The sequence below is a fragment of the Cervus elaphus genome, chromosome 20, assembly GCF_910594005.1.
Source record: "Cervus elaphus chromosome 20, mCerEla1.1, whole genome shotgun sequence".
Lineage (NCBI taxonomy): Eukaryota > Metazoa > Chordata > Mammalia > Artiodactyla > Cervidae > Cervus > Cervus elaphus.
In genome coordinates, this window is record NC_057834.1 from 68,471,304 (window position 1) to 69,624,736 (window position 1,153,433).

The 1,153,433-nt window shown below is 37.1% G+C and overlaps 2 protein-coding genes, 1 long non-coding RNA gene, 3 other non-coding genes and 1 pseudogene across 7 annotated transcripts; 3 read left to right on the plus strand and 4 right to left on the minus strand.

Annotated features, from left to right (window-relative positions):
• The first annotated feature begins 20,727 nt into the window (after positions 1-20,727).
• DPYD (dihydropyrimidine dehydrogenase) lies at positions 20,728-901,436 on the plus strand. Of its 2 annotated transcripts, XM_043876118.1 has the most exons (23): positions 20,728-20,886; positions 59,182-59,292; positions 140,312-140,394; positions 232,385-232,472; positions 259,222-259,383; positions 274,861-275,057; positions 281,498-281,579; positions 288,059-288,146; positions 384,576-384,683; positions 386,382-386,551; positions 403,061-403,271; positions 430,298-430,482; positions 463,433-463,648; positions 528,613-528,777; positions 593,336-593,404; positions 607,054-607,137; positions 676,272-676,392; positions 677,209-677,328; positions 741,730-741,872; positions 774,726-774,905; positions 878,669-878,812; positions 896,607-896,747; positions 899,997-901,436. In XM_043876118.1, exons 1-23 carry the CDS (start codon positions 20,848-20,850, stop codon positions 900,165-900,167), a joined length of 3,078 nt encoding a protein of 1,025 aa, XP_043732053.1. In that variant the 5' UTR covers positions 20,728-20,847; the 3' UTR covers positions 900,168-901,436. The 2 variants fall into 2 exon arrangements, with proteins under 2 accessions (XP_043732053.1, XP_043732054.1); XM_043876119.1 differs by lacking the exons at positions 741,730-741,872; positions 774,726-774,905; positions 878,669-878,812; positions 896,607-896,747; positions 899,997-901,436 and adding an exon at positions 679,549-681,565 and having other exon boundaries at positions 20,760-20,886.
• Positions 98,098-99,422, minus strand: LOC122676644 (eukaryotic initiation factor 4A-II-like). The gene is given in 2 exon segments (XM_043876121.1): positions 98,098-98,880; positions 98,883-99,422. Coding segments are annotated over 2 exon segments (1,221 nt in total). The 5' UTR covers positions 99,394-99,422; the 3' UTR covers positions 98,098-98,170.
• Positions 108,542-115,586, minus strand: LOC122678274 (annotated as a pseudogene).
• On the minus strand, positions 216,855-216,961 carry LOC122678477. The gene has a single exon (XR_006336147.1). It is a non-coding gene; the product is annotated as a U6 spliceosomal RNA (small nuclear RNA).
• On the plus strand, positions 423,024-423,095 carry TRNAY-GUA. The gene has a single exon. It is a non-coding gene; the product is annotated as a tRNA-Tyr (tRNA).
• On the plus strand, positions 580,499-580,570 carry TRNAW-CCA. The gene has a single exon. It is a non-coding gene; the product is annotated as a tRNA-Trp (tRNA).
• A 98,727-nt stretch (positions 901,437-1,000,163) lies between the features above and the next one.
• LOC122676628 lies at positions 1,000,164-1,007,733 on the minus strand. The gene is made up of 3 exons (XR_006335622.1): positions 1,007,616-1,007,733; positions 1,002,701-1,002,819; positions 1,000,164-1,000,442 (listed from the first exon to the last, which is right to left on the minus strand). It is a non-coding gene; the product is annotated as an uncharacterized LOC122676628 (long non-coding RNA).
• Between the last annotated feature and the right edge of the window lie 145,700 nt (positions 1,007,734-1,153,433).

Below are 1,153,433 nucleotides of genomic sequence, written 5' to 3' on the forward strand. Positions count from 1 at the left end.
ATGTTGCCCAGTAAGTTGCTAAGGCAAGAATGAGAACAGGAAACATGTTTCAGAGTAAGCTACTAGCTTGGAGTTTCTGTGGCTGCCATACATGATAAATTTCAACTTTTAAATGTTTAACGATGTAATGGGGCAAGTGCTACTGGAAAAATACACAAACATGCTGATTTTCAACCCATTTATTCATTCGATCAACACATATCTGGGTACATCTACTTATTTCTAGACACTATATAAGCTAAGGATTCAATGGTTAACAAGACATAGTATTTGCCCTTGAATAATCCTGATGGGTAAGATAGAAAAATAGATGTACAATACTCAATATTAAATGCTAATACAAAATAGGAAAAGAATGAAAAGAGACCATAATACAATAGTTATATCATCCATTCACACTAAATATTTGTGGAGCATATACACTGTGCTAGGCAGTTAGTCCAGACAATAGGGAAACATCAGTGAACAAAACAACCTTATAGAACTTAATGTAGATGATGAATCGACACGTAATTAAAATAAATAGAATGCCAGTTTGCGATAAAGTAAGAAAAGAGGTATAGAGAATGGGAGAAATGAGAGCTACAATTTAAGTGTGGTAGTCAGAATAGACCTTGCCAAAAAGGTGAATTTTACATAAAAGCTTGAAGCTGATAAGAGGCTAGCTGTTAAAATAGCTGGTAGAAGATCACTACAGGCACAAGGAATAGCAAGTAGAAGAGTTGGAGTGAATAAGAACAGCGGGAAGTAGGGGGGGAGGAATAAATGAGCTAGATCATTGATGCCTTATAGGGCACTATGAACTTTACTAAGTAAACTGGGAAGCCATAAAGGTTTTGGAGCTAAAGTCTGACTAAGTATCACTTTAAAATTCAAATAAATCAATGCATTCAATTAATTATGTTGTAATGGGATATTATTCAAATATTCAAATTATTTTGTCTTGTTAGATGAGACTTAAGTAGTGTTCACTATTTGTCAGTTTCTACAATTTGGACTGCAAAGAGATGAAGCCAGTCAATTCTAAAGGAAATCAACACTGAATATTCATTGGAAGGACAGCTGCTGAAGCTGAAGCTCCAATACTTTGGCCACCTGATGAGAAGAGCTGACTCATTGCAAAAGACCCTGAAGCTGGGAAAGATGGAAAGCAGGCTGACAGAGGACGAGATGCTTGGATGGCATCACTGATTTAATGGACGAGTTTGAGCAAGCTCTGGGAGATGGTGAAAGATGGGGAAGCTTTGTGTGCTGCAGTCTATGGGGCTGCAAAGTCGGACATGACTGAGCAACTGAACTGATACAGTGACACAACTTGAAAGTTGTAGCTAGGACCATGATATTATAAATCTATTTGCCAGTTTCTATAACTAGTACAAAATTTTAATTCAGGACTATGATATGAATAATTATTTTCATAGAATGGACTGTAGAACATTATAGACACTTTTGCATGTGTGCTAAGTTGCTTCAGTCATGACTGACTCTGTGACCTTACGGACTGTAGTCCACCAGGCTCCTCTGTCTATGGGAATCTCCAGGAAAGAATCCTGGAGTGGGTTGCCATGCCCTCCTCCAGGGTATCTTCCCAACCCAGGGATCAAACTCACATCTCTTCTGTCTCCTTCATTGGCAGGCAGGTTCGTTACCATTTTAAACGTAAAATATGAAAATTACAGTGAGCCTAACATGTGCCAAGTACCATGGTAAGAGTAAGGAAGATCTTTCTTTCATGCACACGCACAAATTTATAAAAGGTATATGTGCTTATAATGCAATAGAGTTTTTAAAATCTATTTTACTTTTTCCTATAGTTGACTAGTTGTGCTTGTTACTTATCCAAGTATATTTAGGCCATATAATCTCATATGTTCTTTAATATACTGTCAGTGCCCTTCACTGTTGGTAATATCATGCAACTTCAGTTCTAAAGACTGAATAAAACTTAACTGTATCCATTCAATACAGTTATTGATCAGTCACCTTTTGTAGGACATTTATGATGTTATGTTTTTGCTTTTGCATAAACAACTTTGGAATGAGCCATACTTCATGTAAATTGTGCATAGAAGTATAACTTTTTTAAGACACAAATATATACAAAATGAAGTTGGGACAAAGGTAATGTACATGTTTAAAATTTTGGTGAGGACGTGTTCATTCACTTCAGTCATGACTGGCTCTTTGCAAACCTGTGGACTGTAGCCCGCCAGGTTCCTCTGTCCATGGAGTTCTTCAGGCAAGAATATTGAAGTGGGTCACCATGCCCTCTTCCAGGGGATCTTCCTGACCCAGGGATCAAACCTGTGTCTCCTGCATCACAGCCATATTCCTTACCCTCTGAGCCACCTGGGAAGCCCTAAGATCTGGGTGTGTTTTGCTAAATGGCTCTAACTATATACCATACAAAATTTTAGTAATTATAGAGTCTTATGAATCCATTAATTTTCCAACTTCTTGACCACTCCTTAAATTTTCTTTGCCAGTCTAATGGGTGAAAAGTCATATCTCATTATCATTTAACTGGCATTTCTTTGACTACTAGTTTGGTTGATACAGTTCCACTTTTTTTATCATCCACTTGTATTCTTTTGTGTGTGTGTGTGTGTGTGTGTGTGTGTGTGAATTGCCCATTATTACCCTTTATTTATAGACTTATTACTAGAAATCTTTTCCTCTCAGGCTTTCTGTTTCCTCTGTCATATCTAGAAAGTAATAATTAATACTAATTTGAACATATTTGTATGTACTATTACTAGGTACTCTTTTAGGCATGGAGGATGATAGGATAAGACACACTCAAAACTAACAAGGACTTCACACTGTAGAGGAAATGGTGATCATGAAAACAAACCAAAGAACAAGAATAGCCTGTCATTCATTACTCAGAAGATTAAAAATGGATCTTTACAGTTTCATATTGGAAAGCAGAAAGAGAGCCACTGATGGAGAGGGGTTTAGGCTTTTCTTTCCAGACTTTGATTAAAAGCATAGAGATGTTTGATTTTTTTTCCCTCCACATATAAGCGATAACATACAATATTTGTTTTTTCTATGTCTGACATTTCATGTAGCACAATGTCCTTCAAGTCCATTTATGTTGTTGCAAATGGCAAACTTTCACACTTTTTTATGGCTGAAAGTGACAGTCACGCAGTCATGTTTGACTCTGCAACTCCATGGACTGTAGTCTGCCAGGCTACATACCATATTTGGCTATTGTAAATCAGGCTTGTATGAACATTAGGATACTTAAACTTTTTGAATTTGTCTTTTCATTTTCTTCAGATATATACTCAGGAGTAGAATTTCTGGATGACATGGTAGTCTAGTTCTAAGTTTTTGAGGAACCTCCACACTGTACTCCACATTGGCTGCAATAAGTTACAATCCCACCAACACTGTACAAGCTTTCCTTTTCTCGTTATTTGTGGTCTTTTTGAAGATGACCATTCTGAGAGGTGTGAAGTGATATCTCATTGGGATTTTGATTTGAATTTCTTTGATGATTAGTGGTGTTGAGCATCTTTTTATATGCCTGTTGGCAATCTATATGTGTTCATTTAGCCCTTCTATGCCTTTGGAGCATTCCAGTTTATTTACATTTAAAATAATTACTGATAAGTATATATTTATTACCATTTCGCTAATTCTTTGGGGGTTGTTTATAGCTCTTTATTGTTCCTTTCTTCTTATTTTGTTCTTTTATCTTGTGTCTTGATGACTATCTTTAATGTTGTTTGTGGATTCATTTCTCTTTCTTGAGTGTGTATGATAGATTTGGGTCTGTGGTTAACATGAGTTATTTATCTATCTATCTAGATATATAATATATACATATACAGTTTTTTTCAGTTGCCCATCTAAAAGATTTCAAGTATTTTAACAACCCTGCCTTTTTACTCCCCACCTCCTCACTACTACTGTATTTAACATCATATTTTACAACTTTTTGTTTTGTGTATTGCTTAAGTTCTTATTGCAGACATAGATGATTTTACTACTTTTACCTTTCAATCTTCTTACTAGCTTTATACATGGTGGATTTACTACTTTGACTGTATATTCGCCTTCATGATTTTCATGTTTCTTGTTTTGGTCTTTTCTTTTTCCCTTGGAGAAGTCCCTTTTAACATTTCTTATAAAACTGGTTTGGTGGTACCGAACTCTTTTTCCTTTTTTCTTGTCTGTAAAACTTTTTATTTCTTCATCAAATCTGAAAGAAAGCCTTGCCAGGTAGACTATTCTTGGTTGTAGACTCCCCCTCTTCACCACTGTAAATATATTAGGCCACTTCCTTCTGGCCTGCAGACTTTCTTCTGAGAAGTTGGTTGATAGCCTTCTGGGAGTTTCCCAGAACATACCTTGTTGTTTTTCCCTTGCTGTTTTTAAAAATCTAGCCTCTTTTTAAGTTTTGCTTTTCCATTCTAATTACAATGTGTCTTGGTGGGTCCTCTTTGAGTTGATCCTGTCTGGGACTCTCTGTGCTTCCTGGACCTGGATACCTGTTTACTTTCCCAGGCTAGGAAGTTTTCAGCTATTATACCTTTACATATATTCTTTGCCCTTTTCTTTCTCTCTTCTTATGGGGCCAGTATAATGAGAATGTTACTATGTTTTATGTTGTTCTAGAGATCTCTTAAACTCTTAAACAGTTATTTCTTTTTAGCTTCAGTGATTTCCACTCCTCTGTCTTCCAGCTCACTTTGTTCCTCTATCATTTTATTTACTTTTGATTCTTTCTAGTGTATTTTTCATTTCAATTATTGTATTGTTCATCTCTGGTTGGTTCTTTACATTTTCTAACTTTGCTAAAAACCTCTGACTTTTCACTTCATCCATTCTTCTCCTGAGTTCTTTGTTCATTTTCATGATCATTACTTTGAACTCTTTATCAGGCAGACTGCCTATCTTCACTTCACTTAGTTCTTATGGAGTTTAATCTTGCTCCTCTGTTGCTTCATTTTGCCTAAGTTGTTGTTTTAATCTCTGTGTATCTGGTAAGTTGTTTATGCTTCCTGACCTGGGGAAAGTGGCCTTTTATTGAAGATGTTCTCTGATTCCCAGCAGGGCACTCCCCTCTCTCTGGTCACTAGAACTGTATTTCTAGAGGTATTGCTTCTGCTTCCTGCACGAGTACTTCTGTTGTGGTGGGCTGTGGGTGGCTGCTGTCTGGTTGAATGCTAGGCCCTATTGTGTGTGGAAGGTCCTGGCCATGCTTTGGTGGGGCCAAGTCATGGAGAAGCTGATTGTGGAATCCTGGGACAGGGGGTCCCAGGGCTAGTGCTGGCTCCCTGGCTGGCAGAGCCAGGTTCTAGGGGGAGTGGTCGGAGGATCAGGATTCCCAAAGGTGGTGTTGGCCCGCTGGTGCGTGGGGCAAGTTCCTGACAAGGCTAGCTATGGGTTCTATAGTATTCCAAATCTGGTGCCTGCCTGCTGACGAATAGGGATGGATCCTGGGACAGAATCAATATAACAAACAGAAAAAGACTCACAGATATAGAGAACAAACTAGTAGTTGCCAGTGGGGAGAGGAAAGGGGGAGGGGCAGATAGAGGTAGAAGATTAAGAAGTACAAACTATGTACTATGAATCACTATGGTGTACATCTGTAACTAATATAATAACGTCACTACATGTCCATGGAGAAAAAAATAGAGACCTGCTTTCTAACTGTTAGAAAATAATAAATGACAATGACATTGATACATGGTAGAAAACTCACTGTTTTGGTTTCCATGACAATGGTGACTATCAGTCAGGCTAGCATGTGGAGGAAATGACTGAGCCCGTCCCCAGAAATCACTTGCCTTTGTTGATTTTCACACATTCATCCAAGTGAGTATATGAATATGCAATTACACATATACTGCAATCAAAGTGATACTTCAAAATACATACATTTGATCATGTCATTCCATTGCTTTAAAAAACTTCCATGATTTCTCATTTCTTATAGGATAAAATTCAAAATCCTAAACTAAAACTAAAACTAAAACAGTTCAGGCCATTCTTATTTCTACTGCCTCCCTCTGGGATATTTTCCCCCCAGCTTCTTGATCTCCAGATATCAGAGTCTTCTTTCCCTTCCAATAGGATAACACTGCTCTTGGTCTTTGCAGAGATTACTTTCTCACCTGGAATGCTTTTGATCTCCTCTTTTTTGCCTTCTTAGGGGCTCCCCTGGTGGCTCAGATGGTACAGAATCTGCCTGCAATGCAGGACCCCCAAATCTGATCCCTGGGTCAGGACAATCCCCTAGAGAAGGGCATGGCAACCCACTGCAGCATTCTTGCCTGGAGAATTTCATGGACAGAGGAGCCTGGTGGGCTACAGTTCATGGGTCATAAAGAGTTGGGCATGACTGAGCAACCAGCACTTTCACTTTCAATACTTTTTGCCTTCTTAACTCCTGTTGTCCTTCAGAAATTAGAAGCAAGGTCATTTACTCAAGCTGTCCTTCACTGATTTCCCAGTACTTCAGATATAACAGTTCTCTACATTTTCCCTGATATTGTTATTCATAGTAAATATTATATTTTTGTTTGATTACTTGACAAATATTCATCTCTCTATCTTATCTGTAAGCTGCATGACCAGAGAATTCATTTCTTTTTTGCTCATCATATCTCTATTTTTTTTCACTATGCCTAGTGTATATTAGGCATATAGTTATTTGTAATATGAATAAATATATGAACAAATATAGGAATATCTCAGTATGTGGAAAAATCATGAGACTTTATTATGTGAGTCAATTTTTTATGTCCAGACGTGTGGATAACTAAGTATATTTAAATACAATTTATTTTATCAGTGAAATAATGTACAGAGGTGATAATGCTGCTTAGGTCACCTGGGAAGTGAACCTAACAAAGAAATATATACACAGGCAGTTTATTTATTGGGAAGTGCTATCTGGATAAGGACCTGTTGGAGTGGAGAATGAAGCAGGATGGACAGAGGAAGCTATATTCTTGGCAACTCCAACACATGTCTCAGATGATCCCATCAGGGACCTCTGCAGTTGGGATGGCCAAAGATATCTTGAACTGAGGCAAGTGCCAAACCTTTATGGCCCTACATCAGTTATTGGATGTGCATTACCATTGGAAAAGACCCTGATGCTGCGAAAGATTGAAATCAGGAGGAGAGGGGGATGACAGAGGATGAGATGGTTGGATGGCATCATCGACTCAATGGAGACGAGTTTGGGTAAACTCTGGGAGTTGGTGATGGTCAGGGATGCCTGGCATGCTGCAGTCCATGGGGTCACAAAGAGTTGGACATGACTGAGTGACTGAACTGAACTGAACCAGAGAAAGAGGCAGGATTCTCAGGTGAATTAGTCTCTTTAGCCAGGGGCAATTTCCAAAGAGTGACTCAGCAAAGAGCTGTCAACCACCAGTAAGCCCAGAATGAATACCTTAGTCTTAACTTGCAGGGAAGGGTGGGAACCTGTGAGGCACATGAGACGTCCATTGCAGACAACCAAAATAAACAGCGAATAATTTCAGCAAGGTTCTGTCTCAATCCCAAATATAAACATACTTAAAACTACAAAAGAGTAAACTCTCAGCAAGAAAACCAAGAGACAGCTTTTTAACTGCAGCTGCTGGAATTATGGTAAATTTTGATTGTGAGAGAGAAGCAACAAGCAAGAAGAAAAGGCTTTGCAGTAATGAGAGAGATTCAGGGACTATTCATTCTAGAGGATATTTTTTCCCTACTTTAAGTCAGCTAAGTCTATAAACCTCCTACTCACACTGCATTTTACCCTAAATCATTCATAGTCAATCATACTCCAATGGTGTATTTCCAGAACATGAACATTGGAGAACATATCTTTAAATACTTAATGTGTAACATTGCATGGCATTTTTCAATTTACAAAATACTATCATATACATTGTCATTTAACTCTCATAATAACCCCATTCATTTAAAACACTTACTCAAAATCATGTGACAGTATCAGTTTCTGAACTAGTGGCTTAATTTTTGTGATGACAAGAAAATTGTCTTTATTATACACTGAGGTGTCACTAATGCCGACCTCAGTGTCTGAAACAGTAGCATTCAATAAGTAATCACTGAATAAATTTCTGACACGGATTTATGTTTTCTTTACTATCTGTGATGTTTATGCCATTACCTGATATATATGCATATATGTAGCACCCGCGTGTGTGTATGTGTATGCACAAGCAGGTTTGTACAGAATACATGATACATGTAGTTGAATAAATTATACCATGTTTATTCCATAAAATAGGACTGATATTTACTCCAGTATCCTTGCCTGGAGAATCCCATGGACAGAAGAAGCTGGCAGGCTACAGTCTATGGGGTCACAAGAGTCAGACATGACTGAGCAACTAATAAGCACACACACACATACATACATATTTATATATATAAAATTCCATTTTTTGAGCAGGAATATTAGAAAAATTTGAATCCATTTGATTTTTAGTCATTATTCTCTCGGTCAATTTGGATAGGAGTTAATCTGGCCTTAGAAAATCAGAAGTGGAAGAAAAGTTTTATGATAAATCAAAGTCTCTAACATTTGGGAGAAAATCACCATCCAAAGAATTTTTTTTTTTTTCCATTGGAGGCTAATTACTTTACAATATTGTGGTAGTTTTTGCAATACATTCACATGAATCAGCCATGGGTGTACATGTGTTCCCCATCCCGAATCCCCGTCCCTCCCCATCCCATCTCTCAGGGTCATCCCAGTGCACCAACCCTGAGCACCCTGCCTCATGCTTCGAACCTGGACTGCCGATCTATTTCACATATGATAATATACGTGTTTCAATGCTATTCTCTTAAATCATCCTACTCTTGCCTTCTCCCAGAGTCCAAAAGTCTGTTCTATACATCAGGGTTTCTTTTGCTGTCTTGCATATAGGGTCATCATTATCATTTTTCTAAATTCCATATATATGCATTACTATTCTGTATTGGCGTTTTACTGTCTGACTTACTTCGCTCTGTATAATAGGCTCCAGTTTCATCCACCTCATTAGAACTGATTCAAATGAATTCTTTTTAATGGCTGAGTAATATTCCATTGTGTATATGTACCACAGATTTCTTATCCATTTATCTGACGATGGAAATCTAGGTTGCTTCCATGTTCTGGCTATAGTAAACAGTGCTGCAATGAACACTGGGGTACAAGTGTCTCTGGTTTCCTCCGTGTGTATGCCCAGCAGTGGGATTGCTGGGTCGTATGGCAGTTATATTTCCAGTTTTTTAAGGAATCTCCACACTGTTTTCCATAGTGGCTGTACTAGTTTGCATTCCCACCAACAGTGTAAGAAGGTTCCTTTTTCTCCACACCCTCTCCAGCATTTATTGTTTGTAGACTTTTTGATAGCAGCCATTCTGACCGGCGTGAGATGGTACTTCATTGTGGTTTTGATTTGTATTTCTCTGATAATGAGTGATGTTGAACAGCTTTTCAAGTGTTTGTTAGCCATTTGTATGTCTTCTTTGTAGAAATGTCTGTTTAGCTCTTTGGCCCATTTTTTGATTGGGTCATTTATTTTTCTGGAATTGAGCTGCAGGAGTTGCTTGTATATTTTTGAGATTAATTCTTTGTCAGTGGCTTCATTTGCTATTATTTTCTCCTATTCTGAAAGCGGTCTTTTCACCTTGCTTATAGTTTCCTTCGTTGTGCAAAGCTTTTAAGTTTAATTAGGTCCCATTTGTTTATTTTTGCTTTTATTTCCATTACTCTGGGAGGTGGATCATACAAGATCCTGCTATGATTTATGTCAGAGAGTGTTTTGCCTATGTTTTCCTCTAGGAGTTTTTTAGTTTCTGATCTTACATTTCAATCTTTAATCCAGTTTGAGTTTATTTTTGTGTATGGTGTTAGAAAGTGTTCTAGTTTCATTCTTTTACAAGTGGTTGACCAGTTTCCCCAGCACCACTTGTTAAAGAGATTGTCTTTTCTCCATTGTATATTCTTATCTTCTTCATCAAAGATAAGGTGTAGACAGGTGCATAGATTTATCTCTGGGCTTTCTATTTTGTTCCATTGATTTAAGTTTCTGTCTTTGTGCCAGTACCATACTGTCTTGATGACTGTTGCTTTGTAGTATAGCCTGAAGTCAGGCAGGTTGATTCTTCCAGTTCCCTTTTTCTTTCTCAAGATTGTTTTGGCTATTTGAGGTTTTTTGTCATTCCATACAAATTGTGAAATTATTTGTTCTAATTCTCTGAAAAATACCGTTGGTAGCTTTATAGGGATTGCTTTCAATTTATAGATTGCTTTGGGTACTTCACTCATTTTCACTATATTGATTCTTCAGATCCATGAACATGGTATATTTCTCCATCTATTTGTGTCATCTTTGATTTCTTTCATCAGTGTTTTATAGTTTTCTATATATAGGTCTTTGGTTTATTAGGTAGATTTATTCCTGAGTATTTTATTCTTTTCATTGCAATGGTGAATGGCATTGTTTCCTTAATTTCTCTTTCTGTTTTCTCATTGTTAGTGTATAGGAATGCAATGGATTTCTGTGTGTTAATTTTATATGCTGCAACTTTACTGTATTCATTGATTAGCTCTAGTAATTTTCCAGTGGAGTCTTTAGGGTTTTCTATGGCAATCCACTCCAGTACTATTGCCTGGAAAATCCCATGGACAGAGGAGCCTGGTAGGCTACAGTCCATGGGGTCACAAAGAGTTGGACACAACTGAGTGACTTCACTTCACTATGAAGAGGATCATGTCATCTGCAAACAGTGAAAGTTTTACTTCTTCTTTTCCCATCTGGGTTCGTTTTATTTCTTTTTATGCTCTAATTGCTGTGGCGAAAACTTCCAAAACTATGTTGAATAGTAATGGTGAGAGTGGGCATCCTTGTCTTGTTCCTGACTTTAGGGGAAATGCTTTCAGTTTTTCACCATTGAGGATAATGTTTGCTGTGGGTTTATCATATATGGTTTTTATTATGTTGAGGTATGTTCCTTTTATGCCTGCTTTCTGGAGGGTTTTTAATCATGAATGGATGTTGAATTTTGTCAACAGCTTTCTCTGTATCTATTGAGATAATCATATGGTTTTTATCTTTTAATTTGTTAATGTGGTGTATCACATTGATTGAGAATACTGAAGAATCCTAGCATCCCTGGGATAAAGGTCACTTGGTCATGATGTATGATCTTTTTAATATGTTGTTGGATTCTGTTTGCTAGAATTTTGTTAAGGATTTTTGCATCTATGTTCATCAGTGATATTGGACTGTAGTTTTTTTGTGGCTTTTTTGTCTGGTTTTGGTATTATGGCGATGGTAGCCTCATAGAATGAAAGTGGCAGTTTACCTTCCTCTGCAATTTTCTGGAAGATTTTGAGTAGGATAGGTGTTAGCTCTTCTCTAAATTTTTGGTAGAATTCAGCTGTGAAGACATCTGGTCCTGGGCTTTTGCTTGTTGGAAGATTTCTGATTACGGTTTCAATTTCTGTGCTTGTGATGGGTCTGTTAAGATTTTCTATTTCTTCCTGATTCAGTTTTGGAAAGTTTTACTTTTCTAAGAATTTGTCCATTTCTTCCAACCTGTCCATTTTACTGGCATATAGTTTCTGATAGTAGTCTCTTATGATCCTTATTTCTGTTTTGTCTGTTGTGATTTCTCCATTTTCATTTCTAATTTTGTTGATTTGATTCTTCTCCTTTGTTTCTTGATAAGTCTGGCTAATGATTTGTCTATTTTATTTATCATCTTGAAGAACCAGTTTTTAGCTTTTGTTGATTTTTGCTATGGTCTCTTTTGTTTCTTTTGCATTTATTGCTGTCCTAATTTTTGTGATTTCCTTCCTTCTACTAGCCCTAGGATTCTTCATTGCTTCCTTTTCTAGTTGCTTTAGGTGTAGAGTTAGGTTATTTATTTGATTTCTCTCCTGTTTCTTGAGGTAGGCTTGTATTGCTATGAACCTTCCCCTTAGCACTGCTTTTACTGAATCACGTAGGTTTTGGGTTGTTGTATTTTCATTTTCACTCATTGTTTTGCATATTTTGATTTCTTTTTTGATTTCTGTAGTTTGGTGGTTATTCAGAAGTGTGTTATTTAGCCTCCATATGTTTGTATTTTTAATAGTTTTTTTTTCCCCTGTAGTTGACATCTAATCTTATCGCATTGTGATCAGAAAAGATGCTTGAGATAATTTCAATTTTTTTGAACTTACCAAGTCTAGATTTATGGCCCACGATGTGATATATCCTGGAGAAGGTTCCATGTGCACTTGAGTAAAAGGTGAAATTCATTATTTTGGGGTGAAATGTCCTATAGATATCAATTAGGTCTAATTGGTCCATTGTATCATTTAAGTTTGTGTCTTCTTGCTAATTTTCAGTTTGGTTTATCTATCCAAAGATGTGAGTGGGGTATTGAAGTCTCCCACTATTATTTTGTTACTGTTAATTTCCCCTTTCATATTTGTTAGCATTTGCCTTACATATTGCAGTGCTCCTATGTTGGATGCATATATATTTATAATTTTTATATCTTCTTGGATTGATCCTTTCATCATTATGTAGTGTCCTTCTTTGTCTCTTTTCATGGTCTTTATTTCAAAGTCTATTTTATCTGTTATGAGTACTGCCACTTCTGCTTTCTTTTGGTCTCATTTGCATGAAATATCTTTTTCCAGTCCTCCATTTTCAGTCTGTATATGTCCCTAGGTTTGAGGTGGGTCTCTTGTATACAGCATATACAGGGGTCTTGTTTTTGTATCCATTCAGCCAGTCTTTGTCTTTTGGTTGGGGCATTCAACCCATTTACATTTAAGGTAATTATTGACAAGTATGATCCCGTTGCCATTGACTTTGTTGTTTGGGGCTTGAGTTTATGAACCTTTCTGTGTTTCCTGTCTAGAGAAGATCCTTTAGCATTTGTTGAAGAGCTGGTGAGGTGGTGCTGAATTGTCTCAGCTTTTGCTTGTTTGTAAAGCTTTTGATTTCTCCTTCATATTTGAATGAGATCCTTGCTGGATATAATAATCAGGGTTGTAGGTTTTTATCTTAGTGTTCTGCTATTCCCTTCTGGCCTGAAGAGTTCCTATTGAAAGATCTGATGTTATCCTTATGGGGATCCCCTTGTGTGTTATTTGTTGCTTTTCTCTTGCTGCTTTTAGTATTTGTTCTTTGTGTTTGATCTTCATTAATTTGATTAATACGTGTCTTGGGGTGTTTTGCCTTGGGTTTATTCTGTTTGGTACTCTCTGGGTGTCTTGGACTTGGCTGGCTATTTCCTTCCCCATTTTAGGGAAGTTTTCAACTATTATCTGGTTAAGTATTTTCTCATGGCCTTTCTTTTCGTCTTCTTCTTCTGGGACTCCTATGATTCGAATGTTGGGGCATTTAACATTGTCCCAGAGGTCTCTGAGGTTGTCCTCATTTCTTTTAATTCTTTTTTCTTTTCTCCTCTCTGCTTCATTTATTTCCACCATTCTATCTTCCACCTCACTAATCCTATCTTCTGCCTCAGTTATTCTACTGTTGCTTCCCTCCAGAGAGCCTTTGATCTCACTTATTGCATTATTCATTATCAACTCTTGATTGTACATGATTTATTATTGACTCTTTTTTATTTCTTCTAGGTCCTAGTTAAACTTTACTTGCATCTTCTCAATCCTTGTCTCCAGACTATTTATCTGTAACTCCATTTTGTTTACAAAATTTTGGATCATTTTTACTATGATTATTCTGAATTCTTTTTCATTTAGACTCCCTATCTCCTCCTCATTTGTTTGGTTTGGTGGGCTTTTATCAAGTTCCTTTACCTGCTGAATATTTCTTTGCCTTTTCATCTTGTTTAGGTTGCTGTGTTTGGGGTGGCCTGTCTGTATGCTGGAAGTTTGTGGTTCCTCTTTATTGTGGCTGTTCCTCCCTGTGGATGGGGTTGGACAAGTGGCTTGTCAAGGTTTCCTGGTTAGGAAAGCTTGTGTCGGTCTTCTGCTGGGTGAACCTGGAACTCGATCTCTTCTCTCTGGTGTGCAATGAAGTATCCAGTAGTGAGTTTTGAGGTGTCAGTGGGTTTGATGTGACTTTTGGCTGCCTGTATTTTTGTGCTCAGGGTTATGTTCCTGCATTGTTGGAGAATTAGCTTTCTATGTCTTGCTCTGAAACTTGTTGGCTCTTGGGTGGAGCTTGGTTTCAGTGTAGGTATGGAGGTTTTTGGAGGAGCTTTTGTCAATTAATGGTCCCTGGAGTCAGGAGTTTTCTGGTGTTCTCAAGTTTTGGATTTAGGTCTCCTGCCTCTGACTTTCAGTCTTATTCTTATAGTAGCCTCAAAACTTCTCCATTCATACAGCACAGATGATAAAACTTCTAGGTTAATGATGAAAAGATTCTCCACAGTGAGGGACACCCAAAGAGGTTCACAGAGTTACATGAAGAAGAGGAGAGGGAGGAAGGAGATAGAGGTGACCAGGAGGAAAAGAGGGGAAATCAAAAGAGGAAAGAGAAGTCTAGCCAGTAATCAATTCCCTATTTGCTCTCCACAGTCTGGAACACTCATAGAGGTTCACGGAGTTCCATAGAGAAGAGAAGAGGGAGGAAGGAGATAGAGGTGAACAGGAGGAGAGGAGGGGGAGTCAAAAGGAGAGAGACCAATCTAGCATGTGATCAGTTCCCTAAGTTTTCTCCACAACCCGGAACACCCAAGGAAATTCACAGAGTTAAGTAGAAAAGGTGGAGGGAGGAGATAGAGGTGACCTGGGGGAGAAAAAGGAGAGTCAAAAAGAGAGAGAGCAATCAAGTCAGTAATCACACTCCTAAGTAAAAATGGGTACTGAAGATTGGATTCTTTTTTTTTTTTGTACATGAATGCTCATATAAGCTTTATTTGTAATAGCCTCAAACTGGAAATAACCTGCCTGGAATGTGGGAGACCAGGATTAGATCTCTGGTTTGAGAAAATCCCCTGGAGAAAGGAATGGTTACCCACTCCAGTATTCTTACCTGGAGATTTTCAAGCATAGGGGAGCCTGGCGAGCTACAGTCCATGGGGTCGCAAAGTGTTGCATAAGTTCAGCTGAGTTCAGTTCAGTCGCTCAGTCGTGTCCGACTATTTGCGACCCCATGAATCGCAGCACACCAGGCCTCCCTGTCCATCACAAACTCCCGGAGTTTACTCAAACTCATGCCCATCGAGTCGGTGATGCCATCCAGCCATCTCACCCTCTGTCGTCCCCTTCTCCTCCTGCCCCCAATCCCTCCCAGCATCAGGGTCTTTTCCAATGAGTCAACTCTTTGCATGAGGTGGCCAAAGTATTGGAGTTTCAGCTTCAGCGTCTTTCCAATGAACACCCAGGACTGATTTCCTTGAGGATGGACCGGTTGGATCTCCTTGCAGTCCAAGGGACTCTCAAGAGTCTTCTCCAACACCACAGTTCAAAGCATCAATTTGAATATTGGATTCTTAAAGGTACAGAATTGATAACAAATACCAAAAAGCAAAGATTAAAAATCTAGAGTAGAGGTTAGACTCTCAAAAATACAATATTAAAAAAATGAAACAAAATTGCAAAAGTTACATTAAAAAAATGAAATTTGCTTTAAAAATAAGGTCTTTTTTCCAAGGTAATAGTAGGTTTTAAAAATGAAAATTAAAGGAGTAATAAAGAACTTAAAAAGAAATTTAAAAAATTAAAAAATGATAATAGTCAAGTATATCTAGGAATTTCTCTGGTGCTGTTGAGGGCAGTGTGTGGTCAGTTCAGTTTCAGATTGTTCATTGTTCCACCTTATACTTCTTCTTAAGGTCTATAGGTCCCTTTCAATGTAGCCAGTGCTAACTGCAGGGTTTTAATCTGTTGCACCTGTCACTTCCAAAGCCTTTCCCTCTTTGTTTATTTTGGCTTCCTCTCTTTGCAAGTGGCTTCAGTATCTAACTTCTGCCCTGACACAAGATGGTGAAGGTGGTCACTTATTTAGGCTCACTTGTTCAGTTGTGCTGCGGGGAGGGAGGAACAGTGCAAAGAGTATCACTGGCGTGTGTGGGGAGTGCTTGCAGTGTCTGGGCCACACTGGGTTTGCACCCACTCACAGCATGTGTGCTTTCCATGTCTACACTGTCCAGGCTCCAGGTTGCTCTGCAGGTTGTTGCTGTCTAAGGCCAGCCCTGGGTTGCGTGCACTTCCCAGATCTACGCCGCTCATGTTCAGGTTCTCGGGTACTCCACAAAGGCACAGACTCGGTTGGGCCTGCGTTTCGTGCCCTTCCCAGCTCCGAGTAGCTCAGGCGACCAGGTGGTTGGCAAGCGTACTCTTCCCAGCCGGGTGGTATGTCTTATCACCTCTCTGGTCCCAGTTGCCCGGTTTCCTGGGTGCACAGTGGGAGCGCTGTCTCAGGTGTGCCGTGTGTCTCTTCTGGGGCGCTGATTTCTGGCTGCAACCCTCCTGATGGATGTCAGCCGTCCAGGATCTCAGGAAGACTTGGTTAGCAACTGGGAGCCTCACAGTTCGGTAGGGGATACCATCTCTGCAGCCAAGTTTGTCCCTTTCCTTCCGGCTCTGGCTGTCGCCCGCCTGCCTCCCCACCTCTGGCAGGGGATGGGCCGGTCCACAGCCAGCTGACTCTCCTCTGGTATTGGCTCAGTCCTTTGTTCTGTGAGCAGGCCCGGCAGTGCCTTAGGTTAGAGCTTTTCATGGGAAAGTTCTCTCTCTCTCCTCTTTTTTTTTTTTTTTCCCTTTCTGGCAATCCCAGTTTGGGTAGCTATCTCATGCTAGCTCCCTCAGATTGCCCTCAAGGCATTTAGGCCCGGTCCTTACCCTAAGCAATGCAGCCCACACCTCCCTGTTCAGCCCCCGCTTGCTGGTGGCAGACGCAAGCATCTGGGCTACTTCTCTGCTGGGAGTTGCAGTTAGGCATGAAATCTGTGGGTTTTATTTACTTATTTTTTCCTCCCAGTTATGTTGCCCTCTGAGATTCCGAAATTCCACACAGACCTGCTGGTGAGAGGGTTTCCTGGTGTTTGGAAACTTCTCTTTTAAGACTCCCTCCCTGGGATGTGTCTCTGTCCCTAACTCTCTTGTCTCTCTTTTTATCTCCTATATTCTGTCCTACCTCCTTTTGAAGACAATGGGCTGTCTTTCCGGGTGCCCGGTGTCCTCTGCCAGCCTTCAGAAGTTGTTCTGTGGTATTTGCTCAGTGTTCAAATGATCTTTTGATGAATCTGTGGGGGAGAAAGTGGTTTCCCCATCCTATTCCTCCGCCATCTTAGGACTGCCCCCTTGAAGAATGTTTCAAAAATTGCTTAATTTTTGAGTAAAGCAGGGACATAAAAGCACGTGGAAATCTACATGTTTATTGTGTTTCTAAGTTTGTGGTACTGAATAACTTTCCAGAAATGAAAGATGACTCATAAACCTTCCTTCTGACTATAGTAATAATAGTAATATTCAATTATGTAATGTAAATTATTAGGCTGAGATGCATTTTGGTAAGTTTGCACCTTATTAGATGAGCTGTCTTGCCAAAGCCTACAAAAAAATTAATGTGGAACACCTGATATTTGACTGTGCTTCCAGATGGAGGGACAGCTTGACAAATGCCATCATAATTTACAACTTTAAAAAGTGTACTGTGAATGCATTTGCAGTAAGCTTCAAACAGCTTGGATTACTTACAGGTACAACTGTGTTTAATGTGGAATTTCAATGGATTTAAAATATTATTAGATTCAATCACTGATCATGGAGTATAGGTGTGGCATATGAGCAATGTAGTTATATGCCTTAATTAAATATCTCAGAATAGAATACATCTGTTTGGTGAGGTTGAGGGAATGGTAATATAACATTTAAATTTTATATTTGATTATTGAGTACCACTGAAGAATCTCTCATCTTTGGAAAGGCAGCAGCATATTTGGGGCTTATCCTGCATAGTGGTTTAGGAGAATAATACTCACATAAAATAAAAATGGAAATACAGTTCTAACTCTTAAGGATAACAGGACACTTATACCCATAAAACAACCAAAAAAGAAGTATGGATTGCTAATTGATAAGATCTGTATTAGTGTGCAACCTAAAAGAACACTTAAATCTATATCTCTGTGGTCAGGAAATAAGTAGAACATTGAGAAGAATAAATGGTAAAGTGAAACTACAGTTTCTAAAACAAACTGGTTAGTGTGTAAATCTACTTCAGGACCTACTGAGTTCATTCAGTCACTCAGTATTTCTCTTGTATGTTTCAGTCCTGGCTTAGAAACTGAATATTCAGTAAGCTACCAAGCCAGATATGTACCCTTGCTTTCTGGTGCTTACATTCTAAATAGATGACATATATTAAACAAATCACACTCAAATAAACAGGCAAATAAAATCTGACAGGGCTATGGGGCTTCCTTTGTAGCTCAGTTGGTAAAGAATCTGCCTGCAATGCAGGAGACCTGGATTCCATCCCTGGGTCGGGAAGATCCCCTGGAGAAGGAAATGGCAACCCACTCCAGTATCCTTGCCTGGGAAATCTCATGGACAGAAGAGCCTGGTGGGCTGCAATCCATGGGGTCGTAAAGAGTCAGGCACGACTGGGCGACTAACACTCGCTTACTTATTTATGGAGAAAAAAATAGGGTGCCGTGAAAGGATAACAGAGGACAGGGTGGGTCTAATTTTGTTGGTGGTGCGGATGGGTCAGGGAAGGTTTCTTTGAGATCTAAGGTACCAATGGAATGGAGCATATGTACAAAGGGAGAACAGTGATAGAAGAACGGAAGATTACCTTGTAACCGGAACACAGTGACTCTTGGAAAGAGAAGCCCTAGAGTGAAGCTGCAGAAGAGGGGAAGGGCTGGTTATTCACAGGTCACTATGAAGTTTTATTTTCTTCTGAATGCAGTGGGAATCATCAAAGATTTATTCTGTGTGTGTTTTATGAGCCAATTAATACTTTTTAAAGCTTAATCTGTAGTGAAAAAGAGTAAGAACAGAAGTTGCAATACAATCAGCTTAGCTCTTGGTGGGTTCAGTGAAAGTGGAGAAATAAAGAAATGTTCCAAGATGTATTTAAGAAGTTGAATCCTGAGAGATTGGGGATGCTCATTAAATATGGGAGAAAAGGGAGTCAAGAAAGATTTCGAGGTTTCTGTGTAGCTTTCTACATTCTCTTAATACACTGCTTAAGAAAAATGTATCCATCTCCTAGTAAATTTCAGGTTCTGGAAGGTAATCTGGTGGTTTGTTTAAAGAAATCTTCCCACCCACTTATGATAGTGAGCACTCACACCCCATTCAGTTCAGTTCAGTTGCTCAGTCGTGTCCGACTCTTTGCGACCCCATGAATCGCAGCACACCAGGCCTCTCTGTCCCTCACCAACTCCCAGTTTACGCAAACTCATGTCCATCGAGTCGGTGATGCCATCCAGCCATCTCATTCTCTGTCATCCCCTTCTCCTCCTGCCCCCAATCCCTCCCAGCATCAGGGTTTTTTTCCAATGAGTCAACTCTTCACATTAGGTGGCCAAAGTATTGGAGTTTCAGCTTTAGCATCAGTCCTTCCAATGAACACCCAGGACTGATCTCCTTTAGGATGGACTGGTTGGATCTCCTTGCAGTCCAAGGTACACCCCATTAATTCTGTCCTAATCCTTCTTTTACCTTCCAGGCAGACATCTCTGTCTCCTATTAGTTTGCTCATTTCTGAGTAACTTTAAATCAGAGTGATGTTTCTTCTTGAAGACTATAGCCAGAGCACCTAACACAGTGTTTGGTAATGAAAATGTTCCATAAATATTTATTGAATGAAATGATGAACTAATGAAATAATAATGATAAAGAGGAAATACTAGAACCCAAGGTGCTCACTGTCTAGCCAAGAGAACTAAGAAGTGTGATAAAAACCTTAACAGAATTAAGCAAGAAGCGTTTCAGGAGAAGGGAGGACGATGGAGGGAGAATGAAGAGAGACATCTGGAGTACAGATATACCCAGAGGAGAATATTTTCTGGATTGAGACCACCTCCAAATGAAATAGCTCCCCTCTCCCCAGAGAGCTCTAAATCAAAACGTTAAGGAACAACTCTTGATAAGAGCTTCACATTTTAGATTTTTTTTTTTAAGGCCATTAGAATGGATTGTCCTGCAAATATACAACCTTGATTTTGTACCACCTACAGACAGGACTTACTGCTTGCAGCTTCTGACTGTAGAAATTTTTGCTCACCTCTATTCCTGGCCCCTCTTCTCGTCGCCCCCGCCTCGTCCCCGCTCCCAGGGATCGTCCATTTTCAGAAAACCCTTGCCCTTGCCTGTTCCCGCCTATTTGTTGAATGCACAGAGGAACATTTACTACCTTATCCCTGAGGAATTCTGAAGCTGCAGTTGCCAAAAAACAATGTTGCTGCACCTCGCAGGGTTCCTGCGGAAGGAAATAAAAGGAATAATTTGTTACATAGGGCGCCGATTGTTTCTACCTTTAATCCTGTGGTTCTCTCACATCTAGCCCCCACCTACCTAGCTCTGCCTCGAACAGTTTATAGAGCAAAGGCCAGTCCCGAACGCCGGTGCGCTCTCTCCCTCCCCTCCTGCCGCGAGTAGCAGGAAAACAAGCTGCTAGGTGGAGGGGCGGGAGCCGGGGCCGGGCTCCAGCCGGCCGGCTCTGCCCGCTGCGCGGGGCTAGAGGAGCCGCAGGGCCCCGCGCGCAGCCCCGCCCCGGGGGCGGCACCGCCCGGCGCCCGCCCCGCCTCCGCGCCTCCGGCCCTCCGCTTCCTATTTCTAGGGGCGCTCGGGCAAGCTGTCACTTTCGTCTCTGGTTGAAGCCTGAGGGCGCGGAAGGGTTCGTGGCAAGGACACTCCAGGCCCTGGGCATCGCCATGGCCCCTGTGCTAAGCAAGGACGTGGCGGATATCGAGGTACCGACTGCGCGCGGGCTGGCGAGGGGCGGGCGGGGAGCGCAGCTGGTGGGTGCCCGAAAGGGCGCTGCGGCCACCGCCGGGCGGGGAAAAGAGTGGGCGCCTCGGGAAACTTTGCTTCCGCGGGAAGTCTGCGGAGGAGGAGGAGCAGCGGAGGAGCCGGCGCCCGTGTGGGCTGGCGGGGAGAAGAGTGGGAGTCCGCGGCTGCAGGGCTGTCCTTCGCGTTGGGACCTGGCTGTTTACTTCGGAGTCGGGGTCCGAAGTTTCTGGGTGGCCGTTGAAGAACTAGAAGAGCTCGAGGGAGATGGACTTTTCATAAGGGCGCTCATCTCCCAGTCTATCCCGCACCTCCTGTTTTTTCCCTGTAAGCGTTTTGGGATACCTGTCTGCTACCCCCACCTCCAGTCGCTGAATTCTGCATATTTGCAAAGGTGGAGGATAGAAATAATGGAGATCTGCATGTAAGCTAATGCAGCCCTGCTAGCCTTAGTATTGCTTATGAAAGTAACATAGGGAAGAACGGGATAGGGTATTGAGAACATGAAAAATACAGTGCCTTCAGAAATACAAAATAAACTGTATATTCCTCTTCTCAACAGTTTTTTATTTTCTCTTGCACTCTGTTTCTGTAAAAATGTCCTCTTTCTTCCTGTGAATAAAGCCCACCCTGAAGTAACATGATCGTTTCCTTCAATTTCTCCCTAGGAGGATCTTTATGTATGCGACGAGAGAGATATAATTTCAAGCAGTGATTTTAGACATACTAATCTGGTGTTCACAGTTCTGAGCTAAAATAAACTGCTTTTTAGTTTTTTGTTGTGTTTTGTTTGGGGCTTTTTTAAAATTTAAGTCTTATTTAATCTTGATTTATTTCATGTACTAGATAGAAGGATTAGTTGGAGTCATGTACATGTGTTTTCTTAAGAAATGACATTTTCCTTTCCTCCGTCCTTTCAGTCAGTGGCTTAAGTAAAACTTTAAAACCACCTGTTTGCAAAAGAGCTGCTTTTGCCACTGTGTTGCCTCTAACATTGATTGTAGGAACTTTGTGTTCTGTTTGGGGGATGGTAGTAGTGTTTTCTCCAGACTCCATACTTGGTTTGAAAAATCCATCCTAGTAATTAGAGCCAAAGTATGACTGAGCACACACGCACATGCTATGTGTTCATGTCTACTTAATTTTACTTGTGGTTTCTCTTGTGGATAGTTTACTTTTTCATATTGATCTGTGTGATATATTTAACCCCAAAATTTATTCATGCACAAGGTAAAAGATGATTGATTTATGTTGTCCTTTCTGGTCCTTGTTACTTTGACTTAACCACCCCCCTCCCCCCCCTCCTTTTAAGCTAACTCAAATAGTAACCTTCTGACAACATTCATGTGGTACTGATGTACTGATTTCAGAGTTAAGAATGTCAGAGGGCTGGTGGCTTTTGGATTTTGAATTTCTTTATCGGTGGCTCTTTTGCATTTGTCCATGAAATCAGTTCTTAACCACATTACACTAAGGAAAAGATGCCACTGAAACATTAATGACCAGTTTAATTTCATGACTTGTTTCAACTAAGACTATTTAAGAAGTTCAGACCCTTACATTTACTCACCTCAATCTAACCTTAGTCAGCCTGATATTACTTGTACTATAGAATAGTGGTATTTAAGCTTCTTCAGCTTTTCTGTAATTCACACATGCAACACACTTTAATCAGTAACATCTTTCATCACACATAGTTATTTTCTTTTCCCTCAAAGTAATATCCACGATTCCCGAGCTAGAGTACCATGAAAGAGCATGAAATTCATCATTAAAATATAATGCAGTGCAGAAAAATACATTAAGTCTAGAGGAACACATTCAAGCGTAGATGTCTCAGGTGATCCTATTGACTCACCAAAGTTCATTTTTTTGAATGAATTATAAAGGCTCAGTTTTCTATCAGATTTGAATGCATACATTGGATTTGGTTTTTTTGAATGAATTCATTAAAACCATTGTCTAGAAATTTATCTGCTTGTGACCATTGCCTTAGTCTCAAATATGTGAAGCATGCCATCTTTAAAAAAATTATCAGTATAAAACAGAGTACATGTTCAATTGACAAATGTGAAAAGAACAGAAGGTGATAGTGACAACCCACTATAACAGTGGTTTAATTTTCCCCTTAAGCTACCTATAGAACCTCAAGTTGCAGTGAAGCAGCCAAGAAATATTTTATTTCTGGGGCAAAAAGTTATTGAGGTTTAGAGAGTTATTTTGTGTGCTCACTCCATATTTCTAACCTCAATCCAATATCGCATCAGGGTTTGAAGGGCTGAGAGCATAAAAGACAGTCAGAAGGTCACCAGATTCCAAAACTAAAATATCCCTGGGGAGAAAGATAGGCATAGCAAGGATGCCGTAGTAGATGACAGGTACTCGGCAATAGAACCTAGCTCACATACTCAAAAATTACTGTCAATGTATGAGAAATCAGACATTTTCCCAGATATGTTAATACGGTTCAGGACCACATTGTTCTGGGATCTGGAGCAAATTGCCTGTGGTTGAGGTCTAGTTCTACACCTTTTTAGACAGGTGACTTTGTTTAAATACCTAACTTCTCTGTGTCAAATTTGCATGATTTGTTAAGTAAGGAAAATAATCAGACAAGATAATAAATGTGTCACACCTTGACATCTTCTCAAGAAAATAACAAAATATGATAAAATTTTTGAACAACTAAGGAAAATCACTGCCTATGAAATAACTTATTTTAAAGTTCATTAATGGTAGCTATAGACTTTAAAAAGATATTTTACTTTGTGGGCTTACTTTTAGGATACAACTGAATTTTATCAAGAATGACTTTTGAATACAAATTCTTTGGGGAAGGTTTCAAAAAAGGTGACTGTCAGACATTGATCACTTTCCCTGACCTCAGCAATACCTTCACAATAATTCACTTAGTTTGAATCGACGGCTGGTCTAATGTCAGTATCTGTACTTTTAAAAGCAAGTAAGAATGATTTTGGAAGAGTTCACTTTTGTTCAGTGTCTTGTTCCTCTCCACTGACATGGATAATTGAGAATTTACTATAGAAGTATAGCTGAAGAAAAATGTGTGCAGGTACAGTGAACTTTTAATTAACTCTGGATATTAATAATTCTGGTAAGTATTTATAACTGAACTGAATTGCAATCTCACATTCTACTATATCCACAACCCCAAGTCAAGATTTATTCTTAGAATTATCAGTTAATGACTCTTTGGTAGTTATAAACTCATTTCAAATTTACTGTGAATAAAAAAAAAAGATTTCAGTCCAATATCCACAAAATCATAATACTTTTAAAGTTAAATAGAAATGGTTTTTGAACAACTGATCCTATAACTTCTATTCATTTGAGAAGACAGTCAAAAATTTTGTGTTTATTAATTAAGAAAATAGTATAATAAAGTGATGGCTTTGGGAAATGGGAGTATAATGGTGTAACAACTTGGAGAAATTACATTTTTAGGAGAATTTTGAAAAAAAGGCTAATTAGTTGGTAGAGGTGGTAAAAGATATTGCAAGAATACCCTTTATTATAACTGCTTTTGCCACTGGGGAGGGAGGAGGTAGATCCCAAGAAGAAAATAAGGACTCAGCTTTGCAGAAGGTATGCATTATTTATTTATATAAACCTAAATGTTTTTTTAAGTCCAGTTTTGTTTCCTTGCTTTTATTGATTGGGTGCCACAAGTCTCTGGGAATGCTCTTGACTTGCTAAGGCTTTTAAAGCATTAAAACTAAAATTTCATTTTTAATTTGTTTTGTGAGTTTGCATTGTTAAAAATATACTTGTTCTCCCTACTCTAAGCTGTCCTGTGGACAATACTTAATTTTAAAGTATTTCTCCTTTCTAAGGAATTGAGCTGGGCAGTAGAAACGTGCCTATTGATGTGATTTGGAAAGTTACTCCAAATTTGGAGTTATTTCAGTGGAAGCTTCTTGTAGCTTTAAGGTACTATACACATTCCTATAGTTAAGAATGGTCATATATATATATATACATATATATATATTTCATTATAGTTTTTCTTCTAAATTCTGCCTCCTACACATGAATTCAGATGACTCACTTTCAGTGGTTTAATTAAAAACTGTGAGATTAATGACTAATGATGAATCTATCACTAGGGAGATTTTTAGATTGGATCTGCTTAATCTTAATTATAGCAGATAGTGTTGACTGATTGCTTAATTGTAAAAGTGTGCTAAAACTCAATAGCCTCCTTTCTTACACTGTAGAAGGAATATCCAGTTTTGGAAAGCTCCACATTTGCAGTGAGGAATTAATAAGAATCCTATGCAGACCTCTAATCAAAATGCTGAGATAATTGGATGATCATTAAGCAATCATATCTTTCCTTAACTATTTTAATACAGTATTTTACCATACTCTGTATATGAACTGGCAAAACAAGAGCTTAAAAATAGGATAAACAGGCATGGTCACCTGTGGGAGAATCAAATAGCATAATGTTAAGTCACAATATTAGAAACACTAAAATTAAAGACAGACTGAAAAATATTTCACGTCATGAAATAACGTGACAACGAAGGCATAAGACATTTGATATAGTCTAGGCCTCAGTGTGGCTAAAAAGGTTGAAAATTATAACTGGTCAATTTGCCTTTCTGCTTCTTAGCTAAATGGACACAATGATAAATAGTCCTTAAAACTGTAAAGAAAATTCTGTGTCATTTATATCCTGCCTTAATTAAAAAATACTTAATAAGGCATTCTAAGATTGTAAATTTATCTATAATCAGGATTTTGATTTTCAAATGTGACATGCTTGCCTTCTGGACTTCATTTCCTCTTAATCCTCCATATTAAGACAGAAGGTGTTTTTTGGCCTCAAACATCAATAATGTGGGTGTCCATAGATATCCTGGAGCCAGTTATACTACTGATAACTCTTAATAGGATTATGTCTTTCCTGTGGTTTATAATTACTACTGCTTCCATTGCTTTTAATTAAAATGTTATACTAGTAGATATGAAACATCTGTATTTAATTCAGCATATAACTTTTCTTTCAGACTCTTCACCATAGTTATCTATATATTGATGTTAGGAACTCATTATATTTATATAAAATTTTTGATTTTGTACTTCACAAAATTAAGCTTCATTTCATGGTTAGTTTAAAAAACAAAATAGACACACTGTGTTAAAACAGGCCTGTGTTCACATCCTGGCACCATTATTATATATATTTTTTATTTATATGATTGTGCTCAAGTTGTTTCCTAAACTGTCATTTCTTTCTTTGTCAGTTGGATTTAATCTTAATTTATTTCATGTACTAGATAGAAGGATTAATTGGAGTCATGTACATGTAATGCCTCAGCACCTGTCACTTGAAATATATACCTCTTGAATGGTAGTAGTAATTTTAAATATTACGATTGAATGTATGTTATGCATATGTATTATATAAATGTCATTTGGCTAGAGTATTGTTCAACTCCAAGAATGAACTAGTGGTATCAAAGGCTGTTAAAATATGTGAGGAAAGAGAGAGTTAATGAAGTTAAAAGAATTATGAGAGAGGCTTATTATTGATGAAAAAATGTTGCAAACATGATTATTTTTGTCAGTATTAACAATGAGATGGGGGAGTTTTTGAAATTCAGGTCAAATTAAAAGGACTGTCTTCATTTTGCTTTTTATTTCTATTTAAAAATATTTTTAGTACCCGCTGAATAGCAAGCCCTATAGTGTAAGCTGTAAAAGATTTAGAGGAAGTATGTGGTGAAGGTTTTTTCTATATAGGATTGTCCACATCTAATACACTGTGGCAGAGAGTCAAATGTAGGAGTCCTCCTACTCCTAACCCTTGCTATTTCACTGCATTTGTACATGTGGATTGAATTGTTGGTGTTTTTCTGAATGTTTTTATGACTAGATCAGGTCAAACCATTGGTGAAATTTACTTCTTGGCATTCTCAATGGTATTCAGAAGGGATTATTGTTATCCTTCTGTGAAAAGAAACCCTTATGTGTCATTATTTTAAGAAAAAGTGCCCAGCTCCATATGTCTTGTGTTTAACTGGACTAAACTTACAGTTTCTTTAAGCCATCATATTAGCTTCAAAGAAAGTTTTTTCTGGGCTTCTAAGCATCCTTACACACACTATATTTGTATAGTACTTTATACTATATTATATATTTATATATTATATATTTAATATATATTATATGTTTAATACATATAATATACTGTATATTACAGTATTATATACTATGCTATATATATATATAATATTATATATTTTGTAACTGTTTTAAGTCCAAGGGAGGAGGGAATTGGAGATCAGCCTATTTTGCACCAGGAAAAGGTAAAGTGTGCCCTTTCTAAAGGATGACTCAGATAATAAACTTTTTGCATTAATTATAATAATTTAATTTCTTTGAGGATTTCAGCTTGGTTGTGTAATAGCATTCTCACTATCCTCTACCTCTATCATAATAATTAAAGAGACAATCTGTGTTCCTACCTCCCAGGTGCTTGGAAATTGATATTATGAGTGCTTATGAATGTCCCCTTGAGGCAATCCTGACGAGGCCACTTTGAAGAAAAATCTCTTCATCAATAATGAAGCCCTGAGGGCCACTTCTCAGGGGACCAACACAAAATTACATGTCAACTCCAGGCCTGATTTATACAGATGGTGCTCAAGGATGGAGCCTGACTGCACTTCTCCCTCCCCCAATATTTTATTACTTACCACTCTCTGCTGATCCTCCCCATGCCCCTTCCCACTTTCACTTCTCTCCCCAAACTTCAGCCTCCAGTTTTCACTTTGTTTTTACCTACTCAAGATTGACTCCTCTAGGTAGATCCACTTCTTTAGTCCTTGTGAAATCCTTTGAATGATGTTAAAAATTGACCATAGTAGCATATTAAAGCTTTAAAAATCTTAGTATATTTAATTAAAGCCAGGTGAAGATCTTCAGCAAAACAATAGAAGATAATGTGTATTTACTATATGTTAATGAAAATAAGCATCCTGGGATAGGGGCCAAGCTTGGGCATATTTTTGCTCCACAAGTCAGATCCTTTGCCTCTGACCTTGTGGAAGTCACTCAACCTCTGGGAAGAGTCTGCTGATTCCTCAACAAGTTTGTTATTGATCAGTCTTTCAATGATGGTTTGTAATAAAATATGGGAATGGTGAAATTGTTTGGAAACATGACCTGTTGGGTGATCATATTAAGGAAATGCAAGATGGTGGTGTCAGAGCTAGTGTATTTTACATGCTATACAGGATTAAGTGTACCATTTTTACCAGCTGTGTGGATTTGATGTACGTATTCATCTGATTTTTACTTTTCTCATGCTTGCCTGCTTCCTTTTCTTTTTAAATCAAATAAATAAGTCTAAATCTCCCCTGAGCATGCCGAAGAAGTCTGATTTTTCTATATATGGCTGGAGTTCTGTGAAGGTGATCTGGAATTCGTAAATTCATACTTTTGTATGTCTGTAGGATGATGCTGTCTTTAACTAGGAATTAAGAACAGAGATTCCAAAAAGGAATCAGTTTTTCCAGTGTGCTTTTTGATTGATAACTGTCAGTGGAAACTAGAGTACAAATAGTTGGGTCCCCAGGCCCACAGAAATACAAGTTACTTTTCTCTGACTCTGCACCACAGTGTCCTCAAAATTTGGGGGATCTTCTGCTAAATATTCTCTCACGACAGATTTTGGGGAATGCTGGTGTAAAAGTTTGATATCCTTAGTAATTCAAACAGAAAGTTATTCAGTTCCACTTCGCAGATGCCTGAGATTAAAACATGACAACTTTCACAGCAAAATACTCTTTTTGAGGAGTTAATTTTCATTAAAACATTTTTTCATTTCTCTAATTTAATTTTCAAATTATTTTTAGTGATCATTACAGAAGATTTCAAAGAAACAAAAAAGAAGACCCCAAACATACAGTCACACCATATAAAACAGTCATGCTAATAGTAATTTAGTACTATCCTATACATGAGGTTTTTTTTTCCCCCTAAATAGTTTAATCATATACAATATTTATTTATTTATTGAGGTGTAGTTGATTTACAATGTTAGTTTCAGGTGTACAATATTATGATTCAAAATTTTTATATATTATACTCCATTTCAAGTTATAAAATATTAACTATATTCCCTGTGCTATACAATATAACCTTGTAGCTTATTCATTTATACATAGTACTTTGTATATCTTAATCTGCTACCCATATCTTGCCCTTTTTTCCTTTCTTCTCCCCTCTGGTAACGACTAGTTTGTTCTCTGTATCTGTGATTATGTTTCTTTTAGTTATTTTCATTCATCTGTTTAATTTATTTTTTGATTCCACATATAAGTGTTAACATGTAGTGTTTGTCTTTGTCCGTCTGACTTATTTCACTAAGCATAATACCTTCCAGGTCCATCCATTTTGTTGCAAATGACAAAATTTCATTCTCTGTTTGGTCCATCCATTTTGTTGCAAATGACAAAATTTCATTCTCTGTTTGGTCCATCCATTTTGTTGCAAATGACAAAATTTCATTCTCTGTTTTGGCTGAGTAGTATTCCAGTGTGTACACACACACACACACACACACACACCCCATACACACACACACACACACACACCCCATACACACACACACACACACACACACCCCATCCACCAGCAAGCAGGCTGCCTTAAGATCCTTTGAACACACAGCCTCTGCTGCATACGGCCCTGTCCACCAGTGGACCTGGGACTAGATCCCATGCACCAGGGAGCAGGCATTAGAACTCGTATCCCTAGGGCCCTTCAACCAGAGACTCCAGAACCCAGGTCTTCTATCCCGGTGGGCAGGCAGTAATCCCAGAACCCGGTGAGTTCCAGTCCCACCTGCTAGTGAGTGGACACCAGTTCCAGTTCAGTTACAGCTTGGTGGCCTGCCATGGCAGGGTCCACCTTACTTATCACAGGCCGACACCGCTCTGAGGAACCTTGGGCAGCCGCCCCAGGTTCTGACTCACCAGTGAGTTAACACAAGCCTTTAGACACCCTGGGGCCATGCAGCCGGAGACCCTGGGAACTGGCTCTGCCCAACAGTGAGCTGGCACTAACCCTGGGATCCCATGGACCCTGGCCCCAGTGTCCCATGGAGCCTGCCCATGTCCAGCACCAGCCTCAGACTCCACCAACCCTGGCCCAACCCACCAGCAGGCCAGTATCAGTTCTGAGATATCATGGACTCCTCAGCCAGTTGCCCTGACTTCCAGCTTCATTCACCAGCACCAAGTTTGGGACACCCAGAAACTCACAGCCTGCCATGGCAAGAACAGGCGTTATCCACCAGCAGACAGACACTAGATCCAGGAATCTTAACCCTGCATCCACCTACTCCAGAACCAGCTCTGCCTACCAATTAGCCAGTACAAGTCCTGGGACCTCCTGGGGTTTTCCAGTCAGCTGCCCTGTGACCTGGTGCTGCTAACCAGTAGCTGGCAGCCTCTGCACAAGGCAAGACCTAGAAACCAATGGGACGAAGGAGCAGCCACATCTACCAGACCACCCACTGTAGTCAGCCTGCCGCAACAGATGTACCCATGCAGGCTTCATAGGTGCGTCACTGAAGCTTATAGCTCTAGTGATCAGAGGGGACTATACTGCTAGGATGCATAGGGCATGTCCCACAGAAGGCCACATTTCTCAGGTCAGGAAATGCAACCAAGCAACCAGATACAGAGAAATAAAAACAGCAATTTAGACACAATGAGACGACAGAGGAACATGTTCCAACGGGTTAAGGTAAACCCCCAGAAAGAAAACTAAGTAGAGATAGGTGATCTACCAGATGAAGTGTTTAAAGTAATGATTGTGAAGATGATCAAAGAACGTGGGTGAAGAATGGATGAACAAAGTGAGAAGTTAAAGATTTATAACAAACAAAATATAAAGAGAAACCATTTAGAGATGCAGAATACAGTAGTTGAAATGAAAAATACACTAGAAGGAATCAACAGTAAATGAAATGATACAGAGGAATGGATCAGTGAGCTAGAAGACAGAGTAGTGGAAATCACTAATGCTGAACAGAAAAAAGAATGAAAAAAATGAGGACAGTTTAAGAGATCTCTAGGAAAACATACTAAAAACTATCTCATAAAAACATAGTAACATTTGCATTATAATTGCCCCAGAAGAAGAGAGAAAAGTAAGAGAACAAGTTTGAGGGTATCATAGGTGAAAACTTTGCTAGTCTGGGAAAGTACACAGACATCCAGGTCCAGGAGTCACAGAGAGGCCCAAACAGGATCAACCCAAAAAAGATAATACTAAGGTGTATTGTAATTGAATTGGCAAAAATTAAAGAGAGAGAGAATATTAAAAGCAGCAAGGGAAGAGTGATGAGTTATGTAGAATGGAGCTCCCATAAGGCTGTCAACTAACTTTTCTGTAGAAACTCTGTAGGCATGGTGTACTTAAAGTGATGAAAGGGAAAACCTACAACCAAGAATACTCAATCCAGCAAGGCTTTCATTCAGATTTGATGGAGAAATCAAAAATTTTTATAGACAAGCAAAAGGAAAAAGAGTTCAGCACCACCAAACTAGCTTTACAAGAAACATTAAAGAGGCTTTTCTAAGCAAGTAAGAAAAGGCCAGAACTAGAAACATATATAAGTTACAAAAGGAAAAGCTCATTGGTAAAAGCAGATACACACTAAAGGTAGTAAATCCACCTCATACAAAGTTAGTAAGAAGGTTAAGAGATGGACGTAGTAAAATCATCTATATCTGCAATAGGAAGTTAAGGGCTACACAAAAAGATGTAAAATACGTCAAAAACAGTAGTAGTGAGGGAATGGGGAATAAAATTGCAGGATTGTTAAAATGTGTTTGAAACTAAGCGAGCAACTTAAGAATCACATACATGTATGTATAGACCTCATTCTCAATATTAACTTCAAACCCAAAATCTATAATATATATCACACAAAAAAGAGAAGGAATGCAATCTTATATTGGCCTTTTTATTCTGTCAGAAGCATTTCTCTACATTCTTACTAACTTTTTAAATAGTTTTAAATAGCAGCATGATTCTCTGGGAGTGGAGATAACAAAATTTATTGAAGATAAACTTCATTATCTTTTCATTCATGCTTTTGAACTGTGGTGTTGGAGAAGATTCTTGAGAGTCCCTTGTACTGCAAGGAGATCCAACCAGTCAATCCTAAAGGAAATCAGTCCTGAATATTCATTGGAAGGACTGATGCTGAAGCGGAAGCTGCAATATTTGGCCACCTGATGCGAAGAACTGATTCATTTGAAAAGACCCTGATGCTGGCAAAGATTGGAGGCAGGCGGAGAAGGGGACGACAGAGGGTGGGATGGTTGGGTGGCATCACCGACTCAATGGACATTATTTGAGTAAACTTAGGGAGTTGGTGATAGACAGGGAAGCCTGGCATGCTGCAATCCATGGGGCTGCAAAGAGTAGGACAGGACTGAGTGACTGAACTGAAACTTTATTATCAGACACTTATTTTGTTTTTAGCATAGTTATTAAAAACAATGCTTCAACAAATTTTTTTCCTAAAATATTGTAAATATTCTTGAGAGGGTGGTTTTAATGGTTTGTAGTGCATTTCAGTTCCACCTTTCTAACTTACAATGATTCAACTGAATTAAGCAACTTTAAAAGGTATATTTAAAATGGGAAAGGGGCTCACTATTGAGTGCAAAGACAGAAAGGACAAAATGGAATTGGAACCAATTACTCATTTGCCTCATCCTCACACCACCAATACAAGGCTATGCAATGACATCAGACATCTGGAGTTCATTTCATTTGATGTGAATATGGTTTGATTTGGACTTGGTCCTGACTGATGCTTATTTTTAGTTTGTGGCTTTATTGCCCATTGATGGTTCCTTGTTTTTTCTGCCCTGGGATAACAAGATAAGTAAGGGGGGTGGTGTGTCTCAAACTGTTATTTTGAATGGATAAATCTCAGATTGTCATCTCAAATGATTAAATATAATACCAACTGCAGATGTCCCAGCATGTGACTAAGGATAGAAACTTTTATATGGAAGTCCTACCACCAAAATCACTCCAGCAGTCCAGATTCTCAAAGGATTCTTTCCCCTTAAGTCTTTACATCAAAAGAATGAGTAATATGTTTGTGTGTGCATGTGTGTATATACACAAACACATGCATGTTTGCAATTTTTTCCTTTTTCTCATAGTACTTAAGAAGATGAAAGGGGCAATTAGTGGTAACTACTTTTGCCTGAACACAGTTGTGTCACAATAACAAATTTAATAAAGCAAAACATTTTTCTTTTGTCCTAGGTGTGTTAACCAAAATAACTTTTTAAAAAACATTTTTTTAAAAATTTTTAAATTTTTAATCTTTTGACTATGCCTCCCAGCATGTGGAATCTTATTTTCCCAACCAGAAATCGAACCCACACCCCCTGCATTGGAAGGCTGGAGTCTTAACCACTGTACCACCAGGGAAGTTCCAAAATAACTTTTGATTCATGCTTCGTTTTAAAGCAAAAATTTACTTGCAACCTGAACTCTGAAGATTGGTATTCTTAAACCTCTATGTTTTTTGAAAGAGATAAAACATTCATAGAAGAAAATTCTTAGATTGTTCATGAAAATTACTGCCCATCACCCCTTCATCCCCAAGCTAGATAATAGTAAGCAAGTTTAAGATCACGTTAAGATCATATTATCATGAAAGGATGCTAAGTGCAGGTAAAATTATTTTAAGGATTCGAAATACTTGAAAACTGTAGTACAGGTTTATATGGCTACTATCGGTGTTTAAATGTGTTTGAAATAATATCCTTTTAAGGTTAGTAATGATTTTTAATTTTTATTAAATTTTTAAGTTAAAAAAAATGATGAAAACATCAAATGGTTCGATTCCTGGGTCGGGAAGATGCCCTGCAGGAAGGCATGGCAACCCACTCCAGTATTCTTGCCTGGAGAATCCCATGGACAGAGGAGCCTGGTGGGCCATAGTCCATGGGGTTGTAGAGTCAGACGTGACTAAAGTGACTGAGCACACCTCTCTGAAAAATGGGGGCAGTAATAGTAACATACCGTAAGATTGTTGTATGGTTGAAGGAAACACTACGTATTTAATAGTTTAAAACACATAGTAGCTGTGCCGTTGTCAGCTATCAAAATATTAATGGCTCCCAATTTTTGTTTTTATTCTAAGGGATTTTATATCCCTTTGAAAATATGGAATGGAGGGGAGGGAAAGAAAACTCGATGTTAAAGTTTCACTGAGTTTGGGCAGAGGGCGGTGTGATAATCAAGGGGTTGGTACGCTGACAGGAACGTAGAGTTATAAGGAATAGAATACACAGGAAAGATGAAGATACGTGAGAAAAGATTGCCTTATGACTGCGGAGGCTGAGATGGAGTGAAGCATCTACATGCCAAGTCATGCAGAGGGTTGCCTGCGAACACCAGAGCCTCCACGAGGCACAGGTTTCAGAGGAAATACGGCAGTTGACACTTTAATGTCAGACTCATAGGCCTCAGAACTGTGAGCCCGTTGTTTTACGCCACCCAGTTTGTGGTATATTTTTTTTAATGACAACCCTAGCAAATGAATATTGGAGAAGGAAATGGCAACCCACTCCAGTGTTCTTGCCTGGAGAGTCCCAGGGACGGGGGAGCCTGGGGTGCGTCTATGGGGTCGCACAGAGTCGGACACGACTGAAGCGACTTAGCGGCAGCAGTAGCAGCAGCAAATGAATACAGATCTTAATATGAATTGCAGAAATGCAGAGATATTTGTGGAAGGAAGGAAGAGAAGGAGGGGGGAAAGTTTGGAAAAAGAGATAGCAAGGCTAGGGATAAGCTAAAGTATGTAAGAGGGGAGATCTTTATAAATTCACATTCATAGCTTAAGGAAGTAATTAAGGTCAAATATCATAATATATTTTAAAGAGCCCTAAATATGCTATTAAAGTCCTGGTTCTGCCACTGTATGACTTTGTCAAATTAAGCTAATTTCTGTTCGTAAAATGGAGATCATGATCCTTTTCCTGTCTACCTCACACTATAATTGATTGGAACAAATGAATTAAGAACAAATGCATCTGTAAGCTGGATTATCATGAAGTCATTTGACTTACAGACATGTACAGTACTTGTATGAGGGAAAAGTATGTTATTATCAAATATGATAAAGAACCAAGTAGATAAATTCTAAAATCTACACGGAAAATTAAACATATTTTTTTCAAAGCTAAAGTTATCAACAAAATATACATCTCATTCAGTTTTATAAGTAATTGTTAAGTATCTGCTATATCCTAAGCACTGCATTAAGTATTAATAAGATGTGGGGGCTGGCTAAAAAGATTAATGTGACTTTCCTAAATGAGCTTATGACATCAGAATGCAATTTGAAGCAAGTTCACAAATAAGTATAAATCAAGATAGAAGGTGAAAAGTGCTTGGGTATGATGGTTCAGAATTATGATGTTAGAATTAAAGTATGCATATTATAAATCCACTTTCATGCAGCTTGATGATTTAGTTTCACACTGCTATTTTCATTTTATTGAACGAATGATAATAGATTCATGTAGGCTTTGATATAATCTTTTCCCACATTCGCTACAATCTCTTATAATTCAAGGGCCAAAAAATGAGTTAGGTGTCTGTTTCTAGGGATAGGTAGAGGAGGACTCTCCTGGCTGAGTTAGGTCAAGTGTAAGACAGGTGTTAGTGAAGGAGCTGGTAGAGTTAGTGCTAAGAAGGTTAAGTGTGGGTCTGTGTACTCACAGCACTATTTTCCCCCCACCTTACTTAAAAACATGTTTCCAACCTTTCAAAGATACATTAGTTTCAGAAGTGATGAAGCCAAGGGCATAGAGAGGTTAAATGGTATGATTATAGGTAGTGGTTGAACTGGAAACTAAAATCTATAAATATGAACCAGTTTTACATTGCTCTTTATTTAGACATTAAAAAACATGACATGAAAATGAGGAATCAAAGTAGTATAGGAGGGAGAAGTCCTTCAGATGTTACCTCATTTTTTCCCACTGTATGCATTCACAAAATTTCTCAATAAGATGTTTTATATTCACTTCTTCAAGGAGTCCTTCACATGTGTAAATGAAGCAAAGTATGAATGGCTTCTAATCCACAGACCAGATGGTTGCAGTGGAGGGAGCTGATGAGGCTTCATCAATCACTTCTCAACATGGTGTCAACTGACCAGTTTTGCCCTTTGCCAGGCTTCTTTGACCTCTGACAGGACACAGTCTTTATCTGTTGGGGAAATTAAGAAAAATCAGCAAAATAGACAAGAAAACTGGAATTGGTTTTGGGATTCTAAATATATATGATATATATGTTTTTTCTCTCTTTGGTTTCTATATATTTAGACATGTTATAAAACTGATTCACTGGACCCCTTGACTGAAGGACATTATTCTTTTGCAGTTCTACTTTATAATGGTAATGATGCCACTGTGAAGACAATCACTTCATATTTGAGAATTAGAAAAAAAATGCATTATAAGGGTGTGATCTATGATTAATTTATATTAGCCTACCCATTGCCTCTTTTGTGTCTTTAGTACTAATACAATTTTGATTTAATTATGCTACAATGGCAAATGCTTAGAGGTCCATATTGTGTAATTATAATTTGCTCTACAATGTTCAAAACAAGGCAATTTGTCTAGTTCTCAGTTAATCTGAAAATGAAATAAGTCAGGAATCTATGTAATTATTTCATTTCTCAATTTTAAAATAATACGCCTCCATAAGACCCTTTGGTTTAAAAATATAACCTTTGGGTTTGATAACCTTTATTCTTTGAGTCAACTTTTCTGGGGATATTAAATTACATTGACTAGTTATGCAAATTCTCATGCTATTACTCAAGCTCACCAGTGCCTTTTAATACCCATGGGAACTACTTTTGATTAGAATGGACCTTTGAGTTCTCTCCATTATTATTAAGGTATTGTTGCTGAAATGTTATGATTACCTTGCTGCCCAGTGAATCCTATGGAATAAGCTCTGAATTATTCCATTGTTTTAATAAGGGCATCTTTAAATATAATTTTTTTATTAGTGTAACAAATGCACAATATAAAGATAAAAAATAAAGAAAAGCTTTTAATGAAGTCAGTGGTTCTCTTCACTATTCCTCCCAGTGATGTGTTGGCAAACGATTGACTGGGAGCTGGGAGAGGGGGGTGGGAGCAGGGAAGCCATGATTTGCAGTGTTTGCTGATTATGAGGTCATAGGCACATTCTCTGTGGCAGACTTTAAACCCTAAAAACATGAAGTTGGGAAAAAAATGTTTACTGTAGGCTCTCCAGTACCCACTGGAGCTGAGTCCAGCACAGCACTGACTTCTCTGCTGTCCTCTCCATCTTCTCTCCATTCTTTTTCTAGAGGCAGCACTCTGAGCTGTTTCTGTTTTTAATTTACCCACTAATATGAGTCCAGTTTCTATTCATCTGTCGCATTTTGGGACACTTTTCACTTTTTCTTTGGCTATTTGCCTAGCAGTTTTAGAAAAGTACATTTTTTAAAAAGGCCCCCTAATGGTTAAATTAAGATTTTAAAACATTAAATATTTGAGTCTCTGGGTTCCTCTGGTAGAGTTGAAACTACCAAATAATGGGCTAGAAGGTAGAAAACAATGAATTGTAAGATAGTTTCAAGGGAAGTTTTCTAAGGAATAATTTTTAAAAGCTATTATTGGTCCTAAACATATTACCAGGTTAATAATAGAATTAATTTAATAACCACAGGAAATTTCTACAGCCTTGCTCATGTTAAGTATTGTTTTGTCTATTTCAAGATTCTGGTTATGGCAGAAGCTCTACTATAGGGCTGATTCATGAATTGTGAGAAACACCATACATATATATTTAAAAGTTATCAAATAACTTACTGCTGCTGCTGCTGCTAAGTCACTTCAGTCGTGTCTGACTCTGTGTGACCCCATAGACGGCAGCCCACCAGGCTCCTCTGTCCCCGGGCTTCTCCAGGCAAGAATAGTGGAGTGGGCTGCCATTTCCTTCTCTGAATAATTTACTAGGAGGGTTCAATTTCATTTTAATGAAAACTTTTCTTACTTTCCTGATAAAAATTGTTATGTTCAGTGTAAAAAAGAAAAGTCAAGGAATCTAAGATCTCATCATCTGTGATAATGTTAAATAACTTGTTTCTAGTCTTTCAAGTTTTTATTTCACTTCATAGTAAATACTACAAGAGATGTATTAATCATCTAGCCTTGGTTCCTTAAATCTTAACAAGTGTGTAAATACCTTGACTTGCTCACATTCAATTCTGTCATTTAATTATGTAACAACCTTGTTAATTTCCATCACAGTCTTCCATTAAGTCAAATTCTTCTCTATGCCACTATAATAACCTTAATTACAAGTTAATATCCATCATTTTTGAGGAAAATGTTTATACCTTTGTATGAGTTTAAATTCCAGGAAGGCTTGTAGAATGTATGTGGACCTATGCAGTGATGGGAAGTGCCTTTTGTCAAATACCTGGAAGTTATTACAAGTATTTAGATTGAAATAGAGAACAATAACTGATTGTTTCCTAGTGGTATGCCCCATTTTAGGAAAGTCTTAAAAGTTAAATGGTTCTGTTTAGTATGCTCTTTTTACAAAATATTCTACGAATAAAATAATAAATCTCACTAGAAACTGAATGCTACTAATTCGATAAAATTATTACTCATTACACAGCAATCTTAACTCTGCTTAAAATTTATTTTCAGTATGAATCTGTAACATGACAGCTGAAGTGTAAGAAGCTTTGTATTGAAAGTGACGGTGATAATTTACTCATCTTGAGATGAAGAGTTATTATTTCAGTGGCAGTGGAAAACTTTTAATGCTTAAAGAATTGTTTTAATATAGGGATTGTGTAATCTTTCCTGTGGGAACAAAAGGAATCTAGTTTTATTCAAAAATTATGAAACCCTGAACTTCTGACCTAGTATGCCTCTGTCTGGTCTTATTATTTATACACTTGGTTGATTATTGCTCCATTTCTACCTTTTTATATGGCTTCCAGTCAGACAGAAGTGACTCAGTCAGAGGCAACATAAAATAGTGCATAACTCAAAATATTTGGTAGCTTCTTTGTAATAATATTCTTATATGAATATGGTAATGTAATGGAATCAGGAGACTTGGTCCTAATCTTGACCACCTTTAATTTGGGGTGTCCTTTCACCTTCCTAGGTTCATCTGTAAATGGAGGAGCCTTTCAGCTCTAACATTCTAAGGAGGTGCAGTTCAATTCATTGTAAACCTCCTTTATATTGTATCTACACAAGGTCTTGAAGACACTGAGATGACTCACAGCCAGTCATTATATTCATTATGGGCAGACAGGCACATAAGTAGACATTTTTTACAGTGTGGATTTCAATTGGAACGCATCATCTAATAATACATGTAAAAATTTTTTTTATAAACTGAAAGTGTTAAGCATATAATTTCTATTATAATGGGAGTAGTGTTATTTGGCATTTCTAAGTTGTAAACTATATTTTTGGTACCAGAGCATCTGTGATTTCTTCACAATTAAGGAAGCAGCTTTTCAGATAAGATGTCTGGACTTAATTCAAATTTAACAATTGAAAGGCACTGGTAACATGCTGTATTTCACTGTCAATTTTTTTTTTTAGCCTCTATGTCATTTGTAAGATGACACCAAAACTCAAGTGATGTGCCAAAATGAATTGAACACTTTTTCCTAAGCCAGTTCTGTATCATAACTTTTACTTTCTGTGGTTATCCTTGCCCTTATAATCACAAATTGTTGACAAGGGAGATAGACATATTTTTCCATTCTCGTCACAGTGTTTATTCATTGTCTTCAGCTCCTTCCAGAGCTTCCTTAACAACATTTCTTAGATTTGCCTTTTTGTCATCATTTAACCCCCAAACAGGTAACCAGGTAGTTTGGTAGATGCTGTGGCTAACAGATAGATGATAGGTTTTCTATAAGTCTGACTTATTTCATGTCTTGTTTACATTGTTATATGTCCTACTGCAAAATTCATTTTATTATTTATGATGAATATGCAGCAATCTTTGAGTTGTATACATTAAAAAGAAATATGAAACTAATTTTATTGGTGTCCATGGAGGAAGTACAGACTAGTGATTAACAGTATAGAGTCTGAAGACAAAACACATGTAGAATCCGTCACTTTCTGGGCAAGTTATTCAACCTGTTCACAGGTTTGTTTCCTCACCTTTGAACTGACAATAATATTAGTAAGGGCATCATAGGATTGTTGTGATGATCAACTTTAAAAACCCTTAGAAAAGTGCCTCACAAACTGGAAGCTCCCATTTAGAATCAGCTGTTACAGTCACCCAGTGCAAGAACACTGGGAAAATGAATTTAAGTATTTCTTCAAATAAGAAACATTATTAAATTTTGAAAAAAATGAGTTAAACTGTCTTCTTGTTTGAAATATATATTAGGCTGAGAATAAATCTTGAAGTTAAATCAGAAAATGTTGATAGAGATAGTAGTGTATCTTGGGAGCACTGAAGTGTGTAATCTACTACAGCCTGGTAAGTTGGGTTTAACACATCTTGGTTGGGAGTGTATATTGAAGGCAGAGAGTGTACAAAGGATGATTATGGAAGGTTTCCAGAAAATAGTTTCTAAAGGAACATTGGGTAAATTTTTATTCACAACATCGTGCCATGCTGTAAAAAATTTATGTCAGTTAAAATGGAGAAACCTATTAACAATCAGTCAAGGGAGATTAAAATGAATCTTTTTTTTTTTTTTTTTTTTTCTGTGCTGGTGCAACAAAATTTCCATTGATCACTTCTTGAAGTGAGTAATTTTTGGTTTAGGATTTTTGACACTGTGATGGATGTCAAGAAAAATAATGACTTATGCTGATGTGATTTCCCATTTTTCTTTTAGGTACATAAGCCAAATGCTTTCATTTTCATGTTTATAAATATTCTGACTCTGGATATTTTGCTTGTTGATGGGACTATCAGTGCTTCCCATACCTGGTTGGCCAACAGAATCACTGTGGGCACTGTAAGAACCAGTTTATGAGGCATATTATAGAAAAAAAATGAATAAAGTGGCTTAAACAAGACAGTGTTTTATTTCTTCCTTGTGTGAAGAAGCCCAGAGATACATTGTACAGGGCATACAGTGCCTTTTTCTTGTAAACAGGTTTCTGTCTTTATACTCTGATATCTTCAAGTCCACCTCATTGTTCAGTTTGGAAGTTCAAGTTTCAAAAGGAGGGAGAAAGGGAAAAATAAAGGTGCACCCATCCTTTTATTGAGACTTCTTAAAAGAGTCACATTTCTAAATACATCTTACTGACTGACAATTAGTTGAATATGTAAGTGGAGAAATCACTTTATTGCCATTTTGAGAATTTTTCTTTGTTTTTTTTCTTTTTTTTGGTCAAGATAATTTAGGAAGTTAAGTTGTGTGGAAGAGAAAGTGAAGTGAAAGTGAAAGTCACTCAGTTGTGTCTGACACTTTGTGACCCCATGGTAGTCCATGGAATTCTCCAGACCAAAATACTGGAGTGGGTAGCCTTTCCCTTCTCCAGGGAATCTTCTCAACCCAGGGATTGAACCCAGGTATCCAACCCAGGTCTCCTCTTTACCAGCTGAGCCACAAGGGAAGCCCAGGAATACTGGAGTGGGTAGCCTATCCCTTTTCCAGCAGATCTTCCTGACTCAGGAATTGAACCAGGGTCTCCTGCATTGCAAACGGATTCTTTACCAACTCAGCTATCAGGGAGAGAGTGGTCACTAAAATATAGTGTCTTGTCTGTATTTCCACTTCTGCTCAAGGTGGAGTATTAATAAAAGGGTGTGAGTTTCCCGTTTGTGTCGGGGGTCCCCACGACCACTCTCTGGTTCATTAATTCACTAGTATTCATAGAACTCCAAAGTTATTATATTCACGATTACAGTTTATTATTTGAAAGATATATTAAGATCAACAAAGAGAAAAGGAACACAAGTCAAATTCAGAGGAAGCCAGGCAGAAGCTTTGAGGCGTCCTCTTGGTGGAGCCATGTGAGACATGCTTAATCCCCCCATCACAGAGTGTAGTAACCTGTGTGTAGTGTTGCTCGCCAGGGAGGCTGACCCAAGCCTTAGTGTCCAGAGTTTTTATTGGGCATTAGTCATGGGGGCATGTGGTGCTGCATGGCTGACTTCCCTTATTCACACTCCAGACCACCAGAGAAAAAGCAGATGTTCATTATTAATCACATGGTGAGCTTAAATTACCTAGTCAGTTACTGTAGCATGGCCCAAGGCCTCAGGCATACAGAAATGCTCTGGTCAGAGCATTCTCAGCTTGGATCCCAGGAGTGGGTCAAGGGCCACTTCTGAAAATAGTCCTTTTCTGGGACTGTGCGGGATTTGAGCAACGTAGGCCTACTGAATGAACATATTCCTGCACATATTCCCACCAGACAGTAAAAATAAATGAAGCATATGAAACAATGTTTTTAAAGAAACTAGCTATCAGGCAACAAAAGATGCGATCCCTAAGAAACAGAAAACAAAGGAGGAGAGCCCCCCAAATTTCCCCAGCTTACTCTCTTGGAAGAGTTTATAAGCTTTAGCTTAGGAAACTGGAGCCCACCCAAAGCCTGGTGGACTCTGGGGATCCCAAGGCACTGGACTTTCTAGAACAGAGTAACAGAGGAGAGAGCTTCTCAGAAGGAAAACCAGAGCCCTGTAGGGGCCTCCCCCTGAATCTTCCACAGAGGACTGATCGGCACATGAATGTGAGAAAAATTACCCAAAGCTGGGTGAAGAACAATCAGAACTAGAAGGAGCAGTATCTGACATTTACTCTGGTCTGGGAAGAGTGCCTGTTCCCAACCAGCAGGACTGGGACCCTTCATGTCATAGAGCATTAGGTACTTGCCTCAGTAGTGAGAAATAATTAACCCTGGACTAAATACTGCTCTTATACCACCTCACAAATCTTAGAAGCAAGACTCGAGGATCAAACTGTTTCCACATAACTCAACCATGTCTTAGAACAAAACTCAAGAATATGTATCGGAGAAGGCACTGGCAACCCACTCCAGTACTCTTGCCTGGAAAATCCCATGGACAGAGGAGCCTGGTGGGCTGCAGTCCATGGGGTCGCTAAGAGTCGGACATGACTGAACGACTTCCCTTTCACTTTCCACTTTCATGCACTGGAGAAGCAAATGGCAACCCACTGCAGTGTTCTTGCCTGGAGAATCCCAGGGACGGGGGAGCCTGGTGGGCTGCCGTCTGTGGGGTCACACAGAGCCGGACACGACTGATGCGACTTAGCAGCAGAAGCAGCATGAATATATATATAGGAATACAGGAATATCCCAACAATGTGTGTCTACAATGCTTGGCATCCAATTGAACATGACCAGGCATTCTTAAAAGTAAGTAGGAAAATGCAACTCATCATGAAGGTAAAAATGAATGAATTGAAACAAACTCAGAACTGACACAGATGTTAGAATTAGCAGAGGACATTAAAATGATGATAACATATTGTATGTGTTCAACAAGTTAAGTAGAAGCACAGAAGGTAAGATAGAAATGTAAATTGAACTATAGAAATTGTGCCTACTATATCTAAGATGGAAGATACACTGGATAGGATAAAACACTGATTAGATAGTGCAGAAGAAAAGATAGTGCAATTGAGGACATAGTAATGGTAAATATCCCAAAATGAAGCACAGAGAGAGAAAAAAAAAAGAGCTACAAGTTGTGGGACAGCTTCAAGTGACCTAATATGCATGTACATGGAATCCCCTAAAGAGAGGAGTGGAGGTGGGATGAGAAATCAGAAGAAAAAAAAAATGCGAAAATAAATTCATAGGTCCAAAAAGCCCAGTGAAGCCAAGCAGAAGAAATACAAAGAAAACCACAGTAAGACACATAATAAAACTGATCAAAACCAATTATAAGGAGAAAATCTTCAAAGCAGCCAGAAAAAAAAAAAAAAGCAAATTATGTACAGAAGAACCAAGATAAGGTAAACAGATTTCTTCTTGGAAATGATGCAGATGAAAAGACAAGGACAACATATGTAAAGCACTGGGGGGACAGCACACACTCTCAAGCTAGCATTCTATACCCAGGGAGATCGGCATTCAAAAACTCAGGTGAAACGGACAGGTCAGTATCTGAAGAGAAGCCGTCTGCACCTGCATGTATGCACAATGGGTGAGAGACAGAAACAGCCCAAATGTCCATCAAGAATGAATATGAATGAATACCAAGAATGCAGCGCACACACACAGACACAACGGAATATTCAGCCATTAAAAAAGAAGGAAATTGTCTCATTTTCAATGTCATGGATGAACTTAGAGGACATTATGCAGAGTGAAATAAACTGGGCATAAAAAGACAAGCTAGAGGCTGGAAGGTGAGAGAAATGGAGAGATGATAGTCAAAGGGTACAAAGTATCTGTTATATAGAATGGAACTGTTCTGGAGATCTGATATGTACAGCATGGGGACCATAGTTAATATTATAATTTTGTATTTCTTGACATTTTCTGAGAGGAGACTGAAAATACTCCTCCCCCCACCCCCACCCCCACCATGCACACACAAACGAGGTTACGGTAAGGTGACAGGTATTTTAATTGTGGTGACATTTCATGATGTATATGTGGATCAGAATCACACTGTACACCTTAAATAAAGTCCTATATATATATATAATATTTGTCAGTTATGCTGCTGGAAAAAAGAAAAACTGGAAAAAAAGAACAGACAATCTGTACTCAGAAAGTAGATTAATCATTGCTTGACGCTGGGAATTTGGGGGAAATGTGAAGTGACTGCTAATGGGTATGGATTTTTTGGGGAGGAGGAAATTGATGCAGTATTCTAAAATTGATTATGATGATGATTGTACAACTCTGTGAATATACTAAAAGGCATCAAATTGTATACTTTATTATTATTATTATTTATTTTATTTTATTTTATTTTTTTTTTAAATTTTTTTTAAAATTGTATACTTTAAATGGGTAAATTGTGTGGTAAGTGAATTATATATCAACAAAACTATTATAAAGATTACTTGAAAAATTTTAAAAAGGGACAAAGTATGAAAAACGAAAATGTGTGACAACAGTAGCGCAAAGAGAAGTAATGGGTAAATTCTTCATTATCAGAGACTTGAAAGAGTGTTTCTAATAGTGATAGGAACAGAAACTTATTTGCAATGAAAACCCAGGGGGTGGCTGAATATATCTGTTCAACTGAATATATATATGCATTCCTCTGTGAAGTGTTTTTGCCTGTTTTGCATTTTATCTTTCGGCATTTTCTTTTTTTTTTTTTTTTAATTCATGTGAGCTTTATATATGTAACCCTTTGTCATATTTCTTTGATAAATTTGATATAGTTCAATAAGTGTTTGGAATAGGATTTCTGAATTAGGATGGGAAATATTAATATCTAAAGTTCATTCCAACTCTAATGTACTAAATTCTAGAGACCTTGAGAAGATGCAGAGTTCATTTTATTTATTCCCAAAAGGAAACCAGTTTAGGTCAAGTAGATATCACGTTTTTCGTATGTTTGAGATGTCTGTATTGTGTAATAAAATCTGAAGTTTTGACCCTAGAACATTTTGAGTGGATAACAAGTAATTCATTTGTTTTCTTGTCAGAAATTGTTGCTGGTGTTATATTACCACAGATTGCAAGGTTCAGTTCAAAGTGTTTCACTGCTGCTTCTGCTAGTGAGTTGCATGATTAATCCTTCCAATGAAAGTCTGAAAACACTGACCTCCCATTTCTGAGTAGTTAATGATTATATGGCTTAAAAATCTTTGTGAGTGCTGACAAGTACTGAATGGTGTTCTTTGTCCTTTGCAATAGAATGAACACTAAGAAGAAAACAAAATTCTGTTTGTTTTGCCAGCATTAAAGTCCATTCTCCAGTGGAAGTTTCTTGCTGCTTTTTCTGACTGTTCTGCTAAAGAACTATTTTTTTTTTCTCATTGGAGGATAATTGCTTTACGGAGTTGTGTTAGTTTTTGCTGTATGACAACATAAATCAGCCGTGTGTATCCCCTCCCTCTTGGATCTCTCCATCCCACCCATCTAGATCATCACAGAACACTGACCTCGGTTTCCTGTACTTTATAGCAGGTTCCAACTAACTATTTTACACGTGGTAGTGTATTTATGTCAAACCTAACCTCCCAATTTATCCCACCCTTCCCTTCTCCCTCCTGTCCTCCTCCGTGTCCACACATCTGTTGTCTGTGTCGCTGTCTCTGTTCTTACCCTGAAACTAGGTTTCTCTCTACTACTACACATATATGCATCAATATACAATACTTGCTTTCTCTTTCTGAGTTACTTCACTTTGTATGACAGACTCTTGGTCCACCTACATTTCTATAAACGACCTAATTTCACCCTTTTTTATGGCTCAACATCACTAATTATTAGAGAAATGCAAATCAAAGCTACAATGAGGTATCACCTCACAGCAGTCAGAATGGTCATCATCAAAAAAATCTACAAAAAATAAATGCTGGAGAGGGTGTGGAAAAAAAGGAACCCTCTTGCATTGTAGATGGAAATGTAAACCGATAGAGCCACTGTGGAGAACAGTATAGAGGTTCCTTAAAAACCTGAAAGTAAACTGCCATATGACCCAGCAATCACACTACTGGACGTATACCCTGATAAAACCGTATTTCAAAAAGACATGTGCACCCCAGTGTTCATTGTAGCACTATTTACAATAGCCAGGACATGGTAACAGCCTAAGTGTCCACTGACAGATGAATGGATAAAGATAGTATGGTACATATATACAATGGAAAATTACTCAGCCATAAAAAGAACTTTTCTAATTAGCAATTTTTTGTTTTGCATAATTTTACTTATGAAAAATTATGCTTGGTTTTGAGGATAGGAAAATATATAAACTATATCATTGCTTTTGAGGGTTTTACAGAGCAATTTGATAATAGAATGTATATATATTAACAGTTACTTGATTTCTTATCTGATATGTCCAATGATAGTGTCAATGGGATATCTCAAAGTTCATGGGTATGAGCTAAATAGAGGCAGGGACAATTTTTCTTAATTTTTGGAGAAATAGATCTCAGATTGTAAAGGAAAACTAGCATTAAATTAACATAAAGTGGTTCCATCTTAGAAAAGATATGTGAGTAGAGGTGTAGATGTAGGATTGTACATGGACTCTATAAACAACAAATAAGGTGAGAATGGTAGGTTGTAACACATTGAACAATAAAGTGGTAGTTTTTATTGGCATTAAGTATAAAACAGGGAGACATGTAAACTTTGTGGTCTGTATATGGGTATGTGTACATGCATTTATCTGTGTATAGAGGATGTTTGTTATATAGGAAAGAGAGAAAGTACAGAATTGAGGTAAATAGTTTAATTAGGAGAGTACTATTATATCAGGCTTCCCTGGTGGCTCAGTGGTAAAGAATCCTGCAATTCAGGAGACACAAGTTGGATCCCTGGGTGGAGAAGATTCCCCGGGAGGCAGGCATGGCTACCCACTCCAGTATTCTTGCCAGGAAAGTCTCATAGAGAGAGGAGCCTGGTGGGCTGTGGTCCCTGGGGTAGCAAAGAGTCGGACAGGACTGAAGTGACTAAGCCTACATGCACACACTATGATGTCATGATCCAAGTGTACTGTAATAAGATCTGCAATAGTTTGTAGATGCAAGAAATACAAAAGGACAGGCCAGATGTGAGTAACATTGACTGGCATTGTGTGACTTTAAGGAACAAAAGAAATAGTAGTTGTAGATTGACCACATGTGAAGTTCAATTTACTAGAAAAGTGGTGATATTATTAACAGAAGTCAAATGGATAAAAAGTTGGGGGTGGAAAGAGAATGCATTGTTTTTTGAGGTGAAGAAACTGAGATAATGATGAAACATGCAAGTGGGTTATTTGTCATCTACTGAAGTAGATGACTATAAATCAAGACAGAGATCTCAGGGTTTAGAATGTAGGTAAGACTCAGCGGCAGAAAAGTAATCATTAGTAGAAGGGCATGCAGCAAAGGTCCAAGGACCTTTATGTGTGATCAAGAGGGAAATGGAAGTCACAAAAGTAGAAGTAGCCAATACAAAGGGAAGTCTCAAAGCTCTGATGTCAGGGAAACCAAAGAGGATGTGTTTCTGGATAGAAGAGCCAGTCAACACTGCAGAAAACCCATAGAGAGTTGAGAAGCAAACTAAAACATAGCATAATAATAAAAAATGTTTTCAAAAGTTTCATTTTCTTGATTTTCAATAGTTCAACTTCCCAATTTGCCATATCCTTGCCCCACTCCTATCCTTCTCAATTGTTACCAGACCCTGCTTGGATCGATTGAATTCCAGTTGAGTCCTTTTCATGCCTGCTGTTGCTTCCACCATTTGAAGAAAAGCAAGTTCCTGCCAAGCAGAGCAGGAAATTTTTTTTATTGATTAAAGAGTGAGGAAGGGAAAGCTCAATGCTCTAACCATCCCTTCTTCCTGGGGGAGGCAGGCGAAAAAATTTCAAGGGGTTACAGGTGAGTACGTCATCAATTTGAGAAAGGGGTGGAAATTTCCAGAAATAACTAGAGCATGTGTAGTCCTTTGGGCCCTTTTGCACATATTGTGTCTTGCTAAGTGCGGGTCCACTCTGTGGGTGGAGATCTTAGCGTGATAATGAGGCAAAGGCAACTTTCTCACACTTTGGGTCTCATCTATGCAGGTGCTGCAGCCGTGGTCTGGCTGGAACCAGTTCAGGGCAGTGGACTGTTGCCGTTTTAGCCCTTTCTGGTTCAGGCTGGTTCTACGGTTTAACCTTAGTTTATATTTAGTTAGTCTCTGCACAGGTATTAATAAAATCAGGAAATTAATAGGTCATTTCTGATATAAATCACTTGCTATCCCACATGTTTTCTTTCAGCTGTTAACCATATAAATGAAGGGCAACTAGTCAATCCTTGATTTATTATGCTATTGTGAACCTGAAAATCATGCTACTTGCTCAATTTAGTTAATTAAAAAAAAAATCTAAGCTCAATTAACAAAAGTTCTCCTTTCTTTTCCTTTAAATCTTGTTTTTGAGCTTTTTCATTTGCTCATCAGTATGGCTTTATTTTTAGCATGCTGGTGGACACATTCTTGAGCTAAAATGACCCTTGGTCTTGTAAACACAGCTCTTTTAGGGGACAGTGTGTCTTTTATTCAACAGTGAATAGATTAAAGGTAAATTGTAATAGTTTTCCTAATTCTTTGAAAGAGTCTGAAAAGCTGATTTTACTTTGAGGCCAAAAAATTACTGTAAAGCAAGTTTTGAAATAAGGTTACTAATTTTACTTGACTCTAAAAAAGTATAAATTAATGGTTAATATTAATTTCTTTGTTAATATTGTTTTTATTTTTTAAAATTTAAGCATACCATGTAATATTCCTTTTATTTATTTTAAAGTTTCTTCTTGTCTTGATAAAATAGAAATATAGACTCAATATAGTACCATTTGCAATCTAAAGAGAAAAATATCTTTTAAATTAATGCCCTGGATTTACAGCATTTGCATAGTCCCACAGACAATAGAATCCTTTCCATAGCTGTTATGGACTGAATGTTTGTCCCTCTTAAATTTTGTGTGTTGAAGTGCTGACTCTCAATGTGATAGTAATTGGAGATGAGGCCTTCTCAGAACTGTGAGAAAGAAATGTCTCTGAGATTCTTTAATAGCAGCCTAAGTTGACTAATACAGAGTCTAAGTCAGAGTCAATCACCACCTTTGGCATGCTCTGTTCTGTGTTAAGAATTACGAGAGTAATATCAGATGTATAAGTTAGGGTTCCTGTGTTTGAATTCTTAATCTTTTCTGAAAGACATTAAAAGTCATTTTTCAATTAGGGAGCACTTAAGTACCTAGTATGTGATGTGTGTTCTGTAAGTGAAGGAGGGTACACACTGGACCTTGCAAATACAGACAGCAGCTTCATGTAGATCTTTGCTTGCTGAGTAGGAGAGTGCCATGATGAAAACTGTTTTATTTGTGTTACCTATGGGTTCTGTAGAAATAAATCAAATTTCCTATGCAATGCAACTAGCGTGTGAAGGGGTTTATTCATTTCTAGTTGATGATTTTTTTTTCCATTTTTTATAAATTTGTAACTTTTTACTTGTCTTTCTTAGGAAGGAATTGTGAGTTAACCTAAACATGTTGGGACCAAAGGTCCATAAGTTATATACAGTTATATGTGTTATAAAATGATACCTACATTGCTATATACATGTACTGGATTTTAAAAATCTATATTTGAATTTCATGACTCTTCCACACTGCCATTTTAATTTGTGTAGAGCATATTGCATTTTCAGACAAAGTGCCTTTGAAATTGCAGGCTTAGGGCAAAAATAACTTCAGGAACCAATGATTTGGTTTCATCTGGGAAACATCTCTACTTACTGTCTCTTTACATTTACCTTTTCACCTGTTTTCTTCATCTTTTTCTATATTCCTGTACTTTTGGGCTTTATTCTATATTCCTGTAATTTGGGCTTCCCTGGTGGCTCAGATGGTAAAGAATTTGCATGCAATGTGGGAGACCTGGGTTGGATTCCTGGCTTGGGAAGATCTCCTGGAGAAGGGAAAGGCTACCCACTCCAGTATCTTGCCTGGAGAATTCCGTGGACAGAGGAGCCTGGCAGGCCCATGGGTTTGCAAAAAGTCACACGACTGAGGGACTTTAACTTTTGCTTGTTTTCTTCATCTTTTTCTATATTCCTGTACTTTAAAAAATGGTTCCTATATCTGTATGTTCAAAATGAACAATACAAGAATATGAATACAGATTGGGTCAGTGGAGTCTAAAATCTAGATCCATCACTTACTAATTGATAACATGTGTTAAGCACTTTCTGCATGCACGGTTCTAAGTTTTTTATGTCATTTCAGGTAATCCTCAAAATGATATTATGGAGTGGGTACTATGACTAGTCAACATTTTATAGTTGAAGAAGTAGAGGGATAGAGAGTTTAAATAACTAGCAAAAAGCAATAGAGCTAAAATCTAAGCCCATTTAACCTCTAACACTGTGCATATTGTTTAGTAAATACTTAGCACAATTAAAGTTGTAAAACTTAAGACTGTTAGAGACTCCATCCTTCATCAATTATGTATTAATCATAATGAGTTAGTCATTGTGCATAGAGGAGAAAATGTTCTTTGAATAGAGTTAATCAAATGAAAAATGTGGAAGATAAGTTATTTGGAAAGGTAATACAGTCTAAAGGAAAAGAAATTGAGCCTGTACAAAGAATGAAAGTGCAGTAAATATAGGAAAATCTGAGAGTTCTTGACTAGGACTGATTACCATGACTTTTCAAGGTTTTCAGACTTCAAGGTTATTTATACTGATCTCTTGAATGTGAGTGTAAGGTGCAAAATTGAGGCTGTGTTCTCTCTTCTACTCCCAAACCACCTGGAGTTCTGAGCTTATCCAAGAACCAAAGGCACCTTTGTAAATTCTTAAGTTACTTACTTAAACTCTCCTTACACTATGATCAGTGATAGACATGGGAGAGGGTGGGGTAATTGGCTGAGATTGGGGTTTATATGCAAGAGACTGTTAAGCAAATAAAAAGTTCAGTTCTCAACTGCTGAACATTTGTTAGATTGTTACCTGGATGAAGCAAACAATACTTAACAGAAGGATTAAGCAACAGTTATTTATTTTTCTGTTAACCAGGAGTATTTATTGAAGAAAAAAATGCTGCCACACTACATTTTATTGAAATTAACATAGTCATACCAAATTATGAAAAAAATGAGAGAAACAAGTTTTAAATTTTATTTACTTATTATTTATTTTTAACCTGGAAAAGTAGGAGACATTTATAAAGAACTTAGGATACATCATCAGAGACAAAATTTAAGCGTAATTTAAATAAGACAAAATTTAATGAATTAAGTTCAGCCTGTAAATTGAAATGTTGGTATATGTGTATTATGTTGTATATGTGTATAATGGCTCAGAATTAAAGTAAGTAATGACCAGTACTGAAGAGGAAACATTTGCTTATAATTTAAAATGCAAAGGATGGAAGGAGCTTGCTATGCTGTGCTATGTTTAGTCTCTCAGCCATGTCTGACTCTTTGTGACCCCATGGACTGTGGCCCACCAGGTTCCTCTCTCCATGGAAGATCTCCAGGCAAGAATACTGAAGTGAGTTGCAAGCCCTCCTCCAGGGGATATTCCCAACCCAGGGCTCAAACCCAGGTCTCCCACATTGCAGGCCTATTCTTGACAATCTGAGCCATCAGGGAAGCCTAAGAATACTGGAGTGGGCAGTCTATCTCTTCTCCAGGGGATCTTCCTGATCTAGGAGTCGAACCGAGATATCCTTCATTGCAGGTGGATTCTTTACCAGCTTAGCTACCAGGGAAGCCTGGAGAGAGCTTAATGGTGCATTAGGTTTGAATAATTGATACTGAGATGTAAAGCAAAGCTATGCTTTTAGAAAGAGAATATATTGCCCAGGTGACTTTCTGCAGTTGGAATTCAAGCTCTCAGCGCTCAGTTCCAGTATTTGGGGGCTAAGACTTAGTGCTTTTATTTGTGAGCTGAGGCCCTGTGATTGTAGTCAATAGGAGCTCCTTTTTGTGTTCTCTATGGTGGTAGTACAGAAGGCCACTTCTCAGATGCAGAATTCTAGTTTGTGTGTTGTGGCCTTCTATCTGCTTCCCAGAGAAGAATTGACAGACAGCATAGGGAAAACACATGCCTCTGATTTGATCTCTTGTGTGAACCTGTCTCCTGATCATATTCTATCATTTCTTAACCTAAATAAAATTAGTGCAATGAAATTCTCTCAAATTTTGTTTTTTCCCTCTAGAATCACCAGTACATTTTTATTGGGTTACTGAAAATGACTGGGGAAGCCAAAGGCCAAGTTCTTTGCATGGGAGAAAATCTTCCTTTATAAGTAATATGCCTTATTTCTGAAAGAGTTAATGGGTCTCTTAAAGTGCTCAATTTATCCAGAGAGGGGACCCTGTGACCCTGTTAGGACCTGGCTTTGGTCATTTCTTAGGAAGAATGCAATTTAGAACTCTCCTGTATTATTCTGCCAGCTGCTTAGTTATTGATGATATTGACTTTTAGTTCCAAAAAGTCTTGCTTTGGAAAATTGTTTTTAACAGCTCTCAACCACTCATGTCTTGTATTTTTATTTTATATCACTTTTCATTTGGGATATTATTAAGTCAAATCCTTGGTAACCATTCTTCACAATCCAATTTATTTTTACCCAAGATCCATTGAATTCAACTCATTGCCTTTTTGCAAAAGGTTAACCCAATATTTCATGTTGTGTTATACTTTCTACTTATGCTGTGCAAAAGAAAAGTTATTGTGATAAACAGCCAATAAATTGCATTCAGAATGTTTATTCTTAAAAGTTACATTACTGTGCCAACATAGATAAACATAATCATTTTTCACAATATGAATTGTGGAAGTAAAAACTAAATGAAATACAGCCATCTTTCTTGCATATTATCTACTTGTTTTTTTTTCCCTTTAAATGTTGGTCGCAATAACTACTTTAAAAACATCATCTTCTTATTTATCAGCTTGAATTAATGTATGAGATGACTAATGGTTCAAATAGGATAACTAAACAAAATTACTTCTGTTTCATGATAAAAAAATATTTTCTGTTTTTTTGTATATAAATAGGATTACTTATGTTTTCTAATGTTGGCTCTTTGTATATAAATAGGATTACTTATATTTTCTAATGTTGGCTCTTATTACTAGGTTGCTTTGGCATTGTTTAATCATGAGGAATATATTGTTTAAAACTCATAGATTTATTGTACATTTGTTGTTCAAAACACAGATATCTAAATTGATTGACTGAAGAAATATCATGTCTAACATATATAGCAATTACTAAAAGTAATCTTCATTAATGTTAGGCTAATAAAATAAGCCCCAATAATGTTTACTAGAATGAATGCAGTATACAGTGACATTCACTGAATGTAGAATTTACTGTGTGTTATTAATACTATTATTTAGTAACAGCTTTATTAAGATATAATTCACATACTGTACAGTTCACAGATATAGAGTGTAGAATTCAAAGACTTTTATTGTATTCATAGTTTGCTACTATGACTGCAGTCAATTTTCATCTACCCAAAGAAACCATATACCCTTCAGCATTCATGCTGCATTTGCCCCTAATCCCCCAGCCCCTGGCAACCATATCTACTTTCTGTCTCTATAGACTTCTCTATTTTGGACATTTTATATAAGTGGAATAATACAGGATGTGGTATTTTGTAACTGACTCCTCTCAGCACAATGTTTACAGGTTCATATATGTTGTTTGTAAATTCCCCAAATTTCCTTCTGTTACCAATATCTGTATTCAATCCATTATGGTTGGATAGCTGCTTTGTATGATTTGTATGATTAAACCTTTTTAAATTTATTAAGGTTTGTTTTATGGCCTAGCATCTGGTTTGTCATAGAGGATGTTTTGTGGACACTTGAGACGTGAAATAAAAAGATGCTTGCTCCTTGCAAGAAAAGCTATAACCAACCTAGACAGCATATTAAAAAGCAGAGACGTTACTTTGCCAACAAAGGTCCATCTAGTCAAAGCTATGGTTTTTCCAGTAGTCATGTATGGATGTGAGAGTTGGACTATAAAGAAAGCTGAGTGCTCAAGAATTGATGCTGTGGTGTTGGAGAAGACTCTTGAGAGTCCCTTGGACTCCAACCAGTCCATCCTAAAGGAAATCAGTCCTGAATATTCATTGGAAGGACTGATGCTGAAGCTGAAACTCCAATACTTTGGCTCCTGATGCAAAGAACTGACTCATTGGAAAAGACCCTGATGCTGGGAAAGATTGAAGGCGGGAGGAGAAGGGGATGACAGAGGATGAGATTGTTGGGTGGCATCACCGACTTGATGGACATGAGTTTGAGCAAGCTCTGGGAGTTGATGATGGACAGGGAAGCCTGGCGTGCTGCAGTCCATGTGGTTGCAAAAAGTTGGACATGACTGAGCAACTGAACTGAGAAGAATGTGCATTCTGCAATTTGATGAAATGTAGTTATTATCTATTAGGTTTAGTTGGTTTACAATATTCAAATCTATTTCTTTTTGTTCTTCTCTCTTGAATATAGTATTCTTGCTTGACAATTTTTTTCTTTTAGTACTTTGAAATCTTATCCTACTACTCTTAAACATCTGTTGTTCCTGATGAGAAGTCAACCGTTAAACTATTGGAGTTGTACATTTGAGTATTTTTCTCTTGCTACTTTCAAGATTTTCTCTTTGGTGTTGACTTTTAGCTCTTTTGCCAATGTGTCTATGTGTGGATCTTTTTGCATTTATCCTACTTCAAATTTGTCTGTCTTACTGAATATATATTTAATGTTTTTTCTTTTTTTAAAAAATTAAAATTTCAGCCCCATTATTTTTCATATATTTTTCTCCTCCTTTCTTGCCTTCCTTTCTGAAATCCTGCTACAATATTTTGGGGTACTTATCTGTGTTGGAGAAGACTCTTGAGAGTCCCTTGTACTGCAGGGAGATCAAACCAGTCAATCCTAAAGGAAATCAGTCCTGAATATTCATTGGAAGGACAGATGCTGAAGCTGAAGCTCCAATACTTTGGCCACCTGATGCAAAGAGCCGACTCAATACAAAAGACCCTGATGCTGGGAAAGATTGAAGGCAGGAGGAAAAGGGGACGACAGAGGATGAGATGGTTACATGGCATCACTGACTGGATGGACATGAGTTTGAACAAGCTCCGGGAGATGGTGAAGGAGGACAGGGAAGCCTGGGGTGCTGCAGTCTAGAGTTGCAAAGAGTCAGACATGACTGAGCGACTCAACAGCAACAAATTGTGTACCATATATCTTTAAGGCTGTGTTAATTTTTTGAAAAATATTTTTTGTCTTTTGGACTGCTTAGTATCTCTTGAGTTCTCTTAAATTTTGCTGATTCTTTCTTCTGCAAATTAAAATATACTGTTGAGCCCTTCTTAACTTATATGCAGAGTACATCATGAGAAATGCTGGGCTGGAAGAAGCACAAGCTGGAGTCAAAATTGCTGGGAGAAATATCAATAACTTCAGATATGCAGATGACACCACCCTATGGCAGAAAGTGAAGAGGAACTAAAAAGCCTCTTGATGAAAGTGAAGGAAAGTGAAAAAGTTGGCTTAAAGCTCAACATTCAGAAAACTAAGATCATGGCATCTGGTCCCATCACGTCATGGGAAATAGATGGAGAAACAGTGGAAACAGTGGCAGACTTTATTTTTTTGGGCTCCAAAATCACTGCAGATAGTGATTGCAGCCCTGAAATTAAAGGACACTTACTTCTTGGGAGGAAAGTTATGACCAACCTGGATAGCATATTAAAAAGCAGAGACATTACTTTGCCAACAAAGGTCTGTCTAGTCAAGGCTATGGTTTTTACAGTAGTCATGTATGGATGTGAGAGTTGGACGGTGAAGAAAGCTGAGTGCCGAAGAATTGATGCTTTTGACCTGTGGTGTTGGAGAAGACTTGAGAGTCCCTTGGACTGCAAGAAGATCCAACCAGTTCCTCCTAAAGGAGATCAGTCCTGGGTTATTCATTGGAAGGACTGATGTTGAAGCTGAAACTCCAATACTTTGGCCACCTCGTGCAAAGAGTTGACTCATTGGAAAAGACCCTGATGCTGGGAAGGATTGGGGGCAAGAGCAGAAGGGGACGACAGAGGATGGAGATGGTTGGATGGCATCACCGACTCGATGGACATGGGTTTGGGTAGATGCCAGGAGTTGGTGATGGACAGGGAGGTCTGGAGTGCTGTGATTCATGGGGTTGCAAAGAGTCGGACACGACTGAGCGACTGAACTGGTTGATTGAGCCCTTCTAGTAAATTTTTAATTTCAGTTATTATAGCTTATTATCTCCAGAATTTTAAAAATAATTTATATCTTTTTAGGAGTATTCTCTGTTTGGTGAGATATTGTTACCATACTTTCCTTATAATGGCTCCTTTGAAGTTTTTATTCAATGTTACACCTGAAACCTCTGAAAGGCAATATCTGTTACCTGCTTTTGTTCTTGCCAGGACCATATAATCCTGTTTCTTTGAATGTCTTGTAATTTTCCTGTAATGGAAAATGGAATATTTCAGATGATATAGCAATTCTGAATACTAAGTTCCCTCTACCCCGTCCCAGAGTGGGGGGCTGGTTGTTGTTAGCCTGTTTGTTTAGTGACTTGGTGGACTCCTTTAGGTACCTTTGTTTCCCTGATCTCTGATAGCACTCACACAGGGTGAAGCCCTGGGCTTGTGCACATTAACTCCGGTATGACAGTGCTTTTAGTGGGACTCTTTTTGCCTTCTCTTTGGGTTTCTTTGTTAAATGGTCCACCTCTGTTTGTATCACACCCAGTTCTTAGTCTCTTTGATTGCTAGTTGATTGCCCTGTTGTTTTAGGCAGTGCCTTGGGTTATATTAATAAATGGCTCCCCAGTGTGATTCAGTTAAATTTGAGCCCCTTTGCAAGAGTAGTTTTTAGGTGAGTCTTTGAGATTTTTTGTGGCCATACAGGAGCCATTAGCTATTCTTTCTGGTAAACTGCCTTGTGATTTAGTTTATTGCTCTCATGAAGCTACCTACTTCCTCTTAATTGTCTGGCACTGAAATCTTTACTGTTTTTGAGATTACCCTTAGACTTGAACTTCCCATGTATTAATTTAAATGAAGTCAGTTCTTCTCTTTGTGTGGCCTCTTTCTCTGGGAAAAACCTCTGCCACAGCTCCAGATCTAGGGGTAGTTACAGTGGCCCGCATTTCTCGGAGCCACACTCCTGCTTTATGAGCCGGGCCCTGGTATAGGCAGTAACCTCTGACCTCAGTTTGCTTCTCCTGGTTTGCTAACTCTAAGCCATGAGTGAGCTGAGAGATGGTGATCAGGATCCTGTTGTTACAGGCGTGTTGCTCCTGAGATAGAGCCTTTCTTCTGTGAGTGAGCAAGGAGCTCCTGACTTCTCAGCTGCACTTTTCCGGCCTTTAGTTGCTGCATAGCTGGTAGACTGGGGAGAGGGGATTAGATATGCTAATATCCTGCCTACCTTTGGGAGATACCTCAGTGTCACCTGGTGGGGGGGGGGGGGGGATAGCCCTCTGTTCTTGGCTGTACTCACCTGAGGTAGAATTTCTGCATGCAGAACTGGGAGTCTGGAGGAGGGAGACAGACTGCACTTCAAATGCCACAGACCCTCGCCATTCTTACCAAGTTTTAGTAGGTTTTTTTCAATAACAATTTCTTCATTTGCTCTTTGACTTTAAGAATTTCTGGAGACTTCAAAGACTTCTTATTTTTACTAATTTTTATCAGTTATATTGTTCTACTAGGGAGTTGATCTGCAGAGGTCCTCATACATTCATTCTGCAAGAGTCCTAGTGGTCATGTTTTAAAGCCTTGCTTAAGACAGGCCTTTTAAATTAATTATTTCTTCAGTTATTCAGGTGCTGCTTTACACATGTGTTTAAAAATGTTTTGTATTCTATTTTATACCTCAAAAAGTCACAATAAAATGTAGACTCCATCTTTGGATAAATTCACATGTAAGCCCAACACTCAGAAGAACTGAATTCTGATTCAATCCCTTCCACATATTAATTGTGAGATCTTGAGCAGGTTACTTAATCACCCTGAATTTATTTCCTCATCCAAAATTTTGAGATAACAGTAGCTATTTGTATATTAAATAATACATGTGAAAGCAATTGGTAAAACTCTAAAAACTTAGTGGAGATTATTATTACTAGTTTAAATCATATCTGTAATGAAGTGCCTGCCTCTTTTCACTCTCATTTAAGAATACTATTTATAAAATTTATCTTAAAGTCAATTGTTATGTTTTACATGTTTTTGAACTCCTTTATGTTATCATAAATAAATATTTGTATAAAGTGAACTGGAATATCACCCAGTAAATGGTTTCTTTAGATAAGTTTGTCGTGGAATTACAGTAGTAGAAGGGGAAAACAACATTTTTAATGTACATCTTTGGAGTATGTGTGTGGAATCTTAAAATAAAATTTTATTTTTTAAAATCCCAGAATATTTATGCTTATATTTTGTCTATGCTGTCTTCAGAGTATCCTGGCTTTAAATCCTCGAACACAGTCTCATGCAACTCTGCGTTCCACTTCGGCCAAGAAATTAGACAAGAAACATTGGAAAAGAAATCCTGATAAGAACTGCTTTGTAAGTACCACTGATACATGGTTTCATGCTGAAAATTATCTCATTCTACACTGTAAGACATGATTTTATATATACTTAAAAATATAATTCAATATGTGTAAAATACAGCAGTTTGAATCATCTCAAAAATGTGATTCATTTTGCTCCTTAAAAAATCTTTTGAAATTGTTTAAAATCATATAAATTTAGTTTGTGCCAAATTTTATTTTTTGAAAATGTATAAAAATGTATTAAAGTAATTTTATAATAACACAATGATATAGAAGAGTTTCCAAATTTCAGATGTAATTCAACTGAAGAAGGGTATACTAGTATACACAAACCATTGTTAAATATTCTTTTGGGGAACATATAAAAATTAAGTGTTTAATATGATCATCTTATATTTCCAGATGAGGTGCAGGTGCAAAAATCTGTGATTACTGACTCCTAGAATGTTATTTAATTGGATCCATGAAATCATTATAGGGCTGGGATTATTAGGCTATAAATGGGGATTAAGTAAGTACAACTTTGAAGGCAATATTTGAAATGTCATTTTATGAGGTATAAATATTTGTTAGGAAAACCACTTCCTTTTCACCTGATTTCCCAAAGTTAATTTCTCCAAGGGCTTCTCTGGTGGCTCAGATGGTGAAAGAGTCCACCTGCAATGCAGGAGACCTGGGTTCAATCCCTGGGTTGGGAAGATCCTCTGGAGAAGGAAATGGCAACCCACTCCAGTATTTTTGCCTGGAGAATTCTGTGGACAAATGAGCCTGGTGGGCTACAGTTCATGGAGTTGCAAAGAGTTGGAGAAAAATTAATTTCTCCAAAATTAATTTTCTCCAAGTTATTAGTGAGTCGAGTAATAAGTATAAACTTATTTAACATTAACTGTTTTGATACTTTGTGTATATGTTCTTTTTAGTATAATGATTTTATTTATTTTTTTTTTTTTTTCCCCCAGTGGGTTTTGTCATACATTGATATGAATCAGCCATGGATTTACATGTATTCCCAATCCCGTTCCCCCCTCCCACCTCCCTCTCCACCCGATTCCTCTGGGTCTTCCCAGTGCACCAGGCCCGAGCACTTGTCTCATGCATCCCACCTGGGCTGGTGATCTGTTTCACCATAGATAGTATACATGCTGTTCTTTTGAAATATCCCACCCTCACATTCTCCCACAGAGTTCAAAAGTCTGTTCTGTATTTCTGTGTCTCTTTTTCTGCTTTGCATATAGGGTTATCGTTATCACCTTTCTAAATTCCATATATATGTGTTAGTATGCTGTAATGTTCTTTATCTTTCTGGCTTACTTCACCCTGTATAATGGGCTCCAGCTTCATCCATCTCATTAGGACTGGTTCAAATGAATTCTTTTTAACGGCTGAGTAAAATTCCATGGTGTATATGTACCACAGCTTCCTTATCCATTCATCTGCTGATGGGCATCTAGGTTGCTTCCATGTCCTGGCTATTATAAACAGTGCTGCGATGAACATTGGGGTGCACGTGTCTCTTTCAGATCTGATTTCCTTGGTGTGTATGTCCAGGAGTGGGATTGCTGGGTCATATGGCAGTTCTATTTCCAGTTTTTTAAGAAATCTCCACACTGTTCTCCATAGCGGCTGTACTAGTTTGCATTCCCACCAACAGTGTAAGAGAGTTCCCTTTTCTCCACACCCTCTCCAGCATTTATTGCTTATAGACTTTTGGATAGCAGCCATCCTGACTGGCGTGTAATGGTACCTCATTGTGGTTTTGATTTGCATTTCTCTAATAATGAGTGATGTTGAGCACCTTTTCATGTGTTTGTTAGCCATCTGTATGTCTTCTTTGGAGAAATGTCTGTTTAGTTCTTTGGCCCATTTTTTGATTGGGTCATTTATTTTTCTGGAATTGAGCTTCAGGAGTTGCTTGTATATTTTTGAGATTAGTCCTTTGTCTGTTTCTTCATTTGCTATTATTTTCTCCCAATCTGAGGGCTGTCTTTTCACCTTACTTATAGTTTCCTTTGTAGTGCAAAAGCTTTTAAGTTTCATTAGGTCCCATTTGTTTAGTTTTGCTTTTATTTCCAATATTCTGGGAGGTGGGTCATAGAGGATCTTGCTGTGATTTATGTCGGAGAGTGTTTTGCCTATGTTCTCCTCTAGGAGTTTTATAGTTTCTGGTCTTACATTTAGATCTTTAATCCATTTTGAGTTTATTTTTGTGTATGGTGTTAGAAAGTGTTCTCGTTTCATTCTTTTACAAGTGGTTGACCAGTTTTCCCAGCACCACTTGTTAAAGAGGTTGTCTTTTTTCCATTGTATATCCTTGCCTCCTTTGTCAAAGATAAGGTGTCCATAGGTTCGTGGATTTATCTCTGGGCTTTCTATTCTGTTCCATTGATCTATATTTCTGTCTTTGTGCCAGTACCATACTGTCTTGATGACTGTGGCTTTGTAGTAGAGTCTGAAGTCAGGCAGGTTGAATCCTCCAGTTCCATTCTTCTTTCTCAAGATTACTTTGGCTATTCGAGGTTTTTTGTATTTCCATACAAATTGTGAAATTCTTTGGTCTAGTTCTGTGAAAAATACCGTTGGTAGCTTGATAGGGATTGCATTGAATCTATAGACTGCTTTGGGTAGAATAGCCATTTTGACAATATTGAGTCTTCCAATCCATGAACACAGTATGTTTCTCCATCTGTTTGTGTCCTCTTTGATTTCTTTCATCAGTGTTTTATAGTTTTCTATGTATAGGTCTTTTGTTTCTTTAGGTAGATATACTCCTAAGTATTCAATCAATGTAATACACCACATTAACAAATTGAAAGGTAAAAACCATATGATTATCTCAATAGATGCAGAGAAAGCCTTTGACAAAATTCAACACTCATTTATGATTAAAACTCTCCAAAAATCAGGAATAGAAGGAAAATACCTCAACATAATAAAAGCTATATATGACAAACCCACAGCAAGCATCACCCTCAACGATGAAAAATTGAAGGCATTTCCCCTGAAATCAGGAACAAGACAAGGGTGCCCACTCTCACCACTACTATTCAACATAGTGTTGGAAGTTCTGGCCACAGCAATCAGAGCAGAAAAAGAAGTAAAAGGAATCCAGATAGGAAAAGAAGAAGTAAAACTCTCACTGTTTGCAGATGACATGATCCTCTATATAGAAAACCCTAAAGACTCTACCAGAAAATTACTAGAGCTAATCAATGAATATAGTAAAGTTTCAGGATATAAAATTAACACACAGAAATCCCTTGCATTCCTATATACTAACAATGAAAAAACAGAAAGAGAAATTAAGGAAACAATACCATTCACCATTGCAACAAAAAGAATAAAATACTTAGGAGTATATCTACCTAATGATTTTAGTTTTTTTTTATGTACTTCTTAACTACATGTAAACTCTCTTAGGATAGGAATTGAGGGTATCTGTACATGTGCATTTGTATTTATCTGATTTTTAATTTTTCTGTCACTGGCCAACCAGCAAAGTTTTTTACAGGGAAACAACACGATTTGCGATGATAACACAGCCACTTACTAGCAGATTTGGATTTGTAATTCAGTTTTCCTTGCTCCACTTCTGTGAACTTTGCATTCTACCATGACATTTCTTGTAGAGGTCTCTGGAAGGACACTAGTGTGGTCCAAATTAGATCAAGGAATGAATCAACTATCAGTTGTGATCCTGTATAATGGTGTAAATAATTGAAGAACACTTAAAAAAGAATCATGTAATTTTCAAACTTAGAAATCCTTTAATGATTATCAAGTCTCTTTCATTTTAAATGTGTGAGAACTATGATCCAGATAAATTAAACTCTCTAGGGTTTCCCCTTTATAGATTATTAAACTGTTTATTTAGAAGGGGAGACATTCACCATTATTACTATTGTTATTATTATTATTTTATGAAAAATTAACATTTTCATTCCATAATGTTAGCTTATAAATTGAGTGTCTCATATTTTCTTTTTTTTTTTGGTAATTGACAATGAAAGATTGTCAAGATACATGTCAAAGATACAGTGAAATAGGTTTTCTGCATTAAATATATATTGACATAGATTTCTAGGAACACAGTTTGACAGTATCTTTGTCAGTATCTTTGACAATATTTGTTAATACTTATGTTAGTTTTCTAGGGCTGTCACAGGCTGGGTGGCCTGAAGAACAGTTTATTTTCTCAGTGTTCTAGAAGCTAGGAATCTGAGATCAAGGTGTCAGCATTGTTGATTTCTTGAGGCATTTCTCTTGATGAGAGGTGGCTGCCTTTTCACTCTCTTCTCATGGTTTTCCCCCTGTACATGTCCAAATATCCTCTTATAATGACACCAATATATCAGATAAGAGCCATTCTGATGACCTCATTTTAATTTAATTACCTCTTTTAAGACTGTATCCGAATACAGTTATATTCTGAAATACTGGGGTTTAGGCCTTCGATAAATGAATTTGATGGGATTCAGTTCATAAGAATACCTTTAAATTATCAAACACTTAAACCTAGTAATTCGTCTTCTAGTAAACTTATCATAAGGGGCAAATAAGGAATGTAGGTAAATAATTAAATAGAAAGAAGATTATCCCAATACTGTTTATTTGTAGAGAAAAATGTGGGTGGGAAAATGCAGGTTATAGCTAAGTAACTTAGGGCAGATCTATTCTGTAGTAAATTGTGCAACCATTAAATTACTATTTTTAAATAAAATTACTTTTGAAGTAATTAATAATCTGAAAAATACTTATAATTTATATTATTAATTTATGGACAAGGTACAGAACAACTCTATATTTCAGAATGGTTGTATATAGTTTTACAGAACCACACCTATACACATACTCATACAGAAAAAAATGAAATGTTAATAGTAATTGTATTTGTTTTCTTAGCACTTTTGTATATTTCAGATTTGCTATAATGAGCAAGTGTTAGAGGAAAAATGAAAGTTTTAAAGATATGTTAGTATTATCTCAATTATAAGATCAGATTTATTGCTCTGGATATATACTTGAAAACTCTATGTATTAAATGTATATACTGTATTAATAAAGAACAGTGAAATATGTTTCCAAGAGGGAATATGGAACTAGAGTTGAAAGTTATCCTCAGTGTCGTTAAAGAATGCTATTCTTCTCCTTTTCATTATTATTCTCTTTGTGCTTCCATGAAGAATTGAATAAAAGTATTACCACATGATATAATTTATTTTTTAATTTATTAATTTTCATACTTGAGTTTTATAATTACTCATCCAAATTAAAAAACATACATAAAACACATATGAGAAGATTTTCTAAGGTGTAGAGAAGACAATTAACTAGGAATATGGAACCTGAAACATGACACAGTGATGAATTCCCTGGGTTTTCTGTTTTTCTGCATATATCTTGGAGCCTTGGAGCCGAAGAAGTTGGAAAACCAGAAATGCTAACTGATACACACACACACACACACACATACACACCTCAACAAAAGTCTGCTCTTTCTAGCCAAAATACTAAGAAACGAACAGCTTCTTTTCTGATCACAGCAAGATGGAAGACTTTTAGATAGTAACTGCTATCCTCTAGCCGAATACATCAACAACAACAAAAATGTGACCTCATCCCAGTATATTCATAAACGCTGAGCAGGGAGCCTGGAATTCAATCCTGAGATGAGGTGATGAGACGCTCCAGCCCCTCTGCTTGGTGAAAGATAAGGGAGTCAGGACTTTCATGCTCACTAGCTACCTGGTAACCAAGGCAGCCCACATCCCAGACCACTGAATTTCTACCCTTAACAAGAAGAGAAGAAACAGGGTGAGGCTGAAAAATACCCCAAAGGGATATAACAGCTAAAAACTGACTAAATTTAGCAAGAGACACAAACCTACAGAATCAAAAACGTCTGTGAAATACGAGGGAATCCATATCAAGATGTATCATAATTAAATTTCTGAGAACTAAATACAAAGACAGTATCTTGAAAGAAGCCAGCCTGCTTGCCTTAAGGCGAGGACAGCTCCTATGAGCAGTTGTGCTCCAGATCCTTGCCCTGTGGCTCTTAGACCCGACACTATCACTGGCCCATCCTTGACCAGTGTTTCCTTTTCTACCCTGCTTCATCCCTCCTGTATTGTTATTTCCTGAAGAGCACTCACTCCATAAATCACATGTTTCAAATTCTGCTTTTAGGGAAAGTGAAAGTGAAAGTTGCTCAGCCGTGTCAGACTCTTTGAGACCCCATGGACTATACAGTCCGTGGAATTCTCCAGGCCAGAATACTGGTGTGGGGTAGCCTTTCCCTTCTCCAGGGGATTTTCCCAACCCAGGGTTCGAAACCAGGTCTCCCACATTGCAGGCGGACTCTTTACCAGCTGAGCCACAAGGGAAGCCCAAGAATACTGGAGTAGGTAGCCTATCTCTTCTCCAAGGAATCTTCCCGACCCAGGAATCAAACTGGGGTCTCCTGCATTGCAGGCAGAATCTTTACCAACTGAGCTACAAGGGAAGCCTTTGCTAACTGAGGAACCAAACCTTGCTATTAAGTAGCAGCAGCACTTAACATAGGCAGTCACTTTCTCCTTCCTGCAATTTTTTTTTTTCACTTCCCTTCCAAGACATCACACTCCTTTTTTCTTCTTTCCTCATTGGCATCTTCTTCTTGGCTTCTTTGTTGGTTCTTCCTTATCTCCTCACCCCTAAATATTAGAGCGCCCAGGGTTCAGGTCGTTCTGTTTCTTTTTAAAGACTCAGTAAGTTGTTGATCACATTCTCTCTCCTCAGTTTAAATACCATCAGTTTAAATAGACAGATGGTTCCTGCATTTATATCTCTTGCCTGGACTACTGTCTTTGATTCTAGACTTCTGTAACCAATGAATGCCTAATGCCTAATGAATGCATGTGTGTGCTTAGTCGCTCAGTCATGTCTGACTCTTTGCAACCCCATGGACTGCAGTCTATAGACTCCTCTGTCCATGGGATTTCCCAGGCAAGAATACAGGAATGGGTTGTCATTTCTTTCTCCAGGGGATCTTCCCAACCCCTGAGTCTAGTGATTACCTCCACTTAAATCCCTAACAGGCATTTCAGTGTCAAAAATCCAAATTACGGTCTTACATCCAAGATCTGTTGTTCCTGGAGTCATCTCTATCCACCACTTTCTGAGAGCAAAATATTGAGTCCTCGGTTTTGTTATTTGTCTCACCTCCCATACTAAATTAGAAGATCTGTTTGGATATATCCTTCAGATATATTAGTAGCTAGAATCTGATTATTTCTCTTCACTTCCACCACTTCTGCCTTTCTAAACCATCATCGTTATTTTTCATCTGGGTTATTTTAGTTGCTTTGTAATGGTTGCATGCTTATGCCCTTTCCTGGTAGAGCATCTTTCTAATAGATAAAGATACATCTATGACATCTGAGAAATCCTTTTAATATTCCTATGCGTGGAAACTTTCAGTGATTTTTCCAGCTTACTTGAGAGTTTGCACAATTTCCTTTGTACACCTCAGCAAGGCTTTCTCCGGCCACTCTGTTTAAAACTCTAGCCTGCCACCATACTAGGCTCTCCTGAGACTTTGCTTAATTTTTTTTCATGGCACCCATCACTGATATACTGTTTTCGTATTTACTGATTTGTTTATTGTCAGTTTTTTCCCACTAGCATATGAAATCCAGGTGGGCATGGATTGCTATGTTTTGTTCATTATATATTTTGTTTCAGAAGCTGTGTCCCCAGCATCATGAACCCTTGGTGCTCACTAAAGATGTGTTGAAAGAATTTAACCTTTCTTTTACATAGTCTTCACATGCTAGATGATGTAAGGATCACATATTTTTTTGGTATACAGCTCCCAGACTACTGTTGCATATTGGGTTTGATTTTAATCATGATCTAAATGAATAACCCAAATTTGTTTCTTCATTTTACTGACTATGCTGAAAATATTAAGTTATTTACTTAAACTCATTAAAATTACTTAGTTTTGTAGCCATGTCTAGAATTCTGGTCATCTGAATCTTGTATGCCTTTTCCAGTGTATTCCCTCCTTAGAAAACACAAATAAGATTATTAGAAAATAGATACTTCAAAGTTAAGGAAAATGCAGATTGTAATGGTTGTTGCCATTACATTGAAGGAATCTTATAGCCTTTATGAAGGCAGCTAAACAGGTCATTTTGAGCCAACTCCCTGACTATCGAATGTAAAAGCTTGATATGTTTGTGTTTATTTTATTTTCTAATTATTTTGCATTAACTTTACAATTTTCTATTTTGATTTGACTCAGATAATCACTGCCTTATCATTCTTAGCAAATCTACATCAGGGTCATGGTTTGGGTTTATTTGAGTAGAGTTCTCTCTTTCTCTTTCTTTCCACTTTGGCCCTTGAAACAACCATATGTGAGGCACTATAGTAATGCCACTCAAAGGTAAATAAAATATGCAAAATAATTAGTCTAAAATTGTCTATTAAATTGAATCACATTTAGTTTTAATAAACAAATATTTGTTTGTAGGCTTTATAGAAATTCTGAAATTGTTTACCCAGGAATTTCTTTCCTTGCCAAGTTAATACGATTCTAGTGATAATTAGAAATTCTGAATTCAGTAGGGAATTTAAACTGGCAAATGTGTTTTTACTGGTTAATGAAGCACAAAGCAGTTATTTCCAGTATCTGTTAAGCAGGTGTTCCATAACTGCTGTTTATTTTTGCCATTTTTTAAAGTGTTGAACTGTCCTAATTACATAAATATTTTGTACTCCTTTTCCATTAGCAATTTTTGAAGCCCAGAAAATGTTACAAATCAGAAAATTTATCCTGTATGAAAATAAAAAGGAAAGCAATTAGAAACAATCAATTATTTGACATGATTTTGGAAATTTTAGCTAATCTATTTAAAATTCATGGCATGTAGTAGGTGCTCAAAATGAAATAATAAAAATAAGAATAAACTGTAGTATATATTAAGAAATTACTGAGTAGTTATATTTCAAAGTGCTTTTTGTGAAGTAACCCATTTTAAGCCTCAGAACCACCCATACTGTATTTTATCTTCATTCATAGATAAAGGAAGCTTAAGAAACCTGTCTAAGAGTCCACAACTAAGAGGCTGAAATTATGCAGTATGGTACCAGAGCTCTTTAAGCAGACTTTTAAAGATACTTAGATAAAAATAAATCATTGCCCTTTTTTTTTTTTTCCCTCAAAAGAAACAATTTATTTAGAATAAAACAAAAGCAGCTCAACTGTGAGCGCACGTTTGAGTGACAGCTACTTTTAAGCTGTGTGAGCCATAAAAAGGGTTTTTCTTTTCCAGAAATCTTGTGTACACAGCACAAAGCAAGAGTAACTTAAGTAATATATAAGTTTTGATGACCACTTTTTTCCCCCTTCACAGTCTTAGTCACTGCTTTGCGTTCTCACTTATTGCCTGTTTACAATGGGCCAGGCATGGTACCACTTAGAACTCAGGAATAAAGATCAACACAATACGGGCCCTTCCAAGAAGGTTTCATGTTTCTTTGGAAGAAGACAGCAATATTAATATGTAGTACTCTTTCAAAGGATGAACCATGAAGGAACTTTAATTATCAGTGTGAGGTGGTCAGATTGGCCTTGAGATGTATCAGTCTATAACTTTCAGTGTGGAAGTTGGGTTCAATGCAGAAGGGGTGAAGCAGGGTCTCTGAGACTAATATGGAAGGCTGGAAGACAAATCATGAAGACCAGGGACAGTGGGTATGTAGGAGAGAGGACAAGCTTGAATATAGTTAGGAGGTGTCCTAGTCTGTTTGGGCTACTATTACAGAAATATCACAGACTAGGTGGCTTAAACAGTAAACATTTATTTCTCATACTTCTGGAGGCTGGGAAGTTTAAGGTCAAGGCACTGGAAGATTTAGTATCTGGTGAGGGCCTGCTTCCTCATTCATAGATGGATTTTTGCTGTGTCCTCTCATGGCAGAAGGGATGAGAGAGCTCTCTGAAGCCTCTTTCATAAAGGCACTAATCCCCTCTATGAGGGTTCCACCCTCATGACCTAAACACCTCCCAAGGGCCCCACCTTCTAACACCATCACACTGAGGTTTAGGTTTTCAGTATGCAAATTTTGAGGGAACACAAATATTTAGTCCATAACAGGACATAAATATGATTTGGGAGTTGACTTTATGTGTGCATTTTGTTGGTATAGGATAAATTGAGAAAAATCTTGAATTCAATTTGAGATCTTTTGAGTTTCTTGTACATGTGGGACATCCTGTTTAGTATAAAGCTTATAGCTAAGTAAAGGGGTCAGGAATGCAGATGAAGAGTTTTCAATACAAGAATTCAATACAGAATACAAGTGGGTAATTAAAAGCCTGTGAGTAGAGTTACCCAGGAAGAGTATGTAGAATGGGAGGAGTGTGGAGGTTAGACTTTGGGGACATTTGCGCAGGAATTAGGGAGAGGAGAGTTAGGCATTGGCCTCTGGTGAAAAATGTAAAAGAGGCACCAAAAGACTCAGTATCAAGGTAAAACATATAAATCATACAAAATATATAAATGATGCAAGGATATATAAAACACATATGTGGAGGCACATGCATGCATGCTAACTTGCTTCAGTCATGTGCAACTCTTTGTGACCCTATGGATTATAGCCTGTCAGTCTTCTCTCCCCATGGGACTCTCCAGGTAAGAATACTGGAGTGGTTTGCCATGCCTTCCTCCAGAGGATCTTCCAGACCCAGGGATCAAACCCACGTTTCTTACATCTCCTGCGTTGGCAGGCAGCTTCTTTACTGCTAGTGCCACCTGAGAATCCCATATGGGAGCACATTTCTTTCCTTTTCCCTCAGTCTCCAGAGTGGCTCAGCTTGGCACTGATAAGCAGACGAGGGCAGGCAGATGAGAATTTAGCCAATAAGCCGTATAATGGGTGAGGTGAGGAACACGGAGCATGGTGAGAGAGTTCTTACAGGAAGAAGGGGTCAATGTGCTTTTCCTGTAACACCTGATTAGTCAATGTGGTTATTTTTTTGTCCTTTGGAAATTATCCTTCTAGTTTACCTTATCTGCTGAGTCCATTTTTCCATCTCAATTTTATGTGACTATTAAGAGATGAAATCCAAGTAGTGAATCAAGTTATTTGTTAGCTAATCTCTTTCAGAAAGGGAAGGTGGAAGCTTGAATCCCCAGCTCTGTTAAATGACATGGGGTGCAGGCCCCAATATTATTATTGTTTTATTTACTCACTAAGTCATGCCCTACTCTTTTGTGACCCCATGGACTGTATAGCCTGCCAGGCTCCTCTGTCCATGGGATTCTCCAGGCAAGGATACTGGAACGGGTTGCCATTTCCTCCTGCAGGGGATCTTCCTGACCCAGGGATCGAATTTGCGTCTCTTGTACAGGCAGGTGGATTCTTGACCACTGAGTCACCTGAGAAGCCCTAGATCCCTGTACTGGTACATATCAAATTCACAATATGAATTTTTATTTTTAAGCTCCAAAATTTAATGAGTTCATGATTCATAGTGAGGAAGCAATCTGATTCTGCCCTGGCCTCTTCTTAAACCATAGTTTGAAACAACTTCTCAAGCTTGAGCTTGCTTTTCTGGTTGCTGACAATAGCTTTCTTCCCCAAATAGACTCAGTGCCTGAAGGAGTTTCTGGAATAAAGAAGTAACTGAAACCAAGATTCTTTGCAACTTAATGCCTTCTTCAGTAGGTGAAAAATACATTGTGTGGAGAGTACAAATATCAGACTAGAAACTCAGGCGTGCAAGAAATAAAACCTCCTTTATTTTTCTGTAACTAAACTTAATTTTTGTTTTGAGCTTCTCTCAGAGTGAAAGTTTAGTCACTGTCACTCTTAGAATTCTTTTTCTCTGTGTTCATAGCACCGCCCCCGACCCCTGCCACTTCCCCCATTTCTCTGAGCTAATATCTGAGTTTCTGAGTATTTGGTGGCAAGTGTGGTAGGTGATCTGAGCCCAGCTGATGCTTCATAACATCTTTCTGCTAATAACGATCCTGGGGAATGTGAAATCATCCTTTATTCCCATTTATTCCCATTTATCAAGTCCTTTGCTGTCCCTTAACTCATGTCTACTTTGAAGTCACTCTTGAACACATGACAGTCATTCTTAAGTTCTTCTCAACACTGGGGCTTGGAGAACTTCACGGTTCAGGTGCCTCTTCCCAGGGCGTCATCTAGTGAGAAACAGGTTCTCAACCTCGTGATTTCTATGTGCCTTGATAGAGTTTGTCATTGCCCCTGTCCAGCCTGAGGAACTGATCTTCTTTCTCTGGATCTAACAATATTTCTAGACTCATCTCTTTCCTTTTGATCCTCATTTTGTTTCTCCATTCTTAAAATACTTACATAACTTAGATGCAGAGGTAGGAGTGGAGGATAACGTTTGCTTTATCACACATATCCTCCTAAACCCACACTGTCAATCACCCACATTCTTTCAGTTTCCTTGAGAACTTGACTTCTGAAATTTGAAACCTCATAGTAAATCTCTTCGTGCCAGTGCTTTCTGCCCTTGCATTCTTCCCTTTAAGAAATGAAAATCAGTGGCCTAGTTGCCTAACATTATAAACTTTAGAAGGAAAGAAATAAAGTTACAAGAAAACATCCCCTATCCTACAGAGTCTGATTTTGAATTTAGATTTAACAGAATCGATGATTATTTCCCATCCTTCATCCAGCAGAGTCTCAAATGAGATATGTTGGTGTGGGAAGATAGGGTAGGGTAAGTTCCTACTCTGGGTCAGAAAGACTAAGAAAGAAAGGGTCTTAGCCTGACCCTTATTTTGGGTCAGACTAACTAAGACTAAGAGACTAAGAAAGAGGCCAGGGAAAGCCTTTCAGAACCCTGTGTTGGGAAGCTGAGACGGTACTTGCAAGACTCTGAGAGTGAGTGTCTCCTTAAATTTTGTGACATGGACACCTCACTTACATCACCATAGTACTGGCCCTGAAAAGAGCTGCCAACCAAAAGGCTTCCACAGTCTTAGAGGTACCAGCCAGCCCGGGACACAGGAATGTCCTCATGAGTGTTTAAACTTGGGTAGCAGCTGCCAACCTGCAGCAGGGACTCAGATGGACTTGGATGGCACAAGTGGACCCAGAACTCCTGGCTGGCTCCATGAGGGGCTTCCCTGGCCATTACATTAATTTCCCAGTAATGCTACTGTATGCAGTATGCATTTTTGGGTTTTTTTTTTTTGGAATTATTAATCTGGTATGGTTTTACCATTTTTATTTTAAGAACATTTCTCCTGATGAATTCCAGTGTTGAGAGCATTGTAATGAATTAGAAAAATAGATTTGTTTTTAAATGGTATATTTTAAGTGATCTTTATTGGACAGTCTCTTGCATACTTCTAACAAAGGTTAGAAATTATTACTGTTTAAATTTAGTAATTGATTTTATGTTTGTGTTAGGATAGATATTAACTAGAAAAAACTATGTGATCCTTTAAAGAAAATGCAAGTTTAAAAGTTCAGCAGAGGCAAAAATTTGCAGTTAAAATATACTGTGAAATGTGACTACCAAAAAATTCTGTTGCCAGGATATACAACTTTAAGAACAACAGGGATTCTGGGCCCAAACTCTGCTGCGTGGTCATTTAGACATATTTAGACCTTGTTATTTTGAAATTGGGATGAAGTCTTCTGCTATATGAATTCTGACACATAACCAATATTTACTTTAATATAGAAGCATGCTGCTTATGGGAAAGGCATTTTGGTAGAAGTCTAGTTAAGAATTTCAAAAGGAGAATTTTGGGAAATCTCAATTTCTTTAAGAATACAAAATATACCCTGAATTTGTAATTAAAATAGGAAAGCATTGATTGGTTTCTGTTGTCTACATATGAAGTATGAATTCCAAAGAACATCTCCTGAACATTTTTGGGCATTAATCCAATGACTGGAAATACTTTCTGTGGCAGTGAACTCTCTTAGATAACATATTGCATCATGCTTTCCCATATTTATATAACACTGCTGCTGCTGCTGCTAAGACGCGTCAGTTGTGTCCGACTCTGTGTGACCCCATAGATGGCAGCCCACCAGGCTCCCCCGATCCTGGGGTTCTCCAGGCAAGAATACTGGAGTGGGTTGCCATTTCCTTCTGCAATGCATGAAAGTGAAAGTGAAGTCGTTCAGGCGTGTCTGACTCTGAGCGACCCCATGGACTGCAGCCTACCAGGCTCCTCCGTCCATGGAATTTTCCAGGCGAGAGTGCTGGAGTGGGTTGCCATTGGCTTCTCCTTATATAACACTATTACAGATAAATTATTTTACTAAATATTTATAGTATATGTGCTTGAAATCTGAGTTGTACAGATTAATTAATTATCATATATTAATGGAAGGCCTAGTATGTGTCCACCAATATGAAAAGTGGGGAAAGGGACAGGCGCTTTTCTTGCCCTGACAGCTTACAGTCATTGGAACAAGCATTGAACTCATTCATGACCAAGTGTTATGCATATAGCCAAGCAGGGGCATTATAGCTGAAGTAGGTAACCTAGTTTCAGGATTTAGGGTTGAACTTCCCTGAGGAAACAGAATTTAAGTTGAAAATATAGATGAAGGAAGGAGAGAAGATGAAGAAGGATCCCATCAGAGTACAGGCTATATATTGCAAACACTTAAGATGAGGAAGGATATTGAACTAAAGGTACTTTAGCAACTTTAGTGCTACATGCCTGAAGTGTAGAATATGGGTGGGAGTGCCAAGTGATGAAACAGAAGAGGTCAGAGAGGAGTAGTACAAGTAACAATAACAGTGACAATAGTAAAAATTACATTTATTGAAAAGTTCTATTTTTTTATGCTTTCATTAAGAGACATGCATGCCATCTCCTTAAGAAAGCACACTGAGCTACCTGCCATAATTTAGAATTTTGCCATATATTAGGTTCTGTCTTTAAAAGTATGTATTTTCTTGGTGCTTTATTCCACTCATAGAATAGTATTGTCAGAAATTTATTCTCCAGGCAAAATATGTAATAAAATGTTAATTGACTAAAAAGAAGAAAAGTGTTAACTCTTGATTTCCTGAGGCTGTTACAAGAAAGCTTTGCTTTAATTATTTATTTCAGACTGATCACAACTTTCTCCACGTCCATGTGACATACAAATTAAACTCATTTGTAATTGTCAGCCATCAGCCCTGTTGCTTGTATTTTGTTCTTCTTTAGCCTGAAATTTTATAATGGTTAAGTGGTGGTTCTGCTTCTTTTTTCTTTTTTTAAACCAACTTTACTGTTGATTAGAATGCAGTGTACTTGTCTAGTCAGGGTTTAAATTGAACTGGAAAAAAACTTTCCTCTAAGTCAGGTGGGTTTCAGCTAGCTTTATTAGCAAAAGAAAGAAATCTTTCTATTTAAAGCTAACTTTCTTTTCTTTGAGGTTGGGTTTTTATGAAAGAAGACTGTGAAACCTGAGGGGATGACATATCAACAGAAAGGCTGGTATAAGGAGTTACAGAGATAAATTAATTGGGTTCAGTTATTGGTTCTGCAATTTACTGACTGTGTGACCTTGAGTAAATTCTTTTATCTCTTCCTACCTCCATTTCCTCTTTTGTAAATTAAGGATAATAATAGCATCTACTTGATATGGTTGTTGTTAGGATTAAATGAATTAATTTGCATACTATTCTTAAAACAGTTCCTGGCACAAATGTATATAATCCTCTGTAACTGTCATTGTTTTGCTTTGATGGATTGATGCTCCCAGGTCTGTTTCTGTTACTACATATGTAGGTTCATAATGACAGTGGGTACAGAACAGAGTAACTAAATATGGAAAGAATGTGGAAAGAGACAGGAAGATATTAAGGATGGTAATGGAAAACAGAACAGACATTTCCTGCATTGCCCAGCAATTTCTTAGCAGAAAATTGTATGTGTGTGGTCTGTGTTTGTGTGTGTATGTGTGTGTATGAGAGAGAGAGAGAAACAGAGAGAAACGGGGAAACAGAGATACCAGATTTTTGAGCACTGCCTAATATATGCATGGAGTTGGAATGCATTATCTTCCTGAGAATTTTTTTTTGCCATGCTTTGGCCTCTCCAAAAAGCTTCAGTATGACATCTTGGTCCTGCCCAGTTTCATTGGTCTATAGCTCTTCGTTGTCATGGGGACTTCACCCTGGTGGACACTCCGGTTGTGTGAGCGCCTGCCGGGTACTAAGTGTTAACCTGAAATGTTTCCCTCCCTTAAAAGGGCTCGAGAGAGAGTGAAACATTTCCTCTAAACATTTGACAAGGAAGTTTCTCTTTGGAGAATTTGTTCATATAGATTACATATTAATCCAAGAATATTGTAAAGGGAATCCTAAAAATCTGAAACCAAACTGATCTGATTTGTTTATACAGAAATTCTTTGCATAATCATAAATACTAAACTGGAATTATATGATGCATTGTAGGTCAATAAGTACTATATAATAAAGCAGATGTGTTAAGACTATGTCTATAAAAACAGAATATGTATATTTTAAAAGATATTAATGAAGCCTATTACTGTATTTGCAAATAAGAAATATCTTTGCATATGGGAAAATAGAATGCTCTGAACAAAAGAAATCAGCTGAATTGTCTTTAGAGCCTAATGGTATATTTTACCTTTGCAAAACATTTATTTGGTGCTCATAACAAATAAATATGCGAGTTTTGCTGTTTTCCCGAATGGGCATACAATGGCAGCTGTCTTTCTAATCGCTCCCCTATTCAAACACTAATCGGTGGAACCCACGTAGAATGCTAGCCGCCTGAATAGGTAGACAATGGCAGCAGCGTTTTTAATCACAGTCCTATTCAAGCACTAATCGGAGTGATGATTAAGGGACATTAGAGGGAGCACTCTGACATCTGATCCTTTGAACTGGCGTCTGTGCAGGCTGCACTCCGTAGAGCTCCCTTGGCCAGACTGATTTCCTTAAATAAAGTGCAGTGATTTCCAGTGTAGGAAATATTACATTAGAGCCTATTGAAATGATTAGGAATTGAGGAGCTTTTCTTTCAGTGAGGGTTTGCTGTATGCTGTATACTCACAAAACTAGAACATTAATATTGCATCTACTCTGGGTGTCAAGGACCATGGAGACATAGCTTGAAAAAGGTCCTCCTGTAGTCACACACTTAAAATTGAATCTGAACAGAAATGTGGAACTCTGCTATCATAGTTCTCCATTATGGAAGTTTCTTTGAATTTTTATGTAACTCAGTCAAGATCAGAACATCCTGCATTGCATTTTTTTTTCTTTTCTGTAGACCAGGGTATTTTAATGTTACCTCTCTTGAGTTGCTTTAATAACAACAAAAATAAGTATTGTGTTATATTCTATGCATGGTTATGTCTTTAATAAGACAGAATGGACTGTTTCTATTTTTACTCTTTCAGAATTTCTAATATCTATTTAGATTTTACTAACCTATTCTCTAGAACATTACAAATGATTGATCCTGAAAACATTAATATCTATTCAAAATTTGCAGATTGGATCAGTGATTAACATTTTAACACCAATATTATTTGAAGATATAGCTTTAAATATTTCTATATCTATCTGTATTTATAATTTATGTTAAAAAGAAAAAACTTTTCTATCATCTTATGTTCAGTGTATGAGGTCTATGATTGAAACTGACAAGACACATGAATAAAATAAAAAGCATGCACATTTTATTTGATGTTAATACTTTATTTTTATGTCCATAGAAGCCTTCATAGAAAAGAAGTGAAGACTCAAAGAAGCAGGTAGACTCATGGGCTTATATAGCGTTTTAACAAAGGGTGGTGTATTGTGGAAAAGTGACCAGACAAAAGAAAAGGGATTTGACTTCTAGGTGTGGTTAATTGTGGAAAGGTAAGTATATGGGGGAAACTAATGGATGATAAGATTTATTTTAGCAAGGTTCATTTGTTCATCTTGGTGTCAACTTTCTGTCTTCAGTGATAAGGATTGTTCTCCTGGTACCAGAGAAGGGGGGAGAAACACTTTCACAGAGGGAAATTTATGTCCTGCTTTTAGACAGATAGCAGAGGGCAGAGAGCTCTTTGTGCTTTTGCTTTGTCTTAATTGGCTTCAGCTCAAAATAATCTTTATGCTGCAGTAGCATATTTTGGGGTAGCATACTTTGATTGCCTTCATGTGCAGCCTCTTAGCATTGAACTGGCTGTATTTTTTATGTTCCTTAGTTATAGGATTCTTTTTCTGCAAGAGACAAATTTGTATCATAAGTTCTGGAATAAATATAACTGTGGTGTATACTTTTGAGGATATATGCCCCCCAGTTTACAGACACATAGTGTGGGCCCTTGAATTTGTTCATGTACCATTTGACTCTGAGCTCATTCTAGGGTCAAATTCTGAATCTGATTGAGAAAATTGATCCAACCCAGGAAAAGCAGATTCTCTCTTAGAAATCTGGGACAAGAGATGGTATTTCATTCTAGGCTGTTTGGGCAGAAAAAATGTGAAATCTGGGTGTTATGGGGTGGCCATTTTCCACCTGACAATTATATTAAAAGAAGAAAAATCCAGTCTGAAGAGAGAGAAGATTGAGGCAGATGTAGATAAAAACTTTCCTGGGTTACTCATGGCTTTTCATTTGGAGAGTTTTGCAGTTTTGTGTTTTGTGATATATTCTTGTACCCAAATATAGTCATCTTCTTTTGGCTTAAGCTAAAGTAGGTTTTAGGTATAGACAACCAAAAAATCCTAAGGTGCACAATATGACAATTTCTCATATGTCAAATTCTAATGACTTAGAAAAATATGTTTAATTTTTAGGGAATATATTAAAGTTAAATTAAAGTAGGAGAAGAAAAACAGAGTAAGTAGTAGTGAAACCTTACATGTTGAGTGAAACAGTAGAGTGTAATGTAATCATCTCCTGCTTAGAGACAGACTGCGTGTGTGCTAAGTTGCTTCAGTCATGTCCAACTCTTTGAAATGATATGGACCATAGCCCATCAGGCTCCTCTGTGCATGGGATTCTCCAGATGAGAATACTGGAGTAGGTTGCTTAGGTGAAAATCGTTTCTCTGCATTTACTGACTTGATCTTGGATACAATTCTTCACTTCTATTAGCTAACTCCAATTTCCTTCAATAAAAAAGGAAAATACTAATAATTAGGGCAATCTAATTAAATTATTTTGAGAATTAAGTGAACTAATAAATTTAAAATGGTATAATACAAAATTTGCGTGCATGCACACCAAGTCTCTTCAGTCATGTCTGACTCTTTGTGACCCCATGGACTATAACCCTTCAGGCTCTTCCGTCCATTGGATTCTCTAGGCAAGAATATTAGAGTGGGTTGCCATGTCCTCCTCAGGTGGATCTTCCTAATCCAGGGATCGAACCCACGTCTTTCGTGTCTACTGCATTTCAGTCAGATTCTTTACCACTGAGCCACCGGGGAAGCCCAATATAAAGCTTAGCCATGGTAAATGTTCACTAAACAAAGTTATTTTATTATTTTATTTTTATGTGCATATGGGGAGTGTCTCAGACTCAGATAATAAGACACTTATCTAGGATTTCTTTGAAGAGTTTTATGTCTTCAGTCTTGGTTGTTGTTCAGTCTCTAAGTTGTGTCTGAGTCTTTGTGTCCCCATCTACGACAGCATGCCAGTCTTCTCTGTCCTTCGCTATCTCCTGGACTTTGCTCAGACTCATGTCCCTTGAGTCAGTGATACCATCCAACCATCTCATCCTGCGTTGTCACCTTCTACTCATGCTCTCAATCCTTCTCAGCACTGGGGGCTTCTCCAGTGAGTCGGCACTTTGAATCAGGTGGCCAAAGTATTGGAGCTTCAGCTTCAGCATCAGTCCTTCCAGTGAATATTCAGAGTTGGTTTCCTTCAGGATTGATCTCCTTACAATCCAGGGGACTCTGAAGAGTCTTCTTCAACACCACAGTTCAAAACATCAGTTCTTCAGTCATAATTATAGATATTAAATATTGAGAAAAGTGATAGTACATTTATTTATCTTGTGTGACTTTTTTTTTCAAATGTCACATGCTTTTTTAAAAAAATGAGGTAAAATTGGTATGTAACATTATATAAGTTTCAGGTATAAAACATTATAATTCAACATATACACAATGTGATTACCACCAAAGGTCTAGTTACTGTTCATCACTATACAATTGACCCCCTTCATACATTTGGGTATTTGGTTAACAAATCCAGGTTAATATAACCATATGTTTTTTTATGATTAAATAGAGCTTTTGTCATAAACTCAGTGTTCTTTATTCTATAAAAGACAAAACATACCCAGATGTAGTATTTTTAATTTGTTTCCATGTTACATGAAGTAATTGTAGTTGGTTATTTTGTACTACTTGCATTTTTTTCTCCCAATAAGAATACAGGTAGTATTTATGGTATGACTTTGCTCTTATTATCTATTGGTTCATCCTATCCATATGCTTTTAAATTGCCACTCATGTGTTTTGAGAATTGGAATCTGTATCTATACCTCTATATTAATGTATCTCTCTTTATCTCTATCTGTATGCCTTCTTTTTAAAGTTATACTTTCTGGCTTTAAAGCTAGTAGCTTTGTAAACTACAAATCAACAATAATCTACCCAAATCATTTCCCCACAGCACTGCCTAAAGTGGTTTGACAGTGTGGTTGTTTTTCTTGCACATATTTGGAATGGTTTTTCTATTATCCCTGGGCTCTTGCTGTCTTTTGGTTTAGTAGGACAAGATTTAAAAGAGTGAATAAAAGGAAGAGGGCCAGGAGGTCCAGCAAGGAGAACAGAGGTTTGAAAGTGGAATATGCATACTATATTTGGGAGACAAAAATCCAGTAGATAATTCAAATTTGAGAAGGGATTCATGTCTGAGAGTAATAGAAGAAGGCAAAGTGAAGATGGAAATGTCTAGAAAGGAAAACTGTATTGAGCTTGTGAAAACAATTAAGTATACTTTAGGGATTTGGATGTTTCCCTTAGGGTAATAAGCTCACGAATTTGACTACAATATGACCATCATAAAAGTAATGTTTTAAAATTAATGAGTAATCTTTAGAATATTAATTTGGAACATTTTAGTTAAGAGCATCAATAAAGGTGGGAGTTATGTGAATAGAGAGAATGGGATTAAAGATTCTTCAGATATTGTGAAGATTATTTAGAAAGAATGAGCAGCTCTCTACATTGGAAAGGGATGAAGAAGTTAAATAAGATGTCATTTATCATTCAATAAATATATACTGAGTACTATGGTGGTGGTTTAGTTGCTAAGTCATGTCCGACTCTTGCAACCCAATAGACTGTACCCTGTCAGGCTCCTCTGTCCATGGGATTCTCTAGGCAAGTATACTGGAATGGGTTGCCATTTCCTTTTCCAGGGGGTCTTCCCGACCCAGGAATTGAACCTGGGACTCCTGCATTTCAGGCAGATTCTTCATAGTAGGGTTATAAGAAGGCACCCATATTTTTATTAGGGAGGAACAGACAGGAGTGGAATGTAGCACTGATGTATGGTGAGAATTACCAGCTGCCTTGGCTCATTGACTGGCAAGTGCCTGGCGTATAGAGAGCACACTCAATGACTGCTAGCTGTTATCTTTGTTCTTGATAGATTTTGATATCATTGATGCTGATATTTTCTTCTTCTTGTTGTTATTACAGACATTCAGTGGTAAAATCACTTCTTTCTAATTACTGGTGATATTATACCATCTGTGGTTCTGGCTGTCCCACAATTGCCTCTAGGCAGAGATGAAAAAAAAGAACAAGTGGAAGAGAAGATAACTTCCCTCCAATCCAAAGAAAGGCTGATAGAACTTATCAAGCCTCAAACTTTTGGGTATATATTGGACAGGTTATCTGCAAGGCAAAGTTTAAGCTTTATCAGATGTTCTAAGCTTTATTACATTGAACATCATATACTTGTAATTTTTTTCACTGAAAGTGTTCTTTTGAAGAGTCTTACTTATCTTCCCTATAAAAAGCATTATTCCTATTTACTTCATCTTATACCTTCTTGGAAATGTTCATAGTACATTTTGTCTAGCATTGAAACATTACTTTCTTTGTGATGAATGTCATCATAGTAATCTGGTTTTAATCTTTTGAGTGGGAAATTTTATGAATTGATTGAATAAATGTTTAATCCCTCAAAGACAGAAATAAATGGAAATGGTGGCATTTCAGTCTTCTTTTCATTCATTCAACAGACTGAGTTTGGACTGATGGTAAAAAGATAAATATGATTTAGTCACTGAGTTGTGTCTGACTCTTTGCAACCCCATGAACTGTATGTAGCCTGCCAGGCTCCTCTGTCCATGGGACTTCCCCAGGAGGAATACTGGAGTGGGTTGCCATTTCCTTCTTCAGTGGATCTTCCAGACCCAGGGACTGAATCTACATCTCCTACATGGCAGGTAGTTTCTCAATTGAATAAATATTTAATCCCTCAAAGACAGAGATAAATGGAAATGGTGGCATTTCAGTCTTCTTTTCATTGATTAAACAAACTGGGTTTGGACTGATGGTAAAAAAGAAATGAACAGAGAAAGTCAAGATAGAAACAATTATATTTTTAAGATAAATCTTGACTAGATACATTCTAAAACATAAAAAGATTCTAGAACATTGGATAATGTTGGGCATTCTATAAATATTTGTGAAATAAATAACTGGATAATTACAGAACATTTACCTTTGCTAGGAGGGAGTACAATGAATAATTGGAGAACATGATGGATCATTTGAATCTTGAAGATGTAGCAGGCCTTTAAGCAAGCAGGAAAGAGAAGAGGGAAAGGAAGCAATACAACCAAACAAATATCATGTGTAGCCTCACAGATTTATGGAATAGTGACATATTTTCAATAAACTGCAGATAACTATAGTATTACTAGAATAGACTGGATAATAAGGACAGCTTATGAAGGCTTTAATTGTATGTTACTGTCCACCCTTTTTAGAAGAAGAAATTAAATAGCACTCACTTAGTTTTCACTATAATTCAGTGATGTTAAGTACTAGAGTTATCCCTATTTAAAGACAAGGAACAGAGAATTAGAGATGTTAAATTCCTTGTCCAAGTCACGTAGCTAGTAAGTAAAATATTTAGCACCTAGGGGTGAAATTGACACCTTTAAACCCTAGCACACTTCAGAATATATAAAAATATATATTTTTACAGGAAAAAATTAAATGTTTGGAATATTTTTGTACTAAACTGAAAAAAGACATGAATAGTTGTTACATTTATCCACCTTTTAAAGTTGTTTTTGTTACCAGTTTTTCAGTATGCAAGTTTTACTGGGTTTGCCCAAAATTCAAATCAAATTTAACTAAAAATCTCATTTCAAAAGAGTGATCCAAGTCTACTCAGCAGTTTGATATACCTGACAGAAAATTGTCTCAAAGCAATAATGTTATTGTACTGTCATAAGGGCAGTAACAGAAAGAGAAATAAAAATACTTTATTATGAATTAGAAAATAGAAACAGATATTTAAATAATGGGAATAAACATCTAGAAAGCTACATGTGAAAGATCAGTAAAATTCAGTAATGTTGAAAACAGTGCTGAAGTGCTGAAAATAGTGATGTTGATGAAAGGAAAAAAGTGTTTTGAGGTTTGCGTTGTATTTGAGTCTTACATTGGCACTGTTAACACAATGTTGGCATCAGGAAAGAATCTAGACAGAACATATACTTTTAAGAAATCATTTAAAATCCATCATGAATGTAATATCAAGATAGCAATTCCAGTTTGCATTTTTAGAATGTTTTCCTCCAAGGAAGTCAAAACACTTGACATTTATCTTATTACCATGGTGAAGTATTTCTGTGGTAGGTATTATTGTTCTGTCATTCCTCTCTAGAGAAAATACATAGAAAGTGTCAGGAGTTTTTTAACAGTTACCTAAACTTTTATCTGTTTAAATGCCAAGTAAGTCTCAGTGAATGATAACTTTATCCACTTAATTCCTCTGGCCAAAAATGTTGAAATCTTTGTTTCTCATTTTCTCCAAACATTGTTTCTTGTCTGTTAAGAAATTAGCTCTACCTTCAAAATACATACATAAAAGGCAACTTCTCACCTTCTTGACCTCATGAGAGCTTCATTTATATTGTGATCCGTGTGAATGGTTTCTCCTAGAATTTTGTGTACAGCTGCACAATCATATCTGGTCTTCTAGTTATCACACTAGCCTGGACATTTGTTTGGTTCAGGCAAGAATACAAATAGAGGCCCACATCTCTTCTGTCTGAATATTTATAGGCTATAATGCAAGACCAAAAAGTGTTAAAAAATTATGTTCTAGCATCCAACTTTAACAAATACATATTCATAGTGACAGTGTTGAAAAATATGCCTTTTATACATGTCTGTTCTGTTGGTGGGCTGGTGAGGCTTAGATGAGTAATAAACATATGTATAGTTTATAAATTATTGTATTTATATTACAAAATTTATTTTTTCTTGCCTTTGTTTCAGTAGAAACAAACTTGTGATAATTGAGGATGTCATATAATTTGTATTCTAGTGACAATGTTTTAAAGAATTAAACGATAAATGGAATTTAGTCAAAATGCACAAATTTAAATATAATTCAATAAAAGGTAAATGGAAGTTTTTCAACTATTTAAACATTTGGAGACTATTTGCATATGTTTAAAACTTATTTTTCAAAAATATTCAAATTATGAGAATGACATAATATAAACAAAATCGTGCAATGAAGTAATATACTTTATAATTTTTAATATCTCAAATTTAAATGCAGATTTTTAAATGAAGTTGGAATTTATATTTAACTTTTTTGTAAATATTATCAAATATTAGTACTTTGATAAAAATTAATTAATTTGAATATAGACTTTAGTTTTCATGTAAATGGTACTATAAAGAATTATGTTTCACATATTCTGTCTAGATCTATATAGGCATACAAATTTAAGAGTAATATGGATTGTTTAATATTGCAAGTTATTCTCTGGCTGCCACAAGCAGATTTTTGTAAGGATTATATAGTCGGGGGTCAGCGGGGTGTGGAGAAAAACATTCCTCTCCAGACCGTGCTGAGTTCCCTCTACCATACAGCACTCTTGGTCCTACTAGCAAATGATACATGAAGTATTGCATTTATGCTATCTATCCAGTTGAGTTCAGTTGTTCAGTCGTGTCCGACTCTTTAAGACCCCATGAATTGCAGCACGCCAGGCCTCCCTGTCCATCACCAACTCCTGGAGTTTATTCAAACTCATGTCCATCAAGTCAGTGATGCCATCCAGCCATCTCATCCTCTGTCGTCCCCTTCTCCTCCTGCCCCCAATCCCTCCCAGCATCAGGGTCTTTTCCAATGAGTCAACTCTTCACATGAGGTGGCCAAGGTATTGGAGTTTCAGCTTCAGCATCAGTCTTTCGAATGAACACACAGGACTGATCTCCTTTAGGATGGACTGGTTGGATCTCCTTGCAGTCCAAGGGACTCGCAAGAGTCTTCTCCAACACCACAGGTCAAAAGCATCAATTCTTCAGCACTCAGCTTTCTTCACAGTCCAACTCTCACATCCATACATGACCACTGGAAAAACCATAGCCTTAACTAGACGGACTTTTGTTGGCAAAGTAATGTCTCTGCTTTTTAATATGCTATCTAGGTTGGTCATCACTTTCCTTCCAAGGAGTAAGCGTCTTTTAATTTCAGGGCTGCAATCACCATCTGCAGTGATTTTGGAGCCCAAAAAGATAAAGTCTGACACTGTTTCCACTGTTTCCCCGTCTATTTCCCATGAAGTGATGGGGCCAGATGCCATGATCTTAATTTTCTGAATGTTGAGCTTTAAGCCAATTTTTTCACTCTCCTCTTTCACTTTCATCAAGAGGCTTTTTAGTTCCTCTTCACTTTCTGCCATAAGGGTGGTGTCATCTGCATATGTGAGATTACTGATATGTGAGATTTCGGCTGAGTGCCAAAAAATTGATGCTTTTGACCTGTGGTGTTGGAGAAGACTCTTGAGAGTCCCTTGGACTGCAAGGAGATCCAACCAGTCTATCCTAAAGCAGATCAGTTTTGGGTGTTCATTGGAAGGACTGATGCTGAAGCTGAAACTCCAATACCTTGGCCACCTCATGTGAAGAGTTGACTCATTGGAAAAGACCCTGATGCTGGGAGGGATTGGAGGCAGGAGGAGAAGGGGACGGCAGAGGATGAGATGGTTGGATGGCATCACCGACTTGATGGACATGAGTTTGAGTAAACTCTGGGAGTTGGTGATGGACAGGGAGGCCTGGTGTGCTGCAATTTATTGGGTCGCAAATTGCCGGACATGACTGAGAGACTGAACTGAACTGAACTGAACAGAAGCAGAAGATATTAAGAAGAGGTGGCAAGAATACACAGAAGAACTGTACATAAAAGATCTTCATGACCCGGATAATCACGATGGTGTGATCACTCATCTAGAGCCAGACATCCTGGAATGTGAAGTCAAGTGGGCCTTAGAAAGCATCACTATGAACAAAGCTAGTGGAGGTGATGGAATTCTAGGTGCGCTATTTCATATCCTGAAAGATGCTGTGTAAGTGCTGCATTCTATATGCCAGCAAATTTGGAAAACTCAGCAGTGGCCACAGGACTGGAAAAGGCCAGTTTTCATTCCAATCCCAAAGAAAGGCAATACCAAAGAATGCTCAAACTATCGCACAATTGCACTCATCTCACATGCTAGTAAAGTAATGCTATCTACAGGGAAGGACTTTAAGTTTATGTTTATTAATTAAAGGCTTCTGTGACTCCTTCCTTTCATTCCAAAGCAGTTTTGTCTCATATGTCAGTAACGGCATAACTCAAACTTGTTCATATTGTCCTTTCTTTTTAAAGGAGATAGATGTAAGATGTAGAGAAATGTTCTCTGGAGTCTGAATGGTTGATTGTAACAGTGGATGTGTAGAATTATGAGAGAGCTTAGACCTGCTTCTGCTCCTAATATCAGTTTCAGAATGACAGAAGCAGCCATTTTTTCTTTTGTAAATTTATTATGGGTGTTTATGCTTGAAATATAGAGGTTCACCAAAGTGACCATCTCTTGCCCTGATCTAAAGCAAGATTGAACTTAATGTATTCTCCCTGATGATCTTCTTGTTTCCCCTTGTCCTCAGCCATTAAAAAATACCCAAACCCCATATTATTTTTAATTTGAAACATAAAATGCAGCATGTCTTCTCATTGTCTTCCCATCACACTCAAGATAAAAGACAGCACTGTAAAACTTGCAACACTGTCCTTCTTATTCCAACTTTCATTGTTCTCCCCATGACTTAACTCTGTGGGATTGCTGGGTCATATGGTAGTTCTGGGGCTTACCTGGTGGCTCAGTGGTGAATTATCTGCCTGCTAGTCCAGGAAAAGTGGGTTCGATCCCTGGGTTGGGAAGATCCCCTGGAGAAGGAAATATCTACCCACTCCAGTATTTTTAGCTAGGAAATCCCGTGGACAGAGGAGCCTGGCAGACTACAGTCCATGGGCTTGCAAAAGAGTTGGACAGAACTTAGCGACTAAACAACAACCACCTGATAGTTCTAGTTTTAATATCTTGAGGAGCCTCCATATTTTCTCGATATGGCACTATCAGTTTACATTTCTACCTACCATGTATGAAGAGTTCCCTTCTCTCCATATCTTCTCCAGCATTTGTTACATTTTCTTTTTGATAATAAATATCCTAACGTGTGAGGTGATGTTTCATTGTGGTTTTGGTTTGCATTTCCCTGATAATTAGTGATGTTGTTCACCTTTTCATGTACATGTTGGCCATTTGTATGCCTTTGGAAAAATGTGTAAGTTCTTTGACTGTTTTTCAATTGGGTTATTTTTACTATTAAGTTGTATGTCTTCCTTGTATATTTCAGATATTAACACCTTGTCAGATATGTGATTTGTGAATCTTTTCTCCTATTTCATAGGCTGCCTGTTTATTTTGTTGATGGTTTTCTTTGCTTTGCAGAAGATTTTCAGTTTGATGTCATCCCGCTTCTTTATTTTTGCTTTTGCTTTTGGTGTCAAGTCCAAAAATTTTTTCTAAGACCAATGTCAAGGAGCTTTCCTCCTTTGTTTTCTTCTAGGAGTTTTGTATTTTAAGGCCTTTTGTTTAAGTTTTTAATCAATTTGAAGTTGATGTTTTTTTTTTGAAGTTGATTTTTATGTATGGTGTAACATAGGGGTCAAGTTTCATTCTTTTGCATGTGGCTTGTTTTCCTGTGATAAATTTCGTTGCTTTGAAGTCTGCTGTCTCTCAAGTTAATATTATCTACTCTGGGTGGTGAATCTGACAGTATTTTGGAGGCTTCCCTATTATAGGGTTCCCTGGAGTTTTTCACTGTCAGACTTGTTCACTTTGAGCCCCCAACCGTTTATCAATGACAGTTTATCGTTTCTTACTCTGGTACTGCTTCCCGTGGCAATTTCCTCTCCTTAGTCTTCATGCTGGTATACTCTGACTCGCTGTGTACACCTGCCTCTCCCATCTTGGGAAAATGCATTGCTCTGGGTCCTCCCCTCTTTTCCAAGTCCAAGAAAAGATGTTGATTTTTCAGCTTGTTCAGCTTTTTACTTTTTGTTAAGTTGCAGTGGTGACTTCCAATCTCTTTACTTGCAGAACCAGACATTGGAAGTCTGTCGCCTGAAATTTTCGTGAAACATCATATAGCTTCCGGCTTCGTGGCATTTATACTGTCTCTCTCTTTTTTTTTAATCTGACATACTCCTTCCCATATATCTGCATAGCATACTCTATAACTTCCTTCATATATCTGCTCAGATGTGATCTAACTGGCGAAATCTTTCTTGAGACTGAAAGTCATAATAGCAATGTCTCCCATTCCAGCATTTCTTTTTTCCTTTGTTGTTCTATCTATCTTTCTATCATTTCTTATTATCCCTATTTATACTTAATATTTCTCTATAGCATTTATTATCACCTGTATATTTGCTGATATTTGTTTATTGACTTTCTCCTCTAAAATTCAAGTTTCTTGAAGGCAGTGGCTTAGTCAGTTTTGTTCACAACTATATCCTCAGGGATGACACAAATACTTGGCAAAAGTACATGCACAAATTAATGAAACAAAAATTCTAGAAACTAGACCATGTTACTATATCAGATCTAATTAAAACTTAAAGAAATAGTCTCACATGTAGCAAAATTGAAGTTCAAATTTAAAATTTGGTTTTCCAAACTCATTTGCCATTGGACACCAATATTTTCATGTTGTATACATTTTGAGGGATCGGAATTAGAAGTATTTAGCCCCCAGTGTACTCAATAAAAAGGTCTGTAGTGGAATGCCCAATTATCTCTAACCATCTCTAACAGTATTTTTAGTGAGCAAAATGATTCTCAAGTTCTATAAGTAAATATAATACTGCTATCATCCTGGCTTTTAACTGAAAAAACTATTTTAGGTCATAAGAGGAGAAATATCAGATAGCTTATATCTTTGGATTGTTATGATGAGAAGTTTTTATTTTTGTCTGGAATTATTCTCTATAAAGGACTAGAGGAGGAGCATTTTATGCTTTTTCTGTGGTGCCCAAATGAAATCAGTAATAATGTTTCTTACTCTGATGCACTTAAGATCTGGACACCTTATGAAATTGTGAGATCCTTTGAGGCATACTTTGTAATATTGTTTATAGGTTAAAATTTCACAAACAGAATAATCTAGCTGAAGAGAGCACCACTACTGTAAAGATAGGGCACTTTTTTCCATCATCACAAATTGAGTAATCATTTCGTACAGCACTTTCCAGCCTTTTTCTTTATTTTTCTTCTGTTTTAGAACACCATGGCACACATAGAAATATATACATGCCACACTGAAGTATCAGGCAGTATTTGGAGATGTATAAATGGGGCTTGCTAAATGAGTTAATTGCATTTCTGTATATATGTTAATTTATGTAAATAAACATTTTATATATAGGTAAATACAACATATGACATAAGTATGTCATTATATATAAAACATGAATATGTATGTAAATAAGAGAATGTAGTAAAAATCAAGTACAGAAAGAAGATATTAAGTATTTATAATTTATTAAAAACCTTTCAAATAGGGTATTTTTGAAATTATTAAAATCAGAAAGGTAACAGATGGACTTGCATAGTGTTCAAATATGTTTTGAGACGTGGTAAATTCTGAGTGCGTACAGATGACTTAGTTTTTATCATGTAAAAATGCTATCACTTTACATCCATCAATATGTCTTGCCACACTTCTAAGCCACTCTCAGGAGGCCGGTTAGGAATCTCCCTATGGAAGTCATACTGAGTGCCTGTTGCCTGTGTGATTACTCTGCATTTGCCTTCCTGTGGCATCTTTTGATTGAATCAATCAGAGGTGGCAAGGTGACTTGGAAAGTAAATGGAAAATAAAGGTTATTTTATGTATCCTTTTGGAAATACTTCTTGAAGTTTCATCCTAGTTTTAAGGAAGGAAGTTTTCTCTCTGTGGCCATGGTACTGTGTGGATTCCCATGACTTCTATTATAACACTGGAGATGACGAGAGCCTCTGGGTGACAGGTTTTGTGTCTTAGCCGTCTTTGCTGCTTCTATGTGTGTATAACCGCTTATAGTGCGATAATGAAGAATTTTAAAATGCAGTAATCACATTCCCAAATATTGTCACTTATATAAAAAAAGCCAATTGCCAATTGTTACGTTATAATATGGTCAAGTATTTTATAATTTTGTAACTGATTTTAAAAGTAAAAGCAATGTACTTATATTGGTGTGATATAGGTGAATTTCTGGGCTACTTTTGCCATAAAATTAAGTAAGACAAAATAAATGCAATGTTATTGACTCACGCTTTTTTGAACTCTATCTCTTAATGCTATAATATGCTACAAAAAATTTATTATTAACTTTCAGCAAATATTTCCTGACAATTAACTGTGGAGAGAATGGAACAAGGTAAATAATTAAAGAGCGAGGGAGAATGGCAAGAAAGAAACAGAAAAAAATAGAATGAGAGAATGGTGATGATGAAAATTCTATGGTAATTTTTCATAATATAAATGAATGACTTTCCAGTAATCAATAAGTAATGAATTTTAGGTCTCAGTTATTTTATATTCTTTACAATAAATCATTTTTAGATATCTGCAGAAGTATTTTGATATTTTCACAAATACTATCCTAGAACACCAAAAGCACAGAGATATATAAGCTTGAGTATGCTTCTGGGGAGAAAAACTAAATGCATTTCATGTAGTTCAGTCAACACACTTACTCTGCTCATTAAAGTTGTTTATTTTTCTTTTCACATTCAAATAATATGCAAATCTTTCTCCCAACCAACCATTGTCAATAAATAATCTTACACTGTCGAATTCTCAGAGTTCCTGGTCAGCATGTCCAAAAGCCTATGGAAGAAGCTAATTTTTAGTACAGTGCATGTTTTTCTTCCTCTACCTCTCTAGCAATATTTCCTCTTCCACATACAAACACAAAGCCTAAGCTTGTCACTTTAAAAAGGTTTGTTGAAGTATATGTTATAACTAGAGATATTCACGGATGTAATCAGATAAAGCTCCTTTTCTCATCCAGACCTCAAAATCACTACCCATTCTCTGGAAAAGCCAAACATTCATTTCTCTTTTACTCCTAAACCCTCCACAGTCTGGTTTCCACTTCTTCCCCGTAATGAAATCGCTCTCATAATGGTCACAAGTGGCCTTTGTGTTGCTAAGTCCAGTGAACATATTTACAGTCATTTTTTCTTATTAGAGCTCTCTGTGTAATTTGATATATGTATAAAATTCTATCTATCTGACATCTTAACCTGGGATACTCCACAGGAACATTAGTTGCAAAATAAAACAATATTTTCACAGAAATCAGTTCCATTTATTTCTAAGAAGTCTTCTATGTCTTTGGTCCTTGACCAAAGACAATATCACGCCATTCAGATATATTCATTAAATTCAGTCTTGTTTTCAGGTCTCTCTGAGGTTTTTATATCTTCTCAGAAACTTTCTCTGATTACTTCCTGGCCCAGTACCCTGAATCTACGTCCAGTGTAGCCCAACCTCCCTCCTTTGTATTTTGCCTTACTTTCTCTCCCTTTCTTTATTCAATCAACTAATCTGTTGAGAATTTATTAATTCCCTGTCACTGCTATAAACATTTGGAATACAACTAGACAAAAATCTTTTCTTTCATGGCACTCTCATTCTAGTCATGGGAGATAGACAATAAAAGCTTACAAATAAGTAAATTATATTATACTGTTTAGAAATTATTTACATTGTATTTGCATTGCTTGTTTACTTGTCACTCTTTCCAATGATACTATAAGTTCTTAAACCTACTAAGTGTCCAGCATCTTATTAGATACTTGCCATTTTTTATTGACTCTAAATCTGCCTTTCCCACTAATTGGTGAGTTTGTTTCCCAACTCAATTAGCCTAGCCTTCTTTACTGTATTCCAGGGTCTTAAATATCAATATAAATTAACTTTAGATTAGTGTTACTTTCATGCTTTGCTAGGACCCTAAAGAGATGACGTTCTCTTTGAACAGATCTATACTACTCTGTTACATGCGGTATTATTTTTCTTTTATTCCAGTTTGGGGGTTTAGGTGTTTATTGATTGCTTTCTAGAAACTCAATATTATATGTTTTTTAATGTAACATTGTAACTTAAACTGTCATATTGGATTGATCATCAGGTTATAGACTTTTAGAAGAGTTAGTTGCTACATATAAAAACAGAGTTTCCTGATTCCTGGGTAGTACATATTGATCTATTTCATTAATTTTAATGGCTACATAAGCAGTTCAGTTCAGTTGCTTAGTTGTGTCCGACTCTTTGCGACCCCATGGACTGCAGCATGCCAGGCCTCCCTGTCCATCACCAACTTCCGGAGTTTACTCAAACTCATGTCTATTGAGTTGGGGATGCCATCCAACCATCTCATCCTCTGTCATCGCCTTCTCCTCCTGCCTTCAGTCTTTCCCAGAATCAGGGTATTTTCAAATGAGTCAATTCTTTGCATCAGGTGGCCAATGTATTGGCTACATAATATTCTATTACATACATATGTAATTGCATATTTAATCATCTTTTTTTTAAAGACTTTTATTACTTCCCAGTTGTATACGATTATAAGCCATGCTGTAGTGAAACTCCTCTGTCTACCTTCTTTTATGTATATGTACATGTCTCTATAGTGTAGAGTCCTAGAAGTGAAATTGCTGGTTCAAACAATGAATGATGAAAAATTTTCCTTTATAAAGGGTTTACCAGTTTATTCTCCCCCTAAGAGAGTCCCTTGGACTGCAAGGAGATTCAACCAGTCAATCCTAAAGGAGATCAGTCCTGGGTGTTCATTGGAAGGACTGATGCTGAAGCTGAAACTCCAATACTTTGGCCACCTCATGCAAAGGGTTGACTCATTTGAGAAGACTCTGATGCTGGGAAGGATTGAGGGCAGGACGAAAAGGGGATGACAGAGGATGAGATGGTTGGATGGCATCACCGACTCAATGGACATGGGTTTGGATGGACTCCGGGAGTTGGTGATGGACAGGGAGGCCTGGCGTGCTGCGGTTCATGGGGTCACAAAGAGTGGGACACGACTGAGCGACTGAACTGACTCTCCCTAAAGTGTAGATGCTGTTTCCCTTTCTTCTTCTTTTTTCCCTTTCTTCTTTACAGATCTTTCATCTCTGTGTATGTGTATGTGGTGTGTATATGTGTGTTAAATTTCTGCATCTTCTGGTGATCATATAGCATTTCCTTGTGAAGGGAAGGGGGGTTTGCCCTTGCATCTGTGGTGTAGATCTTGTGTCTCTGCCGGATGCCCTTATAGCATGCTACATCACATTTTATCCTAATTATAATACCATTACCATTATATTTTACATTTTAACTGTTATTCTTGTTTCTTAACTTCTTAAGTTAAATATATCATTAAGGTTAAAAAATAATAATTATAGCTTGGGTAGATCTTTAGTATGGAGTTTTTTAGTTTTACATATTTAGAATAAGTTTTTTTTTATTTTTTCTTTTTACCTAATATATGTTGAGAGAATGAATGGTTCATGCTTTTTCCAAATGATCATAGTTTTCTTGTTATGTTATCATTTTCTCTTTATGCTTCGTTGTAGTGAAAAAGCCTATATAATAATTGGTTTTTAGAATTGACTGTAAAATACATTTTTAAATTTGTATAATATTAGGATACTTTTAATGTCCTAAGAATAATTGAAAATAAATTATGTCCCCTTATTATGGGCTATCATGTGAAATTTGATATATGTTTATTAATTTAAACTTGTTATGTTGTTTAAACAACACTATCAGGTTACTGTTTAAATGGGACTGGTCATATGGTGTGTACAATCTAGTTAGGAAAGACCAACAGTAATTAAACAGATTAAAATTTTGGCTATTATAAATATATTGTGGTGAATATAAATAGAAAAATGAGAGGAAATTGAGAGAGTCAATTCCTAGGCAGGTTGATAAAAAGTTTGGAGTGCCAGAGGAGGAGAAAGGGGTCTGGGGCTCTCAAGTAGGAGGTCATGACTGAGTGACTTCAGTTTCACTTTTCACTTTCATGCATTGGAGAAGGAAATGGCAACCCACTCCAGTGTTCTTGCCTGGAGAATCCCAGGGACGGGGGAGCAGGGTGGGCTGCCATCTATGGGATCGCACAGAGTTGGACACGACTGAGGGGACTTAGCAGCAGCAGTAGCATCTGTATATATGAGGTTATTGATGTTTCTCCCAGCAATCTTGATTCCAGCTTGTACTTCTTTCAGCCCAGCGTTTCTCATGATGTACTCTGCATATAAGTTAAATAAGCATGGTGACAATATACAGCCTTGACTTACTCCTTTTCCTATTTAGAACCAGTCTGTTTTTCCATGTCCAGTTCTAACTGTTGGCTTCCTGACCTGCATACGGATTTCTCAGGAGGCAGGTCAAGTGATCTGGTATTCCCATCTCTTTCAGAGTTTTCCACAGTTAATTGTGATCCACACAGTCAAAGGCTTTGGCATAGTCAATAAAGCAGAAATAGATGTTTTTCTGGAACTCTCTTGCTTTTTTGATGATCCAGCGGATGTTGGCAATTTGATCTCTGGTTCCTCTGCCTTTTCTAAAACCAGCTTGAACATCTCGAGGTTCACTGTTCATGTATTGCTGAAATCTGGCTTGGAGAATTTTGAGCATTACTTTACTAGCGTGTGAGATGAGTGCAATTTTGTGGTAGTTTGAGCATTCTTTGTCATTGCCTTTCTTTGGGATTGGAATGAAAACTAACCTTTTCTAAGGAGGAGATAGGGATTTGGAATTCTCAAGGTGGAGGAAAGGACAACATATTTTTTTTCCTCTACATTCCTTAGTCTTAGTCACATAAAATTGTTTTTCACTTTAAGCCTGGAACTGATGATTACACAACAAACAACTCAGTTAAACTCTGTACGAGGGATTATATAACAACAATGTATCCCGCTTGAGAACAGTTGCTTCTTCCTGAAAACCTCCTGACTAATCCTGATATTTTAGAATGTATATTATGGGAATGGGTCTGGCAAGATCTTTCTGTTGTTAAATTCTAATCCTGTTACCTTAAAATGTAAATTGTGGGTGTGGGTCTGGTAAGATTTTTATAACTTTGAGACATTCTTTTGACTTATTGTAATAACTAATTTAAAAAGTATGTAACTCCTTTGGTTAGACCACCAAGGGGGCACTCTCTGTCCCCTCTGATGTCTATGTCAGAAGCATTCTCTGTCCCTTTCATATTTTAATAAAACTCTGCTACACAAAAGCTCTTAAGTGATCAGGCCTGGTCCCTGGTCCTGAAGCTGAATCATCTTCAGAGATCAGGAATCCGACACTTCACTGTAAACTATCAAAATGACTAAAATGACATTGGAAATGAGAGGAAATGACTAAAATGACAGGGAATTTAGGTTGGGTGACCTCTGAAGGGGTAGCATTTAAATTAGGCAGCCATATATTTTATCATGTGTTGAAACTCAGTTTAAAAGTTTTGCTTTGTGTTTTACTCTGTTACTATAATTGTTAGTATATTATTGTAGCTGTTTTATTTTTGTTTGCTTACTTAATATATTTTTGTCCATAGTTGTACCTTTAAAAAGTTTTCTTTCTTTTTTTTTTTTTTTAATTTTTTTCTGGCTTGTTTGGTTTTGGTTTCTCCTAAATAGTATGTTTGGATTTAATTATAATTCAGTGTCAAAAAACTGTCTATTATTGGTGAATACAAATGATTATAGATGATAAATTTGTTAAATGCTTCTATGATTTGCTTTGAGAATCTTTTATCTGTTTTCTGCATTTTAGTACATTTGCTAAGCTATATTTACCTCTGTCTTCTGCAATAATTTGGTAGGAAAAAACCATTTATTGGAAAAAAGGTACTTTAATAACTATATTTATACTGACACTGTTCTAATTTTAAAAGTCAATAATTGACTAGTAGTAAAAATGCTAGAGTGGTTCCCCGGTGGCCCAGTGGTAAAGAATCTGCCTGCAGTGCAGGAGATGCGGATTCAGTTCCTGGGTGGGGAAGATTTCCTGGAGGAGGGCATGGCAGCCCACTCTAGTATTCTTGCCTGGAGAAGCCCACGGACAGAGGAACCTGGCAGGCTACAGTCTACTGGGTTGCCAAGAGTCAGACATGACTGAAGCGACTTAGCACACAAGGATGCTAGAACCTGTAATTGTTTTCTAGCTATAAATATTTTAAAATTTAGAATTTCTATTGTTTTTCATAACTATGAGAATCTAAGGTATCTTATTTAATCTACCAGAGAAAGATTGAAAAAAAAAAGATTGTTATGAATTTTTGTTTTAATAGTGGAAGAAATCTTTGTCATTTCTATCTTTCTGTTTACCAGTGAGTCAATATACAGTGAAAGAAAGGTTTTGCATAGATTAGTAAGGAGATAGAAAGGGAAGGAATCCTTGTTACTGCTCTGTGTTTAAAAGGGCAGTGGATAATGTTGCTAGACCATACAGAATTCCAATAGAGAGCATTTTCTTTTAACCTTTAATTTTTTCATTTAGAAAGAGTAATGCTTAGGGTCATCTGGGTAATAGGCAAGCAGATTTCAAGCTGAAGAATAAAATACAGATAACAAAAAATAAATTGTTTGATATTTTCAAAATCAAAGAAGTAAATCATCCAAAAGGGGGATTATGATTAAAAATTACACCATGCTAATATAAACATAAGTGAAAAAAGTCCAGTAAAAATTAAAAAAACAGAAATAATTTCAAACTAACTATAGATCATTATACATTTGCAGAACATACAGCATGTATTTTGATTCAAAATTAAGAACTACTGTCACATAATATTTGTCACGTACATTCTGCATTTGGCATTAAAGATTTCATGTATATATTCATTAAGCATATATTATGACTAGTATTAAAGTTGTTTTGACAGTACTGTAGATTTGATAATTCTTAGTTGAAGTGCTAGATAGTAATGCCTGTTTTTCTTTGCTAAAGCCTAGATTTTTAGGTAGTTTGGGTTTTTTAAACCAGGTTTATTTTAATAACCTTGCTAGTTTCACCAGTACATTAAATTTGATAACTGGTTACAGATTTAAGTTTGAGTTTCAAATGTTTCTATCGCAGGATATTCCTGGTAAACCTCTTACTACAGTTAAGTTAGGGAAGACTTGTAAAACAGCAAAGCAGAAGTACTGCCTTTATACCATCTAGAAACAGAAGAAAACAAGCAATGTATCCATGAAAGTCACTTTTCAATAAACTTTGTATATAAAACCTTATCCTCAGAATTATAATTCTATCAGGTTTCCATAATCACTTAAGTAATAGCCACAAAAAAGGGACAAATCACATTTATTATTGAACAAAGACAAAACTACTTGCTGTGTTTCTGGATTATTGCCCAGGTGGGATGCATGAGACAAGTGCTCGGGCCTGGTGCACTGGGAAGACCCAGAGGAATCGGGTGGAGAGGGAGGTGGGAGGGGGGATCGGGATGAAGAATACGTGTAAATCTATGGCTGATTCATATCAATGTATGACAAAACCCACTGAAAAAATAAATAAATAAATAAATAAATAAATAAATAAAAACAAAAATACTGTAATTACAGTACCTACAAATTGAATAAAAGGAAGTCAGTTTACTTATTCACATTTATTATTATTTTTTTAAAGTGAATATACAATTTATTTACCATTCAAACTTCATTAAGTCACGTGCAATATGGCCATTTTACTGGGGGTTTTACCCTACCTAGGATGATTGTTTGCTGGGGCTTAGCAACAGGGTCCAGTTCACACTTAGCACTAATTAAATACTTTATTGAATAAATATAATACCAAACAAAATGCATTCAAATGCTAAAAAAAAAAAATCAATTTTAAAGGCCTTTCTATTCAGGCTAATGACAAACACAATAAAGGCAGATATGCTAGTTTAACATAATTGGCCGATTTTATACAGCACTTATATCTTTTAGTCCACAAGTATATTATTAAATGATAGATAACATCTAATACAACCATTTCTACAGAACTAGGAAATAAATTTCTAAGAAAGAAAGATTTTACAGACCCCATCTTTTATACCCACCTCAATAGTCTAAAGAGGATAAAGCCAATGACTTTCCTCACAAGAGCTCATGACTAATGTTGCTTTGCTATCAAAATCTGTATTTCTGATCCATTATGAGCATTGAGACAAGATTCAAATATTCCCAAAGAAAGAAGCACAATGCACGTTGTGATCGCCTCTTCAGCAACAGCGAGCACTGCATTCAGAACTGTCTCATCCCAGGAATTAAATAAGGTCGGCCACATTCACTGGCATTTCCTCCACTGTAGTATTGTAGAAAGCCTCAATGTCAGGAAGAATCCTCTTGTCTTCTTCAGTAACAAAGTTTATAGCCACACCTTTCCTCCCAAATCGACCCCCTCTGCCAATTCTATGAATATAGTTTTCACGATTGGTAGGTAGATCATAGTTTATAACCAGTGACAGTTGTTGCACATCAATTCCACGAGCCAACAAGTCAGTAGTGATCAGAACACGGCTTGACCCTGATCGAAATTCCCTCATGATAACATCTCTTTCTTTCTGGTCCATGTCACCATGCAGGGCAGAAACCGTGAAGTCCCTGGCATGCATTTTCTCTGTGAGCCAGTCCACCTTGCACCTTGTATTGAGAAAAATAACAGCCTATGTGATTGTCAGTGTCCCGTACAAGTCACAAAGTGTATCCAACTTCCATTCCTCTCTTTCAACATTAATATAAAACTGTTTGATTCCTTCAAGGGTCAATTCTTCCCTTTTCACCAAAATTTGAATTGGATCTCTCATGAATTTTTTGGTCACTTCCAACACATCTGTTGGCATTGTGGCAGAAAGCAACACCGCCTGAATACTAGTATTTAATTTTTGGAAAATCGCATAGATTTGATCCTTAAACCCTTGGCTCAGCATTTCATCTGCTTCATCCAAAACGAACATTTTGATCCATTTTGGAGAGTATATCTTCTGTTTAACATATCAAACACTCTCCCTGGTGTTCCAACAACAGTATGTGGTGCTTCAGCCTGCAGTTTTTGCATTTCATTTCGAACGTTTGTTCCACCAATGCAGGCATGACAAGTTGCTCCCATATAATTTCCAAGTGCCAGAATTACCTTTTGGATCTGTTGAGCCAGTTCTCTGGTGGGGGCCAACACTAGTGCTTGGGTCTCTTTGAACTCAATCTCCAACTGTTGCGGGATGGAAATAGCAAATGTGGCTGTCTTGCCAGTACCTGACTGAGCTTGAGCAATCACATCATACCCTTTAATACATGGAATAATAGCTCTCTGCTGAATAGCTGATGGCTTCTCAAAACCATAAGCATAGATGCCCCGAAGAAGAGACTCCTTTAAGTTCATATCATCAAAGTTATCAACAATCTCATTCCAGTTGCTCTCGATGACACCATCGGGGTCCATTCCCTCTGGGTTGCCATGTTCTCTGTTATAATCCGCGGAGCCACCAGACATGATCTGAAGAACTACTGAGTGCCGGACTGAAAAGCTACTTATTTACATTTAAATTATACATAGTTATAGAACATTTTCCTGTGGATTATAATCCTGTGATGGAGAAGGCAATGGCACCCAACTCCAGTACTCTTGCCTGGAAAATCCCATGGACGGAGGAGCCTGGTAGGCTGCAGTCCATGGGGTCACTTAGAGTCAGACATGACTGAGCAACTTCACTTTCACTTTTCGCTTTTGTGCACTGAAGAAGGAAATGGCAACCCACTCCTTGCCTGGAGAATCCCGGGGACAGGGGAGCCTCTTGGGCTGCCGTCTATGAGGTCCCACAGAGTCAGACACGACTGCAGTGACTTAGCAGCAGCAGCAGCATAATCCTATGAAACTTTCATTTGAGTCATATAATCTTTTAATTGTAAAAAATTGAAAGAAAAAATCAGAATTCCTTCAGTAAAGGGAGAAGAAAAGCATCTTGCTATCTTCTGGATCCTCAGAAAGAGCTCATGGGAACATCAGATGAATTAGGAAATTGATTCACATCTATTTTTCAAGCTATGTGATTAGAAGACAAAATTCAGTGCTTGGCATAGAGACCCTTTTTGTTGTCAGGGGAGGATGTACTGAGTGAGGGAATTTCTTCAGGGGACTGGCTGCTTCAGGAAGTTCATTTTCACCTTACAGAACTGGAGGAGGTCAAGAGTTCCTCTTCTCAATCCTGTCCCTGAGCACCCCTGACCTTTGACAAATAGGCCACCTGAGTCTAGACTAGCAACTCCAAGTCAAATGGGAGAGTTGAGCCCAAAGAGGGTCCAGAACACCTACCAGTGCAAGGTCAGTTTCACTTAGGCAGGACCTGCTCTGTCAGAAGGGAGTTGGCTTGATGGAAGGACTGCTCATGTGGCTGTAATACTGGGCTGGGGCAGGTGGCATCTGGTCTGTTCTGGAGTTTAAACTGCATCTGCACAGCATCACAACTTGATCTCCTCCTTCCTCAGAGATCTGTTTATCTAGAGCATTTCCAGGTAGTCCTCTTTGGTCTCTGTTAAGAGCCTAGCTTGGAGTATTGAGGATGTTAGTATAGTCAAAGCTATGGTTTTTCCAGTAAGCGTGTATGGATATGAGAGTTGGACCATAAAGAAGGCTGAGTGCCAAAGAATTGGTGCTTTGAAATTGTGGTTCTGGAGAAGACTCTTGAGTATCCCTTGGTCTATAAGGAGATCAAACCAGGCAATCCTCAAGGAAATCAACTCTGCATATTCATTGGAAGGACTGATGCTGAAGCCGAAGCTCCATTACTTTGACCACCTCCCACGAAGAGTTTATTCATTGGAAGAGACCCTGATGCTGGGAAAGATTGAGGACAGCAGGAGAATAGACTGGCAGTGGATGCAATGGTTGGATGGCATAGCCAACCCAATGGACATGAGTTTGCGCAAACTCTGGGAGATAGTGAAAGACCAGAAAGCCTGGCATGGTACAGTTCTTGTGGTTGCAAAGAGTTGGACACGACTGAGCAACTGAACAACAGTATACTTTTCAGAATATTTGATTTCTTAATAATTTGTCCAATGTGTAGGGGTTTTGTTTTCTTATGATATCAGGGTTTTTCCTCAGCTAGTAGATCTTTTGTCTGAGTTTTTGTGATGGAGAATAAGCTGCCTTTTATAGTAGCCAATGATTTTTTTGAAATTTTTTCTAAAAGACTTTGGCAATAATTTTATATATGTCTGTCTCTTTAAATGTATAGCTGATCTTTTCATCTCTGTTGGGAAGATTGTCCTCTATCTTTATGGAATAAATTCACTCTAAACTGGATACTTTGTGAAAATGCACTTTTAAAAATTCAGTTCAGGAAAACTTGAAGCTTCCATCTCCCTTTCAGTGTGTGTATGTGTGTGTTTCTGACTGAAATGAAACTTTGCCGATTTGGAAAGTTTTGATATAACATTTAAGTACATAAGTTTTCTTATCTCCTTCAGTTAGCTTGCTGTTGCTGCTGCTGCTAAGTCGCTTCAGTCGTGTCCAACTCTGTGCGATCCCATAGACGGCAGCCCACCAGGCTCCTCCGTCCCTGGGATTCTCCAGCAAGAACACTGGAGTGGGTTGCCATTTCCTTCTCCAATGCATGCATGCGTGCTAAGTCGCTTCAGTCGTGTCTGACTCTGTGTGACCTCATGGACAGCAGCTCAGCAGGCTCCTCTGGCCACGGGATTCTCCAGGCAAGAACACTGGAGTAGGATGCCATTTCCTTCTCCATCAGTTAGCTTGGTTAGCATTTATTTATTTTTATTGAGTTGTTAGAGAAGTAACATAGCTGCATCAATTAATTTCTTCAAAATGACTTTTAATTCATCTTCTAAGAGGGCTCAATTTTCTAATGCATTAATTTTAATTGAAGTATAGACGAGTTAAATTTTTGTGTTATTTTCAAATGTACAACATAGTAATTTGATATTTTTATAGGTTATACTCAATTCAAAGTTATTGAAAATATTGACTATATCCCCTCTGCTGTACACCTTAATCCCTATCCCCTCAGAAACCACTAGTGTTTTCTCTGTGTCCATGAATCTGTTTCTGTTTTATTTGTTCATTTGTTTTATTTTTTAGACTCCACATATAAATGAAAACATAATTTGTCCTCTGCTGTCTGACTTACTTCACTAGGCATAATATTCTTCAGGGCCATTCATGTTGTCAAAATTGGCAAAATTTCCTTCTTTTTATGGTTGAGTAATTGTCCTCTGTGTGTGTGTGTGTCTGTGTGTTTGTGTGTGTATCACATCTTATTTATTCATTCACCTGTTCATGGACCCTTGGGATCTAATGCATTCTTTATATTCAGTTCCTATCTATGTTATCTTCTCCAAGAACAGAAGCCCAGGCCCTTATTTTTAGCTAGATCAACCCAAGACTTGATCTTTCTTTATCTTTTAAAAATCATTCCATACACACTCTAGAGTTTTCTAATGTTTTATTTTGTTTAATAAGTTTGTTCCCTTTCCTTTTCCATTCTCTGGCTTCTTGTGAAAGCAGTTTTCTGCTTCCCTGAAGATTGAAATTTTTATCTAATGCACTGTTTACTGTTATCTGAAGTTCTTAATTCTTCTGATGTATTTTGAAGGCTGTTTCATTGCAGCTATATGAAACTGACTATGTTTTGATGTGTCTTCTAAAGACTGAAACTATCTTGGAACTTCAGCTCCCAGCTTAACATATTTTACACATTTAGATTTTTCTTCTGTATTTTCTAAAAGGAACTTTACAGCTGTTTATTAAAGATTTTTAAGTGTACATATTTTTAATGATTTGTTCTTGTATCTGATTTCTCTTAAAGTTGATTCTAGTCCTCCAAATTTCTTCTTGAATCAGATTAATTTTCTCATCAATTTATTCTTTCCTCTAGAATGTTTTCCCAGAACCAAACATTGTGATTAAGAATGTTTTCCCAACTTTATTATTTCCTGCTATTCTTTTATGCTTATACATTTTTTGTGTGTGTGAGGATAAGACATTTGCTTCCATGTGGCCTGGTTTGTTCTTATAACTTGTATTTTGAAGACAGTTTCATAAAGCAAATCTTTGTTGGAAAATGGAGATAGACTATTCATGCTAATTACTCAATTTTAGATGAGTCATGTGACTCACGTGTTTTCTGATGCTTTCTTAGTATCTGATGACATCCTTTATGTCCACCTTCTAATATAAGTGTATTCTGAAGATAATTGAAGACTGTGTAGATTATATTTTGAAAGAAAAATTAAATGTTAAATAAGTGATGGCTGTTAATTTATTTATCCAGTTTAGTACATTTATTAAGCATTTTTACTCAGTATTCTAGTTTAGATTCTAGGCTAGTTGTGGTGTAGTATGTCTTATACTTAGATAGGAAAAAAATGAGCCTTGAAATTGTACTCAGAAATTTTATAAAGGTTACTGCTCATCAGATGTGCCGGCATTTGGCAGGAGAATCTTAATTATTCTTTTCACAGTGATTCACCTAGTTCAGAAACTTAAGTATGACAATACCCAAGGATTTTATTGAGTCTAAAGTTGTAAAGACTTCACAGGACTCAACTAATAGCATAGAAGTTCCTGAAGAGTTGAATTAAATAAAAATCAATCATTAATTAATCCAGTAAGTGGATATTGAGCACCTACTATTGACCAAACACTGGGTTATACATGAACTTTTAAACACAGAGGAATACTTAGTCAAGTGAGAGAGAGAAACCCATTAATAAAGAACTGTAATATAAGAGAAATAACATGATAGACAGATGCTCAAGTGCTAGAATGTGCTTCTATGGAATCATTAATCCAGAATGGGATTAATGGGTTTAGGGAGACATATGCCTGTAGGTGATGTCAAGATAGAAAGAATGTACTGTGGGATGTGGGTATTGATGGACAGTTGGTTCTCACTAATAAGCCTAAGCTATTTCTGAGGGAAATATATGGGACTGGTTCTTGCTAACTTTCTGTGTACCAGTTTATTAATTTATAATAAGGAAAGTAACTCTTCCATGTATTAGAACACTGATTATTATTATTTTCTGCTTGTGTTTGACTACATGGGGTATTAAATCATCATCAAAATTATGCTCTTGATTTAATCTGAGATGTCATCACTACTGAGAAAGGAACTCCACTGAAAGTCAAACAATAATCAGAAGGTTGCTGTGTGAGCATCAGATCCATTGAATTTCAGTAAGATGAATAGAAAGTTGCCGTTCTACATAGCAATTTCAAAATGAAGATTACCTTTTAGAAAATGCAGATGCTCAGTGCTCATTGGCTATAACTGTACTTTTACAATTTGGATAATATTAATAAAGAATAAGAATTATTATAATGCATTGCATTTAGTATATTGTGTTCTACTTTAAAGATGGGGAAACTGAGTTTAGAAAATTACTAGCTCTGTAAAAAAAAAAAAAAGAAAATTGCCAGCTCCCTGATATTAGGAAGGTTATTGCTACTGTTTGGTGCTCAGTTTCTTCATCTATAAAATGAGGATGATGTTAATTTATACTAATATTGATAATACTAATCACATGTAATAATAATATTGTTAGCAAATGTGACACCCTATTGCACATAGCAAGCACCATTTAAGTCATAATACTACTTAGTGAAAACAGAAAGAAAACAGAAAGAAAATGAAAATAGAGCATTAATTTTTAATGTGAGAATTATTAATTTTAAGAAGCTAGGAGATAGTTTAGTTCTTAATTTTGATCCTTCAGTTCAGTTCAGTTGCTTAGTCGTGTCCGACTCTTTGCGGCCCCATGAACCGCAGCACGCCAGGCCTCCCTATCCATCGCCAACTGCCAGAGTTCAACCAAACCCATGTCCATTGAATCGGTGATGCCATCCAACCATCTCATCCTCTGTCGTCCGCTTCTCCACCTGCCCTCAATCTTTCCCAGCATCAGAGTCTTTTCCAATGAGTCAGTTCTTCATATCAGGTGGCCAAAGTATTGGAGTTTCAGCTTCAACATCAGTCGTTCCCATGAATATTCAGGACTGATTTCCTTTAGGATGGACTGGTTGGATCTCATTGCAGTCCAAGGGACTCTCAAGAGTCTTCTCCAACACCACAGTTCAAAAGTACCAATTCTTCAGCGCTTAGCTTTCTTTATAGCCCAACTCTCACATCCATACATGACCACTGGAAAAACCATAGCCTTGATTAGACGGAACTTCGTTGACAAAAAATTGTCTCTGCTTTTCAATATGCTGTCTAGGTTGGCCATAACTTACTTGCCTTTCAAGGAGTAATCATCTTGTAATTTCATGGCTGCAGTCACCATCTGCAGTGATTTTGAAGCCCAGAAAAATAGTTGGCCACTGTTTCTACTGTTTCTCCATCTATTTGCCGTGAAGTGATGGGACCGGATGCCATGATCTTAGTTTTCTGAATGCTGAGCTTCAAGCCAACTTTTTCACTCTCCTCTTTCACTTTCATCAAGAAGCTCATTAGTTCTTCTTCACTTTTTGCCATAAGAGTGGTGTCATCTGCATATCTGAGGTTATTCATATTTGCCCGGCAATCTTGATTCCAGCTCTGCTTCCTCCAGCCCAGAGTTTCTCATGATGTAGTCTACATATAAGTTAAATAAGCAGGATGACAATATACACCCTTGATGTACTTCCTTTCCTATTTGGAACAAGTCTGTTGTTCATGTCCAGTTCTAACTGTTGCTTCCTGACCTGCATATAGGTTTCTTAAGAGGCAGGTCAGGTGGTCTGGTATTCCCATCTCTTTCAGAATTTTCCACAGTTTAATGTGATCCACACAGTCAAAGGCTTTGGCATAGTCAATAAAGCAGAAATAGACGTTTTTCTGGAACTCTCTTGCTTTTTCGATGATCCAGCAGATGTTGGCATTTTGATCGCTCGTTCCTCTGCTCTTTCTAAAACCAGCTTAAACATCTGGAAGTTCATGGTTCACGTATTGCTGAAGCCCAGCTTGAAGAAGAAGAAGCACTGTAGAAGTGAATAATGTCATAACAGAGAGTTTTAAACTTCATTTTCATAACTAAAATTTTAGTTAACCTTAATTTACTTCATTAATTAATACCTACTTTGGAATTTAAATAACACAGAAAACTGGAAATTTACCATGCATTTAACCATTTGTAAGAGAGGAAAATATTCTATATCAGTTGTAATCGTGTGTGATTTTAATCCGATATTTGGAGTCCTATTTCATTTGTCTGCAGTGTTAGCTTTTCAAACTCAGAATATTCTGTAAGATTCCCTTATAACTTGAAAATTAGATGACTCATTTCCCTTAGACAGCTCAGCTTGTGCAATTTTAGCTGTGGAGAATGAGCTGTCCATTACACTTTATCACCATTCTCTGCTGAATGCATTTGCTCTTTCTTCCTTTCCATTGCTTGTGTTTGTTTATCTAATTTGGATTATTAGCATGCCATAATGGTCTGTAATTTTTCCCCTCAGTCATTTACTTCTCAGGCAGGAAATTTCTTAGTGCTCCTGAGGACAACAAGAACACGTGATTTGTTGTTGTTAAAGGAAAGTCACAAAATTAAAAGTTTGGAGGAGACTCCTGTCTTTAAGAAAAGCTTTTTCAAACATTTCTACAGAATATTTGTCCATATTTTTTTTCCTGTAAATATGCATGGAGATAGAACTGAGCTTGATGATAAATGCAAACATGGCAGTCTTTATATTCATCAAGTTTGTTCCTTTTAAGCTTTAATATAACTATTATAATGCTTTGAGAATTATAGAAGATAATTCTATTCCTATTTGTGGAATGTTGAGTGTGTAGTTCAGGTCCTGATACCATACTTGTAAAGTTCAGAAATGAGTGCTATCAGTTACTACCTAAGAAACTTTAGGCAAGTTATTTAACCCCTTTACAACACTTCCCCAATCTGAGAAAACAAATTTAGTAATGGCTCTTTTAGAGGGAGATGATAGGGTTTTAAAAAATTAAGACATAAAAGAACTTAAAACAATGTCTGGTACAGAACAAAAACTCAGTAAGAGTTAGCTATTAAAGAATTTTTGATAATGTAGAGAATTTTAGGAAATACATAGAACACAGAAAAATGGGATCACTTGAAATCTTAACCCTCAGAAATAAGTTCACAAATATTTTGGTGTGTTGTTTCAGTCTCAGTTATACTTGTAGATTTTTACGAAATATGGGAGTATTTGTTGTTCATTTGCTCAGTCATGTCCAACCCTTTGCAACCCCGTGGACCTCATGAACTGCAGCACACCAGGCTTTAATTCCTTTACCGTCCCCTGGAGCTTGCTCAAAATCATACATATTTAGTCAGTGATGCTATGCAACCATCTCGTCCTCTGTCATCTCCTTCTCCTGCCTTCAGTCTTTTCCAGCATCAGGGTCTTCTCTAATGAGTCAGCTCTTTGCATCAGGTGGCCAAAGTACTGGAGTTTCAGCTTCAGCATCAGTCATTCCAATGAATACTCAGGACTGATTTCCTTTAGGACTGACTGGTTTGATCTCCTTGCAGTCCAAGGGACTCTCAAGAGTTTTCTCCAACACTGCAGTTCAAAAGCATCAATTCTTTGGCGCTCAGCTTTCTTTATAGTCCAACTCTCACATCCATACATGACCACTGGAAAAACTACAGCTTTGACTAGGCGGACCTTTGTCATCAAGGTAATTTCTCTGCTTTTTAATATGTTGTCTAGGTTGTTCATAGGTTTTATTCCAAGGAGCAAGTATCTTTTAACTTCATGCCTGCAGTCACCATCTGCAGTGATTATGGAACCCAAGAAAATAAAGTCTCTCACTGTTTCCATTGTTTCTCCATCTATTTGCCATGAAGTGATGGGACTGGATGCCATGATTTTCGTTTTTTGATTGTTGAGTTTGAAGCCGACTTTTTCATTCTTCTCTTTCACTTTCATCAAGAGGCTCTTTGGTTCCTCTTCACTTTCTGCCATAAGGGTGCTGTCATATTCATATCTGAGGTTATTGATATTTCTCCCAGCAATCTTGATTCCAGCTTGTGCTTCATCCAGCCTGGCATTTCATATTATGTACTCTGCATATAAGTTAAATAAGCAGGGTGACAGTATACAACTTTGACGTACTCCTTTCCCAATTTGGAACCAGTCTGTTGTTCCATGTCCAGTTCTAACTGTTGCTTCTTGACCTGCATACAGATTTCTCAGGAGATGGGTCAAGTGGTCTGGTATTCCCATCTCTTTCAGAATTTTCCACAGTTTGTTTTGATCCACACAGTCAAAAGATTTGGTGTAGTCAATAAAGTAGAAGTAGATGTTTTTCTGGAATTCTCTTGCTTTTTCAATGGACCAACGGATGTTAGCAATTTGATCTCTCGTTCTTCTGCCTTTTCTAAATCCAGCTTGAACATCTGGAAGTTCTTGGTTCACGTGCTGTTGAAGCCTGGCTTGGAGAATTTTGAGCATTACTTTGCTAGCATGTGAGATGAGTGCAGTTGTGCGGTAGCTTGAGCATTCTTTGGCATTGCCTTTTTTGGGATTGGAATGAAAACTGACCTTTTCCAGTCCTGTGGCCACTGCTGAATTTTCCAGATTTGCTATTGAGTGCATATGTAATTATGCACTTATGTAATTTTTTTAAACAAATGATTATCAATTTATTAAAAAGGTTGATTTAGGCATCGGCAGTGGTGACTCCGACCTTGACTCCTGGCTCAGTACTGATGGGAGTGATCTTCTTGACAATTTCAGAAGGGCTGTGCAGGTCAATGAGTCACTTGTGGATCCTCATTTGGAACTGAGCCCAAGTCTTAGAACCTTCACCACAACGAGTTTTCCTTGTAGTTATTCTCAGAGTCTTGGTAGGCATCCGAACTTGTCCTTTCACTTTGAGATTTTTTCCTTCGTGCCTCTGATCAGGTCAGCACACACCTTCTCCAGAGTCTTTGCGCTGTGGCTGGTGAGGGTGATCCTAATCCAGTGAATGGCCACCTCTGGCTCCACGGGAGTCTTACTGGTGTCTTTAAAGGCCGTGGCTGCAACGCAGCTTCCTGACCAACGTGTTTGTGCACGAGAGCAAACAGCGGTGAGTTAGGAGCAGGAGCGGGCCTCAGGGAGCTTCGGTGCAGTGGCGACCATGTCTTCCTCAAAGAGCAATTTTTTTTTTTCACTGTTTCAGTATACTTTTATTAGCAGTTATTCCATCAAAATTCACATTTACAGGATACAAAAGACTGTCTTAAAAATTCTAAAGTATATGTAATTAGATATATGCAATTACACTCATAGCAAATCTGTTGAGTTTATGTAATTAGGTATATTGAGTAGCAGGACTTTCACAGCCTCATCTTTTTGGATTTGAAATAGCTCAACTGGAATTCCATCACCTCCTTTAGCTTTGCTCGTAATGATACTGCCTAAGGTCCACTTGACTTCAGACTCCAGGACATCTGGCTCTAGGTGAATGATCACAGCATCATAGTTACCTGGGTCATTAAGGTCTTTAAGTTCTTCTGTGTATCCTTGTGACCTCTTCTTAATATCTTCTGCCTCTGTTAGGTCCATACCATTTCTGTCCTATATTGTGCCCATCTTTGCATGAAATGTTTCCTTGGTATCTCTAGTTTTCTTGAAGAGATCTCTAGTCTTTCCCATTCTACTGTTTTGGGGCCAAGAATCTTACAATATTGAGAGAAATTCTTTGGTATTATTGTTCTCCAGTTTGTGGGTCGCCCCCTGGTGGGTATGGGATTTTATTTTAACTTGATTGTGCTCCTTGTGTCATCTTATTGTGGCTTCTTCTTTGTTTTTGTATGTGAAGTATCTTTTTTTTTGTGGGTTCCAAGGTCCTCCTGTTGGTGTTTCTTCAGCAAATAGTTGTGATTTTGGTGTTCTCACAGGAGAATATGAATGCACTTCCTTGTACTCCACCCTTTTGATTGTATGACTTAGCCCAGTTCTGAATTTCAATTAATAAGTTGGAAATATAACACTGATTCTTAGTGATATATCAGTGGTGCAAGTTAGATCTGAGAGTGGCTAACTAAAAGTGATGACTAGGATATTCATTCATCCCTCCCTATTTAGTCATCTTATTTAATTCTACAAGCTAAAAGGTGATTTATCTCTTGTGCAGTATTTTAGAAATCTGTATTTCCTGATGAATATGTGTATTCCAGAAGCACATGATGAATTAGTATTTTAAGAAGTTAAAAAATTACTAAACAAAAATAATTAAAGAGGACAAAGTATTATATGATGATTTTCTTACGCTTTTTAAACAGTGATGCTGAATTAAGTGTTTTCCTGTGTTCATGTTGTAATTCCAGTAAATTACAAACTTCTTACCGTAGTTTAGCAAGTTTCTTTATGATCTGAGCCCTGTCCGCCTCTCCTGTTCTAACCTCTACCGTTAAGCATGATATCAAATGTAAAAGAACACTTTCTTTTATTTGGAATTAGTCAAGTTCATAGCCATCTCAGAATTTTTGCAATTCCTTTTTCCTGTATCATGACCTTAGAAACTAGGCTGTCCCTGGCTATTCTGTTTTTCCTAGGTCCATTTCCCTCACTATCACATTACCATCCTGTCTTTCCCTAAAGTGTTTTAACAGTATATGAGGCTAACAGTATTAAATGGTGACATTTGAAGTGTGTAATTTATCATATTTTAAATAGATATTTTGAGTATATATTTATGTCATTTCTCTCTCTATTAAAATGTAATTTTTACAAAGCCAGAGAGCTAGAACATACAGGATATACTCTAAAAGAATTATCAATTTATTTCTAATAAATCTATACCAATAAAATATTGGTATATTTTAATATACCAATGTAAATATACCAAATATATGTAAAATACATATAAATGATTTATATATGGAAATGTTATGAAGTGTCTGTTTCAGAGTATTGCTCACTCAGTAGTGAACATTTGACTTTTTAAGGAGAGAAGTGTGGATATAATTTAATCTAATTAATAACTAACCAAGGTAAGCCTGATTATATGCTATGATAAGTGTTTTAAAAAATCAAGTTTCCAGTTCCAACTTAGCTGAGGAAATAAAAGTTCTCATGCAGCAGATGTATTGTTCACTGGGGATTGTCAGAAACTTCCATGAATAATGAATTTGGGAAAGAGGATGGAATTATTCAAATCCACCATGTAATGGCACATGGGTGTCACTTTTTACTTTGTTTTGTTGTCTTAAAATTGTATTCAGTTTACATGTAATCAGCTTGTGCTGAGGAAAATTATTATCCAACTCTACAGAATTACTAAAGGAAAACATATTACTTACTATGAGGGAAAAGAGCTTCTGCCACTAAGTCTGTAAGTTCTAGTGCGTCAAAGTATCACTTTAGTTCCTAAAAGCATCTTAATCAGGCTGTTTGAGAGGGAGTTATTGCTATAGTAAGAAGCTCTAAAGCAATATTTTGTTGATTATGTTCAAAATTGGTTAAATGCATAGAACAGGTTGTCCAGTTTTGAGCCCCACTGCTAAGAAGGAAAGTTGAGAACTAAAGTGGATTCCTGAGATAAGCACGTGTGTAAATTGAGAGTTGAAAACAAATCAGAATGATGAAGCAAGGCTAAAGAATTGGATTGTTCAAACTTGAGACTATAAGAGTATGGAGTTAATAACAGTCTTTGAGTGAAGGGTTCTTACAAAAGAAAGATGACTAACTGTTTTCCATCTTTAGTGAGTGCAGAACAAGAGGATAGCGTTTAACAAATATTTATTGAACATTTCCACTGAGTACAGAACAAGAGGATGGGAACTATAAGGGCTTCAGATTAGAACTAAAGAATATCCTAAGAGTGAAGATTTTAATTCCTTGAGAGGTTGTGAGTTTTTTTTTTTTGGAAATTGTTTAAACAATATAGATTTTTACTTTGTAACTACCAATAGTCAGTAGTTTCAATTCAGCAGACATTTATTGCATTTTCAAGGATCTCTCCAGTTCAGTGGTTTCAGCACCAGTCTGTCAATGAATGTTAATAGAATATTGGGCAGATCTTTGTAGAACTAGTAACATATAAGCTACTTAAGACAGTACTAATGACCAGCATGATAATTATGATAATTATAATTCCATGAAATCAGCAAAAGGTATTAATGACATCATTTAGTGGAGAATTACACCAAGTAATTTCTTATATGAATTGTAGGACATGTATAAGTGTATGTATGTAATATATATGTATGTAATATGTGTATAATGTTTAACTGAAGTATTAAGATAATTTGACAATTTAAATATATAGATGTCTTCTAATAGAAATAAATAATAGTGAGAGAGGAAATCATTTGAATTGCAGCATTAGATTTTCCTTAAAAATGTCTATTTGAAAGTTAAGTTCTAAAGTAATTTTTTCATATTTTGCAATTTTAATATAGTCACTGAGAATTTTATTATACTTGTTATTCTATTGATTCAGTTCAGTTCAGTTCAGTCCCTCAGTTGTATCTGACTCTGCGACCCCATGAACTGCAGCACGCCAAGCCTCCCTGTCCATCACCAACTCCTGGAGTTCACCCAAACCCATGTCCAATGAGTCGGTGATGCCATTCAACCATCTCATCCTCTGTCATCCCCTTCTCCTCCTGTCCTCAATCTTTCCCAGCATCAGGGTCTTTTCAAATGGACTAGTTGAATCTCGTTGCAGTCCAAGGGACTCTCAAGAGTCTTCTCCAACACCACAGTTCAAAAGCATCAATTCTTCGGTGCTCAGCTTTCTTTATAGTCCAACTCTTACATCCATACATGAGCACTGGAAAAACCATAAGCTCGACTAGACAGACCTTTGTTGACAAAGTAATGTCTCTGCTTTTTAATATGCTATCTAGGTTGGCCATAACTTTCCTTCCAAGGAGTAAGCGTCTTTTAATTTCATGGCTGCAGTCACCATCTGCAGTGATTTTGGAGCCCAGAAAAATATAGTCAGCCACTGTTTCCACTGTTTCCCCATCTGTTTGCCATGAAGTGATGGGACCGGATGCCATGATCTTAGTTTTCTGAATGTTGAGCTTTAAGCCAACTTTCTCACTCTCCTCTTTTACTTTCATCAGGAGACTCTTTTGTTCTTCTTCGCTTTCTGCCACAAGGGTGGTGTCATTTGCATATCTGAGGTTATTATTTCTCCCGGCAATCTTGATTCCAGCTTGTGCTTCATCCAGCCCAGCATTTCTCATGATGTACTCTGCATATAAGTTAAATAATCAGGGTGACAATATACAGCCTTGATGTACTCCTTTTCCTATTTGGAACCAGTCTGTTGTTCCATGTCCAGTTCTAACTGTTGCTTCCTGACCTGCATACATGTTTCTCAAGAGGCATGTCATGTGGTCTGATATTGTCATCTCTTTCAGAATTTTACACAGTTTATAGTGATCCACACAGTCAAAGGCTTTGGTATAGTCAATAAAGCAGAAATAGATGTTTTTCTGGAACTCTCTTGCTTTTTCGATGATCCAGCGAATGTTGGCAATTTGATCTCTGTTTCCTCTGCCTTTTCTAAAGCCAGCTTGAACATCTGGAAGTTCACGGTTCACATATTGCTGAAGCCTGGCTTGGAGAATTTTGAGCATTGCTTTACTAGCATGTGAGATGAGTGTAATTGTGCGGTAGTTTGAGCATTCTTTGTCATTGCCTTTCTTTGGGATTGGAATGAAAACTGATCTTTTCCAGTCCTGTGGCCACTGCTAGCTTTCCCAAATTTGCTGGCATATGGAGTGCAGCACTTTCACAGCATCATCTTTTAGGATTTGAAAGAGCTTAACTGTAATTCCATCACCTCTAGTAGCTTTGTTCATAGTGACGCTTCCTAAGGCCCACTTGACTTCATATTCTAGGATGTCTGGCTCTAGGTGAGTGATCACACCATCATGATTATCTGGGTAATGAAGATCTTTTTTGCATAGTTCTTCTGTGTATTCTTGCCACCTCTTCTTAATATCTTCTGCTTCTGTTAGGTCCCTACCATTTCTGTCCTTTATTGAGCCCATCTTTGCATGAAATGTTCCCTTGGTATCTCTAATTTTCTTGAAGGGATCTCTAGTCTTTCTCATTCTATTGTTTTCCTCTATTTCTTTGCATTGACCGCTGAGGAAATCTTTCTTATCTCTCCTTGCTATTCTTTGGAACTCTACATTCAAATGGAAATATCTTTCCTTTTCTCCTTTGCTTTTCGCTTCTCTTCTTTTCCAAGCTATTTGTAAGGCCTCATTTTGATTTTTTTGCATTTCTTTTTCTTGGGGATGGTCTTGATCACTGTCTCCTGTGCAATGTCGTGAACCTCTGTCCATAGTTCATCAGGCATTCTGTCTATCAGATCTAGTCCCTTAAATCTGTTTCTCACTCCAATGTATAGTCATAAGGGATTTGATTTAGTTCATACCTATATGGTCTAGTGGTTTTCCTACTTCAATTTAAGTCTGAATTTGGCAATAAGGAGTTCATGGTCTGAACCACAGTCAGCTCCTGTTTTTGTTTTTGCTGACTGTATAGAACTTCTCCATCTTTGGCTGCAAAGTATATAATCAATCTGATTTCAGTGTTGGCCATCTAGTGATATCCATGTGTAGAGTCTTTTCTTGTGTTGTTGGAAGAGGGTGTTTTCTATGACCAGTGCATTCTCCTGGCAAAACTCTATTAGCCTTTGCCCTGCTTCATTCTGTACTCCAAGGCCAAATTTGCCTGTTACTCTAGGTGTTTCTTGCCTTCCTACTTTTGCATTCCAGTACCCTAAAATAAAAAGGACGTCTTTTTTGGGTGCTAGTTCTAGAAGGTCTTGTAGGTCTTCACAGAACCGTTCAACTTCAGCTTCTTCAGCATTAACTGGTTGTGGCATAGACTTGGATTACCGTGATATCAATGGTTTGCCTGGAAACCAACATAGATCATTCTGTCATTTTTAAGATTGCATCCAAGTACTGCATTTCAGACTCTCTTGTTGACTATGATAGCTACTCCCTTTCTTCTAAGGGATTCCTGCCCAATGTGGTAGATATAATGGCCATCTGAGTTAAATTCACCTATTCCAATCCAGTTTAGTTTGCTGATTTTTAGAATGTTGACATTCACTCTTGCCATCTCCTGTTTGACCACTTCCAATTTGCCTTGATTCATGCACCTAACATTCCAGGTTCCTATGCAATATTGCTCTTTGTAGCATTGGACCTTACTTCTATCACCAGTCACATCCACAACTGGGTGTTGTTTTTGCTTTGGCTCCATCCCTTCATTCTTTCTGGAGTTATTTCTCCACTGATCTCCAGTAGCATATTGGCCACCTACCCACTTGGGGAATTCATCTTTCAGTGTCCTATCTTTTTGCCTTTTCATACTGTTCATGGGGTTCTCAAGGCAAGAATATTGAAGTGGTTTGCCATTCCCTTCTCCAGGGGACCACATTCTGTCAGACCTCTCCACCATGACCCGTCCATGTTGGGTGGCCCCACATAACATGGCTTAATTTCATTGAGTTAGATAAGGCTGTGGTCCATGTGATCAGATTGGCTGGTTTTCTGTGATTGTGATTTCAGTCTGTCTGCCCTCTGATGCCCTCTCTCAGTGCCTGCTGTCTTGCTGGGGTTTCTCTTACCTTGGACGTGGGGTATTTCTTCACGGCCGCTCCAGCAAAGCGCAGCTGCTGCTCCTGACCTTAGAAGTGGGGCATCTCCTCTCTCCTCTCTGCCGCTCCTGCGCCTCATGGCTGCCTAATAGCAGCCAATACTTAATTATTCTAACAAGGATGGCATGATAGCTACTACTCAGTTTATCAATTTTAAATATTAAATATGCTTAATAGAAATATTAGTCCCTCAGACTAATACTTAGTTACTGAGTTGTTTCTGACTCTTTGCGACCCCATGAACTGTAGCCCACTAGGCTCCTCTGTCCTTGGGGATTTTCCAGGCAAGAATACTGGAGTGGATTTCCACGCCCTTCTCCAGGGTATCTTCCCAACCCAGGGATCAAACCCAGGTCTCCCTCATTGCAGGCAGATTCTTTACTATCTGAGCCACCAGGGAAGCCTGCACTAAGAGAAATATTACTTTATAATATTTAAATAATACACTAAAGTATGTATTACTAATAGTCATTTCAAATGAAATTGAGATATGCTTATCATCTTCCCCAGTTTTTAAGAACTGTATCAATAAAGTAGTACTCATCAAAGGAGCTACTGCATACTAGAGAAGGTCTGGCCCTTTAGCCCAGGAAAAAAATCTATGAAGTCTTTCTTTTGTTTAATTTGAATACTTATGCAAATCTAAAACTCTACATATAATGTGATTTTTATTCATTCATTGAGTGCCTGTTATGGTCAGGTACTGTTTAATGCCCTAAGAACACAGCAGAGAACAAAATATAGGAAAATTCCTTCTCTTGTGGAAATTACATTCTAGTTTTAATAAAAGTAACAACAAACAAATAAAAAGTAAAATATATAGTGTGTCACGTTGCTTTAAGATTTGTTCATTTTGACATTAAAATATTTGAATTGCTTATTCCAAGGAACAAATTTTTTTTTTCCCCAGCTATTCCTTTTGGCTAACCAGTAGAATGCTGTTTCAGTGATCTTATCAGTGTTGGGAAGTTAGTGTAATTAAGAGGTACTTATATCACACATTCATTTCAGCATTGTGATGATTATTATTCTTTTTCAACATTCTCAGCATTGGCAATTTCAGACAGTTCTGTGGGGAGAGATGCCATCACTTTCTTTTCTTCATTGCTTGCTAGGTACATCCAGATAATCACTAATAAGAGAGATCCAGAATCAAGTCAAAGAGGCCTTGCAGTGCAATATTTCCAGACTGTGCTGATGGAAATTTTGATAAGTGTATTTTCTGATGACAAGTTAAGCCACTTGTGGCTTGTGATGAGATGAAAAGGATAAAAGGGTCACTAATCTTTTGGTCCATCTTCTCTTGTCTCTGTGATAATCTCATAAAAGGACTGATTCAGAGAAATGTGATGATTGATAATGCCATTAATTTGAAAACTGATACTGTAATTTTCATCACATGTAAATTATCTGAGCCTTGCAATCTACATAATCAACACTCTTCATTCAGTTTTCAAATTTCATTTTCATTGCAGTACTTTGGTTATGTACCATAAATATATATTGTTTTCCTTATAATTTTTTTAAATGAATCATGTCCACACTTGTAAGAGTGTTTAAATAAGCCAAATTTGCAAATGTTCACATCAGAGTGAATAGTGTATTCAAGTCGATTTACCTTATTTCAGTTTTTAACCTCTGATAGAGCAGCATTTTTCCTTCATGAAGAAAAATTCTTGAAGCAACACTTGTCTCCAGTGAAGAGCACCAGAGAAAGCTGGCTATACACATTCTTATCTATTTCATTAAAAATTATCAAAAAATATGCTATTGCTCCTTCAAGCTTTTAAATGACTAAAACTATTAATAGCTATTTTACTGCTTAAGCCAGTCAAGAAAAAGAAGCAAAGTTTTGGAGGCAAAGTATAAACTGAGAATGAGGCTATAACTCCTCGAACATTCAGAGTGGCATAGCCCAGATGCATATGAATCTTCTTACCTTTCATGGATTTGGCATCACTGTACACACAACCCCATTTATTTTTTCTAATTAATACAATATTTTAAAATAATAATAGAAAAATAAAAGGAGAAAATTCAAATAGTCTTCTGAAATTTTCTTAACTGATTATTTTATCTTTAATGTTTGGAAAATGAACACATCATCATAAATAAAAGGGTGAAGTGGTAAACATGGAAAAATAAGGAAATTAGTGATGTTCATGCTTTCATTCAAGAAAAATACAGTATTTGGCTAATCTCTACTCCCAACTAGTTACTTAGATGTTTTTTGAATATATAATTGTTATGGTTTAAACATAAATAACAAGCCTATTTTCTTCTTCAATGCTTCCTTCTGACCCAAAGCAGATCCAGCCAAAATATTGCAGTGTTGGGCTTCAAAAATTTATTCCCATTTCATCAGACAGTGGGGAGGGATTCTCTTTTCTCTTCTCTGTTATGAATTATTTTAAATACTTTATAATTATCAATGATTATGATTGTTTCCCATGTTATTTCTTTAATGCTATAAAATTTTTTCTAAAAATCCATTTTAGCTTCATCTTATAGATATCTTCATTTTTTTTGTCATTATTTTTAATATTACTTGAAAAACAAGCAACAAATAACAGAGAATGATTGTGTGGAAAAATGTATCCTAACAATCAAAGATAAGCAATTATCTGGGAATATGTTTATAACATAAGTGGTGAAGAAAAACGTCAAAGGATACGGATAGGTAATATCTACAAAAGAAAATATAAACAACAAGTAAACACATGAAAAGATGCTCATGTGTCAGGTAAATGTGAAATGATTTCCAGTCTCAAGTTGGGAAACATATAGGAAATTAATAATATCCAGGATTAACAAAGTTTCAGGTAACGACACACTTTCATATACTGCCAGTGAGTTGTGAATTGGTACAAATTTTGGTGAAAAATCTAGTTATGTATATTAAAATGAAAATAAGTCCTAACATTTCCATTATGAAGACATTTATCCCACAATAAGAAAAATTGCCATCATCACTCTTTTACAGTGGTATATATTTGTAGCAATAAGATACCAGGATAAAAGTTACATTTCTCTTATTAATAAAATTATTAAAATTATGAAATATGATGTAGTTTTTGGAATTTTAGAAACATGTTTATTGATCTGGTAGGAGATCTACATATTCATGTTATGTGAAAAAAAAAATTACTGACTTTTTAAAAAGGTGGACTCCATTGAAGAGTACTCTCCACACACAGAAAAAAAACTACAACATCAAGTATAGGTTTCTGTGAGCATGAAAAACTCTATAGAAAGATAGTAATTGTGCTTAAAACGGCTAGTACAGAGAATTACAATAGATGTTAGTATAGGGTTGGAAATTATTAATTTTTATATAACTATTTTAAAAAATTTTACAAGAAGCATATATTACTTTTTCAATTGAACATCTAATTATTAATAACATTTGAAAGTAAAGTAATATTAAACTTAAAGATACAAATTCATTTATGTACAGCATGTTTTTTTTATTGAGGAGAATACTGAGAAAGAACTGAGGCATGATAATTGTTAATTCGCTCAGTCATGTCCAACTCTTTCTGAGTCCCTGGACTACCCCACACTAGGCTTCCCTGTCCCTCATTATTCCCTGGAGTTTGCTCAAACTCATGTCCATTGAGTTGATGATGCCATCCAATCATCGTCTGTCGCCCTCCTCCTTTCCTCTATCTTAATAATGTGTATTACTAAACATTTTTAAGGAAGATGTTGATGTATTTTGTGGGAAAGAGTTTTGTCTGTTGGTTGGCTTAATTGATGAAGAAAAAAGCCTGGTATCTAAAGTTATAAATTTATTTTTTAGGAAATTGAATCATGAAATCACTGGTTCTAGCTCCTACATTCTTTGGGCTAGCAATGGTCCTGTTAATCTGATGTGGCTGCAGGGTTTATAAATTTAAATTCAGTAATAATACTCAATTCCCAATGTTTACCAATTAACATTTTTTCCACTTTGAGATTTCATGGAAAGGACATAATATTGAATAACATGGAAAATGTGGCACTATTGGTTCTAGTTTGACTGGCAGAATTTCCAAACATTTTTCCAAGATATCATTCATATAGTTTATGTTCCAGGAAAAGATATCCCCTTTTCATTAGTCTTTCAATACTCACAACTTTCAGCTGCATGACTTTAACTACTATTACATCAAGTCATTTTGGGAAGTTATAGCATTGATGTATTCAGAGAATTTTAACTTTTATGTTTCTAATTCTGAAATGCTTGATATGGTGAGAGATGTACTAAAACAACTCTCTGGTATTAGCCATTAATTAAATGTAATGATTACTATCTAAGACTTTGGTTTAGTTCTTAAAACTTCATCTTTTGGTCTCATTTGTTTAATTAAAAAAATTAAAACACACATGTAATTTGTAGTTATTGGAAGAAAATGAGGGATTTATTTTTCATTTTATACCTTGTGAAATGAAGGTTATATTTTTTACAAAAAAATAGAAAAATCATACACAGACAGATGATAGAAACTTGATACATATTTCAGATACAAAATTACTGTCTTTCATATGTCTCTGGTGTTGAAATAAAAAAGGATATATGACTTAGAATTTCAATTCAACTCTATACCTCTATGTGCCTGTTATCTGCTGTGTTAGAATTTTACCTAATTGGTATTTAAAAAAAAAAAACTGTTATCACATTCAAGTGCTTAGTTCCTGAGGATGGAATTTATGCTGAATTTATACTTTCCATATTGATCTACTTACTACTGATACTTAAAATTTTAGGACTGGTAATCACTTATTTTCTGGGGAATATAAATTATTTAATCAGTTCCAAACTTTTGAAATAATTGTCTGATGTTTTAGAAACCAGAAACAAAGATTATAATAGGAATTTAGACTATAATATATTGCTGCAAGGATAATTATTAAGGGAAAACACAGCTGACATTTTCTGATTTATGCACACAATCAGAGATGGAGTCCAAGGACTGTGACATAATTATCTTCATGCTAACAATTTTTGTAAATCTCTTGACAGAATTTTAGCTAATTTTAAAATGCCTTCTGAAGATTAGCACTTAAAATTGTTGGGGAAAATAGCACAATTTATTAGCAAGGGTATAATTGTAAACCTTCTAAATACTCATTGTGAATATCATTTAGACAGTAACTCCTGCTTTAGCAGCTGGTATATAAGACACCAGTTTATGGAGTCTTGAAACAACAGAGAGTGGAATCTAATTAAAGAGGATTACATGCCAACGAAAAATTATTAAAAACAGACTAATAGACAATTGTTATGAATTTAGAAGTCTCTGCCAACTTCTCTTTTTGATACAAATTTATGTAAGTAACTGTCAAGTAAAAGCCTTTATTTCTTCAAAACCAAAAGGATGTTAGAAGGTTTTATCTTTGTGACTTAAAAATGATTGCTTTTCTGAATTTTAACTTAATGCAAGAACTTAAATGATTCTATTAATCTTTTCTTACATATTTAAAATGCACATGTGCTTTTAAGGATAAATGATTAGAAATACTGTCTTAGGGTCTTTTGTTTGTTTGTTTGATATCTATCTAGCACCAGGCATTTCGTGTCCATAGAGGAATCTTAGCTATATATAAGCAAAACTCAGTTTATCAATTTAGGTGCTGTTTATGGAGACTTATGTAGAATTGGATTGAATATTTTTCTTTGTAATGTTCATTTAAAATTTTTGATGCACTGAAGATTGTTCATTTCCAGCACTTCCATCTACTGAATTTCTCCTTCCTGTTTAATGACTTACTTTGCTCTGATCTCAAGAGGTTTTATTCCAAACAAGAGAATTGAGATAGTTTAAAATGATACATAGGCAGCTTTTAATTATTTGCTAATAGAATTTTAAAGTAACTGGTCCTTGTCAGCACTGGAGAAAAGAGTGTTTACATCTCTTGAGTTTACCTGATGTCCAACTTTACATTTTGTGTTCTCCATATGGTACTGTTATAATACATCATGCTTTACTTTACACAGCCATATGGTCTGTAGATTTTTGTAAACGTCTATAGATTTTGACCAAATTAAACATATTAGAGATTAAATGCTAAACACTGAGAATCATGTGTTTTCTATGTAATTAATTAGTGCATGAATAAGCATATTAGATTCAGTAAATGAGAGCATTATTTACAATTCTTTAAAGTAGATGTTATTTCTAAAAATAATCCTCCATGTGAAAAGCTTAACTATCTAAAATTGTCTTTGAGATGTAGAAAATCACCATTGATTCCAGAATAGTAACAATGGAGTTAATCCACCCCCCCAATACCATCAACCCTGACCTCAGAGTTTTCCTCATCTACCCAGATACACCTATTGTGTTCATAGACAGAAGATCACTCACTGCTTCAGAGATAAACTTCACAAGGACAAGGGATTATTTAATTCTAAAGCCTCCAGATTACATAACATGTTTAATTTTGAATAAGCTTATTATTATATACCCCTAAAGGAAATGACAGCCCACTCCAGTATTCTTGCCTGGAGAATCCCATGGACAGAGGAGCCTGGCAGGCTACAGGCCATGGGGTTGCAGCTGTCGGACACAGCTTAGTGACTAAACCATAAACCATTATTGTACATGGGCTTCCCTTTGGCTCAGTGGTAAAGAATCTGCCTGCTAATGCAGGAGACACAAGAGAAGAGAGTTTGATTCCTGGATTGGGAAGATCCCCTGGAGTAGGAAATGGCAACCCACTCTAGAATTCTTGCCTTGAAAATTCCATGGACAGAGGAACCTGGTAGGCTACAGTCCATGGGATCATGAAGAGTTAGACACAGCTGAGCATGTATGCACACACAGTATCCTGTATAGAACAGCTGTGTGTCTGTGCCTTTCTAGTGGTGGTACTTACTTTAGTGGAGGCATACCAATGTTAGTAAAACTATTAAATAGTTTATTTTCAAGCTTCAACATGACAAAGGTAAATAGTTGTTCGATCATGTGGTTGATCATTTTAATGCAGAGACCTTAAGCTATCCTCTTTGATAACAAATCAGTCAGTATATGTAGCGCTTGGTACTCTGAACTTACTAGTATATGAAATGCTGGGTACTATGAATTTATTAGTATTAAGAAAATGAATTTAATTTTGTCATTTGGTAGAAATACTTTTTATGAAAATTAACTCATAAATATGTAACACTTATAGAACTTTGGGACAGTTCTGATCTTCTTGGAATTAGGTTTTTCCTGTTGGCTTCATGTAGCATATCAGGGATCAAAATATCCTCCAGAAGGGTATTTGAAGGTATACAAAGTTCTGTCATTCATTTGAAGATCACAACAAGAAACTGCCAAAAAGGAACTAATTCATGGTGAGCCGTGGTCTGCAGGCACTCCAGTGCTAAAGAGGTGTTTAAATATGAATGCACACACTCAAGCTTAGGAGACAAATATGGTGATCATAGCTTCCATTCCTCTGTAGCATTCTGTCTTCCACTGTATCACTGAAGACAGGAAGGTCAGTTTGGCCAAGGAGTTTTGCCACTCATCAAAAAAAAAAAATTATATAGCCATGCTATTTAGTAAGTATCATAAGTCTGAACTGGTTGAGAGTGCTGGAAATGAACTAGGATTGAGGCAGTGTTTTGAGAAAATGATACAAATGTAGATTATAATTTATAATTCAAATTTTCCCCGCATTTATCTTCTTCTTAGCAGACAGATTCTATAACCACCATCAGTTTCTGGTACATTAAGTTTTTTTCTCGCCTTTTTTTTTTTTTTTGCTTTCTTATTTCACCCCCCACCCCTATTTTAGCAAGTTATTATGCACCTAATTAGAAGTCCTTGTTTTCTTACTATAGTGACTTTCAAATAGTTTTCTTTTTTATTTATGTTTTGGCACCACACAGAACATTTTATTGTGACTTAGGAGCCTATATATTAAAAGTTATCTTACAGAATTCCAAAATCCATCTGGCAGATGACGACTTGTTTAGGTTAACTCTACTTAAATGTCCATTAGTACAATCATAGGATAAGATAAGTTGCAAACTCAACAAGGGCAGTGTCTATTCATGTCTAGTAACATCACTGGTATGATCTCTTTGTGGAATACAAGAATGCTCTATGCCATCTGTTTTGAAATGAATAATACTTTTGAAAGTCTGATTTCTTTTCATTAGAATCTGTGCTCACTAGCGAACATTGATTTTTATATGCCATTCCATATTGAATTTCCTGAGAGTTAAATTTCACTCCTCATGTTATCATAATAGTCTCATTCATGTAACAGTTTCATGTAATAAATGAGTGCATTTGCACTCTAATTTTGTATCTCTGTTTCTATTAACTTGGCTAATGTGAGATAGAATAAGAAAGGCAAACTCAAAAAAAAAAAAAAAAAGAAAGGCAAACTCATTGTCATGACTGACAAAATTAACAGTTAGTTTGCCAAGACTGAATAACCAAATTTGGACTTGTCAAGATAAGGCTACAGTGGAAAGTCTCTTGGAGGAAAGATAGCTAGCTGCCTTCACTGACATCATTTAGCACTTTTAATTGAAGCTAGTGTCTGATTCATGTATATGAAAGTTCCTAGACCATCCACTCAACAAGCCTTTAATGGTTAACTACTATGTGGAAATACAGTAGTAAATAAATTAATAAAAAATGCCTCTTGCTTTCATAACTACAGAAAATATTTATAAATAAAAAATAGCCGTTTGCCTTTATGAATACAGTCAGTCTTTTAAAAAATACAGTAACATGTAATATAGTATTAGGTATAATAAATGCTATGAAGAAGAATAGAAAATAGGGAAAAGGGCAGAGAAAGTGGAGAGAGATTCAGTTTTAGGGACAATGGTTAGGAAAGATGTTTCTAAAGAAGTGCCATTTAAACAGAGACCTGAATGAGATGAGAGTGTAAACTCTGTGAACATTTGGCAGGACATTTCAGACAAAGGGAACGGCATGTGCAAAGGCCCTGAGGAAGAAGTGTGCTTTTGTCTAGAAGGAGCAGCAGGGAGGCACTGTGACTGCAGCAAACTCAGTGGCAAATGATATAGCCTGGTAGCAAATGAGATGGGTCCTCATACAGAACGTGAAGGTGAGCAAACATGCCTTGTTGAAATGATAGATGGCAGAATTTCAACTGCTATTTGAAAGCCTTCCTCTGATCAAGATTAAGTGAATAAGTAAATAACAGTGGCTTCCAGAAAGCAAATATTAAGGTCTGTATAGCAATTTGAGTTTGGCAATGCCTGGCACATAGTACTCCACAATATTTATTGAAATAACGATACTCTTTTTCATTTGGTTATCCTGTAAACCATGTGAGATTCTTTCAAAATGTAACCATATGTTATGTAAAGAACTGCGTGGTAATTTGAATAAGAAATTAAGATTAAAGAGTATAGACTCAGTCTTGAATTTTGTTGACTTCCTTTAGATATAGGAATTAATGCTTAGCAGGTAGGATTTGCAGAACTGTTTTTATTTTAACTTTTGCTTCCTTTGGGAAAGTACTAAAATATTACTTAATTCTTACCATGGATAAGAATTAAAATCTTAAATACTTTAAGGTAGATGTAGCGAAAATACATTGTGATTTAGTGTATGAGCCTGGAAATGAGATTTATTCTGTCCATTTAAAAATGTATAGCATTATTTGAACAGTACTTTCTTGTTTATCTTTTCACATACATGATCTCATTTAATTTATCCTCACAACACTTTATTATTTATCATTACTTTTATCACTTTCATTAATATCTTTGTTTCATGAGGGAATATTTGCAGATTGAGATGTTAAACATTTTCCTAAGAACATATAAACAGTGTAGTTGCAAACCTGAAAGTTAAAAACAGATTTCCTGTTTCCACAGTTCCTTGGTCTCTTGCTATATTATATTCCATTTCACTGTTACTCATATGAAATTCTCCTCGACAGGCCTCGATTGTAAGCTGGCCACCGTTAGTGAAATGACATTAGCTAAATATGATTATGTCTTAATGTTCACTGGAAGGATTAGACTAGTTAAGACATACCAAAGGGAAAAGCAATTATCTATTGAAATATGAATCTCTTGATTAGAACTGGAAATCATATATTGGTATTAGAATATTCATCTGGAATTTAAAACATCTGAATATAGTTATTACTTTTCTACTTCTCCTGTAAAGAGCTTCAGTGAGGTTAGTTTTGAGGCTTTTTGATGAGTGCCAAGATTTAAAACAACATTTTACTGGAAGAGTAAGCTCATCTAATTGACTCATTTTTTTGTAGAAACTTAGACCGTAGGAATTTCTAACTACATGAGAAACATAGGCACTGGTGTTATCTTTTCCCTATTTACCTTACTGCCTAAATAAAATAATTAAATTAATCAATGTTAAATTGCCTTAGAGTTGTAGTGGTATAACTTAGAGTATGCTGTTTTACTTAACTTGTTCAGATTTTGAAGTATAAATTTATAATTAACTGCATAAAACATGTGGCCTTATTGATAATAATCCCCTGTGAGTCCTTCAAAATATGGTGTCCTGCTGGCTTCCAGTCATCTGAGATTTGTAATGATTGCAGTAATATGTGATTAATGTATGGCAAGGATTCTTCCACTGGATGTGGGACATACTTGCCTGATAACAGTTTCCTTATTGGACTGATACTGTGTTTTTTTAGATGAAGAGGTTTTTGTTTTTTTAAAAAGCCTTTGTATCTTTTCATGTGTTTGTTAGCCATCTGTATGTCTTCTTTGGAGAAATGTCTGTTTAGTTCTTTGGCCCATTTTTTGATTGGGTCATTTACTTTTCTGGAATTGAGCTGTAGGAGTTGCTTGTATATTTTTGAGATTAATTCTTTGTCTGTTGCTTCATTTGCTATTATTTTCTCCCAATCTGAGGGCTGTCTTTTCACCTGGCTTATAGTTTCCTTTGTTGTGCAAAAGCTTTTAAGTTTCATTAGGTCCCATTTGTTTATTTTTGCTTTTATTTCCAACATTCTGGGAGGTGGGTCATAGAGGATCCTGCTGTGATTCATGTCGGAGAGTGTTTTGCCTATGTTCTCCTCTAGGAGTTTTATAGTTTCTGGTCTTATATTTAGATCTTTAATCCATTTTGAGTTTATTTTTGTGTATGGTATTAGAAAGTGTTCTAGTTTCATTCTTTTACAAGTGGTTGACCAGTTTTCCCAGCACCACTTGTTAAAGAGGTTGTCTTTTTTCCATTGTATATCCTTGCCTCCTTTGTCAAAGATAAGGTGTTCATAGGTACGTGGATTTATCTCTGGGCTTTCTATTTTGTTCCATTGATCTATATTCTGTCTTTGTGCCAGTACCATACTGTCTTGATGACTGTGGCTTTGTAGTAGAGTCTGAAGTCAGGCAGGTTGATTCCTCCAGTTCCATTCTTCTTTCTCAAGATTACTTTGGCTATTCGAGGTTTTTTGTAATTCCATACAAATTCACTCATCATCAGAGAAATGCAAATTAAAACCACAACGAGGTACCATTACACGCCAGTCAGGATGGCTGCTATCCAAAAGTCTACAAGCAATAAATGCTGGAGAGGGTGTGGAGAAAAGGGAACCCTCTTACACTGTTGGTGGGAATGCAAACTAGTACAGCCGCTATGGAGAACAGTGTGGAGATTTCTTAAAAAACTGGAAATAGAACTGCCATATGACCCAGCAATCCCACTTCTGGGCATACATACCGAGGAAACCAGATCTGAAAGAGACACGCGCACCCCAATGTTCATCGCAGCACTGTTTATAATAGCCAGGACATGGAAGCAACCTAGATGCCCATCAGCAGATGAATGGATAAGGAAGCAGTGGTACATATACACCATGGAATATTACTCAGCTATTAAAAAGAATGCATTTGAATCAGTTCCAGTGAGATGGATGAAACTGGAGCCCATTATACAGAGTGAAGTAAGCCAGAAAGATAAAGACCATTACAGCATACTAACACATACATATGGAATTTAGGAAGATGGTAATGATAACCCTATATGCAAAACAGAAAAAGAGACACAGATGTATAGAACAGACATTTGGACTCTATGGGAGAAGGTGAGGGTGGGATGTTTTGAGAGAACAGCATCGAAACATGTATATTATCTAAGGTGAAACAGATCACCAGCCCAGGTTGGGTGCATGAGACAAGTGCTTGGGCCTGGTGCACTGGGAAGACCCAGAGGAATTGGGTGGAGAGGGAGGTGGGAGGGAGGATCGGGATGGGGAATACATGTAAATCCATGGCTGATTCATGTCAATGTATGACAAAACTCACTACAATATTGTAAAGTAATTAGCCTCCAACTAATAAAAATAAATGAAAAAAAAGTAATTAAAAAAAAAAAAGCCTTTGTATCCTCAGTGACCAGTGACTATTACATATCTGGCGTGTATTAGAATCTAAATAAACTTTGAATGAGTGAATGACTTGCTTTCATTGTTAGCTTGGGAACAAGATTGACTTTTGCATTATATTTTTTATTAATATTTTGAATGCTTGAACTGAAGCATTATTATCAAACAATAGAAACTTGTCAGCTATTGGACCCCTTGCTTCTCAGTTTACTTGGACAACATAGTAGCTTTCATTTTTATGTCATCTAAGTCCATTGCTTAGATGCTTGAGAGTCCCTTGGACTGCAAGGAGATCCAACCAGTCCATTCTAAGGAGATCAGACCTGGATGTTCATTGAGGACTGATGTTGAAGCTGAAACGCCAATACTTTGGCCACCTGATATGAAGAGCTGACTCATTTGAAAAGATGCTGATGCTGGGAAAGATTGAGGGCAGGAGGCGAAGGGGACGACAGAGAATGAGATGATTGGACGGCATCACCGACTCACTGGACATGGGTTTGGGTGGACACCAGGAGTTGGTGATGGACAGGGAGGCCTGGCGTGCTGTGGTTCATAGGGTCGCAAAGAGTTGGACACGACTGAGGGACTGAACTGAACTGAACTGAAGTCCGTTGCAAAATCATCTTTCCTGATGTTAAAATTCGGTGCATGTAGACATGGGACCAAAGATGGGCTTCAGGAGATCCATTGGTCATTGAAATTGTATATATAGCATATTGTCGTACTGGACTCTTTGCAATCCTACGGCCAGTAGCCTGCCAGGCTCCTCTGTCCATGTTCTCCAGGCAAGAATACTGGAGTGAGTTGCCATATCTCCCTACAGGGGAACTTCATGACCCGGGGATTGAACCCATTTCTCTTACATCTTCTGCATTGACTGCTTTTTTAATATTTAAGTTTTTAAGGGACTTTCCTGGTGGCTCAGTGGTAAAGAACCCGCCTGCCAATGCAGGACACTTGGCTTCAATCCCTGGGTCAGGAAAGAGCCCCTGGAGAAGGAAATGGCAACCCACTCCAGTATTCTTGCCTGGGAAATCACATGGACAGAGGAACCTGGCAGGCTGTAGTCACATGGGATCACAAAAGAGTCAGACACGACTTAGTGACTAAACAGCAACAATTTTTTAAGAGAAATGGATCTTGATTTTTCATTATATTCTCATAGCGATCTTATGATCAAAAAGTTAAAAGTCTTGTTTTTTTTTTCCCATAAAGACTGTATTTATTTTGCTTTATTACTCGTTAGCATCACTTGAACAACTTGAAAAGTACACTCTTTTCTACCTCATTTCATAACATCTGATCTGTTAGTATTATAGTGGGGTTCATAGATACTCTGCCTCCTCTTTATTTTTTTCCTTCGCTTCCTCTAATTATTGAAAACCTTCTATTTGTTCAGTGTACTAAGTGCTTTGCATACATTACCTCATCTAATTAGACTGACAGCTCTAGAAGGTTAAGTATATTTTGCTCAGGATAAACTAAGTGCCCTGCCTAAGGATTATAACCAGTAGACAGTAATGCCAAGGCCTGGGGCTAGAGCCAACCCTTCTACCTTTCCCTCTCGCCCCTCCTTAGCCCTCTTAATCTGGAAAATTTGGAATCGCTTGGAAGACATGTTTAGAAGTCGTGAACCTAGACATCTCTGCTCTAGGAGAATTAATTCCTCTCCCCTCAGTATATTATCAGTGGATTGTGATCAATATGAGGGTCTTTTCTTACTCAACTTTATATCCTTGATGCTTAGTATGATGCCTAAAAAAACAGATTTTCAAATTTCTTTTTTGTTAATTGAAATTTAATTGATTAATTTCAGCTTTGGTTATTTAGTAAGTATGACACTAAAGTTCTAGTAGCTGTGCCATTAACTCTCTGTGACCTTAACAATATAGTACTGTTTCCTCATTTATTAAAATTAATTTACTAATTAAAAAAAATTTATGTTAATATATACATTTTAGATCCAATTTATTTAGTTCTGGTTATTGTGATTATTTCATAAAGGAAATGTAGTCCTAATAGAAACTAAATTATATGGTAATACCATCAATTATTTTATTTAATAATGTAATTTGCTAACTTTTTTGCTTCTTTTCTGTCCTGTCCAGCATGTGAATTAGTAGATATTTGGTTGAATTTATTATTGCTTGGTTTAGTTTAAGTAAAGATAATTCAGTGATTTTGTTTAAATTTGTCAGCATGGAGAGGTATTCTTGTGTATTACTTTGCCCCAAGGTTGCTGTTGATATTCTGCTCATTTGTTTTGTTATGTTTTATACAATCCTTAAAACAGATGAGATATAAAACACTGTAAAATTTATCACAGTTGAAACTTTAGACCTTCTCTCAACCCATGGGGATTCATTTGGCAGGAGGCCATCAGAACCAGTTCTTTTTGATCCTTAGTTTCTAGTTTCCACTTTAATTGCTGCCAAAATCTGAGCACTTGGGAATTTAATTGCTCATTATATTTGTCACAGTGGTGTCACAGACCCAAATACAGACTGTTGCATGCACAATATTTATGGATATTAATTTGGCCTAAACGAGTATATTGGATTCCTTTTTTTTCTACATTGTAAAGTATAGCACATCTAGAAAGAAGTCAGTCAGTACTGTGTATGGACTTATGCCCCACTTTACTAGTAAACTATTATCTATCCAGTGCAGCATCTAAATTTAACAATGGACAACTAGAGGAAGACCTATTCAGAACTTTATTATATTCACTTTATTCAGTTTACTCTTTTGAAGCAGTCTGAGCGATTTGAGTCTAGCTTTGAGGACAGACTCCCTGGGTTCAAATCCCTATTTTATCACTTACTAGCTATATGACCTTAGGCAAGTTATCTTAATCTCCCTATACCTGTTTCCTCATTTGTAAAGTATACAGCTCAATGATTTTTGTGCAGATTAAAAGGGTAAAGTTCCTAGAAAAGTGTATAATACAGAGTAAGCCCTTCATGTTAGCTACTTTATGGCAACCCACTCCAGTACTCTTGCCTGGAAAGTCGCATGGATGGAGGAGCCTGGTAGGCTATAGTCCATGTGGTCGCTAAGAGTCAGACAAGACTGAGCGACTTCACTTTCACTTTCACTTTCATATGCCAAAAAAACTGTGACATTTACCCTGGTTGATGCTATGGATTTCCAGTTTCCTACTAATTAAGTAGAGATAACCTTTGCCTACTGTAGCAAATGGGATGTCTGGTCAGCACTAAATTCAATACTTGCATGTCCTTCCATTTTTCCTGTGTGTTCCCACTTACTTGCTCAATGGTGTTTAGGCTAATAGGCCTGGTTTTTGTCCCAGTGTTTTATTACTAATCACTGATTTTTCTCGTTCTTGTGCTTTCTGATCTGAAGAATAGTTTGTTCGTTTTCTCTGTGTGTCCCCTTTTCCTTTTAATATGCTTTTGCCTTTCCCTTCCTTATTTCCTACAAAACTGATGGCCCATCCTGCCTCTGCTGTGATGGTTGCAGCTTTCTCATGCATTTGTCTTGGTCAAAGGAAATGATAAAAAAGGCCCTTGAAAAATCGGAAATATCAGTCATCAACCATGGGCAAGGTAATTTTCAGAACTGTTTGAAAGGTTTTACATCCTGGAAAGTCCCTTATGCCTTACTTATGCCTGAAATTGTGTTCTGGGGTAAGCCTACACTTATATATAAAATTCCATTGAAACGGGAGGGAAGGGGGCAGGGTACAATGTTTGAAAGAATGACATAGCCATCAGTTCAGTTCAGTTCAGTCACTCAGTCGTGTCTGACTCTTTGCGACCCCATGAATCGCAGCATGCCAGGCCTCCCTGTCCATCACCAACTCCTGGAGTTTACTCCAACTCATGTCCATCGAGTTGGTGATGCCATCCAGCCATCTCATCCTCTGTCATCCCCTTCTCCTCCTGCCCCCAATCCCTCCCAGCATCAGGGTCTTTTCCAATGAGTAGTCATAGGACATGACAGAAACTGGTTAAAGCCAACTATATCCACCGTGGTGGTTATTTGGCTTCCAGTGTAGCTTGAGCCTCATTATATGCTCATTGTAATACATTAGCACGCTAAATGGCACATCCGTCAATGCCCTGGCAGTTCTGAGACCAGCCGGAAAAGGTCAGAGAGTGGGCAGTGGCTCAGTTCCGGCAAATCCCTGCCCTTTCTTCAAAGTAGTTGGAATAATCCTCCCACTCATTAGCTAATGAAATTATTAAGCCTATAAGAACTAACCATGCTATATTTGGGGGCCCTCTTGCCTTCTGAGATGGCCCACACTGTCTGTGGAGTGTATTTCTCTCTAAATAAATCTGCTTCTTACCTATCACATTGTCTTTCACTGAATTCTTTCTGCAATGAGATATTAAGAACCTGAGTTTTATTAAAGCTTAAGACCAAGTGTGTGATCTCATTTAAAAGACTATGGGGTTCAAGTCCTGATCTGAGTTACAAGATTTTATCCTTGAGTAAACAACATATTAAGTTATTTGTTACTTAAAAATAGGTTTGTGATTTTTCTCAGGTACATACTTGTGTGCACTGGGCTGAGAATAGATTTTGATAGGAGGATGTTGGCTCCATTTTACTTACAGTTGTCCCTACTTTTATGAAAATGTAACTGATAGTGGACATGACAGTGAATCTCTTTGCCCCTCATTTAATGGCACTGATACTTAATTTACTTATGAAGAGAATGAATATATAAAGATGTTAGTTTCTTGAGATGTTAACTTGATTCTGGAAAAAGACTGACATATGTCTAAATTAGATTTAACCCTTGTATCTCTTCTTTTGTACTTTCATATATTGTTCGAAAAAAAAAAAAAAATCTTGGATTTGATTTCCTCAGGACTCAGAGGTACTTTTGGTGAAGGTAACAATTAGACTGTTTAAATGTTTATAGCATTCACTTATTTCCTCTTTTTTTGGGGGGGGGTGCACAATAATCTTTGTACAGACTCAGGGATTGTGAAACAGTTCCTTCTTTGCATTTCTGGTATTTGTCACTCACTTTGGGTTCTCATTGTACTTCATGGCAAAATATGGCATTTTAACCACTTCCAGATAAAATCATTAAATTTGAGGCTTCTCTTCATTAAAATGAAGAAATACCTTCAGATGCTATGGAACACTTTCTCTCTCAGTCAACTCTGAGTTCTTTGGCTGTCCTCAATTCCTGGAGCCACAATGAGCTCAGAGGTGATACTTTAGGCTTTTGTGTCCAATTCTCTCTCTCTGTCTTCAACAGAGTGTTTTCTCCTATCTTTGTGGCTGGAAAAACTAAACAGTCAAGTAGGCTTTCCACTGTATTGTTTATGGTAGGAAGAGGCCTTTAAGATCTCAAAATCTAGTAATTTTATTAGTTTCTTTTAAAATGTCCTTCATAAACTTGTTTCTCTGCAGCAGTGGTGGCCAAAATAAAGTTTAAAATTACAGTGAAGGTTGCAAAGAGGAGGAAGGTGATGAGGGATGTCAGGTCTAAAAGAAAAACAGACAAAACAGTATTTTTTCTTAATGCTCTTAACATACCACATAGAAAGGCAGCAAAGACTTTTTTTTGTACTAACATCTAGACTCATTGGAGATTCTGAAGCCATCTACATAATTTTTAAAAATATAAGTCTGAAAAAGTAAAATTTCCACAAGAATTCTGTTTTTGAATGGTTGTCTATACATAGATCTTACTGTGAATTGACCTTTTCCAAAAATTGATCAGATTAACGTTTACTCTTTTGGAATGATTTATAAATTCTGAGAAATGATAAAATCCTATTTTTTTTTATTTTTTACATTTTATTATACAGTTTTTCCCAAGGGACTGAGAAATGGATATTGAGGTGACAAGAGATTTTTGTGAACTATGTCTGTGTTTGCTTTTGATTCTAAGCTGCCGTGTCACATGCTTGTAGCAGGCTGCCTTAAAACATTTGTTATCTATGACTTGTTTGCCATGGATGTTATTGCTCTGGTCTAGGGAGTTACTTTCAATGGCTATATTGAGATCTTAAAATTCTCTCTTAATTACAGTAGTGCGACTTTCTAGCTTTTCCATTAGATTTAATGAGTAAATCTCAGATGTCCTATAGATAGCATGTCTTAAAGACAGTAACCTAACTGAAGAAAATTATTTTTAAATAAAGGGATTCAGATATAATTTTATTTGATTTCATTAATCCCTGTTGGTGAAATCAAAGTTTCTAAGATAGTCTTGAAAATCAACCATGCAAAACAAAAATACCTTGTCAAAGTACAAGATTTATTTCTGTTAAATGACTCTGTTTAGCAAACATATTTGTATATATGTGTGTGTGTTTATGTATATAAATATCCAAAGTAGGTGGTTTATTAAAAATACGACCATAACAATGAAATAGAAGTGTCTATTTCCACATCTGATTTATAAGCCACCTGTGGGGAAGTAACAGATGCAGTTTTCCATACTGAGTTGGTAAAGTTTTATTGAAAGATGTTGTGAAACCTTTTTCAATTTAAGATTTAAATGTGAGACTCTTAGCAGTGATTCATTTAAATTGATGGTGTTTGGTTTCTGGAAAACCTGGAAAAAAATAAGTATAATCATATGACCACCAAGAAAACGTGCATTGTTTCCCATCAGTGGTTGAACTGGGAAACAACAAGAATGAGATTTAGAATCAGTTATCCTGAATTTGAGTATTAACTTTACCATAGTCATGCATTTTGAATATATTTAACATGAAAACAGTTTGAGTTAGATGGGAAATTATTTGGAATGAATAATCCAAGTTAATGAATATTAATATTTTTCTTAATACTTTTAAGCTTGTATTTCATTTTCATCCATCTATTCCTGTTTTATGTTTGTAATAGCATTAGCAAAGAAACAAATCAAACCAAAAAGGAATTAGCTAAATAAGTAATAGCACATGGATGCAATGGAATATTATGCAACTCTAAAAACTGTATCTTGAAGTCTGTTTAGAATCATGAGTAGATACTAGTCATCTGTTATTAAGTTTGAATATATGAAAGTTAAAAAAGTACACTGTAAATATTATATCCCTAGTAATTATGTTTGGGTCTTTTTATGTATTCACTTAAGTAGCATTCAAGTGGCATTATTTGAGTAGAAGTTGAACACAGTGGGTTAAATATAGGAAATATATGTAACTGATTTCATTACATGACTTTATTTTCTTTTACTGCTTTGTGTACATCCTTATACCTCTTTTGGGAGTGCAAGATTTTAAAAATAAAACTGATTGGAAACTTTGGACAATTTGAAATAGTAGAACTTTCATGAACTCATTGGCAAATAGAGGCAGAAATTTTATTTTGTCAAGGTCATATTTAATATAAAAAACAAATACTAGAAAAGTAAAGTTCTGTCTTAAATTTCTTTTGTTGCTATCTATTATTTTGTTGTATTCTATTTTACGAAGCATATTCAATATAGAATATACAAATACTTCCAAAACTTTAAAAAAAATCTCTTGATTTTTTTATCTTGAAGTAAAAAAAATGTAAACATATAACAAAAACCTTGGGAAATATTGAAAACTATAAGTAAAAAAGATGTCCTTGTTTATTTAACATTTTGAGATAATCTGAGTTACTGTTTCATTGCTAGTCTTTTTTGGCTTTGCTTGTTTGTTTTCCATAATTGTGACTGTATCATACAACATATTCAGTTCAATAGTGTCTTTTTAAAAAAGGTACTCAATATCATACATTGACTATATCCACCTAAACAGCATTTGTAATTAATGCATAATATCCTTTAAATTTGAAGTCCTTTATTTAACCATTCTTTCATTATTAAATTTTAGAATCCTCCTCAGTATTTCACTGTCATAAAAATGCTGCGTTGAACACCTATAAATGTAGAACTTCTTAAAAATATTATTGTTCCCATAGAATATATGAAATGGCACTATAATCTGTACAGTTTAAAATTTACATCCCCTCCGCTTTTCTCCCTTGACTTTCAGTATTAGGCAAAAGATAGGAAAAGTTTGATTTCTAATTTAAAGGCCCAGACTATAAATTTTAGCTCATAAGTTCTGGGAGTGTTCTTCAAAGCCAAGCTAATTCAATAGTTAGGTTATTTATCTTTGCAATTATAGTCATATATGTGTTATTCTTTAAGACTATCACTGTATAGAGAAAAAGTCTGTAATTTAGTTAAGAAGGTATCAAAAGTTTATCAGGGTAAGTTATAGGAATTTGATCTTTATTATAGAATTTTAGTAAATAATAAAATGTTATTTCATTATTATTAGCTGATAGCTGACATTTACTATGTCAGATACTTTGAACTTCTTATCTACCTTTTTTTAAAACAGTAGTGATATACTGTTGCATTATGATTCCTTCACCAGAATTCAAACTATCTTCTAAAAGTGTCTTATTGCAGTATCACATATGGAAAAGTAAACAGATCCTAAGTATTCAGGTCCATGAATTTTCACAAAATGAATTGAACAGTGCCCTAGAAGACTCTTCTGCCTCTTGTAGTCACTATACACTGCTTTCCAACTGATTAGTTTTGCCCGTTTTTAAAATAACAGCTTTATTGATATATGCACACACCATAAGTTTCACTCTTAAAGTGTATATAAATCGGCGGTTTTTAGTATATTCAAAGTGTTGCACACTGATTGTCACTAATATCAAAACTTTCACGTCCCCGGAAAGAAACCTCATTACAATTAGCAGCAATTCCTTCCCTCTCAGCAGCCACTGGCAACCACTAATCTCCTTACTGTCTCTATGGATATTCCTATGCTGACATTTTATATAAATGAATTGATGCAATGTGGCCTTTTATGTCTGGCCTTTTCACTTAGCATAATGTTATTAAAGGTCATCATGTACCAGAACTTTACGTCTGAATAGAATATCATTATATTGGCATACCATATTTTTTATCCATTTATCCTTCTATTGACTTGAATTTTTTTTACTTTTTGTCTTCTGTTGTGAGTAATGCTGGCATGAACATGTGTGTGTGTGTGTGTGTGTATGGATGTATGTCTTGATTATTGTAGATTTATAGTGATTTTTGAAATTAGAAAGTATTAGTCCTTCAACTTTGCTCTTCTGATTTTAGGAAGATTTTGTCTATTCTTTGTTCTTAATATTCTGATAGGAATTTTAGGATCAGCTTATCAAAGTCTGCCAAAAAAAAAAAAGTCAGCAAGGATTTTGATAGGAATTGCATTAAATCTTTAGAGTAATTTAGGGAGTAGTACACCTTAACAATAGTAAGTCTTCTAATCCATGAACATAGGATGCCTTTCCATTGATTGTGGCCTTTAATTTTTTCATGATGTTTGCACTCCTCAGTACCCAAGTCTTAGGCTTTTTTTTTTTTTGTTAAACATTCAGAAATATTTTATTCTTTTTATGTTCTTATAAATGGAATTATTTTCTTATTTTTGGAATATTCACTATAGGTTTGTTTATTTTTGAACTTTATGTAAGTGGAATAATTTTCCTGTGTGCTCTTTTGTATGTCATTTAATTTAATGCTTGTGAAATACATGCATGTTACTCCACATAGTCAGTTTGTTCATTCTCATTGCTGTGTATTTTCCATTGTGTTAATATAGCACAATTGATTTGTATGTCCCCTATTTATGTGCGTTTGACTTTTTTTTTTTTTTCGCAGTTTTGGGAAATTTGGTAGTGCTACAATTAATATTCTTGTATATGACTTTAGGTGAACATATTATAATATATATTTGTTCTGGGTGTATTCCCAGACATGAATGTTCAGCTTTTGAAAGTGCAACCAAAGAGCTTTACAAAGTGGTTGTAACAATTTGCAGTTTAGTTTTTAAACTACAAAAGCACTTTTGTATCATCTATCTTTTTCATTTTAGACACTTCCAAAATGTGTGTGATATATCATTTTTAAAATTTGCATCTTTCTCATAATTAATGCTGTTGAGCATTTTAAAAAAAGATTAATTATTTGTATAGTCTCTGTTATATAGTGTCTATGTAAGTCTTTTGCCCATTTTACATTGAATTATCTGTTTTTTTCATATGTAAAGGAAGGCATTCTTTATTTATTATAGACATAAGTAATTAAAGCAGTGTGATATTGGCACAAGAATTGGAAATTAGACAGTTGACCATTATGGACTCCAGAAACAGATCCCATGTATACTGTATCTTACTTTATGGGAAAGATGAATTAAAGTGGGGGAAATGATGGTCTTTTCAGTCAATAGTACTGATCTAATTGCTGACCTATATGGTGTGATTTTGTTACATACTGTATACAAGTATCAATTCCAGATGAATTATTCATCTGAATGTGAAATGAAAATAATAGAACTTTGTGGAAAAAATATAAGAAAATATCTTTATAACCTTGAGGAAAATGAAAGATTTCTTAAATAGGACAAAAATAGCACTAATCATAAACCTAAGTGATAATAAATTAGGCTTTTTAAGAATTATGAATGTATGATAACACATTTACAGGAGGCTTAGAAAATACAGAACAAAATTATATATAGTTCCACTATATATTACAACTAATTTTTAGGTAGCTAAAGTAAGATTTTTAATTGGAGTTTCAATATCAAACTCTCAAAAATTAATAGAATCAATATACAGAAAAGTAAAAGGATATGTGCTGGTTTAGTTGCTTAGTCGTGTCCGACTCTTGCAACCCCATGGCCTATAGCCTGCCAGGCTTCTCTGTCCATGGGATTCTCTAGGCAAGAATACTGGAGTGGGTTGCCATTTCCTTCTCCATAAAAGGATACAGTAGACTTAAAAAGCACCATGAACCAATTTGAGATCATTAAGATTTATATAATTTTAACACAACAGTAGGATACAAATTCTATTCAAGTTCCCATAGATTAAATATAGATGCTGGAACATATTCAGGGACATAAAAGAAGGACAAGGTGCAAAAATTTCATGGTGTAAAGGTATTGAAATCACACATAGTCTGTTCTTTTATCACCAGGGAATTATGTTAGAAATCAATACAAAAGATATTTGGAAATAACCCACATACTTTCAAGTACAATGTGACATTTACCAAGAGAGATCTTTGGCTTAGCCGTTGAAACCCTCAATAAAGTTTGAAGACTGAAAAAACACAGAGCATGATTGCAGAAAAGAAAGCATTTAAATGAGAAATTCATATCAAAGATACTTTAAAAACCCATGTATTTGAAAATTAAATGTCTACTTTTAAGTGACATATGTATCTAAGAAGAAATTGGGCCTCTTTAAAAATAAGAAATTCTCTTTATGAAAAGATACTATTAAAAAGTGAAAAGAAGACACAGGGCAGGAGATATTTGCAACTTACATATCCATAGAAGGACTTCTATTCACAATTCAAGTGATTTTAGGTACAATTTTGTGAATTTTCAAGATTTTCATTAAAAACATGCCTCTGTGTTAAAAAGAATGTTTGCCATAATTTGGCCAATCTAAAAAAATCAAAGCATGGTCATATTGATATATATATATGAATAAATAAATGGGTTTTAAATCAACGAATACTTACACACTGAATATTGTTAATCTAAATTCTGTGTTTTTGTAAAATCCAGCATATTTATTTACAATTTAAACAGAGCACACTGATGTTTAAAATTATATTAGTTTTTCTTTCTTAAATTAACTAAAATGTTAAGTCCACTTATTTTATTACCTAAGTACTACTAAATTATATATGAAATATAATGTGCCAAAAGATTCATATGGATGCACATTTTAGGCTAAAATTTAATCTTGTACATTATGTTCTCATAACTTATTAGGATTGTGTGAGATTAAGTTAGTTTTACATATAAAAATATTATTAAAATTTTTAAAAGTCTGTTAAAAAATTCAGTCCAGTATTACTAAGAGCCTGATACAGTGTCACTTGATTTTAATGACTGGACTTATTTATTTTTAAATATTTATACATATGTATATTTGTAAACAGTTTATATATGTGTTATTTAAAGATCCAATTAAAAAATTTTTGATTTCAAGATGTTTGAACTTTATTATTATATTATGCTTGGGCTTTATCTTTCTGTTTTCAGTAAATACTAATTTTTTTAGAACTGAGTATTTATCATATCCAGTTTAATATCATTTCAAACTTTATTGGCTTTCTTTTGAATTCCAGTTGGTTTTGATATACTTAGATTATTTTAGAGAACTAATTTTTTAACTTCAAAACTCTAGAAGTTGTACTACTTTTATGTAATATTCATTTCTCCTATTTATCCAATTTTCGAAAATTGATAAGATGAATTCTGTGACAGCTGTATCATAAGACGTTTTTATTTTGTTACTGTTGAATTCACACTGTCAATTTTAATGAATCCTATCCAATTAAAGTGGTGTACGTATTTTTTGAGTCTGTAATCAATATAATCAATTATGTTTTTACATAATTGCATAGATATAATTTTATCTCGGGATGTTGGAGGATTAATGCGTTTTTCTAATATGTTACAGAATTGCGAGAAGCTGGAGAATAATTTTGATGACATCAAGCACACGACTCTTGGTGAGCGAGGAGCTCTCCGAGAAGCAATGAGGTAAGTCTGAGTCACCATGGCAACAGTCACAGATGTGGTAAAGAAAAAGTCATCCTTCATTATTGGGGGAACAAATGAGTTCATTGCCACCATTCAGCTCTGTTCTCTAAGGTATTAATTTGTCAGTGGAGAGACTTCCCTTGAGGCTCTACTTTGGTTTTGAAGCTGCATAAATGTTAAGCCTCAGTGCACAGTAAAAAATGTAAATGTTTAATTTGTTACTTAAAATGCTTAAGGGGTGTCTTGTTTTATATTTATACTAAACTGTGTGATTGAATTGAAATATTGTTCATCTGCATTCTGCTTGTATAAAAAAATAAATAGTACAATGGTGTTTTAACTGAGTAGAATTTTCTCCTAATTAATATTTAATTAAAAAAGAGGTACTTAAAATTTCATATTCTATTAGATTTTATAGGATTATACCATAGTATTTTTAAACCGATGTATAATTTTATACTGTTATAAAGCATACAGATTAACTTTTTTCAAATACAACAGTCTGTAATGAACCTGATATTTTTTTCTTTTTAACATTCCTATTTCTGAATGTTTTCCTGAAATCTCCCCAAACTTAATACCTTTTTAATAACTTTTAGGAAGCAGTCTTTAAATCCATCTGATCAGAATCAATGAAGGCTTTTACTAGACATTGAAAATGTGTGAAGAATAAAACTTAGCATCCTTACAACTGGAGAAACGACAGCAAATGATGTTAATCTTAAAAGTTCTGAGCTTGAATCTTGGAGTGGAATAATTTCCACTGCAAGATTTCTATATATTTGTATAGAAATAATATATTTACTTTGATTTAGCCTATGAAACTAAAATTGATTTTTAAAATATATCTCCTCCTATCAATGCTCATTATATTAGGGGCTTAACTCAAGGCAAAAGAAAATATTTTAAATAGCAGAAAGGATAAAACCTGTGAAACTCCCTAGAATGGTAGTTCGGGTACAGTTTTGTTATTGCTGGCACACAGCTACCATATACTTTAGTCTAGAAGCTGCTCTCATTTACTGACCTCCCTTTTACCACGCAAGCAGCAGGGGAAAGTAATTAAATTTAATAGAAGCTGCCCTCATTTTGAAGCCACTTCTATTTAAAACCACAGGGGGAGGTAATTAAATTTAATGGAAACAGTAGCTTCTACACAAAGATACATGGTACTTCTATATAGATGATTATGATGTCACAAAAAGAGGAATAATATATTACTAGTACTGAGAAATTACCAGCTGGAGCAAGTGAGCCTATTTTATTGTTAATGTCTTTACTAATAAAAAAGGGGGAAAAATAAAACTGAGTTCACAATAGAGAATTTGTATGTATATAGAATGTAGTTGGATATTCTAAGAAAGTTAAAGTTATTGAAAATAATAGTAATTTAAAAATGAAGAGTAAATACATGTGGAAAAGGCCGAGGCAGGAGTTGTGACCGAACTGCTGGTTTTCAATATATTCTTTATCCTCTATCTAAAAGTACCTCAGGTATACATTGAAAATATCATTTTTATAAATATTTATTATAATAACTTTGAATATAATAAACATAGCATCAGTATTTATTTAGAACATTACAGTTATTCTGTGTTTTTATTTCTGTTCAGTTTGAAGTAAGCACACAGACCCACAGGAAGACAAAGAGAATGCCAATTCTGAAGCTTTGAATAAAAGGCCAAAAACAGAAAAAATTGAAAAGGGGCAATGTGAATGAAAAATGGATGTGAGTGAGGGAAATACAATGAACAAGGAAAGGACATGTAATTAGTGCAGAAAATTTGTCATCAAGGAAAGAAAAACAGAAGGAATTATGGGAGAACTGCATTTGAAGAGATGATTAAATTCTGCCAAATTTTGTAATACTTGTCATTTTAGGAAATACCAGGATATTCTGCTTTTTGAAAAGTAGAGATGAACTAATGAGAAAAGCAAGTATTACCTGATTGGAGTAACCTCTCAACCACCCAGGCTATGAGATAAAGCAATAGTCTAGATGAGTCAGTATTTAATTATATGGCTGTGTAACGTATTTTATTTACATAGGCACCATATTTTACACACACACACACACACATACACTCACGCTTATAATGTTTAGATTCGCTAAGCAAAATTAAATAATCTAGTTACCAAAAACATTCAATAATATAGCATACTGTGGACTTAGCACTTTACAAAAAATTTTTGGGTTTTGCCTTTAAAAAATCCAGCAGGAGCTCATTCTTTATATGGGAAGGTTATGGAAGCATATAAGCAAAAAGTTATAATGTTATGCGACAAATAGAATATGAGGAGAATGCATCGAGGGGCAAAAATTAATTGTTCTCTCATCTGTGATCACTTTTGTCTTACATGAAGGGTGTCAAACCAAACAAAATCATGGAAAAGGTAAGAAACTTGATCTAGGCCTTGAAGATGACCAAGTTTGTAGCTAGAGGGAAAAGTGTTGAGCAGAGGCACTGAGCTGCAGGTGCAAGATGTATTTTAAGAACAGTAAAGTGGTCTGATGTAAAGCAAATTTTTTTTGAGCTTTTTTGAATATGTTTTCCTGCAAAACTCACATAGGCAGCAGTATTTGGTCAGTAATGTCTCTCCTTACGTGTCAGGAATCCTTGGGTATAAATAAAGCAGGTACAAGTTTGGCAGGATTGATGGGAACGATTTAGAATTTCAGAGTGTGAGTCGGGGGGGCCACTGGGAAACAAGTATGAATAATTTGGCAAAAATTTCAGTTACCTCAGGGGCTGGCCTCAGGAGGCTGGTTGGAAATGTGTTTGTTGCCATATCCTGGAAGTCAGGCTTCCCTGATGGCTCAGGCGGTAAAGCGTCTGTCTGCAGTGCTAGAGACCCAGGTTCAATCCCTGGGTTGGGAAGATCCCCTGGAGAAGGAAATGGCAACCCACTGCAGTACTCTTGGCTGGAAAATCCCATGGACAGAGGAGACTGGTAGGCCACAGTCCATGGGGCAGCAAAGAGTCAGACATGGCTGTGACTTCACTTTCACTTTCACTTTAGAGATCAGTTACATAGAGTCTAGCTTGCCAGGATAGATGCTTTAAATTACTTCAGGGCAAAATTGTGGTTTTGGGCTTCCTAGGAGAAGGCAATGGCAACCCACTCCAGTACTCTTGCCTGGAAAATCCCATGGACGGAGGAGCCTGGTAGGCTGTGGTCCATGGGGTCGCGAAGAGTCGGGCATGACTGAGCGACTTCACTTTCCCTTTTCACTTTCATGCATTGGAGAAGGAAATGGCAACCCACTCCAGTGTTCTTGCCTGGAGGGCTGCCACCTATGGGGTCGCACAGAGTCAGACACGACGGAAGTGACTTAGCAGCAGCAGCAGCAGCAGCAGGTAGCTCAGTGGTAAAGTATCTGCCTGCCAGTGCAGGAGACTCAGGAGACATGGGTCCGATCCCTGGGTTGGGAATATCCCTTAGAGGAGGAAATGGTAACCCACCTCAGTGTTCTTGCATGGGACATCCTGTGGACAGAGGAGCCCGATGGGCTACAGTTCATGTGGTCGCCAAGAGTCACACACAGCAGCAGCAGATTGTGGCTTTTAACAAAGGAGGTGACAAGATTAAAAAGTATGAAGATTATTTTACAGCCTTTCAGAATTTGAATGGGATAAGAAAATACAATGTGGGGATAGAGTCAATCATTCATTATTTAATTAACATTTATTGGGCTTCAGTAATATATCAGATAATGGGGTTACGGATATAAATTAGAGAGTCTCTGCCCCCAAGGAACTAACGGCCTAGCTGGGAAGACAGATACAAAAGTCAAATGCTTGATGTGAAGACCCAGAACCCCAGTACTTGAGTTGTTTCCCTGTAGCCAAAATTCCGTGGCAGTTTTCCTCTTGGCCCAGTGGTATGGCATAGCTTGGCTGTGGAGCATTCTTTTTTTTTTTCACTAACTTTACGTCTGCAGCAGCCCTTGGCAGGCTCTGAGCACCTACAATGGTACCCTCCTTCCGAGTGTGTCTATCCTGGAGATGTTGGAGCAAAACTGGACTGTATGTGAAGCTTGACATCTTGTAGCTGCTGTGCTCAGGTATTATTGAATAGCCCCTTGTTTAAGGTTCTGCTACTTGTGAGCTCAGAACAAAAAAGAGAGGTCTCTGCCCTCAGTCAATACTCTGTCACCTTATCCAATCCTCTCAGTGGCCAGTCTTTGCCATGCAGTCTTGGACCAGTTCTTTCATCAGTGTCCCAGCTAAGCAATTTTTGAGGACCACTCCTGGACTTCTTTCTGGTTCCAGATGTGAGGATCGAATCCTGGGTGCGAGGACCTATGGCCGACTATTTAAAAAGCATAAGGGGCTACAGTCTAGGTTTTAGATTAGATTTTAACTCATACTCAGAATGGGAAAAAATAATTTAAAAGCTTGTTTTGGCAGCAAAGTAGAGGGACAGTGAAGAGGGTGAGAGAGAGCAATCAATGACATGACTAATATAAAGGTAGAAGGGGGTAGCAGTTCACAGACAGGGAGTGTCCGAGAAACTTAGAAATATTTAGAAGGTAGATCTGATGAAACTTTGTGATTTAACAGCCACAAAACCCAGAAACTTGGTTTAATCAGTGTTGTTCTGTTTACAACCTTTTAAAGTTTTCTTATGCTTTTAGAATAAAGTCTTGTTTACTTGAGTATCCTACTAGATAGTAGAGCCCATGAGGGTAGGAGAATTGCTGTTTTGCCCTCCTTTTTATTCTTAGCCTTACCATAGTATTAGTATATAGTAGGTACTTAAAAATTGTTAGTTGAATTTTTTATAAAGATTAAAAGTAAGAATAAGGATATTTATCAAGGGCAAGTTCAAAAAAGTTTTTTGATTTTGTATTCACTTTTTTTTTTTCCCCTTCCAGTTTTATTGAGTTATACTTTACATGTAGAACTGTATATGTTTAAACTCAAATGTTTTTGAGTATTTGGATATACATTAATTGAGACAGGGAGAGAGAAAAGAAGGATAAAGTAAGATGATTTTGTTTTTCAGATGAATTTGAGATAGCTGTGAAAAACCCACGTGTACATGTGCAGTAGGCAAGAGAAGAGACAGCTCTGCAACTCAGGAAAAAGGCTAGAGGTTGAGGACTGGGATTTGTTAATATTTTTATATTTGCAGCCATCGGAAAGCGTCTGATTTCCAACAGTAGTGCATGGAATCAGAAATGAGGCAAATCTAACCAGATGCCTAATGAAATACTTGGTTTAGGAAAATGTTTCAGAGAGAAATGTATTTTCAGATTTAAAAATTTTAAATAACCTTCTCCTATAATGTGATGTGCCTGAGACACAAAGGATGGTGGCATTCTTGCCCCATGTTCTGTGGCTCATGGATACATCTAGAGCAGTGCCACTCAGTAGAACTTTCTGCTAATTGGAGTAAAAGACTGCCTCAGTTAAAAAATACCGACTGTTCATTTTGACCGCCACTGACCCTGTGTGGTTACTGAGCACTTGAACCATGGCTAGTGTAACTGAAGAACTGAAAATGCAGTTTAATTTAATTTCTGTTAATTTAAATGTAAATTGTTGCATGTGGTTAGTGGCTCTGGTTTGGACAGCATTGCCCTGGAAGAATGTTTTTTGTGTTGCTAACATGACATTCCTCTTCCTCTCACTGATGAAATTCTCACCAAAGGAGAGTCTAGGGAAAGGCTAGACCATGTTCACACATATCACACATATACATCACACACACTCTCTCTCAAAAAATGAAGAGTAAAAGTAGATCCAGAAAACAGTAATGGATATAAAACCCAAATTAACAAATAAGATGAGGAGACAAGGTGACTCATTCTCTGAAGGCATGATTTGTATGTTATGTAGACATCTCTATAGAATTAACAACAAAACACTCTAGAAATTCATAAAAGATTTAGTAAGGTGGTCAGTTTTAAGATAAAGATGGAAATTTGTGACATTTTTCTGTGTATTACCTATTCTATGAAGATCGTATGAGGTAGTTATGTTAGACCACCCCAATCATCCAGGACAAGTTGAATCACTCAGCAGATGGTATAAGAGGCAGTTATTTGGCTGTTTAGAAAAATAAATCACCTTATATTTTCACCTCATGGCTAACTGCTAAAGGAATTTTCATGTATATTAAAGAGCTAAAGGAAATAAATGAGATAGCCAAAATCCAATGAACTATGTGAGAGACTATCTCAGAGGTTTGGATGGGAAAAGAAATAATAATCTAAAAAGTTGGGAAATAACTGAGCTTTGATTACATTAAAAGAACTTCTATAGCTGGAAAAATACAAAAATTTAAAGACATCAGTGTTCTGTATTGCCAAGTGTGTAAGAGATTCAAAAAGATTTAGGAGATCAGTGCTTAATTGGCAGAGTATGATTAATAAACCCTTAAAATAATCAACTCTAATGACAAGCAAAATATAAATTGCATTTAAAAGTACTAATTTCTTGGTTATTGACATTACTGCAGTTCAGTGCAGATGAGATTTTGAGTGCTTGAGATGGATAAGAGTCATTGTCCCATTCTCAGAGCTCAGAAAGAGTTGAAATTACCTGTGCATTTAAGGAAAGGAGTGCACCGATAAGTAATAAGAACCTTGAAACAAGCATCCCCCTTTTCATATAAATTTAACTTTGTGAAATATGCTATGCACAAGACATAGAAATTATGGGCAATCCGAAACTATTCCTCAAACTATAACTGTAAACAAATTGAGCTGAACCTAATTGTCTTCTATTGAGGAAATAAATAAGAAAATGCAGAAAATGAAGTTCCTAGAATATATTCATATATATGATATATCATAAATTATATACATAGTGGTAAATTGTGGCATATTTAGTTATATCTGGAAATTAAAATGATCTTTAGCAGAGTGATTTTTAGTGACCCAAGAATCCTCATGTTAATGTTTAATGAAAAATGCCAGGAAACAAAATTGGATGTAGCACATGACCTTCATTGAATATTAAAAAAATGAAGAGAAAAAATTGGAGTCAACATAGTAAAATAGCTACTGTGTCTGGGTGGTGGGCTTACATTTTTTTCGGGTATATAGCTTTCTGTTCTGAGTTTTGTATAATCAGAGCATATTATGAATGTTTTAGAAAAATAATGAAGAAATGAAAAATTAAAAGAATAAAATAAGATGCAAATACTGGAATAAGTGGCAAAAATCAGATTTTAGACTCTAAAACTTGATTTTAGATAAAGGCATGTTTTAAGTCTTACTTTTTTGTAAGGTAAGATTAAAATAGAACTGATATGAAGAAAATAATAATGCAGAAGAGAATGCTTTGTAATTTATGAATCATTTAGAAAATGAAGATACAAAGTACTGTAATGTTTGTATACATCATTTCCATTTAATGGTGGATAGTGCTTATTTCAAAGAAAGTATATGTTGTACATAATGGAATTGACTGGAAAACTTCAGTGTGGTTTTATAATGTAGAATACTGTGCTAAGTAAGTTGCTTCCCTGTGCAGCGTATGGTCCCTATGAACCATAGCCTGCCAGGCTCGTCTGTCCATGGGGTTCTCCAAGAAAGAATACTGGAGCGAGTTGCCATGCTCTCCTGCAGGGGGTCTTCTCAACTCAGGGACTGAACCCTGGTCTCTTCCGTCTCCTGCATTAAGAGGCGAGTCAGTGCAGGAGACAGCACCACCTGGGAAACCCATAGAATGGAGACCACCACCAGAGGGAATATTTTTTGTCTAACTTAGCGAGTCCATTGTAGTTTCATGGCTGTGTGGAAATATTGTACAGGATTTTTAAAAATGATGACATAAAAATTTTTTAAATATAGAAAAAATGTATGATCTCTAAGTGAAATCTCTATAGTATGATAATAGTTGATTTAGAGGTGAAATTCTCAATTTTTTCATCATTTTTTCCCTTATCTTGTTCAATCAATTCTCTTATCATGCCAAAATGATTTGATTTCTATATTATAATATTTTACACCAGTCTTAGCTCCTGTAATAAATTCTAAATATGAAGGGGAAAAGTGGGAATTTTTAAAAAACAATATGTCTCTTTGTCCTCTTTTTATTTCCTGAGGCAGCAGTGGGCATGATTAGTACAAATAAGAAATTGGAAAGCATTTGAAGTTGAGGAACTTGAGAAAATGGAGTGTCAAAATCTGAAAGAAAAGGTACATATAGAATATAGCTCATTAGAAAAAATGTTAAAAAGTGTATGAAGCTTTCTGACAATGACTTAATACACAAAAATATAGATTGGTGAGATCTATGGCTATACCTCTATGGAGAATATAAATTAAATTTTAGAGTACAGACATTGCCAATTAGGGGTTAGTATTTTATTTGCTGAGACAAACATATTCAGTGAGAGCTATTACATTTTGATCATTATGATAGAGATGAACTACCAGGGCATTGTATCTCTGAAATCTATTCCTTTTTGCTTAGCTTTGTCACGTGTTAGGAATTCTGTCACTAGATGGTGATGTTGAGTTGCACGGTTTATGTTCTTGCCTTTTTTTCTGGTGTCTGTAATAGTAATTGTAGGTATACTTATGTATCCAGAGTTAAAACTGAAAGTATAACTATATAAATTAGGAGAATAATTTTAAGAGATACATTCTAAACATCATTTAAGTCAAAAGGTAAAAATCCTTTAGAGCTATTGCTTTACTTGAGACTCATAGACTTTGAGAGGTAGAAAGAATATAGATAGCAATCTAAACTTTTCATTGACAGAGTGAGGTCTGAAGAGAGATTCAAAGACATTAAAAAGATGTATTTTTCAGTTTTTCCCTTCTATATGTATTAGTTTATAAATAACAACTTTAATTTAATTCCCTGGCTAATATTTAGTGGTACTGAGGCTGTTTGCCATCTGATCTAAGGGTTGTGTTACTCCTGGTACCTCGATATTGTTTTAGTTTCTTATTGTTTTATTTACATTAATTTTACACTCCTTGCTAAGCATAATGATCAAGCTACACTATTTCTTTAACTGGTATTTCTAAATGAATTGGAGTAAAAGACCATCTGATTACTGGAGTAATTTTGTCCATCTGAATAAGATTTGAAGATAATGTTAAAAGGAGACCAAGCAGTCAATCCTAGAGGAAATAAACCATGAATATTCATTGGAAGGACTGATGTTGAAGCTGAATCTCCAATATTTTGGCTACCTGATGCGAAGAGCTGACTCATTGGAAAAGCCCCTGATACTGGGAAAGATTGAGGGAAAGAGGAGAAGGGGGCGGTGGAGGATGAGATGGTTAGATGGCATCACAAACTAAGGACATTATTTTGAGCAAACTCTGGGAAATAGAACAGTAAGGACTGTGCCTGCAGTGCGGAAGACCTGGGTTCAATCCGTGTGTTGGGAAGATCCTCTGGAGGAGGGCATGGCACCCCCCTCCTGTCTTTTTGACTGGAAAATTCCCATGGACAAGAGGAGCCTGGCGGGTTACAGTCCACGGGGTCACAAAGAGTCAGACACGACTGAATGACTAAGCAGCGCTGGGAGGTAGTGAAGGACAGGGAAGCCTGGAGTGATGCAGTGCATGGGATCACAAAAAGTTGGACACAATTTAGTGACTGAATAACAGCAATAACTTAACCTTACACTTGCAGATAAGTAGGCATGCGTGTATGTGTACATATATTGCATATGTGTACATATATTGTATATGTGTAAACGTGTGTATATATATATATATATATATGTTCATGTATATGTACTCTATCTCCGTTACTTTCAGTTTTAATTTCTCTTTCCAAATCTTCCTATCTCAGTCAAGAAAACCTTGCAGTGTGATTGCATTTGAAATTTGGAGATCCCTTTGCTTTTAAGATACATCTATTAGAATTACAGTTGTATGCACAGCAAGCCTTCAATGAAATTCTTCTATGATGGTAAAAAGAAAACAGGAGCGGGGGAAGAGCAGGCAGCCTAAATGTTTATTAATAGTGAATTGAATGAGCAGTTTAGAAAACAAAAGTAAGGCATGAGAAAATTTGAAGTGGCATTGAAGAAAAATATAAAATAAAATGAGAAATAATTAAATTATTAAAATACTTCTCATGCAATCAACAGATTGTTTAATGGTATGAAAAGTAAACACAAATTGTTTAAAATCCTGAATACATTATATCATGGTATCAGTGGCTACATATGATTTAGTATCAGTAACGTATTTTTGTTTTCAAAGTTTTCAAAAATAGACATAATCATAAAGGCCCTTGTATGTATGTATGTTTTAACTACATGCAAAGTTTGACCTGTGAAACTGGATGCAGAGGCAGTGTGTAAACTTTCTATTTTAATCCTATTTCTCGATCCTGTCGTAATTATAGTTGTCTAAGTTTTTTTCCACTAAGTGGTAAATCTTGTCTAATTATCATTTCTGTTAGAGAGAGGCACGCACTCTAATATGCACATAGTAGATTTTGTAAAATATGAAGACAAAAGCACACCATCATTTTTTCTAGATAATGGTGATGCAACTACTTTGATAAGCATTATTGAAATGAGGCTTAAATAATGTAAGTTAGGCATTAGAAATATGATTAATTGCATAAAAATATATGTAATTAATTGAATTTTATTATACAATGTAATTAAGTTAATGTAATTTGTGTAATATGAATGTAATGTATACACACACTTTACACATATGTGTGCAAATGTGCACATGTGCATGCACACTCACACATACATTTGATATTATCTGTTTACTGTACAACTTAAGAATGTTACTTTCATTCTCTCCAGGAATGAGTAAAAGCAAGATTTGTCATTTACTTTTAGATGAGGCAAATATAATTTAATTTTTTCACCATTCATGGGAACTAGAAGGAATGTTCTATATTAATTTTCACTAATGTTTAATAAATCAAATATATGCTAAATATTAATACTGCGGATTATTTATGGATTTGGTAGCAATTGGGATATATGAATTAGGAACTATGTTGATTTACAATATTTTTCTCTACCTTGAACTTAGAACTTGAATGTGAGAAATACTGATTATGTACTTATCAATTATGAATTTTGTGAAACAGCAGCACAAATAAATCAGGCATGGATTAATACAATTATATATTTATAAAATGCATTATAAAAAAAAATAATAAAATGCATTATAATGTTAGTCTGAGCAGTGGTTCTTTCAACCTAGTGCCTACTATGTACTAGGCAATAGTTACGTAAAAAGAATATTTATAGAAAAAAATCAAATTAGTATTTTAACTGCTATTTTATGACAACTTGGTACATTTAGAATAATAAGACCCAAACAAATATATATTATTAGTATATTCAGTATTACTATTTATAACAACTTTAGCAACAACATAAATAAATATTACTTAACTAAGGTAAAAAAATTGCATTTTTCCCTTAGTAGTAAAAGATTATGTGCTAAAAATTGGAAAGAAAGGATATAGCTTTTGTTTTGCTGCCAAAGAAAAGTACAGAGCCAAGTCTTACTCTAGAATGTGTACCATTTTAGATCCAGACTTTGAATTAGCAGTTAATAGCTAAAATTATTTAGGAGATAAAAATTGGTACTGTGAGGATTAGCTTTAATTTTAAGTATCCATAATTGAAGTGCTACATTATGATTTTAATGTTATGATAATCTTGTTAACAAGCTGTTGTGTATATACTATCATATTTTAATGTAGTTGCAAAGCTTAAGTAAACCATAAAGTAAATTGCTTTTTGAATCAGGCTTTTACAAGGGGAAAATTAGTGGTTTACATGCTTTGAATACATATTTTGTAATTATAGTTGGCATTTTCTACAACTTAAGAAGAATAATAGAATGGGTTTATAGATAATTCATTATTGTTTATAAATACATTGGTTTATTTTGTTATTGCTATTTCTAATTAATTTGGGCTCATCACACAGTAGCTGATTCTATATTTTTTCTGTATCAGTCTTCTCTTCTAGAGGACATACGTTGCATTTAGTTTTTCTGCTTACTATTTCTCAATTTATCAGCACATTACATTTAAAAGAAAATTTCTGCCTTTCTTATCTATTATTTCTCCAGATTATTATGTGTGTGTGTTAGTTGCTATTGTGTCTGACTCTGTGATCCCATGGACTGTAGCCTGCCAGGCTCCTATGTCCAAATTCTCCAGACAGTTGTCTGGAGTGGGTTGCCATTCCCTTCTCCAGGGGAACTTCCAAACCCAGGGATTGAACCTGGGTCTCCTGCATTGCAGGCATATTCTTTTACCATCTGAGCCACCAGGGAAGCCCTAGATTATTATCATATATACTAAATTCCATCCATTAGGGGTGTTTATGTTGATTTTATTTTTTAAGGGGGCTAGGAAGTATCCCATTTTGACAGTGAAGATAGCTAGTAAGTTAGATTTACTTTTCTGAGTTTGTTGCTTCGGTTAACAGAACATGATATTTGATAGTCTAAAGCAGAAGTAAGCAAACAGTTCATGTAGAAGTCCAGATAGTAAATACCTTCAGCATTTCTAGGTCAAATGGTCTCTGTCAGAACCACTCAGTTATGCTGATACACTGCATTTGCAGCCACATAGACAATATGTCAGCTGACGGGTGTGGCTACATTGGTGTGGCTGTGTTCTAATGAAATTTTATTTACAGAAATTGGCAGCCAGCTGGACCTGTCCCATGGTTCATAGTTTACCAAACCCTGGTTAAGAGCAAACTTGACATAGATCAATTAAATTAATATCAAAGAATTGTTTGGTATATATGTGATGAATTTGTGATTTTCTCTGGTAGACTATTACTAAAAACACTATGAAGCTCTTCCAGTTTTATTAATAAGCACTACTTAGAACATTTACTGAGGTGTCATATTTCCCAATTTCTGAACTGTTCCTTGAAATTGAATAAATTACATTTCCTGATTACTCTTGCAAGTAAACAAGCATGATTAAGAATTAAATTGCCAATCGCAATTATAAAATCACCAATATGCAGTCAACAGGAGGTGTTGGTATCAATGCCACTGAATCAGTTAGCATCAATTTGTTACGTTTGTTGTTGAAGAACCATGTACATTATAAAACGGTATGATGTTACTGTCCAGTTTGATACTAGTTAACCACAGCATGGTACCAATGAAAATACAACATGGTGATAGTTTAGTTAGCAGCTATTCTTATAAATGGGTGAAGAATCGTGGCATCTACTAAAGTACATACGTGATATTTGATATTTATTGGAAAATATTCATTTTGATGTGTTTTTGGTCTATTTAACTCCTTTATAAAGTTTTCTACCCATGGAACTATCTGAGGAACTGCCTCTATTTCAAAATTTAATATCAACATTTATTTAATAAATCAGTGAATAATGAATAAATAATGAATACATATTTTTCTTCTCATGCACAAAGATTCAGTGAGATGTCATATGGGATTTCTGAATTGTTTTTTTAAAAAATGCTCCTGATGCTTAAAGTTCAATCTTTCTAATATCTTTTAAGAAACCTCCTAGGAAATTTAGTTAATTTAGTACATGTCCTAACTTTTAGCCCTATAGTTCTCTCCCATTTTAAGGGCCATTACTTTGACTAGCAAATAGAAAAAATAGTAGTAATCATTTTATTTAGAAGCCTTCTCTAACATCAACTTCCATCAAGTTTTAGTGGAAATGGGTATTAGTCATTGGACCACAGAGGTGATAAAAGTCAATATCAGTGCTGTGTTTACAAACCAATTATTTTGCCAGTATCTCCCTCTATCTTTGAGGAGAGTTTAGAATAATCTTTTTTTTTTTTTAGATGGGTAAGAAAAATGATTTACAATAAGGTTAAATTACTTACTGGTATTATATTTGTCATTGTCACATTTTTCCTCTATATTTCATTTCTTCCTTCATTCCCTTAGATGTTGTTTATAATTTCATATTCTGTGAGGAAATATTGCTTCAGACATTTCTCACCCAGGGCTAAGAATTGTGTTGAAATTTAAACAGTTTGGATGAAAAAGCTTTTTGAGGAATTGGATTTCTTCTTTTTGAGATTGAAACAAGGATAAGAAAATTTTTCATTGTAAAGAAATAAATTACTAGTTTTGACATATGATTATAATGAAATGATTTCATATGAACAGAGTATATTAAATAATTTAAAAAGCATTGGCTAGCAAGTTTGAACCAGTTAGAACCATTAATTGAAACCTGAAATCATTCCTTAGAGTGGGTCATTCTACTAAAATGAAAGTCTATTTTTATTTGGTAGTAATTCAAAACTTGTTCTGCAATTTATATTTCTTTAGAGTTATTCTGCTTATTTGAAATTTTAGAGTATTGATTGTTCTTTTAGTACTCCACCAAAATATTTGTTTGCTTTTAAGGGTTATGATAAATATTTTTGTCACATATATTTCTATAGATGATACAGTTATTCCAAAAGATATTTTGACTATATAAATACAAATACATACTATTTCTAATTTATAGCTAAATGAGCAAACTAAGATTATCTAAACATGCTAAATTATTAAATGCCTCTGATTAGTTTTTTGTCTGCTGATATATAACAACAAATACATTTTAATTATGCATAGAAATAGTATATTTACACAAATTTCTAAACAGTCTATTTAGGCCATGAATAAATTCCTTAAGCTAAGTTTTATATTTTATATTTTCATAAGTATGTAACATGGTAGATTATTTGGATTTGACTCAATCCACGATGATCTGTTAATGTTAGAGTACTCATGTTTTAAAATGGACTTTGGAAAGAAACCCTCAAATTTTGAAAACATATAGACGTTAAACACACACACTATATATGTATATGTACACAACACACACACACACGCAGAGCCACACTCACCTGTTCCTTGTAGCATAATTCAAACTGAATATCTTTGAAAGTCTTATCACATTATAGGTTTATGTTGTGCTCAGAAGTGCTAGTAGTTATTATGTATGTTTTAAAACAAAAGTAGACAACCTTTTTCTGTTCTTTGCTATTCAAATTAATTTAATTATGGGGCCTGTCAAATACCCAGTGTGGGCTGGGTGCCAGAGTTGAGGGGAGAACAACACTCAATCTCTGCTTTCAGAGGATAGTATCTGGAGGTAGCTCTCCTGGTAAAAGAGCTGGCTTTTCTAAAGTGTTTACATAGACTCCAGTGATATACATAAAAATTTGGTAAACGATTAGCATGTACTTATTAATTTTAAAATCATGAGAGAAGATTAAATGATGAGGAGCAAGCTGCTGCTGCTGCTAAGTTGCTTCAGTCATGTCCGACTCTGTGCGACCCCACAGACAGCCCACCAGGCTCCTCTGTCCACAGGATTCTCTAGGCAAGAATACTGGAGTGGGTTGCCATTTCCTTCTGCCGATGAGGAGCAAGAGGTGGAGCTAAAAACCTAGAAATAGTCACAGTACGAGGTTACTGATAAGAAAACAAGTTACCATCAGCAAGGGATGATTTCCTTGGTTTATGAACTTTCAGTTTATATACTCAATGATTTTCTGATTTTGATGGCTATTATTGAAATATAGTGTATTGTGTTTTTATTTGTTATTTAAATTAATGTATTTAAGTTAGTAACCACAAGCTCTTTATATTTGATTAGAAATTAAATGGTATTAGGATTTATGAGTACTATCTATACTTAGAATTATAGTGAGCCTTAACATAAACTTAACAAAACTTGGTCCACTGGAGAAGGGAAGGGCAAACCACTTCAGTATTTTTACCTTGAGAACCCTCCATGAACAGTATGAAAAGACAAAAAGATAGGACTGAAAGATAAATTCCCCAGGTCGGTAGAAGCCCAATATGCTACTGGAGATCAGTGAAGAAATAACTGCAGAGAGAATGAAGAGATGGAACCAAAGCAAAAACAACACCTAGTTGTGGATATCACCAGTGATGGAAGTCAAGTGTGATGTTATAAAGAGCACTATTGCATAGGAACCTGGAATGTTAGGTCCATGAATCAAGGCAAATTGGAAGTGGTCAAACAGGAGATGGCAAGAGTGAACATCAACATTTTAGGAATCAGCGAAGTAAAATGGACTGGAATGGATCAATTTAACTCAGAAGACCATTATATCTACTACTGTGGGCAAGAATCCCTTAGGAGAAATGGAGTAGCCATCATAGTCAACAAAAGATTCTGAAATGCAGTACTTGGATGCCATCTCAAAAATGACAGAATGATCTCTGTTCGTTTCCAAAGCAAACCATTCAATATCACAGTAATCCAAGTTAATGTGCCAACCAGTAATGCTGAAGAAGCTGAAGTTGAATGGTTCTATGAAGACCTACAAGACCTTCTAGAACAAATACCCAAAAAAGATGTCCTTTTCATTATAGGGGACTGGAGTGCAAAAGTAGGAAGTCAAGAAACACCTGGAGTAACAGGCAAATTTGGCCTTGGAGTACAGAATGAAGCAGGGCAAAGGCTAATAGAGTTTTGCCAAGAGAACGCACTGGTCATAGCAAACACCCTCTTCCAACAACACAAGAGAAGACTCTACACATGGACATCGCCAGATGGTCAATACTGAAATCAGATTGATTATATTCTTTGCAGCCAAAAATGGAAAAGCTCTATACAGTCAGCAAAAACAAGACTGGGAGCTGACTGTGGCTCAGATCATGAACTCCTTATTGCCAAATTCAGACTTAAATTGAAGAAAGTAGGGAAATCTACTGGACCATTCAGGTGTGACCTAAATCAAATCCCTTACGATTATATAGTAGAAGTGACAAATAGATTCAAGGGATGAGATCTGATAGAAGGAGTGCCTGAAGAACTATGGACAGAGGTTCTTGACCTTGTACAGAGACAGGGATCAAGACCATCCCCAAGAAAAAGAAATGCAAAAATGCAAAATGGTTGTCTGAGGAGACCTTAAAAATAGCTGCGAATAGAAGAGAAGCGAAAGGCAAAGGAGAACAGGAAAGATATACCCATTTGAATACTGACTTCCAAAGAATAGCAAGGAGAGATAAGAAAGCCTTCCTCAGTGATCAGTGCAAAGAAAGAGAAGAAAATAAAGACTAGACATCTCTTCAAGAAAATTAGAGATACCAAGGGAACATTTCATGCGATGATGGGCTCAATAAAGGACAGAAATGGTATAGACCTAACAGAGGCAGAAGATATTAAGAAGAGTTGGCAAGAATGCACAAAAGAACTATAAAAAAAATATCCTTATGACCTAGATAATCATGATGATGTGATCACTCACCTAGAGCCAGACATCCTGGAATATCAAGTCAAGTGGGTCTTAAGGAGCATCACTACAAACAGAGCTAGTGTAGGTGATGGAATTCCAGTTGAGCTATTTCAAATCTGAAAAAAGATCATGCTGGGAAAGTGGTGCACTCAGTATGCCAGCAAATTTGGAAACTCCAGCAGTGGCCACAGGACTGGAAAGGTCAGTTTTCATTCCAATCCCAAAGAAAGGCAATATGAAAGAATGTTCAAACTACCTCAAAATTGCACTCATTCACATGTTAGCGAAGTAACGCTCAAAAGTCTCCAAGCCAGGCTTCAACAGTACATAAACCTTGAACTTCCAGATGTTCAAGCTGGTTTTAGAAAAGGCAGAGGAACCAGAGCTCAAATTGCCAACATCCATTGGATCATTGAAAAAACAAGAGAGTTCCAGAAAATATCTATTTCTGCTTTATTGGCTATGCCAAAGCCTTTGACTGTGTGGATCACAACAAACTGTGGAAAATTCTTCTAGAGATGGGAATACCAGACCACCTGACCTGCCTCCTGTATGCAGGTCAAGAAGCAACATTAGAACTGGACGTGGAACAAGAGACTGGTTCCAAATAGGAAAAGGAGTACGTCAAGGTTGTATTTTGTTACCGTGCTTATTTAACTTATATGCATAGTACATCATCAGAAATGCTGAGCTGGAAGAAACACAAGCTGGAATCAAGATTGTCAGGAGAAATGTCAATAACCTCAGATGTGCAGATTACAGAACCCTTATAGCAGAAAGCCAAGAACTACCGAGTCTCTTGGTGACAGTGAAAAAGGAGAGTGAAAAAATTGGCTTAAAACTCAACATTCAGAATACTGAGATCATGGCATCCAGTCCCATTACTTCATGGCAAATAGATGGGAAACAGTGGACATAGTGAGAGACTTTATATTTTTGGACTCCAAATCAGTGCAGATGGTTACTGCAGCCATGAAATTAAAAGACACTTGCTCCTTGGAAGGAAAGTTATGACCAACCTAGACAGCATACTAAAAAGCCAGAGACATTACTTTGCCAACAAAGTTCCATCTAGTTAAAGCTTTGGCTTTTCCAGTAGTCATGTTTGGATGTGAGAGTTGGACTATGAAGAAAGCTGAGTACTGAAGAACTGATGCTTTTGAACTGTGATATTGGAGAAGACTCCTCAGGGTCCCCAGAACAGAAAGGAGATCCAACCAGTCCATCCTATAGGGAATCAATCCTGAATATTCATTGGAAGGACTGATGCTGAAGCTGAAACTCCAGTACTTTGGCCACCTGATGTGAGGAACTGACTCATTTGAAAAGACCCTAATGCTGGGAAAGATTGAAGGCAGGAGAAGAGGACAACAGAAGATGAGATGGTTGAATGGCATCACCAATTCAGTGGACATGAGTTTAAGTAACCTCCAGGAGTTGGTGATGGAAAGGGAAGCTTGGCATGCTCCAGTCCATGGATTCTCAAAGAGTCAGATACTTCTGAGTGACTGAAGTGAAGTGAACTAAAACCTTGAATTTCTATTTATAATTTGAGATTATAATTTAGGATATGTTTATGTCCATGGGGTTCTTCTTAGTAGAATACTGAATTGCCATGCCTTCATCCAAGGGATCTCTCAGATCCAGGGATTTAGCTTGCATCTCACATGTGTCCTGCATTGGCAGACAGGTTCTTTACCACAAGCACCATCTGGGAAGCCCCTGTGTGTAAATTGGGGTGTCATTAAATATAGTGATTGATAGTATAATTTGTTGAATTTTAAGCATGAATTTAGGATAAAAATGATGTGGCACATATACATAATGGAATATTGCTCAGCCAAAAACAACAACACAATAATGTCATTTGCAGTGACTTAGATTGACCTTGTTATTGTCATAGTGAGTGAAGAAAGTCAGACAGAGGAAGATATTATGCTATGGTTCATATGTGAAATCTTAAAAATGATACAAATGAACCTGTTTATAAAAAAGAAATAGAGTCACAGTTGTGGAAAACAAAATTATGATTTTCAAGAAGGCAAGTGGAGAGGGATCCCTTGGGAGATGGGCATTGACATACATATACTTGTTGTCATTCAGGTGCTAAGTCGTGTGTGACTCTTTGTGACCCCATGGACTGCAGTATGCCAGGGTCCTCTGTCCTCCACCTACTACAGACAACATGGTACTGTCCTTAATTCTCCGTAATCAGCTATATGGGAACAGAATCTAAAGGAGGGTCGATATATGTGTGTATACACACACACACACACACACACACACACACACACACACATACATGTAACTGATTCAGTTTGCTGTACAGTAGAAAGTAACAGAACTTTGTAAAACAGCTATAGTCCAGTAAAAGTTAATTAAAAAAAAAAGAAGGGTTTTTTTTTTTTTATAAACTTCACTCAATAGATTTCTTTTGGCATTTTAAAAATCATAATTCAAAACTTATTTAAAAATATGAAGTTATATTTTACATACAAAATACTCAAATCTCATCTATGATGTTTTAGAAGATTTGAATAAGGAAGAGGGCTTTGTTATTACACTAATTTTTTTTATTGTTTTGAGCAATGTCTGTATTTGTGGACTCTAATAGCACTTATCTAAAAGGGTGTCTCTAAGTGTAACAGAGGCCACTGAAAACACAATGAAAGTTTGGGGAGATAGCTTCTCTTAGGTATGATTTAAATATTTATTAAATTATTACACGTGCAAAGGGCAAGGAGGAACAAGAGTTACAATCTTAAGCAAATTTTCATGAGCTTTACAACTATAGTTTAGTGAGAGAGGAGGTAGGCATTTATCAAATAACCACATAAACGTGAGTGAGTGAGTGACTGAAGTCGCTCAGTTGTGTCCGACTCTTTGCGACCCCGTGGACTGTAGCCCGCCAGGCTCCTCTGTCCATGGGATTCTCCAGGCAAGAATACTGGAGTGGGTTGTCATTTCCTTCTCCAGGGGATCTTTCCAACCAGGGATCGAACCTGGGTCTCCTGCGTTGCAAGCAGACGCTTTATCCTCTGAGCCCATATATTAATTTATAACTAAGATAATTCTGCAAAGGAGAGTTTTATTGATAAGAGTATAAATTATAGGATACTTTGACAGGGAAGATCCCCCAAGGGAGTTAGTTTACTTGAGATCTGAAGGAGGGCTGGGAGGCTATAGGCTAAGAAAAGTGTGTGTTAGTTGCTCAGTAGTGTCCAACTCTTTGTGATACCACAGTTTGTAGCTCACCACAATCATCTATCCATGGAATTCTCCAGGCAAGAATGCTAGAGTGCATAGCCATTCCTTGCTCCAGGGGAATATTCCCAATCCAGGGCTTGAACCCATGTCTCCTGCATTGCAGGCAGAGTCTTTACCATCTGAGCTAAGAGAAGAGGTGAAGACATAAATGGAAGACTTTTGTGGGACATAGTTCTTTGGGAATATGGTGCATAAATGAACTGCAGCCAACCTATACCTCTCCATTACCACTAATTCACTTTGTAGTTTAACAGAAGTCAACCTAGTACAACAGTTGAGTCATTCTTGAACTTTTTATTCTTTTTTTTGCATAACCTACATTCCATTAAAATTCATCAGAAAATATTGACTTTAAAAATTTATCCAGAATATTCAAACACAATAGTTCTGAACCTTGGATGCAGATTGGAATCACTATGGGGACATGGAAAGTTTAAAATTTTCCAGTTCTTAAGCCAAACTCCAGGCCAATTAAATGAGAAAAGTGTGTGTGTGTGTGTGTGTGTGTGTGTGGCAGGGGAGCTTTTAGTAAGCTTCAGTATTTTTAAAGCACCTCAGGTAATTCCTGAATGCAGCCAAGGTTAAAGAATATACTTCCATTTGGTCTCTATGAAGTATGTTTTCTATGCAGCAGTTAGAATGACCTTATTAATTTGTCAGATCATATTTCTTCTCTTCTCAAAACCCCCATTGGATTCTTACCTCACTTAAATTAAAAGGGAAAATTCCTACAATAACCCTTGTATTTAACATTCTCTTAATTGCCTCTCTAACCTGATATTGGGTCCTCCAAAAAAGTTGTTTGGGTTTTTCCCATAAGATGGACTACCTTCTTGACTATCCTGATATTTTGTGACTCAGTTTCACTCTTACTTATTTCCAGCCAGGGTGGACTATTAAGAAATTAAACAGCAAATTTAAAAATAACCATGTTTCAGAGGAGTAATCAGGTGAAATTAAAAAAAAATTGAACTGAATAATAATGGAAATAAAACATCAAAATATGTCAGATGCAATTAAAGCATAATTTAGAGGAAAGCTTACAGCCACTCTGAAGGAAAGCTTCACAGTTTATTATAAAACTAAACTACCCTTATCATTTTTGCTATGTTGAAAAAAAGATTGACCATAGATTAGTGGTTTATTTCTGGGCTTTCTATCCTGTTTCATTGATCATATTTATATGGTTTTGTGCCAGTATCATGCTGTTTTGATGACTGTAATTTTGTAGTATAGTCTGAAGTTTTGGAGCCTGGTTCCTCTAGCTCCATTGTTTTTTCTTCTCAAGATTGCTTTGTGTATTTGAGGTTCTTTTGTGTTTCCATACAAATGCAAAAACAAAAAAAATTGTTCTAGTTCTGTGAAAAATGCCACTTGCAATTTAATAGGGATTGCATTGAATTTGTAGATTTCCTTGGATAGTGTTACCATTTTGACAATAACGATTCTTCCATTGTATATCTTTCTATTTTTGTCTTCTTTGATTTCTTTCATCAGTTTTTAGGAGTGCAAGTATTTTGCCTCCTCAGGGAGTTTTATTTCTAGGTATTTTATTCTTTTTGATATGATGCTAAATGGGATTGTTTCCTTAATTTATCTTTCTGAAAATATATTTGTGGTTTGTTTGGCTTTTTCTAGTTTTTGACAATTCAGGCATTAAATAGGCACCAACTGTGACCTACTACATTCTGTTTAGAAGATCTTTTTTTTAGAAGATCTGTTTACTACATCTGTTTAAAAGATGAAGTCCCCCTCTGCTTACCTTAATGCACTGTATTGGTTATTAAGTTTATGTACTGGTGGGATATAAGCAATTACATGTAATTATAACTTTAGAGAAGAGCAAATTTTTTTCTTGTTTTATTCATTCAAGCAGGATATTTAATCCACTCCCCCACCCCTTCTAAAAATAGGACTATAAGAAGCTTTCCTCTTTGGTCATCTTCTTACTATACATTCATGCCTTTAGTGATCTCACCTACTTATTTTGCCTGTATTCATAGTATGTATATTTGTTACTGTTTCCTAAATCTGCATTGTCTAGTTTTTCATAGCATTCTTGCCAAAAAGCAAATGTTTGCTGATTTCATTGCTGCAGTCACCATTCTCAGTGATTTTAGAGCCCAAGAAGAGGAAATCTGTCAGTGCTTCCACGTGTTTCTCCTCTTTTTGTCATGAAGTAATGGTGCCACATACCATGATCTTCAGTTCAGTTCAGTTCAGTTGCTCAGTCATGTCTGACTCTTTGCATGCAAGAGAGTGGACTGCAGCATGCCAGGCTTCCCTGTCTATTGCCAGCTCCTGGAGCTCACTCGAGCTCATGTCCATTGAATCAGTGATGCCATCTAACCATCTCATCCTCTGTTGCCCTCTTCTCCTCCTGCCCTCAATCTTTTCCAGGATCAGGGTCTTTTCAAATGAGTCAGTTCTTCGAATCAAGTGGACAAAGTATTGGAGCTTCAGTTTCAACATCAGTCCTTCCAGTGAATATTCAGGACTGATCTTTAGGATGAACTGGTTGGATCTCCTTGCAGTCAAGGGACTGTCAAGAGTTTTCTCCAACACCACAATTCAAAAGCATCAATTTTTCGGCACTCAGCTTTCTTTATGGTCCAACTCTCACGTCCATACATGACTACTGGAAAAACTATAGCTTTGACTAGCTGGACCTTTGTTGGCAAAGTAATGTCTCTGCTTTTTAGTATACTGTCTAGGTTGGTCATAGCTTTTCTTCCAAGGAGCAAACATCTTTAATTTTATGGCTGCAGTCACCATCTGCAGTGATTTTGGAGCTCAAGTAAATAGTCTGTCACTGTTTCGTTTCCTCATCTATTTGCCATGAAGCTATGTGACTGGATGCCATGATCTTATTTTTTTTTAATGTTTATTTTTAAGCTGACTCTTTCATTCTCCTCCTTCACCCTCATCAAGAGGCTGTTTAGTCCCTCTTTGCTTTCTGCCATTAGAGTGGTACCATTTGCATATGTGAGGTTGTTTGTGTTTCTCCCACCTATGTTGATTCCAGTTTGTCACTCATTCAGCCCATTATTTCTTGTGAGGTGCTCAGCATATAGATTAAATAAACATGGTGACAGCAGACAGACCTGTTGTACTCCTTTCTCAATCTTAAACCAACAATTGTTCCATACAGGGTTCTAACTGTTGCTTCTTGACCTGCATACAGATTTCTCAGGAGACAGGTAAGGTGGTCTGGTATTCCCATCTCTTCAAAACTTTTCCAACAGTTTATTATGACCTACACAGTCAAAGGCTTTAGTGCAGTCAATGAAACCTAAGATAGATGTTTTATTTTTATAATTCCTGAGCTTTCTCTATGACCCAGCGAATGTTGACAATTTGATCTCTGGTTCCTCTTCCTTTTCTAAACCCAACTTGGACATTTGAAAGTTCTTGGTTAACATAATTCTGAAGCCTAGCATGCAAGATTTTAAGCATGACCTTACTAGCATGGGAGATGAGTGTAGTTGTCCGATGATTAGCACATTCTTTACCCTTCTTGGAAAGTGGGATGGGGATTGACTTTTTCTGGTCCTCTGGCCACTGCTGGGTCTTTCAGATTTGCTGGCATATTGAGTGCAACACGTCGATGGCATCATCTTTTAGGGTTTTGAATAGTTCTACTGGAATTCCGTCACATCCACTAACTTTTATTAACACAGTGCATCCTAGGGCCCACTTGACCTCACTGTCCAGAATGTCTGGCTCTGGGTGCCTGACCACACGATCATAGTCATCCAGTTCATCTGGATCTTTTCTTATACATTTTTTTATACAGTTCTTTTGTGTATATTTCTATCTTTTCTGGATCTCTTCACTGTCTACCAGGTCTCTGTCGTTTGTTCTTTATCATGCCCATCTTTGGGCAAAATGTCTCCTTGATAGCTCCAGTTTTCCTGAAGAGATCTCTTGTCTTTCCCCTTCTGTTTTTTCTTCTAGTTTTATACATTGTTCATTGAAGAAAGCTTTTTTGCCTCTCTGTGCTGTTTTTTTGAAAATCTGCATTGAATTGGATATACCTTTCCCTTTCTCCCTTGTTTTTCACTTCTTTTATCTATTTGTAAGGCCTCCTTAGGTAACCACTTTGCCTTCTTGCTTTTCTTTTTCTTTGGGATGGTTTTGTTCACTGTTTCCTCTACAGCATTACAGACCTTTGTCTATAGCTCTTCAGGCATACTGTTTACAAGTTCTAATCCCTTGAATCTATTTGTTACCTCCACTGCATATTCATAGGGGATATGATTTAAGTTGTACTTGGCTGGCCTGGTGGTTTCCCCCACTTTCTTTAGTTTAAACCTGATTTTTGCTATGAGAAGCTAATGATTTGAGCCACAGTCAGCTCCAGGTATTATTTTTGCTGACTGTATACAGCTTCTCTGTCTTTGGCTACAAAGAATGTAATCAATTTGATTTCAGTATTGCCATTTGATGATGTCCATGTGTAAAGTCATCTCTTGTGTTGTTGAAAAAAGGTATTTGCTATGACCAATGCATTCTCTTGGCAGAATTCAGTTAGCCTTTGCCCTGCTTCATTTTGTTCTCTAAGGCCAAACTTGCCTGTTACTCCAAGTACCTCTTGACTTCCTACTTTTGCATTCCAGTCCCCAGTGATGAATAGAACATCTTTTCTTTTCTTTTTTTTTTTTTTGGTGTTGCTTCTAGGAGGTCTTTTAGGTCTTCATAGAACTGATCAACTTCTATGGCCTCGTTAGTAGGGGCATAGACTTGGGTTACTGTGATGTTGAATGGCTTGCCTTGGAAATGAACCAAGATCATTTTGTCATTTTTGAGGTTGCACTCAAGTACTTCACTTCAGACTTTGTTGTTGATTATGAGGGCTACACCGTTTCTATGGGTTTCTTGCCCGCAGTAGTATATATAATGGTCATCTGAATTAAATTTGCCCATTCCCATCCATTTTAAATGTTCACTGATTCCTACGATGTCAGTGTGTATTCTTACCATCTCCTGCTTGACCATGCCCAATTTACCTTGATTCCTGGACCTAACATTCCAGGTTTCTAAATAATACTGTTCTTTGCCCCACCAGATTTTACTTTCATCACCAGACTCATCCACAACTGAGTGTTGTTTCCACTTTAGCCCAGCCGTTTTATTCTCTTTGGGGCTATTAGTAGTTCTCTTCCACTCTTCTCCAGTAGCATATTGGACACCTTCAGGCCTCGGGGAATCATCTTTTGGTGTCGTATCTTTTTGTCTTTTTATGCAGTTCATGAGATTCTCATGGAAAGTATACTGGGGTGGTTTGCCATTCCCTCCTCCAGTGGATCACGTTTTGTCAGAACTCTCCGCTTTGTCCCATCTGTCTTGGGTGTCCTTACACAGTGTGGCTCATAGCTTCATTGAGTTATGCAAGCCCCTTTGCCACCACACGGCCGTGATCAATGAAGGGGATGACAAACCTAGACAGTGTGCTGAAAAGCAGAGACATTACTGTGCTGGCAAAGGTCCATATAGTCAAGCCTATGGCCTTCCCAGTGATCACATATGGTCCTGAGAGCTGAACCTGTAAAGAAGGCAGAGCACCGAAAAATTGATGCCTTTGAACTGTGGTGCTGGAGAAGACTCCTGAGAGTCCCTTGGACAGCAAGGAGATCAAACCAGTCAATCTTAAGGGAAATCAACCCTGAATACTGGTTGGAGGGACTAATGCTGAAGTTGAAACTCCAGTATTTCGGTCATCTGATGCGAACACCTGACTCATTGGAAAAGTCTCTGATGCTGGGAAAGATTGAGGTCAGAAGGAGACAAGGGCATCAGAGGATGAAATGGCTGGATGGCATCACCAATGCGATGGATGTGAACTTGGGCAAACTTCAGGAGATGGTGAGGGACAGAGAGGCCTGGTGTGCTACAAACTGAACAATAACGAAATGTGTATTATCTGGCGCATCACCCTCTTGAACCCCAGACCCAAAGCTCTAAATATTTGACATTTGCATGTTTGTCATGCAAACTCAACTGCTTAAAACCCAGTTTAATTTGCTTTACCTGTCAAGGTCTCCTAACTTCTAGTTTTGACTCTGTCCCTAGGACTGACTGTAATTTTTGGTAAGCTCTTTAACCTCTATAAGCCTTATTTTTCAAAACATTTTCATTTATATTTCATTTACATGAAGCCAGATCATTGCTTCTTTAACAAAATATTTTAGTAAGTGTCAAGTTAGTGTTTGTTTTTTCAAAATCAAAGTAATGTATGTTCCGGATACCCCACATGTAAATGAAGTTACTCACTGCTTTGATAAGAATAAATTATTAACTGATCCTGTCATCAGTTCAGTGCTAAATAGTGTACATTTACAAATCCTAAGAGAAAAAGGTTAATTAGTTTTAATTGGGCTTTTTATATGATCACTTAAGCACTTACTTTTCCTAAAGTGACTGTTTTTACAACTATAATATGCAACCTGTTATCATCTAATTTCTTTAATTCCCTCTTTACTCAGGAGGGAGTTCTGTATCATTGGGTATGCTGCACGTGGGTGAACACAATCAAATGTTTTAGACTTTGGTATAGGAAGATAAATATCAGTGAGATTCTGTAGGGATAGATGTCAAAGACACATTGTAGGAGGATGTGTCTAATTAAAGTTTTATGAAATAAATGCATTTGTTTATTTTTCTTAATGAATTTGTATAACATGTTAAAATCCTCAGAAATGGTTTTAGGACAGGGTTTTAGAACATCATACCATATGATGTCAAAATCAGTGCTGTATCCTTGTGGGTTGCTCTTCTATGGAGATCAGCAGTTACTGTGACCGAGTCGGCCCATTCTGTTTAGAAATATATTTTAAACGTTTAATAACTGAAAAAAAAAAAGTCATTTTCAAAATTATGTTTAATTCCTTTTTTATTATTTAAATTATATTCACAAGTATCTGTTCCTGAAGGAATTCTGTGTGTGCTTTTATGTGAAGCAAAGTTTTTTGGTATCCTTTTATTCTGATCCTCAGTAAATGCTGACTTAAGGAACAGGTGGTATTTATATAAAGCTCCAAATTAGATGTTATATCCCGTTATATGAACTCCTTTATTTCTTCTCAATGATTTCTGCATTAAATGAGAATTAGGATTAAAAAAACATTTAATATACTGCCAAGTTTTTTCTTCTAAATGGAATGTGATAAGACTTTTTATTATTCATTAGAAATAACATTTTACTGCTGTTAGCACAATTCATAAAGCTACTCCAGCTTAAACACCTTTCCAAAGAATTTTTTATTTTAGTGACAAAATTCACCTTAAAGGTGGTCTTAATATGAGGAATCCATGGAGAGATAAAGTGGAGTTATCAAGCATTTTCTAAGCATTGTTTTTAATTTTTCTATAAAGATATTAACACTTTCATAAAAGTTATTTTATTTCATGCTTTATTTCATAAGCATGAAAAAACTGTATAATATGTAATAAGATTCATTGAATATAACCCTAAACCATAATCTCCAGATGTAAATTTTAAGACTACTTTTTATACAAGGAGACTTTGCTTTTTAGCCATGTTTTATTTGAAAATTAAAAGGAAAAAACAAATTTGTAATCTTTGAATAGTAAGATATATGCTGTTTATAATTTAAAACATTTGAAGAAGACATATTTTTTTTCCCAGAATGCTTATCTCTCAATCCTCTGTGTAGTCTCATTTTAGAGATATTTGGATGGAAACATATGTGTGCCTGTATTTTCACTGTCAAAAAATACATCCAGTCATGTCATTAGGAGAATTTGCCATTACAAGTAGTGCTAACACAACTTTTGATTAATATCTTTAAATTTTTGTGTCATATTTTTTTATCCCTAAATATAAAATAATAATTCAGAAATCCTTATGTTGTATATAAAGGAAGAGCATGACACAAGATTATTATACTAACTCAGTGATATATTATAAAGAAGAGTATTTCCTGTGGGGTAGTCCAATTACAAAATAGGAAAACAGGAACACAACACAATGAAGTGTTTTTTTTCTATTTGTTTCAGTAAGTTTAGCACAGCAGGAATTGTGGCATTCCTCCTGGCTGGTGCATCAAATCTGCAGTTTGAAATGTAACTGCAAATGGGAATTATTTGAAAGACATATATAAGCTAATAACCTGAGTCATATAAATGAGATAATTACACAGCATTTAATTTATTTAATTTGCTTTATTGTAATAATTTCATACCTTCAGTTTGAGAAAATAATGTGTTTATTTGAAAAGAATAATAAACTAGTATGTTGAAGACATGTAAGAACAAAACTTTAAATCATTTAAATGTTGCTTTTGCATGTATTGAGTTTTTTGCAGGTGTCTTTCTACCTGACTGTATCTTGATGAGTCAGTTCAGTTTAGTCTGAGGAAAAAAATGTTACTGGTGGTATAAATTAAACAACCATATGAAAGAAAAAACAAACAAACAAACTGGTATAGGATCCATTAGAACTAATGAAGACAAAGCCTGATACCATTTCAGGGCCAGACTTTATATTATAACCTGAAAGGGAAAAAATATGTACATTTTGAAGAACTGTAGACATTTAAAACAATTTTTAAATGGTAAAAGTTCTAGATTTCAGAACGATCGGCCAAAGCATTAGAGGATAAGTAAGTGAGCTCTGACATCCTGCACTAAAGAGAATAATATCCCCAAAGACAGGATCTCAGATAGTAAGTCTTTCAAAGATAAAGCTGGGTGGGAGTCTTTGTAACAGATATATCTGAGGAATATATCTGGGACACCTAAAGGGCAACAAATGATCCTTTGATAGGGGAAATTGCTTATGACTAGTGGTTTCTTCTATATTTCCTCAAGTCCAAAATTCTTACTGGAGCTTGGATAGCCTTGAACCTGTGTGAGAATTTGCTTGGCGGTTCCTGGTAGCACGACATGTATTTAAATCTGGAGACTATAAAATGAGTTTAGACAGAAACTTTTAGTCTTGCCCTCTGACATTTTAGCAGTTTCTTATTCAGGCAGAAGAAAGAGTTATCTTAATTAAGGCTTATGTTCATATGTTCATAATTAAATATTTTTAAAAACCTGAAAGAATTCACTAAGCGCCACCTGTCAGAACTGTGCTGTGTCCAACGACAAATTTATCTGAAGCTGTTTCACTGCCAACCGTTTGGAATATGTAATCTGAACAGTGTGACTCCATGTCTTTACCTCTCAGTCATACCTCTATCCACGACAATCTGGCTTCATTGCATCCCTTTTCTATTAGGCATAATGTTCTTTCTTTACAAAGTAAAAGCTCAGTTGACGTACTGATTATTTTAATTTGATTTATTCTATTTAATTTTTATATCCTGCTTACTTCTGAAATAAATTAGAAGAAAATATGTTTGCATGAAGACACAACTAGTCAAAAAATAAATACTATTTATCACTTACTGGAAAGGAAAGTAAACAGGAAAGGCATAAGAACTTTTAAAAAATCCTTGGATAGTGATTATACCTGGCTGAAAATTCAATTAGAAAGAGATGAGGCAAAGCATAAAAAGTTTCATAGAACACAGGGAAAAAGGAAGATAAGAGAGAAGAATCATCCTTTGCATATTCCATTCTCTCTTCCCCCTGCTTCCTCTCAGTCTTTAGTTCTCTTCTCTGAAGAACTGAGTTGTCTGTTGTGATCTCTCCATTTTTATTTCTAATTTTGTTGATTTGATTCTTCTCCCTTTGTTTCTTGATGAGTCTGGCTAATGGTTTGCCAATTTTATTTATCTTCTCAAAGAACCAGCTTTTGGCTTTGTTGATTTTTGCTATGGTCTCTTTTGTTTCTTTTGCATTTATTTCTGCCCTAATTTTTAAGATTTCTTTCCTTCTACTAACCCTGGGGTTCTTCATTTCTTCCTTTTCTAGCTGCTTTAGGTGTAGAGTTAGGTTATTTATTTGACTTTTTTCTTGTTTCTTGATGTAAGCCTGTAATGCTATGAACCTTCCCCTTAGCACTGCTTTTACAGTGTCCCATAGGTCTTGGGTTGTTGTATTTTCATTTTCATTCATTGTTATGCATAGTTTGATTTCTTTTTTGATTTCTTCCGTGATTTGTTGGTTATTCAGCAGCGTGTTGTTCAGCCTCCATATGTTGGAACTTTTAATAGTTTTTCTCCTGTAGTTGACATATAATCTTACTGCATTGTGAAATGTTATCTTCTTAGAGACGTCTTCCTTGACTGCTATATAAACATTACCCAAGTTATATCATCAACAGCTCTTATCTATCTTCCCTAATTTATTTTTCTCCTGAGAACTCCCAGCTGTCTAACTTACTGTCTATATTACTTGTTTATATTTAATGTATCTCCCTTGGTAGAATGAAGTTCTGTGAAAGCAAGAAGTTTTCTGTGTTTGTTCACTGTATATCCCTACTATTTAGAACTGTTCCTGGGGCAAATCAAATGCTTAGCACATATTTGTTGAATTTCAATGAATGGCTAGATTCAGTAATTATATTTGACATACATGCCCAAAGGTAAGGACAGAGGTGGGCTGTAGGGTGGCCATCTGAGAATGAAAGACATATAAATGATAAGTGTGGAGATATAATTGAGGCCATGGAAATGAATGTGGAATGAGACAAAAGACCACAGTAGAATCTTGAAGAACTTCAATATTAACAATTTTTTAGGAAAAGATGGAAAAACACAACTGAAAACAAAGGAGACTGTAGAATGATTTAAAAAAAAAGGGGGGAAGCATAGAGTTTTTAAAATTGAAAGAGAGTGCTTTAAGATGGAGAGAGCAGCCAACTTTATTTAATCCTTCCAAAAGATCAAATAAAAGGAGATCTGAAAAAGTATTCTGTGGAATGAGTGGCATAGACATACTGAGTAACATGAATATATCCATGGAGAAGTAAGAGCAGAAGCTAGACTGGAATAGACTATGGAATGAATGAATAAACATTAATAAGTGGGCAGGAAGAAAGTGGGGATGGTCAATATAGACAAATTTCTATGACTTTTTGGCTACACATAGGGAGGAATGAGATGTAGAATTCAGGGAAGAATGTTATCACATTAGAGTGACTAAAAATAATTAGATGTGAACATGAAAGTTCCAGGAGATGAAAGAAGAAGAGGTGAAACTTGAAGGCATGTGACTTTAGAGACAGTAGAAGGAGATGAAATCCAATTACATTTGTAAGAATTCGTGTTTGATTGGAAGAGGGCCAGAAACACCATTGTGATAAGGGGCAGAAAAAAAAATAAAGCAGGTTTAGAGAATTGTTGGCATCTCTGTTGCAGAGCACCAAATTAAGACTTTTGTCATAAAAATACAAAGGGAGATTATCATGCTGAAGATAAAGGAATCAAACAAAAATGGCTTGGAAATCAGGAGGAAAGACAAAAGTTTTAAGTAGTTGGAGAATGGAAGAATGAGAGGTTGACTTCCACTTTCTTCCATTTTCTGTGGAGTCAAGAGAGCTGAGTTTATTGGTGACATTAGCTGTATTATGATGCTGATTTTCTGCATGTATGTATGATTTTCTCTGTGGACATGAAAGTTTTCATTCAGAATATGAATTTTCTAAGAATGGCATAATGGAAGAACTGAATAACAAGGGGATAGCCTTCTTTATAGAAGGGTTTTAAAAATCATTAAAATTGAGTTCAAATTTAAAAACAGGATAAAAAAAATAGAGAAAGTTGAAGGACTCAATGATAATGGATGTAATATTTTGCTTACATATATGCCAAGAACTCTGTATACTTATTTGTGATTACTCACTTAATTCTTGCTACAATCCTATGAGTTGGATATTATCAATACTTAAATTCAAAGTATTCTTACATTAATTTTACAGTTAAGAAAACCATGCCTAAGGCTGCACAGATAATAAAGAGGAAATCAGGGACTTGAACCATTGGATAGTCTAGTTCTGGGTGTCTTCGTTTTAACCATTTTGCAACACAGAGTATAGCAGAAACCTTGAAGAACATAAAGACCTGTACTAATTGAGAAATTCAGTAAAAATGGGAGGCTAAGAGATCCATGTTGGAATTGTGGGATGTTTGAATTAGTCAGTTCAGCAGGAATACATTAAGTGACAACAAGGTTCTAGTTTTGGTGTGCATACTTATATTTTTTCCTGCTTTCCTCCAATGGAACAATTCAACACTACAGGGGTAAAATACTTTAGTCACACTGTTGAAGATTATGTTTTTTATGTATCATTTTTGAAACATGGGAGTGTTGGCAAGTCATTGAGACCCTAGTAATTTTTTATGGATTTTTAAGAAACTGGATTAAAGTATTCTCAGTGAAAACTCCATGGGAGAGCATCTTGAGGTAATAATCTGAAGAAATGGGTCAGACAGAGATAAAGACTAAAATCACAGAGTAGCAATATATGTTTATTTCACGTTATGATGAATCACATAGTTTGTACTTCACCTTTGTTATTTCAGATAACTAGTATGGACTTTCAGAAGGTATTTTTTCTTTTTCCAGGATGAGAGCATATTAATGCACATATAAATTTGCCTCTAGAAGGCACTGTCATATAGTCAGTGATTTCCATGAAAATCTACTTAATTAATCACACACGTCAGGGTCACATTTTCTTGTAAAGCTAGGATGATAATTGGTGATTCCTAAGAAATACTGAAGTTACTCAAATGTATAAACTTCCTAGAAACTTTATTTCAGTTGACATAGTGTGCCTGACTAATCATTGTATAAATCCTCCATGCTTCCATGTTGCTTTCTGCGGGTGAGTGGAGGTGTGGTACAGGGGGTTCCAGCCCACTTTGATGTCAAGCTTGGTATGCTTGAGGACTCTGAAGATAAAAGTGTGCTTGGAATTTGGAAGCGAAACATGAGTTCTAGGGCAGTATATGACACATTGGCTGTGGGAAGGAATATGAGTTTTATTTTAATAATAGAAAAAAAAATAAGCAAGTGGACACTTACAATCTCTACCCTTTTTAATAGATAATTCAGATTCAAAAAATTTGCAGATGGGAACTCTCTTAGGTGACAAAACTACAACTTATAGTCTTGTCTGCTTGATACCAAAGTTTGTTTTCAGTGCCACCTTTCGTTCCTGGTACACAGAAGATTACTCAGCAAAGTTTTGGGAATATTTCAGCTATGTGACATGGTAGATAAAAATTTAATCACTGAAGTGAATATATCTTAAGTATTTTAGATGTGTTTAATAAATTGCAGCTATAACATAGATGTTTATTATAATCTTTCTGTTTTTCAATACTATGCTAAATACTTTACGTGGATTATCTTGTTCCTTTCTAAAAATAATTCCATGAGGTAGGTACTATTATTATGCCCATTTTAAGTATGAAGATACTGAGATTCAAGTAGGTCAAGAAACTTGCCTATGGTCATACACAGAATGGTGGTAAATTTATAATAGTAAAAACCATTTCTCTATTTATTGGGGTGGTTTATTACTTTAGTTTTTAGCCAGCCTTTGTTGTTAGTTCTTATAAAGATAAAGTAAAATAACATGCCATAATTCCCACTCTCACTGATCTTTTCTAAGATATTGTGGAGAGAATATTCAGAGACCTAAAAATTAGAAGACTAACTCTAGAGAAGTAGGTGTCAGAGGAGATGACTCTAAATGTTGGTTAGGACAAAGTCATTATTGGGAATATGGCCAAATAAAGGTTTTGAGAATGTTTATTCAATTATTCAGCAAAAATTGTAAACCTATTATATGCCAGGTACTTAGGGAAAAAGAAGTTTGGTGGGTAGGAGTCAACTAAGATTAGAACATTTATGTCTGTGATTTAGCTTTTCTTCAGAACTACATTCTACATTGTCAGAATGTAGTAGTCTCTGAAGTTAGGCTGACAGGAATCTATGATATGCCAAACAAAAGACTTTCTAGTAACTATTGACCTTGCGTTGCATATACAGGGAAAATATTACTCAGCAAAAGCTTATCATAAATCTTAAGATGTAATTATATCTCTAGGTACAGTTTGATCATTTCAAAAGCAAAAATAGATTTTAAAATAGACTTGCTGAACTCTGAAGAATTCGTATCTGAATTTTCTATCTGAAAAATGACAAAATAGTGCCAATCTCATGATACTTAGTTTAGCACAGGCACATAGATGTTAGCTAATCTCAGCAGTGCACTCAGCCAATTTGTTACCATTCCAGAATGGTGTTCAGCCTGTTTAGTATTATGAAAGAAGGGTGAGCTAGAGAATGTGGCCTCTACCTCTGGGCTGCTAAGCCATCCAAAGCTTGGGATGTATAGATTTTAAAATGCACAGCTCTAATTCAGAATTTCTTATGGTATCATACAGTTATGCTTTTCCACTTGAGTGTATACTCTGTTCAATATTTCATGTTGAAAAATAAAAAGAAAGAGAAATGTAAGCTACTATTCTTTTGGCCGAATGTTCAAAATTTCCTTCTATGACTTTGAAGATAGTAGATGGCAGATGTAATGGATCTTCCTTTTTCAATGAATATCTTTAAGCTAAATTGTTTTTAAAAAATGCCTGGTATTCTGTTTGTAGCTAAGGGTTGCCTACCTATCTGCAGTATGCATGCTTTTCTTAAGTGTGTATATGTGTGTATGTATCCGTTTGGTATAGCTTCTAATAGCATGTAATAATTTCAGGGGAGGAAAGAGAAAAATAGAGCAAGATAAATGTGTTACATCTTTAACTTTCTTCTTGCGGTTTTTTAAAGACAAGACTCTGTTACTTAGTATAAACTGGTAATTTGATTATTACCTGCTATTCATTTGAACTAAATACAGTCAACAAATACTGAACAGTGAATGGGAGGGAACCCTTTTGGAAAACCAGGTAATTTTTCCAAGGGTGATTGCTATGCTATGTGTATTTAGATAGACACATTCCCCTGTATAATCAGCTTGCTGCTGCCCATTTTACTTCTGCCCATTCCTTCTCTATCATAGCATAATACTGTTACCAAGGGAACAGCTTATAGACAACCCTTACAGTAGTGCCACAAATTAATTTCACAGTTATCAGGATGTAGGATGATAACAGTAACATGAGCTACTGTGAAATTACCATTGTTCCCATGGAGTTACAGTGTAATTATTACTTTTGTGGTAACTAGGCAAATAATTCATATCGCTACTGCTGGATATTTGTTCTTTCTTCTGTTTCTCTGTCTCTCCTGCGTTATCTCTCTTTCCTCTTCCCATCCTATACTTTCCTCCTTGGTGTTGATTCAGAATTTCCCTGACACCTTTTGCACAAATAACAATATAGAGTAATTTTTATACTGGCATTAAGAAAGAGCTACAGTAAATTGGAGTGAAAGTTTATTTATGTATGTCTTGTGCCTAATTACAATGTTTACTTACATCAAAAATATATAAGGACTAAAATATAGATTTTACTGGTAAATTAATGTTGCTAAAAATGCATGTTCAAGTATCTGATGCACAGTGAGGCTAAACAATATTAAAACATTGGAGCTTGAAACAGAGAAAGGTATATTACAGGGACATGCAAGGAGCTGGATGGCTCATGCCTTAAGAACTCCAAGTTACTAAAAGCTTTCAGCAAAGCCCTTTTAAAGCAAGAAGATGAGGAGGGACATGGTTAGTTGTTGCGAACTACTTGGTGTCAAATCCTTGGTTCTTGAGGTCAGGTCATGGTCCGGTAACAATGTTCCTGTAAATCCATACCAAATGAATGTTTATTCTCTGTCCTGACAAGAAAAGCAAGGTCCCAAGGCACAGCTTTCACCTCGAAGGTCCCCATCCCAGCTAAGAGGAGGCAGGTCTCCGTTGGCAGCTCCCTCAGCACTAGGTCCCCACACCCTGCCCAGCTGTCATCACTGGAGGAGCCAGGTGCCCAACCCAGCTGGCCCTCAGGCTCCTCAGGCCCCTCAGAGGGGAGACCAGGTCCCACAGAAAGTAACCCAGGCAGCTGCCACTGCTGTTAGGTCACAGAGGCAAGGACGGGGGAAGAGGTTCACTGTTGCCTCAAGGCCTGGGCCAGGGCTTAGGGTGACCTTGGTGAGGGCTCAGAGCTCTGCAGGACACAGCCCCAGGCCTGTTCTCTGGGGCCCTACTCACCTGCTGGCCCAAGCTAGGTGAGCTGGAGGGCCTCAGGGAGAAGGCTGGGATCCACCTCTCACCTCACTCTCCACCTCACAGCCACCACTCCACTGCTGTCCACAATCCCTGCACTCACTGGCCTTTCTTGACCGTGGGCGGGGCTAACTGAGGCACCAGCCAATGGCTGAGCAGGACCACTAATGGTAGCTCAATGACAGTCCGTTGCTTTTGGGTGGGGCCCACTGAGGCACTGCCCAATGTCTGAGTAGGACCTGTTGTCTGGTAAACAGGGTGTGGAGTAATGATGTATTCACTGGGCTCTGTTACGCTGAAAGGATATTTTAAACTGGTATTTGTATGGAATGAGAAAGTGCAATCTTGTTTTCGTAAAAAAATTAAATCCCTATGTTGAATAGAGGAATCCACTTAATGTGATTAAAATCACTGAAGAAACATGAATGTTACCTAACTTCCTTAATTAGGTGTGTAATTTGACACAAGAAAATAACTTCCTTAAGCCTCAATACTTCTGTCTATAAAAGGAGGGATTAGCAATAATATCTCCCTAACAGAATTGATATGTAGATTAAAAGAGAAAGTGAATTTTAAACTGTATAGTACACTGAAAGTTTTAAGATATCACCTTCATTACTATGTTGTTAATGAGGGCATCTCTTGACAAAATACTGTTTTTGTTAGAAGATTTATAGGGTGACTTTAAAATAATAATAGTAACACAGGGAAAGATAATTTTTATTACATTTTATAAGAATAAGAAGTAGTATTTCAGTATATCTGGATACAGCAAAATGAGACATGTAATCATCACTGTAACTGTAAATTCCTCAGAGAATGAAATTTTTATTTTCTACTATTTTTATTGAACATGTACATATATTAAAGTTAAATACATCTATGCATAAGGAGTGTGTATGCTATGTTTATTGTTAAAAAGCAACAATGATGAATGTGAAATTTTATTATATCAAACAAATATATCAAAATGTGGAATTGTTAAAAGTAAAAGTATGTAAATCATAGTCAAATTTATGTAGAAATCCTTGTTCTTATTATTTGTTATAATGTACACTATTCTTCATTCTACTTTAGTTTACTTTTTAAATGTATTTTGTATATTCTATTAGTAGAGCCAGCATGACTTATAATTAATATTTTTTGGTAAATATTCAATAGTTGATTGCATAGTTATTTATTATTCCAAAATTTAAATTTGCATATCCCTAGAATTTAGAAAATTGATACATGATGGAATAAAATAATTTGATCATATTTGTTATAGGTAGATACGTTTATTGAATGAATGAATGAATGGTGGTGAGTATATGGTAAGCTGCCTCCACTTGCTCAATCTTTTTTAAGAGAGGGTAAAAAATTACAAATAGAAACTTTTTTCTCTCCTGTATTCTTCTGCTAGCCCTTCTGAAGTTGTTCCAGGCTGATTAACTTGCATAAAGGAACATGACTTACTGAAGTTTCTGGTTATATTATTAGTTTTCTTATATTATTTTAATGACACTTAAGGGTGGGGTGACATAATTTAGGCTTAGTGTCATCACTGATTAAATGGAAATACTGATAAAATGGTGTGGGATTTAGTTAAAAATATATATAGTATTTAGCACAAGGAAGGTCTGTTGTAGACTAAATAGTCAGTAGCAGTAGCTTTTTTTTTCTCTGGGAGATGGGCAAAGTCCTAAATTGGTATCAGGGAAGTATTCCTGATTAAGGTCTTCTGACAGTATAATCCTTCTTTGTATCTAAGGGTCCTTCTTTGTATCATATTATATGAGCAATTATTAATTGAAGTATCATTACCCTGTATTGCATTATGACTGCATAAAAGGGTTAACAGAGGAAGCTTCTCTTCGAATGCTATTAAGAAACTTCAATCTATTTTCTCATTTTAAAAATACTTATAATTGTTTGAAATCAGTTTCTTAATTCAAAATATTGTGAACACTGTGCTTCCTAGAGCAATTAAGAATCGAAAAGATTTTTTTCTTTCTCATTACAAACTCCTTCTCTATATTTCTATTATATTTCTTCACAATTTAACAAAACATTAATAAATATTTAATTTAAGCATCTAATAAAACATTGATGTTCAGTATTTAACTGAACAAATTTCAGTGATCACAGTAGTTTTAGATGTCAATAAAATATTTGTTTTCTTCTTGTCCACAAATGTGCAAAACTTTTTGGAATGAATTAGTTTAGTTTATTGTGTAAGTGTTCTTTTTCTCCAAGAAAGGGAATTTTAAAGAAGTAAAAAGACTGTACCTGGGGCCAGCTGATTCATGATCAGACCGTGATATAGTTACTAGGCTTAAACATGGTTTCCCTATAAGCTTTCTGCATTATTGCAAGTGCAAATTTCTCACTCTTTCAGAAATGTTTAGCACAGCTATACTATAAATACACACTAGACCATAAAACTTGTTATAGTACTGCTAATGCTACAGTTGCAAAAACAGATTATTATGGTTTCCAAGTTAAGTAGAGGTTTCATTGGTTTCAATTTTGTAAAAAAACTTTTATTCCCTTCTGAATTCTAAAGTGAATCTATTTATTATTCTTAACTGGAAGAGTGGATACCCCTCAGGAGGCATTTGAAAATGTGGGGAGGCATTTTTGGTTGTTGTCACAATGATGAGTGGGTGCTTTGGCATGTAATAGGAGGACATCACAGATCTCAGACATCCCCTGTATAAAAAAAAATAATAAAAAAGAGTTGTTCCTTACAAAATGTGAATGATGCCTCTTGAGAGACTGTGGGTATAACTGATCTATCATATTGGGTATTTATTTATAATATATGTCTAATTCTTAGTTAGGCACTTTGGATGAACCAACTGCCTATTTCCTGACTGAATGTATATTAATAAGGACGTTACAAGCTCAGTGTAGAGTAACTTATCTATTTATAAAATATTTTATGGTAGTAGATAATTGGAAACCTTCTGACTTCAGTTTATACTAAGGCAAAGAAGGCTATTTACCATGTGATAATTGGAGATAATCTTTAATCATGCCTATAAATATAATTAAATGACATATCAACTTTTTTTTTTATTAAATAGTTTCAATTCAGCAGAATGTCCTCTGTAGTAACCCTTAGGGTTAGGGTTAGGGTTAGGGTTAGGGTTAGGGTTAGGGTTATATTTTCCCAATATAAATGATTATACATAAACCTAAATTTTCAAAAATTCTAAAGAAAGGTAAAGAAGAGATAAAAAGAGAGTAACAAATAGTATTCAAATAATAGAAGAACAGAGAAAATCACTTTTTACTTTTCCAGTGTATGTTATTATCCACATTTTGCAAAAAAAATATATTCAGGCAACTACTCTGAAACAAATGTCAAAAAAGTAAGTGAATTATATACATTCCATTGTTGCAGAATATTCTGTGCCCTCTGTGGAAACATGGTACTTTTGTTTGAAATGCATAGATGCTGTAGAAATTCTGTTCTCTCCTGGGACCTGATGCGGAATCCCTCCAGGCGTGTACTATCCTTTTTAATATGTGTAAGAAAGAACTTTCAGCGACTAAAATGCTAATATCTTTGCTTCCCTCTTATGCAAGAAGAGTGGCCTCTTCCAGAATCACCTTCTCTGCTTAAAAAGAGCAGAGTCTTGAAGTCAGTTGGGTCTATGAGTAGTGTCTCTTTTGAGCCCAGACTCACTTTGAGACAGAATTGATCACTTTTTTCCATCATCAAATAGAGTTCTTAGAAATTGTTATAGTAAGCAGAGGAGAAGTTGCTGCAGATTTTCTGAAGGAGGTGGTTTACAGCACACATCTGTCCTGAATTCCTGTTAGTGTGGATCCTCAGTGTCCTGTGGCTTCCCCAGAGGGGCACCTTCCCTCTCTCAGGCATCCTCACGTGCTGCCAATGTGCTCCTCTGCGCTTTGACTTGGTTTTCTCCCTTGTCCTATAGAAGACCTCCCTTCTTGATTTTTCAAAAGCATCCATCTCTAAGTCTGTCAGAAAGTTAAAGTGGTATTTTTGTTAGGAATGTGTTAAAGCTTTTTGCCAATAACTAGCTGATACCAGCTGTACTCAGAGGCTGAATGTGTTGACTTGGGGAAGAGTTGAGTGATTTGAGGACATGGAGTCCTTTGGGAAATGTATCTAAAAAGGCATATTTATGTTATACTTAATTTTATTGTTTAAACATTGCTTTTTTGAGCAATGGAGAAAATTGTGGAATAGCAAAAGCAAGTCAGGCCAGCATGAGATCCCATGGGCTGAGAAAAAAGTATGGGAGGTGAGAGAAAAGCAGAAGAAAAAAAGAAATGGGGCTCTTTAAGTTTTTGCTTAATATCTATAATAAAAAATGCGATTTATTTTCTGGGAAGAAAAGCCTAAAATTCATCCCACAAACTATTTTCTCAGAAATTAAACTACTTGAATTTACCACACAGATTTCTGTATCCTAGTGATCAATAGTAAGTATGTGAGTAATAGGTTATTCAGTTTTACAAAAGAAATGATGCTGCTGTTCAATGATTTATGCTCCCAGTACAGTCAGAAACCATCATTAAACCATACCTCAGATAAAGAATGTTTGAGGGAGGTTCAGCTTATATGGTCCTATTATATTGGTTTCTGAAATGTGGCTTTATCACTTTCAAAATTTTAATACTGAATAGCAAATTAATGGTAATATTTTTAATTGGAGCTGGTACATGAACCTTTATCAGATTCTGAATCACAATGAGTTTATTATTGAATGAGTGTATTAATGTGTCTCACTGATGTAGGTCATCTCTTGGCCTGGTTAATGTGATTCACATTTGGTCACAAGATTTTGTGTTCCACTTGAGACTAGAGCTTGTATTTTTGCCTTTGCACTATACTTTCATTCTGGGTGGGAATTCAGGGGAATTGGCTTTTTTCCCTTTACTAGCTGATTATTCTTAGGGAAAATTGGATTAGATTTTATAGATTATAAGGAAAATTCCTTATTTAACGACATTTATCTATTGTTGCATAATACCATCCCAAAACTTAGTGGCCTAAAACAACAGCAGTTTGCTGTTTCTTACAGTTCCTTTGGCTGGGCTCAGCTGGGTAGTTGTACTGGTCTTGCCTGGACTCACTTGTGTGGTTGCAGTCCTGTAGGCACTCAGCAGGTGCTGGAATGCCAGGATGCTTTCACTTGCAGGAGGAACCGCATGGTCACTCATCTTCAAGTGGGCTAAATTAGCATCATTTAGCATTAAAGTTGCATTCTAAGAGAGCAAAAGTGAAAACTCTAGGCCTCTTGAAGCCTTGGTTCAGAACTGGTACAATGGCCCTTTTGCCACCATTTTATTGATCCCTGGAAGTCCTCATAGAATGTGGTCTAGTTTCAAGGAGGAATAGTTTCCATCTCTTAAAGGGAGAAGGGGCATGCTCATACATAGGTGGAAGGGATTGTTGGTACCCTCTCAAGAAAATCTATCACATGAGACCACTAAAGTAGTTGTTACACTGTATCACATTGATTATTTCAACCTAGCCATACCTATTTCCCCACCGTGGTATAATTTTTTAGGTGAAGATGTATTATTAAACTTTGTCTCTCAAATGTGTACACTAGGTGAGCGGTAACAGTCAATGGCAAAGTAAACTCTGTGCAGATGGATTGATAATGATATCAATGTTAATGCGTACTAACATCTTAGCACTTAACATATAAATATCTTCTCTTTTCAGAAAAGAACATTCTGAGAGTCAGTAGCTCTAATTTAAAAAGTACTATTATTACTATAATTTTACTCAGTTGAACTGCTGTTTGTTCGGAATTTCCCAAAAGACTTTAGCTTTTTTTTTTTTTTAATTTTTAAAGTAAAGGACATCATAAAAATTGCAGGAGAATCATTATTTTGAATTTTGTTATTAGACTTCTAACCTTTGCCAAGAACCATTCTTTAAAGTGTTTGCTGCTTCTCTGCCTAAGGGTAAGTTGAATCATGTAAATAGACCTCTTTCTTTTTCTTCATGTATTGCAAAGTAGCAGGAGAACCTTGCCATGGAAGACTGCCACTGTTCTAAATGGATACTAGAAATGCAGGTTGACAATTTAAGCAAGCAGTTATGATATAGCTTCTAGAAACTTCTTTCTTTCCAAAGTGTCGTTATGATCTATTTCACTGTTTAGAATGACTCACTTTTTTCTATTTTACTTTAGATATAGATGCAATTATGGCTTATTAAGTTATGCTTTCAAATATTTTTACTGCCTATATGAAGTATCCTACTGGGAAATCTGTGAAATGAGAAAAGGAGTTTTATTTTCATGAATTTACATATGACTTGTATGCATATATAACTTGAAATTTTTAGTACTCTTTTCTGTAATTGAACAAAATGTTCAATTTTCTCATTACTATTGTACAAAGAATAGAAGGTGGCATGAATATTTTAAGAACTGCTCTTAGTTCACAGTGACCTGTGTATTTTTTCCCCAAAGCCAGGGAAATAAAGCATAAAATATGAAGCTGTGATTAAGTAGTCTAGAAGTTAGGGACTTCCATGCAAAAAGAGAATGATTTAGCCAATTTTCCCCCTCAGCAGTTATGCCAACATTAGCTTTTTCTTCCACCCAGATTCTTGCAGGTAAACGCTGTATTTTAACAAACTTTACCTTTGTAAATTTTTGCTATTTTTAAACCAAACAAAATAAGTGATAACTGCTTGTTGCCAAGATAGCGTAAATTAACTCATTGGCCTCAGAATGTGTAAATTAATAGCAGCCCTCATGAATCACACTCGTTAGCCTAAAAAGAATGCTATTCTTTAGGTGTAAACTTCTCAGTTGTCTATTCTAAGTTTCATTCAGAGAGGAGAGAATAAAACGACTAATACTCACACCTCCTCAGGTAGGGCCCTAAACTTGTATGAGCATTTTTCCACGATGAGGAGGAGGAATATTTAAGGGATGTTCCCTTGGTATAAAATAAGATAATCTCTGACAGATGATGGTTTTAAATGAGAACATTATAATAATTTAGAGTGGATTGGGCACATTTGATCTTTCTGCTTTATAAAAAAAATATTTGCAGTGTCAATGTCTTTTGTGTAGAAATGAAGGCTAATTACAAGTCACACATGTAAATATTTTTAAGTATCACCCTATTTTTTCATTTTTATGTTAAGAGAGGGCATGGATTTCCTAGAAATAAGATCAAAGTTTTTGAGGCAGCAACCATCATATTTGATAGGCTTGGTAAAGTAATGGTTACTAAAAAACATGTTATGAACAGAGAAGGGAATGCGTTTTAGAAAAATTGTCTTTGTTCTTTTCAATATAATAAGTTTTAAATGCCATTCATCTGTAAGATTGTCTTGAGAATTTTTGGAGAAATGCTGAGCCTTTATTTTGTTTGTTTTTTAATTCGGATGAGGCATATCATTGACCTAAGATTTAAAGGCCAAATTGGTCACACGTTATTTCAGTCAGGAGATAATGATCTATAAGGAAAGGTCATCTTTCTCTTTCAACTCATATAAAGATCTATTAATAAACAAGGAGGTGTCTGATGTGTTTGATACCCACTGAATATTTAGGTTCCCTTTGTGTTTAGAGAACTGCTATGAAAACATATGGCATGAAAGACTATTGATGGGTGGGTGTCATTGTCTAAATGAAAGTTTTGAATCACAGGTGTGTGTGTGTAGGTATCTTCCATTTGTAAAATGCTACTCTAAATATATATTCAAATTGAATAATATACATAGTGTAAAATGATGGCCCAAACTGGTTTATGTGATACTAGCAGAGAAAATGGGGGGGGGGGGTCCTATTTCTGGTACATACTCCGAAAGATACATTTTTGATGTGTCATATATTCAGTTAAAGCATATTTCTGCCGCTGCTATTAAGTTGCTAAATAGTATCCAACTCTTTGCCACCCAATCGACTGTAGCCCGCCAGACTCCTCTGTCCATGGGATTTTCCAGGCAAGAATACTGGAGTGGGTTGCCATTTCTTCTCCAGGGGATCTTCCCCACCCAGGGATCATACGTGCATCTCCTGCAATGGCAGGAGGATTCTTTACCACTGAACCACCTGGGAAGCCCCCAAAGCGTATTAAAATGTGGTAAATGTTATCACAATTACATATAAGCATGTTAATGAGATTGAATGTTTAATTGACTTCATGGTGTTTGAAGCTTGTTGGAAAGGCCAGTATATTTTTATATGCTGCTCTGTTTTGTCCCTTCTACAAAGTCCGAGTTAGCTATATTCTCATTTAATGGTTTTAGTAAATAGCAAAATGTAAATCTAATTCCCATTATACAACAAAAATGTTGTTGTGTTTAATAAGTCAGAAGACCATGTAAATTATAGTCATACATTACTTCCTAACACCGAAGTTACAAACACAGGAATTACTTTTCCGTCTTTTATTGATGTTAAAATTCCTCTGGACATACATTTTTATGCATTAGATGACTTTGTCCTCATGTACTTAGCACTGTAAAAAATGGAGACATTAAGAAGTTGATATATATAACCATCAAAATCACAGACTCTTAACACTGGCTCTTTGGATAACATGTGTTAGCCTAGTTACTCAGGTAATATGAACTCTCTCATGTTTTTCATAGAAGTAGTTAGAAAAGACATTCTGATCTGGGACTGGAGAGGGACCATATATTCGAACATAGACCATCTGTGAGAGGCAGTGCTTCCCTAGTGCTCTTATGGGTAAGAGGAAATTTAATCTGGTTGATTCATAGCCTATTGCAGTAAATGAGAACTGCCCCGCCCCCCCCCCCCGGCCCCCAGAAGACTTAGTGCTCCATTTCTTGAGGACAGTGGTTTAGTCTTGTAAGATTGTGTATATTTACATTGGATAGAGGATCCTGGCGGGCTACAGTCCATGGAGTCACAGAATCAGACACGACTGATCCACGAACACTTTCACGTTTTCTGTAATACACGTAGAGACTAAAGTGTATTCTCTCGTTCTGTACGTGCGTTTCCTCTAACGAGCTCCTTCATGTATTCCCAGGAGCTTTTTACCAGGGAGACTTGCTTACTAAATAGATATCTGTACTTTCAAATGTTGATATGAATAGCTGAAAAAATGTTTTTATTTTCACTGTAAAAGTAATTTTTTTGTTTTTAAAAAGAAAAAGCATAGCTCATACTTAAGGAGCCATTATTGCTTGGAGAGATAATGATCACTAGGAATTGAGATGTCCTTCATTTTGTTTTTGTTTATGATTCCTTTTATTTTGAACATTTTTAATATCTTTGGAATAGAAATTCAAATGAGATCAAATATTGCAAATCAGATTGGATATATTATAATGTGACTCACATTTGTGTAAATGATTTCTAATATTACTAACAAAACATAAGAAGATAATGTCAGTTATAGTATCAGTCCTGTTTCTTAAACCACAATTATTTTTTGTATTTTTACTCTATCTTTGCCTCTCCTAAGATGCCATCTGCTGCTATGAGAAGCATGATTTTATTAGAAGTATGAGGGATTGTGTAGGAAAGCTGATGCTTTCTATTACTGACATGAGGACAAGTTTGGGATTTAGGACAAAGTACTGATCTTAAGTGAAGTATGGCCTTTCATTGAAGAAGTTGTTATCTGGTTCTCTCTTTCACTAGCTTTATGATTTCCAAGAAACAATGCCATCTTATTCTTGTCTAAAAGTAAAATAGTGTAGATTCTTCCCTTGTTCATCAACATCATGCCTGAGGTAACAACCCCTTCAACCTAAACCTAAGTATGAAAGCACATCTCAATTCCTATGGTCTGCATCCACTTACATAAAAACATTTTTTTGCATTTTTTTTTTTTTAACAGGATGATCAATATATGTCTCTGTAAAATTGGGCCATGGAGTTCTTTGTATTGTAGAAGAGGCGAACCTTTTCTAGTCATAATTATTCAAAAATTATTTTGTCAAGATGGAAGTTTTTTGTTCTTTTTTTTTTGTTGTTGTTGTTCAATTGTCTTGATTCTGTAAGAACTAGGAATGGAATGTTTGAGAGGTGGGTAACACAGGAACTTTAAATGGTAACATTATGTGCTTCTCCCAACCCAACCCTCTTCTACTCTTCAAGAATTCATGAGTGCCTGTCGCAGCATTGCACATTTCTCTATGGTTGTGTCTTCATTGGAGAAGGCAATGGCACCCCACTCCAGTACTCTTGCCTGGAAGATCACATGGATGGAGGAGCCTGGTAGGCTGCAGTCCATGGGGTCTCTAAGAGTCAGGCACGACTGAGCGACTTCACTTTTCACTTTTCACTCTCATGCATTGGAGAAGGAAATGGCAACCCACTCCAGTGTTCTTGCCTGGAGAATCCCAGGGACGGCGGACCCTGGTGGGCTGCCGTCTATGGGGTCGCACAGAGTCGGACACGACTGAAGCGACGCAGCAGCAGCAGCAGCAGTGTCTTCATTATGTTGATTCACATTTTGTATTTTTGAGTCACAAAGAACTATAGCAACACCCTGATGATACTACCAGCTGACATTCAGAGAATATATTCTAAGGCTTGATTCATATGGACAAATGCAGAAAAGAAATTTAGTTTTCTATTCTGTTTTCCAGATGTAGTCAAGGAAAATAGTTTACTTTTTATGAATGACTTGAGGCAGTTGACGAAACCTGTTAATGCTGGAGTGAAGTGAAAGTCAGTTAGTCGTGTCCGACTCTTTGTGACCTCATGGACTATACAGTCCATGGAATTCTCCAAGCCAGAATACTGGAGTGGGCAGCCTTTCCCTTCTCCAGGGGATCTTCCCAACCCAGGTCTCCCACATTGCAGGCGGATTTTTTTTTTTACCAGCTGAGCCACAAGGGAAGCTTGAAAGGGAAGGGAGTGCTAGAGTGGGTATATACAATAGTAGTATGATTTTTGTGATCTTTTTTTTTTTTTCTAGTATTTATTTTTTTTCACCTGCAAACTGTTGCAAAACATGATCAGCTTTATTATGCAGACAGGTATCCCTCTACATTTTTTAAAGAATTTAGGCATGTATAAACAGAAGAGCTCTTCAGAAAGGAAAAATTCAAGAATGACTAAAACCTTCCAATTTTGACTTTGTAACTTTCCAGTAGCAATGGTTAAAGTGATTTTAGGTCATTCATTCCCAGATATAAGACAGCACCTTAAAAGTGGCTGATCTTTTTCTGAGAGGGCCTTCCCTACCTGCCCTTTGCCTTTGTAACACTTGGGTGTTCCATGTTTTTGTTGCTGGTTTTAAATGTAAATAGGCAACTGAATGAAATCGGACTGCAGCTCAGTAGGATGTAAGAGGGCCACGCTGGTGGCTCAGCCGTAAAGAATCTGCTACAATACAGGAGATGTGGGTTCAATCCCTGTTCCGGGAGCAGGAAATAGTAACCTACTCCAGTATTCTTGCCTGGGAAATCCCAAATAGAGGAGCCTGGTGGGCCACAGTCCCTGGGGTCACAAAAGAGTTGGACAGGACTTAGAGACTAAACCATCACAGGGTGGGAAATAGAGTGAGTGTGCATGGCAGTGTCTGGAGCAGTGCAGATTTCTACCTGAGGATAATCAAGAGGTCTCTGTGGTAGGCTTCTCCTCTTCAGGGAAGAGGTAGTTGCCAGGAGAGGATCTTCCATAGAGCACGTGCCAAGCTAGGCTGCAGTGACTGCCATCCACTGTGTTGTAGCCACAACCGCTATCTGGTGCCACAAAAGGAAACGGGATGATCATCTGAAAGGAAACGTGAAGTGAAATGACTTGTAAAGAAGTGAGGACTGCAGAAGTAGTAGGGTTATGAGTATATCTCGTCCAGTGAGTTATGTAACTCCCAGAAACCAGGAATTATGAACTACACCTCCTACATAGAGATTCTGTGTTTGCATTGGTTTAATTTTGCATCTATTAGTGCAAGAGGATAAAGAAAAGAGGAAGCAGAAAGTAGTGGCTGGGTTTCCTGCCTCAACAATTTGGGTGCCATCTTTCTGTCCTTTAAAGATACTTTACAAAATATACTAAAAAACACAGTCTAATGTTTATACCTGAAAACTTTGTCAGGGAGTAAGGGACTGGAAGGACACACGGGCTGTGTCACAAACATGGGCTGGACACAAACATGAATCAATTACTCAGAACCCCAGTTCTCTCACTTTCTGCATGATCTTAGGCAGCTCTCTGAACCTTTGTGCATCTCAGCTTTCTCATCTGTAGTGTTGGGTGTAAAGATGCCTGGCTCTCATGGATGACGTGGTGGTTGTATGCAAATAATGTAAAATTATAAGCATTTGAAAAGTGGATAATATTGTTAATAAAATATAATTTAGTGTTGATTACCCACATTAAGGCGTGTTATTACTGGTATAAAAAAATGAGAGTTGACTTGCTAAAATCATTTATGTAATTCTTAGGCTTTATGTGGAAAAGAAGCAAATAATTTGTTTCATTAGGAGGCTGTTAGCAAATTGCTTATACTATAGAGTTTAGTGAGAAATGTTATAAGTATTTATAGGGATTCAGTGATTGCTATCATACTATCATTAAGACATCATACCCAATGGAGACTATGATGTGATTCATATTCTTGATACATTCTTTTTCAGATTATGTAGAATATTTTTCCCACCCTAAACTAGATTCCAGCTATGAAAGAAATGTTTAGTGATATTGAAAGAATGGCTCCATGTAAATAAAAGTGCATGGTGTATGTTATATAGTAAGTACTCAAGTAATGTTTTTATACAGGCATATGAGAATGATGGACAAATTAACTCATTCACAGTAGCACTTCAGAAATAGGGAAGCTTGAACTCTAACTATTGTCCAGTTTTATGAAAAGCATCTCATGATCTTAAAATTATAAGTAATTTTTGGTGGCTAATATGTCACAAAATTATCAGTTTCTGATCTTTGCATACATTAACAATTAAATTTGACCACATTATATTTAAAATTATCATGATAATTTTGTATAATGGATGGAAATGAAAGTCTGTACTGGAGATGCAAGTGGAGGTTTAGCCATTCTAACACAACTAGGATTGCTATACTATAAATAATATAGCTTGTTTTCTGGTTTTCTGTGGCTGTGTGCTCCAAGAAGACTGCACCATTAACTGTTGTGAAAGATGGCTAGTCATGCAGCAGTCATACTCATTCTGGACATTATTAAACATCTAGAATGATGTCTTTTATTTCTTCATTCTGTTATTATGTTAAAGATACAATCATATTTCCATTGTCTTTATATTTATCATATTTTCTTAGAGATGTGGTGTGGTCTTTATCTGGAAAAACATCCAACATCTTTGTTTTTATTTTAAAATGTCAGTGAAATTATTCTGAAATTGAGTGACAAAGTATTTAAAGCTGAACATAGAGAGTGACACGCATTACGATTTATACAAATTCTTTATTTGCAATTTGACAAGTTGCATATTTCCATCTGGCTTCTTTTCAGTTAAAAGAAGGGACAGAATGAGGTTTCATGGAATACCACGTGCCTGGTAGAACTTAGAATATACCTCCTTCTGAGTTGACAGCTGTTGCCATGTGTTCAAGAAGTACCCGTGATTTCTTCCCTGTGGCGTCACCAGGTGCGGCCGTGCCTAGAGGAGTTAAACGCGGCACTAACTTTTACAGATGTCTCCACTGTTATCCGCATGTAAGAACTCTCTTGATTAAAACTTTGGGGCAAACAGCAAATCAGTAATTAAACTAAGCAATGTGTTCCTGTGCACAATTTCTTTTTTAAAGTTTTGATCCTTTGCTTACAATTTTAAGCAGAAATGGAAAAGTTTAGTGAATTGTCAACTTTTTCCCCTTAAAACTATAATGCCAGAGTCTTTAGTACATCCATTTATTAATTCTTCATTCAAGATTTAACTTCAGCTGAGCAGTTGATTGAAATGTTTTTGTTAATAATTCTGCTTAGTTCAAAAAGAATATGAGGGTGATTATAAAAATAAAGAGCAATAACTGCTTTTCCTAAATTCTAGGACATTGCTGGTTTAAAAATGTCTTTTTTGAGAGAACACTACTGTATTAATTACAATTATAAAATATAATGGTTTCAGAAGCTTTATTGAAATAAAAATGTAGACATTGTTATATTAGTAAGCATTCCATATTAAGCACCCAACAAATTTTAGGTATCTCTTATTATTGTCTCTAATGATTATGATAATTGTGCAAAGAAGGTATTTTAACCTTAAGTTATAAATGACAAATCTATAGTTTGTCCTAGAGATGGAGTAATTCATCAGGATTCTACAGCTAGTAAAAGTTAGAAATGGTTCTAGGTTTTCAGCTTCGAAAATCCATATTCCTTTCACAGTACCAAGTATATACATAAAAATGAAAGCAGATGATACCATCAGGCAAAAGTAAAAATAAGGCAGAAAAATGAGGTTAATCAGGAGTAATAGTAGAGAACAAAATGCATGCAATGACTTCTTATATATTTGATAACTATGAATCATATATTTGTCTATAAGTACCTTAAGAGTTAATGCTAAAAAGGAAACAAAACCCAATACAAACATGAGTCATGGATCCATAGAGAAAAATAAGCTAGCTGCTAGGAAAAAGCTCCACATTTTCCTGTACAATAGGATAACAGGATTCTATGTAAATAGGTGCTTTAATTTGTAGTAGTAATAATACTTATTTTGCCTTATTGTCAATTTCACACAATAAGGACTTTATTCAGCTTTACAATCTTGTTTAATTTTAGTGTTTCTTTCCCCTATATTCCAATCAGAACCATTGCAATTTTTATATCTTTTGAGTGTGTGTTTGCAATATGATAGATACAGTAAGGGACTAATGCTTTGTATATAACTTCTGAAGCTATAATTGGAAGGTAGACTCAAAATTTAAGTCCATTGCCAGCATGTAATCAGTTATATCTTGGTCTCTTGAATTTAAAAATGTTTACATCATGTCATCAAAATCACTGTTATTCAAAATCTAAAAATAGTCTTTTAAGTATAACATTTTTCTCTTGGTCTATTTTCAGTTGAGCTAGGGATTTTATTTTATTTATTTATTTTAAATTTTAGATTATTTCTGTACTTCATGGTCATACTCCTGGCAAGAATTTATTTTTAAATCAAAGTGTTCTGAAAATTAAGATATAAAAAGAGTTGTCATAAGGTGGCAGTATGTTTCAATGATAACCATCAGTATAGAAAGAGAGCTTCTTGTACCAAGTGGTTCCTTAGCCAGTGTTGTGCTGTACATTAAAATTCACTGTAACTATTTTTTTTTCCCCTTTGAGGAAAATTGAGCATCTATTTCTTAGGGAATATGTGGAAAATTATCAAAGATAGCTACTCTTTTGAGTTTTACTGTTGCTAATTCCAAAGATTGTTAGATTTAAGTATTCACTGCTACATAAAGTGAAGCCTTTCTCTTTGCCCTGTCTTTGCCTATATACAATGATGTAGCAGTGAAAAGGAATGTATTCTATTATATCATTGTTACATTTTAGTTAGAAGTGGTAACTAAGTTTACATGTTTTAAGAAATATATTTTAGTAATTTTGAATGTTGAGTGCAGTAATTATAATTTTCATTTTGGTGGTATTGAATATAGGAGTTTTTGGACATGGTTTAATAAACAGCATTTGTCTGTGGAGAAGTGATAGAATGAATTTAAGCTTTTTAATGAAATGGACTAAGTTTAATTTCCTGCCTTTCCACTCCTTAGCTTTGAGACACTGAGCCAGTTACTTTGCCTCTGAGATTTTTCTTCTTCTTAGTACTTTGGAGATAATAGTAATGCCTACTAAATAAAGCCATTGAAAGATTAAATGAGATGATATTATTGATATACTTACTAGACTTTGAGATTTTTTAAAAATTACTATAGTCAAAGAAAATATTTTTTATTTCTAAGTACTTTCTGATGTGACCTTACTTGGGAAAAAGTTTGAGGTCTGTCACAATTTAGTTGTCATATTATGATATGGTACATAATTGCTACTTAACCACGCGGTCCAGCTGAAACAACAGAACAAAGGCATGTCTTGCTTATCATCCACCATTTATGAGCACTTCAGCATTTTTCACTCATACCCGTAGTATGAGTATGAAGGAGGTTACTGGGACATAGAGGACATGATCTCTGTCCTTAAATACCTTCCCATCTGGCTAGAAAATTAAAACTGGAAAAGAAATTGTAAGACCTGTGTTCTAGCCTCAGTTCTGCCATTAGCTAGCTTTGCAATCTTGAATATGTCTCTGTGGTTCTGTTCTCTCATTTGTAAATTGAACTTGATAATCTGTAAGGTCCCTTCTGGCACTTCTATCTCAAGAACATTTCATACTATGAATCTGCAAATAATTAAGCACTAAATTGCATGTTAGTGAGTGAATGTGCAATAGATATTCAAAGAGAGGAGAAATTAATGTGAGCTTGGGTGTTTGGAGTATCTCTGACACTATTTCCTAGGAGCAGATTTATAGTTACTCATAAGCAAAGGGAAAGTCATTTTCATTACTAAATCATTTTCTATATTGCAAGTGAAGAATCAGAGATACATAATATGAGAAAGCCTGGCATATATAAATTTTAAGATGTTAATATTTTAAATAATTTGATTTAAAAATTAATCATTATGGATTTTCACTATCAGCTTTTAGGTGGCAAATAATGAGTACCCAGGGAAGAAAGACATATAAATAAATAATTATTAATTGTAGTTAGTAGTTTAATCATGGCAAATAGTATCCACACTTCATGTCATATTTTAGATAATTTTGGTAGAAGTATATAATGTCTGTCAACAAACTGGAGTGCTGCTTTAATTAAAATTTACATAATGTAGCCTTTTCCAGCTTTTATGAACTCTTAAAGAGATATACTAAAACTTCACAAAACACTGACAACTAATTCTTATGGACAATCTAATAATCTTAAAGAATTACATACTACATATACATCAAAGGAATTCCCCTAAGAGAACTTGGCCAGTTTTTATATTTTTATTGTGTTTAAAATGTGTATCATAAAGATGCCTGAGACTGAGGGAGGAGGAGGCATCATTGCTGTAACTTCTGACCTGGAGAATTGACACATGTGATAATGAGGAAGACAGATGTCTGTTCCTTTGTATCATTTTGGAACTTCTGTGGAACAAAAGAAACTCTCACTCCTGTCCCAAACATGCCTCCTTCCTCTTCCTACACATAGGAGGATCATGAAAGGACTAGAGAAACTGGATAGGAAGTCTGTAAAATCTAATCAAGTATAGGGTCTTCCATGAGAGGTAGTCCCAAGATAGTCACAGGACTTCATCGAATGAAGTCGATGAACCCAGTAGCAATGCCTGTAACTGTTACCCATTATCTTTTGTCTAAAGACAAGTACATAGGAATGCACATATCTTGGCAGAATTGTAGGACCTCAACACAGTCAAGAAGGCATGACTTCTGTGAAAAAAGAATAGAATACAGGAAGAAATAAGGGAAAGAGGTAAGGCAGAACTGCTAAGAATCTAAATCAAGTAAATCCCACTTTGGAGACTGTAATGAGTAGAACTAGGATGAAATAAAAATAAAATAAATCTGTGATTAAAAGAAGACATTTGAGCAGCTTTTAATAATGCAGATGAAAGTGATAATGTTTAAAATAATGTGAGACAAAATCAGTTATATTTAAGCTAAAATGATGACCCAATATATGTGATTTCAGAGATTGACTCAAAACATATTTTATATTCTGGCTGTTCTAGCTATACTAGATCTCGTTCAGTTCTCTAGGGGTGAAGCAATGAACAAAGTAAATACTGTACCTGCTGTCTCAGAGCTGACATCCTACGGAGGGATGACAGATTATAGACATGGGAATATGGAGATATATAATACATTAGGAATGATAAGCGCTTTGAATAAAAAGAACAGAGTACAGATGCAATAGAGGGGGGCAGAAATAAATGTGTTCCAAAGAAAAAGTACAAAATGTGGAAATGAGACAGTAATCATAGGCACAATAGGAGAATATTTTATTTACCTAAATATGTAGCTTGCAGTAATTTCTTTATCTTTTTGTTATTTTCAAATTATTAGACTTCAGTAATTAAGAAAAATTCTATCAATATCTAGGCCAAAGAAAGAAATAAATTACATAGAAGGGGAAATGTCAGTTGGCTTCACCCGTCTTATTTTCGATTCCACATGTCAGAAGACAATGGAGAAATTCTGTCTACAGAATTTTAAGGAAAAAATAGATCGGTGGTGTGATAGTTTTATAAACAGTCAGGATGTTATTCTAAGGTAGTATTAGAAAAATATTCAGAATATGCATCATTTAACCTATTAGGGGCTTCCCGGATAGCTCAACTGTAATCTGCCTGCAATGCAGGAGACCCTGGTTTGATTCCTGGGTTGGGAAGTCCACTGGGCGAAGACATAGGATACCCAATTCAATATTCTTAGTCTTCCCTGGTGATTCAGATGGTAAAGGAACTGCATGCAATGTGGGAGACCTGGGTTCAGGCCTTGGCTTGGGAAGATCCCCTTGAGGAAGCCATGGCAACCCACTCCAGTATTCTTGCCTGGAGAATCCCCATGGACAGAGGAACCTGGCGGGCTACAGTCCATGGGGTCGCAAAGAGTGGGACACGACTGAGTGACCAAGCACAGTAAAGAACAACCTATTAGGAAAAACTACTGGAAAATTTATCCTACTGAATGAAAAAAATTGAGAAATCAAGAATAGAATTTAAAAAATCTTGTGTACAAGTGAATGTAAAAGACAAATATTCTCGAAAGAATAGATTATAATGTAAACATGTCAATATAGTTATGATAATCAGCATGTAAAATCCCAGATGGTAATAATGAAGACTGTTTAATTATGGAGTAGGGAAATGAAAGAAATGAAAATATACAGATTACTTTTAACTGACCAGGAGAGAAATAGGTTCGTTTATGCTATTAAATAAAATACAAAAACTAAAGAAAATCAAAGCACATTATGTGCCTTGTAAAACATTGGGGAGACAAAAAAGATAAAGAAAAATATTGCATTATTTATAATGAGAAAGCTATTAGAATTAGGATGCTCGATAGAAGCCCAGTAGTAGTGGCAATACAGGATAGCAGTAGGGAAGTCAGTAAAAATTAATGAAGGTATCAGATAAAAAATGAAAAAACCTATAATGCAATCTGAGCTGGTTTTTCAAAAATACAAATCAGTTATTTAGATAAAACAAACCAAATGGGTAAAAATCAATAATATGAAACATAAATTAAGAATATTAGGAATGAGGAAGGAGGTCAGAAAAATTACTAGTTATTGCTTTATAAACTCTACTCAAAATTTAAAACCTCACTTAAACAGGCTTTCAGGAACGTATTAATGAATTAAAAAATGTACATGTATTACATGATGTTAGTAAGTTAGAAGGTGTTACTAGACATGTAACAATGGAAGAGTAATGAAGAGGGGAAAAAGAGAAATTTACAAAAAGAAAGGGAAAAGATCTAAAAGCAAGCAGAGTTGCTACACAAATACAGGTGAGCTTTAACAATCCTAAATAATAATAATGATTATATACATATATAGATGACTAGTTATATAGTTATAAACATATATCTAGATAAACATAGGATATATACATAAACATACACAGGTAACTATATATACTATATATATATATATAATTTATTGCTGACTATTTGCCAGATCCTATTGTAAGTCTTCAGCATATATTAACTCATTTAATATTCTCAACAATCCTATGAGGTAGATACCATTATTATCTCCCATTTTGCTAGTCCATAAATCAGATACACAGAGATTAAACAACTTGTAGAAATTCATAATTATACAATTTAATTTTAGTCAAATATTTGAAAAATAAAGCTACCAAGTGTGGGTTAGATTAGCCTTAAAAATAGTAAAATGTTTTAGAAATTAAAAAGAAAAATTAACAGTAGAGCTCTAAAAGGAGAGTTCAATGAAACAGACTCAAAGATATGGGGTTTATTAAATATTTTTTTTAGTTTCTAAGTCCTGTTTGGTTTCTTTTGCATCCCCATGGACTGTAGCCTGTCAGGCTTCACTGTCCATGGGACTTCCCAGACAAGAGTACTGGAGGGAGCTGCAATTTCCTTCTCCAGGGGATCTTCAGACACAGGAATCAAATCTGTGTCTCCTGTATTGGCAGGGGGATTCTTTATCACTGAGCCACCAGGGAAACCATATTATGTATTATAAAGTCAAAAAAAAGAAACCTGGAATGGCATAATATGAACATAAGAAGTTATGCATATGAAGTGGTTTCTTAGCTATTTGTCCTAATAATGAAATAAAAAAGATAAATATTTCATTTGTCCAACAATAGGGAAGTGTTTAAATAAATTTTAATAAAGCCATACAATGTAATAACAAATGATTAAAAATTATGGCATCTATTTTTGTTAATCTATAGCCTATTTGCACTATTTTTTGACCTAACCCTTTTTGTACTCTGTGTATATTGTTTATTTCCTAATGTGCCTTATAAAAATAAGCTCAGAGGAAATACCTATTAATGATTAAGGTCATGAATTCTGGATTCAAGTTCCACCATTTGCTGGCTTGTTTCCCCATATGTTACTTGAGTTAATAATGATGTTAGCCTTCCAGGATTGGTTTAAGACACAAAAGCTGCTATAGTAAAGAGCATAGCAGGGTATATGGCACATGATAAAAACTCAGTGCATTTTCTAGAGCTACTGTTAGAGATAGAAAACCTTTTAGTATCTTCTTTAGGAATTTAAAGAGTTAATTTAAACCATTTTTAACTTCTTAGCTAGTTAATTAGGTGATTGATTTTCTGTTTTCTCAGGAGAAGAACGTTCATTGCCCAAGTGAGTCTCCTTTCAGTTCAGTTCAGTTCAGTCGCTCAGCTGTGTCCAAATGCAAACCACAGCATGCCAGGCCTCCTTGTCCATCACCGACTCCTGGAGTCCACCCAAAGCCATGTCCATTGAGTTGGTGATGCCATCCAACCATCTCATCCTCTGTCGTCCCCTTCTCCTCCTGCCCTCAATATTTCCCAGCATCAGGGTCTTTTCCAGTGAGTCAGCTGTTCATATCAAGTGGCCAAAGTATTGGAGTTTTTTTTTTTTTTTTTTTTTTTTTTTAGTATTGGAGTTTGAGCTTCAACATCAGTCCTTCCAATGAACACCCAGACTGATCTCCTTACAATGGACTGGTTGGATCTCCCTGCAGTCCAAGGGATTCTCAAGAGTCTTCTCCAATACCACCGTTCAAAAGCATCAGTTCTTTGGTGCTCAGCTTTCTTTATAGTCCAACTCTCACATCCATACATGACCACTGGAAAAACCATAGCCTTGACTAGACAGACCTTTGTTGGCAAAGTAATGTCTCTGCTTTTTAATATGCTGTCTAGGTTGGCCATAACTTTCCTGCCAAGGAGTAAGCATCTTTTAATTTCATGTCTGCAGTCACCATCTGCAGTGATTTTGGAGCCCAGAAAAATAAAGTCAGCTGCTGTTTCCATATCTGTTTGCCATGAAGTGATGGGACCGGAAGCCATGATCTTAGTTTTCTGAATGTTGAGCTTTAAGCCAACTTTTTCACTCTCCTCTTTCACTTTCATCAAGCGATTCTTAAGTTCCTTTTCACTTTCTACCATAGGGGTGGTGTCATCTGCTTATCTGAGGTTATTGATATTTCTCCTGGCAATCTTGATTCCAGCTTGTGCTTCCTCCAGCTCAGCATTTCTTACAATGTACTCTGCATATAAGTTAAATAAGCAGGGTGACAATATACAGCCTTGACATACTCTTTTCCTATTTGGAGCCTTCATGAAAAATCACTTCTCAAGAGTTTATGCAGGGACCACCTACCATCTTCAAAAATCTGTCCTCTCACTTTCCTGTATCTGTAGTGGAAGAAATACTTCTACTATTTCTAAGTTTACTTTTAAACTATTTTGTCACATTCTTACATCTGCCAGAAACTTGATCCCTCAAACATTTGCTTTTGTTGTTACTCTCGTCAATTCTCCTTTGTCCTCTGCTTACTAGTTCGCCTCCATTCCCAAGCACATGTGATACACTCTATACTGAAAATTCTTTAGCTTGACCTTAAAGTCTTCCCTAGTTACTGTCCTATTTATCTTCTTTCCTTCATAAGCCAACAATTTTGAACAAAAGTGCTTATAAAATGCTGCATCTACTTTCTCATGAAATACTTCTTAGCACTGAAATTCTTTCAGAATGCTCTATTAAAATTATACTTTTGAAGATGACCATAGAGTTCTATGTGTTTAAGAGGCATCTCTATAGTTCTCTATACAAGATGGGATAAGAGGTAAAGTACTATTGGCATTAACTGTGAGCAACCTGGATGTTTATTTCCTAATGTGTCTTATAAAAATAAGCTCAGAGGAAATACCTATTAATGATTAAGGTCATGAATTCTGGATTTGAGTTCCACCACTTGCTGGCTTGTTGCCCCATCTGTTACATGAATTAATAATGGTGTTAGCCTTTATCACAAAGAAAGGCAATGCCAAAGAATGCTCAAACTACCGCACAGTTCCACTCATCTCACACGCTAGTAAAGTAATGCTCAAAATTCTCCAATCCAGGCTTCAACAATACGTGAACTGTGAACAGCCAGATGTTCAAGCTGGCTTTAGAAAAGGCAGAGGAACCAGAAATCAAATTACCAACCTCTGAAGGATCATCGAAAAAAAATATAAAAAACTTCATTGGATAGAGAGACTGAGAAAACATTAATAAATAAATATTTATCATTTATTTTTGATATAGTAGTATGAATAATACAAGTAAGATACCAAAAATAATTAACATTATTAATTTACTATTTATTTGATTTTATTGACTTTCTCGTTATTAAAAAATTAGAAATTAATTGAGGGTAAGGAAGGACCATGTAGCTGATACTATTTTATCATATTACAAAGTATCTTTTTAAGTAAAACTAAGTGAAAGTCGCTCAGTCGTGTCTGACTCTTTGCGCCCCCTTGGACTATATAGTCCATGGAATCCTCCAGGCCCAGAATAGTGGAGTGGGTAGCCTTTCCCTTTTCCAGGGGATCTTCCCAACCCAGGATCTAACCCACATCTCCCAAATTGCAGGAGGACTTTTTTTTTTACCATCTGAGCCAAAGGGAAGCCTAAAGAATGGTGCTAAAAATCTTTAGACTATGTCATCAAGCACATAACTTATCCAGTTTAAAATAGCAGTCACTTATCTTTCCTTATCCACTAAGTATGGACATTATTGTTACTATTTAGAAAATCTTTTATAGGTGATGTACTGCCTACTTATTTTGATAAGGGAAATTGGAAGTATTCTTCGTGTCCAAATACAGCACACATGCATGGTGCGTGTGTGCTCAGTTTACTCAGCCTTATCCGACTCTTTGTGACACCGTGGACTCTGGCCCATCCTCTGCAGAAAGAATTTTTCAGGCAAGAATACTGGAGAGGGTTGCTATTTCCTCCTCCAGAGATGGCACACATAGCTAGTTTTAAAGGAGGCTATTGCATGTATCTAACTACTTTAATCACATATAAGGGGAAAATATTTATTTTCAAAATCATAACAATAATTTTAGATTTTACTTTAGAACTTGTAGTTTTACTTGTAGCAAAATTAGTGCTTTTAGACAAACAGTGTTTCTTATATTAATTCTTTCTCCTTAACTCATTTGAAATAAATTTATATGCACATGGCTCTGTACATATATGAGTGTCTCTACAGGCTATATTCCTAGAGTTGAACCTCTAAGTAAAAATGTCAGGAGGGTTTTTTTTATTTAAATGTCAAATATTTCTTTAAACTTGATAGCCACTAATATATTATTAATACATCGATGTCCCATTTACTTTCCAACATTGGATACATTTTAATATTTGCCAATTAGATTTTATTGAACTATAAATTTTTGGTTAAAAATAAGTTTAAGGATTTTAAAATATGCCTAATGGATGACCATTTGTATTTTTCACAATTACCAATTTATAGTATTTACAGTGCTATTGTCTATTTTATCTACTACACAAATACATCCTATTTGTATAGATGTATATGTGTGTGCACATACATGTTTGTATTTTAGATTATAATTTTAAATATATAATAAATGAAAAATAAAATATCTGAATGAGAATTGTGCAGTAAATAGTTACTTTGAGATTTTGGATGTCATAACTAATGTATTTCATGTCATTGTCTAACATGATCTAACGTTTATCAAGATATGTTTGGAAGATTATTATGATGTTTCCCAGTTTAATAAAATAGAAATGGTTATTACCTAGTCAAACTAAAAAGAGCCTGTATCAAAGAGCTCTAATGCAAATTTAGTGTGTTTTCTAGGTACTCAAAATAGTATGTTACCATGCAAGGTGTTAGTCACTTACAGTTATCTTTTTTCAAATCGAATTGTATTTGCCATATACTATCATGTTAGTTTCAGTGTGAAATATAGTGATTTTACATTAAATATATTATGAAATGGTCATTTCTGTAAGTCTAGTAACCATCTATCACCATACAAAAGTATTGCCTGTATTCCTTATGATGTATTTTATATCCTCGTGTATTATTTATTTTATAACTGGAAGTTTGTACCTTGTAATCCCCTTATCTATTTCAGCAACCCTCCCCACTCACCTATCTCCCCTCTGGTGACCCCCAGGTTATTCTGTGTCTCTGAGGCTGTTTCTGTTTTGTTTTGTTTGTTAATTTGTGTTTCAGATCTCACAAGTGAGATCACACAATGTTTGTCTTTCCCTGTCTGACTTCTTTCACTTAATATAATACAGTCTAGATGCTTCTGTGTTGTCGCAAATGGCAAGATTCCATTCTTTCTTGTGTCTGGGTAATTTTTCAGCAGTAAGGAATCTGCCTGCCGGTGTAGAAGATGCGGGTTTGATCCCTGGGTCAGGAGAATCCCCTATTGGAGGAAACGTCAACCCACTCCAATATTCTTGCCTGGGAAATCCCATGGACAGAGGAGCCTAGTGGCCTACAGTCCATAGGGTCACACAGAGTCAGACACCACTTAGTAACTAGACAACAACATAACAACTATATACCACATCTTTATCCTTTCTTCTCAGTTCAGTTCAATCAGTTCAGTCAGTCAGATTCTTTGCGACTCCATGGACTGCAGCACGCCAGGCTTCCCTGTCCATCACCAACTCCCGGAGCTTACTCAAACTCATGTCCATTGAGTCAGTGATGCCATCCAACCCTCTTGTCTTCTGTCATCCCCTTCTCCTCTTACATTCAATCTTTCCCAGCATCAGGGTCTTTTCAAATGAGTCAGTTCTTCACATCCGGTGGCCAAAGAATTGGAGTTTCAGCTTCAGCATCAGTCCTTCCAATGAGTATTCAGGACTGATTTCCTTTCATCTATCAATGGACATTTTTGTTGAATCCACATTTTGTCAGTTGTAAATAATGCTATAATGAACATAGAGATGCTTTTTGTTCAAGTGGGTATTTTCTCATTCACATGGACAATATTAATTATACATACATATATATATATATATGTGTATGTATATATATGTATCCTAATTTGGAAATTTTGGGTACTCATGGGAAAAATACATGCAAAAGTTTTAACAAAAGTTTTGAAAAATTTTTATTCTTGAGCTAGTTTATTAAATGTATAGAGTAGTTCCTTATTTATATAACATAAATCATTTATGTTATATGTTATAAAACATTTTATCTTTTCCTTATAGCTAAAATAAATATACATACTCAGATATGCCCCTACAAAAATTGTATTTTCATTAACTAATAGATTTTTAATAATCAGCTGTTGGGAATATAGAGTTATGGGGATAATAACGTTCATGTAAAGCAACTTGGGTAATGTAATCTCTGAATTTGGGCAACTGCAGTTTATGTTTAGTTAGTTTAGTTATGTACTGAAGTACAGTATGAATATGTTAATGAGCAGTGATCCTTTCTTTTTATAGAGCCTTCTGTGAAAATACTGTTCCTCCTGGGTCTTCTGATAGCTGGCATTTTTTTTTTTAATTAAAATTTTTTCACAGTGTTGTGTTGGTTTCTGCTCTACAACAATGCAAATCAGCCACAATTATCCACACATCCCCTCCCTCCTTAGCCTCCCTGCCCTGCCCCACCCCACCCCTCCTATCATCACCGCGCAGACTGGGCTCCCTGTGCCCCACCACCCTTCTCAGCGGCTGTCCATCTTACACTTGATAGTGCATGCATGTTGATGCTCCTTTCCATTTGTTTCACTCTCTCCCTCCCCTGCTGTGTCTACAAATCCATTCTCCTCATGTTTTCTTACTTTCCCTGCAATAGGTTCATCAGTATCATTTTACTAGATTCCATATATATGCATTTGTTATTTTTGTTTTTCTCTTTCTGACTTACTTCTCTATGTATAACAGTCTCTAACTTCATCTACCTCACTAAGACTGACTCAAATTCGTCCTTTTTAATGGCTGAATGATATTCCATTGTAGATATGTACCACATCTTCCTTTTCCATTCATCAGTTGATGGACATTTAGGTTATAGCTGGCTTTTTAATATAATTTGGGCTTTGTTCAAGTATTATGTCTTAAGGGAAGCCTCAAGTATCTAATCTAAATGACCTCCACTCCTGTTAATCAATTTCTATTTTTTTGGTGTGTGTTTTGTTTCACACATTTATCAGGAACTGAAATCATATTGATGATTAATTTGTTTACTGATTTATTCCTTTATTTTCCCCAATCTCCAGTCCCACTCAAAATTGAGGGTTTAAAGTTAAGGGATGAAAACTTCTTCCTAATGTCTATTATTTTCTGTTTCATTTAGTCAGACATACTATTCTTTTTAATATGAAGAAAAAAGAATGTTTGAATATTTCAGGTTGTTGTCCCATGTGGAAAAAGCAGCTAATATGTATTAGAAGTTTGAAAATATGTGCATTTATATTTTAACAGCTAAGAAATATTTCTAAATTCACATTTGACTTTCATATATTTTCACAGGATATATTGAGAGTAGTCTTGTGGTCTTGTCCTACACTTTGACAGTGGTATCTTTTTTAATATAAAAATGTAACAATTTAACAGTCAGTCTCATAATTGTTTAAAATGAACACATTATTCCTCAGTGACAAATGTTTTTCAACATGATATGTTAAATGTTCTTTTTTAACTCAAAAAAAAGAAGAAGAACATGATAGAGATTATCCTTATTCTTGAAGAATGTTGATGAAAGTTGAGTTGTTTTTTTTTTAAGGTTGAAAAAAAACTCTATAATGATGTGTTTGAAACTTGATGTTCTATTGCTTTATTAAAATTTTTATAATTGTATCCAGCTCTTGTATTCTTTGAGCTTGAAAATTATATGGAGAGTGCTTCCTTTTTCTGAAAAATCCTTTTCCTTCCTGCAGAATAGTGCTAATAAATGGAAATCAAGGCAAGACCAGTAATTTCTACTTAATTTGTAAGAATCTGAGACATTCTGTCTATAGAAAGATGAATGGCTACAGAAATTCTTGTTAGTTACAACCTAGTAAATGCTGCTTTTTTGTAATTTTATATGAAAAACTGAATAGAGTTTTCATGTTTCAGATCTAATGCTCTTTATTTTTTATTTAGTGAAATTATGTGATATATCATGGTTAATATAAGCATTTTATTTATCTTTTAATTACTCTATATGATTGATAAATATATCTTGCTAAAATAGATTGTATTTTGTGAAATTTCTTTGAAGAAATTTGGAAAGAGCCCTTATTTAATTTTTGATAAGTTGTAGACTGATATGGACTTTTCCTTTTTAGAAAAAGATGAATTTTAAAACAAATATTTGTGATTTGGGGAGTCCTACAGGCATAAAAGTTAGTTATACTTATAGCCAAAAATGTTGAACATTTATCCATCTTATAGTAGGAGTTTAGTTTCTGTAATTGAAATATTCTCATTTTCACATGACTGTGAAATAACTAGTCAACTATCTAAACTGCAAAGAAATGACTAAATTTAGAATGTGACAAGATAGTTGAAATTTTTATATTATCATCACAGATCTTAATGTGTCTTCTAAAATGACAATAAAAATGTCAATAAAAAGATGAGTGAGTTTCTTTTACTTTCAGTCTATGATTTGTGGAGAAGTTCTTGCCTATAGAATTATGTTTGGCAATGCTTGCATGAAGTGTTAGTTGCTCAGGTGTATCTGACTCTTTGCAACCACATGGACTGTAGCCCACCAAGCTCCTCTGCCCATGGAGTTTTCCTGGCAAGGGTTTGCCATTCCCTTCTGTAGGGGATCTTTCCCACCTCGGGACTGAACCAGGACTCCTGCCTTGCACGCAGATTCTTTCCTGATTGAACCACCAAAGTACATAGGAAAAGCATTTAGAATCAGCTAACATTTAAATAAATGCTTATAAGAGCACAGTCAGGGTAAAAGTATGTTTTATGCTTCCCAATCCTGTAGCTACATTATAGTGAATTTTTAAATTAATGATGTTTAACACACAAATAGACACAAAGCACTTAAAAAAAAAACAACAACATCTGTACTTCATATGTCTCATGACATTACAGAATTTAGAACTTTTAAACATAGAAGTGACACTTTTCATGTTCATTTTGGCACCAAAGAAGTTTTCTTAGACTTATTCCTGCTCATAGAAAGTTGGAGCCCCAGAGGTATTTTGCAGTTTGAACAATTTAAATCTCCTTTATTACTTGCTGGTGGCTCTTTGACCTATGAAAGTTACTATAAACTTTTGTGGGCTTTCTCTGGGTCTGGTATAGTTTTCTGTCCACTGCAAAACCCAAACCATAGTTGTTTTCCAGAAATGCTTCTCTTTATACACTTTATTTTCCGTTTTTTTTTTTTTTTTTTCTGATTTGGCATCTGTGAGACCACAACTTAAAGATTTCTAGAACCCCATGTCCTCATTGCTTCTCTCCCCACTAGACTCCACATAATTCTTTTAGAGTTCTTAACAAAGGACCTTGAAATCATAGCCTTGACTTGTTTGTAGTCCTTGGGCATCATTTCACTTTGAAAATCTTTTGCCCGTTGGAAAGACTAGAGATGAGAAACAATTTTATTTTCCAATGTAGTTATCCTAGGCTTCTCTATATTCGCTCTAATATTGACTTGCAAATGGACAAGTACTTTCTTGAGTCTCATTATTAACGTGCCTTATCATAAAGATCAGTGGACATTGTGAATATATCATCTGAAAAGTCATCTTGCCAAGGTCCATAAATTCATTAGGTATTTATTATCTCACTTTAAATTTACCATAGGCCAAAGTTTTATATTTATTGTTACAAAACACATCACCATTTTTTTCCAGCATCCATGATAATTTCAGCACTTTTTCAATTTTTAGTAATAATTCTCTTGCATTTTTCTGTCTTTTGTAAGAACTTTCAGCCTCTGACTACCACCTCATTGTAGATCAAGTACCATATATTTTAGGTTTCTGTTATATATATATATATATATATATATATATTTATAATTATATATTAATATATATGTATTACTAATACTGAACTTCTAGGCACAGTTTTCCTATCAATTAGTTATTGTCACATAAAAAGCCACCCCCAGCTCATTGGTTTAGAACATGTGCATATGTTATTGCTTACTAGACTATGGGTCGGGTGGAGGGTCCTATAGATTTGTAGTAGGTTTGATTGATCTGCCATCTTTTTCACCAGTTGTTACTATCTCCTTAAGAGTAAGGCTACCAGCTACTCCCCTGTTTGTGTTCTAAGCCTGCCTGAGAGGTGTGAGCTGTTGACTGGAGATGGAACTTGGAATTTCTTGAGTGGATGTATGGTATTACCTGTCACAGGTGCTTGTCTTCCACAGCTAATTCTGTGTCCTCTGAGCTTGCACCTGAATTTCTCAGATGTCCTTCCTAATCGTGTAATGACTATTGCGTATAGTGATCTTGAGATGGTCTAACAGCCTGTCTGTAGCCATAGCCCATAAAATGTATTAAACAAAAAATTCTGCAGACATTTTGTTGACACATGTTAAATATTCAAACAATTTGAAACATAAACTGCAAAACCATCTCCTTCCCTCATACTCTATAAAGATCTCCCTCAAAAAGTTTATGATAGTGTCACATACTTGAAACAAAAAGCTAAGAATTTCATGAGAGTGAAAGTTAACATTTAAATCTATCATTGAATGGTAGAAAGCTCAAGGCATTTAAACTTTCAAGCCTCAGAAAGGATGAGACTTTTTAATGTTTTGAGGCAGGAGAATATCATCATTAAATAAATATTTAAAGATTAAGGGATTCCCTGATGGTCCAGTGGTTAGGACTCCATGCTTCCATTGCAGGGGGCACAGGTTTGATTGCTGGTCAGGGAAATAATATCCTGCATGCTACATGGCATAAAAAAATCAATAATATTAAAATATAAAAAAAGATTAGCTTGGTATAATAGGTAGTTTAGAATGAAGGAAGTGGATAGATATATTGTGTCAAACATGAAAAGATTAGTTCACACAGGAATTAAAGTATACATAAGCCATACATTTCATTGGTAATTAATTAATTAATTCAACAAACACTTGTTGAATATATATAAATTGTTGGGCATTGTGCAAAGCATGAGAGCTACAAGATGAATTAGAATTAATATCACTTTCAAGAAGGAGAGAATTATAGAATAAATCTTATACACAAAATATGAGAAGGTATTCAGAAGTCAGCATTGTAGGTGACAATAAAGTACTATAAATATTTATTCTTAGGGAAACCAGTCTTATTCCTAGAGTTTTAGAATTATTATAATGTGTAGGTTAATTATGAATAGAAAGTGGTTTATTTCTTTTATCCTAATACATGAAAATACAAATTGATAGATAATTTTGTGTAAAGACATAAAATTAAGTTTATTATTTGGCTTGAAGCTACATGACAAGTGGTGGAAAGTATGCACTGTTATTAATGTGAACATGTAATGTGTGTATAATGTCACCTTTATGCTAAACCAAAACAGATGACTGTGATCTAAATCCAGATCTCATATTTAAGTGTTTTGGAATTTCACAACAATTTCTGGGCTGGAAATGTGCTAAATAGTTAAAAGATATTTTGAGACAGCTGAGTCATTTTATCTTATACTCTAGTCTAATTTCATAATGCTAGAATTTTATACATATGAATAGAATAAATATCATATGCATCTAAGAATTTTTCCCTTTCTATGCTCTTTGTTCTGCTTTCTTGTTTTTTGCGTTTTCATTTCTGTACTGCTCCTCCTTATTTCATTGTTACCTTTTTCACCCCCCTCAATTTTTCCCTTTTTATTCTGTTCTTTTTTCCCCTTTTTTCTCAATACTGTCACCTTTTTCTTTCAGTTTCCTATTCTCCTTTTCTCCCTTCTTTCTCATGCTTTCCTTCTTGCCTCAACAGTTTGTCAGCAATGTTCTCTTATTTTTTAAATATAATGATAGATTATGTCAATTCTAAATTAATAAAATATGTAGTAGCTATTAGTACAAGCAATTATGAACTGATTGGAAAAAAAATACTTGAGGATGTTTTCACACACAGTAAGTGCATGCTACTTAGGTTGTATGAAGCTTGACTTTCAGAGAAAAGATTCATAATAAATGTTTGAATGAATATTGAGAATCTTAATATCCTATATGCATTTTAAAATCCTCATTTCAAGTTCTCTGGCATAAATCAAAATAATCAAGTTAATAAATCATAATAATTTAAAAAATGCATTATGATGCATTTTATGATGCATTCTACTGCTGGGAAATGGCTTCCTAGGTGGTGCTAGTGGTAAAGAACATGGCTGTCAATGCAGGAGACATAAGAGATGCAGGTACGATTTCTTGGTTGGGAAGATCCCCTGGAGGAGGGCATGGCAACCCACTCCAGTATTCTTGCCTGGAGAATTCCATGGACAGAGGAGCCTGGTGGTCTGCAGTCCATCGGGTTGCAAAGAGTTGGACATGATTGAAGCAACTTACCATGGCAGGGCACTGCTGTGAAAATACGTTTAATTTATTGGCAAGATTACTTAAGTCAGATTAACAAGTTTGAGCTCCTACCATGTGTGAGAAGTAGCCTAGGGAACAGGATATGTTATTGGATATTATCTTTAAGAAGTTCATACTGTGAAGTTTTAAAAAGGTTTGGTTGCATGTGAGTGCACATTAGGGCATGAATGGGAGATAAATGAGATGGTAACTACATTAATTTACTTATCTAATGTTTAATATTAAGCCTCTGCTACTTGCTGGGCACTGTGCTAGGTATTAGAGGGATGCAGAGAGGAATAAAGGTGGGCACTGATCGGAAAGTTTTACAGACTCACAGGGGGAGACAGCTGTGTCAATAAGTTTAACCAAATACAAAAACAGAGACAGATAGTCACCATGAGGGCACTGGTCTTTTCTTTATTGATTAATAGAGAATGTTAGAGAATGCTGTTGTTGTTAGGTATTAAAGGAGATGGAGAAGTAACATTTATTAAGCAGTTGCTGCTGCTGCTGCTGGTGGTAAGTCGCTTCAGTCGTGTCCGACTCTGTGCGACCCCATAGACGGCAGCCCACCAGGCTCCCCCGTCCCTGGGATTCTCCAGGCAAGAACACTGGAGCGGGGTGCCATTTCCTTCTCCAATGCATGAAAGTGAAGTCGCTCAGTTGTGTCCGACTCCTGGCGACCCCGTGGACTGCAGCCTGCCAGGCTCCTCCATCCGTGGGATTTTCCAGGCAAGAGTACTGGAGTGGGTTGCCATTGCCTTCTCCGATTAAGCAGTTACTACTTTACAAATACTTAGGTAGACTCTGTAGATATTTAATCTCTTCTGATCCTCCTAATAATGTTATAAATCCACTTGTATAGATTCAGGAGGTGAGGCTCACAATAATTGTGGCTTGTCACATTAGTAAATGGAAGAGACAGAATTCGAACCCAAATCCTTTTGACTTTTAAGATAGTATCATTTCTATTATTGTTTTCAAGAGTCTGCACTTCATTTGACCCTTGTTGGAAAATAGTATGGCTGTAATATAATAGTATGATTTGAGATATCCAGTCATATTGAAAATAAATTATACTCTGGACAGTAAGTAATAGTAAGGTTCTATGCTGGGTGGAATTAAATAGCTTTCTTAATGACTTTTTAGTTAAAAATTAAGTCAGATTGCCAAGAAATAGAGCGTGAAGGAATTGGAGACATTCTGTATCCTCATCACTTAATGTAGCTGGACATCTTGGACCAGATGAAGGTTGTCAAATATTTTACCATTTTTATTACTGTGAGTTGGATTTCTTACAAGTTCTTCACATTAAAATAAGGATTTCCATGCTACTAATGAAATTTTAGAGGAGGTCTCACTATTGGGTTCAGACTCTGTTTCATTTATTGAAAGATTCACTTTTCTCATTAAAAAGAAAGTCTTTATAGTTTAAAATTTTGGTGATTCTTTATCAACTCCTAAAACTGAAGGTGGTATTTATAATTTTTCTAAGAATTTTCCTTTGATAATCTCATATTTGAGAAACATGTGAGAAGGACACGGGACCATGGCCCTTTTATGTTAGAAAGCACTCTAGAGACCACTTGATCATATAACCTTGCCTTTAACATAAGAAAACAGAGACCTAATCCAGTTAAATGACGGGATCGAGATTGTATAATTTGTTCCTAATGTGATAGGAACTGGAAAGGCCTCTTTGTCCAGTGCTCTTTCAGTGCAGAGGAACATTGAAATTCCTTCTTGATTCTTGAATTTGTCTTCCCTGAGCGTTTATTTTTAGGTATCTTTGCCTCATGACTGAATCATTTTGTGATGGGAAATGTCTATAATGAATTCATCAATCAGATGGAGGTGTTCCTTTTTCTTGGGCAGTATATATTATGGGAATCCAGTAGTGCAGACAAAAGAAATGGTTAGTGCCAAGCTGTCTTTTGGGGCATTCATTTGGTAAGGCTATGTGGAAAATGAGGATCATTTTTCTCCTAAAGAGATTGTACAATTTACATCGTCTTGGAATCCACAGAGAAACTTGGTAAATACTATAAATATTTCCTCTGGAAGCAGATGTATGTTAAGATGTGTGTTTTTCAAGTTAGCTGCATCATAAATACTTTATATACTGTATTTAAATCCAAATTATAGTTCTCTAAATTACTTTTAAATATACGAAAAGGGGAAGGTCTTAAGGCAAAAATATTCCTGTTCATAGTAATGTGAAGTAAATTACCTTGTAAATTTTTTAAATTTTCCCAAGATACAAATAACATAAACCCTGAAAAACCAAGCAAGTGCATAGTCTTTATTATTATTATTCATTTATTTATTCAGCAAACCTTTTTGAGCACCTGGAATGGCTAGCTGCTGGAAGTCCCAGGCTAAATCTGTAGTCTCTCAGCCCTTGTCAGCCACCCTCCCCATCAATTCCTGCTCTGGGCACCAGCATCCTTCAAAGCCTTCAACCCCTAAGCCTCCTGCCATCTCCTAGCATTTGTACATCTGTTTCCTTTGCCTACTCCCTTCTTCTCCTTGCTTGGGGGTAACTCCTACTCATCCCTGTGATGGCAGAAAGAATTCCCTGATCCCCCGATCCCATTGCTCTATGCTATTATAATTCATCTTCATCTTTAGAGTGAAATGTTTGTTTAACCCTAAGATGCAGGTATCTATATTTAACCCTAAGGAAGTATCTATGTGTGTTTTTTTAGCCATCAGTTTCTCATGACTTACAGATGCTCAGTGTCTTTTGAATGAATAAAATTTGTCTTCTGAGACCTATCGGCTATTTGGGTTTACAGTTTAAAAAAATCTAGTAAAAGATGAAAATGTGGATATATGAAGTAAATGAATTACCTTTATGAGGGGAAAATGAGGTAGTTGAGGGAGGCTTCTCAAGAGGAGAGATACCTAAGCTCCATCCTGAAGAATGCCCAAGAATTTGCCAGAAGAGGAACATGAATGAGGAGTCCTGCGTTTTATATTGAGGGAAATGTAAGAGCAAAGACTGAAAAATAGGAAGAATATGGCATGTTTATCTAAAGATACTGCTTTTGTATCAGTGTTACCAAAATCAATACTGTACTGTTGTCTTACATATAGAACTTTAACAGCACCTCTTCAATAAAAAAGGATTTATACACTCAGTATTCTGAAAGAACAGATTCATATCTTCCTAGCTTGTGAAGCAATTTCCTCTCCATGAGATTGTTCTGAAAAATTCACCTTAAAAAATATCAAGGAAGGAGCAGGTGGGGCATTTCACAGCTTGAATAAAAAGGTAGTACATAAGAAAAATTATTCTCTAAAAATATTTAAAAATGAGTTTCTCTGTTTACTTAAAGTAGAAAATTCAGATATCCCATCATATGAAATGCATTCATTGTATTGAAAAGGTATCCATTTTAGATGTAGGAAATAATAGAAGCAAAAAGTTATACCTCTATCAGAGGTTCTTCCTTTGACAAAGCAAGATTCATTTACCTTCCTTCCCACTCTCACCACCCTAGGTTCCAAAGCCTTTTTTTATTCTTTGTGTACATATGAATTTGTCTACACTGACTACACAAATAGAGAATTGGTTACTAACTGCCTCACTGAAGCTATTTATAATGAACTAAAGAAGAGATCATTGGGACAAATGAGGTACAGACTGCCAAATCATCGCTGAGTTTGTCCCATCATGCTAATAGCATATCTGTAGAGATCAGTTTATGTTTGGCTTTGTTATGTGACTGCTGTTTTCATTATCAAACTTATGGATGTACATAACAATTACATCTTACATATTTTATTTCATATAATCTCATGGTTACATGTTCTGTCTCTATTCAGAATGATATCAGTTCACTTCTGTATTCCACAGACTTCTTGAATTGGTTTGGAAGATATTCATATTTTTTAAAATGTTCTCAAATTATCATTTATTGGGCAACTTTTATGAGCATGACATTGTTGCTGGTTCTCTTCTTAATTGTCTTATTTTATTTTCACAGTAACCTGTGTATTAGACATTATTTTACAGTTATATCGTACAGTTACATCATAACACTGTGCTTTTCAGTAGCTGTGGAAAAGAAGTACTCATTTATTCCATTGCATTCTCTATTGTTCCTAGACAATAATGATTTATAACAGTGATTTGTATCATTGAGCCTTTATTGTGTGGCAGGCCCTAAATGTTTTACATATATTAATTTAAGCAATCCTCCCTATAATGGTATAGTGTCTAGCCTATAATTAGCAAGTTAGATGAGGAAGCTGAGGGCACAGACTATTTAAATAATTCTTCTAAGATCACAAAGCTAGTGAGCGATAGAGTCCAGATTTAAGTCCAGAATCCATCAAAGTATATTGTCTTTTATGGTATTGGATTGTCTTGTGATGACTACCTACTGGCTGGTGTGTGGGTAAAAGAAGAGAGATCAGATGAAAGAGACAATCTGTTTGTGATTGAGATGAACCTAAAAGTAATTGGGCAGAGAGCTCTATGCTACTTTCATTTGTCGTTTTTATTTAGTTGCCCAGTTGTGTCTGACTCTTTTGTTACCCCAGGGATTTGAGAACTTCCAGGCGAGATACAGGAGTGGGTTGCTATTTCCCTTCTCCAGGCGATCTTCCTGACACAGGGATCAAACCCTCATTGCCTGCCTCCAGCTCCTGAACAGGTTCTTTACCTGTGAGCACTGGGGAAGCCCAGATACTAGGTAGCAAATACTTTCAGTTCCTTTATTTTATATAAGCCCTGTATTACTTGGCATATTTGTTATTTAGTCGCTAAGTTGTATCCAAATATTTGTGACACCATGGATCACAGCACACCAGGCTTTCCTGTCCTTCAGTTTCTCCTGGAGTTTGCTTGAACTCATGTCCATTGAGTTGACAATGCCATCCAACCATCTTATCCTCTGTCACCCCCTTCTCCTCCTGCCGTCAATGTTTCTCAGCACCAGGATCTTTTCCAATGCTCTTCTCATTAGGTGGCCAAAGTATAGGAGTTTCAGCTTCAGCATCGGTCCTTCAAATGAATATTCAGTATTGATTTCCTTTAGGATTGACTGGTTTGATCTCCTTGCTGTCCAAGGGACTCTCAAGAGTCTTCTCCAGCACCACAGATTGACAGCATCAACTCTTTGGCACTCAGCCTTCTCTATGGTCCAACTTGCACATCCATACGTGACTATTGGAAAAATCATAGCTTTGACTATTCAGTACACACAGACACACACAGACACACACACACACACACACAGACACACACACACACACACATATCCTAGAGGAACAAATCTGTTTATTGTGTCCTTAGCATTCTACTGGGAACTGAAGCTAGAGGAGGGAACAGTGAGACAACTATATACATCCTTCACCTCTCCATTATAAGACCTCATCATATGAGAATGTGTGCTTATTTGCCTGAATTCTCCACTATAACCTTTTTGAGGGCAGAACCCAAGTCTTACTCATTATGCTTACTCCAGAACCCAGCAAACTGCAAATCCTTGCCAAAGAACAAGTACTCTATTGATATTTGTTGACTGAGAAAAAAGGGAAGGAAGGAAATGAATGAAAAAACAAAGGCAATAATGTGTTAAGATTCCATAGACCACACACATTAAGTTCTATTACTTTCATTCAAATTCTTTATTTAAATTTCTTAATTTTAATGGTGCTTGTGACAAAGTGTGACAGCATTGTCAGTGTTATAGCAGTCTTCATTAGAATTGTTAGCTCAGTCGCTCAGTCATTTCCGACTCTTTGCAACCCCATGGACTGCAGCACAGCAGGCCTCCCCGTCCATCACCAACTCACAGAACTTCCTCAAACTCATGTCCATCCCCTTGGTTGGAGTGGGTGATGCCGTCCAACCATCTCATTCTCTGTTGTCCCCTTCTCCTCATGCCTTCAATCTTTCCCAGCATCATGGTCTTTTCCAGTGAGTCAGTTCTTCATATCAGGTGGTCAAAGTATTGGAGTATCAGCTTCAGCATCAGTCCTTCAATGAATATTCAGGACTGATTTCCTTTAGGATGGACTGGCTGGATCTCCTTGCAGTCCAAGGAACTCTCAAGAGTCTTCTCCAACACCATGCTTCAAAAGCATCAATTCTTTGGCGCTCAGCTTTCTTTAAGGTCCAACTCTCACATCCATACATGACTAGCTGGACCTTTGTTGGCAAAGTAATGTCTCTGGTTTTTAATCTGCTGTCTAGGTTTGTCACAGCTTTTCTTCCAAGAAGCAACCATCTTTTAATTTCATGGCTGCAGTCACCATCTGCAGTCATTTTGGAGCCCAAGAAAATAAAGTCTCTCCCTGTTTCCATTGTTTCCCCTTCTATTTGCTATGAAGTGATGGGATTGGATGCCATGATTTAGTTTTTGAATGCTTAGGTTTTTTTTTAAATTAATTAATTTATTTTAATTTGAGGCTAATTACTTTACAATATTGTAGTGGTTTGTGCCATACATTGACATGAAGCAGCCATGGGTATACATGTGTTCCCCATCCCAAACCCCCCTCCCTCCCCATCCCATCCCTCTGAGTCATCCCAGTGCACCAGCCCTGAGCACCCTGTCTCATGCATCAAACCTGGACTGGTGATCTATTTCACATATGATAATATATATGTTTCAATGCTATTCTCTCAAATCATCCCACCTTGCCTTCTCCCACTGAGTTCAAAAGTCTGTTCTTTACATCTGTGTCTCTTTTGCTGTCTCACATATAGGGTTATTGTTACCATCTTTCTAAATTCCATATGTATGTGTTAATATACTGTATTGGGGTTTTCTTTCTGACTTACTTCATTCTGTATGATAGGCTCCAGGTTCATCCACCTCATTAGAACTGATTCAAATGCATTCTTTTTAATAGGTGAGTAATATTCCATTGTGTATATGTACCACAGCTTTCTTATCCATTCATCTGACGATGGACATCTAGGTTGCTTCCATGTTCTGGCTATTTTAAACAGTGTGGCGATGAACATTGGGGTACATGTGTCTCTTTCAATTCTGATTTCCTCCATGTGTATGCCCAGCAGTGGGATTGATGGGTTATATGGCAGTTCTATTTCCAGTTTTTTAGGGAATTCCCACACTGTTCTCCATAGTGGCTATAATAGTTTGCATTCCCACCAACAGTGTAAGAGGGTTCCCTTTTCTCCACACCCCTTCTAGCATTTATTGTTTGCAGACTTTGGATAGCAGCCATTCTGACCTGTGTGAGATGGTACCTCATTGTGGTTTTGATTTGCATTTCTCTGATAATGAGTGGTGTTGAGCATCTTTTCATGTGTTTGTTAGCCATCTATATGTCTTCTTTGGATAACTGTCTGTTTAGTTCTTTGCCCCATTTTTGATTGGGTCATTTATTTTTCTGGAATTGAGCTGCATGAGCTGCCTGTATATTTTTGAGACTAATTCTTTGTCAGTTGCTTCATTTGCTATTATTTTCTCCCCTTCTGAAGGCTGTCTTTTCACCTTGCTTCATTGTGCAAAAGCTTTTAAGTTTAATCAGGTCCCATTTGTTTATTTCTGCTTTTATTTCCAATACTCTGGGAGGTGGGTCATAGAGGATCTTGCTGTGATTTATGTCAGAGAGTGTTTTGCCTATGTTTTCCTCTAGGAGTTTTATAGTTTCCAGTCTTACATTTAGATCTTTATTCTATTTTGAGTTTATTTTTGTGTATGGTGTTAGAAAGTGTTCTAGTTTCATTCTTTTACAAGTAGTTGACCAGTTTTCCCAGCACCACTTGTTAAAGAGATTGTCTTTTCTCCATTGTATATCCTTGCCTCCTTTGTCAAAGATAAGGTGTCCAAAATTACAAGTAGTTGACCAGTTTTCCCAGCACCACTTGTTAAAGAGATTGTCTTTTCTCCATTGTATATCCTTGCCTCCTTTGTCAAAGATAAGGTGTCCAAAAAATGTGGAACGCTTCACGAATTTGCATGTCATCCTTGTTCAGGGGCCTTGCCAATCTTCTCTGTATCGTCCCAATTTTAGTGTATGTGCTGCCAAAGCAAGCACTGAATGTTCAGTTTTAAGCCAGCTTTTTGACTGTCCTCTTTCAGTTTCAAGGGGCTCTTTAGTTCCTTTTTACTTTCTTCCATAGGGTGGTGTCATCTGCATATCTGAGGTTATTGATATTTCTCCTGGCAAACTTGATTCCAGCTTGTGCTTCATCCATCCTGGCATTTCACTTGATGTACTCTGCGTGGAAGTTAAATAAGCAGGGTGACAATATATAGCCTCGATGTACTCCTTTCCTAATTTGGAACCAGTCTGTTCCATGTCTGTTTCTAACTGTTGCTTCTTGACCTTCCTGCAGATTTCTCAGGAGGCAGGTCAAGTGGTCTGGTATTCCCATCTCTTTCAGAATTTTCCACAGTTTATTGCGATCCACACAGTCAAAGGGTTTAGCATAATCAATAAAGCAATAGTGGATGTTCTTCTACAACTCTCTTGCTTTTTTGATGATCCAACAGATGTTGGCAATTTGATCTCTGGTTCCTCTGCCTTTTCTAAACCTAACTTGGACAGCTGGAAATTCTAGGTTCATGTATTGTTAAAGCCTGGCTTGGAGAATTTTGAGCATTACTTTGCTAGCGTGTGAGATGAGTGCAATTGTGTGGTAGTTTGAGCATTCTTTGGGATTGCCTTTCTTTGGGATTGGAATGAAAACTGACCTTTTCCAGTCCTGTGGCCACTGCTGAGTTTTCCAAATTTGCTGGCATATTGAGTGCAGCACTTTCACAGCATCATCTTTCAGGATTTGAAATAGCTCAACTGGAATTTCATCGCCTCCAGTAGCTTTGTTCATAGGGATGCTTCCTAAGACCCACTTGACTTCAGACTAGAGGATGTCTGGCTCTAGGTGAGTGATCACACCATCATGGTTATCTGAGTCATGAAGATTTTTTTTTTTTGCTATAGTTCTGTGTAATTTTGCCACCTCTTCTTAGTATCTTCAGCTTCTGTTAGGTCCCTACCATTTCTGTCCTTTATTGTGCCCATCTTTGCATGAAATGTTCCCTGGTATCTCTAATTTTCTTGAAGAGATCTCTAGTCTTTCTCATTCTATTGTTTTCCTCTGTTTCTTTGCACTGATCACTAAAGAAGGCTTCCTTATTTCTCCTTGCTAGTCTTTGGACTCTGAATTCAGATGGGTATATCTTTCCTTTTCTCCTTTGCCTTTAACGTCTCTTCTTTTCTCACCTATTTGTAATTCCTCCTCAGACAACCATTTTGACTTGTTGCATTTCTTTTTTCTTGGTGATGGTCCTCTTGTACACTGTCACAAACCTCTGTCCGTAGTTCTTCAGGCACTCTATCAGAGCTAATCCCTTGAATCTATTTGTTACTTTCACTGTATCGTAAGGAATTTGATTAGAAGTGTAGTCAATGGAATTTTCTGTGTTTACAAAAATTTATATGATTTGTCTTTAGTTTTTTATTTTCCTGCTTTTAGAGTTTAAATAATATGCTGTAGGCAGCTAATTTTGGTGACTGTGTTCAAGATATTATATCTGAACATTGTATCCTTTGGCTTCTAGGCTAATTTTTTTCAAAATATTCTAATAATGATCAGACTATCATCACATTAGTTCATTTCCAGGCAGTGCTATTGCCTGAAACCCTGGTCCACCTTAAGATATGAATTAAATTAAGAAGATTAAACATTTATATTCTTATCTGTTTTTCTCTCATATTCATTAATTTCCTGAAATTTCTCCATATTCTTCATGTGAGATGTCATCATTGACTCTTAGACATTAAACTCCCAAGGACTGAAATAGTGTCTAAGTCACTCTATACAAAACCTAGTGGGAAGTAATAGTGGACTGGACAACATCTTTTTGTTTGTTTGTTTGGACAACATCTTTAATGGAGCAATTTTGATCTTACCTGGAGTCTCTTTATCTAATATACAATGTTGCAAATGCTATTTAGTGACAGAAAGATTTTAGACTGGTAATGATTGTAGATGTTGAATACATGTTATCTATTTTGACTCATGTTAGTGATATCTTTAGGTTATTTCTAATTGTTTTCCTTTATCTATCTGGTATTTTTATTGATAAGATTAATCTTAGTGATCTCTGTAGGTAGTTTAGTATAAAAAATGCTTTGTAAAGGATTACATGATCTGTAAGTATTATTGCTGGGTATGTTATAAAGCAGATAAGGAGTTTTGTTAAATTGCATTTGAAACCAGCCATGTGTGGCATATATTGTATAAGAAGGTCTACAACATATATGGTTTTTTTATTGTATCAGAAACTTTCTCAAATTCTCACTGTGACTATCACTATGGAAACTACTGCAGAAATGAAATTATGATACCCACAGTCTTGACTTTGGAGAACATCAGACCTGGATAAGAGTCCTCAATCTGGCTTTCCAGTCCACAACCTGGAGGCAAGCCCTGACTTTACCATACACTATTATGATTTTAGAAGAGAAAATTGGGAATCACAGGCCTTTGAGAAATGTCTCTTAACTTTGTTTAAAATTGGGGTATAGTTGCCTTACAATATTATGTTAGTTTCTGCTGTACAATGAAGTGAATCAGCTACATGTATACATACATCCTCTCTCTCTTGGGCCTCCCCCTCCCCCATCTCACCCTTCTAGGTCACCACGAAGCATGGAGCTGAGCTCCCCGTGCTGTATATCAGGTTCCCACTGGCTGTCTGTCTTACACATGGAAGGGTATATATGTCAGTCCCAATCTCCCAATTCATCACAGTTCCCCTTCCCCACCCCATGTCCATATGTCCATTCTCTAAGTCTGTGTGTCTATTCCTACTCTGCACATTGGTTCCTCTGTGCCATTTTTCTAGATTCCATATGTATGCATGAATATGTGATATTTGTTTTTCTCTTTATGAGTTACTTCACTCTGTAGAGAGACTTTTGGTTCATCCACATCTCTACAAATGACCCAGTTTCATTCCTTTTATGTCTGTTAGCTTAATGATCACCAGGATCACAGAAATAGACAATAAAATATTTCACACCTAAATCAGAGAAGAAAATTTTGTGCCTTGCTATCTTTAAAATGAGAATAAAAAGTTTCTACCGCATCAGATTCTCATAAAGCCATAGTGAATTAATATTTATGTCTACCTCACTGAGTGGTTATGAAAATTAAATGGGTTAGTATTTATAAAACACATAGGCTACAACTGACATATGGCAACTCCTACGTATTTACTAGATAAACTGAAACAAATATAAATATCTTTTACTGTAAACATATATTATTTACATAAGTTTGAAAGGAAGTTATTAAAATTATTTTCCCATCATTAAAAAAAATGACTGGTACATTTCCAAAATTCTGGTTGGCTTTTTCAGCCAATTTAAAATTAATTTATTTCCAAGCAGACCTACAACAAAGACAAGGAACGCTACCATTTTCTCAGTAGAGAAGGATTCAGAGAGGCCAGAAAATCAACTGTTAGTGTCCAGTGTGATCATTACTTTCATAAAGGAATCCACAGGGTGCTCTGGCAGATGAAAATGGTAAGAACCAGGGGGCTCCATGAGAGACATTGGAGATGAATTCTGCCGCTCTTTAGGCAAGGGAAGATAGTGTTGGAATACACAGAGGTTGAAAAGTGATGACCTGGTCACAGAAATACAGAGATCTAGAGTCAGTCAGTTGTTGCAGCTGGAGCTGGAGGAATGCAGTCGGCCGGGGCCAAGTTCAAAGGCCACTGTACTCGATGCCAGTTCTCCTTTTAAGCAAGAGCATGTCATAATCAGTTATGGGTTTTAAAAAGATCAGCAGGATTGTGTGTAATACTTAAATTTTTTTTGTGCTGAATGCAGTTTTCTTTTACTTAAAATTTTTTTGTGCTGAATGCGGTTTTCTTTTACTTAGGGTAATCAACATAGATTTAACTATGTAAAAGGAATGAGTATTTAAATTTTAAGTATGTTTTAAAGCTTTTACTTTTAAATAAGGAGAAGTGACATTATTTTTATAAAGTGAAGCTTTTAGACAAATTTTTATGGGCTCTACAATGAAACTGAATGCTAGCACCAATAGGAGGAAAATTCAAGGATGGTGCTTGCTTTCCATATTTGTCTTTTTATCACCTCAAGTATTGCAATAACTGTTTCACTTACAAAGACAAAAATGCTGGACAAAATTATCTTTTACATGAAGTAAGTCCGGTATATTTTTAAATCAATATCTTCCATACATATTTACACAAATGTTCCTTTTTTGTGATCAATATATCCCACATATCTGGGAATTGTATTTTATTTATAGATTATTCTGTTTGACTTTGTTTCTCTTTTACATGTTTATTAGAAATCAGATAAAAATCTGACAACATTACTGTTATTCTTATATTTTTCCTGAAATTACCTGCAAATTCATAAATTATAAAGCTTTTTTAGTTTTGAAATTTGCTGAAAATTTTGCTTTAAAAACATCTATGACTAATATAAATTACTTTTTTTGGTTGGCCTTCCTAAGGGGGCTTCATGGACATTAAGATAAACATATAACAGGTGTTTCAAAGTTTGAAAATATAATGTGCACATCATATGGATATGTTACGAAAAAGAATGTCTTCTTTCTAAGAAGCCTGGAAGGATTCTCAATATAAATCAAAGAGTTTATAACACTACTGGGGAAATAGTCCAGGTGAAGTAAGATTATTGAGTAGTAGGAAAGCTATAATAAAAACTGTCAGTACTGTCACCCTGTTCTCTTTAAGGTCTGTAAAGGATCAAAAGTGTATTGAGCATCATGTAACAGCTGTCTAGAATGTGAGGGGAACCACAGCTGTGCTTAGCAACAATATGCTGGTTTGAAAAATAATTACATATGGCTTGTTGTAGTTAAATTAATAATAGCAGGTTAAACTGTAGATGTGTTGCAAATCTTGGATTTTTCAAAATGACTACATGCTTAACTAAAGGTGTTGTTGTTGTTGTTAGTTGCTCAATCATGTTCGACTCCTTGTGACCCATGGACCACAGCCTGTCAGACTCCTCCATCCATGGTATTTTCCAGGCAAGAATACTGGAGCGGGTTGCCATTTCCTTCTCCAGACTAAGCATGTGATTGATCTTTATTATGAGTGTATGTGATCGCATGTATATTCAATCAGTTCAGTTCAGTTCAGTTGCTCAGTCATGTCTCTTTGCGACCCCATGGACTGCAGCACACCAGGCTTCCCTGTCCATCACCTTATTCAAATTTAAATGGTATATAAATCATATATATTTTCTTAATTGTTAACAGATATCTAAGGAAATATTTTATTTGTTCGTAGGTAGCATATTTTGTTAGGGCAAATTGCTACTCTACCCTGGAGGGTAAGAAATACTCTGTCACCATCTCTTCAGGTGATAGCAATGGAAAAGGGAAAGGGAGAAATATGCCTTACACAGGCATTGATAAATACAGAAGTACTGACAGGTAATATGTGGTTCAGCAAGAAAGGAAAGCCTCTTTCACAAAGATTCTCATATTTACTCATTGCTTTCATTACTTGCTCAAGTATACATTCATACAAAGATAGACTTTTAGTTAGGATATATCCATTTTTCAAAAGCTCAAACCTCACAGTATATTGAATTGCCCAACCTATCATCTTTAATTTAACTTATTTTGGGGAGGAGAGTATGTTTGCCTCATACTATTAGCATAAAGAAACAACAAGAAGCCTCAAGAGGAAAGGATTCTGTATAAATAACACTGGATCGCTGATGAGATTGACATGCATTTTAGCAGTTTGATCCCTGAAGAAATGCAGTAACAGGAATTTTCCATAAGCATCTGTGAGCAACTGTACATGTGCCAGCTTCAAGCATAGATACGGAGAACCAATGATGGGTTATTCTCTCTGCCCTGGTTGAACCCATAGTCTGTTTTTTTTTTTTAATGAATGATATTAGGCAGTAGATGTTCTTTTCCCCTCATTCCATCCCCTCATTCCTCTCATTTATTCCTGCCATATTACTGGGCAGGTTAAATGCACCTTGTATAGTAGCTGCTATGTGGAATATGGAGAACCACATATGCATCTGAAACTTGATCTCAGTATTAAGCTCTGGTAGACTCATTGGTCCATGGTAAAATCCTACTTATTCTGCAGTCTCCATCATAAGTATCTGTTTGAGAAGGCTCTCTGATTTTCCTGAAATGTAAATACTGTTTGCTTCTTCTGAAATCTCATAAGGAGAATATGAAGATTTAAAGCATATGTTCATGTTGGTCAGAAATCCACTTTAATATATTTAAATATATGTTTAAATATATATGTTTAATATATGTAAATAACTATAAAACATACTATGATTCTTCACTGACCCCTTTCACATTAAAGGAGAGAAAGCAATACATAACTTTTCAGAGAATTTTGAGAATTATTGAGAATGACTGTTAAATAGCTAAAGGAGTACATACTATTTGGTGTAAGTGTGTAATATTTTAACATTCTCACAACAAACCTCTGAGGTATAAATTATTATCTCCATTTGCATATGAGAAAACGGATCCTCAGAGAGGTTAGGTCATTTACCTAACGTCTTAACACCAGTAAAGCTAAGTCAAGAATTAAATGTGGACATCAAAACCCAAAACTTGTTCTTTAATCTCTATGCTGTGCTTTCTGGGTTAATAACTTAAAGGCTTTGTACAAACAAGCAGATCTGATCACTTAGTAATTAATATTTGTGTACATGTAAGTCTAGGTGTATGCACACACACTATGTGTCATACATGTATGCTTTGTATTATCTGACTTGTTTGTGCTGGCTATATCTCATATAAATAAAGTAACCCAGACCACCTGACCTGCCACTTGAGAAACCTGTATGCAGGTAAGGAAGCAACAGTTAGAACTGGACATGGAACAACAGACTGGTTCCAAATAGGAAAAGGAGTACATCAAGGCTGTATATTGTCACCCTGCTTATTTAACTTATATGCAGAGTACATCATGAGAAACGCTGGGCTGGAGGAAGCACAAGCTGGAATCAAGATTGCCGGGAGAAATAATAACCTCAAATATGCAGATGACACCACCCTTATGGCAGAAAGTGAAGTAGAACTAAAGAGCCTCTTAATGAAAGTGAAAGAGGAGAGTGAAGAAGTTGGCTTAAAGCTCAACATTCAGAAAACTAAGATCATGTCATCTGGTCCCATCACTTCATGGCAAATAGATGGGGAAACAGTGGAAACAGTGGCTGACTTTATTTTTCTGGGCTCCAAAATCACTGCAGATAGTGATTGCATCCAAGAAATTAAAAGACGCTTACTCCTTGGAAGGAAAGTTATAAATATTAAAGCATATTGAAAAGCATATTGAAAACCAGAGACATTACCTTGTCAACAAAGGTCCATCTAGTCAAGGCTATGGTTTTTCCAGTAGTCATGTATGGATGTAAGAGTTGAACTATAAGGAAAACTGAGCACTGAAGAATTGATGCTTTTGAAACTGTGGTGTTGGAGAAGACTCTTGAGAATCCCTTGAATTGCAAAGAGATCCAACCAGTCCATTCTCAAGGAGATTAGTCCTGGGTATTCATTGGAAGGACTGATGTTGAAGCTGAAACTCCGATACTTTGGCCACCTGATGCGAAGAACTGACTCATTTGAAAAGACCCTGATGCTGGGAAAGATTGAGGGCAGGAGGAGAAGGGGACAACAGAGGATGAGATGGTTGGATGGCATCACCGACTCAATGGACATGAGTTTGGGTAAACTCTGAGAGTTGATGCTGGACAGGGAGGCCTGGCATGCTGCAGTCCATGGGTTTGCAAAGAGTTGGACACGACTGAGCAACTGAACTGAACTGAACCGTATCCAGGTACATGACTTATCATTATCTCATTACTGCAAGGTGGAGGAAGCTCTCTATCTTCTTCTTGAATCTCGCCATCTTCTTCAATCACTTTGAATACTCTCAATCCCTACCATCTTTAAGTTGAATAAAGAATGGTTTCCAAGAGGGTTTTGCCAAGGACACCAGCCCTCCAGGACGTCAAGAAGCACTTTTATCTGTAGTATTCTCTGGTTTTTCGATCAAAGTATACATCTATTATAGCTGCAAGTGGCAAGGATCAAATTATATCATAGATTTTAGGGCCTAGATATCCCCTGGGCAGAGAAACATTTAATAAATACTCTGTTTTGTTCTCTATTCGTTGACTTAAGTGCTTTTGTGTTACTGACCTATTTTTAAAAACTTGTGAATGTGTAATATCACTTCTGATAGTTGTCATATAATAGCCTCCTTTATTCCATTTCAGCAATTCAGTTTGTGAGTTATGACATTGTACTCTGAATAACTTTGTAGCAGAGGGAGATTAGAAAGAGGGTCACTGTTCCTTCACTACTGTAACCTGCATTTGGCAAATAAACATAATTTCTTTAGATTTTGGGGTGTGTATGGTAAGTCAGTTCGGTTATGTCCAACTGTTTGTGACCCTATGGACTGTAACCCTCCAGGCTCATCTGTCCATGTGATTCTCCAGGTGAGAGTATTGGAGTGGGTTGCCATGCCCTCCTGCAGGGCATCTTCCCAACCAGGGAGCAAACCTGCATCTCTTTTACCTCCTTCATTGGCAGGCAGGTTCTTTACCACTCCTGCCATACCTTTAGATTTTGGTATTGGTATTTAAATCTTGGCTTGTTATTTAGTACTTCAATCTCTAGTGCCTTTAAACCCCAGTAGATTCTGAAAACTTTAAGGACTGACTCCACTTCCTTTAATGATGCTTAGTTCTCTTTTCCTACCTAATTAGTGCTGTCTTATGTGTATATGCATGATGTGTGTTTATTTTCTTATAGTGACTTTTCCTGTAGCTTATAATGTACATCGATTCCACCACATTCTTCTTATTCCACTTCTGTACAGCAAAAACAGAAACTTAAAGTCTGTTTTGCTCATGTAAGAAAGAGAAAAATCTAAGTTTAAGAACAATATTCGAAGATACTCATGATGATGGTCTCTTTGTGTAGTAAATTACAACAATATGTTTAAAATTTTCCAGGTGGTACTATGTACTAAGTTCTTACGGAAGTGTCTTATTTGCTTGCAGGATAAGATGCGTGCAAATTAATGGCTTCTTATGCTGTTGAGGTTTTTGTAGCATACGAAGATTTTTAGAAAACTACCTTTCCAGTAGATATGTCTGTATCAAAGCTGTTTAATGTTGTAATAGAATTAGCCTTCAAAATTGTATAATATCATAAAACTCTAATGTTTTCATCTTGACTTGAGAACTCTCTTGAGGAGATGGTTAAGACTACCTTCTGCTTTTTTTTTTTTTCCTTAAACTAAAATTGGACTCCAGGAAAAAGGATACTATAGCTTTCTCTAGCTGAGACTTCTTAACTGCTTTTTTTCTCAGTCTTCAAATTACTGTGGCAAAAAGGCACTGATAATGCCAAAGGATAAGGTCAATAAAACATCACCTTTTAAAATTTTAACCTGCCTTCATACATGAATGGACTAATCCTGAGTAAAAGATGGTAAATATGTTCTAGTATTTCCTTCAACTGCCTTAGCCACTTGTATCATTATGCCTCTGGGAGATTTCTGGAACCTCAGTATTTTCATCTATGAAGCAGAAATAAAAGTAGTCTTATTAATATTTAAGAATCAGTTACATATGAAGATTAAAAATGAATATTATTTTTTTAATTTTAAGTTCCTTCATGTAATTCAAATTATGCAGAAAATGTAAAACATACTGTTTTTAAGCCATTAGTATTAGAAAACCAATAGTCTTCTGTGTCAGACTATAGAAAGATTATAGAAAACTTTGTGTCTATATTATATTTCTATATTCATGATCATCCAACAAAATGTTTTGAGCATCAATTGTGTGAATTGTGTACTATTCTAAATTTTGCTTCTTTTGAACTGTCTTGAAACATCCACATGTGAATGGAAATTTCTAGTGGATAAATAGCTTTACTTAAAGATATTTTTGTTGTTAACCTATACAATATTAAAAGCCTTAAATCATGAACACCAATGATGTGGTTAAAAAGGCAGAATGGTGCACAGGATGAAAATTTCAGTTACTGTAAATATTTTTGCCATAGCTTTCCAAACCAGTGGAGTGTAGAAACTGGGCCAAGATGCATATTGCTAATTGCTAAGTTGCTTCACTTTTGTCTAACTCTTTGTGACCCAATGGACTATAGCCCTCCAGCTTCATCTGTCCATGGGATTTCCCAGGCAAGAATCCTGGGGTGGGTTGCCATATCCTTCTCCATCTTCCTGACTCAGGAATTGAGCCTATCTCTTACATCTCCTGCATTGGCAGGTGGCTTCTTTACCACTAGCGCCACCTGGGAAGCATATTAGGGGTATTAAAAGTTAGTTTCAAATATGCATGTGTTAATAAGAACTTGTTGTGTAATCAGAGAAACAGAGAAGTATAAGAATGGCTGTTAATGAAATATTGAGAAAGCAGAAAGAATTACTTTGAGCTGAGAATGGCCCTTGAGTGTTCGATGTATCATAACATTGGATTGATGTCATGTTTTAAGGATGCCAACTGTCCTTTTTGGGGTCCTTTTATTATGACCATATCTGGGTACCAGATGTATCACTGGGTACCAGTGATACAAGCTGTGAAACTCAGACATAGGTATGACACTTTTAACCTTCATTTCTTGATTCATACTCCTTCCATTCAGTCTGATACTCCATTCTGCCTGGTTTCAGTAGAAATTATTGTGAAGCTAGGGAAGGATATTAGACTGTAGATTTACCTACACTGGTATTACAGGGTAGAGAAATTACATTGTGTACCCATTGCTGCATTTGAATTAGTTAGACCTTCCAGATAAAGCTGCTGAACATCAAAGATCTTAGGAAAACCAACATCAATATTAAAATAATTTTTAATGTGAATACTAACTTCCTTGTTAGATTATATATCCATTAATATGAATTATACATAATCTGATGAAGCAATGCTGGCTTGATTGAGCCAATGTATAGCAAATAAAACCCAAAGACAGTGCAATGTGAGCTTTAAAATCTGTCAAATATATTTGTGTGATTTTTTTTTTTTACTGGCAAAGAAATTATTTAGACTCAAAGATTAGAAAATTCTTTAATAAGCCTAGGTTACTATTCCAACTGTTATGGATGCTTAACAATAAAAGAAGCAGGTGTCTGTTCTTAAATGTGTGAAGGATGAAATGCTGCTGCTTCTGTTACTCACTATAATTTTTTGGTTTTTGGTATCATAATATAGAATAAAACTCTCCAGCCTCATTGATATTTGGGGAAAGAAATCACAGCTCTCTTTCCCTAGAGAAAGATACTGGATAAATATATCTTTAATAGTTTTTGTCCCTTAAATAGTGGTACTAAATTTTTCATACATTTTTTATGGTGATGTTGAATCATGAAGGATTAACATTATTAGAGATTCTATATTTTGCTTTTTAATGAAATCTATTGTCATGTTCTCTATTAAATATGAAAATGAAAGAAGTTCATCACTAGGAAAAAATCTAAGATGTTTTATTGTTTTAAAATAACTTAATATACTCCTTGTAAATGTAATTATTTGGGGATTAAAAATATTACATGAATGTTTATCTGAATTAAATTTTGCCTCTTACAATGCATTTCAAAATAAACTGCACTATAAATGGATAACTTTGAAACATAAAAGGGGAATTAAATGACTGAAGATAAAAACAAGCGTAATTTAAATGTTAACTTCTAACGAAAAATTTATGTAGAACTGTGGTTTACAATAATTGTTGACATATTCCCCTAAGTACTGTGTCTGTGGTTTTTCATGGTATCAATCATTTAAAGCAATTTAGGTAATACCATTCTGACATGCATTTCTACTATTTTATTTACACCATTTGCCTACATCAGTGCGATGCAGTACCTTTCTGATTTGGTACAGTAAATGCACTCTGTAATATCTATTATGGTTTGGTCAAAGGATAATTTATTGTCAAATAGAAAAATAGGTCAACACTAATGTCACTTGATGATCAACCCCCCCCAAGTGTAATAAAGCATCTCACCAGTATGCATTCCCCTGCAGTGGCTGATGTTTTATTAGGACTACCTGGCTATAGCAGTGGTGTAATTACTGAGCTGTCAGAGTGATAAGTGGGATTAATGGCAGCCTGGTGCACTTTCGTCTGCAGAGCGCTTAGAGAATTGCAAGATGGTATTATTATCAGAGTCTGCCCATTCTGGCATATTCATGGCACCAAAGAAAAAAAGAATGCTACAATTCAGGTTTGCGTTGCCCTGCCTCATTAACATCTGACATTTCCAACAGCTGTTATTTGTGAACTAGCTCAATAATAAAAGGAGAGTTATTTGGTAAAGAGGCTTAATAACCACAACTAAAAATCCTTACGTTGTCAGTGCTGTTAAGTGAATCTGTTTATGTTGAATTTAAGATTTCTCTGGAAGAGCTGAAAAATACACCTTGCATTAATTTGGCTCATTCATACCTGCTGACATTATAACTTTATTTCTTAATTGCCTTATATTCAAGTTGGGTGTCATAAAAAAGAAAAGCCCAAAACTTGTGCCTTAATAGGGATAGCCAGAACCCTCTATCTGTCTGTCTGTCTATCTGTCTGTCTGTATCTTTATCTATCATAAGTATTTCTGTTGCTTTGTTCTTGTGGAACTGCAGATGTTTAAAAAACTGTCAAAATGACTTTTACAAGTCAGAAGATATTTTTTATTGCATATTATTTTATAGCTTTTTATTTTAGCTACTTTATTTTACCTCATAATAGGAAATCCTTTCAAACACTATTAATGTACAACATGTTTATCCATGTGAAGTTAACACATATAGGTATCACCTATATGTTATATTTCATATATTTCATATTATATTTTTGGATTGTTGTGCTACCAACATTACCTATATATTTCATATTATATTTTTGGATTGTTGTGCTACTGATCAAATTCTTTTTAAACTCAGTGACAATGTCTTAGGGGAAAAAAATCTTAAGTATTAGACGATAGGAATTCAACTCAATGATAGCTGTCAATCTAACAATGGCATTCAGAGAAATGATAGGGGAGAGGTTTAATGACTGCATTTCAGAGAGGACAATTGATTATGAAAAGCCTTCGGTCTTCATTGTGTAAAATTTAATTTAGAGAGAAGGCTAAGGGCACAAACCAGAGAAAAGAGATCAGATTTAAAAACAAGATATTAATTAGGTACTGAGAAATTGGTCCAGACAATGAAGAGGACTCTCTGATTGACAAAGAAAGACAAGGAGACTGGTATTGTTTTCTCAAAGGAAATGAACCAATGTCTTTACACATGGAAGTGGATAGAAAATGAGCTTGCTCGTCACCTTTGTCACTGAGCAATGTGGGACTCATTCTGAGTGAAATTCTCAGAGAATCCTCGTCTTCTGACAAATGTGACAATGATATATCTTAAATTTTAGGTCGCCAGCCTAATTCCTCTCTAGTCTCACTCTCACTTTATGCCAGACCAGATTCCATTATTCTACCTACCGCGTCATGTTCTTTTCTCTCTAGTCCTTGGCACATACTGTTTTTAATGTTTTGGTCATTTTCTCGAGTGATCTTCTGCTCTAAATCCCACCCTCCTTCACTTGCCTAATGCCCTCTCATTCTTCAAGCATCCCTTTTATACATTATTTCTCTCAATAAGCTTTGCCTGACTCTCCCTCCTGGACTGCTGTTCCTCTTATATGCTCTACTAGCTTGCTGTTTCTACCCAGATTCACACTGACCACAATGACACTACAAGTGTCTTTTATATGTGTGAACTTCCTCCAAACTGCAAGGTCCGTGAGAGCAGGGCCATGGTTGTCCTTTTCATCATTTTTACAACCTCATATCCCAGACTCTAACATGTAACAAGGGTTCATTAAATATTTATCAAATGAATACACAATAAGTATAAGAATGTAGAAATTAAAGACCATTCTAGCCAATGGTTTCAGTCCTAAAGTAGTAATTATAGAACTGTGATTCTCTCTGTGTGGCTCCAATCATGTTTACCAGAATCACCATAAAGGGCAGTCACTGGGAGTGGGGGAGTGGCAGCAAAACGCAGATTCCCAGGACATTAACTAGAATTCGCCTGCCAATGTAGGAGACGTGGGTTCAGTCTCTGAACTAGGAAGATCCCCTGGAGAAAGAAATGGCAACCCACTCCAGTATTCTTTTCTAGAGAACCCTGTGGACTCAGGAGCCTTGGCAGGCTACAGTCTATGGGGTTGCAAAGACTTAGAAACAACTGAGCGACTAAACAACAAGGGCCAATAACTCAAACTCAAGAGGGGCTTCTTTGTGGAAGTTATGACCTTTATCAGGCTTCCCAAGTGGTTCTTAGGCACATTAAAGTCTGAACCTGTGTCTGGTCATTTCTCCAGGAAGCAAACTCTGATATGAAATTAGTATATGGAAAGTTTATTAGAAGATATGCATCTATTGAAGAGTGATGGAATCAAGATTGGACAGACATAGCCCCGGTAAAGGCTGCAGTGCATCCCTGAAGACTAGTTACCCAAGTAGGGCAAGGAGAATGGGTCTTTACTTCCTGTCAGCGGCCTGTGATTGGAAACTCGCTGCCCCTGGGAAGGGGGCATGACCTTGGTTCAGCCTATTTTCTTCACCCGAGGGCACAGCAGCTGGGGGAATAAATGTTTCAGTCTGGAAGGCAGGGGATCCCATCTGTGCATTGCAGTATCTACTACAAAGCCCAATTGCTGTGTATATAGTGTGTATGTTAAAGAAAAAAAATTGGAGAAAGGGAGGGATGATCAGAGAGGAAGAAGAGTCAGGGAAGAGAGGTGGGAGGATAAGTGGAAGGGATAAATGGAGGAAGAAAAGAATTTACAAGTGGTGAAAGGAGATCTTTTTCTTTGCATTTGTGTAATAACTACTGTCTAAAAGACATACAAAACTATTATCATAAAAGATTCTATTCTCAGGACTTCCCTGGTGGTCCAGTAGTCAAGACAATGCACTCCCACAGTAGGGAACACAGGTTAGACCCCAGATCAGGGAACTAAGATCCTGCAGTATGTAAATAAATTAAACAAACAAACAGCAACAAAAAAAGGACTCTATTCTCTAAGCATTATCAGTGCAATGAGAGAGCCAAAAAATACTGATTTAGGAAATGGATGAATCATGTATCTTAAGTATGATATTCTTAAACTCTAGGAGGAACACCATGAGAAAGGGTAGCTATTTACCTGAATGGTGCTATATTATACACCTTAGGAAGTATGCAAAAAGTGAAACACAAGTACTCTTTGTTTATTGCTTAAATAATTTTTGTTCCTAAAAATAAGATAGTTTTATTTGCTCTTACTGGACACTAACTCTGAATGTGTTTAGGGTAGAGAATATATAGAATGTTACTCGACATTTTCTTTAATTCAGTTATTTTATTCCCTAGGTGCCTGAAATGTGCAGATGCCCCCTGTCAGAAGAGCTGTCCAACAAATCTAGATATCAAATCTTTCATCACAAGTATCTCAAACAAGGTAAATTTGGATTTAGCTCTGCAAATGAAAATTAATAGCAGCCTTTGATCTTGTTCTCTATTATTACCATGATTAAAGCATAAAGCTTGTCTTAGTAAATTAGGTTAAAGTATTAAAAGTATGATTTCTGTAGGCATGTGAGAATGTGACACACTTTATTAATTAGTCTCTTCCTAGTTGTGATAATGATTATTGTGAAATCCATTTTCATTGTTTGTTATCTTAAAAATTAGTTTGTGGTGAATTGAATCATTTTTTAATACAAAGCATTCACTGGATAGATTGAGTCTAGCTTAAGCATGCTAAATGCTTACAGATAGGGACTGTCATTGATTATCAAAACACATTTCAAGTTTGATATCTTTGTTTTAAAATGTACTTTAATATTAACTCTAGGGCACTGAAACAAATCAAAGGAAGTTGTCTAAGACTTAGAATAATTCATAGAGACTGATAGTGTTTTAACAAAACCCCCACAACAACTAAAAAATAGAAAACAGACTTTTATGGACATTAGTAGAAAAAAAGGAATTTTGATCTTTATGTTTTTTAAAATCAATGTAAGGCTAAGCCCAGATTTTAGTAAACAAGAGAATGGTTGATTGATTAAATGATCAATAGTATCTTTTGTTTGCAAAAGAAGCATTATGAGCTCTTAGTCAAGGATCCTATCCTTTAACTACTGAGCAACAACTGAAGGCATCTTCCCGTAAGGATGCAGCGATTGCTTCTTTTCACAGGATTTAGTGCTTATATGCTAAAATGCTGCTAAAATCCAGTAAGTGCTCCTTCAACTACCTGGTACCTTTTTACATATGAAGATTGTTTCTCAGTATGTCAGTGATTTTAAAATGTTGTAGGAGAAAAGTTATAAATTTATATAGCTTTAAGATTTAAAAAGAATTAGAGGTTATTACTTAGATATAGGACGTGGTATTAATCTACATGGTCAGATTTGAAGTCCAGTTTGAATTTTTGCATTGAACCCCTGTGAACCTAAGAAAAATGACTTATCTCTTCACTTTCCTTTATGAAAGAAGGATAGCATCTGTCTTACAGGATGGTGGTGTGAACTGAATAATATTTTCATGTGACAGTCTCTGATATGGCAATTATTCAACAAATATTTTGTTGATATGGAGTTATTATTTTTTCTATTAATTCAATATGGTAAATACTATACAAGTGATTTCTATTTTTGTTTCTGGTATTACTTATTGAGCATCTATTATCTACCAAACTCAGTGACAGATACTGGGTGAAAAAGGATCCCTGCTATGACCTTGCCTTCTGGAAATTATAACTCTGAGCAAAACCAGATACATTAAAAAAATAATACAACACAAAAACCCACCGATAATTTACTGTGATTAGTGCTGAAACCATTCAGTTTATGAAGATTATTCAGCATATGAAAAAGCAAGAATGTGGGTTATACATGGCATGTGAAGGGAAATATAGTAAATTCAGTGTGGCTAGAATGGAGCCTTGACTATATAAAGAAGAGTGATGGGAAAGAGACAAGGCAGTTAGATTGATATTAAGTTGTGAAAATGTTTGAATTATATGCTCCATATTTGAGACTTAATTCTATACATAGTAGAAAATCACTAATGCTCTGTATTTGTTTTGTAATTAAGAAGATACAATCTGAAAAGAGATCTCATTTATTAACTGAAATATCTTCAACATTTATCATCACAGAATCTCTGACTTATATATGAAAATAAATAATTTATGTGAAGCATGTATATGAAATCTCATGAGAAAAAGAATAAAATAAAATGTCCAAAATTTGAAGTAGAAAGAGTTTTGGCTAAAATTATACCTAAGGTTGCACTCCTGGCTTTAAGCATGAGGCAATAGAATTGTGATCCATGCTAGCTAAATTTTCCCTAGAGAATCTGTAATTTAGTAGTGATTTTGTGATTCTAATTAGTGTATAGCACAATCATTCAAGCTCTACAAAATTTTATAAAAAAAAGACAAAATGGGAATAATGATATTCTTTGAAAAACTTATAAAATGTCTAAGTAAGATCAGAATCATCTCTATTTTAGGATAACGTTGTTTCATTAGTTTGTTCATATTTCTTACTACCTGAGGAAGCATTGCACTTTGGTATTTATTTAAATAAATTTCTATATGAAGAGAAGATATTTGGAGATATTTAATTGAAAATGTAATCTTATGCCAGACATTTAAGGAACTCTATTGTAAGTAATATTTTGTTGAAGAATCATTGTAGCAATCATAAAAGGTAAGAGATTCTTGTACTTTAAAGCCTGCAGTTTTTAAGATATTTACCAGCTGTGTACGATTTAGGCTGTCCCACATTGCTCTACCAGTGGACCTCAACTCAGGAGGGGGGTTCTTTCCAGGTTGAAAGGGTAATTGAATCGCCAGACTCAATGAGCCTTGAGCCTTTTTGAGAAAAGCATGTCACTTGTATTGTATTGTGTTAGGTTTCTGTGATTCAGTGGAGTTTAGACCAATACTTCCATTCTTTATTTTTTTACAAACTGGATTACAGCTCTAGTTTCTAAAGGTACACTCAATTCTATTGTACCTCATTGGTCAGTTTTTCTCTGTTTCATTCAGGTTGTTCTTTGCAATTGTATCTCTCAATCGAAAGTACACGTTTCAGATCATCAAACTGAAAATAAGGGTTATATTTTTTGATAGTTTTCTTCTGAAAAAGAAAAAAAAACCCACTAATTTATGTAAGAATTCATAAGGTCAATCTATAAATGTAATGAAAAACTGACTTTAAAAAAATGTTCCTTAGTTACACAATGCTTTATTTTCTAATAAAAAATATTTATTTTCTCTTTCAAAATTTTACATTAAGTTGTAAAGCAATGGCTTCGCCACAGACTTGTATATTTTACAGAATCTGTATACATTTTGTATACAATCTGTATAGATTTTACAGAATCTATACAGATTTAGTGGCTTTTATAGCTCAATAAATACATTTAATATACATTAGAAAAAAACTGATTCAGTGTCACATAAAAAGCTCTTATCATAGATTCCTATTGAAAGTAACTAGAAATCAGAGGAGCAGCACAATTTAACCAGCATTATTTATTGATTAATATTATTGATGGCAATAGTTTTATTTAGAAATGTTTTCTTGATATATGTGTGTATGTATATATGCACATGCATGCACAAATATTACAAAGCAGAAGTGCAATCAGTAGATTTAGTCCATTCTACTTTAGGGTTTGCTTTTCAGTTTCAATGGCCAAGTGGTTTATACCATTATCAAATAAAATATTGATAATTTTCAGAATAATTTTCTAAAATCGTAGCTTTAATCACATTGTACCCTTGTTCAAAAAACTTCCATGGCTCCCCATTGCCAATAAAGTAAAGCCAATTAGGTACCCCGATTTTTATGACAGAGAAGTAAGTAAATGAAAAAAGTATTAGGAAGCCCATAATTTACTAATCAGTAATTTTAAAAATGAATATTTTAGACATATAAAACAAAATGTGATGATTGAGATTTCAGGTTTCCTTTTATACACAAGGCTAGTTCCCACACTTATTGCCAGATGGAGCGCCTCTGTCCATTCCAAGAAGACTGACAGAAACTTACCTACCTGCCATAAGATGGTGTTCAAGGGAACACAGCTTTTCAAAACTTTTTGTGATGCTCCTAGAGAACTAACAACTCATTATCCTTCAGAGTTCAATCTGCCATTTGGTTTACATAAATAGTTCTGAACTTGTGTGTCAGTTCCCCTTACAGTCATGATGTGAATTTTTAAATAACATAAAATATGTATTTTTTTTCTAAATTTTACAACAGCTAAATATTATGGGTCTGTGTCATTCCAGGACCCAATCTGAGTAGGTCTTGTGGCATAGACTAAGGTACTACAATTCTAATTAGCTCTTCATTGTCTAATTAACAGTAATACTATCTTTTTAAAACTTGATGAATAAAATTGTATGCTTTATTATTGTACGCTAATTATTGTATACTTATTAATCAGTTTTGGATTAGTTTTACTCAAATTGTTGGCAGTTTTCTTCAGTTTTTTTTTTTCCCCCTTGTTGAGTTTTCCATGAGAAAGCAGTTTACTTTTGCTTAGAATAAATATCAGTTCTTTAAATCTTTTTTGGTAAGGCTATGCTGTTGACCAATTCTTTTTGTTTCTGAAACTGTCCATACATTTCTTAACTCTCATAAAATACTTTGTGCACAGGGTAAAGGATTTGCAGTTATTTTTTACGCCTCTCAGGCAGTATCACTTTTGTGTCTTATGTCATGCATGCTATTTGAATGTCACCAGCAGCCTAGTTATTGCTCACTTGAGAATAATGTCTTTGGAGGGTGGCTGATTTAAAGACCTTTTAACCTTTAGTGTTCAACCGTGTTACAGTTATTTATATCAATCTGGATTTCTTTTATTTATTTTGCTTTGTTTTCATTATGACTCTTAAATCTGTGGGTTGATATCTTTCATCATTTGGGGACTATTTCATTGTCTTTACTTCATTTTATGGAGTTCTCATTAGATATATGTTAAATATTCTTATTTTATTGTCTATGACTCAACTTATTTTTCGAACTTTCATTTCTTTGTTTTTTGAGGGTTATATTTTAAATCATTTCCTTAAATTCTACTTTCAATTTTACTAAAACCTTCTTCACCAGTTTCAAATTGTTGTTAAAATTGTCTGCTGAGTTTTGAGTTACAATTTTATCTTTCATTTCTAGGAGTTATATTTTACATTTAAAAAGTCTGTTAGCTTTTAATTTTTTTTCAAGTCTACCTATACTTTCTTTTATTTTTTGAATGATGACATTTTATTTATTCTTTATTTTTTTTAAATTTTAATTATTTATTTATTTTACTTTACAACATTGTATTGGTTTTGCCATACATTGACTTGAATCCACCATGGGTGTACATGTATTAAAACAGATGAAATTTCTTATTTTTGTAGTCTTGAGAATCCCACTATCTGAAATATTTGTGAGTATGATTATATTGCCTATGATGTCTAGTGGGTCCAGACATAGTGTTTTGTTTACTTTCATGTTTAATTTTAAAAATTATTATTAGTATTTTTTTTCATTTTGGAGGCTAATTACTTTACAGTATTGTGATGGTTTTTGCCATAGATCGACATGAATCAGCCATGGGTATACATGTGTCCCCCCATTCTGAATCCCCCTCTGTCCTCCCTCCCCACCCCATCCCTCTGGGTTGTCCCAGAGTACCAGCTTTGAATGCCCTGCTTCATGCATGTAACTTGCACTGGTCATCTGTTTTACATATGGTAATATACATATTTCAATGCTTGTCTTTATTGCAGTCCTTATAAAATTTTCACAGATAAAGCCTCAAAGAAAATGAGCAAGCTTAGTTAAAAAAATAAATACTGTAATAAAGATGTTTATTTAGAAAAGGAATCTATATTTGCTATGTTCTCAAAGGCCCTGAAAATTAAAGGCTTTTTTAAAACCTGGTTTAGCAAATGGCTTAAAGGTTGTTCCACTTATTTCTTTGCTTACATCTTGTCATTTTCTGTCCCTGAACATGAAAGTTCATGGATGCATTCACAATAACTTAAAAAAAAATATTTTACCTATAATTTAACCTTTATAAATTAGAAGAGTCATAGTAGGTAACTGCTTCTTAATACATGTGAAAAAGTGCCTATAAATATTTAAGACCTAATGGGTAGTCTAGAATGATTGAAACCTACATTTTTATTGGTAAATTCTGGGATGGTAATCAAGAAGGCATATCGAAGAAATAGACTGTTGAAAAATGAGACAAAAAGATTTGCCATATCAGATATTGAAACTCACTGTACAGCTACTGTAGTCAGTATAGAATTGGTACAGGAATACACATTTCTGAAAGAGATGAAAATCTGTAAGTGGAACCAAGTAACTAAGAGAACACAATATATAATGAAGAGGATATTTTAATTCAGTGGAAAATGATGACTTCTTTGAAAAGTGGTCTTGGTATAATTTCGTCTTTACCTTTAGAACACTTGTTCAGGCCATCTAAGATAAATTTTAGATGTACTAAATTTTTAAATATGAAAAGGAAAATGTTTAAGGATAATTTTCAATCTGTAAACTATGTGAGAAAAAATTTTACTACACACATTTAAAAATGTATTTTAAAATAAAATCAAACCAAACTTGAAACCAAGTGAACATTTGTTTTTTGTTCTGTATGTTTAGACTAAGTGGTAACTTCTATTAAATCAGAGTTCGTAAAAATTTAAATGAGAAAAATAACCCACCTTGCATGGGCAGTGTTCTCATAAGCATTAAAAAAAGAGGTCATGCAATTGATTAATGGCCATACTAGAGATGTCCTACTTCCATATTAGCCAGAAATAAGTAAATAAAAGGGTGGGATACCAGTTTTCTCTCATCATATTTTTAAAGTTAAGAAGTTAAATAGCCTCCTTTGCTATTTATCAGAAAGGAAGCAAGAAATCTCATACAGTAATAATATATTTGAAAATTTCAAGTATTTATACAGTTGTGCTGGCAATGCTTTGCTATCTGTTCTTCCTAGAGAAATAAAAGTACGACCATGTAATGGTATATGTACAGTAGCATTTATTACAGCAATCATAGCATTGTTTGAAGTAGCAAAAACTTGAGACAACAATAGTGCCCAACATTAAGAAAAGTGTTTAACCTGTTAACCTGTTTTTATATGAAGAAATGTTATGTGGCTCTCATTATATTTGTTGATCTAAAAGGATATTCCTATTAAATGAAGAAAGTGAGTTGCATACTACTATGAATAGCATAACACTATCTTTAAAAATTCTGATTTATATATAAGTGAAACATGGCATAGAAGGACTTGAACTTTAGATTCCTCAGTTGATTGAGGTTGAGGAGGGGTAAAGAGGTTATTAACATTTTTCCTAAAAATGGCCATATTATTTTACTTCCTCAATAAGCATGTATATTTGTAATAAAAATAATAGATTAAAATTCTATACTAAAATAAAGTAAAGCTAATGGGTTACAAAGTAACATTATAGACCTTATTCTTAGTTTTTATTTTGGTACAAAAAAATGAGAAAAATATTCAGCTTTATTTTTTCCTAAATGACTAATAATTCCAAATCTATTTATTGAAAAATATATTTCCCTCTATTCTGAAATGCTGCATCTATCATATACTTAATTCTATATTTATTTAGGTCTATTTCAAAACCCTTTATTTGTCCTGTTAATCTATATATCTTTGACAGGACCAAGATATTTTATACTATGCTGTGTAATATTTCTTACAATTGATAAAGGCTATTCCCTTGATAATATATTTATTTTCAGAATATCCTAACTTTTCTCAACATGTAAAACTAGTTTCATGAAATGAAAAGAAGCTCTACAGAGTAATTATTGAATGCTGTGTCTGGACTATGCATGCATGCTAAGTGGCTTCTGTTGTGTCCAACTCTTTGTGACCCCATGGACTGTACCCTGCTAGCCTCCTCTGTCCATGGAATTCTCCAGGTAGGAATACTGGAGTGGGTTGCTATGCCCCCCTCCAGGGGATCTTCCCCACACAGGGATCGAATCCACGTTTCTTGCATCAGCAGGCGATTTCCTGCATCAGCAGGCGGGTTCTTTATGACTAGCTCCACCTAGGAAACCCTGAACTAGACTGTGGTAATGTATTAATTTAAATTTAGTAATGCAAATGTATGCTTATCTTAACTCATTCACTTATCAGCTGGAAACATTAACTCAATTTTCTAGAATTCAGCCTTGAATTTTAATATGTAACTTCTCAGTTTTGAGACTAGCAAACGGTAAATTTGCTAAGTGCTAAATTACCAAGGGCTATAATATTTTCAAAATGTCCCCTCTTTTCTAATGTGCTGGTGGAAAAGAGAGTTGGATATTACATTGTTACTGCTGTGCTTAGTCGCTCAGTTGTGTCCGACTCTGCGACCACATGGACTGTAGGCCACCAGGTTCCTCTGTCCATGGGGATTCTCCAGGCAAGAATACTGGACTGGGTTGCCCATTCCCTTCTCCAGGGGATCTTCCCCACCCAGGGATTGAACCAAGGTCTCCAGCATTGCAGGTACATTCTTTACCTATACAAATGGAATTTTAATCTGACTAACCATCTCATTATGTGGAAAATAAATATGAAATCCAAAGAGGTAGAATGGTTTATCCCAGATCACATAACCACTTGAAAGTGTAACAGTGTTTTCCTGAATTTTGTCCAGTGCGTTTTCCTTTGCATCACACTGCAACATTTATATGAAAAAACATATGTATAAGTCATTATTAAAATATGAAGTGCTAAATAAGTAACATATTTTCTATCATGACAGTTTTCTAAGTACTCCGTTCAGTTCAGTTCAGTTGCTCAGTTGTGTCTGACTCTTTGCAACCCCATGAACCGCAGCATACCAGGCCTCCTTGTCCATCACCAACTCCCGGAGTTCACCCAAACTCATGTCCACTGAGTCGGTGATGCCATCCAACCATCTCAACCTCTGTTGTCCCCTTCTCCTCCTGCCCCCAATCCCAGCATCAGTGTCTTTTCAAATGCGTCAGCTCTTCACATCAGGTGTAAAAAGTATTAGAGTTTCAGCTTCAACATCAGCCCTTCCAACGAATACCCAGGACTGATCTCCGTTAGGATGGACTGGTTGGATCTCCCTGCAGTCCAAGGAACTCTCAAGAGTCATCTCCAGCATCACAGTTCAAAAGCATCAATTCTTTGGCACTCAGCTTTCTTTATAGTCCAACTCTCACATCCATACATGACCATGGAAAACCATAGCCTTGACTAAATGGACCATTGTTGATAAAGTAATGCCTTTGCTTTTTAATATGCTATCTACGTTGGTCATAACTTTCCTTCCAAGGAGTAAGCGTCTTTTAATTTCTTGGCTGCAATCACCATCTGCAGTGATTTTGGAGCCCCCCAAAATAAAGTCAGCCATTGTTTCCACTGTTTCCCTATCTATTTGCCATGAAGTGATGGGACCGGATGCCATGATCTTAGTTTTCTGAATGTTGAGCTTTAAGCCAACTTTTTCACTCTCCCCTTTCACTTTCATCAAGAAGCTCATTAGTTCTTCTTCACTTTCTGCCATAAGGGTGGTGTCATCTGCATATCTGAGATTATTGATATTTCTCCTGGCAATCTTAATTCTAGCTTGTGCTTCTTGCAGCCCAGCGTTTCTCATGATGTACTCTGCATATAAGTTATATAAGCAGGGTGACAATATACAGCCTTGACATACTCCTTTTCCTGGGTGGAACCAGTCTGTTGTTCCAGGTCCAGTTCTAAATGTTGCTTCCTGACCTGCATACAGATTTCTCAAGAGGCAGGTCAGGAAGTCTGGTATTCTAATCTCTTTCAGAATTTTCCACAGTTTATTGTGATCCACACAGTCGAAGGCTTTGGCATAATCAATATAGCAGAAATAGATGTTTTTCTGGAACTCTTTTGCTTTTTAAATGATCCAGTGGATGTTGGCAATTTGATCTCTGGTTCCTCTGATTTTTCTAAAACCAGCTTGATCATCTGGAAGTTCATGGTTCATGTATTGCTGAAACCTGGCTTGGAGAATTTTGAGCATTACTTTACTAGCGTGTGAGATGAGTGCAATTGTGTGATAGTTTGAGCATTCTTTGTCATTGCCTTTCTTTGGGATTGGAATGAAAACGGACCTTTTCCAGTTCTGTGGCCACTGCTGAGATTTCCAAATTTGCTGACATATTGAGTGCAGCACTTTCATAGCATCATCTTTTAGGATTTGAAAGAGCTCAACTCGAATTCCATCACCTCCACGAGCTTTGTTCGTGGTGATGCTTCCTAAGGCCCACTTGACTTCACATTCCAGGATGTCTGGCTCTAGGTGAGTGATCAACCATTGTTTTTATCTGGGTCATGAAGATCTTCTTTGTACAGTTTTTCTGTGTATTCTTGCCAGCTCTTCTTAATATCTTCTGCTTCTGTTAGGTCCATACAATTTCTGTCCTTTATTGAACCCATCTTTGTATAAAATATTCCCTTGGTATATCTAATTTTCTTGAAGAGATCTCTAGTCTTTCCCAGTCTATCATTTCACATTCTAAGTACTATTAAATCTTAAATAGTGGCAGAATATATAATACAATAAACTGCGTCTTAAGGAAGTTTGAGTTTTGTCTGTAGACAGCTATTTGATAAATTGAAGAATTTTAAGTAAATAATTGGAAAGAAGTGAAAGTTGCTCAGTCATGTCCAACTCTTTGCGACCCCATGGGCTGGTCTGTGGAATTCTCCAGACCAGAATAATGGAGTGGGTAGCCTTGCCCTTCTCCAGGGGATCTTTCCAACCCAGAAATTGAACCCAGGTCTCCTGCATTGCAGGATTCTTTACCAGCTGAGTCACAAGGGAAGGCCAGGAATACTGGAATGGTTAGCCTATCCCTTCTTCAGCGGATCTTCCTGACCCAGGAATTGAACCAGTGTCTCTTGCATTGCAGGCGGATTCTTTACCAACTGAGCTATCAGTGAAGCCCTGATTGTAAACAAAACTAATTATAATTTTGAAATTCGTATGGGCTTAAATTAATGCACTTTGAATGGAGACTTTCTGAAAACTGTGTTTGTATCTTCTGTGCAGATTGTAGCTGACTGGTGGTTTTATGAGTAATATATAATAACACACTATGTTAGACAGCAAAACACCCAGTTGATTAAGAAATCTCATTTCTGTCTGTGAAGAGCAAACCTTCATAAAATAGTCTTACTTTATTTTGTTTGAATAGAAGAAAATAGGAGTGCTAAATTGTAGTCTAGCTCTACTATCATAAGTAATAATTCTGTCTTAAGTTATTTTATATATATATTATATATATGATGATGTTCCGCAATTATTTCTGAGTTTGTGTTTTTAAATCTTGTTTAAGGGAAGATTATTTGGAGTGAGATAATTTGATCTCTTTCTTACCTTTCAGTTTTTTTCTTAATTTGGTCTTACTTATACTTGTTATTGAAAATATAAACTTATTTTTAAAAGTTGGCCAATCATTTGATTGACTTGTATTTTTTTGCCCTTCTTAGTAACAAAAGATTTTTAAAGAACAAAGAAACAACAGAATTTCCAGTTTTCTCTTTGTAGCCAAATATTAATTACCAGTATATTTAAATTATATCAAAGATGAAATAATTCTCAGTAGTTTACTGAGTAGGCAGTAGTACATGTGATATAGCTTTGTTTTTAGTATAACATCTTTCAGAAGAGGGAGATATATGAAGTGCATTAATACATCCAGATACTAATTTTCTATTTCTGACGTTGGGCAACAAATGCCCTTTTAGTATAGAATTTGTGTTATATTTTTGTTCCAGGAAAAAGAATCAAATTTAATCTATATTTCTGGTTACCTTTAAAAGGATGTACAGTTTAGTTGGCTTGTAAGGAAAAACAATCTCGGTGAAAGATGAAATGTGTAATAGCAAATTAGAGAAAAATCTTTTAACATTTTATATAGTATATGAATAGGTGATTCTATCAATATTAATTTTACTTCACCTTCAATAATTTCTCAAATTAAGACTTTTTTTTTGCTTGCAAGTTATGCAGTATTTATAAATGTTAATTCTAGATTTCTACTTTTGTGTATTTTTCTTAGCTTTAATGATCATTCTAACATTATGATCTTGACTCTACCATATATGTTTCTATATTGGCATAGAAGTTTCTATGTAGAAAGGCATTCTATCTCCTTGAAGACATTATATCATGAACTATGGTAACTTATATGGGGGGGATGCCTAGGTGGCACTACTGGTAAAGAATCTGCCTACCAGTGTAGGAGATTCAAGAGAAGTGGGTTCGAACCCTGGATCGTGAAGATACCCTGGAGTAGGAAGTGGCAACCACTCCAATATTCTGGCCTAGAAAATTTTTCATGGATTGTGCAGCCTGGTGGGCTACAGTCCATGGGATTGCAAAGAGTTGGACACGACTGAGCGACTTTCAATTCACTTGTCAGCTGTGTGATCTTAGGAAAATCACCTATCTTCTCTGAGCATCACTTTTCATTTCATTTTCATTATATGTGAATTCTAGCACTCTAAATGAAATAACCTTGTATTCTGTTGTTTATTTCTGTGTTTCATCATAAGAATAAAAAATTATACTTCTGTAAATTTCTTAGAAAATCTATGGCAAATTTTATTTTCTGTGGATAAAATGGGCATTTTAGTATTCACAACAGATATTCACATTACTTACTTTAAATTGGTCATACAAAACTATGAAGTTGTTGTTATTGTTCATTCACTAAGTCGTGTTGGACTCTTTGCGACCCCGTGGACTGCAGCACTCCAGGCTCCTCTGCCTTCCACTGTCTCCTGAAGTTCACTCAGATTCATGCCCTTTGAGTCAGTGATGCTAACAATTTGAATTTTATATAAATCTTTATTTTTGATATTAAAAGATAAATGCTAACAAGTTTCCAGTAGTATATTCTACTGCTTGTTTAAAGAATATAGATTAGATATGGTCTCTGAACTTCAGGAATTTTTAAAAGCTAATTGAAGACACATCCGGAGAAGTCAATGGCAACCCACTCCAGTACTCTTGCCTGGAAAATCCCATGGACGGAGGAGCCTGGTAGGCTGCAGTCCTTGGGGTCGCTAGGAGTTGAACATGACTGAGTGACTTCACTTTCACTTTTCACTTTCATGCATTGGAGAAGGAAATGGCAACCCACTCCAGTATTCTTGCCTGGAGAATCCCAGGGACGGGGGGAGCCTGGTGGGCTACCGTCTGTGGGGTCGCACAGAGTCGGACACAACTGAAGCAACTTAGCAGCAGCAGAAGACACATCAGAAAAATATGCAGTTATTATAAATTTATATTAACAAATGCAATGACCAAAAAAGTGTAGTACAAAGGGAGGATATTGTGGCATTATGTTTCTAGTTGGAAAATGGTGAAAAACGTAAAGTTTTTAAAGGAAATGTTATTTGAGCAATGATACACGGTATGAACAGGATGGATATTGGTATGGATGAAAATTGTATTCTGTTTAACCAGAACAATCTAGAGGCAAAAGCACTGCTTCTTCATGCATATCTAGTGCTTACCAAAGGGCCTCTCACAGAGTAGCTGCTCATAAATACTTGATGATTGGTGAATTGAGTACATGCACACATGCACACTAAGTTATATTAATTAACTCAGGGAAAATTATACATTCTCAAGTCAATTAAACAGAGATAGGTGGGTACGGTGCAGAAAATTGGAGAACTAGAAATGAGATTTTTGCATTTCTACAACATACATAAATTATTATGCCTTTACTTGCATGTTTCTCTGCCATTTCTTTTTCATGACTTAGTAGATTATGGTAGTTTTTCTTTCTATACTTTTGCTCTTATTTGCAGTCTTTATTAATCTACTTCCTAACATGAGTTTTCTTTAATAAACATTAAAATCTTAAACTGTTAGAATTAACATTTTAAGAAACTTTTTAGGGAGAAAAAGCCTAGGGGAAGGGGTGGAAACTTAAATTTATTAAATCTAGCCTGTGCTTCATAATGTACTAGGCATCTTATCTGTGTCAAGCATTTTAAAAATATTTAACATAAATATGACTAATTAAGAAGGAATTTTGATGTGTATTTCTTAAGTGATGAAACCTGTGCTAAGAGATAATACATTTTCCTTCAGTTGTATGGTTTAAACATGATTCAAATTCAGGAGCGTGTTGCTCTGAAGCGTGTGTGTGTGTGTTTGTATGTGTGTGTGTGTGTACTTGAGTATGTGTTTTCTAGTTTACCATCTCAAGGTCAGATAAAAACGTTATTTTCTACAAGAATTTTTTTTTTTTAAATTCCTTAAGTGAGGCCAAAATAAATTCATAGCTCTGGCCTACTCTTGTAAAAATCTTATAAAATTTAGTGTATGTGTTACAACAAAGGGTTTTCAGAAAAAAGCAGCCAAATCTATTCTTCCATCCTCATTTGTCTTCACAAGAATGTGAGTAATATGAGGGCAGGAGGTTTCATGTATTCCGTTCATAATTTATTCCCACCTCTCCTTTACCAAATACATGAAGATTCATAGATTGTTTATTGAGGGATGGTGACTGGCAGAGATGTCATTTTACCTATTCTTTTTGTATGTACTACTAGATACATTTTCTATTCAACTAATGTGCATCATTACATTCACCATTATATAGCTCCATCCAGAAATACAAGCAATGTTAATTCACCCTTCTCACACATGCAAACTTACTGAAGTTTAGCCCAAGTATTTTTTAAATGCAACAGATTGGAGTTTATCTTGGAAGGGTGCTTCCATCTGTGAAAACACTCATTGGAAGAAGGAAGAACACTTTAAAATAAATCCACCAGCTGTATTGATAATGCTGTAGTGACATGAAGGCCTGAATATGATAGAACTATTTGTTAAAATAGTTATACCATATGAGAGAATAGCTAGCTTGTGGGTTTCTTGTGTTTCTTGATACTGACTTTAAAAATCATTAAATTGTACAGGAATGACACTAATGAGGTTTCAAGCTCTAATTTTAAAATAAAAAAGAATAAAACTTAAGGTTTTCTTAAAATTAACTCACATAAATGGCTTTAAAAATCCCAATGAGTAATAGAAAATTCAGCACCAGCAAGATCCTGGGTAAGCTTATGGACTGGACAGCATTCAATTGCTATTCTTTTGTGTTGATATAAAAGCAGCAAATATATAAAGCATCATTTTGTCTCTAGATTTTTGTTACAGAAGGGTTAAACCTGTCGTCCAATATGTATAAAATAAATCTGTGCACAAAAGATCAGATATTTATTTTTTATCCCCCCTAATATAGCCTTCCTTGTACATTTTTTTTTTCTTTCACACAATAGAAGACTAATATACTTGTGATTGATTGAATAACATGAAGAAACTAGTAAAGTGGTTGTGTATTTTCAAGAAGGAGACTGCTGGGGTGTCTTTAAAGTACCCTTCTAAATTTAAATTTTATAGCCTTTACTATTAGAAAGGTTTAAGAGCTCACAGAATAGGAGTCAGAACTCTTATTTAGAAGGAGGGCTCAAGAAATCTTCCCACTTACTATGAGAGAAATAATCGATATTGATTGTGAAGTTCTTGATGGGAAGAGTTGAGGAAGTGTTCTCTTTCTAATACATTCCTGAATGTCTTTGACTCTAAATAGCCAGATCTCTACACACAGAGTTATCTGCCATTTCTTCAAAGTTATTTGTAAGAGGTGAATTGCAAAGATGACTTCTGAATCATTGCTTAATGTTGTTTCAGCCCATTTTTAAAATCATGTTTCTATGTTCTGTGATATATGCCAATACTTTCTTTTTTTAGGTTTAACTGTGTCTTCTTCACATTCCCAGTATTTCCGCTCCGTTTTTGAGAATTTCCACATAATCTATACATAAGTCTTCCCAGCTAGTCCCTTAGTACTGGCACCCTTCTATGAATATTAAAAAACTTCAATTAAATACCAAATTCTTATTCTGGTAGTGAAGGTTTTCCATAATATAGTTCAAGCATATTTTCCAAATATATCTCCTAATCATCATTTCCTAAGTGAGTGAATGAACTCTTAGCCAAACCGTCAAGTCATTATCCCAAATTTTGATTATTTACTCATATGAGTCCACAACAACTTGTATGTCATTCCCTCTCATCTCAGTTCTATAAACTAGAGTCATTTGAATGCCACCAGTTTTAAAACTTAAGTCTAAACCTTAGCCTGAAATGACCTCTTATACTGATAGCAAAGCATTTTGATTTCAGAGAGTGAATATTTGCCTTTTAAAAAAATTGTCTTGGTGATTTTTGATTTAAGAAATGTTCAGTAATACTTATTACTTTTTAAGAATTTTATAGCCTCCTACAGGAATACTACCAAGCTCATTCTGTGAGGCTACTATCACCCTGATACCAAAACCAAAGATATCACACAAAAAAAGATAATTATAGATCAATATCACTGATGAACATAGATACAAAATATCAACAGAATGCTAACAAAAAGAATTCAGCAGCACATTTAAAGGATCATACACCATAATCAAGTAGGATTTATCCCAGAGATGCAAGAAATTTTCATTCTACGCAAATCAATGTGATACATCGTATTAACAAACTGAAGAATAAAAACCATATGATTGCCTAAATCAATGCAGAAAAAGCTTTTGACAAAAGTCAACATCCATTTATAATTTAAACTTTCCAGAAATTGCACATAGAGGGAACTTACCGCAACAAAATTGAAGCCATCTATGGTAACACCATAGCAAACAGCATTCTCAATGGTGAACAACTGAAAGCATTTCCTGTAAGATCAGGAACAAGGGAAGGATTTCCACTCTCACCTCTTTTATTCAACATAGTTTTGGAAGTCCTAGCCATGGCACTCATAGAATAGAAAGAATTAAAAGAATCCAAAGTAAAAATAGGTAAAACTGTCACTGTTTGTAAATAACAGAATGATACTATATGTAGAAAACTCTAAACCCTAAAGATGCTGCCAGAAAACTACTAGAGCTCATCAGTGAATTTAGTAATGTTGCAGTACACAAAATTAATACACAGAAATCTCTTGCTTTTCTATACACTAACCACAAAAGATCAGAAAGAAATTAAGGAAATAATAAAATTTGCCACTGCAACAAAAAGAATATCTAGTAATAAGCCTACTTAAGGAGTCAAAAGACACAAACTCAGAAACTGTAAGATATTGATGAAAGAAATCAAGGACAACACAAACAGGTGGAGAGATATACCATGTTCTTGGATTGGAAGAATCAATATTGTGAAAATGACTCTACTACCCAAAGCAATCTACAGATTCAGTGCAGTCCCTATCAAATTACAAAGGGTATTTCTCACAGAATTACAGCAAAAAAAAAAAAAAAAAGACCTCAAGTAGCCAAAATAGTCTTAAGAAAGAAAAACAAAGCTGGAAGAATCAAGCTTCCTGACTTCAGAGTATAAACTACTGTATCAGTTGCTCAGTTGTGTCTGACTCTCTGCAACTCCATGGACTGTAGCCTGCCAGGCTCCTCTGCTCTTGGGATTTTCCAGGCAAGAATACTGGAATGGGTTGCCATTTCCTCCAGAAGATCTTGTCGACTCAGGGATCGAAACTGTGCCTCGTATGTTTCTTGCGATGTCAGTCAGATTCTTTACTGCTGTACCACCTGGGAAGTTCATAGACTGAACTACAAAACTACAGTAATCAAGACAGTATAGTACTGGCACAAACATAGAAATATAGATCGATGGGTCAAGACAAAAAGCCCAAAGAGAAATCCATGTGCCTATGGTCACCTAGGAGGAGACAAGAATATATAATGGAGAAAAGACATTTTCTTTAATAAGTGGTCCTGAGAAAACTGAACAGCTGCATGTGAAAGACTGAAACTAAAACCCTCTGTAATACCATACACAAAAATAAACTTAAAATGGATTAAAAACTTAAATGTAACATTGGGCACTGTAACACTCTTAGAGGAAACCATAGGCAGAATGTTCTTTGACATGAATCATGGCAAGATCTTTTATAACCTACCTGCTAGAATAATGAAAATAAAAACAAAAATAAACAAATGAGACCTAATATAACTTAAAAGCTTTTGTGAAGCAAAGGAAACCATAAATTAAATGAAAAGACAGCCCTCAGAAAGGGAGCAGATATTTGCAAATGAAGCAACTGACATGGGATTAATCCCCAAAATATACAAACAGCTTATGCAGCTCAATATAAAAACAAAAACAAATAACCCCCAAAATGGATGGAATACCTAAATAGACATTCTCCAAAAAGACAGACAGATGGACAACAAACACATGAAAAAATGTTCAACATTGCTAATTATTAGAGAAATGCAAACCAGAACTACAATGATGTATCACCTAACACAGGTCAGAATGACCATCATCAAAAAATATACCAATAACAAATGCTGGAGAGCATGTGGATAAAAGGGAACTGTCTTGCACTATTGGTGGGAATGTAAATTGATAGGGCCACTATGGAGAACAGTATGGAGGTTTCTTTAAAAAGCTAAAAATATAATTACCGTATGCCCCAGCAATCCCCCTCCTGGGCAGTTCCTAGAAAAAACCATAATTACAAAAGATACGTGTACCCCAATGTTTATCACAGCACCATTTGCAATAGCGAGGACATGGAAGCAACCTAGATGTCCACTGACAGATGAATGGATTAAGAAGATGTGGTACCTGTATACAGTGGAATATTACTCAGCCATAAAAAGGAACACAGTTGTGCAATTTGCAGAGGTGTGGATGGACATAGAGACTGGTACAGATTGAAGTAAATCATAATGAAAAAACAAAGGTCATATAATATCACACATGTGGAATCTAGAAAAATGATACAGATGAACTTATTAGCAAAGCAGACATAGAAACATAAAAATAGAGAACTGACATATGGATACCATGAAAGGAAAGAGAGGTGGGATAAATTGGCAGATTGAGTTGATCTATGTATATATTATGTATAAAATAGATAACTAATGAGAACATATTATATGACACAAAGAACTTTACTCAGTGCTCTATGGTGACCTAAACGGGAAGGAAATCCCACAAGAGAGGATGTGTGTATATGTATAACTGATTTACTTTGCTATACAGCAGAAACTAACACAATATTGTAAGGCAACTATATTCCAATAAAATTAATTATAGCATCCTATAATTTTATTTTGATATAAGGGTTACACTTGAAGCTGTGAGATTGTTGACGAGTTACTAGACAGTTTTATTGTCAATGATAGGCTGTGATAGATCAGGTTCTAGTAGTTTGACATCTGTGGCAAATGGTGAGCCATAAGTGTAATTTAAAATGTTTTGTTTCATTATATTTTATTTGTTGTGATATATGATATATGTATATACATATACATATGAAATATACACATATATATATTTCTCTCCTGTCATTATCTTTTGTGCTTAAAATGAATTTGGGGGTCATAAAACAATCAACATCCTTGTGGAAAAATCCTTCAGTGTTTAATTAGATTAAGTTCTTTCTACATTTTTGTCCTCAAATATCCTGACAAGTTATCAACAATTGACATTTTTCACCATGACACTATTTTTATATTATAAAGCTTCTAATTATGCAATAGGATATTTTACTCAGTGAGTCAGTCAATATATATTTGTTAATCAATCATGTCAAATGTTCCAGAGGTGACAAGTAAGATGAGGAAAGAATACTTAAAATGACTTTGAGATTTTTCTCTAGCAGTGATTTAGCTGTTAGTTTAATTGTAGGTGCTGAGTTAGAAGATCAGTGGGTTTAAGTTGGAACTAAGGAAGTTTGCTTAGGAATAGATTAATTTTAAGTTAATAACTGTTTGGTATGAACAGTTTTATGTTTACCATTATTAGGTAAAATTATCCAAAACTATAACTAAGTACAATGAAATAAGTCTATCTGTTTGCTGCTATACTAAAGCACTTTGTAAGTAAATACAAGGTGATCCATAAGTATTATTTAATTTTTAGGAAAAATAAATATGAACTTACTAATTAAAATTTTAAACTGTAAATTTACATCTTTTCTTTTAGGTTTGTGTACAGTAGAGATGCAATTTATTTATTTTTAGTAGAAAAAAATTCCAAAAATTTTATTTTATTCCCTTCCAGGATACTGATAGCTCAATTAATAAATAATCTGCTTGCAATGCAGGAGACGTCCTGCAATGTAGGAGGCCTGGATTCGATCCCTGGGTCAGGGAAATCCCCTGGAGAAGGAAAAGACAACTCACTCCAGTATTCTTGCCTTGGAAATCTCGTGGAGAGGAGCCTGGCAGGCTACAGTCCATGGAACTGCTAGAGTAGGAAATGACTTAGAGACTAAACCACAGGATATTGTCCAGTTTTGCATCTAATTTAGCAATCTTATTCAAATATCCCTTTGCTAAAAGTTTTTTATTTCCTACAAGAGTTATTTTTATTGCCTTCCACAGTGCCTATATAATTTCCAGTCCTGTATGTGTACTTTTAAAAAATGTAACAGCTTTTTTTGAGATATAACTCATTTTCCATACAATTTGCCAATATACAGTGCATAGTTCAGTGATGGCAAATATATTTGCAGAGTTACACTTATTATCGCAATCAAATTGAGCATATTTTTATCATCCCCAAATGAAATCGTATACCTATTAGCAGCTGTTTTCCATTTCTTCTCAGAGCCCCAGTCATAGACAATTATCAATATGTCTTCTGTCTCTTTATTTTTGCCTATTCTAGATATTTTCTATAAACAGAAACACAGAATATGTAGTCTTTTGTGAGTAACTTCTTTCACTTAGCATAGTATTTTTAAGGTTCAGCCATGTTGTAGGATTTGTCATTACTTCGTTGCTTTTTATTGCCAGATAACATAATAACATAGATTATATGTTTTTTAGCCTTACATCAGTTGATGGATAATTGAGTTGTTTTTTTTTGTTGTTGTTTTAGCCTTAGAAATAATACTGCTATGAGCATTAGTGTACAAAGTTTTGCATAGATAAATTTTGTAAATGTTCTTGAGTGCACACCAAAGAGTAAAATCCCTGAATCTCATGGTAACTTCACTCTTAAAACTTTTGAAGAGCTGCCAAACTAATTTTCAAATCAGCTACATCATTTTCCAATACCATCAGTAGTATATGAGGGTTCCAATTTCTTCATATCCTTTCCCACAGCTTTTACTGTATGTCTTCTTGATTATAGACATCCAAGTATGTTAGAAGTGATATGTCTTTGTCATTTTGACTCACATTTCTCTGATAATATTGAGCATCATTTCTTATGCTTGTTGATCATTTGTATATTTTTGAAAGACTATTTATACTAATTCTTTGCTCACTTTAATTGGGTATTTATTTTTTATTAGTTTTTTAATTTGTTTTTTATTAGTGAGTTGTAGATATTCTTTATGTATTCAAGTTGGAGATTACTTAACTGGTTTCCTCCTGGGTTGGTTTCCTCCTAGGTTGTCTTTTAACTTTTCTGATGGTATTCTTTTAATTTTGATGAAATCCAGCTTATCTTTTTTTGCTGTTGCTTGTGCTTTGTTGTCTTATATAAAAACCATTGCATAACCTAGTCATGAAGATTTACTCCTCTTTGTCTTCTAAGAGTTTTATAGGTTTAGCTCTAAAATTTAGATCTATGATCTATTTTTCAGTTCAGTTCAGTTGCTCAGTCATGTCTGACTCTTTGTGACCCCATTGACTGCAGCACACCAGGCTTCCCTATCCGTCACCAATACCTGGAGCCTGCTCAAACTCATGTCCATTGAGTCAGTGATGCCATCCAACCATCTCATCCTCTGTCATCCCCTTCTCCACCTGCATTCAATCTTTCTCAGCATCAAGGTGTTTTCCAATGAGTCAGTTCGCATCAGGTGGCCAAAGTATTGGAGTTTCAGCTTTAGCATTAGCCTTACAAAGAGTATTCAGGACTAATTTCCTTTAGGATTGACTGGTTTGATATATTTGATCTATTTTTAATTAACTTCTCTGTATGGTATGAGGTGGAGATTCAGCTTCATTCCTTTGCCCGTGAAATTTGGCTATTACTGCATCACTTGTTGAAGAGAATGTTCTTTACCTCCTGAATTCTTGGAACCCTTTTAAAAATCAATTGAACATAAATACAAAAGTCTTACTGGATTCTCAATTCATTCCATTGAGGTATATTTTTATCATTTTGCCATTACCACTTTATCTTGATTACCATAGCTGTGTGGTAAGTTGTGAAATCAAAAAAATGTAATTCTTCTAAATCTGTTATTTTGCAAGATTGTTTTGGCTATTCTGATTCCCTTGGATATTCATATGAATTTTAGGGTCAGCATGACCATTTTAGCAAAGTACAAGTCAGCTAGGATATTTAGAGGGATTGCATTGAGTGTATTGCTATCCTGACAAGAAACTTTCCAACTTATTATCATGGATTTAGTTTCCATTTTTAAGTCTGTCTTAATTTTTTTCATCAGAAAAAAATTCTGTTTTCTACAGAATATATGTTTTACACTTTTTTAGTTAATATAATTTTAAGTATTTTTGATGCTCTTGTGAATATAAACATTTTCTTGATTTTATTTTTGGTTTGTTCATTGCTAATAGATAGAAATACCAATTAATTTTTATGCATTTATGTTATATCTTTATGGTTGCTGTGTTTCTTTTGTGTGTGTTGAAAGTGTTAGTCATTGAGTTGTGTCCAACTCTCTTCAACCCCATGGACTGTAACCCGTCGAACTCCTCTGTTCATGGAATTCTCCAGGCAAGAATACTGGAGTGGGTTGCCATTCCTTTCTCCAGAGGATCTTCCTGACCCAGGGATCAAGCCCAGGTCTCCCGCATTCTAGGCAGCCTTTTACCATCTGGGGCACCAAGGCAGCTTGTTAGTATTCTCCAGAGAAGCCGAATATATCATATATAGATAGATAGATATATAGATATACATATGAAATCATTGTATATATCATCAATGTCCCAGCTCAACCACAAGAGACAAGTTTATCCTTTCTCCACCATTTTTATGCTCTTCAGGTCCTCAATGGATTGTATGTTACTTACCCACATTGGGGAGAGCAATCTACTTTACTGAATCCACCAATTCAAACTAATTTCATATAGAAACACCTTCATATCCATGCCTCAAAGTAATGCTCAACCTAAGCATCCCAAGGCACAGTCAAATTGATTCATAAAATTAAAGATAACAGTGCTAATAATTTTTAATGGAATTTATTAGGATTTTCTATGTGAAAGATTATTTTATCATTTGTTGTTGATTTGCTCAGTCATGTCTGACTCTTTGTGACCTTATGGACTATAGCATGCCAGGCTTTGCTGTCCTTCACCATCTCCCAGAGCTTGCTCAAACTCATGTCCATTGAGTCAGTGATGCCACCCAACCATCTTGTCCTCTCCCGTCCTCTTGTCCTCCTGCCTTCAATCTTTCCCAGCATCAGGGTTTTTTCTAATGAGCCGGTTCTTCACTTTGCATTAGGTGGTGAAAATATTGGAGCTTCAGCTTCAGCATCAATCCTTCTAATGAATATTTAGGATTGATTTCTGTTAGGATTGACTGGTTTGATCTCCTTGCAGTCCAAGGGACTCTCAAGAGTCTTCTCCAGCACCACAGTTCAAAAACATCAATTCTTTGGCACTCAGTCTTCTTTATAGTCCAACTCTCACATCCATACATGACTACTGGAAAAACTATAGCTTTGGCTAGACGGATCTTTGTTGGCAAAGTAATGTCTCTGCTTTTTAATATACTGCCTAGGTTGGTCATAACTTTTCTTCCAAGGAGCAAGCGTGTTTTAATTTCATGTCTGCAGTCACCATCTGCAGTGATTTTGGATCCCCCCAAAATAAAGTCTTTCGCTGTTTCCATTGTTTCCCCATCTAATTGCCATGAAGTGATGGGAACAGGTGCCATAATCTTTGTTTTTGAATGTTGAGTTTTAAGCCAGCTTTTTCTCTCTCCTCTTTCACTTTCATCAAGAGGCTCTAATTCCTCTTCACCTTCTGCTGTAAGGGTGATGTCATCTGTATATCTGAGGTTATTGATATCTCTTCCAGCAATCTTGATCCCCACTTATGCTTCATCCAGCCTGGCGTTTTGGATTTTGCATTCATCGTAAGTGGAAATAATTTTACTTCTTCCTTTGCAATCTGAATAGCACTTACTTCTCTTGCTTGTCAAATTACCTGATAAGATTTTCTGTACTGTGGTAATTAGAAACTCATCCTTTGTTCCTGATCTTTGGGAGGAAGCATTCAGTTTTCAGCATAAAATAAGATGTTAGCTGTTGAATTTACGTAGAGGTCCTTTATCAGAGAATAAGTTGATTTGTGTTTGTGGTTTGTTGTGAGTTTCTACCATGAGTTGTGTTGGAGTTTGTCAAATGCTTTTCTGTATCTTTTGAGATGATTGTGTGAATTTTATTCTTTATTCTATTGATACAGTGCATTTGGCATAATAAATTAATCTTGCATTTCTGGGTTAAATTAGATATGTATACTTTGGAAGTATTTGTTAAGAATTGATATACATATTTAAATATTTTATAGAATTTATCATTTAAACCAAATCATCTTCAAATGCTCTTTTAGTCAATTTTGCTATTTAATGAGTTTTTATTTATTAATGGATGATGTAATATCTTTGGTTTATTTTCTGTACATGCTCTTTCTATATGTTTAAGAGAGTCCAATGTTAATTTTTGAAAATTAAATATTGTCAGTTAAATGCTTTATTATTGGTCCTTATTAGTGATACTAACATACTGTCACAAAGATATTGGTAAATGTGACCAAATTTAGAGAAAGAAGCAGATCTTAATCTTTTGAATTAAGAGTACAAGACATACCTCGTAATTTTAAAATGGACTGATGGAAAATCAAAACTAAAGAAACTATATAAACAAAAATCATCAGATGGAGTATAAAGAAAAATCTAATGGGCTTGCTGTCTACTTTCCTAATTATAATGAAAAGAGCTTTGTGTTTCTTTTACATTGTGGTATGTGCTATAATTGAAAAATAATATCATAACAAAATTTTATAATCTATTGAGTAATGAGCAGTTGGATTTCATATGAAAGTATACCTTAGTAGTTAAGAGTATATAGCCACAATATGGCTTTGGATTCTGACTCTGCCACTTATATACTGTATGATCCCTTGGAAAATTATTTACCCTTTATACTTCACTTTCCTTATTTATAACTTGAATCTCATAACACATTTCTATTAGGTATTCAGAAAATGTGTATTGAAGAGGCATTTACATGTTAGATGTGACTGTTGGTTGCTAAGTAGACACTGAATAAGAGAAATATTGTTAATCCACCTTGGATGCTGTTAAAACCATGCATTTAGATCTATTTTTAAATGTTTCATTCAGTTATGGAATGTCAGTTTGATTATTTTTTAACTAATTACAATATTATGATTGTATTTTTATTGTTTCATGTCTTTTTGCCTGAATTTTTATTTAAAATTTAATTAAAGGTTTTATATGCTAACATTACATTCTGTATCACCTTTGGGTCTGCTTCATTAATTTATTTTTTATCTGGTTATCAAAGATTTAATTCTATTTTTTTCTCATGCCTAGAATTTTTTTCTTAAGTGCTAGATATATTAAATAAGATGATTGATGTTAAAAACTTAAATAAAGATCTGGTAAAGTGTCAGAAATGTAGCACAGAGTTAATAAATAGTAAAGATTATTGCTGTTCTTTATTATCCTCAATATTTTACCTAGGAATTTGTATTTCTTATTGAAGTTAGTCGTGGAAGTAATGTATGTTTTCAAAGACTTTCAAATGTACTTTAAGTAAAAGCTGAAAAAAATAAATGCATCTATTTCATATTGTTAAGTACATTCTTCCTTATCTTCTTTTAAAATGTATTTTAGAGTATTTTTATATGTGAAATGGACAAAGAATTTTATTCCATTTCACCTATTATTAACATATAACATTGTATAGCATATTTGTTACAACTAATGAAACATTATTAATGTGTTATTGGTGGTGGTTTAGTCACTAAGTCATGTCCGACTCTTGCGATCCCATGGTCCGTAGCCTGCCAAGCTCCTCTGTCCATGGGATTTTCCAGGCAAGAATATTGGAGTGGTTTGACATTTCCTTCTCCAGGGAATCTTCCCAACCCAGGAATCGAACCTGGGTCTCCTGCATTGCAGGCAGATTCTTGACCGACTGAGCTATGAGGGAAGCCCAATATGTTGTTATTATTAACTAAAGTTTATATTTTCTTCAGATTTCCTTCATTTTTACTTCATGTCCTTTTTCTGATCCAGGATCCTCTCTAAAATAACAGATTACATTTAGATGTCACATCTCCTTGGGGATCTTTTGACTGTTACAGATCCTCAAAATTATCCTTATTTTTGACAAAATACTTAACAGCTTTGAGGCATACTAGTCAAATTCAATTTTAAATTTTCATGAAAGGAACACATATCTCTGAAATGTTCAACGTATTGTTCATCATTCAGTAAAAATGATGTATTTGTATAATTTATGAACAAGTAGGATTCCAAAAATTCTTAATGAAACGCAAAATATTCTAGTCTATAATAGTCAAATGTGTGGAAGGGAGTGATGAGTGATGAGTGATGAACTTAACAGTCTAGTCTTGTATAATGAGTTTCATCTACATATTTGGTTAATAGATTGTTGAGGATGATACTCAACACAAAAGTGTCACAATACATAGTATCCATGGCCAAACCAGATAAATTGAATGGAAAGAGAGCCCTGGCCACCCTTCATGTAGTTACATGGAGTACATCCTGAATTACCAGAGCATAATTTTTTTTTCTTTAGTTTTAAGGTTTAGGTTTTAAGCCTGTTCAAGCAATCTACTTAACTAACTTTTGTTAAAACTGAAAAGAAATATTTGTAGCAGGATAGAATTAGATGGTCTACTTTAAATTCCAATTTACCAAATTTCATTATTCATTATTAATATATATATATGGGATACGTGTATATTTTACTATGCTAACTTGATAGCTTCTGATGTTAAAGACTAGTATAACCTCTGCATCTTATACACTGATTTAATAGAAAAAAGCCATCATAATTTGAATGTTAAGAGGTACATTGTTACATAAAAACATTTTATTTTTGCAGAACTATTATGGAGCTGCTAGGATGATTTTTTCTGACAACCCACTTGGTCTGACCTGTGGAATGGTATGCCCCACCTCTGATCTTTGTGTAGGTGGATGTAATTTGTATGCCACTGAAGAGGGACCAATTAATATTGGTGGATTGCAGCAATATGCTACTGAGGTATGTAAGATGTACAATTGTTTTTTCTATCCCTGAAGCACGAAAATCTTAAAATAACTTTAATCCTTGAAGCTTTGTTGATATCCAACATTTTTAGTGTGATATACAGCTACAGTTTAAGTATTTTGTGCCATAAATGATGTTTTTATTCAATGACTTGGCTTCAAAAATGAAATTTCTAAAACCATATGTCAAATTAATTGTAATCCCAGAAGGTTATTAAAATACTTTCACTGAAAGTTATATAAATTGGAGTATCTGAAAATAGAATTTATTCATTAACTTTACATTGGAGTGTGGCTAGGGGGTCCCATTATGGGAAAAAAATAAAAACTATCTTACTTAACTGGTTCTTTTTCCTGAAACCATCTTTAATCTTCACAGCTTGAAAGAATACATCAGCATTCTTCTACAATATATTTTGAGTAATAGAGGTTATAGAATTATCAAAAACCCTCAAACTGAATAATATTTTTTAACATTAGATTTTGTGAACTTATGGATTGAAAGCAGTTGTGTTTTTTGGATGCAAATTTATAATGAAATAATATGAAAACATTTTGTCCCTATTTTTCTTGTAAGTTTGGGCCATGTCTTTCTTTTTTAATGAATCCTTTTTAAATGACTTTGAAGCTCTGGGACATCTTATTCCTTCTGGGGCCTCCTTTTCAGAGTCAACTACCAGATCAATTCCTATGTATCATTTAAATGATCAGCTTATATGGAGGTTACAGTAGAATTTTGTAATCCTTGGGGTCTGTTTGGCTCGAAGACCAAATTAAACAACCTGTCAACACTAGAATTTTAATTAATGACTTCTCTGTCTGATGTTGTCAACTCAAACACAACATATTCTTTCTTTTTAGGACCCTTCTCATAATATCCCTCAAGCTTAAGTCTTACTTTGCTTTTAGTAATAAATCAGGTTTTTATTCCCTTCCTGCTTTCTGACAGGTTAATTCTAAGGAAGGGCTCCTGGGAGTGAGAAAATAGAAACAATTTGAGGTTGTGAGTTGTTGCAATAAATTCTTGGATTTAATTTCTTTTCCTACCAAATTCAAAATTGCATTAGTTTACCTGACTAGCGCAAGGTATGATCTTTACAACCTGAGACAATCCCTAGTTGATGGAGAAGATTCACTTGAATTCTTCCACATTTTTCTTTGGGGACTCGTTGTCTCTTCATTAAAATGGGGCAGGCTTGCAAGGATGTAGTAAGTAAAAGGTCACACAGTATCTATATAAACTAACACTGCATTTCAAAGCAAAATCAGTAAAATAATGTTATTTGTCTGTGGTTTGGACTAGAGAGGGAGGGAGGAAGGAGAGGGGAGAAGGGGAAAAGAGAGAGAGGAAACAGTGAAGGGGGGTGGGGAGAGCGGAGAGAAAGGGAAACACCATTCCTCGGAGAACTCTGTTTGTTTTAACGGGGTTGTACCTCTGCTTTCCAAAGCAAAGTCTATTTATTTCAGACATAGCATGGATTAGGATGGCATTAGATGCATTTTAAGAGTCTCATGGAATTTAGATAGGAATGTATCTTCTTATTCCATTCCATTTATGCTTCTTATTACTGTGGCTTCAAATATATCTATCAAATTATAAATAAAAATCTCCCAGTGGAACTACAGGGGAAGGCTTTTCATTGTTTTTGTTTTTTAAGTTGACCACTTAGGGCAATTTATTTTTTAGAGAGTTCTGTCAAAGGGTTGTTTACTTAAATTTACCCAACTGTCAAAGTTGTTGTGAAGGTAAGCAGTAATGGATTCACAGATATAGGAACAAACTTGTGGTTACCAAAAGGGAGAGGGAATGGGGGTAACAAATTGGGGATATGGGATTAGCAGACACAAACTGCTATATATAAAATAGAGCAGCAACAAGGATATATTTATAGCACAGGAAATTATTATTTTATAATAACCTAAAGTGAAGTATAATCTGCAAAAATACTGAATCACTGTGCTGTATCCTGAAACTAGGGCTTCCTAGATGACTCAGTGGTAAAGAATCTGCCTGCCAATGCAGGAGACGGAAGAGATGCTAGTTTGATCCCTGGGTTAGGAAGATCCCCTGGAGTAGGAAATGGCAACCCATTCCAGAATTCTTGTCTGGGAAATCCCATGGACAGAGGAGCCTGGAGGGCTACAGTCAGTGAGTTCTAAAAGAGTTGGACATGACTGAGCATGTACACACACACATAACCTGAAACTAACACTAAATCAACTCAATGAAAATAATAAGCATAATGCAATGAATTAATTGACTGCCACTGTAAATAGTATAACTTTAAAAAATAATTCTAAAATAAAAATATTAAATAATGTTATAAATAATAGTATGCAAATACCATTACTCTTTCAAACTACTAAACTATTGATAGGAGTACTTAAGTAAAAACTGAACATGATGCAAATAATTTGATGTTTGTTTGATAAAATAATGATTGATTTTTGACTTTTAAAGAATTATAAATCTATTTTTCAACCATATTAAGCAAAGGTTAGGAGAGCAGACTAAAGTAGTATGGTATTTTTCAAAAATGTTTTTCCTATAATTTATATGTGTATATATTCCTATAATATCTATGTGATATTTGAAATATCAACTCCATAGTCTACCTTTAAAATTTAAATCCATACCTTAGATTATACCTTTCCATTTAAACATGGGTGTATGATTTAGAACATGTAATAGAAATGTAGGTAGTATTTAGTAGAAAAGGAATAAATCACATAAAGGATAGCATGGGGAGGATCAGGAGACCAGCTACTTTAACTACTTTTGTTTTGTCCTATATTGTCAATCCTATGCTGTCCCCACATCTGCAGTGACTTTGCTTCATACACTTTTGCATACATGTGACACAGACAGGCTACAGAGTAATTCCAATTCTCTCTAGGGGGCAGTTTTTTCTTAGTTCAATTAAGTGTAACAATAGTGCTTCAAATAAATAATTTGGAAATAATAGCTTGCTGTGGATTGTCTTATCAATTTCATCAGGGTCTTAAAACTTCTCTACATAGGTATAATACTTGAAATTTTTATTATAAAATGTCTTTGATCATTTAGTTGACTTCTTAAGAAATCATGTATTTATCACATTTAATTAACCAACTAGACTCTCATTGTCTCTCAAATTTAACTAATGAATTGCTGCAAAAGGATAAAGAAGAATGCATCTTTCTACTCATTTCCCAAAGTTTGAAAAATAACTATAAATAGAGAATTAACTGCATGTCGAATCACTTCCTTTCCATTGATGTTAAAGAGTTTTGGAAACAATTTAGAAAAATTAAAATTCCAAGGTTCTAAAGTTTGACTTTAAATCTTAAAATGAATGAGGCTCAGAGGATTAGTACTTAAGATTGCTGCCTCAATTATGAATTTTTAGGAATACATTAGATTATGAAATTGGTATCAGAAAACAGTACTTGTTTTTCACAGTAAATATTCTGTGGGATTTTATTAATACCCATTAAACATACTGTTTTACATGGCATATACTCCTTGCACTGTACTTTGAATTTACTTTTTATACTTTTGGTTAAGAACAGAGCTGAGTTATTCTTTAGATTTTTCTTTAACTATATTTTTCAGGTCTTTTGTATCAGCTCTCATTTGAAATACCCTATTTTTGTCCCATCATCATATGCTATTTATACACTATCATTTGCTATTTGAATTTATTTCTATATTTTATTGAATAGGCATAGTTCAAATCAAATTGACCAATGCTTATAACATAATAAAAAAATACACTGATATAGTTCAAATCATCAGGTATTATGAGGCTACATTAAGAGGCTACATTAAGTAAATTAGTAAAATTATTTGATTGACATCAGCATGTTTTGTTAAATGCTGCAGTCAATAGTTTAAAGAATTGTGAGTGAAGAAGGAACATGATTACATGAGTTAGTGATTATTTTAGTAGGACAAATATCCCTACGGTATCTTCAACTTGAACACGGAGCCACTAAAAGCTTTAAACTTTTGATTTCTACAGTTATATTGGCAGAGGATATAGAGACACATGTATTCTAATAAATAATAGAATATTATGTCTGTTTTCAAATAATGTATTTTTGTGATGCATCTTCCCATCTATCAAATAGATAAGTATAGAAGAAATTAGGGGTAGTCCTCATATTAACACCAACTATTGCAAAAAAGTGCATAAACTGAAATGTAAGATTAGGTATACTCTATGTCTTATGTCAGTTGCTTTATAAGCTAATCATGCAAAAGACTGGAAGAATGAATAACACTGTTAACAATTAATGCAGTGCAGCAGAAGCAAACTGGCACCATCCGAAGAAAACTGGCTTCTATGAACACCAAGTGTATTATTACACTCCCAGTTGGTAAGGATTTAATTAATCTAACAAACACTGATTGAGCATTGATTAGAATTAAGCATTGTTGTAGGCTGCTTCTACATACTACATGTCCTGAAATTCCGTAGTGACTTGATAAGACTTATGCATTGACATCAGCATCTTTAGACTAATAATCCAATCTCCATTAATATTCTTTGGTTCCGGAGGTGAGTAGACCTTAGTACAAAAAAACGGGATCAGATGGGGGAAAATGTAGTCATAATACTGTCTACTTGCATAGTGCCTCAATGCTTTTTTGTAATATCTCATTTAAAAATATTGATAACCATTAAGACATGTAAACTTGCTAATGTTTTCCCCATTTGGAGCTTAAGGAAATGAAGGATCAAATGCTTCTAAACTTATAGTTAATTAGACAAACTCCATTTGCCCTGGACAATGTTAGGTACTGTACTTAGAACTTGACTGATAACTCAGAATAACCCTCTAGATGAATGTTATCATCCTCATTTTATGTATGAGTAACAAGAGGCTCCGGAGAAGGCAATGGCAACCCACTCCAGTACTCTTGCCTGGAGAATCCCAGGGAGAGCAGAGCCTGGTGGGCTGCCGTCTATGGGGCCGCACAGAGTCGGACACGACTGAAGCGACTTAGCAGCAGCAGCAGCAGCAGCAAGAGGCTCACACAAGTTCGCATGTAATAAAGGGCAGATATAGAGTACAAAGCCTCAAATTCCTTGAATTTCACAAACCCTCACTTGCCCCACCTAATATTAGGTCATTATTACAAAGTCAATGTAAACTTGAATTTTCTGGCTGCAAGCTCCCAGTGTTACACCTTGTTGTCTCAACCACAAATACCTCAGTTACTGTACCTCGTTGCTGTTGTTAGTCGCTAAGTCATGTCTGACTCTTCTGTGACACCACTGACTGTAGCCCTCCAGGATCCTCTGTCCATGGGATTTCCCAAGCAAGAATACTAGTGGGTTGACATTTCTTCTCCAAGGGATCTTCCCAACCCAGCAGTTGAACCCAGGCTCTTCTATGTGCAGAGGATTCTTTACTGCTGAGCCACCACAGAAGCCAAAATGAGGTCGCTACATCATTTTCTGTTATACAAGAATCAACTATATTAAACTAGGTTGTGTAAGACAAATACATATGGCTTAGTCATTTTCTTTATTTGTGTATGTTACCAGAAAGCTTTTGGTTTTTCTTTTTCCCTTGTCATTGAAGGATTATTATACAGCCAGTATTCTGGTTTTGTGGGGCCTGAGATGATAACCTTTGAGTCCCTTCTTTGAAGAATTACACAAAATAGTACTATATACATCAATGCAGGACCTTGGAAGAGGCCTATGCAATTGAGAGTCCTGAAGTTTAAGCTTTTAAGTTCATTAGGACTTAAGTTTTATGTTCGTTAGGAAAACCTAAGCTTGATTTTGTGATAACTGGTCTATAAGTAAATTTAAGAATGTGTCTATCACCTTTATGTCCCAGTTTGGCAAAGTGGTCAGTAAGATCTGCCAGTTCCTGTGCCTGTTAAGATACATTATCATGATAATGGAAAATAACAATTTTTGTGGATAATGATACTTATGGCTAATATTTTTGCAGTTCATCTATAAATGGAATATGGATTAGTAATAGTCATTAGATTGATAGCTCAAACTTTATTGTCCCAAACATATCATCTTTGATAAAATTTCTTAATACTACTCTTATCTTAAAAGTGTTATCAATAGCTTATGAGTACTGTTCACATAAAAGAAAATAAAAATTTCTGAAAGAAATAAAATGTACATGAATATGCATTAAACATTAATAAAATCAATAGTTCATATCAATAAAATCAAGAGCTTGGCTCTTGGGGATGCAAACGCAAGTAAAATTTGTTCGGGCCTCATTTGTGTCTCCCCTTTCAGTCTTAATGAAGTGATTAATAGGGAGGAAAAATGTCTTGATAGCTTTAAATATTTGATATTGTTTTCCAAAAATCTTTGGAAATCTATTAAATATCCTCAGTGCTGGCACAGTGATGGATAATAAAACTGCATGACTGGACAGATTGCTAGATGATTTTTATCACAAAATTTTAGTTTGACTTAAAACTATACATTAGTATCTAGAATTTTAACACATAAAAAAATAAGTTTCAGTGGTTTGGGGCAATAATATTGAAATTTACCAAAACTGCATGGTTCTTAAGGTTATTTGCTGTGAAAGTTTTTGAATTTGTTCTTTATAAGTTCAAAAATATATATACTCCTGGGGGCACCTTACTGTGTAGATGGCTGGACTGTCACTGATTTGAATCTAGAACTTAAAATATGTAGTTTTTCATAAATATATTTGATGGATAGTATTATAAAGGAGTTTACAGCAGTAGTAATGTATCAGCATGAATACTTGTAAGAACCATGATGCTGTGAGTTAGAATTTAAATACCCGTTTGCTCCAAATGGTAATGATAAATGACACAGAATAAGCACACAAGGAAAATGAATAGCTGAAGTATAAAAATGAAGATAAATACCTTTTTGGGCCAGAAATGGTATAGAAATGTTGTTATTGTTGGTTAGTCACTAAGTCGTGTCCAACTCTTTTGCGACCCCGTGGACTGTAGGCCTCCGGGCTCCTTCATCCATGGGATTATCTCAGGCAAAAATTGTGGAGTGGGTTGCCATTTCCTTTTCCAGGAGATCTTCCTGACTCAGGGATAGACCTTGCATCTCCTACTTTAGCAGGTAGTTTCTCTACCACTTAGCCACTAGGAAAGCCCCGGTATAGAAACATTCAACAGTAGATAGAGGACTTGGGCCACTGTCCTCTAGTCTCTACATAAGCAAACCATCAGGGGCTGCTGGGGAGTTTGACTGCTATGGGGTAGTAGGTACCAAAAGCTTTATGGTAGAGAACTGGATTCACCTACCCCTGGTAGAAAGTTTGAAAAAAAAAAAGAATAGGACTTGCGCTGGCATGAAGCTGCAGAGAGCTATGTCCCAGTGTTTTGGGCATGTGCCTAGTGGCCCAGTAACTTGCTTCTATATTGTCTGTATTACCTGGAGACTGGGGCTCTGGGCCTCCAGTAAGAGACTTGGTTCTGCAGTGGTGGAGAGGGAGAGGAGTGATACTGGGTGGAAGCTATTGTGTACTTGATGTAAGAAGCAGGAGGGTTAGTGCAAAAACAGAAAATTTTCTCTCAGTGCTAAGTCTAAAACCTAAAGTTCAAAACAACGTTAGAAAAACTAGTTCAACCAGTTAAAAAAACTAGTTAACTAGGGATAGTCAAAAGACTCAAACTACAGATGATTTTAACCTAATGAAACCAAATAATACCATATTCAGGCCTTTTAAAATAAATAGAAAATAATATCCACATAAATAAGGTAAAATTATTAATAAAACAATGAATTTTATATGAAATAGTTGATTAGAAATATTCACTGAAATAAAAATACTAGTAAAACTTTAAATTTAGAACTGGATTAGAAATTGGTGTAGAGCAGTCTTAAAGCAGTCTTAAGGCAGTCGTGGTAGAGGATTTTCCAAAAGAAAGGGAAGATATAAGTTCCTCATTTAGAACATGATTGTAATATTGTGAAATGCCAAGGTTCTTGAAAGAATCAACTTCTAGGGGAGGAAAAAAAAGATTATTCTAAAATAAACAATCTGCCCTCAGACTTCTCATTAGTATCCATAGATGTTAGAAGCCAAGAATACAGTGTTTTAAAGGACTAGGATAAAGAGCTGTATTTCTCCCTTAACTATAAACATGAATAAAGATATTGTAAACATTTAAAATCTAAGGTGGTTTGTCACTCACCTTATTATAAGAATTCTTAAAAAAGTTATTCTTCAGCATGATTGATACAAACTTGGAATGAAAGAGGGATGTAAGAAATGATGATGGCAAGGAAACCAGAAAAATATGCTTATAAATAAAATTAACTATTGACCATAGATAAGAATGACAATTCATTTTGGGGTGTGAAAAATAAAGACAGAGATAAAAATTTTACATAAAATTGACAAGGGAGGTGTTTGAGGTGGGGGGTCAGGGGTCAGGTAGTCAGGGGTGCTAAGGGCCTTTTGTGTTGAGAGAAGAGAAATACTTGATAACTTGGAAATATGTTTTTTAAAACATTGAAATATCTGTGTTAAAAATTAAAAGGTAAGCCAGAAAGATAAAGACCATTACAGTATACTAACACATATATATGGAATTTAGAAAGATGGTAACGATAACCCTATATGCAAAACAGAAAAAGAGACACAGATGTACAGAACAGAATTTTGCACTCTGTGGGAGAAGGCGAGGGTGGGATGTTTCGAGAGAACAGCATCGAAACATGTATATTATCTAGGGTGAAACAGATCACCAGCCCAGGTTGGATGCATAAGACAAGTGCTAGGGCCTGGTGCACTGGGAAGACCCAGAGGGATCGGGTGGAGAGGGAGGTGGGAGGGGGGAGCGGGATGGGGAATACATGTAAATCCATGGCTGATTCATGTCAATGTATGACAAAAACCATTACAATATTATAAAGTAATTAGCCTCCAACTAATAAAAATAAATGGAAAAAGAAAAAGAAAAAAAAAACCAAAACAAACAAGAAGTTAAATTTATAAAATAATTGCAAAGAATAGGAATTTTCCAAAAGAATGTGTTAGAAAAAATAAAAAAGTGAAAGAATAAAAAAAAATTAAAAGGTAATCACATAAAATATAGAAATACAATTTGTCATTTGTAAACAGTCATAGAAACAAAGATGGCTGAGATGGTAGAAAACTTAATCCAGTGAGAGACAGAAAAGGGAAAATAAAATAAAAATCAATAGCGTGAGGAGCAAATACAAAGCATAGGAAACAGGAAACACAAGGCAGATAGAAGAAATTAATGCAAATATATTATTAACCACAAAACTTACTTTTATCAAGTTTGCCTATTAAAACATAAGAGGCTCTATTATGGATTAAAAATAAATACTTTAAACAACTATAAGATGTTTAGAAGAAAAAGACATTATTGTAGCAAACTTGAAAATAATGTGGTTGAAAAAAAAAAAAAAGAAAATAATGTGGTTGAAAAAAGAAATACTATGCAAATACTAACCATGAAAAGTTAATGTAGTGGTATTTATATGTAACAAAAGTGGAGTTTTAGGGACATATATTAATAAAAATAAAGAGAAAAATAAGTAATGAAAAGAATAAACATTCTTAAAATTACATATACATTACAACATGGCCTTAAAATTTTTAAGAATAATTTGAATTAAATTTATTAGATTGATTTAATGAATGTATAAAAGTTTCTGTATCCAACTAATACAGAGTGAGTGTAACCTTTTCAGGCACCTGTGGAAAAAACATTTATCCAAATTGATCATGTACTTTCAGAAATATATATATATATATGTGTGTGTGTGTGTGTGTATATATAGTTTTCAGTTAAATATGTACAGACTATATTTTTTTCTACAACACAACTAAATTAGATATAAAATATCAAAGACAGAAGGAGAAGGGGATGACAAGAAGAGGAGATGGTTGGATGGCATCACCAACTCTGGACATGAGTTTGAACAAGCTCCGGGGATTGGTGATGGACAGGGAAGCCTGGCATGCTGCAGTTCATGGGTCTCAAAGAGTCTGACATGACTGAGTGACTGAACTGAACTGAACTGAACTGAAGATATAAAAATATTATCAAAATGAAGGCAGTAACAACAGATTTAAAGCGCATTTGTAAATAATGCATGGTTTGAAGAGGTTGTCACAAAAGAAATTATAAAATATTTAGACTGAATAACACAATTTCCATGGACAACCTATAAAATGTAACCAAAGTTATTTTTAAATGAAAATTTGTGATTTTACATGTCTATAACAAAAAAGATAAAGATTATATATAAATAAGCAGGTTTCATTTCAAGATGTTAGAGAGAGAGGAAACAGGTGGGGGAGGGATGTTTTAGTTGCAGTGGATTGGTAAATTATGAAAAAAATGTAAGAAAGATAATGTAAATAATACAAATGAAAACAAAAATGATGATGGCCTACAAAGAAAACCTGACTTTGAAAATAGATTAGTAAATGATTATCTGGCATATCATATAGTAACCTGTACATTTCAGTTACAGCTGCCTTCTAATTACTGTTCTTTTATAATTTTATTGAACTTCTTATAAGTAGTTAATCATACTTAAGTAGTTAATCATTTTTCTAGAAAAATCATGTTAGCAAGCAATTGGAGCTGATAGAATGGGGGAAGATCTCTCTAGTCTACCATGTCTCCATCACTCTCTATTGCCTTCTTGCTCTCCTTTCATCCCCAGCAAGCTGTGAGACGGATTGCCTGGCCCCCGACAGCTTTATTTTCCAACCCCAGCATTGAAAATATATTTGAGTGACTAACTAGATGCTTGCAGTGTCTGGGTGCTAAGGACACGGTGATGAACAAGATAGGAATGACACTAACCCTCAGGTAGCTTATTGCTTCCTGAGAAAGACAGACTATTCAGCAAATTATAATGAAGTGCCGAGGGGAGCAGTCAGACAGTACTGTGGGAGCCAGTAGCTAGGAAAGCTAACAGATTTCCTAACCTATCAGGGAGGGTAAGCTGAGTTGAGGAAGTGAAATTGAAACTGAGTCGTGTACATCAGGTCCAGTAAAGTGAGGAATAGGCGAGAATTCAAGGCACAGAGAACAGCATGAGCAAATTCCTGAAGGCACATAAGTGTTTGTACTGATTAGTTTGAACCTGCATATGATTTTAGATCAGTGAAGTTGCTCACAACCAAAGTATACATACCTATGCTTTCAAATTGTTTTTTGTCAACTATTTATTTCAGTTGTAGCCTTAAAGCACAAATAGAACACATAGCCTAATCACAATAAAAATATGAACCATAATGTAATAGCAGTAATTTAAGAATCAGTTCTGCTGTGCATAAAATGAACAATTGTACCTCACTTTGAAGTGTTTGGGAGGCTGAAGATATAAAGGGTTAAGCACTCAGGAGAGTGCCTTATAGAGAGAAAGGGTTAACCCCTGGAGGTTATCATTGATTTACTCAATCTTCACAATAAATTGTTGAAATAATTATTACTCTCTGAATTTTAGAGCTGACATTTAGAGAAGTGAAATCTTCTCCACAATAATATGTGTCATTTTTTTAAAGATTTAGTTAAGGTATTATTTTTCCTCCCGTCTGGGATAAGTTTTCTTTCTCACTGGTTCCAAGAGTACCATGTATAAAAATGAACTCTACACATTGGCAGATTGCATTGTAATAATTTTTCTGTGTTTAAGACATATGATTCTTCTGTTACCCAGGGAGCTACTCACTGGAAGGTCTATGTTTGCCTTACTCATACTTGTGTCTAGTACATAGAGGGCACATAAAGATATTTACTCAATTAAGGTGGAAATTGAATAGAATAGAACATTCTGATTTCACATCATATAGTATTTTTACCATGCCAGATATGCATTACAACAATGACTCTTTTAATAATAAGATAATAATGAAGCAACATTTTAAAAAAATCACTAAATGCATTGATAATTAAAAATGTGCCATTGTATGAAGTTTTCCTTATTTTTGATATGTTTGAAATACACTTTCCGCTTTTAGTGTCCCTTGTTTAATTGTTGTGGAGAAACTGTCAGGTAGCCCGAGAATATTTCTTTCCAAGGGATGAGTGCAGAGGATAGTATGTACTCAGTGTTTCTTTTGACTTGTTTCACAAAAGGAAGCACGTTATCAGGAAAATTACATAGAAGCGTCTCCTAGAAGCCATGTAATTTGAGGTAACGTACTTTTGGATGCACAAATAACAATCTCTCTCCATTCAGGCGTTCAAAAGGTAACCAGACTGGCATATTGCTAATTAAATAACTCAAAGAAATTGAAACCAGTGAAGTGAAAACCAGTGTATTATTTGTGTTAAGATTTCTCTTAGACCTACACTGATGAAATAATATACCTTTTGAAATGACCAGAAATTATGTTTTATTCTATAATAAAATCAAGTTAAAATACTTGCAAAAATACAACACTCTTATGGGATGTGTAGGATACAGCTAACCTTTTACCATATATCCTTCCAACTGGTGGAGATATTCTGAAATTTCCAAAAATATTTTATTTGTCATGATTTCCCTAAGGTTTACATTTGCTATTTCTTAGTTAATAAGAACAAGTAGAGCAATTGGGGAAGAATTATAGCTACCAAATATTTCTGTCTGTTTTCATTGTGTATCATTTTAGAAAGTAAGAAAGATTAAAATGAGAAAAACTTACCCTCAAATTAGAGTTGGTATGTATCTTTGCATGTACCGTGTTATGTCCTTTTCCACTGAGAGAGGACTATATAACTATTAGAAATTTATAGTCTTTCTGTCTCCTTAATGTGAAGAGGCGTGGGGGAAAAATCACCCCCAAGTGAAATACTGGCATCTCTCTGTCTCAGTCTTTAAAATCAGGATAATTTCTCCCTTGCCTCAAAATGTGAAAATTATAGGGGAAATAATAATAGAGTCAATATGGAGTGATGAAAGGAATGCCCTTTCCAGATGGGTGAAAATTTAGAAATCACAGGACGATTGTGCAAGATCTATTTTAAATACTCCTCAAGATTAGAAAGTGAAAGTGAAGTCGCTCAGTCGTGTCCGATCTTTGCAACCCCATGGACTGACTATAGCCTACCAGGCTCCTCCATCCATGGGAATTTTCAGGCAAGAATACTGGAGTGGGTTGCCATTTCCTTCTCCAGGAGATCTTCCTGACCCAGGGTTTGAACCCGGGTCTCCCGCATTATGTAGGCAGACGCTTTACCGTCTTGAGCCACTAGGGAAGTTGCTCAAGAAGATTATTCCCTTACAAATAACAGAGAGGTAACCATCCCTTTGTGTCACTGAGAAAGAACCATGTGTGGTGCTCATTTATTGAAGCCTATCACTGGAGTTCAGAGCACAGGAATTTTGAAATTAATCAGAATCTAGTTGGATGCCTACTATGTGTTATAACTCCACCATGCCCTGACATGCACTACAGATGGGAGGAGAAACACTCAGATTAGCTTTGTACGTATTAACTCATTCAATCCTCATAGCAGCCTTAAGAGATGGATATTTCTGATACCAGTTTACAGTTTGAGGAGATTCATGCATGGAGATATTAAAGTCTTTATTCAAGGACTTTACCGTGAGAATGATAGAGGTCAAGACTCAATCCCAAGAGTGTAATTTGAAAGCCAGACCTCTAAATATATTGCCCTCTGAGATGAAGTTTACAAAGCTCTATTTAAATACTCACTTCATCAGAAAAAACTACTGCTATCAAACAAAGGGAAGGGGAGGAGTCAGATGCAATAATAAGTGGAAAAATAACAAAATACTGACCCATCTTCCATTTATGAGTCCAGTTTTGCTCACCTGTTCAAATTACTGTTAAGGACATTTATTTTGGTTTTGATTTTAATTTTGAATTTCTTCTTTTTAAAAATTTCTTTTTTTTAACAAATTTAAGTTTCCTGGTGAAGTTACATTTTTATAAATTTTTTGAACATGTTCATTGTAGTTTTTCAGTATAAAGTCCATTTGTGATAACAACATGTACTGAATTCATATCTATCTATTTTCTGAGTTATTGGCAGTTCTTAGTTAATGACAGACCTGGGATTTTTGATCAGAATCCAGGCCTTGTATATGAAAATTTGTAGACATTGTGGTTAACTTATTTACCACAGAAGGTTCACCATTTCTTTTGGTAGGTAGACAGGAGTGAGACCATATCACCTTTATCTAAATCAGGAGCTGGGTTGATATCTACCTCTGGTCTGCTCCACTTGCAGAGTATAACCCTCCAAATGTTTCAGCAGTCTGCTAAGAGGTTGATTAGGACTTTCTCTAGCTACACCTGTACTCTGGTTGTTTCATTTGGTCCATCAGATTGCAGAAGGCTTCCTTCTGCTTTGCATGCATGCCAAGTTGCTTTAGTCGTGTCTGACTCTGTTACCCTGTGGACTGTAGCCCTGCAGGTTCCTCTGTCCATGGGATTCTCCATGCAAAGATACTGGAGTGGATTGCCTTGCCCTCCTTGGGATCTTCCCGACCCAGGGCTCGAACCCATGTCTCCAGGGCCTTCTGCCTTGGCAGGCAGATTCTTTATCACTGAGCCACCTGGGAAGTCCCCCTTCTGCTTTATAGAGACTTTAAAAAAAAATTGTTGTTTATATTCTTAGTCTTTGTCTTAGGAAGTGTAAGAATTAAACTTTTCTCTACTTTCTTCTGCTTCTGGTGTCTAGCCTCTTAGATTCCCCAAACCCTGTGTCACTCTAGTCCTAGAAGATTACCTAAGATCTCTCTTGCTCTTCTTCTGAGCCTTGGTCTTCTATCTACAAGATTCCTCATTTTGCTAAGAAGTCACTGATTCCCTCAGGATAAAAGTAACTCCTATACTATCATCTCACTTCTCTGATGTTATCTCTTTTCCTGAGATCATGGCTCCTCTAGTCAGGGTTACTTCAGAGTCTATCCAGTGCTTCCAACATATTTTTGAAAAGTTATCCTTCAAAAACTAGTCTGTCATAACCAGAAACAGATGCCATAAATTGCTTACTGAATGTCTACATGCCAGGATAGTGCTCACTGCTAGTTATACATGGTAACATGTGTCTAAAATATTTAAAACAGTTAATAAGTTATATGTGTGCATTTTTATATCTGACCTATTCTCTAACTCAAGAACTAATGTTCTGCTGACTAACATGGAAACGTGACACATATGGTAAATGATTTTCTTAGTAGCGTACAAAATGTGATTCAGGAGCTCAGAGGAGGAATGCTTAAGTTGGCCTAGATAGTGGAGTAGGAAAAGTGAGTCAGGAATGCTTCCCAGAAGAAGTGTAACCTTAGGCAGGAATTTCAAAGATTGAGAAAGAGTTAATCAGGCATAAATTGTTATCAACTGGATCCAATATGACTTCTAAATAGCCTATGTTAGTACTTAAAATATATTTATTTCTATTAAAGGGATAAGTGAATTTGAAACATTAAAAATACATTTGAGGATATAAATGCTATCTTAAAAATTTTAACCATGCCAATTGATTTCTCCATAGGTGTTCAAAGCAATGAATATCCCACAAATCAGGAATCCTTCTCTGCCTCCCCCAGAAAAAATGCCTGAAGCCTATTCTGCAAAGATTGCTCTTTTGGGTGCTGGGCCTGCAAGTATAAGTTGTGCTTCCTTCTTGGCTCGATTAGGCTACAGTGACATCACTATATTTGAAAAACAAGAATATGTTGGTGGTTTAAGGTAATTCCTACATTTATTTCATGTTCATAGTGTTCAAAATAATGGGTAAAACAATTATGAATATTGGTTTGTAATCATATAGGAACTTCAAGTTCACAGATGGTATTTTAAGTGTTCTTTTTCCAAATGCTCAAATTTTGCTTTCATTATTCACTTTAAATTTGCACTTGGCTTTAAGTAATATTTACTTTAAAATTTCTCTGTCTAGTTCTGTGAATTTAAGAAAAATCACAGCAAAATATTTTATGAATAGAGGAACCAATGATATGAAAGCTTATTTCATCCCTGTGAATCTTTCCTTTAATGGAGATATATGTGAGTTATGCAAATTAGAGATGGGGAAACCTACCTCTACAGAATATTGGATGATTCATTTCAGTGTGTATGTAGATGCATCGTCTTGGTCGTGTATTTTCATTTTCCAATCTCTTAAGTTTTGCATTTGATTGCAATTAAGTTAGAAACTACTAAAAATGTTCCATTTTACTGTACATTTATGCAGTGTTTTATCTCATAAGTACCATATTACTATTTGCTATTAAGCAATATCATTGTTGTAAACCAGGATTCATCACATAAACATTTATTCCCTTGAAGATCCACACACTAATATGGAAAATATTCACTGTGTATAAGTGATTTTCAGATATTCATGTCAGGCTTGGACAATGGATGGAGTTTACTTTATTTAAGATAAATGGACTCTGTAGAATATATAGTGGAAAAAAGGCAGTTTTTTCAATGAGTGATGTTGGGCCAGTTGGACAAATATATGTAAGTCATTAAACTTAGAACACTTCCTCATGCCATATATATAAAAATAAACTCAAAATGGCTTTAAAGACCTATATAAAAGACATGACACTGTAAAACTCCTACAAGAAAACATAAGCAAAGCATTCTGTATCTGATATAAATCTTAGGAATATTTTCTTAGATGATCTCCCAAGGTAAAATAAATAACAACAAAAATAAGTAAATAGAACCTAATCAAGCTTGAAAGCTTTTGCATAGCAAAGGAAATCATCCACAAAACAAAAATACAATCTGTGGAATGGGAGAAAATATTTGCAAACAATATGACCAACAGAGTTTAATTTCCAAAACAGCTTGTACAACTCAATGTCAAAATAAAATAAAATAAATAACCCAATCAAAAAAATGGGCAGAAGACCTAAGTAAACATTTCTCTAAGAAAGACATACAGAAAGCCAACAGGTGCATGTAAAGATGCTCAACATTGATAATCATTAGAGAAATGCAAATCAAAACAACAATGAGGTATCACCTCACACAGGTCAGAATAGTCATCCTTCAAAAGTCTACAAATAACAAATGCTGGAGAAGTAGTGAAGAAAAGAGATCTGGTCTGCACTCTTGGTTGGAATGTAATTTGGTGGAGCCACTATGGAAAATAGTACAGAGGTTTCTTAGAAAACTAAAAATAGAGCTACCATGCGATCTTTCAGTTCCATCTCTGGACGGATATCTAAAAAATATGAAAACTCTAATATGACAAAAATGCATGCATGTCAGTGTTCATAGCAGCACTCTTTACAGTAGCCAAGATATGGGAGCAACCTAAGTGTTCATTGACAGATGAATGGATAAAGGAGGTGTGGTAAATATACATACAATGGAATATTATTCAGCCATAAAAAGAATGAAATATTGGCATTTACAGTAACTTGGTTGGACCTAAAGATTATCCCACTAAGTGAAGTCAGTCAGACAGAAAAGACAAATATTACATGATATCACTTATATGTGAAACCTAAAAATAATTTAAATAAACTTATTTACAAACCAAGACTCACATAGAAAACAAATTTATGGTTACCAGAGGCGGAAAAGGAGGGTAACAGAGATAAATTAGGAGCTTGGGGTTAACAGATACAAACTACTCTACCTAAAATAGATAAGCAACAATGATTTACTGTGTAGCCCAGGGAACTTAATTCAATATCATGTAATATCCTATAATGGAAACTAATCCTAAAATTTATAAAATAAATGGAACTTTATAGTGGACATATATTTTATTTAGGATCATAAAAAATAAACTTTATTTTAAGCAGGGACTGGATATTCCTTAAAACATTTGATGTAAAGATGAGCAAGAATTTGCATGATAATTTGATAATATTACTCAGTTTATTGTTTTTTTTCATGAGTGTGTCATTTTGCATCAGAAACTCATTGATTATAAAAATATATCCAGTTGGCATATCTGTTGCTTTACTTAGCATTTAAATTTTGATGGCTACAGAACTATTTTTTTAAGCAACAGATTTGTCATATTTAATAATCAGAATAAATTAAATCAAGTTGTGATTAAAATTTATGTTGTTTTTACATTTTATGGCACCTGTAAATATATATTAATAGATATATAAATATCGATATTGGTAAAATGACAATATGCTAAACTCCAAGTAAGCTATTATTAATATAAAACTATTAGACTAAATCATCAAGTAAAAGTATCACATAGTATGAAGACCCTTTAGAGATGATATGAAGCTTAAACTGAAGAATAAATATCCTGATAGCCCAGAAGTAATTATTTTTCTGTATTGATGTTTCACTAATTTGAGTTTTAAGGTATCACACATACTTAGTAAATTTTTCTCTGGAAAGTAAAATACCTAACATATTATTTTGCTGGAGTTATTTAAGCTTTCATTTTTAATGGCATTTTATCACAGCTTCATTAATTAGGAAAAACATAATCTATTAGCAACATATGTATAAACACTGTACTTTTTTTCGGATACACACATCAACGAATATATGAACTAGTTTAAAAAATATGAACTTAATTGTTGGGTAGCTGTATAGACTAGAAATAATCTTTTTACACTTTAATTGCATTTGCACAAGAAGCTTGAAAAGGAACAACCCCTGTTTGGAAATTATTGTGTTGATAATTTTGGTAGAAGGTTTTTGTGGTTGTTAGCATCTCTATTTTTTAACTCAAATGCAGGATATGCACTTCTAAATCATATAAATTGACATGAAATTTGTGTTTCTATGTATTTCCTAAACATATTCATGGGACAGATTCCCCTGGGTTAGTGACCTAGCATGTTTAAAAGAAAATCTTTTATGATTTACTTTGTTTCCTTTGCCTTTGAATCTTCCCAGTCTCCAGTGACAATCAGGTCAGTTCAGTTCAGTCGTGTTCAACTCTTTGCAACCCCATGGACTGCGGCACACCAGTCTTCCCTGTCCATCACCATCTCCTGGAGCTTGCTCAAACTCATGTCCATCAAGTCGGGGATGCCATGACCATCTCATCCTCTGTTGTCCCCTTCTCCTCCTGCCTTCCATCTTTCTGAGCATCACAGTCTTTTCCAGTGAGTCAGTTCTGCGTATCAGGTGGCCAAAATATTGGAGTTTCAGCTTCAGCATCAGTCCTTCCAATGAATATTCCGAACTGATTTCCTTTATGGTTGATGGGTTTGATCTCCTTGCAGTCCAGGGACAATATGAAGTGTTTAATCAGTCTCCTTTGGATCGTCCCATGGTAGCAGCATGTGTAACTGCTGCAGGATTATAAAAACTGACACTGGAATTTAACCACAATCACACTGCAGTACTTTTCTACTAATTTATTTTCTCACTCACAGATGCCTCTCATTCTCTTGTATCTTCAAAGTGGCTAAAAAAGATTACATTAGCTTTGTATTTGAAATCAATTGCTTAAAGAGGTGATGTCAAGTTTTATCTTTCCTTTTCCTTGGCATCCAAACAGAATCTTTTAAACCTGGTGAACAACTATCACAGCCAGTTTTTAAAACATCACTAAGCTGGGTAAAAATTATCCAGGACTTAATCCCTATTGTATGGTGTCATGATGGTGTCAACAAATTTGTGAAATAATCAGTAGTTTTGCTTTTCTTGAATTGTGGCTTCTCCCCCACCAATATGTGAGTTTTAAAAGTTAAAAAAAAAAGTTTAAAGGACTTGATATTATAATAACAAAGTTATATGAATATGGTATTACATACAAATGTAATGTGATGTGTATATGTATATATATGCATACTTTCTGATTTTTTTCTATTATAAAATTAATATATATTCATATATATGAATATGACTTTTTGTTAGATAGTATAATTGGAATAATAATGTCCTTTGCCTTAGCTATTTTAGATGTTATGTTTTCACTATGTCTATTGCATTTCATGTTGACTGACAAAGAAATAGGGTTTAGGTGAAATAGTTTTATTTGTAGAAAGTATTTTGAGAACATGTGTGATGTAACACAAATTTAAAGTGTGGTACCTGTATCATAATAAACTAAAGCAAAGTTTTCTCAAAGTATGAGAATTGTACTTTAAAAATAAGGGAAGGAGGTTGTTTTTGATTAATTCCATTTAGATGAAAGAAACATGAATATACAAGAATGATTTTTTTTCAGGAAATCTGAGCACTCCACTGACTGACTGTACTAAAAGATTTGTGGCCACAAGGAACGTTTCTTTTGAAACTTTCTTGTTAAAACAGAACATATAGAATGAAAGCTTGTCTTTATAAACACAACAAACTTGAGATGTAACTATTCTAATAAAATTCCATCTTTTATCTTCATATCACCTTTCTCAATGTGCCGTCTTGAGGGTAAGCTCCCTTTCTCCCAATTTTTCTTCCTTTCTTCTTTCATTCCTTCCTTAATTTTTTATTTATCTCCTACTATGTGCTGGTCATTACCTTAGGCCATAGAGTTACAAAGATGAATAAAATAAAGTGCTTGTTCTCATGGTGGCATATGTTCTGGTAGTGGGTTGTTTAAGTCACTCAGTCATGTCCGGATCTTTGTGACCCCATGGACTTCAGCATGCTAGGCTTCCATGTCCTTCACTATCTCCTGGAGTTTGCTCAAACTCATGTCCACAGAGCCAATAATTCCATCCAACCATCTCATCCTCTGTCGCCCCGTCTCCTCCTGTTCTCCATCTTTCCCAGAATCAGTATCTTTTCCAGTGAGTCAAATCTTCTCATCAGGCAGCCACAGTGTTGGTGCTTCAGCTTCAGCATCAGTCCTTCTGATGAATATTTAGGTTTGATTTCCTTTAGGATCGACTGGTTGGATCTCCTTGCAGTCCAAAGGACTCTCAAGAGTCTTCTCTAACACCACAGTTCAAAAGCATCAATTTTTTGGTGCTCAGCCTTCTTTATAGTCCAACTCTCAGCTCCATATATGACTACTGGAAAAGCCAGCATTGACTATACAGGCCTTTGTCATTAAAGTGATGTCTCTGCTTTTTAATACGCTGTCTAGGTTTGTCATAGCTTGTCTTCCAAGGAGCCAGTGTCTTTTAATTTCATGGATGCAGTCACTGTCTGCAATGATTTTGGAGCCCAAGAAAATAAAGTCTGTCACTGTTTCCATTGTTTCCCCATCTATTTGCCATGAATGATGGGACCAGATGCCATGATCTTAGTTTTTTGAAAGTTATTTTAAGCCAGCTTTTCCACTTTCCTTTTTCACCTTCATCAAGAGGCTCTTTAATGAAGAGAAATCTTCATCAAGTTCTTCTTTGCTTTCTGCCATAAGGGTGGTGTCATCTGCATATCTGAGGTTATTGATATTTCTTCTGGCAATCTTGATCCCAGCTTGAGCTCCATCCAGCCTAGAATTTTACATGATGTACTCTGCATATATGTTAAATAAGCAGGGTGGCAATATATATATAGCTTTGACACACCCCTTTCTCAATTTTGAACCAGTTCATTGTTCCATATCTGTTTCTAAGTGTTACTTCTTGACCTACATGCAGGTCTCTCAGGAGGAAGGTCAGGTGGTCTGGTATTCCCATCTCTTTAAGAATTTTCCACAGTTTGTTGTGAGACCCACACAGTCAAAGACTTTAGCTTAATCGATGAAGCAGAAGTATATGATTTTCTGGAACTCTTTTGCTTTGCAATATAGTTTTTCCTTTATAAAAGTATACATTTTTTAGTATGCATATCACACATGCATGTTCTATAATTAAATAGAAAATATATATACTTTTCTATATAGTTATTGAATACATATGTATCTATGTATGATGTACATATCAAAAACTGTATACTTTCAAGTAATTTTTTATTTTTTAAGGTTTTCTTCTCAAGACATTTATGGATTTGCTAGTAAATAGATCAACTAAATATTGTGTAAAACTTAAATGTATAGGAATTGCTTTTGATGAATTCTCTACTTAGTATTTGTTTTTCATTGTTTTTATTTTTACATCAATTTCTACTGTTTCTGTAATAACCTATTCATATTTTGTCATGCATATAAAAATATGTATTTCCTCACACGCATCTTACACATTATGAAAACCCTTAGAAGAAATACTTATTCCTTTAATACTGATCAGTAACACATGTTGCATTTTTTAAACTGCTGATTTTTCCACAAATGTTTCTCTCTCTTTTTTTAGTACTTCTGAAATCCCTCAGTTCCGGTTACCATATGATGTAGTAAATTTTGAGATTGAGCTTATGAAGGACCTTGGTGTAAAGGTAAGTGAAAAATATAACATTTGTGTATGCTTTAAAAGAAAGGAGTAAGCTCTATACTGAAGATTAACAGCAAAATGTCACACACTTTAGGAAAGAACAATTAAAAGCTACACCAGGCAGAAGCAGAAAGATGCTTCTCCTTGCTTAGGGCATTTGTCTGTCTACTGTCTGAATGCCACTAGCCTGGAAAAGGGCAATCAATAGTTCTCATCTGGCACGCCTGCATGTGATTAATTGTCTGTAAGAAACAAATTCCTAAATTGCTTTAGGGGTTCAGTGCAGCTAATAGAAGGATTTGCTTTCTTTAATCACATTTTTTTTGTATGTGTGTGGAAGTTATGTGAACTCTGAAGCATTTGTATTACACAATTTGGGACAAAACTTCTTACAGAGGTTTATTTTATTTACTATGTGCATAATGTCAATAGTGTTAATGTGATAATCCTTTTTCAATATAAACAGCAATTAGGCAAGGTAGAAAGCAACAGTTCTGTATTTTTAATTGTTTTGTGAAATAAATATTGTGTTGTTCTTTTAAAGATGATCAAAAACCAATACATTTTACTTTTAGATATAGCTTTAGATATTTCCATTCTTTTTTTTTTTTGATATTTCTGTTCTTTTGTATTATATTTAAGAATATATTCTGGCACTTCACCTAAATTTATTGCTATTTTTGTTTCAAAACTTTTAATTTTCCATGACAGATATAAAATAATGGATTAACAGAGTATTATAAATTACACAATACATTCTTGTAAGTACATATAAAAACTGTTTTGAAAAGTGGTTAGCAAACTATTCATGATTCTTGCATTTAGAAATACAAATTAAAATAACCAATAAAAAGAAAAACACTCATCATAACAGTATTTTGTGTTTTTATACTTGTAATTAATTTTATTTGGCAGTGATCAGATGATGAAATGTGTATATAATCATGAAATAAAAAATATTCTAGCAAATATGAAATACATATGTGCACACCTTTATGAAAACTGTTCAAAATAATGTTCAAAACAGATTTAAGGGTGATTGCTTGCTTCATATAAATATATCCTGAAAAGTTCTTTAAATGTCTTTTGTTTTGAATGCAAGTTCTTACCTAAATCTCATTAAGTAAGGAAATGATTATTGAGACCTCTAAGTAATATATTAGGTGATACTTGAAATTGTAGATAAATCAAAAACTAATTTAAGACACCTCTAAATTCATCTTATAAATAATTATAAAATTGCATTCAATTTCTACCATACTGGATATGTTGCAGAAAGTAGGGCACACCCACTACTCTTACCAGGAACCTCATCAAGGCATAGTGACACAATAGTGGTCAGTGCGCTGAGTGCCAGGAAATGTACGTTTCAGCTACAGTTCTGCCCTTCCTAATTTTATAGTCAGATAGCCTTGATGAAGTCAGTTAATGTCCTTCACCTTGGTCAATATTTGTTCAAAGGGAAAAGTATGCTATTACCACTTTTATAAACATATCTGCTTACATATGCCTGAAAATATATGTGCTCTGGACATGTGTAATAGTCCAGTAGAATAGATTACCTTTGGGAAGGTGTAGGAAGTCGTTTATCATCATTTTGTACATTTGAATTTTAAACCCTATGAATTTATTATATTATCAAGAAATAATTAGAACCTGAATTGAGGAGGTTAGTACTGTCTTGTCCATGACTCAGGTTGTTTTAAAATGGGAAGGACATGAATCAGCCATGGAGAAGGAGATAAAATAAATAAATAAATAAAATGTGAAGGAAATAAAGTATTCAAACTTGCTTCGTAAACAATAAATTCTATGTACAATTCTGAAGAGAGACAGTAACAAGATTCTTTTTAAGCTTTGAGGACTGGCATCCACTAATGAAGTACTTTCATCTTATATGACTTATCAAACTTAACCATAAAAGGATATATCTTTCAAAAATTGATCTACTCTGTTACCACTTTTTCCTCATCACCACATTCTTCTTATAACCTGTCTTATGTTTTTACCGCTCAGCTAACACTGTATATTTTAAAGTCAACAATAATTTACTGGCTATGAAGTGGATTCCTGTCTGGATTTAGTCTCTTTGGCTCCTGGGCAGCATGTGATACATTGTTATATGTATGCATGTAACTGTGCATGTATGTTCCCATATCTGTATATGTATGTATTTTTAGCTTTCATGATCGAGCATTATCTTGGATATTGCCTGTTTTTTTTCTCTATTAGATTTGTTTCAATTTGATAAAATTATTAAGAATTTACTTTGGCCAAGTTATGTACTACGGATTCTTCTAGTACCATCTTTCTTTAGAACTCCAGTTCTGTATTCTTAGTAGTTTATTGAGCATATTTATCATCCAAATAACATACATTCATCATATCTAAACTTAGCATAATTATCTTCCCTCCCAACTATGTTCTTCTAAATTTCTTATTGAGTAATTTCAACTTATTTCATACTAATAGCTGATAGATTAGTTCTTATTTATTTTAAACTGAATTTTTCCAATCAAAGATAGTGTCAAAATAAAACTCTATTTGTACATTGTATATATGTATGTATGTATATTATATATATATATGCTCAGAGATCAATGCAAAGAAATAGAGGAAAATAACAGAATGGGAAAGACTAGAGATCTCTTCAAGAAAATTAGAGATACCAAGGGAACATTTCATGGAAATATGGGCTCAATAAAGGACAGAAACAGTATGGACATAACAGAAGCAGAAGATATTAAGAAGAGGTGGCAAGAATACACAGAAGAACTGAACAGAAAAGATCTTCACGACCCAGATAATTACAATGGTGTGATCACTCACCTAGAGCCAGACATCCTGGAATGTGAAGTCAAGTGGGCCTTAGAAAGCATCACTACGAACAAAGCAGGTGGATGTGATGGAATTCCAGTTGAGCTATTTCAAATCCTATAAGATGATGCTGTGAAAGTGCTGCAGTCAATATGCCAGCAAATTTGGAAAACTTAGCAGTGGCCACAGGACTGGAAAAGGTCAGTTTTCATTCTAATCCCAAAGAAAGGCAATCCCAAAGAATGCTCAAATGACCGCACAATTGCACTCATCTCACACGCTAGTAAAGTAATGCTCAAAATTCTCCAAGCCAGGCTTCAGCAATACGTGAACCGAGAACTTCCAGATGTTCAAGCTGGTTTTAGAAAAGGCAGAGGAACCAGAGATCAAATTGCCAACATCCGCTGGATCATTGAAAAAGCAAGAGAGTTCCAGAGAAACATCTATTTCTGCTTTATTGACTACGCCAAAGCCTTTGACTGTGTGGATCACAATAAACTGTGGAAAATTCTGAAGGAGATGGGAATACCAGAGCACCTGACCTGCCTCTTGAGAAACCTGTATGCAGGTCAGGAAGCAACAGTTAGAGCTGAACATGGAACAACAGACTGGTTCCAAACAGGAAAAGGAGTACATCAAGGCTGTACATTGTCACCCTGCTTGTTTAACTTATATGCAGAGTACATCATGAGAAACGCTGGGCTGGATGAAGCACAAGCTGGAATCAAGATTGCCAGGAGAAATATCAATAACCTCAGAAATGCACATGACACCACCCTTATGGCAGAGAGTGAAGAGGAACTAAAAGGCCTCTTGATGAAAGTGAAAGAGGAGAGTGAAAAAGTTGGCTTAAAGCTCAACATTCAGAAAACTAAGATCATGGCATCCGGTCCCATCACCTCATGGGAAATAGATGGGGAGACAGTGGAAACAGTGTCAGACTTTATTTTTTTGGCTCCAAAATCACTGCAAATGGTGACTGCAGCCATGAAATTAAAAGATGCTTACTCCTTGGAAGGAAAGTTATGACCAATCTAGATAGCATATGAAAAAGCAGAGACATTACTTTGCCAACAAAGGTCAGTCTGGTCAAGGCTATGGTTTTTCCAGTGGTCATGTATGGATGTGAGAGTTGGACTGTGAGGAAAGCTGAGTGTGAAAACATTGATGCTTTTGAACTGTGGTGTTGGAGAAGACTCTTGCGAGTCCCTTGGACTGCAAGGAGATCCAACCAGTCCATCCTAAAGGAGATCAGTCCTGGGTGTTCATTGGAAGGACTGATGCTGAAGCTGAAACTCCAATACTTTGGCCACCTCATGCGAAGAGTTGACTTGTTGGAAAAGATCGTGATGCTGGGAGGGGTTGGGGGCAGGAGGAGAAGGGGACAACAGAGGATGAGATGGCTGGATAGCATCACCCACTAGATCGATGGGCATGAGTTTGAGTAAACTCCGGCAGTTTGTGGTGGACAGGGAGGCCTGGCATGCTGTGATTCGTGGGGTCGCAAAGAGTTGGACAGGACTGAGCGACTGAACTGAGGCAAACTGGTAACTGAGTATCTTATGTTTCTCCCATGAATGTGAACTGTTTCCGATCCCTTCTCCACAGCAACAGGATGAAAAGTACACATTCACCAAATCAATGCAGTGTACCTGTGGGCTTAACTAATCTTCAGGAATACCACATTTGCCATAGACACTGCAGTCAGGACTATTGGTCAAACCTGCAGCAGTTTACAGTTATTCTCCAGAAATCATCTAGTCTCATCAGGGCAGACTGGGGAATGAAACAGAAGTAGAACATAGACCACCACCATCTCTCTCTATTCCACCAACTCCAGACTACGATATTGTGTTTGATTAAATCTCTTGACCAGGGTTTCAGAAGTTTTCTGGCCTTCCCAGCTATTGTAGCTACAATAGCTCTTAGTTTGCAGACCAGAGACCCACTGTGGCCTTACTTCTACTGACGCATTTAACATATTGGTTATACACCTCGAGGCTTGGGGATAACCACTACCTGGGTTGCAAGTGAATTTGAGGTTTTTTCTTCATCGCGAAAGAATTCAGAGATGAAGCGGAGGGGTTGAGAAAGTGAAGCGAAAGTTTTTAAGCAAGGATACGCTATCAGAGGGAGAGTGAGCAGGCACCCCAGGAGCTGCCACCCGGGTTTCTTTGGCAAGCCACTTATGAGTGGCCTACAAATGAAGGGGTGGAATATTCACTGCAGAAGGAGGGATTTTTGTTGCCATTTAGCTTGAGTTAGAAGTGTCATGGCCTCATGGCATCCTTATACAATGATTACTTCTTATCTGTTAGATAATCTTATGGTAATGAGGGCACGAGGAGCAAAAGGTTGCATTTGGATTCAGGAGATTCACCCTTTTCCTTACCTTTCTTTGCCATCTACTCGGACTCTTTATCACCCCAAATGTATGGTTTCCTATCAGTCTGAAGGCTCCTACTTTCCTTTGTCTATGTATGGACTCCTGCTGCTTATAGGATGGGTGGTTTAGGCCCTTGACCCCATTTCTCTGCTCATACCTGGCTACTTACCTGCTGTAACACCTGGAGCCGTGCTCCACTTAGGTCCACTGTGAACTTCATCTAGGCTTATTTTTTCACCCTGTCTCTGTAGGTCCCCACTCCTCAGGTATCAAGTCAATGAAGAGCCTTTTCCAGTGTCCTTGAAAATGTGTGATCATCCCCCCTTCCCCAGTGTACATAACTGGGTTAATGGCCGAGATTCCCTTTGAAGAAGTAGAGGAGTCATTATAGTATTTACTTGTCAGGATGTTGCAGGGTGTTTCTTTCTACGCGACATGACCACCTCTTCAGTCAGCAAGTTCAAGATCTGAAAATTGGCTCATGTCTGGGAATTGAGTAAAGTATTGTGACTTTTAATAGGAGTGTCCACCCTCTGACTCCTGACTTTATTCATCTTCCCTGGGCAGTGTCCGCTATCAAAATCCTATCAATTTTTAAAAGGGATTTATTGCCTGGGAACTATATTCTGTATCTTATAATAAAATATAATGCAAAATAATTTTTAAAAGAATGTAGATATACACACATACATGTTTAACCAAAGCACTTTGCCGTACACCTGAAACAAACAAAATATTGTAAATCAAATATACTTCAGTTAAAATAAAAAGGCTTTATTGAAATCCCACTACCTCTCTTTTTTTTGTATATATGACCTCAGCCAAAATGAATCTCTCTATCTCCTGAATTCTTGTAGACATAATGCTGGTCACACTCTGTTGTTTGTTATACTTATTTCTGTACATCTTCTGCACAGATCTTGACTGTACATTAGGCTGAAACTCTCATTTATCATTTTATTCTTTAAAATACCCCACATAGTGCCTTGAACATACTAAGAAAGCAGTGAAAATTTACTGACTTGATTGTAAATTGCAAACTTTTCTTCTGCCACTTAATTAAAAGGCAAAAATGCATTTAGCCATTAAGTAGAATATGATAGTGTTCTATTTATATACTATTTTGTATATGTAAGCCTATATACTGAAATATAAAATATTTTCATATATATACATGGAATTATACATGTGTATACTGAGCTGGGTTATTTTTTATTTTAAAGATTAAGATTTTAATTATTCAAATGCCAAAATCTAATTACCCAAATCTTTCTTTACAGATAATTTGTGGTAAAAGCCTTTCAGTGAATGACATTACTCTTAGTACTTTGAAAGAAGGCGGGTACAAAGCTGCTTTCATTGGGATAGGTGAGTAGCTTATTTTCAAATATTTTTCTTTATAATTTTTTTTTTTACTTCCTAACAGTATTCAGAAGAGTAACTACCTTCAGACATTTTTATGGTAGAATTTGTATCTGTTCAGAAAAGAGCAGATAGAAATGAATGGCCAAAGAAAATTTCTGTTTTATAATGAGTTGCACTGCCTCACCTCATTATAGGTTGACCTGGACGAGGTATCTTTATCTTCCCATTCTCTTACCATATTCTCATCACCAGTAAACATCTAAGATGCAAAGTGTTTTCAGGTCATGCTACAGAAGCTCAGAATTCAGGCTTAGAAATATCTAGATGCTATAGGTTTCTCTTTATGATAAAACAAATTAGTTTAATTGATATTAAGAGATAGAATTGGCTCATTTTCTTTTTCTTTTTCTTTTTTTTTTTTTGGTATTTTTAAAGACTTTTCATATTTGGCTGAACTATAAAGATGTTTGATCACAGTTCTGAAAGTCACATAGTGTATAACTGCTAAGGCAATCAATGTGCCCTATGGTTCCATATTTTGCCTAACTATCCCAGGGAGATTGAGTTTTCTAACATGTTCCCCTTTGCCTTACTCTATAGCGAGACCAAAGAGAACACACTGCTGATGTAATTTATTCTTTGTCTTGTGAACTTTGTATTTATTCTCTTATATGATCATAATATGAACAATGAATGGGATATCAACTGAGTAAGTGCATCCTCAGGTCTTTTAGTTTGTCTATCTCCTCTCTAGTTCACTTTCTTTAAATATGAATGTCTAGTAAACCTACACAGAGGTAAAAACTGTTCCATCTCTTTAAGTAATCACATGCTAGATAACATTTGTTTTGAGGCTGTCATTTTTCATATGTTTCTAGAATAAAATCATCAGGAATGCTTTTTTGCCTACTAAATTGTTATCAGGATGGTATGTATTCTCTTAATGGTTAGTTGATAGCAAGTCTTAAAACCATCTTGTCACTCCCTTTACTTAGGTAAAAAATTAGGAAGAGGCAAACAAATTTTCACTGCCTTCTAGCTCCTAAATGTCTTTATTCAACCTCCTTTCTTTCATAAACTTGATTGCCATTGTCATCAGTATTTCTCTGGGTTATTTAAGTACAATAATCCTGTGAGATAAAAACAGGAAAGAGAAAATACATAGGAATATATTGCCTAGGTTCCATTTTTGCAGCATTACCCTTGACTTTGGCTTTATTTTTCACCACTACATTTGTACTGAGAATTTTGCGTAAAGAAATAGGGAAAGTGTTTTTTTACATATATTCTACCAATACCAGCAAAACTGAATCATTAAGTTGCTTTTATTCTCACCAAATGCATATTAAAATATGTTTTGTTGTTGTTTAGTTGCTAAGTCGTGTGCAACTCTTTGTGACATGGTGGGCTGTAGCCCCACTAGGCTCCTCTGTGGGATTTCCCAGGCAAGGATGCTGGAGTGGGTTGGCATTTCCTTTTCCAGGGAAAATGTGTTTAGTTAATAATAAATGAAAAATTTAGTCAGGCAATAGGTTTGAAACATTGGCAATGTTTTCAAATAGCTATTTGAAATTCACCATTGTAGTTTCCTATAGCAGTTGTATGTAAAACATGTGGAATTGTATATGCTAATGCAATTTCATGTATCTCTATGAACTTTGTCCACAAAGAATCTCTGTACTGAAGAGACAGGGGCCAAATAAACAGCCAATATGTTGAAACATCTCCAAATTAACTGCTCAAGAAGCAAATTATAACAAAATTGGGAAGAATTGAATGTTTTATCAGTCTGAGTGGTTTCAGTTATAAAGTGATATCTTCCATCTGCAAGAATCAGGAAGGTTTCAGTTTTCTTTTATTCCATTAAGTCCCCTTACATATGTTATTTTATAGTGCTATATCCCATTCACAAAACTCCATTTGACTCTGCATTGAGGTGTGAATAAAGCACTTAAAATGTGAAGTCCTTTCATATTTATGTTTCTGTGCATTTTCATGCTGAGAAGTGAATCTTTTGACATTTTGGTGTAGTGATGTGTAGAATGCAGTTATGTTCTCTTTCAGTATTCTGTATGAAATATATACAGGAAAGTTTCATCTTGTCAAAAAAAGAAAAAAGGAGGGTGGTGTTCTGTGTATAGAAAACAAGTAGCCTTGCTCTCCGGGAAGTACTTACTTGACACTCTTGATTGCCAAGTTGGGAATTTATGACCTTTCTATTACCATCTGACAGCCTATTACTTAGATGGCCTCACATCTTTACATGCTTTTGTTCAATCACCATGCTTCTATATTGTAATTAGACTTCACTCACTTTGTTTACCTAGCTTTTCCTACTCAGGATAGAGAAGTAAATTTTGGAATAGGGATTCTATATTACGTAGGATATACGTTTGGCCACTTTAAGAAAGGAAAATAATAAAGACTTAAACAAGATATATGTTCAGTCCTCTCTCAGTGTGAACCATCCTCAACACGTTTCTTCCGTATTTGGTTCTTAGGTGGCCAGTCTTTCCATATTCCTGCTAACAAAAATTGGAAATAAGGAAGGGAGTTCCTTTCCTCTTAAATTTATGACCCAGAAACTGCACGTGTTACTTCTATTTTTATCTTATTGTGTACATCCTAGTAATATAAACATGCCTGGCAGCACAGGTTGCAGGGAAATACAGCCTTTAGCTGAGTGGACATAGTGCTTGCTCCATTAAACTTCTATTCCTATAGAGAAGGAGGATGATAGATATATAGAGAGGGAAAAAATAGAAGTCTTGCTACTGATGTGCATCATTATTTGTATTTGACACATAGAATCTTTATTGAGAGAAATCGGTAAGCAGGTAATAGCCAAGAAAGACACTCTTAGAACTTAGCACTTAACCTGTTGGTTATAATGATAATGGAGTATTTTCTCTTTCTGTAGTTGGGAATACCATATTTTAGACCTATGTTTGTAACTATGTCTCATTCTCTGTTAGTCTAAAAGAAAAATAAAAACTTATGTTTTAATTAAGTATGACTTATGAAGGATAGCTTTATAAGTCTGTGCATAAGTCCATAGCATGTAAGTCCATCTCAGATTCTGAAGTTTCCTGATTTTTAATATTGTTTGTGCTATTGCTGGTGAAACGCTCACTTTTCGCTTTTTTCCAAATTCTAACAGAATCCATTAAGGAAATTATCTCATTGTACATACATCATTGTGAGACTGAAAGAATATGTCTCTTTACCCATGAGAGGTTTACTTTTTTCTAAGTGAAATAAAAATAAGTGAGATAAAGCTCTGTGCCTTATTCAAACTGGATTGAGTTATCTTTGAGATAATTGGTATTTTTTCAAAGACTCTAAATTTTTGGTATTTTTATTGAAATAAAAGCACTGGCACAGTGTGTTACTGTCACTGTGTAGAAATAACGTTAGAACATCTTCTGTACAAGGTTTTTTTCAAAGTATTGGATGGCTTTCTTTGGTTGGTATTAAAATCAATATAATGGATGACAACCATCATTTTTTGTTATTAAAAATGAGCACAAAATAATAGAAAATATCAGTGTGTTGCACATTGTTAGGGTGAGTATTATTTTGAGAAAAATGTTTTTCCATCATATGTGCATTTGCTTTTGGTGTATGTGCTTGCACATGCATATTGCATTATATGGAAAATGTGTTTTTAAAATGTGGTTTGATAGTCGATGCTCAAAACCCACTGTTGTACATTGTAAAGGCCCTAAAGTACTAATTGCCTTTTCCCCATAGCACGACAACCCTCTCAATAAGCAGCTGCTGAGTGAATTTAACAGGTTTTGCATGGTTTCAGTATTCTAAGCATTTGTTCCTTTTTGTTTTAGTTCTTTGGGTGATTATATTCTAGAGCCAATCTGAGTATCACTGTTCTAGGTGACTGAAGAATCAAACCCTTAATGTTTGATTCAAATAGCCTATTTCCCTTCCCTTTTTTTCCTTTTTTGGCTACACTAGGTCTTTTGGGGGCATGAGCACTCTCTATTGTGTTGCACAAGCTTACTTGCCCCGTGGCTTGTAGGATCTTAGTTCCCCGACCAGGGATCGCACTTGCATCCTCTGCATTGGAAGGTGAATTCTTAACCACTGGACTGCCAGGGAAGTCCCTCTCTTCCCATTTCTGATCGTCCATTTTATGGTAATTTACTTCTTATATTCTCATAAAGCATGACAGTTGATGAAAAACTAAGCAAATATGTAAGGGAAGGAACATCCACTAAGACACTCTCAGAAAAGGTATAATGCTTTATATATTCTTTTGATGAAGTAGTTTTTTTTCCTGAATTTTTGTTTTTAATACTTGGGGGAGAGAAAGAATTATGAGGTAAATAGAGGTAAAATGCATAATTATAGTCACAGTGGATACAAAGGGAGCAGAGACAGCCGAAGGAAATTAAAAAGCTGAATATCACCACCCTGTGCTTTAGTTGTGTCGACTCCAAAGTCTCTGCTCTCCTCCTTTCATGTTACTAGGCTACTCCTTAGCCTCCTAACCAGTCTCCTTGGCCACTATTAGCCAAACAACAGAAATAGTGATCTTTCTAAAATTAGGTCTCATCACACCATTCTCTCATTTAGATTCCCCCACCCCCCCCCCCCATTCAATAACTCCCTATTTTCTTCAAGATACAGGAAGAATCCCTTAAAATAGACTGCTGAGGTTTTTCATAATTTATGAACAACTTATGTCTTTAGTGACTTATTACATTAGGTGTTGCAGACATTTGAAATGTTTTCAGTTTTACCTCATGTCAATCTTTTAAAATCAATTTTTGGACCTAGTGTTGCCTGAACCCAGAACTGTCACTGTTTTCATATTTGTGTTCTAACATGTCCTTTTTTCTACTTCATGTAATTCTCTTTGCTTGTAAGGATCCATCCGCTACCTTCACTCTTTACTGTGGGCAAATAAAGGCACTTCACCATCACCAGTCATCATACCGTTACGTTTCTGTTCCCTCTCTGGATGTCCAGATCAGATTTTAGCACTTATTTCCGTGTATCATAGTAGATTGGTATGTATTTGTTTCCACCACCAGATGTTAAAACTCTTGTAGTCTGAAGAGTCTGTGTGCCTTACTCATTGATAAATCTTCAATGTCTAGCATAGTTCCTGGCATGTAGTAGGAACTCTGTAAGTATTTTTAAATTATTGATTTTTAATGCAGCTCTTTTGAATATTTGCCAAAATAAGTTGGTAGGATGTTAAAATATGTTGGAGTTTTAGGGTATTACAATATTAATCAAACACAAGTGGAAATAGCTACTACATTATTTTTAAGGTAGTGTTACAATATAAATGAAGTAAAAAGTAGGGACAGTGATATTAGTGGTAGTGATAATGATAGTACTAGCAGTATTAGCTAAGATATTCTATTCTCAATCTTTATTTTATGCCATTAAATTTTATGATGACCTTTGAAGTAGATATTATAAACTCTATTTTATGGATAAAAAATTAAGGTTAAGCAATGTTAAAGAAAACTAGTAAATGGCAATCAAAACATGGAAAGAGAATTTTATATAGAATGTGGAAAAAATGTAATAAGTGAAAACATCTATGTGTGTGAAGTTGCTTCAGTCATGTTCAACTCTTTGAGACCCCATTGGCGACTTAGCATAGATGTTTGCATTTATTTCCCAACCCTGGAATCAAACCCAGGTGTCTTACATCTCCAGCATTGGCAAGCAGGTTCTTTGCCACCAGGGCCACCTGGGGAAGCTGGCAAACGTCTATACTTTGGCATAAAAAGCTGTTGCAGGGCTTTCCTAGTGGCTCAGTGGTATGTTAATGCAGGAGATGCCAGTTTGATCCCTGGTCCAGGAGATCCCACGTGCCACTGAAAAACTGGCCCAAGCCAGACTCTCTAGAGTCTGAGAACTGCTACTGCTGAAGCCTGAGCTCCCTAGATCCCATGCTTTGCAACAACAGAAGCCATCACAACGAGAAGCGCCACAACTTGAGAGTACCCCCTGCTCGCTGCAACTAGAGAAAAGCCTTCACAGCAACAAAGGCCCAGCATAGCCAAAAAAACAAGAAAAGAAGAAAAATAAAAATCAAAAAAAGAAAAAAAAAACAGTTGCAGACACAATAACTGAAAATCAACATGTTAGTTGATGACAGCTGTTTATATTGAGGAGTTCTACTTAATGATCTTGAACATGGAACTTCATAATCTGTAAGAATTAGGCTTTATACTTAGCCTTACTTTTCTTATTGTTAGCACCATCAACTTTCTTCCGTTGCTATCAGAAAAGAATATTTTTTAAATGTGATAATGCCCAAATATTGTAACAGCTGAAGAAGAGATAATTACAATTAAGGAAATCCATTGAGAGACCTCGGTATTAAATTTGCTACAGTGTGGCCTTTAGTTAAATCTCTTGTGCCTTCTTAGAGCCAGAATTCTTCTCTGTAAAAGTTATTCTTAATTAGCTTCTTAATCAGGAGTTTCTAAATTGTACACAATCACATATACTTCCATTTATTTAGAAGAAAATGAAATGGGGTTTTAGACCACCCATTTCTGAAAAACTGAAGTTGTTTAAGAATTATGCACAATTCTGAATAGATTATTTTAAAATAATAAACCTGGCTTAATTGAAAGTGAAAGAAAGGGCATGGATATTTTGCCAATCCACCTTTTTTAATTTACAGTAATGTCTACTCTAGTGTCATTTGTAAGTACTCCGATATAATTGTGAGATGGTTCCCAAGAATTCAGAAATGAGGGAAATAGAATTCCAGCTGAGAGTTCATTAAATCATCACTTAATGGGTTCAAGCAAAGCCCCCAGAAGGAGATAAAATAGATGTAGGGCAATTAGTCTTTGATCATATTAACATATCTATAGAAAGTGCATCTTAATCTGCAGAAGCAGTTAATAGGGGCTGGTCAACTTTCCAATCATAGAAAAGGCGGCGAGGGTCGGGGGGAAGCGTCTGAGGAAATTGGCGGTGTCTTTTTAAAGGCACCTAAGTCAATGAACCTGGACTTATTTGATACCCTATCATGAAGATATATATTAAGTCCATTCTGCTCTAAATTTCCTTGTTCTAAGTTTACCAAGCTGACACCGATTCCTAAACAGTTCGGTTATGTTAGGAGACCATGCTAATCATGTCAGCAAGAGTAAATCTGGTCCCTAGGATGCATATCACTGCTTCTCTGAGTAATCTTTGTTGTTGTTCAGTCACTAAGTCATGTCCAACTCTTTACAACCCTATGGACTGCAGCATGTCAGGCTTCCCTTGTCCTTCTGTCCACTCCAGAGTTTGTTCAGATTCATGTCCCTTGAGTTGGTGATGCTATCCAACCATCTCATCCTTTGCTGTTATATGATACTCTGATATGAAGAACTTTCCATCTATGGTAACACTACATAAAAATAAGCTATATATGTCTCGATACTTTTTTTGACTGTCAGTACATTCAGAATAAGTCGTATTTTCTTAGTATGACTTCAACTGACTACCATAGCTTTCCAGAATATACCCCTTTTTAGCCCTCCCACTACCACATTTCTAGCCTATAGTCTCCCACCATTGTACCTTGGCTTATACTCTGAGAAAAACTTTGTCTGTCTCCATGTGGTAAAATGAATACTTACAATATTAATTTCAAATGATATTTCCTGCATGAGACGCTCATACTCATCCTGCTGAGATAAATGTTTGCTCTATGTTCACACATAGCAAAATGTTTTATTTGTTACTTATAGGGCTGAATTTATTTTTCTTCTTATTTTTGGTTGTGTGCACATATTCACTCCTACACCCCATGCACAAATACACAATATTAAAAACCTGTGAGAGCTGAGATTAGTTTTTTAAATGTATTCTCCTGTTTTAGCATGTTTCTTGAGACATTCAGTATGTCAATATGACTTTTTTGAAATTTAATGATCAAAATCACTGTGGACGATGACTGTAACCATGTAACTAAAAAATGCTTACTCCTTGAAAGAAGAGCTATGACAAACATAGACAGCATATTAAAAAGGAGAGACATCACTTTGCCAATAAAGGTCCATATTGTCAAAGCTATGGTTTTTCAGTAGTCATGTATGGCTGTGAGAGTTGGACCATAAAGAAGGCTGAGTGCCAAAGAATTGATGCTTTAGAACCGTGGTGCTAGAGAAGACTCTTGAGAGTCCCTTGGACAGCAAGGAGATCAATCCAGTCAATCCTAAAGGAAATGAACCCTAAATGTTTTTTGGAAGGACTGATGCTGAAGTTGAAGCTCCAATACTTTGTCCACCTGATGCTAAGAGCCAAGTCACTGGAAAAGACTCTGATGCTGGAAAAGATTGAGGGCAAGAGGAGAAGCAGGTGACAGAGGATGAGATGGTTGGATGGAATCATTGACTCAGTGGACTTGAGTATGAGCAAACTATGGGAAATAGTGAAGGACAGGGAAGTCCGGTGTGCTGCAGTATGTGTGGTCACAGAGAGTTGGACATAACTGAATGACTGAACAACAATAAATAGAAAAAGTGAAAAGGGAAACAAAGGAAAAAGTTGGAAAATGGGATAATGACTTCTTAAGAAGTTTGAAACTATACTTGATCAATTAACCTTTTTAAAATTTATATAGTTTTCAGTATCTTATTTTTGACAAAATGCAAAGATATGTTCATGATTTTGATTACCTGCTCAAAGGCATGCATGCATGCTAAGTTGCTTCAGTTGTGTCCAGCTCTTTGTGATCTTGTGAACTGTAGCCCTTCTCTGTTTATGGGGTTCTCCAGGCCAGAACACTGGAGTGGGCTCCTATGCCCTCCTCCAGGTTATCTTCCCAACCCAGGGATTGAACCCCAATTCTTATGTCTTGCATTGGCAGATAGATTCTTTACCACTAGTGCCACCTGTGAAGACCTACTCAGGGCAATAAGTTCTAATTCTAAATGGTTTAGTTAATAACATTTTTACATTTATGCTAAATCATTACACCAAATATTATAATGTCATATTGAATATTAGATGTTTTTGAACATTTTTAGTAAAGGCAAAGCTATTTGCTTGAGGGCGTTTAATAAGTATTTTATGGTGAAGGTGTTGATACAAGAAAATCTTTTCTAAAAAATAGATTTTTCTGCTGGTAGAATTCCTGGAATATTATAGGTGCTCAATAAATATCTATTGAACTAACCATTGATTTTAAGCATATTTACTACTTCCATATAGTAGTCAAAAAGGAAGTAATTTATTTAGCAAGAGGATTATTTAAAAATATTCTGTAGCTCATGTTCTTTTTATTTAAAATTTTAAAAAGTAATGTAGTTATAGTTTAAAATATTGAATGCATCTTTAGATTTCTTCAGGCAAAGACATGGAGGCATTTCTATTATATTTCTCTCTATATATTTTTATAGAGTGAAAATATATTTCGCTTACAGTAGTTGGTGAAGTAACAGGAGCCCATTGTTAAAGCACTGTATTTTATTTTGTTTATTTATTTTTTCTTTTAGCACTTCTCAATGAGTTATGGGCTTCCCTGGTGGCTCAGTGGTAAAGAATACACCTGCAATGCATGAAATGCAGGTGTCATGGGTTCCATCCCTGGCTCGGGAAGATGCCCTGGAGAAGGGCATGGAAGTCCCTTCCAGTATTCTTGCTGGGAAAACCCCAAGGACAGGGCAGCATGATGGGATGCAGTTCAAAGGGTCCCAAAGAGTCAGACCTGACAAAGCCACTGAGCACACATGCATACAATGGCTTATGACTGATGGTTACATTTTTTTGGTGGGTGAAAATCATCGTCTGAACTTGGAATGGGATATTATTGAACTTTCACTATGGAAGTTAAGATGGATTTTCTTAAATATAGTAATCATCCTGTAGGTATGGATTATCCTCTACAGGTAGAATTTTGATGTTGAAGGATAAACTTTGAAATAATTAGCAAAATTAGAAATCACTTAGATAGTGGATATTATCATAGTAGTTTTAAGAAATGCCACAGTACACAACCTCCATCTACAAACCCCCAGTTCAATGAATTTATATCTAAAATTCATGACTGTATCAAACACACATGTATAAAACATCAGTGATTTCCATTTAGAGTTGAGGCATACTATTGGGGTAAAGATAGCTTTATTCACATTACAAATTACACAACTCTGTATATCTTACCTTTTTGTAAATCACTGTATTTAAAATTTGATAAAGTCACCCATTAAACACAATGAAAGATTTAAGAGAGGCATGAGAAATGATATGGAAATGGCAGAGTTGATGTAAATTAGAGGAAACTAGGTATATTTCTACATATGCTTTAGCATTCTTTCTATCAGTAGAAGTAAGTTTTCCCAAAGAATAGAAATAGGAAAATTTGCAACCTAATTTGTGTCTTATTTATCACTTATTTACTATTTATACGGGTTAGATTACACAATCTTTGGCTAGGAGCACTAGATCAGATGAACAAATATTCTTTTCCATGGGCTTTTGAACACCTTCTTTGACAGCGCAGTGTGTTCTAAAGAAGGACGTGTGCTGTGAAGAGACTTCATTAAGACACTGTATTTTAAGTAATACATCTATTTTAGAAACAATTCAGTTGAAAGTGGTATCAAATTGTTTTTTCTCCAGATCCTATCTTTGAATGGTTTAGGGGGCCTCCGGCAAAATCATGCTCTGAATTCTTCAAGGCTCTTTTGTATGACATAAATTTATTTAAATGAATAAACAGAAGTCAGTGGGGGAGAACTTAGATTGGTTACGTTACTCTTTCTTAATTTTTTAAACTCATATTCATAATATTATTTAAGTTATATAAGGAGTTAATATATGCAGAAAACAGTACTACAATCATGATTAATTTATTTTATTAACTCAAAACAACATAAATCTTTAGGGTACACTTTAAAGCATATTTGCCATAGACATTTAAGAAACAAGTTTTAAAACAAAATTTTGATTTATTTACTTTTTTTGTCTGAAAATTTGTGAGAAACTTGATGTGTGTTATCTTCTGATTAGCCATGCAGTGCCACCTGGTGTGCAGATGGGAAGAACATTACACATCAGAGGCTCTGTTCACACCCCCCCCTCCCCAAACACAAACTTCCATGACAGGAAATTAACAGATGTTCACTTTGCTTGTGTTACAGAGATAAATTGTGCATCCAACTCTTAATTCGTAAGTTAAATTTGGAGAAGATGTTGATATTGAGTTAATTAGTCAAAGATTATGTCAGTACATCCAGTTTAGTGGAAACAAGTAATGTTAAATGGAAAATTGCTACCTTGGCTGTTTAAGTTCCTATTTTGTACTTCTTTCTTATGTACATGATGGTTTTGCTTATTAAACCTTAATATTTATATTTTATTGATAAATTTATCAGTGCTGGAATAATTTACTTTAAAATTTACTGCAGTTAATATCTCTATGACTGTTTTCCTTTTACTGAAAGAAAACAGTCTTTCTTTTGTGTTTTATAAAGACCATATCATATTCAGGTGCATTGCCACTGTTCTTATTCTTTTAATCTTATCATCAGCTAATCATATTTCCAAGTATGTTATTAAACTTCTACCATAGCTGCTAAGGATTATAGATTGCAAAATAAATTTAGGGGTTTTGATTGATTTAGAAAATAATGTCTACTTTAATGCTATTCATAAATAAGAATTGTGTACATGTGGATATATTGAAGGACTTCCAATATCATTGGAAGGACTGATGCTGAAGCTGAAGCTCCAGTATTTTGGTCACTTGATGCAAACAGCCAGCTCCTTGGAAAAGTCCCTGATGCTGGGAAAGATTGAGGGTATAAGGAGAAGAGGGTGTCAGAGGATGAGATGGCTAGATGGCAGCACTGATGCAATGGACATGAACTTGGGCAAACTTTGGGCATTGGTGAGGGACAGGGAGGCCTGGCGTGCTGCAGTCGTCCATGGGGTCACAAAGAGTTGGATACGACTGGGTGACTGAGCAACACATATAAATATAACACATATAGCAGCTAAATTTCTTGGAGTACTGACTTTTTTTATATGAATTATTTTAATTATCTTGAAGTAATTTTAGATATTTTTGATTCTTTCATTTCATGCATACATAAATTTTGTCTGAAAGAAATTAAGTAATTTTTTCTTTACTAGATTTGAATGCAGGTCCAACTGAAACCAAAGTTTTACTGTTAACCAATACAGGGAGATGGTATTGCTCATATATAATGATTTAAATTTTAAAATTCATTTACAAATTGTGGTGAAGTACTCGTAACATGGAATTTATTATTTTGACTATTTTTTACGTGTACTGTTCAGTGGCATTATGTGCATTAACCTTGTTGCACTACGATCAGTCACTACCATTCATCTACAGAACTCTTTTCAACATGCAAAACTGAGGCTGTATACCCATTTAACAACTCCTTATTCTCCCCTCCCCCTGTTCTCTAGTAACTACTCTTCTTCTTTCCATATCTATAAATTCAACTATTCTAGATACTTCATATAGGTGGAATCATACAGTATTTGTTCTTTTGTGCTGACTTATTTCACTTAGTATAATATCTTCAAGGTTTGGGCTTCCCAGGTATCACTGTAGTAAAGAAACTGCCTGCCAATGTAGGAGACACAAGAGACACAGGTTTGATTCTGGGTGGGGAATATCCGCTGGAGGAGGAAATCTCAACCAACCCCAGTAATCTTGCCTGGAAAATCCCATGGACAGGGGAACCTGGCTGTAGTCCATGGAGTCATAAAGAGTCAGTCACAACTGAATGACTGGCCACACACACATACACACACTTTAAGGTTCATCTGTGCTTTAGCATGTGTCAGAAATTCCTTTTATTTTTAAGGCTGAAGAACTTTCTGTCTTATGTATTACCACATTTGTTTATCTTTTCATCTGTCAGTGGACCTTTGGATTATTTCCATCTTTTGGCTGTTGTGAATAATACTGCTATGAGCATAGGTAAACAAATAATCTCTTCACGTCTCTGCCTTCACCTATTTTTTGTGTATACCCAGATGTGGAATTGCTGGATCATGCAGTGATCCTATGTTTAATTTTTCCAGGAAATTCCTTAATGTTTTCTATAATGACTGCATCATTTTATATTTCCACCAGCAATGCACAAAGATTACAATTTCTCCACTTTCTTGCCAACACTTACTATTTTCTGATTTTTTGTTAGCAGCCAAAGTAATGGGTGTGAGGTGGTATATAAGGACTTTTAATACTTTTATTTGCATCCTAACTGTCACCAACAGAAACTTTCAGTGATAATATTAGATGTAATAAATGTTGAAGATATATAGGTTAATGCAGAATTAATCAAGAGAATGAATTAGAAGAACGTCTCTGAGTAAAATAATTATATTTCAAATTCAAAATAATTAATTAAAAAAAATATTTTTTTTGAATTCATGAGGACCTCAATTGGATTATAAGCTGACAGGATGGGAAGAGAGTGCCAAATTCAGCAAGAAGTTCAGTTTAAAAGGGGCAGGGAATATTAAAAGACAGAACTTAAATATTAATATCTATTTGAGATTCTAACTCGTAAAAAAAATATAGTTAAATGAGAAGTCAGTGAAATTTTTCTCTAAAAAACAGAAATCAGTATTTACTTTTAGGTTTTGTAGGCCATATAGTGTCTGTCCCAGCTACCAAACTCTCTGCGTTTATAGTGAAAAAGCAGGCATAGAATAGATTATATGTAAACACAGGAACGCAGCTGGCTGTGTGTCAGTAAAACTGTATTGTAGATAGAAGACCAGATTTGGTCAGTAAACTGTAGAATAAGGAATTACTTAAGAATATTAGTTGCTTATATTTTCTCATAGTTTTCAGACAAGAGAAACTTTTACATGGAAGTCTACATATAATAAAAATCAAGTTAACTTTTTAGTGTAATACCATCTAACTTGTTTTGAGAATGTGTGCCTGTTTGTAGAATACTTCTAAGAACAGCAATATAGAACCTGTCTTTGAAGCAGAAGATGTATCTGTCTATCACTGTTTATTTTGTTTGCTGTGGTTGTTGGTCAGCCGCTCAGTTGTGTCTGACTCTTTGCAACCCCATAGCCTGTAGCCTGCCAGATTCCTCTTTCATGGGGTTCTCTAGGCAAGAATACTGGAGTGGGTTGCTGTTTCCTTCTCCAGAGGATCTTCCTGGATCAGGATCAGGGACTGAACCTGCATCCTCCTACACTGGCAGGTGGATTCTTTACCACTGAGCCACCAGGAAAGCCTGTTTATTTTTTGAATGCTCTTTGAAATAGGCTACTGTAGGTGGGTCCCCACACTTTCATGTTCATTAAAGCACCTGACTTCCTCCCTTCTTAGTTACTATTTTAGCAAATAGATTATCTGAAAAGTGTATCCAGAAATATTTTCTTCCTGTTGCCATGCTTGTATTAGTTTTTTAAAAGCATTATTAACATAGGCAAACTTGCTGTTTTTCTCAGGTTTATATTTTCATCCTTTAAAAGTAATCTTTGGTAAATAAATATATGCTTGGTTTCAAATCAAAGAAAAAAACCACAGCCAAGATTTAAAATCACAGCAGGGAGGAGGGATGATCTGAGAGAATAGCATTGAAACATGTATATTATCAAGGGTGAAACAGATCGCCAGTCCAGGTTGGATGCAGGAGACAAGTGCTCAGGGCTGGTGCACTGGGAGGACCCAGAGGGATGGGATGGGGAGGAAGGTGGGAGGGGGGTTCAGGATGGGGAACACATGTAAATCCATGGCTGATTCATGTCAATGTATGGCAAAAACCACTACAATATTGTAGAGTAATTAGCCTCCAACTAATAAAAATAAATGAAAAAAATAAAAATAGTAAAATCATGGCAGGATTGAGAATTGAAATTACTCAAATTTTTATGATGTAACTGATGGTTCTTAAGGTGTAATCTTATAAATTGTGATTCATGGTTAGTTTTATGTTTTCTCATTGATTTACATTGAACATTCTCAATGTTTTACATTGATAGGTAAAAAGGAGCATATGCAATAAAAATCTTTGCTTTAGGTTAGGATATGATTTATAAAATCTATGTAACTTCTTTCTATTTTATTTTGTTTTCTCTCTCAACTCTCCGTGATAATTTCTAACAGTTAGCCCCTACTGATTCAACCTGGAAGAAGCAAAGAGCCATTCATACCATAATTCCTTTTATTTTTGGTACTCAGGGAAGTAAGCTGGGCATTATTTGGAACATATCCTTACATTTTTATGCAACTGCATCCATCATCTTAATACAAAAGACAGATAAGGTGTTTGTTATATAGCAAAGCTTATTAAAGATTGTAGGAAAAGTATAACTGGTAAATGAAAAGGATAAAATTAAACTAAATACTGAATATGAAAAATGTGGCTATTGAATTTGTGATTTGTCTTAGCTTTAAAGGTAATAAGATCAAATAGAAATGCATTCTCCTGTGCTACTCAGTGGAATAAAACACATTTTATTTTAGTTCAGTATCTGACCAACTGTAAAAATATATTGAATTCAAGACTAATTTATTCAGTTTTTGTTTTTTTCTTAAACGACTTAAACTGGATTTAGGTTTGCCTTTATGCTACTTAGAAAAATACCCTCCCCCAAGAAAAGTAAAAACTAAAACCCAAATGTTAATCATAATTAATAATTAAAAATCCTATTGTCATTTTTGAAAGGTATAAATCAGCTGTTATTATAAAATTAATTTTTTATATAAATTTACTTTCTAAAGACGAGCACTCTGACACAGTCAATAAATGAATTATTAAAGTTGTGTGACCATATATATGTTTTCCTCTGCTATTGACTGCAGAAATGCTTTATTAATGGGGGACTCTAGAGACAGTTGAATCGTTGTTATGTATATCTTTAGTTCATCCTTATAATAAATTTTTGGTAGTGATTGACTAGAATTTCTAGTGGGAAAATTCTGGGCTAGTATAGCATGGATCATTTGAGGACTAAAGAAGACTAAGTCTGTAATGATTGGTTCTACAGTGAAGTTTCCTGTTAGAAAGATATAGATTTGATCCCAAAGCTGTCAGATTTCCTTGTGACTATTTTTCATTATATTTAAATGTGTTCTTTTTCCTTCTACATATATGTGTTTGTGTGTACAGGTATATACATGTTATAGACACACACACACACACACTCATTATGAAAACACCTCGGTTTGGGCATGTGTTTTGGAGTGGAGTTAAGTTTGTTTCATTTTAATTCTCAACTACCGTATTTTTACAATTTAAAGTCAACTTTCTGAGAAATAGAAGCTTGACAAGGATAAAGTAAGGAAAGAGTAATTTTGTAAAGGCAATGTAATCAAAGTTATTTCTATTCTGTCATCCCCTTTTTTCTAAGAATGAAATTCAGAAAGCAGCCTAGGTGAACTAGGAGAAGCAAACCTCACTTGTAGAGTTTAGAAGTTTTCTATGTATCAGGACCTCTAAGAACAAAATAAGGTAAAGTTTAAAAAATGCTTTGACACAGTATCATATTAAAAATTAGTTTTGAATAGTTTAATATATGTAGCTATATTTTTTACCTAACTATGTCCATATAGTCTGAAAATGTTATTTGAAAAATCTAGTATTTCTGTGTTATTTTTCGAGTCCAACTCTAGCATCACTGAAAAATATCAACAGACATACTTAAAGTAGTACCAATAATAAATGACTTTCAGTCTCAAATCTAGACATTGTAATAAAAAGCAGAGACATGACTTTGCTGACAAAGGTTCACATAATCAGAGCTGTGGTTTTTCCAGTAGTTATGTATGGATATGAGAGTTGGACCATAAAGAAGGCTGAGCATTGAAGAATTGATTATTTCGAATTGTGGTTCTGGAGAAGACTCTTGAGAGTCCCTTGGACAGCAAGCAGATCAAACCAGTCAATCCTAAAAATATGAACCCTGAATATTCATTGGAAGGACTGATGCTGAAGCTGAAGCTCCAGTACTTTGGTCAGCTCTGATGGGAAGAGCTGATTAACTGGAAAAGACCCTGATGTTGGGAAAGAATGAGCGCAGAAGGAGAAGGGGGTGGCGGAGGATGAGATGATTGGATAGCCAACTCAATGGACATGAGTTTGAGCAAACTCAGGGTGACAGCAAAGCGCCAGGAAGCCTGGTATGCTATAGTGCATGGAATTGCAAAGAGTTGGACATGACTTAGCAACTAAACAACAATCATTCTATAATTTTTATAATGCTAGATCTTTAACTCCTGCTATTGCTTATATCACCTCATTTAATTGTTTTATTCAGTAAATACTGAGTTCTTAATAGGTGATTAATATGGCCTTGCTATCAAGAAGCTTGCAGTTTTGAGGGAATACAGACATACAAACATTTCCTGATTATTCCCCAGGTATCTGTTTCTTTTTTTCCTATAATATGTAACATGGTAGCACAGCATTTGAAAATTGTATCTTCTCACTTTCATGTGCTTCTATTTAATACATCCTAGGCTATTAGCCTCTATAGGAAAAAGACAAGTCAGGGATTATGTAAGGGGCAAAAGATGAGAAGGACACCCAGATACAGGGAATATCATATGTAACAGCTCCATATTGTTGCTGTAGCTTTTACTGCTAGGAGTATGTGCTAGAAGACAGGTTCCAACAGATGGAGTCAGATTCTGCAGATGTTACATGGTTTGCACAGGAGTTTAGTTTAGTTGGTTAGTGTATTTCTTTTGTACTGTGAAAGATGAAAGAATGTAATGTGAGAGGTAAGAGATATGAAAGATAATTTTTGGCACTGTGGAGATGGATGGGGGAAGGTCAAGATCGGACACTGGGAGATTTTTACATTGTTCCTATTAAATAATTCAGGTAAAATAAAATCGAGGGTCTGAAGTAGGGCTGTGAGAGCTGAAAGCAGGGAACAAGCATGAAGAAGTGCAATGAGTAGGTCTTAGCACCTGATTAGATATGATCAGTGAAGAACAGGAGCAAGGATCAGCCAGGCGGGTGTGGGACTGAAGGAACAGCTGTAGTCAAGGACGGCTTCAACAATTCTCTTGACCAGTTGAATGGTGTCGGTTTACCAGTGGAATAAGAAAGGGGAAGATTATGAGTTCTGATCTGACCTCTTCCATTTGGGATTCCTGGTGGAGAGATGCTATAAACCCTCATCTGTAGCTGATTATATCTGTAAATCAAGTGTGAAGTATGGGCAGGAGAGGTGGATTTGGTATTACTTGCTCTGTGCCTTAGCAAAAATAAATGAATAAATAGATAAGCCTTAAAGCTGGTTATATTCAGTCAGGATCCCATGATTCATAATTATTGGGAGTAATAGAACTAATGCAAGTTGTTTTTTCAGTGAAACTGGCATATGGTAAGGAATTAAAAAATGGCAGTCATTACTCTCATCAGCTTATATGTATTATATGAGGCCTTGGCATCAGTGGGATTACGTATTTGTTTTTTATAGCTGCCCTATGTGGCTGAGAAACTAAGGCCCAGTGAAACTGTATAACGGCCCACACTCAAGAGTGTGATATTCAGACACACTGCAATGACTTTATTCTAATTCTCTTTCTATGAATATTATTTCAACATAACTTATTCATACTTGTTTTTACTTTTGTTGTTGTCGCATTATTTTGTCCTTAGCTTAGATTAGGTAAATCTATGCTTAGAGGAAACTGTTGTGGTTTTTAAGAAAAAGTAATGTTAGCTCACATAAAGAAGCTGAATTTCTTCAGTAGGATGTTGGTATTAGCTGCTGATGTACAGAACCAGTATCCCCAAACCGGATATTATTTGCTAAGGAGTTAGAAATGCTAGATATTTGTCAATAGTAAGCTTGGGATACTAAATAATATTGAACATATACCTTTTAAAACAAAATTGTGTATAATACATGTGTATTTAGAAAAGAAATTGGGAAAGCAATTTTTTGCTTAAAAAATAATCTTGGAGTCCTTACAAAGGCAATGGTTAACAAGGGTTAACATGAGATATACTTACAAAAGTTATTGATTTTTTTCATAGAGACATGTTTGTCACATAATGTAAGATGTGAGTTTTCCACACATTTTCAATAACCAATAAAATTATTTTGCAAAAAAATACTCAGTTTTCCATAATTTATTTTTAACTTTGCTTCTTCCCTAAAGCTTTGTTACTGGTTTTCTGTATTTTGTAGTTTATCAAAATATAGCACTAGTATATGCTTAATACATTTAGAAATTCTCTTAATTACACAGCTATTAAATAGATACATCTCTAAAATTATCTTTTGCCATCATTAGGGTTCAGTATTGTATTCTCCTAATGTCTGGAAAATATGCATTATGTATTATGGAAATGTAAAATCAGTCTTCACAGATTCTATATGTTTTCACAATGCAGAATAACTGAACATATGCTCTTCACAAACCACTGCAGGTTGATTAGTATAGAAAATAAAAGGAAGGAGGAATATCTTAGGCAAGTCTTTTATCTCAGATCTTATGTTTACCCTCTTAACAAAATGAATTTGTAGTAATGAGTTGTACTAAACTCTACCCAATACTTATTACTATAGATAATTTTTGTTAAATTTACTGAACAGATCTTTTAAACATTGGTAATTGTGTTAAATTCTTTTCTCCTCAACATTATAACTTTTTAGAATACTGATAATAATATGTAAAATTATTCATTATTTTTATTCATTTTTTAAAACTATTCTGGTTTTATTTCTATTCAAAAAGAACTAATTTTCCAAAAATGCTTACATTTGGTATTAAAATCACTTACCATTCAGTTGAAAAGTGTTGTATATTTTTCTTATCAAATTGGTTGCAATGGACAGTTCTCTTTTATTTATAATAAGATGCTGAAAGGATTCTGGGATCCTATGGGAATTCTTAACATGTTCCTGATCATCCCAACCAATATAGATGAGTGACAGGATGCTGAACAGTTAAACACAAGCTTGTTGATCACAGATGTCAGCTCTCCTCAAATAGTTACAATGAAAATGAACTAAAATCCTTAGCCAAGTCATTTAGAAGGTTTTAAATGTCTATTAATCAGTCTAAAGAATGTTTCGTGATTACTTTGTGAGGACTGTTTTGAAATGCAGCTTTCTCTGGTGGGTCCTGAATCTGAGTTGTGGGAATTGTCTCTGTTGAGTATTTTGAAAAAAAACTTTAAAAGTTCTATCAGTAACTTGATAAACTTGAGAAAAACCATTCTAGAAAGGCCATTTGGTGTTTTTGAGAGTTTTTCTTATCTAATGCAAATAAATCTCATCTGTAGTATCATAAATGTCAAATTTGGCATGAATCATCAATGCCTAAGAGCTTTGCTAACATCTTCTTGAATGCTTACTATGCATTAGAGGCTTTGTACACATGATCGCATTGGATCTCATGTAAACTGCACTATAATTCCAGGGAGTAGGTGTTTGTTACATCAGTTTTAATGCTGAAAAAACACATCTAGGGTAGAAAAGTTACTTGCCTAAGATCACCACGATTCTCAAGAACTGAAGCATATATCCAAGCTTTATGGTTTTCTTACCATTCCACAATATCCCATAGAGTAATCATGGGGAAGTAAGTAAAAAGTGGTATATAATGGCTTACTGCAAAAGGAGAGGTGAAAAAGTTATAGTTACTGTTTTAAGAGAGAAATCTGAATACATTTTATGGCAAGGCAAAGAAGAAAATGGAAAACAAAAGTCTGAAATGGTGATATTTAAGGAGGAGAAGGTGGGGAAGAGTAAGAAGAGACTAGTAAAGAACAGCATAGGCAGATGTGTTAGTTTTTGAAAGTCATAAGAATGTTTTTCCTCAGTGACAGTTTGGTGAAGATGGGAAAAATTCTACAGTAGAACATGATAGCCAACTGAGGGGGTGGAGGTAGTGGGGAAAGGGGAGAGAACCTTATCTCCAGAAACACACAGAACAGAAAATTTGAAGAGGGTAAAAGAAACTGCACAGCAGAATAGAGATACATAGACATAGAACATTAAAGTGTTACTTAAGTACTTCTACATTTATGGGGGTCTTAACCAGTTTATTTTTATGGGATGAAAGGAAGAAAAGAAAATAAAGCCCTTTATTGTAAAAAGGAAACACATGGTGTAGATACCTTTATTGAATATTAGTTTTATTTTTTATTTGTATTTAGAACAAAAGTAATATTCTTGAATTTATTACAGTGAAATAAGTTATTATTTTTTCAATGGGATTATAGGAGACCTACAAAATTATTGTCCCTTCAAGCAGATATATATATAAAACCAAAAGCACGAAAAGCTGATTTGAGCCAGTTTGTCTGTCTAGAAGTTATACTCAGCTATAAGTAATTTATTGCTTTGAAAAGGAGTTAATTCTATCAGGTCACTGAATAACCCCAACAGTAAATTATTATGACAAATATATTACCCTCAAAAATACAGCATTATTAGTGTTTAGCAACAATTTGTGTTTAGCTTGGCTATGGTGATGAAATATACCATGCCATTAGAGAATATTTCTATTAGGAAAATGTAGGACATTTTGTAAGTTAAAAATTAAAGAGAAGTTCATCCTTAAGCATATCATGCTGTGTTACTGGAGCTTTGTAGACTGGGCTTATGTGAAAATCAGATGACTATATGAATGTACAATATTCATGTATAAGGTGGAAAAGGAAGAAGTTAAATATGAGGAGAGACAAGAGAGCAAAATAAACGTCTGTAAAATTCAATGAAGAATGATCTAATTGAGGATTAATTTAAAAACTTGGGTTCTTATGCTCTGTGTATGTATTTCACTTTTAAATAATCTAGGTCAACTATAGACTGTGAGTGAAAAAAATAACAAGTTAAAAAAGCCTTATTTGCTGACTTGAAAAATGAGGTAATTCATTTTGAGCTAAGCCTTTAGGCCAAACCTGTAGTCAAAAGAAAAGAGTGGGTTATACCAAAGGCTTAATTAGCCATATGTTAAAGGACAATAGTTCAACATATGTAGTATGGAAAATATGTCTCATTATGGATTGATCTTTTTAGACTATACCTATTCGGAACACTACAGATAACCAAAGAATTTCCATTATTGAATATGTGGATAAGATACTACCCTTGTGCTTGTGCACAAGCTGTATTCTGTGATATAAAAATGATCATTGAAATATTTCTCCTGAATCTCCACAGTGCAAATTTATAAGTGGCCTATTTGGATTTATCTAATTATATCAAAATTATATATTCATCCTATAGCTATTTCCCATGATCTCCTATAGCAATAAAAAACCTTCCAGACTTTTAAAATGCATAGTCAAATTATCACCTGGGCTTAAAATTATAGAGGCAGTAAAGCAGTAAAGGATAGGAGCAGGGAATTCAAGGTTAAACAAACATGTATATAATCCCAATTCTGTTAAATATTCCTGGTTCGATTCCTGGGTCAGGAAGGTCTGCTGGAGAAGACATAAGCTACCTATCCCAGTATTCTTGGGCTTCCATTGTGGCTTAATCGGTAAAGAATCCTCCTGCAGTGCAGAAGACCTGTGTTCAATACCTGGGTTGGGAAGATCCTTTGGATAAGGGAAAGACTACCCACTCCAGTATTCTGGCCTGGAGAATTCCATGGATTATAAAGTCCATGGGGTCACAGTCATACATGACTGAGTGACTTTCACTTCACTGTTAAATATTAGCTATGTGAAGTGAAAGTTGCTCAACCATGTTAGACTCTTTGTGACCCCGTGGACTGTATAGAATTCTCCAGGCCAGAACATTGGAGTTCCATTCTCCAGGGGATATTCCCAACACAGGTCTCTCACGTTCCAGGCAGATTCTTTACCAGTTGAGCCACCAAGGAAGCCCAAAATTTATTTGGTTGTGCTGAGTCTTAGTTGCCACACATGGGATCTAGTTCCCTGACTAGGGATTGAACCTGGGCCCCCTGCATTGGGAACCTCAGAGTCTTAACCATTGGACTACCAGAGAAGTCCCCCCTTGAGTAAATTCTCTAACTTCTCATTGTTTAGGTTTCCTCATCTTTTAAGTGGAGACAGTAATTTGCCTCATGCATTTTACTCTGATGATTACATTGATTTAACACTGTTCTTAGTACCAAGGACTCAATGGTTTTAGTATAATTTTCATTGAAGTTATGGATTTCCCTTAAAATCTTTGTGATAATAAGATAGGTAAACAAAAACACTTGTGAAAAAGAAATTTAAAAAATGAAACATTAAAATTTGACAAATAAATTGTACTTCATCAGAATTAAAAACTGCCCTTTAAATGAAACAGCAAATCACAGATTGAGAGAAAATATTTCATACGTACATACATATATATATATATTTCATGAAATATATATGTATGTGTGCTCAATTGCATCCAACTCCTTGCAACCCCATGGAATGTAGCCTGCCAGTCTTCTCTGTCCATGGGGTTTTCCAGACAGAATACTGGAACCGGTTGCCATTTCCTACTCCTAGGGAGCTGACTGACCCAGGGATTGAACCCGAGTCTCTTGCATCTCCTGCTAGTGGTAAACAACCCACCTGCCAATGCAGGTGATACAAGAGGTGTGGATTTGATCCCTGGGTTGGGAAGATTCCCCTGGAGGAGAGCATGCAACCCACTCCAGTATTCTTGCCTGGAGAATCTCATGGACAGAGGAACCTAGCAGGCTACAGTGTTGCAAAGACTTGGACACGAAAAAGTGTCCAATATATATATATATATATTTAAACCTAGACAGTATATTAAAAAGCAAACACATCACTTTGCTGACAAAGGTCCATATAGTCAAAGCTATGGTGTTTATACAGTAGGCATGTATGTATATGAGAGTTGGACCATAAAGAAGGCTGAGCGCCGAAGAATTGATGCGTTCAAATTGTGGGTCCTGGATAAGACCCTTGGAGAACAAGGAGATGAAAACAGTCAATCCTAAAGGAAATCAATCCTGAATATTCATTGGAAGGACTCATGCTGAAGCTGAAGCTCCAATATTTTGTCTACCTGCTGTGAAGACCCAACTCACTGGAAAAGACCTTGACGCTGGGAAAGATTGAGGGCAGGAGGAGAAGGGGGAGACAGAGGATGAGATGGTTGGATGACATCAGCGACACAATTGACAGGAGTTTGAACAAACTCCAGGAGATAGGGAAGGACAGGGAAGCTTGGTGTGCTGCAGTTCATGGGGTCACAAAGAGTTGGACATGACTTAGTGATTGAAACAGCAACATCGTGTTTGTATATTTCCAGAATATGCTAGGAATTCTTTATGATATATAAGAAAAACAATCCAGTTTAAAAAGAAGCAAAAGCTTTGAAGAGACAAATAAATACATAGGGCTAGCCAATGTGTATATGAAAAAGATGCTAAACATCATTAGTCATTAGATAAATGGAAATTAAAACTACACAGGGAAACCACCTCACACTCACTGGCATGACTAAGGTAAAAAGACTAATAATACCAAAAATTGCCAAGAGTATAAAGCAACTGGAACTTTCACACATTACTGGTTGGAGTGTAAAATGTACTTTGGAAAGCAGTTTAGTAAATTTTTATATGGTTAGACTTATACCCACCCTGTGATGCCAGTGCCAGATATTTCACCAAGAGAAATAAGGATATGAACACAACAAAGACTGCTAAATGAATACTCATATTAGCCAAAAATGGGGATAAATTCTTCGCAAATATCTATTAGCAGATGAATGGATTAAACAAATTTTGACATATTCACCAATGAAATAATCCTCAGCAAGAAAAAAGAATGAATTAGTGATACATGAAATAGCATGGCTGAATCTTGATGTTGTATTGAACAAAAGAAATTGTAGGTACTACTTCTTAAGCATTCAGTAACAGAGGAAACATTGTACTTGACTTCAGGAAGACTGAAGAATCATTGTGTGTAAAGTAACAGTTTCAAAACATCTTGATATTGTATGTAATGACTGAAAGGTGCCCAGTTTTGTGGGGGCACAATGGGGATGCCTGACATTATCCATGACCCTGATGAATATAAGTGTAAGAGTGTTTTTTTAGGGTAGGGGAAGGATGTCATGGATACTTCCTAGAGAGAATGGCAGCTTTACTGAGTTGAAAGAATTATTAAGAGGTAGCAGGAAAAGAGAAGATGGAGGGAGAGGTTATTTCTGCCAGAAGGCTTAAGAGAGCAAGTTTTCAGTGAACTAGCATAGAAAATCCTGAGTACTTTTAGTGTTGTTGAAGTGTGTGAATCTCTCATTGTTGAATGTTTGGCTTGAAGAGTTAGGCAAGAAGCAGATATTGGAAGACCTGCTTAGGAAGCTAAGGAAGTTGCACTGTTATTCTATTGAATACAAAAGATGATTGAAAGGTTTTAAGCAGCGTAGTCTGTACAAATAGGATATGCATCTGAGAGTTACAAGACTCGGCATATGGAGACAAGTGGTCAGTTGTTATACAATATAGATAAGAAATGATTAGAAATTGAACTTGGGCCAAAGATGAGTTAAGTAATTAATATTTAGCTCTAAAGGTTTAGGTCTTTTTTTTATTTAAAATTAGGAATCTTAACGAGAAGTTTGGAAAACAAATGGCCACTTAGTTAGCAGCTATTAGACTTATATCTGCAGTCTTGCTCTTAAGTTCCCGTAGCTTCGGTTTTTCAATGTGTATTAATCTCTATTTACATAGCATAAAATCTAACATTATCATAAAAGTGAAAATCATTATTTTCACCAAATGGAGCTATATTACCCTGGCATTGACATTATTGAAATGATGTCTTTTGATCAGCATTTTCAGATTATGTAGCATTATTCTTATAATTGGTTTCAAAACACTTTTTCATATTTATCTCTCAGAATATTAAAGCTCATTAGGAAATGTATATTTAGATATTTAAGAAAATTAATTTATAAAACTAAATGTAAACATAGCAACTAATTGAAATGCTTAATAGAGCATCAACAAAAATTAAATTCTAGTATAACTGAACAAAGTATTTTCTTGATGTTCTTATGGTTTATTTGATGAAAACTGCAGGTACAATCTGTAGAATAAGAGCTAATAGAGATTTTGAACGGAAATAAGCAACTGAATATCTGTTAATTTCTCTAAGTGTGGTCCTGTAGGTATATTTGAACCATTAATTGACATTAAAATTTTAAATTCTCATATGAAATTCAAGAGCATAAGCTGTATCTGGTTTTAAAATTCTTCAGGAATAATTCTAATTAGAAACTTTTATAGTTATATCATCTCAAGAATGATCTCTGAGAAGAACTGAATAAACAATCATCTTCAATATCCCCCATTAGTTATATACTAAATATATTTTTTTTTGGAATATATTATCAGTGTTTATTAATTTTCTGATGCCATTGTTAGAAGAAAAATGCAGTGTAAACTTAATTTTCTGCACAACTCATATTCTTTTGTTAGGGAATGATCTTTTATCAGATGTACCTATAACTATAAGAAAATGGATAGTTTTTCATTTATATACACTGTATTAAAAATAAAACCAGCTGCTTAATCTGTAATGGCAATAGGATGTGATATCATTGATTGAAAAAAGCCCCAGCACTGTCAAAAAAAAATTGATTTTATATTTTATTAACTCATATAAAATATTGACAGTTTTCTTTAAAAGTCAGAAGCATGAGGCAACTCATGGGCAAGATTGTATTTTGAATTTAGAAATTTAAATATATAAGTATTAATACTTTCTGGAATTTTTAGTAAATAAATACCTATAGAAAGCGATAGCTGATTTTGTTTTTTTTTGCCTTATGTCTTTCATACTTATGTGATAATTGTACAGTGAAGGTGCTAAAGAATACAGTTAATGCAATGATTTTAGAAGTTACAGTTGAACTTGAAAGTTCAAGTTAAGTCTGAGAATATAGACCAAAGAGAGAAAAGCCACACCTACGAATAAATTTTCTAGTTCTATTCAAGTTATTTAAAAGAAAATAGAAAAGTTTCCAAGTATTAACACAAAGTAAGATATGGTAGAGAAGTTCTTATTTTTATAATTAGTTCGGTGAGACTTCCATTCGAAAACGTCAGGCTGAATACAAGCATATCCTTCTATCCTACACTGAATTGCCACTAAAATAAAAGCTACAGGATTTTTCAAATGCCATAAGTTCTGCCTACCCCACCAAAAAAAAAAAAAAAACAGTTGGAGAGGAAGCAATGATAAAATTTTAGAAGCTGAAAATCAGATGGCTCTATGAGATCAGAATAAGCAGGCCCTAGAAAACTGAGTCCTGAAATGGACAAACAAGGAGTATATCACGGTGTGCATCACTGAATCCACTTTAAGTTTCAATATTAATACCATACCGCAGTAGGTGTAGGAATGAAGGAACTTTGCCAAAGTCTGTTAAAAAGTAGCTAAATCTCTTGATTCCCTCATCCACCTTGACTAGCTCAAGAACTCCATCTGTTTCGTTCATTAAACTCCATGCCTAGACTGGAGGACACAAGATACAAATGTACTCTAGTGAAAAAAGCATATATACACTATTGAGATTGTGGATAAAGTAGATAACTCACGAGGACATACTGTATAGCGCAGGGAACTCTACTCAAAGCTCTGTGGTGACCGAAACGGAAAGGAAATCCAAAAATGAGGAAAAATATATATACCTGTAACTGATTCACTTTGGTGTACAGCAGAACTGATACAACATTGTAAAGTAACTATACTGCAATAAAAATTAATTTAAGAAAAGAAGTATATGCTAGTGAGAAAAAAGGAGAACTAAGTGAATTTCTACATTTTGAGTGAGTTAGTTTTTCTATAAGTTATGATTCTTATTATCCCTTCTCTCACTGGGCTTTCAGAGCAACTGCTTTGTAGGTAGAATATGACAGCCCAGCATGGTTGTTTGTTAGGCAAGTTGTGTTGTTATGACTTGTAAAGAGATTGATAGCTAATGGAAAATGGTACATTAAATTTATAAGAGAAATGGAATAGGATAAAGTCAGAGCTTCAAGAGATGTTGCTATTTTGAAAAGTCCTTTCAATCTTCTAAGCCCTCATTCTTGTAAAAAAATAATGATATTCTTAATCAATTATTTTTCATTAAGTTAAAGAGGAAAATAGTCTTTATTTTGAGTTTCCTAGGCGTGTCATCCCACTTTCAGCCTTATTTCGTCTAAAACAATGAAAGCTAGATGACTCAAAAAAACACTTAAAAGTCAATATCTTTATTAATTGCTTTACAACACAAGTACATTTGCATTTATCCCAAATGTGTGCAGTTTTTAAGTTTTTGTTTCCTTGAGTGGCAGTAGATGGCCGTGCTTTATGTACTTGTGTGTGTGTTATAGTCATTTGATTGCTTCTTCTATAAAAAGACTATTTTAAAATATTGTAACTTTCATTATTGAGTTCTGAAGGTTTTATTTTCCTTGCCCTAGCTGAGTTTTAAGAATCAACTTGTTTAAATGAAAATAAACCATGACACTCCATGAGAGATTACTGCTTTCACTTTGGAGCTGGGATGGCTAGATGTGTTTCAGCAGGCAACAGGGGGAGAAACTCACAAAAAGCATCTTCTGAGAGCTGAAACAGCAGTTACAAATGTGTCTTGCTCTGACCATGGTTTAGCCTCTATAGAAAAATAGATCCATACTCATTTGTAAGAAAGTAATTAGTAATTTGAAAAATCAAATCCATGACACTTGATTGTGGGATCATGTAGGATTTTATTTTTGAAATGTCTCATTGCAAAATTAATTGTAAAGATATGTTTCTTAGGAAATGCAAGTGTTTAATCATATTTTATATATTCAAGTAGGACACAACAGATAGAAATATATCCCTTTTATGGTAGCCCATTTTTTGATTCATTAGTTTTCAAGGTTTTTATTATTATTTGCTATTTAATATTTTGCTAATTTTTATAAAAGATATTTCTGATAAATAGGATAATATAGTCAATAAATTCCTTTTTTTAAGATATGTATTTGCTGCTCAAATCAGATAATATATATTAGTGATTCTATATAGAAATGTTACAAGGATATGATATTATATTCTTATAAAGGTTACAATAAGATATCTCACAAATCTAGAAAATTATATGGAGCTGTATATGTAGGCATTTTATTATACAATTCCCTCGACTTCTCTGAAATTAAAAAGCCAAATACATTCTATTCCTTTTGTAAAGTTACTATTGAATACAGGTATATCGGTCAGTAAATTTTATCTATTGACTGGTATAACAAAATTTCTTGATAAAAATAGTCTCTCTTGATGCACTGGTAAATTTTCTTGCTTTAGATATTGATATCTATGTAGTTTATACTCATTTCATTTTTACTCCATTGCTGCGAAGCTCACAGTTAATGGAGTCTTCAATCAGTGTAATTATCTCAAATATTATATTATGTCAAATACATTATGAAACCAGGAGAAAATATAGCTACATGTTTGTAACCCATTTGGCCATATGCAAATTTTTGAATGACATCTCTATTTATCACCACTAATTTTTTATATTATTGGGTTAGTTGAGATAAGATAGGGGTTATAAACTATAGATGACTCCTTGATAAGTTATTGTACATACATATGGAGAGCACATGCACAATGATGATCACTGCTAGACATTAAGTTCAGCTTTAAAAGAGATCTGATTCTGATTTCTTTCCTCAAACCCTTCTAAACCGAAACATACAACTTCACAACTAAAGGCTTATGATTTAGCATAAGGACAACATTGTGTGCTATCCTTGTTAAATACATATCTGTCTTGGAAGAATAAAATTTTAGCATTGTCATTTATTTTAAACCTAAAATATTTCAGATCCTTTTCATGTGGGAAATTAAAAAAAGAATATAGAATGGATAGAGAAAGAAAAGGAGGTGAGAGATTAGTCTTATAAAAATGTAAAGACAAAAAAATTATCAAGGCATAAGTAAGAAATTCAACTTCTGACTGCTAAAGACTACTTTTACTCATTATTTTATTCAATTATTTGTCATTTTTAACAAGTGTTATTATTCCAGATACTCTACTTGCCATTCGCAATTCCGTGATTATTTAGACATACTCTTTTCATAGCTAACCTCATAAATCTTTAAGGGGGAAAAATACTGTACTAAAGTATCCATACAAGGGAGAACAGAGAAGATATTTAATGACTGTCTAGAATGAGACTTTAACTTGGTAGGGTGGGAGTTTTTTAGACAGAGAAGGTGAGGTAACTCCACTACTGGCAGAGAAGATAGTATCTCCCACAAGACAAGACTTGAAGGAACCGAGTGAAAATCATGACACGTATTGGGTGATGTATTCCAGGATTCATGCTGAAGGGTAGAGTGGATAGGGCATGAGAGTAGGGCATGAATAAATTGTTATGGGTCATGTATGAAGTTAAGAAGTCTGTGGAGTTTTGATTTATCCCTGGGGCAGTGGGAAGCATCTGGATTTCCGGAATGATATTATTGGAGCCTCCATGGGGAAACAATGGAAACAGAGACTTTATATTTTGGGGCTCCAAAATCACTGCAGATGGTGACTGTAGCCATGAAATTAAAAGACACTTGCTCCTTGGAAGAAAAGTTATGATGAACCTAGACAGCATATTAAAAAGTAGAGACATTACTTTGCCAACAAATGTCCATCTAGTCAAAGATATGTTTTTTCCAGTAGTCATGTATAGATTTGAGAGTTGGACTATAAAGAAAGCTGAGCACCGAAGAATTGATGCTTTTGAACTGTGGTGTTGGAGAAGACTCTTGAGAGTCCCTTGGACTGCAAGGAGATCCAAGCAGTCCATCCTAAAGGAAATCAGTCCTGAATATTCATTGAAAGGACTGATGCTGAAGCTAAGATGAAACTCCAATACTTTGGCGACCTGATGTGAAGAACTGACTCATTTGAAAAGACTCTGATGCTGGGAAAGATTGAAGGTGGGATTAGAAGGGGATGACAGAGAATGGGATGGTTGGATGGTATCACTAACTCGATGGACATGAGTTTGAGCAAGCTCTGGGAATTGGTGATGGACAGGGAAGCCTGGTGTGCAGCAGTCCATGGGCAAAGAGTTGGGCAAGACTGAGCGACTGGACTGAACTGAACCGACGCTTAGGAGCATTGCCCTGCACACACACACATGTACAAACGCCATAGTAGCGTTACTCTCTCCTCTTCCCTCAAGTTAACATTCTATAAGGTCAGCTGAGACTTCACTGAAATCGTGGTAACATACTTTTCATGTCACTTTTCTTACTGATTTTGAATCCCTCAAATCTGATCTGAAAAAGGATCTTGCAAAATTTCACATTATTTTTATTATAAATTTACTGGAAAAAGGACCATATAAGAATGTATGACTTTTTGCACCATACCTTAATGAGAGAGAGTTTATGAATAATTAGTAATGATATCGATTCATAATGATGAAATGAAATATTTATAAAAGATTTCCTTTATGTCTAATTGCATGGCAGTCTCCAGTTCATTAATTCATTGTAAGTCAATTTTGATCTTTGAGTTGGTTTTTGAGTTCCTATTGTTCAAGACTTACTAATCAAAGAGAATAAATAACTTGAGACCATGTTTTTGAAAAGAAAATGAAAGTGATTGCTGAAATTCTTTGCACTATCTGTATTGCTGAGCTATTTTTAAGGCAGTAAAGAAATGCAGTTTGCATCAGTTGTCTGTTCTTTATGTCATAAGGATGTTATGGAGTGTCTCTAGTGACTCATGATCCATAAGATCATCTGTAATATCTTGTATTACAAGTCGATCCATTTTCCATAATGTGTTTCCTTAGAGAGGAATAAATTGAGAAAAATTTTACAGTTGTCTCTAACTTTGCTCCAGTTTCTTTTGTAGGCTTAAAAATCACTGTGGGTAGACAAATTGCCTTATCATTGTTTTTTGAAATGATTTAAATAGCTAAGCAAAATTTTTTAAGAAAGTACATTCCTACATCTGTGTTCTAGAAATGTGATGTGTTAGATATATTCATAGAACCAGAGCTTACGTTATAAATTTATTATTTTTGTGTACCTAATTCTGGATGGACAGTATGACTGCATTTATTTGCCATTTTAGGTATGTAGTATGATTTCACTCAGGATAAAGCAATATAGAATCCAAATATATAATACCACATAGGATTTTAGCTGGAAAATCTATTACACCGTAGGAGGTTTCACATTTCTAAAATGCAAGCAGTGAGTTCTGTGGGGTCAGGGACTAACCAGTGAATGAAAGTCAGAACTCAAAATGAAGTGCCTTTTGTGTTTAACACTGGGCAGTGATAGAAACTGATAATGTTTGATTAATGAACGGCAGCCTTACAGCGGGTGAAAACATCTGTGAGAAGTGATTTATTATTTCAGAGGTATTGGAAGCTTGCAGTATCTTGCAGATTTAAGTATGTGTGCCTGAGTAAAATAAATGAGATGCAACATGTGAAAAATGAAAACACATTACTTGTAAAGGATGTGTCACAAGCAGGGTATTTTTGTTCAAGTACACTTTGTCATGGGGACTTTTAATGCTGTTCTGAATACAAATCATTTAACTGGTTCATAAAATCGCCTCAGTTGGAATTCTTGCATCTATCATCCAAGACATAAATGAGGGTTAAACTTAATGTGGTGTAACATCCCTTAAATGTTCAAATTTTGCATCATATACCACTGTTAAAATTGCACATATGTTTTATGTATAAAGATGAATAAATTGTAGATACTTAAAACAACAGTCCCCAAACAGAAACAAGATGTGAAGTCTTGAGGTCTTAATTGAACACTCATCAGATACTCAGAGTTAAGGATTTCACTGCAACTATTATAGCTAGACATTTGAATAATCTATCATTTTATGACTGAACAGTTTTTAGTTAGGTGACATGTTATATGATAAATAATAGAGTGCAATGAATGGAATGGTACTATTTTAAGCACTGCTATTGGAACTCTAATGTGTGTGTATGTGTGTGTATTGTGTATGTGAGTGTGCGTGTGTTTGTGTACACACCTTGAATTATTCCCTGTTACTTAGGTAAAAATTATACCTTTTCTATAAATGTCATTACCTTATATTTCATATGTACTAGATCGTTATTTCAGAAAATAAAATTTAGAATTCTTTCTGTTACTAGTAACCTGATCATAGTTATAGTGGGTTAAATCCACTGAGAAATAATGTGAAAATAAACTTGGAACAATCGGAGAATTGCACCTTCAGGACTATTAATCCTTTTTATTCTGTAATATGTGAAATGTGTCTGCTTGTTTAACTCACCACTTAAAGATACTTTTGCAAAGTTGGGTGTTATCACTGTAAGAAGCATACTTTTCAGATCAACAAGATTTTAAAATATATAATCACCATCATAAGCAAACTAAATTCTGTGAAATAAAGATGTTTAGATTTATAGAACTTACTACATGCATTATTCTTAATGAATTAGAAACTGAAATGGAGCAAGGTTTATGCATCCGTTTTGCCCATGGTAGCTTTTGGACTGAGCATAAACTAAATCCTCATTAAATATTTTATTGAATGATTGAATACATGAAGGGATTCAGTTCAATTCAGTTCAGTCACTCAGTCGTGTCCGACTCTGCGACCCTCTGGACCACAGCACACCAGGCCTCCCTGTCCATCACCAACTCCAGGAGTCCACCCAAACTCATGTCCATTGTGTCGGTGATGCCATCCAACCATCTCATCCTCTGATGTCCCCTTCTCCTCCTGCCCTCAATCTTTCTCAGCATCAGGGTCTTTAGTAAAGAAAATATTATTCATTGCAAATTTATGTATTAATTTAGTAGTGTACTGGAGAAACTGCTTCATGCCAGGCATTGAGCTGGTTCTGGAAACATCAAGATAAAGAGAACACACATAATCCCTGCTCTTAAAGAGCTCTTAGACTGGTGGGAGACAGATATTAAAGGGAACACATATCACACTGTGAAATAAGTTGAAAGGTGATATAATGAAGTAAAGAACTTCGTGAGCTTCCAAGGTGGCTCAAGTGGTAAAGATTCCACCTGCCAGTGCAGGAGACACAAGAGACATGGGTTCGATCCATGAGTCAGGAAGATCCTCTAGAGTAGGAAATGGCAACCCACTCCAGTATTCTTACCTGGGAAACTCCATGGACAGAGGCTCCTGGTGGGCTACAGTCCATGGGGTTTCAAAGAGTTGGACACAAGTGAACACACATACACACCCAGACTGTGTGACTGCATTCCAAGGGCACCTATACTGAGTGGGAGATAAGAAAAGATCATGCTAGCTGAGCGTGGAGGGAGCAAAGAAAGGGGACTAGTGGCCTGAGAGGTGAGGTAGCTGAGTTGGCAAGTGAAAGGATCCGATTTCCATTTTAAAGGAATTACTTTGGCAGCTATGGAGAGGGAGGAGTGTAAGTGGGAGAATCATTTAAGAGGCTTTAGTTATAGGAACACAAGATGATGACATTGATTCTACTCTTTTCAGGAATAGAGATCTTTACCTATTAAGGTCTCTCAACCTCTCTCCTCTCTCATTTTCTCTGTTCTCTGGGAGTGCTCATGGCCTGAAAATAAGGGATTTTTCACCATTACTTTTTGGTACCTCCCAACTCCCACTTCTTATAACTTAGACTTATAATGAAATCTTAATTACCATTTAAATTAAACACAGGGGCACTTGTCTGGCAATAAGACAGTCCCAGAAGAATTTTCTTGTATTTTTTGCTTAATTTTCAAAATATTGACTCCACTGAAATGTCAAAAAAATTTAATATCATCTATTAATTACAAAATAATAATACATGATTAAGTGCATTGTGATCATTTAAATACATTGCTATACACAGCTACAGAATCATTTAAAACTGCAAAAGAAACATATTTTAAGTAACTTATTCATGTGCAGACAAAATTATAGCTAGAATAATAAATATGAAGATTTAATAACATTCACAGAAAGGATTTCTATAACCTTTATGTTTTCTAAAATTTGCTAACCTTCACTGTCAGGAATATTGTCATCTTTTTTTCTTATGAATCAGTTTTTAAGTGAAAATAGGCACGATCATCTTGAGAACTCCTTATGTAGCTAAAAATCTTCATTAAATTGACTTCTCCAGGCTGAATAATTACAGTTCCAATTAATTAAAGACTAAAAATTGCTTCCTCAATTAAACTGAAATATGTAGGCAAACATGTGAAAATATAAACCTTCTAGATTTAAGAGTTTTCTTAGAACTCCTTGCTAAGATGTCAAATATTAATATTGCCTAACATCCTTAACATCAAAGAACATATAGAGATATGTTCTTCTTCCTAATTATGTAGATATAACATATGTAAAACAAAATTAAGATCCAGGGCATACTTAGTATGAATCTAATAAGAATTCAGAATAAATACAGGTTTCTGGTTCTTTGTATCTTTAAGCTGCAACCTTGGACAAGTCACACCCTTCCCCAGTCCCAAATGCAGGGTTGATATGATGATGAAGAGAAATGACACATGTGAAAACTTGATAATTATGCATCGGTCTATAATCCTTATAAATTTTAATTGTTGGTGCTGACATTGATTCCCACTTTTCATCTCCTATAAAACTAGCACAGGTACAGGCTCATGTGAATAGCATAAGCAGACTCTATGTCCTTACATGGGTCTTTCATAAGAAAATTTGAACACCAACCAATCCTACATTAAGATTATTTTTTGCAAGATTTTGTACCTTCAACTTAAGACTGTGGGACATTTTTTTAAGGCTGACTCTGAGGGCAGAAGGTAGCACTTGGTGCTTTAAACAACTAAAAGCTAATTGTCAATATTGAGAGATTTTTTTCACGATGGATGAAAATTTGAGAGTTTATACTTTCAGTAGGATTTCTCTTCTAGGAAAGAATCCAAGGTAATAACATAATCTATGTTATTTGGCAATAAAAGTATGAAAGAAATATATATATATTCAAAAGGATACCTATGTGCTTTGGGGAGATAGTTCAGAAAGTGATTGTGGCAGTGGATTTTAAATAACTGTATTAAATAGCTATTTAAATAGCTCATTCCTTCCTACATATACACACATATAAAGTTATCACATCACAATAATTTGAACTAAATGATTTTGGGGTTTGAAGCGAGATGAAGCTGAAGTAACACACAGTGTTGCTCTTACTCTATTACTTTGGTCAAAGCAGACCAAAGACTGTCTTTGTCACAAGATAATCCAAATGTAAGAGCAGGTTCATAGACTCCCCTAAGATTTCAAGGGGAGTAAAGGCAAAGTAACCTGCAATAGGGCATGTGTGCCAGGGTGGGAGAAGTTATTATGGCCTTCAGTGCAAACAGTCTACCATCCAGATAGCATGTTATGTCAAGAAAAATAGTAGAATTTTTTCTAGGTGGTTTCTCTTTTAGCATAGTCTTCCTACATTAAAATGTTCTATGGAGGATCTCATGTGACTGAAATAAGATAGCAGGAGTCATACATTTATGCATAGTTTCAAAGAATCATGTATTCCAAATGATTATGATAAAAGGTTTCAGAACTGTAGTGCTTGGACCTAAAATTCTTTTTTTTTTTTTTAACAAGTTACTCAATGGCTCCTTGTTTTAGTATTTTTAAATCTGAAAAATAATATAATTGACACATAGGATAATAGGATTAAATGATTTGGTAAAGATAAAATGTTTAGAATAGTGTCGAATAAAATAAATGCTATATGTGTTAACTATTGATATATCTTAATGTCAGCTGTCTACAGGGAATAAAACTATATGTGCTTGTGATATAAACAAATGTAATCTCTAGTTTTAATTATGTTTCTAGCTGTTTTCTCTTACTTTTTATTTGTATAGCTACTTTCAGTAATTATGTTCTAAACTTTATTCTCAAAATACTAATTTTAACCATAATCATATAACAGAAATAAAGTTTATTCCCTATGTATCTGCTTTCCTAACAAGCATGAGACATAATACCTAGTGAGATGATACACAGACATTAAACTGCTTTTAAAGCTCTGCTCCCTAATCCCATTTCCTATTATGTTAGCACAGTCCACAGCACCTGACCCACTTTTACCTTGATTTTAGATTAGTTTGCCTATAATGCCTTAGACATTCTCTCTAAACACCAGATTGATCTCCACAGTTCTATGAAAGGTGGGGTTCTGGATCACAGCTGCTACTTGATTGAATCCAGGATGCATCTCATCACCTAGATGATTCCTTACAACTATTTCTGTTAGACAAAAACTGTATTGATATTCTCAAACCATCACCTAGTAACACCTGTGATTAAATCCAGACCTGACATTCGGTAGCTTAGTTATGATTGCAAAGTTCCTTTTAACAATAACTTTTCATGTTTCTATGAGGCTATCATCAAAGTGAAAGATAATGATAATTTGATTTGGTAGTAGCAGCAGAAATGAAGATAATAAGAGGAATGAAACAGAAAGGGCACAGTTGACTCATCAATAATTGGCAAAATATTAAATATATGAATTGGAAAACAATTAGAGGAGATTCTGAGGAGACTTTTGTTTCAGTAGGCCTACTGGACATGGTTTTGATTATGATATAGTACTTAGCAGTGTAATAATTTTAATATTTTATTAGGAAAAGAAATATATAGTAAATTTACATATCTTTATTTTCAGAAGTTATATAATTATACAAAGGTACTTTAAGATAACCTTTCTTTGGCTTATTCAGAGAAAGTATAAAGATGTAGCACTGTTGAATAAGTTATGCTCAATGGTTTATTACACATTATAATGAGCAAACTTCTCCCTTTTAAACATGTCTGGTCTTGGATTTAATTTTTCTGCTTTTAGTAAGAAACACATACTATATAGGTATATATTATATTAGCAGAAAACCTATATATTATATTCTTTTGTTATCTTTTTTTTCCATAGTTCTGTACATTGTATATCTTACCTCTAGGGATTTCTCTTTCATATCTAATCATGTAAATAATTGGGCTCTGGACTTCTCATTGCATGGGCTATCAATGTAAGATTTCCTTAGAATAAAATATATAAACATGTTAAAAGTTAATAATATGTATTACTTTAATTTTTCTTTATTTGTGAAAAGGAGACTAAAATATTTAAACTTATACTTTCTAGTGAATTCACATTTCTTCGGAAAGTCAACATCAATAATATCAAAAACATCCAAACACATTTTTTTCGGTAAAATCAAAATGCAAATATAATGTATACTCGAAAGTATTTTACAGCTAATAATCTTGGAAGGTTCGCTTCTTTCACTGCCTCACTGTCTCTGCAGGATCATCCTCTAAATAATCGGTCTAAATGAATATAAAACATTAGGTGATTAATAAGGTATTATCGTGGCATTAAAACAAAATACTGTAAGAAATTGTGGGAAAAAAGCAAATATATTTACCAATATATGAATCACACTCTGCAGAAACATATAAGAAAAATGTGCATACTAAGTAGCTTCAGTCCTGTCCAACTCTTTGAGACCTTGTGGAGAGTAAGTAGCCTTCCAGGCTCCTCTGTCCATGGGAATTCTCCAGGCAAGAATACTGTAGTGGGTTGCCATTTCCTTCTCCAGGGGATCTTCCCAACTCAGGGATTGAACCCACATCTCCTGTGGCTCATGCATTGCAGGCAGATTCTTTACTGCTGAGCCACTGGGGAAGCCCTATAATAAAAATAATGACTTTGTTTTTGCTCTTTAACTGGTAAATCGTGTCTGACGTTTTGTGACCCCGTGGACTGTAGCCTGCCAGACCCGTCTGTCCATGGCATTTCCTACATGAGAACACTGGTGTGAGCTGCCATTTTCTTCTCCAGGAGATCTTCCCACCCAGAGATCGAACCTGTGTCTCCTGTATTGGCAGGTGGATTCTAAACCACTGAGCCATCTGGGAAGCCCCCCAAATAATGACTCATATTTTGCTGTTTATTTAAAAGAAGAAAACTTAGTGTAGCATTAGTTCTATGAGTAAAAGCTATAAAACCTAAGTGCCAGAACCAATGCAGAAGAATAGGAGGAGCTAGAAGATGAGTTGACAGAATATAAGAAAGATGACTAAAAAAAAATAAAAAACATAATTACTGAAATAAAGCAGTAACAAACCTGACAAATTCTCCAATTCGCCCAAAAAGAAAAAAGAAAAACCAAAAAACCTATATACCAGTCTTACCAGTCTCAGTTATAAATTTTATTGTAAAGTACTAAATAAAATTTTGCAAGCAGACTCCACCAACAAATTTAAAAAATAGCACACCAGGAAAAAGGGAAGTGCATTAGAGAATATGAGTTTGTCTGACATTAGGAAAAGTAGCGATATAACATGTTAACATGTCTAAGGAAAATATGATAATTTCTATCAAAATCAGGAGGTCATTTAACGGAGTTCTATAGTCATTATTGATTTTCAAAGAAAATGGATGCTATGGATATATTCTTAATACAAACATATATAGAAACATATATCTATCCTAATGCAAATCTAACAGAGCATTTCTCTGATGCAGAAAGAGTATCCTCATTCTCAGTAAAGTCAGGACCTAAGTGATGGTGTCCATTATCATTATTATTCCACATTTAATGGAATAACTGTCAGAACACTGAGGGAAAAGAAAGGAGATAGAGATACAAGAATTGTATTGGTTGAGAAAAACTTTAATTCTAGGTGAGTATCAATGAAAAATCAACTGATAAACTTCTACAAACAAATTTCAGTAAAACTGGAGTTCAAAATTATTATACTAGAAAGAATGTTATTATAAGAGAAGTTAAATATATTGTGATAAATTTAAAACACCACTGTTGTATCATTTAAAATAATATGGTATAAGTGCATGAAAAGACAGATCAATAGAATAGATTAGGAAAATCCAGAGACAGACACAGATGCACACAGGAATTTAGGGTATGTAGAAGGTAGTATTTCAAATTAGTGTGGAAAAACAAATTATTCATTATATGGTTTTGGTATAACTGGGGTATCCTCTACAATAAAGTTGGATCTGTGTTTCACATCCTACACTAAGAATAGCATATTTCACAGAAAAAGAAATAAAAAATGACCCTTACACAGTTTGAAAAAATACTGAACATCACTCATAATAAAAGAAATGCAAATTAACACTCCACTGAGTTACCATTTTATCTCTTAGAGTGGCAGATTGTTGATGAGGCTGTGAGAAAACAGACACTCTTATACAATGCTTATGTAAAACCATCAATTCCACTTCTGAGAAATTATTTTATGCATAAGAAATGTTGTGTCTACTAGTTTATTAATTGCAATATTTTTTAGAGTAGTGAAGAAATGGAATCAACCTAAGTGTCCATCGGGAGAAGCTAGCTAATAATCTACAAAAAATTATGGTGTATTTATACAATATTAGGAAGCATTAAAAATATGAAGAAAATCTTTATATAGCAATTGGGAAATATCTCTGAGATGGATCAGTAATGTGAAAAAAAGTTCATGTAAAACAGCATATTCTGTCATTTGTGCAAAAAAAAAGTAGAGCAATAAGAATATTTACTTGTGTATTGATGAAAATTCCATATATTAAATGCTATCCAAAAATAAACTTTAAAAAGACAACATGGAAGGGTAACTTTTCAAAATGTACCATTTTGTATCTTATCTTTTAACTAAGTGAATGTCTTACATATATCAAAATGTAACTTTAAAATATTTTCTTTTAAAAACGTGTGATAAGTTTCAGTCTCTAGTGCATTATCATCTGATATATGTACACAGATATTTGCAACATGTAGAGCCTTGATAGAACTTCCCTGGTGGCTCAGACAATAAAGAATCTGCCTGCAGTGCAGGAGACCCGAATTCAATCCCTGGGTCGGGAAGATCCCCTAGAGAGGGGAATAGCTATCCTCTCCAGTATTCTTGCTTGGGGAATCCCATGGACAGAAGAGGAGCAAGACGGACTACAGTCCGTGGGGTAGCAGAGTCAAACATGACTGAGCAACTAAACTCGCATGCAGATAGCCCTGATAACCAGGATAGAAAGCAGTGGGATGATATTTTAACATTACTCTTTGGTAGTTATACAAAGTTACAGTTTTGTTTCTTATATCTTAGAGATGGAGGAGCTTGAGAGTTGTAGTTCAAATTTTACAGACATTGCAATCTATAATAACAAATGTTTGTTTGTTTGTTTTTGTTATTCTCACTGGTAGTCTTCTTTGCAGAAAGAAAGATTGAAAGAAAGACCGCTGCAGCTAGCTCAAGTAAAGAGTGATTCATAGTAAATATAGGACGTGAAATATTGCCAGGCTTTATGGGAAGTGGAAAGCATCAGGGATAGAAATAAAGCTCTTCATTTCTTGGTGGCCAAATACTCTTGTGTCTGATCTCTCTTTTTGGTTCTGATATCTTCATCCTTTACTTTTCTATACAACTCTTGCCTGTGCTTATTGTACTTGTCTCCAAAAGAAGACCTTAACCTTCTATTAGTACATTACAAACACCAATCAAATTCCCCACTACAGACTACATACAGTATTTGGGTGGACTGGTCAGAGGTTAGCACCTGGATTAAGCATGCATCCCCCATCTAACCAGTTGTGTCCAAAGGAGGGTCATTTGGTTTATTCCCAGTGCAAGACTTGGGACAGGCTAAGCAGTGCCATAGGTCTTTTATATTTGATGCATGTGTCAGCTAGACAGTCTTAATCTTCATCTAAGAAAGACAGGGAGGCTAAAACTCACTTTTCAAACTGAAGAGGAAAAGTGAAGCACTGACTTCATAAATAAGCATTTTATGCTAGAAGACCAGCTGCTGGGATCGATCTCTTTAAGGGGTTTGACCTCCTAAAGTCATAGCAGGCAAGAATAAACAAGATATTTAAACTCACTTTCAGACCTCAGAGCTAGAGCACCAGAGTGAAGTATGAGTCACCCTTTTCGGCTGTTACTCTATTGGCCTCTGTGCCTTTTCTGTAAAAATGACCGTTTTATTCACCAAGGGAAAATTTCCACGATACATGGCTGCAGTGAAAGGTCAGGAGCCTCAAAGCAGTGACCATTGTTGCAGATGTAGAGTCTGTCCTAACTTCTCTGCAAATACCAGGGAACCACTTGCCCTGGTTAGGCCTTGATGTTGTTATGCAGCCAGAACCATTACAGACACACAGAATCTTTTAACAAAATAAACATTTAAATAAACATACCTCTGCCAGAGGCTGAACACAATACTAAAAACAACCTTAAATGTGCCAACGGAATTGAAAATGCCTTTTTTTCCTCCTTAGGAATTTCTTTTTAAAAACAAATCAGTGAATTTGTACTCTTTAAATTCTGCAAGTCACTGTGTAACCTGACTTCATTCATATATATTTAAATATTTTGATGAGTTGTCAGTTATACATGCAGTCTAGATAAAGAGATTCTCTGATGACTGATTGCCCTTGGATTCTTCTGTTTTGATAGGTAACTCCTTATTTATGATACGATAAAAATATAGTTCTGTCCCCATAGTTCAATTAAGTTGAGTAGAATCAGAACCAGCTTTTACATGACTCTTGACCTTATCAGTGTCACTCAGAAATCACAGCAGCTTGCATAGGAATGTGAAGCATCGCCTCGTGATGCGTACATGTGTTTGAGGATCTAATTTGGTTATATTTTGTTAATGGAACTTAAGCCTCCAGGGGGCTCCTTAAATTAACAATGAGATAATTGGAATCAATGTCATAGCTGAAAATCTTATTTCTTTGTTTACCTACCAATTATATGAAATTAAATACACAGACATACACCACTGAAACTCAAGGACTCAGCTTCATAGACTATTTGTAAGACCGCTGTCTTGTTTTTAATGAGACCATTGATTATTTGATATTGCATATCACTTTAATGATCATTAAGAAAGGAAATTTTTTAAACCTTCAGAGAAGTCAGCTGTTTCTTAGTTAACACTTTTTAAAATGCATGGTGCTTGCAAGTTCTTATTTCCACAATGTATATAATAGGAAAGGAAAAGATAGGATGGAAAGAAACAGCCAAATATATATACACAAAATAACAGCTAATGTTAACTACAGTAGTTTTGTTTGGTGTCTGAGCCATGAGACAGCAGATGACAGAAGATAATAGAACATTATTCTTAAATTCAGTACACATACATTTATATTATGGTAATAGTATTATCAATAAAGGGTAAGGAATGAACATTTATTGAATGCTTACATATATCAATCATACATAATGACTTTTTAAATCATTGTGGCAATTCTAGAATAGACAGTCTCATTCTCATCTTATAAATGGGGAGGCTGCCTGGTCACTGCAGCCCTTGGTTTGCAGACATGTCACTCTAAGGGTGGTATAATAACCGGAAAAGAGGCTGCAGACCCTGCAAGCAATCCCAGGTTTTTGGTGAACAAAATTCCAGCCTGATGGGTGGGCACTTAGCTTCAGCTCCACAGAGCACCTCATCTCTTGGAATACAGCCAAAAATGACTAGAGCAGTGCCTTCTGAAATCCAGAGTCAGGGGCCCAGAGGGCCTGGGCCTGAAGGCAGTGCTATTCCAGAATCTCTTCAGAAACATATCGCTCTCAACAGATCTCTCACTGTGGTTTGCGCCTCTTCACTTTAACACTCCGTCTAAGTAAACAGAGCGTAGACTGAACACATTCATTCTTTCTGGTTATTTGCATTTTAAGCCTTTTATCTCTAGCTATAGATTGAAAGGCTTTGTCTCCAGTTAAAGGAATTTCAGGCAATTGCAACTAGATGGAGGAGATTAGATTTGGTCCTGAGGGGCTTTTCTTTGTCCCTAAAAATCCTACTCTTGTCAGTGCACTGCACTAGACGTGATTGGTTTTGTTCTGACACTGTTCTATAAGCCCTGTGGAAACATATGTGCCTGCTTTGCCCACCAGTGTTAAATACTGTGAAATACTCACTATTTTTTTGAATCATACTTCTCTGTTTTTCTATTTTATTCTTGGAACTTCAAAGATATCTGTTGATATCTTTCATACCTTCTACCTGCTTATTCGTTATTTTCTCTTCTGCCTTGTGGATGAATTTTTCAATATCACTACTAGTTATCTTTTTGACATCTTCAGAGCAAGAGTTATTTTTTTCATTTATTGTTATGTTATTAATTGTATTTTATTTCCAGTATTTCATATGAATTTTTTTTTTCAAATCTGTTGTTTCATATTGAATGTTCCTCTTTTTGTATTGGAAAGTTAATACTTGGTTAAGGAAAAGCAATATGTAATATTCTATTCTGAGCATCCTGGACATAATTACTGTAATGTTTTTGTCAGATTGTTCCATAAAATTAGTTTATTTTTTGTAATTCCTGTTTTGCATGTTGACTTAGATCATTTTCTGTTTTAGTATTAGAATTCTTTATAACATTTAAGGTTGTTTTTGCAGATTTATTTTTAATAGAATTGAAAGTTTTTGTGTTGGTTTAGTTTTTTCTGTCTCTTCATCTGTACCCTTTCTTCCCTATCCAGTGGTTTTGCAGTTTCCTTACCTGTTCCTCCAGAATTTTAGTCTTGAATCAGATCTTTTAAGAGAATCAGAATATGCCACTGCCAAATATGCCATTTAGGCATAAGGATTATTTTCAGTTGAAAGCAATTAAGAATCACAGATACAAGAAAAGTACTCTTCTCTTCCCTTATCTCCCTAAAGACAGGGCATAAATTTCTCTTCATGAAGTGCACTCTAGTCATCCCCCCAACCCCGGCAGGAAAGGAAGAGAAGAGGAACTCCATGCCAAAGATTGGATTCAACACTTACCATGAGTTTGCATAAACAAACTTTACTACAATAACCCTTATCTTTATTTCCCCCATGTATTTCTCAATTGTTTCCACATAATTTATCTTCCTTTGTAGTTCAAACCTCTTTTCCATTGTTAAAAGAGTATATAAGCCCCCAAGTCTAATTGCCTCTTTGAGTTTTGCTTATTTTCTATGAATGTTAATATTAATGTAACTATTAATGCATGTACATATTAGTAAAAATCATACACCTTTTCTCTGTTAATCTTTTATTGACTGAATTCATAAGATCCAGATGCTGAATCTAAGAGGATAGAACAAAATATTTTCCTTCTTAACATCTTAATAAGTTCTTGCCCCAGTGATCTAATGTCTGAAGTGGTTGGCATCTTGGTTTGATCAATGTGAAGAGGCTCTGTCTATGCCCAACTGTCCCCTCTAGGCCCACATTTTAAAATGGCATGCTTCTGGTTAGCGGGTTGGCAATGGTTTTGGCCACTTTTCCTGGCAGGTTAACCCAACCTCAGGCCTAGCCTTTCAGGGGAAAGCTGGATCCAGATCTTCATCTCATTTCAGTACCCTTTACTGAAAGGTAAAGCCTTAATTTTGCTTGCTGTTTTATATTTCTATTCATTTTCTGGTCTTAGATGACCTTCATCTTATATTTGACACTAAGTGTTTTCTTTTTTAAAATTTACTTGTCGGCATCTTGATTCAAAATTTTCATTAATATATTTGATCTCACATTTTAGATTTAGCTTTCAGACCTCTTAAATCATTTTTTTTTTTAAACTCTTAATCAAAAGCACATGATTAGCAATAGAACCAAAGAAGGTAGTGTGGCTTCAGCAAATTTGTTAGTGTTAAAAAAGCATGCCTTATAGTTTTGTGTTAGAATTACTTACATTTTTGAACCTTGGAAAGAAGCCAGGAGCATTTTTTCTTAGTAATGTGCATGTTGCCTATATCCTTAGGCTTTAAAGACCAAACTAAGAATAAGCAGAAACTGCAAAAATGTTGACTTCTGTGAAACCATTTTGAACATTTCACCTAAAAAAAAAAAAAAAAAAAGCGCATCCTCAAACCTAGTAATATAGTTTACACAAGTGAAAGTAATGATAACTGTATTCATATTAAAAAATTCTGGGACTATCATTATAAGACTAATGATAACGAGCAACCATTTGAATAAAACACATATCACCCAATCTGCATGAGTTGAAATTGTGAAAGTCACCAGCAAGATTGGGGCCATTATTTGGCTTAAAAGGTTTCTGGTGAGAGTCAAACGTGATGAAGAGCAATGGACAAATATGACTTATATTCCAAGAGAGTTTTTTAAAAATATATGTGTATTAAAATATTTTGTTAATCTCATTTATGTCCAGCTTTTGAGTGAGTTTGGCAATATATCTATGTATCTGTAGTCATCTGACTCATTATCTCTATATGCATTTATCATTAAATAAACCTCACAGGAGATAGCAAGATTGTTTACTTAAGCAATATAATACTGGAGATGGTAGATAGCTCTAGAACACAAGATTACATTGCCAGGATGGCACTATTTATTAAGCTATGATAACGCTAATGTTCCTCTTTGATGTATAGCATGTGCGACTTCAGCTGAACTTGTAGAGAGCCTTAAGGATGTTTCATTGAACATTTAGTATGGCAGCCAGCCAGAATACATTTAGCCTAAGCCCAGATGACGGGCTGGTAATGAGGTAGTGATTGATGACCACAGCTTCCTTATGAAAACCTGCTTGATATGCTGGGGGGGAAATGCACTGCCAGCTCTTTTCACTTCACTCCCTGTTATATTATTTATTTTTACTGTGAAGGAAGTTACATGGTCTTGTGCTTATGTACCCTTGGCATTAGTTTTAGGTTACAATTGAGTGGTGGTATGGAATTTTAGATGTCCAATCCCATGGCTATATTTATGTATAATTCAAATCTCAATTTCAAAGGGGTCTTTATAAGTCATTTTTAAAAACTATGGCTGTGTTATCCATAAAATGATCTAATATTCTTATTTTGTATCTTTTAATGGTTATGGTTTCTCTGACTCTTTTGTTCCTGTACAGTATTATAAAGATCTCCACGAATTTTTTCCTACTCCCTTAACTTTAAAGAGCAAACATTTATCCAAAATAGCAAATTATGTTCAATAATATTGCATTTTCATTTATTTTTTTGCTTTACTAGTTTGCATATGTGTCCTTTTTCTGAATAAAACATAGAAAAGTTATTAATTCATATCTACTTTTATATATGAAATTCCTTCAATTTAGTTCTGAATAATGCATTTCTTAGAAGCACATTTTTTGTCCATCTCTTTATTGTGTTATGCATTTGATCTCTTACTCTTTGTCAACATAAATCATTTCTCAGATTGGTTTCACCTAAGTGCTTATGATTGCAAAATGCCACTTGGTAGAGTGACCACTTTCATTGCCTACTGACCTGGGACAAGGTGGAGCAAGGCCCAAGATTGACATTTCACCCTTAATAAATCTTGCTTGTTGAAATGCCAGCAACAAACAGGGTTTGCTAGATTGACAAGAGAAAATAAACTAAGCTCTGAGCTGGCTTGAGAGTGGCTGGCTGGGCTTTCAATTTTGCCGATCAGAAGAAGCTTGTATCTTTTTTTGACCTGTGGTCCTTTGAGCGTGGAGTGACTAGCAGAATGCCCAGTACTCTTGATCCCAGTCCCATCATTGGGGTAGCTCAGACAATGACAGTTTGAAGGAATGGGAAGTCCTTCTGGGATCCCTCTAAGCTAATCCCTGGGATACCTGTAAGTCACACTAGGTGTGATATCAGCAAAATGAGAATTGGTGAGCTGCTCTCAGAAGCCTGTTATGTACTTACCTTTTTGTTGTTGTTTCAACTACTTTCATTTCTTCAATTATTTAAGTTATTATGGAACCTAGAATGAAACATATTGAGACAATAGGAGCATTATAGTTCCATTGAGGTTTGGCTTAGCTCTTGAAGCTTTTGATGATACTGCCTATTGAGCAGGCTTTCTAAGGAGCAGGAAGCTGTATTACCACTGTGATTCTTTGCTTTGCTCCCCATCAAAAAAATCATAGCAAGTAGGGCTGTACCAAAGTGGAAGGCTTATCCCTTCCTATTATGGAACTTATCTTTCATTAATAAGTTGCCTACTACTATTACCACCAAACCATACTGTCTTACTAGAGATAAAGAAACTTGTTATTTACTGGGAAAAGTTTCTAGTAGCAAAAACTTGACCTGAAATGAATTATTTACGGGTTTAGAAGAAAGACTTGCTAAGTCAATGCTACAGCTGAGAAATAAGCCAACACTTTCTCCAAAACAGCTTGAAGCTGACAAAACACTAAGCTCTAAGGTCCTAGAGAGGCAGCAGTTCAGGGTCTTGTTAGCTTCAAGCGGCAGGAGAGACGATCTGGCAGAATGCTCAGAGGAAGGAACGAGCCCCCCAGGAGGAGGATGTGAAGGGAGCTAGAAATAGAGTGACTGAGAAGGCATGGAGAAATAGAGCAGCGTCAGATTAGACACAGGAAGAGATGCTGCGGCATACAGAGTATTCTAAGGGATTTAAGAAACAAACAAAACAAAATAGACTAAAGTAAGTGGTTAAGTAAGGCAAATGGAAATGAAATAAAATGAACTGTACAGAAAATTAGAATAAAATATTAAGAAATGTTAAGTATAAGAATAATGTTTTTGTAGTACATTTATATAGTGCTTTATAGAATATTTATATTATTTCATTCAATTCTCACACCCTAGGAATAGATTTCATTATTCCCTTTTTATTGGTGACATATTAAGATTTAAAACTTATAATAAGATTTAAGATTTATATAAATCATAATATCATCTAGATCCTAGTTTTTAAAACCCATTCATAAAATCTGCTGTATATATTGATCTTGGACAAAAGATTGCTAATGTTTGAAATAAATTTTTGACTTTTAAGGGGAGTGGGATGCTATTTTAAAATAGAATTATCAGAAATGGCATCCCTAAGGAGAGTCATTTGAGTAATTGAATTATGTGAGGATGTCAATCATACTGATCTTACTGCATTTGATAAAATATAGCTGTATCAATCTAAAATAAGGAGCTAGGATGAGATGACAGTGGAGAGGCTCAGGATGCACTGAAAGAACTAATGCCTCTACAAGCAGCCTTCAAACTATGACGGATGCACCCCAAATGCTCCAGTTACCAGACCCCTGGGATAGAATAGCTCTGAGACAAGTATCCAACATTGGCTATCAGAATCACTAGCAGGTCTGAGCGCATTACTCACGGGCTAACTTTTTGGAAAACAACTCCTGTTTTTTTTCTTCCCTTTCCCAACTCCTGTCCTCATCCCCCAAGGATATAATCATCTCCCAAGTAAAGTACTTGCAATTGATTTCTTGTCTCAGGCTTTGTTTCTGGGAAAACCTAAAGCAAGTGGTAGCAACCTAAGTGGTAAAAAGATGTCAGATCTAGCATGTGACTTAGAGATGGACTGATAGCTTCTACTACTAAAAAAGTTATGGAGTGGTAGGAAAATGGAAAATCAAATAAGTCAGTGATTTGCATTTTTTTTTTTTTACAAAAAAGATAGCTATTAACTTTAAAAAAGCAATAATAATATCTAGTATATATGAGAGTTTACTAATTGCTAGGCACTCTTCTAATTCTGTTGTATGTGTTAATTCAAATGAATTATGCTTATCTCCTCATGATTGCGATTCCTAGTTGAAAATCCATCCCAGGTTATTTCCTTAGTATGTAGAGGCTAGGATTTGAACACAGGTGTCTAGTTTTAAAGCCTAACTACATAACCACTATGCTCTTTTGCATGTAATATATGGGCCATTAAACAGCACAGCCACACATTAGTATTTACTAGTTCTGTTTGCATACAATGAGGGTCCAGAGTTTTTCTTCTTCTAACCATATTTTTGCGTATATAAATCACTTTGAAAGTCTAAGTAGTGTTTGGTTACCACCTCACAAATCATGGCTGTTCTCATCTCCTAAAAATTGTAAAGAGGTATTATTTATTATCATTATTGTTATTATTGGCAAGCTTCCTAAGTGGTACTAGATTTCCTATAATTAGCTGTTATTTGATACAATTGTTTGAGAATATTGCTATGTGCTTGATTGCAAGACCTAGAGCAGCAGGCAAAACATAGGATGCCAAACACGTTTATTCCTATTACTAGCTGATTTTCAAATGACAATTTAACCACTAATGTCTGAGTTTTGGTTTGGTTTTGTTTTTTACTCTTTGGCCTACACAATAAAAGAATCACTGTGCATACTGGGTGATAGCTAGGGATGGAATATGCATCAAGATTCATAGAAGAGTAATGAGTATACATTGGGAGTGACCTTTAGCAGGCTGTGGAAGTAGATTCCTGGACTCAGATGATAAAGAATCTGCCTTTAATGTAGGAGACCGGAGTTCGATCGCTGGGTTGGGAAGACGCCCCTGGAGAAGGAAATGACAACCCATTCCAGTATTCTTGTCTGGGAAATCTCATGGACAGAGAGGCCTAGATGACTACAGTCCATGGGGTCACAAAAGAGTTGAACACGACTTAGTGACTAACACACACTTTAGTTCCTCTTTGCTTTCTGCCATAAAGGTGGTGTCACCTGCCTATCTGAGGTTATTGACATTTCTCCCGGCAAACTTGATTCCAGCTTTCCCAATTTGGATCCAGTCCATTGTTCCATGTCCAGTTCTAACTGTTGCTTCCTAACCTGCATACAGGTTTCTCAGGAGGCAGGTAAGGTAGTCTGGTATTCCCATCTCTTTAAGAATTTTCCACAGTTTGTTGAGATCCACACAGTCAAAGGCTTTAGCATAGTCAATGAATCAGAAGTAGATGCTTTTCTGGAATTCTCTTGCTTTTTCTGTGATGCAACAGATGTTGACAATTTGATCTCTGGCTTTTCTAAATCCAGCTTATACATCTGAAAGTCCTCAGTTCGTGTTCTGGTGAAGCCTAGCTTGAAGGATTTCGAGCATTGCTTTGCTAGCATGTGAAATGAGTGTGATTGTGCGGTAGTTTGAACATGAGTGATCGAGCTCTGGGAGATGGTGAGGGACAGGGACACTGGTGTGCTGCAGTCCATGAAGTCACAAAGAGTCGGACACGTCTGAGCACCTGAACAACACTGGTACCAAGAAACCTGAGAAATCAAAAAGCAGGAGGGTGATCTGGAAGGATATCTGAAACAGTGTGAGTTGCCACCGGCTGGCTCCTCATGCTGTCAGTTTATAAGACAACAAGGAGTGATTAGGTGGGTAACAGCAGCTTATTAACATGGAAGAGACAATTGAAATGATTATAGTTAATAAATTATTGTTGTTAATATGTAGATAAAGAGTTTCATTAATCCTGAAAGGCAGTGTGTTGTAAATTAAAGGACGTAGGCTTTGGATCCAAATCCTGGATCTGCTGCTTAGTGAATATTTTAATTTGGGAAGTTACTTCAGTCACTTAAGCTCCGATTTTTCCTTAAATAAACTAGAAACAATAATACATTAATATTTCATTAAATGCTATGGCTTCTAAAGTGGCTTCCCTGGTAGCTCAGCTGCAAGAGAATCTGCCTGCAATGCAGGAGATCCTGGTTCAATTCCTAGGTCAGGAAATATCCTGGAGAAGGGATAGGCTATCCCTCCTAAAATCCCTGCCTAGGAAATCCCATGGACAGAAGAGCCTTGCAGGCTACAGTCTGTAAGGTTGCAGAGTTGGGACACAGCTGAGCAACTGAGCAACAGAAAATACCTGGCACGTAATATGTATCTCAAGAATTATATTTAGTTCTCCTCCAATCTTTCCCCTGCCTGTGTCTTTTCATTTTGACAGTTGTCAAGCTAATACAGAAAGGAAGCATGATAAAATTTGATCCCGCTCACCTCTGCAAGCCAGGCAAATATTAACAATTGATACCAATTTAACATTGTTTTAGGAGACTTTTGATTATGTTGGAAATATAGACATCATATTTAGAAACTGTAGACTATTTTCAGTTCAGTTCAGTTCATTTCAGTCGCTCAGTCATGTCCAACTCTTTGCAGTTAGGCAGGGATTTTAGGAGGGGCTTAGAAGCCATTCCTTGTTTTGTTTTTTTTTTTTTCTTTCTTGTCATTTGTAGTAACCAGTGGTAGGCATTGAAAGTATTCACTCCCAAATTAAATTGAGATTAAAATCATCTTAAACTAAAGTGCCTGAAGTAGCTGAATATTTGCATGATATTTTTCCCATTACTTTAATAATTGTTTTCTCATTTAAGATATGTTGGTGTCATTGACATTTAAAAATAATTACAACTTTGACTAGAGCTTAAAACATTTTTTCCTATTGATTTGTTTCAACAAACATTAATGAAACACTGACAAATGCAGGAGACTCTGGGCTTGGCACTGTGGGAAATATAAACTTATTCACTCAACAAATATTAATATAGTTCTTGATATATTTCAGGATCACAGAGAGTGAAAAAAAAGAAGGAAGTGGTCTCAGATTTCACTTTGCCCTCAGGCTAGTAGGTGCACAGTCTGGATAAGTTTTTGGTTTTTTTATCACTGATTTCTTCAGTTCAGTCGCTCAGTCGTGTCCGACACTCTGCGACTCCATGAATCGCAGCACACCAGGCCTCACTGTCCATCACCAACTCCCAGAGTTTACTCAAACTCATGTCCATCGAGTCGGTGATGCCATCAAGCCATCTCATCCTCTGTCGTCCCCTTCTCCTCCTGCCCCCAATCCTTCCCAGCATCAGGGTCTTTTCCAATGAATCAACTCTTCTCATGAGGTGGCCAAAGTATTGGAGTTTCAGCTTCAGCGTCAGTCCTTCCAATGAACACCCAGGACTGATCTCCTTTAGGATGGACTGGTTGGATCTCCTTGCAGTCCAAGGGACTCTCAATAGTCTTCTCAACACCACAGTTCAAAAGCATCAATTTTTCGGCGCTCAGCTTTCTTCACAGTCCAAGTCTCACATCCATATATGACCACTGGAAAAACCATAGCCTTGACTAGACGGACCTTTGTTGGCAAAGTAATGTCTCTGCTTTTTAATGTGCTATCTAGGTTGGTCATAACTTTCCTTCCAAGGAGTAGGCGTCTTTTAATTTCATGGCTACAATTACCATCTGCAGTGATTTTGGAGCCCCCCCTAAAAAAGACTGACACTGTTTCCACTGTTTCCCCATCTATTTCCCATGAAGTGATGGGACCAGATGCCATGATCTTAGTTTTCTGAATGTTGAGCTTTGAACTAACTTTTTCACTCTCCTCTTTCACTTTCATCAAGAGGCTCTTTAGTTCCTCTTCACTCTCTGCCATAAGGGTGGTGTCATCTGCATATCTGAGGTTATTGATATTTCTCCTGGCAATCTTGATTCCAGCTTGTGCTTCTTCCAGCCCAGTGTTTCTCATTTTTCCTATTTTTTACTCCTTTTCCTATTTGGAACCAGTCTGTTCTTCCATGTCCAGTTCTAACTATTGCTTAAACGACCTCAAAAGGGCAATGATTTATCTGTTGAGGGATTTATCATCTGCCACAGCCCGCATGAACTCTCTCCTCCATTTTCCCAGTTACTTTTGATATGTCAGGGTTATTGTACAAGTTTGCAAAACTCCAGAATTGAAAATTATTGTTTAAATTATTGGTTTATCATTATATTAACTTTCCAAAGTTAGCACAACAGAGTACCACAAACTGAGTGGCCTAAACAGCAAAGTGTGTTTTCCCACAATTTTGAGAGCTAGATGTCTAAGATCTAGATGTCAGTATGGTTGGTTTCCTCTGAGACCTGGCTCCATAGCTTGTGGATGGGCATCCTCTCTCTGTTTCAGTCTTTTCATGCTCTTTCCTCTGTGCATTTTTATTGTCTTTATTTCCTTTTCTAATAAGGATACCAGACATAATGGATTAAGACCTATCTCATGACCTTAACTTTATTTTAGTGTAGCTACCTCTTTGAAGATCCTGTCTCCAAATACAGTGGCATTTTGGCTATTGAAGTTTGGGACTTCAACACATGACTTTTGCAGCACAAAATTCAGGTCATTATAATTACTGTCCTGGGTATCATCTACAATTAAACTATCATAATTCTATATCCTTTTTTTCTTCTGTTATATCTGCTATTACTCTAATCCAGCTGTTTGTACATGTTAATATTTTCTGTTAACGACAGCCTCTCTGTATCAGAATTTCTTCTTTTATTTTGTCCATTCAACTAAAATTATCTTCCTTAATAGTTCTTTTAATTATACTGTGTCCCTTATCAAAACCCCCTAATTAAAATGCTTCTATTGCCCAGGGCTGACTTTCTGGGGTCTTGGTAACAATTGAACACTCTATGGTAACAATTTTATTTCTAATTATTCTGTACTGAATCGTCTCTACTCTAGATTGGTCATTCTTTTCACTTTCTATGATATTTCACCTTCAAACTTGTTCTGGTCTGTTTGGCTAAAGTAGTGTATGATAGGTTTCCTCACTATTAAGTTACCTTTTTTCTCTTTTCATACTCTTTGGAAGGAAGTCACTATAATCAGGCCATTCTTAAAAGCTGAGGAGTTACCCTTCCCTTTTTGAGAATAGAATATCTGCATAAATTATTTGGAATTATTCTGTGTGAAGATTTGTCTATTCTGCCTGTTTATTTATTTACATAATCGCTTATTTGTATAAGGGTGGCCTCATGGATACTTCAGAGAAGGCAATGGCATCCCACTCCAGTACTCTTGCCCAGAAAATCCCATGGAGGGAGGAGCCTTGTAGGCTGCAGTCCATGGGGTCACTAGGAGTCAGACACAACTGAGCTACTTCACTTTCACTTTTCACTTTCATGCATTGGAGAAGGAAATGGCAACCCACTCCAATATTCTTGCCTGGAGAATCCCTGAGATGGGGGAGCCTGGTGGGCTGCCGTCTGTGGGGTCGCACAGAGTCGGACACAACTGTAGTGACTTAGTAGCAGCAGCAGCAGCATGAATACTTATTTTGTGCTCTGGGATATAATCTAATATTAAGTATATTGTATATAATATATTTATTTTGTAATTTTTCCATCTGTGGCCATTAGAAGTTCTTTAAGTTGGTTCCAGTGTTTCTTTGATATATCCCTATTATCTGGGGAGTGTGTATATTTGTGTTTTTAACATTTAACTTCTGGCACTACAAGATACTATAGGCATATCTTGCGTGATTCTTACCCTAGTCCTAGAATTAGCCATTTTGCCAAGGTCCTTTTATTAAAAACCAAGATCTCAGAGCTAAGCATGCAAATTGCTGTTGCAGTACTATTGCTTCTGGGACCTCTTAACTGACAGAACAAAATAAGATACACGTGTATACTCACCTGTGTGCATGCGTATATCTATAAATATATAATTATCTATACCTGTAAGGACTTCCCTCGTGGCCCAGATGGTAAAGAATCTGCCTGCAATGTGGGAGAGCTGGGTTCGATCCCTGGGTCGGGAAGATGCCCTGGAGAAGGAAATGGCTGCCCACTCCATTATTCTTGCCAGGAGAATTCCATTTGCAGAGGAACCTGGTTGGCTACCCCCATGGGGTCACAAAGAGTCGAACATGACTGAGTGACTAATACTTTCACATTTATACTAAGTTGAACATGAATATATATTCTTGTCTCCCTCTCTAATTCATTGCCACTCAGTCATTTTAGCATCTTCCCTTTATTTGCCTGTATCTTCCTACACCTCCTATGTGAGAAAGCTGACTCCCATCATATGTCATTGATTTACCTAATTGTTCAGTTCCAGTGTACATGTATTTATGCTAACTCGCTTCAGTCATGTCCTACTCTTTGTGACTATGGATAGTAGCTCACCAGGCTCCTCTGTCCATGGGATTCTCCAGGCAAGAATACTAGAGTGGATTGACATGCCGACCTCCAGGGGATCATTCCAGACCCAAGGATCAAACCCCTGTTTCTTATATCTCCTTCACTGGCAGGAGTACCATGTACATGTGACTTCACAGGTGGCTCAGTGGTAAAGAATCTACCTGCTAACGTAGGAGCCACAGAAGACACAGGTTATATCCCTGAGTTGTGAAAATCGCCTGGAGTAGGAAATGGCAACCCACCCCAGTATTCTTAGCTGGCAAATCCCATGGACAGAGGAACCTGGTGGGTTACAATCTGTAGGGTTGCAAAGAGTCAGACATGACTGAGCACACACATGCACATGCATGCACCAGGTACCTACCGTATTTCTGTATTACTCAAAATACATAGAAAAGTGATAAATTTATAGTAAGTTCTCAATGTTTATGCTGAAAATAGTTAATATTTTTAATACTTAAATTCTTTGATATCCAAAGACATTCAGCTTCTTGCAATGCTGGCATGACCATCATTATGAATTTAGATACTCTTACACTGTAGATGAACAAATTTGCCAATTATTAGATAATTGAGTTTGAAGTAAATATGGTAGGTCTCTTAATGGGATGAAAACTTCTAATTATCCAATTTCACAGGAAACTATAATACTTTTGCAAGTGGGAGACTGATTTTTTATTAAAAAATTATAGTAAAAATTGAACCATAAAGGTGTAATTAAAATGATTAGATAAAGGCAGAAGTATGTAGGAAGCCTAAAGCTTAAATCTCCATGTGTTTGGAGACTAAAGAATGAAAGTGTATGCTAATAAAAGTCATACAATAGTGAATAATATAAAAAGAAATGTGGATTTCTGGTCTGATGTGTGATATTGTAAGCTATTTGAAGTTTAAGTGAAATGTTTTGGCCAATTTTATTCGCCTCTTTTTAAGAAGATGATATAGAAATGTTCTTATAAACCATGAGATGTTACTAGTGAGAAATCTAAATGTATTCAAATGGATCTGAAAACACCAGTACATAACAACTTTAAGATTAATGTCCTATAGATACCCTGAGATAGCAATGTTGTCAAATAGCCCTAGAACCTGAGTTTGATTCATAGTAATAATTCCAGAGTTCCTATATATTTTTTTACTTATGCTGGGAAATTTTGCCTAACTATAAAATTCATTAAAAAACAATGACTAAATCAGTTCTCATAGTGTTCAGCTATTTTGTATTTAGAATCAATCATGGCAATCACAGGTATTTGATTTTGATTTAACTTACCCAGATCTATTTTTCAACATGAGAAAAAGCTGTCATACAGTATAAACTTAAAAATGCTTTAAGTTTAGAAATTAATGTTGACATATTTAAAATATCCATTTTTAATGAATAAAAATTGCTTCCAAATTTCCTGGAAACTAAGTGAAATTAGACTTTGAACATATGTAAGTGCTTGTCAGGTGGTGCTAGCGGTTAAGAATCTGTCTGCCAGTACAGGAGACGCAAGAGACTCAGATTCGATCCCTTGGTCTGGAAGATCCCCTGGAGAAGGAAATGGAAACCCACTCTAGTATTCTTGTCTGAAAAATTCCATGGGCAGAGGATCCTGGTGGACTACAGCGCATGGAGTCACAAAGAGTCGGACACAACTGAGCACACATGCATACATGCACACACGTATATGTTTAAAAAATTGAAAAAAATACCAAGATTAAGGAGGGAAACAAAAACTTTTTAAAGGAATAAGAAACACAGCTGCTGAATTGCTGATGCTGATCAGTATTGTAAAAATAGGAACAATGGTTCTAACACTATCATTAGTTTCTCTTGCATTGATTAAAACATGGATATGGATTAAATATATGTAGTATGTTTGAAAGAGAAGTAAATTATTTTTTCAGAGTTCTCATGTGACATTCTGAAAAATTAAGTACAAAAGTACACTTAATTTCAATATAATGGAAAGTAGTTAATTTGTTATCTTTACATATTTCTAAATGTATAGGCAAGCGAATCAATACAGAATACTGTATTTTATCATGACAACCAGCATATCCATTTTGATTATAAACTGATAGTTGTCAACTTGATAAGATTCTTGAATATAATTTGTTATAAATTGTCTAGGAATAATTTTATTAAGCATCTCTAGCAATTCTAAGAGAAATGAAAATATGTTTTGACTACCTAATTTTGATTGGGAACCAAACAATTAATTGGTTATGTTTCTATATAAGATTAGATTTTGTAAATTAACAATATGTATAAAACAAAATACTAACACTTTGTCAAAGAATCCATATAACAACCCAGTGATGTGATATATTAGTCTGTTATAGACTGGAGTATATATGAAGATGAATAAAAACATCTTCATTGAATTACATACTAGTTGTAAAGCTGAGACATAAAACTACATCCTCTGATGTTTCTGGGCTTCCCTCATAGCTCAGTCAGGAAATCATCTGCCTGCAATGCAGGAGACCCGGGTTCAATTCCTGGATCAGAAAGATCCCCTGGAGAAGGAAATGGCAACCCACTCCAATATGGCAACCCACTCCAATGGCAACCCACTCCAGAATCCCATGGACATAGGAGCCTGGCAGGCTGCAGTCCATGGGCTTGCAAGAGTCGGACACGACTTAGCAACTGAAACCACCTGATGTTTCTGGTCCATTATGATATCTTCTGTGTTGCACAGCCTATGACTTGATTTGGTTCCCTGACAAAAACTATAAGCAAGGAACCCTGTGCTCCAGGCTAAGCTGTGCCTTTCAGAGGTCAGTGATTATAGTACCATGGTTGAAATGGTGCTTCTGAAGCCTGATGATCTGAATTGAAGTCTATTTATTTCTGCAGTGTATGACCACGTGGGTTCAAGTTCTGTGTGGTCTGTAGCAGTGCCACTGACAGTGTAACCGTTGACTGCTGCCAGACTCTGAAGTAGTTGGTACCGACCAATAATAAACTGGTGTTTATTTTCATGTCTGATGAACCAAATAATAAAATATCAGGGCATATATTTGTATGCTTGCTGTTTTTTCAATTCATATTTCTAATAACTTATTTTTCTATTGTTTTACCAAAGTTATTTTTTGAAGTGGGTTTGAATTAAAGAAGACTGCCCCCTCACCACAGAGAGTTTGAGAAACACTGATCTAGAATGGCACTAGTGATGCTTTAATTTTCTCATCAGTGAAATGAGACAAAAGCAAACCAGGGGAATGATTTTCATACAATTTAGGTGACAGCATTCTAAAGGGTCTACTGTAGCACCCCCAAATTCTTTCTCTATATACTTCTCTATTTGGTTTCTTATGCAGTTATTAGAACTACAACAGGTCTGGCCATGGTATGACCTATGTTTTGGTGGGAACAAGGGGCAAACCAAGAGTCTTTCAAGAGAAGGTAGGTTGAGACTTCTTTTTTTCATAAAAATTTATTCTTACTTCAGGGTGAAAACTAATGGTTTAATGCTGTGCTTAGTCGCTCAGTTGTGTCCAAGTCTTTGTGACCCCATTCGGGATTCTCCAAAGAATACTGGAGTGGGTTGCCATGCCCTCCTCCAGGGAATCTTCCCAACCCAGGGATTGAACCCAGGTCTCCCATGTTGCAGGCAGATTCTTTACCAACTGAGCCACCAAGGAAGATTAATGTAAATACGAGTTACTTCATATCTGCTTCCAGCTGACTGAGTGGGTCTAGGGTGGAGGTTGGAATTTTTCTCAAGTTCTTATGTGATGCAGATACTTCAGATTTGCAGACCTTGCTTAGAGGAGCAAGGGTTTAACAAAGGTTGTTTCTCTGGTACACCTTTCCTCCTAAGTGTTTGGTAGAAGACACACCCTACTCAGAGAAAGAACCTCCTGCAGATTTTCTGTAACCATCCCTAGGTCATAAGACAAGTTTCATCCTCAGTCAGCCTGGTTGTCCTCAGTAATGCTGTTTTTCACTGGACATGTAAACTACCAAAAGTCAAAGAGCCAGCAAAGCTAAGGGTCTAGAAATTCTAGTGTAAATGTGACTTTATTAAAGTTTAATTTATTTTTTTTTAATGCTAACTTACAGATATGGATAGGACAGGTCTGTTTTAGTCACCATATCTTACTGATCTAGAAGCCTGGTAAAAGGTTTATAATTGTGCCTGAAATCAATAGCCCATTGTCAGTGAACTTCATTTATTGTGGACTGGTTGAGTGTTCTTGTATAGGTGTTTTCAAAACTGACTTCTTTGGAGTCATGGTCTTGTGGTTTTAGTGAATAAAAGTGAGAGCTGTAAACATGTACACTGTGTATGTGTGTGTTTGTTCATAGTTTAGCCTCGTCTTCGTATGTGGGAATTGGGTCTTTGGATCATTTATGAATTATAAAAGGCAGGAAGGAATGGTGGGAGGGAGGAAGGAAAGGAGAAAAGGTGGAAGGGGGAAGGGAGAGAGAGAAAGGGGAAAAAAGATAGAAAAAAATTTTTCATAACTTTATTTTAGAACAAATCTCTGGTCTCGTTAACTTAGAAATTTTAATGCAACAGCAGGACATTCATTCTTTGAGCTTCCCTTTTGTCAATAGCATTAAAATTTAAATGAAAAATTTAAATGTTTAAAATTGTACCAATCATTCCCCTAGGAGATATATATATATATATATATATATATATATATATATATATGTGTGTGTGTGTGTATAAAATACAAATATATAGTTTGTATGAATCAGTTTTCTGCTTATTGTGTCATCACAAAGTAATTTGCACTGATATGTGAGTAGTGACAGTTATTAGTATTTCTTATTCTTAGATTTATAATATTGTCATGCCTGGAAATTTTGGTTCTAGCACAACATCCAGATTATTTTTATAAATAATTAAGTGAAAAATAGGTAACTCTCCAGAGTCTCTGTATTGTCCCTCTGGTTTCTGAATAGTAATACCATTTTGTCTCAGAAAGATAATATTTTGAAGAAGTATTCTTTTCTTATAATAATTTGAATCTCATTATCCTAAAATTACTTTCGGATACTTGAATATTAAAATAAAAAAGGATAAATCATTCACATATGTAGGGAGCTTTTCTTTTATGATGCTGAGAAAAAGTGTGAAAGTAAATGAAAAATGAAGAAATAACTGAATTTACCATTCCTTCATTAGACTAAAATTTATTGAGTACCTACTGTGTACTAAGCAGAAAGTATACAGAGAATAACAAAGCAGGGACTTCTCCATATTCAAAGACAAAAATAAAAAAATAATTAGAGTGTAAAAATTGGTAAAATAGACTGAAACACTAGCTATAATAATAATAATGAAGAGGGGGGATACGGAAGGGGAATTTCCTATCTCACTTTGAGGTAGGTGGTGACACCCATCTATAAATCATCTCAAAAATATTGGTTTATCATTTGCTTCTTAAAGAAAAGATAAGAAATAACTAGACAAAGAGGGAGGGCAGGGCCTTCAATCAGAGAGAATCAAAATAATATGTGGAGAAATGAGAAGGAATATTGTGTTCAGGATACTACACAATGAAAGTCAAATTAGTCTATAGGAAGTGAAGTCTAGTTGCGAAAAGATTGGGAGATGTGAGACTAAACTTCGAACAACTGGAATAAGGGCTTTCTATTCCATGCTAAGGAGTTAAATGCTGGGAGTCCCTGTTCAGTGATATTGCTAACTTTCAATTTCTCTCTGCCAGTATGGTGAGGAATGATTCCACTAAGATGGACTAGAAGCAGGAAGATCAGTTTGGGAGATTATTTTTGTCAGCCAGGAAATAGGGCCTGTACTATAGTAGTGAGATTGAGAAGGTTAACTTGAGAAATTAAGTCAAAACAAGTAGGATTTTGTGATTTAATATATAAAATGAGGTTTAATGAAGAAGGAGATGTTTAGGTGAATGATTCCTACTTTTTGCATAGCTGATGGGCTGGGTGGTTGGTGTGTACTTTGCAGTTATTTTGTGTGTGTGTCTTTTATTTTTTACATGAAGGCATGTATCAGATCAATATTAGTCAGCATGAGTTCTCAGCACACTGGCTCATAGTAGGTGCTGTATAAATATATTTTGAGTGAATGATAACCTTACTGTTCATAAAAGGAAAGGTAGGATTAATATTATATTTGAGGAGGAAAATGATGGGTCAAATTGTGCACATGATGAATTTGATGTGGTATTAGGCCAAGCAGTGGAAAATGTTCAGTAAGTAGTTGTGTATATGGATATATGAATTTTTTAAACAAGAATCATGTCTTAATCACGTTTTTTCATTCCCCAGAGCACCGTTTATATAGCTCTTTAAATGTGTGTTAACTTGAATCATACTTGCCAACAATATTCAAGCAGTATTTCGGGGTTTAGCAGCCTAAGCTATTAATGGTTCTTTTTGAGCTCAGTCACTCAGTCATGTTCAACCATTTGTGACATCATGGGCTGTAGCCTGCCAGTCTCATCTGTCCATGGGATTTTCCCAGCAAGAATTCTGGAGGGGGTTGCCATTTCCTCCTCCAAATGGTTCTTTTAAGTATATATGGAATATTTGAAATGGTTCTAGATATTTAGAAGCCTGAAGTCTTTCAGTTCAGTTGCTCAATCTTTTCTGACTCTGCAACCCCATGACAGCAGCATACCAGGCTTCCCTGTCCATCACCAGCTCCCAGGGTTTACACAAACTCATGTCCATCGAGTTGGTGATGCCATCCATCCATCTCATACTTTGTCATCCCCTTCTCCTCTGGCCTTCAATCTTTCCCAGCATCAAGGTCTTTTCCAATGAGTCAGTTCATGGCATCAGGTGGTGAAAGATTTGGAGTCTCAGCTTCAGCATTAGTCCTTCAAATGAACATTCAAGACTGGTTTCTTTTAGGATGGACTGGTTGGATCTCCTTGCGACCCAAGGGACTCTCAAGAATCTTTTCCAACACCACAGTTCAAAAGCTTCAATTCTTCTGCTCTCAGCTTTCTTTATAGTCCAACTCTCACGTCCATACATGACTACTGGAAAAACCATAGCTTTGACTAGCCAGACCTTTGTCAGAAAAGTAATGTCTCTGCTTTTTAATATACTGTCTATATTTATCACAGCTTTTCTTCCAAAGGGCAAGCATCTTTTAATTTCATGGCTACAGTCACCATCTTCAGTGATTTTGGACCCCAAGAAAATTAAGTCTCTCAGTGTTTCCATTGTTTCCCCATCTCTTTGCCATGAAGTGATGGGACCAGATACCATGATCTTAGTTTTCTGAATGTTCAGTTTAAGCCAACTTTTTCACTCTCCTCTTTCACTTTCATCAAGAGGCTCTTTATTTCTTCTTCACTTTCTGCCATAACAGGGTGTCATCTGCATATCTGAGGTTATTGATATTTCTTTCAGTAATCTGGTTCCAGCTTGTGTTTCACCCAGCCCAGCATTTCGCACGATGTACTCTGAATATAAGTTAAATAAGCAGGGTGACAATAGACAGCCTTGACATACTCCTTTCATGATTTGGAACCAGTCTGTTGTTCCATGTTCAGTTTTAACTGTTGCTTCTTGACCTGCATACAGGTTTCTCAGGAGCAGGTCAGGTGGTCTGGTATTCCCATCTCTTGAAGAATTTTCCACAGTTTGTTGTGATCCACACAGTCAAAGGTTTTGGCATAGTCAGTAAAGCAGAAGTAGATGTTTTTCTGAAACTCTCTTGCTTTTTTGATGATACAACGGATGTTGGCAATTTGATCTCTGGTTCCTCTGCCTTTTCTAAATCCGCTTCAACATCTGGAAGTTCCCGGTTCACGTACTGTTAAAGCCTGGCATGGAGAATTTTGAGCATTACTTTGCTAACGTGTGAGATAAGTGTAATTGTGTGGTAGTTTGACTATTCTTTGGCTCTGCCCTTCTCTGGGATTGGAATGAAAACTGACCTTTTCCAGTCCTGTGGCTACTGCTGAGTTTTCCAAATTTGCTAGATAATTGAATGCAGCACTTAACAGCATCATCTTTTAGGATTTCAAAGACCCCACCTGGAATTCCATCACCTCCATTAGCTTTGTTTATAGTGATGCTTCCTAAGGCCCATTTCACTTCGCATTCCAGGATGTCTGGCTGTAGGTGAGTGATCACACCATCGTGGATATCTGGGTCATGAAGATATTTTTTGTGTAGTTCTTCCATGTATTCTTGCCACCTCTTCTGATATCTTCTGCTTCTGTTAGGTCCATACCATTTCTGTCCTCTTTGTGCCCATCTTTGTGTGAAATAATCCCTTGGTATGTCTAATTTTCTTGAAGAGATCTTTAGTCTTTCTGATTCTATTATTTTCCTCTATTTCTTTGCATTCATCACTGAGGAAGGCTTTCTTATCTCTCCTTGCTATTCTTTGGAACTCTGCATTCAAATAGCTATATCTTTCCTTTTCTCCTTTGTCTTTAGCTTCTATTCTTTTCATAGCTATTTGTAAGGCCTCCTCAGACAACCAGTTTGCCATTTTGCAATTTTTTCATGGGGATGGTCTTGATAAATGTGTCCTGTACAATGTCACGAACCTCCATCCATAGTTCTTCAGGCAGTCTGTCAGATCTAATCCCTTGAATCTATTTGTCATTTCCAATATATAACTGTAAAGGATTTGATTTAGGTCACATCTGAATGGTCTAATGGTTTCCCTACTTTCTTTAAGTCTGAATTTGGCAATAAGAAGTTTATGATCTGAGCCATAGTCAGCTCCTGGTCTTTTTTTTTTTTGATGACTGTATAGAGCTTCTCCATCTCTGGCTGCAAAGAATATAATCAGTATGATTTTGGTATTGACCATCTGATGATGTTCATGTGTAGAGTCTTCTCTTGTACTGTTGGAAGAGTGTGTTTGCTATGACCAGTGCGTTATCTTAGCAAAACTCTGTTAGCCTTTGACATGATTTGTTTTGAACTTCAAGGCCAAATTTGCCTGTTACTCCAGGTATCTCTTGACTTCCTACTTTTGCATTTCAGTCCCCTATAATGAAAAGGACATCTTTTTGGGGGGTTCTAGATGGTTTCTACAGTTCTATGAAGGTTCTATGTAAACTTGTTCAACTTTAGGTTCTTCAGCATTACTGGTCGGGGCATAGACTTGGATTACTGTGATATTGAATGGTTTGCCTTGGAAATGAACAGCAATCTTTCTGTCGTTTTTGAGATTGCATCCAAGTACTGCATTTTGGACTCTTTTTGACTATGATGGAAACTCCATTTCTTCCAAGAGATTCTTGCCAACAGTAGTAGATATAATGGTCATCTGAGTTAAATTCACCCATTTCAGTCCATTTTAGTTCACTGATTCCTAAAATTTCGATGTTCACTCTTGCCATCTCCTGTTTGACCACTTCCAATTTGCCTTGATTCATGGACTTAACGTTCCAGGATCCTATGCAATAGTGCTCTTTACTGCATTGGAATTTAACTTCCATCACCAGTCACATCCACAACTGGGTGTTGTTTTCGCTTTGGCTGCATTTCTTCATTCTTTCTGGAGTTATTTTCCACTGATCTACAGTATCATGTTGGGCATCTACCAACCCAGGGAGTTCATCTTTCAGTATCCTATCATTTTTGCCTTTTCATACTGTTCATGGGGTTCTCAAGGCAAAATACTGAAGTGGTTTGCCTTTCCCTCTCCAGTGGACCACATTTTGTCAGAACTCTTAACTGTGACCCATTCGTCTTGGATTGGCCCTGTATATTATGGTTCATAGTTTCATTGAGTTAGACAAGGCTGTGATTATGTGATCAGATTGGTCAGTTTTCTATGATTTTGGTTTTCAGTCTGTCTGCCCTCTGATGGATAAGGATAAGAGGTTTATGGGAGAGACTGAGGGGAAACTGGGTCTTGTTCTGATGGGCGGGGCCATGCTCAGTTCAGTTCAGTTCAGTCGCTCCGTCATGTCCGACTCTTTGTGACCCCATGAATCACAACACACCAGGCCTCCCTGTCCATCACCAACTCCCGGAGTCTACCCAAACCCATGTCCATCGAGTCGGTGATGCCATTCAGCCATCTCATCCTCTGTCGTCCCCTTCTCCTCCTGCCCCCAAACCCTCCCAGGATCACGGTCTTTCCAGTGAGTCAACTCTTCTCATGAGGTGGGCAAAGTATTGGAGTTTCAGCTTCATCATCAGTCCTTCCAATGAACACCCAGGACTGATCTCCTTTAGGATGGACTGGTTGGATCTCCTAGCAGCCCAAGGGACTCTCAAGAGTCTTCTCCAACACCACAGTTCAAAAGCATCAATTCTTCAATGTTCAGCTTTCTTCCCAGTCCAACTCTCACATCCATACATGACCACTGGAAAAACCATAAGCCTTGACTAGAGGACCTTTTTTGATAAATCTTTAATCCAGCTTTCTTTTGATGCCTGGGGCTGTGTTCCCTCCCTGCTGTTTGACCTGAGGCCAAACTATAGTGGGGGTAATGAAGATAATGGCAACCTCCTTCAAAAAGTCCAGTGCCTTTCAACCCTGCAGCAGGCCAGTGCTGACCTACGCCTTTGCCAGAGACTCATGGACACTCACGGTCAAGTCTGGGTCAGTGTCTTGTGGGGTCCCTGCTCCTTTCTCCTGGGTCCTGGTGCACACAAGGTTTTGTTTGTATCCTCGAAATGTCTGTTTCCCTAGTCCCATGTAAGTTCTGGCAGCTCTAAGGTGGGGTTAATGGTGACCTCCTCTGAGAGGGTGTATGCCATAGTTAGGTCTGTACCGAGAGCCACTGCTGACCCATACATCCACAGGAGACACTCAAACACAGTTCTAGCTCAGTCTTTGTGGGGGTCTTTATTCACTTCGATATATGTGTATATGTGTGTGTGTAGGTATATATATATACATAAACTATTACAAATATACGTACGATGAAATAGCATTCACCAGTAAAAAAGAAAAAAAAAAAAGGAAAGAAAGAAATTCTTCCATGTGTGAGAACAATGATAATCTGAAGGACATCATACTAAGTGAAGTTAAGTCAGTCAAGAAAGACAAACACTGAATGATTCTTGTGTATGAAACCCTAAATAAGTCAGACTTGGAGCACCTGAGAGTCGAATGGTGAATGCCACAGACTGAGGGGTAGGGAATATGGGGAAATATTGGTCAAAGGGTACATGCTTTCAGTATAGATTAAATAAGTTCTGGGATTTCTAATGTAGAGCACAGTGACTGTAGTCATCAATTCTGTATTGTATACTTGAAATTTGCTGAGAGAGTGCATCTCAAGTACTCCCCCACCACACACAAACTATGTGAGATGAGAGATGAGTTAATTTGGTAATGATAATCATTTCATTCCATATGTGCATTAAATTATCACATTGAAAGTAGTGAAAGTGTTAGTTGCTCAGTTGTGTCCGACTCTTTGCAACTCCATGATCTGTAGCTTGCCAATCTCCTCTCTCCATGGAATTTTCCAGGCAAGAATACTGGAGAGGGTAGCTATTCCCTTCTCCAAGGGATCTTCCCAACCCAGGGATTAAACTCGGGTCTCTTGCATTGCAGGCAAATACTTTACCCTCGGAGCCACTTATACAGCTTAAATATTTGAACACAGCTTGTTGTATAGGTGTTAAGTCATGTCTGATTCTTTGTGACCCCATGGATTGTAGCCCACCAGCTCCTCTGTCCTTGGGATTTTCCCAGGCAAGAATACTGGATCGGGTTGCCATTTCCTTCTTCAGGGGATCTTCCTGACCCAGGGATTGAGTCCATGTCCCCTGCATGGGCAGGTGTGCTACAGTCCATGGGGCTGCAAAGAGGAGGACGTGACTTAGTGTCTGAACAACAATAATAATACCTTGGTTGTTGTTAGTCAGCTGCTCAGTCGTGTCAGACTCTTAGCGACCCCATGGACAGCAGCATGTTAGGCTTCCCTCTCCTTCACCATCTCCCTGAGCTTGCTCAAATTCAGGTCCATTGAGTCTGTGATGCCATTCCAAACATCTCGTCCTCTGTCTTCCCCTTCTCTTCCTTCCTTCAATCTTACCCAACATCAGGGTCTTTTCTAATGAGTCGGCCATTTGCATCACATGGTCAAAATATTAGAACTTCAGCATCAGTCCTTCCAATGAATATTCAGGATTGATTTCCTTTAGGATTGACTGCTTTGATCTCCTTGCAGTCCAAGAGGCTCTCAAGACTGTTCACCAACACCAAAGATCGAAAGCGTCAATTCTTCGGTGCTCAGCCTTCTTTATGGTCCAACCTACTCCATATATGACTACTGGAAAACCATAGCTTTGACTTTATGGACCTTGTTGGCAAAGTAATGTCTCTGCTTTTTAATTCACTAAGTTTGTCATAGCTTTTCTTCCCAGGAGCAAGCCTCTTTTAATTCATGACTGCAGTCACCATCTGCAGTGATTTTGGAGCTCAAGAAAATTGTCACTTTTTCAGTGGTTTCCCCGTCTGTTTGCCATGAAATGATGGAACCAGCTGCCATGATCTTCATTTTTTAGTTGTTGAGTTTTAAGCCAGCTTTTCACTCTCCTCTTTCACCTTTATCAAGAGGCTTTTTAGTTCCTCTTTGCTTTCTCCCATAGGGTGGTGTCATCTGCATATCTGAGGTTATTGATATTTCTCCTGATAATCTTGATTCTAGCTTGTGCTTCATTTTTCCTGACATTGCACATGATGTACTCTGCATATAAGTTAAATAAGCAGGGTAACGATATATAGTCTTGATGTACTCCTTTCCCAACTTTGCACCACCTTAAGTGTATGCAATTTTTATTTGTCAACTATACCTCAGGAAAGTTGGGGGGAAAATAGATCATATCCTGTTCTAAATGAAAGTCTACCATTATACAATAAATAAGGCAGAAATAAGGGGCAATTCTGATTGTGGAAAGAGCATGGATGTTTGAATTAGAAGATCTCAAAGTCTTAATTTTGTCCTTAACTAGCTTTTGGTACCAAATAATTTAAAAGTTTGTAGGCTTCATTTCTTTACTACTACTAATAAAATGCAGCCGTGATGCACACAGGTGCGGTAAAGAAAGCTGAGCACTGAAGAATTGATGCTTTTGAACTGTGGTGTTGGAGAAGACTCTTGAGAGTCCCTTGGGCTGCAAGGAGATCCAACCAGTCCATCCTAAAGGAGATCAGTCCTGGGTATTCATTGGAAGGACTGATGTTGAAGCTGAAACTCCAATACTTTGGCCACCTGATGCGAAGAGCTGACTCATTTGAAAAGACCTTGATGCTGGGAAAGAATGAGGGCAGGAGGAGAAGGAGATGACGGAGGATGAGATGGTTGGATGGCATCACCGACTCAATGGACATGGGTTTGGGTGGACTCTGAGAGTTGGTGATGGACAGGGAGGCCTGGCATGCAGTTCATGGGGTCACAAAGTGTCGGACACGACTGAGCGACTGAACTGAACTGAACTGTTTAATAAAATGAGACAGTGAGACCTGAGGATATGGGGTCTCTTCAGCCTGTAAAATTAAGTAATCATGTATTTTCACACTTCAACATGATTTTAGAAACTACATTGAAAAGTGTGTGTTTTGGTGAGTGGGGAAGATGTACGTGTGATTTCGTTTTGTGTGTAACCATGATGCTTTCATTGTTAATGAACATTAAGTGACTTGAGAATTAAGTAATTGGTTTCAGGCCCCAGCTTAGTTACTTACTTGACTGTGCAATTTTGAGCAATTCAAGCCCCTTCTGAGAGAAAATCATCCTTGAAGTACCTTTCTCTCAGTTTTATCTGATCTTATAAAAAGTTTCTATGTTTGATTGTACTCTGTCAAACTTCCAGAGGATATCACCTCACTGTGTTGTAAATAACATATGCTATATCTGCTGGCACTAGTGATAAAGAACCTGCCTTCCTGAGTCAGGAAGATCCTCTGGTGTAGGAAATGGCTACCCACTCCGGTATTCTTGCCTGGAAAATCCCATGCACAGAGGAACCTTAACGTGTACAGTGCATTGGGCCACAAAGAGTTGGACAGGACCAAGCACGCACATGCACGCATGCACACACACACACACACACACACACACACGTTTTGTCATTTGGCCTAAACATTTATAAATTAGAGTTTATTTGTTGCATATGTTTATATTGATAGCCTACGTCTTTAAATTGTAATTTTAATTTGTGAATGCATATTAAATAAATGAAGAGATTTTGATGCATATTGGCAAATCAGTGTTGGTAGCAGGAGTTTTGGAAGTTTCACCAATACCTATCAGCGTGCTCTTTCCTCTGCCCTCTCCTTTTGCCCTGCTTCCTTGAGGATCACGTCATCTCTCCTCCTTCAGTTGACTCATTCTTCACCTTGATGTGCTTCACAGTGAAAAACATACTTGCTTTAAGTTATTCAATGAGAAACCAAAACTTCTAGATACAGTATCAAAATGCTAACATTTTGTGATTGAAACTACCTAACCATTTATGTGAAACAGGTGATGAGCATTGTGTTAGAGGATGAACAATGATAAAGAATTTATTAAAGATTTTAATGACATGCTTATTCTTTCTCAATTATTTTCAGAGAAGTATGATTGATTTCTGTGAGCACAATGAACAGCGAGTTTGTCCCCTTGGATTATCAAGACATAAAATAGTTTCCTTTGAAAAAGAGTTTGCAAACTTAAACTTTATCAACTATTGACAGCTGCAATTATGCTTTGACTGTGCAAGTAGACTTTATATTAAATTTAAAGCAAATTTATATAACTTCTCAGCAGAGAACATTGCCTCTCGTATCAAGGCCACTTAATAAATATTTACTGAAGGGACGAGGGAATATAGGGAAGTGGAGGAAGAAAGTAGGGGGAAAAGGAGACAAGGAAGAAAAATACCTGCCTAATTTGACTTTAACCTTTATCACATTTTAAGGCAGCAATGATAATTTGATTCATAACATTCACTGGGTTATTTAATAGTCTATGTTAATCAGTAAGAAAATGTCAAAATTAGATACAATTAGACTCTTAATGGAAAAACATTCATATATTGTTGTCTTGACCTTGATTTTCTCAGTATTTCAGAGAAGTGCCTGCTCATAAAAAGGAAGCTTGAGGTAAATTACAACCTTGTTTAGCCCTTGGGGTGGGCAGAAGGTGGGGGGTAGAAGAAACAAACTCTGTTGCCATGACATAATTTGTCCTGGGGCTGTGGAAGGCATTTTCCATATAATCATTAAAACTTAAATTAAAGATATATTAAAGCGAAAATTAAAGATATAATTTGTTGCTTAATAAATGATATATGTTTTATAACTTCATTAAGGATGCTACCTTCCTCAATTTTTGCAGACCATGAGATTTTAAGTGAGGTGCATATTAACTGCAGAGATAATAATGTTTCTATATGTTAATAATTTTAAATGAAAAACACTTGAGCTATTTTCCAGCCACATGGGAGGAATCATTTACATCTTTAAAGGCTTATTTTTACCATTAACCCCTTCATTTGAGTGGAGTGGATAGCCATATGTAAAGTATTAATTCTTTTTACATTAGTGCTAATAGCAAGTATTTTAGACCCACTGGTGTGAGAGGATTAAAAGCCACAACATTAGGCATGCACCAACATTTCTGAGATTAATCCTTGTTAGAGCAACCTAGCGGGAATATGTAACTTGATTTTCTGTTTATTGATCAGATGCTTCTTGTTTCTTTTATCATGTGAAATGGAACTCTGCAGAGACAATATCATATTGCATTAATATGCTGAATTTAAAAATGCAACACACGATTAAGTTAGTCTCTTAACCCTTTCTACTTTTAATGTCATTTACTATATTATTGTTGCAGGTTTTAAGGAGAAATCTGTGGAAATAGGATATACTCTAAATATTTGACATTATGCTTTTTCTAGTTGTAAATTAATGCCTGAAAGTCATGTTAACAATACATCTCTGGGAATATTTACTTTTGTTTGAGAGAAGGAGGGATTAAGAAGTCAGTGAAAAATAGATATACTCTAAGATTTTGTTTATATTTTGAAAAGAGGAAAAGGGCAATATTTCTGTGCCTCCTCATTTCTTTGTTGTCAGACCCTACCCCATCTCATTCCACTTTGTTGTCGTGTTAGCATAGAAAATATTTCCTGGCCTCTCATCCTCATGATCACTTTAATTTGGCTAGATTCCAGGAGTGACATTTATTTATATTAATTAACTAGCAGAGCTTGGGCACAACCAATCAGGAGGTGCATATGCTATGAAAGACTTCGTGATGGGTGGCTTGGTTGTTTGGCTAAAACGTAACCTGGTCTGGTGGACATCTTATCCCTGAGTGGTCTGAGTGTCTTAAACCACCTTGGATAGTGTGAATCAATGGATTCTTGGTGATGTCTACCCTATAGAAAGGTTAAGAGATAAAAGTAGGGAAGGAGAGAGGCTATTCTACCGAAAGCATCTATAACTGCTTAATCTTGTGAATGATTTTCAAAACCATTAGAGGGGACCAGGTAAGTTAATTAATTGTGTTACTTTTTGATAGAGCTATGCTATGTTTGTTATTAACTAATACTTCTAAAACATACATATACAGCTAGATAAATAGAGATGGAATTACCTGTGTACTTGTAGTTGTGAAAGTTTGCATGCATATATGTTACTAATATGTATTATATACACATATAGACACATATGCAAAGTCTATCTTCAGTTAATGCGAATTGGCCTCAAAGTTCTGTACATAAGTTGGCATTTACAGCAATCAATTTATAGCAAATTTTGTCAAATAGTATATTACTCTTAGTTAAGTTCATTTCAGTTTAGTTCAATCACTCAGTCGTGTCCGACTCATTGCGACCCCATGAACCACAGCACGCTAGGTCTCCCCATTCATCACCAAATCCCAGAGTCCACCCAAACCCATGTCCAAGAATCAGTGATGCCATTCAACCATCTCATCCTCTGTCGTCCCCTTCTCCTTCTGCCTTCAATCTTTCCCAACATCAGGATCTTTTCAAATGAGTCAACTCTTTGCATAAGGTAGCCAAAGTATTGGAGTTTCAGCTTCAACATCAGTCCCTCCAATGAACACCTAGGACTGATTTCCTTTAGGATGGACTGGTTGGATCTCCTTGCTCTCCAAGGGACTCTCAAGAGTCTTCTCCAACACCACAGTTCAAAAGCATCAATTCTTCCATGCTCAGCTTTCTTTATAGTTCAAATCTCACATCTATACATGACCAGTGGAAAAACCATAGCCTTGACTAGACAGACCTTTATTGTCAAAGTAATGTCTCTGCTTTTTAATATGCTGTCTATGTTGGTTATAACTTTCCTTCCAAGGAGTAAGCGTCTTTTAATTTCATGGCTGCAATCACCATCTGCAGTGATGTTGGAGCCCCTAAAAATAAAGTCAGCCACTGTTTCCACTGTTTCCCATCTATTTGCTATGAAGTGATGGGACCGGAAGCCATGATCTTAGTTTTCAGAATGTTGAGCTTTAAGCCAACTTTTTCACTCTCCTCTTTCACTTTCATCAAGAGGCTCTTTAGTTCTTCCTCACTTTCTACCATAAGTCATCTGCGTATCTACGGTTATTGATATTTCTCCTGGCAATCTTGATTCCAGCTTGTGCTTCTTCCAGATCAGTTTTTCTCATGATGTACTCTGCATATAAGTTAAATAAGCAGGGTAACAATATACAGCCTTGACATACTCCTTTTCCTGTATGGAACCAGTCTGTTGTTCCATGTCCAGTTCTAACTGTAGCTTCCTGACCTGCATACAGGTTTCTCAAGAGGCATGTCAGGTGGTCTAGTATTCCCATCTCTTGAAGAATTTTCCACAGTTTGTTGTGATCCACACAGTCAAAGGCTTTGGCATAGTCAAAAAAGCATAAGTAGATGTTTTTCTAGAGCTGTCTTGCTTTTTTGATGATCCAGAGGATGTTGGCAATTTGATCTCTGTTTCCTCTGCCTTTTCTAAAACCAGCTTGAACATCTGGAAATTCATGGTTCATGTATTGCTGAAGCCTGGCTTGGAGAATTTTGAGCATTACTTTACTAGCGTGTGAGATGAGTGCAATTGTGCAGTAGTTTGAGCATTCTTTGGCATTGCCTTTCTTAGGGATTGGAAGGAAAACTGACTTTTTCCAGTTCTTTGACCGCTACTGAGTTTTCTAAATTTGCTGACATATTGAGTGCAGCACTTTCACAGCATTATCTCTTAGGATTTGAAATAGCTCAACTGGAATTTCATTACCTTCACTAGCTTTGTTTGTAGTGATGCTTCCTAAGGTCCACTTGACTTTGCATTCCAGGATGTCTGGCTCTAGGTGAGTGATCACACCATCATGATTATCTGGGTTTTGAAGATCTTTTTTTTATAATTCTTCTTGTGTATTCTTGCCATCTCATCTTAATATCTTCTGCTTCTTTTAGGTCCATACCATTTCTGTCCTTTATTGAACCCATCTTTGTGTGAAATGTTCCCTTGGTATCTCTAATTTTCTTGAAGAGATCTCTAGTCTTTCCCATTCTATTGTTTTCCTCTATTTCTTTGCACTGATCACTGAGGAAGGCTTTCTTATCTCTCCTTGCTATTCCTTGGATGTCTGCATTCAAATAGGTAGATCTTTCCTTTCCTCCTTTGCTTTTGGCTTCTCTTCTTTTCACAAGTATTTGTAAGGCCTCCTCAGACAGCCATTTTGCTTTTTTGCATTTCTTTTTCTTGGGGATGGTCTTGATCCCTGTCTCCTGTACAATGTCATGAACCTCTGTCCATAGTTCATCAGGCACTCTGTCTATCAGATCTAGTCCCTTAAATCTATTTCTCACTTCCACTGTATAGTCGTAAGGGATTTGATTTAGGTCATACCTGAATGGTCTAGTGGTTTTCCCTACTTTCTTCAATTGAAGTCTGAATTTGGCAGTAAGGAGTTCATGATCTGAGCCACAGTCAGCTCATGGTCTTGTTTTTGCTGACTATATAGAGCTTCTCCATCTTTGGCTGCAAAGAATATAATCAGTCTGATTTCGGTATTGACCATCTGGTGATATCCATGTGTAGAGTCTTCTCTTGTGTTGTTGGAAGAGGGTGTTTGCTATGACCAGTGTGTTCTCTTGGCAAAACTCTATTAGCCTTTGCACTGCTTCATTCTGTACTCCAAGGCCAAATTTTCCTGTTACTCCAGGTGTTTCTTGACTTCCTACTTTTGCATTCCAGTCCCCTATAATGAAAGGCACATCTTTTTTGGGTATTCATTCTAGAAAGTCTTGTAGGTCTTCATAAACCATTCAAGTTCAGCTTCTTCAGTGTTACTGGTCGGGGCATAGACTTGGATCAGTGTGATTATGAATGGTTTGCCTTGGAAATGAACAGAGATCCTTCTGTCGTTTTTGAGATTGCATCCAAGTACTGCATTTCGGACTCTTGTTGACTCTGAGGGCTACTCCATTTCTTCTAAGGGATTCCTGCCCACAGGAGTAGATATAATGGTCATCTGAGTTAAATTCACCCATTCCATTACTCTTAAGATACCTAAAATAAATTTTTTCAGTTCCACAAAGCTTTCCTAAACCAGTTTTCAAGAAGTGGTACTTTATTTTTCACTGAATACCAGTTCTCACCCTCTTTTCTGCCCTTTGCCAATCAGTCCCAGATCTGGACTCTGGGTCTCATGCCCCTCCACCTGAATCTGGGTGTCTTTTATTTGAACTAACTGCAGTTACGCTTGTCATTCTATTTACCACTTGACTGGGTCTGTTAACCTCATATTTCATTACCATGTAAGGTGCTGGTACATCCCTGGATTCTTTCTCTTTATACTTTTAATATAGCATGGAGAATATTACTTTCAGAGAACAGCTCATTAAAACTGATCAGATTGGAGCATTCATGGAACAGATCTGGACTGATAGACAGTGATAATCTCACTTACAGGTTAAAATGTTACTATCCTTTTCAGATCAATATATGTTTTAACTAAGATTAATATTCATTTTAAGTGGAAGTATAAATATAATTTTCTGTTACCAAATTTCACATAGAAAATTCACTTCTGTTGGCCGAGGTGGAGTCATTGTTCTTAAAATAGAAATGTCCAAATGATTCCTATTTCTGTTTTCTTGTTTCCTTTTCAGAGTTTTCTAGCTGTTCAAAATGTCATGGATTTCATTAAATATTTTAAAATCAAATAATAAAATAAAGTACTCCTTCCTGTTAACCAGCACCATGCCCTGCTTTATTGGTTTTAGAGTATCAGTTGACTCTGTGCGTGTGTGTTAAGCTGCTTCAGTTGTGTCCGACTCTTCGTGACACTGTGGACCAGGACTCCAGGCTCCTCTTTCCATGGGATTCTCCAGGCAGGAATACTGGAGGCGGTTGCCACGCCTTCTTCCAGAAGAGCTTCCAAACACATGTCTTTTAGTCTCCTGGGTTGGCAGGTGTGTCCTTTACCAGCAGCAACACTGCCAAATTTGGGCCTTTTGAACTGTGAACTGAAACATAATAAATAGAGAAAAGGTAGCTCCTGTGAAAGGAATCTGTATCTATCATTTACATTTTTACTGAATGCTGATTTGTCTATGGGAGGAAGCAGAACAAATGTGCTTATTGCCAGGACTTCATGTAAAAACCTTGTTAGAAATATTTTAAGTTCACTTATAAATATGTGCTCTGAGCTGATGCCTGACTGATTCACTCTTATTTCTTCTCTGCCTAAAGCATAACATATGTCTGTCCATCCATCCCTTTGTCCAGTTCTTTATTTCTTCATTCAATAAGTATTTATTGACCGTCCCCTCTATGTAGCTGGAGTTATGATTGACACTTTGCATAATTAATTTCATTTGATCCATACAGCAGTCTTGCAAGACAAATGTTAATATCTTAATTTTGTAAATAAAGAGGCTGATGTCCAAAAATTAAGCAACTTGCAAACATCAGATTGTCGAGTCTTCTGCTCATCTTGTTTCCTAACACAGTCCTTGTTACATAACAAGCTCGTACTGGAAGTTTTTTTTTTTTATGCAAATCCAATATTCTAATCAGTTTTATTTTATTTTTTTCCATTTATTTTTATTAGTTGGAGGCTAATTACTTTACAATATTCTAGTGGTTTTTGTCATATATTGACATGAATCAGCCATCAAGTGTAGGTCTGGAAGTTTATTAATGAAAGAATGAGTGAACTAGAATGTATTTTTATTATATCTAGCAACTATTTTATGCCCATAACATACCACACATGCTTCCGTATTTTCCTACATTCTCTCATTTTCTCGTTATAAAAACCTTACTAAATTCATTGCTATTAATGACCACATACTTGTTTTACAGATGAGGGATCTGTGGCAAAGATGGTAAATTTATATGCTCAATATCAAACAACTGGAAGGTAGCAGAGTTGGAAATTAAAATTTTGGCTCTGCCTCTTTAACACCTTTCTGGGTTTTTTTTTTGTTTTTTTTGTCTAGCACAATACATGATGCATCATGAATGCTCACAAACTGCTGCAACGATGGTGGTGATGACATGGACTAGGAATTTTTATCTGATGTAGTGAAAATTCTATTCTATAGTAACTAGGGATTTTTCAAATATAGTTATCTTGACTGTTCCTGAAAACTTCTGGAATACTTTATATTTGCTCTATGTTTAACAATAAAATGTGTTATTTATTATCTTTATAGAGAAATAAGAATGTTTCTGCATTTTGTGTAAATGCATTACCATACATATTTATATTACTATATATAGAGAGACATGGATATAAAGATATAAAACTGATAAACTGGTAGTACCTTACTTATTCATATCAGTTTGCAATTTAAAGTTACCAAAAATGTAACAGTGTACCTGAACGTATGCATCTGGAAACAATTAATAGTTACTTTTTCAAATGCTGATTTTAGTAAATGATGCAGTCTTTAATTGCTTAAACATAAAGATTTTCACTCAAAGAAGTATGGTGCAAAAGTATGATGAAATTCAAGATATAAAAAGTGATTGCACTTTAAATGTAGTAGTGAAACAAATCACTATAAAGTCTGTTTTTGTAGTCAGTTGATCACATGTCCACAAAGAGCTTTGCTTTTTTAACCCATTGCATATACATTTTTCAGTATTTAGCTTGTCAATAGAGGACCCTGGAAGCAGTGAGGGTAATGAGGAGGAATGATAGTTTAGATGTATTCTTTCCTGGAATGCCAGTTGAATTAAATCTTTCATTCCCACTGCAGAAGTACAAATCTATAACCTCCTTTCAAGATGAATCCAGAATCAGGAGTCTGCATTCTTTTATTCTTGGTCCGAAGATTAAAATTGATCACGGACCACACAAGGGAGTTGGCTGTAGTATCAGAGCTCAATGTGGTTAACGAGGACAGTGCTTGCCTTCTGTTCTCCTTAACGGTGCACTTACAAGTTACAAATATTATTGATTCCAGGGGTCATCTGCGGCTGTTGGGAGGTTGTATGACTTGACAATATTTTGCTGTTTTTAAAGGATAAGAGCTATGAGCCCTGATAGCAACTGGGACAGGGAGAGTTTAAATTTGACAAATGAAGATTTATACTTTTTTGAGCTGGCAAAATCCTTCATGTAGAAATAATGAATGAAAATTTGAGAGTTGACTTAACAGGTCAAATGACTTGCAGTGAAAAAAAGAAAATAATGCTTTCATTATTACCCTTTCATCAAAGTGAATTGATGATGGGTTTGTCATTGTAGATCTGAGCTTTAAACAAATGAATAATGCTTAGAAAATCCTTTTACAAGACATCATTTAAAATTAAGTAGGCATAGTTTTACTAAAATCTTTAAAATTGTAGTGTAGGTGGGATGATACGTGAATAATTACCTACTAATCTTTAAAGCCTGTTTTTATCTTTCTTATGAATAAAACTACTGTATTAACAGTCAGAAAATTTAAGGTGCCACAGATTACTGAATGCTAAATTTTTAAAGACTAAATTATGCTTCCTTTTTTTCCCCTAATGATAAAGACTATATGCTACCCTAAATATATATTTTATATAATGGTGGAAGAGACACTATATTTAAGAGCTTTTGCTGGATTAAATCTGGCTTTGGCACTTATTAGCTATGAGATTTTAGAAAGCTTATTTCACTGCCTTGAACCTCAGTTTGCTCATTTTTTAAATAGTCATAAAGATGTCTAGCTGATAAAGTTGTTGTGGAGCTCAAATATACAAGAAATATTTTTTTGGTAGTAAAACACTCTACAAATGTAAACTCTTAAAATATTTATTACTGCGAAGCTTATATGAAGTTGAGTCTGTATTTAAGACAGTTGTGGGGAAGAGAGCTTCTGAACTACATCCTATCTCCTCTTCTTTGTAATATACAGAATACAGGCAGCAAGTTAGAGTTAATTGTGGCTGAAATGTAAAACTATTGAATTAGATTAAATCGCTAATATTGGTTTTACATGAACCACGCTCTAAGCAGCACAACTCAAACAGCTTAGCATTAGAATGTGACTTTTTAAAACTATCTGAAAATATTTACAATTATAAGAAATGGCCCTAAAATCATATTTCAGAGTAGAAATGACCTGTTCAGAAACTGGATAAAAAAAGAAAAGATGAAAACATTGATTGCTCAGTTCACAAAACCACAGGCATTTGGGATAGAATTTATTAGTTTATATGACTTTAAAAAGTGTAATTTTTTATTGACAATGTCAAGGTATATGCTCTATGTACTATGATTAGAGTGGTTCAGGTGCTTTTTGCATGTAATTTAATTTTTAATTGTATGTGTGTTAATAGTTCATAGGTAATTTAAATAATTTCTAAAGAGCAACCCAGAATTTCAACTTGATCTCCCTGATTAATCCAGCATCTAGTTACGGTAGTTTGTTCATCTCATAGTAGTGAAAGAAGATGAGACTCTTTGTCTGTGTAATAGAGTCCATTATAATGAAAGTATTTTCAGTGATTATTAATTACATTTATTTGTATAATGCTTCATGATTCAAGTTCTTGGAAAATCTCAGGGAAGGGGTGCTAAAAGCTTCAGTTACAGAAGAAAAAGCTATGGTACAGAGAAATAGGCTAGTGTGCTGCATATCACATGCAAGTAGGTGGAGGAGCTGGGAGCAAACTGTCACTACCTTGGTTGGCCGTGTATTTCACCTGTCTGGGAGTTGTCATTTGGTTTTGCTTTCAGAGGTCAGAAAGTTTGTTGCAGGATGAACCACACATCAATAGCTACTTTTGTTGGATTTCCAAACCTACTGGAGGTGGAACACAGCTCCCTAATTCAAAGCTTCAGTTTTGACAAAGTTATTTAAGAGAAATTCGTTATGAACCGTCCTAAAGACTGTTTTTAATCGACAAATATTTTACAAGCTGTTATATCCCTCGTTCAGAATTTCATTAATGTAGATTTGCCATTGTTAACTAATTCTTTCTTCTTAAGAAAGCACTTTAGTGTGAATATATTCTCAATTGATACTGATTCCTAGGAAGGCATATGATATATTCCCATCATACTTTGGTGGGCATTACCAGTAGAATACCTTGTAATGTGGGTGTCAGTGTAAGGTTTATTTTGTTTCTTCTTCCTCTTCTGATACGCCTCATTTTTCTTGATTTTCATAGTTACAGTAAATCTATTTCAGTTTTGTTGTTTCTGTCCTGTTTTATCTCTTTTTTGAAAATACACTTTCATTACATTATTTCTAAAAATAATTAATTAATGCTGTTTGTTCCCATTTTATAGTATAATGACCTGGTACTGTACTTAAAATTCAGGTAGGATGAGTTCTAAAATCAAAAGTACTCTTTAAACACCTGTCTCCTGGTACATTTTTATACACTGGAGACACACACATACACATATATGAATTTTTGTTATTGTTGTATATTTTCTTCTGCAGACAAGAAGGTATGGACTCACATCTCTCTTCTCTTGGCTTTCAGCATGCTGCTTTCTCTTGCCCCTCCTGACTGATCCCTCTTCAATTTCCGTTTGGGCTCCTCTTCCTCTTTCTTCCTTTAAATGTGCTATTGATTTGTTATGTAGGGCTCTACCATGGGATTTCTTTAGCTCAGGATTAGTTCATTAGCATTCATGGCTTCCAGTTCAGTCTGTTGGCTGATACTTTTCAGATCTCTTGGTCCAGACCAGATTTCTTTCATGAGCTTCAGACTTAAATTTTTACTTGTCTGTTATCTGTAGGATAACTTTTCTGGTTGCCCTACACGCTATTAAATATGTTCCAAATGGGATAATATTGTTGCCTAGGATCTGCTCCTCCTTTGCTGTCCTGGCCTATAGTCAGGCACTCTATTGTTGAGAAAGCCACCGGAAGAGGAAGTTGAGGCTCAGCTTTGGCCCCACTAGTCCTTCTACACCTCTCATCCACTAGGTGCCAAATCCATTGAAATTAACCCCCAAAGACTTTTAGGATATGTTTTTATTCTCCTGTATCCCCACTGTCAGTGTCTTAATGTGAATCCTTTTTTTTTTTTCTATTAAAGATACTGTAATAGGAGAAGAAAGGGAAAGCATACCTCTAGGGAATCCTGAGGCACAGTTTCAAATCCCACATACAGAATTTCTTTGAAGTACTAAAATTTTCTTCATAATTTGCATTTCACTCATCTGCATCTCCATTTTTGTCTTAATATAAACACCATAATTTACATTACCTATCTTTGATTGAAATTGTTGCCCCAGGAAGGTAGACTGTATTTGTACTGAGGCTGTGGACACTCCCTGCCATGCCTTGTTAGTGGAGATTACTAATAATCCAGGTTGAGAAGTACAAGGTTAGTGTTCCTTTCTTATCTGGATTTATGCAGCATCCCCTTACATTATTTAGTTTCTTCATTTTCACCACCTGCGAATCAGTTCTACACCCTGCTACCAATTTGTCCTTGGTAATATACAAAGCTGACTATATTATTTTCCTGCAGTGTTTCCTCCAGGTGAAATACAAGCTCCTTAGTGTGGCTTGCATAGCCTTTTATAGTCTGGACCCTATCTGTCACATTTCAGATTTTGTTATGACTCTCCCCTGTTGCTAAAGCTGAAGCTCCAATACTTTGACCACCTGATACAAAGAGCCGACTCACTGGAAAAGACTCTGATGCTGGAAAGTTTGAAAGCAAAAGCAGAAGAGGATGCAGAGGGTTAGAGACGATAACATTACTGACTCAGTAGAAATGAATCTGAGCAAACTCCTCGAAATAGTGAAGGACAGAGGAGCTTGGAATGCTGCAGTCCTGGGGGGTTGCAAAGTGTTGGACAAGACTTGGTGACTGAACAACATCAGCAGCTCCCCCCTTATCTGGTCCCCTACAACACCCTCATTTCAGTCAGATTTAATGCTTGCCCCATTCACATCTTTGTATATGCTGCTTGTTCTTCCTCTTTCTTTTTCTACCACGGGAAACATTCATCTTTGAATTGTTGTTCAGTTGATCAGTTGTGTCCAACTCTTGGCAACCCCTTGGACTGCAGCACACCAGGCTTTCCTATCTTTCACCATCTCTCGGAACTTGTTCAAACTCATGTCCATTGAGTCAGTGATCCATCTAAACATCTCATCCTCTGTCGTCCCCTTCTCTTGCCTTCAATCTTTCTCAGCATCAGGTCGGTTTTCTAATGAGTCGACTCATTGCATCTGATGGCCAAAGTATTGGAGCGTCAGCTTCAGCATCAGTCTTTGCAATGAATAGTCAGGGTTTATTTCCTTTAGGATTGAATTGTTTGATCTCCTTGCATTCCAGGGGACCTTCAAGAGTCTTCTCCAAAACCACAGTTTGAAAGCATTAATTATTTGGCACTCAGCCTTCTTTATGATCCAACTCTCACATCCACACGTGACTACCAGAATACTTTGAATAACTAACATAATTACCAGTGTCACCAGATCAGGTGAAGTGTGTTTTGTAAGGGCTCCTCTGTGTCTGTTTGTCATAGCACTTACTTGTTTTATGACGTTTTTGATTATATGTCCTTTTCCCACTAGATTGGAAGCTATTTATCTTTGTATCTCTAGTACCTTATGTGTCAGCTGGCACATGGTAGGCACTCAATATATATTAATGAATAAGTGTTTAGATAAATGAAATACCTAAGGTTTCTATTTCCATCTGATCTTAAAACACAATTAAAAATCATGTCTAGTATCCAAATTTGAATGTTGATCATGATAGACTGTAGTTTTGCTTGACTTTCTTATGTAAGAAAAATTTTAGAACTAGGTATATAGTGAATATATATTTAATCTGCTGAGTTTTATATGGTTAATTACTGTGCCTAAGGAAATGTTGATTGACACTTAAGTTAAAAATTGTCTATAGTTTTGGTAGTTATGGTGTTTTAGGTTAAAATTATGTTAAATATTAAAAAAAATATCAAGGAAGGTCCAAGTTGAAAGTAATAGGGTTTTTAAATTTGGAATATAATTGCTTTATAATGTTGTGTTAGTTTCTGCCATACAGTTAAGTGAGTGAGCTATATGTATATATATATATATCCGCTTCCTCTTGGATCTCCCTCCCACCGTCCTACTCCATCCCACCCCTCTAGGTCATCACAGAGCACTAAGCTAACTAAAGTTCCTGTGTTTTATAACAGGTCCCCATTAGCTCTCTGTTTTATGCATGGTAGTATACATGTATCAATCTTAATCTCCCAGTGTGGCCCACCCTCCCCTTCCCCCCGTGTCCACATGTCTGTCCTTCATGTCTGTGCCTCTATTCCTGCCTTAGAAATAGGTTCACCTGTGCCATGCTCTAGATTCCGTATTTATGCATTGATGTATCATATTTCCTTTTCTCTTTCTGACTTACTTCACACTCTGTATGACGGTCTCTAGGTCCATCCATGTCTCTACAAATGACCCTATTTTGTTCCTTTTAGTGGCTGATTTATATGATACAATGGAATATTATTCAGCCATTGCAAGTAATAGGATTTTGAAAGGTAAAATATATAAAAGCCAATTCTTTGATTAGCATTTACCACATGTCAGTCACTATTGTAAGCATTTATCATATTATCAAGATATATGATCTCAGTTAATCTACCTGATTTCATAGATAAGGAAACATAATTGAAATTTAAGTTGCTGTCATTATGTGAGTTACATAGTCAATATATAGTGGAGTAGTAATATGAACAAAGTTATGTCTGATGTCAAAACTATTACTTAATTTTATCAGGCCTTAATATATTTACAAATTCTTAGATAAATTGGTATTCATTCCTGGTGTGTAGCAGTTGTTAGGTGTGGATAATTACATTACATTTTGGCATTTGAGACCACACTCCATGTACTTGGAATGGCAGTTGGATAAATGATATGGTACATGTTTTAGTCATTCAGTTGTGTCTGACTTTTTGTGACCCCATGGACTGTAGCCTGCCAGGCTCCTCTGTCCATGGGATTTTCCAGGCAAGAATATTGAGGGGGTTACCATTCCCTTCTCCAGGGGATCTTCCCAACCCAGAGATTAAACCCGGGTCTCCTGCATTGCAGGCAGATTCTTTACCATCTGAGCCACCAGGGAAGCACCAAATGGTATGATATAGTTGAATTAATCTTAGTAAATATGATTCTTTAAGCATTTTTGAGTTGCAGGCTTCTTTGAGTATGTAATGAAAGATATGAACCCTGTGCACACATACACGATAAAATGCACATATGTACAAAGATACTTTTCATAGTCTTGGATTCTTTGAGAAACACAAGCAAGTTTCAAAACTTGGTTTCTAGATAATCTGCCTATTTTGTGGATGAACAAATTGAGGTTCAGAGTCAACCATGTGTTTCTGAAATGGTTAACCATGTCTATCCATAAAGAATGTCCTTGGAAAGTTACTGCTTTGTGGAAATTTCTGAATTCCTAGAAAGGTATTCTAATTTCAAGGCTCGTAGCTCAGCAATATATCAGTAGTACTAAAAAACATTCCAAGTGTATTTAATCTTGGAAATAATTTAATGTTTTCTCATATCATACACATTTCTTGAAAAAAAAGTCATCTGAGGTAAGTGTTTCCTTGTAAGATTTATAAAACCACAGTAGTGATTTAGAGGAAGATAAATAAATTTGCACAGAAATGTATCATTTGAGTGAAGAACAAAATGCATACTTAAAAGATTAATTATATGATATAAAAACCAATATTTATGATTATGAATTGCTTTTCTACATGTAAAATTAAGTTGATTCAGCAGTACAGAGCTGCATTATGCTTACTTGTCCATGTAACAGTTCTGTAAGGAAATGCACTTTTGTGATTCTTCTAATTTCAAAGATGAGAAAACTGAGGTTTAAAATTTAATGAGTTGGGCACAGGCTTATAGCCAATAGCTAAAAAGTAAAGGCCAGAAGTCCATTAGAAGTCTTTTGAGTCTGAATCAGGCAGCTCTCTATTGTTTCACAGACATACCTGTGGAGAACTGTATAGATGAAGAAACAACTTTGAGCAGCTGAGAGCGTCACCAAGCACATTTGGTGCATGGTCTTTATTTTAGAGTCCGCCACTTGCTTGCTTAAACCTGCATTGCTTCACTTTGCAGAGCTTTGAAGGCCAGGGCATACTTGAGTAATTCAGAATGATTTTTGGCTTTCATTTCAGTTTTAATCCATAATCCATGACCTCAACTCTTGCATTGTGTTTCACTTTTTATTTCAGTACTATAGCAAAGATGATTTTTGCTTTAAAGGACACAGTTTAACTGCGTTATCTAAATGCATGTTATGTTAAAATGTTTTGTGTAAAGTTTTGATAATACAGAATACTTTGGTCTCACAATATAGTTGTAAAATTCACTAGAAAGATTACAAATAAAGAGGTTACCAGTACCTATACTTAAGGATTTATTTGAATAAAAAGTGTAGAAATGAAATTAAAAATACCTTTGAGAAGGTAACTAATACAATACAATGAATGTGAGATACATTTACTGGTGATTAACACATTAGTAATACTTTTGAGATTATATTTTTAAAGGGGTCTTCTCCGTTCTACAGAATATGTGTTTATGGTGGCAGCTTTAATGCTATTTCCTGCTGTGCAGTTCAATAGAGTATGTTTTTAGGTGGCTGGTTGAGGGTTTTTTTCGTTATGTATGTCGATGGAGATAAGTGTTTTAATTACTTTTTTAATGTCTGTGCTTTTGTATTTTTCTCCTCTCTTCTCTTTTATTTCCTGCTGTTGAGATTACTGCCTCATCTCCACAGCAGGTGGCTGTTGCAAATTTGTTTTCTTTGTAAGCCTGGTAGATTTATTTTGTAATATAACTGTTCCTTTTAGTATTTTATTATTAATGATTTCTTTACTTTGGAGCATAGTATACTACATAGTCCTAAATAGTAATTTTCTAACACCATCTAAGAATTCTAGTCATTAAGGAAAAAACCTTTGCCTGAGGCATGTTCTTTGAATTTTTTTGCTTACCCTTACTTCATGATGTGAGGATTAAAATTTAAGGAAATTGTTTTAGGGCAAAAGCCAAATGAAAATGAGAAGCAGAGAAGAGAGAAGAGAGGAAAATAAATAGAAAAGGCCCAAGAGATAAAACACACTTTAATAAATAATACCAAGAATCAAAGGGATAGGTATAATTTTGTGACAGAAATAGAAAATTACATTAATAAATCTTTTCTGGAAGAGAGCTTTTAATGAGATCTTATGTTTATATTAAAATTAAATTTTAATTAGTAAAATAAATTTTGCTAATTTTAAGAAAGTTAGATTACAAAAATATAAAGAAAAATATTTCATCATTTTTTTTTTGGTCCAATATTTTATCTTTTTGGTTCCTTCATGTGTCCTTTTGTATAGAGAGCAATAGATAAGGTAGATCCTGTCAGGAGAGTGTGTAATTTCCTCGGTCTGTCTCGCTGCAGCAAAAATTTGAAACGATGGATGGACCCAGTGTTACAGTTCAGTTTTATTTGGGAAGCAAAGGAAAACACATCCTCAAGCCGTGAGGGCGGGCCGACCCAAAAAATGCAAAGAGAAGAGAGTCAGAGGCTCAATTTTGGCTCCTCTTTTTATGTTTTTTTCTCCTCCCCCTGAGCCTGCCCTATGTAAATTGGGCTAACCAGGAGGTCCTCACTCTGGTCCTGGGACCTTCCTTTGTTCTATTTTTGTGGGCTTTTCCCTTCTTTGTCTTTTAGCCACTGCCATTCTGGACTCCTTTTTCCTATTCTAACTACCTAACAACCCTAAGTTAGAGAAGGCAATGACACCCCACTCCAGTACTCTTGCCTGGAAAATCACATGAACGGAGGAGCCTGATGGGCTGCAGTCCATGGGGTCACTAAGAGCTGGACACGACTGAGCAACTTCACTTTCACTTTTCACTTTCATGCACTCGAGAAGGAAATGGCAACCCACTCCAGTGTTCTTGCCTGGAGAATCCCAGGGATGGTGGAGCCTGGTGGGCTGCCATCTATGGGGTCACACAGAGTCGGACACGAAAGATGTGACTTAGCAGCAGTAGCAGCAGCAACAATCCTAAGTATAAGCATTATTTATCAGGAAAGTAAAATATACTCAAGGATATTTTATCCATCTTTGAATTCTTAGACATTATTGCATTAATGGAAATAAAGTCTCCCTCTCTCTGTTTTTTCCAAATGTATGAAAGAAGTAAAAATTATGAGAGTATAAATGAAATGCATAGTAAGCAGTATTCTCAATTTGTTGTATGAAATTGCTAGATATTTTATAACAGGTTAAAAAAATCTTCTAGAAGAATTTTAACTCCTTGGATTCAAGTAGTTTACTTCATATGTGTTGATCTTGTGAATACAATGCTTTATTTTATGTATTGTCACCCATACAAACTCTACATTGGAGCCTGATATTAAGTTTTAATATGAAGTTTTATGTACTGTTATCATTGATATAATAGAACTTGTAGATATTTTCTACATGAAATCATAAAATCAAAGTGAAATACATTTGTAATGTTGTAGGAATTATTATGTTTGTTTACTTTATTCTCTTCTCCAATGCTTTTTTTTTCCCAATGCTTTTTAAATTTTACTATTTTTATAATGAAATACAAAAAAAGTAAAAATGGTCTTAGTTCAGCCTCTATCCAAAATTATATGAAGAGCCTCTCTTAGTTCTGGATGTCATTATTGTTATATGTCTTTGTACAGAAAAAGAACTTGTGAAATGGGAAAAAATATGAGATGATTTCATTCATAACATTTTTTGAAAGTCTTCATCTTGCTATGCTCTAACGAATTATATGATCCATACAATTAATGCTTGTGGTTGGTCACATAGAGAAGGACTAGACTGTGGTTATACAGAAGAGATGTTTAATGGGGATTTAAAAATCAGTGAAATGAATACTATTGTGATGCATGGTGATCTGATTTCATATGTATTATTTAGAATCACTCCATTCTTTCTGAATTCAGTCTGAACACTCAGAGCTAAACATATTTACAGTGGGGTGTCAGAAAAAAGAAGGGGAGTTTTATTGAGAAAAGAATCACAATAGGGCATCATTGATCTGTTCTCTTTCCAGTCAATATATAGATCCTGGAATGATAACCCTTATGGCACTGTTTTCCCTTGGAAATAAGATATAAATCCTTTAAGCCATTTAAATGATTTTTAAGTGACAGTTGAAGAACTTTATAATCCATAGTGGAATTTTGAAATGCTTAGGCCCTTGAAAAGAGTATTTTACTTCCATATTGTAATCTCAACTGTTCAGACTTGATATGGAAATAGTTTACTTTTTCTAAGTATATAAACATATATATCCACAAATATATGAATTTATGACTCATTCCTACATTTACATATCTACATACAGCCATTTAAATATCTTCTTATAATTAACTACAGTATTTTTTGTTTGTGAAAGTGTGTACTATTAATCTTTTATAATGTGAGTCTTTATTATCCATGGTTTTTGTATTTTGAAAGTGAAAGTGAAAGTCGCTCAGTCATGTCCCACTCTTTGCTACCCCATGGACTATATACAGCCTATGGAATTCTCCAGGCCAGAATACTGGAGTGGGTAGCCTTACCCTTCTCCAGGGGATCTTCCCAACCCAGGGATCGGACCCATGTCTCTTGCATTGTAGGCAGATTGTTTACCAGCTGAGCCACCAGGGAAGCCCAAGAATACTGGAGTGGGTAGCCTATCCCTTCTCCAGAGGATTGACCCAGGAAATGAACTGGGATCTCCTACATTGCAGACAGATTTTTTGCCAACTGAGCTATCAGGGAAGCCCTTTTGACTTTTACCAGACAGTAATAATAATTTACATTTGAATGTTATTTTAGATTTAGTCAGAGTGCTGTTTTTTTTAAACTTCCAGAGTGTTTTTATGCATAATTTTCTACCTCATTTTCAGAACAATCCCATATGTAAGTCAGGAATATCTTCATTCTAAAAGCAAGGCAGTTAAATGACTTATTGTGGTAATCATTTGATAATATATACAAATATTGAATCATGTTGTACACCTAAAACTAATATATTTCAATTATGGCTTAATAAAACATAGATACAGTAAAGAAATTAATTTGAGAGCCATCAAGGCTGTATATTTTCACTGTGCTCATTTAACTTATATGCAGACTGTATTATGTGAAATGCCAGGCTGGATGAAACACAAGCTGGAATCAAGATTGCCAGGAAAAATATCAATTACCTCAGATATGCAGATGACACCAATGTTATGATAGGAAGCGAAGAGAACTAAAGAGCCCTGTGATGAAAGTGAAAGAGCAGAGTGAAAACCTGGCTTAAAATTCAACATACAAAAAACTTAAGATCATGGCATCTGGTCCCATCACTTCATGGCAAGTAGATGGGGAAATAATGGAAACATTGACAGACTTTATTTTCTTGGGCTCCAAAATCACTTCAGATGGTGACTGCAGCCATGAAATTAAAAGATTCTTGCTCCTTGGAAGAAAAGCTATGACCAACCTAGACAGCATATTAAAAAGCAGAGACTTTACTTTGCCAACAAAGGTCTACATAGTCAAAGCTATGGTTTTTCCAGTAGTCATGTATGTATGGAGTGTTGGACCATAAAAAAAGCTGAGTGCCAAAGAATTGATGATTTTGAACTGTGGTGTTGGAGAAGACTCTTCAGAGTCCCTTGGACTGCAGGGAGGTCAAATCAGTTGATCCTAAAGGAAATCAGTCTTGAATATTCATTGGAAGGACTGATGCTGAAGTTGAAGTGCCAATGCTTTGGTCACCTGATGTGAAGAACTGACTCATTGGAAAAGACCTGATGTTAGGAAGCATTGAAGGCAGGAGAAGGGGATGACATAGGATGAGATGGTTGAATGGCATCACCCACTCAACGGATGTGAGTTTGAGCAAGCTCCACGAGTTGGTGTTGGACAGGGAAGCCTGGCGTGTTGCAGCCTATGGGGTCTCAAAGAGTCAGACAGGACTGAGTGACTGAACTGAAAACTAAACTGAGTGATCTTCTAGCTGCCTGAGGTTACTTGAGGAAGCCCCTGTGGTTAGTTCGTAACCACTGTGTGCTTATAGCATGTTCAGTAATTGGAAAACTCTTTGTGGTTATTTTGTAGCATATATCTGAGCTGTCCTAGGCCTGTCTGGGTTGGGATTAAGAGATCAATTTGCACCTTTTTGGGCTAGGCCACCACTCCTTGCTCATGCCTATTTTCTTACCTAAAATTCTAACCAATCTCTCTGGTACTGACAGTTTACATGTGCAGGAGTGTTAATTGTGTATATCATGGATGAGATGAGCATTTAATTCATATCTAGCCAAATGTATCATTTGATTATATTAAACAAAGGCTTTCAGGGAAAGAATATGAATAGAAGGAAACATGAATTTCACATCTATGCAAAGAGCTTTACGTATATTGTTTTCATTTTATTCTCCTAACAAACCTAAGATGAGGCTGCAGCTGCCCAGAAAGAATAATTTGCTTGCCCAAGGTCATAATTGCCAGTAAGTGCTAAAACTAGAATTTTAATGCAGAAATGACTTAGAGGTTTCACTCTTATTCAGTATGCTGTGTTTACAAATGATAAAAATAAGTAAGTTGACGTTAAAATACTTTAAAAAGATTTAATAAACCAAAACCAATGGTTACACAGGGACATTTCTTACAGAGGCACAGGTGCATAGCTGTGGTAGATAACTTAGTGTCCCTCAGAGTTTGTTTAATGAATCCATGTTTAATCTTCACATGTTATTGTTCTTCCTAATGCAGCACCATTCCCCGAACCAGGCTTAGCAGTGAGGACTGAGATCACACAACATGCTTTCTTCTATGAGAAGAAAACAAGGTCTCAGATACAGAAGTACTTGGTAAAGTGAAACGCTTAGGACATTTACCATCAGCTACATTTTGCTGTGTGCAGCCAGTGAACTTGAGAGTAGGACATAGTTAGTGGGATTTTGTGTGTCTATTAAAATCTTCTTGTTAAAAAAGCACTTGTGTGAAATAACAAGGCTTGATGAACCTGCCGAGACAGTTCAGTATACTAGAGTACTGCCTTTTCTCATAAACCACTCTTTTGCCAGGTACCTGAAGCCATCTCATAGTGTTCTGGGCTGTCTTCTCCACTTCTGTGGGATGTGTGAGGCTGTCTCCAGTGACAGGTCTATCTGGCCACCATCTTTCCCATATAGCTTAGCTGTCATTCGAATGAGAGGCATCACACTATTGCTTGCTCAAATCAGTTAACACTGAATAAGGGACCCAGTGAAGTAACACATGCAGCTATTACATATAAAATCTGAGAAATTCATAAACATGCCCATCCTACAATAGCTATGAGGAATCATCCTTTAAAACTTATTCCTCCTCTATTACTTACTAGACGGTGACATGAAACAGAATATTTAATATCATGTTAATGTTCATTGAAGTTGTATAGAACTTAATATGAGCAAAAATAATTTACTGTACACCCTGCTGTTGTTTATCCTGTAGTTGTTCCAGAGGGAGGTGCTTCGGAAACAAAGCAGAGATATAGATTTCAAAGAATAGCAAATCATTGAAAAATAACCAGTATACAGTCAAGAGGAATACACTAAAGGAGGAAAACATTTTGGAAAGGAACTATGCTAGAGAAAGTAATCACAAAACAAAGACACAGTCTAGAGAAGCAGCCAGTCTTTTCTCTCCCACTAGAGAGGAACATTCTGTGTTGTATATGTGTCCATAGCTTTACAGTGAATCTTAACACATAAGTTGGATGATTAATTTAGGTATCACTTGTTATGTAGCAACACATTATAACAGGGCCTAATTATAACTTTGTATGTGGCAAAGGCAGCATTTTCAAGTTAAAGTATACACACTCTGTAGTCAGATCATCCAGTTTAGAAATTGGCATTGCTACTTCCTTCTTCTATGACCTTCCACGGAGTTGCTTAATCTTTATGTTCATCAAAATCCTCATATCTGCAATGCAGATAATAGAGTTGTCTTACAGAGTTGTTTGGAGAATTAAATGAGTTGGTATATAAAAATCATCTGCCTATAAGTCAGACACTTAAAACAGTGCCTGTAAATAATCAATACATGTTAAGTCAGATTTTCTGTAATGTAAGCCAACTTTTCTGTCTTTTCTTTTTTTGGAGAATTGAAATTGATAATCTTTCAGTGCTTGTTAAGAAGGTATTCCTTTGTATAAATACATGCTGAAAAACCAAAAACTTCAGTAACTATTCTAGGGGAACAAAGAAACTATCTGGCCTTATTGAAAGACAAAGAACACTATACATATATTATACTGAGCTGTTTTGTTTGTCAAATCTTTGTCAATTTCTCTTTATTCACAAAGCTCCTTCTTCCCACTGAAAGATGAATTAAAAAGTCATTTCAGTGCCATTTTGAAATCATCCTAGTATAGACACGTACCTTATTTATTAATATGCCACCTACTCTCAGGGAAATCTTCCTTTGATAGATGGGTATTTGCAAGTTTCATTATCTTTCATATTTCACTTAAGGTTGCTTCATTTTTCTTCTTTTGTAGCACTTTGTTTAAATTTGCTGAAGTTTAATACTTTACTTTGATTTAAGCTTTATTTTTTCCTTGCCACAAGATGTGGAATTTGAAAAAAAAAATAGAAAGTACCAAATAATAATCCTATCTTAATAGCTAACATTTATTGAGCATTCACTATGCACTAGGTCCCAATGCTTTATAGATAGATAGATATTCATTTAAATCTCACATCTATGAGAGAATATAATTATTATTCCTGTTTTAGAAATGCAGAGGTAGAAGATCAGAGAGAGTAATGAATTATTTCAGGGCTCTCTCAAATGATAAAAACTTTAGGAAATATAAGATAGAGTGGGATAATTTATTTAAAAAAATCAGCTTATGCAATTGTGGGAGCTGACAAATCTGAAAGGTATAGGTCAGGCCAGCAGACAGACAGAACTTATTCTTCCTTAAGGAAACAAAAATTTTGTTCTTAGGACCTTTGAACTTATTGGATGAGGCCTACCCAGGTTATTGAAGTAATATCCTTTTCTTAAAATCAAGTGATTATAGATATTAACTGCATCTATTAAATGCCTTCACAGTTATACCTAGATTAGTGTTTGGTTGATAATTTGACAGGCATATTTGCTAGGTACACATAAAATTAGCATAGAAACTTACAGAAAATCACAATCAGAAATATGGGAGAGGACGAACTCACGTCAAAGTCTGATGACAAAATCCTGTTCCTAATCACCCAACAGCCGTCATGGTTAGCAGAGGATTAGGGTACTTCTGCCAGGTGGGCTGGACTCCCTAAGAGTCTGTGCGAAGAGGTTCAGATACAGGGCCCTATTGGATGACCTGCCACCCAGGTGGGAGAGAAGGGCTCCATGGACCTTGGAAATCTGAAAGTGTGCATGAACTGGGATGTGGCTAAACAGGCTGCAGAGCTGTCTAGTTACTGGCTCATTTTTCCTCTCCTCAAGCCAATATCTATAGGTCAGGATATGTAACTGGTGCCCTCCTGAACATTTACAGGGAGATTCTGAGCTAGTAAATGTTAAATTCATTACAGTGATAAATGCAGAGTGGGATGAAAACACAGGAAACACAGTCATGTTTGTCCGTGTCTGATTCCAGGGAAAAAGGGAAATATAAATTTTACCAAAGCTTTTTTCTCATGAAATAATTCTCGAGGAGAGGAAAAAGTCATCATCTCTGTGGGTCAGCTAGTGCACTTAATAAGAATGCCTTGCACTTCTTTATATAACAGTTATTTTAGCAGTGGGTCTATAGAAATTAAGCACAGATGTAAATCTCCATTTTGCCTTAGTCCTAGCAAATAGTGAAAAAGATCAGATTAGGAATTAGTAAAGGAATGATCTTAGACTTCGTTACCAGAAACTGTGGAATTCTTATCCACCACTTACATTCTCTGTGCTTTGTTTTTGATCTGCCTTAAACATTTTTCCTTATCATATCACCTTGAAATTGCAAAACACTTCACATTATTTTCCTTGTTGTTTATTGTTTTTTAACAGGAAAATGAGAAAATGGGTATCATAGAACATACACAATCTCTATGGTATAGTAATATAAGAGTGATGACAGGTCATTATTTAAATATATATATATGTATATTTGTATATATGTATATAAAATGATCTATATTCCTTTGACTAATCAAATGTAGCTCAAACTACAATCATCATAATAACTTTAGAGAAAAATTATTTTGTCATTAGGATCTTCAAGTACTTAGTCACCACTTATTTATGTAACTGTATCCACCCCCATTTCAGTCTTTCTAAAATAATTACATTAGTAACCACACATTTATGTAATAGTTGCCATGTTACAAATAGACTAAAGTATATTCATCAATGTCAGCAAATGAAGAAATAAACTTATCCTCCTTTCATTTTTTTTTTCATTTATTTTTATTAGTTGGAGGCTAATTACTTTACAATATTGTAGTAGTTTTTGCCATACATTGACATGAATCAGCCATGGATTTACATGTGTTCCCCATCCTGAACCCCCCTTTCATTTATAGAGAAGTAAGACAAAGGCAAGTCAAATGATTTGCCTAACTTTCTTAAATAATTAAAATAACTTAAAATAATGCTTTTAGAATAATCTAAATACAAAAGGCAAATGTTTTTGGGGAGTAAATGGAGGAGGTGATGGACAGGGAAGAAAAATGTTTGATTTAATTTGAAGGGACAGGAGTGGTTTATTGCTGGCTACAAACTCAATCCACAAGGCCCTTTCAGTTTTCAGGTCAAACACAGTATCTACCTTATCTCACACAACAAAACTCATCCCTTGCGCCATGCTTTTTGCTCTTTGTGTCCACCAGCAGCTACCATTGCCCTTCATTTAACTATGAAGTAAACTCCTGCTTCTCTGGACCGGCCTACCGGTCGACGGAATTTTAGATAGTAAATAACATTAAACTTAAATTTCCTCCTTACGGAATTGAGATGAAAAGCTTTCCTGTAGTGGAGTGAAAGCTCTCAGATTTGTTTCAGCTGTAGTTTGAAAACATTTTAGCTGCCTATTCACATTCTTTTCAAACTGTTGGCAATTATTTCCTAGTTAGTTGATACATGAATATTACAGACCATTTGGCAAGTATGGAAAAAAAACAACAAAAACCAATGGAATATCCTTAATCTCACTACCAGAAATGATCACTATTCAGATTGTATTGTTTATATATATATATATATATGTATATTTTTTTTTACAAAACTTGAATATACAATGCTTTGTGTCCTGCTGGTTTATTTAAAATTGTATTTTTACTGCAATCTGTTACCACATTTTTCAAATGTTTGTTTTAATGACTGCATTTTGTTCTATTATCTTTTTCTTTTCTTAAACTAAAACTGTATTATTCATTCTGTGGCATTTTTGTATTCCTCTATCCTTTATTTGTCTCTCTCTTTCATTTTTTTCTTTTTTTTTTTTGCAATGACCGTTTTTGTACATTAAACCTTTATTTGCATGTCTTAGTGTTTTCTTATGATAGATTCAAAACATTTTTTAGAAATTGAGCACCAGTTTCTACTAAATTTCTACCAAAGGAGCATAACGAATCCCATTTTTAACCTTGCCATATGGTGTAGTTTTCTTAAGTCCTTTACTTTTTAATAGAAGAGAAATCATATCTTATTGCTTTAACAGGCAGTTCTTATATTACCTAAAGGGTTTAAGATTTTTGGTGCTTATAAGCTGTATTTTTGTTATCCCATTTTTATTATCCTTTGTTTATTCTTCTATTGAGAATTTATGTTTCTTACTAGAATTGAGAAATGTCTTTATATAGAAAAGACCTTTTATTTGTCAAAATAGCCTTCTAGTTAATCATTCACTATTTAATTTGTGTATATTTTGAAATGTAGAAGTAGCTGAATATTTGTGATAAAACTCTTTTTTCCTCTGAAGTCTTTTAGTCTTTTTTTTCCCCTTATAATTAGCTTCCATGTTCAGGAACTAGATAAATACAAATCCATATTTTCATTTAGTTTTTGTGATGAATTTTTTATATTTAGCACTTTAATACCCAGAAATAATATTTTTATTTATGATATGAGGAAAGAATATAACCTGATTTCCCTCTTAACACTATATGTGTGTATCTGTTTTTGTATATGTGTACATAAATGTGTGATTTATGATGTATGCTTTACATATACATCAAAAGTACAAGTTATTTATCAAGTATAAAAATTATATATCAAAAGTACACTCTGAGGTCTGTTACAATGTGTTCTGTACACTTTTATATTAATTTGCTTATAAATTTTTTCTTTTAGAACCACATCATTCTAATGACTGTAGCTTTCCACTTTCTTTCTAATAGTTGGTAAGAAAAATCACTCCTCCTGCTAATGATATTTTATAAATTTGTATTACTTAGGTTTGCCAGAACCCAAAAAGGATCACGTCTTCCAAGGCCTGACACAGGAGCAGGGGTTTTACACTTCCAAAGACTTTCTGCCTCTTGTAGCCAAAAGCAGTAAAGCAGGTATCCCCAATTGTCTTCTGTTCCTAATGTTGCCTATGTTGTTGTATGTATTATACAATTATCTTAAATCCAGGCTCAGTAGGAAAATTTCCAGATCTCCTGTTCATCTTTTCATAATAGCAAGGTAAAATTAAAAAAAAAAATCTGATATAGTTCTTAGCCATAATCACATATTTGTCCATCCTCCTAATTGAACATCATCATAAGGATTATATACAGGTCTAAACTGCATTGTGAAAAGTTGCTTCAAAATAAGAGTGTCTTAAACATCAGAAGGTGTTCTTAAAAGAAACTTAACTTCACTTTGGGAACTGTTTTTTTGTTTGTTTGTTTTAAAATGGGGCAGGTGATCGTGTCTTCTTTGTATCCATACAAGCAGAAAGATTCAGTCCCTTCTTGAACCAGTTTTATAAAATTAAAGTAAAACATTTTGATGAATACCCTAATACCTAGTCTCTGTTTGATATCACTTCACATACCACAAGAAGACCAACCAGAAGCTATGCTTGTCTTCTGCTGTGACTGGGCTAGAGTCATCATCTTAGTGAGAAAGAAACTACAGGGTATTCCCTAAAAGCCAATAGCCAAACTCCTTAAATATATACTTTTAAAGAATTTTGAACTTAAGCTGTTCTAACATATAATTACCTACTGAAAAAATAAGAACTTATATTTATTCTCCTAAAATTGAAAAATATAAGAAACTGCCTCTCTTAGATCAATCTGCAGAATTTTACAGCTAAATTTGTGTACTATCTTCATCTTTTTTCCCCAAGAGAACATGATGCTTGCTTGGGAAGCAAGAATATCGTAGTACACATAGTACGTATTTGAGAGTTACAGAGGGCTAATTATGTAACCCCAAACAAAAACTTTCAAGCAAAATGATAACACTAAGTTATATGTGGTACCATTTCAAAAATTATAGTAATTTATCTTGTCAGCAATTTTATTTAATCCAATAATACAATGCTACCTATTATATAGCAAACACCTGCTTTTACTTTTTTAAAGAATCTTCATGTGGACATCAAATCTTTATATAAATGCTGTTGAAAAATGCTCACTTGGAAATTAATATTTTTTAATTGTTCAATTTTACAAACAAAACCAGGGAAAAGCAAAAAAATTAAAAAAACAAAAGGGATAAAGTTTTGTTTTAACTATTTGAAGGAAATAATTCTTAGAAATTCTTCAGTTACATAAAGGGAACATACTAAGCATGTTAATTTTCAAAATTTACCAAATATACAGCAGGGTACACATAAGAAATTAAATGTTGTAATGAAATACTGCAGATTATTAACCCAGATCACAAGGATCACTCTTTTCCTTCTAACAAACAACTTAATGACAGTAAGTTAAAAATACACATCACAACTTTGACAAAGAGAGTTTTAATAGGTTGATTCCAGCTTCTTAAGACCCAAACTCTTCAAAATGTGTTACAGATATCCTTCTAGAAAGAAGAGAAAAAAAACAAGTTAAAGGTATTGACTATGAAATTACATATATGAGCATATTTTTAAAGTGGGAATAAAACTGTCTTTCAATGAAGCAGAATAATTTGATAGTGACACTCCATCCTGGAGAACTGCAAGATGCAATTTTACACTGCTTTGAGTACAAGTATCTTTTGAGCTGTCATGCAGAAATGGTTTCTCTACTTGAAAATGGGGTTTTCCTTTCATCATTCAGGAATGTGCGCCTGTCACTCTCCACTGCTGTCGATACGGGGAGCCGTGATTGTGCTCGGAGCTGGAGACACAGCTTTCGACTGCGCGACATCCGCTTTACGTTGTGGAGCCCGCCGAGTGTTCATCGTCTTCAGAAAAGGCTTTGTTAATATAAGAGCTGTCCCTGAGGAGGTAAAAAAAAAAAAAAACCGTCAGAAAATATGGAGTTGTAATGCAACAGATTTTAGAAGATATAACTGTTAATGTGCAGGCTCTTAGTTTAAATCACTAGATTGTTCTTCAGATTGTGAAATGCAAAGTTTAAAATTTCTGGGTTACCCATAGTTGCTATTTTTTAGTACAGACATTCAAAGGAAAAAAAAATTATTTTATAACACTGATTTGGAGAAAATGAATTTATCTTTGTCATTTCACAAGTGTTTCTTATTCTGTGTTAGTATCATTGAAAGATGTTGTATTTTAGTAGCAGTGGAATGTGCTAAGTCTTCCATATCCTAACAATAGATACTCTTCCCAAAATGCATGGATATTAGGAGAATGTGGTAATTAGGGACATTCGAAATTTTCTGTAAATCAAATTTACAAGCTACATTCAAAGAGAGATATATATATATACATATATGTATATATATATGCATATGTATATATATATATAAAATGGCAAGGGGATTGCCATTTATTTTTTAAAAGAGCTCTAATGTAAGGATTATTTAGAATTAATAATTAGTTAACTACTAAAAATGACAGATTTAAAATCATATCATTCTTACAGGTGACTGGTGACTAATCTTGATTGAGACAGCAGCTGGGTACATGTACCATAGAGTTCTCAAATTTTAATGTTAAGAAAGATAATACCTTATAAAGGATATTAGTTCTGAGAACAGGAACCAAATGTATTTATAGAGAGATAAATTACTCATTTTATACAAATCAGTATTATGAATTTGATTTGCTTTAGAATTCTTGAACATATTTGGAGTCTTTATACTAGGCAAGAATTATGACTGTAGTCAATAGGTAATTTGTCACATGTAGGCTAACTACATTACAGATTAATCTCACTGAAATATCAGAGTCACCATTGGTTCATGACTGAGTTTAAAATGTCAACTTTATTCTCCAGGGCTTTTCTCCATCCACTCTTTTTCAGACTTTCCCTTCCAAATCCAAGGTGGAGATAGTCTTGTAATCCTAGGAGTTTTTTCTGGAGCACTATTTTAGGCATGAATTAGTGCAATGAGAGAGACCTGGGTTCAAAGAACCCTATTGGGAAGACCCGAAGAAGGGAAAGCCTACCCACTCTAGTATTCTGGCCTGGAGAATTCCAAAGGGGTCAAAAAGAGTTGGACACGACTGAGCAAAAAAGAAAAAAAAAAAAGTGCAATCTTACATTGGTACAAATACAGGGAAAATAGTCATACTGGAGTAAAGTGACTTGCTTAAGAGAAGACAGGAGCTAATGTTATTCATCTTTATATCATCATGTATAGCATAGGACCTCAGCCAATAATAAGGACTTGAACAATTTTGAACTAAGTATTTTACATCTTATTTTTCTAAATCTAAAGCACCTTGAAATTTGGAAGGGAAGACACCGCTGAATGGCAGTGTCAGTTTACTTCATACTCTATATTGTAGTCATCATCCATTGGCAAGGGTCACTAGAAATGAGTGGTGGCTATTTCTTCTTCATAAATAGAAAACACACACACATACACAAACACAATGAGACCAGATAATTAATTACTTGTTAGGGTAGAAGTTTTGTTTGCTTGTTTTATAATAGTACAATAAACAACTTAAAGTTTATTGAGCATCCTTTGTGTATCAAGCACTGTTTTAGGCAATTGGAATATAGCAGTGAACATATCAGATAGAAAATCTTGTCCTCATGGAGCTCATACCTAGTAAGGAAAGATACTCAAGCAAGCAAGTAGATTGTCATATAAGTGTATGTTGAACAGTGGTTAATGCAATGCAGAACAACAATTTAAATAGGACTATAAGAAGTGTGAATTTGGGGAGAGGTTATGGTGAAAGAGAAGGTGAGATTTCCATTTTAAACAGGGTGACCAAGGAAGGCCTTTCTATTACTATGACTTTGGGGCATAGAGATGAAGACATTGAGGAAATGTAGACATCTGGGAGAAAAATGTTCCAGATCAAGGCAAATGCATTCACCCTTTGTTGAGGAAATTTCTTGGACTTCTAGAAATAGAAGAAAAAAAAAGTCAGTGTGACTGGAACCGAGTATAAGAGGATAATATGTGCCTATATGTGATGAGGTCTTATAAGTGTTCCAAAGGCCAGTATTTACTGAGGAAGAGGAAATCCTTGAACTGTTTTGAGCAGACAAACACCAGGATCTGTGTTAAATTTTAAAAGGATGGCTCTATTGATAATTGACTAAAGGGGGGATTGGGTTAGATGCAGGGAGGCTATTCAGGGGCTAATTGTAAGAGTAGGCTATTAGATGCTTCCCAGGTGGCTCAGTGGAAAAGAATCTGCCTGCAATGCAGGATATGCAGGTATGATCCCAGGGTCAGGAAGATTCCCTGAAGAAGGAAATGGCAACCCACTCCATATTCTTGCCTAGGAAATGCCATGGACAGAGGAGGCTGGTGGGAACAGTCCATGAAGTCACAAAAGAGTCAGGCACGATTTAGCGACTAAACAACAACAAGGCTATTAGTTGATGTGACTGGTTTATAGGAAGGAAAGGATCAAACTCCAGGCATTGCTCAGTCAGAAGGTCAAGCTTTGGTGGGATGAACTATGGTCATCAAAGTATTGGGAGGAAGCAATGGGTTGGTGGGATAACTTGTTTTATTGCCTGCAGCAGAACTTAGTAGACTCAACCAGGTCTGGGGCTTAATTAAAACTAGAAGAACAAATGTTTGGATGTTTATTATTAGTTTATAAGAAATGAAAACATTTACATTGTCTTAAAACCCCTGGGCTGTGAGCTCTATGAGCATGATGCTATGTCTTCATTTTTTTTCTTCCCCTGCCTAGCCCAATGAATGTCACATGAAAAATGTTCAATAAATAATTGTAGAATGAATGTTTTCTGGAGAAAATAAGCATCCAGGGATTCTAGCATTAAAAAGGCTAACACCAAGTTAGCTTAGTTGTAACAGCAGAAGGCATTTGAAGTTTCTTTTGCAAATTCTAGGCAAACGTTTTCAGCATTAGAGAAGGAATAATACAGCAACAGGAGGTACATGGATTTTAGGGTTGGATCACTGGCCCATGATTATACATTTTTCAGACTGAGGACTTTCAGTATTTGTAGAGATGGCAAGATATTTGATTTTGCATACGTCAAAGAGGCCCAGGACATGGTAGTGCTAATGCTTATGAAACTGCTAAGTCAATATCGTGTATCTACTTTAAGATAACAGATTTTGAGAGAATATCCTGAGAAAAAATTTTAACCTATATGAAGAATTTAATACCAAATCTAATTTCTTTGTATTTCTTCTATTTCTCATATGCTTTGTACCACCAAAATACATAAACTGCAGTCACACTTGGTTTCTATGAAGTCAATGAAGATTGACATTTAGAGCTTTTCTCAAATATGTATATTGTTTATTGGGCTTTGACTCTTGGCTGGAATTTGAGAATAACATAATTTGTCTGTTGGTAAAAGGCCTTACTGTCAGGCATGTCAGCATGTATATATCCAAAGCTGTGGTCTAATCCTCAAGTGATTTTTGAAAGAGGAGGGAACTAGAGAACAATATAAAGTTTTCTGACCATTTAGTGGCAAATATAAATTACTACATAGGCCAGTAAGATTTAACAAGGAATTTTTACATGGTTAATAACAAAGAACCATATAATTAGATCCAGAAATGTTTTAATCTACTAAGAAGCACTACCCAATAGACGCTGCAGGACAAGCACATCCCACTTAACCAATCAGAGGTTTTCATACTTTAGTGTGCATCAAAATAACCTGGAGGGGCTTATTCAACACCGCTTACTAGGGCCCCGTCCCAGTTTCTGATTTGGTAGGTGTGGGGTGGGCCTGAGAATTTGCATTTTTAACAAGTTCCCTGGTGACTCTGAGGCTGCTGATCCACTGCTCTAATGGATCATCAATCTAGTTTCCCGCTGTCTAATTAGAGCCATAAGCAGTGTGCTGTTTTGGGGCATTTTCCATCTTAGTTAAGGAAGCATTAATGCTACAGAATATAAGGTGTGATGAAACGAAGATGTGGAGGCATCATCAGCATATTGATGTAATTCTGATTCCAAATGTCTTTCAGTCTCCCCCGTGGCCTCACACACATGCTAAATAGGATGCTACTGACAAACTGGCACTTCGCAGCCAAGGGTCCTTAGGGAAACCAGCCAATCATTCAGCACTATCCTCTAAGAAGATGAGGGAAAATCTGCTAATAATTCCCTCCAGAACTTTCTGCAAGCTTAAATAGGTGAGATTAAATTTCACAGGATAACAGAATCCCCCAAAATGCTGGTATTAAAAGCTGTTGACAGATCAGATAGAACTGCAGAAATGCTTTAGGCAGTTGGGAATCCCTAAAAGGAGGCATGAAGGTCAGGACTCAACAGACCCACTTGAGTTGATAAATTTAATGGATAAGGTTGGGGAAGGACTTTGTAGTTCATATTAATTATTACTGAGAAGAATGCAGTACAAAATTATTTTAATAGCATAGTCCCACACACAGAGAACATACCAAGAAACATACTCAGTTTCCCAATAGCAGCAAAACACAATAGATCTTTGATTCCGTTGTTTTAATTTTTGGCGGCACTGAGGTTTTGTTGCTGTATGTGGGCTTTCTCTAGTCCTGGCAAGCTGGGCAACCTCTCTTGTTGCAGTGCAGGGGCTTCCCATTGTGGTGGCTTCTCTTGTGAAGCATGGACTCTCGGGAGTGTGGGTTCAGTAGCTGTCGTGCATGGGTTTAGTATCCTTGGCATGTGGGATCTTTCTGGACCAGGGATTGAGCTTGTGTCCCTTGCATTGGCATGCAGATTCTTTACCAGTGGTCCGCCAGTGAAGTCCTCTGTGATTATTTTTTATATTTCATATTATTTTTAATTGCAGTATAATTGCAGTATTGTGATGGTTTCTGCTGCATATCAATATGAATCGAATCATCCATAGGCATACCCATGCCCACTTGCTCTTAAACCTCCCTCCCACCTGCCTCCCCCTGCCACCCCTTTAGGTTGTCACAGAGCACCAGCTTTGGGCTCCCTGCATCATGCAGCAAATTCCCAATATACATTACCTCTGTTATGTTTTATTTAGGCTCACTATTTTATTCCACCTGTTCATTTGCCAGAATAATAACTGATTTACTTTGACAATGCCTGTTTTCATGTATTTTAGCTATACAGAAGGTCAGCTATTTTGATAATGCTGCTTTATTATTTTTAATAATAAAATAACAGAAGCAGATAGACTGGTCTGTTAGTCAAAAATGTCTTCATCTGTTATTACAACTCTGAAAAAATGCATTTTATGTGAAAAATATGTATCTTTTAATTGAATCCTCCTGGTACCACACAGCATTCCCCATTTTAGATCATTAATGTGGCATGATCTGCAGGTCTCCTCTGAAGTATTTTTAAGGTCAAATGATCATGTTAAAGCGATATCCATAGTTTCTTTCATCATCTAAATATTGCTAGCTAAATATGCATTTTCTCACCAGTAGCTAATGCTTTCTAGTTTTTATTGAGTTTTAAGAAATATGACTCTGGGACTATTTTTAGAAAATAACCTTTATAAGCTGGCAAAATTAATTTTACTTAGTTAAGAGTGATGCTTATAGCAGCTCTTCAATAGTTGGCACCTGCATATCATATGAGCTGGTGGTCTCCATGGAAAGTAATCAGAGACCCATTAGCTAGGTAGTGATATGAAGATACCTGCAGACAAACAGGCACAATTGTCCCTGGGAACACAAAGTTAATTAATGGTAGTTAGGGACTTTCCTGGTACTAAGATATTAAATATGTCTTTAATAATTTATGATGATGTGGGATTGACATTCCAAGGATCTGTATGTGTTTACCTTTGTGAAAAGACTGAAATTTCAGAGAATGGAATAGTCACAAAAGGAATTAACCCAAAGTTGAAGTACTTGGGTCTAGGTTATATATTTTAGTCTGATATGCCCATCTATAAAATCAGTGTTATAACTATATGCTTCTAAAAGTTCTTCTATTCCCCAAGTTGTGTATTTTGAACATTTAAGAAAGATATGCGAATGATACATATTTGCATATGTAGGACAGGAAGGCTTTATCTCTTCATGAAATGACAGGAAGTCTGTGTTGAAAATTTTGGCAATATCTATAAATACTACACTTGAAACAAGTTGCAATTAATGTGTCCCCAGTCAGTTGGTGAGGTAAAATCTGCTGCAGTCAAGACATGGATATCAAAGAAGCTGACAGGTGAGATTGTCAGAATTCTACACTACATTTGATAATTCAGGTGGTAAGTGAAAAGGACTGTAAATAGGCCAGGAGCCAAAAAATGCTTGTGCCCATTCAAGATTATATATTCTAAATACTTACTTATTTTCAAAAATCCCAAGGGATGGCTACATCATGTTTATTTAGGAATAGGTGTAGAGCTAAAAACAATGCACCTTTTAAAAAGGTTTACCAACTTTCCTGTGAAGGTATTGATCCCATGGTTGTTCAGTCGGTAAGTCATGTCCAACTGTTTGTGACCCCATGGACTGCAGCATGCCAAGCTTTCCTGTCCATCACTGTCTCCTAGAGTTTTATATATAATATATATTATATACACATACATACACACAGATTCATCAACAGTGCACATTTTAATCTGGTATCAGTTCACTATCAAACTGTATTAAACAATGGCATTTTGTTATTACTCTATTAAACTTTATGTTGTTATTACTCTATTTACTTTTATGTGAAATTTAGAAGCTCCTCTTCCATTAATAATATTCATCTCAGCTTCCCAATATCTTTCCTTTTTTATAAATTGAAAATATTAAAAACTAATTTGTATAATTTTAAAAAACATTGGTCATGCATGCAGTTTAAAAGATAAAAATAAATGAAAAGCACGTATGAGTTAATACAAAAACAAAAAAAATTGTCATTCTTTTTAAAAGTGATTTTTTTTTCTCTTAAAAAAGATAAACTCATCCTTCAATGTCTGTTCTAAATGTCATTTTCTCTTTGAAGGTTTCCTTAGCTCCATCCTAATTAGCCTCTCCCTCCTGTGAGACCTTACAGTTCTTTATGCTTCCTATATTATAACACTTATAGAGTAGTTATTACTTTATACTCATCACACAAATTAAAGTGCAATCTCCTTCAAATGGTTTGGCTCATTCAACATGAGTTTGAGTGAAAGTATAGAATAGTGCTTGATCCAAGTAAACAGATCAGTAAAGTATGTTGAATAAAGTACTTTAGGGGCATTGAAAACCTCATAGGAAGACTTTAAATGAATATAAAATATTTAAAATATGTAATTTATATCTTATACATACTTCAAAATTACTTCTAATAGCTTTTGAATAAATAGTTTATTCAATTGTTTATCAATATATATTAATCTAAATTTTTAAAGTTTCTTTTATTACAATATCAACCTAGCAAGTAGATTGAAAATGTCAATTTTCCCTGGCCTTCAAACTCTTAAAAGATAACCGAATTTAGAAAAAAAGAAAGAAAAAAAAATTCAACCAAGCAATATATGAAATTAAAATTAAAAATCAGTAAAAAAATGTTGAATCAGAGAGGATTAGTAAGTTGTACAAGACATAGGATCCTAATTTGTATAGAATTTATATGAAGAGGCATTTCAAGATTGAAGAAGGTATTACAAAGGCACCAACATAATGCAGAAGGTAATCTAGTGAGACATTCCAACAATAGTTTGACTGTATTCCAACAAATATTCTAACAAATATCTTGTGAGATATTCCAACAATAGCTTGATTGTAGCAAAATCTAAGATGAGGATTAATAAAAGCTCGTCAGATTTCAGAACATTTTGTCAGTCATAAATGAATAATGTTTAAAAATACTCTCTTCTTTTAAAAATGATGTATTTTATAATACCCGTGCAAAGGCATTTTAAGCCTCTAGATTATGCCACACATTGGATCTCTGGTTTTTGTAGCTTAATCATGACACAGCATAGTTAAGGGGCAACTATATCCAATGTGTAGTACAATGCTCATGTGGAGAAATGTTTCTTTCTGTTCAAGATTCTTCAATTTTAAAATCTTACAGTTAAAAGAAGCCAAACACAATAGGAAGTACTAAAAAGGTAACCTCAACTTGTGGTTTCAGCAAACTTTTGCCTAGAAAAGAATAATTGCAGAATTAGCTTATATATTCCAGAGACTGGTAAACACATCCAAAGCTCTGCATTCCACCACAGACTGTGAGTCTGTATAAGTCAAAAAGTACAAAATATATTAAGATATTTTTAATAAATTAAATAGATGTGATCAGGAGTAGATTTTCAGTTTACTGTCTCTTTCTCTATCCTCCTTTGTCTCCTTGGTAACCAAAACAACCAGAAGATTGGATTGTGAATTCAAACTCACATGAATTAGAGTTATAACTTGTATCCAGCTTTATTAATAATTTCAAGGATACAAGTAAACATGAAGTGTGCGGTAAACAATCAAAGGTACAAGACTGCCATCTTGTTGCATCAGGGTATGCTTTTATCAAGAATAACGTAGTCTCTAAGTAACATTAGTAGCTCTATCACTTACACAAAACTAAGTTGTTTTAACTATAAAACATCTCCATTTATATGCAGATAGTCACACAGTTTACATGACTGTTTAGAGAGAGCTATGCTGCCTAAATCCCAGGTTTTGTTTACCTTAGCAGTCCTAGACTAGCAGGTATACCTTGGCAAAAGCATTACAAGGATAACTGCTCTCCCACTTGGAAATGCTGATTGATAACTTGCTTCCATTAGCATATTTACAAGGGGATTTGACCAGGTCACTTTCTTTCTTGAGATAAACTCTTTTGCCATCCTACATCTTCTCTCACTGAAGGAAGATAATCTGTTTCATACCAGAATTTCTAACTAATTCCTACTCTTCTTTCAAGATTAGTTTATATTTTACATTTTTCAGGCAGCCCTTTTGTGACCTGCACAACTGCTGTTTAAAATAGCCCTTTTATGTGCCATTAAAACAGAATGTGTTTATACGTTATCACAAAATATAATTGCATATTTGTTTCTTTCTCAGAGATTTTTGAAAGTAGGAATTATTTTATTAACTACAACGCCTAGCACCACTTTTGTACATAAAAGGACTTAATAAATGTTGGCAAGTTAATACATTGATAGTGTTCTTATTATGTAGTATGAAAAATTTAATAGTGATGAAATAAAAGATAATATTTTCCCAGATTATCACTAGCCAATACAGAGTATCAAACAATTTTGATTTGAAATGCTATCTCTGAGGTCCTCATGTTCATATATTGATAGAATTGATCACTTGTTGAATGTCTAGCTGTTAGAGGATAATCTTTACAAAGAATATTGTTTCTTCACATAATTTCTCAAACTTTGGCAATTAGAATTTAATGTATGCTGGTTTTGAGTTCTGCTCATTATCGTTTATAACCTATGCTTACTTTGTCTATATGCAATCTAAAAATGAGTTGACATCATGCTTTTAATTATAGTAAATTATGTTGTTTCATAATTTCCACAGTATGATGCCTGTAATATTAATCAGACCAAATCATCACATTACATAAAGTTAATCATTAAAATGATGATCTTTATTGCATGCTATAGCACTCTATTTTTATTTCACTCTGCATCAACCACATATTTTCCCCGAATATGGAGGTAAAAAATCAAAGCTAAGAAGTGTTTTTTTTTTTCCCTCAGACAGTATGAAAAGAAAGTAACGATTTATTGGACTTCAAAAATGGAAACTTATGGATGCATTTGTCTCTATGAATTCAATTCCCTTGAATATTTATTGGTGGGGAAAAGGACAAGAGACATGTGTATGTTTGCTTGGTGTACCAGTTGTTCCTCATGAGAATAGGCTTATCAAACAAGTAAATAAATAAATATGTGTGTCATGAACAGAAGTGTCCATATTACTCAACTCACTGAATTGTTGATTATTAATGATCATTGGGGCTTCCATGATGGCTCAGTGATAAAGAATCCACCTGCAATGCAGGAGACGCAGGAGATACAGATTCAACCCCTGGGTCAGAAAGCCCCCAGAGAAGGAAAGGGCAACCCACTCCAGTAGGCTTGCCTGAAAAATTCCATGGACGAGGAGCCTGGTGGGCTACAGTCCACGGGGTTGTGAAGAGTCGGACATGACTGAGCCATGGAGCGCACACACAATGATCATACTCAAACATTAGGTATTAAAAGGCGCTGACACTGACATCTGTGAATCAGTGATTAGCACAGGAACCTGATTAATTTGAACAACAAAATGTTAAAACCTACTTCATGAAGTTAGACCACTGGTCACTCTGGTCCATCATAAAACATATGGCACTGAAACTGACAAATGAGAAGGAGTACCATTTGCTTTTTTGTTTCAAACTCACGGTATAGGATGCCCTGGTCAGGTAGCATGTCTTCTAAATGCTAAGTGTCCCTTTCTTTAGGATGAATGTTTAGTAATTGTTGACTCCATTTACTACTAGTCAGTTGTCATTTTGTTAGCTTGAATATCTTTGGGGTTTTCATATTAGTCATTCATCATGGTAAACAAAATGTTACTCAATGTCAACTGTCTGCCAGTCATTTTATTAGATACTGATAGGGCTGAAATCCACCTGATAACCTTTCATGTGGCATATTGGCTAGACTATATCCTGATTTGCCAGGCATCTGTCCAAATGTTCATTTTCTTGTACTCATCATTTCTTAAATATTTGAATGTCACGGCTGGATATTGGGGATAGAAAGTTAAGTAAGATATTCTCTTTGTGTCAGTTTACTGTCTAACAAATAAATACATTTAAATTCTGTTTTAATTTGCTATCTTTCTATCTTTAGATAATGTGTTCTATATCTCTACTATTTGCTTTATGAAGTAGTACTTCTTTGTTCTAAACTTGCCCTTCCTTTGTGTTCAAGGAGTCTCCATTAACTAATCTACAATATTGAGTTCATAAGTCCATCACCTGGTTCCTGTATTTTGTGATTATACCTCTAAACTTACTTAGACCAGGAAGGTTGGATTTCCTCTTTCCACTGAGGACAGCCTTCATCCAGCCAAACCCTTACCTTTAATTTGCCTTTGGCTAGATCCTTTCCTGTTCCAATTAGCCTTGTTTTGAAATTCAAAAACTGTAGCTATACAGAGTCTCATTCTTTCAAATATACTAAAATTTCTGTCTTTGAATAAAATTAAATACCACAGGGTTTTGATTTAGCCATATCATAATTTTTAGATAAGCTTCGTCATTTCTTAATATTCCTTTGGTTTCTCTGAGCATCAGTTTCTCTTCTGTAGGAAGGAATACATCTTCCCACAGTGGTTTGTTTGTGAGGCCAGCAAGCAGGAGAATCACTGAGGTTGTGAGATCAATCTGTAAATCATGATGGTACCCACTGTGTTTTTCGCTTTTCGAGCTGCAACAGAGAGAAAATTTTGAAGCTAGATAATTAAAATAAACAACTAATATACAGATGTCATATCTCCTTTGTGAAAATTAAAATGAATTATGTGTTAAGCACTTAAAAAATGATTATGTGTTGAGAACTTAAATATAAGTACTTTTTATCATTACTTATTATAATAAGTATAATTAATAATTATTATTTAATATTATTATTTATTATTATTATATTAATAATATAAGTATTATTATTGTCTGTATTTTCAACAGATTTCATAGTAATGGAAGTAAATTCCTTTGTTGTCCGCAAATAACTCAAAGGATATTTCACTTAACATATGGCTTCACTTACTTTGAATTTCTCATTTTCCTAATATTTCCCTATTGACTACAGTAAATCTTATTATCTCAGTTCTTTTTTCAGTGTAATATCAATACTTTCCAAATAATTGTATATGTTCAAGTCATGTTATGTAAAATGGAAAATCTAGGTACTAAATAGCAAAATAGCAGGACAGAGTGTGATTCATGTCTGCTGCTCAAATCTTAAATATTTGAGAGAGTGAATAACATTGTAATTTTCAAAAGCAGAATTATGGAATGGTCTGTTTGGGGGCCAGTGTGTATACCTTCTGACGTCTCTGCACAGTCAGATAGCTGGCACAAATACTGAATATTCGAATACAAGTTATAAACCCTGCTGCATATGAAAAGTTATTATGTTGGTTGAGGGCATATTAAAATACAGTTTCTTCCTGCTCATAATTCTACATAGTTTTTAGGCAATAAATTTTACTCAAAAGCCATGCAAGAGTACCACTAAATCTTATTCAGCCTTAATCTTACTGTAAATTCTTAAAAGTTCTGATTTATTTGCAGTGTTCAATAACTCATTCTAAGTTAAATGCCAAACTTGGTAAAAAGTATATAAGATTATCTACATATAATAATATATACTACCTAAGTATTCATAGAGAAGAGTAGAAAGGACTGAAACACACCCTAAACGCGTCTGAAATGTGCTCCCAATATGTGCAGCCTTAGTTCGGGATTTTATTTTTGCCTTCCACAGAAAAGAGTACTATTATAAATACACACCATGTGTTGATTTCCTCAAACCTAAAGATTCGGCATTGTTCTCCAGTCAAGTTTGCCATTATCATTAGAATTTAGCATCACTTGACATTTCTGAAACACAGTAAGCTGGTTTATATTGATGAGCTATGAGACGCTCCCTTCTGCAAAGATGACAGAAGTGACACAGAAAGCGTGTCATAGTTTGGGACTGTATTTATTTTGTAATTTGAAGTATTTCAGGAATATTTTGCTTTCCAGACATCACACATTTTTATTTTGTAAAAAGTTAAAGAGGAGCAGTTTTCATTCCAATCCTAAAGAAAAGCAAGGCCAAAGAATGCTCAAACTATCACACAATTGCACTCATCTCACACGCTAGTAAAGTAATGCTCAAAATTCTCCAAGTCAGGCTTCAGCAAATACGTGAACCGTGAACTTCCAGATGTTCAAGCTGGTTTTAGAAAAGGCAGAGGAAACAGAGATCAAATTGCCAATATCTGCTGGATCATTGAAAAAGCAGGAGAGTTCCACAAAAACATCTATTTCTGCTTTATTGACTTCGCCAAAACCTTCGACTGTGTGGATCACAATAAACTGTGGAAAATTATTCAAGGGATGGGAATACCAGACCACCTCACCTGCCTCTTGAAAAACCTATATGCAGGTCAGGAAGCAACAGTTAGAATTGAACATGGAACAACAGACTGGTTCCAAATAGGAAAAGGAGTCCGTCAAGGCTGTATATTGTCACCCTGCTTATTTAAATTATATGCAGAGTACATCATGAGAAACGCTGGGCTGGATGAAGCACAAGCTGGAATCAAGATTGCCAGGAGAAATATCAATCACCTCAGATATGCAGATGACACCACCCTTATGGCAGAGAGTGAAGAGGAACTAAAGAGTCTCTTGATGAAAGTGAAGGAGGAGAATGAGAAGTTGGCTCAAAGCTCAACATTCAGAAAACTAAGATCATGGCATCTTGCCCCATCACTTCATGGGAAATAGATGAGGAAACAGTGGAAACAGTGTCAGACTTTATTTTTTTGGGCTCCAAAATCACTGCAGATGGTGATTGCAGCCATGAAATTAAAAAACACTCCTTGGAAGGAAAGTTATGACCAACCTAGACAGAATATTAAAAAGCAGAGACATTACTTTGACAACAAAGATCCGTCAAGTCAAGGCTATGGTTTTTCCAGTGGTCATGTATGGATGTGAGAGTTGGACTATCAAGAAAGCTGAGCGCAGAAAAATTGATGCTTTTGAACTGTGGTGTTGGAGAAGACTCTTGAGAGTCCCTTGGACTGCAAGGAGATCCAACCAGTCCATCCTAAAGGAGATCAGTCCTGGGTGTTCATTGGAAGGACTGATGCTGAAGCTGAAACTCCAGTACTTTGGCCACCTCATGCGAAGAGTTGACTCATTGGAAAAAGCCCTGATGGTGGGAAAGATTGAGGCCAGGAAGAGAAGGGGATGACAGAGGATGAGATGGCTGGATGGCATCACCGACTCGATTGGACATGAGTTTGAGTAACCCTCGGGCGTTGGTAACGGATAGGGAGGCATGGTGTACTGCGATTCATGGGGTTGCAAAGAGTCAGACAAGACTGAGCGACTGAACTGAACTGAACTGAACTGAAAGTGGAGTATAAGATTTTTTGGCTTTTCCTTTTTTTTTTTTTCCCCTTACCTTTGCTGTTGAGTTACCTTTATGTTGGAGTCATGATCTTAGAGCTAAGTGTTACTGAGTAGGTTGAAAAATGATTTGGGGGAAAAGTGAATTCAGAAAAGGACAACTTCAAATAAATTGCATTTATTTCACCTTCTACAAGTTAAGTTTGCTTCAGGTGTTTTACATTTTTGAATTGCCTTAAGCAACACCACAAACCAATTAATGTAGCTAGGTATTGTTATCCCCTTTTTATATATAAGGTCAAAGCGATTCAGCAACTATCCCAAATAAGCAGTGGAAGTAGGTTTCAAACTATTCAATTTCACTTACTTCTCTTTCCCTTCTAAACCACGAGCATTTTGAAAGCCACTGTCTTGTGTATTTACCACCCGCAATATCCATTTATTTATTGGTTTTGCTATTGCTAATCTCTTAATTTTATAATTAAAAGGAAAAGATTGTGTGATAGTAGTTTGTGGAGCTCAGTTTTCAAGTCTTCAAAACCAGTTTTCAAAAAATATCTTAATTAAGACAGACTGAAATAGCTTCATTTCAATATATAGTAATGTGTTTTTCAAATTAAAAAATCATCCCTTGAAGGAGTTGCTTTAGAGTTTTTAGATTTTTATGACATTGTAATTTTCATACCATAAATATTCTGTATATTTGTTTATATGCTGTGACTCTATGCTATTATGTTATGTAAGAATTTTTCTTCTCTGAGGAAAAAAAAGTTTCACTCCCTTATGGGTGATACTAATCTCACTGACAGTTCATGGTATAGATCAATGGGTGATCTAATCTCACTGAAAATTCATGGTATAGATCAACTGAAGTTCAGAGATAGGCAGCTATAGTCTAAAATGACGTGGTTCACAAAGGGTCACTTCTGGGACAGCAGCAAAGCATCACCTAGCAATTTGTTAGAAATGCAAATTCTCAGGCCTCATTCAGTCCTATAGAACTGGGGGTAAGCCCGTGCAGTGTTGTATCAGGTCTTCTAAGGTGATTCTGATGTACTGCAAAGATTGGAACCACCGCTCATGGTTGGAGTGCTGAGAGATGGGTCCATGGCTTCATCGTAACATTGAGCAAGTTACATTTTATCTCAGTTTTTTCATTTTGTTGTAGCCCAAATAATTCCTGGTTAGAAGCCTTACACATTCAACTTTCTCAACCTCACTTGTCAACTGAGAATCTACCTTTCTTCCATTGGGTAGGGAAAGAGTGAGACTAGACACACTCACAACCTCTCCTATGGGTTGTTTTTACATCTCCTGCAAAAGACTAGTCAACATACTGGTTAGGGTCACATTAACAAAGGCCTGGCCCCCAAAACAGTAAGTGGAAAAAGAAGTGAATAAATAAATCTTAACATTCTATCTTAATAGACATCCCATTAGGGGCACGAAAACAAAAACTGGGGTGTCCAATTTTATGGCAGAATAAATTAATGTGAGATACATGGAATAACTGGGAATTTGTCAAGAGGAACATGTTTGTTTCTCTTTCTTGAAATTTTCTTTTTTTTTTTCAAAAGTAAAAATAAATATTACTTGTTTCATGGTTCTACGGATTTTCTCTAATCTTTTCTCTTTCCTATCATTCTAATCAGTTACTTCCAGAGACTTGCTCACCCACTTTATGGACTTTTTGCTAGTTTAGATATATGCAGCCTGGTAATAATCAGAATTTATTTTCATAAAAGGGATGATTAAAAAGAGAACTTAACCTACAGAAATAAAAGCATAAGGAGACCGTGCTATTCTAGTGAGAAACCTCACACACCGCCAGCCATAGGGCATGCACTACCTAAAACCTCAGAAACAGCTTGTGATGTCATGATCTGGACTTCCCGGATGGTGCTAGTGGTAAAGAACCCACCTGCCAGTTCAGGAGACAAGAGACACAGGTTCAATCTCCTGGTCTGGAAGATCTCCTGGTGGAGGGCATGGCAACCCACTCCAGTATTCTTGCCTAGAGAATCCCGTGGACAGAGGAACCTGGAGAGCAAAAGTCCGTAGGGTAGCACAGAGTCGAACATGACTGAAGCGACTTAGCATGCATGCACACTCTCCATGATCTATAATATTTCACATGACAACTTCAATCCAAGACTTCCTGTGTCAGTGATTTACAGAATGTTAACAGCTGATAACTGAATCTCAGCTTTGGTGAAAGAAAAAAACTTCATGTTGATTTAAACATTATAAGCTTTAGCATGAATAATTGACTTAAAAATCAAAGATTAAATCAAGAAGAAACATTTTCAGGTTTTTCTCTGTTCTGTTTCATTTTAGATGGAGCTTGCTAGAGAAGAAAAATGTGAATTTTTGCCTTTCTTGTCTCCACGGAAGGTTATAGTAAAAGGTGGGAGAATTGTTGCTGTGCAATTTATTCGGACAGAGCAAGATGAAACTGGAAAATGGAATGAAGATGAAGATCAGATAGTCTGTCTGAAAGCCGATGTGGTCATCAGTGCCTTTGGCTCAGTTCTGAGTGATCCTAAAGGTAGAGTGCTTGGGAGCTGAAATGTGTTATGCAATTGTCTGTTATTTTACTGCCGTAATGGTTTCCAGCTTTCAGGGAATTGTTTTTCACTTGAAGATTCATTTCCTTCTTCTAGTATGGAATGCCAGAAATCTTGATTTGCAAGACTTAGAAATGGTATTTAATACTTATACAGAATTATTTTTAAAGTACTGGGAATCGAAGACAACATTAATCTCTCTTTAAGCTTATAGTCAAAATACATATCCTACTTTGTAACAATGTTTGCCTTGTTTCCTCTGTAAAAATCAGCTTTTTCTTCAACTAGACCTAGGGTAAGAAAATGTGACAGAGAACTTGTAATAGCCAATCTTCAGTGATTCAAGCAAATTAAGATCTAATGAATAGTCAAAAATAGAATTCATGTTTACTATTATTTGCATACCAAATTATCACTAGAAATATCAAAATTGTCAAATTAGGAAATTTGAACTTCTGTCATTTCATCTAAATGGCCTAAATGGACATGCTAAGAACAAAATGCTTTGAACAAGATATGAGGAAAAGAAATATATAACATTCCAACTGAATAATAAGTCAATCAACTAAGACTATTTTGTGTTGTTTGCCTTGCACACAGTGTTTTTGTGGGCCACTTTACATAAAGGCTTAGGTTCCTCCGTACCCTTCACTTTGCAAATCTTTTACCTTTTACTGCACACCGTCAAAATGACATCTATTTCATTAACTAAAAGGAAAATAAAGAAAGATGTTTCTCTAATTTCAAGATTTATTAGGAAAAACAGTAAGTAAAATTTCTGAACCTGATGATTCCTATAGCTTCCTACTATATCCGTGCTAAAATTACATTTTGGGTCTGAAACAGAAAAAGATAATGCTTGCAAATGTGCATTTTTATCCAATAGATAAGTAAAACGTTTAACCACTCATCAGGATATTTTATCTGCAGGACATCAAACATCTTGGTATTTGGAAACATCCAGATGTTTAATGTCATCAAGATAAATGTTTTCAAATAGTTGGATGATGGCCTGAATTTGTCACTTTTCATCTAGACATTTATGTGATATGCAGACATAGTCACAGTGCGCTTTGTTATTCATTGATGAGTTCAGGAAGGAAAAAGAGAGCAACGTATAAACTGTATTCTGTTATCTAAAAAAAGATCATAATATTCTTACTGCTCTGTATATGACTGAAGACTGAGTAAAAATTTGAATCACTTAACTTGCAATTCTGTTGATTTTTTGTCTATCAAAAAACAATTTATCTTACCATTTAAATTTATGTTCCACAACTGACAACTCTAATATTAAGAAAAATATATCTTTTCCCTAGCAAACTCAAGTAGATGTGACTCAGAAAATCATAGAATACAGCTTTCCAAAGCTTATGTTGGTATGTGTGTGAAGAGTGAAAGATTTAACTTAATATTTAAAATATTGAGTAGAAGAAAAGAAAATCAGATTTACTTGTGTTTATTGGACTAAATCATTTAAAAATTTGTGAATTTTGTTCCAAAATTTACTTATGTATGTTTCATCCAGTACTCTATATGTTTCACCCCATATACATTAGAGAAATCAAGGAAAAATGATTAAACCTTCCCTTTCCCTTTTTTCCCCCCTCCTCCTGACTTGAAAAACAAACTGCTTGAGAAAATTTTCCTCAAATAAAACTACTTGCTTTACGAGGACCTTCAACGTTGACATTAATGAAAGCTACTTTCTAGTTAGAGGGGAGCTGGAAGAGCTGCAATGTTAAATAGCATTCACATCTCTACTGCTTTCTAAATATATTCAATACTGTTTTTTGAATGGAATACATTAAAAAAATGGTAGGGAGAAATATAATTTGTGAAAAGTTGATCAGGAAGATCCTACCCAAGTGGTATTTAAAATCTTGAAACAACAATTTCAAAGAAAACTTTCATGTGCACGTGTTATCAGATATCGTGAAAATCAGATTGTAGGAAGCAAGTTGTCAGTTTGGGTAAGAAGAGAAGCTGTTCATGTCTCTTCTGCCCTGAATCTTTTCCCATCTCAATACTCCTGTGATATGATTTATGTGTGATACTTTTGTGATTATTGCATATGTGGTATTATATATTTCAATATGTTTACTTATAACCTCTTTCTTAAATCATCAATTTGCTTTCCTACCCTTCTTCTTCACTCCTTCCCAGGCTCACTTTGTACAGACTCCAGTGAACTGCACACAAAACTCGACGTAATCTTTTCACTCCTTATTCTATTTTCTGCATTTAACAGTGTTAAATATTTCTTTCTGTTTGAAAAACTCTCTTCTGCGTCACTTAACCTTTCTGAGCCTCAGCTTCTTCCTCTGTAACAAAACATGGATAATAATACATACTCTTTCTACCTCTCAGGACAGTTGTCAGAATTAAAATGAAGTAATGTGAAAGTGCTTTGGAATTGAAACTGTAACACTTTATTATTGTTTATGACACTCCATTATCTTGCTTTTTCTTTTAACTGTTCCTTTTCCATTGTCACTGACTGTTTCCTTCCTCTAAAAAGTTCAGACTTTGCCCATTTTCTTTTTTCTTAATATATTTATTTCTTCACTGAACTCATTTATTCATTTATCCATCCATACATTAATTCCTGTTAAGAATATTTAACAGACAACTTCTATGTGGCAAGTGGTAGCCAGACTTACAATAAGCACTATTGCACTTCTGTATAAAATGACTCTGAAATCTCTTTCTCTACTCTTCATTTCTCAGCAGATATTTCATCCTCTGTTTATGCTCATGCATGTAACAAGCATTTAGTGAGTTTCTAGTGAATGCCAGGTACCAAAATGTATTCTGGAGAGTACAAAGATGAATGAGATATTTCTTGAACTTAAAAACTTCACAGACTGGGGCTGGAGGCAGACCTTCAAACAAAAAGTTTGTTTTATCAAGTTTAGAATACATTTAGAGAGATAAGCACAAAATAAGGATCTCATCATCAGGTTGCCCTAAGACTGATTTCCTCTCAAGTTTGCTATTATTGGAAATGGTACAATAGTTCTCTTCTCACTAAAGTTCAAAAAGGATATCCCAGATTCAGATATCTAATTCCAATTTTGCTTTTTATTAAAGTCACCAGTGTTACCCTGTACAAGAAGATGAAACTCCTACTGACTGGCTGAGAACTTCAGCAAATGATTTTCTGTACTACGTGCCTAGCTTTACTTTCCAGTATTCCCCATTGAACTGGTCCTCCTAGTTTCTAGTATAGGGTGGATTCCATAGTGGTTAATTTGGAAAATACTTGGTGAATGTATTATGTAAATATATGCTGAAGAATTAAAGGAATGAAATAAATGACAGTACAGTGATAATTTATACTCTCCACATTATCTGATTACAATAATATTTTAAGTGAAAATAGTGAAATGAAATTGTAGTGTCTCAATTATATCAATAATAGTTGTTTGTAAAGGTAAACTAAATTGGGAAATTCGAAGAAAATTATTTATCTAATTTTTTCTTATGTACTACATTATTTTGTAAGTCCCTTAATTTATGTGTTACACAATGGAGAATATAAAATAGCTTTAGTATTAAGCACCAAGTGTATCTCTAATACTTATTTCATGTCATAAAAATAGTAACTGCCTCAATAGCCTATAGAAAAGAAAAATGTGTCAAATTTATAAAACAAATTTGTATAATATCCTTAGATTACAGTTGCTAATTATTTCATTCTTCCCAAGGCTTATCACAATTATAAGTAATCATCATTATTTTACTTAATTCTGTTTTATTTCTCTCTCTCTCTTTTTTTTTTTTTTTTGGATTGTAGCAGTGAGTAGAAACTAAGAACAAAAGACTACATATTCCACATCCTTATGCGTGGAATTTATGTGTGCTTATTATAAGCACAATTTAATTGAATCCTTCATTAACTACTGTTACAAATTCTAAAGGTAGTATATTGTCCAATTTCTAATTTGATTGGGATGATAAATTCTTAGCCTTATTTAATATCTTTCCTATGAAAAACTCAAGGTGGTTCCACCTTTTCAAAATTCTCATCCATTCCCTCTAAGAATGTAAGATCCCAAATCACATTTAGTTTGGATTTTAGTATTCAAGTCTGATTTTAAAAGCTCTCAGTAAATTAAGCACGGGCTGCCTCTAACTGGCATTTCTACTCCACAAATATTGCCCTTCACTGGAAATTTTAAAACATGTATTTATTTATTGTAAGAGCATATGTTTCATGATATAAGAAGTCTTTTCTTCTGTTAAACACCAACATCAGTGTTTATGGAGTTGAATTTTCCCTCTTTTTGTTAGGACAATGTCAAGTTTAAGATACTTTTATCCTTATTTTATTCCCTTTTCTTTCTGCTTGGAACCAAACTACCAGTTACGAAAAAAAATGTTATGAAAAATCTCTATTGTTAGTTTGGAATTGATAAGGAGAATCTGTTACCATTTTTTCTGACCGCACAGTTTCATTTTTTCAGGGGAGGTGGTAACATACGTCCTTGTTTGCACATTCCTGGGAGGTGTAGATGATACAGTTTCGTCTGCTTTCCCACAGCTGAAGGAGGGCGCTTTCAGCTCCGCCATGGCCTCGGTGTCTCTTTCACATGCTGCGCCAAGTCGTCCTCTCATTCCTTTGCAATGTCTACTTTGAAAAGACCCATGTGCTTTGATGTTTCAGAACCTGTAATAATTTATCTTCTAGTTAGATTGTAAACCCCCAAGGGACAGAGGATGTATCTTTACAGTACGTTGTAGTCCCAATAATAGCCATGATAGATACTTAGTTTATATTTGTGCATTTGATTTGACTTGATTCTTATTAAGATTTTAATTTCTTTATTTGTTGTTGTTGCTCAGTCTCTTGTGACTCTTTGTTATGTCCAACTCTTTGCGATCCCATGGGCTGCCACACGCCAAGCTCCTCTGTCCTTCACTGTCTCTGAGAGTTTGCTCCATTTCATGTCCATTGAGTCGGTGATGCTATCTAACCACTTCATTCTCTGCCAGGCTCTTCTTTTGCCTTCAATGTTTCCCAGGCTCAGAGTCTTTTCCAGTTTTATTATACCTAGTTGTTATATTTTTCCTGCTATGGGGCTTATTTGATTTATTTTTCTTAGAAAACATAAATGTTAGAAAAGTAATTCTGTTTTTTCTTTGCTATTGATTTTTCCCTTGTCTTGGCATAAATTGTTGAACTCTTTATAATCCAATAAATATGACACTAATTAGAGTCCGTCTGGTGTAGCAGCTTAGAGCAGGGGCTCTGGAGCCAGGCTGCCCAGCTGGAAATCTGGCTCCCTTAGCCTCTTTGTACTTCATGATCTTGATCTTTTAAGAAGGAAAATTATAGTATCTACCTTCTAGCGTTATTTTAAGAATAAATAAATTAATAATATATGTAAGGCACTTAGATATATGTCTAGCACGTAGTGAACATCTCTTACGTTGTAGATGTTACTATCCTTGTGTAACAAAATCGCACTTTAATAATTAAATTGATTTATAGTTGAGTTATGACGGTATGAATCTTATCTAGGAATAAAAGCCTTGAGAATTAGGACTTCATCTGGGGCCTTGCAGGCTCTGTCCACATGTCTCTGTAAATGAGTAAAACAGAAGCTCTTACAAATTATGAATTTTTAAATGAGAAAATGTTTTCTTTATTTCATTATTTTTACTTTACAGAAAAAAAGTACACAGTTTTGTAACTGTATCATATGTTTTCAAAATGTTTTATGATCAATTCTGATGATTTTTATACCATTGAGAGGAATTTTTTTCAACTACTTTTAGTACTTAGAAATCTGTATTTTGGGTTTTCCATAAAGCAAATAAATGTTTAAAGAGCAGAGGATATGTTTAATATCTTTGTTTTCTCCTCTTGAACAAGGTAAAGTCTGGGCCAAATTTTTGTTTTGTATGATTGCTCATTTTTATGTGAAAAAGGAAAGAGAGAAGCACTGTTGATGTTGCTAAATTGGAGCCTTTAAGTACTCAAAAATTATGGGATTAGATAACTAAGGTGAAAAACCTTTGTTTTCGGAAGAAGGATGAATGGCGGCAGTGATACCCACTCAGGAAAACGCCGCCCAGCCTGCTCAGGCTAGCAAGTGCCGAGGTGACTGAGCTCTGCAGGCGTATCTCCGGGCGTAGCATGAGTGTGTGGTGCTTCTAGGGAAGGAGTTTGTGCACTTCACCCAGAGGCTACGTTTTCTTCCGGCTCATCTCACTAGAGACAACGAGGAAACACAACGCCCAGCGCTTTCTGAACCTTTACTACCCCCCTCAGAAAACAGCTGCCTTCATAGCATTAATAGCAATTAGTTCCATAAGGAAGTGTTATTTTTGGGGGGGTAGGGTGGGGGGAGGGGCTGGCAGGATGGTGGGGAGGCTATAAAATGACTTACCAGCTCCTCTTATTAGAAGGCCCTCAGTGTTTTCCAAAACCTCGTGGAGTAAATAAAAGATTCTGCCAGTACTAGCTTCAAGTGTAGTTTGAATCAGTTGCTGTCACCCTGAAAAAAGGAGCAGCCCATAGGTTAATTTGCCTTATTCTGGCCTAAGCCAGAGCTTGAAAAGGCTAGGTATGTAAGGAATTAGTGTGCATGAATCCATGACGATGCAGATATTCAGGAATTTTTCAAAAGGGCCCGTTTTTCCTCCGTTATTTTAGGTATTGGGAAAAACTAGAAAAATATTTTAAATTGAGCAGTACATGGGTCAAGTGCCCAATAGTCATAGTTATCTGTGCTTGAGAAGACATGGCATCAGTATGTTTAATTTGCTTTTTTTCTTATTAAAATGTTATTTATATGCTACTTCGCTAATGGAAGTGGGAACACTAGGGCATTTTAATAACCTGCCCTTTTTAACAAGCATGTTTCATCTTTCAAACAATAAAACAGCTCCTTCAGAAGCCATGGATGGCATTTAGAAATTCAGCAAACTTTTCTTTGAATAATTGTCTACTTTTTGTGGCTTTTAACTTTCAGAATTCCTTTTCTGCCTTACCAAAAATAAAAAGGAGAGGGATGGAATGGAATATCAAGTTGAGAATGTGCCATAATTGATCAGATTTTCCCTATTGTATACATTTTTATAAACAGAAATGTTTACAATATAGTTTCAAAGTACAGATTAAGGAATACTGTACTTTAATGCTAGCTAGGAGAACTTTTTGATTGATGGCAGAAATGTTAGAGGAAGGGCCTCACTGATGATTAATATGACTAGGAATGGATAGATAAAATTGAAAAGTAGAGTAGCAGGCATAGTAGCACTGATGTTTTCCTTACTCACATTTCCAAATATTGTAGGAGGGACTTAACTGATTTTGTTTAGTGTCTAAGTCTTGTCTGACTCTTTTGCAACCCCACGGAGCTCCTCTGTCCATTGGATTTTCCAGGCAAGAATATTGGAGTGAGTTGCCCTTTCCTTTTTTAGGGGGGTCTTCTCAACCCAGAGATGGAACATATATCTGCATTGCAGGCAGATTCTTTACCACTGAACCACCAGGAAGACTGCTGGAAGGGACTTAAGAGATAATATACTGCAGACTCCTAATTTCACAAGTTTATTTGTTTAGCTAATAGTTTCTGATGGCCTGCTGTTCCAGACCCTGAGTGTGTTCTCAGGATAAAGTGGAGAACAGGTAGATGCAAACTTGGCATCCAGGAATGCAGTAAGACTCACATTCATAATAAATTGTGCTGGGAGAAGTTTAGAGTCCCCGGGGAAGCAGAGAGAGAACAATCTGAAGGTTCAGAGAAGCTTCCTAGAGGAAGTGGGTTGTAAATTGAAGGCTGAGTGATGTGTAGGAGTTTCCAGGTGGAATGGGGGTGGAAGGGAGAGAGCCAGGGGGAGATTATGCAACTTGCTCAACACCACATTGTTAGATTAAGTAGTCATTTTACAGTCATTTTTAAAAGCTATATTAAAAAAATAGCATGTCTTTAGAAAGTTATCATCCTACTTATTTCATGCATGTTCTTTCTCATCATTATAAATGAAGGTCTGAATTTTTCATTTTTATGTCCAAAATTTAACTTTTTATTTTATGATTTCTATTATTTATTCTCTCATTATTTTTCATTCAATGAATAACTTTTTAATACCCAAATATGTTATAGGGCCTATCCAGGCACTAAGAATACAAATATGAGTAAAAGGGAGTCTTTGCCTTTCAGGGACTCATATAGGCTAATGAGAGAAACAGGCATGTTAAATAATACATGTGCTGTAGCATAATGTAGCATAATGCTAATATGCAGTGATGTTTGGTCTGGGTTTTAGGGCTTGAGGAGGAGTTTCTCCTGCTCAAGCCTGAAAAGATGATGCCAAGATGATGCTGTGAATGTGCTGCACTCAATATGTCAGCAAACTTGGAAAACTCAGCAGTGGCCTCAGGACTGGAAAAGGTCAGTTTTCATTCCAATCGCAAAGAAAGACAACACCAAAGACTGTTCAAACTACCGCACAATTCCACCCATCTCACATGATAGCAAAGTAGTGCTCAAAATTCTCCAAGATAGGCTTCAGCATGAACCAAGAACTTGCAGCTGGATTTAGAAAAGACAGAAGAACCAGAGATCAAATTGCCAACATCTGTTAGATTATAGAAAAATCAAAAGAATTCCCGAAAAATTTCTACTTCTGCTTCATTGACTATTGACTTCTACTTCATTGAATGCTTCATTGACTATACTAAAGCCTTTGACTCTGTGAATCAAAACAAATGGTGAAAAATTCTTCAAGAGGTGGGAATACAGACCACATTGTCTGCCTCCTGAGAAACCTGTATGTGGTCAAGAAGCACAAATTAGAATCGGACATGGAACAACAGACTGGTTCCAAATAGAACAAGGAGTGTGTCAAGGCTGTATATTGTCATTCTGCTTATTTAACTTATATGTAGAGTACATGATGAGAAATGCTCGGCTGGATGAAGCACAAACTGGAGTCAAGATTGCTGGGAGAAATATCAATAACCTCAGATATGCAGATGACACCACCACTATGGCAGAAAGTGAGAGAGGAGAGTGAAAAAGTTGGCTTAAAGCTCAACATTAAAAAAACTAAGATCATGGCATTTGGTCCCATCACTTCATGGCAAATAGATGGGGAGACAATGAAAACAGTGACAGACTTTATTTTCTTGGGCTCCAAAATCACTGCACATAACTGCAGCCATGAAATTAAAAGATGCTTGCTCCTTGGAAGAAAAGCCATGACAAACCTAGACAGTGTATTAAAAAGTAGAGACATTACTTTGCCAACAAAGGTCCATATAATCAAAGCTATGATATTTCCAGTAGTCATGTATGAATGTGAGCTTTGGACCATAAAGAAGGCTGATCGTCCAAGAATTGATGCTTTTTGAACTGTGGTGCTAGAGAAGACTCTTGAGAGTCCCTTGGACAGCAAGGAGATCAAACCAGTCAATCTTAAAGGAAATAAACCCTGAATATTCATTGGAAGGATTGATGCTGAAGCTGATGCTCTAATACTTTGGCCACCTGATGCAAAGAGCTCACCTGATGCTGGGAAAGATTGAAGGCAGGAGGAGAAGGGGACAACAGAGGATGGCATCACCAACTCAGTGGACATGAGTTTGAGCAAACTCCAGGAAATGGTGAAGGACAGGATAGCCTGGTGTGCTTCAGTCCATGGGGGTGTGAAGAGTTGGACTCGACTTAGTGACTGAACAACAACAAGGATTTTCTCTGTTAGAGGGAATATCATATACAAGGTGCAAGCTGGTAAACAGCCTCAGGTGACCAGACAGTAGTGAGAAATTCTGTCTAGCTGGAGCACATGCTGCATGTTAAGATATGGTGGCAAGTGGATAGGGGTAAGATTGGAGGAAGTTTGTCTACAAATTTAGGTGAAATTAGCAGACTTACATGCTAAGCCAGGGATTGTGAATTTTGCCCTATACACACCCAACTGATAAATGAGGAGGCTTAAATATTGGAGAGATCTTTGTGCTAATGTGACAGTTCTGGTAGGTGCTGCATCTTCCTTCTCTCTGCTTGGGTTTGAACCATTTGTAATATTCTTCAAACAGTTGGGAAACCATGAAATCACCCTTAAGGTGCTTCATATCAGAAGGCAAACGTGCTTCCTGCTATTAGATGCCGGAAGTAGGTAAATTACTCAGCAGTCACAGGTGTGATCCAACAATGCAGGTTCCCTGTTGGGAAGCTGAAGCAGGAAGGTTCTTAGTATTAAGGCACCCTCAACTGGGCAGCTGTCAAGCTGTACTCTTGGCAAGGGTGTGCTGTTGTTCAGTCGCCCAGTCGCTCTTTGCGGCCCCATGGATTGGAGTGCCCCAGACCTCCCTGTTCCTCGCCATCTCCTGGAGTTTGCCCAAGTTCATGTTCGTTGCATTGGTGATGCCACACATGCCTAATTTCTTCTTTCATATCTGCTAATTATAATTACGAATTGCAGCTTTTTAAAGAGAAGTAAGATACAGAGTGACACCACGAGTATTATACCAATATTTGTTTCCCCGCATGAAAGGAAGCATCAGGAGTATGAAATAAACATGCTTCTCCAAGGTGGCAGTGATAGTGATAAAGATGGCCTGGGATTAAGACAGAATAGTATTGATGAAACCATTTAAAAGACTGTCAGTTTGCATGGTTACTGCTTAAGGCTTAAGTTAAGTTAAAGGACATAGCACTATTGAAGAACATTCAGAATCCAGATGTACTTTTTACACAGACATTAATGATTTGGTCATCTGTATGATAAAGAAGTGGAATATGGAGACTCTAGCATGGGATCTGATTAGATGTAATCAGATATGTCCATATAATGCCTGAAGAGCTCATGAATGCAGCAGGTAGAACAAATAGATCTAAGGGAAATGGTGATGTGTTTCATTTGGATTTGCTAATCCATTCAAAAGCCGGAAATAGGACTAGAACTAAGAAGTTTCAGGTTGAAAAGAGACATAATTATTATATATCATTTGTCTTTTCACTGTCATAAACTAGTGTCTAGAATAGTGGTTATTCTTTGGTTGAATTAATGAATAAAGACTATTATAACTTATAGTTTAGATGACAGTTTCTTAAAAGTATGAATAAAGAGGACATGTGGCATTTCTTCTGGAAATCAAGAAGAATCTATCATATTATGAACAGGGAAAAAATCAGCCTTTCTTATGCTGATCTTTAGGTGGTAAATATTTTAGGAGGACATGGGCATCAAGACAGTTTTAGTCTGTGATGCTGCACCACCCCCAGTTTTACTAATGCATGTAGTTCCTGATGCTACCTTTCCATTATATAATGCCTGAGAAATAAAACATTGACATATCCTTTGTATTGTTGGCCAAGTGATGAGAATGAATCCTTTTTTAGTCTTCCTGTCCGTTGTCTTGCTTTTAACCCTATTTTAGATAGGTAGCATTCTCAGAAAACCAATAGTAAAACTGTACATGTTTTCTTAAAAATTGCCCTAATAATCAGATTTTTTTTTCTGACTGAAAAAATTATTGTCTTTTTATTATAGACTATACTGTGCAGAGTGAGGATAAAGTGGTAGAATTTAAAGCGAGTACTGGCATTTCTGCAGAATTACCATCCAAAATAATGGAATCTTTGCACAGTTTTTCTTTGGAATTATTTTAAAAGGGTGGAGGTGATGAGGAAGGAGGTCAAACTGATAACAGTGTTGAAAGTGATTTGGAATCAACATCACATCACTTACAACTGCCTTAGACATCCATTTGAAGCATAACATGATATTTCTGTAATTATTTTACTTCTCTCTAATAACTGCATAGGAATAGGTTTGTTTCCCCAGTGAATAGCTCTGTTCAAAGCCTTCCCTTATCTTTATTTTCCAGGTTTCACTAGTGGTTGATATCATATGCATTCTTACAGGGAGACAGTGGATAAATCAGTGCTTTTCCATCAAATCAAAGATTACATACAAGAAGTCGAGCAGTGGCATGTAACAAGTTTTGCTGGGAAAAGGAGGTAGAAAATGGAAAAATAACATAATTGTTTCAGAGAACAGAAATCTTCAAATGTAGGAAAATGGTATTCAGCATATAGTGACTGTAATACATGTCGAGAGCTTTATTGACATAGCCTATTATATTTGTCTTTTAAATACTAGTTAGCTTATGGTACACTAAAAGTTTATTCTGAAGCCTGATATTCTTCTGAAGTATTAAATTATAGTAAGCTGTTATAATGTAAAATCAAGATACAAAATTTAGTCAAATTACAAATTTAGTAATGATGTAGATTTTATACTAATGCTCTTAGTAATATATATTTAATATTACAGATTAGTGTTAATTACTTTGCATTTGTATTATTGGCTGAAAGCACAAAGTAAAAATAATGATATACCTCTTTTAGACAGATACATTAGATAATGACCTACATGCTTGTAAGTTGTAATTTTATGAGTTAGAAAATTACATTGAATCATATTTAATATGTGCTAAGTTGCTTCAATCATGTCCGACTCTTTGCAGCCCAGTGGACTGCAGCCAGCCTGGCTCCTCTGTCCATGGGTTTCTCCAGGGAAGAATACAGGAGTTGGAGTGGGCAGGAATACTGGAGTGGGTTCCAGGTGATCTTCCTGACCCAGGGATTGAACTCGTGTCTCCTGTGTCTCCTAAAATGCAGACAGATTCTTTACCAAAGAGCTTCAGGGGAAGCATATTTAATATACAGCTCCCAAATAGGGAAGCTACCTAATGCAAATGTAATATGCCCATATGATTTATTCAGTTCAGTTCAGTCACTCAGTCGTGTCTGACTCTTTGCAACCCCATGAATCGAGCATGCCAGGCCTCCCTGTCAATCACAAGTTCCTGGAGTTTACTCAAATACATGTCCATTGGTCGGTGATGCCATCCAGCCATCTCATCCTCTGTTGTCCCCTTCTCCTCCTGCCTGCAATCCCTCCCAGCATCATGGTCTTTTCCAATGAGTCAACTCTTCACATGAGGTGGCCAAAGTACTGGAGTTTCGGTTTCAGCATCAGTCCTTCCAATGAACACCCAGGACTGATCTCCTTTAGGATGGACTGGTTGGATCTCCTTGCAGTCCAAGGGACTCTCAAGAGTCTTCTCCAACACCACAGTTCAGAAGCATCAATTTTTCGGTGCTCAGCTTTCTTGACAGTCCAACTCTCACATCCATACATGACCACTGGAAAAACCATAATCTTGACTAGACAGACCTTTGTTGTCAAAGTAATGTCTCTGCTTTTTAATATGCTATCTAGGTTGGTCATAATTTTCCTTCCAAGGAGTAAGCGTCTTTTAATTTCATGGCTGCAGTCACCATCTGCAGTGATTTTGGAGCCAAAAAAAATAAAGTCTAACACTGTTTCCACTGTTTCCTCATCTATTTCCCATGAGGTGATGGGACCAGATGCCATGATCGTAGTTTTCTGAATGTTGAGCTTTAAGCCAACGTTTTCACTCTCCTCTTTCATTTTCATCAAGAGGCTTTTTAGTTCCTCTTCACTTTCTGCCATAAGGGTGGTGTCATCTGCATATCTGAGATTATTGATATTTCTCCCAGCAATCTTGATTCCAGCTTGTGCTTCATCCAGCCCAGCATTTCTCATGATGTACTCTGCATATAATTTAAATAAGCAGGGTGACAATATATAGCCTTGACGTACTCCTTTTCCTATTTGGAACCAGTCTGTTGTTCCATGTCCAGTTCTAACTGTTGCTTCCTGACCTGCATACAGGTTTCTCAAGAGGCAGGTCAGGTGGTCTGGTATTCCCATCTCTTTCAGAATTTTCCACAGTTTATTGTGATCCACACAGTCAAAGGCTTTGGCATAGTCAATAAAGCAGAAATAGATGTTTTTCTGGAGCTGTCTTGCTTTTTTGATGATCCAGCGGATGTTGGCAATTTGATCTCTGTTTCCTCTGCCTTTTCTAAAACCAGCTTGAACATCTGGAAGTTCATGGTTCACATATTGCTGAAGCCTGACTTGGAGAATTTTGAGCATTACTTTACTAGCGTGTGAGATGAGTGCAATTGTGCTGTAGTTTGAGCATTCTTTGGGATTGGAATGAAAACTGACCTTTTCCGGTCCTGTTGCCACTGCTGAGTTCTCCAAATTTGCTGGCATATTGAGTGCAGCACTTTCACAGCATCACCTTTTAGGATTTGAAAGAGCTCAACTGGAATTCCATCACCTCCACTAGCTTTGTTTGTGGTGATGCTTCCTAAGGCCCGCTTGACTTCACATTCCAGGATGTCTGGCTCTAGATGAGTGATCACACCATCGTGATTATCTGGGTCATGAAGATCTTTTTTGTACATTTCTTCTGTGTATTCTTGCCATCTCTTCTTAATATCTTCTCCTTCTGTTAGGTCCATACCATTTCTGTCTTTTATTGAACCCATCTTTGCATAAAATGTTCCCTTGGTATCTCTAATTTTCTTGAAGAGATCTCTAGTCTTTGCCATTCTTTTGTTTTCCTCTATTTCTTTGCATTGATTGCTGAGGAAGGCTTTCTTATCTCTCCTTGCTATTCTTTGGTACTCTGCATTCAAATGGGAATCTCTTTCCTTTTCTCCTTTGCTTTTGGTTTCTCTTCTTTTCACAGCTATTTGTAAGGCTTCCTCAGACAACTGTTTTGCCTTTTTGCATTTCTTTTCCATGGGGATGGTCTTGATCCCTGTCTCCTGTACAATGTCAAGAACATCCATCCAGAGTTCATCAGACACTCTGTCTATCAGATCTAGTCCCTTAAATCTATCTCACTTCCACTGTATAGTCATAAGGGATTTGATTTAGGTCATACCTGAGTGGTCTAATGGTTTTCCCTACTTTCTTCAATTTAAGTCTGAATTTGGCAATAAGGAGTTCATGATCTGAGCCACAGTCAGCTCACAGTCTTGTTTTTGCTGACTGTATAGAGCTTCTCCATCTTTGGCTGCAAACAATATAATCAATCTGATTTCGGTGTTGACCATTTGGTGATGTCCATGTGTAGAGTCTTCTCTTGTGTTGTTGGAAGAGGTTGTTTGCTATGACCAGTGTGTTCTCTTGGCAAAACTCTATTAGCCTTTGCCCTGCTTCATTTTGTACTCCAAGGCCAAATTTGCCTGTTATTCCAGGTGTTTCTTGACTTCCTACTTTTGCATTCCAGTCCCCTATAATGAAAAGGACATCTTTTTTGGGTGCTAGTTCTAGAAGGTCTTGTAGGTCTTCATAGAAATGTTCAACTTCAGCTTCTTCAGCATCACTGGTTGGGGCATATGCTTAGATTACCGTAGTATTGAATGGTTTGCCTTGGAAATGAACAGAGATCATTCTGTCATTTCTGAGATTGCATCCAAGTTTCCATTCTAACCATTCTTATAATATTTTGCAATTATGAAGCTCTTTAAAATGTTTTCAAGGGACTTTCAATTACACAACCACTTTTTCCATACAAGTGCATGAAAGAGTACCAAGCATATTATATTCAGCGAACATCCAGTGATTTTCCACGACCTCTGTAAAGCATAGTGACTAGTCACTTGGTTTAATTTGGTCCAGTGTTTTCCCTGTATTTGAACACTGTTACCAAATGAGCTACTAGATCATCAGTATCATTGCATTACTCTCATGCTTTAGAATCTAAAGTTATTCTCCCCTGATGGTGGGATTGAAACCAAATGCTTCTATTTAATGCTGACACCCTTCTAATCTGCCCTCCTACATACTTCTGGGACTCTATTTCCTATACTTTCATTCTAGGTTTATTAGATTCTGTGTTAAGTTCTCCCGAATTTACAAAAAATGAATACATTGACCCTGTCTACAGGAGCTTGCAGTCTAAAAGAACATAAAAATACCATTAGGTAGACTCAAGGAGAAATAGATACACTGTTAGCATAACACACAGGATGGAGAGAAGACTTCCAGCTGTAATCATCAAAGAAAGTTTTACAGAGGCAGGGGTATTTGTAATAGAGATGGGAACTGGGTTGGGATCAAGAGACTAGCGCCAGGGGAAAGCACATTTTGTCAGTGTGAACAGGGTGCGTAATAGAAGGGGTAATTCCTTTGATGAGATCATAAGGCACCCAACAAGAAATAGTAAAGGTGGAGAAGTATATTATTGCTAATTCACAAAATGTTTTAGTGTAAGACTAAAGTACTTGAATTTTATTCTAAAGTTAGTGGGTACCTGAAATCTAAAGGGCCGTGTCGATGAAATATGTTCCCCTCACCACAGAGTAAAACATATAATTAATCTGCTCCTGGTCTTCTCCTGTTTTAATCTATATACGCTTTATATATTCTAATTATGTTGACAGTAGGACTGCAGGATAATTTATTCATATTTTAATCCAAAGCACCCAGCAGTCTCAAGGGATCATTGAATGAATGGATAAATGGATGAATGAAGAGATGGATAAACATTGGGGTGAATAGAATGAAATGATTGCTTTATTCTAACTGCCCCTACAGAAAATTCAAAGTAAAGACAAGAACGTTTGAAAGTAATGTTTATGTAAAGTGTCACATGAAGACAAGCAGTCCTTCTTCTGTTGAGGCAGTGGTTAGATGCTGGACACTGTCACTTGCATAGAAACTAGTAACCTTCTCATTGGTCAACCTGCATTTACTCTTTCTTCCTTATAATCCTATCAGAATCAGCTTTATAAACAGAAATTACATCATTTCATCCCCTTGTTCCAAACCCTCCAGTGGTTTCCTACTTTATTTAGAATGAAATACATAAAACAAATCAATTCTATTTTGTTCTACTTTATTTAGAATAAAATCCTTCCCAGCTTCTGAAGCCCTCCTTGATCTGCCTCTCGGCCTCCTTTCTTCTTGCTTGCTTCCTTCTACCCACATGAAGTCTCCCTTCAGCTCTCCAAATGCATGAACTTCAGCTCATTCTAACTCCTCTGTCATGGTTCCCTCTGCCTGGAATGATCTGCCTCAAGGACCTCACATGCTATCCCTGTCTCATCCTTTATGTATTAGCTCAGATGTCATCTCATCAAAGAATAGTCTGTGCCCCTCCATCCCCACTGTGATCTGCAGCACCTCTTATACTTCTCAGCCGCCTCACCACATAACACTCTCGTTCACGTCATTCTCTTTATAGCCATTTTCACTATCATTTGGTTCACTTACTTATTTACTTTGATTTTATCTTCTGCCAACTGAAATGTGCGTCATACAAGGACAGGTCCCTTATCTGTGCTTTACTACAGGGCCTACAGTTGGATTTACTACACAGTAGACAATAAATAAATATTTGCTAATAGAATGAATGAATGAATGCAAGCTACTGCCTTAATTTTTTTCCCTATGCAATCATTATTAAACTCCCAAAAGAATATCCTGTATGCACTGCCTTGCTGTCTTTGCCAGATCTTTTCTCCTTAACCCCTTTTATTCTGCCTTTTGCCTTCATCATTTATCTATAAATGTCCCTTTTTACTGCTCATTGACCTCCAGATCCCCAAATCGAGTTATCTACCTTACATTTCTCTTGTATTTGACATTTCTTAAAATTACCACTTCTTATCTCGTGTGGCAAAGAAATACCTTGATCTTCATGAAACTCTGATGATTCCTCTTCTGGCTTTAGCCCAGGTAGTGATTGCTGCCACTTTAAAAATAAATGATTCATTCTATTTTTACCCAGACTTGTGCTCTTTCTCTAAGAACTTCTTCCATCCTATGACTATATCTAATCTTAAGTTGTACGGCCCTCTCCTAAGGTTTAGGTGTTTATCTCCAAATGCCCATAAAGAACTCCAGGTATTCCCACTTAGAACAGCGATAGTGGCTTGTAGTTAGGTTCAAATTGTGAGATAGTAATCTGTGTAACTTAGCTAAGTCTTGGTTTCCTCAACTATAAAATTAAAGTAATACCTCTTCTGTGAAAATACAAAGAGATAACATGAGTTGACTTGTCCAGAACCAGCTACATGTTCATGGGGGCACTCAATAATTGTCATTATTATCATCATAAATTCTATTTAATATATAGCCTTTGTCTTTACCAAAGATATTTATTGACTACATAGTAATATAATCAGTACTCTGTATAAAACCTATATTTTTGACTTTTGCATTTACCTACGTGCTAAAATTGTTTAAAATAAATTCTATTGTATGTTTTAAATTTGCACTGAAATCTGCCTGCAGCCGATTGACAAGGAAAAAAAGTCATAAGATGGATATCAAAAAATAACATTAATGAGCTGCTAAAGCTAAAATTACAGGAACTTATGAAATTGGTTAAACATAAAAACCATTAAACTGTTTACTGAAGCTTCACAGATATACTGCAGCTAATGAGCATTTCTGCTATTTAAATAAGCCCAAATTGAACACACATTACATGGATACATAATTAGTCATGGCAGTCAAACACACATAGACTTACTTTTAAAGCTCTATTTAGGGAATCTTTTCCATTTGATTTATTTTGTTAATTAAAATATTTTTCAGTATTCACTTATATTTTAATAATATTGTTTTCACAAGTAGTATAATTTACTTCTGGCTTTCTGTTTGTTTTTATTTATGCTTTAAATGCAGCAAATGAGGATTTTATATTAAACATTTTTTAACCCCTTTCTGTAATTATTTTTAACACTTGATGGTATCATTCAACATTTTAAAAAGTTCTTTCACTGAGAAGTTATATAAAATATTTCAGTAGCCTTTCCACTTTTTTTCACTGTCTCCTAATTATCAAGAGGTATTAAGCACCCAAATGTGCATAGAATTATGATGATTATAGTCCAAATCAGATTAAAGGATGGTCTATTCCTTCAAGGAGTTTGTAGTCTTAAGTAGATGGTATCATTGAATATAAATAAGCAAATCAAAGGGCAGCGTTTGGGAATCCAACAGAGAATTTGAAAACAATCCCCATATATTTTCTTCAAGGACACTGAGCTCCTTGAGAGATCTCTTCCAGAGAAAATGAAATCAAATCTTCAAGGAGTTTAGTGTTTTAAATAGACGGAATTATTGCAGAGAAATAAGCAAATCAAGGTGAAGTGCTTAGGCAATTTTAATTCTGAATTGATTAGTTGGTCAGTTTAGGAAATGAGAAGGAGACTCCCTGGAGAATACAAGTAAAACAAAAGGAGTTGCTACAGGCTATTATTGACATCTATCTTTTGTATTTAACTTGGGGAGCCTAAGCTTGTCCTGGGCAAGGAGGGAAAGAAAATTAAATCTGTACTTTTACATTGTCTGAGTTCTACAAGCATATCGAAATGAACTTTTTTTTTTAACACAGCTGCGGATAATTCAAATAGTTAAATCAATCAAAAGGTATTAGCCAAGTGCCTATTCTACTCGTCAGCGTAATGTCACATAGAGACTTTCTTTGTTGCTGTTTATTTGCTAAGTCATGTCCAACTCTTTGAGACCCCCCCAAACTGTAACCTGCCAGGCTCCTCTGTACATGGGATTTTCCAGGCAAGAATACTGTAGTGGGTTGCCATTTCCTTCTGCAGAGGATCTTCCGACCCAGAGATCGAACACATATCTCCTGCTTAGCAGGCAGATTCTTTACCACTGGGCCACTTGAGAAGCCCAGAGACTTTCTTTAGAAGCTTTATTTTTAAAGGGAAATATTTGGGCTTCTTCTCTACAATGAACTGACTCTCAAATTGTGGAAATGAGACCTACAAGAAAAATAACCGCTGTCTCCTCAACTCCAGTCTGCTTCATTTTCGTTATTCCCGTTGTTCCCAGCGTGGGCTTCCCTGGTGGCTCAGACGGTAAAGCGTCTGTCTGTAATGCTGGAGACCCAGGTTCGATCCCTGGGTTGGGAAGATCCCCTGGAGAAGGAAATGGCAGCCCACTCCAGTACTCTTGCCTGGAAAATCCCATGGACAGAAGAGCCTGGTAGGCTACAGTCCGTGGGGTCGCAAAGAGTCGGACACAACTGAGCGACTTGACTTTACTATTGTTCCCAGTAGAGAGACTGTTTTTGGCCTATCCCTGGCTTTTTCTTGCCCTCACACTAAGGGTCAGTGGCAAGGAGAGCTTGGAAGTGAGAAATAACTGGTTTCATAGGAGCTTGTGTTGGACAGGGAAGCCTGGCATGCTGCAGTCCATGGGGTCACAAAGAGTCGGACACGATTGAGCGACTAAACTGATCTACTGACTTTGCCATCTCGTAGCTGTATTTAGGATGCTATCAATAATACCTAACTTAAAGAATTGTGTTGTGGTCTAAATGAGATTACTGTATGGAAATATCCAGAATCATGTCTACCGTACACAAGGGATCAATAAATGCTAATTGCTTTTCTTAACGTTCTTCATTAGGTGAAGATGATGTGAATGAGATATAGGAACTAAGAGAGAGTTTCCTTCGGTTGAGTTGTTAGAATATGGTAATTGGCCACATGATGAGATGATGGTACAGAAAAGGTTGAAAAAATACACCAAAATTAAGATCCATTTCCAGGTTTTTGTTTTTTAGGAAAGGAGAATAGAAAACAGCAACGGTAAGGGTTAAAGTGTGATCTTGGAGGCACAGGGAAAAGCAGAAAGTGTGGTGTCATTGAAGCCTAGATAAGGGACTTTTATGAGGAGGAAGTGGTTATCTGTTGAGAGCTCCTGAGAAGTCTAGGAAGGCAGTGCCATGCTTAGGTTGAGAAAGTTGAGGCACTGAACTGCCTTTCCATGATCTTGTGCCTAAGGCCCTTCTTAAATCTTACTATTTGGGTGCCTCGCCCCACCTCACCCTAGTCCTGGTCCTGAACCGGGGCGATCATTGGAAGAGTCGCTGGATGTGGCCCTCTCAATCTTCATAGGGAAGAGAGTTTCAGTGAAGCTTTGGTCGTCACAATGAGTAGGAGACATGAAAAACCAAGCTTACTAATAATTACTTGTAACATGTGAAAGGTCCAGAGGAAGCTGTTGAACTGGGTTTTAGATGTGATGATTTAGGAGGGACAGTAGAACATCCATGTTGGAATCTCTAACAGGCAGATGGGAGTGTCAGAATAAAAAAGTGGAAGGTAGCATTTGAGGTCACTTCCAGAGAGATGAAGTTTAAAGGCACAAGATGACTATAATTTCTGACCCACTGACGATGCAGCAGACGATGTTTGAGAGCTGGAAAGAGGAGGAGGATGAGATGAGGCAGAGCTAGATGGAGCCCATGGACAGTTTTAAAAGAGTGAGAGCCCAGATAGAGTGGCATTCTGCAAATCAGAGGAGATCAAAATTAACTTGATTCAGCTAATGGGTGCTATAGAAAGGCAAAAGCAAGGAGGACTGAGGTCGTGGAACTTGGTGACAATAGACACCATATTTTCATAAGAGGGATAAACTGAAAGGAATAATTGGGTGGTGAAAAAGGTAGGAAGTCAGTGTAAATTAAGAAATTAGATAGAAGATGTGAGAATTACAGTGAGAAGAGAACCAGGTTAAAACCAGTTATTCAACCTACAGCTTCCCTGATAGCTCAGTTGGTAAAGAATCCACCTGCAATGCAGGAGACCCTGGTTCTATTCCTAGGTCGGAAAGATCCACTGGAGAAGGGATAGGCTACCCATTCCAGTATTCTTGGGCTTCCCTTGTGGCTCAGCTGGTAAAGAATCCGCTTGCAATGCGGAAACCTGGGTTCGATCCCTGGGTTGGAAAGATCCCCTGGAGAAGGGAAAAGCTACTCATGCCAGTATCCTGGCCTGGAGAAATTCGTGGACTGTGTGGTTCATGGGGTCGCAAAGAGTCGGACACTGCTGAGCAGCTTTCACTTTCATTCAACACAGGAGGTGAAAGAGGAGAATAAGAGAAAGATGATATTATAGAAAGAACCAGAGTTACTTGAGGTCCAGGAGGGGCAGGAAAGTACAGTATCAAGGTTGACTTTTGAAGGGTTTACAGAAAGAAGTTGATGAATCTTCATTGTTCTCTCCGTTGTATTTGGAAATGGACTGCATATTGATTCGAATACTTAGAGGAAGAGGGAGATGTGAGGACAGAGCTCATGCCTTCAGGACTTGATATTCTTAGGCATTCTGTGGTTCTGTCCCCTCCTCACCCCAGGTTATTCTATTTAAACAGCTCTGATATCCTGGCCGTGTAATTAGAATTTATTTGCTCTTGCTGATATTTTGTTTTCAGCTCTAATTTACTGAGATTATTGCCTCAGCTTGTCTTTTTGTTTCATTGTGCTTTGGTCCTATTGGCTAATAGGTTATGTAAAATTGAGCAACAAGCACATAGATGAATTCATCTGTTTTCAAGATATCATTTTCTTATAAATGTTGGAATTTTTTTTATTCCCCCCATTGTTTTATAGTCAAATTCTCTGAAGAATACTAATAATCCTTCTTCATTATAATTTCTGTTGTATTGTTTTATTGTTTATGGAGAATTAATTTATATTTATGTACTAAAATATAACATCCTTGACATCTTTTTATACATACTGAGAAATATACTTGTCATATGCTCGTGGGTTTCTCTTCTACATATATGACAGCACAGCTACATCAGTTTAATTGACCTTGGCAATCTGCATCTGCTAGCGATGTGTCCCTCAGGGAGGGTTTCTGCAATTTTAAGCTGTGGCTTATTGAAGAACTTGTGTGTCACAATACAATTAAGTCTATATAAAAAAATCATTTCATGCATAACATTAAGTTGACTAAAAGTTCCTATTTCAAAACCATTTCTTGTTTTAAAGCTACCTCCGAGTGTCTTTGTTTTTTAAATCAGCTCATTGGAACATAGTAGTAATTAAAGCCGAAAATTAACATAAATCTTGAATGTTTGGTATGAATAAAGGATGTTTTTGTTCCTTTTAAAGACTGCATAAAATTCCAGGCACCATATCATTTAACACATTTCTCTCCCATTTGCAGAATAATATAGGCTGTGAATAAGCACATTTTGGGATTCTTTTTCAAGTTCTTTTTCTGTTCATCTACGGAGCTACCAGGGCATATGCTGCAGTCTCCAGCAAGATGCAATCTCATGAAAATCTGTGGGGAAACTGTGTATGATCATAACAGAAAATCCCACTCTCCCCACCCCCATTATTTTATAAACAAGAAAGAAAATAATACAATCCTTCTATTAATATTCATTTAACACTTCACAGGAAATGACAAGCAGTTATTTGGTTTGCAAATGTAAATATACATTTTTCATCCACTTATGCTTTCACTCTTTCCAAGCCAGATAAAGGCAGAACAGAAGATATCCTTCTGAGACTTATTTTTATTGTATCCCAAGTTAGACGTATCAGCAGAGATGTAAGAGAGCTGTGAGGAGTTCATAGAAGGATGGTTACAATGACGAGGATGAAAGTCTCCTTCGTAAGAAGCAGCTAAATAAATGAACTCCTTTCTGACAAATTATGAATAAAAGCACATGTATTTTTTTTCACTGAATCTTTAATTTGCATTCTTACTTAAATACTTTGGAGCTTTAAAAGTATGATTAAATGATGGAAATAACTGCTGTCTTTCAAGAGTCATTGAAATTGTGAAAAGTGTTACTTGGATCCACAGTCAGAATCAACAAAATTTCAGAAAATTAATGATCCCCCCTCTTTCTCTCTGTCTCTGTCTTTCTCTCTCTCTACCTCTCATGCTTCAATATTGAGTCTACTGTGCTTACACGGAAATGATCCTCATCATCTGCTGTTCTAGGTGTAATGAACAGTCATTCTTGTGTTAACTGCTCAGTGCCACTGACAGAAAACATTTCTGACTCACTAAAGGGTCACTTATATTCTTACAAGCTGTCCATGTTCTACTTTTTCAATGATAAAATAATAATAAAGGACGCATTGAACTATTAGATATTAAAATGTAAAGAAATGATCTTTATTTTGATTGATGTAAGCTTTGCTATACTATTTCATAACAGCATAACCTATTGCTTGATCTCTCATTGCTTTCTATTTATTTGTTAAATGAAGCTATGAACATTTTAAACTAGAAGGCCTCTAAAATAGGGGGGAATTAAATAGATGATTTTATAAAAGAGAGCGGAGATAATTTTTAATATGAGACAAATTCTCTTTTGGAATAGAGTATCAGGAAGTTATTTGATTATTTATAAGGTTAGTTGGATGTTACAAATGATCAAATATAATTAAAACAGTTTATAGTCAGATCTAAGACTTCAAGTTATAATTGAGTCAAATATTGAGGAAAGAGAACATAATTTAAAAAGTAAACATAAGTATATATGAATGTCTAGAGACATAAAATAATGCAATGTGTATCTAATGGAAAGACCTGTGAATAGAATTAGTGCTTTTGAATTCACAAATGCATATTCCTAGGTTGGTTTATAGTGTTGGTGCTAAATATTTTAAGAAATGCAATAATTACTTATTAAAGTTCTAGTAATATCTCCTGACTATTTATTGATTGAATTAGTGATGGCACTCTAATATTAAAGTGAATCATACCATGTGCATTAAATCATAAAAAATTATAAAACACATTACTCATGAATTTCACTTTAATTCAAACATTTATTCAGCACCTACTATTTACGATTCACTGAGCTTGAGTAGATTCAAATTTTTTGAGACCTGAAGCCTATATAATTTGAGGGCTTTTCTATAAAAAAAGAAAAAAAATTGCAAATTAAAATTTAGGTCTTGGAAGAGGCCCATGCAAGTGAGGGACCCTGGAGCTTAATCTTCAATAACTTCACAGTATATATGTCTTTGACTAATACCTGCTATGGGAAATCAAAGATAACTAAGGCATAATCCCTGCCTTGCTCAAGCTTAAAGTGAAATCTGTGCTAACCTTCAAGAGTATTCCTATAAAAAATGAGAAAAACGTATAAAAAGGCTTTGATCTCCTAGTGAAATAGTTTTGAATTCCTTCTCATTTAAAAATCATCTTTATTTCAGATCTCTATAAAGGACAAGGTGGTATCAAAGTCTTTGGACAAATAAGGTTATTTCTTATACAGGAGAATTATTTTTTATCTCTTGCATATGTTTATGCTTATCTATAGGGCTTCCCTGATAGTTCAGTTGGTAAAGAATCTGCCTGCAATGCAGGAGACCCTGGTTCGATTCCTAGGTTGGAAGGATCCACTAGAGAAGAGATCGGCTACCCACTCCAGTATTCTTGGGCTTCCCTTGCGGCTATACCATTCAATGATGGTGTGTTAACAGTTACTATTATTATAATAAGTTGAACAGATGAGTCATGCCCACTATCAAAGTTTTGCAACCCGAGTAACTGTCAACAGATGGTAGTGATGATCTGTTATACAATAGGGAACAAATATTAAGGTTTCTTTCCATGTGACCTTTAAAAACATTAGAAAAATCTTCTCATAAGGTCATTCTGCATTGAAAATAATTATATGAACATTAAATTTTGCTCTCAATGAAAGGTGAAATTGCATCAGAGATACAAACAATAGAAGATTTAAAAATAAAAACCTGAGCATGATGGCATTGACCCATCTACTAATTTATCCATCCATCCATCCATTCAGTTGAGTGTCTTCCATGTTTTTAGGATATACTAAGCTTGGTGACACAGTGGTAAGCACCACAGCATGGACATATTCTTGTTCTCATGGAACCTACAGTCTTGTGGAGAAAACACAATCAACAGTAGTCCCTTAATGGTTTTCTAGAATTCTAATCTGTTTCAAGCAGAAAGCTACAAACATGTACCAGAGTTTATTTTTATATTTTTCTATTATTGTTCAGAAAAAAAAAGTTAGAATAGCATGTTTTTTTTTTTTCTTCCACATTTGGCTATTTAATTTTCAACTTAAATTGTCAGTCTATTCAACAACTAACTTTTGTGCTCCAAGAACTTCTAATATCTTCTCCCTTAGTTTACATAGTTATATTTTCTTTTCAATTACAGTAAAGAATAGTTCCCTTTAGTATATCATGAGAAGCTGTAGGGCTTCCCAAGTGGCACTAGTGGTAAGGAACCCACCTGTCAATGCAAGAAACATAAGAGATGTGAGTTCAATCCCTGGGTTAGGCAGATCACCTAGAGAAGGGCATGGAAACCCACTCCAGTATTCTTGCTTGAAGAATCCCATGGACAGAAGAGCCTGGTGGGCTATACTCCATAGGGTGGCAAAGAGTTGGACATGACTAAGGTGACTTAGCACACACACAGATACATGAGAAACTCTGCTTAAAATGCATCGCATGAATATCTGAAAAGAACATTTTATCTTAAACATTGGCTCAATTTGCTTCATCATATATGGTACTATCTACCTTTCTTCATTTCTTCTCTAGATGAACTTCTTATCTAACATTTTCTTTCATCTCTTCCAAATATCCAGATCATGTGTCTAGTCAACTTCTTTAGAAAATTTTTCTTAAAGGGATTCAGTTTCTCCCTTTTTCTGACATGTTTAAATTCATTGGGACACAGCATATTTAGCAGAAAATTTAAATCTCTTTTACAGAGAAATTTCCCCAAAGAACTAATGTTAATGTTTGCATTTGTTGATTTTTTTCTGGCTAATTTTAACAGTATTCTGGATTCTTTAAATCACTTAACATTAAGTGTAAATAGCTTGATGAAAATGTACAAGCTTTTTTCTTGTTTATAAAACTTTCTGTGAAAGGAAGATATTGGCAATTGACTCAAATTCATAATATAACTTACACCTGTATTACACAGGAATACATTTGGGGTCATATGAGTAATAAATTTGTGAAAATAATGGTTATGGACAAAGTTTTAGAAAATACTTTTTATAACATTTAGAATATTTAAAGGACTTTAGTCTCCCATACTTCTTAGACAAAAATACCAGATCTGAAATATTGCTTGTAGCTGTACATGTGAGTTTTATTTTGAATTGATTAAGTCAGTATACTTTGAATATATTGTTAACTTAGATATTTCATTAGCCTTCCATTTTTATGGTTCATTAAAAACAGTTTTTTGAATCCCTAGAATAATAATTAAATCATAATTTTTCTTAATTTTCAAATTATTGTTATGTGGTTACAAATTAGTCATTGCTTGCTTTCTTTCACTTTTTGCAGTAAAAGAAGCCTTGAGCCCTATAAAATTTAACAGATGGGATCTCCCAGAAGTAGATCCAGAAACTATGCAAACCAGTGAACCATGGGTGTTTGCAGGTGGTGATGTTGTTGGTATAGCCAACACTACAGTGGAATCCGTGAATGATGGAAAGCAAGCCTCTTGGTACATTCACAGATATATACAGGTAGGCGTTTACCATCAAATTCAGTTAATTTTTTTCCAGTGGATTAGTACTTCATTTATCTTTGCTACTTATTCATATGAAAATTTCTGTAAGGTGTATAGTAACTATATATATATATATGTGTGTGTGTGTATATATATATATATATGAAATATGTCACATATATATTTTCTTGGATAAAAGTTTTTAAATGTGGACTGGATAGCAGGCCTGTTTAGGTGATTGAAAATTCATTGTGCATTTCTACCAATGAAATACTATGAAGTTATTTATCCTCTGTGTTTAAAAGATTTATCAATGTTTTAAGACATAGATAATATATTTATCAAATCTGGATGATATACAGTATGATATAGAATCTATATTCCTAAAGATTTATCAATCCAGAAAATTATGTTGTCTGTCCATTTGAACAGGTGAACTCCTATTCACTTCCTGAATTATATGCACCTAATTGAAAAGAAAACAAGTATTTTATCAATATGCATTCTAGTGTCTTTCACTATTAAGTTTTGTGATACATAAGCAGAATGTAAAAATGATAAAATGTAAAATAAACTACTCTGCTACAGTAACTTTGTGGTCTAGGGGATAAAAAGCCATAGCTATTAGGTTTCAGTTGTCTTACTTTTTGATGAAATGCTCTCTTCTCTTGCTCTATGTTTTAACTAAGTGCAGACACAGTGACCTAATTTACAGAAAATGTTTCTGGAAAAGTTTGTTTTTGTAAGTAAAATTCTTATTTTTCTTTCCTATTCAGGAATGACTCTAAATTCAAAATATAATTCCTGCCTGCCTCCTCTTGGTGTCTTTGGTTTCTTACATGCTAACAGGATTTACTTTGTCTTTAATGTTTCCTTGAATATTTTTCTTCCTCTTTGTCCTGACTATTTAGTCTGTTCTGATTGTTCTCCTACTCTTTCTGTAATTCATCCATGACTACTTACTTTCTAGGTAGGGCTTGGACTTGGTACTGATTACACCATATTTTTATGTTCAGTTAACCTACTTACTCTCATCTCCCTTGTGGCCCAGCTGGTAAAAGAATCTGCCTGCCATGCAGGAGACCTAGGTTCGATTCCTGGGTTGGGAAGATCCCCTGGAGAAGGGAATGGCTACCCACTCCAGTATTCTGGCCTGGAGAACTCCATGGACTGTATAGTCCATGGGGTCGCAAAGAGTTGGATACGACTGAGTGACTCACTTTCATTTTCACTCTCACCTCACTTTGGCATCTCTGAGTAATGGAGCTTGAGATCCCAGGATGTGGCCTACAGTGTGTTGTCCCAGAAATATAAAGGTCTAGTTATTGTTGTAAACCCTACTGGCTGTGCACTCAAACAAAAGAGTGATTTAGGAAGCAGTGTTTTTGCATACATGCATGCTAAGTCACTTCAGTCGTGTCTGACTCTTTGAGATCTTATGGACTGTAGCCTGCGAAGCTCCTCTGTCCATGAGATTCTCTAGGCAAGAATGCTGGAGTGAATTGTCATGCCCTCCTCCAGGCGATCTTCCCAACCCAGGGATAGAACCTGCGTCTCTTATGTCTCCTGCATTGCTGGCAGATTCTCTACCACTGAGCCACTGGGGAAGCTGTGCAGTGTTTTGGGGAGATGATAAATCTAAATTAAGAATTCTTCCAAATCTGTCATAAATCATGAGTTTAGGCTAGGAAGAAAGGGGAAAAGGAATGGAGTTTTAACATACGGAAATATGGGAACACAAAGGTGATGCATCAGTGGTGGTTTCAACTGCAGGCTCTGCAGCATCTGTATTTTGGAGTGTCTCCATGACCTTGGAAACACATAGAAGGAACAGTTCATGACAACCACTGAGGATGGACTCCTGCTTTGGCTCTTTTTTTGCTTTTTCTGTCCCCAAAACTATCACCCTTTTTGTATTTCCTCATTCTTCTCTTCTTATATTCATAGTATTCTCCCAGGGCACCCACGTGCTTAACTTCCTACTGTGTATCTACAGTAGGAAATTCTGTCCCTGGTCTCACTGGCTGCTGAATATCTTCACTTGTCTAAAACACATTTCAAATTCACTACTCCACTTGTGTATATATATTTACCTACACTTCAAACTTGCTGCTTTTAAACCAAACACAATCTCCTAAACTTGTTTTACTTTCCTTATTTAAAATTTCTGATTCCTAGAGTCAAATCCTCTACATCAGTGGTCCTCAGACTCTGGATTCAGTTCAGTTCAGTCACTCAGTAATATCTCTTTGCAACCCAATGGACTACAGCATGCCTACTTTCCCTGTCCATCACCAAGTCCCAGAACGTGCTCAACGTCCATTGAGTCAGTGATGCCATCCAACCATCTCATCCTCTGTCATCCCCTTCTCTCCTGCCTTCAATCTTTCCCAGCATCAGGGTCTTTTCCAGTGAATCAGTTCTTCTCATCAGGTGGACAAAGTATTGGAGTTCCAGCTTCAACATCAGTCCATAATCAGGACTGATTTCCTTTAGGCTTGACTGGTTGGATCTCCTAGCTGCCCATGGGACACTCAAGAGTCTTCTCCAACACCACAGTTCAAAAGCATCAATTCTTAGATGCTCAGCTTTCTTAATGGTTCAACTCTCACATCAATATATGATTACTGGAAAAAACATAGCTTTGACTATACAGACCTTTGTCAGTAAAATAGTGTCTCTGCTTTTTAATATGCTATCTAGGTTTGCCATAGCTTTTCTTCCAAGGAGCATGCATCTTTTAATTTCATGGCTGCAGTCACCATCTATAGTGATTTTGGAGCCCAAGAAAATAAAGTCTGTCACTGTTTCCCCATAAAACATGGGGAAAACATTTGCCATGAAATGGCAGATGAAGTGATGGGACTGGATGCCATGATCTTAGTTTTTTGAATGTTGAGTTTTAAACCAGCTTTTTCACTCTCCTCTTTCACTTTCATCTAGAGGCTCTTTAGTTCCTCTGTGCTTTCTGCCATTTTCTTTTGCTTTTTGGCAGAAAGCAAAGAAACTCTGGATTCCTGAAGCTAATAAAACTTTCAAAGTCAATTTGGAAACCAATATACAGTCAATGACTTCTTATTTTGCTGAGTAACAGCATTAAAATAGACATTTAAACACATGAAATTATAATATTTACTTTCATTTATAACAGGCTGCTTCATGAGAAAAGTAGGAACCAGCATAATCTCAGAATAGATTTATTTCTTAAGAAAACACAGTTGAAAGAGTTACACTAGTGTGCTTATACATATATTTTTCTCATAAAACAGCACAATTATTTATGAGCTACTTATTTAAATTTTCTTTTCTTCCCTCTCTTATATATACCTGGTCAATTCGATCCCTATAAAGACTTTCATGCACTTATTTTAATTTCCTTATTTTTTGTGTGAAATACAATTTTTGGTTGACCAGACGTGTCACTGACCAGTCTGTTAGCTCCTTGAATAAATGAAAGTGGACTCAGGAGAAAAAGCTTTTGTGCCAGGCCAGTAAAAAACCTAGTGAAGATGTGAATTCAGTTTGCAGAAGTGAAAATGATGGGAAGGCAGCAATGCTAAAGAGATTTGAAAAGGTAAAATTGAACACAGGCAAGTGGAGAATGGTTTGTGTTATTGTTTTCTATATATTTAAATCCATTTATAGCTTTTAAGATAAAGACATAGAAAATATTTACTATACTTTATGGAGCTGGTGGTTTTGTGGTGCTTCACAATTATCATTCAGAGGGATTCTTAAGAGTATTTTTTAATTCATTGTTATCTTTCTACTTTCCTAAATCTGATAAATGTGAACTGATAGAAATGAACAGTCATTTTACTTAGTTTCCACTTACTCATGAAAGATATAGACTCTTAAGTACGATGAAAAAAAGTGCGTGTGATTTAAATATATATACATATATATATAATTTCTATGATTGATAGTTTTTAATATATAAAAGTTAAAAATTAGTGACCAGTAAGCGTTTTGGATTTGGCTGCAGGATTCAGATCAGTCAAACAAAGTATTGAATGGCACTTTAATTCAGAGTTAAATGCAAGGTAGGTAAAATCTCTGTCAGGTTAACACTTCCACCTTTCTGCGAGGGTGCGGGATACAAAGTACTAAGCAATTATGAGACTAAAAAGGAATATACAGACGAAGTAGAATTTTTCTTTCTATACTGTCGGTATCTTAGTTCTGGCCTCTGTCACCTCTTAAAATTGTCTCCAATTTCCTCCTGTCAAATTCAAGGCCCCCTATACTGAAGCCAGAGTTTCCTTTCTAGAATACAGGTTCTTCAGTTAAAACTCTTCAGAGGCTCCTTTTTATACTCAAGTGGAGTATACTCCTCTTTGTGTGTTCAATCACTCAGTAGTGTCAGATTCTTTGTGGACCCCATGGACTGTAGCCCGCCAGGTTCCTCTGTCCATGGGATTCTCCAGGCAAGAATACTGGAGTTTGTTGCCATCCCCTCCTCCAGGGGATCTTCCCAATCCAGGGGTCAAACTCATGTCTTCTGAGTCTCTTGAATTGGCCAGTGGGTTCTTTACCGCTAAGCCACCTGGGAAGCCCATATTCCTCTTTATACTCCTTAGCTCATGAAACCAATTTGAATTTCATGAATTGGTTGTTTCTTCATGAAACATCAAGATTTCTCCTACATCCAGTCCTTTCCCAACTCCAGACGTTTCACGAGTCTGCATCCCTCTTGCCCTTCAGATTTTGCTTCCTCCTCTTCTTCCAGGAACAGATTCCTCCTGGTGTGTTCTTTAGCATCTTGTATTTCCCTGATTAGAGTCTTCTTACTGGTCTGATGCTGCGCTAGCCAGTGATGTGCTGTTTATTAATATATCCTCAAAATAAAAAATATATTCATTCATTAAATAGAAAAAATATGTAGTGATAATTGATTTTAAAGGAACTTAAACAAGAGTTAAGAGAACTAAAAATTTGTTATATAATTAGCACTGTAAATAGTGTTTTCTTATGAATGTAAGAATTGTAGTATTCATTTAGAAAGCTTTCTATAATGCCTGAAGTATATTTATGAATGAAAGCTTATAACACCTTTTCTTATATTATGCTTTGTTTAGGGAAAACTGTAACACTGGATAATGGATTTTTAAAAAAAAAATTTGTATGTATATTATAGTCTTATTTTATGCATGCAGTCATTGCAATTGGATAGAATTTCTTTGTAATATACTTTTTTAGATAAATATGGTTATTAAAGACACCCATGTTGAGATTTTAGTATTCTCATAGTTATCTGAAATGATCTTTACTTATATTTTATTAGTTAATTTAATCAATTACCACCTATTGAGTATCAGCCCTTGGTCTAACACTTGACTTTGGGAAGGTATCAAAGTGAATAAATGAGGGGAAGTATAAAGAGTTGTTAGATTTTTGGGTTCTGGATTGAACAGACCAGATTTCAAATCCCATTCTAGCAGTTTCAAACTGTATGACTTTGGTAAAATCATGTCATTGTTCCAAGACGTGGGGTTCTTAGGAGAAAACAAATGAATTATTAATGAATTAATATTGATAATTATTAATATCAATATCAATAAATTATTAATAGTAATTAATAAAGGAGAAATGGTAAAGTGCTACCCTACTGGATTTCAGGGAAGAATACAGGAGAGAATTTATGGAAAACTCTTAGTAAAATAATACATACTTATTTGTAAGTTATTAGAGATTGTTCCCTGTGAACAATTAAAATGGTATCAAGAAAAGTTATAAAATTGGAGATTTGAATAGAATGTGAAAGTATAGTATTTTAATAGATGAAGATTGAAAGAGACTATTTCAGATAATGATAAGAGATTTTTATCTAGTAATTGACTTATTTATCCATTTGCATCCATCTGTCTCTCAATGTAGTCATTCTTGCATGGATTCATTCATTCATCCAATATAGAATATTTTTTTAATGGTGCTTTAAGAATAGTTATGTAAACATACATATAATACAAAATAGCAAATGCAATAATATTAAGTGTAAAGGCGCAAGGATGTATGAAGAGATGATGATTGATTCTGTCTGGCTGTAGGTATCAGGATATGGAGTCAGCAGACTTCATAAAAATCAAGATATAAGTAAACAGGGAAGATAAGAAAAACTGGAAGAATATTGAGTGATTTGAATTGCTGGAACTTAAAGAACACTGCTGGATAAGATTGCATAGCTTCCTCACTGTGCAAGGGGTACCCAAACAAGGGTACCAGTTGGCTGAAATCCAGACCGAGCTGCACTCACTGAACAATGGTACCTTTTATTGTGCTGCTTCTATTCAAGAGCAAGAGTGTCTTCCTCGAATTCTCACAAAGGTGTTTTCTGCCTGCTCCATAAGCCTTGCCCCTGTGCAGCAGCTTTATTTTATTTCACCAAAAGGCTGTCTGGGCTAGTGGAGACCCTGAACATGGAGAATATATAAGAAAAATAGGAGAAAGGATCTGTTATAATACTGGGGTTAGAAAATGATGAGAATGCCCAGCTTGGGAATTTAATTTGATGTATGCAGTGGGGCAGAAATGTGGTAGAAATTGTTTAAATAAAAAAGTGCTAGTGTCAGATATAGAATTAACAAGGAGAGGAATATTTTTCATTTTGTCAACATCCCCCCCCCCCTTGTAAGTCATTATTTTAGAATATTAAACTTACTCTTCGTTGACTAATGTGATCCAATATGACTTCACCTTACTTGTTTGAAATACTATGTTAGTGGAGTCCAGGCATATTTAAGATTTCTTCTTACACTTAAGTAAGAATACTGACTAAGATAATTTTGACAGTGTAGTCAAAGAAAGAGTATGTAACTGAAAGAATGACTGCAGGTAAACAAAGTCTATGAAATTTAAAATTTATACTTCTATGTATATCTTTCTAATGGCTTTATTTATTTAACTAATGTGTATATGTGTATGTTTGTGTCTGTATGCATGTGTGCATGTATGTTCACAGATGGATAGATAAAAAGTTCTGTGCTAGAGAAAAAGAAAATTAACCACATTAACCCATCAGCCTTTCTTCTCTAAAGGAACTTATGATGTTATTTGAATTCAGTTATTTTATCCATGCAAAATAATTAGAGAAAAATATGTATGACATAATAGAAAGCTAAATTTACTGCAGCTAGTAAATGCTAATGTAGTCAAGTCAATGTTGGCTAGACTTTGGTGAGAAGACTCCCCATAGAAGTAGTCCCTGATTTTTATCCTCTTTGAAACATACCTTTTTATTCATTTGTCAAATGTTGAAATAACAACAGTTAATTCTTTAGTATCTGGGCTTCCCAGGTGGTGCTAGTGGTAAAGAACCTGACTGTCAGTGCAGGAGACATAAGATATGGGGATTTGATCCCTGGGCCAGGAAGATCCCCTGTAGGATGACATGGCAACCCCTTCCAGAATTCTTTCCTGGAGAGTCTTATGGACAGAGGAGTCTGGCAGGCTATAGAGTCTATAGGGTTGCAAAGAGTTGAACACAACTGAAGCAAGCTAGCACACAGTTGTTTGATGCAACCTAGCATCTATCATAAATTGTGCATTTTTGGATTAAATGACCCTGTTAAACAGGAGTCATTATCTGTGGTTCATAGTTGGTAAAAATAAAGTCTTAAATGATAAATCTTCAAGGTCAGTATCCTGTTAGAAATGAAGCCAGAATTTGAACACACAAGTGTCTGTTCCCTTATACCAAACTACTTCACTGGTACTTTTCAACTCTGAAATGTTAGTTTTCTTGCCAATTAACAGCAGTCCTTGATATTAATATCTTCCCCCACTGTATGTGTTAAAATTAAAAATAAAATAATGCAATAGAACTTCTCCTGAGAGTTCCTCTGTAGTTTGAAACTGAAATTAGAAGACTGTGATTGGAGGCTGTAGTCTTTGTATAACTTAATTCTTATTAAAAACATACTTTAACCAGAATGATTAAGTCGATGGAAAATTCTAGTAATTTGAACTTTCCAGAGAAAGAAAATAAGGGACAATTAATTAGTATGATTAAAGACCATTTAATTATTAATTGGGGTAAAAATTAGACAATTATATAGGTAAATTTAGAAAATTTATTAATGGTAAATTGGTTAAATCCAGAAAATTTACTTAAAAACACAACAGTACAAAAATGTTGTCTTGTCCTATGACACAATAATCACCAATTTGTCAGTTAATCCAAAAAAGTTAAAATGGGAATATATAAGAAAAATATACACATACTTTAGGCATATCATTTTGTTTTAAAGCATTTAGATATTTTCTCATTTTCATTTCTATTAAAATTGGTAAATCCAGAACATTTACTTAAAAACCCACAACAGTACAAAAATTGGTACTGTTAAATTGGTTAAATCCAGAACATTTACTTAAAAACACAACAATACAAAAATGTTGTCTTGTCCTATGACACAATAATCACCAATTTGTCAGTTAATCCAAAAAAGTTAAAATGGGAATATATAAGAAAAATATACACATACTTTAGGCATATCATTTTGTTTTAAAGCATTTAGATATTTTCTCATTTTCATTTCTATTAAAAAATAAGCAGGGCCAGGATTTTTTCAATCTAGTCTCTGGAGTTCTAACATATTTCTTCTCTAAACCTATCTATAATATATTGTCTACAACTTCCTTTTTTTTTTTTTAAATGGAGCAACATTTTCAAGGAACATACAGAGCAATTTTCTGAATCTCTATAATTGCCTTGAAGTCATTTCAGTTCTTTCTCTCACACCTAATTTGACAGCTACTGTTTTTTAGTATCTCACCTTTTTATCATACCTTTGAAACAGAATCAACCCACTTTCTTTTCACATTCATACAGCTCATCAATTTATGTAATTTTTATTTATACTGAGAGCCAACACAAATAGGATAAGAAACATACAACTCAATAAGCACACAACTCAATAGATAGAGTAGAAGGTTCATAGGCGTATAGGGGTACCCCTCCCATTACAAAATTAGGACTCCGTGGCCTTCCTTTGTATGTCTCAGAGAGGAAAAGGAGAGAAGAAACTAGTTCAATGAATCTGTTTGGCAAAACCAGCTTCATAAAGAGAGTGTAAAATGTGCTTAAGATCCTACTTTACCAAAGAGAAGAGTTAATACCAAACATTATTTACAAAAAGGCAGTCATTTAGAAGATTCAGCACTTGCTTTCTTCTAGTATTAACATACAAACAAAAATATAGTCACAAAAAGTAGAGGAGGGAAAAGGCTATATGATATCTCATTATGAGCTATGTTCTTCTCTGAGAAATTGGACATAGAACACAAGCTAAATTCTTCTAAATCTAATCCTGGATCAGAAGATAATTTCCCTAAAGTATTCATGGTAGTTCTCAGAAAACAATCTTATAAACATGAGCTGCGTGTGTGCGTGCTTAGTCGTGTCTGACTCTGTGACCCCTTGGTCTGTAGCCTGCCAGACTCCTCTGTCCACGAGATTTTTCAGCAAGAATACTGGAGTTGGTAGTCATTTCCTCCTCCAGGTGATCTTCCAGTCACAGGGACTGAAGCCATGCCTCCTGGTCTGCAGGTGGATTCTTTACCTCTGAGCCATAAGAGAAGCCCTATAGACACGAGACATTATACTAAATAAAACAGTCTAAACATATGGAAGCTATAATCTCAAAACTCACAGTTTTATTACATCATTAGAGTGATCCCCTAGTCATGTCATTCTGTGATTCAGAATTCTATTTTAAATTCACTGTCTCGTATGTGTGTCTGTCTGTGTGTGCTTAATTGCTTAGTCGTGTCCAAATTTTTGCGACCCCATGGACTATAGCCCTCCAGGCTCCTCTGTTCATTGGATTTCCCATGCAAGAATACTGGAGTGGGTTGCCATTTCCTTCTCCTTACTCTCTTATATGTAATATTAAAAAAACCACAATATTTATTCCTTGCACTGGAAGGATTTCACTAAATTTATATGTTGCTGCTATGAAAGCAGTTGTAGTGGTACAAAGATAAATATTGAACAACAGAAGACAAGAGTTATTAGTAGAAAGATAAATATAGAATGTATAGAAATTCAAATAAGGGAGAGAATTTGTGTAGAGCTTCTTCAACTATATAGGCAAGGAATGGAAAAGATAATGCCTGGTTTCTTCCAGGTAGAATTCCTGAGAAACTACAAAGAATAAGGAAGGAGGCACTGGGTCATTAAAGATTAAATTAAAAAAAAAAAAAAAGTTTTTGTTACTGAGTTTACAAGTGATTTAGGGGTCACTAAATACTAAATTATAGAATAGTTGAAGTTGAATAGTTACAGGATATTGTTTATTGGCAATAAGCATTTGAGGTCAATTCTCAACAACAAAAAATTAATGTTATTATTAGTTTAGTTTTGATGTTCCTTCTATATACATGAGTTTGTCTACATGCATGTTTGCAAATAATATGTTTTATTCTCTCTCTTTCTCAAATTTTACCCTTAATTAGATCTGCTGTATTCCTATAATAAGTATTAGTGTTAAAATGCCTGATACTGTTATGTTATTTTATTTATGATTATTTCTTATATCATTCTTTCTAACTTGTCAATCCCTTCCAAAACGAATTCTTTTGGCAAAATTTTCTTAGAACATATGTACAAAACACACATGAATATTCTGGCATCATATTAGATGTAAAATGCCTTTTCTAATCTTGTAAGGTCACACAACACAGATATCTTTTAAGTTTTAGCTTTCCACAGTGTTTTTCAGCTCAACTTTCTACAGTGTTGTGCACCTTCAATGACACTTACATGATATTTGAATGAAGGTTTAATGAAGTTCTCCCACAGTTAATGTGATTCTACTCAGTTGTATATAGTATATGGGTTGATAACATCCTTCAAAACTATCATAAACCCCTTTCATTGATGACCTGCTTCTCTATTACTTGAGGTTTTTGTGTATTTTGTTTTGGTTTGATTGAGGCACAAAGGAATCACTCGTTGTTGAAGGAACTAGGTATCTTATGGGCTTGGTAATGAGCTGGAGTCTTTAACCTCTTGGGCACTAGTTCAGGTCAAGAGTGACAGAAAGTCGTTACCATCTCATGGCAGTTCAGTAGTCTATGTGAAGCAAATTCGTGATTTCAGTACCTAGAGGAGAGAGAGTCATGTCATAGTCCCACCGTAGAGTGAGTGAATACAACATGGTAGTTGTGATTTTAGTTTGAAGAGAAAGACATCTTCCCAGTCATAGCTAAGTATTTGATTTTCTCTGTGAGCTGAGACCCTTCTTGGTGGATTTGTTGATGGAATGTTTTGAGAAAGCTAGGTTTGTGTTTGTGTTGGTTTGTGATTTGGGGCCGTGAGATGTCCATCCTGAGGAATCCCCATCTGTCAGTGGGGATTGTTGCTAATTGGGTAAAATTCAGCATCATTAAATTAACTTAAATCAGCCTCAGATGATGATTAGTTCAAGATTCAAATATCTTTCATGTCTCCTGTTTCTTCAGTGTCTTTCTGCATATATTTTTAAATGTTTCATTTTCTTCTTTCATCATATTATTAATTTTATCTGCATTTGAACATATGACTGAACATTTAGAGAGGCCTATTCAGTCTTGTCAATCTTTCACATGGGAAATACTGAGTTAACAAGCAAGAGTAGAAAATTGTAAGGGCATTTTGTAGACGGGGAATTCAAAATTGAGCACAATGTGGAAGGATCATTGTCATAAAGCTAATTGAATTATATACATTCATATCAATAAATGAAATCTTTCACCTTCACCATTTTTAGGATTTGAGATTATGTGAGGGATTTTGTCTTTCTAATATCTTTAGTGAACAGTCAGGTTATTAAAACTTTTGATTTGGGGATCTCTTTAAATGTTCCCTTTCTAAAGAGAAAAAAAAATCCTGTCTTTACACTTGAAAGATTCATAAGATCACAGCATTTTCTTAATACTGCAGTATTTACAGTTTCATTTTATATTTAGATCAGTGGTTTTTGAAACAAACCTGTATTGTTAGATGTTAGAATTTTAAAGCTATTGCTAATAGCTATTCTATGATGTGAAAATAAAACCTAAAGAATGGTAACAACAGGGGCCTTATGTTTAAGATTTCTACTCTGGACCAAAATAAAAGGTTGCCAAAAATATGACAGTCTGGGATTTTAGAAAACAAACTTGGAAGAACTTATCTGTGTCCAAGTCTCTGTTGCTTAGAAGACCTTCAGTGCCAACTTTAAATAAAAGGGACTTACCATCATCATTGCTTAAAATATCACTTTAATTCCACATCTTCAAAGAAATTATTTTTCCCTGAAATATACCAGTCGTTTCTACAATATCTGAGAACTATGATTTGAGAATTAGAAATTTAAATTGCACAGGCTTAATATTAGAGTATTTCCGTTACCCTTTGCAGGTTTTGAGGCAGCTTATTCGACCTTACAGTCTCACCAGGAAGCTAATGGGAAAGCCTTGCAGCAATCTTCACAGGAAAGTTTCCAAATGTCAAGTGTCATCTTTCCAGCTGTTAGATGAATGGGTAGCCAAGAGGCATTTATTTGGGTGTGCAGCCCCTGTGAAATCTGGGTGAGGCAGGAAAAAGGGCTATAATTTGGTGGTTAGTTTACCAGCATTGGTATAGTTGCAAATCTCCTAGCCAGGCAAAGGACTTCGTTTGTGGTTTAATGATTGACAGCCAACTGCAGTGTTCTTTCTACTTAGAGAATAAAAATGTCTTATAAAAAAGCATCATCAATATGTCATACTAATTTTTTTAATCTTCCACTGCTTCAGATAAAAACGATCTTATCAAGGGAGCTGGCTTCTTGAAACCCTCTCCAATTGAGAGGAAGTAAGGCTTTACAAGTGACAGTGTATTAAAATCTTGAGCCCTATTGGAAAAGCATTCTTTAGTTTAAGATATTTTTCAAACTCTTTAATTTCTGTGTTAAGAGAAAATTGATATAAATCATTGGCCACTGTCAGGTTGGAAAACAATGAATATCAATAAAAAGACAGTTTTAAATCATAATGGATTTAGTTTGAGATAGTGATAGCCTCCGAAAAATAATATTGAAGTGTGTCATGGCTAAATGCTGTTTCCATGCCAAGTTTTTCCACTTGGTCAGGATCACAGTATTGTGATGACTTCAGCTCAGTTTTTCATTGGGAGACTGGGCCTTTAGACTGAACAAGAATCAGAAGTGCTTGTGATCTCATTTTTATCCCTTTCAGTGGGAAGTAGAAATGTTAAATTGGCTTGCTGTCATTGAAAAATGACACCTTTTGGTGGTATATTCATGTTAATTTTTGGTGTATTCCCTAGCTAATATTTAAAGTAATTATTAATTATCAGAGATAATACTTTTTTATTACAAATTCAATTGTAATAATGTATAGATTTTGTGTATGAAGAGGGATTTATTTTTTATATCATCTATATGTTGTAAAAGTATATCAAAGAAAAAAATGAGGAATGAATCTATATCTAATGGAGCTATCAAAACAAAACTATGCAGTTGGTGATAGAAGAAAATGCCATGACTAATAAGTAATTTTAATGCCTTTTATTGACTTTGTATAAGGTTCCAAGCCTTATTAAATGGCAGCACTTGACCTGAAAAGTAATTTAAAATGAAATTGTCTCCATAAAGGCACAATATTTCCTTACCAATCTAGCAGTAGATTGCTACTTCAGGCAGCTTAACTCTAGAAGGGGTAGAAAAATAACTCTGAAAAATCTGATCCATGCCACATAGAACCTGATCTCAGTGTATGCTTCTGTTGTATAAAAGAACTTAGCCTCTTCAGTGTCACTTGGTCAAATGCACTATATAGGTGTTAAGAATTCTGGACCAAATCTCTAACACCTGGATGCCTGGTGCTGTATGGTGCTAAGGACAGAATCACAGTAGAACAGAGCCCTAAAAAATCTTTAGCTTCCTGGGAAAAATTCACCTGCAAAAAACTCAATTGAAATTTTTAACCTAGAATTTTGTTCTCTGCACTCAATGATTTATTAAAGTCGAATCTTATACAAGTTGTAAAGGATCAGAGTTTGGGATTGACATGTGCACACTACTATATTTAAAACAAAATAGAAAACCAACAGAGACCTACGGTATAGCACAGGGAACTCTTTTCAATATTCTGTAACAACCTAAAGGGAAAAGAATTTGAAAAAGAATAGATACATGGATATGTAAAACTGAATCAGCTTGCTACACACCTGAAACTAACACAATATTGTTAATCAACTGTACTCCTATATAAAATGAAAATTAAGAAAAAATCTGGATAAAGCGATGTAGTTCAGTTGATGTAATAGAAGGCTAAAAGTCAGGATACCTGGGTTCAAGCTCTGACTTAATTACTCATGAATTCTGCCTTCAGACCTTTGGGAATGTCATGTTGCCTTTTGATTATCTCATTAATGGCTTTGAGGCAGCCCAGTGTGTTAATATTTATGGACGTGAAATTCCTGATTTAATAAAGTCTCCAATGTGTTATCTTGGCCTTACTATTTTCATCCATAAAAAGGACAAAATTAGATTCTTTATGGTTTGGAAACCCAAATAATACATGTTCCAAATAATCTAACTTACTGAATACCTTTTTAAGGGCTTAGCATTAATGTTATAGTCAAAAATTACCTCTGGAGTAAACAGTTTCCCCCATTTTACAAATTAGAAAACCTGTGCTCTCATCTCACATACTAGTAAAGTAACGCTCAAAATTCTCCAAGCCAGGCTTCAACAGTACATGAACTGTGAAATTCCAGATGTTCAAGCTGGATTTAGAAAAGGCAGAGGAACCAGAGATCAAATTGCCAACATCTGTTGGATCATGGAAAAAGCAAGAGAGTTCCAGAAAAACAACTACTTCTGCTTTATTGACTATGCCAAAGCCTTTGACTGTGTGGATCACAACAAACTGTGGAAAATTCTTCAAGAAATGGAATACCAGACCACCTGACCTGCCTCCTGAGAAATCTGTATGTAGGTCAGGAAGCAACAGTTAGAACTGGACATGGAACAACAGACTGGTTCCAAATAGGAAAAGGAGTCCTTCAAGGCTGTATATTGTCACCCTGCTTATTTAACTTACATGCAGAGTACATCATGAGAAACGCTGGGCTGGAGGAAGAACAAGCTTGAATCAAGATTGCCAGGAGAAATATCAATCACCTCAGATATGCAGATGACACTATCCTTATGGCAGAAAGCAAAGAAGAAGTAAAGAACCACCTGATGAAAGTGAAAGAGGAGAGTGAAAAAGTTGGCTTAAAGCTCAACATTCAGAAAACTAAGATCATGGCATCAGGTGCCATCACTTCATGACAAATAGATGGGGAAACACTGGAAACAGTGCTGACTTTATTTTTGGGGGCTCTAAAATCACTACAGATGGTGACTGCAGCCATGAAATTAAAAGATGCTTGCTTCTTGGAAGAAAAGTTATGACCAAACTAGACAGCATATTAAAAAGCAGAGACATTACTTTACCAACAAAGGTCCATCTAATCAAAACAATGGTGTTTCCAGTAGTCATGTATGGATGTGAGAGTTGAACTATAAAGAAAACTGAGCACTGAAGAATTGATGCTTTTGAACTGTGGTGTTGGAGAAGACCCTTGAGAGTCCTCTGGACTGCAAGGAGATCCAAACAATCATTCCTAAAGGAAATCAGTCCTGAACATTCACTGGAAACACTGATGATGAAACTGAAACTCCAATATTTTTGCTACCTAATGTGAAGAACTAACTCATTTAAAATTACCCTGATGCTGGGAAAGATTGAAGGCAGGAGGAGAAGGGGATGACAGAAGATGAGATGGCTGGATGGTATCACCGACTCAATGGACATGAGTTTGAGTGGACTCCGGGAGTTGATGATGGACAGGGAAGCCTGGCATGCTGCAGTCCACGGGGTCACAAGGAGTTGGACACGACTGAGCGAATGAACTGAACTGAATGCTGAAGTTGGTTGAGAGGGATATAGGTGTCATTTGATTCAGCCCCTTAACACGCAGGACAGGAAGTGAGGAACAGACTTTGAAAGAGTAAATTCAAGTAATAGGACAATTGAGTCATAGAGCTATCTTCTGAAAGCGTTTTACAATAAATACTTTAAAAATCAAAGAGATAAAAATAGCAATAAGATCTGCAAAAACAAACGAACAAATAGCCCATGGGAATGTAGTCTTCAGTGTGTTTTTGTCAGTTTGTTCTCTATGATTCCTTAATGCCTAGAAAACCTCTTATCTCATAGTAGGTGGTTGGCAAACAACTGCCGACCATGTGGTAGGCACTTGATAACTGTGGTTGAAAAATTGAATATGCTGAGGATTACAGGGTACATAAAGTTTAGGAAATAGATTTTTACAAATTCACTCAGATCACTGGTGATAAATATTACTTTCAGCTGTTAAAACAGGTGGTGGGGTACAGTTAATGTGGAAACCGAAGGGTACTATAATTTTTCTCTTTTGATTCCCACAACCATGCTTCACAATTACTGGTTTAAAGACGAGACAGATGAGTTTCACAGCGGCCTAACTGACCTGCTAAAGATGGCAAAGTGACCTCTGAGAAACCATACTGGTTTTCTCCCTGCATCCTACCCCCACCTTAACTTATATCATAGTCTTCTCTCAGAAATAGAAGAGTTAATAGGTTAACACAAAAGCCTGGTAGGTTGTTGACTTACAATATTGAGCTTTTTATTCCAAGTCTTAATATTTAACATTGCTGCTGCTACCTTTCTTAAATGTCAACTTCTTTTATTTGCCTTCATCCCTCTCGCCTTGATCATACTGACTCCTTTGTGCTACATGGATTTGCTGTCAGGCACCACCCTGCGCTGGTCACCAGGCTTTTCTTATACTAGTCATTGACATCTTGTCAGCAGTGTTGACACCTTTGCCCCGGGCCTGTGAATATGGCGATTGTTACCTTCTTGACTGACATTTTTGAAAATTTGTCAACATGTTAGTTATTATTTGTGGAGGGCGGGGGGGCAGGGGATCCTTCAGTACCTTAGAAGCCCTTTCTTAAAGTACTATTTTATTATTTTAACCAACTCTATGGTTGTATGAAGTAGAGGTTCTACATACCGCATCCTTTTTTAAAAACTAATTAATTTTAAAATTAATTTTATTGAGGTATAGTTGATTTATAGTATTAGTTTCTGTTGTATAACAAAGTGATTTAGTTTTTATATGTGTGTGTGTGTGTGTATATATATATATTCTTTTCAAAAATTCTTTTCCATGGTAATTTTTTACAAGATACTGAATATAGTTCAAATACATACTGAATATGTGTAGTGGTATACATATGGCATTGTTGTTTATCAGTTTTGTAGTGGGAGCCACATACCTTCCACTGAGAGAACCATAAACTAGCAAGGTGAAAAGTGAAAGTGAAGTTGCTCAGTCATGTCTGACTCTTAGCGTCCCCATGGACTGCAGCCTACCAAGCCCCTCCCTCCATGGGATTTTCCAGGCAAGAGTACTGGAGTGGGGTGCCATTGCCTTCTCCGTGTTTCTCCATTGCTGCCCTGTAAATAGATTCTTCAGTACCATTATTCTAGATTCTGTATATATGTTTTAGAATGCAATATTTATCTCTCTCTTTCTGACTCACTATACTCTGTATAATAGATTCTAGGTTCATTCATCTCATCAGAACTGACTCAAATCCATTCCTTTTTGTGGCTGAGTAATATTCCATTGTGTATATATACCACAACTTCTTCATCCATTCATGTGTCAGTGGATCTCTAGGTTGCTTCCATGTTCTAGCTATTGTAAATAGTGCTGCAATGAACAATGGGATACATGTGTCTTTTCAATTTTTATATATTCAGGGTATATGCCTAGAAGTAGATTGATGGGGCATATGGGGGTTTTATTCCTAGTTTTGAAAGGAATCTCCACTCCATACTATCTTCCATAGTAGCTGTATCAATTTACATTCCCACCAACGGTGCAAGAGGGTTTCCTTTCTCCACACCTTCTCCAGCATTTATTGTTTGTAGACTTTTTGATGATGGCCATTCACAGTTATGATGTGATACCTCATTATAGTTTTGATTTGCATTTCTGTAATAATGAGTGATTTTGAGCATCTTTTCATGTATTTGTTAGCTATCTGTATGTCTTCTTTGGAGAAATGTCTGTTTAGGTCTTTTCCCCACTTTTGATTGAGTTGTTTCTTTTTCTGGCATTGAGTTGTATGAGCTGCTTGTATATTTTGGAAATTAATCCTTTGTCAGTTGTTTCATTTACTACTATTTTCTCCCATTCTGAGGGTTGTCTTTTCACCTTGCTTATAGTTTTCTTTGCTGTGCAAAAGCTTTTAAGTTTAATCAGGTCCCGCCTGTTTACTTGTTTTTATTTCCTTTACTCTAGGAGGAGGGTCATAGAGGATCTTGCTTTGATTTATGTCATTGAGTGTTCTGCCTATGTTTTCCTCTAAGAGTTTTATAGTTTCTGGTCTTACATTTAGGTCTTTAATCCATTTTGAGTTTCTCTTTATGTATGGTCTTAGGAACTGTTCTAATTTCATTCTTTTACAAGTAGCTGTCTAGTTTTCCCAGAACCATTTATCGAAAAGGCTGTCTTTGCCCCACTGTATATTCTTGCCTCCTTTGTCAAAAATAAGGTACCCATAGGTGCATGGGTTTATTTCTGGGCTTTCTATCTTGTTCCATTGGTCTATATTTCTGTTTTTATGTCAGTACTATACTGTCTTGATGACTGTGGCTTTGTAGTATAATCTGAAGTCAGGAAGGTTGATTCCTCTGGCTCCATTCTTCCTTCTCAAGACTGCTTTGGCTATTCGGGGTCTCTTGTGTTTCCATATGAATTGTGAAATTTTTTGTGCTAGTTCTATGAAAAATGCCATTGGTAATTTGATAGGGATTGCATTGAATCTGTAGATTGTGTTTGGTAGTATAGTCATTTTCACAATATTGATTCTTCCTACCTAGGAACATGGAATATCTCTCCATCTGTTTATGTTGTCTTTGATTTATTTCATCAGTGTCTTATAATTTTCTGTGTATAGTTCTTTAATCTCTTTAAGTAAGTTTATTCCTAGATATTTAATTCTTTTTGTTGCAATGGTGAATAAGATTGACCCTTAATTTCTCTTTCTGATTTTTGATTGTTAGTATATATAAATGCAAGTGATTTCTGTGTATTGATTTTGTATCCTGCAACTTTTCTAAATTCACTGATTAGTAATTTTTTGATACTATCTTTAGGGTTTTCTATGTACAGTATCATGTCATCTGCAAACAGCGAGAGCTTTACTGTTTGTTGATATGCAAAGTTAAACAGAGATAGATAAAGGTAGATAAAGAAGATTTATATGCATAAAGATTATCTGCAAGGGGCAAAGAACAGTAGGAAAAGCAAAAAAAAAAAAAGAATAAATGTAGAAAAAATAATAATAGGTTTAAAAAATTAAAATAAAAAAAAGAGAAAGAAAAAAAACAGGGAAATTTCATGGAACTGCAAAAGCCCAATGTAGAGGCAGAGGTTTATAACAACAATAAAAAAATGTGACTGAGCAAAAGAAAAAAAGTTCACAAGCTTAATTAGATTTCATAGTGCCAATAAAATCAACAACTAAAACAGCATAAAGAAAAGAAAAGAAAACAAAAAAATCCAAGAGAATCTACAGAGCAAATCACATAAGAATAATAAATGTTTTTTTTGAGTCACTGCTGTCAGAGTCCTTTGCCTCGCTGGGAGTCACAGTCCACCTCACCTCCCTAGGATGCCCTCCAACACTGTGCTGATCTCTGGACCTCCTGTGGGGGCTGCTCAGATTCTAATGTGGTCCTACTCCTGTGTGTTCTTGCCTCCAGTGTCCACAGCTATCAGAACTACTGCATCTTCTTTTGTAGGAGCTCTCCATGATGTTTTATATATTCCATAGACACAGAGTCTGGCTAGTTGATCATGTGGATTTAATCTGAAGCTTGTATAGCTGGTGGAAAGGTTTGGGTCTTCTTCCTTAGCCACATTGCCCCTGGGTTTCAATTGTGGTTTTATTTCCACCTCTGCATGTAGGTTGTCCACTGGGGTTTGCTCCTGGGGCTGCCCTGGAGGACTTGGGTTTGCCCCTAAGAGGACCAGGTGGTGCAACTGCTTGGGTTACAGGGGTTCTGGCAGCACCAGGTACTCAAGGGGGGTTGGAGGCTAGGACAGCAGGAAATATAGTGCTCTTGAAAGGTATGGCAACCAGTATTGGCCAATACACTCCAGTATTCTTGCCTGGAGGACTCCCTCCCTGACAGAGAAGCCTGGCAGGCCACAGTCTACAGGGTCACAAAGAGTTTATCAGGACCAAAGTGTCCCTGTATGCATAAACACAATATATATATTTTTTAACCTGTGGCAGCTCTACCCCAGTGAGAGTTGAATATGAAGGTGGTGCAGTTGCTTGGCTTGCAGGGACAAGTGTTCAGGGACACAAACTGCCTCTGTGGCAGGAGTTATGGCCCTATCAGAGTCTTTTATTGAGCCTCTTGTAGCTGGCGATCAGAAGGCCTCTTTGGCCAGTCTTTCTCTATAGCTCCTCCTGTTTAGGCACCTAGAGGGCTCCCTTGCCTGGGGTCCTCTGTTGTTCGGTGCATCCGGCACATAAAGGGGCCCCCCTGGCTGGGGTCCTACTCTGTAGATCCATGTGTTGGGCACTTAAAGTAGCACCCTGGGTGGGGTGCTACTCTGTAGATCTGTGTATCAGGCACTTAAAGCGGCTACCTGGCTGGGGTCCTACTCTGTGGTTCAGTGCATCAGGAGTTTGATGGCCAGCCTGTCTATTGTTCAGCTGCCAATGCTGGTGTGTGGGGGCTGAGAGAGGCTATCCTCCCTACGTATGACTCAGCAGTATCCCCTTGCTTCCATGGCTGCCCGGCTTTCCTCCACAGGCATTTCCCACCAGAATCTCCTCCCTCACATCCCCTTGATCCGTCTCTCCTTAGTCAGCATCAGCCTTCACCATGGGATTGCTCCACAGTCCCTAAACTCCAGCTGTCAGCCGCTGCATCTTCCAGGAGACCTGCTTCCCTCTCCAGGGTATGTATGGCTGCGGCAAGGACGGTCTGATTCTCATTCCATTTAGGCTGCCGCAGATCAGCTGTTTCACTCTCCCCCTTAAATGTTTCTCCTCTGACTCAGACAATCACCCTGATGTGAGGATCAGACCCGTGCTTCAGCTCCCACACCTGCTGAGGCCATGTCCAGCCCTACTAACACTCCTGTTTTTCTCACTAGTTCCTTCATCATATGGGGTTTAGCATCATTCTATGTATTCTTTTCCTCTGGTCAGGTACCCTGTCCGCTCTTGGTGTTGGTGTTCTTGCATGCACTTCTGTGTGAAGGTGTATTCCTGATGTATCCATGGAGAGAGATATACTCCATGTCCACCTACTCCTCTGCCATCTTGTCCTCCCCTCAAAACTTTTTCATAGTCTCATATCTGTCTAAAATTTTCATTACAAATAAAAATTTCTCAAAATGGAGAAATGAACTCTGATTTTATGTTATAATTATAATCCTGTACCTAGGCCTTTCCATCATGGAAGCAGCTAATCCAGATAATTTCTGCTTTGCAAGTTTTTTTTCTCCCCTCAGATATTTCTTCAAAGAGCAAAGTAACTGAGCTAGAGTTAATTAATGCATTAATCCAACCTATGAACTAATCTAGCTATAAGTAGCTACACAGTGTTATTTTTATTTGCCTTAAAATAATCTCAGAATGGATACTTCAAGAGCAGTTGTACCACAGGATAGGGAGCAATGTAGATATAATGAAATATAAGTGAAATGAGTGAGTGAAAGCTGTTTGATGATTTTAAATTGCAAGAAACATAGTAATAGTTATTATCTCTTCTTTAGTCCAACCTAACACTAGCAATAGTCTTGCTTTTAACAGTATTTTTTGAAAAATCATTCTATTAAGGAAAATTAGGGGAAAATGCAATTGGGGTACATAATTATTATGTAATTTAATTTCCTCCCAAAGACATAACTTTGCATATTTCTTTGCATATTTGTATGCATATTTTCTGTCTATGAATGCATGACCCAGCCATGTTAATAGAATACTAGTGATAAAGAGTAATAATATAATAATAAAATCATTGGTCATTGTATTACAGGATTGTACTTGTTTTTATTTCTATTCTCAAATGAAAAGCATTGTGATTGATTATCTCATTAATATCTGAATGATATGTACTTTTCACATTTGATAATAGTTTTTAATGCATGTGTACATATGCTATATGTGTGTGTTTAATCAAGCCATCATGAATAATTTTTAGGTCAGTTTCCTAATAAGTATTATTTGCTTATTCATTCAAGTATCTTGTTCATTTTGATTATAAAGTAAGTGACCTATTTTTACAGTGGGCCTGAATATTTTGAAAATGTATTGATGGTTGTCAGAACTGATGCCTTTTAAGCAGATAAATCTCCCCATATGAACACTTTTTAAGAGTATGTGCCCAGTTTATTTGAATAATGCAGGTATTTTAGATGATGGTGGCTAAATTTGAGTGTTTCACTTGAGAATAAGAATTAGGAGACGCATTAATATGGCTAAAGAAATGATTTTCCGGTTTGGGTTCACAGTGCAATCTCTTGGAGAGATTTTTAAAAATTACAGTATTTGAGTCCTACTCAGAGTGATTCTGATGTAATTGGGATGGAGTCTCTCTTGCCAAGACGTAGGAATTTTTTTAAAAAAGCAAAAACCTCTCCAAAATTTTAACATGTAGATTTTAAAATGTCTGGGCTAGACCTATAAAATATCAACCATTCTGGATGAGGAAGCAAAGGAAGTCAATTTGCAGACAGAATTATTCTAGATAAACAGAGAAGAGGAGAAAGGAAGAGATAAATCATATGGCTTTCCAAGTGGAGTCCCAGCCTTTCATGGACACCATGCTTCATTCCCTCTGAGTTACATGAGATACTTCTATTCCATCATAATAACCTTCTGAACCTAGTTATTACTTGGAACCAAAGGAGTCCATTTGAATCTGAAAGTTCAAAACCATGGCGGGCAGAAATGTAACCCGCTATGGACTGTAGCCTGCCAGGCTCCTCTGTCCATGGAATTCTCCAGAGCAAAATCCTGGGGTGGGAAGCTGTTCGCCTCTCCAGGGGATCTTCCCAACCCGGGGATCAAACCCAGGTCTCCCTCACTGCACGTAGACTCTTTACTGTGTGAGCCACCAGGGAATCCCAAGGATACTGGAGTCAGAAGCCTGGCCCTCTCCAGGGGAATTTCCCAACGCAGGAATCAAACCAGCATCTCCTGCATTGCAGGTGGATTTTTAACCAGTTGGGCTACCAGCAAAGCCTTATTTTAAACTGGATCCTGGCAAAATTGTGAGGTCAATTTTTATGTCAGTTATTGTGACTGAATTAAAGAATACCTGTATTTACATTGCCCAGAAAGTTATTTATCATTTCTACTAGATAGCTCTTTTGAATGCCTTTGTTAAATTCTATAGTCTTCCAGAAGTAAGAGTTGAATGTTGCTCTTGTAATTCAGTTGCTAAGCCATATCCAACTCTTTGTGACCTCATGAACTGCAGCACACCAGGCTTCCCTGAGTTTCAGTGTCTGCTGGAGTTTGTTCAAACTCACGTCCATCACTCTCAGTGATGCCATCCATCTGTCTCCCCCTTCGATCGATGGATGACATCACCAAGTGATGGACATGAGTTTGAACAAACTCATGAGTTTGAGTCGGTGATGCCATCCAACCGTCTTGTCTTCTGTTATCCCCTTCTCCTCCTGCCTTCAATCTTTCCCAGCATCAGGGTCTTTTCTAATGAGTCAGTTCTTTCCATGAGGTGGCCAAAGTATTGAGGCTTCAGCTTCAGCATCAGTCCTTCCAGTGAATATTCAGGGTTGATTTCCTTTAGTATTGACTGATTTAATCTCCTTGCAGTCCAAGGGACTGTCAAGAGCCTTCTCCATCACCGCAATTTGAAACATCAGTTCTTGGGTGCATCAATTCTATGGTCCAACTCTCACATCCATACATATACTCTACATTAGAATAATAGAATATTGGACATTTTTTAAATATCTGAAATATAGCTAATGATTATTTCATGTAAACTGATCATTATCATCTTATGGAAACTAATGTAAAAAGGAAGGTAAGTACTAGTATGAAGGTCACTAGTATGATGCATTCAACAAATATTTTAAGCATTTTTTGCTAAGTCTTATGCTAGGTGCTGAAAGTAAGTTAGATGGGACACAATACATGTAAGCAACCAAGAAACAGAGTATGATTCAGGAACGACTGTGCTTGTGGATAGCTGCAGAAATGTCCTGGTGGAGATAAGACTGACTCTTAGATTAGTTGGAATTTTCAGAGCATGAAAACTAGGCAGGAAAGAACATTGTAGGAAAAATAAAAAATCATAATGCATAGATGCATTAGTGATATTGGTTTTTATGAGATTATATGTGGTTCAATAAACTGAAGTATCAGATGTGAGGGAATGGTAGTAGGTGAGATTAGAAACCCTGAAACATGTGATTAGAACAAGTAGAGAAGGGGGAAAACCCAGATCACAACTGAGGTTATATAATAATAAAGAGATTATGCTGTATTCTGTATTCTGCAAGCACTGAAGCTCCTTGGAGCATTTTGTAGATGGAAATGAAATGAGAAAATTTAAGTATAACCTTTATAAATTTGGGATATCTCATGATCTATGCTTGTCATGGAGTTATTTTTTTTCTTTATTAGTTTATTTTAGTTGGAGGCTAATTACATTACAATATTGTGGTGGTTTTTGCCATACATTGACATGAATCAGCCATGGATGTACATGTGTCCCTCCATCCCCAACCCCCCTCCCACCTTCCTCCACATCCCATCGATCTGGTTTATCCCAGTGCTCCAGCTTTGAGTGCCTTGTTTCATGCATCGAACTTGGACTGGCCATCTATTTCACATATGGTAATACGCATGTTTCAATGCTATTCTACCAAATCATCCTACCCTAGCCTTCTCCCACAGAGTCCAAAAGTCTGTTCTTTATATCTGTGTCTCTTTTGCTGTCCCACACATAGGGTTGGTGTTAACATTTTTCTAAATTCCATACATATGTGTTAATATACTGTATTGGTGTTTTTCTTTCTGATTTACTTCACTCTGTATAATAGGCTTCAGTTTCATCCACCTCATTAGAACTGATTCAAATGTGTTCTTTTTAATAGCTGAGTAATATTCCACTGTGTATATGTACCACAGCTTTCTTATCCATTTGACTGCTATTGGACATCTATGTTGCTTCCACATCCTAGCTGTTGTAAACAGTGCTGTGATGAACATTGGGGTAAATGTGTCTCAATTCTGGTTTCCTTGGTGTGTATGCCCAGCAGTGGGATTGCTGGGTTGTATGGCAGTTCTATTCCCAGTTTAATAAGGAATCTTCACACTGTTCTCCCTAGTGGCTGTTACTAGTTTGCATTCCCACCAACAGTGTAAGAGGGTTCCCTTTTCTCCACACCCTCTCCAGCATTTGTTGTTTGTAGACTTTTTGATGGCAGCCATTCTGACCAGTGCGAGATGGTACCTCATTGTGGTTTGATTTGCATTTCTCTGATAATGAGTCATGTTGAGCATCTTTTCATGTGTTTGTTACCCATCTATATGTCTTCTTTGGAGAAATATCTGTTTAGTCCTTTGGCCCATTTTTTGATTGGGTCGTTTATTTTTCTGGTATTGAGCTGCATGAGCTGCCTGTATGTTTTGGAGATTTAATTCTTTGTCAGTTGTTTCATTTGCTATTATTTTATCCCATTCAGAAGGCTGTCTTTTCACCTTGCTTATAATTTCCTTTGTTGTGCAAAAGCTTTTAAGTTTAATTATGTCCCATTTGTTTATTTTTGCTTTTATTTCTATTACTCTGTGAGGTGGGTTATAGAGGATCTTGCTATGATTTATGTCAGTGAGTGTTCTTCCTATTTTCTCTGGGAGTTTTATAGTTTCTGGTCATATAGTTGGATCTTTAACCCATTTTGATGTCATTTTTGTGTATGGTGTTAGCAAGTGTTCTAGTTTCATTTTTTTACAGGTGATTGACCTGTTTTCCCAGGACCACTTGTTAAAGAGATTGTCTTTCCTCCATTGTATATTTTTTCCTCCTTTGTCAAAGATAAAGTGTCCATAGGTGTGTGGATTCATTTCTGGGCTTTCTATTTTGTTCCACTGATCTGTATTTCTGTCTTTGTGCCAGTGCCGTACTTGATGACTGTAGCTCTGTAGTGTATATAGCCTGAAGTCAGGCAGGTTGATTCATCCAGTTCCATTCTTCTTTCTCAAGATTGTGTTGGCTATTCAAGGTTTTTTGTATTTCCATACAAATTGTGAAATTATTTTTTCTAGTTCTGTGAAAAATACTGTTGGTAGCTTGATAGGGATTGCATTGAATCTATAGATTGCTTTGGGTATTATACTCATTTTCAATATATTGATTCTTCCAATCCATGAGTATGGCATATTTCTCCATCTATTTGTATCATCTTTGATTTCTTTCATCAGTGTTTTATAGTTTTCTATATATAGGTCTTTTGTTTCTTTAAGTAGATTTATTCCTAAGTATTTTATTCTGTTCATCACAATGGTGAATGGGATTGTTTCCTTAATTTCTCTTTCTGTTTTCTCATTGTTACTGTATAGGAATGCAAAGGATTTCTGTGTATTAATTTTATATCCTGCAACTTTGCTATATTCATCAACTAGTAATTTTCTGGTGGTGTCTTTAGGGTTTTCTATGTAGAGGATCATGTCATTTGGAAACAGTGAGAGTTTTACTTCTTTTCCTATCTGGATTCCTTTTATTTCTTTTTCTTCTCTGATTGCTATGGCTAATGCTTCCAAAACTGTGTTGAATAGTAGTGGTGAGACCGGGCACACTTGTCTTGTTCCTGACTTTAGAGGAAATGCTTTCAATTTTTCGCCATTGAGGATAATGTTTGCTGTGGGTTTATTCTAAATGGCTTTTATTATGTTGAGGTATGTTCCTTCTATTCCTGCTTTCTGGAGAGTTATTTTTTTTTAGATTGAATTGTAAATAACTAAAATCTTTTCTCCTAAAATCTTTTCTCCTAAAAAATTCTGAAGTGGAAAAAGCAAACTTAAAAAAGTCATCTTTAGACAGCTCTCTCATTCTCAGTGTCTCATGTCTGACAGTGGGTTTTATAAAAGAAATGTTACTTTTATCTTTACTGTCAAAAAATCTGCCAAACATTTAGTCTCTCCTTTGTCTATGGGTTTACTCTTGCCCTCCATCCTGATCTCAGTTCTTTATTACTTCACCGTTTTTTGATTCTGTAGTTTTCCTTTAGTTTCTAGGTGTCTGACTCCCATCAACCCTCCAAACTTCTCTATAGAAAACAGACTCTATGACAGTGGGCACCTCATTGGACTTACTCTGTGCTAAATCCCCAGTGCCTATACTAGTACCTGGCATATAATAAGCATTGCACAAATGCTTAACCGAACTCATGAATGAATGAGTTCATCCATTATGACAGTGGTCCTTAATCTTTTTTAAGTGCATTTTGAACAACTAGAGAGATTGTAGTGATGTCCAGATTATTAGATGATTCCTTCCTTAGAAAAGGGAAAGGAGGAGGGAAATTTAAAATTCAAGTTTCTGTATTTAACCCTTTTAAGTATGTTAGCTGGTTCCTCTGTTTCAGAGCACAAAAGGTAAATGAGCTATCTAACAAAGGACAGTGAGAATGTTGAAAAACATTATATATTAAAAATAATAATGAGAAAGTAAATAATGAGGTTACCTTGAGGAAAAGTGATTTTATTTATCTTTTTCTCTACAAAGGGCAGAGTTGCCTTTAAGAATAAGTATTTTATATAAAATATGATGTAATAGAAACATATATTTTGCAAATATTTTTGATTCTAATGGAGATATTAATTTGAATATGCTACAGTCACTGCCTTCAAGGAACATATGTTCTGTTTGAAGAGAAAAATCAACAGGCACAGCCCAGTACAATGACTACTGAAGTGAAGCCATATTTTAAATGATAAAATATCTAAGAAAAGAGTCAGCTACATTAGACAAGTGTATGGAATCTATTAAGGGAATGCCCCAGGAAGCATATGACTGCATGAGTTGAGTCTTGAAGAATCACTTAAGAGCTTGATGGGTGAAGAATGTGTTAGATTATATTTCAAGCTAATGGGAATACATCAGATAATGTATGAGGCAAAGGATAGTGTGGTGAATGATCTGTGATTTTAATTTTGTGTTCACTTGATTTGTTGGTAGCTTTCTTAATGTTTTTCTATATGTAATCTTCAGAGACTTTGTCTGTTTTATTCACCACAGTTTTTCACTTATTATAGGATAGACTCTGTTCTATGTCAATATTTTATTTTTTTTTGTGTTGTTCCTGGTGCCAGTATAACATCCTTTGTACAGTAGTGTCACTGGGGAACTGGCCTCATCATTCAACATCTAGGTTGTTTCTTACATTTATTATTTAGTCATACTACTGGATGACTGGAAAAATAGTACTATATGAAATTATATTATATTGAATATTGGAATCATATTCTTTAGAAGGGAATATGATGAGGTACAGGTTGAAGGAGTTGAGTTTGAATTAACGACAAAGCATCCACTTCCAAATGTCTTGAAGTCTCTTGGAAATCTGAATTTGGAAGTTGCAATTTGGATTTGGGAGGAATTAACCTTGTGGTTCCAAATAGGAAAAGGAGTACGTCAAGGCTGTATATTGTCACTCTGCTTATTTAACTTATATGCAGAGTACATCATGAGAAACGCTGGGCTGGAAGAAGCACAAGCTGGAATCAAGATTACAAGGAGAAATATCAATAACCTCAGATATGCAGATGACCACCCTTTTGGCAGAAAGTGAAGAAGAACTAAAAAGCCTCTTGATGAAAATGAAAGAGGAGAGTGAAAACGTTGGCTTAAAGCTCAACATTCAGAAAACTAAGATCATGGCATCTGGTCCCATCACTTCATGGCAAATAGATGGGGAGACAGTGGAAATAGTGTCAGACTTTATTTTTTTGGCTCCAAAATCACTACAGATGGTGATTGCAGCTGTGAAATTAAAAGACACTTACTCCTTGGAAGGAAAGTTATGACCAACCCAGATAGCGTATTAAAAAGCAGAGACATTACTTTGCCAACAAAGGTCCGTCTGGTCAAGGCTGTGCTTTTTCCAGCGGTCACGTATGGATGTGAGAGTTGGACTGTGAGGAAAGCTGAGTGCTGAAGAATTGATGCTTTTGAACTATGGTGTTGGAGAAGACTCTTGAGAGTCCCTTGGACTGCAAGGAGTTCCAACCAGTCCATCCTAAAGGAGATCAGTCCTGGGTGTTCATTGGAAGGACTGATGTTGAAGCTAAAACTCTAGTACTTTGACCACCTCATGTGAAGAGTTGATTCATTGGAAAAGACCCTGATGCTGGGAGGGATTGGAGACAGGAGGAGAAGGGGACAACAGAGGATGAGATGGTTGGATGGCATCACTGACTCAATGGACATGGGTTTGAGTATACTCCGGGAGTTGGTGATGGACAGGGAGGCCTGGCGTGCTGCGATTCATGGGGTCACAAAGTGTCGGACACGACTGAGCGACTGAACTGAACTGAACTGAAATGAACTGAACCTTGTGCTGAGGGCTGAAATTTAAGATGCTTGAATTCCCTGAGCAATAGTGCAAAGGGGAACAAGCTACCAAATTTCGGAAAATGAAAGCTTGAATATATTATGAGGTCAAACAAATATATTAATGTGGTGCTGTTACACCCCGCTGTGGTAAAAAGTCACAAAACAAAACAAAAACATTGTCCTGTATGTACACATGAAAAAGGACTGCCTATTACATGGCATCCGGTCCTATCATTTCATGGCAAATAGGTGGGGATAATGAGGAAACAGTGCCAGATTTTTCTGGCCTCCAAAATCAGTGTGGACAGTGACTTCAGCCACAAAATGAAAAGATACTTGCTCCTTGGAAGAATAGCTAATGACAAACCTGGAAAGTGTAATAAAAAGCAGAGACATCACTTTTCCGACAAAGGTCTGTGTGGTCAAAGCTCTGGTTTTTCCAGTAGTCATGTATGGATGTGAGAGATGGATCATAAGGAAGGCTGAGAATTGAAGAATTGATGCTTTTGAACTGTGGTGTTGGAGAGGAGTCTTGAGAGTCCCTTGGACAGTAAGGATATCAAACCAGTCAGTCCTAAAGAAATCAAACGTGAATATTCATTGGATGGACTGATACTGAAGCTGAAGCTCCAATATTTTGGCCACCTGATGTGAAAAGCTGACACTTGGAAAAGACCCTGATGCTGCAAAAAATTGAAGGCAGGAGGAGAAGGGAATGACAGAGGATGAGATGGTTGGATGGCATCACTGACTCAATGGACATGAGTTTGAGCTAACTCAGGGAGATTGTGATGGACAGAGAAGCCTGGTGTGCTGCAGTTCATGGAGTTGCGAAGAATTGGACACAACTTAGTGACCAAACTAACAATAACAACTTAAAACTAAAGGTTGTATCTTATCTGCATATACATCAGTAGTGTTTTTGTCGATAAAATAAAATATACATTTTATGAAATGTTATACCTCTCATTTGAAAAAGTTTTGTGTATATTGATTTTTTTTTGTTACGTGTTTTGTTTGCTTTTCATTTTTGTTTTGAAACTTAAGAAAAATCTTGCAAAGTTTGCCCACATTATGTCCTTTCTAAATATTGAGGTAGTGACATTTTTAAGAATTTAAATGCAATGCTTTGTGTATTTAAAAGTACATCAATTAAGAAATGCAAGTTGAACTACACATATATGTCTACTTCCTTGGTCTATTGCCCAAAACTGTATAACTCTAATTGTTGACAAACTAAAATTCACCTGTGAGATTTAAGAGGTTAGTTACTTCAGTATAAAGCCACAAAAAGATGAGAGACTGTATCACTTCAGCGAACATGGAACTGTAAGTATTTCTATCATTGTCATCAGATGAAAGGTTTCCCAAAGTTTCTAGGTTCCTCAGACATGGAAGGAAATTTTTTTTTTGTAAATTTCTCTGGTGTTAACCAAACTGTGGTGTCAGGAAATTCTTCCTTCATCTGATCCGAACTTCCTTGATTCAGTTTGAATTATTATTTAGAGCTAAGAAAGGGTTTCCCAGGTGGCTCAGTGGGTAAAGAATCTGCCTGCAATGCACGAGACGCAGGAGATGTGAGTTCAGTTCCCGGGTTGGAAAGAGTCCCTGGAGAAGGAAATGGCAAAGCACTCCAGTGTTCTTGCCTGGAGAATCCCATGGACAGAGGAGCTTGGTGGGCTACAGTCCACAGAGTCGCAAAGAGTTGGATACAACTGAAGCGACTGAACACGCAGGCACAGAGCTGAGAAAATCTCATGGAAGGTGTTTATTTCCTCACCTACTCCTGCACACACTCACACAGACACACATGCCTCAAATTAACACGTCTCAGATTATCCTGTATTTTTTTATTTTATACATTATAACTTTTGCTTTTGTTAATAATCCTTTTAATAATATTGCAACCCCTGTGAGAACTGGAAGAATTATCCGCACAATATAGAAGTGCACAATATTCAGAAATGTGCCTTGAAACCCCGAACATTCTTGGCAGAAGATGCGTGCCACAGCCGAAGCGTAGATGCCATCAGGCACCACTTTGCAAGCACCAGAGACACATTAGTCTTTCAGTTGACAAGTTTGATGCCTTTTTACATATTAAGTGAACTTTACTTTGCATTATAAATGGTGGAGGTCCAGAAATAATTTTTATGCAAGTCATGGCAATCTTTATCTACACAAGACACACTCCTGTAAAATTAAAGTTCTGCTCAAACAACTTTTGAGTGATTATTCACAAGAGAAAAGAGTTCTTACTTTAGAATTAACTAGACTGGTCCATTCAGTAACTGCTTTGGCTAAGAAAATTCATCTTCTTTATATTTGCCAGTATTATTTGTCTTTCAAAGATAAACAGAGAGAAAGAGAGGAAGGGAGGGAGAGAAGGAGAGAAACAGACACATTTTATAAAGAACTCGATGAAAGCTTTAATAATCTCTGCAATCAGAGAGACAGCATTTGGCAAGCACCTACTATGTTGCAGTGGGCCATGCACTTTGTAAAGGATTTTTTGATTGATTTTTTCCAATAATTCAAGGTAGCCTTATACTGTATCCATTTAAGAAATAGAATGTTACAGTTTGAGAGCCAATAGGCGATTTTGACATTAACTGTTTGGTACCTGTTTTTGCTGAAGAAAGTCTCCCCGTACACATGAGTACATTATCTACTTTCCAAATTAGATGTCTCCCTATGGCTTATGATTTCCTGCATTTTCCAATATCCCTAGGAGGTAGGAAATTAGGCAGCCAGAATTTGTGCTGCTGTACTGAAAATGGTAAGGGAGAAAAAGCAAGGATGTGTTAGGTGGCTTTCCTAAATTCTCATAAATAGAATGAAGTTACTGAAAATTGAACTTAGGTCTCCTAACTTGCTGTTTTTCTTTTTTTTTTTAAATGTATCGCTGAGCACTAAAGATACTTCTACAAATTAAGTACAAAAAGGCTAGGTTAATAGGTTCAGGGAGATAAATTTTGAAATTATTCTTTTTTGTGTTTGAATCTCAGTATGTTTTAAGTATAGTTTTTTGTTTATTTAATTGATATTATTTCTGTTAGTATTCTCTGTACTGCTTTTGAAATACGAAAAATATGATATATGAATTTTACTCTGCTAACTGACTTTATTGGCCAGTCTTAATCATTCCAAACAGACCAATGTAATCTATATTAATATTAATGCTGTGCTGAAGTGATTTTTGTAAAAGACTATATATGGAGAAATCAGATGTGATTCAAGAATAATTATTGGCTATTTGTCTTTTTTTACAGTCACAATATGGAGCTTCAGTTTCTGCTAAGCCCGAACTCCCCCTCTTTTATACTCCCATTGATCTGGTGGACATTAGTGTGGAAATGGCTGGATTGAGGTTTACAAATCCTTTTGGTCTTGCCAGTGCAACTCCAACTACCAGTTCATCAATGATTCGAAGAGCTTTTGAAGCTGGATGGGCCTTTGCTCTGACCAAAACTTTCTCTCTTGATAAGGTAAGAAATTATTTTTGAAGTTGTGTTTAAATATCTATCATTTATTTTAATTAGGGCATAAATATTATAATGCAAAGGTTCACCAAGCTATAACAGTTATTAAACTATTGGATAAGACTGATTATTACAAATGAACTAATTTCATTACATTTCTTCTATCCCAAGATGGGGAATGGGATCGATTTCTATTTCTCATTTGTCTGTGTGTGTGTTAGTCACTCAGTCATGCCTGATTCTTTGGGACGCATGGACTGTAGCCTGCCAGGCTCCTTTGTCCTATGGAATTCTCCAGGCAAGATGCTGGAGTGGGTAGCCATTCCCTTCTCTAAGGGATCTTCCTGACCCAGGGATCAAACCCCAGTCTCCTGCATTGCAGGCAGACTCTTTATCCTGAATCACCAGGGAATCACTGTGTTTTGTCTAAGTATCAAAAATGTAAATACTACAAAATGTCTATTTCATTTAATAATTGCAAGCTCACTAACTCTTATTTTGGCATTATTAATTGTTTTGTGATTTCTGGATGTGTGTGAATGAGAACATGTGCCTCGACTCAAAGTTAGACAATGAATTTGATTTGCGCATAATCCTGGACACCAGTTCATGTGAAAATGAACACTCAGTGTAACTTAACTGGTGCCTGGAATAAGATTTTTCTTGAATTTTTAAATACAGAAATGTTTCCCCAAATGCATTGACCTGAGTTTAATTTGACATTATGACTGTGTACTCACGTAGCAAGTGGGCATACTTAGTAGAAAATTAACTACATATTAAAGTTAAGATTGAGTCTTTAAAATACAGAAAGTATATAAGTGAACATTTTAAAAGTAGAATAATTTATGCAATAGAGGGTTGCATCCTCATATGGCTTTGAATTAGAAAAGATCAGCAAAATTTAACATTTTTAGATCTTTTATTGATAAAATTTTAGATGATACACCTATTGGTATATTTAATACTCATTGGTAGTTAGTAATAATTAATGTATAAGAATGTGTGAATCTAGTGACTGAGAAAAGACTATTATTATTTAAATCAGCCTTATCCTTAGGCAAAGAAACAAATAGAGAACAAAAATGCCCCATTAAGCACATTCTCTTCTTTCTCCTCTTACTAGGATCAATAGCTGGCATTATTATGGCTAAAACATCTTGGCTGTCTCATTCTGACAGCTTCACAAGATGCTATGTATAAATGTGATCACAATTATCTAGAAATCCTCAAAAGTTAGAAACCTAGTGCATGAAAAAAATTTACCTAAATATTTTTATATTTAAATAGCTAAAGGAATTTTTTTTAATAAATTGGCTGAATTCTCAGAAATTCTTTGGTTAAATAAAGTGTAAAAATAAATGACATACTGAATTTAGCTTCAGAATATCCTTAATCAGTTGTTTACAGCTTTGTAGACTATTGACATTATATTTGTTTGTATTTCAATTCTTCCTTTAAGAATTACTCAGAAGCTCTAATCTGATGTTTAATCCATTGAGAAGAACTTAATCTCTGATACCATTTAATGAGTAGTTATGCTATTGAAAAAATTTTATATGTAAACAAAAATGGGTGGCTAATCAGGAATAAGTGACGAATTGTAGGAAAAAGAATATTTGCTTCGAATTTGCTTACAAAAATTGAATTCTGATTAATCAGAGACATTTGTCTTTACTCCGTTGGTGTTATGTATTTGATTTGTGAAGCTGTCTCTTTCAATAATCTAAGAGCAGTTGCCTTCATTAGGATCACCAGCAGAAATGAATGTGGGAGCTAACTTCCTTCTAGACTTCCAATTTGAATTTAATTTATCAATTCAGAAGTCTGTGATGATGTTTCAAAAGGAGAGTTATGGACAAATGCAAATTAAATTTGCACATAAAACATAATGATAGGGAGTTTTAGGAAGCTTTATTTTACTTACTTTGATGATGGGTACAACAAAATATTTGTGCAAAAACTATTTTAAATTCACTCATGCAGATTGTAGTGACATAAATAAGGATGCCACCTTGGGCTTATGTAAGCCTGTTTTTAAAAATGACTACTTCCCATACATGATTTTGCAACATAGTTTGTATCATGAAGATCTACTTTTTGTTTTGTTTTCTTATATTGTCTCTGTTTAATGATTAAATATGTTTTGAATATAGTACTGTCCTATGATTTTTGTGCTTTCTTATTGGTGAAATGTTGTAGTATACAACTCGTGTTTTTCATAGCCTCTTACTAAAGACATCTATTCATGTATTGTATGTACTACACATTTGTGTGACATTATAGCGTACCAATTTAGATTATCCTCATTATAATTTAGTATGCAATTTCAAGAGTCTACTTAAAATGTATTAAAATTCAGAGTCCTGACATTTGAAATTTGGATGCTCTTAATATGACAAAGGTTATTCTATGGAGTTTTGTTATCATATGAAATATTAATATTTCACAATGCAGTTTTGATGAAGTACAATTTGCCAAGCTTGCATATGATAAAGAAATTAAATGCTTACCAAGGGAGTTCAGTAAAAATTAGAGCCCTGTCTGAACATCTGCTGGAAATTTTATTATCCTGTCCTACTGACAGTGTGGGTCCCTCTTTGTTTTTCTAGATTGACAGCTGAATATTACACTGATTTCTCTAGCAAGCATGTTTAGGTGAACTTTGTTTCCCATTTTTTTTTTTTAATTTTTGGAGCGTTTGGAGCATGCTTTGATTTTCATCCTATAAATATATATATATGTACTCTTGACATTTGTAGGTGCCAGATTGAGGTCTAATATGCTATAGCAACGATAGACCATTGACTTACAGTGAAATGCCAGTTGATATCTCAGTAAACAGAAAGATTATTATTCTTTACTGTGCAGGTGTATAGAAGCTTTATGTGCTTTCTTTAGCGAGGCAAATGATCAATCTTTTAAAGTTAAATATATATAACAAAGACCTGTGTTTCCTTTTGTATTAAATAACATAAAAGTTGGCTTTTATTAACTATATTCTTCCTTCCCAAATCAGACTTGCTTAGAGTGTCCCAAAATACCTAGATTGCTTTTCTTGAAGTCCTGTTTATAAAGACAATATTTGAAATAGCACTATAAAATGATATTTAAAATATAATTATAAAATTTTAATATAAATATATACTGAGTTCAAGTTTAAAAAGATAGGAAAGAAATCAATCAGTCAAGCTTAATTAAAGCTAAACTCTCACAACAAACTGATGTAATGCTCTGTTTAACTGGGAATATTAGATATTGTTAATATTCATATAAAATAACCTCCTTACCTGTGTTTGCATTATACTGATAGAAAATAGATACATGCTTTGGTTTTGTTAATTTTATTTTATTCATTTCTTTTAGAGCAACATATTAGATACTCAAATATATAATATCTAACTGCAGGGTGTATATATCTTCATAACTACGCAGATAAACTCAGAAGGGTTTACCACTATCCTAAATCAAATTCAAACCTAAGCAGAAGTTCTGTTCATTTAAAAACTATGTATATATATACACACACACATATACTTATATATATATATATACACACATATATATATTACAGTACACTTGTGATTGATTTTTTAATATCTTGAATGCATATTTTATTTTTTTAAGTATCAAATAATCAGGTAAATAGATATACAAATAATGAGTTTCTCTCAACATAAAATACTGAAAACTAAAATCTGAGAAATATTTAAGGTTCTTCATTATTTCTTTGGCATCAAAGTATTGATTGTAACTGTTGCCATAAAATAGTCTTATACGACAGGGCACAATGCTTAGTGTATAGCAAGAGTTTGATAAATGTTTCATAAATATTCTTTGGATAAATGAATTAGTAAATGAATACATAGATTTCTTGGCAACAGCATATTGAGCTTATTTTTTTTTTCTAGCCATATGAACAGATAGTTAACACAAAAAAATTGATTGTTCTGAGTATTGATCTCAATCAAAGGAGAAAAGGCCAATTTAAAATTTTCATATCCTAGGTTGTTTTTATAGTATATGTTTATATGTCTAAAAATGAAAATGTCAGTGGAATTTCTAAATGCATTGATTGCATATTAAGTTTCAGGTTGTTGACTAAGCCTTTTAAAATGCAGAAAATTTTTGAGAAAACAGTGTAAGTATCGCACAGTATCAGCAAGGGAAATAAAAATTACCTGGCTGAATTATCTAAGCTCATGTGTCAAGACCTCTGACAGAAAAAAATGTAGACTGTTCTTGAATACTTTTAGTGACAGAACATGCTAGATCATTAAAGCAATGCACCAGCTATAGCTATAGAAAGAGCTAGTTTAGAAATATATTCCATTTATTGTCCCCAAACCAGCCTTCTCACAAGTTGCATCCATGTTTTATAGTTCTGCCCTCGGAGACATCATGACATAAATTAATCTAACTTATTAACATAAATGAATTGTTGATTTTAAAATGTTTTTTTTTCCTCTTCCAAGTAAATAAATACCCTAGAGAAAGGCTAACAAGTATGGAAATGTAGTGCCATCTAGGGAAAAGAAATTTGACCTGGGCAACTCCAGTCTCTATTCAAGGTTGCTTCTGTGTCACTATCTTGAACTTACGGTTTGAAATTGGAGGTCGTTGTTATGATTATTATTTTTATACACATTGCTAACTACCATCTATTGAGTACTTAGAATGTATGGACGTGGACATTGCCAAATACTGTTCATAAGTTATTCATTGAATCTTCATAATATCCCTATAAGATAGATAGTAAATTTTTTTAGATGAAATACAGTTGGACCCTTGAACACCATGGGTGATAGGAGCACGGACCCCCTACAAAGTTGAAAATCTGCTTATAACTTTATAGTTCAACCCTCTGTTATTTGTGGTTTCACATCTGCAGATTGGACCAACCATGGGCCCATATAGTACTATAGTACTTAATTACTGAAAAAAAAATTCTGCAAAGAAGTAGACTGTGTAGTTCAAATTTGCATTGTTCAAGAAACAACTATATTAGTCTGAGAAAGTTAAATAAGGTGCCCAGGCCTTGGAACAATTGCTTTTTCACTCAGTTATGCATACTGGTAGTTTGGTTGAAGGAGCTTCCCAGGTGGCCCAGTGGTAAAGAATCTGCCCACCAGTGCAGGGGATGCAGGAGACATAGATTTGATCAGTGGGTTGGGAATGTTCCCTGGAGTAGGAAATGGCAACCCAATTCCTGTATTCTTGCCTTGGGAAATTCCATGGACAGAGGAGCCTGGTGAGCTAGAGTCCATGGGGTTGCAAAGCGTCAGACATGACTGAACACATACACATACACACACAGTTTGGCTGAGCTCATATGGGAAGTTCTTGTGCATCACATGATGTCTGCTGGGCTCATTCAAGCCTTTGCAGTCAATTGGAGGGATGCCTGGGGACTGGCATGATGCCTCCACTCATGTGTCTAGTTGAAGTTGCTATAATTGCTGAGATGGCTGGCCCCCGCTCCATCTCTTCATAATATCTCTTTCCTCTTGGTGTTCTAAGAAGGCAAGAGTGGAAGCTTCAGGGTCCATTGAGACAGAGACCTAAAAGTCACACACTGTCACTTCCACTGTACACTCTGGGACAAAACAAGTTACAAGATGCAACATACATGCTGTAGGTAGTGTGTTTATAAAGACAGTTGCAATAATCCTTCCATGCTGCATGTATGCCCCTTTGTGATTTGACTTTGCTGTTCTTCTCACCATTGAGCAGATGGTATTTACCTGTTTCTTGAATGCATGCATGCTAAGTTGCTTCAGTCATGTCTGACTCTTTGCAACACTATGGACTGTAGCCAGCCAGGATCTCATGTCCATGGGATTCTCCAGGAAAGAATTCTGGAATGGGTTGCCATTCCCTTCTCCAGGGGATCTTCCTGACCCAGGGATCGAATCTAGGTCTCCTGCATTGCAGGCAGATTCTTTACCACTAGCACCACCTGGGAAGCCCATTCTACTCCCAAGTAGTGATTCCCTAATCCATTGTTCCTATCCATTATTGGCCCTACCTTCTGGGCTGTTGATTCTGTCTTCTGAGTTTTGTTTTGTTTTCTTTTGTTTAGAAAGGACCAGTCATGGCCCATGTTGGCAGTTGAGTAGCCTTTTCTGAATATTTCTGCCCATAGAAATTAGGAATTCTTATTCTTTCCTTTATTTTGAATTATTCATTTTAATCCTAGATCATAGTGATGTCACCAAAAACTCTCTTAAAAACCTTTCAAATCATGCCCCGGAGCCACATCCATAATTCTTTGAGACAGACTTCTCTCCATTTTGAATATGTCTTGCTGCTATGACAGCATCCTAGAGATTCTTAGAATCGATATTGTCTACTTGAAAGAATCCACTAGGACTCCTGCAAAATCTTTGTAAGGTTCTAACAAAGTATCATATAGCAAAGCTCTTGATGCGATCTTTACCCTGCAGTCATTTCTTAGTTTGAAAATCTTCTTCCAGGAGAGATAAAGTGTAAATAATAGCTTTATTTTCCTACCCAGCAAGTGCTAGTCTCATTTGCTTTACTCTAAGTTTGCCAGCAATCAAATATATCCTTTTTGGCTCTTTTTCTCTATACAGTACCTTATTATACTTGGGAAGAAATAACCAACACTTAAAGCGTTCTGTCTAGATATATCTTTAGTCAGATCCACAAATGCATTATGTACATTTTCTGTCTTTTGAATTATCACCAGTGACATTCTTGCCAATTGTTCTGTCACTGCATAATACAGTCCACTCTTTTCCCAGTCGCCAATAACAGTTTTCACACTGCATTTCCAGCTTCCACTAGCATTCTTCCAGACTTTACTAGCAGACTATTCCTGAGTTTTCAAGAGCGGCTTCTGCCTGCCTCTCAATCTGAAATCCATTGCCCCATGTTTTAGACTAGCAAGCATTTCTGTCTCACTTATTTATTGCTATATATTAAACTGCCCCATATTTTAGTGGCTTATAACAACAAATAATCTGCTCTTGATCCTATAGTTTGGTAATCTGGTCAAGGCTCAGTTGGGTAAGCTTCTTTTTGCCCCATGTGATATGTCACTTGTTCTCACCAGTGCATCTGTTGTTTGACAGCCTTCTTGGTGGCTGACTGGTCCCTGATGGCTTCATTCATGTTCTTGGGTCCTCAAACAGGACCCAAGAGCATAGGTGTGGCTTCTCTCATTCAGCGGTTTAAATCTGCCATGCCTTGTTTTGAACCACCGTCTATTTGATACAGATCCAGACTCTTTTCTCTATATATGCTCTCTAGATAAATTCTGTCCAAAAATGAAGACAGTTTGTCTCCATCAGCATTTGCAGTTAATTTGAACATGTGCACCGAGGGTCTCCCACCCCTTGCTTCAAGCAAAGTAGCACTTAGGAGTTTATGTCCATTTTGGTTCTTGAGAGGCGGGGCTGGCGGGGGAGAGATGGATTGATTAATAACCTCTGGGAATCCGTTTTCATGAAAAGCCAGTCTTCCTATGCCATCCTTCTCCAACCATTCTGTCCTTCCTTCCTGCCCTCTAACATGGTCAGCTCCTCCATTTCTGAGAGCTGTTTTACTCGTGTTTGCTCTGCCTTCACATCTTTATACAACTGCTTTTGCTTCTCTTTCCATTTTCACATGAAAAATTTCCTCAGGGAATTCTTTGCTGACCACTCAGATCTCTGTCTGTCCCACGTTTCCTTGCTTGTTCTTCCTTCACTATGCTTGTCACCATATGAAGTTACCGTGTTCTTAATCATTTATTCGCGTGTCTACTTTCTGTTTTAGCCATTTGAAGTAAGCTTCATAGGAAGAGAGATGTTATCTTTCTTGCTCGCTACTGTATGCCCGGTGCCAAGAACCATGTCTGGCAGATAAGAAGGACGCACTACATACTTGTTATATGAATGAATAATTATAGGATTCTAATTTAAACCACAATTCCACATGACAGCTCTTCAGTTACTTGGAGACAGCTCTCATGTCCTATCCACAAGTCTTTTCTTTTTTCTTTCTAAATAGTCCTGTTTTCCTTCCCATAATAAGGTTTGCACACTTTTTACCATGTCAGTTGTCTGTTCTCCCATGTGGATTTCCAGAAACTTGTTTCAATCCACGTTATCTTAATTGAGAGGAAGTTGCCTGCATTTGCACAAATTGTTACCACCTATCAACCAGACAAAAATTAAGACTAACACTGTCAGGACTATAAATACTGAAAATAATCTTTAACATTGTTATGGGGAATTTCACAAATAAGTTACACAATAATATTTTAGTGCCTAGCTAATTCTCTTTGGATTACAATACAGAAAATCACAATTTACTCTTATAACTCCTTTCGGAAAGTTTAATGAGCAATGAATACCTGTGTTTGTAAAAGATTATATCAAAACCAATTTTATTATTGCATTTCTAAATTACTTTATCATGAAAATCTGTGAAACAATAAATGAACAGCAGTTCACTGCATTATTTTCACTGCTGTAGTTCTGGCTTTAAATTTAGTACATAAGTAATTTGTTTTTACTATATGGTATTGCTTTCCTAATATATATCTATACATTAAGTAAGGACTTAAAATTATTTAAATGCATTCAATATAAACTTTTCATCTGGGAAACTTATAGTATGCTAAAACCATCAATGATTTCTGTGTAGTAACAGTTTGATTTTCACATGGTTAGTCAACCCAGGGATCGAACCCAGGTCTCCCTCATTGCAGGCAGATTTTTTACCAGCTGAACCACAAGGGAAGCCCAAGAACACTGAAGTGGGTAGCCTATCCCTTCTCCAGGGGATCTTCCTGACCCAGGAATTGAACCAGGGTCTCCTGCACTGCAGGCGGTTTCTTTACCAGCTGAGCTATAAGGGAATTGAAGTGAAGTCACTCAGTCTTGTCTGACTCTTTGAGACCACATTGGAGAATGAAATGGCAACCCACTCCAGTATTCTTGCCTGGAAAATCCCATGGACGGAGCTATGAGGGAAGCTCTTTGTTACTTAGATGAATTATATTCATAAATTTGACAGAATTTACAATTTGTAAAATTGATGCATCCTCAGATTATAAAGAATGCATTTTCTTAAAGGCTGCAGTCCACATGTATTAGTCCTATGAGAGATTTTCATCCAGGTGTTCACTTCACGACCATTTAGCAAGCTCTCCTCTGATATAACCTTGATTTCTCCAACAACAAAAGAATATTGCATGCCCATTATTGTTTATACTTGCAGTGATGAAGCTAAATCTTGCAAGTTAGACCAAAGTTGTAAATGAATAATTTTCAGGCATGTCAGGTATGCCAGGCTTAGTTTATTCAAGAGAATATATAGATTGTGATGTTTCTAAACAGATTAACACACATACTTCTAATATTAAGCATAAATCTTTCAATCATAACCTAAGTAGTATTTTTAACCTGGTGCATTATTAAAGTTATTTCAGGTGTTCTCAGCTTTTTGTTTTTACTTTCTATTTCACCATTTGGGCTAGCTGACTATGAAGGAGACCAATCAATTTTCCAATATAATTATGTCTTTTTTCCACCTTTTTTCCATTTCAGACTGTGATTTTACACTTGTTAATTAGTTAATCATTTTGGGAGAATGGGTAAAGTGAGACTCAAATAGGTTTTTTAATAATATAAATTGACGTGTACAATTTTGATCTTAGTTAGCTGGTAGCAGAACCTAACGTAGTGGAAAATACCTCTTGTTCAGTTCCTTTTTTTTTTTTTAAAGCAAATGGCATCAAGGTTAATGGAAAATTCTCATAATTATGGCTAACGGAAATTTTCTCAAAGTATAATCCTGCTATTGGGAAACTGATTTCATGTTCATCCTGTCTCAATCTCAATTGCAGATTTTAAATTTAACTAGCTGAAAAATATCCATATTCTAGGTGTATTTGAATGATACAGTCTTGGTTAAAGTTAAGATGACTTGAATTCCATAATACCCTCCTTGGATTTGTATTTTCTTTCTTGATTTTTAACAAGAGGCTTGTCATACCACATAAGGATACTCTTTATCCTTCATTTAAGTATGTTAGTTGTTCAGTCATGTCCAGCTCTTTGCAAACCCATGGACAGTAGCCAGCGAGGCTCCTCCATCCATGTAATTTTCCAGTCAAGAATCCTTCATTTAAAACAAAACTTTAAATATAAAAGCCAAGTGATTACCTCACTTTCAAATTTTTATTAAAAACATGTCTGCATTGGCTATTTTGTTATTTTATAAGAATTTGTTCAGTTTTAAATTATAGTTGTATTTATGCATCTTTTTCTTAGATGACTTGTAATGGTCTTTATATTCAGTATCCACTGCTTCATATTCACCACTATTTCTGAAATAAGGTGTCACTACATGCTTAAGGAGGTAGCTGCTTTTTTAGAGAAACATTCAGCAACACTTTATATATCAGTTACCTTTACTTACCCGACTTCCCCATCTGCTTCTTTCATTTCAGCTAAGTCCACTGGCCTTTTTGTCCTGCTCTGCTTATTCATTTGCACATTTTCACACAATATCCCATATGTTTGGAACAATTTATCATTAGTTTCTGCCAAATTCACCCTCTATTAAAGTTAAAATTTATCTAAAAGTGTCATAAGTGTCACTTTTGGGTATATGGACTAGACTAGATGTATTCTGAGAGCTGCTGTTAATTGTCTTTATTTACACTTTTTTTAATCTTATTCACTCAGCATACATTTCTTAGGCACTGGCCATTCATATAGTGTGCCTGTCTGAGTATATGTGTGTGTGTAAATGGTTTTGCTCTAGAAAATTTAAACTTGTTCAGAATATGCACCAAAGATGCAGGACTAAATGTTGACACAAGACAGCAGAGATTCTTAGACTAAAAATGTGACTTCAAAATAAGTATTTTGCTTTTTTAAAAAGAAAAATGACTTCACATTTGAGCTGTATCTTTATTCTAGGCAGAAGGAATAGCACATGGACATCCATGGTCTTGAGTGTGCCAAGCATATTTAAGTTTCAGCGGCTGAATCTTAAGTGAGATTCAGCATGTTTTGCAAGGTGGTATAAGTAGCTGTGGTGACTATGAGAAAAGCCTGTTGTGCTGTAAATTTAAATGTGACTGTATAGACAACAGGGACCTGAAGGGGTTTAAGCAGAGGAATTGTGTAATTCAGTTTGGAAGTCACTATTAATCATGATGTAACTTCCATTCACCATTTCAGTAATCACTTCCACTTCCCCTCCCAAACAGACAAAGTCTCTCTTTTCTGATTAATCCATTCTAGTCATGGGGTTTATGTTTCCATTATCTACCCTTTAATTTTACTGTTCCTCCTTACAAAGACTTCTTCTCCTATTCTAATATTTAAAGGCCAGTGATGATGCAGGTCATCTGTCACTGTGTTGACCAATGGTTATCTTATCTACATTCTTTAAACATTTATAAAATTTTACTTAATTGATAAAATTGATTTATTAAATAAGATGGAATTCTTTTTTGTTCCTTTTTTCCTTTCTTAAACGTAAGCCTCTGGAAGGCAGCTCCAAATGAAGGAGTTGGAAAATACCTACTTATTGACTATTTCCCTAGTCTAATATGTTTTAGAATTTAGCATAGCATTAAGCATCATTGTGAAGAATAAATTTTTAAATGTCACTACTTCACGATGGGCTTCCCTTGTGGCTCAGCTGGTAAAGAATCCGCCTGCAATGTGGGAGACCTGGGTTTGATCCCAGAGTTGGGAAGGTACCCTGGAGAAGGGAAAGGCTACCCACTCCAGTTTTCTGGCTTGGAGAATTCCATGGACTGTATAGTCCATGGAGTCATAAAGAGTTGGACACGGCTGGGCGACTTTCACTTTTCACTTTCACTTCATAATGAATAATTTTATTTTCTTGGATAAATAGAATTTTTACATCTATATTATTCTTCTTTAGGACTCATACCTTTTTAGGCTCACTTGAGTTCTACAAAAATTCCTCCAGTCATTAGGGAATACTCTCCCCCGTGGTTCTTTTGGGGCTTCCCTGGTGGCTCAGATGGTAAAGAATTTGCTGCAACATGTGAGACCTGGGTTCGATCCCTGGGTTAGGAAGATCCCCTGGAGGAGGGCGTGGCAACCCACCCCAGTATTCTTGCCTGGAGAATCCCATGGACAGAGGAGCCTGGCGGCTCCCAGTCCATGGGATCACAGAGAGCCAGACATGACTGAGTGACTAAGCACAGCACAGCAACGGTTCTTTGAGTCTTTGGTTATTGCTTACTCCCTGCACAACTCCTGGGAGCCCATTCATTAACTCTTCTCTGCTGAGAACTCTTTGCCTTTCTAGGTGTCCTCATTGAATAGAGCTTAAGTGGCCTCACACTGCCTTATTTTATAGGGTTCCTAAACTGCTGCATATTGCCTTTGCCCTGACAAATCCTAGGATTACAGACTGGTCAAGGTAGAGTTGCATCTCCCATAGCTCATCTTTCTAATGCAGGCAACTCAGGCTTTACCCTTCAGACATACCAAACGGAGTCGGACACCATGCATTATGCTTTCACCCTTCGAAAGAGAAATAAAGTTGAGGGAACACATATCAAGTGTTATGAAGGTCTCTTTTTAACTACTCTCTTGGAGTTTGGTATGGCAATGAGACTCAAAATACACCATTAACGTCCTCCAAAGAATAATTATAATTTCCAGCATGCTTTTGTATTCTGTTGAAGGTGAAGGGTATAAGGATTCCTTAAGCAGATTTTTGTCACCTACTTGGAAATTTACTCAACGGGAATTTATTTTTGTAATTTATTTCAATTCCCCTTAAGATCTCAACCAAAATTTGTACTTCAACACAGTCGCATTACTAAAGTCTGTGCCAAATTTAAATTGTGTGAAAGCTTTGTGACATTTTATGATATTAATTATGTGAAAATAAATTACAAAAATCTCTTAAATTTTACAAAATTTCTTTCATATTGAGAAATTTTTCTAGATGCTGTGGTTGTCACTTAATTGATTATTTCTGTTTCACATGGCATCAGAATTGTTTTAGTCCAGATCTTCCACAAAAGAGTTGCTGAAATGGGATTAAACGTGTTAGAAAGTTATTAGGTGAAATACCTGTGAGAGAAAATATGAATGAAGGTAGAGAAGGCTGGGAGAGCTGTAAGACAGCAATGTAAGTGTGGGCTCAAGCGAAGGAGAGGAAGGAAAGGTGAGTGGAAGCATTCTAGAGAACCTTGCAGTTAGTCAGTTTTCAGCAAAGCCTTTGTTTTCCCTTTTTTATGGTTTTCTAGTGAAGCTCAGTTTGAATTAAAAAAAAATAGTAGATATAAAAAATGATTTGTAACATGTGAAACACCATGTCAGTAAGAGTTGCAATTATTATTACCATCTGCAAGCCAAACTAAAAAATTAATAGTTATGTAATCATTTATTAAAGCATAGAAAATCACTATAATTTTGCCCATCTCCTTGAAGGGGTTATCTCCAATAGTGGTACCCACATCTGAGCCGCCATCATTTCTCACAGAAATACTGCTCGTTTCCTACAAGAGCCTGTCTGCTTCTCCTCCTGCCTTTCCTGCATGCCAGCCTGCATACCATAGGCTAAACGGTCTCCTCCATACTGTAGGCTAACTGGTTTCTTACAACCTAAGTCACACCATGCCACTCCTTTGCTTAAAACATTCTAATGGCTTTCATAGCTCTTAACTAAGATCCAAAATTCTTGTACAGATCACGTCATCATATAGGTTCTGCCTGTCTCTCAGACCTCATCTCATTCTACTTTTACCAGTTAAGCTATAGCCACAACATCCTTTTCTAGATTTCTCCAGTGAGACAACTTCATTCTTACCTATGGCTTTTCACTAATTGTTCTTCTTGCCTAGAACTTTTGGGCCCTTCCATTAAAAAAAAAAAAAAAAGAAAGAAAGAGAAAAGCTTTGCTAATGGGAAAATGTAAATAATATAGAAAAAAATTTGTCATAATAAGTACATTAGGTTTATTATAGTTTATCAGATAACAGAAAAAGTAGATGACAACTAACCAACTAAATTATGAAGGAATGGTCACATATTATTCCTTTCTGCTCCTTTCCAATGGCAAAAGATTTTGTGACTTTTAAATCATCCCCAAAACTTCATCTTTAATATTTCTGAAAAGAAAAAAAGGTAAAGAATTGTTGTTTCTTATGGCTGTTGGAATCTCACTAGTTTCTAATCATAAAATCCCCAGAAAAGGCAAAGTTTTTTAGAAGGGTCAGAAATTGCCCTGCAAAGAGCAGTGGATGTTATGTGACATACACATGGGCTCAGAGAAAAACATTTTTTAAAATGCTTTTTCATGTAAAAATTAATGTGTTCATATAAATGTTAAAACACCAAGATGTGATTCCCTCCTGATTCCTGAACCTGTTCATAATTCACTGAGAACTAGAAAATGCTTCCCAACTCTAGAATGCATTCTGTTAGTATGTGTGGGGTTCGTGTCTGTAACTGCTAATAACATAAATGGAATTTAATCGAGTAGTTTTCTCTTACACACAGAGCAGAAAATTCACTCAAATTATTACAGGCATAGTCAATCATGGAGCATAATTCATAGTACATGTAATTTACAGTGTTTTACATTAAAACATGAAATAAGATGTAAGAAGTTGGCTCTAAAACCATTTTTGGAGTGGCTACTTAAATATCTTTAACATTGAACTTCCAGTATTAAAAGAAGACACGTTTATGAACAGTTCAATAATTGGACAGACTCCGTATTGATTTTTTCCCTTGTTATATAATATCACCCACCTCTCCATCCAGAACCGTGTCTTCGTGGGTTGAAGAGTGCTGGAACATGGTCGCTGCTGTGTGTTGGAATGTGGAGAGACAGAAAGGCTGTCACAGCAGTCAATAAGATCTGAGAGGTGTTGACTAATTGCCTGCTAATTACACAGTAAATTGTCTAATTAAGCTGATGGTTAATTAGGGTACGCTTGCACAGCAGTCTTATGGAATTTGTGTCTGATGTCTGGGAAGCAGCTTGTGTAATTGGCAAACTGGTAAGGACTGGCAGAGAACATGACTGGAAAACTCACTGCCAGTGGATGACAGAAAAAGGGTTTCTGTGGAAACAAAAGGGCTTTCATTTTTATACGAAAGTTTTCTTGCAGTTCTGCAGCTATTCTGCAGTGAGCAATTGAGAAATATATTTGAAACCTAAATTATGTGAGTCAAGGAAAGCTTAAAATGTGCTTCAACATGTAAATATGCTGCTTGCTTGGAAGTTATCAGCTCTATAATCACATTATATTAATGTACACATTGTGTTTTTACAGTTCCTCCTTTTAACATATGTTATTTGATATCATGTGCCAAAAAAATCCCACATATATAAGGAAAAAAATGCCTCTTTATGATAACATAAAAAATAGGAAATATGACTGATGGAAGATTTGGAATCGAATCTTGGGTGAATTATTTAATATTTTGTTTATGCATCACCAAGAACCATAAAATAGTAGACATACTACAGATACAAGTTTGAATAATGCTTTAAATAAATAAAAATATTATTTGTAGTGGTAGAATTTCAGTTTTATTATTTATGCAATTTTACCATGCAAATGGATTTTGCTTAAATTTAGTAAAATGTAAGAACAGAGTAATCTAATATCAAATTATATGTATTTCATTTCTAAATGCATGTGAGCAGTGCTGGAGGAGTTACGAAAAATTTTAGTACTTTAAAAGTAAAAGTAAAAGATCTAGAAATGTGTTTTGTTGCTATTGTCCTTTATAGCTGAGGAAATATAACTTTTCATTTCAGAAAGTTATCTGTGGTTGAAATATAAACATGAAAATTCTCCTTGTAAGTAAATTAAACTAATGCTTTGAAAAATATAGGCCCTTTATAAATGAAGTGAGGTATACACATACATCTCCCCTTTAAAAGAGACCTGAATGCAAATGATTGCTTCTGCCATTTGCCTCTAGATTCCAACATCTTTGAGGATTTTGAAATAAGATTTTGAATAAAACATTAGGTTGCATTTGAAGCAAAAGGTTACAGATGCACAATAAATCTTGTATTTATACTTTAATGTTAATAAAGAAAGATAAAATTTTAAGTGTTTCAAAACCAGATTTTTGAAAGATAAGAAGCCCTTGATTAAATTATAGTGTCAACGTTTATTTTCCTGATTTCTTAGCAAATAAACCACACATATGCATCTGATTCTTGTGGTTCAGACGGTAAAGCATTTGCCTATAATGCAGGAGACCCGGGTTTGGTCCCTGGGTCAGGAAGATCCTCTAGAGAAGGAAATGGCGACCCACTCCAGTACTCTTGCCTGGAAAATCCAGTGGATGGAGGAGCATGGTAGGCTACGGTCCATGGGGTCGCAAAGAGTCAGACGTGACTGAGTGACTTCACTTTCACTTTCATGCATCTGATTAAATGAATGTGGATGTTTTTATTCTCACTGTTTTCCATGGAGGATTTGAAGTTGTGTTTATGCTATATGTTTTTAAATAAAAAGAAAAAATATACCTTATATACTCTGAAAAATATCTTTGAATTAAAATTAACTTTGGAGTTACATGCATCACAGATGCATTAGGAAGTATCACTATAAACAAAGCTAGTGGAGGTGATGGTATTCAAGCTGAGCTATTTCAAATCCTAAAACATGATGCTGTGAAAGTGCTGCACTCAGTATGCCAGCAAATTTGGAAAACTTGGTAGTGGCCACATGACTGGAAAAGGTCAGTTTTCATTCCAATCCCAAAGAAAGGCAATCCCAAAGAATGCTCAAATGACCGCACAATTGCACTCATCTCACACGCTAGTAAAGTAATGCTCAAAATTCTCCAAGCCAGGCTTCAGCATTACGTGAACCATGAACTTCCAGATGTTCAAACTGGATTTAGAAAGGCAGAGGAACCAGAGATCAAATTGCCAACATCTGCTGGATCATCAAAAAAGCAAGAGAGTTCCAGAAAAACATCTGTTTCTGCTTTATTGACTAAGCCAAAGTCTTTGACTGTGTGGATCACAACAAACTGTGGAAAATTCTGAAACAGATGGGCATACCAGACCACCTTACCTGCCTCCTGAGAAATCTGTATGCAGGTCAAGAAGCAACAGTTAGAATTGGACATGGAACAACAGACTAGTTCCAAATCTGGAAAGGAGTACGTCAAAGGATATCTGTATGCAGGTCAAGAAGCAACAGTTAGAATTGGACATGGAACAACAGACTGGTTCCAAATCAGGAAAGGAGTTTGTATATTGTCACCCTGCTTATTTAACTTATACGCAGAGTACATCATGTGAAATGCCAGGCTGGATGAAGCACAAGCTGGAATCAAGATTGCCGGGAGAAATATCAATAACCTCAAATATGCAGATGGCACCCCATTATGGCAGAAAGAGAAGAAGAACTAAAGAGCCTCTTTATGAAAGTGAAAAAAAGAGTTAAAAAGTTGGCTCAAAACTCAGCATTCAGAAAACTAAGAGCATGGCATCCAGTCCAGTCACTTCATGGCAAGTAGATGGGAAACAATGGAAACAGTGAGAGACTTTATTTTTGGGGGTTCCAAAATCACTGCAGATGGTGACTGCAGCCATAAAATTAAAAGACACTTGCTCTTTGGAAGAAAAGCTGTGACCAACCTAGACAGCATATTAAAAAGCAGAGACATTACTTTGTGGACAAACATCCATCTAGTCAAAACAATGGCTTTTCCAGTAGTCATGTGTGAATGTGAGAGTTGGACTATAAAGAAAGCTGAGCACTGAAGAATTGATGCTTTTGAACTGTGGTGTTGGAGAAGACTCTTGAGAGTCCTTTGGACTGCAAGGAGATCCAACCAGTCCATTGTAAAGGAAATCAGTCCTCAGTATTCACTGGAATGTCTGATGCTGCAGCTGAAACGCCAATACTTTGGCCACCTGATGCAAAGAATGGACTCATTGGAAGAGACCCTGATGCTGGGAAATATTGAAAGCAGGAGGAGAAGGGGACAACAGAGGATGAAGTGGTTGGATGCCATCAACGACTTGATGGACATGAGTTTGAGTAAGCTCCGGGTGTTGGTGATGGACAGGGAAGCCTGGGGTGCTGCAGTCCATGGTTTTGCAAAGAGTCAGACATAACTGAGCGACTGAACTGAACTGCATGACAACTGAAAAATTTTGCTACTTTAACAAAAAGATGTTTTTCAAGCTGTTTTAAACTGATACCTTAAAATATTAAGTCACAAATATAAAAAAGATATAATAATATTCTTTATTTCAAGGGTAAAGAAAAATCATATTCATTTCATATGGAGTCTTAGGTTATGAAGTCTTTATAAAGAAATTATACAAGATAGAAGAAAAGTGAATTTACCAAAGGAATACAAGGCTAAACATTGAAATTGCTTATTTAAAACTAAATCTCCTTAGGGAGAAAAATCATATAGAGGTCAGTGTTTCAAACACCAACCATTCTACTTTTTGATTTACTCAGTTTTTCATTTTATTCTTTAGACAGTAGTATAAAAATTTATTTATTGTTAGTGAGATAAGTTTGCATAAAAAGAAATCAAGTATATCTGTCTGTCATTCTAGATAAAGTTTTAAAGAGCACTCTTTACAAAGAGCAAGCTTCAAAATAAGTTCCTCCTTTATGTTTATATATAAATTTCAATGTTTTTTCTGTTATTTCAAAAGCTAGGTAGTCTCCATTTATATATAGCTAACACAGGAATAAATTATACATATCCTGATATCATGTAGTTATCTGCTGAGAACTTATAATACTTTGCTTTGGCATGTATATAGTATATAAAATATGTGTGTATATTTTATATGCCTAGATATTTGTGTGTGTTATGTAATCACCATTTCTTTTTTAATTATTTGGAAAGTTTTATCTCTGCAATTAAAATATCAGTGTAAAGAAATACTGTATTTAGGAATCTTAGCTATCAACTTCATTATAGATTTTCTCTTTTGCAATTTATACATCATAAAGTTTACTCTTTAAAAATATGTATTTTCTTATTTTTGATGTACTCACATAATTTCATAACCATCACCACTGTCTAATTAATTTCAGAGCATTTCCATCACTCCAGAAAAGAAACTTTATACCTGTTAGCAATTGCTTCTTATCCCTCCCACCCCTCAGTCCCTGGAGACCAGTAATATGCATTCTCTCTCCATTGATTTGTCTATTTTTAACATTTTGTATAAATGGAATCAAACAATATGTTACCTTTTGTGTCTAGTTGCTTTTATCTAGCATAATATTTTCAAGATATCATTCATGTTGTAGCATATATCCAAACTACATTCTTTTCTGTGAATATATTAATATCTTGTTTATCCATTCATTGGTTCATGAATATTTAGAATCTTTTTTTCTGCTTTTTTGCCTACTACAAGTACTGTTTTCTTGAACACTCATGTATAAGTTTTTAAGTGGATGTATGTATTCAATTTTCTTGTGAATATACCTAGGAGTAGAATTGCTGAGTAATATGGTGACTCTATGTTTAAGTTTCATTGAATCACCAAACTTTTCTCCAAAATAGCTTCACCAATTTGCAGTCCCACCAGCAGTGTGTGAAGGCTCTAATATCTTCACACACTAATCAACATTGTTGATTGTCTTTTTTTATTACAGCCATCAGAATGAGTTTGAAGTTTTTTCTCATTGTGATATTGACTTCTAATATAATTGGTAACTAAAATAGTAAAAGTATGAAGGCCTTATAATTGCATTAATATTCTTAATAACATGTCACCATGACAGCTAATTATTATAACTAGCTGTTAACATAGCTGCCATTTTTCATTCTTCTCTCTTGATCTTCAAAGTGTGGTCATTAAGAAAGGTTGATGCACTTTCACTGGAGGCATAAAGTGAGAGCAGGTCTGAAAATAAGAGTTTAGGGTGGAGGTTGGAAGGCAACCTGTAAAGAGTAGCCAGTTCATATGGACCCCTGGCCTGTGGGAGATACTGTTACAGGAAGCCATATACTCAAAGAGTAGTCTCATTATTTGGTCATTTATGTAGTTCAAGGAAATGAATAAATATTCCAAGCTAAATTATGAGCCTAACTTACAAAATTAGACACCTAAGGAGAAACATTTAATGTACTCTTGATAGCAAGATTAAAGAATATTACTCTAGGAGTCTGGATCAAATGTTTTTCCCTGCTTTTGCTGCCCTACTTGGTAATTTTCTCAGTCTAGTTACAGCAGCACAGATCATGAGAGTTAAAACAACAACAACAAAAAACTTACCTTAGCTATAACTCCAGTCTAAGAGCTCCGGTTTACAGATGAGGAGAATTAGTCTCAAATTAATTAGTTACCAGCTTTGTTCTAGTTCATGTAGATAGTATAGGGCAGTCTCAAACCGTGTATTTGGCACTCTTAGCACTGTATCTTTAAATTTTTTAATTGACATTAGTTGCTTTACAATGTTGTTTTGATTTCTGTTGTACAGCAAAGTGAATCAGTTATATGTATAAATGTATCCCCTCTTTTTTATATTTCCTTCCCATTGAGGTCACCACAACGCATTGAGTAGATTTCCCTATTTAGCACTGTATTTTTAATAGAATTAAATTATCTCTGTAGTTCTTTGTTCATTTTTTAAGGATTGCAAATTGTTGAACTATTACACTACCCTTGCTCTCAGAGAATTTAACATCTGGTGGTGAGATACACTGGTATCCAGTGCACACACTTTGTAAAGCATGATTAGAGAGGTAGAAACAGGGAACTAGAAAAATGCCAGATCAAGATTGGAAGAAAGGGATGTCATTAGAAAAAAAGATGATATTTAAGAGGAGTTCTGAATAGTAACTGTCAGAAGAAAAGGGAACATGTTGTGCATGAGTAGCGTCTACAAAGTCAAGTAGAGAGAGAAAGCCCAGTAGAAGTAGAAGGAAGGGTTGAGCTTCCTCACAGGGATGATATAGTGAGAATAGGCAGGTTAAATTAGAATCAGGTAATAAAGGGCCTTGTTTGTTCATTGGGGAAGAGTTTATAATTTTTTTTTCTTAAAGGATAACGGATGGACTTCATGTGAAAATGACAAGATCAGATGTGGTTTATTTTTTTGGAAAGATTTCTCTAGTACTAGGCAGACAGTTTTTAGAAAATAGCCATGCAAGTGTGGGAGGATCAATATATTCAGTCCACAAATACTTATAACAAGTACTCTATTTCCAAGCACTGTACTTGGGCACTGAAGGTAGAATAGGGAGGAACATGACAAGGAGCTTCCAGATTTCATGTAATTTATAGGAGCATTCTATTAGGGAAGAAATGGTATTGGTCCATGGATGTAGACTAGTAATGCCAACTTATTTAGTATATATAAAGGAAACTACAGTAGCAGCCTTGGTGATTGATAGCATGAAGCCAGCGATGGGGAGGGACAAGGTAAGAACAACTCCTGGATCTCTGACTTTGCAGCTGTTTATGGTTGTGCCATTCACAAAGGAAGCGAAGAGAAAAACCTGGTTTCTCTGTTCTGTGCCAGTCACTGAAGTAGGATTTTTCAACAGCAAAAGAAAATTGTCAGTGGGTACTTTCATTCTCCAGCTTAATTACTTCAAATATTTGGAAAGAAAAGGTCACCCTACTAGAAGAACTGCAGTTATTAAAATTGAACTGAAAATGTTAATGATTTTTCAGATGAGATATAGGTATTAATGTAGAGTTTGAAAGTTTGAACTCAATATAATTACTCCAAAATTAGATCTAAAGCTAACAAGTACAGGGGAAAAGTTAAGTAACAGAACAGGATTTTAAATCGATATGATTAATTAACTTGATATAAATAACTTGAGTATTGCTGTGTTTATCTGTAAATCATTTATCATGGTACCAGCTGTAAAAATAAATCTTAATAATAATGATAATGATATGTGTCATCCTGCCACCCAGCAGAGGTGTTGTGACAAATTGTTAACAAACTGTCTTACAGCACTTCACATATTCAAATACTAAGGTAATAATAGTATAATCAATGATAATAAAATCAACAATGGAACAAATAACTCGTATGCAGCTTAGGAAGGGAAACTTATTAAAACTTTGGGTACACAAGTGAATAAAGTACCAGCAACAGAACTCTTCATCCATTTAAGTCCATATTTACATTTTGACTCTTAACTTTCTTTGAGGGAGAGAGAGAACACAGAGAAAGGCAAGGAAAACATTTTCACAGGTTATTGAGATGTGGGAACTGATCAGTCTCTCTCTGTCTCTCTTTCTCTCCCTCTCTTTCCTTCTTTCTCTCCTTCTTTCTCAAAGGAAGTATTGACTATTCCCATAGAATCATTTTCCAAATCCAGAACACTCTATACACATGTATCTTACATCTCTGCACTAGCTTTCCTTGTTCAAGGCTCATTTGTCTTCACTTTGATCATTTCATGAACCCCTTAAAAGGTCTAATTTCCATGGTGTTTCCCAACAGAAATTAATGTACTTATTTTCAACCAAATTTACCCACCTAAAGTAGATTTTGGCATGTCACTACTCTGTCTACCTGTAGGAGAAAGTTCATACTCCTTAGCATGTTGTGCAAAGTCCTCTATCATCTTAACCCGGCTTTTTGTTTGCCTTAAGATGTCCACTCCACCGTTTCACAAAAGGAGGTTTAGTAACAGATTTTTTAAAATAGCAGTGTTCCCTTTGTAGCATTGTACAATTTCTGAAACCCTGTGTGTTCTTTTTATTATCCAGTCTCCAGACTGTGCTTGTACACAAGATTTATAGACTGTTCACTGCTATAGCCACACCTGCCTGAGGGCACCCTCGTGTTCCCCCAGCACTTGTTCATGCAGCCAGTTCCCATCTGAAGAGCCCTCCCCATTATATCCCTTACTAGAAACTTAATTTAGCCTTAAAATTCCCTTAAAACTTAACTCCCTTAAAATTGTGTTCCCATAAACCACTGGAACTCTAGAACTACCTGCTTTAATAGGAAAAAGACAAAAATTGCAATGAAATTTCAACACACTGTGTAGCCTTGTAAAATGAAGTGAGTGAGCTATTATCCAGCTCTTTTCTCCTCTACCATGCTAAATGTTTGATTAGAACATTTAAAATATTTTTAGAGTTACCTGAGTACCAGATTTATGTCTCTCTGAGAAATTAATATTGTGTATTATTAGTTTCAAGTGTATAGCAAAGTAATTCAGTTATATATGTATATATATTCTCTTTAAGATTATTTTCCATTATATGTTATTACATGATACTGAATATAGATCCCTGTGCTATTCAGTAGGTTCTTGTTGTTTATCTCATTTATATATAGTGGTGTGTATATATTAGCTTAACAGTTTCCGAGTTCCCTTGTTGTGTCTCCTGCAGTCATATTTCACTGCCACAGACACAGTTACCACTCAGCAAAGGCCAGAGTCCTCTCCTCTGTTCTCTTCTTCTTCAAGTTAGGACTTTTTTTTATCCTTTCAGGTGGCAACATGATGTAATTTATCATTTGACACAAACTGGTCAATAATATATTTGTCCTGATTTAGCTATATGGTTGAATTTAAATTGCTACAAGTTTTTAGAAAAGAAGTGAGAAATTTATTAAAGGATTTACTATTGGCTTCTTTTAAGCTATCTTATTTATGGGACACGATTACTCCCTCTTAAATTCCATTGTTCTCAGGATCACGTTTGACTATTCACGGGTCATCCTCTTTTTGTTGGTTTTATCTCTCTGGCTCTTGTTCCAGTAAGTTGTTTTATATACTGTGAATTCCCAGTTCTTGGACAAACATTACTCAGCTCCAACATTCACCCATTTTACCAGTGAAGTTTTGTGTTAAGTGGAGCTCATTTAAATCCAGTGCCCCCACAGGGAAGGCGATGACCCTGGAATCACTGCTTTATTTCTTAACGTTTTTAAATACTGCAAATAATTTCAGAGGCAATGAAAAAGTTTCTTTCGAATTGAACTCCCCCGAGCCCTGGATTTCCATGGCTTTCTTCACTGCTGATGTTTTAGTACAGTGTATGAATATGAAAACCGTTAGTACTAGGGGATTAACTTCTCCGTGGTGCTCCGTGCAATATTTTAAGGGTGTCCTGACATTATAGATTATGCTGAAATAATAGAACCTACTTGGTACTACATTCTGTATTCATATTTACTGTAAAATGTATTGCTATAGCACATTCCTTAACTTCCTATAGACAAGAATATAATGTACAACAGAAAAGTACATTTTTTTAGAAACACCAAAATGAAAGTTGTTGATTTTAAAAGACATTTTGTCACAGATGAGTGAGAGAGAAAGAGATCAAACCAGCAAGTCTAGCCAATCCAAGGTTTCATTCATGCATCTCTTCTGCTTAGTGCTTTCCCCTTCGGTATCATTAGCATTTTCATTTCGAAAAATGACAGTCTGCAGTAGAAGCAGTAAAAATGTTCAACCTGTGGTTTAAATTATTGATTTTTTAGAATATTGAAGCAGTATTTCAAATGGATTTTGTTAGAGATACTTCTGGGTGGGGGGTTTCAAAGGTAATTTGATATCCAAAAGCCTGTATATTTCAAAGACTTTTCATTCTTTGAATTTCTTTAGACTCTGGTTGATTGGATAAAACTGTTTATTGTCTTCAGGATTATAAGTAGCAGATCATTGCTGCTTGAACTGGAAACATATCTTTGCAGACTGTGTTCTTTTTGATTTATGCTGTATGTTCAGACTATGATCAACTGGGAAAATAAATCTTCATTTGGAAACAAAACCTGATTTAAAATAAAGGAAAACACATTGTAACTGGCATGCATAGAAGGTCAACAGTCCAGTGATAGCCAGTTTATTGTAATAAAGCATCCAATGTATGGTTCTATAAGGATGGATTTTCCTGAAGCTCCTCAAATTTGTGTTATGCTCATAGGGAGGAGAGTGTGGCTACAGAGATTTTCCTTAAAATCTTTTTAAGTCTCTCACCACAGTCAACACTCCCATATGAACAGAAAATGTTTCGACAAGGAGTGAGATTACTGACTGCTGTGTGTATGCTGTCCAGGTAGTTTGCTATTCTCAGCATGTTTCTACTTATGGAAAAAAGCTACTTAAAAATTACATTATATCAAAACGCCTTGATCTGTAATCATTCTACAAGTCGAAGCTCTATTGAAGTCAATGAGGGCTTGGAGTGCAAATTTATGACTGTATTGAGCTTAATATGTGAAGAGTTGCATCATATTTTGTGATGTCAAGTATCACACAGCAATGGGATGACACAAATTTGAAATAAAACCTGATATTCCCTCCTTGATGAGTGGAAATGAATTAAAAACACCGTATCAGAAGAGCTCCTTTTGAGGCATTGGGACATAAAAGGGAAAGCTGCTACTGAATACTGAATGCAGGAGCTGTATCCATAATCATGTATATCCATAATAAGTCCTGTTGTTTCAACCAGTTTGAAAATGCATTCTCAATGGCAGTGCTACTATGATACTTGGGCGGATAATCTGCTGATGTTGCAGCTATGAAAGAAAAACATTTAATCTGAGGGTGCAAAATTCTAGGATCAAATCTCCTACCTTCCTCTAAAAACTTTATACAGAGGAAAATATGACTGAAATAATTTATGACATTGATCATCTGATTTAATCATCATGATAAATCTTAGAAATGAGAATGCAATATCTTCCCACATTATTTCATAATCCTATGATGAAGGAATCAGAATCCCAGAGAAGTAAGTAAACTATTCAGGGTCACATAGCTATTAAATCATGAAGCCAGAATTCTTACTCAGATTTATCTAACTCCAAAATCAATTGTTTTTTTACTATAAAATATCTTCCCTTATTCTTTAATCATGTTACTCTAAAAATGGCATCAAAAGAAACTTTAAAAAATAACAATGACACAAAAGAGCAGTGAGCCCTCACAATTGTGCAGTATGTGTAATGTTTAATTCTTTTTGGTTTCAGGGGTAAAGTCATGCATATTTACTCCATTCTCCAATTCATTAAATGTTTACCCAATTGAAAGCAATTCTTATTGGTTTATATTCCAGAAACTGTGGGTTAACTGCCTCACTAAGTCTCCACAGCAAGCCTATGAAGTATGTATTAACATTAGTCCCACACAGCAGACGAGGATGAGACCCAGAATGCTTGCTTTCAGGGAAGCTATTAGTAAGGGGTAGAGCAGATGAGAGTATAAACCATAAGGAATTGTTGTGAATAGGCAGAGAGTCAATGATAGTGATAATGATGATAATGTACTAGTAAAGATACTGCAATTGTGAATACTTTATAGAAAGGGAATCAATACTTTATAGAAAGGACTCAGAAAGGTTAGTGACCTGCCCAACCAGTATCATACAGTGGTTGATTTGGCATAGTGATGAAAGTATTTGATACATTTCTTGGCATCTAGTAATTGCCCCCAAAATATTAAGGTTAACATCACTAGGTATATAGAGCACGAATCAAAATTTTGTTCCATTGTGAATTAATGAATAAAGCATTGTTCCTCTCTTTTCTGATTCACCAAACAACTTTTCATCTAGCACTGCCATTGGGAATGAATTTTTAAGTTGATTTAAACATCAACAGGACTTATTATGGTTATACCTCAGGTATTCAGTAGCAAGTTTCCCTTTCATGTCCCGATTTGCTAGGGGGCTTAGTCCAAGTTATTTCAGCTCTAAGTTTCAGTTTCCTATTTCTAAACATGTTGTAATGAAGTAGTAATAACTACAAGTTACTGAGTTCACCCATGTGTCAAGTATACTGGCAAATAGAAGTAAAACCTTATAAAGTGTTTATGACATAGCAAGTGCTCAACAAATGGTAACTATCATTATTGATACATTTTGTCATCTTTGTGATAGCAGGAAAGTATTAACCAGGAAAGTAACCTCAGGTCAAGTCTGTGATAATATCATTGAGTAGTTCTAGCACATGTAGTTGTGGTGGGAATAGACTCATCAGGGACAATCTGAGAATTCCTGAGTCTTGATTTGTTGCCTTTTACTGTACTAAATTCGCCCAGTTTTTAGAACTGGGCTTTTGCCTTGATGAGAAGGTCAGAACATGGGTTCAAACCTTTTTTTTTTTTCCTGTTTCATTATATTCATTTGTTGCTTTTTGGATTTGACTTATTAGTAATATCAGACATTTTGATATTGTCTTGCTCTGTCTGATTTATTTCACTAAACATAATACCTCCCAGGTCCATTCATGTTGTTGCTAGTGGCAAAATTTCACTATTTATTCATAGATGGATAGTATTTCGCTGTTAGTATACACTCACACACATACATATATACATATATATATACCACATCTTCTTTATCCCTTCATCTCTTAATGGACATTTAGGTTGCTTACATATCTTGGCTACTGTAAATAATGCTGCTATGAACACTGGGGTGCATGTATCTTTTCAAATTAGTGCTTTCTTTTACTTCAGATAAAACCAGAAGTGGAATTGCTGGATCATATGGTAGTTGTATACTTAGTTTTATAGGGACCTCCATACTATTTTCCACAGTGGCAACACTAATTTAAATTACCACCAACAGTGTACAAGGGCTCCCTTTTCCCCATATCCTTATAAACATTTGTTTTGTGGTATTTTTGGATGACAGCCATTCTGATAAGTGTGACATGCTATCTCATATGGTTTGGATTTGCTTTTGTCTAATAATTAGCAATATTCAGCATTTTTTCCTATGCCTGTTAACTTTTTTTTTTTTGAAAAATGTCTATTCAGGTGTTCTCCCCATTTTTTCACTGGGTTGTTTGGGTTTTGATACTGAATTATATGAGCTGTTAATATATTTTTGATATTAACCCTTTAGGGTGACACATGCCCCAAACTCATTAGTTCCTTAAAAATACATTTTTCATCATCATAATTTCTCCTAAAAATAAGGTTCCTGATATCAGCAGGTATAAATAGTTTCATGAAGTTGTGGTTTGTCTTTTCAGCCAAGTTTTATGTGCTCACATAGTGTATTATCCTGTCATTGTCACCATTTTTTGGACATTTCACCTGTAAGTCATGTCAGTTTGTGGTTAGCTTATGATATAGAGATTAAATTTACAATAGACATAAATATTTTTTTGATATATATATGTAAATTATAAAAATGGGACATAAATTGAAATATTAGATACAGATTTTTATGTAACCTGTTTTGAATGTCTGAAAGGGATAATGGAACTTAGTATTCATGTCATATTAAAAACTTTTACTTACAGAAAATTTCAAAATGTAGAGAACATGCCCACCCCCAAGCTGCAATACTTACAACTTTATAGCCAACTCTCATCCATTTTTACCTCACCACTTTTCCTATTTTGGGTTGAAGTAAATATCAGTTGTTTTATGATTTAATTGGTAAATATTTCAATATATGTCCAAAAACACTTTTAAAATGAAAATGATACTAGAATAACAACTAAAAATAATTTTAAAATTCCTTAGTATTATAAAATATCTAGTTTCTTGTTTGTTTTTAATTTTGTTTGTTTATTTGAATTAGTATATCCAAATAAGATCCCTAAATAGCAGTTGTTCGATGTTTCTCTTAAATCTCTTATAAATTTTCCACCTCTTTAAAATTTTTTATTGAAGTTTTTGTTAGAAAAGCCAACTAATCTGTCCTTTAGAGTTTTTAAAAAAATTTGTTTATTGTCTCCTTGATCTTTCTTTTAAATTATCTCTAGATTCTTAGATAAAATGTAATGTATGTAATATACATTGAAAGTGAAGTTGCTCAGTCGTGTTTGAGCAACCCCATGGACTCTAGCCCACCAGGCTCCTCAGTCCATGGAATTTTCCAGGAAAGAGTACTGGAGTGGGGTGCCATTTCCTTCTCCAGGGGATCTTCCCAACCCAGGGATTGAACCTGGGTGTCCCGCACTGCAGGCAGACGCTTTACCGTCTGAGCCACCAGGGAAGCCCCAAGAAAGTGAAAGTGCAGTTGTTCAATCGTGTCCGACTCTTTGCGACCCCATGGACTTTAGCCTACCAGGCTCCTCTGCCCATGGAATTTTCAAGGCAAGAGTAGTGGAGTCCCGTTGCCATTTCCTACACTCCAGGGGATCTTCCCGACCCAGGGATCAGAACCCAGGTCTCCCACAATGTAGGCAGACGCCTTTACCCTCTGAGCCACAATATATGGTTAGATCTAGAGAATTGATAGTTTGTGGTGTTGTTTTGGCAAGAATGTCTAATAGCTATCTATACCTATCTCTCAGGGTATAAAAATAGCCACTTTTCTGTATCGATGATGCTTGTAAGTAGCTATTGGTCGTCTCAAGAGGTTATAAACCCCAAGGAGCCCCAGGTTACATGTTTTCTCTAGTGTCTTAGTAGTACCCTGACCTAGAAAACAAATTTTGTTATTCATATTACTCTATTGGTTATGGGTCTATTAATTTGGCATTGCATAAACATGATACTGTATTTCTATCTTACCTTCTTCAGATATTAACTAGAATTTTATAAAGAGTAATTTCCTACTGTGAATTATTTGATGACCCTGGAGCTAGAGTTCATATAGGATAAGCAAGATAAATGCTTTCATTTTTCCACTTATTTATGTTTTCACATGACTCTGGTAATGCTTTTGTATTTTTTGACAGCTTCCTTGCTTTTTGATAGAATAAAACATTTTAGGCTCACTTTGCTTGCTTTCTGCCTTGAAATAGAATTAGTCATTTCTCTAAGCAATTTTAATTAAAAAGTAGTATTTAGAGACCATAATCTGGATCTTAGGGCCACCCACTGATGCTAGGTTGGTCATTGCTTCTAGGCTTTAAAAAGGCAGCCATCTGAATATTAACTGTTTTAGAATAAAATAAATAATAATACAAATTATTTCCAATGCACTTTCAAACTGCATGATTTTTAGTCAACATTGTCAATGTTACATTTATACTTTCTTTCTCCTGTACTATACACAGCAAAACCATTATCCCAACAAATTTAATACTGAAAAAATGTTGACATATATTTTATTTTGTTTTGCTTTACATTATGTTTATCCCACTGGAGATACACAAATCACAGTGTTTTAAAGTAGCTGTATTGTATAGCACCTCTCTGTGTGGTTATTCCTCTAGCTGGTATTCAATTATACAAAATATGGTCCAGAGACAAATGTATGCAAGATATAGTCAAAGAAGTCAAGCTTGTATTTGTGTTCTTTCCCCCATCCTCTCTTTTGCCCAATCTTTACCTGACTACAAACATAAAAATATAGATTGGAGATTTAACTGAAAATGTGTTATGTTGGGAGGTTGGAGGAGGATGGATTTACATGAGAGGTAATATAAAAAGAACTAAAATCTTAGCTTCCATAATGGGAAATTACAGATGAAAGCAGAGGCAGGTGGAGGACTTCTTTTGCACAAAGATGACTGGCCTATTCTCAGTACCTATAAATGCAGACTTAGTAACTACTCCTAGTAAGAGAACTAAATTTGCTATCTTTGATTCCCAATAAAATATTAAATATTCTTTCTTATTATCACTAATGAAACTGGCCTGCCCATATCCTTCATTTATCCAAACCAGTTTTACTCATGTATGCCTGAATTTGGTTCAGCCTTCACCTGAGTGGGAAAAAAAAAAAAAAACAGTGGAATTTAAGTATATATTTTCTATTAGAGTACTCACGTGGAAACTATCTTTGCCTCAAGTTCTTCACCATAAATAACCTAATGATGTCAGTCAATACTTATAGAATTGTAGCAATCTTAAACTCTAATGGGGAAGGAAAAATATAGGTGTCTATGATGTGTGCATTGATTTTTAACAGTTCATCCTTAGTGGAAAGTGTAATTGAATATGTTTTCAGGTGGATAATACCACTTTAAAGGAGGAATAAGACAGTTCAGTGCAATGGGAAGAACTGGATACATCCACATATTAAGTAACTATATAGTTCACTGAATGACAGTAAGTCTTTATATTTAGATTATATACATGTATCCCTAGACCATTATCTCAGCAACAGTGCTATCTTCTTCAATTGTTGTCAAGTTGACATCTAGTATCACTGTCATAACTTTCAATGTGATACACTTTTCCTTCTCCCCTCACCCCTGTCACCACCCCCCCAAGAGGAGAAGGTAATGCACTGGCTTTAATAGAAGCAATATGGAAAAAAATACTTTTATGCAGTAGTGATTTATAATCCACTATCAGTACTTTCTTTCTCTAGGAATGTGTATGTGTGTGTGTTTTTAGATGAATCTATGTGTGTAAATGATCATGCATATACAAAGAGAGAGGGAGAAAGTGGAGTTCACAGAATTTTCTAAGAGGAACTAGTAATTTAAAATATTTGTTGAATAAAAATATGTGCCAATGTAGGTATCAATTAGTTAAATGAAATAGTCAAAGGAACCATGGCTTTTTTACTTAAAAAATAGCTTTAACTTTATCAAGATTTTAAGGTTCTAACAAGATAGTTATATTAATGCATGTGGTTTTATTTATCTTTTTGCTGTCTGCCTTAGTACAATGAGGTACTAAGTACCTCATTGGTATTATTCACTCATTTTTAAAAAATGGCATCCTAATTCTCATTGTATGGATTGGACGTAGCATGATTTATTCAACTATATTTTTCTTGGTGGACATTTGGATTTTATAAATTTTTGTCATTATGTAATGTTCACATTTCGTGTCCTGGACTATTATTTCTCTAAACTGGATTCCTAAAGGGGAATGTTGATTCAAAAGCATCTGTATTATTTAATTTTGAGAAACACTGAAGGTTAAATTTTCAAAAATGTCCTAGCAGTTCACACAGCCAGTAATGTAAGAGTATCTATATTCACCATGAAGTCTACCACTGAATGTTATATCAATGTTTCCATTTTTTTTTTTTACTTTCAGTCTTTAAAACATAAAGGAAAGCAGCTTAGCCCAAAAAGCATGTTTATTTGAGAATAGCAGAGGAATTGCAATTTAGGACATGCCAAGTATGACTGAACCACAGGTATATCTGAAGAACAAAGTAGAGGAACATTCTTTTGGAAAGTATGGGGTTGGGAAGGGCTGTTTGAAAATTCCTTGGAGGAAAACAAGAGTTCAGCATAGTGGCAGATTCTTATTGATTGAGCTTCACTATTGTTTCGGTTGGGCTATTGGTGGGCAAGGAAAAAATCTTGAGAGTGGTGGTGCAAGAGAGATCCCACTTCAGGGCTTGTCCACTTCATTTAAAAAGAGGTTTTCTTTATTCATTTTCACACACTGTGTTGTAAAAATCCTATGGTTGAAAAATGACGTCTCCTGGTTCCCGTGCTTTTTCCTGAGGACTGGCAGAGTTGAACATCTTTTTATACTGTTATCTTTATTTGCTCTCCTTCCTCTGTGAAATGACTGTGCACATCCTTTAACTATGCTTTTTTGTTTTTTCCTTCCTCCTGCAAAACTTTAATAAAGAATAAGGACAAATATTGACTTCTTTTCTGTTGAGTCATTTGTCTCTAACAATTGAGGGGTAGTCTTTAATGTAGTACGTTGTATACCACATTTAAGCCTACTTTCTATAACTATTTTAAAACAAAAGTTTGTATGTACCCAGAGTTAAACCTCAAATAAAACTAAAAATATTTCTACGAAATTCTACTGTACCCTGCCCCACTTTTTAGCACTTTCTTTTCCTGCTATCGCAAAGCAATTCTTTCAATTCTTACCTTTTTTTTGGAGATTTTTAAAACACTGTGATTCTAAATAATGTACTTACATTGCATTTTTCAGTTAGACATTTCCTATTGGCTTGCTATTACAGTTTCTAAGAATTTTATTCTCAATTATTAATGTTTACCTTACTTTGTCTGTGTAAATATTGTTCATTGTTGACTCAAGTTGTGTGCAATGATTGTTCCCTTTGACTTACAAATGTTTGTTTTACATAGATTTAATAATTGCACCTTTTAAACAAGTTTTTTTAATATATATAACTTTCCTTCTTTTTCGTGTGTATTTTACCTGATTTCTTAGATATGCATAAGCAATTTTTCCACAAAAAGTTCCAAAGATTCAGTCAGCTTGTTCTGACTTATGGAGACCACCCACTTCTGTTCTAATCTAGACTCTTATTTCTGAATCTTCAAATTACTTTATGCTGCTCTGCATGTTTCCTGAATCCCATTTCTTCCTTTCTTAGTTAGATCTCTTATTTTCCTAAAACCAGTCCTCCAGAAAGCTCCTCAGAAAGGATGTATAGCAGGAACATTTTTAGAATTCTCCCTGATTTAAGATTTCTAGCTTAAAAGTTATGCCTCTTCAAAAATTTGAGGCATTTCTTCTTGCTTTCTAGAATTTAAATGATGCTCTTGAGAAATATGTTTTTTAGACAGAAATAAAGGAAAAGCAGGGAAGTGCAATGTCTATATCAGGAAGCAAAGCTTTTTCAGAAATTCTCAGATTACTTTTCACTGGCCAGATCTATATCAAATGGCTTCCCCTAGGTGTAAGAGAATATCGGGAGGCAAGTCTTAAACTGGGCACATTGTTCCCTAAATGATATCTGGAATCTGTGAGTAAGAACAAAAGTAGAAGTGAACATTAGATAGGTAGTGAACAATGCCTGATGAATTTGGTTTCACTAAATTTTAAGGTTAATAATTTACTATTTGACATTTAAAGCTGTGTTTAGTTTGTTTGCTGTTACAAATAATGCTATACATACTATATGTATACATATAAATTTATATTTTGTATGACTTACATTTGAAATAAAATCTCAGCAGTGAGCCTGTTGTTCAAAAAGTACATTTTATTGCACTTCTGTTGCTAAATTCCTTCAAGTTTTCCAGTGTAAACTCTAGTAATAGCCCATGAAGTTTCCTATTCCCTCAAGTTTCACCAATATTCACCAAGTTTTATCATAAAATAAATTCTGTTTTGATGGGCATATAATGGGGTATCTTTTAAACTTCTTTGATTACTAATGAGGTAAACTTCTTTAGTGTTGCTCTTTTCATTTTTCATATGAATTTTTATTTTACCAGCTGCTTGTTCACATTTATTGGCCATTTTTCTCTTAGAAGTCTCATCTTTTTCTTACTGATTTAAAACTTTTTATAATTGCACTTATGGTTATTCTTATCAGCAGCCGTTGTCTTTGGATTTGGATTAGTAGTCTAGCTCAGAAACTCAGAATCAGGTTTACTGAGCTTTGAAGAAGACCTGGGGCAGGTCTGTTCAGCATCCAGAGTGGCGGCAGAGTGGAAGTGACACGAATCTCTGGCACAGTTTCCAACGTCCACATATCATTCTGTGCTGTGGATTCGCATGGTTACTAGAGGAGAGGCTACCTGGGTGAGGACTCTCAGTTCAGAGCAACCGTCACCTCTTTGGGATCCAGTTAGTCTTTTTTACCTTGCTAGGTAAAGCGTCTGCCTACAATGTGGGAGATCCCGGTTCCATCCCTGAGTCAGGAAGATCCCCTGGAGAAGGAAATGGCAACCCGCTCCAGTACTCTTGCCTGGAAAATCCCATGGACGGAGGAGCCTGGTAGACTGCAGTCCATGGGGTCGCTAAGAGTCGGACACGACTGAGCAACTTCACTTTCACTTTTCACTTTCATGCATTGGAGAAGGAGATGGCAACCCATTCCAATTATTCTTGCCTGGTGAATCCCAGGGACAGCGGAGCCTGGTGGGCTGCCTTCTTTGGGGTTGCACAGAATTGGATACAACTGAAGCAACTTAGCAGCAGCAGCAGCAGAAGCTAGAGCAAAGGTCAGCAAAGTCAGGCCCCTGGGCCAAATCTGGCCCCCTGCTTAGTTTTGTAAGTAAAGTCTTATTGGAGCACAGACACACCCATTAGTTTATTTTATCTGTGGTATCTTTCATGGTACAATTGCAGAATAGTTAGGACAAGACTGATTGAATCACAAAGACTGAGATATTAACTAAATAGCTCTTTACAGAAAAATTTTGCTGATACTGGAGCTAGAAGAGAAGACACAACTCAGCTATTAATCCTTCCCTTCCAGTTGAGCAAGAGTTTTAATCCAAGTTAGCCATGCTGCAAATATTATCCCAGGTTTTCATTTATATTTTTATAATTATATGGTATGGAAGTATATTTTAAATTTTTATTATCTAGATTGTCCTATTTGTTTGCTTTCATTGTTGTTGTACTTAGAAAATTTACCAACGTGTAAGATTGAGACTCATATTAACATATATTTCTTCTATTTCCTCTAGTTCATTTACTTATTTTACTTTATAAAATTTAATATCTTTTCTGGTGTATAGGCAGTCATCGTTATTTTTAGCTTATGCATAGGTGCACGCATGCTCTGTTGTGTCTGACTCTTTGCGACTGTGTAGACCGTAGTCCACCAGCATGCTCTGTCCAGGGAATTTTCCTGGCAAGAATACTGGAGTCGGTTGCCATTTCCTCTTCTATGGGATCTTCCCAACCCAGGGATAGAACTTGCATCTCCTTTGTCTCCTGCATTGACAGGTGATCTCTTTACCACCGAGTCACCTAGCAAGCCCATTTTTATTTTATTTTTTTCTCTAAATGATGTATCAATTGTTCTAGTACAATTGATGACTATTTCATAAATATTTCCCTTAAATTGAACATTATAGTCTAACTATCCACCATATTCACAAACATGCCGACATACACTGGCTTTCTATTTTGCTCCATTGTTCGATTTCCTCTTGTGACAAAACCATGCTGATAAAATTACTGATTTTTATTCTTATGTTAATTTTATGAATATATATTATTGCACTTTTCTTATTTTTTACACTTCTTTAGCTATTATCACTGCTTTATTTTTATAGGTAGAATTTGGAATTATTTTTTTTATAATTTCAGAAGTCAAAGGAATTTATATTTAAATTCATTTTATTCACAACTTACTGAGTTCTGTAGGAAAAAAAGTGATGTCCAATATTTGTTATAATCATATGTTTCATACAGGCTAAATAAAAATTTAGGAAAGATGTTCAAAATGACAAAATTACATATCTGTATGCATTTTCATTCAGAAAACTAAGATCATGGCACCTGGTCCCATCACTTCATGGGAAATGGATGGGGAAACAGTGGAAGCAGTGGCAGGGCAGACTTTATTTTTTTGGGCTCCAAAATCACTGCAGACGGTGATTGCAGCCATGAAATTAAAAGACGCTGACCCCTTGGAAGGAAAGTTATGACCAACCTAAATAGCATATTAAAAAGCAGAGACATTACTTTGCCAACAAAGGTTCGTCTAGTCAAGGCTATGGTTTTTCCAGTGATCATGTATGGATGTGAGATTGAACTGTGAAGAAAGCTGAGTGCCGAAGAGTTGATGCTTTTGAACTGTGGTGTTGGAGAAAACTCTTGAGAGTCCCTTGGACTGCAAGGAGATCCAACCAGTCCATCCTAAAGGAGATCAGTCCTGGGTGTTCATTGGAAGGACTGATGCTGCAGCTGAAACTACCATACTTTGGCCATCTCACGTGAAGATTAGACTCATTAGAAAAGACCCTGATGGTAGGAGGGATTGAGGGCAGGAGGAGAAGGGGACGACAGAGGATGAGATGGCTGGATGGCATCACCGACTTGATGGACATGAGTTTGAGTAAACTCTGGGAGTTGGTGTTGGACAGGGAGGCCTGGCGTGCTATGATTCATGGGGTTGCAAAGAGTCAGACACGACTAAGTGACTGAACTGAACCAAACTGATGCATTTTCTACATTATATACCACCATGAAACATTATATTCTGTATTCCTGAAAAGGAGATTAGAATACACAGAAGACCTACACAAAAAAAGTTCTTAATGACCCAGATAACCACGATGATGTGATCACTCACCTAGAGCCAGACATCCTGGAGTACAAAGTGAAGTGGGCCTTAGGAAACATCACTACAAACAAAGCTAGTGGAGGTGATGAAATTCCAGCTCAGCTGTTTAAAATACTAAAAGATGATGCTGTGAAAGTGCTGTAGTCAACATGCCAGCAAATTTGGAAAACTCAGCATTGTCCACCTGAATGGAAAAGATCAGTTTTCATTCCAGTCCCAACGAAAGGCATTGCCAAAGAATGTCCAAACTACTGCACAATTACACTCATCTCACATGCTAGCAAAGTAATGATCAAAATTCTCCAAGCTAGGCTTCAACAGTATGTGAACCCTGAACTTAAGATGTTCAAGCTGGATTTAGAAATGGCAGGGGAACCAGAGATCAAATTGCCAACATCCGCTGGATCATTGAAAAAGCAAGAGAATTCCAACAAACATCTACTTCTGCTTCATTGACTACACTAAAGCCTTTGTGTGTATCACAATAAACTATGGAAAATTCTACAAGAGATGGGAATACCAGACCACCTTACCTGCCAAGAAACTTAGCATATTCATCATCTGTAGAAATATCCTTGTGTTTTTCGTGGATTTTTATTTTTTGATAGGAACACTTAATATGAGGTTTATCCTCAACATATTCTAAAGTGCATAATACCATATTGTTATAACTATAGGTACATTTTTGTAAGGCAGATCTCTAAAACTCATTTGCATAAGATAAATTCTATACCCATAACTAATAATCAGGGAGATTTGGACCTAAACTCACAAGTAGATATTACCTCAATCTTGTTAGGTTGCCTTAAAAAAACAAGCAAAAAGACAAAAACCATGAAACAACTGTTGGTGAAGATGTGGAAAAATAGGAACACTTCTAAGAGGAACGCTCTACAGAGAAAGTATTGCTTCTTTAAATAGCTTTGGATATTAAAAGTATAGTTGAAATCATTTTTAATAGTTCCTAGTTATTGAGCAAGTTATTCCTTCTTAAGATGATTTGAAAAATAGTTTAAACTTCCTGTGTATGACTGTCTCTCATATAAATGATCACAGCTTTTATATATCATTTACCTCATATAAGATACTTCTTTTAACTATTCCTCATATGATATCATTTTAAGTCTCTTAACCATGTTTATTGATTTTTAATGAATGTGTTCTGTTATCCCAAATTAGTAGCAGTACTCTTAACAGCTATAAAAAGAGGGGGACAATCACATCCCTTTTCTAATACAAATTTACTATTAATATATTCACTGTTTTCTGTGTATATCCTCCTTTTTTTTACAGCCGTACTGAAATAAAAGCACCATGATATTTTATTATTTTCAGTTGATCAACTGTTCCCATTCTATCTTGCACTTGTACATTTGGAGTGTTAGATCCAAAATACAATTACTCATCACATGCCATTTTAATAAATTAAATCTATCATTCTGGCCCATCAGCATCTCTTTGGGATTTGACTCTGTGTCCAACATACTGGTCTCCCTTTCCGACTCTAGTGTTTTTTCTTTTCTTTTTGTTCTGTCTTGGGACCATCCACGTTAGTCTTTGTGATCTCCCTTAAAACATATTGAAAGTAGAGACAGTGTTATTTGTAACTATTGGGGAAACTTTATTGATCTCACTATACAGATTTGCATCAATGAAGTGGGTACCTCAAGCTTTGTACAAAGTTTTCCTAAAAGGATATGTACGGCCTAGATCTTTTCTCCATTGTAGCACTCACTGTCTCTAGCTTAAATTCTTTCCCTTTACTAGAATAAGCAGTGTGGCATGTTATCAGGAAACTTGTTCAGAAATCTTAAAATCCTTTTGTAGGTCCAGTTGTGTCAGCTAACACATGCAGCTTCAGTAAATTAGCAGAAGCCCTCCTAAAGATCAGAGTTCTTCATGCACAACATCCCTAATACACAGTATCAATTCACCAAAAGAAGATAGACATCAATATTAAATCAGATATATTGAAACTATAGAAAGGGTAAAGCATGTTAATGCACAAAAGACCATTGAACTATAATAAATATTTATGCTCTATCACATACTATTCTAAGCTCTACATGTACCTTGTTTTACCTTATCCAAAATAAGGTTTTTTTTTTACCAAGATACCTTTTTAAATTTTTATTTCTGTCTTCATGTTACCAGTGAGGAAAGTGAAGTGGAAGGAGGTTGTAGCTTGTCTAGGTGCCACAGTTAGTATGATGAGAGAATTGGGGTGTGAACTCAGGTAATTTGACTTTATTTTTTTAACCAATACAGCATACTGCTTCCTGATATTAAAAAAAAAAAGTCTTTGAAAATGGGTACAGTAGGATTAATATAATCAGTATGGACCTGTGTCTCTTAATCTGATCTCTTACACCTCACCTTTGAAGCACTTTCTTCTAATCCCCTCAATCCAATCAGCACATTTAATAAACACAATCTCTGTATTTCTATCAGGTCTTTATATGTCTATCAGTTATTTATAAAAATGACAAACATGACTTGGAGCCCTTTTGTTTAATATTAGAAATCCTTTTTTCATGTGAATAAGCAATTATTTAAGTTTTTTTTTCCCTAGTTCATTTCCTCCATTTTATCTAAGGGAACATTCAGATACCTTACTTGCTGTGATTTAGGTACTTGGGATCTTCCACATTTCTCTCTATATTAGATTTGTAACCATTTCAAAAAGAAATAAGATTATTTTGAAATTACCCTATTACAAAATTGATCCAAGACATTGCAATCCAATTATAGGATCATTATATGGTGCTGTGGTTAGTATCTACAATCTAAGTTGTGAACCGTTAGTATAGCTTAGCTTTGTTATAGAAACAGAAACTTATCAATATGCTAATGAATGAATTTCAACATGCTCTTATTTGTAAAGTATTAAGCAGTGCTGCCTGTAAGTACTGTTTTATTTTTGCTACCAGAAAATTAGCAATAAAAATACTATTTTTAAAAAACCAACCACAACCAAAAAAGTTTGTGAGGAAATAATGGCATTTTATTTGTGTCCTTTGTCTTTGCAATCGGAGCTTCCCCTTAGGGCTATTTTATCACACAAATTGTACATCTGTAGGCCTGCAGTGTATAAATTACTCATTCTTTAGCCTTTGGTAATCAGAACCATGGGTTTTTATTACATTTACATTATCAGATAAAAGGCTTCTGGAGATCTATGATGTTTATGTAACCCTCACCTAAACGTGAAAATAATTATATGTAGTGCTATGAAACATTACAGATGTTAGCACAGCATTTTGTTCCTAATGAGGTTGATATATTAAAAGGCAATTCCTTTACATCATTTTTGCAAGGACAATTCCAGCTAATAAACATCAGTGCTGACTGTCCACAGAGAGCCGTACGGACCGTGGATCCAGCTCTGACTGATCTTGGACTTTCCTGAAAACTTGTCAAAACTGTCATCATTTAAAAAACTATTTTGGACAGTATTTCTCTATACATTTATGTTTTGGAATCGATTGTTTTATATTGACCAGCTGTACTTTGTATTGTTGCTTACTGTCAAACAGCTTATATGTCTTAAGCCTTTCTGAACCTTAAGAAACAGGATCATCTTTAACTAATTATTTGCATTTTGCTCTTTAAAGTTTTGCAGGAAAATCAGAATGGTGCTTTCCCGCATCCTCTGTAGTCATCCTTTGTTTGTTCTTTAATCTGCCCCTTTACACTTTCAACAAAGGGTCTGGGTACAGTGGCTGACTGGCTAAATCTGATCAGTCTGTTTTTATACAGCCTGTAAACTGAGAATGATTTTTACATTTTTAAATGTTTGAGGGGAAAACAAAGGAAAAATAACATGTGTAACTTGTGAAAATTACATGAAATTTATGTAAGTAGCAGTAAGAAATAAATAGTTGGCCTGTACTTAGCACGAAATTCAAATTTTAGTGTCCGTAAATACATTTTCATTGGAACACAGATTGCTCTGTCATTATATTTTGTCTATGACTGCTTTCATGTGACAATGGCAGAACTGAGTAGTTGTGACAGGGATAGTATTGCCTGCAAAGCCTAAACTATGTATTACCTGACTTTTTACAATAGAAGTTTATTGACCTCTGCTCTAGACAATCTTCCTGTCCTTTGTAAGATTTTAAGCTTTCTCTCTGGACGGATTTCTCTTCTTTTTGTACTCCAGAGAGATCTTTTTTCAGTGCCCTCCTGTCCATTGTGAGTTCAAAGGTCTCTAGAGCCTTGAGATATAGTAAGAAAGCATGAGAATATTTTGTTTTTGTAAATGATTTATTTGGAGATGAATGGTCAAATGTGTGCTCATAATGATGGGTATGAGATAAAAAATTTTAAAGACCACTGCCCTATTTGTATGCCATATCCTATTTTCTATAAAATATTAAAGGCATACAGGATATTATTTGGCAATATATGAGAAAAAGTTTCAGAGTCTGATGGGTTTGTGAGATAATGAATTCTAGAAAGGTTGACAGATAGGTTTAGTACTGGGTATCTTAAGACCTTTCTATGGTCAGAGTGTATTGTGAATCACCGAGAAGAGGTGTCACTTGATGTTATCCCAAGATAGTCTAGCCACAGAACTTCCCATCATACCCAAATATTCTAGCAAGCAGCTTTGGAAAAATGTTTCAGAGGATGTTTAAGTACATTAAATTTTATTGTATATGTGAAAGTACAGATGATATTGTAGACCACCATTTAAATATGAGCTATCATTTGGAGGGGCTTTTACCAATCTTGGCTTCTGGACAAGCATTTAAGTGACTAAATTCATTGCTACTTAAAATATATTCATTATCATTATGATTGTCATTTAATTAATTTTGAATATACTTAAAGTCAGATTGTGATTACTGTCCAAAGAAAAACTGATCATTGGATTGTTCCTTCTAACCATCCAATGATCTCTAACACTACCTCAGCAAGCTAGTGGTAGAGTCTCAAATTAGTATTTTAATCAAAGTGATTAGAAGATTTTGATTATAACATCTCTACCAGAAATTAGTTGATTTTTAGGTCAGCATGTAAGAATGTTTATTTTATGGTTACATCTAGCATTCTCATCTGCCCACCACTGTTTTATTATGATTTTGATTATACCATTTTCAGAATTAGTAACTATTATAACTAAAGTAATTCATTAAATAATTTAAGTGGTGAAATTCTCCATTTCATGCTTTCTTCTGAAGGATAAGTAAACAAGAAAGTATATTATCACAGAATAATTGAACTAACTGACAAATCCATTTGTAGGGGAAGAAAAAGTTTTCCTGGAACCTCATAGGGCTCCAGGCTGGGTTCTGAAAATTAAACTGACGAGACAGATTAAAGAGGAGAAAAGCATCCACATTTGGTTGCGTTTTTACGTATACATGGAATCCTTCAAAAGAGAATGAAGACTCAAAGAAGTGACCAGAGCAGGAAGCATTAATACCTTTCAGACAAAGAAACACTGTATTTTTGAAGAATGGACAAAACAAAGAGGTGAAGGAGTATCTAGGAAGATAAGGATGAGTTGAACAAGGTTTGCATGTACAGCTTTCTTGGCCCTCCCATTCCCCATCTCTGGTGATAAGAATGTACTCCAGGCAGAGGAAAGTACTTTTTACAGGAGAGTTGTATAACGTGTTTCAGGGGAGGAGGGTGAGGGGAAAGAGGGCCATATGACCTTTCTGCTTCTGCCATTTTAAATGCTTTCTTCAGCTTAAGTCATTTAACATGCCAAGGTGCCATATTTTGGGTTAGCATGTCCTGAACCCGATAAAAGCAAAGATTTTGCCATTCAATTTTTCTTTTTACAATAATGCCTAAAAAGTGATCACATTCTGAAGTTCAGAATTCTGTTTCTTTGCTTGGTTTTTCTTCTTTTATTTTGATTCTGATTTGTAAAGTCTTCCCCTATAAAGCTGTATTGATCATCTTCTAAGAGTATAAACGCAACAAGATTCTCTCTTATGAAACTGAAAAAAAAAAAAAAACTTGAAAAACTAGAAGACACAGACAGGAAGTTTTTCAAATGTCCTTCAGTTTTCTTGTTTGCATTTCCTCAAATGAGACTGCTGCAAAGCAGTTCAGAGTTTAGAATAGCTTTGAAAGCTTTTATTGTTCCATGGCTAATTTTAACCTGTGATAAAGATTGCTTTTTGTATTCAGTTGAATGTGATATCCAGTAATTGTTTGTCAAGGCTAAGTGCTGTAGGACATAATACATTTTTTAAATGGCATTTTGTAATTATAATACAACCATCTTTATGGCCTAATATATGAAAAAATGTTATTGAGGAGGGGTGTTACAATTATGAGAAAATAGACTTTAAACTTTATTATTTCAATTATTAAATCTCATGGCTGCTTAACTTACATTTAGGGAAGTCTGATTTTGTGTATTTGCTCAGGTGAAATGATTTTTGATTAGCTGATTGGTTTCACAAATTCTTGGCAGTAATAAACTTCTTTTTTCTCTCCCATACTGTGTCTTCTTATTTTAGTCAGTAGAATATTGGTGGGGAGGATTCCCTAAGATAGCCAAAGCATGTGTGTATGTAACCTAGAGTGTTTTTTCCTAATAATTCACTTTATTTATTTACGGCTGTGCTGGGTCTTCACCGCTGTGCAGTCTTTTCTCTGGTTGCAGAGAGCGGAGTCTGCTTTCTCGCTGCGCTGCTCAGGCTTTTCTTTGCGGTGGCTTCTTTCATTGTGGAGCACGGACTCTAGGGTATGCAGGTTTCCCTAGTTGCAGCAGTTGGTCTCAGTCATTGCGATTCCTGGGCTCTAGAGCACAGGCTTAATAGTTGTGACACATGGGCTTACTTGCTCCACACTGTGTTGGATCTTCTTGGACCAGGTATTGAAGCAGTGTCTCCCACACCGGCAGGTGGATTCTTTACCACTGAGCTACCAGGGAAGTCCTAAAGTGATTTTAATATGAGTTTGACATCACCCCCAAATCATAAATTTGCATCATGAGTTGAAAATGTTCAGATAGAAATATTTGCATGTTGAATGTGTTTTAGTTTTATAGATAAATGACTTTTTGTTGTCCTAATCAGTGATGACTGAAAATGATGGGAAGAATCATGTCATACAATGTCACCATTTTGTTAGAGAACAGTAGAATCAGTGTTCTCTAAAACATCATTCAGGGCCATATCAACAGAGGTGGTTAAGGTTGAGGGAGAGGACACTAATCTCAGAGTCTTAGATGGCTTACACTAGAATGTAAATCTGTGCTCTATAATAAAAGAAGCCAACACAACTTCCACCATCAGGTCTGCATGCTATCCTTTGTTTCCTGCTTGATACATGATGCTTTCTTTTGTTTACTCTTTTTAAAACCATAAAATATACCAAAAGGTATGCCTAATTTAGATATATAGTTTAAGAAATAATAAAATGAAAATCTTTCATTTCACAAGTTAAGATGCAGAGCAGGACATGGCTGCACCTTTGAGTCTGTGTACCCCTCCTCAGTTGTGTCCTTCCCTCTGAAAAGTGAAAGTGAAAGTATTAGTCACTCAGGCGTGTCCAGTCTCTGTGACCCCGCAGACTGTAGCTCCTCAGTCCATGGAGTTCTACAAGCAAGAATACTGGAGTGGGTTGCCATTCCCTTCTCCAGAGGATCTTCCCAATTTTGGGACTGGGTCTCCTGCATTGCAGGCAGATTCTTTACCATCTAAGCCACCAGGGAAGTCCCATCCTTCCCTCTAGAGGTAATGAATTGAATTCTGTGATAATCATTTTCTTGCTTTTGTTTATGTTTTGCCACGTATGCCTCCCTAAATAGTGTGTTGTTTAGTTTTGCCTGTATTCATATTTTATGTAAAGATAATCAGACAGTTTATATTTTAGGCAACTTGGTTTTCACTTCTTAGTGTTCAATCTTTAGTTTTTCACATTTATTGCAGTTGAAGTCACATTAGTTCATTCATTTGCTAATCATTTTTTTAATTTGAAAACATCTTTATTTTACTCTCATTCTTGAGTTACAATTTTGAAGGTATGCAGTTATTCTCAGTCAACATTTCTTCTTTAAAGAAAATAGTTTACTCTCTTCTGACTTCCACTGGCACTGCTAAGAAGTTCACTATCAATCTGCTTTTTCTTGTAGGTAGTCTTTTTAATCTTTGGTTTCTTTTTAAATCTCTTTATTTTTGCTACAAGGACCTACATTTACTTATTTATTTTTGAATAAAATTGACATACAATATTATATTAGTTTCAGGTGTACCACATAGTGCTTCAATACTTTTATACATTATGGAATGTTCATCTTGATAAATCTTGTTACCGTCTGTCACCATACAGAGTTGCTATAGTATTATTGACTATATCCCTTATGCTGTATGTTACATATCTGTGTCTTATTTATATTATAACTAAATTTTTTACCACCTGATCCCCCTCCATTATTTCACCCATCTCCCCATACCCCACATCTCTGGCGCCACAAGTTTATTCTCTGTATCTATGAGGCTGTTTCTTTTTTGTTAGATTTATTGCTTTTTATATTTAATGAAAAAGTGAAACCATATTGTGCTTCTCTTTCTCTGTGTGATTTATTTCATTTAGCATAGTACCTTCTAGGTGCAACCATCTTGACAGAAACAGCAGAATTCATTCTTTTTGATGTCTGGGTAATATTCCATTCCCCTTCATGGATCATGTGGCAAAGGGGCTTATGTAACTCAATGAAGTTATGAGCAATGCCTTGCAGTGCCCCCCAAGACAGACGGGTCACAGTGAAGAGTTCTGACCAATCGTGGTCCACTGGAGGAGGGAATGGCAAACCACTCCAGTGTTCCTGCTGAGAGAACCCCATGGACAGTGTGAAAAGACAGAAAGATATGACACCAGAAGATGAGCCCCTAGGTCAGAAGGTGTCCACTATGCTACTAAAAAGAGCAAGGGCAATTACTAGTAGCTCTGGAGAGAAGGAAGTGACTGGGCCAAAGCAGAAATTACAGTCAGTTGTGGATGTGTATCGTGCTGAAAATAAGGTCCAACATTATAAATAATAATATTGCATAGGAACCTGGAATGTTAGGTCCATGAATCAACGTAAATTGGACACAGTCAAGCAGGAGGTGGCAAGATTGAACATCAACATCTTAGGAATTAGTGAATTAAAATGGACTGGATGGAGGAATTTAATTCAGATGACCATTATACCTACTACTGTGGGCAAGAATCCCTTAGAAGAAATCGAGTCACCCTCATAGTCAACAAAAGAGTCTAAAATGCAGTACTTGGGTGCAATCTTAAAAATGACAGAATGATCTTGGTTTGTTTCCAAGCCAAACTGTTCAACATCACAGTAAGCCTCTTGATGAGGGTGAAAGAAGAGAGTGAAAAAGCTGGCTTGAAATTCAGCGTTCAAAACACTAAGATCATGGCATCCAGTCCTATCACTGCATCACCAATAGATGGGGAAAAATTGGAAACAGTGACAGATTTTATTATATTGGGTTTCAAAATCACTACAGACAATGACTGCAGCCACAAAATTAACAGACAGCTGCTCTTTGAAATAAAAGGTATGACAAGACTTTACAGTGTATTAAAAAGCAGAGACATCACTTTGCTGACAAAAGTCCATAAAGTCAAAGGTATATGTTTTTCCATTAGTCATGTATGGATGTGAGAGTTGGACCATAAACATGGCCGAGTGCCGAAGAATTGATGCTTTCGAATTGTGGTCCTGGAGAAAACTCTTGAGAGTCCTTGTACAGCAGGGAGATCAAACCAGTCAATCCTAAAGGAAAGCAACCCTGAATATTCATTGGAAGGACTGATGCTGAAGCTGAAGCTCCAATCCTTTGTCCACCTGATGTGAAGAGTCAACTCATTGGAAAAGATACTGGTTCTGGGGAAGACTGAAGGCAACAGGAGTAGGGAATGGCAGAGGATAAGATGGTTAGATCGCATCACTGACTCGATGGACATGAATTTGAGCAAACTCTGGGAGATAGTGAAGAAGAGAGGAGCCTGGCATGCTGCAGTTCATGCGGTTGCAGAGAGTCAGACATGACTTTACTGAACAACAACATATTCCATTGTATATACATGCTATATTTTCTTTATCCATTCCTTCATCAGTGACTACATAGGCTGCTTCCATATCTTTGCTAATGTAAATAAAGCTGCAGTGGACATTGGGTGGGTGCATATAGCTTTCTGAATTGATGTTTTCTTTTTCTTTAGTTAACACGCAAAAGTTAAATTTCTGGGTCACATGATAGTTCTGTTTTTAATTTTATGAGGAACTTACATATTTTTTGTAAGTTCCCATTTTGGTTGTGCCATTCTACATTCCCACGAATAGTGCATGAGGGTTCCTTTTTCTCCACGTCTTCACTAACATTTGTCATTATTGTCTTTTTGATAACAGCCAATCTGACAGGTATGGGATGATATCTCATAGTGATTTTGATTTTCATTTCCCTGATGTTTAGTGATCTTGAACATCTTTACATGTGTGTCTGTTGGCCATCCGTACATCTTGTATGGAAACATGTCTATTCATGTCCTCAGCCTATTTCTTAATAAAGTTTTTTAAAATATAATTTTATTTATTTATTTATTTTTGGCCGTGCTGAGTCTTAGTTGCTGTGGTGGCTTTTCTCTAGTTGTGGCGATTGGGAGCTACTCTCTAGTTGCAGTGTCCGGACTACTTATTGTGGTGACTTCTCTTGTTGCGGAGCATGGGCTCTAGGACATGGGCTTCAGAGGTTACAGCACCTGCGCTCGGTAGTTGTGGCTCCTAGGCTCTGGAGCACAGGCTCAATAGTTGTGGTACATGGAATTTGAGCTTTAAGTCAGCTTTTTCACTCTCCTCTTTCACGTTCATCAAGAGGCTCTTTAGTTCTTCTTAACTTTCTGCCATAAGGGTGGTGTCATCTGCATATCTGAGGTTATGGATATTTTTCCTGGCAATCTTGATTCCAGTTTGTGCTTCCTCTAGCCCAGCATTTTTCATGATGTACTCTGCATATAAATTAAATATGCAGGGTGACAATATACAGCCTTAATGTACTCCTTTTCCAATTTGGAACCAGTCTGTTGTTCCATGTCCAGTTCTAACTGTTGCTTCCTGACCTGCATACAGGTTTCTCAAGAGGCAGGTCAGGTGGTCCTGTATGCCCATCTCTTTCAGAATTTTCCACAGTTTATTGTGATCCACACAGTCAAAGGCTTTGAACTAGTCAACTAGGCAGAAATAGATGTTTTTCTGGAACTCTCTTGCTTTTTCTATGATCCAGCGGATGTTGGCAATTTGATCTCTGGTTCCTCTGCCTTTTCTAAAACCAACTTGAACATCTGGAAGTTCATGGTAGTCCTATTTATTTTTTGCTTTAGTTGCCCTTCACTGAGGAGACACAGGCACAAAAATATTGCTAATACCAGTGTAAAAGAGCTTACTGCCTATATTTTCTTCTAGAAGTTTAATGGTTTCAGGTCTTATATTTAAGCCTTTAATCCAGTTTGAGTTTATTTTTGTATATGGTGTAAAATAGTAAGTCTAGTTTCAGTCTTTTGCATGTAGTTGTCCAGTTTTTGCAACATCATTTATTGAAGGGACTACCTTTTCCCCATTGTATATGCTTGCCTTCTTTGTTGTAGATAAATTGACCAGATAAGTATAGGTTTATTTCTGGGCTCTCTATTCTTTTCCATTGATCCAATGGACTTTCCTTGAGTTTGTTGGTGTCCCTAGATCTGAAGATTGACATCTTTCTCTGATTGTATTAAGTCTATGACAATATTTATTGAAATACTTCCTCTCCTGATTCTTCCAATTATCTTCTTGTGAACTTCAGTCACATTTCTCATTTAATTCCCCATGTTTCATTTCTCTTTCCTTTCATCTCCTATGTCTGTGCTACCTTTCAGGTAATTTTCCCAGATATATCGTCAAGTTGACTACTTCTCTTCAACCATGTCTAGTCTCTTATTTACCCTAAACTATTAAGATTCTTTTTTTTTTCCCAATTATTGCTTTTTATTTCTAAAAATTGTATTTCTGATATTTAAAATTTTATAGTGAGCTTTGAATTTCTTATTCTTTGATTATACATTCAAGCTTCTCTTTTATTTTTCAAACATGTAAAATTTTAGATTCCATATCCGAAAATCTCAATATCTGTGTATTTGCTCTTTTTTTTTTTTTTTTTGGTAGATCTAACATTTTAGCATTTTATTCCTACTGACTTTCACTTATGAGGCTTTTTGCCCTCCCTCATTTGATTAGTAGAATTCTATTGTGAACTCACATTCCTGAGGTAAAAATTTCTCCAGAGTGATGTTGACACTAATTACCTGAAGGCACTATGAGCAAGAACCACTTTTAAACCACATTTTCCACCTGTGGTTTGGGGCCCACCCAAATTTGATTCTTAGGAGAGACATTTTCTTTCTTACACAAAATTAGGACTCAAATGGACACATCCCATCATTGTCCTATAGTTATTCTTTAACTCACAGAATGAGATGAGAGCATCACTTTTTGTTGGTCCTGCCTATATGTGGAGGTTTCTTGTCACCCAACTACCATACTTGGGCCCTGACTTTGCCAGCTGTCTCAAATGTTTCTAAAGTATTAGAATTTGGGCTCTAGGCCAACCTGGGACTGGCAGACACCTTGAGGGCAAACATCACCCTACAACTGGTTTGCCTTATGGATCTCTGCTTGGTAGTCACTTCTGATCTTTGAGAAACTTCCTTGCTTTGACACAGGGATGGTTGTGCATCTTTTGCTTTTGTTTTTTCATAGCATGTCCAGTCTTTTTAAATGCCCCATGTTGTGAGGGTTTTCTCTCAATATCTTGTCAATTATAATGCAAAAATGGAGAACTCCTGTCTGATTCTTTTGGATGCCCCCTTCCTTAAGTAATAGCCATTTCATTTACAGTGGCTTCTAGAGTAAGACCACGATATTTATACAAGTTCTATAAAAAGTAAAGCCTTTTTAATGTTTATCATTTTCAGTGAGAATTCTGCTCTAATACTTGAAGATGTTTAACAATTATTAGAACTGACTCATGCTTACACCTTCAGAGCTGCTGTTTTGGGCTCTAAAATATTTCTTCAAAGCATATCACATGATCATCTTATGAGCAGGCCAGCAGAAATTTCTAAGTTAATTACAGTTTGGCAGAGTGTATCCAAAACCTCTTATCTGAACAGTGAACCCAATAATTTAATCAGTCTGTGTGTTGATTAATCAGGTTCTAATCCATCTGATATCAGCATTGAAAAAGCTCTTCATCTGTTTCTTGTAAAACTTACCTCTGTGAATGCACAGCTGCTGTGAGCTATTGGTATTACTAACTTGAATAGGAGACAAAACACAAAAGATTCTCAAAGCCTGCATGAAGAAGTTTAGACTCTTTAAAACAGTCATCCACGACTCTTTAAGCTGACCCAACTCTATGCAGTCTTCCTATATCCTCATTTCCTGTTTCATCCCCAGCTTCAGCCTGTGCACTAGTTAAGGTGAATTGCCTGAACTTTCACAATTTCTAGTTAGTCTCCAAAGTTGGTAAATTGATGAGTGAATAAATATTTATCAGATACCGCATTTCAGGCATGTGCTCTATCATTCCATATAATATCTTACTACATATTTGTGATATAGTGAAGCTATTTTGATAGATGAAAAATTCAAAGAGCAAACTAAATTATTTTTCAATGGCCTGTTTGCAAAGTTATAAACTCCTTGGAAAGGGGCAAGAACAAAGACAAAAGGCTACACAAGTCTGGGACCTAGAACTTTACCTATCAAACATGGCTAAATTCAAAAAATGAATCATCATGCTTGTGTAGTGGGAGAAACCAAATCCTCTAGATGTCTGACGGTATTCAGGAGGTGAAAGACATTTGGCCCAGGTGTGCCCCATACAGGATATGAGTAAAATTCCTTCCTAGACATATACATTCAGAATATTTAGTTTCCATTCATCATTTCCCTTTTTAAGCTTGCTCACCTTCTCAGTCGCTCAGTTTTGTCTGACTCTTTGTGACCCCATGGACTATAGCCTGCCAGGCTCCACTGTCTATGGAATTTTCCAAGCAAGAACACTTGAGCAGGTTGCCATTTCCTACTCTGGGGGATCTTCCTTATCCAGGAATTGAAACCTCATCTCCTGTGTCTCCTACATTGGCAGGTGGATTCTTATACCAGGTGGATTCTTTTACCACTGTGCCATCCTTTTTAAAGCCTGATAAGGTTCTAAATTGTCTCCCTAATTATTCTATTGCACAGTGCACTATTGTTGTTTGTTTTTCTTCTTTCTCCTTTCACTCTCTTACACTCCTCACATAGAGTAGCCATTCAGTCAGTTCTGTCCAACCCAACATTGAGATTAAATGCACCCTAGGCCATTTTGTGTTGGCAGTCTTCAGCACATAGGTATATTGGAAATACAGAATTACCAGTGTGATCTAAAACATGAGAGGGTTTCTTAGAACTTTGATCTTACAACATTTGGGACCACAGGAATAAGAAACAGATAATCATGATTGATTAAAGACATTGGAAAGTTTAACTTCACTAAATGATAATAAATTTGTCTTTCTCCTATTTAATGAGGCTTTATCAATGCCTATATCGTAACTTCTTTCTAAGATGAACCAGTCCTAGTATAAAAGACGTTTTTAAGATTACTTGTTCAGCTCTCAGTTACTCCATGTTTGGTTACATGAGCATCTATGTGTAAGTAAGTAAGTAAGATAGACAGAGTAGAGGGCCTGGTGAACTATGAATGGAGGTTCATGACATTGTACAGGAGACAGGGAGCAACACCATCCCCAAGAACAGGAAATGCAAAAAAGCAAAATGGCTGTCTGAGGAGGCCTTACAAAGAGCTGTGAAAAGAAGAGAAGTGAAAAAAGCAAAGGAGAAAAGGATAGATAAGCCCATTTGAATGCAGAGTTCCAAAGAATAGGAAGGAGAGTAAAAAAGCCTTCCTCAGTGATCAGTGCAAAGAAATAGAGGAAAACAATAGAACGGGAAAGACTAGAGACCTCTTCAAGAAAATCAGAGATACCAAGGGAACATTTCATGCAAAGATGGGCTCAATAAAGGACAGAAATGGTATAGACCTAATAGAAGCAGAAGATAGTAAGAAGAGGTGTCAAGAATACACAGAAGAACTGTACAAAAAAGATCTTCATGATCCAGATAATCATGATGGTGTGATCACTCACCTAGAGCCAGACATCCTGGAATGTGAAGTCAAATGGGCCTTAGGAAGCATCACTACGAACAAAAGCTAGTGGGAGTGATGGAATTCCAGTTGAGCTATTTCAAATCCTACAAGATGATGCTGTGAAAGTGCTGCACTCAATATGCCAGCAAATTTGGAAAACTCAGCAGTGGCCACAGGACTGGAAAAGGTCAGTTTTCATTCCAGTCCCTAAGAACGGCAATGCCAAAGAATGCTCAGACAACCGCACAATTGCACTCATCTCACACGCTAGCAAATTAATGCTCAAAATTCTCCAAGCCAGGCTTCAACAGTATGTGAACCGTGAACTTCCAGATGTTCAAGCTGAATTTAGAAAAGGCAGAGGAACCAGAGATCAAATTGCCAACATCCACTGGATCATCGAAAAAGCAAGAGAGTTCCAGAAAAACATCTATTTCTGCTTTATTGACTATGTCAAAGCCTTTGACTGTATGGATCACAATAAATTGTGGAAAATTCTGAAAGAGATGGGCATACCAGACCACCTGACCTGCCTCTTGAGAAATCTGTGTGCAGGTCAGGAAGCAACAGTTAGAACTGGACACAGAACAACAGACTGGTTCAAAATAGGAAAAGGATTACTTCAAGACTGTATATTGTCACCCTGCTTATTTAATTTATTTGGAGAGTACATCATGAGAAATACTGGGCTGGATGAAGCACAAGCTGGAATCAATATTGCCAGGTGAAATATCAACAACCTCAGATATGCAGATGATACCACCCTTATGGCAGAAAGTGAAGAACTAAAGAGCCTCTTAATGAAAGTGAAAGAAGAGAGTGAAAAAGTTGGCTTAAAACTCAACATTCAGAAAACAAAGATCATAGCTTCCAGACCCATCACTTCATGGCAAATAGATGGAGAAACAGTGGCAGACTTTATTTTGGGGGGCTCCAAAATCACTGCAGATGGTGATTGCAGCCATGAAATTAAAAGATGCTTACTCCTTGGAAGAAAAGTAATGACCAACCTAGGTAGCATATTAAAAAGCAGAGACATTACTTTACCAACAAAGGTTCATCTTGTGAAGGCTATGGTTTTTCCAGTAGTCATGTATGGATGTGAGAATGGACTCTAAAGAAAGCTGAGCAGAGAAGAATTGATGCTTTTGAACTGTGGTGTTGGAGAAGACTCTTGAGAGTCCCTTGGACTGCAAGGAGATCCAGCCAGTCCATCCTAAAGGAAATCAGTCCTGATTGTTCATTGGAAGGACTGATGCTGCAGCTGAAACTCCAATACTTTGGCCACCTGATGCAAAGAGCTGAGTCATGTGAAAGGACCCTGATGCTGGGAAAGATTGAAGGTGGGAGGAGAAGGGGATGACAGAGGATGAGATGGTTGGATGGCATCACTGACTCAATGGACATGAGTTTGAGTAAACTCCGGGAGTTTGGTGATGGACAGGGAGGCCTGGCGTGCTGCAGTCCATGGGGTCGCAAAAAGTCAGATACGACTGAGCAAGTGAACTGAATTGAACTGAATAAGTAAGTGTTAGTCGCTTAGTCATGCCTGACTCTTTCTGACCCCATGGACTCTAGCCCACCAGGCTCCTCTGTCCATTAGATTTTCCAGGCAGGGTTACTGGAGTGGGTCACCATTTCCTTCTCCAGGGGATCCTCCCAACCCAGGAATTGAATCCGGGTCTCCCGCACTGCAGGCAGATTCTTTACCTACTGAGCTACAAGGGAAGCCCTGAGTATCTATGTGAATCTTAATTAATTCCACTGTGCTATGTGTGTAAGTCACTACAGTTACGTCTGACTCTTCGTGCCTGTGTTTACTGTGGCCTGCCAGGCTCCTCTGTCCGTGGGATCCTCCAGGCAAGAATACTGGAGTGGGTTGCCATGCCCTCATCCAGGGAATCTTCCCGACCCAGGGATCAAACCTGAGTCTCTTATGTCTCCTGGATTGGTAGGTGGGTTCTTTACTCTGACCACCTGGGGAGCCCTCCACCTTACTGGATAAAGTTAACTATACAAACAGGGGCTCTCAGACCCAAGTTAAACACATCAGAGTCTCTGCCACCAGGGTTGGTGGACCTGAGAGATACCAGTTTGTGGGAGAGGCTACACGTACAACTTATAACTTGAGACCTGTCACAGACTTGTGTTCTGTCATTAGAACTGAGACAGAGGAAGACCTCTGCAGGAAAAAAAAAGAATAAATAGATACACAAATTGAAGCAGATAAGAGACAGAGAGTCAATCTCTAACTGAATATCCTTTCTGGCATTATGTGATTTATTCCTTTTCTTTAAAGCACACATGCCACATCCCACTTTTAAAATGTACGTTGTTTAAGTCAATTTATATTTCTTGCAACTAAAGTCAGTCCTAATTATTATCATATACATAAACATAAAATCACTAATAATTTTATTACTCATATAACATAAATACAGCTAGATTCTAGTCTCATTTCTAATGCTCACTAGAACTGTGCAACAGTGGGCAAGTCACTTTAATTTCTCTAAGCCCTGACTGTAGCATTAACTGCATGGTGATAGAGTTGCAAAGATCAAATGAATGATCTGTGTGAAATATCTGTGCTATAAAAATCTAAATTATTATTGTTTCTGCATTTTCAGCACCACTATTTCTCTGATAAATTGTTTTGTGTATTTAGGATAACGTTGTTGATCTTGTTTACTGTGTTTAACCATGTGGATAGACAGATTTAAAGTTCCTGATGACAAATGGGTAAATGTCACTATTTCAGATTTTTGAGTGCTATCTTTGTATAAGATACTAGGATGGAAAATTGATGTATTAAGAACACATTCTCATCCTATCCATGTCATTCACCCAAAAAAACAAAATGGAAATTATTCTGACCATTATAAAGTTTATTTCAGGGACTAATCAAATATTAATAAACTAAGTTCATGTAGAAAATAAAATGTTAGAGAGTTCTTTCATAATAGTGGAGTTGCACTGGAAACTGGGCCACTGTTGAATTTTATTTTACTTTTTGCTATTCCCAGGGTAGCAGTATGCTAGATTTATAATGATAGAATCATATTATGTAATAGGATATTTGTCATTCAATTTATCTATAAAGTGAGTATATATATGCTTTATGGAATAATGTATAGTTAAATCCCACTTATATAGAAGGTGATATACTTTAAAGGACATTTTTTTCCTGTCGTGCATGACATTTTTGATATTCTAACTATTACAACCAAATAAAAGATTTTTTTGGATAAAAACCAATTCACAGCAGAATCTTGGAAATTAAAAAGGAATAAATATACCTAAGATTTATGTTACAGGTTTCTAGGTAAACCAATAAAATTTTATCAATAGCTTATAACAATATTCACTATGCTAGCACAAAATATATTAACCAGATTTCTTATTCTACCATGTGTTTCTGCAGTTCAGGAATAAATCTTTAATTGACATATTATGAATACTTGTAGAAAACCTCTGTTGCTTCTCCACCCCCTAATTTCTTTCCGAGCTTACTCCAAAAAGTAACAGTGGTAATTGTTTTAAGTTATTCTCTGACTTATTTTTTATATTTCATCACAGAAGCATGTTTTAGGTATCATAGTCTTTATTTTTTTTTAAATATCTTACTCTTTTCATTTAACATATTTTTAAAATTCATTTCTTATAGCATGGTAGCTGTGGTTCACCCTGCAAATTTAATTTTTCATTTTCATCTACCATTTTTGGACACCAATTCTTTTTCTAGTTTTTACCAAATCATCTCTGAAAAGTTTCCTTTTCATTGAGTCCATTGTGACTATCTTACTCCAGCAGTAACCATGGAAACAGCATAGTTTTTTTTTTTTAAGCATAAGAGAGGTCAAGAAAATCATCTTAAACAAACAAATATAATCACCCTGTTTACCATTTAAATCTCTTTACTAGTACTGAAAAATCACTATTATCACTCTGAATAAGCACTCCATTTTATAATGGTAATTACAGTACCACATGAAGCAGAGATATCACCTAATGCTTTCTTATCAATAAATATCAATTTTTTAAAATCGTGTCTGACTCTTTGCGACCCCATGAACTGTAGCCTACCAGGCTCCTCCATCCATGAGATTCTCCAGGCAAGAGTACTGGATTGGGTTGCCATTTGCTTCTCCAGGGGATCTTCCTAACCCTGCAGTTGAACCTGGGTCTCCCACATTGTAGGCAGACATTTTACCGACTGAGCCAACAGGCAAGTCATAAGTGCTTTGCTAGACTGGCCGTGTGGAGATACCCCACGTCCAAGGTCAGAGAAACCCCAGTAAGATGGTAGGTGCTGGAGCAGCTGTGAGGAGATACCCCATGTCCAAGGGCAAAGGAGAAGCTCCAGAACAAGACCCAGTATACCCCTCAATCAGTCTATCCCATCAGGAAGTTTTCATAAGCCTCTTATCCTTCTTTATCAGAGGGCAGACACTGAAAGTCACAATCACAGAAAACTAACCAATCTAATCACCTGGACCACAACCTTTCAGTCTAACTTACTGAAACTATGAGCCATGAATGTAGGGCTATGAAGAAAGATGGGTCATGGTGGAGAGTTCTGACAAAATGTGGTCCACTAGAGAAGGGAATGGCAAACCACTTCAGTATTCTTGCCTTGAGGACCCCATGAACAGTATGAAAAGGCAAAAACATAGGATACTGAAAGATGAACTTCCCAGGTCATTAGGTGCCCAATATGCTACTGGAGAACAGTGAAGAAATAACTCCAGAAAGAATGAAGAGACAGAGCCAAAGCAAAAGCAACACCCTGCTGTGGATATGACTGGTGATGGAAGTAAAGTCCGATGCTGTAAAGAGCAATCTTGCATAGGAGCCAGGAATGTTAGGTCCATGAATCAAGGCAAATTGGAAGTGGTCAAAAAAGAGATGAAAAGAGTAAACATAGACATTTTAGGAATCAGCGAACTAAAATGGACTGGAATGGGTGAATTTAACTCAGATGACCATTATATCTACTACTGTGGGCAGGAATCCCTTAGAAGAAATGGAGTAGCCATCATAGTCAACAGAAGAGTCTGAAATGCAGTACTTGGATGCAATCTCAAAAACGACAGAATGATCTCTGTTCATTTCCAAGGCAAACCATTCAATATCATGGTAATCCAAGTCTATGCCCCAACCAGTAATGCTGAAGAAGCTGAAGTTGAACAGTTCTATGAAGACCTACAAGACGTTCTAGAACTAACACCCACAAAAGATGTCCTTTTTATTGTAGGGGACTGGAATGCAAAAGTAGGAAGTCAAGAGCTACCTGGACTAACAGGCAAATTTGGCCTTGGAGTACAGAATGAAGCAGGGAAAAAGCTAATAGAGTTCTGCCGAGAGAACACACTGGTCATAGCAAACACCCTCTTGTTGGCAACACAAGAGAAGACTACACATGGACATCATCAGATGGTCAACACTGAAATCAGATTGATTATATTAGCCAAAGATGGAGAAGCTCTATACAGTCAGCAAAACAAGACCGGGAAGTGACTGTGGCTCAGATCATGAACTCCTTATTGCCAAATTCAGACTTACATTGACGAAAGTCAGGAAAACCAATAGACCATTCAGGTATGACCTAAAACAAATCCCTAACGATTATACAGTGGAAGTAAAAAACACATTTAAGGGACTAGATCTGATAGACAGAATGCCTGAGGAACTATGGACGGAGGTTCATGACATTGTACAGGAGACAGGGAGCAACACCATCCCCAAGAACAGGAAATGCAAAAAAGCAAAATGGCTGTCTGAGGAGGCCTTACAAAGAGCTGTGAAAAGAAGAGAAGTGAAAAAAGCAAAGGAGAAAAGGATAGATAAGCCCATTTGAATGCAGAGTTCCAAAGAATAGGAAGGAGAGTAAAAAAGCCTTCCTCAGTGATCAGTGCAAAGAAATAGAGGAAAACAATAGAACGGGAAAGACTAGAGATCTTTTCAAGAAAATCAGAGATACCAAGGGAACATTTCATGCAAAGATGGGCTCAATAAAGGACAGAAATGGTATAGACCTAATAGAAGCAGAAGATATTAAGAAGAGATGGCAATAATACACAGAAGAACTGTACAAAAAAGATCTTCATGATCCAGATAATCATGATGGTGTGATCACTCACCTAGAGCCAGACATCCTAGAATGTGAAGTCAAATGGGCCTTAGGAAGCATCACTACGAACAAAAGCTAGTGGGAGTGATGGAATTCCAGTTGAGCTATTTCAAATCCTACAAGATGATGCTGTGAAAGTGCTGCACTCAATATGCCAGCAAATTTGGAAAACTCAGCAGTGGCCACAGGACTGGAAAAGGTCAGTTTTCATTCCAGTCCCTAAGAACGGCAATGCCAAAGAATGCTCAAACGACCGCACAATTGCACTCATCTCACACGCTAGCAAATTAATGCTCAAAATTCTCCAAGCCAGGCTTCAATAGTATGGAAAACGTGAACTTCCAGATGTTCAAGCTGAATTTAGAAAAGGCAGAGGAACCAGAGATCAAATTGCCAACATCCACTGGATCATCGAAAAAGCAAGAGAGTTCCAGAAAAACATCTATTTCTGCTTTATTGACTATGTCAAAGCCTTTGACTGTATGGATCACAATAAATTGTGGAAAATTCTGAAAGAGATGGGCATACCAGACCACCTGACCTGCCTCTTGAGAAATCTGTGTGCAGGTCAGGAAGCAACAGTTAGAACTGGACATGGAACAACAGACTGGTTACAAATAGGTAAAGGAGTACGTCAAGGCTGTATATGTCACCCTGCTTATTTAATTTATATAGAGAGTACATCATGAGAAACACTGGGCTGGATGAAGCACAAGCTGGAATCAAGATTCCGGGAGAAATATCACCTCAGATATGCAGATGGTTTCACCTTTATGGCAGAAATTGAAGAAGAACTAAAGTGCTTCTTGATGAAAGTGAAAGAGGAAAGTGAAAAAGTTGGCTTAAAACTCAACATTCCGAAAACTAAGATCATGGCATCCGGACCCATCACTGCATGGCAAATAGATGGAGAAACAGTGGAAACAGTGGCAGACCTTATTTTTTGGGCTCCAAAAACACTGCAGATGGTGATTGCAGCCATGAAGTTAAAAGACACTTGCTCCTTAGAAGGAAAGTTACGACCAACCTAGATAGCATATTAAAAAGCAGAGACATTACTTTGCCAACAAAAGTCTGCCTGGTCAAGGCTATGATTTTTCCAGTGGTCATATATGGATGTGAGAGTTGGACTATAAAGAATGTTGAGCGCCGAAGAATTGATGCTTTTGAACTGTGGTGTTGGAGAAATTTCTTGAGAGTTCCTTGGACTTCAAGGAGATATAACCAGTCCATCCTAAAGGAAATCAGTCCTGAATGTTCATTGGAAGGACTGATGCTGCAGCTGAAACTCCAATACTTTGGCCACCTGATGCGAGGACGTGACTCATTTGAACAAATCCTGATGCTGGGAAAGATTGAAGGCGAGAGGAGAAGGGGATAACAGAGGATGAGATGGTTGGCTGGAACGACCAACTCAATGGACATGAGTTTGAGTAATCTCTGGGAGTTGGTGATGGGCATGGAGGCCTGGCGTGCTGCAGTCCGTGGAGTTGCAAAGAGTCAGATACGACTGAGTGACTGAATTTAACTGAACCTATTTTTGAATATGTTTATTTTGTTTTGTTAACTCCCTTGCATTGCTAATATGATTTAGCTATTAAATATTAAAGCAAAATGTTATCTTATTAAATAATACATTCTAGTATTCCCAGGTCAAATGCTTTAGTAAGTTATTACCCAAGTATTGAAGCTCTAACTCTAATCAGATAACTAAGCATAATTGATTGTATCCAATTTTCATTCATCTTTCCTTTAATTCAAAAAGTCTGAATCTCCAGTCAGGGGAGAATGTTTTTGACATAGCAGTGGCAAATATGACTGAATTTGGGAAACAAAATCTAAAGTTTATGTTACTGATTAATCACTGGGTGACCATATTGGAATTTTGGCACTTTAGTTGAATTTGAAATATTCATATGCTGAATTTTTAAATTGCTGTGATGGTAACAATTGCCTCATGGATAGTTGAGTTCTACACAATAGGTGCCTGTAATTGGGGAAGTTATTTAGTATCTTTTGTGCTTGAGTCCCACTCCAGTACTCTAACCTGGAAAATCCCCTGGACGGAGGAGCCTGGTAGGCTGCAGTCCATGGGGTCACTAAGAGTCGGACACGACTGAGCGACTTCACTTTCACTTTTCACTTTCATGCATTGGAGAAGGAAATGGCAACCCACTCCAGTGTTCTTGCCTGGAGAATCCTAGGGATGGCAGAGCCTGGTGGGCTGCCGTCTGTGGGGTCGCACAGAGTTGGACACGACTGAAGCGACTTAGCAGCAGCAGCAGCAGCAGTAGTGCTTGAGTTAAGGAAAGAGAAAACAGATCCGTTTCGAGGAGCTCTATTATTGTTCAGTCACTAAGTCATACTTGTGCGTGTGCTGACTCACTCTAGTCATGTCTGACTCTTTTCAACCCTATGGACTGTAGCCAGCCGGGCTCCTCTGTCCATAGCATTCTCCAGGCAAGAATATTGGAGTGGGTTGTCATGCCCTCCTCCAGGGAAATTTTCCCAACCCAGGCATTGAATCCATGTCTTTTACATCTCCTGCATTGGCAGATGAGTTCTTTGCTACTAGCACCGCCTGGGAAAGCTGCTAAGTCATAAATCAACATAAAGGAATAAACAGTGCATGTCATAAAGTAGACAAAATTTCCCTTTGATTTGCCTTGTACTTCCTGTTGATTCTTGGTTAAGGAAATCATTGATAATCCTCAAATGGTATATTACAGTTTAACATTGGTTTATAGGAGAGGAAAATGAAACCATTCCAACATTAACAATAAATTCAACCCATAGTACACAAAATCTCTAATGGAAGAATTTGAGGTTTTAAGGTGTCACTGAGGCAGGACATTTTAAGAAAGAAGCATTTGCTTAACTGTACTTTGATTAAATATCACAGCTTATTGACCCTTTTGGCTGTTTTGAGTTCCTGGCCAAATTGTCATTAGGAGGAATCCTGTAAAATAGCATATGGGTTAAAATTTCTGGACTGTTGAGTTTTTCCTTTCTCAGTACAGCTGTTATTATTATATTCACGTCTTTTTATTTTATTATATAGAAAATCTCTGTGCAGTCTGTTAAGATGTGAGCACAGCCTAGGCACAAATAAATACAAGAGGCAACTGTAGTTGGTTTAGGTCTTGATAGGAAGAAATCATCTTCTTATCAGGATCTTTACCCAAAGAAATATCTTAGAAATTCTTATCACTTGAACTGAAAAAGTGTAAGAGTTAGTTTATATATATGAATGAAGTTATTCTATTTGGATCTTAGAGAGCTGATAAATCTAGCAATTTAGGGTCAATGGTCAAGAAGGTCTTAGAAGTTACAGAGTGATCAAGTTCAGTTATGCTCTGTGTCATCGAAGCTCTGCGGTAGGCTAGGATGGGGAGAAAGAAGTGGAGTACTGGGCAAACTACATGACTGCCTGCAGGTATCAGGATGTAGCCATAGTGTCGGGGAGGGGACTGTTTTCAGAGGAAGTGTCTCTGAGGGATCAGGGTAAGCAAGTAAATGGACTAGTGCGTGTCTGTGCATGCTAAGTCGCTTCAGTAGTGTCTGACTCTGCGACACTCTGGACTGTAGCCCGCCAGGCTCTTCTGTCTATGGGATTCTCCAGGCAAGAATACTAGAGTGGATTGCCGTTCTCTCCTTCAGGGAATCTTCCTATTTAAGCCACAAATGAATGACTTCCTGAATGTTAAGTCCAAGCCCATTTGTTCACCAACAGAATAAGGCCAACAGTGAATACCTTATAGTTACCATGCCTCAGGACAAGACCTATTCTAGTGCCTAGGGTTTTTGTCTAGGTTCCTTCTTAAAACATTATTTGAAACAACAAGGATCTACTGCATTAGCAACTATCTTATAATAACCTATAATGAAAAACATCTGAAAAAAATACACACACTGTGCATGCATGTTCAGTTGTGTGTCCAACTCTTTGCAACCCCATGGACCATGCCAGGCTCTGTTGTCCACCGAATTTTCCAAGCAATAATACTGGAGTAGATTGCCTTTTCCTACTTGAGGGGATCTTGACGGCCCAGGGATAAAACTAATGTTTCCTATGACTTCTGGATTGGAAGGAGGATTCTTTACCATTGCACCACCTGGGAAGGGCATGCATGCACACACACACACGCGAAAGAATCATTTTGCTCTACACATGAAGCTAACACAACATTATAAATCAGCTGTACTTTTAGTGAAAAAAATATTTGAACACATTAAAAGCTAGGCTAGAAGCTGATTATGCAATAGTAAACAGGATATAGTTCCTTCCTTTCAAAATTTACACTTTACTGGAATGTACTGACAAGAATATAGACAATAAAAATATAGATAGAATATTAAGAGTACCAATTGGGAAAGTTATGTACTGTGACGATGGTGTGAATAAGATCAGATTAAGACCTGATGGTGCTGGAGAGATCAGAAAGGATTCCTAAATAGACTGAAGTCTAAGCTAAGTCCTAAAGAACGGGCAGGAGCAGTGAGTCTAACACATGAGTCAGTTTTGTTGAATAAGCAGAAGGTGCCACTTCCAGATGCAGGGGTTCAGAATTAACCTCCCCAAAGTGTGTTACTTTTGCATGAAGGTTTTTTTGAGCTAAAAGAAGTCAAGATCCTGCAGCTTCAAGAGAAACCATTGCTCTCTCTTAACTATAAAGAATAATTTAAATTGGGAATCTTTCCCAGAGTTACTTACCTAAAGTGACCCCATCTATACAACAAGGCAAGGATCTACTTATTGACCTATGATGACCATTCAGGTTCTTGGAAGCCCCGTATCCCCACTCCTTTCCTTAACTCTGAATGGCATGTATATTTCATTTAACTTTTCTGTCTCTGAACGTCTCATGCATGTGGCAGCTCTGACGCTCTCACATATGTGAAATTCCTGTACATATGAAGTGAATTTCATTTTCTCCTGTTAGTCTATCTCATGTCAGTTTAATTCTTAGACTAGTCTGAAAAATCTGGAAGCATGGAGGAAAGTTTTTTCCTCCTTAACACGGACCAATAAATGATAAGACAGTCATTTAAAACTTGCGGCCTTTCGTTTGTGGAACTACCCAGTGCTAGGGCATGTGACTTGATGAACTGAACTCTTGTCCTGAATATATTTGCTCCTTGGTCAAATTCTCTTGTGCTGAGCACAGCCTGTGACCTAGATTGGCCTTATAAAGTGACGAAAAATGCAGAGGAAAGGAGGAGCTCAAAGCTTAAAATTATGGCTCTTGAAAATTGAAATATGAGAGAAAATCAACCTGATTTGAATGAAACATTTCTAGAATTGTCCTCTCAGACCATGACAGCCTGAGAGTCCCTACCTGGATGAGCTGCACAGAAGCTACCTGCAGAGATACATTCCACACATTTAAGCATTTGCCAAGAAAGAAATTGGGCTCACTAGGCATGAGCTTCCTGGAGTGACTCTACATGTCATTTTACCCGTTAAGATTGTGTAACATGGTTTCACAATAGCAAATCAAAGTAAGGCTGGTGACGTTCCTACAATTACAATAGAAGTGAAATAGCTTAATTAGTAAAACATTAACTGGCAGGATTCCTATAAGTAAAAACGTACATATTTAAGGCGGCTTATTGTAACATTTATACCGTTTATTTTATAATATACTAATTCGAATGTAAAAGTGAATGTAAATTGCCAGAAATTAACATGCAATGTGTAGAAAAGTCCTTTTATCCTCTGCAACTGTAGCATTTGGCAGATTCAGGAATAAATAATCTTTTGTGGCAAGGGTATGCCTTATCAAACATATGCAGATCAGCACTAATTAATGCTAATTAAGGTTTCCTGTCTATCTAGTTGGAAAAACGTCCAAATGTTATGAAATCCAGTTAGTATGCCTATTACGCTAATTGTTTTATATGGGGTGGTTCTTAATTAAAATATGTAAATTGACCTTAATTGCTATATACTAATGGGGGTTCATGTTATCTCACTAAAAGTGACAAGATGGTGAGGAGGGGTACTTAAATGACTAATTCTGATAAATCCTTAACTAAATGACCTTTACTCAAAATTAATTTTAATTGGAAGTTGGCTAAAGAAACATTTTTCTTCTTTGTTTCATTTTAGTTTTTAGTAATGTAAGGATGTTCCTCTTCTTTGTTAATACAGCTTTAGAAGCAGTTATGGATTGTTAATTACACTTAACAAGCAAGTTAATTTGACTGTTTACTGTTTATAGTTATCAGGAAGTTATTGATAGCCTCATTCCAGTTTCGGGAAAAATTAGTACTTATTGAGAATGTAAATTTATAGTTAGAATAATATAGGTAAGTCAACCTAGTTTGTTAGAATGTGTTTTAAAGTTTGATGAGTCAGTGGTGCTAATATATACTCTAGCTGATTTATATTGAAATTACTTCTTAGAAAAAAAATTTTTCTTTGCAAACATTAACTCTTATTTGAGTTAAAATCTCACTGATGATACTTAGATTAAATAGACTGAAATAATATTTTGACATTTTACTTGATGTGTTTTTATTTATTATTTAATTGCAAATAAATTAAAATGTATAAGCCACAAACCAGTGGAAATGAATTTATGTCTTTTTTCCACTGGCCTAACCTTACAATTATAGGAAGTAATTTAAATAAAGCTAACAAATATTATATTTTTACTTTTTCATTAAGTAGTTTATGTTCAGCTGTAATTTAAAATATATTAAAAATGTGAGACAGAACTTGGTAGAATGCTGTCATATGGAAATGAGCATAGAATGAAGATAACAGTTTTTCTTTGTAGAAAGGAAACTCAATATCTTTACTCTTTCAACAGGATATAGTGACAAATGTTTCACCCAGAATCATCCGGGGGACCACCTCTGGCCCCATGTATGGCCCTGGACAGAGCTCTTTCCTGAATATTGAGCTCATCAGTGAAAAAACGGCTGCATATTGGTGTCAAAGTGTCACTGAACTAAAAGCCGACTTTCCAGACAATGTAAGTGTGATTTAACGCCTAAAACAAAAGAATTGGCATAAGTTGGCGAATGTTTATTTAAACATCCAATTCATAGGCTTATAAATATTAATGTGTATAATATATTTTATTAAAGAATCTGCCAGTTGCTTTGCTGATGCATAGAAAGATAAAAAAGAAAGAAATGCTAAAGAACTCATAAAAATCCACACAATGTAAGTCTTTGTTATAAATGGGTGCCATGTAGATGGAAGAAGTATCTATATAAGCAGGAGGAAGAGAAATGAAATACTCATTTTATTGAGTTGGTTTTCACTGTATGTGGCTAGTATTTATGAAGGTGATGACCTTAGGAAGAAATTGCAGACTGTAAATCATTTTAAATATAAAGCTGAAGCAGATGCAGAATTTCTTATGTAGTTTATATTTTTCAGTGGGAAATAACTTACCAAATGTTTTAACACCTTTATTCTGAATGAGCAAACTAGCTTTTATAAAACCTTTTTTCCTTCTAAAGTATTATGTACAAATATTACAGTAAAATCAGGCTTACAGATAGTATTTCGTTTCTTTGTGGATTTTTATAGATTGCCTGTGTTTTTTTTTTTAGTCCACAGTATTTTTCTCTTCAATATTGGTTAGGATTGTCCTTAATGTAATTCATTCATTCTCCTCCTTGTCCCCTAGCCCCTTTCACTGTGAACACACATGCACCCACACACACACATTTCTTTCTCTTTCTCTTCTCTCTCAATGAGCTGGTGGTGAATTGATGTTGAGGTTTGGGGCAATGTTTACATTGTAGAAAAGATTTTTCTGTGATGATCTTTTAGAGATAAATGAGAACACTTCAAATATTCTAATAATAATAATAAGTAATGTAAAATCCAATGAAATATGTGGATGTTTGCCCACAAACTGATAAATCAGAAAATTTTACAAAGGGACTTCAGCTATCACACAATTGCCTAGCTCATCAGGTTTATTTTTCTGTTTTAGAAAGCTCTAATTGTTTCCAAATTCTCTCTTGTCTTAAAATATAATCACATAGGATACAATTTATCTTCCTCAGTTCAACCCTTCAGATGTGAAAGAAACTATATAAAGGCCATCTGAAATCAATAGCTTCTGCTTATTAAGAATTTTTCACTTTTGGAGCTTGATGTTGCAATTATCAGTTTGAGCATTATACATCAACTCTAGTAACAATTTTGTTGGACTATTTGTATTTTAAAGAATCCACATGTTTTGGGAAACTTTTCTCATAATGCCAAGGACAAAAGTGGTCAACCATAAAAATAATTATTAATATATTTTTAAACATAGTCTACAGTTTTATGAAATAAAATAATAATGGTAATAAGTAAGTGTGTGTGCATGCTTAGTTGGTTCAGTCGTGTTTGACTCTTTGTAACCCTGTGACCCTATGTAAGAATGAGCACTTATATAATATTCACTCTGTACTAGATATGGTTATAAATGCTTTATATATTTTAATACTCATTTAATTTTCTTAATAGCTTTATAAGATAGGTAGTAGTATTTCCCCCATTTCACAGATGAGGAAACAGATGAGGCACGTGGCAGTAGGTAGCATACTTAAGGCTCACAGCTGTTATATGGTGATGCCAAAATTTGAACTTAAAATTTGATTTTAGCATCCATGCCCTTTCTAGTAATAGTGTTCAGTAGTATGCCTGCTTATATTTCAATATCATTCCAGGTCCTCTTAAAAGCTCAGTATTACTTATTTAATGCAAAATAAGAATAGTAGGAAATATTCCTTCAATAGTATTTAGATGAGCCAATGTATTTGAAAAAAAAAAAAAAAAAAAACCCTTTTTCTGGAAAATAACTCCTATTAATAACTTGTCTTAAAGCTCCCCTGATACTTTCTACCCTCTCTTGAGCAAGAATAAGATGTTATAATAATGACCTCTAAGAAATGACAGTAAGTAGACAAGAAAAGTTAAGACAAAACCCTTGCTTTGTGATTCTACAGTAAAATAGAAAGACTTGAACACATTTAAATGTTCGTTTCAATTTCCCTGGAAACAATTTTCTTCTCCTATAATGCTTCTTCTTCTGAGAAAACAATACATGCTTTTCTTGTTTCTAATTCTTTCACCATTTAGATTTCACTCATTATTATTTTTCTGTATTCTTAGAACTAATTTCTAACATTTTTACTCCCCATATCAAAGTTAACATTTTAAATACAATTAAAATGGCATTCCCATTTGAACCCATAGAAATAATGTGTGTGCACCTAGATATTGCCATGCTGAGAGTAGAATATCCCCCACTGTTTTAGAATTACTCTGATGCCAAACCCAATGAGCTGAATGAAAGAAGGTGATCCTTCATTTTCCAAGTTTAATTATCACTCTCACTGGAGTTTTCCCACATCATTCTCAAGTGTGTGGCTGCCACCTTTAATGACAGGGATTGGATAATTCAACCCATTGTGGCAGCTTCTAATCAAGGGCTAACTTTTTTGAAAAAGAAATTGTGTTGGGTGGCTTACAGGTCAGCTAACACCCATAACCAGTATCTCTATTTCCAGAGACAGTAGGCACCAGTTGACCATGGACTAGAGACAGCTGGAAGAACATCCTGAATATAAAGATGAAATATCTTGTAAGGGGGCTTGTTTCTTAACTGTCACAGAATTACACCAAAGCCTACACTTATATGGGCTTCCTTGATGGCATAGTGGTAAAGAATCCACCTGTCAATGCAGGAAACACAAGAGACATGGGTTTGATCCCTGGGTCAGAAAGATCCCCTGTAGTAGGAAATGGCAACCCACTCCAGTATTCTCTCCTGGAAAATTCTATGGACAGGGGAGCCTGATGGGCTATAGTCCATGAGATCACAAAGAGTCAGACACGACTGAGCAAATGAACACCCACACCCACATACACTGCCCCCCCCCCCCCACCCAGCGCATACACACACACTTATACTAGATTTCTTCTTGGCTTTCAAGGTTTCCTTTTATTTATCTGTGAGTTAAATTTGGCACACTGATAATTGTATCAATCAATCTATTACTAAGAGGTTTTTTTTTTTCCCCTAAGCTGAGATTCTTGAAATGCTTATTATGAAATGTATAATTAAGGCTTACAGAAATCAATTTTAAGTGAATCCTTTCATTCTCACTACAACAACCTTAGAAATCATATATTTTAGGGCTGCAAAAAATTTTACCAACAAATACCTGGTGCATTTTGTCTGAAGGCACTGAATTAGGAAGCAAAGACTGATATTTTCTATCATTTGTGGCAGTTAGAGAGAGAGTTAGGCAAAAGGTAAGGATTTATCAGTGAATCAGCTGGTGAAGGTAGAAAAGGGAATGATGGCTTTGTTAGAGAAATTAATAAAGGAAGAACAGTGGTATGCAATATACTTCTATTATAAGATATGTCATTTCTACTGAAGCCCTTTCTCAGTTTATTACTGAAAGAGCAGCCGTGCACACATGTTCACAATGACTCTAAAGAAGTTGCTCTTCATCAGCATTCTGAAGATGCATTCCTGATTAGGAGCCTTTAAATACAGAGTTCTTAACTTTGTGTGGGTGCCATGACCTCTGTAGGCACCCTGGTGAAACCTGAAAGCCTGTTTCAGAATAGTTTTTGAGTGCATAAAACAAAATTCGCAAGGTAATAGAATATTACCATTAAATTAAAATGAAATTCTTGAATTATTTTTAAAAATATTAGTAATATATATTACTCTTTAGTAAGAAACTAAAAATACAATCTAATGGCGAATCTAATACTTACTGCAATCTTGATGTAAGGTGACTTCAAGTGACACTTTGTGCTCTCTGTAGCAACTCTACAACTTGACATGATTTTATATGGTTTCCTTTGGTGCAAAGTCACAGGTATTGATAGTGTTACACTGGTTTATTGCTTCATGATAGAGGAAATGATACATTTGAATGCATGTCTAGGGAAAATAAAGATCTAAATTTTTTTCCATAGAAGTTCATGAATTTACTATTTTCTATCAAGAGTTCTAAGGACTTCAGATTAAGAATTTATGTCTTGCATTTCCTAATTCTAGTTGCCTATTAGGATCTCCAGGAGACAGTGTTCATTGCAGCACTGTTTACAACAACTAGGACATGGAAGCAACCTTAGTGTCCATCTACAGATGAATGGATAAAGACAATATAGTGCATATATACAGTGGAATATTACTCAGCCCTAAAGAAGAATGAATTTGAGTCAGTTGTAGTGAGGTGGATGAATCTAGAGCCTGTTATGCAGGGTGAAGTCAGTCAGAAAGAGAAAAACAAATATTGCATATTAATGCATACTTATGGAAACTAGAAAATTAGCAGTGATGAACTTATTTGCAGGGAAGAAATGGAAATGGAAATGCAGAGAATGGACTTGTGGACATAGTGGGGAAAGGAGAGGGAAGGATAAACTTAGAAAGTAGCACTCAAATATATACACTGTGCTGTGCTGTGCTTAGTCGCTCAGTCACGTCCAGCCAACTCTTTGTGGCCCCTTGGACTCTAGCCAGCTAGGCTCCTCTGTCCACGGGGATTCTCCAGGCAAGAATTCTGGAGTGAGTTGCCATGCCTTTCTCCAGGAGATCTTCCCAACCCAGGAATCAAACCCAGGTCTCCCACATTCCAGGCAGATTCTTTACCATCTGAGCCACTAAGGAAGCCCATATATATGTACTATCAAGTGTAAAATAGATAGCTGGTGGAAAGCTGCTCTGTCATATTGGGTTGGGGGCATAGGCGGGAGTAGGAGTGTATACACACACACACACACACACACACACACACACATACACATATAATTATGGCTGATTTGTGGTGGTGTACAGCAGAAATCAACACAATATTGTAAAGCAGAAATCAACACAATATTGTAAAGCAATTATCCTCCAATTAAAAAAAAAGTTAAAAGGCACAGTATGTTCTAGGAAATTTATAACCAGAACGTGAATCTGAGATATGTCTTAGTTAAGCTGATATACTTGTAAGGAAAGATAGAAGAATTCTTTAGGCATCCAGGCAATAAGATACTATCAAAGGGGAAAGACAGTGATAAAAATTCTCAATATTAAAAATACTCCAGATATTAAATTAAAAAAAAGAAATAAAAGTTCAGCACCAAGTCTTAGCTTGACTGAAATGATGTGACCAAGATCAGGCATCCTACTCAGTTACCACTTTCACTGTTGGTGAACTTGACTTCACCCAGAAATTAAGTCCAGCCTCATAGGAAAAAGAAAGTCACTGAATAAATATTTAGCATTACAGACTTAACAGTAAAGCCCCACCACACTGCCTTGTTTCAGACCACTTGTTAGCAAGTTGTTAGAAGGGACGCTTGCTGCCCCCCTAGACAATGTTCAGCCTCAACTCAGAAAGATTCTATAGGTTTCAAACAGAAGACCCTCTGGCCTGGTGTTTGCAGAGAGAGTTTTGGAGAGTCTCCCACCACTGAGCCATAGAAATCAGCCTGTCCCTACATCCAGAGCCCCTTCCAAGTGTCTGGGAAGAATGAAGGGTTTAAGCTCTACCCCCTCTGTTGATAGATCATGTCAGGTGTTTATTGGGTGTGCAGTTCCCCTTGCCTCCCTCACTTTCAAGCTCTCTGCCTCCCCTTCTCAGACCCCAGGTCAAGCGAACCCTCCCTATTTCCTCTGGGATTTGGCCAGGTCCTCTGGTGTGGTCAAAAGTTTTTCAATCCTCATGACACTGTTCACGGTGGTCTGTCGACATTTGTGCTGTTTATCAATGTCTGCCTCCCAACAAAGGAGGACTACTAACTCAGGTGTTTTTCTGGCTCCTAGCACATACCTGATCTGTTGGACTTCTAGGAAATTATATCTATATATTAATAAAATGGTCACATCATTTTATCATCTTAAGTCATAAGTTCAGTCTTTAAGACTAGCCTTAGCATTAATATACAATATTGTTTCTCTCTCTCAGACTTACTTTACTCTTTATGACCCTCTCTAGGACCAAAGACTCAAGGTTTCAACACCATGTCAAAGTTTGTGTCTTTTTCGGATGGATTTTGTATAACATTAACTTGTTAATTTTAAAAATATTTCTGTGCTTTGCAGATGATTCATGTTGAAAAGTACCTAAGTCTGTATGAAGGAGGTGATATAAAAATGATTCAGCATTTGTTTTTTTTAAAAAAGAATCTCTGAGAGAGTTAGGCCCTATACTAGTTGAATCATTTCAGTAATTCTGGCATGGATAAGGTGAATATATATCTATGTGTATGTATATGTAAGCATGTGTATAGATACGTATTTATGTGTGTTTATATCTTTATAAAGTTCATCAATTGATTTTACTACATATATAATCAATATCACTCATGAACTTTGTATATATCATTAAATATTTATAAACTCCTAAATCAGAACTATTTACTGGGAGCTGTTTATTTGTTCCAGGAACTGTACTAAGGGTTTTATGTATCTGTGAAACAAAGATTTTCCCCATTTTACAGATGAGGAAACTGACATTAGAGATATTGCTTTAACTGTCCAGATCACAGAGTTAGTAAGTTAATGCATTGAAACTGGAAATCATCCCATTATACCATGAAGCAGGTTCCATTTGACTATAAGGAACCTGAGGAATTAAGAAACATACGTGTTACAATCCTCCCTTGCTGATATGGTCCAAATAGATTGCGCTTTCTCAACTGCAGACTCTCAAAAAAATTTAAAACCCCAGATCTTTTCACTTGACAAAGAAAGTTCTGTCATTAGTTCCAGTGAAGAACATTTTATGGCTTAGCTCTTTTGGCTTTGCAGAGATGGAGGTGTATCTATAGAAAACAATACCAGCAACTTGGTGTGGACTGGTTTGTTACCCAGCCTCCTTTTAAATCCTGTATTTGGAAATAGGAAGTTGAGAGTCAGATCTATTTATCTTCCAAACAGGAGGACGCTCTCTGTTTATTCAGCAGACATTTCATCACCCCATCATTCCTGTACAGTCTTCTTACGGGTGTCCCGGAGGCTGACTCAGCAGAAGTGGGCTTTCTTTTCTTTGGCATATGTGTAACTAAGTCTAACTAATTAGAAATAGGGGGGTGTGTTACTCATGCAATCTGGTCAGAGAAATAAAATTTAGTAACAAATAAAACTACAGTAAATGTATTATCAGCCAGCAGTGATCAGTACACGATCATTACTTTTGCTTTCCTACCTCAGAGCTTATAAAGTACAAACAGCACCCTAGCTCTTCTCTCCTCGTATCCCAAGAAAAGGGTTTCACGAACAGAGATGTAAGAATCTCATATTTTTAGTGATTCTTCTGAATTTGAATTACTTATACTTTATGTACAATGTAAGATCTTCTGATTTCTTCCTCAATGTTTTATTCATTGTACTTCTTTCCCTTAATATCATTCATTTGCTCTAACCAGAATTATTTGAGCTTATTAAGTTCACATTTCTGTAAACTTCTACATGTTCCCATGCTGGTTTATTTTAGATAAAACTGGTTTTTTTTGTTTTTTTTTTTTAAGAAAAGTGCTGGATCAGGCATTGAAGGGAAGCCTAGTAAATCCTCTAGGAAGCCCTTCCTTTTTCACACCATCACTTAAGTAGTGATTTTGTAACATTGTGAATTCCAGAAGACATATATTTTCTAACCTCCTTTTTTTGCTAAAATCTCAAACAATTATCTAGTGACATTATTATTTTTTAAAAGATCTATTTAGTTTATATAAATAAGAATAAATCATATTTAAATATATCATAGTCTAAAAAATGAATCATAAAATGGAAATTTAAAATATTAAAGTGGATGGGGCAAAACAGTCCATGTCCAGTTATTTTAACAAGTATGTGTTTTCACTTTTCTAGAGTATATGGAGTCCAGGGATGAAAGGCATAGAGTTTAGAATCAGAATGGATTTAAATCCCAGCAGCTCCTCTGACTTGTTGTTTTATTGATACTTAGCCTCATTCTCATCAGTATGATGATAATACCATCTCTCAGAGTTTGTTGTAAAAATTAAATGAGATATTATTCATGTCAATGTATGACAAAACCCACTGCAATGTTGTGAAGTAATTAGCCTCCAACTAATAAAAATAAATGAAAAAAAAAATAGGTAATGGGCTTGACATATTGCAAGTATTTGTGACTTTATACTGCAGAGAAGGTGTCCTTAGTCACTCAGTTGTGTCTTTTTGAGACACCATGGACTATAGCTGGCCAGGCTCTTTTGTCCCTGGGATTCTCCCAGCAAGTATATTGGAGTGGGTTGCCATTTCCTTCTCCAAGGGATCTTCCCAACCCAGGGATCAAACCCATATCTCTCACATCTCCTGCATTGGCATACAGATTCTTTACCACTGAGCCACCTGGGAAACACTTCATAGAATAACTTTATGCATTTAGCTTTTATTTCTACTAAAAATAATAATTTGTTTTCATGAAATATTCTGAGGGGTAGATTTAGCAAATAGAAGGAAACATCATTTTTATAGCTTTTGAATCGTATTGCCCAATTGATTTTCAAAACATTTATAAACAGTTCATATAAAAGATGCTATTTCAGAAATAATTATCAATTAAAAATTAAATACTAAATTAATAAATATACTTTTAGTGATTATTCTGAAGTTGAGTTAATTATATGTTATGTAGAATGTAAGGTCTTCTGATTCTTTCCTCAATGTTTCATTCATTGTATTTCTTTGCCTTAATATCATTCATTCATTTGACTTAGCTTCTGATTAAAATAAAACTAGAATAATGACAGTTATTTTCTTGGTTTCAGCATAGAAGTGAAGAAAAATTAAACTATAATTCCACAAAACAAGAGCAGCCAAAATTAATAAGAAAACATAATATAGCTCATAGTTACATGATTTGTTTCTGGCTCCATGTAGCCAAGCATTTTCTTAAGACATTCCTAGTTCCTTAAAAGAAAACATTAGCAGCATCCTACATGGAGTAATGGGACTGGATTTACTTTCTCAATTGAAATAGCAGCATCCAAAAACTTATATATGAAACAAAAATTTTTAAGAGGTAGAACATCAGTCAGTAAGGACAGTGGTCATTGAGAGATGGAAAGCAACGGAAATGAACTCTGCCATTGCCCAAGAAAACTTCCAGGCTACAGGGAAGGCAGCAAAAACCAGTCAGAAATCAGAAAAGTAGAACTGAGAATCCAGAGAGAACAAGGATGACTAGCATTCACGAGATAAAGCATCAGAAAGTAGAGAGTTGCATACAGAAAGGCCTTTGGAGATTTGCAAAAGATCCCTTGAGTATTTAACAGATCAGCTTATGCCTGTTAGTAAATTAGACTACAGAAAGAACTTTCAGAATGGATTTGAGGGACTATTATTCAATTTTCACATATATCTGGAAATTTTATGACTCTTCCTGACAGCCACAGTGAAAAACCTTATGAATCACAATTAGCCATAGGCCAAACACTTGTTTGGGTATGCCCAACAAACCTTAAAAGCCAGACCTGAAAGGATAAAAATATGTCTAAGTAATGTAACTGCTAAGAACGTGAAGTAGAAGGACATGTGCTCATTTTCTCCTGTGAGAACTCCAAAATTGCGATTCGCTGCTGAACAACTATCAATGGGAGAATGTTGGATCCCACCAAAAGAAGATACCCTGTGTCCAAGGGCAAAGGAGAAGCCCCAACATGACAGTAGGAGGGGCGAAAAAATCTCATTTAGAATCAAACTCCGTACCCGCCAGATACACTCAGAGGGCTCAAACAAAGCCTTGTGTGCACCAGGACCCAGAGACCCCACAGAGACTGAGCCAGACCTGCCTTTGAGTGTTTGAGCATCTCCTGTGGATGCAGTGGCCTGCCGTGGGGACAGGGGCTCTAGCTGCAGCAGATCTGGGAGACAAGGTGTGTGGCATAAGCCTTCTTGGAGGAGGTCGCCTTAAGACCTACCATGGGGCCACCAGACAACCCACAAACTGGAGAATAATTATACCAAAGAAGTTCTCACACTGTTACGCAAGTTCTAGGACTCACAACAGATTTCCCAAACCTGGGGATCTGACAAAGAGACTGCGAACCCCCAGGGAATTTGATCTGGAGGCCAGTGGGATTTGATTACAGAACTTTCACAGGACTGGGAAACAGACTGTTGGAGAGCACAAACAAAGCCTTGTGCACACCAAGACCCAGAACAAAGGAGCAGTGACCCCACAAGAAGACTGAGCCAGGCTTGCCAGTGAGTGTCCAGGAGTCTCTGGAAGAAGCGTGAGTCAACAGTGGCCTGCCATGGGGTCAGCGGTACTGAATGCAACAGTGCTGACATAAGTCCTTTTGAAGAGAGAGAACAAAGGGAGGGAACACAGCCCATCAAAAAAATTGGATTAAATATTTGCTGAACATGGAGCCACCCATCAGAACAAGACCTAGATTCCTCCACAGCCAGTCCTTCCCATCAGGAAGTTTCCACAAACCTCTTATCCTTATCCATCAGAGGACAGACAATTTGAAAACCATAATCACATAAAACCAACCAAACTGATTACATGGATCATAACCTTGTCTAACTCAATGAAACCATGAGCTATGCCATGTAGGGCCACCCAGGACGGATGGGTCATGGTGGAGAGTTCTGACAAAACTTGGTCTGCTGGAGAAGGGACTGGCATACCACTTCAGTATTCTTGCCTTGAGAACCCCATGAACAGTATGAAAAGGCAAAAAGATATGACACTAAAGATGAACTCCCCAGGTCAATAGGTGCCCAATATGCTACTGGAGAACAGTGGAGAAATAATTCCATAAAGAATGAAGAGATGGAGATGAAGCAAAAACAACGCCCAGTTGTGGATGTGACTGGGTCATGGAAGTCCAGTGCTGTAAGAACAATATTACATAGGAACCTGGAATGTTAGGCCCATGAATCAAACTAATTTTGAAGTGTTTAAACAGGAGATGGAAAGAGTGAACATTAACATTTTAGGAATCTGTGAACCAAAATGGACTGGAATGGGAGAATTTAATTCAGATGACTATTATATCTACTACTACTACTTCTAAGCATCCCTTAGAAGAAATGGAGTAGCCTTCATAGTCAACAAGAGTCCTAAATGCAGTACTTGTGTACAGTCTCAAAAATGACAGAATGAACTCAGATCGTTTCCAAGGCAAACCGTTCAATATCACAGTGATCCAAGTCTATGCCCTAAACACCAGTGCTGAAGAGGCTGAATTTGAGTGGTTCTATGAACCCCTACAAGACCTTCAGGAACCAACACACAAAAAAGATATCCTTTTCATCATAGGGGACAGGAATGCAAATGTAGGAAGTCAAGAGATACCTGGAGTAACAGGCAAGTTTAGCCTTGGAGTACAAAATGAAGCAGGGCAAAGAGTAACAGAGTTTTGCCAAGAGAACGCACTGGTCATAGCAAACACCTTGTTCAAGAAACACAAGAGAGAATTCTCTTGGACATTACCAGATGTTGACATTATCAGATGGTCAATACCAAAATCAGACTGATTATATTCTTTGCAGCCAAAGATGGAGAAGCTCTTTACAGCAGGCAAAAACAAGACCAGGAACTGACTGTGGCTCGGATCATGAACTCCTTAATGCAAAATAAGATTAAACTGAAGAAAGTAGTGAAACCACTAGACCCTCAGGTATGACCTAAATCAAATCCCTTATGATTATACAGTGGAAGTAACAAATAGATTCAAAAGATTAGGTCTGATAGAGTGCCTAAAGAACTATGGAGAGAGGTTCATGACATTATACAGGAGGTGGTGATCAAAACAATCCCCAAGAAAAAGAAATGAAAAAAAGGCAAAATGGTTGTCTGAGGAGGCCTTACAAATAGCTGTGAAAAGAAGAGAAGCGAAACAAAAAGGAAAGATATACCCATCTGAATACAGAGTTCCAAAGAATAGCAAGGAAAGATGAGAATGCCTTCCTAAGTGATTAGTACAAAGAAATAGAGGAAAACAATAGAATGAAAATGACTAGAGACATCTTCAACAAAATGAGAGATCCCAAGGGAATATTTCATGCAAGGATGGGCATAACAAAGGACGGAAATGGTATGGACCTAACAGAAGCAGAAGATATTAAGAAGAGGTGACAAGAATGCACGGAAGAACTATACAAAAAAAGATCTTAATTACCCAGATGTCCACAATGGTGTGATCACTCACCTAGAGCCAGACATTCTGGAATGCGAAGTCAAGTAGGCCTTAGTAAGCATCACTACGAACAAAGCTAGTGGAGGTGATGGTATTCCAGCTGAGCTATTTCAAGCCCTAAAAGATGATGCTGTGAAAATGCTGCACTCAATATGCCAGCAAATTTGGAAAACTCAGTAGTGGCCATAGACTGGAAAAGGTCAGTTTTCATTCCAATCCCAAACAAAGGCCATGTAAAAGATTGTTAAAACTATGGCACAATTGTACTCATCTCACACACTAGCAGGTAATGCTCAAAATTCATCAAGCTAGGCTTCAACAGTATGTGAACTGAGAACTTCCAGATGTACAAGCTGGATTTAGAAAAGGCAGAAGAACCAGAGATCAAATTGCCAACATCCATTGAATCATAGAAAAACCAAGAGAATTCCAGAAAAATATCTACTTCTGCTTTATTGACTACACCTTTTGAATGTGCCTACTGACTATTGCCTTTGACTGTGTGGATCACAACAAACTGTGGAAAATTCTTCGAGAGATGGGAATACCAGTATGATTATGACATCTGGTCCCATTGCTTCATGGCAAATAGGTGGGGAAACAATGGAGATAGCGGCAGACTTTATTATCTTGGGCTCCAAAATCACTGCAGATGGTAACTGCAGCCATGGAATGAAAAGATTCTTGCTCCTTGGAAGAAAAGTTCTGACAAACCTAGACAGCATATTAAACATCAGAGACATTTCTTTGCCAATGAAGATCCATCTAGTCAAAGCTGTGGTTTTTCCAGTAGTCATGTATGGATGTGAGAGTCAGTCCACAAAGAAAGGTGAACGCTAAAGATTGGTGCTTTTGAAATGTGGTGTTGGAGAAGACTCTTGAGAGTCCCTTGGACTGCAAGGAGATCCAACCAGTCCATCCTAAAGGAAATCAGTCCTCAATATTTCTTGGTAGGACTGATGCTGAAGCTGAAGCTTCAGTACTTTGGCCACCTAATGCAAAGAGCTGACTCATTAGCAAAGACCCTGAGGCTTGGAAAGTTTGAAGGTAGGAGGAGAAGGGGACGACAGAGGATGATATGGTTGGATGGCATAATCGACTTGATGGACAGAGTTTGATCAAGTTCCGGGAGTTGGTGATGGACATGGAAGCCTGGGGTGCTGCAGTCCAGGGGTTGCAAAGAGTTGGACATGAATGAGCAACTGTACTGAACTGAGTATAACTGCAACTGAGAAAGATAGCTCAAGAATATTTATAGGAATACAAACTATCTAATATCAAACAATATAAAATTCAATTTTTGACATCTAATTAAAAAATTACCTAACCTGTAAAGAAACCAGAACATAAACACAAAATTTAAAAAAATCAGTTAAAACTGTGTTATGTTAATATTAGCAGACAAATACATTAAAGCTGTTTTTACAACTATATTCCCTACTTTCAAAAATCCAAGTTAAACTATGGAAGATAGATAAAAGACCTATATCAAAATTACAGGTCTGCAAACTACATTTCAAAGGGTAAAGAACACAATAAACTTTATTAGCAGCATGTTAGGTACTGCAGAAGAAACAGTTAGTAACTTGAAGATGCAGCAATGAAAACTATCTTAAATGAAGCACACAGAGAGAGAGAAGAAATTAAACATACACCTTGTGAGCTGGGGACAACTTATATATACAAATTTCAGGAATTCCTGATATTTGAAGAAATAATGGACCAAATTTTCTCAATTTTTCTTAAAACAAAAAGACTTCCCCACACCACAGCCAATACAAAAACAAACAGAAATAATAAACAAGAAGCTTGATGAACTCCAAGTGTAAGAAACATGAAGAAAATTACAGCAAGGTAGTACATCATAATCAGATTAATTAAACCAGTGATAAAGAAAAAAAAAAACTTCAAAGCAGCTAGGGACAGAAAGCATGTTCCATACAGAGAACCATAACATAAGAAAAACATAATATTCTGCTGTAATTTATCACCAGAAGCAATGCAAACTAACATCATCTTTAAAGTGCTGAAAGTTTAAAAAAACAAGCAAACAAAAGCTGTTAACATAGATTTCAAAATTCAGTAACATGTCTTTCAAAGTGCAGGTGAAGTAAGTTCTTTTCAAACATAAAAAGAGTGAAAGAATTCATCACCAGGAAATCTGCACTCCAGGAAATGTTAAAAAATGTTTTTTGTTAAGGAAAATGATGCCAGGTTGAAGTCTTGATCTACACAAAAGAGTAAAGAGCACTAGGATTTGTAACTACATGGATAATATTTTTTTAATCATTTAACTTACTTTAGAAGAGAATTTGTTGTTTAAACAAAAACATAATATAGCATGGGAGTATATAACGTAAATGAAAGTAAAATGCATGACAACAATAATGCAAAAGTTGTGAGGAAGAAATGGAGGTATACTACTATCATATGTAAAGTTTTATATCCCTTGAAGACAGACAATGATAACTTAAAGATATATACACTAAGCTCTAAAAATAATTGAAACTGTGTGACTGAGTTACAGGTAAATCATAAACAATAAAGCATGAAATAGAGTCAAATTACTCAAACCAAAAGAAAGTAGAGTTAAACCTAACCGTATCCATCTAGTCCGAACTATGGTTTTTCCATTAGTCATGTATGGAAGTGAGAGTTGGACCATAAAGAAAGCTGAGCCAAAGAACTGATACTTTTGAACCATGGTGATGGAGAAGACTCTTGAGATTCCCTTGGACTGCAGGGAGATCAAACCAGTCCATCCTAAAGGAAATCAGTCCTGAATATTCATTGGTAGGACTGAAACTGAAGCTGAAGCTCCAATACTTTGGCCACCTGATGCAAAGAGCTGACTCATTAGAAAAGACCATGATGCTGGGAAAGATTGAAGGTAGGAGGAGAAGGGGACGACAGAGAATGAGATGGTTGGATGGCATCACTGACTCAATGGACATGAGTTTGAGCACCTTCCAGGAGTTGGTGATGGAGAGAGAAGCCTGGCGCGCTGCAGTCCATCGAGTCGCCAAGAGTCAGACACGACTGAGCAACTGAGCTGAACTGAACTGAACTGACATCAATAATTACATTAAATGTAAATGGTCTAAACATCTGAATTAAAAGGGAGAGATGTCCATATTTGATAAAAAGTGGGATTCAACTGTATGCTGCCAACAAGGAAAAAAAATGATTTTAAATATGAGGATACAAAGAGAATACTTAAGTAATGGAAGGAGATTTATCATACTAATTCTATTCAAATAAAATCTTGTAATATTAATAGAAGATAAAGTAGTTACAAAAGCAAAGAATATTACCAGGGACAAAAACAATCATTTTATAATGATTAAAAAATCAACTCATCTAGAGTTGATAGCAATCCTAATGGTTTCACTCACTTAATAGCAGAGCTTCAGGATACCTGAATACAAAAAAATGAGACAACTGCAAAGAGCAGTGGAAAGAAATTATAAATGGAGATTTTCATACCTGCTTGTCAGTAATTAATTAAACAATAGAATGAGGCTATTGAGGATTTGAAAAATGACTTATCTAGTTGACATTTGTAGGACTAGCCATCCAAAGAAGGCAGAATACACAGTCATTTCAAATACATGCATAACATTTACTAAAATAGGCCATATTCTGGGTCATAAAAGATGTCTCAGTAATTTAAAAAAACTTAAGTCAACCAAGATATATACTCTGCTCAAAGTAGAATTAAATTTGTATCCAAAAGTGGGAAAGTATTTGAAAAATCGTCAAATATTTAGAAAGTAAATAATATACCTCAAAAACACTTAGATGAAAGAGGAAATCATAAGGAAAATTAAAAAGTATTTTTAACTGAATGAAATTTAAAACATAAAATATCAAAATTTGTGGTATATCATAAAAACATTACTTGAGGTAAAGTCTATAGCATCAAATTCATGTATCGGAAATTAAGAAAGGCCTCAAATAAATGACCACAACTTCCACTTTCAAAAACTGTGGCAAGAGAACATTAAGCCCAAAATAAATAACATAATGGACATAATCACAATCAGAGAAAGAAACTGATGAAATAAAAAACAAAAATATAATAGAAAATATCAAGAAAGATAAAGCTGATTTGTTAAGAAGACATAAAATTGATAAACTTTAACCAGACTGACCTGGGGAAAAAAGAGAGAATAAACATAAAACAATATAAGGAATGAGAGAGGTACCACACTGCAGGCTTTACAGATATTAAAAGGAAAATTCCAGGATATTATGAACAATTTTATAGAAATAGACCTGTCAACATAGGTGAACTGGACAAAATCCTTTAAAGACGCAAGCTTTCAAAATGAAGTCAGGAAGCAATGGATAGATAACATTAAGGAAGTTGAATTTCTGTCAAAATATTTGCATGATTAAAACTACTGGCCCAGATGGCTTCATGATTGAATTCTACCAACCATTTAAGAAAGAATAATGCTAATTCTACACATACTTTTTCAGAAAAGAAAGGCAGAAGAAGTACTTCCTAACTAAGTTTCTAATGCCAACACTTTGATATCATAACTAGACAAAGGCAGAACAAGAAAACTATGGACCAGTGTCCCTCATCAGCACAGATGCAAAAATTCTAAACAAATTTACAAATATTAGCCAATAATATATGAAGAATATAATAGATTGTGAGCAAATGAGGTTTATTCCAGGAATTCTAGTAAGTTTAACATTTGAAAATAATGCTGTTCACAAAAATTGCAAACTAAATAATAACACCCAAAACACAAACAGAACAAAAACATTTCAAGAAATCCAAAAATCTGTTCCTAATTTTTAAGAAGCTTCAGCACATAAAGAATAGAAAAATAATTTCCCAAATTAAATACATTTAATTAATGCATTATAAAAATTATAAATTGTATTTTTAAAAAATTGCTATACCTAACATCTAAGTTAATGGTAGAAAACTGAATATTTTCTTCCTAAGAAAAATAAAACAACAATATTTGCTTTTGCCATTTCTAGGACACACTGTCCTAGAGCTCCTACACTGTTTAATAAGGGAAGATAAAGAAATAAGATATCCAGATTGCAAAGGAAGAAGTAAAACTGCCTTTATTCACAGATGACATAATTGCTTATATAGAAAATCTGACTAAATATACCAATAAAGCCATTTTATTTACAAAAGTAGGTAGCTAGCTTACAAGCTCTTGTTTTCAGATTTGACTTTTTAAAAAATGACATTGAAATACTGTTTATTTTCATTACTGACTTTTCTTGCACTCTCTTAAATTCTGCACTCCAGGCAAATGCCTAACTTGCCTCAATCTGGCCTTGGCCTGCCAAAATGCAACTTTAAATAATAAATGAGTTTAGCAAGACTGCAAGATACAAGATCAACTTTTAAACATCATTCTTACTTTTTATATACTAGGGATTAACAATTGGAAGCTGAAATAGGTATATCACATCTATATAGCAAAAAAATTTAGCAGGGATAAATTTGACATAAAATATGAAATATAAACACTGAAAACTACAATATGTTACTGGTAGAAATTAAAGAAGAACTAAATACATGGGAGGACTTTCCTTATGGCGCAGTGGTAAAAAAATCTTCCTGCATTTCAGGAGATGCGGGTTTGATGTCTGGGTTGGGAAGATCTCCTGGAGAAGGAAATGGCAACGCACTTCAGTATTCTTGCTTGGCAAATCCCATGGACAGAGGATCCTGGTGTGCGTGGGGTTGCAAAAGAGTCAGATGACTTAAAAACTGAGCACATATCGTGTTCACTGATCAGAAGAGTCACTACTGTTAAGGTGTCAAGTAGCTTCATATTGATTTAAAGGTAAAATGAAATTGCAATCAAAATATTAGCATGATATTTTGCATAATTTGACAAATTGAGTCTGAAATTCATTTAAAGTACAAAGGGCTTACCATAGTCAGAATAATTCAAAAAGAACCAAGTTGGAAATTTAAAACTTTCTGACTTCAGGACTAGCAGTAATTAGAGTAGTATAGTATTGGTGTAAAGTTAGATTATTGGAGCAGAATAACAAGTCTAGAAAGCAACATACAAATTAGTTTTATGAACAAATAATTTTTGACAGATACTTAAAGGAAATCCAGTGGACAACATATAGTCTTTTCAACATACAATGCTGGTAAAATTCTTGCCTGGAGAATCCTGGGGACAGAGGAGCATGGTTGGCTATAGTCCATGGGGTCACAAAGAGTCAGACAAGGCTGAAGCAACTGAGCATACACGCATGCAAAAAAAACTAAATGACTCATATCTGACACTATACGTAAAAATTAACTCAAAATAGTCAATTGACCTATGTGACAAACCTAAAATTATAAAACTTCTTTAAAAAAATAAAGAAGGGAGAATGTCTCTGTGACCTTTAGGTTAGGCAAATATTTCTTGGATGCATACCAAAAGTACAGTCCTTGAAAGAAAAAGATGATAAATGTGATTTCTTCCAAGTTAAAACTTTTGCTCTTCAAACCTGTTGCTAAGAAAATGAAAATACAAACTACACACTGGAAAAAATATTTGCAAGTCATATCTGGTAAAGGACTTGTATCCAAAAATGTTTAAAGGACCTTCAAAACCCAGTAATAAGAAAGCAAACAACTCTTCCCACTTTGAGCAAAATAGGTAAAGAGACACTGCAACCAAAGAAGACCATAAAAGACAAATAGGCACATGAAAAGATGCTCACTATCATTAGTCATTATAGAAGTCCAGATTAAAGCCATGGTGAGATATGCATCTACTAGAGTGTCTAAACTTTAAAATGTTAGCAAGGATATGGAATTATAAGAACTCTCATACATTGCTAGTGGTAAAACCACTTTTGACAAAAGCTTAATAGTTTCTTAAAAAGTTAAACACACAGCTACCAAATGACCCAGATAATCCAATTTTTAAAAAAATATTTTAATTGAGGGATAATTGCTTTACAATATTGTGTTGGTTTCTGCCATAAAATGATGTGAATCAGCTGTAAGTACACATATGTCCCCTCCCTCTTGAGTCTTCCTCCCACCACCCCTCCATCTCACCCCTCTAGGTCATCACAGAGCACCAAGCTGTGATGTAAAGCACCCTCTGTTGTATGGCAACTCCCATCTAGGTATTTTATACATGGTAGAGTATGTAATTCAATTTACTCCCTCAATTCATCCCATCTTTTACTTCCCCCCGCTGTGTCCACAAGTCCATTCTTTACATGTGTGTCTCCATTCTCTCAGTCACGAAGTCGTGGTCGACTCTTTGTGACCCCATGGACTGTAGCCCAACAGGCTCCTCTGTCCATGGAATTCTCCAGGCAAGAATACTGGAGTGTGTTGTCGTTTCCTTCCCCAATGTCTCTATTCTTGCCCTGCAAATAGGTTTATCAGTACCATTTTTCTAGATTCCATATATATGCGTCAATATACAATTTTTGTTTCTCTCTTTCTGGCTTACTTCACTCCATGTAACAGGCTCTAGGTTCATCCATCTCAGGCTAGCTGACTCAAATCTGTTCTTTTTTATGGCTAAGTAATATTCCATTCTGCATATGTACTACAAATTTTTGTATCAAAATATATGTCCATACAAAGACTTGTACAGGACTGTTCACAGCTGCTATAAATGCAATAGCAAAACACTCTGAATGATTCAAATGTCCAGCTGGGTAGATCAACAAATTTGGTGTATGTATACAATAAAATACTACTCAGCAGTAAGAAAAATGAGCTATTGATACATACCACTTGAATTAATCTCAAAAATTATGCTGAGGGAAAAAAGCCAGCCTCCCTTCCTTCAAAAAAGTATACATTTTATAATAAAATTGTAGGAACAGTTAGCTAATCTATAAGGACACAAAATAAGTTAATGGTTATCTGATAGACAGGTGAGGAGTTGGAGGGAGGAATTATAAAGAGTCAGAAGGAAATTCAGGGGCATGATCGACATATTCATTACCTTGATTCTGATAATAGTTTCAAAGTATATACACATGTCAAAACTCATAGAAGTATAAGTTCTAAATATGTGCAATTATTATATGTTATACTTCATGTAACATATACAATTATATTTCAGTAAATCTATTTTAACAGACTCAGTAGGTTAAATTTAAAATTACCAAAGTGCTTTTCATGGGATGTGTACTGGCAATTAATCCCATGTTGGATTAAATGGCTAAACCTCTGTCACCCAACTGTTCAATACCTACCCACTGCCCAAGCCAGCAGTCAATTATTACTTTCATGAAATTTTCTAGTGTTTTGATTGTATTCACTTTGATATGCGGACATGGGAATTAACATAATGTTAAAGATGACCTTATGCAGTGTTAAGAAAGGAAAGAAATGTGTGGATTTTTAAGTGGCTGCTTTGTAGGAGATTAAAATGCTAGTGCTTTGTCTCATTCAGTTAAGGGAAAATCTCAAGAAAATCCATCAAAGCTTTTCAATCACTTTGTGTATACAAGCATTAACTGCCTACAACATACTTTTTCTCATATTCTCCTCTACTTTGTAATTTGTCAGGCTGCCTTTTGGGTAACAATATCTGTCCATGGGGTGGCAAAGAGTTGGACACTACTGAGCATGCACCCACACGCACATTGTCTCCTTGGTTTGGAAGTATAGCGTCCAACACAGTTAGCTCTGTGAAAGAGACCCTGGGGATGGCAATGTTGCATTGAATTTAGACTCTATTGGTATAAGCTTTAGCTCATGAGAGGGGCAATGGAGACTGTTTCTAAATTATATATGTTTACTACATAATGAGACCATGTCATAAAATACAAACAAAGTCCATACTCAAATAACTGCAGAGGTTTGTTCAGTGGACTCAATTTAATTAATATCATTTTGGTAATATTTCACATCAGTCAGTGTTCTCTTTTTGTGGAGAAGTCAACTCTAATGCATTCTTCTCTTAAAAATATTAGGGAAACTAGGAGAAAGAATAAAGTAAAACCTCTTACTGCCCCTGAACCTATAAGTCCCCAAAATGCATTTTCTTTCTTTTTTTTTTCCAATCTCGAATGGCCCATTTAATCCGTTAATTCTTTAAAAAGAACCAAGATTTTATGAGAGGCTAGAAGTAAGAAGTTGTCAAATAAAGGTTGTTATTTACCATAAGGTATGGACGGAGACTTCCCTCGTGGTTCAGACGGTAAAGAATTTGTCTGTAATGCAGGAGACCAGGTTCGATTCCTGGGTTGGGAAGATCCCCTGGAGAAGGAAATGGCAACCCACTCCAGTATTATTGCCTGGAGAATTCCATGGACAGAGGAGCCTGGTGGGCTACAGTCCATGGGCTCATGAAGAGTTGGACATGACTGAAGAGACTTAGCGCGCTTACACTGTAGTTATATGTGTTGCATTAACTTTGTTACAAACTACTTATTCTATTTTACTTTCCTTTTTTTGCCACTAGTTATTTTATTCTTTTATACTGTACCTTACAGAGAACATTCCTACAGGGAATATTCCAGAGATTTATTTTTCACAAGGAACAAATTTCATTATTTTTCCCCTTAGGTCTTCTGAGGTATTTACTTAAAAGTATTCTTTTTATTCTTTAAGACAGTTTTCTAAAAAATAAATACTTAGTACTATTTTAAAGATTAATATACTGTACTTTAATAACTGTCTTTTATTTCAACCATTATTTATGGTTGAGTAATTGATTCAATTTTATTAGAATTTAAAACTATATCTGTGATGAGCAAATATGATCTAATTAATCGTAAACAATCTAAGGGAAATGGTCACAGAGGTACTGGACTAATTTAATCACACAGTAAAATTTGGTACTTCATCCTTGTGTGTGTGCGTAAGTAGTCATGTCTGACTCTTTGTGACCCCACCAGGCTCCTCTGTCCATGGAATTTTCCAGGCAAGAATACTGAAGTGGGTTGCCATTTCCTTCTCCAGGGGATCTTCCTGACCCAGGGAGTGAACCTGCATCTCTTCCACCTTGTGTCTCCTTCATTGGCAGGGGAATTCTTTATCACAAATGAGGCAAACTTAATAGAATAAACATACGGATATTGAACCCTCTAATTTACGTAAAATTTGTGTCTTCATTTTAACAATCAAAGTCATGAAAATATACTTTAAAATGAGGTCTATTTTGGTAAGACTGTATATTAATACCGGCAACTTGAGCCTATCCGTTCTAATAGAGGATAGGAGAAGAATTGGTGAATGAAATACATTAGTAAAGATATGGTATGTTTACCAGTCACTTCTGCTTTTCTACCAAGAGTACAATTCATAACCATGTTAAGAGAAAAGAAATCTTAAAAAAACAAGGCAGGAAGAAAAAAAACACATTTTTTGTCAAGGAGCCTTTTCCCAAGGCAAACCTTGAATCTTAATAGAAGAAAAGGAAGCAAGTATTGACAAAGAGGTTTTATGAATTCAAAACCTAACAACTTATTAATTTTGTATAGCCATTTACAATAAACAAATTTGTATTTCTCCGAGTTGATATCACAATAACCTTGTAGGGAATGCATGAAAATATCATCCCCAATCCATGTTAGAGTCTGATACCCAGATGAAGATAATTTCCCAAGGATACTTCTCAGACTGTGAGAGGTATAATTTCAAATTGATAACAGAAGTCTGATATACATACACTCACAATAGGAAAAATATGTCTGCATATATTTTTTAAAATCAAGCTTCACAATACCTAAAATTGTCCCGGGTCTGAGTTACTTTTTTTGTTTTCACCTGGATTTTCTTCCCCTTCTTGTGGAGGTGCTAATGAGCAGAGAAATGGGAAAGGTAATCAGCCAGAGGGAAGAGAAGAATCAAAGACCTAGATAATTTGCAAACTGGAAAATGAGCTCCTAACTAATCAAGACGGGATTGTAAATAGGATAGAAAGAATTTATGCATCCCTGGTATTGGCCTGAATAGCATTTTCACCCAATCCAGGGAAAGTATTTGCAGATTTCACAGTTGGGTATTTTTCTCCCTCTGAGATTTTTCCTAAACTAATTATCCATTATATACTTGAAGTAAAGAAATAACTTATCATTAAAGTCATTTTTGAGAGATACTTCACTTCTCATGTTGTTATAATGCCTAGAGTATTAATAAGGAATGAGTTAACTATTAATACAGCTTCTTCTGGGAGTTTCTGATCTATGTACTGATCACTCAAAAGGAAATTTTGTATAATATTTTATTCATGAAAAATTTAGAGAAGTAACTAGATTGACTAATCTTTCCATAATAAATAATTTAATTTAACTTTGTGCTGATTTTCACATTTTAATTTTTTCATAGTATGTCCTTTAAAATCTCCAACATTAAAATGATCAGTAACTGTTTTGTGGTTGATTTAGTTAAAATTGTATATTTAGTTATGGCTCTTGGATTGTAAGATTGGGGGGAAGTGTCTTAATATAAGAAATGAACACATTTATATATTGGAAAAACTATGTGTGCAATAAGTGTTTAGATGAATTATTAAACAGCTTAGAAATCAACATAAAAATGGTATAGAACAATATTGTCATTGTTACTATAATCATACCTCAAATACTTTAAATTTAATACACTTTTGTACTTACTGTTCAACTGCAGGGTTTTGTATCATGTTTTATGACTCAGAGTTGTAGCCTTATCTCTGCTTAACACCTTCCAAGACCTTCCCAATTCAAACTCAGCCAGGATAAATACAATATGGTTAGACTGTGACTTTGAATTTCAGGCAGGGCTTCTGCTTCTAGTTAGGAGAGGGAAAGCCAGAAGAGATTACACTCCTACCCTAAAACCAGAACAAATCATATAATCAGCAAAATAGGATTTTTTTTTTTTTTTAAACCCATTCAGATTAACCCTAATGAACTAAATTCCAGAAAGTAATAAGCTCTTTTGGGGAGAGAAGAGACTCTTGACTGCTTTTCTTCTTAGAGGAATGGTGGGAGGGGAAGGAAATCACAATAGAGGAACCAATAAAGATTTAAAGAATATTTAGTGGATGTGTCTGGAGTGGTATGATGTTTGAGAACCTCAAAGAGCCCAGGCAGAAAACTGTCAGCTGTTAGCAACCAAATCTTCACCATGTCGTTTTGATACTATTCACCTCAGATTGGAACTTGAACCCACGTGCCAAACTCAAACCTGCCCCAAACTCATGGTCTAAGATAACACACCTGGTTTTAGGACTTAATGAAGCTCAGGTTCTTTGTGTCTCAACACAGAAGGAATTAAGTGACAGGCAAAGTGACAAGGCTGTATATTGTCACCTTGATTATTTAACATGTATGAAGAGTACATCATGCGAAATGCTGGGCTAGATGAATCACAATCTGGATTCAAGATTGTTAAGAGAAATATCAATAACCTCAGATATGCAGGTGATACCACTCTAATGGCAGAAAGTGAAGAGGAACTAAAGAGTCTCTTGATGAAAGTGAAAGAGGAGAGTAAAAAAGCTGGCTTAAAACTCAACATTCAAAAACTAAGATCATGGCATCCAGTCCTGTCACTTCATGGCAAATTGAAGGGAGAAAAGTGGAAGCAATGACCTACTTGATATTCTTGGATTCTAAAATAACCATGGGTGGTGACTGCAACCTGAAATTAAAAGATCCTGTGGCTTGGAAGGTAAGCTATGACAAACCTAGACAGTGTATTAAAAAGCAGAGACATCACTTTGCTGACAAAGGTCCATATTGTCAGAGCTATGGCTTTCCTAGTAGTCATGTACTGATGTGAGAAGAGGACTATAAAGAAAACTGAGCACTGAAGAACTGATGCTTTCAAATTGTGGTGCTGGAGAAGACTCTTGAGAGTCCCTTGGACTGCAAGGAGATCAAACCAGTCAATCCTAAAGGAAATCAACCCTGAATTGGAAGGACTGATGCTGAAGCTGAAGCTCCAGTACTTTGGCCACTTGATGGGAAGAGCCGACTCTTTGGAAAAGATCCTGATGCTCTGAAGGACTGAAGGCAAAGGAGAAGGGGGTGGCAGAGGATGAGACAGTTAGATAGCATCACCGACTCAATGAATGTGAATCTGAGCAAACTCTAGGAGATAGAGAAGGACAGGGGAGCCTAGCGTGCTTCAGTCCATGCAGTCACAAAGAGTTGGACATGACTTAGTGACTGAACAACAGGCTTACATCATTAGCTCTTCCTTTCTTATTGGGCAGGAGGGTGTTTGACCCTATGATGCTGAACTAGGATTATCATAGCACTTATTCAAAACAGTAGAAGGGTGGTGATATTTTTCTTTCACCTAATGGCCTGGGGCATATCTCGTGCTTTTATTTATGGTTTTATAGAATGAAGCAAGCCTGCTTCATTCCACAACATTCCAGTAACTTTCTTGAATGATCATTAACTTAAAGTGGTCTCCCAGAATTTCCTAGGTTTCTTTCTCTATTCATAGTCCTCTACTGGGACTTCTACTTGTATAACTATCTGATTCTATCTCTATCAACTTCACTGAGCTGCTTACCAGATGTAGAGCCAAGGTAGGAGATCCCAGAGACATCATCCCAAAGGGAAGCAGGACCTTTCCCAGTTACAAAGCAGAGGCCTGCTGAATTCTGGGGTAGGGAGAGTCCTGTGAGGAATTCCCCAAGGCATTCTAGGCCTTCACTGACTATACTACAGTAGCTCTTTGAAGGTTTGAGGAAGGCAAGTTCAGCAGAAAGATACTCTGAAGCACAGAAAGCCATTGTAGAACTAGAGAGCAAAGAGAACTCCCCAGCAACACAAAAAGCTCCCCAGCTGGCCTGCAAGCAGCAAGAGCTATCCCATGGTTTGGAATGTTGGAGGCTAGACTAATCATAATAAGGAGACACTGGAGTCTTTCTGTGGCCCAGTTCCCAGGTTGTACTGAACAGAAAGCTTTGATCCAACCCTCACAACATTTGAAGCTAGTGAACTAGATCTGGTAAAACCAACACAAAAAATGAAAGTGAAAATGTTGTCACTGTCATGTCCGACTCTTTGTAACCTGGTGGACTCTAGCCCACCACTTCCTCTGTCCATTGAATTCTCCAGGCAAATATATTGGAGTTCATAGCTCAACTACAGATTTGATCAAGTCAGTCTCCTATGTTGTCATTGTTCAGTTACTCAGTCGTGTCTGACTCTTTGAGAACCCATGGACTTCAGCATGCCAGACTTCCCTGTCCTTCACCATCTCCTGGAATTTCCTCAGACTCATGCTTCTACATTAGCAGCCTGGTAATAGAAAGGGATGCACCCTTTTCTGAGATCATTTTTATTTGTCTCTACTGTTCTTTTATACAAACTCTCTGGCACACAATTTAAAAGTATAAGTTTAAAAAATGTGACCCAGGTCAAGAGAGTTTTCTTATAAGTTGCAGAAGCTAATCCAGAAAGAAGATTGTAAAGATCAGATAGAGACTCTAGAATTATCATGATAAATGTGAAAGGCGGCGGGGGGAACAGGCTAGGGGAAATACAGTCATGGAAAGATAACTAGAATTTTATCATATGGTTATAAAATATGAAGAAGATCCAAATGGAAATATATGAAGAATACTATTTCAGAAATCAATAATTCATGATATAGACTTGAGGGAGACTGGGTATAGCAGAGAAAAGAATCAGTGAAGTTGAAGACAGGGTAATAGAAATCACTCAAACTAAAAAACAAAAATATGTCACAGTGTCTGAGATCTGTAGGACAATATCACATCCCTTAACATTCATATAATTGCATCTTATCAATAAATGAGAAATTTAAGCACAAGTTATTAATTTGAATCATACCATTTTACAATAGTTTTCCTTAACCATCCTGTAGAGAGCATTCCCTGTCACAAACTCCAGCAGCACTCATTGCTGTCAAAATTGTTTCTTTTTTTTTAAATTCTACTGGTATTTTTTTTAATTGGAGTATAATTGCTTTACAATGTCGTGCTTCTGCTGTACAATGAAGTAAGTCAGCATGTGTATACATATGTCCCCTTCTTCTTGAGCCTCCCTTCCACCCCTAACCCATCCCACCTCTCTAAGTCATCACAGAGCACTGAACTGGGCTCCCCGTACTGCACAACAGAATCTTTACAGAAAAGCAAAAGCTAAGGGAATTCAGCACCACCAAACCAGCTTTACAACAAATGCTAAAGAGACTTCTCTAGATGAGAAACACAAGAGAAGAAAAAGACCCACAGAAGCAAAATTTTACCAATGCTATTGAATATATACTGCGTGACAGAAACTATTTTAGAACATAGTATTCAACTAGTTCCTTTTCTCACAAAACGTATTTCTTCTCTAGAGTGTAAATTTCATAAGGTTAAGGACCTTTTTTATTTTTTCTCATTTGCTCCTGAATCTCAGTCTTCTAGAACAGTAGCTTGTGTATAGGAGGAGCTCATTTAACATGTCTCAAGAAAAATGAATAAATGAATTTTTCTAAGGGTCATTTCTAAGGCCCTGTTTTACACTGTCTGGCCAGAGATTGACAAAAATGCTTAAGCTTGTTCTGCTATGTTTTGTTTCTCTTCTTTGTTCTTTCTAACCCCCAGGCTCTACTTCTACATTCTCAAAAGGATTGATTCACACATCGCCACTTTTTACAGATATGAAAAGTATATCAATGTAAACTAGAATTTTTACAAAAGAAACTAGTTATGCGAGAAGGATAATCATACTTCTGTCTGTGCATATATCACTCTTCCTTGTAATTATTTGCATATATGTCTCTGTTCCCTCTAGATAATGGTCCCTCGATACTTCTAGGGCCACACCACATATTGAGCCCAGTTTAATTGTTTTTCTGTCATATACATCATAATATGTTATTTTCATGCAGAAGTGAATATTTCTTAATATTTTCAATAATTTATAAAAATCAGCCACATAATTAAATGACACATGCCATGAAAGTTTTTTTGTTTTGTTTTGTTTGTGTTGTTTTAAAGAAAAAACAATTATCAAATACTTAGTTTAAATTATTACTTATTTAAGAATCCATGTCCCTAAGCCATGTTGACTGAGTCTAACAAAACAGATGATTAAATCTGTCAAAGTCTATCAGTAATTGATTACATGAGTGTGTACTAAGTTGCTTCAGTCATGTCTGAGTCTTTGAGACCCCATGGACTGTAGCTCACCAGGATCCTCTATCCATGGGATTCTCCAGGCGAGCATACTGGAGTGGGTTGCCATGCCCTCCTCCAGGGGATCTTCCTGACCCAGGGATCGAACCTGCATCTCTTACATCTCCTGCATTGGCAGGTGGGTTCTTTACCACAACTGTCACCTGGGAAGCCCGATTGATACATAGCATATATTGAACCATATACTTGACTTTTCCAAGAGTAATATTCCTTTTTCTTAGATATAACTAAGGAACTTCTGTCCATCTCCTGTGATTTTCTGATTTATGTTAATATTTGCTTCCAATCATCACTGAAGCAGCCTTCTAATCTTAGAGGGAAAGCTGATGATGATAGAAAAAGTTGGGGTTGCCATTCTTTAGCATTCTCAATAAATGTAATTGAATTGTTAAGCCATAGAGTCCTTGAATGCCAGAGAATCTTTGAATCATTAATTGTCAAGCATCATCTGGCTCAGTCTGTTTACTAAGGAGAAAAATGCAGGTTGAAGATACTGATCCCAATGTGATACAAACTAGTGTTCAGTTTGTCCACATTTATTAAGCACCTCATGCCTCTTTTCCTAAATACATGTTTTTGGTTATTATTAATGTTCCCTTCCCACCCCTTACTTCTCCCGCAAGAATAAGACACACCCAAGAGAATACTATTAAAGCTCAGGGGCATGTCCTTTAGACTTACTTTTTGCCAGTATCTATTAGTAAGAGTATCATAATTAGTGATAAATAAATTTATTAGTATTAATATTAACTACCTATTATTGTGCCAGTTGCTATGCTGAGAAATAGACCTACTTGATCACTAGTGCCCATCATAGTTTTAAAGATAAAGTATTATTTTCCTCTCTTTGCAAATGTGGAAACTAATCCTAAGAAATGAGAAGCAAATTATTAATACCTAAGAAAAAAGTGATAGAATGTTGCAAAGCCAGGAATTGAACTTCAAAATTTTCAGTCTCTCCAATATACAGCAGTTACCTGTAACAATATCTACTTAGTCATTCTTCACCCAAAAACAAGACAAAACAATACAAAAAGAAGAAAAAGGAAAGGAAAAAAATATAAAGGAAGAAATTGCAGACCAGAATGATAGATATTTCTGCATATTTAGGTTTAAGGCAAACAAATTATGGGGTCGCAAAGAGTTGGACACAAATGAGTGACTAACACTTTCACACTTAGACAAAATATGCTGAATTTATTTCTTATATAAAATATTTTCACCAGTGTTATTATTGATTTACTGAAATATAAGAAGCATACAAGTTAATTAAGTATCATATAAAATCAAATTATGTGAAATAAAGTAAGCCATAAAGCATACCAACCTTTACAATCATACACATAGTACAAAATGTACAGTCCTCATTAACTCAAATTTACAAAGATGTATATCATTTTATACTATTAATAGTTTGAGCTAACCATTTAACACATTTCTCTATATAGTTACAAAGGATGCATAATAGTTTGTATTAATTCTACCAAAATCCAAATTATGTCTAATGTCCACTTTTAAAGACGCATGCTGTATTACTACTTAAGCTCTTAAATTTCCCTGAACTGATGTTGTGATGTCATTTGCATCCTTGTAAAATTTTCTAAATGCTTTACAATGTTGATACTCTAGTTACCCAATATTCTCTTTAACAAAATAAGCCATTTTATCAATTAAAATTAATCATGCAGTTTGTACTGCAAATCAATACTGCATGGTTACTGCACATAACCATGTGCACATTTTGAAAAGAAACCTTTCTTACTGGTACTCACATGAACAAATTTAAAAGCACCTAAATATACTCAAAAAAACTTAAGGGCTTGTTGGATTCTGAACATGTTAATTTTCTTTTTTTTTTTTTTAATTTTTTATTTTATTTTTTTTTTTTAATTAGTTGGAGGCTAATTACTTCACAACATTTCAGTGGGTTTTGTCATACATTGACATGAATCAGCCATAGATTTACACGTATTCCCCATCCCGATCCCCCCTCCCACCTCCCTCTCCACCAAATTATATGAATCACTTATTAGTATAAGTGATGTTGTCAAGTATTTTTTTCAGGACCATGGGTATTTGATTTGCTTTTAGTTCTAGTTCCTTGGTTGGTTGATAGGATATCTGTCTTAGCTGCCTCCTAGCACATGATCCACTTGTTATTTTAACTAATAAGCTCAAACTGTAAAACTTCCTCGTGTGAACAAAGCCTACTGCCTTTCTCCCTCTACGATTCCACCTCATTAATTTTGTTCTACAGTATCTGGCACATGGTAACACTCAAATATTTATTAGCTGTTAACTTTTTGAATTTGTGTCCTTTTCAGGTTTCACATTTGAAGAAGTACTTGTCTTTCTAAAATAATTTCAAGCAACTGACTGAAACTGAGATCAGGGAGTCTGCAACTTTGTGAGGGGGATGAGGAGGGGAGGAGGGTGAGTTTGGGGGACAGTAATGGAGTTTAGGACATAAATGAATAAACGCTGGGAACTACAGTCTTTTGCAGCTCTGTTGGCAACCATATGAACTTGGGCAAGTCACAGTCTCATCCATAAACAAAGAGCTTGAGCCATGTTATCACTACCCTAATAATACTGCACTTCTGACGTTGATTTGATTAAAAAGATCTCTCATTGAGGCTGAGAAGTCTTATTGTATCATGTAGCTTAGATTGCAGTAGTATTTGTTGTAGTGGGTATTGAATAGTAGAAGAAACCACTTTTACATTTTAACTGAACCGTAAACACTTAGTCATTTTGTAGGCATCTTTGAATTGCACATAAGAGAAGCCAATGGGATCTCATGCTCAGAAAATATATGAGATCATTCCAGAGGTGAATACATACTATTTTCTATTCCCTACTCCATTTTAGTCATGTGTAATGAAATAGTTTTATGGGAGCAACATAGAAAATTACTGAGAATTTTTGTATTCAGAGGTTTTTTGACTATTGGCTGAGTGGGCAAAGGGGCAGGATTAATATCTATTTCTGGAAAAAATTTGAGATGGAGGTACATTTTCAAAAAGAGATTTTTTTTCTTCTTGCTTCATTGGGCAAGAAAGCTTTATCTTGTCTGTGAGGTTAACTATGGGAACAGACCACTGCTGGGAGCTGGGGAACACACTGCAGAAAGACGAAAGGAGAAAATGCTCTGTTAGTTTCCTGGCTAGACAGGTCACATTGCACTTGGGGCATGAAGATGAGGGTAAGAGTTTTAAATCAGCTGTGAAATTATTTTGGTACCTAGTGTAGAGTGAAGGATTGGGGTTATGTTTTCTTAATAATTTCCTAGAATAGACAAACAGGAGTTTTGTATTACAGCTTGTATGTGATGAAGGTATAGGTCTTTGGGAACTCAAAAATGTCAGTCATTTGACCAAGCCCAAATAAAAATAGGTTTATGTTGGCTCTTGAGATAATAACCAGTAAAAAAATAAATAAATAAAAATAAAGGAGGTCATTTTTGTCTAATTATCAAGATTTCCAATATTAGAAAGCTTATATTTTGAATGGATTTATGAACAAATAGATAATTACTTCAAAAAATAAAGGACAAAGCCTTGGCTCTATGCCTTTCCTTTTGCCTCAGAGTATTCCAAGTCAGTGGGTATTGATAGAAATTTTGTCAAAGAATGTATCTGAGGATTAAATGTGAAATAGTGCAGAATTAAAACAACTTAATTCATATATTAAATGCTGCGTAAATGATGAAGTTCTTCTGCCAACTCTGAATCCTAACTCTCTCATGCCATAGAAATTGCAGGAACATGAACATTGTATTAAACAAAATCCTAAGTAGTAAAAATGGCTTGAATAGTGACATCTATTAGTGTCACTAGTAGTGATTGAACTCCTCCTCCTATTTTATCCTGAGTACTGTATTATTGCTGAAGGTGAAATCTCTCTGATTAGTTATTACTCTATAGGACTTAACTTTATTCTTTCTTTGAGTACCTTCCTTCTAATTTACTCTGCCCTGTGAAACCCATGTTCTACTATCTTCTGATAATGTTAATATTTTCCTAAAGTCTTGCATCTACCACTTTGCCTAAACAAAAATATCTCTTTCCCCTCAGAAAGTGGAGCATTCTTTAAGTCTCTCTCAAATAGAGGTCACTTTTCCCCATTCTTCCTGCCTCCTGTTTGCCCTACCCCCTACACATTCATGTCTCTACTCAGGCCTGTAGTTGCATTCAGCACTCTTCTAGCTTCCCAATACCCTTTCTAGTTTTCTAGTCAACTGTGCCTTATCAATGAACCATATTCCATGAAATCAAGCCATACTTTTCCTATCCTATAGCCTTGTGGACCCTTGCTCTGTATTCCCTTTTCTGCTCCCTCATCTTCAAATATTCATGAGACCTTTAGTGTATCACTTTTAAGTTTCATCTGCTATCATCCTAGGCAACTTTATCAGCATTGTTACTTTGTCTTAACTTTTTATCCTCTGGATAATTTTGCCATCATGTCTTACTAGCTTTTTTTCCATGGACAGCACCTGGTTTTGTTTCCCAAAGAACTATGCAGCCTCTACCATCTTGAAGGCTGAGATCCTATTTCTGAACAAAAGCCCTTTCCTTCTATAACCCCCTCCACATGTGAAAGGATATCTCCATGACTTCTTGCCTCTTAATTCCACTCTATTCTCTTCAACTCTCAGCCCACTCTGGGTTCTATAGCTGTCCTTTTCTATAGTGTATTCAATAAGCACATTTCAATTCATGCTTATATCTTAGTATTTTTTAAAAATGAAAAATAATGAAAATTATATAAAATAATGTAACAAACATCTTTGTATGCACTACTCATGACTAACAATGTTAAGATTTTTTCATACTTGTTTTACTAGAGATTTTTTTAAAGCTGTAAAGAAGACAGGTTTATTTTTCAGTAAGCTGAAGCCAATAGATATAATATGCATGAAAGTATACAGTTAAAATGCATGCATGGAATGGAAGTTGTGAAAAGAGGAATCATTAAAAGAACACTGTCAAAGTTTCAATAAGAATGTTTTTAGGATCAAATGTAGGAGGATTTGACCAGAGTTGGGGGATAGGGGTGAAGCCATAGCATGTTTGGATGAAGCCTGCTTTTATAAAATGTCAAATATACTTTTATTTCCATTGAAGTTTGTGTGTAATCTAGGAGCATAATCATGTATGAAACCTTACTTATCATAGACATCTGTTTCTATAAAATGTCCCGTTTAAACTTTCCTCAGGAATAATGAAGAATTGAATCATTATAGGAGATTAGGGTTTTCAGAAAGTTGTAGTTATAAAAGAAGAATAGATTTTTCTGATTTTCTGTTTTCTTCTGATATCTTTATAGTTTTAATTTTAGTAACAGAATATTCCCGACTAGTATTTAACTGATAAGACAATATGATAATTCCACCATTTACTTTGATAACTTGTTGCCATACTGAAATATCTTGATCTGCTTAATTGTGTTCTATCAAAATGTACTAAATAGGCAAATCATCAGTTTATTAAAATATCAGCTTAATGATCTATTGTATTGTTATAAAGAGGAAAGAGATAGTTTATATTTGTTTTTCTTGTACTGAAATATTTTGGTAACATCTAGTTATCCTGCTGATTTTAATATACACTTAATAAAAGAATTAATTATGTATGCCAAATGTACATGTATTAATCATATAGGGATTTCAAATTAATTTTACCATTTTTTTATAATGCATTACTCTAAGCATGGTCATGATATACCCTAAAATTTTTAAGGCAGACTCATTCTGCAATCTATATTCAATAAATGTGATTCTATTTTTATAACTTTATACATTTTTAATACAAGAAAAATTTTAAATCTGAAAAATTGAGTCAGTTAATCTATGCATTTGGAACATATTAGAATAAAGATAATATGGCAAACTAGGAATGGCCAACTAAGGACTCTTACTTGCTTGGTTTGTATATTTTAGAAAACTCTAAGAAAAGTTTAACCTTCATTAAAACAGCATGTGGAAAAGGGTTTTATTCACTGTGGCATGAGATAACATAATACTCAAGGGCACACTAGGTCATATACTAATATCATTGTCTGGAGAAGAGGAAGATTATTTTCAAATTGATCTTATGAAAGTGACAGAAGGATCTTGGAAGAATTACTGAGCCTGAACTCTATAATGCTTGTTATGAAGAATTTCACTATAAGTATTTGCATAACAAATGATAATTGATGCATAGTTAGTTTCATAATCAATGTTCATTTCCCCCTTACTGTAGTTCTGGTGATACAGTTTAACCAGTAGGGCCAAAGGATCTTTCTTTCACAATCTAGCTGGTCTTATTTCCACATGACAGTTTTCTTTCTTCTCTGAGCCACATGTCTGTGTTTTCTTTGCCAATAGTATTCTGACTAACACTCTCAGTTGTTTTTTCTACCCATGTGATGAAAGACATATTTCCATCCTGCCTCCATCCAGCAATGCAATGGCTGCTTCTGAATAACCACCCTAACAAAAGTTCTGAAGTGTTCCCATGTAACCACTGAATACCCTTTATTATAGGGGCTACTTTTCCACAGGTATTTTGATTGAAAAAATATTAAATGTTTCCCAGATGTGATTCTCATTAGTTTTATGAACCACTCTGAAAGTATTTTTTTAATTCTCTTTGACTATATATATTTTTTGGAATAATCTTTTATCATCAGTAGATAAAATTAAATGTAATAGTTATTGTATACTAAGAAAGTTTCACATGAAAACACTAAACAGAGATGATATAATGTTCATTAATTAAAAAGGCACGAATCTTAGAATCAAGATGACTAGCTGTATTTCTGGTTGTGTATCTGGTTTTATTACAGACTTATAGGCAAGATTTTGTATTCATAGGCTAATAGTAGGATAAGCAACACTATGCATATCTTGTTTTAAAATCAGTGTCAAAGAAGATTTTTAGTGCAAAATGCCTGAAAAGAGAAAAGGACTGGAAAGTAAAGGGCACATTAAGCTGGAACCTGAAGTGACAGGGCTGTGTCACTTTGCAGAAATCCTCCAGTGTGTCAAAGGGCTGGTGATTTAATTGTCTGAATGCTTGATTTGGTGAGTCGGTTTAGACTAGAGCAAACTGGACCTGTCACTGAAATCACAATGGGCCAAAATGGACCTATTCAATCTGCCTCTCAATACCCCAAATTCTTCCCGGTTGTAAATTAGAGCTTCTGGACAATACATTAACTCACTCGGGTCACCAGGGTACTATGTCAGCTCAGTGCTCACAATTGCCCATGACCAATTCTGCACTCTCCCCAGCAGGAGGGCTGCAATGTCATTTTGTACTCTCTTCTTCAGGATAATATCAGGTCTGAAAGGAAAGGAACAAAAGAAGTTGCTTCTTTCCTTTCACCCACCCCACTTAGCCATAATCATACCCCTCCTCCCACTAGGCCAGATGATGAACTAGACAAGAAAAAGAGCTTACAGTATGAGTGTGTGGTTACCTACAGAGTTGAATGAAATCAAGAATTCAGTGATGTTCAACTCCACCGTCAAGTTGAAGAAAATAGGCATATGGGCAGCATGGGAGAGCTCGAGAGTTTTCTAGCTCATTCCTAGTAAAATCATCACGATGTGGTTTCATTTGCTGAAACCAGCATTTTACTATGGTTCCTATTTGCTTGCATGATAGCATCTAATACCATTTCATCCTGTGGGTACCATCCAGCAACACTAGTCTTCTTACTGCATCTGGGTCTTGATATATGATAGTCCGCTTAGTTGAATTCGGCCATTTTTCACCCCCCAAATTCTGCTCATCTGACAGATCTTTCACTTGCAAGTCACTTCTATGTGTAGACATTACCCGAAAGGATAATCTGTATTAAGTTCACATTATTTCTTGTTGTATATGTTTGTTTGGATACTGTAACAACCTACTTGCATTCATCACAGTTTGTAGGAATGTGAGTGTTTCTTTTCCTTACTGGACAGTAATCTTGAGTGTGTATGCTGGTATCACATATTTTCATGACTATTCTATACCTAGAACCTAGCACAACTCCTGGCAGATAGTAGGTATTCAGTGAATGACGCTCCAGAGCCCATCACCCTGTCTTGTGCTCAGAGTCTAGTCTGACCTGTAAGATTTGAGACAACGCCACTGACCTGACAACACCAAGGAAGTAGGAAGTGAGATGTTGTAGACCCTAATGAGAAAAGTAGTTTATTGTGTTTTACCCCTCCTTGGTTTGCTGACTTCATGGTCTTCTCCCAGGTCAGCCCGCCTACCACAGTCCCTGCTCAGCAGTGGACATGTTATCAGAGGAAGTCTGCAAATGTGACCTCAGCCTATTCACTTACTGCCATTTGCCCTCTGAAGCTCTATCTTCTCATTTTCATGGTACATTGATAAGGACTAAACAACTTGTGATAGTCTTCTTTAATTGTAAAACCCTCCCTAATGAATGTATTATTTTTTAAAAGATGTGCATTTTCTAAACTGTAAACAATTCTTTATCCAAACAGTGGTATTTTTCTTAATATTGTTAATATTATAATTTGAAACTCAGATTTGGGGTTTTTTTTTTTTAGTTTTTTCAGAATACCACTTAGACTTACTGGTGAGGATAATTCTTCTATATATCTGCCTTTTCACAAAGATAAAACAAGGAGTAGGAATGAATCAGGATTCAGGAACATTTAACTCAGTAGCAGCTCTCAGTGTGAATAGAGAACTTCAATCGCTATTGTTCCTATGTTATGTATTCCTTGCCTCTGTCCTCAGAGGCAAGTACATTACCTTTCAGAACCTCTTCTTTTACAGAACTTCTTCCTGCTTCTGCTCTTGGAAGCACTCATCCTATTGGTTCTGCTATCAGGTCTTCAAAGCTAAGGAGGACTTCCCACCAGAGGTAACAGTTTTTAAGACCCTACATTGTTGCCATGCTTTTTGAATAGTGTTTCCACCCTCCTGAGGAGTTGCAGTAATTTCCCAGTCACTCAGACAAAGGGCATGAATGTCACTTTATGTGATACGCAATTTGTGTCCCAATTAAAGCATATACATTCTTCCACCAAATATTATTATCCCCTGTTATATGCTAGACAGACATGTATGCTATGGATTACACAATGAGCAGTAACTGACCAAAACAGTCTACCCTAATATTTCTCCAGGTACCCAGGGATTTAGGCAGCCACCTGTTTCTTTTGTCTGTCCATAACTTGATGCCTTCAGGAGTTTTAATGTCAGGCCCCAAACCTTTTCACATTACTCCAGGGAAATCTAGTGGTTTTTCATGTAAATAGCACTCTAAAACTCTTGGAAATGGAATCCTTGGTCGTTTGATATGATACATAAACTCCGGAGCAAGCAAGATTGTGTGTGTGCTAAGTCACTTCAGTCGTGTCCAACTCTATGGACTGTAGCCCACCAGGCTCCTCTGTCCATGGGTTTTTCCAGCCAAAAATATTGGAGGAGTTGCTGTTTCCTCCTCCAGGGAGGGAGGAGGGATTCCATTCCTGGGAATTGAATCTTATGTCTTATGTATCTTGTCATACTGTCTCTTATGTCTCCTGCATTGGCAGGTGGGTTCTTTACCCCTAGTGCCACCTGGTAAGTCCATAGACAAGATTAATGACCAACAATTTATTGAGTGCTTCTATACCAGATATAGTGGTAAAGGTTTGGCACAGTTAGAACTCTTAACTCTCACAAGAATGGTAAGAGCAAGGCACTATATTACACCCATTTTGCAGCTAAGGAACTTGGAGAAAAGAAGGAACTTTAGCATGTGCACACAGCAAATTAGCGAAGGCTTCAGGATTCATGCTCATGAGACATCAGAATCTCTGCTGCATACCAAAGAGGGAGATGAGTAAAGTGAGCAAGCAAGAAGCCCTTCTCTCAAGTTGTTCACAGCATAAAGGGGAAGATAAACAAGTAAACAGGTTCAGAAAGCTATGAGCAGAAATGTACAGTGTCACAAAGAGGTTGAGAGTACTGAGTGTCTATCTTTGCCAAAAGAGAGTTGGTTGGGATAAGCCTTCCAGGGGCAGAGCCTCTGGAGTGGCATCTTGAAAAATGAATAGGAGTTGGCCATCTGTGCAAAGGAGAAACTGGTTTTGCTGACCAAATAATGCAGTCACATACAAGTGTGAGAAAATGGTTCACAACTGAGAGCTGCAAATGGCTCAACCCTGCTTGAGTGTGTATATGCTCAGTCGCTCAGTTGTGTTCAGTGTTTTGCAACCCCATGGACTGTAGCCTGCCAGTTTCCTCTCCCCATGGGATTTCTCAGGCAAGAATAATGGAGTGGGTTGCCATTTCCTACTCCAAGGGATTTTCCTGACCCAGGGATCAAACCCACATCTCTTGCAAAAACTGCATTGGCAGGCAGATTCTTTACCACTGTGCCACCTGGCAAGCCCATTTACTGCTTGAGAACTGAGTACAAATGGGTGTTTTTTGGCGGCAGGCATAATGGCTAGAGAGGTGGCTCCAGACCACAGGGGTCCAGTTATGAAGGCCATTTATTCTTGCCTAGGAATTGCAACTTTATCCAGGAAAATGAGAACTACTGAGAGATTTTATGCAGAGAAGTTGCACAACCCCACTTGCATTTTGGAACGATCCCTAAGTAGCTCTGCAGAAACTTAATGGAAAAAGAGCAAGAGCAGAGACACCAAAACCAGTTAGCAAAGGAGTATTTAGTAGTTCAGAATGCAACATGGCAGAACCGAAATACTCTGATGCCTCAGCATTGTGCACAAACTCCTTTTAATTTTCAGCTCTGGGAAATGACAAGATATGGTCGACATCTTCAGTGTGCTGCTCAGACCTGCTCTCCCCCTTCACACAGTACCTATATTTGGAAGGCTGACCTGTGTCAGTGGGCCCCTTGTCCTCTGGCCTCCAGCTGGGCTCAGTCAGTGGGACCAGAGAGATTGTGGAAAGGTTGGGGAGATCCTTCCCGACAGGGTCACTGTGAATGCCACTAAATCTCAGCTCCTCTGATGGCCCTCTTCACCAGCTTTCAGGTCTTGGCATGCCAATGGCTCCCTACTCCTCTAGTATCCTCCGCGGTCCCCTGTGGTTTTTCTACACCTGTGTATACCTTTGTCAACAGCCCTTTTATGAATCTTTACTCAAATTACCCAAATTGAGTATACCATCTGTTTCTTCCAGGACTCTGATTAATATAACATTATAGGAAAATGGACATTTTCATACACTGATAGTGTATGAATAGCATATGTATTTTTTATACACTATTTCTACAGAGCAGTTTGACCCTAGCTGTAAATTTTGAATGCATGTGCCCTTTGACCCAGAAATCTCTTCATTAAGGTTTTACTCAATGAATATAGTCTCCAACATATGTGTACAAAATATTTTTGTGGTATTATTTAATGTTTTTGTAAAAAACTAAGAAAAAATATATAGACAGGCTGATTTAATAAATATCAAAGATAAATTTTGGGATTGAAGTTCAAGTTGCAGAACCATCTTCATGATGTGATCTCTTTGATGTAACAATATATGTTTTTAATACTAATAGTATTCATATTTGTGGGAGAAGGTTCTAGAGGCAGAGAATAGAGTTAGAGGTAAGTTTTTATTCTTCATATTGCATTTTCCTAAACTTTTAATTATCTAAACCTTAATACACATGGATTTTAATTTAACAAAAAAACCTTTAAAATGGGGATATTTGTACCTATGTCATAACACTGTTGTGAGATTAACGCCATAGTATATCTTAAGTAGCTGTTAGGCACCAGATTTATAGAAGGACCTCATGTAGGTAATAAATGGGAATACCGGACAACAGTAATGGACATAGAAGAGGTGATACGTTTTAGAAAGTGTAAGAATTAGAATTGCTAGAGATAGTGACTATTCAAGTACTACTAACTAGTGTAGTTTATTGCATAAAGGAAATACAGTATAATAGAATGATTCTTAGTTCTCTTAACTCTATTTGACGGTTCTATTCACTGAAGATAGAATATAATAATATGAGATACAGATTTGGGGAGAGAGATGGCGAGTTTGGCTTTGGGTACAGTGTTTCTGGTGCCTGTAGGATATGTAGTTGGGTTACCTACAAAGGCATTTGAACAAGAGCAGGTGAAATGATAGCATGGCAAGTTGACCCTCTCTTCATCCTGGTATATCATCATCTGGGGTGGTGACAGTGGGAGTGAGGGTTCAAAACCAATTGGAAATTTCAAGAAACTTTTCTAGAATCCCTACTTCCACCTTGAACTTTTTTACCCCTTAAAGTGTGTGCTCTTCTTTTTGCAGTCCTTAGGCATTGATAACATCATTACTTGTAGGTTTCAGCCAAAACCTGTCTGTGTCTGTTAATGCAATTTAACCTGCATCAGCATTCTAAGATACGAAAACATCTTCATAAATTTACAGTACAACTGCACTGATTTCTTGCTTTCTACTTCTTCTGGCAATGTATTTTTACACCAAGAAGATTTTCAGTCTTTTCTAGTACTGTATATTTGATTGATATATTTATGCTTATGATTTTTACTTTTCTTGTCATATATTCTCATGGAAAAATGTATGACACATTATTTCATCTTATATTCCTCTGAATTAGAACTAGAGGCAATTTTAAGGCAAAATAACAAAGGTAAACTGTATTTTGCAGAAAGTTTGCTAAAGCAAATAGCTGAATCAATAACCCTACATCTGCTTTTTACATCTCTTATGTAATTGTAGTACTTCAATCATCTAAAGCTTCAGAAACATATTTTACATACAGATTATGCTAAAGGAAACAAAGGAAGGAGGAGAAAATTTGGTAAATTATTTACTAACCCTTCCAAGAAATATTTTTTCAAATAAAAGGATTATAGATCAGTAATGTCAAGATATTCTGCATAGCTTGTCTTTATCAAAATAAGGAATCTTTTTATTAAGGCATCCCAGAAAGAGTAGAATTATGGATTGAAGGGAGTATGTTTAATATGTCCGTATCCATCTAGATTGACAGTTCTCACAGACATGAATTTCCCCAGAGAGGCAGTGTTACTGGTGTCAGTGGATGGCGTCATTTATTTCAATGTTCTATTATTAAATTGATAACAAGATAATTCCTTTGCTTCTCAGAGACATGACAGGGTTTACAATGGTTAACACTCTTATTGCATGGGATTTGATATTCTAGGTAGTTTTTAATAAGAAGCATATTTGTATTTCAATATTGAAAAAATTGAAGTCAAAACAACACAGTAAAATAAAATAAAAATCAAATATATCAGGCAATAGAATATGTCTGTTTAAAGAATATTCTTCTTACTATATATAGCTTTGTTTGAAAGAAATTCAATTTTTATATTGCTATCAATCATTCTGCTAATGCCATTCTTCTGCTTAAAGGCATGTGTTATAATGGGTTATTTGTTGACATTGAAATTTACATATTTGATTTAATATTTATATATAAGAAATATATGCTAATTTTACATAATTACAGAGGCAAAAGAGCTAGCTAATACTTTTGGGGTGTTTTATGTTTATCATTTAGAAATACAAGTATAGAAGCAGAAATGGTGATAGGATTAGAGATAACAAGTGGATATAGAAATAACCAAATAAATATAAATGCTTTTTAAAAAACAACTCAAGAATTCACCAAGGCAGTTATTATTAATCCCATGTTACAGATAAGGAAACTGAGGCTCACAAAGATTCGTATCCAAGGAACTATGAAATTTACCTAAACACAACTAATAAAGGTGGAAGCCCAAGCTCTTTTCACTCATGTGACCTCCTTTGTTGACTTTAGGGAAGTATGTTTCTTGGCAGTGTTCAAACAGCAAGCAAGGGAGCCAGTAGTCAAAGAGCTCTCACACCTTAGGAAATACTAAATTAATTAACCTTTTGTGACAATAGTAGAGGGTAAATGTTGAGAACGAATAGTAGGAAGATATGAGTCAATAAGAAATCCTTTGAGATGGAGATGAAACCAGGACCTAATTAAAAGGGAATTCGGGGAGCACCTCTCAGTTGAAGATATCCCAGAGGGTTTGGATTAATTCTGTCATCCCAGTGATGAATGGAGCAGCACTTTCACATTTGTTCACATTTGTTTAAAATTGTGTTGAGTTTGCAAAGTTTTATAGGGCATGGACCTCTAATGATTTCCAGATAGAGCGTTTTTCTATCTCGCCAAGAATAATGCTATATTTTGGCAACTGCTAATTACCACAAAAAGTACTGTGAGAGAAATGTTATGCCAGTTGCTTCAAAGTATTCTAGAATCCATTTCTTATGGGAAAAAAATGTGGCTATATACCTAAAATCTAAAACAAAATAGCATCTTCAAAGTTAAAAATGAAGTAGGTCCCAATTTGGATGCTTATGGATAAGGCAAATCAGAGAGTAAAGCGTTTACTCAATGATTCTGGAAGAACCTAGCACCATACACAGTGACTGGATGCATTTCCTTCGCCTGTTCCAAACTATAGCTCTACATGAGCCACTGACAAGACAATCAGTTCCTGCACCACATTGCATGAGAGGCTAATTCATGTGAATTTAGTCCTTGCAGGTGGGTGGGATGACACACTATGAAATCTTTCCAAAACTATAAGAAATTTGATTGTCCCCTTCTAGTTTTAAATACAAAATACGTGTCATATACTTTTACATCTATAATGTGGTTTAAGTGCAAATAAGGCGCTTTCTTTAGTCCTTCCAAAAAGGGCATTTTTAATATTTTTGACACAAATGAAATTTCATCCTGCCAACAATTCTAATTACAGTGTATGTATATCTAAACCTGGAGAGTAGCAATAAAGAAGCCTATATCCTGCCATGGTTTTCAAGTTCTCAACAAGTAATTTAATAGCAAATTCTGACAAAGTGAGAACTGAAAACATTAACAGTCCTTAACTGGATTTCTCTTGCTATACTAATCATTTCCTTCATCTTTTTGTAGTAAGCCAGGTGACATTGAATAGTTTTTATATCTACTAATCAGGGGAATAGTTTATATAAGACACTATACATGGGAAAATACATATATAAGAATCCCTGCCATCAAAAAGGTATATACTTGGGAAGACAGGTCAAACACATCCAAAATAATTTATTTTAAAGAGACTATTTTGTAAAATTCATATCTTTACAAGCTATAAGCACTACAAGAGTACACACACACACACACACACACACACACACACACATATGCTGCTAGTGTAACTCTATCACAGAAAAGGGTTGATGCCATAGGGGTGTCAGGAAAAACTTTATCAGTAATAAGGCATGGAAGATGCCATATTGCTGATTAGTATCTCATTGAAATATGGACAACTCAGGAAGCATAATGGTTTTTATTATTGTAGATGAAGTTTTGTTTCATCAAAGATGGAGATTATGGAAAAAATTATTTGATTAGTTTATTAGGATTGATGACTGCTATAACAGTAGCTTAAAAAGGAAGTCCTTGAAAAATATGTAGATTGATAGTAATTTCCCCATATTTTCATTCTAAAAGTCTCCTAGAGTTTTTTATTTTCTTTTCCTTAAATGTTTTTCTTTCTTCTTCCTCATAGCTTCAGGGAGGGTAGCTTCATATGAAGTAAAAACAGCCATGCTACTGGCAATGAAGTTTTAGTCTGATAAAAGAAAATTGAATGAAAAGTAAGGAATGTTGATGAGTTTATTTAACAAGAATGACATACCTAAGTTAATAAAGATTCTTTAGAGTGGCCTAAAAAAGTTTCATCAACAAAGTTATTTAAGATAAAATGAACAGAGGAAGAAGCTGACACTTTAAACCAGACCAGAGGCCAAGTCAGGCAAGAGAAATGCTTCAATATAGCTTGCTGTTAGCATACACAAAGAGATATAGGTTGTGAACTAAAATACTTTGCACCTACAGAGACTTGACTCTTTGCAATTTTATAGCTACAGCATATTCAATGGAGAGTGATAGCTCTACTGCAAATAAATAAGAAGGCAGTAAGAAATGGAGTGGAGCAGAGTAATTCTACATGAGAAGAAAACCACCATTAAGGCATATGTATTTTGAGAAGATGAGCATCTTGCTGTGACAGTTAAAAAGCCCAAGTTAATTTTCCACTTTGGGTCCCTTCTGATGCACATTGAAAAATGACACCAGGAAACTGACACCAGAGCAAAACTACACATGTCCTTTAATACATGAAATGTAGCCACTAATTTGCTTTGAGTGAATTTATTCTGGCAGTTCTAAGACCATGTGTGTAAGATAGAGATGATACCCCATATAATGAGCCTCACAGCACCTAGCTCATTGGTTATGGTATTTTGATACAATGAGTCCTTTACCAGAAATTGCTTGTGCATTCAACCAAGAGTGGTAACCTTAAATTGATAAAAAGATGACTTATAATAAATTACAATTCAAAAAGAAGGACTTTGCCTAGATAGGACAAAATCTTAAGGTTAAATTTGTATACAAGGATTTTTCCTTTTAATTCTGAGAATGGTGTGTGTGTGCGTGTGTATGTTTGAGTAATAAAGGCTCATAAGTGGCTGATTCACTGTAGTGGTAATTGGGGTAGTTGACTGAGGGAAAGTATATGTCTATATGTATGCATATAATCTCTATATGATTTCTGTACATCATGTGTGTGCGCTAAGTTTTGTGTCCAACTCTACACAACCCCATGGACCATAGCCTGCCAGGCTCCTCTGTCCATGGGATTCTCCAGGCATAAATACTGGAGTGAGTTGCCATGCCCTCCTCCAGGGGATCTTCCCGACCTAGGGATTGAACCCCAGTCTCTTACGTCTCCTACATTGGCAGGTGAGTTCTTTGCCTCTAGCACCACCTGGGAAGCCCTCTATGCATCACAATATGTATTACTTACATAAATAATTCAGGGGACTATATTTTAAATTTAGCCAATGCAGTAAATATCTCTAGCTTGGCTGACTAATATCTACTGAGAAATAATATGCCAAGTCATTAAAATATATTAAAAGAGGAAAGGGATTGCTTAACCTGATTCAAGAGGTGGTGTACCCAAGAGTATCTTGAAAAGGGAAAGGAAAAAAAAAAAAAAAACAAACCCACAAACTCTTGACAGTAACTTCCTATTGTGATTTGTTCCTAAAGAAATAATGAAAATTCATGTTACTGAAAGTATGCTGAAGGAAGCAGTTAATACTATACTGTAGCAAATAGTTCTTTACTAAGGAGAAGATGGATTGGGTGACACACGAGAGGTCTACATTTATTTCTCCTTTCCTCCCTATCTGTCCCTCATTGAACACTTTTGTCTCAAGAAAAGAACAGCATGGTGCCCAAAGAGGCTTCTACTCAGTCTTTACAATTCTTCATTCCTTCCTTTATTTAGTAAAACTGTAAGAGGTTTTTGTTTTGCTTTTATGCTTTTTTGTTCCATATAGGAGTCCAGGAACCATTCACCTTTTGTTCTTGGTAGCTGAAAAATGGAGCATATGGTAAACCTTTTCACTGAATAGGTATTCATGATCATGCATGTGAAAAAGCATTAGAAGAATTTATGAGACATATGGGGACATGGGCTGCATCTGAGACTAAAATCCTGATCACAGGCTTTTCTGTTATCTACTATGATGACTTGTTCTATGGGGGAGGTAAGGACACCCCTCCATTCCTTCCTCAAAGGATAGAACAATTGGAGTTGTACATAATTTAAAAAACCTTTACAGAAATTTGCTTTTTAAATCAAATCATTCTAGAGGCTGTTCTTTGCCATATTCAAGTAATTAAAATAATCAGTGCTATAGTTTTATAATGTTTTTGAAATATAGTGGTAATTATCAAAACAGAAAATGCTCAATGACCAAAATTTTAGTCTTATGCCTTTTCCCAACTCTTAATTGTGTATACTTTTATACAATAATTCCCATGACATGTTATGCTTATAAATTCATTTTTAAAACTAACTTTCAAGTTGGCAAATCTTACATAGTAGGGAAGATGTATAATCTGCCCTTAATTTAGAGGACTGCAAACTCCAGCCTTACAATCAGTTTATTTTGAAAGGCTACTGTTCTCTTATTTGTTTGGAAAGTTTCAGAGATCACATAATTATATGTGGAATATAGGAGAGTAAAGATTATAAAACAAACACCTTGTTGTTACTTAAAAACAGCATTGTTATCACATCTGTGCAATCATGAGGAAGCTGGAAAGGGTGAACAATCAGGAAAAAGAATATTTGAAAGAAAATGTCCAATTTTTAAACTTTATTGTTAAAAACATCAAATTTTAAACTCTGAAAAGGTCCTTCAGATTTCGCTTTGCATTGGAAGTCCTAGTACACTGATTATTGACAAATGTGACTTTAGCTCAGCAGTTGAAATAGGTACTATTGCTATTAGAAATATCTTATGAAATGAGTAAAGCAAAGAAATTTGAGGATTTTCTAATTTGCTTAATGAGAGGTAAACCCATTTCATTCATTGTAACTATTAGTGCATATGTGTTTTCTTAGAAGTATGGCTTGAATACCATTTCATGATTCTAATTAGGCTACACTGCCTTTTGGTGTCTTCATTTAACAGGTAATGTGAATTTAACAGGGACTTTGCTGTGCTCTCTGTTGTATTTTTATAGTATGCAAATAAGTTCAAAATGCCAACACATTCATTATGCTGTATAAAGTTTATACCAGAAAGGTTCCAATCACTTTGAAAAAGATCCTGTCATTATTTCTGTTGTAAATCCCTATGCCAAGCTTCTGAGAAGGATCATTTCAAACTGAAATTTGGAATGTAGATGAAACCCTAAGATGTTTACAAAATGTGGAAATATCTTTGATTTGATTCCCAAGTATCAATAGCATATGAAGGCATGGGAATCATTTATTCAATGATACAATGAATGCTTATTAGTTGAATATCATTCATCATTGTCCTGAAAAGTGAAGCGCATTAGAGGGTTTGGTTCTACTGTTGTTAACCAAAGTGCCCATTGTTGGCAGATGCAGCAGCTCCAAGTGGAGGACGAGGAAGCGTAAGGGTCCAAACATGGGAAAAGCTTCTTGTAAAGAAAGGTCAGATGAGGTGAGGGAAAGTGTGGTGGAGTTGGGGTCTGATGAAGAGGAGGAAGGAAAGCAGAACGAAAGCAAAAATGGAATCATTTGTGTGAAAGGAGGGTGCACAGGCTCCGTTTATTCAGTCATGTGGTTTTCACCCAGCTCCTTTTCCGTGCCTGTTTCAAAGCAGGAGCTGAAGCAGGTGGTCTCATGGGGAGAAAGGTAATGAAGGAGTGCTTACAGAAGTGCATAGGGGAAAGACAGGAGCAATGGAGATGCATGTTTCTCCCGCAGAGCATGGGTGAGAAGAAATGCTTCCAGCTTTGTGGTCTAGAGTGCATGTTCCTTAGACCTCTCAGGGAAAGGGCATGGTTCCTAAGTCCTCTCCCACTCTCCAGACTTTCTTCAGCCAACATCACAACCCATTGCAGCATGCTACTCTATCTTTAACATGGAATTTGTTTACAATATTGGTCCTCTTTAGATATTCCAAGTAAGAAAACATACATGTCGGAGGCTCAAAGTCCTTAGAATTGTTTCTGAGTGAGTAGGAAAAAGATTGTAATCTCAATTCTGATAAAGCAATTTAAGCCAAAAAATATAAAATTTAATAAATGGTATCCTAGCTATTAGTCAATTTCCTAGTATTTTAGTGAAATCTAAACAATTTTTAAATATCTACAAGATGTGAATTGATCTATACAATTTGATTCTATGGATCTGCCTCCTTTTTTTAAACTACATTAATTTACAAATATGCCCACAATATGATACTACCGAAAGATCAGAGGAGCACATGAAGATGATGCTTTCTACCCTTTCCAATGGCATGTTTTTAAGTCTTATCTGTGGATGTTTAAAACCAAAGTGTAGTGCTATTTCAAAATGTCATTGTTTGCACTCTAAATTGTAGAAAATGGCAAATCTGAATATGATATTATTCTCTTAGTCATAAAAAATAATTGAATTTCATTGAAAAGTATTTCATGTCAAGTATATAACATTATGTTATTCTTGGAATAATCCCTATGAAATAAGTGTGGTAAATCAAATTATTCCCATTTTATAGATTGGGTAGCTGATGCAAAAACATATCTAAATGATATGTTAGTATTTGATTATTCCTTTAACAAGTAGGTAGAATCACCTCACTGTTCTGTATCCAAACTCTTCCTCCAGTGGAGAATACATTCCCACTGAGGTGAGAAAGACATTAACTATTTTAAATAAAATGACATAATAGTGCCATGGGAAAGAAAATAGAGCTGGGAGGGGATGGTTTGCAATCTTAAAGTGTCACTGAGGCAATGACATTTGAACAGAGACAGGAGGGAAGTATGGGAGAGTGCCTGTGGGTGTCTGGAGAAGAATATGGAAGGTTGAGGCAGAGTCAGAGTCCCCCAAGGGTGGGCAGCTTATCCCACAGTAAGTTGGATTTAAGCATTCCTATAGCTGAGCTCCGAAGAATTGATGCTTTTGAACTGTGGTGTTGAAGAAGACTCTTGAGAATCCCTTGGATAGCTAGGAGATCCAACCATCAATCCTAAAGGAAATCAGTCCTGAATATTCTTTGCAAGGACTGATGCTGACGCTGAAACTCCAATACTTTGGCCACCTGATGTGAAGAACTGACTCATTTGAAAAGACCCTGATGCTGGGAAAGATTGAGGGCAGTAAGAGAAGGGACAGAGAATGAGATGGTTGGGTGGCATCACCAACTCGATGGACATGAGTTTGAGTAAGCTCCGGGAGTTGGTGATGGACAGGGAAGCCTGTCGTACTGCAGTCCATGGGGTGGCAAAGAGTCAGACACGACTGAGCGACTGAACTGAACTGAACTGGTAGCATTTCTCTGAGGTAATAGCACATAGTTGGGAACGAGTAACTTGTGTGTTTTTAAAAGTCCCTGACTTCCTAAAAGCCTTCCTTTTAACGAACACTTACTGCATTTCAACTGTTTTATTTATTTCTGTATTCAACGAATACTTTGTGTTCCTAATATGTGTCAAGTACATTAGTAAACAGAACAAGCAGTCCCAGCCCACAAGGGACATATGCTGAGATGGAAGACACAGCCTACATCCTCCAGAAGCTTACCATCCAGTGCTTAAGACACAATACCACTATCGTACACAACAGGATTATCTAATTGAACATGCATTAAACATGCAGTCATAGTTAATGAGAGCAAAAGAGCTACATCTCATAAAACAATTACAATAATGTTTAGTATTTACATAAAATTTTCATTTCGGATTTAAAGTCTTTACAGAAAATAATCTTTGTAATACCCAAGTGCTACATGTTTGGTATTGGAAGAAGTGCCCAGACTATCTCATGTAGTTCACCATTCCACATAATTTTCTTGAGAGTTTCTTTATTATTATTTTATTTTTAACTTCTTTTTTCCTTCAAATTCCTATGTCACATTTTAACATGGTATTAGTTAACCTTATTAATTTATGAAGGTATTTAATTAAGTGAATATTTATGTCCTCTAAATAGAAAAAGTTTTAAACTGAAATATAGAAACTTTATATTTCAAATCAACTCCTTTATGTGCCTTTGAAAGGCTAAGTCCTTGAGTGAACTACATCAATACAGCAACATATCATGACCTTTTAAATAGAAGAAAAATCAAATCTCATACACAGGTTTTATGTAGGTAACATTTTTGTGTACGTGGAATTCAAATTTTATGACTTCAGTTGACTTACTGCAACCTCAATGAAGGGTCAACAGTGATCAGCCAGTTCAGTTCAGTTGCTCAGTCATGTCCAACTCTTTGCGACCCCATGAATCGCAGCACACCAGGCTTCCCTGTCCATCACCAACTCCCGGAGTTTACTCAAACTCATGTCCATCGAGTCGGTGATGCCATCCAGCCATCTCATCCTCTGTCATCCCCTTCTCCTGACCCCAATCCCTCCCAGCATCAGGGTCTTTCCCAATGAGTCAACTCTTGGCATGAGGTGGCCAAAGTATTGGAGTTTCAGCTTCAGCATCAGTCCTTCCAATGAACACCCAGGACTGATCTCCTTTAGGATGGACTGGTTGGATCTCCTTGCAGTCCAAGGGACTCTGAAAAGTCTTTTCCAACACCACAGTTCAAAAGCATCAATTTTTCGGCTCTCAGCTTTCTACAGTCCGACTCTCACATCCATACATGACCATCAGAAAAACCATAGCCTTGACTAGACGAACTTTTGTTGGCAAAGTAATGTCTCTGCTTTTTAATATGCTGTCTAGGTTGGTCATAACTTTCCTTTAACAACCTAAATCCAGTTAGACATCGTAGATTAAAGCCAGTGTCAAAATCATGCTATGAAGGCAGTAAATGGCTTATAGGTATAAAAATATATAATAGTCTTGGTAGTTTTATATATGCACTTTTTCTCCATTATTGCAGCAAGTACTATAATCTTTATAGAGATGAACTAGAATTTTTTTTTAACAAATAATAAGTAACAAGAGGACATCCTTCCTTCCATAGACATTTGTTAAATGCATTAGATGCTATGCAATGCTGAACCAAAAGATAAGAAAATAAAGGTGAATAAAAAGTAACATGTTTTTCCATTGAGTGGAGTAAGGGAAGACAGTGATATAAATAAGCACACATTTGTGATATAGTGTGACAGGAACTGGAGTAGAGAAGCAAATTCATCACCCTCAGATATCAGTAAAGACAGTAGTTCTGTCTTTGAGATCATTGAGTGCAGTAGAATAGAAGTTAGCTCTGTGTTAGAAACTTAAAGAGTGAATAGAAGATATACGGTCAGAGGAATGGAGAGGACTATAAAAAGAAGAATCTGCACACAGAAGAGAATGGAAACCTAAAAACAATCTGGTGGCCAGTAGATATAGGGAATTCAGTTTGGTGGGTCAAGATAAGGGACAGCAAGGTGATTTGGAGCCAGATTATAAGGGGCCAGTACTACCCTATTTTCATTCCTTAATGTTTTTAGGTGGTTAGGAAACAGCGGATCATCTCATTGGGTCTTTCTCACTTGATCTTCCTTTGACTTCATGATTTCCTAGGGAGTTCCACCTGCCTATCCTAGCTTAGATGGTATTTATAGAGTCACACTGAAATAATACATTGAGCAAGAACACAGCAATAATGTTAGTCTCTGAGAATAAAAGTAATAAAAATTGACACACATTGAATAAAATCTACTGAGTATAAAAATAAACCCACAAGGTTTTCTATAAATGTGTATTTAAGGAACGCAAAAAATGATTCAGAGGAAAAAATACTATAGGTAGAGAGTTCAAGATGTATAGTTACTCTTGTTAGCTATACAATCATGAGTATTACTTAACTTCTTTAAATACATTTTTTCTTTCATATATGCAAATCCAGACTGATAAGTTTCTCTTCATCATGATTAGAGGTAATGCATGTACTTGGGGCTTCCCTGGTGGCTCAGAGGTTAAAGCGTCTGCCTCCAATGCGGGAGATCCGGGTTCGATCCCCGGATGGGGAAGATCCCCTGGAGAAGGAAATGGTAACCCACTCCAGTATTCTTGCCTGGAGAATCCCGTGGACGGAGGAGCCTGGTAGGCTACAGTCCACGGGGTCGCAAAGAGTCGGACTCGACTGAGCGACTTCACTCACACTATGTGCTTGGCACGTGCAAGTACACAGCAAGTGCTATTTCTTACTGTTGTTATTGTTAAACTTAATAAAAGTGGTATCAGTTAACTTTGGCTATATAACAAAACACCCCAGACTTAGTTGCTTGAAACAACTCTTAATTTAATTCACAATTCTGCATGCATGTGAGTGATTTGGGTTGAGCTAAACCGTGGTTCTTCTGGTCTCAGCTTGTCTTGCTCCATCTATAGTCAGCTTCCGGGTGGGCGATGGGCTGACTGGTCCCAAGTAGCCTCAGCTGGCTGGCTCTTCCCTGTTCCGTGTGATCTCTGATCCTTCAGCAGGCCATGCTTACTTGATCACACGACTAGGCAGGATTTTAAGAGAGTAAACAGAAAAGGAGGACAGGCCTCTTTCAAGCTGTGGCTTGATACTGGCACAGCATCACTTCTGCCATATTCTGTTGGTTGAAACAAGTTACAAAGCCCAGATTCAAGAGGCAGGTAAGTAAATCCCCCACTTAAAGAGTCGCTGCACATTTACATTGCAGTGGCTTCCCTGGAGGCTCAGCTGGTAAAGAATCTGCCTGCAATGTGGGAGAACTGGGTTCCATCCCTGGGTTGGGAAGATCCCCTGGAGAAGGGAAAGGCAACCCACTCTAGTATGCTTGCCTGGAGAATTCCATGGATAGAGGAGCCTGGCTGGCTACAGTCCATGGGGTCCCAAAGAGTCAGACACGACTGAGCAACTAACACACTACATTGCAGAGGGGTATGAGTGCAGAGAAGGCACACCTTTGTTCAAATGATTTACCACAAGAGGACTGAGAACACAAAATCAACTAGAATCTCTAATGTAAATTGAAAGGATGGGAAATCAATATGGTATTGTCTTGATGTAGTCAAGAGTAACTTCGAGTCAAAAGACCAGAGCTTAATCCCTGCCTCTGCTATTGATTTATTTGCCCCTGGTAAAATAAATTATCTGTGCTCATTATTCTCAATATAAGGTTTTCTACATTCAAAATTATTATGCTAAATAAATTAAATAATAGATGTGAAAGTGTGTATTAAGTGTAAATATATAAATAAATGATTTTTATTCTTTGATATAAAGTACATTTTATTAAGTATGAGAGATTCTTGAATACTCTTACCTTGAACCATCTGTCTGTTCTTATTGTCTCTGTAGACTATAAAAATTTACTTACATTTAGATATTGTAAATGTAATGCAATGTATTATTTAACTACTTGGATTACTTGCAAAGTGTGTTACTTTCAATCTCTTATCTCAGTTACCTATTTCAGTATTCCTTTGAGGCAAATATTTTTTGAATCCTAATTAAATGTAAGGTAAAATACTAGATGCTAGTTTTTTCATTGGAAAAGACCCTGATGCTGGGAAAGGTTGAAGGCAAAAGGAGAAGGGGGTGGCAGAGGATGAGATTATTAGACAGCATCACCAACTCGATGGAGATAAGTTTGAGCAAGCTCTGGGAGATAGTGAAGGACAGAGGAATCTGGTGTACTGCAGTCCATGGGTTCGCAAAGAGTTGGACATCACTTAGTGACTGAAAAATAGCAACAGCTAGATGCTAGCAATACAGTGATGAAAAATATGGGCTCTAACCAACTAAACTTTGGTCATCTTTTGAAAAACGTAGAAACACCAATTTAATACAGTATAACAAATGTTATGATAAAGAAATGCAAAGGATGCTGTGGGATGTCAGAAGAGGGGTGCCTGACAAAGAGAGGGAAGGGTGAACAAGTAAGCCTTCCTAGGAGAGGTAATGTCCAAAAGAAGAGCAGGGATTTGCTAGGCCGAATAATCTAAAATTCAAAGCCAAATGATCACCTGATTAGAAACCATTGTTTTAGCCCCTTGCTTGAATAAACCTGGCTTCTACCTATGTTTGCAACTCCATTGCCCATGAAGTGAAGCCATTCATTTCCCCCAAAGCTAACTGAACTTCTTGAGAGTCCTTAAACAGAGCATATTCCTTAAAGGCAACACACCTTGCCTTTGTTTCTGCTGCTTAGTACAAGTGGAGTAGTCTTGGCTGTTTTATTCTAATCGGTTTCCAATAAATACTCATGTATGATTTCAGAATCAGTTAAGAGTTACTGTTCTATGAGACCTTCCCTGATTCACACAGGTACAAATAACCACTCTTTCCTTTCTGCTCTCACTGTATGCTGTTTCATACACTATAATTATTTTTGTATCAATTTACATATGTCTGCTTTATTATACCATATGCTCCTAGAGCACAGGGACCATTCCTTATTCATTCAAACAAAAAGAATAGACATATGGTCAAGAGAATACAGAATACATATTACGTTCAGGAAACAAAGTATTTAATTCTTTGTGGTTGAAACAAATGTTGCATTGTGGTCTTGTATAGCATATTAAAGAGTTGGATTTTTATCTTGAAGTCAGATTTGAAGCAGAAGTGTGATATGATCAGGTTTGTCTCTTTAGATAGATCTGGCAGATGGCTTAGGCTGATATCAGAGATGGGAAACTAATAGGAATCTATTTCAGTAATCCAGGGGAGCAAGCGTGAACATCTTAACTAAAGCAGTTATGATGAAAGAGTCAGAGACACCTAGAAGAGATATTTGAGGAGTAAATTAGAGCAATACTTCTCAAGCTTTCCTGCAGGTTAGAATTACCTGGAGGTCCTTGAGAAAACTCTGATGTCTGGGCCTAAATACATACAAATGTAGGAGTTATGTTTTTAACTCTCCAGATGATTTCAGTGCTCAGGCAACTTTGAAAACCTGTGGACTAGAGAGTATTTGGAAATAGTTGGATGTAGGCACTGAGAGAAATGTAGAAAGAAAATCTAATTTTCTAACTTGGAACAAAAGCATAGAGTATAAGCATATTTAATGGAGAGAGAATGCAAATTCTGGGTGGAGAAGTTTAAGTTTGATTTTGGGCAAGTTGAATGTAGGTTCTTTAAGGTAGTTGAATATGCTGTTCTTATACTCAGGAGAAAGACATAGGTTGGAGGCATTTCTGAAGTTTCTACATATAGGTATTACCTGAAATCATTATGAATATGATGTCTAAGGGATGTGCATGAAACAATGCTAAAAGAGGACCATGAGTACAACCTGGGGACGTTAACATGTAAAAGACGGTCAGGGGCAGACGAGGCTGAGAAGGAATAGCAAAAATAGGAACAATAAGGATGAAAGGATGTATCTCAAGAGCCCACATGAGGAGGGTTTCAATCAGGAAGCTGGAGGTGGTTAACCACCTCAGTGCTGGAAAGAGTTCTGGTAAAGGTTTGGGCTGAAAAGTATCTAATTTTTGTAACTGGTGACCAATGGTAGATCAGTTTCTAGATACAAAGGGGATGAAAATTAGATAAAAAACTAGTAAAGTAAAAGTGAAAGGCAGTCAAACGTGTCCGACTATTTGCAACCCCTTGTACTGTACAGTCCATGGAATTCTCCAGGCCAGAATACTGGAGTGGGTAGCCTTTCCCTTCTCCAGGGGATTTTCCCAACCCAGGGATCAAACCCAGGTCTCCTGCATTGCAGGTGGATACTTTACCAGTTGAGCTGCAAGGGAAGCCCAAAAACTAGTAAGAAGTGATCAAAAGAAGAGGAAAAAACAGCAGTTACTGTAGTTTCTGAGTAGTCTCCAGTTGTTCATTTCTTGTTCCAGTGGAAAACATCTCTGATTTTCTTTTTTCTTTTTTAATTTTTTGCTCATATTGCTTTATTTTATTTTAATTGGAGGCTAATTACTTTACAATATTGTAGTGGTCTTTGCCATACATTGACATGAATCAGCCATGGATTTACATGTGTTCCCATCCTGAACACCCCTCCCGCTTCCCTCTCCATCCCGTCCCTCTGGGTCATCCTAGTGCACCAGCCCTGAGCAGCCTGTCTCATGCATCGAACCTGGACTGGCTATCTGTTTCACATATGATAATACACATGTTTCCATGCTATTCTCTGATCATCCCACCCTCACCTTCTCCCACAGAGTCCAAAAGACTGTTCTATACATCTGTGTCTCTTTTGCTGTCTCGCATATAGGGTTACCGTTACCATCTTTCTAAATTCCATATATATGCGTTAGTATACTGTATTGGTGTTTTTCTTTCTGGCTTACTTCACTCTGTATAATAGGCTCCAGTTTCATCCACCTCATTAGAATTGATTCAAATGTATTCTTTTTAATGCCTGAATAATATTCCATTGTGTACATGTACCACAGCTTCCTTATCCATTCGTCTGCTGATGGACATCTAGGTTGCTTCCATGTCCTGGCTATTATAAACAGTGCTGCGATGAACATTGGGGTACACGTTTCTCTATGAAAACTTTGTGCACATTCTGTAACTTTGAACATGACTTTTACATATTAGAAATAGTTGTATAAGCAAGATATGTGTATGTCCCAAAATAAGCAAAGAAAGAAAACACTAAATTTTAAAATAATATAAAGAAGAACTCCAAGAGTACTATTCTCATTTGCAACCATTAAGTTAGCAATAACCATATAAAATTTGAAGAGCTTGTGAGTTTTACTCTTAATGTTCTTCTCTCAATGTGTACATTTCAGGAAAATTGTACCAATCTCATTTTCACTATATTCATATAATGGCATAAAGAACATTTACAATTTGAATGTTTTACAGTTAATTAATATTTAATGAACTTTTTTTTTTGTTTAAATGTCTTTGAAAATCACATGTCCCATGTTATTTTTCCTCCTCAATGTAGTATAATCCCTGTAGTGTTAGGAAAGATTTTGTTAAATTGTTTGAGAAAACCTAACTTGACTACTTGTTACACTGTTCCCCTTTGTCACTTTGCACTTTGCCAGTTTTTCCCTACTAAAAACTTTAGGTTGTCTTGAAGCTGAACTGTTGACTAAATTTCCATTGTACATCACAGAATGATTACAGAATACCAAAATAGTATTTCCGAACCTGTGTTGTAATCATAGACTGCACATGCTTAGAAATTTGACGAGACGGCCAAAGATAAAACTTGGAAGTTTTATATTGTTCTTCACCTTAATTTTTGACATGCAGACTTCATTGTCATTCAGCTTGAAAAAAATGCTTAATAAAATCATTTTACTTATTCCATAAGGAAATGAATTATATAAAAAATAATTTGACCAGGAAATGTGATTCTTTAATTTAAAGCTTTGAAGGATGACAGTTGAAGCCATTTAGCACTATTTTTTCTTGCTGTGGAGTAAGTGTCCTGTTTTTTTTTAACCTATGAAGTCTTTTTCAGGGAGAAACAACACAAAATCTGATTCATAAACTATTATAGTTGGCATTTTATATGCTTTAGAACATTAATGTTTAATAGAAATTGAATGTTTACACATTGTAATTTTAGGCTATATGCATTAGTCAAAGTGAATGTCAAAACTATGTAAAACTGCAATTTAAAAGTATTCTCTCAACAACAGAATTAGATATAAGAATGCCCTCTTATGGAATGAATCAAATTTTAGTGACTGAAGCAACAAAAAACATCTTGATAAGATGAGTTTCAACTTTAAAGTAATTTATAAAACCTGTTTTATGGTCAGCCGTGTAAAGAGAGCTCTCTTCTTTGTTCTAATTTTCTAAACTATACTGTCCTTTTACTAATTTCATTTTACAAAAACATATACTGATTAAATATTTTTGCCTTTCTAGCCTAGTAATCTTACCATAACCCCTTGGTAAATTTTTGTTCCCATTTTCTTAGATGTCTAGGTGAATACTTTCATCTCCCTCTCATCCTTCTAAACCTCTGTCTCTACTTCTCTTAACTATCAGTAGGAGACCTCATCTGTTACACGGTAAAGAAAATCTAAACATCATGGAAGATAATTTCATCTTTTCCACACCAAATCTGTAAACTCAACTACATCCATTCCTGTTTTCTGTCTATTCTGACTTTTAACATTGTTAGGCTGGAAACAATGCCTCTGCTCCTTGCACAGTTTACATTCTCTACTTATGTGGTAGATTCATCATCACCTCTTGGCTTTTCAACAGTTGCCTCCTCTTTTCCATGTCACTTCCACCGGTATAAAAACATATGTAATATATAGCCCATTAAAAAAAAGAACAAACTCTCACTTTCCCTCCCACAGCCCTTCATTTACTGTCTCATTTCTCTTTCAGCAAGCCCACCAAAACTATTAGAAGGCTTTGTGTATCGCTTCCCTAATTCCTTCATGTTCTCTTTATTCAGTCTACTATAGTCTGACTATCTGTCCTCCCTGCTTCACTGACAGTTCTCTTGTAAAGGTTACCAGTGGCATCTGTATTGCCAAATCCTCTGGACACTTCTCTGTTTTCTTACATCAGCTCTCAGAAGCACCCATCCTCATAAATTTCTCCTTTCTTTATGGAACATTTTCCCCTCTTGGCGTTTGTGACACCACATTCTAATGTGACTCTAGGTCAATCCTCATCTCTTTCATTTTGTCTTGTTTTTTTCTATTCTGTTTGTAAAGTCACTAAGCCAGGTGGCTTTTAAATACCATTAATGATGAAGTCTTAAAATATTCACTTTCAACCCTAACTTCTTTAGTGAATTCTATAGTCATGTATCCAGTGTCACAAGTGATGTCATCACTAATAGTTTGTTAAATATTTTATATGTAATATATTAAAGTCAAACATCTTAACAGTTCCTGACTTATAATTGCACTAGGCTTTGTCCCATCTCAGTGAAGCATCTATGTTACATTCAGTGGTTCAAGCCAATAATCTAGGGATCATCCTTAATTTCTTCTTTTTTCTCATCTCCTGAGTATAACCATTGACCCTTCTAGCTCAGATTTCCATGTCTGGCCATTTCCATGAATATTACACAAGTCATGTTATTTCAACTTAACTGGACTGTCCGCTTTTACCCTACAGCCCCCTCATTCCGTTCCCCTATAAAGTAGCCAGCATCTTTTAAAAATGTAAATCAGATCATTTTATTACTCTTTCTTAAACCTTTCAGTGGTCTCCTGGTACCTCCCATATGCATGCATACGTGTGTGCTGAGTCATTTCAGTTGTGTCCTACTCTTTGCGACCCCATGGACTGTAACCCACCAGGCTACATAGGATTTTCCAGGCAAGAATACTGGAGTAGGTAGCCATGCCCTTCTCCAAGGGATTTTCCCCACCCAGGGATGGAACTGGCATCTCCTGTGTCTCCTGCATGGCGGGTGAATTCTTTACCACTAAGCTGCCAGGGAAGCCCCATTACCCCTGTAAAAAATACCCTCACTCCCACAGGTTTCAGCTCCCAGAGAAATGACTGCTTCCTTCTTCTTCCATTTCCTTTTGCACTCTTCTTGCCCTGTCATGAAGCACCAGTGACAAAGGCCTTCTATTTTTAAGTGTATCATGATCACTCCTACTCCAGAGTTCCTGTACCTGGAATGCAACTCATCTAATGTGGCTTTATGCATCCCTATGATTCTCCATCTTGCTCACCTGTAATGTTTTTAAATCTTGAACCGAAAATAGTCCAAATAATGTATTCTTTAATGACTTTTTTCCCCTCCTAAAAATGTAGGGACTTTCCCTGTTTCCTTCATCACTTTAGAGTTACAGATACTGGCACATAGGTCTCAAAGAAATACTGATTGTTGAATAATCAAAGACTCTGAATCAGTGTCTTAAACTCCTCTATATGTCATTTAGTGCCTACTACAGTAGGTACTCAGTTTTCATACTAAGTGATTAACTAATATTGTTTGAGTCTCTCACTTGACTCTTAAAATGTTCATAAAATGTAGGATTAGTTAAAACTATAGCATTTGGTTTTTATGTGTTTTAAAATATAAGCCATAAAAAGGGGCATTAGAAATGGCATAAATTAAATGAAATATAGGGCAATGTTGCTGTGTTTTAAAAATGTTTCATTGGGTATTCATTTCTAGTAACTTTTCATAATGTTTCACAATATAAAATATACATTAACTCTTTTTTTCCATAAGAAAAAAGTAACCTGTCTTCCTTTGCTTGATTAAAAACCAAGCACTGCAAAACACGGAAGGGCTTTCTAATCCTCAAAGAAAGATTAAATTCTGTTCAGTGTTTTTTTACTGTTGATGTGTTTTAGCCTGGCTTTTTGAAAAATCCTTGGAATAAAATGATTTGGGGTCATCTTTATTCCTCTGAAATAGAATGTCAACATATATTTTCACGAACCATCCTTTGATTTTAGATAAAGATATTTAGACTTCTTAGATAATTTAGCCTTTAAAAATAAGGTATAAAGTTATTTTTCCTTTAAATTTACTTGACAGAAAAAAAATGCTTAGGAAGTTATTTTAAAAGTGACAGTTTTAGTTTTGCATGTAGTAATTGTCAAGACTGTCAGTGATAGAAACCAGAATATAACTTGAGTTTTCTCAAGTCAAATGTGATATTTATTGGTTCACTTGAACAGGCATGTTAGTGGTACACCAGACTTAAAAGTGACAGAACCGTGTCTCCATCTTGCATCTCTACTTTGCTTTGCCTCTGCTTTTTATCATCCTAGTGCAGCTAGCTTTGAGTGGGAGTGGGAGGGTTGGCTTGGGTAAGTAAGGAATCCGTCACTGATTACTAGCTGCTATGAACACACTTTATTCCAGTTTAGGGACCAAAGAGGAAAAAAGTCTTTATCTCCCCAGCTCAACTGAAGGACTTCAATGAGAGTAGAGTAGCTGATTACTGTGATTAACCCTGTTGGAGATATTTTCCCAGCTTTTTGGGTAAGAAGGTAGAGTCTGTTTTTTGAAGATGAGGAACAGGGTGGTGCTTAGCTATTCAGAGCACACAAAACTTCTGTCTGCTCAGCATAATCTATCTCTCCCACCTGTGGCCACCCCTCCCCAAGGACAGCATGCCCCAAATCATACCCAGTCACTGCGTTCCTAGGCATTTGATGGCACCAATGTTCTCAATGTCCAGGACAGTTCTCTGAGTGTTATTTACTTCTCTCTATCAAGCCCAAATGTACTCCTCATAATCTTGGGGACTTAAAAGGTGAATGATGATTCTAACCAATCCAGGCACAATCAATATATATTTGAAGAAAAAACAGCTTTGTCAAAATAAAAATCACCATTTAGTAAAGAGGAACTATGTTAGTCCCTACTTGAGAACATCTATCATATCCAGTTGTCAGGGCCAGTGAACCTTGCTTTCCCGGAAGTGGCTTCCTTGGTCAGCCCATCTGCCCACCTGGACCCTGCCCACTAGAAGGATCGTCCCTGTTGTCCTCTGTGGCGCCTGAATGGAACACTGGGGAGGAGGATGCCATCCTCATTTAGCAGTCACTTCATATTTATATGGGAGTATAAACTTGAGCGTTACTTTGTCATAACTGGAGGCAAGTTTGGTTTTTGTTTTTTGTCTGTGTTTCTTGGTTTTGAATAGAACTCCCTAAAAACCTAGTTCTACTGTTTGTCTCTTTCACCACAGAATCAGTATCTAATGCTAAAGTCATTTTTTTCAGTCTGAATCTTTGAATCTAACCTTGCTCTTGACATTTTACCAGCAAGCTCGGGGAGTCTGCTCCTTCCCTAAATCCTTAGATTGACCTTTCTTTATAGAACAGTCTTTGGACTCTGTGGGAGAAGGCGAGGATGGGCTGATCTGAGAAAATAGCATTGAAACATGTATATTATCATATGTGAAACAGATCGCCAGTCCAGGTTTGATGCATGAGACAGGGTGCTCAGGGCTGGTGCACTGGGATGACCCAAAGGGATGCGATGGGGAGGGAAGTGGGAGGGGGGTTCAGAATGGGAAACACATGTAAACCCATGGCTGATTGATGTCAATGTATGGCAAAAACCACTACAATATTGTAAAGTAATTAGCCTCCAATTAAAATAAATAAATTTAAAAAATAAAAAAAGATGTATTTGTTGACTTGACCTCGAGGCCACTGAGGACAGTAGGATCTGTCCACCTGCCCCCAGCCCTCATCCCAATTGGTTTTCATTTCAAATGAAGTCCCCCTCTTTTACATGCAAGGAATATTCAAGAGGAGGTAATAGTGTAGTCCCTGAAGGTCTGGTACCTCTCTGGAGAATTTCTCCCTGGTCTGTTTTCTAACTGGAGGGTGGGGAGAATAACGTCAGATTTTATAGCATGTAAAAATGGCAGAAAGAGTGTATTGAAGATGCATAATTATGCTGGAGACCCTTTCTTGCTTGCAGATGGGCAAGTTTGGAAGTTGACTTTTCACTTTCTTTCAGCACCTGTAGAAAAGGCCAAGGGTCATTCTTACATTTTTTTTTCCTCCCCAGTTCTTAAAAGCTACACAAAAGTTGAATCCTAAACTCAATAAGAAAACAATCATGCATTCTTAATTTTCTTCCTCTATTCATCATCTACTTTTACTTTTCTCTGTTCCTCTCTCTACATAGGAATCTGTTTGAATACACTGTTTCTCCTGGCTTCCTTTTTGCTCAGCATCATCTTACTTTTTTTTTTTTTTTTTCAGCATCATCTTACTTTTGTCTGACTAAAGTTGTAAGATTTTCTCAGTCACTCACAGTCAGCCTCTCAGATCTCCTGATTCTTCTTTTTCCATCTTAATACACACAGTTTCTGTGTATTTTGACATCTGACCCTTTCTCTGTCACCAAGACCAGCATTCACAACAGTTCTGCTCACTCTTCTCTCTGAATCATACAATAATCATTTGCCAAAGTTTTCACCAATTGTTTATTTTTTCCCTTCTCTAACTCATGGTGTTCATATCTGCTTAATCTTAAAAGGATAAACTGAAAATGCAACTCTCTGTTCCTAAACCTTTAGTGACCTCGTACATTTATTCAATCAATTCTACTATGTGCCAAACATCATGCTGGTTATTGTAGATAAAATGATGAATGGTGCAGAGCAATCCAGGCACCCATGGAGGATCATAGTCTATCAGGAAAAAATTGACCCAGCGTTAAGGACAGGCTTATTCAGTATTTAGAGCTCTAGTATTCAGAACTCTCTCCTGTATGATTATAGCTTATTTTCTTTCTCTTACTGATAAAAGCATTCATCTGACTTGTTCATCACATCTTTGTTTTTTTGTAAGGCAAAAAAAAAAAAAAAAAAAAAAGCTGCTTGTGGTGAGAGTCCAGGGCCTTTTAGTGGACTCTTCCACTAGACTCTGTGGCTTTAGATTTGGCACAGACTTTGTGTCATGATCTCATAGTCTTTAAATGGTAATTATAGAAAGTAATTACTGACATATACTGAATATTTGCATTAGGCCAGCAAAAACTAATGGCTAAAAGCACAGATTCTCAGTTAAATTTCTGGGTCTGAGTCCTGGCTCTGCTGTTTATTAGCTCTGAAACCTTTGTGTCTCAGTACCTCAGCATCTTCATCTGTAAAATGGGAAGAATAATTTGAGAATGATTAAGTAAGTTAATAGGATAAAATACATTAAAACATTACCTGGTACATTATTAAAGCCATAAACTCTTAGCAATTTGATTATTACTTTTCTAAGTAGATAGTGGGTTTCCCTGGTGGCTCAGTCGTAAAGGCCCTGCCAATGCAGGAGACATGGGTTCTATCCCTAGGTCAGGAAGATCTGCTGGAGAAAGAAATGGCAACCACTAGAGTATTCTTGCCTGGAAAATGCCACGAACAGAGGAGCCTGGTGGGCTATAGTTCATGGGGTTGCAAAAGAGTCAGACACAACAGCAGCAAGTAGATAGTAGTGTTATCCATATTTAACCAATGAGGAAATTAAATGTCTTGTCCAGGACCACACAGTTAGTGATAGAGTCTGAACTCTAATCTAGACATTCTGGCTTCAGAGCAGATACTAGTAACTACTACTCCATGAAGCCTCCATTATAACATACTGTAATACTGTAGTTAAATAATCAATATTTAACAAACTTTAGAACTATAATTCACTCTGAATATGTAAGGTGTAATTATCCATATTATAGTAAGGTATGATTGAAGAAGACATTAATTTATTTCCTTTCCATACCTTGAAACCTTTTAGCTATACCAGTAATTACATTAATAAATATTTCTACATCATTATGGACTTCCTAGGTGGCTCAGTGGTAAAGAATCTGTCTACCACTTCAGGAGATGCCGAAGACCAGGGTTCATTCCCTGGGTCAAGAAGATCTCCTGGAGTAGGAAATGGCAACCTGCTCCAGTATTCCTGCCTGAAAGAACCCATGGACAAAGGAGCCTGCTGGGCTGCAGTCCATGGGGCTACAAAGAGTTGGACATGACTGAGTACACACACACTCCATCATTATATAACTTAAACAACTCTTTTTGCATACGCAAGTTCATGTAATTCTCACTATCACTTTTTGAGGTTGGCAAAGTCAGTATTATTATCTCCATTTTAAAAATGACAATGCTGAGGATCAGAAAGTTAAGTCACTTGCTCAAGCATTCAAAGACAGTAAATGAGAAAGTCTCTAACCTAAGTCTGAAGCCGCAGATCTTATCCTTTGCTTCACTATAATTCCATGCTGTAATTTACTGATTTCTTTCAGCAGATGGAAAACTAATTTTTATGATATAATTTACCATTATAAACATATATATATAAATAAAATAGACCCCTGTGTACAAAGACAAAACTATTTGAACTAATTTTTCTTTCCTTTCTCTTTTTAAAGATTGTGATTGCTAGCATCATGTGCAGTTACAACAGAAATGACTGGATGGAACTCTCCAGAAAGGCTGAGGTAATGATTTCTTTATATTTATTTTATTTCTTCTCTTCTATTTTTATTAGTTTTAAATAAAGAGCTGTCATGAAAAATAACCCAGTAGAAGAAAAATTGAGTGAAAAATGGTAACTTAAAACATTTCTATTACAATTTGTTTACCCTGTGTTTTCATTAAAATGATGGAAATGTAAATTTAAAAGGAATCTATTCTATAAAAGTAGTCCCTTAGATTTCACACACTGCCTAAAAATCCTTTATTCTTTGACTCCATATACTCTTTATTTGCATATTAAGCAAACTGTATATTATGATGGATGCCATGATAAAATTTAATTCTACCTTTGAGAGTCTAACTTGATCTTACCTTGCCTTTAGGCAAGCTAGTTTGACAGCAAGAAAAGAAATTTTGAATATAAAGCTCTTGAATATTTAAAATATAAAAGGTTCATTTAATACTATTCTAGTTTGAATACAGACATGCATAAAATGGTAGGACAGAATGCTCCTGAATGGAACACTAGTCAGCGAGTTTTCTATAATATAAATTGAATCTTGCACAAATGCAAACAACTAACCATGTGCCTCAAATTTCTATTTCAAATAGAAAAATACATACTTAAAATTATGTACTTATGTCCATTGTCCTATCGTGAAAAACACTGTAGCTGGGGTTTCTTGAAAACTTGTAAGATGTGAAGACTAAACCTAACAATAATTGTGAACTAACAGCTCTGCCTTATAAAATGTTATAAAGCTTTTTATAGCATTTAAATATTGTGATTGTACAGTTTATTTAGATATCTTAGATCTGTGAGGGCAAAAATTGTTTCTGGGACTTAGAGGGATGAAATTAAATATGATCAGTAATTGGCTTCATGATCTTTGTTGCTGGGTCCGTTTTACACATGTATTTACCTAATTGACCATGAAATTTTCCACAGAGCCCAGGTTTGGCATGAGTTTTGCCAATTTAAATCTGACTATGATGAATGGCTTTATCACACTACTTGCTCCTCTGCCTTCTGTAGAATAAGATACTGAAAGTATTTTTGTCAATAATGTGTTAATTTTTTTTTCTTTATGATTTTTTTTCCATTTATTTTTATTAGTTGGAGGCTAATTACTTTACAATATTGTAGTGGTTTTTGCCATACATTGACATGAATCAGCCATGGATTTACATGTGTTCCCCAGTACAGTATACTAACGCATATATATGGAATTTAAAAAGATGGTAACGATAATTTTTAAATAAGCCAATTTTACTTTTAAAAAGTCAAAAACTTTTATATATGCATAAAGATACAGCTTAAAGATAATTTCCATATTTCTCACATATATCTAATATATATCTATCTCACATATATCTCAGATATCTCGTATATCTCATATGTGAGATATATAGTATTCACATATATCTAATTCTTTAATTGTAGTTTTATTCAATATTATTTTCTAGTTTCTCATTAGCAATCAATCAGAGTAAAAGGGGAAGGAGGAAGAAAAGGAAAATGTGTTTGAAAGAAAGAAAAGGAAAAAGATATGCCTTCCATTCAGTCAAAATAGTCAGTTAGATTTCTCAACAGAAGAGCAATTTACATATCAAGGAGTTCGACCTATAGTGTCAATTAAAAAAAAAAAAAGTTCCCTCTCATCTTTGAAATATGGACCAGCTCAGGGCATAACACATGAAGGAACTATCCCCAGGTCTTCATATTCCCCTGGAGGGAAGCAATAGGCAGCATGATTCCATCATAGCTCATATGGTAAGCACCCAGTAAAGCTTTGTAGAGTCAGTATTTGGTTTTGTTTCCGTGAACACATGCTTCACAGCAGATTAAAACAGATTTTCTTACAATGGAAGAGCCCACATTAAAACAAATCAACAAAAACAAAAGTGTTCAAGCCAAAGTTACTCTACTACTTACAGTGTACATTTGTTTGGGGGTGGTGATAATGAAGGGTAAGAATCGAGAGAACACACCAGCCGTTCTACAAGCCATTGCTTTTAAGTTCAGCAAGTCACTTAATATGATGACGGATATGCTTTAAATTCATGAAGTTCCTCTCTATAGAGTAGATTAATTCTTGAATTGCACAACAGGGAATTCAGAAAATCTTGCTATCAGCTCTTCACTGTTATATCTGAAAACAGAAATGCATGTGTGTAATAGCAGAGCAGATCCAGTTGTACAAGAACATGAAAAAATAGAGATTGAGAGAGAAACTCTATATCAGAATGAAAATTTGGACAAGAAGGGACCCTTATTATTTATTTCGTTGGAGACTACCACTTTATTGTATTATTTTGAATAAACATTTAAGACCATGTGTGGGGGTTAAAAGAAAAAAAAAAAACAAAACAGAAACCTAGTACATTCTTAAAATATGGTAAAATCTACCAGATGCTGTTTTTAAAAGTCAGTGTGCATGCAGTATACCCTTTTTTTCACATGCATATTCTTGGAAATAGAACCATGTTGAACCAACTTTCCTTTTCACTCTAACTCTCCAGAATATACATGCTTTTAATGTCTTATTCCTCAACCTGGTTTTAATTTGTCTTGTTTTTTGAGCACCATAAAACAGAAGCAGCCTCCGGAAAAGGTTTTACAGCTTGGTGTCAAATCAGTAGCATTGTTAGACTTGGTTCAATTTCTTTGGTTCAGGTATCTGATCACATGCTATCCTAATTTTCTGGGACATAGATAAACTATTCCAATTCCATGGAAGGAAGATCTCTGAAGCACTTACTATTTTCAGAGTCCCTGGCCATCCAAAACAAAGGTGAATAAGGTATAGCCTCAGCTATGTAGACATGTTCACAGTTTAAATGTGTATACCAAATTGAACCATACCCCATAGTAGATCTTAAATAGATCTTGAACTCATTTGAATAGATTTGGAATCCATTTCTTTCTTAATGTGTGTTAGCTTAGAAAACAGAGCCTGAGTCAAAATTAATGTGAAGATGCTTCACTGAAGGATTCAATTCCAAAGCAATAAGAATGGGGGGCGGGGAGGGGAGTGAAGGCAATGGGAAGAAAGGAAAGCAGATGGAGCGTGGTGCGTTCCAGAGCTGGCTGCCACTTCACAAGGAGATGGAGCCAATTGCTCAGCCATGTGGGATGGGAGGGCTGTGTGGGATCATCCTGCTTCACAACAGTTTAGAGAAGAAGATGAGTGAAGGACATATCTACTGGTTCCTTCTGTTTCCTCTCTCTCATTCATCACATTTTATACCCCAAAGGTTTACTTTCTTCTGCACATTTGGGCTGCGGGTCCTTCCCTCCTTAAGCAGCTGCTTCAGAAGCCAAATCCCACAGCATGTTGAGAGCACTGGCCCTCTTGGAGCTCCCACTCTGACACGTTCAGTAGAGAGTCCTGCTCTCATTCTGAGGGAGCTATGAGAGCTGGCAGTGACAGGAAGGCAGAGGATAGCAATAGGAACCAAGGTTCTTTTTTAAGCTAGTGGCAAAAGCTTGGGTGGCAAGTAAGGCCACCAAATTTGAGGAGACATATTAATTAGGTGTGGCTCAATATGCATTGCGCTTGTGTGTGCTAAGTCATTTCAGCCATGTCCAACTCTGTGTGACCCTATGAACTGCAGCCTGCCAGGCTCCTCTGTCCATGGGATTCTCCAGACAAGAATACTGGAGTGGGTGGCCTTGTCCTCCTCCAGGGGATCTTCCCAACCCAGGGATCAAACCTGCTCTTCTATCTAACCTGCATGGGCAGGCACATTCTTTACCACTAGCACCACCTGGGAAGCCCTCAATATGAGTTGCTGCCATCCTAATCTGAAAGCCCCATTAATCTCTTTGCTTTCAATCAACTCACAGTCTTCCCACTAGCTTTCTTACCATGTAAAACTCTTAACTTGACCTGTATGGTCTGGTACCTGGCCATTCCCCTGGTGTCTCCTTGGGTTTGTTCTTTACATTCCAGACCCCAATGGCCTTCTTTTACTCCTCCAACACACTTGTACCTCAGAGCCTTTGCCATTACCCTGGGCTGAAATGTTCTCTCTTCCTCCTCTCGGAGCTCCCTGACTAGTAGTTTAACCCCCTGTCCTACTCCTTCTGAAATCCTATCCTCAGGAGCTAGGATGTCATATCATTATCATAAAGTTAATGAAGGTTAAGCTTCAGAGCCCTTACTTGTACAAGCTACTTCCAAGGCCCTGTACCTGATTTTCTCTTTTTAATTTTTAAATCATTTTTATTTTCAAAGAAGTATCTGCAAATTGTATGAACTTCAGGCTCCTCCCCCAAATCTGGGTCTACCTCTGCTCATGCCTTTTCTCCACAGAATTTAATAAAACTGGTGATTAACAGTGATGTCATCAGCTCTTTCACCTGTCTTCTTATGACAAAGCAAACTGTCTGGGTGGACATCTCATCTGGTTCACTGTTTAACCCCCAATTCCAAACACAGGGCTTTGCTGGTCAGTGGACAGTCCTCAGATATTTGTTGAATGAAGCAAAATAAAGGCAAAGAGCTGATATACAGGCATGTGACAAACAAAAGGAAGCAATTACAGAGTCAATGGGAAGAATGGATTTGATTTGTCACCATGAACTTGAGGTGATTAAAATCCAAAGCTGAAGGTCAGGGATTTGATGGGTGATTGCCAAGGGTCTGACTATAACTGGTATGCCAAGACAAGGAAGGTCCAGCTGAGAGGCATAGGTGTCAAAACCAGGTGACCATACTATTCCTAGCAGAGAGTCCAAATAAACCACTTTGAAGCCAGGTTCCTTTCATTTTTTTTTAAATTAGGATCTGGACTAGCAGTATTTCATAAAATTAAATAGATGTTGAAGTTAGGAAATCTCAAATAGGCTGAGACACAAAGCAGACAGAGGTACATGATAGGACTACGTAGGACCAGTTGGATATAAGTCCCTGAACACTAACAGTCAGCAGGACGGAACAGAATCAGGAAAGATAGATGTCTACTTGGAGATGAGAGATAGTCACAGACTTAGTGCCCAGTGGGGCCCAGGCCAATCCAGTGTTTACTTGTCCCAGGTCCATTTCAAAGTGGTCTAAGATCCCAGAGAACTTGGGTCCCCAGTTTTGGATAGTTGAGACTGACTGACAGTGTTGCTATGTAGAAAGTTGGCAGTGGGCCTCATGTATTCTTTTAACAGAAGAAAATTAGAGAGAATCCAAGAAGTGTCCCTGGAGTAGGCAGTGGCAACCCACTCCAGTATTCTTGCCTGAAAAATTCCATGGACAGAGGAGCCTGGCAAGCTACGGCCCATGGGGTCACAAAGAGTTGGACATGATTGAGTGACTGACTGAGCAGACCCCAAGAAATGTAGCTTCATGTCTTTCTACCCTGCTTGGTCTCTTATGTCCTTTATTTGTTCCCCTTGACCCATGGAAGGCTTCTCTTCGCACTAGGGCTCTGATGTACAGCCCCAAGCCACCCTCTGTCGTTCTCACTGTGCTCAGGCTCTGATGCCCCCACTGGGCCCTCATGGATCTTCCTCCAAACTTCCTCCCTTGCTCATCCCCAGCCAGTGACTTTAGAACTACATAGACCGATAAGGAAGGGAGAGGTGAGGAAAGGAGAAGGAAAAGAACCGTGTAGCCCATTTTGTTGGACATATTGTACAAGGGTTTGTGGTTTTGCTTCCCTAATTTCTCTGAGAGGTTTTACAAAGTGATTCAGAGAATTTTAGAAATCACGTTACTACCATGACTCTGAGAATTTCTTAGAATAGTTTTCTGCCACCATTTCCCCCAGCCCCAAGTATGGATTTTTGTTGTTTCGTTGTTCAGTCACTCAGTCATGGAATTCTCCATGGACAGAGGATACTAGCAAGAATACTAGAGTGGTTTGTCATTTTCTACTCAAGAGGATCTTCCCAACCTAGTGATTGAACCCTCGTCTCCTGCATCTCCTGCACTGGCAGGCAAATTCTTTACCACTGAGCCACCTGCGAAGCCCCCAAAGTGTGTATATAGCTACTTTATATTCTTTCTCAGATCAAAGCTGAGGAAAGGCAAGTTGGAGATTGTAACTGAATGGATAGATGGATGGATGGATAGATGGATAGACAGTGAGACAGGTAGTTAGACTAGATTAACTGCTTATACTTACATAATATTTACTGCAGTCCAGGCACTGTTCTGTCATTTGCTTTTATTAAATTTATTTGTACCTTAGAAAAGCAACCTTATGAGGTACTTTTCTGTTTTCCATGTTTCGGAAATGAGGAGACTGAGGCCAAAAGTTGTTAAATAATATGCCCAAGTTCACACAGCTAGTATGTGGTAAAAGTGGGATTCAAACCCATGAAATCTGGCTCCATAGTCCATGCTATTAACATATCATTCTACTTCATGCCGATAAACAGATGATAAATAGATAATGTATGAAATTAGAAGCAGCAAATTTTCTATGTCACTGCCTTCACTAGATTATTTTATTGTATAATCATTTAGGTGAGGCAGAATAAACTCTGGGCTAAGTGACTAAACTAAAAAGCTTGTGACTAACAGGAGTCAGAATGCATGCCCAGTTTCAGTTAATTTAACATTTCATGGTAATTCAGCAATTAAGGCTTTCTGAATGCATGTGGTTGCTTGGAAATAGAATTAACTGCCTTTTAAGGTGGTGTACATCGTATGACAAGAATATTGAAGCAGAGGCCAAATGAATATTCCCCAGCTTTTGGTGTTATTTTGAGCAGGATTATCTGTTTTTGAGGCCTAGATCCTCATTTCAAAGGTCTTTATGGGTATGTTTAGTGGGTTAGCATTTGTATATATATATAATGCTGGGAAAATTTTTGACAGTCACTGAAAAGACTAAATTTAATAAGTGGTCTTACAAGATTTTAATAACTATTTAATATTTAGAAACTTGAAAGATGTTGAGTTGTAATGTTTTGTTATCACGTTAAACCAATTCTAGCCATGGAATACCTGATTTCTAATAAGTAATGATAGTGACCAAGAATACAGGTTCTATGCTTAAAATACTTGATTTAAAGATCCTATTCTCATTTACAAGCTTTAGAATAATAAATTAGTCACTTGAATTCTTTGTACCTTGATTTTATCAGTTACAAAATGGGAATAATGATATATCCATTATAAAAAGCCTAGTAAAGTGTCTGGCATATTGTAAGTGTTCGATAAATGTTAGTTATTATTGCCGACTATGAATCTAATTGTAAGCTTGCACTTAAATTTTAGAAAATATGTATAATGTAAATATCTATACAAATGACACCTAAGGCTTATTCCAAAATGTTGTTGAATTGATTTGCTCTTAATTGCTGCATTTCAACTAGCAGTCTAAAGCAAATAAGTCTAAAAGAAATATTTGAAATAACTAAGACATAATAAGAAAAATATATATACTTGCAGTGTACAGCCTTTTAATTAAGCTGCAGATTCCCACATGACCTGGTTTTGAGATAGGTCCTATTGTCTCCAGTTTACACTTGAATGTGTCTATGCTTAGTTGCTTAAATGTGTCCAACTCTCTGAGGCCCCATGGACTGTAGCCCATCAGGCTCCTCTGTCCATGGGATTTTCCAGGCAAGAATACTGGAGTGGACTGCCATTTCCTCCTCCAGAGGCTCTTCTTGATCCAGGGGTGGAACCCATGTCTCCTGAGTCTCCTGCATTTCAGGCAGATGGGTTCTTTACTGCTGAGCCATCTGGGAAGCCCTTACACTTGAGTAGATGGGAACAAAGAAGGTTAACTGACTTGCCCAAGTTCCTTAGCAGATCTAGGATTAGAACTCAGAGTTAGCAGGTTGTGCTTTGTCAAAGCTTACCACCGAACTCTGATTCAAATAATTTTCAAATAACATGAAGCATTTACAAAAACCATGATAAAACCATGTTAGAAAACAGGCTGAATGACTTATTGAACTTTCACAAATGTGAAGAAGGAAAAGCAGGCTCACTCATGAGTAAAGGCGAGTAAGAAAGTCAACCAAGAAAGATGTAGCTATCGATAGAATACTTGTTTGTTGAGGTCTTATTTAAAATTAATAAATAGGAAAAAATCGTGAATGATTAGGAAGAAAAGAGACATTTGAAAAAAAGCTGTTGGTCTAAAGAAAGGTCTGATATTCTTAGAAAATAATGAACTTTTAAAAAAGTCTTTCTATGATGTGATAAACATGTTATAATATTGTGGAAACTGAGCCACGTTTACCTTACTCAAAAAGAAATGGTGGCATTGAAGATTCTAGATGTTAGGTAAAAGAATCATTTCGTTTATCTTCCATTTCTCAAATTTAAAAAAGTGTTTTAATTGTTCTTAGAGTTTTTACAGAAGACTTCTAAAGAATTCTATGGTTCTCCAGTTATTTTAAGAATGCTTAGTGTGAAATAGTTTGTTCATTTCTATAGGTCCCATTTGTATGAATTAATAATTTAAATAAGAAAGAGTCCTACTTAATTATTAAGTAAGACAAAATTATCTGTACTTCATGTTTCTTAAGATGGACTTTTAAAAAATACAATAAAATTGATTCAGTTTAAAAATATGAGAGAAATGGGTGAAGAAAATTAAGAGGTACAAACTTTCAATTACAAAAGAAATGACTCATGGGTATGAAATGCATGATATAGTCAATAGTAATGTAATATCTTTGTGTGACGACAGATGGTGACTAGGCTTATCATGATGATTATGTGTAATGTATAAGAATGTTGTGCACCAGGAATTAACATAGTATTATAGATAAATTATAATTCAAAAATAAACAAACTTATAGAAAAATAGATCAGATTTGTGGTTACCAGAGTTATTGGGTGAAGGCGGTCAAAAGGCCTAAACTTCTGGTTATAACAAAAGAAGTATTAGGGATGTAATGTACAACTTGATTAATATAATTAATACTGCAATATGTAACAGAGAAAATCCTAAGAGTTCTCATCATAGGACTTTTTTCTTTTATCTTGTGTCTATATGTGATGATGGATGTGCTCTAAACTTATTGTGGTAATCATTCATGGTGCATTAAAATTAAATCATTATGCTATACACCAAAAACTTATATAGTGCTGTATGTCAGTTGTATCTCAATAAAACTAGAAGAAAAAATGAAAATATAAAGAGCAAAACCAAGAAGAAAAAATAAGCCTGATACATGTGTTATATGTGTGCTTTACTTTTTTTAACATATAGAAAAAGTAGAAAATTACACATTAAATTGTTAACATAGATTACTTTAGAGGTACAAAATTGAAAGAGAGAGGAGAAAAACTATTTATATTTTTATATATTTTGATTTAATTTGACCTATTACCACAATCTTATTTTCCACTTGAATTTTTTTAAAGCAACATAGAATACAATGAATGGTGTTCCCAGTTTGGGCAATTAACATGCTTGAGTGCTCTGAAGCATTTGAAAGCAGTATTAATAAATAATAAAAGTTAACTGATAAAAGAACATTTAAAATTTTATTCATATTTATTCCATCTAGCCTGCTACATTTTTCTTTGCCCTGCTACCTTCAGTACCAATTATCCAGAACTAATGAGGTTTGTTTCTATAAAAACAGAAGCTGTATAGGGCAGAATCAACATGATATCAAACAGACCTGAGTTAAAAATCTCTGTTGTGTCACTTGATAACCAGACTGGTCATTTAATTCCCTTGTGCATCAGTTTCCTCATCTGTAAAATTGGTACCTGATTATTCCAAGGAGGATGAGAGTTAGAGATAAGAAATACAACTCACAGAGAGCAGTGAGTGTCATAAACACTCAACACGTATTTGCTTTTGTTATTAGAACTGTGTCTGAATGTCTCCTATAGAGGTATAGGTCGTCAGTGGCCTTCCACAGGGGCTCTGGGGGCAGCAGACCTGGGTATGGCATAAGCCCTTTTGGAGGGCACAAACAAAATCTTGTGCTCACAAGGACCCAGGAGAAAGGAGCAGTGACCCCACAAGAAACTGACCAGACATGCCCATGAGTGTCCAGGAGTCTCTGGTGGAGACATGGGTTGGCAGTTGCCTGCTTCAGGGCTGGGGGCATTGGGTGCAGCGGTGCTTGCATGGGACCTTTTGAAGGAGGTCGCCATTATCTTCATCACCTCCACCATAGTTTGCCCTCAGGTCAAGCAACAGGGAGGGAACATAGCCCTGCCCATCAATGGAAAATTGGATTAAAGATTTACTGAACATGGCCCAGCCCATCCAGACAGGACCCAGTTTTGCCCTCAGTCTCTTCCATCAGTAAACTTCCATAAGGATCTTTTCCCTATCCATCAGAAGGCAGAAAGAATGAAAACCACAATCACAGAAAACTAACCGAACTGATCACGTGGAGCACAGCCTTGTCTAGCTCAATGAAACTATGAGTCATGCCATGTACGGCCTCCCAAGATGGACGGGTAATTGTGGAGAGTTCGGACAAAACGTGGCCCACTGGAGAATGGGATGGCAAACTACTTAAGTATTCTCACCTTAAGAACCCTGTGAACACTGTGAAAAGGCAAAAAGGTATGACAATGAGAGATGAACTCCCCAGGTCGGAAGGTGCCCAATATGCTACTGGAAAAGAATGGTGAAACAACTCCAGAAAGAATGAAGAGACAAATCCAAAGCAAAAACAGTACCCAGTTGGGATATGACAGATGATGGAAGTAAAGTCTGATACTGTAAAGAGCAATATTGCATAGGAACCTAGAATGTTAGGTCCGTGAATCAAGGCAAATTGGAAGTAGTCAAACAGGAGATGGCAAGAGTGAACATCAACATTTCAGGGATCAGTGAACTAAAGTGGACTGGAATGGGTGAATTTAACTCAGATGACCATTATATCTATTACTGTGGGCAAGAATCCTTTAGAAGAAATGGAGTAGCCATCATAGTCAATAAAAGAGTCCAAAATGCAGTACTTGGATGCCATCTCAAAATGACAGAATGATCTCTGTTTGTTAAGGCAAACCATTCAATATCACGGTGATCCAAGTCTGTGCCCCAACCAGTAATGCTGAAGTAGCTGAAGTTGAACAGTCCTATGAAGACCTACAAGACCTTCTAAAACTAACACCCAAAAAAGATGTCCTCTTCCTTATAGGGGACTGGAATGCAAAAGTGGGAAGTCAAGAGCTACCTGGAGTAACAGGCAAATTTGGCCTTGGAGTACAGAATGAAGCAGGGCAAAGGCTAACAGTTTTGCCAAGAGAACACACTGGTCATAGCAAACACCCTCTTCCAACAGCACAAGAGAAGACTCTACATGTGGACATCACTAGATGGTCAATACTGAAATCAGATTGATTATTTTCTTTGCAGTCAAAGGTGGAGAAGCTCTATACAGTCAGCAAAAACAAGACCGGGAGCTGATTGTGGCTCAGATCATGAACTCCTTATTGCCAAATTCAGACTTAAATTGAAGAAAGTTGGGAAAACCACTAGAACATTCAGGTATGACCTAAATCAAATCCCTTATGATTATACAGTGGAAGTGACAAATAGATTCAAGGGATTAGATCTGATAGACAGAGTGCCTGGAGAACTATGGATGGAGGTTCGTGACATTGTACAGGAGGTGGTGATCAAGACCATCCCCCCAAAAAAGAAATAGAAAAAAGCAAAATGGCTGTCTGAGGAGGCCTTACAAATAGCTGAGAAAAGAAGAGAAACTAAAGGCAAAGGAGAAAAAAGATATACCTATATGAATGCAGAGTTCCCAAGAATAGAAAGGAGAGATAAGAAAGCCTTCCTCAGTGATCAGTGCAAAGAAATAGAGGAAAACAATAGAATGGGAAAGACTAGAGATCTCTTCAAGAGAATTAGAGATACCAAGGGAACATTTCATGCAAAGATGAGATCAATAAAGTACAGAAACGATATGAACCTGACAGAAGCAGAAGATATTAAGAAGAGGTGGCAAGAATACACAGAAGAACTATACAAAAAAGATCTTTATGACCCAGATAAACACTATGGTCTGGTCACTCACCTAGAGCCAGATATCCTAGAATGCTAAGTCAAATGGGCCTTAGGAAGCATCGCTACGAACAAAGCTAGTGGAGGTGATGGAATTCCAGTTGAGCTATTTCAAATCCTAAAAGATGATGCTGTGAAAGTGCTGCACTCAATATGCCAGCAAATTTGGAAAACTCAGCTATGGCCACAGGACTGGAAAAGGTCAGTTTTCCTTCCAGTTCCAAAGAAAGGCAATGCCAAAGAATGTTCAAACTACAGCACAATTGCACTCATCTCACACACTAGTAAAGTAATGCTCAAAATTCTCCAAGCCAGGCTTCAGCAATACGTGAACCATGAACTTCCAGATGTTCAAGCTGGATTTAGAAAAGGCAGAAGAACCAGAGATCAAGTTGCCAACATCCACTGGATCATGGACAAAGCAAGAGAGTTCCAGAAAAATATCTACTTCTGCTTTATTGACTATGCCAAAGCCTTTGACTGTGTGGATCACAACAAACTGTGGAAAATTCTGAAAGAGATGGGAATACCAGACCACCTGACCTGCCTCCTGAGAAATCTGTATGCTGGTCAAGAAGCAACAATTAGAACTGGACATGGAACAACAGACTGGTTCCAAATCAGTAAAGGAGTACATTAAGTCTGTATATTGTCACCCTGCTTATTTAGCTTATATGCAGAGTACATCATGAGAAATGCCGGGCTGGATGAAGTACAAGCTGGAATCAAGATTGCCAGGAGAAATATCCATAACCTCAGATATGCAGATGACACCACTGTTACGGCAGAAAGTGAAGAACTAAAGAGCCTCTTGATGAAAGTCTAAGAGGAGAGTGAAAAAGCTGGCTTAAAACTCAACATTCAGAAAACTAACATCATGGCATCCGGTCCCATCACTTCATGGCAAAGAGATGGGGAAACAATGGAAACAGTAGCAGCCTTTATTTTTGGGGACCCCAAAATCACTGCAGGTGGTGACTGCAGCCATGAAATTAAGACACTTGCTCCTTGGAAGAAAAGCTATGACCAACCTAGACAGCACATTAAAAAGCAGAGACATTACTTTACCAACAAAGGTCTGTCTAGTCAAAGCTATGTTTTTTTCAGTAGTTATGTATGGGTATGAGAGTTGGACTATAAAAAAAGCTGAGTGCTGAAGAATTGATGCTTTTGAACTGTGGTGTTGGAGAAGACTCTTGAGAGTCGCTTGGACTGCAGGGAGATCCAACCTGTCAATCCTAAAGGAAATCAGTCCTGAATATTCACTGGAAAGACTGATGCTAAAGCTGAAACGCCAATACTTTGGCCACTTGATGCGCAAAACCAACTCACTGGATAAGACCCTGATGCTGGGAAAGATTGAAGGCCAGAGGAGAAGGGGGCGACAGAGGATGAGATGGTTGGATGGCATCACCGATATGATGGACATGAGTTTGAGTAGGCTCTGGGAGTTGGTGATGGACAGGGAAGCCTGGCAAGCTTCAGTCCATGGGGTCGCAGAGAGTCGGACACAACTGAGCGACTGAGCTGAATTATCCTTGTATAGATACCCTCATTTGACAGAGTCAGAATATACCTCATAAAATAGCCGTGGTGCAGGACAAAGAGTAGTTAAAATTAGGCAAATGTGACCTATGTTGTATTATCGGTGGTGAAAGCCTATTAGTACACAATTAAAGCTTTGCGTTTTCTTTCATTTTCCTTCCTCATCTTAAAGGCTTCTGGAGCAGATGCCCTGGAATTAAATTTATCGTGTCCGCATGGCATGGGAGAAAGAGGAATGGGCCTGGCTTGTGGGCAGGTAAGGACCTCAACAGCTGCCGTTATGTATGTCTGTTACAGAACAGGCCCCTGTATGGATAGTTACTCTACCTTAGGCAGGAAGATGGGAGGATCAGATGACTGGCTTGAGACTTCCAGGTCTGCATTGTTTAAATATTTAGTGCTTAAAAAGTAGAAAATTAGAGAAGCTGAAATTACAGCAACTGTTTAGTTTTTATTGAGGAAAATATCACATTATGTGCTTGACAGGAGGTAATATCATAACAAATCGTTTTTAAAAGCGCTGAGGCAGAATTAGCTGATTTCAAATGCAGTGTTCTTTATTCATTCCTGATGCTGATCCACTTTCCCTGGAGCAATATACTGTACAAAATGCATTGTTCGTAGTGATTTTGTAGTAAATGGGGCACAGCACAAATTGCATTTTACATTTTTTAGCATATGATCATTATTCTCTAACTGTGTTTTGGGAGTTGCAAAAAGACTTTGATGATATTTTTATTTTTTGATACAATAAATGGAAACTTCATGCTAAAACTCTTTCAGAAACTTAATGAATAAAATGTGGAAATCTGTGTTAATATGTAGAAAATACTGCATCTTTATGTAACTAGATACAGTGTTATATGTTAAGGAACAGTGTAAAAGCTTAATTCTAAAAAGGTGAGTATTTTGCATCTAATTTAACTTTTAAGCCCAGAGGGAAATGATGTGAATTAAATATTATAAATTGTTGTAATTTATGACAAATTTCCTAGTCCTAAAAAGTTTAATTTCCACATCTGACATGGAGCCTTATACATAGTAGGTAGTCAGTTCTCCGCCCCCCCCCCCAAGTCATAGAATTATCTGAATTAAACTCAGAGGCCAGAGATGCTTAATTTCGACAGGCAGAAATTTCTGCTTATTCAAATGAACATAGGTTACTATTTTCAGATTAGCATTCAGGGAGGATTTTAAAGTACCTTGTAAATATTTAATTAACATTCAGGATAGATTTGTGACTTGGGAAGAAACCATTCTTTTGTAGCAGCAGGAGAAGGTGGCCTAGTCAGATGTTGTTCAAGTATACTCTCTACTCCACTCACAGAAGATTATCCAGAAGATCATTCAGTGTGGTAACAGAACAAGCCTCAGAATTACCTGTAGAGGGAAAACATCATTACGTTACATCATAATTTTTATAAGTCATGTGATTAGGCAGCAGTCCGTGTGTCAAGATAAGTAACTTGGTTAAAACAAGAAACATTCTTAAAAGGACATCTGGAGCAGGGCCCAAGGGAATCGAGTTTCTCTCTTTATACCTTTCCCAAATATCTTTTAGTTACATGGATTAAAACAGCTATGGAAAATTGAATCTATTGACTAAGTTTTAAAAGAAAGATGTATTTTCATAAGTATTTCTTGCCATAAATATGAAAATTACTTTGAAAATGTTACCCAGCTTTAAGTTTATTTTTTAGAGCGGACTTTTGCTCTGTGAACACCTCAAAACTTACCCAGCTGTTAAATGTCTTAGGTGGATCCTCTCCAGAGAGTTATTTAGCTGCATAAAACAGCCTTTGGCTGAATGAGGATGCAAGTGCTAAAATTTTTCAGTCAGTTATCATTGAGATTTCTAAAACTCATGGAAAACATATGTTCCAAAAACCATTATGTCTTAGACTGAAGGAAACTTAGAAGCATTTCTGTTTCTCTTGTTATAATATCTAAAACTATAACCAATTCTACTAGCCAACTTTGGAATTTTTCTTTCAGATTATATTCTTTTGTACCTTGTATAATTGAAACATAAAGCTAATTTAGTTATTTTGCTCCAACATAATTTAAATGGTTACTCTGCCTCTGGACACATGCTTGTTCAATATTTTATATATCAGGAAGGAAGACTATTAGCACATTGGAAAAAACTTTACTGTACCTCTGAATTTTTAGAGTGGGCACGAAGACATCTGGGGCTTATTCATTTTCTCCTCTACTTCCTATTTCCTTTTCTCTGCCTCCTGTTGCCATTGCTTCTTCCTCCCTCCCTAAGGTTTATAGTCTTAAACACTCACAAGTTGGTGGGATGGGGAATCTATACCCAGTATTGGGAGACTGAGGAGCCATTCCAATTTGTCTTCGTCATCATAGTATGATCTGCATCCCGTCTGCTACAAGCTCCCTTTGTGCCAAGTAAAGAGCTATGTGTATCACCAGAGCCTGAGAAACATTTGCTTCGTCAATGAATCAGACTGACATTAGTCCCATGGCTAGAGTATTTTTCCATTAGAAACACTCTCTTGTACTGTTACCATTTCTGGTGTTTCTAGAAATCATGATTTTAGCTCCTGAAGATGACTATAAGCAGAGTATAGTAATACAGTACATTTTCTTTCTCTAAACATTTTTTTTTCTTCTTTATTTCAAATATTTTCTTGCAAATATCAACTGAGTGAAATACACTGCTTTTATACCTGAGTTTAATTAGTTTAATTAGTTTAATTATACATGTAAATTTAAACTCTTTATATATGTTCCCATAGTGACTAAAAGTTGTGAAATATAGGAACAGAAAAAGCTATAACCTTTATGACATAGAGACATCATATATATTTATGGAACTTATAGAAATAAGTAAAATCTCAAGCTGACCTGTGAGTTTGAATTGTGTATTCCCTGCATGGTGAAACTTCATATAAAATCTTAAACACTTAGCAGGACACTCGCTAAGTGTTTAAAGGCAATCTCATTCTTTATTCTTTCCATCAACCATCTTTGTCACCTTGATCAAGCCACTTACTCTCCTGAAGCATCAGTTTCCATCTTTATAATATGGAATTTGAATTAGATGGTCTCTAAATCCCCTTCCAGCTGTAATATTCTTTAAATGCTAACATTATAGGCAGCAAGCTAATATGTCATTTTTAAACTACTCATAAAGACCATTGGTAAAATAAGAACAAATAAAGAAATAAAAATTGCATATTGTTATTCTTTTTAAAAACAGTAACATTTTCCTGGCTTGCATGAAAGTCAATGTTTTATTTATTTAATATCTATTCTTTACACAAATCAATTCTCACTTTTTGGTATATTTTATTTATTTGATGAATATCTAACTAGAAGTTGTTTAAAAAGCTTTGGTTTAATAGACGTTTTGTACTTTACATTGTTAAAATAAAACCCTTGAACTTTTAGTATGTCAGCCTGCTCTTCTATCACATTTTTTTCCATTTTAGTTAGTGGTTTCACCTAATAAACTTGATGCTCAAGCAAACATAAAAACATGTTCTAGTTTGGGTGGCATATATAGTCCAAAGAGTCAGAGTTATATTACAATATGAAATTTTTTTTCTGTCTTTTCTTCAGTTCATAACAATCCTCTGAAGTAGGATGAGTTTCCATTCCATTTAACAAATTAAAAAAGAAGAAACAAAAAACCTGACCTTCCATGTTCCCCAGGTCACAAATCTGTCAGTGGCTACCAGGCCTGAGCTTTAGTTAGCATGTAAGCCTGAATATAGGGAAGGCACAGAGAACAGTCCCTAATATATCAGTATTTGAATATTAGTATAAATATTATCATTATTAACTTAAAATTAAGAGCAGGATTAAGCTCTAAACTCCCAAACAAACCCGAACATCCTATGTAAGTGTTCTGTCTCTCAGGAATAAGGGAGCTCTGATGTCTTCACAATCAAATTTAAAGTTGTCTACGTGCAATCTATGTAAACTAATTTCTGTGACAGCATATTACTTTATAAAGGTACTTGAACTATGATAAATTCTATAAAGTGCAGATGAAATGGCATCTCTTTGAGGTCTTCTTTTCTAAAATGCTAAGTGTCCATAGGGCATTAAGTGAATATTCCTCTCTGTCCTTTCAGAATTATGCTGAATATTTTTACTTCCACTTCATAGACCCTCCTAACCTAGATTCACACAGTACCTGAAAAGGCCTTGAATAGTTTTCTATTGTTATTGTGTTTATTTTGTTTTTTAAATTATTACCAACATTTTAAAAACAGGTGGCTGGACAAAAAGAAATAAACCTACTTCTTTCATCTCTTGAAATAAAGAAGGTATGGCCACACTTGACCTATACTGACATGTGGCAATGAGGAACTAGAGCTTCATTAGGCTCCTTTCACTCTCTATGTGGTACACGTAAACAGCAGCAAACATTTGACCAAGGATAGGTGCTCACTCAATATGGATTTTATCAGTATGTACCTCTCTGATTCAACCTTAAAATATTGAAACCAAGCCTTCCCAGGATTTTTGCTGATTTTATGGGTTCTTGACATTGAAGAGTCTCTAGATTGCCTTCTTCAACCAGCAATACTTTTAATTCTTAGACCCTCCATCAGCTACCAAAAGAAAAATAGTAGGGAGTAGGGTATGGGGTATGGGATAAGTTGCCTTCCTATTTTATCTTCCACATAGCAAAAAAGAAGAGCAGGAGGCAACATGTTCCACAGGACTTTATAATACTAGTTACGTAATCTCCTTAAGATGATTTTTTGTCCTTGCCATTAGAAAGTATACATTTTTAAAGCTTTTTCTTATTTTTCATAGCAGCTGTTTTCTTTTTTGCCTTGAGTCAATGATGTGGCACAGACTCTCAGAATTGAAAGGAACCTTGAAGATTTACCAGTTCAACCTCCTTATTTAGAGGACAGGAATTTGGGACTGGGAAGTTATCTAAATAGCCTTAGTCTGAGCTAACCAACTAGCAGAGCCTAGAGCGTGTAATGCCCTTGTCATTGACCCCCGTCTAGTGTTCTGGCCAGTATTTTCTAATATGTCATCTGGGTGTAATCAAATCTCCAGTCAACTGAATAAGTCAGTCAGTTGCCGGGGAAACTTCCTACTTTGTACCCTTTTGAATACTATTATTCTCTCCACCTGGAATTCATATCTTTTCAACTGAAATTATTGAAATAAAATTCACCTAATTCTATGTTGGATGACCTCTAATTCATTAATTGGGCATATATTATCAATTAAATTGTCCATGATAAAGAAAAAATAACATGTTATATATGAACAGGTTAAAGATAGAACTAGATACACACTCTCATTTCAATCTGTGGTGACCTAGAGACTGAATCACTGTCAATGAATTTGGATTTCTTTACCTGAAAATTCTAAGAAGTTACGGAGATGTTGTTTATCTGGCCCTTGGAGGATTCTCATTGTTCAGTGTTTGCAAGCCATGATTTGGCCTTCATCGTAGGTGTGATTGCTAAATAGTGCACAACTAGTTCAGTAACAAGTCCTTTGAATGGAAAATTCCAAAATGATAGTATATAATTGGAGGGAAGACTGCTCTAACTTTACAGACAGAGCAGAATCCTGAATAAAGATGGTGCACCACTCTCATCACCTGCTATGTCTTGCTTTCTCACAACCTCATCCATTTGTTTACATACATTCTCTACATAGAATTTCTGAACACTGGAATATTCAACTCAGTCTTAACAGTTGCCATCAGGAAATACATATACAGTCCTGCTTTTATGATGATTTAGCTAGACAAAACAATCAAACAGATTTAAAAGTGGTAAATCTTATATGTTCCGTGATCTTAAATAAGTATTGATTTATATTAAGATCACCTAAAGCAAGATTTTGATATTTCCCTCATGATCTGTTCTGTGTGCAAATTTAATTTTCATAAACTCTGTATTTTTCTTTTTAAAAAAGAAAAAAAAAAGATTTGTTTCTGTTACAACATGCCAACATTTTTCATAAAACACAGATTATTGCTCTTTCCCTTGCCAGAGAGCAGATGTCTGTCACCAGGAAGAGAATCCAAAACTAAGTTTGAGGACCACATTGCCCCAGATGTGCTATCCCTTCCCTTGGGAAATAAAACCTTTTTCTAGCAGCTGGGCTAACAGACCTTCTATCTCATATGCAGTACAAGGTCTAGGGAACAATGACCATAGCTCTGCCTCCATCTGGTTCCCATGGCATGTCTGTGGAGAGGACAGTATAAAGATACCACTTTTAAAGCCAAAACAGCTGACTAGTCATGGTATTCCCTATATACCCCAGAGGGTGAGAGGAAGGCACTTGGGAGTATGAGAAATCTTAACAGAAACAAACGTAGCAGCCCCAGCAGTGGTAAAAATACAATACACTGACGCCACAGTGCTCTCTCTGGTATGTCTTGGGGGGTCTAAGGTGAGGATCACTGCTGAGTTAAATTTCCTTTTTGATACTGGTTAGATGTGTGCCCCTGAGACCGCTTCTATTTCAGGGTCTTGATTCCTCTCACCCTTTCTGACCGTAGCCTCCTCTAAGAAATATGGGTGGAAAAGTGCTGCTTTGTTCCTGAACATGATGTGTAATTTTGCTCTAATCAGCATGGATGAATGTAAGTTCAGGCTGGAAAGTTGTACTTGAGGTCTGCGAGCTGATTGGCTAAACATGGGCCAGGCTAGGTGTGCCTCTGTGGATTGATCCCTGAGACATCATAGGTTTGGAAATTACTGCACTGTAAAATAACCTCATTCCTGGAAGAGAGACAAGAAATGGCCGCATGATATAAGCTCCTGCCAAAAGTGACTAAAATCCGATATTACCCAAACACGTTTTACTTAGCCTGCCTTCTTTTATTTTCTTTTTGGTGATACAAGTTTGGAAGTGCTTTAAAATAGATTATCAACTTGTTTATGAGGAAAAGTATCTCTGATTAAAAAGAAGTATTTGCTTTACACTATGTTATGTTGCCTAACTTTTTATTTGATTTTAATTCTCAGCCATTTGCATAGACATGGGTACTTGGATAAGTAGATAACTATAGGAGATCTGTAAGAGGCATTTCTACAGCTGCCAATATTTTGCCTTAAGCTGGTTCTCTATGAGTTTTTCAGTTTTAGTTATTATGCTGGCTAATGATATAAAAATGATTGCTTTCTTTTAAAAATTATAAATGTTTAGGAGAAAGCAACATCCTTTAAATCTAATCTAACTAACTGAGATGTTAGTTCTAGATCAGGAAATATCTAGGAAAAAATCAGGAAATTGTTGCTATCTATAATAACAATCATGTATCTGTCATTTTTTAAAAAAATTATGTTGTACAAATAGGTGGACCACCTGATGAGTAGTTGCAGGAAAAACATTGAAATATGTGTTTTTAAACTTAATATGGTTTTTATTATAATCATCATGTTATATTCCTGAAATAAAGCAACAATAGAATTTTTAAATTTTTTTATGAATCACTTTCAGATGATCATACCACAGTAAATTTGAGAGTTTTCTATATGTCTGTTGACTAGAGCACAAAGATAAACTAAAAATATCTTTGACCTATAGAGAGGGATGTGAGAGTAAGGTGAGGAAGAGGCTATGAACTTAGTCTGTTATATCATACAATTTGTAAAGCATAATGTTGCTGAAGAGTAAATAGGTATCAGCAGTGCGAAATGGAAACAAAAAAAAAAAGGAAACCATAATTATTAAGATAGAAATATTGGCAAAGAAATGGAGAGTCCAGTTATAGGATCCAACTAGCCTAGAATATTTGGAAGAACTAGCAAACAGGGCTTGAATCTGATGTTAAAATGGACAAAAGACCCAGGAATAAAGGACACTGAATTTAGGGTTAAAAAGCAAGATTGGACAGAAAACTGATAAGAACTCAGGAGCTAAGAGACTCAGAGGCAGCAGAGTTCAAGATAAGGCAAGACAGAGAATAATAAATAAGGGGAATCAAGGCAAGGCATAAGAGGCACCACTTCTAAGAAGACTGTAAAATTAAGGCAACTTCTACTTCAGAGACAGTTTTTACACATTTCTCATTGGGGTAGAAGTAATCTTTAAAGTACAATCAGTTTAAGTCTTCCAGCTGGGAATAGGGGAGCAACGTTAGGAAGGCAGTACATGGATTTGTCTGACTAGAGGTGAAAATATTACCCTCTCCCCCAAAACATAAGTCAAAGAAAATAGATTTAACAAACTCATAGCATTTTATAGCCTATAGTACTGATTCAGAATTGAAACTTCTATGGCTTTTGTTACCATAATTTGGCAGCTACATTCCCAGAGAACTGTTATGCCCCCACCCCACCCCTAAACACATGAGGTGGTCCTTACTGGGAATCACGGATGTTACACAAACATGAAGTCTGTCTTGTTGTCAGTTACATTGCAGAAATCTTAATGACAATCATGTTTGGAGCTAATGATGCTTTTATTCTTTCATCGAAAAAATCAATGTGATTAATTAATATATACTCTGAAAAATAAGTTTTGTTTAAAAGGATATCAACTTTAAGATGGCTGTCAATTTTAACCACTTTTAGATGTCTTGAATATCTTTAGTTCTTTTCTCATAATATTTGCTATTTTACTTACTCTAGAGTTAATGGTTTGAGTGTTTACTCTTCTCTATCTGTTGTTCCTGGGTGTATTCAGCTTTAAAAGTCTTGATAGGTCAAGTTGCAAATTTGGTTACATTTCCTGTATGTTAATCACTCATCAAAAAAGAACATACAGATGTTTTTGTCTTTTTTGTAAAACTTCTGGTCCTCTATCAAATGTGATTTCTGTTACCTGTTTTCAATTGCCAAGATGTTTCTCTTCTTGAATACACCAGAAATTGTGTGGCAACACCATAGTATGCATTCCATTCCTGTTTTTCCTATAGTTGTGCTTTAGTGTATGAAGGAGCAGTTTGTTCTCTTCACTTCTAGTATTTGTTCTCTATTCCTCTTTCCTTGTTCACTGTTGGTTCTTCTTCTATATCCTACACCTGTCTCAGACTTTTAGAGAATAGCCTTTTTATTTAGGAGAAATAGATTCTAGAGAGCCTATTTTACACTCCCCAAATCACCAAATATTTCTCTACTTTCATTCATTCAGTAAATTTTTAGAGTATCTACCATGTCCAAGGGCTTCCTAGGTGGTGCAGTGATAAAGAATTTGTCTGCCAATTCAGGAGGCACAAAAGATGTGGGTTCCATCCCTGGGTTGGGAATATCTCCTGAAGTAGGGAATGGCAACCTGCTCCAGTATTCTTGCCAGAAAATTCCATGGACAGAGGGTCCTGGCAGGGTACAGTCCATGAGGTTGGGGAAAGGCAGACAATGACTGAGTATACACGTAGCACAATGTACCAAGAACTGTGTGAAATGCTAAGAATACAGTGAAAAAAATAGACATGTTCTGTCCTCATGTAGCTTTCCGTTTAGTAAAGTAGAGATATATTGGATAAATAACCCCACAAATAATAAGTGGTGAGTTGAATGGTGATAGTGGTGGATATGATAAGAATATATTTTCATTTTGAGAGAACAGAATAGAGGAGCATGAGAATAGACTTGAGAAGATAGGCTAAAATCTACAATAAATAGTTCAAGTAAGGAATATCAGTGGTTTGTATCTTAGATTAAGAAAATGATGGTAGAGATAGAGAAATGCATATGCCAAAGATAAGGATCACATTGAACAGCATCTGAAGATAAATTGTATGGAGGTTCCAACGAAGAAACAAGTGGAAAGATAGTTCTTAGATTTCTAGCTTTTGCCAAAATTCTGGTTTTGTAAATTAAGACAGATATATTCCCTATGTAATTGATGATACAAGGTTAAAGTTGACTTCGTGATTGTCTGGATCCAGGAAAACAGATGATATTTTCAGCATTCTCACTCGCTCTGCCTCTCTCTCCTTTGCTCCATGATGTAGTGAATGATGCATTCTTACACAGAACAGATAAGCATTCTTTATTCATCTGATGACCTCGCCTCAGACAAATAAACGGTTTATAATCCCACTCCAGTTGTCTTGCCTGGAGAATCCCAGGGACGGGAGAGCCTGGTGGGCTGCTGTCTATGGGGTCGCACAGAGTCAGACACGACTGAAGTGACTTAGCAGCAGTATTCTTGCCTGGAGAGTCCCAAGGACAGAGGAGCCTGGTGGGCTGCAGTCCATGGGGTCACCAAGAGTTTGACATGACTGAGCGGCTTAACAGTGCACACAAGCACACGCAATTCCAGCTCTTAGGGGATCTTTACCTTTCCAATCCTGGTCCATCCACTGATATATATGATTCTGGTATTTTCTCCATTTCTTATTATTAAACTCTTATTAAAAGCTTTCCTCTAAAGGGAGCCATCCTTATTTTAAACAATTAAAAACTTAAACATGTATAAAATGTATTAGATATTTACTCTCTCAGTAGAAATGGTAGACTTATGGTAAAGTGAAGTGTACAGTTTTCCTAATAGTAAATAAGGAATTATATTTTTGAGGTGGCTATAAAGTTACCATGATATATCTAGATATATAGATATGTGTGTGTGTGTGCATGCTCAGTCATATCTGACTCTTTGCAACTCTATGGAATATAGCCTGCCAGGTTACTCTGTCCATAGAATTTTCCAGGCAAGAATACTGGAGTAGGTTACTATTTCCTATTCCAGGGGATCTTCCTGACCCAGGGATCAAGCCCACCTCTCCTGCATTGATAGGCAGATTCTTTACCACTAATATGTATGTATGTATGTATGTGTGTATACCAAGATAATAAATTCATAAAGAGTTTTTTAATGAACAGTAGAAATTGAGTTTATTTTACATAGTGCCCATATTATTCTAGGCAATGTGCTAAGTCTTTCTATGCATGGAATCACATCCACTTCTCAATCAACTTTGAGGGGGAAAATAAACATCTACATTACAGACAAAGGAACTATGGCTAGAGTGACTTACTCTACATTGAACTCCCAGAATTAATGTCATTTTGACACATTATAGGTTCAGTAAATATTTTGGACAGGTTAATAAAGATATGAATGAATGAGTGAATGAATGAGCAATTGGATGAATTAAGCCTTCATGCAAAATGGATTTTTATGCTATTCAGATTAAGAAGGTCTGGAGCAGAGTGATTTATGAATATGACTCAGTAAAGCAGTTCTTGATTTTTTGTAACTTTAGAACTTACATTTTAGGTCATTTTACTTCCCTGTAAAACCAATAACAATTCCTTGTTGTGATTTTTTGTTCTCTTTGCACCACAAATGTTTTAGGTCTCATGTGCCTGATTTCTTCAGTTCAGTTCAGTATAGTTCAGTCGCTCAGTCATGTCCGACTCTTTGCAACCCCATGAACCGCGGCACACCAGGCCTCCTTGTCCATCACCAACTGCCAGAGTTTATCCAAACTCATGTCCATTGAGTTGGTGATGCCATCCAGCCATCTCATCCTCTGTCGTCCTCTTCTCCTCCTGCCCTCAATCTTTCCCAGCATCAGGGTCTTTTCAAAGGAGTCAGGTCTTCACATCAGATGGCTGAAGTATTGGAGTTTCAGCTTCAGCATCAGTCTTTCCAATGAACACCCAGGACTGATCTCCTTTAGGATGAACTAGTTGGATCTCCTTGCAGTCCAAGGGACTCTCAAAAGTCTTCTCCAACACCAGAGCTCAAAAGCATTAATTCTTCAGTGCTCAGCTTTCTTTATAGTCCAACTCTCACATCCATACATGACTACTGGAAAAACCATAGCCCTGATTAGACGGACCCTTGTTGACAGAGTAATGTCTCTGCTTTTTAATATGCTCTAGGGTGGTCATAACTTTCCTTCTGAGGGGTAAGCGTCTTTTAATTTCATGGCTGCAGTCACCATCTGCAGTGATTTTGGAGCCCCCAAAAATAAAGTCAGCCACTGTTTCCACTATTTCCCCATCTATTTGCCATAAAGTGATGGGCCCGGATGCCATGATTTCTTCAATATGTCTCAAATCCATTCTAAACATGTTTGTCTAGAAGTACATACTACTCACATATACATATTATTCCTAATTCCCTGGGCAGGGATCTACCTCCTTTTCAAATATTCCATTTTTGGAACTCACTAATCATTTTTTAAGAATCAGCATTTTCCACATGTTACTGTAGGTATTTGGAAGATGAAAAATGTCAAAATGTCTGACTGTGACTTCCTTTTGCACATTTGCTATCCTGTGTAAGCAAACCATGTACCCAGGAATGAGGGAAGGGGAAAAAGAGTAGACTACCTCAGCTTGGCCTCCAGTGGGATTAAGGACGTTATTATCTCCTGTCTCCATGCCCACCACCTAATGATAGAAAGTTCTGGGTTACAAACGCTTCCTGAATGCCCCCCATATTATTTGAGAATAGGTACAAATCACTGAGTGGGCTTCCCTGGAGGCTCAGACAGTAAAGAATCTGCCTGCAGTGCAGGGGATCTGGGTTCGATCCCTGGGTCAGGAAGATCCCCTGGAGAAGGGAATGGCAACCCACTTCAGTATTCTTGCCTGGGGAATCCCATGGACTGAGCAGTCTGGTGGGCTATAGTCTGTGGGATAAAAAAGAGTCAGACACAACTGAGCAACTGTATTTTCACTTTCACACAATCAATGAAACCTGCCTTGCTCTTTGCCAGGTTCTGATTCAAGGTCTAACTCATGCAATCCTCCCTGCAACTCTATGGTGTATGGACTATTATTAATTCCTGTTTTACAAAGGGGAGAACCCAGTGTAAGTAATGTGGCAGGGCCACATAGCACATAAAGGGCAGCATCAGGATCGAAATCCTGGGCATCTGATTCATGAACCTGTGCTCACAACCTCCGGCACTAATGCCTTTCAAAAAAGAATTTGAAAGAAGTAATCCCTGGCTTTACTGACCATAGAAATGAATACCTATCTTACTGATGTATATGTCTTTGAAGACAGTGCTATTTGTGAAAGTAATGAAAGCTCTTCTACTGAAAAGGCCATGTTCCTTCCTGAAAATGAATGGTAAAAATGATTTTAATGATGTTTATTTTTATGTCCTGTTTATTTTTCCTGTATCCAAATTCATTATAAAGAGGAACCCTAACAGTTCTTTGTTAAGTCTCCAGATGTGATTAAAAAAATACAGTATTACAGTCATGAATGCTAATTTTCAAGGACTGTTCTTATTCTAAAAATCTATTTTTTCATTGCTCCAATTTTTACATCATCCCTCCCCTAAAGGAAACAGTGTGTGATACCAGGCATTCAGAAACTGTCCCTGATAGATGGCGATTATCCAGGAGACGCTGGAGAGGGGTGAAACACCCCCCGCCACAGAGGTGCCCTCAGAGTTAATTCACCCTTCTTTCACGTGGTGGAGAGCACTAAATATGCATAGCACCATCCTGCCTGTAAGTGGTTCTGTCCTCGCCTGCCATTCCACAGCCCTACCCTCTACAAAGGGTAGATCATTAAGCCATCCAACGGTGGGGAGTATTTTCATATAGCTGTTGCCCTTTATAACAGCCTGGCAGCGAGTGACCATAATAAATTATGCACTGTTCTGTGAGGCTGTGACACAATGTGCTGGCAGAACAGCGGGGGTGTTAGAAAATCCATTATTTGAAATTTTTGTTTCTTTTTCTTACTAGATTCCATGCTGCTCTATTCCTGTCATCTTGTTCCTTTTTTTCGCATCTATTGTTTTGAGGGTTTTGTGTCTGACAGTTCTTTTCTACTGCTGGTTTTGTCCTTTTTGTTACCTTGTTTCTGCCTTAGCGGGCTCCCCCACCCCCTTCTCTTGGTCTTGTGTGTTGTGAGCCTCGCTCTTTTCTGTCACGCAGTCGTTCGCTTTACTTTTCTTTCTCTTTCTGCCTTATTGTCTCATAAAACGCAAAAACAAATTCTCTTTTTTGTTGGCATTCTTTTGCATGATGTTATGTGCTTGTCATTTTCCCTTCAGGATAGGTGTACTTTACTGTATGTAATATTCATTTTGGTTCCAAGAATCCCACACATATGGCCAGAGGAGTGCCAAGGTTGGTGACAATAAAAACAATCAAAGCAACCAGTAGAATAGTTCTTTGAGAACAGTGCAGACCTATTTCTTCCCTGTAGATCAATTCACAAAGAATCTGTATGTTTTTGTTCCTAATTTCAGATTATTCAGTGTTTTCATCTTTTTCCAAGAATAGGTCTATTATTCCAAAGTGGCAGTCATTTTGACACTATTCCTGGCAAATCTACCGATTTGCTTTTCCTTCATCCTTTTTCCATTGATGAACACAGCCTGGAATGACTGTTTGGTAGTTGAAACACCCACTGGTTTAATGAATTCATTAGTTATTAACTGAGCAACTATTACATGGCAGCAATTCTGAAGGTGTTGAAGATACTGGACACTTCTGCATTTTTGCATTCTTTAATTTAGTCATGTCCCTTATTCGCAATTTCTTTCCTCTTTCTGTGGTCACATATTGCTGTTTGTCATTCCACCTTCTCCATTTTCTCTTCCTTGATCCTTTTGGATCTAGCACTCCTGCTTTTTATTTAGACTTATTTACAAAGAACTTATGATTTTCTTCCTAAATTGGATTAGGAAGCTCAAATTTCCTTGGTAGTGAGCACTCAAGAATATACCAGATTCTCCAATCTCATTTTTGAGTTGCATTTAAAGACAAATATAAACAATACCCTCACCTCTGCTGTGATCATGATTTTCTTAACATTTGCTGTAGCTGAATTAATGTATTAATATGTATATTTATTAAATATTAATGAATTAAATCAAAATCTACAGTTAAACTTTTCCTTTTGCAGTATTTACTTCTTGTTTCTTTTAAATGTTTTCCCTCTGTTTTTATTTATTTATTTTTTTGTAAATGATCTTCTAATTCTGTTTCTCCTGAATCACCTTTGATTTTATGTTTCTATCCCTATTATGTTTTTATATTTCCATTATCTATTTATTTCACTGTATTCCAGAGTCATTGTTATTTTGAATTATACTTGTTATTTAAAATAAGAATTGTAACAGTAGCTCAAAAGTAAGTATATTGCTTTTTGCCACTTAAATGATTTTTTTCTATCTCTATATTCATTTCCCTTATATTTTTAATCTCTCTACTCTTCCTCATGTCTCCAAATTTATATTTCCTTTATTCTATTTTATTTTTCTTTTCATGCCACTCTGAATTCTGTCCCTTAACTTTTTTCCTGTATAATTTGTTTCAAGAAACACTAGTCCTATTAATATCATTTTACAAATGCCATTGGAACAACTTCTCTTATTTTTACTAATCGGGCTTTCAGTGTAAACTCTCAAACTTGTAATATAGTGTAGCACATAGTCCACAGGGTCTGAAAAAGTAGGACACAACTTAGCGACTGAACAACAACGTACCCAGAAGAATAAGTCAGTTGTCTTGTCAGCTTCCAGATGCATTAAAATGTTCATGTTATTTTCTCACGTATTTCACCCTTACATTTTTAATATTGTCCTTCTAAGTTGGGAGAAGAGGAGGGAGGAACATATATAAAAAGCTATGAAGATGTTATAAAAGTGAAAATGAGATAATAGACTGAAAGTAAATAAGGAAATGTGGTAACTAGGACACTTGCATCCTTAACAGATGCCACAGGAAAATATTTTTGGTGACAAAATAGAAGAGAAGTTCAGGAAACCTCCCACAGACTTGTTCCTAAAAAGCGGGGCTTTTATAGCTGATTCATCAAACAAAATTGACTTTTTTTATTAGCTGAACCCATTTTACCCTCTAGAGTTTTAGTCATCTCATTGCTAAATGGTTCTGCCTTGGCTGGGCATTGCTTCTGTTTTGTGTGCCTGTAGCACGATGCCCTAATTTTTAAAAATTGACAGTATCAATCTGTTTTGAATCTCCTATTACATTTTTATCAACCAGATCCCAATCATGATATAAACAGTTGACTAAATGCTAACATTTTTTAAATCAGTATATAAAACAAAAAAAATTGTCATATATTTTCTCCTTATTTTGTGACTTATAAGCTCACTAATAATTGAAGCTTAGTTCTTCCTGTGCCTTTCTTGACTGGTGCCAGTCTTAGTACAAAGCTTGTAGTCAAAAAAAGTCATCAAAAATAAGCTAGTATTTTATCAGTTAGTTTATTTTGCTGACTCCTGAACCCAAGCTTTCAGATCACCTTTGAATTTGTCAGGTGGAATAGTTGCCTACAAAAATTATCTACTTATATGTAGATGAGTAAATATAAAATTGACATGGGCAACCCACATTCTGGTATAAGTTGTGAACATAAAAATAGAGAAAGTTGGTAAATATAGAAGGCTATAGTGTTGTTTTTTAAATAATTTTATAAATATTATACAGTGGTACATTTCATATTAGTAAGCTGCTTAAGTAACATATTTTGGGCTAAATCTTATATTTGAATATTTAATTTCTTCCTTCTCACCACCAATGCCCCAGTCAGCATTATAACAAAGTTTAATTTCCTTCGTTAAAAAGGAAGTTTCAATTTCCTTATGACTTCCTTACTTTTTCAGTCACCCTTTCCTGTCATTCTGACCTCCCTCTCCAGCTCTCAAGAGGGGCAGTCCCAGGTCTGAGACTACTTTTATGTCACAAGAATTAAAAAAAAAAAAAGTCTCACCATTTGTTGTTGTTGTTGAGTTGCTAAATTGCGTTTGACTCTTCCTGACCACGTAAACTGCAGAATGCTAGGCCTCCTTGTTCCTTACCATCTCCAGAGTTTGCCCAAGTTCATTTACTTTCTTTTTATTTCTTTAATTATATTTTTCTTCTTTTTTTGATTACTTAACATTTTTCTTGTTTGAATGTGTCTCATGGTTTCTTATTCTCATAGAATCATCATTTTTCTTTTTTTTTGGCTGCACCACGTGGCATGTAAAATCTTAGTTCCCCGACCAGGGACTGAACCTCTGCCCCCTGTATTGGAAGTGCAGTCTTAACCACCTCACTGTGAGGGAAATCCAAATCATCACTAATTTTTTGATAAGAATTTATAGTTTGCGATGCATTGGCAATAACAAATAGATCTTGTTTTTTATGAGACTTCATTATATACCAAGACATGTATTAACATTTTACATAGATTATGTTATTTAATTTTCAAACAACCCTCTGAGCTAGCATTGCCATGTTCCTGATTTTTGCAGATAAAGAAACAGAAGCATAGAAAGGTTAAACAATTTGTCCAAAATCCAGCAGCTAAGAACTAGCCAAGCTAGGCCTCAGAGTGTCTGTCTGCAGGCCTGCCCATTTTACCACTACTCTAAGTGATGATGCCCAGTTATGTTAATTTATTTTTAATCCTGATGTAAATATAAGTAATTTCCTCACTGTATCCTTCTTCATCATTAAATCTGATGAGAGCAGCGTGTGTGTGTGCTAAGTCACTTCAGTAGTGTCCGACTCTATGGACTGTTGCCCACCAGGCTCCTCTATCCATGGGATTCTCCAGAAAAGAATACTGGAGTGGGTTGCCATGCCCTCCTCCAGGGGATCTTCCCAACCCAGGGATCAAACCTACATCTCCTATAGCTCCTGCACTGAAGGTGGATTCTTTACTGCTTAGCCATGGGGGAAGACCCTGATGAGAGCAGAATTGTATCTATATGGGAGGTATGACTCCTGTGCCGCTGACATCTTGATCCATACGCTCCTTGGCATATTCTTCTGGCTGCCTTCTGCCCATGAACCAGATGAGGTTAGTTTGTGCATGAAAGTGACTCTTGTCGTGCCTCCATTACTAAAGGAAATATTACTTTACTTTAGTAAAGAGTAGATCTATATCACATTCCTTTTTATATCCTCCACCTTGTCTTGTACCTTAATAGTTTCCAGATAAAGGGTCAAAATTATAGACCCTACTGTCCAGTGCTCATCGTATAACTGATCCATCTTTTCACAATACAGGGGAAAAGAAGGCAAGGCATCATCCTTCCTTCAGTGTAGGCCACATAGAAACATTTCAGAGTCTTTCCCAAGTGGTCTATTTGCTAGAACATCATTCAGTTTTACACATTTTTATTTTCTTCATTTACTGGAATTGGGCACAAAAGAGGAAACGGGATAACTCGGCTAAGCAGTTAACTTTATAGAATCCAAGAACCTCGTACACTTGAAAAGGCATTGTAGAATTTTTAATAAATACTCCCAAAGAGCTTATGTTTTTATTTCGAGTTACAATTTGACAACATTTAATCCCTTGTTATTGCTTTGTCAGACTTTTAATTGAATTATTCAAAACATGAAACAAAAGGAAAGAATTGCAGATAGCACAGTAATATTAGCAGAATTACCAGAGTGCTGAGAATTATTAAAGAGGACATTATGTTTGTTAATCGGGCATTTAATTTTACTTCTGTTTGTTGATGGGAAACAACCTCTTGGAAAGGATTTTTTCAGAAACCTTAATTGTGACAATGCCATCCTAACATCCATGAATATACTGTGCAACCAAAAGCTGCTTGAAACCTAATTAGTCAAAAAGACTCCTAATTTCCATTTTAACTATAGAATTGCTAACCAGTATTACATTCAGATTGGTCTTCAGTGTATAGGAAAAAAGCAGACCTTCCAAAAGTGGCTTTTAAAAAATGGGAAGTGTTTGGAGAAAAGATTTTAAAATATAATAGACCATAGCAAAAAAGGAACACCCTCTCAACTCATTTTATGGGACAGGCATAACCTCGATATTCAAAGGCCAGTGTGAGAAATTACAGGCTAATCTTATTCATGAGCACTGATACAAAGTGCCAAACAAAATATTAACGTGTTGAATCCCACTAGGCCTAAGAAAGGTGAACATGCAATGACACTTGGGGCTTATCTCAATGAAGCAAGTTTGATTTAACCAGAAATATATAAATTAATGTAAATTATCATATAAACAGTTGAAAGGGAATAAATTCACATGATCATCTCAATAACTACAGAAAAAACATTTGATAAAATTCAAATCTATTTATAATTTTAAAACCATCCTAGAAAACTATGAATAGGAATCAATTCCTTAAAAATAATCAAACATATTTGCAAAATAACTGCAATGTATATCAAACTTAATGGTAAGCATTTCTTTCAGGTCATTGTGAAACAAAGATGGCTGCTGGTTAGCAAATCAGTTCTACATTGTACTAGATATAAAATGTCAATGCAGTGAGAAAGTTAATTTTAAGTAAACTAAAATATCAGTTCAATTCAGTCGGTCAGTCATGGCTGACTCTTTGGGACCCCATGGACCACAGCACACAAGGACTCCCTGTCCATTACTAACTCCCGGGTTTTACCCAAACTCATGACCACTGAGTTGGTGATGCCATCCAACCATTTCTTCCTCATCCACTTCTCCTCCTGACCTCAATCTTTCCCAGCATCAGGGTCTCTTTAAATAAATCAGTTCTTTGCATCAGGTGGCCGAAGTATTGGAGTTTCAGCTTCAACATCAGTCCTTCCAATGAACATCCAGGACTGATCTCCTTTAGGATGGACTGGTTGGATCTCCTTGCAGTCCAAGGGACTCTCAAGAGTCTTCTCCAACACCAGAGCTCAAAAGCATCAATTCTTTGGCCCTCAGCCTTTTTTATAGTCCAACTCTTACATCCATACATAACTACTGGAAAAACCATAGCCTTGACCAGATGGACTTTGTTGGCAAAGTAAGGTCTCTGCTTTTTAACATGCTATCTAGGTTGGTCATAACTTTCCTTCCGAGGAGTAAGCCTCTTTCAGTTTCATGGCTGCAGTCACAATCTGCAGTGATTTTGGAGCCCTCAAAAATAAAGTCTGCCACTATTTCCACTGTTTCCACATCTATTTGCATGAAGTAATGGGGCCAGATGCCATGATCATCATTTTCTGAATGTTGAGTTTGAAGCCACCTTTTTCACTCTCCTCTTTCACTTTCATCAAGAGGCTCTTTAGTTCTTCTTAACTTTCTGCCATAAGGGTGGTGCCATCTGCATATCTGAAGTTATTGATATTTCTCCTGGCAATCTTGATTCCAGCTTGTGCTTCATCCAGCCCGGCATTTCTCATTATGTACTCTGCATATCAGTTAAATAAACAGGGTGAAATATACAGCCTTGATGTACTCCTTTCCTGATTTGGAACCAGTCTGTTGTTCCATGTCCAGTTCTAATTGTTGCTTCCTGACCTGCATACAGGTTTCTCAAGAGGCAGGTGAGGCGGTCTGGTATTCCCATCTATTTCAGAATTCTCCACAGTTTATTGTGATCCACACAGTCAAAGACTGGCTTAGTCAATAAAGCAGAAATAGATGTTTTTCTGGAACTCTCTTGCTTTTTCCACGATCCAGCGGATGTTGGCAATTTGATCTCTGGTTCCTCTGCCTTTTCTAAATCCAGCTTGAACACCTGGAAGTTCATGGTTCATGTATTTCTGAAGCCTGGCTTGGAGAATTTTAAGCATTACGTTACTAGCATGTGAGATGAGTGCAATTGTGCGGTAGTTTGAGCATTCTTTGGCATTGCCTTTCTTAAGGATTGGAATGAAAACTGACCTTTTCCAGTCCTGTGGCCACTGCTGAGTTTTCCAAATTTGCTGGCATATTGAGTGCAGCACTTTCACAACATCATTTTTTAGGATTTGAAATAGCTCAACTGGAATTCCATCACCTCCACTTTGTTTGTAGTGATACTGCCTAAGGCCCACTTGATTTCAGACCCCGAGATGTCTGTCTCTAGATGAGTGATCACACCATCATGATTATCTGTGTCATGAAGATCTTTTTTGTACAGTTCTTCTGTGTATTCTTGCCACCTCTTCTTAATATCTTCTGCTTCCGTCAGGTCCATACCATTTCTGTCCTTTACTGAGCCCATCTTTGCATGAAATGTTCCCTTAGTATCTCTAATTTTCTTGAAGAGATCTCTAGTCTTTCCCATTCTATTATTTTCCTCTATTTCTTTGCACTGATCACTGAATAAAACTTTCTTTCTCTCCTTCTTATTCTTTGGAACCCTGCATTCAAATAGGTATATCTTTCATTTTCTCCTTTGCTTTTCACTTATCTTTTTTTCACAGCTATTTGTAAGGCCTCCCAGACAGCCATTTTGCTTTTTTGCATTTCTTTTTCTTGGGGATGGTCTTGTTCCCTGTCTCCTACACAATGTCACGAACTTCTGTCCATAGCTCATCAGGCACTCTGTCTGTCAGATCTAGTCCCTTAAATCTGTCACTTCCACTGTATAATCATAAGGGATTTGATTTAGGTCATACCTGAATGGTCTAGTGGTTTTCCTGACTTTCTTCAATTTAAGCCTGAATTTGGCAATGAGGAGTTCATGATCTGAGCCACAGTCACCTCCCGGTCTTGTTTTTGCTGACTGTATAGAGCTTCTCCATCTTTGGCTACAAAGAATATAATCAATCTGATTTCAGTGTTGACCATCTGGTGATGTCCATGTGTAGAGTCTTCTGTTGTGTTGTTGAAAGAGGGTGTTTGCTATGATCAGTGTGTTCTCTTGGCAAAAATCTATTAACCTTTGCCCTTCTTCATTCTGTACTCCAGGGTCAAATTTGCCTGTTACTCCAAGTAGCTCTTGACTTCTTTTGCATTGCAGTCCCCTATAATGAAAAGGACATCTTTTTTGGGTGTTAGTTCTAGAAAGTCTTGTAGGTCTTCATAGAACTGTCCAACTTCAGCTTCTTCAGTGCTACTGGTCGGGGCATAAACTTGGCTTACCATGATATTGAATGGTTTGACTTGGAAACGAACAGAGATCATTCTGTCATTTTTGAGATTTCACCCAACTACTACATTTCGGACTCTTTTGTTGACCATGATGGCTACTCCATTTCTTCTAAGAGATTCCTGCCCACAATAACACATATAATGGTCATCTGAGTTAAACTCACCCATTCCAGTCTTTTTTAGTTCGCTGATTCCTAGAATGTTGATGTTCACTCTTGCCATATTCTGTTTGACCGCTTCCAATTTGCCTTGATTCATGGACCTTACATTCCAGGTTCCTATGCAATGTTGCTCTTTACAGCATCGGACCTTGCATCTATCAACAGTCACATCCACAACTGGGTGTAGTTTTTGCATTGGCTCCATCCCTTCATTCTTTCTGGAGTTATTTCTCCACTGATCTTGAGTAGCATATTGGGCACCTACCCACCTGGGGAGTTCATCTTTCAGTGTCCTATCTTTTTGCCTTTTCATATGTTCATGGGGTTCTCAAGGCAAGAATACTGAAGTGGTTTGTCATTCCCTTCTCCAATGGATCACATTTTGTCAGAACTCTCCACCACGACCTGTCCATATTGGGTGGCCCTACGGTGCATGGCTTAGTTTCACTGAGTTAGACAAGGCTGTGGTCCATGTGATCAGATTGGCTAGATTTCTGTGATTGTGGTTTAGTCTGTCTGCCCTCTTATTCCCTTTCTCAGCACCTACTCTCTTAGTGGGGTTTCCCTTACCTTGGATGTGGAATATCTCTTCACCACTGCTCCAGAAACGCACAGCCGCTGCTCCTGACCTTGGACGTAGGGTATCTCCTCTAGGCTGCCGCTGCTGACCTTGGACATGGGGTATCGCCTCTCGGCCTTCCAGCACCGCGCAGTCGCTGCTCGCCCACTCCATTGCAGTGCAGCTGGATTGGTTAGTTTTCTGTGATTGTGGTTTTCAGTCTGTCTGCCCTCTGATGGAGAAGGATAAGAGTCTTATGGAAGCTTCCTGACCCATGGAAACTTTGTGATCTATGGACTGCAGCATGCCAGGCTTCCCTGTCCATCACCAAATCCCGGAGCTTGCTCAAACTCACTTCCATCGAGTCAATGATGCCATCAAACCATCTCATCCTCTTTTATCCCCTCTCCTCGTGCCATAGTCTTTCCCAGAATCAGGGTCTTTTCCAATGAGTCAGCTTGTCGCGTCAGGTGGCCAAAGTTGTTTAGCTTTAGCTTCAGCATCAGTCTGCCCAATAAATATTCAGGACTGATTTCCTTTAGGATGGACTGGTTAGATCTCCTTGCAGTCCAAGGGACTCTCAAGAGTCTTCTCCAGCACCACAGTTTAAAAGCATCAATTCTTGTTCAGGGATCAGCTTTCTTTATAGTCCGACTTTTACACCCTTACATGACTACTGGAAAAAACCACAGCTTTTTGACTAGATGGACCTTTAAAGTAATGTCCCTGCTTTTTAATATGTTGTCTATGTTTGTTATAGCTTTTCTTACAAGGAGCAAGCGTCTTTTATTTCATGGCTGCTACCACCATCTGCAGTGATTTTGGAGCCCAAGAAAATAAAGTCTGTCACTGTTTCCATTTTCTTCCAATCTGTTTGCCATGAAGTGTTGGGACCAGATATCATGATCTTTGGTTTTTGAATGTTGAGTTTTAAGCCAACCTTTTCACTCTCCTCTTTCACTTTCATCAAGAGGCTCTTTAGCTCCTCTTCATTTTCTCCCATAAGGGTGGTGTCATCTGCATATCTGAGGTTATTGACATTTTGCCAGCAACTTCATTCCAGCTTGTTCTTCATCCAGCCTGGAATTTGGCATGATGTACTCTGCATATAAGTTAAATAAGCAGGGTGACAATATACAGCCTTGACGTACTCCTTTCCCATTTTGGAACCAGTCCATTGTTCCATGTCTGATTCCAACTGTTAGATTTCTCAGGAGGCAGGTCAGGTGGTCTGGTATTCACATTAGATTTCTTAGGAGGCAGGTAAGGTAGTCTGGTATTCCCATCTCTTTAAGAATTTTAAGAAACTAAAATGTAAAAATGTTTAAATATAAGGATTAAAAAAAACATATATATTCTGATCAATGAAACTCTAATCCACTATAAATTATTAGAAATAAAAGGATTTTAGAAAGTTTCAAGGGAAAAAAATTCTGCATGCAAATATCAATTTATCTTTATACACAAGCTACACAATGTTAGGAATGTATATTTTTAAACTATACACTATTAGAGTGTTAAAATTATAAATAAATAGATTTAATCTAACAAAATATGTATACAATCATTTTGTAGAAAATTTAAAACTTCTGATTGAAGACATTTTAAAAAGATGTTAAAAAATGAAAATTATCATCGTCTTCCCTGTGGCTTAGATGTTAAAAAACCGCTTGCAGTTCAGAAGACCCAAGTTTGGTCCTTAAGTGAGGAAGATCCTCTAGAGAAGGAAATGGCTGCCCACTCCACTATTCTCACCTGGAGAATTCCATGGACAAAGGAGCCGGGTGGCTCCAGTCCATGGTGTTGCAAAGAGTTGAACATGACTGAGCAACTAACACTATGACTTTCACATAAATATTTTCACTTTTTTTCCAGATTGGTTTCAATGTTTATTGAGCATCCAGTCAAAATCCCAGCAAAATTATTTTATTGATATTGACCAACTGAGTCTAAAATTTATATGGATAACAAAAAAATAAATTATAAATATAAATAATAAATAAGTAAAAAAATAAATAAACCCACAAAAATGGCCAAGACTTTCAATAATAATAGTAAAGATTCATATAACATTTATTCACTTTTAAACATTGTTCTAAGCAATTAGTATATATTGAGTGGGCCTTAACCACTATCAACAATTGTTATAAAGCTGTAGCTCTTAAGATAGTGATTTTGGTAGTGGCTTAGATAGTTGAACAAAGTTACAGAATAGAAAATTCATGAAAAAAAAACCCCAAATCATGTGGAAACTTGATTTAAGTAATCTATAATTGTAAACCAATGTGAAAATATTGAATGAATAACTAAATGGTACGGAGACAATTGTTAGTTGTTTTTGTTGTTGTTCAGTTGCTCAGTCGTGTCCAACTCTTTTCACCTCCGTCAACTGCAGCAGGCCAGGCTTCCCTGTTCCTCACCATCTCTTGGAGCTTGCTTAAACTCATGTCCATTGAGTCAGTGATGCCATTCAACCATCTCATCCTAAATATTCTTTTGTATTTAATCTATTTAAATAATGAAAAAAGTCTCTGTTTAAAATCCCTGCAATGTGTTAGGGGGAAATGGTCTTGGGAAAAATAATTCAAAAAACACCAACCCAAGTGCAAATAATTTCATTGGTGCTTTTGTACTTCCATTAGGCAGACTGAACAGATACTAAGATCCTAGGACTAGATTGCTGCATTCATTTCCTCTTCTATGAAATGGATTAATAATAGTACCCATTCTATGGAATTTCAGTGAAGATTATAATACATGTAAATATTTAGAAGAATAGAGCCTGTTTGCATATGTAATTGCAGTTGAGGTTCTTGTCAATTTTCTCCCTGCAGTTTTCCACTTAACGACAAAAAGGCACGTTCTTGCATCCCCACAGTCATCATGATCCAGTATAAGATATGAAATCTATGAGAAGAAGCTGATTGAGCAGCTTTGCTTTGATTCAACATTTATTTTGAGTTGTGGATGAATAGTAAAAGTATAGAAAAATGCCAAGGCTATGTTGCTGAGTGAATTGGAGAGGTGATAAAACAGAATGAATGCAATTATTTTATCTCATCATTGATGCTACTAACAAGACGTATGCCAAAAAAATTTTTATCTCTGTGTGGGTAGAAATATGGACAGTTTTAATCTTGTTTTGCCTATATGAAAGTGAACATGCATTATCCATATAAGCTGGAGAAAAAAAAAGACATAGAAGAAAAGATTTCTAGCGAATTAATAAGAAAAAGACAACGACCCTATAAAGAATGGGTAGTGAATTCAAAGAAGCAGAATTGCAAATGGCCAGTAAACATGAAAAGATATTCAATTCATTGGTCAGCATGGAAATGCAAATTAAGCCAACACAGATATCAAATTTTTCATCAGTTAAATTGGCAACGAGCCTAGCCTTCTGTGCTATTGAGAGTGTGGGGGAAGCAGGCACTTTCCTATTTCGTTAGTGAGGAAGTAAATCGTACCACTCTTTGAGAAAGTACCTTGCTGAATCTAACTAAATTTCAGGGCATGAACTTTTAGGCCCAGTAATCCAATTCTAGGAAGCTATCCTATGAAAATCTTAGAACGTACGTAATCACATTTAATATAGTTCAGCGCAGCACTATTTGTAAAAAGACAAAAACTAGAAGCAATTTAAAAATTCATCTTTAAGGGAATTGCATATCCATACAACAGGATACTCTGCCCTTATCAAAAACAATGAGGTAGGTCTGTGTCTTAATCAGAGGGAAGAAGTGAATATTTCATGTATATCAATGTACATGGTGTGTGTTTGTATATATGTATGTATGTGATATGCATCTATATATATGTACATATATGTATACATATGTATATGTATATATATGGTTTCCCAGGTAGTGCTAGTGGTAAAGAACCTGCCTGCCAATGCAAGAGACATAAGAGATGCAGGTTCTTCTATCCCTGGGTCAGGAAGATTCCCTGGAGGAGGGCATGGCAACCCACTCCAATATTCTTGTCTGGAGAATTGCATGGACGGAGGAGCCTGGCGGGCTGCAGTCCATAGGGTCACAAAGAGTTGGACACAACTGAGCACACACATGAAAGAAAGAAAGAAAGAAGAAAGTGAAGTTGCTCAGTCGTGCCCGACTCTTTGCGACCCCATGGACAGTAGCCTGCATCAAGCTCCACCGTCCATGGGATTTTCTAGGCAAGAGTACTGGAGTGGGTTGCCATTTCCTTCTCCAGGGTATCTTCCCAACCCAGGGATCAAACCCAGGTCTCCCACATGGTGGACAGACGCTTTACCCTCTGAGCCACCAGGGAAGTCCAGCACACACATCCTACACGGTATATACATAGATGCGTGCGTGCTAAATCGCTTCCTGTCCTGACTCTTTGCGACCCTCGGGACTGTAGCCGCCAGGCTCCTCTGTCCATGGGGATTTTCTAGGCAAGAATACTGGAGTGAATTCTATTCCCTTCTCCAGGGGATCTTCTCCACCCTGGCACGGAACCTGGATCTCTTACGTCTCCTGCATTGGCAGGCAGGTTCTTTACCACTTGCACCACCTGTGCATGCAGTACATGCTAAGTCGCTGCAGCCGTGTCTGACTCTGCAACCCCATGGACTGTAGCCCACCAGGCTCCTCTGTCCTTGGGATTCTCCAGGCAAGAATACTGAAGCAGGTAGCCATTCCCTTCTCCAGGGGATCTTCCCGACCCAAGGATAGAACCTGGGTCTCCTGCATTGCAGGCAGATTCTTTACCTTCTGAGCCACCGGGGAAGCACATACCTGCCTATATAAATGTAGGATAAAAAGTGAAAAAAAAACACACTAATGCTCATAGTGGTTAGAAACTGTGGGATTAAGAAGAAGGACACTTTTTTAATACAATTATATAGGAACAATTGTTAATTCTTGTGTGTTTCAAGATATGTCAGATTTTAAAAGGATGTTATTATGTTTGAGTGCACAAGATGTGACCCTGTAGTTAAAGTAATTCCACTACCACTATTGTTATTAAGCTATGAAATATTTTGCATGGCATTAAATCGAGCCCAATTTTGGTCCGCCTGTTCAAAGAATGCACCAGGTTTATTTGGAAATATATTGCTTCACTTTCAAAATTCCTTAGACTTTGGGACTGATAATCACAGGTTAACTTTTGGGAAGAGTTTCATTATTTTCTTATTGGAAATAATGATCTACAATAAATTATGCTAAACTCATTTACTTGATCTAGAATTCTTGCCCATGAAATAGTCCAAAAATGACTAGTTTCCATCTAATGAGAATTATAATTTGGTAGTGCTCTATAACTATTTAATGATAACGTATCAGTCAACAATAATTAAAATTATTGGGGTAATTTTAAAAACCAAGATACTGTTTAAAAAAAATTTCACAGTGGAAACAGCACATAAAGCTTTATTTATCATTTACAAATAGGCAAAACAGGTAGTAAGTTATGATACAAATATAAACAAGTTGAAATTGTAAAGACTTATAGACATTTTAAATTTGCCATTGCTTTTGTGAAGATTTATAATATCTTCTTATCAGCTATTTTTTTTTTTGCCTATTTATTATAGAAAAGGGACTTTATGCTTTCATACCTGCCCATAAGAGAAAGCCATTTGTAGCTTTAGCACTCATATATTAAAGAAGTTGTATGCTTTCCTTTAAAATTTCTCATGGAAGAAATAAACCAATCAAACCTTTCTCCCCTCTAGCTGGTAACCTCTGCATGAACTAAAGGGTTGAAATATTGTTTAATCATGCTACATACCACTTTTTACAGTTATGAGAAACATTATTTTGCTGCAATAGAAACTCCAAAACAAGATGTTTTTACTCTGTGCGAAGAGAAATATATTTGTAAATTATTTATTATTTTAAATGGCTTGATTTCTTATGAAACTACATTTTCTTTCTCTGGATTTCAAATATTACTTTGGGGAGAAAGATGCATTTTAACATCGTGTTAATATATATGTAATCTGTGGAACACAGACCCTAATACTAACCTGTGACTCAGAGAGGAACAACGTGCTAATTTCAGTTGGCAATCTTTACTTGATTCCTTCAGTCCAAACTCAACTATTATTAACCTTTGTTTGTGACAATTGAAGAGAATAATGGTTGAATTTGGAGCCTTTAATGTCACATTGAAATCAATAGCTGTAAATGGTAGTTGCCACAGTTCTAACTGATCTGTCACGTTCAAACAAAAGAAGGTCTTTCTCGGTTCATAGAAGATAGCTGAGACAATTAAACACACACACACACACATCGCAGAAGACCTTTATAACGTTAAAGAAACGCACTGATTTTCAGTATTTTTATAAGTGTTTTTTTTTTAATGTTATTTTGTGTTATCTTTGTTTTTTTTTAGTGTGTGTGTGTTGGGGGGGCGGGGTGGAGTTCCATTTCTTTGTTTTAACAGTGTTTTAAAAATACCTGAAACTGTAAGTCAGATACAGGAAGTGGCTGACTTAATCCAGACCTCAAACTGGTCTCTGTCATAAAAATAAATTGAATTGTCCTTCTTCAAGTGGTGATGATGGTGAGTGGTAGGGGCGCTGATGATAAGCCCCTTCATGAGCTGGCAAGGACAGAAATTGCAAAGGCTGCTAAATAAAAACTCAAACCCCTTAGAGCCAGGGCTCTGCCTCCTCCTGACAACTCCCTTATCATGACTTCAACTCCCAACACAAATCCATCTTTTAGACTTCTGCACATTCATCAGTGTTAAACTTTTTAGTGCTCAATTTTGACCTTGTATTTACTTTTCCTACTTTTCTGGACATTTTGTAGATGAAAATTAAGGGATTTCAGTTCATGTTCCCATACATGACTGTGATTAGCATTTTTGCCAAGTCTGAGCCTAATACTGGCTATAATCTGCTGGACCTTGATTAATTCTATTAAGAACATAAGTCCACTTCTGCTTAGCATTGTTAACTTGTATGAAGTAATAAGAATGTTTCAGTGCTTTATCAGAAAGAAAAAGCTTTGGTAATTTTTTCTCTCCATTGAGTAATAACAGGTCTCCAAGTTTTATTAAGGCATAATATGAAAAATTCTTTTTCGCTGAAATGCCATTCTAACTGTCCTTTGAAAAATTAAATTAGTTGTTCTTGGAAGTAGAAACTAAAAAGATTCACTACTATAAGAATATAAGAGATTAAAAAGAGAAGTAGAAAAGATCATGTTTTAACTTGCCTTAGGCAAAAGTACAATTCTTTTCTAGCTTGTAATTTTATAAGATGATTTTTCAGACTTAACATTTCCTAAAATTATTAGTTTAAGGACTCCATGACTTTTTAAAAAAAGTTATACTTCTCAAAAATAAATTCATTTACTGAAGTGGAAGCTAATCAGTCTTTAATAGGCCTTTCCCACTCTATTTCTTCCTACTAGAGCATGAGATTCCAAACTTTGTCTAACCAACTACCTGGAAAAAAATCAGTAGTTGCTCTTGACTAGCTCTATGGAAAATAAATCCCTGATCTGGAGTATTTGTGGTTTCTGTCGTATAAGTGCTCTCACTATGGCCAATTTCAAGCAACAGCTGATGTCACTGAATATAGAGTTGGCTCCAGCCCATGGAGTAGTTGGGCTTCATCTATGAAAGACTTGGTTCTGCAGCTGCTATTAGCACTACTGGAGCACCGACAACAGGAAAAGATGTGCCAATGGTTATCAAGGTGAGAAACATGGAGTGATAAAACGGCTGACCAAGAAACCAGCTGTTCTTATCAGATCATCAAGCTTATCTGCTTTGAGGTAAAGGAAATGAGGACCCTTAACTTTGTAGGTAAAATGAAAAAGTCTTTAAGGTAAATTTCACCTTTTAAAATGCTAAGCCAGATAACTCAAAATGCTCATTGAAATAATTTAGAAACTTGAAAATTCCATGGGTTCCCAAATATATTCTGTACTCAACAAAAATTTTTATCTTTCTTAAATTATGCTATTCTGGGGAAGAAAAGAAAGGTTCATAAGAGAAATCTAAGTTGTTAGCCTTATGCATACGGATATAAATCTAAGGATCATGGTGGTTTAGTTGCAAAGTCGTGTCTGACTTTTGTGACCCCATGGACTGTAGCCTGCCAGTGTCCTTTGTTCATGGGGTTCTCCAGGCAAGAATACTGGAGTATTCTATGAGTGGGTTGCTGTTTCCTTCTCCGGGATCTTCCCAACACAGAAATCGAACCTGGGTCTCCTGCATTGCGGGCAGATTCTTTACCAACTGAGTTACAAGAGAAGCCCCTAAATCTGAGGCTATCTGCATTAATTTAGGGTTTTTGCAATTCTACTGATGTAAATGAAAGTGTTTATATAAATTTGGTATACATGTTTGCATTTTATGTGTGGAGAGAAAAAGAGAGAGAACCTTGAGTTAGTTGGCCCTTTTTTGGATGAAAATATAAAAGCTTAAGCCAAATGAGGGGAATGTTGGCTACAGCCAAGCCACAGGAGTGACAATACAGCTGACTTGGGAAAAGTGGAATCAAGAATTGATGCCTCAGTGCCCTCTCTATCTGTTGAATCAGTTTCTCTGTAACTCAGCTCTGCTGTCACTCTCCTACAATAACATAAGTGGATTCAGGACTGCGGTAGGTCATCGACTGGTGGTTAATGCCTAAAATTCTTTGGTTTCTAGTCAAAGAACTCAATAAATCAGATCACTATTTGGGGGGAAACTGCTGAGGTATTCCGCTTGTGGCCAATTGTATGTCCAGGGTATTCACATTGCTAACTGAGAAAAATACCTGTGCTTCATGCGTTAAATAATTCCACAATTATCAATTATATCAAGCTTGTTAATTGTATCATTCAAATTATCTACATCCTTACTTAGTTTTCAGTCAACATCTAAAAGATTTATTAAAATCTCCGATCATCATTGTTTTTTCAGTATTTTCCTATTTGTTTCCTAGAATTGTAGTGAAAGTCACCCAGTCGTGTCCAACTTTTTGCGACCCCATGGACTGTAACCTGCCAGGCTTCTCTGTCCATAGAATTCTCCAGGCCAGAATACTTGAATGGGTAGCTGTTCCCTTCTCCAGGGTATCTTCCCAACCCAGGGATCAAACCCAGGTCTCCTGCATTGCAGCAGATTCTTTACCATCTGAGCCACCAAGGATGCCCAAGAAAAAAGGCTTCCCTGACCTGACTGGGAATTGAACCCGGGCTGCGGTGGTGAAAGTGCAGAATCATAACCTCTAGACCACTAGGGCGCATCTAAGTGAGGGTTAGTCACACAGTCGTGTCCGACTCTTTGGGATCCTGTGGACTGTAGCTTGCCCGGCTCTTCTGTCCATGGCATTCTCCAGGCAAGAGTATTGAAAATGGGCTGCATTTCCTCCTCAAGGAATCTTCCCGACCCAGACCTGGGGATTGAACCTGGGTCTCTTGCATTGCAGGCTGGTTCTTTACCAACTGAGCTGTATGCTAAATAAACCTTATGCCTTAAAGTTATTTAAATGTATTATCTTGCTTGGTGTATAGTTTATGAATATAGTTTTGGGAATATGTTAGTTATCCCTCTATAATATCACTCCTTATCCTCACTAAAGTTTTTGGTCTAGATTTTCACTCTTAAAATTAAATTACTATTTCTACTTTCTCTCTCTCTTCTTTTTTTTTTCTATTTTAGCTGTTTGATTTGATTTTTTAAGCCCAACTGGATCTTTTAAAAATTTTGATAATGAATTCAACCTACTCACATATATAGTGGTAACTGATCAACTTGATATAATATTTCACATTATTTTGTGTTTACTGTTTACTTTCTTTGTTGAAGTTCTCCCCCCTTGTTTTCCTTTTTATTAATTTTTACTCCAATATGAACTTCTATTCACAATGATATGTAAAGCACTATTTCTCAATTAGTGTATCAACTTCAGTAATTATGATGACTCTACTAGAACAACCTACTTGCTTATTTTACCTCTGAAGCTCTCATCCTGTGTTTTTTAGAAACTGTCAGACTTCTGCCTGCCTTCCTGCACTTTCTTCCCTCCACAATTTCTGGGTTTCCTAAATGGCTGGTGGCAGGGGGGAAGATATATATATATATATATATTTAAGAATCCTGTATTATAACTTCTATTCTAAATATTAGTTATGTAGTTATCATCATATAATTAAAGCAAGTTGCTTAACATTGTTTCATTGTTGTATTCTTCTTTCCTTAGAATGAAATGATTTGCTTCTGGTTGAATTTTTTATGAGGTTGGGAGTACTTCCTCAAGTATTTTCTACAGATAAGATATCAATACATGGGTGGCATATTTTCTGAATCCTCGAATGTTGAAAACCCATTGTGCTTTTTCCTTAACATTTGAGTATTATATTGGCTGGTTGAAAGATTCTTGGATCACAGTCCTTTTCTTTTAATAACATAGTCAGATAATCTTTCCTTTGTAAGATAACTATTTTTTGTTCTGGGTAGAAGAAAGCATTTTTTTTTTTTCATTAGCATCAGAGGTCAGACATTTCCCCTGATTATATCTAGGTGTGTGGCTTTTTGTAAAATTAATCCTGTCTGAGTCTTACTGAGCCCATTCATTCAAAAGGCACAAGTCTTTCTTCAACCCAAGGAATTTTTATTCTATTATTTCTTTGATTATCACTTCTATTCTATGCTCAATTTTTCCCCATCTGGAACTCTACTTCTTTGCATATTCTATCACCTAGATCTTCCTCTAAATCTCTTATTTTATTGCTAATTTTCTGCTCCCCCTCCCTTTCATTTGATCATCCAGGCAACTAATTCAGTTCTCAGCAGTGGCTACTGTCTCTTTCAATTACTCTGTTAGTTTTTAGAATTCTGAAAATCACTGTTGTTAGTTCAAGTGATTTTTATTTTCTAATTGCAGCTCCTTGAGAGTACTCATTACATGTAAATTAACATTCTTCTCTATTTAATTCATTAGCTCTTCCTTAATAATAGCTACCTGTTCAGCTTGACCTCCTTCCCACAACTTACAGAGTCTATGGAATAGGTAGTAATTCTTCTTTGACTTCCCTATGTCATAGGTTTTGTCACTCAAGAACAGGCCAGGACTTGAGGTTCTCTGGAGCAAGTGGAAGGTTGTGGATGATGCATAGGTTGTGTTTCAGGAGCTAGTGATCACACAAAACCCTGAACCCCTTCTCTGAGAAGGGTATAAGATCAGGTCCTAAAACTTTACAGGTAAAAGTGGAAGAAAGTCAGTTCTTCCTAAAAGATGAATGCTTGGAGAAATTTATTTCATCTACTCCCCAGCCTCCAGCCCTTCCAGGTCTGTCTGCCCTAGCAGATCAGGTACCGTCCCGGAGGACATATGTGCAAGATAGGAGCATCAGTGGCATATGTTGGCTGAGCCCTCTCTAGTGGCAACAAAAATCTGCTGTATTAATTTCAGATCTACTGGGACTTCTGCTTCTTTCCCCTTCCCAAGGTTAATGAAGCCTCACATTTGCTGTCTTCTCTGGGGAACTCAGAGCTTCTTTAGGTGTTGAGTTATTCTGGCAACTTTCTATATCCCAGAATCTGTTTTCACAGTTTTAAATATTGCCATCAAGTGTGAAGGTTTAATGTATACGATTTTTCACTTTCACCTTTATTTTGTTTGTTTGTTTGTTTTTTTCCTACTAAGCCTAATTTCAGTCAAAATACTTTTGAGATTAAATGGCAGGGTAAAATAACAGGATCATGATATCTTGCTACTTCATCTACAAACTTCTGTAACAGAGTAATTGCCACATTTAATAAACTGACATAGAGGAGCCACTCATTTAGAAAAGGAAAAGAAGGGAGTCAAGAAATAGTTGTTAATGGAGCTAAGCAGGGATCACCTTCTGCTTGCTGGTTTAGTGGTAACTCACTTCCTATGAAGTAAACCAAGTTCTTCACTTAGCCAGTCTGGCTGCCATGGATTCAGGTTCTGTTGCTGGGAGATAGCTCTTGCCCAGTATTAACTCAGCCACGCCTGTTAATATAGTTAAATGGTGTTCAGCCATTAAGCTATCTCTTGCCATTCTGCCAGACTTAGAGATTCCTGGTGATATAATCCTTCAAAATCCTACTCAGCCCCATACTGATTTCATTTGAGGCACTTTCTTAGCTGGACACCAATTTCCAAAAAAAGTTTTGAGTCAAAATTCTGCAATTTAGACCTCCCTTAGTAGTTTCTGAGCAAAAAACAAATAGTTGAGCCCATCAGCTAATACGCCTTTTGAAGGTCTTTTGCCTCAGAGCAGTGGGAGATGGTAGGTATCTGTTCTGGGAGACCTAACTAAGTACATTATGCCAGAGAGTTGAGCCATTGTGTGGTGGTCTGAACAAGGTGCAATGAGTACTTTTCCTGAGACAGAGACCACAGTGGAAGGTATTTCATAGAGTCCTGAGGAATTCTGCCTCCTCATTGCTCTGACTCTCCTGGAAATATTTCTTTCTAGTTGGCATTCTCCTGTAACCTGAATATCAGATGAGTCCCTCCTCCTTTACAAGACAAATCTTTCTTCTCAAGTGCTTAATCCTAACTTTGTGTACTTCTTTAATGTCTCACTTTCTTCCCTATACTTATAGTTTTCATTTCTCCCTTGCCCTGGTCCTTCCCCATCTCCAACATGCGTGATCAAAATCCTGAGATAAACCTGGTCCAATCCTACCACCCTCTCAATACACCTGTCCTTTTTTTTTTTCATCTCTTCATTTCCAGTCATCTAGAAAACTGCCTTCACTTCTTCACTGCTTACACTCTCCCAAACTTCTTTTGCCTGATTTTCCTCTCACTCTAGTCAAAATACTATTAGAAATAACACCAATGGCATTTTCACAATCATCTATTTCCTTATCTCCTGCACAGAATTTGACCTTATTTAGAATTCCTTCTTGAGATTTCCTTTCTTTTAAAAACTGCATTTTTATGGCTCATTTCCATGGCTTTAAGCACTTGTTTTCCTCTTTTTCAAGTCCATGTTCATCTTGTTCCTAAGCTAGAACTCAGGTTTCCTGGCTTCTGGTTCCGTTCTCTTTCCTTGGCATTTAAATATATTGGCACAGTCCTTCATTCTAAACTGTTATTGAGCACCTACTAGTCACGCATTGAATAGTTTACAGAGTGTAATTGAGGAGGCTCTTTGTAAAGTCTTCTCAGTCAAATGAATCTTTTCTACTATCGTGCCATGGTGTTTAAACTGTCCACTATTACTGAGTCATTCTATGAGGTGGAGACATTATTTTATTGTTGTTTTCTGGAGTTACCTCTTAAAATGTGACCATTCTTTATAAGGTAAAATCATTAAGCTATTGGTAACTTCATGACTTAAATTTATGGAACCAGTTACCTTGAAGAAAGAGAATGAGATGTTAGGACATAAGGAAATGAATCCAGAAAGTAGCCCTTGGGAGTAAAGTGAGAAGGAGGTCTGAGTGGCCTCATATCACAAGGAAGAAGGTAGAGGAGTAGAACACTAAAGGAAATTAGAAAGACTGCACTGCATTGTGTCTTTGCCTCAAAAACGTATGTGGATTGCTTTTAGGAGAGGAGCAACTGCACTGTTGTACTTTCCAACATGCTGGTTTAAAATGTAAGAAATTTAGAGTTAACTTTGTTTCTATCTGTTGAATTGGCCAAATGGGAGGTAATACAGGAGACTGTGGGGACCCAGTGGGTCAGAGAGAGAGCTCTGGTAAATGAAGTTAGCTTTCAGGTATTGATATCTCTGCAGCTAATTTCACAAAGTGAAATGTTCCATTATTTTAAGGAGAAAATATACAGTTATCCCAAGGAGAAACAAGGATGCTGTTGTATCTGAACAGGTGACTATCTTTGACCTGCATTTTAAAGAATTGCTAAGAAAAAAGATATGACCTAAAAGTTCCTTCCCAATCATTTCTGAAGATTAGAACCACCAGTGAAACTCTTTCCAAAAGGTGCAAGTACTCAGGGCTGGTGCACTGGGAAGACCCAGAGGGATGGGATGGAGAGGGAGGTGGGAGGGGGGATCGGGATAGGGAACACATGTAAATCCATGGCTGATTCATGTCAATGTATGGCAAAAACCACTACAATATTGCAATTAGCCTCCAACTAATAAAAATAAATGGAAAAAAAAAAAAAAGGTGCATGGGCCTCTCTTCCCTAGATTCTCCCAAAAGGCTGAGTCCAAGGCCTCTGTGTGTGTGTGTGTGTGTATGTGTGTCTGTCTGTCTGTGTTTAAGTGCGCAAGTGATTCTGATGCACAGTGTTGAAAACAACTAAGCTGGAAATTTGATGAGCTGAGTTTGATTAGATAAACTGCAATAAAGGAAAGAAGAGGGGAGGCTCTGCTTCCGCATTAGGAAGCATCTTCTAATTAAATTTAGGAAGCAGCCTCTACAAAAAGCTGACAGCAGAGCTTCCTGTGCATGTTGCAAAGGAAAGCATGATGAAAAACAAAGGAAGTTCCCTCTCTGAAAGCTTATCAGAGAGACAAGCAACCTGTCTTTCTGTTGGAATCTACAGTTTTGATCTGATTTCCCCTCACCCATCTGCAGAACCTCCATGGTAGAGCATTTACTCTGCTTTTCCCGCTATGAACCTGGCTTTCCTGTTCCCTACAACACCTTCATTTGTGTTTAGGTCACAGCACAGATTTCCTTCCAACATCTGCCCAGTCAAGCTTGTTTGTTCTGCAAGGATAGAGTCGAAATATCTACCAATCACTGTCCCAAAATGACTTTTCCCTTCTCTAAACTCAACAGAATTTCTGTTGCTTATCATGTCTGTTGAGCTTCTAGTGTGTGCTTGGAACATGTCATGTAGCTGCTAAGTGACAGAGCCAGGAAAACAAAGGCTTAATTCATTCCAATCCCACAATTTGTTTTTTATTCATTCTGTCATCATACTGCTTCCAGCACCCCACACCAACCTATACTCTGATGATATGCTTTGCTTCCCTCTTAGAATATAAATTATTTGTGGCCACAGACCATGTATATACTTGTTAGAAATCCCATAAAGCCTGCCATAGTTTTCAAAAGTGACTCAAAAAATGACCAAGCAGGAGCAGTCAACAGCAGTTGGGCGTATAACTTTACCCATGGCTTATGCTAGCACCTGGACATTTGGAGAAATTGAATTTTCTTAAGGTATCTTAAGTCCTAAATGTCTATACATTGTAGTGTCAAATTTAAAAATAACTTTCAAGAAAACTCTGCACCTTCAAAAAGAGTTTCATAGTAAGCTGAATAAGCCATATTTTAGCAATTACTGAGGAATTAAAAAGAAATTATAGAAGAAAAGTAAATCTACAAGTGCTGAGACTTCAATATTAATGAGGGACAGATCCCAAGATGGTCTCAAATCCCTAAGTATCACTGTGACATATAATTTTCCTCATAAAAAGCAGTAAGCAGTTAAGTGTAACTGAAATATTTCAGTGATCCCTGTAGACCCTAATGATTCTATAGAAACAGAACTGAAGTCATTTATAATGCTATTAACATAAATTCTGAATTGAGCACCAGCTGAAACATTTCCAAGCATCACTTTTTCTTGTTTCTCATATAGAGCGTATGGTGTACTCATTTTTGCCTGAATCAACACCAAATTTACCCAGAATTTCTATTTCCTGAGATGCATCAGCTTTATAAAACTGTTGCACTTTTTTCTTATTTCCATCATAATAATTAGCTAGTGGGCTTCTTTTGGGGTCACTCTACACAAGAGTTTTTTGATCTATTCAAAAATTTATCTGTACTTCTAAGTAAAAAAAATGTTAAGCTGCACTGCAATGTAGGTGCTAACGATAAAAGCTCTTAAAAATTAGGCTTATTCCTAGCCAAGTGCCTCATTCACACCAACCTCATGACATGATCCAAGTTTCTTTAAAAATTATATATGAATATATGTTCTATGGGATCATTCACAAACACTTGAGACTTCAAGTATTTAGTTGAAGAATATCAGAGACTTACCATATGAAGTAGTTTTAATTCTTGCTTCTTTTGTGTTTTTCACTGTCTACCAGTAATAATATGGAATTTATTCATTTATTGACTACTCACTTATAATTTATTTCCACAGAGTTTGTGATTTATATTATTGCTTATGGTATGCCAGGATCCAATAAATGGTAAATATTTAGTCTCTGTCATATGATGCAGCAGCACTATTATTTGTTGATGACTGTCCTGGATTGTAGTCACGCTAAAGCCTGAAGACAGAGTACTCAGCTTGGAGCAGATGAAGATGCCTTTAAGACAGAGTACCAAACAAAATGATCAGGTCTTCAGAGAGAGATTTCTTACTTCAAAGAAACTGCCAAAAATTTGCCTATAGTTGTGCTAGTCCTAATCCTACTTTCATATTACTGCCACCATTAATATATTTACTAAATATATACATACATTTGTGCTAAGTCTCTTCAGTTGTGATCAACTGTTTGTGATGCCATGGACTATAGCCCACCAGGCTCCTCTGTCGATGGGATTCTCCAGGAAAGACTACTGGAATGGGTTACTATGTCCTCCTCCAGGAGATCTTCCCAACCCAGGGATGAAACCTGCATCTCTCTCTTGCCTCCTGTATTAGCAGGTGGATTCTTTACCACTAGCAACCCCTGGGAAGCCCTGTGTGTGTGTGTGTGTGTGTGTGTGTGTGTGTTATAAAAAACAGAAACAGGAAAACTGGCTGAAAGACTCCATATGCAGATAGGATGTGTCATCATTTTAAACAAACAACTCAGACCTCAGAGTGCCAAATGGGCTTCCCTGGTGACTCAGGTGGTAAAGAATTTGCCTGCAATGTGGGAGACCTAGATTTGATCCCTGGGTTGGGAAGATACCTGGAGGAGAACATGGCAGCCCACTCCAGTATTCTTGCAGGGAGAATCTCCATGGGCAGAGGATCCTGGTGGACTACGGTCTGTGGGGTCGCAAAGAGTCAGCGACTAAGCACAGAACAGCGCAGAGAGAAAAATAGCCCAGCAAGGTAGGTGTATCAAGGCCCAGAAACACTAAGAGTGTTCTCAGTGTTCACAATCAGAAAATAATTAACAGTGATTATCTCAGTAACATTTCAGATGGAATAAAAAGGACCTGGAAATATAAAACCTGAGAGAGAAATAAGGCATTCTTTCTTCTAATGTAAGATTCCTAGGTAATAAATAAATAGTATGAAGAAAATTCTCTTAGTACTGTGAAGTTCTATTTCTCCGAACGCCTGCTTCAGCATAAGTATTATATAGCTTTAAGTGGAATTTGGGCTTTCCTGGTGGCTCAGATGGTAAAGCGTCTGCCTGCAGTGCGGGAGACCCAGGTTCGATCCCTGGGTTGGGAATATCCCCTGGAGAAGTAAATGGCAACCCACTCCAGTACTCTTGCCTGGAAAATTCCATGGACAGAGGAGCCTGGGCTACAGTCCATGGGGTCACAAAGAGTCGGACACGACTGAGCGACTTCACTTCACTTCAAGTAGAATTTAATCAAAGTTATTTTCTTTTTTAAATTAATTTATTTTTTATTGAAGGATAATTGCTTTACACAATTTTGCTGCTTTCTGTCAAACCTCAACATGAATCAGCCATAGGTGTAAATATATCCCCTCCCTTTTGAACCTGCCTCCAATCTCCCTCCCCACCCCACCCCTCTAAGTTGATACAGAGACCCTGTTTGAGTGTCCTAAGCCATACAGCAATTTCCCATTGGCTATCTATTTTACCTATGGTAATGTGAGTTTCCATGTTACTCTTGCCATATATCTCACCCTCCCCTCCCCTCTCTTCATGTCCATAAGTCTCTATGTCTGTTTCTCCATTGTTGCCCTGTAAATACATTCTTCAGTACCATTTCTCTAGATTCCATATATATGTGTTAGAATACAGTATTTATCTTTCTCTTTCTGACTCACTACACTCTGTATAATAGGTTCTAAGTCCATCCACTTCATTAGAACTTACTAAAATGTGTTCCTTTTAATGGCTGAGTAATATTCCATTGTGTAAATGTGCCACAACTTCTTTATCCATTCATCTGTTGATGGACATCTAGGTTGCTTCCATGTTCTAGCTAGTGTAAACAGTGCAGCAATGAACAATGGGACACATGTGTCTCTTTCAATTTTGGTTTCCTCACAGTATATGCCTAGGAGTGGGATTGCTCGGTCATATGGTGGTTTTATTCCTAGTGTTTCAAGGAATCTCCAAACTGTCTTCCATAGTGGCTGTATCAATTTACATTCCCACCAACAGTGCAAGAGTGTTCCTTTTCTCCACACCCTTTCCAGTATTTATTGTTTGTAGATGTTTTGATGAGGGCCATTCTGACCTGTGTGAGGTGATATATCTTTGTGGTTTTGATTTGCGTTTCTCTAATAATAAGCGATGTTGAGCATCTTTTCATTGTTTGTTAGCCATCTGTATGTCTTTGAAGAAATGTCTGTTTAGGTCTTTTCCCCACTTTTTGATTGGGTTGTTCATTTTTCTGGTGTTGAGTTATATGAGCTGTTTGTATGTTTTGGAAGTTAATCCTTTGTCAGTTGTTTCATTTGCTATTATATTCTCCCATTCTGAGGGTTGTCTTTTCACCTTGCTTATAGTTTCCTTTGCTCTGCAAAAGCTTTTAAGTTTAATCAGGTCCCACTTGTTTACTTTTGTTTTTATTTCTGTTACTCTAGGAGGTGGGTCATAGAGGATCTTGCTTTGATCATTGAGTGTTCTGCCTATGTTTTCCTCTAAATGTTTTATAGTTTCTGGTCTTACGTTTAGGTCTTTAATCTGTTTTGAGTTTCTGTTTGTGTATGGTGTTAGGAAGTGTTCTAATTTCATTCTTTTACATGTAGCTGTCCAGTTTTCCCAGCACCATTTATTGAATAGGCTGTCTTTGCCCCATTGTATATTCTTGTATCCTTTGTCAAAAATAAGATATCCATAGGTGCATGGGTTTATTTCTGGGCTTTCTGTCTTGTTCCATTGGCCTATATTTCTGTTTTTGTGCCAGCAGCATACTGTCTTGATGACTGTAGCCTTGTAGTATAAGCTGAAGTCAGGAGGGTTGTTTCCTCCAGCTCCATTCTTCTTTCTCAAGACTGCTTTGGCTATTCAGGGTCTTTTGTGTTTCCATGTGAATTGTGAAATTTGTTGTTCCAGTTCTGTGAAAAATGCCATTGGTAATTTGATAGGGATCACATTGAATCTGTAAATTGCATTTGGTAGTATAGTCATTTTCACAATTTTGATTCTTCCTACCCAGGAACATGGAATATCTCTCCATCTGTTTATGTCATCTTTGATTTCTTTCATTAGTGTCATATAATTTCCTGTGTACAGGTCTTTTGTCTCCTTAGGGAAGTTTGTTCCTAGATATTTAATTCTTTTTGTTGCAATGGTGAATGGGATTGATTCCTTAATTTCTCCTTCTGATTTTTCACTGTTGGTATATAGAAATGCAAGTGATTTCTGTGTATTGCTTTTGTATCCTGTAACTTTGCTAAATTCACTGACTAGCTCTAGTAATTTTCTGATACTATCTTTAGGGTTTTCTATGTACTGTATCATGTCATCTGCAAACAGTGAGAGCTTTAATTCTTCTTCTCTGATCTGTGTTCCTTTTATTTCTTTTTCTTCTCTGATCACTGTAGCTAGGACTTCCAGAACTATGTTGAATAACAGTGGTGAAAGTGGACACCCTTGTGTTGTTCCTGATCTTAGGGGGAATGCTTTCAGTTTTTCACCATTTCACCATTGAGAATAATGTTTGCTATAGGCCTTTCATAATTATGCCCATGTTTTGAAGAGTTTTAACCATAAATAGGTACTGAATTTTGTCAAAGGCTTTTTCTGCATCTATTGAGATGATCATATGGTGTTTATCTTTTGTTTGTTAATACAGTGTATCATATTGATTGACTTCCATATATTGAAGAATCCTTGTGTCCCTGGAATAAACCCAACTTGATCATGGTGTATGAGCTTTTTGATGTGTTGCTGAATTCTGTTTGCTAAAATTTTGTTGAGGACTTTTGCATCTATGTTCACAGTGTTATTGGTCTGTAATTTTCTTTTTTTGTGTTGTTTGTGTTTCTAGTTTGTTCCTTCATTTGTTCAGTATTTGTCTGCCTTTTCAGTTTTTATTTTAAGTTATTGTGTTTGAGGTATCTTTATCCCAGGCTTCAAAGAAAGTTGAATTCTTTCCTTAAAGAAGGTTGAATTCTTTCTTCCTTTTGGTGTCTGCCCTTCTAAGGTTGGCCCAGTGGTTTGTGTGAGCTTTGTATAGGGTGAGATTTGTGCTGTGTTTTTGTTTGTTTGTTAGTTTGTTTTTCCTCTGATGTGCAAGGGTGAGTGAGGTGGGACGCCTGTCTGCTGATGATTGGGTTTGTATTTTTGTTTTGTTTCTTGTTTAGATGGGCGTCCTGCACAGGGTGCTACTGGTGGTTGGGTGATGCTGGGTCTTATATTCAAGTGGTTTCCTTTTTATGAGTTCTCACCATTTGATACCCCCTAGGGTTAGTTCTCTCCTAGTCTAGGGTCTTAGAGTCAGTGCTCCCACTCCAAAGGCTCAGGGCTTGATCTCTGGTCAGGAATGAAGATTCCACAAGTAGTTTGTTATGGCATTAAGGGAGAGTAAAACAAATATCCAAAATGAGAAACCAAAGATGAACCCCAGACAAATGGCAGTTACAAAATCAGGCAAATAATAATTAAAATAATGGAATATACACATGTACATATACACCCATGAGCAAAGTGAAAACAGTCCAACATAAATAAAGTACAGTAGATAGATCTAGCAAACAAAGGAAATAAAAAATTATATTTACCAATTAAGAACAAAACTAACTTAAGCACAAACTGGAAAACAAAACTAAAGCAAGGTGCCAACTGTGGAATAAAGCAGTGAAAACAAAACAAACATATATGTTGAGAGGAAAGGAAAGAAAGAAAATAAAGAAAGAATAGATATTTAAAGTTAAATAGAGATAGATGAAGAAGATTTATATATGTTAAAGATTAGTTACAAGGTGAAAGAACAGTAGGAAAGGCAAACGAAGGAATAAATGTAGAAAAAATATAATAGGTTTAAAAAATTAAAATTATAAAAAAGAGAAAAGAGAAAAAATTTGAAGAAGAAAGCAAAAAGGGGAAAAAAAGGAAAACTCCACAGAACTGCAAAAGCTCAATGTAGAGGCAGAGGTTTATAACAACAATAGAAAGTGTGACTGAATATACATATATACATATACACCCATAAGCAAAATCAAAACAGTCCAACAAAAATAATTACAATAGATTGACCCAGTGAACAAAAGAAACCAAAAATTATACCTACCAGAACAAAAATAATTAAAGCACAAACTGGAAAACAAAACTATAGCAAGGTGCCAAGTGGGGAATAAAGCAATGAAAACAAAACTAACAAATATGTTGAGAGGAAAGGAGAGAAAGAAAAGAAAGATAGAATAGATATTCAGAGTTAAATAGAGGTAGATAAAGAAGGTTTATATGTGTTAAAGATTAACTGCAACGGGGAAAGAACAGTAGGAAAAGCAAACAAGGGAATAAATGTAAAAAAAATAATAATAGGTTTAAAAAATTAAAACTAAAAAAAGAGAAAAGAAAAAAAAAAAAGGAGAAAAACTCCACAGAACTGCAAAAGCCCAACATAGAGGCAGAGGTTTCTGACAACAGTAAAAAATGTGACTGAGGAAAAAGGAAAAAAAAGCTCAAAAGCTTAATTGGATTTCTTAGTGCCAATAAAATCGACAACTACAACAAAGGGGGAAAAGGGGGAAAAAGGATTTTAAAAATCCAAAAGAATCTACAGAACCAGTCAAAAAATAAGAATAATAAATGTTTTTCTTGAGTCACTGCTGTCAGAGCCCTTTGCTGCGCTGGGAATCACAGTCCACCGTATCTCGCTAGGATGCCCTCCAACACTGTACTGCTCTCTGGACCTGCTGTGGGGGCTGCTGCTGCTGCTGCTAAGTCGCTTCAGTCGTGACCCCATATGGCAGCCGACCAGGCTCCCCCGTCCATGGGATGTCCCAGGCAAGAGTACTGGAGTGGGTTGCCATTGCCTTCTCCAGCTGTGGGGGCTGCTCAGATGCTAATCTGGTCCCAGTCCTGTGTGTTCTTGCGCCGATGTCCACAGCTATCAGAGCTGATGTGCTTTCTTTTATGGGAGCTCTCAGTGGCCTTTTATATATCCCATAGATAGAGTCTGCTTAGTTGATCATGTGAATTCAATCTGCAGCGTGTACAGCTGGTGGGAGGGTTGGGGGTCTTCTTCCTTAGCTACACTGCCCCTAGGTTTCAATTGTGGTTGTATGTCCACCTCTACATGTGGGTCATCCATTGGGGTTTAGCTCCTGAGGCTGCCCTGGAGGGCTTGGGTCTGCCCCTGTGAGGGCCAGGTGAGGAGGTGGTACAACTGCTTGGGTCACAGGGGTTCTGGCAGCACCAGGTACCCAAGGGGGGTTGGCGGCTAGGGCAGCAGGAAATATAGTTCTCTAGAAAGGGATGGCAACCAGTATTGGCCAATACGCTCCAGTGTTCTTGCCTGGAGGACTCCCTCCCTGACAGAGAAGCCTGGCAGGCCACAGTCTACAGGATCACAAAGAGTCTGTCAGGGCTTAAGTGACCCTGTACGCATAAACACAATACTTTTCTTTTTTTTTTTTTTTTTAACCTGTGGCAGCTCTACCCCAGTGAGAGTTGAGTATGAAGGTGGTGCAGTTGCTTGGCTTGCGGGGACCCTGGAGGTGCCAAGTGTGCAGGGACACAAACTGCCTCTGCGGCAGGAGTTATGGCCCTATCAGAGTCTTTCATTGAGCCTCTTGTTGCTGGCGATCAGAAGGCCTCTTTGGCCAGTCTCTCTCAGTAGCTCTGCCTGTTCGGGCATGTAGAGGGCTCCCTTGCCTGGGGTCCTTCTCTGTAGATCAGCGCATGAGGCACTTACAGGGGCACCCTGGATGGGGTCCTACTCTGTAGTTCAGTGGGTCAGGCATTTGATGGGCCGGCCTCTCTATTGTTCAGCTGCGATGCTGGCCTGTGGAGAGAGGCTATGATGGCTCCCCACCCCCCACATGTGACTCAGCGGTATTGCCTTGCTTCCATGGCTGTCTGGCTTTCCTCCACAGGCATTTCTCACCACGATCTCCTCCCTCACATCACCTTGATCTGTCTCTCTGCAGTCAGTTGCAGCCCTTGCCCTGAGTTTGCTCCACAGTCCCTAAACTCCAGCTCCCAGCTGCTGCCGCTTCTAGGAAACCCATGTTCCTGCCTGGCATATGTACGCCTGTGGCAAAGACTGTCTGATTCTCATTCCATTAAGGCTGCCACAGATGAGCTGTTTCTCTCAGCCTTAAATGTTTCTCCTCGGACTCAGACAGTTGCCCCGCTGTGAAGATCTGACCCCTGCTTCAGTTCCCCCACCCACCAAGGGTAGGTCCAGTCCTACCAATACTCCTGTTTTTCCCCCTAGTTCCTTTGGCTTACCAAATTTTGTGTGGTTCTAGATATACTTTTCCACTGGTCAGGTCCTCCTGTCCGCTCTCAGCTGTTGTTCTGCATGCACTTCTATGTCTGAAGGTGTATTCCTGATGTATCCATAGGGAGAGATGTACTCCACATCCACCAACTCCTCCCCCATCTTGTTCTCCCCAAAGTCATTTTCTTAATAAAGGCAGATATTCAATTAATGCTATATCATTCTGTATCTATGTCTGAAAAATTAAAATTACCATTTATTCTTACACAGATGGCACTATCACTTAATTTATAACAAAAATAAAATGTCATGATGCTGTGGAGGAGTTAATTCAGTTTCTTGGGTCTCGTCGTCTTTAGCCTACCTGCCTACCTACCTTCCTCCTTTGCTTCCTTCTTCCTTCCCTCCTTAAATCTCACTGTGTGCTTAGTCACTCAGTCACGTCTGACTCTTTGCTACCCCACAGACTATAGTCCACCAGGCTCCTCTGTCCATGGGGATTCTCCAGGCAAGAATACCTAGCCATAATCCACTTGAACATGAATGTGAACATTTGCAGTTTTAGCTACTGATGACTGATCTCATATAAAATAGAGCAGTATATAGTTTTCTAAGAAAATTGAGTCATACAAAAAGGTTAGTGTAAGTGAATCACTTGGCTAAGAATTAGTCTAACTTTTAGAAGCTTTTTACTAGCTAAGATCTGCATCTCAGTTTCCTGTTATCCTGTTATACATCAGTTTGGTTCAGTTGCTCAGTTGTGTCCAACTCTTTGAGACCCCATGGACTGCAGCACGCCAGGCTTCCCTGTTCTTTCCCAACTCCTGGAGCTTTCTCAGACTCATGTCCATCAAGTTGGTGATGCCATCCAACCTTCTCATCCTCTGTCGTCCGCTTTTCCTCCTGCCTTTAGTCTTTCCCAGCATCAGGGACTTTTACAATGCGTCAGCTCTTCGCATCAGGTGGTCAAAGTATTGGACCTTCAGCTTCAGCATCAGTCCTTCCAAAGAATATTCAGGACTGATTTTCTTTGTATTGATTGGCTGGATCTCCTTGCAGTTCAAGGGATTCTCGGGGATCTTCTCCAACACCACAGTTCAAAAGCATCAATTCTTTGGCGCTCAGCTTTCTTTATAGTCCAACTCTCATATCAGTACATGACTACTGGAAAAGCCATAGCTTGACTAGACATACCTTATTCAGCAAAGTAATGTATCTGCTTTTTAATATGCTGTCTAGGTTGGTCATAGCTTTTCTTCCAAGGAGCAAGTGTCTTAATTTCATGGCCACAGTCACTATCTGCAGTGATGTTCGAGCCCAAGAAAACAAAAGTCTCTCACTGTTTCCATTGTTTTCCCATCTAATTGCAATGAAGTGATGAGACTGGATGCCATCTTAGTTTTTTGAATGTTGAATTTTAAGCCAGCTTTTTCACTCTCCTCTTTCACTTTTGTCAAGAGGCTCTTTAGTTCCTCCTTGCTTTCTGCCATAAGGGTGGGGTTATCTGCATATCTGAGGTTATTGATATTTCTCCTGGCAATCTTGATTCCAGCTTCTGTTTCATCCAGCCCAGCATTTCACATGATGTACTCTGCATGTAAGTTAAATAAGCAGGTGACAGTATACAGCCTTGATGTACTCCTTTCCCAATTTGGAACCAGTCCATTTTTCCATGTCCAGTTCTAACTGTTGCTTCTTGACCTGCATAGAGATTTCTCAGGAGGCATGTTAGGTGGTTAGATGCTATTCCTATCTCTTTAAGAATTTTCCACAGTTTATTGTGATCCACATGGTCACAGGCTTTGGCATAGTCAATAAAGCAAAAGTAGATGTTTTTCTGGAACCCTCTTGCTTTTTTGATGCTCCAATGACTGTTGGCGATTTGATCACTGGTTCCTCTGTCTTTTCTAAATCCAGCTGAAACATCTGGCACTTCTCAGTTTACATACTATTGAAGCCTGGCTTGGAGAATTTTGAGCATTACTTTGCTAGCATGTGAGATGAGTGCAATTGTGCGGTAATTTGAACATTCTTTGGCATTGCCTTTCTTTGGGACTTGAATGAAAACTGACCCTTACCAGTCCTGTGGCCACTGCTGAGTTTTTCAGATTTGCTGGCATACTGAATGCAGAACTTTCATAGCATCATACTTTAGGATTTGAAATAGTTCAACTGGAATTCGATCACCTTCACTAGTTTTGTTTGTAGTGGTACTGCCTAAGGCCCACTTGACTTCAGTCCCCAGAATGTCTGGCTCTAGGTGACTGATCACATCATTGTGGTTATCTGGGTCATGAAGATGTTTTTTGTATAGTTCTTCTGTGTATTCTTGCTACCTCTTCTTAATATGTTCTGCTTCTGTTAGGTCCATACAATTTCTGTCCTTTATTATGCCCATCTTTGCATGAAATGTTCCCTTGGAATCTCTAATTTTCTTGAAGAGATCTCTAGTCTTTTCCAGTCTATTGTTTTCCCCTACTTCTTTGCATTGATCACTGAGGAAGACTGTCTTATCTCTCCTTGCTATACTTTGGAACTCTGCATTCAAATGGGTATATCTTTCCTTTTCTCCTTTGACTTTTGCTTCTCTTCTTTTTTCAGCTATTTGTAAGGCCTCCTTAGACAACCAATTTGCCTTTTTGCATTTCTTTTTCTTGGGGATGGCTTGATCACTGCCTGTTGTGCCATATCGAGAACCTTTGTCCATAGTTCTTCAGGCATTCTGTCTATCAGATCTAATCCCTTGAATCTATTTGTCATACATAATACTAGGTATACATAATACTAGGTAATAAAGCTTATAGTTATCAAACTCACAAATATGATATCAGATAATTTGAAAGTGTATTTATGTTTCAAAAATAGAGTAAGATATTTAGTGTCCATTCATGTATACTGACTCAGAGGTATCTCTTACCCTTACCTGTTAGTAACCAGCAGAATGCTTCAAAAGTGTCACGTTAATTCAGGATGAAATACTGGAAATAATAAATACTGGACATGGAACAACAGACTGGTTGCAAATAGGATAAGGAGTATGTGAAGGCTGTATATTGTCACCCTGCTTATTTAACTTATATGCAGAAATCATCATGAGAAATGCTGGGCTGGACAAAGCACAAGCTGGAATCAAGATTGCCGGAGAAATATCAATAACCTCAGATATGCAGATGACACCACCCTTATGGCAGAAAGAGAAGAACTAAAGAGCCTCTTGATGAAAGTGAAAGAGGAGAGTGAAAAAGTTGGCTTAAAGCTCAACATTCAGAAAACTAACATCATGGCATCCGGTCCCATCATTTCATGGCAAATAGATGGAGAAACAGTGGAAACAGTGGCTGACTTTATTTTTTTGGGCTCCAAAATCACTGCGATGGTGATTGTAGCCATGAAATTAAAAGACGCTTACTCCTTGGAAGGAAAATTATGACCAACCTAGATAGCATATTAAAAAACAGAGACATTAACTTTGTCAACAAAGGTCCGTCTCGTCAAGGCTATGGTTTTTCCACTGGTCATGTATGGATGTGAGAGTTGGACTGTGAGGAAAGCTGAGCGCTGAAAAATTGATGCTTTTGAACTGTGGTGTTAGAGAAGACTCTTGAGAGTCCTTTGGACTGCAAGGAGATCCAGCCAGTCCATCCTAGAGGAGATCAGTCCTGGGTGTTCATTGGAAGGACTGATGCTGAAGCTGAAACTCCAGTACTTCGGCCACCTGATGTGAAGAGCTGACTCATTGGAAAAGACCCTGATGCTGGGAAAGATTGAGGGCAGGAGGAAAAGGGGATGACAGAGGATGAGATGGTTGGATGGCATCACCAAATCGGTGCACATGAGTTTGGGTGGACCCCGGGAGTTGGTGATGGACAGGGAGACCTGGCCTGCTGCAGTTCATGGGGTTGCAAAGAGTCAGACACGACTGAGCAACTGAACTGAACTGGAAATAAAGTTAAAAATATACGTTTTCCTTGATTACAAGGCAAAGAGAAATTTACTGGATTTCAAATGTGCTTATAATATAAATAGCTCTTATAACTCCAATATGGATAATCAGAGTTAGTGGCTTAACCATAAAACTGAATGTATGCAGTATCCAATTTGGTAGCAATTCCGTATCCTAAAACATATTTTTGTTAATGCTCATTCCTATTTATGCAATTTTAGCAAAATTCAGATTTATAACTATTCTTTTCCCTTATTCTCTAATAGCTGTTTTAGGCTATTAATTTCATCCTGCCAGAGTGCCCCCAAAGTCTCGGAAGTAACATTTAAAAGTTGTCTATTACTCAACTTGGGAAACATTTTCTTTAATTTATCACACTTAAATAAATTGTTAGCTTTAATTAAATGTTAAATAAAACAAAGACATAAATTAAAAAGCATCTTGGGTATGAAGAACTGATATAATAAAATTAAATAAGCATTTATAAATTATACCTCTTTTCTATAAAGATTGATTCCACCATAATCAGAACAAAATTTTGGCAAATTTTAAGGAAATTTAATTGTCGGAGAGTAAATATATGATTCTCAGATAATTAGCGAAAGATTACATAAAGATGCTTTATGAAAGCATGCTGTATTTAATGTAGTTTGACTTTTTTGTGACTATTTTTTAAATTGAAGTTTAATTGCTTTACAGAATTTTCTTGCTCAACAATAATCAGCCACAGGTACACCCATATACCCACCCTTCCGAGCCTCCCTCCCATCTTCCTCCCCATCCCACCCTTGTAGATTGTCACAGAGCCCCTGTTTGAGTTCCCGGGGGCATACAGCAAATTCCCATTGGCTCTCTATTTTACATATGGTATTGTTAATTTCCATCTTACTCTCTCCATACATCTCACCCTCTCCCTTCTCCCCTCAGACACAGAGATCTGACCTTTTTGTAACGTAGCAGTATGTAGTCTTTCTCTTTTCTAACTAATATCTCTTTGGAAATGTACAACCCTATTGATATTTTCAATTATTTTTATTGTATTATCTAGTTACATAATACTAATTCATTCATCTATGTAATATATCTATACTGAGCCATCCAAATACAAGTATATAGAAAATCTTAAGGAAAAATAAATGAGGAAATTAATTCAATGGTTGACACTAATGTGTGTGATATGAATGGGGAAGTATATTGTGGATGGAGGAAGCATATTAATAAATTCTGATCTGGTAGTTTAACATAAGTGGACTAATATGACTGTCCTAAAATTATATAGTGACTGATTTTGACTACATATTATGGTTTATATGTGTAGTATAGGTTATTGTCTGTTTTCTGATTATTTAGAAATTACTGTGGCTGCCATGTCATTTTTCTCTTAATAGCACTCTCTGTGGTATGTTAGGTTCAGGAAAATCCCATTATGAATAACACTGGCTTAAACTAAGCATTCTAGAGGAACCAAATTGTACATCTGCTAACTGAGGGGAGATCCATCTGTGAGTGAGACATGGAAGCCCTGTGTTTTGGAGGGGAGTGGGGGTGCTAAAGGCTGATTGCTTGATTATGGTTGGCCTCTCATCTATTTTGCATCAACTGAAAAATCCAATTTTATTGTTGGTTTTCTTGGACTATGTGTATCTATAAATATAACTACTTAACCCATTGTAATCTGCCTCCATCTCTATAATGTCTAGCTATATGTGCCATAAATTTCCAATGACTCTACGGGATATAATCTATTGCCTACATTTCAGTCCTCATCCTACCTGATTTCTCTGGTGTATTTTACATCAAGATCTACATCTACATTTTCTTTATTGGAGTTTCTCTTCCTCCCTGGATTTTTCCTCATTGTTCTCTTCTCTCTCTGAAATAGCAAAGGGTTCACAAGACTTCAACCACCAACTACATACTAACAGCTCCTAAATGTATGCTCCAGTGATCCTGTGATCCAGATTCCTGTTAACTCTCAACTGGATTCTTTCAGCTAGCTGTCCTGTAGGGACCTTAGACTCAATGTTATCTAAAGCTCATTCATCATTTTACACCCAAACCTGTTTCTTTGGTTTTTTCTCACTTGGTTGATGAAATAGCTACAACAGAATTGTTGATTTTCATTCAACAGTTTGTTCTCATCTTGAAAGTTTTTAATATTCATCCCTAATATGATATTACAGCCCACTTTGATATTCTTGATTTTCACTAGCACTCTTATACCATAGGCCTTTCTTCTCTTTCAGATTGACCTCCCTGCTTGCACTGTGTTTTATCCTACCCAACCGCAGACATATATGGAATTATATTTCTAAAACATGGATTTAACCATATGGCTTTTTGTATTTTCTGATTGCTTAAAGGGTAAGGCACAGACTCTTTAGGAAGCTGACTCTAAACTCTCATTGAACAGTTTAGTCATATCTCCTGTCTGTTCCCTTCAAAAGCAATAATTTGGATTATTTTTTTCTATTTCCCGTCACACCATGCATTCCTATGCTTTAGAGTCTTTCTAGGTATTCGTTATCCATGTGTTTCTCTAGAGGCCCTACTCTAGTTGTTGCCACTTTGTGAATCCTTCAAGACTCCAGTCTTTCCCCTCAATCCCAAAGGCACACATTTTAGAAGTAAATAAAAGTAATCACTCTGACATTAATGTCCCACCTTTTTTGTGCACACTTCAAAAGGAAAGAAAATTGTTTGGAGTTCTTTTTATGTCTGTTTCTTATTCCAAAATGAGACCACTCATAAAGTCTTCATGGTTAGCTGCAGGGTTATTGCAAATATTCAGAAAGGTTTAGATTCTATAGTTTTTGAATTCCCACAGACACTTTATTGAGCAGGGAAAGGACAATGTAAGAATAAGACTATTGCATTTGTGATTCCAACTGTCCCACATTAAAATCGAGGAATATTAGCAACTGGAAATGCATGAGTAAAGTCTTTTTGTAATGCTGGATTCTGTCTTTGCCCAATATTCTAGAAAGCTAATTATTTGCTACAACATGTAAATGTTAATTATATGATCCAGTAAGGTTTACCACACTTATTTTTAAGTGAAAAAAATGCAAAGTATAAACTATCTAAATTTAGCAGTCCTTTGGGTACTTTACATTTGTTAAATATTACAAAAGTAATACTCATCTGTTTTTAATACTAATATGATTTTGTGCATCAAGCAGCTTGAAGATTTTTCCCTCATGCAAGCTTCATCAGCTATTTTATCGACAGTGTAGGCTGCAAGCACCTTAGTAAAGTTGAGTTGGGATAAATGAAAGATCCTTGTCAAATTGGTAATCATGCAGGTGTTCAGAGTGAAAGGGAGATCCTATTTTAATTTAATTTCAGTGCTTCAAGATATTTTTTCTTATGGGCTGTATTACCAGTTTCTGTTTACATATCCATCTTTTAAGAAATCATAGCTACTCTTAATACATTTCAAATCAAGCTTCCCTATACTAGGTGATATGTATTACTTCTTTCTGCAAGGGCCTCTTTAATAATATGATATCTTGCTTATTATGGCATATTACAAATAATGACATAAAGTAATCCCAAAGGACATTTATATATTCTCTTGACTTTGACCAGTTTTTAGTGCCCTAAGTGATTCTGACTGTACTTGAGGACAAATTAATACCTTAGTTTTAAAAATAATTTCACATTTCACAGAAAGTTTCAGGTTAATTATTGGGGATTAAATAAAAATATTATTTATTTATTTGTACTATATAATCCATGCAGCTAAGGACCTGCCACACCCTAAGCTCCTTTCTAAAGGAAAATTCTCAAAGACAATATCTTGCTGTCAGAAAAGTATGTGTGCTAGATATCTAGACCACAATTCATTGGAATAGATTTTGTATCCTGAGCAAAAAGTGACCACCTGTAGACTGAAGAAAGAGATCAGCAGGCTATCCGGGAGTCTGGTGTCATAACTCAGACAATAAGGTACTCTATACTTGGTGCTGGCTAACTATCATTTAGCACTCTTAATTGCAAGAAACAGAAACTGATTCTGGTCTCAGAAGTAAGAAGGAAATTTATTGGAAGGATACAAGATGTCTAAGAGAACCAGAGAAGGCAGGAACAATAGGCTTAGAAGAGGGGTAGAAGCCAAATGGATGCAGAAAATGGGCAGCAGGAATTTTTCCCATAGTGCAGCCTCTCCCAGCGCCGATACCTGCCGCCAGGGCCTTTGTTGGGTACTGTCAGGAGATGCTGCACCACCCACTACACAAAGAAACTTCAGCCACTTTTCTGATTATGAGATTGGAAATTCTGGTTGGAACAGAATAGCAGTTGGCCATGCCTAAAACCATATTATTGTTTCTTGGTTGACAGAGAATAGGGACAGAAAAAATTCTCTGTTCAGTGGGTTCCATTCTGGTGATACTTTCTGTGTCCCACCAAAACTTCATGCAATGAGGATTTAACAAAATAAATGGGAAGGGTGCGAAGTAGGAGAGATGGCCAAAAAAAAAAAAAAAAAAAAAGAATTATTCTGCTTGTATCTGAGAATCTTCTGTGTGGGTTTGGTTTTGAGATATATAGATTCTGTGGCAGATCATAGAAAAATTGAATTGGAGAACCGAAAAGGCAATATAGAAAAAAATAGAAAGGGAGTAGAAGTAGAAATGGAAAAATAGATACTGAAAAGTTAAGAGAAAATTCATTAATATCACAGAATTTCTAATCCTAAAAACCATAGACACCAACTCTTAAAGGAAAACGAGAGTAAGAGCTACTTTTTGTCACTGATTTCACCGGAGAGTCACCAGAGCTGCTGTGTGTCCTACAGACATGAAAGTCATCCCAGACCCCAGAGGACTGGCTCTTCCTTTGTCAAAAATATTTCACTTACCTTCTTACTTCCCCATATATACTTGTAAGAAGCCTCCATAATGGGGTGGGAGGGGGTAGGCTCACTATGGTTCCTTTCCTTGACACTTGAAAGACTTTAAAATAGAGAATCTTCTTTTTACACACATAAGTTCATATACACACACAAACACACAGCCTTTGTGATGTATACTCTTATAAACCATGAATATAAATAGATAAATTTATAAAAATTAAATTACATTCAGATTGCTCAAAATTTGGGAGAAAATCTAAAATCCATGAATTTCCTATCAAGAGTTTGTGAAAAATCACACTTCCTAAAGGTCATGTTTTCCATCTTCCCCATCCCATATTTTCACACAAAAACTTTTCAATAAAGTCACCCTTCTTTTAGTTATCTCAAAATCTTTTTCAGTTCGTTGAGTGAAATCAGTCTACTGAACTGGCAAGACAAAGACCTAGCTAGATACCTCTTTCTAACTCTCATAGCAGCAGTAGGAAGAAATCCCTTAAGGAACTGTACCAACTTCTTATGGATGCATTCCCTTAGCTGAAACCATTCATTGCCAAGGGATTGCAGTTTTCTCTGCTATGTTATTTAAAATTCCCTCAGCAATAATTCCTTCTTGCTTGGATTTCATAAAGTTTCCAGGACAGAAGCATGACTTCCCTAGACTCCCTTCAACCTAAATGTATCAGCATTATAGGTGCTCCAGGGCAGAAGGCGGTTTTACACTAGCCTCCTCCCTGTGTCGGTTAATCATTCACACCAATATGGGATTATAAAGATAACTGAGGTTTTTTGCTTCTGGTTGTTTTTAACTCTAGCATTCAGAAACATGGACTAAGTGAATAGACCAACAGACGTATAAAATATCAATTGTTACACTGTTTACACTAATGTTTTGCATTAAGAAAACAAATGTCAAGCTGCCTGAAGTCTGCAAAGAATAAAAAATCCTTGTTATACACTTAAGTACTCAGTTGCCCTTATCTAAAATGAATCCATACACAGTAGTGCAAGTGACTGCTGGCATTTCATTACCCACTGAAGCCTTTTGAGTGTGTTCTGAACAGTGATTGGGAAGCCTGCTGAGTTTCAGTTTGGCTCAGCTGGCCCACAGTTTTGAACCTCTACCGGTGGTATCAGCAAAACATGTGCATAGCCTATCTTTTCATAGAGTAAGATTTTTCAGCTTACTCTGAGTAACCTCATTAACAAACTATGGACAACACTCTTTTTGCGTGATGGACAATGCTAACCTTTGAATTCACAAATAAATAACACCCCGCATATAAGAAAAGATCAAGGTCTTTGCAGGGCCTCAGCATAAGTAATGCTGAAAAGAGTAAGCCATTTTCAAAAATGTTTTAATGTAGAGGATTTTGAAGCATCTTTATTGCTATGAACTATGGCCAGAATATGGTTCTCAAAGTGCATTTGTTTGCCTACGAAGATAGACATGGAGCCTGTGTCATTCTTGATTTGGGTGGGGAGAGGGATGATAAAAGCTAAAACAAAGGAAGTAGTGATGAAAATACCCAGCATAGGCAAAGGAAAATCACTGTGAAGCAGAAGGGAGTGACTGGCTGTAACTGACCAGCAGGTCATGGATCAAATTTAGGTGCAAACAGGGCAACTGCAGGTCAATTCAGGCAAGACTCAAGGAGATCTTATCCAGAAAGAAGTGGACAAAGGATAAAATCCAGAAATTCAAGAGTTCAGGCAAGCAGAATGGGTATGAAAGCAAAAGCAGACTTTAGGATAGAATATTAGAGACCCAGTGCAGCTGTAGGAAGTTTACAAAGGTCTCTTCATGATATTATTAATTGCCATTACTTTCCGATTCCCCTGGCTGCACTCCCCTGATGGGTAGACTTGGCCTTTCAGACACAAAAGTACCATCTACTTTATCCATAGACTTCTGCACAGTCATTTCCAGTGTCCCATATCACAGCAATGACTCTTCCAGCAGGTTCTGAATCAAAGATGAAGTAGCTATCTACACTCTCCAATGACGACTCTGAACTGTCTCTGCATGGAGGACACCCAATCATTGTCTGCTACTATTCCCTTAAAACAGTCTTTTTCAGGAGAAAATTAGTACTGGTTCTGGGTATTGGGCCTTTTCTTACTCAAGAGTATATATATTGTCCATTGTTGAATAAAGTGGCTTGATTTTTTTTCCAGGAGCTTCCAGGAAAGCTGAGGTTAAGAGATTTGTTGGGATTCCATTTAGTTTTCTTGAGTTTCTCTCAGTTAGATACACTGGGGTCATTTGGGTGAGTTTCTTTTTCGTCTTTAACTTTCTTAGAATTTACCCTAATCCTATCACAGAGAGAATTCAAATCCAAGTAAGGAATTGAAGCCTCTGGGAATCAGACAGATAGATGGAGTTAGAAGTGCAAAAGATTTCTTGAGGAGTAACACCTATGGAAGAAATAGGGAGGACTCAGGATTGAAGAAGGGGAGCAGTCAGACCCTGAAACAGGTATGAGGAGAGTCTTCACCAGCCCAACAGAGAACTCTAGGGCAGAGGTGGCCTACTAGAGGACTCTTGCATTGGATAGAACGGCTGGGTTCTTATACCACAGTTTTGCTGTCTATTGCCTGAGACCTCCCCAAGAGGACCCTGACCTCAGCTTATAAGCTGAAAGTAACATGAAAAGGTGAGCAGTTATAAGCTGTCAGCTCACCACACTGTTGCAACCGAACACAAGTCTTTTCCTGGAGGAGGATCTGGGTGGTGCCTGACTCAGTCTATCAAAGTTGCCAGCTTCTGCGTGTCTTCACAGGAACATTTCAGATCCCAGTTAAGTCATCTTGTGTATCTACTCATCTGTTCTTATGAAAGAGTACACAATTTTTCAGCAGTTCAAAAAGTTGATCCACTTACAGAATCTGAGTTCAGCTTGTATTTTTCTGTTTGTTTTGGTATAGTTTGGGGTTCCTAGAGTAGAGGCTCAAGGCATTTGTATAGTAAGACAGCAATAGTGCTATAAGGAAGAGTTTCCACAAGACATTCATTGGCTAGAATAGCACGTGGAACTGTGAGCAGGAGATGTCCATTGGCCTGATTACTGATCAGATACTCCTTCTCAAGTGTTATTGCCATGGTCAGTAGAAGCAATGGATTTATATTTGGGATTAAGATAGTATCAAGGTAAATCAAAGAAGTCTGAATCTGCTTCCATACGAGCAAATTATGGAGGAGAAAATTTGAACAGTTTTCAGAGCTGACCTCCACCATTAACAATTGCCATTTGGAACAATGAAGTGAGCTGGTAGACCAGAGGGTCCTCAGATGGGATAAAAATAATGACTCAAAGAACACTTACTTCTTAAGAATCACGTATAAATAGTCCATGGCAATTTTCATCCATCTGTTAAAAGTTTAAGCTTCTGAAACTAAGTGTGTGGGAATGGGGGAAAATGACACTAGGAACATCAGAGGAATCATATGCTAGAGAAATGTTGTATGAATGGAAGAAAAAATAGCATTAAGCCCTAGTCACAGGGAATGGTATTTGAAGTAGTACAGGTTCCCTTTAACTGGCAAAACTGTGGGTAGACTTCCCCACCAAACCCCAGGGACCAATAACTGGGTCTTGAGGCAAGGTTAGGTGTACAAACTCTGGAAAACCTTCAATATCCTAAAGATTCAGACAGAAAGGGCCATGGGCAGCCTGGGACCTCAGAGAGTTTTTAATGTATTGCTGGGCCCAGGAGAGCACAGCTGTCTTGAAAGCAGTTCACTATCTGGTAAAGGACAGCAAAAGACTGCTTCCAAATTCCTCTGGCTTGTGGAACAAGAGCTACGAATATCTCCAGCTTTATTTTGTCTCCTTTGAAGGGAAGGGGCAATTGTTTTCTTTCTCACTGTGGAAAGCTGGTCCACATTTAGAAATTCTTCATTCTTTTGTTCAATACAGTATTTATTATCTTTAGTATCTCGGGCTTTATATAAGGTGATCAGGATAAAGGAGTACAATATAGCCCCTAACAGACTGAAAGTATAGTAGAGATGGAAAGAAAAAAAAAAAAGATTATAAAACACTGTGATAAATGAAGTAATAAAGACACATTTTGAGAGTATTTAAAAGGGAGTCATTATTTAGTAATCCATCCTGTGTTGAGGTAGGAGGGAAAGGGGTGTTATCCAAGGGACAAGAGATAAAGGACATTCCAGGCAGAAGGAGAGAAAGGCCCAAAGCTAGAGTCAGAACATGTGTGCCTGGGGAGGGGAGAATACACAAGCAGTTATTTCTGTGTCTTCTTCAACTGAAGGCACAGGGGACATGGAGGAAGAAAGAAAGAGAAGGAAGAAAGTGAAGTCCCCCAGTTGTGTCTGACTCTTTGCCACCCCATGGACAGTAGCCTGCACCAGGCTTCTCTGTCCATGGGATTTTTTAGGCAAGAGTACTGGAGTGGGTTGCCATTTCCTTCTCCAGGGAATCTTCCCGACCCAGGGATCGAACCCAGGTCTCCCTGGCATATTGAGTGCAGCACTTTCACAGCATCATCTTCCAGGATTTGAAATAGCTCAACTGGAATTACATCACATCCACTAGCTTTGTTTGTAGTGATGCTTCCTAAGGCCCACTTGACTTCACATTCCAGATGTCTGGCTCTAGGTGAGTGATCACACCATCATGATTATCTGTGTCATGAAGATCTTTTTTGTACAGTTCTTCTGTGTATTCTTGCCACCTCTTCCTAATATCCTCTGCTTCTGTTAGGTCCCTACCATTTCTGTCCTTTATTGTGCCCATCTTTGCATGAAATGTTCCTTTGGTATCTCTAATTATCTTGAAGAGATCTCTAGTCTTTCCCATTCTATTGTTTTTCTCTATTTCTTTGCATTGATCACTGAGGAAGGCTTTCTTATCTCTCCTTGCTATTCTTTGGAACTCTGCATTCAAATGGGTATATCTTTCCTTTTCTCCTTTGCTTTTTTGATTCCCTTCTTTTCACAGCTATTTGTAAGGCCTCCTCAGACAGCCATTTTGCTTTTATGCATTTCTTTTTGCTTGGGGATGGTCTTGATTCCTGTCTCCTGTACAATGTCATGAACCTCCATCCATAGTTCCTCAGGCACTCTGTCTGTCAGATCTAGTCCCTTAATCTATTTCTCACTTTCACTGTATAGTCATAAGGTATTTGATTTAGGTCATACCTGAATGATCTAGTGGTTTTCTCCACTTTCTTATATTTCAGTCTGAATTTGGCAATAAGGAGTTCATGATCTGAGCCACAGTCAGCTCCTGGTCTTGTTTTTGCTGACTGTATAGAGCTTCTCCATCTTTGGCTGCAAAGAATATAATCAATCTGATTTCAGTGTTGACCATCTGGTGATGACCATGTGTAGAGTCTTCTCTTGTGTTTTTGGAAGAGGGTTTGCTATGACCAGTGTGTTCTCTTGGCAGAGCTCTATTAGCCTTTGTCCTGCTTCATTCTGTACTCCAAGGCCAAATTTTCCTGTTACTCCAGGTAGCTCTTGACTTCCTACTTTTGCATTGCAGTCCCCTATAATGAAAAGGACATCTTTTTTGGGTGTTAGTTCTAGAAGGTCTTGTAGGTCTTCATAGAACTGTTCAACTTCAGCTTCTTCAGCATTACTGGTCGGGGCATAGACTTGGATTACTATATCGAATGGTTTGCCTTGGAAACGAACAGAGATCATCCTGTCATTTTTGAGACTGCTTCCAAGTACTGCATTTCAAACTCTTTTGTTGACCGTGATGGCTACTGCATTTCTTCTAAGGGATTCCTGCCCGCAGTAGTAGACTTAATGGTCATCTGAGTTAAATTCACCCATTCCAGCCCATCTTAGTTAGATGATTCCTAGAATGTCGATGTTCACTCTTGCCATCTCCTGTTTGACCACTTCCAATTTGCCTTGATTCATGGACCTAACATTCCAGGTTCCTGTGCAATCTTGCTCTTTACAGCATTGAACCCTGCTTCTGTCACCAGTCCCATCCACAACTGGGTATTGTTTTTGCTTTGGCTGCATCCCTTCAGTCTTTCTGGAGTTATTTCTCCACTGACCACCAGTAGCATATTGGGCACCTACAGACCTGAGGAGTTCACCTTTCAGTGTCCTATCTTTTTGCCTTTTCATGCTGTTCATGGGGTTCTCAAGACAAGAATAATGAAGTGGTTTGCCATTCCCTTCTCCAGTGGGCCCCATTCTGTCAGACCTCTCCACCATGACCCAACTGTCTTGGGTGGCCCCACACGGTATGGCTTAGTTTCATTGAGTTAGACAAGGCTATGGTCCATGTGATCAGAGTGACTAGTTGTCTGTGATGTCGTTCAGTCTGTCTGCCCTCTGATGCCGTCTCTCAGAGCCTACCGTCTTCCTTGTGCCAAGCACTGTGCTATGTGCTCTGAAGTATTCTGAAATGAGAGCATATCAGGATCTCCTTTTTCATACTTAACATCCATCGCATGTATGCTCAGTCATGTCTGACTGTTTGGAACTCCATGGACTCAAGCCTGCCAGACTCCTCTGTCCATGGAATTTTCCAGGCAAGAATACTGGAGTGGGTTGCCATTTCCTCCTCCAGGGGGTCTTCTCGACCCAAGGATTGAACTCCTGTCTCCTGTGTCTCCTGTGCTGCAGGTGGATTCTTTACCACTTGAGCCATACATTTTTTTGTTATGCCTGGGCTGTACTTCTTAGGAGACTCTGCTTTCTTCGTCTGACTCATCTTTGTCTCCAGCAGAGGCCAATTGCAGTGCCTTATGGTCAGTAAATATTTATTAAAATGATAGAACCCATATTGCCTAGAATGACCCTGGCTTTAATTTTTCTATTTATGATTAGAAAGTGAAAGTCAAGTTGTGAAGTCGTGTCCAACTCTTTGCAACCCCATGGGCTGTAGCCTACTAGGCACCTCCGTCCATGGGATTTTCCAGGCAAGGGTACTGGAGTAGGTTGCCATTTTCTTTTCCAGGGGATCTTCCCAACCCAGGGATCAAACCTGGGTTTTCCGCACTGCAAACAGATGCTTTACCATCTGAGCCACCAGGGAAACCCTATTTATGTTTAAATACCCTTGAAATTATTTTGGGCTTCCCTGGTGGCTCAGTTGGTAAAGAATCTGCCTGCAATGTGGGAGACCTGAGTTCGACCCCTGGATTGGGACGATCCCCTGAAGAAGAAAATGGCTACCCATTCCAATATTCTGGCCTAGAGAATTCCATGGATTGTATAGTCCATTAAATTTTTAAATGAAGTTTGTAATGGTATAATTTACTTATAACAAAAAAACACATTCAAATCAACACATCGATACATGTTGACAAATGTGTATACTCATGTGAGTACCATCACAATCAAGATACAGAGCACTTTTTAATTTACAAAATTTCCTTATACCTTTTCCCATTTAATCTGTCTCCCATCCCCAAACCTCAGTCACAGCAACCAATTCTGTGCTTTCTATCTGCATGGTTTTCCTTTGTGGAATTTCATATAAATCTAATCATATAGCAAATACTCCTGGTAGCTCAGACAGGAAGGAATCTGCCTGCAATGCAGGAGATGGGTTTTGATCCCTGGCTCAGGAAGATCCCCTGGAGAAGAGAATGACAACCCACTCCAGTATTTTGGCCTGGAGAATTCCTTGGACAGAGGAGCCTGGCAGGCTCCATGGGGTTGCAAAGAATTGAACACAACTAAGCGACTATCACTTTCACTTTTTACTGAGAATAATGTTTTCTTAATTCTGTCCAAGCTGTTGCATGATTTCTTAGTGTTTTTTTTTTTTTTAATTTCTGTCTAGTATTCTATTGTGTAGACATGCCAATTCATTCTACTAATGGATATTTGAGTTGTTTCCAATTTGGAGCTATGTTGGAAAAGTTGCTATGAACTTTTGTGTGCAAGAGTTTGTGTAGATATATGTTTTCATGTCTCTTGGATATATAACTCAGAATAGAATTGCTTCATAGATTGGTAAGTGTATATTTACCTTTATAGGAAAGTGCCAAGTGATTTTCCAAGGTGATTGTGCCATCATTAGAACTCTTATGTCAGCAAAAATGGTGCAAGAAGGACATATGCTAAAATACAAGTTAATTTAAAACATCTGCATTCCTATGCCTAGCTGGAGTAGTTAACTCTACCTGTCTTGCTTTATTAACATAGAAGGATAAATATATCACTTCTGCCTGTTATTCTGAACCTACGTCTAGTCTTACAGATATAAATGAAAGTAGAGGCCTTTTATAGTTCTCGTTTACAATTGATGGCTGCATTTTACGTTAGGGGGCAATTTTGCTAAAGAAGATGATGGTTTAGGACATGATAATGGGAAAGAAAATTAAAAAGGTGAAATAGGTACTGAGATTGATCTTCTGGGCCCCAGTTCTCTCTGTCAGAAAAGTGGACATAATAAAAATGCTAGCTACTTCCTGGCATGTCATGTGAATTAAGACTTGGGAGTTCCTTAGTGGAAAACATTTCATAACTGGTAAAATTTTTCAGTGGATTCATTGAAATGCCACCTTCTAAGAAAGCCATTTTGAAAAGAATTGTACAGAGTGAAAATTACCAGGGAAATTGGAGAAAAATGTTTCTTAAAGTCAAAAATTTCACTTGTAATTTAGCTTATCAAGAAATTCTCACAGTCTCATTCTCTAGTGCTTATTCCTTTGTACCAGGGCACGAAATCAATGAGATTTGATGTCCTAGGTAATTGGTGGAAATACCTGTCCTACAATGGAGAAGTCATCTAAGGGTCCTCAAAAGCAACAGGGTGCATCATTTGTAGAGCCCCCTTGATGTGTAACTAGAGACATACTAGTTACTGGAATTAAAAATTATTATCTTGTGGCTCAGATAGAAAATTAAGCTTTTAAAAGCAGCCAGTTTGGGACAATGGAAATTTCTGCAGAAATTTCTCAGAACTATATTTTTTGCTTTTTGCTATTATCATTGTTGTTTCATATTTCATAGGAAGCTATTCCAGAGTGTATTAATTGCAGACAGACATAGGACTGCTCCTCATTAAAATTGTCACAGAGGTCACATTTATCTCTAGTTTGCTTTTATCCCCTTCTTAGCATCTCACAAGCTTAATCTGGAGCTTCTATGTCACATAGTACCCTCAAGACCACCAGGTGCTTTCCCGGTCTGTCATTCAATCTTTAAGGGTTTCACTGCTTTCCTGCTTGTGATATCACACACCCCCATCACAGGACAACCCATTCTGCTGCCTCACGATTTTCTTTAGTGATCGTATAAATGACAAAGGGGTTAATAAGATATTAAAGTAGCACACACACATATATATAAGTGGTTGCTGTGGGAACGATTACAAATCACGATCAGGGATGGGCATTGTGAATATCTGTAGGAAAAGCCAGTAAAAACTTGGTGATACAGGTAAACTTTCTGTGGACTAGACACTTTAAAATATTTTTTCAGTTTAGCCGCTCAGTCATGTCCGACTCTTTGCGACCCCATGGACTGCAGGTATCAGGCTTCCCTGTCCACCCCCAACTTCAGGAGCTTGCTCAAACTCACTTCCATTGAGTTGGTGATGCCATCCAACCATCTCATCCTCTGTCGTCCCCTTCTCCTCCTGTTCAATCTTGCCCAGCATCAGGGTCTTTTCCAATGAGTCAGTTCTTCATATCAGCTGGCCAAAGTATTGGAGTTTCAGCTTCAGCATCAGTCCTTTCAATGAATATTCAGGACTGATTTCCTTTAGGATGGACTGCTTGGATCTCCTTGCAGTCCAAGGGACACAAGAGTCTTCTCCAACACCACAGTTCAAAAGCATCAATTCTTCGGTGCTCAGCTTTCTTTATAGTCCAACTCTCATATCTATACATGACTACTGGAAAAACCATAGCTTTGACTAAACAGACCTTTGTTGGCAAAGTAATGTCTCTGCTTTTTAATATGCTCTCTAGGTTTGTCATAGCTTTTCTTCCAAGGAGCAGGGGTCTTTTAATTTCATGACTGCATTCACCATGTGCAGTGATTTCAGAGCCCAAGAAAATAAAGTTTGCTACTGTTTCCATTGCTTGCCCATCTGTTTGCCATGAAGTGATGGGACTGGATGCCATGATCTTCGTTTTTTGAATGTTGAGATTTAAGCCAGCTTTTTCATTTGTTAGGCTGTTCTTTTTACATGATTATCTACCATTTTTTCTTCAGAATCTTTCCTGCTTTGTAAAAAAGTCTTCATGAATTTCATCCTATTCGACAGTGTCTATCATAAAATGTATTAGTTTTTCTTAAACCCAGACATAATCTATTAATTGATGTTTATATAAAGAAATCAATTGAAAATCTATGAAATTATCATTTATTCTTCTTCCATCAACACAACAGAAATTTTTGAGTGCCTACAGTGTTATATGCCTAGAATTGAAAAAGCAGTCCAAAACTGTCTTCTTTTATTGACTTTTTGTTGGTGTAGATAATGTTAAAGTCTTGATTTGTCCAAGAGACTGCAGTACCTTTGTATATTTCTTATCCTGAAGACTTTTCATAGGGGAGAATTAGAAATTGTCTAAAGTTTATTCATCTCAATGAGATTCTGAAAACTGACCTGTGAGGAAGGGCATCACCACCTGATGCTATCTCTAGCAAATGAGAAGATGCAGAAGTACTATTCATTGCTTTTAGATCTTGATCATTCATAGCAGAAGTGTGAGAATTTTAGGAGTATGTGAATAGTTTCCCCAAAGTTTACAGATTCATTATTTTGTATTTATTAGCCTCACGACATTTCTAGTAGTATTAGAATATTCCCCATTATGCCTGTCAAACAAAACCTTGCAATTTACAGAGCAGTCATTAAGTTTTACAATAATGTTGGCTAGAAGTTGTTTTTAAAATTCTGACAAGCAAATTATGTTTCAGCTGGGTATGAGGATTAGTAAGCAGCTAGTTCAACTGTGTATGGAGACAGGTAACATATATCTTACTCACCATAAACCTTAACTTAAGGTTAACAGCATAAACCTTACCAATAGAAATATGGTGGTTTACTTGCCGAGTCATGTCCAACCCTTGCTACCCCATGGACTGTAGCCTGCCAAGGCTCCTCTGTCCATGGAGTTCTCCAGGCAAGAGTACTGGAGTGGGATGCAATTTCCTTCTCCAGGGGATCTTCCCAACCCAGGAATTTTTTCCAGGATTCTTCCAGATCCAGGATTCAGGATTCTTCCAGACCCAGGAGTTGAACCTGGGTCTCCTTCACTGAAGGCAAATTCTTTACCAACTGAGCTATGAGGGAAGCCCTATTAGAAGTATCAGTTCAGATCAGTTTAGTTCAGTTGCTCAGTCATGTCTGACTCTTTGCGACCCCATGAATCGCAGCACGCCAGGCCTCCCTGTCCATCACCAACTCCCAGAGTCTACTCAAACTCATGTCCATCGAGTTGGTGATGCCATCCAACCATCTCATCTTCTGTTGTCCCCTTCTCCTCCTACCCCCAACACCTCCCAGCATCAGGGTCTTTTCCAATGAGTCAACTCTTCGCATGAGGTGGCCAAAGTATTGGAGTTCCAGCTTCAGCATCAGTCCTTCCAATGAACACCCAGGACTGATCTCCTTTAGGATGGACTGGTTGGATCTCCTTGCAGTCCAAGGGACTCTCAAGAGTCTTCTCCAACACCACAGTTCAAAAGCATCAATTCTTTGACACTCAGCTTTCTTCACAGTCCAATTCTCACATCCATACATGACCACTGGAAAAAAAAATAGACTTGACTAGATGGACCTTTGCTGACAAAGTAATGTCTCTGCTTTTTAATATGCTATCTAGGTTGGTCATATCTTTCCTTCCAAGGAGTAAGTGTCTTTTAATTTCATGCCTGCAGTCACCATCTGCAGTGATTTTGGAGCCCCCCCCAAAATATAAAGTCTGAAACTGTTTCCACTATTTCCCATGAAGTGATGGGACCAGATGCCTTGATCATAGTTTCCTGAATGTTGAGATTTAAGCCAACTTTTTCACTCTCCTCTTTCACTTTCATCAAGAGGCTCTTAGTTCCTCTTTGCTTTCTGCCATAAAGGTGGTGTCATCTGCATCTCTGAGGTTATTGATATTTCTCCCAGCAATCTTGATTCCAGCTTGTGCTTCTTCTAGCCCAGCATTTCTCATGATATACTCTGCATATAAGTTAAATAAGTAGGGTGACAATATACAGCCTTGACGTACTCCTTTTCCTATTTGGAACCAGTCTGTTGTTCCACGTCCAGTTCTAACTGTTGCTTCCTGACCTGCATACAGGTTTCTCAAGAGGCATGTCAGGTGGTCTGGTATTCCCATCTCTTGAAGAATTTTCCACAATTTATTGTGATCCATACAGTCAAAGGCTTTGACATACTCAATAAAGCAGAAATAGATGTTTTTCTGGAACTCTCTTGCTTTGTCCATGATCCAGTGGATGTTGGCAATTTGATCTCTGGTTCCTCTGTCTTTTCTAAAACCAGCTTGAACATCTGGAAGTTCATGGTTCACGTATTGCTGAAGCCTGGCTTGGAGAATTTTGAGCATTACTTTACTAGCGTGTGAGATGAGTGCAATTGTGCGGTAGTTTGAGCATTCTTTGGGATTGGAATGAAAACTGACCTTCTCCAGTCCTGTGGCCACTGCTGAGTTTTCCAAATTTGCTGGCATATTGAGTGCAGCACGTTCATAGCATCATCTTAGGAGGATTAAATTATGCTATCTCAAAATAGTGGCAGATAATTCAAGTAAACAAAGGTAGCCAATGGATCATAATTTAAAAAGAATAAGTTGAAAATTCTTGAGCAAATTTCAAATTGAAATGAATAAAAGGCACTCATTCAAAGTATTCAACTAGTGAGAATTAACAACGAGGAAAGTGTGACAAATGTTCAAAGTAAACTATACGGGCATGGTGGTCAATAGTATTGAAAGCTACTTAGAAACATATATCAGATTATTAGTGTCTACTGTATTTGAACCAGATAATATTTTAAATTTGTTTCACTAATTCTTGTCAGGCTACCTGCCATGTATTATGCAATTTAAAGATTCAGTGATCTTTAAATTATTGGTAAATTCTGCCTTAAAGAGAGCTTTTATGAAGGCCATGTAATTCGTATCATCTAGAGTTACTGTCATTTCTAGGTTAAGTCCCATGGAAATTCATAACTTAAAAATGAAAGTCACAAAGATGCAACTGCCTTCATAATGCCAATGCAGTGGTTATAAATATTTCATGAACATTGCATGGGCAGGGGCAGATCTCCATTTTCATGAGTTAGAATTTGTATGGTTAAGTCTCTAGATTTTACTATTCATAATGCACAGTATGCCCTGTAGAGCATTCTATATAGTGCTTTTTTAATATTTATGTTTAATGAAGAAATTACTGTTCTGAAAAGAGAACAAGCCAAGTCAAAGATTTCTTGTTAAAATTATTAGTTTGCTGAATAGAGACAATAACAATCAACAGAAATTACCTCATTGCAGTGTCTTAGCACATACATAACTTTTAGAGTAATACAAGATGACTGATCAAGATACATTAAACCTAAGTGAAAAGGTTCTTTCTAAAGGTTAAAACATTAGAAATCTCGTCTTAAAAGAATTTGAAAGGTTAAAATGCAAAGAGCAACTTTCTTACATATAAAAATATTAATTACAAATGAAATACTAGCCTCGTGTTCCATGGTTTAAATATATGTCTGTATTTTTCTGGGTGGATCTTTAATTTAAAAAAAAATAAAGCATTTTAACTTCCTAGGATAATATTACCAAGTTCAATAATGAATTGCTGTTGCATATTTTAATGTAATTTATCAAAGCACATTATCATTACCTGTCAGAATAAATTTTGCACTAAAAGTAATGAAAAGAAGGACTATTGTATGTGTTGAAATCAAGGAACATTACTACTGCTAAGTTATTTTCAGTGGAAAAGAAGGTGATTGCCCTCTAAATGATACTTGTCCCATGAGAAACTAGAAGCCTGAAAAATCACAAGAAAAAGGCTCAGGAAAACGTCTATGCCTTGCTTTTAAAAATGAGTGTTTGATATTTTGTTTCATTTTTGTCATTTTGATCAATTCTTTCAAGTAGATGAATGTTGAAAAGTACTGCACAGATCTTAGTTAACATTTACCAAAGTAAGCTAAAGTTACTGATCAGCTCGTGTATAACCTAAGGCTGAATTATCCCATATTAGCATATACTATATATCATAATTAGATTGACTAGGAAGTCACATATTTTCTTTTGAATATACTTCAACAAGACTAAGTCTTTTAATAATGAAAACAATAAGCTTCAGATTTCATATCATTCACCTGGGTATCAGCTATTCAAATATTTTTATAGGCTTAAACCAATGAGGTCGTTAGAAATTCTGTGATGTTTCTCAAACTTACCTCCCCAGAAGTCTATGCTTTATTTCTGATATTATTTAGCTGCAAGTGGGAAACACTTTCCATTTGGTTCTTTGTAATTTTATTTTCCAAAGGCTCCCTTGAGGAATTTAACCTTTATGTGATGAATTTGCAGTTCACTGGAAGTGTGTTAACCTTCGTTCCCTAATGAGCCTAGGTGTAATACTGAGGAAGAATTTGAGAAATTTATCATGTAGCTCATTGTCAGGTTGGATTTGTCTCGCACGTCTCCAGCTTTGCTGTTGTTCCAGCACACATTTTGATCACAATTCTTTAATTATTTTCTATATTTAACTGACCTATTTGAACAGGATCCAGAGCTGGTGCGGAACATCTGTCGCTGGGTTAGGCAAGCTGTTCGGATTCCTTTTTTTGCCAAGTTGACCCCAAATGTCACTGATATTGTAAGCATAGCTAGAGCTGCAAAGGAAGGTAAGAATCCAACTCACGTCAGTTGCCTCGTTATGTATTCTGAGCCTAAATTTCAAAGCTGTGATAAAATGTATCTCATCTACCACTTTATATGTACATCTCTGTTTAAACTTTAAGGAAGTTGTTAAATTGAGCACTTGATCTCACAAATGTAGTAGATCCATACCTATACTCAACCTAGTGAATGGACTTCAAACTTTGGCCCAGGAATACAAGTATATCTATCATTTTTCCTAATAAGCACCTGCTTTACACACAAAGAATTAGGAGACAAAGCCACAGTCACAGCAGACCACTGCAAAATAAATGACCTCATAATGTAACAGTCCAGCAACAGCACTTGAACTTTTAATGAAATTTTTTAAAAAGATAGCTGCTTCCACAGGTGAAATTTCTTACAAGTTCCCTTTGTATTTGATCGAAGCTAGAACACTGCCTTAAACATATGCTCGATAAATATCTTGAATACATCAATCGTACAATCAGTGCACGGTTTCACAAATCATATGTGCTTGCATGCTATCCAATGGAAATTGCATCCTGATTTGTAAAGATATTGTAAATTACCTGGAAAATAACACTGAGTACAAAACACAAATCTGTATAATAATTGGAAAAATAAAGTGGTGATAATTAAAAATTCTTATGTCTAGGATTTTAAGCATAATTATGGGCATGAGATTAGTGAATACATTTGAGGAGAGGAAATGCTATCAGGAGAAAGTAGTGTGTGCATTTTCCTGGATTGTGTGGGTTTGAATGGGTTTTAACCATTGTCCCTTTAAGAGCTGCGGATGAATGCTATGTTTTTCATAGGTGGGGCAGATGGTGTTACAGCCACCAACACTGTCTCGGGTCTCATGGGATTAAAAGCTGATGGCACACCCTGGCCAGCAGTGGGCACTGGGAAGCGGACTACATACGGAGGAGTGTCCGGTAGGTGTTACCCTCTCCCTCCATTTCTGCTTCCATGAGGATTGGTGAAAACTCAAGAGATCGTGTTACCAGCAAGAATACGGTGTCTTTTTTGATCCCCAATTTTTATGACTCACTACTTGTCAAAGTTCCTAATAGTTATGACAAATGGAACAGATCCATCAAGTGACTGGTGGCACAAGAAGAGAGAATACCAAGATAGGGCTTCACACACATTCTATTCTCTTGTGGTCTGTGCATTACTCAGGATTTCTCATTACTAATTAGTAAAAAGCTAATACCAAGGCCTTATAAGAACATAAGCACGGTCATTTTAATACCTTTTTCCATAGTCTGGGTTAGTTTCCACTCTTCCTAGAAGTTTGAAATCTTCATTCTTCAGAAATCTTACTTTCACAACTGTGAAATAAATCATTAAAACATTCCATTTATAGCTTCAGCTGACAAGATATTTGCAGACCTTATACCTTCACGCACATTTTCTCATCATAAAACACTTGCATTTGAAACAGAAAGAGAAGTTTTAATCCCAAAGTCCCGTTCAGTGTCTTTGCTCTGTGCAGTCTGTTGCTCTGACAACATGAACTTGGTCATGCAAAGACGATGCTGTGAGGTTCTTGACTGTACCGGTATGGGGATTAATCTCCTTGGTGATGGAGACAGTGGTAAATATACATAACATAGCAGTGTCCCACTGTTCAAGGAAAGCACTGCTGAATCAGACCAAAATGTGCTTTTGGAAGAGGCTGCATAGACACAAATAAAGCTCTCTGCATGCTGAGGTATTATGTTTTGAGAGCGTGAAGTGTGGCTATAAGCCATGATTTTTTTTTTTAAGAGTATATTCTGCTTTTAATTGAATGCCATTCCCACAATGTCAGAAAGCGGAAGGCTGACGAGGAGCACCTGTTCAGGGTCCAGACAGAACTCCCTTTTATCAGGAGCTATCAAACAGGGCCTTAAATATTATTGTAATGCAGAATAACGGGGAGCGAGTTAGCCAGTGTCTCAGAAAGAGAGTTGTGAGATCCCAGAGTTGGGCTGTGACGTGCACTGTTTTCTGTCAGCCCATTTCAGTTTCTCCAGCCTGCCATGTTGACGGCGAGAGAATAAAGGAGGTTACAGAGGGTACTGAACATTAAAAATTAATAAAAGAACTATTGCAGTAGTATTTTATATAAGTAAAACCATTCACGTTTTCTCATTTGAGGTGCAGTTTCTGAATATTCTCCCATAGTATAACTCAGTCTAATAAAATGATGGAATTACAGCATTAGAAAAAGTCTTTTGTGTTGCAGTCTTTTAAGCATACATACACTAGGAATTATAGTGGTACCTGCAAACAAGTTCAGCTATACCTCAGGGCCTGTTAACATTTCCATAAAACTCTCTTTCTGAGATTTATAAATTCATGTATAAATATTCACTTGGACTATAAACTCAGCCAAGCCTGTGTGGAACTTTAATTTTAAACAACAAAATGTCCCTAACATTTTTAAGGTTTTGTACCTCATTTCTAATAGGGTCTATATTCAGTCCTTTCACATTAAACAATTTGTTTTGAAAATAGACTCTCTCCATATTGACAGAGTTAATAGTTTTTTCTCCTTTAAGGCAATGTTTGCTTTAATCTAAAGGTAATATAATCTGAAAAACAGTTTAAACCGGCAATGATAATATATTTTAGGATAGAAGTCAGTTCTATAACAAAGTACCTTCAGAATGAGTTATAGTGAAACCTAGCCTAGCAAAATGTGGTAAATAATAATGGCTTCAAAGTTTAGGAATGATGAAAGTATCAAAATAGCTAAATACCATTCCTAGTTTTATCAATTACTCTGTTTCAGTATAGAAAACCACGTAAAATATGCCAGGTATTTTTACAAAATTAAAAAAAAAAATTCCCACAGCTCATTTCCAGTGCTAATACTTACTCTCAAGTCTTGTCTCAGAACATTGGGATATCTACTTTTAGAAAAACTGCTGGAATCATAGGGGTTTTTTTGTTTTTTTTTTTTTAATTTTTTTAAGTGAAAGCTGAAAAGTGTTCAGTTTTGGAAAGCCACCTGAAATACAAAACATGCTTTTTATTGCTGGAAAAGGGTATTTTTCTCTTTCAATACTTTTGAGCTTTCTATTGGTTTTTGGCTTTTGTTTTTGTCTTTCCTCGGAATAAGATTCCTGTTATTTGAAATGGAGGTTTTGGTTTTGTTTCCACAGGGAAATGCTGAGGAACTGGGAGTAGTGCACGTGCTCTAGAACAATGTTCACATTTCAGTAATGTCCTTCGTTTAAAACGTGTTAGCTAATAAGGGGCTAGCTTCAGAAACAGAACCTCAGCTAAGGATTGTCAGTTTCATTATTTTAAATATGATTAGTCTGGATTCTAGAGTATTCTAAAGCAATGTTTCTCAAACTTTGGTTCCCAACTTATGAGTGTATTGTGGAATCAAGCTTAATGAACTGTAATCATTTTTTTTTTAATGAAATTGGATAGGGAAAATGTCCGAATGCTTTGCTCATGGGTGATTTAAGCAGTGGTTAAACATCTTTTTTAGTTATCCATGTAATGCACACATAGGTATATTTCAGTACCAGGTCATGATGTAAACTGAATTTTTTTTACTGTGGTTAATTCAAAAATTTTGGAAAGCTGCTGTTTTAGAGGGAGGTTTCTTTGTTAAATAGGAATGTCATTTTGCCCATAGAAGTCATTACGTGAGGTAACTTCTACCTGTTGAAGTTTAAAATTTATATCGAGAGAGAGTAAGGACTTCATCCCAAGCTGTCGTCCCCAGCTTTGTTATTTTAGAACTGCATTTGCCAAGTCATCTGTAGGTAATTGGAGTAGGGAAGATGGTCAAACATATGAACCAGTTCATAGTAAAAATGATTTATAAACCTAAATTTTACTTGTAAGAGAAATACCTGGCAAGATTCATGATAACAGTATGAGTCTCTTAATGGTGATTTCATAATGAGAACAGTATCAAAAGAAATCTTGTTCAGTATTCATAAGGAATATTTTCATGAGAGTAGGATGACTAATTAAGCTTTGCACCATATAAGTACTTCTGTCCAAATCATTGCCTCTAAAGGATCAATATTCTCTACCTTTCTTTGAACAGTAGAGACCTTATACTATAAGCTGTTACCACACAATTTTCTCTATTCTAGAATCCATGTGAAACACTTTAAAAAAATCAAACAGCAATTACTTTATGTATCACTACAGGAGTAAATTACTGGATTTTCCTTTTTTCGAAGGGAGGGGAGAAGAATCTTTGCTTCTGTTGGTCAGAAGAAACACTAATCTCTTCATGATTATTATTTATTAGCTCTGTCCTCAAGTGAATTATTCATTATTTTTCCTAGTTTTAGTTTGGTTATTTTTTTTTCTTGATTTAGTTTCAAACTTTGACCTTTTTCTTGATCTTGTCCCCAAATAATGATACCTTAAGCCCACTCCTAACTCAGTGATTACTATCACCTAAGTAAATAGTGTTACACATCTGTGGTATGACGTTTTCACATGAAATCATGTCTGTGGATAAGCTTCTTTTAGAGATGGTTAAAAATAAGTCCTGTGTGACATAATTAAAGTTATGTCTTTCTTGCAACTGACTTCACAAGGATAACCTTTATCCATTTATAACTGCATCAGGAGAAATAGTAATCAAGGAATGGGGTAAACTCATTTGAAGGAGTTTTATTATTGTTCCTCATTGTGTTTCAAAAGGTTCTTTTTATCAGTGGGGAATGGGCGTATTCCTTAGGTTTATTGTTATTCCATTGCCCAATTACATGTTTCCTTTCTTTCACATGTAAACACATACACATACATACCCACAGATAGGGGAAGTTCTGAAAGTCATCTGCAGAAGGCTCAATATAATTTACTTTCGACAGACTGAAAAATTGACCTGTACTTTTATTTGTTTGCTAACTTTGTTTTATTTGTCAAAAAAGGGACATTCTTGTTCTCAATTTCAAATTTTAGACGTTTGAAATTATTGAATCTCTATCAAGTTATTCAGTTAAAACAATAGAACACTTATTATTCACTACTAATACTTGTAATCTTTATACTGATTTCTGAATAATTCATCAAAGGTAGCTTTCAGGATTTGATTTCTTTCCAGGAACCTAGATTTTACTAGTCACATGAAGGATTATTACAGAAGTTAAATAATTTTGTATTGCTTAGCAAATGATAATGGTGTACTCCATGAATACTCTCACATTCTACAAATAAATGATGTGTGATTTGAAATCTTGCAGTGTGGGCTGTTGGACACTGAACTCTTATATTTACAAGCCTAAAAGTGTGTGTGTGTGTGTGTGTTTTGTAAAATCAACATGGCATGGGAATTGCCAATAAAAGAAGGTGCAAGTTAGAGATGTGGCATCAGCTCATAACTCAGTGCCAATGTAGTGCTAGAAATGAGTACAAAGTGTATAGTTCAGAAAACTTGCCGGCATCAGTGTAGTAGCTTAAAAAAGAATCTTAAGCATTGGCTCCACACTGCATATTTTATGTTTGTCTTTAAAATAGTTACTGAAAAATTGTTGGGACTGTGCAATGACCTAGAAGTATGCACTGCTACTGGGAATTACATGAATACAGTCCAGTGTAACCTGCTCTGATCATGCACTTATTTTGTTGCATTTATTAGTGACTATTGTGTAAAATGGGGAAGACAACAAAACTTACACTAGATTGGAAACTCCAAAGTTTCAGTTTCATTTTCCTTTGAAAAACTATTTTTATATGTGCAAGCAACTGAAAATTTTGGTAAGATTGCTTGAAGTTCTTACACTATACATTACAATTATATCATAAAATACAGTACTGGTATTTTTTTATAAGTAGTTTTTAATGGGCTGGATTTTTTTGTGTCAATCGCATGATTACTGATGCATAAAATCCTTTCAGAAAAACACGCCTACTATGTCATAAAATCTCAGCTCTTTATTGTAACCATCTTTATCAATAAGAACTTAGCTTTTAATACTGAAATGTATAAAATAGCCTGATAAAAATAATATTTAAATGAATAAAAAAGTAGTGATAAATCATGCCAAAAAGAATAATTAAAGAAGAACCTTTCACTTTATACTCATTTCTTTCTTTTCTTTTTTTAATATGTACCAGCATAATGCAAAATAGTCTAGTCTGTTATTCATATATTTAAAAACATTCTTAGACTATCACAAGTTTGATCAAATTCTTAAAGCATTTGTTATAAAGATATATGTACTATATTTGCAGTATAGTCAAAAGTAGGCATATCAAATAAAGATGCTGAATTACAATTTTCATTATAAATTATCAGTTTAACCAAGAGAAGCTCACCATTAGAACTCTTCTCATTTAAATCATACTTATTTGAATATATTCATGTACAGGTTGACAAAGAATCCCCTTTTGCATTATATTGCTTTTTCTGAAGCCAGAGTTTCTCACTGTTTGGCCGTCATTGGTCTATGCAGGAGATCAGAGCCCTAATAATAGATTTTTGACAGTGAGCTCGCCTGCTACCTGCCCTACACAAATCCTCACTGTTCATGTTTGCTTCATGGCAACAAAGCAGACAGAAGGAAAATGCCAAGTGCTGAGTTTGAGGTACAGCCTTGCCTTGGCTTGACATTTCAGCAGAATAGCAGTTTATGAGATGCATAATTTTTCATCTGGGACTCAGCTGCCATATTCATAGATGCTTACAGCTCATGGACGGACTGGAGCGAGGGCAGAGGTTTAAAGCATAGATCAAGGTCTACGTTATTTCCTTAGGTATTTTAAAATAACTGCAGAGAAATGATAAAAACGAATGCTGATTAAGAGCCAACAAATTCTTGGGTATCTGGATATTATATGTGTTTTCTTTGTTCAAAATTGGGAAAATAATGTCTGTTACCAGCTCCTAAGAAAATATTTGATAGACTTTGTAAACTAAAGGACCCTGACAAGCATATTAAGAAAACTTACCTTTGCAGTGGTGGTAATGAATTATTAAATTTCTTTCCTCTGTGTGTGTTTTCATAATGATTTCAAGCTTGAAATTAATCAAAAATGTTCTATTATGAAAGTAAAACTAGAGAGTATTGTGTCACTGTTTGAGCTTGAATTTAAATATTCACAGATTCATGCATATCTACTGTACTAAAAAATCGGTGTAGGTACACGTCAGTGACTATTTAATTTAGAGCTACACATCTCTGTAAGCTTCAGAAACAGTTCACCATGTCACAGTCTCATACAGAACAATGGTACAGTACATTGGATTAATTAAAGAAGCCTTGCAGAGAACTGAGTTCTCAGTATGTCAAGATTTCAGTTTTATGTTAAATATTTTCTAAAGGCCAGACCCTTAAATCTCAGGGGCTGTACCAAGCAGTGAGCTGTGAATTTAACCATAGGCTAACTGCTAATGATAAGGAAGAGAGTCCTAGTTGAGGCAGCTGTAATACAGTCATTGGATTAGGCTATCAATCACCCAGCTCCCCAAGGAAAAGTGGAAGACCAAACAGTGAAAAGGGAAATTAGGAAAGGAGGGCATGACTGGAATGAGATTCTTCGCCATCTTTATCCATGCGTTGGCTGAAATCCGTAAGCACTGGTCCGAACCCTCCAGTAAACTCTGACTATACAGCTGATGCATTTATTCCTTTCATCTAGAGAACTATCAACATGGTTCTCAGTAAAAGATCTTGAAAGCCTCTAGAAGCAAATACCTGGTCACATAATAAAAAATACATAGATTCATACTTAATTGTTGGACTTAAGATTTGTATGTATGATTCTTTTATGTACTAGGATTCATGTATGGCGATAAAGGAAATATTTCTATTTAGCTTCTAAACTGAAGCCCGTTTTTACTTATGGAGTCCTGTTGGTGAGGTCAGACTCCAGGAGATCAGTGCTTCTCAAACTTCGATGTGTAGCAGCACCTAGAGGACATATTAGAACACAGGTTACTGGAGGCTTGCTCTTGAATTTCTGACACGTGAATCCCAGGCTAGAGAATATGAACAGTAGATGACATGCAGTTAGTGTCACTGAGCATTTGGTTTGAATAACTTATTTCTAAAATAACCTAAAAGTCTTTAATCTATGATAAAATTAGAGACTCATGGTATCCTATAAATAAATGCAGAATCTCTACCCACAGTTAAGTATCTGAAACAAATTGTAGTTAATAGGGTCAGAAATAATTCCTAGAAAACTTGTAGAACACAGTATTTGAGGTTTCACTATAGAAAAAATATCACCCCATTCCAGATTAAATGTTGAATGCAAACCACTGTTTATGCAAAGAGAATCCATTCTGAGTGTCACTAAAGATCATTTATGGATTATTAGTAATCCTTTCAAGAGGAAACAGGTGTCAGAGGCAGACAAGGGTAAAATTAAGCTCACGATTGTGAAATACTATGTTTTCCTTTTAGACTTTGTATAGATACTAACATACTGAATAATAACAGTTTTCTCCCAGGACAGGCTCTTAAATATCAATGAACCTAGTTATTTTCTCAGACTCTTAAAATATAGAAGACAACAGTATTGGTAGCCTCCTGTCTCTCTTCACTCAGTTCTTTCCTGTCATCCCCATACAATGGTACCTCTTAGTAGTGGAGATAATCTGTTCCCGTGCGCAGGATCTCTGCTGTTCTCAGGATTACACTGTGCCCTGAGAGTCTCCCAGTCATGTTTATATCCTGTTTGCCATAATGCTCATCAACCTTGGAAGCTACCTGCAGCCTTCTTGGGTGAAGGAGTGTCCTGGTGTGCAACCCAGACAATTGTGTATCATGTGAATACCTGATAAGTTCCAAGAGGTCCTTAAATATAGGGCATGGTGAACCCTTTGAGGAGGCCTAGGCAGTTTCTAATGCATTAAAGGTGCAGACTGCCAAGATGATACAGGTGTGATGGGACAGGAAGAGTTAAGGCTGAAACAGAGGAGGCAAAGGAATCTGGTCTGGCTGGCTTAATTTCCTTTGCTATGCTTTTACCAAAAGTCCAGCACTTTGATCGAGCATTTTGATCCTATACTCCTCAGCCCTGGCAATTCAAAAAATTAGTAACAGCTGTGTGGAATATCAAGGCTTTTTATTAATATGATCTTTATGCTCCCAACACTGTATTAAACACTTCTAAGTGCATTCTTATTTAAATAACCCTACGAGGTGGTTATTACTAGGCCCATTTTACAGTCTTAGAAGCTCAAACTCCAGATAGTTAAGTGACTTGCCAAAGTTTACATAGCCAGGACGTGTCAGATTCAAACTAAGATCTGTCTCCAAAGATGAACTGCTAGGCGTTTTTATCAATGTTTTCATCCAAAATCTGCCACAATAAATCTGAATGGTAGAAATATGGTATACTTATTAAATTCTAATAAGGTACAAATGTCACTTAGTAATCTAAAATTTATTCTATCTGGATTTGAAAGCCTGTGAACTTTGTCAAACCCGTGTCCCTTATTATCTGTATCACTTCATCTCCATACTGGAAAATTGAGTCAAATAGGTGAATTAGGAAAAAGTCTTGAATTGAACGACACCACCAAAAGAGACAGGAAGCATTCAGGCATTTTCTTAAAGTGTAATCACGCAGCATTTGCTTGAAATGAAACTGTCATCAATATAGCTACAAATAACCTTATTTGTTACTGACTTAGATAAACTGTATGAGGACTTCATCCAGCTATGATGCTGAGAACAAACTTTGGGTGTCCTTCCTGTATTCCCTCTTTGTAATCTTCAGTCAGTTACAAATGACCATGTATTCCTACAACTGTCTCACCTTCATTTTGGACAGATCCATCTTTTTCTACAGGAGCAGTACCATCTCCTCCATAATTTCAACTGAGCTTGCAAGAAGCACTATTAAGTAATTCAGAGATGTTTGTTTTTCATTAAATGGGGAGAGAGAAAAGGACATTTTGAAAATGATGAGGTGGGGAAGAAATTGAGCCAAAAAAATCAATGCTAAGCCCTTTCTGAAAGGGAAAAAGTAAACTACATTATTTCTCACTTTCCCTGGTTTAAAACAAAAGAAGATAAACATATAATTAATATAAAAAGGTGAGACATTCTTAGTATACATTGGGCATGATATCATATGAGAAATTTTAATCAGTGTTCATTATTTTTAAAGAAGTATATAGACATAAATCAAGAGTCCCAAGGAATGTGTCTTGAACATTAGCACAGCTCTTTAATGATTAACCTAATTGGATTATAAACTTCTTAAAAGCAGGGGCATTTGCTGTTTCTTTGTCATCTCTATCCAAACATAGGAATGTTAGAGGCAGCTTTTAGACTTGCAATAGAATCTGCCTGCAATGTAGGAGATGTGAATCTGATCTCTGGGTCAGGAAGATCCCCTGGAGAAGGAAATGGCAATCCACTCCAGTATTTTTGCCTGGGAAATTCCGTGGGCAGAGGAGCCTGGCAGGCTACAGTCCATGGGGTCACAAAGAGTATGACATGACTGAGTGACTAACGCATTTCGCTTTAGACCTGCAAGAAACACTTTTTTTTTTTGAGAAACACCTTTTGATTCCTAATTTTCAGCTGTGTATAATGCAGAAAGTTTTGGAATCAGACTGCCTGTTAATCTCTGCCATCCATCTAGACTTGCTGGTGAGCTTTTGGCACCTAAGAAATTCTATAGACTATAGGCCATCTTACTATGCACCAGATACTGAAAGCTTTTCATATGTGATATCATTTAATCACTATAGCCTGCTCAAGTGGTCACAGGTAGTGACCTGTTTTACTGAAAAGGAAACTGCGGCGCAGAAAGGCCAAGTAAATTCTGTAATGTCACACAGCTGATACCTAGGTAATTGGGATTTATGTTGTCCTACTCTTGATATTATGAATTCAACCATAAATTGTGCTGTGTTATAGCAGATTTCCTATTCCAGTTCATCTTGTATTAATTTACATTATTATGCTTTTGTAATGTTCTTAACATATTGTAGGCTGAAAATACACAGAGAACCACTTTTGTATTTCTTTGACAATAAAAATTAGGCTGAAACTAACCTATAAATATACCACTAAGATTAATCACTGTTTTAAAAAAATCCACAGTAATGACAGGTCACAATTATACTGTAAGTGGTCTAGTAAACCTCTCAGTATTCCTATTAACCTCTGTGCTTCATGCATTTCTTATATTAATATACTGAGAAATAACACAAAGAAACATATGTACTTTTCAAGGCAGATGCCAAAGGTTTAATGGATCAAATTTTTTCTGTGCTGAGTTTTTATTCACTAGTTCCAAACATTTGTTCTTTTACTTTAGTGTTTAGTCCACTGTTAAAATGGAATTATAAATTTCTGTCTTAAATAGTATAAAATAAAACATAATAGAAATGAATTGGGCTAACAATAGTAGTTTGTGTAGTTGAATTATCTTTTTGCCTTAGCTTTTCTAGCTTCCTAAATCTGTTTTAACAGCAAGTTTATACTTGATGAGGGTATGATAACTTTTTTGTAGAAATAGTGTGTGTGTTTGTGTGTGTACTTGCATGCTTATTCCTTGTCCATTACTCTAAATCATTTCCAAAAGATTTTTGTTTAGTTTTACCATTTTTATATAGGTTTATAACAGGGATCACCAAAGGGTTTAGTGTGATGGTTGTCACCTAAGGGGTTTGTTAACTGCCATTTCCTGAGTGCAGAGAGCATCTCATTCAGTAGATCTGAGGTGAGGTCAGGAATACTTACTTTTCTCAATAAGAATCTCAGGAGATTCAGCACCTGTGATCTTCAGTCCTCATTTGGCAAGATTGGGAGGGGATTTTAATGTGGGGACTGTCACCATTACAAGTTATCATAATTCGTATAAAAATTTGAGATGTTTGTTTTAAGAAAAATGAAGTGAACCAATATATCTTTGATGGTTCAGTTTAGTCATTGACATGTCTAATAATAATTTAGATTTTAAATGAGTAGACCCACAGATAGATTCTCCACAATTCTCACTGAAACAGGTATGAAAAAATAAAGACTGACAAAAGTTCAAAGGAGCAACATAACATTGAGTTAACTTTTTTAGCCAGATGTCACACATGTCAAACAATTTTTGCTAATTTTCTTTTTGTTGAGCTTTACATATAAGTATTAAATCTGGGGAATGGGATACACCTTTAGTGGCTCTTCTTTGTCACTTCCATAGGGCTCCTGACCAGGTATTTCTGAGAATATGCATATGATTGGATGTATCAAAAGAGCTGTTTTTATGAGAATATTTTTGATAATTTTTTTGAGGTTTTTCTAAACCAGGAGTAGATAAAGACAGAGCCAATAAGTACTTAGCACTTTTATACCTACTTTAAGGCAAGCAGAATTGCTGTTGTGTCTGTGCCATAAGATGGATTCTAGAATGAATGAAAACTTCATCTCTCTCTCTCTGTGAGGGGTGGCAAGGAGTAGCTGGAGGCAATGCCTAATGCTTAAGAGCTCTAATCCTCATAAGCTAAGATCTTCAAGTAGAATTAGAAACTTCAAGACTCCTAGTATCTGTTCACTGGGAATTATGTAGTTTTACATATATTCCATCTGTAAAGAGTGTCAGAGATCAAGGCAAGGAAGAAAAGATAAAACTTTCCTACTTTAGTCTCACAGACTCCCATGGTCTGCTAGAGCCTACCAATTTACTTTGAAATATGAACATCAATGATGCACGTACCTTTAGTCCTGAAGAGGGGATTTGCCCAACCAAGCAGACAGAAAATGCAGGGGCATTTGTATTGGACTGAGATGAGAAGATGCAGAATGGATAGGAAAATAGTTTAGAAACGGAAAAATAGTAAAAAAGCAAAAATATAATAGCACAAACAAAATACACACTGCTTTTATGACAGAGAAAAATAGAAACCATGGAAATTCAAATCAGTGTTATGAAGGGTAACCTTAGAAATCTCTCCCAAATGTAGACAAACTAGACAAAGAAGTCAAAATCATGAAAGAGAAGGTGATGAACATACAGACAACTGAAAACAGAATTCTTGCTGAAGGTAGCAAGATGGGTGTGGAGCAGTAGGCAATTAGAGAAAAGACACCAATCACTATTCTAAGCTAACTTTCTATATTTTAGTCTCTTTAATAGGCACTTTCCATTTGTTATTTCATAATGAAAGCCATATATTTTTAAACTTTTAAAAGCCTTTCCTAAATTGAAAAATAATTTAACTATAAAGAATTCACTGATTACCAGAAAAATCTGTAAAGAGACTTACCTAGCACATTCTACAAAATATTTTGAATTATAAAAGTAGATGGATGGAATTAGGCTAACCCCAGATATAGTCTCAGCAACATGAAATAGCAGAAGGAAATGGAGTGGCACATATTAGAAGAAAGGGTAATTAAATATTCAAGTTGATATTAATGTGCAAAGATTCTCATATATTCAAGGGCTCAGAAAATATATCATTCTTTAAAAATATTATTGAAGATATATGTACTAAATAACTGAGTGATCAATTACAAGAGTGGTTTTCAAATTATGGTTTCTGGACCAGCAGCAAGCATCACCTGGGAACTTATTAGAAGCACAGACTTTTCAGGGTGAACCCCAAGACTTACTAAATCAGAAATTCTGAAGCGTAGCACCCAGCAGTCTGTTTTAACAAGCCCTCCAGGTGATTCTGATGCACACTAAAGTATGAGAGCCATTAAATTAAATTATGAATCTAAGAGTTAGAAGGGTGTTGCATAAATGTTAAGCTCTTAAAATATTAACCATATATGTAGGCCTAAATAGTTATTGGAAATTGAGTTTTAAAATTAAATGCCTATGTCAAAACTTAATCCTGAAAATGAAGCCACAAATATTAGCAAAATTTTAAAGGGAAATAACTTAGATCTAAATTCCAGATTATTTTAACAAAGAATAATTTATGATAAATAACAAGCTGTTGGTGAAAATTCCAGTATTCAAACTTCTTATCCTAAATTAGAGATTTGTTTTTTGGTTTTTTTTTTTTTCTTTTTGGCTTCACTTGGATAATTTTAAAAGGTTAAACAACTCTTTGAAAAACTTTAAGGTAATTATTATTTGAAATAGTTAAATTTAAAAAGGACATGTACTATAAAATGCCTAGGAATAAATCTAAGGAGGTAAAAGATCTGTACTCAGAAAACTGTAAGACACAAATGAAACTGAAGACAACACAAAAATGGAAGGATATACCATGCTCATGGATTGAAAGAATTAATATTGTTAAGATGGCCATACTACCCAAGGTAATCTGCAGAGTCAGTGCTGCTGCTGCTAAGTCACTTCAGTCGTGTCCGACTCTGTGCGACCCCGTAGACGGCAGCCCACCAGGCTCCCCGTCCCTGAGATTCCCCAGGAAAGAACACCGGAGTGGGTTGCCATTTCCTTCTCCAATGCATGAAAGTGAAAAGTGCAGCCACTATCAAAATACCAAGGGCATTTAGACACATCCCACAAAAGTTTTACTTGCTTATTCTGTTTATGATCTGCTACTACTCAGTGAGTGCTTTTCGGGTGGCCCGATATTAAAGAATACAACTACCAATGAAAGAGATGCAAGAGACACAGTTTCAATCCCTGTCTTGGGAAGATCCCCTGAATTAGGAAATGGCAACCCACCCTAGTATTCCTGTCAGGAAAATTCCATAGACGGAGGTGCCTAGCAGTCCACTGGGTCACAAAGAGTCAGACATGACTGAGCATGCATGCACACACTAGTCAGTAAAATGTTAACGTCCCAAGAGCAGAGATATTTTACTGTGTTACTTAATGATATATCTTCTGTTGCTAGAATGGTGCTGGCACATAGTAGGTGCTCAGTAAACACTGCTGAATGAGTGTATCTTCAAAATTACGATCTGATGTAAAGAATGGTGGTGTGGTAATATAATTAGAAAATAATATTTTTGAAAGTCATGTTAAGCAGGGTAGTGCTCAAAAGCACAGCTTTTTGAGTTTAATACATTTTGAGACCTTGGGGAATATTTATCTCCTGAATTTTCTCATCTGCATAGTAGGAATAAGAATAATGCTTATTTCAGAAGCAGTTTTGTGATGGCTAAGCAAAATTATATGTATAAAATAAATGGTTGCATTTATAATGCTTCCTCTTTGCCAAAACTACAAAAATAGTCCTAGAATATTTCTGTAATGGAAAAGTCATTATGAAACAGCATACTAAAAAGTTGATTTTTTAAAAAGCACCAAATAAATATTTTAGATTACTTTCAATTATGAATCTAAGTGTACATTAATTACTAAGAAGTTGAATTCAACATTATATTAGGATAATCCATCTTAACCAAAGAATGGTGTTCCAGGAATGCAAGGGTGGCTTGATTTCATGAATATTAGCTCCATATTATCATCAGATTGTTACTTAATATTTTTCTGGAAATTATGCATAACATGAAAAAAGGGATATAAATTTTTAGAAAATATTTTTGCTTATGTGTAGGTGCTTTGCTTCTATACTTAGGAAATGCAAAATGAAATATTAAATCTTAATTTAGGACATTGTAATGACAATGGTGGCACTAAGATATTATAGCAGCTACCTCTTATTAAAGGGCGAGTGAGTACCAGGAACTGAGCTTAGCAGGCTTTGCAAAGAATCATTTCATAAATGAGGAAAATTGTGCCATAGACTCAGGTCATTGTTATTTGAGGCCATGTCTGACTGATTCACAAGCCTATGCTTTTAGGGTAGCAGTGCCTACACCATACAGCAGGTATACAAGCATGAATTGCTTTCCTATTCACGAGCATTCACACTAGTAAGGGGAAAAAAACATAAAATTTTCAATCTTAACAGATAGCACATAGAATTGAAAGGAAGAAACAATATAACCGCAGAGCATGGAAAAACAGATTTGAAGGGCCTCCCTGGCGGTTCCTTGGTAAAGAACCCAGCTGCCAATTCAGGAGACATGCATTCAATCCCTGGGTTGGGACGATCCCCCTGGAGAAGGAAATGACAATCCACTCAGTATTCTTGCCTGGGAAATACCATGGACAGAGGAGTCTGGTGGGCTGCAGTCCATAGGGTTGCACAAGAGTCAGTTATGACTTAGCAACTTAAACAACAGCAAAATATAGTATATTCTTGTAGTAAAAAACTCATTATTGTAAATATGATATTTCAAATAATGTATGTTTAATGCAATTATAGAAATACAATACGTTTTTTACTAAAACATGCATTATTTTAAAGTTCAGAACCAAGACCAAATAGGAAAAAAGAAGTTACTAAGCAGTCTTTTTAACCAGAAAGAAAGGTGAAGAAGGACATACACAATTGATTATATAAGCCAATTGCAAAATTATGATGATTGTTAAATGTTTACTACCGTAACAATCAATGACAAACCAAGGAACATAACAGAAAATTCTGAAACTCTGTATTCCAAACAACATAACATATTATAAAAGAAGACTCTCAAGTCAATTGGAAAAAGATGTTTTATTAAACATATAATGAATGGATAAATTAGCTCTTTGGGGAAAAAAATCTAAGTATATATATCAAAATAAGTTTTATATTAAATACTTGAAGAAATACTGTACTAGATTAAATTACTGAAAAAAGAAAGCAAAGATGGATATTTACCCTATTTGAAAATGGGAAAGAATAGCTTTCTAAAGATGAAAGAAATGAAAAATTATCACAGTGAAGATACTGAATTTACTTGCATGGAATTGTATATTCATTTTTTAAAAACATGCACAAAATTAAAATGTGAATGTAAGCAGTGTTTGTAAGATGATACTGCAGTTGTTTCAGAACTAAGGTGCATACCTTCTCACTAAGTGAATACCACAGGATTTAGTAACTCTATCATCGACAAAAGGCTTAAGAGCCAACATGCTGTCTCCAATGAGTTGGCTTTCTAGTGACATCTGTCAGTTTTTAGCATGATATCCAGGTGTAATTCAATAGAAGCAGTTCTTTGCTGGTCTAGCTTAAACTAGAGGTATAGTTTTAAAGTTGTTTGAGCAAAAGTGTGAAATAAATAATAAAAAAAAGCTCTTTTGTCTCAGTTTACAGAAACATGCAAAGTAAAGCAGCAGTGAGCTATTTATAATAATCAAATTGATAAAATATTTTAAAGAGAATATTTAATTCAAAAGATGGTAGTGAAGTAGAGAATTTGACACCCTATTGGAAGAATTAAAGAGAATTTGATGTATATTAAAAAACAAAAGAAAACTATGCCCTATGTGTCCATCTGGTATCATTTAGGAATGTCCCTTAACTTAGTACTTGTGTTGGATTCTCTATTTCTGGATCCTCCTGTTGCTTATGCTTAGTTAGTATATTTATTTATATTTTTTTTCTGAAACTTAGCTTGAGAACTTCCTGAGAGTCTAAGCATTCTCATAAATTTTAAGTTCATGCATATTTGAAAATATTTATTCTATCTTCATATTTAATAATTTGAGCATAAATTCCCTCATTAAAGTAATTTTTAACTTAACATTTAAGACATTATTCCAGTTTATCCTGCCAGTTATTGAGAAATCTGATTGCAATTAATGCCTGCTCTTTTAAAACTCGTGTGTGTGTGTGTGTGTGTGTGTGTGTGCATGCACACATGCACAGTCTGACTCTTTGTGACCCCATGGACTGTAGCCTACCAGTCTCCTCTGTCCATGGAATTTTCCAGGCAAGAATACTGAAGTGTGTTGCCATTTCCTTCTCCAGGGAATCTTATTGACCCAGAGATTGAATTCATGTCTCTAGTATCTCCTGCATTGGCAGGTGGATTTTTTATAACTGTGCCACCTGGGAAGTCCCCTTTTAAGATATATATATTCCTCCTTTCAGATCTCTTTACCCCTTGTGATCTGATTTTCTCAATGAAGATTTTCCTTTTAATTTTTTGTTGAACTTTCAGGGCTTTGGTATCTGAAAATTTATACCTTTTCGTTGTAAGAAATTTTCTGGTGTTATTTTGTTATAATTTGTCTTCATTTTTTCCTGTCTTTCTTTTAGTAATTCTCCTGTCTAATTTTAAAAATGTTTTTTCTTCCATTTGAATCTTACTTTTCTCTCTTTTGGGAGATTAATTATTCTGTCTTTTGGGAAATATTTTTATATAATTTTCAATCTCCTAACCTATTATTTTATTGATAGTTATAGCTTAATTTTCTTAAAATTCTTTGTTTTCTGATAGTTTCTTTTTTTATTGCATCCTGCTCTTTTGAATGCAGTGTTTTTATCTTGCTCTTTCTAAGGATTAATGGTTTCTGTTTTTTTCTTTCCATTTTCCTTCAGTTCTTATATTCTTACTATTTCCTCATTATTCGTGTATTCATTATTTTGATGATTTGTTTTTTTTTTTTTTTTTTGATGATTTGTTTTTATTTTTCTAGTTCATGTAAGAGACTTTCTGAAATGTCTGAGGATCCAGGGCTCTTTTTCTTGATTCAGTTTTGAGCATGAGACATTAAAAGCTGATTGGAAGCTCTGAGTTTGTGTGTGAACTTGATCAGCTATAGAATTTAAATGTTAAATGATGGAAAAATAAGCTCTCCTTTTTGCTGGGGCTCACAAATGTAAGTCTCTTGAGGTCTTTTCTCTATAAATAAGTAGTTTCTTAGGAGAAGAATCCTCAAGTGTCTTACAGTGAAAGCACATGTCTTCCTGATATAAAAGGAAAGAAGGGTGAATGATTGTCTCGGTGTTCAACATGCAGATTTTCATTTCATTTCCCTACTTTTCATAGTCATCTCAATCACAGCCTTCTACTAGTTTGATACCTGGTGTATCTCTAGTACATTTTCTCCGTAAAAATAAATCTCCGGTCTCTAGTGGACCAACCTGACTGCAAAGAGTGGGAGAGGGGACCTAGGGTCCTAGAGATTGATTTTACGTATCAGTCTTCCCACGATAGTCCCATTTTCAATCCCCTGTAAGCCCTATATCCCACTCTCCTGAGCCTTTCTGGGATTTCCACACTATGAATGTTCATAGGTTTCTGCTAAGTCAGTTACTACTTTTCAGTTCACTTTCCAAGTTCCAGAATTTTTCATCTGCAGAAGACACCTTCCTTACTCTCCCTGTCTTCATACATCTGTGCTTATTTTCTTTTAACACTTTCTGTCACCCAGGTGGTATTTTCAGGAAGGACTGAGTAGATGTGGTGAATCTGCAATGTTTCATCTAAATGTGTGTTACATTTCAGAATAATAAAGAAAAAATTATTTGAAAAATCTCAAAGTAAGAACCTTGATACTTAGAGATCCAACACATCACATTATATTAAAAGTAAATTCTTGCCATTCCTAAGCTCAAGTTCAGTGTCTACCAAGAGCTATGGAAAAATTTTCTGTGAAATACCTTTGTCTTATTTAGTGTAATGTATATGTATGTGTGTGATTGTGTTGTATGTGTGTGTACACATGCACACATAATTAAAATTGATGTGGGAACTAGTAAATTTCCTTGTGCAAGGAAAATATTCTCAGCACAGAACTCAGGATTTTAGATTTCTCTAGCTTTTTTTAGCATAGCCAAATGACAGGACACTTTTTTTTTTTTAAATGATGTCGTCTTTCCAATTATGTACATCAAATTAGCCTGATTTGGTTGTTCTCATTTTCCTCTGTTTGAACCATGTTCAAAAATACACTTTTGAAACTTTTAGAGGAGAGCAATGGTAGGAAGTCTGCTTGGGGGTTGGTAATATCACCAGGTAATTCAGCATAAGTGGAGCACTGGTCTGTGACTTTCTATATCCAGGCATTGAGTTAAGAACATTGAGGAACATTTAACTAACTCAGCTTAGTCATGTGCTCATATATTATCAACAACAATTGTATATCTCTTTCTCTATCCACTCACTTCTTGGAGGTTTTGGTTGTCCTGCCCTGAATTATGATGTGGTAAAGGGGCAGTCAAGTAGTAAATGTAACTTTTGAAAATTGGAACCTCAAAGCATATTGCTCTGTTATGGACTGTTGCACTAACTTTTGGCTTTGAAGTCCCTGAGTAGGCAGACTTTCACTGACATTAGAAATTGTTCAAGTTAGAGGAGAATACATCTCTGAAGATGAGAAAATATTAAGCCACAATCAAAGAGAAATTAATATTTTTTGATCTTTGCATTTCCTGGAACAGGCTGAGTCATGAGATGAATGACAGTAAACAGTTACATGGCATATTAGTCAGAGTTAGTTACATAAAGTGAACTGAAAAATTGCAAACTAAATACATAGATCAGTACCACCAAAGAAAACATTTTGAAGAAAGTGCCTTATAGGGGAAACAGAAAAGGTAAGCTATCACTCATGAATGTTTAGTTAAGCTGTAAAGAAAAGATTGGTTGTGTCAGGAGACAATTGAACATGATCTTGATCAGAATGCATCCAAATGCTAAACTGGTCTGTTACTTGAAATCAGTTATTCAAACCTATTTATGATATCTGTTTTATTAAACATGTATTAATTGAATATTTATTCAATAAATATTGTCTTGCTATTTTCAATTGCTCAAGAATATAAAACTGATTAAGACAGATAAGCTCTTTTGCTATCACAAAGGTTAACATCCTAATAGGGGAGACATGGAATAAATAAATAGGTAAATAGATTCCTAATGCAATGTGGTTACAAGTTCTGTAAAGAAATGACAGGAGAAGGGGCAAAAGAAATATGTGATCACAATTTTATAAAGGATAATGGTCAAAAAAGACTTGAAGTAAATGTGGGGACAAGCCATATTTCCACCTGCAGAGGGAAGTACAGCACACAGGCCCTGAAACGGTGGAATGCTCAGGAGCATCAGTGAGGATGTGTGATGTGAGGTCAAGTGAATGAGGAGGAAAGTGGTTGAAGATGCAATTAGAGGTATAAGCAGAGATCAGGGAGGCCTTCTGTGTGTATTTTGGATTTTATCCTAATTTTTAGGATGAGTGTATGATCTGATTTCCATTTTTAAGTCCAGTGTCACAATAGCTATTTTGTGGTAGACATAATGGAGATGGGGAGATCATTTTGATGGCTAGTGCAGGAATCCAGGCAAAAGATGATGGTCATTTAGACCAGTGAGGTAACAATGGAGAGTGGGAATATTGCATTCAGGGTAGACTTTATAAGTAAATTAGGGTGATGGATTAGGTTTTGGAAGTGAGAGGATGGGACGTTACAGATGACTCCAAGTAGTTTGGGTCAAGGATCTGAATGAACAGTGGCACCACTTAAAGTGATGGAGGACCCCGAAGAAGACCAATTTTATGGCATGGGAGTGGGGAGGAAGATCAGTAGTTTATTTCAGATGTGTTGGATTTACAATGTCTATTAGAAATGCAAGTGAAGATTAGAGTCACTGATTGGATATTTGATTATGAAGCTCAGGGGAAAAGAAGAGCTTGATACATACATAGAGCATTCCAACTGCGAAGGATGTGCAGTATTTACAAATCATGGGATCTGATGAGTTAGACTAGATATGCATACTGATAAAGAGAAGAAGAGATCCAAAAAGTGTCTAAACATTCTGTGTTCAAAAAGAGGAAGAGGATCCAGCAAAGGAACATGAGAGGAGAAAGATTAGAAGGCAGAATACAGCAAGCACCATGTAATAACTGTGCACCTATCTATAAATCGAGGAGAGGGGAAGTAACCCTTCAGGGAGAGGGACAAAGCAAAAGTTTCCTGGAAGAAGTAATGATTGAGATAGATCTTCAAGGTTTTAGGCTTATAAATAATTGACAAGCTTCTGTCCACCTCTCCTACAGTCTAAATCTAGTCCCCTTTAAAAGAGTGTGCATTCATATAGGAAATAACAGGATATGTACTCAAATAATTCAAGTAACATTTCTAGAGTACCTTCATGTACTCACAATAATCCTGTGTGGTAAATGTATGTATTGTTACCCAGAAGTAATAAGGTTAACTGACTTGTCCAAACGTAGATAGGCTAGAGCTTTGTGATACAGTTGAGGGTAGATCCCTTGCCTTCTGAATCCTACATCCCTGTTCTTTTCACTCCATCACCTATTGCAACAGAAAATGCAGGGAATGCCAGAAGATCAACTCAAAAAGCGTTCTGGAGGAGCTCCATGGAAAGCCTACTTCTCTCTGGAAAGATCAGAGATTTCTGGGAGAGGTACCATTTTTGACTAGAATTTATAAAATGGACAGAATTCAGGATAAAAGTTGCTTTACCATGGCATTCCAAGTTCATGCATGATTCCGTCCCGCCAAGCCATCCTCATCTGTTTTCATTACTTACAGCTGCAGGAGGCCACGACTGACCATGCTGAGCCGCCCACACTTGTACATCATGTCAACCTCTCTCTTGCTGATCTACCTACAGTCACACTGCTCCCTTATATATAGAGGCATTCCTACTGTAAGAGTCACTCTTTCATGTATTCTTCAAGACAAAGTCCAGTGTTTTCCTTACACTTCCCCCGAACAATTTAGAAGCCCCTCCTCCTAAGTCCATGCCTACTGCGCGTCTCTCAATCAAGGTTCTATGGTATTCTTCTTCTAATTTCTTATCTGTCTTCCTTAAACTGTAAACTTCAGGAGAGAAGGACTTGTCAAGCATGTAACTGATGCTAGTCCCACGTACCAAGGTACAGTGGTCACTCACACCGATCACTTCTTATCCCCATGGAGCTTCAAGTATAGCAATACTTAAAAAATACTCATTGGACATTTTATTATTATGATGATCATTGTTAATGAGTATATGTACTTTGTTCATTGTGTTCCAAATCCACATTGTATAAGTACATCTTGTGCTTAGATGTATTATCTGAACTAAGGTTTATTTTACCTATTTTAAAGTAAAGTTTATTTTATTTCACTTTATTCTTTGAAGTGCATCCTTCTGAAGTAAAGATTGCTATAACTTTATGTTGTATAAAGTCTCCTCTGAGCAAAATGGGCATCAAATAATAATTCACAGACTATGATGATAATTTAGAGTCTATGCTTCCTTCAAAAGAGAGATTTTCTCCAACTTTACCCCTAAAGTTCAATGGGAAAGTTAAAAAAAAGGCTTGTTTCTGTATGTATGTTTCTTTAGACATTATCTTATCCTTTGAATCATATTACTAAATAATTTTGTTCCTGAATTGTACAGACTGCAAGAAATTTGGGGGCTTCAGGGTTTCAAATAATGCAAATGACATATATCAGACAAGCAAGACACCTGCATTTTAATATGTGTGAATTCATGCAAGAAAGAGGACAAGATTAAGAGAGTGGGATAAATGTTTTGCTGAAAAAAGCAATAAGTACAGAAATCCTCCAGGAAAAGTGGTGCAATAATTTAATCACATATTGACAATATATATTCCTAGGCAAATACAAAACACCTTCCAATTTATAAATAGCTTATCACCTTCCTTAGTCCTCTCCAACACTTTAAAACTCTGGCTAGTAAGCACATAGAAGCACAGATTTACACTGTAGAACCTTGACTGCCCTTTTGCAGTTACTGTGGAGGTAATTAGACTATATTAAAAAATTATATCTTGTAAAAGGAAATAGTTTATAGATGAATATCTATGTCATCCTATTAGCATATTAGCATAGTTTATAAACTTCTGTGTTGATTTTCTGCATTCATTTTTTTGTAAAGATTTCGGGGGTCAGAAAATACTGAGTTTTTACCCTTAACCCTATTGGGCTGATGGCGAACCATGTTTTGAAAGGCTTGATTATGTTAGAAAATTACATTTCTTAAGTTCACCTCTTTGCTGGAGACTGTTAGCTGATTTGGGGCTTCCCTGGTGGCCCAAAGGCAAAGAATCCACCTGCCAATGAAGAAGACACAGGTTTGATCCCTGATCCAGGAAGATTCCCTGGAGAAGGAAATGACAACCCACTCAGGTATTCTTGCCTGGGAAATCCTATGGACATAGGAGCCTGGTGAGCTATAGCCCATGGGGTTGAAAGAATCAGACATGAATCAGAGATTGAAAACATGCACACACACACACACATGTTAATTTGCCTTGAAACTGAATTTAAGTTTGAAACTGTACATTATGAATTTAAAATTTAGTCACCTATGAGTTATTTTTGAAATAACTATTTTGTATTTAATGAAAGGAAATCTCAAGTATTCTTATGTTTTTAATTTTGTGGTACCATATGTAAAACACCCTTGTTTGCATTTCTGCCAAGTAACTTTAGTGTTAAAATTTTGCAGTTTGATTTTGGCTCAAATATAATTTTAAAACTAATTGTCACTCCTTTAAAAAAACCAGTGAGAAAATGTGCACTTTTTTAATTTTAATACAATTGAAAATAAAGATCTAAGATCAACTATATGCAATTTATCTGATCTCAGAGATACCTTATAATCAAAAAGTTCAAGATGTTTGTTGGTAAATATTCTAGAGAAATTATTCCCATAAGTCTGGTTGGTCAGAGAGATAGCTTGTAATAAAGTATCTTCTCCTCAGTCCAAAAAAAAAAAAAGCTTGAAATAAGTAATCACTACGTCATTAATCTATTTAAAGATTAACCTTTTAAACAGCCAAGATTTGTAACGTACTTGTTCTTATTCAAAGTTCAATTGTGCTCAGCACCATGGAAAGTTTTATGATTGAGTATATGTAATTATAGTATATGAAGATTTAAAAATAACTCAAGGCATTGGACAAAGTTTTCCAGTAGTTAATCATTAATGAAGATCTTAAATCTGTGCTTTAAATACAGACAAAACTAGTTATAATGATCTCATTAATGCCTTATTAAGGTTATCTATTTTAGAATTTGTCAGGAGAATTCAGATGGAAATGAACTCCTTAACATATTTAGAAAGGGTTGTTGATCATTTACTCAGATAAAAGACATATATAGTTGATTAATTATTGTGTAAATAAAGATTCCAATAGAAGCATCAGAATGTGCTTCTAGCTAAATGTAGCATGCTCAAATAAAATAAGCTTATATACCAGTGCTCTCTGCCGTCTGTCTTTTTATTTGCTTTTACTAATTTAGGAAGTAATTTTAAAATGTAGTGGAAGTTGGAGAAAAAGTAGAGATGAAATAAACATGAATGTGAGTTGGGTTTTCCTAGGACTTCGCAGAGTATCAAATGGAATCGAGACCTTTCACAGGTGTGTTCAAAACTTGAGTTTTTAAAAGGTGAAAATGTGCTTGTTTGCCTTTGACAAAATCTGTTGTCCCAAGTTCAAACTGCTGAAAACAAGACATCTTTCAAAAAGCTCACAATTATCTCTTGCTCTTAAAATGGAACACTGTGATATAAAGCCAAAGGAAACTGCAATTACTGATAAGAGAGAAGAATATAATTAATGGTCCAGGTAAAGAATTTGCCTGCAATGCAGGAGACACAGGAACCACTGGTTCAGTCCCTGGGTCGGGAAGATCCCCTGGAGAAGGAAATGACAACCCACTGCAGCAGTCTTGCCTGGAAAATCCCATGGACAGAGGACCCTGGCAGTCCAGGGGTTTCAAAGAGTGGGACATGACTGAGCAGCTAACACTTTCACTTTCAAGGGAGCATGCTGGAGATCAATTATTATTATTCCAAGTGTGCAAGTGATTCCATTTGAATGCTGTGATTCAGTGGTTCACTAAGTGGGAAATAGGAATCCAGACAATTATTTTGGGATGTGGTGAAGTAGAAAACAGTGGTGAGTGGGCAATAAATTGAAGAAAGGAACTGTATATTTGTGTGTGTGTATTATTCACTAAGTCGTGTCTGACTCTTTGTGACCCCATGAACTGTAGCCCACCAGGCTCCTCTGTCCATGGGATTTCCAAGGCAAGAATACTAGAGTGGGTAGCCATTCCCTTCTCCAGGGGATCTTTCTGACCCAGGGATTGAACCCAGGTTTCTTGCTTTGCAGGCAGATTCTTTACCAACTGAGCTACCAGGGAAGCCCAATCTGTGTTATTGTTGTTCAGTTCCTCATTTGTGTCTGACTCTTGTGACCCCATGGACCGTAGCACACCAGGCTTCCCTGTCCTTCTCTGTCTCCTGGGGATTGCTCAAACTCATGCCTATTGAATCTATGATGCCATCCAACCCATCTCATCCTCTGTTGCCCCCTTCTCCTCCTGCCCTCAGTCTTTCCCAGCATCAGGGTATTTTCCAGTGAGTCGGCTCTTCACATCAAGTGGCCAAACTATTGGAGCTTCTGTTTCAGTATCAGTCTTTCCAGTGAATCTTCAGGGTTGATCTCCTTTAGGATTGACTGTTTTGATCTCCTTGCCACCAAGGGACTCTCAAGAGTCTTCTCCAACACCACAGTTCAAAAGCATCAGTTCTTCAGTGCTCAGCCTTCTTTATGGTCCAACTCTCACAACTGTACCTAACTACTGGAAAAACCATAGCTTTGACTATATAGACTTTTCTCAGCAGTGATGTCTCTGCTTTTTAATACACTGTCTAGGTTTGTCATTGTTTTGTTTTTTTTTTTCCCAAGGAGCAAGCATCTTTTGATTTCATGGCTTTAGTCATCTGCAGTGATTTCAGAGCCCGAGAAAATGAAGTCTGTCACTGTTTCCATTGTTTCCCCATCTATTTGCCATGAAGTAACAGGTCAGGATGCCATATTTTTAGTTTTTTGAATGTTGAGTTTTAAGCCAACTTTTTCACTCTACTCTTTCACCTTCATCAAGAGGCTCTTTACTTCCTCTTCACTTTCTGCCATCAGGGTGCTGTCATCTGCTTGAAATATGAAGTGAATACCTGAGGTTATTGATATTTCTCCCTGAAATCTTGGTTCCATCTTGAGGAATTCCAGCAGGTGAAATCTTTACTGCTAGTGCCACCTGGGAAGCCCACTCTAAAATTACCCCTTCTAAAATGATAAGAGCCTATGATAAGTATTACCATATCTGATTGGTCTCTAAAGCCTAAAAAGCCTACTTAATTGATGTTTTTCTGAGCTTGTCTTTTTCTTCTAATCTCCAAGATTATCTCTGATTGGGAATATTAAAGTAAACTCCTAAGTGATTTTACTACCATGATTCCTCTCCCATCTTCTGTCTATTCTTTTACACCATACCTTACTTTCTTAATGTGCACAAACTTATCCTTAGCCATCATTCTAGCCGTAGTTTTTTTTTGTTGTTGTTTTCCTCCCTGTCTACCTCCCTAGACTCAGCTGTCACCCTCTGGTCTTATAATGTTCCCTGGTTCCCATGGTTCTTGCTTTTCTCTTGTTTAACCCCTGTCTGTGGAAATCCCAATTTTTCTTCGGTGTGCAAACAAATCTTTCCTGCAAACTTTCTTGCTAAATTAAATGTTCCCTTCAGTAATTTCTATGTACTCTCGATGTGCTTCTATCAAAGAAATCAATCATTTTGTATGGTTATTATTTGTTTCTATCTCTCTCTTAGTAGTCTAAAAGATCTTTTAGCACAGAAATGCTATGTTGGTCATTTAAAGGAAACTCTTCTGTTAGTAAAGTTGCTTATATGTAGTAGTAGTAGATACTCAATAACTGCTTGGGGAATCAATAGAAGATGAGATATGGATAGATGAGGTATTGATATCCATCAATAGAGATGGATATTAATAACAGAAGTCATCCTTACTAAAATTACTCAAAATACATAAAAGCATTTGTGAGAGAAAGTATATAACTAGTTCTAGGGCTGGCTCTTGGAGAACCTAACTAGACAAAGTTTTTGTCTCTCTTACTTTTACTTCCCCTTTTGACTGACAACTTCCCAGCACCCATATTGCCTTTCCTTGTCTGAGCCCAGGTTTTTGTTTCCCAAGCCCCACCTTGGGGATTGTTTATATTCCAAATATTTTCTGGCCCCCTACACACTCACAGCAGAATTTACCTCTCCTGTGTTTTATCCCCTCACAGATGTCGTAGCTGTCCATGTGAATGAGAAATGACTTAAGTGGCTTAGCTAATTAACTTTCCCACATAATGTATGTCTGTTTTAATTAGATTCTTCTGGATATCTGTGATGTAATCCAAAGGAGTAGCTCATATATGGGGAGTGATAGTACTTGGTTCAGAAGGGCAAGGAGGCAGTTTGGGGAAGGAGAAGGATGGAGATTTAGAGTCTGTAGAGATCCTTCAGCAGTACCAAACTAGCTTTCAACGTCATAATAGCATAGATCCTTGGAAAAGCAAAACTCATTTTCCCAGTTTAATAATTCAGGCTCCTAATGGGATATTATTAGGTGTTTAGTGATTCCATTGCCTTCCTGCCTCCTTCTCTACCCTCTTTCCTTCCTTTAATAAATATATATTCCAGGCAGTCTGCTGGAATGAAGTGAGGGAAACATGTATGGCCTCAGGACTTCAAGGTGCTTATAGTCACTCTAGTAAGGGAATAACTCCTGAATATTTAGAAGATAATTGCCATTGTGCTAACTGGCGTGAAGAAAACTACCAACTAGATGAGCATCTATCTTCAGGGTTTCAGTGTAATATCCACAGTGTGTGTGTGTATTCAGTCACTGCGTCGTGGCTGACTCATTTGGACTGTAACAACCTGCCAGGCTCCTCTGTCCATGGAATTCTCCAGGCAAGAATGCTGGAGTGGGTTGACATTTCCTCCTCCAGGGGGTCTTACCAACCCAGGGATTGAACCCAGGTCTCCTACACTGAAGGCAAATTCTTTACCATCTGAGCCACCCAGTATCCATAGAGTTAGTGTTAAAAACTATTTTGTATATAGTTAACACACTATAATTTTTGTGGATTAAGTGTTGGATAAAGGCAGTTTCTGTCCAAATACATGGTGCAATCCTCCATTTTCCAGTGAGATGATTGAGAAAAAAGCTTTCAGCCAATTTATATAAATAAATTGTATGAATGTGAAGAAAATTTTCAAATGCTTAATAATATTATTTAGTATCTTACTTTCATTACTCATATGTACATAAAAGTACATTGTATGTAAATAATGTTAATTTGGAAGTACTCTTTCTCATGGTCATTTCATAAACAATCTTATTCAGACTTAAACACATCATCAATAACAGTGATTTATCATCAAGAAGCTGCTTTTTAGTTACCAGTTCAGTTTTCTCAAAGACATTTTTACTTATATCTAATACATTTTCAGTAAAATATTTTTTAAATCATATATATTTTGTCAGTGAAAATTTTATGTCAGACTGCAAATGCCAATTCACCTACATTTTGGTCTTTTTCCCCCTTTATCATATAAGGATGCATTCATGATCTTGACAACTTTTCATTTTATTTTGAATTTTATTCTAATATCCAGCCTTTTCAGTTATGAGGTTATTCTCCATTATGCAAGAATGATAATTAAATAATGATAAAAATATTTGCCTGCTTATTTAAAATAGGGCTTCCCTTGTGGCTCAACTGGTAAAGAATCTTCCTGCAATGCAGGAGACCTGGGTTCGATCCCTGGATTGGGAAGATCTGCTGGAGAAGGGAAAGGCTACCCACTCCAGTATTCTGGCCTGGAGAACCCCATTGACTGGACAGTCCATGGGGTTGCAAAGAGTCAGACATGACTGAGGGACTCTCACTATTTAAAATAATCCTAGCAGATAAATACTGAAATTTCCAAAATATCATATTAAGTTGTTTCTTAGAATGAGTTTGTTGGGAAAGTACAACATGATTGAAAGACTTTAAGGGCTTGAACATAGATGACTTTATTTTTAGTGGGATTAATTTGAGGCATTACAGTTTATCTTCTATTTGAATGTTTATGAAAATATGAGTACTTTTGCTCAGTTTAAGTGAATTATTTAGCAATGGACTGAATTATGTCCCCTCAAAATTCATATTCATTAGGAAGCCCTGGTTCCTGATGGATTTGAAGATAGGACATGTGAAAAGGTAATAAAGCTAAATAAAGTCACAAGGGTGATGGTGCCCTTATAAGAAGAGGGAAAGACCCCAGAGCTCTCTTTCTCCTCCATAAGGACACAGCTAGCAGACTGCTGACTGAAAGCCAAGAAGAGAGCCCTCCCCTCCTAAGGAACTCAGTGAGTTGGCACCTTGATTTTGAACTTCCCAGACTCCAGAACTGAGAGACATAAATTTCTACTGTTTAAGTTACTCAGTCCATGGTGTTTTGGTATGGCAGCCCAATCAAGCTGGTTAAGTACACAGTTAGAGCAGGCAAGCATTAACAATACAAGGCAAGCTTTCATGGAACAGCTCTGGGAGAAAAGACATAAAACATTCTCCCTCTTTATGCCTAAGTATAGTATTCTTGGATGGCCAAAATTGCATCCCTGCATTGGTCCGAGTTGACGCTTGCAAAGGGAAGAGACTTGAACAGTGAGTGACACGGCTACCAGTAATGTACCAAATACTCTTACACCAAATGATTTCAAATTGTAGCAATCTTAAATCCAATTAATTTGACACCTTCAAATGACTATCAAAACAAAGACATTATTATTAAAAAGTTTTATCTAGATAAAAGAAATATATATTAAAAAGATAAAATTCAGTAATTCTATGCTGTCTTCACTACTAATACATGTGTGTGCATGAATACATTGTTTTGTATACATGTATGTCTGTACACACACAAGAAATTCATATTTTATCATCATTGAAAACCACTGTATATTCAATTTTATTTTCATTCTTTTTCACTTAAAATTATATCATCATGTTTTGTCATGCAATTAGAAATTATCATGATTATCATTTTTAATAGTTGCATAATATTCTTAGCTTGCCTAGGATATAAAAAAAAAAAAAGCAAACACATTGAAAAGTTATTAGTTCAAAGATCTAGTCTTTGGAGCAAGTGGTGTTCCAGCCAAAGCTGTAGACAAGTGTATTCTTCTTGAGGGACTAATGGTGACAATTCCCAAAGTAAAGCTGGATGCTCAGTCAGATTTCTGCTTGGTGTGATTCTTGTGCAGAGCACAAACTTTGAGCTCCTCCAGCAGCTAGTGGGGAACCTTGCTCAGCTAACAAAGTTGACAGAAGAGCCAAATAATGTGCTTCTGTGTGATGCTCAGAGATCCAATGCTTTTCTCTCACTTTAGCCTCTGAAGAATCTTAGTGAACACTTCAAGAGTACCAAAATTTTGAAAGGGGAATTTGGTTGTCCATGAATGCTAAATGATGAGATCAGAATTAAAGGATTTTGTTATTATGTACTATATTCTTTCATTGACAATAAAACTTCTCCTCAGTGGAGAAGCACACGACTGAAAAAAACGAACCAAACACCTGTGAAGTTGTGTTCTAACTCCACACTTCCTCAAAACCAACAGACATGGAATCAGGTCTTAATCCTTATCCTCACCAAAGCTGAAGAATGATCTGGAATATAATCCTTTGCAGCCTACAACTTCAGGCTGCCTTGAAGGCTTATCCCAGCTAAGAGAGGAAAAAAAGATATGTTCCCAGCTCCATCTCTCTTTTTAAATCACCATTTGAGTTAAGATGCTGAACTCTTCAGGAACTTTCTTCTGAGGGTCAGATAAGTTACTCTGACTTAAATAAAAGTTTTCTTTCTAACTAGTCTTCTAAAGGAGGGGCAGAGCATGATGATATAGCTTTTATTTGAAATATTCACCTAAAAGATGAAGAAAATTGCAAATCCAGCAGAGGTTACTTGACAAGGTATAATGAAGTATTGAACTGAATTGCATGGGAAGGCCAAAGCTCCCAGACCCTGAATTGTAGGCCACAGCAATGTTATTTAATCAGGTATTGGTTTACCTTCCTAGAGTCTGTCTCGATGCTTCCTGTTCATTCTGTCCATGGTGTAGAGCTTTTCTCCTGACAGTTGAGTATTCTGGGCTCAACTGCACTATTTTTTATTCCCTGGCTGGTATTCTCCCTTGACATCTTAAGCTGTCTAGGGACATTTATGAATACCCTTCCAAACTCAGAGGGACGAATCATACAAATTTTATAGTGCAGTATTTCTCTGAAATTTGTATTCTATTAAAATTGTTATGAGCTAATTCTTGGGAAACTTAGATTAAGTTCTTTATTTCGGATAGCTCCATCTTTTTATCTAAAAAAATCTGGTAATTGGTAATAACTTTATTCAATACTCCTATTTGTCTAAATTCATACGACTTAAAAGTAATTTTCACTTTTACTCAAAGCACAAAATGTTACTTTTCTCCATAAAAATGTTGTAGAATATATCTGATGAAGAATGTATAATTTATAAAATTCTGAGTGGAAGAATCAAACTTATAGTACAATAAAGGAATGGGATTTTCTTAGAAAATTGGTCATCTAAGTGGAGAATACTAAAATATTCTGATTTATGAATAGATAGGTGACATGTTTGAAATTGAGCTAGTTAGTAGGAGACCTGAAATTATTAAAGAAATACTGTGTTTAAAAGCATAATGGAAAGATTAAAATATCAGATTCATCTTATAGTCAGTATTTATATTTAAAAAATAAATTACATAACAGAAAATAGACAATGAGGTTGTTTATACATCATAGTGACACAACTTCCCAGGGATGGGGCTGATAACAACAAATGTTATTTCTTAAAAATATTTTTGTGGGATATATTGTATCTGGATATTAAAGAGACTAATTCAATTCTTTATCCTTTAACATATTTGTAAGAGAGCTTACCACATGCTAGGTACTGTTCTAGACTCTGAGGAAACAACGGTGAGTACTTCTCTCCAGGAGGAGAGGGTGAGGAGAGGAGAAATAAACAATTAGGAAGGATAATCTCAAGGTGGCTCAGTGGTAAAGAATCGACCTGTGGATGCAGGAGACGCAGGAGTGCAGGTTCGATCCCTGGGTTGGGAAGATCCCCTGGAGTAGGACATGGCAACCCACTGCAATATTCTTGCCTTGGAAATCCCATGGACAGAGGAGGCTGGTGGGCTACACTCAATGGGATTGCAAAGAGTTGGAGACAACTCAGCGACCGATATGCACAAGAGGATAATCTGAGATACTTCTAACTGTTATGAATATAGAAAAACTAGGTGGTAAAATTTTGTTAGAGAAAGAAAAGAGTGGAGCTTTAGAGTGGGGTTCAGAGTAGGTATCTCTGAGAAATAAGATTTGAGTTGAGACTTGTGTGAGTAAAAGGTGCCAATCATGCAATCATACGGATTCTTAGAGCAGAGGGAGGAGGACAAGCAAAGGACATACTACATGAGTTTAGGAATTTAAGAAAAAGTAAGTACTAGTGAGGCAGAAATGTGGTGAGCCAGAGCAAAGTAATATGGTGTAATTTGTATCTAGGATTCCCAGCATCTAATAAGGCAGTGTCCAAGGATAAAAGGAATAGTGAAGAAAAACTGATTTGCCACTGTTATCTATCAGGGGGAAATTGAAGTGGTTTTCTAAGACTACACACAGTATAACTGAAACAGTTAGGTTTTATGTTTCCCTAACTAAATCTTCAACACATGCTGGAGAGTCATGTTTCTCTTTATTTTTATATATATATATACATATATATGTATATATATATATATACACACACACATATATTTATTTATATATTTATATAAATTTATAATTTGTATAAATTATACAATTTGTATAAATTATAAATTTACATATTTATTTATTTACTTATATTTATATATATATTTAGATCCAGAAGCTTCATCATTGTTTGTGTTCAAGCTTTCCTTGGATAGAGAAGCCTCTGATAAGTTGATAAAGACAGAGCCCCAAGGCTGTAATAAACAGACCCAGGTTCAAATCACCGTTTAAGTACTTGTAACTTTCTGGTGCTACCTTGTGCTCGCTTGAGCCATTCGAGCCTGGTTTTTCATCTATAAAATATGACAATAGTTATGAGGGTCAACTGACATTTAGGAAGCTAGTTAGGGACAATGATGGGAAGATATATCATTACATAAAAAGAATGTGTCTCAGATATTTGTCTTACCTTAGGAAAACAAATATGATAAATCAAAACTGTATCGTTTCAATGAATCATTAGAGTTTTCGATTCAGACATTTGTACTCTGAGAAGAAAAATTTGCCATTTATGTATTAAAGATAAGAATTGTGCATCACAGCTGTCTGTAGCTAACCAAAAATAGCTGGATCGTGGTCTGGTGCCTCTGGTGGTTTCAGCCTGATTCTTACCAGTGCAGCATTGATCTGATTTCATCTTTAGTCATTATTTTGGGTAAAACACTAAGATAAGTGATATCAAGGCCATTTTCAGTTCTATTATATAAGGAACTTGTCATATGAAACTGTTTATCACAAAATGAAAGGAGTAATTTTTCAATTATGTGAAATATGTTTATCATTTTGTTTTTATTTTTGCTATAGTCTTCATCATACTCAATTTCATAAATGCTTTGTCAGGCTCAATAAAAGGAAGTGTAGGTTGCTAACCTATATCTATTAAGCCAGAAAAGTCAGATGGGAAACAGAAGTGTATTAGTCTAGGACAAAATACTAATTTTTTTATCATGATTTATTCTTAATCACCATAGAGGGTGTAGGTTTTCTTCATTATAAGATTGATCCTCACTATATTTTCTTAAATGTAAATAATAGTGGCTACAGAAGCTTAGAAATTTCATAGTTTCATTGGAGAAGAAGGTTGTAAGTATAGAGTTATTAAAATTGCAAACTATTTGTTTTTAAGTTTGTAGGAATCACTACCTATAATCTCATCTGTTTTACATTTATTTCTCAGTGTGGATTAACATTTTTTCCAAACTTTTTTCTGTATTGTGATCATGGTGGGGTAATGCTATTTCAAACCTCAGAAAAAAAGCCTTATAGTGATTCTATGTGACAGAATTTTATCTGAGTTTCAAGAAATCCTAATAATAGCATTTACAATTCTTCTTTGCAATTTTTCCTCTTCTTGTTACTATAGAAATATGGAAAACACGTTCCTGGTTTAAAAAGCTAAAAGAAAAAAATCAGCAGTTTAATCTGAGTCTTAGGAAAAGGATCACAAATCCTGGTATAGTATTTTGTATTTAAGCTAGTTTCTGTAAAGGCCCCTGACATGCCCCCTGGGAGCTAAATATTGACAAGCATGCTTTGGCAATCAAGATCAAGCTTGTTGAATTAACACAGCTCAAGTCTTGCATTGACACTATAACCCAAGACTGAGAACTCTTATCTCACCCCATTTATTTTGGCTTTATAGGTGATACTGTACACTTGAATTAGGGATTTTCACTGTATCTCAAATGCTACAATGTGGATTAATTTGATTTGAGAATATACTGGTCCTTATCATGTTCACAGTGGAAATTATAAATGAAGTGGAACATTCATTGTTTTCTCTCCCAGCATGGATCCAGAATAAAACTAACTATATGCCTAAGTCTGGTATCTTTTCTACTAGAAAATGTCTTATAATTTCCACCTCCTCAAAAAGAGAAAGAGAAAAAAAGGATAATATTGTCCTTTATGTATCTTCCAGGTAAAGGTTAATCTATCGCAAATTGCTGATTCTTTCAAGGCTTTGATCAAAAGTTAAACTATAAATTATAAAAGAAATAAAAGTTGATTTTTCATCATGACTCTTCAAACTCAAATGGCAATCTCCCAATATGATTATTTTTGTAAAACTTAAAACTGTCTTCAAGTTTTAGAAGAAAACATAACCCTTTACAATCTTTCAGGAGTTAAGGAATGAATTTTATTAATAGCTAGGAGTAATGATGTAGTGGTAGTGGTGGGAAGAACTAACACTCATTAACAGCTTACCATGTGACAGATCCAATATGGAGCACTTTACATGTACTTTCCCATTTAACTCTATGGAGTGGTTATTTTCACTGGCCCTGTTTAACCCTTGAAGAAACAGACTGAAGAGAGCGTCAGAAACGTATCTGGTCATGCTCACTGTTTCCTAAAGCCTACTCTTTTTTTAAAAAATTAATTAATTTATTTTAATTGGAGGCTAATTACAATATTCTGGCACTCTTATTTTCTTTTCCATGAATATGCTCACAGTCAGGGTAGTAACTAGATTTTTCTCCTTCACTTACAGAATGCATACCACAAAGGAAGAGGCATGTGTGCCTGTACCTGTCATTCAAGGTGATGACTGCTAGTGCTATAGGGAGCAAAAGGACATGAGGACTGAGGATGATCCAAGAGGGCCCCCAAAAGGGCATCACATTCTGTAGGGACCTTAAAGGAAGAATAAGCAAAGAAGGTAAAGAACATTTCAGATAGTGGAAGTAACAAGGGAATTGACACAGAGGTAGGAATAAACACAATCTCTTCAAGAAATTGCTGGTAGTTCAGTGTGTCAGGAGTTACTGGGTGGAGGCTACATAAAGGATACAAAGAATTTAATGAGTTTAAACATCAAAGGCATACTTACCAGCTGATGACCTCTGTATCTTCACTGTGAATTGAAGATAATAACCCAAATCAGACCTCCCAGAGCTATTATGAGGGATGAATGAGATAATGCATGCTGAATGCCTGGCTTAGTTTTACTTCTCAATTCTAAGATCACTGTTTCATTTTCTCAAGTTAAAATCACACTCGTCTCAACCTTCAGAAATAATTCTTGAACTAACTTCTGAAATTAATTTTTTAAAATAAAACAGCCATTTGGCACAATTTTCCTCCCCCCTATAAGAAAGTGAAAGTGAAAGTTGCTCAGCTGTGTCCGACTCTTTGCAACCCCATGCACTATACAGTCCATGGAATTCTCCAGGCCAGAATACAGGGAGAAAATCCCTTCTCCAGGGGATTTTCCCAACCCAGGGATTGAACCCAGGTCTCCTGCATTGCAGGCAGATTCTTTACTAGCTAAGCCACCAGGGAAGCCCAGAAATACTGGAGTCAGTAGCCTATCCCTTCTCCAGTGGATCTTTCTGATCCAGGAATTGAACTGGGGTCTCCTACATTGCAGGCAGATTCTTTACCAGCTGAGCTACTGGGGAAGCTACCTCTATAGGAAAGAGATGCAAATTGGATCTTTCTTGATATATTGTTTTTGTTGTTCAGTCATTCAGTCGTGTCTGACTTTTTTAGACCCCGTGGATTGCAGCATGCCAGGCTTCCCTGTCCTTCACCAGCTCCTGGGTCTTGCTTAAACTCATGTCCATCAAGTTTGTGATGTCATCCAACCATCTCATCCTCTGTCGCCCCCTTCTCCTTCTGCCCTCAGTCTTTCCCAGCATCAGGGTCTTTTCTAATGAGTCAGCTCTTTGCATCAGGTGGCCAAAGTATTAGACCTTCAGCTTCAGCATCAGTATGTCCAGTGAATATTCAGGATTGATTTCCTTTAGGATTGACTTGTTTGAACTCCTTGCATTCCTAGGGACTCTCAAGAGTCTTCTCTAACATCACAGTTCAAAAGCATCAATTGTTCAGTGCTCAGCTTTCTTTATGTTCCAACTCTCACATACATACATGACCACTGGAAAAACTACAGCTTTGACTAGACAGACCTTTGTTGGCAAAGTAATGTCTCTGCTTTTTAATATGCTGTCTAGCTTTGTCGTAGCCATTCTTCCAAGGAGCAAGCGTCTTTTAATTTTGTGGCTGCAGTCACCATCTGCAGTGATTTTGTAGCCCAAGAAAATAAAGTCTCTCACTGTTTCCATTTTCTCCCCATCTATTTACCATGAAGTGATGGGACCGGACACCATGATCTTCGTTTTTTGAATGTTGAGTTTTAAGCCAACTTTTTCACTCTCTTCTGTCACCTTTTTCAAAAGGCTTTTTGGTTCCTCTTCACTTTCTGCCATAAAGGTGGTGTCATCTACATATCTGAGGTTATTGATATTTCTTGACTTACAGGTTCTTCTTTTATCTCTTTCTCAAAGATGGTTGTCATAATTTCATCCCTACAAGCAAGTGTCATTTAGTACTAAACTTTCCCATATTTGTATGCTTGGTTTTCTAAAATAATTTTGAATTTATATGATTTCAAATACCTGTATTAATGATAAAGTAAATTATGAAGATGTCATACTTAAAGTTGTCTGTCACAGTGCCCAGCACATAGAGGCACTCAGTCAGTTCACCTTTCCTTTCTCTCCCTGAACCTTTATTTTAAAATCTCCTCCAAAATCTGACCAGTGCTACTCAGAAGTAACTCTGTGTATTATGCTATTATGCCAGTGTTTCATTTGTCAAACTTCTTAGCCATCCTAGACTAAATCTCTGCGGTCTAGCAAGCATCTGCTTCCCAATTTGCATCTCTGAGCATTTTACAGAATGTCTACTTAAGTTGAACACTTATCATCTTGCTCTATGAAATCATCGTGTACATTCTCACTTTCGTGCCTTCTTTCAGAACAATTTCTGAAGTTTGGAATGCCTGAGATCTATTTATCTACTTTTGTACTTTGCTGATCGCTTTCTCCCAGCACATCTTGGAATTCACCTGCTCTCTGATCTCCTTTGGAGCTGTCCACAGTATTTCTTTGGCATTTAGATATGGTACATTATATAATTATGTTCACTCTGCAAACCCTCTATCCAGCAAATTATAACTCACATTAGGTTAGGGACCTTCTTTCTCTGTATTTGACACAAAAAGAAATTTTGCTTTTGAAAAAATCATCATTTTTTTAAATCAAAGAGCACATTCAATAAAGTATATGTATCTATTTCATAAATTACCTAAACATTTTAACTTCAGATAATTGCAAGATATAAATGAGGTAAGAATTTACCTTGTCCATACTTTTGCAGTAAATTAAAATACTCTCAAATCATGTTTTAGTAATTATTAAAATGGAAAATTCTTCAGATTAAATGGTCTAATGCCATTGCATCTTTCCAGCATACTTTCAAGCAGTTCTAAAATATATTTCTATATCTTATTTCTTATGTCAGTATGGAACAGTGCCGTATAAATTTCGTTACAAAAAAGATACAGAAATCTTAAAAACTAAATATTTAGAAACTGATGTAGCTAGTTATAAAACCATAATTATATAAGAGAGTGTTCTTTTATAACAAGAAGGCTTCACATCTGTCATCCAGTGTTTTAAAGCCTAGAGTACTTATTAGCTGACTATTTCTATTATTACCATTCTACAAGCAACTGCCATTCTTGAAACTGATTGATGTTCAGGAATAAAGCACATTTATTACATGTTGCCAACTTCAGAGGAGCAGTCTTATAACCTACAGCACTTTTTGAGAAGTGATGATACCTTATATTTCTGGAACTAATCACTGCTAAAGAAAGTAAAGGGTGAAAACACAATATTTTTTTTCCTGTGAAGACCTTTCATTGCATTATATGCCATTCAACTATAAAATGATTATAGTGTTTTATCTGCCAAGAATGACAGTGGTGAAAGGCAACTTTATATATATGTAGAGGTATGTGTACATTCCTATCTATCCATACATGCACTGTCTGTATCTTTTTCCTATTTTAGTCTGGCTAGGTTGCCTTAAACAGATATGGGGGAGGGATGAGACTAGAAAGCAAGAATTAAAGCTTGTTGAGTTTTAATGTGAACAAAAATTAATGATGTTCATATAATTATTTTATTATTTTACTACTTCCAAATTGCTGCTGCAATTGTCTTCAATTGTCATCCTTTGAAATTCTCGCCTTTTTTATACCACTTGAATTTTTTCACTGGCCTTGCCTCAGTTATGTCACTTGCTCTCACCTACTGTCCTTAAGTCACTATCCCACCTTGATTGAACACTTTGGTCCTTGGTTCACTGGCCTTTTTATCACTCCAACATCTGCCATCATCATTAAGGGATAATCATTATGAGATACTTGAAGATCTAGCTAGCATATAGTAAGGGTAATAAATTTTAGCTTTTATTGTCCTCACCAGAAATAGAATTCATGTTGCCAAGTATCCATCAATTTTCAAAGCTACTTTCTAAATGATACAGTAACTGATATTTGTGTAACACTTTTACTGTTTCCAAAGCATTTTCAGAATTTCATTTGATTCTCACAACAACCTTATAAGGTAGGTGTTGTTAGCTTTATATTTAGAGTGATTAAAAGCCAGTTCACGGTTGCTATCAAGAGAGGAAAGCAGAATTTATACTGAGTTTATGACCCTAAAATCCAAAAATGATTTTTTAATTGGACAACATTCTGGGAAATGCTTCCCAGAAGTCAATACTGTCACACCTTCTTTTAGGCCTAGGCTACTATTTATATAGAAGACATTTACAGAAGCCTGATTATACAGTGCACACTATGCATGACAATCCAAAATATAAATAATGGACTATATTCCATGTTCCTAAGTAGTTCAGATGTTTTCCACCTAGGTAACCTCAGGTGCTCACTGAAATTCAAATTATCTTCTACAAACCAAAAATTATCCTAGTTAGTAAAGGTAACCTCTTGAGTCTTCTGAATGCCTCTTGGCCTCTTACTCTGTGTATCTAAAGAATGACAGGTTCCCATGTGATCCATATCTGAATGTGACAGAATTTCACTTATCTCATTTTCTGTCTTTATAAACTTGATTTAGTCCAAGCCCATAAACTTACACATGATGAACTTCTTATCTTTAATCATGTCTGTTTTAGATACTATCCAATCAGATATCAGTGTACATAAGTAACTTAATTCCACTCTAGTTACTATTTTAGTTGTTACTGTTTTTTAGGAGCTTCCTGTGTATTTTTTCAGAGCTTAAGTAAAATAGGTGGAGAATGATCAATTCTACATTTTTTTTCACCAGCAAACAGCCAAGTAGAAATCTACAAAAACATACTTATTGCTTAATCTCACTAGTTTGGGGTTCATTTGTTTGGATTATCTCAGATTCACAAAGATGGGTCTTCAGCCACAAAACACTATCAAGATTGGTCCATGCATGCTACTCTTTTATTAACTTATTAATTATTTATTTCATTAATATTATAGGCCCCTGATCTCACTAACCCAATTTAAGAACTAAAAGTTGCCCACAACCAAGCCTATCTGTTCCTCCCTATCCTATTCTCCTATCTCACACTCAGAGATAACCACCATTCTAAACTTTATCATTATGTTTACCAAGTTCTTGTTTTTTCTTTAATTTTATTTTGTGTATATGTGTGTGTGTGTGTGTGTGTGTGTGTGTAATACACCTAAGCAATATGATATCTGATTTTGCTTGGATTTGCAGTTTATACAAAGGGCATGGTACTGTATAGTGTATGCTTGGGGACTTACATCTTTTACTCCAACAGATTATTATTAAAAGGTCATCTAATGACCTTTTAATAATCTCTTCACTTTCACTTTCATCTCTTCTAATCCTTACTTAACACCACTACCATTTATAAAGTCTGCAATACCATTGGATCTGGTGACCACTCTGCTCAAAATTCTCAGAGGCTTTCCATGCTCCTGTGAGGAAAAAAAATCCAAAATGCTGAGTGCAGGACCCTTCACAAACAGGCCCCATTGTAACTCTCAGTGCCTCAGCTTGAGTTCTGAAAGCCAAACCTGTGACAAAAACTCAGATGCAGCTAGTTTATTTGGGAAGAGGGAACATGAGGCAAAGAAGAAAAAGCCAATGAAGAGCATTATTCTGAGACCGTAACTGTAAACTCCCAAGAAATATAGAGATGGCAGAGGGTCTTGCTGAATCTTCCACCTGAAGGATGAAAGCTGAAGCATTTATCTAGTGGCACCCATCACCCCCTACTTGGAAGTTGTCTCAGGGAGTTTTAAATGCTTGGAACTTCTGTGGGTGCAGTTGGGCAGATGTTGGGCTTTGACTGTGCCAGCCTCAACCCTGGTGCACAAACTTGAAAGAAGCCTTAGCAGAATGTGAAGTGGGCCTTTGCATTCTTGGGTTAGTAATAGCTGGCCTGGAACTGTTCAGCTAAAGTATCAGAGGTGGTTGAGGAGATGAGATGTGGGTCCCAGAGATACCTGCCACACTCTCCTTGCAGACTTTTCCCTTTCCTGTCCCTTCTAACTGACCTAATTCACCCTTACTCTAGGCCTTGTGACACACCTGTTCCAATTACATCCAGATCTTTGACCTGTTGCTTATGCAGTTCTATCTGTAATTTCTTTACCTGCCTTCTCTGCCTTCTAAAATGACACTTTTCCTTATTAATAGCTCATATTATCTTAAAGATGACCCAACCAGACAGAGTACATGGTACCTTCCTCTGAGCTGTCGTGGCCATTTGCTCAGGTGTTTCTGGAGCCAGTAGTATGTATTACAATAAGTTATTTCACCACCTCCAAACACAGTAGCTACTTTATAGTTAGCATTCAAGAAATGTCTAGTGATTTAGTAGCTGAAAACACTTGAGTACTTTATGTATACTTTTTTGTTGTTTAAAGTCATGTCCAATTCTTTGCGACCCGTGGACAGGCTCCTCTGTCCATGGGATTTCCCAGGTAACAAGAGAGGAGGAGTGAGTTGCCATTTCCTTCTCCAGGGGATCTTCCCCACCCAGGAATCAAACCCGTCTCTCCTGTGTTGACAGGCATTTTCTTTACCACTGAGCCACCAGGGAAGTCCTATATATAGTTTAAGCGTGTGTAAAAGGTCTTTTTCAGTTCAAACTGTTTTCCAGTTGAAGGTCTGAAGTGTCTCTTAAATTGAGGGAAAGTTACTAAGATATTCACACTCAGGTACCATATGTATGTGTGCTTAGTCGCTCAGTCATGTCTGACTCTTTGTGACCCCATGGACTGTAGCCTGCCAGGCTCCTCTGTCCATGGGGATTCTCCAGGCAAGAATACTGGAATGGGTTGCCGTGCTGTCCTCCAGGGGATCTTTCCAATCCAGGTATTGAACCCAGGTCTCCCGCATTACAGGTGTATTGTTTACCAGCTGGGCCACCAGGGAAGCCTTGCATATATGTATATATAATCTTTATTTTAGTCTCAGTAGTAAAAAACAAAAATCTGTTCTCAATAATAATGCTTAAATATCAGGTTTTCATTTATGAAAAGATGGATCTCATTCATCTAGTATATGTACTATATTATGATAAATTGTTATCAAAATTATACTATTGAAATAGCTTATATTCTAATAATAGCATATCAAATATAGAGCTCATATACATATTAGTGTATATTTTAATATTATCCAACTTATTATTGAGAAAAAATTCTTTTTTGTGAAATGCGTTTTGTAATTTTGCTTTTTAGTTTTCTCTTTTGAAATGACCCTTATCATGATCTAAGAAATTTTTCCCCCCATTGTGACATGTTAAAAGTTTTTCTTCATATGTAACAATGCCTTCTGTCTCCTGACTTCTTTTTACCAATTTTTGGCCTTGAGATTGTCAAAGGGATTGGTTGGTGTTATGGACGGAACGTTTGTGTACTCCCCAAATCCATATGCTAAAATCCCAACCCCCAGTGTGTTTAGGAGGTAGGGCCTTTGGGAGCTGATTAAGTCATGAGGGTGGAACCCTGGTGAATAGAGTTAGTCACATTATAAAAGAGACCCCAGAGACAGCTTCAGAATATGAAATCTACTACTGTTGGCTTTGCTTGAAAATGAAATTGCCATCGTTTTTGTCTAAAGGCCATAGAAATATCATAGAGGGAAATAATTCAGTCACTATCAGACATTCTCATTTTACCATAGATGTTCAACCTTTTGTAGGAAAATGAAATTTTAGTATAGGCAAAACAGAAAGAATACATAACTGTCATCAGTCATAAGTCAATATTAGTATCTTATATTAATAGAAATATCATTAATGATTTTACTGTGATTAGCTTATTTACAGAGGAGATAATTTTCGCCGATTTAGGCTGGCCCTGCCTAAAGAGGAAGTCATAAACTTGACAACTTCTTAAACTTACATAACTTCTAGACCATGACACAAAATAATCTGTTCTTCTATTTCCAAAAGGCAGAAGCCCAGACCAGGGATGAAGTGCAAGGACTCTGGTGCTCCCTGCTTTGGGTGAAATTCTGGGGCCACCACTTAGTAGTTTCTCTTAGGTCACTCAACCACTTAGAATTTTCTCAGGTGGGGAAGAAAATGACTAAAATAAGATAACCCATTTTGCCAAACTTTTGGGAGGATTGCATTGGTTGATATCTGTACAGCACTTAGAATGGAGATTAGCAGATAAGAAGGGCCATATAAGCTTTATTATGAAACTCTGCCTTTATTCTTGGAAGCTCTGTTTTCTGGAGCGTTTGGGATACATTAGTGGATTCATGAAATAGAACGTATGTTTTCTTTGTAGAAATACCACCAAACAGTACATTTCATTTGCAATGTGATGCTCAGGCATGCCTTGAAGTCTCAAAATTGGTTTAGATAAATGTGATGTCTAAATGAAGCCGCTGTAGGTGATGCTGTGTACCACATTCTCAAAGCTTTTACCAGGTGTGAGGCATCAAAACCCCCATCACATCTTCTGATCTAGCCTTTCCAAACCAAGGACTCTACACTGAAACTCTGATATTAGCCTCTGTGCTTTGGCCTCTTGACATATCTTAGCAAAGGAAATCTTTCCTTTTTGTCTGGGTGAATCTTCTGAAGTAGAAAGTGTTGAAATAAATGGCTTATGACACGTATAGTGTTGAAATAAACGTTTATTTTAACACTTCATAAGTCATGAGCCATTTATTTTAACACTTTTCACTTGAAGTACTTAAATAATAGGTTTTATACAGGGATGTGTCATCCACTCTGTTTAATGTAAAAATGAATATGTAAATATATCCATCTACCTAATCTGGATTTTCCACCCTTTGACTGCCAAACAGCCTGGTTACCATAGTTTCTGGAGTAATCTGAAATTAAATTTTCTACTTTTTCTTTTTCATTTGGTAGGTAATTTGGCGATACATAAGGTGATTGGACATCAGTCTGTTAATGAACAAAGGCTAAATACATCCTTTTTTAAAGTAACCTGAAGAAGTGTCAGCAAAGAATAGATAGTTAAATGTTTTCGTAACTAGAACAGCTTTTACTAGAAAATGTCAGGGTGTTTCCCTTTGTTTTTAGGACAAATAGCAGCTTGTTTTTAGGGTTATTTTTGAGCACTCTTTCAAATGTGTAACCTAGAATGGTGCCTGGAATCATATTAGTATGAACATAAGTACAGAAAAATGCTAACTTTCTGAAGTGAGGCAATGTGGAAAGTGGCACTAATTTGGGAGTCAACAGATTTGGTTGGCATCTAAGATCTTTCACTTATTATCACAAGGGAGGGATATTTAACCTCTTTGAACATCTAAAGTAAAAACTCCTAAGGGTTTGTTGAGAATTAAATGAAACTGCTTAAGTAAAAACCTTAATAGAGTGATTTATATATACTAGACGGCTTAATAAAAGTTATTATTATTACTATTATTTCTTAATATGAAATGGCAGTTAATAAAAACAACTATAAATGCTATGTTTTTTTAATTTTTAAAAACTTTTTATTTTATATTGGAGTATAGCCATCAACAATGTTATGATAGTTTCAGATGGACAGCAAAGGGACTCAGCCACGCATAAACAGTAGCCATTCTCCCCCAAACTCCCCTCCTATCCAGACTGCCACATGACATTGAGCAGAGTTCCTTGTGTTATAAATGTTATGTTTTTAAAAAACTATTTCCAGTATTCACAAATTTGTGTCTTCATTTCTGCCAAATAGTATAGACAAACTGATATTTTTTTGTAAGAGCAGGAAGAATCCAAGTGCTGTATAAGGGATTTCTTTTAAACTCTTTTTTTTTTTTTTTCTGAAATGATTTTGGATTAACAGAAAAGTTGACAAGATAGTACATAGTTTCCATATGCCCATCACACAATTTATTTTTAATTATAAAAGTATTTTAATTTACAAATTTACCAAAATAATAGCTTGTGGTAGAAAGTATTTATGCCAAAGCCTTTATTCTGACATGCTAACAAAGTGGAACTGGAGGCTGAGAAGGTCATAAGGGAAAGAAGCCAAAAGGAACAAAGACTAAAGGAGAAAAATTGGGGTTAACTTGCGTTCTCGTGAAGACTTGACACTTCGCTGTGTATAAAACAGCTCCCTGACAAATCTGAATCTGTTGGAAGAGTTAACTGAGACATGAAAGGGCAAATGTTTGCTTTTGCTTTTAGATACTAGGAAATCTTTTAAGAAATGATTAAAATCTAAGCAGTGAGAATGCTCCAGAAAGAATACAAACACTGACATTCATTTTCCATTTGACATTTTCCAATGTCTATAAATGCTATTGATTTCAAATTCTAAATTATTTCACTTCTGAACATGCCTTGTAGAATTATTACAATGCTGTTTGTGTGGGCTTGTAATTATTGATTGTGGCATTATACTCTCCATAAATGTGCCATTGTGAATAATTAAACTTGTTAGCATTTTGTTTGCCTACAGTCTTTAGAGTGCTAGCCCCTTTTTGGCAATCACAAATATGTTTCTCTAGTTCAGTGTGTGCTAGATAGGGGACACATATCATTTTTTCTTGAAACTTTTTAATATTTTGCCATTTTAAAATTTCAAATCTTAAGAGCTGTTCTGTAACAATTTAGCTTTTAGGAAATAATAACTCTGGGAATCTTATGATTTGTATTTTGGAGTTTATAAATAAATGATCTTCTAGAATGTAAACAGGAGGCCTTTTCCAAGCCACTTACTGCCTGTGAGCATGCTATTTCTCACACTTTATTCTTATTGCCTATGGGCTTTCCTGGTGGCTTCCCAGTGGTCAAGAATCTTCCTGCAATGCAGGAGATGCAGGTTCAATCCCTGGGTCAGGAATATCCCCTAGAGAAGGAAATGGAAACCCACTCCAGTGTCCTTGCCTAGGAAATCCAATGGACAGGGGAGCCTGCTGGGCTAGAGTCCATGGGGTCACAAAAGAGTCAGACATAACTTAGCAACTAAACAGCAATGACAATTACAATTCTTTTTGCCTAGAGTAAAACAAATATTAGTGCTAGAAAAGAGAAATACAGTGTGACTGCTGGCCCTAGTTATACCCATTGCAGATATCCTTGAAAATATTAGAAAGATTGATATAGTCCTAGATGACTTCTGTCAGCTACTACACAATTGCAAAGAGTCTCTGAGCTCTGTTGAGAAAAATAACATATAGCAATTTTGGCAAAATCTCTTTAGAAAAGTCTCTCCCCTTGAGGCATAGAAACTGTGTTCTAGCCATGCCTCTGGAACCGAATTTAGCACATCTGTGATGCCCATGCCCGATTCTGAGTGGTCCAATGCTATTTGAAATCATTATGCACAATTTAAGCATTTGGACGATGAAACATGGCAACAATATAAACTGAATGAGCATCTATGAATGAGGAAAAACATATGCATCACATTTCTGCTTAGATATGTGTATTAGATACTGACTATATATCCTTTTTCTACCAAGTTGGTCCTGGTAATAGGCTGTCTCCTTTTCATGCATACAGAAGTTAGCTAAATGCCATTTGGCAATGAGTTGAATCATCCAGGGTGGTACACTTGCCAATTCAGCCTAAATAGCCATGCCAACTGACAAAGTAATGACCTCAATTTGACAAGAGCCTGAAATTTCATCAGAAAACATAAAAGATTGGAAAAGCAGCAAATAGGGAGAGGGTTTTTTCGTTTCAAACCCCTCATAGACTTGACATAAGCTCTAAGCCAAATATTCTTTAAAGATTCAGCTGGGAAGATCAGTTTATGATTACAAGGTTTTAATAGGAATAACACCCTCGACCACTCGTTCTCTTATTTTGAAGAGGTAAAGATATGCTCAAATAGCAATTTGGACATAAAGTGTAGAAACAGAAAGTCTCATTATATGTTCACAATATTTATGATCAGTTGATGACATTTTTGAAATTTGGCTCTGGAGTCTTACTCAGTACCACAGTCAGCAAAAGGCCGAACAGCCTTTGCAGCTTACTGGAGTTGTGTCTTTCTACATGAAGCAGTGCTTAGCATGTCTGGCTAATTTAGGGGCTGTGCTTTAAATCTACAGCCTGGCCATAATACCCGTCTTTATATTTACATCCCTTTTGTACTCCATTAATCTTTATTCTTAACAATCAGTAACATCACTGATGGTGTGTATTTGTTCATGTACATGCTTACATAGGTTGTATATGGCATCTTTAAAAGCATTGCTTTCAAGAATGTTTTATGGAGATTACAAGCATTGAAGAGGCCAAGAACTTCATAAAAAGTACTTCTGATGGGTCATCTTGTTCTCCATATTTCTCTTTCATGATGTACTGCAGATATGATCTTTAGTCCTGTTTACTTTTAAAATGTAAGATTCATTTTCTCTCAGATGTAGTTCCTGCCCACTAATGGGAGGCATGCTCTCATGTTTTGTAAAATGAAGACTTTGAGTGATCTAACCATCTAAAACTTCTTAGACATGAATCCAGCTGGGAGATGCTTACTTTTAAAATGGACATTTTTGCTACCTCTTATATATATTTACATATTTTTTATTTTTTGTATGAAGTGTATTTTATATAGGATACCGTGCACAAATGTTAAGTGTTCAGCTAAATTACCATTGACTACTGTCTACATTTGTAGTAACTACAGGGGCTCAGGTGGTTCAGTGGTAAAGAATCCACCCGCCAGTGCAGGAGAAACATATTCAGTCCCTGGGTCAGGAAGTTCCCCTGGAGGAGGAAATTGCAACCCACTTCAGTATTCTTCCTTAGAAAATCCCATGGATAGAGAAGTCTGGTGGGGTACAGTCTTTGGGATCACAAAGCATCAGACCCTACTGAGCAACCGAGCATGCATGGATTAACTACAGTTTGAAATAGAATAGAGTATATTTCTTTCATACCTGAAAATTCTCTTGGTACTGCTTGACAGTTCCTCCACCATATATTATATGAAGTTTAAGAATAGTTAAATATATATTAAATATAAGTAATAAATATAAATCAAATATAAATAAATAATAATATAAATATAAATGAATAATAAAAATAAATTAAATATGAATATTAAATATATACTTAACTATTCTTAAACTTCATATAAATGAAATAATTTATTCATTCTTTCTGTCTCCCTCTTCCTCACACCCCTACCACTGTGTGTGTGTGTGTGTGTGTGTGTGTGTAATCTTTGGGTTCATTTACTCAACTATCATATTTTTCATATCCATCTATGTTGTTATAGGTACCAGTAGGCAAGTCCTTTTTATTACTGATAATTTTCACTAAATTAATTGACCACAATTTGCTTATCCATTCTCTTGTTGATGGACATTTGGGTGGTTTCCAGTTTGGGGCTATTATGAACATTCTTGTACGTACACTTTTGTAGTCTTATTTTCATTTCTCCTGGGCAAAAGTTTAGGAGTGAAATTGCTGAGTCATAGGATAGATATATGTTTAATTTTTAAACAGATTTTCAAACAATTATCCAAAGCGATTTTCTCATTTTGTACTCTAGTTAGCAATATATGAGAGTTCTACTTGTTCCACACTCTTGTCAATGTTTGGTGTTATCAGTCTTCTTGATCTTTACCTATTTTCTAATAACTGTGGAGTGGAGGCTCATGTAGGTTTTGATTTGTATTTCTCTAACATGGACTCGATGGACATGAGTTTGAGTAAACTCTGGGAGTTGGTGATGGACAGGGAGGCCTGGCGTGCTGTGATTCATGGGGTTGCAAAGAGTCGGACACGAACTCTGAGCGACTGAACTGAACTGAACTGAACTGAACATGGAGTGACTTTACATGTACTCATTGTCCATTTATATGTCTTTTTTAAAAAACATCTGATCAAGTTTTGCTTATTTTAGTTATTACTCATCTTGTAATTATTGTTTTATAGGAACTCTTTATACACTTTAGATATGTTCTTTTTTAAATTTATGTATGTAAATATAATAATTTTTATAGACTTTGGCTTCTTTACTGATTTTTTATAAAATCTAGTTTATCAATATTTTATAATTTAGTAACTTGTTTTAATATTCTTTCCAAAAATATCTTGCTAAACTCTAGATTATAGAGATACTTTCCTATATTTTTTGTCTGCTTGTTTGTTTTCCTAAAAACTTTATAGCTTCAGGTTTTACATTTAGGCCTTTAATTCATTCTGAATCTTTAAAAATTTTTTGTATGCAGTAAGAGAGCAACTAAGATTTTTTTAATCCCCTTTTCTTACAAATATCCAGTTGTTCTGCACTATTTGTTAAAATGATTTTTCTTTCCCCCACTGAACTAACTTAGTGACTTGGTCAAGAATCAATTGACTGTATAGTGGTGACTATTTCTAGATTCCATCCTGGTCTATATTTTTATTCTGTTATCTTGATACTGGATATTTATGCAAGTCCTGAAGTGAAATAGCATCCTTGAATTGTGTTTTATTTTTCATAATTGTTTTTGTTATTCTAGATAGTTTGTATTTTTATATAAATTTTAGAATTAACTTATCAGCTTCTTCAAAGACAGTTTGCTGGAATTTTATTAAAGACATTTGAGTCTATATTAATGAACAATATTGGCCTACAATTTAATTTTCTTTTAGTATATTTGTTGGATTTTGGTATCAGAATTATGCTGGCCTCATAAAATGAGTTGGGAACTGTTCCTTCTTGCTCTGTCTTCTGCAAATGTTTCCATAAGGTTGATATTCTTTTTTTCCTTAAGAAAGTGAAGTCGCTCAGTCGTGTCCAACTCTTTGGGACCCCGTGGACTGTAGCCCACCAGCCTCCTCCATCCATGGGATTCCAGGCAAGAATACTGGAGTGGGTTGCCATTTCCTTCTCCAGGGGATCTTTCCGACCCAGGGATCAAACCCAGGTCTCCTGTATTGCAGGCAGACGCTTTAACCTCTGAGCCACCAGGGAAGCCCTTAAGTTTGATAGAATTTACCATTGAAGCCATCTGGGCCTGCAGTTTACTTGGTACAATTGTTTTATTATTATTATTATTATTATTATTGTTATTATTACTAATTCAATTTCTGTGATAGTTATGAGGTTGTTTTTTATTTTTATTTTCTGGTTTTTGTTGTTATTTTTGCTTAGATGTGGTTTGCTTGGAATTTGTCCATTTCATTGCAGTTGTTTCATTTTTTGCATAAAGTTGTTCACAGTGTCCTTACTTTATTTATATAGTTTTTAAAATCTGTTTTGATGGTCCTGCTTACTAAGCACTTCATATGTGCTTGTCACAGAGCTATCTGCTTTACCTAGATTATCTTATTTGATTTTTACATGGTTCTATTTATGTCCATTAGATGTTCCTTCCCAGTATATGGTTTGTCCAAATAGCTGCTGGTTTCTAACTGTTCACTTGCCCGAGGAGCATCCTTGCTTATAATTCAAAGCACTAAAATATCAGGCAACACATGGATAAGCACATGTTAAGGCTAGATGACCAGTTTAAGCCCCCAGGTGCCCTCTGGTATAGAAGAAGTTTCCAGAATATACCCATGATCTAACATAGTGTAAGAGCTCCTCTAGGTAATAGTTTAGAAGATCTTGTAAAGAAATGTAATGTTAAATTATTTTCCCTTTCCTAAGTGCTCGATCGTGTGCTCTGTTTTAATGTTTGCTACAGATTCTTGCAATATTTATGATGTTTTTTAAGACTATAACTGCATTTATGAAAATGAAAATGTATGATACTAGTAACAGTTGTTGAATGGAATGGAACTTGTACACTCTTTCATTACACGAGCTTCCTAAGTTGTTAAAAGAGGCAACATTATTTTAATTTTAATTGCAACTTTTGTCCCTTCTGATGGGTAAAAATCCTATTACTTTTAAAATCGGACTACAAAGATCCTTGTGATCTATATAAAGGCTACAACCAGGGACATGTGTGTGTGTTTGTCACTCAGTCATTTCGGACTCTTTGTGACCCCATGGATTGTAGCCCACGGGCTCCTCTGTCCATGAAATTCTCCAGGCAAGAATACTGGAGTGGGTTTCCATTTCCTTCTCCAGGGGTCTTCACAAACCAGGGATCAAACCTGGGTCTCCTGCATTGCAGGCAGATGCTTTTACCATCTGAGCTACTACATAGACTATATATTCTGTTTAGTTTCCTTAGAGAAATATTTTTTATTAACATTGAGATAAATCTGGGCTTCTTTCATTTTATTATATCTTTTTTCAGACACTGTTGAAATTCATAGAAATTCAAAAATTCTCATGCCAACTCAGTATTTTAAAAATCAGTTTTTAAAATAAAGTTATCATATATAAATTCATAACAATAGCTGGGGGAGTGGGGGTGTTGCCTTCTGCTCACCAGGCAACACCCCCATGCAACCCAAACTCATTGTATATGGTTCCCCAACCTGAGAGGCTACTTTAGTTTTGTTATTAATGCAAGAGTCTCAGAAACATGAATTGTTCCTTACTGTAACTGCAATTTTGCTCACCTTGTCCCTGACCCTTGCCAGAATTTGAAATATCCTACTTCTGAACCCCAAACCTACCTACTCGTCTCTCAAGAGCCCAGCTGGTATCCTGAATCTCTCACAAAGCCTTTCTGAACCACTTCAGTCTTCCTGGATCATCCTATTCTCTGAGTTTCAGCAATTCTTCAGTCTGCTTCACGTAATCAGGATGTGAACATGCTTTGTCCATATCTTCATTACAGCTACTTTGTCTCATAAGTTCAATGAGAGGAAAGACTTTTATTGCTGCCTTTTAGCAACTGACATCATATTAGGTACAAGAAATAATTTTGACTAACAATGATTTCTCATTTTTAACCCTATTGAAATGTAGGAAGAAATTTTTCCTGTCAGTTAGTTGAGAGGGCAATTACGGATCAGTAGAGCAAATATTGGTGAATAGAGTTCCTACTTTCCAAAGTGCCTAGTCAGTTTACAGGAGCACTGGTTCTCAGAGGGTTCCAATAGGGTCCAGCTGGAGATGACCTTGTCCACATTATTATCTTTAAACACATGTCAGAACACCTTTCATCAAAAAGTCTATGGATAGCAAATGTTAGAGAGGATGTAAGAAAAGGGAACCCTTGTACCTGTTGGTGGGAATGTAAATTGGTGCAGCTACTATGGAAAACAGTATGGAGTTTCTTCAAAAAAACTAAAAACAAGACTACCATATGATCCAGCTTGCACTCCTGGGTACCTATCTGAAACAAATGAAAACACTAATTCAAAAACATGCATGCATCCGGTGTTTATAGCAGCACTATTTATAATAGCCAAAATATGGAAGCAGCCCAAATGACCATCAGTAGACTAATGGATGAGAAGGTGGGATATACACAGTGGACTACTATTCAGCCATAAAAAATGAAATCCTGCCATTTGCAGCAATGTGGATAGAGATAGAGAACATTTTATTTATTGAAATAAGTCAGAGAAAAACAAATACTGTATATCACTTATATATGGAATCTAAAATATATTACAAATGAATATATGCAAAACAGAAACAGACTCACAATATAAAAACAAGCTAGTGGTTTCTGATGAAGAGAGGGGAAGGGCAAGGGGCAAAATAGGGGAATGAGATTAAGAGATACAAACTACTGTGTATAAAATAGATAAGCAACAAGGATGTATTGTATAGCACAGGAAACTAAGCTATGCTCTTGTGATAAAATTTAATGGAGTATAGTCTGTGAAAATACTGAATTACTGTGCATACACCTGAAATTAATATATTATTGTAAATTAACTATACTTCAATAAAAAAAATGTTAAGCCCACTATTATCTTTGAGAGGTGTCCACCCCCGAGAAGAGAACAAAACCTCAGTGCTTGCTGCACAACCTGGGTTTCATCAGGCTGTGAGAAGTGCAGCCTTACCATAGGGCACGGAAACTTACACTGGTAATTCATTGTCAAATAAAAAGAATGAGAATAAAAGGAAAATTCCGATGGTAGAGCAGCTGCGACCATGGACACCCTGCCCATGGAAACACCCACAGTATAAACTGAGTACAGAGTTTCAGAGAGGAAAGAAATATATGGCATTCCAAAGAAAGAGAGAATATGATCCTAACGAATGTGAGAACTCTTTTTGTCATTGTTTATGTCTTCAGAAAAAGGCTCATTATTAATTGTCCTGGGTCTCCAAGAGCAAAGCCTACTTCTAGTTATCAACATTACCATTTTAAACTTCCTCTTTCTCTTCTTCAAATAACCATTTTTGAACACACAGACTGTGAGATTTTTATGTGGTTTCATAACATTTGTCCTGAACATCCTTAAGCAAATTCATATGAAAAATATTTATACACCAAATTTGCTAACTCATAGTTCTGAATCTCTTCACCTAGGAAATATGTGTATTATTAAATAGTCATATATCTATATTTATAGGTAAATTTGTTGCTTTTATAGGTTTATAGCATTGCCAGAAGTACTTCAACAAAAGAGACAGAAGGATATGGTAATCTAGAAATAAAGAAAAACCCTCAAATTCAAACCCATCAATGTATTTTATGGTCACATTGTGAACTAATTGTTTTATTGCTATAATGTGTTACTTCACTACATGATGCTGTCTTTCTTATGTACATATGCTATTTAACTTTTCTGAGCCTGAATTTCTTCATCTGTACAGGGGGAATAATGCATATACGACTTGTTGTGAAGATAGATATAATGTGTAAGTAACTTAGTAGTGAAAGTGAAAATGTTAGTTGCTCAGTTAGGTACAGCTCTTTGCGGCCCCATGGACCATAGCCTGCCAGGCTCCTTTGTCCATGGAAATCTCCAGTCACGAGTACTAGAGTGGGTTGCCATTCCCTTCTCGAAGAGATCTTCCCAATCCAGGGATCAAACCCAGGTCTCCTGCATTGCAGGCAGATTCTTTACGATCTGAGCTAACTTAGTAGTTCAGTGTAGTTCAATCGCTCAGTCATGTCCAACTCTTTGCGACCCCATGGACTACATAACACCAGGCTTACCTGTCCATCACCAACTCCTGGAGCTTGTTCAAACTCGTGTCCATCGAGTCCATGATGCCATCCAACCGTCTCATCCTCTGTCGTCCTCTTCTCCTCCTACCTTCAGTCTTTCCCATCATCAGGGTCTTTTCCAGTGATTCAGTTCTTTGCATTAGGTGACCAATGTATTGGACCTTCAGTTTCAGCATCAGTCTGTCCAATGAATATTCAGGACTGATTTTGTTTAGGATGGACTGGTTGGATCTCCTTACAGTCCAAGTAACTCTCAAGAGTCTTCTCCAACACCACAATTCAAAAGCATCGATTCTTCATCGCTCAGCCTTCTTTATGGTCTAACTCTCATATCCATACATGCCTACTGGAAAAACCGTAGCTTAACTAGACAGACCTTTGTTGGCAAAGTGATTTCTCTGCTTTCTAATATGCTGTCTAGGTTGGTCATAGCTTTTCTTCCAAGGAACAAGCATCTTCTAATTTCATGGTTGTAGTTACCATCTGCAGTGATTTTGGAGCCCAAGAAAATAAAGTGTCACTGTTTCCATTGTTTCTTCTATTTACCATGAAGTGGTGGGACTGGATGCCATGATCTTAGTTTTTTGAATGTTGAGTTTTAAGCCAACTTTCTCACTCTCCTCTTTCACTTTCATCAAGAGGCTCTTCAGTTCTTCTTCACTTTCTGCCATAAGGGTGGTGTCATCTGCATATCTGAGGTTATTGATATTTCTCCCAGCAGTCTTGATTCCAGCTTGTGCTTCATCCAGCCTGGCATTTCATATGTTGTACTCTGCATATAAGTTAAATAAGCAGGGTGACAATATACAGCCTTGATGTACTCCTTTTCCTATTTGGAACCAGTCTGTTGTTCCATGTCCAGTTCTAACTGTTGCTTCCTGACCTGCATACAGACTTCTCAATAGGAAGGTTAGGTGGTTGGTATTCCCATCTCTTTCAGAATTTTCCACAATTTGTTCTGATCCACACAGTCAAAGGCTTTGCCATAGTCAATAAAGCAGAAGTAGATGTTTTTTCTGGAACTCGCTTGCTTTTTCTACGATCCAACAGATGTTGAGAGTTTGATCTCTAGTTCCTCTGGCTTTTCTAAATCCAGCTTGAACATCTGGAAGTTCTCAGTTCACATACTATTGAAGCCTCACTTCAACAAAAGAGAATTTTGAGCATTACTTTGCTAGAGTGTGGGATGAGTGCAATTGTGTGGTAGTTTGAGCATTTTTTGGCATTGCCTTTCTTTGGGACTGGAATGAAAACTGGCCTTTTCCAGTCCTGTGGCCACTGCTGAGTTTTCCAAATTTCCTGGCATATTGAGTGCAGCACTTTAACAGCATCATCTTTTAGGATCTGAAATAGCTCAGCTGGAATGCCATCACCTCTACTAGCTTTGTTCATAATGGTTTCCTAAAGCCTACTTGACTTTGGACTCCAGGATATCTGGTCTAGGTGAGTGATCACACCATCATGGTTATCTGGGTCATGAAGATCTTTTTTGTATAGTTCTTCTGTGTAGTCTTGTCATCTCTTCTTAATCTCTTCTGCTTCTGTTAGGTCCATACTACTCTGTCCTTTATTGAGCCCATCTTTGCATGAAATGTTCCCTTGGTATCTCTAGTTTTCTTGAAGAGATCTCTAGAGCACCTGGTATTCAGTAGATTCTCAGCAGTATTTTCTTTTAGCTATAAAATGATACAGCCATTGGTTTTGAATTTTAGTCCTGTTTTATCATATGAAGGCCTACAGCTTAAAAACTGTGACAGTCTCAGAGAGTTTTATCTCTGATGACTCAGAAACACACCATGAGCCCTTATCAGTAGGTCTTAGAATAGGGAGCTGAATAACAAGGAAGAAGCTGAGATCCAAACCCTGGTCCATTTTAAATGCTAAATACCAGCTGAGATGTAAAAGCAATTTATAGTTCTTCTTGATAACTCTGCTTTGAAAATTTGCATCATTTTGTAAGTAAGAACATACTTAAATATTTTAAAAATGAGAGTAAGAAAAATTCTCTACTTATTTCTCTTGTGTGGAGGTTACTGAACAAATAATATGATGAGTATATTTTACATATTCATAGATTCACATGATTTTAATTAACCAGCCAATTGCATGAACCAATTTGCAAAACTTTCCATTCTTGTTTCCAAAGAGAATACATATGTTGTAGCATCTACTATGAACACTAAACCAAGTTGGAAATAGCAGCAATGTACTTATTTCAGTAATCTTTTTTCTTTTGTCTGTGTGTCTTTACTCAGTGTTAACATGTCTGCATACTGGATTTCTTTCTAAATCTGAATGTCCTTGCTGACCATATTGAAGAATGTGCTTACTGTACTGTTTCATTAAACTGCTGTGTTATTGGGTAATTGTTTAAGCATAATGCCATAGCACTATCAAAAGGAAAGGTGAACTAATGGCATTTGCAAATGTCAGGGATTATCTTAACACTTTTATTATAGTTTATAAAAAAGTAGGTTCAGGGCATTTCATGGCAATTATTTCTACAGAAATTGGTTATTTAAATAAATTGCTAATTATCTGAAGAGGACAGTATTGAAAATGCTACTAATGAGTTGTTTAATAAGTGTAGCTTGTGGTGGCCACCTACAGGTTGAAAATAGAAAGAACATATAGAATAATTATGCCCAGATATCACATATAAATACCCTATATTTTTCCTTCTAGTAATAAATTCAAGGAAATGTGTCTCTTCATGCCATCCTTTGAGTCTTGGACAGTGTAGTTAGTTCCTAAGTTTTTCATAGATTATTATTTTGTTCTAAATCAAATTTCATTTGCTTCCATAATTATCTTTGTTTTATAATCCCTAAATACAATTTCATTATAATTTATAATCCAAACTAGGTGCTTTTAGTGTGAAAGAGGATGGTATTTATAATTACATCATGTAATTACAAATAAATATAGGTGTGATAAACTGGGAATCTCCTAGGCAAGCTAGGTCATAAATCACTATTGTTTCTATCTAATTCCTAGCCAACAATTAAGATAATACTCGTATTCTTGCTTTTATCATACATGGACAACAATTCTTTATTAGTTACAAAATTAGTTGCAAAATTTAGTCTTATTTTTTTTTTTTAAATTTATTGAAGTATATTTGACTTATCCTTTTCCAGAGGATCTTCCCAATCCAGGGATTGAACCCAGGTCTCCCACTTTGCAGGCAGACGCTAATTTACCACCTGAGCCACCAGGGAAGCCCATATTGAATGCATTGAATGTTAAAATTTGACTTTCACTTATAATTAATCCTTTTATATGTTAGCTTCATCACTGGTATCTATTGGGAAACCACAGAGCATATAAAATAACTCCTTAAAATACCATGACAAAGTATCCTGGAATTTTTAATTGGCAGAGATCCTATAATCCAATATTTTCTATAGTACAGAGGTCTTTTCTACTGGCCACTACCTGCCAAATACCCACTTAGTTTCAACTGATAGGGGCATACCAATGTAGCTACTTCTGTCGCTGAATTTACAATTGGAAAATTTTAATGATATTAATTAATGATAAAAAATAGAAAAATAAAACCAAAAGTGTGTGCTTAACCATTGATTCTAGTTATCTTTTGAGAAAAAACATGGATGGAATCTTTCTTCATGATTACCTCTTAAATACTTGAAGACAACCATTAGATTATTAATACTTTCAGCCATTTTATACACCACACATATACATATTATTGTTTAAAATTTTTATTTAAAAATCAATTTTATTGTAGCCAAAACAGTGGAATTAACTTTACATAATAAACTATTTACATATAATATATGTATATACATACACATTTTAAGTTATGGGGATTGAGTTTATTTTGGCAGATATTGTTAAACAAAATTAAAGTTGCATACTTTAGTAATATAACTCAATATCCTTAATTGGTAGAAGTGTGATACATATTCTTGCTCTCTTGTGTTCTACTAAATTACTGTAGCCTAAACTACTTCATAAAACTGACAGTTAGCTTTACTGAAATTTAACTTTACTGATTTTGCTTGCCCTTTGATTCCAAACAAAACTGCTTATATGCTTTTTCTATCTCTGGTTCCATCTCATTATGTGTGTGTCTGTGAAAGTGAGAGAGACAGGGACAGAGATCACAGTCATTCTGTTCACCCTGTTTTGGATATATTCTGTTAATATTTTACTTAAAATATTAGATATAGAACCAAAAGTGCTCTTCTGATTGTACAGAGAGTAGAAGGACTGCCCATCTTTTACGTAAAAGTTTCACAGCACAGAATCTTGAAAATGCCTATTCCTGTATTGTTTCAGATGCACTATAAAAAAAAAGTCATTTTTTCATTGCAGAAGTGAATCATAATCACTCTCTTACCTAAAAGAATCAAATAATATAGAAGTATAGATATCAAACTTGAAAATTCTTCTTCAGCCTGTTTCCCCAGAGATAATTATTAGCAGTTTAAAACACAGTATTCTATGCATTTACATGTCCACATACTAAGTGTAATCATATTTTTTCTTTACCTAAAATGGGACCACACCCTATGTATTGTTCTGCTACTTGTGATTTAACACATAACTATGTATCCTAGAGATATTTCCATGTCAATTTTAAAGGTTTCCTGCAGCATCATACATGAATGAACTATAATTTATTTTCTATCATAACCACTAGTGATTATTTAGGTTGTTTTTCACTGTTTTGTTATATAAAACAGTATTTCAAGGAACATCTTTATATGTGTAACTTTGTATCTATGCATAATGGATTATATTTCTCAAAATGAGGTTTCAGGATAAGACATAGACCTTTAGAGATTGCAATTGTATTATAAATCTAATAAAAGTTCATCACACAAATAAATGCATTTGCAATCATAGACTTAAACTATATGTTTTGGAAATGAAATGACTTAGGATCTCCAAACTTACTCTCTAGAATATTAACTAACACCCCTTAAGTATTAAGTGTTTAACCCCACATGTTTATAGTGAATGCTTATTTCTCTGATCCATTTTCTGGCTTCAATAGTAATATCAGTCTCTATATACTACAACCAGGCACTGGACTGAATGCTTTACACAAACTGTATCATGTAATAGTCCCCAGGTTGCTATGACATTATTGTTATTAATGTTCCTGTTTCACAGATACCAAAAACTGATGTTCTAGGAAGTTGAGGAGCTTGCTCAAAGTCACAATTGTGTAAAGTAATAGAGTCAAGACTTACACCTGCTTGGGTGGACTTTAGAAACCATCTGAGCTTTAGACTATAGGCAGTACTGCCACTGGCTTTCTGACGGTGATGCTCCTCATAATTGCTGCACTGTCCGTTCACAGTCCAAAAGTATGGACTCCACACAGAGACTTGATCTTTAAACTTTTAAACTGTGACATCAAACAAGTTTTATTCAGGTTGAACTGTACTTTCTTCACATACATGATAGCATCTACCTGCACAGCACTGCAAGGGTTAAAACACATGCTGTATATGAAGCCCCAGCCTCGGTGTCAAGTATCAGGGAATTTGGGAATTACTTCATGAGCAAGCACCCAGAGAGGTAAATGTCCCCTTCTTTGGAAAATAGTATTAATTCTGTTGCTTTAAAATAAAATGTCTAGCACATTGTAGGTACCAAATTATTGAATATGAATCGACTGTGAACATATTGAATATGTTATGAAGCAGATAAATAGTTATAAAGATATAAAGACTGGGAGAAATTTTCTTGAAATACTTAACAAAAATTAAAACATTTCATAAGAAAAATTTTGGTTTTTCAATAAACCTGAAATAACAATATAAAACAACTGGTTTTCTCTCTCCCATTTCTCCTGTTTAGATTTCACATCTCTTGATATAACCCTGATCCTTCTGGTACTTCAGTTTCTGGTTGAATTATGCTAATTTTCTTAGGGGACTTTAATCCGTGTGTAGAGATGTATTTTTAATTAGTTGTGCTTTACATATTTATCAGTATATTAGGTTCATTAACATTTTAAAGTTGTTTTAAAGTATAAATTTTTGGTGCTTGATTTATGTGTTTTATAAAAATCAATCTCTCAACTCCTACATCCTTGAAAGTGTTGATTTGCTACTACTTTCTTTCTTCTGGGTGATGTTAAAACTGTTAACAATTAGGCAGTCAAAGTTCAATTTCTAATGAATTTTTTATCCACTTAATTCATTATATTTTAATTAATGTAAGCAAATTAAAACTACATTTTCTTTTTGTATACACAGTGAGCACGAGTGAGTATTATAACCCAATTTCTCTTTTATTGCCAGCTAGAGCTATTATCAGGGAGTTTATTGTGGACTTAGCTCTAACAATTAATTCTGTAACAGTAGCTGTCCTGGAAGTCAAATGATTAAGGCAAAAACAAACAGAATTAAACTCAATTATTCAAAATTTCAGTTATCCAAAAATTAGCATATGTTCCACACTGTCTTGCCCATTAAAAAAGTCTTCTCTTCAAGGATTTAGTCATGCTAAATAAAGTTCTGCTTACTTCTCACAAATAAACTCAAGTTCTGATGTCATTAAAAATTTTGCATATTGATTTAGTGTATGGACCTTTTGATTCTCAAAAAAAAAAAATGTAATATATGGATGTCTGTGTTTGAGATTTTTAGCTTTGGAGTCAGTTAATCCTACCAGCATTATGATATCACTCAATAAAAGCTGCTAGAGATGGGGAAAAGAAGCAGGAGATGGTTTTCCTAAGGGAGCAGAGGTTATAAAGTTTCATCATCCTAAGCATCATGCTTTTGTCTACAATAAAAAAAATTGCATTACTAAGCACGCAGCAACAACATGGAAGTCATGAAGTAAACTAAATAAATGCTCCCTCTGAAATCAATTGTCGTTTTAGGGTAGTACAAGTTATAGTAGCAAACATCTGTATAATATTTGGCACTTCCCTGGTGACTCAATCAGTCTGCAATACCAGAGACCCAGGTTTGATCCCTGGGTCAGGAAGATCCCCTGGAGGAGGAAATGGCAACCCACTTCGGTATTCTAGCCTGGAGAATCCTATGGACAGAGGAACCTGGCAGGCTACAGTCTATGAGGTGGCAAAGAGTCAGACACAACTGAAGCGACTTAGCACACGCATATAATCTTTATCATGAGCTAGCCCTATACATATATATATATATATATATATATATATATACACACACACACATACATATATAAAATTAATCCTCAGAACAGCTCTGTGAAGTTATTAAAATTTTATTATTTTATAGATTAAAAGATTAAGAAATTTTCACAAGATTACACAGCTTGTAAATAGTGGAGCTAGAATTTTAACCTAAGCAGTTGACCATGTTGTTTCTTTGATATTGTAACTAGTTCATCTTCAAATTCCCTTCTTTCGAGGATTTATTTTAATAGTAATTATAAAATATATGATGTTTAAATGAATGCAAAGTTTTCCTAATGGTACATGTCTTGGCATCAGTGTTGGAACTCACAGGTCTGGTTCACATTTGTTTGTTTCTTTGTTTCCTCAAAATGTGAGGATTCAGGATGGCTAACTTTCCTTGGCGCATCCCACACATTTGAAACGGAAACACTTGATGTAACTGAATTCTCCATCAGGCCCATCTGGTTATACCATGTAGATGAAGACTTAATTTAAATTGCATATTGCCTATTAGTTAATTTAAGCTAATAGGATTTTAATTTTTTTAAGTTTAAACCTTGTTGTTTCCTTTAGGATGTAGTCTACTTTTAATTCCTTGAGCTTCTCGAACTGGCCTCTTCCTCCCTGGTTTTTTATCTAAAATCACTATCTACCATAGCAGTGCCAAAAAAAAAAAATTATCTCAATAATCATGATTCTGAAAATCTTTATGCATTTTAATTAACATATGTATAATCTTGTGTGGTATTGATATATGTGACCAGAAGTTTTATTTTTATATTGAATCTATTATTTCCTCATTTCTGTCATTTTAAAACTAAAAAAATTTCTGTATAACAATTTGAAAGATCTTTTTATGTACCTTCAGTTTCCTTCCAAAAACCTTTCATGCCAGATAAAAGTCATTTTTAAAACCTATTCCCCATAAAAAATGCTAAGAACAGGTAGATTATATTTCATTTAAATCAAGTTATAAAGAAAACCAATCAAATAGAATTTATAATGGAAATTAAAACTGAATTTACTATTACCAGCAACAGAAGGATCCGTTTCTTCATTTTTGGATCACATTTCCTCAGAGAACATAATTACTCTTAATTTTTAAAAAGATACCTTTATTAGTTTGAAAGGTTTTCATGTTCATTAGGTAAATTAGAAAAGCTTTAGAAAAAGAAGGGAAACATCCAAGTAGAAAACATCTTATTGACCTAACTGAACATTTTAAAATGCCACTGAGGGTTTGCTGATGTTCTTTAACACCTGTGTAATAATGTTGCCCTTTAAATGGAACTGGTTAAATTTTCAAAGCTGTGTTCTGGGATTTTGCCATTTGATGTCCATTAATATCAATTGGAATATGTGGCCAAATCCCTGTGTACCACTTTGAAACTTTACCCCTTAGTGTTAATGATAGTCTTCTAACAGTGCAGTTAGAAATAAATTATTTATCTGCTTAGCACAAATTTCCTTTACTCTCTAGGGTCAACTGAATAAGAAAAAAAAAAAGAATCCCAATGTTTCTTTATTGCTTCAAAGTAACATGTGTGTAAGGGAGCCATCAACTTAGTATATATTGAACATGTCAGTTATATTATGCCAGGATAGCTATATGTCTGTCTAAAAGATTCAAGTTACAAATTCCCTAAAAATGCTTTCCTCTAACGTTTACTCTTGAATTCCTCTTTAGTATAGCTAAAGATATGTTTTTATAAGTATGTGTGTGTGCAGTTTTTCCATGCATCCTGCTGTCCACTGTGTTCGCCTTTTTCAATGATTAAAACATTCAGACTTAGAAGAAGTCACTGCTAAATATTTTAAAATAGAAATAGGGTCTTGATGTTCAGTTTCTAAATGGCCCTAACTTACTGCCTTGTATTTAAATATCAGTTATGGAATTCCGAAGTTTCAGCATTGAATATTCTTGCCTAAGAATGCTACTATCCAGAGGAAGATATTTTTAGGTTTGCAAGCACCAAGTAGTCATTTCAACAAACATTTTGGTGTTGAATATGCAAAACCATTAGTTACACATAAATTCAGTTTCATCTGAAATGAACAGGATGAAAAGAAAACCACTGATTTTATTTTTTAAATTGTTTTTATGTTTTTTAAAAAATATTTTTTCTGTTTACTTACTTACTCTTGGCTATGCTGGGTCTGCACTGATGTGAGGGCTTGTGTCTAGATGCAGTGAGTAGGGCTGCTCTGTTAGTTGCGGCGCGCAGACTTCTCATTGCAGTGGTTTCTCATTGCAGCGCATGGGTTCAGCGGTTGTGGTTCAGTGGTTCTAGGCACTAGAACACAGGCTCAATAGTTATGGCACACGAGCTTAGTTGCTCCTCGGCATGTGGGATCTTCCTGGATCGAGGATAGAACTCATGTCTCCTGCACTGGCAGGCAGGTCCTTTACCACTGAGCGACCAAGGAAGCCCAACCACTGATTTTAATGGAAGCTCTTTGTGCTGCCTTAATGGGAACACCAATAAATACATACTGAGGATACTGGTAAAGATGCTGGTGATGGTGGACGGGATGCCAAAGTACTCACCACAAAAGACTTGTTTTACCTTTCACTTGTTTGCTTGTTTGTGGAGGTCTGGTTGAGGCAATGCCACATTCTTGCACAAAAGAAACTACTTTTACTTCAGAAAATGCCTTTAAGGGACCATTGACTTATGAGTATACATCAGAAATATCAAATTACATAACTATATTGTGAGAACATTAATTTACTCCAGATTGTGTTAACCCTTGAGAGTCTAAGCAGTGTAATCATGTGAAATATGACCTAAAAAATGCTGTCTTCTGTCCATCCCTGCAGCTTTTATTACACTTAGCAAATAATGTATTGGTAATGTGTGGTTAAATAGTGTATAAAAAATCAAATGTACACTCTCTAATTACTGAATTCTAGTAAATTCTCTATAACTTGGTTAAAAATTTCTAACATATGAAAAATTAGATTAGGCTTACCATGTTTCATCAGATTTGGGAAAATACATGTAAAATGCAATATGGAATCTGTAAGTTCTTCAGCACCTTACTTGTTTTTGCAATATCTCGATTCACACCAGCTGCTTTATACTTCATGGAAACATAACATAACTGTATGTCTATTTATGCACTGTATGTGATTGTTTTTCTTTTACAAAATCTGCCATTCCTTGTTCTTTCTCAAACAGATGCTTGAGTGTTCCATACAATCTTTTACACGGTACTATATATCAAATTGTAGTATGTATGTATTGTATGCAGGAGTTTGCATTGCTATGCCCACTTGCATAACATTCCTGCATGCAATAATAGCATCAAAGTCCTTAAAATAAGAATACATCCATTTATAAATTAACATACTTTGAAACATAACAATGTTTCTGTTTTGCATACTTATGTATCTTAAGTAGAGATGAAATTGAATTTTGTCTAGTACAACACTGCCATCACACAGTAGTGTTATAAGGCAATATGCTCAAGTGGTCAATATTCTAACCATTGATCACCCTTATTTTCCATAGGCACAGCCATCAGACCTATTGCTTTGAGAGCTGTGACCACCATTGCTCGTGCTTTGCCTGGATTTCCCATTTTGGCCACTGGTGGAATTGACTCAGCTGAAAGTGGCCTTCAGTTTCTCCACAGTGGTGCTTCGGTGCTCCAGGTAGTACTTGTGTCTGTCCGTCCCTTCATAAAGCTCCATCTAACAAATAAACTGTAAATTATGTGACAACAAATATGTTCTTGTAGGGTCTCTTAAGAAAGAATCTTTGTGGGATCAAATTGGGTGGCGCTCATTAAGTTTCTATTATGAGTTGAGAACAACCCTGAGGTTCATTTCCTGTTATTTCCTGCTCTTTTAAGAGCTTATAAACCCTCTATTTTTTAAAAAAACGTATTTGTGCACCTGTATGTTTCTAAAGTAAATGCGATCAGGTACCAAAATGCATACTATGCTACTGGATAAAAACCAAATACATGAGGAGACCTGGGTAAAAGCAAAATCTTGACTGGAAAATAAAAGAAGCCCAGGGTAAGGCCAATACAAAATCTCTGCTGGATGATACTGTAAAGATTAACAAAAGTAACTCTGGACTTCCTCATAGCCAAAGCGAGGAAATCACAGTTTCTTAAAATATAGAAATAAGTCAGTTGTTTACCTTTTTGTGATATAAAGCTGAGGGAGATTCTTTCATTGTTTTCATAAAAAGATACTTTGAGATGTAGTACATCATACTCTTATTAACCCTCTACAAATAACTTAGAAATCACTTTATTTTTTATTCATTATAACCTTGCTTTTTACATTATAATCTTGTTCAGTGTAGATGCAGCACAGTGCCTCCGTAGTTTATAGTATAATTACTCTCAGGGGCCAAATATGCAGGTTTCAGTGATGTGATGGGAACCAGAGGTAAAATTTTTCACATGGCAAGTAGGCTGTGACTTCTGAGGTAATATTCCTTTAATATGGCTTCTTACTACCTAGCATTGATGGTAACTGGGGAGCAGAATGTTTAGCATCACTTACATTCTCTGGCAAGAATGTAAAGTGTAAAATAACATGTTGCCAATTTGACAATTGGAGTTAACATCCCATTATGAAATATAAAGTGAAAACAACATATATCGAAATGCTAATGGAGGCAGACTTCTGCTTCCAAGAAGATGGAATAGATGTAATTTTTCCTACGCTTCTGAATTTTATATATACAACTAACATAAAGAGACTCTGAAATGTGAGGAGAAGGCAGTCTGGCTAGGAATCTCAGGACCCAAGGCACAAAAGAGTGGAGAGTTTCCTGGGTTTTCTTTTTGCCTCAAATATCCAGACTTGGATCCAAAGAAGCCAGCAACAGGGAAACAACAGGGGTAGACAAAAAAAAAAAAATATATATATATATATACACACACACACACACACACACCCTTTGTAACTAGAGAACCAAGAAAGGGCAACCCAGCAGACAGAAAACTTTTAGACAATGACTGCTCTACTCCAGCCAAATACTGCAGCTAAAACCTGCAGCGCCAAACCTCTCTACACAAAGTACAAGCATGAGTCTTATACTTCCAGTCTCAGGAGGCCGTAACAAGGCACCTAGCATTGCCCCTGGGCCATAATGATCCCCCACATGTTGGAGGCATGGACTTCCACCCCCTGACAGCGATGAAGTATCCCTTCTCCTCCCTTTTGGGACACTGTCAGAGGAGGTCTAATGGGGAGTCAGGACTTTTATCACCACCCAGTGGTAACAAGGCCACTCTGTCCCTCCCACCACAGTCCCCTGGTGTCAGAGGAGGCCTAGTGGGGAGCCAGATCTCCTATCCTATCCTGGCAGTAACATGGAGAATGTCCTTCAGAGTCAATGGAGGTCAAGTAGGGTACCTGGGCAGTAAGGAGGCAGCAACCTCACCCTCCCCTGCCAGAATGGTATCCAGAAAAGCCAGCTAAAACTGGTTTAAATAAGATGAAGACTCTCTTAACATAGTACCCCAAATGTCAGTGTTTCAACTGAAAATCACTCATCATACCAAGACCCAGGAAGATCTCAAAGTGAATGGTAAAAGACAATTAATAGATGGTAATATCAAGCTAACAGAGATTTAGAGTGATCTGATAAAGATTTTGAAATCAGTCATCATAAAATTTCTCTAACATGGCAATTACAAACATGCCTGAAACAAATGGAAAATATGGAAGATCTCAAAAAAGAAATAGAGGATATAAAGTACTTCAGTACTGAAAATTACAATAGCAAATACAAGAGTCAGTTGACAGACTCAACAGAAGAATAGGGAGGACAGAGAAATAATCAGTGAAATGGAAGACAGAGAAGTAGAAATTAACCAATCTGAAAAAAAGAGAGAAAAAAGACTGAAAGGGAAAAAATGAGCAGAGTCTCAAGGAACTGTAGGAGTACAGAAAAAGATCTAATATTCATGTTATCAGAATGCCAGAGGAGAGATCAAGGAAAGAGGGGATGGAAAGGAAATAACGTCTGAAATTTCTCAATTTTTTCAAGAGACATAAACTTACAAGATTCAAGAAGTTGAATGAATCCCAAATTTGAGAGACATAAAGAAATCTACACCAAAACATATCATCATCATACTTCTGAAAACTAAAGACAAACAACCCCTTGAAAACAAGAAAACCATGACATTTTTACTTATAAGGAACAAAAAATTCTAATGACAATCAATTTCTCATCAGAAACCATGAAGTCCAGAAAGTGGGACACAAGTTTTCAGTTGTTGAAAGAAAAGATCAACCCAGAATCCTATTTCCTTCAGGAAAGAAAGATAAAAAACATTCTTAACTCAAGAAATACCAAGAATTTATTTCCAGGAAGCATAACTGAAAGAATGACAGAAGAAGTTCCTTAAGAAAAAGAAAAATTATGAAAGAAGGTACTTTGGGGCATCAGAAAGGAAAGAAGAATACAGAGCAGATATACAGATGTGTAAATACAATACAGATACATGAATGTAGAAAGTGCTATGTGTCCCCATAAAAACATGTGGTGAAAGAATCACTCAAATTGAAGTTTATGCTTAGGCTCATCTGGGATTGAAAAGCAAAGAATCATTCAAACTTCCTGAAGAAAATGAAGCCTATTGTATAGTATATATGAATGCAGATAGGAACTACAAGAACCAATGGGGCACTTCTCTACTCAGAAAGGGCAGACACCTTTTCCACTTCTCTTTCGTGAGCCGTGTGATTTTTCCCAAAAGGAATCTATAGTTCTGTCTGTTCCTCTTTAAGACTTACTCCTCATTTCTGCCTCCTCTGTACTGCCTAGCTCATGCTTATCATGGGCCATTCTCCATGGTGGTCTGTCAGTTCCACTTTTTACATGAAATACCTTACCAGCTGAGTATCTGTCTCTTGGCTTAGATTTTCAAAAGAAGAAATCTGCTTGGCTTAATGTATCTTTTCATGCCAAGCATCATCATAAAACACTAATCACCTAATGTATTGGCCAGTGTATAGCAGAAATACATTAAACATTTGTTGAATGAATTTTTTAAGTGAGTATGCTTGAGTTGTGATTTCTTTTTTAACAGATTGTGAAGAGGGGGTGAGACGGTCAACATGGTATTAAAAAGTGGCCGCCAAAGCTCTGCTCCTTCAGCTTAGGCTTGGAGACTTTCCAGCTACATAAAATATTGACTCCCAGTTGATATTCTTAGAAATGTAAATTTCCATACATAGTCTTTTACTGGTGTAAAATTGCAGGTTACATATCAATTATGTGTCATTATGTGTCATCATGGACATCAGCATTGGTCAACACCGAAATCAGATTGATTATATTCTTTGCAGCCAAAGATGGAGAAGCTCCATATAGTCAGCAAAAACAAGACCAGAAGCTGACTGTGGCTCAGATCATGAACTCCTTATTGCCAAATTCAGATTTAAATTGAAGAAAGTAGGGAAACCACTAGACCATTCATGTATGACCTAAATCAAATCCCTTATGATTAACAGTGGAAGTGAGAAATAGATTTAAGGGACTAGATCTGATAGACAGAGAGCCTGATGAACTATGGATGGAGGTTTGTGACATTATACAGGAGACAGGGAACAAGACCATCCCCAAGAAAAAGAAATGCAAAAAAGCAAAATGGCTGTCTGAGGAGGCCTTACACATAGCTGTGAAAAGAAAAGAAGCCAAAAGCAAAGGAGAAAAGGAAACTTATACCCATTTGAATGCAAAGTTCCAAAGAATAGCAAGGAGAGATAAGAAAGCCTTCCTCAGCAATCAAGGCAAAGAAATAGAGGAAAACAATAGAATGGGAAAGACTAGAGATCTCTTCAAGAAAATTAGCAATACCAAGGGAACATTTCATGCAAATAAAGGACAGAAATGGGATGGACCTAACAGAAGCAGAAGATATTAAGAAGAGGTGGCAAGAATACATAGAAGAACTGTACAAAAAAGATCTTCATTATCCAGATAATCATAATGGTGTGGTAGAGCCAGACATCCTGGAATGCAAAGTCAAGTGGGCCTTAAGAAACTTCATTATGAACAAAGCTAGTGGAGGTGATGGAATTCCAGTTGAGCTCTTTCAAATCCTAAAAGATGATGCTGTGAAAGTGCTGCACTCAATATGCCAGCAAATTTGGAAAACTCAGCAGTGGCCACAGGACTGGAAAAGGTCAGTATTTATTCCAATCCCTAAGAAAGGCAATGCCAAACAATGCTCAAACTACTGCACAATTGCACTCATCTCACACGCTAGCAAAGTAATGCTCAAAATTCTCCAAGCCTGGCTTCAACAATACATGAACCGTGAACTTCCAGATCTTCAAGCTGGTTTTAGAAAAGGCAGAGGAGTCAGAGATCAAATTGCCAATATCTGCTGGATCATCGAAAAAGCAAGAGAGTTCCAGAAAAACATTTATTTCTGCCTTATTAACTATGCCAAAGCCTTTGACTGTGTGGATCACAACAAACTGTGGAAAATCCTTCAAGAGATGGAATACCAGACCACCTGACCTTCCTCTTGAGAAGTCTGTATGCAGATCAGGAAGCAATAGTTAGAACTGGACGTGTAACAACAAACTGGTTCCAAATAGGAAAAGGAGTACGTCAAGGCTGTATATTGTCACCCTGCTTATTTAACTTATATGCAGAGTACATCATGAGAAACACTGGGCTGAATGCAGCACAATCTGGAATGAAGATTCCTGAGAGAAATATTAATAACCTCAGGTATGCCAATGACACCACCCTTATGGCAGAAAGTGAAGAAGAACTAAAGAGCTTCTTGATGAAAGTGAAAGAGGAGAGTGAAAAAGTTGGCTTAAAGCTCAACATTCAGAAGACTAAGATCATGGCATCTGGTCCCATCACTTCATGGCAAATAGATAAAGAAACAGTGGAAACAGTGGCAGACTTTATTTTTTAGGGTTCCAAAATCACTGCAGATGGTGACTGCAGCCATGAAATAAAAAGACGTTTACTTCTTGGAAGAAAAGTTATGATCAGGCTAGACAGCATATTAAAAAGCAGAGACATTACTTTGCCAACAAAGTCCATCTAGTCAAGGCTATAGTGTTTCCAGTAGTCATATATGGATGTGAGAATTGGACTATAAAGAAAGCTGAGCACCGAAGAATTGATGCTTTTGAACTGTGGTGTTGGAGAAGACTCTTGAGAGTCTCTTGGACTGCAAGGAGATCCAAGCAGTCCATCCTAAAGGAAATCAGTCCTGAATATTCATTGAAAGGACTGATGCTGAAGCTGAAACTCCAATACTTTGGCCACCTGATGAAAAGACCTGACTCATTTGAAAAGACCCTGTTATTGAGAAAGATTGAAGGCGAGAGGAGAAGGGGACGACAGAGGATGAGATGGCTGGATGGCATCACCGACTCAGTGGATACGAGTTTGAGTAAGCTCCAGGAGTTGGTGATGGACAGGGAGACTTGGCATGCTGCAGTCCATGGGGTTACAAAGAATCAGACACAACTGAGCGACTGAACTGATGTGTCATTAGTTTTAGTCACGTTTTTATTCAGCCAGAAAATATTTTTAAACCAATTTTACCTAAAGTGAGAACTAAAATCATTATTAAGATATATTTAGGACAGTTATGAGTGGGAAAATCCTTGAATTTACAATTTTGACTTGCCATTTGAATGGGGTGGAAAATGTATAATATTTCTATATCTTTTCCACTGTAGCTAAATTTTACCCTGTTCTATTTCTTAGACCTGGGTTAATCTAACCTTTCATTTGCTATACTTCTGGGCTGCTGAATATTATTAGAGAAATTCAGGTAACTCTGCCAATTTAATTTTCTCCAAATTCACAATGCTTAATGTCAGCTGGGCCATGGTGACTGTAAGCATCAGTTTTTACTCATTTTAAAAAAGAAATTCCCATTAAAGTCCCTCTGGCAATTTTTGTATACCTTAAGGCCCTACATCCCTCCATCATCACCCTCCCATTTTCTTGCCATTTCTTCCCTGGCTCTTACTGCCTACTTCATTCTCTTCTCTGGACCTTGCAGTTTATAAATGGAAATTGTCTTTTCGGGTTTCTGATTTCATTTTAGCAGGCAATTTTTTGCTTTCCAAAGTCTTTTTACCATTTTTAGGAATGTATCATTGGTAAAATGTCTGCCTGCAATGCAGAAGACCTGGGTCAGGAAGATGCCCTGGAGAAGTGAATGGCAACCTACTCCAGTATTCCTGCCTGGAGAATTCCATGGACAGAGGAGCCTTGCGTGCTACAGTCCATGGAGTTGCAAAAAGCTGGACACGACTGAGCGACTTTCACTTTCACCATTTCTCATTGGTGCTGTTTATTTCTGTTATCTTGTTCTACAACTTGCTTTGACAAATATTTTAACATTTTAGTGGTAAAATATCCACTTTATTGTTGTTCAGTTGCTAAGTCGTGTCTGACTGTTTGTGACCCTATGGACAACCCTACTTTAAAAATGCTTCAGTTAATATGGAATAGAAAAACTAAGCAGTTAGCTAGAGAGTAATTTCAATATTCCAGAGCATTTCCCTGAAACAATTTTGGAGTAAAAATGACTATCACAACAGAACAAGATGCAACACATTGGCCAAGAAATAAGGTTCAAAACTGGTTAAGGGTCTGTATTCTTGGGTAGCTGCTCTGATTAGTCAGTCAAGTCAACTAACTTAATTCATTTGTGAACCCCACTGTCTTGAAATCTTATTTTTCATGTTTTTTGATAGGCTATCATTAGTTAGAATATGCAAGTTAGGTCTATAAAAATTCTAAATGAAAATTATTAGTAAATTTCAGATACTGAGTGCTGAAATTTATAAATATCCCTTTGCTAAATTACATTCTCAAACTCTTCATAGACTCTTGCGGTCTTAAATCTTTTGAAGGGCTACTCTGAAAAAAAGGTTTGCTTCTGGATGTCCATGAGTTATTTAGAAAAGCGATCGTAAATAAACAATTTGAATAATTTCCCTTTAAAACAGTTTGAAGTGATTATGTTAATAAATTAACCCTGGCTTTTTTTTTTTTAGCTTTTAGTTTAAATCATTTGTCCCAGACCTAGCCTTCAGAATTCTGTATCCCTTTCATCTGACTTAAGTGTTAGTCTAAAATTTCTGTTAATAAAAAGCTACTTAGGGATTTCTATTACAACCAAAACCCAGGCTGAGTCAGTTGTTTTTAGTGATAAGTTTCATCACAAAATGTTCACTCTCCTCTATTGTATATATATAGAGGATATAAGTACTATACTACCTTTTTTCCCCACTGAATTACTTTGTTTTTCTATAATTTAATTTAATGATACTGCCATTGTAATTCAATCTTCTAAGGACTTTGATTCAGGACATCAGAAATTATAGGAAGCCATCAGTTCATTCACGTACAATTATGACCTGTGCCTTCATTGAGATTGTACAGTGGGTTTGTCACTGAAATTAATAGAAAATCCTGAAATACAACAGAAACAGGGAGTGTAGTGGGCACTTGCTGTGAGTCATGGTCACATGACAGACACTCACTAGAGTTATATAACCAAATCAATTTTTAATAATAATCAGCTACTCTGATGGAGCCAGTTCCAGCTGAATGGAATTTTTAAATGTGATCAAGAGATGCATATTTTATTGAAACTAGAGAAAAAGAAGTAATTGAAGCAGCATGATGACACTATTTCCACGTGAATGTAGATGCGTAGCGGACATTCTCTCTTGGTCATAATGCACAGGAAGACTTCAGTGCCTCAACTATTTAAGTTGGGGTTTTTGGATGGTAAAAAATTTGCCTAATGTATTGTAAATTCCTGTTGGGTAAGTGGAAAATATGTTTTTTCAATTATTTCATATTTTTAATTTCATCATCATTCACGTTGAAGTCAGGCTATGATACCAAAGGTATAATAGTTGATACCATTCAAAGTTATTTTAAATGGCATCAGAACTATTTCACATAGCTAGTTAAAATAGTTTTCTTTCCACTATGCAATTTCTTGTTTCCTAGCTTTAATGAGTGTTTCATTTACAATGTTAAGAACAATATGCAAGTAGTTATTTAAAAATAAAAGAAACCCTGTATTCTTAGGATAATATATAAGTAAAATATGCTCTTAGTATCCATTCAGTGAAATTCAAATTACTGTCAATTATTACATTATTTTTAAATTACTTTAATAGATGGTTTCTTTAATGGAAGAGTTTTTAGTTTTTGAAAAGCATCTTGATTCTAGGGCAGCAATGTTGTTTATAAGCAAATAGAGGAAATTAAATGGAAGCCTGTTAGGCTTTTGAATTATTATACACTCACCACTTGATAGATTAATATCTACACTCAAAAGAAATTAATTGAAATTAAATCTAATCTTTTTGAATGATAGTTTTACTATAAGAAAAAGTAACTATATCACAAATGACTATTTTATGTGAGAAAATAACCATGAATTAGCTGTTTGCAGATATAGCCATATGAAATTTCTTATCTTGTGTGAAGTTCTTTGACTAAATTTTTTCCTGACTCTGGCTAGATCCTTTATATTGTTTGTTCCTTTCAGCTTTGTATGCAGAGCTATGGCTAACTACTAGTTTCACTTCTTCATTAAAGAATCTTCATATGTCTGACAAAAAATTTTAAACGACTTATTTACCTTTTTATTCTTCAGTTTAAAAAAAAAAATCCCAGTTGTTTAGATATTCTTTTTCACATATTATTTTTCAAACATTATGTTTTCTATGTTGGTTTTCTCTGAATCTTTCCAATTTATCAATTTATTATTTGAAATGAATTGTGATTGAATGTAACTAATTTTTAAGTAATCATTTCATAACTTATCCACTCAAATAACTATTAAAACTAGTCACTTGGGAGCTAAGGTATTTTCAATTCCATCAGTAACTATTCTTCATACTTTGAGAATGGGTCTTATTTCCTATAAACAAAGCTAAGGAGAGCCAAGTTGAGAGAACAAAGTTGGTTGTTGAGCTGAGTTACATATACAAAATCATGAGTCTCTTTTTCTCTCAGTCCATAAACTGACTTCAATAAACAATTCCAAAAAGGTGTAAGAAAATTATTCTGAGTGCCAACATCCACCAAAGTGATTATTTTGAAGAACCCAACCTAATTTAGATGTGCATAATTGTGTATTTGTTTAAAAATCCACCTTAATATTTTAGAAACTCATTTTGGTACTAAGTTAGGGTTCAGAATTCAGACTGAATAGAGTTAGAAAGCATTGCTGCTGCTGGTTAGTAATCACAATTATGTCTCCCACTTAGAAATTTTAAAAAATCAATGATAAGTTTAAGGTATTTGGAGAAGTTGTAAAGGAAATTTCGGAATCTCTCTCCAGTTCAAACAACTCCTAATTCACAATTCAGAAACCAGGCTTAGGCCAGATGACCTATGTCTAAACTAGGAGCATGATCAAATTCAGCATTGAGATACAAGATTATAATCAGTTCCACTAAGTAGAAGAATTTTTATCAAATGATACAAACTTGAGAAAATCTGGATTTTGTGAGAAGTATTCTGTGCAGATATCTATAAATATTTACTGGATTTTGGCATCTTCCTCTTGCACTTACACTCCTTAAAAAAATGTATCTGATAGAAACTGTTTACTTATATGTTAAAAGTTTGCTCAAGGAATGGAAATCACATCATCAATACTCCCATGTAAAATGCTTTTAGGGGAAACTTTTGAATATTTTATTGTAGACTGTTCAACAAATTGTAATTTCAGATAGAGGACCAAATGGACTTTGGTTTTATCTAAATTAAAAAAAAATCATTCAAAAGCTTGCCTCTCTAAAAATATGTATCTTTGCATCATGTATGTGTTTTATGGCATAAAAGTTATAGTTCAATAGATTTCTAAACAGCCTTTGAGACAGAGATATGAATTTTTACAGATTCTAATTACAAGTTAGAAGTCATCTCACTGTGGGAAATTAAAAATGGAGACAATTAGAGAAAATTCCAGTTGAAAGAAGAATGCATTATGGAAAATGCAATAAAAGCACAAAAAATAGGAAAGTAAAATCACTTCTCAGTAGTTCTTCTATGATTCAACTATAGATCAATAGTGTGTAGTTAATGCATTACCAGGAGAGCATTAATTTGCAATTACGGCAGGTGATCTGATCTTCTGTGTTCTGTCCATTGACACAGATGACCTTTTGTTGAAAGAGATTCTATGGTCGTTATTTTAAATAGAGCAAAACGCAAGTATTTTGTAGGTGAAATTAGGTCACTTTCAGTGGTAAGTATCTCACACAACACAAAGTGGGAATCTTTGTAGTACAGCCCCAGTAGTCACATAAGGGAGAAGAATAAGCCTGGGCATATCTGTTTGTATGCAGAATGGATATAATATGCACTGTATTATGGTGAGCAAAAATGATTCAAGGAGAAACTACAAAGTAAGCATAAAATAAAATAAACCTATAATAAACCTCTGCATAGGAAGATACGAGAAACTTTGATGCAACTATGTGTTCAGTGATGCTTCGTTTTGAACATGTGAGCTAAATAGCCCAGGAGGTAGAGTCTGATGCCCCAACAACCACATTCTTCAAGAAAGTGGATCTCAGCTGTTTAGAGACCTTATTCTAACCATAAACATGTGTCAGGGACCCAAGGGTCTTGTCCAGAGTCTGCTACACAGGCAATGATATCAGCCTCAGAATTGCCAGCTAGGCATGGGAGACCTTAGAAACTGCACCTTAGTGATAAATGTTTCAACACTAATCAAAATGCATACATTGTGCAGAGTGAAATCCTAGCTCTGCTGTTCACTAGCTGTGTGACCTTGCCTTTATTAGGTATATGAACTTTTTATACCTCAGTTTTGTTACCTCTGAAGTGGTAATAATAGCAATACCTACTTGGTAAGATGGATATGAAGAGTAAACACTGTCACATGTAAAGCATTTGTAATAGTACCTGCAATAAAGTACCTCATAAATCTTAGGCTGGAATGATCCTCATCATCACACCCCCACTAGCATGTGTTTGCACTGACAAAGAATTTTAAAACAAAGTTGACAGCCCTGTATTCTAGCAGGTAGACTTTCCCACTGGCTCAGCATTTAAAAACAAAAACAAAAAACTCTGCCTACGGTGCAGGTGATGCAAGTTTGAATCCCTGGGTTGAGAAGATTTTCTGGAGAAGGAAATGGCAACGCACTCCAGTATTCTTGCCTGGGAAATCCCATGGACAGAGGAGCCTGGTGGGCTACAGTCCATGTGGTCACAAAAGAGTTGGACACAACTTAGCAACTAAACAATAGCAACAACAATTCTAGCATGTAGCTAGTCTTAGTTCAGGTTGATTGAAACAAAGTCTAAGGGAGAGATCAAGGGCTGATGTTTTGTTGGAAGGCAAAATCTAGGATAGCAAGAGTCAAAGAAAATAGAAGTGAGAAAGAAGATGCCATTTGAATACAAGGTGATGCATTACTGAGTTGGCCACTGCTTCACAAGATGCAAAGACAAGCAGAGAGCAGTTGGCAACGTGGATTGCCTTCAGACACTCTAGATAAAAACCAGTGCCTTGAAGGAATTCCCTGGTGTTCCAGTGGTTAGGACTCAGCTGTTTCACTGATGTGGCCCAGATTCAGTCCCTCAGCATTGAACTAAGATCCTGCAAGCTGGTGGCACAGAAGGAAAAAAAAAAAAAAATGAAAGAAACAAATTAAAAAATCCCATGCCTTGGGACTTGGGACAATCTATTTCAGTGAAAATGAAGAAATTTATCTACCATTCCCTTCAGCCCTCTGTTGCCCACTGGTTAAAGTTCATCCTTCCAGAGTTAACTTTCCCATCCTTCTGGGTTTTATCACCCTACAAAAGCAGATTCCTATGAGCTGTAGTGTGTGGCCCATTGTGGCACTTCATCCAGGGTTCTAATCTCTTCTGCACATCTGGTTATCAAGCCTCTGTATTCACAGTGACAGATAATTTATTACATTACAAGTTATCCAGTTAAAACTATAAGCAAGTTCTACCTCATATTTCCGTGCCTTATACCTGCTTCCACGTATCTTGCAGCCACTGGCCTCACTTCTTTTCAGACAGAATATATTCATGTTATTTTTCTAAAAGCATAGGATTTCAGAAAAAAAGAAAAACCCTGTGAGTACAGTAATAGTGAAATATCATATTCATACTGTTCATATCTTTGCTATAAATGTAAGTGGTATTGTCAGTATGTGAATTTTTAGCATAAGATCACTTATAAGTGATCACTTCACTAGATCGCTTCACAGAATGAGACACAGAAAGCTAAGAAATTCGGTGATCTCAAGTACAACTGGCTTGCTGTGAGAGAATTAAATGGGTACCCCAAGACTCCTGTAACTTGGGGAAATTAGTACAGCAGTGACCTAAGCATGCAGAAGTGATCTCACTTCTATTAATAGCTGGAAACCCAGAGGGAGTGCTCTGATATGCTCTCAGTAGTATAAAACTGAGTAACATGCATTAAAAACATATTCTAAAGGACTTCCCTATTGATCCAGTGGTTAGACTCTGCTTCCGATGCACAGAATGCAGGTTGGATCCCTGGTCAGAGAACTAAGATCACACATGCCACACAGTGCGGCCAAAGGGGAAAATAATTTTTGAAAAAAAGAAATATATCTGAAGAGCACGTGGGACTTGTGTCTTTCTGGAAAAGTGTCTAAAACAGGCATCGTAGTGGTTCAAGAAGGGGGACTCTCATCTGCTTCTTTCTCCATTCATTTCTTGGGTGAAGCAGCAGTGATTCGTTAATCATCCAGTCAAAGGAAAAGGGGGACAAAGAAACAAATATGCAGATAAAGAAAAGGGAGGAGTAAGGTCCTTATGGTCAGTTGATTAGGAACTGAATCCAACTTTATATAGGAAAACAACTTGTCTGTAGTAGCTTTCCATTTTTTTCATGGATAGATACATTTTATGAATAAATGATAAGTTAGTGAATAAATGCTTAAATAAATGCTTAAGTCCCAATTTTGACCAACTTGTCTGGTAGGTCTTTCTGGCCATTTGGGGTCTTACCCATTCTAATTCTATGTAAGCTATTTTTTTTTTTTTTTTTATTCTTTGAATCAGCCATGGATTTACATTAGTTCCATTTGTGTAACAGTTGACATTCTAGTGACTACATATTGTGATAACTATCTTAGACCAACATCATACAAGGAACTGATAATGAAGAGAACGTAAATAGTTTACTAAAGCCCTACTATAATCCACAATAAAGCTGTATATACATTTTAACTCTGCAAATCTAATAACAAAACTATTATAATGGCTACTGCTTACATTGAATTTACTATGTGTCAGATGCTTTGTAGGCTAATAGTTATACTAATTCATTTACTCCTCCAATAATCTTGTGAGATAGTTGTTGGTATTGTTCCCATTATATAAATGGAAATATCAAATTATAAGATGATAAGTGGCAAAACTGTCATCTAAACTCACATGATTTGACTTAGCATATCTGATTTTAACCACTATACTTTATTGACATTTTGCCCACTAGAATAACCATATTTTCAAAAGGCAGACAATAATAAATGCTAGTGAAGATGTGGAAAAACTGGAGCTCTCATGTATTGCGGGAATGTCAAATGATGCAACTACTTTCAGAAACATTTTGGAAGCTCTTAGAAATTTAAACATAAATTTACCACACAATCCAGAAATTTCACTTCTACATGTCTATCCAAAATAAATAAAGACATACATCCACAAGAAGACTTATACATATATGGTCATGGCAGCATTGTTCCTTATACCCTCAAATTGGATAAAGTTCAAATTCCTATCAACTGATGAATGGATAAACAAAATGTGGCATGTCCAATGGCAAAGTATACAGTAATAAAATAGACTGATACCATAACAACATAGATTGTTTAACATGTGTAAAACTTTATGCTAAGTGAAGACCAGCAGACAGAAAATACAGTTCTATTTGTATTATATAATTCTACTTATATGAAAATGATCAAAAGGAGTAAACCTACAAAGGTAGAAGACTCATCAGTAGCTGCTGGCAGCTTGGGGAGGAAGTGGGAGAAAGACCGTAAGAGGGCACATGGGAACATTTGAGTGGTAGAAATACTTTTAAATTGGGCTGGCTGATGGCTGTACAGCTCTGTAAGCTTATTAGAATTCACTGACTTGCACACTTGTATAGATAATTTTTATTGTATTCAGTTCAGTTCAGTCGCTCAGTCATGTCCGACTCTTTGCAACCCCATGAACCACAGCACGGAGGCCTCCCTGCCCATCACCAACTCCCGGAGTCCACCCAAACTCATGTCCATTGAGTCGGTGATGCCATCCAACCATCTCATCCTCTGTCATTCCCTTCTCTTTCTGCCCTCAATCTTTCCCAGCATCAGGGTCTTTTCCAATGAGTCAGGTCTTTGCATCAGGTGGCCAAAGCATTGGAGTTTCAGCTTCAACATCAGTCCTTCCAATGAATATTCAGGACTGATTTACTTTAGGATGGACTGGTTGGATCTCCTTGCAGTCCAAGGGACTCTCAAGAGTCTTTTCCAACACCACAGTTCAAAAGCATCAGTTCTTTGGTGCTCAGCTTTCTTTATAGTCCAACTCTCACATCATTATCCAAATGATACTATTTTTTTTTGAATGCACATATCTAGAGGTATATTATTGGGCTTTTCAGGTAGCTCAGTGGTAAAGATTCCATCCACCAATGCAGGAGAGGCAGGTTCAATCCCTGGTTTGGGTAAATATCCTGGAGTAGGAAATGGCATCCCATTCCAGTATTCTTACTTGGGGAAATCCCATGGACAGAGGAGCCAAGTGGGCAACAGTCTATGGGGTCTCAAAGAATCGGACATGACTTAGTGACTAAACAACAACACAGCAACAAAGAGATAGATTAAGATTGTTAAATACTGTATGTAACAGAGTTATTAAATATAAAGGTTTGAAATTTGAATTAATAGTGATTCACAGTGAAAAACCTGGAAAGTAAGCAATAGGGATATTGGGAACACTTCAAAGTTCTGTTTCTTTAATTTTACTGGGAAATAAGACATAGTACCTTTTAAAGGAATCCATTAATATTTATAGTATTATTATTATCTCAAATGTAATCAAGTTAAATAAATGTTTATGAACCTTGCCTAATTTAAAAGTAAGCACATTCACAAAGAATTACTTCACAAATAATTCTATGCATTAAAGTATTAAAATTAGACTATTTTCTTACCAATAAACATGATCATACTTGGTATAAATGCTTATGTCTGATGCAAGTATTTTAATTTTTAAAGCTATATGTTATGTAGGAAAAGTTAAATAGATCAGGGAGAGATTAGCTTTGATGGTATCAAAAAGTAACATCTATTGAGAACTTTAGTCATGAAAGTCATGTGACCAAGCAGTGTCATGTAGTGGTTATAAAGAATGCCCATTCATTCTCTGAATAGTTATTTAGTATCTGATTGTACCAGAGATAGTAATAAGAAGCAAACATATAAGAAAAAAATGCCACAAATAGTGATAAGTGCTCCGCAGTACTCTTAAACTAGAAAATGTGATAGTGACTGGGTGGCTGGTTTGACTGGTTGGAGATCTAAAGAGGTGACATTTAGGAGGAGAACTGAATGAGAAGACCACCCAGCTATGTGAAAATACAGAGAAGAGAATTATAGGCAGATAGGGCAAAAATAAAGGCATGAGTGACAAAATTAAAGGCATGTATAGCAGGTACGAGAAAGAGAGGTAAGCAGGAACCAAGTCATACAGAGTTTTGTCAGGTATTATATCCGATGTTCCCATTTTTGCAAAGTGAGATAAGACATTTCTGGTTTTAATCAGTATTGAAATATGATCTAATTTATATTGTAAGATAATTATTCTAGTTGTTTAGATAATTGATTTGAGAATGGTCAACAGTGAAAAGTGAATATTCTAATAATCCAGATGAGAGATTATGATGAATTTGAATAACAAAAATCAATAGATATGGAGAGAAATGAAGTGTGAATCACAGTGTATATTTAAAGGAGAGCAATAAGACTTTCTGAGAGATTAGAATTTTATGGGCAGGAATCAAAAGGAATGAGAAATGATTCCTCAGTTTGGACTATTGGAGAAGTAGGTTGTGAGGAGCTGGAAAATTAAAAATGCTTTTCTGGCCATAGTTCAGAGTCCTAGACACCTTAGTGGAGATGTCAGCTAGTTGTGTGTCTCCCTTTCTCTATCCTGCTTTCCAGAAATGTACCAAGCCTTCAAATGCATGTATAACCCATAAATGTTTGTCTTCTCTCTCAACTGGGATGTATATTTTTCCATTTCTTACGAATGCTTGGCAGTATTAGGCACAAAGTAGATACACAGATAAGTGCTTGTGGATAGATGCTGCGAACTGACTGGGTAGATGTCTATATCAGTATATGTTTAGAAATAGACAATAAGCATCTGGTATTGAATAGTTCAGAGGGAAGTTTCAGTTACTCCTTATCATTCATATATATATATCCCAAAGCTGAGATCTAGAAGATTGTGTTAGAGGAAACAATTTAAAGAATAAAATTTGCATCAAATGTATATTTAAAAAAAAAAAAAAAGTAAATAAAATGTCTAAAGGGGAAAGTGTCCAAAGGGGGAAAAAAGCCTAAATTTATCAGTGTTTAAAAACATTCTCATTCATTTTCTTAACTCATTTTCTTCAAACATTCAAGAAATATTGCTTCTCTGTTATGTTTAAGTGGTCAAATTTCCCACACATTTAATGTTTTTACGACTCATGGATCTTTTGAAAACTTTCAGACCAGATTCTCCTGGTCTGAAATATACACATTCCTAGTTAAACACCTCTCATACCCTGATTCCACCCCATGAAATCAGAGGAAAGAAAAATAATGATGTTGTTTGCATCTTTTGTTTAAGCTGATAGACTTGAACCAAGAGGACCTGAAAACTTCTTGGAGTTAGAAGTTTGGGTCTGCAAATGTAAACCCTCATTATTTCTGAATCAATTATGCTGTGTTTGTAAGACAAAGACGATAATATGTTTAAGGATCAAAATATCAAACCTGTTTCAGATAGCTGGCTTAATCCTACAGTGATAGACATGTCAGATATTATAATATTTAGCATATTTCCTCATGTGGAAAATGATAGGATTTCAGTTGTCATGCTCTAAGGGCATGAACCATAATCTCATTGTCATCTTCCTAAATCAGTCACTACATCCTGGATGTTAACTCCATCCTAATGATACCAGATGCAGTAATATATATGAGGTGAGAGAAAAGTTCCATGACTCATCATTGGGCCTGAAAACAATGATGCAAGCTAAAAATCAATTTAATCACTGGTGAATTCAGCATGGGCAAATACACCACACATTGCACATGCCTGGTTTTACTAAATAAAGAATAATGTTGCATATTTATAGGACCTGATGTCTCTGAAACACACAAAGTAAATGTGAATAAGATAAAGAGAGTTAAAAAAAATAAGTCAGCTCTATAGCATTTTAGAGCATTATATAATTATGGAATGTTCCTTATAACAACTTCAGGATGTAAGCAATAGATGAACTTATAGTGTAACATTTCATAGGAAAGACTGAAATGTAAAACACATAAAATTCACTTATCTGCACTTAACTTATTTATCTTTTCTTTAATTCATATACATAGTCTAGTTCATATTCAATCATTGATTTAAAACTTACAATGTATTGATATATGGAGAGGGAATAACAGTCAGATTTTAGTTTATGTTGCCAAAGCATAACAGTTGAAATTCATTTGTTTCTTGGTCCTCATATATTATCTTATATATTCATCTGTGTGTGATAAGTCAATCACTTACAACATAGACGTGATCATTTTAGTCCTGGGGCTCAACGTAGTAACTTGTCTTAGAAATTAATCATCATGGGAACAAAACTCAAAAGGCATTAGTTTCACATCAAGATACACAATTAAGAACTTGAATAGTTATTCCTACCTCTAATGAGACCCACTGTGTCATACATATAACAAGAAAGCCTTACTGTAAATAGTACTTCATAATTCTCATCTCGTTTGGTCCTGACAGCATCTTTTTGAGGAAGGTTCACTGTGATAGATATAAAACAAACAGCATACTCTCAGGAGACTGCAGTCAGAAGTTTTGTTTGATAATAGAATTTGAAAAGAAACCAGATGACTGGTTCATAAATTAGTATCATTGAATGAAACAATAAATGAGTAAGTGGGTAATTTTTGAGTAATAGGGAAAAACTTTTTTTGAAGAAAGGATGTCATAAAATTGCTCTATTATGACCAAAATTCAGAATGATCTATTAAACACGCCTGACTACATCCCAAGTGAATAGAAAAGGTCTTTACTGGGAAGATGCAGCAATTTTGCAGGATACATATTAAAGGAGGGCAAAATGTATTAAATGCCAATATTTCCACAAATCTGTTCAATAGTAAATTTGATTATTTACCTTGAACTATTTAGAGGGAGTTGATAAGTTTCCTAACTTTAAATTTAAAGTATAAATTTGAAATAATCAGAGAGAAAGAATTCTTTAAAATGGAAATATTGGTCCTGATCCAAAGAGACACTGGCCGGACCTGGATGTGTGTGATGCAGGAATGAAAAAATTAAATAAGAAAACCCAGGCACATAGAAACACAGAAACCTTTCCCTTAGCTTCTCTTGGCTCTATTTTATCTATTCTTCACCAATGGCTAAAATCTAGACTGCTCTATATGAATGTTTCAACATATATACATATACATGTGAAAGTTAGTATTTTAGAACATTGCATAAATTGGACATGATAAATAAATTACATGTTTATCCAGTTGTTGTTATAAGAGACTACTAGAAGAGAAAAATCAAATGACAGCTGCTGTCAAGTTTCAGGTATCTAGAGTGGGACTCCCAGATAAGCAATAATCCATATACAGGCCAGGTTTGGCTGTGATTAACAGTATGTTGATTATCAGGAAGAATGTTAAAGAAGCAGAGCTGCTTCTTTGCATCCTAGAAAGGCATTGATACCCCCAAAAAAGAGTTAAGTGATAATGCAAAGAATTTAATATTTAATGGGGCAGTGAATAGCACAGACTCTAATATAATAGAAATTGAAATAATATCTTATGGTGGGTTGGTGTGAATTCTGAATTATGATGTATTTGTGTAAGTAGAGGAAGAGAAAATGTGTTATTGACAGAAAATGAAAGAGAACTATGCTTGTCACTGATTGCTATTACTCTCATATCCTCACTTTATTTCATTCATTTATTCAATGAAGAAATCACATGCCAACCGCAAATCTTTACATGAATGTGCAGTGATGAACAAAACAGATATAGCACCTATCTTTTTACTGTGTCTTTGGAAGCTGAAGAGTGAGATCCGGGCAATGATACCGGCTATACATGTACTTTAGGTACTGAACTAGATACATATCATTTTATTCAATATAGTCCTCACAAGAGTTCTATTTTAGAAAGATAGATAGATAAATAGATTCATAATATATGTATATGTGTGTGTTAGTCAGTCAGTCATGCCCAACTCTTTGAGACCCCATGGGCTGTAGCCCCGCCAGGGTCCTCTGTCCACGGGATTCTCCAGGCAAGAATACTGGAGTAGGTTGCCATTCCCTTCTCCAGGGGATCTTCCTGACCCAGGGATTGAACCCGGGTCTCCCGTGCTGCAGGCAGATTCCTTACTGTCTGAGCACACACACATATTTATTTATTCCTGTTTCTGCATGAGTTATTGTAGTGGTTACAACAGAAAAGCAAGAGTACACATGATTTATGAGAAAGGAATCTAGAAGCAGATAGACTCAGGATTTGAACTTTTGCCCTGCTGTTTATTAGCTGTATGATCTTAGTCAAGGTCCTTAGTTCTCTGGCTCTCTGTTGTTGCTCAGTCACTAAGTCATGGTCCAATGCTTTGTGACCCCCATGGACTGCAGCACCCTAGGCTCCTCCGTGCTCCACTATCTCCAGGAGTTTGTTCAAATTCATGTCTTCTGAGTCAGTGATGCTATACAACTATCTCATTCTCTGTCATCCCCTTCCTCTCCTGCCCTCAGTCTTATCCATCATCGGGGTCTTTTCCAATGAGTCAGCTCTTCCAGTTTGTGATCCATCCAGCCTGGCATTTCTCATGATTTACTCTACATATCTGTTAAATAAGCACGATGACAATATACAGCCTTGTCATGCTCCTTTCCCAATTTTGAACCAATCAGACTCTGTTTCCCCTCTGTCTATTGAAGAAAATAATAAAATTATTTCATGGTGTTATTATGATGTTTAAATGAACTTTATTTAAAGTACAGTGCTTGAAATGTAATAACTATTAAATGAATTTCAAAGTGCAGTAAGCCTAAAAGAATTTGAGTAAGGTGTAAGGAAATGATAGTAAAAAAGAACAGACTATTAAATATGTAAAGTACATCAGATTTTTCCACCCTTAAGGATGGTTTTGTTTGGCCTACAAGATTCAGATTTAGGACAGTCCTTACTGTTTCTATGCTTCTTGAGTTCTTTTTATGCCAAAAGACCCTTGGCAGCCAAGAGTGCCCCTTTATACCTTGGGTTCCTTCGATCAGATCAGGTACCCAAGATTCCAAAATCCTACCTAAGCATTAAAGGCCCCATGACTTCAATCCAGTGTTTTGTTCTGAGGTCTGCATAAGTACCTGAAGGACCAGAATACTTAACCAAGCCAAAAGTAACAAAACATTTTAGAATGTGTTCTAAGAGGATAAGTGAAAATCTCCCTCCAATCTAAACACAGAGAAGAAATCTGCCTAATAAGTAAGAAAATCATAGACCTGGATTTCTCCAGGACAGTTTTAATTTATGCTGATTGTCCTGGAGTTTTCATTACCAATTTCCCCATTTACTCTCAAGTATCACAATTTTGGTGGTAAATCATCTGATCACCTTGGAGTATCCTAAAACCCTCAGCCTAGAATTTTTCATGGTGTTGGTAATTTTCCCTCAGGTTAATTCTCATACTCCACACATCATAAAATACATGCCCTTTTAGTGAGAAATGCAGAAATAAAACTGCTTGTTTGATCATGTCAGCCATTCATCTGTAACCATATTCCAGTGATCCATTTTTGGAAGCTGAAAACCAGGCATTTTGTCTTTAGGTTCTTGATCTTCATTAAATTAATAATAATAATAAAAAACCCAAGCATACAGTTTATTTCCCTGATTTTTCCACAAAATCACAAACTTCGTATGCCTCGTGTTTTCCAGCTGTATTGTAAAGGAATTAAGAATGTCTAATGCTCTTTGTCTTTAGGTCTTTAATGTGTAAAAGAACACATCTTTTAAAAAATATAAACCTTTTTGCTTTGCTTTTCCAACCTTCCATCAGTACATACACGTGCTTTCACTATATTAAAATAGAATTTTAGAATTTTTTTCTATAGCACTTTGTAAGTACTTAGGTCTTCCCTGATAGCTCAGTTAGTAAAGAATCTGCCTGCAATGCAGAAGACCCCACGTGGGTCGGGAAGATCCACTGGAGAAGGGATAGGCTCTGGTATTCTTGGGCTTCGTTTGTGGCTCAGCTGGTAAAGAATCCACCTGCAATGCAGGAGACCTGTCTTTGATCCCTGGGTTGGGAAGATACCCTGGAGAAGGGAAAGGCTACCCACTCTAGTATTCTGGCCTGGAAAATTCCATGGACTACATTCCATGGGGTCGCAAGAGTTGGACATGACTGAGAAACTTTCATAAGTACTTACTTTTAATCAGCTGAACTTTGTCTAACTTTTGTGTCCCAGACTACATTGGCAACTCAGGCAAGATTCTTGACTCACTGATAACAGTTACCGATCACTCTCACAAATTTGTGTTTTTACCAATAATAGATTAAGCATAAAATCAACTACTGAATTATGAATGCTTTGAGTTCAGAAGGGGACAGTATTATTTGAGATGCTAATTTTCACATTAACATTTTTTTTCATTGCAGGCAAATAGTCCTTTTTTCTTAGAATGATAAATGTCTGCTTATATTGTTGAGTATCCACATACCTTTGTTCTTCTTCAAGGTCCAGAAGAAATTTGCATGGCATAATTTGCCCAATAGACGTTTCCTTTCTTGGCTTTATGACTTATTCTCTTTCTGTCATCCAAACCCCATGTGGTATTTTAGTAAATGATATCGTAAATCAAGTTTTCACAGCTGTGTTGACTCTGTTGAAAAAGAGAGATTGCCTAAAATTAAGGATTTTCGTCATCTGACAGCTATTGTTTAGATATTTAGTTTCCTTTTCTTGCCCCACTTTGATCATGGGAGGTGCTGAGCTTGCACAATGCTACATGAAACCCTTGCACCACCACCTGTGCTGCCGCAGAGTAATTGAAAATTACTGTGGTAACTGATGCTGCACGACAGCAATAGCCCAGGATGGTGAAATTTTTTTTTAGTAGAAAAATCTACTGCTTCTGAAGCAAAAGTGACCAAGCCTCCTCAAACTGCAGCCATAGCCCCTAACCAAAGAATGGGCTGCATAAGACCCTGATGTACAGAAGACTCCAGGTCTTACCCAGTCTTTTTAGTCTTGTATTTATGTCTGTGAGGAAGCTGGGTCGTCAACAGTAGTGTCTTTGAAGAGGCAGGACAGAAGTCACCATTCTTTGGCCCTGCGTGTTGGGCCTGGTTCACTCATTTTCTCTCTGCTGCTGCTAAGTCACTTCAGTCGTGTCCGACTCTGTGCGACCCCATAGATGGCAGCCCACCAGGCTCCCCCGTCCCTGGGATTCTCCAGGCAAGCACACTGGAGTGGGTTGCCATTTCCTTCTCCAACGCATGAAAGTGAAAAGTGAAAGTGAAGTCGCTCAGTCGTGTCCAACTCTTAGCGACCCCATGGACTGCAGCATGCCAGGTTCCTCCGAACATGGGTTCTTCCAGGCAAGAGTACTGGAGTGGGGTGCCATTACCTTCTCCACATCTTCTCTCTAGCCCCTCATAAAAGGCAGATAGAGGTGCTGTGTCTCTGTATGGTTCTTTTTATTATTATTTCTCGGTTCAGGTCATAATGAGATCTGAGTTCACCTGGAACTGACTTTGTAATGGACGAGACAAGGAGGGGGACATAGGCAATCTCACCTGCAGGGCATATCCCTTTGACTAATCAGCTGAGGCTGGTGACTTCCCTGGTGCTCCAGTAAAGACTCTGCACTTTCACTGCAAGGGGCACAGGTTCAATCCCTGGTCAAGGAACTAAGATCCCGCATGCCATGTGACATGCCATTTAAAAAAAAAAAGTGGCCTTTACATGAGGAATTAATCAGCCCAGGCCATCTTCAGTCAAGTTGTGTCATCAACAAAGTGTGAGTAAGATCAGTTCCATGTGCTATTCTGAATAACAGTCGAGTGGGTGACCCATCACCTGTGCTGCCTTTGAGAAAATACTTGGAGAATAGATGAATATATTCTGGTTGGCAAATGTGGTCTGGATCCCAGAACCTTGGGTCCTTGGAAACACTTCATACTCTTAGTCTGTATTCAGCTGAATGTGGGTTAGGAAATTCATCAGAAAGAGAATGACCACAGATGGACATTGAAAAATAACCTTTCAAGCTCCATAAAATTCATTCTTGATTGGGAAAAATGAGGTATTCAGACACTTAGAATTTTTCAGAAAATATATAATTTTAAGGATTAGATATGAGGATAAATAATGTAACCTACAATGAAATAGATAAATATGCAAAACAAAGTGACTCCTATGCCTTTAGGATTTATCAATGAGTAGCAGTTAATTGAAAAAATTAATAAGCTTAGCCTCTTATCCATTAGGCTTTTCCTGAGTTGAAACTTTGAAAAAAACAACTTCTGTGGGGCTATTTGTTTGTTGTCCTTTTTGCCCCCTCTCTGATTTGCTATGGTCAGAACGTAGAAAACTGAACTCAAAGCCAGATTTCTTAATAGGATGGCATTTGGACAGCTATTTTACTTAGTGATCCTGTGCAGGTTAATAACAAAGCTGAAATAAGCCCTCTCCTTTTGGGGGAAACAAAATGGTATTCTGTTGAATGCTAGAATTTTATCACTTTGAAAAAAAAAAAAAAAAGCTGCTTGAGAGACCTAAGAGTATAAAAGCATTTGAAATCTCAGAAGGAGTTTAAATCAATGCATTGCTACAGTTACAGAGCAGATGAAAGAGCCTGCTGTCTCAATTGCCAGGAAACTACTCAGAAACTCTCACTTTGATTTCTTCACATAGTCTGTTACATTACTGCTAAATGCAATATATAGGGACATCAGAACTTTGATGTTGTACAGCTCCAACAAATGGAAACTAATATGATAGAACAACTAAGATTTGTGGTTTTATGTGGATATACAAATACATCCCTGTCTAGCTCCCTATGTACTGTGTGTCTCCAGGGGTTGTCTTTTCACCTATAGCTTTATAAAATTATAATTTTTGGTGTTTTATTCATGAATTCCAGTAAGCAGTGCCATGTTTATGTACTATCAAAATCTCATAGGGGGATATTGTTATTCTGAATTATTACTTCAATAGTATGTATTGTGCACCAGTTTCAAAAGTACACTGTAATTTTATACATGTTTGTCAGTACTGGTCAGAACCCAATTCAGTGAGGAATTACTTGATTCCATGCCTTTGGAAAATCTGGTGTTTTTAATCAGTGGATGTGGACAGATGGAGTTGGAAACTGCATTTTCAGCCAACAACAATAGAGATCTGTTTTCCAGTTTCAATAGTAAACCTTGCAGTAGTCATCTAACTATTAAGATCCTTATACAGATCTGTGGATTTCTGACATTATTCATTAAATAATAAATTTGAAATTATTTTTCAATAATGTGCTTCTTATGAAAATCACAAATATGAGCATATTTAACTATGGAAGACATTACAATTAAGATTTTGGAATTTATAGAAATAAGATAAAAGCAGAGGTCTGAAGATCTGAATCTGACCATTGACTCTACCACCTACTAATCTTTTGAGTTGGAACATAGCATTCAATGTTTAGTTTCCATTTCTTCACTCAACTAAACATTTAATAGCACCTTCTCTGTCTTGTACTTAGAATTGGTATGTGGACTAAGCGCTGGTATTAAAAGGCAGTGCCTTAGCTAGAAAACTTCAGAATGGGTGGGAAGCCAGCAGTGCCTCCAATTGTGTGGTACCGTGGACAGTTTAACCTTTCTGGACTCCTAACCTGTGACACAAAAAATCCCTTTTGTCTTTGAAAACAATAAAGCACTATGAAAATACTGCAGGTGTTTTACATTGCTTAAACAGATTAACCCTTTATCAAAATGGATTGGTAAACAGAGATCATAGGATCACTTTTTTCCTTCTTTTTCTGGGAAATCTTTTAAGAATTGAGTAGATAATCCTTCTTATTCACTGTTTCACTTATGGTTTGTTTAATGGGAATATTCTTGAACTTCCTCCAACCACAAAAGACTCTCTTATTAGTATATTTTGGTATGTGTTAAGCATTGCAGCATAATTTCCATTTTTACTTAAAATGTGTTTACTCTCTGATACTCCTCTTACTAATGAATTTACAGAAACTTTGAGACTACTTTGGACTTAAATTGTAACCATATATTTTGCAGTCTGGTGGCACACATTTCTGAGACCTGGAATGTAGTTTGTCCATCTATGTGGTAAGAATGAAAAGGAATCATTATGATCATGGGTTTATCTGAATTGTGTCTAATACTTTAAGATCCCTATTTTAAAAATCTTGTCACATTTCAAAATATCATTTGAAAGTTGTGCTACTCTGCTACACTAAAACCCATGCCAACCTCACATGTTCTACTTCTCTAGAACTCTTCTTTGCCAAATTAGTTGCCTAAGATTAGTATTTTTAATCCAGTTTGAATTCTGTTTGCTAGTTTTCTAGTATGTTGTCTTTTACAAATCAAGGACTTTGGCTTTTTCTTTACAGGCCAAAGTTTCCATTTTGACCTCCACCAAGCCCTTTAACTTCTAGATTACTTGATGAAAACTGTGGAGTTTAATACCAGTCTGTCTAAATAATACTACAATTTCCACAGTAGTTCCATCTTCATGAGGGAATTTCATCCTCACAGTGATGAATAAGATATCATCATCTACTGTTTTCAAATTGGAAGGTGGGAGAGAAGGACTCAAAAAGCTCAAAGACTAGTTTCAGTCACACAGCTACTGAAGGGCTTAACTGGGTCTCAGACATGTCTTCCAACAACAAGACCTAAGCTTTTTCTGAGATTATTGCTTAATGCAAATAAAAATAATATCCATGACCTTTTATTGCTTTAGACCACAAAAGTACAGATTTAAAAAATTATATTCTGCCTAATTCATGCTGTAATCATTTATACATGTTATGAAATTTAGTTTTGGTGCCAATCTAGCTTACAAAGTTCTGGCTACTGACTCAGAGGTTAAAGTGTCTGCCTGCAATGCGGGAGACCCGGGTTCGATCCCTGGGATGGGAAGATCTCCTGGAGAAGGAAATGGCAACCCACTCCAGTATTCTTGCCTGGAGAATCCCATGGACGGAGGAGCCTGGTAGAGTACCGTCCGAGGGGTTGCAAAGAGTCAGACAGGACTGAGCGACCACTTTCCCTTTCACTAGTTTATGCACTTAAATATGTTACCTTTTACCTCTCCTATGTGCATAGTATTTAATCTCCATTTTTAAGTGAAGAAAGTTGCACATACTTAGGCAGCTAAGATGTAGTTTAAACCCAATTCTGCGAAACTTCTACACGCATGTGCTTAACCTCTAGGCTATACTACTTGATGTGGCATAAAAACCACTTGATTAGATTTTAAGAAATAGTTCTTCAAGTTCAAGCTCTTTCCATTGTTGAAGCATAAATATTGATACTGTCCTCTCACCTGCCTAATTTGTAGCTTTACGTTGAGTATTGAGAATTTCTCTCAGTGTATGTGAAGATTTTAAAAATATAGACCACCGTAAATAGGTAATTTACTATTAATATAGTTAATCTCATTTAATGAAAAATAATGAGAAAGAAGTAGCACCCAGCAACCTTCTGTCACCTCCCAGGTATTTTTACAGTTGCTTTGCATAGACAGGCTCCAATTAAATGTGCCTGCACCTAAAGTGAAAATTCAGGGCACTGTGTCAGACCTCTGGAGGGGACCATTTGGTGGCCATGGGAGCTTTATGGCGCACCTCAAATCATGCTGCACAGGGGGTCACCACATACTCAGCCTCTGCATACAGCTGGCCCTGCTGAGAATCAAGGGCCCCTATTTAGAACAGCTCACTGTAGGGAGATTCACGCTTATGGAAATAATTAATGGTGGCAATGATCCTTATAATGGCACCTGATGCCCTGCTGCGAAGAAAGATAAACCAGCCTTCACCATAAAGAACTTACAAATTATACTGAGCAAACATGTTAACAGCTATTAAGAGTCCTAATCAGAGCTGTTAAACAAACAATTAAGAGATGTCATATAAAATACACCCATTTAGGAATAGCAGCTACATGTTTGGAGTTTTAAAAGGAACCATTTACCTTTGAGATAGAGATAAAGCCCTCAGTGCAAGTTAGGCAAGAACAAGGCACCTTTCTGAGCAAATCCATTTTCTGAGCATCAAATCCCGTGGACAAAGCCCTGTTCCCTATAGTTGTGCTTGCATCCTAAGATTTATTTCCAGTCTCATTACTACTTCATCAGAAAACTACTCTTGTGTTTCCACATATAACATTATTGTAAGTAGAGCTTTAAATGGCCAAAATATTGCAGTCTAATAACAAAAAGCAGGAAATTATTTGTCTGGAAGAAATTTACTTTGCAGAAGGCATTTCTAAGATAAGAAGAGATTCATCCCCACCAGTGCTTAAATCTTTGTTATTCTAAGTGTAGTCGGCAACCTCAGCACCACCTGGAAGCTTGTCACAAAGGCAGAAAGTTGGAACTTGGAACTCACTCCAAACCTACAGAAACAGAATCTACAATTTAATAGACCCTCTGATAATATGTGTGTGTGTGTGTGTGTGTATCACATTTTTCAAAGAGATAGCAATGTAAAAGCTTCTATTATCAGAAATTCTTTCAGAAAATTAATGTTTAATCTTATGGGAAAAAAAGTTAAATTATTTTAGGAAAGTATATGAATAGTGTGACAGTTGCTTTATGATGAAACATGTCTGAAGTGGTCCCCTCTGACACCCATGCCTGATGGTGGCGTCCAGGGTTTCCAGCATAGCACACCATCCCAGCCATGTTCCATCACCACCTGGGAGTCTCTCCTCCCTCTTCAAGTTCTGTGTCCTCTTCACAGGCTCAGTGTAGCTCCCAATTATGTGAGCACTACAGATTAAAGAGCATACAAGAGTGTGGGGAAAAGAGGAAGTCTTTTTAGTCTTCAGCTAAAGACTATGATCTTCCATAGTTAACATATGATCTTCCATAGTTAAAATACACAAGTCACTCTGATCATTCTGGCACCACTTGCTTGAGTCTGCTCTTTACAAATTGTTTGTGGATTAAGGGAAGTAGTGGCTTCTGTATCTTCTCACCAGGAAAGTTAGGGAGGACTAAGACTAAACTTGACTATCCATGCATTGCAAAGTAGCCAGAGTCCTTTTTAGAGTCCTTTCAGCGGCACGTTTTCACAGCAATCGTGAACATCCTATAAATTACATGACATGATGTGATTTTCAAAATCTGATCTCTTATGTTCATATGGGGAAATGTTTTAAGACTATAGTAAAAGTGTAACCATTAGCATATACTAGAAAAAAAAATAGAATCTCACAGTGAACAAAGAAGATTAAGTAAAGCATCAGTTGACTTTTACAGTTAAAAAAAATCCTGTGGAGGAGATTATAATGATGTTCTTTATCATTGTTCTGAAAAGAAAATCAACTCTAAGGAAGTTATAACAGGCCTAATTAATGCTTAAATTGTTCTTCCTGAGAAACAGGTTTTTTTATGTGATATAAATGGACTTCCTAGAAAATATTCTTGTCTGTATTTAGTTATTCAATGTTCTTTCCTACATTGTGGTAACATACAGCCCTTCACAATAGGAAATGAAAGGATGAAAGGTTTTTATTCCTGCTTTTGGTTTTGGCTTGTTTTTACTCATACTATATAAGTAAGAAGTAAATAAAACATGAAGACATTGGCAATTTTTGTCTACCAGTATCAGTTTTTCAAAACAATAGTTATATTTGGGTTGAAGATAATTGCCCATTTAAAATATATATGCATGGTTTTGGTTCATGGAAAAAATAATTTTTGTTATACGAAAAGAGTTTTTCTGCTGTGAATGTCTATACCTAAGTCACCTTAGCCTGCATGGTCATGAATTATGTAGCATAATCCACTTTCTAACCATGTGGCCTGCCTGGGACAAGTCAGTTAATGTCTCTGCATCTCATTTGCCTCATCTGTAAAATAGAGCTAAAAATTAAACCTAACTCAGTGTTATTTTGAGGACTGCATGATATAATACATTAAAAAGTGTTGAACAGAGTGTGTGGCCCATAGTAAGAGCCTACCTCATGTTATATATTGCATTGTTTTATTCTTCCCACATCATCATTCAACCAAGTTTGACAGAAATTTAGTATACAGAAGCCATTCTGTTTTATTCTGAAATATAAAATGGCCACATTCCCTTAAAACACAGCCATTTTCATCCTTATAAAAATAGTACAGAAAATTCTCCTACTTATACCACGAGCTCTGCTCTTTTTCTTACACGAGCCAAACTTCTCATCAGATCATTCCATCTTCATATCTTCAGTTCCTCAATCCTCATCCACTCCTCAATTCATCGTAACAGGGCTTCTGCCCTATTGCAGAAATTCTCCACCATAAATGCTACTCTCTGTTGACTGATACATTAAATGACACCTTTTCACTTTTGATATTATTGACCTTCATGCAGCATTTGACATCTTGGGTGATGCTATCTTGTGTCTCTTCTGAGTGCCCTTCATTGTCTTCCTTAAGCCTTCATTTTAAATGCTTCTATTCCCAGAATCCCACATTTGGCCTTTTTTATATATATACATTGTGAAATTACTACCACTCTTTGCTGAGAACTGCTAGGTGTTCGTTCTTCTTGCCCTTTCTCTGTTTCTATCTATTTCACATTCCCTGTTCTAGAGCCTCTGAATGTGTTTTCAGTAAATTTTCTCAACCAGTCTAGCAATAGCTAAGTATCTGGTAGTGTGCTAGGCATGAGGATTGTAATGAAATATAGTAATTAAACACCCAGAAGGCTTTAAGAGAACTTGAAATAGAATATGGTTTATCCTTCTATTTTCAGGTATTTCCTCATCTACATTCATGTATGACATGAGTTTTCATTGTTGTTGTTATTCAGTCGCTAAATAGTGTATGATTCTTTGCAACCCCATGAACTGCAGCACACCAGGCTTCTCTGTCCATCACTATCTCCTTGAATGTGCTCAAACTCATGCCCATTGAGTCCGTGATACCATCCACCCATCTCATCCTCTGTCACCCCCTATCCTCTTGGCCTAAATTTTTCATCATCGAGGTCTGTTCCAATGAATCAGCTCTTTGCATCAGGTGGCCAAAGTATTGGAGCTCCTTTATTGGCTGCTATCACCAGGCATGATGATATATGCTAAGAATCTAACATCTGGGAAGATAGGCTAGAAATGAGTTTTGCTTTGCTTACTTTTGTTTGGATGGTTGTTTCTTTGGATTGATTTGAAATATGGATGTAGAGAGTCATTGAATTCTAGGTGATAAATTTACTGTTTAAGTGATGGTGGGCCATATGGATGAAGAGGTCCTACCAGCAGTTGTAAATGAGTTTCTGGAGTCTATGTGTAGTATAAAAATTGGAGAATTATCTTTGTAAGTAATCAATCTGGAAGTGTTTCTCTAAATCCACTAAATTCAAGCTCTAACTCAAAGCCTAACAGACTCTCAAATATATTGTTTTTAGAATGATCCTAAATTTCTCAGATTCAGCCTTCCTTAACTCTAGAATTAAATCTCTGTTTTCTAACAAATGGTCATGCAAATAAAAAAAATCTCTCCTGCATATGCATTCATTAAACATATCTCTATTAAGAGCAGAATAAGTGACAAACTCTATGCTAGTCACTGGGGATAATATGTTGTCCAAAATAAATATAGGTTCTTCCCTCCTAGAGCTTCAGTCTATTGGGGAAGGAAGCTGTCAATCAAATAATCTTGCAAAAGTTAGAAGTCAAAACTGTGAGTTAAGGAGACCTTAACCTATATGGAACTCCTAGAGGCCTCCTTGAAGAAGTAATATTTCCCATGAGATTGAAACTGGGGGGTTAGTCAGCCACGTGTAAGAAGCAAAGGCCTTCCAGACAGCAAGGTCTGACGAGGTCTCAAGGCAAAGAAAGAATGTGGCAAATCTGAGAAGAGGAAAGACCTGGGTGATTGGAGCATAATGAATACAAAGAAGAACAACAATAGATGAAGCTACAGAGGTAGGCATTGGTACCTGAGGACTGAGTTAACTGATGCGAGCACTCCAGCCCAGCATGACCACCTTCAAACAAGGTACATGACCAGCCCAGACATGTACCTTCAGGCAGTACATCTCAACAGAGAGAAAATGAGAGATTAAAATGTCCATTCTTATGTTGTGCTGAATTTAACTCCTTAGAAATTCTACCTATTGGACCTAATTTTTTACAGCCATATTGACTATACATGACATATAGTACACTACACATATTTAAGGGTTTCCCTGGTGGCTTATATGGTAAAGAATCTGCCTGCAATGCAGGAGACCTGGGTTCAATCTCTGGATTGGGAAGATCTCCTGGATAAGGGAATGGAAACCAATCCAGTATTCTTGCCTGGAGAATTCCGTGGAAAGAGGAGCCTGGAGGGCTATAGTCCATGGAGTTGCAAAGTCAGACACAACTGAGTAACTAACACTTTACACATATTTAAAGTATACAGACTGTTGTTTTGAAATATGTATGTACCCGTGAGACTGTCCCCACATCAAGTTGATGAAAGTATCCATAGTCCCTAAAGGTTTCCCTGTGCCCCTTGACAGTTTTTCCTTCCCTAACATTCCTATCACCTGCAGGCAATGACTGACACATCATGCTTAGACCAGTGCCTAGCATATAAAATAAATTGTGTTGACTGTCTGAAAAGTGAGTCTGTTTAGAGAATTAGTTCTTGGTTTGACTGAAGCTGGTACTCCAATACTTTGGCCACCTGATGTGAAGAACTGACTCATTTGAAAAGACCCTGATGCTGGGAAAGGTTGAAGGCAGGAGGAGAAGGGGACGACAGAGGATGAGATGGTTGGATGGCATCATCAGCTCAATGGACATGAGTTTGAGTAAACTCCGGGAGTTGGTGATGGACAGGGAGGCCTGGCTTGCTGCAGTCCATGGGGTCGCAAAGAGTCTGACACGACTGAGCAACTGAACTGAACTAAGCTGAACTGACATTCTGTTGGTTGCTCTACCTTTTCTAGGTATGCAGTGCTGTTCAAAATCAGGACTTCACTATCATTCAAGACTACTGCACTGGCCTCAAAGCCTTGCTTTATCTGAAAAGCATTGAAGAACTACAGGACTGGGATGGGCAGAGTCCAGCCACGAGGAGTCACCAGAAAGGGAAACCAGTTCCTTGTATTGCTGAACTTGTGGGAAAGGTATGTGGTCGCCTCTCTTGGGCTGTCCTTGAGGACTCTGCCTTTTTCATTTTCCATTTCAGGTCTTGTTTGCTCTCCCACCATCCTACTAACAGATGCCCCATTGGATATGATTGCACAGTAGAATCGTTCTGAAGGAGCCTTGATTACAACTGTATGACAGGTCTCTGAGCTACATTTTTATGAAACCTGTATAACACAAGGTCACATAAAGGAAAAAGATTGAAGTTTATAGCATAAAATGCCTCCAAATTCTTGCTTACTGTGGTGATGACTGGCATTCTTTCCAGTGGGAGGCTGGAGATTTCTTTATTCTTTAACCAGCTCTGGAAATTATAACATTACCTTTCTATTTTCAGACAATCAAATCACTGGAGCCCTGAATAATATGATGAAGTTTTTAAAATTAAAATCTAATCAGTATCTTTTGTAACTGCTTCGGCTATGTGTGTGGTTAAATCTGGGCTCAAAAGGTTATGTCCCAACTTTCTCTCTAACTGCTATTTTCAGAGAAATATACACTACATTTACATTTTGTATAATACAGTGATTTTAGCAAATCTTTTCTGAAACAACATTCAGTATTTTGCCTTTGTATTTCCTTTGTATTATTCTAAATAGACAACCATTGTCAGAAGACGTTTCTTGAGTCCTGAATGAGGGGAGGAAAAAATTGTAATTCTTAGTCTTTTCAGCTTGTCACTACATCAATAATTAACTTTAAAAAAAAGAGAGGCAAGTATAAAAAGATTCTTTAAGGAAGCATTTAATAATTCAAATGAATCTTAACTTGAAAGAGGTCACATGAAAAAGAATAGAAAACAAAAACCCTGGGTTCTGTGCTTTCGATGTCAGGGTTAGGGACTCAGAAAGAATAAGAGAAACATCATATAATGATTTACATTTGACTAGTTTTAATTGGAAATATCACTATTCTTCTCTGAACAGATAGCCAAAAATAAGAGCTTCTTATAGATTAATGTGTATGAATGACTCCAAGTCCAGTGTTCAAAAATAAAAGGGGGGAAAAATAAAATCTTGCTGGTTTCCAGGAAAATATCGTGATGAATGACTCCCTGAATAGCAATCAAACAGAAAGGCTGGGTAACATTAATATTTATAATATTATAATTAGCAAGACTGTGCCTAAGCAGTATTATTAGTGTAACTAATCATATTATCATAAACTGAGTCTGAAAGTATTTAGACAGTGAGTGTTCATGCCTTTATCAATGATCATCAATATCCCAAGTTTGTTCATAACTAAAAAAAAATTTACAAATAACTTTATGCTCATGCAATGTAAATATATCAAGTTAATTGTTTCTGACATGATAGTTTTGATAGTTTATGACCATCTATAAAAGCATTGTCTCAAGTGTATGCAGTCATCATGACAGCTGAAATGGAAGAGGCTGCATTGACCTGTGTCATTTTGTCTCTTAAGGACTTCCACACTCATTTCAAATCTTACATATTCAAATAAAAGATGGGTAGTGATGGAGACACTTGTGTCAATAACATAAGTGGAAACTGATTTTCAGATAGTTTGAATCTAGGTTTAGACTTTATTTTGGTAAGCTCAGCCTTCATCAAAATTGTAAGTATAATTTTCAGTATTATCATTTGTTAAAAAAAAGAAGATCTTGCCTGTGTGATTGTATTACTGATTGATTTCTCAGCACTAAGTTGAGGAACAAGCAGATGGTCTGGTAAATAGATCTATGCTCCAGAGTCTCCGGTGAGGGCTGACATGACTCAAACAATAGGTGACTATCTCCTTTAGGTTAATATTCCAAATAGTGAATCAAAGCACTCTGGGTCCACAGTAGAGGTGGCTTCCTAGCTGTTCTTTCCTGGTATGTGTGCGTGTGTGTGTGTGTGTGTGTGTATCCTTGACAGTAATTCGTATTATATTCTCATTAGCTAAAGAGTAGGATGCTGCTTCTTACCATGTTTTCATGCTATAGGGAAACAAGAGAAGATGCAGAGGCTTTTAAAAAGCCCCACTAGAAGTAGCTGGCTTCTTTAGACAGGAAAAAATTTGTTTGGAAAGTATAATTGTTACTCTACTTAATCTTTCACTCAGAGGTCAGGCTAGAATAAATTAGAGTAGAAATTTAGAAGAAACCAATTACAGTACAGTGTTTGAAGATGGAGGAAAATGAGACTTGAGCCATGGAAACAAGGATTTGGCCAAATTAGTCATGTTATCTTTCAAGTAATTAATATATTTAATATATTCTCCCTAATGCATGCCTCACGTATTAATTGATTAAACTTCCCAAGCAATGTTTCTTCATGTGACTTTGGAAGAGCAAGAAGTCAAGCATTTATAGTTTGCTCTGGTCTTATGGTGCAAGTTGTACAAATTTGTGCCTGCAGGCATGAGAGTAGATCCCATAGGAAGGGCAGTCATAGCTCTGCTCCACCACAGAGCTATCGATCGCCAACTCATGGTGCTTGAATACTGTGTGGCATGCATCTGACAGTGGAGAATCCCCCGCTCCACTCCTAGAGATCCCGATTTAACTGGTCAAAGGTGGGTCCAGGAATCTGCATTTTAACACCTTGATTCTGATGGAAGAACACAAAGATCCATGTTGCCAAGAGGAACGAAGAGAATAGCACTGAATAGAGTCAGAGACTGAGAAGATAGTGATGGACACAACACAGCTTCTTTTGTGGGAGAAAGCTGGTAAAAATGATTTTGAGCTGGAAGAGAAATGACATAGAGAATCAGGAGAGGAAATCCAGAGAAGCAGAACCCTGGGTTCTGTATAGCCAGTGGCTGAACATGCCCATCGAGGAACCAGGGAGTTAGTTCAGCTGTTGGATCAAAGACACGTAAGCAAGAAGAACTGTAAGGACAGAGACAGTTCTCAAAGGAATGACATCTAGAGTCCATGCAGACAGTCAGCAATGAGGATGTCTGTGAGGATTAGGAAGCTGAGACTATCCACAGTATCATCAAAAAAGGAGAGGCATCTATAGCCAAAGCCTTTTATACTCAGTTACCTTAATTCCCTCTTTACCTGGCAAAAACCTGGCAGCTCAATAAAAGTGAAATGTTTGCTTGCTGCATGTGGGACAGTGGTTACTGGCAGAGTTCAGAGTAAGCCTGTTGGGTTTCTATGAGGCTTCGTCACTTACTAGCTAAGCAACTCCGGCAAGTTAATTAATCTCTCTAAATCTGTGTCTTAAACTATAAAATGAGGATAACCACAAGTCCACATTCTCTCATTAACAATTCTGAAACCCAAAAAACTCTGAAACCAAATGCTTCACATAACTCATTTGGCAGCAAACCTGGCCTGAACTGATGTGAGGCTATTTATAATCTTTATTTATTCCTCTTAGAGTGAACATTTGCATGTTTACTGCAGAGAGACTAATGTGTTTGAGTCCAGGTTGCCACTCCGCATCTTGCTGGAGGTACTAGGTATAATGTAGTAAATGTACCATTTTTCTTTCCTAAAGTCCAAAAAAGTTTCTGAATTTTGAAATGCGATTCGCCTCAAGTATTTTAGATAAACTGTTGTGAAGAATACTTAAATGAAAATGTAACTGCGATTATATCTTTATCCACAAATTCTTCTTTAGAGTTGGAGGCGAAGTATATGTTTTAGTGACATTAGAAAATAAAATGCTAATATTTGACATTTTAAGGTGTGAAAATAAGAATTATGTTGAGATTATTTGCTTGAGAAACATGGAAGAAATTGCATGCTAAAAGAAAAAAAAAATTTACAATCAGAAAGCATGGAAGGAAATGACTGCAGTTTTCTGTGCTTAGGATGAAAGCAGAATTCCTAGGCAAGAGCCCTTGAGAGGGAACAACACAGGACAACACAGCTGATTGCTTGGGGTCTGTGTACATTTTCACCTGCTATCTTTACATCTGGAATGTCTTTCCAGTTCACTAGAGAGTAATTAAAGCATCCTCTTCTCTTTGAGTTATTCTCTGACCTCTCTGAGCAGGGTCAATTTCTCCTTTTCTTCTTCCATCTGAGTCGCAACCAGTATCACACAGCATTTGAATTTTTGCATCTCTGATTCTTCTGCCAGACAGTCTTCACCTTTGTATCGCAATTCCTGGGTACCCACTGATACTCAGTAAGGGCTTAATAAATGATGCTTGAATAAGTAAATGAATGAGTAAATAAATGTTGTAAGAAAACAGTTAAGTGGTAGAACTAACAGTCAATATTCACCATGCCATCGTTTTTCCCATTACATCAAAAATGAAAAAAGAAAAATAGTAACTTTGAACTTAAAAGTCTTTTTTGGTGTATGAGTCTAGTAAAATGAGATGGAAAGAAGCCAGAGTGAAAAGAATGAGGTATGCAAGTGAGCGACCTTGATTCCTTCTAGAATTGGCAACATGTACCTAGAGTGTAAGCTTCTTGAGGGTCTAGACCACACTGTGTACCAGTGGCTGACCTGATGCTCATCATTTAGGAGTAGCAGCGTGGTAGCTAAATTGCTGAATGATATATTAATCACTCTTTTTTTTAAAATCTTAAATGTGTTATCTATCTTAAATGACATTTCCTTTGTGAAGTCATCTATGACTGTCTTCCTCATCCTCTAGGAAAACTGAGTCACTTCTTTGATAGTTCAGTTGATAAAGAATCTGCCTGCAATGGAAGAGACCCCAGTTCGATTCCTGGGTTGGGAAGATTCCCTGGAGAAGGGATAGGGTACCCACTCAAGTTTTCTTGGGTTTCCCTTGTGGCTCAGCTGGTAAAGAATCCGCCTGCAATGCGGGATGCCTGGATTCGATCCCTGGGTTGGAGAAGGGGAAGGCTACCCACTCCATTATTCTGGCCTGGAGAACTCCATGGACTGTATAGTCCATGGGGTCACAAAGAGACACAATTGAGCGACTTTCACTTTCACTTTTCTCCTACAGCCCTTTGTTCATATAACCAGTATTGCAGTTATTAGATGATCTTCTAGTTATATTACTTCTTGTCCATCACTGAGCTCATTATGAGCTTGCTGAAGACAGAGATCATGTCTCATTTATATTTGAATTTTCAAGCACCTCACACAATGCTCCATGTTTATAGAATTAAGTTGCACAGACTATCTGTGGTGTCCTTCTTTAGAAGAAAAAAAGAAAGCCAGTTTATAATTAAAATTCCAGCCAGGCCCTTTCAAGAATAGCAAGCATTTTAGAAGAAAACAGTAAACGTGCCAAATTACTTTCAGTAGGTATTAAAATATGATGAAATACCTATCAGTGGTATTAATAAGTGAACATAATGTGTACTCATTAAAAAGCTTTCATTAGGATAAAATCAGAAACACTGTCTGGTGCTTGTATAGTGATTCATAATACAAGGTTTTATTTTGATGATAAAAACCAAAATTGGTGCATCTATATGACCAGATGCATCATTCTCATGTTTTTAAAATCAAAAGGAATATGATTTTATAAAACTACTGCTATCTAGTTGTGGTGCTTTATATGTAGATGTCTATCTGTTTACTTGTCTCTGGTATGTTTTTCAACACAGGGAACAAAGAAGCATCCACAAGGAATATATAATGTCATAAGCATGACTATCACAAAAGTCCTCATAATAACAGTGATACCTCTTGTTTACTCAAAACTTTAAAAGTCTTATGTCTTCATGCTATTTATTCTTTTATGCTTTTCATTTTTCCAAATTGAAGTTTAATTTACATAAAAATGGACAGATCTTAAATAAACCATTTGATGAATTTTGGCCAACAATACACAAGACCCTTATCTATCAAGACACACAACATTGCCAACACCTCTTGGATTCCCTTCTACATTTGCCCGGTCATTATCTCTCTGTCTTTCCTACCACCAGAAGCAAACACTAATTTCCATCAACATAGGTTAGTTTGCTCATATTCTTTAGCATGATACAACTAGAATTCCATAAAGTATGCTTTTTTCTGTGTCATTATTCTCACTCAATACAATGTTTCAGATTCATCCATGTTTTGGGGGCTGTAAAGCAATTCATTTTTATCGGTAAATGATACTTTATTGTATAAATATGCCACAATTTGAGTATTCATTCAAATCAACATTTGGGCTATGTTCACCTTCCCAATATTGTAAATATATCTGAAATAGGCATTCAGGCATAAATGGTTTTGTGAATACAAATTTTTACTTCTCTTTAGTAAAATCCAGGAGTGTAATATCTGCATCATAAGGTAATGTGTATGCTTTATAAGAAACCTACAAACAGATTTCCAAAGTGATTGCAGCATTTTACACTCCTACAACTGCAGATGGGTGTTTTGGTTTTTCCACATTCCAGCCAACATTTAGTATTCTCTTTCTTTTCCATTTTAGACATTTTAGTCTAAATGTACATGAGTACCATACTATAATATTAATTTTCATTGCTCTGAAAATTCATAATGTTCAACCACTTCTTTGTGTTCTTTTTACCCATCCATATATCTTCTTCTCGGAAGAGTCTATTCAGTTCTTTTCCCTACTTAAAAATTCGGTTGAATTTTTAATTACATTTTAGGAATTCTTTATATGCTCTAGATGCAAGTCCTTAGAGGCAGAAAAAGCAGTTGACAAAATCCAGCAACTACTCATCATGAAAACCTAAGCAATCTAGTGGAAGGAAACCCTCAATCTGATAAAGCATGTATAAAAGTTCTACAGCTCATACCGTATGTAATGGTGAAAAAAATCAACTTCCCCTAAGATCAAGAACTAGGCATAAATGTCTACACTCAGTACTTATATCCGACATTATACTGGAGGTCCTAACTACTGCAATAAGGACACAAAAAGAAATAAGTGGTATCCAAATTGGAAACAAAGACTATGAAGACTGTCTTAATTTTCAGGTAGTAACACTGTGTACATAAAACTTGTAAAGCACCTGTAAAAACACTGTTGTTCTTGTTCAGTCAATAAGTTGTGTCCAACTCTTTGAGATCCTATGGGCTGCAGCACACCAGGCTTTCCTGTCCTGCACTACCTCCCAAAGTTTGCTCAAATTCATGTTTTGAATCAGTGATGCTATCTAACCATCTTACCCTGTACCGCTCCCTTCTCCTTTGGACATCAGTTTTTCCCAGCATCACAATCTTTTCCAAAGAGTCAGCTCTTTGCAATAGGCGGCCAAAGTATTGAAACTTCAGCATCAGTCCTTTCAATGAATATTCAGGGTAGATTTCCTTTAGATTGACTTATTGGAACTCCTTGCTGTCTAAGAGACTCTCTCAAGAGTCTTCTTTCTCATGAACCACAGTTCAAAAGAATTTTTCCTCACCTAGCCTTCTTTATGGTTCAACTCTCACATTCATATAAGATTACTGGAAAAAATATATCTTTGACTATATGAACCTTTGTTGGCAAAATGATGTTTTCTGCTGTTTAATATGCTGTCTACGTTTGTCATTGCTTTTCTTTCCAAGGAGCAAGAGTCTTTTAATTTCATGGCTGCAGTCACTGTCCACAATGATTTTGGAGCCCAAAAAAATAAGATGTAACTGGTTCCACTTTTTCCCCTTCTGTTTGCCGTAAAGTGATGAGACCAGATACCAAGATCTTAGTTTTTTGAATGTTGAGTTTTAAGCCAGCTTTTTCACTCTCCTCTTTCACCTTGATCAAGAGGTTCTTTAGTTCCTCTTCACTTTCTGCCATTAGAATGATGTCATCTGCATATCTGAGATTGTTGATATTTCTCCCAGCAATCTTGATTTCAGTTTGTGATTCATCCAGGCTATCATTTTGCATGATGTACTCTGCATAGAAATTAAATAAGCAGGGTGACAGTATATAGCCTTGACATACTCCTTTCCCAATTTTGAACCAGTTTTTGTTCCATGTCTAGTTCCAACTGTTGCTTCTTGAAACCACATACACAGGTTTCTCAGGAGGCAGGTAAGGCAGTATTCCCATATCTTTAAGAATTTTCTACAGTTTGTTTTGATCCACATAGTCAAAGGCTTTAGCATAGTCAATGAAGAAGAAGTAGATGTTTTTCTGGAACTCTCTTGCTTTCTCTATGATCCAAGGAATGTTGGCAGTTTGGTCTCTGGTTCCTCTGCCTTTTCCAGACCCAGCCTGTACATCTGGAAGTTTCAGTTCACATACTGCTGAAGTCTAGCTTGAAGGATTTTAAGCATAAACTTGCTAGCATGTGAAATGCACACAGTTGTATGGTAGTTTGAACATTTTTTGGCACTGCCCTTCTTTGGGATTAGAATGAAAAACTGACCTTTTCCAGTCCCATGGCCACTGCTGAGTTTTCCAAATTTGCTGACATATTGAATGCAGTACTTTAACAGCATCATCGTTTAGGATTTTAAATAACTTTCAGCTAGATTTCCATCACCTCCACTAGCTTTGTTCATAGTAATGCTTCCTAACACCCACTTGACTTCACATTCCAGAATGTCTGGATCTAGGTAAGTGATCACACCATCATTGTTTTCCATGTCATTGAGACCTTTTTTTGTATAGTTCTTCTGTGTGTTTGTGCCACCTCTTCTTAATCCCTTCTGCTTCAGTTAAGTCCTTACTATTTTTGTCATTTATCATGCCCATCCTTGCATGAAATATACCCTGATATCTCGTTTTTTTGAAGAGATCTCTAGTCTTTCCCATTCTATTGTTTTCTTCTATTTCTTTGCCTTGTTCATTTAAGAAGGACCTCTTATTTCTCCTTTCTATTCTCTGGAGCTAAAAATCAATAAATGAACTTAGCAGAGTTTCACAAGATAAACACAATATACAAAAGTTAGTTGTATTTTTATATATACAACCAAAAATTAAATTTTAAAATGCCATTTACAATAGCATTCAAAATCTACAAAATACTTAGGAACAAATTAAAATTTGTGCAGTAACCACCCACTGAAAACTACAAATTACAAAACTATAAAGAATTGCTGAGAAAAATTAATGAAGAAATATCAATAGAGAGATATGCTAAGATGTAATTCTCTTCAAATTGATCTGTAGATATATGAAAATCCCAATCAAAATCCCAGAACGTGTTTTTGTAGAAGTTATCAAACTGATTCTAAAATTTACATTGGATTTCCAAGGTCCAACAATAGCCAAAAGAATCTTGAAAAAGAACATACTTACAAATTTTAATCTATCTGCCTTCAAGATTTTCTATAAATCTGGAGTAGTCAAGCAAGTGTGTTTTAGTCTCAGGACAGACAAATAGATCAATGGAACAGATAGAAAGTCTAGAAGTAAACCCACACATATACACTCAATTGATTTTTGACAAAGACACCAAAGCAATACAATGGAGAAAGGAAAGACTTCTCGATAAATGGAGCTAGAATTACTGGATAAACATATATAGATATAGATATGTAATGAACCTCCATATTATCGTCACACAGGACACAAAAGTAAATATATCACAGATATAAAAGTAAAAACAATACTATATAATTTTTAAAGAAAATGTAAGTAAATATCCTTTGGGTTAAGAAAGGTTTTTTTTTATTTAAGATAGAAAAAAAAGTAAACATACAAGAAAAAAATTGATAGTTGCACTTCATCAAAATTAACTTCTGCTCATTAAAAGGCAAGATAAGGAAATGAAAATTAAAATCACAGAATTGGAGAAACTATCCATAATACTTGTATCACACAAAGAACTTGTGACCAGAATATATATGTAATACTTTACTAAAGTAAGCTGGAATTATTTGAAACAACTTAATCTTATCAACAAGTATATGGAAACTTAAAATGAAAATCCATGGTGAAAGACCTGACTGTGGGCTCTTGTATCAGTCAGTTCAGTTCAGTTCAGTTGCTCAGTAGTGTCCAGCTCTTTGTGATCCCATGGACTGCAGCACGGCAGGCCACCCTGTCCATCACCAACTCCCACAGGTTACTCAAACTCACGTCCATTAAATCAGTGTTTCCATCCAACAATCTCATCCTCTGTCGTCCCCTTCTCCTTCTGCCTTTAATATTTCCCAGCATCAGGGTCTTTTCAAATGAGTCAGCTCTTCGTATCAGGTGGAGTTTCAGCTTCAACATCAGTCCTTCCAATGAATATTCAGGACTGATTTCCTTTAGGGTGGACTGGTTGGATCTTCTTGCAGTTCAAGGGACTCTCAAGAGTCTTCTCCAACACCACAATTCAAAAGCATCAATTCTTCGGTGCTCAGCTTTCTTTATAGTCCAACGCTCACATCCGTACATGACTACGGGAAAAACCATAGCCTTGACTAGATAGACCTTTGTTGGCAAAGTAATGTCTCTGCTTTTTAATATGCTATCTAGGTTGGTCATAACTTTGCTTCCAAGGAGTAAGTGTCTTTCAGTTTCATGGCTGCGGTTACCATATGCAGTGATTTTGGAGTTCAAAAAAATAAAGTCTGCCACTGTTTCCCCATCTATTTGCCATGAAGTGATGGGACCAGATGCCATGATCTTAGTCTTCTGAATGTTGAGCTTTAAGCCAACATTTTTGCTCTCCTCTTTCACTTTCATAAAGAGGCTCTTCAGTTCTTTTTCACTTTCTGCCATAAGGGTGGTGTCATCTGCATATCTGAGGTTATTGCTATTTCTCCCAGCAGTCTTGATTCCAGCTTGGGCTTCATCCATTCCAGCATTTCTCATGAGGTACTCTGCATATAAGTTAAATAAGCAGGGTGACAATATACAGCTTTGGTGTACTCCTTTTCCTATTTGGAACCAGTCTGTTGTTTCATGTCCAGTTCTAACTGTTGCCTCCTGACCTGCATTCAGATTTTTCAAGAGGAAGGTCAGGTGGTCTAGTATTCCCATCTCTTGAAGAGTTTTCCACAATTTATTGTGATCCACACAGTCAAAGGCTTTGGCATAGTCAATAAAGAAAAAATAGATGTTTTCTGGACCTCTATTGCTTTTTCAATGATCCAGCGGATGTTGACAATTTCATCTCTGGTTCCTCTGCCTTTTCTAAACCCAGCTTGAACATCTGGAAGTTCACGGTTCACGTATTGTTGAAGTCTACCTTGGAGAATTTTGAGCATTACTTTACTAGTATGTGAGAGGAATGCAATTGTGTGGTAGTTTGAACATTCTTTGGCATTGCATTTCTTTGGAACTGGAATGAAAACTGACCTTTTCCAGTCCTGTGGCCACTGCTGAGTTTTCCATATTTGCTGGCATATTGAGTGCAGCACTTTCACAGCATCATCTTTTAGGATTTAAAATAGCTCAACTGGAATTCCATCACCTCTACTAGCTTTGTTTGTAATGTTGTTTCTTAAGGCCCACTTGACTTCCCATTCCAGGATGTCTGGCTCTAGGTGAGTGATCACACCATGGTGATTATCTAGGTAGTGAAGATCTTTTTTGTACAGTTCTTCTGTGCATTCTTGCCACCTCTTCTTAATATCTTCTGCTTCTGTTAGGTCCATACCATTTCTGTCTTTTATTGAGCCCATCTTTGCATGAAATATTCCCTTGGTATCTCTAATTTTCTTGAAGAGATCTCTAGTCTTTCCCATTCTATTGTTTTCCTCTATTTCTTTGCACTGATCACTGAGGAAGGCTTTTTTATCTCTCCTTGCTATTCTTTGGAACTCTGCATTCTAATAGGTATATCTTTTCTTTTCTCCTTTGCTTTTTGCTTCTCTTCTTTTTACAGCTATTTGTAAGCCCTCCTCAGACAGCCATTTTGCCTTTTTGCATTTCTTTTTCTTGGGGATGGTCTTGATCCCTCTCTCATGTACAATTTCACGAACTTCTGTCCATAGTTCATCAGGCACTCTGTCTGTCAGAGCTAATCCCTTATATCTGTTTCTCACTTCCACTATATAATTGTAAGGGATTTGCTTTAGGTCATATCTGTTAGTCTAGTGGTTTTCCCTACTTTCTTCAATTTAATTCTGAATTTGGCCATAGGGAGTTCATGATCTGAGCCACAGTCAACTCCCGTTCTTGTTTTTACTGACTGTATAGAGCTTCTCCACCTTTGCCTGCAAAGAATATAATTAATCTGATTTCGGTACTGACCATCCGGTGATGTCCATGTATAGTCTCTCTTGTGTTGTTGGAAGAGTGTGTTTGCTATGACCAGTGCGTTCTCTTTGCAAAACTGTTAGCCTTTGCCCTGCTTCATTCTGTACTCCAAGGCCTAATTTGCCTGTTACTCCAGGTATTTCTTGACTTCCTACTTTTGCATTCCAGTCCCCTATAATGAAAAGGATATCTTTTTTGAGTGTTAGTTCTAGAAGGTCTTGTAGGTCTTCATAGCACCATTGAGTTCAGCTTCTTCAGCATTACTGGTCAGGGCATAGACTTGGATTACTGTGATATTGAATGGTTTGCCTTGGAAATGAACCGAAATCATTCTGTCATTTTTGAGATTGCATCCAGGTACTGCATTTCAGACTCTTTTGTTGACTATGATGGCTACTCCATTTCTTCTAAGGGGTTCTTGCCCACAGTAGTAAATATAATGGTCATCTGAGTTAAATTTACCCATTCCAGTCCATTTTAGTTCGCTGATTCCTAGAATGTCGACATTCACTCTTGCCATCTCCCATTTGATCACTTCCAATTTGCCTTGATTCATGGACCTAACATTCCAGGTTCCTATGCAATATTGCTCATTACATCATCAGACCTTGCTTCCATCACCAGTCACATCCACAACTGGGTGTTCTTTTTGCTTTGGCTCCATCCCTCCATTCTTTCTGGAGTTATTTCTCCACTAATCTCCAGTAGCATATTGGGCACCTACTGACCTGGGGAGTTCCTCTTTCAGTATCCTATCATTTTGCCTTGAACAGTATGAACTGTTCATGGGGTTCTCAAGGCATATTGGGCACCTACCGACCTAGGGAGTTCCTTTTTCAGTATCCTATCATTTTGCCATGAACAGTGTGAACTGTTCAAGGGGTTCTCAAGGCAAGGATACTGAAGTAGTTTCCCATTCTCTTCTCTAGTGGACCATGTTTTGTCAGAACTGTCCACCATGACCCATCTGTCTTTGATGGCCCTACATGGCATGGCTCATAGTTTCATTGAGTTAGACAAGGATATGGTCCTTGTGTTTAAGATTGGTTACTTTTCTGTGATTGTGGTTTTCTGTCTGCCCTCTGATGGAGAAGAATAAGAGGCTTATGGAAGCGTCCTGATGGGAGAGACTGACTGAGGGGGAAACTGGGTCTTTTCTGATGGGTGGGGCTGTGCTCGTTGATAACATTTTTTTGCTAGTTTTTTTAATGATCACTTGCAGAGCTAACCAAGAAAAGAGAGTGCAAAGGAGATAAAGGTCATTTTCTTTCAAGTTCATCTTATGGCCTTGTATTTCTTGTCCATGTTTTCTTCTCTCATCTCAGCTTTGTCCCTGCAGTTATTTGTGTGCGTGTGGGGAAGGGGGGGAGTTACATTATATTGTTGGAGAAGTTCCAAATAGCATGTTACATTACTTTCAGTTACTTGGGTAACGATGGAATTAGAAAGCAGTATTATTGAGGTCACTTTCTATGACTGATTGTATGAGGCTAAATATTTTTTATTGTTTTGGTTCATTTCACAGGACATGGCAAAAAAAAAATTGGTTCCTAGAAATTCAAACTTTGCAAAATTAGTCAATCAGTGTACCTCATGGTTATTGTGGCAACGTGTTTACATCTAAATATCATCAGATGGTTTGACTAGTATCTTAGGTAGAACGCTGAAGTGCCAAGTACCCTTTAAGAATAGGGCAACCCCCTGTTATAAATGGTGATTATCCCTACTTAGAAGCAAAAAATGTTGGGTGAGTTTTGGTAGTCCTTGGTAGTCTTGTAGTCCTGAGTGTCTCATCATCTCATGAATGTGTAAGGACCCCACAGTGAAGTCAGCGCACTACTGTAATAAAAAGAGCATGGTGTTTGGAGCCCAGCAGGTCTGAGTTTGAATCCTGGTTCAGTGTCTTACTACCGAACGAACTGGGGCCAGCCGCACGAATCCTGCAGTTCTTTCCTGAAATGCCATATTTAGATAATGATACTGATTTTGTGTGTGCTTTGTTTCGTGAGCACTAGAAATCGTATGTGTGATGTGTATAGCATATAGCAGACATTCATTGTGCAGCAATGGCAATTATTGTTATAATTAATTCTAACATAGCTAGCTAGCTAGCTAGCTAAGGGGTGATTTGGATATATGATATATTTGTATCTAAAATATATATATAACCTTAGGGTAAATATGAACATTTGAGCAATGCTTTATAAATTGATTTCTCCTAGATTTTGCTTAGATTTTCCAGCTGATATTCATAGATTATTTTTATACATTCTCTTGGTCTTCTATTGATAACATGTTCTTATTAGGTTCATTTCATTTGAACTGGTTAAAAGCTGGCAACTTTGTCCTTTGAAGCACTCCCTTTCATAGCCATATAAAAAAGTTCCTGAACAAATCAGTGTTTGCTTTCCAGGTAAAATGGAAAGGAAAGTTGAAGTGAATGAAAGTATTAGTTGCTCAGTCATGTCTGATTCTTCGCGACCCCATGAACTGTAGCCTACCAGGCTCCCCCATCAATGGGATTCTCCAGGCAAAAATACTGGAGTGGGTTTTCATTTCTTTCTCCAGGGAATATTCCCAACCCAGGGATTAAACTCGGGTCTCCTGCTTTGCAGGAAGACTATTTACCATCTAAGCCACCAAGGAAGCCCAAACTGGAGATAAATTTATTAATTGGGGCTTTGGGCAGTAAATCGGTGTGAATGGTTCATCATTGGTCCTAAAATAGGTAGAAAGGAGGGGCCCCTTTTGCTCTCCATTTTGACAGAGTAACTCTGTCAAAATGTGAAGTGAACCATTAGGAGAGGGACTGGTAGAAGTTTCTCATTTTATGGGAAAAGATAGTGTTGCAGAGCTTATAACCAGAATAGCTCTTCCCTTATAAACTTTCCCAGCTTGTTTTCGCCCATCTCTGGGTGGGTTCATTTCACAAGGAAACTCTGATCACTTCGTAGAAATTACTGGGAGCACTTTGAAGAGGAGGGCTGAGCCCAACTCAATGCTGAGCCCAGCTGAGGTATGTGATTGAATGGACATGCCTACGTGGGCACGGACAGAGGACACGATGTTTCAGGACATGGCTTTTCACTTCCCAGAAGGTGGAGCTTGGTTTATGCATTTGGGCAACCGTGAACTCTTGTGTTCATAACCATTACACCCACCTTGTTGTGGTCCACCATTGTAGGCCTGAAATAAAATATAAACCATATAGCATTTTCACTGCTGCCAGAACTCCATCATGCTTTTAAAAAGTATGATTCCCTATTTTTTCCCACTCATTAAATTGATGTCTAATTGCCAAGTACAAATGAAATTATTCTCTTTGTCACTTTCATGAAAGTAAGTGGTTAAGTATAATTCCTCATACTTCATCAAATATACTACTTTAATCAGAATGCATCTCATTAATATTAATTATATACTTAGAACTTGTGCAAAAGTGCTTTTCATCTTCAACACAAGTTACCCACATTAATTTTGATGGTACTTTTAAGCCAGGAAAAAATATTAGGATTTCTCTTGTTCTGGGTGGGGACTGAGGATTTGTAACGAAACCATTAGTATAAGCATGTAAGATAAAATTTGAATTCAAGTACTATCCTTGAACTCATTCCCTCTCCCCACTCCTAAGAACTCTACAAAATCAGTGAACATTTATTGCAAACCAGTTAGCTTTGTTCCTAATTTTATGGAATATCCTGATTTTATGGAATAAAGCAAAATATCTCTCTGTATCTCTGAGCTGTGCCCCTGAGAGTCTCCCTGAGAAAAAAACAGGTATTTGTTATATGTCTGTTTGAGCTCTTCTGTCCACTTGAATAAAGGGAGTATTAGATAAAAAATATATTTTTCTGATATTAAGGGAGTCAAAGGAGTCAGTTTGATAATGCAAAGAGCAAACAGAAATTCTAGTTATATTCAGCTTTATACCTAGTTGTCTTAATCTAAGATTTGAGAAAACAAATATCTGCTCTTTGAAATTCAAAAGAGGGATCTGATTTACCTCCTCCCCAGAAAATCAAACAAGACACACCATGGTACTTTGCTTTTGTTTTTGTATTTTATTTTTCATTTTGGTTTTGTATTTTTTACCTGCGAAATTTTATGCATTGTGACTGCCATTGAATAGCGTTACTAAAACCCTGGAAGTTCAGGAAGGATAGGCAAAGATATCTTCAATAGTACTGAATAATTGGCAATCAGTCTCTCAATTAACTAAATCCATTTAGATATCCAGATGAAGTATCTATCCCTTTTCCTCTTCTCTTCAGAAACCTGACAAGTTTGTTTGGTTGCCCATGTTGATCTAATTAACCACTTCATTTCTAAATCTCCCGTCCATTTCATGCTGTATAGACATTGGAAAGCAATCTTATTAGTGTCTAAAATCCTGTATTAGTCTGTGCTTCATGGTCAACAGTGACCCCTAGAAATGTGTTTGAGAAGATGTGACTGCAACCTGCTCAGATAACATGACTCATGCTACGTAGAGAATCCTTTGATTCTTGGAGCCTTTGATTTACAGCTTCAGGCTCTGTCTGTGAAGTAGTTTCATAGACCTGGAAGCACCCTGAAGCCTCACTCCCAGCTCCTCACACCATACTCGCCCATCTGTTGTGGATTATTCCTGGATAATCATGTCAAGACTGTGCCTCTTGAACTTCTGTTACCTTTTCTCTTTAAATCACTTTTCTTGTCTTTCCTGCTATCAGTTTTATCCTATTTCATCTCAAACTGGAGAACCTTCTCTAGATCCTCTGCTTGCAGTTATTCTCTGCATGTGCCCATTCCAACTGAGCTGTACAATGGCACCCATCATCTCAGGTCTATCAAGGTGGTGACCTTTTGGAGCCTAAATCTTACCCAGTGTTGCTAAATATCTCTTTAGATTTAATGTAGGTCTCAAGTGAAGGTAATGAAAGTAAACATGTGGCACTTGTGGTAATCCAGGCCTCCTAAAAATTCTTCTAAGATTACTGTATACAGTCTTCACTGAGATGTATAACAAGCATGCAAGCTGATTTCTCCTCTGTTCATGCCTACAGACTTTGTAGTCAGCACTGGTGGTGCTCACTAGCATTTCAGGGTTCTGTAGAAGTAAACCTCCTTGCCTCTTAGATGCTCTGTATGACCAGGTGACATGCTTTCATCACTGCAATGTGAGTGAGATGTGGCATGTGATTTGGAGGGGAAGCGTTTCACAGAGGGTGCTCAGGTCTCTAAATTACCTGTCCTTTGCCATAGCAAACTCCGAAGACTCAAGTTGAGAAAGTGTAGCATAAAATGGATGGCCTAGATTGCTGAGTTGCTACATTGAAGATATCCAGAGACACAACAGACTTTTTTTTAATGAGTGAGAAATCGGCTTTTATTGTATTAAGTCGCTGACATTTCGGGTTTATTATTACCAGCCAGTGAGGATTGATACAGAATTGCAAATAACCTGTAGCTGTTGCCAGAGGATTGATAGCTCTGTAGCCCTTTGAAAAATTATAAAACGGAAGAGGTTTTCTTTAGTGACCTTCCTTTTTCTTTCTGCACCTCTTCCCACATGCTGGCAACTGGTACCATATTGCAGTTCCCCATTACATCACCCCACCCTGGGTCTGATCTCTTAGTAAAATGCCTGAAGATACTAGATAGACTTTTATTCCAAACCACACAGAAATGATAATTATTCCTGCCCTGTACCTGGTTATAAATAAATTATTATGAAGAGACCCAACCATTGGCCTAATCCAGCTGAGGAAATTGAGCAGAATGTGTGCCTTTCACAGAGCTTCTTTCTTGTCAGTAGTAAGGCCTTGGGCAACTTACATACTTGGTCTTAGCCACCATTTCGTCATCGCAAAACTTGGGGTAACAGTAGGCATTCCATTGGATTATTGAGAAAAATAAATAATATTTTCTGATTTTTTTTCTTCCTTTCAGAGTTGAGGTTCCAGAAAATGTTGCCTCTACTCACTCTCTCATTCTTTACTTGCTTTTCTGTCTCTGATCCATTAAAATTAGATTTCTATTCATCCCCACCCCCCAAAATCACTAAAACTGCTCTTGTTAGGGTTGCATGATATAGTGATCACCACAACCAGTCATTTCCCAGTCTTGTCTTCACCACATCTTGTCACATGCCATAGTCGACCACTTCTTCCTATTTGAAATGTCTTCTTTGATTTTTAAACACACTTTTCTACTTGGTTCTCCCTTCCCTTTTATCAAGCAAACAACTGTTAGCACCTAGTATGTGCCAAGCATTATAATGTTATTTTCCTTAAAAGGTTCACAGACTAGTACTGAAATTAGGCAATTAGAGAGTTATTTATATAATATGGTATGATGATGACAGTGATATAGAGATACACACAGGATAGCAGAGGTATCGAGGAGTTTGAGGGTGTTTCCCAAAGTAATCTGAAATGAAGGTCTAGTAAATATCGGAAGAATACCCCAGGCTAAGGCAGAAAGTCTGGCAGAGGCTTGGAGACAAATAACATTTCTATGTGTGAAGAGAACCTTCCTGGACTTAATCTTTCAGGACACCTCTCCTTTTGCTGGCTCTTAAATACTAACATTTGCCTATCCATGGCTCTCCTTGCTGTCATCATCCAAATTTGTAGTCTCACCAGAGACCCCCTCTCTGGACCCCACACACCCATCTAACCAGCTTAATGGTGGACTTTGCCACCCAGTGGTCCAGTTCAGTGCTCTTCCTGCAACCTAGGAATGAAATAACAGTAGTGATTATTTTTGACAATTATATAAGCACTTTATGATTTACAAAGCACTTTGGCATACATTATCTCACCAGCTGCTTCCTTAATGTAATAGCAGCAGTGGGCAAAAAACCGTGTCACTGCCAACAGCGCTTTTCTGACCTTGGTCTCCCAACCCCACCTACTGAAAACATGAGAGCAGCTGGATGGGAGCTGATTAGAGGCTGGAAGCTGACCTTGTTTGGGGACCAGGGGAGCGTGATAGCAGTAGTTGCCACCTCCACCTTCTCCATCTCCGGAGGGGCTATAGAGCAAGCCAGAGGTTTTGGAGCAAAATCTAGGAGGCTGCACAGAGAGCAAGGCTTCTCATGGGTTGGATCAGTGCAGACTGAGGGTGGCAGGCATCAGCTTGTGGGAGGTTAAGCACTTATCCACTCTCCCCCTACATTTCAGATTTCTCATTTCTTACATGCATTAACTATCATTTTGAAAGTTTCAGTGGGTTAATTAAATTCTTCCACTGTTGATGCTAAGAAAGCTGAAACATTTTCAACTGAGATTGACACTACTCAAGACATAGGCTTCACTGGTGTTTGTTCAGTAACACTCCAATATGTCACAGGATTGCTGAGAGAACATCTGAGAGCTATAATGAGCTAAAAGTCAAGTACAGGGGAAAATATGTTCCAGACTGCTGCAGATGTTCTCAAATCAAATCATATTTCTGTGAAATGCCATATAGAATATTCAGCAGTTGAAGGATGCAACATGAAAGGACAGTTCAATTGATTTGCACTGTATTCAAAAATTTTATTTAGCCTAAATTGTATGAAATGTGGTGAGTTTTTTTTTCTACTTTTAGTCAATTAATAAGAGATACACTTGATTCTAATGAGCTTCAAGGATAATTTCCCTGGGCTAAAGAGGAATGCATTAGCTGGTTAAGTAGAAGTCAAGGCCTAAGAAAGAAGCAATCGAATAAAACAAACAAGGTAGAGAACTCAATAACAGATATTCTATAGCCCCACACCCTTGCCTTTATTTTTTCATTAGTCTTTTGGCCTCAAAATTGAGCAGACCTCTCTTTAATTTAATTAGGGGAGTCCATTGTAGCTCAGATGATAGAGAATTTGCCTGCAATGCAGGAGACCTGGGTTCGATTCCTGGGTTGGGAAGATCCCCTGGAGAAGGAAATGGCACACCAGTATTCTTGTCTGGAGAATCCCTTGGACAGAGGAGCCTGGCATGCTACAGTCCACGGGGTTGCAAAAGTTGGTCATGACTTAGCGACTAAACCACCTGTTTAATTAGTTCACGAAAATTCTGATAAGCCTATCTGTGATGCTATGTTGATGGTGGTTCATTCTGCCCCTCCTGGGAAACTCAAAAGAAGCTTAGCAGGAATGAGTTAAGGAAATGTTTGGGTAGATGCATCTTTTGTCATCACCAACTTCTGTTTCATCAGACAAGTGGTCTTTCACATCACTATAATGTAAGTAGACTGACTGGTGATTAGGGATATTCTTCTAAGTTAAGGACGGCAGTAGGTAAAAACAGATAAACCTGGGTAAGAATAAGAAAAATGTTTAGGTGACTGTGGAATTTGCAGCAAAATACTATAATGAGATACCACTTCACACCCTCTTCACACCCACTATAATGGCTAAAATTAAAAAGACTGATAACATCAAATGTTGGCAAGAATATGGAACAACTAGACCAGTGGATACATAAAATTCTATAACCATTTTGTAAAGCTCTTTGGCACTTTCTTATGTTGTTGTTGTTTAGTCAGTAAGCCATGTCTGATTCTTTGTGACCTCATGGATTGCAGCACACCAGGCTTCCCTGTCCTTCACTATCTCCTGGAGTTTGCTCAAACTCATGTGCATTGAGTCAGTGAAAATGAAAGTTGCTCGGTTGTGTCCAACTCCTTGTGACCCCATGGGCTATATAGTCCATGGAATTCTCCAGGCCAGAATACTGGAGTGGATAGCCTGTCCCTTCTCCAGGGGATCTTCCTGACCCAGGAGTCGAACCAGGGTATGCTGTATTGCAGATGGATTCTTTAGCAAATGAGCTATCAAGGACGTCAATATGTCAGTGATGCTATCCAGTTATCTCATCCTCTGCCACATCCTTCTCCTCCCGCCCTCAATCTTTCCCAGTATCAGGGGCTTTTCCAATGAGTTGGCTCTTCGCATCAGGCGGTTTCCAAGGCAAACCATTGAGCATCACAGTAATCCAAGTCTATGCCCCAACCACTAATGCTGAAAAAGCTAAAGTTTACTGGTTCTATGAAGACTTACAAGACCTTCTAGAACTAACACCAAAAAAAGATGTCTTTTTCATCATAGGAGATTGGAATGCAAAAGTAGGATGTCAAGAGATACTGAGAGTAACAGCAAGTTTGGCCTTGGAGTACAAAATGAAGCAGGGCAAAGGCTAACAGAGTTTTTGTCAAGAGAACACACTGATCATAGCAAATACCCTCTTCCAGCAACACAAGAGACAACTCTATATGTGGAAGTCACCAAATGTCCGATACTGACATCAAATTGAATATATTCTTGGAAGCTGAAGATGGAGAAGCTCTATACAGCCAGCAAAAACAAGACCTGAAGCTGACTGTGGCTCAGATCATGAGTTCCTTATTGCAAAATTCAGGCTTAAAGTGAAGAATATAGAAAAACTCTAGGCCTTTCAGGTACAGCCTAAATACAGTGGAGGTGACAAATAGATTCGAGGGATTAGATCTGGTAGACAGACTGTCTGAAGAACTATGGATGGAGGTTTGTAACATTGTACAGAAGGAGGTGTCCAAAACCATCCCAAAGGAAAAAGAATGCAAGAGGGTGAAGTGGTTGTCTGTGCAGGCTTTACAAAAATCTGGGAAGAGAATAAAATCAGGTAAGGGAGAAAGGGAAAGATACACCACCCAACTGAATGCAGAGTTCCAGAGAATAGCAAGGAGAGATAAGAAAGTCTTCTTAAGTGAACAATGCAAAGAAATTGAGGAAAATGATAGAATGGGAAAGACTAGAGCTCTCTTCAGAAAATTGGAGATATCAAGGGAACATTTCATGCAAGGATGAACACTTTCTTATAAGACCAAACTATTCTCCTGGGTATTTACCCAAGAGAAATAAAAGCATATGTCCTTACAGTTTGAGATAGATAAATTTCAAAAACATTATGTTAAGAGAAAGAAGCCAGACACAAAAGCATACTTAGAAAATAACTCCATTTATGTGAAATTTAAGTATGAGAAAAATAAGTCTATGTTATCAGAAATTGATGCCAAAACCTCGGCCACTGTGTGCCAATGCTGAATCAAATCTCAGAGACAGAGTTTGGGTGAAGCAGCAAAGAATAGCTTTATTGCTTTGTGAGGCAAAGTTGGGGCACAGTAGGCTGGTGCTCCAAAACTGTGTGTCTCCACTGGAGGGGATATGGTGAGGAATTTGATAACAGTGGTTCAGGAGTGAGGTTGCTGATAAGGATCAGGGATGTTCAGGGCCTACACTCCTTTAATCTGGCCTCAGGCAATCTCCTGATGTGCTTCTTGAGGTTACCAAACTGTGACCAACCTTCTCTTTAGAATGAAGAATGCTTCACCAAGTAGTTAACATCTTCAATTTGTTGGGGGTTTTATTTATGCAGAAGAGCTAAAAAATACTGTTAGGTGTATCCCTTGAAGCAGAACCAAGATCCTGTCCCAAGGCTGCACTATTGTTTCTTGACTGCTCCTCCATTGTCTCTGCATCCCCTCCCTGCCCTGTAGCAACAGTTTGAACCTGCTCTTTGGAACTCAGAGAAGGTCTTGGAGGCTGAGCCCATTCCCTACAAACAAGAAATGGGGACAAAGAAAGGCTTCCATTCCCAGGAACCCCACGGGGTCCCGCTCAGTCTCAAAATCACAATAGTGATAAGTAGAAATTTACTGGAGTAAAGCCTAAGGGAATTTTCTGGAGTGATAAAAAATTTCCTATACCTTGATTAGGGTTATAGTTTCATGGATATATTTATTTATTCAAATTCCTCCAACTGTATACTGTTCCTGTGTATTTTTCTGTGTGTTAATATATGTACATACATTAAATTACTTTTAAAAAAGTAAACAACTGGCCCTGAAAGAAACTAGAGAAGAAACCTTCAGTAATATTTCTAGGGACAAAGCAAGATATATCTATCATACAAGAAATACTAAAGACATTTTTTTGTGTCCAAATTCCTTTTAATCAGATAGCCTTTGGGAACTAAAAACCTTATGAATTTAACCATTGGAAAATAATAACTGGTACCTAGATAACAATCTTGGCTGGAAACTAGCTTAAAGAAAATGGATGGCTGGGGGCATAAACAAATGTATTTCCCTTTGCCAACTCCCCTGCAGCAGCTGGGTGTGGAATTGGAATACTTCAGGCCTTGCGTATCAGGGAGGCTGGCTAGGGCTTAGAAATCAAGAAGGGGAACATCTGGCTCCTTGAGGGGTGACACAGGTAAGGGATGTGGCATCACAATGCAAATGAGAAGCTGTTTCGTAAAGATGGAAAATTTGATTAGGTCCTTTGGTAGACCTTCAGCTTGCTTTGCTTTGTAGGATCAGCCAGTGCCTGTAGCCTCTGTTAGTAAAAGCTGGCCTTGCCCGAGGCCACAGCTCCCAGAACAGAACCTTAAATCGATTGTAGATAGACTGTTACATGCAGGGCTGGGCTCTTTTGCCCTAATGTCCTACCCACCTTTATACAAACAAACCCAGTGGGGCATCTGTCTGAAAATTTAAGCCAAATGCCTTTCTAATGCTTTAATATATGCATTGACATTTTGTCTTGTAATAGCACTGTTAATAATGGACAATAAAATTATATATAACATTTACTGAGATAAAGACAAAACTCTTGAGTTTGAATTTCCATTCATACAGGTACATTTTCTGCATTTTGTGGGCATTACTATGGCGAAGTATAAATGGTTCAAAGCTATATTGTGATTCAGGTATTTTTTTTTCCTTCAAGTTCTGCTTTTGTGCTTCTTGTCATCTAAGTCTCATCTCCTAAAAACATATGGCTGGAAACAAATATCACATATCTTTTATGAACTCATAACTTTTGTTGTCAGGTTTCATTTTGAGTATTAACTAGAATTTATTTTATGTCTCTCTGCCTAGCTCAGAAGCTTTGAGTCTGGCTTTTAATCATTTAAATATATATCTGTTCATTCAACAAATATTGAATATCTGTTACATACCAGGCATTGTGGTAGATAATTGAGACTGAGTGATGAACAAGACAAACCCTTTATCATCAAGGGATGGTCAATTGCAAAAAATATGACAATAGTAATAAACTCATTAAATGCTTTACATAACTATATACACATATGCATATATATGCATTTACTTATACACACACACACATATTTATATCCTTATTTTATAAAGGTGAAAGCTAAAGCTTAAAGTCTCAAAGAGTTGGACATGGCTGAGCAACAGAACTGCACTAAATTGAAGGCTTAAAGATGTTTAGTTGTTACTAGTGGAAGCATGATACAAACCCATGTTTTGTTTATTGCAAAACTGTGCCTTTAACCACTTAATTATACCTACTTTCAGCATGACTGCTTTTATGATATTGGAGTTGTAGAAGCAGAAAGGAATGTGTCCATCTCAACCTGGGAAATCAGGAGCAATTGAGAAGGGACAGATGAACTGTCTTGAGGGATGAAAACAGTAGTACAAGCTTTATGTAAATGTCCTCATTAATTCCAGTCTATACTAGGCAATGGCTGTGGCCAAGTGATCACGTGAAAATTGCTGCGTCTTTATTTATAGCAGAGAAAGAGTTACAGATCTGTTAGATAATTAATTCCATACCCTGATAGGGCACAGGCTTCATTCTTAGCTTGTGCTTTTGGGTGCCATTGTCTTTTAGCATAAATCCCATCAAATCTTTGTGAGTTTTGCTTTTACATTTCCTTCATCTGTGACGAGAAGATTCTATTAGCAACCCTGGCACCTTCCATTAAAGTCTACAACTTCCAACTGCCAGAAAGGGATAATGAAGTGATAAATTTAATTTGCTACCAAAATATGTAAGGCAGAGATATCTACATGAATTTATAGCGTTAGCTATGTCTTTCCTCTTAGCATTAACAAAAGTTTTATGGCAGGTTATCAAAATCAGTGCGACAAAAACAAATTTATATGAATTTTCACAGACAGAAATCAGATCTATAACTCTGTATCAGATCATGCCTATCTCTCTCCTTCTTAGCATTTCTAGACTCATCAGAGCTTAATCCAATAAGTTTTAAGTACTTTATTTACTACTTGAAGATTGTCCAAAAAAAGTGTTAACCAGAGTAAGGCAGTTTTGACTCACTAATATACAAACTCTGGAGTTTATAAAATATGAATCCCCTTCTCCTACCCACTGTTAGAGTCTCTAAAGGCTATGAAGAAAGATAATAATAGCATCATTCACCTATGATTGTGACAATGGTGTGCTTCGGATTCTGTGGGACACAAAATCTACTTTCACCTCGTTTCTTAACTCCTGTGTCATGGTCATAAACCCAGTGATTCCTTAGCTTGAAAATTTTCTTGAATCTTCTCCAGATATTAACATTCCCATTTTAAGAGTTCATTTGTTCCAATGCACTTCCCCTTCCTTAGTCTCACCATTCCCTCTCTTGTCAGTAGGATCTGTCTTGTTATTCCTGGGGTCCAGTGATTCCCCTCAGCTGTACCCACTGAATACACAGCTGGCGAAGTCCTGTTTCTGCCATTCATTGATTATGTGTTCATCTTATAACACGGACTAAGCTGTTAGTGCATGACTTCACATTTGGTTGTTTGCCCAGTAATTACGATATGATAAAAACACTTTCAATTGGGTGTCATGTAGTGTTGTTTTGAGGGTCCGTATGTTAGCTACTTTAATCCTTATAATAATTCATGTAAAGTTTCAACTATTATTCTCTTTTCCTACTGAGAAAAGTAAGAGTGAGGGGGGTTAAGAAAGTCATACAAGTTCTCATGCTAGTATAAAAACAAAGACAACATTTAGGCCTGGGTGTATTTGCTCACAAAACCTGTACACTTACCTTCTGTGCTTCACCGCCTCTATTTTTCATCCTGTGCTAAGGCAATCATTGGCCCGAACGCTTTAGATTTGATCCTGGTTTGACAGATAGCAGACTAGGATTCTATTAATCTGTGGGCAAAGTGGTGAACTTTCCACCTCCCTCCCAGTGACCTATGGTAGTGGATTGTACTGAGAATAACTTGACACCTGCTTGCTCACCTGTATTCAGAGGACTCAGGATAAATCATTACTTTTGCAGCCACATCACATCCTTCCCTAGGCCCTTAACCACTAGCACTAAGATCATTAGCCACATTGTCGTCTTGCTTACTGGGCTGATCTTCCGTGTACTCTGTTTACTGGCAGAGGTTGTGAACTCATCTCTCCCTTCAGTTCTGTCTCTTTATTTTGGATTTCTTGACTTTTAGCTCCTCTACCACAAATCCAGTTTGGGTTATGAATTTATGCATTTATAGGCATATATTTTCTCCACCAACTGCCTTCAGGAATCTTGTCTGCTCATTTTCGTCTTCAGTCATGTTGAAGATAAAGGGAGCCAGAGTTGTAATGGAGAAGAGAGAGCCTTCAGACAGCGGGGAGGAGCCGGGCCCCGGGGTCTGCACAGGCTCCGGCAGACTGCTTTGTTCTCCCTGCATCAGGCCTCTTCTCCGGCAGCTGCCGTGCCCGTCTCGATCTGTGTGCACGTCTGGCTGGATGCCCAGCCAAACTGTGAACATTGCCGTCTTTCCCTCTTAAGTCATCTCAATTCCATATAAAATCAGCCATGTAGGCAGTAACTGTATATTTGAATGGACTTTAGACTCTCCTACAGTACACAGTCTCCTATGGGCTTCTAATGCCTGCCACTGCCCAGGGACCCAGGCAGTGACTGGTTTATACTTAATAGTATGCAAACCCCTCCATACCCTTGCCAAGAATATTGAAACATTTTCGTTATATTCCAGACGAAGCTTCCACTCTTGTAGTCCTTATTCAAGCATTGTGGGCTGCAGCAAACCAAAATTAAGCCTACAAGTGGTACTTGAAAATTCCCTAGATCTGTATGTAGGTACTATGCCCTAGTTTTGCAATGCTTGTATACTTCCTGTATTTACTTCTATAAGGTTCTTTCTGGAAGTCCTAGAGAAACCTGGCCTTATACTTTTTAACCTTAGAAAAATTCCAGGAAAACAATTAAAATTTTGCATTCATTTTTTACTTTTATTTGGTGTCACAAGGTACAACATGCCAGAGCTGGGTGGGATGAGATGAAGCAGCAGCAGGATTTAGGGGTGGAGTGGCAAGCGCTAAGTGTCTTTGAGAAGATATCAGTGTAGTGAGTATATAAAGTCAATTAATAATCCCAGGCAGGGTGTAGCTGTGCATACAAGAGTTATACTGCTGGGCAGCATCAAAGAGTATTTTTTAACTTTTTTAATTTATTTATTATTCTAAATGTGTACAGAATGCAGGTTAGAACAATGTAGCTTGATTCAGTAGTGATAAACTGCTACAAGCTGAGACTCTTTGTGACCTCGTGGACTGTAGCCCACCAGGCTCCTCCTTCCATGGGATTCTCCAGGCAAGAATACTGGAGTGGGTTGCCATTTCCTTCTCCGGGGGATCTTCCCGACCCAGGGGTTGAACCCAGATCTCTTGCATTGCAGGCAGACACTTTAACCTCTGAGCCACCACAGAAGCCCACAAACTGAGAATAGGGTTCATCTAAAGAGCGAAGCATGACAGTGTTTCAAAACTTAACCCAATTCATCCAAAAAAAAAAGAAGAACATCTGGTCATCACCACAAGTATTTGTAAACACATATTCATACTAAGAGTATTTCCTCCAAATATTTTTCCTTAGAAAGAAACAGATGTTTCATCTAATACAAATTGTAAGAAGGATGATGATATGGAGCTATTTTAATTTGGAAAGAAAAGAATAATGCGGATGGTATCCATCTCATCAGTTATATATGTGTGTGTGTGTGTGTGTGTGTGTGTGTGTGTATTTAAGAGCTACCAGATGAAAAAGCTAGTGATAAGATCATTTCTTAGGAAAGTAAATGTAAGATTAGGTGTTCACTGGTGACACAAAATTGACAGAACTACTCAACTCCTATTTAGTTTCCATCTTCTCCACCAAGAAGGATCATCTCAATCTGGAAAGAGCAGAACAAAAATCACTAAATCCAAATTGAAGCCCAGTTTCAATATGAACAAGTGTAGTCAGGTAGTACTGAACTACTTTAAGTGAAAGTTTCCAGCCCCAGACAAATTGCATCCAAGGAACTGAGTGAGCTTGAAAATCTGATCAAACACAGTACTGGTCATCTCTGAGAAATCATCACACACAGAGGAAGAAATCACACACAAAAAACTTTGAAGATACATCAGTTTTACCAAAGGGGCAAAAATGTGAATTTTTAAAATTTCTGAATATTAAAGTTGAATTTGGCTTTCTGGAAAATACTTGAACTCATTGGTGTTATGAAAGACTATTCTTTTGGAAGCAGAATTTGTCTAAAACAATGCTCATGGGTAGAGGTAGTTTTTGTTATATTAGTTGCTCAGTTGTGTTGGGATCTTTGTGACCCTAAGGACTGTAGCCTGCCAGGGTCCTCTGTCCATCGATTTCTCCAGGCAAAATTACTGAGTGGGTTGCCATTTTCTTCTCTAGGGGATCTTCCCAACCCAGGGATCAAACTCAGGTCTCTTCCATTGCAGGCAGGTTTTTTCCTTTCTGAGCCACCAGGGAAGCCCTAGAGGTAGGGAGAAATGAAAACTCGTTAAGAACAATTCATGCCAAAAGAACCCAACTTCTTTTTGATATATCTCTAGTAGACAGATAACTATTGTTAACATTCTCCTGGCTCCTGCGAAGTACCATGTGCTAGACTGAGTGCTTCATTTAAGCCTCAGAACAGCCTATGAAATAAATAGGTCTTGCTGGTATCCCTGCCTCACAGATGGGAAGACACTCAAGGCTAGTAAATAGCTGAGCTGGGATTTGAACCCAGTCAACAGGAAATCAGAACACAACCCCAAACCATTCCACATCCCTCTCAAAAAAGAATGGCTGCTGGCAAAATGTACTTTGATTCCCAGAATGGATTTGCCACTTGACTGTGATAGCCTGTTGAAACCTATAGGGGATGACTATCACAGAACAAGATAGATATTAGTTAAGCCTCATAATATTCTTATTTCCCTGTGAAAAGCTTACTTGCTATCTGGAGAATACCACACTTATAAAAAGTTTTCATATTCTTAGAGTTCTTCAGATTTATGATTAGAATCTGTGACTTTTGAAAGAAAAAGTTTAGGCTTCTCATGCATTATAGAAATCTGTCATCCAAATTTGAAAACAAAACTTAGGATATGATCATATTTAATTAGAGTTATGTATTTATGAATAGTAAATAAGAGTAGTGGACCTCTGAAAGAAAAGCCTCATATTTTTTCAGAGACTAGTAATGGAAAACTACAAACATGTAAAGTTTCAGTTCAGTTCAGTTCAGTCACTCAGTCGTGTCCAACTGTTTGCAACCCCGTGGACTGCAGCATGCCAGGCTACCCTGTCCATCACCAACTCCCGGAGTTTACTCAAACTCATGTCCATTCAGTCAGTGATGCCATCCAACCATCTCATCCTGTTGTCCCCTTCTCATCTCGCCTTCAGTCTTTCCCAGCATCAGGGTCTTTTCAAATAAGTCAGCTCTTTGCACCAGATGGCCAAAGTATTGGAGTTTCAGCTTCAGCATCAGTCCTTCCAAAGAATATTCAGGGCTGATTTCCTTTAGGATGGACTGGTTAGATATCCTTTCTGTCCAAGGGATTTCAAGAGTCTTCTCCAACGCCACAGTTGTAAAGTTTAGATATAACTAAAATGCAGGATGTTTAGTCATTAGTAGCTGTAATATATCTTTATGCTATTTGATATAAAAAAGACTGCCATGCTAAATAAATTATCAGTATAAACACATTTCCAGAAACTGTTTAACCTACTTAAGATAATTAACAGCTTTCAAGTATGCTATCAAAATTCTTAGGAAAACCAACAATGAATGTGCTGTTTTAAATGAGCATTTGTTAGCATTTTTTTCCAGTGGACATGTATTTCTTTCTCAATAATCTATAATTCAGACTTTTCACCAATTCAAAAGAACTCTTTACACAATTCATCCAAATTAGTGAGCTTTTCCTGTAGACTTTTATGGAATATAGAGAGCACCATATTCCCTGTGGATATAATTTGATCTCAGTTATGTAGTCATTGTCTCATTCTATCTCCTTCTACCAGGAATCTTTCATTAGTTGCTTACTGATCTTACTCTAGAGACTCAAAGTAATTATGTCCAAGAATTGTATGGTGTCAAGAAGTGGCAACTTACAGGAAATGCAGTGATATGGGTTTTAATTTTTAAATCTAAGACTAAATAAATCCAGGGAGTATATAAATATGAGGTAGATACTCCACAGAAGTATTTACCATGTTTTTCCTATGGCAAGAATAATTTTAACTTTTGATCAGCACTAAAACTTTTGATAAATGTAAAATTTTCATGAATATCCTCTGAAAAGAAAAAAAATCACTATAAAAATTTAATATATAAATCCCTTCTTCCACTTTTTAATAAATATAAACTTTTGCTATCAGAAGCACTCCTATTTTCTAATTTACTGTTAGTATGCTCTCTAAAGTTGTTGAAAACACTAGTGGTAATAAAAGGTACTGAAAATAAAATATAAGGAAAATTTCCAAAATGCTCAGATAGTAGGGTACATAGGTAATTTTCCTGTTTCTGCGTTAAATTGTTTTTTAACTTTAAAGCACATGATCTGACCCATTTGGCAAATTTCTGGACTCTTGATTATGTTTGGAGAACTCTCAGCACAAAGTATACCTCCTGGCAGGTAATTCCTAGTATCTGGGAATTGGGAGAATGGAGAAGTTTGGAAGGAGTAGATAGCTGAGCTGATCAGCTGCCAAAGGCTGAGGGTAAAGCACCAAGTACAGGTAAAGCACCAAGCATTTGAAGAAAACCCCAAGAGGAAAGTCATTTTTTTTCCCCATCTGAATAAAGACTGTTTTACTATACAGCTTTTTTTTTACCTTCTACATTTTTTTTTTTTCCAAGAATCAAACTCTAGGGACCAGAAGCCAGTGAAGGTCACAGCCTTGCCCTCTCAACCATGTTTCCAAAGGAGGGTCATCCATTCTTCTACTACTGTTCACACCGTGTGGTCTTGGGAGGTTGGTTGTTTTTTTTTCCTCTTGGAAAATCACTTCAACTACACGTGGTTTGGGCTTCCCTGGTGACTCAGTGGTGAAGAATCCACCTGCCAAGGAGGAGATGCAGGTTTGATCCCTGGGTCAGGAAGATCCCCCGAAAAGAAAATGGTAACCCACTCCAGTATTCTTGCCTGGGAAGTTGCATGGACAGAGGAGCTTGGCAGGCTATAGTCCCCGGGTAGAACAAGACTTATCGGCTAAACAACAACAGCAATGCATGGTTTAGGTTTCATGCTGAATTTGAAATTAAGAAGGAGGATATCTCTATAGATACCAAATACATAACTCTTTCTTGATTGGCTTAGAAATACTCTCAGATCCCTCATGATTGCAGATGCCTTCAGAAAGTGAGAGTTCTTTACAGAGTCTCAATTTATTGGAACATTGATACTGTTGTTTCTTATACTTGTATTAATGTTGAATAATGATGGATTGCCCCCACAGAGTTTCCGGGCTCTTTCTGTGATAAAGCTTGTAACATTAAAAATGAAAGTATTCAAAGATAGTGCTGTATTATATATTGGGCTGTTTGAGACACTCCCTACAGCTGTGTAGAAAAGATGCTTTATTTAAGGAAAAATCCTTGGAGAAATTAATTGATACAAGCCAGAAGTTGTTCAGCCAATTTAATCACTAATCTGCTGTTGTTTCTAAATTGCATGAGATACAGGAAGTCTGCCTGCCTCCAAATCAGCCAATTCAAGATGGGAACACAGGATGAAATTTAGACCACTATATGCTAAAATGCCTGCTTGAAATGAAACAGACTTTGCTTGGGGTGGGGATGAGGGAGGGATTGGCCTGGTTGTTAAACATGCTAATTTACTTTTGAGGGCGTTTTGCCAAGTTAACTAAAGCTATCCTGAAGCTATTTGAAGAATTAACTGGAGAACAAACAATGACCAGGTCCAAATTTATGTTTTCAGAATTTGTTAAGAACTGGGCTTTGAAAAAAAAAAAAGAAGTAATTAAAGCAAGGCTTTTATTCAGATACCACATTCTTAAATTCCAGTAATGGTAGTGTTTTATCATAGACAAAGTAAATAATTTGGATGGTACACTTCAAACTCTGACCGATTCTATGTGTAAAGCTGTTGTGTTCCCCCTGAAATTCAGATGTTCAGACTTTATGACAATAAGGGAAAGAGATATCTGGAGTAACAGGAAAGTTTGGCCTTGAGGTACACAATTAAGCAGAGCAAAGCCTAACAGAATTTTTCCAAAAGAACACACTGGTCATAGCAAACACCCTCTTCCAACAACAAAAGAGAAGACTCTACACATGGACATCACCAGAAATACTGAAATCAGATTGATTATATTCTTTACAGCCAAAGATGGAGAAGCTCTATACAGTCAGCAAAAACAAGAATGGGAGCTACTGTGGCTCAGATCATGAACTCCTTGTTGTCAAGCTCAGACTTAAATCGAAGAAAGTATGGAAAACCACTAGATCATTCAGGTATGACCTGTATTAAATCCCTTACAATTATATAGTAGAAGTGAGAAATAGATTTAAAGGATTAGATCTGATAGACAGAGTGCCTGAAGAACTATGAACAGAGGTTCATGACATTGTACAAGAGGCACTGATCAAGACCATACCCAAGAGAAAGAAATGGAAAAAAGGCAAAATAGTTGTCAGAGGAGGCCTCACAGATAGCTATGAAAAGAAGAGAAGTGAAAGGCAAAGAAGAAAAGGAAAGACACACCCATTTGAATGCAGAGTTCTGAAGAATAGCAAGGAGAGATAAGAAAGACTTTCTAAGTGAACAATGCAAAAAAAAAAAAAAATAGAGGAAAACAATAGAATGGGAAAGACTAGAGATCTCTTCAAGAAAATTAGAGATACAAGGGAACATTTCATGCAAAGATAGATGCAATAAAGGATAGAAATGGTATGGACCTAAAAGAAGCAGAAGATATCAAGAAGAGGTGGCAAGAATACACAGAACTATAAAAAGAAGATCTTCATGACCCAGATAACCACAATGGTGTGATCACTCACCTAGGGCCAGACATCCTGGAGTTTGAAGTCGAGTGGACCTTAGGAAGCATCAGTACGATCAAATCTAGTGGAAGTGATGGAATTCTAGTTGAGCCATTTCAAATCCTAAAAGATGATGCTGTGAAAGTGCTGTACTCAATATGCCAGCAAATTTAGAAAACTCAGCAGTGGCCACAGGACTGGAAAAGGTCAGTTTTCATTCCAGTTCCAAAGAAAGGCAATGCCAAAGAATGCTCAAACTACCACGCAATTGCACTCATCTCACACGCTAGCAAAGTAATGCTCAAAATTCTTCAAGCCACATATCAACAGTGCGTGAACTGTGAACTTCCAGATGTTCAAGCTGGATTTAGAAAAAGCAGAGGAACCAGAGATCAAATTGCCAACATACATTGGATCATCGAAAAAGCAAGAGAGTTCCAGAAACACATCTACTTTTGCTTTATTGACTGCACCAAAGCCTTTGACTGTGTGGATAACAACAAACTATGGAAAATTCTGAAAGGGATGGGAATACTAGACCACCTGACTTGCCTCCTGAGAAATCTGTATGCAGGTCAAGAAGCAGAAGTTAGAACCAGACGTGAAACAACGGACTGGTTCCAAATTGGGAAAGGAGTGCATCAAGGCTGTGTATTGTCACCCTGCTTATTTAGCTTATATGCAGAGTACATCATGAGAAATGCTGGACTGGATGAAGCACAAGCTGGAATCAAGATTGCTGGGAGAAACAGCAATAACCTCAGATATGCAAATGACAACACCCTTATGGCAGAAAGTGAAGAACTAAAGAGCCTTTTGATGAAAGTGAAAGAGGAGAGTGAAAAGCTGGCTTAAAACTCAACACTGAAAAAACTAATATTGTGGCATTCTTTCCCATCACTCCATGGCAAATAGATAAACAATGGAAAGAGTGAGAGACTTAATTTTCTTGGGCTCCAAAATCACTGCAGATCATGACTGTAGTCATAAAATTAAAAGACGCTTGCTCCTTGGAATAAAAGCTGTGTCCAACCTAGACAGTGTATTGAAAAGCAGAGACATTACTTTGCTGACAAAAGTCTGTCTAGCCAAATCTATAGTTTTCCAGTAGTCATGTATGGATGTGAGAATTGGAACATAAAGAAAACTGAGCACTGAAGAATTGATGCTTTTGAACTGTGTTTTGGAGAAGACTCTTGAGAGTCCCTTGGACTGCAAGATCAAGCCAGTTAGTCCTGAGGGCAATCAGTCCTGAACATTCATTGGAAGGACTGATGCTGAAACTGAAGCTCCAATATTTTGGCCACCTGATGCAAAGAACTGACTCATATGAAAAGACCCAATTGCTGGGAAAGATTGAAGGCAGGAGGAGAAGGGGATGACGGAGGATGAGACAGTTGGATGGCATCACTGATGCAATGGACATGAGTTTGAGCAAGCTCTGGGAGTTCATGACGGACAGGGAAGCCTGGAGTGCTGCAGTACACGCAGTCACAAAGAATCGGACAGGACTGTGACTGAACTGAACTGACAGGCATGTGCATGTGTGCTCAGTCACGTCTGACTCATTTGTGACCCTATCAACTGTAGCCTGCCAGGCTCCTCTGTCCATGAGATTCGCCAAACAAGAATACAGGAGTGGGTTGCTGTTTCCCACTCCAGGGAGTCTTCCTGACCCAGGGATCGAACCTGAGTATCTTGCATTTCCTGCTTTGGCAGGCTGATTCTTACCACTGTACCACCTGAAAAGCCTGTAAACGTATGCATCTTACTAAATTTGAACGATATTAGTTATTATTTCTTCAAGTAATTTTTGTGTCCCATTTTGTGTTTCCTTTTTCCTAGGACTCCAATTAAATGTTTATTAGACATTGATATTATTCCACAGATCCTTATAGTTCTTTTATTTATTTTTTCAGTTGTTTATTTTTTCTTGTTTTCAGATGGATAAATTCTAATGATCTCCCTTCATGTTTACTGAATATGTTTTCTTATACCATCTCCATTATGCTGTAGAGCCAACATAGTGAAAATTTTTTATCTTAGACACTGTATTTTCCAATTTTAAACTTTCATCTTGGCTCATTTTTATAGCTTTTCTTTCCTATAAGGTTTCTAATCACTCATTATCATTATTTTTTTAAATATCATGAGCATTGTTATGATCAGTTCAGTCAGCTCAGCTCAGTTGTTTATGACTTTTTTGAAACCCCATGGAATGCAGCATGCCAGGCCTCCCTGTCCATCACCAACTCTCAGAGCTTACTCAAAATGATGTCCATTGAGTTGGTGATGCCATCCAACCATCTCATCCTCTGTCATCCCCTTCTCCTCCCGCCTTCAGTCTTTCCCAGCATCGGGATCTTTTCCAATGAGTCGGTTCTTCATATCAGGTGGCCAGAGTTTTGGAGTTTCAGCTTCAGCATCAGTCCTTCCAATGAATATTCAGGACTAGTTTCCTTTAGGATGAACTGGTTTTATCTCCTTGCTGTCCAAGGGACTCTCTAGAGTCTTCTACAACACCACAGTTCAAAAGCGTTGATTCTTTGGCCCTCAGCTTTCTTTATAGTCCAACTCTTAAATCCACACATGACCTCTGGAAAAACCATAGCCTTGACTAGATGGATCTTTGTTGGAAAAGTAATGTCTCTGCTTTTTAATATGCTGTTTAGGTTGGTCCTAACTTTTCTTCAAAAGAGCAAGTGTCTTTCAATATCATGGCTGCGGTCATCATCTATAGTGATTCTGGACCCCAAGTAAATAAAGTCTCTCACTGTTTCCATTGTTTCCGCATCTATTTGCCATGAAGTGATGGGACCAGATGCCATGATCTTAATTTTCTGAATGTTGAACTTTAAGCCAACTTTTTTGCTCTCCTCTTTCACTTTCATCAAGAGGCTCTTTAGTTCTTCACTTTCTGCCATAAGGGTGGTGTCATCTGCAAATCTGAGGTTATTGATATTTCTCCTGGCAGTCTTGATTCCAGCTTGTGCTTCATCCAGTCCAGCATTTCTCATGATGTACTCTGCATATAAGTTAAATAAGCAGGGTAACAATATGCATCCTTTATGTACTCCTTTCCTGATCTGGAACCAAAGAATATAATCAATCTGATTTTGGTGTTGACCATCTGGTGATGTCCATGTGTAGAGTCTTCCCCTGTGTTGTTGGAAGAGGGTGTTTGCTATGACCAGTGCATTCTCTTGGCAAAACTCTGTTAGCCTTTGCCCTGCTTCATTCTGTACTCCAAGGCCAAATTTGCCTGTTACTCCAGGTATTTCTTGACTTCCTACTTTTGCATTCCAGTCCTCTATACTGAAAAGGACATCTTTTTTGAATGTTAGTACTAGAGGTTCTTGTAGTTCCTCATAGAGTCATTCAACTTAAGCTTCTTCAGCATTACTGGTCAGGGCATAGACTTGGATTACTGTGATATTGAATGGTTTGCCTTGGGATCGAACAGAGATCATTCTGTCGTTTTTGAGATTGCATCCAGGTACTGCATTTTAGACTCTTTTGTAGACTATGATGGTTACACCATTTCTTCTAAGGGATTCTTGGCCACAGTAGTAGATATAATGGTCATCTGAGTTAAATTCTCCCATTCCAGTCCATTGTAGTTCACTGATTCCTAAAATGTTGATCTTCACTCTTGCCATCTCCTGTTTGACCACTTCCAATTTGCCTTGATTCATGGACCTACCATTCTAAGTTCCTATGCAATAGTACTCTTTATAGCATCAAACTTTACTTATATTTACATCAAACTTTACTTATCACCAGTCACATCCACAACTGGGTGTTGTTTTTGCTTTGGCTCTCTCTCTTCATTCTTTCTGGAGTTATTTATCCATTGATCTCCAGTAGCATATTGGGCACCTACTGACCTGGAGTGTTCATCTTTCAGTGTCCTATCTTTTTGCCTTTTCATACTATTCATGGGGTTCTCAAGGCAGGACTACTAAAGTGGTTTGCCATTCTCTTCTCCAGTGGACCACGTTTTATCAGAACTCTCCACCATGACCCATCTGTCTTGGGTAGCTCTGCATGGCATGGCCCATGGTTTCATTGGGTTAGAGAAGACTGTGGTCCGTGTGTTTAAGATTGGTTAGTTTTCTGTGTTAGTTTCTATACATACAGTTATAATAGTTGCCTTTACCTTGACCTGTAATTCTAATACCTGGATAGTCTCAAGATTGATCTGTATTGACTGCCCTTTCTATTGAGAATTGACACAATTTCATGCCTTGTCATGTGTCTGCAATTTTTTTTATTGTTTCTGCATTGTATGAATGATGTATTGTATAGACTCTGGACTCTGTTGTTTGCTACCTAAGAGTGCTGAGTTTTATTCGTTTTAGCAGACAGTTAACTTATGTATATGCAAATCTGGACTCTGTCTTATCTCCACTTTTTTGTCATTTGGTCACTAAGTCATGTCAGACTCTTTGCGACCCCATGGACTGCAGCACACCAGGCTTCCCTGTTCTTCTGTCCACTTAGTGGAAATCAGAATATGTTTCTCAGTTATTTTAGCTTTAGTTGAGCTGCTTGAAGTCTGCAAAGTGTGTGCATGTCTCAGAAGTCAGTCAGAGATTTGGGTCAAGTATGTATGCAGAACCCTCTGCTCTGTAGCTTTCCCCTTTCCTAGAAATTCACCCAGTTTCTAGGGGCTTTGAGGGCACTCAATTCTGCTTCTCACCCAATTAGTACTGTGGGTTTCTCTCTGAATTTTAACCCCCCTGATTAATACCACCTGAATCCATCCTCAAGCTGAAAGAATGATGTCATCCCCTTCTTCCAAATGCCTACTTCCCTTCATTTGCCATTTTGTTTTAATCATTCTTCACTGCCTTTGGATGACTTTGTGTGTGTGTGCGCGCTTGTGGTTACCTGCTGAAGAACTCCAACACAAGGTACTTTGCCATTTGTAGAAGTAGACTCTCCAAAAATCATCCCTAGTAATTGAGGAACATGAAGAATCCTCATAAAAGAACATTTACCTATATATAAAACTCTCTGAGATTGTGAATTTGTACAGTTTGAAAATGTTTTCTGCTATTGTTGTTTTTAAATTCTCATCCAATGCATGGCTATCTCTGAATCAGAGCAATGAATTCAGTGGTTGTGAGCAACTTGACATGATTTGTAGAAGCACAAAAGGCACTGGGGAATTGGACTTGGTATTGCTCACTTTTAAGCTAATAATGAGAAAACCCTACAATCAAATGCAGTGAAGGGTATAATTGGTGCAATACTGCTTGCTATCAGTGTACTTTTCAGGGTCATTTTTGTTAACTGCAGAATGAAGTAAAACATTTGTAAGCACCCAGCACTTCAATAAGAATATATATGGTTACCCGGAGCAGTCAAGTCCAAATACATGATGCCTGATTATTATGGAAGCACCTATTCAACACTGCTTATTGTAAAGAATCTTATTCTCTGGCTACAGATATACATCACCTGAAATCAAGCCATGTCTAGAAAATATATCACTTTTAGCTCCATGTACCATTAAGGGTGAATAAAAATGTCAAAAATAAAGGAGAGCTTATACACATATTACAGGTGTGGGAATGCTAGTACAACTTGAAAATATATCCATCAAGATGTGTGGGCAGTTTTCACAGAAAGTAAAATATTTCAGAAGTGATACTCCATTCTGTGCCATGGAATACATATTTCCTGAGTCTTGAGAAAGTTCAAGGCTCCTTTTTCTGTCTCATATGCTCTGGCTGGCTCATTGTAATCATTGCTTTTTCATTCAGTCAGCGTGGAAATGAGAGGAACTTTGATGTCCTCTATAGAGTACTGACTTAATAATAGGGATAGCTAGGCGTTTGTGTTCTTCAGGGGTCAGTAATGAAACCTATCTTATTTGAGGGATAAAATCTCACATAAGCAGATAATTCTCCCCAATAAGCAGAAGACAAGAGGGTAGTAATACATTGAAAAGGGATCTCTAAAATTGAATGAATGGGCAGAAAGGTGACATGTGTTTGAACATGAGTAAACATTAGGTAATGTAGCTTACCATCAAGAAGAGCTTGAAAGAACCAAGTAGGCATTTTCTTACCCCAAAATAGAACCCTAGATTCTGAAGAAGGGAAAACCAAATTCTCATCACCCTTGTAGGTCATTTTGAAGTGAGAACTTTTCTCTAATCCAATCAAAGAATTTCATCTCAAATAACCACCATTTCAAATTAAAATCAAAGTGTAAAAAACATGAGCATTTTCATTAAACTTTTATTTGAAATTAGTTAGGTTATTTATGTAATTTGCATGAATTAAAATGGTCTACATGAATGCTACTCAAAGCCTGGCATCTGAACCAGCAGCATCACATCACCTGCAGGTTGTCTGAAATGCAGAATCTCAGGTCCAACCTCATATCTACTGAATCACAACCTGTAGTTTAACAAGAATCCCAGGCGTTTGACTGTACATTAAAATTTAAGGAGTGCTGGTATAGATAATACAATAAAGTAAAATCTCAAAGTAAGAAGCACTTTCTAGGTCTTATTTAGAGATCTCATTAGAAAATGAGACCAAAAAACAGTAAGGAAACTTGTAGATGGTTATAAAACTTGTAGTTTTCTGAAAACTTCTCAATTTTCAGAAAAATCTAACTTGCACAAAAGAATCTGAAGACATTACAAATAAGGAAGAAGAAATGAAATGAAACCTGGTTAAATGTAAGATATGAATCTGTGAAATAATAATGCCAAATAAGACATTTAATAGACACAGTAAGACATTTAATAGACACAATTTAGAAAACAGTAGTATCAGGAGACCTAGAGCTGGGATGAAAGTGAAGAACAAATTATAGTAAAATCAACTTTCAGTGTATTAGGATAATAAAAACAACTAATGCAATTTGGGGCCTCCTACCCAGAGACAAATTATGGAAGAGGCAGATAATGGTTGTTTTTTAATGACTCCGGTGAAAATTCAAAGAGAATATTTAGCCACAAAAGCAGAAAGGTTCATGCTTCATACAGGATCCAGAGAACAACAGGTTATAAAGTTTGATAGATGAAAAGAACTATGAATAGTTTAAATGATGATCCCAAGGTCAGACATCTGACAGAGTATGGAAATATGAAATGTGAAAAGTCTTTGATTCTAGGAAGCATGAAATTTGAAGTATAGTAATGAAATCAAACAGAGAACTATGTCCCAAATGTTATATCCCATGTACTTAGTAGTACCCAGCCCAAGTCTATGTGCTCACCTATTCAGGCAGGTAAGCATTCTCCCAAACAGAAGATAAGTAGTTGAGACCAACTTCCCACTTGAGAAAAGTTTGGTCTAATACAGCTCTAGTCTGTTCCACTCTCATGATGACACAGGTAAAAACGCATTTAACTTACCTAGGACAATGGTACCTACTGTGCAAGTTGCCTAGACACATGCTCTTAACACTGTCTTCACTATGTTCTGCAGCCTGCAGCCAGGCTTCAATTCACCTACCACACCATGTCAACAAATAGCCCACAAACATGATAGTGGTAGGCAGGGAGTGTAGAGGTAGGGTAGCTGTTGTCCTGTTTTCCCCCAGCTGAACCTAAATCCTGTTCCTCTGGATTGTAATTCTGCTCATTAGGCTCTAAATTAGTTATGTTACAAAGTAATGCAAAAAAAAATTTTTAAACAGGCTCTTATCAGCTATCATCAGATTAAGCTGCAGAGCATATTACAGGTTTACCCTGCAAAATAGTACCTCTGTTATATAAACGTCAGTAGTTAAAACACAAATAAATAAATTGCTGATTACAAAAGATTTTTCTCACATTTCAGAAGGCTTCTCTGTAGGGTTTCTTTAAAAAAATCGATCTCCTCTTGTGTTTTTAAGTGTTTTACAGATCATTAAGTACATGGCAGAGGGGCAATGAGAAGGGATTTCTAAATTTAATGAACTAGGAAGCACTCAAATTGAGGACAGATAAAAATAAAACAAGTTATATTTAAAATTCTACTTTATCAGTGGGAAAATACAACAAAAATTATCAAACATAAGCTTAAAAAAGTATCCATTTCTTAGTCATGCTATATCTGAGAGAGGAACAACTTGATAAAACAACTTGATAATGTTAATATCATACAGATAATTACATATATTAATATGTACAAATATTGTATGTTAATATCCATTTTCTATTGTATATGTCAATATCTATTATATGTATGCCTATCTACATATATAATAGCATGTATTATATATAACATAAATATTAAATGAGTATATATACATATGTATATGTGATATCCCACCATCATTTAATAGATACAAATATGGGCATCTGCATATGTATGTGCCCATATATACGTATACATATCTGTGAGTTAGCTGTCACCTGACGGCTTCCCAGGTGGCCCTAGTGGTAAAACTCCCGGCAGCCACTGCAGAAGGCTTAGAGAGACGCTGATTCGATCCCTGAGTCAGCAAGATCCCCCTGGAGGAGGAAATGGCAACCCACTCCAGTGTTCTTGCCTGGAGAATCCCGTGGACAGGGAGGCCTGGCAGGCTACAGTCCGTGGGGTTACAAAGAGTCAGACACGACTGATGCGACTTAGCATGCACAGACATCACATAACAAAGTGAAAACATCAAACTGCCTACCTTTGCATTTTACACCGAAATGTAATACTGACATTGACCTTGCAAATCTCATTCATCCGAATTTAATGTAATCCAGCCATATATTCACTCCCAGTTTTCAAATTCTTAAATCTCATTTAGAGATGGTTTAGTCCAAGAAATAAATCCTTCATATCCCTGGAAACTTCGGCCAAAATTGCATAGTGTATTTTTCTATTGAAAGTATTGAAAATGTTTCCTATGACGTAAGTGCTTTACAAAGTTACCACAAGAGATTTCCTGGAAATACCAGTTTAAGTGCATTTTGATGGGAAACCAAGAAATCAGGATAATGAATACTTTATTCATAATATGAAATCAGGCTAGAAAAAGTTACTTCTTAAATAACTGTAATGTTAATTTAATACACTTCTTTTTTGATGGGGAAAGGTTGATGAGGGCTTAGTAAATAATACTAGATAAATTCAGATCATGTACTGTTGTAAATCTTCATGAATTATTGTAAGACTTCATGAATTAACTTTTTGCTATTAAGTTCTTCCATGGAATAATAGAATATGTTCATCAGAACATTTTAAATTTAAAATATATTTTATGTTTGCTGTGTTTGTTAAACATAGAATGGTAAAATAGAAAGAATAGGACTCTGAAGATCTGAATTCTGACTTTACTATTGGCTGGCTGCATGGTCATAGACGGTATTTCTGAGCCTCAATTTTCTCATCTAGAGAATGGAAATAGTTAAATCTTCCCCTGCTGATTTCATAGAACTATGATAGAGAATCAAAAGAAATTTTACACACACATATATATGTTTATGTATTTAGTATATTTTATATATACTCATAATATATATAAATATATATAATAAAAAGTTCCTAATAGGTGCCATATATATATATGTAAAGTATTTTATGTTTCCTTAGCATTCACATTATAAATGGAATAAATTTCATAGAAGAATATTTTAAGAATGCAATGATTTTTTATTTTGAGCATAAGATAGCTGGATTTGATATCAATATTAATTTTCCATGTGTGTACTGATTTTGCTGCTTATCTTATAACAAGATGCCTTAATCCTAGCATAGTTTTATTCTATTGACTTTATTACTTTGTCAAAGCTAGTAATTATACTTCTAGTATTTACAGGCCAACAACAAAAACAGTTGAACATAATGCCGTGAATATTGCTATGAAAAACATTTGTCATAATAGTGTACTAGAGTTCCAGGAAGAGGCAGTATACTCTATTTGTGTGTAGTTTCTTAAAAATGGTCCTAATTCTATTTGAAGCCAAAGAAAAACAAGATGGCTTATGAAAAATAACAGCCCATTGTTCTGAAATAGAATAGAAAGTGAGAAAGAGAAAGCCCTAGAAAGAGACATTATATCTCAGACCATCCAGGAGTCATGAAAGCAGATGACGTGGGAACATACTTAGTTTTGGGTCTTATTTTGTATAACAGAAATAAATATTGATAAAGACTCATTGTCCTGAGAAAATAGCTTCTTCCTGGGTACAGAAGAGCCTAGTAAGTACCCTCCTCCCTCCAAATGCCAAAGTGAACTTGCTATATTTCTGGGTGCCCAAGCGAATTACATCTTAACTTTGTGAAAAGAATGATAGTAATGAGAAAAGTGTCATTGAGTATTTGAATGAAACTTGCATTCATTCATTTACTCATTTATTCATTCAGTAAATGCTTATTAAGTTCCTGTTGTAAGCTAGGCTTTGTGCCAAATGTTGTTATACTGTGGTGAATAAGATCAACTAGGTTCTGACCCTCTTGGAGGTTATAGTCAGATAATGGAGAGAAACAATTTTAACTTTTTTTAAAGTTAAAGTTTGTGATACTATAATGAAGGAGAGAAAGATGTGTTTAGGAAAATGTGTGGAATGCGTTGCTACTTTGGCTTGGGGATCAGGAAATGGTTCTCTGAGGGAGTGATATTTGAAAGGAGATCTGAAGGATGAGAAAGACTCAGAGAACAGCATTCCCTGGGAGAGAAAAGCATTTGTGATTTAGTTTAATAGACTGAAAGAAGACTTGTATGGCCAAAGTCAGAGAAAAAGGGTAAAGGTCACACTGCATAGGATTAGAGAGGCTGGCAGTGGCCACATTGTATAGAACTTTTTGGTGATGATAAAGACTTTGGATTATATTAAATGTGCAAAAGGAAACTGTCAAATGGTTTAGCCCAGAAATGATGATATTATCTAAATTTCATTTTAAATAAATCATTGTTCCGTTATGGGAAAACAGAAAATATGCAAAATTAAATCAGAGAAATCATTAGGAGACTATCATCAGGCCCAGCTTCATGGATATGTGACCTATGCAGTCTCACAGCTCTCCCTTCTTCAAAGGAGTTCCGCTCTTCCTCTACTACCCTGCTAACTCCATCTTTAAGTTTGTAATACTTAATATATACTTAATACTTGAAGTTTGTAACACTGAACTTGCCTTTTTATTTTGCAAGAGGCAGGTGGGACTGGCTGTTACAGAAATTTAGTTGCAAAACAATTGTTGCCATAGACTAGGATGACGGCACTGGGGATGGAGCAAGGTAATCTGTCTTTTGCAGGTGAAATACAGTTAGAATCCAATATCATTGCCACCAATATGAGCTTTCAGTTTGGTCCACGTGAAGCATTTTATTTGTTCAATGTTATCTTAAGATAACACATACCCTATCCATTTAATAAATGCTAGTTTTTAAAGTGAAAGTCACTCAGTCGTGTCCACCTCTTTGGGACCCATGGATTATACGGTCCATGGAATGCTTCAGGCCAGAGTAGTGGAATGGGTAGCCTTTCGCTTCTACAGGAGATCTTCCCAAACCTGCAATGTGAGAGATCTGGGTCGGGAAGATACCCTGGAGAAGGGAAAGGTTTCAAAAGACTGCTATTTATTGTCATCCTGTGTTAGCACATCAACATATTATGTTTCTATGATAGAAATGAACCCTGAGGAGGATGAAACATTTAGATTTACCCTTCTATTCCACTAATAACTATTGAGCCCAAAGCACATGAATAGCTCTGTGCTGTGAACTTAGAATGAAACAGATGTTATCTATTGAGAACTTATAATTTAGTTGAAAGGTAAGACTTAAATAGCTATAATGCAAGGAAGAATATACCAGAAGAATATAAAGGAAATACAAGCAATGCACTGTAGGGGATTCCATTTATGTAGAACAATCATTAGAAGTTTTATCAAGTGATTTTTGTTATGACATCAGAATATGGAATGATATTATTGTGACATTTCATTTTAATTAAAACCAGCTATTTCCAGGAATCTCTAGTAGACATGTCCCAGTGTGTAGCAAGCTGCAAGATAGCCCTGGTGTATTTGAAGATTCCATTTAAGAGATAAATATTATTGAGGTCTTTAAAGAAAAAAATTCAGAATGCTTCTTATTCCCTACAGAATGAAATAGGGCTGTGAGTAAAATAATTCTGAGTATTCACCATCAGAGTTGAAAAAAGAAAACTGGAAAATTGACCATTAGATGAAAAATCTAATGAAATTAACAGATAAATGAAAGCATTCCAGTTGCCATGCAATGTTATCTGTCATCAGTTTAGCAAGTTACACAAACTGCCGGCTGATGTAGATGTTTTTTCTATAGGATGGTGCTCTCCCCAGGGAACAGCCGGTTTGATGACCAGACTTCAAAGCAAATGTCCCGAAGGAAAATACACACACACACACACACACACATACACACACACACCCCTACACATCTGGGCAATGGAGGGATGTATTAGTGCCCCAGAGACAGAGACCTCTGGCCCTGAAGAGCTTAACTTGTCATGCATCACAGCTTTAAGACTCTAGACATTACATCCCAGGACATTTGTTACACTTTCAGGCTTCCATGATTCAGCTGTGGGCAGAGCTTCTGACTTCCACCTGAAACAAACTCAGAGCTCTGGTTTGCCTTGCATTTATCTTCCTTTTCAAAGCTGCACCTATAAAATAAAGTAGGTATGTCCCCAGAGTGCTCACACTTTTAAATATTAAGGCAAAAGAAAATGCCAACTAGCTTCGGCTTTACCAAATCAAGTAAATAGACTCACCCTCTTGGTCTTGAGCATTCTCAAAGTAGAGCTCAAGACCTACTCTCCAGTAAGAGATTGGACATGGAAGCAAGAGAGGCTGGTAGGCTGAGGACAGAGAAGACACTGAGAAGTTACAATGCAACTTAGGAAATGTTATAAGCCTCACAGTAGGAATATTTCAAAAAAGAATAGAAGCACTTGGATCAGCCCCATTTATCCAGCTCAAATATCAATATTCTAGTGTAGGTTTTTAGGACCACTCTCCTGTTCTGCAACTGAGAGGTTTTCTCCTCTCAGCTTCTCCCACTCCAGTCCTCTTACATATCACTGCCAACTTACTCTTTCCAAAACTCATTTTCCTGTTCAGAGTCTCAATGATACTACATGATCAGTAGACGTAAGGGATTCTTTCATTTGGCATTCAAGGCTTTTTGTGATCTTGGTGCAGCTTATTATACCAGCCTTACTTTTGTTAGTCCTCTGTACATCATCTTTGAGTCAAGAGTTCCCGAAACATTTCCTGCCCCTTCTTATCACAATCACAACATCTCGGCTTATGACGTGCAATTAATTCCCCAGACTCGATTGTCCTTGCCTAATGAAATTCTACTCAGCTTGATGTCATTACCTACTTTAGGAAGCTTTGTTCACTTTTCCTCACCAGCTAGGATAGTTCTCTCCTCTGAACTAAGGGACTATCTGGTTTATACCTATATTAACATTTACTATGTGTGTACCTATTTGTTTGAGTCATCGTGCTACCTGCCTTTAACCATCTTTCCACCCTCAGGCCTGTTTATAAACATCACATGGACCATACGTTTTATAAATTGTTGTCTCTCATAGTGTGTGCTGATCATTAAACAAAGGTTCAAAAAGATTTGTTTCAATGAGTGATTAGAAAGTAGTGTAACAATGGATTTTTTGTTCTAGTCTGCCACTGTCTTCCAATCTTTGTACTTCTAGCCAGATCTTACGGAGTATCCATTGGTTGAAGGCACAAATAAAACCCCTACATGTTTAATACAGACTGTCTAAAATAAGAGAATGTTTTATACTGCCTTTGATCATGGTTGAGTTTCTTTCACATTTACCAATCTAAGAACTTATGCTTAGGATGATCATGTAAGCCAGTTTGCACGTGACAAACCTGGCTTTTATGCCTTCAATTGTTAATACCCCTCTCTCTTTCATTCTCAGAAGAGTTCTGGTTTAGATGAGAAATTATATGGTCACTCTCCTTGAGGACCATTTTTATTGACAAGTGAAAATATTTACCTTATACCTTGTGTTTGTTTTCTTAAACTGGCTAATATGGACGCTTCAGGTTAGTCTAAAAACCAAACCAACCAACAGACAGACAAAAAAGCAAGAAAGCAAGACACAGGGAAAAGAGCTACCAGGGAAGCCCTGTAAAAAGGAAGACACCAACAGACAAAAAAAAAACAAAACAAAACTAGGAAAACAGCAAACAAAAAAAGTCCCAAAGGTTAAGTCATTTGAAGTAGGGAAGGATAAAACATAAAGCTTCATATCATTGGGAGAGATTTTCTTAGCCTTCATTTTTTTCTTTTGTCTCCAAGGAATTCTTCATTAGACTCAATTTAAGCCTTGAATTTGAGGTTTTGCATTCTCCGTTGGTAAGCACACCTATTAAAAAGCAATGTATTCACATATACTCCCTGGCATCAGGAGGCTCTGTGTATTCATCGCTAGCAGCGGACACCATGCCAGGAGAACCTGACTCCGGGTGGAAAAGGATTAAAAAAAAAAAATTTGAGCAATGCCAAGAAAAAACAACAACAAAAAAACCACTACCACATAATTCTTTTCTGTACTCGGTGGTTTGTTTTACTTAGGAAAGCGGCCTGGTTTTACCCTGCAGCGCGCATTCATTACTGTGATCTTTGACTGGCAGATGCAGAGTAATAGGATGCATATTTTAGTGCTTATTATAATACCCTGTCCAAAAACAACTTGACAAATTTGTGATTTCGACAATATCTCATTTTGCTGGCTGCAGTGCTCTGTGATTGTCTGGCCCACGTGGCTTCCAGATTATGCATACCACCAATACTTCTCATTAAAATGGCCACAGTTCACCAGTTTCGGTAGCTTGGAACGAACTTGGAATGAATTATTATACAACAAAGAGGCTGCTGTCATGCAGAACAAAAGACAAGCAAAAGAGAGCTTTGGCTTAATGAGGCTAAGTGAGTGTCTCCCCTGCATCACAGCTACTTGACGGCCTTTGAGCATGGATTTTTTTCTCCACAGGCCAAAACCTTTGGTCTATTATTTTGTGTTTATGCACCTTGAGGCTAATATACATTTTAATATGCTTCACATGGAGAAAAAAAAATCAGCCATTAGATTAGAACATGTGCACTCCCTGTTAAATTAATGACAGCCGAACATAGAGATAAATTTAGGTTTTCATATTTAATTATAGCACACTGCAGTACGTTTAGCAAGGATAAATTGCACTATTATTATGCTTCATTTTTTTTTGACATCTTCTCCTATTAACGGTGCACACTTGCCCCCCCCCCAACACCCTGTACCGTGCTCACATCTCTCTATACATCACCCTTCCCTCAACATGACTGAATCTTAGCCACTGCATTGAAAGGTATATTATTTTATTTGTTAAATTTGCTGAGAGAACGAATGCTATTTTGGCATATCTGTAAAATGAATAAGAATGTAATTTGTAAGAGAAAAGTGATAACTTGTCTAAGGCTACTTCAGTTGTCACTCCTCTCTGCTGCATCAAATTGCAGTGATGGAGCTGAGCGCTCTCTCTTTCTGATCTACCAAAGGCATGCACCACAGCACGTGACTCCAAACAGGTGATATTTCACCATGACTCAAAGAACTTCCATATAAAGAGGTAAGCCTTAACAATCTCAAGAAAACCCAATAATTTTGTCACCCTTTGGAACTTTCTCTGTTGATTTTAATCCATTTGTTACAGAAATGAGAACACTTTAAGTAGTGAGAAGTTTTAGGTTACTACCAATCCAGCGGTCTTCAAAAAATTTAACAAAACAGATAGTAGAGATTATGAATATTGCTGTTTATTCTTCCAAGGCCACCAAGGTAGGAACAGATTGTTAATACAACAGAAATGTCAAAATGGACTTTTCATGTAGAATGACCTGATAACTCTTAGTTCTTTTCATCTGGGGGGCTGTGACTTTACCTTCCATTAATTGAAGGCACTTGTTCCCTGTTACATCTGGAACATATAGTTTACTTCACCTACTAGTTCATTAAGTTCTGGTTGGTTGCCCAGAATCAAAAATTCTTCTACTATGTTTGTGTAAAGCAGAAAGTCAAGCACTTGTGTATGTACCTACTTTAAGGATGTAGACATAGCATGTGTGCTCAGTTTATGTAGACATAGCATGTGCGCTCAGTTGTGTTCAACTCTCTGTGACCCCATGGACTCTAGCCCTCCAGGCTCCTCTATCCTTGGGATGTCCCACGCAAGAATACTGGAGTGGGTTGCCATTTCCTCCTCCAGGGATCTTCCCCACCCAGGGATCAAACCCGAGTCTCTTGTGTCTCCTGCATTGGCGGGCAGAAGACAAGCACTTCTTGTCCTTCTGCCTTAAAAAATTACTTGAATTATTAATATCAAAGGCCTTAAAGTCAGAGAATATTGTTCCACAATCAGAGAGTCAGAAGTTCAGCTCTGGGGTTATCCTGAAATGACCATTTATCAGATATTTGATTCATGGTTATACTTATTAGGGTTTGATGACCAGAAAAGCAAACCAGGAATAAAGATTACCATGTAGGAAAGGTCTGCAACTGGGAATACTGTGTACACTAAAGGAGTCAGTCACTGTTGGCTGGGGGATACCTCTTCTTGATGACACAGAAAGACAGCCTATGCACACTTACTAAGAATAACTTGAACTTCCCTGGTGGCTCAGTGGTAAAGAATCTACCTGCCAATGCAGAAGACACGGGCTTGATCCTGTGTAAGAAAACCGTACACGTTGTGGGTCACCTAAGCCCTTGTAACACAACTATTGAGGTTATGCTCTGGAGCCTGGGAGCTGCAACTCCTGATCTCATGCGCCACAACTACTGAAGCACATGAGCCTAGAGCCTGTGCCCTGCAAGAAGAGAAGCCACTGAAATGAGAAGCCTGCCCGTGGCAGCTAGAGAGGGGCCCCCACTCATAGGAACTAGAGAAAAGCCCATGTAGCCGTGAAAACCCAGCACACAAATAATTTAATAAAAGAAAAAAGAGTAACAGTCTTTTTGCCCAAATTCTGGTAGAACAAAAATTTGTTAGATAACATATACAAAAAGGCTCTACAAAGTTGGGTGGTAAATTTTATTTTCAGAATGCTTTTTGGTTTATAATTTTGCTCATGTCAGAAAATAAATCTATGAGGCAATGAATAACTGTTTCCTGGTAATATGCTATGGTGAAAAAAAAAAGTTCTTATGATTAAAAAGAACTAATTTTTAATCTGTGAATGCTTGACAGATATAATTCTAAGAAAGTCCTTGTAGAATATAAATGAAAATATATTTGCTCTTTTATAGTTGTTGACACTGAGTCACTACATACAAGGGTCTACCTAATTGCTACAGTCATTGGATGATGCTAAAATGTCTTACTCAAGAGTCTAGGTCCATGCATCCTTGAGATTTCTTTGGGTAAGAGATTCAGATATCTCAATCAGTGATGGACATGTCACTTCTGAGTTTATTTCCTTTGCAGTTCAGTTTACTCTAACTGGTTAAGTATTCTCAGTTACAAATACTCTGGCCATTAGTTATTTTGGTATGTTTAAAGCAAATGCTGAGATACTCCTCTTCTTATATAACTGTTCTACCAAGCAGGATTTCAAAAATATATCTTGTTATAAACAAGTTTAGCAGAGTGAAAGTGACTCCTTTTTAAAATAAATACAATATTTAAAAAGAATGTATACTGTACCTAGGAAATGTTCATATTAGGTTAAAAACCAGGAAACTAAATTATATCTAAATGTAATTCCAGTTTTGTTCAAAAAACATGTATGTGTGGACAGAAGGAAACAGCTATGATGATACCCATATATTAACTGGCATTTCTTAGAGCAGACATTCTGGGAGATTTTGGTTTCCTGCTTTTTCTTTTCTGTATTCCCTCAATTTTCCATGGTGAACATATATATTTTATAGTGACAAAGTCTAAAAATGAAAGTAGTAGCTTTAGAATGTTTTGTAGGAGTCTCTAAAAAATATTGATCAAATATTTCATCAAAATAGTCCTGGAAGAACCAAATTTCAAAGAATCAAGACTATTCAAGTGGCAGAAAGCACAATCAGGAAGGGTGTAAAGAACTGGCAGTATTTAGCTTGTAGAATAAATTGAACTTAGTTTAGCCACAAAAGAAAGGCTGAAGAAAAAAATGCTACTTTAAAAAAAAATATTATTATGTAAAGTTTTTTTTTTTTAAAGACTATAGTTTTCTGTCTACCACTGAGGAAGGGAAATTAAATCAATACAAAGAAGCTAAATCTGATAGGAGTTATGTGAATAGGCTATTTGAAGAGGACTGAAAAAACAATCCCTAGAAACTTCTTTTTTCTTTTTATCTTTTTTTTTTTCTTTGATCTTTGAGAAAAAGAGAGAGTCTCACATATCTATAATTCTAAATTTGTAGAACTATGTATACATATATGAAAGATCCTAGTTTCTTTTCCTTCCCTAATGTTACATGAAGTTTTCTTTAAAATGCATTCACCAGAATTCTCAAGTTAGCTGTTCATGGTAACACCAGAAATATTTGGTGAAATCCTACTGAAAATAGATTTATTTTTCCTTAATGTAAAGTGTTATTATTTTTAGTGCACTTGGTGTTCTCTGAATACAAGTTGATTTGAAGAACTTTGTAGTCTAAATCCTGTTCTCTTGGCAAGATATAGGGATAGATATCAAATCTTGAGTACCTCCAAATCACTTCCAAACAACCAAGGAGGGTCCAAAGCAGTTCTTCCACCTGCCATTTGACTTGAGAGCTTCTGAGTAATTCTCCCCCCACCCCCAGCTTTATTGAAATGTAATTTGACAGATAAAACTGCAAGATATTTAAAATGTACAATGTGATTATTTGATATTTGTATACATTGTTAAAGGATCTCTCCCTCACTGCAGAGTTAATTAATACATTTATCACCTCACGTATTTACCTTTCTTTTACTATTGTAATGATATTTAAGTCTTATTTTCTTAGTAAATTTCAGTTATATAATACATTGTCATCAACTGTAGTCATCACTTACACATTACTTCCTCAGACTTTATCAGTTTATCACTAGGTTTGCACCCTTTCACCACCTTCTCTCAATTTCTTCCACCAACCTCCTCCCAGCCCCTGGCAATCACTTTTCTACTCTGTTTCTCTCAGTTTGATTTTTCTTCTTCCTTTTTATCTAGAGTTAGCATATAATTGATATGTGTAGTATTTGCCTTTGTCTGTCTTGCTAATTTTACCTAGTCTAATGTCCTCAAGGTTCATCCATTTTGTTGCAAGTAGCAGAATTTCCTTCTTTCTCATGGCTGAATAATATTCCAGTGTGTGTGTCTGTGTGTGTTTGAAAACTTCTGTGGGGAACATTAGAATGCAGGTATCTCTTCAAGAGCCCCTGAGTAGTATCTGAATGGGATTTTCAAATACTCAAGATACTGGCTTTTGGTAGGAGGTCATGGATACACATTGCAGTTACTTGTCCTAGAGGTCAGTAATTGCTTAGTTGCCCACAGGATATATTCTGTTGTATTTCAAAGGGAATTCAGTTAACATGGCACTGAAACCTCAGGCCACCTATAATCATTCTTCATCAGCTAAAGATAGCTATTGAATCCCTACTATTTGCCAGACATTGTCCTAAACAATGTTCAGTTCAGTTCAGTCGCTGGGTCATGTCCGACTCTTTGCAACCCCTTGGACTATAGCACATCAGGCCTCCCTGTCCAACACCAACTCATGTCCATTCAGTTGGTGATGCCATTCAACCATCTCATTCTCTGTCATCCACTTCTCCTCCTGCCTTCAATCTTTTCCAGCATCAGGATCTTTTCCAGTGAGCCAGTTCTTCACATCAGGTGGCCAAAGTACTGAAGTTTCAGCTTCAGCATCAGTCCTTCCAGTGAATATTCCAGACTGATTTCCTTTAGGATTAGGATGGACTGATTGGATCTCCTTGCAGTCCAAGGGACTCTCAAGACTCTTTAACACCACAGTTCAAAAGCATCAATTCTTTGGTGCTCAGCTTTCTTTATAGTCCAACTCTCACACCCATACATGACTACTGGAAAAACCATAGCTTTAACTAGATGGACCTTTGTTGGTAAAGTAATGTCTCTGCTTTTTAATATGCTGTCTAGGTTGGTCATAGCTTTTCTTCCAAGGAGCAAGCGTCTTTTAATTTCATGTCTGCTGTCACCATGTGCAGTGATTTTGGAGCCCAGAAAAATAAACTCTCTCACTGTTTCCATTGTTTCTATGTCTATTTGCCATGAAGTGATGGGACCAGATGCCATGATCTTAGTTTTCGGAATGTTGAGCTTTAAACCAACTTTTTCACTCTCCTCTTTCACTTTCATCAAGAGGCTTTTTAGTTTTCTTCACTTTCTGCCATAAGGGTGGTGTCATCTGCATATCTGAAGTTATTGATATTTCTCCTGGCAATCTTGATTCCAGCTTCTGCTTCCTCCAGCCCAGCGTTTCTCATGATGTACTCTGCATATAAGTTAAATAAGCAGGGTGACAATATACAGCCTTGACATACTCCTTTCCCAATTTGGAACCAGTCTGTTGTTCCATGTCCGGTTCTAGCTGTTGCTTCTTGAACTGCATACAGGTTTCTCAGGAGGTATGTCAGGTGGTCTGGTATTCTCATCTCTCAAAGAGTTTTCCACAGTTTGTTGTGGTCCACACGGTCAAAGGCTTTGGCATAGTCAATAAAGCAGAAGTAGATGTGTTTCTGGAACTCTCTTGCTTTTTCAGTGATCCAACAGATGTTGGCAATTTGATATCTGGTTCCTCTGTCTTTTCTAAATCCAACCTGAACATCTGGAAGTTCACGGTTCACGTACCATTGAAATCTGGCTTGAAGAATTTTGAGCATTACTTTGCTAGCGTGTGAGATGAGTGCAGTTGTGTGGTTGTTTGAGCATTATTTGGCATTGCCTTTCTTTGTGATTGGAATGAAAACTGACCTTTTCCAGTCCTGTGGCCACTTCTGAGTTTTCCAAATTTGCTGACATATTGAGTGCAGCACTTTCACAGTATCGCCTTAGACAATTAGGACACATCAATAAAAATAAGTCCTACCCTTGTAGAACTTATATTCAAGAAAGGGGACATAAAAATGAACATTAAGGATAACAAGTGAAAGTATGTTACAAGACAGGGTTATGTAAACAGAATAGAGTAGGGCAAGGTAGTCAAAAGTATGGGGATGAGGAGACCGGTTGCAGTTCATTGAGAAGGTGATGTTTGAGCACAGTTGTGAAGGATGTGAAGAATAAGCCGTGTGGATACCTGTGAAGAGATTTCCAAGTCAAAGGAGCAGGCAGTGCGAAAGCCTGAAGAAACAGAAAGGAGCAGTGTGCTGGAGTAGAATGAATGGGAAAAGTAACAGATAAAGTCAGGGAAGTAAGGCAGAGTAGAGCAAGGGTGCGCATCTTTATGCCCTAACTTAGTTCCCCTCATGAACCTACTGGTCACTCTCTGTGTCCATCTGACCTGCTGTCTCTCAAGCTTCCAAGCTCAGTTTGACATACATTTATCCAGCTTCTATTATCTGTCAGGAACTGTGCCAGAAAATGCAAGCACCTCTTCCATGAAGCCAGGTCACCATAGTAGCACCTCCCTCTTTAAGATTATAATAATAAGGTTTGCATATGTCATGTGTGCTCAGAAGAGAGCTTTCCTTACCTTCCATGTGTTTGCAAACCTACATGACTTAAGGCCCACTCTCAGCTCACACCGATGTTTAGATTTGTGGCACATGCATAGTTGCTCAGTCACGTCTGACTTTTAGGATCACATCAACTGTAGCCCGCCTACATTCCTCTGTCCATGGAATTTCCCAGGCAATACTGGAGCAGGGGAGAAGGCAATGGCAACCCACTCCAGTACTCTTGCCTGGAACATCCCATGGACGGAGGAGCCTGGTGGGCTACAGTCCATGGGGTCGCTAAGAGTCCAACACAACTGAGCGACTTCACTCTCACTTTTCACTCTCATGCATTGGAGAAGGAAATGGCAACCCACTCCAGTGTTCTTGCCTAGAGAATCCCAGGGACAGAGGACCCTGGTGGGCTGCTGTCTATAAGGTCGCACAGGGTCAGACACGACTGAAGCGACTTCGCAGCAGCAACTGGAGCAGGCTGCCATTTCTTCTAAGGGATCTTCACGACCCAGAGACTGAATCCATGGCTCCTGCATCTCCTGCACTGGCAGGCGGATTCTCTGCCCCTAGCCACCTGGGAAGCCCCATGTTCAGATTCGTAGTATAACACAAAACTAAATTACTTGAGTGTTAGAAAAACTGATACTACAGTTAACTGAATGAGCTGCACTTTCATAACAAGCCAGGAGCATCTCTATTCTCTCTCAAACTCAGTGAATTCTCTTTTTGCTTTTGGATAAAACCCTGGGCAGATCCCAGAGTTCTTCTGGTCACTCATTCTCAGATGTTAGGGTTAAACCCAAATTCTAGGGAGATAAGTTTTAAATACTGGAAGTCCAAGATTTTTCAAATCCACAAATAAAACTCAGTCTTTGGATTTGGTGCTATTTTATTGTTCTATTGCACATATGGAAGTTGTATTATTGAGTTTTTCACTATGTTTTGACTTTTCTTTGATTCATCTTATGAAACCACTTTAATAATAATTATTTTTATTTTAATAACTTGTTCCCAGTAGAATGAAAAGTACTTTGCAGCCTTCTAAAAAATCCATTTACTTAATCAATTGATTGCTGTAACATCAGAAATGAGGAAGAAGTATCTGAGGCACGAGGACTTGCGCAGCACTAATGAACTGAAGCTGGCATGGATCAAAACAATGGACCAATGGAATTTCAGGATTCCTAATTAGGAACCATCTCAGGCCAGACAAGATTCATGAATCCACAGAGCTTCAGAAGAAGTATGCAGTTGTGGCAGATTCCTTTCTTTTTTTTTTCAAAAAGATCAAGCTAAATGACAGAATTTCCAAATTTCTTAAAAAAAGTTGAAGTGAAATCACCTTGGTATTTTATTCTATGACTAATGTCACTGTATTACTGTCCATGAGTTTTATGGTGAAAGTAAAACGTGTCTAACTAAGTCAGCCATGTGAGTAGGATCAGTGAAAGCTGGTCACTGCTCCTGCATAATAACCCACAAGTGGTCATAAAGTCAGAAGGGCTTTCGGTTTTCTAAATCCCTGAAAAATGCATCGCCTTAATTAGCAGACACCAACTTGCGTGACTCCCCTAGAGACTCCCAATTAACTAAGCTTCTAGACTAACATTATTAATACTTCCCTCTTATTAGTTCATATATAGATATATATATACCCATATTATATATATACTTATCTTATATATATATATAAAATCAACAAATATTCTCAACACTTTGTAACCCTAAAACCCAACCCATATGTAAATTTTCTGGTAGTAAATGAGAAAGAATGAAAGTAATGCAGTTTATTAAGCAATTAATCTTAGAAGCAACACACCACACAATAGCTCACAAGCACATGAGGTTATATTTGCTGCTGTTTTCAATCACTTCTGTGAATGCTTCTGACTGGATAAACTCATCATGCCCCCTACTGCTTAGGAGCAATAGTACCACAGTGTAACACGGCAGAACACATCCTGGTCTACTCCAGGGATTTATTCCAGGCCATATGCTATCTTTCAGAATGCTTGTTGAACAACGTTGTCTGTCTCCCCTTGGTCACCAATGCCAGGATAAATCTGTGGAGTCATGCTGGCAGAAGAAATGGCCTCCAATCGGCAACAACAACAAGTTCCTTATTACTGACCCCACCATCTGTCCCGCTTTCCACATGCCACACTTCACATAGGAACAGGTTTCAGCCAGGCCACGTTCAGCGTGCAGCCAACGTCCACCAGTAGGGTCAGCTTGAATGGCCAGGTTGCACCTGTGCTTCGCCCCACACCCAGCTAACATCCTTCGTCCAGACTGGAACGTAGTTGGTGGATACTGAAAAAAATCCTTTGGGAGCTCCACCGCTGATCTGAGAGTGTTCACTAACATCTTGGATCAGGCATGTGTAGTCAGGGAAGCCATCAGTCTCTCTGTGGGAAAGGCAAAAGTAGGTGTTACGTTATGTTAAGGTGTGTGCCCACCAAGACCACTCTGCTTGTAGGCAGTGGGAATGAAAGCAGTGCCTCCTGGCACATTAACTATTAACCCTTTAAAAAATGGTGTAGAATAGCCAGACATATTCCCAAGATGAAGTAATTTCCTAAAGGCTCATTTTATAGAGAGGTAGGTGATCCTACGTGTTCTCTATTGTAGCCTCGATATTAATCAGTCTCAATATTTATCCCCACTTGCAGTGTATCTTGAGTGCTGAAAACATCACATTTGGTGACAAGGATTAAAAAGAAAGCAGTGCTCTCAAACCAGCCATACCAAAGTAAGTGTGCCAAGAGCACATTATGGAAAAACTGATAGAGATCCAGAGCTGGCAGAATGTCCTCAGAGGAGCACATGAGGGCAATTGTCTTTTCCTGTTAAAACCATTATGAGAAAGCTTACTGAAAAGTTATATTAGGTATTTGTGTATTAAAAAGGAAAAAAAAAAACTCTTCCTCTGGAATTTAATGCTACACAAAGTACTGAATAATCAAGCTTTAAGAGAGATGATAAACTTGGAAGAATTACATTACTACCCAAAGTATTGGTCATTGTACAGCAATTTAAAATTTAACAACCACATTAAACACCAAGCTAAATCAATAGTAATATGTTCTGTCTCTCCAAGGCAGATGTTTAAATCTGCTGAAAACATTGTGGGGTTGTGTGGCATGGTATTAGGTGGGACATGTGTCACTGAGGCTGGCATCCAGCATGGTCAGCTCTGGGAAGACACTATACTCAGCGTTTTTAAATGTCCCACTATTCCACAGCTACAAAAGACCTCCAAACACCACACAGTACTGTAGTACCAACAACTGAACAATAAACATGCTTCAAAGTGAACTGTTTCATTGGCATTTGCCATATGATTCTTTAGGCTTCATGAGAAAAAATTAACAGGCAAATCACCTTGGGCAAATATCATAATTATGGAATGGAGAGATTCGTTAACTGAGACTTTCTTTGATTTGCATCACTTTTAAATATTATGGTGTTTATTGTCCATTTTATTCTTTCTAGTCTGAGACAACCTAGCACACTACTCTTTTCTGGTATTGAGGATGGCGTAAACAAAGGATCCAGTTTTTTTTCAGCTTAGATTCCTTCCTTCTCTTTACAAATTGATTCCTACATTCTTCCAAGTTCCCCCTTAATCGCAGCACATTCTTTTCACATCTTTTGGGTGGAATTCAGACTATTCCTGCTTGACTTGTCCAAATACTTGGTGTTTTCTTGGATTCCAGCATGGTTTGTGACTTCAGTCATCAAGTGTTGAGTATAAATTTCTGTTTTGATGGTGGGAAGTTTCCGGGGAAAAGGCCTAAGAGGGTAGGAAGTAAGAATTCTATTAGAGGAATATTAAGGTAGCTCAATCTGACCTGGTAAAGTCTCTGTGTATCTAAAAAAGAAAGCAGTGGATTTACTGTAATGGATTTGTGAGGCAGTACTCGGAGTAAATGAGAGTTCAGCTAAATCTTGGTCCTAAGCATAGGGGCTGCTGCTCATTTTCTCATCTGTAAAATGGGAATAATGGCAATGCTTATGTCAGAGGTTATTGTGAAGATTATAAGAAATAATGAAACATGTTTAACACAGGGTATGGCACAATGAGCACTCTGGATTTTGTTATTTATGTCATGATTCCTAGCACTTTTAAAGCTTAGAGGTTATGAATAGAGATTGTAATTAGGGTCATGCTTGATTTCAAACCTTAATGCAATTCGTTTTTACTGTGTAGACACAGAAAGTAAATAAATGGATTGGCCTCAGCTGACTCGATTGGAAAATGAGACGCCTCAATTCCAGTTTTGACTTTCTAAATGACTTAGCATGCTACCTTTGCAAATGATGTAAACTCTTTGAGCCTTGGTTTCCTAATCTCTGAAATGAAGGAATTGGACTCTATCGAAATCCTTTCCAGCTTAAAGAATGGTGATCCTGGATATACTCTCTCTTACATATAGAAAATAACCACAGTCCATTTTGGAGGAATTTGAAAATAACAGAAAGCCTCTCTCAGTTTAATATTTCTCCTATTAACCTGTCATTTTTTTACAAAAATTCATTGTTAAAAATCCTCTCTAGACATCCTCTTTTAAAAGACAGCTGTCAATCAGTCAAGTTATTTATTGACTACCTAAAAGTGAATGGTATAGAAGGTATAAAACAAAAAATCCTGCTATAGGACCCTGAAATTTACTTGGAAAGAAAAAAATTACCACTGTCTTTTAAAAATTTCTTTTTCCATTTAGTAAAGCCGAAATGCGCTTACCTGGTGGCTCAGTGGTAAAGAATCTGCCTACCAAGAAGGAGACTTGGGTTCAGTCCCTGGGTCAGGAAGATCCCCTGGAGAAGGAAATGGCAACCCCCTACAGCATTCTTGCCTGGAAAATCCCATGGACAGAGGAGCCTGGCGGGCTGTAGTCCACGGGGTCACAAAAGAGTCGGACACGACTGAGCAACTAAACAACAACAGCAACAACGTGGTTTTTAAAGCAGTTTACAGATTTACATTATTTGAGACAATACAATTTTTTTAAATTCAAGAATGATCAGGAATCATTTAGGAAGTAAAAAGAATTTGTATCAGAAATCAAAGATAAGCTATAGGGCTAAAACAGAGCACCAAGTTTAGCTCTAAAGTTAATAGTAGCAGTTGGCTTTGCAGTGCTTGTTGTGTAATAAAGGAGGATGACTAGGTTTGTCTTAAGAGACAACATTTTGTTCTTGGCAGGCGCTTAATACTGGGAAATTTTGTTACATGGATCCATATTTAAGAAACATTCTTTAGTATAATGTACAATGCCTACAGCTGCTGTTTTGTGAAAGACACAAAAATGTCTTTCAATTAACTATATCACTTCAATTCTTAGTAGAAGCTAAAGTGAAAGTATTAGTCGCTCAGTCATGTCCGACTCTTTGAGACCCCATGGAATGTATCCACCAGGCTCCTCTGTTCATGGGATTCTCCAGGCAAGAATGCTGAAATGGATTGCCATTCCTTTCTCTATGGGATCTTCCTGACCCAGGGATTGAACCTGTATCTCCTGCATCTCCTGAATTGCAGGCAGATTCTTTACCACTGAGCCTAGCCAAGTCAGCTCAGTAAAAGTATCTATATGCAGAGCTGCCTGATAAACTCTAGGATTAGTGCTTCATGGTGGCCAAACTTAATGCTTAGAGAAACCTAGAAAAAGGGTGGATTAAGCTGCCCTTTAGGCAGATTTTTTTTTTAATATCAACTATTTCTGAGACACTTTTTAAATAAAAAATGTACATGAGATCCTGCCTATAAGAAGTAACCCACTAGCTACTATTCACCTTTGTGTAAATTATTCTATAGATTTTTACCGTTTATACTCTCAACATTGGGTTACTCTTCAATACTAGTTCTACTGAGAGGAGATACATGTCAAAGGCAGTACTGACATACTTCATCATTAGGCCTAGGACTTCTTTGAAAAAGAAACATTCAGCTTGTCCCAGCAGAACTGAGCAGAACTTTCTAAAAGTATGTAGTAAAAATTCACTGCTAAATCAGCAACCACCAACTTCTAAAACTTAATGTCAAAATGAAAAATTTAAGTAGTGAACATCTACTTATATTTTAAGATTTAGCCAAATGATAACCTTTTCTAGGAAACCTTTTTTAACACAATTTCCCCTTTTCCTCCAAAGCTAGGTAAAGTTTTATATATATATATATAGTTTTATATATATATATATATATTAATTCTATAACAACCCCAGAATTGTTAATTGTTGTCATTTTATATTTGAGGAAAGTAGTACACAAAGAGGTTAAATAATTTGCCCTAAACTATCCAGCCTGTCAGTAGCAACATAAAGAATTGTACTCAGCCAGTCTGGCTTCAGAATCCATGCTAACAATACTATGTTGTGATACAAAATGCAGTCTTATTTTAAACAGGTCATTTACCAAAGGAAAACAAACATTTATACTCAAATTTAATGAAAATGGTTATTTTCATTTTGGAGATTGAATCATAACTTAGTTTAAAAATTGGAGGAAATAATCTTCTCATTTCTTGAAAACTTATGATCAGTCCAGCACCAATTCTCTAAAGTTCTGGCTTGGTCAAAAGTCATTATCTATTAATAGAAGATAAGTAAATTATTACCAGTATAATATTGCTTCCCATAATTATATTATCAATGTAATTAACCCTTAAAAACCAGTCTCCACCTATGTAGAATATAATTTTAAATTAAAAATGGAACCTAGAATGTATAATAAGTTCTGTGAATTCTGTGTATCACAGAAAGCTTCATACAACAATTGGAAAGTATTTTTAATTAAGATATATTATACGATAATGTATAGCAGTTACATGGAAAGAAATCTAAAATGTCTTGTCCCATACACCAAAGCAAATTCCAAAAGGACTAAATAATTAGATATAAAAACAAACTGATGAATAGGTAGAAATTAAAACTGAATATTTATCAAACTTCAGCAGTAGATTTAGGGAGAGTATGTAGTAGATTTAGGCAGAGTTAATGTTTCGAAGGTTTTTAAGATTAAATTAAAATTTTAAGAAATATCCCTTGATAACTCTATAATCAAATTCATGAACCAAAGTACAACTAATAAAGAACATATAAAAAATTTTTAAACCAACTAGTTTTTGAAAAAAATTGAAGGAAAATAGGTATCATTTTTATGTCACATAATAAATAGGCAGCAGAAAAATTACATTTATGTATATTAAGACACTATCAAGTATATCAGTATGTAACTGGTGATATCATAAATATTGATCACTTTAGAAATATTAATTGTTTCAACTCTTTGGAAAAGAAATCCCATAATCTGTGTGTGTGTGTGTGCATGCTCAGTCGTGTGTGACTTTCTGTGGCCCCATGAACTGTAGCCTCTGACAGGCTCCTCAAGTCTTTGGAATTTTCCAGGCAAGAACACTGGAATGGATTGCCATTTCCTACTCCAGGAGATCTTCCCAATCCAGGGATTGAACCTACATCTCTTGCATCTCCTGCGTTGGCAGGCAGATTCTTTACTACTGTGCCACCTGAGAAACCCTTTTAATTAATTCTAAGGAAATAGTCCCAAATACACTGTTTTAAAAATGTGCACACAAGTTCACGTCACCATTATTTAATAATCAAATATAACTATAAAAACTTGGAAGCAATATGGAAAATTGATTAAACCATGGTACATCATTGAATAAAATGTTTCAGTTTCTAAGCTAGGCAGTGTTCTGGCACACTCCACATGATAAAATGAAAAATAAGTAAATATATTCCCAGTCATTTTACATCATGATGACCTGCACATGAAAAAGATGAAAGGAAGACCCGTAAGAATGATAAGAATTTTTAGAGCATTAATTTTGTGTGTGTGTGTTTTACTTTTCTCCATGTCAGTTTTTCCTATAGTATTATTTTACCTTTATAATTGCAAAATATAGAAACAAGATGTTTTATGCATATTTCTTATGCTGTAAAGATTTCCTGCATCTTATTCAGTTTCTATCCTAGTAAACTATTCTATGGTCAAGTTAATGGATGTTGAATATATTAGTGAAATGATTTAGTAGTTTATCTGTAGGGCCGTTTTCTATATCACTAAAGGGAAAAGTTCTTAGCATTATAATTTTTTATTATTAGTAACAGCTCTTGCACTGAAGTGTTAACCTCATTCATGATGTTCCTTCTGATGAAAGCATTAGCAGAGATTTAACTGATTGACCTAAAGAATGCTGAGATGTAAGAAAGTCTGATGAAGATAATGAAGGAATTACATTATTTGTGTGTATCTTTAAAAATATCTTTAAAAACAGTTTTTTTGTTTATTATTTTTCCCCCTGGGCTCCTCTCTCCACATTCCTCCCAATTTTAGTTGTGTTCACTCTTAATAGTGTGGTAATTGTGAAGGTCACAGAAATCTTTTCAAATGTATTTTAAATTATAGACACCGTAGCAACCAAGCCAAGGTAAATAAATGAATGAAAAGTTTTGTAATATAAGAAAAAATACATTAAGGTAACCCTAGAAACTATAATAATTTAGTTTTTATTGATCTTTCTTCATTGCTAGTCCAACTGAGCATAATATGAAAGGTGGATTTCCTTCCCGTTATGACTGCATCTCTTGACTTGTTGCAGCCTCATTCTTTAGGAGACTATACTTTGAACTTCTCAGTAGGGGCATCTTGATTTCACCTCTGTGTTGAGTCATACACAGTCAAGTCATGACGACTGGCATTTGAAGTCGTTTCTTCAGATCCTGTGAACATTCACACACACACAAACACAAATAGTTGTGTCTTCAGCTTCCACTGCTCTTGACCTTCTCAGTGTCTTTCAGGTACCTTGCTCTGACACAGATCGGGGACCAACAATCTATGCTCCTTGCCCTTCTTTTGTGCACATCCCGTAACACTAACCTTTCTCAGGTGCAGGTAAGAGAGATATTGATGACTGTTTTTTATGACTGCTGTTTAACAGAGTTAGTGAATATGGTGGTGCCTGAGTATTATTTCGTATGTGAAGAGTGACATTCTCTTTCAGATCCTCTTTGTGAGGATTATAGTAGGGTGAAAATACTGCATATGTTGCCTCACCCTTTTATGTAAAAATTATGAAGTATGACTCACTATAATCACATGAATACCATATTATTGTGTTTGGCTTCCTCCTAGTGACCGAGTACGTCTTACTTGTAATCTTTTTCTGTGGAATTTTTTAATGCTTCAAAATTCTTTGGGTTCAATCACAAAACTGTTGAGTACCTTCTATATATAAAGCAGCATCTTATGTTCTTTGTATGAAGTTAAACTCACTAGCATATTTTCTTCAACTCTATTTATATTTTAAAACTAATTACAGTGATTTTCAATAAATAAGTAATAACTGGATAAGTAGTTGATAAACAATTGGTAGATGTTAAGGAAAACTCAGAGGATAGATATTAAAGTAAGAAAAATAAAATGGAAAAAGAATGGAGTTATTAGGCAAGGGTCTATGAGTGGCCTTATGTTTGCTAATAAAAGAATATAGAGACTAAGACTCTAAGCTGCCTAGCAACTAATTGTAAGACTGTTTCTAATTGGAGAAATCCAATAATATTACAAGAATCTTTTGAACCACAGTTTGACAGAGGAGCCATATTTCAGAGGGTAAAGAAATTCAAGGGGATTTAAGGTTGAGTAGAATGTGCAGATGGAGAAGGCAATGGCAACCCACTCCAGTACTCTTGCCTGGAAAATCCCATGGACAGAGGAGCCTGGTGGGCTGCAGTCCATGGGGTCGCTAGGAGTCGGACACGACTGAGCGACCTCACTTTCACTTTTCACTTTCATGCATTGGAGAAGGAAATGGCAACCCACTCCAGTGTTCTTGCCTGGAGAATCCCAGGGACGGGGGAGCCTGGTGGGCTGCCGTCTGTGGGGTTGCACAGAGTCGGACACGACTGCAGTGACTTAGCAGCAGCAGCAGCAGACTGTGCAGAAGAACCTGAGTGCATCCGGTGCTGCTGTTATAAGGATTTCTTAAAGGAATAGTCATCCTGTGGGTGGCATGTTGGAGGGTTATTTGAGTGGGAAAGGCTAGAGTCCCATTGATTAAGATATGATTGAAGTAGGCCATGGGAGATAAGGCTTCCCGGGTTGTGTTAGTGATAAAGAATCTGCTTGCCAATGCAGGAGACACAAGAGATGAAGGTTCGATCCCTGGGACGGGAAGATCCCCTGGAGCTGGAAATGGCAACCCGCTCCAGTATTCCTGCCTGGAGAATTCCAGTGGACAGAGGAGCCAGGCAGGCTACAGTCCATGGGATTGGGAATACATGTAAATCTATGGCTGATTCATATCAATGTATGACAAAACCCACTGAAATGTTGTGAAGTAATTAGCCTCCAACTAATAAAAAAATAAAAAAAATAAAAATAAAAAAAAAAAATAAAAACTTTAAAAAAAAAAAAAAAAGAGTTGGACACGACTGAGCAACTGAGTGTGCGCGTGTGCACACGCACGCGCAAACACACACACTATAAGGTCAAGGCCTGAAACTAGGGAAGTGCAAAGAAGATAGAGGGGAGAAGTGGATAGGAGAGAATTAAGAGGAGAAATGAGCTGTACTTGTTGATCAACTAGAAAGCAAAATGAGAAGTGAGACTGTGCTAAGATTTCTAGACTCTGTGCCTCCATGATTAGATCCATGATCGTGAAGAGGAAGACAAGAACTCTATATAGGCTTCCCAGGTGGCGCTAGTGGTAAAGAACCCTCCTGTCAGTGCAGGAGGGAGATGTAAGAGAGGTGGGTTAGATCCCTGGGTGGCGAAGATGCCCTAGAGCAGGGCATGGCAGCCCACTCCAGTATACTTGCCTGGAGAATCCCACGAAGAGAGGAGCCTGGCGGGCGACAGTCCATAGGGTCGCACAGGGTCGGACATGACTGAACCGATTTATCATATAGGAAGCAGCTAAAAATCTGAATCTAGAGCTCAACAAGTGAAGCGTTTTAAGAACACAGAAGGCTCTTTCAGAACCTCCTGTAGGCTTACAAGAATGTTTACAGAATGACAGATTCTCCAAGGAACTTCCTGTGGCCTGCCAAAATCTGGATGGGCTCCAGTGGAAGAGGACAGTGAAATTGTATTTGGTTTCGCACCTCTATCCACACGCTAAATGTCTCCTCTTCCTCATAGATATTATTCTGTAGCTTATGAAATTAAAATATCATTCCAGGAACTATTGACTTCAATCTCCAGCAGGAAGAACAACAACAACAATAAAACCAAAACAAGGAAATTGTAAAGGCATCGAAGTTAGCATAGTACATTCCCAGACTTCTGTTCATTGCAGAAACAGAAGAGCTCTGATTCAGGTTGCGAGAGTCTGATATACTGCAATGTTCCTGCCACGCAAGCAGGCAGCATTCCCTCCCCAAGTCCCGTAAGAGCACTTTACATTTTCTTCCCATCTTTCAGCTCATAAACATGTTTCTCTTCAGAACACACACCATATGCCATTGGAAAAGGGTTGTAAAGTTTTATAGATATATTTGAGAGTATTATAGGAGTATAATAAAGCAAAAGTAATGCAAAGGAATGGGAATTATTGAACAATGGAATTAAAATATTAGGCACAGATAACTCTAACCACATCCAGCTTCTGTTTGTTTGTGCAATCCATAAAACCCAAAACTCTTGTTTAGTTCAAAGATATGAAGCCTTTGACTTGGGCTTTTAAAAAAAATCAGTAATGGCTATATTTTTTTTAAAGAGTATGTTTCTGTATTATCTTAAATACCATATATGAAGCTCTGTGTATTTGGAGGTGAGAAAATTTATTCTCTTTTGCACCTCCTTGGGATTCTTCCTTTTTCTGAAAGGATTAATTACATTCATTTAATTAGCTTTTATTGAGTTGTCTGTACCAGTGAGAGTGTAGGAGGGTGTAGAGTAGAAAAACTAATTCTTATTCCTAAGAAGCATGTATTCCAACATGAATCAACAGTCATTCCATTCATTCATTCACTAAGCACTTACTAAATCCCTACTACTATATGCATTGTTCATCCAAAATCAGCTATACAGACAAGGTTATTATTACAATATATAGCATCATGTGGGTGAGCCTAATAGCTTCCATCTAATATGCCTTTTCCATAATCCAGTGTTCAAGGGAGCTTGGCCACAAGTTAGTGTTTCAAAAGACAGACGACACAGAGGTATACAAGACAAGGAAATGACTCCAGAAATGGAAAAGTTGGAGTCAGAGTTCTCATAAGGACCAGGAAAATGTGTAGCAGGTAAATTGGAATTGGACGGATGCCAGTAAGAAACTGCAAAAGATGCTAATTATTGAGATTTTTTAACCTGATGTGAGTCATAAAGCTTAATGGGGGTGGGGGAAAATGACAATGACCTTTCCGGCAGCCTTCAAGTGGGGCATTTAGAGGAATCAGTGACTATGTCATAAAATAATAAGGAAAGGAACAAAATGAGAAGTATTTCTGTGGCTTTGTAGGAAAAAAGTAAGATACAGAAATATTATATAGAATGATGAAGCCAGACGATGAGAGATTTATAGCTCTGCTCATAAGCTTCAGTTGTCCCCTTTGTCAACCAAAAATCTAACTCTGTAGCTTAGCATTGAAGGATCTCCACTATCTAGACCCAGGTTCCCTCTCGCATACTACAACATTGTTCTCATTCATAAACCTGGGCCCCAGATAGGTTTTTGTCTGTGTTTTGTTAGTCACTCAGTCATGTCCAACTCTATGCAACCCCATGTACTGTAGCCTGCCAGGCTCCTCTGTCCATGGAATTCTCCAGGCAAGAATACTCAAGTGGATTGCTATGCCCTCCTCCAGGGGATCTTCCTGACTCAGGGATTGAACCCAGGTCTCCTGCATTATAGGTGGATATTTTACCATCTGAACCACCAGGGAAGCTTTGTTGTCTGTGTTTACATGCTCTCTATTTTCCTCTTTCTTCTTTGCACACATTATCTCATCGTTTGCAATGTCTTTTCTCTGTATGCCATAATGTCCAGACCCTGAACATGCCTTAGGACCTTGTTCATGTTTAGGAAGACCTGCCTTATCTCTCCAACTAAAGACATCATTTCTCTTGCATGACACTCTATTTTGATGATAGTGTTCTTTATGCCGGTCTTTCCTTTTCTATTAGACTGTAAACTTTTTAAGGGCAACACTCAAGTATGATTTCCCTTGGAGTTTTTTTCCACAACCTTGACAAATGGCTTGTACACAAATAAAACTCAAAAATATTTGTTGAATGAATAAATAACTGTTCACGCAGAGTAAGGTAGAAAAGTCCCAAAGAAAATAAAGGATTTCAGTAAATTTCAAGCTTCTATTTTCAGGGCATTAAAAAGAACTGAGATGGGGAAGTCATGTGCAGAAAGCACATTAAAGAAAAGATGATATTTTTACTTTCTCGTCCTCCCTATATTTACTCAACACACATGTTTGAGCAGAGCTGTGTGACGGGCATGGTTGTAATAATACTATTACAGTCAGGTCTTGCTCTTCAAGAAACTAGCCTAGGGAGAATGTAAAGAACTCAGGGGAGTGGAGTGAATGTTATGAATGGGTTAACCTCAAGTATTATATAAATAAGTGTTGACAAGAGTGCTTCCTAGAGGAAGCAGAACGTGGTGCTAGTGGTGATGCAGGTTCCATCCCTGAGCTGGGAAGATCCCCTGGCAACCCACTCCAGTATTCTTGCCTGGAGAATCCCTTGGACAGAGAAGCCCACCAGGGTACAGTCAATGGGGTCACAAAGAGTCAGACATAACTGAAGCAGCTTAGAAAGAAAGAGCTAGGATTCACTAGATTAAGACAAGAAGAAAGATGTATAGGGCCCAGAGAACAGCATGTGTGTACATGGAGAGGTGTGAGATATAATGGAGTCTTTTGGGATTGAAAGGAATTGAGTTTGGTTTCACTTTAAGTATGGATGAGTGGAAGAAGGGTCCAGGCAGGTACATCAAAGCAAGTGCTTGTTTTGTTAAGATCCAGAGCTTTCAACAAGACATTTATATACAAATGCTTCATAATCTACAGATAATAAAAATTACGAGGATAGAATCAAGTTTGTCTGATATTCACATTTAGAAGTTCTACTCAAGCAAATTTATCAGATTTATGTTTAGATATTAGAATCTAAAGAAAAGATATCCCAACTTAAATCATTTGGGAACCTTGTACCAAAAGTGGGTAAATAATAGCTACTGCCTCTCAGTTCCTGCAGCTATTCATCACTTAATACCACATCTGTTAAAATGAGAGCCAAAGAACAGTTTTGGAAAAAGTCTCACACATATAGTAAATTTCATTCATTTTTATCCCCCAAATTGAGAATCTGTGACAAATCAGGCAAGAGCAAGGTTAAAATTAATCCTTGTTTTATTCATCTCAAATGGATTTATAAGCCATTAATAGTATCAGAAGAAAGGAATGATATAAATTGCATTTCCACTAAGCAGTAAAGAACCCACCTGCAATGTAGGAAACGGACTCAGTCTGTGGGTTGGGAAGATCCCCAGGAGGAGGAAATGGCAACCCAGTCCAGCATTCTTGCCTGGAGAATCCCATGGACAGAGGAGCCTGGCAGGCTACAGTCCATGGGGTCACGAAGAGTTGAGCATAACTTAACTAACCGACGACAACAAACAGAATGAACTATTCCCAAGCATTTATATAAAATAATTTACTGCTTATCATGGTTTGTTCTGGCATATTCAGTAAATTCAAGCTTTCATTTTCTTTTAAATTTTATTTATTTTTTTTGCCTACGCTGGGTTTTTGGTGCTACAGGAGCACTTCCTCTAGTTAGAGCAGGTGGGGTCTACCCTCTAGTTGTGGTGCATGGGCTTCTCACTGCAGTGGCTTCTCTTGTCGCAGAGCACAGGCTCTGAGGCCAGTGGGCTTCAGTAGTTGTGATGCATGGGCTCAGTTGCCCTGAAGCATGTGGGATCTTACCAAACCAGGGACTGAACCCCTGCATTGACAGGTGGATTCTTAACCACTGTATCCCCTGCATTGACAGGTGGATTCTTAACCACTGCACACCGGACCACGAGGGAAGTAATTTTTTTTTTTTTTTTTGGTCTCTTTTGGGCCATGCCACAAGGCATGCAGAATTTCCCTGAACAGGTATCAAACCCGTGGCCCCTACATCGTAAGCGTGGAGTCTTAACCACTGGATCACCAGAGTTGTCCAAGGCTTTTAAATCTCAGGCCTATTTCAGGTATTTACCATGAAACTAGAGTTTTTCTTTCACACCAAGTAGAAAAAGTCAGGGTGCACAGACAGAAAGAGAATGCCTTTCCTAAATTCACAAGACAAAGATTGCCCAGCATTTCACTAAGAAAAGATCATGAAAACCACTCTATTTTCTGTGTGGATGCACAGACATTTGGAACAGGAGGCAAGTAAGAGATGGATCATACAGGATGTCCAAAAATGCAGGCAAATTTTAGTAACATCTAATTTTTCCCAGTGGGCCTCTATCCTTGGAAACCAAATATTTTACTTCTAGTATCTATCTGTCCAAATATGGAGGAATAAATTCCAACTGGACCATGGAAAATATATTTTCCATTCTTGGGAGACACTGAAACAAGTTGAAGAAAATAATATAAAATGCAAAACACAAATTTGCATATGGACATTGACCTATTGAATCTGTGCTTGGAATAAATCTAGTTCTTTGCTTTCTCTTGGCTGTCTGCTGGGAAACTGTGCCTCTCTGTGATTTTAAAATTACTGAGAAAAGTTACTAAAAGTTATAATATTAAAGCATTGTGACCCAGTTAGCATGACTATTTGCCTTTTCTCATGGCAAAGCATTAAGAGAAATAAATAAGCTCAGGTTTAGGAGAATTATTATAAGGATTAAAATCTATCAGGTTCAACTAGTGACATGTTAAAATGCCAGAAATATGTGCTGTTTGGAGCAGGGCAGGGGGAGCCATTTGCTTCAGTAAAATAAGAAAGGAGTTTATTCTGAAATTTTTTTCTGGTTCCTACAGATCAGTCATTGTGTCATTTTAAACTGTAAACTCACTGATTGATCAGTGACTTTCATGCAGAGGTTTAAAGTGTAAACTACTTCTCTCAAAGTTGTTTAATGAAACAAAATCCAAGGAAAAGTGAAACACAAGAAACTCCAGCATGATTTAAAATACAGGGATGGAACTTCGCCATGGCAGGCCATATTTGGCAGGGACCCAGATTCATTACTGCATATTGACTTCTGTGTGCTGAGGGCTCGGAGCCTGCGTCGTCCTGACAACTCAATAAAGGTATCCACCAAGCCCAGCAGTGGCTAAATAGGAAACAGGACGCTTAGGATGGTGTAATGTAGCTTTTTTTTTTTAAGTTGTTAAACAGTTGATGGGAAATAAAAGAAAAATTGAGGAACAATGAAAGAATAAAAACCAAAAGTGAATATTGATATACATTCATGTATATTTTCTTGGTGAATAAATGCTGTCATCCATTTTAAAAGCATCTAGCTTTCTTATTTTCTTACATTCAAAGGACCAATAAAGAAAAATTTCATAAATAAGCTAGTATATAAATGCAATGTCAAGGAGCACATGTATTTTTCTTCATATATTTACTTTGTTTATCAGATTTAGAAAGTAGCAGAGTCCTCTGGGCTATTGAAGGTGCTATATTTCAAGGTTTTCTTAAATTCATTTTATAGTACCAATTTCAGAGGGTAATAAAGGACCAAGTCTCAATGAACTGGTCAAACGCCAACCTTATTATTAGAGGCAGAATTTATTAAAAAAATAAATTTTATCTACAGGAACTGTGGTAAACTCTTGGTGTGTCTATCTGTCCTGTCTGGTATGCAAGGCAAATGTGCTTCTGATTCCCAGTTTTCAGAAGTCAAATGAGAACCTAAAATGTTATAGTTGGCATTAAAAATTGTAGTCTACATTTAATCGCCTTAAAACTGAGAGCTCTATCTTTCAAACTTAAATTAATATGTCAAAACCACATTTCCCTCTTACTTGGTCATGTGATAGTTAACCTTTACTCTGAGGGTAACGAAGGATGATCTCACCTAAGTAGGTCTAAGTATAGAAAAAAGAAAAGTATGAGGTTATAGGCAATCTTATATTTAATTAGACTAATCAGAGCAATGCAATTGAGGACTAAAAAGTCAGTCAGTGACATTAAACAGCCACCATATGATCATCTACTAGTCTCTTCAATAGGCATACTCTTCAAGATACAGTTTTATTGTTAATCTTCAGAAGGAAATATAAATACAGCAAAGAGACCTAAGACTTTTGCCTTTTTTTTTTTTTTTTTGGCTAAAAGGATAAAATGAGTGACATTAGGAAAAATTCTAGCAACAAGGTTTTAAAGAACAGTAGATTATTTCAGCAAAATGTTCTTCCTTACTCTCTTCAGGCATTTATGAGGCTAACTTTTATATGGCATATGGTAATTCTCTGTATACATGTAGGATGGAATCAGATAAAATTGGCTATAATGAATGTTAACAGGTTTGGTTTGAAAATAAGAAAGAATTTCTTAATGGTTCAGAGTACTAGAAAGATTAGTGAGAAAAGTTGCAAAGTCTCTACCTAGGAAGCCTCTGAAAAACAAATGTGACTCTATTCTAGAATATTCTTTTATCACTTAAAGATTAGAAGTTGGATGAATTTCATAGTTTTTAAGTTTTATGATTCAGCATTCATAAATATTTATTTGATTAACTGATTATTTTTACCACCACCCCAATACCCCCCACAAAATCAGAATAAAATAAAATATCCTACCTAAAGCACAGATTTCTGAAGGAGTCTTTCCTCTCCTTAAAAGATACTGCTGGTTCCCCAATAAAATAATACAACATATAAAACCAAATCTCTGATATAATTAGCCACCTATCTTTCTAGATTTATCTCCCTTTTCAACAACCCTCCAGTAAACATGTCTACAAGTTAAGTGGACTATGTGAGGCTAATTGCTATTCCTCAGATGCATTCTGCTTCTTGGAACACCATTCCCATTGCTTTTAATGCCATTCATCTCATCTCTGCTGCTGAGAGCTTTGCCATTCTTCAAGATTCAAGGTAGTAAAACTCCATGTCCTGTTCCTGTCTTGAAATATATAAGCTAACTACTGTAGATCATAATCTACTTGTAAACACAGGCCAGATGTGTCTCTTTCACAGTGCCAGACATGGTAATGTAATATAATGTGCTCATTCTCTCAGTCATTCTGACTCTTTGTGGCCCCATGGACTGCAGCCCACTAGGCTCCTTCACCCTTGGAATTCTCCAGGCAAGAATACTGGAGTGGGGTGCCATTTCCTTCTCCAGGGGAACCCTCCCAACCCAGGGTACCTACATCATAAAGACCCTCACTAAATGGCCCAATAGCTAAAGCCTTGTGTCAAACTGAAACCAGCTAGTTTTGTCTACAGTACCCAAGTCCCAAGATCTGATTGTTCACAAGCCCACACTTAGACTAGTTCATTGGTCTGGTTTGGAGTTGGGCTTCCTCTCCTCTCCTAGTCTCAGTTCTGATGGAAGTTCTAGGGATTCTCAGAGTGAGAGGTGACTTTCTTCACAGACACAGACATAATGCGAGTCAGCCTCCAGTGGCCCTCTAGAGCAGGCCTTGGTCTAGGATGACTGTAGAGGTGCAGTGCTGCCATTCCTGCCTACAGAGAACAAATTGGCAGGTACGGCCTTGTAACATGTCTTTGGGAAATGATTGCGAGGTACCTACAATGTGCCAAATGATTGCGAGGTACCTACAGTGCAGATATGGCCTTGTAACATGTCCTTGGGAAATGATTGCAAGGTACCTACAATGTGCCATGCTCTGAGGATAATTTAGTGAACAAGCAATCAAGGCACTTAACGTTTTCCCTGAAATGGAGATAGACAATAAAAATAAATTATAAAAGAGGTTGAAAGTCATAAGTGCTGAGGAGAAAAAGAAGCCACGTAAGTTATATACATAGGTGGAGCTGCGGAATGACACAAAGCAGGAAGACTTTTCAGTTGAAAAGGATGCTCAGGGAAGGTCAGGTCTGAACAGAGACTTGAAGAAGCGATTCATTTGACATGAGATTCCTGTCGAAAGGGCTTCCCTAGTGGCTCAGCTGGTAAAGAATCTACCTGCAGTGTAGGAGACCTGGGTTCAGTCCTCGGGTCGGGAAGATCCCCTGGAGAAGGAAATGGCAACCCACTCCAGTGTGCTTGCCTGGAGAATTCCATGGACAGGGCAACAGTCCTGGGGTTGCAAAGAGCCGGACACGACTGAGATTGAGTGACTAACGTTTTCACTTTCATTCCCATTGGCCAGCTCCCTTGTGGGGTTTGCCCTCACTCCTGCTCATCCACCGTGGCACTGGCTGGTCTATGACTTTGAGGTGGCCTCCTTCCCCTGTGAGAGTGCCATGTCCAGAGAAGTGTGAGTCTCTGTCTGCCGGTCATTCTCCTGTGATGAAATACAGAGAGAAGGAGTGAAACTGATGAGTCATTTTATGGTGGACAGAAAACACGGTGTTGTTCACTTAGAACTCTCCCCAAGGATTAAATATGATTAAACAGCCCCAGTTTACTAAAAATGACCGGGCTTCACTACCTCGTGCACATTTTAGACACTTGGCATCCCATTTTTACAGCATTTCCCAAGCATCCTTAGCAAAGCTAACGAACAGTGTAGGCCAAGATTTTTTCCTCCCTAGAGCCCTTCTACATTTCTCCAAGTTGCTGTGCTCACATTGATTTCAATAGGAGCTTTGCATTCACAAGAAAATCACAGAGGGCTTAGTATGTGACCCATGGTTTACACAGCCATACTATTTTTAAAAAGGGAAGAAGCTCAAAGCTTTTTCACATTTTTACATTGATGGGAATTGGCTCTTTTGACAAGGGGAAGTCATGGCATAGGATTTTTTAGCTAAATTAACAGAATGAAAGTGCTAAATTAAAATTGCCACATTGATTTCCTTTTTAGCTCAGCTGTGCATTATATAAAAGGGTCAGAGGAAGGATTTATTATGGGCGATGAGTCTCTGTCGCCCACTAAGAGAGACCAGTGTAGAAAATAAAGTTGTCCATTTCAGACACCCTTTGTCTTCAAGGAATGCTGTCTAGGGGCCCACGGGTGGCACAAATGCTGAAAGGAAATGGAAATTGATAATCGGCCCTGTTAGGCTGCTTCTCTGCATGTTCAATTCATATCCTTTTGAAAAGAAGAGATTAGGATGAAATTCCTCATTGAGGAATACACATTTTGAAGAAAATAGAAACAAAGGTTCTGTGAGGCTATTTCAGTTGGTGTCAAATGTGAGAACAAGGCGACACAAACTTATATGAAGAAAGGGCTTTAACCAAATCCCCAGACAAAGGAGGAGCTAATAGCAAATATATGCAGCCGTCTTTGTGGATGCTCACAGGAGAAGTGGTACAACTTGAGTTACAAAGGACCTGGATAATTATTTGTTACTTGGAGCCAACCCCGCCTCTCCCTCTGCAGAGGGCAGGCACTGACCATCTGCGTGTCTTAGTTTTGCTTTTGTGTGGAGGAGAATTAGCCACATTTTTGTGTCTGGTAAGCTTTGCATGAAGAGATGTTTGAAGCACTGGCTTTGTTTTGTTTTAAATCTTTAAACTGTTCCCTCCGCTTCGGTCAGAGGATTATTGCACATCTAACCACAAATAAATTGAAATATCAGCTGAAGAGAGCGTGTGTTGCTCGCTGACGGAATAATGGACGGCAGGTGGTAGAGGGTTTTGTTTTCAGAAAAGCACAGGAGGCTAGAAGTGACAAGAGTGATTTTGTGAGAGGGCTGCAACTGTCAGGATGAAGTCATGGGGGTCAGTAGTTCCTGAGCTGACCTTTTTAAACAAACCCTGAGAAGACCTTTCACTGGATCCTCACAGCAGTAGAGCATTCATGCCAGAAAGGTTGCCCCTCCCTCTCCATTCTGAGAATTTGAACAAGAAGCATATTTTCTATGATAGGGCCCGTGTTCTCGGCTTCACTCCCCAGGTAGCCTGACACTCCCTCTGCTGTCAGCTGTGACACATGATCCTAACTGCTCACCTATCCTTAACACCTTTGCGCAGCCTTTGATACCATCTTCCTGTCAAATCATGGAAATCAAGGGACTGGGCTGCAACGCGGGCCACGCAGTGTGCTAATTTCCACGTCACTGCCTTTCAGCAGCCTTCTCGTGCAGGCTGTTACACGGGACTCTTACCTGACTTCTGGGAACACGCTGAAGGGATGAGATGTGTTGTCAATGGGCATAAAATTGACTTCCTAATGTTTGTGAACCAGTTACAGAATGCATGGTATTGGGCATTCTTTTCAAATACTGTTCTGGTCTCTAATGCATCACTAGAAATCATAATAAATAACACATCCAGTGTGCTTTTATACTGAAGGCTTTTTGTTCAAAATTGCCAGCACCTGAAGGCAAGAACCTTTTGTCTACAAAGCCTGTGAAAAACAATGAGCTTTTTTCCCTTTATTACTAAATAATAGTACATTATTTTTCATCTCGTTACATTTTTTTAAATGATGTAGAGAATTTGTCCTACACACAGAAGAGGCATCCTTGTGGGAGCTGTGCTCCTTGCCCAGAACAATGTGCAAATTGGTTCTTTCCAGAGTCAGAGATCTCCAAAGCCATGCACCTAAATTTAGAAATTACTTTTCCATTTGCAGCTAGCACAGGAACTTTCTCACTCAACTTCAATCCTCAGATGACCTGGTCTAGACCACTGAAATGTAAAATAAATCATTAAAAATAAGTAAATAAGCTTTTATAAGGTTTTGAAGCAGATTCAACCCACTCCAGTTTTCTCACCTGGAAAATTCCATGGACAGAGGAGCCTGGCGGGCTACAGCCCCTGGGGTCGCAAAGAGTCTAAGATCCCTTAGAGAAGCCTTAATTTTTGAATCTGGCAGAAAAAATAATTTAAGCAAAGACCTAAAGTCTTAATTTTCCCAACTGATTCTAGACTCAATACTCTTTTCAGTACTGTTTCAGATGCTGCAGTTTCCTGGTACTTAAACAAACAGAAAACTTGCTAATGTCACTCATTACTCCTGGACCTAATTTTGTATTCCCTTCCCATTCCTACTTCTTTGCAGAAGCCAAGGAACATGGAATCTATTTTCCAACCATCTATTGCTTTCTACACATGTATATGCAAATACTCTGCATCCTTGAAACCCAGTTTCTGGCTTGAAATGTTGAGGGAAAGAGAAATCTAATCTTAAAAAGAAAGATCATCTACATAGAAAGTTAAGGACAGGGATAAAGTAGAAGGGAAAAGAAAGAAGGTGTACTTACAATAGAGACTGAAGATCAAGAGAGCTCACAATGCTCAAAGAAGGGAAGGTGAATCTGTTACAGGGAGATACACTGGATCTAAGACTATCCACTTCTCCTGGGTATCAGCAAGGTATGTTTGAGAAATGACAACAAAAACAGAAAAGAAAAAAAATCTAAAACAAAAAATGACATTTGAAAAGAAAAGCCAATAAATACATAAAATTATTAAAAATTTAAAAGTAGGAAATTAATTATATTCTGTAAGACTGAAGACAGAAGTAACCTCAGATATCAGAGAACTAGTAGGAATAATAATGTGTTATGTATAACTCTTTGGCAATAAAATCTAGAGAGAATAGCCAATTTCTAATCAAATATAAATGACCAAAGTTTTGAAAACATGTAACAAGTTATCATCGATAGAACTGGAATGCAAACTTTAAATTTTACCATGAGAAGGATATCAGGCATGAGTAGTTTTGCAGTTGAATAGCTGATAGTTTTATGGGTTTCTGTGTTATTTAAACAATTACTGCTTATAAAAAGATATAGACTCCCCCCAAAACTTATAAAACCTGATGAACTTTACTACTAAGACCTAATAGTACTACAATAAAAAATATAGACAATTTTAAACTTATGAATACAGATGCAAAATTCTAAATCAAATAATATTTAAACTTCATCTTTGGCATTTTAATGATACTGAATGTTTTATGCAGCATCTCTCTCCAATGGATTAACTCTCTTCTAATCTCTGTATGACTTTCTAGACTGTGAATAAACCCCAGTATATAGATTGAATCAGTATATGAGAAAGATGGTAACGGTGCTTGACCTAACTTCCTCTGCAATTATATGGTAATAATAAAGCTTCAGGCTACAATTCTGAAGTGATCTTTTAGTGAAGATTGTTCAGGAAAAAAAAATCTGTGTTATTCAATTCACATATACTTGAAAGATCAGATAAATGATTGACTCTTGATAACGATAAGGCATTTGATCAATAAAGGTTTTATTTGGGAAACCTGTAGTATTAGCACATTCAACCTGTCATTATGCTTTTTGTCCCATGGAGATGTGAGTTTTTTCTTTAAGCATCTGCTGGAATATATTTTAGAGGACAATAACCAAAATTGGAAATTCATCATCACTACAAAATGTTGCAAGAAAGAGATTGTGTACAGAAATGAATTCTGTGAGAAGAACTCCCCTGGATCCATAGCAGATCCAGGACTGTCATTTCATACCAGTTGTATGTCTCTAGGCCTTCCAAGCTGGTGTCTCAGTGCAACACAACTTAGCCACCTTTAGAAGGTGTCCATGGCTTCCCAGGTGACACAATGGTAAAGAACTCATCTGCCAATGAAGGAGATGCAAGAAACTCAGGGTCCATCCCTGATGTAGTAGGAAATGGCAACCCACTCCAGTATTCATGTCTGGAAAATCCCTTGGACAAAGGAGCCTGGTGGGCTACAATCCATAAGGTCTCAAAGAGACGGATGCAATTGAGAAGGTATGCATATGCACACAATGGTGCAGTTAGCCTGGGTCTCCTTGCAGAACCATGAATCAGTGAGAAAAGGCAATGCCTAAAATATTGTAGATTTTCAGTAAACATTGGTGTGCACATGTGCCTACTAAGTGGTATCTGATTTTTTGTGACCCTGTGGACTATAGCCCGCCATGGAATTTTCCAGACAAGAATACTGAAGTGGGTTGTCATTTCCCACTCCAGGAGATCTTCCCGACCAAGGGATCGAACCTACATTTCTTGTGTCTCCTGCATTGGCAGGCAGATTCTTTACCACTCTGCCACCTGGGAAGCCAAAACATTTGTTGGTGTTGTTCAGTTGCTCAGTCATGTCCAACTCTTTGTGACCCCATGGACTGCAGCAGCCCAGGCTTCCCTGTCCACCCCCAACTCCCATAACTTGCTCAAACTCATGTCCATTGAGTCAGTGATGCCATCCAACCATCTTGTCCTCTGACATCCCCTTTTCTTCCTGCCTTCAATCTTTCCCAGCATCGTGGTCTTTTCTAATGAGTCAGCTCTTTGCATCAGGTGGCCAAAGTACTGGAGTTTCAACTTTAGCATCAGTCCTTCCAATGAATATTCAGGACTGATTTCCTTTAGGATTGACTGGTTTGATCTCCTTGCAGTCCAAGGAATTCTCAGGAGTCTTCTCCAACACCACAGTTCAAAAGCATCAATTCTTAAGTGTTCAGCCTTCTTTATGGTCCAGCTCTCACATTCATACATGACTGCTGGAAAAACCATAGCTTTGACTAGATGGACTTTTGTAGGCAAAGTAATGTCTCTGCTTTTCAATACGCTATCTAGGTTTCTCATAGTTTTTCTTCCAAGGAGCCTGGGGTCTTTTAATTTCATGGCTGAAGTCACCATCCACAGTGATTTTGGAGCCCAAGAAAATAAAGTCTCTCACCGTTTCCCCATCTGTTTGCCATGAAGTGGTGGGATCGTATGCCAAGATCTTACTTTTTGAGTGTTGAGTTTTAAGCGAGCTTTGTCACTCTCCTCTTTCACCTTCATCAAGAGGCTCTTTAGTTCTTCTCTTTCTGCCATAAGGGTGGTGTCATCTGCATATCTCAGGTGACTGATATTTCTCCCAGCAATCTTGATTCCAGCTTGTGCTTCATCCAGCCTGGCATTTCGCATGATGTACTCTGCATACATATTGATGTAACTTAATTGAATTATCAGACAGAAGATTATCCAGCTTTCAAGTCACATCAGATGACTCAGCATGTGCAGAGTTCAATAGCTACTTTTTCTGAACTTCAATATCATATATAATGGGAAAATTAATGTTTTATTGATTCAATAATTTCATTCATTTACCTTTTTAGATCATGTTCACATGCCCAATTTCCCCTTTGTGCATTTGTCCTTTGCTTCCAGAGGAAGGTGGAGTTTAAATTACAGTTGGCTTCTCTCCATGTGTGTATGTATATGTAGTGTATAGTGTGTATAGTCTATATTTTGTTTATATATGCTGTATATGTGTGTATAGCAGGCCTGAGTGAAATACAAATACCCATTTTTAAATGTTTGTGAAGTAAATATTATCTTAATGGGTCTTCGATGTTTGTAAAGTACCAGTCTTCACTGTGTCTCACCAACTTATAATCCTCTCTCTACTGATACCTTATTTTTCCAGCATCAGTGTATTTGCTGCTATGGCCTCTAATCTATGTATATAGTCTTTGTTTCATTTTTTTAAAAACTAGTTTTATTATTCATGGTGTTCCCTGGTGGCTCAGACAGTAAAGAGTCTGCTTGCAGTGCAGGAGACCTGGGTTCAATCCCTGGGTCGGGAAGATCCCCTAGAGAAGGAAACAGCAACCCACCCCAGTGTTCTTGCCTGAAAAATCCCATGGATGGAGGAGCCTGGCAGGCTACAGTCCACAGTGTTGCAAAGAGTCAGACACAACTGAGCAACTTCACTTTTTCATTATTCTAGTGAAACTTCTCTCATACTCACTGACTTCTACATAAAAAGACTTTCCTACAAAAGACATCACTAGCCAGTAAAAAGTGTTCTTTTTCATCCACAAACAGTCCTATTGAAAATAAGTGTGAGGGTAATACTTAGCTTGATAGCTCCTCTCAACTCTATTCAGTGCAGATGATACTTGCCACCAAAGATCCTTCCAGAGATGCAGTATTTTTAGGCTCAGGGACATTCAGGAAACTACAGTTGTTTAGCTGTTTAACTCAACTTTGGAGGGACAAAGTTTTATTCTGAATATGATTATGTATGAATGTGAAAGTGAAAATCGCTCAGTCCTGTCCGACTCTTTGGGACCCCACAGACTATACTGTCCATGGAATTCTCCAGGCCAGAATACTGGAGTGGGTAGCCTTTCCCTTCTCCAGGGGATTTTCCCAGCCCAGGGATTGAACCTAGGTCTCCTGTACTGCAGGCAGATTCTTTACCACCTGAGCTATCAGAGAAGCCAGTATGCATATAAGTGCTATATATGTGCATCTGTCTAAATGTATGTCTCCTTTCAGAAATATAAAATGAATAAATATCTCACCCTAATAAAAGCAAGTATTAGAGTTAGCTTTTTAATTCTTAAAGTTTACATTACAGTTTAATTCTTGGAAGCATATTAATTTGCCACCACCCCGTACAGGACAGACATTTAGTTATATATTCAGAAATAAACATTCAGTTTCAGTTCAGTCGCTCAGTCATGTCTGACTCTTTGCGAGCCCATGGACTGCAGCATGACAGGCCTCCCTGTCCATCACCAACTCCCGGAGTTTACCCAAACTCATGTCCGTTGAGTCAGTGATGCCATCCAACCATCTCATCCTCTGTCGTCCCCTTCTTCTCCTGCCTTCAATCTTTCCCACCATCACGATCTTTTCAAATGAGTCAGCTCTTGCATCAGGTGGCCAAAAGTATTGGAGTTTCAGCTTCAGCTTCAAAATCAGTCCTTCCAATGAACACCCAGGACTGATCTCCTTTAGGATGGACTGGTTGGGTCTCCTTTCAGTCCAAGGGACTCTCAAAAGTCTTCTCCAACACCACAGTTCAAAAGCATCAATTCTGCAGCAATCAGCTTTCTTTATAGTCCAACTCTCACATCCGTCCATGACTACTGGAAAAACCATAGCTTTGAGAAGACGGACCTTTGTTGGCAATGTCTCTGCTTTTTAATATGCCGTCTAGGCTGCTCATAACTTTCCTTCCAAGGAGTAAGTGTCTCTTATTTTCATGGCTGCTGTCACCATCTGAAGTGATTTTGGAGCCCAGAAAAATAAAGTCAGCCACTGTTTCCCCATATATTTGCCACGAAGTGATGGGACCGGATACCATGATCTTAGTTTTCTGAATGCTGACTTTTAAGCCAACTTTTTCACTCTCCTCTTTCACTTTCATTAAGAGGCTTTTTAGTTCTTCTTCACTTTCTGCCATAAGGGTGGTATCATCTGCATAGCTGAGGTTATTGATATTTCTCCTGGCAATCTTCATTCCAGCTTGTGCTTCATCCAGCCCAGGGTTTCTCATGATATACTCTGCATATAAGTCAAATAAGCAGGCTTGACAATATGCAGCGTTGACGTACTCCTTTTCCTATTTTGAACAAGTTTGTTGTTCCATGTTCAGTTCTAACTGTCGCTTCCTGACCTGCATACAGGTTTCTCAAGGGGCAGGTCAGGTAGTCTGTTATTCCCATCTCTTTCAGAATTTTCCACATTTTATTGTGATCCACAGTCAAAGGCTTTGGCAGAGTCAATAAAGGAGAGATAGATGTTTTTCTGAAACTCTCTTGCTTTTTCGATGACCCAGCAGATGTTGGCAATTTGATATCTGGTTCCTCTGCTTTTTCTAAATCCAGCTTCAACATTGGAAGTTCACGGTTCATGTACTGTTGAAGCCTGGCTTGAAGAATTTTGAGCATTACTTTGCTAGCGTGTGAGATGAGTGCAATTGTGCAGTAGTTTGAGCATTCTTTGGCATTGCCTTTCTTAGGGATTGAAATGAAAATGGACCTTTTCCAGTCCTGTGTCTGCTGCTGAGTTTTCCAAATTTGCTGGCATATTGAGTGCAGCACTTTCACAGCATCATCTTTTAGGATTTGAAATAGCTCAACTGGAATTCCATCACCTCCACTAGCTTTGTTTGTAGTAATGCTTCCTAAGGCCCACTTCACTTCACTTTCCAGGCTGTCTGATTCTAGATGAGTGATCACACCATCATGATTATCTGGGTAATGAAGATCTTTTTTGTACAGTTCTTCTGTGTATTCTTGCCACCTCTTCTTAATATCTTCTGCTTCTGTTAGGTCCATATCATTTCTGTCCTTTATTGAGCAGAGATTTTCCCTGCTCATTTTCCCTTGGTATCTCTAATTTTCTTGAAGAGATCCTGGTCTTTCCCATTCTGTCATTTTCCTCTATTTCTTTGCACTGATCACTGAGGAAAGCTTTCTTATCTCTCCTTGCTATTCTTTGGAACTCTGCATTCAAATGGGTATATCCTTCCTTTTCTCCTTTGCCTTTCACTTCTCTTCTTTTCACAGCTATAAAATAAACATATGTAATCTCAAATTGTATTCAATGCCTTGCTAGAATGGATGAACATTTCTGATTTAATGTGTATTTAACCCATTTTCTTAGAACCTGGCCTGGGATCTGCTTATCATATTTATGTCTAGTTATGCTTTTGAACTGTGGTGTTGGAGAAGACTCTTCAGAGTGCCTTGGACAGCAAGGAGATCCAACCAGTCCATCCTAAAGGAGATCAGTCCTGGGTGTTCATTGGAAGGACTGATTTTGAAGCTGAAACTCCAATACTTTGGCCACCTGTTGCGAAGAGCTAACTCATGTGAAAAGACCCTGATGCTGGGAAAGATTGAGGGTAGGGGAGAAGGGGACGACAGAGGATGAGATGGTTGGATGGCATCACCGACTCAATGGACATGGGTTTGAGTAGACTCCGGCAGTTAGTGATGGACAGGGAGGCCTGGCATGCTGCAGTTCATGGTGTCGCAGAGAGTTGGACACAACTGAGCGACTGAACTGAACTGATTGCATACAGTTTCTCCCACTTATTTGCTTAGTAGCTACCATCCCAAATTAATATTTGAAGCTCATAGGTTTAAAACAGAATAGCAATTTTTTCCCACAATGATAATTGTAATTTAATCCCACAAAGGTTTTTATAATATTTTCCACTAGTATATCTTTTAAGATAGTATTTGTTTTAATAACATTTTTCTGATAATGAAAGTAATACGTGCTCACTGCAGAAAATTATCAAAATACATTGAGTATAAAAAATATCATTGCTAGCCTTACTACTCAGATATCCTAACTGCATGCAGGTGTGTGTATACACATATAGACAATAATTTCTCAAACTAAATTGGTGTCATACTGCATATACTGATCTAATTCCTCTTTTTATTTCTCTTAAAAATATATTGTGTAAGCATTCCCTATACTTCTTATAATCCTCCTGTACGTGATTTTCTTTTTAATGGCTGTCAAGAATTTTGAGGAATGAATGCAAGTTTAGCCAACCTACTATATTGGAACTTTTAAAAAATCAAAATCCATTTTGATGACAAACCAAAGAACTTACTGCAGCCAGTCCTGGCCCTCTGGAAATTTTCTCTCAAACATGAAATGTGAGATCATAAGAAAAATTAGGAGCAGGAGGAGACCCCCAAAGTCAGTACCCAGCCTTGATTCTGTGTGCTGACAGGAAACATTGCTGAGGGCGAGCGAGCCGTGAAGCTCCCCAGATTGTCGTTTGTGTAATAGAACCTGGACCATTGTATAACCAGTGATGGCTTCTTTGGCCATAAGTTGAAGACATCCTATTTACACTAGGGTCCTTTTTTCAGTGGTGAATAGATTGCTTTAAAATATAAACTTGGAAAGGAGAAGTAAAAGGGTTACTGAGTATGAGAGATGAATGAAGAAAAGCCGTAAATCCTGTGTGATCAGAGGGATAAGTCTCACAGTTCATCTGACATAAGAGATGGATTACAATGGCTCTGAAGTGAGGGACGGTTTACTTAGGAATTTAGCAGTAATTTGCATTTAAGGAATCCATTAGTGCCATCACATACACAGTTCCATCATGGGATGACTAACAGGAGTGTATAGTATTTGCTTATGACTTTATTGATTCTTATAAATTAAGACATTACGTTTTGATTCATTCTTATTCGGGGTAAACCTACTTTCCCAGTCCTATTGGCTGATGTAACCCACACCAGCCATTATAAATGACATAATGATGCTGTATCCTTTGACATTGTCTTGTGTAGCTTTCTCCTGTGGCTCATTCTGTCCTAGAAAAAGTATCTCCGAGGGACAGTGGTAGAATTTTTCCCTGCCCTCTGATCAACAGACATTTCTTCTAGAAATAACTAAGTCCATCAACTGTTCAGGTATTTAGCTCATGCAGAGACATTCATAAGAAATACAGGAGGTGAATTTTGCTCTTAAAAAAATGATCACATATGATTTTCCTTGAAGAAGCACTATTGCTTATGACAATTTCTCCTTGAACTCACATTAATCTTTTGTTAAATGGCATTACCTATGTCTAGATTAGATATGGGGGGAAATAGAATTCAGGAAACAAAGATACCTGTCTCAGAGGCATGCAGACCTGGACTCTACCCAAAACAGAGGCATCCAGTGAGTTCTCCTCTCTGCCTTCTCTTCCTTTTAGATACACTGTTTGGGGGGATAAAGCTGGAAATAAAACAGTGTTTATTCCCTGAATTTTTCTGATGATAATTTTTTTGTCGTTGTTTTATACTTCTAAAATTTGGACTTTTATTTATGAATGGAATTTTAGGAATGATGATGTAATTTTCACATAGCATTGCACTAGGAATAATGAAATACCATTGTTATAGCCACGAACAATGATAAGAAAGAAACTTAGAACTGAGCCAGTAAATATTTGGGGAACATAGTACATCCCATCAATTATAAGGCATGCAGTTTTTTCACATTTTAATACCTCTGAATCTGGATGTCTTGCAATTAATTGATGGCATCTTTAAAATAGCAGACTCTGAAGGTAAAAAAGTTTTATTAACATTTTAAACAATTTATTTTGCTTATTTTTCCTCGTAATAATATGATAACATCTTAAATGTGATTAAATATAATGCTGTGCTTTTAATTTGTCATAAATAAAAACAAAATTATCCAGTACTTTTAACTGGCATTCTAATACAGCAACATAGTCTCTCTCCCAGACTTCACTAGACAGAGAAAAATATGTTTTCTTGGAAGGATCTTCCACAAAAGGAAATTCAGAATCTCATCATCACCTGTTTAAAAAGTCACTTTCTGAAATCTAACTATTAGAACATTGGACCAGGGTAGATTAATTGATTCTATAGATAATCCCCCAAAACTCAATTTGTTCATTAATTTATTATTCCCAAGTATATTCCTAAAGCTTGATGGGTAACCAGATTAATTATTCTGTTACATATCCTTACCCTTCTCTTCTGATAGTCAATGAAATACAAGGACCCAGATCATTTCTAACTGGATAACCACCCCTGGACAACAGGGAGCCTACTATGCTTTATGTCTTTCTGTTGAATTCAAAATGTTGGATTAGAGCATAGATGTCTTACTAATATGTATATGTGTATGTGTGTGTGTGTGTGTAAGCACATACCTATTTAATTATATTTTGTTCTTATTGTTCAGTCTCTAAGTCATGTCTGACTCTTTGTGACCCTATGGGTTGTTGCACACCAGGCTCCTCTGTCCTCCACTATCTGCAGAAGTTTGCTCAAATTTATGTCCATTGTGTCGATGATGCTATCTAACCATCTCATCCTCTGCTGACCCTGCTCCTTTTGCCTTCAGTCTTTCCCAGAACCAGGGTCTTTTCTTCACATCAGGTGGCCAAAGTATTAGAGCTTCAGCTTCAGCATCAGTCCTTCCAATGAATATTCAGGGTTGATTTTCTAAAATGACTTTGACTGGTACGTTCTAAAACCACTACTAAGAAAACAAACATAAACTGTACATGCTGAAATTTCTTCCTGGTTTAATGGAAATAAGGGGGAAAGTTATTGGGGGCTTGCAAATTTACTTATAACATTGTCTTTAAAAATATCCACTGACCTACATTTATGGAAAGAAAAAACAGTCAACTCCAAATGTAATTGTTATCTTGCCTGGTATTTATTAATAGGCAGACGGCTGTTATCTTTGTTAAAATGCTCTGAGTTGACAGAATTTCATTTACATAAATGGGTAGAAAGTCCTTTTCTTACTTGTCCAACAAACTGGAGACAAAGTGCCTGCCAGTGTTTTAATTTCTTTTTCATGTTCTGGTTAGAGAGTGAGGAGAATGCCTTCACTCCACAGTGTCATGAATATGATAATCTATGGAAATCACGGAAAGCAGGTACTTAAGTTAAGCATATACTGTACTCTGAGAATCCCTGATGAATTCAAGTCTCTTCTGTTTGGAGAAGATGTTGTCGCCTGTGAAGTGACAGACTGCCAGATGTTCCTGGAGTAGCGCGGTAATGGGCTCAGATCTGAGGCTCTTCCCCACCCCCACAGATGACAGCATTTACTTTAGGCTACAGAATGGGCTTGTCTTCATTCTTTAAGCACTAGTGTTTACATTTACCTCTCAACTATCAAATCTTCATTTCCTTAATTTTACTTACTTAAACATGCAGAGCTTAAAGTTGTATAACTATGGGAGCGATTCTTCCTCTATAGAATGCATGCAGTCTAAATGTGAAATAATTTTCCATGATCTAAAACATGCTTAATCCATTGACTTCCCTTGTAAACGCTGGGGGAAAAAGTTTATTGGAGGGAGAGAAACGTTAATTCTAGGGTAATATTAAGCACAGAGCAAAATACGCTAAAGCACGTGTAAGATAGATTTCTATCAAAATAATGATGTTGAAGACAAGATCTAGTATTTATTAAGTGCCTAATGTGTACAAAGCTCTGACTTTGTTTTATATACCAAGTATAAATTATATAATCTTTACTACAGCCCAGTCTTTCCTGGCGTCTCAGATGGTAAAGCGTCTGCCTATAATGCAGGAGACCCAGGTTCGATCCCTGGGTCGGGAAGATCCTCTGGAGAAGAAAATGGCACCCCACTCCAGTACTCTTGCCTGGAAAATCCCATGGATAGAGGAGCCTGGTAGGCTACAGTCCTTGGGGTCTCAAAGAGTCGGACACGACTGAGTGACTTCACTTTCACTACTACAGCCCTATGAAAAATTACTCCCATATTATGAATTAGGCAACTGAGACATGAAGGTTAAACAAAATTTGCCTAGGTCAAAAACCTGGTAAATAATAGAACCAGGATTAGAAGCCAAGTTCACTTCAAGGACTGCACTGTTTATCCTAAATATACTATATACTTCTACCCAATACCTTCATTCACTAAGAATATTCAGTGAGTCAGCCAGAGTTCAAGGTTCTTGGGAAACATCAATGAACAAAATTGATAAACAATTTAACCTGGTAGTTTATACCTTCTAGAGAAGATGGAGAAAAAACATTAGTTAATTAATTATAGGATTATTATTAAAAGTGAGATATGCAGAGTATGATTTGGAGGACCTACTTTAAGTATAAGGCTATAGGAATTTATAAGACTTGAGAAAAGCAGGAAGACCAGTATGGCAGCAATATAGCAAATTAAGAAAACAAAACAAAAAAAAAAAACAGAACTGAAGAAGTAGTCAGGGACCAGATAAATCTGCAGTTATTATGAAGCTTCTATATTTTATTTTAAGGACACTGGGAAATCATTGCAGAATTTTAAGCAGAGGGGTGACCTGTTCTCATTTCTGTTTGAGACAATTGCTCTGGTTGCTATGTGGAGAATACATTATAGCAAGTCATAAAACAAAGGAGGCAGATCAATTAGGAGGCTACTGCTCTGTTCCCTGTGAGAGACAGTGAAACCCCGACTAGTGCCTTACAGGAAAGACAGTGAGGAGTGGGGAGTTTGGGGATGTCTGTTGGGGGTGGAGCCTAGGTGTTTTGCTGAAGGAATAATCTAAGCAGGATGGTAAGGGAAAGAAAGAGCCTAGAATAACCCTAGGTTTTCCACTTGAGCAAATGGGTGAGCAGCCACTCCATTATCTGAGATGGAGAAGATTAGAAAGAAATCTATTTGGAGTGAAATAATAAGGAATCTACTTAAGATACGTTAATTTTGAGATTGCTTCCCAACATTTAATTAAATATGTTAATTGAGGTGCTGGACTTAAGAGTCTGAAGCCCAGTGTGAAGAACAGTATTGGAGCTATAAATTTGAAAGCCACAGCTGAAATGATATTTAAGGCCATGAGACTAGATTAAATCACTTAGAAAGAGTATGTTGATAGAAGGGGGAAAAAAGAGTGTCTAGGACTGAGTCTTGGATATGCTAAGTTATAGGTTTCATAAAGAAAAGTTTAACCAGCAAAAGGGATACAGAAATGATGTAGGAGGAAAAGAAGGGTAGTATTTTTAAGAAAGAAGAAGGGATTTTTCCTAGGTTGCATATTACTGAAAGATAAAGTAAAATGAAGGGCTTCCCAACGGCTCAGCAGGTAAAGAATTGGCCCACCTGCAGTGCAGTAGACAAAGGAGACATGGGTTCAATCCCTGGGTTGGGAAGATCCCCCAGGAGAGGAAATGGCAAACCACTCCAGTAGTCTTAGTCACAAAGAGTCAGACACTACTGAGTGACTAAGCACACAAAGTAAAATGAGCACAAAAGCACAACCATGTCATTTGCAATATAAGGGTGCTTTTTGACCTCATTACCAAAGCATTTCCTTAGTTTGGAAAAGAGGACAGATTCCTGAAAGGAGTATCAGTTCAGTTCAGTCACTCAACCATGTCTGTGTCCGACTCTTTGCCACCCCATGAACTGCAGCACATCAAGCCTCCCTGTCCATCACCAACTTCCGGAGCTTACTCAAACTTATCTCCATTGAGTCGGTGATGCCATCCAACCATCTCATCCTCTGCCTCCCCTTCTCCTCCCACTTTCAATCTTTCCCAGCAACAGGGTCTTTTCAAATGAATCAGCATCAGGCCAAAGTATTGGAGTTTCAGCTTCAACATCAGTCCTTCCAATGAATATTCAGGACTGATTTCCTTTAGGATGGACTGGTTGGATCTCCTTTCAGTCCAAGGAATTTTCTCAAGAGTCTTCTCCAAGACCACAGTTCAAAAGCATCAGTTCTTCAGCACTCAGCTTTCTTTATAGTCCTACCCTCACATCCATACATGACTGCTGGAAAAACCATAGCTTTGACTAGACGGACCTTTGTTGGTAAAGTAATGTTTCTGCTTTCTAATATGCTGTCTAGGTTGGTCATAGCTTTTCTTCCAAAGAGCAAGGGTCTTTTAATTTCATGGCTGCAGTCACCATCTGCAATGTTTTTGGAGCCCCCAAAAATAAAGTCTCTCACTGTTTCCATTGTTTCCCCATCTATTTGCATGAAGTGATGGGACTGGATGCCATGATCTTAATTTTCTGAATGTTGAGCTTTAAGCCAACTTTTTCACTCTCCTTTTTCACTTTTATCAGGAGGCTTTTCAGTTCCTCTTCACTTTCTGCCATAATGGTGATGTCATCTGCTTATCTGAGGTTATTAATATTTCTCCCAGCAATCTTGATCCCAGCTTGGGCTTCATCCAGTCCAGCATTTCTCATGATGAACTCTGCATATAAGCTAAATAAGCAGGGTGACAATATACAGTCTTGATGTACTCCTTTCCCGATTTGGAACCAGTCTGTTGTTCCATGTCCGGTTCTAATTGTTGCTTCTTGACCTGTGTAAAGGTTTCTCAAGAGGCAGGTCAGGTGGTCTGGTATTCCCAGCTCTTGAAGAATTTTCCACAGTTTGTTGTAATCTACACAGTCAAAAGTTTTGGTGCAATCAATAAAGCATATAGTGTGTGAATAGAAATAATATTTTTAAAAATGAGATTGAATCACAGGATGAGCATAGATGAAAATTACAGAAGCAAATTCCTTCAGATCATCAGGTGTATATGAGCAATAGAGCCCTCAATGAATTGTTGGAAAGAACCAGGACGCTTCCCATTTTAATAGAAGAAAAGATGAAGGATGATAGTACAAATGAGGTAGATTTATAAGATTCAGGATAGAAAAATTGCTTCAAATATTTTAACCAATAATGTAATGATCTTTAACTAAGACTATCAACTAACAATGAGAAGGAGTGGCAGTTTAGATTTGGAAAGAAAGAAGGAGGTATAAAAATGTCATTTTGTGATGAGAAAGCCCCAGGTTGACAGTGGTAACATACCAAGGCTTTTTGGACAGGACTGAGTGCCCAGCTGGGGACAAGGAGCAGTTACATTCTCTACCCATATATAGTTTTCAAGTGTAAACATAAAATAACTGGGTATTTGAGTTAAATACAGGCAAAGATTTTGCTTGGTGAGTGCAACAAAGGGTTAGAATTTGTTGTCTGATAAGATTAGACAAATGATTAGATAAATATATATCAATGAAAATTGTGATAAATGTTGTATGTATTTATAGTATTATTTATTTATGTTTAATCCTGTTACATGAAAAACTACTACAAACTACTAAAAATGCCAAAAACCTTGCAGTAGTTTTAGGTGAAATGGCAGCCAAAAAGCTTGGGAAGAACATGGTCAGTCAATGAAGAAGGCGACGGGGTTAAGCTTTGAGTTGGGAGACCAAGGTCTGAGTTTGCTCTGCTACCTACTGTTATGTGGCCTTGGGTGTTAAGTGTTTGCCTCATCAGTGGGTTTCAAGCTTCATCAGTATTATAATAATTATGTTATGATAGAAATTGAGATAATGCACAAAAACATGTATTTTTTTCTATAACTTTAAAATCTATAACCATGTTATTTGGTTTTAGAATTTGGTACTAATTCTTCTTGGGACATGTGATATTCAACAACTGACTGATGTCTGGTGAAGCTCAGATAATTATTAACTAATAGCTGATTTCTTTGCTGTCTTCATTTTGTGGTTATTAGTCAATGCCAAGCATTAGGCTCATCTTTAGGCCCAAGGGCTAGGGTAGGGGATAAAAAGAACCACAGCATGGACTCCACAACCATTTTGCCTTTATAAAGGCCACAGAATCAGTTGGATTGTACCTTCAGGGATATTTGACCTAATGTGATAATTGCCTAGGTTCACAATTGTTTTAAGTAAATTTTCAATAAAATAATGATTTTTTTATAACTATGATTTATAAAATATTTTGTGGTTTGATATTTTTATGAACAAGAGAATGAAAAAGTTGGTCATTACTCTTTTCTTATTAAAAACTTAAAGCAAAGAACCTGGAAAATACACAGAAATTATTTGTATTGTGCTCTAAGCCTACAATATCTTATTACTTATTCAGCTATAGGATGTTTTCACGATTCAAAGTAAATGTTATTACCAGGGATTGGTTTATGCAATACTATGGACCAGGCCAAATATCATGCATGTATCTGGTCATTAAGTGTTAGATCAATCCCACTCTTGCCAAACATTGTATGTAGCGGGAATCTTTTTGAATGTTTTGTACAAAAGTGTTCAGGCTAGATCACGTGTTGTCATCATTAAGCTGTGACCACTTAAGGTTAGCTGAAATTACTTGTCAGTATAGTTTTCTGTCAATTTTAATTCTTCATTCATTCATCAGATATTTAATTAATGCCAGCTAGATGCAAAGAACTAAGGGAAATGATGAAAAATCAGCACGTTCCCAAAATGTTGATGATCTATACAGAAAAAAAGAAAATGCACAAATAATGGTATTATAGTTTAGAAAGTGATGTGTGTGGAAGAGACAGGGGAAGATCCAAATCCGTGGGATTGGATGACTGCCTTCAGCAGTGACCCAGGTCTGGGTGCAAGTCTGATGTCACAGACGGACGTTAGCTAGTGTATTCTAACCTGCATGGAGAAGCTATTGTTTATAGAGCCTTTTGCCACACATGTAAAAGATTCTTTCCCGCTGTTAAATACTTCCTACCAGCATGGTAATTAATTATGTTAGAAAATTCTTTTCCTTTCAACTAAAAACTTGCACTTACTTTCATTTTCTCTCCAATATAAATCTCCTGCTTAGCATAGAAACCCTAAAAATTGACTTTCAAAATGATGATCATTTTTTTCCATATGTCCTGAAATGTAACCACAAATAGGGTTTTTGATTGGATCAACATGTAATACTTTATATCTTGTGCCACACTTTGAGGTAAGAAGGTTTTTAAAGCCGTCATCCAGGTGTTTCCATGTAGGAAAATATTAGGTATTGTAGTATATAAATCTGAAAAAGATTGATTAATCTTCTACTGTGGCTCCAAATATAGCCTGTATCCTGAGTGCCTTTTTTCATATTTATAGCAGTCCCATTTTCTTCATCACTCCACTTTTCTGTTTCCCTTTGCTTCTATCCCATTGTATGAAATAATTTTTGTCCCATTTTCCCTCATTGGTTTTTGCCCTTGACATGCTATGCAATATTTTGCCATGAAAGCAGTGGCATTTTGAAGGTGGATTTCAAAGCATATTATTGCATCCAAGTCCTCCTAAAGCACTGGAAGAACTATAGCTCAGGAAGTCTTTCTTCATGTGTATAGTTTTTTTGTGACATTTTTATAATTCAGCATACTCACTTCATCTTTATATTGTTTGCTATATTGAGCATAAATCATATTTATACTCAATATATTAAAATAACACTTGAGTTCTAGGATGCTTTATAGTTTATAAAACAGTAAAAGCTCTATTTTAATAATCTGTTAGTGCCTTCCTATTTCAAACAATTGTGAAGAGTGAGGAGACAAGAGTGATCATTATTATTTCATTTTTATATAGATAACAACAACATTTTTATATAGATATATAGAGGCTCACAGAGGGCAAGTGACTTGTCTTAGAGACTAAGTGTCTTAGTCTCTGCATCCAAGATGAGTGACCATTCTGTATATTGCACTGTTTTAGTGTTATAGAAGGTTCTATTTTCTTTGGGGCTTCCCATGTGGTGTAGCAGTAAAGAATCTGCCTGCCAATGCAGGAGAAGAAAGAGACACAGGTTCAATCCCTCGGTCAGGAAGACCTCCTGGAGTAGGAAATTGCAACCTGCAGTGTTCTTCCCTGGAAAGTTCCACGGATAGAGGAGCCTGGCAGGCTTATAGTCCATGGGGTTACAAAGAGTCTGACATGACTGAGCACACACACACACACACACACTATTATTTTCTTTTAACAGCCTAAAACTTCCAATATACACAAATGCAATCAGAAGTGTATCTCTGTTTTATTCTTACTTACTTGGCAAGTTCATGCCCTGGATCACTTATATCTACTTCTAAATGTGCATGTTTGATTTTGTAGACAGTGTGTCTCAAGTGACTTTGTAAGTAAACATCAAACTTTGTACAGATAATTACAGTGTAGTGTTAGTTGCGATCTGTAGGAACTTCCCAGTTTATACAGATTATATTATAGCTTTCTTTGTAAAAAATGTCTTCTTTCTGTTAATTATCCATACAGATTTTATTACTTAATGAGATAAAATAGCAACGCTATATGTGGTTGTACCGATGAAGCCTAAAGCAGTGTAAGAACTCATCCAACCTCAGGAGTTTGGTAAATATTAGCTACACTATCCATATTTTTACTACTTAAATAGATTCAGAATGTTCTATCATTAAGTAAGAGGGAAAGAGTTATGTAAGTTATGACTCAATCCAACGTTTCCTCCACAGACTATGTGTTGCTACCTGGGCATAAACCTTGAGGATTTCTAACTGAATTTGAAAACAAAACAAAATGTGACACTGGAAGGAATATTATATATCATCTGGTCCAACCTTCTCATTTTATAGATGAGAAAACCAAGAAAGTCACTGCACTGTCAGAGGTCACAAAAAGAGCCAGTAGCAAGGTTACAATTGGGGCCACATCTCCTAACTCTCAAGCAAGTACTACTTGCAATATATCATGTTGTCTCCCCCCAAAAGATGCCTCCCATGGGGTGCTGCTCTTGAGAATGAAGTATATTAAATTCATATTTGGTTGCTAATCATTTTCTCAGCAGCTCTATGGTATTTCATTAACCACTGCGTGTAACACTCTGGCCTTTCACCTGTATTAACTTGGGCTCATTAAACTTGAGGCCAGTAATAAACAGGACTAAACTAATACAGATATTTTGCATGGCATGTGTTCGGCATTCTTTTGAAGCATTTTTCTCTTCACAGTTTGTGGAATGAGAAAAATGAGAAGCATAGATTTCAAGGAACGGAATATGTGTGTGGTATTCGTCTTTACATCAATCAAAATGGAGTAGATACTCATTTAATAAGCTTTGTAAGGACTGCAAAGAGGTGTAAGTGACAACACAGCACAGAGTCTAGCATCGGGCAGACTGGGAATTGAATCCTGGATCTGTGGTTGATTAATAAGTACGAACTGGAGCAAGTTATTCAGCTTTTCCAAACCTCCGTTTTCTCGACTGTGAGTGGGGACAAGAACAATACCCACCTCATGGGTTTGCAGTGAAGAAGAGTTGATGGACTCCTGCACTTTGCAAAGGGCTTGGTGTGAGGGATGCTAGATAAATATGTTGATTTTGAGGAAGATAACAATGATGGTACAGTTGTTTCCTGTATAGAACTTAGTCATCTCTCACTAGAGCTATTGTTGAGGAAGGTGATTTTTCCATGTCTTCGCCCTCTACCTGATCACCAGTACAAAGCACCAGCAGTTCTCCAGTGTGCAAGGAAAGCAAATGGAATCCTATTTTGTCCCCCCCCCCCCAGATTCCCTACCCACCTTGTTCTATGCTCATTTTCATGAAGATGTAACTCTTCTGTAGCTTACAACCTGTGCAGTCATCCATTAACACAGTTCCCACATGATTTAGAAAATGCTTGAGACTCTGATTGAGCGGGGGGTGGTGAGAGAGGGGAGGTCATTTGCAGGGAGATGAGCAGTAAAGAGGTAAAAGCAGAAGTTTGTCAGAGAGGAGTTCTGTGTCAGAAAGAATGAAAGTGAGGTGGTTTCAGGCAGCAGTCATTGTCAGAGCAGGGCGCACAGGTTGGTGAGTTGTGAAGGAGTGAAGACCCATGTGTATTCTTGGGGTTGGTATGTGTAGTCGCTGTTGGCCCTCTATTTTTCAGAGTATACAATATTTAAAAGATATTTTCCTATGTATAAAAATTCATTCTTATTTGATTGAGTTTGCTCTTCATTTCCTTTTTTTTGTCTTTGCCTCTTTCCTTTACTCCCTCACTCCATTCCACTCTTCTTTCTTTCGTATTTTTTTTTCTTTTTCTTTCTATTTAAATTTTTTTCCAGTGCTCTGAAATCCAATATACTTCTTGAACTCACCATCTCCAACATTCTGGATCATTCTCCTCTTTCTGCCACAAGCATTCTCCCAACAATTCATCCTTCTGTCTCCCACCATGGAGACCTGATTATATAAAAGTATATCAAGGTACATGTTTCCCTACACCCTGAAGAATAAAAAGTCAGACCACTTTGCCCTAAATTCAGAGCCCCCCATAGATTTCCCGGCTTCACTTGCTACTGTTCTTCAGGTATTTACTATGTTTAGGTTGTGTAAGGATGAGTTCATCCTGTAGCTTCTTAACTTTCCATCCCTTTCTCAACCATTCCTTTCTCTTTTTTCCCCTTTTCTAGCACTACATGCTATTTCTCCTTTTTATAATCTTTCTTCACAGTTTGAAATCCTCCTTCACTAGAAAGTCTTTAATTTGCATGCCTGCTATGTGCACGCTCAGTTTCTCAGTGATGTCTGGCTCTTCTATGACCCCATAGACTTAGCGCTCCTCTGTCCATGGGATTCTCCAGGCAAGAATGCTGGAGTGGGTTGCCATTTCCTAGCTCCAGGGGATCTTCCTGACTCACGGATCAAACCCAGGTCTCCTGTGTCTCCTGCATTAGCAGGCAGATTCTTTACCACTGTACCACCCGGGAAGCTCTTAGTTGAAATAAATTGCTCATTAGCCCAGGGTTATGTCAAACGGTGCAGATCTTCCTCTATTTATCTCTTTCCTCCTTACAATTATCTACATAACCCAGACGTCAGCTGAGATCACCCAATCCCACCCTCTGGATATTGCTACAAAATTCCTAGAGGTTGTGTTCTCTACATCACTTTTGGCAATAAATTCTTACTGCCACTGATTTCTGAATCTCCCTCAAATCTCACCTCTCATTAGTCTCTATTCTGAGGCCAACCTCAAGAATTCTCTAATCCAACCATGAAACTCAATCCTATTTTCCTGACTTTCTTCCAGATTTCTCTCCAGGGTAGGAAGTTGGGTAGGAGATGTTATTAAAGTTTTAGGGATCATAGAGGAGGATTTGGGCTGCAGCAATACAAACATCTTAAAGTTGAATATTAGCTCTTCCTCTTTATGAAAGTCCTCCAGCCATCACACCATCAGTTTCTGCTCCCTCTCTCTCTGTCTCTATTTTCCTTCTCTTAATGATCTTTTCTCTTCCCTCTCTTCTCTCCTTTCTTACCCCTCTGCTTCAGATTCTTCTGCATTTCTCATGCACAGTGGTTTGGACATCTCTTTGGTTTTATTTCTTTTCAATCACTACGTCAGGACTTAATCTCCTGAACTCCAAGCTAAAGATATTGCTTTGAAAGTTATCACTTTAAGCAATAAGTTTGTGTCTTTAGAGGAATCTGCTATACATCATTTAAATAATATGTCAATGTAAAACAGTCATGATCTCACCTCAGTTCTGTCAAATATGAGTCAGTCTTCCTCACAGGCCATAAGCTGCTTTTGGAAAGAACCACCTCCTCGCTGTCTTTGTGGCTCCAGCACCTGCACAATCTTTGTCAAAAAGCGAGTCTTTCCTCCTTCACCCTTTTCTGGCCTTCCATTCATGTTAGATTTTCTTCTCTTGATTGACATTCTTCTTAACATACATGCCAGCGTCATCACTTCACAACAAAACATGCTCTGCTTCCCCTTCACTGAAGAAGCCCCGCACTCTCTTATATCTTATTAAACACGGAGCAGAGCGTCAGCAGTCTCCTGGACCCCAGCGCCTCTTCCAAAGTGTTACCCTTCTCCCCCTGTTATTTCGTATACTGGGAAGATTTTCTTTTCCTTTCCTAACCCTCACTTCTCTGTCTTCACTACTCGCCAATCAACTTTCACTTTTTCCCTCAGAACTTAGCTCTAATGTCATTTCCTCTAGAAAAGTTTCACGCTCTCAGCCTGGGTTAGGTGCACATTGTCATTGCTTATCTGACATCTGAGGTCACCTCTGCCACAGCTTTTGTCTTGGCGTACTGCTGTTGTTATTAACTACAGGTTCTTTAAAATGACAGATTGTTTTTTATATATAAAGTAAGTGTCTTGCACTGTTATTTTTTTTTAATTTGTGAATCACACATGTTGTGTAAGTATGATATAATTTTTAATTTTAAAAGAACCTACTTCTGTAAGTTAATTTCTTTCTGAAAGTCATTGTTTGGGATTGTCTGACATTTCAAACAACCAGCAGAATTTTTAACATACATTCAAGATATTCATGTGTGCATTCATTCAGTAATTTTTCAAGTTTTGAAAAACTTATTGAGAAAAAAAAAAAAAACTAAGCAACAAGCCAAAAACAAGGGGGAAGAAAATACATTGAGTGGTTAGATCAAAAACTAACCCCGCCCTCAAATGGGGAAAATGAAGTCAGAGGCTAGTAGTGATACCACAGTGGCATAAATGCAAGGATAGAAGTGTGCAGAATGCTTTGCAACACTCTGAGGGGCTCTTAATACTGGGGAGACTGGGGAGTCAGTAGAGGACATTATTAAGATCCCGTGAATACTGAACTGAGACGAAATACCAAATGGACATGTCCCAGGTTAAAAACACAGGGTGGGTTCCTTCCTAACATGAGCAAACAGGGTCATACAGAGCATGGTACACAATGCAATGTAAGCTGCTAAGGCTTGTGGGAATAAATTGGCAGGCATGAACTTTACAAATGTTATTCCATTGAATGCTTATACCAACATCGTGAGTTAGATATTATCATTCTCATTTCATTGATAAGGAAAATTAGTAGCAGAATGGTTAAGTAATTGGCACATAGTCACACAGCTAGTGGGTGTAAAACTGTGATGTGATTTTAATGCAAATTTGACTTCTAAATCAGTATCCTAACCACTATGCAAATGCTGCCTTTCTGCTTTCACTATGAAGCATGAGTTATCATTGCTTTTGACTACCATCGACATCAAATTTTTGATCATACGTTGTCTGCTTATATTTACCAGGTTAAACTAATAGTTACATTTCATTGATATCATATATTTTGCATGTCCAGCCCCAGTGTCCCAATTTGTACCACTGGGCACCACATAGTACTATCTAACATAATGTACAGATGGTCCTCTCTCTTTCTTCTTATTGTTTTCCACTGTCCAAATCTGATAATATCATGAAAAATTGCTTACTATTATATCAGTGATAAAGTATTACAAGCCAGTTATTCATGGGGAAAATCCAAGTTTCTAAATGTAAGCCACATTAAAGCAGATTGTGGAATAAAATTCAGGATCAAATGTAAACAATTAATTGCTGCCATAATTGAAGGAAGGGAAGAAGAAAAATTAGTAGATTCAGATAGAACAGAACAGACCTCCCATCTCTGTTTCCCGTACTTTCTTGCATCACACGGAACACAGAGCGATTTCATTAGGGTGTGTTAGGAACACACTAAGAGAACCCAGGCTCCTGACCATTGTGCTCCTACATTTTTATTTTAGATATCCAAAAGTACACCATTGCATTTCTGAATTTTGTTAAAGATTAAATCTTGGAAGGTTTATTGTCTTCACTTTTTGCTTTGTTGATCATTTGATTGAGATTAAATAATTTTCCAAGGATCTTTGTATACAGTGCCCTTCAGTTCAGTTCAGTCACTCAGTCATGTCCGACTCTTTGTGACCCCATGAATCGCAGCACGCCAGGCCTCCCTGTCCATCACAGACTCCCAGAGTTTACTCAAACACATGTCCAATGCCCTTAGATAACAGCAAAACTAGATATGCTTGATATATAATTCAGTATAACACTAGCCCTCATGAATGACAAGTGATACTTATAAAATTACTAGCAATGATAATTACATTACATATAGAAATTATTCAACCTAATGTAGCAAGGGACAATTCCTTGTGCAGTGTAGGCATTTGATATTGTATATGTTGAATAAATGACAAAAGATAGTGTAACTAAGTTGTATGTGAACATGCTTTTGTAAAAAAATAAATTCTTAGTTGTGAAGCATACTATATCATTTACACTTAATTTATTCTTCAATCTATCAGTGTGTATACACACACACAGAAAATATATACACACACACACACACATATATATATATGTATTTCAGGTTTATACTGAGTGCAAAATATATATGCAATTTGTAACACACACATATATTGTACTCATATATGTGTGTGTATGTTTTAATAGTATATGAAATATACATATTTATATCGCACTCAGTATAAACTTGAAATCATTTTATCTTTTAACTTATTACCATTTGGTTATCAAAGACCTTTCTTGCCCTCATTGTTTCAAATCAGGTAAGAGGGTACGATTAAAAAATAGAGTTGATCTCTTACAGCACTGTAGACTGGTGCTATTAGCCAACTTGCAGCCATTCTCATAAAAATTATGCAGTTTAAACTGGGAGATGCTAGTGCTTGCTTCTATTAGAAACAAGAACCCTCTTCTACTTCATAATATGCTCAATTACCTTTAGATTGATCCATGAATAAATTATAGTCCAAATAGACTTCTTTACCTTAAAGCTTTGCTGGCTTAAGGTATCCTTGTTGATTCATTATGTTGTCACTTTTCTATCGGCAATATAATGCTTTTAATATCTGGATAGAGACAGTTTTAGTGTGAGATACTGTTATCTTTAAATGAGTAGGATTTAGCTTTTCTGGTGAGGACAAATTCATCAATGATGAATCCCTGGAGAAACTATTGAAACAAAAATCACACCATTTCTGAGCTTTGTTCAGCTCATCAGTTACAAAGCAGCTTTTGAGAGTCCTAAAGAACTTTTTCTTTTGTTTAAGAAATATAGCATGACGCTCAAACCTCTCGCTTGGAGTTACCGCAGGCTACAACTTTTTCTGCAAGAAAATAATGAATGAAGAGGAAAAGCTCCTGCTGCTGGCTCTGTCAGGGCCTGCTGCTTCTCCTCCTGAAACAGGAAATCAATTAACTGTATGTTCGGGCAGAGATTTGAGCTAAATGCTTTATTAATCATCGCTGATTGCACACGTATACAGTGGCCCACTATGCCTTCACCTTCACTCTTTCTTATTTTTATTTTGCTCTGGTTTGTCCCTTTGGCAAGATCTAAACACAGACATATGCCTAAGTGTAATATATGGTCCTCAGATGCAAGGCGCAATTGATCTTTTTTATTTTCAGAAAACTTAACTTTTCAAATGTTCAGTTCTCAGCTATCTTGGAGGCATTTAAATATGAGCAACATAATAATAATTGTTTAAAAGCACTGAAATTTCTTATACTAATGCAGAAAGCAAAATGACTATGGCAACCTTGAAGTTTTGGAAGCTGCTCCTACACTTCAGTCTCCACATGGCAGTGAGAGGCTGCATGCAGATAGACCCTCATTGGTTTGGAGACAAATGGCAGAACGTCGAAGGGGCGGCCAGTGATCTGGGTGGATGTGCTGGCAATTTAAAGAAAACTTTGACAAGCGTTTTATTTTCCACTGTTTTCTTCAACCAACACACAGAGAAAATCCTGTAAGAATTGTTATGTTAAATTGAGAACCTCTCCTTAGGATAAATTATAAAAGATTAACACATTATAATTATAGCACCATTAGTCATGAAAAGGCTGCATTAGTTAAATATGGCAAATCTGGTCAGCCACTGCAAAAAAAAAAAAAAAAAATTGCACCAAATAACAAGTGGTTGGTGTCTCTGCAAGCTGTATTCTATTCTGCATCAAACGATTTTTCTATTATTATTATTGTTACCATTATTGGAACAATTTAAACGATCACAGTTTAAATTTAACTACTTTATTTCTCTTTGGATAAACAATAATTTAAATGGAAAAGAAATATCTCCTCTGGTCTATGTTTAAAAGTAGACTAACAAGTTCCAAGGATGATTTCTTTTGAATAACGTTATAGAACTTTTAGGTGGAATGAGACAGTGTTGAATAAGGTAAGACCTTGTCAAGGAAGAGGATAATGGTTCAGATTTTCATAAAACTTGCCTTCCTATGAGGGATCTGCTAGCCTCAGAGGTCATGTGTTTCACACTAACAAATCTTGATAATCTTCAAGGATGTAAATTAGGGTGAGAGTGTCCTTGATGTAGAAGTGTGGTGAGAGTGATATTCTGACAAGATTTGTATCAAGTGGACATGCATTCACCGCCTTCTGAGGGGTTATCAGGACCCTGAGGGGCATAGGCACCAAGTGTAATCCCTAACGCCTCATGTGCCAGGGGAAAGAGTCATTTCAGTAGAGGATACTCTAAGCAAGCTTATCTTTTCTATATTAAAGGGCCCTAAATATGTGATAATATTAAGGATTTGTTTTATACTCTATGTGTTTTAATAGGACAGCATCACTTACTTTATGATAAAATAGATAACAATATATTCATATATTCTCTCCTTCCATCATCTCATTTCATATTACTCTAATCATTAAATATAGTAATTTAGGAAAGCATTAAGGTGCGGAGATGAAGTGTATAGTTCTGGTTTAATTGTATGTAAATTAAATTGGCATTCATAACATTGTTTCTATTTCCTCAACTTGACATAATTACAGTAAATTGATAATGGAAGTAACAATCTTAGATAGTTACACATGAATCTTTTCTGCCAATATAAATTTCCAGGTGCAGTTTGGCTGAATTGTAACATAGTTTAAGTTTAGTTTACCTATGCTACTGACATCTCTAAAGGACAAGAGAACTCACTTTCCTAGGGCATTATGCAGCCTGGCAGGTAGAGGCCAGTGTTTTGAAACAACTATGATTTTGTACCAAAGTACTTGCTAGGTCAGAGATCAGTATGACCTTGGAGTGCTGTAGTTTTCCAAGCCTTCATCGGCTAGATAAGTGTGCTTTATTTTGCAGGAGAGGTGGGAGGGGGTTATTTTTGCAGTCTTAGAAAAGAGACCTAGCAGTTCCAGGTTACAAGCAAACACAAAACATTTGGAATTCAATGGTGTCTATCATCAGCAGTATATGTCAGTAAAAGTGAAGATCAAAGGTTCTAGAAGAGAAGGACAAAGTGAAGAGGAAATAATTGTAAGATAATGAATAATAGGAGGGCATATTCATGTTAACTTGAAACCACTTAGCATTTTTCCATGACATCCAGGTATCTTTCTAAATGAACTTTGTAAAGTACAATTGAATAACCTTGAGATTTAAAGCTACATAATGTGATTTTGAATACTGATGGAGTTTGTTTAAGCAATGTGATATTTCTTCTGCTTTTCGTTTCTATTTTTGCCACCTTCATGCAAATAAAGTTTATTTTCTGTATTTTTCAGCTATTCCAGTAGACTGCAGTCAACATTAGTTTCAATCTTTAAAGAGATGTAGTAAGAATTTGAACACAATAAAATAGAGATACAGATTAGAACTTTGGCCAAGTATCTTTGCTATTGACAAAAGCATTTGTCAGAGACTGGGCTGTGTCTATACTGTGCTAAAAACCTGATGAAGAGGAAAAAAACCATCAATAGGTTTCACTTTCTGTCTATATGAACTGAACAAATGGTCTAACTAATAGCTATTGTTTTAAGTGAATGGTTTGATTTTACCATTGTGAATTTTATTCCGTTTTTAGAGATGTATTTTAAATTAACATTTGTATGTATAACACATATATATTTAGTAACAGTATTGTGATATTGTGTTCTTTTTAATAATTAATGAAATCTAATACCTAGAAGACTAAAGGTCCAAGAATGAAGACCTTGTTGCAGTTTACCTGAACCAGTCTCCAAACACACATTTTGTTTGTTCATAATATTTATGTGTTTATATTCTCACATTTTTCTATTCTGTGAACTAACATGCTTTCTTGTTTGTGTGTTTTCCTATTAGAAACTGCCAAGTTTCGGACCTTATCTTGAGAAGCGCAAGAAAATCATAGCAGAGGAAAAGTTTAGACTGAAAGAAGAAAGTGCGACCTTTCCACCACTTGAGAGAAACCATTTTATCCCCAAAAAAACTATTCCTTCTGTTAAGGTAAAGATTAAGCTGTGTTTATGTGTGTATTTATATATATATATGTAAATACACACACATATATATATATATATATGTCTATTTTACTGTTTAGTTTGTGTTTATTTCCTGCTTAAATACATCACTGGTTTTGTTTTTAAAATATATTGAAAGTTAAAAAATTTTTGTCTGTGATGACAAGACAGCCTCTTTTGTATGCATGCATGCTCAGTTGCTAAGTTGTGTCTGACTCTTTTGCAATCCCATGGACTGTAGCCCACCAGGCTCCCCTGTCCATGAAATTTCCCAGGCAAGTATACTGGACTGGGTTGCCATTTCCTCCTCCAGGGGATCTCCCCATCCCCAGTGATCGAATCTGTGTCTCCTGCATTGCAAGCAAATTCTTCACCGCTGAGCCACTGGGGAAGCCCCGCATGATCAATATGCACCATCAATATCAACATGATACCTTACATTGTAGAAAAACTTTCTCCACTTCAGCCTGGGAAAGTCTGTTCAAATTTGGGTTTTAGAATTATTTTCTGGATAATATCAAAAATTATTATTAAGATGGAATTATGTGTGCATTATATTTCTTGTTTTTCTTCAGCTTTTTCATTTGAAAGAGATGTAGATTCACATACAGGTGTAAGAAATAATACAGAGAGGTCTTGTGTACCCTTTACATAGTGTCTGCAATGTAGCATGTTGTAAAACTGTAGTACAGTATCACAACCAGGAAAATGACAGAGATACAATCTACTGATCGTATTCAGATTTCTCCAGTTGTGCTTCTCATTTGCATGTGTTTGCATACATGTGTGTTTAGTTCATGCAATTTCACCCCATGTGTAGGGTCCTGTGTGCACCACAGGCAGATACAAGATTCCCATCAGCATGAAGATCCCTCAGCTTGCCCCCTTACAGCCACATCTACTTCACTCCTGCCCACCTCCCTCAAGATGGAATTATTTTAAAGCAATAATAATGGGAAAAAAAGGAAGTGGGGGAGGATTACAGGCCCACTTTCTCTCTGAAATCACTGTCACTGAATGTGCTTTACATTCACTGAAACTTATTTTTCTCGTTTTGGTGACTATCTACTCCTACATCCCCATTTTCTGGTTGAAGCATCAGTTGAAAAGCTTGCTCTTAGGAGTTTTCTGGAATTCCTCTTTAGTAGTCAAATAGAAATTGGAACCCTTAAAAATGTCTTCTACCTATAAGAGAGAAAAAATGTGCCCTATAAAAAAACAGTGGAATTTTTTCTTGATGTTGGGAGGGTTAAATGATTCAGAGTTCTGAAACGAAATATGGAAGTGGCTGAACACCAACTCTACCAGCACTTCAATGCCATAATTCCAAATAAAGTGAACACTTGGGACTTTCAACAATAAAATAGCCCCAAAGAGTCTCTTGAGCTGTTTACTTTAAATTATTTGTGTGCTACTAAAAGGATGACGTGGACACAGATGATAAAGAAGAAGCTGGATCCTTCAGCTCTTCACAACTCCCTCCCATGTTTGACTATAACTACTGTATGATTTGGGGTCAAGTGGGAATTCTGGGTCTGTTTCTCTAGTTAATTAGTCTGAAGTAAACATAAGATCTCCATCTTTGCTGTATGTATAAAAGAATCAAAGTAAAATATTATTTATATTTGAAATAAAAGAAATGCAATGTAAAACATTGCAACTTTTTCCAGTCTTCTATTCCTTCATAGCATCCAGTCCTATCACTTCATGGCAAATAAATGGGGAAAAGTGGAAACAATGACAGATTTTATTTTCTTTGGCTCCAAAATCACCATGGATAGTGACTACAGCCATGAAATTGAAGACACCTGCTTCTTGGAAGAAAAGCTATGACAAACCTAGACAGCATATTATAAAGCAGAGACATCACTTTGCCGACAAAGGTCTGTATACTCAAAGCTATGGTTTTTCCAGTAGTTATGTATGGATGTGAGAGTTGGACCATAAAGAAGGCTGAGCACTGAAGAACTGATGCTTTCAAATTGCAGTGCTGGAGAAGACTCTTGAGAGTCTCTTGGACAGTGAGGAGATGAAACAAGTCAATCCTAAAGGAAATCAATCCTGAATATTCATTGGAAGGACTGAAGCTGAAGCTCTGATACTTTGGCCACCTGATGTGAAGAGCCCACTCATTGGGAAAGACCCTGATGCTGGGAAAGATTGAGGGCAGGAGGAGAAGGGGGTGACAGAGGATGAGATGGTTGGATGGCATCCCTGACTCAATGGGCATGAATTTGAGCAAACTCCGGGAGATGGTGAAGAACAGGGAAGCCTAGGGTGCTGCACTTCATGGGGTTGCAAAGAGTTGATCACAACTTAGCAACTGAACAGCAACAAATTCCTTCAGGAAATGTAGAAGCAACAGAAAAAGAGAACAAACAAAGGACCTGCTGTAGTTGAATTAAAGCTAGCTAATCACTAATCCAAATAAAATATCAAACTGAGCAGAATTAAAAAAAAACAAAGAAATGGGAAGTCAAGAAAATAAGTAAACATTTTTTTTAATTCTGAAGGAGAGATGAGGTGTCTTATTAAAAGTAATACAAGCTGACATTTCTATTCTAAATTGTCATACTTCAGAGATGATCCAAACTGAATTATCCCAAGTATTACTGTACATTAAGCCTCAAGACACTGTGGAAACCAGCTTCCTATCATCTAAGACCCTAACAATGTTGACTGACAAATTAAAGGGTTGCTATGGTAGATTTTTTCTCACTGTCAAGTGGATTTGCTACTACCTCTTCTCCCCAGGACGCCCATACCCGTTCTACCGTTATCACTTTTAGGAAAACATTGTGTCCTAGAAAGCATAATAGGAACTGATATTGGGTGGTGGGGGTCTGGAAGGTGAAGGAACATTTTCATCAGTTATAGTGCAACTCTCTCTTTGGGAAATGGGGAATTACTTGTTATGACAATGATTTCTCATTTCATCTTGCTTTCTATAGGGTTTTATATTTCTATAAAATGGAACAGAGTTTATGTTTTAGAGGAAGAAGGAAGTAGAGGTCTGTTCTTATCCCAAAGGTATCCATGGTGGCTTTAGATGACTGTTCATCTCTAAAGCTATGATATTGTTACCAAAAGTGAACTCTGTGTGTGCATGTGATAGTGTTTTTAATTTAAGTATATTTCATTCAAGACTCTCCATTTCCTTGTATCTAATAAATTCAGTTTTACTCATATTCCAATATGATTTTCCAGACTAGGAGAGAAAATTCATATCTTGTGAGCATCCATGGAAGTGTATAGCAATCAGTAGCTCTAATGTGCCTGTACTGTTCCAAGTTCTATACCTGTTTTATCTCATTTAATCTTCACAATACCTGGGATAGGTATATATTATGTATAAAGATATATATATGGGCTTCCCAGGTGGGTCAGTGATAAAGAATCTACCTGCCAGTGCAGGAGATGCAGGAGACATGGGTTCAGGCCCTGGGTCAGGGAGATCCTCTGGAGGAGGAAATGGCAACCCACTCCAGTATTCTTGCCTGGAGAATCCCATGGACAGAGGAGCCTTGTGGGCTACAGTCCATGGGATTGCAAAGCGTTGGACACAACTGAGCAATTGACCACACAACAACTCTATGTGACAAGGTAGTTCTCGGCTTAATTCAGAAAACTATTTTCCCATTAATGTAATTTGCTAAAATCTTACAAACTTTGCTATGTATTTCAATGAAGGAAACAGCTTCTTAAGAATTCCTTGCATTGATTTTCTTCAAACATGCGCTACTTCCTAAAAGAAAATTGGTAAGCTCAAATTCAATTTCATTAAATGTTTATGACATTGCAGTAAGTAAAAGATCATAAGATATGTCATTATTTTATCCAAGATGACTTCATATCTTATCTGGACTCTGTTCCTCCCTTACTTGCCAAGAATACTGGAGTGGGTTGCCATTTCCTCCTTCAGGGAATCTTTCCAACCCAGGGATTGAACCTGTGTCTCTTGCATCTCCTGCATTGGCAGATGGGTTCTTTCACCACTGCACCACCTGGGAACCCCTCTGTCACACTACTTGGGTTCAAAAATCAGGGCACTGCCACTTAGCAGCTATATGAACTTGCCTCAGCTAACTGATCTGTAAGATGGACATAATAAAAGAGTCTGCCTCATGGAATTATAAATTAGGTAGCGTGTGAAGTGCTTTTTAGCCTGTGCTCATGTGCTCAGTCATGGCTGACTCTTTGTGACCCCATGAACTGTAGTCCACCAGGCTCCTCTGTCCATGGAATTTTCCAGGCAAGAATACTGGAGTGGGTTGCCATTTCCTTTTCCAGCTTTTTAGTCTACACCTAAATATATCCTAAATAAATGTTATCCGCTATTAGTTCTGATGTTAGGAATGGACAACTTGAAGGAGGTAACCAGTTAGGGTGACTTTCCATTTCCTTATGCCAAACAAAATAAACTTAAAAGTGTAAAGCTCTGGAGGTCAACCAAGGTGGAAGTCTTGAAGAAGTTCATACATTTTTCAGGAAATCTTTATTGCATACCTACCATGAGACAAGCAATGTGCTAGGAATTGGACATCTATAGTACAACAAATAAAACAGACACAGCCTCTATCCTCATGAAACATATAGAACTGAGAAAGAAACATAAAATTATGTTTATAGTACAAACTGTAAAGAAAAAATACAAGATGTATGCAGTCTTTTTCATAGCATGACCTAGTTTAGATTGAAGGGGATGAGGAAGGCCTCTTTGAGAAAGTAGCATTTAAGGACTGTAGACTGGGTAGTGACTAGAAGGTTAAGAGGAAAGGGGGCTATTCCCAGTGATAGGGTAACAGAGACAGAGGTGAAATTGATGAGGTCCTGTTAATTCTTCTCAAGCTTAGTGATTCTTTTATATACTGGGGTATAAGGAAGGGTAAGGAATTGCAATTAAGGAGGTTAAGATGCTTAAATTATTGGTAGTACACTAACTAAAATAAAGAAAAATAAAAGAGAATGAATCAGGGTTTTTTCCTTGGTGTTTTTAGGTTTGATGAGTTTTTTTGATGTGGTTGAAAAATTTAGATTTGAACATACTGAAGTTAGTGAACTCCGGCTAATTATGGACCTGTGCTGGAGGATATAAAGAGAAAACTAACATACTGACCGCCTACTGGTTGCCAGACACAAGACAGTAGCTTCTCGTATATTTTCTTATTTCTTGCTTAACCTAGTGCCCTATGAGGGAATAGGACGTTCTAGGGAAGAAAATGGGATCAAGTGATCAAAGAAATAAGAGAATAATCAGAAGGAAATGATGATGTGGAGGGGGGAAATAAAAGAGGAAGTCTGAGGAAGTGGACCACAGATCAGAAAGTGCTACTCATCTTAGCAAGGGCATCCAATAATGTTTTATGGTGTCTTTCACGTGTAACCACTGAGATTTCAATTTCCAGTTGGCAGTAATTATCCTATTTACCCATACATCCATTTTGTCATTCATCCAATGACTATTAATATCCACTCACTATGTTCCAGCAATGCTCTAGTCACCAGCAAGTCAGTAGTGAACAAAACAAAAGCCCAATTCTGAGGGTGCCTACATTTTAGTGAGAACAGACAATAAACAAATGAGCGAGTGGATACATACTGTTATCAGATGGTCACAGCGCTGTGGAGAAGGTTCAGCAGGTTTTGGAGAAAAGGAATTGCCGGAGAGGTTGGTTGGTCAGGGGTTGCCTGCCTGGTTAAATGGCATGAGTAGACACATCACAGAGACAGAGTGATAAATGCACATAAGCACCCAAGGTACAGCCTTCCATTCAGAAGGAACAGAAAATGCAAAGACTCCAAAGTAGGAAAGTCCTTGAGAGGAAACTATGGAGGCTTTTTAAAAGGAAGAACGACGTAATCAGACTCAGTTTTTCAAAGGGTCATCTGGCTGCAGTGTTGAGCGACATCCTAGATGGGCAAAGACAAAAGCAGGGAGACTGGTTAGAAGGCTATTGCAACAAGATAGGGGAGACATTGGCAGGAGGGAGAATAAACACTAGATGTCAGAAGGCCACAGCTCCATTGTTCTCAATGAAGTGATGTGTGTGAACGTATCGTACTAAGCCTGTTTGCCCAGCGGCTCAGTTGTGTCCAACTGTTTGTGACCCCATGGGCTGTAGTCCGTGAGGGTCCTCTGTCCGCTGGATTCTCCAGGCAAGAATATTGGAACAGGTTGCCATTTCCTTCTCACGGGCATCTTCCCGACCAAAGGATCAAACCTGCAGCTCTTGTGTCTCCGGCACTGGCAGGCTGATTCTTAAGCCCTGAGCCACCTGGGAAGCCCCCTCACCTAAAGCATAATCAAATGTAAGGGGACACACTTATTGTTCCTTTCATACAAGCTCCCCGCCCCTTCCCCATTAATTCCCACTCCATCTGGACGACATTAAAATTAATAGTCACGTTCCCTTTAAGAGTCATTTCATCTCTGCATGTGCATCAGATACTGCTTCCCCATGCTTTTATTGCTTCACTGTACCACACTTACCCAGGCACACTACATTCTTCCCTCTGCGGCTTCATCATCACTTTCATGCTTTCTCTACAGTGTTTCTCTTATGCTTGACATAACCGTTTTTCCTTCTTCCCTTTTTCCTGAGGGTCTGGGTTATCTGTTTTCATGCTTAATATTTTTTCTGTCCACCCATCTGTTTATTTTAGCTTGTTTGTTCTCTCCTCTGCTGGCCTCTTTATAGATTCCTCTGTTCAATAGTTTAAACTCCATGACAATGCATTGTTTATCCTCTCAGCTAGCACAGTATATTATTCCCCATCTGCTACAGAGAGGGCCCCAGTGCCCCACAAAGTTAACTAAGCCCCTCTTGTCTGAACAAGTTTTTCAGTCATGCATTCAAGTTTCTAATCTACCCCCATCTTCCCTGGTTATGAGTGTGACAATATTATTTCTAAGCAAGCCATGCTCAATAGATCTCATCTTTTGTTCTTCTTTTTCTTTCAAATACCTCAGATAAGAAGTAATGGTCTGCTGCTACAGAGGTAGGCAGTTTCAATATCAGTCACTCAGTAAATATTTATTGAGTATTTGCTATGTGACTGGCAGTGTGCTAAGGACTGGGTCTATTTCCAGAGACATACAAGGTACACAATCTGAGGCACCACAATTTTCCTGATCTCGGAGGAGATGTAGTGCTAACATATATTTACTATGCACTCGTTGCAATCCAGGAATTGTGCTAGAAACTGGGAATACAACATGAATTTTAAAAAGAAAGATATCTATCTTTATGGAGCTCATAGTCTAACAAGGGAGAGAGACACATGTTAAAAATTATTTACAGTTCATTCAAATATGTACAAAATGCTCTGGGAACAGAGAGGAGTGAAAAGGATTAGTTCTGCCTCGGGTAATTGTGGAAAGCTTCACAGAGATGGTGATATTTAACATGGAGTTTAATAAATTAGTGTTAATTAAGCAGAGAATTAATAATAAAAGCTAATATTTATTGAGTACTTATGAGGTTTCAGGCACTGTTCTGCATGCCTGTGAATTAACTCATTTAAGCCTCACCATAGCCCTATCAGGTACCCATATTTTCCCTAGTTTACTGATTAAGTAATTAATAAACAGAGAGGTTAAATAAGTTATCTAAGGTCACACAGCTAGAAATATGTCAAAACCAAGATTTGATTCCAAAATCTGGCTCTAGAACTTGAGCCCTTAATCACTATCTTCTACTGTCTCTCATGAAAGGGAGAAAAAAATAAAAGGAAGGTGGCATTTTAAGCATATGAGTATGTTGGCAAAGCATAGTATTAATACATACTTGGAATAATTTGCAGCCATGGGATCTTAAACCCAGTACAACTCATTCTTTTGTTCAGTAAGATTTATGGAAAGGACCAAACTAAGAGGTAATAATGAGGAAAATAATCCCATTTTCTCCATTGGTCTTAATATAATGTGAAAGGGCAAGGGGATGTACTGATTATACTTTTAAGAATTCCAGCTGAAGCACCAGGAGTTACACAATGGTACACCATGACTAAAGGGTCCCTAAGAACTAGAGAAGGAAATGGCACCCCACTCCAGTATTCTTGCCTGGAAAATCCCATGGATGGTGGAACCTGGTAGGCTACAGTCCATGGGGTCGCAAGGAGTTGGACACAACTGAGCAACTTCACTTTCACTTTCACCTTCAAGAACTAGAAGTCTTTGCTAGCCAACATGGTATCCAGGTTCTCCTTGCATCCTTGGAAGCCAAAAACTGGTCTCAGAGACTGTCAGTCCTGCAGCAAGGAGTAGTCTAGGGCCCAAGAGTCAGCCGGGCTTCCCCGGTGGCTCAGATGGTAAAGTCTGCAGTGTGGGAGACCCAGGTTCGATCCCTGGGTTGGGATGATCCCCTGGAGAAGGAAATGGCAGCCCACTCCAGTACTCTTACCAGGGAAATCCCATGGACAAAGGAGCCTGGTAGACTACAGTCCACGGGGTCTCAAAGAGTCGGACATGACTGAGAAACTTCCCTTTCACTAGAGTCAGCCTGGCATCCAGTCAGTTTCCTCTTTATCAACCCTACATCTTGGCTTCCACTTCATAGTGACACAGCCTTTATTGTACATATTGCCATACTGTGGGGCTTTCACTTTTGTGAAAGAAATTGAAAGAAAAGGATTCAGAGGAAGAGGAGAGTAATCCACATCAGTATCGGAAAACTGAAGGGGAAGAATGAGATAAAATAAGCAAGAGAGAGCTGGCCTCCAGCAATAGATAAAAGTCTTCTCAAAGAGGAACCAGGACCTTCTGAAGAAGCTCCTGACATTCCACAGGTTCACCTGTGCTAGAGAAAAGAAGCCAAATAGGAGGCAGTTTTGTCTCCTGGCTGAAGAAAACTGAAGTGACAGTGTGCATATTTGGCCCTGCTAAACGAGAAACGTGCTTTATTCCCAGGCAGCGTATAACAGAGTTTTGAGATTCTGCCAAGACTTATAAAGTTCCCCGAATGCTTCCCACTTCTGTTGATATATATGAGAATGAATTCTCCTTCTCTTTATGAAGTCAGGAATGTATCTCTAACGTCTTTGAATTTCTGGGTAGGAAAATGAATGGTTTAGGGGCACTAGTGATGTTTTCATCTCTTCTTCCTGCTGCTTCTAGTAAGAGATGGACTGCATCTCATAAGACTGGCAAGACAGTGTTGGCAGGAGACCAGTCAGCCTGATCGAGTGGTTTATTATTTCAATTGAGTTGTGAGGGGAAGGAGAAAAGTACTCCGATAAAACTGTAAGGCCATATTATATACTATGAAGCCTAAAAGGGATGACACAGAAAGAAAAATACTGGAGGACTTTCCCAGCAATTTTCAGAAGATACCAGAGAAATGGGCAGGAGGTATTCACATTCTCAGTTGTCTGTATACAGACAAATAGGAGATGAAAAATTGTCAAACAGAACTTTAAAACACATGAAAAGAATTTTTGGTAAAAATCATCTCTTAAGTCTTGCGAGGATATTTTGAAATGTGACTCCTGACTAGAATATGATGATGGAAAGGTGTATCTTATTCAAAATAAATAAGTCTAATTGAAGGGCTGGAGGAAAAGCAGTATATGTCAAAAAGATGTGCACATGCATGGAAATCCACATACCTGAAGGTAAGGCATGGAGGAAGCAGCTGCAGGAGAGTGTGAAAGGAGAACAGAAGTGTTATCCTGGGATTACATCAGAGACCTCGTAACCAGATGGTTAATATGGAAGGGCAAGACAGAGCAGCGATGTAAGCCTTTATAGACTTCAGATGAAAATCCCACTCCACTCAAGGCAAAACATCGGAAAAATTATTGAATTGCCTTGTTGGAAATTTAATCTCACAAAAGAGAAAGAAGCAATGAGGGACTTACTGCATTGGCTTTTTTCTGGCTCCTTATAAAAATCTGTTTGTGGAAAATGGCAGCTAAAAGAATCTTGAAGGAAAGTAACCATTCTATATCACCTTAGAGTTCATTAAGCCATAGAAAGGAAGTCTGAGGTAAAATGTATGCCACCTTAAGTGAATCTACTTTCAGGGAATTCAGAAACAACAGAAAACAATCCCATAGCCAGAGCTGTAACTTGGATGATGATCAAGAAGAATGAGAAGCTGCCAAATTGAAATTTGATGATATAATCTCTGAGTTTCACAAGGAGTAGGAAAAGAGTTAAGCCTTTAGGTAATTCCATTTTCAATGGTCATATGAGAAAATAGAGATCATATGACTAACGATGATCAAAAAAGAGTGGCATCAAGATTTTAACATGTTTCAGAAGTAACAAGGCCTCAAATTATCTGAATTTGGAGAAAATATTAGGAAAAGTAGAAATGTACTTTGTTAAAAACTTTTTAAAAAGGGAAAGAGAAAACACCTATTACTTTGAATAGCTGGTATATATTTAATTTACAATTAGAACTGTTCAATTCCCATTATCTGTCTAGCATCCCCATAAAGAACGCTCTCAGAACCAAAAAGAATAGGGAAAACATATTCAAGAGTTGAATAAGGTAAAGATACAATAAAAACACATCACATTTAGCCTCATTAAATGCATTTAAATCTAAAGTGGCAAGAACTTGCTACTTGAAAGCCTGAACCAACCCACATAAAAAGAATACAGTGATCAGGGCCACAAATCTGTACTGAACCAACCTTCACTACACCCAAATCACACCCATCTGTCTATCTCCCACTCCACCCTCTCACCTCACGCACTTCATTTCCCAGATCTTCATTAGCTTCTGGGCTTCCCTAGTGGCTCAGATGGTAATGAATCTGCCTGCAATGCAGGAGACCTGGGATCAATTCCTGAGTCAGGAAGGTCGCCTGGAGAAGGGAATGGCAACCCACTCCAGTATTCTTGTCTGGAGAATCCCATGGACAGAGGAGCTTGGCAGGCTACAGTCCATGAGATCACAAAGAGTTGGACACGACTGAGCGACTAACTCTCCATTAGCTTCTATCCCATCTTTTGGTTTGCTTGCTTCTCTCACCTTCTCCACTAACCTACTTCTTTATTTCCTGAATCACGCTTTGTCTTTGCCCTCCCAGTTCACCTTATTCATCCTGGGTCCTGTTATCAGAGTTTAACTGAATTTAAACTCTAAATGTAAAGAATTTGGACTTCTTTTTCTAATTGTACAGTCACCCTCTGTATCTCCTTACTCAGAGGACATTATATAAGATACCAAAAATAAATTGTATGCAATATTTTTGAAAGTATTTTTGTATGATATTGTTCTATCACACTGCTGAAAAATAAATGGTGCCCTGGGTTCTTTTGGGCTTGCCACGTGGCTCAGTGGTCAAGAATCCACCTGCCAATGCAGGAGACGTGGGTTCCACCTCTGGGTTGGGAAGATCCCCTGGAGAAGAAAAACGGCAACCCACTCCAGTATCCTTACCTGGGAAATCCTATGGACAGAGGAGCCTGGCGGCCTACAGTCCATTGGATAGCAAAGAGTTGGACATGATGAGCGACTGAGCGTGAACACACCAGGTTTTTTAGAAAAGAAAACAGTGGATGTGGCAAGGAGAGTGAGGAAAAGATATAAGTAGAAAAGCTTCATTAAGGATCATTGAACTTTTGATTTGAGAACATTAGTTAAAGGAGAAAATATTAAGTGTCAGCATAAATTCAGTAGGAACAAACCAAATTATCTCATTTCCTATTTTGATAGGATAATTAAGCAAGCAGTGAACCTGATATAAAAAGTAAGAACCTGTGACATTGGTAACAGTACAGAAAAGGAAATGGTAAAGTAATTAAACACCTATGTCAAATAATTTAAATATTGGCTGTTTCGGATAGATGGGATGGGGGTCCTCTAGTTCCTCATTCTTTGATCCTAAAGTTTGTATTAACCAGAAATATTGACTGATCTGTTTTTACAAAATTCTTTTGACTATCCCAAACAAATAATTAATTGGCAAAGATGTGATTCTAGAATTCTGTACTCTTTTCCAACATTAATTTTGGGAACAGATATTTAAATCAAATGTATCATCTATACTTTAAAGAATTTAGCATCACTTTTTCCCACATACACATTCATACATAAACTTTTCCACTAATCAGGGATGACTATAGCACATCACTTGACCTTTGTATAGCCATACCTTGCTTGTAATAATGAATGTAGTTTCCCTAATCGCCACAGATGTGTGTCCAACAGGGACTAGACTAGCCATATGTGCTTCGCTGATTATACGAACCTTTCAGCAAACTCCAAATTCCAGAATGTGGACTCAAAGGCTTTCGTAAGCTGACTAAGTGCTACATGGAAGCTTTGATTTTAAACAAACCTCCACATTTTCCACCACATAGAATGATAATTCATTTTCTTTGATACTCTTTCCAAAATAATTTAAAATAGTTGTCATTCTTGGATCATTTTTCAGATTAAAAGACATTAATTTTCTTAAGAACTATGATGAAAGAGAGGCGATTTCTTTTGATTGGAGAATAATTGCTTCACCATGTATGTTAGTTTCTGTTGTACAACACATGAATAAGCTATAAGTATACATATATGCCCTCCCTCTTGAGCCTTCTCTCCACCCCCTCACCCTACCCCTTAGGGTCATCACAGAGCACTGAGCTTAGCGCACTCTGCTATATAGCAACTTCCCACTAGCTATCTATTTTACACATGGTAGTGTATATATAGGCTTCCCAGGTGTTTGGTGGTAAAGAATCCACCTGCCAAATGCAGGAGACACAGGAGACGTGGGTTCAATCCCTAGCTTGAGAAGATGCCCTGGAGTAGAAATAGCCATCTGCTCCAGGATTCATGCCTGGAAAATTCCGTGGACAAAAGAGCTTGGCAGGCTATGGTTGATGGGGTCACAGAGAGCTGGACTTGACCGAGTGACTGTGCATGAGCACAAATGTAGAAATGTCAAAGCTGCCCTCTCAGTTCATCCCACCCTCTCCTTCCCCCACTGTGTCCACATGTCCGTTCTCTAGGTCTGCATCTCTTTTTCTGCCCTGCAAATACTTTCATCAGTTACTGTTTTCCTAGGTTCCATGTGTATGCATTCATATACATTCTTTTTCTTTCTCTGACTTGCTTCGCTCTGTGTGATATACTCGAGGTTCATCACATCACTGCAAATGACTCAATTTAACACCATGTGTTAATAAACTTTAGAGATTCCAAAGACTTTGTTTTATTTAGTTTCACATTAAAAAATGATGTTTTAATAAATGACAAGAACAATTCCCCAATAAAGTGCAAAAAGGGTAATTGATATATGCAGAATGTGAATTTGCTTCTTACAATAACATCTCTTAGAAATATGCATTGTTTCTTTGGAACAAACCTTATAAGCTGGATTGCTGTCTAGAGAGTTTCCTGTTTTATCATCTTTTGAATATTCACTGATTATTTCAGTCAAGTCATGCTCTAATTCAATGAAACAACCATTTTGACTGAGTTGTCTACTAGATTGAAAAAATTATTTTCTATCACATATTGTCTTTTACAGCTATAAAAGAACCTCATCCATTAAATATTAAACATATCTAGATTCTTTGACTATGATTATTTTGTATTTGAAGAAGTATTTAAGATTCTTTAAGAAGCTAAGAATAAAACTACCATATGACCCAACAATCCCACTACTGGGCAAATACCTGAGAAAACCATGACTGAAAGAGACATATGTACCCCAATATTTGTTGCAGCACTTTTTACAATAGCTAGGATATGGAAGCAACCTAGATGTCCATTGACAGATGAATGGCTACAGAAATTGTGGTACATCAATACAATAGAATATTACTCAGCTATAAAAAAGAACACATTTGAGTCAGTTCTAATGAGGTGGATGAACCTAGACCCATTATACAGAGGGAAGAAGTCAGAAAGCAAAAGACAAATGTTGTATATTAATGCATGTGTATGGAATCTAGAAAGATGATATTGATGAGCCTGTTTGCAGGGCAGCAGTAGAAACGCAGAAACAGAGAACAGGCTTGTAGGCACAGTGGGGGAAGGAGATGGTGGGAAGAATTGAAAGGATAGCGTGGAAATATATACCTTGTCATATGGAAAATAGATAGCAAGTGGGAATTTGCTGTCTGACACAGTGAACTCAGCCCAGTGTTCTGGGACAACCTAGAGGGATGGGGTAGGGTAGGAAATGGAAGGGGACTTCAGGAGGGAGGGGACATAAGTATAGCTGTGGCTGATTCATATTGATGTTTGGCGGAAACCAACATAATATTGTCAATCAAATAGCCAGCATCCATTGGATCACCAAAAAAAAGAAAATTCCAGAAAAACATCTACTTCTAATTTATTGACTATGCCAAAGCCTTTGACTGTGTGGATCACAACAAACTGTGGAAAATTCTTCAAGAGACAGGAATACCAGACCACCTTACCTGCCTCCTGAGAAATCTGTATGCCTCTTGATGAAAGTGAAAGAGGAGAGTGAAAAACTTGGCTTAAAACTCAGCATTCAGAAAACTAAGATTATGGCATCTGGTCCCATCACTTCATGGCACATAGACAGGGAAACAATGGAAACAGTGAGAGACTTTATTTTGGGGGGCTCCAAAATCACTGCAGATGGTGACAGCAGCCATGAAATTTAAAAAATGCTTGCTCCTTGGAAGAAAAGCTATGACCAAACTAGACAGCATATTAAAAAGCAGAGACATTACTTTACCAGCAAAGGTCTGTCTAGTCAAAGCTATGGTTTTTCAAGTAGTCATGATGGATGTTAGAGTTGGACTATGCAGAAAGCTGAGCGCCAAAAAATTGATGCTTTTGAAATGTGGTGCTGGAGAAGACTCTTGAGAGTCCGTTGGACAGCAAGAAGATCAAACCAGTCCATCCTAAAGGAGATCAGTCCTGAATATTCATTGGAAGGACTGATGCTGAAGCTGAAGCTCCAATACTTTGGCCACCTGATGCGAAGCAGTAACTTGTTGGGAAAGACCCTGATGCTGGGAAATGTTGAAAGCAGGAGGAGAAGAGGACGACAGAGGATGAGATGGTGGGATGGCATTACTGATGCAATGGACATGAGTTTGAGTTAGCTCTGGGAGTTGGTGATAAACAGGGAAGCCTGGCTTGCTGCAGTCCATGGGGTTACAAAGAGTCAGACACGACTGAGCAACTGAACTGAACACAATATTGTAAAGCAATTATCCTCCAATAAAAAATGATTTTAAAAAAGTACTCAAATCTTTCTGTGACTCTGTTTTAAAAAAATATTTAGTAAATTACAAATAGCTATTAGCCCATACAACTAATATTTCAGTTGTAATAAAACTAATATTTTAGCCTAATATTTTGCCATATATTTAATATATAAAGAAATGAAAGATACACTTATTTTAACAAATATTCAAGTACCCATTAGATTTCAGTGATCTCAAGAGCAAGATATAACACATGTGACACAAAGATGAATAAAGCCTAGTAAAAGACTGCATATAGGAAGCAAATATAGAAATATGTATGAGATGAAGCAGAATTTGCTAGAGAAGCAACAGATGAGTCAGCATAACAGAGTGCTTACAATCATAGATTTTGAAGTTAGGCAGCACTAGTCTGAATGCCTGCTTTTTCATTTACTTACTCTTATACCTTAAATGTTAGGCACCTCATCCTCTATAATATATGTGAGATTTAAGTGAGAAAATGCTTAAAAATTATGGCACTGGCCCAATACATAGTAAGAACTCAAAGTAATCTGTAATCATTAGTTCCACATAATAGATAAAATACTATGAGCCACTGTGGGTGTGTAGGAAGGAAAGAGGTAGGAGATGAAAGAGAAAGAGGAAAAGAGAGATCACACCTTTCTTGGTTAGAAAAAAAGGAAAGCTTGAGGAAATCTTCTTGGAGTAGTGGTGTGTCAGCTGTCTTTGAAGGATGGACAAGATTTTGCAAAATCAAAAAGGGAAGGAAGAGTATTCTGGACAGAGGACCCAAGATAAAATTAGGTACCAGAGGAGCTGATTGATAAGTGTGTTCAGTACGGGGCATGTGTCTGGTATAGCTGAAGCACATGGTGTTTGAAAGTGAGAAATCAGACCAAAAAAGGCACGCCAGTGAAAGCCTTAAACGCTAGACTTAAATGTGAAGCTGCATTTAATCCAGTAGACTTTATTTTTTTTAAGTAAGGTAGTGGGAAATGCAGTTTATGTTATACAGCACAGATTAAGATGACAACACTGCATAAGATAGGATGGGAAAGGAAGAAAATAATGATGAGACTTACTGTGCAGGCTCTTGTAACTACCTTAGAAGTAATGGGAAATTAATTAATAGTGGATAAAAACTATCATGGACATGGAAAGAAGATTCAAAAGATTTTGCAAATCCAGAACTCAAAAGACTTGGCAACCGATGAGATATTGGAGTAGGGAGAAGTAGGAGTAAAATGCAACTCTGAAATGTCAAGCCTCAGTGACCGAAGAAATCCTAACAGTGTTTCCATGACTAAGGAAATCAGAGGAAGATCCAATTTTGTGATGTTGATGAAAAGTTCAGTGAGTGGTGAATTTGTTGTACCAAATTCTGGGAATGGTGTTCATCATGCCACTGATAAAGATCTTGAGTTTGTGAGAGAAACTCAGGATGAAGATATTGATTTGGACCCCAGGCAGCCCTCTACAAACAGACAGTGAGATTGTTGAAATTATATTTTCAACACCCTGAAAAGAAAATAGTAAAAGACATTAAGTTTCTGATCTTCTTATTCCTTGAGAGCTACACCAATAAACAGTAAATAATAATGTAAACTTTGTTTCAGTTTGAAAGCTCAAAGTCATGAGCATATTGTCATTTAGAGTGGAAACAGGAAAAAAAAAAGTTTAAAAGGGTAACCAAGGTCATAAAAAGAAGAGCAGGAAATAAAATACCAAAGAGAATATCGGAAGATGGCTTTAAATAAGAGTGAAACCTCTTTGAACATGGACCTTGAATTCAAACAAAAGATTGTCTTGTTAAAAGTTAAAAACAGAAACAGAAAATCTTGACAGCATACTAATTTGACAAACATTGTTACATTCTTCTGTTTTGTTTTATGAAACAAAGTGTTTCTTATTGTTGATGAAACATCTTCTGTGCTTCACATATTAAGCACACTTCCAATTAATATGAAGAACAAAGATGTGTAACGGCATGAAGAATCCTCAATGGTGAATGAAGAAAATCCGAGTTCTTTAATAGCAAAAGAGCATCTTATTTAGCTACTAGATTAACCTAATTAATTAACATAAATTAGAATTTTTAAATAATGAAATAACTCTTCAAAACATGACAGGTGGGTACGCTATCAAAGCACTTTTTTAAATGAAAATCTAGACTTCAAATGCAGTGCTATAAATGCATAGTGTTCACATTTTTATTCTCATTCCTAGCAATCTAACATTTTCTAGTATCAGTGCATTTCCCTCTGTTGCTCCTCATTATTTGGTCATTCAGTGTCCAAAACTGAGGAAAAGGAAGCCACAACCATTGAAAAATGCGTCATTTCTCCTGCCCACAGAAACATTGATTTAGATCATTTGTGGAAAACCTGTTGAATGCAATGAGTTAAGTCTTGTGTTTCTAAGCTAGATATGGAGAGAGGGTCCGTCTTTCAGGACACAGAAATATGTAAGCTACAATTATAAAAAGTATATCCATGAGAGCTATAATATCTAAAATCTTCTAAGTTAGATAATGCAACATTCTATAAAAACAGGGAGATTTGGACTGATACTAGTCATAACACGGTAATGTTTTAAAATGAGCCCTGTAAGTAATTCGGTGCCTATCTTTTAGGATGTGATTGGAAAAGCTCTGCAGTACCTTGGAACATATGGTGAACTGAGCAACATAGAGCAGGTTGTGGCTGTGATCGATGAAGAGATGTGTATCAACTGTGGCAAATGCTACATGACCTGTAATGACTCTGGCTACCAGGTAAGAATCATGCTGTAATTAGGATGCTGTGAGGCATGTTTCTTCTGGCTTTTGTAGCAGAAAGCATCTTTTGTTGTGAAGTGTGGGATTCAGACCAGACATGCCAAGCATCACTTCTCAGCAGTGACATAGCTTTCCATCCTCTCACATCCATAGCACAGAGGTGATTTTCCTTCATAATTGGAGTAACAGTTGCTTTACAATGTCAGGTTAGTTTTTGTTCTCCAACAAAATGAATCAGCGTATATGTACATAGATCCCCTCCCTCATGGACCTCGCTCACGCCTCCCCTATCCCACCCATCTAGATCACCAGCGAGCACTGAGCTGAACTCCCTGAGCTATCCAGGAGGCTCCCACTTGCTATCTGTCTGACCCATGCTAGTATATATATGTCAATCCCAGTCTCCCAATTCATCCCACCTCCTCTTTCCCCCTCACCCCACGTCCACACCTCTGTTTTCTGCATCTGTGTCTCTATTCACGCCATGCAAACACGTTCATCCATACAGTTTTTCTAGGGATTTTTTCAAAGGAAGCTAGTAACTCATAAGAACAAGAACACCTTTCAGTGCACAGTATTGTTTTAGTGTCACTTCATCACTCATAAAATTGGAAGGAAAAATTCAAACAAAAATTCACACAATTATGGCCATAAGGAAGCATCATACCTTAAAGGAGAAAGCAGGGAAAAGAACTACCACTTATGTCCATGATCCGGAAGGAACTTGCTTCCTTCTGTGGCCTTCCGTTCAGTGTTGATTGGGCTTTTACTACAGTTAGAAAGAAAAGGTGTTTTACCACCAACTGGTTGTGCTGGTTGGGACCTGAAATTCTTCTGTAGCTGGAAAAGCTGAGCAAGTTGTGTTCCTACCACATAAAGTAAGCCAGAGCTTCTTCCCAGTCCCCGAGCCTCAGCTGAGAGTCTGCCATGGAACAATAAAGAAAAAAGTGAGCATTCAGCTGTCTTCAGGTTAAGAGCTACAGAATAATATTGTTTTCATTAAGTATTTCACACTATAAAGAAGTTTAATAAAGTAAAAATAAGATCCCTTTAAGATGATTAATGAATTTTCAAGATAGATAAAATGGCCTATTTTTTAAAAAACTATATTTCGTTTACCTTATTTAGCTTGGAGAAAGGTCCTATTTGCTTGTGATATGATTTTATGTATTCTTCTGACCACCTAATAGAGGTATGACAGACATAAGTTTACCTCTTAAAAAACCTCTTCTTCCTTAATTTAACGCTGTTCCATACCCAGTTTTTACCCATTGTATTTACTCTTCTTCAACACCTGAAAAGCATCTCTAGCAGTTATTTTGAATAATCATATCATATTCATTTTCATTTCATCTTTCCTCTCATTAACCAAACAGAGATAAGTCAGGAAGTTCTAACACTAAAATCACAGCACCAGGGTTCTAACGTCTTAAATCTTAGAGGTTATGATTCCCACCTTGGAATTGTAGCCTTGGCAAAACTTCAACAAAAATAATCTTATTAGTGAGGGGAGAGATTGAAATTATGCATTCAAAAAGATTTTTAAAAGCCTTCCTTTGGCTCTTCTGTCTCTCAAAGATAAAAAATAGAAAATAAAAATAAAAAAAATAAAAATAAAAATCTTCAAATGTAAAATTTTACATGTTTGCAAAATTTCAAAGTGTAAGATTTCTAAGATGTAAGTATTATTTTATTTTCATCAATTGTTTCTTGGATTTCTGTTTATAAAAGGGTACATAAGGAAGAGAATAGCTTTTACTCATTTAAACAGTCATCTGAGATGTTGTTTTACAAAACATGGCAACAATTTGGTTAGACCAAATTTCCTAATGGTTTGTCATAGCTACATACTTGTTCAGATATATGGTTGTTTCCTTAAAGCTTAGAATTTTTTAAAAATATTAAGCACTCTGACATAATTCACTCTAATGAGACCATTTTAATTTGTTATGTTCATAAAAGGGAAAAAAAAATTTAAGTTGCAAGGAACCTTATTTGCCGGAGGGAAATTCTTAAACATAACAAATACTTTAATTGGATTTTCTAACATGTTGTATATGACACAGGAAAAAAAATCAGAACTCAGTAATTATTTGAAAATGTAAGATTCACAGACCTGACCTCCAGGAGTATCTGGGGTGAAGTGGGGGCTTACTGACCCTCGTAATCTTTCTCAGCCCCCTCGCTCATCCCTCCAAATTAGCACGCAGTCTGAGTAAAAACATTGACTTGTTCTGCAAGAGAGACTTCTCGACGAGTCCTCAAGTCCTCTCTGCCCCCATGTAGCTGCCCTGAAGTCTTTCCTGGATCGAAATTCTTGTCTGTTGTTTCCATTGTTGAAATATCTCTTTCACAGGCAAATAGTCATCATGACTTTAAATAAAAATCTCAAGGCTTTTCCGGTGGCTCAGGGGGTAAAGCGTCTACCTAAATAAAAATCTCAACTGTAAATTTCACACTAGGCATTTTCATTGCATACTACAGATTGTTGTTGTTCAATTGCTACACCATATTGCAAATTAAATCATGTTAAAAGAAAGAAAGGAAGGAAAGATGAGAGAGGAGGAGGGAGAAAGGAATAAATTATTGAGTTTCTCAAAATCCTGAGCAGTTTGAGAACTGGAAACCTTATCCTGGTTCTCCAAGCAGAAGAGTGTCGGGCCAGACCAGAAGCCGGGTGTCCGGGCTCCCGTCTTTCAGTGCTTTTCCCTTTGGTGGGGGAGTAATGCCTCGAATCAGCTTGGAAACCCTCAGACCTGAAGGCTGGCTCTTAAGCTAATTTTTTTTTTCTCTTGCCTTTCTGTAAGCCCTATACCCATAATGTGACACTTCAGTGTCGAGAAGCAGGCGTGTGAAAAGGCCAGGGTGTGGAAGCGCCCTGCCCGCCTCAGGTAGCCGACCCACCAGGTCGTGGTCAGACTGGCAGGACCCACACTCTGCTCACAACGCAGGAAACCCGAGAGTTCCTATGTTATGAAATATTTCCTCACACAAAGCAAGAAAAACACCTCTAAGGAATTTTAAGCATCGTGTTTCTAGTTTAAAAGGATTTTTTTTCCTCTTCCCCCCCCCCCCCCCCCCCCCCTTCCCTAGCAGCTCAACTGTTGCTATAGCTGCACCGCAGTGCTGGGCGTAGCTGTCTCCGAGCGCAGCTCTCCTGCGGAGGAGAAAAACGCTGATGCTAAAATAGGGGCGTTCTTGCCCTTTGTGGGCAGTGACAGCAAGACTCTCTATTTCTGTTTGCAGGCCATCCAGTTTGATCCTGAAACCCACCTGCCCACCATTACTGACGCTTGTACGGGCTGTACCCTCTGTCTCTCCGTCTGCCCTATTATCGACTGCATCAAAATGGTTTCCAGGACAACACCTTACGAACCAAAGAGAGGCTTGCCCTTGGCTGTGAATCCTGTGTGTTAAGGTGATTTGTGAAACAGTTGCAGTGAACTTCGAGGTCACCTACTTATGCTGATCTTTTCAATTGTGATCATTATGCTCAGCTTTTTCTAAATTCAAACAAACCTATAATTTCTAAATTTCAAAAAAAGGTAATTTCTAAAGAAATTTCTAAATTTTAAAAATGTCTGCTTCCAGTGATCATTCAATTAATGGTCATAAAATAGAATAATTCTTTTCTGAGCAGGATCGTTCAATATAACTATGTAGCAGTTAATTGGATGTTCACCATCAGTTGTCCATTATGAAAAAATTAACTTTTTTGTAGCAATTAATGCTACACTTTCCAAAATGCCCTATGCTGAGTTCTGTCTTTGATTTCTAATTGTAAGGGAAATTAAGTATTTTAGAACAAAGTACAATTTAACTTACAAGCAAATGTTTCCAAGGAAACATTTTATAATTAAAAATTACATTTAATTTTAACTCTGTTTCTAAGCAAAAGTAATTAGCTCCATAAAGCTCAGATGAAGTCAAATAATTATTTACTCTGGTAGGAAAAGAAAGCCAATGAGGGTTTGGGAAACTTTTTGTTAAGGTCTCGTCACTGAAATATCTGGATACTGAAGGTGAGAGTGTTCAGCAACCATTTGTATCAAGCTATGCTATTCACCACTCAGGCCTGAGATGGGTATCCAAATGCTACCAATGAATCAACATGACATTCCTCTTTAAATATGTAAACTATGTTCCCAACAAAGTAAGACATTAGGATGGAACCCTGGTTAAAGCCACTCTTTTGCTGTGCACATATCTGTTCTATCTGCTTCTAATATAGTCACCTTCATGATCCCAGCAATTAATGTTTGAACACAGCACAGATTATACAGAAGTGGAGTCATGTGCTTCATTATTCAAGAATGAGAAATACAGTATGGGCAATATATATTAAATGGGTGATACCACTTTACCAACTCTTTATTTTAGTGTTCATGTTGAATTTTGAAAGTAATTAAAAAAGAAGTGATATTTTCTGTTACTGCCAAATAATATTTTTATATTCCTCTATTTTCAAAACCAGCAAACAGCATCTTATAAACTTGTTTATCTCTTCTTTGTGGCATATTTTAATATGAATCCATAAGTAGTAAATCTTCATGTAATCATCCATAGCACCTTTCTATGACAAATGCAAGATCAAGAAAAAAATAAATGCTTGATTATGCACTTTTAGAAATGCACATTTACCATAAAATCTATATGATCAAGTAATATTAAATAAAATTTTATAAAGCATTTTAAATAACATGGTCATTTGCTATCTCTTTTGCAAATACAATCTCATGTCAACCATTTAGATTTTGAGGTAGAGTAGTTTGGGGTTAACTCTGTTGTAAATTTCATTCACATTCAGTAATACATATAATAAAGTTAGTTCAGATCTAATGAAGGTGTCCTTGAGACTTCTTCCCACTCCTCCACACTGATAGATCACCCCTTCTGTACAGATGATGCTAACGTCTATACCTCCAAGTTTGACTTCTATCCATATATCTGACCACTTGCTGTATTTAAGCATTTCAAACTCAATTTCAAAAGTCAAAATAGTTACTTCTACTTTTTGTCTTCCCTGTTTTCATCCAGTCCTTTTACCATGTCCAATAATTTTACTCCTAAAACATTCCCCAAGGCGTTCCCCAGCTTTAAATTGTAGAAACTGCCATAGTTCATTCCTCTAACATGTATTGTCCAGCTCTTGTAATAACTTCCTAACAGGTCATTTGATATCCCTGCTGACATCCCTGCTCACTTTTTTGGGTGTTATGCTACACTACTTGCCAATGTGATTGTGCCATCATATTTCTCCACCATCATAAAAACCTCCAGATCTTTTCATATATTAACAAATTAAATGCAGTTTCATTGTAGCTTCGTTGGTAAAGAATCTATCTGCAATGCAGGAGATCCAGTTTTGATTCCTGGGTTGGGAAGATCCACTGGAGAAGGGATAGGCTGCTGCTGCTGCTGCTGCTGCTACTAAGTCGCTTCAGTCGTGTCCGACTCTGTGCGACCCCATAGACGGCAGCCCACCAGGCTCCCCCGTCCCTGGGATTCTCCAGGCAAGAACACTGGAGTGGGTTGCCATTTCCTTCTCCAGTGCATAAGAGTGAAAGTGAAGTCGCTCAGTCGTGTCCGACTCTTCACGACCCCATGGATGCAGCCTACCAGGCTTCTCCATCCATGGGAGTTTCCAGGCAAGAGTACTGGAGTGGGGTGCCATTAAATAGGCTACCCACTCCAGTATTCTTGGGCTTCCCTAGTGACTCAGCTGGTGAAGAATCTGCCTGCAACACGGGATACCTGGGTTCAATCCCTGGGTTGGGAAGAGCTCCTGGAGAAGGAAATGGCAACCCACTCCCGTGTTCTTGCCTAGAGAATCCCATGGATAGAGGAGCCTGGCAGGCCACAGTCCATGGGGTCACAAGAGCCAGACACGACTTGGCAACTAAACCACCACCATTAAAATTGATGCATGAGACAGGGCGCTCAGGGCTGGTTCACTGGGATGACTCAGAGGGATGGGATAGGGAGGGAGGTGGGAGGGGGGTTCAGGATGGGGAACACATGTAAATCCATGGCTGATTCATGTCAATGTATGGCAAAAACCACTACAATATTGTAAAGTAATTAGCCTCCAACTAATAAAAATAAATGAAAAAAAAAAAAAGGAATACAATACTCTCCTGCTTAGCGCCACCCCCCGCCCCACTATTCCAAACATATGTCCCTTACATAACTGAGCTTTAGCCAAAGTTGGAAGATAACTACAGTCTCTGGAGTTTGATATCTGCCTGTCACTTAATTGCTTGTTACCTCAGGCAACCAACCTCAACTGTCTAATCTTTAAAACTGGCATTAAAACAGTTTCTAATTCTCAAGGTTATTGTGAGGATAAAAAATAATAATACAGGTTAATTAAACAACTCACTGAATAAGCAATTATTTTTACTTACCTAAAAGCATCCTATAATGAAACAATTTAGAAAATAAAGGTATGTTTTGAATACAAATCATCTTCTGTCTCTTCTCTTACGTGTTGTTATTTTAAAATTAAAATGTTTATACTAGAACAAGTTGTAAATCTTACTGGTACCCTTGTCAATAATGAGTTCATCAAATTTTTAACATCTGTTCAACTAAAAATATATTTATACTGGAGCTCATATAATCAAGTTATACTTTAAAATCTATACATAATTTCAATAATAAAATGACACGCAGTTATGAGAATCTTCTTAATATTGTCTGAGGATCCATCAGAGGTCTGTCATATTACTAATGTGAGAGACTATCACTGCAATAAAATAACTTAAAAATTCTTGTCAACTTGTATATTAACAAAAAAGTCACCTGTAAATATCATTTACATCTGCTTCATGGATCACAGCTTTATCGTGGTGCAGGGGCTTGCAAAATACAGTGAAGCTATGAGCCATGCCATGCAGAGCCACCCAGACGGATGGGTCATAGTGAAGAATTCTGACAAAATGTGAGGAGGAAATGGAGGAGGAAATGGCAACTCATGCTAATATTCTTGCCAAGAGAATTCAAAGAACAGTATGAAAAAGCAAAAAGATATGACACTGGAAGATGAGCCCCCTAGATCAGAAGGTGTCCAGTATGCTACAGGGAAGAGCAGAGAGCAATTAGTAATAGCTCCAGAAAGAATGAAGTGGCTAGACCTAATCAGAAGCAATGCTCAGTTGTGGATGTATCTGGTGGTTAAAGTAAATTCTGATGCTTTAAAGAAAAATACTGCATAGGAACCTGTAATGTTAGGTCAATGAATCAAGGTAAATTGGACGTGGTCAAGCAGGAGATGGCAAGATTGACCATTGACATGGTAGGAATCAGTGAAATAACGTGGACAAGAATGGGCGAATTTAGTTCAGATGACCATTATATTTACTACTGTGGGCAAGAATCCCTTAGAAGAAATGGAGTAGCCCTCATAGCCAACCAAAGAAACCAAAATGTGTCTCCAAGGCAAACCATTCAACATCACAGGAATCCATATCTATGCCCTAACCACTAATGCCAAAGAAGCTGAAGTTAATTGGTTCTATGAAGTCCTACAAAACCTGCTAGAACTAACACCAAAAAAAGATGTTCTTTTCATCATAGGAAATTGGAATGCAAAAGTATAAAGTAGACTAAGCAACAGTTCTTTATATGCCACACATTTAATGCAGAGGAAATTCTTTTACCATTGTTTTGAAACTCCATCAACCAAACAACATCAGCAAACCAAAATTGAAATGTAAATAAAACATCTATTTAAGCATACAGTAATCTAATCAGACTAGAGGTTGTTAGCCCCATTTCATAGATGAAAAACCAAGGCTCAAAGAGTTAATGCAATTTACCTAAGACCATACATTGAAGAGGGCAAAGTCCATATTTAAACCCAATACTGAGCTCCCCTCACTACACAGCCTACAGTCTGTGTTCCCCATCTTCATTCACACCTCTCAAATCTTCCTATGAATATGAAAAACATTTTTCATCTTACACACATTATTAGAACCTAAATCTGCTGTTTGCCAAGTGCATGAACTTGGATACTTTAGCTGTACCACTGAACCTCAATTTCCTCATCTATAATATGAAGATGATAGCTTTGCATTTAATATGTTAGATATCACTTGTGTTGCTATTCTTTATGAATATAGAAATTTCAAATACACTTTAAAGAGATAAAAGGCTACTAGCAAAAATCTACATTTGTTAGACTCAAAGTCAGACTGTCTTAGTATTAACTGGTGAAATGACCTTTTAAGCATTCATTCATCATCTTAGCAATCGGGAAAAAGACATTCCAAGCAGTTGGAGAATCAAGATTCTTTTAAAAAGAGAGTAAGATAACTAATAATACTAACAAAAATGAAAGAACCCAGTGATGAAACTTAACATATATCAGTTCAGTCAGTTCAGTCACTCAGTCATTTTCTGACTCTTTGTGACCCCATGGACTGCAGCACGCCAGTCTTCCCTGTCCATCACCAACTTCCGGAGCCTACTCAAACTCATGTCCATCGAGTCAGTGGTGCCATCCAACAATCTCATCCTCTGTTGTCCCCTTCTCCTCCCGCCTTCAACCTTTGCCAGGATGAGGGTCTTTCCAATGAGTCAGTTCTTTGCATCAGGTGGCCAAAGTATTGCAGTTTCAGTTTCAGCATCAATACTTCCAATGAATATTCAGGATTGATTTCCTTTAGCATGGACTGGTTGGATCTCCTTGCAGTCCAAGGGACTCTCAAGAGTCTTCTTCAACACCACAGTTCAAAACCATCAATCCTTCAGCAATCAGCTTTCTTTATAATCCAACTCTCACATCCATACATGACTACTGGAAAAACTATAGCTTTGACTAGACAGACCTTTGTTGGTAAAGTCAAGTCTCTGCTTTTTAATATGCTGTCTAGGTTGATCATTTCTTCCAAGGAGCAAGCGTCTTTTAATTTCATGGCTGCTGTCACCATCTGAAGTGATTTTGGAGCCCAAGTAAATAAGTCTCACTGTTTCCATTGTTTCTCCATCTATTTGCCATGAAATGATGGAACCAGATGCCATGATCTTAGTTTTCTGAATGCTGAGTTTTAAGCCAACTTTTTCACTCTCCTCTTTCACCTTCATCAAGAGGCTCTTTAGTTCTTCTTTGCTTTCTGCCATAAGAGTGGTGTCATCTGCCTGAGGTTATAGATATTTCTCCCAGGAATCTTGATTCCAGCTGGTACTTCATCCAGCCTGGCATTTCGCATGATGTACTCTGCATATAAGTTAAATAAGCAGGGTGACAATATAGAGCTTTGATGTACTCCTTTTCCTATTTGGAACCAGTCTGTTGCTCCATGTCCAGTTCTAACTGTTGCTTCTTGACCTGCATACAGATTTCTCAGGAGGCAGGTCAGGTGGTCTGGTATTCCCATCTCTTTCAGAATTTTCCATAGTTTGTTGTGATCCACACAGTGAAAGGCTTTGGTGTAGTCAATAAAGCAGAAATAGATGTTTTTCTGGAACTCTCTTGCTTTTTTGATGATCCAGCGGATGTTGGCAATTTGATCTCTGGTTCCTCTGCCTTTTCTAAATCCAGCTTGAACATCTGGAAGTTCATGGTTCACGTACTATTGAAGCCTGGCTTGGAGAATTTTGAGCATTACTTTGCTAGTGTGTGAGATGAGTGCAATTGTGTGGTAGGTGAACATTCTTTGGCATATATATGTATATATAATTATCCAATTATCATATTTAGAAATGAAGCTCAGCTGACTTAACTTTCAGATGATGCTTTCTCTTCCAGATCATTTTGTTAAGTGGGTATTATCTATTTTTTTACAAAATTAATATTTGCAGATGTTTTATTCCCTTTTTGTGGTCTAAGGTGCCATTTAATGACTTGAAGAAATTGTGTAATATCCATAGTCTGAAAGGGTTAAGATACAGTCCTTAGAAATCAGCTTATTACCTGGCAGGATCTAGTCTACTTCTGTCCTATGAAGTTAATTCAATTAACAGGAAAGCCATTAGACACACTATTATCCACCCAGAGCTGTAACTTTCCCTTTTATCCACAGTTGCACACAATTCAGAAACTGCATGGAGAGTAAAAATTTGGACCAGATCTTTAATGATCCTGGGAGATTCATGTAGTCTAACTCTTTTATTAATTAATATGGTAACATTAATTAATATGGTACCTCTTTCCCTCTTTTATTAACTAATACAAATTTTCTGCTTAAATTTTTTAAATTACAAATGACATTTTTAAAGTGAGTAGTCCCATTTAGCTTGGAAACTTGCATGGCTAGTTGTCCCTCTAAGTATATTTGCCTTTCATTAACTGATCTACAGCATTTATGAACTCTGATATTGTTTATCATTGTCCTCATATTTACTATTCTTCTAATATGCATGTAAACTGCCATGCCATTTTAGAAGCCAAGCCATTTTGTCACTGATAAATTCTACAGTAGTGAGTTATCTTAATTAATGTATCTGAACAGTTATTTATTTACAGAATTTATGTAGTGCTTTTCCATATGTTGTGTTCTGCAAACATCAAGAGGCTTCTGGGCCCCTGCCTTCTCTATTCCACTGTCATTAATGAATTCAAACTCATATACATTCTGGCAGTTTTTGAAGATTTTCTCCTCTTCTAGTCACTCAGGATTGCCCATTAAAATAACAATAAACTTTTCCTTTCCTTTCTGCCCCATATCAGTCAGGAAGCTTAATTTCAAGTGACAGAAGACCCAATTCAAACTATTTTAGGAAAAGAGTGTTATTGGCTTATACATCTAAAAACACAGAGGTACTGTCTGATGGATGCAGAGTTTCAAATAATGGCATTGACAGAACTCAGATTCCCTTCATCTCTTCATTCTGCTTACGTGGCTTTATTGTCAGGTTCCACATATGACCCTCGGAGCTCAAAGTTCACGTCATCTTTGTTGTGTCACAACAAATAATATCATGTTGTGTGGTAGGCAAAATAATGCCCCCTCCCCAAACAGGTTATGTCTTAATGTCTGGATCCCATGAAGTTATCATGCTACATGGCAAGTGAGTGAGCGAGTATCATGCTACATGACATGACTGACGAGCTAACACTAACACACAGCAAGAGGAGAAAATAAGTACTGGATAGAATTAATGTCGCTAATCTACTGACCTTAAAATAGGAAGATGATCCTAGACCGTCTGGGTGAGCTGAATGTAAACACGAGAGTCCTCAACAAGTGGAAGAAGGAGGCAGAAGAGAAAGAATGTCAGAGTGATGCAATTGAGAAATGCTCAACTGGTCACTTAAGGCTTTGAAGATGGAAGCAGGGTCACAAGGCAGGAAAAGAAAGCACCTCTAGAGGCTGGAAGAAGCAAGAAAATGGACTTGCCTCTAGCGAATCTAGAAAGGAACGAAGCTCTACCCATCCTTAGTTTTTAACCTATGGAGATACTTTTTAGACTCTGACCTCCAGAACTGTGAGATGATAAATATTTGTGTTGCTTTAAGTAACTTAATTTGCGGTCATTTGTTATAGGAGCAATAAGAGAAATATATTCTGCAAGGATCAGGAGCCTTCTGTGGGCTCTGTCTTCTATGCCTCTGCTGTTACCAAATTTGGGTGAATGGATGGACCAAAAAATAAAAATCGACTACAATCTGTCCCACTTTATTCCTCCCGTCCTTTGCCAATTTTTATCAATTCTGCTTCTGAAATAAGAAGTCTTTCTGTATTTACGTCTATTCTCACTGCTCTACTTCAGGTCTTTATCAAGGGATTTAAAAGTGATTTTTAAGGTCCATACTAGTGCTGTGTTTCTAGAATCTAGTACCTAAGATACAAAAAAAAAAAAAAAAAAATCATCTAAAGTGGAAACTCACATGACCTTAGAATGAAAAACTAAACATTGATCTGTGCCCACGAAATAGCAAATTATGCTGATATGTGTAGGAGATGAGAGAATAAAATGTAGAGACAAATATTTCCAAAAATAATTTTAATATGATTTTTGTCTTATGTGATAATTTTACTTTTTATAAACTTCTTTTATTAAAATATAACACATACAGAAAATTTCACAAGTGCAAGTTTCAGCTTATTGCACAAAGAGAACAATATTCATTTAATCCCCACCCAAGTAAAAAATCTCCCTACATCTCTGAAATCCTCCTTGGGCCTTCTTATTTTCCACCGAAGTAACCATTGCCGTGACTTCTAACATCACGCTGGTTTACCTTTGTTTGAACTTTATATATATAGATGGAACCACACAATATGTTTTTGTTTTTTGCCACATGTTGCTACAAGCAGGATCTTAGCTCCCCAACCAGGAATCAAGCCTGTACCCCCCCATAGTGGAACCTTAACCACTAGACCACCACAGAAGTCCTCCACTATATATATAGTATATATATAAAATATATATATATTTTAATGACTGATGTCTTTCACATGATATTAGCCTTTGGAGAGTCATATATGCCATATATGCCATTGGATGCAATGGTAATTTGATGATTTTTATTGCTGTGTAGTATTCCAGTCATAAGTATATCATGATTTCATATCTATGTTGTTACTGAAGAAAGTATAGTTTGTTGGCAGTCTTTCTTACTATTACAAACAATGTTTCCATGAAGATTCATCTTGGTACATATATGTATGCATTTCATTTGAGAAGTAACCATGAATGGGATTGCTTAATCATAGGAATTATGTATGTTTATTATGATTTGTTTTCTAAAATAGTTTCCAAAATGATTATAGCTATTCACACTTCACCAGCAGGATTCAGATTCCTCTTCACCCTTGTTAACATTTTATATTGGGGCATGGGTGTTAGCCATTTTATGGGTATATAGTGGTAAATGTTTAATAAACAGGAAACAAAAATCCTAATCATGAAAGAAAAAGTTGATAATGACAACATTAAAATTAGGAGTTTCTGGGAATCCCTAGTGGTTCAGAGGTTAGGACTCCATGCTTTCACTGCCAAGGGCCTAGGTTCAATTCCTTGTGGGGAAACCATGGTCCCACAACCCATGAGGCATGACCAAAAATAAGTTTATTTTTAATTCTTAAAAATTAGGAATTTCTTTTCATTAGAAGACCACTAAGAGAATGAACAGGTAAGTCAGAGAGTGAGAAAATGTATTTGCAATACATATAACTGACAAAGGACTCATGTACAAAACTTAAAACTCCTACAAGTCATTAAGGAAAACACAGACTACCAATAGAGCAAATAGGCAAAAGTCATCATAGAGGCCACACAAAAAAGGGTATTCTATCAATTAATAAAATGTATGAACATGTGCTCAATTTCACTGGTCATCAAGATATTGAAAGCTAAAGTATACGGTACAACTGCACTAGATAGGAAAAAACTGAAAGAACTGTTGTTCAGCTACTAAGTAGTGTCCGACTCTGAGACCCCATGGACCACAGAACACTAGGCTTCCCTGTATGTCACTATCTCCTGGAGTTTGCTCAGATCCATGTCCATTGGGTCAGTGATGCTATCTAACAATTGTAGTAAATAGAAAATTCTGAAGCTGCCAGGGCCCTAATCAGGTTGTGTAATTGAGGAGTTAATAAAATCTAGCCCACAAGTTTCATCCTGAGGCAAAATGAGAAACAAAAGTTTCCTAATCTTTATGCACTGTAAAGGATTTGTTTATTTAGGAAAGGAAGTTTATTACTTTCTGCATCTTAAGTGACATTTTAATGAATGAATGACTGTCAGTTTCAGAGAATTTAGAAAATACCTTCCTTAGAGAAGATGTTCATTACTATAAACAGATCCATATGGAATTTGTCAGGCGGTTGAAAATTTTAGATGGCTTGTTTGATACAACAACAGTAAAGAAAACCATCCTTTGCATATTAGTATCATGTCAACCATTTTTACACTCAGCCAAGCATGTGTGCATGCTGAGTCGCTTCAGTTGTATCCAACTCTGTGTGACCCCATGGACTGCAACCCACCAGGCTCCTCTGCCCATGGGATTCTTCAGGCACGAATACTGGAGTGGTTTTCCATGCCCTTTTCCAGCACTCAGCCAAGAGATGTTTACAAATCAACACTCTTCATCACCATGCGTTAAATAGAGGAGACAGCTCCACATTTGTCAAATAGCAGTTATTAAAGAATTTCAGGTGGCAGAGCTGCCCAAATTATGAAATAATTGGACCCAAAGGTATATACATTTAACTTTCAGATCAATTTTATCAACAGGGATACTCTAGGAGTATTTTGGTTGCACGGACAAAGGCTGACTAGGAGTATTTCAAACCACGAGGTATGATAATGGGTATGGCAGCACAGTTTAATTACAGTACTGTTGCAGCCACTCAAACAAGAAATTTTGAGAACTTGAACTGATAAGACAGCAATAGTGTGGTTAGGGAGAAAGGAATGAATTGAAGATATATTTAGCAATAGGGTTGGGAACAACATGTATTTATTAATAACCAGTAGATATCAGCCACTGTGTAAAGGGAAAAAACTAGAAATATAGAGTAATTTTCTTCTAATAAAATGTTGATCATGCTACTATGGAAATAATATAAAGGCATCCCTAAGTCAATCTGGGGAAGACTAAGGTTGCTTCACAGCAAATATATGTCAGGTGAAGAGAATCTTGTGGACAGGTGATGTGGTATACTGATTTAGAATGCAGATTCTGGAATCAAATTCCTTGTGCTTGAATTCTGGCTCCACCTCCTAGGTGTGCCTTCTTGTGGATGGCACTTAATGATCTCAGCCTGTTTTCTCAGTTGTAAACAGAAGGGAAAACAGGCTGAGATCATTAAGTACCCTGGTGGCTCAGACGGTAAAGAATATGCCTGCAAAGCAGTGAGACCTGGGTTCAATCTCTGGGTCAAGAAGATCCCTGGGGGAGGAAAGAGCAACCCACTCCAGTATTGTTGCCTGGAGAATCCTGTGGACAGAGGAGCCTGGCGGGCTACCATCCATGGAGTCGCAAAGAGTCAGACGTGACAGAGAATGAACACACAACATCCTCCTTCCTCTCAACAATGCTAGAGCAATTGCCCAATAAAATGCTTTCTAAACTTATCTTTTCCTTTTTTAGCATAGAATTTTTTAAAATGAACCTTATACCAAGATATATATATAAACACCCCAATACTTTAGCAAGTGCTGTTTCCTCTTTATATATTGGTCTTCATCACATCACACTAAGAGTAAATTTTATTTCTTCAAAACCTAACTCAAGAAGTTAAGCCCTCTTCTTAAGGGCATGTCCAGAGATGAGAGTTAATCATTCCCTCCTGATAATATCTTTGCTCATTATGCATGTCCCTATGAGTGCATTGAGCTTCCCAGATGGCTCTAGGGGTAAAGAACTGCCTGCCAATGCAGGAAACTTAAGACATGCAGGTTCAATCCCTGGTCTGGAAGATCCTCTGGAGAAAGAAATGACAACCCACCCCATATTCTTGCCTGGAGAATCCCATGAACAGAGGACCCAGGCAGGCTAGGCTCCTAGTCCATAGTGTCACACAGTTCAGTTCAGTCCAGTCCCTCAATCGTGTCTGACTTTTTGCAACCCTATGAACCGCAGCACGCCAGGCCTCCCTGTCCATCACCAACTCCTGGAGTCCACCCAAACCCATGTCCACTGAGTCAGTGATGCCATCCAACCATCTCATCCTCTGTTGTCCCCTTCTCATCCTGCCCTCAATCTTTCCCAGTATCAGGATCTTTTCCAGGGAGTCAGCTCTCTGTATCACGTGGCCAAAGTATTGGAGTTTCAGCTTCAACATCAGTCCTTCCAGTGAACACCCAGGACTGATCTCCGTTAGGATGGACTGGTTGAATCTCCTTGCAGTCCAAGAGACTCTCAAGAATCTTCTCCAACACCACAGTTCAAAAGCATCAATTCTTCAGTGCTCAGCTTTCTTTATAGTCCAACTCTCACATCCATACATGACCATTGGAAAAACCATACCCTTGACTAGATGGACCTTTGTTGACAAAGTAATGTCTCGGCTTTTTAATCTGCTGTCTAGGTTGGTCATAACTTTCCTTCCAAGGAGGCTTTTAATTTCATGGCTGCCATCACCATCTGCAGTGATTTTGGAGCCCAAAAAAATAAAGTCAGCCACTATTTCCCCATCTATTTGCTATGAAGTGATGGGACTGGATGCCATGATCTTAGTTTTCTAAATGTTGAGCTTTAAGTCAACTTTTTCACTCTCCTTTTTCAATTTTGTCAAGAGGCTTTTTAGTTCCTCTTCACTTTCTGCCATAAGGGTGGTGTCATCTGCATATCTGAGGTTATTGGTATTTCTCCTGGAAATCTTGATTCCAGCTTGTGCTTCTTCCAGCCCAGCGTTTCTCATGATGTACTCTGCATATAAGTTAAATAAGCAGGGTGACAATATATAGCCTTGACATACTCCTTTTCCTATTTGGAACCAGTCTGTTATTCCATGTCCAGTTCTAACTGTTGCTTCCTGACCTGCATATAGGTTTCTCAAGAGGCATGTCAGGTGGTCTGGTATTCCCATCTCTTTCAGAATTTTCCACAGTTTATTGTGATCTACAGTCAAAGGCTTTGGCATAGTCAATAAAGCAGAAATAGATGTTTTTCTGGAATTCTCTTGCTTTTTTGATGATCCAGAGGATGTTGGCAATTTGATCTCTGGTTCCTCTGCCTTTTCTAAAACCAGCTTCAACATCTGGAAGTTCACAGTTCATGTATTGCTGAAACCTGGCTTGGAGAATTTTAAGCATCACTTTACTGGTGTGTGAGATGAGTGCAATTGTGCGGTAGTTTGAACATTCTTTAGCATTGCCTTTCTTTGGGATTGGAATGAAAACTGACCTTTCTAGTCCGGTGGCCACTGCTAAGTTTTCCAAATTTTCTGGCATATTGAGTGCAGCACTTTCACAGCATCATCTTTTAGGATTTGAAATAGCTCAACTGGAATTCCATCACCTCCACTAGCTTTGTACGTAGTGATGCTTCCTAAGGCCCACTTGACATCACATTCCAGGATGTCTGGCTCTAGGTGAGTGCTCACACCATCGTAATTATCTGGGTTGTGAAGATCTTTTTTGTATAGTTCTGTGTATTCTTGCCACCTCTTCTTAATATCTTCTGCTTCTGTTAGGTCCATACAATTTCTGTCTTTTATTGAGGACCTCTTTGCATGAAATGTTCCCTTGGTATCTCTGATTTTCTTGAAGAGATCTCTAGTCTTTCCCATTCTATCGTTTTCCTCTATTTCTTTGCATTGATCACTGAGGAAGGCTTTCTTATCTCCTTGCTATTCTTTGGAACTCTACATTCAAATGGGTATATCTTTCTTTTTCTCGTTTGCTTTTCACTTCCCTTCTTTTCCCAGCTATGTGTAAGGCCTCCTCAGACAGCCATTTTGCTTTTTTGCATTTCTTTTTCTTGGGGATGGTCTTGATTCCGGTCTCCTATACAATGTAACGAACCTCCGTCCATAGTTCAACAGCACTCTGTCTATCAGATCTACTCCCTTAAATCTATTTCTCACTTCCACTGTAGTCATAAGGGACTTGATTTAGGTCACACCTGAATGGTCTAGTGGTTTTCTCCACTTTCTTCAATTTCAGTCTGAATTTGGCAATATGAACTCCACCCATAGTTCATCAGGCACTTTTTCTATCAGATCTAGTCCCCTAAATCTATTTCTCACTTCCACTGTATAGTCATAAGGGATTTGATTTAGTTCATACCTGAATGGTCTAGTGGTTTTATCCACTTTCTTCAATTTCAGTCTGAATTTGGCAATAAGCAGTTCATGATCTGAGCCACAGTCAGCTCCTGGTCTTGTTTTTGCTGACTGTATAGAGCTTCTCCATCTTTGGCTGCAAAGAATATAATCAATCTGATTTCTGTGTTGACCATCTGGTGATGTCCATGTGTAGAGTCTTCTCTTGAGAGTCACACAGTGTCGGATGCAACTGAAGTGACTTAGCATGCATGCACACATGAGTGCATTAGGTGGCTAGCAATTGCCATATGCATATCTGCATTCCCAGGACCAGGTTGAGGGTCTGGCATATTGTTGGCCAGGGCCATAATAGATTATTTAACAGCTTTACTGAGATGTAATTCACATAACCTAAAAATTGAGCCATTTTAAGTATACAGTTCACTAGCTTTTTGTATATTCACAGAGTGGTGCAATCATCACCATTATGAATTCCATCACTCCCAAAAGAAATCCCTTACCCACTAGCAGTCACTCGCCATTCCTCTCTGCCCTGACCCCAAGCATACATCAATCTACTTTCTGTCTATGGATTTCCCTATTTCAGACATCTCATAAATGTAATCACATAATATTTGATTCTTTATGACTGGTTTCTTTCACTTTGCAAAATCTCAAATCCCACCCATCTTGTAGAGTGTAGTTTATTTCTTTTTGTGACTACATAATATTCCATGATACACCAATGTTTTGTTTACCCATTCATCAGTTGATATACATTTGCCTTGCTTTCATTTTAGGCTATTATTAATAAAGCTGCTATAAATATTCATGTCCAAATTTTAGTGTAGACATGTTTTCATTTATCTTGGATGCATGCCTAGGAACAATTCCTAGGAGTGGAACTGGCAGGTCATGTGGTAACTATGTTTGAGCTTTTAGGGACCTACTGGGTTTCTTTCCAAACTGGCTGCACCATTTCACATTCACACCAAGAATGTATGAAAGTCTGATATCTCCACATCCTCACCAACACTTGTTATTATCTGTCCTTTTGATTATAGTCACCTAGAAAAGTGAAATGGTATCTCCTTGTGTATTGATTTGCATTTTCCTGATAGCTGATGATGTTAAACATCTTTTCATATGTATATTATTATCTCTGCTTTGGTTGTTCAGTTGCTAAGTCATGTCCGACTCTTTTCAATCTCATGGACTGCAGCACACCAGGCTTCCCTGTCCTTCACTATCTCCCAAAGTTTACTTAAACCCAACTCCATTGAGTCTGTGATGCCATCCAACCATGTTATCCTCTGTTGCTCCCTCCGCCTCATGTCTTCAATCTTTCCCAATGTCATGGTCTTTCTAATGAGTCAGCTCTTTGCATCAGGTGGCCAAAGTATTGGAGCTTCAGCTTCAGTATCTTTCCTTCCAATGAATATTCAGGGTTGATTTCCTTTAGGATTGAGTGGTTTGATCTCTTTTTTGTCCAAGGGACTCTTAGGCTGCCTTTTTTATTAATATATTAAGTTATAGAGTTCTTTGTGTATTCTAGATACAAGTCCCTGATCACATATAAAATTTGGAAAAATTCTTTTCATTCCATATGTTGTGTTTTCACTTTCTTGATAGTGTTTTCTGATGCATAAAGTTTTTAAATTTTTGACAATATCTGATTTATCTACTTTATTTTGCTGCTTATACTTCTGGTATAATGTCTAACAAACTAGTAGGAGTCCAGCTTCATTCTGTTGCACATGGATCTTCATTTGTCCCAGCTTTATTTGTTTATGATATCATTCTTTCGCCTCCCAGAATAAGATTTTGAATTAAATGACATGGTTCCTTCCTTCAGGGAACTCACAGTACGGTGATGGAAACTGGTAGGTATATCAGAAAATCACATAACAATATGTGAGCCCAGAAAAGTGCAAAGGTCAGCTAGAAATCTCTTCTAAGTTTCTAGACTAAGCCCTGGTTCTCTCTTCCTATGAGGCATAATTTAAAATGACATCTGAATAATATCTGGATTTGGGGAAGGGGGGCACTAATCTTTCCACCTCATGGGAATATCAGTTTGTAATCAGCAAGATGCCTTTAATGACGTCATTATGCCTATGGTTAAATCGATCCATTCATTTAAAATATTAACCCCGCATACTTCCTTTTCCCACCCTCTGTCTCCTTCTTCATCCTGAGTCAGGCGCCTGGCTTCTCTGCAGACATTGCTTAAATCACCAAACTCAATTAGGGAGAAAGGTCTGTACTCCTTGCTTTTGGATATCTGTCAGGGCATTGGTCTGGTCAAGGCCAAGAGATTGAGCAGAGCTTTTCAATCCCAGTCTCTTATTTCAGAGTCTGCCCCAAGCTTTGGACTTGATACTTTGAAGATGGTAAAGAAAACTCTGACATTAAATGACACTATTTATCAAACTGTTGCCATTTATCTTCAATTATAATAAACTGACAATATGCTAGTACCATTTTTCCTTAATCTGACATTGTGGTTATGGGTATGAGCAGATACATATATGCAGCATTTCATAACTATGCTTTTCCAGTAACAAAAACCATCTATATAATAATTTTTATTCACTGAATAATATGGAAGTTTCTAAATCTTCTAGAATTTTACCCATAAAGATCTAAAATATTCCCCGTTACATAAGAAGTATCCTAGGGGGTTGTCGTTTGCTTTAATGTTTGGCACCACTTTGCTGATGACCTGTGGAAGATGTGTTTGCCTTGCCAGCATCTGGCTACCTGGCAGACTCCAAAAGCAGCTGGGGAAGAAACTTCAGAGTTGCTTCTGGGTCTTCCACATAATTAGCCTGTTTATAGGCCATCTGGGTTGCTTTGATTCCACCATCACCATTTCTTTCTTTCTGAGGAATTTCTGTGTATTTCTCCCTTTGGGACTAAAATCATTAATAAGTCCTTCCTTAGTCAGGGACACTGGCTTCTTTAATGTATCTGGCAGCTCTCTGTCCCCCTGGATCCATCTCATTATGAAGCCCCCCTCCAGACCTAAGGAGTGTGGTGTTGATATCTGAGCAGGCTGTCACAAAATTAACAGGACTCATTAGAAGGAAATTACAGATTTGGGGCTCCCTAATAGAATAGGTTTTTAGAAAACCCTCATCCAAAGAATTACAAAGGGTACTTAAAGAGAACTATTGCAAGAAGGGCTGGATTTTAGTGTCTCCGGTGGGGACACGTGCTGAACTGTCAGCCCTGGGCTAATCAAACAGCACTTGTGTGAATGTTCACCTGATTTGAATATCTTCAGGCCTCACTAGGTCACTGTGTGGACCAGTGAGGTCACATTAACATTATGAAATAAATGTTAACAGCCAACCCTCACTTGCAAACCTACCTCTTGTTGTTGCTCAGTCGCTCAGTCATATCTGACTCTTACATGACCCCATGGATTGTAACCTGCCAGCCTCCTCTGTCCATGGGATTCCCCAGGTAAAATTACTGGAGTGGGTTGCCATTTCCTTCTCCAGGGGATCTTCCCAACCCAGGGACTGAACCCGCACCTCCGCGTTTCCTACACTGCAGGCAGATTCTTTACTGCTAAGCCACTGGGGAAGCCCATAGCCTACCTATGACACCCCTTTTCTAAGAGTACACCCCATTTTCAGCTTCCTACAGTAGCAAAAGGATTAGCATCTGTCTCCAAGGGGCCATGTGCTCCCGCATCCTCCTGCATGCCATCCGTGTGCCTGGAGACACCAGGGTCCTCTCAGTCTAAACCTGGATTCTGCTCATCTGAGTTTCCACTGCATAACATCCTCTTGTTAGCAAAGCTCTCAATCCTCTTACTATGATATTAACTCTGTGTTTGTGCATGCTAAGTCGCTTCAGTCATGTCCAACTCTGCGACTCCATGGACTTAGCCTGCCAGGCTCCTCTGTCCATGGAATTCTCTGGGAAAGAATACTGGAGTGGGTTTCCATGCCCTTCTCTAGGGGACATCAGCTCTACTTCTAGGAAAAAGAATAAAAGTTGCCCTCACTCCTTATATTACCTTCTGTTAAAGGGGTCCAGTGAGTTGCCCTGATATTTATGGTGCCTGGGCAAAAGTTCAAATGGAAACTGCCTTCCCAGCCTAAGCCTTTCTCTCTGTACTCTCTTTCTCTCCCTGTTTGTATCTGTCAGTGACCTCAGACACATGACTGCAAATCCTTTAGTGCAAATGTTCAGGTCGTTGGAAAAACATTCTCTTCCTCCCAACAGCCAGTCCCACATTGCATGGAACACATGGCATGGTTGGATACACCTTTAGAAAGAGGGCCCAGGGAATTGGGCTGGGCCAGTCCTAGAAACACTGATTGGTAATTTTGGGCTCCTGAACCATAGGCTCACGGGCTTCTATTGCAAGGTGCTTCTAATCTCAGCTCAGGCTTAGAAGAGACACCCTATCCAATAATGTAGCAATGATGCTTAAACATTCTCTGAGTTTTGTTGCCAGTGTTACAGGCAAGATAATGCGCTTTTGAGGGGAGGCAGTGACATGCACTGCAGGGGCTTCCAAATGGATAAAACAGATGCAAGTTGAATTTCTCTGGTTGAAACAGGCCAAGAATAAAAGCCCTCATGCCTTCCTCCCTTCCTTTATGTATTTATTCATTTTTTTAAAAATAAATACCTAGAGCATGTGCTGGGGCTTTCCCGGTGGCTCAGTGGTAAAGAATCCGCCTGCCAATGCAGGAGCTGCAGGAGACACAGGTTCGATCCCTGGGTTGGGAAGATTCCCTGTAAGAGGCATGGCAGTCCCCTCCAGTATTCTTGCCTGGAGAATCCCATGGACAGAGAAGCCTAGTGGGCTACCGTCCATAGGGTTGCAAAGAGTCAGACATGACTGAAGCAATTTAGCACACACACACACAGTGTATGTTCTATGCTTCCCACGTGGCACTAGTGGTAAAGAATTCACCTGCCGATGCAGGAGACTCAAGAGATGCGAGTTTGATCCCTAGATCAAGAAGATCCCCTGGAGTAGGAAATGGCAACCCACTCCAGTATTCTTGCCTGGGAAATCCCATGGACAGAGGAGCCAGTGGGCTACAGTCCTCGGGGTTGCAATGAGACACAATTGAGCGCGCGCGCGTGCACACACACACACACACACACACACACACACACACACACACACAGAGTGCATGTTCCAGGCCTTGGTGGTTTCAGTGTAAAGACAGACAAGACCTCTGCTCACAAGGAGCTTATGGTCACTCTCCTAAATTCTAGAGTTCCACAAGATACCTTTTGAAACCACAGCTACAAAAGAAGGACACAGGCATTGACATTATATTGGATTTGAGCTTATGCCACTGCCTCTTAGCAGCAGCAGGCTACTGGGCTCAGAGAATGAGAAGACTGTCATACTTTACAGGATTTTGGTATGATCTCTGATACCTGTTGGAACAATTAGCATATACTATATTTCCTTTGATGTTCCTTCTCTCTTCTTCCCTATTTGGTACATATAGTCTATCTTGGTCTCTTGGGACCAAGATACATGTTTGCAGACTGAGTGACCAGTCAGGAGTGGAGTTTGACTTTTGACCAAATGGAAGTTATCTGCCTGTGTGGAATTCACTAATCCCTACCACTACAAATAATAAAACACATATATCAATGAGAAATGGGCAATGAGTGAAAATTTGTGTACTCATTCATACTAGTTAGCTGGCCTAAACATCTAATTTGCAATTTATAAGTTCTCTTAACATCTCTGTTTATTATTATTAACTCAATAGCTATTTGGTGATTCCTCTGTGCCAGGGACTGTCTTAAGCACTTTTACAAATAATAACTAATTTAATTCTTATTATGCAGAATTGGGAAATCCAAGCCTGGGAGGTGAAGTCATTCATCCAAGGTCTCATGGCAAGTAGATGGCTTTAGCATTTATACTCCTAAACCACTCATCATGGGCACCTTCAGTTTCTGGATAATTCTTCTCATGCTATTCTTTTTTATTAGAAAGTTTTTCTTTCTCCTGTTCAGCTATCAAATCCTGTTTATCCCCAAGCCTATGTCAAATCGTACTAAGCATGCAAATTGGCCACAATGGAGCCATAGAAACAAATTTGCTTATATCAGATGGCATTAAAAGTTTTACTGAGTCAACCTCTTAAAATCAACATATTTCATATCATGAACCTGATTTCTGTATTTTTTTAAAAAGCCAGATCCAACAACTATCAGTTCTAGAGCAGAGGTTGTCATACCTCAGCAGCCACACCAAGGCAGATTGCTTTTATTAATGAAGTTTTATTGGAGCAAAGCCACATTCATTCACTAACTGAATAGTCTACAGTTGCTTTCATGGGTAACAAGTTGCATAGCAGAGTGGCAACAGAGCTTCATAGTCACCAGTTATGACAGAGACAGTATGGCTGAAATATTTATGATCTGGCACTTTCCAAGAAAGATTTGCTGACCCCTGAGCTAAATATATAAACAGCTGCCCCTTCTAGCAGGGTTCTCCATATGGACAGACCAGCCCCATCACCCCTCCCATCGCCTCCCTGCCTTCTGCATACCTACAAGTGTCTTCGCTGCTTACAGGTTTCTAGAACCTTTCACCAAATCTGCTCACACCTCTCTCCTCCTCTTTTAACTAAGTCAGTCCCCAAGTCTTCCCACTGTCAATCAAACCAGCCACACTTACCTGCCCTGGTTTAGCTGCAGAAATGGTTTTTTTGTTTGTTTGTTTCATCTTCCCAGGGAAGAAACATATCTCCTTCTTTTGCATGCCCATAACGCCTGGCACTGTGAGGAGAAAACGATAGACACTTAGTAAATATTTTTGACTAATTATTGTCAACCTGATGTACCTTAACCTTAGAAAAGAATGAAGAATACCAAAAATAGCTGTTTTCCTTCAGGAAGAAAACTTGGAGGGGAAGATGCACATTTCCTACTTGACAACTCAAGAAGCTGTCTGTGTCAGCTTAACCTTATCACCCATCTGCTCTCTGCGGCAAAGGCAGACAGTCTCAGGAGAGGCTGTGCCCACCTGCTAGAAGTCCTCAAGGCTGGAAGCTCAGTCCCGGGAGCTTATTAGCACGCACAGCAGACTAGCTCCACATTTGGGGCAAACTCCTACCACCTCCACTCACAGAGACTGTACAGTAAGAACCAGAACAGTCAAGGAGCCTGCACTCTCAGGCCCTTCAGTTCAGTTCAGTTCAGTTGCTCAGTCGTGTCCAACTCTTTGTGACCCGGTGGACTGCAGCACGCAAGGCTTCCTTATCCATCACCAACTCCCGGAGCTTACTCAAACTCATGTCCATCAAGTCAGTGGTGCTATCCAACTATCTCATCCTCTGTCGCCCCCTTCTCCTCCCACATTCAATTTTTCCCAGAAACAGGATCTTTTCCAATGAGTCAGTTCTTCACATTAGGTGGCCAAAGTATTGGACTTTCAGCTTCAGCATCAGTCCTTCCAATGAATATTCAGGACTGATTTCCTTTAGGATGGACTGGTTTGATTTTCTTGCAGTCCAAGGGACTCTCAAGAGTCTTCTCCAACACCACAATTCGAAGACATCAATTTTTTGGCACTCAGTTTTCTTTGTGGTCCAACTCTCACATCCACACAGGGGAAAAACTATAGCTTTGACTAGACGGACCTTGGTTGGTAAAGTAATGTCTCTGCTTTTTAATATGCCATCTAGTTTGGTCATAGCTTTTCTTCCAAGGAGCAAGTGTCTTGTAATTTCATGGCTGCTGTCACCATCTGCAGTGATTTTGGAGCCCCCCCCCCAAAAAAAAAATAAAGTCTCTCACTGTTTCAATTGTTTCCCCATCTATTTGCCATGAAATGATGGGACAGAATGCCATGATCTTAATTTTCTGAATGTTGAGTATTAAGCCAGGTTTTTCACTCTGCTCTTTCACTTTCATCAAGAGGCTCTTTAGTTCTCCTTCACTTTCTGCCATAAGGGTGGTGTCATCTGCATATCTGAGGTTATACATATTTCTCCCGGCAAACTTGATTCCAGCTGGGGCTTCATCCAGCCTGGCATTTTGCATAATGTACTCTGCATATAAGTTAAATAGGCAGGGTGACAATATAGAGCTTTGATGTACTCCTTTCCCGATTTGGAACCTGTCTGTTGTTCCATGTCCAGTTTTAACTGTTGCTTCTTGACCTGCATACAGATTTCTCAAGATGCAAGTCAGGTGGCCTGGTATTCCCATCTCTTAGAATTTTCCACAGTTTGTTGTGATCCACACAGTGAAAGGCTTTGGCGTAGTCAATAAAGCAAGAGTAGATTTTTTCTGGAACTCTTTGCTTTTCTATGATCCAACAGAGGTTGGCAATTTGATCTCTAGTTCCTCTGCATTTTCTAAATCCACCTTGAACAGATATCTGGAAGTTCATGGTTCACGTACTGCTGAAGCCTGGCTTGGAGAATTTTGAGCATTCCTTTGCTAGCATGTGAGATGAGTGCAATTGTGCAGTAGTTTGAACATTCTTTGGCATTGCCTTTCTTTGGGATTGGAATGAAAACTGAGCTTTCCAGTCCTGTGGCCACTGCTGAGTTTTCCAAATTTGCTGGCATATTGAGTGCAGCACTTTCACAGCATCATCTTTTAGGATTTAAAAGAGCAACTGGAATTCCATCACTCCACTAGCTTTGCTCATAGTGATGCTTCCTAAGGCCTATTTGACTTTGCATTCCAGTATGTCTCGACTGTCTTAACTCAATGAAACTATGAGCCATGCCATATAAGGCCAACCAAGACAGAAGGGTCATGGTGGAGAGTTCTGACAAAACGTGGTCCACTGGAGAAGGGAAAGTCTTCTTATTCTTCAGTATTCTTGCCTTGAGAACCCCTTGAACAGTATGAAAAGGCAAAAAGATAGGACACTGAAAGATGAACTCCCCAGGTCAGTAGGTGCCCAATATGCTACTGGAGATCAGTAGAGAAATAACTCCAGAAAGAATGAAAAGACGGAGCCCAAGAAAAACAACACCCAGTTGTGGATGTGACTGGTGATGGAAGTAAAGTCCGATGCTGTAAAGAGCAATATTGCATAGGAACCTGGAATGGTAGGTCCATGAATCAAGACAAATTGGAAGTGGTCAAACAGGAGATGGCAAGAGTGAACATAGACATTTTAGGAATCAGCAAACTAAAGTAGACTGGAATGGGTGAATTTAACCCAGATTACCAGTTTATATCTACTACTGTGGGCAAGAATCCCTTAGAAGAAATGGAATAGCCCTCATTGTCAACAAAAGAGCCCAAAATGCTGTACTTGAATACAGTCTGAAAAACGACAGAATGATCTCTATTCATTCCCAAGGCAAACCATTCAATATCACAGTAATCCAAGTCTATGCCCTAAGCAGTAATGCTGAAAAAACTGAAGTCGATTGGTTCTGTGAAGACCTACAAGACCTTCTAGAACTAACACCCAAAAAAAGATGTCCTTTTCATAATAGGGGACTGGAATGCAAGCCTTTATGTCAACATATTTTTTCCATCTAGGCAGAGGAAGCAGGAATAAAGTAAAGGGAGTTGGTTAGACTGTTGGAATGTTCACTGACATCAGTTTCTAGTAGTCCAGAGCACCTGGACTGGTAAATCACCTCCCCTAGCCAGAGTCCTTTCCCTCCACAGAGCTTTAATGATTTCCATCTGTGATATCATTTCTAGGATTTCATTACGAAACACCCTTCTAATTCTCTTTCCTTCTCTAGAACATTTAAGTACCAGAACTAGCATCCATGAGCTTCCTAGCTGGCACCAGAGGTAAAGAACCTGCCTGCCAATGCAGGAGATGTAAGAGATGCAGGTTCAATCCCTGGCTCAGGAAGATCCCTGGAGAAGGATATGGCAACCACCTCAACCCACTCTTGTCTGGAGAATCCTATGGACCGAGGAGCCTGGTGGGCTACGGTCCATCGGGTCGCAAAGAGTCAGACACAGCTGAAGCAACTGAGCGTAGCACAGCACTAATATCTGTGTCTAGTCTTTCTTTAACATGATGTTCTGTGTCTGCTATAATCTGTTAGAAACTGGTAAATCTCAGAGTACCATCTTATTTTCAGGACAAGAGGAAAGAAAAGGGAAGCTGTCAGCCCAAAGTGGCCACAGGTCCTCTGCATTACTGAAGGGAGCAAGGTGTGGACCATTCAATAGGGCAAGAGCTCTCAGCACCAAACTGAAAACTAAAGATGAGTAGGAACCCAAGTCTCCAACATGCAAAGGAAGGCCTTCTTGGAACTAGAAATGTTAGGCTCACAAGGCCATATTCTAACCTCACTGAGGAGGTCACCCTTCAGATTGAATTCTGATTGTCCAAATAGTCTTTAAACCTAGACTCCTGGCTTCAAAAAAGTGGGGACAGTTTGCTTTCTCTAAGGTAAGAAATCACCACAGTCAGGCTGTGGCTTCAGTATTGATGGCCTCCCCTCTCTCTGGGAGCCTGCCAGGACTGCCTGGAGATGAAAGATGTTTCCCCAGGAGTAGATGCTTGGAGGTGATCACCCAGGGAGGAGTGAACAGATCACACTGGGTCAGCTTGCTTTACCAGATCAAAATGTATCTCCTACTAGGTGTAGTTCTTAATCTCTTATCCACAAAGATATGATCCACACATATTTCCTATTTCAGAATCTCTCACATTTTAGGGAAAAAGTGCCTATGCATATCCTGTATATCATGGCTTCCCAGGTAGCTTGGGTAAAGAACATGTCTGCCAATGCAGAAGACTCAGGAGACACAGATTCAATCTCTGGGTAGGGAAGATCCCCTGGAGAAGGAAATGGTAACCCACTCCAGTATTCTTGTCTTGAAAATCCCATGGGCAGAGGAGTTTGGCAGGCTACAGTCCATGCGGTCAAAGAGTCAGACACGACCGAGCGACTGAGCAACTCAGCACCAAAAAAACCCACGCTGTATATCATATCCCAAGAAAGGTCAGGGCAGCTCTTCATATATGAAGTCATAATATTTCTGGTTGTGTGTATTCTCTCTAAGGGTGATGATGATGCTATAATAGATGCACATCACATCCTTTCAGATTTCATTGCCACGTGAGTACAAATCAGGTTAACTTTGGTGACAAAAGATATGTGACTAAACAACAACCATACAATACCCTCCTCCCAAAACCCTCTTGGATTTTGGAGTTTTTTTAGATGTTGGAATTGTGGAAAAAAAGATTGTGGATCTGTATTGCCAAATAAATCTGTGAATTGATTACCACCCACTCTTGACTTATCTTTGGTGCTCTCTCAGCACAGCGGGAATTGCTATCACAGCTCAGGACCTTGGTTCAGGCTCAAGCAGTCTCCCATGACATTCTTTCTCTCCAAGACACAAGCAGAAAGGCTTATGCTATCCATTAAGTAGGACACAGTGATCTCAATGTTTGAGGATGATTCTTCCAAAAGGGTAATGTCAGCTCCTGATCACCCCCAAAGATGAATGCTCAGCTCTTTTCATTTTACAGTCTTGACTGTAAACATTACAGAAACCAGAGAGGAGTAATCCATAATATTAATAAAACTGGGAAATAATAGTATGAACAGCAGTCATACTAATAGCAGTGTTAATATTTATCAAGCCCTTACTAAGTGACATCTATTATTTTAGTGAACTGTTTATATGATCTGATTTAACTTCAAAATAAGTCAGTGAGAAAGACAGTACAATTATCTTCATTTTCGAGATAAGGATATTACGGCAATGATAGGTTAATTGACAAAATTACAAACTTTTAAAATTCCTATCATGATTGATGAGATGAAACATTACAACTGAGTTAGACTTTGGGTCTCAGTTTGTTGGTTTTTAACTATTGAGGGTAAAGTTGTATATTGTTCTTTCTTTTCTCTAAGACCCCCTTCTTCAATCATTAGATTTTTCAATTATGCCAGAATAAAGCTGCTGCTGACTGTTCAGTTACTAAGCTGTGTCTGGCTCTTTTGGGACCCCACGGACTGTAGCCCACTGGGCGCCTCTGTCCATGGCATTTCCCAGGCAAGAATACTTGAGTGGGTTGCCATTTCTTTCTCCGGGGGATCTTCCCAACCCAGGGATCGAATCTACGTCTCCTGCTTGGCAGTTGGATTCTTTACCACTGAGCTACCTGGGAATTCCTATGGCAGAACAATAGAAACCACCTTGTCCCTCAAGAAAGTAACTGATTTCTTCCAGTACTTTCTGACTGTGTGAAAAACATTAGTGCCCCTTTCAGAGTTTTCTCATGCAAAATATAAGCCAGACAAAGTTCTCTGTTGTCTCCAAGACTTTCTACAGTAATGCCTATCAGCTGCTGGAAGAAATGAGAAAGCTTGAAATAAGTCTTGTTGCTTTTTAAGAAACTCTATAACCAGTCATCCTGTAGAAGGATGAACAGATGATCATGAACCAGCTGGTAAACTTTAGCAAATGTAATAGCAAAATGCTTTGGTCAGATTAAGGGATGATCTAAATTCAATTTAATACAAGTTAACAAGCAGTTCAGAATTCACCAATAATTAGACAACAGCCTTATGTTCCCCAGACTGCATTCCTGTTTGAAAAAGATAAAGATTATAATAGTGCGTGTTCTCTATTTGCACTACAAAAAAGGTGTGTTTTTCTGTCTTCAAAGCGCTATTACCAAATGTATCAAGGTGCATATTTCCACCCACAGGTAGTGATTTATTACCAAATAAAGACAAAAGCTAAGCTCAGAGTAAACTAGTGTTTGTAAAAGGCCCTACCCTGTAGAATGCTACCATAAAATTAAAACAAAAGAGCCTTTTTTTCTATCATACACTTTTTTCCTATCATACACTTTTGATAACTTAAAAACCTGCCCATTAAATATTATCATGAAAAGAAATATACATCCCACAACTAAAACAATAGCCAACGGTCAATTTCTCCATAAAAAAAAAAAAATCCCTCCCCACACTCCCAAAGGCCTTTTCTATTTACACATGAATTACTACATAACTAGGATTTATCATCTGCTGAAAGAACATTTTCTTTATTCATATGTTTTGAGACTTCTTGCAATCATCATTTCTATTTGCCCTTATTAGAAAAAGGTTCAAACATAGTAACCAATAATAATATATCTAATATCTAGGAGTTAATGTTTCTCAGGAAATGAGTTACCAGTATCACGCATATTAGAGAGCCTGAGGATGAAATCGTCCAATTTGATTATACAGAAAATGACATTGGTGTCCTGATTCTAACGACTGAGGACATAGACAACATCTATGTAAAGAATGATCATAGGCTTGTTAATAATTAAGACATTTAAACTGACTTGAGATCTGATCTAACCACTTCTAATGAAGAAAAGGAAACAGTTCCACACAGACATTTGGAGCTCCTTTTTTATTTAAAGATGACTCTCCTGAAAAAAAATAATGAAAAAAAATTTATTTGCCTGATCCCTCTCCTTTTAGGAGTCATCAACTTTGCAGAAGTCCCAGAGTAATAATAGCTCATTTGGTTTAGTCACTCTCCTATAAACTTTTCTCAGTCTTCTATCAATTTCGCATTTATCTGGGTTGTCTGCCTTCATATCTATTAAATTAAAAACAAACAAAAAAACTCTCTAAAATAAATAGATAGTGTATCTGAACCACTAAAAATATTAATACTATCACTGAAGTGGTGCTGGGCTTCCCAAGTGGCACTAGTGGTAAAGAACTTGCCTGCCAATGCAGGAGACACAAGAAACATGGGTTCTATCCCTGGATCAGGAAGATCCCCTGGAGAAGGGCATGGCAACCCACTAGATTCTTGCCTGGAGAATCCCCATGGACAGAGGATCCTGATAGGTTACAATCCATAGGGTTGGAAGGAGGAAGACATGACTGAAGTGACTTAGCATGCATGGATTATTATCACTCCATTTCATTCATTGGCACGTTTTTCCCAAGTACCTAGTAAGTGCTAGGAATTCTGCTAGGCGCAGACAATCTAGAGATTTGTCCATATACAGTACTCTACCTTTTATTTATTGAACTATAATCTACTTATTTGCAAGATCTGGATTTTATAAATAACTTGTGTTCCAGTTCCAGGCACAGTTCCTGGTACATTGCAGGTCCTCAATAATATTTGCTGAAAGAATTCAGTGAAATTTTATCGTGCACTGATTATGTCAGATACTGAGCCAGGTTGCAGGAATGCAAAGGCACAATCAGGTTGTCTTCCAGGTTTAATAGATGTGCTTACACTTTATTTTTACCAGAACATAATCACATAAAAACTTCTCCTCTTTAAAAGAAGCCATTAAGAAGATGAAAAGTCAAGCCATAGACAAGGAGAAAATATTAGAAATATATACATAAAACAGAAAACTTGTCCTAGGAAAAAATATTTTAAATTCTTACTACTCAAGAAAAAATGACAAATTTAAAAATAAGAAAAAGATTTTAATAGATTCTCATCAAAAAGGTAAACAGATGACCAAGCACTTGAAAAGATGCTCAAAGTCATTAAGCATCAGGTAAATACAAATCAAAACCACAGTGAGATATCACTACACACCAACTAGAATGGCCAATATTGATAAGAATCACACTGTAAGACATTGGAGAAACTGGAATCTCATGCACTGGAGGAATATAAAATTGTTCAACCACTTTGGAAAACAATGTGGCAGTTTCTTGTAAAGTTAAACATACCCTTACCAATCAACTGAGCATTCTATTTCTAGATATTTACCCAAGAGAAACAAAACACATGTCCAAGCAAAGATGTGTACTTGAAGGTTCATAGCAACTTCATTTATACCTTAGGCGAAAACTGGAAAAAAACCCAGTGTCCACCAAGGTGTGAACAGATGAATTACTGAATAATGAAGGAGAGTATCACTCAGCAATAAAATAAAAGGACTATCGATAAAACAACATGGGGGAACCTCAAAATCACTGTGCTGGAAGAAAAAAGCCAGACACAAAAAAGCACATACTATATGGTTTCATTGAAATTCTAGGGGAAAAAAATCTAATCTATAATAATAGAAGGCAAATCAGAGGTTGCTTGGGGCCAGGGGTAGCAGTGGGATTGACTGGTTAAGGGAGCCAGGAAAATTTTGGGTGATGGGATATTCTTTATCTTGATTGTGATGATGTTTACATGCTAGAATGTATTAAAAAATCCATCAAACTATACAATTAAAATGTTTGCCTTTTATAATGTGTAAATTATGCATCAATAAAGTTAATTTTAATACCTGAATTACATTGAATATACTGTTTTTTTCACCTGATAGTAACCCAAAAAGATAGCAAAAAAAAATTTTTCTGTATCAATACATGTATACCTCTAGCATAGTTTATAGTGGCTTCAAAATATTCCATATTGTGTCTATATCCCAATTTAATGATGGGATATTTGAATTTGGACCATTTTTTATCATTACATATAACACTATGTTGTCTACTTTTGAAAATACGAGTTAGATCTAAAATTACAAATTGGAGAGCATTAAATAGAGAAGCAAAAAGAGAGACCTTCAAATTGAAGGAAGAAAGAGTTGTAAAATAACACAGACATTGAGAACATACTGTCCATTTGGAAAGCTTCGAAAGATATTTTCGGCCAGAAAGGAAGGTGTGGGCATCACAGGAGATGACAGTGATGTCACTAAGGTTCAGATCATGAAGCGCCTTCTAAGGAGACCCTGCCATTTGCAACAGAAGGGATGAAACTGGAGGGCATCAGACTAAGTGAAATAAGCCAGGCACAGAAAGAAAAATACTTCAGACTCTTATTTATACACGTAAGTTTTAAAAGTAACGTATATAGAAGCAGAGAACAGAATGGTGGCTACGAAGGGCAGGGAGATGGGGAAATGAGGAAATGTTGGTCATAGGACACAAAACTGCAGTTCTGCAGGATGTGTTAGGTCTAGAGGACTAGTGAATACCCTGACTGTAATTAATAACACTGTATTATACTCTCAATATCTGCTAAGAGAATAGATTTCAGGTGCTTTCATTAAAAAAAAAAAAGGGAACTGTGAGGAGATGGATATGTTAATTAGTTTGACTGTAGTAACCATTTCACTATGTATAGGTACATCAAATCATCATGTATGCCTTAAACATACATGGTTCTTATTTTTAAAAAGAAAGACAGAAGAACAAAAAAAAGAAAGAAGTTTGGATTTTTTCCTGAACATAAAGGGAGACCGGGCTTCCCCTGTGGCTCACGGTTACCACTGAATCTGCCTGCCAATGCAAGAGAAGCAGGAGACGCAGGTTCGATCCCTGGGTCAGGGAAGATCCCCTGGAGGAGAAAATGGCAACCGACTCCAGTATTCTTGCTTGGAAAATCCCATGAACAGAGGAGCCTTGCTGGTTATGGTGCATGGGGCCACAAAATGTCAGACAGGACTGAACGACTGAGCATGCACCAAAGGGAAACTATCTGAAAAATTTTAAGACAAGTAACATAATTTGATTTGTGTTTTAAAAAGATCACTCTGATATCTAGGAAGAAATTAAGTTGGGGGCACATTTGATTATTATGGTAATGCAGGGAAAAAACCCTGAGCACCCAAGCTACAATCATGATCAAGAGTGGAGAGAACAGTTCTGACAGAGATCCATGAGGAGCAGAGACGAGGAAGACAAAGAAAGCTAGGACATCTTCCAGGAACCAGAGGGTGGAAAGAAGTTTATAAAGAAGGTAAAATATTATATGGATCTTTGTCAGAATCCAAAATTGATCTGAAATCTGAGGTAGATTTACTGGTGTGATTATTTAGCAAATTGAAATGAATTCACTTTCACAGAAAAGCATTGATGAGCCTGGAAAACAAACTTGTTCACTTATTATGTTCTGGTGGGTTTTAAATTGAATTATTTTTGCTGTTGCATTGCTTTTGTTGTAGACAGTGATGTCATTATCTCAAATATAATACATTCCTACTGACTGGTTAGATAATAATGTGTTTGATAATTACTCTGATATCCCATTGGAACATATTTTATTTCTTACAATTTCCACTTAGTAAAGGTTTTTATTTTTGCAGGAGCATATGTTTACTTTCCAGATCACCTCTTGAGATTGAGCATAGGTAAACTTCTTTTATAAGGTTTATAATGTGCAAACATATATTCTTTTTTATGCTACTGGTCTATTTATTGGATTAACTGGAAGGATTTGACATGAAAGCTTAGGATGATATTGAAAACACATCACTTCTATTGTAGCTAAGAAAATCAGCTTTAGAACTAGAGAGACCTTGCATTGGGCATTATGTATAGACCTTTAGCTTTTTTTTTAATCACAGCTGTTCTTTGTTGCCATGACAACAGAATTAACTATTTCATTAATATCACTGAGAAAAGACACTTATTTATGCATGTCTGACTTCGAACATAGTCTCTGTTCAGATTTCAAGGTCTTTGGCATGGTTATGTGCTTGTTTTTATCCCCTAATATTTTGCTTAATGCTTCTACAGGATGTTTAAGGCAGAGCTTTGTATTTTGAGAATTAAATTTCTATTGGCTACATTGGTTTGGCTGCTTTCAAAGTGTCCCCTGTGTGGCAAAACAGGCTTCAGAATCTGAAGCTGGGGAAAGCAATAGGGAAGGAAATTTAATACAAAAGAAAACAGTTACCTGTTATAAGGAAAGTCACTTGTTTGTTTTTTGCTTCTTTTGGGCTCCACTTGGTGAAATGGGTGTTCCTATAAATAATGAAGAGTAATCCCTCATCAAAATGGGTGATCCAGCTGTTTCTGTTGTTACTGAGTGAAGGCAGTGCGCTGATTGCAATTGTGATGAAAAGGCAGGAAAAAAATCCCTAAGATAAGTAAAATCTATTATTTTCTAAATAATACCTGAAGAGAATGATTTTAACCATTCTCCAAAGCTAGGATGACTCCTTACATGTTTCCTTCTAGCTTTTCTTTTAAAGGGGAAAAAAAATGCATCTTCGTATTGAACTTTCTATAAATATTCCTATTTTTAAAGACGAAGGCAAAAACTCCCTCATGAACATGAAAATGGCTTGAGGAGGCTAACTCTGTTTTCTCATCATGTACTTTAGTTAAATAAACAGAACTTTCCTTCAGAATTATTGTTATTAATCTCTCATTTGAATGTCTATCATGTGCTAAGCAACTTTGCAAAGAGCTTAAAATACATGATTTCATCTGTTACCCAGGAGAACAGCTGTGTGAAGCTGTCCCCATTTTACAGCTAAGGAAACTGAGATTCAAAAAGAGCACGTGTGCGGGATTTCACAACTAACAAGCAGGGTTTGAATCTTCATTCGTCAGACGGCAAAGCCCGTGCTCTGCTCTCTTAGGGCAAAGCGCGGCCCCTGGCTCTTTGTTTGCAGTCGTATAAATATTGTAACAACACTTAAAATATTTACATTCCCTCCAAGGCATTTTGTCATGGAAGGGGGGGGAAGTCTGAAGGGATATTATTCATAATAATTAAACTCATAAAACAAGAAGGCAGATTTGAACCAATGACATAAAATCTTTAAAAACCAAGGAAGGTTCTGAGGCTAACGGCACACACATGAGGAGCTTTGAATGCCAAATATCAAACATTGACAATAAAGGAAAAGACTTTTTACAGAACAGAGTGGGTGTTTTTTTTCTTTTTGTTTTTACCCTTCTTGTTTTTTTAAATAACAGCTTTATTGAAATATAATTCCAATACCGTACAACTCATCTAAAGTGTACAGTTCAGTGGTTTCTAATATATCCCCAAAATTGGGCAACTGTCACCACAAGCAATTTTAAAAGAATTTTATCACTGCCTGAGAAAATCTTGTGCTCGTTAACAGCAGCTTTCCTTTTCCTTTCACCATCTCCAAACTTCCCTGTCACCCCAAGTCCTAGGAAACTATTAATTTACATTTTATCTTTATAGATTTGCCTATTCTCAACATTTCACAAAAATGGAATCAAACATTATGTAGCCTTCTGTATCCGGCTTATTTCACTTCACATAATGTTTTCAAGATTCATCCATGTTGTAATAGATACAAGTGCTTCACTTCTTTTTATGGATGAATAATATTCCATTGTATAGATAAACCACAGTTTTCCACTGATGGACATTAAGATTATTTCCAGTTTTTGGCTATTCTGGTAATTATGAATAATACTGCTATGAACATTTGTTTGCAACTTTTTGTGTAGACATATGTTTTTATATTTCTTGGGGCTCTGTTTGCTTTAAGTCATTTTTATCTTCTAAAAAGATGGAGTTCAAACATCATCCGATGACTAAAGACCTCATGGAATTCTAACGTGTAAGCCACATCAAAGCTTTACTTCTCCATTCTGTGAGTTATGTGTTAGATAGAGACAGAATGATTAATTCAGATAGCATTGCTCACGATTCTTCATCGCTCATAACTTCACAGTCAACTAATTCTTTTCTAAGTAACAATAATTATTTGTTAAGTTCTTTAAAACCCTAACTTAAAAAGTACAAGAAAGCATTTGCATAGAATAAAACACTATTAAACTATCAGTTAGAAATAATCCATCTATTTGATCTACTTATCAAACATGCATTTTGGAATCACTGCTTTTGCATTGAAACTAAAAACTTGGAAAAATAAGACAAAAAAGATGGGAGAGCATGTGTGCTCTGTTGTTCACTTGTAAGTGCTAATTTTGAAAGGAGTTTTCACATTTCTTCTTTCCCTCTGGTGACAAAGTCAAGACTCAGCCTTCATTAGACTAAAAGGAGTAATTCTGACCTATTTTTCTTTAGTTACATGCTTATTGTCAGATCAGAAGATTTTGTAACTAGAAATAAGCACATCATTTATTTTTTAAAAGGGGAACCATGTAGATTCTTCCTATCAGTGGGCTATTTTCTTATATGGAAGTGAACTTTATCTTTGGTCTGAGTTGTATTAAAGAATTATGAAAATCATTCTTGGTATTTCTAAAAGATGATTTGTGGGTGTTGTGCAAAGTATTAATGTCCATTTCAGAATCCAACAGAAATTGCATCACTAATAAGGCAAATGAGGTTTTTAAACAGTTGCTTCTCATCTCTGCACAAGAGGGCAGCCTTTCACCAAAACCAAGCAAACAGTTGGGCAGAACTTTTTGTTAATTTGTATAGAGACCCCTCCAATCATAGAACTTCCAAGAAGACCTCCCTTGCTGTAAAGAATGAAGAAACTTTGAGACAGTTAATATCATGTGTAGTCAATCCCAGAAGGTACCGTCACATCTCGATTACCATAAAAATGTTTGCAGTTTAAGTGACATTTTGCCATTATTACTATATAAATGTTTGGATTTCTTAAACTACCGTGGACAACTAATGTGAAATTAATGCTAGAGATGAGGTATTTTTTTAAACTGCTCCTGAAATCGGATCACTCAACCTTAAAAGGTAATATTTTTTGTCTGTCTCTGACATGAATTTTTTTTATTGGTTCCCCATAATTAGATTTCGAGGTTTTAAAATCAAATTGCCAAAATCAGTGATAATTCATATTGAAGCAATTATAAATTTAAATGATAGAACACAGTCGAAGAGAATTACCAAGAAATTAAGAGAAGCCAAAAAGAGTTGCAACAATGCACACACTTTCAAAATGATTAACCACGCTTGACAGGAAATACATGATTTAAATGTGTTATGATGGGACTCAAAATGCTACTTAAAAGGGGGTTAAAGTTAATTTGTCACATGGGAAGGTAAATGTAACTATCTTTATGTCTAAAACTTTGGATAATATTTTTATGAAGTAGAAACTAAACACAGTCCTTTTTTTCTCTTAAAGTTTATGAAACTTTCAACTAAATATCGCACAGGAAATTACTGCCTCCAAGAATATAAAGGGTTTTATATGAAGGATGTCGGTCAGTTGTTCTCTATGGACACAGAGAAGCAAACAAGCAGAAATTGGTTTAATAAAGCAGGAGGGATTTCAATTGGACACCAGGCAGGACTTCGGGACTATCATGGTGATAAAAGAAAAATAGGGGAAACTTTTCAATAATTTTTCAAAGATAACTGTCAAAAAATATCCAGTGAAATGGATAGGAGATGTCTTCACTTTTATTACTTATATTTATAACACTCAGGACTAGACAAGGAAATTAATATAGACCTAATAAAATTTCTACCATTTGCTTTATTTTTCAACAAAAGTAGTCATGTAATATTAGCTCATCAGTTATTAAGGTAAACAAGGAACAGTATTTCAATCTCCTCCAGATTCAGCTTTGTAAATAGAGGTAAGTATGTATTCTTGTAGACCCAGTGAAGAACTGGGAAGAAACCTAATTTTAATTTTCCTTTAGATAACATTTACTGGTGGAGAACAAAAAGATAACCAACATAAAAATGTTCTTTCAGTCTCACTTGCTCTGATAATTTTACTAAATTGAGAGCTCCTAAATTGTACAGTAGGTACCAAGGACACTGCTTGTCACAGTAGACTCTTAACACCAGTTTACTGAATTATGTCTCCATAAAGTGCATTTTTTCTGATCACACCAGGATAAAACTCTAAGCCCTATTATCATTTTCATGGATCACAGCCATACTAAATACAGAGCTAAAGCTACAGTGCTTGATTGTTTGTAGACCCTTTCATAATCTGTATGAATTTACACTACTTTTAACCTGCTTTGTAACAAACCATACTAACTACACACTTGAAGAATCCACCTGAGAATAAACTTCATTCAACAGCAAATACATATCTAACATTTACTATGTGCTAGACAGTAAGCCAAGTGCTAGTGACATAGCCATCAAGGTAAGCACAATTTCCTTTCCTGAAGTTTACACTCTAGAAAATGTAGCTAAGTTAAGCTGGAAGTTAAGCATTTAATAACTTAATAACAGTTGCAGTAAGTGCTGCAAGGGAGAGGTCCAGGGTATTGTGAAAGAAGATTGTGGTGGACAGGTAATCACAGAACCTGTTGACGGTAGAGAAAAAGCAGTAGATTTTGTTGCTATTGAGAACTGATTTTATATGCTGAGATCTAAAGGATGAAAAGAGTAACTAGGTAGGGAATTAGGGAAGAGTATGGGGATGAAATTATATTTCAAGGGTAAGGAAGAGGATATACACAGACCCAAGTCAAGGAAAAGCACAGTACCATAGAGGGAAGAAAGTAAAGCCAACATGAGCAGACATGGAGAGGGATGGGGAGTTCTCATCAAAAAGAGCAAACAAGACAAAAATGAAAGAGATGAAAGGCAAAATCAAGGTATTACCTGCTGGGGAGAGGTTCACTTCCCGTTGTTCTCTCCCACATTCAATATCAAAACTACATTTTGCCAGAGATCAAACATCCATTAGATCATAGAAAGAAAAGAGAATTCCAGAAAAACATCTGCTTCTGCTTTATTGACTATGCTAAAGCCTTTGACTGTGTGGATCACAACAAACTGTGGAAAATTCTGAAAAAGATGGGAATACCAGACTACCTGACCTGCCTCCTGAGAAATCTGTACACAGGTCAAGAGGCAATAGTTAAAACCAAATCTGAAAGAGACACATGCACCCCAATGTTCATCGCAGCACTGTTTATAATAGCCAGGACATGGAAGCAACCTAGATGCCCATCAGCAGATGAATGGATAAGGAAGTTATGGTTCATATACACAATGGAATATTACTCAGCCATTGAAAAGAATTCATTTGAATCAGTTCTAATGAGATGGATGAAACTGGAGCCCATTATACAGAGTGAAGTAAGCCAGAAAGATAAAAACCAATACAGTATACTAATGCATATATATGGAATTTAGAAAGATGGTAACAATAACCCTATATGCAAAACAGAAAAAGAGACACAGATGTACAGAACAGACTTTTGGACTCTGTGGGAGAAGGAGAGGGTGGGATGTTCTGGGAGAATAGCATTGAAACAAGTATACTATCAAGGGTGAAACAGATCGCCAGTCCAGGTTTGATGCATAAGACAGGCTGCTCAGGGCTGGTGCACTGGGAAGACCCAGAGGGATGGGATGGAGAGGGAGGCCGGAGGGGGGATCGGAATGGGGAACACATGTAAATCCATGGCTGATTCATGTCAATGTATGGCAAAAACCACTACAATATTGTAAAGTAATTAGCCTCCAACTAATAAAAATAAATGAAAAAAAAAATGAAAAGATAGAACCAAAAAATTAAAAAAATAAAATAATATCTCCTATAAATCTGAAATATACCAGTAGTCAGGTCAAGCAGCAAAGGCCTTTTTTATTTAAAAAAAAAAAAAAAAAGAGAAAGAAGAAGCAACAGTTAGAATTGGACATGGAACAATGGACTAGTTCCAAATTGGGAAATGAGTACATCAAGGCTATATATTGTCACCCTGCTTATTTAACTTATATGCAGAGTACATCATGTGAAATGCCGGGCTGGATGAAGCATAAGCTGGAATCAAGATTGCCAGGAGAAATATCAATAACCTCAGATTTGCAGATGACATCACCCTTATGGCAGAAAGTAAAGAGGAACTTAAGAGCTTCTTGATGAAAGTGAAAGAGGAGAGTGAAAAAGTTGGCTTAAGGCTCAACATTCAAAAAATGAAGATCATGGCATCTGGTACCATCACTTCATGTCAAATAGATGAAGAAACAATGCAAACAGTGAGAGACTTTATTTTTTTGGTCTCCAAAATCACTGCAGATGGTGACTGCAGCCATGAAACTAAAAGACACTTACTCCTTGGAAGAAAAGCTATGACCAAACTAGACAGCATATTAAAAAGCAGAGACATTACTTTGCCGACAAAGATCTATATAGTCAAAGCTATGGTTTTTCCCCTGTACGGATGTGAGAGTTGGACCACAAAGAAGGCTGAGTGCCAAAGAATTGATGTTTTTGAATGGTGGTGTTGGAGAAGACTCTTGAGAGTCCCTTGGACTGCAAGAAGATCCAACCAGTTAATCCTAAGGTAAATCAGTCCTGAATATTCATTGGAAGGACTGACGTTGAAGGTGAAACTTCAATACTTTGTCTACCTGATGCAAAGAATCGACTCATTGGAAAAGACCCTGATGCTAGGAAAGATTGAAGGCAGGAGGAGAAGGGGATGACAGAGGATGAGATGATTGGATGGCATCACCAACTCTATGGATGTGAGTTTGGGCAAGTTCCAGGAGTTGGTGATGGACAGGGAGGCCTGGCATAGTACAGTCCATGGCATCACCAAGTTGGACACAACTGAGTAACTGAACCAAACTGAACGTTTCATTATTCCTTTAGTATCTACCTAACCATGTGTCAGCTCCTGCACTCTAAGAAAGGTGACTGGTACTCTAGTGCAGTTGTTTTTATGGAATTTATTTGTCTATGGAAGCACCCCTTGAGGATTTAATCGTAACATGCAACATTCTCTATCAGAGCAATTCTGAAATGGGAGGCATAAATGATGCATAATTCTTGAAAGGCCTATTGTAGGCTTGGGTCTTTATAACAAAATAAAAGCTCCATATTAATCTGTAAGGCATTACACTTCTGTAAAATAAATTAAATAAATGGCCAGCAGGGGTGTTTTACACAATTTATTGGTGCCCTCTGTAGCCAATGCTACATCTCATTAGTGGCTCTGTCACTCATGAAAAATGTGGCACCCATCAGCATCACTCATTAACTTAAAGCATGTGCCCACATATCAAATATATATTTTTTAATTATGGGAACATGTTATAAAGCAGATGTGTGTGTGTGTGTGTGTTGTGAACAACAAAGACTACTCAAACGTCTCCAAGCCTCTCGATGTTTTTTCTTTCTACCAAAATGGAGAATGAGATACTGTTTTCATCCTTTCAAAGTTTTTTTCCTCTCTACTGACTTTTTCTGCTTGTATTCATTGCAATAGTCCAGACTTTGCCAATTTTTTTCCTTCTTGACATTTCATTTTTAATTAAAAATGACATTTTAATTAAAAGGAAACATATGTAGAATAAACAGAATAACTCACCAACAGCAGAGAGCTGGGGCTGTCCTTTCAGCACAGTTTTAACCTTTCTGGCTCATGAAAGGCTGTTCTGGGCTTCTCCACAAGTCTTGCCAAGGCACATTCTGGACAGAAAGAAAAGAAAAGAGAAAATTAAAAAAAGATAGTCACTGAACCAAAATCCACCCACATCCAGAAAGCCCTAGGAAGTGCAGAGAGAGAAAAGAAGCAGGAAGATATACCCACTCCAAACTAAATTATTTAGGACTTTTAGGACTAGAAAATCCATCTTTCTTCTGTTCAAAATATTAGAACTATCCTTTTGGTGAAAGACCCCAGTTTTACAACTTTTCATGTTTACAGATGGCCTGATTTGGCAATCTTAAATGTTAAGGGAATTAGAAATCTGGCAGGAGGTAAGCATAGCCAAAACTAAAGCATTACAATTAAAACTAATTACCCTTCTTTGAGTATCTATAACTTAGGACAGTGTGCTTTCCAGAGACATCTTGACTCCTGTATCAGAGCTGGTGCTGGTGGGGTCCACTATCTGTGGACATTAACCCTCTTCCTGGAGCATCTGATTCCTTGCACCAAAGCACATTGTGGTATGGAAGGGATTGTAGTAAAACTGAACAAAATGACAAAGAAAGAAGCCAAAAATGGGTAAACACTGAGTGAAGTGCAAATAAATGCTTCTCTAAACAAAAATACCAAATAATATTTATTAGCCATGTCTTGAGAAACCAACATGAGGTCAAAAGAGGTCAACATGGTGACCCAACTTTCACCACTTTCAGTGCACATTTTGGACAAGATGTAAGGACACTGGGACAGACAGAAGTCAGTCACAAACAGGCACTGTAATTAAAACCCAGCAGGAAGGAGAAAGGAAGGAGATATAATTTTGTGGCATCTATATAATTAAATGGCAAGCATTTGATCCATCATTCTAGTTCAAGCAAGAATGCCATAGGTTAGTGTTATGGGTTGAATTGGTCCCTCCTAAGAGACTTACATTAAAGTCTTAACCTCCAGTATCTCAGCATATGAATTTATTCAGAAGTAATGTCATTGCAAATGTCACTGCTGAGATTAAGTTAAAATGAGGTCATACTGGCTAGGGTGTGCCTCTAATAAAATGTAACTGGTCCTTAAAAGAAGATGGTCAGGTGAAAACATCGAAACAGGGAGAACACGTGTGATTACAAGGACGGAGATCCAAGTTACCCAACGGCAAGTCAATGAACCGCAAAGACTGCCAGCAACCCACCAGAATCTGGACAGAGGCAAAACTGCAGGTCTCGGAAGGAGCATGGTTCTGCTCGCAACTAAGTGTCTTCCTTCTAGTTTCTGAAGCTGTGAGACAGACACCCAGGCTGTGGTACTTTGTTGTGGCAGCCCTAAGAAACAGGCAGTCAAGTCAAGTTATTGAGGGAAAAAGAGACATAAAAAGCTAAGATATTTTCTCAAAACCCCATAGTTACTCAGAAGCCACAATCAGTCTGATTCAAAGCTTATACCCTTTACTATATATTACAACTGGGGCAGAAAACTAAAAAGTCATGTTGAAGAGACGGGGTGAAGAAGAAAACCCTTATGAAGGTGACTAAGAAATAAAATGATTAGGGGGGAAAAATCAAGAGAATTAGTTACCATGCAGCCCAAAGGGAGAGATCATTTCAACAGCTAAGGAAGGGTCATTTGTGTGTTCCCAAATCACACACACTCATATACCATTGTGGGATTTACCACAAAGTATCCTGCAAAAGGGCTTCCCTGGTGGTTCAGCAGTGAAGCATCTGCCTGCCAATACAGGAAATACATGTTTGATCCCTGGGTGGGGAAGATCCCCCTAGAGAAGGAAATGGTTACCCACTCCAGTATTCTTGCCAGGGAAATTTTATGGACAGAGGAACCTGGTTGGCTATATACAGCCTATGGGGTCTCAAAGAGTTGGACATGACTTAGCAACTAAAAAGCAACAACAGATCTTCCAAAAGAAGAGCTAGTTCAAATCTAATCATGAAATGACCTTAAATGCTTCAAGTCAATTTGGTTGTGCAGTAATGTACATCATTGACTTTGGGGACACATAATTTTAACTTCTCAGAAATGAGTGAGCCTAGCTGATAAAGAATGAAGTGGTTTTTGTGAAAAAAACAAACAAAATATGTTGTCACCTAAATTACATGGTGAGAAGAATGGCTTAGTTTTAATTTTTTTTAAGTAAACACCAGCTTTCCCAGAGCTCTTTAATGATCAAACTTGTTCCACTGTATTACCTTAAATCCTGATCAAAATGAGACAGCAATATGCTTTTTCTGGTCATTTCATAATCATCCATTAGAACAGTGGGATTATTTATGAGAGCTGAATTCTCATCCCATCTCCCACAAGACTATGTGTCATATCCCTGGCTGCTAAACAAAAGCTTTTCTCTTCATCACTTAACTTTCTTTGGTTTTGCTTTTAAGCAAAGGGATTTATCAGGTTCTGGGTTTGTTTTGCTTTTGAAGCTTTAGCCACTTTATCAGCTTTAGATATGCTCAGTTTGTTTTTGAGCCATAGCTTCCTAGAGAGGCAAGACAATTGACTGAGTGATTTGCCTTCTATGACCAAGCAAATTTTGGTTTTCTCACTTTTTCTCCTCCCATGAATGGGCAAATATAAAGCTACCCACCAGGTGAATGTGAAAGTTGGATTACTTAATAGTGGTGGTATTTTGGAGACACTGACTGATTTACTGACCTTAGAAAATAAGCTGACATATGCCAAATCATCCTTAGTAATCCTGGAACATCAAGACTTTGTTTAGATGTGAATTGAACTCAGAGACAACTATCCAGAAATTCTCTAGGACCTCTAGCAGGCATTTGTTGTGCTTAGTTGCTCAGTTGTGTCTGAGTTTTTGCAACCCCATGGACTGTAGCCCACCAGGCTCTTCTGTCCATGGGGGTTCTCCAGGCAAGAATACTGGAGTGGATTGCCATGTCCTCCTCCAGGGTAACTTCCCAACCCAGGGATCAAACCCAGGTCTCCCACATTGCAGGCAAATTCTTTACCGTCTGAGCCACCTGGGAAGGCATTTGTTAGTGTTTGATGAAAGAATAAATCTAACCAATCATTAAAAATTATTATTGCATGGAGAAAATGCTAAGTATATATCTTAAAGAATAAAGATCACCACAAGTCAATTAAGAAATCAATTAATTAGTATTTTTGGCTGCTCACTAAGTCTAAACCACTGTACCAGCTGGTGAGGAAGGGAGATATGAGGGAGAGAAATACTATATAAGGCAGCTTCTTTCCTGGAAAAATTTAGAATTTGAGTCATCTGGGACAACTGTTAGCGTGACATGTAATACCAAATTATCATTAATATATCTTCTATAATGTATTTTAAAGTCCCTACATGTAATACTATATACATGTGTACATATTTAGGTAAGTACCTAAAACACACATAATAGAGAACAAGAGCCTCAAGGGAATAGATTAGGAACTCTGTTCGTATTTGTACCCAAAATGCTAATCCTAGTGCTTTGTACCAAATAATTACTTAGAAGGAGTTTTGGGAAAGAATAAATGATTGCATTAATCCATTTGTGCTTTATTGTGGTTGTTATGGTAGAAATAGAAGGGATATTAAGGACAGTTAAGTAATTGATTATCAATTACCTCCAGGACGGTAGTAGAGAGTAGTATCAATAAATCTACATCATTGTTTTTCTTCAGGTACCACACTAAGAGCAGGGTGACTCTAAGGATACTGATAACGTGTTCCTCCCCCACTAAACATATCTTCTCATTTAGATTCTGTTCATACTTTATATTCAGGAGGTTGTCTATGGAGTTGCTACTAAATGGCCTTACTTGAGAGCATTTTTAGGTTACATAAAATGCTCACACTTTCTAAGTGCTGAGAGCTTTTTGTGCTGAAGTGTAAACCACAATACAAGACTGTGAACAGTTTTCAGAAGTCATTACACTAAAAAGTTATAACTTTTAATAGCATGGTGAAGTTTATAGTATAAACTTGTTTATACTTTCAATCTTAAGTATAAATGAGACAAATGTAATACAGGTGAAATTACTACTAGGATATTTGAAACCCATTCAAGACTATACTTTCGCTCTCCACCCCTTGTAACCTTAGTCAAATCACTTAACGTGTTTCCTCAGCTGTAAAACACGACAATGATACCTACTTCACAGGATTTTTGTGAGTATTAAATGAGATAATGTACTGAAGCTCATACTTAATCATATCTAATTCATTGGACATTTTGCTGGGCATGATGAGAAAAGTTCTCTCATTTCTGAAATGTGTAATATGCTATTAATAAGACAGGCACTAATGCCATTGTCTTAATGAAGTTACCTGAATCATTATATAAAAGTTTAAGTAATATAGGAAATTACTCAAAACTAAGGCTTTTGTGTATAGTAGTTAGATTAACTGGAGATGGTGTGTGTGTGTGTTTGTGTGTGTTTTGACTTGCTTTAATGAAGGTCCGGAGTCTGAAAATTTGACAAAAATTTCTTCAAGAAACATGCAAGTGATATTGACATGGGCCAAACATTGAAAACTCAGAAAAAATTTCCCCTGACTTTCCTGAAATTACTCCTTGGATTCACTGTTCTCTATCTTGGTCACAGTCTCCTTTCTTTTTCTCCCCTCCTTGGACTACAACCACAAAAAACAGGTCCATTGGTTAATGAAGAGCTTGAACTGGGAAAATCACCACCAAGCCATGTTTCCTTACAGCATGGTGTTTAGTCTCTATATCTATTAAATATGTTTTTTTTTTTTTCTTGACACCATAATCAAGTGGAATTTATCCCAGGGATACAATATCTGCACATTAACCAATGTGATACATCACATTAACTGATTGAAGAAGCAGAATTGTATAATAACCTCAACAAATATAGAAAAAGCTTTGGGCAGAATTAATTCATTTATGGTAAAAATTCTCAGCAAAGTGGGTGTAAAGGAAACATATGTCAACATAATGAAAGCCATATATTACAAGCCTACAGCCAACATCATACTTCACACGCAAAAGCTAAAATCATTTCCTCTAAGATAATAAAGAAGACAAGGATGACCACTCTTGCCACTTTTATTCAACATAGTATTGGAAGTCCTAGCCACAGAAATAAGACAAAAAGTAAGACAAGAAAGAGAAACAAAAGGAATCCTAGTTGTAAAACAAGTAAATTATCACTTTTTGCAGATGATGTGATACTGTATGGGGTTTCCCAGGTGGCGTGTGATACTTTATATAGAAAATACTAAAGATGCCACCAAAAAGCTGTAAGAGCTCATCAATGAATTTGGTAAAATTGAGAGATACAAAATTAAGATACAGACATTTGTTGTGTTTCTGTGCCCTAACAATGAAAAAATTAACAAAGCAAGCCTATTTACAGTTGCATTAAAAAGAATTAAATACTTAGGAATAAATCTAACTAAGAAAACAAAAGACATATACTTAGAAAACTATATAGCATTGGTGAAAGTGACTAAAAACAGCACAATGGGGAAAAGACAGTCTCTTCAATAAAAGATGCTGGAAAAACTGGGCGGCTACATGCAAAAGACTCAAACTGGACTACTTTCTTACATCATATACACAAATTAACTCAAAATGGACTAAAGACTTAAATGTAAGACCTGAAATCATAAAACTCCTTGAAGAAAACATAGGCAGTATGCTCTTTGAGAAGGAAAGCAAGCCAAAATTAGAGTTAATTAGCTATCTCTGAGTTACTCTACCCTCTGTGGCTCCACTTCTTCAACAGAAATTGGGAATAATGAAAGTGCCCACACCACAGGCTTGTTGAGAGGACTAAATGAATAACTGATGTAAAGTGCTTAGGAAAGATTCTGGCACACAAAAAAATCCTATATAACTGAATAGTCTTATTTTGCTATAATTATTCAATTCCACTACGTGTATATTGGTTCTAAATCTGATTCCAGTCTAATTTACATCACGGTGAAATGTGTACATGACAAATTCTATTGAAAATTTCTTGAAGACCAACATGGTGTCTTATTTATATATCTCCCTCAATGCCTTGCACATGGTAGGCTACAAGTAATGTTATTTAATTAAATTGTTAAACTGCTTGCACTAGTATAGTTTTACTTTTTATTTCTTTTGCTTGTTATACTTGCTAAATTTTACTCTCAGAGGCTCAAATGTAATTCATAAATTAGGGTGACACATAAAACTGCTGGTTCTTAAAAACTAAGCCTTAGAAGCATTTTAAGTTTATTATGAACCCAAGAAGCTGTGTCAATTTTTTCCTAAGAAATTACTTCTACCTTTAGATGAGAGGTTAGTATACTGTGGTTTCTGGACCACTGATGGCCCACAAGTGCCCTCTGAGTGGTCTGCAGGCTCATTGCTTGTAGTTTGCAGGTTTATAATAAGACACCATCTGTGCTTTTGTTGCTGCCATGATTTCATAATCTATTTATGACGGTCAATAAAATTCAAATATTACTTCAAGGATACACCATTCGTGCCATTCATTCTAAAATTTATTTTATTCTTATGCTGTGTGAAAGTGGACAGATGAGGGGGTTCACTGCATTTTACGTACAGCAACTGACCTGAAGATTGGTCAAGTGTGATAGGCATTGGACGGCCTCTAGGCAGGAAAGGTTGAAAACATTTTAAGACTTTCTCACTTAATCTCTCTAATCACAAAGCAAAGGTTTACTGTTGACCAGCTACATATTACTGGATCCTTTTCTTTGAGTCAAAGACAAAAATGGATATCAAGCATCAGTAATCAAGGACAGAAACCAAAACCTGAGAGTCATTGGAGGCTCCTGACTTATTACCAAGACACAAACTGTGTTCTCAGTTCTGTAGAACCTACTCAAATAACTCCAACTAGCCAATGTCGTGCCTAGTATTATTTATTTCCCCCATTTAAATGTAAGCCCCAGTTACTCTAGAAACCAGCTTGATAATGCATAACTTCTCCATTAGGAATATTTTTATGAAGCCCATCGTTATGAATTCATTTGCTATTCACTGTAATAGCACATATCATAATGAATTCATTTAGTATTCATGGGGATAACACAAACACCATTTAGTAACTGGTTAATGAACTGAGTGGGGCTCTTTATCCTTCCTGGGTTTTATAAGAAACAATTCTCATTTGTTTAAATCATCAACTTCTTTTTCAGCTTCATTTTACATGAGCTCCTTTTTGTTCCCCAGTGTCCAGATCTAATGCTGAAGTATAGAACAGCTTTCTCTGGACAACAGAAACCTGATGACAAGTAGCCAAGAGATGTGGAGTTAAGGCAATAAGGTGTATTTATGTGCCAGTTCATTGCAGGCCAGTTTTGACAATTTTATCCTGAAAACTTAAAATCATTGAAACAAGAATACTGCTCATGCACCAGGCTCTGAGCTAAGCTAAACGCATCATTTTGGGCCCATTTTACAGATTAAAAAACAAAAAGAAACACAGAAAGACTAAGTAATCTTTTCAAAACAACATGGCAAATAAATGAAGAATCTAGAATTCAAATCCAAGAAGTCCTTTTCCAGATTCCTGGCTTTCACCATGTGCTAACCTACATGCCCTCTTAGTTTTCAGTGTCTCAGCTCTACTTTTGTGAAAAATAATGTTACATGTGTATTCTGCTCACTAAAGTTTTTGCTGAAAATGACCAAAAGGCTCTTGAAGCAATTTGCATAATTAAAATGTGAAACCCCTTCAATAACCTATAGTAAATTATTAAATTGAGGATTTGCATGAGCCAGCTACATTCTGTGGGCAATTTGGCTTGCAATAATTAATGCTTTAAGTCAGGAACAAACTAAGTAATTCAGGAACAATTTTATCCCAAGTCCATATCCTTAAGGTAAAATATGACTATTCCAAAATAAAATATGGCATATTCTCAAACAAAAGAAAAGAGAAATAGAGCAAAGAGAAAAATACCACAGTCTTCACTAGCAAAATTAAGACCACAAGGGAAAGTTGAGTATATACAGGGTATCAGTTATCACTGTAGATTTCTTCTTACCAAATAGCATAGAGTAACATCTACAAGCCAAACAGAAATCCACATGCAAAAATTAGAGGTCATGAGAGGAGAAAAAACAGGCTACCCTCCTTTTGTGTGTGTGAATGAACTATTAGTCATTGACTTTACATTGGAGATGAACAGAGCATAAGAAGGTGTATGAATAAAATGGCATCTGGAGGAAATGGCATCTATGAAGGCTAAGAAGTTAGAGAAGCCAGAGGAGGGAGCAGAATTATTTATAAATGTATACTCTGAATTTTTGTAAAGACTTAAGGTAAATATTATAAAATAGAAAAATCTGAATACATAGTGTTTCTGAACACTGAGATCTGGGATAAAAGAATATAGATTGTAAGCTGTAAAGATCCTTTCAGTGACTAGAATTGAGACTTGAAGTTCTGTAAGTTTCCTAGATGTCAACATGAAATAGTGAGATGGGTTTCATATAGGAGCCACACTGAATAATGTAGTAGGCAATGCCCTCAATAATAATCCTGAAGAGCTAATACAAAGGTGAGACTCATAAACCTGTTTCTTACAGTATCCCTCAAGGAAAAGGCTACAGGTCTCAGATAACAAAATATCCTTCAGTTAAAGAGTCATGTTGACATAGTCTATAACGTTGAGTGTCGAAGACAGATAAAATCATCTAGTCTATGCCCTTTTAAATTTAGAGATAAGAAAAGAGAAAAAGAAAAGGATTTGTTTATTCTCTTTCCCAATCCTCATAGACTCCATATGTTGAAAGATGGATTTCCCAGAAAAAGTGTATTTACAAGCTGATTCTTTTTTCCCCCATTCTTTCTTTCTCACTCTCTCTCTTTTCAAATGTAAGACATTTATATCTCATTAGAGTTGCTGATAAACATGAACTAGACAGTCTCTCTATACTGAGTTGACCTAATTGGAGTCAAAGGAAAAGAAATAATGAGGTGCTATTACTGATAAATTTAAGGTTTCCCTCAGGCTTTTGAAATAGTTAGAAACCCTTAAGCATTTCCAATACAGCCCTTGTTTGAGACACATTGGATTGGATGGCAAGCAAAGACATGTGTACCCTATGTTATTGCTAGGAAAGAGAGAAAACTGGACAGGAAAGGGGAGAAAGGATAAGAGAAGAGAGGGCCCAAAATTAAAAAGGCCAATAAAGAGAGAGAATACAAAGTAGAGAAATAGCTTTCTTTTTGTGGACTCTGATACTCTATAGTCAGACACTAGACCAAGTGCTTTATAATTATAATCCCATTTATTTTTCATAGCACCAATTAAGAGATGAGGAAATAAAGCCAGAAAAAAGAAACTTGCTCAAGTCAGCACAGCAAGCATAGGGCCAGGATTTCAATTCCCAATCTGATTCCAAAGTGCTTTGAAACACAACAGTATCATTTTTCCTGTGAACTTTAAAAAAATGAAAAAGAAGAGATATACAAATGGAAGCTTTTAACAGCAAAGCTAGAGGAAGGAGACAGGGGTGTGCAAGGGGCAGGGAACAGGGCAAAAGCTGAAGTGGCAACCTCACTGGCCTCCAGTTACTGTTATCGTTTCTCCACCTTGTAAGAAACTCGAGGTTTCCGTTACATTGGGTAATTGATGGCAGATCATATGGGAATGGACACAAGAGGAAGTATACAGATAAAAATAAATATGGTAAGAGGTTTTTGAAACCTGCCTGGCTTCTTAGCTCAGCACACTTTAGATTTGTCTCCCATTTGGGGGAGATGATCATGTCCTAGCTCCATTTCTAAAAGTCACCTCTTTGGCCCAGAAGATGTCCTGGTTTTAAATAAAAGATATGAAAAGTACTTTTCTGTTTTATGTGAAATCCTCCAAAGTTTAGAAAATGCAAGCAAGACACAAAATTCGATTCTTAAGGTAAACTTGTAATGGAGATATATAGGATTTTTTGTAGGTGGAGGATAACAAAAATCTATGTCTCATCTTAGTTGGGTAAAATAATTCTCTGGCTTGTTTGTTCTCCATAAAAGCCAGGGTTTCAATGGGTTTATTGCAGCGTTGGTGCTGAAAAGACTTGTCAAAGATTGCCAAAAATAGAGATAATCCTTAAATAAAATAAAAACATAGCCACTGTGCAATTTTTGATGTTGAACATCTAAAAGACAGTGAGCAGCATTGATATTTGGCTAGAAAGTTACTATAAAAAATGTGAAATCAAAGACAAGTTGACGGGATTGGAAATGTTCCACCATGGTGAGTATACACAGCATTGAGAGCTGGACGGGACCAAAGCCTTTATATCAGGGTTGGCAGCCTTCTTGGAAATCCATTCTCAGGGTTACAGAAAATCCTTTGTCCCAAACACTTCATATTTTTGCAGAGAGAGCTAGTGCAGGAGTCAAGACTTACATTGGTCAAAGAGCCAAAATAATCACTGTCTACTTTATACCTGCCAAATCCTGCTGGCTGAAAATGTCAGTTGTGAGCCTACCTTACATCACTCTACCTTACAGAAATATTACTCCAGTGAAAAACACAGCAACATCTGCTCACCTCTGCCTGGATGACCAACTTATGAGACTGCCAGGCTGACACGCTACTCAGCTGTTATGGGCTGAATTGAGTCTCCTTCTGTTCATAGGTTGACATTCTAACCCCCAGTACCCCAGAATGTGACTACACTTGAAGCTAAGGCTTTTAAGGAGGGGATCAAGTTCAAACAAGGCCAGTAAGGTGGCCCTAATCCAATCTGACCGGTGTCAGAGGAAATTTGGCCTTGAAAAGAGACACCAGGGAAATGCAAATACAGAGGAAATATCATGTGAGGACACAAAGAGAAGGTGGTCATCTGTAAGCCAAAGAAAGAAGGCTCAGTAGAAGCCAACCTGATTGACACGTTGATCTTGGACTTCCAGACTCCAGAACTGTGAGAAAAGAAATGTCTGTTGTGTAAACCACCCAGTCTGTAGAGTTTGGTTATGATACCCCTCACACAGTAATGCATATGCTGTTTTATCTGGGGGCTTTAGGCTGGGTTGGAGGGGACAGTGGGGGTCCTCTGTCTGCCACCAACAGAATTGTAGGGGGTGGATGAACAACTGGCAATCTGGTCTCCCTATGCTTTTCTCTCCTCTCCTCTCCCCGCTCCCTCTCCTCTGACCCTTTACCTCCCCCTCTTATCCCTCTAATACTCTAATAACCATTTGTTGTTTTAAAAGCTAATCACTCCTTCTCCTTCCATTCTTTTATGTCTACCACCCATTCACTCTTTTGCATACAGAGAGATTGCTTGCATATTTTCCAAAAGAAAAAATAAATCATTCCACCACTGATGAGAAACCTTTAGTTTGGATATGTTACCAGCTGCATCACAAGTCATCATTCGCAGGAGGTAAAGAGAGCAATGATTTGGGGCAATTTTTCTCTCCATTATGAGCACAAATCTGGAGGCACCATCCCATCTCACATGTTCTTGGTATAATAAAAATTAGAACAGCCACATATAAGGACATAACCCCACATTTATGTTTTCCTTGCCATTCTTTGCCCTGTTCCTGAGGTATTTGGTAGAAATGTGTTTTTCTTGAAACATTTCCAAAGGATGCAGGGAATAAGGCCTCCAGATTCTAATCAACTTTAAAATATAACATTAAGTCATTGCTTCTAGATCTCATGCTTCAAGCCTTAGACATGGCCTTAAACAACATTAAGACCATTCTAGAGAGTTCTCTATCATCTTGGGAACAGTGGGAAGAAAGACTGAAAGTCTTTACATGAAGGACATAGATGCAGAGAAAAACAGGATGAATCTAACCAAAAGTTAATTTTCAAGGTGGCAAAGTTGGGAGGGTGTTGGTCAGCTAGAGTCTATAAGCAAGTGCCTATGGAAGTGTGTGGTTGTTGGCATCCTTGAGATTGTATGCAAAATGTTTTATATATGCAGACATACATTGGTTGAGGATAAAGTCTATGGCTCTTGTCAGACACTCGTAGATATTCCTGGTACCCATAGACTCTTAAGAAGAAATGTTGTAATGGAAAAATTGTTAGTCTAACACCAGTTAGTTGGGTAGCCTTATGAAAGATATGTAGGCATTCTAGGAATCAGTTTATTCATCAGTAGGAGTGGTAGTCAAGACTTTGCCACTTTCTGTCTTGAGCAATCTATTACCATTCCCTAGTCAAAGAGTTATCTATGATTAGACAACATTAAGGCCATTCTAGAGAGTTCTAAAGCCAGGAATACAACCAGGATGTGGTGTGTACATGATGGGACAGATTTTTCTATCCATAAGTGAGGAGGAGGAATTAATGATTGAGTCATAAATAGTAGGAAATTTTACTAAGCAGTTGCTGTATAGCGGGCACTGAGGTAATAACATTACATGGATTTGCTCTTTTAATCAGAATAACCTTTTCAAGCAGGTTGTATTATTATCCACAGTCTGAAGATGGTAGATCTGAGATTTAGAAGATTAACTTGTCCAAGTTCATACAACCAGCAGGGAAGATTTTTTGAACTTAGATTCTATAGCCCATACTCTTGACCAACTCTATACTAATGCTTTCCAATGACATAATGGATAATGAGTCATAATTCTATTAAATAGCCAAGAAGCATGCTGGATTTCCTTTCTCACAAACTATATTCTAACATCCTGTTTTCTTTCTCTTTCTATATGGAATCAGTGACTGTGATTTAGGTACAGCTACAGTCTCTTTAAATACACTTTGTTTCTTACCAACTTTGTACTCTTCTTGCATTTCCCCCACCATATCTCATCCTTATGTTCCTTCTCTCACCATATCTACCGCCTTGTCCTTTCAAGCTATGGAGACACCCTACTATCACCAGAAATTAGAGGTTACATTTGTTTAATCTTAAACTGTCCTTTGAACTTCCTATGCAAATGCACCTTCATTTCTCAAAAAATATTGCTGTAAATTGATATTAGTATTCCATCATCATGTTCCCAGAGTTAATGGTAGATGGAAAAGATTTTTAAATATCGATCTAAACACAAAGCACATTTTTAAAAGCATTCAATCTAAAACTTTCTATTATTCATCTTCCTAAATGATGGAGTTGGAGCTGCATGTGCCCGTCTACCACACGCTATTTCTCGCATTCACTCAAGCTGGTCAAGAAGAAAAGCTTCAATCTGATGCCCTGGTGTTTTTAAATACATGAAGTCCCACATGTAAATTTCTTTTTCTCACGTAATGGGAATGAGAAAGAATGAGAAAGAAACTTGTCTTTTCACATCCTGATTCTTGTTCAGTGCTGAAAAAGTGTGACCTCCATAAAGTACAAGTCTTTATCACTAACATAATTTGTAAGAACACTCTTGTGTAAAACCATCGTTTACTCGGCAGAATGACAGCAATGTAAGGCAGTTGTAGCCAGACCAGTGACAGACCCTTCTCAAAAACTGCAGATTCCTCTAAGAGTTGATCCATCCCGTATCCCAGAATCATGTTACTTAAAGTGTTATGTGTATTAATGCTATTTTGCTTATTTCATTAGAAAACACCAGGTGGCAATTACTCTATCAAAAAACCTCTGACAAATCAGGTTCTAAGCTTTGCATGTTCACTTTCCTTCTCAGCTTAGGTTATCTTTGTCACAATCACAGACTCTTCCAGAAGTCATTCAGCAGGCAGTCACAGCTATTCTTCTAAAAAAAAAAAGGTATTTCTTATTCCCACCAGCTTTTCCTTACAATTTTATCTCACCCTAAACTGATATAAAAGTCCAAATTAAGGATGAAATAATAAAAAATTTCCAATAGTCACTTATTTGCTAAATTAACACATATTAGATTGGTTACACCATTTTCCCCAATATATTCCTCTGACTGTGCAAAGCAAGAAATACATTTTCAAGCCTTCTGTCTAATAGTCCTCCATAATTTATTACTAACTGCAAACAAATGAATTTAGCTGAGTTTTCTTTTGGAGCCATCCAGTAAGTGCTGTCTGTTTATCACTCTGTCACTTTTCCTGGGAACGTCTCCTTTACTATTCTATCCACATATTTCTATGGGACTGATATGTTTTCAAATGATCCAACCCCTCTATCTCAAGTCCCAATGGATTTGTTCCAGTGAACAGACCCTTGGGAAATTAACCCAAGTTGTGTCCATAAAATATATTGTCTTAGATTCTTGAATTGGGTGTGAAGAAAATGACAAAACTGTCTCCCTTTTTATAAGATCTAAAATATAAAATGTGTAATCTATGGTGGCTCGTGTTTCCTGCCACTTGGAAAAAGCCAGTTAGCAATAAAGGGAAATAAATGAAAGAAAAAGCAGATGAGAACCAAATCTATCCATTACTGTTAGTTTTCTCTGTGTTTTTCCATGATGTCACTGTTCTGTAGATCTTTGACAAGTCAATATGTTTTTCTTTTCAAGTTAAATTTCTGATACTTGCAACTATATGTCCTAAATTATATAATTTATCTTTTAGTCTTTGAAATTATATTCTGATTGTAAAACAAATAGTGATGTGTAATTAAACTGTTCTGGAAAGTAGGTATAGCCTTTTTAGGAACCCAGAATCAGACTAAAGGCTGCTAGAAATCAATTCAAGTGCTTCCAAGAGGATTGATTGCAAGACTAGCTGGATGTAGTTGTAGGTCAACAGCCATCTTCAAATACTAAGAGGAGACACATCCTCTTCTAAGAACGGAAGCACTAGTAGAAACCACCACTGTCACAGAGTCACAATTTAATGGTATAGTGTAGCCATGATCATCTTCTCTTCTCTTTAGACCAAACTGAGTGAAAAGGACATCCAGTTAATTTTATACCACAAGTTAGTACTGCACAGTGGTTAAGAGCCTGGACTCTCAATCCAGACTTTCTGGCCTCCAGTCAGGATTCAATTACTTAATAGTTGTGTGATCTTGGGCAAATTCCTTAACTTCCCCACATCTCAGTTTCTGTGACAGTAAAGTAAGGATAACAGCACATTTGTCATCAGGTTGTGATAAATGGTAAATGAGGTAGACTAGTGCCTGTACATATTTAAGAACTTAATGAATGTTAGCTATTCAATCTTAGTGTTTTTATCCTTGTCATCCTTATAGGTCCCCTCAAAAGTGATAATATAGAGAGAATATTAGATTACAAAATGTGGATCACCTGCTGGTTGAAGGAGAAATCTGTAGTGGTCTAGAGAATCTTAGTTAAAAATTATAGGGTCATGCATGGATCTTTATTTTTGTTTATATTGAGTTTGAATGTCTATAGTACATTTTTTCTGGGAAAGAGTCCTTAGCTTTCAGAACCTACTCAAAAAGTCTGACCTACAAAAACATTAAGAATCTCTATCAACATAAAATAAGTCATAGGGGTTTGAAAAATTAGAGATCTTAGAACTGAGAATAGACCACACATGTTTTTAAAAAGTCTTAGTGTTTTTATTCTATCTTGAAGAGATTGTCATGGTGATGCTAAATAAAGCTCTGTTGAGAGTAGTGGAGGGGAGGGGAAGGAGGGGAGAAAAGAGAGGGAGCAAAGAGAAGAAGGGAAAGATAGCTGTTATCATGCGATTAGGCCAGCAATTTCACTTAGTGCCTGGAAATCCCAGAGAGATTGTAGATGGCATGTGAGAAGATGAACATCTGTTCCTTCAACCTGCCTGGTTCTTACATGCCTCTCGTCATGTGACTGTCCTCACTCTGTCAACTCAGATTCTAGTTGTTATATATATATTATTGTGCATTATGACCCTAAATAAATGGCACTTACTGCCTCTGGTGCACACAGAAATACTGATGTACCCAACCTGGAAGAAAACTGGTGGCTCTGGATTAACTGAGAGAGTGTCTCACTCTTTGATAGGGTAACTTCCTAAGGTTTTCAAGAGTAATTCTGACGGTATATGTCTTTCATCCTTCATGATTATGTTAGAACTTAGAAACATCCCACTACGTCCTGACTTGGCATTTAGCACTCCACATTTGAGAATAACAGAGAATTATTGTAGTATATTCCCTATAAGTTTATGTGATTATTTTCTGACCTGAGCACTGAGAAATCAGTCTAGGTCCCCCTTTTCACAGCTTCAGAATGTCACCTACATTGTTTCATTTCCATCTCATAAATACTTGCAACACATACCTCTCATAGACTCAGCAGTCCTAGAATTGATGGAACCCTCTGGGATGAGATGAAATTATAGCACATTATTCTGTTAGAGGTCTGCTTGTCATTTTACATTTGAAATCCAAGTGTAGTAAGATCTCATAGAACACTTCCAGGAATGACTTGTCTAGTATTTCATTGACAACCTATCCTCTGGCTGAGAAGCTTCAAGTACTTAAGATTTTCAAAGCTTAAGCCTGAAAAATTCAATGCTCATCATCTGGCTTTGTCTCTCATCCTATAATCGATCTTAGTTTCCCTTTCATTAGTTATATCCCCAAAGCTACATATGGTACATAATCGGATAGACTCCACAGAAAATCTCTCTTCACACTATCATATCATCAACACAGAATATGCCCACATATCCACATTCAATGTGAATACTCACCTTCTGAGGCAAATTCTAATTTGCTTAAGAATACACATTGATATACAAATTGATATACAAATGAACTGTGAGTTATGTACTCAACCAAGGATTCACTAGTAGTGAGTTAACGTCTTCTAATTTTTTAAAGAAAAATTTAAAGAAATTTTAAAGAAAATTTAAAGAAAATTTTTTAAAGAAAAAGTCCTATAACTAAGTATGCAACTAAAAGAATATAAAACAAAAACTCATTAAAATCAATATTAGTGTGAAGCAGAATAGTGACTTTAGAAAATTTAGCCCCAAAAGTGTGTTTTTTAAGAAAAATCTACTGCTTATTTGATTATGAGAGTTTAAATTCATGTCTAACAGAAAATTCATAGAGATACTAGGAGCAAAATAAATTTTCAATGCTAACATCACTTAATCACTACTGTCCATCAATAGTCCATGCAATAATACCATGCAACATTTAGCCTGACCTCTTTCCTTTATGTGTAATTATCACCAGGAAGAAGATATACCTGTGTCAGTTAACAGTTTTAAATTACCTTTATGTGATAATTTATGTTAATAGCATAATAGCATAACAATGATGGATAATGTGTACCAACATTTACAAATTGGGTGCAATGCATTTCAATTACAATTCTCTTCCTATCTCTGATCAGCAGCAAAATCAAATTAGCAATATAACCATTAGTTAGTGAATTATCCTAACATGTAGAGTCTTTACTTAGACACCCTTTCATTTGTAAAACTGTTCTTGAATTCCAAGTGCAGCAAAATTGGCAGGTGAATCAACCAAATCAAACACAGTGCTGCTAATGATTTTTTTGTGGGAAGAGGACAGGGGGCAAGAGTGAAAATACTGAGAGAGCAGAGGACATGTAAAGAACTCAGTGGCTGGGAATTTCCTGGCTATCCAGTGGTCAGGACTCCAAGCTTTCACTGCCAAGCATCCAGGATCAATCCCTGCTTGGGGAACCAAGATTTTACAAGCCACGTGGAGAAGTCAAAGTAAATAAATTAAAAAAATGACTCACTGGTTAAGGCCAAAAAGAGGATACTGTTGGTGTTACTCCAGAATGAAATGGATTGGTGGTGTGGAATGATATGGAATGAATTGAAACAAATGAACCAAAGGCTCATCCTTTCTTGTGTCCTGGCCACAGACCAAGGTAAGGTCTGCATGTGAGTCTTCAAGGGTGGGGTTTCAAGTTTTCCTTATTTCACTAGGTTCCTTGGGAATCCCTACTCAAGACTACCTCAAATGCTTACAAAAGCTCAGAAATCAGGGGAACCCAAGACTTATTGTAAGGCCAGACCTAATAAGAGCAAATCAAAACATTCTACTCAAGGACATCCCTTGAAATGTCTAGTCCTTGCTAACATGCACCATCTACAGAAAATGCATTTACAGAAAATGTCCTATAACTTTGTGTGAAGCTAACAAATGATTGGAGGGTACAGAAGGGTTCCTTACTCTACGTACGTTGTCAACCAAATGATTCAACTATAGTGAACACTGCATTCCTTTGAAGTGGAACCCTACCTCCTTCTTAGGTAAGACTTAAAACTATGGATGACACCAGTTCTGGAAACACCTATTCTATTACCACCACATGGGGTAAGAGCAACTTTATATTCATACCTATTGTTGGTGTTCAGTCGCTCAGTAATGTCTAACTCTTTGCAGCCCCAGGCTTCCCTGTCCTTCACTATCTCCTAGAATTTGCTCAGACTCATGTCAATTGAGTTGATGATGCCATCTAACCATCTCATCCTCTGTTATCCCCTTCCCCTACTGCCTTCAATCTTTCCAGCATCAGGGTCTTTTTCAGTGAGTTGACTCTTCACATCAGGTGGCCAAAGTACTGGAGCTTCTGCATCAGTCCTTCCAATGAATATTCAGAGTTGACTTCCTTTAGAATTGACTGGTTTGATCTCCTTGCTGTCCAAGGACTTTCAAGAGCCTTCTCCAGCACCACCGTTTGAAAGCATCAATTCTTCCAAACTCAGCCTTCTTTATGGTCCAACTCTCACATCCATACATGACTACTGGAAAAACCATAGCTTTGACATTTGTCAGCAAGGTGATGTCTCTGCTTTTTAAAACATGTGATCTCTCTGCTTTTTAATACACTGTCTAGGTTTGTCCTATCTTTTCTTCATACCTCTTACTGGTTGCAATTTTTCATGTATTTTACTTATTCAGAATATTTTTGTTGCAAAAGGAGAAAAAGTATAGTTATCATAGACTTAGGATTTCCCCCCAAATTAAGGAATCTTAGATGCTGTTGCTAACATAGCCTGAAAAGCCAAGAAGTTTCAGTATCATAAATCAAAGATTTCTGGCTTCTCCTCTGTATTGACCTGCCATTAGAAAAGTTCCTTGCTACCACTTCTACATAATCTGTCTTTCAAAATCCTTGGCCATGGTGGTTAAAAACACTGGACCGGTTTCCCTTCCACCACTTACTGTGTGGGTCTAGGAAAAAAAATCACTTAACCTTACTATGTTTTAGTGTCCTCATCTAGAAATTGGGAAAATAATAATGCTACTTGATGGGATTGCTGTGGTGGTTAAGTGGACTAACACATGTCAAGTCCCTAGAAACTGCTTACATAGTACTTACATTACTCAGTATATACTAGCTCATCTGTTGTTCTACCAAAGAAATGCACAATATACCCAGAATAAGAACAACTTGAATATTTCAAACTGTAGCTGCATTTTAAATAAGTTACTGGAATACCCTGGGTCAAGAACTGTAGATAGAAACCTCAAGTCTGTGGTAGATAGAAAGAAATCTCAAGTCTGTGATAGAAGAGGGGCACCAATCATCCCTCTCTTCTTTTGTTGCTCCCAAATCCTGAGCCACTTGGAATTCAATATGGTGACCACCACTCCCCATGCAGTAATACAGAGTCCTGAATACAATAAAACAGCACTGAGTATAAACCAAACATACCTCTAATGACAAGCCTATGATTCCTGACTGTCATTGTCTAAAGACATTTAAGTCAGTAAACTGATCTCATTCCTGGCAGATTAAATTCAAACACCATAACACATAGAGTTACTATATTGATACACACACATCACACACAGGTTGAAGGCTCACCATGTATTTTCATTATGTGCAAAATACATATAGTCAGAAGCCCTTAGGTTTTTTGGCTGGGAGATTTTGAAAGCCAAAATAGGCCCTGGAGCCCGTGAGTTTCCATGTTTAAAGCATTTTATCTGTTGAGTAGAAGATAATATATTTTTATACAGCCTAGGAAGTGCTGTGCACTCTGCAAGCTTTCTTCATTTATTAATGCTCTAATCAACAATCTAGTGTACACAAGGCCAGATTCGAAGCTCAAGAATATTCCTTAGAATCTGTGCTGCTACCTGAGGAGTTGTTATTAGTGTAGGAGAAACATCGTGCTTTTTGAAATGCTTCTGTTTGAATTTCAGTAGCTATTGATTCTCAAAAAGATAGATTTAGCATTTCTATTAATTGAAGACAAAAATGATTTTAATGGTCAAAACTAGGCAGGAGGCAGATTTTGTGGTTTTATCATGTTTCTCTCTGGATGTTGTGCACTGGACAGGTTTGGAGAAAACAAATCATATTTTTAAAGCCAGCATGGAACTACTTGGAGGCACAGCAGACTTCCTGTGATGTTGCATGTGCACGCTGACAGCCCTATCCGATCTCCACACATTAGCTGGAATAGCTAAGTGAGTGATGCTGCATAAAGATGAGAGCTGGAGTTCTTAGGAATCACAGCTACCACAATATAATTAGTAACCTATTCTGGGTCCCATTCCCAAGTGGAAAGAGAAACCAAAGGCACAGAAGAAGAAAAATATTTCAGATTTAGAAACAATGCTGGTGGTTGACAAGGTATTGCTATGAAGAAGCTCTCAACAATCTCATCCTCTTGACACCGGCATGCAGCCAGCTGGCGTTTCTGTGGGCTATACTGAGAACCAGCGAATACCATGTGGGTGGTTGTCAACATTAGAAACAAGAAAAATAGAGAGGAAAAGTGCATTGAGAGTTATAACATCAACTTTCAGGGGTTTTTATTTCTACCCAGATGGCATAAATATTCCTAGGTATTGGTACCCACACAATAGGCATTCAAGGATGATAATTGTAAAAGGTTTAAAGTTTACGAAGTATCAATACATGCATAGGGTCTACGATAAAGTCAGGACTCTGCAGCCTGTGATCAGAGGTGGTAGTGGTCAGGGGCACTGACCTCACACTGCTGCAGGGGGTTCGTTATTATTGTTGTTGTTCAGTTTGCATGTAGATCAAGGCCACCTGAACTAATACAAGAGTCCAGTGAAACAGGAACACTGTGGTCTTCTCTTACAGTGATATAACATGTACCTGTGTGATACAGCACAAAATGTGTTTACCAGTAGTTCTTATGTTAGAATGAAACATTCATTAGCTATATACAAATGTCAGAAATCTGTTATGGGGCCATTTTGGCCTCTGCACCACTGGAAAATGCATAGCCTTAAACAAACCTGACTATAAGTCCAGACATACCACCTACCATGGTGCAGTTTGGAATCGCTTATGTTTGATTTGTTTTTCTCCTTTTTGACAGGAGGACAAATATAATACTGATATTTATAAAGCTGATATTTATGGATCACTTACTATGAGCCTAGTATTTTTCTAATTTCTTAATATGTCAAATTGTTTATTTATATTACATTTAGCACAGGAAGCCAATTTCTGCAGTTGGTACTTTTATTATCCACACTACTGTCCATATTACTCAGAAGAAGAAATCCAAGGCAAAAGGGGACCCAGATCACACTGCAATGAGTGATGCTACCAAAATTCTAATCCAGACTGTTTCACTCCAGAAATTTGGCCCTAATCACCTTATTTGTGGCCTCCCAAGGCCCATTTCACATGTATCTGAGGTAAAACAGGCAAAGAACCAAACATAGTGAACTTGAATATAAGAAGATATTTAATGAATGGTAACTGTCAATGTTAGCAAACCTAATATCATCATTACCATTGTTAGTATTAACCTTTCTCCTATACTTCGCTCAAGCCTCTCAGGAAAGGAGAGTCTGCGTATTTCAAGAACAAGATAGACTCCGAAGAATCAGCTACTGAAAACCCATCGGGTATGACACTGGACCTGTGGATACCTCACCTGAGGGGGATGTTTTATATTATGTCCATGATGCAGAGGAGATCGGTCTATGTGCATCTACCAGGAACAATATCATCCACCCCCAACGACATGAAATAGAGCATTTGCTTCCACCGTCATGTCTGAGCACACTTAGGGAAGGTGGACGTGTGAAGGAAGAGGTAAATGTGGAGAGTATAAATGAAAGGAGGAGAGTGAGAGCTACACGCCTTAAATATCTCCTCATTGTGAGGCGTGAATATGATACAGGGAGAGTACAAACCCCGACAGACAGGTGTACACGCAGGCCCAGCTCTCAAAGATGTTATTTTTAGAAGGTAAAGAGATGGAAACAGTAGGAGGCAAGTGGCTTTTGTTAGTATTCAACTGGAGACGTCTCTTTCGTGTCTTCTCTGCTCATGCCTTTGTTAAACCAGGAAGCTACGAAAGGATAGGACTTTCCTTCTCAAAATACTGCCCTGGGTGACATGCAAATTGTGTCCTCACTACTCCTCCCATGAAACTTGAAGGGAGTGTAGACAGGTTTGCCTTCCTTCCTCATCAACAGCCAAGCAGATGTCTAAGAATTTTGTTCTCAGCATCAGTACATACTCTCTAGGTCATATAGATCTACTCCTACTTTTTCTTTTTTCTTAGGCTTATGGTCAAGGGCAAAGGAAAGGGCAATGGTCAGTCTTCCATCTCCCCATCCCAGGTGTGCATACAGTGCTGCCAAAAGATAATCAGTGAAAGGCAAACATTCTTCAAACACTTGAATTGCCAAGGACCAAAAATCACTGTGAATGGCAACTGTAGCCTTGAAATTAAAGATGCTTGCTCCTTGGAAGAAAAGCTATGACAAACCTAGACAGTGTATTTAAAAGAAGAGACATCACTGCCAACAAAGCATAGTTTTTTTTGTATAGTCTAAGCCATGTTTTTTTTTTCAGTAGTCATGTACGGATGTGAAAGTTGGGCCATGAAGAAGGCTGGAGCACTGAAGAATTGATACTTTTGAACTGTGGTGCTGGAGAAGATTCTTGAAAGTCCCTTGGACTGCAAGAAGATCAAACCAGTCAATCCTAAAGGAAATCAACTCTGACTATTCATTGGAAGGACTGATGCTAAGGCTGAAATTTCAATACTTTGGCCACCTGATGTGACGAGCCAGCTCTTTAGAAAAGACCCTGATGCTGAGAAAGATTGAAGGCAGGAGAAGGGGGCAGCAGAGGATAAGATGGTTAAATAGCATCACTGACTTAATGGATATGAGTCTGAGCAAACTCCAGGAGTTAGTGGAGGACAGAGGAGCCTGGTGTGCTACAGTCCATGGGGTCACAAAGAGTCGACATGGAAGATGGTGGAGGAATAGGACAGGGAGACCACTTACTCCCCACAAATTCATCAAAAGATCATTTGAATGCTGAGCAACTTCCACAAAACAACTTCTGAACACTGGTGGAGGACACCAGGCACCCAGAAAGGAAGCCCATTCTCTTCAAAAGGAGGTAGGACAAAATATAAAAGACAAAAAGGGAGACAAAAGAGTTAGGGACAGACCCTCCGTTCTGGGAAGGAAGCCGTGAAGGAGGAGAAGTTTACAAACCGTAGAAAACCCTGTCACAGGGGGATCTGTGGGGAGTTTTAGAACCTCAGAGGGCAACATAACCGGGAGAAAAACAAAAACAAAAAACACACAGAATATGTGCCTAATCGCAACTGCCAGCAGAGGAGTAGCCCAGATGCTGAAGTCCGCCATCAGCAAGCGGGGTCTGGACAGGGAGGTGTGGTCTGGATAATTGGTGCGTAGGGTAAGGACCGGGCCTGAATGCCCTGAGGACAATCTGAGGTAGCTAAGGTGAGATAGCAATTCAAACTGTGGGATCACCAGAGAGAAAAAAAGAGAGAGAGAACTTTCCCACGAAAGGCTCTAACTGGCAGCCTGGCCTGCTCACAGAGCAAAGGATTGAGTGAATACCAAAGGGGAGCTAGCTGGCTGCGTTCAGGCCCCTCCACGCCACCGGAGACATACAGGCAGGCGTGCGACATCCAGAGTCAGAAGGCAAGGGTCTGCTCCAATCTGGGCCCCAGAGACCGGCATCCTCCATCAAACTGTTTGTGCAGGCTCCCAGTTACTAACCACGTCTTCCTGGGATGGTTGACATCTGCCAGGAGGGTCGCAGCCTGAGATCGGCTCCCCAGAGGAGACACACGGCCCAGCTGAGACAGTGCTCTCCCGGTGCACTCGGGACCCGAGCAGCCGGGGCGGGGAGGTGATTAAGACGCACGGTCCACTGGGGACAGTGCACTGGTCAAACCCCTGGTCGCCTGAGCTGTTCGGACCTGGGAAGGGCACAAAACGCACGCCCAGCTGTCTGTGCCCTTACGGAGTACCCGAGAACCTGAGCAGCTTAGACCTGGGAAGTGCACCAAACGCAGGGTCCGCTTTGGACAGTTCCCTTGCAGAGCACACTGGAGCCTGAGCAGTGTAGACCCTGAAAGCACACGCCGCCTTGAGCTGGGGCAAACCCAGTGTGGTCCATACACTGCAAGCATCCCCCACATATGCCAGTGATGTTTGTTTGCAGTGTCCCTCCCTCCCCACAACACAACTGAACAAGTGTGCCTAAATAAGTGACCACCTTCGCCCCCTTGTGTCCAAGTGGAAATTAGACACTGAAGAGACTTGGAAACAGAGGAAGCCAAAATAAACAAAGAGGGAACCACTCTGGAAGTGACAGGTACAACAGATTAAAACCCTGGAGTTAACAATGACTAAGTATTGGAGGGGGCCTCTAGACCTTGAGAACAAATACAAGCTGGAACAAGAAACTATCTGAAACTGAACTGACCCCACACTGCCCACAACAGCTCCAAAGAAATTTCTAGGTATATTTTTACTATTATCACTTTTTAATCTTTTTAAATTTAAGTCCTTTATTACTCCTTTAATTTTCATTTTTATAACGTACTATTACCTAGAAAAAAAGACCCTATTTTTTAAAGCAAATTTCATATACATATTTTTTATAATTTTTGTGATTGATTTTGTTTTGTATTTTTAATATTGTTTTTTGAGAGTCTAAACTCTACTCTAGATTTTTAATCTCTGCTTTTTGGTATTTGTTATCAATTTGTACCTTTAAAAGCCTAATCTTCAATATCCATTTTCACTTAGGGATGTGATTACTGGCTTGATTGCTCTCTCCCCTTTTGACTCTCCCTTTTCTCCCACAGGTCACCCTCTATCTCCTCCTTCCCCCTTTGCTTCTCTACTTAACTCTGTGAATCTATCTGGGTGTTCTGGGCTGTGGAGAACACTTAGGGAACTGGTTACTGGCTAGATTGGTCTCCCCGCTTTTGACTCCCCCTATTCTCCTTCTGGTCACCTCTATCTCTTTCCTCCCGGTTCTCCTCTCCATGTAACTCTGTGAACCTCTCTGGGTGTCCCTCACTGTGGATAACTGTTTCACCATGAACCTAAATGTTTTATCAACTGTGCTGTATGGATGGAGAAGTCTTGAGGCTACTGTAAGAATAAGACTGAAAGCCAGAGGCAGGAGGCTTAACTCCAAAACTTGAGAACATCAGAGAACTCCTGATTCCAGGGAACATTATAGATAAGAGCTCACCCAAAAGCCTCCATACCTACACTGAAACCAAGCTCCATCCCAAGAGCCAACGAGTTCCAGAGCAAGACATCCAAGCTAATTCTCCAGCAAAGCAGGAACACAGATGTGAGCATTAAAAGATAGGCTTCCCAAAGCCATGCCAAACCCATAGACACCCCAAAACTCACTACTGGACATTTCACTGCACTCCAGAGAGAGGAGATCCAGCTCCACCCACCAGAACAACAACATGAGCTCCCCTAACCAGGAAACCTTGACAAGCCACTAATCCAACCCCACCCACAGGGAGCAGGCTCCACAATAAAGAGGAACCATGAAATTCCAGCCTACAGAAAGGGTACCCCAAACACAGCAACCTAAACAAAATGAAAAGGCAGAGAAATATTCAGCAGGTAAAAGAACATGATAAATGCCCACCAAACCAAACAAAAGAGGAGGAGATAGGGAGTCTACCTGAAAAAGAAATCAGAATGATAGACAGTACAGATGATCAAAAATCTTGAAAGCAAAATGGAGTTACAGATAAATAGACTAGAGACAAGGACTGAGAAGATGCAAAAAATGTTTAACAAGAACCTAGAAGAAATAAAGAAGAGTCAATCAATAATGAATAATGCAATAAATGAGATCAAAAGCACTCTGGAGAGAACAGTAGAATAACAGGCAGAAGATAGGATAAGTGAGGCAGAAGATAGGATAAGTGAGGCAGAAGATAGAATGGTGGAAATAAATGAAGCAGAGAGGAAAAAAGAAAAAAGAATTAAAAGAAATGAGGACAACCTCAGAGACCTCTGGGACAATGTTAAATACCCCAACATTCAAATCACATAGGAGTCACAGAAGAAGACAAAAAGAAAGGGCATGAGAAAATACTTGAGGAGATGACAGTTGAAAACTTCCCTAAAATGGGGAAGGAAATAGTCACCCAAGTCTGAGAAACCCAGAGAGTCCCAAACATGATAAACCCAAGATGAAACACCCCAAGACACATATTAATCAAACTAATGAAGATCAAATACAAAGCGCAAATATTAAAAGCTGCAAGGGAAAAGCAACAAATAACACACAAGGGGATCCCCATAAAGATAACAGCTGATCTTTCAGTAGGAACTCTTCAGGCCAGAAGGGAATAGCAGAACACACTCAAAGTGAAGAAAGAGAAAAACCTACAACCCAGATTACTATACCCAGCAAGGATCTCGTTCAAATATGAAGGAGAAATCAAAAGACTGATAAGCAAAAGCTGAGAGAATTCAGCACCACCAAACCAGCTCTTCAACAAATGCTAAAGGATCTTCTCTAGACAGGAAACATAGAAAAGGTTTATAAACTTGAACCCAAAACAACAAAGTAAATGGAAATGGGATCATACTTATCAATAACTACCTTAAATGTAAATGGGTTGAATGTCCCAACCAAAAGGACAAAGACTCAATGAATGGATACAAAAACAAGATCCCCATATATGTTGTCTACAAGAGACGCACCTCAAACCAAGGGACACATACAGGCTCAAAGTGAAGGGCTGGAAAAAGATATTTCATGCAAATGGAGACCAAAAGAAAGCATGAGTAGTAATACTCTTATCAGATAAAATAGACTTTGAAATAAAGACCATGAAAAGAGACAAAGAAGGACAGTACATAATGATCAAAGGATCAATCTAAGAAGAAGATATAACAATTAAAAATATATAAGCACTCAACATAGGAGCACCTCAATACATAAGGCAAATGCTAACAAGTATGAAAGGGGAAATTAACTGTAATACAATAATAGTGGGAGACTTTAACACCCCACTCACACCTATGGATAGATCAACCAAACAGAAAATTGGCAAGGAAACACAAACTTTAAATGATCCAATGGACCAGTTAGACCTAATTGATATCTATAGGACATTTCACCCCAAAACAATGAGTTTCACCTTTTTCTCAAGTGCACATGGAACATTCCCCAGGATAGATCACATCCTGGGTCATAAATCTAGCCTTGGTAAATTAAAAAAAAAAATTGAAATCATTTTAAGCATCTTTTCTGATCACAATGCAGTAAGATTAGATGTCAACTACAGGAAAAAGCTATTAAAAATTCCAACATATGAAGGCTAAACAGCATGCTTCTGAATAACCAACAAATCACAGAAGAAATCAAAAAAGAAATAAAAATGTGCATAGAAACAGATGAAAATGAAAACACAACAACCCAAAACCTATGGGATTTAGTAAAAGCAGTGCTAAGGGGAAGGTTCATAGCAATACAAGCTTACCTCAAGAAACAAGAGAAAAATCAAATAACCTAACTTTCCACCTGAAGCAACTAGAAAAAGAATTGAAGAACCCCAGGGTTAGTAGAAGGAAAGAAATCACAAAAATTAGAGCAGAAATAAATGAAAAGGAAAAAAAGGAGACTGTAGCAAAAAATCAACAACACCAAAAGCTGGTTCTTTGAGAAGATAAATAAAATAGACAAACTTTTAGCCAGACTCGTCAAGAAAAATGAGAGGAATCAAATCAACAAAATTAGAAATGAAAATGGAGAAATCACGACAGACAACACAAATACAAAGGATCATAAGAGACTACTATCAGCAACTATATGCCAATAAAATGGACAACTTGGAAGAAATGGATGAATCCTTAGAAAAGCATAACCTTCCAAAAATGAACCAGGAAGAAATAGAAAATCTTAACAGACCCATCTCAAGCATGGAAATTGAAACTGTAATAAAAAATCTAACAAACAAAATCCCAGGACCAGATGTCTTTACAGGTGAATTCTATCAAAAATTTAGAGAAGAGCTAACACCTATCCTACTCAAACTCTTCCAGAAAATTGCAGAGGAAGGTAAACTCCCAAACTCATTCTATGAAGTCACCATCACCCTAATACCAAAATCAGACAAAGATGCCACAAAAAAGAAAACTACAGGCCAATATCACTGATGGACCTAGATGCAAAAATCCTTAACAAAATTCTAGCAAACAGAATCCAGCAATATACTATAAAGATCATACATCATGACAAGTAGGCTTCATCCCAGGGATGCAAGGGTTCTTCAATATTCACAAATCAATGTGATGAACCACTTGAACAAATTGAAAGATAAAAACCATATGATTTTCTCAATAGATGCAGAGAAAGCATTTGACAAAATTCAATACCCATTTATGATAAAAACTCTCCAGAAAGCAGGCATACAAGGAACATACTCCAACATAATAAAGACCATATATGATTAACCCATAGGAAACATTCTCCTCAATGGAGAAAAATTGAAAGCATTTTCCCTAAAGTCAGGAACAAGACAAGGGTGCCCACTCTCACCACTACTATTCAACATAGTTTTGGAAATTTTAGCCATAGCAATCAGAAAAGAAAAAGAAATGAAAGGAACCCAGATTGGCAAAGAAGAAGTAAAACTCTCATTGTTTGCAGATGACATGATCCTCTACATAGAAAACCCTAAAAACTCCACCGGAAATTACTAGAGCTAATCAATGAATATAGTAAAGTTGCAGGATATAAAATTAACGCACAAAAATCCTTGGCATTCCTGTACACTAACAATTAGAAAACAAAAGGAGAAATTAAGGAAACACTCCCATTCACCATTGTGACAAAAAGAACAAATTACTTAAGAATAAATCTACTTAAAGAAACAAAAGACCTATATATAGAAAACTATAAAGCACTGGTGAAAGAAATCAGAGGACATAAATAGATGGAGATATATACCATGTTCATGGATTGGAAGAATCAATATAATGAAAATGAGTATACTACCCAAAGCAATCTAGAGATTCAATGCAATACCTATCAAGCTACCAATGGTATTTTTCACAGAACTAGAACAAATAATTTCACAATTTGTATGGAAATACAAAAAAAACCTTGAATAGCCAAAGCAATCTTGAGAAAGAAGAATAGAACTGTAGGAATCAACCTACCTGAATTTAGACTATACTACAAAGCTACAGTTACCAAGACACCATGGTACTGGTACAAAGACAGAAATATAGATCAGTGGAGCAAAATAGAAAGCCAAGAGATAAATCCACACACCTATGGACACCTTATCTTTGACAAAGGAGGCAAAAATATACAATGGAAAAAAGACAATCTCTTTAACAAGTGGTGCTGGGAAAACTGGTTAACCACATGTGAAAGAATGAAACTAGAACACTTTCTAACACCACACACAAAAATGAACTCAAAATGGATTAAAGATCTAAATGTAAGACAAGAAACTATAAAACCCCTAGAGGAAAACATAGGCAAAACACTCTCTGACATAAATCACGGCAAGATCCTCTATGACTCACCTCCCAGTGTAATGGAAATAAGAGCAAAAATAAACAAATTGGACCTAATGAAACATAGAAGCTTTTGCGCAATGAAGAGAACTATAAGCAAGGTGAAAAGACAGCCTTCAGAATAGAAGAAAATAATCGCTTACAAAGCAACTGACAAAGAATTAATCTCAAAAGTATACAAGCAGCTCATGCAGCTCAATACTGAAAAATAAATGACCAAATCAAAAAATGGGCCAAAGAACTAAACAGACATTTCTCCAAAGAAGACATATAGATGGCTAACAAACACATGAAAAGATGCTCAACATCACTCATTATCAGAGAAATGCAAGTCGAAACCACAGTGAGGTACCATCTCATGCCGGTCAGAATGGTATCAAAAAGTCTACAAACAATAAATGCTGAAGAGTGTGTGGAGAAAAGGGAACCCTCTTACACTGTGGGTGGGAATGCAAACTAGTACAGCCACTATGGAGAACAGTGTGGAGATTCCTGAAAAAACTGGAAATAGAACTGCCATATGACCCAGCAATCCCACTACTTGGCATACACACCAAGGAAACTAGAGTTGAAAGAGACATGTGTACCCCAATGTTCATCACAGCACTGTTTACAATAGCTAGGATATGGAAGCTACTGAGATGTCCATCAGCAGACAAATGGATTAAGAAGGTTGTGTACATTAAAACAAGGGAATATTACTCACCTATTAAAAAGAACGCATTTGAGTTGGTTCTAATAAGGTGTATGAAACTGGAGCCTATTATACTGAGTGAAGTAAGTCCGGAGAAAAACACCAAGCAGTATATTAACACGTGTGTATGGAATTTAGAAAGATTGTAATGATGACCTTATATGCAAGACAGCAAAAGAGACACAGATATAAAGAACAGACTTTTGGACTCTGTGAGAGAAGGCAAGGGGGGATGATTTGAGATAATAGCATTGAAACATGTATATTACCATATATGAAGTAGATGACCAGCCCAAGTTTGATGCATGAAATAGGGAACTCAAAGCTGGTGCACTGGTACAACCCAGAGGGATGGGATGGGGAGGGAGATGGGGGGGGGGGGGCGGTGGTTCAGGATGGGGAACACATGTATACCTGTGGCTGATTCATGTCAATGTATGGCAAAAACTACCACAATATTGTAAAGTAATTAGCATCCAATTAAAATAAATAAATTAATAATAATAAAAAAAAGTCAACATGACTTAGATACTGAACAACAACAACAAGCCATGTCCTGGCACAGAAACACCATGTGTTTGTTGATAATGGCTACATTTTATCTTTAGCACAATCCTCTTTTCTGAATGCCTAAATGCCTACCCGTCCTTTCCACTTAGATATCTAATAGATATATCAAATTTAACACTTACAAATGGAAATTTGATTTTTCCCTCCAAAAATATGCTCTTCTCGCAATCTTACCCATTTCCTCAAAAATAAGCTCCCAGTTTTTATTTTAATTAAAAATATTATATGAAGTGTAGTTGATGTACAATATTATATAAGCTACAGATATACAATACAGTGATTCACAACTTTTAAAAGTTATACTCCAAAGGCTTCTCTGGTGGTTCAGTGGTTAAGAATCTGCCTGCCAATGTAGGGGACACAGGTTTGATCCATGATCCAGGAAGATTCCATATGCTGTGGAGCCATCCCATATGGGCCACAACTACTGACCTGCCTACCACAAAGGAAGATCCCACATGCCACAGTCAAATAAATAAATTTTAAAATATACTTTTAAAAATAAAAAAATAAAAGTTATACTCCATAGTTATTATAAAATATTGGCTATATTCCCTGTGTTCTCATCCTTTGATTTTTTTCTACACATACAAACATACACACCTGTGCTACCTGTTAATAGAGGAAAAAATAAATGCTAATATAACATGGTAAACTTTTAGATTCAACAGTATAATTATTCCATTAAAATAGTTCAGTCTCTTCTGGTATAACAGTCTCTTTTCAGTATTTCAAACTATCTATCCTTCCCCTGCTCTTTGTAAAAATGTTGTCAGAGTCTGTAGTCCTCCATTAAAAATGGTCTGGTCTGGTCTGTTCTGCTCCATAAACTTGGACTGCAGAGGTAGAGTGCTTCTATCATTTTTTTTTTTTTTTCTCTTTTTGGAGGATGAGAGTCTCATGTTCCTTGCCAGAGACTGCAGTCTCCACCATTTAAACCCAGTCCCCTCCTTCCCAGCTCAGCATCTTATACTCCATGCCCTCCTCATCACAACTTCCAGAAGTCCTCGGGCCACTGGAGGCCTCTCCATCCCCCACCCCAGGCCAATTTTGCTAAGCCTTACAAAGGCCAAGGGCTGCCAGTGATGCTCCCTCAGGCTCATCCCTAAGAGTGACGGAGTCATCGTTTCTAAACCAAGTAGGACAGAGATCCGTTGTACAGCCGGCATTGTTAAGAGAGTCTGTCACCTTTCCCCACACAATGCCATCAGCACTCATGACTCGGGATCATAAAATTATTTGGATTATTCTTAAGTTTCCTTGTGCCAATGAGAAGTGGACCCAATCAGGGGGCTGGAAGAACTATTCACTCACCTCTTCCTGGAACACAAGAAATCAATTTCTGGCTTCCCGTTTCCTTTTCCCCCGACCTCCTTTCGTGCCAGGGCAATGAGTCTCATGGCCTTGCTGCCAGAGGTAGAAGGGCATTCCTCTTTAATTAATTAAAATTAAAAAAAAAATTGTGCTTAAAATCCTCTATATTGGGTTCTTTAAAAGATAATTGTAGATAACAGGATGGGGGGGAAAGGTTTTTTTTTTTTTTTTTCTATCTTAAGAAATCTAGATTTCAAAGTGATCAGCACAGCACAAAAATGCCATTTAGCTAATTAAAAGCTAAACAACTCTTTTCACATTCCTGCTACACTATTGTTTATTCCCCACTGCTTCCCTGGCACAATGAGGTTGATGTCTTGGACTGACTGTTAAACAACAGTTACTGAACACACTTTTTGTGGTTGATGGGTACAAAGCATATGTTGTAATACAATTTTTGCATACATCATCTTTTTTAATCCTCAAAACAATTCTTAAAGAAAAGCATTTTTCTTACTCTCATTTTACAAATAAGGAAACTGAGACTCAAATTTTTTAAGTTGTGAGAAAGGAATATATCTATGTACAAGAGACAGAATTCAGTCTGTCTTGTGATTGCTGCACAAGAGAGTCTTTTATAGTGTACCAGAGCTCTTAGTTCTTATTATGAAAGATCAAGTTAGCTCATTCCTCAAATTGCATTGATAACATAAAAAATTAGACAGTCTGGACAAATGATCTCATGATACAAAGTAAATGCAAGAAATACAGGAAAGTAAGAGAAGAGGAAGGAAGGAAGGAGAGAGGGAGGGAGGGAGGAAGGGATGGTTAATCCATAGGACATCTTCCCAAAGACAATTACAAGTTTGAAAGATGCACTCCTGTGGTTTCCTGATTGTATGTGTCAGGAATGTAAAAAATGACATGCACTACACTCAGAGATATAAATAACAAAAGCTTTAGTAGAGAAATATAAGGTATTAGTTAAGACATAGTCTAGAGTCACATTGCTGGGTGATTTGGTGCAGAAGAAATGTTGGCTCTTGTTACTGTTATTACCAATGATAGTTTTTCTTGATACCTCTAACCATCTCCATGAACTTGCCACCTCATTCTGTAACAAGGATATGAGTAATATAATCCAACTAATTAATGCAGCTTGACCTATTGATTTGAAAAATATCTTAGGTAACTATTCCTTTTGTATAATAGTCCTTCAGACTCTGCAGCAATAACTCCATAAGGGCTTTTATTCACCTTTTGCCTCTAGTATTCATCACAGTGCCTGGAAAATAGTTCAGTTCAGTTCAGTTTAGTCATTCAGTCGTGTCCAACTCTTTGCAACCCCATGGACTGTAGCACGCCAGGCCTTCCTGTCCATTACCAACTCCCACAGCCTACTCAAATTCATGTCCATCACATCGATGATGCTATCCCACCATCTCATCCTCTGCCGTCCCCTTCTCCTCCTGCCCTCAGTCTTTCCCAGCAAGAAGGTTTTTTCCAATGAGTCAGTTCTTTGCATCAGGTAGACAAAGTATTGGAGTTTCAGCTTCAGCATCAGTCCTTCCAATGAATATTCCAGACTGATTTCCTTTAGGATAGACTGGTTTGATATCCTTGCAGTCCAAGGGACTCTCAAGAGTCTTCTCCAACACCACAGTTCAAAAGCATCAATCCTCTGGCACTCAGCTTTCTTTATAGTCCAACTCTCACATCCATATATGACTACTGGAAAAACCATAGCTTTGACTAGACGGACCTCTGTTGGTAAAGTCAAGTCCTGCTTTTTAATATGCTGTCTAGGTTGGTCATGGCTTTTCTTTCAAGAAGCAAGTGTCTTTTAATTTCATGGCTGCAGTCACCATCTGCAGTGATTTTGGAGCCCCAAAAAGTAAAATCTGTCACTGTTTCCATTGTTTCTCAAACATCTATTTGCCATGAAATGATGGAACCGGATACCATGATCTTCTTTTTTTGAATGATGAGTTTTGAGCCAACTTTCTCATTCTCTTCTTTTGCTTTCATCAAGAGGCTCTTTAGTTCTTCTACACTTTCTGCCATAAGAGTGGTATTATCTGCATATCTGACATTATTGATATTTCTCCCGGCAATCTTGATTCCAGCTTGTGCTTCATCAAGCCCAGTATTTCATATGATGTACTCTGCATATAAGTTAAATAAGCAGAGTGACAATACACAGCCTTGATGTACTCCTTTCCCAATTTGGAACCAGTCTGTTGTTCCATATCCAGTTCTAACTGTTGCTCCTTGACCCACATATAGATTTCTCAGGAGGCAGGTAAGGTGATCTGGTATTCCCATCTCTTGAAGAATTTTTCACAGTTTGTTGTGATCCACACAGACAAAGGCTTTGGTGTAGTCAATAAAGCAAAAGTAGATGTTTTTCTCGAACTATCTTGCTTTTTTGATGATCCAGTGGATATTGGCAATTTGATCTCTGGTTCCTCTGCCTTTTCTAAATCCACCTTGAACATCTGGAAGTTCAGGGTTCATGCACTGTTGAAGCCTGACTTAGAGAATTTTGAGCATTCCTTTCCTAGTGTGTGAGATAAGTGCAATTGTGTGGTAGTTTGAACATTACTTGGCACTGCCTTTCTTTGGGATTAGAATGAAAACTGACCTTTTCCAGTCCTGCGGTCTATGCTGAGTTTTCCAAATTTGCTGACATATTGAGTACAGTACTTTCACAGTATCATCTTTTAAGATTTGAAATAGATCAACTGGAATTCCATCACCTCCACTAGCTTTGGTTGTAGCAATGCTTCCTAAGGCCCACTTGACTTCGCATTCCAGGATGTCTGGCTCTAGGTGAGTGATCACACCATCATGGTTACCTTGGTCATGAAGATCTTTTTGTATAGTTCTCCTGTGTATTTTTGCCACCACTTCTTAATATCTTCTGCTTCTGTTAGGTTCATACCATTTCTTTCCTTTATTGAGCTCATCTTTGCATGAAATGTTCCCTTGGTATCTCTAATTTTCTTGAAGAGATCTCTAGTCTTTCCCATTCTATTGTTTTTCTCTATTTCTTTGCATTGATCACTGAGGAAGGCTTTCTTATCTCTCCTTGCTATTCTTTGGAACTCTGCATTCAGATGGGTATATCTTTCCTTTTCTCTTTTGCCTTTAGCTTCTCTTCTTTTCTCAGCTATTTGTAAGTCCTCCTCAGGCAACCATTTTGCCTTTTTGCATTTCTTTTTCTTGGGAATGGTCTTGATCCCTGCCTCCTGTACAATGTCATGAACCTCCATCCACAGTTCTTCAGGCACTCTGTCCATCAGATCTAGTCCCTTAAATCTATTTCTCACTTCCACTGTATAATCGTAAGGGGTTTGATTTAGGTCATACCTGAATGGTCTAGTGGTTTTCCCTACTTCCTTCAATTTCAGTCTGAATTTGGCCATAAGGAGTTCATGATCTGAGCCACAGTCAGCTCCCGGTCTTGTTTTTGATGACTGTTTAGAGCTTCTCCATTTTTGGCTGCAAAGAATATAATCAATATGGTTTTGGTATTTCTGGTGATGCCTGTGCGTAGTCTTCTCTTGTGTTGTTAGAAGAGGTTGTTTGCTATGACCAGTGTGTTCTCTTGGCAAAACTCTATTAGCCTTTGCCCTTTTTCATTCTGTACTCCAAAGCCAAATTTGCCTTTTACTCCAGGTAGCTCTTGAATGCCTATTTTTGCATTCTAGTCCTCTATAATGAAGAAGACAACTTTTGGGGGTGTTAGTTCTAGAAGGTCTTGTAGGTCTTCACAGACCCATTCAACTTCAGCTTCTTCAGCATTACTGGTCAGGGCATAGACTTGGATTACTGTGATATTGATAGGTTTGCCTTGGAAACGAACAGACATCGCTCTGTCATTTTTGAGATTGCATCCAAGTACTGCATTTCAGACTGTTGTTGACTATGATGGCTACTCCATTTCTTCTAAGGGATTCTTGCCCACGGTAGTAGATATAATGGTCATCTGAGTTAAATTCATCCATTCCAGTCCATTTTAGCTCACTGATTCCTAAAATGTCTATGTTGACTCTTGCCATCTCCTGTTTGATCACTTCCAATTTGCCTTGATTCATGGACCTAATATTCCAGGTTCCTATGCAATATTGTTCTTTAAAGAATCAGACTTTACTCTCACCACCAGTCACATCCACAATTGGGTGTTGTTTTTTCTTTAGCTCCATCTCTTAATTCTTTCTGGATTTATTTTTCCATTCTTCTCTAGGAGCATATTGGGCACCCACTGACATGGGGAGTTCATCTTTCAGTGTCTTACTTTTTTGCCTTTTCATACTGTTGTTCATGGGAGTCTCAAGGCAAGACTACTGAAATGGTTTTCCATTCCCTTCTCCAGTGGACCACGTTTTGCCAGAACTCTCCATTATGACCTGTCTGTCTTGGGTGACCCTCCATGACATGGCTCATAGTTTCACTCAGCTAGACAAGGCTGTGATCCATCAGCCTTGTGATCAGTTTGGTTAGTTTTCTGTGATTGTGATTTTCATTCTGTTTGCCCTTTGATGGATAAGGAAACTTCCAAAGCTTATGGAAAATAGTAGGTACTTAATAACCACTTGTTGAGCTTTTCTGAAATATTAACCAGAGCCTTAAACAACTTTTCCAATCACTCATAGGAAGATGGACATTTATTTGGCCTTTTGGCTGTGATACAGATGACCACTGAAGCTAACATTTGCCATGTAGCCACTCCAGGTAAGGCACTGTCCTAGCATTTTACTGTGTGATCTCATTCCATCAATCTGGTAACCTCATGAGTTGTTGCTATTTTCTTCATTTTTTAATAGATGAAGAAAATGAGGCCCAGAAAACTTGAGTTATATATCAAAGTCATATAGCTAACACCCAAAATCACTGCAGATGGTGATTGCAGCCATGAAATTAAAAGATGCTTACTCCTTGGAAGGGAACCTGTGACCAACCTAGATAGCATATTAAAAAGCAGAAACATTACTTTGCCAACAAAAGTCCATCTAGTCAAGGCTTTGGTTTTTCCAGTGGTCATGTATGGAGGTGAGAGTTGGACTGTGAAGAAAGCTGAGCGCCGAAGAATTGATGCTTTTGAACTGTGGTGTTGGAGAAAACTCTTGAGAGTCCCTTGGACTGCAAGGAGATCCAACCAGTCCATCATAAAAGGGATCAGTCCTGGGTGTTCATTGGAAGAACTGATGCTGAAGCTGAAACTCCAGTACTTTGGCCACCTCATGCAAAGAGTTGACTCACTGGAAAAGACCTTGATGCTGGGATGGACTGGGGGCAGGAGGAAAAGGGGATGACAGAGGATAAGATGGCTGGATTTCATCACTCACCCCATGGACATGAGTTTGAGTAAACTGCAGGTGTTGGTGATGGACAGGGAGGCCTGGCATGCTGCGATTCATGAGGTTGCAAAGAGTTGGACATGACTGAGTGACTGAACTGACTGAAGTTACAAAGTTGGAATTCCCTTCTGCTTGTCCCCTAAGTCAGAGCTCTCAATAAGAAGCTATTTTTCTCTACCATTAGTACTGCATGGATGCAAGTACCTCCAGTAGGATTCACACCAGAATAAGTTGACTGTTGATGGCAGCTCTTCTCTAACTTGTTATAGGAGGACTTTGTGGCTTTCCCGGTGGTGCACTGGTAAACAATCTGCATGCCAGTGTAAGAGACTCAAGAGACATGGGTTCAATCCCTGGGTCGAGAAGATCCCCTGGAGTAGGAAATGGCAACCTGCTCCAGCATTCTTGCTTGGAAAATTCCATGGGCAGAGTAGCCTTGCTAGCTACAGTCCATGGAGTTACAAAGAGACAGACATGGCTGAGTGACTGGGCACAGCACGCACTGCTCCATGAAGGAGCCCCAGCCACACTGAGCAACTGCGTGCTTGAAACATGGCTGGTCCAAACTGAGACGTGCCGCAAGTGTAAGATACACACCAGATTTTGAAGGTTTAGTACCAAACAAAGACCATACAATATCATATCAATAATTTTTCTATTGATTTCATCTTGGATGTACTGGGTTAGTTAACTTCATCAATCCAAATAAGGTCTGTACTTTAGTTAATTATATTGCACCAATATTAATTTCTTAGTTTTGATAACCTTACCATGGTTATGTAGGATGCTAACATTAAGAAAGTTTGGGAACATGAAGTTGCACTATTTTTGTAACTGTTTTATGTCTAAATTTACTTCAAAATATAAAGTTTTAAAATTAGTTCTACCTGTTTCTTTCAACATGACTTCTAGAATTTCCAAGTGCTGCCTATGTTACTCACATCATATTTCTATTGAATGGTACAGTAGTAGAACATTAAGCTACAGGAAGAAGGAAAGTAACATCTACACAGCTCTGCACTGTCAACTGCAGGCCTATGTTTAGAGATGGTTTGGTTTACTTAATAAGTGGTTGTATTGTTGAAAAGCTAATTGGGCCATCAGTTAATGCAGCCCCGTCACACCACTACACTGAGGTGAGTGGATCCAGAGGTCTTTGAGTCAATCTATGATTCCAGGCAGAAACATAATAAAACTCTTCCTAGAAGACAGCCCTATTCCTCAAAACCTCCTGTAAACATTTCCACCACCTCTCTCAGGAAACTGCTCTGGTTCTTCATATCACTGACATCAGAAGTGTTCCCCCTTTGCACTAGTAAGTAGTTACAACTTTATGAACGTTTATTTCTTTGACATATCCTAGAGTTGCAAAGAAGGTAAGCTACCTGAAAACTATCCTGAGAGCAGAGAATAGGTTGTGCTTTCCGGACTTGCTTGAAAGTGCTTGAATTAACGCTTGTGCTTGAATAAATATACTAAGCATGGTTCAGTAGTAGGGTAATGAGAGAGAAAATGCTTTTAAAATATTCCTCGTTTGCACCTATGTGATTTGAGAAACACCAATCTAATCCTATCTACTCATTTTACAGATGAGGTTGCTGAGGACTGACGGGGCTGAAGGACTTGTTGGGCAGAGGCAGAACTCGAATGCCAGTGTCCTGACTCCGGAGCTAAAACTCTACCACTCACTGTTGTAACAGCTGAAGAGCAAGCAGTGATCTAATGTGAGCTGTTAATTTTGTTTAGTTTACATTCCCATTCTGGTCTCCACAAAGATGGAGAGAGTTCTCTGAGACCATGGTGCCACCAGGAGGCCCAGCCTCGCCAGATGAAGAGGCCACATGGACAGAGATCCCCAACCAGACCCCAGCTGTTCAAGAAAACCCAGGTGAGGCCCAGACATGTGAGTAAAGAAACCATCTTCTTATGTTCGGTCCACAACAGACACCAGATGGAACAGAAGAACCCCATCAGTGAGCCCAATCCACATTGGAGAATAATGAGAAATGGTTGGTTATTGTTTAAAGCCAAAAAGTTTTAGAGTAGTTTGTTGCAAAGCAATGTATTACAGAAACAATGTCTGTGGAACTGCTATAAGAGTGCTATGATTCTCAGGGGCTAAATGCTTCTTTAATAGTGATAAGACCTCAGTTTATTCTGGAGAGTTCATTTCACTGCACAGGATGTCAGTATTTACCTAGCATTTTAGGGAAACCTTGGAAAGTCATAAGGGCTTCCCTGGTAGCTCAGCTGGTAAAGAATCCATCTGCAATGCAGGAGACCCCAGTTTGATTCCTGGGATGGGAAGATCTGCTGGAGAAGGAATAGGTTACTCGTTCCAATATTCTTGGGTTTCCCTGGTGGCTCAGCTGGTCAAGAATCTGCCTTCTGTGTGGGAGACCTGGGTTTGACTCCTGGGTTGGGGAAGATCCCCTGGAGAAGGGAACCAGCTACCCACTCCAGTATTCTGGTCTGGAGAATTCTATGGACTGTATAGTCCATGGGGTCACAAAGAGTCGGACACTACTGAACAACATTCACTTTCACTTGGCAAGTCGTGGACAATGCAATGTAAATTGCAACACTTTACTAGCAACATGGGGAATTTACTGGATGCAGAATAAGAGCTGAGAAAGTATATTCATGTAAATAAAGGATTTCTAACATCTCAAGATTTCCTTGTTAAATTGGCTGAAGTGCAGTGAGAGACAAATATTCTGGAAGGCAGATGGAGAAGGCAAGTCTAAGACTCTTCTCCTGACACACAACTCTATGGACAAAAGTGAACACCGAAACACAGCAAATTATTTGCCAGTGACAGCCCTTTCATTTGTACCCAGAGCCACTGTTAAGGACCACCACTGCCTCAGCTTGATCCAATTACTGCACTGTGTACCTTATCACACAGCTTCGTTTTGTTCTTCTCCTGTCCTAGGATCTGTGCCTCATTAAGATAAGATCTGACAGCCTCTGTCAATGCCTAGTTAGAGCTGGTGGCTTCTCTTTATTTGGCCACAACTGCAAGTTCCATGGACTTATATTCAGTCACACAAAAGGGAGGGTGTCATTTGCTGGGGAGATTTTCATTTACCCTGCTGTTATTTATCCCATCCTGGGCATGTAAGCAAGTACAATTTTCTAGTCTGTTATCAACAACATCTCATCCCCTTCACATTCCTTTTCATGAGACTAAAGAGCTACTTCTTGATTAGAAAAATGTCTCTAATGAAGAGGTTATAAATTCATACAGTGTTTTGTGACATGGGTCAACATGTTCTCCTTTTTTTTTTTTTTTTTTAAGTATTCTTGCTGTTCTCCCAAAAAGCTACATACAGGATCTTGTTGAGAAAATTCAACTCCTGCACCTTTAGTGGGCTTGATTTCCTTTCAAACTGACAAGGACTCAGTTCTTGACTGTCTGCCTTCATTTATCCTTTGCACTTTAGATCTGCCTTCCTCACTGGCTCCCAGAATAGTCCATATGGAAATAAAATACATCCACATGTGAAATGAGAGTGTCTTCCCTCCCTGGTATTTGTGTCCTGTATGATATATTTATTTCAGTGACAGGGTCCAACGGTCAAAGATATAGTAAGACCAGAAGTACGTGAGCAGAGAAAGGATTGAAGTGATTCCCTGGTTACTCAGGCAAAAGAGGCAGAAGGAGAGAGGGGTCCCAGGGGCCTGGTAGGTTCTGCCTGAATTATCTAGATAATTACTTCAACCCTTTACGTTGACAATGGAGACTTGGACTACAATTACACAGGCCAACAAAGGTTTATTTAACTTATTTTTTCACATTCCCTTAATAATGAGAGAAATGTAAGTGAGTGGAGCTACCTATCACGATTTAGGTTGAAGCTGGATTCCATGACTGAGATGTTTTTGGGGAATTTGTGAAGAATTATAGAGGTAAATTCTGAAATAAATAGAAAATGTGGTGAAAGTGTTAGTCACTTAGTTGTGTCTGACTCTTTGTGACCCCATGGACTATAACCTACCAGGCTCCTTGGTCCATGGGATTCTCCAGGCAAGAATACTGGAGTGGGTTGCCATTTTGCTCTTGAGGGGATCTTCCTGACCCAGGTATTGAACCCCAGTCTCCCACACAGCAGGCAGATTCTTTATCTACTGAGCCACCAGGGAAGCCCATAAAAATAGAAAGAAGAAAATCCAAAAAACTAACTTTAGTAGCCCCTTTTCAGCACAATCTCTAGACTTCAGCATGCTAAAAGGCTCCACACTAGGCCTTACCCTCTTTTATTTTTATTTTTTTTCTTATCTTTTTTTTTTTATTAGTTGGAGGCTAATTACTTCACAATATTTCAGTGGGTTTTGTCATACATTGATATGAATCAGCCATAGATTTACACGTATTCCCCATCCCGATCCCCCCTCGCACCTCCCTCTCCACCCGATTCCTCTGGGCCTTCCCAGTGCACCAGGCCCGAGCACTTGTCTCATGCATCCCACCTGGGCTGGTGATCTGTTTCACCATAGATAGTATACATGCTGTTCTTTTGAAACATCCCACCCTCACCTTCTCCCACAGAGTTCAAAAGTCTGTTCTGTATTTCTGTGTCTGTTTTTCTGTTTTGCATATAGGGTTATCATTACCATCTTTCTAAATTCCATATATATGTGTTAGTATGCTGTAATGTTCTTTATCTTTCAATTAATTAATTTTCTTTTTTGGCCATGGGGCATGATACGTGAGATCTTCGTTCCTTGACCAGGGACTGAACCCACACCCCTTGCAGCGGAAGCACAGAGTCTTAACTGTTGGATGGCCAGGGAAGTCCCCTTATCTTCTTTTTAATCTATGTTCTTTCCTTAATCTCACTCCGCTCCCATGATTTTAAGTATTATTCACACTCCCAAATGTTTATTTCCAGCCAGGACCTCCCTCTGAGAGCACACTTAACATATCATTGCAGAGGTAGCCGCCTCTTTTCAGTCCCACCAGGACTTCTATCATCTTCATTTCTGGTACCAATAGAGCACATCAATGCCACATCCTATCCTCAAACGTGTATGACCATGATCTCCTTTAATTCTCACAGGTCTAAGCAGTAGAATCTACAGTTATCTTTTTTTCTGGATAAAGAAACTGAGACAGAGGGTCCATGAGTCATTCAGTGTTTCACAGTCACAAAGGAATGGAACTTGAACTTGAGGGCAGAACTGTTTGGGTCTCAAATCTCTATTTACAGTGTTCTAGTTCTCTATTGCGGTTACTATTTTGTGTACACATTTGTGATTTAGCATATGCTATTTTGAATTACCATAGCCATCATCATCATCATCATCATCACTGTTATTGTATTATTAACTCTTGCTTCTTCCTCCCCTAATGCCAGCCCTTATGGCAGGGGCCCTTACGGCAGGGACCTGTCTGGTGTTTCTGCATGCTTAGTTCTAGCAAAGCCTTACAGGATACTTTATTACTGAGGCTGAGGTTTCACAGAAAGCCAATATTATAATTAACAGCCTGGCAAGAAAACTAAGTCAAGAGGTTTAAAAGAATATTTTTACTAATCAGGTTTTTAACCCATTACTCAGGTCTCTAAAAAGCTAGAGAACGTGTGGTTTGTGCTATGCCTGATTTATAGGGGTATAAGGTGATTTTGTGACTTCCTCTCCAGAATACACTTTGCAGAGATAGACAGAAATGAAATATTAAATGCAGGTCGGATTCTTTCAGCTCTGCATATTGTGCTTTGGAGGTCACCAGGCCAAAATCTAGGAGACTAGCCTAGAAAGCCTTTGGAGGGTAGGGATTTATTGTTCTTGGGACAAAGGATGTAATCAAAAGGCTTGTTCCTAACACTACTGGGGATCAGCCTCTTGTCTTAAAGACTGTTTTTTGCTGTTTTTAGCTTTTGTCACATTGTTCTGTCATTTAGTGTCAAATGGGGCAAGTTCTCTTTCCCTTTGTAACTAATCATTGCTGACACACAGTTAAAAATCTTTTACTCCAGAGAGTCTCCCTGTGGTGTTTCAGGTCAGCCTCACCCCAGGTGAAAATACCATACATGGTGTCTCCAAGTCTGGGATCTAAAAATACAACACGCTTGTTGTATGCTGGTACTTTGTAATACATGAGGCTGGATCATCTATCACTGAGACGATGTACTGTCCAACAGTCCACAGCAAGGCCATCCCTGGCTTTGTTCAAAGTCCTGTGGAGGCAGCGAGTGAAAGAGGGCCTCATCAGCCCACTGCCCCCTGCCCAGCCCTGCAGGAAGCCTCCAGCGTGGGATTTGGTTTTTCCTTGACTTTCGGAGGTGGTTTCCCAGGAGTTCAGCACTGTGAAGCCATATGGCTATTTGTTTGTTCCGATTTCTTTCTAGTTGCTTCTCAAGAGTATAAAGAAATCCTAAATTTTTAACCAGGGATGATTGCGATATACTCATTTATACAATGAAATCCACCTCTTTGGGTGAGAAGTTTTATGAGTTTTGACAAATGTGTATAGTCATGTAACCACCACCAAAACCCAGATACAAAAGAGCTCCAAATTACATATTTGTGTCCTTTGTGGTCAACTCCTTTCCACAGCTCCAGTCAGTCACAGAGCTGATCTGTTCTGTCTTGGTAAAATCAGACCATATTTGGACTTTGAATCTGGCTCTTTAAACTTACCATGATGCATTTGAAATTCATCCATGTTGCTATGCATATCCATAGCTTGTTCTTTTTTATTGCTAAGTAGTACTCCATTGTACAAAACCACTGCAGATGTTGACTGAAGCCATGAAATTAAAAGACACTTGTTCCTTGGAAGAAAAGTTATGACCAACCTAGATAGCGTATTAAAAAGCAGAGACATTACTTTACCAGCAAAGATCTGTCTAGTCAAAGGTATGGTTTTCCAGTAGTCATGTATGGATATGAGAGTTGAACTATAACAAAAGCTGAGCACCTAAGAATTGATGCTTTTGAACTGTGGTGTTGAAGACTCTTGAGAGTCCCTTGGACTGCAAAGAGATCAAACCAGTCCATCCTAAAAGAAATCAGTCCTGAGTATTCATTGGAAGGTCTGATGCTGAAGCTGAAGCTCCAATACTTTGGCCACCTCATGCAAAGAACTGACTCACTGGAAAAGACCCTGATGCTGGGAAAGATTGAGGGCAGGAGGAAAAGAGGACGACAGAGGATGAGATGGTTGGATGGCATTACTGACTCGATGGACATGAGTTTGAGCAGCCTCCAGGAGTTGGTGATGGACAGGGAAGCCTGGTGTGCTACAGTCCATGGGTTGCAAAGAGTTGGACACGACTAAGCAACTGAACTGAACTAACTCCATAGTAAGAACATACCACAGTTTATCCATTCACCAGTTAAATGACATTTGGATTGTTTCTAGTTTGGGACAGTTATGAATAAAGCCACTCGTGTACAGGTTTTTGTTTACAAGCTTTTTTTTTTTTCTTTTGGGTAAATATGTTTGCTAGATCTATGTTGAGTGCATACAACTTTCTATTTTCCAAGGTGGCTTTTTATCATTTTATATTTCTAACCATCAGTCTTAGTTGCTCTGTATCCTCCTTAACATTTGGTACTATGTTTTTTATTTGCTTCTTTTGTTTTTGCTCTTTAGTGATTTTAGTTAGTGTGCTATGATATCTCATATTGTGATTCTAATTTGCATTTTTATAAAGGCTAATTATACATTGTACCTTTTTGTGTGCTTATTCGCCATTTTTATATCTTCTCTGGTAAAGTGTTAGTTCAAATATTTCACCTATGTTTTAATCAAAGCTTGCTATTCTTATTATTGGATTTTGACCATTCTTTATACATTCCAGATACAAGCCCATGGCATTTAAGAGACATTCCAAAAATTCAAATTTTACCTGCTGTGTACTATAACTTTTCTTTCAGCAGAAACTCAGCAACAGCAAGAAGACTTACACTTTTCACAGTTTGAAGGCACAAAAGTGATCAGTTGTAGATCTGAACTCTTTTGAATAAGATTGCTCTTCCTTTAATTTTTGGAAGAAATCTTTTAATGAAGCAAACTGTCCAGAGACCTGACACCTGGTCCCCTTTACTCTATCACATTAATTGGCTTCATGATTTTATCCAGTCTATGTCTTTAAATTCCACCTCCATGCAAATGATTTCCAGATTTGTATCTCCAGTCTGACCTATAGATTCATATCTCTGACTCTAGATACATACCTCTGACTGCCTAGTCAGTATCTCTAAGTCAATACACATTTTAAAATTCAGCATGTCACAAACTGGACTCCTGGTCTACCACCCAAAAGTTGTTCCATTTCAGTTCTCTCCCTCGCAGCTGATAGCACTTTATGCTTCCACTTACGTGGGTCAAAACTTTCAAGTGATTCTTAACTCTTTCTCTTGCACCCTACATCCAACTCATCTATCATGATGTTGTCTCTACCTTGAATATACATAAAGAATGCAATTACTTCTCAAAAGTTCCTCTGCAACCATCCTGATCTAAGGCACCATTGATTCTCATCTGGATTACTGTAATGTCCACTTGAGGAGGATTTCTACCTCCTGCCTTTCCTTTCTCCCCAAACCCCACCCCTATAGGCTACTGTCAACAGAGCAATCCCAAGAGTCAATTCAAAACTTAATTCAGTTGGGAGATTGGGATTGACATATATACACTCCTATGTTCCCAGGTGGTGCTAGTGGTAAAGAATCTGCCCACCAGTGCAGGAGACATAAGAGACATAGATTCAATCCCTGGGTTGGGAAGATCCCCTGGAGAAGGAAATGGCAACCCACTCTAATATTTTTGCCTGGAATTGATGGAGGGGCCTTATGGACTACAGTCCATGGGACTGCAAAGAGACGGACACAACTGAGCACACAGCACATTATTTATAAAACAGATGAGAACTGACTATATAGCACTGGGAACCCCACTCAGTGCTCTGTGGTGATCTAAATGGGAAGGAAATCCAAAGAAGAGGGGGTATATGTATACACACAGCTGATTCACTTTGCTGTAGAGCAGAAACTAACACAACATTATAAAGCAACTATTCTCCAATACAGAGAAGGAAATGGCAACCCACCCCAGTGTTCTTGCCTGGAGAATCCCATGGACAGAGGAGCCTTGGTGGGCTGCTGTCCATGGAGTCGCCCAGAGTCAGACACAACTGAAGTGACTTAGCATGCATGCATGCCTTGGAGAAGGAAATGGTAACCCGCTCTAGTATTCTTGCCTGTAGGGTCCCAGGGACAGAGGAGCCTGGTGGGCTGCTGTCTATGGGGTCGCACAGAGTCGGACATGACTGAAGCGACTTAGCAGCAGCAGCAGCATACTCCAATAAAACAAAACAAAACAAAACACTCTCAAACCTAATTCAAGTAACTATACTCCTCTACTTAAAAATCCTGATGAGGCAAAGTCAAAGCCACCATCTTCACAATGATCCCTAGGGTTCTGTGTGACCTGTTCCTGCCCCCATTATTTCCAGATTCCTTCCTAAAAAAGTTTCATGGCACTGAAATCACCAAATTCCAGCATTGTATTTTCCAGATAACTTAAAATTAAATGGCACAAATGAAAAAGTACTTTACTCATGTCAAACATGCAACAAGTCAATAGTAGAGCAACGAACAGAATTTTGTGCCTTGCCCACTTCTAATACTATATTCTGACTACTGGATGTTTTATCTTCTCAGGGGCTATAATAACCTTGACAAGAAATAAAAATAGTTGACAATTATTCATTACTTACTGTTTTCTGAGTACCTTGTATATATTTTCTTTAAATATTCACAACTCTACATGGTATTTATAATTGTATTCATTCTTTAGGGGCTGAGCCTAAGACTTAGGATGTGTAGGGAACATCCTTCAAGCCAAACTGAGGGGTAAAGGAGCGTTCAGGTGGACCAGGCTCAAACCCAATCTCATTATTGCCTTATCCTTCTCCCTTTGTCAAAAGTAGGTAAAAATATGAAGAAAAATACAAAGATTATTTTTCCTAGATTTTTTTTATATAAAAGATATCAAAGGTAAACATTTTTATGCTTTGTAATTCTATCTTCAAAACACTCTGTACATGCTTATGTCTTCCTTTATTGTTTTTTTTTTCTTTTTTAACCCATACCCATGTAGGTGGCAGAGGCCTTATAACCCTGGAAGAAATGCTGCTAGTGAAGAACATGAAACTCTAAAGAAAATAGTGAATTTACAGGATATGAATCAAGTTCTCCTGCCGTGGGAACCAGCCAGTCTAATCAATATATAGATCTACTTAGCTTTATGAACTAAATGCTCCTGAAAAGTTGTCTATAAAATAAATATTTGTATATGAAAATCATACATTCCCACTGCCTTCCTCTGTGATTTTAGAAAGTTGTTCCCACACATACAAAGAAAAATATTTACCCTACTATATTACAGAAGGATGCTGGTGAAACTAAACACATTCTTGAAGGAATAGTCTGAGTGTCAACACCACTCATGCAAGAAGTTCATCAAATGAACAAACAATCTATATGATCACTGATACTCCTGCAAAAACACAACTATGTCAAAACACACAATCAATCCCCACTCAAATATTTAAACATCATTCCTAGGCTGTGATGCTGGGAATTTAATAAAACTCAATGGAAATAAATGAAAATAACTTTCTGGAGAGTTGCTAGGTGTCCTCTGCTTGGCAGTTAAGTTGTTACTGCTGCTTTGACTAGCCACATACTCCTTTACCAATCAATAGAAGTTTGCTGACCTTAATGAGTACCTAATTGATTAAAAAAAAGAGAAAAAGAGAGATTCTATGCCTCTTACCTGATAAGAACAATTGTAGTGTCACTTGAGATAAGGGGAAGGTTCCTACTACTTCTACATAAGCCTGTAAACTTTAGAGCAAGATGTCAGGTATATAAATCAGAACGTAGCCTCCTGTGTTAGCTATTGAGATGTCATTCTGTGCAGCTTGGGAGAATCCTATCTGGGAGCAGCTTGATTGCCTCCTCTTCAAAAATGTGCAAAGTAATGGCAATGACTCATAGAATCATCCGTAGAATTAAGTATTAATTTACTCACATGTCTTATCTAATTTAACCCTCATCAATCACAAAATAAGTATTATTTGTCATGATCTGACAGATTCAGAAACTGAAATTGGAGAGTAGAACTCACTTATTCAGTATTAGGCAGTTAATAGAATTTGAATTAAGGTCTTTCCTAACAAGAGTTCTGTGCTCTCCTTTTTAACAAAGCAGTTACCTCATTGTAGGCCTTCAAATGAGTTTATACATTTAGTGACTCATTTACGGATCAGCAAGCAAGTATTTGTTCAATGGATGAATGAATGAATAAATACATTGTGTGTGAATTCACGTGCATGTACATAATGTGTGTGCAAATTCATGTCATTGAAACTTTAGTACTTGTTTTGTATCAGTGGAATAGAATGAGTCCTGATTAGAAAGTTATTGCCCATAACAAATTGTAAAGAAATAGAAGAAACAAAAACACCTAACCACCACTAACCCTACTCTAAAATTAACTTCTTTTGTCTTGTGATGAATTCACAGTTTTCCTAGACAAATTTCCTTTACTGAAATAAGAGCTATGGGATTTGGAAAACTGTCATCAAACCAGACATGTCAGTGCTTAGCAATCATACTATTTCTGAAAAATAAAGCCAGTACAATTATAAATATGGCAGACATTGTCAAATTTTCTATAGTGTAAGAAAATGCTTATACTGTTACTAAAGCATTTGAATTATTAATAGATCTGTTTTTAAGAATATTGACGTTTCAGTTGATTTGAATGGCCCTTAACAAAGTGAGGTTTAGCATTCGGGCTAGGTTGGCAGGCCAATTTACAGATCCAAGTTCTAGATACTCAAAAGCAAGTATCAGTCAAGGTGGAGAATTCCCAGTGAGGGAAACCATTCTGGTGGCAGCTACTGTTTCGTCTCCTTAGTTCTGAGACTACCTAATGCGGAAAAGAAAGTGAAATTGTTAGTTGCTCGGTCATGTCCAACTCTTTGTAACCCCATGGACTGTAGCCCGCCAGGCTTCTCTGTCCATGGAATTCTCCAGGCAAGAATGCTGGAGTGGGTTGCCATTGCCTTCTCCAGGGCGTATTCCCAACCCAGGGATCGAACCCAGGTCTCCTGCATTGCAGGCAGTTTCTTTACTGATGGAATTAAAGGAAAAGAGCATAATTCCTGAGATCAGGCATCCTTGATTCAAATTCCAATATTTTAATTTATTATTCCATTTAACAAATACTTCTTTTTATTAAACAGGTACCAGCTGCTTTCTCAGGAGCTATCGAAACAAAGGCTGATGATTGTAAATGGCCCAGTATCCCAGCCAGCCCTCCTTCTTTGTTAAATCCTTCTCTGTGGAGTGGGGGTAGGGAGGACTTTCATTTAAAAAAACCACACCAGCATGGAACAGGTTCTGACCAAAGGGAAGGAGGGGTCTCTGCATTTCTGGGTCACAGCCCAGTGAAGTATAAAAATGTTTCTCCTGATATCCTTGAATAGAGCAGTAGTGGATGGGGCAGTGAGTGACCTGCCCATTCCCTTTGGCTCTGACGGTCCCAGTGCAAGCTATTATGGGCTGCTGACTGCAAGCACCTATGACTGCATGAGGGCTTTCTCTGGTTTCTAACAGAGAGCAGGGCCTGATACTCCCTTTCAGACTAGCATTCTTTAGTAAGGCGTGCATGTATGCTCAGTCACTTCGGTGGTGTCTGACTCTTTGTGACCCAATGAACTGTAGCCTGCCAGGCTTCTCTGGCCATGGGATTCTCCAGGCAAGAATATTGGAGTGGGCTGGCATTTCCTAATCCAAGGGATCTTCCCGACCCAGGAATCGAACCTGTGTCTCCTGCGTCTCCTGCATTGCAGGCAAATTCTTTACCCACTGAGCCACCTGGGAAGGCCCATTCTTTAGTAATAGAAGGGAATCCTGCCCTTAGGTGGGACATTGCTGAGGTAAGTTCCTTACAGTCTCCCAGCGTTTGGCAACCCAGGAGTCCACTGCACACACACTAGCTTCCTCCCTTCTCTTTCCTGGCTCATACCTGCATTCCACTACTGGCATTTCCTGAGATCATCTCCCCCACAAACTGATATACAGTGAGTCCCCTACATTCAAATGAGTTCTGTTCCAAGAGCAAGTTCATAAGTCCAATTTGTTCCTAAGTCAAACAAAGTCAGCCTAGGTACCCAACTAACACAACTGGTTATATAGTAGTATACCATAATAGGTTTTTCATACAAATAATACATATTAAAAAGCCACAAAAAATAAAGACATTTTTAATCTCACAGTACCTTGAAAAGTACAGTCACACAGTGTAACAGCTGCATACGAGGGCTGGCACCCACATACGCATCTTTGAAAGTTTGCAACTTGAAAGTTCACATGTAAAAGTCTTCCTACACTTAAAGCTTTGTCTCAGGGTCTGTTTCTGGGGGACCCAACCTAAGACAAAGACTAAAGGACTTGTGTGTGAAAACATACTGAGTGTGTACAGGGCATGGCCCCCCACCCCCAGCAGCACAGTCTGTGCTGGTACCTGCAAGTCTTCCCACCTCTGCACCCCAACTCTGTGGTCAAGGAGCTATTTGGGGAGTTGTCTTATCCCAATACACACATGGACAGTTGATCCTTAACAACTCAGGTTGAACTGCACAGTTCCACTTAGCCATTTTTTTTTCCCCAAGAGTAAGTACTACAATACTATACCATCTGAGGTTGATTGAATCCCCAGATGTGGAACCACAGGTGTGGAGGGCAGACTATAAGCAATGCAGGCATTTTTAACTGAGCAGGAGGGTCAGTGCCCCTAACTGCCATGTTGTTCAAGGGTCAACTTGTACACCCATTTCCATGACTTAATTTTCAAAGAGGCTTGAGCATGCATGCAACACAATGCCAATGAATGTAAGGAAAGTAGTGACGGGGAACGTATAAGGCCAGGATCATTCTCAAGAAGCAAAGTCAATGGTCTGTGAACAACAAGAAATGGGAACCTGTGCCAAAGGTTAAACACACAGTCTTCCAGAGGACAGTGTCCTGGGAAGAGGTAGAAGGGGAGCAGGACTTCCATAGCTCCAGCAGGCTCTAGGTGAGAGCACATCCTGGAGGACCAGTTGAAAGCAGGAAAAATGAAGAAAGCCATGATACCTAATGGAGACCCGAGGTCGACACTGTGGAATTTTCCTGAGAAAGGAGGCATACAGCGGCTTCATCATTCTGCTGAGGTGTTGAATTTCTGGGAGTATTTGTGGAAGTAGGAAGGGAACAGGGATGGTGTGATTAAAAGCACCATCATGAGAAGAGGCTTTAAAGGGGTGAGAGCAGAGAACAGAGAGAATTAGTGAGCAAGAACGAATCCACTTGGAACTCAAGGCCAAGGTTGGGAGGCCTTGCTCCTTCACGTGGTGAGAAGCCAGGCAATCTCCCCGCCCTCAACCCTTTACTATATGGTTTGAGAGCAAGCATGTCAGCTCTTCAATGAAGAACTGCTGATAATAGTCACCAGCATACTCGGTTCTCCTGGAAACATTCTGAGGCAGACACTACATCTGCCACACAGAGAAGAGGATCTGCTTCTGACAACCACACGGAGGAGGAAACAACGGTTGGCCAGAAGGGGCCAGATGCCCTCACAGTGGGAGAGGAAGGGGCTCACCACCTGAGTGGCTCCAGCACTTCCCACCTGAATTCCTACACTGGTCAAGGATTTCAGGATGAGAACATTCCTATTCAACTGCCTCTCCATCCTACCCCATCACACATGTGAACGCCCATTTCCATGAGTGAATTTTCAGAGGCTGGCATCTCAGCTGAAGGAAGCACTGTGTGGGTTAGGAGTGTTGCTGTGGGGGTACAGATGAGGGATCCTGAGGTGGGAGGAAGGATGGAGAGAGCATGGTATCCCTCTGTTCCCCCAACGTGTTTCTTCCCCACCACCAGATTGACAGGCAGCAAAGGTCCTTTGACAGGTTGATTGACAGGTCCTTCTTAGACCAAAAGGAAGAAGTTAGGATGTATGGAGCTAAATTCACAGATGTTATAAGGTTCTGGACCCAATTTATTCTACTCTGAATCCAGGTGACAAAGGACAGCATAGAGATGGGGAGAAGGTTTTTCTTAGCCCTTCTCATGGGCTAAGAAGGTGAGAAGCCAGGCAACCTCCCCACCCTCAACCCTTTACTATACAGTTTGAGAGCAAGCATGTCAGCTCTTCAATGAAGAACTGCTGATAATAGTCACCAGCATACTCCAGCCCCACGATACCCCCACAATGGTACAGCTCAGTCTCCCAAAAGGCTCTTGGGGCCATTCCTAGAATGTGCCAAGAAGAGTCTTCTGTCTAACGACACTGCAACACTGGTGAAACATCTTGCAAAGAACTTGAGAGACTGAATCCTAAGTGAATGTATCCCAGGGTGAGCCTACACACATGATTAGTGAATCAAGTGGGAGATCGGCTGGGATTCTCAAATGAGCAACTAGGGGCTCTGAGCTGGTAAAGTTCAGGTAGTAATGTTTATGAGCCATCACTTATAAGATCAGGGTCGTCAGGTTACACAAGTAGTTAGGCATCCAGATATGGGGTACAGAAGTCGATGTAAGAGAGCTCAGTGCTGGCTCTACATTAGTGAAGGTGATTCCACAAAGCTCTTTTGGGAACAACTAATATGTATGGAACAGATGTTGAAACACTCTCTAACTTTTAGAGACCTATGAGAACAAAATGTTTCTACCAGAGAAAAAGAATGTGGAGATGGAGTATGAATGCTTCTGGGTGTTTTAAGACTTACTATTAGAGAAGAAGCTTCACCAGTTCTTCAGCAGGCAAAAATGCATCATTCTGAGAGCAAATAGAAAAGAAAAACATTGAAGTTGTCTTGTATTGACTTCACCTGTCATTCTGGTGGTTGCTCAAACATCCCCTTAATTCCAAGAGATGCTTTTGAACTATTGAACTGTGCACTTGAGTTTGGTGTCCACATTTTGTCAGGCCTTGTATAAATGCACCACTGAAGGAAAAAAAAATAGAGGAAATAAATCATTGTGGAAAGGAAAAAAAAGTGTGATGTTTCACCTCGGATCATCCCATGGAATAAGAAAGAGTTGACCACTAGCCACAGTTATGCATCCTGTAAATCCCAAGGCATGAAAAACATCTCTTCCCATTCCATTGAATGCCCCATGGCCATAACTACTGCCTCCTATTCATTCAGAACAACGTGGAAGGGACATCACTGAAGCACTTTTTTTCTGAGCTCAAAGATATTGAAATGACCACTGGCTCGAAGTGAGAATTATTTCACCAAAAAGTTAGCCAAACAGCCATTTTAAGAGACCCTTCTCCATCAGTGACATGCCCTTCCCTCCCCTGCCAAGGAATGAATTGACTGAATAAGTAGATTGCCTACATGGATCAATTGTTTTATGAACAAGTAGTCTTTGCCTTTAGACTTGTATCCAGAAGTATTTGGTAAAATCATATTTTATCCTATGAGAAAGAAAAGACACACCACTAAGAGTTAGGAGTCCAAGGCTCTTAACCTATTCAGCAGATGAAGAGCAGCACGACCTTTGTGCGTTTCGGTTTCCTCCTCTGTGAAATGGCCAGAGCAGCTAGTTTGGTGCTCTCCAAGGTGCTGCCAGACCTAGCATTCTCCGATGTTTGATTCTGGTTGCAAAGCACAGAAATGCTTTTGAAAACTGCCACCACATACGTTTTGCACCCTCAGAGAGAGTTTTATGAGATGTAAGGCCTTCTCAGGAGAAAATTTACTATTCAATAGAACAAAGATTAGTTAAAGGATTCGCAGACATCTTTATTTTCCATTTACTTTTTAAATTGAGATAATTGACAAATAGCATTATACATTTCAGATGCACAACATAATAATTTGATGTAGGTATATACTGTGAAATAATCAATGCCAAGAAAACCTTCTGATGTGATGATCTCTGTAACATATTTTTGATATAAAATTACACTCAGGAAAGTTCCTTTGTGGAGACACAGTGTAACAGAGAAAGTTAACATTTGGGGGCTTTGACCAAGAAAGCATACTGCAAAAAAGACTAAGCTCAAGTCTGAGTCCACAGCTACTATGCATCACAGAGACATGAGTTGTTTGGTTCAGCATTGGTCTGCAGTGACAGCATAATAGACATGTTTCTCACAGTGTCTCATTAATCCTTACCAATACTAGATAAATAATCCTATGAAGTGGTTATCAATATTACTGCCATTTTACAGATGAGGAAGACTCAGACCATAAGTGTCAGGGCCAGGGCTTAAATCCAGGTAGGTCTTGACACCAAAAACTATAATTGCCACTTCTACTCCATCCTTCAGGACCTGTTAAGCAGCCAGTAGGCCGGGCTTTGCTTTTGGACATGCAAGTCCAGACTGAGTGGCAGGACCACACCTCTCCTCATAAAATCTCTTCTGGCCACGTCTGATGCCAGGCTCAAGCTTACTAGGTCATCTTGAGGCTGTCAGCAGAAGTTTAGACAAGTTGAGAAAGGAAAATGAGGGTTAAAGAACATGTCCTTCAGATTAATTCAAAGTCCTGGGACCCTTTCCTCTCCCCTTCCTCCTGGTAAGACTTGAAGTAGTGTGCAACTGAGCAGAGAAAAATATTGAAAAGGAAATCTATCAGAAAAGAAAAATAACTTGAAAAGAGATTCAACAAGAAGCACCTAATCTTGTATCAGCAGACACGGTTCCACACATCCTCAGCTCTAGTCTTCATCACAGCCATCTCTCAACTGTGGAGGCAGAAATAATATCTGCCCACTCTGCCTTACCTGAATGCTATAGAAGTCAATGAAAATGCATGAAAAGGGTTTAAATCTCATTGAAATTGGTTAAATGGATTCTGGGTGCTTTCTTTATGTATTATTACAAATTATCTTTGGTATCGTAAGTAGCAGCCATTCAAGAGAGCTCTCTCCCCTCTCCATGCAGAAACTTATTTTTACCACCTACACAGTGGTTTTTTTGACAAAACTGTTCTTCCTCTTGTAAAGAAAACCAGCAACTGGCTATAAAATTATTTCCTTGGGATTAAATTTGAAATGACACAACTCCAGCAAGTTCCCAATCCATAATATATTTCTGAGTTCTTCATCTTTAAACCCTCTGCATAGTCTCATCTCTCTCCCATGTGTGTGTGTGTGTGTGTGTGCGTGTGTGTGTGTGTATTTAAAAGCCAGACTCCTAGGACCAAGACATAGCAAATGAATGCATCCTTGGGGGAAATGCTAAGTTAGTGACATGAAGGTTCTGGTCTTGTAAGACATCCAATATTATTTGGCTTAAAGCATAGCCCTGGCTTCCAAGGCAATAGACCCAGGTGAAACTAGGATCCTAAAATTAAGAGAAAGAGAGGGACAGTGTTGTATCTATAACTCCCATGTTAACTCAAAAAAGAGAGAAAGACATTTCCAGAGAGGAAATAACTTTTTTCTAGATTCATCATGTAGGAAAATTCAGTGCTTTTCTGAAAAGCTCTGTGTAGGATGCTTTTAACTCAGTTTAGTCCCCATTTTAAATTCTGTTTCTTGGGGCAAAAACAGCTTTTTTTTTTTTTTTTTTTTTTTTAGAGCAGAGACAGGTAACAGTCAGCCTCCCAGATAGTCTAAAGCTTATGAAAGTCTTACTCTTGGCTTTCATCTCTCCATAAAACCGTACACTCTCCTGATTACCCCAAATTACAATGTTTGCTGCTACTCCCTTTAATCAGATTTGAGCAATTCTCTTTCGTTAAAAAAAATCAAAAGGCATTTCGCTTTCATAAGGTTTTACAATTCATAGAGGAGTGAATTCTGTTATCCTTCATTGCTCCCCATGAGAGACTTTTCTTTTAATGTTTTGAAGCCATGATTGTTGTGTATCGAGATGTTCTATCTTGGCAGCATGGTGGTGGATTGGATTATTTTGCTGATTTCTTACCTGCAGTGTAAGACTCCCATGTAGATTAAGACATGGTTTAAGAGGAATTATCTCCTTTTTTTTAATAGATCACTTACTGAGTCTCAAGCTCCAAACTCAACAGAAAATCAAGCTAATTGTTCATTTCTTCCAGGATATCCCTGAAGGATAATTGACCTCTGTAGATCAACTTCTTCATAGGAAATTAAATAATTAAGTTGGAGGAAAAACATTTCTTGTTCACTATTGCAATTGTAAAAGGTTTTTTGTATGTGTGATGAGGTCATAACCCTGCGTGCATTTTATACAAAGATTAACACACCTTTTTCTCAAGCCTGTTTTGAACTAGTTATTTGAAGCAGGACACACATTTACTACTATAGGTAAAAATCTTTACCTTTCAAGTTACTGAAATGAAATATTCTCAACCTAAAAGAACCTCTACTCACCCAATAAATCAAATTCTTCTATGCCAATTGGATTAATTCCTACACTAAAAAAAAAAAAAAAAAAAAGTGACCTGGAAATATACAATCCAGACAGCTCTGAAAAAGTGTAGGTTTGGATGTTTTCCCCAATTGGCACATTTTCCCTTTATTATTTTAATCTACTGTGTCTATCTTCCTCTCCTACAAATTTTCAGCAGTAACTATGATTTGTACTCCCCAAATGATAGAAAAGAGTGTAAACCCTAAATTCCCAATTCAGTCAGAACACAGATCAACAGCCCGAGTGAGGCAGCTGTGTTTCCTATCATGTTGGAAGCACTTAAACCCAAAATATTGTAAATATATAGTCTTTTCAAAATAAGAGGAGATCCTAATAAATGTCTCCAAATGCACTAAAAATTACTCTTAAATTACAGAAGCCCTGACATTTCCTAGCTTTATGCTTAGTTGTGTCCAACTCTTTGTGACCCCATAGACTATAGCCTGCCAGGCTCCTCTGTCCATGGGATTTTCCAGGCAAAAATACTAGAATGGGTTACCATTCCTTTCTCCTGGGGATCTTCCTGACCCAGGGATCGAACCTGGGTCCCCTGCACTGTGGGCAGATTCTTCACAATCTGAGTCACCAGGGAAGCCCGATATCTCCTAGAGTCAACTCTGATTTAAATCAATGCAATTTTAACCTAACAATTAAAACCTCCAAAAGGAGCTTTATCATGAAATATTTCAAGATGCTTAAGAAAAATGTAATAAGGTTCCCTAGCATGGCCTGAGTCATGGGAAATCTTCCTTAGGAGAGGACAACTTTTTTAGTTCAGTGCGCATCTCCAACCACCCCCAAAGTCTCTAATTGGTAAATCACTGAATCAGTTTGTGCACATTTGGAAAATTACTGCTTTCCTGCAATTTTCTGTAAGCTATTGCTAAATTGTTCTGTTGAATGTTAGTGAAAAATTATATTTTTAAACTACCTCTGAATCCTAAAAGCCCATGGCACAGTATTCTGTTTATGTGAGCAATTTAGCTTTATTAAACAGCATGGCATAGACTAAGTGAGCTAAGATAAGCTTGGTACACTACGTGCTCCAGAATCATCAGCCAGGGAAGCCCGTCCGTTTCCGTCCTGATTACTGAAAACTGAAAGGATAGCTGGGAAGAAGGAGGGCTGCTCCCCAGATAGATCCTATCCCTCTTTCACCTTGGATATGATTAGAGGAATTTTTCTAGACTGTGCAAATTTGAAGAACATTTTCCAGAAAGTACTTCTATGTGTGTGTGTGCTCAGATGCTCAGTCCTGTCCAACTCTTTGAGACTGTACAGACTGTAGCCCGCCAGGCTCCTCTGTCCATGGGATTTCCCAGGCAGGAATACTGGAGTGGGTTGCCATTTCCTTCTCCAGGGGGTCTTCCCCACCCAGGGATGGAACCCACGTCTCCTGCCCTGGCAGGCAGAGTCTTCACCACTAGTGTCACCTGGAAGTCCATTTCTTTCTGAACACCTCCATTTTCAGCATTTACCAAACCACCCATTATAGTTTGCTTTGCTGATCTTGGGCAACATGATAATATGATTCCCAAATAGAGTTTGAAGTGCTGTCCTCCGAAGACAGACTTTGTTCATTTGTTAAACAAATGGAATCAGGTAACTCAGTTATAACTACAAAATTGAGAAAGAATAGACATGTTGCGAATTATTTGCAAACATACAAAGTGATGGGAGCTTTACAGACCAAGGGAATAAAAATAGTTGCTGAAATCTGTCCATGCCCTCCCGACTCATCCTGACTGCAAGTTTTAGAAAAGAGGGATTAAAAAGGAACATGCAGAATTTCAGCGGATCATCACGTAATGTGTTCTCATGTTTCACCATGAAAAGTAATATTCTTGCTAAGCAGTTTGTTCCACTTTAAATCTTTAGATACTCAGCCTTCTCTAAGGTCATTGTATGAATTTAGACACACCATTCTGGAAACTAAATTAGCCTGCATTTACTGGGAAGTTGAATGCAGCCAGACTAATGGTAGTGCAAGTGTAATTGGTTCTCAACATGTGTCACTGTGTATACTTCTCAAGCCCTAGAAAAGATGCATTATGGGACTAATTTTTAAATGTTAATGGATATTGGACATTTGCCAGACACCCAGCTGTACACAAAACACTGAGATGGTAAATAGCTCTTGATCTGTTTAAAAACAAATGATGATGGTTTTTAGGATTCCGCAGGACTGACGGCATGGCAACCGGCTCAGACTCAGAGACTGACCCCATTAATGGCATTGAGGGGAAATGGTCTGATTTTTACCATCAAAATTAAGGAGCAAGGACATTGTGTTAAGGCTCAAATTATTTTTGATTAATATTAAGGAAAGTCTAGTCCCTCACACCTATTAACCTTACCTGTGTCAGCACAGCTCTTTGACAAGTGTTTTGCGTTTGTTTGTTTTCTATGGGATCAGGTCAAAATGAAAATGTCTTCCTCAATTAGCTTGGGTGTTAAAGCTGCACCTGGCTTGACCTGCTCACCTGTGCTTGCAAAGACAGCCTCGCTCTCCCACCAGGCACCAGCCTCAGGGTTGACAGAAAGGCAACAGGTTTCCTATCACTTGATCTGCTGCTGTTATCATTTTAATTGAGAGTCAACGAATGGAGCATTTTCTGTACATTCTTCCTCCAAAAGGTCTTACTAATTGTGTGCACTTGGCCAGTCAAGCCTACTAGCAATGACTGTTTTGTTTTTGTTTTTTTTTTTTTTTAGTGTTGGTGATGAGCTGCTTTTGATTAAAAAGCATTAGGAGAAAGTGTCATTTTTAGCATAAATATGGGAGAGAGATGGAGGCTGGGCACTGCAGCCCACTGTTCCTCTGGAAAGAGACCCACAGGGTGGTGTATTCAGCATCTAAAATGCCATCTGAGGCTATCAGCATGGCTTAAATATTTCATCAGCCAAGGAGAATATGAACATGAGTCTGACATCGCTTCTGGAGATGTGTGAGAAGCACCAGGGGAGCTCTGGTTTGTTGGCAGCTCAACAACTAGCAATTTGTGTAGGGTGAAAGCAAGAGAAAAAGACAAGAGAGAGAAAGTGCTGTTATTTGAATCCAGTAATCGTGAAATAAGAAACTTTGAATTTTCAGGACTAAGCAATGGTACTGACCTTTTAAGAAATAATTGGCAGCACTCACTTTAGGATGTGGTTCCACTTTTGACAACTTTATGGAGGGACCTTCTACATAGCCAGGCTTCTTTCTTACCTCTTAGGTTGTTTTGTACATCTCAGCAGTAAGGATATTCAAGCTGCAGCTTTGGTCCACTTTCTTCAGAGGCAACTTGTAACAACATACTGGTATGTGAAAGACACAGATTTAAACCTGGCTCTGCCACTGAACCAAAAATAGTAATTTGAAGCAAATTACAGTCTTGCTATACTGTTTCTTTAATTCAAAAGAGAATTATGTCTAAGGTATATAAAAGGGACTAGGACACAACAAGTACTCAGTAAGTACCAATAAGTAAAACTTTTATGACCTGGTGGCTCAGATGGTAAAGAATTCACCTGCAATGCAGGAGACATGGGTTCAGTTCCTGGGTCAGGAAGATCCCATGGAGGAGGGTATGGCAACCCACTCCAGTATTCTTGCCTGGAGAATACCATGGACAGAGGAGGCTAGTGTACTACAGGCCATGGGGTTGCAGAGAGCTGGACATGACTAACATTTTCACTTTCTTTCTAACTAACATTTTCACTTATAACTATCATTATAACAAATGATAATAAAATTTTGAAATTTTTAGGGTTAACATTGTTGTACCACAGAAACCAATACAACATTATAAAGCAATTATCTTCCAATTAAAAAAGCAGATTAAAAAATTTTTAAAACATGCTAAAATTTTTTTGAAATTTTAAATATTTTTCCTTATTATAAATTTCAAGAATATTTTGATGAGTGATACCCTTCTTTTATTATATGTTTCTTTTAAAATTTGTCCTTTTTGATAAAAGTTCATTGAGAGATGAAGAGTAGCCACTGATTGGTGAATTTCTCTCAGCTCTTTCCTTCTTCTGCATCTTACTGTTGCATCTTTAGGAGTGAGAACCTAGGACAAAGGACACAGAAAGCACTTTAAAAAAAAAAAAAAAAAAGGCAGGACCTATCTTTCAGAAAACCCGGTTTCCCCAAATCATCAAAGAATGTCTGATGTCCATACATGCTAAAAGGCTCAAAAGGAGTCTGAAATGGACCCTCTCTTTTCCCTTGAACCAAAGCCGTAATTTGGTGTGTCCCATAATCTGGTTAGAAAAGTTGAAAGCACACATTCAAATATTACTTCTTTTTTTTAACAACTTTATTGAACTATAATTCATGTATCCTACAATTTAATCATTTAAAGTATACAATTTTAGCATATTCACAGATATGTGCAGATGTCATTGCCATCAATTTTAGAACCCTTTCATCACCTTAGAAAGAAACTGCATACCCTTTAACTTTCATTCCCCTAGACCTCTAAACTCTTCACCAGCTCTAGACAACCACTAATGTATTTTTTCCTCTATAGATTTTCCTATCCTGTGCTTTCATATGAACAGAATCATACAATATGGTCTTTTGTGATTGGCTTATTTCACACAGCATAATCTTTTCAAGGTTTGTCCATGTTGTAACACGTATCTGTACTTCATCCTTTTTATGGCCAATAATATTCCATTGACTGATTGTCAGTTGATGGACGTTTGAATTCTTTCCCTCTTTTCTCTATTATGAATAGTGTTACTATAAATAGTCATATACAACTTCTTGTATGCATATAGGTTTTCATTTCTCTTGTGTATATACCTAAGTGGAATTGTTGGGTCATATGGTAAATGTATGTTTAGTCATTTGAGTAACTGCCAGACTGTTTTCCAAAGCAACTGAACAATTCACATTCCTTCCAGCAGTACAGTAAGGTTTTACAAAGACATGTGAAGTAAAATGAATTGCTAGGAAGTTCTTCCTTATACTGAGTAAGATCTGCCCCCCTGATCCTCCCCTTTGGTCCCAGTCCTGCCCTGCCCAGCACCACCAAGTAGGAATATGAGTTCCTCTCTCTTCTAAAGTTCAGTCCCTCTGCTATGCATAGTGATCAAACCTCACTCTCCGTTCCCTGAGCTTTCTCTTCTTCTTATGGATAAATTCTTCAAGGTCCCTAAATACTCTTCATATGTACCCACATCAACTAAAAAAAAAAAAAAGCACAACCTAAAAGTTGAGAATTATGTCTGATTTTTTTTTTTTTTCAGGGTACTTAGCTGAGAACTTAAGCCCAGAAAGCAGCCTCTCAGACAGCTCTGAGGGACAGCTCTGAAGAGGGCCCGGATGTGTAAGGAGTTTTTACAACAAAAAATGAGGTAGTTGGAGCATCAAAATAGCACTGTTAATTAAAGAAAACCAGACATTGCAGGTTAATGAATTTAGAGCTTTTTTCGCTTCCTATGTATGGGAAGATGCAAGAGTCTGCAGTCATTGAAATCATTCCTTTGATATTCACCTTAGCTGTCTAGGACCAGTATCCTGCTTTTCTTCATCCTGAATCCCCTCAGGGAGCACAGTTGGGGGCAACTGCAGTGGCTGATGACTTGATGGCTCCAACATCTTTTTTGACTGATAAATGGCAGGTGACATTTTTCATCCACACCCATTTCCTTTTTCTTATTTTACTTTCCCGAATACAAGCTCCCTTAGGACAGAGACTTTATCTACCCTATTTAACACTTCACCATTTTGTCCCCAGCACCAAGAAAAAAAAAAGATGGCCCAGAGAGTGCAATAAATATTTGTTGAATAAATACGTTGAATAATTGAGTCCCAGTTGCTCTCCGAGAGATGTACTATTTGTATCCAGAATTGTATAATGTACTGCAGGGGAGGTTGACTGGTGTTGAGCACGATGAGCTCACTTCTCCCATTGCAGAAGCTTCAAAAACTAATTTCATAACCTAATGCCTCTGTATATACAACTCCAAACTAGAAGCGAGAGACTTCTTTGCTCTGAAGTGCTCTAAGAAAATCATTGCAAGAGAGTTTTGTACATAAGCATACAGACTGATAACAACCAGACTGATATGAAACCCTTCATCATTTATGTTACAAGTATCATGCACACTTTTCCAAGTATACTGTGGTTACTAAAAATAAATACCCCTCTGGCTTAAAGAATTTTAGGAGATTCTAAGGTCAAGATATCTAGCTAAACAACATGGGAGCTAAGGCAATTGACATCTCAAGTCAGTCTCTGAAAACGGACATTGTGAGGAAACCTTGTATGGGAAAGAGAAAGTGACAGTATTCTATAAAACTCCACTCAGATTTTACCTCTATAAATATAGCAGTAGGCAATGAGTGCAAGGCTTTCAAAATGCCTTCTGAGTTGTAATCCTTTATTGGTGAATTGAATTCTCTCTTTAAACCTCAATGACCAGCGGGAATGAGCTCTGCAAGAGAAATGTAGGATGTATTAATAAGAAGTTCAGATCAGAGAGAAAGAAACTAAAATAAAAGCCCAATCTTGCCAACTCTGAAAACTGGTAGGAAGAAACAATGCCCAAGAAGAGATGTGTATACTTCCATATCCATACAATCCTCCTCCCCTGTCCCACCCATCCTGGGGTCACAGCCCAAGGGGGGATGATAATTAAAAACTTAGTTATAGGGGAACTTAGGAACCCTGCTACTAGTGCCTGCCCACTTTGACAGGCTCCAGATCTCTAAGACATTCCTAGACTTTGGGACCAAGCCAAGCCCCCATAGTGCAGGAGAAACAGTCCTGGGAGGAGGCCAGACAGATGAACCAGAGGCTGAAATGAGACTGTTTAAAGCAGGGGAGACTGATATCTTGTTAATTGGCAACTCAAAGCATCCAAGAGAGAGGGGACTCATAAAGAAGACTCAGATCAATTATAGAGTATAAAGACACTGCATTTTCCCAGCATGGTTGTGTATGGCTTGAGTAAATGTGTGACCCCACTCTTAATCTATGTAAGGTATGGTGGATGGGAAAATCATGTCAGAGGGGGGAGAAATCAGCCAGTCGCTTCAGCTGAAACCTTTTACTTGGAGACTAGAGTCCTGGGAGTTCTCCCTAAACTGTAGTATGCTCCTCAGCATCTTGGTGCTGAGGTCTTTGTCCCCGTGACAGTATTAATCCAACAGGTCAGATCAATGCCCAGATCTGTCGAGATCCTAAATGTCAACTGGATGGGTGAGGAAGCAGCATTCTGGGACAAGACAGTGCAAATTGACACTGGGGAGCCTTCTGTGAAGCCGGCCGGGGCTCTGCGGCTGTGTGCCTCCAGGGATGCTTTGGACAAATGTGGCTTTCAGAAATGCTCCTTAGGGCTACACTATGAGTGTGAAGCCACACTCAGAGTTTGGTGTTAAGTGTGTGCCTGTAATTTTGAAAGGGTACTCAGCTTTCTGGCTAGACAGTTTTCATCATTCTTTCCAGTTTTTACAAGACTGTGTGTGTTGGTACTGATTAAATAGCCACTGGACTAAAAGCCTAAGAGGAAAGTACATATTATAACTCTTTGCTTTGGAAAAATAATTTCCACTATCAGTTCATTTCCATCAATTTCATTAATTCATTTAAGCCACCTCATCCAGATGATTTCCCATGTGCTACTGAAGCGGAAGTGGGAGTGATTTCAAATCTCTGCTAGTCCTTCATATTCCTGCGCTAAAAGGTGGGGCCTGAGGGCTATGGACTTAATTCCATTGTCACAGCTCTTGCTCGGGATTCACGAGTTTATTGCGTGACTAAGTTTATTGCGTACGGAAAGAGGAAAAACCAGCATTCACCCCTTCAAGCTGCCTGTTGCCATCACGTGGTGTGGTGCCTGACCCAGCTGTATGTCACACAAAGTTACCCACAGGGAAACAGGTGAAGATTTTCCGTATGCTACTAGATTTGGTGACTATTCTCAATCCAGATAAAAAGGGCAGTGGGAATGCACAGTAAAATAAAGTACATGATCCTGTTTCTTGACAAACTGATACCCAAAGCAGGTTTCTTAGATATACTAATTTTAACAAATCCATCTTTGGAAATTTTTTATTTACAGAACTCATTGCTGCCTCCTTTTAATGTAATGAGATTTCATAATGAAGTCCAAATACAATCTGGTAGAGGAAGATGGCATGTTAACACTGATTCTAATAAGCTTGCCTAAAATCAATAATGTTGTTAGGTTCCCTGAAACTCGCCTGCATTGGCTCAGAGAACCATGTTCTGCCTAGACCACAGTATTAGCAGTTTATGTTATACTGAGTAGATTTCCTCCACAGGGGGGGAAAAGATAGAAATTTAAAGAAATTAAGAAATGTTATCAAATGTGTCTTTAGGTTTTAAGTGACCACAGATTTGTTTGCTTCTCTCTTTTAATCAGTTCTTGGTTTCTGTGAAAATAGTCTGAAAGCATCATGTTAGTGCTCATTTCTCCATGCCTACTTCTTCTCCATTTATTTTGTTTCCTCCTCTCTTGCTTTCAAGGTATCACATGAGTAGGTGACTGCTTACAAGTGTATTTTGAGGAGGATGCCCAAGAGAGCCCTGAATCAAGAAACCACTGTTGATGTCTCATAACTAAGCAATAGAGACATTCTTTAGACATTCAGACATTGCCTGTTTATAATACAAACACCCATGTCAGAATTAGTGGGATTTAAAATGGAACGGGTTAGTTTTTTTCAATTCAAGTGCGGTTGATCTGCAATATTGTGTCAGTTTAGGGTGTCCAGCATAGTGATTCAATACTTTTGTTGATTAAACTCCATTATAGGTTATTTTAATGCGATGGCTATAATTCCCTGTGCTATACAGTATATTCCTGGTGTTTATTTTATGTATAGTAGCTTGTACCTGTTAATCCCATACCCCTAATTTGTCCCTCCCCACTTCCCTGGGCTCATGGTAACTAGTTCACTTCCTACATCTGTAGGTCCGTCTCTGTTTTGCATAATTTTTTAGATTCCACATATAAGTGATAAAATATTTGTCTTTCTCTGACTGGCTTATTTCACTTAGCACAATATTCTCTGGGTCCATCCACATTGCTGCAATGGCAGTATATTCCATTGTCTATCAATACCACATCTTCTTAATTCAATTGTCTGTTTATAGGCACTTGGGTCACTTCCATGCCTTGGCTATTGTAAATAGTGTTGTTATGTACACTGGAGTACACGTATCTTTTTGATTTAGTACTTTCATTTTTCTCACATATACACCCAAGAGTGGAATTGCTGGATCACATGATATGGAGCAATAAAGTTTTGGTTGTAGAAAGTCAAGAGAGAGGAAAAAGACCCTGATGCTGGGAAAGATGGAGGTTAAGGGGAGTAAGGGGTGACAGAGGATGAGGTAGTTAGCTAGCATCACCAACTCAATGGACCTGCAACCTTTGCCTCTTAGTTAAATCTTCCTAAATAAAAGCATCCTCCTTCGGGCCTCAGCCTGACTCTCTGAATCCTTGTCCCACTGCACAGAGTTCACAGCCCTAAGCAATTGGCCCAGTTTTCCAGGCCTGAGGTTTGCCTCTAAGTCGATTCCATTCCAATCCCTCCAGGTGGTGCAGCTACAGATATCTGAGAAAACTCATGTTCATAAAATTTGAGTAGAGCTTCTCCATCAGAGATATTATTCTACTCCCCTGTGGCCAGTTCACCTGTCACAGGCCAGCTCACATCTTATGTCTGTTTATGTACTGAGCCTCCCAAGGAGCTTAATTATTTGATTCATATATAACACCTTAAAACCGTTAGCCGACACTTTACATGTGTTTCACGTTTCTGCAAATATATTGTAAGCTCCTTGACAAAAAGCACCTTTTACAAATTTTAGAGCAGGTAGGATGGAGTTCTAGTGGGGGTACTCAAAAGACATTGTAGATTGATTGGCTGATTAATTACAGAGATTGGGCCTAGCATCCTAGAGCCGCAGAATGAGTTCACTGAGTCTGATTATCTCCATCTATGTTAATATTAGCACAAATTAAACACATGAGAAAAGATATCTGGGTCCTGGACTTTTCTCACAGTTGAGTCTGGTTCAAATTCAATTAAACTTATCACAGAGAAAGGCCAGAGAGTGAGAGCAAAGCCAAATAGCCCAAGGGAACTTGGTTTTAATTTCATTTTTAAACCTAAAATCAAATCAACTGATGCTGAGTCCCTACTGTGTACAAAGAAGTTACACAAATAAACAGAAATCTGAGGGCTGCCTTCTCTTAAACCTTCCAGGGTAGACTTAGAGACAGAACAATGCGCACTATGTTCCCTATAGGCTCCTAGATCTTGGAATAAATTATTTAACTCTCTGAGTGCAAGGTTTTTATTTCTGTTTTTGTTTTATGATGTCCTTGAACCTGAGAGGCAGGAGCAAATGCAGCCATTCTACTTCCCTATGGAACTTGGGAATTAAGCTCCCACTGAGCTCAGAGGTAAAACGGTACCATTCAATGCAGCAGACTTGGCTATCTTTAAGAAACTGTGTTAGACTATGTGTTGTTTGACAATGTGAACTGCGACTGTTGGAGCTGTGGCAGCCATTTTATGACTATGAAGAGACAAGCTAAGCACAAATCCAGTGTGCTCTGAGGACAACAGAGCAAAAGACCAAGGCAAACATTCAATCCTTGAGAACATCATTCTGCCCTGGAGTCACTCTACACTGAAGCTCTTGTCATAAGAGCTAATATTGGGTTGGCCAAAAAGTTCATTCTGGTTGGAAAAACACAAATGAACTTTTTGACCAACCCAGTATTTCCCTTTGTGTTTAAGATGTTTTGATTTGACCAATTCCTGCCTGAATGTTAGCTCAGAGAGCAGAGGGAAAAAAATTTTCCTGTCTAGAGAATTTCCCCTCTTCGTTACTTAAAATATACATATATACAAATATGTATATAGAATTTTTAATGGGAAGGCTTCCCAGGTGGCGCAGTGGTAAAGAATTTGCCTGCCAACACAGGAGACAAGAGTTCAATTGCTGGGTTGGGAAGATACCCTGGAGAAGGAAATGGCAACCCACTCCAGCATTCTTGCCTGGAGAATTCCATGGACAGAGGAGCCAGGCAGGCTATAGTCCACGGGATTGCAAAGAGTCAGACATGACTGAGCACACACACACACACACACACACAACAATTATGTATTCTCAAAGGGATGGTATAAGAATCAGTGAAAGAAATATGCAAAAAAATACTATAGAAGTATTAATAATTTCCCTTATTACCTTCGTTCTCCCACTACCAGGCTTCCCTCCTCTGCTCTCTTCCCAGTAACACTCGTTGCCTCAGACCCGCCTGTTGTCAGAACCTCAGTGTTGGGAAAGGAGCAAAACAGTGCTTCCCTTCAAAACTGAGGCGGCAGGGGTGGAGACAGCGAAGGGCTGCCGGTTACACTGGCTAGTGAGGAATAAGCGAGTTAGCTGCTTCCTTCACCGACTTGGAATCCTGTCGCTCTTCACCCTGTTTATGTAACAGATGCTAAAAAGAAGAGAGATGCCGGCTTTGAAAGCAGAATCCTCTACTAACTCTGAAGTGAGAACGCTAATGAAAGCCAAAAATAACAAACTTCTCTTCTCTGTGAAAAGAAAGAGGTATTAAAAATGCAGGCAACCTGAAACAATTCATTCAAAATGGCATAAATCTCCCTCTAAAGTTTTACCATATTCTAGAATGTAACTTTATTTTTTTTGATGTGGATCATTTTAAAAGTCTTTATTGAGTTGGTTACAGCATTGTTCCTGTTTTATATTTTCTTTTTTTGTCTGCAAGGCATGTGGGATCTTAGTTCCTTGACCAGGGATAAAAACCATTTCTCTGCATTGGAATGCAAAGACTTAACCACTAGACTGCCAGGGAAGTCCTGTGGAATGTAACTTTTTTGACATTCAACCAGGCACAACTGTGATGAAAGACAAAATGGACGCTACCTATAAACTGGTGATAAGAAAATATGAATAACGAAATTCAAAACTCTAATTGATCAACCAGTTGTACATTCTGTATTTTAAGTGAAAGCCATAAAAGGTATAATTTTATAGCAAAATGTGTCATTTCAATTATGTGCAGTGTATATCACATTTTAAAAAATTACTGCACATATTCATAAGGTCTAGGTCTTCCCATCAAAAAAAAAAAAAAAAAGAGAGAGAGAGAGAAGCACAATGATCCAAAGTTAAACATATAGATATATAAAGGGATATAAAAATACACTGATTTAATTTAAAATGTCTTATAAAATTTCTTTTTAAGAAGAATACACATAGACTTGGGCTTCCCTGGTGGCTTATATGGTATAGAATCTACCTGCAATGAGGGATACCTGGGTTCAAACCCTTGGTCGGGAAGATCCCCTGGAGAAGGAAATGGCAACCCACTCCAGTATTCTTGCCTGGAAAATCGCCATGGACAGAGGAGCCTGGCAGGCTAGAGTCACGGGGTAGCAAAGAGTCGGACACGACTGAGCAACATAGACTTTGGCTCAGTGGTAAAGAAGCCACCTGCCGGTGCCGGAGACATGGGTTCAATCCCTGGGTCAGCAAGATCCCCTGGAGACAGAAATGGCCACCCACTCCAGTATTCTTGCCTGGAGAACTCTGGCAGGCTACAGTCCATGGGGTTGCAAAACAGTCAGACATGATTTAGGGACTAAACAACCACAATACATAGACTTTAGGTAATTATCATTCCATAATAATGCATTTACGTTGCTAAAGCACGAAAACAGGATAAGGAACTCTTTCTTGCCAGGTTTTTGAAGATATTTGCTATTGTTTTCTTTTTTTTTAAATGGGTAAATAAAGCTCTATTGCTTCTTCCTTTTACACATCTGGTCCAGGATGATGAAAAGGGCCAAATTGCTTTAGTTAAACTTCACAAATTATGTTTTGGTAAAATGTTGGAAATATCTGTCACTCTTCAGGGAATTCCTCAGTAACACTCAGCAGGCTGCCAAATTAATGCGATGTTTAAATATGTAATAAGATGGTTACATAAACAATATTAATGTCTAAACATGTAAGGAGATGGCTAATTAAAATTTCTAGAGTCTGTCTGTGAAATCAAGGTTTGTTGAACCTTGACAGTTTCCTCACTGAAAAGTTCCTACTGGGAAAGCAGAGCCATGATTCTTAAAAGTTCTAAAGTACCATTGCTCTCCACTCAAAGATTTGCAGTGTTTAGAATTGTTGCCCCTTTCCTTTGGAATCCTGCTTAAATGAATAGAATTGTTAGTTTGAGAAAAAGTCAAGAAAGTCCCTTTTATTTAGAAGTGTGAAAACATCTGTGTGTATTTCTTTTAACAGCCCAGTTCTTGACGTTGAGAGAGTATTCTGAACCAGGTATTGATATTTTAATTGAAGCTATAGAAGCTGGAAATGTCTAATGGGATAAATAAAAGATATGTCATGATAACAAGAACAAAAATAATAACTAGTTCTTCTCATTACTGCGGCTTGCGATGTATTGAAAATATGGTTATTCATCATGGGAAACACCACGACGTATTACTGGTGTGCACTAGTTACCAGTGCCCTCTGCTGGACAGAATGCGCATTTCAGGCACCACGAGGGAATATGGCTGAGCTAGTTAGGGATGGATCTATTGATGTATTTCCTCCATTTCAGATACTGCTGTTGTGGAACACTAAATGCACAGCATCACCCCAAAAAGAAAAATATCTTTCCAAACTGAAAATACAAAGACTCATACCTACTATGTGATTCTGTTCGGAATCATTGCTATAATGGTTTGCTATTAGCTTACTCTCTGATGAATTCCTTCTTTACTGATCTTTCCTGCTTTCTTTCTTCTCTTAAACAAATGATGTAATTAAATTCTTCACACATTTATTCCATGGTGACCCCTCCCTCTCATTTTCCCCCTTTCTACCTTAGCCTTATTACCTAAAATATTTCTTTCAAAAATCAAGTATTTCATATTCGTTTTAGTTGTAAAATGCATTAATATAGTGTCATTTCAAAAGTAGACAGTAGCCATGACATTGCTCACCTCAAAAGGCTCCAGTTTATCATAAATGATCAGTAGCAGAGAGTGGGAAATCAAAGTCAGAGAAACATGAAAGACCTCCTCTGGTGTCCAATCCTTTAAGGCCAGTTTGGACCAGCAGTCCAGCAGTAGGAAACCCAGCATGGAGGTGTGCTGGGGCTCGTGTGAACAGTTCCCCGTTATTCACACCCCCTGAGTTGGACTGCTGAATAGAAAGTTCAAACATATTTCCTCAACTCAAAGCAACACTAACCTGCAAACATAAATTGGCCCATTTGGGCTTCAAACTTGACCCAAATGGACAAAAAGGGGTTCACAAACTTCAGGGAACCTGATTCAACCTTTTAGTTTGTTAAGAAACCCAGAAGAGAGGGTCTTTATAGTGATCAAAGTCCTGAACATTACCTCGCCAATGGAAGTGCACTGTTAATAAAAGCCATTCCCCTAGATGTCAGGGGCACGAACCCACTGTGCCTCAGAAGTTCCCGAATGTTCTTGTATGGCCCAGCCTATTCGTCAGGCTCCATTTATACTCTCTCCAGTTAAACTCTGATAAGCAGAGTGCCAGTTACTTCAGTTAAACAAATAGCTCGCGCCAGAAATAAAGAAAGCCCGGTGATGTGTAGTGGAGATAAAGAAACTGAATATATGAAAAGTATTGTGTCATTAAACGATTTATAATAATAACTTTGAAAACTTACAGCAAGGACGCTAAAATATTTTACATTCGCCTTGTCCTTTTCCTGGATACACTTTAAAATATTTGAAAAATGACCTACAGTTCTGTGATATCTGCTAAATGGTCTCGTAATTGTCATCACCTTCAGTGTTGTTTGCCTTCTGTAAATAGTGAACACACCTGAAGCTTCTCAAACATCACTCACATTATTCCTGGGGATTTATTTCCCCTCTACATAGGAAGAAAAATTTCTAAATGTGTAGTGTGTAAGCACTTCTAATATCATTGTTCTCTTTCTCGTGCTCGAATCATTCCTTGCCTTTTGTCATATCCGATATTGCTTTAATATGCAGAAATCAGACAAAACGTCAAAAGAAGAAGAAAGCACCAGCAGAGATTTAGTATAAGGGAAATATTTCATATCTATAGTAAAAGAAAACTTTAATTTAAAAATTGCCAGAAATGGCTCAGTCAGTGTGAAAATGAAGATGTCATGACTAAATAGGAGTTTTTAGTCTCTTAGCTGTCAATAATTAATAGATTATTTACACTGGCACACTCACATTTCCCAGCTTTCAGAATTCCATTTACACTTTGATCCTTTGCTCAGGAGCAAATTTAACAGCAATGTGACCTTCTTCTGCCCAACACCATTTGCCCATCAGACAGGGAAGGAGCATCATCTGATATGTGCATTTATTAAGGCAGCAGCCTCCAAATATTGGAAAAATGACAAATTCCAGTGTTTCCTATAATAAACTGGAAGAGAAACAGATTTTTCTTAAGGAAAAATCAATTAGCAAACCGTCTCCACGATGCCTTTCTTAGGAACCAAGTTGTTTGCATCCTATGGTGAAACATAGCTCTTCTAAGATTGTTTCTGATGTAAACCCTACAGAATTGATAGCAAGTTTGCAGTAGTTATTTAATGGTTGTAGTCATACAGAAGAATTGTTAATGTTAAAGATTCAGTGTCTTGCTTAATTGCATTGCAAACAATAGAGTAAAATAATTGAAGTATCATTAACATCATGATGCTAGAAAACCCTGAGTTGTACTGAAAATTACACAGTTAATGAAGAATAGATTTAAGAAAATGAGAACTAAAAAATTATGCCCTCAAAAGCATATTGTGAAAGACCACGTAAATTAATGGAGAAAAAAATCAACACAAAACCATTGAATCTTAAAACTGTGTGGTAATCAATGTGATAATATTTGTTGGTGATGCACAAGACTGTTAGTGTGGAAAATCATTTTGGAGCTGATTTGTCCTTTGATGTTGAATCAGGTTTGCATATTAAAAGATGCTGAACTAGGCCAAAATGATGCAGAGCTCCAATATGCAGTGAAGATACAAAGAACAGTGAAAAATACACACGGTAGCTGCTATGCAAACAAGATGTCAAGTGTTATTTGTGGATTTCCTTACTAGAAAATAGTTGTGCAGATAATGTGTCAACATTTGCATTCACGATAACACTATTAATAATGAAACTGTGTGGGGTGATGTTATGCTCTTGGTGCCATGTATCAGCTTGGAATGTGTGTGTGTGTTGGCGGGGCGTGTATTATACCTCTAAAACAAAAGCACCAGTATTACAAACATATTGCAGGAAAAGTAGTCATTGTGAATAAGCAAATACCATGCTTCCTTCCTGTGGCCTCCTTCTTGCCTATATTGATTCTGACTCACAAAGGGAACATGGATTTGGGGTTTCTTTTAAGGTTACATGAGATTGAAGTGACACCTGTACTGCTTTTGTGTCGATTCAGAAATTCTAAGCTCTTTTCAACTGTTCCCCATCACAACCTGTCAGCAGGCTAATGCTGTTTCACTTGCCTTGAAAATCTCTATAGAGAGACAGTCTTTTTCTCAGCCTTTTTCCCAGACCGGTTTTCTATTATTACTTCTTCACTCTTTAGCATCTAACCAACAGTTAAGATAATAAAAATGGTAGCTAGGATGTATGGAGGGCTTTTATTTCAATGCAGGTATTTTTACATTTGTTCTTATTAAATCATGAAAACTTAGGTCTTGAAAGGAATTCAAGGAGTTCTGTCTTGTCGCCCATCTTGAGGTTTGCTCTCATCTAATATGATCATGAAGAGCTGAAAATATTTCACTTAAGAAATGGATGGTTTGTAATAAACCATCTCCAAGTCTCCCTTTATTGCAATGACTTTTAATTCTCTGAGTATTCTTCTGTAAATTTCCTCAAAAGACACCTCCAAAGAGTCCTCTGAGAAAGCCTTCTGAGTAGTTGAACAAATTGCACTACCAGAAAGGTCTTCCATTAATCTAACACTGATACCCAGTCCAGAATTACATAAATGTGCTTAATTACTATATTAGTTACAAAGTCAAGTCTGAATGTCTAAAACATTCCATATCACAGAAATAGTTTCTTCCAAATGGATAGAAACATGAGGCTACTACCCAATCTCCCTTATCCTTATCTCCAAAGCTGTGGACTTACTTGTCCTCTTTGTTGTGACAGTGACCTGCAGAGGTCAGAAGACCAGGGTAAGTTTTTCTAGCCTAAGCTTTTTTTTTTCTCTGCTGAGAGAACATATTTTTATTCATGTGGTAGGTACTCAGAGTTCCAGCAGAAAACATTCTTCATGCATTACCCAAACATAGAAATTTCCTTTGCAAAATTTTTTGGCAGGAAATACCACCAAATGCTAACCTAGTCCCAGAAATAACTGCATATCGGACATGTATGAATCTCTCCCAGGATCCCAGGATCTGTGTACATGAAAGATCCTATACAATATGCCTTAACTGTGCTTGAAGAAGTGGTGATATCAAGGAAATCACAAAGTATAATGAAATCTGAAGCTTAGGATAACTTTCTACTGCAAATTTCCATCCACATGCCAGTAATCTTGGTGAGAAAATTACCACTTCGTTTTTAAAAAGACATTCAACTGCTATCTTTCTGGAAGATATTCTTTGCCTTGGAGGCAGAAAGATGAATGGCTAGTAATATTCTTTCTTATTAACCTGTTTCACAACACCAAATTATCTTTTTATCAGTGATCTATGTATTATACAGGATTCTACTTTAATGCAAGAAACCCTTAGTGTTTCAAGATGACCAGAGATAAAGAGAAGAAAAACATTGCATAAAGTTGATTTATTACCAAGCAACCCTACAATATTTAGACAACTAAAATAAACCTCAGAAGCATTCCATTTATGACATGGGCCAACAGAAAGTTAAGGAATTTCCACCAGAAGTGAATTTTCAGCTTGAGCTCTGACCTCTGAAGAAATGAGATTTGTAAAGTAAATGCTAATAGAGTCTCCTCCATGGCAGCTGAACACACTGCTATAAAAACACAGAATAACAAGCATCCTTCGACTTCTTCGGTTTAGTTTTAATTACTGCAGAGCAGCCTCCTCCGGCTTTTGCAGTTTGTGTCTGTCAACACTCCACTCTAAACCTGGACTCCGAAGTTAATGTGTTCGCAGTATAAGTTCACTCCTGAAAGTCTTTGTTTTGTAAGGTTTTTAAAAATCTCTATTTTCACTTGGGTGACTGTAATTCTCTCCTACCATTTCCCATTGACTCCTTTAAATTCTACCCAGAGAAATGGATATTGCTGTGCTTGAAACACTAAGGTCAAAAATTGCAGCCAGGAAATGACTACCTCAGGAGTCTCACATTCTTATCCTGAACAATCCAATGTTAAAATTGGTGTTTTGGGCATCCAAGAAGTCTACAGTATAAAACAGCATTTCCTTGCACTTGAAACATACTTAGATACACACACTTTTATGAGTTAGCTTCTCTCTCTGAAAAGTTGTTTTTTCCAAACCTGTAAACTTGCCTCCATATTTATTTCAAACTTCCTCCATAGAGGAAGCTAATTTCTCTTTGTACCTTCTACACAGATGGTTCTCAAAGTGTAGAATGCAGAATTTCAGAGATCTTTCAGGGCATCTGCAAGGTCAAAATTATTCTCATAAAATTACTAACACATGATTTGCCTTTTTCATTGCGTTGATGGTTTGCATTAATGGTGCTAAAGTAATGGTGGGTAGGGCTTCTGGTGCCTTTGTGAAATCAAGGAAGCAACATCCAACTGTACAATGTAGTCGTATTTTTCAACTGCTATGCAATTACAGTTTAAACAAATGCTACTTTCACTTAAGAATGTCTTTTATGAAACAGTTAAAATTAATTTTATTAAAGCTACTCTTGAATACAATATTTAATAAGATGAAATGGGAAGTAGATATGGAGCACTTTGGTTATATATAGAAGTACAAGCTTTGTCTCAAGAAGTATTTAGAGTCTCATTTGTGTTGTAAGCTGAACAAGCCACTTTGTGGAAAGCATTTTTACTTGAAAGAACAATTGACACACTATGATTTTTTCAATGTGTATTTGGAAGACATTTTCTCAAAAACAAATGACATGAACCTATCACTTCAAGAAAAGCAACTGACCATCTTTGCTGTCATTGATAAAATTAAATTTCATTCAAATAAAAATCGAAATTTTGGAAATCTGTATCCATATTGATTAGTTTGACTTCCCAATATTTAAAGATTTTGGGGTGAGATTGGTGGTGATATTAATGAATGCAATTTTTAAATGCTATGTAATGGAATGCATCAACATTTGGAAGATCTGCATATCTCAGTGAACTTGCATTTCCAAACAAATATTGCAAAATTTTATAAGCCTCATACAAGAGTGAAAAATTCACTCAAAATGCAAAGAAAACTAGTGGATGTTCAAGTAGCAGAGCAGAAAAAAGTTCATTAATACTGTTTCAGGTCTGACATTTCAAATAACTTTTAAGAAACAACTGTTTGCCAAGTTTTGGTGTACTATCAAAGAAGAATGTCCACAATGATCTCATAAGACTATTAAAGTATACTTTCCTTTCCTACTACATATCTATGTGAGAATAATTTTCCTTTGTAAGCTCAGCCAAAATAACATATCCCAACAGATTAAAAGCAGCAGCAGACTTCAGAATCCCACTATCTTTTATGGAGCCAGACATTAAAGGGATTTACAAAAATGTAAACTAATACCACTCATGTTACTAATTTCTTTAATTTGGAAAACATAGTTATATTCTATAACAATATTAGGGCTTTCCAGGTGACTCAACAGGTAAAGAATCCTCTTGCAATGCAGGAGACGTGGGTTCGATCCCTGGGTCGGGAAGATCTCCTGGAGAAGGAAATGGCAACCTACACCTGTATTCTGACCAGGGAAATCCTGTGGACAGAGGAGCCTGGTGGGCTACAGTCCATAGGGTCGCAAAGAGCTGGACACGACTGAAGCCATTGAGCACTTATGCAAGCACATAATGGAAGTTGTTATTGTAATTTTTGAATTAATAGATAATATGTTTAAATTTCTCAGTTCTCATTTCTAACATAGGTATAGATTTATATAACCCACATAAACAAAAAATTTTGGGTGGGGGTGGTCCTTAGTTTTTACAGACATAAAGAAGTCCCTCAGGACTAGAAAGTTTAAGAACCACTGATCTGTACTCACTTACAGCCATTGTATATTGGTAGGCTTATTACTCATCAAGTTGCACTCCTTTAGACCAGGGGTCCCTAACTGGGTCCCGAGCAGATTTTAGAGAGTTCACAAACACCTTGAAATTTCACAGAATTCCACAGAGGTGTACATTTTTTTCCCACAGGGCGAGGTCATGGATATTATAAAGTTCTCTACAAATCAACAGAAACCACTACTTCCAGTTAAAATCAGGGCACATATTGTCTCCAAACTCTCCCTAGACCCTGCTGCACCCAAGACTGCCAATATGGAAGTCCTTGGTGTTGGGAAATAATGACTTAATTCAACCAATTAAACATTAGTCTGATCTACTTAATCAACTTCTCTGTGAAGAACTCCATGCCAGGAACTAGAGGATAAGGAAAAGCCACAGTAGATAGGATGCAGTCCCAAATAGGGGTATCTCTTCCTTCAACTTCCATTAGATTCCTACTCCTGAATAGTTCCTACTCCTATAGTTCCAGATGGGTTAGATGCCCTTCCAATCACTTCCCTAATTCTCTCTCTACATGCCTGTCTCTCGCTTCCCACAATGCAGTCTAGTTTCATGTTTATCTGCCCTGCTAGACTGTGAGCCCCTAGAAAGTAGGGGCTATGTTTCCTCATCTTGACATTCACCTGGGCTGGCACGTTGCCTGGGATATAACAAATACTCAACTATTACCATTTCTAATGCAGAGAACTTACAGTCTAAAAGAAAGAAGTAGAACATGAGTAACTATCATAGTAATATAAACAACATGGCATTGAGACTGAGTGTAGGCTCTGGATTCAGAGTTCCTGTATTCAAAGTCAAGGATCTACCACTTAACACTTCAGTGACTTTAGGCAGGATACACATCCTCTCTGTGTTTCAGTTTTCTCATCTGTAAAATAGGAATAATAATAGTATCTACCTCATAACATTGTTATGAGCTAATTGTTATGAGATTAAATGAGGTAAGTCATGTAAAATTCTTAGAATAGTGCCTGCATTAAGTGCAGTGGCTCTCTGGATAAAGAAGATGAAGTCGTTCATATCCGACTAGATAGCAGAAAGCTTTAATGGGGGGCAGCATTTGAGTAAAGTGCATTTTATTCCAATATCATGTTAATTATCATTAACATCCTTGCACTTGTTTAAAGATAAATTTATAGAAGTCAGTATCAAGGTAGCAATCAGGGGTTCATCAACTTTTCATTTTATACCCAGTTAATCTCTGATAACTTTTCTCTTCGAGTGATACACTGTAGTATCGTAAGGCATTGTGCAGTATTAAATGTTATGCACAAATAGGTACCTAATGGTGGGTTTAAGGACATTGCAGCAGTCCAAGTTCTTTCATTTTCCTGATTATAACTGCATTTGCATAATGTATGAATTCAAACATTATTGCTGTTAAATAATGCATAAATATTCTCCCATGCCGAAATATGTCTATTTCCTCTTCATGAATCCTGTTGAGTGTATCGTTCAGTTGTTGTTCTGTTTAAAATGTACTTAGAGATCTGCATACATCAGAACCACGACTGGGGGAAATGTCATAGCCAGAAGAACGAAGCTCCTCGGAACTGTAAATGAAGTATACATTATTAAACGAGCCAGGTTTTCCCCTCTTTGGGGCACATTATCTTTAGAATCTAATGTTTAGTGTTTTAGAAATGACAAATACTTCCTTGATCACCTGATAATCAGAAGGGATTTGCATGTCGAGTAAGAATTTCCTGGAAGCTCTCAGAAAGAGAAAGATTTTTTTTTGAAACCTATGTGTAAATCTGAACATGATCATATACTTTAGAGATTTTCTTGCATGCTAGGAAATACTATCTAAATTATTAGAGGCAATGATAATTGGTATGAATTCCCACTTCAACTTTACAGCTTTAAATATTCCATTTAATGCACTCTCAAAGGTTCTCTTATGGAAACCACAGCTGCTTCTTTGTTTTACAAAATATATGTTTAAAACAAATATGACTGTTTATTTCTAACTATACTAGCTCCTTCTCTTTTCCAAATAGATGACTTGCCTTTTAAATTCCTTTTCACTTATAAAAGAGCTATAATGTAGGACTTAATTTAGAATCTAATGTAGCAGATTCTCTTGTCTTAGTCTATATTCTGTTTGCTGCTGGTACGAAATAATCAAGTGACCAAAACAGACCACATTTTAAAAACTGTATTTTGTCTTATGATTTGCCATTATGATGCCAAAAGATGTCTATCCTCGTATTACGATTACTGTAATGTTACTCACACATGCAATCACATACACATATGAAGAGAGCCTATTTTCTCTGCCAAATAGATTTTCTGTCACTTCCCTATTCTATCCTCTACTTACTACTGCTGATAAAACAGTGTGATGCATTCAAATGTCTAATAAAAAAAGATGCGCCTTTAAAAGAATGCATTTTTAATTCTAGGTGTTTCATTATAAGCAAAAAAACAGCTTTAAACAGCATCACATAAACTTTAATGGGAAATACAAAAATACTTTATTATAAGATTGAATATATCAGTGCAAAAAAGAAAATAAAATGAACTGTGACACTGCATGCCAGTTTCACACATGAAGCTCCCAAACTAATATTTACTAAAGAAATCAATTTCATATACCACAAGGCTATTCATTAAATCTTTTCCACTCTGCCATGGGATATATGCAATGGAACTTTCAAAGCATGAGGTAAGAGTTGCAGAGCTCTAGTGCCAGGCCTTTCAGAGTTAGAGAATGCAAATTTTCAGCACAAAAATTGAACCAAATTTGCTTCTTTTTCAAACTCCTTAATGAGCAATTCTAAAGCCCCATGGTGCAATTGATCTAGAAAACAGAAATCAATAGAAACCTGACCACAGGGCATGGAGACTCAAGGTTCATCCAGTGGGGAATCATGGCTGCAGTTTGGGAACTTGAGGCTCTGGCTCATTTCTCTTCACAATTTATGCCTATATGATGTTACCTACCTCTAAGACCTCAGTCTTAGAAAGGAGCTGGAGCTGCCAATAGCAACATGAACAAACATTGTATGATCTCCAGTGGAAGGAAAGTTTATAAGAACTGCAATCCAAATTCCAATTTTTAAAATCCAACTGCTGTCACTTTTCCATCATATTAAAATGAGAAATAAAAGATTCCTGAGTGAATACTATAGGAGAAGAAATTTTGAGAAGCTGCTGAGAGATGGGAAGAGACACTTAGAGCAAGATGAGAGAAAGGCAGCAGAGACTGCCCGTGTCCTCCACGTGGGGAACTCTAGGGCTCAAAGTGAACTCCACTCTTACCCCAGCAGAAGAGCAGACCCAAGGCCCTGCACTTTTACTCCACCCAACAACACCGAGCCCTCTGCAGCCAAAAGAATTCTGCCTTGAAATTGCAGTTTTTACTTTTAACAGCTAAGAGCTCGATAAAACAAACCAAATGGCATATAATTTCTGATAGTATGCTTGTTCGTATTGAAGCATATCAAGTAGTGTAAATAAAGATGAAACTTGCATTGTATCTGTGAGAATGCTATGGCAACACTGGGGAATTTACAGTTTTCAATTCATCTTCTGTAACATATTTGCAGAACCTTTAGACTGCTTTGTAGGTCCCCTCACATCCATTCAGCTCAGATGGTAAAGAACACGCCTGCCAACGCAGGAGACACAGGTTCGATCCCTGAATCAAGAAGATCCCCTAGAGAAGGAAATGGCAACCCACTCCAGTATTCCTGCCTGGAGAATTCCATGGACAGAGGAACCTGGTGGGCCACAGTACATGGGGTCACAAAAAGTTGTATATGACTGAGCGATTAATACACACACACCATGTCCAGTCAGTGTTCCACTTTGTCTTGCACAGTTCCTCAACAAAAGAGATTATTATGGAGCAAGCCTTTGGAAAGACACTCAATTTCATCAAGGTGCTAAAAATCCACACATTACATGGAGTCTATTGATTGGAATTTTACTCTCTGAGGTCTGAATATTATGTCTGGCCCTAATATTGTCCCAATTGCCTGCACTGACAAGGATTCCTGATTCAAGGTCTTAAGAAAGTCAAAGCTCAGGTGACATTTGGACTCACCGTGGTGTCTCCATGTAGCCCCAGCTGTAGGTCCCATCTCCAGCTCCTACTCATTTAGGCAGTTTCTGTACAGCTGAGACAAATGAGTGTTTAATCAGAAAATGTATTAACTAATTGGTAAAGCTTATTATAAAAATGCCCCTAATTACTCCATGGTGTCAAGAAAAAGGGCCTGTCAGGAGAGTGTCAGCATTACAACAGTGACAGCAAAAAGCAACATTTGGAAGTCCTCCTCCCCTGGGCCTGTTCTTTGATTTCTGCCTTTAATACTGATAAGAAGTGACAGTAGTTGGATAAAACAATCAAAACTTGAGTTGAAGAGCTTATAAACCTTCTGACACTTCAATAAACCAAAAGCCGATACGCAACTAGCAAAAGGGTTTTATTTTAACTCTGGCCAGCCACACACCACAGACATGACAGCAATTTGAGGAGCTCTGAGCTATCTCCTTGATATAATATTTTACTAACTCTCATTTCACATCTTTTAAATAAGAAATAAATGCTAAATTCTACCCAGAGAAATAAAATCTTTTATAATCTTTGAGACAGTTGTTGTCATCCCTCAGGAGAGCTTTATGCCTGCTGCTAAATGTCTACAAATCAATATTTAATATTTTGAAACATGAAGTCTTAATTATCCATCTCCCCTTTAAGCGTGAAACCCTTACTGAGTGAAAATAAAACCATTTTTGGCTGATGGATTGATTGCCACTTATTAGCACTTTTTTGATCTGCAGGTCAGATTGCAGGGCTCCATTCCAAACACATACGATGACGCCTTATCATTTATGCCTGGATGTATGAGTGAGTAGGAAAGAATTTGTTAACTTGGAACTGTGTGAAGATCTTTTCACTTTGGTTCGTCAGACTAACACTAATGACTTTATAATGAAAAAAAGCAATAATCAAAATCACGACTATTATTTATACTCCAGAAAGACTTTTCTACTCTTCAATACAATAACAACACACATTCTAATGCCCTAGGTACAAACTGACACATATGAAAGAGACTTGTGTATCAAGGAAGGAAGGGAAAATTATACGATTCTGGTCAATTATGAAATATCACAAAACTTCCAATTATAAAATGAAAAAAAATCAGAAACTTCTGTAGACTTTTAATTTGTTTATATTTGCTCAGAAGATTGAAACCACAGCAAGAGAGCTAATCCCTAAGCATGGAGGTCTTCTGCCTTGGGGAACAAAGAGATCAGAGATTGGTAATACCCTGGGTTTTCTCTGTATGTTCATCCAGAACACAGGAGGAGCTTTCTGAAATGGAACATGTGGGAAAGTGGGGAAAAAATGTGTCCATGCTCTTGAACCTGTGAATCTGACCTTACTGAAAAAATGATCTTTGCTGTTAAATTGAAGTTCTATATGTGAAATCATCCTGGTTCATCAAGTTGGGCCCTAAACCCAGGGACAAGTGTCCTAAAAAAGAAACACTGAGAAAAGACACAGTGAGAAAAAAGAAGTCCATGTGAAGATGGAGGCAGAGAATGGAGTCACGCAGCCACAAGCCAAGGAATACTTGGAGCCACCTGTGGAAGAGGCAAAGGATTCTCCTCAAGGGCCTCCAGAGGGAACATGGACCTGCTGACATCCTGATCTCTTGTGACCTCCAGAATCTAGAATAAATTTCTACTGTGGAGTTTGTGGTTCTTTTTTTAAAAGATTTTTTTATGTGAACCATTTTTTAAATTTTTATTGAATTTGTTACAATATTGCTTCTGTTTTATGTATTGGTTTTTTTGGCCCTGATGCATGTGGGATCTTAGCTCCGCAACTAGGGATCAAACTCCCACCCCCCGAATTGGAGGGCTAAGTCGTAAGCATTGGACAACTAGGGAAGTTCTGAGTTTGTGATTATTTGTTATGAAAACCCTAGGAAACTAATACCCATTACACAAACACAAGATGACTTAATGGGTTGCTGGTGAAGTATACAGGTACAATAACAAATAAATTTTGTGGATTTGTCCTAAATTTAGCCAGAATGAGAGATTCAGGGATATTGAAAGGCCTTCCTCAAATCACATCTTTCTTGTTTATCTTGCTTTGTCTACTGTTCACTCTTTTTAATTGTTTTTAAATACACCACATGCCTAGGACTATGGAAGGTAGGATTATATAGCTCTGGTTTTCACATCAGCTCTGCCACTTACCTTAATCACCACTTAATCACTCAGAGCCTCCATTATATTATTTAAAATAAGGAGATAATAATACCTTCTGACAGGTTTGTTGTGAGACTAGAGATATATTTGTAAAGTATTTAATATGGTGCTTGGAATACTGTCAGTATCCAATAAAGAGTAGCAATTATTACCTCACCAGGTGTTGCAAGGATTAAACAACATAGATACCTCTTGACATCAAGGAAGCATTTCATAAATGCTATTTGTGGCTATCGTCATTACATATTTGTGCTCCCTGGCGTTTCCATTATCACAAATTGGCAATCACAGGCTGAAATCCTTTGGTGGCTGCCCTTGCACTGGGGTTAAAATCTCAGACCTCTAACGCAGCCCACCAGCCTTCCCCAGCCAGGTCTCTGTAATAGTGCAGGGCACTATCATATCCCGCACCACATCATGTGTTCATCCTTATTCGGCCGCCCCACCGATCCCCACCAGCTTCCATGTGGTTCCTCAGAGGAGCTTCCTTCCTCCTTCTTGCTATTGCACTCCTGACATATCCTCCCCCTGTCCCAAGTTAAATACTACTCTTTCTTCAAGTCCAAGTAGGAATGCCAACCCGATACTTGCCCAGAGAGGAATTCCCTACCTCTGCCCATCCCCATCTCAATAGATCCTATATTTGTTTTCATCATACTTATTCCTCTTCATAATTACTTTTTTTGTTTGTATGAGTGTGTGTTAAAGCCTTATCTCTTCTACTTGGCCATGTAGCAGGAATAATACTTAAAGGATATTAAACTACTGCATTTTCATGCTAGTTTCATTGTTACAAATTATTCCACAGCTACCATAAGAACAGTCATGCCTGAAAGACTCAGATCATGGATTTATTTATTTATTTTTATTAGTGTAGGAAAATACAGCACTTCTTTCATCATGGGTAACATTATGAGCCTTGGTACCTGGGGGCAAAATAGACTTAGATAGGCAAGTTTATGCACAGGAAAGGGGAAGTCCAACTTTCCTGCTCCAGTAAATCATAGAAAGGAAAGAGAAGAAAGAGCTAAGAAATCATACAGAAAAGTCTTCAACTTTCTGCTTTGGAAGTTGTGTTAGCTGGCTTGGGCTGCTGTAACAAGACAATGTAGTCTGAGTGCTTTAAACAGAAATCTATCTTCTCACCATTCTGGAGGCTAGTAGTCCAAGATCAAATGTTGGTAGCTTTAGTTTCTTCTGAGACCTCTCTCCCTGGCTCACAGATGGCCAACTTCTGGCTGTGTCTTCACATGACCTTTCCTTTGTGTGCATATTCCTGGTGTTCTGTGTGTGTCCACCTTTGCTTGTCTTACAAAGACACCAGTCAGTTTGGGTTAGGGTCCACCTATAGGGGGCTTCCCAGATGCTCAATGGTAAAGAATCCACCTGCCAGTGCAGGATACACAGGTTTGATCCCTGGGATGGGAAGATCCTCTGGAGGAAGAAATGGCAACCCATTCCGGTATCCTTGTCTGGAGAAGTCCATGGACAGAGGAGCCTGGTGGGCTATAGTCCATGGGGTCTCAAAAAGTCTAACACGACTGAGGGACTGAGCAGTCATGCCACCTATATGACCTCATTTAAACCCTAACTTATCTCTGAATACATTTACATTCTGAGGAACTGGGGGCTGGGGCTTCAACATAGGAATTTGGCTGAGGGCAATAATTTGGACTGAAACAGGGTTAAAGTCTTCAGGATGTGGGGAGTTATAGAGATATGTAGGGAAGTCTGAGAAAGCCCAGTGATGCCACATGAAAGGAAGGAGAGTCAGTTGCATGCTTTTTCTCTTGCCTTCAATAAGCTGCTCTCTCCTTGTCCCTCTCTGCTTATAAAAGCCTTCCATTTTGTACAGCTCCTTTCTATCTGCTCGATGCTGCTCTGTTCATGAATCCTTGTGTGCAAGCTAAGTTGCTTCAGTCATGTCTGACTCCTTGTGACCCCATGGATAGTAGCCCATCAGGCTCCTCTGTCCATGGGATTCTCCAGGCAAGAATACTAGAGTGGGTTTCCATGCCCTCCTCCCGGGGATCTTCCCAACCCAGGGACTGAACCTCTGTCTCTTATGTCTCCTGCACTGGCAGGCAGGTTCTTTAACACTAGTAACACCTGGAAAAAAGCCAATAGGATCTTTAAAATTTACTAAGTTAAAATTTGCTTTTTAACACAGCTATAAACTCTGGAAGGATAGGGAGCTTGTCCACTGGGTGTATCTAGTACAGTGTTGGTATTGACAAATGTTTTTTGAATGAATGATATCACCAAGTTTGCAGCAATTTGTTTTCTAGATTATATTCCTCCCCACCTATAGAATGTTTGCCTCTACTATGGCATTTTTGCACAACTGTCCAGTTCTCATCATCCCAAATAATTTCATTAAGCAAGTCTCCAACCTTAAAAGATAGTGGTGGAAATAGAGCTTACCTCCACATCTAAATTCATCCATCCACTAAACTGTATGCCATCTCTAATTTAGAACCCTATAAAGGGTACAATATTAATTCCAACTCTGCCTAATTCTCCTGGCTTATTTGCCTACTTTGCTTTAGCTTCTGTAATTTCAAATCCACCAAAAACTAGTTCCAGTAAGCACATCCTTTCACGGTCACCTTGACCCTAGCCTCTATCTTGGCTCAAGTTGTTTGTCACACTCAGTTGCTTTGCTCCTCCCATCTATGCACTCAAATGTCCAGATCAAATTATCTTTATATCTTTATTCATATTATTTTTTCTTAAATATTCTCCTTTGCAATATCTGTATTGCATATTACATAACTGACAGTCTTATATGCCAGTACCTCGCAATTAAACATTTAGTCTTGTCTATATGTAATATGTATATAATATTAAGTCAAGACCTGATGCTAATAGAATTCTACAGATAGGTGATACATAGATGATAGATGCATAAATGGATACATACAGAGATAGACAAACAGATACAGACAGACATACACACATGTGTGTGCAGCTTGTCCTGGTAGTCATATATACTCTCCTTAGAAGCAGTCCATATCTTTAAAACTCACTAATTTTGTGCTCCGTAATTCATAACAGATATTTAGCAGGCCCTCAGCAAATGCTCCTTGATTGATTCTAGGCCAAACATGACATTATTGTTTAGGAAACATACCAAGAGACACAAAAAATTGATTTGTATTTGTTTAATTTTTAAAATCACTTTACCATCTTTAGCATTTTATGAGTTGTTTTCATCTAGCAAGTAGGAGAATTTTCCAGCACCAGCCCATCTGCTCCTCCTCTCGAGTTTGAAGTGGTCGGCAGGCTAAATTGGTAACATCTTTCATCCTGTGGCTACGCCCCCATGTTGTCACAGACATGCAATTCTGATTTCATTGCCCTATTGAGCCAAAGGCAAAGAGAGGCAACAAGAGATAAATCCCCTCAAAAACTCAATAAGTTTAATAATAGCTAACAGACACAGAATACTACCCACCATAGAAATGCTTAATTGCTCTCTGTCGTTAAGTTGGCTCTAATGATAAAGGCTGTTTGTGAAGTTTCCTTCCCTTCGGTATTAGACTCTGAAGGATTGGACTGGAAGGGGCTTTGGATTCACTGCTCCCACCCCTACCCCACCCCCACACTTCAGCTACCACTGCATCGAATATAATATAAACAGAGAGGAAGCCAGTCTGTTAAGAAAATTCTCAAGGGAAGATATTTTCACAGTCATTCCAGATAATACACCACAGTGTTTTAGAAATTTTCATCTGAGCCAGTTCTAACCTCTGTCTTCAAAATCACTCCTGTTTCCCTTTGAATGCAATTTATCTTAGTCTGCCCCCAATGGAAACCAAAAATAAATTAATACTAGGTGTGAATCTAAAATTAATAGAAAAGGAACCCATTGCTTCTCTCAGGGATGTTAAATTTATTCTTACATTTCATTCACAATTGTCAAGTTAAAAATCCAAGTGAATTTATAGAAAGGATTCACTTGTACTGCAGTCATTACAGTAGATTTTTAAAAAGCCCTTTTTCCTACAAAAGAAATCCACTAACTGAACATTAGGACAGCAAATGATTTCTACCAAGTGGAAAAGTGGGGACAAAATAGAGAAATTTAAAGTAGAAGACACTGGTGTGAACATAAAATACAGAAGCCACATTTATGTTTTGCCACGAATCCACTTTCACTAAGTTTCTCTTGCTGCATTATTTTCCTCTGGAAAGTCAAAGGTCATTCCTACAAGAGCAGTAAGCCTATGAACTATAAGAAAACTGAGGCAAATGGGGGGCAAAGCTACAAAGATCAAAAAATGTTGTTTCTGGTGTCCCTCTTTCCTCCTTCTACCATCTCAGTCTTTCCACTCAACATCCCCTCTAGTCCTTTTGAGAAATAAGTGAAGTTAAGAGTTTAAAACTCACACAAAGTGCTGGACTTATACCACTCAATAAACACTATTTTTATTTTTAAAATTACTTATCTGAATCTTCCAGCCTACTTAATGAGATAGATGCTGTCTCTAGCCCAGTTTTCTTGTGAGGAAATGTGGCTTGGAGAGATTAAGCACTTACTTCAGTCGCCAAGACAATCAGCGCTCTAACCATGGCCCTGCACGGGGCTGCCCGGTGGCTCGTGGTAAAGAATCTGCCTGCCAGTGAAGGAGATGTAGGTTTGATCCCTGAGTCAGGAAGCTCCCCTGGAGAAGAAATTGGCAACCCACACCAGCATTCCTGCCTGGAAAATTCCAGAGACAAAGTAGTCTGGGGAGCTGCAGTCCATGGGGCTGAAAAGAGTTGAACACCACTGAGGAACTGGGCTGTGTGTGGGGAGCACACACAGCACTGCATGGACACCATTGAGAGGGCCAGGGCATCCTAACCTGGCAGGCTTCTGTGTTTTTGATGGATCCAATCCTACAAGAGCTATAACCTTCAATTAGCAATTTCACATTTATAATTGGTCTATGGAAACTAAGGTAGATAGAGATCAGCTCCAACCCTGAAGGAAATAGAGAAAGTCATTCCCTCACTGCCTCATTGACATTGCTGTTTACCACCATGGCCCTGACAGCCCATCTGCAGAGTCTGGTAAACCAACCGCTTTAACAGACGCATCAAACCCCTGAAATCATGGGCCTTCAGGCAATGACATGAATTCATGTAACATTAAAGCTAGGAGGCTTCTCAGGGGGCACACAACTGAATCTACTCATCTTACAGATAAGAAAACTAAGGCATACATTGCCTGAATGATTTTCCCACCATTCCAGAGCCAAGATGTGGCAGAGTCTGGTCTTGAACGTATATCTTTGGACAAGACTCAGAAAATGGACTTCTACTCTATCACATGGGTAGTAACTTTGGCCTTGATTTGTCATCGCTATTCACCATCAACTCAGACACAAAATCATCGTGGTCTCTCCCTGCAAAATTCCTTCCACTTCTTCTTGGGCTGAGTCTGATTAAGCCAAACATCATGACATCATGATATTTTTCTCAAGTTTTAATTCATTGTAGACACACGTGGGTTCCTACTGCATATGTTGATTATATTTTTAACATTTTAAAAGACTTATTAGTATATAAGACTTTAAAGATGGACTCTATTCTGTGTGCTTAATTACTTTTTTCCCCCTGTGATACACATGCATACATACATACATACATACATACATACATACACCTCAATTCTCTCATGAATCCAGCAGGCTATTCAAATACACAACATGAACAGCAAGATTCTTCTGTTATGAATATGGGATCTGAGTCTTCTTATGTAAAAAAGTATAGTTCTCTAAGATTAGAAAAAACATTCCTTTCTGGGGGCATGGACAAAACAATTAATTGTCCTAAGAGTGACTTGAATAACAGCATCACAGTTATCATCATCACCCTTGATTAATATTTTGGCCATTGACTGGGCATGGGGCTCTATAATGGACCTGCAGACACCATTGCCATCAGCTCTACAGTATCCCATAATCATGACCTCTTACATAAAATTTAATTCTGCTTTAATCAAGAGAGGAAGTTTGAGATCCACAATTACTTTTAAGGTTATTTTCCACCAAATGTGCATAAGAGGTTGGTCCAAATCCTGCTGTGCCACAGCTTACAAATGAACATGAACTTGCTTGAATGCCAAGGGTTTGGTTGAATTTCAGATATGTGCACTGGGTTGGGAAAATAACAGTGATTTTGTACTCTGAGAGAGTAAAGTCATGCCATAGCTGATTCTTTTGCTATAGGGCAAATAAATCATTAACAATTATCAATATATGATTGTTACCAATAAAATCCTTCTCTCTACTAGGGTTGAGTTTTTATATGCTCATCTTTAGAAAATCAAATTCTGAGAAATGTCACTCAGTATTTTATAGGCAATTCCCGATTATCTTCTCTCTAAATTGTACCCCACCCGACACCAAAATGATCTTCCTACCAAAAAAAAAAAATACATGCATGTCACTCTCATCTTTCAGAACCTTCAGACTCTATTACCTTTAGAATATAATATGACCCCTTGAGAAAAATCACACTAAGTCCTTCCCCATGAGAGCCCAGCTCTCCTTTTCATCCCCATCCTTCTAGTTCTCTTCCATCTCCAACTTCTTTTTCATCTGTCTCTTCTCTATCTTGCACACTCCTTTCTAGTCATGAAGACCTGGTTTAAAAGTCACATTCTCTTAGTGCCCTTGTAAGTTAATCATTCTTCCATTTGTAAATACTCAGTATTTTTGTTGATACACAACTTGGCAGTGTCCTCCGACCAGGCTGAACTAACTCCTCAAGGGGAAGGGTCAATTACTCTTTTAAAATATTTATTTATTTGGCTGTACTGGGACTTAGTTGTAACATGCAGGATCTTCTATCTTAGTTGCAGCATACGATCGCTTAGTTGCAGCATGTGGGATCTAGTTATCTTACAGGGTCCAATCCTGGGCCCTCTGCATTGGGAGCTCAGAGTCTTAGCCGCTGGACTACCAGGGAAGTCCTGTAAGGGTCAACTCTTATTTATCTTTAAACGCTCCTCCTGAGTTAGCACCTGAGCAGGAACATGCTAGAACATCAATAAATATTTGTTGAAAAAAATAGATGGATGAAGAAATAAATGCATCTCTTTAAAGTTGTTGGAGCTACAGCCTTCAGGCAAGAGGGAAATGTCTTCAACTGTTACAGATTAGTTTATTTTGATGACATCATTAGCTTCCAATTTTTTCCCAGGCATTTGCATGGCATTATAAAGTAAGATTAAGTAGATTATTGTCTGTGTGACCAGCCCTTCTTTATGAGCAAGGTAAAGGTCATGCTTGTATGTTGGGTTGCTATAATAAATAATCCCCAAACTTTAACCTTCAGAAATAGATGAATCCAAATTCTATCATCCAATGCCTCTAACTATGCATATGCTTCTGATATATAAAATCGGCTTAGCAGGAAAGATGTAACATTTAGCAACCAGGAAATATATTTCGAATAAAGTTAAAAACAAAGAGTAGATAGTCTTTGTAGTAAGAAGACAATTGAATAATGGTTGGCTAACATGAGTATGTTTAAGGCCTGTTTTGTTTCAGTTCTCATTACAAAGGCCACTGTTGTCAGAGACATAATATAATTCCTACCAGAGGACTTAAGAAATAGGATTTAAAACAGGCCAGGGACTTAGTCACCCAGATCAGATTTGCCAAATGTCCAAAAAATTAATCAGTTCATCCTGCATTACAAGAAGAACAGAAGGACTAAAACTCATGAATTATGGAGCAGTTGGTCTGACTCTCAAACCTGAAAGTTTCTTGGGCAATTCATTAAGAAAAAGATCAATTTGTAAAATCCTGGAGGTTATTAAGTTGTTTAAAAGCAGCCCACAAAATTTGTCATGTCAAACCAATTCCTCTTTCTTCTTCAGCCAGGAGGAGGTGAGAGGTGGCATGAAAGATGTGAAGGAGATGCCTTACTCTGGTCTTAATAAGGTTTATGATAAATCAACATATTGACCATCAACTAATATGTTGTTTGGTTAAATTTAGAGACAACCAAACCACAGAAAGTGACACTAACAAAATAAGAGAATCAATCCTTCATCCAATATGTATTGAGTTTCTAAATGTGTAAGGCACCCTGCTGGGCAATGTGGAAGAACCAAAGAAAATCAAACAGCAGCTCTATGCTCGAGAAGATCAGTGTAGGAAAAGAAGTTGCCATCAACACCTTTAACACTAGATATAAAGCACAGACCATATTTAGACATTATAGAATAAGGGTTAAAAACATGAACCCTAGAACCAGACTGTCTAGGTTTGTATACTGGATCTGATATTTAATAGCTAATGGTAGACAGCTAATGGTAGACAATCTGCCTTCCGATGCAGGAGACGAAAGAGACACAAGAGACATGGGCTCAGTCCCTGGGTTGAGAAAATCCCCTGGAGTAGGAAATGGCAACCTGCTCCAGTATTCTTGCTTGGAAAAATTCTATGGACAAAGGAATCGGGTGGGCTACGGTCCACAGGATCACAAAAAGTTGGACATGGTTGAGCAACTGAGCACAGGACAAGAACGTGAAATTAAGAACATGATTGCTATGCCTTAATTTCCTCAGCTGTAAAATAGCGGTGATTTTAAGGCATATTATACATCATGGGGTTATGCTTAGTATTGAATGAGTTAGCACATGCAAAGTACATAGAACTGTGTGGACAAGAACATGAAATCAAGAACATGATTGCTATGCCTTAATTTCCTCATCTGTAAAATAGTGGTGATTTTAAGGTTATATATTATACATCATGGGGTTATGCTTAGTATTAAATGAGTTAGCACATGCAAAGTACAGAGAACAGTGTGGGAAGTTCAAGGAGAGAGCATTATTTTCCATGGTGAGTAAGTTTGAAAGGGAAGGGGATAAGAGGAATGAGGTAAGCAAAAGATATCAGAAGCATGTAGCATTTAAACTGAGGCAAATTAGTAAGCCTTGGACATATAGAGATTAAAATAGAAAAGGCTATGGTTTACATGGGAAAGCACTGTATTAGTTCAGTTGTAACTAATATGCTAACCATTTGGGGAATAGTTTTCTTTCATATTGTGGATAGTCCAATTTTATCACAACATAATGTGTATAAAAGGCAGAAATGAGAGACAAGATTGGGATTCATTCATGTTGACCTCATTGTTACATCAAATCAGATAAAATTGTAGACGGAAAGAGGGTAGAGAAAAGATATGGTTCCATTGAGCAGCTCCAAAAATATGAGAATCAGGAAAAACATACAAGGCGGGGAGATAGAAATTAGAATAGGAAGGATTATTTCTACTTCAATAATACATGTTCATATTCCTTTGTTTAGCTGTAAGTATGTCTGGTCTCCCTCAAAAAATAATAGATATCCCTTCAAACTAGCAAAAGCCAGAAAATGGAACTGATTCGGAGAAAACAGTTGTATTTCAATGAATTCAAGGGCAAGAAGTCCTGCGAGGCTATGTGAGAAGATGAGAGCTATCAAGAACTGGAGGGTTTATGCTCTCAGTGATACTTCCCTCACCCCCCACCCCACTCTCTTTCCCAAGGCTTCATGGCAGTTTTCAGAACAGGTGAACATGTGCTTGGCAGACTCCCAAGGACTCTAGAACATTTTTCCCTCTGCTCTCTCCAACTGCAGTGCCTCACACAAAGCTTGACCTCTGGGAAGAGTTAAACAGTTGTTGCTGGATGAGATCCCTACTTGTTTAGACCTCCTTGCTGGACTTAGAAATAGACTTGGCACAAATTGCTTGCTCTGTACGTGTTGTGAAACTTACAATTTATATGGAAGTTTCAGTTTATCCTCATTCCCAGTGTATTTTTTTACTTATAGTTGCTTTACAATGCTGTGCTACTTTCTGCTGTACACTGAAATGAATCAGCTATATATGTATGTAATAAAACAGTTGTATTCCAATGAATTCAAGGACAAGAAGTTCTGCCAGGCTATATCCTGTTCCTCTTGGACCTTCACAGCCCCATCCTCCAGGTCATCACAGAGGACTGAGCTGAGTTCCCTGTGCTATATAACCGCTTCCCATCAGCTAGCTATTTTACACATGGCAATTACACCTATGTCAATCCCAATCTCCCAATTCATCCCACCCATCCACATGTCCACCTGTCCATTCTCTATGTCTCGGTCTCTATTCCTGCCCTGCAAACAGTTTCATTTGTACCATCTTTCAGATTTCACATATATGCATTAAAATACGATAGTTTTTTTTTTCTCTTTCTGATTTGCTTCACTTTGTATGACAGACTCTAGGTCCATCCATGTCTCTATAAATGACACAATTATTTTTAAATGAGATTTTTTTTTCTGTCTTCATTGAGAACTGTGTATGTTTCAAGAGGTGGTTGCCTTGCCTTTGAGAGAAACCAATACCAGTGTTATAGATCAGAGACGGCCTGGGTTTTTCTGATAATTGTGTCCCTTTGTCAGAGGTTCACTTAAGCTGCCTTTCCCTTTCCTACTCCTCAAGTGTACAATGTTTCAGCCTCTTACTCTTTTTATATGTTAGAAACTATGAGTCATCTTTTATCCACCTTGCTTCCAGATTTGGTGCTCAAATCTCAGAAAATCAGTCCTGCCCCATCAGCCAGTCCCCTCCACAACCACAGCGACACACTTCCTCAGCCTATCTGAGAAATTCTCTGAGGAAATACAGAGTGGTGGCTGCCACAACAGTCAGATGTCAGTGGTCACTGCACCCACACTCAGCCAAGATCCTGCCTAAGCATCTGCCTGAACTGAATCCTTGCCCACAATCCCGCCTCACCTCCAGTAGGTAACCACCACAGCTAATATTTAAATGTACCTGATTTCCCCTTAGTGGGGAGTAAATCTGTATCATGGAGCTTCAAAAGCAGTGTGAAAGGCGTCTTGTCACAAAAAGCAGGAGGTTCCACACTGCAGCTCTTTACACAAACATTTAAGGTACATGATATGCCTGAGTATGGACGCTCTCCATTCCTGTGTATTTTGCCACTCAAAGTATTTCCCCTGAACCAACTCCAAATTCATGCAAAGCTGAAACCCACAGAGAGTTGTATCTTTCCTTGATGACTTCAAATCCCAGGGAAGAGGTATATGTTGAGACATGACTTCAGTGAATTGAAAACTCATCTGGAATTTTTCTGAGCTTTGTCCTGCCCTCAGCAACAATCAGACTTCTGTTGACAGTTCCACCTTCAACCACACTCTGCAGCTAGTGAGACTCCTTATACTATGTACTTTGCTGTCTAGAGCCCTATTAACCCCGGATTTATTAGCTTTTTTTGTCAACCACTTATACTGCCAGCCTCCCATGAGAAGAACACATCACAAAGCAAAGAAACTCTGAGACACATACATAGAAAAATATCTCAAATAGCAAACATTTACCGAAAGCACAAAGTCAGATGGTAGCACTTGAATAACCCTTCTCCCCACAAGCACATTCTATAGATACATTCAGGGAAGTTGTGCAAATAAATCTCATTATGCTGCAGAAGTGCAAATTTATTGTCTCTCTGAGAGTACTGAGATGAAGCCGAGAATCTTCACAAATTTACTGGGCTGGCTCCAGACACATACTAGATTATATTCATCAAAATGAATGGATTTTAAAGCAAGTCTAAAATAGATTCTTTCAAAAATCTAAGACTTTGCCTCAGAGGGACTTCTTTTTTTCCTCCTGTCCTCTCTCTCCGGCTTCCATGGAGAATAGAAAAGGATAGTTATTAAAACAAAGAGAAGAAGGTAATTTGACTTAAGTTACTGAGCCAGAGAGCTGCCAGATGTCAACTGAGCCAGCAGAGGTTACTGGCAGCCTGGGACCAGAAATAGAAATTAGAGCAAATATATCTATAAAAAAATGTCTGAAAAGTCCATTCAGCTCTAAATACAGAGCAGTTTTGAGATCCCTAGATAGGACCTCTCTTGGCTGGCCAGGGTATATGGCTGCCTCTTTACTGAGCTCCACACACATTTTCCTCATGCTTTTTCTTCGTTAAGTGTAATACTTTTGATTATTCCAATTTACTTTATCAAATCAGATAAATGTGACTCAGTTTAAACATAGTACCAACCAAAAGGGATATAAGTGAACATGACTTGCCACTGGATCCATTTTTCCTCCAGGTCATGTATACATGGTTCTTCCAAATACACACACACACACACACAGAGTGAAATACTCAGAGCTAACATTCTTAAAAGCTTGCTATGCACCTTGCTCTGTTTAATCTTATTTAACTCACCTAAGACAAAGAGAATAAGAGAAAAAGAGCCTTGTCCAAGGTCACACATTAGATTATGGAGGCAAGACAGGAAAACAGCCCATCTAGCTCAGAGCTTGGCTTCTTAACCATTGCTATCCCTTCCTCAAACAGCGCTTAGACTGATAAGTGTGTTAAATAATGCAATATGTGCCTTGAGAAAGTAAATTTTCAAGTTATCTTACTAGCTTCCATGCATCTGTAGAAGGAGAAAATATTCAGTTGTTAAATTACAAGTTATATGTCTATATGCATGCCTTTTATCCTCTAGATCTGTACTGTTCAATATGAAAGCTATCAGATACATGTTGCTATGGAACACTTGAAATGTGGCTGATCCAAATTGAGATGTGCTGTAAGGGCAAAATACAGCCTGGATTTCAAAGACTGAGAACTAAAGACGAGACTATAAAATAGCTTACAATTTTTATATTGATTATATGTTGAAATAATACTTTTGGATATATTGAGTAAAATGAAATATAGTATTAAATTCATTATATCCATTTCTATTTATTTTTTAAAATCTGGCTATTAGAAAACTTTTCAGATGTATTTCTAATGGACAGCACTGGTGTATGTTAATAAGGATACAGAAAAACTGTCTCAGATTCAACATATAACTTTAAAATGGTGAAGGCTTGTGCCTTATTTTTATCCTCACATTATTAGTAATTTTGAACCTCAATAACATTTTATTTTTTAACAAGACTTTGAAAATCTGGTTACAAATTGCTTTTATTTACAGACAATATAACACCTATTTATATAGAAAATCATAAGAAATTTATAAAACAGTTAATAAGCAATTTAATAATTAACAATTTAATAATTAAGTTAATAAGTAAATTTAGTAAATTTTAAGGTTACAAAGTCAATGTATAAAATTCAATTAAACTTTCATATATCAGTAACAAATAATTTGAAAATAAAATTCAAAGTGATACCATTTTAAATAGCTTCAGAAAAGATAAAATACTTAGGAATAAATTTAACACAAGCTGTGTAAGACTATATATCACTTCTGAAAGAAATATAAGACAAATAAATGGAGAAATATACCATGTTTATGGATTCTAAGACTAAATATTATTAAAATATCAATTCTTCATGCATTGATCAACACAATTCAATTACGTTAAACGAACGCAGCATGATTTCAAGAACTCCCAACAAAGCTTTTTAAATACAAATCACAAAGTTAATTCTTTTTTTTTTTCTTTTATTTTTTTTTTTAATTTTTTATTAGTTGAAGGCTAATTACTTCACAACATTTTGGTGGGTTTTGTCATACATTGATATGAATCAGCCATAGATTTACACGTATTCCCCACCCGATCCCCCCTCCCACCTCCCTCTCCACCCGATTCCTCTGGGTCTTCCCAGTGCACCAGGCCCGAGCACTTGTCTCATGTATCCCACCTGGGCTGGGGATCTGTTTCACCATAGATAGTATACATGCTGTTCTTTTGAAATATCCCACCCTCACATTCTCCCACATAGTTCAATAGTCTGTTCTGTATTTCTGTGTCTCTTTTTCTGTTTTGCATATAGGGTTATCATTACCATCTTTCTAAATTCCATATATATGCGTTAGTATGCTGTAATGTTCTTTATCTTTCTGGCTTACTTTACTCTGTATAAGGGGCTCCAGTTTCATCCATCTCATTAGGACTGGTTCAAATGAATTCTTTTTAACAGCTGAGTAATATTCCATGGTGTATATGTACCACAGCTTCCTTATCCATTCATCTGCTGATGGGCATCTAGGTTGCTTCCATGTCCTGGCTATTATAAACAGTGCTGCTATGAACATTGGGGTGCATGTGTCTCTTTCAGATCTGGTTTCCTCAGTGTGTATGCCCAGAAGTGGTATTGCTGGGTCATATGGCAGTTCTATTTCCAGTTTTTTAAGGAATCTCCACACTGTTTTCCATAGCGGCTGTACTAGCTTGCATTCCCACCAACAGTGTAAGAGGGTTCCCTTTTCTCCACAGCCTCTCCAGCATTTATTGCTTGTAGACTTTTGGATAGCAGCCATCCTGACTGGCGTGTAATGGTACCTCATTGTGGTTTTGATTTGCATTTCTCTAATAATGAGTGATGTTGAGCATCTTTTCATGTGTTTGTTAGCCATCTGTATGTCTTCTTTGGAGAAATGTCTGTTTAGTTCTTTGGCCCATTTTTGAATTGGGTCATTTATTTTTCTGGAATTGAGCTTCAGGAGTTGCTTGTATATTTTTGAGATTAATCCTTTGTCTGTTTCTTCATTTGCTATTATTTTCTCCCAATCTGAGGGCTGTCTTTTCACCTTACTTATAGTTTCCTTTGTAGTGCAAAAGCTTTTAAGTTTCATTAGGTCCCATTTGTTTATTTTTGCTTTTATTTCCAATATTCTGGGAGGTGGGTCATAGAGGATCTTGCTGTGATTTATGTCGGAGAGTGTTTTGCCTATGTTCTCCTCTAGGTGTTTTATAGTTTCTGGTCTTACATTTAGATCTTTAATCCATTTTGAGTTTATTTTTGTGTATGGTGTTAGAAAGTGTTCTAGTTTCATTCTTTTACAAGTGGTTGACCAGTTTTCCCAGCACCACTTGTTAAAGAGGTTGTCTTTTTTCCATTGTATATCCTTGCCTCCTTTGTCAAAGATAAGGTGTCCATAGGTTCGTGGATTTATCTCTGGGCTTTCTATTCTGTTCCATTGATCTATATTTCTGTCTTTGTGCCAGTACCATACTGTCTTGATGACTGTGGCTTTGTAGTAGAGTCTGAAGTCAGGCAGGTTGATTCCTCCAGTTCCATTCTTCTTTCTCAGGATTACTTTGGCTATTCGAGGTTTTTTGTATTTCCATACAAATTGTGAAATTATTTGTTCTAGTTCTGTGAAAAATACCATTGGTAGCTTGATAGGGATTGCATTGAATCTATAGATTGCTTTGGGTAGAATAGCCATTTTGACAATATTGATTCTTCCAATCCATGAACACGGTATGTTTCTCCATCTGTTTGTGTCCTCTTTGATTTCTTTCATCAGTGTTTTATAGTTTTCTATGTATAGGTCTTTTGTTTCTTTAGGTAGATATACTCCTAAGTATTTTATTCTTTTTGTTGCAATGGTGAATGGTATTGTTTCCTTAATTTCTCTTTCTGTTTTTTCATTGTTAGTATATAGGAATGCAAGGGATTTCTGTGTGTTGATTTTATATCCTGCAACTTTACTATATTCATTGATTAGCTCTAGTAATTTTCTGGTAGAGTCTTTAGGGTTTTCTATGTAGAGGATCATGTCATCTGCAAACGGTGAGAGTTTCACTTCTTCTTTTCCTATCTGGATTCCTTTTACTTCTTTTTCTGCTCTGATTGCTGTGGCCAAAACTTTCAACACTATGTTGAATAGTAGTGGTGAGAGTGGGCGCCCTTGTCTTGTTCCTGATTTCAGGGGAAATGCTTTCAATTTTTCACCATTGAGGGTGATGCTTGCTGTGGGTTTGTCATATATAGCTTTTATTATGTTGAGGTATGTTCCTTCTATTCCTGCTTTTTGGAGAGTTTTAATCATAAATGAGTGTTGAATTTTGTCAAAGGCTTTCTCTGCATCTATTGAGATAATCATATGGTTTTTATCTTTCAATTTGTTAATGTGGTGTATTACATTGATTGATTTGCGGATATTAAAGAATCCTTGCATTCCTGGGATAAAGCCCACTTGGTCGTGGTGTATGATTTTTTTAATATGTTGTTGGATTCTGTTTGCTAGAATTTTGTTAAGGATTTTTGCATCTATGTTCATCAGTGATATTGGTCTGTAGTTTTCTTTTTTTGTGGCATCTTTGTCTGGTTTTGGAATAAGGGTGATGGTGGCCTCATAGAATGAGTTTGGAAGCTTACCTTCATCTGCAATTTTCTGGAAGAGTTTGAGTAAGATAGGTGTTAGCTCTTCTCTAAATTTTTGGTAGAATTCAGCTGTGAAGCCATCTGGTCCTGGGCTTTTGTTTGCTGGAAGATTTTTGATTACAGTTTCGATTTCCTTGCTTGTGATGGGTCTGTTAAGATCTTCTATTTCTTCCTGGTTCAGTTTTGGAAGGTTATACTTTTCTAAGAATTTGTCCATTTCATCCAAGTTGTCCATTTTATTGGCATAGAGCTGCTGGTAGTAGTCTCTTATGATCCTTTGTATTTCAGTGTTGTCTGTTGTGATCTCTCCATTTTCATTTCTAATTTTGTTAATTTGGTTCTTCTCTCTTTGCTTCTTAATGAGTCTTGCTAATGGTTTGTCAATTTTGTTTATTTTTTCAAAAAACCAGCTTTTAGCTTTGTTGATTTTTGCTATGGTCTCTTTAGTTTCTTCTGCGTTTATTTCTGCCCTGATTTTTAAGATTTCTTTCCTTCTGCTAACCCTGGGGTTCTTCATTTCTTCCTTCTCTAATTGCTTTAGGTGTAGAGTTAGGTCATTTATTTGTTTTTTTTTCTTGTTTCTTGATGTAAGCCTGTAATGCTATGAACCTTCCCCTAAGCACTGCTTTTACAGTGTCCCATAGGTTTTGGGTTGTTGTGTTTTCATTTTCATTCATTTCTATACATATTTTGATTTCTTCTATGATTTGTTGGTTATTCAGAAGCGTGTTATTTAGCCTCCATATGTTTGAATTTTTAACAATTTTTTTCCTGTAATTGAGATCTAATCTTACTGCACTGTGGTCAGAAAAGATGACTGGAATGATTTCAATTTTTTTGAATTTTCCAAGACCAGATTTATGGCCCAGGATGTGATCTATTCTGGAGAAGGTTCCGTGTGCACTTGAGAAAAAGGTGAAGTTGATTGTTTTGGGGTGAAATGTCCTATAGATATCAATTAGGTCTAGCTGGTCCATTGTGTCATTTAAGGTTTGTGTTTCCTTGTTAATTTTCTGTTTAGTTGATCTATCCATAGTTGTGAGTGGGGTATTAAAGTCTCCCACTATTATTGTGTTACTATTAATTTCCTCTTTCATACTCGTTAGTGTTTGCCGTACATATTGCGGTGCTCCTATGTTGGGTGCATATATATTTATACTTGTTATATCTTCTTCTTGGATTGATCCTTTGATCATTATGTACTGTCCTTCTTTGTCTCTTTTCACATCCTTTATTTGAAAGTCTATTTTATCTGATATGAGTATTGCGACTCCTGCTTTCTTTTGGTCTCCGTTTGCATGAAATATTTTTTTCCAGCCCTTCACTTTCAGTCTGTATGTGTCTCTTGTTTTGAGGTGGGTCTCTTGTAGACAGCATATATAGGGGTCTTGTTTTTGTATCCATTCAGCCAATCTTTGTCTTTTGGTTGGGGCATTCAACCCATTTACATTTAGGGTAATTATTGATAGGTGTGGTCCCGTTGCCATTTACTTTGTTGTTTTGGGTTCACGTTTATACAACCTTTCTGCATTTCGTGTCTAGAGAAGATCCTTTAGCATTTGTTGAAGAGCTGGTTTGGTGGTGCTGAATTCTCTCAGCTTTTGCTTATCTGTAAAGCTTTTAAATTCTCCTTCATATCTGAATGAGATCCTTGCTGGATACAGTAATCTAGGTTGTAGGTTATTCTCTTTCATTACTTTCAGTACGTCCTGCCATTCCCTTCTAGCCTGGAGGGTTTCTATTGATAGATCAGCTGTTATCCTTATGGGAATCCCTTTGTGTGTTATTTGTTGTTTCTCCCTTGCTGCTTTTAATATTTGTTCTTTGTGTTTGATCTTTGTTAATTTGATTAATATGTGTCTTGGGGTGTTTCGCCTTGGGTTTATCCTGTTTGGGACTCAATGGGTTTCTTGGACTTGGGTGGCTATTTCCTTCCCCATTTTAGGGAAGTTTTCAGCTATTATCTCCTCGAGTATTTTCTCATGGCCTTTCTTTTTGTCTTCTTCTTCTGGGACTCCTATGATTCGAATGTTGGGGCATTTCACAGTGTCCCAGAGGTCCCTGAGGTTGTCCTCATTTCTTTTGATCCTTTTTTCTTTTTTCCTCTCTGCTTCATTTATTTCCACCATTTTATCTTCTATCTCACTTATCCTATCTTCTGCTTCCGTTAGTCTACTCTTGGTTCCCTCCAAAGTGTTTCTGATCTCATTCATTGCATTATTCATTTTTAATTGAGTCTTTTTTATTTCTTCTAGGTCTTTATTAAACATTTCTTGTATCTTTTCAATTTTTGTTTCCAGGCTATTTATCTGTAACTCCATTTTGTTTTCAAGATTTTGGATCAGTTTTATTATCATTATTCTAAATTCTTTTTCAGGTAGATTCCCTATCTCCTCCTCTTTTGTTTGACTTGGTGGGCATTTTTCATGTTCCTTTACCTGTTGGGTATTTCTCTGCCTTTTCATCTTGTTTAGATTGCTGTGTCTGGAGTGGGCTTTCTGTATTCTGGAGGTCTGTGGTTCCTTTTTATTGTGGAAGATTTACCCAGTGGGTGGGGTTAGACGATTGGCTTGTCAAGGTTTCCTGGTTAGGGAAGCTTGCGTCAGTGTTCTGGTGCGTGGAACTTGATTTCTTCTCTTTGGAGAGCAATGGAGTGCCCAGTAATGAGTTTTGAGATGGGTCTATGTGTTAGGTGTGACCTTGGGCAGCCTGTATGTTGACGTTCAGGGCTATGTTCCTGCGTTGCTGGAGAATTTGCGTGGTATGTCTTGCTCTGTAACTTATTGGCTCTTGGGTGGTGGTTGGTTTCAGTGTAGGTATGGAGGCTTTTGGACGGTCACTTATTACTTAAAGTTCCATGTAGTCAGGAGTTTTCTGGTGTTCTCAGGTTTGGGGCTTAAGTCTCCTGCCTCTGGATTTGTTTTAGTCTTCCTGTAGTCTCAGGACTTCTCCAGCTATACAGCACTGATAAGAAAACTTCTAGGTTAATGGCGAAAAGATTCTCCCCTGTTAGGCATACCCAGAGAGGTTCACAGAGTTACATGAAGAAGAGGAGAGGGAGGAGGGAGATAGAGATGAGCAGGAGGAGAAAAAGGGGGACTCAAGAGGAGAGAGACAGATCTACGCAGCTGTCTGTTCCCAGAGTGTTCTCCGTAGCCCAGTCACCTACAAAGATTCACAGAATTGGATTGGGAAGAGAAGGGGAAAGGAGGAAATAGATGTGTTCTGAGGTAGAAAACAGAGAGTCAAGATTGGGAGAGAATAATCTTCAGTTTAAAAATAGGGCTTCTCTTCTTTTTTTTTTTTTTTTGTAAGGTTATAGTGTGTTGAAAATGAAAATTAAGGAGTAGTAGAGGAGTACTAGAGGACTTTAAAACAAATAAGAGAAAAAGAAAAATAGAAAATAGAAGAGAAAAAGGAAAGAAAAAGAAAAAAAAAAGAAAAAAAAATTTTTTTTCCCCCTAATTAAAAAAATCGTAAAAATCTATGAAAATGAAAGTTAAGGAGTAATGAGGGAGTAATAGGGGATTTGAAAGGAAAATAAAAGAGAAAAAATAAAAAAGAAAAAAAGAAAAAAAAAGAAGAAAAAAAAAAAGAGAGAAAAAAGTAAAATTATATCTAGGAGTTTCTCTTGAGCTGTTGCAGTCAGTGTGGGTTCGGCTCAGTTTCAGATAGCTCCTCGTTCCAGCTTACACTTCTCGGTATCTACAGGCCCCTTACGGTGTAGTCGGTGTTTTCTAGAGGGATTTTAATCTGTTGCACCAGTCCCTTCTGAAGCGGTTCCCTTTGTTTATTTGACTTCTGTTTGCCGGTCTCTTCAGAGCCTCATTTCCGCCCTGACACAGGCGGGCGGAGGTGGACTCTTATTCAGGTAGCTAGTTCCGTTGCTCTGCGGGGAGGGGCTGACGCTGCGGGGATGGGCTGGCGCTGCAGGGAGGGGCTGGCGCTGTGAGGGCAGGCTTGCGCCGCGGGGACGGGCTGGCGCTGCCGGGAGGGGCTGATGCCGCTTTCTCCGTCTGCGCTGCTCAGGCTTCCGGCTGTTCTATATGGAGCGCGCCCCGCGCTGCGCGAGGTTCCAGCCCTCGGGTGTTCCACAAAAGCGCGGAGCGAAAAGCTGCGCCTGCTCTCTGTGTCTTCCCCGTCAGAGCGGTCCAGGCAGCCAGGGGCTTGGTGGGCGCACTCTCCCCAGGTGTGGCGCACTCTCCCCAGGTGTGGCGCGCCCACTCCCTTCCGCGGACCCAGTCTTAGTTTCCGCTGGCGCCAGTCGGGTGCGCGCGCCTTCCGCCCTCCGCGTCCCCAGCCCCAGTCCCCACCCGCGCCGGTCGGGTGCCTGCGCCCTGTGTCTCGCCGCGACCTTCCCCTCACCCCTGCCTCCTGCCTCCGGCGGGGCTGGGCCGGTCCGCAGCCTGCGAGCTCTTCTCTGGACTTTCTCCGTCTCTTTGTTCTGCGAACGGCCGGCAGTGTGTTCCGCCGGTTAATGTACTCTCTCTTGGTCTCCCACAGTTCAAGTTGGCACCTCACAGAAGCTCCCTCCCATTGTCCTCAGGGCACTCAGGCCCGGACCCTACCCCAAGCAATGCCGCCCAAGACTCCCTTCCCGGGACGAATCTCCGTCCTCAGCTCTTTTGTCTCACTTTTAATCTTTTATATTTTGTCCTACCTCCTTTCGAAGACAATGGGCTGCTTTTCTGGGCGCCTGATGACCTCAGCTAGCGATCAGAAGTTGTTCTGTGAAGTTTGCTCTGCGTTCAGTTATTCTTTCGATGAATTTGTAGGAGAGAAAGTGGTCTCCCCGTCCTACTCCTCCGCCATCTTGGCTCCTCCAAGCGCCCACTCCAGTATTCTTGCCACTGGAATGTGATGAGGGCATGTCAGGGCTGGAGGAGCACCCAAAGTTAATTCTTAACACTTATGTGGAAAGAGTCTACAATAAGAAAGAAAAAATTTGGACTCACAATGGCTAATTTCAAAATTTGTTATAAATAGTATGTATTACGTAAAGATTAGAAAATAGATCAATGAAACAGAACAGAGTGTTCAATAATAGTCCAGAAACATATGATTGATTGATTTTTGGAAAATGTCCCAAGGCAATTCAATAGGGAAAAGTCTTTTCAAAAAGTGATACAAAATTACAGGATAAATACACAAATAAAAAATAAATCTCAACTTCTACCTCACAGAGAAATTAACTTGAAATAGGTCATAAACCTGACCGCAAAAGCTAAAACTTAAAAGCTTCTAAAGGACAAAGTAGAATATCTCTGCAATTCCTGAAGAGGAAAAGTTTTTGTAAAGATGAGGCCAAAAGTACTGATCATAAAAGAAAAAATGTGTCAAATTGACTTTATCAAATTTTAAAAATATTGTTTATCAACAGGACATGGTTAAAAATGAAAATGCAAAAAAAAAAAAAAAAAAGAAAATGAAAATGCAAGCTACAGCTTGGGAGAAGATATTTGCAGTATATATACCTGACAACAGACTCATATGAAAAAGGACTATCCCTGGTTGTTTATTATAGATTGTATTCATAAGAATCTAAAACTAGAAACCACCCAAATGTCCATCAACATTTGAATGAATATACAAATTGTGGTATATTCATACAATGAAATCATACTCAGCAGTAAAAAGGAATGTAATGCCAATACAACAGCATGAATGAATCCCCAAAACCTTACACAGAGTGAAAAAACTAAGACAAAATAGTGCATATGCTGTAACTGTATTTATACAAAATCTAAGAAAAAGAAGAAGCAATTTTTGGTTTTCCAGATAAAAACAGTGATTCTGGATGTGGTGTATGAGTTCCTTGGGAAAGAGCATGAGGGAACTTTCTGGAGAGATAGAAATGTCCTATACTTTGTAGTTATAATTGCACAGATGTATATATTTATAAGAACTTGTCCTACCTGTCCAGTATTACACATTCTGTAAAAAAGCCAGTTGCATTGCTCAATCTTATACACAACTGTCATTAAATATTTAAAGTTGTAATTAAAGTCATCATGGAATTGGTGTCCCACAAAGGTGGGGATTTTTGTTTGGTTTGTTAAATCCCCAATCCCTGGTCCTTAGTAGGCATTCAATAAATATTTTTTAGGGAGTGAGTCATGGGACAGACTACTAATGCCAGCTAAGGATCTTAACTTCAGTTATACAAGTCAGTGTGTTTCTAGTTATGTATATACAGAGATATATTATTTATTATCCAACTGTAGAGCTTCTTAGAATATTACACCTAACTGATAAATAGGAATTAGGGAGTAAAACATTCATTCATTGGTCACTTGGTCATAAATTTAACTTTACCAGTCTAATAACTAATGGCTGTAATTCTCATGCCAAATGCTTCAAGCATTTCATCTTTCATGCAGGCACTCAATAGGTAACTGGCTTAACATTAGTTACAGTGTTAGATTTTAACATTTAGCATGATGAAAACAAGTCTACACATATTAAAAAATTAAATTTTTTTGAGAGATTTATGACCAATTTAAGGCTTCAGGATATAGTTACATACATGGTTCACAGAATTATCCCCCTGCAAAGAATTAGGGTAGAATTCCATTTTTCCATTGGGTAAACATTTCTTCTTTGAAATGTGATCAGAACTAGTCAAAAATCATTGAGAATCATAGGGATACTAAGTAAGGAAGGTCAAGATCTTTGACTATTTCACCCTCCTAGTTTTAATGTGAAAGTTTAATTTATTCTTATGTTTTAGCAAGTGTTCAGGCATGTGCACACAGAGGATAAAGGCAGGATGGGACAAACTGGGAGAGTAGCATTGATACCTACATACCACCATGTGTAACGCAGACAGCTAGAGAGACCTGGAGTATAACGCAGGGAGCTCAGCTTGGGGCTCTGTGATGACCTAGAGGAGTGGGGTGGGGGATGAGGGATGTCCAAGAGGGAGGGGATGTATATATACACACATACACATATACATGTAGCTGCCTCATTTGGTTTTGGTTGTGCAGCGGAAACCAACAAAACATTGTAAAGAAATTATACTCCAATAAAAAAGCACAAATTTAAAAAAATGAGCAGGGTTTGTATGTAATAGGCTATTATAACTGATTCTTAAATGTATGTGTTACCATCGCTTCCAAAACACCTCCAACTTTTATACAGTAGCACGAAATTATCTCCCAACATATTGAATATGAGAGGAAATTAGTAGACTCTTAATATAGATGAACAAACATTTATTGTCATCAAGGAGCATTATTTCCCTGTAAATTACTATTTAAACCCATAAACTGAATGAGTCAACTTGGACTTGCACCTCGCAACAGCTGTCTCTCATGGGATCATCGCCCCCAGAAGATTCCAGTTACATTTTATTTCATATCAAGTTGGGATTTTCTGATTAATCTTGAGCATCATTTTCTTAGGAAAATATTTCAGAAAGAAATATTTTAAAAGAAATGCCAAGTGGAAGTAGGTTATGTTGGTTAGATAGTTCTGGATATATACTTTCTAAGATTTCATACCTGGTTAGTTCTTTAAGAGGAGAAAGGGGGGAGGGGAGGAAAGAGAGAGAGTGAGAAAGAATGAGGAGGAAGAAAGCTCTCCCCTGAAGAAAAAAATAAATGTTATCTACCAATGCAAGCAATTTACCTTTTTTTCTATTTCCCAAGCATCCTAAGAGATCTTTTTATGCTCTCTCCTATTCTTTATAAAAGAATCTAGTTTGAGCAGGTTTGAAAAGTAAAGGCTATGAATATTCTATTCTATATAAACCTATTTTTAATACAAACCCCCTCCCCACCACACATACAAACTACACATAATTTGACCTCCATAGTTTTATGAGAGAGGCTATTTCTGATTGGGTGACTCTGCCTCAGTGGTTGCTAGGTAATGAGATTTTAGGATAAATGCATTTCTCATCTCCAAATCAATAATGGTACAATGTTCATTTAGAACTTGATCTCCATGGTCACCAACAATTACCATGAGAATCTGCTTTTCATGAAACAACATTTGCACAAAACTTGTCCCTGCCAATGCCTTCTTGAGTACTTACTATATTTGACATTGGCAGCTGTACTACCGTGGCTGGCTCTTTGCTGTTGAATCTATTGATTGAAATGCCATTCATTTTGTGCAGATAAAAAAAATATGGCTTAGTTGGTTTCTGTTTATTAAGAGACATGGCCAAGTAGAAATTTCATTTAACTTTAAGAAACCCTGGTATCATATTCCTTCCATATTTGCTTCTCACAAAAAGCATTTGAAGTTCAGGGAAGAATTATAAGCCATTCACCTGTGCTTTGGTTTAAAAAAAAAAAAAAAAAAAAAGGCCTTCAGTTTCTAGTAAGTCCTCAATGACTAGTTTTTATTTACACCACAAAACACTCGCACTATGAAAGCAAACTCTATCACAGATGTACTTTTAAAAGAAAACATCTACCCTACATGAAGACAAAAATACTTGATGGGTAAAAAAAAAGCATATGGGTTGGCACAGGATGTCACAAATCAACTGTATTAGACCACTTGTTTGGAAGTTTTCTCCATTTAAAGAGAATGATTTTACAAAAGAAAAAGTGAGAGAAGAGAATTATTTGAAGGCAGTGAATATACATCAAAATGGGTGAGTATCTGTATCAGTTTGCAAGGACTGACATTAACAAACCACAAACAAAGTGGTTTAAACATCAGAAATTCATTGTCTTGGAGGCTAGAACTCTGAAATCAAGGTGTGGGCAGAGCCATCCTCTCTTTGAAGGCTCTAGAATATTATTCTTCCTTGCCTCCTTCTAGATTCTGATGACAGCTATCCTTGGCCTTCCCTGGGGAACCAAAACTCTAACCCATGCCTTCTTCACATGGCTTACTTCCTCCACGTGTGTCTGTGTTCAGATAACCTTCCTCCTATATGGACGCCGCAGTGTGATCTGATCTTAACATAATTACCTTTTCAAACATCATATTTCCAAATATGATCACACTCCTGAGGTGGACAGGAGATCAAGGACCATGACTGACTAATCTCAATATTCTCAGAACCTAGTATGAAGCATTGTAAGTACCATGCATGTACTTATAAATGTTTAATGGGGTATATGGATGAATTAGTAACAGGCTAGATAATGACCCTTAGAGATGAAAAACCAATAAATTGCAGATGTAAAATAAAAATAAATAAGACATTTATATTGCATTATATTTTCTGCTGTTTATCTTTGTGTTTCTGTTTGAGAATTATCCAAGAATTCAAGATTCCCATTGTAACCTGGAGCAGAAAGCACTATTAGACCCATCCGTCTCTCTTTCAATCACGCCATGAGCCCCAAAATAAAGCAGCAGTGTTAGAGCACCAGTGAAGATCTTTCTAGTTTAATCAGACTCTCCTGCTCTTCTCTAAACTACATGAAAATAAAACAGAGCTGCTTATAAAACAGCATTTCCAATTAAGGAAAAAGACAGAACAGTAAGCTGTCTTCATTTCATGTCAGGCTCTCTGGTTCTTTATATACTGTTTTTCCAGGAGTCTAGAAAAATGTGTCAGAAGTTTTCTCAGAATTTTCTTGCTTTGGCAGAGCTATGACAGATTATAAGGTTAGCTCTGCCACTTAAGAGAAAGAGACATCTCCTTTGTCTTTATTAAATAGAAGGGGTGACTAGAGTTAGCATCTTGTGGTATGAGGACACCACTGGGTGCTCATTTTCCAAAGATGTCTGAGTTTAGCATTGTAATAATGGGCCAAAGGGCTATAAAAAGAAAATACTGGGAATCTTTGTGATACTTTTTATTTACTTTGATGAAAAACCCTGGAAATGAATCACAGCTTTAAAAGACAACCACAGAACAGCAAAACAAAGAAGATTTACAACCATGCTATCCCCTTAAATCCTTCCTTGTTTCTATTCTTTTTGTTGTTGTTGTTGTTCTGGAGCTAAGTGGCACACTCACCCTGACATAAAGGAATAGCATCTGTCAAAAATAAATGTCTAAAATCACAACTGCTTATTTGTAAAGGTCCAGATTCATGCATCCATTGATAACAATATGCTGTTATTTGAGGAACAGCAATCACACTCATTCTTCAGTAACATTTCCTCATCAACCTTATTACAGAAATTCCGCTGTTCAGTCATCAGGTATTGGGTAATTGTTTCTCCTACTATTGAAAGTGCAAATGTTCCCAGAGAGTGGACCGCATTAAAGGCTTCATCCATAATACTTTATTATGATCCAGATAATATCTTTACAAATTAAAAAAAAAAAAAAAACTACCCTCAACGATTATAATAAAGGTTCAGTCTCATGTCCTGGGGGAACTAGAGAAAAATACTGCTGAAATTCACCACCAGCATCCTGTCACGTCTCTTTTTTTTTTTTTTTTTTTAATTTTTTCTAATTTTTTTATTAGTTGGAGGCTAATTACTTCACAACATTTCAGTGGGTTTTGTCATACATTGATATGAATCAGCCATAGATTTACACTTATTCCCCATCCCGATCCCCCCTCCCACCTCCCTCTTCACCCGACTCCTCTGGGTCTTCCCAGTGCACCAGGCCCGAGCACTTGTCTCATGCATCCCACCTGGGCTGGTGATCTGTTTCACCATAGATAGTATACATGCTGTTCTTTTGAAACATCCCACCCTCACATTCTCCCACAGAGTTCAAAAGTCTGTTCTGTATTTCTGTGTCTCTTTTTCTGTTTTTGCAATCCCATGGACTGCAGCCTACCAGGATCTTCTGTTCATGGAATTTTTCCAGGCAAAAATACTGGAGTGTGTTGCCATTTCCTTCTCCAGGGGATCTTCCTGACCCAGAGTCCGAACCCTCATCTCCTATATTGGCAGGCAAATTCTTTACCACTGAGCAACCTGGGAAGCCCACAATACTTTATTATGATCCAGAAGAAATAATACCTTTACAAATTTTAAAAATACTACAGCTTCAAGGGTTGTAATTAAGGTTCAGTCTCCTATCCCTGGGGCAGCTACAGAAAGCACAGAACCATGCTGAAATTCAGCACCAGCATTCTGCCGTGTCTCTCTGGAATACTTACACCCTAACTCTCCTAGGTGATTGCTTCTTCTCTTTCCTCAAACTCTTCACATTTTCTCCCCTCTTTTCACTATCTTCTCATAACCTTGCATTTTACTTCACTGAGACACTAGAAGTTCTCAGAAGTAATGAGAACATCTACCAACCTTCCAATCTATCTGAGTCTGGTCCTGCATCCTCCACCTTCCCTCTTGTCACTTTTCCTGATTCTCTGTGAGGATAGCACTTCCCTAAGCTTCATTCCTTTGTCCTTTTGAAAATGAAAGTGAAAGTCGCTCAGTCATGTCCAACTCTATTTGACCCCATGGTCTGTACAGTCCATGGGATTCTCCAGGCCAGAATACTGGAATGGGTAGCCTTTGCCTTCTCCAGGGGATCTTACCAACCCAGGGATCAAATCCAGGGTTCCACATTGCAGGCAGATTCTTTACCAGCTGAGCCACAAGGAAAGCACTTACCACTTATTAACCCACTTATTTTGGCAATTGTCCTGACTCCTGCATCGTCAGTTTCTCCTACTAGTTCATTCCTGTACTATGCTGTGCTGTGCTTACTCTCAGTCGTGTCTGATCTTTGTGATCCCATGGACAGTACCCCACCAGTCACCTCTGTCTATGCGGCTTCTTCACGCAAGAATACTGGAGTGGGTAGACTATCCCTTCTCCAGGAGAACTTCCCAATCCAGGAACGTGGGGTCTCCTGCCTTGCAGGAGGATTCTTTACCAGCTGAGCCACCTGGGAAACCACAGTTCATTACCATCAGCCTACAAATATACTATAATTTCTCCCATTTTTTGTAAACCTTTCCTTGTACATGTTAAATTGATACAATGTTATATATATCAAATATATATTAATAAAAATAAATAGCATTTCCAAAATAGAAAAATATAAAAAAAACCAAACACTTGACTCATGAATGCCTCCACTACTATTCAATTTTACTGCTCTTCTTCAGAGATGTCATACTTAAAGGGTGTCTATGGATGTGGAAAACTCAGCAGTGGCCACAGGACTGGAAAAGGTCAGTTTTCATTCCAACCCCTAAGAAAGGTAATTCCAAAGAATACTCAGACTACCACACAATTGCACTTATCTCACATGCTAGTAAAGTAATGCTTAAAATTCTCCAAGCCAGGCTTCAGTAATATGTGAACCTAGAACTTCTAGATGTTCAAGCTGGTTTTAGAAAAGGCAGAGGAATCAGAGATCAAATTGCCAATATCCGCTGGATCACTGAAAAAGCAAGAGAGTTCCAGAAAAACATCTATTTCTGCTTTATTGACTACGCCAAAACCTTCGACTGTGTGGATCACAATAAACTGTGGAAAATTCTGAAAGAGATGGGAATACCAGACCACCTGACCTGCCTCTTGAGAAACCTGTGTTCAGGTCAGGAAGCAACAGTTAGAACTGGACATGGACCAACAGACTGGTTCCAAATCGGAAAAGGAATACGTCAAGGCTATATATTGTCACCCTGCTTATTTAACTTATATGCAGAGTGCATCATGAGAAACTCTGGGCTGGGCTGGAAGAAGCACAAGCTGGAATCAAGATTGCCAGGAGAAATATCAATAACCTCAGTTATGCAGATGACACCACCCTTATGGCAGAAAGTGAAGAGGAACTAAAAAGCCTCTTGATGAAAGTGAAAGAGGAGAATGAAAAAGTTGGCTTAAAGCTCAATATTCAGAAAACTAAGATCATGGCATCTGGTTCCATCACCTCATGGGAAATAGATGGGGAGACAGTGGAAACAGTGTCAGACTTTATTTTTGGGGGCTCCAAAATCACTGCAGATGGTGACAGCAGCTATGAAATTAAAAGACGCTTACTCCTTGGAAGGAAAGTTATGACCAACCTAGATAGCATATTAAAAGGCAGAGACATTACTTTGCCAACAAAGGTCCGTCTGGTCAAGGCTATGGTTTTTCCAGTGGTCATGTATGGATGTGAGAGTTGGACTGTGAAGAGAACTGAGTGTCGAAAAATTGATGCTCTTGAACTGTGGTGTTGGAGAAGACCCTTGAGAGTCCCTTGGACTGCAAGGAGATCCAACCAGTCCATCCTAAAGGAGATCAGTCCTGTGTGTTCATTGGAAGGACTGATGCTGAAGCTGAAACTCCAATACTTTGGCCACCTCCTGGGAAGAGTTGAGTCATTGGAAAAGACCCTGATGCTGGGAGGGATTGAGGCAGGAGGAGCAGGGGACGACAGAGGATGAGATGGCTGGATGGCATCACCAACTCGATGGGTGTGAGTTTGAGTAAACTCTGGGAGTTGCTGACAGAGAGGGAGGCCTCGCGTGCTCTGATTCATGGGGTCACAAAGAGTCGGACAAGACTCAGTGACTGAATTGAACTGAACTGAACTGATACTTGCTGTCTCTGCTTTCCTTTCACCCTGTCATTCTGGAGCTCACTCCAATCAGTTTCATCTTTATTATGTCACTGTAAAAACTCCTGCCAAGGTTATCAAAGTCCCCTCTACATTGTTACATCCAACAGGCAGTTTTCAATTTTATGTTTTTCCCCATACTAGATACATTTGGGGGGCTTCCCTGGTGGCTCAGTGGTAAAGAATCTGCCTGCAGTGCAGGAGACACAGGAGATGTGGGTTCAATCCCTGGATGGGAAGATCCCTTGGAGGAGGGCTTGGCAGCCCAGTCCAGTATTCTTGCCTGGAGAATCCCATGGACAGAGGAGCCTAGTGGCATACGTTTGGTCTACGGTTTCTCAGAGAGTCAGACACGACTGTAGCAACTGAGTACGCAGGTGCAGTTTTACTCTCCTTCTGGAAACACTTTCTTCACTTTACTCTAAGGTTGTTCCTCTATTTTGATTCTCTACCTATCTCACTGGCTCTTTCTCAGCTTAGTTTGCTCATTTCCACCTCTTTTCTCCAACTGCTTAGTATTGAGACACACCAGGAAGGACTTAAGGTGACTCGCAACTTTTATATCCAGTTTTAAAGTCCAAACTTACATATCCAACTGCCTATTTGACATTGCTACTTGATTATCCAATGGGAAATTCAACCTTAACATGTCCAAAGCCACAATCCTCATTTTCTTCTCTAAACTTGTCCTGTCCCTGGATTCATTCATCCAAGTGCTAAATATCAACTCCAGTCTTTCAGTTGCTCAGTTAAAATTCTTGGTTTTATCTTCACCTCCTCCATTCCCCTCATACCACACTTCCCCTTCATCAGCAATCTTTACAGATTTGCCTTCAAAATAAATTCAAAATCTGGCCCCTTCTCCATCTTAGGTGCTACCGTCTTCCCTCAATAGGGTGATTTTTCATGGCCTCCTGACTGGTCTCTCTTCCCCTTATTATTTTCCTCACCCTCAGCAGCTAGAGTAACCTTTTCAGAACTAAAATCAGATCTCACCTCTCTGTTCCAAAAACCCAGTGGGTTCTCATCTCACTCAGAATGAAACCAAAGTTCTCAAATATTAGCTATAGTCTTGTCCCTACTACTTCTTTGAACTCATTTCCTATTTCTGTCTAGTTTTCTCCTTCTGCTTCACTTAGAATAATTTTTTCCAGCGATTCTACTTCTGAGTGTATAAACAAAGGAAATGAACACAGGAAATAAAAGAGATATCTGTATTCTCATATTTATTGTGGCATTAATCATAATAACCAAGACACGGAAACAACCAAAGTGTCCATCAGTGGATGAATGGATTAAGATGTGATATATCCATTATATAAAGTGTGTGTGTATATATATATATATATACACACACACACAAGACTTATAATGGAATATTATTCAGTTATGAGAAATAAGGACATCCTGCCATTTGTGACAACATGGATGGATCATGATGGCATTATGCTAAATGAAATATCAGACAAAAAAGACAAGTACTAGTTAAAAAATAAAAAGCACAGGGAGGCTGCTTTTATGCCCAGCACCACTTAAAAAAAGGCAAGTATTGTATGATATCACTTACATATGGAATCCAAAAACAAACTCATAACAGCAGAGTAGAGTGGTGATTACCAGGGGTTGGAATGTAAGCAAAATGGGGAGATGCTGGTTAAAAGGTACTAACTTCCAGTTAGAAAATGAATAAGCCCTTGGGATCTAATGTACAGCATGATGATTATGGTTAAGACGTCTTTTACATTTGAAAGTGCTAAGAGTGAATGTTCTTACCAAATGTTCTCATCAAAATGATGTTCTCACCAAAAAAAAAAAATTGTAATGGTGTGATGGATGTAGGTATTAGTTAATGTTATGGTGGTAAATATTATGCTATATATGTTTATGAAATCAACACATCAGAAACCTTAAACTTACCCAACAATATATGTCAACTGTACCTTAATCAGTTCAGTTCAGTTCGGTCGCTCAGTCGTGTCCGACTCTTTGTGACCCCATGAACCGCAGCACGCCAGGCCTCCCTGTCCATCACCAACTCCTGGAGTCCACCTAAACCCATGTCCATTGAGTCAGTGATGCAATCCAACCATCTCATCCTCTGTTGTCCCCTTCTCCTCCTGCCCTCAATCTTTCCCAACATCAGGGTTATTTCAAATGAGTCAGCTCTTTGCATCAGGTGGCTATTGGAGTTTCAGCTTCAGCATCAGTCCTTCCAATGAACACCCAGGACTGATCTCTTTTAGGATGGACTGGTTGGGTCTCCTTGGAGTCCAAGGGACTCTCAAGAGTCTTCTCCAACACCACAGTTCAAAAGCATCAATTCTTGGGCACTCAGCTTTCTTTATAGTCCAACTCTCACATCCATACATGACCACTGGAAAAACTATAGCCTTGACTAGATGAACCTTTGTTGACAAAGTAATGTCTCTGCTTTTTAATATGCTGTCTAGGTTGATCATTTCTTCCAAGGAGCAAGCATCTTTCAATTTCATGGCTGCTGTCACCATCTGCAGTGATTTTGGAGCCCCCAAAAATAAAGTCAGCCACTGTTGCCACTGTTTCCCCATCTATTTGCCATGAGATGATGGGACTGGATGCCATGATCTTAGTTTTTGGAATGTTGAGCTTTAAGCCAACTTTTTCACTCTCCTCTTTCACTTTCATCAAAAGGCTTTTTAGTTCCTCTTCACTTTCTGCCATAAGGGTGGTGTCATCTGCATATCTGAGGTTATTGATATTTCTCCTGGCAATCTTGATTCCAGCTTGTGCTTCCTCCAGCCCAGCCTAGAGTTTCTCATGATGTACTCTGCATATAAGTTAAATAAGCAGGGTGACAATATACAGCCTTGACGTACCCCTTTTCCGATTTGGAACCAGTCTGTTGGTCCATGTCCAGTTCTAACTGTTGCTTCCTGACCTGAACACAGGTTTCTCAAGAGGCAGGTCAGGTGGTCTGGTATTCCCATCTCTTTCAGAATTTTCCACAGTTTATTGTGATCCACACAGTCAAAGGCTTTGGCATAGTCAATAGGGCAGAAGTAGATGTTTTCCTGAAACTCTCTTGCTTTTTTGATGATCCAGCAGATATTGGCAATTTGATCTCTGGTTCCTCTGCCTTTTCTAAAACCAGCCTGAACATCTGGAAATTCATGGTTCCCATATTGCTGAAGCCTGGCTTAGAGAATTTTGAGCATCTCTTTACTAGCGTGTGAGATGAGTGTAATTGTGTGGTAGTTTGAGCATTCTTTGGAATTGCCTTTCTTTGGGATTGGAATGAAAACTGACCTTTTCTAGTCCTGTGGCCACTGCTGAGTTTTCCAATGTGCTGACATATTGAGTGCAGCACTTTCACAGCATCATCTTTCAGGATTTTAAATAGCTCAACTGGAATTCCATCACCTTCACTAGCTTTGTTTGTAGTGACACTTCTAAGGCCCACTTGACTTCACATTCCAGGATGTCTGGCTCTAGGTGAGTTATCACACCATCGTGATGTTCTGTGTCATGAAGAATTTTCTGTACAGTTCTTCTGTGTATTCTTGCCACCTCTTATTAATATCTTCTGCTTCTGTTAGGCCCCTACAATTTCTGTCCTTTATTGAACCCATTTTTGCATGAAATGTTCCCTTGGTATCTCTAATTTTCTTGAAGAGACCTCTAGTCTTTCCCATTCTGTTGTTTTCCTCTATTTCTTTGCATTGAATGCTGAGGAAGGCTTTCTTATCTCTCCCTGCTATTCTTTGGAATTCTGCATTCAAGTGGGTATATCTTTCCTTTTCTCCTATGCTTTTCACTTCCCTTCTTTTCAAAGCTATTTGTAAGGCCTCCTCAGACAGCCATCTTACTTTTTTGTATTTATTTTTCTTGGGGATGGTCTTGATTCCTGTCTCCTGTACCATGAACCTATGGCCATAGTTCATCAGGCACTCTGTCTGTCAGATCTAGTCCCTTAAATCTATTTCTCACTTTCACTGTATGGTCATAAAGGATTTGATTTAGGTCATGCCTGAATGGTCTAGTGGTTTTCTCCACTTTCTTCAATTTCAGTCTGAATTTGGCAATAAAGTGTTCATGATCTGAGCCACAGTCAGTTCCCAGTCTTGTTTTTGCTGACTGTATAGAGCTTCTCCATCTTTGGCTGCAAAGAATATAATCAATCTGATTTCGGTATTGACCATCTGGTGATGTCCATGTAGAATCTTCTCTTGTGTTGTTGGAAGAGGTTGTTTGCTATAACCAGTGCATTCTCTTGGCAGAACTCTATTAGCCTTTGCCCTTCTTCATTCTGTACTCCAAGGCCAAATTTGCCTGTTACTCCATGTATTTCTTGACTTCCTACTTTTGCATTCCAGTCTGCTATAATGAAAAGGACATCTTTTTGGGTGTTAGTTCTAGAAGGTTCTGTAGGTCTTCATAGAACTGTTCAACTTCAGCTTCTTCAGCATTGCTGGTCAGGGCATAGACTTGGATTACTGTGATATTGAATGGTTTGCCTTGGAAATGAACAGAGATCATTCTGTTGTTTTTGAGATTGCATCCAAGTACTTCATTTCAGACTCTTTTGTTGAGTATGATGGCTACTCCATTTCTTCTTAGGGATTCCTGCTCCCAGTAGTAGATATAATGGTCATCTGAGTTAAATTCACCCATTCCAGTCCATCTTAGTTCGCTAATTCCTAGAATGTCGATGTTGACTCTTGCCATCTCCTGTTGGACCACTTCCAATTTGCCTTGATTCATGGACCTAACATTCCAGGTTCCTGTGCAATCTTGCCCTTACAGCATTGGACTTAACTTCCATCACCAGTCCCATCCACAACTGGGTGTTGTTTTTGCTTTGCCTCCATCCCTTCATTCTTTCCACTGATCTCTACTAGCATATTGGGCACCTACTGACCTGTGGAGTTCATCTTTCAGTGTCCTGTCTTTTTGCCTTTTCATACCATACCATAATAATGCTGAGGGGGAAAACAATTGCTCTTCTTTCAGTATGTCAAGAATATTCCTACCTCAAGGTCTTTGGACTTGCTGTTCCCTCTTTCAGAAACACTAGTTGTCATATATTCACATGGTCTGCCTCTTCTTAATACTTCCTTTCAGTCTCTGTTCTTAATAGTAACTTATCAGGGAGGTCTTCTTTGGCCACCCCATAGAAAACAGCAACCACCACCCCGACTGACTCTTCTCAGACTTTTCAGCACTTTCCACTGCTAAATATTATATACAGACTTGTTAAGTGTTCATTATCTATCTCATAGAAATTGATGTCTATGCCCCTTAGACAGGGCTTCTTGGCTATTTGATTCATTACTGTTTGTCTAGAGCCTAGAACAGTGCCTGGCATATGGTAAGTGTTCCATATGTTTCTCAGTGAATAAATGCCTGCCTTTTACCAACTTCACTCTTACTTCTCCTAACAGTGTCTCCTTGATTCTTTTTCCTTTTGTTGATGAGATAAACCAGTTTCAAGGCCTGCCATCTGCAAATAATATTCAGAATCTTCACACAGAGTTCCTTGAAGACTAAGCTAAAAAATAATAGAAAACGTGGAAATTTTTAATGCATTTATTTTAGGATAAAGTTATCATTTTTACTAGGCTAGGCCTACACAGTCTAATTTATTTTGGGGGGCAGAAATTTGTTAAACAAGGCAGGATAAAAAGAAAAAGAAAGCAAAAAAGTAGGATGGAAAGAGGGTTAATTAACTGCCATCTTACCTATATACCTCGTAGGTAATCTATAGGCATCAGATGTGTGTGAAAGCATGTAGCAAAGTACACATAATTATGCATTCTAGTTGTTTTGTTAAAAATTCATATTTTCATTATTAATGAAATAAAGTTCTTCATTATTAATCAAGTTATTTTTGTTTACATATTTATTTTTGAAAGTCTTTTAAACACCACTTGGTGGCATTTTCTACCTGAATAAATGAATTATTGCATTCCAAACCTCACTGAATCTTCCTTTCTGTGAAAACAGAACAGGGTGGTCAGCAGAGTAATGTTCTCCAAAGATGTCCATGTCTTGAAAATGTTAAGTTACGGAGTGAAGGGAAAGTTGCACGTGGAATTAATATTGTTACTCAGCAGACCTTTAGAGAGAGTGTCTTCTCAATTACCCAGGTGTACTCAAAGTAATTGCAAGTGTTCTTAATGAAAGCCGGCAAGGCGCCTTAGAGAACGCCGCGTGAAGACCCAGTGAACATTGCAGGCTTTCAAAATGGGGAGGATGCTAGGAGCCAACAAATGTGACCTGGCCAGATTCTCAAAGCTGGAGAAGGCAACAAAGTCGGTTCTCCCCAAGAGCCTCCAGCAGGAACACAACCCCGCTGACACCTTCATTTTAGCCCAGTGAGGCTTCTATTGAACTTCTTACTTCTAGAACAATGGTAAGATAAAACTGTGTTGCTTTAAACCACTGAGTCTGTGGTATTTTGTTCCAATAGCAATAGAAAATTAAAAACAAACAGCTTTGGCACATGAGTGAGCTCCAGCATCTAAAAGACCTGAGTCTACATTCCATGCCCATTAACTTCTCCAAACCTTTGTTCCTCACCAGTAAAATGAAGATAGCAATAGTGTTTTCTCTGTAGGAATTTTGTGAACATGAAATAAGATCGTTTATGTAAAGACTCAAAAGGGGGCCCACAGCATAGTAACTTCTCAATAATTGTTAGCTGTTAACTAATCATTTTTCTGTGAACTTTAAGTGTGGGTTATTTGTGAAATCAAAGGGCTAGTAAGCTGTTATGTGTATTGGGATGAAAATAGATTCAGAGTCAGAAGAAATGAGCCAAAGTTCAGGCTCTCCTGGTAGTATGATCTTGGGCAAATCATTTAACTGTCATCATCTGGAAACTAAGATAATTATAGTTGCCTAGTCTGTACCAAATTAGATGCTCAATGTGAGAGCATTTTGGAAATCAAAGTCATGCTGCTGGAATTATTGCACATCTCATAAATCCTTCCTATTAGCTTCTTCTGTTGACGTTTATTTTTCTAAGTGTGGAATAATGAAGAAAGGCTCTTTAGTTGTAGCCAGAGGAATCTAGTTAGTTGAATTTGGGTTATGATAAATTTTATAGCTGGTAATGAGGTAGCAGAGAGATTGAACAACAGTATTACTGAACAGGATTTCTTTTTTAATGAAATGTGGATCATAACCATGTTCAAGAGAGGAATCAGAGCAATTTTTCTGAAATCGTCATAAAGAACAATTAATTTCTTTCTCTATTTTAACTTTTTTTTTAAAAATCTCAAGCTCAGCTCACTTTCATCCCAGTTCTTTTGAATAGACTGCATTGTCAAAAGAGTAGACTGCATCTAGTGTGTGTGTATGTGTGAGTTAGTTGCTTAGTCATGTCCGACTCTTCGCAACCCCATAGACTGCAGCCCACCAGGCCCCTCCACCCATGGGATTCTCCAGGCAAGAACGCTGGAGTGGGCTGCTGTTTCCTTCTCCAAAAGGAACTATGACAAGAGAGAAAGTGAAGTCGCTCAGTTGTGTCCAGCTCTTTGCGACCCCATGAACTGTAGCCTCCCAGGCTCCTCCATCCATGGAATTTTCCAGGCAAGAATACTGGAGTAGGTTGCCATTGCCTTCTCCAAGACTGCATCTAGTAGAAATCCTAAAATCACACATAGGAATCCAGACAGCCTATTCCCTTATTCTTTTTCCTAAATTTCATATTCATATGAAAAGGCTTTGGCCAGCTTGGTTCGGTTTCTAATCTAACACCATCTTGGTTCTGAATCTCTCTCACCCTCTAGTAGCTTCACTTTCCTCTTTTTATCACCTATTTTCTGAAATTTTCTTAGGTCTTTGGTAATACGGATGAATAAAGGCCCATATTAATAGAACTAAAGTGACAAGATAGAAAATGCAACACAGGTGAAATGAGTTAACACAGTATCCTTCAAAGGATGCGATACAGATGTCTAGCTCTGTGGGGAAGTTATTGTAAAGAGTTTCTTGCTTTCCTAACTTTGGAGAACGCTGGGTTAAATTTCAACAGATTTCATGATTTCAGGTTTCTCGCGCCTTTCATATGTTAGTATGCATGGAGTTTTAGCGCACAGCTTTTCAGGTTTACCTGGCCAGGAGCTCTTTTCTGAATATAGAACATTTGGGGGATTGTTTGCTAAATGTAGGTGAACTCCTGGTTAAATAGTTGCCCTCCAAATGTGTGTGCGTGTGTGTATATTATATTTTATACATATTCTTGTCCACTGAAGACCATGTAGGGCTACAGAGAGGGGGGAACAAACACCAGGAAGCACATTTACCAAAGGTACAAGATATACGTAAAGAAGATAGGAAGCTCCAAGATTATTGTTAGTTGTCTTTTAAGCTAGTAAAATATTATGCTTGTGTGTAAAGAAACTACTCCTTTTCTAACTCTCCTTGTCTTGATAGGGAAAGACCCACTCAGTCAATTTCCTCCTACTGTCCAACACTTTTCCTTTCTTCTCCTCAACCCTAAAAACATTATCTTTGCCCAGTTTTCCTCCTTTATTTATTTTCCTCTCTACTACCCTCCTACCCAAGAAGAGAAATAGCGATATTTCTTCAAAGCTTCTGGGTGTTATTTTTTCTCACTGGAGAGATAGTCTATAGCAGAATACTTTATAGATATCTTACAACTGAAGCATTTAAAAATCCAGGAATTAATTACCATTCAAACGTCTCTGGCTTTGAGTCCTCACCCCCATTTTAAAACTTAACATCTTACTATGATCCCACCTTAATTATTCTTATCAGAAAATAATCATGTACTTGAATTTTACTATGATCCTACACCCCTGGAGTTGGAATTTTAGAAGAGACCTTCTTTACATACAAGAGCTCCAAGTTCTGTCTCTTTGAGCCTCACATACTAGTTAATAACTAGGTGTAGGGAAAAAGCAAATTATCCAAGATGGCAGTGGTCAGGCTCTCTCACCCCACAGCCTGTTGCTGTTGCCCATGTTTTGTAAATACCTGGTTATATAACAGGTGAGATCACTTATAGCACTGTGCATGCACCTCAGGATGTACCCGCTTGGCCTTGGGCCACTTTTGTTGTGTAAACATATCTAAGCTCCACCTGAGAAGCCGCTGAGGCTGGGTTATCTTGGGTTAACCACAAGGGAATACAGCTTGTCTGCTGCTGCTATAGCCGCCACACCTGCAGGTGGAGAATAAACACGTCTGTACTTCCTACAGCTCCTTCAGTTATCCTCCAGCTTCTCAGCTCACGCCTTGCCTACCCTGGTTTCAGCAAACAGTGAGACACAGCAAGACACCAGGCATTCCTCATCCATTGGATAAAGACTTATTAGATGTTGTTGCATACCAGAATGTGCATGGCACTAAGAATTCACATAGGTAGCTTACAGTTATTGGTGGTGGAAATGATGGTGGTCGTGATAATGTGGTTTCCTGCAAAAGATGTTCCTCCATTATAAAAAAAGCCAGTGAAGTGGAAGTCTCCACCATTCTAAATGGATGAGCATGGGACCATCTTACAGAGAGAGGGTGATTAGTATTTTTGGTGAGGGGCTTATTGGACCAAGCATTTGTTCTGGATCAATGGTTCTAAACTCAAACTACACAGCAGATATCTAAAATATTGATGCCTGGGCCCTATAACAAGTCAACTGAATTGAAATCTCTGAAACACATGAGTTCTTGGACATTGTTATTTTATAAAAGGTCCATTGATGAGTGTAATATCTATTCAGTGTTAAGAGCCACTGTTGTAAATGGGAGTAAGAAGGGAACTGTGTGGCTACAGTAAGAATATCTGTATCAATAGGAACTTAATTAAGAGGAAGGCCAGGGGAGGAATTATTAGCTCTATATAAATTAACTAAGTAGCTCAAAAGTTGGACGTGCCACTGAATTGTGGCCACGGGTCATGGCACATGCAAAATTACATAAGTCAGATTCCTGATCTCTTAAGAAACTCCATTCTCTTAGAGCATGGGGGAGGAAGATGGCTATAGAAGCGATCTCAAATTTCTCAGGAACTCCGCTCGTAGGATACATTTATCAGAGTTAAAGTTATAAACATTGCACATGGTCTCAATACCCAGAGGTAAACATTTACATAACAGATCTTATTAGCAGACAATTGTGAAACCAAATAATGATTTTTTTTTCCCACAGAGTTGTACATGTAAGAACAAACATAAATTAAAAATAAGAGGCTTAATTCTCCCTGTTGAAAATGGGGGAAGAGACTTTGCTCTCCTCCCTTTTCACAGAGCATTCGCTTTCTTATCTCTGTGAAATATATATAAATCATTTTTAAGACTAGATAGGTCTTTTGTCAGCTGGCCTCTTGTCACTTTTCTGACCTAGGCATGTCTTTCTGAAGAAATTGGAGAATCATCACTTTGAAGTGCAAACATCAGGAGAGATAGTATCCCTAGCTTCCAGAATCTGTGGCAAGATAGGAGCCTAAATTCAGTGGACACTTTGCTCTAAGGTGCAAAATTACCTCCTGTTATAAAGATATGAGGTTTGCTTTTTCTCTAGATAGATCCAATTAGCTAATACATACGGTCTCCCCAGTTACCAGGTAAAGTTAGGATGAACTGTTTGTAACAAATGAGTCCTTTACTTATTTACTTGTTATTCATCTTGAAACATGTACATAATGGGTTAATCTGCTTGACTGTAAAGGAATGAGATTTCTTTCTCCTTTGAAGTCTTTTTTTAAAATTGAAGTATGGGCTTCCCTTGTGGCTCAGCTGGTAAAGAATCTGCCTGTAATGTGGGAGACCTGGGTTCGATCTCTGCATTAGGAAGCTCCCCCGGAGAAGGGAAAGTCTACCCACTCCAGTATTCTGGCCTAGAGAATTCCATGGACTGTATCGTCCATGGGGTCGCAAAGAATCAGATATGACTAAGCGATTTTCACACGTAGCTGATTTACAATATTGTGTTACTGCATGTGTATAGCATAGCAAATCATTTTTTTTTTTTTGCAGATTATATTGTTTTGTGCGTGCATGCTAAGTCGTTTCAGTTGTGTCCTCCTCTGTGACCCTATGGACTGTAGCATGCCAGGCCCCTCTGTCCATGGGATTCTCCAAGCAAAAATACCATTTGCTGTGTCCTCCTCCAGGGGTCTTCTGATCCAGGGATCGAAACCCTATCTCTAATGTCTCCTGCTTTGCAGGTGGGTTCTTTACCACTAGCACCACCTGGGAAGCCCATGTTCTATATTAGGTTGTTACAAATACTGGGGATAATTCTCTCTGCTATACAGCAAATCCTTACTGCTTATCTGTCTTATGAATAGCATTTTGTATCTCTTAATCCCATACTCATATTTCATCATCACCCCCCACCTATCTTGTTTGGTAACCATAAATTGGTTTTCTGTGTCTATGAGTCTGTTTCTGTTTTGTGTATACATTCATGGTGTTTTTAAAATTTCACATATGAGTGATATTATACAGTATTTGTCTTTCTCTGTCTGACTTATTTCACTAAGTATAATATTCTCTAAGCTTATCCATGATGATGTAAATAGCAATATGTCATTCTTTTCTGTGGTTGAATAATATTACATTGTGGGGCTTCCCTGGTGGCTCAGATAGTAAAGAATCTGCCTACAACGCAAGAGACCCGGGTTTGATCCCTGAGTCAGGGAAAACCCCTGGAAAAGGGAATGACTACCCACTCCAGTATTCTTACCTGAAGAAATCCACAGACAGAGGAGCCTGGCGGGCTAAAGACTGTGGAATTGCAAAAAGTCAGACGTAACTAAGTGACTAACGCTAACTAGCTTGACTAGTATTCCCTTTTATATATATACCACATCTTCTTAAACAAATCATCTGTTTTCCAGCATTTGGGTTGCCTCCATATCTTGGCTATTGTAAATAGAGCTGTTATGAACACTGGAGTGCCTGTATCTTTTTGATTTAGTGTTCTTATTTTTTCTGGATGTATACCCGGGAGTGGAATTTCTGGATCTTATAATAGTTCTATATTCAATTTGTTTTTGTTTTTGTTTTTAAAGGAAACTCCATGCTGCACCATTATGTATATTCCCATCAACTTTCCATAGTGGCTACACCACTATTGAAGTTTCTGTCTTTTTTTTTAAAAAATTATTGACCACTCTGCCTTTGATCAGAGCATTTAATCCATTAACATTTAAAATAATTGTTGATTGGTTTCTACTTTTTGCCATTTTACTTTTGTTTTCTAGTTTTGTAGATCTTTGTTTTTGTTTTTATGCTGTAGTTTGATTTTCTTCTGTAGTATGCTTGAGTTCCTTTCATTTGGGGTCTTTATGAATCTATTGTAGGTTTTTTATTTGTGGTTACCCTGGTATTCATGTATGTTGAGTCATAACTACTTCAACTTGCTTTAAACCAATAATCATTTAAGTTCAAACACATTCTAGAAGATCTATATGGGGCTTCCCTGGTGGTTCAGATGGTTAAGAATTTGCCTGCAATGCAGGAGATCTGGGTTTGATCCCTGAGTTGGGAAGATCCCCTGGAGAAGGAAATAGCAATCCACTCCAGTTTTCTTGCCTAGGAAATCCCATGGTTAGAGTAGCCTGGCAAGCTACAGTCCATGGAGTTGCAGAGAGGCAGACATGACTGAGCGACTGACATAGTTTTTACTGCCCACCCCCCTCCCCATTTTGTGTTCTTTGATGTCCAATTTTTCATCTTCGTTGCCTATCCTTTCAATATGTACTATAGTTATAGTTGCTTTAACAATTTTGGTTTTTGATCTACATACTGGCTTGCTCAAGTGATCTTTAATCCTTCCTATATATTTACCTTTCATATTGGGATTTTTCCCTTTTCTGTAAATTCTTGCTTCTTTTCAATTCAGAAAAAAAAAAAAAAAAACCTTCAACATTTCTTTTAGGATATATTTTAATGTTTTTAATTCTTTTAGTTTTTGCTTATCTTGAGAAATTCTTTCTCCTTCTATTCCAAATGATGGTCTTGCTAGGTAGACTATCCCAGGTTCCTGGCTTTTCCCCTTCAGAACTTTAAAAGTCAGAAGGGAGTTGCATGATATATTAAAACTTTCTGCAGAGAAATCAGCTAACAGCCTTATGCAGTGTTTCCTTGTAACTAGCTCTTTGTTTTCTCTCCTGTCTTTATCTTTAAATTTCGCCATTTTTAACTATGATATGTCTTGGTTTGGCTCTGAGCTCATTTTGTCTGGGCACCCCTGTGCCTTCTGAGGTGGTTCAGATAGTGAGGAATCTGATTACAATGCAAAAGGCTGTGGGTTCCACCCCTGGGTCAGAAAGATCCTCTGGAAGAGGGCATGGCAACCCATTCCAGTATTGTTGCCTAGAGTACCCCACGGACAGAGGAGCCTGGAGGGCTACAGTCCATAGGGTTCATTTGTTTGCTTATTAGGTTTGGGAAGTTCTCACCCATAATATCTGTTTTAAATCATTTTTTTTAATGATTTGTTTTTTGGTTTGTGCTGGATCTTCACTGCTGTGCACAGGCTTTCTCTAGTTCCATAGAGCAGGGCTACTGGGCGACTATGTGCTGTGGTGCATGGATTCTAGGCATTTGGGCTTCAGTAGTTACGGCTCACAGGCTCTAGATTGCAGACCCAGTAGTTCTGATGCACTGGCTTAGTTGCTCTGCAGCATGTGGAATCTTCCAAGACTAGGGATTGAACCCATGTCCTCTGCATTGGCAGGTGGATTCTTATCCACTTTACCACCAGGGGCATCCCATAATTTCTTTAAACAAAATAAAAATTGTTGTGATTTTCTTTTCTCTCTCTATCTGTTCTCATTCTAGAAACCCTACTATATATAAGTTGTCATGTTTTATTCCCATAGGTCTCATATGTTGCTTTCTTTTTTTTTTTAATTTGTTTTTCTGAGTGCTATTCTAGTTTGGTGATCTCCATTACTCTATATTTCATATCACTTGTACACTCTTCTGCGTCATTTAGGCAGCTATTCATTGCTTCCAGATTGCTTTTTTATCTCAGAAATTGAATTATTTTTGATTGGGTCATCTTTAATACTTTCTAGTTTCTTGTTAACATTGATCTGCATTTATATTGATAATCTTAATTCAGTTAGCATTTTTATAATCTCCATTTTGAACTCATTGTCTAGCATAGACTGATCCATTTTGTCTTTCAGGGGGCCTTCCCCAGCTGTCTTAATTGAGAATAGTTTGACTTTTCACTTAACTTTCTCTGTTCTAAAAAAAAAAAAACAAAAAAAAACCAAAAAAAAACCCTTGCTCTGTTCTGTGAATATCAGAGAAGCCCTAATCTATTGTGGTGTTGACAGAGTGTTTTCATGTGGCAGTGTCCCTATGTAGACTGTGCCTTTGGTGTGAGGGTTGTTTTTTGTTTTTGTTTTTTTTGAGGGCTTATTTTGATGTGGACACAAGCCACATCTTTCCTCAGGGTAAGCTGAATGCCATCACCTAGTTCGGGTGGCTGTGTTAGGGGATCTAAAGGCTGTGCAGAGTGAGAGGCAGGACTTCCTCTCTGCTCAGGGGCTGTCTCCCCCGTATCAGAGGCAGGGTCTGCTCTCCAGCTGCTGGTGCAGAAGCCCCGGGGGTTGAGCCTGAGCAGGCTCTGTTCCCCTTGAGTGCGTGCTTTGCCCCAAAGGACGGGAGCGCTGAAGTGAGGCTCACGTGCTCACACTGGTCTGATGTGCTGCCTGTGTAGGGATTCATGGCTCAGCTCAGACATGGCGCAGAGTTGTGTCTCTTCCCCTGTGTGGTCCTCCCAGATCCAGTGCACAGCCGTGATATGGAGTGAGACCCGTGTGTTATCCAGGCTGGGGCTTTGTGGCCACAGGAATTCAAGCAGCTCCGCTGCCATCATCAGTCTGGGCTTCCCCTGTGGTGCAGGTGTGAGCTCGTGCTAACACTGGCAGCCGCTGTTTCACCTGGACCACATCCCAGACCCCCCAACCTGCCTGTGTCCCTAGACGGAGTTTTCTCCCCCAGACCCGGCTCTCCTAGATCTCAGGCCAGGTTCCGGTGTGCAGTGAGCAGGCCCAGGGTATTTGCTGCACTCAGGCTGGGGAGCACAGGGAGGAAGCTGCTGGCAGTGCGGAGCTCTCTCTGTCCTGTGGAGGGCAGACCAGCCCGGTGCACTATTCACAAGTGGGGACCAGGCTCTCCAGCCCTTCTCCCTGTCCCAGCAGGTCTCCCAGCAGTCAGAGGGACTGGTCTTCTCCATGGAGGCCTCCAGGACCGGGACACCCAGCTCAACCTACTTGCTCCCCAGGGTGAAGGTGACCCGTATGGACCTTTCCTTCCTTTCAAAGCCCTCCCAATCCCATGACTTTTCTCCACCCTGTCCAGTTATGCGGAACTCTTTCTTGAAGCTTTGGTTGTATAGGAGTTCTTCTGCCCGGTTTTCCTTGAGAATTGTTTCATATGTAGGTGTGCTTTGGATGTGTTTGTGTTGGGGAGGTGAGCCCCACATCCTCCCCTTCTGCCAGCTTGATCCCTCCTGTCTTTGCTATCTCTTAGAATGCCTGGGATGTGGATCATATTACGGTTTAATGCTTATTCAAATAAGTTTTCTACTACCATTGTAGAGAATTTTTCTGGGATGAGAAATCATTTTGTTTTAATAAAATTTTCTCCAACACACAAGACTTTAGCCTACTAGAGTGTAAAATTTATCCTCAATTTGTTTTTTTTTATCTCGGACTATCATCAGATACAAATAATTGAGATCTTATAGTCAAATTTCAAATTCTTCCAAGTTTTCACAGACCAGACTGAAAATTTTAAAAATTTGAGTTATAATCTTGTTTTTCAACCTAATAAAAACTGTAAGAATTTCTAAGAATTCTCAAATATTTGCTGTTTTCTAGGAAAAAAAGTATCCATTTTGGCAACTTAGATAGCTCATACTGCTCTGAGCCCTGCCAACCAACTGGTCAAAAAAAATTAGGAATTTAGAAAAAAATCTTGGAATCCTTTCCTGCTTGGTGCCCACTTTTACTCAAGGCATTTCAAGGCAAAGATGGTCTCTGTTAGCCTTGAAAAGCAATCGTTTCAGGGAAAACATCTTCTTTCTTCCCCTAAGTGCCTTAAAGTAATCCTTCATCTCTAGCCCCATTTCATTTAGACCATTTTGTAACAGTGAAAGTGTCATTCAACAATTGCAAAGTACTTGTCTCAGAAAAAAAGTTTGTTTTAGAAGGAATCCATTGTTAGTCCATTGTGGTGAGGGTTCAGATGAATCACCGGTCCCGGTATGTCCTACGGCAGCAGAGCAACCGCACCAGAAATGAACAGTCCTCTTCCCAAGAGGAACGAACACAGCCATCACCAGAGTACCATTTCCACATGTAACACTTGGGTTCCTGGGTGGATCGGAAGGATGGTTCTTTAGAAAGAGAAGCAGGAAGACACAGGACTAGGGCAAATGAAAATCTCACAGATGATCACAAGTACAAGCAAACTAGTCGCAGAGACATTTTTCAGGGCCTGGAACCTGGTAGTTGTAGAATAGCAGTGAGGAGGGAGGTCAGGATGATATTAGATGGTTATCAGGCAGTAACCAAGATGAGCTGAAACCAACTGGCTTAGCACAGTTCCTGGGATGTAGAAAGCACTTCAGTTCAGTTCAGTTCAGTCACTCAGTCATGTCCAACTCTTTGTGACCCCGTGAATCGCAGCATGCCATTTCTCCCTGTCCATCACCAACTCCCGGAGTTTACTCAAACTCATGTCCATCAAGTTGGTGATGCCATCCAGCCATCCCATCCTCTGTCGTCCCCTTCTCCTCCTGCCCCCAATCCCTCCCAGCATCAGGGTCTTTTCCAATGAGTCAGCTCTTCCCAGGAGGTGGCCAAAGTATTGGAGTTTCAGCTTCAGCGTCAGTCCTTCCAATGAACACCCAGGACTGATCTCCTTTAGGATGGAATGGTTGGATCTCCTTGCAGTCCAAGGGACTCTCAAGAGTCTTCTCCAACACCATAGTTCAAAAGCATCAATTTTTTGGTGCTCAGCTTTCCTCACAGTCCAACTCTCACATCCATACATGACCACTGGAAAAACCATAGCCTTGACCAGACGGACATTTGTTGGCAAAGTAATGTCTCTGCTTTTTAATATGCTGTCTAGGTTGGTCATAACTTTCCTTCCAAGGAGTAAGCGTCTTTTAATTTCATGGCTGCAGTCACCATCTGCAGTGATTTTGGAGCCCAAAAATATAAAGTCTGACACTGTTTTCACTGTCTCCCCATCTATTTGCCATGAAGTGATGGGACCAGATGCCATGATCTTAGTTTTCTGAATGTTGAGCTTTAAGCCAACTTTTTGACTCTCTTCTTTCACTTTCATCAAGAGGCTTTTTAGTTCCTCTTCACTTTCTGCCATAAGGGTGGTGTCATCTGCATATCTGAGGTTATTGATATTTCTCCCAGCAATCTTTATTCCAGTTTGTGCTTCTTCCAGCCCAGCGTTTCTCATGATGTACTCTGCATATAAGTTAAATAAGCAGGGTGACAATATACAGCCTTGACGTATTCCTTTTCCTATCTGGAACCAGTCTGTTGGTCCATGTCCAGTTCTAACTGTTGCTTCCTGACCTGCATACAGGTTTCTCAAGAGGCAGGTCAGGTGGTCTGGTATTCCCATCTCTTGAAGAATTTTCCACAGTTTATTGTGATCCACCCAGTCGAAGGCTTTGGCGTAGTCAATAAAGTAGAAATAGCACTTAGTGAATATCAATTGAGGGATTAAATCAATGACGATGTCTTCTTTCCAGTTCTTTTTTTTTTTTTAAGTACAACTTGTATGGTATGCCACAATCTGATTTAAAAATCATAAGGACAAAGTGAAAACAAAGTATTTGTCTTAACTCGGTCTGCAGAATAATTTGCTCTTCAGATAGATTTGAAACTTTCACTGAGTGTAAAGCTCACTTCCCCTATGCTCTTACTATAAGTGAAATAATTTTCTCATATAGCTAAGATGTTCTGTGGAAATCTGACCCATTGATTATTTAAATGAGCACAACTACCTTGTCCCTCACCTAAAACCCATGGACATATCCAAATTTACTTCCATTCCAGCAACATTCAAAGGCAGTCAAAAGAATTACCCATTTTCTTTTATAAACTAATGGGTTTTTTGTCTCAAGAGATAAATAAAAAGCGTAACATTAAATGTTTAATGGAAAAGATATGCATTAGAAATGCTGCTTGAGCTGTATTTAAAGTGAAAGCATAAAAACTACACCTTTGATGCAGATAATCAATCATTAGAAACAAGTTCTAAATTAAGGATATAGATCTTGTCACCTTTTTCTAGATCTTATTCTGACTGAGTCTGAAGAAATTCTCCTACCATAGGATTTAAAAGATGACAGAACCACACACAGGAAAAACTGATAGCAACACCAGTTGGTTCTCTAGCAAAATCATATCTCCTTGATTAATATGAAATACCCAGTTGATAACGGCTGAAAAATAAATGTATGGGTGTTGTGATCTCTCATGAGATTAACTCAGTAATATCCTCTCTGAGTAAATCTTTACCTCTTCTGATATCTGTAGCTTTACATGGTAATAAAGTCTAAGTATAAAAATGAACTGAAAGAAAGATTAGCTTTGAAAAACAGCAACTCCAGGGCAGCAGACAGGCTATCAGCAGCCGCCAGGGTCAGTGCCCTGCGGTTCTCAGAAGAGTGCCAGCGCCGTGACCAGGAGAAGGCTGTTCCCTGATTCCTAATGGCCTCTCAGCCCCTCACATAGAACCCTGGGTGGCTGCCTAGGCTTGCAGCCCGAGTGGAGAGAGAGATCTTAGCATAACAGCATCTGAAGAGCTTGATCCAGAAGCTTGCCTTCCTACAGTGACTCGCTGGTTAAGTTCTGAGAAATCATAATTCAAAAGGAGAATTTATTGATTGATTAAATTCAAAGGGACAACTGAGCTCAACATGTGCTTACTAAAGGCTTTTAACTTGTGTCAGGATGAAAAGCTTTTGTATTTGACAGGTGGGAAAGGATATTTATTTTTTAGTATTTCAAACTCCCTGGTAGTATGCATATGCAAATGTTCTGGCAATCTTTTAATAGTTAAGATTCATTGAAAACCTACACCTCAAAAATTTGTTGTTGTTTAGTTACTAAGTCATGTCTTTTTTGTGACCCCCATGGACTCTAGCCCACCAGGTTCCTCTGTCCATGGAATTTCCCAGGCAAGAATACTAGACTGGGTTGCCATATCCTTCTCCAGGGGATCTTCCCAACCCAAAGGTTGATCCCACATTTCCTGCATTGGCAGGCATATTCTTTATCACTGAGCCACCAGGGAAGCCCACCTCAAAAATACTATGTATAATTTACCTGTCAAAAATAAATTTTCCCCAAATCTAGTCTTCACTTTTCTGGATGAGAGAATAGAAACACCAGGGGTGTTTCCTCCTGGAGTGGGGGATGGGATAGGGAGCATCATGGCAAAAGCAAAAATGTAGGTATCAAAATTTCTGCTTCATTATTTTCATAATAAATTCTTTATTAAAATATTCAAAATCATACTAATAAAACTACCACAGTCTACCAGTTCATCCAATAGACAATTATTTTATTACAGTGTTTAATTTTTGTGGTCATAAGCAATGATAGCATTACATTCTGTTCGTAGCTATTCTAACATTGTTATTTCAGAATCTTTCTACTACCACTGATGCAAGACCAAGTCCTCTATCCCTCATCCTTCAGTTTCCTATTACCTTAAGCAACCCAACAGAGGTGATATTATTTCAGGACATATCTGAAAATAACTTCTTTAAAAAAAATTTTTTTTTTATATAACCAACCACCTGCATGGCAGGAAAATCACAGGAAACAAATAACCCTCCCTGCATGAGTCACTGTCACCAGCAATCTCACAAGGTAATGAAACCAGTTCCACACTTTGCTGGTAGCCTGTAACTGGGGGGTGAAAACCAAAGGGTTTTGATCATTCTGAAAGCAGGGGCTAGAAGAATTCCTGGATTTAAACAAAGAAGAAAGGCAGAGTCCCCTGAGTTCATTGTTCTCAGCTATTTAATTGTCCTCCTGATTCAATGTTCATCCGAGTGCATAAAACACTACTGGATTTCTAGAGACCAAACCGAGCTCAAATGAAGAAAATTGTGACCGAGGAGAAAAAGTCTATGATTGGAGCTGCAGGAAGCTGCCACCCAGAAATTTGAATTTTGAGCTCTGACAAACAACTTCTACCAAAGGCACTAAAGAAGTCTCCTGATAATTCTTTCATTGAGTTGATCAGAAAGAGTTCTGTTCAACTGCTGGGATCCTTGAAAATTTCAAACCCCTGACTACACAGATGGTAATCAGGCTGCCACACTTTGAAATACAGGATAGAATACTTAATTCTGGTGAAATTATGAATGAGAGAAGAAATCTCTTCCCCTGATGGACGGGGTGGACCGAGATACATCCAGACATAAACCAGTAACCTTATCGGTGCTTATATTCAGTTTTCCCAAAGCCAGATCCAGTAAAGTGAATTTTCTCTCTTGAAGTCTCCCTTCAAGTCTAAGCATTTCAGACAAGATTCAATAAAAAATTTTAATCTAATTTTTGTGTCAGCAAAGCCCATATAAATCAGCACAAGCCCTGAAAAATTGAAGAGGCACTGTTTTTTATTGAATCCATAAATCTAAGAACTTAGCATTTAACAGTTTTAAGTGTTTCTTTTAAAAAAATAATTAGTGTGATAACAGACAGGGAAATTGAACCCAAGGGTCTAAGAGCCTTATTTAGATCCCAGAAGCAAGAAGTATTTGGGAAAAGAATGTTGCCTAAGTAAACGTGACTAAATTATCTGAATCCATACCTAACAATTGAATGTACTATATCTTGTTACAAAGGGTTTTACTTTGGATTTTGGTTCCCTTATATGTGTTCTAAAACCCCACTGAGTGTCATGGCACAAAAGTGCTTTGAAATCCATTTATTTTTCAAGTGAAACACTTAGACTTGGAAATTTGACAGGGAAGTTGGCACAAAGGGAGAACTTTGAGGTGGCTGCATTCAGAATTCTCTCTTCACTAACAAGTTTTTTGATCAATTTATATTTATATAGTTGCGATCTCACTTCCAATATCAAACCAAGAAGGACATATATCAATACAAATTATGTTTATTCCTACTCTATAAACCCAGCAGAAAAACCTCTTGTTGGTTTTCCTAGAAAGCTACCTGAAGTGTGATGTGGAAGAAAGCACATTGTGTTTTTAGTGAAGATTCAGATTATAAAGTTTACTCTCAACATGTATGTCCTTACAACTCCAGTTGTGGTCTACAGTGGATCACATTGAAACCACATGAAAAATCTCAGGTTCCACCTGCTGCTGCTGCTAACTCGCTTCAGTCGTGTCCAACTCTGTGCGATCCCATAGACGGCAGCCCACCAGGCTCCCCCGTCCCTGGGATTCTCCAGGCAAGAACACTGGAGTGGGTTGCCATTTCCTTCTCCAGTGCATGAAAGTGAAAAGTGAAAGTGAAGTCACTCAGTCATGTCTGACTTTTTGTGAGCCCGTGGACTGCAGCCCACCAGGCTCCTCCATCAATGGGATTTTCCAGGCAAGAGTACTGGAGTGGGGTGCCATTGCCTTCTCCTAGGTTCCACCTAGGTCTACTGAATCAGAATCTGCATTTTAACAAGCTCCCCAGGTATTCATCAGGGCTTCCCTTGTAGCTCAGCTGATGAAGAATCCACCTCCAAAGTTGGAGACCTGGGTTCGATCCCTGGGTTGGGAAGATCCCCTGGAGAAGGGAAGGGCTACCCACTCCAGTATTCAGGCCTGCAAAGAGTCAGACATGACTGAATGACTTTCACTTCACTGCTTCCATATTCATTAAAATGTGGGAAACATTGTTCTATGTAATTTCAACACACTAATCTTTTCTGTGTTTCATTTCCCCTATTGGTAAAATGAAAAAGACTAAGTAACTACTAAGGTCCTTTGCACAACTTATGATTTACAGCACATGCAAGCTGGAACCCCCCCTTTCTTAGATATCATTGAGTTTCCTGTAGTGCTTCCAAGCAAACACCATCTACATATGTAGACTGATATTTAATGAGCCTTTGCTGCCTCTAGGTTTACTTCTTTATTGAAGCTTTAAATCAAGTCAAATATTTAGCTTTATCTTAGCCTCAAATAGAACACATTAAAGAGTAATGGGAAAATAGAAAAAGGGGTCTAACATATATTGAATCTTAATAAATACTTTAAGCTTACATCCACTTATAATCCTGTGAAGTAGGATTCTATAAAATGTTGCAGATGAGAAGACAATCTCAGAAACCTTACTTGTTCTATGTCACAAAATCGAATTGACACAACCAGGATTTAAGCTGAAGTGCATCTCATTTGAAATCCCCTGAAAAGCATAGTTGCATAGTAATGTGCAGACAAATGCAGTGGTATCAACTGCTTTTATTATTCTTGGTTTTCCTGTGTAAGCAAGTCACATTGAATTTATCTAAATGCTAAATAACAAAAGCGACACCAAAATTACATACCTGCTTTACCTTCCTCTAAACCACACTCTCTAATGATACATTGGTAAGTCTAGATGTTGCAAATGTTGTTTTTAAGTTGGAGCATTTTTTTTTTTTAAGATTTATTAATATTTGGCTGCACTGGGTCTTTGTTTCAGTGAGTGGGCTTCTCATTGTGGCGGCTTCTCTTGTTGAGGAGCACAGGCTCTAGAATGTGGGTCTTCAGTAGTTGTGGAGCATGTACTTAGTTGCCCTGTGCATGTGGAATCTTCCTGGACCAGGGATTGAACCTGTGTTCCCTGCAATGGCAGGCAGATTGTTAACCACTAGACCACCAGGGAAGCCCTGAAAATGTTTTTAATATGCAATTTGATCACCCTATTTTTATTGATACTTGGTGTATTTAATCAACTAACATTTATTGTGATTACTGAATTATTTAGACTCATTTATGTTATATTCTTTTCTGTTTTCTTTTTTTCATATTTCTTCCTTTGTCCCTTTCTCTTCCAGCCTATTGTTTGATAACATTTATTCTCACTCCCTCTTTTTATCTCTGCTAATTTAGAATTATACTTGTATTTCTATTCTTTTAGTGTCAATATTAAAATTTTTAACAATCCTATTTAATTTCATATTTTTCTAACAAAGTCTATTTTACCCTCCAAACACTAGCCCTCTGTTTCTCTTGGATCTTGTACTTATCATTAGTTTGAAGATAATTGGTGGTTACTGGCTTCCCTGGTGGCTCAGTTGGTAAAGAAGACACCTGTGATGTGGGAGACACGAGTTCGATCCCTGGGCTGGAAAGATCCCCTGGAGGAGGGCATGGTAGCTCACTCCAGGATTCTTGCCTGGAGAATCCCCATGAACAGTGGAGCCTGGTGGGCTACCATCCATGGGGTCACAAAGAGTTGGACATGACTGAGTGACTAAGCACACACACAATGTCAGTAGTTAATTTATATCCCTATTTTGATGATATCTTCCCTAATTTACTAGTTTACTGGTTGATTAGATCTTCACTCAGCTATTATACATGGGGGATAAATTCACTTAATCTAGTACCTCAAAATGGTATTTTGCCTTTACTTTGAGCAATAGTTTAACTTGTTACAGAGCTATATTTTGAAAATTATTTTCCCTCTCTGTCAACTCATGGCATCTATTGTTACTTCTGTGAAGTCTGCTCTCAGCTTAATTTTCACCACTTTGTAGGTAATGTCCTTTTCTTCCATTAGCATTTAAGAACTCCTTGTCTTATTGTCTACATTTTTGTTACTCTGGATATGAATTTATTTTTATTTTTGAATTTCAGCTTGTAGTCCTTTTCTGATGATACATTTTTCAGTTCAGAAAAACACTAAATCCTTCATTATCTCTTAAAATATTACCTTTCTGCTACTCTTTTTTTCTAATTCTGCAACTCCTATTACATGGAGTTGGGCTTCTCATTCTACTCTCTGTCTGTTACCTTTCCTTTTATACTTTATCTACCTCTCCTGAATTCTAAGTCAAGTTCTCAGATCTTTCTACTAGTTCACTCATTCTTCCTTGGTTGTGTTCAATCTACTGAGTTTCTTTCAGTGACTACATTTTTACTTCCTAAATCTCTGTATTTTAAAAAACATCTTCTCCTACCCATGACTCATACTCATCTATTTTTGTTTATAATATCTGGTTTCTCTATGTATGTATTTTTACTTTGTGTCTTTGAGGATTTTGACCACCTACCATATAATGCCATGTTCAAAAGATTATAATCTTAGTAATCTTATCATTTGGACTTTCTAGGTGGCTCAGTGGTAAAGAATCCACCTGCCAATGCAGGAAACATGGATTCCACCCTGGGCTTGGGAGGATCCCCTGGAGAAGGAAATGGCAACCACTCCAGTATTCTTGCCTGGAAAATTCCGTGAACAGAGGAGCCAGGCATTCTGGCAGTCTACAGGGTTGCAAAAGAGTCAAACACAACTTAGCAAATAAACAATTTCATCACTTAGTAAATCTGTTGACTATTTTGAGTTTTCCTTCATGAAATTTTAGTTGCAAGATCAAATTAACAATTGCATTTTGTCATTTTTCCTTTCTATTCCTCTTTGCACTCACTATTCCATGTCTAGTCTTTTTACACTTGACAGTTTTAGGGTTACTCAGGTCCCCAGTCAAAAAACAAGATTTGTACTGACAGCTCAGAATTACCATTCTGGGAGTTAAAACTGATCTAGTATCAAAGGCAGTATATGACTTGAGCCCTATCGAGCTGCCTCTGCTTCCTCTTGCTGTGCTACCAAGCAGAACATTACAGGCTATAGCCCCTGAGAATGATGTTGACTTTTTTTATTTCTTCAGCTCCTGACCAGAAGTATGGAAAACTGAGGTTCCATTTCCCCATAGAGGTGGAGCTCTCAGCTGCCTCTTTGTGTTTTCATCTTATAATGTAGTAGATCTCCAGCTTCAGTCTCCCTAATTGCAATTTCTGTCTTTTAAAATTTTTGTCAATAAGATGTTTATCTTCTTTTCCAGTATAACAATGATTCTATATGTATTATTTATAGATGTTATTGCCATACATTTGTAGTTGGGAAGAGACAGTTTTATATATAAGCTGACAGTGCCATTTTGATCAGAGTACTACCTCTCTAGTAATATGAATTTTTATCCTGAGGAATAAATGGCACCACAGTTAGAATCCACTGAGATTCCTTTTTTATGTGATCAATCATATTTAAACAAAAGAATTGTTTTTTCAGAAATCTTGCAAAACAAAGACATAGAGCATTAATAGTCATTGCTAACAAAAATGCCCCCCTAAGAAATAATTTATGATTAATATGAGACAAACTGTACTGATTTTAAGTCAAATGATGAGGAGAACAAACTTGATTTTCTTCTCCAACTAGCCTGTTCACCTATCACCTCATGTCCACCACTTCCCCCAGTTCACATGTCTCATGCAATCATTTCCTCTTTGTCTCTTCCCTTTTGGACAACAAAAGGATTAAAATTGATCATTTGAAATTCTCAACTGCTTGATAGGTATATTTTAAGAGTGCATTCCAAACATAATATTAACTTTTGAATAGTGAATGATTTGTAGCTAATAGGAAATAAAAGATTTTGTTTTGTTCCTTATAAACCAGCACTTGTCAACTATCTCTACAAGGATTAAATTATGTGCCACTGTAGCTTCAGTACCCCCTGAAAGGAGTTCAGAGTGGAGATCAGGAATGAGGCCCCTCTCTGCTCTGGGAAAAACTGGCAGAGCAGGTCTTCAGATACTTCCAGAAGAAGATTTTAGGAGCCCAATTCTTGCATCTCCTCATAAATAAAATCTTTTCTAGTGATGTCTGCTTCTTGTGAATCACAGTCACCAGACTGGCAGCAACCTTCTGCATAAATGTACCCTTAATTTCATGTAGTACTCACCCTTCACCAAAATCACATATATAACTCTCCTACCTCTTTGGACTGTGAAGAAAGCTGAGCGCTGAAAAATTGATGCTTTTGAACTGTGGTGTCAGAGAAGACTCTTGAGAGTCCCTTGGACTGCAAGGAGATCCAATCAGTCCATCCTAAAGAAGATCGTTCCTGGGTGTTCATTGAAAGGACTGATGCTGAAGCTGAAACTCCAATACTTTGACCACCTCATGCAAAGAGGTGACTCATTGGAAAAGACCCTGATGCTGGGAGGGATCAGGGGCAGGAGAAGAAGGGGACGACAGAGGATGAGATGACTGGATGGCATCACCGACTCAATGGACATGAGTTTGGGTAAATTCCGGGAGCTGGTGATGGACAGGGAGGCCTGGCGTGCAGCCATTCATGGGGTCACAAAAGTCAGACATGACTGAGCAACTGAACTGACTGACCTCTTTGCAGCAGTTTCTCACAACTTTCTGAAATGCTGTCTCCCAGGCTATAGTCTTCATTTTGCCCCAAATAAACCTAACTCACAACTTTCACATTGTGTTTTTTTTCTTTCAGTTAGACTGTTTCCTGTTAAGGAGTTTATTAGTAAGCAAGCTGTTTGTTTGTTCTGAGCAGAGAGGCCTTAATTTCACATTAAACCATTTTATTGCACAAACCATGAAAACACAACAGAGTAGAGAGATGACCGACCAACATTGACTCTAATCTATGAGCCCCACGTCAGGAGTTAGAAAATTATGCCTTCAGGCAAAACCCAGCCCAATACCTGATTCTCTAGATAAAATTAAATTGGACCACTTACATAGAGTCTATGACTGTTTTCACAGGAGCAGAATTGAGAATTTTCTACAGAGTTGAGAATTTTCTATAAACACTTATATAGCCTGCAAAGCTGAAAATAATTACTAAATAGAAAAAACTTGGCTGACCTCTTCCCTAAATGGTGTCCCTCCTTTTTAAAATGATAATTAATTAATTAATTAAGTATTTGGCTGTGCCAGTCTTGGTTGCTGTGCAGGCTTTTCTCAAGTTGTGGTGCATGGGCTTCTCAGAGCAGTGGCTTCTCTTGTTGCAGAGTGTGGCCAATGGGTTGTGCAGGCTTCAGTAGCTGTAGCAGATGGGCTCAGTGGTTGCACTCTCTGGGATCTAGGGCACAGGTTCGATAGCTGCGGTGCATGGGCTTAGCTGCTCCGCGGTATATGCAATCTTCCCAGGTTAGGGATTCAACTTGTGTCTTCTGCATTGGCAGGCCAACTCTTTACCACTAAGCCACCAGAGAATCCCTCTGCCTACTTTTTCTTTTTTTTGAAGAAAAATTAATAACTGGCCTGGCCACCAAAGGAGATCTGAGAGTCTTCCATAAAAGAAGAACTTACGTCCATGTTGTTATACCAGCCTCTGAAACAGATGAGTTTCCCCTGCCCTAATTCTGGTCTCCCAATTTTCCCTCTCTATCCACCCACTTCCCTGAAAACCTTTTTTCTTCTTCCAACCTAGCCCCTCTTTCCTTCTCTATCAATATCTTAGTGCCCAGTTGCATACATTATATCATCCTTTCATTTTACTCAATCTTTAATCATGTTGTGTCATAACCTCTTTCATCTGCCATATCCCTTTGCTCCATGTGTAACCAGCAAGTCTCCCTCTGATACGTCTTGTACATTCTGTACTTTTCTAGTTGCACAGCCTCTTAGATTCACTCACTCAGCCAGTCTTTCAAACAAAACAACATATTCTTGCAACACCTACTGTGTGTACCATGGATTCTGCTAAGCATAAGGAGCACATGGTCCGGAAAGAGAGACAAATAGATAAATAAGTACACGCAATAAACTGTTACAATTGAGTTTCATTCAGGACCAAAAAGAAAAAAGTATGAAATCAATTCTCCCTTGAATGAAATGAAGAAATTTGTGAGGCATGAAATCTGTGAGGAGGCTTCTTTTTGTCAATAAGAGATTTACTGGATATGTCCTAAAATTTCTGAGAAAACGAAGATTTTTATGAATTAGGTATAGTAAAATTCATTTAAAAATTAAAAGTTATTTTAAGATAAGAATGTATTCACAAGTATACTTTTCTCAAATGCTTTAAAGCAGTTATAAAAGACAAGAGAGGCAACATGAAATTAATTAAATATAAATAGAACATGATTGATCTCCTGCCCTTAGGAATTCATTAGCTCTCACTGATTGAATTTTAAGAAATCAGAATGCATAGAGTTACCTTCAGTGGAGTTGGTGCTGCAGTAAAGGCTCCAAGAGCAACGGACTCTTCACATTTAAAAATCCTTAAAAGAAACAATGGGTTAAAGAGGGAGCCAAATAGTTGGATAGGAAATTATATCATTTTTTGATGATAAAAAAGAGAAGAGGATGTAAGGAAGAGGAGGGAGGGGCAGAGGGAGAGATATCCTCCCAACTGATTTGGTAAATCTGCTGAAAGATGAGAATTTCTAAACATCAGTTCTCAATTTGACAGGAGAGACTGACATTGATTTGGAAATTGATCAAGATACCCAGATTTGACCCTTCCCAGGCTGTTCTATCCAGTGAAAGTGAAGTTACTCAGTCGTGTCCAACTCTTTGTGGCCCCATGGACTGTAGCCTACCACGCTCCTCTGTACATGGGATTTTCCAGGCAAGAGTACTGGAGTGGGTTGCCACTTCCTTCTCCAGAGGATCTTCCGGACCCAGGGATCAAACCCAGGTCTCCTGCACTGTAGGCAGACGCTTTACCATCTGAGCCACCCAAGAAGTCCCAAAGTGAAAGTGAAGTCGCTCAGTCGTGTCCAACTCGTTGCAACCCCATGGACTGTACCCTACCAGGCTCCTCCGTCCATGGGATTTTCCAGGCAAGAGTACTGGAGTGGGTTGCCATTTCCTTCTCCAGTCTATCCAGTGAAGTAGGGGTCAAAGCTGTCTGGCCACTTGTTCACCTGGAGAAAGGTTAACTTTCTCCCTGCAGGCTGCTCTAGTGGAGAATGTGTGATGAAATCTAGTTACAACAGACACTTTAAAAAAAGATTAAAACTGAGATTTGAAGAATGGGCTACCTAGAAAGAACCTAAATTCTGATCATAGAAGGTTTTCAAGTGGAGCTAAAAGTGTTTGGAACATTGTAGGTGCATGCCTCCCACCCCCACCTACCCTCCGACTGTTGTATCTAGAGGAAGTTTAAACTACTTTTTTGTTGTTGTTCAGTGACTAAGTCAGGTCTGACTCTTTGTGACCCCATGAACTGTAGTACGCCAGGCTTTCCTGTCCTTCCCTATTTCCCGGAGTTTGCTTAATCTCAGTTCTATCGAGTCAGTGACTCCATCTAACCATCTTATTCTCTGTCACCCTCTTCCCCTCTTTCCCCTAATCTTTCCCAGCATCAGGGTCTTTTCTAATGAGTTGGCTCTTCCTATCAGGTAGTCAACGTATTGGAGCATTCAGTGTGAGTCCTTCCAATGAATGTTCAGGGTTGATTTCCTTTAGGATTGACTGGTTTGATCTCCTTGTTGTCCAAGGGACTCTCAAGATCTTCTCCAGCACCACAATTTGAATGCACCAACTCTTCCGTGCTCAGCCTTCTTTATGGTCCAACTCTCATATCTGTACATGACTGCTGGAAAAACCATATAGATTTGACAATAAGGACATTTGTCAGCAATGTGATGTCTCTGCTTTTTAATACACTGTCTAGGTTTGTCATAGCTATTCTTCCAAAGAGCAATCGTCTTTTAATTTCAAATTTTAATTTTAAGCTACTTAGATAACCTTTTAGATTTATTGTAACTCTGTGGCTTTACCCAATGGTTGCATTTTGAGTATTGAGAGCCTGTAAGCCAGAATCTAGTGCAGAAAAGGTATTCACTGTGGGTCTGTATAAGTGGAGTAGTATGGATGAATAGACAGGAGGAGGGGAGAAATGAGAAGCAGAAGAAGGGACCTAGTTTGTCATTTCAAGGCAGTCAAACAGATTTGCCTTGAATGGATATGTATTTACTAGTACATAACTTTGAGAAACATTACTTAACCTCCCTGAGTCGTGATTTATCATTTAAAAGATTGGGATAAGGTTGAGATAATACCAATCTCATTGGGTTGATTTGAGGAAGAAGTGAATTGCATGTAAAGTGTGTATCATACTTCACAGTAGATAGCAAGCATTCAGGAGGTACCATTTCACTTCTTGAAATCCTCATCATTCCTGTTATCTGTATTAAAATGTAATTGAAATAACTCAAGAAATATAAAGGCATGGTGAACCGAATTCCATCAACCAGCATGAAAGCTGTGAGGGCACCTCTAAGTACAAGGCTCAGTGTAGCAGTGTAGATATCTAAGGATTCTTTTTTCCGCAGTTAGCTTTTATACTAAGAGCATACATGGTATTCTTTTCATTTTTTTTTTTTATTTTAGCCACACAGGGTTATGGGATTTTAAGGTGACGTCGACACAGGGAAGCCTGTGTTTTCTTTTGTTATTATTGGTATCTCTTCAGTCTGTTGGCAACTAAGGAAAAAAAGTCACTGCTCAGAGATGCCTGTATGGGAAGATTTAAACCATATCAATTTCAAAGGGTGTCTACAGCAAGAAAATATTGCTTCTTTTAAAAAGACTAATGTAAATCAGATTAGTGATTTAAACAGAAATAAACCTGTAAAGGGTACTAAGGCGCTGATAAGCTTTTGTAGCTGTTAGACAAAAGAGGGGTATCTGTTATATTTTAAAGGAGGCTTACAGAGGCAGCATTTATTAAGGCAAAGAACAGTAACCACATGAAAAGCCAAACGCGACACTCCCTGGAAGATATATGACCTTTCCAGAGCTCCGAAAGGACACAAATTCTATAGCAACAGGTTTTTAAGCCACTGTCCTGGATGTTTCTTAGTTCCTGGAACACTTTGAGAAGCTCTCTCCCTTTGTCAGCAACAACATGGAAAACCCAATTTTCTCAAAGATTTTTGTAACACGTGAATTGAAATAAATATGAGCATTTATCCACTGGACACTCTCCATTATTGGTTGGGGGCTGCCCCCAAGGCTGGTAACTCCTCTCCCACTACAAGGCTGACAGGTTCTTCAGAGGGCCATTGCAGTGGAAGGGGAGCTGCCAGCACAAGGCGGGTCTGGGCCTCCATGCAACGTCCATCACCGCCATGGCCGAAATCAGAGGTGAACTAAGGGGGTGTGGCCCTGGGCACAGAAGGCATTGCTACAGTGCCCTTTCGGTTGGGTGATGGGGTTTCAGGAATAAACCCTTCTGCACTGAGGACATATTGTACACATGTCCAGATGGGAAGCACTGTGAGTGCTCTTCAGACTCCACCCACGGCGCATGACTTACTGCATCCTATGTTGATAAGATGGGAGGGGGGGGGCAGATGGGGATACGTGCTCACCCAGCTGCTGACATGATGGAACCAAAGCAGGCAACAGGGAGACCTTGCCTCTGTGCACTTCCTTTGTGCACTCTCTTCCCCCTATAGCCTTACCTAGCAAAATCCTACGTGCCTCAAAACAGTACTCAAATCCCTTTCTAGGCTGCTTCTGTGCACTAAAATTTTCTTTGACTCTTTGTGACCATGTGTTTGTTCCAGGCTGTTGAAGGACACAGGAACAAAAAATATCCACTTCACTGGGAAGGCATCTTTAGGCCAAAAAAGAAGGCAGGCCGTTCCATATAGTCAATGAACTAGCTTATTAGAGGGTAACATACTTGATGGGGCAGACCACAATCCAAAGGCATTCATAGCTGCACTCAACACTGGTGAGCGGCCATTGGGACGATTTTATACTCAACCTGAGGGTATGGAGGTAGGGGCTTGGGAACAAGATGTGCTCTTCTAAGTCAAGATTCATGAATGTGTAACTATTGTCATGTGCCCTGGGAATATGTCAGGGAAGATTTTCATCATTGACTGGGGACTAACAGAGCATAGGGGCTACCTGGTCCTCGTGATTATTAAACAATGTTAACTGCAAAGTCCTTGATGACAGAAGTGATTCACTTCGTAGGACAGTGCTGGGTAGGGTCAGTAGAAGAACAGGAGGAACTGATGCCAAGTAGCACCAGTTATGCTAATAGCCACACACAGGCAAATTTCTGGAACACTCAGATCAAGCCTGTACCACCTTCTTTTTCCTGTTTGAGTTCAAGTCTGTCCCTTCTTCCTGGCATTCTTTCTGTTCATATCCATATTCAGTCTTCCTTGTTTTAGTCCGTGCCTACACGTCTCTCTCCCAAAACCCTTTCTTGACCCCTCCAGCAAGGTACAATCTCCTGTTTAGTGGCACTTCTTGCTTTCTATCTTACAGCTATTTATGTGCTTATCTCACCTCTTCTCTCAGATATAATAATAAATCTGCAACACAAGGATCCACATCCCATTGATCTGTATACTTCATGTCCTGTGGCACATGGCATGGCTTATTGCAGATATGAAATAAATACTTATTGACTAAATAGAGATTGAATTATAAGCTTGTTGCAGATTGAAGTTGTGGAAACGTTTGTGTGTGCTCTCAATATTGCCACATGTCTCATGCTGCTTGAGGCAGAAATTTTTTGTGTGCCTCCCAGACCCCTTTTCTTCTCCCTCCGGGCACACATCTAGACTAGAAGTCTAGTCTTTCTTGCAGTTGGGTGGGGACATGTCACTGCATTTGCTGGCAGATGGGAATGCAAGCGATGTGTGCCACAGTTAGGCTCCAAGAAGGGTCCTCTGTGCTGACACTCTTCCATTCATTTAGAAGGTCCATGAGAAAGTATCACTACCCTAGTGGATGTAGAAGCCTCCAGATGGAACAAGCATAGGCTCTGAAAGAGTGCAGATAACAGACTCCCCTCATCTCTTCTCTGACCCACATTTGATAGGAACAGGAGTGAAGACTTAACCTTTGATAGGCTACTGAGATTTCTGACTATTTATTATGATACTCAGGCTGCCCTGATAGCTCAGTTGGTAAAGAATCTGCCTGCAATGCTGGAGACCCCAGTTCGATTCCTGGATCAGGAAGATCCGCTGGAGAAAGGATAGGCTACCCACTCCAGTATTCTTGGACTTCCCTTGTGGCTCAGCTGGTAAAGAATCCATCTGCAATGCGGGAGACCTGGGTTTGATCCCTGGGTTAGGAAGATCCCCTGAAGAAGGGAAAGGCTACCCACTCCAGTATTCTGGCCTGGAGAAGTCCATGGACTGTATAGTCCATGGGGTTGCAAAGAGTAAGACATGACTGAGCGACTTTCACTTTTTTTTCCATTATGATACTCAGCCCTACTCTGATCAATAAAGACACTTAATAGACATTTTTTAACTGACCTTATTAACTCTAGTTGGAAGGTAGTAATGCCATGTTTCTTTGAATTTAAGACACTATCACATGTAAGACACATCATTATTTTATATTCCATTGAGAGAAAACGAATGCTGCCAATCAAGTTATGACAACCTGTCCCAATTTCCAAGGAGTTAAATTGTACAAAAAAGGGAATCTTAGAATCAATGAAATACCATAATGATAACTTGTGTTTAAAATTGTTCTATAATTTACAAAGTGCTTTAGTGAAATAGTCAACCCATTTTTGGAACAAGCATTCATTTAGTCACCTTTTTTTTTTCTTTGTTTTTTTTTTTGCTTAAAATCATTCTTGGTCCTGAGTATAAGACATAGTCCCTGACCTCAGTGGGTGAATGGTCTAATAAGAGACACTCATAATTCATTTCAGTGAGCATAAGAGTAGCTAATGCAGACTGTACGTGCTTCGCACTGGATGCTGTGAGTTACACATGTTTCAGGGTTATGTCAATCCCATGGGATCAGTAGTGTTTCAGTAGTGTGGCACCCAGTAAGCACATCAGAGGGCAGTCTACACTGTCCAGAAACAGCATTGTAAATAGAGTAACTAAGCGTGTGATGGGGGTGGGCTGCAGCAAGGGCTGTGTTACTGAGAAGACAGGGCTTTAACTATGCCTTGAAACTGAAAAGTGTCCACAGGCACATAGCAAACATTCCAGGGTGAGGGGAAAGAGGTACAGAGCAAAGAGGTAGTGAATATCCCCAAGATGCTGGTGTCCATCTTCTGAGGAGGTGGGAGGTCAAGGAAGATGAGTTTGGAAAGAGTGTGGTGAATAGCTCACAAGAAGCTTCCTGTGTAAGGTGAAAGTATTTGGACTGGTTCACTGGGATAATTGGAATTTGAGAAAGATTTTGGGGAGGAGTGGATGTGGGTCTGGTATTACCAAAATGAAGTCAAAACTTAAAAAAATAATCCATGAATTTGTCTACATTTTTAGGCACTGAATGTAGTGCCTATATTGTCATCACTGAATGTGATGACAGAGGATGAGATGGTTGGATGGCATCACTGACTCAATGGACATGAGTTTGATCAAACTCCCAGAGCTGGTGATGGACAGGGAAGCCTGGCGTGTGGCAGTCCACAGGGTTGCAAAGAGTCAGACACGACTGACTGAACTGAACTTATAAGCACTGAGTTCAGATTAGCAAAGAAATAGGATCCTTTATGTCTCAGTATCACTCAATCAACAAGAATAAAAGATAAATAGGGAGATCCCTATTTAGATGGCAAAAACATCAAGAACATTTGTTACTGAAATTCATTTGAATTGATTTCATATTACACATGCATAAAAAGATAATTTTCTATTCCTTTTGCGGTTTTATGAGTTATTACCTAAGATTTTACGGTAATCATTCACAAATCCATTCAGTCCACTTATTACCTCTGGAATATTTTCTTTTAAAAATATTGCTAGGAGCAATTTTAACCAGACCAAGTTTCAAGCTTTAAAAGGCAGCTATTTTACATACACAGTAAGTACTTTTTCTGAAAATTTTGTGTTATAGATTCATAATTCACAGTGGGATACCCCTGTTAATATGCACTCACAGCTGCATGCAGCCCTCGGAACCATTATTATATTAAGAATAATGTAAAGACACTTGAACTTATTCTGTATCATCACGCATATTACTGAGTGTGTGTCATTATGAATAGCAGTCACAGCACACACCATAATGGTATGTTAAAGACAGCGTTGTGGTGTAAACTAAATGCGCATTAAGAATACACAAAACTCTGCTGAATTTTAATCGTCCTTATTCATAGGACACAGAGCTCTAATGATCCTCAAAATGCTTGTGATTTAAATAAGCCATCTTTATTCCATTCCATTTAAACCCTTGGTGTGAGTTAATCAGCTTGGGTGGCCTCATTCCTAGTGATGGAAGTGAAGAAATCTTGGCTCACATGTAGAAAAATGTGTGGTACACATTGAAAAACAAAGTGAATCATCTCTAACACATCTCACTTCTCACTAAAGACGCCCTACTCACTTCCGGTCCTCCTCATAAAGTTGTATGAATTTAGAAGGGATTCACTGATGGAATCTCCCCTTCTGAAAAGCTCATCTCCAGAGGACTTTAATATAAAATAATTACAACTAAATAAAAATGTTGCCAAAGTTACTCTCAAAGTGTAAAGCAGAGATTATGGTTATTCTAATACTTAATTTAAGAAACAACATTAGTGGGAAGAAGTGGGTGAGACAAATTGAGAAAGTAGCATTAAAACATTATACATTACCATATGTAAAACAGATATTTAGTGGGAAGTTGCAGTATAACACAGGGAGCTCAAAGTGGTGCTCTTTGACAACCTAGAGGGGTGGAATGGGGTAGGGGGTGGGAGAGAGGTTCAAGAGGGAGGGGACATATGTATACTTACGGCTGATTCATGTTGTTGTATGGCAGAAACCAACACACCATTGCAAAGCAAATATCTGCCATTTAAAAATTTTAAAAAGGAAACAACACTAGCAATAATCATAACTAAAAAAACTCCATCTATCGAACTCATCTCAGTCATTTTAATAGCTTTATTTCCTCTGATCTGGTGAGTATAGCATTGCAGAGGAAAATACCAAGCCTACTACCAGGAATTGCATGATTCCTCCCAAATTTCTTCCAAAGAATATGAATTGCCAGTGAATAGTTATGAGGTCTTATGTTCTGCTACAGTGGAACTCACAGTGATCTTTCTCTTTTTCATGTTTAAAACTCTTGTGCTTGGCGATTTGCTTTCAGAGGAGTGAGAAAATGTATGGACGCAATATTAAATCCTTTAGACACCTCTAACCAGTTAGAGGGGCTTCCCTGGTGGCTCAGTGGTAAAGAATCCTCCTGCTAATGCAGAAGTCGTGGGTTTGATCCCTGGGTCAAGAAAATACCCTAGGGGAGGAAATGGCAACCCACTCCAGTATTCTTGCCTGGGAAATCCCATGGACAGAGGCGCCTGCAGGGGCTATAGTCCCTAAGGTTGCAAAAGAGTCGGATGACTTAGTGACTTAGAATAGACTGCGGTAGCTCTGGTTTTGTCTGCTTCTGATATACACCTAGTTTCCTTTGCGAACCATTGCTTCCTGGTCCCACTCCGGGTTGTTAGTTCCAGTGTCCTGCCCTCACTAGGTTAGTGATAAATCCAAACCTTGCCAGGATAGCTAGGCATCTTGGGGCCTCGTCTTTAATGAAGGGATAGAAACCTGACCCAAGCAGAGCAGAAAGTTTTCTCCAAGGGTTATAGAGCTAATGGGAAAGACAGCTATTACCCATGAGAAGTGCTAAAGTAGTCAAATGTTTCCAGCTACATAACAAGTATGAGATTTCCAGCTGCCATTTTGCCCACCTTGTACAGAAGCCTAAATACTGAACACCAAAGAGAAGTGAAGGAATGCACCTGAAAGAGTCATGAAACATCATTTGAGCTCCTGGTTGCTGCTTTGAATGAGGTCAGCTGCATCTCTGGACTTTTCATGGATGTGAACTCATGAAGATTCTTTCACGCCTAAGTTATTTTGAGCTGGATTCCTTTAAGTTGAGAGAGGGAATCCTAAACATAGATGACTTTTCTCAGTCATTAAACATCCATGCACCATTTTCCCAATAAGCTCAAATTCCCCTGGGGCATCCTGTTTCCAGTTCTTAGCCCTGGTGCTTCATGTGGGCCTCCAGCTTCAGCTACAGGCTTGGCCAACTGGAGCATCAGATTCCCTTGAACCACAGTGACTGGTTCGAGAATGGGAATGTACTCCAAACAGAGTCAGTGGGGCAGGATTTTGGAAGAAGGATAAAGTCTCTTTTCCACTGGATTTGAACATTGGAAGAACCAAACATTAAGTTTACAGGGATTACTATGCTAGGCCTAGCTGTGGAGCCAGTAGATCAGAAAGCAGAGTGGAGAAATGAAGAGAGAGAGTAAATAATCATGTATCATTTGCAATCCTGAGACCCTAGAACAACCTGTATCAGAAGCTATAGCTGCTCTTAGGTTTTTAATCAATTATTTTTCTTTTTTAGTTAAATCAGCTTGAAGTTTTGTTTTCATTTTTGTTTTTAATTTTGGCCACTTGTAATTGATCATTCTAATGCACTAACAATTATTTACTAAATAGGTTACATCGTTGGTATAATATTTATACCAACCAAATAAATCTATATTTATAGATTTCCCTTGATTTTGTCTCTTCATTACTGGGATGAAATGGTTCTGTGGCCTTTTCTCTAGTCTTGGAGATACCTGGGAACATGATTCTATAAATCCTTCCATAACACTAACAGAAGAAATTTTAGGAATATGCCTGTGCTTGATCCAAAATAAATGAGAATCCAGCCAAGGACTATAGAGTAGACTAAGAACGTATACCTTACTGTCAAGATTGTTCAGGAAATAATGAGTAACTTTTATTGTTGAGAATCAGTTGCACTAAGGAATAAAAGAAATATAATTCTGAGAGGATCTAAGTGACTAGCTAGTCTTGAAAGCTAAAAGGACCCAGAGGGGCCCCTAAACTGAGGTTGTCTCCATTGACTCACTTTCATTGTGTTCCATGTGCAGAGTGAGAGGGAAATCAGAATGGGTGCCTGGAAGTCTTGGGACCTTTGCTCTGCTGGTCCACTCATGCTATTATTATGTCCTGTAGCTTTTCCTGAAGGTAAACAATGATGGGTGAAGTCAACTGCTTCTTCCTAGTCTGTCAACCCAAACCCAAGAGCAGTGCTTCTGTAAAGCAGAGAGGAAATGGCAATTATAGAACAGAATTACCTCCTATGCTGGGAGACTCATAATTTTGAAAGGAATGATCTATCTTTGGAAATATGTCACAGATTACAAGGAAGAACTTTAAGTAAAATTTATGTATGTATATATGGAGAAGGAAATGGCAACAAACTCCAATATTCTTGCCTGGAGAATCCCATGGATAGAGGAGCCTGGTGGGCTACAGTCCATGGGGTGGCAAATAGTCAGACACGACTGAGTGACTAAATAACATAACAACAATGTATGTATATAACTTGCAGTCAACCCGTAATTCTGTTGATTATCCCCCAAATCCTCTTTTCCATAAAGCTGCCATCTACCTATTCCTCTTTATCAAATAACAATTTGGGTGGAATTTTATCTTCCTCAAAAGTCTCAACATCTATGTATTTTCCTCTGCCTCCTACATTTATAACTCTAGCTTAAGATTCCTTCTGGACTGCAGATATGTATTTCCACTTTCCCTCTCCACCTGGATGTCCTTGTCAGCATCTAAAATTCAACATTTCCTAACTCAGCTTCTAAAGCAATGTGGTATTACAATGGCAAAAGATGCAGTATTTCAATTCAAGCAAAGCTGGGTATAAATCTTGTCCCCACCACTCAATAGTCATGTGAATGTAACAAGTAATTTAACCTCTCTGGCCTCAGTTTTGTGGTCTGTAAAATGGAGATTAAAAATACCCATCTCTCAGTACTGTTGCAAGTGTTTCAATTAAGCCTGTCAGGACTAGAGCTAATGTTTAATTTCTATTCCTCTTATTTCCATAGATGTGAATAATCCCAATGCCCCTTCCAAGAATGAGAAAGAAAACCAAGGGCCACTTCCTCCAACTCTGCACCCTTTCTTCATTTCTCCCCACAAAAGGAGAAGTTCTTTGGTGAGTTCAGAAGGACTTGAAGCTGCTCAGGTCAGTGTCTTCTAAGTTCTTTCTTTCAGAAGTGCCTGCCTTTAGAAAGGATTTGTTCTTTTTAATCTGTTTCTAGTCCTGTGATAAATGCCTACAGTTGTCTAGTTTCACTAGTTGATAAATCTGTTTGATTCAGGTGAAAAATATGGGCAAGCCCACATGGCCAGAGACTTTGATCTGCATGCGACTAACTCCTGTGTCCTATTCTTAAATGGTTTCCAATTTGGAGAGAGAAATAAGAATATTATTTCTTTTTTTTTTTAACTTTTTTCCAGAATTTAACTTAAAAAAACAAACTAAACCTTTTAGTTTTACTGGAAAAAAGGTGAAAACTAGTATACAGAATTCCCATATACCTTCCCCGTATCCCTCTCAAAATGTGAGCATCTTGCATCTGCTAGGTACAGGAAGTTAACATCAGCACAGAACCATTAACTCATACACAAACTGGGCCGGGGTCCCATCAGGATCCCTAGTGAGGTATCTGCCTCCGGTCTGCACACTTGCTCCCATGTCTCTGGGCTTGGGACATATATGAGGAGTGCTGGCCTGGTGCTTGTGGGGCGCCTATGTTTGGGGATTGGCTGCCGTGTTACCTGTGATGTTGGGGAGGCGCATGTCCTGGACTCACAGCAGTGAACAGCAGACAAAGTCCCCTCTCCTGATGCTTCTCCTGCTTAGGGGTTTTCCTTAGTTTTCAAAGTTTTCACAAAACAGTATTGTTCATCTAGTTGAAAGAGCTAAGCCTCAAAATGTAGTCAGTGGAGTGGCTCGGTCCCATCGCTGCTCCCCAATGCCCTGAGCACCAGGCTGGGGCTGGGTGTCCTCAGAAAGTGTCTGTGAGAGAGTGAACTCAGGTGGGGCCCCCGGCACCCTTGCTGGGAGGACGGCCACACATCCTCGCCCTGGCCTGCGACTCCCGGGATTGCTTGCTGCCTCCATCCTCTGCTCTGTTCCCAGAGTTTTGGAATTGATGGAGAGAACCTCAGACAGATTGACAGAAATACCTTGGTTTGGTCAGATCCAACTTTACTGCTCAAAATCCTTCTGTTCTCACAGGGTTTACGTTTTACCCTCATGAGCATCTGATGAGTTCTGGGAGGCAGACCCCTGGGTTTGGGTGGACAGTAGCCTTGTTGGAGGGCAGAGCTCTCGTGGCAGGTCTGCACTGGACCAGGGACAGGGCCCAGATCCTACCTGTGCAACCTTAGTGGGGCAGTGGCAAGGATGAGAAGCTGAGGGCATTGCTCCCATGCCCCTGCACGCCTGCCAGGTGCTGGCCGCTCAGACTAGGCACAGGCGGGCGTCCTGCTCCCCAGACACCCTGGTGAGTACAGCCTTGCCTCCTGAAAAGGGCAAGTGTCAGGGACAGTGTCTTTCCTGAGTGTCACGGGCGCTCGTTGGCCCTAGGTGGGGTTGGGGGAGAGCGTTACTTTCTACCAGTGCCTTGCTGGCTGATTAGGGGGGTTTCCTGGGTGAGGGCAGGAGTGAGCTGGGTGGGCTGCCTCCTGGTTCCTTGACTATGAGGACTGGAGGCTCTGAGAAAGAAATGGCCAGCCCCAGTGACAGTGACAGTAGCTGGTGAAGATGGTTGTGACTTGCTTTTGCTTTTGGATGAAATGCTTCCTGGGAGGAATATTATTTCCTGACCTCCTAAACCCCAATAGTCATGGAAAATGCCCAGCACATTCTATCACACACCAGGAGCTCAAAAATTGTCATAAGCACCTTTCTCCATAAGTACCTGCTGCTGCCCACATTCCCTAATTCAGATCCTCAAGCAGGAGACTCAGCTGGCTTCCTAATCTTCCTCTCCCTCACTTCTATATGTAACTGTTTAGCAAGTCGGTCTGTTCTGCTGGACTGATTTGTCTTAAATCTATCCTGTCCACTCTACCCTCACTTCCATTGTCTTGGTTCATAAGCTAGTCATTTCACTCCCTGAATTAGTTCAACAAATGGGGAGCTGAACCTAACTGCATGCCGTCTGTCTCCCCTCCTGCCAATGCATCCTTCATACAGCAATGAGAATGATCTAATATATGATACAAGCTATACAACTTTTCCAAAGAGCTAAGTCTATTTCAATGTTTCTTTCTAGTCTCATATTCTATTATTTTCCACCATCTCAATACACACACACACACACCCCATACTGTTGACATGCATATACTCCATGTTGGGATACTTGCCCAAGTTCCTCACTGCCTCTAACCATGAGGGTAATTCAGGGTAATTCTGAGGACTACACATGTCGACCTAAATAAAAATGTAAACTGAGGCAAGCTTGATTTACTGGAACGAGTTTATTTGGGAGTAGCAGAGGAATTGCAGTTCAGAAACACATGCTGCTGCAAGCTACAGGTGGGTCCCCTGAGGGTCTGAAGTGAACTGTATTTATGCACAGAGGGCAAAGAGGAGAGGGTGCAATCAGAGGCTAAGTAGTGAGCTCACTGGCTCGGGAATGGAAGGAGAATTTTGGCAGGTGTTCTTTGATCAGGTGATAAGTCCCCATCTTCTGTAAATCAGGCATTTACAGGAAATCAGTTTCTCAGTTCTTAAGTTCTGTTCTTTTGAGGGTAGATGTGTGAGATTCTCTATTCACATTCTCCAGTTCCAGGTTACGCAGAAATTCTTTCACATTCAGCTTCCCTAATGATCCCTCATTGACAGTTTGTTACTTGAGGACAGGGCCCACTGCAGTGCTGACCAGTAGCTGAGCAGGACTACTAATGGTCACCGACTGACTGTTGGGTGCTTGAAGGCATGGCCCACAGAGGTGCCAGCCAATGGTTGAGCAGGACCCGAGCCCAATGACAGGGTGTAAAATAATGACACACAACAAGGGCTGACTCACTGCCCTCTGTTAAAGACCTACCCTAAGGTATATTCACCAGCTTGGCATACATCAGTAATAAAAATTATATTTGGTTCTCCATCTGCTACTCCATTATCTTATTTGAAAATTTGTTCTAAACCCAAGGTAGGGAAGAAAGATGCTATGATTAGCTCCTTTTCCAAACACTCCAAAACTCTTGTGTCCAAAATATGTACTTATCTTCTACCGTTGACATTCTCTGTCTTATCTTTGTAATCTAGTCCAAATAGCTCTGCCTCTACAAAGCCTGTCCTGACAATCAAAGATATTTGAGTTTTAGGAGTGCTGATTACAGATCTTTCTTCCTAGGATTCAAATCAATACATAATAGACACATGAGTCAAAACAGGGATTGAAGTAGCCATGTGATTAATGGGAAAATGGGATTGGAGAATTCCGCAGAGCCTCATGTAGCCAGCCTTGGCACAAACACACTCAAGCATCACACCAGCCACCAGTGAGGAACTATTTCCCTCACCCTTGCCCAGAGCCCCCTCCACTGAGGCATTAACCTTACAAAAACTGTAAACAAAGCTTATTGTTTTCAAAGATGATAGTCCTAGAAATCAAGCCTTTGGATCATACATAAAGAAAAGCACATTTATCCATGTCCAATAAAAAATGAGACCCACTGAAGGTCGGGGTCTTACATTTCACCAATTAGTTAGCTGAGTTAAGGGAGTGAAGAATTAAGAAGCTACCTCCCCACCACTTCAAGTTCAGTGTTGGAGGACATTCTTCCCTATATAGGTAAAGATGGGAATTAGGGAGAGAAGAGTTTTCTCATATTCCTGTGATATTGTGATTTATAACAGCAAATATATTATTTGATCCTGTCTCCATTCCTGGCTCAGAGTTCCTAAAACCACTGGAATTTCCTGAAGCAGAGTTGAAAAGGTATCTTTTATGTTAAGGAAATGACTTATGGAAAACCCCTGGGTAACCTAGGGACTGGGGGCTGGTTTCTGGGAACCAACCTTGTAATTAATGGATTGGAACTTTCAGTCCCACCCCTGACCTCTAGGAAGGGGAGATGGGCTGAGGATTCAATTCTGTCACCAATGGCCAATGATTTAATCAATCATGCCTATGTCATGAAGCCTCCAAAACCCCCAAAATTTCGAAGATCTTCTGGGTTGGTGAGTATTCAGGGAGAGTGGCACTCCCTTCCTAGGTACCTGCCTGATGCAGCTCTTCCACCTGGTTGTTTCTGAGTTACATACTTTTATAATCGGGTATATATAAGTAAATATTTCTCTGAGTTCTGTAAACCTCTCTAAAAAACTAATCAAACTGAGGAGGGGGTCATGGGTAGCAGTTGGTGGGGAAGCACAGACAACAACCTGGACTTGAAATTGTCATCTAAAGGATGTCAGGGAGGGCATTCTTATAGGACTGAACCCTTAACCTGTGGAGTCTGACATGAACTCCAGTGAGTATCAGAAATGAGTTGAATTGTAGGATACCCAGTGGGTAGGGGAGAATTTCTTGGTGGTGTGGGAAAAAACACATAATTCCCTAATTTGATTTTCTTAACCCTCAGCTTTCCTGAGCTTCCCAAGAAATTTAGACATTTCTCTATGACTAGCTTTATTTTGCTATGTATGTATTTATTTATGTATATTCCTAAAATATTACTTGTTTAAATATGAATATTTATGTTTCAATGCCTGGCACATAGGAGATTCTCAGTATATTTACTGGCTAAATGGATGAAGTGGAATCATAGAATCTGATAAACAGAAAAGGATCTAAGAAGTCATCTACCTCAATTTTATATCCAAAGCCAAGAATCCTACAACTACACCTTGTTTAAGTACTTCTATGAATAGGAAGTACTTTGGCCACCTGATGCAAAAAGCTGACTAACTTGAAAAGACCCTGATGCTGGGAAAGGTTGAAGGCGGGAGGAGAAGGGGATGACAGAGGATGAGATGGTTGGATGGCATCACTGACTCACTGGACATGAGTTTGAATAAACTCCGGGAGTTGGTGATGGACAGGGAGGCCTGGCGTGCTGCAGTCCATGGGGTCGCAAAGAGTCGGGCAGGACTGAGTGACTGAACTGAACTGATGAACAGGAACTCAACTTAACAGGTTGTATCTAAACAGAGAATATTTTAAAATCACCTCTATGTACTCAAAAGGACACAATGTAATTTCTTCAGTTTTCTGATCAAAAAAGCATGTTTATTCTAAGCACAAGAAAACAACATACAAACACAAACTTGAAAGACATTGTACAAAATAACTGATCCGTAGATGTCAGAAGTGTTAACGTCATGAAAGACAAAGAAAGGAAAAAGAAATATCACATGGAGGAGATTGAGGAGACATAACAACTCAAGGCAGGGTGGGTTCCTGGAACAGAATGACATTATTGGGAAAATGGGTGAAATTAAAATCCGGTATGAAATATTAAATAAGGCATGGAGTTTAGTTAATAGTGCTACACCATGGCAATTTCCTGGCTTCGACAATTAAAGGATGGTTATCTGAGGTGTTAACATTAGGGAAGAGGGGTCAGTGATATATTGGTACTCTGTGTACCATCTCTGCAAGTTTTCCATAAACCTAAAATCTAATTCAAACTATGTTTCTTTAATAATAAATTTAATAACACATATATGAGTGTGGATTTACAGGAGTGTAAAATCTTACCAGTCCTTTGGTCTGCTTAACACACTGCTGTTCAGTTGCTAAGTCGTGTCTGACTCTGTGCAACCCCATGAACTGCAGCACGCCAGGCCTCCCTGTCCCTCATTATCTGATGCTATCTAACCATCTCATCCTCTGCCATCCACTTAGCACAATAGTGACAGCCATAAAATTATATCTGGGCCGTAATGACATATCAGGTATCACTGCCAGTGAGAAATAGCTGAAATGTTGATAGTTAGGCAGAAAAAGTTGAAAGTCGCTCAGTCATATCTGACTCTTTGTGACCCTATGGACTATAGCCTGCCAGGCTCCTCTGTCCATGGAATTCTCCAGGCAGTTCTACAGGAGTGGGTAGCTGTTCCCTTCTCCAGGGGATCTTTCCAACCCAGGGATGAAAGCCAGGTATCCCTCTTTGCCGGCAGATTCTTTACCGTCTGAGCTATCAGGGAAGCCGAGTTAAACAGCAAACAGTATACAAATATCTCAGGAGTTCCTTGCACCAACCAGTTTGTCTCCTTGAATAGCTCTGATGCCAGGTTTGAAACAGCTCTCATATCTTTGTGATTAACATATTACCATGAAAAGGCAGGCAGCAGGGTGGTGAAAACATCTGAAATGAACCTCCACGGACCTCTAGTCTTCCTGTTCCTCTTTTCTAAGAGCCATGTCCCCACTTCTTACACGCCAGCCTTATGCTTGAGTTACACTTTAATTCCCTTCCATAGAGTTTCTGTGTTACCATTGTCTATTTAATGGACTTCATGGGAACAGAAGTATTTCACAGAGAAGGTAAGATGAGGGCCTCCCATCATAGTTGTAGGGTGTATGGGCTCATACTAGGGGAGTTTAGTAGGGTATGGTGTTGATTTTCTGATTCTCACAATATAATATTAGGACATAAAAACATCTTAGAACATCAGTAAACTTCTGAGCAATATTAGCTATTTAAATTTTATTAGAATCTAGGGTAATGCTAAATCTAATTGAAAACAACTATTTCTAACTGAAAAAACTTCTAGGTTTTTTTTCTGGTTGGTCCAAGAATTAAGTTGATGTGAAACAAATTAACAGGAGAAAAATCACACAAAATTATAAAAATATGTATATATAGGAGAGACCCAAGAGAACCAAGGAATTCCCCATAATAGCTAAAATCCTCACCTTAAATACTGTCTTTAGCTAAAGACAAAAGAGGAGGTTGAGGGTAGTAGTTTAGGATTTCCAAAGGAGGAAGGCAATTGAGATGGAGATGGAAGAATAAATGTTTATTAAGTAAATGTTGCTGGATCACGCAGAGACAATGGAACACAGAGTGAGCTTTAAACAGGTTGACTTTCTAGTTTCAACCCTGTCTATACACCTAGTTCGTACAACAATTATCTATGGGGCTTCCTAGGTGATGCTAGTGGTAAAGAACCTGCCTGCCAATGCAGGAGACGCAAGAGACACTGCTGGAGGAGCGCATGGCAACCAACTCCAGTATTCTTGTCTGGAGAATTCCATGGACAGAGGAGCCAAGAGGGCTGCAGTCCACAGGGTCTCAAAGAGTCGGACACGAATGAAGTGACTTAGCACGCACACACAGTTATCTAAGGTGATTATTCCCTTCCAGGAACAGGTGCTCTATCTACATTGTTTAGGTAGCTAGGGGGAAAGCCAAAGAATCTTCTGTTTCCTGGGCCTTGATGATTTTCAGGTCAAAACAATTTGTATGCCAAAGAGATGTTAGTCAGTCAGTCAGTTCAGTTGCTAAGTCCTGTCCAACGCTTTGCGACCCCATGGACTGCCATATGTCAGGCCTCCGTGTCCATCACCAACTCCTGAAGTTTACCCAAACTCATGTCCACAGAGTCTGTGAAGCCATCCAACCATCTCATCCTCTGTTGTCCCCTTCTCCTCCCACCTTCAATCTTTCCCAGCATCAGAGTCTTCTCGAATGAGTCAGTTCTTTGCATCAGGTGGCCAAAGAATTGGCGTTTCAGCTTCACCATCAGTCCTTCCAATGAATATTCAGGACTGATTTCCTTTAGGATGGACTGGTTGGAACTCCTTGCAGTCCAAGGAACTCTCAGGAGTCTTCTCCAATATCACAGTTCAAAAGCATCAATTCTTCAGCACTCAGCTTTCTTTATAGTCCGACTCTCATATCCATACATGACCAATGGAAAACCATAGCCTTGACTAGACGGACCTTTGTTGGCAAAGTAATGTCTCTGCTTTTTAATATGCTGTCTAGGTTGGTCATTGCTTTTCTTCCAAGGAGCAAGCATCTTTTAATTTCATGGCTGCAGTCACCATCTGCAGTGATTTTGGAGCCCAAAAAAAATAAAGTCCCTCACTGTTTCCATTGTTTCCCCATCTATTTGCCATGAAGTGATGGGACCAGATGCCATGATCTTTGTTTTCTGAATGTTGAGCTTTAAGTCAACTTTTTAATTCTCCTCTTTCACTTTCATCAAAAGGCTCTTTAGTTCCTCTTTGCTTTCTGCCATAAGGGTGGTATCATCTGCACGTCTGAGGTTATTGAGATTTCTCCCAGAAATCTTGATTCCAGCTTGTGCTACATCCAGTACAGCATTTCTCATGATGTACTTTGCATATAAGCTAAATAAGCAGGGTGACAATATACAGCCTTGACGTCCTCCTTTTCCTATTTGGAACCAGTCAATTGTTCCATGTCCAGTTCTAACTGTTGCTTCTTGGCCTGCATACAGATTTTTTCAGGAGGCAGTTCAGGTGTTCTGGTATTCCCATCTCTTTCAGAATTTTCCACAGTTTGTTGTGATCCACACAGTCAAAGGCTTTGGTGTAGTCAATAAAGCAGAAATATATATATTTTCTGGAACTCTCTTGCTTTTTTGATGATCCATCAGATGTTGGTAATTTGATCTCTGGTTCCTCTGTCTATTCTAAATCCAGCTTGAACATCTGGAAATTCATGGTTCACATACTATTGAAGCCTGGCTTTTAGAATTTTGAGCATTACTTTACTAGCATGTGAGATGAGTGCAATCATGTTGTAGTTTGAGCATTCTTTGGCATTAGAATGAAAACTGACCTTCTCCAGTCCTGTGGCCGCTGCTGAGTTTTGCAAATTTGCTGGCATACTGAGTGCAGCACTTCACAGAATCATCTTTTAAGATCTGAAATGGCTCAGCTGGAATTCCATCACCTCCACTAGCTTTGTTTGTAGTGATGCATCCTAAGGCCCACTTCACTTCACATTCCAGGATGTCTGGGTCTAGATGAGTGATCATACCATCATGATTATCTGGGTCATGAAAATCTTTTCTGTATAGTTCTGTGTATTCTTGCCACCTCTTCTTAATATCCTCTGCTTCTGTTAGATCCATACCATTTCTATCTTTTATTGAGCCCATCTTTGCATGAAATGTTCCCTTGGTATCTCTAATTTTCTTGAAGCGATCTCTAGTCTTTCCCATTCTATTGTTTTACTCTATTTCTTTGCATTGATAGCTGAGTAAGGCTTTCTTATCTCTCCTTGCTATTCTTTGGAACTCTAGGTATATACAAATGGGTATATCTTTCCTTTTCTCCTTTGCCTTTAGCTTCTCTTCTTTTCTCAGCTATTTGTAAGTTCTCAGGCAAACTGCCTTTTTGATTTCTTTTTCTTGGGAATGGTCTTGATCACTGCCTCTGGTACAGTGTCATGAACCTCCATCCATAGTTCTTCAGGGACTCTGTCTAACAGATCTAATCCCTTGAATCTATTTGTCACTTCCACTGTATAATCCTAAGGGATTTGATTTAGATCATACCTGAATGTCTAGTGGTTTTCCCTACTTTCTTCAATTTAAGTATGAATTTGGCCATAAGGAGTTCATGATCTGAGCCACAGTCAGCTCCCAGTCTTGTTTTTGATGATGCTTTATAGCTTCTCCATCTTTGGCTGCAAAGAATATAATCAATCTGATTTTGGTATTTCTGGTGATGTCCATGTGTAGAGTCTTCTCTTGTATTGTTGGAAGAGGGTGTTTGCTATGACCAGTGTGTTCTCTTGGCAAAAGTCTATTATCCTTTGCCCTTCTTCACTCTGTACTCCAAGGCCAAATTTGCCTGTTAGTCCATATATTTCTTAACTTCCTACTTTTGCATTCCAGTCCCATATAATGAAAAGGACATCTTTTTGGGGTGTTAGTTAGTAGGTCTTCATAGAACTGTTCAACTTCAGCTTCTTCAGCATTACTGGTCAGGGCATAGACTTTGATTACCATGATATTGAATGGTTTGCCTTGGAAACAAGCAGAGATCATTCTGTCGTTTTTGAGGTTGCATCCAAGTACTGCATTTCGGACTCTTTTGTTGACTCTGATGGCTACTCCATTTCTTCTAAGGGATTCTTGCCACGGTAGTAAATGTAATGGTCATCTGAGTTAAATCCCCCCATTCCAGTGGCTGCTATCCAAAGTCTACAAGCAATAAATGCTGGAGAGGGTGTGGAGAAAAGGGAACCCTCTTACACTGCTGGTGGGAATGCGAACTAGTACAGCCACTATGGAGAACAGTATGGAGATTCCTTAAAAAACTGGAAATAGAACTGCCATATGACCCAGCAATCCCACTCCTGGGCACACACACTGAGGAAACCAGATCTGAAAGAGACACGTGCACCCCAATGTTCATCGCAGCACTGTTTATAATAGACAGGACATGGAAGCAACCTAGATGCCCATCAGCAGACGAATGGATAAGGAAGCTATGGTACATATACACAATGGGATATTACTCAGCCAGTAAAAAGAATTCATTTGAATCAGTTCTAATGAGATGGATGAAACTGGAGCCCCTTATACAGAGTGAAGTAAGCCAGAAAGATAAAGAACATTACAGCATACTAACACATATATATGGAATTTAGAAAGATGGTAACAATAACCCTATATGCAAAACAGAAAAAGAGACACAGATGTACAGAACAGACTTTGGGACTCTGTGGGAGAAGGCGAGGGTGGGATGTTCAGAGAGAACAGCATTGAAACAAGTATACTATCAAGGGTGAAACAGATCACCAGCCCAGGTTGGATGCATGAGACAAGTGCTCGGGCCTGGTGCACTGGGAAGACCCAGAGGGATGGGATGGGGAGGGAGGTGGGAGGGGGGATTGGGATGGGGAACACATGTAAATCCATGGCTGATTCATGTCAATGTATGGCAAAAAACCACTACAATATTGTAAAGTAATTAGCTTTCAACTAATAAAAATAAATGGAAAAAAAAAAAGAAAAAAAAATTCACCCATTCCAGTCCATCTTAGTTTGCTGATTTCTAAAATGTCTATATTCACTCTAGCCATGTCCAGTTTGACCACTTCCAATTTGTCTTGATTCATGGACCTAACATTCCAGGTTCCTATGCAATATTGCTCTTTACAGCATCAGACTTTACTTCCAACACCAGTCACATCCACAACTGGGTGTTGTTTTTGCTTTGGCTCTGTCTCTTCATTCTTTCTGGAGTTATTCTCCACTGATGTCCAGGAGCACTGACCTGGGGAGTTCATCTATCAGTGTCCTGCCTTTTGGCCTGTTCATACTTTTCATGGGGTTCTCCACACAAGAATATTGAAGTGGTTTGGCATTCCCTTCTCCAGTGGACCACATATTGTTAGAATGGTCCACCATGACCCGTCTGTCTTGGGTGGCCCTGCACAGCATGGCTCATAGTTTCATTGAGTTAGACAAGGTTGTGGTCCATGTGATCAGATTGGCTAGTTTTCTGCGATGGTGGATTTCAGTCTGTTTGCCCTCTGATGGAGAAGTATAAGAGGCTTATGGAAGCTTCCTGATGGGAGAGACTGACTGAGGGGGAAACTGGGTTTTGTTCTAATGGGTGGGGCCATGCTCAGTAAAAATTAATACAATTTTCTGTTGATGGGTGGGGCCATGATCCCTCCCTGTTATTTACCCGGGGCCAAACTATGGTGGAGGTAATGAAGATAATGATACCTCCTCAAAAGGACCCGGCAACACACTGCTGCACTCAGTGCCCCCAACCCTGCAGAGGCCACTGCCCACCCACGCCTCTGCCAGAGACTCCTGGACACTCACGGGCAAGTCTAGGTCAGTCTCTTGTGGGGTCACTGCTCCTTTCTCCTGGGTCCTGGTGCATACAAGTTTCTGTCTGAGCCCTCCAAGCGTCTGTTTCCCTGTCCTGTGTAAGTTCTGGCAGCTCTATGTTGGGGTTAATGGCGACCTCCTCCAAAAGGGCTTATGCCATACCCAAGTCTGCTGCACCCAGAGCCCCTGCCCCTGCAGCAGGCCACTGCTGAATCTCACCTCCACAGGAGATACTCAGACACAGTTCTATCTCAGTCTCCTTGGGATCTCTGGGTCCTGGTGCACACAAGCTTTGTTTGATCCCTCTGAGTGTCTCTGGCGGGTATGAGGTTTGATACTTAATGTGATTTTTGCCCCTCCTGCCATCTTCCTGGGGCTTCTCTGCCCTTGGACATGGGGTATCTCCTCAAAGTCGTTCCAGCGCCACGCAGCCGCCGCTCCAGGGCAGCAAATTTTGCTCCTGTACAACACTAGGCTTTATACCAGATTACTGAATCTGATGTTTTTTCAAATCTTTACTGGTATGTCCCTAATTGGCCCCTCCTACCCTCCTCTCTGGGGCTTCCCAGGTGGCTCAGTGGTAAAGAATCTGCCTGCCAATGCAGGAAATGTGGGTTCGATCCCTGCCTGGGTCAGGAAGATTCCCTGGAAGAGGAAATGGCAACCCACTCCAGTATTCTTCCCTGGAAAACCCCATGGACAGAAGAGCCTGGAAGCCTACTGTCCCTGGAATCACAAAAGAGTCAGACATGACTTAGTGACTCAACAAGAATGATGGGTGGAAGAAGCCAAAAACTAGCAACAGGAGTATAAAACAAAACTTCTAAAAGAACATACATTAAAGTTTGGGGATATTTTTCCATTAAATCTATCACTGATATTTATGTGTTAATAAATACTTAGATTTCATATATCCTGCAGGTCAATGAAAAATAATAGAGAATGCCAAAAACATTATGGAAAAGAAAAAAATCCTTGATTCACCTCCAATATTTGCCCTTTGTTATGGGATTCATGGTGGTCTTCCCAAAACCTATGACTCAATAATGCATCTCTCCCTGCTTCCCATGCACCTGTTGCATTCTACTCAGAGACAGCAAAAGGCATCGTCAGAAATAGATGGGAACACTCAATAGTGTACAGCATCTTAGGAGGCCTAGGTGCCTGAGAGAATGCTTTCTCTGACGGGACATGAAGTCTGATAGGAGACATGAATGCTGGAAGAAAGTAGTTTTCAAACTATTCTAAACTTGTGTCAAGAATTGCTGTAGATTCCTCTGTCTTGCAACCATAGGCAGAGAGCCTGACCACAGAACAATATTCATATCAGACCCACCCTGAATGACAAGTTACTAGAAACAGAATGTAGGAACTGTACACGTCACTCTGCCCTTAGGACCTAAATCTGAGAGGAAGAATTTCCCATCAACTAGAAAAGAGGAGGAGTTGCTGGAAACATACTCCTCATGTGAATAAATGAACATGAAATATAGAGAGCTTTCTCTCTACTTAAGGAAGATCAAAAAGCAACACCCAAGAACAAGGAGGAGCATGTTGAAAACTCAGAACAATGCATGCAGGAAACATAAGACCACTTTAGATACCATCTCTTTGATGCCCACATGGCATCAAAGAATCTGAAACTTAGAACCCTTGAGGAGACAGTGTCAATTAGTGGTTGCTGTCTTTTATTTTTTTTTCCAGTTTTCTTGAGATATAACAGCAAACAGTACCGTGTAAGGTGTACAGCGTGATGATTTGACTTGCATGCAGCATGAAATGACTACCGTAAGGTCAGTGAACATCCACTGTCTCATATAGATACAAAATAAAAGAAAAAGAAATTTTTTTTCTTGAGAACTCTTAGGATTTTCATATTTAATATGCAGAAGTGTTAATTATATTAGTTGTACATTACATCCCTAGAATTTATCTTATAACTGGAAGTTTGTATCTTTTGACCACTTTCATCCAGTTCCCCCTCCCCCATGTCCTGCCTCTGGTAGCCACAAATATGATCTCTTTTTTTATGAATTTTTTTTTGTTTCTGAAGTATAATTGGCCTACAACAGTGTTAGTTCCTGGTATGCAACATGGTGATTCAGTATTTCTGTACATTTCAAAATGATAACCAGGGTACATTTAGTTACCATACAAAAATATTACATTACTATTGACTATATTCCCCACACTATTCATTTCATATTGGTGACACATTTATAACTGAAGTTTGTATGTCTTCATCTCACCTATTTGAGTGTGGCCTTTGGGGTTCAAATTCCCTCCGATTTTCCAGTTGTGATGGCTTTGAAAAGTTGATTAACATCCCTGACCTTTAATTTGCCTATTTTTAAGATGAGGATGCTAATAGTCACTGTTATGATTAAATTAGATAGCATATAAATTATTTAAAATAGGCATTTCAAGCCCTGAAGAGCACATGCTCTAGAAAGTGAGCTAGTGCCTCTCCATTCTTCTGTCAGAGAATGAAGCTTTCCTTTGCTTCTGAAGAGAACTCAATCCTGTTCTATCAGCTCCAAGGACACCGAGCAGAAGGACTCTTCTTGACAACTGACTTGGGAGGGTTCGTAAGGAAGATCCTTGACTTGATAAGCAAAGAAAAAGTGTATGCTGTGGTTCCTAAAGATTTGTGATTGAAATTTAAACAAAGAAGGCTTCTTTGAAAGCCCCAAGTAAGAAATGCCAAGCTAAGGAGGCATTAGATAGATGGAGGCATAAGGATGGAGCTGGCCTGGGAGCTCTGTGACTTATCAGCTCTCACCACAGTGGCAGTGCTGGCTGAAGTTTGAGGACCAAGGCCCTTGAATTTGGACCCCCACAAGCCAGCAGAAGCTCCATAAAGCTGGAGGGACTCAAGACTGGCAGGGTCTATGGAGAGCTGAACTGAGTTTCTCAAGCTAGTCGGGCTGAAGGAACCACAGAGGTCAAGCACTGAGCCTTTGGAGGGAGCACTGACTCCAAGACCCTAGACTACTAGAGAACTAACCTTAAGGAGTATCAAACAGTGAGAAAATACTGGAGATCAGTGCAGAAATAACTTCAGAAAGAATGAAGAGATGGAGCCAAAGCAAAAACAACACCCAGTTGTGGATGTGACTGGTGATGGAAGTTAAGTCCAATGCTGTAAAGAACAATATTGCATAGGAACCTGGAATGTTAGGCCCATGAAAAAAGGCAAATTGGAAGTGGTCAAACAGGAGATGGCTATAGTGAATATAGACATTTTAGGAATCAGCAAACTAAGATGGACTGGAATAGGTGAATTTAACTCAGATGACAATTATATCTACTACTGTGGGCAAGAATCCCTTAGAAGAAATGGAGTAACCATCGTAGTCAACAGAAGAGTCAAAATGCAATACTTGGATGCAATCTCAAAAATGACAGAATGATTTCTGTTCATTTCCAAGGCAAACCATTCAATATCACAGTAATCAAAGGCTATGCCCCGACCAGTAATGTTGAAGAAGCTGAAGTTGAAAATTTCTATCAAGACCTACAAGACCTTCTAGAACTAACACCCAAAAAAGATGTCCTTTTCACTATAGGGGACTAGAATGAAAAACCTCAACATAATAAAAGCTATATATGACAAACCCACAGCAAGCATCACCCTCAATGGTGAAAAATTGAAAGCATTTCCCCTGAAATCAGGAACAAGACAAGGGTGCCCACTCTCACCACTACTATTCAACATAGTGTTGGAAGTTTTGGCCACAGCAATCAGAGCAGAAAAAGAAGTAAAAGGAATCCAGATAGGAAAAGAAGAAGTGAAACTCTCACTGTTTGCAGATGACATGATCCTCTATATAGAAAACCCTAAAGACTCTACCAGAAAATTACTTGAGCTAATCAATGAATATAGTAAAGTTTCAGGATATAAAATTAACACACAGAAATCCCTTGCATTCCTATATACTAACAATGAAAAAAACAGAAAGAGAAATTAAGGAAACAATACCATTCACCACTGAAACAAAAAGAATAAAATACTTAAGAGTATATCTACCTAAAGAAACAAAAGACCTATTCATAGAAAACTATAAAACACTGATGAAAGAAATCAAAGAGGACACAAACAGATGGAGAAACATACCGTGTTCATGGATTGGAAGAATCAATATTGTCAAAATGGCTATTCTACCCAAAGCAATCTATAGATTCAATGCAATCCCTATCAAGCTACCAACGGTATTTTTCACAGAACTAGACCAAAGAATTTCACAATTTGTATGGAAATACAAAAAACTTCGAATAGCCAAAGTAATCTTGAGAAAGAAGAATGGAACTGGAGGAATCAACCTGCCTGACTTCAGACTCTACTACAAAGCCACAGTCATCAAGACAGTATGGTACTGGCACAAAGACAGAAATATAGATCAATGGAACAGAATAGAAAGCCCAGAGATAAATCCACGAACCTATGGACACCTTATCTTTGACAAAGGAGGCAAGGATATACAATGGAAAAAAGACAACCTCTTTAACAAGTGGTGCTGGGAAAACTGGTCAACCACTTGTAAAAGAATGAAACTAGAACACTTTCTAACACCATACACAAAAATAAACTCAAAATGGACTAAAGATCTAAATGTAAGACCAGAAACTATAAAACTCCTAGAGGAGAACATAGGCAAAACACTCTCCGACATAAATCACAGCAAGATCCTCTATGACCCACCTCCCAGAATATTGGAAATAAAAGCAAAAATAAACAAATGGGACCTAATGAAACTTAAAAGCTTTTGCACTACAAAGGAAACTATAAGTAAGGTGAAAAGACAGCCCTCAGATTGGGAGAAAATAATAGCAAATGAAGAAACAGACAAAGGATTAATCTCAAAAATATACAAGCAACTCCTGCAGCTCAATTCCAGAAAAATAAATGACCCAATCAAAAAATGGGCCAAAGAACTAAACAGACATTTCTCCAAAGAAGACATACAGATGGCTAACAAACACATGAAAAGATGCTCAACATCACTCATTATTAGAGAAATGCAAATCAAAATCACAACGAGGTACCATTACACGCCAGTCAGGATGGCTGCTATCCAAAAGTCTACAAGCAATAAATGCTGGAGAGGGTGTGGAGAAAAGGGAACCCTCTTACACTGCTGGTGGGAATGCGAACTAGTACAGCCACTATGGAGAACAGTATGGAGATTCCTTAAAAAACTGGAAATAGAACTACCATATGACCCAGCAATCCCACTTCTGGGCATACACACTGAGGAAACCAGATCTGAAAGAGACACGTGCACCCCAATGTTCATTGCAGCACTGTTTATAATAGCCAGGACATGGAAGCAACCTAGATGCCCATCAGCAGATGAATGCATAAGGAAGCTGTGGTACATATACACCATGGAATATTACTCAGCCGTTAAAAAGAATTCATTTGAATCAGTCTTAATGAGATTGATGAAACTGGAGCCCCTTATACAGAGTGAAGTAAGCCAGAAAGATAAAGAACATTACAGCATACTAACACATATATATGGAATTTAGAAAGATGGTAACGATAACCCTATATGCAAAACAGAAAAAGAGACACAGAAGTACAAAACAGACTTTTGAACTCTGTGGGAGAATGTGAGGGTGGGATATTTCAAAAGAACAGCATGTATACTATCTATGGTGAAACAGGTCACCAGCCCAGGTGGGATGCATGAGACAAGTGCTCGGGCCTGGTGCACTGGGAAGACCCAGAGGAATCGGGTGGAGAGGGAGGTGGGAGGGGGGATCGGGATGGGGAATACGTGTAAATCTATGGCTGATTCATATCAATGTATGACAAAACCCACTGAAATGTTGTGAAGTAATTAGCCTCCAACTAATAAAAAAAAAAAAAGAAATACATGGAGTAACAGGCAAATTTGGCCTTGGAGTACAGAATGAAGCAGGGCAAAGGCTAACAGATTATGCCAAGAGAGTGCACTGGTCATAGCAAACACCCTCTTCAAACAACACAACAGAAGACTCTACACATGGACATCACCAGATGGTCAATACCAAAATCAGATTATATTCTTTGCAGCCAGAGATGGAGAAGCTCTATACAGTCATCAAAAACAAGACTGGGAGCTGACTGTGGCTCAGATCATGAACTCCTTATGGTCAAATTCAGACTTAAATTGAAGAAAGTAGGGAAAACCACTAGACGATTCAGGTATGACCTAAATCAAATCCCTTACGATTTTACAGTGGAAGTGACAAATAGATTCAAGGGGTTAGATCTGATAGACAGAAGAAGAACTATGGACAGAGGTTCATGACATTGTACAGGAGGCAGGGATCAACACTATCCCCAAGAAAAAGAAATGCAAAAAAGGCAAAATGGTTGTCTGAGGAGGCCTTACAAATAGCTGAGAAAAGAAAAGACGCAGAAGGCAAAAGAGAAAATGAAAGATATACCCATTTGAATATACCTAGAGTTCCAAAGAATAGCAAGGAGAGATAAGAAAGCCTTCCTCAGCTATCAATGCAAAGAAATAGAGTAAAACAATAGAATGGGAAAGACTAGAGATCTCTTCAAGAAAATTAGAGATACCAAGGGATCATTTCATGCAAAGATGGGTACAATAAAGGATAGAAATGGTATGGACCTAACAGAAGCAGAAGATATTAAGAAGAGGTGGCAAGAATACACAGAAGAACCATACAGAAAAGATTTTCATGACCCAGATAAACATGATGGTATGATGACTCATTTAGAACCAGACATCCTGGAATGCAAAGTGAAGGGGGCTTTAGGAAGCATCACTACAAACAAAGCTAGGGGAGGTGATGGAATTCCAGTTGAGCTATTTCAAATCTTAAAAGATGATGCTGTGAAAGTACTGCACTCAATATGCTAGCAAATTTGGAAAACTCAGCAGTGGCCACAGGACTGGAAAAGGTCAGTTTTCATTTCAATGCCAAAAAATGCTCAGACTACTGCACAATTGCACTCATCTCACACGCTAATAAGTAATGCTCACAATTCTCCAAGCCAGGCTTCAACAGTATGTGATCCAAGAACTTCCAGATATTCAAGCTGGATTTAGCAAAGGCAGAGGAACCAGAGATCAAATTGCCAACATCTGTTGGATCATCATAAAAGCAAGAGAGTTCCAGAAAAACATCTATTTCTGCTTTATTGACTACACCAAAGCCTTAGACTGTGTGGATCACAATAAACTGTGGAAAAGTCCAAAAGAGATGGGAATACCAGACCACCTGACCTGCCTCCTGAAAAATCTGCATTCAGGTCAAGAATCAATAGTTAGAATAGGATGTGGAACAACGAACTGGTTCCAAATCAGTAAAGAAATACATCAAGGCTGTATATTTTCAGCCTGCTTGTGTAACTTATATGCAGAGTACATCATGAGAAAAGCCAGGCTGGATGAAGCACAAGCTGGAATCAAGATTGCTGGGAGAAATATCCATAACCTCAGATATGCAGATGACACCACCCTATGGCAGAAACTGAAGAGGAACTAAAAAGCCTCTTGATGAAAGTAAAAGAGGAGAGTGAAAAAGTTGGCTTAAAACTGAACATTCTGAAAACTAAGATCAGGCATCTGGTCCCATCACTTCATGGAAAATAGATGGGGAAACAGTGGAAATAGTTAGAGACTTTATTTTGAGGGGCTCCAAAATCACTGCAGATGGTGACTGCAGCCATGAAATTAAAAAGCGCTTACTCCTTGGAAGAAAAGCAATGACCAACCTAGACAGCATATTAAAAAGCAGAGACATTACTTTGCCAACAAAGGTCCATCTAGTCAAGGCTATTGCTTTTCCAGTGGTCATGTATGGATGTGAGAGTTGGACTGTGAGGAAAGCTGAGCGCCAAAGAATTGATGCTTTTGAACTGTGGTGTTGGAGAAGACTCTTGAGAGTCCCTTGGACTGCAAGGAGTTCCAACCATTCCATCCCAAAGGAGATCAGTCCTGGGTGTTCACTGGAAGGACTGATGTTGAAGCTGAAACTCCAGTTCTTTGGCCACCTGATGTGAAGAATCGACTCATTGGAAAAGACCCTGATCCTGGGAGGGACTGACGGCAAGAGGAGAAGGAGATGACAGAGGATGAGATGGTTGGATAACATCACTGACTCTATGAACATGAGTTTGACTAAGCTCTGGCAGTAGGTGATGGACAGGGAAGCCTGGCATGCTGCAGTCCATGGTATCAGAAAGAGTCAGACACAACTGAGGGAATGAACTGAGCTGAAAGCCTAGGGAGTATCAAATAGTGAGAACTCACACAAAGGAAACCACTTGAATACAAGTGGTGGCATCTTCCAACCACCCGTAGCACCCTGTGCAGAACACCTCACCTAAACAACAAACAAAACAAAAATACAAACCATCATCAGCCAGAATTACCACCTCACTCAGCCTTGCCCATCAGAGGAAAAGCAAATAAACACTCAGCACAAATCTCACCCTATAGAAAGCTTACACAAACCACTGGACCAAACTTAGGAGGGCAGAAACCAAAAGGAAGAAAAAATTCAACCTTAAAGCCTAGGAAAAGGAGACCTCAAAACAGGCATTTCAAGCACTCAGTGAATAACTGTTATCAATACCATCATCAGTCATTAACTGTGACAATCAAATACATGTTCAATGAAATTTTTCCTTAGGTTGAAAGAAAATATGCAGAGTGTAAGCTGGAAGAGCTTACTATGTCCTTGTTTTTGTTGCTCTTTAGTCACTGTCATACCTGACTCTTTTGCAACCCCATGGACTGTAGCCCACCAGGCTCCTCTGTCCATGGGATTTCCCAGGCAAGAATACTGGAGAAGGTTGCCATTTCCTTCTCCTGACCTAGGGATCTTCCTGACCCAGAGATCACTATGTCCTAGACATGGGTAATAAAAAAAAAAAAAAAATGCACTCCTGGCTGTAGCCAGGCTACTAAAACTAATTGTAAGATGATAACAAAAAATTCTACAAATGCCAAAGCTTCTGACTCAGAACAAAAATCAGTCTAACCTCCAACTTTTCCTAAATCATTAAACACCAAAAGACAATTAAAACAGAATGATGTTCTCAAATTATGCCACTTAAAAATGTCTCTAGAAAAAATTAAAGATGTTCATGCTTACTAAAAGATAATCAAAATCAAGAAATCAAGAATGGGAACATTGTATTAAAATCAATCAATGCAGCTTCTGCAGATTCATTTACAAGATTTTTATGGACATATATTATACACATGCAAACAATACTTCTAAATTTTATGGTCTTCAAAGATCACTCTGGGGAGAAGAAGTAGAATGGTGGATAAATTCCTCAGCACATAGGGGATGTCATCTCTTCTTGGTTCTTGATTTTAATAAATGGATAAATGAAGATTACATATGTATTTGATAAGCAAATTAGAGGTAGAATTTAAAATAACTTGCCACATCATTTAAGAAAATAAAAATAAGGAAAATATATTTATCAAAAGACAAAAAAATATAAACTAGAAAGCACAAAACAAGCTGGAAAGGGAAAATATTAAATTTGACAATAAAATGAAAGTAGTCTATACAATAAAATTAAAAAGAAAAATGATTAAAGGTGTGTTTAGATGTCAAAAACATGAAGGAAAGAAGGGTGAAAGGAAAGTATAAAGGATAGGAGGGAGGAGGGAGAGGAGGGGGAGAGAAGCCATATATACATGAAACAAAAAGGAAGGCAAAGCCAAAAAACAGAGCATTAAGTTGAACATATATATGAAAACATAAATATGAACAAAAGTTTTTTGAAACATTTAGGAGGAAGAAATTGAGAGAAATATAATTATAGAAGAACGCAAGCCACTATCAATCTGTAGAAGATTTGGTTGCCTGAATTGTAGCATAGATGGTTCAAACAATGTAATTAATAGAATTTATTAAATAATAAGATTTATTACTTAAAAATAAGTAATTTTTTAAACTTTTCCAAACATTCATAGAACACGTTTTTCCAAACATTCATAGAACATTTGCATATAACACTGAATACACACTAAACTATGAAAAAAACTCAAGATTCAATTATAGAATTTAATAAATTGTGGTTGAAACACATACTATGAAATCTACCTGATTAACAAGTTTTAAGTGTGTGGTATAGTATTGTTCACTGTATGTGCCTTGTTGGACAGATATCTAGAACATTTTTGTCTTGCATGACTAAAACTCTATACTCATTGCCTAGAAAATTGCCATTTTCCTTTCTCCCCAGTGCCTAGACATTACTCATCTTCTTTCCATGCTATGAGTTTGACTACATTAAATACCTCATATAAATGAAGTCATGCAATATTTGTCCTTCTGTATCTGGCTTATTTCACTTAGCATAATGTTCTCAAGATTCATCCATATTGTAGTACATGAGAGAATTTCCTTCTTTAAGACTGAATAATATTCATTGTGTGTTTATATTACCCTTTGTTTTTCCTTTGTGCATCAGTGGACATTTAGGTTGTTTTTACCTTTTGGCTATTGTGAATAGTGATGCAATAAACATGGGAGTCCCAATGTCTCTTTGAAGTCCTATTTTCAACTTTTTTGGATGAATATCCAGATATAGAGTTGCTGGATCACATGACAGTTCTATTTTTAATAGTTTTTAGGAGCATCACTCTCTTTTCATAGTGATTTCACAAATTTATATTCCCACAAACAGTGAACAAAGGTTCTCTTTTCTCCACATCCTTGCCAACACTTATCCCTTGTCTTTTTTACTATACTCATTCTAACAAGTGTGAGGTGATATCCCATCATGACTGATTTTCATTTCCCTGGTAATTAGTGATGTTCAGCATATTTTCATGTATCTGTTGGCCATCTATATGTCTTCTTTGGGACAAAAAAAATGTCTTTTTAGGTCCTCTGCCCATTTTTAATGAGGTCCTTTGCTTTTTTATGTTGAGTTGTATAAGTTCTTTCTATATTTTGAATATTAGTCCCTTATGGGATGTATAATTTGCAGATATCTTCTCCTATTTAATAGACTGCATTTTTGTCTTGTTGATGGTTTCTGTTGCTGTGCAAAAGAATTTAATTTTATGTAGTCCTACATGTTTATTTTTGCTTTTAGTGCCTGTGCTTTTTGTATCATATCTAGAAATCATTTCCAAGTCTGAGGTCATGAGCTTTTCCTTTACTTTTTCTAGAAGTTTTATAGTTTCAGGTTTTATGTTTAAGCATCTGATTCATATTGTGTTGACTTTTGTGTGTAGGATGAATGTCCATTTACATTCCATTGTCAATGACATGATCTTATATTCCATTTCATACACAAATCCAGTTTCCTCACTACCATTTACTGAAGAGTATATCCCTTCTCCAGTGTGTGTGATCTTCATAGCCTTGGAAAGGATCATTTGTTTATATATATATATATATATATATATATATATATATATATATATATAGATTTATTTCTGGGCTCCCTTTTCTGTTCCATTTCTATATGTCTGTGTGCCAGAACCATACTATTTTGATTGCTATAGCTTTGTACATGTTTTGAAGTCACAAAGTGTGAGGCTTCCACCTTTGTTCTTTCTCAAGATTATTTTGGCTATTTATAGTTCTTTGTGGTTACATATGAATTTTAGGGTTGTTTTTTCTATTTCTACAAAAACTACTAGTGGGATTTTGATAGGAATTGCACTGAATTTGTAGATAGCTTTAGGTAGTATGAACATTTTCACAACATTAAGGTCTTCCAATTCATGAACATAGGCTGTCTTTCCATTTGTTTGTGTTAATTTCTTTCAGCAATGATTTGTAGTTTTCAATGTACAAGTCTTCCACCTCCTTGATTATATTTACTCCTAAGTATTTTATTCTTTTTGCTACTATTATAAATAGAATTGTTTTCTAAATTTCTTTTTGAATTGTTCATTTTTGCTGTTTAAAATGTGATGATATTTGTATGTTGATTTTGCATCCTGCAGTTTTGCTGAACTCAGTTCTAACAGTTTTTTGGTGGAATCTTTAGAATCTTCTGCATACAAGATCATATCATTTGCAAACAGAGATAATCTTACTTAATTTTTTATTTCGATGATTTAGATTTCTTACCTGCTTTCTCTCTCTAGGCCTTCTGGTACTATGTTGAACAGAAGTGGCAAGACTAGGTGTCTTTGTCTTGTTGCTAATCTTAGGGGAAAAGCTTTCAATTTTTTACCATTGAGCATTATGTTAGCTGTGGGTTTTTAATACATGGTCTATATTATGTTGAGATACTTCAACATTCCTTCTATTCCTAGTTTGCTGAGTGTTTTTGTTTGACATGAAAGGGTGTTTAATTTTCACAAATTCTTTTACCGAATCTTTGAGATTATCATGTAATTTTTTTTTTACCGTTCGTTCTGTCAATGTGGTATATCACATTGATTTTTTTAATGTTGAAACATCCTTGCATTCCAGGGATAAATTCCAATTGTTCATAATGTATGACCTATTTAATGTGTTGTTGCATTCAGTTTGCTATTATTTTGCTGAGGATTTTAACATCTATATTCACCAGAAATATTGGACTATAGTTTTCCTTCTCGTTTCTCTGTATGGCTTTAGTATCAGAGTAATTCTGGCCTCATAAATCAAGTTTAGAAACCTTTCCTCAACTTTTGGAAGAGTTTGAGAAGGGTTGGTTTTAATTCTTTTTTAAATGTGGGAAGAATTTTCCAGTGAATCCATCTGATACTGGGCATTTCTTTGTTGGGAAGTTTTTGATAACTGACTCGGTCTCCTTACTAGTTTTGAGCTGTTCAGATTTTCTATTTATTCATGATTTATTCTTAGTAGTTTGTATATTTCTATGAATTTATCTATTTCTTCTAGGTTATCCAATTTGTTGTCATCTAATTGTTCATAGCAGTCTCTCACAATCCTTGTTATTTCTGTGGCATCAATTGAAATATTTCATCTTTTTGTCTGTTCTTTCTAGCTTTGTTATTTTATGTGAATCTTCTCTCTCTTTCCCCTTCATGTAGCTGAGTTTGTCAAATCTGTTAATCTAAAAAAATAAAAACACAACAACAACCTGTTGATTTTTTCTGTTCTTTTTCTATCCTCTATTTTACTTACTTCTACTTTCGGCTTTATTGATTTTTCTCCTTTTTCTAACTTTGAGTTTAGTTTGTTCTTTTGCAGGTTCAAGTTATGACGTTAGGTTGTCTGAGGTTTTTTATTGTTTGTTTGTTTTTTTAAATAGGCATTTATATAAACTTGTCGCTGGTACTGATTTGCTGTATCCCATAAGTTTTGGTACATGGTGTTTTTATTTCATCTGTCTCAATATATTTTCTAATTTCCCTTCTGATGTCTTCTTTGACTCATTGGTTGGAGTATGTTGTTCGACTTCCACCTATTTTTGGATTTTCAAGTTTTCCTTCTGATACAGATTTTTAGTTTCATTTCATTATGGTCCAGAAAGCTTCTTGGTATGATTTCAACATTCTTAAATTTGCTAATATTTATTTTGTTACCTAACATATGATATATACTGAAAAATGTTTCATGCGCACTTGACAAAATTGTATAGTCTGTTTCTGTTAAGATATCTTGAAAGTTGCCCTTCACACTCTCATCTTTTCAGGAATGGTTTATTAGATCTGAGTTCTGTGCATATGGCAGCCACTTGGTCTAGAAGTGTTATCTTTCCCAATCTTATATTTGAGGAATCTAGGACACAGACATCACAGACATCCTTTCCTCATGAAATTGTACAAGAGATTTGTGAAACAAACTATGACATTTGTAAGCTCTTGTACCCCAGAATTACCTAACATCCAGGTGAAACTGAATTAATCTTATCAAACTAACTAATCTAGATAAAAGATGTGCAGAGAAATGAAACATTCACACAATTGAATGCTTTATAATAATTTGGCTTAAGACTAAGTTTCAGTATGATGTTTCAACTACTCAACAACCTAAAGCTAATTTAAAAAATACACTGGACATGCATTATGTGACAAAAGAGAAAAATCCAGCAAGCTTTTACCCTGAGAAATTAAGGAGACGGCACACAACCTGATATTTTCAATTAACACTCTATATGTTTCTTCAGTCCCATGACCTGCCTGAAATTAATGAAATCTTTCCTACATGCTGCCTCAATTTGTATGAATCAATCTGGAGTGTGAGAAAGAATAGAGTGAACAAATTCTTCTCACTGGTCATCAGCACCGATGTAAATATCACAAAGTCCTGAAATAACAAACACAAGAAAATACACAAACCACACAAAACAGCCCTGTGGGGACTGCACAAAAGAAGGCTGGATTCAAGTGGATTAAGTAGAAAGCTTATTTAAAAGACCATCTTTTGCCCAGATCAAATCATTATAGTAGTTATGATTAATTCTTTTTTTTTAATAACTTCTTTGCACCCCTATCCCCAAATATAATTCCTATTGCTGACTTCTCATAACCCCAAGGAGGAAAAAAATCTATTTATCAGTGTTTTTGCTCAATTCTAATTATTATTGAAAAGGTACTTTCACTGACTATAAATCTCCAGAGTCCACATTATATGTATGCATAAAAATCTAAGAAGTTGATTAAAACTGTCTCTCCTCTGATAATCTCTATAGATGCTTTAATCACACAGTCTGTGTTTTTAAACCAACATCTAAGTTTTTAAACTGGCAGGGAGTTGGTGGCGGGGGGGAGTGGAGAGAGATGACAATAATTGAATTTGAAGTTGATTTTGTGAAGTCTATTAAAGGTGAGTCAAAAAATAAAAACATACTTCACATGATAATACAATTTAGAAAAATAGTCTTATTTTTAACACCTTTACCTTAGAAAGAATAAAACATTTTTCTTTTTATCCGCTTGTATTTTTGATGTAATTCATCATAAAGACTTTCTGTATTGTGTTAGTCGCTCAGTCATGTCTGACTCTGTGGCCCATTGGATTGGAGCCCGCCAGGCTCCTCTGTCCATGGAATTATCCAGGAAAAATTACTGGACTGGGTTGTTATTCCCTTATCCAGGGGATCTTCCTGACACAGGGATTAAACCCAGGCCTCCCACATTGCCAGCAGATTCTTTAACATCTGAGCCACCAGGGAAGACTTTATAGATAGCTATGAAAAAATTGTTCTTATATCTACTTAGGCATCAAATTAGAGTGATCATTTCATTCCTTCAACATTTGCGCTACTGGACATGAGGCTGGTGGTTGCTTCATTTTATTCACATGCATATGATACAGTCCTGTGTGGTAGTAAACCCTGTTGTTGGTGTGTAGGGAAGCAGAATGTAAATAGAATGCCAAAGCAAGGTGGAAAGTTTCAGGTGATGTTTGGAAGAAGACAGAATCTATGAAATGGAGGGATAGAGAATGTCTATTAGCTAGTGAAAGCTGAAAGAGGGCAAGATCTCCTGTAATGTGGGGACTCCACATCACCTTTGGCTAAGTTTAGCAAAAAATATCCTTGAGGAAACTCTCACACTCTTTTCTATTTTCTTTGTAAGTTCACTCCCACCCTCATCAGCTTCCAACAGTCCAATCTCTTTCTCACTAGAAGCTGTATTCCATCTATTCCCTTCCCTTCAAACTTGAAATATTTTATTTCCCCTGGTTAGCAATCCTTTTCTTCATTTTATTGCCCTTTCTACTTACCAATCAGTAGCATCCTTTCCTTTTTATGCCAACGGTCCAAACCAGTATTGCCAATTCTTGACCTTCATTTTCATCGTAATTTCCCACAATCTGTCTCTTGCCCCTACCATCACTGCCAATGACCTCTCCTGTTTGCCACCTCCCATGATTTTTGGTCAGTCAGCATCATTGATCTTTCTGGAGCATGCTTGACACTAGAGACTTACTAGAAACATTCTCCTCTCTCGACATTTTAACTTTCATTATCCTCCTCCAATCCTATAATCAATCCAACTCTGTATCTTCTTCCTCATTTCAGTAGATAGTGTTATTATGATAATCACAAAAATAAAAACCAGTTTTTATGACATTTTAGTGTACACATGTGTGCTCCATCAATCAGTTGTGTCTGAGTGCTTGCAACCCCAAAGACAGTAGCCCACCAGGCTCCTCTGTCCGTGGGATTTCCCAGACTAGAATACGGGAGTGGGTTGCCATTTCTTTCTCCATGATATATATCTGTTTGCTTGGCTTATTTGATTTTCCAACAATTTCTCTCCACTGATTTACTTCCTCACTGAGCTTAAGTATATTTCAGATTTCAACTATAAAACTATTGAAATTAGATTCCAAAACTACGTCTGCAGTTCAGATCTCCTACCTCTATTCTGGTTTCTTATTTCAGACTATTTTCAAAACATTTCCTCTTGGATATTAGCTTACTGGCTCAAATTCAAACACCCAAATTAAACATATCTTCCCTCCCTTCTTCTACCCAATGTGCCCTGCCTCTGGGGAAAAAAAAAAAAGAACACAGAGAGGCAATAATCTTCTACCACCTTAGTCTGTCCCTAGAATTGGAATTTCCAGTGCTGTAATTGGTGGTATGACAAAGGCAAATAAGGCAAGAAAAAGTCCCATCTGCTTATTTCCAATCCATTTTTCTTCATCCCTGCCCTGAGACAAGGGTTATTAAGCACAGAACAACTGCAGTGTGGATGAATATGTCCCAAATAGCTGGAATTAATCCAGCGCAAGTGGGCTTGATCCTCAAAGTAAACAAACAAGTTAGTTGGGTAAATAGAGTTTGAGGTGGATGGCTAGAGAAGCATCTATCCCTCGAATTGGCTTTTAACAAATTAATTGGAGTTTCTAAAGTGAATGGAGAGGTTTTAAGAGGGTTTAAACATCAGGAAAAATACCAAGCTTGGAAAGTAGCAGCTTGTGTTTGATTGAAACTGACCAGGAGGGTCACCCAGGCTAAAACCAGGACAAAGTGTGATGAATATCTGTGCTCCCAAGAACTGAACAGCTATGAGAATGCAGAAACATATGTATCTTTATGGTTAGGCATCCAAGACTGTCACAGAAAAGTAAAAGAAGACAGGGAAACAGAGTGGGAATGGTCAAGATGAAGGTCACAGGCATGACCCTGTCTGTTTCTGGCATAAGAAGAAAGTCAATAAGAGGAAGAATGGGTGGAGTAAGGTTCCAGTTTTGTGCAAAATCACAGATCTTGCACACAGAGACACAGTTTTCTAAGTTCCTTAAATACTATGGATAAATACAGGCTATAATCTTAATTCATGTCAAAAATATTTCATGGCTCCCTGATTATCATAGAATTGAAGTGCCTTGTCTTAAACCTGATCTTTAAGGTCCTTTACAAGGTATCCCAATTTCTCCCTTTCAGTCTTTACGTTTTTCATTTTTACAGAAACTCTTGACTACATCCAAAAGCAACTACCCACTTTATTGAAAAGTGACTTGTACTTTCCTACCCCTATGAGCTCACTGACCTATCTACAAGGTCTTCTATTTTAACTCCACTTATCCATGAAGGTCTGGCCTTAATTCAACCCCCTTCAAGAGGTATTTTGCATAAAAACTAAGAACACAATGGGCTGCATAGTCTGACTGGCTTCCATCTTGGTTATACTGCTTACTAAATATGTAACCTTGATCCAAATGCTTCACTTGTGCTTCAGTTTTTTCATTTGTAAGATGGAAATAACAGCATCTTCCTTTTAGGGTTATTGTAAGGCTCACATGAAACAAAATGTGTAAAACACTTAGAACAGTGCTTTCAATAAATGTTAGCTCTTACTAATCACGAAGCCTTTTAAATCATTCTATTTGAAAGTTATCTCCCTTTTTTGTTCTTTTAAGCAATATGTGTGTGCCTGTAAGCTCAGTTACGCAGTGATGTCTGATTCTTTGTGGCCCCATGGACTGTAGCCTGCCAGGCACCTCTGTCCATGGGGATTCTCCAGGCAGGAATACTGGAGTGGGTTGCTATGTCTTCCTCCAAGGGATCTTCCCAATCCTGGTCTCCCACATTGCAGGCAGATTCTTTACTGTCTGAGCCACCAGGATAGCCTTAAGCAATATGGTCTGGTCTATTTATTTCGTCTTTAAGTTTCAGTTCTTGGGATTTTCAGTTATCATTCTATTCACCTATGTTTGCTTTGTCTTTAAGTTAGGTTATAAGCTCTTTGAGGAGATAGGCCATGTCATGTATTCCTTCTTACTGCTTAGTATCTAGAATAGTCCTTTTCAATGCATGAATGTGCAAAAATATTTAGATGATTTATTTCTATCAAAGTCATCTGTAAAGTCCAAAAAGAGACTTTATTAGCGAACTTCTTTTATCATTCTCTGTATGTAAAAATTCCCAAATGTTTAAAAGTTTTATTAAATATTCATATCTGTACTATATTAACATTCACACAACTGATAACAAATGGAACCTATATATATACATGTGTGTGTTTGTATACATATATGTATACACATACACACCATCAGATCACTGAACGACTAGGAGCTGACCACAGCCCATAAAATTAGAGAAATAAGCTTTAAATCTTATTTTCCTCTTGACTACTTCTTATAAGTACTACTTGAATTAATCTTTATCCACTGGGAAAGGCAATATATTTTTAGCATACTTTATTCCATCATTGAAATGTTATGAGGAAAAACAATAATTTCATAAGAGATCAGTTGGGATGTAAAGAAATTGTTGGGTGCTATCCTATTTAGTCATGTTGTTTCCATAACCAGCACAGGGTTGGCTGTGGGAGGGAAACTGTGAGCAGCCTGTCTAATCCATGGTCAGGAGACTTGATGGTCTGAAGGATCAGGAATGTTTAGGAGACACGAGGATCTGAAGTTCTATTTCTCCATGGATAAGAAAGTCCAGAGGCCAGCAGTTGCCTTTCCTCTTTACCTCCCAATGAAGTAGTTCAAATCTTCAGAGAAACTCTGTAAATTATAGAGATTAATAAACTGAGGCTGAGTGTTAAGTAATATGCCCGAGCATGTCTTAGTTTAGGTTGTACCTAAAATCATCACACTCCAAACTCACTCTTTACCCTGAAGAGTCACACTGATCCCCTAAAATCATGGGAGTTTATCATGTTTATCATCACTAATAACATCTTCATATAGCAGAAGCTTGAGTCATTAAAGTTTGAAAATGCCCACATCATGTTCATATAAAATATTATCTAAATTGAAGGTGATTATGATAACAAAATCCACTCTTAGTATCCACATGCCCGCCACTGAGTATAGTTAGAAGTGCTCTTCACACTTTAAGGATGTTGTCTAATTAATCCTGATAATCCATGAGAAAAGTATGTGTTACCCTTTATTTTATAGATGAGGAAGTTCAAGCTTGGAAGTAGAAGACGGAGAGCCAGAAATTGGTATGCAGTCTGCTGGTCTCACAAGCTGTGTTTTTTAACAAAAACTATTCTGCAAACACAGTCAGGAAAATCTATACTATTTCTGCAAAACAGAATTTGTATCCTTCTCTTCAAAGTGAAATTTCCTGTTGTGATAGTACCAGTGTTCACAAATGTTTCTAATTCTCTGTTACATGTCTGATGATTAATCTCAAGCAATAGTTTTCCCTACTATTGAAGAGAGCTTCCTAAGAAAGAAAAAAAGTAAAAAAAAATAGTAATCCAAACTGAGTTCTGGATAAAGGTGATCCTAGTAGCTAGAGAAAAGCTCCAAGGGTAGAAAGTGCCACAGACCTTAGCGTTTCCTGGCCAGAGTCTAGAAGCTCTGTGCAGGTCACCACTTCAAGTTAAATAGCAGATCCAAAGGCAAGAAGCAAGCTGCCAGGAAGGCCCACCTCTACATGAAAGCCTGTTTGCAGCAATAATTTCCTTTGCGTTGCCCAGAAGTTTATACTCAGAGCCAGTAATGTTTTCTGCTTTGCTCAATTTCCTAACTATTGAGTTTATAATAGCTATATTAGTGCAATTTCTGTGTGACAGCTCCCTAGAAGATACAATTGTAGAGGAAAATTCTTCCTTTACCTCTGGATATTGCTGGAAAGTAATTACAACCTTATGCCTTTGTATATATTGCAGGGAAAGTGGCAAAAATGTATTAACTTGAACAAGAGCCATTGAAATCCTAATGTTAATGGATAAATGAGCAGCCCTGGTCAGTTGTGTTGGAATAATGTATTTCATTCAATTCATTTATTTAGTAAACTGAATTAGTGTCCATCTTACATCAGGTACTATGCCTGACTAAAATTTTTAAAAATTATAAAATATTAATTATTCCCTCAAGTTGCTTGTTTTCTAATTCTTTCTGTAGAACATCCACCTCCAATACCGTGCTTTTTTATAGTACATTCTGTCGTAATCTTAAATTGTCATATTTTCTCATGAGGCAAAGTTTGAGTGAGACCCAATTCTAAGATTAAAGGATGTGTTAGCAGCAGTCAAATAGGTATTATACTTGGCATCCATTTCTGTCCTTTCTTTTTCATGAGCTTTCCCCAAAGGGAAAGAAAACTACAATTCTCATTCCTCATTCTTATAGCTGGACCTATAAATGCAAATTAATCTCTGTCACTTAGATGCACTCTCATGAGATATGGAAGGTAAAGAGAACTGGAGAGCAGTTGTAGTTAACTAGTGCTGGCAATCTTGGTCACGGAGACTAGCAGTTGTGGTGGCTGGACTCAGCTTCCTCACGTCTGGTCATTGGTTTTACCTTCCTGGTGGAGTGACAGTTGTTGTGGCAGTCCAGTGGGGCCAGCAGCAAGGGCCTGACTCCTGAATTGCAGTTGTGGTACATCCTTAAACTCTACCGTTGAGTTAATCATTAATTCCTGACTCACACCCTTCCAACTTTGCCAACAATTTTGTAATTTTCTAATTCCCTATATTATATCTCTTACCATTTGAAATACAATAGTGTTCTATCTTATGAACTAAACTTTATTTGATACACGTTATTGTCTCCAGATATAGTCCTGATCAGTAAATTCTTAGCTCCTTCAGTTCAGTTCAGTCGCTCAGTCGTGTCCGACTCTTTGCAACCCCATGAATCGCAGCACGATAGGCCTCCCTGTCCTTCACCGACTCCTGGAGTTTACTCAGACTCATAGGTTCTACTTTAAGCAATGTTGAAGCCTAATTTTTTTTATTTGAGACTTTGGATTAAATGGCTTAATTCAATCTGCTTGCCTTGTCCACTGAGCTCCAGAAATGTTTGGGAAAAATAGTTGGAAGTAAGTAATGACTTAAAATCATTTTAAATATGAAGTTCATTATGTTAAATATAAACGTGATTCATAAATTATTTTTCAGTTTGTGAAAATACATTGTTTTCCACTAACCAGTATTTCAGAACGGTGAACTATACTTTCTATGTAGAGGAAAACAGAATCAGCTGATATAGAAATTTTTAAAAATCACACATTTAAAGGAAAAGTTAGTTAGTTTTGTCACTCAGTTGTGTCCTACTCTTTGTGACCCAATGGACTACAGCACACCAGGCTTCCCTGTCATGACCAACTTCCAGAGCTTGCTTAAACTCATGTCCATAGAGTTGGTGATGCCATTCAATCATCTAATCCTCTGCAGTCCCCTTCTCCTCCTACCTTCAATCTTTCCCAACATCAGGGACATTTCCAATGAGTCATTTCTTTGCATCAGGTGGCCAAAGTATTGGAGTTTCAGCTTCAGCATCAGTCCTTCCAGTGAATATTCAGGACTGATTTCCTTTAGGATGGACTGGTTCGATCTCCTTACAGTCCAAGGGATTCTCAAGAGTCTTCTCCAACACCACAGTTCAAAAGCATCAATTCTTCAGTGCTCAAGTTTTCTTTATAGTCCAACTCTCACATCCATACATGACTAATGGAAAAACCATAGCTTTGACTAGATGGACCTTTGTTGGCAAAGTAATGTCTCTGCTTTTTAATATGTTATCTAGATTGGACATAGCTTTTCTTCCAAGGAGCAAGCATCTTTAAATTTCATAGTTGCAGTGAATTTAATTTCACCATCTGCAGTGATTTTGAAGCCCAAGAAAATAAAGTCTGTCACTGTTTCCATTGTTTCCTCCTCTCTTTGCCATGAAGTGATGGGACTGGATGCCATGATTTTCATTTTCTGAATGTTGAATTTTAAGCCAAATTTTTCACTCTCCTCCTTCACCTTCATCAAGAGGCTCTTTAATTCCTCTTCATTTTCAGCCATAGGGGTGGTGTCATCTGCATATCTGAGGTTATTGCTATTTCTCCCAGCAATCTTGCTTCCAGCTTGTGCTTCATCCAGCCTGGCAATTCACTTGATGTACTCTGCATATAAGTTAAATAAGCGAGGTGACAATACACAACCTTGACATACTCCATTACCAATTTGGAACCTGTCCATTGTTCCATGTATGGTTCTAACTGTTGCTTCTTGACCAGCATACAGATTTTTCAGGAGGCAGGTCAGATGGTCTGGTATTCCCACCTCTTTCAGAATTTTCCACAATTTGTGTGATTCACATAGTCAAAGGCTTTGGCATAGTCAATAAAGCAGAAGTAAATGTTTTTCTGGAACTCTCTTGCTTTTTCTATGGTCCATTGATGTTGGCAATTTGCTCTCTGATTCGTCTGCCTTTTCTAAATCCAGCTTGAATATCTGGAAGTGCTCTGTTCATGGACTGTTAAAGCCTGGCTTGGCGAATATTGAGCATGACTTTGCTAGTGTGTGACATGAGTGCAATTGTGCAGTAGTTTGAACATTCTTTGGGATTGGAATGAAAACTGACCTTTCCATTCCTGCGGTCACTGCTGAGTTTACCAAATTTGCTGGCATATTGACTGCAGCACTTTCACAGCTTCATCTTTTAGGATTTGAAATAGCTCAGCTGGAATTCCATCACCTCCACTAGCTTTGTTCATAATGATGCTTCCTAAGGTCCACTTGACTTCACAATCCAAGATGTCTGGCTCTAAGCGAGTGACCACACCATCATGGTTATCTGGGTCATGAAGATTTTTTTCATATAGTTCTTCTGTGTATTCTTGCCACTTCTTAATATCTTCTGCTTCTGTTAGGTCCATAACTTTCTGTCTTTCATTGTGTCTATCTTTGCATGAAATGTTCCCTTGGTATCTCTAATTTTCTTGAAGAGATCTCTAATCTTTCCCATACTATTGTTTTCCTCTAGAGTTCTTCAGAGACTATCGTTTTCTTTGCCTTGATCATGGAGGAAGGCTTTCTTATCTCTTCTTGCTATTCTTTGCAATTCTGCATTCAAATGGGTATATCTTTCCTTTTCTCCTTTGCCTTTAGCTTCTCTTCTTTTCTCAGCTATTCATAAGGCCTCCTCAGACAACCATTTTGCCTTTTTGCATTTCTTTTTCTTTGGGATGGTCTCGATCACTGCCTCCTGTACAATGTCATGAAGCTGTGTTCTTAGTTCTTCAGGCATTCTGTCTACCAGATCTAATGTCTTGAATCTATTTGTCACTTCCACTGTATAATCGTAAGGGATTTGAGTTAGATCATACCTGAATGATCTAGTGGTTTTCCCCACTTTCTTCAACTTAACTCTGAATTTTGCAATAAGGAGCTCATGATCTGAGCCACAGTCAGCTCCTGGTCTTGTTTTTGCTGACTATATAGAGCTTCTCCATCTTTGGCTGTGAAGAATATAATCAGTCTGATTTTGGTATTGACCATCTGGTGATGTCCATGTGTACAGTCATCTCTTGTGTTGTTGGAAGAGGGTATTTGCTATGACCAATGTGTTCTCTTGGCAAAACTCTGTTAGCCTTTGACCTGCTTCATTTTGTATTCCAAGACCAAACTTCCCTGTTATTCCAGGTATCTCTTGACTTCCTTCTTTTGCATTCCAGTCCCCTATGTTGAAAAGGACATCTTTTTTTGGGTCTTAGTTCTAGAAGGTCTTATATGTCATCATAAAACCATTCAACTTCAACTTCTTCAGCATTAGTGGTTCGGACATAGACTCTGATTATTGTGATATTGAATGGTTTGCCTTGGAAACAAACAGAGATCATTCTGTCATTTTTGAGATTGCACCCAAGTACTGCATTTTGGACTCTTTTGTTGACTATAAGGGCTACTCCATTTCTTCTAAGAGATTCTTGCCCACAGTAGTAGATATACTGGTCTATATAATTTATGAAAGTGAAGTGAAAGTCACTCAGTTTGTCTGACTCTTTGCAACCCCATGGACTAAACAGTCCGTGTAATTCTCTAAGCCAGAATAATAGAGTGGGTAGCCTTTCCCTTCTCCAGGAGATATTCCCAACCCAGGGATCAAACACAGTTCTCCCACACTGCAGGCAGATTCTTTACCAGCTGAGCAACAAGGGAAGCCCAATAATACTGGAGTGGGTAGCCTATTCCTTCTCTAGCGGATCTTCCTGACCCAGGAATCGAACCAAGGTCTCCTGCATTGCAGGCAGATTCTTTACCAACTGAGCTATCTGGGAAGCCCAATATAATTTAACTCAGATGAATTAAATTCACCCATTCTGGTCCATTTTAGTTCACTGATTCCTAAAATGTCAATGTTCACTCTTAGCATCTCCTGTTTGACCATTTCCAATTTACCTTGAGTCATGGACCTAACATTCCAGGTTCCTGTGCATTATTGTTCTTTACAGCCTCAGACTTTACTTCTATCACCAGTCACATCCACAACTGGGTGCTGTTTTTGCTTTGTTCAATCTGTTCATTCTTTTTGGAGTTATTTCTCCACTTTTCTCTAGTAGCATTTTGGACACCTACTGACCTAGGGAATTCATATTTTAGTATCCTATATTTTTGCTATTTCATGCTGTTCATGGGATTCACAAGGCAAGAATACTTAAGTGATTTGGCATTCCATTCTCCAGGGGACCACGTTTTGTAAGAACTCTCCACCATGACCCTTCCATCTTGGGTGGCCCTACATGGCATGGCTCATAGTTTCACTGAGTTAGAGAAGGCTGTGATCCATGTGACCAGATTGGTTAGTTTTCTGTGATGGTGGTTTTCAGTCTGTCTGCCCTCTGATGGGTAAAGATAAGAGGCTTACGGAGGCTTCCTGATGGGAGAGACTGACTATGGGGGAATCTGGGTCTTGTTCTGATGGTCCGGCCATGTTCAGTAAATCTTTAATCCAATTTTCTGTTGATTGATAGGGCTGTGTTCCCTCCTGTGGAAGCTCCTTCAGTGCATTCCAAAAGGGAGAAGTGGTCTTCACATTTTCTCTTTTCCTACATTTTCCTTTTTGATTTTATCTCTTTCAAAAAAATAGACAGGTCCAGTGTCCAAAAAAGTTTAATTTCAGTAAAGTCTTCCATTCTGCCAAGAGACCTCTTAGCAGCACTCAAATCAGTTGGTCACTCCCTCCTTGAGACACTGTTTTCCTTTGGCTTCTCTATTAATAAATGTCTTCTTATCTCTGACTGCCTCTTCAGTCAGGGCCCTTTGTAGGTACATCTTCCTAACGGCTTGGACAGCCTTGCTGTGAACTGTAATTGTGAATAAAAACACAGTTCTTTCGAGTCATAAAAACGAGGTGTGTACAAGTGAAGGTATTTTTTTTATCCCTCTCCTCACTTCTGGCGCACAGTATAAAACCACAAATCTGAAACTTCTCGGTTTCAGTCGGGGGGCCTGTCTCTCTCTCCCACCTGCGTGGGGAATATCTGTCCACAGGTCAGGCGTGGGTATTCAACCTGACCCTAGCAGGCAGGTTTCCCGAGGCAAGGGCTGGGGCAAAGGTCTGGTCTCTCTGGGTGTTTCACACCTCCTGGGCCATGCTCATGCCCCCTGGAGGTGAGCCTGGCCCCCTCCCTACTCCACCCTCACAGTCCTCAGGAGTTATGCTGATAAACTCTTAACACCATTTAAAAGAAATCTTAACTATGACTTTAAATACTGTAGCAGAAACTCTTTACTATTAATGACACTGTTATGTTTATAAAAAGGAAACACATCCTAGTACTGGTAAGCTTTGCAATTTCTGAATCTCTCCATCCAGATAGACAAGCAGAAACTTCCATTATTTAGCACCTAATCTCATAGTGTTCTTATCCCAACAGATGCAGTGTGGTATGGATCCATGAGCAACTGTCTGCTTCATTTCATGGCTCTCACCCACAATCTTTACATGTTTTACCACTACAATTTTTTTTAAGGTATTATGTTTCTTAAGTCTTGTTTCATTTGCACTTGGATTTACTTTACCTAAAGTGGCTCCTGCCTGCTTGTCAACCAGGTAAATTTCTAATAATTCTTCAACTCTCAGTCCAAATATGAACTCCTTTTCTAATACTTTCTCCAAACATTTCAGCACACTGAAGTGACCCTTTAGTGGACCTCTGGTGCAGACATATATTCTTTTATCATGCCAGTGACCGAAATATGTTACAAATATTTGTTTACCTGTCTCTTCATCAAGTGTAAATTTCTTAAAGATAGTGACTACGCTTTTTCTTAATGGTGTAGGAACATTGCTACTTACTGACTACATAGTCTGCAACAATGACAAGAAAATAGTAAGACTGAGGTGCCCAAAACTATACAACTAATAATTAGCCAGGATTAGAGACCAAGTTTATAGATTCCATAGTCTATATTGTACTCTTATTCAAAACATTCAAAAAATGAGTGAATGAATAAATGAATAAAATCAGTGTCATTCAAGGAGGGAAAATGGAATGAATAAATTTATTTTTTGCTTTGATTTAAATATGACTTTTTTAATCAGAAAATCATCCATCAAATGAAAAAATCAGAGGAATACATACAACCAGGTCAAGTATTTTATTTTAGACATTAAATTCATTAATGAAAAAGGTAAGTATACGAAGGAACACAGAGTTTCTCATTTAACCTAAATATAAACTCCTATATCCATTATATCAACTTGTTTTAAAAAAGATTGTTCATTAATAGAAACATTTGTCTTCTATTATTGATTAGTTGTATTTTTAAATATTGGTTATAATCTCCATGCTATAAAAGGAACTCAGTTTAACTACACAATTTAATGAGTTTTGACAAATTATACAGTAATCAAGATATACAGTATTTTCATCTCAAAAGTTCTTATGTTCCACTCACAGGTAGTATTCCACAAACTCTGACCTCAAGCAACATTTGATCTACTTTCTTGTTAATATTTTAATTTTGTTGTTCCTAAATTTCATACAAGTAAAATTTAGAGTGTGTATTTTTTCTGTCTGATTTATTTTACTCTGCATAATATTTTGGAGATTCACCCATGTTGTCGCATACATCAGCAGTTCATTCCTTTAGGCCTGAGTAGTATTCCACTGGATGAATAAAACAGTTTGTTCATCATTCACAAATTCATATATCTTTGGTTCCATTCCCAGTGTCTGGCCACTATAAATATTTATCATAAATGAAGACAGCATCTATGAACATTTGTGTTAAAGTCATCGTGACTTTAACATGTTTCATTTCTCTTGGGTAAATAATGAGGAACAAAATTCTTTTTTTTTTTTATATATTTTTTTTCTCATTTATTTTTATTAGTTGGAGGCTAATTACTTTACAATATTGTAGTGGTTCTTGTCATACATTGACATGAATCAGCCATGGATTTACATGTATTCCCCATCCCGATCCCCCCTCCCACCTCCCTCTCTACCCGATCCCTCTGGGGAAAATTCTTGAATCTATGGTAAGAGTATCAGGTATCATTGTTGCACCATTTTACATTCACACTCACAGTGCAGTTCCAATTCTTTGTGCTATTGTCACACATTTTACATTTACATATGCTATCATACCCTGCAAAACATTATTAGTCTTGGTCTAAACAGTGAATATATTTTAATTAAGAAACAAGAAAATGCCATTTTTGTTGCCTCAAATGTTCATCATTTCCAGGGCTCTTCTTTTTTTAGATCCAAGTTCCTATTTTATTTTATCTTTTCCTCCACTTGAAAACTTGATGCAATTTTCATAGTTCAGAACAGCTGGCAATTAAATTCTCTCAGGTTTTGTTTACCTGAAATATTTTTATCTCACCTTTGTCTCTAGTGGATATTTTTTGCTGTAAGTAGTACTCTAGGTTCTCAGAGGTTTTCCTTTCAGAACTTTCAGTGTCTTCCAGTCTGCGTTATTTCTAATGAGAATCCTTCAGTCATTGTTAGTATATGAAAACTTGTTCCAGGGAATATTTGTCTTTTAAACATTTTTGGCTATTGTTTTTTTTATTATTTTGTCATGTCCTGGTGTGTATTTTTTATAATTATCTTGCTTGGAATTCATTGGAGCTTCCTGGATCTATACATTTATAGGTTTCACTATATTTGTAAAATTTGGGATCAGTATTTAATTTTTTCTGCATATTCCCATGCCTTTCTGGGATTTCACTTCATATATGTTAGATACCTTGTTGTTGTCTCAGAGGTTACTAGACTCTGTTTAATGTTTTTCAATTTTTTTCAGAGGCTAAGGAGTGTGAGGAATATTCTATGTTGGAGAAGGGATGGGGACTTCCAGCAATTGGAGCGCCGCCCAATTTTTGGCCTTTTATTGTTAGCTTGGGAACTGTCCTGGCGCCTGTGAGTATGCCATGTGGCTCATGTGTTATATAATGAGCACATAATGGGGCCTGAGGTCTCCTGGAAGTCAAGTTTTCTGCCATCTTGGGCCTAGTAGGCTCTAACCAGTTTTTGTGGTATCCTGTTCTTAATGGTCGTGTCATTCTTTTAATGATTGTGCCCTGTCACCTTGCTTCCTGTCTTATTCCTTCTGGATTCACCACTGAATGTTTCAGATGTTCAAAGAGATCTGTACATTAAACTAGTGAGAGGTTGACCATTTCCCAGCCTTGTTTGAGGTCTGAGAATTATTTGTTTTATATTGCATGTAGTTCTTTGTTTGTTCTTGTAGAGCTGTATCATATCCACAAGCACTTCAGTAGTCAAAGGCACAGTGAATTCCTCTGCAGATTTCTGGAGCTCCTTCCTCTCGATAACTCTCTCCTGTATGGGTGTGCGTGTGTGCTGTCTCTCAGCCATTTCCAACTCTGTGTGACCCCACGGACCGTAGTCCCCAGCAGGCTCCTCTGTCTATGGAATTTTCCAGGCAAGAGTACTAGAATGGGCTGCCATTTCTTAATCCAGAAGATCTTCCCGACCCAGAGATTGAACTCAAGTCTCCCATCTCCTGTCTCCCTCACTGGCAGGTGGGTTCCTTACCACTGAACCACCTGGGAACCCCTCGCTCCTGTATGCTTCCCCACCAATTCTAGCTGCTTCAGCCTTCCTGCACTCTGATTTCTGACTCCACAAATGAGTGACATCTCTGTGTTCTGAGTTCACCTTCCGTTTGTCACCATACGGAAGGAATAACCAGGCAGAAAGCTAGGACAGTTGTAGGGGTAATCTCATCTATTTTCCTTTTCTTTCAGAACAGTCCTGCTCTATCTGTTACCCAATGTCTGAAAACTTATGATCAGTACATTTTGTCCTGTGTTCTAGTTGTTTACAGTGAGCGAGCATTGTAAATACTAGTTATTTTGTCATGGCTAGAAACGGAAGCAGTTGAAATTTTTAGAGAGAAAATTTTATGAATTTTTAAAATAAAAAAGCTTTTGGGACTAAGTTTCCTTAAACCTAGTTTCCTTCATGGTGTAGAATTCAGTGAGAACTCATATTCAGAATGATGGTCCAGAAGCACTGTAATATTATAAATTATCAACCAACCTACCTTGAGTATTATAACTATTTTTAAAGAATGAATAAGATTGCATTAAAAAAATTTGTGAGGGTTACAACAGTTTTTTTTTTCTTTTGCTCATTTCAGTTCACTAGAAAACTATATTTATGTGCCCATTCTATTACCTGAGTATTCTGGTAAATTATTACGTTATATCATTACTAACATTTTGATTGTTTTTATTTTCCATGCTTATCATGTACATTTTTCACTTACCCAGGGCTGCCTGTGAATATTAAAATATATTTTTTATTTTTGGTAAGGTCTTTTGAGAACAAGTTCTGATTTATCCCTCTTCAAAGCAGGGCAAGGAACACCATTAAAAAGAGTCTCATTTATTTCCCCAAGTAGATAATTGCCCATAGTGAATTTTCCTGAAAAAGAGTTGTACCTGGACATAAGAAAGAAGAAAGCTCAAATCATGCCAAAATGAAAAATTGAATCAGTGCCTGAGTAGGCAAAAATGGCCTTCTCAGACCTCAATACAGCACTTGGCCTACTTTTTTTCTTAAGATTTTGTTTCTGGCTCCCAGTTTATCATTTCTGTAATGGGCTTTTAAATGACTTTTTTCTTCACGAAAGTAGCATTTATCATGATGGTAGAAAGAGCTCTGGGATATGACTTGGGAGAACTGGGTTATGGCCTTGCTGGTTCTGTGTGTCTGTGAGCTATGTGATTTGTGGGAAATTATTTACCTTATCTGAGGTTTGGAATAGGAGGTTTTTTCATTCTGGATTTCTTTTCTTGTTTTGACAGTGGTTTTTAAGCTGAAGAATATTGTATCTAAAATATTATTTCATAGAAGTTCATGTGCAAAAGAGATAAAAGTAGATCTTCCCTGACCTATGGGAACACTTGAAGGCTCTCCAGTTCATGCTCTCCCACTGGCCCCTGTAGGTTCCTAAAGGAACGTACAGGGCTCCCAGGGAACGAGTGTGAAAAAGTCTCTGTGACATACAACTCCACTCCATATAACTCAACCATGATGGCCCAGAGGAAAATCTCTTCCTCTAAAAATGGCATAGTCATATCGCAGAAAAAAAAGAGTTGGATAAGGTCTTACCTCTACCTCCTTTTAGCTGAAGGATCCTGGATAATATCTTTTTTCCTTTTATTTTTTCCAGTTTTATTGAAATATAATTGGCCCATAGCACTGTATAAGCTTAAGATTCACAGCATAATAATTTGTTCTACGTATATCATAAAATGATTGTTGCAAGTTTAGTTATTTAGTTACAAAAGAAAAAGGAAAAATATTTTTCTTGTGATGAGAACTCACAGGCTTTACTCTCTTAACATCTTTAATATATATCATACAGCAGTGTTAAGAATAGTCATTGTGTTGTACGTTATATCCCCAGTATTCTCTTATAACTGAAGTTTGTACCTTTTGACCACTTTTATACAATTTCCCCTCCCACGACTCCCTGTCCTTGATAACCACGAATCTGATCACTTTTCCATTAGTTTGGTTTGTTTGTTTTAGATTTCAGATATAAGTGAAATCATACAGTATTTGTGTTTTTCTGTCTGACCCATCTCATTTAGGGTCCAGTCCCTGGTGGCTTAGACAGGAAAGCGTCTGCCTACAAAGCAGTAGACCTGGGCTCAATCCCTGGGTCGGGAAGATCTCCTGGAGAAGGAAATGGCAACCCACTCCAGTATTCTTGCCTGGGAAATCCCTTGGACGGAGGAGCCTGGTAGGCTACAGTCCATGAGGTTGCAAAGAGTCGGACACGACTGAGTGACTTCACTTTCATCTCATTTAATATAATGCCCTCAAGATCCATCCATGTTGTAACAAATGGCAGGATTTTTTTCATTTTTATGGCTGAATAATATTCCATTTTATATACAAACAACATTATCCATTCATCTGTCAGTGGACACTTTGGTTGTTCCCATATCTTGGCTATTGTAAATGCTGCTGTGAAATTGGGTGCAAATATCTCTTTGACATATTGATTTCATTTCCCAGTGATATACTTCCAGGAGTGAAATTGCTCAATCCTATGTATAGTTTTAGTTTTAATGTTTAAGGAAGCTCCATACTATTTTCTGCTTCCCTCATAGCTCAGTCAGTAAAGAATCTGCCTGTAGTACAGGGGATCCAGGTTCGATTCCTGGGTCAGGAAGAACCCCTGGAGAAGGAAGTGGCAACCTGCTCCAGTATTGTTGCCCGGAGAATCCTACGGACAGAGGAGCCTGGCAGGCAACAGTCTATGGAATTTTAAGAGTCGTACATGACTGAGCAAATAAGCATATACACATACTATTTTCTATAAACGGTGTACCAATTTATAATTCCATCATTAGTATATAATGGTTTCCTTTTCTCCATATTTTTGTCAGCATTTGTTGTATCTTGTCTCTTTGATGCTAGCCATTCTACCAGGTATTTTATTGTGGTTTTGGTTTGCTTTTCCCTAATTATTATTGATGCTTGGCATCCTTCCATGCATCCATTGATCATTTAAATATCTTTTACAGAAAAATGTCTATTTATGTTTTGCCTTTTTACTTTAGATTATTTGTGGTTTTGTTTAAGTTTCCTATATATTTTAGATATTAACTCTTTATCAGATATTTGGTTTACAGAATTTTTCCCATTCCATAGGTTGTCTCTTCATTTTACTGATCATTTTCTTTACTGTGCAGAAGATTTTTAGTTTTTTGTATTCTCACTTATTTTCTTTTGATTGTAACATTCTCTCTTTTTCTTTGATATTTACCATTTTAATTACAATATGTCTTAGTATGGTCCTCTTCAGAGTGATCCTGTTTGAGACTCTGCTTTCTGGATGTGGATGTCTGTTTCCTTTTCCAAGGTAGGGAAATTTTCAGCTATTATGCCTTCAAATACATTCTCTGCCCCTTTCTCTCTTTTCCTTCTGGGACCCTTATACTGTGGATGTTAGTATGAATGATATTGTTTCAGCAGTCTCTTAAATGAAATTAAATTATTTTTATTTTATTAAATTTTAATAAAATTTTTATTTTATTAAATTCTCTTAAATTCTTTTTATTTTCTCACCTTGTTTCTGTTCATCTTCAGTGATTTTCACTGCTTTTGTCTTCCAGCTTGCTAATCCAGTATCATATAATCTACTACTGGTTCCTTCTAGTATATTTTTTATTTCCATTATTGTATTCTTCATCTCATCTCTGTTTAGTTATTCTTTATATTTTCTCTTTGTTTAAAGCTTCTAAATTCCCATTTTGTTCATCCATTCTTCTCCTGAGTTTTTTGTTTGTCTTTACAATTGTTACCTTTAACTCTTTATTGGGTATGTTATCTCTACTTCACTTGGCTCTTCAGGGGTTTTTATTTTTTTCCTTCATTCGGAACATGTTTCTCTGTCACCTCATTTTTGCTTATTTTTCTGTTTTTATTCTTATGCATCTAGTAGTTTGGTCTCCAAAGCACTCTCCTTTGATCACCAGAGCTATGTACTCTAAGGGTGCCCCTTCGGCATGTTGTGTGGGTCCTTTAGTTGTGGTGGGCTGACTACAGTTGGAGGTCTGGTAGGCATGGCACCCCTGGCCCAGTGGGTTAGGCCTGCCTTTGCAGAGGCTGCTCCCACTGGTTGGTGAAGCTGGGTCATAACGAAGCTGGCTGTAGAACCTCATGAATCCTGGGCCTAGTGCTGGCTCACTGGTAGGCTGGGCCAGGTTCTGAGGTGTGTGGTTGCAGGATCAGGGGTCCTAGATCTAAAGTCAGCCTTCTGGTGGCAGGGGCTAGGGTTTTATAGGGGTGTCCCAGGGCTAACATGAGTCTTCTGGTGGACGGATCCAAGCCCAAGTGGTCCTGGGACTAGTGTCATCCAACTGGTGGGTGCACTTGGGTACCAGAATCTCTGGCTTCAGGGCCTGGTCCACTGGTGGGTGGGGTCAATGCCTGACACTATTAGCTTCAGGTTCTGGGTGTCCTGAAGCTTGTATCAGGCCACTGTTGTGTTAAACCAGATCCTGGGGCTGCTGGCTGAGGGGCCTAAGGCGTCTCAGAGCTGCTGCCACCCTGCTGGTGGTCTGAGTCCTGCTACTCCAGGCTGCAGGGATGCAGTGGTCCTGGAGCTAACGTTGGCCCACTGGTAGACAGAGCTGCATTCTGGGGTCTCTGGCTGCAGAGCCTAGGGATGCCTGGACTCGTACATGCACATTGGTGTGTGGGGGCACCATCCTGGGTCTTCTACTGCACAGTCTGTCCTGGGGGAACTTTGGGCTCAGGGGTGGGGGCAGGGGAGGTGAGTTCTTAAGGCAGCCTGCCTGCTGGTGCATGGGACTTGTCTTCACCATTCAGTTGCTTGGCCTGAGGCATACTAGTGTCAACAGTCTGGTGAGTGGGCCAGAATTGCAGTGCTAATAAACTAGAGGGAGGATCCCAAAATGGTACTTGCCAGCACCAGTGTCCTCAGGGTAGAACAAACTCCCCAAAATAGCTACCTACCACTAGTGTCTACATCCCCAGGTTGAGTTTCCAGTTGCATCTTGCTGCTCTGGGAGACTCTCTAAGAGAGAGATCAAAGTCAATTCTAAAGGAAATCAGTCCTGAATATTCATTGGAAGGACTGATGCTGAAGCTGAAGCTCCAATACTTTGGCCACCTGATGTGAAGAGCTGACTCACTGGAAAAGACCCTGATGCTGGAAACTCAACCTGGGGATGTAGACACTAGTGGTAGGTAGCTATTTTGGGGAGTTTGCCCTGGCTTTCAAAGCCAAATGTTCTGAGGGCTTATCTTCCTGGTGCAGGACCCCTTGGGTGCAAAGCCCCATGCAGAGCTCAGACCTGTTGTTTCTTGGGGAAAACTTCTGCAATTGTAGTTAACCTCTCATTTGTGGATTGCCTAGCCAGGAGCATGAGTCTTGATTATACCATGAATCAACCCCTCCTACCTCTATCGTGCTTCTTTCTTTATATCCTTAGTTGTAGATCTTTCTGCTAGATTCTGGTCTTTCTCATCAATAGATCCTTTATAAATAGTCGTGGTTTTGGTATGACTGTGAGAAGTGAGTTCAGGGTTTTCATACTCCAGCATTTTCCCCCAACTCTCCGTTTTGTGTCTTTTGACTAGAGACTTTAATCCACTTCCATTTAAGGTAATTATTGATAGGTTAAAAACTTACTATTATCATTTTGTTAATTGCTTTTGGGCTGTTCTGTAGGGCCATTGTTCTTTGTTTTTCTTGCTGTCCTTTTGTGTTTTGATGTCTTTGGTCATTATGCTTTGACTTCTTTACCCTGTTCTTTCATGTGATTACTGCATGTTTTTCCCTTGTGGTTACCATAAGACTTACACAAAGACTTACCATAAGACTTACATAAAGTTTTGTAAAATTGTGACACCCTATTTTAAGCTGGTAACAACTTAACTTCAAGGCATTCCTAAACTACACACTTTTACTCCTCCTCACCCTCACAAGTTTATTGATGCCTGTTTACATACTTTTTATATTGGATAACCAATAGCAGATAATTGTAGTTAATTTTACCATGTTTTGTTTTTTAACTTTTAAACTAGAGTTGTAAATGCATTGTATGCTGCTAATACCACATTACAGAATCTGACTATATATTTATTATTTCCAGTGAGTTTTACTCTACCTTCTTATGGTTTTATGAAGTTAATTAGTGTCTTTTTTTACTTCCACTTAAAGAACTCCCTTTATCATTTTTTGTAAGACAAGTCTGGTGGTGATGAACTCCCTCTGCTTTCATTTGTTTGGGAAAGTCTTTATTTCTCCTTCATTTTTGAAGGACATCTTTGCTGGGTATAGGATTCTTGGTTGACAATTTTTCTTATAATATTTTGAATGTATCATCACATTCTCTCCTGGTCTGAAAAGTTTCTGTTGAGAAATACACTGATAACCTCATGGGTTTTCATTATGTATGATTTCTCTTTTTTTCTCTCACTGCTTTCAAAATTCTATCCTTGTCTTTGACTTTTGACAATTAAATTAGAATCTGTCATGGTGTAACCCTCCTCATGTTCAACCTATTTGGGGTCTTTTGGACCTCATAGATCTGGATGTCCTTTTCTCTTTTAAGATTTAGGAAGTTTTCAGCATTTATTATTTCAAATACTCTGCATCCCTTTCTCTTCTCTTTCTGGAATTTTCATAATGCAGATCTTGTTTCTTTTGATTCTGTCCCATAAATCCTGTGGGCTTTTTTTTTTTTTTAACTCTTTTTTATTCTTTTTTTTCTTTTGCTTCTCTGACTGGATAATTTCAAATGTCCTGTCTTCCAATGATTCTTTTGTCTGTATGGTTGAGTCTACCTTTGAAGCTCTCTGTTGAATTCTTCAGGTCAGGCCTTATATGTTTCAGTTCTAGGATTTCTTTTTTGTTTTTTTGTTTTTGTTTGGAGGGTTTCTATTTCTTTGTTGAAAGTCTCATTTTGTTTATACATAGTTTTCTTTATTTTGTTTACTCATCTTGGTATTCTTATAGTTCATTAAGCTTTTATAAGAGTTCATAGTTCTCCATTTCTTTAGGGTTAGCTATTGGAGCTTCATTAATTTTCTTTGGTGATGTCATATTTACCTGATTTTTATGATCCTTGATGCCTTACACTGGTGTCTCTGCATTTAGGGAAGCATTTTCCTTTTTCAGATTCTATAGGTTCACTCTGGCAGACAGTTCTTCACCAGTCACCTCAGTTTGAGTGTCTGGGTATAACTTCTGGTAATGTCCTAAGCAGATTTGTCTTGTAATCAGGATCTGTTTTTGTGCAAAGCCACTTTCTGAGCTCTGGGGTGAGGGGAGGAGATTGGGGAAGCTGCTGCTGGCTAACAGTTGGATAGGACTTCTGACTTGGTTCCCTACCCAACTGAAAGTGTAGTTACCTGGTTTTTGTGGTCAGGCTTACTAAGCAGTCAGAACTAGATACTATACTCAGCAGTGTATGGGGAATACAAATTAATTTCTCTGCCCTGGCAGGGCAACAGGGTGGGCCCCGGAGCCTACACAGCTTGTTTTTTTGGGAATCTGAATTGAGCAAGACTGTGCACAGAATTCCCAGGCCACATGAGGCCACTAGTTTACTCCGCAGAAGGGGAAAGCCACAGACTGTGATCTGTATACAAGTGCCACTGTAAGTGGGGCTGTTGGATGAACTACACAGCTTCCCATGTGTTTTGTTTAGGTTTCCTAGTTGGGTGAGCTGAAGGCTGTATTCAGCAATGAGCAAGGCTATGAATTAGTTTCCCTGCCCAGGAGAGCTTGAGAACTGGCTCCAAGACTGGCAAGGCTTTTCATTTGTGGTCTTGACTCAAGCCAACTGACACTAAAAGCTCTCCAGCCAAACAAGACAACTGGCTTCACTCTGCAGATGAACTCTGTCTGCCATACTTGTGCATGAGCACTGTTAGGCTATGTAACTTCCGGGTGTTCTGGCCAGGCCTTTTGATCAGTCAGGCCTGGGAGACACTCAGAAGTGGGCTGGGATGTGATTGGCTTCCCTGCCAGTGTGGGGGTAAGTCTAGTTGCAGGGCCAGCAAAGCTGTTTGTTTGAGGTCCCAAATCAGACAGACCTGTACGCTTCCAAGTCCCCTGATCAGACTATTCCATGTCTTGGCTCTGCCAATGAGCAAAGGCACTGGTTGAGACTGTACCTGGGTGCTACGGGTAGGAACTCATTCTGCCAAGATCCAAGTACTGATTATTGCAAGCCTCTTCTTCCCTCTTCTGTCACAATCAGATTCCCAGTATTTGAGCACCACAGAAATTCTGCAATCTCTGTGAGACACAGCTGGAGTGGAGGTTCCCAAAAAGTGATCCAGGATGCTCAGTGAGCTAAATGTCCACCCTGGGCTCTCTTTTCTTACTGGAGAACTGTAGGCTCAGGGGAAGCCTCTTGGCATGGTACTCCTCCAACCTGGGAGAGGAGCAGTGCAGTTGCACCTGCATTGGCACAACTGTGCAGTTGCCACTCCCCTATTCTAGTATGGGCTCTCTTGGTCTCAGCAGTGCAAAGTGCAGCCTCAGCCTCTCCCCCATGTTCTAGGATTCTCTCAGTGGTGTCTTACCTGTTACTAGTGGTTAATTGTTTGCCTTGTGAGGGGGAACCAAGTCAGGAATGACCTATGTCCCCATGTTGGTGACGTCACTCCTGACCTAAGAACTTTACCTAGCTGAACTTCAGTTTCTTTCCTGCAAAATGGGAATGTGAATGAAATATACTTTGTAATTAAAATACTACGTGAGAATGCTTGGCAAACCACTAAATGCCATTCAAATGTTGGCTTTCATTGATAAGTAGGAAAACGGAAAGGAAAAATTTGAGAATATGATCAAGAGTATTAATTATTGAGGTAAAGATTGTTGAGTGGAGAAAATCTTTGGGATACTTCTGGAAAGGCACTGGGTACTGAAAAAAATGATATAACATTGTCAATGAGAGCAATGCTTTGAGCCAGATTATCTGGGTTTGGATCTCAAATCCACTACTTATTATCAATGTTAATTCCCTGAGCCTCACTTTTCTTATTTGTAAAGCGAAGAAACTTAGAGAGCTATAATAAAGGATCAATGAATTAATATACCTGAAATTATTTAAAAATAACTTTGATATTTGATGATATATTAAATATTATTTATCATAATTTTGAAAATAATCCTTATCTTTCTCTGAATCTTCATTGTTAAAAAAGAAATGATAATTTATAAATAAGATGCATGATTATAAAATTAATTTTGCTAATAATACTTCTAAAGGACACCTAATGTTCTTTTAAAATGTTATGTTTTATTAAAATTGTAAGGATATTTTTCATGTTTAGTTACAAACTAAAACACTATAATAGGCACAGTTCACTCTTTTATAGTCTTAAAAATCCAGGGATACAAATTTCTTTTTAAACACCATACAGAAAAAAACAGAACCCAAGGAAATTGCAAAATTTGTATTAAAAACTTTAAAAAAAATAAACATTTGCTTAAAAGATTTGCCAGAAAAGCAAATATTTGCCTTAAAACTAAAAAGTTATTCTTTGATGTATTATAATAAAAATGAAGGTCTTTTTCTCCCTTTCTTTCCTTAATTGACAAGAATAACTTCACAGAGGTAGTGTGCTTGAAGAGAATTTCTCAATGACAGCTACCTTTCAGCAAGTTTGCCCTGGTGTTTGTCACCCATGCTTTAGCATTCTGAAGCATTCTGTTTACTAAGAAGGTGTTGCTTTGGCAAAGGGTTTAGTCTGCCTGACATGTAATGAATTAAAACTCACTCTTTTTTAAAGACACAGAATCCTGAGGAAGCAGACACCTTGCAGTTACAGTACATTCAAACACATTGAAAGGGAATATTAAAAAATTAAAAGCCTGGTGTTTTATGACCCTTGGGAGGGAGCCAAACTGCAGTTTACTCCCCAGTCTTCATTTCACAACTTCTCCAGAACAGCCTGTCTGTAGATTAGGGAATTAACCTCAGGTCAAAGGCTTGACCTGATGGGTTCAAATTTAATCCCATTCCTTTGATTGGTTCAGGGCATGTGTACTAATACCAATCAATAAGACCAAAGCAAAGGTTTGCTGGAATCATCAGAGACAGTTTTCCTTTACTCTGTAGAGAGCCATCTCTCTCTTCCGCCCAATTTGGTTCCCTTGCTGGTGGCAGATATCCTGCTGCCATATTGAGAAGGAGCTAAATCAATTTGAGTTCATTTTATATTACTTACAGATGAAAGTGGGCCAACAGAGAAAGTATGTTTTTTTTTTTAAATAAATTCATTTATTTTAATCGGAGGCTAATTACTTTACAATATTGTAGTGGTTTTGCCATACATTGACATGAATCTGCCATGGGTATACACGTGTTCCCCATCTGAATCCCCCTCTCGAGAAAGTATATTATACAAAACTGTATTTCAGGTTATTAGGTGTTTTATGATTAAAGGGATTCTGAAAGAGAAAGCAAAGCTATGATAAAAGTATTAGAATAGAGTCAGACAAAATTGTCTGTTAGCTTTGACTCCACCCATTATAAATTCTGTGACCTTGGGCAAATTACTAAACACCTCTGATTAACTAAAAGTAAGGGATTCTTATGGAAGAAGTGCAAAGCAGTGTACAGCTTCCCAGGTGGTTCAGTGGTAAAAATAATCCTTCTGCCAATGCAGAAGATGCAGGAGACATAGGTTCAATCCCTGGGTCAGGAAGATACCCTAGAGGAGGAAATGGCAACCCACTCCAGTATTCTTGCCTGGAAAATTCCATGGACAGAGGAACCTGGTGTGGGCTACAGTCCATGGGGTCTCAGAGAGTCAGGTAAAACTGAGTAGCTGAGCATGTACACACAGAGAACAATGTAAACAAATTTTACTTTTTAATGCTTTTCCTAGAAACCATTATTTCTACCCATATTTCAGGCAGAAATGCCCAGAAACTTATATAAGGTAAGAATTTGTACACCATGCATTAATTTAAATATATTCTGAACAAGACAGGATTTTGTGGAAGGGCAAAGTGACTTTGAATGGAATGCTATAGACACAATACTGTCTAAATTACATCTTATGAAAAAGTAAGGGATATTTCAGACAAAATAAATCTTGCTGCTGGATTTCAATACATCTCTATAATTAACATCAAGGAGACTTCATTAGGTGATTATGTTATCCCTGTGAAATATTACTTGGTTTAAAATATAATTCTGAAACTGTAATGCATAACCTGAATGCTTTGGGCAGATGGAATTACTTTCCTCTACATCCTCAAGGTTTGTGGCAAACATTTATTCACTTCTGTTTTGCTTCTGTGAGTCAGGATAAGGATTTTGCCTTAGGGATCTGAGGGTACCTGTGGTACCTGCCTCCGTCTATGGCCATACCACCCTGAATGTGCCCAATCTCTTCTGTCTCAGGGTTGGGAAAACTAGGACCCATGAGTATTTGGGAGACTTGGTTGTGACAGTCCATCTGCTCCCAACATTGAAATGGAGGTAATTATGTAAGGTTACTTATATCCCTTTCTTATCAATCTATCATCCTTTGCTCAGTGCAAATATTACAGAATTACACAGGTACAAAAAGATACCATCCTAAAGTATCAGAATCCCAGGCTTGGGAATCTGTTATGAGCTAAGTTGTGTACTCCTAAAATTCAACACTGAAGTCCTAACTCTCAGTCCTTTAGGATATGAGTCTACTTGAAGGTAATTTAGTTTTGTCTTCACTTTGTGAGGTAATTGGGATAGGCTATAACCCAGTATGATTGGTGTCCTTGTAAGAAGAAGAGGGACTTCCCTGGTGGTCCAGTGGTTAAAAAGTCACCTGCCAATGCAAGGGACATGGGTTCAGTTCCTGGTTGGGAAATTAAGCCCGTGCGTCACAACTACTGTGCCTGTGCTCCCCAACGAGAGAAGCTGCTGCAAGGAGAAGCCAGTGTACCTTAGTAAAGACTCAGCACAGCCAAAAATAAAACAGTAAATACATTTTTTTTAAAGTAAAGAGATTAAGACCCAGATACAGAGGGAAGACTATGTAAAAATATAGAAAGAAGAAAGCCATCTAGAAGCTAAGGAGAGAGGCCTGTGAGAGAAACCAACCTTGCCCACCATTTGATCTCAGACGCCCAACCTCCAGAACTGTGAGGAAATAAATTTCTGCTGTCTAAACCATCAAGTCTGTGGTTCTTTGACTGCTCTTTGTTGTTGTTCAGTTGCTCAGTCATGTCCAACTCTTTGCAACCCCATGAACTGCAGCACGCCAGGCCTACCTGTTCATCACCAACTCCCGGAGTCCACCCAAACCCATGTCCATCAAGTCGGTGATGCCATCCAATAATCTCATCCTCTGTCATCCCCTTCTCCTCCTGCCCTCAATCTTTCCCAGCATCAGGATCTTTTCCAGTGAGTCAGCTCTTCACATCAGGTGAAGAGCATTGGAGCTTCAGCTTTAGCATCAGTCCTTCCAATGAATATTCAGGACTGATTTCCTTTAGAATTGACTTCGATCTCCTTGCAGTCCAAGGGATTCTCAAGAGTCTTCTCCAACACCACTGTTTTCAAAGCTTCGATTCTTTGACCCAGCTTTCTTTATGGTCCAACTCTCACACCCATACATGACTACTGGAAAAACCATAGCTTTGAGTATACAGACCTTTTTTGCAAAGTAATCTCTTTTTTTAATACACTGTCTAGGTGTGTCATAGCTTTTCTTCCAAGAGCAAGCATCTTTTAATTTCATGGCTACAGTCACTATCTACAGTGATTTTAGAGCCCAAGTAAATAAATCCTGTCACTGTTTCCATTGTTTCCCATTCTATTTGCCATGAAGTGATGGGACCAGATGCCATGATCTTCATTTTTTGAATGTTGAGTTTTAAGCCAGCTTTTTCACTCTCCTGTTTCACTTTCATCAAGAGACTTTTTAGTTCCTCATCGCTTTCTGCCCTAAGGGTGGTGTCATCTGCATATCTGAGGTTATTGATATTTCTCCTGGCAATCTTGATTCTAGCTTGTGATTCTTCCAGCCCAGCATTTCACATGATATATTCTGCATATAAGTTAAATAGTCAGGGTGACAATATACAGCCTTGATGTACTCCTTTCCCAATTTTGAACTAGTCCATTGTTCCATGACCAGTTCTAACTCTTGGCTGCTCTAGCACACTAATATACATCTATGTGAGTGTTTTGGGTCCTAAAGCAGAAAAACTTGTGTATGGCAGATCCTGCCTTCTCCCTGGATGCTTATAGTCTGAACAAGTAACTCCTAAATCCTTGTAAACTGCGAGGATTCAGGCAGGAGGCTAGTGTGTCGGGTCCTTTTCTTGGAACTGAGTAAGACTTAAATGTCTGAACTTATTAATTCTAACTGACTTCTGCCTTGCTCTTAGCACCCGACTCAGGCTGACTTTGGGACTTGCAGTTGTAAGAGGTCCCAAGGATGAAGGTTCTATTCTGGGACCTGTCACTAAAATAGAAATTTAAATAGAAATTTAAAACATCAAAAATTAGTACTTATGAGCTAGATGGTCATGGTAGGTCAGTTAACTATTGGTCTCAGTTTCTTTACCTGTACAGTGAGTTAGGTAATTTTGACAACAGCTTAAAGTTCATTTTGGCTCTAATACACATATAATGATAGTTTAAAATAAAAAATTTTAACCAAATATGGTTCATGACCCAAACCCAACTCCCTGCTTGTTTTTATGCAACTCATGAACTAAGAATGGTTTTACATTTTTAAATGTTTTTTTTTTTGATCAAGGATAATTTTTAAATCAGTGCTTTATATGTCATCTTTTTCTTCTAAGTGAAAGTGTAATTCACTCAATCATGCCCACTCTTTGTGACCCCATGGACTGTAGCCCATCAGGCTCCTCTGTCCATGGAATTCTCCAGGCAAAAATACTGGAGGGAGTTGCCATAAAGCAGATTCTTTACTGTCTGAGTCATCAGGGCATGGTACTAATTTTTGCTATTTTAAATTTATTTAATCTTTACAACAACCCTATGAAATATGTGCTACTTTTTCTTTTATACGTGAGCAACTGAAGTAACTAACCAAAGGTTACACAATTAATAATATTTCAGTTCTACTGGAATTCATGCTCAGGGTATCTTACCCCAGAACCCATGCTCCAAAACTGCCACTGCATTTTAAAAAGAGTCCAATGCTATGAGGTTAGTATATTATGTATCAAAAGAGAGGTGCTAGCAGCATGTTCCGGAGTATTCCCTGGGAAAAGATCACTGCTTCAGGGGAGTAAGGGAAGGCTTTGTAGGACAATAAGGCCAGGACTGCATGGACCACTAGCTTTGAACTTCAATTAAGTAAAATGCTATCACCACCCCCCTCAAAAATTTCATTCTTCTCATTAATAGGCCCATATTATTTAAAATACATTGATTTATTATTATATTAACTGTTATATTGATGAAGTGAAGTGAAAATTGATCAGTCATGTTCAACTCTTTGTGACCTCATGGACAGCCCACCAGGCACTTCTGTTCATGGGATTCTCCAGGCAAGAATACTGGAGTGCGTTGCCATTTCCTTCTCCAGGGGATCTTTCTGACCAGGTCTGAACCCAGGTCTCCTGCATTACAAGCAGATTCTTTACATTCTGAGCCACTGAATAATGTTTAATTATTATTATTAAAATTTGTGGACACTTGTTTTCTCTCATTTATATAAATACTTCCATATCCTAGATTTTGCCTCCTGGCCCATGAAACCTAAAATATTCACTATCTGCTGCTTTATAGAGAAAGTTTGCTGACCTCTGCTCTAGAATGTTAAAGTGTAAAATAAAGTATAAAAATAAATTTGGGTGATTGGAAAGATGATCGTCACCATTAACATTAACCTTTCTCTCATTTATTATCAAATTGTTGTCAGTAAAATTAGGTACATTTCAGCTATGATGTTGCTAATTATATTTTAATTTTTAATACATCATTTTAAGTTTTGGAAGTGATTATTGTTTGAATGGCGGAAATAAAAATGTCTTTTGAATGATGACAAAATAGGAATGCTGCTGCTGCTGCTAAGTCGCTTCAGTCATGTCCGACTCTGTGCAAGCCCATAGACGGCAGCCCACCAGGCTCCCCCGTCCCTGCGATCCTCCAGGCAAGAACACTGGAGTGGGTTGCCATATCCTTCTCCAATGCATGAAAGTGAAAAGTGAAAGTGAAGTCGCTCAGTCGTGTCCGACTAGTATCGATCCCATGGACTGCAGCCTACCAGGCCCCTCCATCCATGGGATTTTCCAGGGAAGAATACTGGAGTGGGGTGCCATTGCCTTCTCCAAAATAGGAATAAATGTGTGCAAAGAAGCATCACATAGAGACTGGTTTAACCATATATTCATATTTTGCTCCTGTGACTATGGTCCATGCAATGATAACTGATAACAAACGTTCTATAGACATAAAAAGTAACCATGAGATAAATCTTAATGCAGAGTACCATGAACCTCAGACAGATGTGCTACATCCTTTATTTGGATCTTAGTTAGCTTATTATGTTGCTTACTTATTCCCTCACTACACACACTCATGATGTGCATAGAAATAGTGTCATTATTTGTGTGAAATTAAATGTGAATTAGGAACTGAACAGGAGTAATTCCTATTACTTTTGATAGGTACTTAACATGTTAAAAAAAAAAAGAATACGTGTCATCCAATGAGCTGAGAATTTTTAGTCCTGAGCTCTTTTTCAGTTTGACCTAGGCCCATCAAAATGTTCAAAATCTGTTCTACAGAAATGTTAATACATTGGTATTCCTATAAGTTTTGGAAAATGGATTCAGAATTGTTATACAATTGTACAGTTTTAGTGACTCTACCCTCCCTATATTCAGTAGTGCATGAAATACCTCAAGAGGCAAATTCTGGCAAAATCAAAAGCCTGGGTATTCTAGGCTTTTGAGATGTTCTACCATCTCTTCAAATTGATGTGAGTGAAAGTCTGAGCACCTTGCCAAGCTAATAAATTATCTTCCTATCTACTGCATTTCTGAAAAACAAGTACTAAAATTCTCTCCAGGTTTAAAACCTCTTAGTCTTTTTTTTCCCCCCTCTATGGCTTCAACAACTAATCACTAAAATTGTAAACCTTTATCATGGACCTACTACAGGCTTTGACATCTAAGTGCTATTTTGAATTGTCATTATAATCTTGCAAAGTAATTTTTATAACTTAATAAAACATCTTAGCCTCAGAGAGAGTATATAAACTGCATGCTTATAAATCTAGTATGTCTGATTGCAAAACCTTGATCTTCCCAAGTATTAATGATTTTTGTTCTCCTATCTTTCTGTTCCTGAGACCCCTACCAGCTGGCTCAGGTGCCGGTCATTTTCTCTCTTACCAACCTCACAAGCTCCAGTTTCTCCCCATTCAATCATCTGCCCACTCCTACTGTTACTGACTTTTCAATACTACAAGTGGAGGAGAGGGCAGTTTGAAAACTTCTCTAATTGATTCCAGCACAAGATCTCTCCTTTGAATGTTTATTATTCAAATATTAATTTATGAGTCTAATATAAGGATTAATTTGTCTTTATATGATAATTTTGTCATCTCTTTCCCTATTAGAGTCAAAAATTTCAGCAGGCAGGAATTTATACCCAGTAAACATTGCTAACCATGTGAAAATTCAGCACTTGTTTTTCTGCTCCCTAAAAGAATACGTTTAGTTATTTGTTCTTTTCTGTCTAAATAGTTATTTTCCCCTTCTGAAAGTCAATAAGACATTAAAGGAAATATAATAAGAGGAGGACCTTGCCATGAAAAAAACTTTTTATAAATGCATGTTTGCAAGGGAAGTCAATTCAGCTTCTCCTAGGGAGACCTGTGCATCATTTTGAATAGCATTCAAATAACTGTCTTTGCTAAATCTTCCATCTTATTGCCGTCTTTGTTAGAGTCAGGGCACCAGGGAGTTCAAGGTGAGTTTTTACCCACATAGTATAAAGCAACACTCTGTCCCCTCTTGTATTTTCAAAGATCTCTTTATATTGTCTACACATCTCAAAATAGCACTGTCCTTCTTTGCTGTGGCATTGCACTGTGAACTCCTATTCAATTTGTTATCCACCATCCTTCCCAAATCTCACTCAGCATGACAGCTTCCTGAGTAATACCCCCATAATTTGAATCTGTGCTGAGAGTTATTTTCTCTCAGGTGCATATATTATCTTGCATGTCTCTGTATTAAACCTCATCTCACTTTTGTTCAACCAGTGCCCTGAATTATCTATTTTCCTGCTGGGTTTGTAATATGTCATCGTCTTTATCTCCCCTACCTGCAAGCTTTGTGTGATTTGCAAATTTGGTCAATATCACACTGACCTTCTTTTCAAGGTCAATTGTAAAAAGGATTGGATGGTAATGATGGGCTCGGGTTCACACCCTGATGCCGCACACAGGACCCACATCCCAATCCTGTGCTACGCTGATGATAACCACCCTTTGTATGCTCTTTGTAAGCCATCCCTGTTTATCCACTAAGTCTCATTGTTCTCCAGACAACACTTATCTAATCTCTCAGAGAGTTGTGTGTGATCAAGAGTCAAGTGTCTTGGGAAAAAGACAAAAGCATCAGGACTATTGTGAGCACCCAGGTGGAAAGGGCAAAGTGGAATACAATGTCCAAACTTTTTCCTAATCTCTCAAATACAGATATTGTAAGGATGAACATCATTTAGTTAAGAGCCAAAGCCTGCCTTAGCCACCCTTCCATGTGTAGGATGTTTTAACCCTACTCATCTGCTTTTTAACCCAACATTTGTGCTTGCTTTTCTGAGTCCCTCATAGGACTTACTTGAAGCTGAATATTATTTCTATGTCATCTCCAAATGTGTTTACCTGTGGTCACCACTTTACATCAAGTTTATTTCAAACAGTTTACTAAACTTTCAAACCCCACTAATGTGCCCCTTGCCTGTTGTGTTTGGACCCTCGCGTTTTGGAGAGCAGCTGCTAACATGTGATTTGGATTCTGTGAATGGGAAGCAGAGCTCTGGTCTGGGATCAGTGGCCTCAGGGGCTAAAGACAATGGGCTGTGATTAGGTACCGCTGTGACCTCAATTCATCTTTCTTTTTACTTCTCTCCTGCCTTGGGACACTTGGTGTCACTTATCATTAAGGTGGATTTGTAGTATTTTTAAATTGTAATTATAATTTTTCCTTTTGTGTATATTAAGATATAAGTGACATAGAGCACTGTATAAATTTAAGATGTACAGTAAAATGAATAATTTGACTTAAATACAGGTACAAAAATGTTTTTTCTTATGGTGAGAATTTTTAGGATTTACTCTCTTCAGTTTAGCTCAGTCGCTCAGTTGTGTCCGACCTTTGCGACCCCATGAATAGCAGCACGCCAGGCCTCCCTGTCCATCACCAACTCCTGGAGTTTACCCAAACTCATATCCATTGAGTCAGTGATGCCATCCAGCCATCTCATCCTCTGTCGTCCCCTTCTCTTCCTGCCCCCAGTCCCTCCCAGCATCAAGGTCTTTTCCAATGAGTCGACTCTTCTCATGAGGTGGCCAAAGTATTTACTCTGTTAGAAGCTTTCAAATATTCCATGCAGCAGTATTAACCAGGGTCATTCTGTTGTTCATTACATTCTCAGTACTTATTTATCTTATAATTGAAAGTCTGTACTTCAGCACCTTCATCTAATTCCCTCACCTCCCACCTTCTGTGTCTGGTAACTGCAAATCTGACCTGTCTATGGGTTTGATTTTTGTTTTGTTTTTTTGCCAAAGGGTGGAAGGATTTTGTTTTAGATTTCACATGTAAATGAAATCCTACTATATTTGTCTTTCTCTGTCTGACTTATTTCACTCAGCATAATGCCCTTGGGGTCTATTATGTTGTCCCAAATGGCAAGATTTCCTCCTTTTTGTGGCTAAATAGTATTCCATGGTGTGTGTGACATTTTGTTTATGCATTTATCTGTTGACAAATGCTTAGATTGTTTCCATACCTTGGCTACTGTGAATAATACTAAATTGAATATGAAGGGTGCAAATATCTCTTCAACAGCGTGGTTTCATTTCCTTTGGATATATACACAAAAGTAGACTAGGCCATTTTATTTTTAATTTTTTGTGCAGTATCCTTACTGTTTTCTGTATTGGGTACACCAATTTACAATCCCACAGGGTTTGCAGCACAAGACTCCCTTTTCTCTACATCCTCGCCAGCACTGGTTAATCTGTCATCTTTTTTGATAATAGCCATTCTAACAGGTGTGAAGGTGATACCTCACTGTGACTTTGTAACAGGTGTGAAGGTGATACCTCATTGTGACTTTGATTTGCATTTCCTGGATGATTAGCAATGTTGAGCACATTTTCACATATCTGTTAGCTATTTGAATATCTTCTTTGAAAGAATGACTATTAGTTTGAAACTGTTAAGTGGCATTTCGTTGGGGGGACTCCAAGGAGCTCTAGTTCTTTATGTCTCAGCATAGAAAGAATTCAGTAAGAGGCAAAATGATAGACAAAAGAAGTGATTTATTAAAAGAAGTGATTTATTAGAATAGGATGCTTATAAGGCTTACAGGTGGGCCAGCGAGAAGGTGCCCTGCCTGGAGAATTTAGTGTGTTACAGTTTTATAATCAAAGGAAAAGTGGGAAGGGGGAATAGACCATCTTCTTCCTCAATCTTGAGTAAATGTCAGTCACGCTTCTTTCATCAGCTCCTCCTCCAGGTTGGGCAGGGGAGACTTCTTGTCCCTACATGGTCAACCCAGGAACTATGGAAAAATTATTTCGGGTCTCAGTACAATCAGGGTCTTTCACTTTGAAATGCCACCTTTCCATAAATTACTGATTTTTATGTGTGCAGAGAGCATGTCCTAGGGGTCATTGACTTCCTGAGCTTACTGGGCAGGATGTGTGTCTCATGCCATCATTCTTTTATTGCTTGGGGCCATATCAGGTACTTCTATTGCACCGTTTTGTTGCTAAGCAGGCCTGATTGGTTTTGTTACAATGCAAACCTGCCTTTTTGAGTGATCATTAACTTACAGGGGTCTTCCATATTTTTTTTTACTTACAATCTCCTAGTGGGATGAACTATTTAATTATCTACTTTGTCCCTTTACTCTGTCCCTATCAAGTTTGTTAACTCATTTTTAATTGTATTTTTTTTTTTTTGGCTATTCTGATCTTTTAGTACTTTTAGCATTTTGTAGTATTTTAATATCTGTGGATTTTAATAGTGTTGATCTGTAATTTTTGACAAAAGAAATGAAATGGTTATTTCATCTTTATTCCCTCTTTAACATCTTACTCTCTGGCATCTCCACAAAACTCTTTTTCTTTAGACATTTTCAAGATTGTTTTAGACAGAAATGCACCCCCAAGTGAAAGCTGGCAGTGTACCTGTTATACTCAGAGAAGTCAAAGAATTTCTCAACAGGTGACATGAAATTTCAATTACATCTACTCTGGAACCTGGAACAACTTGGAATCAGTGTCAGTTCACTATCAAAAAGTTTTCTGCCTCATTTTAGACTCCAGAAATCATAGGGCTAACATCAGTCTACCCTCTGAAGTAGTGGTTCCCAGCCATGGGGGATTTTGCTTTCCAGGGAATGTGTGGCAATGGCAGGAGGTAATTTTGGTTGTCACAGCTTCGGAGAGTGCCACGTGTCTAGTAGGCAGAGAGTGGCAACGCGGCTCAACATCTCACAGCACACAGGACAAGCCCACACTTCAAAATGTCAATTTATGCCAGGGAGGGGAAACCCTGGTCTAGTATCTTTACAATATCACACTACTCCAAAAGAAAGAAAGCAGCCAGAAGACAGGTAAGTGACCCTACACATCTCAGCTCCCTGGGTCTCAGAGCCTTGCAGTAAACTTGAGGTATTTTCCCCAGTACATGTTTCCCTCTCCATCTGATTCTGATTTGTCTATACATCTCGGTTTTGACCTCAGTGGAAAAAAATAGATGCCCCCACTCTACAGAATCACAATCCTTTCTTAGCATTGCAGCCTCACAAAGAGTCCCTTCATCTTCATTTCTCTCAGTATAGGACCTCCTATGAAAAATCATTTCTTTTCCTCTCTCCCTTCTGACTTCTATGGAAAGTTTAGGGGTTTTATGTCCTCCTTGGACAAAAGTTCTGTAACCTGTGAATGCTGTTCAATTAATGAATATCTAATAAGGGCATTGTGGGGGCTGGTTGGCTAGAAAAGAGAGGGGAGGAAGAAAATGATAGGAGAGGGCAGGGAGAAAGGAAAAAGGACTGCTGGGT

What these genes read in the sequence shown, in the direction of transcription:
- DPYD (XM_043876118.1), top strand. Translation starts at nt 20,848, where the DNA reads ATGGCCCCTGTGCTAAGCAAGGACGTGGCGGATATCGAG. An exon ending in AGTTCTGAGTGATCCTAAAG is followed by an intron (nt 403,272 to 430,297) that starts GTAGAGTGCTTG and finishes CACTTTTTGCAG; the next exon opens with TAAAAGAAGCCTTGAGCCCT. An exon ending in AAACTATTCCTTCTGTTAAG is followed by an intron (nt 878,813 to 896,606) that starts GTAAAGATTAAG and finishes CCTATCTTTTAG; the next exon opens with GATGTGATTGGAAAAGCTCT.